Source organism: Microtus oregoni, unplaced genomic scaffold (assembly GCF_018167655.1).
Source record: "Microtus oregoni isolate MIOR12 unplaced genomic scaffold, Mior012 000053F_ref0000044, whole genome shotgun sequence".
In the NCBI taxonomy this organism is placed as follows: Eukaryota; Metazoa; Chordata; class Mammalia; order Rodentia; family Cricetidae; genus Microtus; species Microtus oregoni.
Genome location: NW_024543829.1, coordinates 10,852,035 through 11,954,315, shown reverse-complemented (window position 1 = coordinate 11,954,315; position 1,102,281 = coordinate 10,852,035). Strand labels below are relative to the sequence as shown.

General features: G+C 42.3%; 6 protein-coding genes, 1 long non-coding RNA gene and 1 other non-coding gene across 13 annotated transcripts; 4 read left to right on the top strand and 4 right to left on the bottom strand.

Moving 5' to 3' along the window:
* The first annotated feature begins 101,016 nt into the window (after positions 1–101,016).
* Positions 101,017–106,705, top strand: Kcns2 (potassium voltage-gated channel modifier subfamily S member 2). Its single transcript, XM_041637768.1, has 2 exons — positions 101,017–101,531; positions 102,132–106,705. The coding sequence occupies exon 2, from the start codon at positions 102,175–102,177 to the stop codon at positions 103,606–103,608; it is 1,434 nt and encodes a 477-aa protein (XP_041493702.1). The 5' UTR covers positions 101,017–101,531; positions 102,132–102,174; the 3' UTR covers positions 103,609–106,705.
* A 16,284-nt stretch (positions 106,706–122,989) lies between these two features.
* On the bottom strand, positions 122,990–328,660 carry Stk3 (serine/threonine kinase 3). 2 transcript variants are annotated; one of them, XM_041637754.1, is made up of 12 exons: positions 328,453–328,660; positions 312,594–312,674; positions 311,250–311,270; positions 310,843–310,971; positions 304,919–305,033; positions 267,492–267,656; positions 266,831–266,998; positions 216,647–216,784; positions 207,751–207,876; positions 185,433–185,625; positions 175,816–175,991; positions 122,990–124,095 (listed from the first exon to the last, which is right to left on the bottom strand). In XM_041637754.1, the coding sequence occupies exons 4-12, from the start codon at positions 310,857–310,859 to the stop codon at positions 123,937–123,939; spliced, it is 1,257 nt and encodes a 418-aa protein (XP_041493688.1). In that variant the 5' UTR covers positions 310,860–310,971; positions 311,250–311,270; positions 312,594–312,674; positions 328,453–328,660; the 3' UTR covers positions 122,990–123,936. The 2 variants fall into 2 exon arrangements, with proteins under 2 accessions (XP_041493688.1, XP_041493687.1); XM_041637753.1 differs by lacking the exon at positions 311,250–311,270.
* A 37,072-nt stretch (positions 328,661–365,732) lies between these two features.
* Positions 365,733–406,471, bottom strand: LOC121437591. The gene is made up of 3 exons (XR_005972984.1): positions 406,395–406,471; positions 399,874–399,988; positions 365,733–365,969 (listed from the first exon to the last, which is right to left on the bottom strand). It is a non-coding gene; the product is annotated as an uncharacterized LOC121437591 (long non-coding RNA).
* An 8,740-nt stretch (positions 406,472–415,211) lies between these two features.
* Positions 415,212–421,888, top strand: Osr2 (odd-skipped related transciption factor 2). Of its 3 annotated transcripts, none has more exons than XM_041637624.1 (4): positions 415,212–415,583; positions 419,360–419,940; positions 420,847–420,946; positions 421,644–421,888. In XM_041637624.1, exons 2-4 carry the CDS (start codon positions 419,429–419,431, stop codon positions 421,824–421,826), a joined length of 795 nt encoding a protein of 264 aa, XP_041493558.1. In that variant the 5' UTR covers positions 415,212–415,583; positions 419,360–419,428; the 3' UTR covers positions 421,827–421,888. The 3 variants fall into 3 exon arrangements, with proteins under 3 accessions (XP_041493558.1, XP_041493557.1, XP_041493556.1); XM_041637623.1 differs by having other exon boundaries at positions 419,176–419,940; positions 421,726–421,888; XM_041637622.1 differs by having other exon boundaries at positions 419,176–419,940.
* Positions 421,889–464,403: 42,515 nt separating this feature from the next.
* Positions 464,404–464,510, top strand: LOC121437721. The gene has a single exon (XR_005973004.1). It is a non-coding gene; the product is annotated as a U6 spliceosomal RNA (small nuclear RNA).
* A 23,827-nt stretch (positions 464,511–488,337) lies between these two features.
* On the top strand, positions 488,338–958,421 carry Vps13b (vacuolar protein sorting 13 homolog B). Of its 3 annotated transcripts, XM_041637452.1 has the most exons (63): positions 488,338–488,583; positions 488,724–488,898; positions 497,979–498,122; positions 513,619–513,739; positions 518,891–519,058; positions 519,906–520,087; positions 525,627–525,801; positions 527,773–528,038; positions 532,444–532,539; positions 532,895–533,017; positions 533,503–533,640; positions 534,539–534,626; positions 536,967–537,158; positions 537,923–538,092; positions 540,566–540,760; positions 542,291–542,415; positions 555,641–555,822; positions 597,318–597,452; positions 598,190–598,363; positions 651,644–651,753; positions 654,379–654,526; positions 663,978–664,105; positions 675,964–676,198; positions 687,279–687,499; positions 691,823–692,026; positions 705,882–706,053; positions 706,573–706,687; positions 708,997–709,138; positions 711,761–712,169; positions 721,336–721,447; positions 743,863–744,066; positions 746,690–746,816; positions 750,124–750,267; positions 782,471–783,158; positions 802,567–802,704; positions 820,583–820,987; positions 834,783–834,985; positions 836,557–836,764; positions 837,624–837,808; positions 869,642–869,704; positions 870,684–870,880; positions 879,285–879,466; positions 880,383–880,732; positions 886,089–886,250; positions 904,450–904,605; positions 911,843–912,106; positions 912,640–912,723; positions 912,895–913,070; positions 913,491–913,661; positions 914,351–914,552; positions 915,642–915,830; positions 917,122–917,268; positions 917,667–917,947; positions 919,975–920,102; positions 920,297–920,496; positions 930,244–930,362; positions 938,365–939,170; positions 943,175–943,351; positions 945,346–945,516; positions 951,342–951,518; positions 953,236–953,338; positions 953,986–954,235; positions 956,952–958,421. In XM_041637452.1, the coding sequence occupies exons 2-63, from the start codon at positions 488,752–488,754 to the stop codon at positions 957,198–957,200; spliced, it is 12,123 nt and encodes a 4,040-aa protein (XP_041493386.1). In that variant the 5' UTR covers positions 488,338–488,583; positions 488,724–488,751; the 3' UTR covers positions 957,201–958,421. The 3 variants fall into 3 exon arrangements, with proteins under 3 accessions (XP_041493386.1, XP_041493387.1, XP_041493388.1); XM_041637453.1 differs by lacking the exon at positions 869,642–869,704; XM_041637454.1 differs by lacking the exons at positions 706,573–706,687; positions 708,997–709,138; positions 711,761–712,169.
* Positions 958,422–959,216: 795 nt separating this feature from the next.
* On the bottom strand, positions 959,217–973,054 carry LOC121437587 (cytochrome c oxidase subunit 6C-2). The gene is made up of 4 exons (XM_041637451.1): positions 972,924–973,054; positions 971,993–972,119; positions 969,118–969,246; positions 959,217–959,332 (listed from the first exon to the last, which is right to left on the bottom strand). The coding sequence occupies exons 2-3, from the start codon at positions 972,104–972,106 to the stop codon at positions 969,133–969,135; spliced, it is 228 nt and encodes a 75-aa protein (XP_041493385.1). The 5' UTR covers positions 972,107–972,119; positions 972,924–973,054; the 3' UTR covers positions 959,217–959,332; positions 969,118–969,132.
* Positions 973,055–1,006,110: 33,056 nt separating this feature from the next.
* On the bottom strand, positions 1,006,111–1,101,627 carry Rgs22 (regulator of G protein signaling 22). Its single transcript, XM_041637479.1, has 26 exons — positions 1,101,510–1,101,627; positions 1,101,160–1,101,188; positions 1,087,520–1,087,582; positions 1,075,428–1,075,649; positions 1,072,321–1,072,406; positions 1,071,532–1,071,700; positions 1,069,484–1,069,613; positions 1,066,671–1,067,283; positions 1,065,202–1,065,363; positions 1,061,954–1,062,128; positions 1,059,320–1,059,453; positions 1,056,997–1,057,111; positions 1,055,278–1,055,403; positions 1,054,446–1,054,547; positions 1,029,638–1,029,832; positions 1,027,689–1,027,781; positions 1,024,844–1,025,013; positions 1,022,882–1,023,044; positions 1,020,559–1,020,717; positions 1,018,777–1,018,845; positions 1,015,732–1,015,893; positions 1,012,877–1,013,056; positions 1,009,799–1,009,954; positions 1,008,517–1,008,612; positions 1,006,339–1,006,432; positions 1,006,111–1,006,226 (listed from the first exon to the last, which is right to left on the bottom strand). Exons 1-26 carry the CDS (start codon positions 1,101,532–1,101,534, stop codon positions 1,006,111–1,006,113), a joined length of 3,804 nt encoding a protein of 1,267 aa, XP_041493413.1. The 5' UTR covers positions 1,101,535–1,101,627.
* Positions 1,101,628–1,102,281: the final 654 nt, after the last annotated feature.

Sequence of the window (1,102,281 nt, the reverse complement as noted above, 5' to 3'; positions counted from 1 at the left end):
CCCATTGTTTTTTGCATGCTAAGCAAGCACTAGACCCCCGGGACACATGCCTGTCATGTGATTCTATGATGTCACTTCTATTCCCTTTGCTTTGCCATGCCTGGGATCCTCCCACCCTCTATTAGAAAATGTTTTTTTCAGAATTTCCAACCTCCACACCCATCATCTTTCCTCCTGTGACCCCATTGGCCAGGAATCGGTCACATGCCTGGTTTTACCAGAAAGTGATTTCTTGGGCATTTCCAGCCTGGAGAGTAGGCTGTGAGTTCTGCCAGAAAGAAAAGAACAAGGCTGGGTGGGGTGGCAGAGGGGAGCTAGCAGAACTGGCATGCTCACTCTTAGTGTTTTCTTCCAGCCAGATTGTAAGTAGGCATGCAGTCTCTAACACGCAAAGCAGACTTTCCTGTTGAGCGTGCCTGGAAGCCTCCCCCGTAGACAGGTTTTATGCACGCTCTGTGAGACCTTCGTAATCAGGCCCCCATAACTGCGGCACACACCTCATTTCTTTTTATTTCCTAACTTAGAAAATCAGCTTCGATTTCTTTATATTTGCACAAAACCTCCAGTTTTGGAGAAAGCGCTTGGGGGAGAAAAGATGTGTGGTGTAGCCTACGCTATGCCGTTCAGTTGATCGATAGGTTCCAAGATGTGAACGCCGTCGCTGTGGCTGTCCTAGGGTGTGTGGGTGTTTGAAAAGCAATTCGTGACCAGGGTTCCTTCCCACAGGGTTCATAGGAGGCGGCAGGGATACGTGTGAACTATTTTGGTCCCCGTGGTGTAGGTGGAGCTTCGGAGACTGTTCTTGCTTTTGATGGCCTCTGCCTCTTGCAGGGCTTCTGGGTGGGGGTGAGGGTGGGGGGCAGAAGCCCCGTTCATTTTTACCGGATATGATCAACCTCCCCGTTCTCAGGGCTCCAATCTGGAGGCTGACTTCCTGTTAATTCTGGCGCCACCCCGTTTGAAGCTGGGCTTCACTTTGCACTTGAAGAGTGGGTTCCATTTGGTCCTCCTTATTTGGGATCATTTAATTGCAGAAATAATAACACTTTAAAAGCACGTTTAGCAAGACTTGGTTAACACTAGCTTTTTGTTGCTTTTTTTTTTTTTTTTTTTTTTTTTTTTTTTTTTTTTTACAACAAACGTCTCACAAATGGTAAGTGGAGGGTCCCAGCGACTCACTTTTTATTTATGCAAGTGAACCCCAGGCCGGAGACTTTAAATAGATAGGCAGAGCTTTAATTTTGTGACAATAACGTAGGAAGAAAATAAACAGAAGCCTGGCAGACTGCCTGTGCTCGAGTCCTAACGTCACTTGTTTGCTTCATTTCTCTGAGCCTTTCAATCTTTTACAAAAAAGGGAAAGATGGCTCAATGGTTAAGGACTGCTCTTCCAAAGGACCCAGGTTCAATTCCCAGCACCCGTGGCAGCTAACAATCCTGTGTAATGCCCTCTTCTGGTCTCCTAGGGAAACACATGCACATAGTACACAGACATACATGAACACCCACACATGTAAAATAAACATAAATAAAACTGAATCCAATAACCGCTGAAGTATTCAGTAAATGTTGGCTGTTATTACCTATACCTTAAAATAGAAAAAATAAAACTTCTTTAAACAAACACAAACACGTAAACCATAGAGGGAAATTTGACATCAAATTACAATAAAGCTGGGAATATTTATGCATCGATAGACTGTATAGAATATAAAAGGTAAGTTAGGAACTGAGAGTCTGTATTTATCACACCTACAACTGACAAAAAATTGTAGGCTGATTAAAAAAAAAAAGCAGATAACCCAGTGGATAAAACAGGCATGTTTTCTTGAGAAAAAAAATGAATGGTTAATAATAATTATGCAAAATGTTTTAATCTTAATGATAGACAGAGAAAATGCAAATTAACATTCTGGGCGAAAACCACTTTTGCCTCACTAGTTTGAAAAAGTAAAATTTTAAAGATTTAGATATCATACACTACGTACACAAAATGGAGTTCTGTTCAGCCACATAGAAAGTGAAATTATGTCATCTGCAAGAAAATGGGTGGAATCAGAGATTGTCATGTTAGGGAAAATAAACCAAGTGCAAAAAGGCAAATATAACCTGTTTTTCTCTCAGATATGGATTTTTTTAAAAAATGTGTGTATTTGTGTGCATGCATGCATGCATGAATTTGTTCATGCACTTATGGTGCCCAAAGACACCGGAAGAGGGGATCTGACCCTCCAGCCAGAGTTACAGTCAGTTGTGAGACACCTAATATGGCTACTGAGAACTGAACCCTCTGCAAGGGCAGCAAAAACCACTGGGCATTTGTCCAGCCGTGTGTGGAATCTTACATGAAGTGGCGTGGTATGCATGTATGACTTACACACATCCTCTGGCGTTCACTTCACTTCTATGTGGGATCGACAGCACAAAGTGAGTGTTCTAATGTGTTCGCTACACTATGTTATTTAGGGAATACTTTCAGACAAAGTCTGCACTTGTTCAGTCCATAAACATCCTTCCTAAGTATTTTTAATTTACTTTGGGTTGAATGCAAATGCTGGGGAATATTATTTTAAGGTGTGTTACTTTTGTTTATGCTGTTGGACATTGGTTTAATGATGTAAAGATGTGATGCTTTTGTTTATGCTGCGATTGTTTAACTCTGTGAAGCTGTGATTCTTCGCCTGTCTAAAACAGGGTGTAATAAAGAGCTGAATGAATGACCAATAGTGAGGCAAGAGCAAGGGTGGGTGGGGCTGCCAGGCAGAGAGAATGTATAGAAATGAGGAAGAGGGGAGAACTAGAGAACAAGAAGAGGAGGACGCTAGGGGCAGCCACCCAGGCAGCCATGGTGTCAGAGTGAAAGTAAGATATCCAGGGGTAAGAAAAGGAAAAAGTCCAGAGACAAAAGGTAGTTGGGATAATTTAAGAAAAACTGGCAAGAAACAAGCCAAGCTAAGGATGGGCATTCCTAAGAATAAATATCTGTGTGTGATTTATTTGGGAGTTGGGTAGTGGGCCCCTCAAAGAGCCAAAAATGTAAAACATCACACAACATACAAGTAGGTGGCACTTGCAGATCCTGAAAGCTGAAAGTGTACCCTGAAAATAGAAGAGAACAACAAAACCACGGGATTGAGGGTCTGCATGATGAAGTCTAAGTGGGAAGCTCAGAGTCCCTTAGGTAGCACTGCTGGGTTCTGCGAAAGGAACCACAGAAGCCGGGGAGGTTTCCATGGAGAAACACCAGGACTGGCAAGCTTAAGAGGATGTCATGGCCCAAGAGAGGACATAGAGGAAGCTGGGGGAGAAGAAAGGCAGCTGAAGAGGGAGGGAGAAGCATGGGTTTCAGCTGTGTCCTAGTTGGGATGACTGAACACAAAGGCTGTACCACTGTTTGAAGTGAAGAAGAGGAAAGAATGGGGTTTGAGTTTGATACTCATGGAATTTACGAGCTTTAGAGCATCCGAGAAGAAAAGGATGTGCAGGGATCCAAAGGAGGAGTATGTCAGAGTCGAGGAAATCAATATGGGAGTCACCCACACACAGGTATCTGAGACTAGCCGGAAAGAACATGCGGCGAACTTCTTTTAGAGCAATGGCTACATCGTAAGTATTAGTGTTTGTGGGCTATGTGCTCTGTATCGTCATTATTCAATGGTGCCACTGCAATGTGACAGCAGCCAAAGACATGTAAACAAGTGGTTGAGACTGTGTTCCAATAAAGTTTTATTTACACACACAGAAGGCTGCTGGTTTTGTCCCAAGGGCCATTGTTTGCCGGCTCCTCCTTTGGAAAGAAAAAGATCAAACACAGCACACAAGGCCAACAAAGACCACTGGAGAGGTAAATGAATAAATACTCCACTAGAGTTCATGGTACGTGAGTGACAGGATTCCAGTTTAAAGAGAAGTCATAATCAAGGGCTGGAATGGCGGAGTGAAGCTTGGCTATGGGTGTAGGAACCTGATGATGGGGTATAGGCTTCATCTTCAGGTCAGTTTGGCACTGATGGGATCATAGCCACAACAGTTCCTGTTGTCTGTCTTAAACCATGGGCTCAGAAAGATGAAGGGAGGAGACACATTGGACTATTGGCTCCAGTCTTCATTCCTCTGCATGACATAATATGTGTGCTGTTATCCCATCCCTTGTTCAGTGACCACAATTGCTCCCACTAGAGGTATTTTCTCAGTGATGCTAAGATTGGCCATTGGAAATGTGACAGAGAGGGGGAGAGATGGGCCAAGACTTTCAGACACATCTCTTTCTTGTCTGCTCATTCTGTGCCCTCTGTTTTTCCCTGGTAAAAGAAGGTCCCAAGTAGTCCCTGTTGAGGGAGAATCAAGAAAGTCATAGAACATATCTTAAGTCAGTCCTTAGCAGAGGACTTTGCAGAAGATTAAAGAAAATAAATACAGGCAGTTAGTTAAAAGTCACTAAAATTTGGAGGTCAAATGTTAAACAGCTCAAGTAATTAAGAGAATTTCTAACTGAGCTGGGACAGAAAAATCAAGTTTAAAAATTCTCTTTGACTTGATGTGGAATGTGTGATCTACCCAACAACAATCACTAAGCAAAGAGATTTCATAGTATGACTGGCCCATTTGGGTCCTATGCTCACGCTTTTCAGGAAAACTGGAGTATTACCAAGATAAGACAAAGGGATGCTGAGCAGACCCAGCAATAGCCAGCCCATAGAAAGCTAGTGAAGAGTAGCTCCATGGAAGCATGAGCAGGAGGCAGATTGAAAATTGAGGGTGTATTGAATAATGCCGTCAGTGGGAAAGAGAGCAAAAATGAGACAATAGATGAGGTATGTTTATTGGCTTTGAAAGTAATGGGAATTATTGATGACCTCTTCCTGAGAAGTTTCAGTTGCTGTTGGGTTGACAGATTATAGATAACAAAAATGCCCCCCCCAAACCAATCAACCAACCAACCAACAAACAAAATCTATAATTCATTTAAAAATACTCTAGATACAAAATTCAAGAAGTCCTTGTTTTTTACTGCTGAGTAGTACTCTAATATGTATATATTCCATACTTTCTTCATCCATTCTTCCATTGAAGGGCATCTAGGTTGTTTCGAGGTTCTGGCTATTACCCACACACTGAGACAAGGGGGATGTTCTATCGGGAACTCACCAAGGCAGCTGGCCTGGGTCTGAAAAAGCCTGGGATAAAACCGGACTCGCTGAACATAGTGGACAATGAGGACTACTGAGAACTCATTGAAAGTTTGGATGCTCACCTTACTAGACCTGGATGGAGGTGGGTGGTCCTTGGACTTCCCACAGGGCAGGGAACCCTGATTGCTCTTGGGCTGACGAGGGAGGGGGAGGAAAATGGGAGGCGGTGGCGGGGAAGAGACAGAAATCTTTAATAAATAAATAAATTAAAAAAATACTCTAGATAAGGAATCATATAGGGAGAGCCAACCACTTTATTTATCTGAGCATCACTTTGAGGGGGATTACTTCTGGGCAGAGGAATGTTGGAATCAGGTCACCCCTGAAGTAGATCCTGCACCTTGAGGGTACAGCCTGGGCTGGTGGATAAGCTTGGGTTAGGTATGATCGGGCTTGCAGCAGGAAGAAACGCATATTTGGGAAGCAGACAAGAGCAATGTGAAACTTAAAGCAGGAAGGTTTGAGGAGGGAATCACCCAAGGGAGGACAGAGAGAAAGAGAGGTGTGAAACTGTAAGAGTATCTGGTCTCATTCCTGGAGAATCAATGGTGACAATCAGCTTTAAACAAAAGTATTCCCCTGACAAAATGCTAATGCTCCCCTTAACATTCTGACCTTTTCTTGACTCCTTTCAGGACCCTTTACCTTACCTTACTGCCCCCTGCATTAACTCTGCTGGCATGCCTCTCTGGGGAGAGGTTCTCAAAGCCTGGTGACTAGTCAGTCCAGTGTGTTGAGATCCTGTAGTGCCCCTCCCCACCAGCGCCCTGTCCCACTCTCAGCACTTCGAGCTGTTTTTAAGAGGTTCTGAGGATGCATTTATGGCAAGTTATTAACACAACAGATCTTTTCTTGCGGTTAGTTGCTTCCTAAGTAGATTCTCTTGGCAACAATTCTTAACCCAAGGGGTCTTTCTATCATGGTAAGAATTTGAGTACATGGAGAAGGGGGGCCTGGAAGAATTATCCCTCAAATCTTTATAAAAAGTAGGTTTGTTCCTGATAAGGATATTCCTGAACTGGAGAGAATGTCTAGGGAAAATGAGTTAAGAACTTTAATTTTAAAACTAGGATATTTCATTTGCAGTGATCACGGATCCTGGTTGCCACTGTTCTTTGAAAGACCCTCAAGTGAGAAATACAGAGCTCAACAAATGAGTTGCTACCATTTTTTTTCTTTTTCCTTAGCAGGGGTGGGGGATGGTGATGGGAGTTTGGTCTTTGTTGTCATCAAACCTGTCCTTCAGGTTTCTGTGACCTTCTTGCTAAGCAGAACTCTTCTAGAGCAGTTACATCCCCACCCGCTCTTCATTCTCCCTGCTGCCATTGTCATCGCCATAGCTGTCAAGGTTCAGAAAGCCATGGCAACCATGAAAGAAGTTACACCTATCCTTTGCTTTAGTTTAGGAGAGAGAATACACGCATGAAAAGACTAACGTGCGCAGACTAAATGTTGAAGAAACCGGTGGTAACCTTGGATTCCATTATAAGATGTACACAGTGGAAAATCCTTCACGGTCACGGTTCTTGAAGGGCCTGGGAAAAGAGTGCGGCCAAAATGACGTGAACACAGCAGACAGTAAGCAGGGTAGGGAACACCAGGAGGAAAGAGGAAAATGCAAATGTGTGTGTAAGGCCCGGAGGCACCAGCTCCACCCAGCAGCTCCATGCCTGGAGAGCAGCCTTCAGGAACAGCTTGAGATCCAGATTGTTAATTAGAATTTTTTTTTTTTCTCTGTAGTTTTCCAGGATCAGCATGGAGTGTCATATGCATCTCTGGCAGGCTTTCTAAACCTGTCTAGCCAGTCAAGTACCACGGCTGCTCCACCGACTCACATGTGTTCCTTCTGCGAAGACTTCTCTGGATTTGCATGTGCTTAAAATAAGGAAAAACAAAAAAAGGGGGGATCTCCTCATTTTCACGCACGGAGGTGATGTTGATTTTCTCCACTGTGTCCTCTGTCTGCATCCAAAGCATTGGTGTGGGATGTCAAAGACAGCAGGGCCAGTTCTGGAGTTTGCTCTGTGGGTCCCCGCTCGGTGTTGTAGCCTTTATGAATTTTTCCTGTGTGTACTGAGGACATGATGGAATCAGCATCCATGATGAGGTAGGGTAGGCTTTGCCTCCTACCAGCCAAAAGCACAGCTTCCCACCCTGTACCCTCCCCATATGCTTCCCCACATTTCCCCAACTCCTCCTGCACCGTGTCCCAGCTATAGTTGTGCGCTGCTAGCCCCAGTTTGATTCTGTTGCTAACCAGCTGTGTGGCTTTGGATGAAGCCCCTCAATTTTGTGGCCTTGTTTTCTCCTCACTGAAAAGAAGTTTGGACTACATGGTCTTTTAGAAAGTGTCTAACTCAGAAGTGGGCATCTACAAAGATTCCATCTTCTTCACATTTACCTTTAGCAATTTTTTCCTCCCTTTGCTATTTAGGGAAGAGAGAGGCTCTAGAAGGAACCACGTTTTAACAGACTGACGTATGATTATTATGCTCTTGGAAATACATTAGAGCTGGTCAGCTGTGACACAAAGGATTTAGGTCATTCTGGGGTCCAACCTGGGGTTCATCTCTGACCACTGTGTGGTCTTGACTAAGTGATTTTACTTTCCCAAACCCCCATCTTTTCTTCTTTACAGGACTGATACAATTTCCGGTTTTGTAAGGTGATGGTGGGAATTTCACAAGACAAGATACTAAAAATGCTCAGCCCTGTCTGATCAGGAACAAATATTCAATACTTTTAATCACCACAGGAAATAACATTATGTGTTTATCTTATTATTTTAACAAACACATGAGATAGTTACCTCTTTTAAAAGTCTTATTTGGATCATTAGTTTTTAAAGTTACAGTCTGTGATCAACCGACCCCGTTACTTTTAGGTCTGATAGGCAGCATGTCACGGCAGGAGCATGGCATGATGATGACTTATTTTGAGACAGGGAATGAAGAGAAGGAGGAAGAGGAGAGGATTTCACCATTCCCTATGGGAGCATGCCCTAAGTGGGATGGATCAGGAGGAGCTCAAATCCCTCTGCATGGGTATTTGGCTAGGGGTTGAGCATTGTGGCTTGTTAAAGACAGATGTGAATTTCATAGTAGATCCCTATTGTAAGCACCCCTTAGTGTATGGTTTTCCTCATAAATGTCTGAACCCAACCAGTCAGAGTACTCTGGCTAACTTGGTTGCTAGATTACGCATCCTCCACTTGGTGACAGCAGCCTGGGAGTCAAATCTGGTCACTATCCACAGTTAAGTAGAGACCCAGCAGGGTTCAGAAGCAAATGGGGCCATTGCTACGTGTGTGGTGGGGAAGTACAGCCATTATGTATCCATAGAGACCTCTGAGGAAGTCAAACATACAGTAGCTCTTCAAGGATTCCTCCTGTCATCACAGGAACCAAGGTTGATTTAACATCCTCACAGCTAAACGTGTAGTCCAGTCTGGGATCCCCCAAGGATACTGCGTTTCAGTTGTAGGATCCATTGCAACTGCTGTCCCTGCTGCTCAAGCCACAGTTTCTGCATCTGGACACCTGAGTCATATCTGCTCAAGACACCTTAGCACTGATCTAATTTACTCCAGCTGTAGATGACCTGGCCTACAGCCCTCCAGATGATGCCTCCCAGAGACACTCCAGTTGTCCCTGAAGCTGTCTTCAAGCTGGTCATGAAGGAGTGTCCCTGCTTCCCATAGTAGCAGAGGCAGAAAGGTCTAGTGAATCTGCAGATTGTCTTGATGGAGCAGAAAGTTTGTGGTTCACGAAAGGGAGGCTATGCATATGTGTGACTGACTGTATAAGAAGCTCCTTTACTCTCTTTGAGCGACTGGGGGGACCTCACTCCTGTGTACTGCCTCTCTGATGCTGCAGCCGAGGATCCAACAGGGCATTGTCCTCTGTCTCATTGTCTACGTGTGGTGATTGTCATTGGTAGGTCAAGTGGGTTGGTCTGGGGTTGGAGAGTTGAATCCAATTCTCAGGCTCACAACCTCCTGGAACTCCAACTCCCTCCTCTGGCCTCTATATGTACCCATATACACAAAATTAAAATCTTTAAAAAGTAGACTAATTTGATAATACAAAGAGCAGATGCTCCCAGGTCTTCCAGTTCCCAGCTACACTCACAACAGCAGTCAGAGGCTGCTACAGAGATCCAAGTGGCTGGGAACCCAAGACTGCAGAGTTGCCTGTACACCTTCAGCAGAAATGGTGTAGCTCTCATGATTTCAGGCTTGTCCCTTCTGCCACGCTAATGGTTCCACCCATTCAGAGACGTCTGCACCTACCCACTTCCCAAGCATAGAGCAGGGCAGTGCAGTAGGGATATAAGGTCAGTTACAGGTGGACTCTAAAACATTTCTCCAGTTACATGGAAAAGACGGAAGGAAGTAGGTTAAAATAATTTTAGTAATTGACTTTATTTTACCTATCATTCCTATAATGTTGTCATTTCAACATGTAACATATAAAAAGTATTCATTAATTTTCCATATGAACTTTGAAATGGGGCGAGAATTTTGTACACGGGACACACCTCAGCGGAGATCAGTGCTTAGCAGCCATCTTCACATTTATCCAGCGGCTATTTTAGGGAAAGACACGCCCAGCCTCTTCCTTACTTCCTCTCAAGACTCCATTCTCTTCACAGTGGTTACCCTGGAAAACAGCTTCCAATTTCCTGGAACACGTGATTCTCTGTCCTAATTTCTCCATCTCTAACAACGAGGCCAGCTCAGCTTCAGTCTCTTCCCACATCCTCACCTGCTGGACCCAAGCTGCCGCTAAGCCTTACTCATTGTTTGACTATGCATCTGAAGGCTTTGGTCCAAGCACTTTCTGCCTTCCCCGAAGCTGATCTATCATTCATTCTTTAAACAATAACTTTAAATTTTCACCAGCACTATCTAAATTCTAAGTGGAATAATTTGTACTCTGTTGAGATATAGTTTTGGAACAAATCAGCTGTTTAAAAAATTGTATCAGATGATGAAGCAGGAAAATAATTTCAGGGCTTCAGAGAAGCAATTTTTATTGGAAAACACACAATTCTTAGTCTTGTATTTATGCTTGGATTCTTCCATCTCCTTACATAGTGAAAAATTCACTAACCTTCCTTTATGCTCATAAGGCTTTATCACTGCTCAGAGACCCTGTGGACAGCTTTTCATTGTCTAATTGTGCCCTCCTTTTAGAAATAGACTCTCCCTTGAGCACATACCTGCAAGTCCACTCCACCTTAAATTTGTCCTTGATTACGGAGTAGTTTACGTCATGTTAGCACAAAAACTCATTCTCACCACGCCCTGAACACTGGACATGGAAAATTCAGAACACAAGAACCAGATTGAATTCAATGTCTGGGAAGAAATGCCAATTCCCCCCAGTTGTATTTGGTCATATTTTAAACAAAATAATTCATTGGCTGGAAATTCTATTTCAGTGAGGATTCACTGTGACTGTGTGTACACTGTCACAGTACTACACTGTGTGTAGCCTGAAACTATCTGGTAGAAGTGCAGTGACTGATGTCACGAGGACACACAGCGTGACATGGGGGCAGAGCACTTTACACCAGGGCTCACAGAGAAAATATGGGTGTATATTAAGTTACAAGAAATGCAAGAGAAATATTGTCTCCTGAGCTGACAGCTTTATTGGAAAAACAATTCTGGTGTGTGTTCGTTAGCTTCACAGTCAACAGAGGAGTCAGGGAATGTTGGGTGGAGCAGGTGCTTTACTAGAGAGGAGGACCACAGCACACACCTTCCCTGCCTTCCTGCTGGTCCTTGTGATGCTCGGTTCTCACCATCTAGGCTTTGACACTCGGTTGTCCACGTGATGCTGCCAAATTATTTCTGAAATGAGTTTTGTACAGAAGCCAGCGGACTGTGAGTAAAGACTTTCATGGTACAGGCACGGCCTCCAGGACAGTCTTCCTGTAGATTCAAGATTACAACATCAACTTTGGTCAGAATGCCCAGCCTCCTGTCCTGCCCCACATAGTTCAGACTTTAGAGACCCTGAAACCATGAAAGTCAGTTCCTAAAATTAACCTGGGGTGGTGTGAATGAGAAATGCCCCTTAGGCTGGGGTATTTGAACACCTGGTTCCCAGTAGGTGGCAGTATTTGGGGGGGGGGCTTGTTGGAGGAAGTACATTGCTGGGGTGGGTTTTGAGGGTTTACTGCCTTGTCCACTTCCTGTTTTCCCTCTGCTTCTTATTTACTGTTGCAGATATGAGCGCTCAGCTTCCCGCTTCCACTGCCATGCTTACTATAGCAGCCATGCTTCCCAGTCATGCCAAACGCTCTCCCTTGAGCCATAAGCCAAGATCAACTCACTCTTGTAAGAGCGGCTTTGGTCACGGTGTTCATCACAGCAGCAGAAAAATAAGTAAGTTATCATCTAATACACACATACACACTATGTTCACTTAACACACATGTACACACCACAGTCATCTAATATACACTGTAAACCCATGCTCACCTAACACACATGTACACACCACAATCATCTAGCACACACAAACGCCCACACTCACCTATCACACATATACACCAACAGTCACCTAACACATGCATACACACCATGCTCACCTTACATACATGTACACTCACACTCATCTAACATGCATACACACCCATGCTCACTCAACACACATGTACACCCATGCTCACCTGACACACATGTACATTCATGCTTGTCTAACACACATGTACACCCATGCTCACCTAATACACATGTACATCCACACTCACCCAACACACATACACACCCATGCTCACCCAACACACATGCACACCCATGCTCACCTGACACACATGTACACCCATGCTCACCTGACACACATGTACACCCATGCTCACCTAATACACATGTACATCCACACTCACCCAACACACATACACACCCATGCTCACCTAATACACATGTACATCCACACTCACCCAACTCACATACACACCCATGCTCACCTAATACACATGTACATCCACACTCACCCAACACACAGGCACACCCATGCTCACCCAACACACATGCACACCCATGCTCACCCAACACACATGCACACCCATGCTCACCCAACACACATGCACACCCATGCTCACCTGACACACATGTACACCCACGCTCACCTAACACACATGCACACCCATGCTCACCCAACACACAGTACACCCATGCTCACCTAACACACATGTACATCCACACTCACCTAACACACATACACACCCATGCTCACCTAACACACGCACACCCACGCTCACCTAACACACAGTACACCCACGTTCACCTAACACACGCACACCCACGCTCACCTAACACACATGCACACCCATGCTCACCCAACACACATGCACACCCATGCTCACCCAACACACATGCACACCCACGCTCACCTAACACACATGCACACCCATGCTCACCTAACACACATGCACACCCATGCTCACCCAACACACATGCACACCCATGCTCACCTAACACACATACACACCCATGCTCACCTAACACACATGCACACCCATGCTCACCTGACACACATGTACACCCATGCTCACCTAACACACATACACACCCATGCTCACCCAACACACATGCACACCCATGCTCACCCAACACACATGCACACCCGTGCTCACCCAACACACATGCACACCCACGCTCACCTGACACACATGTACACCCACGCTCACCTAACACACATGCACACCCATGCTCACCCAACACACAGTACACCCACGCTCACCTAACACACATGTACATCCACACTCACCTAACACACATACACACCCATGCTCACCTAACACACGCACACCCATGCTCACCTAACACACATACACACCCATGCTCACCTAACACACATGCACACCCATGCTCACCCAACACACAGTACACCCACGCTCACCTAACACACATGTACATCCACACTCACCTAACACACATACACACCCATGCTCACCTAACACACGCACACCCATGCTCACCTAACACACATACACACCCATGCTCACCTAACACACATGCACACCCATGCTCACCTGACACACATGTACACCCATGCTCACCCAACACACATGCACACCCATGCTCACCTAACACACATGCACACCCATGCTCACCTAACACACATACACACCCACGCTCACCTAACACACACGCACACCCACGCTCACCTAACACACATGTACACCTATGCTCACCCAACACATATGTACACCCATGCTCATCTAGGAGTTCTAGACTGGATAATAGAGTTGATCTCCATGTCTGTTTTAAAACCTTAGCTGGCCCCGTCTCTAAACTGGCAATAGAAAACCACTTGGAAGGGGGGAATATTCTGAATAATTAGACATCATTAGGTTGTCAACTCATATGTCAGCATGCTTGGCCTCGTAGGGATGTTCTGCAGATTAACTGTTAATGTTTGTAAAGTGAGCTCCGAGTGCCATGCATCATTGGCACAGAATTCGATTAGCAGCATGATGAATGCAATTAAGTCATACGAACTTTCACTGCAGGGTGATATCTGTTCTGGAAGGTTCTGGGAATGGGCATCGCGGTTTTTGAACTGGCATTTCATTAGGAAACACTTTGGAGGGCAGGAGTCCTGCAGGGTCTGTGACACACATCTAAGAGCCCAGGACAGATGGTGGCTTCCACTGAAGGCTAAAGGCCACGTTTTTACCCTACATCCAGCTGACAGTACAGTGAACTCAGGATCCCCTGGAGGGTAAACCAGGTCTTTCTTTTGAACACAAAGTCACCCTTGCCTACCACACAAGTTACGTTTTTAACTTCTTTAGTTAAGAGATTCACTTCTTAAACCTCAGAAATGGCATAAATCTCCTCAAGCAAGCTTTTCTTAAATAGACAACTGATTGCTGACACAGAGGTTCAAATACGTAATCTATTTTCAGATTTGGTTACCTTGGAGAGAGGAGTTGAATGAGCTCTAGGGAAATGGTTTTTAAACATCTGGGTTGTAGGATTCCTCCGTATCCTCAAAACTGACTGAAGAACCCAGAATGTCCATGTGTTGGTTATGTAAATCGTTGCTTGTTGTGTTACAACTCAAGTTAAGAAAAAATGCGAATTTAATTTCTTCATTAAAATCATAAGATTATTGCATAGTAGAATGAATAAGATACTTTTAATGAAAATATCAGGGAGAAGTGTGACATTGTTTTACATTTTTAGACGTTTCTTTAATGTCTTGCTTAATGGCAAGCAGCTGTGGTCCCAGGCTGGCTTCTGCCTCCCATCTGATGTGAGACATTGTTTTGGTCGAAGTAGTTGAAGTAAATTTGGCCTTACACAAATCTGTAACTGGAACAGAAAGGAGCATTTTAACAGCATTTTGAAGATAATTTGGTTATTCATTTTAGATTTGACACAAAACCTTACAAAGTAGCAGTTTCTTAAAGTTTCTGAAGTCATGCACATAACTTTTGTCATCCCGTGCACTAAGAAGCATTGGTCTGTCTTGTACTGAAGTCTAGCATTCTGCATTTGGGAACCATTGATCCCTTAAGTTATGCAGGACTTCCAAAGGCTGACACATTTCAGGACCAAGTAATCACTTTCATTAATATCATCACTGGTTTCATCATAAATTTTTTAGATAGTGGTATGCTGTCAAGTTTCCCAGATTCTCATTTTCATTTGAAAGCTGGAATTTTATTATTGGCCATAAATACTTTGGATTGTTTTCCATGAAGTGATAGTTTCATTTTGTTCACTTTAGAGAGAGGGTCTGGCAAATGCCCATATCGAATTAATCATTGCTTGTTTTCACATGAAAAGGGGGTTCCGTCAGAAGCAAGTGGTTAGAATCACAGCTCAGGTAATAGGATGATTCTCCTGGAGCCAAAAAATTATAACTAGTGTATATCAAGGTCCTCATGAGAATTTATCATTTTCTCACCAAGGTGAATATTTAATAAAATAAATACAAGTTTGCTGCTTAATCATTGTCTTTATTGACTGAATTGACACATAGAAAATCAGTAGGTGCATAATTGTGAGCACACAGTGACTTTCAGTGACATGTACACTGACTGTAGTGTGCACAGTATCTCCTGGTGACGTGTACACTGTAGTGTGCACAGTGCCTCCCAGTGATGTGTACACTGTAGTGTGCACAGTGCCTCCCAGTGACATGTACACTGTTGTGTGCACAGTGACTCCCAGTGACGTGTACACTGTAGTGTGCACAGTGACTCCCGGTGACGTGTACACTGTAGTGTGCACAGTGACTCCCGGTGACGTGTACACTGTAGTGTGCACAGTGACTCTTGGTGACGTGTACACTGTAGTGTGCACAGTGACTCCCGGTGACGTGTACACTGTAGTGTGCACAGTGACTCCCGGTGACGTGTACACTGTAGTGTGCACAGTGACTCCTGGTGACTTGTACACTGACTGTAGTGTGTACAGTGACTCCCGGTGACTTGTACACTGACTGTAGTGTGTACAGTGACTCCCGGTGACGTGTACACTGACTGTAGTGTGTACACAATTGCTGATAATGACATATACTGACCACAGTGAGGTAATAGCGACTCTGAGTGACATAAACATAGATCCTATCGAGTGTAGAAACGCTCACCCCTCATTTTAGCTGGCGCTCTATTTCTTCATATTTCCCAAGAGTTCTGTCCATTTTCCCGTTTTCTCCACCAGTGCTAATGGTGGAACGGTCTAATGTTGCGTGGTTCCCCAGTCTGTCCTGGGAATAGTGTGGAGCTTAGGGTCATCTAAGAGGGTTGGAAAGCTGAGGGTCCAGGAATAGCCCTTGGATAATAGTCGGCATCAGTAATGTCCCGAATGTGGAGCAGAGGACAGTCGTTAGCTCTTGCTAAGACGTTCCTTCAGCTGTGCTCAGCAAGAGACAGAGCCATTTGATGGAGCCTTCTTCTTACATTTTAAACATAATAAGAAAGTATATTATCTTGGGTAAGTTTTTCTTTTGCTACAACATGCGGAAAGGAGCACTGGGCCCTGCTCTTGAATGCGCATGCACACGCAGACCGATTGGCCACAGTTCATGAATGCACATGCGCACGCAGATGAATTGGCCATAGTTCATGAATGCGCATGTACATGCAGATGCACAGGCCACAGTTCGTGAATGCGCATGTGCATGCAGATGCATTGACCCAACTGAACTTTCAGAGCATGGTACCTTTCTCATCCATGTTGCATGCTACCAAGTGCAACACTTACTTTGTCTGAAAACTTTTATTCTGTTACATTAAAAACATGTTGGTTGTGACCCTAAATTGATTTCACATCTCACCAATAGCTTGGAAACCAAAGCTGGAAAAATAAAATAAAAACTCTGGCTCAAAATATGGGTAGTTTTATTTATAATTTCCTTCTCGGGGTGTGTTACCTCTGGTCTGAAAGTACAGACACTCCCCAGCTGCTAATGGCTTATTTCCCCGCATTGACTTAGATGCCGATAATCTTAATTCTATCTTGATGCCAATACTTTTTTTATTTTACTTTCATGCATGTGTTCACATACATGGTGTGTGTGTGGGCAGAGGTTAGCATCATGTATCTTCCTTGATGGCTCTCTACTTTGTTTGTTTAGAGACAGGGTCTCCACAGAATCTGTAGTTTGCTGACTGTGTTAGGAGTGCTGGCCAGGATGCTTGAGGGATCAATCCTCCTGTCTTCCCAGGACTGGAGTATAAGGACGTAGTACCAAGCTCAGCTTTCACATGGTTGCTGGGGATCAAACTTGGGTCCTTGTGTTTGAGCAGCAAGCACTGCACCTTCTGAGCTGACCCCCAGTCTGCCAACTGCTCCACAGTGTCACCAAATAATAAAAGGTTTTATATCAGGTGGAATATGTAGATTACTATACAAAACGTCCCTTTGACTTTACTTCCTCTGGGAAGGTACAAATGTTTACCTGGCATTTATAAAATCTGATGTCTTTCTTGATAAATATGCACAATTAAATCTCATCAGGAAGGTATTTTGCGACTGATAATAATCATTGTTCTCATAAAGAACCCCTAAACGGCTCTCGATTTTGATTCCAATCAGTTCTGCTCCAACTTCCTGCTCTGCTAAGCTGAGAATCATTATCCTGACAATAAACATTAAAATAAAATGGCCACCACTTGGAAAGTTAGCATTTAAGGAATTGTATTGCTGTGGATAAGATAGACGGTGAGACGGTAGAATAAATTACAGGCAAATATTGCCTTTCCCCTTTTCAATATCTGGCCTCTATCTGCTTTCCTCCCTTAGCTTTCTCTTCCTCCTCCTCTTCTTCTTCTTTTTCTTCCCACACTCCTCTCCTCCCTCTCTCCTTCTCTCCCTCTCTCCCTACATTTAACCCCACACACACTATGACTCTCTTACCTTGAGCACTTGTACCATCTACTTAGGCCCAGTCCTTGCACAGTTTCCTTTGCTTTGCCTTCAGGGGCTACCTAGGAAGGATTGGTGGAGGAGCTGGCTGGAAGGGAGAAAGACTTAGTTATCTACATCAGTTGTTCAAACCAGGGCCTAATGATGCATTGGGTGATGCATTGGGAACGGAGAAATGGGGACAAATCCAGAAGTCTGGTTAGTCAGCAGAATGGAGCCGAGTGAAGGGGGAACGAAATGGCCTTGAGATTCCAGTTAAGGGGAACTGGGTGAGGTGGGAGGAGGCAGGGAAACAGGAGATGTGATGACTTTCTCTCTGACTGTTCTAATCATTTCTCGGTAGACACAGATGATCTGGTGCTGGAACCTGGCCTAGAGACTTGGATAAGGTTGTCTATACTGAAGCTGTTGTTGAACTCACAGGTATACATAAAATTACAGGTGGAGTAAACATAAAATGTAAGATGTATTACCACAGGGAACTTGAGATCTGAAAAAACAGCAAGAAGAGGAGTTGACAAACATGGAGAAGTCCCAGGGGCAGCAGAGGGGAAATCAACACAGAGGCAAAGAACTGTCACAGCTGGTGAAATGCTGTTACCACAGCCTAACAGCCCTCGAGGAGATGCCTGAGACAAGTAGATCTCAGGCAGTATGCATTTCTTCCTAACTCCTTACTAGTTATGTAAATTTGGGCAAGCCACAAAGCACATCTGAAGCAATGAGGCTGATTGCACCCGGCTGCTAGAAATGTGTGGTCAGACAAAGTAGGATCGGGTTGAAGGGGTTTAGGAACATCCTGTAGTCGGTAGAGAACACCGTGTAGTCAGTAGGGAACGAGGTTCTGGGATTCAGGTAGTTAGGATTTACGGAGGGAAAAGACATTCCCCAACAGTGACTCCTCATTGGGATACAATGTTTCGCTGAGAATCTTTGTGATTCCTTTTTCTTTGTTACAGAACTGAAGGGAATTTTGTTTATTTTAAATGTTATTATTCCATGCTTGATGGAAAAAAACAAAAGGAGAAAAAATATTTATATGAAAAACCTTCCTTTGGGACAAACCCGTTTTTATGCATCATTCACTTTCCTCTAAGACGCGGACTCGGAGGGTTTCCTGATGGAGCTCGTGGCTCTTGAGCGTAGTAATACCGTCCGTAGAAAATTAAGCAGCTACTTACAGAGCCTTCCACTTCATGAGCAACAGAAACAAATAAGGGATTCGCGGTTCAACTTAGAAACCCAAAATGACACTCTGAAGGAGGCTCATGGAATCGTGGAGCATAGATGGCGTGAAGGGAATACAGAGGCTAGTGGATTGCAGAGTGAGAGAAACCTAGCCTAGAAGATGTTCTGAAGAGGAAGGGACATTTAGAGACGGTACTCTAGGAGGAGGGTGATTGTTTAAGTCGCCAGCCTTCAAAGGTCAAACAGTTTGGTAGCACACTAATATTTTGGGTCATGATGCTAATCCTTTGGTGTGTGTGTGGGGGAATCCCATCAAGCAAACAGAAAAGTGTTTTATTCTGTCTTTGGAGAAAACAGTTATATGTTTGACTTCCAAAATCAGTTCTAGAGTAGGACAGGCTATGTAGGCAGGACGTATGCGGGATCCAGAGTTTTGGTGGGAATGGATTCTCGTTTTTGGCTGAGAAGTGTTAGTTAGGCACCGTCTCTGGCTTCAGTCATGATCCGAGTGTGGCTTACTTTGTCTTGAAACAGCATTCACATGGGTGAGGGCAGGCTGAGGACTGGCAGCCTATTGGAGTAAAACCCAAAAAGCACTGGCTGTCTCATCATTAGAGGGGGTGCTCGGGTTGTAAGAGGATTTGGACACATCACAAGGACCATTATGTTATTAAGTTATTAAGTGTGCATTTATAAGTCAGTTTATTCTTGCCAGATGAAAACATAAAAAAATCATTTCTTAATTACCCAGGCCCTGAAGTCTTGCATCATTAACCACATATTTAAAACAGCTTTGTATCACTTACAAAAACAATTTAAAATATCAGATTATTGAATTTCCTGTGTCCCAGTGTCCAGCTGCCTTGTGGCCAGGATTAACCTGTTTATTGTCTCAATTAAACACATCAGAAAGTGTTATTTTCCATTTTTCAAAAAAATTTAATTCCAGGGAAATGAGGTAATTCATCCAGCTATGTTCACCAATTCACGGCTGCGAGTCAAACATTAAATTCTGATTTGTAAGACTTAATCGTTTCTTTTTCTTTCCTTTCTCAAAATAAAAATACAGAGACAAGAAAAATTAAATCCTAGGTCTATTTGTACAGTATGCCAGGCAGGCAAACATGTCATTGAGATTGAAAGAAAGAAAAGAATAAAGATGTTAAAGTATTAGCTTTGAGTTGAACAACAGAGAAGTACCAGATGAAAACCCGTCCATCAGCCAAGAAGGGTTGTGCTCACTCTCCCGTCCATCACCAGCGGCGGGCAGATGCGCTGAAGAGGAAAGCAGGGCTCCCCAGATGCCAAGGTCTCTGCTCTCTGGGGTTGGGCGGGCTGGAGGGGACCAGAGTGGATGTTTCCACATAGCAGTACATCCCACTATTAGGGGAGCGCTGGCGTGAGCCAACAAAGTGGAATTCAGATTTGGAACCAGACCTCACCTGATATATTTTAATTGATTGTCATGAGATCGTACATCTGCTTATAATTTGACTGTCTTTCCTCGGTATGAGAAATGCTTTTGTGCAGGGCGGATCCCAAGCTCCTCTCGGTTTCTATATGGAAAAAAGTATTTTCTATCTTTTCATTGCTCTGATGAATATCTTTCAGCAAGCTCTTGGAAAAGGTCTGGGCCCAGATTTACAGAGTATCAACCCTTTCTTGCTAAGAAGATGTGGGTATTTTATGGGCTGCAAAGCTCTCATTGTTAAGCAATTTTTTCGGTTATGATAATTTTAATAATAAGGGCAGTAAACTACTCTAGAGGTTGGAGGGCTAAAAAACTGAAGTTAGTTGGAATTATTTAAGTTCGATTTACACCTTAGTGACTAAATCCAAAATATTTGGCTCCAGCTATAGTTATAATTTATTTAAACATGACCATTTAGATAGACGGTTTTCAGAAATTGGTGTTAGCTACAATTGCAGAGCAAAATTATTGGCTCCCCAGTTTTCTAGACAGAAAGAAATTATTTTCTTCCATTTGGCACAGTCTTCATTGACACAACTTTAATTCTCTGATAGATATGTCTTTTTACTAATTTCTCATCAAAAATTTATCAGTAGAACTAGGGCTTTGGGATTGCGTTTTATTGGGGGGGAAAGAACAGAGACTGAAAGTTTCATTTGCATTAGAAATACTTGGGGAAACCCATGGAAACAGTAGCTAAGGTTTGGGGATCTTTTCCTGTCACAAGTCAGGCAATCACAAGTATATCAGTGTTTGAGAACAATACAACCGGCCCAGCCCACGGGCCAAGGCCTCTTAGGCACTGCCTGTTTTGTATAATATTTTCCTGAAGTTTAGTTACGCCTGTCATTTTTATTCTATATATGGTTGTCGTCACTCTGTAGCGTCAGAGTCTAAGAGTTGAGATGAAGAATGTAAGGCCGCAGGACTGAAAATATTTACCACATCACATTATAGAAACATGTCCTGACCACTGAATTATACACAGTAGAAAGAGAAAACGCTTTCCCAGATCCATGGAATCCATCCATCTGCTCCCGTGATCACGTCGACAACTCGGAAGTGAGTCACAGATTCTAGGGGGTGGGATGCTGAGGTGCTCACCTATAATCCCTGTACTTGGGAAGCTGAGGCAGAACTGTTCAAGGCCAGCCTGACCCAGCTAAGACACCTTGTCGCCTCAGAAAACAAGGGGAACAAAATACTCAGGGTCTTTTAAAGGATGTTAGGTATTAACTTCAAGTTGCTTTAAACCTTGCAATTGTTTCAAATAAAGAAGAGAATAGCTACACTGGAAAATATAGCTATTGTGTTTTGTTTTGTTTTGTTTTCAAAGCTGAGGATGAAACCCAGGGCCTGGCCATGCACTTTTATCAGTGAGACAATACCCAACCTTGCAAAATATGTTTTGACTATAAGGCAAAAACTGTAGAGATTTACTGGTGTTTCAACTTGCTGCAGCGAGATGACTCATCACTAGACTTTGTTGCATAAGAGGTGTCACAGAAATTTAGTAGCTTGATGATTCAGTGAAATTCAAATCTAAGAAAACTAAACATATTTAGAAGCATATTTGTCTAAAAAAAGGAATAGTACGGAGATTTTAGGGATTTGGAAGTGTTTTGAATTCAGCAAGGCAGGGCACTGAGGAGGAAAGGGGCTAATAATCTTTGAGTCTGTCTAGCCAAATGCAGCACATCATAAAACAAGGGTGCTTTCTGGTGCCACAGCGCGAGAATGTGTCGTACACAGTACGAAGCATCTTGAAATGTGAATAAATCGGAGGGCGTTCCAAACAATAGATACACTCCAGAGTGTGGAAGCTGAGCTGGAGCCTTTGATTTACATAGCACGAGGACATCAAGGCACACAGCCCTTCCCACGCGGGGTTGGATTTTCCTCCCGGAGCCTGCAGGAGATGTTGAATTGACATCACAGGGAATTGTCAGCAGACAGGAGAGACTGATTGCCAGGCAATGGCGGGGGGCTGGAGAAGAGAATTAAATTCCTTACACCTTGTTCATCATGTCGTTCATTCCCCTCTTCAAAGATCTCCAGTGACTGCTTATTACGTAAGGGGTTAGAGTCAAAGCCGGCATGGAATTTCTGGGGTGCTTTAATCTGTCCCTCATGCTGGGTGTCCTGCAGCATTTCCATGTGTGTCACCTCAACCGGTCAGGGTAGGGCCGCTAACACAAGTTGGGGAAACTGTTAGAATTTACAGTTTACAGTTTACAAGAACAGCCGCCCGCGTGCACTCCCTAAGGGCATGATCACCTGAGTCAGGACTGAACTTTACATCTCTTGACGCATCCAAAGTGTTCCTGAAGATTCTCCTTCAAGGTAGCTTTCTCTGCAAACTAATACATTTCCCACCTCTCCAGGCTCAGGGGCAGCTTTCAAGTTCTAGTTTGGTCTCTGTTAGCCAACGGGGCCTGAATTCTCGCTCTCAATGCTCCTTTGCTAGGTGGTAGATGTTGTTGTTGGCATTGTTCTTTTCTCTTAGAATTTGGCCTGGCTTTGTGACATCACTCACTGTTCAGGTATTTATAACGACTGGACAGTAAGCTCCTTTACAATCACAAACATATTCTGCAGCTCCAGCAGAACATCTCTCTTGGACAGGGTGCCTGTGCACCGTGCATTTTCCCCTCTTCCATATTATCTTGATTGTACATAAAGAAGGAGGAAATTCAGCAACTGTTTGGAGAGTAAACAATAATTTTATTCCCCCACTATCTTCGTATATGATTAAGAGAAATGAGATGAAACAGGAAAGGTGGACCAGGCTAAACACAAAAAAAATGTCTTTTGGGCAGCACGTCTCTTTCAGCAGACCCAAAGTATTTTGAGGACAATGCTCCATTTTTAACTGATGCTCGGATTCATAGGATGATCAGTACTGCTAGGCAGGTCGTAATCCAGCCCACAAGAGTTGAAGACTGGAATCGGTACTGATTGATGAGCCAACCTTTTGTACATTTTGCTTCTGTGCTTAGCAACTCACAGGCAGTTGGTACATCAGGAAGAAAGAAAAAGGCAGTGTTTTGTCCCCTAGTATTTTTCTGGTCGTAATCCATCTTCTTAATGTCATTGTTACTCCACAACTTCCTGGCTTGTGCCTATAGGTGCAACGAGACAAGGAATAGCCTTCAGAAAGTCTCTGCTTATCCTTGGTTGACTGTGGGCTTGGGAACTGAGCACAATCAGCTCTGGGAAGTCTGATTAAGTGGGAAATAAAAACCATGGGCCATAACATCTTGCACTCTCAAGTCTGTGCTCCCCGACCCCGTGTCACGGAGTCACTGTGTCCCTTCTCAGGATCAGTGACCAGGTCCAGGACTGATCTTGCATCCCACACTGAGCACACTCGTAACCAGAGTTCTCAGGGTTCAGAGCCTAGCCTGCTGAGGCAGAGCTGCGTGGTCCATGCCGTATTTCTATATTTTTTTTTCTGGGTGAATGTATCAACCACACTACAACCAAATGCTAGGCTGTGCCTGTTTGCTTTGCCGACTTCCTCTCGGTTTACTAGGGTCTTGCATCACAGAAAGAGATTGTATTCATCTGAGCGCTACCTGGGAGGCTGGAAACTTAGGTGGTTTTCGTTACTTCTGCAAGAGTCTCAGTTATATTCCACACACACATTTCTTCACTTAAGAGTGAAGGAGAGTGGTGTAAAGTGAGCGGCGTGTTTACAGTAGGCCCCTATGGCTTGCTATCAAATTAGTGGCAAATCAGTATTATAGTAAACAGGGGTCAGAGATCAAACCCACAATTTCACATAAAATTCAAAACACGAGACGCAAAATACAAAATAAAAGGATCGTGTCATGAGACCATCAACTACTCTTAAAAAATAATCAGAACCAGGAAGAGATGAGAGGAAACGAAATTTAAACACAATTTCAGTCCAGAACCTGATGCAATAGCCAGACCTTGCAGAGAGATCTTTTGAGAATCGTGACAGCTGACTCCATGTCACTCCTCCTAAATGGAAACACACATCAGGAGGTGGCAAGAGCCAAGGGCCAGCGCTCCCAGAGTCTACTCATGGGGTCAACACTGATGTCTGTGTTATTCACTTTGCACAGTAGAGTGGAAACTCTGGCTTTGCTACTCTAGAAGGGTGGCAGCTGTGGAGAGGGTCACGCTGGTAAAGAGACAGTGGTGGCTCTTCCAGATTCAGTTAGGTGTGTTTTTTGAAAAGTCAAGTGATTTAGTAGCATGAAATTGTACATGCCACACCCCATCATCACTGTAGGCGGCTGTCCATAGTTGGCCTCTAAGCAGGAAACTAGGAAAAGCACATGTGTGTTTGTCTTTGGACAGAGTTTTCCTACATAGCCCTGGCTGTCCTGGAGCTCAGTATACAGATCAGGCTGCCCTCGCACTCACAGAGAGTCTCCTGCCTCTACCTCCTGAGTGCTGAGATTAAAGTCATATGTCACCATGCTCAGCTAAAGTGGTATCTTTAAAAAAAAACACAAAACATAAATAAATACTAACCAAGAGGTATTGTTAAAATTGAACCTATAAATTTGTTAAAAAATCAAACTTACCATTATTAATTTAGGGTTAATTAATCTTAATTTAAAATGTAACTATTTACTAAGCCCTTAAATGAATAGATTAAGTCAGATGACTAGTGTTACCACAGGGAAAGCTCTGGGAGAGTTATGAATGTTTAAGACACTTCAGTCAATAATTTCAATCACAGTGTTACCTATTAAGTCCTGTTTGCTTAATCAATGCCACCAGATGTCAGTATATTCTATGCAATTACTACTGGGCTCTTAAAACCTTCCAGCTAATGAACATAATATAGTGGCCTAATAACGAGCTCTCCCGAGGATTATAAAGCCTGTTCTTCCATGGCTTATTTTACCACAGAGGTTTCTCCAGGGACATGCCAATTCTCAACTCCTCCCTAAATCTCAGAACTGACATTTTCTCTTTTTGTTTTCAAGATTGGCTTTTGTTATTTTAGTTACATTTACGTCTCTCTTTGTGTGTGTGTGTGTGTGTGTGTGTGTGTGTGTGTGTGTGTGTATGTCTGAACACTCGACCATGGAGGTCAGAGGCATTGGAAACTCTGGGAGCTGGAGTTACAGGTAGTTGTGAGCCACCCACTCTGGATGCTGGGAAACGAACTTGGGTCCTCTACAAGAGCAACATACATGTTTGACAGCTGAGCCATCTCTCCAGCCCCCTCAGTTTTTGCTGTTTTGAGGCAGGATTTCTCATAGCTCAGGCTGGCCTCAAACTTACCGAGCAGCCAAAGTTACTCTTGAGCTTCCTGGTCCCACCTCCGGGTCCTGGGATTGCAGCATGTGACAGGATGTCCCATTAGCACTGAAGTCTGTGAAAGCAGGAAGAGGAAACCTTAGCTCTGCGTGCTGAGGAACACAAGGTTGATTCCTGCTTCAGTGCTCAGGTTAAAGCTCCTACTTCTGACACAGAGGAGCCAATTGGCTTCGAATTTCCTGTTAGGAAGTGACTTATTGGCATTTGGCATGCAAGCTAAGGTATGAACAGTCAGAGAGACACTAGCTCATCCTGAATATAAAGAAGGACATTATTGTTTTTGAAACAATAAATGGAGAAAGGAAACAAATCATGATGTCCTTCAGCTTAGAATTCATCTCTCTTCACAGCAGAAAGAATGCAAACTTATCAATCACTACAGGGCTCCCAAACCTTCCAGAGCATCCACCTCAGTAAATTAAAAGGATACAGAAGTAAAAAAAAAAAAAAAAAAAAAAAAAAAAAAAAAAAAAAAAAAGAGTCTTAGCAATTTGTGAGGTTTTGAGATTTTAGGTTCTCTCAAGCAATAACTTGCCCAGTCTTTAAAAAGAAATACCTGGGAGCTTATTTGAAAGTGAACCACTTTCAGCTGTGATGCCTATATGAATTCTGAGAGACAGAAAATGCTTTGAATCTTCAAAGTCTAACTTGAGAACTAATGAATGTTGCACGAACAAGACCGTGTTGACACGTCACATAAAGACGCCGTGAAGACTGTCCTGGGCACGGTCCACAGGGATAGAACGCTACAGCAGCTCCAGGCTTCCTGTTGCATAAGGGAGTACGCACATTTAATCTCGGGGATAAAAGGGCCCGCTGTTATCCTAAAAGTTGCTATTACTGGATGTTTTATGCTTGAAGAGAAGTCCTTTGAAATCTTATTCTTTAGAGGTTGAAAAATTGTGGTAGTCTTGCTCCTTTATGACAAGAGAGAAAAGTTCTGCAAGATTTCTTGAGCTCTGTTTCCAAAGACACCAATATGCCTTCAACTGTGCCATGAGCAGGTAACTTTAAGCTTTTAAAAAGTTCATCTGATTTAAAATGTTTATAAAATATTCTACAGATTTCCCCCTTCTGCCAAATTTGTGCACACAAACACACAATTTCTTTGGCTCTCAAATAGGGTATTTTTTATCTTGATAACATATATTTTCTGACACAGACAGCTCTTCCCTGTATCTGAATATTTGCGCTCATGTAATACCGCAAATCCTTGGAAATCGCATTTTCCCTTAGTAACGGAAAGCAGATGCTGTAAGCATCACTTGGACACAAATCCTTCTTGTCTTTGTCCCTGACTCACCCACCTCCCACAAATGCATTTTGTACAACACACAGAATCCCACCCACTTCTCAGGCCCCTGGGCATTTGCACGGCACACCATAACAGTAACAGTTCTGTTATGAACTAATCTATTTGACTTACTGAAACTGGTTCCCAGGCGATCGCTAATCTTCCCCCACAGGCTGCTAGACAAGTAGATGGCAGGTGTAATTAATCTTCTAAAGCTGGAGAAAGAAACCAGGAGGAAGCAGAAGACATTTCACACACGCCACCTCGTTTGTACTCCATTAAACCCTATGAGGTAAGGTGCTCTCTCCATTGGACCGATGAGAAAACAGACTCAGACAGATTAATTAATATGTTCAAGGTCGCTCTCTTTGTAAGTAGCAGGGCCAGGATTTAAACTAAAATCTGTCTCCAAAAACCATAGATGACTCCAAAAGCCAAGTCCGATCCAAGACGTTTTTGTTTAAGCGTCTTCTCCAGAATTATATGACGAAGGATAATAGAGCTGGACACAGAACACGGTACCATTAGCCGGATCATGTTTGGACAGACTCCCCATCATAAAGCCTAACGCTCAGTTTCTGCTCACTAGCCAACAGCATCCTACGTTTTTCTTATATCTTTTATTACTGGTTTTGATTTATTCAACATACCCAGTATCTTAACTGAATTCATTTCTCTGAAACCTCTAAGTCACCTCTGGACTTACGGTCAGTCCGTAAGTCAGCAAGGAAATAAAACGAAAAGAAAGCTCACCAGGGACTACTATTTAAATATTGTTTAGCCACAGAGAAAACCGTGGATGTGGTCACCAGCCTTCTGTGTGGCAGTGGAGCTGGTTGAAGCGGGCAGGATGGGGTGGGGAGTCGGAGGGCAGGCCCAGCGCTTACACTGGCTTGGTGTTTCCAATATCTCATGGATCTGTAGCCTATCTTTCTGCCATTTCCATAGCTCAAAAAATATGATTCCCCAAGATGTAGGGAAAGGCAAAAAAAAGTATGAATGCTTATATGCATACGATTTCACTGTGACGTTATTGTCTGGTACTGAGAGCATTGAGCTTGTATGGCGAGTGGGAGTCACGCAGTTTAAAATGTTGCCTCGTTTATTCAGTGTGAACCTCAACAGACTTAGCTGATTCTGAATCTCAACATGGGGAGCAAACCTCTTGCTTCATCAAGCCATCCTGGTTTTCACTTGGTGGCAGAGGTAATTCCTGCTCTTGTGTTTAAATGATGAACCCCAGTGTTTTGGAAAAATAAAAAGATGTTTCCTGGGCCCAGTTTGGAGCCATCTCTCAAAATATCAGAATATTGGCAAGCAAGGCTGTTAAGGACACCAGCCTTTGCTTGAGCAAACGCAGTGTGACGGCTACCATTTTGTTATTGAGTTCATTTTTGGAGGGGAAATCATGAGTAACCAGAGAGAGTGGAAAGGAAAAGTCACTTCTCAGGGCTGTGCATGCACCACTTTTCTCTTTGTCACCTACCAGGCAAGTTCATGGGGTTGAAGACACCATCTTGATGGGAAACTCACTGAGCCTTTGGTCCTTGGGGGAGTATCTATCACTTTACCCCGTTATAACCCTAAAACTTGGCTTTCAGAACTCCAGCTACTCTGACTCAGAGGCAGAGAAGCTCACATCCTTGTGTGTTTACACTTTCTGTGCCAAGACAAGGGGAAGAGGGAGGGCTTCCAATGGCTCGTTGCTTTATGAGGCCTCTGGTTAGAAATGACCCAGACCCTGGGTCACAGGCCTTGCCTCACACAGGAGGGTCTGGGCTTTCCCTGAGTGGTATCTGTTCCCAAGGCCAGATGCAGAACTCTGTCAGAGGGCCTGCCGAGCTTAGCCAGGGAGTTCAAAGTACTTCATTTTTATGCTTCGTTGGGTTTTTAGGGTGAACATGTGTCTGTGCTCAGGTAAAAGTAGAAAGTAGAGCGATTGATGCTTTGTTGACCCAAAAGGGCTCTGAAATGTCTGTGTAACAAAGGACCTTGGCTGGTTAGAAATAACCAAGCTTTTCAAATATTTCTGCAGACAATACGGTCTGTCTCTGCACAGTGGGACTCGTGCCTGGTGCTGTTAACTGGGCCAAGAAGCCCTGGTGAGGTAGGTCATACAGCCTGGGAGAACTCAATGCTAGTATTTGGCTAAATAGACACAGTGTTAAACTGCACTTCCAGTGCTTTTCCTTATAGCCACAGCTCCTCTCATTCAAGGAGATTCTTTGTGCAGTAGATGGCCGTTGACATGGAGACTCACAACTGGTCCGAGTGCACAGAGAACAAATTGTGGGATGTTGGAACCTAAGTAGGACATCTCCCTAATTTCATCTTCCCTCCCTCCACAGTGCCTTCAGCTCGCTTTCTCTCTCTTTTTTTTTTTTTTTTTTTTTTTTTGTGGTTTTTCGAGACAGGGTTTCTCTGTGGTTTTGAAGCCTGTCCTGGAACTAGCTCTTGTAGACCAGGCTGGTCTTGAACTCACAGAGATCCGCCTGCCTCTGCCTCCCGAGTGCTGGGATTAAAGGCGTGCGCCACCACCACCCGGCCTCGCTTTCTCTTTTCACTTCGGTCCAGGCCCCAGGCCCACGGGATGGTACCACCCACATTCAGAGCGAGTGGTCCCTGAACAGTCCCTCAAGAGTCCTTGGCGATTCCAAACCTAGTCGGGCTGGTGCCTTTCTTGCCTACTATGTCGGCACTGATTGATGAACAAAAACTGCATTCAGGCACCTGACAAGCTCTCAGAGCGTTTAACATCATTCAACACACCAGGCTGGTACTCAGCCTCCCCAAGGAACTCCATTCTCAAAGACAGTAAAGTTCTCTTTCCGCCCTGCCCTCTGTTTGGCCCTGCTGGCCCCTCCTGGGCACTCCAACACCAGCACAGACACCATTTCGCCTCTCACTCATCTGGCACACCGTTTCGGCTTCTTGGATAATGCCTCTTCCGCAGGAACTTCATGGTTTTGCTGGTGCTGGGTTCATCTGAGTTCTCTCTTCACAACTGCGTTTCTCTGAATAGTTCCCCTCCCCTCGTTCCTACACCCACTGGTTCAGCCCCGGAGGTCTTCTGCAGGTGACCCCTAAAGCTTCGTACTTTCCCCTCAGTTCACTTCCATAAGCATTTCCAGAAGGGTCTTTGAGTTTTAGACACAGGGGATAAATAAAAATAACAAGCAGTGGCTCCCTTCCAGAGAGCTGTCGTGGACACAAAACACGCACAGGCAAGGGCAAGTGGGTGATAATGGAGATTGCTCCAGACGGTTTCCCCACTTAGGAAGCTGCAACAATAAGGATTCACAAGCCCCTTGTTTACTTGGAGGTGATCCAGGAAAGCATGTTGAGAGAGTGGACCAGAGGGAGAAAAGCCAGTCTCACATTGAGAAAAAGTAGATGCATGCTACAGGCAACTAGGGCTCCGTCTTTCTGTGACTCCTCTGGGGTGGGGTGTCGAGCACCCTCTGGGATAGCCACAGGTCCCTGCCTGTTGTGGGTGAAGGGTTACTTCTAAAGCATTGGCCACCTGCTGAGGTGATGAGTCCCTATGGTCAGAGAAAGCCCGAGACTGCAGACATTGTAAAACAAAGCCTTAGCTACCTGCAGGAGTTGTTTCTCAGTTCTCAGTGGATGAGAGAGTAAATAATAGCACCTGCTTCACTGAGAGAGCAAGTCAGCTGCCGCTGAGGCAGGTGAAGTTGGAGGGCAGAATGTTTCTAGAGAGGCTGTGTCAGCAAGGCCTTGAAAGGGAATCTGCTTTCTCCGGGGTAAACAAGTAGGGAAAAAATTTTCAATCCAGAAGATACAACAGCTAACAGCTAAAAACAGCTAACACCATTTTTCCAGATCTGCAACAACACATACACACAAACACGTGCGCGCACACTGATGCACACACATGAGCACACACACGTACGCACTCCCATACACACACACACACACCAGTCTGTGTCAATATAAAGAGGTGTTTGACTGTAGTCTATAAGGATGCCTTGGTGGACAGGAAAGGAGACCCAACTGTGGATAGTATACAACCATAATAACCACAACTATAGTTAGCTCTAGCTCTACAGAAATAGTTTTGAGCCTTCTGCAGAGTCCAGCTTTAGACACCTTGCTCGCCTTTGGTCTGTGTATTCATTTGCCTCGAAAGGCAGATTTTCTTGTCCTGAATGTCTCGGTTTTTACTGTATTCTTCAGCAGGGTGATACAGAATAAATATCTTAAGGAAAACGTGGCATTTTTATCCCTTAGGAGCAAATATAATTAGGGACCCTGGGGAAACAGAGCATGTGTTACATACAAACAAGACTACCTTCATCCAGAAAAAAGAACAATAGAGATTGGGAAAGATTGACTTCAAGCATATACTGCTGGGCACAAATAAACAATCCACCCAGACCTGCAGACAGCGAGCAGAGCCTTGGGCTCCAGGTGTGCCTGAGCGTTTGCCCATGCACAGTTGGCAGGAAACAGGTTCTGCTGAACACTAGAGTTCCCCTGTCTTTAGCAATAGTCTTTGATGATGTTCTGCCTCCACTGTAGTGTGTTTTATTTCACCAAGAGTAAAGGGCAAAGGGGAAAAAAACCCCAACGATAAAAATAACGGGTATTTTGGAAACTGCTCTTGTTTATGTCATTTTTTATAGAGGAAGCTGGGAACAGGGATGGGCGAGGAGGGCAAAGAGTGTTTCAAAACTAATTATAGCACTAAGTCCTCTAAGTGCCTTGTTCCTCTCTGTCACAGGACCAGCTTTGTCCTGATGCATGAGTCAGATGCACCCAGGGTCACACTTGCGACTATCAGGAACCAGCATGACATTTGGGGGTGTAGCTAGGGTCCATCCTGACTTGGAACATGGGACAGAGCTTCTCAGCAGGGCACCGATGGCAAAGGGGCTGGGTGGGCTCCCTGTGGTTTTTTTTTTTTAATCTATAGGTGTAATTGTTATGCCCTGTCTGCTATAGAATGCTTAGTATTTCCCTGACTCTTATCCTCTAGTGAGTATGGTAGACATGGTCCCTCTTCCCTGCCAAGTTGTTATCAAAGCCCAAGATGTCTCCTCACTGCCAACTGTCCCTTTTGTGAGCCACTGACACAACCACACAGTCACTGCCGTGAAAGCAAATTTTATTTCTTGTTTATGTCTTGTTTTTGAGAACAGGTCTTACTGAACTGCCAAGGCTGGCCTCCAATTCGCCATCCTCCTGCCTCACCCTCCTGGGGTTACAGGTTCACCATCCCATCCAGTTAGGAAACTTGTTTTAGAAACCTCTCAAGAATGTTATTATAGTTCCTCTGCAAAGGAGAAAAAAGAAGAAACAGAAAGCCCCGCCTTTCCTTTCTTCTGTCTCTTAACTCCCTTTTTGTCTTCTAGAATCTTCCTGGGTACATCCCACCACTATTTGATTTTCCTCAGTTCTCTCAGACAGACCAAAGTAGCTAAACAAAGCCCAGGAGCCTTGTGGCTGGGAACCTGAGGCAGGCTGATAATGCAATGTTTTCAGACAGTAAAGGGGAGGACAGACTGTTTCATGTGCTTCTTATTAACCATGATCTGTTGTAAATGGTGCCATTTCTAATCTCCAGAAAAGTATGAAGGTTATAATCTCCTTGAAGGCAGGGGCGATGTTTTACTTTTTAAATCTCTGGGTATAATTGTTCACAATGGCTGGCGTATAATAGATGCTCAGTGAATTTGCTAACAATGGACTGTTTGAAATGCATGGACTAGCAGAAGCCCAGAAGACCCAGAAACAAGCAAACAGTCCCCTAGAGAGTTCCTTGTATTTAAGTGAGTTAGTTACTCATGAGGGACTCTCTATCCTCAAATCTATATGTTCTACTTGGTTCACATTTGTCCAGGAAACATACATTGCTCAGTGCAGTGGGATTGGGACATAAGTGGGGGGAAAAACAACGAAAATCAAAAAACCAAAACAAAACAAGCACAAAAAGTCATCACATGCAGAGGCATTATGGGTAATTTGAATGTGCTGTGGCCCTTCCAGAGACACTGAGACCCAGCCAGTTCTGCAGGAACCCAGCAGGAAGGTCACCACCTCAGCTTTACAAGATAAAGCAGCAGGACATTGAGGGGTCATCCTGAGCTCTGTTGAGGGACAGCAAATGGGAAGAACATGGCAGGGAGCGGGATCGTGGTGGGAAGAGTCCAGGCGCAGAAATGACACGGACAAGCAGTGAAAGCCGGAATAGGCGTGTGTCCTGCACATAGGATGCTGCGTGTGACCTGATGTTGCTGAGACTGGAAATGACATGAGAGGAGGTGCAGGGTCACAGAGGGTTTGGAATTCCTACTAGGGAATGGGGGACACCAATGGCGTTTCATTGTTCAGCCAGTAGCTGGTGTCATCTGCCTGTGCTGCACGAAGCACGGGCTTCAGGAACAGGGAACAGGTAGAGATCGTCATAGCATCCGAGAGATACAATGGCAGGATGTACCGTGTGACGGAAGACAAAGCAGCGCAGAATCAAAGAGCCTGGGTTGTTCCAGAGCGGCTGGGCACAGTGACCTCAGAGTAAAGAGGATCTGCAGGTGGCTGAGTGGTTTTCGCAAGGTGCCTTCTGTCTGTTGAGACGGGAAGACATTTCTTCTTGACTCCCGTACTATGTCCCTTGAGATTTGTGTTGTATGTTACAGTAGATAGAGAGATATGGATATAGATATTCCTCATAGATGCCTGCGTGTCTGGGACTTTTCTGGTTTGTATGTGTATGTGTGAGAGTGTGCTCACTTGTGCATACACAGAGGCCAGAGGTGGCTGCTGGGTATCCTGCTTGATCACTTCCCACCTTGAAACAGGGTCTCCCATTGAACCTGGAGCAGAGGACCTCCTGTGTGCATGGGCCAAAGCCCTGTGATGTCCATGCTACACAGGTAGCGGGGATCTGAACCTGGGCTCTCATGCTCCTGCATCAAGTACTCACACATGCTGAGCCCTCTCCCAAGCCCCGCCTTCAAAGATGTCTACTCTTCATCTTAAAGGTAAAGAAAGGGTTAACTGGCTTCCCCAAAGGAGGGAACTATAGGAATGGGAGGGAAAACAGGGAGTCTAGATCTTGAAAGGAAGAGGCCAAGTTTGTAGCCTTGGTTTCTCCAAGATGACAAAGGCAGGAAAGGGAATGGTTTGGGTTCAACATTATATTTGGTGTGCTGAGTGGCAGTGAGTTTCGGAATACTCGTGAAGAGTGGGGCATTGCCCAGATCCTACTGGAATCAAGCAGGTAGAGAACTCACAAGGCTAAACAGAGTGTCAGATACACCCTCAAAGCACCCGGAATGTTCCCTCTCTGATCCGTTCAGCCCTGGCAAGAGTGCAGAGGTGCCCGTCTCACGTCCCAGGCCCAGCCCTGCTCTGCTCTGATGCACAGAATAGTAAACACGGCTCACATTGCCCACCCACCAGAGATCTTGCAAGTGGGCTCAGGACCTACTGGGAAGATGTTCTCAACAACCTGAGCACACAAAGCCTGAGAGTGAAGAGAAGGCTTAGGTTCTCTGCAGGACATTTCCTCTGCTCCCTAGGACTCCTTGCCCTTGGGAAAGGAGGGTTTCCTAAATATGAGGTCCTTTGTAGAGATGTCAGGGACAGAAGTGAAAAAGCTATGAACTGAGACCTTGGTCTTCAACAAGTGTGTGTGTGTGTGTGTGTGCGTGTGTGTGTGTGGTGTGGTGTGTATAGTATGTGTGTATACCTGTGTAGTGTGTGTGTGGTTTGGTGTGTGTGTGTGGTGTTTGTGACATGAGAGAGAGAGAGGGAGAGAAAGAGAAAGGAGTGGGGTGTGTGGTGTGGTGTGTGTATGCATGCATGTGGTGTAGTGTGTGTAGTGTGTGTGTGTAGTATGTGCGTATGCCTGTGTAGTGTGTGTGTGTGGTGTGTGGTTTGGTGTGGTGTTTGTGTGTGTGTGGTATGTATGTGACATGAGAGAGAGAGGAAGAGAAAGAGAAAGGTGTGGTGTGGTGGTGTGTGCACACTTCTATAAGTATTTTGGAGAGAAGGGTGTCAGCGGCGACAGATAAATCCATAGGAAAGAAATAAACAAACAAAGGAACCCCGTGGTCGAGCCTTTCTCCCTGGGACCCACACAGCACAGCTTATGTTTCTCACGGCTTGTTTTTCCTGGTTTCTCCCAGTTAGCTTCAGTCCCTGCCGAGTTCAAACAGGCAAGCCGAGCTGGGGATGACCCACTCAAAAGTGGTATCTGGAGGGGGGGACAGTCCCAAAATAGAAAAACGCATTAGTTAGGGGTCAGTTAGCACCAGGGCAAATAACTCCACATGCCTTCTCGGGACACGGCTCCATTACAGCATGGAACGACGATGAGGGTGTTTTTAGAAGTTTCCATTTTTGGGGAAAAGTGTTTGCTTTCAGTTGTCTAAAAAAACGCTTTCTTGGGAGCCTCTTGTTCTCAGGGACTTGGGATAGTAGGCCGCTGCTGCGGTCCCCATTTGATTGGAGCCTGAGATTTTCTGCTGCCTCTCCTCTGGCTCAATGTCCCCCGTCAGTCTTGTGCTTCCTCCTTCTCCTTCTGGAGAATTACAGGGGGGCCAATTCCCAGAGCTGCAGTGACGGCCCATCGCTTGGCCTTGAGAGATAAACTCAACTCCAGTAATCTAAGCTTGAGAAGGAGGCGCGGTTCTGCCTATATGCCCTAATTCGCAGCTCATCATTAAATTATCACAGTCTCAAATGGCACTTTTAATCCTCTACTGGTCCCACTCAGTGGAGCAGCTTCTGTGGTGGCATAGGGAGGGCAGAAGGCGATGAATGCCCCTCCCTGCAGATTTCAGCTGCGGGCTTCCGGCTGGGGTCCTCGTTACTGTGCTGGGGTCCTCGTTACTGTGCTGGGGTCCTCGTTACCGTGTTGGGGTCCTCATTACCGTGCTGGGGTCCTCGTAACAGTGCTGGGGTACTCATTACTGTGCTGGGGTCCTCGTTACTGTGCCGGGGTCCTCGTTACTTAGGGAGCTGGGTGGTTAAGCGGCGCTAAGAGAAGTGGGTCTAAAAGAGCCTTGGTGAGGCCTTTGAGCCGACCTTGGCCTAAAGGGTTCTCCTTGTATAGTGAGCTAAAGCTTAACTTGGTGAATAAAGCAGTCTATCACGTGTGAGTGTGTGTGTTTACATATGTATATGCACACACACGTGTGTGAGTTTGTGTATGTGTGTGTTTGGCATGTGAAGACCAGGTATACCTTTGGTATAGTTACTTGGGGGCCATTCACTTTCCTATTTCCATTATCCTTCCTTCCTTCCTTCCTTCCTTCCTTTCTTTTTTTTGAAGTAGGATATCTCATTGGCCTTGAACTTACCAAGTTGGCTAGGCCAGTTGTGTGTCAAGATCCAGAAGTCTGCCTGTCTTCACTTCTGTAGTGGCAAGTGCTTGGCTCTATGAGAAGAAATGGAGACTGAGCCGAGGCCCTCACACCCTTGGCTGTGCTGTCTCCAAGCCTGTAACTGACTCTTACAGTGAGTAGCTGGCTCTCAAGAAGCCACAGTAGGTTACCCACAGACCGTCTACTACCTAAACCAAGCCCAGAGAAAGAAAATGGCAGGCGTCCATCAACCTAGCTGTCTTCGTACTTCATTTCCCATCCATTGACTCCCGTCCTCAGTCCTGCAAAGATTACCAGCAGCTGGGGAGTCACCCTTCAGTTTTGAGTGCTGGCTTCCTCAGGAACTGTTCTTTGCTTCACCACATCCGGTTGAATTGATATATCTAAAGTTCTATTTTTAATAATCCTGCTATATGGCATCAAGTGACTTGAAACAATCCTGCCGTTAAAGGCTGACAAGCATTGTGTGAGCAGAAATTACTAACCCCTTTTAGGGAGAAAGACACTAAACCCAGATAAATTGTGTGACCACAAATCTTGCTCCACATCATACTGGTTTCTAATCCATGTGTGAGGACTCTGAACGGGGACCCAGGCTCTAACCACTGTGAAGCACTGTCACCTCCCAAGCATGCTGGGTATTTTTTATGCTTTGGGGTCCTGTTGCATTCAGTTCTCCTATGGTTCCACTCTGATCTCTTCTCTTTCTAACATGAAGGTCTGCCTTATTCCCTGTGACAACTCCTTCTTTCGGAGTCCCTGTAGGCTATACTTGTAATAAATACTGTGTTCTTGTCTAATCCCCTGCACTGGGCACCCTGGATCTCAGTTTATCAGAATAGAACATTGGCCTGGATTTGCCAGTATTGCCCACAAATCCCAGCTTCTACTTGGGTCACCATGCTTTTTTCTGTATTTGTAGACATCTATTCCTTTCTTTTGTTACTGTTGCTGATGATCTGCTTATCCTTCGATGACCTCCACTCTCCTGGGTTCAGCCATCTCTTGCCACTGGGCAATGTCCTGTCAACTTGGCCCACCTGTCTCTGTGGTTTAAACCCCTCTCCACACCAAAGTATTTGGAAGATGCTTGTCTACTGACCAGACCACCTTTCCATAAATGGGTGGCAAAGTTTCTGGGCCATCCATCTGTGGTTCTGCTGTAATTAGGGCTAGTCTCCAGATTGACAAGAGGAAGGGTTTAGCTCTGGGAATGTCTGAGAGAGGGGCCTCTGCCATGGGGTCTCTTTGGAGAGCAGAGGGGTAGGGACAGATGGGGTCAAGGCCTGATTGCCCCTGCGTTGTCTAGTATTAGAAGTTGGATAAATTGGCTCCTATTTTTAAGAGATACAAATAAGGACTTTCATGCTTCAAAGCTACTTTTAGTTGATAGATGTATTTGTTTGAATGTGACTTTGAAAGGAGACTTGTCATGTGGAACCTCAGAGGTATAAAAACCCCATTTGGACGCTGGCCCCTGAGGCTGCAGAAGATGATTGTTTTGCAAACCATCACATGGCGAGTCCTTAGGAGGGCACTGTTTCCATCTGGAAATATAGTTTACCCAAATTCCAACAGGGTTTCCAACAACATAGTCCTCATCTGGAAATCCCACTTCCTTCCTTGGCTCCCTAAGTCTCTGGGTCAAGAGGAGCAGGACTTCTACCTACAATTCTGAGCATCCTCACAAAGCCAGATGTCCAGGACAGCCCCACTGCGGAAGAAGGAAGAAGGAGCCACATACTCAACACAGTTTAGCTATCTCATTATCCATTGTCTTGTAAAGTTTCCAGCAAGTAGTCTGTGTGTATAATTGTATTATGTATCATCCTTATCATCGTTAGTGTATACATATATGTGTATATGTAATATGTATAGAAGTGTGGACATACATGTGCCGAAATATGCATGAGTTCTCTTCTTCCACCATGAGTTCTGGTGACCAAACCCAGCTTGTCAGGTTTGCTCAGTGTATGTTTTTATCCACTGAGCCATCAAGCCAGCCTTGAGTTTGTTTTAAAAGTGGGCAAGATAAACTCTGTTGGGTAAGGCCAGATGACTGAAACCCAAGAGTCTGAGGGGGGAGTCAGGCACTCTAAGATCTTGTAATGTTGTTTTCATTATCTACAAAGGTGTTCAGGCCAGGGAAATCTAAGTTCCACTGGATAGATGGAATTTTAGCTTACAAATAAAATAAAGTGCATAAAATGTCTGTTGAATGCTTTGAGATGGTAAGAATATTAGAACTGAAAGTTCTAGATGTTTGTGAGGGTGTAGAGATGGACCGGTTTTGTTGAAAACAAACCAAAACCAACGAGGACAGACTGACACTTCCTGAACCTGAAGAGATTTGAGAGCTGTGCTTGCTGGATCTGGCAGTGTCTAGCCACTCTTCAGCAGGCACTTATGACTCTCATAAGGGAGGAGGAGCCCACACTTCCTCAGTAAAAGTTGCTGAAGCATCGCTCCCTGTACTTCACTTCATCGGTTCCTGACTGCTACACTCAAGGCCTCTGGGAACTACACAGGGCGTTTCTTCATTTCCTTTGAAGAGATATCAACTCTTCAGTCACCTTTCCTAGTTTTGGTCAGTCAAGGGTTATACCAACAAGAAGAAATGTTTAACACCAAATATAGGTGGAAACAACACTCAAGATCCCAGAGTGCCTTGCTCCCTTCCCAGTCTCCTGTCTTTCAGCCATGTTGCCTTTCCCAAGTGAGTTTGTCTTGCTCGTTCTAAAAACAAACCTATGGCTGGCTTAATGGCCCAGTGGATAAAAGCACGTGGTGTGCATGCCTGATTCCCACAGTGGAAGGGGAGAACCTCTGGTGATGAGAGGTGCCAGCCGAAGAAATGCTGCCCCCAGAACATCACCACCTGGAGGCCGTGTAAAAGAGCCCCCCAAAAGATTAGGGTGAATTATATCAACTTCTCGCAAAGGGTGGAAATAATGCCTGGTATGACAAGGCATGCACAGAGACAGGAAAGCACAAGCTATAGGGGAAATATTTGCAAAAAAAAAAAAAAAAACATATCTGATCAAGAAAAACAGTCATCCAAAATACACAAAGAACTTGGAGAGTTGACTTTAAGAAAACAAACAACCCTCTTTAAAAATGGGCCAAAGAATGCGAACAGACACCTCATGAGAGAAGATAACACACATGGCAAATAAACATATTAAAAGATGCCTGACATCGTGTCATCAGGAGCTGCAAGTTAAAACAATAGTTATAATTAAAAACCACCAGCCGCACCACTGGCAGGTGCGGCTGTGAAGCGCTGTGAGCATTCAGGCACTGCTAGGGTGTAGATGGGACAACCGCTTGAGAGGTTTGATGCTTGACAAGGCTAAACATCCGCTCCTACCATCTGATCCAACAGTTCTGCCTCTTGGCATCTACCAATGAGTTGAGACATAGGCATGTGCAAAACTCTGAATCCAAAATCCTTCTAGCAGTTGTGTACATTATCGGTCCCAATCTAGGAGCCACCTAGATATCTTTCAATAGATAGATGGATAAATAAATTTTAGCAATCTTAACAGTGTGATAGCATTTAGTGTTACACAGAAGTGAGCCACGGAGTCCTGAGAAGACAAGGAGGTGTCTGATCATTTTATTATTAAAGTGAAAGATGCCATCATGCTGTATGATGCCAACTACATGGCATTCCAGAAAAGAAAAAGTCGTGAAGATGGTAAAAAAGACCAGAGGTTGCCCTAGGCTTTACTCCTGCTGCTGTGGTATAACGTAACTTAGGGGAGGCAGGATTTATTTTAGCTCCCGTCCCCAGGTTCAGTCCATCATTGTGGGCCAAGCCACAGCTGCAGGAGATGGAGGCAGCTGGTCAGAGACGTCCAGAATAACGAGCAGAGAGAATGAACGATGCTGGCTTAGTGCTCAGCTAGCTTTCTCCACGGTGCAGGGCCCCAAGTCAGGGAACAGCATCGCTCACTTCTAGGCTAGGTCTTTCCGCACCAATTAAAGCCATTAAGATAATCTTCCATGGACATACCACAGGTCAAAGTGGTCTAGAAAAAGTCTCATTGATACACTCTTCTCAGATAATTCTGGGTTGTGTCGATTAGAACTAACCATACAGCAGTTGTCAGGGACTGGGAAGGGCTGATCATGAGGAGCCCGGAAGGCTTCCAGGGCAGTGTGTCTGTGACACCGTGACAATGATCTACTTTGTGTGACACTGTGACCACTGGGGGTGTCTACTTCAGAAAGCAACAGGACATTCAACACACCAGGAGGGCTCCTTAATGCCAAATACGGACTCTGGGTGATACATGTCACTGCAACCTGATCAACCATAATAAATGTACCACCCTGACCCTGGCATGCAATGCTCAGAGTGGGGTAGGCTGCATATACAGAAGCAAATGGATTAAGGCAACCTGCTCAATTTTGTCACAAACCTACAATTCTATGAAAAAAAAATCCTATCTTTACAAAAGTAGAAGAGTGGGGAAGATTATCATATCAACATTAATCAGAATAAAGTTGAAGTGGGCATATTATTATCAGAAGTACAGTATTACCAGGGACAAAGAAGGCTGTTTTATGAGGACAGCATGGCCAGTTCTTTGGAAGGAAGAAGTACATTGTGTACCTGGGGATATTGATCAGAACAATCAACTCCAAGAAAGATTTTAATAAAATTGCAGAGCTCTAAGAAAAAGAAAAAAGCCACTTTGAGCATCTAGAGAAAAAAAAAGAGTACGTCGCATAAAAGAGAAAGAACATCAGATTATTATCATACTTTCTGACAGAAACACTTTGTGCCAGAAGAAAATGGAGAATTTTCAAGACATTCAAGAAAAGAACATGTGTGCCAAGGATTGTACATGCAGCAGGAGTGAATTTCAGATCTAAAAGAAGACAGACGTAACGTTATCAACAATCTAGTCCTTTCTGAGAAGTCTCCTAGAGAACAATACTGCAACAGTCAAAATGACCCAGAGACACTTCGGAGGGACACTGAAGAGACTAAGATGCGATAAGAGGGTATAAAGTGCACAGTGGATTTCTTCTTTGATGGTTTAGATGAAGGCAAGGATATTTTCATGTAGGAGAGATGGAGTGACCAGGCACAGCAATGTTCTCAAATGTCTTCCGTGGCAGGTTCTCAAATGTCTTCCGTGGCAGGATTAGCACTGTTATTCTATGTGTGCTCTACATATAATATGGGATCAGACAAATGAGTAATTGTTATTAGAGACTGAATTCCTATTTCTCCCTCTGTCCTTGATAATCAGAACTGTTAGGGTGGAGAAAAGAAAGTACAGATTGAGGATGTTAATCAAAGCTCTGTAAATAATATGCTTTTCATATGTATATGTTTTTCACATATGTGTATAGTTTTCATAGGTAAAGATAAGATCTACATATCAGTATAGATATATTGCCTCTCCGAAACCCAGGTCTGTCCATTGGAAAGGCCTGGAAACAATGGTCAACCTTCTAGCACATCCCCAGACTCAGACTTCTGTCGAAATGTCATTTTTTCAAATATCTTTAGAGAAATGATTGGTTCTAACAATGTGGAAAATGTGCAGTATTAGCAAGGAAACTATCAAAACTCTGTGGTTGTGACAACGGCACTCACGGGCCCACTTATAGAGAACCCCACTAATGAGAGACAGGAGGACGTTTAGCCTTAACGTTGCTGATCATTTCACGGGGTTGACAACCATCATCCGGGTTTAAACCTAGGATCCCATGATAGTATTTAAATGCCCATAAAGTCAGAGATCTAAAGAGCCTGGGGCCCTTTATTTCACCTGCTCCCTTTGTACTTTTAGACTATATACCTTTGGGAGCCAGCCAGTAACAAGAGCAAACACCTCTTTGTGAAAGTCTCCTAACAGACAATGAATGAAAATGACAATATAGCCAATCTGTAACTCTTTAACGAGAGGCCAGTTATAGGTAGATAAAAATATAGAGGCCAGCAGAACCAGTGGAGATAAGGAAAGACTACCTCATTCTTCTGCTGACAAGGAGAAATAATGGCGGCTACGTCTTGCCAAGTTCAGGCTCGCTGCACACAAAGCAGAGAAGCCATCATTACACGAGCTTCAGCTTGTGCGGGGTGCCACTCATACCTTTTCATCCCAGAATTTGGGAGGGACAAGCAGGAGGATCGGGAATTCAAAATTATCCTTGACTGTGTGGCAAGTTCAAGGTCAGCCAGGGGCACATGAAATCCCATTTCAGAAAACATTAAAAAAAAAAAACAAAAGAAGAAGAAAGAAGTACAATCTTGATGCTGTCCTCTTTCCCATCTCTCCCTGGCGCTCTGCCGTCCTTGCACATTTCTGGCATTAATTATAATCATAGTAACGCTAACAATAATTTGTGTTTTAGTCCGGCTCTCTCAGAGCTTATGAGAAAGGTTTTTGCAGTAAAGACAAAGTTTGCTGCAAAGGCACACAAAGGGCATGGCCTCCACGACGGTGAGCTTCCCTTGAGCTTCCAGAAGTCCAGTTGAGGATGTACAGCAAGACCCACAGAGACGAGGAACACTAGCTCAGAACCATGTATGGCATCTCTCAAGATGGTGAATTTCTATTCCTGTGTGAGGTGCCCTCCCCACAGAAGGGTTCTGACCAGTGCCCTGTGGAGCCATCCAGCACAGAGAGCTCCATAGGAACAGAAAGCCTGGCTTAGACAGAATGCTAAGCCAACTCACTGTCAAGACAGACTTTCCTCCTGCCTTGTCTTGTTTCCTTCACCTCATCCATTTAGTAACTAAACTCTGACCACCAAGTCTGGGGGTGGGGTTCAAGACAAGATACCCCTCCTTCCCTTCCTCTGCTGGGATCATGGAGCAGCAGTGTGGTCACACCCTGCATCCATCTTTGACGGGAGGGTAGGGTAGCTGTTGGAAGGAAGGTAGAGCCAAGAACTGGGGTGGGGGGCGGGGCTGTGCCACCATCCAGAGCTTACCTCCTTCCAGATGTGTTTTCTGTGGGAAAATTAAGCTACTCTTATTTAGAAATTTTCTTTTATAAGCAATTGAACATTTTATTTGCTGTCATAATCCCCATACATTCCAATCAGTCATAATACACAAATCCTGGGCGCTTTCCCTGAAGGACACGACCAAAGAGCTGCCTGATCAGGTAAACGGTTTGAGGAAAGGGACTGTTTAGAGTGCCAGGCATTAATTTTTCTGTGTCAGAATGTTGACAGGAAACTCCTAGAAACTCAGTGCCCTTGACCCAAGTACTACCTGTGGTAAACACTCGCTCGCCCACGTTCGGTCATGCTTCCTGGCCAGCGAAGTGCTGATTTTGTTTTGGTATTAAGTGTCTGTCTGCTAGAGTGATGTTGGGAGTGCCTCTCTCTATGCGGTCTCTTCGGCTTCGTGCCTGGATTTTTCTTCCTGCCCCACCATTCAATTTTCTCAGCTTCTCTGTGCTAAGAAACTGCAGACAACGGCTTTAAAGCTGAAGCCACCAGATTCCCCTGTGGCACACAGATAGCCATTTCAGAAACTATACAGTTCTGGAAGTCAGCTTTGGGTAAATTCATTTCTTTGAGCTAATCAATTGGCCCAAGAGACGGTTCTGCGCAAGGACTGGGGCCACTCCAATAAATAATGCTGGCATAACACTCAGGAAACAGGGTCTGAGGAGGCTGCCGAGAGCATATCCACCACCTTAGTCTCCATGGCGATACCCACCCCAAGGCTGTGATGCTGAGTCTAGGGCCCAGAAGTTTCACTGGCTGATGCAGATACTGCAAAGTCCCCCACGGTTAAGAGGTGTGGTGGGCAAACTGTTCTCTTGTAGTCTTCTCCAGGTCTTTCTGGGTATCAGTCTTCAGGGCAGGTAGGTTTCCTGACCCCCTGGAGGTAGGATAGTGCTATGTAACTAACTCTGGCCAATGAGATGAGAGAGCTTGATTCCTGGGGGAGGATCTCATGAGGGTCCTTTTCCTATTCATGACGCTATGTCTCAGATGGTGGTTTCTCCATCCATCAGATTTTGTCACACATTTTACAGCACAGAGGACCCTAGATGGATGAGCACTATAAGCAAAATGAAGTCACTGGGATTGGGGCATATTTCGAGGGTACACGGATGTCAGAATAGATGCCCTCCAACTGGGCAGGGGACCAGCACCGTCTGGAAAAAGACCCTTGAAAACATAGCACCAAGTTCACATCGATTCCTCTACCCTTGTACCCAGGTCTCCCCCGTGAGTTCCTGACACCACCTATTCTGTCCCCAAACAGTACAAGAGGTCTGTCTTGCTTGCTTGGGGAGGGGTGATGTCCAAGGTGTGGCTACAGGAATGTGACAGTCTAAACTCGAAAGAACTGGCCCTTTGTTAAACCCCATTCTGGTTTTCAGAAAGGCCAGGGCCTGTGGCAGGAAAGTAGTGCAATCCCCCTAGATAAAGATCCTTTCCCTGCCCCCTGGGCTGAGGAGAGGAACGGAGAACAGAGCTGAGTGCCACGGGTGCTCCAGCACATACAGATCCCAAATGTGGGAATGCTATGTGATGATTTTATGAAATATAAAAGTCAAATGAATTTTTCATGAAGAAGTTATCTTCCCAAGATGCAATAATGGAAAATTCCTTTCAAGAACTGGTGTTTAGACCTCACAAAAATGCGCGGCAAATTGCATTGTGATTTATTTGTCAATGTTTTTATAGGTTAGGCGTTACTTTCTACCCCACAGCTGGAGTCAATTTTTAATATTTAAAAGTGGAAAGAAAGCAAAAACCTAAACACATCCAGAGCTGTCTGTTTTAGATTGAGCTTTTCCCAAACAGTGCTGTTTAGAACTGACCCCTGAGCATGGTCAGTCAGCTGCCAGCTGGCACTTACGTCCCTACAACGTAGCATTAAAATACCTGGGCCTGGGCAGATTGCACATAAGACCTCCGAAATTGTAGCTGGTGGGTCTGCTGTTTATAACCAATTTCAAATGCATGTAGCCTGTCTGCCCTCTCGATTGAAGAAGGAAAAGCCTTCTTCTTTTTTCCCTCTGGGTTTCCCTTCATGCCCCTAGCTCAAGATGCTGTGAACATAATTTTCAGGTCCAGCGGCTTCTGACCCCAGTAGATGGCTAGGTGAGTGAGAATCCCAAGGGTGCCCCCTTTGTTTGGAGCGCACCACCCAGCTACATAAAAGCAGGCTGATTTCTCCAGACTTTGGGCCCCATGAGTCTAGTCTGCAAACTATCCAGAGCCCCTCTTCGGGAGCTTCTGGTAAAATAGTACCGCCCTTCCGCTGAAGGGCTCAGGGCAAGAATTCCAATCACAAAAACGAGAGCAAGCCTATACTCCTAATCCCATTGCTTGGGCCAAATCTACAGGCTTTAAGGTAGGTGGGCCTCATCCCATCGTGTGAGAAAGCATTTACAAAACGAGACCGAGTCTCTGCTTTGTGAGACCTCACTTAGTAGTCCCCGTAGTACGGTGTATGTGCCTCGGTGGCCAGCGCATCGTGGTTCGTGCTCAGTGGTAGCCTTTGCTTAGATTGCACGAGCCATTGCTAAGAGGGCCATGTATGTATGTGCTTACCAACTACGGATCCAGTAACACACAGCATGTGGAGAGAGAAAAAAACAACCCTAATTGCCACCGACACAATACCTGTGGGTAATAAGCTTGATACCCTTTTGATGAAGGGGTGTTGCTCATGCCCTCTCCTCCTTTCTTCCTCTTGATCAGTCTAGAGCCAAGACCCGCGGGAGGAGTTGGTTTATTTCCAACTGTGTGCGTCGGTCTTGTTGACTCTGCCAGACAAAGGCCCCTGATGGCTGCTGACATACGCCCCCTCCCCGTCCCCGCGCCCCAGTCAGGCTTCCTAAAGCACCAACTGCTTCACACAGACAAACTTCAAGTTGGCGGGCGCCTCCTCCGCAAGGCATGGAGATGTCAGATGCACAAGAGTTTGGGGATCAGGCTCAGCTACTGCTCCCATTCCCTAGGATGCTTCCTCAGGGCCTTTAACAGAAACAGCATCCCCAGGAGAACCTCTTCAGCACCCTGCCACAATTCATAACCTCAGCGACAGATAAGGATGATAAGGAGCGACTATTTCCCCGTTGCAAAAGGCTTTCTCGTGTCACGAGGAAAAAAATTGCCAAAGATTTCCTTCTAAAAGTACACACTCCGAGACTAATCCCACATGTAATTTGATTTAACCCGAAAATCTTCATAAACATACCTAAATGGCATTAAAACAAGATACAAGGGCAATCACGACGAAAGTGCGGCAGACCTGCCCGCCACCAGGGGGAGCTCTTCCTCCTGGTTCAGGCTACCATGCCAGTCCTCCCGTGGTCCACCCCATTGCTTAAAAATATAAATAAATAAATAATAAATGCTTGGCCTTAAGGAGGGAGAAGTAAGGACAGAAGCCGGCTGTCCAAAACAACAGATCCAGAGGAGGTTTGTACTTTACCCCGAGGGCAGGGGAGAGCCGCTAACGGATTCTCAGAAATGTGTGGCTTTGTCTTGAGGCGTCCTGTCTTTTTTGGCTCAGGGTCTGGCCTGTTTCAGGAATCCACCGAAACAAGCTACTTGGCACCGAACGTGATGCTGTTACAAAGTTAGTGGGCAAGACATTCTGAGAACGGGGTTGAAGATAAGCATCAGGACGGAAGTACACCGCCTCCAAAAAAACCAAGAGAGGCATAGCCACCCCTGAGCCGGACCGCAGTGCACACACAATGCATGCGTGGAATCCAAACATGGTCCAGAGACCAACAGCTCAGGGAAGCAAATGAGAAGTGACTTTTGTAAAGAAAGAGCTGGGGAAATGGTATTTCCTTCCTGTGCTGAGGAACAAAGTCGATATATTCTCGGGAAAAGGCATGCATTCCCATGTGCACCGACTGGGCGCCGTGCGTGAACAGCTGTGGAGTGGGGAGGGAGTACGAACACATGTCTTGACTTCAGAGACTCCCAAAGGCAAGGGAACCAAGAGAAAGTGATAGAAAGGAGAAAACTGTATCTTCCTGATTGCGTATTTCAGAATCAGGCCACTGTGATCTCCTTCGGGGGTGACTGTGGCGTCTCATGGCTAAATCCTCCCCTGGGCCCATCCACCATCCAGGAGGATCGTTTCAATCTAATCTACTTAGACTCCTTCAGCAGCCTCCCATTGCCTCCAGGCTAGAGTCCTAACTCTTTAATGTGATCTGGGAGCCCTCCAGACTCTCATCCCTGAGGTCTCTGGGTCTCAGTTCTTGTCCTTTCTGCTAAGCCTTTCTGAAAATCTTGCGGCTTTCCATTCTCAGAGGTGCTGTGGCCATTGTTCTTCCTTCGTCTTCTGCCCTGGTACTGGATAGATGTCAAATACCTCTTTGAGAATCTCCTGGAAGCTAAGACCCAGAGACCTTCCCTCTTCTCTTGGTCTGGCCATGCAGAGGCTTTGTTCTCTCGGTCTGTCTCTTTCTGTTCCCTTGCTATCCTTCAGATGCTGAATTATAAGTTATTTACTATAAAGGCTTTTCCTGAACCCACAAGAGGGACCCCCCCCACTCTCTTTTACACCACCCCACGTTCACCCCTCTTGTTCCATTTGTATAAACAGCTACTGACCCCCCCAAATGGAAACACAAAGGTGGGACCTTCTTGGCTGTGTCCCCATGCTTAGTCCTGTACCTGCCACACAGCTCAAATAACACCTCTTGAATTAAAACTTATTAACGAAGCCGCAGTTTGGCCTGTTAATGGGGCATCATGGCCATATGTTACCCGACTGCCCTTCTGCATTTAAGGAATATGTCTCCTTCCCTGTAAGCTCCTGCTCACAGACAGTCCCATTGCCTTAATAATGGATGGTGCCGTCATTTGTCATGTTGCGAAGGCATCACCTCTACTCACCTGAACAGCAGGGTAGAGTTGTCAAGGCTCTTGGATCAGCAGCAATCCAGCAAACAGACAGTACTGTTATCAGACCAGTAGGCTAAAGCTATATACTGTCAACGGTCACTTTGTGTTCATGTGGCCAAAAAATATGGGGAAAAAAATCCCATTTAAAGAAGAAAAGGTTTATTTTGGCTCACAATATCAAAGGGATTTCAGCCAGTCATGGTGGGGGAAGGTAGAATAGAATCCATGGGAGACTCCTTAACATGGTGAACCGGACAGTAGAGAGAGTGTGGCCCAGAACCAGGGGCCAAAGAGCGCCCTTGAAAGGCCTGCTGTCAGTGGCCCTACTTTAGGCAGCCTCAGAGCCATTCCACAGTCCTCCAAAATAGCACTGCCATCTAGAGAAAACACAAAAACCTTCAAAACCGGAGCTGGAGAGGGGAGCACTTCAGCCTCAAACCATCACAGGACACATGAATACATGCTCCGGACTTTTATGTAAAATATTTAGATAAATAGAGATCAGTGATTTCTAAAGCATCTCCCAGGAGTGTCAGAGGCTCACTAAACAACCAGTCAGCTCACTTTCTTCATCCTCCATCCCCACAGCACCCAAACTCTGAGGACAGTGAACCAGAACAGGGTCAAAGATGGGCCTCAACATTCTGACGACCTGGTCTAGACAGAGTCGTGTGGACACAGAAACCCGCAAAGGACCAGACAACCGATGTATCTGTTGCACTAAATGCCCCTTCCCAGTTACAGTGGATTGACACAGAGTCTAGTTTTGAGTGTTCAGAGATAGCCAACACCCTTGGTGGTGGGAGAACCACTTCCCAGGGGTGGGAGGCCCACACATTCTTCAATCTAGGCCCCACTTCTTTCTCACGGTGTAAAGGTGTGACTGCAGTCACGTGGCCACAGCTGTTTTTTAAAAACTAGGCATGGCCTCTGTGTCCGTATGGTGTGTGACTGAGGACATAGGCCCTGGGGAGGCTGTCTTCCTTGTCTCAGCTTGTGAACTTGTACAGTTGCTTGAGCGCTTGGTTTGCTCACTGTATTGTTGAGAGGATTAAATCAGCTAATGAAGAACATAGTGGTGAACAGACGTTAGGATCTATCTGGGGTACCACCTCCAGCGGCTTTGCTGTGGGGACAGGGACAGAGCAGCACACCTATGCACAAGGCATGCTTTCTATGGGGACATGGGAAGTCATGTTAGCTTCTAGAAGAGGCCTTGGCCTAAAGCAGTTCTGCCGGTCTGACGTGACCACAATGAGCTATGGGGACAGCCTTCAGATTGTGGCTTTGTGGTTCCGGGAAAAAGGGACCCCAGGTGAGTTCTCTTGCTTCTTGGCTCAGGTCACATAGGATTTTGAAGCCATGCCAGTCCCAAGGGCATGGTGATCTCAGCTTAGTCCTCGCTGCCAGCCTTGTCCCCCAGAAGCTGGGACCTGCACTGTAGACGCTGCACACCTCCGGATGGGATCGGTTCCGTTGGATTCCAGGTGGTAAGTGCCCGTCTGGGGAGGGCACCCAAAGCACACCACCCTCACAGGAGGAAGGTAGATGGGCTCTGGAGCAGAGAGGGTGGCGTGAAGGGATTCAGGCCCCATAAGAGCAGTCTCCTTTCGAGAGAACACAAAGTCAATTTGGGTGCAGATGGCTTAGCAGGGAAAGGGAGAGAAGGAAAGATGTGGGCTCCGTGGCTTCAGTGTCGGGACTGATAGGAGCTCTCTGGGAAGCCTGCAAATGAACAGGGAATGGGCTCCTTTCTGGGAGCACCTGCGTGGCTGATGGTGCCCCGTCTGCACACCCTGTCTCAAAGCTGAGCTTGGAGGGCAGCGGCTGCCCTGCTGGTCCTCCCTTCATCATCACGCCTGTCATAGCTCCCTTCCAGAGGTCAAGATAGCTGACATTCTTTCAGAGATCTCAAATGGTGGGGGCACACTGGGACACTTTTTTCCTGTGGTCAAGGCTGCGTTCAGCCACATCCTGCTGATCAGATCAAGGCAGAGGCAGTGGGTCAGAGATTGGCAGCCATTTCTTCCGCCACACGGGCTCCTCCAGGAGAGTTCTAAAACAGGCGGTGGGGAGAACAAAAGTACCTGCTCCCACCTGAGTTATCATCACAGAATCACAAAATGTGACTCCCTTATTTCTCGCTGACATCAGCCCTGAATCTGCTCCCTCAGCTGGGCACCTCAGCAACCAGGGAGGATGTTGTTCTGCAGGTCAAAACTGGATCAGCAGATTCTACTTGCGGAAAATTATCTGATGAGAGTTAGCTATCATTTTCTAGAAAGTTCCTATATGGCCACTCTCAGTAATATTCCCTGTGTGTGCATCTGTGGGTCTCTCTCTCTCTCTCTCTCTCTCTCCACACACACACACACACACAACACACACACACACACACACACATACACACATTTTGTTTACAGCCCAAGAGAGACACATCCATCCTTAATATATACCCCACCCTCATCACAATCAGCTCCCAAACTCTAAAAACCTACACATGCTCGTAAATGGAATACCCTTAAATGGAGCAGAATTTCTAAATACCCATGAGTCACACAGTTAAAATGTCCCCTGGGGAGCCCAACTTGGCAGCATACCTTTTCCTATTAAAAATCGAGTTGAGAGATTTTCGTGGCATCCAGCTCAATGCCAGGATGAGCCCATCTGTGTGTAGTGGGGAAGTTAGCAGTCAGGAGAACTGGGAGGCCACACGCCACACCTTTCGCCTGGTGGACGCACACATCCGAAAGGCACTCAGCAGAATAATGGACTGTCCGGCTCCTGGAGTAGAACGAGCATTGGTTAAGGAAGCAGGGACCCTGGTTCTAACACAAGCCCTCCCTCCACAACTGTGTTTATCTCTGAAGCATGTCTGCCTTCAGGGAGCCTGTCTCTGAAGGAAGAGGAGACCAGACAGAGCAGAGCTGAACAAGTTGCAGGTGGTTGATGCGCTGAGGTTAACCTAAGGACCCGCTCTCCATTTGAGCGTCTTAGGTTAAGGGTCACCACATAGCCAAAAGAGAGTCTATGGGTTCTTCTTTCCTTAGCCTAGACCACCGCTAAACGAGGGGAACTCTAAATCCACACACATCACTAGAGACTAGAAAGGCTGCGTTGACTCTGTACTCAAGGGCCAGAACCGGCTTCTGGATGATCTGCCTTTCATCCTTCTCTTGTCCCTGGAAGGCCCAGAAGACCCCTCAGAGAGCGCCTGGGCCTGAAAGCAGTCTTAATGAGTGCTTCGCCTGCTGGAGAGCCACGGAGGGAGGAAGGCAGCCTGGGGGTCCCTGAGGTATCCCTAGCCAGCCCAGAGGCATCTCCAGACAGCCTGGAGCCTGGTTAGGGACACAGACAGCTGCTCCCTGTGGGGTCCCAGGCAGCCTCAGGCTGAAGGGTGGTCTTGGCGGTAGGATCCTGCAGATGCTAAGTCTCACCCACGGCGGCGCAGGCGTAGCGCTTGCCTTCCCGGCCAGCTTCCTAACAGCTTCCTGCTTGTTCCCACATCTGCGCTCTCAGAAACCAGGGTTACTCGCGACTCCAGCTTGGAGGAACACATGGGAGTTTTTAACCGACTGCTACTCTCTGTTGTTCCTCCGTGACTCCTTTGTGCCTCCCTTCTGCCCTTCACTCTTGGCTTACGAAGGGGCCAGTGTCTTACTCCAGAGTCTCAGCAAGAGCCCAGAATGCAAGCCATATTCCCCGCTTTGGGGATCCTACTTCAGGTATCCCTCCCTCCCTCCCTCCCTTCCTCCCTCCCTCCCTCCCTCCCTCCCTCCTCTCTTTCCCTAAAGAAAACTGTGTGACTCTTGCTCACTAATTTACGATTTAGAGTCCGCTAATTCCTTTAGTTAATCTGGCTGTTTATTCCTTTTCCCACCCCCATGCCAGAGTCATTCTCTGCTCTTAACCCGCTTGGGTGGTTTGAGTCTGTAGACTACATATCCCATAATGCCAAATTTCTGGCTTTCCTTGAAGTTCAGCCAATGGGAAGAGGCTTACTCTGGGTCGGTATTTCCGTTAGCTCCTTCGGCGAGGTCCTTGGGCCTTGTGTGACTCTTTGCCACCATGCATCTCTTTCTCTAGAGTTTTCGTTCTTGCTGACCAGAGTGAGCCTTTCCCTCCTGTCCAGCCTTTTGCCTTACAGTGTAACTTGCCTTTTCTTGCTCCTGGCCCTCCGTTAGGCTGTGTCCCCCACAGTCCTTAGGGAAGCAGCCTTCCAAGGTCAATTTTGTTTCCCCTTGCAACCACACCAATGGGATGGTTGCGTCTTAGAAGTGCTTTGCTCTCCATACTGTGTTTACCAGAAGTTGTAGAAGGACTCCAGACAAACTTATATGCCTTTGAGCCGTGGGAAGAGGCTAAGCCTGGATGACATGACCCCTAAGCACCGAAACACCACTTCTGTGATCGGTGGAAACTTCCACAAAAACTTGAGAGAAGCAGAAGGAGAGAGTAACACAGAATAGCTTCAACTTTGCTTCAAGACTTTTTTTCTGTGTTATTATTATTATTATTGAAAAAATTTCTGCATCCTCCCCGCCTCCCATTTCTCTCCCCCTCCCCCCACTCCTCTCCCCCTCCCCCCATTCCTTTCCCCTTCCCTCTCCAGTCCGAAGAGCAGTCAGGGTTCCCTGCCCTGTGGGCAGTCCAAGGTCCTCCCCCCTCCATCCAGGTCTAAGAAGGTGAGCATCCAAACAGGCTAGGCTCCCACAAAGCCAGTACATGCAGTAGGATCAAAACCCAGTTCCATTGTCCTTGGCTTTTCATCAGCCCTCCTTGTCCGCCATATTCAGAGAGTCCGGTTTTATCCCATGCTTTTTCAGTCCCAGTCCAGCTGGCCTTGGTGAGTTCCCAATAGATCAGCCCCACTGTCTCAGTGGGTGGGTGCACCCCTCGCGGTCCTGACTTCCTTGCTCATGTTCTCCCTTTTTGAAAATGATTTTTATTTGTGTGGATGTTTTGCCTGCATGTATGTATGCATGCCAGTTGTGGGCCTGAACTATCAGAAGCCAGAGAGGACGGAAGACTGCCTGGAATTTGAGCTACGAATGGTTGTGAGCCACCATGGGTGCTGGAAGCTGAACCTCAGCCCTCAGCAAGAGTAGCCAGTTCTCTTAATGGCTGAGTCATACACACACACACACACACACACACACAGACACACACACAGACACACACACACAGACACACACCTTTTAAAGAAAAAAAGAAACAAAAAAACACGTGAAGAATTCATGTACCTGCCATTTCAAATTAACAAAGACTTACTTCAAACTTTCTATATCAAATCTTTTCAAAAAGAAATGAAACATTACAGGGCCGAGGTACCCATGCCCCTGCATTACTCCTGTTCTTCTCCATCTTTAGAGCAAGTACAGTAGATTCTACGTGTTTCAGGTCATATCTTCATATTTTCACAGTGCATATGTATGTTGGTGATGTATGACATATGGTGATGTATAACATATGGACCCCCATAGTCTGTCACAGGGATTTGGGGTTTTCTTCATTTATTTATTCATTCATTCACTTTTGGTTTTTATAAGTAATGCCTATAAAACTCATTTGAGAATTTCTCTAGGACATCCCAGAAGTGGAGAGTTTGGTCACTGAGTATGTATATTTATGGTGTTACTAGATTTTCTCAAAAGATGTTCTCCAGAATTCTTTTGTCCAGTGGCCATACCCATGTGTCCCCACATTTTTAATTATACTTTGTTTTGTCAACACTTTCTATTTTTTACCAGGTTGAAAATGTGTAGTAGAATTTACTTGTGTAAATTAGATACTAACCCAGCTTGTTGGTAAGGCCCAGGCTTCCTTTCTGCGAATCTCAGACGTTTAATGTTCTTGTGTGAACTCTGGCTCATGGGCTCTCTAGTTATTTTTTTTTCTCTATTAGGCTCTTTCTCCTTTTTAAAAAGTTGACTTAGGGAACTTTACATATCTTGGACATAAATTTTTATGATATACTAGTTACTTTATTTTCTGGTTTTAAATTTTAACATTTCATTTACGGTTTCTGATTTTAATGACCTCAAATAAATCCTTTCTTATCTCCGTGCCATAAAACACTGTTGCACATTTAGGCCATTAAGCCAGCGGAGTTTATTTTCGGTGTGAAGTACAGAGTCTAATTTTTTCCACATAGGAAATGGACATTCTTATTCAATGGTTCACAAGTTCCCCTGTAATTTATAATGTCTCCTCTATAGCAAACTGAGCTCCAATTTCTTTTTTTTTTTTTTTTAAATATTTATTTATTATGTATGCAATATTCTGTTTGTGTGTCTGCCTGCAGGCCAGAAGAGGGCATCAGATCTCATTACAGATGGTTGTGAGCCACCACGTGGTTGCTGGGAATTGAACTCAGGACCTTTGGAAGAGCAGGCAATGCTCTTAACCAGTGAGCCATCTCTCCAGCCCCTGAGCTCCAATTTCTATGGGCTCTATTTATGGATTCCTCTTCTGCTTTATTGATGTGTGTTTCTATCCGCATCATACATCCCCCTTCCTGATGATGTGAGATAAAACCCACAGCCTTCCTGTCTCAGCCACTCCCATCTCCTTCCTCAGTTTACACATACATCACTAGAAAAAGCTTTCTAAGAACCCTCACTTTCACTGGCTGTCCGCCGTGGGTCAGGCAGCATGCTGACTGGATGAGTGTTATCCACCCACTCCTAGCAATTCTAATAAGATAATCCCTTGCTTTTCCAATCAGGCCCCTGAGGCTCCGGAGTTGAGTAATTTGCCTGTGTTCCACAGCCAGGAAAAGATAACACAGGGTCTTGAGCCCAGTTCTGTCCATCTTAGTGTGTTGGGAGCATTCCATTTTGATTTTCTAGCTTTCAAGATCTCCACACCCTTCTACTGGTCAAAGGGGGATATTAATCTTTCCCTCCAGTGTTGTCATAGGGACCATATGAGATGATACGTATGAAAGCGCTTGGCACACGTCTAACCCATAACAGGTGCGCAGTAAGCACCAACTAACATGAAGCAGCAGCAGGAAGTGCTGGCTAAAATTTAAAAGAAAGGCACAAATCTGACCAGGTTTACTTACACTGCCTTTTAAATTGAGAACAAGTGAAAGAGATCTCCAGGCTGCCTCCTCTCTGCCCTGCTTCCCAGGAGCAAGCAAGACTGCAAGAGGACACATCTAAGGGCCAGAACCCTTTGAAACCTCCTTTAGTTCATGCCCAACCTGGGAGGCTGAGAGCCAAGCTCTGTGCTTGCCCAGCAAACCTGAGGAATGAATGGCTGTGGCAAGGCAGATCTCATCTCTCTGGGCACCCGGAGCTGGAGGGGGTAGCATCCTCCCTGGGTAAGTTGCATCCTCATCCCTTTAGTGACTGCCATGGCAGCAAGGCAACTCGGACGCCTTGCCCTAAAGAGGAAGGTGAAACCTTCCAGGCAGCTCACTGGCTAATGGAAACCACATTGATGAAGAGGTGATGGGCTTGCAGAATGCAGCCCCAGCACACAGCCTGACTTCAACGCGGGAAGGCTATGGGCGCTCACAATTTACTTGCTAACTGAAGTTTTTCATAGAAAAGCAAACACACGCACCGCACACATGTGCGCGTGCACACTCGCATGCACAGGTCGCTCACGCTTACTCTGTTTCAGAAGCAGCGGGCTGTGTGCTATGTTATTGGTTTCTCTGATTCCTTCACGCACATCTGCGCTGTGTCACTGGCAGCTCCACCAGGGCCCCAGGGCACTCTGCAGGGGTCAGAATAACAGAAAAACATCAGTGGGAAGGACAGCACACCCTCTCCCTTGTTTGACTTGGAAATTCTTTCGGAGTCGTGTAAGAAGCAATATGTTGAGTCTTAGAAGAGGTGAAAATGACATCAGGTTAGGAAAGAGAACCGGGAAAGGGCAAAGCCTGTTTTCCTCTGCTAAGGTCTGGCTGGGAGCATTTCAGGCAGCTGCTGAGGGCTGTTGGGATTCTTTTGAAGGTGGCTGATCTGTAAGGGGCAGGACTCTTTACACTGTACAGTTTCCCCAAACCAAGTGGGGACCCTGGACCTCATAACCTTTCCATATGGTTGAGAGGGAAAGAATAACATTCAACTTCTGTTTAAGATTAAAGAGGCTTGAAAGAGAATGTGTTCTTTGGAGGGATCCAAAAGGACCCCCGTTCCCTGACAATACTAATGTGGTAGCGGTTTCCTCTTTCCACACCAAACATATGAGCCATATGACACACCCAGGGTTAGGCCGATTCCAGGGAGCAACACCAACAACTGTGCCCCTTTTCTCTCATCGCTGAGACCTTGCAGGATGCCGTAAGTCACAGTAAAAGGTTGGAGGAGTGACTAACTCAGTGATGACCGTGGGTAACTGTGCTGTGCCTCATGTCTAACTGTGCTAATACAGAAGCAGAAGCCTGGACGCTAGCCCTCATCCTGACCTTTGCTGGGTGACTGTGCTGTGGCCGAATGTCTGCCACAAATCACTTAAACAGGGAAGAGTTTATTTGGGAACCTATTTTGAGGCTACGCTCCATTATGGAGCTGCTTTAGCTGTGGGGCAGGAACATGAGGCAGTTGGTTACGTTGTATCTGTGGTCAGAGAGCAGGGAGAGATGGATGCTGGTGTCAGCTGGCTTTCTTCTTTTTGCTCAGTCAGGGCCCCTAGTCCAGCGAACCGTATTGTCAGGAAGTGCCATCACTGATGTACTCCGAGGTACGTCTCTAGGGTGTGTCTCTTAGGTTCAGTCAAGCTGATAGTCAGATTAGCTGTAGGCGGGGGACTGCTTTTGTGTAAGGTGAGGTTGGACTGCTGTCTCCAGGTCCAGATGTGTAAGCATCTTGTGTCGCTAGGAACCAAGATGCCTGGGAAGGAACGTGTTCCAGAAGCTCTGACCATTCCTGCTGGAAGTTTCATTTACTTCTTATCCCTTCACCACCAAACCTCTTCTTCCTCTCCATCCCTTCCCAAAACTTTGTCCTCAGGGAAAGGAAGAATAATTATGCACATACTGGGTCTGAGGGACCAGAGTTGGTGAAGAGTCTCTTTTAACAGAATGAAGCCATTAAACTAATCAAGCAAGGCTATGGGGTATAGGCAAGGTAGTTGAGGTGAGGATATTGGGGAATGGGAACTCTGACTGTACTGAAGTCTGTTCTACTGTTGATGCCTTAAGTTTCACTGTTAATAAATAAGTCCTATTGTAAAAAAAAAACAGTCGTTTCTCCCCACAAAAGTAATGTATTAAGACCTGGTATTAGTGCAGCCTTGGTGGGAGGAACTTTTCTGGTCCTTTCTGAAGTTCACTTGATTGATGGCAGGATGAAGATGGTACACAAGGTGAAGGGACTCACCAGATGATGGATGAGAGAGAAAGGACAGTCAGGCTCAAGACTTCAGAAAACAGACTTTGTGTGTCCCCCAAATGTAAGAGCTAGTTAGTAATAAGTCTTAACTATCACCTGAGCGTTTATAATTAATATTGAGTCTCCATGTAGGTTATTTGGGAACTGGTGGGTGGGAAAGAAAAGTCTGCCAACAAATGGCGTTCCAACATGGGGCCACAATTTCCACATAAGACCTAACAAAACTTAAAAAAAAGGATTCTAAACACACAAAAATGAAGTCGTGCGGTTTCTTGGTAACGGCCTTTTCTTGAGTAGGCTCTGTTGGCTAGGGGCAAGCAGAGTCTTTTGTCTCCTTTAAGAGACAGCTTCCTGGTTCAGTGCTAGCAACAAAAATTTAAGAGGCCCTTCCACTGAACACTTTAATGGGGTTTATGAGCTGCAGGCTGTGTACTACCCGATGTCAATGTTGACCCAAGAGTTGGGGTGGTAAACGTGGCTCTCGCGGGTATCTCTGCCATGAAACTAGGCTCTAAGGAAACAAGTGGGGCAGAGACAGCAGCCAAAGCAGAGGCAGAGATTCTAGCCATGCTGCTTAGCAGTTAAAGGCTCATGCGGTCAGAAAAAGACTACAGATATGCAGTAAGACAGAGACAGAAAATACCTCTAAATGGGTTACAGTGTGTTTTAAAATGTACAAAGGCTTGGGAGAGAAAAAAAAGGTATAGACAGTTTTTATATAGGTATAAAAAGAAATATATATAGTATTAAAATAATAAAATTAACTGGGTGGTGATGGCGTACACCTTTAATCCCAGCTCTCAGGAGGCAGAGGCAGGCAGATCTCTGTGAGTTCGAGGCCAACCTGCTCTACAAGAACTAGTTCCAGGACAGGCTCCAAAGTTACAGAGAAACCCTGTCTTGAATAATAATAATAATAACAACAAAAATAATAATAATAAAGTCATTAAAAGGGAAATAAAGTAATATAAATGAAAAAGTCATATGAAGGAAAGACACAGAGAGTCTGGGTCCTGTATGTTATTGTGTTGTTTTTGATTTTTTTGGGCTACTAAGAGACACTGAATTATAAGGGCTGCTAGATCAAACCAACCTATATATTTTAAAAATATCTTGACTTAAGTCAAAAGGTGTGTTACGTTGGTGGAGAGGTTATGCTCTCTGAGAGGGTTGAGGGTAATTAGTTAGCATTTAAGTTTTTTTCCTAATATCAGGAGCTGACTGGGAAAGGAAGTGAGTTGAGGACAAGCATGCTCTCTCGAGAATTAGGATTTAGCTTGGTGTGCTGAGGGAGATCCTCTGAGAGCCAGGCAATGAACTCAGCAGGATTCTTATCTGGTCTCTGGGTGACCCACCTCCATTTGCCGAAATTTACCACTGTATGGTATCCCACCCCACCGTCTGAGGAGGGAAAGGTATTTGGGAAGGAAGACAAGAGGAGTGGAAGAGCCTAATTTTGAATGGGAAGAACCCACGGTTGGTTAGAGGGAGGAGATGTGTGCCATCGAAGAAAGGGTGCAGTAAAGAATTACCAGGAGCGGAGAAAAAAAGGGGAGGTAGGAGACTTAAGAAATACTTTTCTTTCTATGTGCAGGGAGCAGGAGCTGTGAAGAGGAGCCCTTCCAGAAGGAGGCTCCAGTGGGAGTCCTGAGTGTGAAGAAGTAGAGCTTGTCACCCTTTGTCTGTCTCGAGGATAAATGGGATAGGAGTGGAGACACAGGTAGAGCAACACAGGGTAAGCACAGCAAGACAGGCTCAATCCAAGGGCATCCCCAGGGGACCAAGACCCGTCTGAGCGATGCCCAGAACCACAGTGGACAGACACCCCTGTCCATGGCATGGGGTGCCCGAAAGGGTTTGGAGACTGCCTGGTATATTAGTATGGCTTCTGCCAAGCAACAAAGACAGACTGGGCAAGCGCCTCCAAGAGAAAGACACCTGAGTAGGCGAGAAGAGCTGAGTGGGTATGAAGGTGGAGAAGAGAAGTGGCCGAAGAGACGGGCTGTAACTTTGGAGCAGACTATGGTGGGTGGAAGAAGCCAGCAGAGCCAAGAGATCCATGCCCAGAAGGACCAAGTTAGCAACTTCGGTTATATGAGGGACTTCGGGGTCCAAGTGTCCCTTCCATGTTTTTGCACCAAATGCTAGGCTCCATGATGCCACCGAACTAGACCACCTCATGGGTGGAAAATAGTTTATTAGAAGACAAAATGCAGAGTGGTCTCGGAAAATAACCTCAGCTTAGGGGGACAGCAAACAGGTTTCTGTGGCAGTCAATAGGGTGGAGCGCCTTTGAGCTGATGCAGGCTAATTGGGAACGAGATGCAGTCTGTCCCTGAAGGTTGAAGGAAAGTCGTGACATTCCTGACAAATAGTAACCCACGAGGAACACTGCTTGCCTGTTAGTAAGAATCTGGCCTGGCTTGGGCCTGGGCTGCCATCGTGGGACACTGTCAGCAGCACTGCCATTCTGGGGGACCTGACACTCCATTCTGAAGAGCCAGGGAACTCTGTAAAAGCACTTTCTGACTTCTTCGACCCTGGCTCTGTGCGTGTGTGTGTTCATTGCGTGTATGTGTGTTTAGAGAACACTCGCCCCAACCTTATAGAATGGCCCTGCCTCTTAACTGAAAATGGCTCATTTTGAGCCCCAGTAGAAATGAAATCTGAATAAGAGGATGAGGCACTAACTCCACAGGTAAAGTTAGCATCTCAGGCATCCCTCTGATACACATGTGCTATGGGTGAGCAGACAGATACAAAGGGGGTATGCAGGAAGGTGGACTCAGGTGTACACTCTTCTCTCCAGGGCTACTCCAGCCAAGGGCATTCAGCATCAAGATACGCCGCCATCACTGCTAGTTCCTGGAACCAGTTCCCTGTGGTCATGCTAGTGTCTTCTCTTAAATACTGTGAGGTGGAATCTGCTAGAAGTCGCAGCAGACACGTGTTTGGCTATGAACAAGCCATGTGGCATCCATCAATGCTTTCTTCGTGACTTTTCTTCAGCTCCCTCAACTAGAATGGGAATATTAAGACTATAGAAAATCTGGTAAAAATCAGGAGTATACAAGCATTGCACAGAGCAGACACTGAAAGTCTCAATATGGTCAGAAGCACTGGCAGAAGATCTCAGGCTACCAGACCTCAAGTGTTCTCAGGAGTTCAAGAGCCCGAAGGAGGCCATGTGACAAAAAAAAAAAAAATCTTATTATAGCTCTACATGAGTATGTGAGCCTACAGGATGAGAATTAATGCGATTACTCAGTGCAACACAGAGCTAGGCACACAGTAGGTGATCAGGAAGCACTGGTCGAACTGCTGAAGCCACACCAGTGTACCCACCCCTTTGCCTCCTCGGTGGTAAGGACAGGCAAGGAGGAAACAGTCACATTCGGAACATCACTCTCTCTTGATGACTTCATTTCAGTTTCTCAGATCTAAGAAAGGATAGACGGTTCTGTCGTCTTGCAGACAAGGCAGAACAAGGCTTCAGGAGGCTTAGGTTAACACGCCTGAGGTTAGGTGGTTTGTGAGTGATGGAACTAGGCTTCACACATATGCCCACGTCCCTACGGCTGCCAGATCACAGTGGTGGTAAGTAAGAATAAGGGCAAGGACCGAACAGTCGGGAAAGCCAGAAGGCAGGATATAACTTGATGCTGTCCCCAAACATGCTCCTCTCAGCAAAAGCACTGCTCAGATGTTTCCAGACCTGGTGAGTCACCGGTGGCAGAGTGGCCCCCATGTCTGCAGGATTGAACTTCAGAACATTCCCAATTTTTTTTTTTTTTTTAGCTTGTTCAAGGGCTGGTGCCAAAATCCTTGTGTCAGCTGCACTGTGAGCTTTGAGGCCACATGAGGTATTGTTTTTACCTTCCTAAGACTGAGGTAGCAATGGATTCCATGGGTTGAACTGTGTCTTCCTGAAACATGGAGCTGAAGTCTTTATTGCCTATGCAAAGCAATCTTGTCAAGAAATAAGGTTTGCAGATGTCACTGAGTTGAGATGATGTCATAGGGAGTGTGGGTCCCGGTCAAGTATGACAAGGGTCCTCAAAGTGATGGAAATGTGAACAGACATCCACATAAAGAGAACACTATGCAGGATGCAGAGGCACGGGCTGCAAGCCACAGGGTACCAAAGAGGGCAGCCACCATCAGAAACTCAAAGGGCAGCAAGGAAGGATTTGACCCAGGATCACAGGGTTGGAAGCTGCCTACAACTGGATTCTGAACGTTTAGTCTCTGGTACTGTGAGAAGATCATCTTTTTTTTTTTTTCTATTTATAGTCCTAAGTTGAGACAGCCCTAGGAAATGAATGCAGAGGCCTCATGGGGCAGCCTCTGAAGTCCAAAGCCTATCCCTCAACCATATGCATGGAAGCCCACAGACCCCATCAGCCTCCCCCACCCCCACAGACTCCACCAGCTGCCCCCAGCTCCCGAGGCTGTCCTGCCAGTTCCCACGAGACCAGGTGAGTTGAGCTCTTTATCTCCCTGGTAGGCGCATTATCCCTTGCTTGGCTCTGAACATTCTTCCTGGATCCAATAAACGATACGACTTCCTGTGAACACAAGCACCAGCATCCTTGTGCTATTTATATATTCCACCAGTGGGTGGAAGGTCCTAGAAGACTCACTCCATGTAGTGTGGGGAACAGAGACGCGTGAGACTGTGCTGGGCTAAGGGAAGAGCGGGACCACGAGAAGAACACTGCTTTGACACTGGACAGTGCAAATGGCTCTGTTTCCTCCCAGTCCTGCCACTGGGAGATGCTCTCTTGATCTCTAAACCTTGGTGACTTCATCTACAATATGCAAAAGAGAACATCCGCCCCCTGGGGTTACTACAGCATTAACTGGGATGTGCCTGGCACACTGGATTTAATAATGTGGGCCTCATTTCATCTTTATCATTAAGTTCCCTGAAATGGGACAGACACAGACGGGAGACTCATGGAGTTTCCTGAATAAGCCTATTCTTCTGTTCCCTACAAGCATACCTTTCCACCAAAGCTCGTGCTCCACAAATGGAATCTGGCCTAACTAGCCCTCCATCATTTTATCTGTCCTCAGTCCAGCCCCTGCCATTATCCAGTGTGCGAAATTACCCAATACGTGATGTGATTCATTATCTGCTTTAAACGTGCACCAGCATGGTGTTGGTGAGGAGACAAAGTCTACATTAATTCTTTCTCTCTTTACTTTCAGTTTTTACTTCCATTTTATTTCTTCAGCAAAGTCCCATGAAATGTAACTTGTGCTCAGATGTCTTCACACTAACTGCAGTGTTCCTAGTCAACAAAACAGAAATGTTAGCCTATTATTCCTATATACCACAATTAGCTACTTTTCCTAATTCCTGTGACCAAATACCTTCTTTAAAGGCAATTGAGGAAGAAAGAGTTTATTTTGGCCCATGGTTAGAGGGTACAGCCCATCAGAACAGGAAAGCCGGGTGTCAGACCTGTGAGGTGGCTGACCGTCTCGTATCCACGGCCAGGAAGCAGAGAGAGGCGAATGCCGGTGGTCACCCAGCTTCTTCCATTCCCCCTTTTTTTCAGCATGGGACCCCAGTCTGTGGAATGGCTCTACCGCTTTTAGGTACAACTTCTTTCCTTAGTTGGACCCCTGGAAACATCCTCACAGCACTGCCCAGAAGTGTGTCTTCTAGATGACTCTAAGTTCAGTCAGACCATGAAGATCACCCACCTAATACCATAAGAATACCATAAGGCCCCAAATGTTAAAACCTTTTTCTTTTGAGTTGAGTCCTTAAATAGTGTTTAATAAAAATATTAATGGTTATATTATAGATTTCCATAATTGCACTAAAACTAATTCCTTGAAAATGGAACAAAATTAAAATATAAGATCGGCTTAAAAGAAAAGCATCCTGTGTACAGTTAAACCAATAACCATCTTGAGGGCTGAAAGGTAATTTGTCGCTCCTCCCTTCATGAACCCCCAAAGGCCTGCACTCAGCCCCGCTGCTCTTCTGTTTCAGGCATGGAATCGGCTCCACCCTCTGACCCTAGTCAAAAGAGACACGGAATAGCACCAGGCCTCCATGCGCCCCCACCCTCAGCCTCCCCACAGCAGAAGCTTGTAGAGCAGACTTTACAGGCCTGGGCTAGAGGGAGCGTGAGCATCCGCTAGGTTGACATTATCCTCTCCTGCCTCTAGTGAGGTACATGTTGATGCAGACACATAAAGGTGGGACCAGGGGCCACACGCCCAGGTGCCCGGTGACTTCCCTGGCTGGGCAGCATCAGGTCACAGCTTCTTTGGATCTGGAGAAGAGATGGGGAGTGGAAATAGAGGCAAAGTCCTTGTAGCGTCACTGGCTCAAGAAAGAGCGTCCCGGAGAGGTATGTTTTCAGAGAGCAAAATGTTGTAGGGTTAGGAGCAGAGCCCAGGGCCCCAACCACATCCAGTCGAAGAACGCACATCCTGAACAGTCTGCGGGGGTGCAAGAGTCTCATATTTAAACTTTCTACTCACTGGCTGTATGATTCATGACAGTTACTTGTGTTTCCTACACCTTGGTGTCTGTAATCCTAAGAGGGACATGAAAAGAACATTTGGGTTGTGCGAATGGCCTGAGGGAACATGTCTGAATCACATGCCTGAGACATCATATGAACACGTGTCAATAAATGACAGCTGCATAATGGAAGCTGTCTTTGTCAACACTTCCTCCCCAACCTCCTTGTCCTGGGTATCATAATTATTGATTTATGGCTCCACTCCTTTCTCTGGCCTGGTTAGTATTGAAAAGAGCCAGCAGGGAAAACCCACTGGGTAGCCAGCACATACAGACAACTGTCCAGCCTGTGCAGGGGATAGCACATACAGACAACTGTCCAGCCTGTGCAGGGGACAGCACATACAGACAACTGTCCAGCCTGTGCAGGGGACAGCACATACAGACAACTGTCCAGCCTGTGCAGGGGACAGCACATACAGACAATTGTGCAGCCTGTGCAGGGGACAGCACATACAGACAACTGTCCAGCCTGTGCAGGGGACAGCACATACAGACAACTGTGCAGGGGACAGCACATACAGACAACTGTGCAGGGGACAGCACATACAGACAACTGTGCAGCCTGTGCAGGGGACAGCACATACAGACAACTGTGCAGCCTGTGCAGGGGACAGCACATACAAACAACTGTCCAGTCTGTGCAGGGGACAGCACATACAGACAACTGTGCAGGGGACAGCACATACAGACAACTGTGCAGCCTGTGCAGGGGACAGCACATACAGACAACTGTCCAGCCTGTGCAGGGGACAGCACATACAGACAACTGTCCAGCCTGTGCAAGGGACAGGGACAGCACATACAGACAACTGTCCAGTCTGTGCAGGGGACAGCACATACAGACAACTGTCCAGCCTGTGCAGGGGACAGCACATACAGACAACTGTGCAGGGGACAGCACATACAGACAACTGTCCAGCCTGTGCAGGGGACAGCACATACAGACAACTGTGCAGGGGACAGCACATACAGACAACTGTCCAGCCTGTGCAGGGGACAGCACATACAGACACTGTCCAGCCTGTGCAGGGGACAGCACATACAGACAACTGTGCAGCCTGTGCGGGGGACAGCACATACAGACAACTGTCCAGCCTGTGCGGGGGACAGCACATACAGACAACTGTGCAGCCTGTGCAGGGGACAGCACATACAGACAACTGTCCAGCCTGTGGAGGGGACAGCACATACAGACAACTGTGCAGGGGACAGCACATACAGACAACTGTGCAGCCTGTGCAGGGCAACTCTCCACATCTCCTGAAGACGTGTCTCAGAGGTGCAGTGCACAAGGCTCTTCACAGGATGGGGATTACTACTAGAAGTAATACTTCTACTAGAAGGGCCTTGGCCTCCCTGGGCCCCACCGGCCTTGGGCAATGCAATCCATGCAAGGCATTTGGGCTACAATTGCCATCCTAAAGGTTCCATGCCCTGGCTGCTAAAGGCATTGATGTCCAAGAACTTGAATTTCAACACCATCTCAGCTCTCTGTTTCCTATCTTGCCTACTTACGAGGTCAGGAGAGGTGCAGTTTTAATAAGTCAGGTAGTTCAAGGACTGGCATTCTATCGAGCTGCAGAATCGTTAGAGTGTCTGGAGTCTCCACTGCAAAAAGAAATCTCCTATAGGAAAAAATAACTTTTGTGAAAATACAGTAAACTCAAATATCAATTTGGTTTCTCCAGGCAACGCGGCGAGCTGTTTGTATAACTTTCCTAAGTGTACTGCGAAGGTACACAGCACTCGGCGACCTTCACAGAGCAATTAGCTTTAAGCAGCTGCTAGGAGATTTCCTCTTAGGCTCTGCAGTACTGGATGATGCAATCACTCAGCTCAAAAACTTTGTTCTTTATTGTTATTATAAGTTGGCCATATGCTGCAAAAATGTGCGCCAGGCCTCCCAGATTCCACCCACACTGCCCTGACCACTTTGTTTTGCAACAACATGCAGCTGGGGATCAGCCGCCAGCGCCAGCCCTGTTCCTTCTTCCAGAGCCCCAGGACTAGAGAGCTGCACACAAGGGCTCCAAAAGTCACAGGTGCAAGGTCACGCTCGCTCCCTTGCTCCCCCGGATAATCAGAGCCTCGAGTTCTTTTGTTTCTAAAACAAAATTATTATAAAAGGTAACATGTGTTCTGGGAGTATACAGAGAAGCAAAAAAGCAATAAAAAAAAGCAAAATATGAAAGTACCACATACATAACCCTGCAATCTTCTTCCCAGGTAGTCATCCAAAAGTACGAACCACGATCTTAATAGAGATACTAGAACCCCCAGAAGCATTGCAGCGCTGTTCCCAGTTCCAGCAGCCAACCACTCTGGCATGTTCTGAATCAGGGAGTGAACCTGTCTTAGACATGAAGGCGAAGAGCTATAGAGAAAGTTACCTGGTGTTGGCGATCTCTGGCTTTCAGACATGGATGAGCACACTTGTTTGTGCATGTGCACACATGCACATGAAGGAAACTGTTTATGTTACAGTGAGGATATTTTGCTAAATGAACTAAGCCAATAATGGAAAGATAATACTACACAGTCCTATTTATATATTCAAAGTCTCCAAGAGTCAAGTATATGAAATGATGAACTACAATAGTGGTTACAGCAACTGGGAGAAAATGGTTACAATACAATAGAGGTGAACAAGCTCTTACAGATACACCGTGCAACACTGTATCTACAGCGAGAAGTAACATCCCCTTGAAATCTGGTTAAAGTGCTTCTACCTCAATATAATATATTTTAAGGGAAAACAGAAGGGTGGGGGAGTTGGCTCAGTGTTTAAGTGCGCTTGCTGCTCTTTCAGAAGACCTGCATTTGGTTCCCCGCACCCACATCGAGTGTCTCCTCTCAGACAGCAAGTGTCTCATGGACAATTGTCTGTAACGCCAGCTCTAGGGGACCCAGTGTCGCCTAGCCTCCACAGGTACATGAAGACATGTGATCTGCATGACCTCTCAGGGGTCACACACACATACACATCAAATATGAAATGAAAACTTTAAAAAAAAAAGGAAAGCAGAAAACACAATTCACAGCCTTATCTCCCCACAATGCTTTCAATCCCCTACTGCAGGACACTCCCGTGAGGTCACGTCCTGCGGCACAATTCTTAGTTGAACCTCACAGGTTTGTTCATCATCCCTGCTGTTAGCTTCTCATAGATGTTATTTCAAAGAGGGCCGTCACCGAGTCAAAGAGCTGGCAGAGTTTTACAGCTTTTCATTCACGTCCCCCTCCAGAAAAATCCATCCGCTCTCTTTCCAGCAGTAATGTACGAGGCTGCTCCCAACTGACCTTTCTAGGACTGGGAACTGTGACCTTTAGAAAGTTATGGTTTTTTTGATTCCTTTGATTCTTGACAAGGTAGAACGCGGTTGCCTGGATGACTGGCCCTTTGTATTTCTTCACGTGCGAAATTTCTTGCTTAAATATGTTTCTCATTTCCAAATTTCCCTCCCGTATTATCTGTTTCTTGTTGATTTGTAAAAGTGAAACGCACGAGGACATCAAGTGTCTGTCCACTGCACACTTTGCACAAATCCCTTGGGTTATGGCAGGCATTTTAATTTTATGGCCCTGGCTTATCCACAGTTCTGGTCCAGGGCTGCAAGACTGGCATTTTCAGCCTCTGATGAGACTGGCAGGTCTTCACATCCAGCGTGTGCAATAGCTTCACCCACCAGTTGAGAGCCCTGAAATCACTTCTGTTCCCGCAGTTAACTAAGATTCAACCCGTGTATATGCCTCGCCTGCTGTCCACGGGCAGTTGGGTTTGGCGCTAAAGAGATTATTTCTAGTTCACCATGGCTTCCATAAAGCCTAGGACAAAGGGCTGGTATGAAATCAGAGACAAGAGCCAATATTTGGGGAGTCTCTCCTTTAATCCTCGTGACAACTTTTAAGGTTGATCATTGCTCCCATTTCACAGATGAGGAAATAGAGGCTCAAGGCATTTCATCGCTTAGCCTAATATCACCCACTAAGTAGGTAAGTGAATAAATTATGAGTGAGTTGGAGCCTGCCTTTATTTAAATACTTGATTATTTTACACATCATTTAATTTTTTGCATTCATTTCGATTCCTATAAAATACATTACATTGAGGGGACTGGGAGACGTCTCAGTGGTTAAGAACACTACCTTCTCTTTCAGAGGACCCAGGTTTGATCCCCATCGCCCACTTACAACTATGTGTAACTCCAGTGACCAGGGATCCAGTGCCCTCTCTGACCTCCATGGGCATCAGGCATCCATGTGGTGCTCACACATACATGCAGGCAACACAACCACATACGATTTTTTAAAGACTATACTACCCTGGGCGAAGGAAATGGCTCAGTGGCTCCTCAGAGCAAGCTGTCCAGGTTTGATTGAGAGACCCTGACACCCTTACATATGTGTATATGCATCCCCCCACCACATGTACATCCACAAACATGCAAACACACACACGGGGAAAATGTGTTGCAGTAATGTATTTTATGGCAAATTAAGAGCTTCACTTCTTACCACAGCCTCCCGCTGTGCTACACCCATCTCCTGGTCCCGTGGGCGAAAGGTTTCCACACACTTGTTCCTGGTTTGGACGTTGACGTACTCACATTCCCAGCATGCATTATTCTGTGACAAGGCATAGACTTCCGGTGCAGCCTGCGCTCCCGGAAGCATAGAAGGTAACACAGACGCCCCAGCCTTGAGTGCTGAAAGGAAACAGGCTTTTCCTCACAACCTGTATCCTTCAGCTGAGACAAGAGCTTCTAAGGCTAGAGGGAGAGGGGTCCTGAGGAAGAGCGCTCTGGTCTGAGGGGTCTGCCCAGCTCCCCAGGACTCTCACAGTTCCGTTCACCTTCTATCTCTCTACTAAGACCCATACGTTCCCCATCTCAGCCTGCAGAGCAGCCTGAACGCTAACACATTCCCACCTGCCTGAACTGTCTGCTCCAGCAGCCACATGACCGAAGGAGAATGGCCAGAAGCCCAGTACCCGAAACCAGGCCCGACTGGCAGGACCCAGTTTCGGAAATCACGATGGGGACTTGGGCTTGGGCTCTGTCCTTCAGGGAGAGGTTCAAAGTCCAGGAAGCCCATCTGGGTAACTGCACCCCCTCCACCAGAAGAGAGAAACAAAAAAGAAAGCCAGGCCCATCCTGGGACAGGTCCACCCTGGGAGTCCTCCTGTTCCACATCCTGAGGGACAATTCCTTCTCAGGACCTCGTAGTTTTGACATGTCTCTCACCCCTTCTTGGATGGTAGCAGCTTGAGCGTTTATGGCTGTTATAGATTAGATAACCCCCAGAACTTCGTATATTAGCTTGTTTTTCAATGAGGAGGTAAGAAGTGATAAATCTTCAGAATGCTTTAGGGCCTCCTGGGAAGTAAGTTGTTGCAGCATCATTGTTGCAAGGGGTTAAGGCTGGCTCAAGCAGTCAGTTCTCACGAGGGCAAGCTGTCACAAAGGGAGCCCACTCCGTGTTTGGCCCTTTCTATATCTGTACGTAGCAACCTCCCTCCCTCCCTCCCTTCCTTCCTTCCTTCCTTCCTTCCTTCCTTCTTTTTCAAGACAGGGTTTCTCTGTGTAGCTTTGGAGCCTGGAACTTGCTCTGTAGACCAGGCTGGCCTGGAATTCATGGAGATCTGCCTACCTTTGCCTCCCGAGTGCTGGGATTAAAGATGTGCATCACCACCTAGAAGCAGGGTTTTTTTGTTTTGTTTTTCTGCTATGTTGTAATGTAGCCAAGGCATGTACATGAGTGTATGTGTGTTAGGGAGGACATGTGTGCATATATGTGTGTGTGTTGGGGGAGGGCTCTCACATGAGCCCAAACACATGGGGCTACTCTAATTTTGGAATTTAATTTCCAAACCGTTAGCTGTTAGGAAGTCTCTTTTCTTCATAAGCAACCTGATCTTTCACATTTTTGTTGTTGCTGTTTTTGAGACAGGGTCTCACTCACTATATAGCCCTGGCTGCCCTGTGACTCACTATGTAGAACAGGTTGGCCTTGAACTCAAGATCCACCTCCCTCCATGCGCCAAGTGCTGGAATTTAAGGCTTGTATTTTATTATTGCAATATAAAAGCAACCCAAGATATTATAGCTTTGGAATCTGGGAGCGAAGTGAAACCTGTCCTCCTCACCTTGCTTTTGATCAATGTTTTATCAGCAATAGAAAGAAAATTAGAACGTCATTGGTTAAAGAAGGGTGTTAGAGATTAATGAGTTCTCGTTCAAAGCCAGCGATCAGGCTGAGTGAGGACTGGGGCCTTAGCTGGCGTTTCTTCTTCACTTTTCCTCCCCAGAAGAAAAATATCCCCTAAACTGGGAAATAAAGACAGACTGGAAAGTTTGGTGGCTACTTAGAAGAAAGCCCAAACCTTCTATCATAAACATTCAATTGCATGAGCCTTAGACAGATTTTGAGGACATTTGAAATGTCATTTTCCAGGAAGGAGAACCAGCCCAGGAGCTCTGAAGCAGAAATGGTCACAGAGTTTTGACAGATAACTGCCCTCTCAGAGTCTCCTGAGGTCTCTCAGTGACCAGAGGACAGCCAGGCTTCCTCAGGTTCCTGGGAGGCGTGAGTGAGCCAAGGGCCAACTGTACAAGGGCTGAAATCAAAGCAGGCCACACACAGCTTCCATGTCCTTGCTTCCAAGGCCAAGGACCACCAAGAAGGTGGACACATGACCGTGAACTCCTCAGCACCACACACACACACACACACACCACTGTAGCACGGGCCTTGAGACCTTGCAATTTACACACAACCATGGAAGGAAGCAAACCGAACTGGCAGGAATTAAATGCATTTTCTCTGCCATGAGGAGAAATAAATAGGAATTGCTGTCAAAGACTACAATTATATTTCTTGTGGTTTTAGTTTGTGCTTCTTACCTTCCTTCCATATTCTAACCTAGTCTGTATTCTGCAGCTATATTAATTGTCCTGAAATGCCAATTCATGCTTTCGTGGCTTCAAAGAACAATTACTGAACTGCTACAGTGACCTGGAAAGTGTGTTAGGGGATTAACCTTAAATTCACTGTAACAAGAACAATGAAAAACAGCACTGCACAAAATACCATTTCATAAGCAAAACTCCGAAAGTTTGACAACATACTTTGTTTAGGGAGGCAGTGGAGAAGTAGGCATTCAATACCTTGCTGTTGCAAATGCAGCATGGGCCAACCTCTACAGAAACACATTTAGCCATTCCATCAGCATTACCTATGGGTTTGCCTTTCAGACACCTATTCCAAAGGGACACTCAAGAGTATGAAGGGACATGCGCACGAGACTATTAACATAGCGTTGTCTCTAATGGTAAAGACTGGACGTGCCTGCTAACAGGGAATGGGGGATCAGTCAGGCAGCTTGCTGCTAAGGAAGGTTCACAACAGCACACAGTTACAAAACAAAAGAGGGACGTTTCTACGCACTAGAGAAGTGTCTGTGATGCTATTAAACTGGATATTGGTGCAGGGAACCCTGGAACGCGTATGTCAAGGACAGGATCTGATTTGAGAGTGGGGAGAGGATTTGGCTGTGCTGGCTGGACCACAAAAATCAGCTCACAGACGAAGACAGAACTAAACAGAGAAGACAGAGAGGCAAGCGCAGCTCCCATGAACACGACTTGTGTAGATTTTTTAGCTTTAAACAATGTAAATGCTCTACAGAATTATAAAAATAATCAAATAGAAAAATGCAATCCTTTCAAACGGAAAGTAAATAAAACAATCAGGCCTAACTGTGTACCAATTTAGATTGCTATTCATACAGAAAGAGTAATTTCAAACAATTTTTGAGCCCAGTGATTTGATTATATAACCCAACTAAGATTTATCGTAAGAAAAAATACATACATATTAAGCTGTTGTTTCATTAATTATGTTGTTAATTCTATTCCGCTTGTCATATCCTAAACCATGGCAGTAGATTGTAAAAACAAACAACTAATTCTCTTTGGGACCCAAGATGTTGAGAATCAGAGAAAAGCAATGGGAAAGCGCGTGGTTTTAAACCTGACTGAGGGTGCTGCGTGAGTTCATCATGTATCTTCTCTGTTTGCTGAAATCTCTAGGAATGATGACAGTTAGTACTGACAAGCTCCTCTAGGGTTCCGGCAGTTGCCTTTAAATACTGTTTCCCACTAAGCGGAACCAGAACTCCTTGTGGAGTGGCCTCTGAGCTCCTTTGAATGAGAATGGCCCCCATAGCCTCATACATTTGAACCTCTGGTTCCCCTGGACGACTGTTTAGAACTTGTTAGGAGATGAGGCCCTGTTGGAGGAGGTGTGGCGTTGGATAATGGTAACAGTGGAAGTCAAGTCAACTGTATTTATTTTCTTTTCTTCTGAGACTGGCTTTACTCTGCTCTGCTTTCATTTTCTCTTGAAATTTTCTTTCTTCGAGTTGCATAAGTGAATACTGTATTTATATCATTACATTTCCACCCCTTCCTCTCCCCTCTCAGCTCTTCCTGTGTGCCCCCAAAACCCTCCCAAATTTCTAACTTCTTCTTTGTTGTTACACACACATACACACACAACCTCTAAGCCCATCTAGTCTTGCTCTGTGTACATGTGTTTAAGACCAACCCCTTGGGATTGGGTAATTTATAATGAAATGTGTTTTTGTTTGCCACAGACTTCTCAGAGGTCGGTTTCTTCTCTTTCAGCCTTACGAATATTTCCTTCTGGCCTCCACGGTTTCTACTGTAAAATCCTAAATATCTCAACCGTTCTTCCACTGAGCCATATGTGTTTAGGCGTCTGGGAATTTTCAAGATTCTCTTCTTGCTTTTAGCTCTTAGAAGTTAGAGAAGTTAAAGAAATCTGGGCACCGATTACTTTGGAATTATTCTATTTGGGGCCCATTTAGCTTCCGGAGTCTTTCTCTGAATTTGGGATATATTTTAGAGATCATATTTTCAAGCACAACTGTCTTTCTGTGCTTCCGGAGCCCTGGGGACTCAACAGCAGGTGTCTGGGTAAGGCTGGAGAGCCCGTAAGTCTGTATTTGTGTTCCCACTCTTTCTCCCCGTTGCTCACATCTGACCATTTCTGATGAGGTACATTCAAAGCCACCCAAGTCAGTCCACCCCAGATGATCGACTTGCCCTGCACAGGTCCCAAGACAGCCACACTGGAAACCGAGGGGCTGAGACTAGTGCTCACCATGCTTGTGGAAAAGTGACTCTTCCGGCCCCTGGGCCTCCCACGTTCTTTGGGCTCCCCTTGGACTTGGACTGTGCTCACTGCCATGGTGCTGTCTGAACGTGGACAAGGTCCACAGATCAGTATTGGGGATAAAGGTGACTTTGAGTATGTCTACCACTCTAATGTGCTCTAGCCTAACAGAAGTGCATCCTCACCTCAATCCCAAGGAATTATGGTCGTCTCTCTCCCGTTGCCTCTTCTAGGCTGACTCTTCGACCAACATATTTTATAAGAACATTTGATTGTTTGACCCTAGCCTTCAAGAAGCATTGCAAACTCCTGCTCTTTCTCTTGGGAGTCTTGCCTCTTCCGTGCTGGAGGACAAGAGACACTGTGGATCACAGTCAGCCACATTACCCCAACAGAGACCCCAACCATGTGAAAGAGACTGTCAAGATAAGCCAAATCAACCTGCAGCTTTCTGAAAACAAAAGGGGCCCATCTAATTTTAGACTAATTGTCAACCTGATGAACCACGGTTTTTGTTTAAGCTGCTGGGATTTAAGGTATTGGCTATGGAGTTTCTGTTACACACGCTGAACGATTTCTCCACCATTTCTTAAGCTTCTGGGAACCCAGGCTTTTCAAGATCACCACTAACGAGGGCAGGAAAAGATGGGAGGTGGTGAGCAGCTGGATAGCGTTGAATTTGGGGGAAACAAGAAGTTGGAGAAACCAGGACATGGAAAACAGTGGAAGGAACAGGAACTGATGGGCCAGTTGGAGGAGCAGGCTTAAGATCATCTCAGAAGGCCCCAGAAAGACCCGGTGCACCAGGGAAAGGCTGGAGACCTGTTGGGCAGGGCTGGGAAGAGCCAGAGAGAAGAGAGAACATGAGTACTACCTATGAGGGTATGAGGACTAGGTTTCTAACCTCAAATAGGTAAGTTAATTTTCAAAAGATATTAGACATAAGTTTTTACACACTTTACACGTTTATTTTTTTATTTTTATTTTTTATTTTTATTTTTTTTTTTGATTTTTCGAGACAGGGTTTCTCTGTAGCTTTTTGGTTCCTGTCCTGGAACTAGCTCTTGTAGACCAGGCTGACCTTGAACTCTCAGAGATCTGCCTGCCTCTGCCTCCCGAGTGCTGGGATTAAAGGCGTGCGCCACCGCTGCCCGGCACTTTACACGTTTATTGCACATATATTCTTTAAAACAGTGAGGGCAGGGAGCTAGTGCTAGAGTGTGTACTTTATCCTTTGTCAGAGAATTCTGTATTTTCCTCCCTGTCAGCTGTTCCTTGAGATAAGAAGGAAAGTGAGAAGCGGTGCAAAGACCAGCAGCATTTATCATAATTTTCTGCAAACACAAAGAACATGATAAATAGTAAGTCATCACAGACAGGGATCTGGCATTTAATACTATTTGCTCTTTCCTCCTTCTGTGAGAACACGACAATCATTTATTTCTGCTCCTCATGACTGGGAGAAGTTTTAGATTCAGTTCTTGCCAACTGGTAGTGACAGCAGCAACCATCCCATGTCTGAATCCAAGTATTTCCTATTGGTATGAGGCTTTCTTCCACTGTGCCCGGATGCAGGGGACATATGAGGCTTCCTTCCGCTGTGCCCGGATGCAGGGGACATATGAGGCTTCCTTCCGCTGTGCCCGGATGCAGGGGACATATGAGGCTTCCTTCCGCTGTGCCCGGATGCAGGGGACATATGGGGCTTCCTTCCGCTGTGCCTGGATGCAGGGGACATATGGGGCTTCCTTCCGCTGTGCCTGGATGCAGGGGACATATGAGGCTTCCTTCCGCTGTGCCCGGATGCAGGGGACATATGGGGCTTCCTTCCGCTGTGCCTGGATGCAGGGGACATATGAGGCTTCCTTCCACTGTGCCTGGGCACCGGGGTCAGATGCACAGAGGCGGGCTGTCTGCCTGGACCACTGAGCCACATCGTGGAGGGAAGCTGTGTATTGAGTGTTGCTCAGATGTGTGCTTAGTCTGACTTGTGTCTGGTGTGGGAGGTCCTTCTGTCTATGTGTTGTTTTTATTGGTTAATAAAGAAACTGCTTTGGGCCTATAGCAGAGCTGTAGGGGAACAGAGCTTGGGCGGGAGGGTGGTGGGGAACTAAACAGAATGCTGGAAAAAAGGAGGCAGAGTGAGAGAGACACCATGGAGCCGCCAGAGTCAGACATGCCGAATCTTTGCCAGTAAGCCACTGCCATGTGGTGATATAAAGATTAATAGAAATGGGTTAAATTAATATAAAAGTTGGCCAATAAGAAGTTAGAGCTAATGGGCCAAGCAGTGTTTTAATTAATATAGTTTCTGTGTTGTTATTTTGGGTCTAAGCTAGCCAGGCGGCCCGGAACCAAACAAGTGACCCTTCTGCCAACATGTGTCAGCCTGATAAAATCTGGTCACTGCTCCTAGCATAGCATCCCTTAACCACCCCACTACTATGGTGCAAGCAAGCTGAGTTGTTTTTTTTTTAAATAAAAATATCAGTTGCTGATGAATTATAACCATGAGGAAAACAATTGTTGTACTGTTGAGGAACATTGATTATACACGGTTTAATCTCTGGCAAGTTGAATCTTCTGTTTAGAGGGCCAGCCCCAAAACTTTTTGAGCAGGGATATGACAATAGAAATTGTATCCATCTGGCAAAAGCCAGAGCAAAATTTGATAATATCATGGCAGAATATTAATGTGTAATATAAGTGCCAACAGGAAATAACATTATGCCCACCTAAGGAATAAAATACAAACATAAACAAAATCGCAGCAGATGCAGTGAAGGAAGGCAGTCTCAACAGAGTCAGAAGGGCTCCAGCGTCTCGCTAGGTTAGCTCTAACCTTGACCTTCCTCATGAGACACGCCCCTGATGGAAAGGGAACAGGGGCACTTTTTGTTGTGCTTCTAGGTTCCTCAAATGCAAATATTTCTGTACATAAACACATTCGGGATTATTTTCATGAAAAGACACCTCTGGAGAAGGGTCATAAACAGTGTGTTAGTAGACAATTTATCTAAATTATCAATAATAAACAATCGAGGGCCTAGGCCTATTCCTGTGCCTTGGCAATGCCTGGAAAACAAGACGAGGGAGTACTCTCTGCAATGACCTCAGGACAGTTTTTCTCCCTTGACTGTGAATCTTTCCATCTTGGGAGTGAATATGTGCTAACACGCTCTTCTGACATCATTACAATGTTTGCACCACTCAGGGTATATACAACTGTGGCACGTGCTAGATACACATTTACCAGACACGAGTTTGAACCATTGTCAAGTGCATGATGGGAAAGATGAAGCTTTGCCATTACAGAAAAAAAAAAAAACCTAAACGAGATTCTGTGCATTTTTTAAAAGAACATTTTGGTATATTAATAAGAACATAGATTATAAAATCCAAGCCAAAGGTACACTTTCAAAAACATCCACTATTAAATTTATTTTCTTGGGACTAATCTGGCAAGCTATATTAAGTAAGATTAATGTCATACGGATCCAAAATAATACAAGAGCCGAACCTCAACACACCGCAATGGGATGCATCGGAAGACGTCAAGCGTCTGCAGATGTTCCTGTGGCCAATGAAAAGTGGGGTGAAACTTGGGGAGTTGCCTCCTGCTGGGATCTGGTAAGACAGTGCCTTGAAACCTGCTCCCCTGAGGAAGGCAAGCTGTCTCACAGCACAGTGAGCTTGACCAGCCAGGAGAGGCCCCGGAGCAGGCTTCACCCCTGATAGCCTTCAGTTTCTGTGTCTGGAAGCCCGTGGCTGCTGATCTTTTCTGACCTTTCGTCAGCCCTCATCTTCAGCAAGAAGTGTCGATTCCGATGGTCCACACTTAAGTCCACACTCAAAGCGGCTTGTCCAGAGAATCCTGGGAGTCAGTGACTTGGTGGCAGGAAGGAATGAAAAGGAGTGCAGTAGGAACAGCTAGCAGAGGTGACAGCCACCATGCCGTGGAGGGGAGCAGACCCAGAAGCCATCCAGACCTGCAGCAGGCACTGCACAGAGGTGTGATCCCACCTATCGGATCAGTCCACTGAGGTCTGCCTGCTGTTAGAGCAACCCTGAGCCCGCTTGCTGCTACAGTGGAATTTCCCACTGGTGTGAGGATCTGATTGCACCAGGACAGCCTTGCACACCGCCAGCCACACGAAATAACTTAGCAGGTTCGACCCTGCCACTTCTTTTGAATACAGTGGGTAACATGTTTTCTGCAATTACTATGTAGCAAGCCTTATTCTAAACTCTTTGTGATTAACTATCTTAATCCCGCATCTAACCTTGCCATCATGCCCCATCTTACACATTAGGTACCTGAGGTCCAAGGAGGTTACACTAATTCTCAAGGTCAAATTAAGTGTCAGAGTCTGGACTTCAGAACTCCAACTCTTAAATAAAATAAAGTAGAATCTGGGTGTTGGTCTTAGTCCCCAAGGGCTTACCATAGTGTGTTCTAAGTGTTCCAATGCTCACACTGGCAGGAAAGGCAGCTGTCTCCCTTAGCAGAGGTCTAAGGGTGTATACTGGAGAGAATGAAGGGTAAGTTGTACTCTTGAGTGGGAGAGCAACAAGCTTATGTGTTGGGAGCAGTGAGACCCCAGATCCTGAATTTCTGTAATCCCCTGATCTGAGTGCCTACAGCTGCTCTGAGCACGAGACCTTCAGAGTTCCTGATGGCAGGAGAGTGGTTTCTGGTGGGTTTGGCTGGGGCTTAGCTATCTCTATATAATCTGCCCCTGAACACAATAAAGGGGGCATTCTTGGGGAATTCAAGGATGACCCGTGTCGCTGTCTCTCTGTCTGTGTGTGTCTGTGTATTTTAGCCTCCAGCCCCCTTGCCCGAAGCTTGCGAACTGAGAGCCAGCGCACAGAGCGCAGACACGGGGGCGCGGTGCGTAGCAATTGGAGGTCTCCACCGAGATATTGGCACTTATGTCTTAGTCTGTTTTCTTTTGTTGTAACCGAATACCACAGATTAAGTAAATTAGAAATTTAATTTATTTCTTTAGTTGATGAAGCTTGGAAGGCAAGCACAGGGCACAATTCCTGCACTGTGTCTGAGTGATGGAGACATGGAAGTGCCTGGAAAAGGGAATCTGAGGGGCAGGACTCTGTTAGGGGGCTCTGCCACGGAAGGTAGCCTCCACTGGTAGGCTACTATTACCTTAATCCATTCATGAAAGTGATGCTTCATGAGCTGCGCCCCTCTTAAAGGCTTGAATACTATGAATTATGATGCTAATTACATCTTAGCGTGAGTTCTAGCGCAATCAGAGATGGAAACCAGAGGAGAGCCTTTTTTCCCAGAAACAGAGGCCAGGCAGTAGCTGTTTGTGGAGACGGTGGGCTTCCCATTCCCAGCCCAGCGTTCTGACTAAATCTGAAGGCCTAGGTTGCCAAAGTCAAGGGACATTAGAGTAATCAACACGTCCTGCTTTGCCCAGAACTTTCCATGTTTCAGTTCTGAAAGCTCCACACCCTGGGAAACCTCTGGATCCCAGGAAAATTGGGACAGTTGGCACCATGATCAAAGGAGAAGTCTCATCCCTGCCCCAAGCCCACAGGCTACATTTCTCCCATCCCTGTAACGGCAGAAGGTCCTTAAACCCTCGCTGTCAAGTGTAGAACAAGTCTCACTATTCTTAGTCCTAGAGACGGCGAGGCCCTATGTCAAGTCCCCAGATTCCATCTGCATGGTCCCATCATCTCCCCAGGGGACAAACTTGATGGTTGGACTCACTCCCAGCCTTAGGCTAAAGGACCAGGCCTTTTTTCATTTTCCATGAGAGGACAATATTCTTTCTTCATTCCTGACCCATTGGGTATGGACTTAGAGATGCAGGGAGGTGGTCAAGCTGTCTTTCTCTGTGAGAAATGACACAGAGTCTTGCAGTTAACAGACATGTAAAGCATTGCACGTGATTCAGTTTGGGAGGGAAAGAAGCTGTGACGGCCCCGACGTACCCCCTGTTCCTGGCTGACTCTTCTGTTCCTGGCTGACTCTTCGGGGCACCCTAGGCCTTCGCGTGGCTGCAGACTTTCACTACATGTGGTCCAGACTCCGCTAATGATATAAGCAAATAAACTCTGAACATTCAGAGGAAACAAATCACCGCTCCATCAGAATACTTGGGGTAAATTAGCTCAGCAGACTGGACCAGAGACATGCTCCGTGACTCACCCTCACCCAGAGGAAACAAGGGAAGATTAAGTACCACTTGATTGAATCACACTGAAGCTTGGCATAGCGCAACAAACACATCAGCTTGAAATCTCACATTAGGAACACATAATCTCATAAAATTTATGACTGTTATTGCTCACCACATATGTTTCTGAGTTGCTGTGTGCTAGGCTTTGGGCAAACTGCATTGTTGGGGTCTTGAGGGGCATGTCTGCTGATCTGTAACGTATTTCAAGGAGGAAGACGCGTTCCTGTTTGACACGCTTTGGCATGATCTCTGGAGTGGCCTGCCCATTGCAAGCAAGGGAGCTGCAGGGGGATCAGGCGTGTGCCACACCCCAAGTCAGCCTCTCTACTAGTTCTAGTAGAGGTGCTGATAGCGAGACTGGCAGAAAACCTTCTTCCCTTTCCTGGGCCTCAGTTTTCCAACCTGTGAAACAAATAGTCAAAAAGAGAGGCACTGTAAGTCTTCGAGGCTAAGGTCTTTGCGGGCCTTGCATTACAGGAGTCTACAAAAGAGCACCATGACAATGTATTAAAAGAGAAGACAGGGAGCCTTGACCTACTGCCCTCCAAACCCACAGAATCTGTAATAAGAAGTGGTCAAAGCATCACCGTGAGGTCAGCAGTCAGTTAGGGTGTGGGAGGTGGAGGTGTGGTTTATGGAAGGGCAGATGAGTCCCAGAGGCCATAGGATGTCAGCCGTGAGGATCTGGGAGGAGAGGGGAGATGACTGGGTGCCAAGAGAGGAGTTCTCTTGGTCTTGTTGCCCAGAGAGCTGAAGCTGAATTAGGATCGGTTTTTAAATGTGTGTCACTGCCGGAACTCCACTCCCATTAATCAAAGTTTTCTTTCTCTCTGAGCCCAAATGCAGTCTCATGGTTTCTCTCAACATGGAGGCCACTCCCCTGCTTCAACCCTGAGACCGTGGAAGGGATGGTGAAAAAGGGCAGCTTCCCCACATTCCAGTCTGTATGATCTGAGGGTCCATCCAGGTCCCTTTCCCAGGGACTCCAGCTCTTACTACAGGAACTCACGGCGCAGGCTTATCGGAAAGCCAGAGCAATGGGGACTGGCGTGAGTGCCCAGTGTGGAGAAGCCTTTGCAGAAGATGGTCTCCAGCATTGCCGTGGTAAGAAGAGGCCAAGGCCTGCAAGCCCTTGACTCACTTGCTGAAGCACCAAGTCCGTGTCCCTAAGGTGTCACTGGTGAGAGACCACGTGCAGGAGAGCAGATGTGGTTTGAAGACTGTGCTGTGACTTGTCCTTTCTGTTCTAGCCAGATCTGCCCTGACCTCCTCCTCGGCCGTCCCCACCAACAGCCAAGGTCTGGCCTAACTTCGGGGGCCCCTTCCAGGTCTCCCCTGGTGTACTTCCAGCACGGCTGGCCCTATCCAGAAAGTTCTGGACAAGAGAGAAACATTTTTCTTATGGCTTGTACATTTTCATTATGATTTTCACAGTCGATTCTGGTAAATCTGCCATAATGAAAGTCTCTATTCATTATCCCTATTCTTCTAAATGATCTTAGTTTGAATTGAAGTCTAGTTCTGTTAATATTTTGTCTTAAAAAATAGTAGTGTTCTTCTTCTTTTTTTTCTTGATTGTAACTCAGATATCAGCTGAGGACCGCCCTGCCCCTCAGCATCTATGAAATGTCTAACTGCAGGTTGTATTTTCCAAAAATGGCCACACAGCGTTTTTAACCCCACAAGCTCATTCTAGATCTCTGCAACTCTTCCGTTGGGAGGTGGGGGCTGGGTCTTCTCCTCATGAGCCTGGGTGGGCCTTTTGACTGCTTTGACTTACAGGATGTAACAGAAATCACTCTACAGGCTTTCTAAGAAGCTGGGTCAAGAAGGCAGTATAGCCTCTCTCATGATCTGTGCCCTTGGAGCCATGAACAGCCGTGTAAGCCGCCACCCCCTCTGAAGATGCTTTGTTGGATATATCACGAGGAGGGATCACACTATCCTCGCTGCTCAAGCCTTTCCCCAGGCACCATTAACATGAATGCAGCTTTTATTTGCACAGCAGTTGCATAAACACAGCACCATCTAATCCTACGGTACCCGTGAGACATCCCTGGTTTGTTACAGTTGCAGCCTTTTGCATAAGGGATGTTGATGAGAAGAAAAATGTGGATCTGAATCCGGGCCCACCCAACTCTCAGAACAGTTTGGATATATAACTGAATCCTTTATCCAAACTGACATCTCTCTGTGAAGAGGCTCCCTGGGACCTGCATTCTTGAGCCAGACCCAGTGACTGATATACTGTTCACTCATCTCCTTTAGTGAGCTGAAGAGGCGAGAGCCTTCTGGAGTCTGTGATTGGTTTGTTTGCCTGGTGGGGATGGGTTCTGTGAGGAAGGCAAAGTTCTGTGTCCCTGGAGGGCAGAGAAAAGCCATAAAGGAGGCCCTCTGCCTGTCTGTAGATCAAGAGAGCTTCGCTTTCCAGTCACCCCGGGGGGTGGGGGTAGCTGGCTCCTGGTGAGCTCAGCCACCTTGCGTCATCTGTCTCCCCTGGAGTGTTTATCCCAAGCCCTGAGAGCTGTTTCTGCTGGGGCCATCTGGGGAAGGGGGGATGTGCTTGGGAACAGTCTATCTGTCCTCTGAACCTGAGGGGACTTCAGGTGGAAAGTCACTCTTTCCTAGGAGGGACATGGAGCCAGTTCTCCATAGCATTCACTAAGCAGAACCCCTGGAGACCAGCATCTGCTGAGGTGGAAGACCCATGCTGGGCAGAAGATATCAGGGAGGCTCTGACCTTTCCTTTGAAGACTTCCCTGGGCCTTGAGCTAATTGTGAAGAATTCACAACTGGGTTATCAATCTGTCACTCAGCTGCCCCCACAGCTGCTCCTTCTTGAGAGAGACCAAGAGCAGCCAAGTCCTCCCTTCCCAAACAACCCATCCACCAACCCCTGCCTTCATGACTACCCTTGACTCCAGGGCTCAGGCAAAGTCCAGGATAGGAGGTTACCTGGCAACCCTAGATGTCATGCTTTATTATCTGAGCCTAGAGTGCCCCAGCATCTTAGGAGAAGCATCCCTTGAGATTAGAGGCAAGCAGTTTCAAGGTGATCTTAGGAGATGCCATCAGGAAAGCACGTGTGGTGGGAGAGAGAAGCCAGTGAGAGGTGGGCACCAAAAGACACTGATCTTCCTGGGAGGATTTGGCAAGAGTCTGGAGTCAGCCACCTCTCATCTCCTCTTTTGGAATAACGATGCTATTTGTAACTGTTATGAGTTGGGGACCCCTACTCACCGTGGTGTCCCTCTGGCCTGCTTCAGGCACAAACAGCAGGTTTCTGTAGGCAGAGCTGTTGTGATACTATAGACAGGTAGATACGAGCCAGAGGACGTACCTGGGCACCCACTGTCTGGGCTGCAAACACCTCTGAAGCTGTAGAAATGGCTTCTTCCATCCAGAGTGGCTGTGGGGATATATGTAGACTTTATTTTTTTCTCATCAGGCAATGAGTGACTTGGTTGAACAGAAGCCTCACATCAACTACTTGGGTGGCAGTCCAGATCTCTGTGTGCCCTCTTTAGGGGTCAGATAAACTCTAGGGCAAGGATTAGAGACTGAATTTGGGGACTCCTCTTCCTTTTCCTTTCAAATGTGTCCCCTCTGTTTACAGTGACCACAGCCGCCTCCAGCTCTGTCCTCTTGCTAGAATGCTCGGTCTTGCTACTCTGCTACACAGCAAAACCACTTAGGTCACCCCCCTGCAGCTGCTTTGAAACCTGACAGTAGGTTCTCATCCGCCCATATAACGGGCTGGATACAAGAGCCGTGCACAACTAGAACTTTACAAGCCAATCACATAAAAGCTACGGTCAAGTCAAGGACAAGTTCTGAATTCAGACAGTCTGCCCCACTGTCCAGCCATTCTTTAATCTCTTCAGTCCCCAGTTTGATGGCAGGGAAAAGGAGGCCCTGTTGCTGTGCCCTATGATTGTGCCTGCAGTGCGACCTTCCAAGGTAACCCAGGGCTGTCAGGCACCAGAACCCCTGTTCTTGGCCCTGTTTTCTCAGAAGGGCCTTCTGTCCTTGGAAAGTCTGTAAATCCCCATAACCTTAGTCTAACCTTCTACTCAGCTAAGACGTCCAAAGAATTCACTGCTGATGTTCTGCGTGGGAAAACGTCACCCAAGAGCGTCCTTGGAACTCAGTGGGGCACGGTAAGCCTGTGCTAAGTGATGGTGATGTGGAGTGGTAACTCTACCTTTGCGTGGAATTTATCTCCATCTGAAAAATGCCCTCAGGTGTGAGTTAAAAGATAGATACCCCACAGCCTAGTAACTGTAACACCTTATACTGCCTTCAGCTCACAGAAACCTTCCTTTCCCGCATCTTGTCATGCAGAACCGCTTCTGTCCAGGATGACCTCTGTGCAGCTGCGGATGGGCGCTCAGCCTGACGTGTGTCTGCTGAATGAATGTCAGCCATTTCTCTATCTGCCCATGCATTGTAATGTTTCACACGGTAGGCACCTGGTCTTTGGGAGAGACCCAAAGTCTTGTGGGTATGAAGGACACAGACTTCCTTCATTACTTCTGGATGAAAGAAATATACTCTTTTTTCCCTTTAAATCTGATTATATCAATCCTCCATTCTTATTCCCCTTTCTCTTATTTGTGTCAACCGTAGGGACTCGGAAAGGTTAAAGGATGCTGGGTTGTTTTTTTTTTTGTTGTTGTTTCTCCAACAACTCTTGCAGCTAGAAGTGGTGATGTGACTCAGTATCAACCAATGAGCTAGGAGGGAAAGTTTGCCGTTGTCTTTTCCTTCCTCAGACATAGCTTGGAGGTATGCAGTCCTCTTGAGAACACGAGATAGAGAGAGAAAGGACTGAGACCCACTGGTCTGCTTCACTCTCCCTGAACTTGAACCAGACATTTGCCTCCAGACTATGGTTTCAAGGCTCCAAGTCTTTGGCTTGTGTGTGTGTGTTTGTGTGTTTGTGTGTGTGTGTGTAGTGGTGTGCCATTTCTCCAGAGAACTGGTGGGATATTTTGATTCTTTCTGGAGTGTCTGTCATCGATACTCAGGCATGTTTGATCTAGTTATCCTACAACACACAAAATGGAAACATCCCTTTCTGTAAGGAAGTTGGACTAGGTGGCAGGAGAGGTGAGTCCCAGCAGCGCCGCAAGACAGAAGAGGCCACACCACTGATACCTGGCCGTCCCATACAACCCCACTCGGGGTTCAAGGTGCCAGGGAAGCACAAGAACCGAATAGAAACAGTCTTAGGGCATTGCTAATATCTTCTGGGGAAAAGGATCACTAAAGCGGGAAGGGGGAAAGACACACTAAGCAGAGAGAGGCTCAGGGGCCGAAGGAACCAAATGCCATGTATAAGGCCACCGGCAAGTGAGAACCACCAGGGAATGAAAGTCAAGGACTCAGGCATTGCGAAGTTTAGATATGAAGAGCAAGTTGTCATGAGCTTGTGGCAGGGGCTGATTTTAAAGACCAAAATATCCACTGCTGGGAAAGAGGCATTTTCTTCTTAGCCTGCTACGGATTTTGCATTTAGAGGAGCTAGCATCTGCCGGCACATACGAATGTGCACATGTAATGTGTTTGCGTGTGTGTATTTGTGCGTGTGCTGTGAGTTGAGGCCCGGAGTTCCAGGCTGGTTGAAGGAGAAGCTTGTTTAGTCAGAATCTAGCTCTACTGGACTTCAAGACCCCCAGATAGAATCTGCATCACCTAGAGACGGGAGGAGATAAGGGCCACATGGGTGCCATCCTTTTGTCGGGAATTATGCCCAGATCCGTCCTTCCCAGAGTAAACTGCACACTGAAGACGACTGAGCCCACCTTGCAGACGTTGGCCAGACCATGGGATGGGCAGACATCCTTGGCTAGAGAAAGTCACTTAGCTTTTGAGAACCTCAGTTGATCCCTCTGGAAACAAAGACTAGTTTTGGGATTGGAGGCCGGGTGATAACCCAACTCTGCATAGTCCTCAAGGTTAGTGTACAGGAAGAACTAAGGAAGATTGGTGAATTTTTTAAATTGTCAAGCACTGTGACAATTAAAGGATTATAATTATTTTCCACGACAATAATAATAAGCTAAATTTGATTCTGGCATAAGAATGCAAATAGCTGAAACTCAGTGATGTTGAACAGATCAATTTTGGGAAATTATACTCCATCTGCATTTCACAAAGCTGACGGCAGTGCACATTGCCACGGTTCTGAGAAGGACCAGAAGAAAAGAAAGTCATTAATTCAGCGAGTCCACCCAATTTCTGTCGAATCAAAGGCACCACAATTTATTCATGAATATGATGCTGAGCTTAGGGGAAGACTCGATGATTAAAATACACTCTTAAAACCTTTACGAGACTAAGCAATCATTTGCATTCTAAACAGACCTCGGTGACACAACCTCCTCAAACCTTAGATCACAAAATAATGCAAAGCCAGCCGCTGGCTGGCAAAGTTCCTGCTGCCATTATAAAACAGTCTGTGGGTTCCTGTTCTGCTTAGACAATAGGCTGGATAAACAAGTGTGCATGGCCAGGAATCTCAGCAAATGAGACCTTCAATCAGGCTAACCTGGCTCTGTTTTAGCAATTTTTTTCTAGGCCAGTCCTGAATTTAGATACACGATCCTATTATCCAACTGTGTCACCTACCGTATGACCCAATTTTAAATTTAAAAGAGAATGTCTCGGTTGCTATGCAGACTCCTATTTTTTTTTTCTTTAACTTAGTTTCCCTTCTCGAGACTACAAAAGAACCAGTAACCTGGAATTCTTTTGTTTGTCTTTCTCCCATGGGGTCCATCATCCTGAAACGGTTGACCAAGTCCCATAGCCTGGGATCACTCAGATGACGCTCTGGAAACCCAGTACTGCTCATGTCCCTTGAAGAATTCAATTACTAGTGGTGAAGAGGAAGTGTTCACAGGCACCAACTCATGATATGCAAGAGCTGTAACGGGCTCCGTGCAGAGAGAGGAGGCCAGGATATCCCATGATGTTCCATTAGCTCCGAGGCAGCCTGATGTGTCCAGCGTGTCAACTGGTTTTCTGTATGAGCTCTCTGCCAGCATGGGAGGCCCCAGAGAAACTGACTCTCTATTATCCCCTTCTCTTCAGCCTGCTCTTCTCTTCTCTGCCAAGGCAACTCTACCACCAACTCCTTCCATTCTGTATGGCCAAGTGAGACCCCCCACCTACACTTCATACAAACAGGGACCCAGAGTGCCACAGACCAGTGCGACCAACAGCCAATCTCCAAATCCCACTTAGGACTCAGCTACAGCATTCTGCAAATTGAATTTTCTAATTCGAGATTTTCTGTCCTATTGTTACCCACGCACCAACCCATGTGGTTCAACTTTAAGGCTTAAAAAACACAACTCTGTGGCCTTGCGCCCTTTGGTTCTTCTGACTCATTCCCAGCCGTCTGAGCTCAGGGGAATCTCCTACACCTCGTCTATGAAATGATTTCTGGGCCAACCTGGGTGGTAGAAAAAGCACTCGTGTTCCCCAACACAGAGGTCCCCTCCTCAGCTCGAGAGTGCCACACACCCGGGAAGAAAGAAGTGATTCAAGTGAGAGGCTCAGGGATCAGATTTCACTTAGATATAAGCCCTTGAATCAGTCTTACTTATTTTCTCTATGTTCATATTTCTGAAGTTTTTCCAAATTGTTTCTAATTTTGGATATTAGGGGAGAAATTAAAAAACCCTGATCTAGAGATAATGGGATATCTTGGTGGTTGTTACACTAAAAACCACGCAGCTGAGAGAGGTTTGGAAAATCTTAGAAGGTTGTTTGACTCAGCGTTGTTTGGTGCAAAGAAACCCTGAGACACTGAGGGCTCAGCTCCCCCACCCCCACCCCCCGTGTGCCCCCTGGCCTTCACCTTCATCTCCTGCAGATGGCGCAGGACAGTAGGAATGGCTCTTTGGGTTAGGGCTCTCCAGATGTCCCTAGTTTGTGGCTCCATCCACTACCTATGAGTCTTGCTTAAAGGTTTAGTTATCCCTCAAGGGCAGCTTGATCTGTGCTGGTCAACCTTGCTCACAGGGAAGTCAAACGGCTTTGATTGGTTACAGCAATAAAGGAAATTGAGGAAGCCCACCCAGTCTAATATCAGCTTTCAGTCTGCACGGTCCCTCATCACCAAAGGTTGCTGATCTTTCTCCCACAAGGATTGGTACGAGTACTTCTAATTATCCTCGCTAGATCCTATGGTTCCCCTGGGGGAGGCTTTACTGCAGCCCCTCCTCCCGCAGCCGCATGGGAAGACGTCTGTGCTGGTGACACACTTCTAGTTACAGATGCGCTATATAAATCCTGGCTGCTCTCCCTCTGGAGCAGTAAGATGGACAGCCACTAAATCAGACATCTGCTGGCTTTAAAGCTGCAAGTCCTCTACACGCACAATACCTCACAGTGTTTTCTCCGTCATGCCTGAAACCTCCCGGTGAACTGCTAGCATTGCTCAAAGTCCTTCTCTCGGGTTCCTTGCGTGGACCTGCCTGTGAAGTTTTTGCATTTCAAGCAGCACTTAATGTATGTGATTCAAAGGCAACACGGTTGCAGGTCTCACAGTAGCAGCCCCACCCCGTGCCGGTGGGTCCCCATGGCAACTGATCCCAGCCACAATGGGCCAGTAACTTGAACTAGTCTTTGTGTTGTTGATTCACTCCTAGATAAAACAGCGTTCATGTCTGTGCTTTCAGGGTGCTGTGAGCAAACGCCTGACTGACGTAGTCTGTGGGAAGACGGGTTTCTGCATTAGCTCACAGTTTTAGGGGACACAGTCTACCAAGGTGGGAAAGCAGGAGGGCTGGGCACTGTCCCGGTGGGAGTCTGTGGCAAGGCTTGTCCACCTCAGCAGACCATGAAGCAAAGGGTAAGGCTGGAACTGGGCGGGTTATGACCCACAAGGTCCACCCCCTAGTGATTCAGTCCTTCCAGCCACACCTCCTAAAGGTTCTCACAACCTCCCAGACAGCATGGCCTGCTGGGAAACAAGTGGTCAGACAGGTGGGTAGGGTAGGACACTTCACATTGTAATAGCGTTTTTATGGACTGTATCTAACACTGACATATAGTTTGAAAAAGAGATTTTTGTAGTCGCCATCCACTTAACCAAGCTGCAAGGCTCCATATTCATTTGAGTCTACTCTTCTGGGAGCTGAAAACCATACTCTCCTGTAAAACAGTAATTTTGATGTCAGAGAAGGTTCCACCGCTTGTTTCAACCTTCCCCGCTCTTCGTTGCTTTTGTCTGATTCACTGACACTTGTTTGTATAGAAGCCAATGATTTAGTTATCCCAGGAAGTGTTTCTGTGGCTCGGGACTATGATTATTACTTTAATCCTTAATCCAAAAAGTAGAAGATTGTACCTTAGGCAAAAATCACACTCATCAGTCCCCAGTATGTCACCTGTGGAGAGCTGGGCCTACTTATCATCATCTATGTCCCGGCAATGCTGAAGTGTGCATGGACAGCCGTTTATGGAGGTCCTTCAGCTGTTCCTACCCCGGGCAGCCCACGATGCTTGTGTGACTGTCACTCCCAAGGTTCCACAGTCTTCCTTTATGCTGTCTATCCAGTGATTTTTATTTTTGTTGTGGTTGTTGTTTCGAGGTTTTTTTGGCCTTCCTCTTCATCTTATCCCATGCACTCCTCCAAACAGTGCTATCTTTGTGTATCTGCTGTCATTCATTCTCATAACATGGCTGAAGGATCTCAAGCACCATTGCTGTATCCTTCCTAGTGGCTCATTTTATATGAGATTACAGCCTAAATCAACTCTGGAAGAATGTAAACCTCCTATCACATAGCCTGGTAAGATTCGTCAAGCCTGATTCTCCTTCCTTGGGTTCCCACCCTTTCTAGGCATGAGAGGTGGTCATGTGACTGAGTTTTGACCAATGAAATGCAGGTGGATAGGCTTTGCATTAGTTGTAGGCAGAACCATAAAAGTATTCCACATTATTTCTTCCTCTTCTGCTCGGTGTTAACGAATTCTGAGACAATGGAAGGGCGTGTTAAAGGAGAAGCAGCTCGCAGTGGAAGAGGCTCACAGCTCAGAACTTTCTGAACGCGAACATCTCCTATCATGCTGCATTGTTTATTGTACCAGAATTACTGCAACCTCAATGTCGTAATGAGGACATTCTTGATGCAGCCTATCACCCAGAAAAAACTTCTGCTTTGTCTGGTGTAGGACCAGGGACTAAACCCGGAGCTCCACACACGCTAGGCAGCACGGGACCCGGAACCACACCCCAACCCTAGAGAAACTTATTACTGTTTGGTTTTCAGACACTTTCTCATCCCTTCTTCTCTTCCACATAGCCCTCCCTGGGACTCTGCGCTTCCCAGCCTTTTTCCGGTTGCTGACGTGCAAGCTGTGACCTAAGAGGTTATATCCACTTTCCGCCAGTTTTACTTAGCCCCAGCGAGGGCAAGCTTCTCCCCGTTCTAGACTAAAGTGGACAGATGATTTTTGAAAGTCCAAAATAATCTAATGTACAATAATTAAAATAAGGTGGTCTTATTGCACCATGCTTACCAAAACAGCATCGTAGACTGAATTCCTCATGAGAAGAGAGACCCGGTGGAAGAAACCACCAACTGGTTCTCAACTCTCAGCGATGATAGAACCCACCCCTAGCTTTTCTTTCAAGCTTTTTCTTATCTCCCTCAGGGCTGCTGGTCTCTGCAGGGCAGCACAGGGATCCAGGTGCTCTTTGCAGGGAATTCCACTGCCGAGCACGGAACTCTCACTCTGACAATGAAATGACGTGCCGGCCCGTACGTGACGTGCCAGCCCGTACGTGACGTGCCAGCCCATACGCAACATGACACATCACTTCAAGTCACAAGACATTTTCCATGGCAAGTCACACCGTCCCTCCAAATATGGAAGAAACAAGCGAAGGCTAATCGTGTCACGGGCCCTGGAGAGAGAGAGCCTGAATATGGACACGTCCTCAGTGCTGGGACACGAGATTCCCTCTGACAGCTCTGAGGTTGGTTTCCTAATATTTACGCTATGATTGTCTGATAAGTCCTTTATTTTTTTTCTCTAATGCAAAAACCTCTTTTCCAGCAAGTCATTTTATACTTTCTTTTTCCAGCCTCAACTAACTTAGAAAGAGCCCAGTGCAGAGGAACTGGAGTTCTTTACGACTGAACAGAGCAAGGACAATGAGAATAACCTTCCCTCGGGGGCTGGCCTGGGAGGCCATCTGAGTTGAGGTGGGTGTTTTAGCATCATGTTCCCTACCTCGCTCTATCCCAAATCATACAGCTTCCCACTGTGATAAAAATATCCAAGCCTCTGTCATTTTAGCAAGATTTAATTAAAACTGCCCTAAATTAAGAAAATCCAGTCATTGTTTGCATTCCTGAATGCCTATGTTTAGCTGGGCTTCACGTAAGCAGAGAGATGAAAAAGTAACTCCATCTTCTGGCTGCAAGGGAAGAGTGTGAATTGGTTTCCTATCACTCGTAGGGACATCTCGTGTCTTCCCTCAGCTGGGTATCTATCTGATGGGACTGCTTCTTCCCACCCTCCTGAAGGCCTCTGAGGACAAGTTGCTGCTTGACTCTGCCCTGGAGAAGAAACCTCCAGAGTCCAGACAGACCCATTCAGGGTCCAGGGGCAAGGGGCTCCTCCCCAGAACAGCTGCAGCCCACCCAAGCTTTAGTGCTGCTGGCAGCTGTTCCCAAGAGGACTAGATTAGGAAAGGGAACTCTCAACATACGGTACTCGTCCTTCTCTGAGCAGGGCTGTGTGCCGGGGAGGTGCTCCGGGGAGGTGCTCCGGAACCTCCTGTCTTGGAAGGAAAAAAATGATTCAGGGAAACTTGCAGAATCCCTAGGTTGGAGGGATGGCAGCAGGGAAGCTGGAGCATGGTGTTTAAGACGCGGCGTCCAGGAGTGAGTCTGCTCTGCTAGCACTGGTTAGCTCTGCCTCCTTAACCACAGCTCTCAAGCTTTCTGTGCCTCTTTCCCTTCAGATAACCACAGTGCATTCCCCGCGGGTCTGCCATATGAATTAACCTCGTTCCTAGATGTCAATCCTCAGGATGGCATCTGGTTTACGAGTATCCAATAAAAGCTGACTTTTATAATTTTTGCCAGGGACCCTCTCTTTCAAGTTTCTCTCTACCTCTGAGAACCCTATTTGACTTCCCATGGTAGTCTCCAGACAGACTCACTGGCAAACACTGGAGAACTTTGGGGTTTATTTTTAATCCAAGAAACCGTTCACCTTGAGAGGTGTGTGAGCAATGTGGATGAGGGTCTCTATGCAGGGTGGGACCTCGAAAACGAGCTAGGGTTTGGGTCCAGCAGGAAGGCTGTCATGAGGAACAGCTTGGAGCTAGGGAATCATTCAGCAAACCCAGAGCAGACTCAGGCCCTGAAAGTAACCATGGAAACAGGAGCCCACAGAGGCATCCAGGGTGTGGGATGGGTAGGTGGGCGGATGGATCGATGGGCGATGGATGGGTAGAAGGGTGGGTGGAAGTTGCTTTCACAGCAGAAGGGTAAGGCCTCAGGGCAGCAACTGTAAGCACCTTGGAGCTGACTTTTGGGGACCTGGGAGGGTGTCCTAGGCAGACATCTGGGCATGGTAAAGGACAAATGAGCAGAAAGCGAATCCTCCCTGAAATGGATTCCAAGTTCCTAGCAGGGATGGGGTCCAGATTAAGGCAAGAGGAGGGGAAAAATCTCAGACTGGGTACTTGGGCTTCTATCCTGATCTGCGTGAATCCTGACACAAACTCCTGCCTGTGAGCCTCACTCCCTGCATGGATGTTGGTGGGGTCAAAGCTCCCCTCAGCTGTCGCTTGAAGACAGAAATGCAGAAATGCAGGAAGAACCAGTTCAATCAAGCACCTGCCCCCACCATTGATGCTACCCTCTGGTCAGCCTGGGCAGTGAGACTGGGCATGTTGCACCAACTGTGTGTTTGTCCTGGTTTCGTAGCTTCCAAGTCTGGCTGCCAGACTGTGGCCTACTAACTCCTTACTGTCTAACTCCCTACCACTTCACCCCAGAGTCCCGACCAGCCTCTCCACATGTGGAGAAGGTCATGGCGGAAAACATTACACCAAAGAGAGAAAAATGAAGTTCTAGCCAAGGCTGACACCATTCCTCCGAACCAGCTCAGGGATTCCAGGGGGAGAGCACCCTGGGCTATGAATTTCTTCCAGGTAAGGCTGGGAAATAGGAGCTCTGTGGTCCCCTCTTCCCATGCGGGAAAAAAAGGTACAAGGCATCTATCCGTCTGCAGCATGATGCTGTCCCCAATTTCTTTGAACCGCCTTGTCTCTTTTACCGTTACTATCTGCAAATGGTTGAAGTCTGGCCAAGCAATACGGATGAAGTGAAGTTTGCCACTTCTAGACTTTGCCTTAAAAGCATCTAAACTTACCTCACACCACACTTCTCTGCGATTTCTCAGCTGAATGCAGATGAGCCTTGGAAAGGACTCACGGGCTATTGAAGCCGGGTCCCGGGATCACTATGGAAGGCTACTACCCAACAGCTATAAGAGGGGTGAGAAACAACCCATTCTGTTAAACCTCTGGGACCAGGGTGCCTCATTATAGTAGTCAGCCCACCATCACTGGGATAGTTAAGAGTCAGATTTTGGAACTACAAAGGCATGTTTGGACCTAAACAGACTTCATTCTGTGGACATCAGTAAAAGAAAATAAAACAACAGAACCCAGGCTAAGCCAGGGGGCGAGCAGCGACCTTATGGGGCAGAACACACCCAAAAGGCTCACAACCAGCATTAGTTATGGCTGGTGTTCTCAGCGCTGCAATGCACCAGGCCTTGGCTCCTTTAATTTTCACAATTGATGTGGGATTCACCTCTGTATGCTGTGAATATGTTTTATTACAATGGTTAATAGAGAATCTGCTTTGGGCGTATTGCAGTGTAGAATAGAGCAAGGCGGGAATTCCAAGCAGAGATAGAGGAAAAAAGAAGGCAGAGTCAGAAAGACGCCATGTAGCCACCGAAGGAAACAGATGACTGTGAACCTTACTGGTAAACCACGAACCTCATGGTAAAATATAAAATAATAAAAATGGGTTAATTTAAGATGTAAGAGTTAGTTAATAAGAAGCCTGAGCTAATAGGCCTAACAGTGTTTTAATTAATACAGTTTCTGTGTAATTATTTCAGGTCTGTGCCGCTGGGAAATAGACAAGCTGCATCTGCCAATACACAGTAATCGAGAATTAGGGGTTGTCATAGGTTTAAAGATGAGAGACTCAAGCCATAGAAAAGGTGGGTGTCCAGGCACCCTGACTGGAAAAGTTGGATTGGAAAGGACCAGAGCAGGTGTTTGAGTTGGTTGTTCTCAGTCGCTGTGTTCACCATGACCATCATGATCTCCATGACGACAACCACGATAATTATGACAATGACTGCTACCACCCTTGCCACCACCACCACCATGCTCAGCTCATGTCCCCCACTCTCTTGTTCATCAGTCACCTGCCACAGAAGATGGTGTACGGAGCTGTCGCCGCCTTATTATGCATTTACAAAAGCCGAATGGTAGGTCATCCTGATCTAGGCTTCTCTCCAGACTGAGAGGATCGGCCAACAGAAGGGCCGGAGGCTTCAGTTCATCTGTGAATTACCTGTAGAAGGAGAGTGACAGAGGAGCCATCCTGGGTGTCACCAGGGAAGAAGAGAAAGATGGTCAGACCCTGAGGCAGGGGAGGGCAGAGCCAGGAGGTGCCCACCTTTGCAGCCACGGTGTTCTCAGGTGTTCTCACGTTGCTAATTTTTCACCTGTGACCTTAAGTCTGAGCTTAACTCAAGCTTCTGTTAATTATTCTAGCCCAAGGGCGTTCTGGAAAATTCAGTGAAGTGGCCAAGGAAGCAGAGCAGTGGGGCTGACAGAGAGAGCCCCTGGAAGAAGGGGCTTGGAAGAGGAGGCAGGAGGGACAAGGCCCTGACCCTCAAGGCCCAGTGTGGAGGGGCCTCCCCTTTTTGTTAAGCACTTCTTGACTGCAGCCCCTGCCTATCAGCCCCGAGAGACTGCTGCTGGGGAGGGGGCAGCCTGAGGGGCTGTTGTTGGGGAGGGAGGGGCAGCCTGGAGGGGCTGTTGTTGTGGAGGGGCAGCCTGAGGGGCTGTTGTTGTGGAGGGGCAGCCTGAGGGGCTGTTGCTGGAGAGGGGCTGTTGTTGGGGAGGGAGGGGCAGCCTGGAGGGGCTGTTGTTGGGGAGGGAGGGGCAGCCTGGAGGGGCTGTTGTTGGGGAGGGGCAGCCTGAGGGGCTGTTGTTGTGGAGGGGCTGTTGCTGGAGAGGGGCTGTTGTTGGGGAGGGATGGGCAGCCTGGAGGGGCTGTTGTTGGGGAGGGGCAGCCTGAGGGGCTGTTGTTGGGGAGGGGCTGTTGCTGGAGAGGGGCTGTTGTTGGGGAGGGAGGGGCAGCCTGGAGGGACTGTTGTTGGGGAGGGAGGGGCAGCCTGGAGGGACTGTTGTTGGGGAGGGAGGGGCAGCCTGAGGGGCTGTTGTTGGGGAGGGAGGGGCAGCCTGGAGGGACTATTGTTGGGGAGGGAGGGGCAGCCTGGAGGGGCTGTTGTTGGGGAGGGAGGGGCAGCCTGAGGGGCTGTTGTTGGGGAGGGGCAGCCTGAGGGGCTGTTGTTGTGGAGGGGTTGTTGCTGGGAGGGGCTTCCCCTGGGGATAAAAAGGCTAGGAAGGACTCTCATAAGAAAAGGTCTCCATTCTGTGTGGGGAGCAACCCAAAAGCCTCAGAAATATGTCTGCTCTCTCCTGAGAGAACACTTAGTGAGCAATTGCATTCATAATATGCAGCAAACTTCATAGAATCCATGTTCCCCAACTTTTCTCCTAATCATGCCAATTTCCTACATGGTTGTGTTCTCTCCCTCACCAGCAGTGGCCTTCTTAAGGCCTAAGGCTCCCGAGTTTTCCAGCTCAGAGTCTCCATTGCCTGTTCCCTCCATCTCTCCCAGCCCTGCCTCCAACCCAGGACTTCCTCTGTAAATCCTACCAAAGTGTGGTGACCTGTCTGCCTTCTCCTTAGTCCTTTTAATATTTTATTTTATTTTACATGCATGAGTGTCTTTCCTGTATGCATGTTTGTATACCATGTGCATGTATGGTGCCTGCAAAAGGCCAGAAGCGGGTGTCAGATCCCCTGGGACTGACTGGAGTTTGGTAACTGAATCTGGGCCCTCTGCGACAACAGGCTATGTCCTTAACTGCTGTGTCATGTCCCCAGCCCCTAGTCCGAATTTTTATTTTATTTTTGTACATGTACATGTGTGTGCATGTGTTCATAGAGTGGTACATGTGTCCGCATGTGAATATACATGCAAATGTATGCAGAGACTAAAAGTCAACCTTGGTTGCCGTTCCCCAGGTTTTTGAGACCAGGTCTTTTATTAGCTATGACTCACAGACTAGTCTAGACCAGCTGGCCAGCAAGCCCTGAAGGTCTCTTCTTTCTGCCTCCCCAGGGATGGGGTTATAAGTGCATGGTACCCATGCCTGGGTTTCCATGTGGGTTCTGGGGACTGAATTCAGGTTGTCATGATCACATAGCAAGCACTTAACCCACCTCTCTCCCCTCCTCAGTCCTCATTACCACTGTCAGCGTTATAACGGCCTAAGGAGCCGGCCTTTGTCTATGGAGAAAAACAAAATATGATTACTTTTAATTGCAAATGAACTCTCTGTAAGGTTAGGAATTCTGAGACCAGCAGGCATAAGGAGCCCTTCAGCAAGTGAGGGTGGACTGGAAGGACGGTACAAAGCCATGGAGCTTGTGTCAGAGGCAGGCACTGCTCCCGGAGCTGACCTCGGGGTGCGGGCTCATGGTACACAGCTCTGGGGACACCTTCACTAACGCTAGCAATCGGGGCTCCATTGGGAGCTTTCTGAAAAAGCTAGGGATTCTGGGTCAATTGGTCTGCTTCAATGCCCAAGGCATCATGGGAGCCACTGGATTGCCAGATGCAGTCAGTTGCAGACAGACCTCCATAGCTTGGCTCTTTCTCTGGCCTCAGCATCTCTCCTTATCCTTCAAGAGGAGGTGAAGTGAAGATTTTGTCATGGAGCAACCTCATGTGGCAACCAGAGCCCTGTTCACTCACCCTTAATTGGTATTCAACAGCTGTTTAATATATGCATGGCTAAGACACAGACAGAAGCAGGCTGGGGGCTCACAGAAGTTGTCTGGGAAGCCAAGCCTCTGAGGAGCTGGCATTTAAACAGGCCCTGAATGACAAGAGGAAAAAAAAGTCTGTCATGTGAAGCTGTCATGATCGCAGGTACAAAGGCCACAGGGACAAAGGGGACATATGGCCAGGGAACAAAGGACAGCAAAGAGATGAAGGTTAAGAGGTGGCCAGAGATGCATCATGGAGAGCCTTGGAACAGTGACTGCCAAGTGATTTCCCTTGTCAGTGTATTAGGAAGCCCCTGGAAGATTTTTAGGAGGCAAGACATGGCTCTCTTGTGTTTGTAAGGGACACTTGGGCTGCAGTGGGAGGCAAGCTGGTGGCCAGCAGGACAGGTCTGAGTGAGACTTGTCCACTCCGTCAGGGCCAGGGACCAGAGCCCAAGGGAAGGATGGGGCTTGGCTTTTCTGCAGAGTGGGGAATGTAGGTCAGGCAGCCAGCTCACCCAACAGGCCGCTGAAGCAGCCCCCTCGCCTGTCAGGGGAAAGCTGAGTCTGTGCTGTGTGGGCTCCGCTGAGATCTGTATTGGCAGGGGAAGCAGAGAGACAGTCACCCAGGTGCAAGGATCTGGGTCACCACCCAGGATCCCCTCAGCTCCCTTCCCAGAATGCCTTTCCCCACTCCTCCACTCCCTCACTATCTCCCCAGGCAAGCCAGACACACACCACCAGGGAAGCAGGCAGCTATATTTTAAGATCAGGGCTCAGACCTCTAAATAAACCATAAACAAAACCAGCTTCCCTGCCACAGAAGGAGGGAGATGGCTCTATTTCTCTTCAGTGCATTGACTGGGAAATAAACAAGTGGTTCTGCCTGTCACATACACTTAACTCTCTGCAGAGGCATCTGCCAGGTCCAGGAGCTTCTGCTTGGCCTTTCCAAGAAATAGCTGATATGTAGCTTCTCGCCGTGGGCTCCAAATTCACTTTGATAACTCAGGGAAAGGTGGGTGTGGGTTTTGTCCTTGACCCTGGCCTCAAAGGAAAACCTAACCAAGGGCAGGTACAGACCAGAGGCTCCAATGCAGTCTGGGGTATGGAGGAGAATAAGGGTCAGGAGATGAACGTGGAGAAAACAAGCAAACATTAGAAGATGGTGGTGGGCGTCTAAAGTGGGGGTGGACCGGCAGAGCTGAGGGTGGCAGGGAGTGTCCTTGATAGGGAAATAGGAAGTCTGAGGGCCCCAGTAGTCTGTGGGAAGGGTGTAGGGGAGGGGTGTATCCCAGGGAGGGACAAAGAAACATAAGTGAAGAATTTCTTTCTCCATAAACAGACTCCTAAAATCAGAAAGGAAGAAGGAATGAGTGAGACAAAGAAGCAGAGAAAGAAAACCCCAGAGTCTTCAAACTCATGTCCTATTCCTAGGAGGATAGACCCCCCCCCCCTGCCAAAGTACAGCAGGAAAAAAAGATTAACAAACAGAGAACACGAGGAGCAAAGGCACCGAGGAGCTGGGAGTCCAGGCTGAAGGAATGGGAGTGTCTGGGGATAGTGACGCAACAGCACCACACAGATGTATGTAGCAAAAGGTGGCCGTGAGAGTTAGGGTTGCCAGAAGTCAACTGAGAGGAAGAAGGTGCAGGTTAGAGAGAGTGGTTGTCTCCAGATGCTGCTCCAGGGAGCCTGCAGTGTGGAGGCCTCACAGCCGTGCTCCAAGGTGTGGGAAGGACTGAGAAAGTGAGAGTCAGCAAGCCAGAGATCACACATTCACCAGAGTCCCTGCCCCCGCCCTGCGAAGTCTGGCACCATCTCCGCAGCACACCATGGGGGTGAAGGAGACCTAGGAGTCCCCAAACTGCGGCCCAGCTGGACTTCAAATGATAGAGCCAGTCAGACTATACAAAGGATAAGGTGAGACCATGCCAAACAGACCCCCATGGAAAGAGATGGTTGGAGCCAGGTGTGGTGGCACGTACCGATCCCAGCCCTCAGGAGGCAGAGGTAGGCAGACTCCGTGAGTTCAAGGACAGTCTGGTTTACATAATGAGTACCAAGACAGCCAGAGATATACAGAGAGACCCTGTCTCAAAAAGTAAAAAAGAGGGGGACCCTGGGTCAGGAAAGGAGACAGCAAGGCAGGGAGAAGGTAGAGAGTGACGTGAGCAAAGTAAATGGTAAATGCATGAGAACGTCATAAGTATTTCGTGTATTAACTGAGACATTTAAGAAAAATTAGTAACCACAAATAAATGGACACAGAGACAGGCATCAATTGGCAGATTACTCCCTACACACACACACACACACACACACACACACACTCACACTCACCACACCACTCACTCACCACCACCTCCACCATCGCCACCACCACCTCCACCATCGCCACCACCGTCACCACCACCACCATCACCACCACAATCACCATCACCACCATCACCACCATCACCACCACCACCACCATCATCACCACCACCACCATCACCACCACCATCACCACCACCATCATCACCACCACCATCACCACCACCACCACCATCACCACCACCATCACCACTACCACCACCATCACCACCACCACCACCATCACCATCATCACCACCACCATCACCACCACCATCACCACCACCACCACCACCATCACCACCACCATCACCACCACCACCATCACCACCACCACCACCATCACCACCACCATCACCACCACCACCATCACCACCACCATCACCATCACCACCACCACCACCATCACCACCACCACCACCACCACCACCACCATCATCACCACCACCACCATCACCACCACCACCACCACCACCATCACCACCACCATCATCACCACCACCACCATCATCACCACCACCACCACCATCACCATCATCACCACCACCATCACCACCACCACCATCATCACCACCACCACCATCACCACCACCACCATCACCACCACCACCATCATCACTACCACCATCATCACCACCACCACCATCACCACCACCACCATCACCACCACCATCATCACCACCACCATCACCACCACCACCACCATCACCACCACCCCCCCACCATCATCACCACCACCATCATCACCACCACCACCACCATCACCACCCCCCCCACCATCATCACCACCACCACCACCCCCACCCCCACCACCAGCACCATCACCATCCCCCACCACCACCACCACCAGCACCATCACCATCACTATCACCACCACTACCCTCTAACACCAAACAAAAGAAAGGAAGCTCATGTGGCCCACACCACACTATTCCTCCCCCTCATGATTGCTTTTGTTGGAAGCCCCACACCCAGAGACTTCAGGGCCATGCATGTAGAGTCCTCTCAGTGAGGACACACTTGCCTGTGCACACATATCACACATGCTCAAAGGTGAGTAGTTGACACAAGTATGAGCCACACTTGGATCCAGGGATCCCACACAAAACCAGACCAACCAGTCTCTCCATACACCCTGAGGAAGCCCAAAGCAGGCTTTGGGGATCAACATCCAGACTTCACAGATGCCCAGCAAACACTAGCCCAGAGCTCCAGCCCCAGGCTGTTATGTAGCCTAGAGTCAGAACAGTTTTCCATTAAGATGGGATCCTCAGAGTCACACAAGGAGAATGTTTGTCACTGTGGCTATTGTTTTTCTTGTGAATCTGGAGCCACCCTGTGAGAACTATCCTAGGACTTTGACAAAGACATGTAGACGTTAGCTCCATGCTAAGGATGAACCCAGCAATCTGAAAACAAGGACCACACCACAGGCCCAGTCCAAAGGGAGACCCAGGAATAAGGGTCTGTTTTCTGGTTTGGGTCAGTAGGAGGACCCTAAGTCTTGTGAATGAGCATACCGGTGCCGAGGTCACACCGTTTACACAGCACACAGTCCCACATCACAAGCACACGTCACACTGATGCATACGTATCCAAACACAGCACGCTGCATGCGTCTTGCCATCCATCAGAAGACTTAGGTCAATGTTATTCACAGACATTGGAAATTCCTACTGTTCTCAATCACACACGTGCACAGAACTGCAAGCACCCACCTTGAGTCCACACAACCACACTGGCCTGTGCATACACGGTACTCACACAGAATTCTCAAACCGAACTCCTTGACTGCTTCCCAAGCCAACAGGACCTGTGCACACCTCCCCAGCCTCTTGTTCCACTCACAGCCCTGCCACGGCTCAACTCGTCTTCTCCGACAACACCTATTTTACAATAACCCCATTTTCAGGTGTGGGAAACTTTTCTTCAGGTCTCTAAAAGAGGAAGCCCCGTAGATCCTTCTGTTGCTGCCCCATCTGCCCTACATACCCAAGTCATCCCTCATTTCCTAGCCTGTCTCCTACAGATCCAGCGAGAGAGAAAGTCACCGTAGGCAACCTTCTGCCTGAGCCCTGGGGTGCTGGCAATAACAGCTGTCCCCGGAGGATGCGGAGGGAGGGAGGAAAGGTGTCAGCTCCGTGCAGAGCTGGGGGGCGCCCAGGGAACAGAATGACGCCCCGGAACATCTTCGGAGTCTGGGGCGGCGGCTGAGCCTTAAGCTTGAAGCGCACGGAGCTGTCCGTTCAGCACCACCGCGCGGCTCGGGGCTCTGGGCCCACCGCAAGGCGCACGGGCTCGGTTCCCACCCCCGCTCCGCGGGCGCCTGCGGCGTGGGCTCCTGCCTCTCTTGGCGGATGAGGGGCGCGCGAATCGGAAGAGGGGGATCCACGAGCGTCGGGGCCACGCAGCCACCTGTGAGCCTTTCGCGGCTGCAGGCGCCGGTGTGTGGGGCCCGAGACTGAAAGGAGACGCACGGCGGACCCCGCCTGCCCGGTGGCGGGGCACACACACAGGCGCACACATCCACATCCTCGCACCCGCGCGCACTCGCGCAGGCAGCCGGCGGTGGCCACCGTGGTGATGCTCGCCAGCAGATCGGGGAAGTTTCCCGCCGGCCTCGGCCGCGGGCGCCTGTGCACCCAGGTAAGCGCTTCCAGAACGCGCAAGGCGAGCCCGAGGAAGGCGCAGCGCACGCGGCTGGGGGCACGGCGCCAGTAGGGCGCGGGATTGGGGGTGGAGAGGGGGCTGGGAAGGGGATCGGTCTTTGGAGGCTGGAGCCCTGGGACCCTGAGTTGACCCTTTTCCCCCTGGGCCCAGATTTACGGACTGGAGCGGTGAATTTCTCCGCCCCCTCCCAAATCTCCGCGCCCCCTTCTTGGCCCAGCCCTGCCAGTGCGCATCTCAGCTTGGGTCCCGCCTGTCTGCGGCGAGAGGGCGGGGGCGTATCCTTGGTCTGCTCACAGGCAAGGTCAGCACGCAGCCCCCATGGGCTCTCAGAGCTTTTGGGCGCTACTCCGGGGAGGAGGTGGAGGCCCTGCTGCACTCGTAGAAAGATACACCCTTGCCTTGCCTTGGGAAGGGGTCAACCCCCATAAAATCATTCCCGCACCCCAGTGTCAGACCGCACACAGAGACCCTGCTGGAGAGGATTGGGCCCTCCAGAGGAGGGTGGGGAGAAAGAAAAAGAGAGACTGGGGTGGGGAGTGCAGGCGCTCACACAGATGCGGTTTCTTCTGCTTTCAGGTGTAGCGCCCCCGCGCGGACCGGGCTCCTGGGCATCTCCAGCATGACCCGCCAGAGCCTGTGGGACGTGTCCGAGGCCGACGTCGAGGATGGAGAGATCCGCATCAATGTGGGCGGCTTCAAGAGACGGCTGCGTTCCCACACGCTGCTGCGCTTCCCTGAGACGCGCCTGGGCCGTCTGCTTCTCTGCCACTCGCGAGAGGCAATTCTGGAACTCTGCGATGACTACGACGACGTCCAACGTGAGTTCTACTTCGACCGTAACCCTGAGCTTTTCCCCTACGTCTTGCATTTCTACCACACGGGCAAGCTTCACGTCATGGCTGAGTTGTGCGTCTTCTCCTTCAGCCAGGAGATCGAGTACTGGGGTATCAATGAGTTCTTTATCGACTCTTGCTGCAGCTACAGCTATCACGGCCGCAAAGTGGAACCCGAGCAGGAGAAGTGGGACGAACAGAGCGACCAGGAGAGCACCACGTCCTCCTTTGACGAGATTTTGGCTTTCTATAACGACGCTTCCAAGTTCGATGGGCAACCCCTGGGCAACTTCCGCAGGCAGCTGTGGCTGGCATTGGACAACCCAGGCTACTCAGTCCTCAGCAGGGTCTTCAGCGTCCTCTCCATCTTGGTGGTGTTGGGATCGATCATCACCATGTGCCTCAATAGCCTGCCCGACTTCCAAATCCCCGATGGCCAGGGCGACCCTGGCGAGGACCCCAGGTTCGAAATCGTGGAGCACTTCGGCATCGCCTGGTTTACATTCGAGTTGGTGGCCAGGTTTGCTGTGGCCCCTGACTTTCTCAAGTTCTTCAAGAATGCTCTAAACCTTATCGATCTCATGTCTATTGTTCCCTTCTACATTACTCTAGTGGTGAACCTGGTGGTGGAGAGTTCCCCTACCTTGGCTAACTTGGGCAGGGTGGCTCAGGTCCTGAGGCTGATGAGGATCTTCCGAATTCTCAAGCTGGCCAGACACTCCACTGGCCTCCGCTCCTTGGGAGCCACCCTGAAATACAGCTACAAGGAAGTGGGGCTGCTCCTGCTCTACCTCTCGGTGGGGATTTCCATCTTCTCTGTGGTGGCCTACACCATTGAAAAAGAGGAGAACGAGGGCCTGGCTACCATCCCCGCTTGCTGGTGGTGGGCTACCGTCAGTATGACCACCGTCGGGTATGGAGATGTGGTCCCTGGGACCACAGCCGGGAAGCTGACTGCCTCTGCCTGCATCTTGGCAGGCATCCTGGTGGTGGTATTGCCCATCACCTTGATCTTCAATAAGTTTTCCCACTTTTACCGGCGCCAAAAGCAACTCGAGAGTGCCATGCGTAGCTGTGACTTTGGAGATGGATTGAAGGAGGTCCCCTCGGTCAACTTAAGGGACTACTATGCCCATAAAGTTAAATCCCTCATGGCAAGCCTGACAAACATGAGCAGGAGTTCACCCAGTGAACTGAGTTTAGATGATTCTCTACACTAGTTGGGATGATTTGTGATCGCCAGACATACCTTGCCAATCCGCCTCTTGTGCCTTTGGCACAATCTACTAGGCACCGTAGGGTTATGACATAAAGAGTCATCCCGACCCTAGAGGGAGAGCTGCATGGGATATGAGCCCTAGGTTGCTTTTGCAATGTTTAGAGTCATTTTTTTAGAGGATGGTGTGTCGAACACCACGCCTTTGCACCTTTCAATGAAGTGACACTCACTGGTCTTTGCATTATGGGCATAAAATGTTCATCTTTCTGCCAGATGAGTATATAGAATGCCGATCTCTCTGTCCAATGTGTACACTATTCTAGTCTTGATGCCCCAGTATCACCTGTGAGTAGAGTTTTCTGTGCTCCCATTTCTGCGGTTGTTTGTGTGAACTCTATACAAAAAGCCCCGGCAAGTCTGTCCGGCGGAAAAACATCTGTCTGTGGGGTCAGCAAGGATTATCATGAGATTCGGATCACAACCTTGTGAAAACAGAATCTCAATTATTTATCCATTGCTTTCCCCTAATTTTCATACCAAAACAGAAAGATTGCAAAGCTAAGCACACTTAACTAATGCAAGTAATGCAAGTCTTCTTTTTCCTCGGTTCCGTCCTTGTGATGTGCATGGATATGCCAGTCAGTGTTTAGAAAGATGTGTATTGATTGTCTCTCCTAAGTGTCAGTATAAGAGAATGTTATTCAGCCCACATGTAGTAAAGACTGAATGTTTTTTTCCTAAACAGATAGATTAGGGACAGGGACTTTAGCTAAACATGGGCCAAACCCTAGGATGCTATAAACAGACTTTATATAGGCTAAACCTTTTCATTGATGGTCAGGCCTCTATTTTTCCTGAAGGAATCATAGAGATCTTTATTTCTGGCCAAGATTACTAATCCAGGCCATTTTGACCAAAGTTTTCTGTGTCTTGGTATTAGCATGTTTTCCAAGTATTTCTTTTTAAAGATGTTTAGGAATAAGGTCATGTGTCTTTCTCAACTAGAAGAGGTTAGTGTTGCCTTGTCGTTGTGAGGTGAGCATCGTTAGGTTGCTAGCAAGGGCAGTAGCTTAAACATTTTCTTGCCTGCTCTGAAAGCTCGTAATAATAGGACAGCCCTTTTAATTCCAAGCAGAATTCTCTTTAGGTAGCTCTGCTTCTAGGACACAGGATAGTACGTAGACATTTTGATTGCCTTGAGCTCCTGCCGTGCCGTGGAAGCCCGGTAGTGCGGAAGAGTATTCAAAATACAGATGTGTGTGAAGACAGTGTGGCTTACCCCAGGTGGAAACGCCGGAGTTCTTATTTTCATTGCAATTGCAGGATTTTCTTGTGGGGAGGCCAGAAGAAAAGAAAGAGTTATAAAGCCAAAAACTACTACTTCATAAAATATAAATGACTGTGAATTTCTTGAAAAAGCTTAAACCTTTCGACCACTAAGCTTTGTTGAAGGGTTAGCACTATTTGCTTTCCCAATGTGTTCCTCCTCTGCAGATAGTCAGCATAGATGCTATGAAGGGGAAGCTGGGCCCCCTTTTAAGATAATTCTTTCTCATCATCCTTTACATAATCCAATGGTTTTCCAGTGGCTTTCGTTATTGTTAAGTCTTTGGCAAGGCTGTAAGAATCTACGATCTAAATAAGGAGATAAATGGGCTTTTTTATCCAAAGTTTGGACCTACTCTCAATTGGTCCATTTTGTGTTTTAGTCGGGTAAGGATAATCCACACCTTACGGGGTATGGAGTGGTTCTTCTCAGAGGGCTTTGTGTACTAGTGTTGTCATGGCTACAACAGTGTGGGTGATTTGTTGGGTGAATGCACTGGCCACTTAATGTCCTTGAGCCTCCGGTTCAAATCTTTCATCAGATTGGAGTTTCATGAAGGGCAGAGGGTGGCAACCTCCTAGTGCCTCCATGCAGACACACCTATGTGTGTGATTCCAAAGCAGCAAGGATGTGAGATGACCTAAAGGGCCCTGCCGAGGAGACAGAAGACAGGGTTGTTGGCACACGGAACTCTTGCTGGCTAGTATCTTCAGTCCTGGAAGATGCACCGAAGGCAGGTGATAGCGTGAGCCTGCGAGGACAGTTCCGTTTGCTGAGGCTGGTGGCACAAGGTCACGGCATGGTATCCACATGATATCCATGGTATCCACGTGATATCCATGGTATCCACGTGATATCCATGGTATCCACATGATAGCCATGGTATCCACATGATATCCATGGTATCCACATGATATCCATGGTATCCACATGATATCCATGGTATCCACATGATATCCATGGTATCCACATGATAGCCATGGTATCCACATGATATCCATGGTCACTGACCATGAAGCCGAGGCAAAGGAGAAATGAGGCAAGAGGCCCGCTAACTTAGCCACTCCCGTAAGGATTTTCCTAAACGAGTGGGTTTACCACCGAAAAAGAGATACCTCTAGTGGGTACCTACAAGGGTACGAAAGCTGGAAAACTTGACTTTGCTTTTTGGTAATGACTTGTTTTATCTGGTGCCTTTCTTTGGGGGAATCCCAAAGTGCTTTAGAGACTGTCTTTTTTTTTTTTTAAAACATTTCTTGTATATATATATACATGTATGTATACTTGTAAAAAATATTTCTTTGCCCACCAAGACTTTTAGTCACCTCTGAACTGAAAAGGTCCCATTGGCATTGAGTTCTCCAAGCAGTGGTTTCGGAGACTTCGAGGGAGGGCACCCCAACTGATGGGGTCACTGCAGTGAATTCCCCTAGAAAGTGAATGGTGACGCCAGGGACTCCTGGACACCGAGCTGCGACGTTCACAGGTGCTGGCTCAGAAGCAAAGCCTCTGACTGGCCATGTTAGATAACGCCCCCACCGCAGCAGTTTCTCTTGGTAACCAGGGCAGGGCAGATGAATTCTCTGTCCTGTCTCTGGGAACAAAGGCTACAAAGATGAAGTGTCCCCATAAGACTGTCAAGGTGACCAGTGATCAATCCTTCCTTGGCGGGACACACACACGCACACACGCACAAACACACACATGCACACACACACACGCATGCACACTCACACGCACACACTCATGTTCGTGCACACACACATTCACATGCACACATGCACACACACAGTCACTCATGTTCGTGCGCACACACATGCACACACACGCACACACACGCACACACACACACTCACTCATGTTCGTGCGCACACACATGCACACATGCACACACAGTCACTCACGTTCGTGCACGCACACATGCACACACACGCACACTCACTCATGGTCGTTCACACACACGTTCACGTGTGTCCAGCTAGTGGCTGAAGGGCAGCTTTACTCCTGGCATTTGATCTGTTCAGTGTCACTGGGACAGATACAGTGGCCGAGCTTTCCTCGCAGCATCTGAGGTGGACGTTTGGAAACGACACGTGCTCGTTATACAGACGCACTGGTCTGAGGCTGTGTTCCCCACCATTCCCCAGGTTTGCTGCCGAGGAGGGCGTGTTGAACGCCGAGCTTATGTCTAGCTCATCAGGTAGTAATTGGTGTTTAATATCCAAATGTGTTATTTCTACTTATCATAGCCCTCGAATCACTGAAATGCCTGCTAATTATTGCTTCGTTTCAATGAAAATGACTTGTTCTGCACTTTGGGATGGTGGCGATCTGTACAGGCTGTGTGGTCTCTACTTGAAGGCTTAACTGGTATTTCTTTTGTGTGAACAGCATGACTTGTTCCACGGTTGTAATTTTAAACATCAAGAACGCTGTATTTGCAATGTTGGTTTTAACACCCATTAACACACTACTGTGGGGCATCCTGACGGCTCTCTGCTGCACCTTCTGTCTGAGTCCTGTGCTTGAAGCTGCTGTGCCTCAACTCTGGAACGAGGCACATGACCGACGTAGTCAGGATGCCAGCCTTGCAAATGTGTAGATTAAACAGAAAATAATTATCTAACTTCCTTAAGCCCCCTCAATTACATGCGGACATTGGGAAGCAAGGGACTGGGTTGCCTGTAAAAGCCGAACTGGTGTTTGTTTGGTTTTGTGTGTGTGTGTGTGTTTATGTGTATGCGGTGTGTGTGCATGTGTGTGTTCATGTTCACATGTGTGTGGAGGCTAGAAGTTGAATTTCGTTATTTCCCTCAATCACTGTGCAGGATTTCTCACTTGAACCTAGCACATCTGTGTTGCTGGTCTAGCTAGCCAGCTTGCTAGAATGCTTGTCTCTGCTCCCCATTGTTGGGATTATAGGTAGAAGATCATCCGCCTCCTCATGCTTACATGGGTTTTGGAGATCTAAATGACGGTCTCCTCAGCCCCAAGGCTGAAATTTCTTCTTCTTGGCGGAGGCAGCAGTGGGAGGAGCTTTTGCTAAGAGCTGGTGTCACTGGATGCTTGGTAGAAGGCTTGTTACATTTTGGGGGGTCCCCAGTGGACCAGAGGCTCCTGAAAGATTTCCTCCTCATTCGGTGCCCTGTGTAGAGCCTCCACAGCTGCTCTGACAGCCCCGCCCTGTTCCACAGTGCCAATCTTTCGGCTACTCAAGTGGTTACTGATAGTAAGCCAGGTCTGTAGTACTCGTAGCATCCAGGGTGATGGGTATGAATATTGTTGGATTCATGCAACTTGCTTAGTTCTCCCCACCTGGAACTCAGAGGCTAAGGTCTACCGGAGGCCCCAGGGGAACCAATGAGAGGGACACTACTTGACTGTGCTTTAACTCCTGGCCTTTTGTGATTTCTTTTCCATTGCTTCAGAGTGGGGAAGACAGATGGGATAACCCTTAAAGCCGGTTTTTTACCTCAGTATGAAAGCAGAATTTCAGCGTGCCTCTCAATGTCCTCATTATAGCACAAGAGCTCCCCCACCTCTGATTTATTTGTAGGCGAACAGAGGTTTCACCCTTCTCTTCGGCAGGCAGAGAGGGATAAGGGTCCTGGGGACAGGCTTGGGCCTAGTGTCTGGTTTAAGTGCCTTGAGTTTAAATAAGCAGCCATTGTCTCCCGTGGGCTTTAAGTTAGTCACACATCTTATATGAATAAGTAATTCAAATTTCTGCAATTAAAAATTATTAGGCAGAGAGGGAAAAAAATGGGCATTCCATTTGGTTCACTTTTGTTCTGTCTTTGTGAAGCTAGGCAGATGCTCGCTCCTGTTCCTTGAGTTACTGGGAGGTTCTCAGTGTGAGGCTCAGAGGTCTCACAGGTAACTCACTGCAGGGTGCTACATTCTGCTGGAATCCCCTGGGAGGCCGAGGTGAAGGTCCTTGTCAGAACCAAGATGGCGCTGGACTCTTACCGTGATTCGGGCTCCCATCTAGCGGGGTGTGACTTGACTCCAAACAGGATCTTTGCATCTCACAAGGCAAAACAAACATCCACTCCTCAAAAATAATGTGCTCAAAGTCCATCTCTTTTTTTTTTCATTTTTTATTTTTTTAATTGAGCTAGATATTTTTCTCCACTCCACTCCCTTCCTCTCCCCTCCCCTTCTTCCCTTCCCCAAGGTCCCCATGCTCCCAATTTACTCAGGAGATCTTGTCTTTTTTCTACTTTCCATGTAGATTTAGATCTAAATATGTCTTTCTTAGGGTCCTCTTTGTTGTCTAGGTTCTCTGGGAATGTAAATTGTAGGTATTTTTTTCTTTATATCTAAAAGTCACTTATGAGTGAGTCTGGGTTTTCTCACTCAATATGATGTTTTCTAGCTCCATCCATTTGCCCGCAAATGTCATTTTTTCCCCTGCTATGTAGTGCTCCACTGTGTAAATGTACCACATTTTCTTTATCCATTCTTCCGTCGAGGGGCATCTAGGTTGTTCCCAGGTCCTGGCTATGACAAAGTCCATCCCTTACTTTCAGGATCTTTAGATAGCGCTCTGCCGAGGACCAGCCCTGGACAAACACTGCACGGTGCTGCGGATCTGAAAAGCTGGCTTCCCGCCTTCTGCTGTCCTCGCAGCTAGCTTCTCCCAAGCAGATGACAGGGTTCACCCCTGAGTTGTGGAAATTCCTATCAAAGAAAATGAGGATGGGAAGAAGGCAGGAAAAAGAGAGGAGGAAAGGAAAGAAGTTACAGGAGAAAACAAAGAAATAACAGAAAGAAAAACAGAGACCAAGAGTAGACGTTTGTTGAGATTAAGGAGGAGACAGAGTCAAAGAGACTGACGAAGGTCAGAAAGAAGGCAAGAGGTTCCTCCCTCCTCCTCCCCTTTCCCTCTCCTTACTCTTCCCCTTCTATTCCCCTTCCCCTTCCTCTTCCTCTCAGTTCAGGGACCTGCACAAACAAAGTCCAGGAGGCAAGATTGCTGGAAAGTGTGAGAACAGAGAAGAATGTGATAGAAGTTGGGAATAGGAAAAAAACATGACTAAAAAAAGTTATATCAAAAAAATTTCAATTAAAAAAAATAGTCAAGTCAACATGGTTGAGAAGCAACCAGGTACCAAAGCAGGTCAGAGTAGCTCTGAATAGCCTAAGCTGAATTCTGCTGTCACTGAGACTAGCTTTATGAGATTGGAATGTGACTGGAAACAACTTCATAGTCCAGGCCTGTTCGAGCTCACCACCACAGTGAGGCCAGATCCAGAGTAGGCGTGGGGGTGAGGCCAGGAGGAAAAGGCAGTTCCACAGGCATGCATCCAGCAGGTGTGGAGCTGAGGGACGTGGAGGGCCAGGGTGGACTGCTGGGTGGCTAGCTGCTGGCGTCAAGAGAAAGTGGGAAGGAGGAGCCCTGCTGCCAGAGGGACTATGTGAGAGGGCAGGGGGTGTCTAGAGAGGAGCTCCAGCCATGCCCATAGAGGGGACACAAAGACACAGGAAGAGGGATGTGACCCTGCCAATGGCCAGCACCCACTAAGTCCCCAAGGCCAGGGATCTCAGCTAGTCCATCATCTTTTTTTTTTTAAAGATTTATTTATTATGTATACAACATTCTTCCTCAATGTATGCCCGCACGCCAGAGGAGGGCACCAGATCTCAGTACAGATGGTTGTGAGCCACCATGTGGTTGCTGGGAATTGAACTCAGGACCTCTGGAAGAGCAGCCAGTGCTCTTAACCTCTGAGCCATCTCTCCAGCCCCTAGTACATCATCTATCCACAGTTCCCTTCTCCCTTTCTCGCCTTCCTCCTAAGAAGGTGGAGATGGGTTACCAGCAGTCTCAGAGGGCCTCAGCCATCTTCCCCCATCTCCTTATTCTGTGTCTAGGAGTCACCTGTGCTCTGGTCACTCTTGGGGAACGAACGGCCCCTTTCCTGACGCTAACCCAGGAGGCCTCTCCTTGGTTCTCAAGCCCCCCAATTTTTTGACCCCACAGAAAAACCTCTTTGTACTCATCTTGTCTGATTCTTGGATGCCACATGTTGCTGTCTGGGAAGGTTCTTCAATCTCTTCCTTCCCTTCTCCATTGCACTTCCATCAGAAGGAGGTGTTCTTGCAGTCTCAGACAGAAGGCATGGCTCCCAGGTCTCCAGCCTGACTCCAGCTTACACCCAGGCCCTGGGGCACGTTAGGCAACCACAGAAGTCATCCAGTCTAACATGGATTTACCACTCAGGCTCCAACTTCTTCCTGTCTTCCTCCTCTCCATCCATGGAATCACAGTGCTTCTTGTCCACTGGGGGAACTGTCAGTCATCTTGACTCCTCCCCACTTATTGATCTAGTCAATTTCCATGGCAATCATTCATCAGCAGCTGAGAAATTGTCAGGAACCATGTTCAGTTCAGGGGCAATGAGCAGAAAGGGCGTCGTTCGTAGTAAGTCGTACACACTGCAGAGCTACTTCACATCAGACTTATATGGGGGATTTAGCCAAGTGGCCAAGTAGAGTTTTGAGCTTCATCCATCCACAAAACCAGACTTGTGAGGTAGCGCCAGGCATCTGCAGATAAAATTTCTGGGTGATTGATTGATTGTGTGTGTGTGTGTGTGTTTGTGTGTGCATGTGTGTGTGAGTATGTGCATGTACGTGTATGTGTGCAGTGCATGTGTGTGCGTGCGTGCATGTGTATATGTGAGTGTGTGCATGTGTGTGTCCGTGTGTGTGCATGTGCATGTATGTGTGCGTGAATGTGCACATGTGTGTGCATGTGTGCACGCATGTGTGTATGTGTGTGCATGTGTGTATGGTGTGTGTATGTGTGCGTCCGTGTGTGTGCATGTGTGTATGCGTGCGTCCGTGTGTGCATGTGTGTGCATGTGTGTGTGAATGTGTACATGTGTGTGCACGTGCATGTGTGTGTGCACGTGCATGTATGTGTGTGCATGTGTATGTGTGAGTGTGTGCATGTGTATGTGTGCGTCCATGTGTGTGTATGTGCGTGTATGTGTGCACTGTATGTGTGCATGTGTGTGTGTGCATGTGTGCGTGCATGTGTATATGTGAGTGTGTGTATGTGCGTGTATGTGTGCATGTATGTGTGTGCATGTGTGTGCATGTGTATGTATGTGTGAGTGTGTGTATGTGTGTGTAGCACATTCTAGGCAAGTGCTCTACTATTGAGCTCTGGCCCCAGCCCTCCCAGTCACTTTGACACAGGTGGTTTTCAGTCTGCCTGTGATGATACAATGTCCAGGGCTGTCCCTTACATTGGCTCTTATTCCTGCATCAACTGTAACCAGGTTTCACTGTTTCCATCACTGTATTGTCACATATTGGTCCCATCCATCATAGCAGTTTACAGGCTCTCATCCTCTTTTCAAACCTCACTAATTCTTGTTTTGATAATGACCAGTAAACCCCCAGTCAAGACTTGCCAGCTAACCTTTCTTTTCTGCAAGCCCTCCAATATAAGGTCTTCCGATATCTTAAGTGACTGAGACAGACCCACGAGTGATTTCCCTAGCTACTGGTAAATCCAGCTCCATATATGAGGGGTCACAGCTCACAAGGAAGAGCATCTGGTGTGAGCCCTTTAAGCTCTAAGAGGAAAAAAGTCCCTTCAGAGAAGAGCTGCCTTCAGTGGGGACTGGGGAGACTTGTGGCAAGGAGCACAGGAAGTTGCTAGCACAGAGGGCCCTGGGAGCAGCATGCTAGATAACCAGAATCAGCATGCGGCTTCGAGGCCCAGAACAATGGTCCCCCAAAGGGCTGTGGGGGTGTCTAACTGTGCCTGGCATCCAGCAGCCTTCGGGGCGATATAACAAGGACAGAATTGGGGTTCTTGGGAGGTATAGTTTTTTTTTTCTGCACTAAACTATGTCGCCCACATCTCCAGACATTTAAAGAATCCTGAGCTATTTTCAGACCCACTATGAAAAGAACCGAGGTGTCTGCAGTCAGACACCAGGCTAGCTGTTTCCCGAGAGGAGTGCTGGCACGACTCCTGTCTTGATCTGTCAGCCTCTACCGACTGTTCCGGCAAACTTTGTGAGTCTTCCGTGGCTGGCTCACTTGGGAGCATCTGAACAGCGCCCGCTGTGCTCAGACTTGCTTATGACAAAGGCCATCCTGGCTGGGTTGTGTTCTGATTTCTTTTTGTGGAAAGTGTAGGAGGAGAGGAGGAACCACAATGCACAGAGCCCAGGGTGTCCCTGGGCTTCCCCACTGACTGCTGGAGGGAAGCCAGACGGTTTGCTTCATGCTTTTCCTGGATTCCATGTTTGAAAACTGCTTTTGGAAAGAAGAGCCGGTGGGGGCTCAGAGAGCCCCAGAAGTAAACTGATTATTCAGTCGTGCCCCCATTTTTAAAGAGCCGGCATGCGTGTGTGTGTGTGTGTGCACGCGTGTGTGTGTGTGTATGTGTGTGCGTGTGTGCATGTGTGTGCGCGCGCGCACATGTGTGTGTGTGTGCACACGTGTGTATGTGTGTGTATGTGTGTGTCAAGCTCTCTCCTGATAAAACTAAAATTAGATATTCCAGTCAGCCTCACATTTATTAACTTCCATTTTACCCGAAGTCCTCACCTTATTCTTTTTGAGGTATGGTCTCTTGGTGGAATCAGAACCCACCACTCTGCTGGTCTCCCAGGCAGCTTGCTCTCGGAATCCTTACCACACCTTCTGAGGCTGGAATTGCAAGTGTGCTTCCAGGCCAGCTTAGCACTTACGTGGGTTCCAGGGATCCAAGCCCTGGTCCTCAAGCCTGCACACAAGCAAATGCTTTGCTGGATTCATCTCCCCAGATGGATGGGCAAGAGTTTAGCTGTAGTTGTAAGGTGCATTAAATTATAATAAACTAGTAATAGTTGAATAGATTTGTGATATACATAACAAAACAATCTATGCTGGCAAGATAGTTCTGCGGGTAAAGACGACGCTTGCTGCTAAGCCTGAAACCTGAGTTCAACCCTCAGAGCCCACATGGTGGAAGAAGAGAACCAATCCATGCACACGGTTCACCTCTGAACTCCACACGTTCCGTGCCGTGCATGGAGCAACACAACGTGTGCAACATGAATGTATTGGATTAAAACAAACCCAAGCTTAAGAGAAAAACCTCGAAACTCCACATTTCTCTTCCCCTAAGTACTGAATTGGGGACTTTCCATTTCTCAGCAATTTCTGTACATTTATATATAAATTTATTCCTAGAAAGAGAAAACACAGTCTTGTAGATGGTTCAATTCTGCAAGCTCCTTATTGTCACTTGGGTATTCCCCCCCCCCCCCGTGGCAGCTTAAAAAGATGAACATTAAAAATAAGTGTGTATGAGTGTGTGCCTGTATGCATGTCTGTACTGCATGTGCTCACCTGGTGCCCATGGAGGCCAGAAGAGGGCAGTGGACCCCTGGGGCTAGAGTTACAAACAGCTGTAAGTCACCACATGGCTGGTGGGACTCAGACCCAACCTGGGTGCTCTTAACATCCCTCCAGCCCAACATCATCAAAAAAAAAAAAATAACAAAAATAAAAAAAAAAAACAAAAACACCCCTGCTTTGTTTAGCTGGACCCAAATCCATTTATCCACTCCCCTGTGAAGAGCAGTTAGTCAGGTAGATCATAGCTTCATCTGGAGCCCAGGCACCTACCTTGTCTAGGATCGCCCCACTGAAAACGGCAGCTCTGGGCCCCACTGAAAACGGCAGCTCTGGGCCCCACTGAAAACGGCAGCTCTGGGCCCCACTGAAAACGGCAGCTCTGGGCCCCACTGAAAACGGCAGATCTGGGCCCCACTGAAAACGGCAGATCTGGCCCCCACTGCTCGCTGGCTCTAATGTCAATCAATCGTCCTCACCACTGCGGTACAGATGAGCTGAGCTCTGAATGGAGTCTTTCAGGTCAGGTAGAGACTCACTCACTGGTCACCGCACGTTGATATGCTTTTCTTCACCCACACTCTTAGGCACAGCAGGAGTTGGGGGGGTCTCCTCCGCTCTTGGCTCCTGTCTCTGCCTCATCCTCCTGACCTGTTGGCACACTGCCATACCTCTTGCTGTTCTTAAGTCCCCGGGTTTTATCCTCCGCACACTGCAGCTTCCCTGGTCCTTTTCAGCTGTCTGTACCTATCGCCAGGAGGAGTCTGGCGCCTGGGATCCCAAGGTCATCTGAAGCTCAGCGGATCCAGCTTGGAACGTGGTATCCTGTCCTTAAATGCTCCTCTGCCCCATTAACTCACTACTGTTTGGGGTCTGCACTGGGGTCCTCGGGGATACCTTGATCCTCTTAGTGGTTTGTGGATCCAACGCAGGACTGCCAGCATACTAGGCATGCTCCACCAGAGAGGCACAGACCTGGTTCCCGGTGTGACCGCTCACTTTTTGTTTTTATTTTCTTACCTCCAAAATCCAGTAAGTCAAGCAGTTCCACTGGCTCAGTTTCCCTAACAATCCTTGGTTCTGTCCCATCTCACCATCACCACCTTGTCTACATTCTTCTCCCTGCTGGCTTTCATTTCAACACTCTGAGGCTATGGGTCCCCTTTTGGTGGAGCCACGGACCATGTTCCCATCATCTGAATATCTCTGGCTCACAGATGTCTAAACACGGGCATTTCCTAAACTAGCCTTGCCACACACACCTAAGCAAACATTACCGTGGATTTAAAGCCCCCCGTTTTCCATCGTGGCTTTAGGGAAAGACTGGGAACAGGAGCCAGGCAGGATTTGCAATTGACACGTCAGTGGGTAATCAAGGTGACTGCTTTTCTTAATAAACTCAATCCTGGACTTCATAATTTCCAGCTAGCAGAGATGGTGTCACTCCCTCTGTTTTCTTGTGGTAAGTCTTGAACTGTTATCCATACTTGGATTTTTTTATATTTATCACACAAGCAAACCTGCAACATGCAGGCCTAGAACAATTGGCAATATATTACTGCTGTAACCTCAGGTCCAGGAGCTCTGACAGACTTCTGGCTTCCATGGGCACTTGCATGCACACAGGGCACACACAGACAAGCAGGCACACACACAAACAGTTCTGTATTTGTGTGAAATTAAAATAGTTTAAGAGAATGAACTTAACAATCCAAATCACTGTTTGCTTTAGCAACTAATTGCCCTCAAAATTGAAAGGCCTTACAACAACAATTAATGGCACAGTCTCAATAGCCCATTAATATCAAGCTCCACACTGAAGATCATGTTCTAAGTATGTGAAGTGGTTATGATCATCAGCTGATAAGCTTTAAAAATAAACTTTGAGATGCTTTTTGAAAGGTCAACAGAGAATGCACTCGTGAACTTGCTCTTTGATTAATAATAAAATCCAGATTCTCCCACGGAGCTTGACTTTCTCATCCAACTCTTCTGTTTCAAGCTCCGCGTGTCTTCTCATTTGAGCATTCTTGTCAAGAATATTTTCTTTTTCAATAGGAAAGAAGGCTGTTGTGGAATCGATGAAAAGGCTTAAAACGAGAAGCTGCAGGGTTCCCCCTCCAGAATGTTCTGTGCACACTGGAGCACTCCAAATATCAGAGCACACTGAGAACCCGAGAGTGAGGGTTTGTTCAGCTTCCACTCCACTAGCTACAGCTGGCCTTGGTGTCTCAGTCGTCGTTCTACTGCCGTGAAGAGGCACCATGACCAAGGCAACTCTTACAAAGGAAAGTGTTTAATGGGGGCTGGCTTCCAGTTTCTGATGGTTAATCCATTATCATCATGGTGGGAAACATGGTGACAGGCAGGCAGTCTTGGTACTGGAGCAATAGCTAAGAGCTTTACATCCTGATCTGTGGGCAGATTCCACCCCCATCTCCTGGGCCTGGTGTGGGCTTTTGAAACTTCAAGACCCACCCTTCCAACAAGGCCACACCTCCGTATCCTTCCCCAACAGTCACTATGACGACAAAACATGCAAATCTATGCGTTTATGGGCCATTCTCATTCAAACCACCACACTTGGTAAAGTCTATCAAAATGTAAGACAACCAGGGGCTAGATTTAAACATAGGAAGGCACTGGGGTTTCTCGTAGAGAGATTTTGAAACTTGTTGGCTTTTGGAGCTTTCTAGTGAAAAGGTGATGTGGGGTTTGGTGCTACTTTGAAAGTCTTTGCTTAGGCTGTCATTTGTATTTGCCTGAAAAGAGTATTTCCTTTCACCTTCCTCTTTTAGTTTTTATAGCCTTCTATTTCTATTAATATTAAATGGGTTATAAATAGAAGTGTAAAAGGGAAATAGAGGCTTGAAACATAGGGAGGGGTTAGAAGTGTTTGCCTAGAAGTCATAGGTTCAACTCTTAATACTAAAAATACTATCTGTCTGTCATCTATCTATCTATCTATCTATCTATCTATCTATCTATCTATCTATCATCTATGTATTTATCATCTATGTATCTATCTACCTATCATCTATGTATCTATCATCTATGTATGTATCTATCATCTATCTATCTATCATCTATGTATTTATCATCTATGTATATATCTATCACCTATGTATCTGTCTATCATCTATGTATGTATCTATCATCTATGTATCTCTGTATCTATCTTCTATCTATCTATCTATCTATCTATCTATCTATCTATCTATCTATAATCTATTATCTATGTATCTCTGTATCTATATCATCTATCTATCTATCATCTATGTATTTATCATCTATATACATATATCTATCACCTATGTATGTCTATCATCTATGTATGTATCTACCATCTATGTATCTCTGTATCTATCTATTACCTATCTATCTATCTATCTATTATCTATGTATCTCTGTATCTATCTACCTACCTACTTGACCCCTCAGCTGGACTAAGCTCAAGGAATCTGCCTCATCACCAACCTGAGTAAGTTCTTGTATAATTGTGATGTGGGCAGGTGACAAGGACAAGAGGTGTGAGGGCCAAGGGTACTATGGTGTTCCTTCCAGAAAAGGAAACCCAGGAGTTACCTGTCTCTGGTATCTCACACCCCAGCATTTTCCTTTGCCAGATGCCGTGTGCTCACACAAAGAACCAGCAATATTTCAGGTCCAGGACCTGAACAAATCACCAAATACTGTATTTGATGCTCTCAAGAATCCTATAAAAATATGAAGATTACACACACCATAGAACCAAATCCTTCTAAGTATAAAAAAGCCCATGCTTCCAGATATTTCTCTTAAAAAGTATTTTTTTTGTTTTCATAAATATTCCGTAAATATAATCAGGGAAATGTAGCCATGCAGATCATAGGATCCTATGAGGCCCTCAAGATATAAAGCTGCGCTTGAGCTTCCTAGAGCTGAAGTAAACTCAGAGCCAATCGATTGCATGCGTCGTCTCTGCAAGGGCCCAAGGATGCCAGGACTTTTAGGGGCACAGCTGAGAACTTTCCAGATAGGTCTTCACAACCACCTCCCAGGCTGCTGAAGCTGCCTCTGCAGTAATCCCTGCAACAGAAAACTAGTTCTAGAGCGTATGGGCTGTAAGCTTAGCGGAGACAACAGCTCACAGCTTTTCCTCATATAAACTCGTACCCAGGAGAAGAGTCAGCTCTTCAGGGAAGGCTTTCTTGCGTTCTAGAAGAGTCAAATTCATCTTGGAAAACAACACATTTGGTTTTCAATGAACAGACTCCACTTTTTGTTCCTACAAAACGAGGCATGAAAATGAACCCAAAAAGGGTTGGAAGTTGACTCTAAGCTAATATCCATTTATATTATGCCAGGGACTTTGCTAAACATTTTACAGATACTGGAAGATTTGCTCACTGAAATAGTTGCATTATTATAAACTTATTTCTTTTTGAGATTTTTATTTTATGTGCACAGATGTTTTGCCAGCATGTGTATACACCACAAGTGTTTAGTGCTCACGGAAGCCATGGAAGCTCTCGGAGGTTTTGGCTACTGTTGATTGGAATTAGACTACCATGTGGAGTTAACCACCATGTGGGTGCTGGGAATTGAACCTGGGTCCTCTGGAAGAGCAGCACATGCCCTTAGCCACCGAGCCTTCTCTCTGGCTACAAATGCATTTGAACACTAAGTGGTGGAGTGGCTGCTTTTGCCTAGAAAAACAAAGGGAGAACTGGGATTCGAACCCAGAACATTTAACATCTCATACCAGGAAGGGATGGATGAAGTCAAGTGTCTGTGTGGATGTGGAAAAAGGGAAACTGGACTCAGTCCTTGGGGCCCAAGTCACCCTTAGACACACCATGCCGCGTGCGGCACCCCCATGTCTGTGCTCTGTGCGCTGGCACTCAGTTCGTGAGCTTCGGGCAAGGGGGCTGGAGGTTAAAATACACAGACACACACAGACAGAGAGACAGCGACACGGGTCATCCTTGAATTCCCCAAGAATGCCCCCTTTATTGTGTTCAGGGGCAGATTATATAGAGATAGCCATGCCCCAGCCAAACCCACCAGAAACCACTCTCCTGCCATCAGGAACTCCTGAAGGTCTCGTGCTCAGAGCAGCTGTAGGCACTCAGATCAGGGGATTACAAGAAATTCAGGATCTGGGGTCTCATTGCTCCCAACAACACCAGAGTCCCCAGCTAAGATACAAGAGTTCATTTTACTACCTTAATGCTTCTCAAAAGTGCTGCCAAAGGAAAGCTGGCAAGGGGACACACTGCGGCTTACAAAACAGCATAGCAAGCAAGGAAACAGACTCAAGCTGCATCCCAGTAACTGAAAGATGTCTTCTTTGTAGCACATCTGTGAAGCTTGGTACCCACAATCCCACTCCCCATAGAGAAAGGATGCCATTTAGAAAATGTAGAGTCTACTACAAACGGTTAATGATCAGCTCACACGGATCCTAAGTTTTAAGGCTTGGTGACAGCGTCAACACTCTAGAGCCAGGTACACGGGGTGGTCCAGTGAGAAGGCAGCTTGGAGGTGACCATGGAACCTTAAGAGCCCACACTGGTATTAATCAGCCATGACTTCGCTGAATCTCTCCACATTTCTTCCAGTCTTCCTTTGCGTTTTCAATATACATCTTGTTGTGAAGCGCTGAGCTAATCCATCAGGATAGGTCTCAATAGAGCTCAAACATGGCTGACATCTGGTTCCTGTAGAGACAACCCATTGCATCTAACACCCAGCCCTTCTCACCCAGCACTCTGAGAAGCACCATGGGGACACAGGGTCAATAAATGTCTCTGCTTTGAAAAACTTTACAACCCAAAGTGAAGGTGAAGGAAATAATTATGGTAAGAAAGCAATAAAGAAAGATGAGGTCACAGACGTCAGCTGAGTCATGCTGTTCCGGAACACCAGGAAGCCAAGTTCTGTCCACTTGGTGGTCATTATTCTGTGAGCAGAGACTTGGGGAGTTTAATCGAGTGGTCAGGGGAGTGGTGGGGAGCAGGGTTGTGTGACATGGCCCACATGAGAGGAAAACAAACAGCAATGTCTTTTCAAGGCCGAGGGAAGAAATGAGTTGGCCCTGTGGCTTTTCTTGTAGTCTTTGTGATGAAGAAAGCAACCAGGAAAGGGAGGGCTGAAGTCAAGTGTTGGTGCGAAAAAAGGGAACGCGGATGGATCAGTCCTTGGGGGCTTAAGACACCTTAGACACACCAGAGTCTCCAGCTAGGATATATGAGTCCCTTGGGTCCAGGTTCCATCACATCAAAGGGCAAAGAAACACAATACTCAATGGACCCAATTTCTTGTCTCCTGTGCCAAAAAAGGAGCATTCTAATGAAATATCTAATTAAGTGCCTATGCCTAATGGTGACGGTTCAGCAATTCCAAGTAGTTAAAGAATTCTATTTAGAACAGCAGTATTTTTAGATTTTAATCATTAATCTTTGATGTTAAAATAGGAAAGAAACAAAAATAGCATCTCTATTGAATATAAATGTGTCAGTAATTTGGGAAGACTTCCTGTGACAAGTTAAAAACATCCACTAACGTATTATACAATGTTTGTTGAGAAGTGACATACCTGCCATGGCTTCAAACCCTGGGATGTGACTTGGTAAATGAGCAGAAGAGATACAAAACCATACAGGTGACACTGTCCAGCACAGCGTCAAACACTGTAAGGGTCCCAACTGACAGGTGTCGTGCTTCTGAAACCCACTAAGTCTCTTTTCTTCTCCAGTTTCCATGAGTTACAGCTATCGCTCGTATTTTGAACACAGACCTGTTCATGCTGACATAGGCTGCGATCGCTGTAACTGTGCAGCATCTCGGTTCATTAAATCAAGCACAGGGCGCTCTGCTCACCGTCCAGGACAAAGCCAGCTTCTCCTGGGATGAGGCTCATTAGCCCTGCTCACGCACAGTGCCTGCTAAAGGGTGCCTGTGCAGACAGGATGCTTACTTATTTTTGGAAGTTCTCAGCAGGGAGGGCCGAATAAAAGGTTTCTTCTTAAACTCAGAAATAGCTAGGTAATTTCTTCTCCTGGGCGCCGTGATTCATTGGGCTCAACCAGATTTAAAGGTCTCTCTCACGGCTCATGATTGAGCAACACTGCGTTTGCTGCAGGACGGGGAGGCGAGGGCCAGGGAGGGAGAAGACGTAAACTTTAGGATAGATTATGCTCAAATGTTCTGACTCATTTAACACAGCTCCAGAGTAAAATGATATTCATTGCTCTTGATTCTTAAAATGTGTATGAGCCATGTGTGCTGCGCACACCTCTGGTCCCAGCACTGGGGAAGCAGAGGCAGGTGGATCTCTGTGAGTGCAAGATGGTTCTGGTCTACAGAGCGAGTTCCAGGTCAATCAGGGATATGTAGAGAAACCTTGTCTCAAAGCAAAGCAAAACAAAACGTGTGTGTATGTGTGTGTTTGTGTAAACAGTTGCAGATATAGTAACAGGGTGTAAAAGTATTATAAAGCAATCAGACCAAGGCATTACAGAAAGGGAGCCCTTGTCCTGACTCAGGTATCTCAGGAAGTCCAAGTGGCTAACAGCCTCATTTAGTCAGGTGGGCAGAAATCATCTTCGTTAGTTTCTGTCATCTCAAGTAGGTGTTTTTGCTTGGATGGTGGAAGTTAGTCTTTCGATGCCATCAGGGTTCAGTGGGTGACAGGAGAGACCATTAAGAAAGGGAACCTGGGGGGCTGGAGAGATGGCTCAGAGGTTAAGAGCATTGCCTGCTCTTCCAAAGGTCCTGAGTTCAATTCCCAGCAACCACATGGTGGCTCACAACCATCTGTAATGAGGTCTGGTGCCCTCTTCTGGCCTTCAGACATACACACAGAATATTGTATACATAATAAATAAATAAATATTTTTAAAAAAAAAAGAAAGAAAGGGAACCTGGATACTGTCTGAGCTGATGAACATGGCTGACTGTCCCAAATGGTCGCCTACAAAGAGGAGTGGGATCAGTGAAAACATGCCTTGCTATGTATTATATAAACTGGGGTGAGCAAAGGAAGTCTTGTTAGTTTTAGCCATCTTATTTTCAGTTTTATAATTCACATACAATATACTATAAGGATCCAACAGAACAAAAACAATTGTCACTTCAAGGCAAGATCTTGAGCACAATGCCGCTTAAAAACATGTGGAAGCTTTCTGAGGTGACCTGCCCTCTGTGGTCAGTGTCGGGGACACCTCCTGCACTCACTGAAGCTGTTGCTGTGACGTGAGTGTGACGTTTGCCAGGGCTCCTTGCCCTGTGGCAAGCACACCTGTAACCATTGTGTCCGTGGGGGCTGAGAGCAGGGGAGCGTCCTGCCAGCGAACGGTGGGTCTTGGGTCTGAGAGGAATAACCTGAGCTACATCTTTATGTAGTTTTGCTGAAGTTTCAGGGTCACCCCTCATCAGCCATGCAACCTGACCTGCTAACGGAGTCCAGGCCATGAGCTTAAAAAAGAAAAAAAAAAGATGAAGTGTGCCAGGTGGCACCGTGGAATTTATTTGTCTTCATGATGTACACGCATAATTAATACATAAAACAACACACACTCGAAATGGCCATGGGTAGTGCAGAGAAGGACTGGTCCCCGTTCAATTACACAAATGCTTACTCCACTCAGAAACGAGTCTCCTAGCTTAAGTCTGCTTTTCCCCCCAGGCCCCAAGGACACAGTTTAGTACAAACATTTTTACTGTTTTGTTATCGTCAGATACATGATGCTCATCAATCCAGGAAATAAATGAAATCAACAAAAAGTCCTGTGACAAAAGCATATTTTCACAGAATAATCTGATGAGATTACTGTGCACCAATACAGCAAACAATTGTATTGCTTTCTTGGGTTTCATTTCTTTATAAGTATTTCCCACACCTCTGTGTGTGTTTGTGTGTGTGTGTGTGTGTGCAAGGATTCATTGATTTCTTTGGTTTTACAGGGTACAATTCTGTATGACACACACACACACACACACACACATATAGCCTTATTTATACCAATATTAAAGTCAAGAATTAATATTTAAGAAGGGAGAAATGAAATTATTCTTCAATATAAAAATGTCTGGTCCATTTGGACATTATTGCTCTTGCTGCTTTGTTTTTACTGGAGATGAAGGAACTCACCCAGAGCTCCCTGCTTTTGTACAATTTAGTTGTGTGTTTGTATCTGTCAGTGTGTTTGGACATCCACCAAAACTATCCTGATCTTGTCTTTAAAAAACAAAAAGTGAAACCGCATAAATAAATAAGTCTACCTAAGGGGTACAATAAATAGGCTTCTCCACAGGAATAAAGAGGATTGTAACATAAAGCCCTCCAGTGCTGTGCGATTAAGCAACAGTTTTGGATTTCCAAAGTCTCCAAATATAGCTTTAAATTTGGTTGGTTTGGTTGCTGTGGAACAGCTGGCAGAAAGAGCACACTTCTATCGTTCTCATCCTTTCACAATGAAGTCAGAGTGGATACAACTGCACAGTTTGCCTTTGGAATTTATCTAGGTGTACCATCATTAGTTTTTGACTTTTGCAAAATTGTAGAACATACATTTTAGGGATTAAAAAGTAGTGCAATCCCTTCCCTTCTGTGGCTTGGTCTCTGGTCATGCTGGGCAGAGGGAGTCGTTAGAAATTCTGCTGTCTCCTCTTCTTCGCATCCATGGCATCCAGGATGGGTTGCCTCTTCGCACTGTATCTTTGATGCAGTTCTTCTATCTCCCGTTCCATCATGGGATCCAGTGCTTTTAGACGCATCTGTAGTTCTTCTAAACTTAGATTTTTTAACTAAATGCAGAAAAAAGAAATTAATACTGTAAAATAATCTAAAATATATTAGAAGTCTAATGAGTTTTAAAATAGATATTTCAGAAAATTCATTACACCACCTTAGAAGCATGGTCAACAATTAAAGCATGAATTATTTCCCTGAAGAAGCCACAAGCTACACCTTGCAGAAACGTCAAGTAATCCACAGCAGAGCGACCAATGCCTGCACTGTTATAGAGGACTGAATGATAAAAAGGAAGATGAAGAAACCGTTTGAAAAGTCCCAGAGACCAATGTGCCATTTTCAACAGCAGCTGTTGGGGTGATGGGTGCTGGGGAAAGCCAACACCGACAGGACAAGAATCGGGACAGACCAGAAACAGGCTCAGTCAATAGTTTTACCCTTTATTTTACCAAATGCCGAAAATGTCACCTCTTAAACAGAGTTACATTATCTAGAATATTTTTACCCCGAGTGGTGTTTTGATAAAATAGTATTGTGATTCAAACAAACAAAAATGCTGGTTCAAACTGCACTGTGTAAGTTCTGCTCTGGGTGTGGCCAACTTGAGAATGAACCGGCCATGAGATTTTACCGGGTACACTACAGTTTGGCCATGTTGGCTTTAGGGGACAGCAGCACAGTCCTTACTGCTTTTCATTGTGACCTCAGGAAAGATCACCTGTTCTGCTATATAAAAGGACCTACAGCACTCCGGTGCCTAACTGTATTTGTCTGTTTGTTGAAACAGGAAGCTATGGGTCATCTCCTGAAAAGCACAGTCAGACATCATCAGGGCTACAGGCTGCCCTGTACCACACTCACACAGTCAGACGTCGTCAGGGCTACAGGCTGCTCTGTACCACACTCACACAGTCAGACGTCATCAGGGCTACAGGCTGCTCTGTACCACACTCACACAGTCGGACGTCGTCAGGGCTACAGGCTGCCCTGTACCACACACTCATTCACACAGTCATAAACCCCAAACTGGCCCTGTAAGTGTGTAAGGGCACTTGCTTCAAGTCTGAGGTATAAGTTCAATTCCTTGAATGAACATGGTGGGAGGAGAAAACCAAATCTTTTGTATCTCTTTGACTCCCACATAGGTGCTGAGCAAGCATATGCTTTCCTACTCCCGAATAATGTAAAACTCCTAAAACCATGCCCTTCCTGATTACGCTAGGAATAGGGTTAGGTTTTAACAAAGAAGAGAGACCCCTGTTAAACACGATTCCAGATTGCTATGAAGTCCAAGGCATGCAGGGAGCAGACTCCCACGGAGTCAGGCCACACTGGTCCTGACAGAGAAAGCATCTCAGCAGTCTGAGCCCCATGAAAAAGAAGGCTCTGCCTGCCTCAAGTGAGGCTGCATGGTGGGGAGCAGGGGGTGAGGACAGGCAGCTGCGGGTGCCTGAAAACCAGGCAAAGCCAGCCTGAACTTCGGGAAGCCGATATCCTGGAGCAGACACATTATACGAGCACAAAGACTTAGTTTGAAAATGACGAAAGCTGAAGCTCGGTTTTTCTTGTTTTAAAGAAGCTAACTCCTAGTTGTTTATGAGTCAAAGCTAGAAAAAAATCTCGCTGCTTAGTCACCGAAACAGGAGGCTGGGGTAGCATTTCGCACCGATCCTCCAGTTTACTCACCATACCTGGCCCCAAGTGACTCCTGCTTCCCCAAATCAAACTTACTCTCAGCTAAAAAAAGGTTCTGAGGGTACCGCGAATGAGTCACAGGAGACAGCTCCAAAAATACACCGGGAGGAACACTGCTGTGGGAGGATGCTCAGCTGAAGCCGAGCAGCCGCCCTGGGGTGGGCACCACCGGCCATGGGAAACCAGCCCCGCTGGGCTGCGCTGGATAGCACAAAACAACCTCCCTGGCTTTATTGCTTTTTATTTTATTTTTTTAAAGGAAGAGTCTTTCTGTCAGTCCCAACTTTACCTTGTATATGTTAGGCTAGCCTCAAGTTCAAGGTTCTCCTGCCTCAGGCTCCTAAATACCCAGCGGACCCAGCTTTTAAACTCTGCTATAATGCACACTTGCATACAGTTTCCCCATTAATTACACATTTCTTCCCTGCTTGGTTCTGTTCAAATCACGGTGGGGGTAAGACATATGCACAAGGAAGCTAAAAACTCTCTGAACCATACAAACATGTAACACTGCTGTGTGAGCCCAGCATGGACAGGGACCCGCATCTCTGAAGACAGATGTTCCCAGGAACATAAGAACAGACAGGAGGACCAATGGAACCGAATAGAAGACCCAAATATCAATCCACACATCTTCGAACGCCTGATCTTTGATAAAGAAGCAAAAAATATCAAATGGAAAAAAGAAAGCATATTTAACAAGTGGTGCTGGCATAACTGGATATCAACATGTAGAAGAATGAAAATAGACCCATATCTATCACCATACATAAAACTCAAGTCCAAATGGATCAAAGACCTCAACATAAAGCCAGGCACACTGAACCTGAAGAGGAAGTGGGAAGTACACTTGAACACATTGGCACAGGGAACCACTTCCTAAATATAACCCCAGCAGTACAGACACTGAGAGAAACAATTAATAAATAGGACCTCCTGAAACTGAAAAGTTTCTGTAAAGCCAAGGACATGGTCAACAAGACAAAACAACAGCCTATAGAATGGGAAAAGATCTTCACTAACCCCACATCAGACAGAGGTCTGATCTCCAAAATATATGAAGAACTCAAAAAATTGGACACCAAAAGATCACATAATCCAATAAAAAAAAATGGAGTACAGACCTAAACAAAGATCTCTCAACACAGGAATCTAAAATGGCTGAAAGACACTTAAGGAAATGTTCAACATCCTTAGTCATCAGAGAAATGCAAATCAAAACAACTCTGAGATTCCATCTTCCACCTATAAGAACAGCCAAGATCAAAAACACTAACGGCAACTTATGCTGGAGAGGTTGTGGGGAAAAGGGAACACTTCTGCAGTGCTGGTGGGAATGCAAGCTAGTACAGTCCCTTTGGATATCAGTATGGCGATTTCTCATAAAATTAGGAAACAACCTTCCTCAAGACCCAATAATACCACTTTTGGGTATATATCCAAAGGATGCTCAATCGTGCTACAAGGACATGTGCTCAACCATGTTCATAGCAGCTTTGTTTGTCATAGCCAGAACCTGGAAACAACCTAAATGTCCCTGGATCGAAGAATGGATTCGAAAAATGTGGTACATTTACACAAAGGAGTACTATACAACAGAAAAAATAATGACATCTTGAATTTTGCAGGAAAATGGATGGAGCTAGAAAACATTATTTTGATACAGAAAGACAATTATCACATGTACTCACTCATAGGTGGTTTTTAAATATAAAGCAAAGAAAGCCAGCCTACAAACCACAATCCCAGAGAACCTAGACAACAATGAGGACACTAAGAGAGACATACATAGATATAATCTACATGGGAAGCAGAAAGTAGAAAAAGACAAGATTTCCTGAGTAATTTGGGAGCATGGGGACCTCGGGGGAAGGTTGAAGGGGGAAGGGGAGAGACAGGGAGGGAAGTAGAGAAAAATGTAGAGCTCAATAAATATCAATAAAAAGAATTAAAAAAAAATGTGACATTGTTCTGTAAATGAGCATGGACGTGGATTCACATCTCTGAAGACAGACGTACCCAGAACATCTATGGAGTCAATTCTACCTCAGTGATTCACGTCTCTGAAGACAGAGGTACCCAGAACGTCTATGGAGTCCATTCTACTTCAGTGTTCTCTTTAAACAAAGACTTATTTTTATTATTTTAAATTATGTATCTGTATGTGACTATGTGCACTGAATTCCTATGCCCTTGGAGGTCAGGGACATCAGAGTGCCCTCGAGCTAGTTCCTGGCAGTTGTGAGAACCTCACAGAGGCCCTGGGAACTGAACTCAAGCCCTCCGCAAGAGCGGCAAGTGTGCCTAACTGCCCAGTCAGCTCCCCAGCCACACACCAGCGTTCTTCTAGTTCAGTACACGCCAATCATTCTCATCTCTGAAGTTTTACACCACACAATTTAAACAACAGAATTTGGTATTTGATTCCAGAAAGTGTTTTCTAATTAAGTTATGACCGAGTTTCACAGTCGTACTCCAGATAGTCTAATCCTTTTTCCATTATAAGACCGTACACTTTCAGAACCTCCTGGCTCACTGCTGAAAACCACGACGTGCAAGTGAGTAGTAGTAAGAGCACAGGGCTTGGAGGGATTGGTCACCTCAGGCCAGTGTAGCAGCCCGTCATGGAAAGCAAGCAGCTACCCCAACTTTAAAATCTCTGACATTAAGACTCTACTGTGGATGTCTTGTCCTTCCTTTACTGGGGCAAATCGCCAGCAGTTAGTAAATGCTAAATTATGACAAGGGTTTGAATTCAAGGAAAGAAGAAAAAGTCTCTTTTAACAGATTTTATGCTTCCAATGTATACAATTTATGAATGTGTACGAATTATGAGCAGGCCTGTGGTAGCACTGCCAAGGAACTAGTGGTCCACTGTAACGTAAATTAACAAGCACCTAAACAGTCTTTGTTCCAGTGATGCAAGTTGTCTCACTTGGAACAGGGCGTTTTATAGACGCACGGCTTCTGGAGTGGAGGTATAGGGTCTCAAAGAACCTTCCCTCGATGACAAGTTCTCATTATCAACACATGAAAAATATCTATATCACTAATCTGTGCTACATAATAGCTTTCTCCTTCAGAAATCTTCGTCCGAAAGCCACCTCTCACTTCTTTTCCTGCTACCACAGGGTATACTTATGCCTACATCAGGCCCACAGATCTACTGAGAGCTAGAGACTGTATTAAATAACTTACAACGCACTACCCTAGAGCAGGCTGATGAAAGCCTGACATAAGAAGACGGGGCGTGGGTGGGGTAAGGTGCATCCTGTTCATTTTGACTGTTTGTTTTAGGTCTGAGCTTTGGACTGGAGCCTTGTACGGCTGGGGTTATTGAGAACAACTTCTGCATAATGAACAGCTAGCTATGTCCTCAGGTTAGGCTGTGGGGAACTTCAGAGACTCCTTTATTAAAACAGTTATTCAGACTTCCTGTACACCATGCACTACGGACAAAGACATGAATAAAAGGCTGTTCACAAGCTTGCAACTTAGCTGGCAAGGAGGGACCACACAGAGAGCTCACTGGCGCGCGAGAAAGCTGGAAACGGTAGCAGGGCCGTGCACACAATGCGCACATGTGCCTCCTCTTTGGAGGGGCTGAGCAGGCTGTGGAGAGTTAAGAAGAGAAACAAAAGACGAGATGAGAGAGGAGGGGGGAGGCAAAAACGGATGGCTATGTTTCTTAAGGGTAACTATAAAACTTCCACAACATGAAATGTTGTGGAAATGATCATGAAATTTAGAGAAATTTCTTAAATAGCAAATCGATTATCATGGAGGGAAAGCTAGAAGACCCACCCACCATCAGCATTTAGTGGTCCACTGAGAATCTGGGGATGAAAGAGCAGAGCGGGAGAGGATGGGGAGAGAGGTACTGAGAACTGGCAGGTGTCTTTGTTGACTGGCTGGGAGCACAGGTAATCAGCTGCGTTTGGTATCAGCAATAAAGGCAGGGAAGTGACTTTAGCCTCAGTGAGTTAGAGGTGGAAAGAAGGCATCGAGGTGGAATCACCAGAGAGAAACTGTTCTTTCAGGGCTTGGGACACAGACTTCAGGAATCAGCAGCATTTAAGACAGAACTGAAGCCTACGATGGAGGAAGTTATATGGGAAAAAGGATTCTCTCCTGATCATATGATCTGTAGACGGTCTTGACACTAAAGAGTACCCACACCTTGGTGCAGCCAGAGGCTTTGTCAGTCAGCTTTCTGTCACTGTGACAAAACCCAAGACAGACAACTTAAGGGAGGTGCACGGGTTTCGAGCCTGTGGTTCCTGGTCACTGAGCTCACGGGTTTAGAGCCTGTGATTCCCAGCAGGTGGGTCCTGTGTTTCTGGACTTGTGGTTATACAGAACAGAATGGTGGGGGGCACTGTGAAGGAAAGCTGCTCACTTCACTGTAGACCAAGCACAAAGTGACACAGGAGATCACACAAGAGAGACCCTTCAAAACACACCTGCTGTGATCTCCTTCCTCCAACAAATCCTGCCTCCTAACAGCCCATTACCTATAACTTAATCAATCAGGGGTGTAGTCGACTATTGCCAAGTTGAGGCGCAGAGGGCCTGCCAAAGGAGTAGCTCAGCTGCGGAGGGGTTTTGGAAAAAAACAAAACCAAACTGCTTAGTAGGTGAAATCAAGCCAGGTGGGCAGGGGTGGAGTTTCTGGGCCCGAGGACTTGGGATCCAGGTTGGGCACCAGATGTAGTCTATTACAATGAAGTAGTCCCACTACTGGCTCAGAATGGAGTATAGTAAAGGGTTCTTTATTTAGGGGTAGACTCACAGATCAGCAGTCTGCTGGATGAGAGGGGAATAGGAACCAAATCCACAAATCCAGCAGCCAGGGGGCTTGCCCACACCCCTACCTCTTCATAGTACTCAAGACCACGCCCAAAGTGGGCCACCATCTCAAAGGCCATTTGCTGAAGAAGTTCCCAGAGCATGGGGCAAGATATAAAAATAACAACAAAGTGAGACTAATTTCTGAAATCAGGTAAATTAAATTGCATGAACCTGGGAGAAACAAATTTTGGTATTCTGGTATTTGCTTCTGTGTTGCTGCAACTTGTGGTCCTCCCATTCTACCATATTGGTAACTGGCACTCAGCTACCGTACTGTTAAGTCTGTGGGAGAAAATCCCAAACTTATCTCTTTACTTCTCCCTCCCTCCCCCAAGCATGCCTCTCTCTGAAGCAAGCTCACGTATAGGACTTTTCTCCTGCCTGGCCTTGAAGGAAACAAAAAGTCCACAAACCAGTTATAACCATTTAATTTTGGTAAGGGGATTATCCAGCACAGTATCAAGGTATGTATTTCTGACCTGTTAGATCTCAAATATTTAAAGTAACATTTTGTGCTTCTCATTAAAAAACTGAAAGATTTTCTTGGGTGGTTTGACAATGGGGACAAACAAGAAGGCAGAAGAGTGGAAAGAGGCTCACGGCTTTCATTAAAGGGTAAATACTTTCATCCCACAAGTGTGTAAGGATCTGAAACGAAATTTCATGGGATATTGGGTTATGTTTCCACGTAGGCCTACAGGGAAGTTAGTGTCATGACAACATGGCTACTAAGAAATTCCCAGGGTCTCTAAGCCAGCCAAGCTGAACCATGCAGGGAACGTCTACAGAGACGGAGAACCCGTGTAGACATTTGAAATGAGTAAAGAGAACCACTGGGAGAGACAGAACTGTCCTTTTCCTAGGCTTCAGGTTAGCTTGCTAGTTTGTTTCTGTTTTAAATAAGACTTTCAGGAAAAGCCCATGACTTTTGACAACAACAGACAGAAGGGCACATAGGTATCTGCTCATTAAATAAAAACGTCAGTACTTCGTAAATCAGCAGTACAAACAACTCCGTGATGTAAAAGTGGAGATGAAAAATAAGGTTAAGAAAAAATGGGGGGGGGATACAAAAAGAGAAAAAGGAACATAAACTTAAGTCACCCTACTGATAATTCTGCAGTCTAAACTGTCAGCAATTAGGGTTATTCCTGGGCATGAGAAAACCTGAACATTGTTATAACTGCTGACAGGAAGCATCGGCAGATCTTTAAGTTACACACTTATTTTACTCTCCAAACTAAAATATTGCATCTAAATAGCAAGACTGAATTACTTCCTAAAATAATTTTAACCATCTTAGAAAAATCCTTGGATTTTTTTATATTATGTTTATCAAACATATTTTTAATTACTGGAAATATTCTTAAAAGTCTTAAAAAACAAGCAACAGATACAAAGAATATAAAGATTTTAAAAACGTTTATTCATTTACTTATTTTGCATATGCCTGAGTGTGTGGAGGTCAGAGGACAACGTGCGGGAATTGGTTCCCTCTTTCTAACATTCTGGTCCTGGGTCTGAACTCAGGCTGTCAGGTTTGGTGTCGGGTGGCACGGGTCTTTACCACTGAGCCACCTTGCTAGCTCAATTACAAGGTTTTCAAGTGTATAAATGTGGTAACATTTCAAGCTTAATGGGTTTACGAGTTGTTGGCATAATCAATATGTCAGAATAAACGAGACACCACTACAATGAAGCAAACAGTCTTGCATGTAAATAAATGTTAACACGTTTAGTCAATAGTCCATCAAGAAAATACTGTACAAGGTTTATTGTGTTTACTGGGAAAACAAACTCTTCCTAGCAACTGTTTAAACAAATCTCACAGATGCTGCAGACATTATTAGTGGCCTGTGATTAAAAAAACATGGGCTGCTAATACTGTACCCTGACTCATCTATTTTCCCATCTGCTAGCAATTCTACCGATATGAACTACCAACAGAATGCCTGACAACAATAATTTCCTACGGTAATTTCAATGCAGGATTGCCTATAGCATTTTGTAAGATTTATCCACTCATGCCTCAGACAGTTCCATCTGAGATGCGGCTCTTACTTCACTGCTGAGAACGGCAATTATTGAGGAAAATGAAACAAACAGGGCTGCAGGGCCCACAAAGCAAGGGCCCCGCCACCCTGTGCTGGGGAGCATCTTGACCAGCACAGAGCAGGCCCGAAGGGAGGCTTATTGGGATATCTTCATCAGTGAAACTCCAGAAGTCATCGTATTCTCCACCCACCTCCAGTGCCCAGTCCTCCTCCTTCCTCCTGTCTTCCCAAGCACTAATTAGCAAAGGGACATTTACCAGAGGCTAACCCAGCCATGAGTGTCTTAGTGTTAGGACTGGTACCTAGGACTTTCTTTTGTAGGTCTTTTTTTTTGTAAGCACAGAAAGCGGCATGTTCTTACACACAAATCTGGCTGCTACAGGAGGCAGCTTTCTTTGACAAGTTGGGGACCCCTGCCAATGGACACTAGTGACAATCCTGCAGCAACAGAAAGTTCTCTTCAGTATGGTGTCATGTATGTGTGTGACATCAAGAAGGTAAACTGTGCAAGGCTGGCAGCTGACCTACTGAGCCCTCTGCCCAGCCCTGAGGAGGGCTGTGAAGGAAACAGAAAGACTGTCTTGGGGAAAATGGGACATTTTGAGCACACTTCATGAATTTCATGGGCAGTGGCACACTCTATTAAATACTCGTTACATTTGTCTGATAAGATACTCATGTTTATAACAAAGACTGTTGCTTTAGACGCATGGCTTCTGCCAAGTATGCTATGAAATGCTAACAATGCCATCACTTAACACTCGTGGGCAAGCAGACATGGAAGGAAGCACAATGGGCCTGGCTCACACTCAGTCACCAAGGGGGACTAATAGAATTTCCTGCTGTAGTGACATCACAATACCTATGACTGTGTAAGTATTTCCATAGCATAAATATGTAAAAATTCACTTAGAAAAATCACTTTCTAATTAAAAACACATACAGCCATAACACACAAATCAGGAAGCTGAGATAGTAATGGATAATTTCTTTTGATAATGTTTTAATCATGAAGCAACACCTAGAAATAACTAGGATCCCAATACACTAGTTATAAAGCATTAAAATCTACGGTTCTTTTAAAACACATCTGTGATTGAGAACACAGATGGCAGCAGTACAGTGGATACCGAGATCAGCACTGTTCCTTGTCACACAAGCCAAGAAAATAAAATTTCCCAGTAAGGAACTATGTTAGCATTTTCCATCTTACGGCATAGTTTGTGGCTACAACAGTACTTAGTTTCCAAGCTATTAACAGACAATGTGGATTCAATTAAAACTCCAAGGAGATACCCAGGCATGGACAGGAGTGCACGAACCCATGCCTAGTGAGTCTAAGGAGTCTTGGGTGACAGTGCCCCCCTGGCTGCTTCTCTAGCGTTTGTCTTGGCACACGTGAGTTCAGACTCCTGTTGTCCACGTACAAACTGGGTGCTGTAATCCCAGCACTGGATTGGGGGGGTGGGACGACAAGGAACGTACAGATGAGCTGATCCCTCGAGCTGATTGGCCAGCCAGTCTAGCCAAATTGGTGAGTTCCAGGTTCAGGGAGAGACCATTAAAGAAGTAAGAGTAACTGAAGACAACGTCCAACATGGACCTCTGGCCTCCAGAAGTATACATACATGTGCATGTGCAACTTACACACGTATGAACTTGTACATTATACCACACACATAAAGAGATGTTCATAAATGCTATCAATTTGAGGTCAAGGGAGGTATAAAATGAGACCAAGGGAACATGAAGTAGCTATTATTGTCTTAGATGTGGTTTTATGAGAGAGGAAAACAGTGTTTGTGCCCTAAATCATCTCAGATAAGTGATACGCATACATCATGCAAAGGGCAAGAAGTGACATGCCAGTGTCATGACAAACGACCATTAGAATAAGCATGCACAGCAGGTTTCACGCGTAGACCACTGCAGTAAATGAACAGGCTGCAAAGACTTTACGGGTTGTCAATGAAAAAAGTGTGAGAAGAGCAACACTTCAACATTCTGATCTTAAAAGACCAGTTCACTGCGTAGAGCACAAGGCATTAAGGAATTGGCCTCTAGCACTACTTTGTAAAATAAGTTCCTTCCCAAATGTCCCCAGGGACTGGCAGTACCAGGGCAGTGCCAAGCTGCTGCACTCCCTGAGGGAGTCAGGCTCTGGCTTACCTCTCCTAGAGCCAGACACCTGCTCTCCGAGAGGCTTCACTACTAACCTGACAGCAGAGGCACCGCCTAGCCTAGCTGGGGCTTCACAAATAGTAGCTAATCTCCCTTTACATCTACACACGGGGATGCCAGGAGGCTGTGGTTGAGTGGAAACTTGGGGATCAGAATGTGAGCTCTGGTTTGAATAATACACATTAATATGAAGTAGTTTTACTAGCAAATCTTTACATTTTATTTTACAGGATGAAATTTCAGCCCGCTCTTTAAAAAGTCCATTCTAATAAGGATTAAAGGGGAGAATGCATCTTTAATTACTAAGCAAATGAAAGCCATACTGCTGGTTTACCTCCGGTGGAAAAAATAATAAAATAGCTATGCAACTGTTAAATTCAACGTATTCTTGAGGAACTTTCCATATATTGTTGCAAGTGGCTGATATATTCTGTTGCTCAAAGAATAGCTTATGCAATGGCTAATTATTCTGGAACTATTTTGTATTCTCAGACAATATCACGTTATTCCCGTTCCCAAGACATGAGCAGACCTAGCAGTGGGTACCTGACACCTGGCAGTAGCAGCAGCAGCATCCTTAGCAAGAATACTGCGAAGAACATGCACCTGGCCATCCTCCTGGCCATCCTCGCTCAGAAGAGGCACAAAACCAAAACATCAATTAAATTTGCACAGAAATGATTGTTAGACGGAATCATGTTCCCCAAGCTGGTTCTCCCACACTGCCCTTTGCAGATGTCAGAGTTTTATCCTCTTCTATTAGGGACATCCACATGAGAACTCTTTCAGCTACTGCTCTTCTGAGTAGAGACCCGCATCCCACCAGCCCGACGCCACCAACCACAACAGCCCAGCTGAGGGAGCAAGCATGGCCCTGGCTGTCGCTTCTTCCCACAGATGTTCTGTCTCTCTACAAGGCTGTCATGCCCACACTACGATGCTCAGAAAAGAAAGGACTCTTAAACATGGGAATCTATGGATTTTGTTAACTGCCTTCTAAATTTCCAGTCACCCAAAACTCTTCCTCACTGGTGTCAGTGTCCAGAATGGTGGCAGTGGATTTCCCTTACCCTGGCAAATTTTGGCTCTGAGCATGACTCCTAGAGAGGTAGTGAGTGGGCTTCTTACCCACTTTAGAGAGGGGCTAAGTGGTGAACAGCTGGTAACTATCATGTGAAAGGTCATAAGACCCATTAAGAAAGTAACCATTAGTTGGGCGGTGGTGGCGCACGCCTTTAATCCCAGCACTCGGGAGGCAGAGGCAGGCGGTTCTCTGTGAGTTTGAAGCCAGCCTTGTCTACAGAGTGAGTTCCAGGACAGCCAAGGATACACAGAGAAACCCTGTCTTGAAACATCAAAAGAAGAAAGAAAGAATGTAACCATTAGGAACCAGCAGAAAGGGATAAAAGCGAACACTCCAACTTCAGCTGAACGGCAGTGGCTTCTGAGTAAGCAGCCCTAAGCGGGGCAGGGGTGAAGAGCAGCAGGAAGCTCAGGAGGTACAGACGTTTACGAAAGATAGGACACTTCTGGCTGATCACTGGCCTTGAGAAGTCAGGAAGATGGGCCACTTCCAGATCAATAGTTTGTGGGGGTAAAGAACACAGAGCCAGGAGCTCCATGAACGCTAACAGTGTCCTTTACTCAAGTCCCCTCTCACAAGGACACCACGAGAGCACTAGGTCTTTGGCTACTCAGCACCCTCTGGTGGCCATATTTGGTGCTGCGCATTTTTTACTTTTCAGAGAAGGCCTGCTTTCTTTTCCTTCTTTTCTCCTTCCCTTCCCTTCTTTCTCTTTTTAAAATTTCATTTAGTATTATGTGTTTTAAAAATATTTTCTAGACAAGGAATGAATCACCAACAGCATCGATGGACTGTAAGGCAGGAAACTACGGATGGGTCAATTTGGCAATTGGAGAACAATACGCTATTTTAATACTCTAAAGAGAAAACATTCCACTGAGTGTGCTAAACACTGCACTAAGAAGCCGTGTGAGTGAAAATACCTGGTCAGAATCCAGCTACTTAATAGGAAGTCATGTGAGTGAAAATACCTGGTCAGAATCCAGCTACTTAATTCTTTTCAAGATAACTCTACAAAAATTCTTTCATATGGACCCACATTATTATGACTGTGACATATAACACAAGGGCTACACGTATCATCTGCCTCCCTCTGGCAGACACTGTCTGTTATCGCATGTAAGAGGCAACACTTAGTAACAGAATATCAGCATTTCACAGTTTAGACTTCCAGAGGCGGGAAGAGAAGGCTCACTAGTAAAGATGACTGGCTGCTCTTCCAGAGGTCCTGAGCTCAATTCCCAGCAACCACATGGTGGTTCACAGCCATTTGTAATGAGATCTGGTGCCCTCTTCTGGCACGCAGGCATAACACTGTATACATAATAAATAAATCTTTAAAAACCCAAACAAAACGGATCTACCTGTGTCTTTATTCACATAAAACCCACAGCAAAGACAGAAGTTTAATCGGCCATAATGTCTTTGTACTATTTTAGAACTCGACCAGCATGTCCTATGTACCCTATCAGATGATGATTTACAGATGATATTAATGAAGAGTAGAATGATTAAGTAACTTCCAGAGTAATAACTCAATATCCGCAAATGTTCAATTAGCTTGGTCTACAATCTTTCTGAAGTGGGGACAGGGTCTCACTACATAGTCCAATCTGACCTTGAAATCGCAGCAATCCTCCTGTCTCAACCTTTAACTGCTGGAATTACAGGCATGAGTCACTCATGCCTAGTTAGGACTATAGTTTTAATGCTCTGTTCTATAAAGAATGACTCTTAAAAAATAAACCCAAAGAATTTGACTTATGCTAGAAAATTCAGTTTCACTCTATTTTTGCTTTAACTACAATAAATAATTTTAAATTAGTCACTATTGCTGAACTAGCAAAAACACACATAAGGAGGCAATAAAATCAGAAAGTGAAAACTCTCCGAGTAGGAACAAGTATGTATTATAGAATCCACATTGAGCTGGCAAAACGGTCTACACATTATAAGATTAAATCAATGACCACATAAAGCACTTAACATTTTTATAATTCTTTAATTTTGTAAAGTGCTTTCAAAAGTTTATTATTCTTTTATAATTCCTAGGAGACCATAGGGTGACACAGGCTTTTGCACGACAGAACAAGAACATTCCAAAGACAATGAAAATAAGCCATTGCTTGGCACAAAGGAAGACAGCTCATGACTCTAATCATAACACAAGGCTCCAATTCCTTCTAAGTACGAAGTGATGTCACGTATGAAGCGTGAGCTCCATCCACGTGCTACACTAGTTCCAGCTGGGGCCTAGAGTCTCCCTGGTTACCGACAATTGCCTTGCAGTGGTGTCCTTCAGAGACCTAACGACCTCTCTTCTGTGTACCGTCTAGATCTAGTTTACCTCTTACATCAACAAGAAACACCTTTTAATATCTCCCATTTTAAATAAGCACAGCGAGAAAACTGGGACTGGAGAGAGGTCTGGGAATCTGAGAGTGCTGGCTGAACTTTCGGAGGACTTGGGCTCAACTCTCATCACTCATGTGATGGCTCACAGGTGTCGGTAAATCCCGTTCCAGGGGAATCTCACATGCCCTCTTCTGGGTTTCATGGGCACTGAACATAGTGGTGTGCAGACAGATACACATACAAGCAAAACATTTGTACACTTAATAAAATTGTGAGACTAGACTAGGAGAATTCTGGGAAGAGGAAGGGCAGGGTCAGAGAGCTGCTAGCAAAGGCAGAGAAGCAAGATGAGAATACTGTACTGAGAAAAGGTACCAAGCCACGGGGCTAAACATAGATAAGAATTACTAATTTAAGTGTTAGGGTTAGCGAGTAATAAGCCTGAGCTATTAGTTAAACATTTATAAGTAATATGAGCCTCTACGTAACTTGGGAAGTGGCTACCGGGTATTTGGGAACAGGTGGGCAGAAGAGAACCATCCATCTTTGCATTTCATCTCCTTCCTACTGGTTCCTGTCCCTTCACACTCTATACCCTTCTGTGTTTCTATTTTACTTGACCTGAAAGTTGAAATAACTTATACTATGTCTGTGCCATCTTTCTTAAAAACTCTGGACTCCCAGAATCCTTGCTTGGCCTTTGGCCAACCCTCAGTCTTACTTATTGGCTGCTGTTTCTCAACTCCTTACTGGTGGGACTAATTAAAGTGCCCTGAGCCTTTTACTAGATACTAATTTCCCAGGCATGCTTAACATGCTATTTCTCTGACAGCTCCCTTCTGCATCAGTACCACACCATGTCTTCTAAGTGCTGGGGCTTGGAGATTCTATTCAGACATCTCAGGCTGCAACATTCAGCAGGCCCCAGACCTTTTGGCTCCTTGTCTTTGAACCTTTCCTATTTTCTAAGTGTCCCTTTACCATCATTTAAAAAAAAAAAGGATTTTTTTTTATTATTTAAAACTTTGAGTGTGTCTGTGTGTATGTGCATGTGTGTAAGTATGTAGTACAGATGGTCACCAGGCCAGAGGGATAAGATCCCCGTGGAACTAGAACTCTCTTTAAACCATTAAGGCTTTCCTCAGGCTCTTTGTGCCGAGAACCTACCATATTTAAAACCTGCAGTGCTTGTCCATGTTACCTACTGGTGGACCTCCAGTGTATGTGCCTCTGTATCTCATCTGCCACCTCCCTGCTCAGGCACTCTTAGCTCAAGCAGGCTATTTTCATAGTTTGCTAGCTAGCCATGTTTCCTCCTGTTTCCTTCCAATTCATTTTCTAAAGAGTGGCTAGCTAGAATTATTATTTAAAAAAAAATCATACCGAGCCATACCATGCCCCTAAAGATCCTCAAATAGCTCTTGACTGCACGAAGCCCTCTGCTCAGCTCTGCAGCTCTGCTCATGCTGCTCTCACTTGTCCTGTGCTTTCTCGGCCACAGCTCCTCTTTCTTCTCTTCCTATTCACCAAGCCCCTTTCCCCAAGCTGCAGGTAAAGAAGGGCTGCATGCCTTTCCTCAATGAAGATGCACTCGCCCTTCCTGCCGTGGCTCCACGTTGTTACCACTGCTCCTTTGCAGGTCTAGTTAGTTTGAGGAGTCATCCAGTCTCCTGGTCAAGCAGTCTCTGAATATAGCGAGTTTGCACCTAACACACGGCTGTGTTATGACATGTGCTGTCATGCTGTAAGCCACGAGAACTATCTGCTGTGCCAGAACTCGACTGTGGGAGATTCCCACGCACAAGGCTGGGCCTCGTTCTTCACATTTCAGCATTTGGTACTTAACATCTTTTTGTCAAATAATTCAAAATCCAGGAAAAAGCATACCTCGTTTGAGTTGTGCAACCCCCTACAACAGTTCATTTAATCTATAATCAATTCTCATTTTAATTTTCTTTATACTGGAACTAGAGATACAGCTTTAAGTACACCAGGTTAAGTGCTATGTCACAACCACGCTTTTAACTTTCTACACTTTGAAACAGGGTCTCACTAAATTGTTCAGGTTGGCTTTCAACTCACCTTATAATTCTGACAGAACTTAATTTGTAATCCTCCTGTCTCAGTGCTAAAATATCAGGCCTGTACCTCCAGGCCTGGCTTCTGACTCTGTTTATTTATGAGAAAAATGCTTGTTTATTTAAGAGTCCACACTTGATTATTTTGTTAACATTTAGATATAATTTTTAAAAAAAAATGTGTATGGATTTGTGCTTTTATGTGCAGGTATCCCCAAGGCCAGAAGAGGGCATGAGACTCCCAGAGCTGGAGTCACGGTGGTTGTGGGCTGTATAGTAAGAGTGCCCAGAACCAAACTAGGGTCTTCTACAAAAGGAGTAGGTTCTATTGACTGCTGAGCCGTCTCTCCAGCCGCCATTCGATTTATTTATTTTTTAAAGAGCTGACCATCAAAGGAAAAACAGAAGTCACTATTCCAGTAATAGTGGAGGCTAACTGGGCATAGCAACACCATTCAACTGTGACATCACTAATCCCTTAATTTATTAGTTACATTACCTTAAAAACATGTTTTTTATTAGAACTACCATCATTTTATTCTAAAAAAGCAGAAAAATATTAATTCACTTAATACTATGTATATGCATGTGTGCATAACACTATATCTAATATGACATCAATGTATATATCATACTAGAAGATTCTCTGTGTCTATCTACAAAGTATGGCCATATATATTTGCTTTTATTGAGCTTTACATTTTTCTCTGCTCCCCTCCCTCGAAGGTCCCCATGCTCCCATTTTACTCAGGAGATCTTGTCTTTTTCTACTTCCCATGTAGATTAGATCTATGTATGTCGCTCTTAGGGTCCTCATTGTTGTCTATGTTCTCTGGGATTGTGGTTTGTAGGCTGGTTTTCTTTGCTTTATGTTTAAAAACTACCTATGAGTGAGTACATGTGATAATTGTCTTTCTGTGTCTTGGTTACCTCACTGAAAATAATGTTTCTAGCTCCAAACATGATTTTTTAATCAGTTTATTAACATTACCAACCATTTAAAGATATTAAAAAAGCTATCTCATATTAATCACTAAAGATCTTACTTCAGAGTTTTCTAAAATATAGGTGTACTTACAGAAATTCCCTACTTGATGTATTTGTCAGCACAATTCTAAAACACTATCAGGAACCACTATTCATATGGCTGATATCTTCATGCTGGGTAGAAACCAGAAGCTTTGCAGGCTCTCAGGTTCATATGCCTGGAAGGTTTCAGGAGCATCAAGAACAGAAGACAGAACAAAGCATCCAAAAGAAAATGGGCAGACGCAACAGTGGCAGTGGAGGTGCCCTATTTCATCCTCAACCCACTGCACCCCAGTTCTTAAGCACAATGGAAGAGACTTAGAGGCCAAAGACAACAGATGCCCACCAGACTGCCATGAAGGCTACTGTGAATTTTGTTAAAGAGCTTTGTTAGGGACAGAGTCTCACATGGGCTAGGATGGCAACTGTAGCCTCCCTGCCCCTACTTCCTATGGGCTGAGATTACAGTCATGCACTACCATGCCCTGTTTTATGGTGATCATGTTTCAGGGGACAGTGTTTTCCTATGTATCTTAGACACTTTTCTCTTTCTGTGAAGAGACACTATGATCATGGTAACACTTATAAAAGAAGGCATTTAACTGACGCTTGTTTACAGTTTCAGATGTTTGATTCATTATTTTCATGGTGGGAAGCATGGCAGTGTGCAGGCAGACACGGGAGTGGAGATTTCTACAGCTGGATAAGCAGGCAGCAGAGAGACAAAGGCATTGGGCTTAGCTTGGGCTTTAGAAACCTCAAAGCCCACCCTCCAGTGACCCACTTCCTCCAACCTTCTAATTCTTTCAAACAGTGCCACTCCCTGGTTACCAAGTGTTCAAATACGTTGTGAGCGGGGGGGGGGGGGGGGGGTCTATTCCTATTCAAACCACCACACCACAGGGCGCCCCAGGCTGGCCTTGAACTCACTGTAGTTCTGTGATGTCTCCTGTACCGGGTTTACAGGCGTGCACCACTACGTCCTGCTATAAATGGGAGTCCATGATAAGATTGAGCACAACAATCAAGGTCTGAGCTGAGACACTGGGAATATGAAGCCTTAAAATCTTTATTTTTATGTGTAGGTCTACATGTATGTCTTTGTGCCATGTGTGTGTAGTGTTTATGGAGGCCAGAAGAGGTGTTAGGTCCTAGAAGAGGTGGGAGCAGCCACGTGGGTGCTAGGAATTAGACCCTGGTCCTCTAGAAGAGCTGCCAGTGTTCTTAACCATTGAGCTGGCTCTTCTGCCCCAAATCTGAGATTTTTAGAAGTGAAAACAGAAAAATTCTTAATGTCATATAAAGCAACATCTGACATCAATACTATGATAAAACATAATGTCAAGTTGAAAGTGAAGTAAAAACTGTTACTATGTGGTCTGGAAGGGTAAGACTCTCCCAAGCAGCAGATCTGAAGACAGCTAACTTGCTCTGCCTGACTCTGCTTCAACAAACTTGAGACAATAATGCTAGTTATTTCCTTCTCTGCTGACTGCCAAGTGGTACCACACAAATGGCTCCAACTTAACTGTTATTTCAGCAGGTGACTTTAACATGAGTAAATACAGTAAACAGAGTTCTAGTTCACTTCAAAATGAATCATTTAGTTCTATAAAGGTTATCTACTTTAAATATTCTTCAGGATAAAGGGAGATACACTGGGAAGAAAAACACTAGGACTTGACTTCTAATAAAAAAATATACTGAAGTATTAATTAAACGTCTTTATTTAAGCCATTAGGGGGGGAAAGCTTAATGTTTTACACATATTCAACAAACACAAACCGTCCTCTGTCCATCCAGACAATGGGTTAAAGCGGACTGTGGAGGGAAGGGAGAGCCGTGCAGTGATTCTCTCGCAGGAATGAGACCTGGAGAACCTCAGTCTAGCACAGAGGCTCGACTGCCCTGCAGACCCTAATATTAGCAGACCTGGGTCTGAGTGTAAACCAAGCGGCAGGGTAGGTGATGAAAGGTCCGCGGTAATGAGTGAGTGCAATCAGAATGTGAAGGGCCATGAGGTCACCGCAGCAGAGTTACACTCCATACTCAGCAGCTTTAAAGGGCTATGGGCTAATGCTCTGGTTGTGTGGCCCTCTTGTAACTGGGATTCTCATTCTAACAGAAAAGGGGAAAATCGATTCCAGGTGGAAGCAATGCTGCCTGACCCCCACCCCACGCTGAGAACTGACAATCACGTTACTAGCACACAGAGGCAAATACACGAGCAGATTTTAGTGTTGCAATAAAACAAACGTACCACAAAACTGTGGCATTTTTAATGACATGAATAATAGATACCAGACAAGTGATAATTACTTATAATTGATTTCATCTAAAAAATAACCATAGGCAAAATTATTTTTACAGTCAACCCAAAATGTTTTCATATTCTCATTGATAAATTAAATTATCCTCAATGATTTTCTCTACAACTATGCATGATTTAATACTTCCATGCCAGAAACTTTAGAGCATGCCGCTCCCATATTAACCATTGTGGCACACTGCTTTGAGCCCAGGACCCTTGAGCAACAGTCAGTACAAGATCACTCTGGCCTTCCCTCTTAGAAGGGAAGACCAGCTTCCTGAGTGAAAGAGAGCTCCCTTCCTCCTCAGCACGGCATTCCCCATTCCTCTCTCTGTGCAAGTGGGTTTGTGCTGTTTTCAGACATTACTATGCCTTTCCCAATTCCATGGGTATTCAACCCCATTTGCACTTTTGGGTCTTCTCTCTGTGAAGGCTCCATGTCATGCAGAACCTGTGTTAAATGAACAGCAGGCTCTCCCCTTTATCTATGGCAATGCAATTCTTAGCTGAAAAGTCCCGATGGGGCACAGTTTTGTTCCTTCTGCAAAACAAACAAATCCTTTAACAATATCCTAACCGCACTCTCTAGAAGTCCAAGTGATCTTTCCAGGGCTGCAGGGAGAACACGTTTTTAGAGACCTTCTTTTTTCCCCATCAACCTCATTCCAGGTTCCTTGCTATTGGCAGTTCTTTCAACCATTCCCTATCTCTGCTACCCCTGTAGCTGAAAAACCCCGGATAGGTTTGGGGAACAGTGGTATAATGTTGCAATGGCTAGCTTAACACAACCACCACCCCAGAGTGGCCCTAATGAAACCAAGGAATGGGGGTGGGGTGGTAGACGGATGGATGGACATACAGACTTAAAGAAGCGGGTTCAGAAGTCTGCTTCAGGGTTTTGGAATCAGTTGAGGTGACATTTGGGACTGGGTGATCCTTTGCTGTGGGTGGTGATGCTATGCACTTTGCAGGATGGAGCCTGGCTTCTACTCACGAGATGTCAGTAGCAGCCCCGGGTTGAGACAACCAAAAATGTGTTGAGACATTTTACCACATGGCCTTGGGAGGACAAAATTACTCCTAGTCTAAGAACAGATGGTGTTCTTTATGGTCTTGGGTATAAAGAGAAGGAAAAAAAAATTAAAGTGAGCATAAGGCCTGAATATGGCCATGTGAGGCAGGAGCTGGGGCTCTTGGTTACAGTCTCCATTATCAGTCAATGGAGTTTCAGAGTGAACACGGGCACAAGAGCAAGGGAGTCAGAGATGAGAGAGGAACCAGAGCAGAGCCGCTTGCTGAGGAGAAGGAGTCTCTGGGACACAGACCCAAGGCTCTACCTTTAATCCTTATGGGAAGCCCTGACTGAGAGGAGGGCAGAAATGCTTCTTACTGAAGCACAGGTGCTTCTCAGGGCTATGGTGGGCCCTTGGGAAGCTGACTGGAGCTGGGGCTGGGGTTGGGTCAGAGAAGGAACTGAAGTTTAAGGACAGGTTCCAGCCAAGGGCAAAGAAGCTGAATCCATGCAAGGGTGGCCATGCAGCCTTCGACTACCTTATGCAATCCAGATGTCTGTCTGTCTGTCTCTGTGTGTATGTGTGCACAGGTGTGCGTGTGTGCGTGTGTAACACTTACTACTCCCTGGTGGCTCCAGGGACTCCTGAGTTGATTCAGGACTGAAGAGGGCATTTCCCCTGGCCCAGCCACTCACAAGGCTGTGTGTGGAGGAACATGGGTGAGAAACTCAGAAACACTGGAAATACAGCTCACTTTAGACCGCAGGAACCAATGGGCTGGTCCTAAGTGAGGTCCCCTGGGTCCCTCACCTGTGCGCACAGGCTGCAGGGTCAAAGGTCAGCCTCAAGTGTTGTTCTCAGGCACCATCGGTTTGTCTTCAGGACAAGATCTTCCACTGGCTTGGAAGTGACCAAGGTGAGGGTGGCTGGCCACCAAGGGCACATTACCACGCTTTTCTACATGTGTACTGGGGTTAAACTCAGGTCCTCATGCCTGTACCGTGAGCCATTTGCTGACTGAACCTCTCCCCATCCCTCCTCTTCTCTTTAAAATATCCTTCCCTTTCAGGCCGCGTACATGCCCACCACATCTGTGTGCCCAGAGCCTTCTATCATCTACTCTTACACACTATAGTATGTAATACATACAATATAGTACATATGTAGTACATACATGTAGTATATAATACATATAATTACATGTATTTATTTACCAGCATCTGCCCTCTTCTTGTTCTGTGATTTTCCTTTTTCCTTCCATTCCTAATGAGGTGAGCAGGGGCACTTGTCACCATATTTATGGAAATGATTTTATCTCTACTGATAAAAGAATGTGTAGCACCAACAGTGATAAGGAGAACAATGCCACCATGAAGAGATAAACTTCATTCTTACCCCAGGCATATGAGGTCATTTTCTTCTGTGTGACAGCGCAGGGCTGAACTAGATGCACAAGGGATAAAGGGGCTGTCTGCAGCTCAGCTTCTGCTAGTTCAGAGAACACTGTTGGATGCAATCTTGAACTGTGGGCTAAACTGAAGGCCAAGGACCAACAGAAACACGCCCCCTCTACGGGAAGCATTCACAGTTTCTAGGAGGAAATCCAAAGTTATTTGGCATAGGAAGAATCAGGAGATGTGATCTACTCTTGCAGAAGACAATCCAGAGTCTAGCCTTGATGTGACCCAGATATAAGACTGGGAATCAGCTATGCTGACATCCAGCCAGGAGAGGGAAAATACGCTTATAATAAAAGAAAATATGGGAAACCTCAGCATGGAAATAGAGATTTTAAAACTGAAAAATTAAACATAATAATTAAAAATTTACTAAATAACTTAATAGTAGAATGAAATTGATAATCTATTAGAAAAAGATAAAAGAATTATCTGGTTGAAGCTGAGAAAATCCTGAAGACAAAAAAGGAAGAGTTTCTGAGACTTGTACAACATAAGCCCTCTTCAGAGTCCCAGAGGGCAAGGGAAGAGCGGGACAAGAAAAAACATCTGCGCAAACGAGAGCGACAAGACATTTCAGATCTGTAGACGGCACATTTACAAAAGCAAGACGTGCTGACTGTAAAACAGTATCAATCACAAAAATACATGACTAAGTTTGGTTAAAAACAAAAAGGTAAAGAAAAAAATTGAAATAAGTCAGAGGAGAAAAAAAAAGACGGGTGACAAAGATATGAACCTGTAGATTTCCCTGCAGAAAATAATAATTCCAGGAGGTGAAGTGGGACAAGAATGCATTATACATTTGGAGAAGGGGAGCAGAACACGTGCTCTGCTTTAGCTACAAAGGCAGGGAAAATGGAAGCAAATGGATGGACAAAGACAGTGTGCAAGAGTCAGCAAGACTGGAGCCACTCCGAGGAACACACAGTTCTTCTACCCATTTCCCACAGTATTATTTTTTTAAAACACAAAACTCAATACCCATCAGAGACAAAAATCTCTATTAGACAGAACCACAACACTGAATTCAAACTGCATCGTCAGGTCATAGATGGCAGCACGTCTCTGTAACAGCCCTGACCAGCATGAACCACGAGTACTAACAGAGACCGCCCAGAAGTCTGACCACGGCTGCCCCACTATGTCTTCTACCCCTTCAAGGATAAACTCGAGATATGTTCTTTTCATCAAAAAACTGCCTGGGGGAAAGAATGCACACTGACATACAACAAATATGGAAATATTAATATTTGTTAAGTCTAGGAGGTAAATTTTCAGTCTTCATTATATTATTTTTCAACTGTTTTTCTTTTTGTAGAGACAGTATTTCTGGCTGTCCTCAAACTCAGAACTCAGGGATAGGCCTGCCTCTGCCTCCCCAATGCTGGAATTAAAAGTGTATACCACCATTGCCTGGCATTTTTCAGGTTTTTAAATTATAAAAGTTTTTATAATAAAAATAAGTTGAAGAAAAATTTGCTAGAAGGCTTTATTCAGAATACCCTTCTACTTCTCCCAAATTTTGATATACTCTTGTTTGGGAGGGTTGTCAAGGTATTAGCTATGTATTTTGAAAAAGAATGTCACATGGTTCTGACATGTATAAACACTGGAATGAGAACATTGAGGCCAGCCTGGTCTACAAGAGCAAGTTCTGGGACAGGAACCAAAGCTACAGAGAAACCCTATCTCGAAAATCCACACATACAAAGAACTTTAATCTTAAGATACAAAGTATCTTATGGAAGTTATAAAGAGCGCTGGACAAACTGCTGGTATGAATACATGTGGCATTTTTTTCAGCGGCCTAATTGAGTTTTGATACTTATGTTTCTCCTGTACTTTTCGTTTAGTAACTTTCCATCCTGAGAGGACACTGACCAAACTGAAACTAGTCCACACCCCTCACACTGTTCTCCAGTCAGCAGCACCAATGATTAACCTAAAAGGTCCAAAGAATTCAAATTCCAGGTTTTCTCTGTTTGTCCTATTTCGACACTCTGAAATACACACAAGCATATACTAACGTTACTTCGTCCGCAGCATTCACCTTTCTCAAGGGCTATGGAGGAAACACCCTGCACACAGATTTTTGGCACTCTGAAATACACACAAGCATGTACTAACGTTACTTAGTCCGCAGCATTCACCTTTCCTCAAGGGCTATGGAGGAAACACCCTGCACACAGATTTTCGGCATGTAAATATAGCAGATGTGCAGCATTCTTCCAGTCACACTACACATTGAAAAAATACCCTTTCAAGCTTCATAAAAATAAATCAAAAGGTTTAAATTCTAAGAGCAATTTAGTTCAAATTCCAATGCTACCAATTGATTTTATGTAATTTTTTCCTAAACAAAATGTTTTTAAATGAAAATCCAAAGGCACACAAAATAGTAAAATATTTTTATAACACACACAAGCACAGTGTAAAATTATTTGTAAATGAAGGTAGAGATTAGCAATGTCTACAATGTGTAAGGACTCATTTCCGGCACTTAGGTCACACTGTCCTCTATAAGATGGCCCTCAGGAATTAAGTCTCAATATTTATTCAGCAACTATTAGATTCAATAACCAATATCCAAACAGCATTCCCTCAGAGATGCTGCCCATGACCTCCTAACTGCGGGTGCTTAGCTCTACACATATGTCAAACAGAAAGAAGAATAATTGCTAGCTACCTCCCAACAATTCTAGAAGATTTAATGAGACAAGGAGCCAGACCTCCACAGAGAGTCAATCATTCCCTGGGCAGAAGTTATGTTATTTGTGAGGTGCTGTGGCACTAAGGGTAATAAAGCATCGTGTAGGCATTACAAATAGGTTGGCTTTTATTTCCCAAAGTATTTACATTTAATCCTTCAGATAAACATGCCAGCCTTGTAACAAAAGGCCAATTATTTTTTTTTAAAAAGGGCTGAGTTTAATAGAATGAAATTATTATAAAGTTTTAAAAAAGCATGTCTTTTAGGACAAACTGTTTAAAGGAATTAAGAAGGAAGCTCTTACCAGACCCTACATTTATCAGAACGACCTGATACCATAAAACTGTTTCACTGAGCCAAGTCCAGAGTCCACTAATTTCAGGACGCTAGAGGCAACTTTAGGATGTTGTTCTGCTAAGAAAAGATACAGACCTGTGAATGCAATTCCACTTATAAAGATACGGGACCCAACGTTAATTTATATCATTAACACAACACACACACACACACACACACAACATTTAATTCTGGATCAGTGCAGTCACAGGCTATTTAAATAGTTCACACAGGATGGTCATGCTCTCATGAGTAAAAATGGATAAAATTGATTTTTTACAGCAGATTAGCCACACTATATTAATCATATAAAATATTTCCCTGAAAGTCTTGGCACAAAAAATAGGCCAATGTGTTCTGTTGTGGCTATTTTTTTCCAATGTAAATTTAGATGGGTAGAAAACCTTTAGAAAGTAATCACAAATTTCAAAATCAATAAATCCAAATTGTTTTCAAGGCAGTAAATATTCAGGCTTGCCAAATGCTGCAGGAAATTGATGTACAATCTGTCTGGCAGCTGGACCATGTGAAAAAAAAATTAGGGAAGACCTTAAAGTAACAGAGACTCTGAAGGGTCAGCAGATCTTGTTTCAGGAGACCAATTGTTTAGTGTGCAGAAGACAAAGAAGCGAGGGCCAGCAGCCAGCTAGAGCAGGGTGTGGCCAGTTATCGTAAATGTGCTGTGCTCACTGGGGCTCAGAAGAAGCAGTTGTGGTTAAAACAAGCGAGTAGGTGGCTGGGGTTTAGGTTATGGAGGAAAACGGAGGGGTTTGCTTGAGAACGGGGAGTATGAAAGTCTCAAGAAGGGTTAAGACTGTTAGCTCCAGTTAATGAAAATCCATCAGCTCCTCTCACTACTTTTAAAGATTGGTGTCTTATGGTTTGACTTTTGATGTTAACAGACAAAGCAAGATTTTACTTTCTAACATATGTGCTACCAGGGCCTAAAAACGCAATACAACTTACTTTATTCCAAGTAGTTCTGCAATTTTTTAAGAATAAGCCATTTGAACAAAGAGAATGATTTCCTTGTTATGAATGGAGAAAATGCCAAGCTCTGCCCTTAGAAATAACACTGATTTAACACTGACTCTCATTAGTTTCTGAGAAGAAATGCGATTTTATCATTAACTCGGCTCAGCTGGTACAGTGCCTGCTGCGTGACGACGCAGTCTGCTGGCCTAAGCAGACAGAGAGGAGCTATGCTGCACCCTCTACATGCAGGCACGGCACATGTGGAGATACATGTAAATATGCACACACTTTAAGAATTATAAAGCAGGACACACAGTATTAAGTTTTTTCAGTTCAACAATGTACCAAGTCACCATGGAAATTCTTGGGATCTAATATGCAACTTTCAGACCTGAGTATTTTAACAAAGATGCAATCTTTTTTTCTTTTTGTCCTGAAATGCTATTTTATTTAAGTGTATTTATTTCAGTAGACAGTGTATCATGGGAGAATTGAAAATGTTGAATGCAAGAGATATGTTTAAGCAAGTAGATATCAGACAGCACAGTAAGAACATAAAACCCTCTAAAACAGCACATACATACATGGTTAGAGAGTTTCAAATCCCAGAACCTGTTTGCCAGGTAGAGGAGGGCGAAGCTCCAGGGAGAGGCTAGAGCTCAGAGGACCAGAGCTGATGGGCAGCAGCCACCAAGATGGGGAGAACTGAGGAAGAGGTGTTTTGGAGGCAAAAGCTGACACAAGGAAAAGAACCTGGACTCCAGGAAGCCCCGAATTTGGATTCTAATCCTTCAACCATTTGTGCTTTGGCAATGGGAAGTTTAACTCCTTTGAGCCATAGGTTCCTCATCTACAAAACAGGAATAACACACCTGTTTTAGTGGAAAAGCTATGAGAAAAATACAAGAAGTGGTCTAAGTAAATCCTGTCTACACATTTATTTATTCAACACCATACAATGATAAAAGAATAAAGTACAGTCCCTACCTGGCTAGGGACACAGAAACATATACAAACGACTCAGGTGACAAGGACATATGACCAGACTCACACAGGACAAACTCAGAAACACAGGAAAGTGTGTGTGGAGCACGGACACAGAAAGGGGCAGAGATCAAATGGCAGTTTACAGAAGGGGCACGGAACCAGGCCGCTCTTGATCTGGAGGGGTTTTCCTCCCACCCTGAATCACTAGGGTCCCCATTTACCATATAAATTAAAGCACACAATCCTTAGGACAGTGTGCTGCTGAGATTGAAGGGGGTGCGGAAGTGCAGAGGAAATAGGGGAGGGAAAAGGAAGAAGGAGTTGAGAAACAATAGGGAATTACAGGAAAATATGACCTCAGCAACCAATACTTGAAAGAAAGCTAGGTCATATTTACACAATGTCAAGACATCAAAACTGAAATCTGAGAATCTACCATGTCCCAGGTGCTGATCTACACTGACCTGAGCTAGCTACTGTCCTTGTCAGTGCCCTTCTGACAAGTTTAAAGTTAACTTCAAGCTACAAACATACAGATTCTTGTTTAGACTGTCTGCATGTGCTTGTCTATTGACTGGGCCAAAATAACCACTTTCTTAGGAAAATGAGTGAAAAACTGATTGCAAAATGTTCATTTTTCAATCCATACATCACATAAATTTAACTTCTCCAACAAATACTTATTAAATGTTTGCTCTATAGCACAAGAGGGAATTCCTTAGAGCTGGGAAGAACAAGGGCATGGCACTGACATCAGAGCAGAGGGGCCTAGATTGTACTAAGCAGTAAAGTTGACAAATCTTACTGAAGAAATAAGATGTGTATGTGTGTGTGTGTGTGGGGGGGGCTGGCTCTTCACTTAAGTAGACTCACTAGACGTCAACATTGAGAGACTTAAATCGCCAGTTCGGATGAAGAAATACTTCATAAGCAGAGAAGAAATCTGAACAGCTACCTTTATCCTTTATAATATAAGCCTGGACTTTTCATTCCTTTAACTTCAAATCACTCAGGCTGTTTTACAGTGTACAGCCCTTAAGTCAAAAGGTGTTTTATTCCATTCCATTTTCCCTCAAACAAAGTAACTTAACTTACATAACGTGTGTCTAGTTAGAGCACGGGCCGCTCAGGACTGTCGTGCCTCCAGCCAACAGCTGTGCTAGGGTACTGGCAGCAGACCTGGCGTGACTGTGCTCACCAGGGTCTCTCTATACCTTAAGCTGTCACTGATCTAACAGAGAAAAGTTGCAAATCTGAAAAAGCCAGCAATGTCTGTCTTCCTCTCTCTCTACCTTCTCCTCTCTGGGACAGGTCAGCCAATGAGCGAGTTGGGAGACAGGGGCACTAAATACAGTTGTGTGACTTTACTAGACAATCTATGCATGGCGGGGAGGCACAGTTTTACCAAATGACATATGCTGGCAAAGCTACAAAATCACTTTATTGAGATACAATACTGAAAATAACTTTCTGTACATAAGACACAAATCTGCTTTTCTAAACTAGAAGGAAATATTCTGGAAGGTGGGATTTAGGTATAATTTTATAACTTGCAGATTATCTTAAACGTATTAAGTGACATAAATCCTGTCCACACTCCCAAATTCCTCCAAACGGTATAGCACAAAATGGCTGTTTCTCAGTTACTGGGGTAGGGGTGGGAAGGAAACAGAAGACTGAGGGCTGATGAGCCAGCTGGCAATGCTTTGTCACAACAACCTCATGTGCTAGGCACTGCAACTAATTTTCCATATTTGGGTAGGAAAAATACATCACGTCTCAAAGAATGACATATTGACAGGGAGTGTAGCGACTGGTGCTGACAACAGATATGTGGCTTCAGAGAAAAGGAAAGCAGTTATTCATTTACCTAGATGATGGCTGGGAGGAACAGAGACAGAACTGGGAAATGTGAAATGCATGCAAAATGGTAGGACACACAGCCAGCTCCGCACCCCCGCCCGCCCGCCCGCCGTGCTGTCTCCCACAGAAATACTACAGCTGCTGAGAACAAGGACAACTCGATGCAGTTGTTCTTGCAGGAAGACACAGCTAAGAGACCAGTGTTGGCCACCATATATGGCAGCTTCTCAGTCACCTCCTCCACAGATGTCTGGGCAGGCCCTGTCTATCCCCATCTAAGCTGGAAGGAATGGGTCTCCAGAGCAGATTTATCTTTTCAATTTCTGCTACACAACGCTGTCAAAATATCTTTAAATGATTTTTGTAAATATTTATTTTTTTAGATTACATTCTTAGAAGTGAGTAAAACATTCTCAAACATATGATAATACAGCCAAATTATAACAGAAACAACTGTACCCCTAATTGGTATATTAACTTGTAATATTAAGGGAGTAGATACCATGTTATAAATATATTACGGGGATGAACATCTCCACAATTTGTCTTTCAACTGATTTTGTCGTGCTGAGAACATAATAATTACACAGCCTAATCAGATTCTTTCAAAAGGTAATTGCTGCTTTTAATACCACATGATAAAATGCCTTTTTCCATAGCAAGATTACATACATACGCACACATATTTTATATAATTTTAAAATTTCATTAAGCCTTCATCTACATGGAGATCTACTTCCCCACACGTTTAGCTCACTACACCCACACCAGGTCAAACACATTCAATGACAGACAGTTAAAAATTTTCACCTCCATCTCTTCTGCTTCATGACCTAGTTTTGATGACTACAACTTTAAAAATGTTTTTTTAATACCTGTGTATTCAAAAAACTCATGTTATTTCTTTGTTTTCAATATTGTTTGGCCTACTGCCCTCAAATTAACATCAGAAATACAGTCAGGATAGGAACAAAAAGAAATAAAAATAAACTTCTAGTTTATTAAATGTATTAAATGATGAAATGCAAGGTGTGGGGTAGGATGCATAATTTTTAAAATATTCAGGCCATGTCAAAAATCCCCCAAATATGGGATGTTCCTGTATTTACTGTGTGCTACTTCCCTTAGTCCTGATTGGTTCCCTGCTAGAGTAGGTCACAGAGTTCAGTGTGGCCAAGGGTCTGTACACACGGCTGTGCCATGGTAGGGTTTATGCTGCTGTTTGGGCAAATGTTTTATTATTTTTATAATTGACCATCTTATTGTTATGCTTGTGATAACACCCATAAATATCAATTGGTTACTTCAGTTTTTGTAATAATATTTTCAATTTCAAATAATACTGGTATTTCTTTCTTCCTTTCAAAGCAAGGTTTATACTTCATTTTCTTATTCTCAGCCTTGCCCTGCTTTAGTCTGGGGGTCATTTTCCTCTTTTAAACACTGTACAACTGTGATGTATCTAGTCACCTTTAAGACAACTGACACCATTCGTGGCCCCAAACAAACTGTCAGTTTCTTGAAGGCAGACTGTGTTGGCAGCTCTCGGACACTAGGCACAGAGCACAGAGAAATCAGGTCGCTAATCAGTTCTCAAGCAAGTGAGGTCACAGGGCCCTTTCACAGGCCACAGACTTCCTGTTATGGGGGAGGGACTCTGGAGGTGTTACAAGCTTCTTAGGTGAGTCTGCCCACCTGTAAGGTCAAGACCCACCTGCTTCTCCTCTTTATCACACTGCAGACAGTGCTGAGGCCCTCCTACAGCACACAGGCAGCCCTGGAAACCACTCACTCAGAGAACAAATCAAAGAAGGGAGCAAAATCTTACCTACTTCCATTTTTATTTGATATTTTTTAGATACAAAAGAGAATACTAGCAATCAATGTCAAATCAAAGTTGTTTCCTCCCTCGCTCCCAGTCTGCACACGAAAGTATCACTGCAGATTGCTCAGCTTCCTTCTACCTCTCCTCGCCACAGAGAGAAGTGTGTGTGCAATTTTCTCTTCGTTTTTTATTGAAATAAAATAATAGCAAACAATATTTTGTAACTTGTACTATATTAAAAATGCATCATTGAACCACTTATCATGCTCATTAATAAACAAAAACCGATCTGCTTTTTCATCTATCAGGGTTAAAATTATAAATAATAGCAGTAAGTATATTTTTTTCCCATTTTTAACTCTTTAGCAATTACAGGAACAATTTTTGGGAAATTTGGGATCTCAACTAGGAAATCTTACAGCTAGAAGCAAAGCTAACATAGCAGAGGATATAGGTTTATAGATCAAACAACTTCTATTAATCAAGAGGACAGTGCTAATATCTGATGGGAAAATAGCATACGAAGCTTTCTTTCCAATTCTGTGAATAAAGCCATGAAAAGCTACAAAAGAAATCCTGTTACAGATGTTACTTATCCTCATCTCTTACTCATCTTTCAGGTGAAGCCATCAACCCACTGCGATTTAGATGCGGCAACAAAACAAAAGGTAGCATCTGAAGCATGCCTTCAGTAGATAAACTCAGTCAAACTGCTTCTAAGAGGAATACAAATTACGGGCTGAGGTAAAAACTTCAAGCCAGAAGAAGCTCGCTGAAATCACGACATTATTCATTTGTTACTACTCAGTTTCCTAAAGCTTCTCCAAAAAGTCCAGCACAACACATCATTGTAAAACAGAGAGAATGGAGGTTTCTAAAACCGCTAACACTGGAAACCAAGAAGACGGTGTGGGTGTGGCGGAAAATAAGTAAAGGAAACGCAAAGGCAACAAGTGAAGAAAGACATCAACTGAACGGTAATCCCACCCACTTTGGGAGAATCTTTCTGAAGGTAGTGGATTTGAAGTTGTAAAAAGTGATTTCTTCTTGTTGGTGAGATGGAGCAGCAGCTGAGGGACAGTGGTGTAAGAAGAGAAGTGACATTTCCAAGCTGTGCTCCAACCTGCATATGTGCACAGGGTATGTGCCTATGTGCAGACACATCCACAAAATAAATTAAATACAATGAAAACTTAATTTAAGAAACTTATAATTGATGATACATTCTGACCCTACTAGGAATTTGTTAGAAGAGTATTTGATCCTATGAAGTTGAAGGCCAAAGTGAATTTAAATGAGGTGTCAAACTGAAGAAAATTGCAAAAATTAAATCTGAATATGAAGTGATCCTAAAATAGTGTACTGCGTTCCAGAGGAGGAGTGAACTCAGAGAAACCCACACGGCAGCTCTGACTTAGTTTACTAAAGAATGATAAAAGGAGATGTGTCGTTATTTGATGGCACCCAAACATCCCCGGCTGCACCCATCAGCATCCCCATGTCCTCTGGCCCACACTTCCACAAGACAACTTTCTACCCACGCTCCCTATCCCAGCTCCTCCACGCACAGGGGTTTCCTTCCCCTGGCTGTGCTCAGTCAATCCTCACAACTGCCACTTTCAGTTCTTTTATATTCTATAAATCCTCCGGCCTTTCAGATTGAAAAGCAAGACAAACTATGTTTCTTCGGGGTGCAACAGTTGGTACCGTAAGTCCTCAGTAGACTCAGGAGGCCAGAGGCCAAGTCTGAGGATTGCCTGAGCCAGCCTGGGCAACATAGCAAAGACTCCATCTAAAAGAAGCAAACACTAAACCAGAACACTTCTTTATGTTCCCACTTGGTCCTCTCCTTACATCTTTTCTTTTCACAAACCAGGTTTAGAACGAGGCAGAACCCCCTTTAGTTCTTCCGCGTCCTGAGGAATCTGGCTTCAGACTTCACCATCTTATGGATGTGTCTTCCCAAAAGTCAGACAGTGCCTAGTTCACAGTCTCAGGTGATTTAGTCTTGCTAAAGCTTTTTAAGACGCTTGCTTCCTCTTTGTTGAAGTATTCTCCTCCCTCAGCACTGGGACATCGCATATTCCTCTGTCGTCTCCATTTGTCTGCTCTCCCTCTACACTCATGATTCAACTGGTTCAAAACTAAGCTAAGATTCCAATCTCTAGCTCAGAGGGATAGCTTGTAGAGGTCGATTCAGGGTGCATCTAAGGAAGTTTCTGAAGGTCAGGGGATTTGCATATGTAGACCTGAGTCATTCTGTTCACCTGAAGAAGTCACCATTCCATTCCTGGAATAACTCAGACTTCCTCCTTCCCTGCTCCCCAAGTTATTCAAAGAAAACACCTGGGAATCCTCGTCTGTACTTCCCGAATGACACGGGAATGGCACAGATTCTCCCAAACATCCCCTCTATCAGTCCCACTGCTCTCACTCACGTCCACATGAACCACACTGCAACACACTCGCCCATGACTTCTCCACCTCTAATCCCGCCTCTGTGCCATTAAGTTTGTTGAGATGTAATTCTCCAATCAAGAGAACATCTACACCTAACTTCTCCATAGGCAGAAATGCACCTACCTATTCTCCAGCCTCCTTTGTACCACAGCCAACTCAATTCCATGTCTTTCCATGCAGTTCTGTGCTCCTGTAGCACCACTGCCCCACGTGTCCATCGGTGTACTACTACCCATTCTTAGGAATCTGTTTAAATGCCAACTTCTCTAAGAGGATCACTTCATCAGGTGAGGTTTTGTCATTCCTTACAGAGTTCTGATGACTCCTGAACAATTATCCTACTGCATTGCAACTGGCTATATTAGCACCTATAACTGACTCAAATTGGGAAGTTAAATACTGTATCCTAATCAGCAGCCATCAAATATTTTCCCAATTTAAAAGGTCTATAAAAATATATGCCCAGAAAAATGGCCTCCTAAGTAATTTTAAGGTAAGAGATTACAGAATAAGACATCACTTATTATTGTTTTACTATTGCCTACTACAGTACGTGGTATTTAATATATTGCATTGCTTTTGACTTAATTGCTATTTAAATAAAAAGATATGTCACATTTAATCAACAAATTCTTGACGTAGCAAATGCTATTTTGGCAACTCTCAATTGTCTAAACCACCTTGGTGCTAGGTGAGTGTGCTGAATGAGCCATCAGGTTCCTACCCTGGAGGCATTTAACATGTGGGAGCCGGTTAGAAGAGATGCCTTAAGTGCCTAATGAAAGCCTGAAAAGAGAATAAAGAAATGCTTACTGGGAGAGCTAACTTTCTATAGGAACGGGGATACTGGAAAGACTAACATTAAACGGGGTCCAGAGGCTGCAAAGGCAGGCGAATGGCAGTAGAACAGTGATGCCAAAGGCAGGACACACAACTCAGGAGGAGGCAGAAAAAACACGGAGTGACATCAGGAGCCTAACTGTGATGGAGTTTCCAAGGAACGTTTAAGCCTGAGCCCCAGGCACAGATTTAAATCAAGTAACCAACCTGAACAGCTGTTTTCTAAGTTTCCTATACCACAGAAAGAATACGAAGTACTCCAAATAAAATACTGCTCAGAAGAAACATCTACTCCACGGCACCCACTGTGACCAAGCCTGGAAGGACTTAGTAAACCAGGAGGCTGTGGCTCTAGGCTGTGTGGACATGAAGACAACAGTCAGAGTCCTCCAAACCCCTGACCCTCACATGGACACAGTAAGCTTTATTTAGTTCTGAAGCAGGAGGAATAGTTACCTCTGATTTTAGATAGAAGGTTGGATTCCAGTTTTTCTGGTTCTCCTTCAGATAAGCACTACAGGTGTGTGTGTGTGTGTGTGTGTGTGTGTGTGTGTATATATATATATATATATATATATATATATAGTTTGCAAGTCTGTGAATACTTTAATTTAAAAGCCATGGACAGCAACCTCAAGGAGCCCTGACCATGCAAAATGTTTTATAAATAGTTCCATGTGCACTGTTCATCTGGAACCCCACTAGAGATGGATAATGACCTTGTATTTTGTACTCATTTATTCAGAATTAGTCAAACCTTCTGTTTTTAATTATATACTTAATTCACCTAGCATGGTCTAATTACAGAAAACAAAACATCATTTAAACAAAAGGTGGCCTTGAACTTAATCTATCAAAACACCAGTTAGTTTTAAAAGTTTTCAGTTCTTAACAAACTGCCAGGACATGCAATAGCAATTTTCCAAATGTGATCATATGCTTTTATAGCAACAGATTTACTACATAATCAAACATCTGCATATACTTTAAAAATTCAACATGTTGCTTCACTACTAATACAAATCTCCTTAAATTTTGATAGACTTTAAAAATCTTAAAGCTGAAGTTCATACTACAGAGTAATTTTTAAATATCAAGGTCAGTTCGGCCTTGAAATGTCAAGTTACCATAACTATAGTTACTTATTGACAAGCGGTCTGGGACTTTATGTAAACTCCATGTGGGATTTCCCTCGCTTCCCTTCTGTGATAATGGAGCATCACATGAGCCTCTCCAACAGTTTACAGCACTGAACAATTGGTGCTGGCTGAAGACTCTGCCCTTGACTGCAGCTGTCCTAAGAGCAAAGTGTGTGCCATTGTCTACAATCCCAGCATAGAGCAAAGGCCTCCATGCGCAGATGCTGGATCACTGTACGTAAATATAATGCTGTGAGAAGCTATCTCCAAAAGCAGGTAACAGGATCTCATATATAGAAAATCCTAAGAAAGCCACCACAGTGTTCAAATCAACAAATGAGTTCTAAGGGTTTCAGAATTCAGTGCACAAAACAGTGGTGTGGCAACAAGAAAACAATCCTGTTTAATAACAGCACCAAAATCAATAAAATATTTAGGAATAAATATATATTAGCCATTTTTGGTTATTCTTGAACCCCGGGAAGCCCACATATAATTTACAATGCATATATCAAGTTCTACAGAGCCGTCAAGCTACCATTAAATGAACTTAGTAATCTAATTACCCTGACCTTCCATAGCAAAGTAGCTCCTAGATAAAAAGTGTGGTTGCTTACTGAAGCTTCTTCAAGGATAAAATTACAGAAGGATACACAAAATAGAATTCAGGTCAAGATAAAAAACACTGATGACAACTTATGCTGGAGAGGTTGTGGGGAAAAGGGAACACTTCTGCAGTGCTGGTGGGAGTGCAAGCTGGTACAGCCCCTTTGGATATCAGTGTGGTGATTCTCAGAAAATTAGGAAACAACCTTCCTCAAGACCCAGTAATAGCACTTTTGGGTATATATCCAAAGGATGCTCAATCGTGCCACAAGGACATATGCTCAACTATGTTCATAACTTGGCTTTGTTTGTCATAGGCAGAACCTGGAAACAACCTAAATGCCTCTCGACCAAAGAATAAATAAGGAAAATGTGGTACCATGGAGTACTACACAGGAGAAAAAAATAACAACATCTTGAATTTTGCAGGAAAATGGATGGAGCTAGAAAACATTATTTTGAGTGAGACAATTATCACATGTACTCACTCATAGGTGGTTTTTAAACATAAAGCAAAGAAAACTAGTCTACAAATCACAATCCTAGAGAACCTAGACAACAATGAGGACCCTAAGAGAGATATACATAGATCTAATCTACATGGGAAATAGAAAAAGACAAGATCTCCTGAGTAAATTGGAAGCATGGGGACCTTAGAGGAGGGTTGGAAGGGAGCAGAGAAAAATGTATAGCTTAATAAATATCAGTTAAAAAAAAAGCAGAGACCATGAAAAAAAAAACAAAATAGAATTCATTCTCCATAAAATCTAAGCCAGCAGGACTAGCAGGCGGGGAGGCGCACATTGGGTGAAAGCACTTATTTGCACAAGCACGTGACCTGAGTCTCAATCCCTGGTATCCACATAAAAGAATGCGTGTGTTTGTGACTCCTATGCTAGGGAGGGCAGAGACCGGAGGATTGCTGAGGCTTGCTGGCTGCAAGCGCACTTCTGAGTTCAATAACAGAAATTGCCTCAACAAAATTAGGGTAGAGTTAGATAGCAGGGCATCCACCATCCTTCTCAGGACTCCACGGTACACACATGTGCAACTGCATACATGTGCACACTCCACACATACCATCACATACAGAGAAGCAGCAAGATTAAACATCTGTTGTTCAGAATGAGATGGCTCGGTGGGCACAGCCGCCGTCTGCCAAGCCTGACCAGCCGACTCCGATCCCTAGAACCCGCGTGTGAGAGGCGCAAATGGACTCTCACAAGTTGTTCTCTGACCTCAGTGTGTGCACCATGTCATGGGCACACACACACACACATACACACCTCTGTAAAGGTAAATAATACATGTTTTAAATTTAAAGAGAGAATATACCTAGAACAGGCAAGATGACTTGATATACAAGCCAGGTGACCTAAGTTCCCCTGGACCCATAGTAGAAGGAGATAACTCAGCAAAATTGTTGTTAAAGGAGACATGAAGTTACTGTTTAATGAATGTAGAGTTTCTTTGGAGGATAAGAATAAAAATATCCTAAAACCGAGAGCTAAGTAAATAGCTCAGTGGGAAAGTGCTTGACAGGCAAGCATTCAATTCAAACCCACACAGGAAGCAGGCGTGGCGGTGTGGATTTGCAGCAGCAGTGGTGTGGAGAGGAGATAAGCGAACCCTGTGACTGGCCAGGCAGCTATACAGCACCATCAGTGAGCACAGTCCCAGGTAAGGATCAACACCTCAGGTGGCTCTCTGGTTTCCAGATGCATGGCTTATATATTTGTTCCTGTAACACAAGAACATACATGCCACCCTGCATACAATGTCCCCCCCCCACCCTGCTCTAACACTAACTGCGGGATTAGCTGTATGACTATAGCTGGACTGTAGAGCTAGAGAAGGCAGCTACAGGTCAATAAAGCTGTTAAAATGCTTAAAAATAGCTATGCTTGGTTTTATGACAGATTCATTTATCAAAAAAAAAAAACAACTTGGAAAAAAATCTATGGGAAAGTAAGTCTAAACTAAGTTTTTAACAATTTAAAATTCCCAAAATTTGACCGAAGAAAACAAAATGACTGGTATACACATATTCTAAAATGTGTTCAAATAAACATTTTAACCTTGTGGCCTTTGTTGCTTCTGGCACATGGAACAAAGACAGGAAAGTCCAGTGCAGAAGCTCGCAGGTTCTTTTCACATACCTTAGCTGACAAGGAGGAGCAGGAAAGCCGGCTTACGGGAACAAGGCTTTCCAAAATGCCGGCCAGATTTGTCCAACTGAGTACCCATCTTTCCCTACTCATCTGCGATAGTCTTGTTTTTTAATACAGAAAGTTTTTTAGATCTTACCAGCTCTAGATTTCATATAGTTTTCAGAAAGCAAAGTCATTACAGGAACAAAATGACTTCCTTTTCTTGACTTGGGTACGTACCATACATATACAAAATTAATCAGCCACTTTTTAGTCAGCTAAGATTTTTCTAAGTACATATACAGTAAGTTCATCAATATAAATTGAATTTTGCTTTTAAATATTGTGACAATTACAAGCAGGGTTCAGGATCAGATCTTTCATGGAGTGCTAAGAGGATAAACCCAGAGGAAGAGTTGGAAAGGTGTGAGGCTATGAAATACATTCTGTTGATGCTGGTGGGTGTCCGGTTACTCACAAATATGAATCAAAATAAAACCTGGAAAAATAAAAAAAGACTTTTCATATTTATTACTCCGGCACCTAAATACTTGAATAAAGAAAGATTAGTACTCTGGTAGGGATCCATTTTCTTAAGTTGCTATTAAGCACTATTTAACAGTCCAGTGGCATACCCTAAACATGCATGTCCTAATTCTGTCTGTGTCACTAGGCAGCTATGCACGCATTGTCCTTCCTCTAGTTCCTTAGTTAGTTTCCAAACAGTGACATTTCCCCTGGCCCACAGTCCCCTTCTCCTACTGAGCCACAGACGTCCCTCCTTTCTTCAGCCTCTGGAACATCGGAGGATTTTCAAACCATAAAAAGTTACAGCTATTCACAGCTTCTCAATAAAAACAAAGTAAGATTCTTCTGAACTATTAATACAGTAAAAACACCATCAACTTAGGTGCAGTTTATTACAGCTGAACAAACAAGAAGATGCCCAGGGACGGAAGGGATACAGAACAAATTAAAAGTCCTTCTCATGAGTAACTCTTTGTGTTTAATACAGCGGACAGCAGCAATGGTGGAGGAAATGCTGTTTATGTTTTGATTGGGTGGCAAGCACGCTGTGTTAAACATCAAGAACTGACAGCTACATGAACTAGATAAAATGGCATGCTGGAAGGAAAAGGCTAGCTTCCAAGCATCTGCCTAGAATCAGGAGAAAAGGTGCAGAGTGGAAATCTAAAGTTCCTTTCAAGAAAGGAAACATTAAAAACTCAAAATGTTCAGTTGTTATCTTATCCTAGAAAAAGACTTCTAAAAGTAGAACATAAAATACTAATTATACTTAGATCATGTAATTTCAAGAAAATATGAAAAATGTAACATATTCTAACTTAATGTTGACCCTATTAACAGTTCTTACTGTTCTTGGAAATTAATTAATTAAGAAAAATAGTTCCAATTAAATGAATAACATCTAGTAAGACAAGTGTTCACATGTGAGTTTTAGCTATTTCAAATGCAATGCCTAATAATTTAATATTTACACAACTTTTTATGACTGCAATAAAATATCACATCTTCTTATTGCACACATTGTATATCTGTGATCCTTTTTAGTAAATATGTAAAAGAGTAGATAAAATGTATTTGCATTCTATAAAGAAAATATATATAGTCTCACTGAGCTATCTGAGAGTGTTGCCCCCACAGGAACACTATGGTGCAGCTCAAACCCCAGGCACTAAGTGCCTCCATACAGAGACTAGTAACGGCGGGAACTGCCGCCTCCAGGGTGCTTGCTCCTTGCAGTTATGAATTTTCTTTTAAGAATTTTAGCATGAATTAAGATGCTTCCTAAAACTGACGTTTGGAAATATACAAATGCATGGATCCCACCTACTTCCCACAGAAATATGTAGACCATCTGCACAAAACATGGAGTCTGAACAGAAGTCCTCAAGGGCGAAGCCCTTCTTCTCAAAGAAGGTGGTTTCCTTATTTCATGCTTCTTTAATATACTAATATAGGCCAAGCTCTTCCTAAGTTATAAAGTTGACTTTAAAGGAATATTCAGTTGGCTCGGAGGACATGTGTACAATTGTTAATAGTAAATTGATATGCATGGTCCTGTTATACCATTTTAGTTATGAAGCAGAGACTGAAGTGAAAACTCCCATAAGTATCATATTTTAAAGGTTGTAACTTGTTAAAAGTGATGTGGCCGTTTTTAAAATTCCAGAATAATAAACCACAAATGGAGATGACAGCCTGTAACTAGCCTGCATTTTCTCTAAGTTTCAACTTTTATAAGGAAAATAGACAAACAAGTTATGCAATATTTCTTTGGTATTACAAAGTAAGTTCTATTTTTTAAGAAGCCTCATTAAAGAACCCTTGATGCCACAAATTAGAAATGGAATGTATAAATAATGGTGTCACACTCTTTGTTTTCATAGCACAACACTAAACACAGGGAACACTTCATTTATCCTTTTCATTATGAAGCTGGACAAATGCTTAACTTTTTGGCCATTTTAGTTAAGTAAAAATTCAACTACTTAAATTTTTTAATCTCAAATTTGACTAAAATCTCCCCTTGTCCGTTCCACTTTAAACCTGAGGACTGAGAACAGACAGCCCTGGCTAAGGCAGCTAACAGGGTTTCTCCTGTTCTGGGTCTGCTCACGTGGAGGCAGCAGGGGAGTGGGGCCTGGAGGACAAAGGAGGCGGAGGCCACCATCCCGCCTGACCATCTCAGACAGCAGGTCTCTGCCGAGAACCGCCTCACAGTAGAGTGGCTCTCGCATGGATGAGATCCCAGTTTTGTTGGCTTTACTGTGTGGTTCCCTTGATCACTGAAGCCTTCTTCAGAAAAGTCAGCTCTTTCCCTTTTATGGCATCAGTTCCAACCCTGCCCCCACAGGTAAGCCATGGACACAACAGAACCCGTTATCTCCTTCATCCGTAGTCCTTCACACGGGCTTGGGAAGCAGCGATGTTCTCTTCTAGGGGCCCAAGGGAAATGTGGGAGGTACCCCTATTCTCTGTGAAGGGTTCTACCAGTTCTTCTCTGGTGCGAGGCTCTTCTGCTCTTTCAGCTTGTTCCATTAGCCTTTATCTTCAGAAATAAAGGAATTGAAATTTTACCACATTTACCAAATTTATCAGGACAGGTTTGCAGATTCCACCTAGAAGGTGAGATGACAGGCTCCCTTTCCTGTAGGGTATTATCTTGGATGGGATATCCAGCTTGACTTGAATGAGGAAGCTGTTATGAAAAACACTGAATCCCCATGGTAGCGATTCACCTTTACCCTCTTCTGTGGGTTAGGGTGATCACCTGGGAGTGTGGGGCTGATTCTGAAACCTAACAGTAAACTCTGGGTCAGCAGGACAGCCCCATCTGATTGTTGGCTTTCTCTACACTAGAGAGGCTTCTGCATCATTTTGGCCTGGGTTGGAGCTTTGGTCTTCAATCTGGGACCAGCCAGAAGTATACACTCAGTATTAGGAATAAACACTCATGACCTAATGGACATTCATATTTTAATTTATTCCTTCATCATATATCTAGCAAACGTGTGTGTGTGTGTGTGTGTGTGTGTGTGTGTGTGTCTGTGTGTGTCTACACACTGTTAACTGAAGCAAGTTCCTGCCCTTAATAAGCACTGATGGGCTCAGGCACAGTCTTTTGATGTCACCCACAGATGATGGACAGACATTGAGAATCAGAAAAGTCAGATTGGGATGGATGAACAAAGCTAAAAATAATAAACATGAAGTGTGAGCACAGGTCAGTGCTGACGACTGTGCAGCACCCGTGGTCCACACAGTCGTCCTTACAAGAGCAGTTAGCAACAATTCAGTCTCAAGTTCTTCTGCTAGAACTGAAGAGAATTTAGTATCAAGTTTTGTAAACCGTTGTCTGTGAAATATTTGGCTTCCTGTTAATAAAATGCTAATGCAGACCACATGTGGCACCTATAATTCACACATTCATTCAATTTTTATTTGTGCCATAAAGAATTCTATAATGAGATTTCTTTAAAAAGCACTTGCTTTGTATCTCCAAAGAAGTATTTCATAATTGTCTATCTGCCTTACAACAGTTAATTCTGAAAGTATAACTCTGAACTGAAAGCGAATTCGTGCTAAGAAACTTGGAACTTTTCATGCTGATTACATGCTCTGAAGTGTATCTGCATCAAGGGGCTAATTTAGGCATGCACTGAATTAGTTGCAACTATCTAAAAAGTGCTTATATAATTTAATTACAGCGTGGGACACCAGGGTAAATGCTCAAGGAAATGTTGAGAAAAACCCAATAGCTGAAACTATTCCTTAAATTTCCTTGAGGTGAATAGTCTCCTCATTTAAACCTAAAGAACACCACCCCATACCTAAGAAATGTTCAGGGCAGCTTTGTTATTAATTCAGAAAGACAATAAAGGTTCTCCCTATGACCTATGAAACAGACCAGTGTCATCAATTTCTCACCCCAATGCACTCATCTCGACAGCACACAACATCACCCCATCACCCGCAGAGGCTGCGATAAATCTGTCTGCAGCTCAGAGGAGAGAATGTCTCTCCCAGTAGAGAACGGTTGTGAAGTCAGGAGACTTTGGTTTTGAGCCACGACACTTGGGCTTTGGACTTGTGTTGTTGCTAAAGAAATAAGACTCCCTATGTAGCTCAGGCTGGCCTTGAACTCAGTTCTAGCTCAGCTTTCAGAGTGACTACAGGTAGATGCCCAGTTAAGAGTCAAGACTAATTTTAAGGTACCATTTGCTGGAAAATCATGCAGCAGGAAGAGTCCAACCTTTCCAAAGGCTTTGACTTTAAAAAGGGGGGAGGGAGAGCACGGGGAAGTCAGTTAATCTAAAATAGACTGTGAAGGAATATGAGCCAGGTATCAGTTCAACCAGGCTAGCAAGACAATAGGCTCCAACAGGGTCCCAAGAGACGTACCAGGAAGGTAGAGGGAGAAAGGCCGTGTACTCTCAAGATCTGAAGTAATTATGAGGTATAAAGCTAACTTTTCATTTAAATACATTTTTATTTATGAAAATTCAAGTAAATACTATTCTATTCCCATATACATACAAGTAATTTTATATGGGCTGAATGGGTTTTATTTCTATATATAGGAATACAAATGTATATACGTAACAACAATTTTAAAAAGAGGCCATGAATGTGAGACACAGCAAGGTAGGGGTATATAGGGAAGGAAGAAAAGGAAGCTAGAAAATGATGCAATTATATTATGCCCTCAAAAAATTTAAAGTATTGAAAAACTATTACACTGTAAAACACAAATTGATATGTTCCTGGTGTCTTCAATCAATTCTAAAACTTAGTTTAAATCTCATGGTTTATTTCAAGAGGTAAACATTAGTGGATGCCAGTTTTAAATTAAAAGATGATGAATTAGATCGTCTAACCCTTTGATCCTAAAATTCACTATTGATTAACATCTTTCAAAGGTTTTGCTCTAGCGGTCCTTACGGCTTACTGACTATTCAAAATATGTCTCTAAGCAGAAAGCCATCGGAGGCAAAATGACTTCCCCAGACATAAGCATTAACCCAAACATATGTTTGGAGAACAATATATTTGTTGTTAATGTAAAGTAGGCAATTTTCCCTATATAATCTTCTAAGTAAATTACACCTAAAAAGAACAAATTACTGTGAGGAAAGGCTTTGTTTCCTAGAATTCTTTTTGGTGGGACAGTTTTCCTTTTACCATATGCTTTAAACATCTTAATAAATTCCTATACGGTGACAAGAAACCACACACTGCACCTGTGCCTTCTATCTTAATTAATCCAATAAGTACAAGCCCGCTTGCTTTAATTTGTAAAGGAAATGATGCCATATTGAGTTTTAACTTAAGGATTAATTACCTAAATAAGCAGAATTAGCTTAATGTTTCAGTTGATTTTGCCTAGACATAACTATCAAAAAATTCAGAAACTATGCTTCATATATCATACTGAGAACTACGAAAGCAGAAACTTTACCTTAGGTGGCTAAATGGTTTAAATTACACCTGAGAAACTGTGGTTTATCACCTGTGGTTCCTAGGGATTCAACAGAATGAAGCTTTGCTGCTTACTAGTCTCATTATTTTCTGTGGTACAGAAATACTTCTCTTTGAATGGAGGCTACTTTTCTTTCCAAAACAGATTATGATTCTCTTAAAAGTAAATGTACAGTCAAAACCCTACACAGCCCCACAGACCCAGACAATCACATGGCACGACTCTGCACACACCGCTCCATCTGCTGGACATGACTGCCAGCACAATTTCGTGAGCTGGCAAAGAACAGGCAAGAATTCTGCAAGTATTTTGAAGTGCAGGCTTCTCATTAATTTTAATTTCCTGTTGGCTCTCTAAGGAATGAGTGGGGAGCGCAAGCACAATGTGCCGCGTCCACTGCAGCCATGGCACACGGACACCTGTAATCATAAACTCTCCCAGCCATTCGCCCAACACTGGAGAGTTTATGAGTTTATTTCTTCTGTACCCCATAAAAATAAATCTAAAGCATCCACAGCTATCTTTTCATATTCTGTTAATACTCTTGCACACATCTGGAAAGAGTTGGCAATAATTATTTAATTAATGCAAAGCTAATTGATGACAATGTGCCTAAATACCCAATTAAAATGATTTCCTAAGACCAAAGAGGAACTGAAAGGAACAGTCCTTCCAGTGTAAGAGAAGCTTTCAGGAACAATCTCTTTAGAAAGTAAGGACTCATCTACTCTTCATCAGATAAAGCACACGACAGCATGGAAAGACCTGGTGAGGGCTGGCTCAGGCTTTCTCCTCAAACCTTCTACAAGGTGGGCTCTGTTGCTGGCTTCTCTTGGGCTTTTAATGTCCACCCACCACAACCTCACCCCTCCACACTCCACCCCCACTCCCGTCTCTTAAATACCCCATCACAACGGCTGGCACGGGAAAAAGTGAAGGACCCTACAAAAACACAGGAAGACCCTTTAAAGGCTCGTGGTGACTTCAGGGTTCATTCTTTTTCTGGGTTTGCCATTTTTCTACATTCTTCAGAAATGATTTATTTTGTTTGGTTTTCCTATAACCTAGTGGCTCTCAAACTTCCTAATGCTGAGACCCTTTAATATAAAATTCTTCATGTTGTGCTGACCCCCAACCATAAAGCTATTTTGTTGCTACTTCCTAAATGCAATTTTGCTACTGCTATGAATCACAATGTAAACAGTTTTTGGAGACCGTAGGTTAAGAACCACTGCGGTAACAAACTGACTTGCAAACCCAGTCATCAGGGGTAGAACTACAGAAGACCTAGGCCAGTTTACACTCAGAGGAGATGGTTTGCTTGTTTTCTGCCATAATTATTTCAGTCTTTAGTCCTTCAGTACTGTCCTGGAGGATTCTTACAGGCCTTAGCTCAAAAGAACAACACAGACCAAGTAAATACTTAAGAATCAGAGTAATCAGGAATGCTAACTTACGGTCAGTTTGGGCTAAAACCGAAAACTACATGACCTACTGAATTCCACTTATACTAGTAATTATTTTCAACCCAATTTCTTCCTTTAAAAACACTGGGACTAACAGATGGCTTCTAAATATTTGCTCTTATTCCAAAGTCTTTACATTACCAAAAATATGTCTATTTAATGTGAAGGCTGCAACTTTTGAAAAACAAGATCTACATGTACTCTATTTAAACAATCTGGACGCCGAGGATATTTTGGAAATAATTCTAACAAATCCCAAACATAGGAATGGTGCTAGAATAAGCAGATCTGCTTTTTATATATGTTTTAGGCATCTTCATCGACACACTCAAAACAGAACCCCCCTCTGCTGTTTAACAGAGTTAAAGTAATCAGTAATAAAAATACGTTTTATCTCCCATCTTTATATAGTAACTTTCCAGTTGGTCCTGCTGTAAGTTCTGTTGCTATCTTATTACATTCAAGAACACAATGAAACAGTTCACAAAAAAAATCCAAAAGATAGATGCTGAAAGTTTAAAATACACAAATTACACTGCATATAGACTTTAAGGCAAAGAAAAATGCTTCCTAGTCCTAGCACATCTGGGCAGCAGGTGCCTCTGAGAACAGCCCCACCCTTCAGGAATCCATTCTGAATATCGAGACTGTAAGTGCTCTCTTATTTCTTAAAAGGGCAGAAGGACAACTTCTAAGTCTTGAAAAACTGGGCCAAACAGCCTTGTTGTTTAAAGCAACAGTCTATCAAACAGATACAGGAGCCTACAAGAGTCAGCTCTCTTTTGGAAACAGCCTTGAAACATACCATACAGAGAGGACACGGGATGCTCAGCACACTCCCCACTCCAAGGAGCCACATACATGAACATTCTGTATGAGACACATCAGAGAGTAAACATGACCAGATTCCCCTAGTGATCAGCAGCTGGGGTCAGGTGGAGTCTTTCTTGCCTTTAGTTTGCTCCGTTACACTGAGGGAAGCATTGTACCAAACCACAGTGTCCACCTGTGCTTCCTCTGACGCTGTCACGCGTGGTCTTCTACCAAACCACAGTGTCCACCCGTGCTTCCTCTGACGCTGTCACACATTACCTTCTACCAAATGCACTTGATTCTTATCAACTCTTCTCTCCAGACGACCCTTCTTCTACTTATCCCTATTTATGTGCACTTCTGAGGCTGCTACACACATTTTTCATTCCTCAACGTGATGAGAATGTGGAGTGGCTGCAGACGGCAGGTGAAGCAGAGGCTGGGAGGGCAGAACTGTCCCGGTCACTCCCTCAATTCCTCTTAAAGGCTACACAGTCTGTGCAAGTAAGTGGAGAAATCATTCTGCAAGAACTGGGTCCATTGTAAGCCCTGAAGTCTCTGTCTACAAGAGCTGGGTCCATTGTAAGCCCGGAAGTCTCTGTCTGCAAGAGCTGGGTCCATTGTAAGCCCAGAAGTCTCTGTCTGCAAGAGCTGGGTCCATTGTAAGCCCAGAAGTCTCTGTCTGCAAGAGCTGTGTCCATTGTAAGCCTAGAAGTCTCTGTCAGCAAGATCTGTGTCCACTGTAAGCCCAGAAGTCTCTGTCTGCTGAGGACACACCCCCCTCCCGAGTCCTCCCTGATGTCTCCTACGCTGATGCAAGCTGCTTTATTTCTGTTATATTTAATTACTGTTTTATCCCAAGTCCATACCTCACAACTTACTTTCTTGTCTTTTCCTATCAATTAATTCTACACGATAATCTTAATTGTAGAAAGTTGTGCTGATGTGACAGGATGAACACCAGGACTCTGTGAGCTAAGAAAGGTGAAAGCCCAAGGGCTGACTTCTAGTAAAGCAGCAGGAAAAACAGGAATAGAAAACTACCAATATTTCTCATTAATTTACCTTATATATGCTAACTGAAAACTTGATTTTCTGTACTTGATTTTAGCCAAAAGGCTGAGAACACACACACCTATCAATTTCCATTTTCAGGGTTTTGCTGTCATTGTTATTAAAGTTCACTATTTCTTTAAGTTTAACTTCTCTACTGACTAGCGACACTGAGCACTTTTTAATGTATTTGTCAGTACTTTATCTTCATTGGAGAAATTGCTACTTAGCTCCTTTATTCACTTTTGAAATAATTTTGTCCTTATTTATCATTATCATTAAAATCATTATTTAGTTGTTCATTAAACATGTCAGATATTAACACATCACCAAATATGTAATCTGAATTTTCCCCCCAATTTTGTGGGTTATTCTTCACTGCAATGATATCTGACTGTAATACACACGTTTAGGTTTGATGCAGTCTGGTTTATCTATTTATTGCTCTACCACTTGTTATTCTGCAGTAATACCAAAGAGAAAAAGTAAGGAACTCAGAGTCAGGAATCGTCCTGCCTCTCCAGTTCCTCTATTTGCTCCTTTGATTGACTCTGGTTAACTTTTGTGCACAGAGTAAGGCAAGTGCCTGGCTTCATTCCCTTCTAAGGTTTACGCAGCTTTTCCTGTACATCTGTCAAAACAACTACCCTCCTGGGCCATATTTTGGACACTGCATGTCACTCAAAGATGCGTGTGTTGAAGGGTTGGCACTATTGGGAAGGATGGAAATGTGAGACATGAGGCCCAGTAGCAGACTCACTGCTTCTGAGTCCCTGCACACCACAAGGGGTCTGAAAGCAATGTGTTTACCCGATCATATTCTGGGGCCTCTAAAACTGTGGGCTCAAATAAATTCCTTCATGTTATAAGTCATTCCCTCAGGTATTCTGACAAAGTAGTCAGAGCTGCCGGACACAGCGCTCTCCGCACCATCGTCAAAACCATCCTGACCGTACACGAGGGATTAGCTGGAGGCTCCTCACCACTAGAGGGGTGCATCCTTCAGCCTTCACGCCAGCACCACACAGCTCAGTGCAGTGGCCTTTGCTTCTTTGACTTTCTTTTCAAAGCTAGCTTAACGTTTAGTGGCCCTAGAATTTAGGATGAATTTTTGTGCTTCTCTAGAAAGTGTTGCCATAGTTTGAATGGAGAACATTGAGTCTGCAGACACCCTAAGTCTTCCAACAATGAACAGGAAACACCTTCTCATGCTCTGTTCTACTTTGAGCGGCACCTTGCAGCCTTCAGTGCACAAGCCTTTCACTGTCTAAGGTTATTCTAAGAGGAGCGCGGCTTCTGTTCTCCCGCATCCAGAGGCCTCTACTGCTGCACACACCGTCTGTGCATCGTAAATGGAGAGCCTAAGGGTGTAGTGCGGAACCACGGGGTCTACCAGAAACCTACACAGACCAATTCAGAGGCCATTCAGCTGCCCTGATCACAGTGATAAATTCCTGAAGTCACTTGAGAAAACTAGGTGAGACTTACAGATAAATCATGTAACGAAGCCAGCCACACCGCTATTCCACAAAATGACAAGCAAATAAAGCCAGACCTGGGGTGCAGTCCTCAATCCCCAAGACCCATTCAGTGGAGAAAGAGAACTGACTATTACAGAGTGTCCTGTGATATCCAGACGTGCACGGGAAACACACATGCCCATACACGGGACACACACATGCCCATACACGGGACGCACGCATGCCCATACATGGGATACACACATGCCCATACACTGGACGCACGCATGCCCATACAAGGGACACATGCATGCCCATACATGGGATGCAAGCATGCCCATACATGGGACACACACATACCCATACATGGAACACAAACATGCCCATACAGACATAAGTTGGAGGATGGTTCCGACGATTACTGAAGCAATACTAATCCATCTTACTTGCTAATCCTTAACTGTGGTATTTTATCCACCACCCATTGTGTGCTCATTTTAAACCATCCAAGAGGTTAAGATTTATTCTGAAACAAGGCAGAATTCTTTGATGCTAAGTATTCTACATTATTCATCATGCTCATGAATGATTTACAGTTAGAATGTCAGCAATCTAAATAATTTATGTATTTTTAAAGTAAATGGCTTAAAATGAAATCGCACCAGAACAAAAGAAATACAGATTTTGTTTTTTTAAGTTCTTTAATGTTGAAAAAAATGGTAAACAGTACTGTACTGCTTTCAGGATAACCCATGGGTCACAGTGTTGATATTTACTAGCAATTATTGCTAAATTTATTGAGGCGAGATTTTTAAAACTTTTTAAAAAGACTTATTTATTATGTATACTGTGTTCTGCCTGTATGTATGTTTGCAGGCCAGAAGAGGACACCAGATCTCATTGTAGATGGTGGTGAGTCACCATGTGGGTACTGGGAATTGAACTCAGGACCTCAGGAAGAACAGCCAGTGCTCTTAACCTCTGAGCCATCTCTCTAGCCTGAGATTTTTAAATATTAATACCTCATATGAAAAAACCTCAAGTAATAAAGGCATTTAGGAGAAAAGCTTTCAAAATTAAAAATATTTTTAATCCCAGGACAGCGAAATGGCGCAGTGGGTAAGGGCCCGGTGTATAAGGGCTCAGAGGGTAAGGGCCTAGGGGGTGAGGGCCCGGTGGGTGAGGGCCTAGGGGGTGAGGGCCCGGTGTGTAAGGGCCCAGTAGGTGAGGGCCCGGTGGGTGAGAGCTGAGTAGGTGAGGGCCCAGTAGGTGAGGGACCGGTGGTTAAGGGCCCAGTAGGTGAGGGCCCAGGGGGTGAGGGACCGGTGGGTAAGGGCCCAGGGGGTGAGGGCCCAGGGGGTGAGGGCCTGGTGGGTAAGGGCCCAGGGGGTGAGGGCCCAGGGAGTGAGGGCCCAGGGGGTGAGGGCCCGGTGGGTAAGGGCTCAGAGATCCAAGTACAAACCCCGAAAGTCACATGTGGGAAGTGAGAACCAATTACTGCCTTCTGGTATACAAACATGTACAAACATACACAACACATATACACACAAACATACTCAAAAATAAAAGTGATCCTGAAAGGCACTACTTTAAAATAATTATAATCCCAAATCATTTATCATGATACTTAAAAATGGGTTAATACTACTTAAATCACTTAAAATTTTAAGATATGTATCATTTACATTTTATTTGCTTATAAGTATTATGTCTACTAAAAATATAATTACAAATGATTATAATTTTATTTTGAGAATAACCATTCCTGAACACTTTGTAGAAGTATCAAAGCATTTAAACTTCCTGAAGCAAAATTCTACTGCAATTTTTTTTTTCATTAAAGAATTCATCATGAGAACTTAGTCTTTCAAGTTCTGGAAACAAATACATTAAAATGATTTGCATTAAAATGATTTATCTGTATTTTTTGCATTTTTTAAAGAAACAAATAATAGTAAACCAAGTAGAAGAAATAAAGAAAATGAAACAAAATACACACTAGGACAGAGTTTCACACTGAAGCTCCGTGTCACCAGACAGATTCACACTGAAGCCCTGTGTCACCAGACACAGATTCACACTGAAGCCCCGTGTCACCAGACACAGATTCACACTAAAGCCCCGTGTCACCAGACACAGATTCACACTGAAGCCCCGTGTCACCAGACACAGATTCACACTGAAGCCCCGTGTCACCAGACACAGATTCACACTAAAGCCCCGTGTCACCAGACACAGATTCACACTGAAGCCCTGTGTCACCAGACACAGATTCACACTGAAGCGCCCTGTCATCAGACACAGATCACACTGAAGCTCCCTGTCATCAGACACAGATTCACACTAAAGCCCCTTGTCACCAGACACAGATTCACACTAAAGCCCCGTGTCACCAGACACAGATTCACACTGAAGCCCTGTCACCAGACACAGATTCACACTGAAGCGCCCTGTCATCAGACACAGATTCACACTGAAGCTCCCTGTCATCAGACACAGATCACACTGAAGCTCCCTGTCATCAGACAGATTCACACTGAAGCCCTGTGTCACCAGACACAGATCACACTGAAGCTCCCTGTCACCAGACAGATTCACACTGAAGCTCCCTGTGTACCAGACACAGATTCACACTGAAGCCCTGTGTACCAGACACAGTTTTAATACAGAAATCAAATGGAGTTAACACTCAGTTTTCAATGTCTAGGCCATGAGATATAGAGTCCATGTACATGTCATATTAGAGTATATGACTCTACATGGTTTATTTTGATAACTGAAATGGTTATCATATACAGTATTTGAGGGCCTACATGTTTCTCTAAATTTGAGTTGATTTATTTAGCAATATTTACATTTTTCTGTAAATACAGCTCTATAAGTAAGCTACAATTAAAGCCATAGCTATGATTACACATTAATACGCAGTCTGTAATTTATAGACATACAGTAAAGAAGAAAGAAAATGTACTCACAAAGTCAAAGTCTCCATCATGAGGGACTCTCCAGTCATCAGGAAACACACTCTGTGACACAGGGCAGGGCTCATGCACATTCTGATTGCAGTTCTCATGACTTTTGTTCTTCAAGTCCTGCTTATCAAAGTAGTCCATGAAAGATGGTCGTTGTACTTGGGGTGATGTGGCATTTCCTTAGGCAAAGAAATACAGGAGGGCGTAAGCTCTAACATTTTAAAAAGTATGGTATTTAATGAAATGGGGAATTATTTTCAGTAAGTCATATAATAAATTTATTCTGGTCAAAGTCAGGGCCAACACAGTCATTTCCTAAATGTAAAATGAAAAATGTGTCCAGACCATATAAATATGAAACAAGTACATAAAGACCCCAAATACTCCTGACTATAAAAACACTTCATTATTTTAATGAAATATTTATCATAATTTTATTATGAAGAGTACCAGTGTCAAGGACAGGACATTTTAAATATTTCTCTTCTATTCACGTTTATGTTTGTGCTGATAATCACAGACATTTAAACTGCTCAGAAACTGGACGGGAGGGCGGCTGATGCTTTCCCTTCATCTTCTATCTGAATCCCCCGCTCCTGGGGCTCCTATGGCTTTGCCTGTCTCCTGAAGCAATTTCTTTAGCTCAGACTGTCCTCAGTTCTGTTTCCAGGTTTACAACTGCCGGCCATCACAGCAGACAGACCTGATGCCAGCTGACCTCTGAGGCTAAGTGCAAGATAGTTCCCACCAAACCTGCAGCTCGCCCACCTCTGCCAGACAGCAAGGAGCTGAGAATTAATTCAGACCCTCCTCTCCCCAACATGGATCCCAAAATTGTTTAACAGAGGTGTTTAAGTTTCCCTATCTTTGATACTTAGTCTCTAGGCATTTTTTTGCCTACTCCATAAAAAAGGGGACTGAGGGGTGCTACAGCCCCAATGACCGGGCTTCTGGGAACCCGATGGTGACTGTACTGTCAGCACAGTGACTTTCTAAATACAAACAAACTCTACCTTTTTGCTGCTCGGAATCCTTTGATGGCTAATTTTTTATATTGAACGATTACAGTAAAAATAACATTTAGAATAACTATTTTTTTTTTTAAAAAAAATCTTGTAGTTAAGGTCTTGATCAGTAGTTTCTAAACTGGATTCCTTAAAGCCCTAGGGTGTCAAACACTGTCCATGAGACCACCAAGAAGGCATTCTCATCTAACTCTGCAGGTAGAAAGTGAGCTACATTTTACAGAAGGACTTCCTAGGGCGGGGACAAGAGGCTCAGCTTTGTCCTGTCACTTGTACTCATGTTCCAAGCGAGCTCCCGTCACACACTGGTGGCTCAGACATCAGAAGACCTGGGTGACTCTCTCGTCCTTGCTGTTTTGTTTTCTCAAGAAACAGCCCAGGTCTGCTCATGTGTCACGTTCCTCAGCCTCATCCTCATCCTGTTTACCGTCCCGTGGGGACACAGCAGACTTGCAGCATTGTGAATTGTGACAACGGTCCCAACAGTGACAGGGCCAATTTAGAATGCACTTGCAACAGTACGCGCAGCTGACGGCTGACCGCTAAGAGCACAGCTGGCTGGAATGGGAACGCAGTGCTTTCAGTCTCCAGCAGAGGAGGAAGCAGAGGCAGTGCTTTCTCTCTCTGCCATAAATTCCAGAGCGAGGAATTTTTAACTTAAAAAAGGGGCCAACTCCAACGTGACAGTTTTTATTTTATCATATTGTATTTTATTTTGCTATGTTTTATTATTATCCCTTAGAAGTCTATTTGTTTTCTAATGAGAGACAGAAAAGGAATGGATTTAAATGGGAGGGGAGGTGGGGAGGAACTGAGAGGAGTAGAGGGAGGGGAACCCATATTTAGGATACATTATGTGAGGGAAAAAAAAATCTACTTTCAGTAAAAGAGGGGTTAGTGAGACGGAACCATCATGCAGGCGTCTGGCTTCTTTTTCCCTTCCCTACTTCTCCAGGCCTTCTGTTTATTTATTTGGTGTATTTGGATGTAGTAAGTTTGCTTAGGTAAGAACATAAGAAACAGGAGTTGCAGGGCATATATTTGTCTAAAGTATCTCATTACCTTAAGATGATATGACTGTCTCCTAACCCTACAAATTTCTTACTTGTTTCATATTGGTTAGGCAGTTTATTTTAAATGGTAAACCACATATAACATAAAATTTATACCTTATTCCTAATATACATCTGGAAAGCTAAGCACGGGGTCATGTAGGCATATCTGCACATCCATGGTCACTGCAGTGTTAACCATGATAGCTGAAACACAGAAGTCATTCAACTGTTGACGCGCAGACTAGAAGCCAAACTGTGAGGAAGGGGGAGGGACTGGTGGATGCATCAGGGTTTATTACTGGCATGAATTAGAAACATTTCATCAACAATTCCAACAAACTTTAAATACCCTGGATTTATCTCTAGACCTCATCATTAAAACACATATTTTTAGAATTTCCAGAATTGAAATTTAGTTTCTACTGCAATTTCTTACTACAGACTAGGATATATATATATTAAACCTCATTTAGTTTCTACTGCAATCTCTTACCACAAACTGGGATCCATATATTAAACCTCATTTAGTTTCTACTGCAATCTCTTACTGCAAACTGGGACATATATATATATATATATACATATATATATATGTATATATATATATATATCCTCAGTCTCAAGTTCCAACTCATTTTATGAGAACAGAGGAAAATAACACATTAAGACTACATTTCTACATTTGCATAAATTCTTGAAAACATACTTGAGAAAAAGAAAACACAAAGTGAGAGGTAAGGAGGTAACAGAGAAACCTTTTGCTTAGTATTCTTTTCTCTCTCCCTTCTTCATTGTTCTCACTAAGTGTGTATGTGTCTGTATGTGTGTGTTGCTAGGGAACAAGTGCACAACTTCATATATGTTAGGTATGTGCTTGACTATGTATACCCCTAGCCCAAGAAGAGAAATTCTGTAACAAAATTATATGTTATATGTAAGCTCAGATTTTCATCACAGTCTTAAAATGGTTCACATGCATAGATATTTGAGGACTTTAACAAGAAACAAAATAGGAGACCTGAATCAGAGAAGAGGAAAATGATCTTTGATGAGTAGAACTTAACGACTGAGAAGGTAAAATTTGCAAAGACCAGCCCAAGTTGGTTCTCTCTGAACTCATGATCCTCTTGCCTCAGCCTCCAGAGTGTTGACCGCATCCTTTACAAGTAAATTAAGTATGCACAAGAGCTTTGGACACACACACACACACACACACACACACACACACACACGCACGCACACACACACACACACACACACCTTCAAAACTACTAAGGAAACAGTACCTCCTGAGCAATGTCCCTCTCAAATGGCTCCTCTTCCCCATACTGGCCAGGATTGCACTACTCTCACCTGGCCCCACCACAGATATTCTAGTTATGGTTTGTGCTTTCTCTCAGAACACATGGAATGCCTTTCAGAAACCTTACCAATACTTAAGGGTCTTTTAGAATACAAGTGATTCCCTTTGTGTGGGGGGGCATGAGTGAGTACATGTGTTTGCGTGTGTTGAGGGGAGCTCGGAGCTAAACCCAGGGCTTTGCACATGCATTGTATCACTGAAAGCCACACCTCCAGCACAGTGTAACTCCTAATTCAGATCTTTATATCTGAGAATGGGATGGATGGAAGACCAACGTTTCCTGTGAGAACCCGGTATTAATGAAGCAGCTACCAATATGACCTACATAAGCAAGAGCAACAGCATAGGCTTGGAAGGAAGAGAAGAGCATGCATCAGCGTACTGAGTTAATAATGTCTTGTTATAAAATTACCCAAAGGAAAAACCTAATGGAATAGGAACAGACTGCCTTCTTTTATTTGAGTTGAATTTTAGACATTTGGTGACTCTGCAAAGATTATTGGAAAACATAAATCTTTTGTGAAAAAAAAAGTCTTAAAAACTAAAAGCAAGAGTACTTCAGTAGGAATTTCCTTTCATGGAAGAGTAGAGGAAAGGCAGAAGAAAAGCCAACACTTTCTTCTGTAGTAAGTCAGAGAATCATAAGCTCAATCAGATATAAGCCATGGCAAGAGAAACCATAAGGGCTGAGTGATCCCCGGGATTCTATAACAAAGAGGGGAACTCCTCAGAACTGTTTCCAGCCACAGAGGGTGGGACTGAGCCAGCATCATCTCTGTCAGGAGCTGTTGCCCTAAGAGCCCCTTTTTCGCCTGCAGCCCTTTCTCCACTGTCAGGATGAGATCTCTTCTGGCAGAGTGGCTAGGTGACACAATTCTGTATAAGAGCTTCCAAAGGGTAGAGATGTTGAGCTGGTACCTGTATGGAGCCTTCACCCCTACGCTCTGGTCTCTGGTGTGTGAAGACTACAGAAAGAGAAACCAGGACACCAACCCTGACATAAACCCTCGAGCTGTCCAATCTGCGCGATGTGCTGGGGCAACCATGGCATAGAATGGTGGGCATGGTCAAAGTTGGTTTAACTTGAGGCCCAGGCCACAAGAGGGAGCCCATGCTCTGGATGGCCACGAACACAGATTGGCTACTTCTAGAAGCCTAGGGTAGAACCGACGGGACTGGCAGAAGAAAAGAAACAAATAAAAATGATTCCTAATGCAATTCTACTATACTCATACATGGGTGCCTTGTCCAGGTGTCACCGAAAAGCCTTCCTGTGGCAGCTGAAGGGTGCAGAGACCTACAGCCAGACATTATGTCTAAATTGGAGATCTCCAATTGGGTCCCTCTCTCGAAGCTTGTGGAGCCCTGTGGGAGAGCAAAGGAAGACTGTAGCAATCAGAGGGAATGGAGGCTACCAGGAGAACACAGGTGACCAAACCAACTAAGCAGGGCTTGCTCACAGAGGCTCACAGAGACAGAAGTGGCAGTCATAGAGCCTGCATGGATCTGCCCGACATCTTCTGCACACATGGTGCAGTTGTGTGTCTTGGGGGCTTTTGTGGGACTCCTAACAGTGGCAGTGGAGGTGTCTATGACTCTTTCACCTCCTCTTGGATCCTTTTCTTCCTACTGGGTCGCCTACTACAGCCTACCTGATCTTTGATAAAGAAGCAAAAAAAATATCAAATGGAAAAAAGAAAGCGTATTTTACATGTGGTGCTGGCATTACTGGATATCAACATGTAGAAAAATGAAAATAGACCCATATCTATCACCATGCACAAAACTCAAGTCCAAATGGATCAAAGACCTCAACATAGAGCCAGCCACACTGAACCTTATAGAAGAGAAAGTGGGAAGTACACTTGAACACATTGGCACAGGGAACCACTTCCTAAATATAACCCCAGCAGTACAGACACCGAGAGAAACAATTAATAAATGGGACCTCCTAAAACTGAAAAGCTTCTGTAAAGCCAAGGACATGGTCAACAAGACAAAACAACAGCCTATAGAATGGGAAAAGATATCTTCACTAACCCCACATCAGACAGAGGTCTGATCTCCAAAATATACAAAGAACTCAAGAAACTGGACACCAAAAGATCACATAATAATCCAATAAAAAAATGGAGTACAGACCTAAACAGAGAATTCTCAACATAGGAATCTAAAATGACTGAAAGGCACTTAAGGAAATGTTCAACGTCCTTAGTCATCAGAGAAATACAAATCAAAACAACTCTGAGATTCCATCTTACATCTGTAAGAATGGCCAAGATCAAAAACACGACAATTTATGCTGGAAAGGTTGGGGGAAAAGGGAACACTTCTGCAGTGCTGGTAGGAATGCAAGCTGGCACAGCCCCTTTGGATATCAGTATGGCGATTTCTCAGAAAACTAGGAAACAACCTTCCTCAAGACCCAGTAATACCACCTTTGTGTATATATATCCAAAGGATGCTCAATTGTGCAACAAGGACATGTGATCAATTATGTTCATAGCAGTTTTGTCTGTCATAGCCAGAACCTAAAAACAACCTAAATGGCCCTCGACCGAAGAATGGATAAGGAAAATGTGGTACATTTATACAATGGAGTACTACACAGCAGAAAAAAATAACGACATCTTGAATTTTGCAGGAAAATGAATGGAGCTAGAAAACATTATTTTGAATAAGGCAACCCAGACACAGAAAATCAATTATCACATGTACTTACTCATAGGTTGTTTTTAAACATAAAGCAAAGAAAGCCAGCCTACAAACCACAATCCTAGAGAACTTAGACAACAATGCGGACACTAAGAGAGACTTACATAGATCTAATCTACATGGGAAGTAGAAAAAGACAAGATCTCCTGAGTAAATTGGGAGCATGGGGACCTTTGGGGAGGATTGAAGAGGGGAGAGGCAGGGAGGGGAGCAGAGAAAAATGTAGAGCTCAATAAATATCAATAAAAAATTATACAAAAAGAATGCCATAACAAATAGGGGCCAAAGGGCTAGAGAGATGGCTGATCTTGTAGAGGAACCAATACTCAGCACTTACATGGTGTCCCAGCCATCAGTATCTCGGGTTCTAGGGTCTCCACAGCCGTCTTCTGGCCTCCTCACACAGCGCACATACATACACGTGAGCAAAACCAAACACATACAACAAGAACAATCCTTTTAAAATATAAATGGCACAGACAAAAACTTAAAAGACATTCAGCACACATATTCAATAAATGATACCACCTATTTCTATTAAAGTCTGGACAATAACCCACTAAGTCAGAAATTAGCATTCACACAGAGTTAACAAATCTAAAAAACAACTTAAACAAAAGAAGGCAGTCTGCTCCATTAGATATTTCTTTTTGGATGACTTCATAATCAGATTTCCATTTAGATGCAAGTGCTTACATATATCAATATTTTCTATTCTCACTTCAAACTCACTATTGGCCTTTAGACTGTGCCTTTGTGACACACAAAAAAATGTTCAAGTTTCTTTTACGTTCTAAAGAGGAAAATAGATTGGGTTTGTTTTGAAGTTAACGGGAAGGGCAGCTGCAACTGCCTAGTTAATGTTTTACTTTACAATTTGAAACACATGCCACAGTGTGCATCTGAGTCTCCAGGGGAAGAAGATGATGTTCCTCACTTGCTATTGAGAGAGAGGAGTGGACATGAGAACTCTGGGGCCCTGCAGTGCAAATGAGGTAGGCAGTCATATGTGATTGTGGTTGCTATGGCAAACACTTTCTTACAACACTAAAAGGGTAACCACATAAAGCTGACATCAATTTCTCCAGCTGCAGTTAAATTCTGACCCCAGCTTATTAAAATATATTTTATTATAATAATAAACTTGATATTTAAGATTACTTAGTTCCTCAATTTTAGCCCAAATCTTTCAACTTACTTGCTTATATAACCAAAACCCCATTAGCAACAAAAGAAAAAAATAACTGTCACTCATTTCCCTCTGCCCTATGAAACTTTAAAGAAAGAGCTGTTTCCTATCTCATTCATTCCTTTAAATATTTACAAGGATACTAAATTATGTGGAATATAATTTTGCAAAATGTCAACCCATCATAAGCATTACTATTCCTAGTTTGCATATGTCTTCTAAGAAAACAGCTTTCATGAAAAGATAAATATGTGAAATTTAAAAATAATTTAAATGCAGTTTACTTGATTTTTTAATTTCTTAGAATGGTGTGACAAAGATATTCAAGTATAAGAAACAAAGTAACAATTCACAGATGTAGCACAGTATACGTCAACATCAAAGGTACTCATGGAATTACCTCATTTGTATTACTACAAGTATTTTAAAATGAGTGCCCTATCTGATTAGTATTTGCCAAGAAAACACATACAAAGTCAGAATAGGATACAAGCTACTAGGAACAGCTTCCCGTAGCTTTATCACAGTATATTTTAAAATACAAGAGGACACAAAATCCAGGGAAGGTCCAGAGCCTAGCTACGAGGAAGGTGAGAAGTTCAGAAAGAACAGCTGCTTGGAGGCCAGCAGAACCCAGCGTCCAGCGGAGGGTCTGGAAACAGCTAAGAAGGACCAGAGTGTGCACGAAGGCACTTGTGCCAAGAACCCTGACCAGCTGTTGTCCATCTCCAATGAGGGCATAAGAGGAGGAAACAGACAAACTGAAGCTGAGCTTTCGGTTAAACACAAAGAGCAGAGTAATAAACATAATTGTGTGTCCATGGAAGTCTTTCTTTGGAGACGGCAGCAGATACTCATTTGCCCAGGGAAGACCAGCATTTCCGTGTTTAGCTTGTCCTTTCTGGTAGTAAAAGAGAACCACACAGCCAAGACACACTGCCCAATGATTGTGAGCAAACTCACACTACACCAAACACCCCCAGGTCTCAACATCCCAGTGCCAACAGCAGCCCCAAGTTAGGGGCAGCAGGAGCAGCTCTATCAGACTCATTCCTGAGGCCTGGTCTTCACACAGCCTTCTTTTCCAACCTGCCCACTGGTTTTAGTAGCATCCATAATTTTAACTTAAATTTCTCTATGCTTAAAATGTCTAGATTTGAGCATGGAGAGGAGGCCCAGCAGGAAGGATCACTTGTTGCTTTTGAAGAAGACATGGGTTCAGTTCCCAGCACCCACATGGAGGAGGCTCAGTTCCAGGGGATTAGACATCTTCTGAGATCTGCAGGCACCTGTATGCACACAGTACACATACATACCCTCAGGCTCACATACATATACAAACTAAAATGATAAAATAAATCTTAAAATATCTAGATATATCTTCTATTTCTTCTAATAAAATGTAGTTGAATTAAACACATTGAGATGTAACTCTCACCTCAAGTTAACTCAATACTGTCCCAGCCAGAAGACAAAATATCCTACCAGTTCCTCATCACACATGGGTCAGACCATCCCTGCTTCTCTGCCACTCAGAAACAAAAGGACGCAGTGGAAGGTAGCCTACCCCAGAGGAGCACACAGCAGGGAGAGTGTAAGAACAGCCAGCAGCCGTGGGAAGGTCAGTCTTGCCCTCTAAGGGCAACACTGTGCCTGCACCACTCGCTGACTGCAGGTCAGGTCTATGGGGCAGCCCACAAAAGGATTTAGAATCTTGTCATTCTGTAAGCAGCACGTGTCAGCCCCTGCGGCCACCCAGCACTCTGCTTCACACGGCAGAAGCAGCCATAAGAGCATGAAGCCGCGCTTCCCCTGGGGGCATCTCCTGTGTGCAACCCCTCCTAGGGTTTCATCCCCAGTTTGTACTTCCGTCTCTGTTGTTTAACCGATAATTTAGACGATGTACAATAATATTGTACTATATTTATTAAAACAAATTTTTAAGTTTTCTTTTTTAATTGGAAAGGTAAATGTTAGAAACACTATCCTCTCCTTAAAATATTTCACAAATTAAATTATGGGTTTGTAGCTTGTAAAAAAAAGTTCCATAAGCCTAAGTTAAATACACACACACACACACACACACACACACACACACACACACGTATGCATAGTGCTATATATATTTTAAAGTTCTTTTAAGGCAGACTTTTGCTGTCAAATAAGTTTAAAACCACAATTTTCTATAACTGTTTCTAAAAAGAAATAGTTTATCTGGTTTCAGTATGGATACGATTGAGAGAAGCATCATTCAGTGAGAAGAAGACACATACTTTTCATAGTTCCATCCTCCTCCTCCTCGTCCTCACTGTTTATGACCATGGTCCCCAGGTCCGATTCTAACATGGTGCTGTTGTGCTCGATCATCGTCTGGGCCCCTTCACTCATGGTGCTGGTGGCCCGCATTGTGCCCACGCTTTCTGAACTCGTCTTCACCATGGTGTGTGAATCCAGCTCATCTTCATCCTGCAGGCAAAATACCACTATGAACAAAGACCTCTCACGACAGCGGTACCTCTTAGTTCTCAGTAAGAACACACATATGCTTTCTCTAATGATAAAAAGTACCGTTACTACGGCAACAGTCAACAGTGTGGGAAGCAGGGACTCAGACAGACCCTGCACACCAGCACCGCTCACAGCGGCCAAAGGTAGAGGAAACCTGAGCATTTACCTTCCCGTGAATGCAAAAATATCATTCAGCGGAGGCACACCAACTCTGCTGGTTTAGCTGACGAACCACTGAACTGTTTTCTGCAGTAGCTGTATCAGTTTATAGTCACAGCAGCAGTGCTGTGGGCTCCAATTCCTCGTCAATATTTATTATTTTCAATTTTAAAAAATGGTCATCTTAATGGGTACAAAGCAGTGTCAATCCTGTTTGATTTATATTCTCTATTAGTAGTGATATTGAGCAATTATTCATGTATTTAATAGCTCATTTGTAGATCTTCTTTGGAAAAGTGTTTACCGAAGCCTTTTGTCCTTTCTTTCTTTTATGGCTTTTTGAGACACAGTTTCATTGCGTAGCCCAGGCTAGACTTGAACTGGCAATTCCTGGCTCCACCCCCCCCCCCCCCCCCCGGGGTAGGATCACAGGCTTGTGTCACCATGTCTAGCTTCCTTTGACCAGTTTGGATCGGACTGCATACAATCTAAACATTAACACTTTACTAGGTATAAGATTTGTAGATATTATTTCTTTTCCTGTGAGTTGCCTTTTCACTCTCTGAGTGGTACCTTTTGCACACAATAGATTTTCATTTTAAAGAAGTCCAACCATCTTTCTTCTCTTTCTGCTTTTGCTGTCCTGTTCTAGCTGGAAGTAGGATTTCACAGGAGAAGAGAGGCGGGTAATGCAAACACGAAGGCACACAGTTCATGCACAGCTGTGCATGCAGGCAAAATACTCATAATCATAAAAACTTCAAAACAAAGAACTTAAAAATTAAAATACAGTTCTTGCAGAGGTATGCAGATGTGGAGAAAAGAAACCCCAATACTGCATCTTGGCAACTTGGGTGACTTGAAGTAACAGTAGGCTCACACCTGTTTAATACCCTCTCTGCCCAAGCCTTACTGAAGTCTGGCCCTGTGTCTCAGCCTTGTGTTCTTACTCACAGCTCCTCCTCAATCTCATGCTCTCAACCATCTGATGTATCCTTGTTTACCACTTAACGTCTAAGGACTCTCACTTTCAGGGTTTCCCAGTCAGAAAGACCTGCACTTGTCCTTCCTGTCTTTCCACTGTCTCTAGTTACCAACCACACCGTGTCCTGACCTCCCCAGCTGCCCAAGAGCAGCGCTGCAGTGCGGCACACACTCATTCCCTTTCACGCGCTAGCTCACCAACCAGCAGGTTCTTTAGTTCTCCCAGCTCAAGTCGTCTTTTCTATTCCTGTGGCCACTGATCACGTTGCTCATTTTACACCTTGGTTAGTGCACACAATAACACCTCCTGATGGGAGATTCTGACTCCCTAACGTCACACAGATGTTGGTTCAATTCCTATCTCAAATGGCTTAGCAGGAATAAGATTTTCCACAGACATTAAACCCTGAGCTGTAACTCTTGTTCTTCTTTAATATTATTTGTATCGCCACACTCTACCAGAAACTTCTGGTGCTGGTCCTGGCCTACATCTCAGCATCCTCTCTGCTCTGACCCTGCCATCACTATTGTCTCCCAATCTCACTGAATCTTCACCAGAATTCCCAACGCTACTTTGCTCGTTAAGACCCCTTCTGTTCATGACTTCACTACACAGAATGCCCTCCCTCTGTGATGGTGACTACAGCCTGTCACTTGACAGGATCTAGACTCACAAAGGAGACACACCCAGGAGAGATTATCTACATTATCTTTGCCCGTGCCTCTGAGGGATGATTCTCGGTACATTAACTGAAGTGGGACGCCCCATGCTAAGTGTGGGCAGCACCATTCTTGGCCGAGGCTCCTGGGCTGCATATGAAGGGGAAAGCCAGCTGAGCAACAGCATGCATCATGCTTTGTGTCCAGACTGTGGATCAATATGACCAGTTGCCTCCAGTTCCTGCTGCCTCCATCTGTAAGTCGACAGAACCCAGTCATTCCTTAAATTGCTTTTTCTAGAAACGAGCAGAGTGACGAGCAGACATCCTCTACAAACTTAGTTCAAGTGTCTTTACCTCCACGGTTAATCAGATTTATTGTTTTATTTTCCAAAAAAGAAGAATTTATAACAGTCAGCATACATCTTTGCATGCAAATTCATGATATCCTAATTTGAGCACTTATTTCATAAAATGTTTGTATAAATGCATGTGTCTTATGGTTAGGAATAGACAATAGTGATGGCAGGGTCTTTGCATAAAAACGCAGGAAGAATTCAATATTTCCCATTCCAAAGAATTATAAAATCAAGGGATTTTACAATAAGAAGAAAATATTTTAATCCCTCATTTTATATCTGAAAAAACCCCCAGGTCTATAGAAAGGAATATTTCCCCACGGTTACACAGCTATTTGAATACAGACCTAGGGTGAGAAGAATGAGAAGGGTTTTCTCACAGCATTTTCCCACCATGTGTGCTCCTTACTAACAGCCACACTCTGACTATCTGAATGCTCAGGCTACAGACACAGGCTTACAATTCATCCAATTACTTTTTAAAATTATCTTTATTTGTTTGTTTTGTATGCACGTGTGTGCATGTGCATATGTGTCTGTCTGTGGATACTCACCGTGTGTGTGCAAGTCAGAGGACCAGCTGCAGGCGTGAGGAACAAACTGAGGTCATCGGGCTGGGATCTCATCAACCCCACTTTCCAATTCTTAGTCTCAGAGTTCAATTGATCATCCCATTTACACTGGTCTGAACAGTATCTGTCCCGTAAACTACTACTGAGGCCTTGCATGTTCTGTTTCATCTTTGTCTTTTTCAGTCTCTCAAACAACTGGAGGACTGAGTCTTCCAAGAGATCACATCACATTATCCTACTGCTATAAACTCATCTTCATCATGGTGAAATGTCATCTGGCCTTGTAACACGTCTGTCCCATCTCCTGTCCCCCACCTTGCTCAGCACACTCCAGCCATGCTGGCCTCCTTAGCCATTTCTTGAGAATTCTGCAAATGTTCCTCTGTGGCTGACCTTCCAGACTGGAATGCTCTTTTATAAGACAGGGTGATCACTCCTTTACCTGACGACTCTACTCATACATGACCTCCTCAGAGAGGCTTCCTGTGACCACCAATTGAGGCTTCTGCCACTATTTGCTGCTTATCCTTTGTGTTTACGAGCCATAACTGCCTTCTCTGCCACTAGACCACAAGTTTGATGATAACAAGAGACTTATTTTTAACTTCCAAATCCCTGGTACTATGATTATCTAAGACTTAGTAGATACATGAGATTATTTCACCAACAATTTATATTTTAATTAGTAATTCATTCAGTGAGCACTTATTATACATTTGGAATGTGTCAAGTACTTCACCAGTATTGGATACAGAGATGAGGAAGGCATAGTTTTGTTCCACTTGGTTTTCTAAGGAATTTGAGGCTTGGGAGAAATCTTCTAACACGTGAGCAGTGAATTAGGAGACAGTCTCTTCAGTGCTACAGGAAGGTGTTGACAGCATGAGTCCAAGGGCAGAGCCTCCAACTCTGCTTTAATAAGTGAAGATGTCCTGAAGTGAGAGCTTTCCTCTAAAACATTAAACTTTAACAACATATAGTAACTATACATACTTCCAGGATACAGCAGGCATTTTAATGCCTATGTATAACATGATAAAATCGGGTTTTATTGTGTCTATTACTTAGTGTTTGGGACCACTGAGATTCTGTCTTCAATTAACTGAGTCTTAGAGGACAAGAAGGTTATACACAAACATGATCATAAATTTGGGTGGAATGTTCTGTATCCGAACTTGTCCCATGAGAGCTGCTCTCAGACACATTCTTTCTCACACACACACTCCAGGACTGAATGCGGTGTAACTTCCCCCAAGACACCTTGTTGCTATGCTGATTATATACTTGCCATAAACATGCTTTAACTGTCTGTGTGCCTGATGCACCTAAGTCCTCCTTTTCACTTTAAAATCTGAGAGCAGTGCTGGGTTGTAAAGCTATATTCTTAATGTCCAGTATAAAGCATTGTTCTTTAGATTTCACTGACTGAAGTTAAAGTCCTCACTTTGAGATAATGATAAAGCATAAAATTAAGGGACAATGTTATGCTAAGTTCTAGAGATAAAAGTTTTATTTAAAATATATTTGTATGTGAGTGAGCCCGCTGCGATGCTATGAGCATGGGAGAGTTGTTCCCACAACTTATCTGTCGTGTGGCAGCACGGATCAGGAGAGGTACCCACTCCATCAACACCTGAGGCAGCACAGTAGAGCTGGCCCTGAGATGTAGGTGTGGGAGAACTGACCCTGAAGACAGGAAAGCGGGAGAACTGGATTGGCCCCTTGCTCATCATTGCGAGGGGTGAACCAGTCACAGCAGTGAGAGAGCCCACCCCGGTGGTGAAGACAGAGGAGAGCTGGCAGGCTGACCATCCTAGATAGACCCAGAGCTGCAGAATCCCCATGACACAGGAAAGCAAGAGTATGTCCAGAAAGAGTCCCAGCGAGGGCCTGGCATTGATGGTGCAGCAGAGACCAGGGGCTTGAACTAGACCAGTGATTCTCTGGGATGAACGCCTGCATGTAGAAATCTACGGAGAAAGGGTTCACGGCCTGACTCCCTGCATCACTGCAGCTTCCATGATGAGATTCTCCCTTCTTCCTTTGTCTTATTTTCCTTTTTCTCTTAAATTTTATTTTGTTTTATTTTGGGGTGGGGAGGAAGATGGGTGGATTAGGAGGCATGAAGTGAAAGGCACAACGAATAAATTGAAATTTGGGGAGCAGAAATAATGCTATTAGCTAAATTATTATTGATCTTCCATTTAATAATGATAAAATGGCTATTAGACTTTTATTAGGCCTCACCTATTTTCCTCTGTGAACTTAGTAAGACATTTATCTCTTATTCAAATAATGAATGTAAAGTTCAATTAAACTGAAAATTTTACCCAAAGTCACAGAGTAAATAAGTAGAAAAGTAAGTATTATAGCTATTTTTATCTGACACCAAATCTTGACTCTAACTTCCAATACGTAAGACTTTAAAACTACAAACAGCATTTAAGTCTGATTTAAATCATATCCCAGGTCTGCTCAGGCACATTTCGTCTGCTGGGACAACAGCCGAGGAGACGGCAGCAAGCAGATGACTTGTGCTTGAGTCTTTTACTTAAATTTTAGAAACTGGGATTTATGGTTTCTGGTATAGCTTACCGAGAACACAGGAGAGGTTACTTTCCACTAGCTTCATTTAACAGCTACCAGTGCAGCATCTTGTCATAAAGGCAACAAGCTTATTCACCACACAGTGAACCTGACTTTAGCTGTCGAGACATTTGTATCTCATCTGCATAAGCAGCAATGCTGCCATCATTATGTTCAACAAGAGCCACAGCTTCCGGCTGAACCCAAACAGATTTCTACTCTCTGTGCAGTCTGCACCCATGCTGAATCTACAAAGGGGCAGTTTGTATCTTCAAATTCACAAATTAGATATACAATTAAAAAGCTTCTGCACAAATTTAGAAAGGAAGGCTCTGTGTGTATTATTTTTATATGCAGTCACTTTGCTAAAAGATGCTAATTTACAAATACATAGACCCCCAAAAAGTAAATTTAAACAAAGTAGCACAAATATTCAATTCACAAAGTGAGTGGGGCATGAATGATATAATACAGACGGAGAGATAATTATTTTATATGAAATTAGAAAAGTCAAAAACTAATAAATTTGGTAATGGTGTTGAAAACCTCTCAGCAACAAGGTTTTAACTTAAAAATCATTAGCTCTACATGTAATGTTTTATAGTTTAGATTACTGCTAACGTGAGATATGGTACTTAACCCTTTTAGAACACAGTAGCTATGAACGCTCCTTCGTGCTGCACTTGGCTGACAGAGAAAGGTCTGCAGAGCAGAGGCTCCGTTCCAGGAAGGACACAGAGCACTTTCAATCAGAGCCCATCATGTGCCAGGAATGCAAAACAGAGCACTGACTATAATCCAGCCTGTGAATCATAAGGTCCACATGGAATACAAGTATTCAAAAAACATTATTAGGAACTCCTACTCCACTTCCGGGACAGACTTGTGCTATAATAGTCTAGTGTGAAGTACCTCTGTATCTGTGTATTTCCCACCCTAGCATTTTCTAACTATCCTGTTATAATTCACTAATGTTGAAGACAGTTACACAAAGATCTCATGAAGTATTCGCAATACTAATGAAAAAACTTAATCCTTTAGGAGATAATCTATTTAAAACATTCTAACCTTTTAATTTCTCTTAAGTGCCAGGAAACTCCTTCAAAGAAGCCTCCCTTTAGGACGACATCCACTTGTTGTGCCCTCTATCTGACACACCCACGTGGTCTGCAAACACCACATTCAGAAACTAACTCACCGTAGCACTACAGCTGGTGAAGGTAACTGTGAACCTGTCCACACCATCATCTGAGACAAAACCTAGCTGTGGGCTCACCATCCCCAAGATAACACTTCAATGCACACACCACTGAGATCAGTGAGAGCTAAGGGCGTTGGCTGTTAGGAGTTAGCTTAGGAAGCTGGCTCCAGGAGTAAAAATCCAGCCTTCTAGACTGAGGGACTGTGAAGGCAGAAACACTCTGTCTAGGATGGAAATGGAAGTGAATATGATAATACCATTAAGAGATCTCCCACAGCTTACAGGATGCCTTACACATCGGAGTCAGTAGAAACTGTATGACCAAAGAGTGGTAGGAACCTTAGAAATAAAGGATAAGTTGGAGAATGAGACCAAAAAGGAGGCTGGAATAAGGTCATAGTTGAGATCCAGATGTCAGGGTAATTAGAGCCCATGCTAAAGCACGGTGAGTAACGGCAGAAATTTTACAAGTCAAATTTGAAGGAAACTGTGTGGGAAAAATCAGTTTTCTAACAGCTTTTTGTGCAAATATAATGGGTCAAAGATAGCCTCAATATGCTGGACCTAAAGAGACCAAAGGGACTCCAAATAGGGTGTGTATATGTGCATAAAAGATCATGGTAGTCTGAAAATTGAAAAAATAGTATATAGTACTAGTTCTTTATAAGCCAAAGTGACGTGATGGAGTTGTCACCTCACCACCTAGTGAAAGAAACAAAAATGAATTCTTTGTGGTGAAGAGCAGAGGAGTTGGCAGGCATGGGCAGTTAAGTCAGTGGAGGCAGAAGATGGGCGGGGTCTCCTGGTTCCAGGCTGGTGGCTGTGTGCTTTAACTGAGAAATGACCCCCACTGGTTCACATATTTGAGCACTTGGCTCCCAGCTGGAAGCACTGTTTGGGGAGGTTATGGAACTCTAAACACAGGGCCCTGCTAGAGGATGACTGTCACTTGGGGTTGGTTCTGAAGTTTTACAGCCCCACCCCACTTCCAGCTCACCATCCCAGCTTCCAGAGTGAGGGAACATGAGCAGCCCCCTTACCGTGCTGGCTGCTACTGCCTTGCTTACCCCATCATAAGAACTCCCTTTTGGAACCATAAGCACATTAAACACTCCTTCTACAGTAGCTTCTTAGGTCATGGTATTTTATCATAACAACAGAGAATTAACTAACCCAGTGAGTCACTGATGCTAACATGCTAACCCTCTATCAAAAGACAGAAAACTAGTTCAGCTGGAGAAGGCAGAAACCAAAACGTACCGCTAAATTTGCTTAAATGTCCCCAGTTATGGAGGAAGCCCCATAGTTACTCCCCTAGAGCAAAGGTAGACTGCTGAAGAGACCCTAGAGAACAGGCCACTGAATCCACGTGCACACACAGGAAGGACAGCACTGCTGTTCATGTTACACAGAGCCCTGTCTGCTGTGTCTGTGCACAGTGGGGCCATTAACAGCTGGATAAATCTGGTCTTGCTACTACCATGTTTAGCCAAACTGTGCTAAACACTATGGAGAAAACAATAGAACACTCTCCTTTAAAGAGCAGTCCTTAAGCAACCCCCCCCCCCCACACACACACCCAGGGTTTCTCTGTGTAACTCTGGCTGTTCTGGATCTCTCTGTGTAGACCAGGTTGGCCTTGAACTCAAAGAGATCCGTCTGCCTCTGGATCCTGAGAGCTGGGATTAAAGGTGTGCGCTACCACCATCCAGCTTAAGCACCTTTTCTGTATCAGTCTGCAAAACAGTACAAATTGGTATTCAGTCACTCAGTGTCACTGAAACTTGTGGTCCCTGAAAATCTGCACAAAGCATGAACTCTCTTCTCACTGCCATTAGTAAGTGGTCCTTTTACTTCAATGCAAACAGAAACTTGATGGATCCATAACTTTTTGCATGTTTGCAATCGTGTCTTAAAATAACATCAAAGCTTTGAAATGACAAATGAAAGATTTGTCATTGTGGGCAGAACTGCAGAGGTTCACAGTGCAAGACTGCACAAGTTCTTGGCATTATACAAAGTTTCCAAACAAAAGATTATCTTCCATTCCCTGGGCATAATGTTGATATACAACACCATAAATTAAGGCAAAAGTGACCCTAACTATGACTCTTATTTTCTTCTCTCATAGACAAAAAGCTGTCAAAAGATTAGCAAAATATAAGAGGAACTTAGAAATCAGATGTTTTATAACAATTTGAAGACTATTGTCCTGCTATAAGCAATTTATAAATTGTCCACAAGAGGGCACCACAGACAAAAGACTAAAATTTCATTAAGAGGTTCATAAAACAGGTTTTTATAATGTTAACTTGGTATCTTTATCAGAAATAGATTAGTAGCCATTGATAAATTTTAACCAAGATATTTGAGACTATTATAAATGACTGTGATATTATTATAGTTGAACCTATACATTCTGTGGTGATGATCATTTTGTAGACCTATCCTAAACAAGGAGTTAAATACAAGTAAAATTTTTATAAAGTACGTATATACAGTGATTCATAAGTATTTGTATAGTTAACACTATGTGTCAGTAAGTTTGCTAAGACACATCCTTTATCCCCGAGAAAGTGAGAAACTAGACAGTTATAGTGAGAGGAACATTTGCACGGAGCTAAAGCTGGCCTGCTGGGGTTGGGGGGGGGGGGCTGCAGCAGCAGGTGACCAGCTGAGAGAAGCCAGAGGAGAACACAGGTCAGAGGACACAGTGGGTAGAGCAGGCTTGTAGAGAATATTTCAGAAAAGAGCACAAGGAGACATTATGAACGGTTCGACAGTTGCAAGTTTAAGGACTGGGGGAATCTGGCTATATGCACAGAAGTTGTGTGTCTGTGTGTTTCAAGCAGTCTTGCTATGGAGCTTAGGCAGGCCTCAACCTTGTGATCCCCCATCTCAGCCTTCCAGGTGCTGGTATTACAATGCATGCAGCCTCCACGGGGACATTTTTTTTTTTTTTTTGGTTTTTTGAGACAGGGTTTCTCTGTGGTTTTGGAGCCTGTCCTGGAACTAGCTCTTGTAGACCAGGCTGGTCTCGAACTCACAGAGATCCGCCTGCCTCTGCCTCCCGAGTGCTGGGATTAAAGGCGTGCGCCACCACCGCCCGGCTTGGGGACTTTTTTTTTAAAGGGTGAAGCAATTATTCTGTTTCTTACTGTAATGGTAGCTATGTGACACCATGCACTAATCAAAATCAATAGAACACTGCATCATAAAAAGCAAAACTTCAAGATCTCCCGAGTAAATTGGGAGCATGAGAGTCATGGAAGAGGATAGAAAGGGAGAAGGAAGAGAGGGGAGTGGGGGAAAGTGTATAGGTCAATAAAATCTCAACAACAACAAAGTGAACCTTAAGGAGCGTTAGGGAAGACAGTAAAGACACAGGTACTGATTATAAGCTCTAGCCACAAAAAGTGCCACAGGTGTGTAAGTCCTATGTTGGAGAAGTTTTAAAAGCCAGATCCTGGGGCTTACTGGTCAACTAGTCTAGTCAACCTGGTAAACTCCAGGTCATTGGGGGACCACCTCAAAAAGAGTTGTATGGTACCCAATCATACAGTGTTGATAGATAGGTAGATGTATGTATGTATGTATGTATGGATGGATGGATGAATGGACAGATGAACAGACAGATGAACGGACGGATGAACGGACGGATGAACGGATGGATGGATGGATAGAGATAGATGCGTGCGTGCACACACACACACACACATCATGTATAAGTAAATACTCAAAGAGTATATATCATTATCTTGAAGTTAAAGGATCTGAGAATAGAAAAAAATGTGAAGAAAACAAAAGTTGAGCTGTATTATAAATGTATAAAGGAACTTCACTGCAGTCTATGGGGAGAAAAGGGTTTTAATAACTTAGAATCAGAAGAAAACTTGGAGGTGAAGGGGACTGTACACAAGGACTGCAGCTGGCATCAATGTTTCTGATGGGGAAACCGGCTGGCAATTCAGTAATGGATGGCGATGGTGGGAACTGGTTTCTCCTCACTGGGGCAGTGAGTTACACGTAAGCAAAGGGACAGAAATGAAACAATTTGCTTGGTATAAACAAGAGTCAGAAATGTCTGTCTGAAGTCACAATCACTATACATACAAATGGACACAGACTCACACAGCAAACGATGAATGAGAAGGCATGAGTTAGCATGGACACACGTCTGTCTATGCTTTGCAAACCGAGAGGGCACAGATATAATGAGGCACACCCGACTTCAGACTGCACTGCCAACACTCTCCTCTAGTAAGAAGGAAACTCTGGAGCTGAAGAAACAAGGAGAGCTTGTGTCATAGGAACAAAGGAATCAACAAAAAGAGATCCCAGTGGTCAAGTCTGGAAAAATTTGGGGGAGGGGTAGATATAGGATTAAACAGTATAGTTAGGTTATAATCTAAAGCATAAAGTAGGCTCCTGCCACCGCCCACACCCACAGACCTGGCCCTAGCCCTGCAGCCTGTAAACTGACTGTGTTCCAGCCGTATCTGTTCTAGCATCATCTTATGTGGTACATTTGTCTAGTTACAGATTTAAACTAAAGTCTCTCTCCACATCCCCTTGGTTTTCCTCTAATGTCCTGTCTGTTTCAGGACAAGCCAGAATACCATAGTGCCCTCAGCTGTCGTGTTTCCTTTGGCCCCTCTTGATGTCACACAGTTTTTTGGGATGTAGTAACAGAGAAAACCGAAATTCAAGTACATGGAAACTATTGTTTTTGAAATTACTCTGTAAATTCAAAACTAATCAAAATAAAAACTTAATTAAAGCCAGGCAGTGGTAGCTCACACCTTTAATCCCAACACTCGGGAGGCAGAGGCAGGCAGATCTCTGTGAATTCGAGCCCAGCGTGGTCTATAAGAGCTAGTTCCACAACAGGCCCCAAAGCTACAGAGAAACCCTGTCTCGAAAAACCAAAACAAACAAACAAACTTAATTAAAAATGTAAAAAACAAACATTTGCTGAGTCCATGGCATCACTAAGTCAAAGCTGGTTAACCTACAGGATGCGGGGGAGGGGTCCTATTGGCTTAATTAGCATTCAATACAGAACTTTTAACCAAACAAACAGACGAGAAATTTCCCAAAGGCAAATACTAGCAATTGCCCACATCACTATTGTTTCCAAAAGTTACCAGGTGATTCAGACATACAGAGACACAGTCAAACAGTCACCCACTAAATGATTTACTTATTGTATTGAGTGTCACATATACCTGGGAATCATTTTTGCATTAGACAAAATTAAATCATACTGAGATAAAACAGTTATGCTCCCAAGGTCCCAATGAGGAGCAGAAGGAGGGAGAACATGAGCAAAGAAGTCGGGACCACGAGGCGTGCACCCACCCACTGAGACAGTGGAGCTGATCTACTGGGAGCTCACCAAGGCCAGCTGGACTGTGACTGAAAAAGCATGGGATAAAGCCAGACTCTCTGAACATGGCGAACAATGAGGGCTGATGAGACGCCAAGGACAATGGCACGGGGTTTTGATCCTACTTAATGTGCTGGCTTTGTGGAAGCCTAGCCAGTTTGGATGTTCACCTTCCTAGATATGGACGGAGGGGGGAGGACCTAGGACTTGCCACAGGGCAGGGAACCTGGACTGCTCGGTGGACTGGAGAGGGAGGGGGAGAGGAGTGGGGGGAGGGGTAGAAGGGTGGGAGGAGGGGGAGAAGGGTGGGAGGAGGGGGAGGGAGATGGGAGGCTGGGAGGAGGTGGAAACTTGTTTTTTGTTTATGTTTTTTTTTCTTCTTTTCTTAATAAAAAAATTATTAAAAAAAAAAAAAAAAAAAAAAACAGTTATGCATTTAATTTTTATATGCACAAGAACTATTCATTTCATTTTTAAAAACAAACTTTTTTAGAGTTTTTATTAGAATATTTAGAGAATCCTTGGTAAAATTTGATATGTGTATGTTTAAAAAACAAGATCATTTAAGCATACACATTTTGAAACAGTACCCTTTATTCTGTATTTTAAGCTCATATGGCAGGGCCATTCATATAGACTTGCTCTCTTCCACACCCAGTGCTCCTTGACAACAGTCAAATGTATTTTAAAGTTGAGATTCATTAAAAAGAGTCAATCTGATAATACAGACTCTTTAAAAGGCAGATGCAATTGCTATAGGCAAATCATGGAGGCTAATCTACTCACACTAGAAATGTGCTAATATTTTATAATAATACGCAAAAAATAAATTCTTATATAACACACATTTTTATCCTTGCTGGGAAGTGAGAAGAACAAAGAGGTATTTGTCAGTATGCACTGGAGATGCTCTAGCAAAGAGCTTTGATGTCGAGACTGAGAATAAGTACTGCAGAAAGCAGTTTGTAATTTGACTAATTTAAAAACATCTGCACAATAATTCCAGCACCTCTCAAGACAAGTGTTGAGAGAGCCTAACAACACACAAATTGTATTCTTTTAAACACTGCTTGGCCCATTATATCTAGCCTCTTCTCGGCTAACTCTCGCACCTGGACTAGCCCATTTCTAATAATGTGTGTAGCACCCCAAGGTGCGTTTACCGGGAAGATTCTAGCCTACATCCATCCTGGGTCGGAGCTTCATCACATCTGCCCCAGAGAGCAGAGCTAAGGTGTCTGAGCTCACTTCCTCTTCCTCCCACCATTCTGTTCTGTTTACTCCACCCACCTAAAGGCTGGGCCTATTTAATGGGCCAAGGCAGTTTCTTTATTAGCCAATGACCTTCCTCCATCAGACAAGCTGTCTGTAGAATATATGACCCTAGCTATGAAGTGTAGAGCACCGTGCTTCACACTGTGTGCTGGCATAAGAGCCAGAATGACAGAAAGGGCTGTGGAGGGAGGGAAGCAGGAGAAGAGCAGAACACATCCACCATGGAAATTGGGGGCACCATGGATGGAAAGGTCTAAACAGGTGGGGAACCAAGGTATGGAAGATGTGGGAAGAAGGAAGGGCAACCAAAACTGTGGATAAACAAAAGAGTCACATGGAAGCTTATTATGCCACGAGCTTACTAAAAATATAACCATAGGATGACTGCAGGATTTAGGGGTGGGCTCAGATGGACCCACCAAGTTAAAATTTGAAGTTCTCCCGTGGATGGGCGTGTCTGCCAGAGTGTTCCATCCTGCTCCCTCCTTCATCCTCTCTCCTGTCCTGTCCTGCCTGGGCTGACTACTTTCCTGTTAAAGGGGGGGGGGAGGAAAAGGAAAATAAAGATATTGAATGGAGGTACCCTCCAAGAACGAACTGATTAATGCTCCTCCAAGAAGCCATGGGCTCTTGAACAAAAACCCCAGTACAGACATGGGACATCACAATATGAACTGTTGGCCAAGGAAGCTCCAAAGTTTTCCAAACAAAACAGGCTGCTGCCTTTGCTCTTCACTGTCCACCTGTACTTGACCTTACTCCTGAAGAAGGCATAGGCTACGGCCACAGTCAAACAGACATCAAGCTGGAAGCTCCCTCTACATGGTCTCGACAGGGCTATGCAGGCTGCTTGGGAAAAGTCATCAACACACCCACAGACCTAGCCCCAGCCCTGCAACTTGTGAACCAGGCAAGAAGAGCCCTACACTGAGAATAGTAGTGTGACTCTTTGGGAGTAACCAGCCACTCCACGGGAGAAAACTCATGCCGGACCCGTGAGCCTGCTCAGGAGCCCTTGACTAAGGAGGTCATAGGCCCTAGGGATCAGCCTACTACTTGTGCTTTGATAAACCAGGTGGTGGTGGCTCACACCTTTAATCCCAGTACTTGGGGGTTACACGCCTTTAATCCTAACACTAGGGAGGTGGAGAAAGGAAGGGATATGAGAAGGAAGAGAAGAATATAAGGTGGGAGGAAACAGGAGCTCAAGCATTGGGTCTGAGGATTCCTAGACGGGGTACTCCATTTGGTCTGAGGATTTGGTAGAAATAAGAACTAGTGGCTGGCTGCTCTGCTTCTCTGATCTTTCCACATGTACCCCTATATCTGACTCGGTGCTGTGGGACAATGATCTTATTATACCCTGCAAAGATTTGTCAGTTGTATCTCTTTAATCAAATGCTGACTGGCCAGTAGCCAGGCAGGAAGCATAGGTGGGGCAACCAGGCAGGAAGTAGAGGCAGGGCAACTAGAACAGAATTCTGAGAAGAGGAAAGACTCAGTCTGCAGTCATAATCCAGACATAGAGTAAGCAAGATGAAAATACCTTGCTGATAAAAGGTACCAAGTCATGTGGCCAAACAGACAAGAATAAGGGGCTAATTTAAGATTTAAGAAAGAGTTAATTCAAAGCCTGAGTTACTAGGCTACCCAGTTTATAATTAATGTAATCCTCTGTGTGTTTCTTTGGGATAAATGGCTGAAGAATCAGGCAGAACAAAAATCTCAGTCAACAAGTGGCACCAACGTGGACAGCTGAATCCACTCAAAACCCGAGAGAGCTTGGAAAGGGATTCTAGACACTAAAGAACAGAGATAAGCATGGCTTCTTGGTAGCAGCATTTTCTCAGGTGGGCTCTGTTTACTAGACTCATGTGGTCAGAAAAAGAGATATACAATAAAGATAGATTCAAAGATGAAGAAAACCTCTGAATGGTTTTCAGTGTGTTTAAAAATATATGTAGGCTTGGGAGAGAAAATAAAAAGGATAAAGTCCTTAAAACAAAAAAGAGAGTAGTTGGGAATGGTGGCACACACCTTTAATCCCAACACTTGGGAGGGGGAGGCAGGCGAATCTCTGTAAGTTCAAGGACAACCTGGTCTACAGAGTGAGTGCCAGGACAGCCAAAGATACACAGATAAACTGAGTCTCAAAAAACCAAAAAGTAAAAATAAAAGGAATAGAGTTGAAAATAAAACCATGTAAAGATAAAAAAAAATACACAGAGAGTCTAGATACTGTATGTTATTATGTTGTCTTTGAATTGATTGACAGCTGAGGAAGGAGCAACAGTTGCTAAAAGACATTTGGTTATAAATGCTGCTGGATTAATCCAACATATGTATTTTGAAAATGCCCTGACTTCAAAATTGCAGTCAAAAGATATGTTACTTTGGAGAACAGGTTTTACTTTTGTTTCCATAGGAAATGAGAGGCTATGGATTCATTATGGGTTAATAAAAATCAGGTTTGATCAAGGAAGACCCCCTGAGAAATCTCCAGTGGAAGTGGATGGCCCAGATGTCTGAGTTCTACATCTAGAACAGCCTCAAGACTGCTGCCTGAGATGATCAAGCCTCACAGAATATTCCAGTCAGGACTTGACCATAATCTTAAATTTTCTTTATATCTCCATAAGATTATTCGTGCCCACAATCAGCAGGAAGTGGCCTGGAAAACTACACCTGCATTCCCAATAATGGATTATGGGTGTTTGTCTTTGTTTAGAATGTTGGTTACAAGTTGTTGTGGATAATGGTCAGGAAAAAAGCTAAACATAGGATATTAGATTCAGAGTTCTTGTTTTGAAAGAAAAATGAAGGGGGGGAGTGCTATGGGACAATGGTCTTGTACCCTGTAAAGATTTGTTACTTGTTTTTTAGTAAAATGCTGATTGGCCAGTAGCCAGGCAAGAAGTATAGGTGGGTGACCAGAACAGGAGAATTCTCAAAAAAGAAAAGGCTCAGTCTGCAGTCATCATCCAGATGCAAAAGAAGCAAGACGAGAACACCTCACTGATAAAAAGTACCAAGCCACATGGCTAACACAGACAAGAATTATGGGCTAATTTAAGATGTAAGAATTAGTTAATAAGAAACCTGAGCTAATAGGCCAACCAGTTTATGATTAATGTAGACCTCTGTGTGTTTCTTTGGGACTGAACAGCTGCGGGACTGGACAGGATAGAAATTTCTGTCAACAACTTGGGCCTTTTATTATTAAAACCAATTAGAATTTGCACTACACTGAACTATATGAGAAAATTAAATTTGTAAATGTACTTTGTTATTATTTCTATAGCTCATAAATTCTTTGAAAGTTGCATCCACTCAGAGTAAAAAAAGTAGGAGCGACATTTGGCCCAAGTATGAATAGTGAATATAAAATATGAATATTTTTGAAGCAACTCAATATAATAAATTTCAACGTTCTAGAAACTTAAACTAGTAAAATTTTGATTTTACTTCAAAATGTATTGTTATAAAAGGGTTCAACATCAAATGTCAAGCTGTAGTCCAATCAGGCAGTGATGAGGTAAGGTCTAAGCCAGCATCCAGACTGGAGATGGCAGGGCAGTCAGCAAGTGCAGGTTCTCTGTGTGGAGCAGAATCTGGCAGCATGGATCTGCCCCCACGCTGAAAAGCCTTTCATTGAAATAATAAAGGGGGGGGGTCATGAGGAAAGTAATCACAGAAAACTGATGAAACATGAGAACATCTATCAAAACTTGCTGCCACGTCCTAAGAGGGTCAATCCCTGGTACCTTGACTCAGTAAGTTTCAGCCAAATGAATCCCAAAAGTGTAGCAAATCCAGAAAAATCCACAATGGCCATATCCAAAGGAAACGGGTAAGCTGAGAGTCACAGTAAGAGGCTGCTAAACAACCTGGACTCCACAGCACAGATGTGAAGAAGTGCAGTCCGATTTGCATGGCCATTATCCACAGTGGGCAGGCTAAGGCAGTACTACTCTATAACCAAGAACAGGTTGCTTTGCGAGAGACCAGCCTAGCATTCACAGACAGTACCATTTCCTGTACCATTACCACTAAAATCTTGGTATGAATGTCTTACTAGCTTCCCATCATGTTTGTTTGTTTGTTTAGATTTATTTATTGACTTATTTATGTATACAGTGTTCTGCCTGCATATATGCTTGCATGCCAGAAGAGGGCACCGGATCTCATTACTGATGGTTTTTAGCCACCATGTGGTTGCTGGGAATTGAACTCAGGACCTTCAGAAGAACAGGCAGTGCTCTTAACCACTGAGCCATCTCTCCAGCCCCTGTCTGTTTGTTTTTGTAATGCTATAGAAGTTCTACCTTCCCTTCCTGGAAAACTTTAATTTCCAACCTGACAGAAAATAGGAGAATGGTACTAAACTCATGGGTACTCAAAAGGTTTTAAACATTAAAATCATGAAGTTTTATATAGATTTATTTGCAGAGATATATTAAACATCGCCATATTACAAGTTTAATATTTAAAACTCAAAATAGCTAAGAAATTACTGGCAGGCACATGAAACTCACTTAATTAAAATGTCAGGAGCAACACATGGATTTATATTTAGTCTTCTGTGAAACATTTCTTTTTTTTAATATTTATTTATTTATTTATTTATTTATTTATTTATTATATATACAGCATTTCTTCCATGTATGTCTGCAGGCCAGAAGAGGGCACCAGACCCCATTACAGATGGTTGTGAGCCACCATATGGTTGCTAGGAATTGAACTCAGGACCTTTGGAAGAACAGTCAGTGCTCTTAACCTCTGAGCCATCTCTCCAGTCCCCCTGTGAAACATTTCTGACTCAAAAGCAAAGACATGGAAAAGGACATCCGTGTGACAATGAGGCAACATGGAGTGAGAGATATCAGCAAAACAAAACCAGAGGGCCAGAAAAAGGCTGAGAATTAGAAGCAGGTAAGCACAGCTTCCTGAAAGGCAAGGAGAGAAGCAACGGGAAGCGAGCAAATCGGGCCCCAGAGCAATGAGATCCAATGTCACTTACAGTGTGGTTTATGATTCCACCAGTTCTGTTCTTTGCATGGAGCCACAAGAGGGCATTTAGTATCACTCTCAAATATCATATACATCATATGGTGGCCACAATGTACAATCAGGGAGTCATAGCAAATACGATGATGAAAACGTGGCCCTAAAGACAGAGGAAGACATCTTGGATAGTAAATACTGGATATGAGAAAACATAAAAAGGTTAAATGAGGAGACAGGAATAGAGAGAGAAAGATCACTGACTGTTTAGTATCAAGTTCAACAAAAAAAAATAAAACATTCCAGTGGGAAAGAAAGAGAAGGGAATGGAATTATCAAGAAACAACAACAACAAAATAATCATAGATAAATCACACAGAGATGGGGGCGTTTTCAGATTGAAAAAGCCAGAGGGCTTCACATCCTGAAGTCCTGAGAAGTCATACCACGGCATTATCATAAGAAGTTTTAAACAGCTGGAATGATAAAAGGACGAGTAAGCCAGAACAGCGTCCACTTAGCGTCAGCACGTGGGAGAGGTGCTGAAATTGAGCAACACTGAGAAAAACCCAGACAATTATCAGAAATAGCACGCAGTCACAGCATTTGTATGCAGTCACAGCATTTGTATGCAGTCACACAATTTGTATGCAGTCACAGCATTTGTATGTAGTCACAGCATTTGTATGCAGTCACAGCATTTGTATGCAGTCACAGCATTTGTATGCAGTCACAGCATTTGCATACAGTCACACCATTTGTATGTAGTCACACAATTTGAATGCAGTCACACCATTTGTATGCAGTCACAGCATTTGTATGCAGTCACACAATTTGAATGCAGTCACAGCATTTGTATGCAGTCACAGCATTTGTATGCAGTCACAGCATTTGTATGCAGTCACAGCATTTGCACGCAGTCACACCATTTGTATGCAGTCACACTATTTGCATATGCAGTCACAGCATTTGCATGCAGTCAAAGCATTTGCATGCAGTCACAGTATTTATATGTAGTCACATCATTTGCATGCAGTCACACTATTTGCATGCAGCCACAGCATTTGCATGCAGTCAAAGCATTTGCATGCAGTCACAGTATTTATATGTAGTCACACAATTTGCATGCAGTCACACTATTTGCATGCAGTCACAGCATTTGCATACAGTCACACCATTTGTATGTAGTCACACAATTTGAATGCAGTCAAGTAGTCACACCATTTGTATGTAGTCACACCATTTGTATGTAGTCACACCATTTGTATGTAGTCACACCATTTGTATGTAGTCACAGCATTTGCATGCAGTCACACCATTTGTATGTAGTCACAGCATTTGAATGCAGTCACACCATTTACACTTGCAAACAAGATTTACTGTCACAGCTCTGTGTGTACCATGAGGGATTAGCTCAGAGTATGAGATACTTACAGGGGGGAATCAGAAGTAACAAGCAATGCTGTTTTAAGGGATTGTAACTTACCGTCAACAATTTCATCTTAAATATAAATATACCCTACTAATTCATGCTACTTTCTTAGAAGTAATTTTTTTAAAGTTTAAGTTACATTTATAAAAGTCTCTACTAATGCATATGCACTCAGCCATGTACGATGCATTTTAAAACATGGAGTTTGCTGGTGATCACTGCCGCTGTTCAGGGTCTTGGGCAGCAGATAAGCAGCAGCAGCAATAACCACCAAGGAAACCATACGCTAATAATGACACAGAAATGAAGGCTGCACTTGAGTACTGCATGCATGACCAAACACACGTTGATTGTTACAGCTGAAAGGTTTGGAGTTCAGATATAAAGAAGCTACCAGAATGTTCCCATTGCTTTTCCAGTGTCTCAGTACAACTACACCAGCCCTTTCTCAGTTAATATGAAGTAATACAACATTTCTATTTAGCTGAAAGCAGAAGTAGCCAATCTGATAGATGCATAAAAACAAAAAGATTTGTGCAACTCTTGACATGAAGAACTATTTGTAAGTTTGTTCATCATCTCACTTAATATAAAATTCTATATCCATTCAATTCCTTATGCTTTAGTTAAGTTAGCAATATGACAAAGGAAATATCTGCACTTCAGTGATAAATTACTTATCAAAGTTTTTACCTACTAATTCTCGGTGGTACAATCTATGCTTTACCTAATTTCACAAAGTCAACATGCTACCACCATACTTTTCACTTTTTTGTTTGTTTGTTTTTCGGGACAGCGTTTCTCTGTAGCTTTGGAGCCTGTCCTGGCACTAGCTCTTGTAGACCAGGCTGGCCTCGAACTCGCAGAGATCCACCTGCTTCTGCCTCCCCAGTGCTGAGATTAAAGGCGTGCACCACCAACACCCAGCTCTTTTCACTTTTAAATGATCACAAAGAACCATGAATAGAATGGTTGTCTTGTTACTTTGCCAAAAATAGTGAGCTCTTCCAATACTTATGAACACACACACACACACACACACACACCCTGTATAATAGCTCAAACCATACCAACTTGGGGAAAGACACATGCTGCCAAGCCTGATGACCCACGCTCCATTCCCAGGACTCACGGTGGAAGGAGAGAACAGATTCCTGCAAAACTATCTTCTGTCTTCCTTGCCTCTGCCACGGCAATTGTTCTTGAATGCCCCCCCCCCCAACACGAGTTCAGTAGAATGCACAAGAGCACACACGTGCACACTCACAAGCACAAGTTCACACACACATATTTTTTTAAAAAATCAGTTGATTAGTTTAAATTATATATTAATTTATATATTATTTACAATATAAAGCATATTATACTATACATAATATAATATAAAATATATGGCAATGAAATATTACCTGTGCCCTAGTTAGTAAGCTACAAATTGTATCTGCTACATCTTGAATATTGCAGACAAATTAGTATATTCTAAATAAGAACAAGAAAGTCCTGTATACCTACAATTTTATGCAAAAACGCTATCAAATTTTATGTTGATGTGTTTAAAAATGAGTATTGCAAAAATATCTGATTTTTATAGAACAACAAAAGCACCACTTTAAGGATAAACTGGTTTTCCAGAGACACCAGGAGCTGTGTATCTCTGGGAGAAACGAACTTCCCCAGGAATCTCACTCACTTCAGGAGAGGAACTTATCTCCCGCGAGGAGGAGACTCTGACAACTCTAGACCTAACTTAGACACAGAGGAGCGGGACCACACCCTGACCCACCCTGCTTAGATACAGCAGCTCTTGCCCTCTATTTAAACCTGGAGATGGACTTGGGGAAGGGAGGTACCTCCTGGAACTCTTTTTCTTTCCAGTGTGGTCAGTCAGAATCAAAACTCCTTTTTCTGCTTTGCAGGATCACTCACCTGCTAACTGGCCTCCAGAAACAAGTACTCCACCTTGAGAGGGTTGCCAGGGCCCAGGTCTGACCCTCACAGTTCTGGCTGAAATAGTTGGACATTGGTCGTCTGTTTGTATGCAGGAGTAGAACTAGATCATCTAATTCTGCATGTAATATTTTATAAAACTACCAGTTGTTTTACACGGAGTGATCCATCTTACATTCAACAAATAAAGGATCCATTCCTCCATATATTCATCAGCACATACTATTTTCCTAGCAGAACTGGTGGTCACGAAAGAGCAAGTTCTGGGGGTAAGACACAAACTGCACAACCCCAAGGTAAATGCTCCTATCGAGGCCTGTGTGCCAACTTTATACCCTACTAACCACTGAGTTTCAAAATGTCAGAAAAGGACAGCAAAGAAACAGTTTAAGTATTTCATCACTTAGGTAATGGATTAGAAGGTGCTATCAATAATTTTTTTAAGAAATAAAATAAAATTACTTAAAAATGACCCAGATGATCTAAAATATGAACTTTCTGAGCCTAATTACGAACCGAATTTTCTTCTTCCTCTTCCAGTTCTCGCTGTTGCTCCTCGTGCCTTTTGGCTTTGATTTCCATGGCCTCTGTGATCAGGTCTCTTAATATTGACACAGGTTTTGCATTCTTGATAAAAGGATGCTATAAAGACAAAGTAAAATGGTATATATTCAGATTTTTTCTCAATTATAGTCAACAAATATTAAAACATAACTGGTAACCAGTATCATAGGATTCAATAATTATTTTATTTACAAGTAATATGTCAACTATGAAAATACTATTTTGTTTGCTTTAGAAAAAATACTTTTGAGTTCACTTGTTTTTTAAAAAAAATCTAAGCATATATACAAAAATATACTCCTATTAATAAAGTTAAATGACCTTTAAGATATACTTGTTGAAAGAAAAGTGGGCATTAAGTAATAAAAATTTTCACATATTTAAAGCAGATTAATGATTATAGGTAAAAATAAACTTATTTTAGCACTGTCAAATAATTTAATTACTCCTAGTAACTGATGGCCAAAAAAAAAAAAAAAAAAAAAGGAAGCAACTTGTGACTTTTACATAACCCCTGTTCTGTTGTGTCTTAGGTTAGTAGGTCACTTACAGGGTAAACAGAAAAGTAACTTCCCAACTCCCGCCTCATGTTGGCTGCTGTCTCTGTCCTTACTACCCTCACCTAGCTAAGAAATGACTACGTTCTCTATTATTTTATAAGTCATGCACTTTGATAAACAAAAGGAAATCCATCAGAACAGACTTGAACTCTTTTTAATTACATTTGAAAATTGTGTGTATGTGTCTGTGTGTCTGTATGTCTGTCTGTGTGTGTGCATATGTGTGTCTATGGGTGTGTGTGAGTACATATGTGGAGGTCAGGAACAACTTGTGGAGTCAGCTCTCTCTTTCCTTCTACCATGTGGGTCCCAAGGATGGAAGTCAGGCCGTCAATACTGGCAGCAAGGGCCTGTACTAGCTAAGCCACCCCATCAGCCTTGAGTAGAACTAAACTGTTCTTCGAGGAGAAGAGCATGAGAGACAGCAGAAGGGAAATACACGGGATCAAAACACAATGTCTATAATTTATTCGCCAGTATATATGATCAGAAGAAAACAACTTTGATTATTTTAATAAAGACTAATAGAACACAAAAATACATTCAGACAAAAACAACCAGTGATGGAGAAATTAAAGACACTTGGAAAGGGCTTTAACATGGTAACAAATTACTTGATAAAACTGTTGAATAAGAAAACACTATCGCTGGGTGATGCTGATACACGCCTTTAATTCCATCACTTGGGAGGCAGAGACAGGCGGATCTCTGTGAGTTCGAGCAGAGCGAGTACCAGGACAGGCTCCAAAGCTACACAGAGAACCCTATCTAGAAGAACGAACGAAAGAAAGAAAGAAAGAAAGAAAGAAAGAAAGATCAAAAAAACAGTAAGAAAAACTCTTACCATCATTTCACAATTAATTCTTTATCACAGTTAAATTCATCAGCAGATAATATTATCCTCTATTAACAAATACACAAAGGTCTAATCATCCACGCAAGCAGCTCTATAGTCCCCTGCACTAGCTGTTGACTGTCCCCTGCACCAGCTGTTGACTGTCCCCTGCACTAGCTGTTGACTGTCCCCTGCACTAGCTGTTGACTGTACCCTGTACTAGCTGTTGACTGTCCCCTGCACTAGCTGTTGACTGTATCCTGCACGAGCTGTTGACTGTATCCTGTACTAGCTGCTGACTGTATCCTGTACTAGCTGTTGACTGTATCCTGTACTAGCTGTTGACTGTATCCTGTACTAGCTGTTGACTGTATCCTGTACTAGCTGCTGACTGTATCCTGTACTAGCTGTTGACTGTATCCTGTACTAGTTGTTGACTGTATCCTGCACTAGATGTTGACTGTCCCCTGCACTAGCTGTTGACTGTCCCCTGCACTAGCTGTTGACTGTCCCCTGCACTAGCTGTTGACTGTCCCCTGCACTAGCTGTTGACTGTCCCCTGCACTAGCTGTTGACTGTATCCTGCACTAGCTGTTGATTGTCCCCTGTACTAGCTGTTGACTGTCCCCTGTACTGTTAACTGTCCCCTGCACCAGCTGTTGACTGTATCCTGTACTAGCTGCTGACTGTATCCTGTACTAGCTGTTGACTGTCCCCTGCACTAGCTGTTGACTGTCCCCTGCACTAGCTGTTGACTGTATCCTGCACTAGCTGTTGACTGTCCCCTGTACTAGCTGTTGACTGTCCCCTGCACCAGCTGTTGACTGTCCCCTGTACTAGCTGTTGACTGTCCCCTGCACTAGCTGTTGACTGTCCCCTGCACTAGCTGTTGACTTTCCCCTGTACTAGCTGTTGACTGTCCCCTGCACCAGCTGTTGACTGTCCCCTGTACTAGCTGTTGACTGTACCCTGCACTAGCTGTTGACTGTCCCCTGCACCAGCTGTTGACTGTCCCCTGTACTAGCTGTTGACTGTCCCCTGTACCAGCTGCTGACTGTATCCTGCACTAGCTGTTGACTGTCCCCTGCACTAGCTGTTGACTGTCCCCTGTACTAGCTGTTGACTGTCCCCTGCACTAGCTGTTGACTGTCCCCTGCACTAGCTGTTGACTGTCCCCTGTACTAGCTGTTGACTGTCCCCTGTACTAGCTGTTGACTGTCCCCTGCACCAGCTGCTGACTGTATTCTGCACTAGCTGTTGACTGTATCTTGCACTAGCTGTTGAGCAACCTCTAGATCTCCATCCCTTTTTTTTTCAGCTGGTTGGGACTGTGTGACTATATTTCTGTGATTGTGAATACCCGTGCTATGTATACTTCTTGGGCACAGCAACCATACAGTACTTAGCATGGACTTCTCTTTCTGCACCACACGGTACCAGTGATGACTTTCAGCAACTACAAGAAAAGGGGGAGTGTGGAAAGAAGATAAGGACCACCCGGGATGGAAGAAAGGGGGCAAAAAGAGAAAAAAGAAAAAGTTCATTGCCCTTTAGGAATTTACCACCTAAAGTTAGAAAGACAAATACATAATTTAAAATTAATTATGACATAGTAGTTACATTCATGATGGTTTAGCACAAGCTCCACATTAAAGAGATGCAGAAACAGAAGAACAAGCTGGGGATATGGCTCAATGGTCAATGGGAATCGTGGCAAACCCTGGATCCTGGGTTCAGTTTCCACAGCAACTATCTGCCCCATAAGACAAGATATTCACAGTATGAAGAATACAAAAAAGTTTTTAAAAAGCTGCAAAGACGAAGAAGCACGAGCAGAGCTTAGTGGGAAGATCTGTGTAGTCCAGTCAGCAGCACTGCTTCAGTGTTTTGTGAACTTGGATTCTGACAGGCAACGGGGAGAAAGTCATAAAGGGTGAAAAGCCTGGATTTTACCTGAAAACAGCTTTAATAAACAAATAACAGAATATAATATAAGGAAAATTTGATGCCATAATTTTGCAATGCAATTCAATAACAGTAGCGAGATACAGGTAAGGATCATTGACAGCCTGGAGTATAAGATGCAGTTGCCAAACACAGAAGAAATAAATCTGATGGGAAATGAGAAAGATTGGGTGGCAGCAAAATATTAGTCAAAGAAAAAGGACAGAATAGAAGGAAGATTTAAACAACAGGGATGGTCAAACATTTCAGATTCTGGAGCCCTTTGGATTTCAGATGCTTTGATTGGGAATGTTCAACTTAAAGGTTACATACATATCCAAATTGAAACAAAGAAATCTGAACAGTTCTGGTCCCTAGCATCTTAGGTGGGGAACATTCAACCCATGTAAACAGAGCTGTAAAAACGGAATCAATAGAATTATAGCCTTCAAAAAGATATAAAAATCTCAGCCTGGACTATATTTGGCTATCATCTCCTGGAAAGTGAGGCAACACTTGAAGCCATAGTTATATCTCGCTTTCAAAGTACATCTTAACTTTGTCATTCACAATAGTGTTCTGCTCAGAGCTAAATGTGCAGAACCTCAAGCATCTCCACCTGTCCAGTTCCACTTGTATTCCTGATTTCTATGTAACTGCTTCACATGCAACTGTAACCAACAAAGAGGAACTGGCAGGCCAGGAATGGAGGTGCACCTGTAATCCCTGTAATCACAGTGGAATCGTGAGTTCAAGGATAGCCTGAGTGTTACACAGAAAGTCACCATGTCCACACAAACATACATACACACAAACACACTTGTAAATACAACCTGCTAGTTCACTGAGTATTGTTCAGATACGTATATCTGTTTAATGCTGATCACTCAGGGCTAGATAAACTATTGAGTTCCTCCCTGGAGAGGAGTGCCTCTGCCTACTGATCTGGGGTGAGGAGCCATGAGATCCCCTCCACTCTGATACACTACAGGCACCGATGATCACTCTCTGTGTAGTGATAGGAGCGGCGGGGCTGTATCCCCAGCACCCCGGCCGCCTGCTAGCTTATGCCCGAAATAACAACACACAAACTGTATTCATTTAAACACTGCTTGGCCCATTTCTATCTAGCCTCTTCTAGGCTAATTCTCACATATTAATTTAGCCCATTTCTAATCATCTTCTTAGCACCGCTTGGTGCGCTTACCAGGAAGATTCTAGCCTACGTCCATCCTGGGTCGGAGCTTCATCGCGTGTGTCTGCCCAGGTGCGGGGAGCATGGCGTCTCTGCTCCAGAGAGCAGAGCTTCGAATAGAGCAGAGCTTCGAGTCTGAGCTCACTTCCTCTTCCTCCCAGCATTCTGTTCTGTTTACTCCACCCACCTGTGTTCTAACCTATGAGGGCCAGCCAAGCAGTTTCTTTATTTTTTTTAACCAATGACCTTCCTCCATCATCTCTGCAAAGCCTCTGCCCCTGTAGAAAGTGTTGTCTAAAGCCACACAGCCAGAAAACAGATAATCTAGTTCACAGCCTTTCTACTATGGGCACACATCACAGAGAACACGATGGCAAGACCTCCACTGGCAAAATGGTGAAGAATTTAGACTTTTGTCCCCTCAACTGTCCAGGTTTTCTAAGACGATACCAGCAAAGACCAACTGCTAATGTGGAGATTCATGCCCACAAAGGACTCTGTCCTCAACTGGAAAGTGTCAGTAAAGACCATGTGAATCATGGGCTTAGATCTTTACCAGGTGCTAATAAGCATCACCACTCTCTCCCTGTTGGATCAGGGTCATGATGAGAGAGGCCTAAACTGTCACCATTATTCCGCTATGGTGAGGCCAGTGTCAGTGTAGGCCACTGGAGCAATCAGAGCATGACCTCATCCTCAGCAAAACTAACAAGCCCTTCCAGCAATGTCAAAGGAGACCAAGGAAGGAATAGGATGGTACCCTCTACCCCCTGAAATAGAGAATGAGGATGCTCGCTGTAACACTGTATTTAAATGAGGACCCAGGTGGATATCTGTAGTAAAATCCCAGCTAACATTTATGAAATGCTGAATTTGATCCCAAGAACTGAGAACAATGATAATAACAACAACAACAACAACAATAATAAAACGCAGCACTGGTGGCAGAGACCTCTAATTCCAGTTCTTCGGGAAACAGATGCAGGAGGATCACAAGTTCAAGGCTGTCTGCACTACACAGTAAATTCAGGTCCAAATAAACAACTCAGTGAGCAACTAACAAGAAGCAAAAGGGCAAGAAGCATAGCTTGGTGCTAGAGTGTTTGTCTAGCCACCTTCAGTCTCTACCATGAAGTTAGGCAGACGTTAGACAGACAGACAGACAGATTAGATTACTGACAGACAGAAGCTAACTAGCTACCTAGTTAGATGGGGGGACAAATCTAGAGTCCAACAGCATGATTGTGGTGGTTTGAAAGAAAATGGCCCACAAAGGGAGTGGTACTATTAGGAGGTGTGGCCTTCCTTGTTGGTGGAAGTGTGTCACTGTGGGAGCGGGCTTTGCGGTTTCTTTTGCTAGCTGAATAACTAGATCAATAGGTTGGTGAGAAAAATCAAGACAGAAAAGAATCCATGGTCTCAAAAGTGAAAGAAGGAATGATGGGGATACAGTAAAGAGGGGGTGATGGGAATTACAGTAAAGAGGGGGTGATGGATACAGTAAAGAGGGGGTGATGGGAATACAGGAAGGGGGTGATGGGGATACAGTAAAGAGGGGTGATAGGGATTACAGTAAAGAGGGGGTGATGATGGGGATACAGTAAAGAGGGGTGATGGGGATACAGTAAAGAGGGGGTGATGGGGATACAGTAAAGAGGGGTGATGGGGATACAGTAAAGAGGGGTGATGGGGATACAATAAAGAGGGGTGATGGGGATACAGTAAAGTGGGAGGTGACAACCTCTGGGCTGGGGGTTTGTCAGGCTGATACAGGATCTGATGCTGCATCAAGAAATAAAAAACAAGGTGAGGCTGTGAAAGCATATTTGAAAAAGTTTTCATAATTTGGGAGAGGGGCTTAAAATAACATGTTCTAGAAGCTACACTAACCCCAACCCAAAAACTACTGGACAGCAAGCAGTAAACTATCCAAATGCAATCCCCCCTAAGAAACTGGAGCCCAGAGAGGGGCCTGTGGCCTCCCCCGACAGAAACACGTGGGGTCCTAACTATGTATTCTCATGTGATGCGAGGCAATGAACTGCCAACCCATAATATTACTAAAAGAATTACCACACAAACTTCTAAAAGTGTGGTTAAAATACTTCTGTAAAAAAGGGAAATGGTGGAAGGAACCTTGGGTATCAGGAAAACTAACAACGGGAGAACAAAAACAGGGTCAGTCAGTAAATTTTCCTTCTTGTGTGTTTCCTCAATTATGTTTTACGTTTAAAGCAAATATTATAGAACTGATGTGGCTCTCCACTACAAAGAGGACATATTTGAGGTGATTACAGCATAATGGGGCCACACGGGAAGGGAAAGGTGTTCCTCCGTCTCGCTGGAACTGGCAAAAGCGAGTCACAGACACCATGCCATTCCTGGAGAAAGGCAGAAGGAATACATCGTGGGCTTAGGCCTGGCAATGCAGCTTTAGTGGGTAAACCTCGAGTTTAAACCAGGAACCTACAGAGTACAAGAGAGCCAGCTCCCACAAGTTGTATTCTGACCTCCACATGTGTGCTGTGGCTTGCATGTATGACCACCCCAGACTCAATAAATAAACCTAATTAAAATATCTTTAAAAGAACAGGGCTAGAACAAATGGAATCTATCTAGAATAATCACGGGCTTACTATGGCATCTTCAGTGAGTCATTTAATTCTACTGGGCTATAATACCCTTTGCCACAAAAATAAGGAATTATACTGACACAGTTTAAGTGTTTCCAGCCTTCTTAACTTAAAAACAAAGTCTTTTCTTTTTTTACCCTAGAAGGGAAAGCTAGAAACAAATAAGTTTATCTTAAAAGAAAAGACATCAGTGCCCAGATACATTGTTTTACTTTTTCTGCTCTCTTTTTAGACCTTTCCTTCCTGTTGTCTCTTTTGTGTTGAATCATTCACATGTTCATTGAGACAATGATACCAAGAAGCTCTTGATTCGCTTGCTTAACATTTTCGTGGAAAGTTAATACTCTTTCAAAATAAACGCTTTGATCAACTGCTTTTTCAATTTTTATCATGGAAAAATAAATCTCACATAAATTTACTGTTTCTCAATTTTTTAGTTTAAAAATATTTTATTATGTTTTTATTTAGTGTGTTGTGCGAGTTGGTCTTCTCTTTCCACCATGTGGTCTCAGGGCCCTCTTCCTTTCATTTTTAAACTACACTTGTCTGTTGAGAGAGACAGCAGCACAGGGAGGAGGGAGAAGAAACTGGGTGATCTGTTCTCTCCTCCCACCACGGCTGCCCGATTCGCCAGCTAGTGTCTTAATGCTGAGAGCATCTCACTGACCCAAACTTGTCATCTTAATCATTAACTAATTAAATTTTAAAAAATAATACTTGAACATAACTCAAAACTCAAATAAATCTGCATCCCATTCCTGCCTCTTACCCTTGCAATGACCTGCCCAAGAAGACACTGAAAGTTTTCTTTATGGCATTGGTGTGTGTGTGCACACACGCATTTCCTAATAACTCCTCTTGATGGACCATATTCATATATGATTTTATACATGGTTAATGTTTCATAATAAACTGTTAAAATGAAATTGCTGGAACAAAGAATATACAGATTTTTAAAAATAGGCACAGAAATACTGATTTTGATGAAGAGTAAGCCCTGTATGATCTTCCTAAGCACTACAGAGCTTCACGAGCCTTTAGTCGGGTTATTTTATGTTTAGTAGTAGCTTAGGGACTGCCGTTTGAATTCTTTTATCATTTAACAGTAAGAAGCATCTGAAAATTATTAGATTTGTTCATGAGAGACACACTGTGAGGCACACTTATCAGTTGAGAGTTCAGAGGCAATTCTGTTGAGGGAAAAAAGTTCTAAAAACTTATTAATTACAAGTATTAAGTTATTTCTTTTTGCTTTAAATTTCCTAAGATTTTTAAAAAGCCTCTTGATGTTCTGGATACAAAGTTTATTTATAGTAGGGATACTAAAACTTCACTTAGGTAAACTTGTAGCTAGCACTTATAACATGAAATCTTTTCAAGGCATTCAGGGACCTTGGATTTACATATATTACATATATTAGAGAGGAACAAAAAGTCCGAGAAAGGCTGAGTCATGGAAAAGCCTGGGAAATAAAACCTATAGAGATAAGAACTCAAGAGAGGAGAGAATGGGAACAGTAAGAAAATGAACTGGGAACAGATGGGAGACAAAGAGAAATGCAGAAGAGCTGAACACATGCGTCCCAATTCAGGTTTCAGATCTTCGAGGGCAGTCACGAGACTGCAGCCCTGGCTGTCAGCACCCAGAAGCCACCAGAAGTCCCTCCGTGTCGGCACTGACCTGTAACAGCTGTGTTGCGGTGGCTCTCTGCTCAGGACTCTTCACTAAGCACTTTTTAACAAAATCGGTGAAGTCATCAGACCAAAGTTCAGGCTTCCTGAATGTTGGTGGCGGGTTTGTGGGAATCATAAAAATAGCCTAATGGAGATGAAACATGCAAAGGACACGGTAAGCACACAGGAGGACAACCGGAGAAGCAGCTTTCTATCTTGCCAGAGTCTAAATCTAAAAAATAAGTACAAGTACAGGAATCCCCACAAGATTGCAATTGGGAGCCAAGTCCATCTGCCGCTAATGCAATCATTTCCCACCAGACCCTTCTACCTGAACCGCAGCTCACTGAGCACATCATTTATTTTATTTGTGATTTTTGAATCTATCTCCAAAGAAGGTGCATTTATATCCCTTTTACCAAAGATATTCCTATCAAAGATATGTCTCCAAACCTTGCTACTGTGTGCCAGACTTACTTCCTATTTCAGTTCTAAAGCGCCAGCAGTAATCTAATCTGCATCTCTTACCAAATTACTTCAGCATAAATAAAATTACTATGACTTGAATACTGGATTGAATACTAAATGAAAAGGGTTTAAAATATAACACTTCAATTAATCAGAAATAGGCTAAGTGCTAAATATTCAATATCTATGATAATGTATTCAGATAGTTCAAAATTAAAAAGCTATAAAACGTCTCCTTCTCTCGGTCTCTTAACCATTGCTTCCAAGTTCCATGCTAGAAAACAAAACCAAGGAAACAAAAGTATAATACACACAATAAATAATAACTTTTATTCCTACATGCTATAAAAACACAAAAGGCAAATTGCAGTAACAAAAATTTTGTGAAATAAAATGAATTAGAACAGGTAAAAATTACTCATACTTAATATGTCAATTTATATAATTAAATTATAATTATAAATAAATTTATATAATTATACAATTAACACAATAGATGAGATTTTAATAACAACCATAAATATGTACATACAGCATACAATCCTGGGCCTCTTACACAGAGAGACACAAACAAGCAGCACCCTAAAATTCTCACTTTCTAGGTCTGGAAAGTCTTTCCCTTTAAGAATGCACCCCACACCTTTCGCTCTGTGTAGATTGGTCTCTCCTGTCAGATGCAACTTTTATGTATATTAAGCAATTTATGCTTTATGCATAAAAAGACAGATGTAATAATACTAAAAATTATAACTTTTAGAAACTAAGGATTTTGTTATTAAAAGAGAATTAAAAATATTCATGGCAAAACTTCTGTCCACACATGAAGAAACGATAACAGCTATAGAGTTACATGATCACATGTTCTATGTGTCAGTTTTAATGTATTCCTTGCACAAGACAGAGCTTCTACTGTGCACTGAATTGTTATTAACTGGCAAAAAGGCATATATAAATGTTTTGAAATCATTCATACTAAAAGATATACAACAGGATATTTAGTTCAATCCTTTAATTTTACAGAATTATAACCTAAATTTAGAGAAGTGTTAAAATGAAACTTCAGATTTACAAACAGGGCTGTCATTTAAAACATCAGAAAAGCACCATGATGTTTTTAAGTTTCAGCGGGCAAATATGATTATTAAATCTTAAAAAAAATACTAAGAAGATATAAGACACGACAAATGGTGATGCTACTGTCAGCAAACAAACCTGCCAAGAATTTCTCAGTGGAGAAGAAAGCACAGAAAGGCTTAGAACTTCATAAGGCAGCAGCTGGCAGAAAAGATTGCTTAGACTCACTGCAGTCACAACTGTGACCATTAACAAACTGAAGCCCATTCAACCAAGCATGAGAGAAAGAATACTGACACCAAGTCTTCTCAGCAAGCAGCATCAGGGAGACAGGCTATGCATATGTGAAAGAAACGAAGTTCACGCTACAATGAAATTCAAAATTATCAAGGACTTAGCCCCGAGAGCTAAAACCATAAAACTGTAAGAAGGAGACATATGAGGAAAGGGCCATGGCAATGACTTCTTGTATGGAACAAAAGTTCAGGCAATAAAAGAAAAAATAAGGAAGGTGAACTTCCTAGAAACTCAATGCTTCCGTGTCAAAGACACAATCACAAAAGCAAAAAGGCAACCCAGAGTAGAGAAGTACATAGAAGAAATGAAAGCTAGAAGGCATCAAAGATCCCTACAGCTCAATCCTCAAAAATATATACAACTCAATTTAAAAATAGGTAAAGCACTAAATAAACATTGTTGCAAAGAAGAAACAAAAATGCTAGTAAGCACATGGAAGACATTAGTCACTAATCATTAGGAAAAGCCAAATCCAACCACCAAGATGCAGTACTTCCAGCTCAAGGGACAGCTGCTGGAGAGAGGCGTGGGGAAGGAGAGCGGGCAGGTTCAACAGAACCATGTCCTTGGAAACAGTAAAGCTGGGACTACAGAAAAGGCTCGGGATTTAATACTTGCAGAGGACCCGTGTAAAATCCCCAGCACCCACATGGAGGCTCCCAGCTGATGGAGACTCTAGTCCTGGGACCTCCATGGCGCCAGACGTGTACATGATGCACAGACATACAGGCAGGCAAAATGTTCATAAAGATAAAATAAATTAAATCAACCTAAAAATAAAAAGGCCTATCCTTTAACGGATGTGAACATTCTTACGTATTATATCCCATTACACCTGGGATTATTCCTCAAAAACAGAATAGCCAATATTAATATTGCAAAGCCAAACAAGCACACAAAATCAAATACTTATAAGGTCGTTTTCTATTTAGTTAGCTGACGCTGACAGAATTTATAAACTCACAGGTCACTGGCCATGCAATAGCCCTGGGCTTCCACCTATAAGGTAAGGGTCTCTCGGCCTTAGGCTGATTTAAACCAGGGCGTTTACATGTTTTCTTTGCAAGGCTTTTTCACTTGGTCACTCAATCATCTACTTTACCTAATAGTCCCTTTAAGTATGTGACTTTGTAAGATTTGATGTTACAAATTCTAAAATACTATCTGGAACCCATAGAACTCACAACTTGGAGAGAAAAATTAATAAACATACTAAACAAACACATGAAATTCTGTCTCTCAATAACTGGATTCATCTCTGATGACTCCATAGTTATATTAGACTCCAGGGAATCTTCAAGATTGGACAAAATAAACAGCAGCTTCAGAAAGGACACCGAATCACCTGTCCATGTTCCTCTGACCATGGAAAATGGTAAATCTGAACCTCTTCTTGCAGAATGGTTCAAAGGCCTAAGCCCACAGAGCTGACTTCAGCCTCCAACTGCAGGTAGATACTAGATTGTCTAGATAAACGTCCCTCCATGCTGTTCTGTTACAAATTAGAGATAACAGCCCAGTGATTTATGTCCTTGAAGCCAATGCTCTCCTTTGAACTTTGAGCCAATAAGCTGCACCCTTATCATCAGATAATCTTAACATTTAAGGCTCACCTGGCAGTAGCTATTAGAAACCCAAGGATAAAAAGCTTAACTCTAACTCTTATTTACCCAGTACACCATAAAGGGAATATAAATGTCACATCATACTTACAAACAAGCACTAAGTAAGCATGAACACTGAGCATACAATTCAAATAAATAAGTCTCTCAAAATGTCTCCAAGAAAACCACTATATCTTTCGTTTCTGTCTTTAACTTTTTAGAAAACCAATAGCAGGCTAGTAGATTTTCTCAGTCTTTACTGGGTTCAACCAACCTTGAGGATCCTCTTAAGGGTCTCTAGGGTTTGTATAAGTTGATGAGTCATAAGCCCTTGCTATAGAAAGTGTTGATAATTGGTGGCCAGCCTTAGACATCCCTGCCACCAACCAAATAGCAGACACACATTAGAGCCATATAATTTATCTTATCTCTAACACCATTTGATTGAAGAATGTTAGTACAATAAATTATATGATTATCCTGTGCTTGTTTCTACACAATATATTACTTAACTACATTCTGAACCTATCATTAAGGGGTATTTTTTGCTTTGTTTTTAATTTCCCTGATCACAAGTATTCTCAAGAAGTAAAAAAAAAAATAAATGTGCTTCAAAAGATCTAATTATCTTCTACCCCAGTAGAGCTCGGGTTGTAGAAAAGGCTTCACCGAGCTGTCCCGCCTGGACTCACAACCTCTGCATAAGGAATCAACACCCGAAGGCAGCTCATCTGTGGATGTGCAGGAGCAGCCAGGCTAACAGAGCCTTGCAGATACAAGAGCACAAGTCAGCAAATGAGGGGAGGGGAACTACAAAGAACAACAGAGCTACGTGCAAGAGTAAACAAAGCACACGGGTAACAACAAACAATAAATGAAGCTAAAACTGGACCTCGATGGGAAACACAGGCCTGCTAACTACAACATCAGTGTTTTCTTTTCATACAAGTGAGACGGTTGGAGCTAGATCTTTGTGTACAAAAGATGTTAACAGTCCAGGTGTAAAGTTCTAGCCATGCAAACATTACTGTGCTAGTTTGAAAGAAAATGCAAATGCAAGTGTGGAAAGGGAAGAAGCAAACCTCACTCCCGCTCAGCAGCTCCTATGGTGCACACTGAGTAAAGCACTGGGACTAGAAACCCACAACTGTTCCAGCTCGAGTTAGAGGAATTTCCACTCATTCACCAGGGCAGCGAACACCAGTAAACTCACAATCGGTCCAGCTCGAGTTAGAGGAACTCCCACAGTCACTCACAAGGGCAGCAACACCCGTCTGCAGGCCTGGAATGTAGCCTAGAGAAAAGAGTGCAATGGAATTCTGGCTACTTGTGGACAGAGGCTACTAACTTATCATCAAGAACACTCTGCTGGACAGTCCCAGATACTGTGGAAAGGCAGGTTCTCTAGTCTCAAAAGGAATCTTAGGGAAATTTTTACTATTGTCTAAGAGCAAACCACCAGGGAAGATAAAATGAAAATCCAAATATCCAGGAAGACAGAGATAGAAAGAAAGTTATACCTTTCGGTTGGGTACAGGGGTCAGAGAACAAGAAGAAAGCCAGGAATGTGGAGGAAAGCAAGCTTACTCTTGTCATTGGATCTGGAAGAGGAAGAGAGAAGAAAGGGGGACGGAAAAGACGTGCTTGGTACCTACCCAGAGAGGGCTTCAGAGGACACCTGATTTTGGCTCTTCTGTGCCAAGACAGCAACACACCAGGGTAGTGACAGAGACAGAACTGGTTTATTTTAAAGAGGGAAAGAACTACACGGACTCCGAGTGGGCTAGCGCTGAGAGCAGACAAAGCTCCAGAGCCAGCCGGGGGCACCTGTCCTTTCTTAGACATTCTCACTGGCCGAGCACTTCTCCCCGTGTTTGGCTTAGGACTGTTCCTCAGATGAAGCTCAAGTGAAGAAAGACTTCTAGTCCTTTTCCACAAACTAATTGCTCTTGTACGTTACCATTAGTCCTATAGCCTCTAGTATCTACTCTGAAGTCACGCTACTTTAGGTCTAATTTTTAAATTATAGAAAACACCGGAAACGCAGGACAACCTGGAGGCAAACGCCTTTACTTTAAGGCAAATCCAAGTCGTGTGAAAATGAGACAGAAAGATTCATCACCTATCACACGATGTGACCAGAAGATCAGAGAAACAAATGGGTCTTCGTCATTACAGCCTCTGCATCACCTGGCAAGTTTCTAGGACAAGATCAAAACTATAAAGTATTACAGACAGACCAGAAAGCGGAAGGAAACATAATATCTGCTTTCATTTCACCAACGCAGTCGGTCCACAGTGAAGCTGAACCCACACCTACCATCAGGCTTCCCTTTCCCACAGCGGGTCACAGGGAAAACAATGCGACCTGGGCGCTGTGAGTCTCAGCCCCTCCTAGACTAACGGTTCCACTGCTCCCATCACTCCCCAGTCTCCCGAGCAAGAGTTATCTCCTGTAAACACCAGCCTAGTGCAGCCCTTGGGAAGTGAGCGGGTTCCACGACATGCAGGCTGAGGTCTTAGTATGAAGAGCATGATCCAGAAGGGAAAGGTACAGGCTCCCGTGGAAGGATGTAGAACGGTCATCGCAGCAAAGTGACCGCATGGGCAAAGACTCCAGGAACCAGAATTATCACCTAGGAACAGAAGCTCCACTCTCAAAGTTATCATTTGGCATAAAATCATCCTGACAAATTAAAAAAAAAGTGTCACAACTTAACACCAAAGTACAGAGCCTGAGTATTATAGAAGGTATATTAGTTAAACAAGTTATCAAAACAGCAAATATGAAAACACTGGACCAATTGTAAGCAAGCTATCACTCAACCTCTGGCCGGATTTGGTAGAATTTACGAGGGTGCTTTCAAAGGCCTGTGACCCCACACTGACCAATGAGCTGCACTGAAACTGAGCGTGTGAGGGTCGGCCAGCTCCTGAGACTGAATTAAATAAAACACAAACTAGTCCTAGATACACGACTGCCATACAATAAATGAGACCTTGGTCCAAGAGCAGTATAACGCATCTATAAAATTTACCAAAACACTATCAATAGAAAGTCAATGTAAATTAGGATAAAAAACTAAAATTACTTAATAATGAAAATTATATGAAGAATAAAGTGGAACCTCTGAAAATGTAAAAGTGAGTAACAAAAAAAGATACACGTAGAAGTCTACAAACTAAAGGAACAGCAAACTGCAGGAATCTAGGCAAGGGCAGAAGAGGAAAACAGCCCGCCCCTCGGAACTCCTCAGTCTCACTTTAGGGGCGCTTTGGACTCTACCTTAGGAAAAATATAGAGAAAACAGTATTTTTTTTCTTAAACCATGTAGCAATATCTAACTCTGTATTCTTCTTTAAAACATCTCATGAACCACAAGCAACTATGCAATTCCAAAGCCTGGGTCATGAGTTCTCAACATTGGCTACGAGTCAGAATCACCTGAGAAACTTTTTTTTTTTTAACTTTTTTTTTATTGAGAAAAGGAGAAAAAAAAAACAAATTTCCTCCTCCTCCCAGCCTCCCCTTTCCCTCCCCCTCCTCCCACTCCTCCCACCCTTCTCCCCCTCCCCCCACTCCTCTCCCCCTCCCTCTCCAGCCCAAAGAGCAGTCAGGGTTCCCTGCCCTGTGGTAAGTCCTAGGTCCTCCCCCCTCCGTCCATTTCTAGGAAGGTGAACATCCAAACTCGCTAGGCTCCCACAAAACCAGCACATTACGTAGGTTCAAAACCCCGTGCCATTGTCCTTGGGTTCTCATCAGCCATTTTTGTAGTCAGTGTTTTTCACAGTAAGAGTATGAAGCCACAGCACCCACTCCAAACCCCTCTGTACTGAGCAAACTCGGGAAACATTCCAGTTTTGCAGGCAGGATCCATAAGCAGAGGAAATTGAGAATTACAAAAGTTCACTATCTCAGCGGCAGGCTACCTGAACAGAAAACAGATATTTGCATGCCTATGTTATACATACATTTGTATTTCACTGTATTTTACAGTTTGACTTATAGGTCGCTAGGCAGCTGGAATGCTTGGATGGCAAGGACCCACAGCCCTATCCTACGCATCCAGAGACTGAGAGGACAATCCACACTCCCACCTTTATGCAACTTTACAAAACAACAGCACAGGACCTCTGCCACAGTGACCAGAAGACCTTCAGCCCTCTGTGCACATCGCGCCATCCAGCGTTGTCATGGAGACCACAGGAGCTTGGACTAACACCTGAGCTGAGTAGTAACCATCTGCCCTTGTCCTACCGACTGAGAAGGTCAACAGAACCACCAAGACTTTTACACTGTCACCAAGCAATGGAGTCTGTGTGGGGAGCAGGAACTGAGTCCACCCAGTAGCAACGCAGAGCCACTCCTGCCACTGGGTGACGAGAAAAGCTGGGTAGGGACGGGAGTTCAAATTCTACTGGTTCCCAGCTGGAGCAAAGCATACCTAGCATAGAGTGTGCATAAGACTCGGAGATCAAAAACATTTTTATGTCCAGTATTCAACTAACAATTACTTATCCCACCATAAATCAGGAAGACAACAGTGTAAGTGACGAGAAGTGAGCAGGGTTAGCAGAAGTGTGACAGCAGAAACAGGAGAGCCTTCAGGTAATGATGAGAAAACAAATCAGTTAAGGAGCCCACAAGACGGCTCAACAGATAAGGGCACTTGCTGCCAAGCCTGATATGAAATTTAAAGTAGAAAAGTAAATGAAAACCCTGAGGAAAGAGTTATTTCAAAGAACAAAACAACTGCTAAAATTCTATCAAAATTGAAGTGGAAAAAAAAATCAAAATGGGTTGTAAAGTTTATGCATAAAATAGTTATTTTAAGTGCCAGTAAAGTGCTACTGTGTTTCTATCATTGATACCCATGCATTAGTGGCTAAGGACAGAGAACTGACATGGATTTTAGCATGCGTACTTGCATCCTCTACATTCTGTGTGCATGTCTTCATGCATGTGCAGATCTGTGGAATTCTGGATGAAGAACAGTTCCACTGTTTCCTTTCCACTGTATGTCTTTGCTTCTTTTGTCCTGACCAGAATTTCCTACCTTGTACTGAATAAAATGGTGGCCACAGACTTTTTTTTTTTTTTTTTGTTTTTCGAGACAGGGTTTCTCTGTGGTTTTGGAGCCTGTCCTGGAACTAGCTCTTGTAGACCAGGCTGGTCTCGAACTCACAGAGATCCGCCTGCCTCTGCAGACCTCATTCTTGATCCTTGACAGTGGGGGAGGCAGAATTTCCTTTACACTTTCACGCCCACCCTTTAACTTCCCTTTTCTCTCTCCAGCCCCATCTCTTCCAGCCTCTGAACACCGGCTCAGTGCTGGCTACCCTTCCAAAAAGGTCAAGCTCCATCTTTGTCTCCTTTACACCCGTGCATCCCTGTGCGGCACATCTCCCTTCCCACTGTGGAGTCCAGCCCAGTTCAGTGACAGAGAGGCAGACCACATCACACCGTCCCACAAAGGGATGGATAACAGCTATTTTCACTGTAGCTCCAAATGCATCATTGGCAAGTGTTCAGGCAAGACGGAAGGGGATAATGTGAGGGATATTGTCTTATTTCATAGCTGTGAGGGAAAAAAGAGCTCTTGTGGTATGTGTGCAACACACCTCAGAAACTCACAGAGGCTCAGAACATTAACTAATTTAAGAGCATTATTCCTGGATGAGCCTGAACAGTTTGTTCAGGCAGGGGACTAAGGAGGAAATGGGGTAGCTTGAGGAAGCTAACTCCTATAAGCCTGAAAATCCTGGCTCATATCCACGAGCCTGCCAGAGGTGTTTCTAATAGATATTAGTTAACTTCCTGTTAGAATGACACACACCTTTAATCCCAGTACTCAGATGGCAGAGGCCAGGGGATCTCTGAGTTTGAGGTCAGCCTGGTCTACAGAATGAGCTCTAGAACAGCCAGGGCTACAAACAGAAACCTTGTCTTGAAAATTAAAGATAATAATAATAATAAATAAATAAAATAAAAAAGGAAGTGGAAAAAGACAACCTGAGCTAAAACACTTTCAGGGTGGGTATCTTTCTTAAGAAAGGATCACGGCAGAGCACACACTTCACAATATGCCCCCACCATCTCCTGCCTGAAACACTGAAGAAGCAACATCTCCATTGCTTATATTCCCTGATTTCACCCTTGTACAGCTACTAACCCTACTCAATAAAAATCCAACATCAAAACACAACATTCCTCTGCGTAAGACCCTCCGATGGCTTCACGCCCCAGTGTTCTGGTCCTCTGCTACCCAGCTTCCTCACCTCCCACTCCTCTTGCATCTTACCCAGATACAGTCATCTGAGCCTCCTTGCTGTTCCTTATACCAAATACAGCATTTAGTTTCTTCTAAAGGACACATTCGCTCAAAGATCTGCATGGTTCATTTATTTTCCTCCTTTATCAGTACTAACTCTAACAGCCAACTTATCAAATAACCTTTCTCAACCCTCCTGTGTGGACATATCACAAACACAGTTGTCATTATGTGTGCCTCTTACACTATCGATACCTGATATCATTTTTAAATACGTGCATATACAACGTATCCTCTCTCCTGTCACATAAGTACCTTTTAAAAGACTGAACTCTTGTTTCACTCATTGCTATGTCTCAGTGCCTAAAACGCTGTGAGAAAAGCACTCACAAATGAGATAGGTTTGGGAATACACCTCAATAGGGAACTGTTTGCCGAGCACGCAGTGCTCTGAGTTTGCTACCTAGTACTGGAAAGACGAATGAATAAACACGTGATGGGTTACCATGCCTACATCTTAACCTTTGTGATGGCACCGATAATAAAAGATAATCTGTAAAACCTCTCAAAGAGATGGAACTGGATAGCTAAATAAAACATGTATGATGTACACACACAACATATATATACAGCAAACAACACACACACAATTTTAGCTGGCTTTCTTAGGAAGACAGGAGACTTGTCAGCAAATGATTAACTTCGGGAAGAACAAAGTATAGATGACACTGGCAAACAAGTAAACTCACCTTGAAAGACTAGTAAGTACCAACAAATATGTAAAAGACGCTAGACTAAAACCACATAATTAAGCACAGGGAACAAGACTCTCTTGCCAGGATTTGCTATCATTGGCAAACATCCATATTAACTCAGCTTCCCCAACTCCAAACACAAATGGAATAGTGAGTTTGGCAACTCACTGGAGAGAAAGACTGTATTACAATCTGGGTTCATATTAAAGTTACCTCATTCTTCTCAACTTAGATTTGACCTAGAGGAAAATTTTTAACAGATTCTCTTGGACAAGTGCCATAGTAAAGTTCAAAATTAGCATTTCAGATGCTAACCTAAAGAATTTCCATTTTGTTTCTCAAAACTGAACTACACCAAAAATAAAATATGATGAACTATGAGTATAAAATGGATAAAAGAACCATTTTTTTTTTCAGAGAAAAAAAGAAAATTGTAACGCGAGTCCCTTTCTTTTGATTTCATTCATTCAGGGCTGAACAGGGCGGCACTCAAGCTGCTAATGTTAATGATGAAGCAGATAATGCTCCTCTTTCCTTCAAGTTTCATCATATATAAATGTGTGTGTGTGTGTGTGTGCATGTATGCGCGTGTGTGTGTGTGTGCGTGCATGTGTGCATGCCACAGTTGGCTTCAGACTATGCTGTGCAGCTAAACTAGCCTTGAACTCCAGTCCTCCAGCCTCCACTTCCCCCATGCTGGAGCTACAGGTGTGCACTACCACATTTACTGACCTACACCACTGTTGCAAATGTCTTTCCCTGCAGAGGTATGAATAACTGAGTGCCTGCTCCTTATAGGTCAGCCACCATAAACTTCAGTAGATGCATCAAAGTCCAACTTGGGAAGCCAATGAGTTTATTGTGCTTACTTATGGAGCATGCAAAGGGTTATGCACAGAAGCATGACTATCAGAAATTCTCACCGCACAGGGTATGTCCACTTCCCTCACAGCTGAACAGGTGGAGACCTGCCCCCTTCTTACCGTTCACTGTCCACAGCCGCTCTAGGGTCTCCCAGTACCCTGTGCAGCTGGGGCAGAACAGATAGTGGCTGAGAGGCACAGGAAGGAGTGAACAGAATCTCAGGCAGTGTCCAGTGGCCTACCCACCCCCTCCTCCTAAGAAGGAGCGCCAACAGTCACCAGGCCAGGTCCCAGGGGTCTCTTACAAGAAGCTGCAGCTGCTCTCATGAAAACAATGGTTGCTATGCTCAGGTAGCACTCAAAAAATGACACAGACATGTCTGCCTTCCAAGTTATAAAAAGTACAAAAACACCCAAAATACTCCAAACTTTATATGAATTTATTTACTTATTTAGTACCTGTCTATCACAAAGCACTGCACTATACCTTTCCACAATAAAAACACAGACTAAGTGTTGTACCTGTTGTTGCCAATAAATTTATAATTAGATACAGAAGTCACTCAAATATAATAAAATGCCTGAGCTTGGGATTTACAGGGTGGTAAGAAAGCTCAGAATGTTTTCAGTGGGAACTGCTTCGAAGAGAGATGGAAGAAAATGTAGGTAACAAGGTAACACTGAGAAGAGAGGGCAAAGATAAAAACCTAAAAGCACCTACTTTAAAACAAAACCTGGCTAAAAGAAAGAAGAGGGCACCTAAACAAAAGGGATTCACAGCCAAAGGCCTTTGTAACACCCCTAAAGTTTGACTATTAAACTAGTCACAAATTTTAAAAATTGGATTTTAATAGGGTGGAGGGGTCAGGGGAATAAGATGATCTGTGTTTTGATTCAGGATGATCAGTCTGGCAGCGGCATGGAAGGTGACTCCGGGAAAGGAATGGGATGAAGGACCAGTGCATCAGTTAGGAGACGGAAGCAGAAATACACAGGGAAAACATGAAGGCTGAAGTCTGGAAACAGAGAAATCTTAAGGAAGTAATACAGATAATAACGGTTACGTAATGGAAATCTGAAGCACCTCTGGCTGTAGGGGCTGGGCAGGAAGGCAATGTCAACAGGACACAGCAACTAATAAAAGTGGAAGATTAGAAGAAAGGTAATTTCTAGATTTGGTTGTATGAGAGACAATACAAAACAAATGAGAGAAAATACAAAGATTAAAACAAATGTACAAATATTAGACTCAACAGTAGAGAAAAGATAATTATCTAAACACATAATTAAAAATTAGTCTACATCTCAAGACTGATAGCTACAGCGGACTAGAGGGAATCAAGAAATGGAAATATCAAAGAAGTCAAAAGAGGTACGAATAGCAAAGAGATATTCTGTGACCAGCTTCTGGTGGAAAAAGCAGAGTCTCCTCAGTAAGAGGCACCTGAGTCTGTGAGGTCCATGGAAAAGGAAAGGACAAAGTCAGCGGGAAGGGGTAGCACTCCGCCAACACACAGAGGAAGAAGAGCACACTGAAGGCCCCCAGATAAGCACTGATCTGAAAGCTCTAATGGTGAACATTCTTCAGGGCACTTCTAAATTGTTTCTAATGTACATTTAGACACATATATAGACACAGCAATGACTGTCTAGATTAGATAGCATGATTTATACGGCAGGCAGTGTACTAAATACCCTAAGAGGAATCATTCTTTTTCATTTCCACCAGAATTCTATGAGGAATTATTTCTCTATTTTTATATTAATTGTCTCCTACATACTCTGCAAATACAGGACAGAGTTGGAAACTGAACCCAGATAGCCTAGCTCCAAAATCATCAGGTTACTGTGCCTTCTACACAGCTATACAGAGAACCGTACAGAATATTGGAGTTTGCTGATCAGAAACTTACTAAACTATGCTTAATATATCTTTAAATAACAGATAATTAACAGTAACACTATTAAAGCATGAGAAAGCATGTTTTCTCGACAGTATATAGACGTACACAGAAGAACAGCTCTTAAATTTTTAAAATGCAACAGAATTTTCCTGTTACACTGCAGACTGCCAAATTCACCCTGAGATTTCAGGTCAAGAGGCCAGAGATGAGCTTCATGAACTCACATTCTGGCAAGTTCCCAGAGGCTGCTGGAAAGCACATTTTTAGAATAATAGCCATTGAACTGAGATTAATATAAAAACCCTGGTATGTGGTATACAGTCAGAAAGAATTGTCCACAATTGCTACCAATAATGCAATAACAGCTATTGCCTCTGTCGTGATTTCCATACATTATTAAATGCCGCATCAGTTCCCACGCAGAGAGGGCAAACACAGTGCTGTGTGACACCTGCTGACCAAGCAGCCTGCCTGTCGGCTCACAGTCCTTCCCCTGCTCACCAGGCAGCTTTCCAGGGTGTGGAGCTGCACCCCAGCCTTTCTCCACAACTTCTGAAGCACAAATGTCCTACCAGCTTAGAGAGCCTTTGCCTAGGCCATTATCTAATTACTTATCTCTCAACATGTATTCTCAATATCAAATCATATACCTCCAATAAATCTATACATTTCCTATGGTTCCAAAAAACTTTTAAAATAATAAAGGAAAAAATCTGCATGTGTGGGGTATTCTCCTGAAGAACTTTACATGCACTATCTTATTTAACTTAGTAACTTTTCATGACAGACTGTATTAACTCATTTTATCATGCAAGAAAACAAAATCACATACATAGAAGTTACCTTTGTTTAAGTGATACAACAAATAAGTTAAACATCCAGGAAGCCAGGTGGTGGTGGCGCACACTTTTAATCCCAGCACTGGAGAGTTAGAGGCAGGGGGAATCTCAGTGAGTTCGAGGTCAGTCTGGAAAACAAAGCAAATTGCAAGATAGCCAAGACTGTTACACAGAAAAAACTTGTCTCAAAACAAACAAAAACAAAACAAAAAGCCCAGATAGGCTTCTACCACTGCAAATACTATACAAACATTCATTGGATTATTCAGTACTTAAACAGTATTAGATCATAGATTTTTAAATACTAATTTAAATCAATTTCATTCCTTTTGATATTTCTAGTTAATATTTGAGTGTGTTTCATGGCAGACCCTGCCTTAGACACCAAGGATGATGGTGTTTTAGAAAATTAGGACTGGGACCAGTCAGTACATGTTCTCTGAAAACGCACAATCTAGTAGGGGAGGGAAATACCTAAAGAGATGGGGTGCTACAGAGAGGGTTCAGCCAGCACAGTACTTGCATCACAAGCATGAAGACGGAAGTTCAGAATACACCTAGAAAGACTGGCATGAGGAAGTATTCCTGCAGTTCCAGTAATGGCGAGATGACTGGTGTAGAGAAGCAGACAGCTGGAATGTACCAGAAAGCCAGCCTAACCTACTTAGAAAGGCCCAGGCAAGGAGGAACCCTGTCTAAAACAAGAAGTGGAAGGAGCCTTAATGCTGACATTCAAGGTGGCCCCTGACTACCACATATATACCCATATATTCTCATTCCCTCCCTCCTTCCTTCTCCCCCTCCCTCCTTTCTACCTTCTTCCCTTCTCCCTCCCTCGATACACACAACAAATGAGAGAAATATTTCAATACATATTGAAAGAAAAAAACAAGCTAAATTAAGGATCAAAGTAATATTTAACTGGCTAACAGTTTTTGTACTTTACCCTGCAGTGATGTAAAATAAGGGTATAAATCACAGACACTATGGCTCTATTATAGCGTGATACCTTCAAAGTAAAACTTAATAATTAAATCAAGGTCATATAATTAAAAATTGAAAATACATATTCTGATTTCTCTTCAGATCATATAAATCTTTTTAATTATTGTTGCTTTTATTTTTGAGATTATATCATTTCCTCTTTCCATTTCTTCCCTGGAAACACCCCCAAACAGCCTCCTTACTCTTTCAAATTCATAGCCTTTTTTCATTAATTGTTGTGATATGTATATCTTTATATGCATATATATTCCTAAAACTAACCTGCTCAGCCTAGAAAAACATTAATTGTATATACTTTTTTCAAGGCTGACCATCCAGTTAAGTCTTTCTTTTAAAAAAAAACACATTATTTAAAATGAGATTTGAATTCTTTAGATCTGCTAACCCTTGGCAAATGGAGTTATTTTCTCTATGAAACAGAGTGTAATATAGAGTATCAAAAACTAACAAAATGGCCTTAGAAAATACGCTTCAATGTTACTCAGGGTAAAGAAAATGATACGCCAAATTCCCAATAGTACTTTTCTGTTTTAGACAATATTAACTATGATTAAGAGGAAATAAATTCACAACTTAATGCAATGCATTTGAAGGATTAAGGGGAAAAAAAACCTCTTATAAGAGTTTCAAAAGGAAAAACAATCTTTCTTATAGGGGACAAGCACCCAAAGGTCCAAATACTGATCTAACAAAAAACCATAAAGGTAAAATCAAGTATGAACCAGGTCTGGACCCTGCAGCTTCAGTTTCTATTTATCAAACAGAGAAATCTCTCCAACTTTCTCCTTTCCTGTGTAAGACCAAAACTATGCGATCTTCTGTTTGTGTTACAATTACACTAATTCAGTGCAGGTCACTTGCTTTTTACTAAGTCCAGATGACATTCAGTAAACTAAACATGAGCCAATTAGTGGGGAGGGGAAGAATGAGAAAGAGACAGAGAGAAAGAGAGGGGGGGACAGAGAGAAAAAGAGAGAGAGAGGAGAAAAAGAGAGAGAGAGGAAAACGAAAGGGAGAAAAGGAAGAAGGCATAAAGAAGTGTTTTGATGGCTGTTGGGCGGCTCACAGGGAGGCCCAGGGCACTGCGGACTGACTTGTTTGCCTAACACCAACATTAAGCGCTAGGATTTTTTGTTTCTCTCAAACTTACCACATTTGGGAATTCCAGCTTAAATGCACTTTCTCCTGAACGTGAGAACCATGCTCCTGTGTGTAAGACTGGTTGGTCCCTCCCAATGCAATTGGTTTTCGTTTGTGTTTGTTCAGCTACTGAGTCAGATCATGCACATTCTTTGAGAAAGGATCATGGGTCTCCTGAAGTCAGTAGCTTCTTATCAGACATAGACCTAAGCAAATGATACCAGTGATTTGGCTGACACAAACACACACACACATACAGATGACACAGGGCTATAAAGTTTCAACATTAGAGCCTCCAATTATCGGAACGTCCAGTAACAAGGCACATGATAAATGGGGCAACAGAAAATATTCACAATTGGAAGAATCTTTTAATACTTTATCAGAAGTAGTCACTTAAAATTTCTTATTTACCATGTAAAAATTGGTTTATTATTATTTTTAAATTCTGCTCACTACCAGACAGAAATCTCAAGGTCCAAATCAGGAGCAGAAGGAGACGGAGCACGAGCAAGGAACTCAGGACCACGAGGGGTGCACCCACACACTGAGACAATGGGGATGTTCTATCGGGAACTCACCAAGGCCAGCTGGCCTAGGTCTGAAAAAGCATGGGATAAATCCGGACTAGCTGAACATAGCGGACAATGAGGACTACTGAGAACTCAAGAACAATGGCAGTGGGTTTTTTATCCTACTGCACGTACTGGCTTTGGGGGAGCCTAGGCAGTTTGGATGCTCACCTTACTAGACCTGGATAGAGGTGGGTGGTCCTTGGGCTTCCCACAGGTCAGAGAACCCTGATTGCTCTTCGAGCAGATGAGGGAGGGGGACTTGATCAGGGGAGGGGGAGGGAAATGGGAAGCGGTTGCAGGGAGGAGGCAGAAATCCTTAATAAATAAATAAATTTAAAAAAAAGAAAAAAGACTATAACTAATATAATAAAACTATATACAATAAAAAAATAAATAAATTCTGCTCACTAATATTCTTGTTGGATAAGAAATAAAACTTATAGTATATATTAAAATGAACACAAAATCACAAGTTAAAGACAGTGCATTTGTATAAAAGAATCTATATTAATTCCCAATTAATTGTGGAATTGTTGGTATTAAATTGAAAACTATTTGCTCACCAGTGAGTAAAAAATCTGAACTCTCTAAAGGTTTTAATTAGTTTGATATGTTAAGTTAGTGTTTTTAAGCTTCTCTCAGTCTATCAGAAGAGTATCATGTTCCTGCATTACACTCACAAATGCAAGGTTACAGTAATGGAAATGGAAAGTATTTACTCTGAAAACCCTGCTGCGTGACTGCTAAATCACTTACACACCGATGCTCTATACGGAGCCAGGGAGGTCCTATTCACTTTCAGCTACTGCAACTGCTCAGGAGACACAACCAATCACCCCTAACGCACATGGACAACAGCAGGCACTGACCACCAGTGACTACGGAAAGAGTGTCAGGGAAGGACACCAGGACAGTCACTGTCTCTTTGGAAGTATTCAGTAATGTAAATCTAACTGTGGAAATTATTTTAATGTAGACATTAAAATGTAAAATAAAATAAGGAAATAACAAGGCCTTGAAAATAACTTGGACTGGGCAGATCTCTGCAGAAGTCAGCAGAGGGCTGTGAGGGAGCAGCAGCCCTGCAGCGACAGAGACAGAGACGGTGGGCACCAGCTGCTGTGGGGCCGCCAACCAGTCCTGCCCCACCCAGAAAAGCCCAAGAAAAGCATGCTCAGAACTGACAAGGATTGGTTCTCAGAACATATCTCTAAAGCACGCTCCCCTTTTCCTACTCTTGACAAGAAGCAATTAGGCACTGTTTACAAACACAACTGAAATGCATTGGGATATAAATACTAATATGAAATACACCAAAAATGCCTACTGAATTCAGGTTTGCTTTGAGAAAGCAATTCAATTCTACATTTTCCATTAAAAAAATATAGTAACCTACGACCATACAACTTTTTCTTCCAACAGTGTTTACTGTCAAGCTAGGCCAGACGGCTCTCAGAAGGAAGAAGCAGGTAGACTTCTGTGAGCTGGAGCCACCTCAAGATACACCGCGAGTTCCTAACTACCCTGGACTATAGTGTAAACCTTATCTCAGAACAGGTATGTCTGTCAAAATTCCAAATATTCCTAAATGCTTTTTGTATAATTGCTGGGAACTGAGGTATCCATCCCGGGGGAACTGCCTTCCTCTCCTCTTTCTCTGTGAAAGCAGAGTAGGCAGATAATGAGACGTAATGCATGTCTAATTATCCTTTCGAATCAAGCTATACTGTCCTGTAAAGCCCTTCAAGATTTCAAATTATTTTGCCATTTAACAACAGATATTATCTCTCCTTCTGTCTTCATATTTGCAAGCTTAAAAATGTTTTTATTATGGTAACTTTGATTAGAAAGAAAATGGCCTCAAGGGTAGGGGCACTGTTAGGAGATGTGACCTTGTTGGAGGAATTGTGTCACTGTGGGGTGGGCTTTGAGGCCTCATTTGTTCAAACTTCCCTCAATGTGACCATCAGTGGACTTCCTGTTGCCTGCAAGATGTAGGACTCCCCTATACTCCAGCACCACCCCTGCCCGCAGGCTGCCATGCTCTCCACCCTGATGATAATGGACTGCACCTCTGAAACTGTGAGAGCCGCCCCAACTGAATGTTCTGGAAAACCTGTGTGTCTCCGAAGCTGAGCAAACTGTGTTTTCCAGACATGATGCCAGGCCTGTTCCACACATGAGCTCACAACAGCTAACGGCTGTGTGCACAAGACCCGCACAAGATCAAGCCAACTAGAACTCTACCACGGTTGGGCAAGAGCCTCACAAAGCCCAAGCCCTGGCTGAAGAGCTATTCAGAGCTGATGACTGTCGGGGAGAGAGCACGGCTTTTGTCGGGGAGGCTGTCCCTCACTTCTGTACATATGGGCAGTATCAGCCAGACTAACCAAAGATTGAATTTTCAAACAGAAGTAGGATGTAAGAATAAGCTGACAAAGGCAACATGTGCTGGGACTGAAACACGAGGCCAGAGTTGCAGCAGAGATCTCCTATTGCTATTATCGTGGAAAGGACACTGAGGTAATCGAGGGCCCCAGGCAACAACAATAGCAGCAAAGGGAAGCAGCAGTGACTGTGGGGAGCAGAGCAACAGCATAAGTAGAAAACAAGAGTGGGCACAGGAGATGCCGTAAATCTGTGCTGTGCTTCATTAAAAGGCTCAAGTTGAACATTTTAAATATTATAAATGAGCCCCGATTCTTATCTTAAACTTTAACCATAAATGTGATAGGACTGAGGGTTGGGGTAAGCCCCCCCTCTCTACGTACATCACAAGAAGATGGATACCTGCTACTCAAGAGCAGCACCCTGACCTTAGGTTCCTAAGCTCCCTTCTGAGAGAGAGACAGGGACAGAGACAGAGAGAGACAGAGACAGAGAGACAGAGATAGAGACACGGAAAGAGATAGAGAAAGAAAGAGAGAGAGAGAGACAGAGAGGGACAGAAAGAATGACAGAGACAGAGAGAGAGAGAAAGAAAGAGAGAGAGAGGGAGGGAGAAAGAGAGACAGAGAAAGAGAGACAGAGATAAATTCAGGGTTTTTTTAATCATGTAGTGCATGGTATTTTTGTTACAGCAGGCTAAACTGATTTAAGAGTTGACTATAGAGCTCAGAAGGCACAGGGATAATGTCAGTTTCACTCAAATAATTATGAGTTCTCACTATGGGTGTCTGATAATCTAACTCTATCTCCCTTTTCAAACAATGTCTGCAATAATACTGTAAGTACTTAAAAATAAATTTGTAACCAAAATATACAGATAAAGGTCAAAGAAAGGGTAGCATACTTTGGAATGGGATGCAGATATAAGCCACTGCATGGTCCAGAATTACAGTAATCACGGCAGTGGTAACAACAGATGAATTACACAGTTTTTAGCATTATGGCTAGCTGCATGTGGTGGCATACAAATTCAATCCCAGCAGCTGGGAGGCAGAGACAAGTATGGTCTCTATGATTCCAAGGATAGCCTGGTATACACAGCAGGACTCCAGCCAAGGCTACACAGTGAGACTCTATCTAAAAACAAGAACAACAGCAGCAAGTCAATAGCTAGCAGGTCTGAGGGACTGAGAGGATCAGGCTGCAGCATACTTGAAATAAACATCTATATACTGTAAGAAGTAAAATCAAAATTTTCTGCAAGATTAAACCACATAGGGCTGGAGAAATTGCTCATCAGTTAACAGCACAGACTGCTCTTATAGAGGACCACGATTAGGTTCCTAACCCCCGCATGGCAACACAAGCATCTGTAACTCCAATTCCATCAGACCCAGCGTTCTCTTCTGGCCTCCTTGGGTACTGCAAATATGTGGTATGGCACACTTACATACAAGCAGGCAAAACACTCATACTCATCAAATCAACATATAAAAACACAAAGCCGTTTTAAAAAGAACTTGAAAAATTTGATCTGCACAGAACAAAATATTCAACTGATGCCATTTTCTCTACCACTTAACGTTAATATATATGTTGCACATATTTAGTGTTTTAAATACTAAAAAACTTATAAAAGCAAAAATGAGTCCCTGTCATTGTGACCAAATATTGTAACATAAAATATTCATAAGAATACATACTCCTAAATGCAACAGAAAACATAATGCTACATTATACTTGAAAATGTCTGTGTCTTTTACATTCTTTAAATTTTTTATTAGAATTAAAATTTTAAAGTTAATAAGGCATGTTACATCTTCACAACTGATAATGAAATCTTTATAACTTCAATCACATAACTAACTGATACCGGCATCTTTTAATACCATCCCATAACATTCAGAAGAAGTAAATAACCTAGAGATCAAAATACACAGTAAAACCAAAGGCACAGAAGTTTTCCATTGCCAACGCTCTCTGTGTAAACACTGGATGCAATTCTATGGAGACATGATTCCACATACTAAGATGAGGAATATGTTTGTTTATCGCGTCTCTTTCCTGCTCTGTGTTACACTGAAACCTGTGTGTGCCTCTATGATTAAGATACACTGCACAGTCACATTAAAGTCCCAACATTTAAAGACCAGCCACAAAGACCAATTACGACGAATATTCATACAGTCCTTGCACCAAAGATGTGGGAGTTCATAGCTAGCTGTTTACAGACAATTACAGGTACTCAAGTGATCTGCATCACTCTGCTCTTTGTTTGGCTCTGCTGAACCAGACTCATTTAAACAACAGAACCAGATGCAGAGATTTAAATATCAAATTCTAATCAGAAATCACCACTAATGTCTTCGCAGGGTGGCCACCCTCCTGTTTGAGTCCTTTCAAGGTCCCCGAAAGCACAGTGGTAGTGGTTCCATAGTACGTTTAGAATAAAGACTTAGCAAATTATGGTAAACCAAACTTCTAACCTAAAACAGCTCTTTCAGTCTCAGAGATGATTGACATCTCAGATACTGCAGAATACACGTCAAGTACCCAGAGCTGTTAGGAGCTAAATGATAAACACACACACGTTCTTTCTTACTAAACATTCTTGCCATACATTAGACAGCAGCCAAAGTAAATGAATCTATGAGAAAAAGTTCAAATGAATATCTGCAAGCGTCCACAAACTAGCACGGTTATCAACCGCAAGCTACCATGTCCCACCATGTTCTGACCCTCACTGCTGACACAGAGCCGAGGACATAAGAAGTGATCACTTGTGTCATGACATTTGTTTAAAAACAAACTCAGATCAGCACTTTCAATGTCAACTTGAAGAAAAAGACAAGCTTTTCCAAATTTTAATTCTAACCAAGCTCCTAAGCATCGACTTAAAGTCAGTTAGCTGGGTGCCATCTCCTCTCAACACTGTGTCTTCCACTCTCCAAACGCAATCACTGTGCTGAATCTCCACTGTGGCTATCGTCTTTCCTTATTCATTGTCAGCATTCATAACCAAAGAAAAGTCAGCTGGTTTTGATTTTAAAAAGTGACCGTGATAAGGTTTCTGTCCACCTCAGAGCCCTTTTAAAGCCAAGCAAACACATACATAGCTCACTGCTCAGAACCATTTCCCTGTGTGCTGGCAGCATCTGCTCCATCAGCTGTGGCTGGTCTGCTTCACACCTGTAAGCAGTGAACTACAATCTGCGTCTGAGCCAGCAGTCCACTCCAGAACCCACAGGAGCAGCCCGTCTTCACCAAACTGTCCTGGCCTTCCCTCAGAATACTGACAGACTTGCTGTAACAGGAACCATCAGACTAGACTGTCCTGATCTTAACTCAGAATACTGACAGACTTGCCGTAACAGGAACCAGCAGACCAGACTGTCCTGGCCTTACCTCAGAATACTGACAGACTTGCTGTAACAGAAACCATCAGACCAGACTGTCCTGGCCTTACCTGGAAATACTGACGGACTTGCTGTAACAGGAACTGTCAGGGCTCTATCACATTGAGGCCTTTCAACCCACAATGCAAGCCTTCTCTCCCTCACACATCTCCTCTATCTCAGCTCTAGGAGGCTGATCCACTCTCCAAATGAAGTAGGGAAGGTTCCTTCTGAAAACTGACATAAACCACCTCCTACAGATGGCCTAGGTTTCCCGTCTGCTGCTTTCCCACCCCAGCCTCCAGCCGACAAGCACTGCCTTCCAGTTTCCTAATCGTGAAGTCATTTTGAAATTTCCAAACATACAAAGACAAGCGTTCCTAATTACTGGCATGGAGGTCAGAGCTTCCTAAACAGGTCAGCCCAACACCAGCCCTATGATTCTAAGGTCAACAACAAATAGATTTAGTATACTTCTAAGTAACTGGGTTTTTCATTTAATGGGAGAGAATTACATGTAATATCTATTATTAAAAGGTTCAGGATTTTACTATATTACTTTTTATACTGATTACTCAGGAAATGATGTTGGTAATCTGGACTCATCTCTACTCAACTACATCTTTTGTTGTCTTCATTCCCAGCGGGAGACTGCATTTACAATTACAATAAGAAGCAATGTGCAGAGCCCATTCACAGAGGGATTTCGATCATTCCAACCTACAATGACCAAACAGAAGGGAATTTCATCACCTCCAAGTGACAGCAGACAAAAAGCAATGGCACAGCTCTATCTTCCACATTATAATTACATACTGGGGTGCTGGGGATCTGACTCAGCAGTAAGGGTTCCCCAGTTCGGTTCCCAGCACACACATCATGGCTCAGAACTACTTAGAAAGCCTTATTCTGGAGATATGATGCACTTTTCCGGCTTTCTTGGGCATCAGGCATGCAAATGGCACAAAGACAGATATGTGTGTGCGCGCCCATATTTTTATTTATTGTTTTATTTTTATGTGCATTGGTGTTTTGCCTCTGTGTGTCTGGGTGAGGGTGTCAGGTCCTTGGAGAAAGCAGTCAGTGCTCTTGAGTGCTGAGCCATCTCTCCAGCCCAGTGCAGCCATACTTTACAAAGAGCTTTCTTCATCTATATATTATAACCTTCTAAAATTAAGATAAACTAAATTTAATTTCGGTGTACTGTTGGAACATGGTCCTGGAAAGGGTGATGTGAGGGGAATTCTGAATGCTTACGCAACATTCCAGGAAAACAAGACGGGATTCTTGGACTGCTTCCTGCAGTGTGTTCCTGTGCTCTTTCCAGGTGTAGCAGACAGGTGTGCACTGACTTCAGGTTACTCATTATTGCTTACTGATGTTATTCAATTAAATGTCTGAACTATTCTTTATGTGCCTGAATGGGAAAGCATGCTTTTGTCCCATGTGACTTGTTTGTATCACTGTGCACAGCGTGAACTCATGAGAACTTTACTCACGTGACCGTTTCTTAGCCCCAGAGTATAAATTGTCTGGGACACTGAATAAAGTTGGCTGCTATATGAGAAAAAAAAATGATGTTGGATTTTACCATGTTTTAGCATCTACTGATTGAGAACTATTTTCCTAATCCAGATAGTTTTTCTCCTTCAATTTAATGAATATTGTTTTTTTTAATTCTTCTCAAGTTAATTAGTATTACTGATATTTCAGAATTCTTATATAAGATACTTATTAGATTTGGTAATAAATACAAAAGATCCACTAATTGTAACTGTTTCCTCCTTTCCCCAAACCTCCCACAGCTTCAGTTCTGTTTTGATTAATTTGCTATGTGACTAGAGTTTATTCGAGTACCATCCTCAAATGAGTAAGACATCTTATGTCAATCTTTGTTATCTAAAAAATACTTCATTTTGACAGGCAAATGAGATATTAGCTATGTCATTAATTCATTTATTATACATAGACACACAAATTTAATATGCTCTGTCCCAAATATTAGGAATGAAGAAAGCAGTCTTTAAAGATGAAGCATTCTAGTTGAACAATATCAACAGCAAACATATTAAATAAATTACCAAGTAAAATATAAGAAGGAGGGGAAAACCAGGGAAAATGGGAGATGACACGGAACAGAGCAAACGGCGTACACATGCTGACCAGGAACGCTCTCCATTGATGTGCTGATGGGGATGACACTGTGCAGTGCAGGCAGTTAACAGGAGTGCCTTAGATGATAAGTACTGCACATACATTAAATAATTTAGTCAGGGGCTGGAGAGGTAGCTTAGTGGTTAGAGCACTGGCTGCTCCTGCAGAGTAGCTGGGTTAGGCTCCCAGCACCCACATGGTGGCTGTCAACCAGAATGGCTGACAAACTCTAGCTCCAGGAGCTCGTCTCTCCCTCCTGGCCACCACTGGTACTGCATGCATCCACACATAATCAAACATAAAAACAAGTATTTTAAAATAGAATAATTTAATCATAAATACTTTTATTAGGCCATTAAAATGTCACCTGAGAAAAATGAGAACGGAGGTGATTTTCCCAAGGTAGAACAGCAAATAACTAAGTCAAACTACCCAGCTCTTAGCTATTACCTTCAATGCCTTCTGAGAGGACATCTTAGTGTACAATCACAGAAAAATGGAGGTTTGCGGATACCACAGAATTATACAAAAGAGCAGACTTCCTAGAAAACGAGAGAGGCACTACAAAAATGCTTATGGAGACACTTTATAAACTTGATGATGTAAACCAATATATATTATTGTATATTAAATACATGAATTACATCCATGGACACGAGCCATGCCATATCCCTGGGGATATAGGTTAATTGGAAGACTGTCCACCTAGTATGCAGCAAGCACTGGTTCTAACCCCAGCACAGAACAAGTCAGATGTGGAGGCACATGCCTGCAATCCAGCATGTGTTGGGGTGGGGGAGGCAGAGGACCAGAAACTCAAGTTCATCTTAGTCTCCATAAGGAGTCTGAAGGATCCTGGGCTATATGAGACCATTTCTAAAAGGAAGAGGAAAAGAAGGGGAGATGAGTCTTAGAGAAGGCTTCATCCTAGTCCTCACGAGCAGATCAATAAACAAGAGCAGATGTCCATGAACTGGTGTAGTCTGCTTGAGAATGGCCCCATATCCCCATGGGTTTAATACTTGGCCCCTGGTTGGTGGAACTACTTGGAAAGAATTAGCAGGCGTGGCCTTGTTGAAGGAGCTGTGCCAATGGGAGCTGGCTTTGAGGTTTCAAAAGCCCACACCATTCCCAGTTATCTCTCTCTGCTTCATGTTTGTAGGTAAAGATGTGAGCTCTCCGCAGCTTCTTCAGGGCCATGCCTGCTGGGCCATGCTCCTCAGCATGGTGCCCATGCACTCTAATCCTCTGAGACTGTAACGCCAAAACAAAGGTTTTCTTTTATAAAGAGCCTTGCTCATGGAGTTTTACCACAGTAATATAAAAGTAACTAAGACAAAATTAAAAATGCAAAAAAGTACTAGAAATCAGGGTGTGATTTTTAAAAATATTTCTAAAGCTGAAAATTAGAAATATGTAACCAAAGAAGCAGTCATATTCTCAGCCAAGACAGAACTAATATAGCACATCCACAGAAACCCTGGTGGGTGCTGTCCACTGCCACGGCACTGGACTATTTAGACATTCTCACTTCATCTTCACAATACACTAATGATTTTAAAGTCACATAATAGAAAAACAAAGAATAAGTAAAACAGTTAATTTGTAAGACATCAAGAAGTATGCTTAAGCATATATAAATTTTATATGATAATATGTAAAATATGTAGATGGCAATAGCAAAGGTTACATCAAAGAACATCAATTCACTATGTGGACTTAGTGCACGAAATAAAAGTTCAATAAGCTATAGGATACAACACAAATACAAAATGATGATTTCATACACAAGATGAGCTGTGTAGTACAAAGAAAATTATCTTTGAAACTAAACATACTGAATCCAACTTCAGCAGATTGCCTACTCTACTAACTCAAAGAGGCTGTTCTAGAGACTGGTACCTGCAAGGTCACTCTGATAACCCTACTAGATGCACCAACAACATGGTTGCTCAGCAACAAGAGCAGACTAAATCCCAGAACACCTAATCAAACAGCTCAAGCCCTCATTTTGAGACATCAAAGGTAACCACTCCACACTGTGTATGTGGTTAAGAATGCCCAGGCCCCCAACCCTTTCTCTGTTTCTCAAATTCCATCTTCTTTGCATTATCCATGCCACTCTTCTTCTTAATCTGATCTTTTTAGTTTCTGATTTTCCTCTCCTTCTTCTCTTCCCCCATTATCTTAATCAAGCACCCCATTTTTAACCATTTTCCACCCTGTCTCTCTACCCATGCTGTGTTCATGAGTATTTGTATGAACTTTCACTAACTCCATTTTATCTCAATAATCACAGCTCTGATTTCAATATTAACAATTTAAGGAAAACATAATTTTCTCATAACAAAGTAAAAGACAGAATACACTAGCATGTGGCTTTAGAAAAAAAGTGTCCCTTAAATATACATGTACATATTGAAATTACTAATAAAAAAATTTCATTATTTTTGCAAAATTTAAGGGCAAGATAAAAATTACTCAAGAAATTTAACAGGTAATCTAAGAGGATTAGTGTCGGGAAAAAAATGAGTTACTTAAAACAGTCCTCAGCAGCACAATTCCCTTCCATTTGGACTTAATAACAGCTCACACATGCAAGCCTCACAAAGGAAAGACAGTCACCCACATGTGTTACCAAGGGAATCACAAACAATAATCACACAACACGTCTTTAATTTTTATCATATCCCCAAAACTGTATCAGAAACAGACGTCGGCAGCAGACCTTTGGTGGCGGTGCATGACTTTCTTTCGCTCTGACAAAGGAAGCTCTGCTCAGTTGGAGTTACATCACCACCAGCCCCTAGGCAGCACCAGGTGCCCGGGTCAGGCTGAGGAGCACAGAAGCAAAAGTTCTTGGAAAAGATGTTAGCTTCACAACTGATAATTATTCAGCTGACAAAATCCTCAATCATTTCAAAACTTGCAGTTAATTAAATGTCTAAGGAAACAACTCAATAGACTTCCCAATGAGTGACACAAGGTACAAACCAGCAGTAACCTACAAAACAGGCCAGACACAACTGTTAACACCACTTCCAGAGAGAGAGAGAGAGAGAGAGAGAGAGAGAGAGAGAGAGACGAAACATGAGCTATACCGAGAGCAAAATTTAAAAATAAATAAGGAAAATGAATGAAATATGACATATGGACAATAAATATGATCTGGTCTTTTAAATGATGTCCAGTCACTGACACAACATGACTAAACCTTTGAAGACATTAGACTATGTGAAAAAAATTAGCCACAAAGTCAAATAGTATTCAATGAGATATTTACTATATTTAAAGACACAAGAAAAAAAAACATAAAATGTTGATGAACGGAAAAAAGGAGAAAATGGAACTGGTGAATTTTGTGGGTGATTAGAACAGAATTCTAGTTTCTAAAATAGAAACTAAAATCATTTAAAAAATCTAGAATGCAACAATTTCAAGATACTTAAAACTGTAGAATACCAAATTTGGAGATTGTTAGGACAGTAAATTTTATATCACATTCTCACCACATTTTAAAATGCACGGCTTTAAAAGAATGGCACATGAAGAGGAAGACCTCTATCTTAATTTTGTTATGAAAATATACAAATATATATTATATAAATTTCTGGAAACCCACGTCAGGATTTGCTGCCTTATCCCCAGCATACAACCTAATCCAGGAATGGTCAGGCAAGATACTTTATCTGGGAGTAGTGGGCCACCCCTGTGATCCAAGACTGCAAGCAGGGACAGGAAATGTGTTAAGTCAGCCTAGACAGTCAGAGAAGACATTCTAGATAAGCCATTCAGCACCACTAAACAACAAGGACAGAAGGAAACCTCGGCTGGGAAAAAGACACTATGGAGCAGTGTGAACTCCACAACAAAACAGAGTAAGGGCAACAACTATCGTGCATGTAATAAAGCTAAAGGAAAAGAGAAATGGATTCTTGTTTTTGATGTGTCCTTGTATCACAGATATGAATGCTATTAAAACTAGAACTGCAGCAGGTCAATAGTGAACGCTGTAAGAACCTCCAGTTGAGCCTGTACACACAGCCACCTGGAAAGCTAAGCAGAGGATCACAGACATCACTGTCTTTCGTGGCTACAGAACATACTCAAGGCCAACACAAGCAACTTAGCAAGACTCTAATTACAAAATGGGAAATAAGGATTTTGTTTTAAAAGGTAATTTTTGAAAGGAGGCTGGAGTTCTCTGCCCAGCTGAATTCTTCTGCACAGTCTTCTCCAGGTCAATACCCCTGATCTTCTCCCTCCACACATCCTCCCCAAGCCGCCAGATACAGTCCAGTACCTACGTCCTGGTCTAGTCTGGTTGTTTCTGTGTACTTGGCTCCCAGTGACTAGGCTTCTACTAGAACCCTGAATGCTCCCAATCAACAGGCCCCTCTCACGTCATATCTGCCTCTCCACCCACCCAGATCCTGAACATGCTGTGCAGGTCTGGCTGTGTGAATCCACCTGATTCTACATGCCACGCATCCTTGTCAATTCCCAGCTCTACCCCAGACTCAGGTTTAGACCAAGATGCATGTTCTGTACACAGCCCAGCCTTGAGTCCGCCTAAGCCACAGCCAACCTTTAGGTCCAACCTGACCTGTACTTCCCATGCTCTGCCCCAATCTTCCCTGTCCTTCATCAGACACAGAATTAACAACTCATCACAAAAACACAAACATGAAAATGAAGGCAGTGGAACAACTCCCCTGCAAGATATTCACGAGTCCTGTGGAGATGTACGTAACATTCCCAAAACACAGTATGAGGACTGCAATCAAACTGAGGCGATGGCACTGACCAGACAAAATCATAGAAGAAAAGAAAAACATTCCCAAGACATATGAAGCACACAAAATTCAAGAGATAGGACCAAAAGAAAAGCACCCAATGGCCTATCATAGTTAAAACACTAAGTATAAACAACAAGAGAATATATTAAAAGAGAAAACACACAACTCAATATATAAAGGAAAAGCCATCAGAACAGCAGTGGATTTCTCAGTGGATACTCTGAAAGGCACAGATCCTGGAGCCATGCATTTCAGTTCTAAAAGCCAGGGCAGCAAACCTAGACTAACAGACCCAGCAACACCTGCCATATGAACGGAGAAAGGAAAATGTCCCATGCTATAAACAGCCTAAAATAAGTACGTCCAACAGACCAAACCCAGAGATATAAGCAGCCCAAAGAAAATTATAACTAACAGATCAAACCTGAAGAAAAAAGAGGAAAGAATATTTTTGGCTAAAGAAGGGAATGAGAATATTTTAGAGATTGTACAAAGAAAAATGGACATATGATTACTGAAACATAAAATATGACAGAACACAACACCAAAATTCAACATGATGATTAAAATCAACATATACCTTTCAATAATAATTTTACATATGAATTGCCTCAATTCTCCAATCAATAGACACAAGATGGTTGAATAAATCAAGAACTAAAATCCATCTATCTGTGGTCTATAAGAAACACATTTTAGCTTTAAAGACAGAAAAGAATGGATAAAGTATTCCAGTCAAATGGGACCAGGAAGCAAGTGGGCATCACTTCCTAGTATCTGACAAAAGAAACTTCAAACTGAAACTTATCAAGAGAGATAAAGAACACTTCATCCTAACCAAGGGAACAATAAAAAAGAAGTCACTCCTATAATAAACATATATGCATTGGTTAGAGTAAGAATGGCCCCTTTAGATTCCTGGATTTGAATGTTTGGTCACCAGGGAGTGGAACTATTAGGGGGTGTGGCCTTGTTGGAGGAGGTATGTCCCTGGGGTGGGGGACTGGAGTTTCAAACCAGGCCCAGCAGTTCTCTCTTCCTGCAACCTGGGGATCCAGATGCAGAGGTTTCAAGTTGTCTCTCCAGCACTGTATCTGCCTGCATGCTGCCATACTTCCCACCACCATGATGAGATGGAACTAAACCTCTAAAATGCAAGCAAGCCCCAATTAACGGCCCTCTTATAAGCACTGCCAGGGTCATGTCACAGCAGAACACTAACATGTCCACCAAACTCTAGTGCAACCAACTACATAAAAAGTAGACTACTGGAATTAAAAACACCAGTTAATACCAGCTTACTGATAGAAGATATTTCAGTGCCCCACTTTCTTCAATAGACAAGTCATCTGGACTAACGTAGAGAGACATCTAAATTAAATGACAACATACATCAAATGGTCTTCACAGATCTACAGAATATTTGAGCCAAACACCAAAGAATTTATAAGAAAATGAAGCCACAACAAAACCTGTGAGGCCATTAGGAGCAGTCCTCCAAGCTAACTTCATAGCTCTCGGTGCCTGGATTTGAAAAATCAGAAAGAACACAAGGAAATAATTTAATGAAGCAACTCAAAGATTTGAAAAAACAAGAACAAAAAAAACCCAAGCCACTAGACAGCAAGAAATTATAAATATCAGAGATAAAAGTGAACAAAATAGAAACAAAAAAACTAACACAAAGAATTCATGAATCTGCTAGGTGTGACAGCCCTTGTCTTCAATCCCAGCACTCAGGCTGCAGAGGCAGGTGGATCTCTGTGAGTTGAAAGCCAGCCTGGTCTACAGAGTGAGTTCCACGACAGCCACAGCTACATAATATTTTTAAGACCTGTACTTCATTAAGCTGAAAAACCTAAAAGAAACAGATGGATTTCTAAATTCAGCCAAAACACCAAAACTAAAGCAAAAAGGGATAAACAACCTAAACAGACCCATAACAAAGGAAAAGCCATCAGAACAGCAGTGGATAAACTCACAGCCAACACCATCCTAAATGGAGAAGAGCTTGAAGCAATCACACTTAAATCAGGAACAAGATAGGATGGCCACTATCCCCACTATTTTTCAGTATCATGCTTGAAGAACTAGCTGGAACTGTAAGGCAAGAAAATGGATACAAATAGGAAATTAAAAAGTCAAAGTATTCCTATTTGCAGATAACACTTTACATTAAAGATCCCAAGAATACTATCAGAAAATTTCAAGAAATAACCAAGAATAATTCAGTAAGATACTGAATCAACTTGCAAAAATTCCATAGTTTCTCAATATAATAACAACAAACATTCAGAGGAAGAGATCATAGATACATTCCTACTCACAATAGCCTCAAAGATGGTATCTAGGAACAAATATAACCAAGGAGGTGAAAGGCCTCTACAATGGAAAGTTTAAGCTCTGAAGAAGGAAATAAAGACACTAGAAAATGGAAAAATATCCTAGGTTCATATACTGGTAGAATTAATATTATGAAAATGACCATCCTGCCAAAAGTCACTTACAGATTTAATACAATAACAATCAAAATCTCATTCTCATTCTTCACAAAAAATAGAAAAAAAAACTGCCCTAAAATTCATATGGAACTGGAAAAGACCCCAGCCAGTTAAACAAAATCATGAGCAAAAGGAACAATGATGGAGGGATTACCAATCCAGATCTCAACTTATTACAGACCAGAAGGCACCATGCAAGCTCCCAAGGGGAGGAAGCAACCAACAGTCCTACCCAGCCATGATGCCCAGGAACTACAACAACGACCGGCATGGCACAAAAGCCCTAAGAGTGCAATAGCGGCATGTATACCTTGGCAGTGACCAACAGCTCTCTAACTGGATTCAAGGCTCACCCAACAAGAAGGAAACCATGCTTGGTACTGAAAATGTAGCATTCTATCCAGGGCTAATTCACAGATAGATCATGGAGAAGAACCTACAACCACCACTTCACTAGCCCAGAATAATTCATACCTACATTCTAAATATGAATCCTTAGGCCCACAGATAAGTATAGATTTCACCCTCACCAAAGAAACATCTCTTTGCAATAGACAATGACCACTACAGAAAACCATAAGTGATCTTAATGCAGAGAACCATTGGTAAGCAGTGGTTCTGGACCATGTGGTGCCCAGTCCCATTCGACACATCTATAACACAATCCCTGAACCTAAGGCTCAGGATCACTGAGGAGAAAGCACTCTAATACTCAGAAGAACAGAAGTTTGCTGTGAGATTGTGTTTCCTAGAAATGTCTCTAATCCATGGAGTCTCCTCAAAATGGCTGCCTTAACAAGACCTGAACAACAACCCCACCAGCGGACATGCCACACAGAAGAGGGGAAGCTCAAAGAACTACTCTGAGTAACTAGGGACTGCTGAGAGTGAAAAGAATGCTCGTCCCCAGGGAAGAGCCCCCAACTGGTCCTCCAATATGAGGTGGTTACCTCTGAGGTCATATTCATACAGGTAATATTATATACATTGTGCAGGTTATATTTATGTATTTAGGAGAGAATGTGTATAAAACAACTCAAAAAAAGGCCATGAATTTGAGAAAGAACAAGGGGCAAGGTACATGACAGAGGGCAGAGGAAAGGGTGAAATGACGTAATTATAATTTTAAAAAGTAGAAAAAAAAGTATATGTCTTAAAGGGCAGAGGGGCCTGAAGATAGCATAGGGCACTTGCTGAGACTTGCTCCAGGTTCAGTTCCCTAGTACTTAGGGCTAAATTTTTTCTCTCTCATTTCTGGAATAGAAAAAATAAATAAATATTTAAAAAGAGAAGCATCTTAGAAAGTAAGGCAATGCTTCAGAGACACTCCTGAGTAAAGAACTGTCCTGTCAGGCATCAAGGACACACCCACACTAGCACAGTCACTGAGGCTGAACAAAGTTTAAAGACCAGCGTTACTGTTTCAAGTCCTTGTATCTCTTGAAGTTCCTTACTCTCTCCATTACCACAGCTAAGATTCCAACGTGAGTGTCCATCAGCATCACCTGGACTACTAGCATTTCCTGCGGGTCTTCCATACTTTTACCCTGCTCCACCCTAACCGTCATTCTGCAGAAAATGTTCCAATGGCTTTACATAACCAGCTAGAGTTCAAATCTAAGAAAAAGGACTTGTCTTTAAAATACAATCGCACAGTAAGAAGAACAATAGGGATCACTTTTAACGATGTCAAATATTCAGTATTCATGTTGGCTCTGTATACTAGGTTTCCTTACCCAGTCTGATTTAGCATCTGCCTCCTATAAATATTTCCACAGCAGGAAATAATCTATATAAAAAAGAGAAATTTTAAAATCAAGATTTGCAGATCTATTTGTTCATCCAATCCTATAAATATGAACTAAAATATCTCACATGAATTTTCAATGGCAAGCAAAAAAATAAATTCTATTTGATCAAGAAAGTTTGTCAAAAGAATACAAATCAGCCTAAGATATTTGCCTATTGTAGGAAACAATTCTGGACTCAGGTCATTGAAAATTAGTAATTTTCATCACTTATTTTAATGAATCTAAGTCTCAACTGCTCACAGTTAGAAACAGTTAATATAACATTTCATGATATCGAAAGACATGAAGAGATGACAGAAAATGAAGACTGCAGAACCTATGAGAACGTTACATTACATATTGGCTTCATCATCTCATCTTCCCCATGCAGGAGTCTCTAGAGCAGTGGTGCTCAACCTGTGGGTCACGGCCCCTTCAGGGTCGCAGATCAGGTACCCTGTGTATCAAATATTTAAAGTAGGATTCATAAAAGTAACAAAACTGCAGTTATGAAGTAGCTGAAATAATCTTATGGTTGGGGTCACCAACATGAGGAGCTGTATTAAAGGGTCACAGTGAAGAAGGCTGAGGACCATTGATCTAGAAGATAAGCCATGCTCTGCTAGGAACCAGGGCAACTACGAACACTCCAGAAAAAAAAAAAAAAGATCTTTTCATTTTTAATCCAAATTCTCAGTAAATAAATGAAACAAAAAAAGCATAGCTTTTCACAAAATTCCTAAGTCCAGCCAATTTTTCTCCTCTTACTGTTAGTCACTTTTCTAACTTCTAATTCTCACTATACTAAAATTTTTACCATAAGAAAGTCAAATGAAAATTACTCAGATATTTTTATTCAAAACTTCCAGTTATGTGTCCTAAGCTCTTTTATTCCAAAGTGAGTTCACAAACTCTGACAGATGTTTTATAACTCTGTTTAAATATTTAGGCAGTAAAAGGATGAAGGGCTTTTTTAAAGAAAAAGACAGAATGATTTCATTCTCCTCCAAAGCCAGGGTGGTCTACGGGCAATTTGGGTACCAGTGGTGTTGCTGAGGGAACAAAATGAAAACAGGTGCCATCAAATTCAAATTAAAGATTTAGTTCTATTTTAAACCACCTTAAACAACGTTTCCATAAACTTTCCAACTGATACTACTAAAATCTTGACAATATTTCATGACAAGAAAAGGGTTATGAATTGTCTGCAGACCATCAAATTTTAACTGTAACAAATTTAGACTGATTGGCAACACTTCCTTTAAAAAAAAAAAAGGTCTCCCATTAAAGATGCAGCATCCTTTAAAAGCTGAATGAATATATAAGAAAATTCAAAATAAGGAAACCAAGTAAGACTCTCTGAGAAAAATTTTAAAACTTAAAAACACAAAAAATTTAAATCTCAACCTATAAGAAAAATGTGATGTAATTAGCAACATGATACTAAGCTTAACTTTTCCTCACGAGAATAATTATTGTATAATCTGTTGTTTAAATCTGATGAAATTTTCTCTACTCAAAAATAAGTAAATAAATAAAACTTTTGTCTCTTACTCTGGTATTGAAAAGAATGCAAGTGCTCGGTTTTTACCTTTGAAAGCAGTGCTTAGCCATGACATTCACACACATGCACACATGCATATTAAATAAATACAAAAGATTAACCCTATACATGAGTTTGTTTAAAAATAATTACATTTTAGATACTTTCTATTTTTGTTTGGTACCTTTCCCTACATTGGACTTTTAATTAGCATACGCAAATACACAGGAATTCACTGATATTTTCATATGTGCATATAAGTTGCTTGGATTGCTTCGTCTCCTCTATAATCTTGGTTGTTTAATACAGTATTAATGGCGAAACCACTTATTTTGTTTTCGCCTGTGAAATGAGTAAATCAGAAACTGACAAATAGATGAGACTGCATGTAAGTTAATATTCTTGCTAAGACTGACAGGAACTTCTAGAAACAGGCAAGGACTTGTTCCTGATGGAGATTTCATTTGTAGGTAGATGAAGCATGCATTGTTCGCTGTTATTCATTCAATTAGAAAATAATTTATCTTCTCAACAAATTTGACATGAAACAATTTAGACTGTTAAGTATATTCAATGACGCACTAATAAGAGCTCATTGTTCAGATTACAAATAATCATATTTGATTATCATTTAAAGTATTTCAAATTATTCAAAGTTTTATTTTTAGCAGGCCCTTGGGAGACACAAATGGGATCCTAGTGTGAACAGAACTTCCCTGCACTGGCTTCTTTCCAAAACTTAACCACAAGGATGGTCTCATTAGCTAGTTTTCAGAAGAAAAAAAACTTAATGATTTTAGTATTAACAGAAAAAATGTCTTTGAGACCCCTATTTCTAGTTAAAATACATTCTATTAAACACTATTTGCCAAAAGTAATAAAGACGGAATCTCGTTCAGATCTGGACTTGTGTGTGTGCTGTACAAAGGTGACCAGGGTGAGACCCTCTGTAGTGGAGTCACCTCAGTCCCCGGCTGTCCCTGTGTGGAATTACAGTCACCGTGCTGGTCCACCACTTACTTTGAAAGTGATTAATCAAAGCCAGAGAAAGCCAACCATCAACTGAAGTAGGTTTCGAATTTCCTTTGCAAAGACATGTCAAAAAAAGATGAGTCAATTTTACTATAATTACAACCTCATTTAGAAATATGAAGTGTTTTCTATTTACTTCCAATTAAATGTCAATTGTACTCAGCTTTCCAACTGTTGCTGCTACTTGATTATACATGCAAAATTAATATTTTCTTACTATCTAACAAATAAATTTAAAAGAAAGTGTTCTATTATTCTACTAGGTATACAATATTCTACATCTTATTTTAAACTGAAGAGTCTGATAACTAATAAACTTAACTACAAATTAGTTTCAAATCTTATTTACCCTTTAAGCAATGAATGTAGTAGATGTCTAGACTAGATGCCAACATTTAATCCTTCAGATTTTTGAAATCATACCATTTTATTTAAAGGCTCATTTTGTCAGCAGACATACCACCACACCACTCTAAGCATGCCTAATCTCATCAATTCCGACACTTACTAGCTCTCTCATAAAAGCAAGACGTATATTTATATATACTTTGCCAGAAGTGTTCTGTGAGCTACTATACGAACATAATACCTAGCCTACAAAATCCCCTTAGATGATTTTCAGTAGGTGTGTGTGTGCATGCGTGTGCAAGCACAGGTGCTGTTTGTTTGCTGTAGACACTAGGGTATTACACTATCTGAGGAAATTTCCCGCCTACAAGTCCTATCTCTGTGTCTTAGCACTAGCAGACAGAAGAGCTCTGAGTTCTATCACTCCCCACTCAAAGTGAGGAGCTAAGTAAAGCCTATCAAACAAGCTCTGAACAAGGGGCTTGTGTGTGTCACGGTGTGACTGTGCGGGGCTTGTGTGTGCATGCACACGTGTGTCGCGGTGTGACTGTGCGGGACTTGAGTCTCTGATTCCACATGGGCTCCAGGGAAGGAACTCACGCCAGGGCACAAGCACATTTACCTCACAAACCTGAGATATATGTTGTTTCTCTCAAGGGTCTTTAAAAAAAAAAAACAATTTCTTCAACAAATTAAAAGTGGTCTTTTCTATTATCCAAGTCATATAATTTTTCACTTTTTTAAAATTGTTTTCTTTTTACTTCTTTTTTATTTTTAAAACAATGTTTTCTCATTTTACATACTAATCCTGATTCCCACTCCCTCCCTTCCTCCTGCTCCCCCTACCCTACCCCCCTCCACTCCTCAGAGAGGGCAGGCCTCCCATGGGGAGTCAACATAGTCTGGTACATCACTTTGAGGCAGGACCAAGACCTTCCCCCTATACCTATACTGAGCATGGTATCCCTCCAAAGAGAATGGGCTTCAAAAGTCAGTTCAAGTACTAGGGATAAGTCCTGGTCCCACTGCCAGTGGCCCCACAGACTGCTCCAGCCACACAACTGTCACCCACATTCAGAGGGCCTAGTTAGGTCCTATGAAGGTTCCCCCACTGTCAGTCCAGAGTCAGTGAGCTCCCACTAGCTCAGGTCAGCTGTTCCTGTGGGTTTCCCCTCATGGTCTTGACACCTTTGTTTTTTGATTACCAAATTTTTCTCTTTCTTCTCTCCAAATCCTCCCATGTACACCTCTCTATCATCAATACTGAATGTGTGTGTGTGTGTGTGTGTGTGTGTGTGTACACTTGTATATACACATATACTACCTGTTGAGCCCATATAATGCTACTTCTCCAGGCAAGCTTTCTGCTCTTCCTCGGGGAGGATGACTTCTCCCACTCCCAGCTTTACCCACACACCAAATACTTTAAAAGCAGAGGGTTATTTAAATTATGTGACGATACAATAATTTACTGAGAATTCTGGGGAAATGCCCAATTTTGGTACATTCTGGTCATCAAGTTATTACTGCTTGCAAGAGTTTTTTTGTTTGTTCGTTTGGTTTGGTTGGTTTTTCTAGAAGGGATTTCTGTGTAGCTCCAGCTGCCTCGGAACTCACTTTGTACACCAGGTTGGGCTTGAATTCACAGAGACCCACCTGCCTCTGCCTCCCAAGCGCTGGAATTAAAGGTGTTCATCACCATCGGAAACATGTTTCAAAACACTTTATAGAAGTGTAAATTTTTCACCAAGAACATTATGATTATTTTGAAATGTTTTAGAGGTCTTAAAAAGAGGCTACCATCTTTATATGCTTCTTCTAAGGGTGACACATTAATTGATTTGTGGTGGTATTTAGTTTCATAAATATCAACACAAACAGAAATAAGTCTGTGGCTGATGTTTAGTGCTACATATTTTATTTATAGCCTCTAAATATTTTTATATCCCAGACATCCAGTTTTATGACTTCAACCTTTCCAGATACCTCAATGTTAAAAATGAAAAGAACTGGGTTGGCCTAGGACAAGCAAATTTTAAAAGATCATAGAACTATAATGTGAATTCTCACTGTTCTTCTTTAAGAAAGAAAAAAAGACATGGAAAGCAAAGAAACAAACAGTAATCCATACACCAAATGCTGAAACATTAGTAACACATGGTCTATGGGAATGTGTTACTAAGTAAAACACCACAATTAGTTCCCATACATAGCAGCCAAAAGACAAGGTCTGAAAATACTTTACCCCAAACAAAATAGATTGAAAGAAATTATGAGACACTTCTAAAGAATCAAAAGAAAACCTAAGAAATACCCCAAAAGCTAGAAAATAATTCATATTTTCCATTTCATTGCTTCATATACATTTTACAAGTATAAAGAGATGGTTCTTTTCTTTTCTCAATTATAATGACGATCCTAAAATTGGCATTAAGTGTATTATAACAGATCTGCTTGGAACAATATATTCCAAACGTACATTTGTGAACAACAAAAAAAGAAAGCTGTTGTCAATTTTAAATATTATACTAAATTACTGAATAAACTGCCAAATTTATATATTGAAATCAGCCAAAGAATGGGCACAACACATTAACTACACTGGTTCAAAAGCATACATTTTAAGTCAATCTCCTTAAAATAAATGTTTAGCAAGTAAGGGAAAATATACATAAGTGCTATATGAATATAGTTACATAAACTATTTAGTTTGTGGAAAACAAAACATTTAACAAATTCTCTATCATACATTCCAAAATGTTCTTAGCCTTGCACTGTGTGATCTGTGAAGATTATATCATAATAAAGAGTAGCCATGTTCTCTTCTTCAGCACAAGCAAACCAGCTTCCCTCCCATATCCAATGCCTCACCCAAACACAAGGGTCTTCTGGGATCTCATGGGCCCTGTAATTCTAAATGCAACTTCTCTCCATTGTTCAAACTGACCTTAAGCTCAGTTCTCTCTCCTCCAGAGCTAGAAGCACAGGCATACGTTGTATGGCACTAAGGTCCACAAGCCCTGGAAAGAAACAATATATTCTCTACGCCCTCTTATCCTGTCCCTCAGGAGACAGTCTCCTCTCCAACAGGAGAGGTTGGTGAGCTATGGGGAGATTACAGTGGTCCCTCAGAAACACTAACACAGCTGCCATGCAGTCCATGAATTCTACTTTGGAGCACATACACTGAAGAATGAGAAGGGGACTCAAAATACTCAAGCAGACACCTGCACTCTCATGTCTATGGCAGCGTTATTCCAAATAATGAAAACTATTATAAGAATACAAGTGTCTACCAATAAGGAATGGATAAATGAGAGAGAAGAGAGAAGGGATGTTTTAAAAACTCAAAATGTCAGCAGCAAGAGAGGCAGTATAGCAAAAACAGCCAGGTAGTGGGAAACAACTCCACTTCCCCAGTGACCAAGAGGCTGGCAACAGTGGAATACTTCCCAAATGCACATGTATATACCAGTATTCAAGGTTAAGAAAACCGCATTTGTATTTTTTGGCAGGTTAAATACATTTTAAATGAAGAAAATATTCACAATGTTTTCTTTCTAAAATATCTGGACTGCTAGAAGGAAGTATCTAAGAACTGTTCATTATTAATTGCATGTTTCTGATATGGTTGATTATTTAGACTTGATGCAATCACTCAGCTGGTTAAGGCTGCTTACTGATACAAAGTTAAAGATACAATGTATAAATTGCAGTAAAAATAAGTTTCTTAAGGCTAAAATATAAGTCTCTCAATAGAATTCTTAAAATCTTATGTAGAAATAATAATGTGGGGAAAAAACGAAAATTAAAATCATGCAGAACTGATGGGTTTTAACCTGAAAGTGGCGTCAGAATACTTTCTTTAAAAGTATAATTTATTTATTCTTCCCCATCTCAACTGTCCACTCTCCTTGTGTTCTCCTCCCCACTCCCATGCTCCCATTTCCTCAGGAGATCTTATCTACTGTCTCTTCCCAGAGGGATCCATGTATGCCTCTCTTAAGGTTCTCCTTGGGAGAGCAACAAAAGAGATATCTTGATTATGGGAGCCATTATGGGGCTAGTGTGAAACTTGGCACCAGGGAAACACCCAGGAATCCACAAGGATGACCCTAGCAAAGACCCTAAGCAATAGTAGAGAAGGTGCCTGAACTGGCCTTACCTTGTAATCAGATTGATGACTACCTCAATTATCATCACAGAACCTTCATCCAGCACCTGATGGAAGCAGATACAGAGATCTACAGCTAAACACTCAGCAGAGCTTCCTGAGACCAGTCAAAGAGAGGGAGAAGCAATAATATGAGCAAAAGAGTCAAGACCATGATGGGGATGCCCACAGAGACAGCTGACCTGAGCTAGTGGGAGCTCACTGACTCTCTTGATAATGGGTGAACCTGCACAGGACCAAACTAGTCCCTTTGAGTGTGGCCTGCATGTGACAATCGTGTGGCTTGGCAGTCTGGGGCCACGGGCAGTGGGACCAGGATTTATCCCTAGGGCTTAAACTGGCTTTTTGAGCCCATGCTTTTTGGAAGGATACCTTGCTCAGCCTAAATAGAGGGGAAGGGCCTTGGTCCTGCCTCAAGTGAAGTGGCAGACTCTGCTGACTCCCATGGGAAGCCTCACCCTCTGGAGGGATGGACAGGGGTGGAGTGGGGGGAAGATTAAGAGAGCAGGAGGAGGGGAGGAAGTGGAAACTGGGATTGGTATACAAAATGAGAAAAAAAATAAAAAATAAATTAAAAGAGTATAACTTATTGCCTCAAGTTCAGCACTCAGGAGGCAGAGGGGTGGATCTCTGAGTTCTGGGCCAGCCTGGTCCACAGAGTGAGTTTGAGGACAGCCAGGACTATACAGAGAAAGCCTGTCTAGAAAAACAAAAACAAACAAACAAAAGTATAATTTATAATTAATGGATAAATAGGTCTGGAGAGTTCAAACACTGTTTTATAAATGTCGGGGCCAGGATTAGTTTCTCCATCTAGGCTGTTCTCTTTTGCCATAAAGAAACATTCTTTTCAAAGCTTTGCCTTAAATGCAGATTGTATTTAAAATATTACATTTAAGCTACTCAAAATTTTTATTTGAGATTGTATTTGCTTTCAGGTTATTTGTTTACTGAAATAAAGCCTTGTTATGTACTCCAGGTGGCCCTGAACTTGCCCTCTTTATAAGAGCTATGATTATATGCATGTGTCAAGACCACACATTGTTTGAGTCTAAAGAATATGGAAAAGCAGTCAAAACATAGTGCTAAATGAGAAGATGGTATTAGCAGACAATATAACCTCATTATTCCGAGTTTGACTGAAAAAAGTTTTTAAAAAACCCAGCATATTCTTGTGGTAGACACACAGCAAACAGGAAGACCATGTATCAAGTGTGAATTTTAAATCTCTTAGTAGTACAAGCACTGGCAATTTTTTTATTTTCATTTTTATGCTTTGCTTTCTTCCTTTACACCTTTCTTTCCTCTGTATGACAAACATATATTAAAACTATATATACATATATATTTATAGGGTTTCCTATAAAAATTAACAATATTCCACTCACTTTGCCCCCCACATAAACTGATAAAGTAAAAACAACCATCTTCCAAAGCAAATTGGAGTGACTGTTGAGATCATCAGTGTTTAACGTACATGATTTATCTATAAATTCAGCTAACCCACTTTAAATATATATATATATATATACACACACACATATACACATGTATATACGTATATATCAGAATCCAGCTACTAGCTGCTTCATTGCTATTACCACTCTCATCAGCCAGCCACCATCCCTCTCTTAGTGTAAGGAAAAGCCTCCTGAGGAAGTCTATCCTCACCACCTTTCAGGCTAACGTTATGCCCTCCTTTATCAGATGCAGCTCATTCAGAAGAAAAGTCTGCGCAGCAATTTTTAGCCTTCAAGACTTCATGGCACACCCAGGAGTCGACACACCCCACTTCAACACAACTAAATATAAAACTCTTACCTCTGCCACCAGTACTCTATACTCAGCCTCAACTTCCTCAGGTTTTTAGTCAAGTACCACTTTCTACATGAAATATTGACTAAAGCTACAACACAATGCTCCAAACACGGTGTGGCTTTTACCATTTCCTTTTTTGTTCCCTTGCTTTTTTTCTATGTATTACCATGTAATATAAATGCGGTATTTCTTTCCTACATTCTCATTCCCCTGCAGTATATAAAACTCAAATGCTCATATTTTTCTTCTATTTCTGTATCCCCAGGATGTGAACAGTCCCCAGTAGACAGTGGGTACTCAGTAAATATTGGCTAAGTAAATAAAGATGAATACATGCCAGTTGACCCACAAGCTCACAGCTTAAAACTCCAGCTTCCCAGTAACAATAGTTATGGCACTGAATTCCATAAGAGTCTGCGAAGTGGTAACTAGAAATGCCTTTATGCAAGGCTACAGCACTAAAGGCACTACAATAAACAACACCACGGCCACATTTCCTCGTGCCTGCAAAAGAACCTGAGGATTTACCTTCAAAACACAGGGATAGAATTGTAACTTGATAAACCAAATGGAGTCTGATATCACATCACTGTTACTATGGCTTCTAAAATGTAAGCAATACTGGTGGAAAACCATAGGTCACTCTTCTAGATTTTTTCACCAGAATATTCAATTCCGGTCAAGGAGAATGGATATAAAACTCTCCTGTGTGTAAACAAAGAACAAACTGAATATCATACTGCTATGCACCTGGATATCTGCTATCTAAAAGATCCTGGCTGTTTATAAACATCAATCAGCGCTATGAAAAGGGAGTTACTGGGAAAGGCAATTACATACTGTGAAAAACTCGAGGCAATCAGGGGAAGCACAGTCCATGGTAGCAACGACACGAGCTAAGCAGGAGGTATGGATAATCTGGGTAAACGCCATGGAAAAACAAATACCGTGATTGGACTTGAGGCAAATGGAAACAGTTCAAATTGGCTCCGTACAGTGTTCCACGGAACATATGATGTCCATATGTCCATTACCAACAAACTGAACCACGGAACAACAAAGGCAGCGCTAAGATGGCTGTAAGAACACACCCAGTGCCAGTCTCCACCACGCCACAAGCAGTGTAACACGCCACAGCTGCCAGGCAGTGGGGGAAGAAGTCAGAAGCAATAAGAAAAGAAAAGGAGTAAAGTAGAAACCATTCCTTTTCCCTCTAAAAGAAAAATGAGATCTATACTAGACAAAGAAAATGGCTACAGAAATGTCCAAAAGTAAGGTACAATTTCTCCCTATAGCCATTTCCAAAAGTATAAATCCTTTACAACTAAAGATAGAAGTTTTATTCAAAGCTGCAAATTATTCAAGAGCAAGTAAAAGAGGAATATGATGGAGTAATAAAAATTGTAATTAAGACCTTTCAAGTTTCAAAATGCATAACAGAGACCCAAAACAGACTGACCAAAAGACATGACGGAAACCATTTCAGGTTTGACATCAATGTGAACAAATCTATCAAATGTCCTTGCTTGTGCTCTCTGGCTCCCAAGGCTGCTCATCAAGACTAAACTACAGTTTATTAAAAAAAAAATTAATGCTTAGGCAAAATCATGAAGGGCCAATCACACAACAAGGCCAAAGTATAAGAAACAAAACTTTAAAAAGCAGTGCTACCATGTAGGACCTATCTGTGGTCCTGGCCTTTTCAACCAATGAAAACCCAGTTATTCCTAAATTGCATTAAAATTATCTGAGCTGTGATGCAGAAATAAATTAGTTGTCACTGACTGAAACTAAACAGTAATAAAATCCAGCAACAAAAATGCATGACTATTTTACAGCAAATATCAATGTCATTCCTGCTTCAACCTGACTCCCCATTCTACCCCTAAACCCCCAAACTTGAAACCAACTACAATTTCTTGAGTAGCTGCAGTGTGGTTAAGAAAAGGAAGCTATGCTTGTTTGTATGGAATCTGCCATTTCCTCCCTGCCAAAACACTTGTTTAAAAAGTCATGTAATATTTCTATTAAATTGTAAATGCAGCCGACAAGGAAATGGCCTACTGGCAGAGCGTCACCTTTGTGGCAGTGCCAACGGGCCTACAGCAAAACAGCGCACATGGTAATTTCAACATGCATTCCCAAGTAACGAAATTGTTCTCTACATAAATACCACAGAACCTGAGCAAGATCCAGAAAAAGCAGGGAAAATTTGCCCAAGCTTTCATGCTTGCCTATATCAATTGTATGTCATAGCTAAAGCAAAATAGAAAAGCATCTACATATGTTCAAGACGCTTGTGAAGTTGGATCATATAACCCTGGGAAAACTATTGCAACTTAAATCTGTGTATTTCTTGTTAACCACTGTAACAACTTGCTAATAAAAATTAAGAAAAACTGAGGGTATCAAATGAATCAAAATGTACCAGCTAAATACAAGCCCTGAAAGATCATAATGCAACTTATTAACAGGAACATATGTTCAGTATAAGCCACAATTGTTATGTCAAATTACTTCCGTACTTCTGTCTTTAATATCATTTATTTGGTTACAGAATTTGAGAGATTCACAAGCCTTCAGTGAAAATGGTGACTTGTAGTTTACAAGTGACTATAATGCATACAAAGTCACCTTTATCATGTGTCCCTTGCCTTTCACTACATAACACCCCATCTGTAATGAAGAAGTTCTAATCATATAAAAGATATACTGAAAACTAAGTATCAATACACACAATCTGAACTAGCATAATCAAGATATAAGTTCTCTAGGATAGTAAACAATTCTTTCTGAGGACATTTAGTTGCAAGATGCATTTGTTTTAAGTATGTCTTAACTATTGTCATTTTTGTGTGTCTGTATAATGTTAAAAGTCAAACTTGATAAAAAGCTATTTCTTACCAAAAATATTATGAATTTCCAAGTGTTGTACACTTGAAATCACAGTCAGTACCTGTCAACATACCAATCTCTAAGCCACAAATTCACTGACTTGTATGTTTTCTGCAATAACTGTTACCTTAATTCTCTACCCTCAACAGTCACTATAACAAATTGAGGATGAAACAGTATCTGTAATGATAACATACTAATCCCACACAGTCACTTTAAAACAGAAATCTTCCACATGGTCTAACAATTCTAGTCCTTCGCGAACCCATGCTCCTGTGTCCAGAGACTAGAACTGGAGCACGGCAATACTGTTCTTCCTGGTCAGTAAGGAGACAGGGCCTAAATACTCCAAAAAAAAAAGAATAAAATTAATCTAAAATTTAAATCATTTTCATTAAATAAAAGACTGGAAGGCAGGATACAAGGAAAGATGGGTGTTTCAAGCTGTATCTTATTAGCATTTACAGTCAGCTTTTGTGTATTTCCCAGGACCTATGTTGTAAGTTAAACATTTATTATTTTAAGAAAGAAGAATCTGAACTCACCAGGTGTCAGTACTAGTCACAAAAGCACCCTCCAGAACTTAGTTTACACTCACTTAACAAAAATATTTACTGAATACTTTTATATACAGGTCATTCTGACAGGTTTAGTTCAAAATAAATGTGAAGCACACTTCCTTTAAAACTAAGATCTAACAGGAAATATAAGACAATTGTCTCATTAAAATGTGCTGTTAGATACAATTTTATTAATATAATACGAGAGAAGAATTCAGAGCAGGTCTCAATATAGAGACCAGGCTGGCCTCAAACTCTCCACACACCCATACACATAAACACATATGTAAAAACAAATAAGCAAACTCCATTTATCACCATTAGAAAGGAGAGAAAATGTATCTGTCTGCATGGCCCATTATTTCCATATTTCTTCCTGTAGCAGCAGGTCCTACATAGGGTCCTGACCCCACCTTCACTGCCATAATGGGCCAACACACCAAGTCAGATGACGATAAACAGTGCTTGCTTCTTCCCACAGCAAAAGTTCCCTAGGAAAGATGGTAACTAGAACTACGTAAGAGTCTTTAAGAACTTTAATCATTTATAAAAACTGAAAAGTAATTGCAAAATGTTACCTAACAATTCGATTTTCTTTAATGTTTAAGCGCATTTCCCAGATATCTCATTTGAACTTAACAACTCCATGAAGTACACCCAAGAGGGGCCATTACTGCTAATTCACAGACAAAACCTGATTCAAGTCTCAAAATTCTCAAATATCAGTCACATCACTACTATGGGAAAAACATATCTAAGCAAATGATTATGAAAACCTAATCCCATATCAGTCTTGGAAGTCAGCAGCACTATTAAGTCGTGTTCTTATTACACAGAGTTGGTAGGGCCTATTACGAATAGGAGGCCAACAAGATAGCTGAACCGTTAAGGGGACTTGCAGCCTAGCTACTGACCTAAGCTCGATCCCTGAGTTCAAATCTTGGTTATGCTACTGACAGCTTAAGTCATATTAACAAATAATGTAACCCCTTACTGAAAGGTTTCATCTAAACTACCTGGTGGTATGGTAACACTTTCAAATACATTTTTTCACTGTCCAATTCTAGGGAGGGCCTTTTTTTTTCACTCTTGGAAGGCTCATTTATCTTAAACATCACCCCCCCAACACATATTAAACCACTGACAACCGGATGGGACTGCACCAGTTACTATTTTACCATCTCATCACTAGCTTTATCAGCTGCTCCCCTGGACAACAGTGTCGTATTCCATGTGACAAACGGCAGCATGCACTCTCTGTGCTTGACGCTAAGGTTGGCCCAAGGGAAAGTCCTCAAGTGCAAACAAACAGACAACTCTGATGGAGGAAGGTCATTGGTTAAAAAAAAATAAAGAAACTGCTTGGCTGGCCCTCATAGGTTAGAACACAGGTGGGTGGAGAAAACAGAACAGAATGCTGGGAGGAAGAGGAAGTGAGCTCAGACTCGACAGCTCTCCTCTCCGGAGCAGAGGCCTCAGAGAGACGCCATGCTCCCGGCTCCTGGGCGGACGCGCGGGGATAGCTCTGCTCTCTGAGGCACATGCGATGATGGACGTAGGCTAGAATCTTCCCGGTAAGTGCACCTAGCTGTGCTACATAGAATATTAGAAATGGGCTAGTCCAGGTGCGAGAGTTAGCCTAGAAGAGGCTAGATAGAAATGGGCCAAGCAGTGTTTAAAAGAATACAGTTTCCATGTAATTATTTCAGGGCATAAGCTAGAGCTAGCTGGTGGCCGGGAGCTGGGGCGGCAGGGAAGTGCCTGCTGCTCTTATTACTACACAACTCCACTTTCTACACATCTAATGGAAAACCAAGAAAGAACCATGGAAATGTGGTCATTTCAAGGAAGCAAGAGTGCTTTCAGTAAGGGTTCAGGTCTGAAGTCAACCTCCTGTATGAGCCAGCTGTTTCTCACACTTCACTACTCCAGCTGGGAAACAGCTCACAATACTATATAAAGAGCAGTCTATAACCGTTTCACACTAGGAAATGCACACGGTAACCATCCAAAGACGATAGAGTTGTGTGTTCTATATGCAAATTATGAGGAGAAAAACAAAAGTCTATATGGGCTGTTGTTGTCAAGGAAATCTCCATACATCTAAATAAAATCTGAGGAGAGGGAGAGATGGATCAGTACTTAGTTCTCTTCCAAAGGACCCAGGTTTGGTTCCTTTGTTTTGTGTGCCAAGGCAGCACACAACCATCTATACCTCCAGTCTCCGAGGAGCTGATACCCTCTCTGGCCCCTGTGAGCACCAGGCACAAATCAGACATACATAGGCAAATGCATACATATGAAACAAATAAAACCTTAGTTGGGACTTCAAAATCTGGCAGATTTTAAAAGATAGAAAAAGAGACCAAGTAATTCTAAAAAGAAGTTTGCAAAATATGCAGTGTATCTAGATATTTTTAAAGAGAAATACTGTATTCTAATATATTTTTACTATTTTATAAGTATGAATTCAAACTCAAGTGAGTTTTAAGAACATTAAATCAGAGTCACAAACTACAATTTTTTCAACCTGGCAGAGGTTCTCACCAGAGAATCACACCCCACGAACACCCTGACAGAGGACCAGAGGTGACTGATACCAGAGAATCACACCCCATGAACACCCTGACAGAGGACCAGAGGTGACTGATACCAGAGAATCACACCCCATGAACACCCTGACAGAGGACCAGAGGTGACTGATACCAGAGAATCACACCCCATGAACACCCTGACAGAGGACCAGAGGTGACTGATACTCAAAGAAGAATGAGAGTTTACATTCCTGTGCTGACTTTCCTATTTTTCATGTTGTTTTCAAATACATAGTTACATTATGTTTTCTTTTTAATATTGCCAAAGGAGCTTATGGGTACAAAGATAATATAAATGGAATACAACTGTACCACTACAGTAACTGTCTGGTAATGTGCCTCAATATGGCAGGTAGATTTTTAAGTATTTTCAATACTGCAATTATTTGTATTGTTATGATATTAAACATAATTCCAATTTATTCCTCATTAGATATTCAAAAGTATTCCCGTCTTCCTTTCTCCACCGATTCACTTCATTCTCCTCTCTATGTCTCCCTATCTTTTCCATAAACACATTCTTCCTCCTTTACTCCGACAGAGGTCCTAGGGCAACTACAGCCACTAGATGGCAATAAATATATACAAAGATAAAAATGCACACCTATGCCAGAGGGCCACATAGTACTGTAATCTAGATAAAGTGTCATTGCAAATCCTAAAGCACAACAAGCTAGACTTGAATATGCAAGGAATATACTTCAAAAGCAAAGGTTATCATGGAAAGGAGTTCATGGGGGCAGGTAATAGTAAGAAAAAAAAAGAGTGTATTTTTAAATAAATAATCAATTTTAAAGAAATATATCTCGCTCCCTTACAGATAGATAGCAACAGTGAGCATGAGGACTTTTACATTTTTTATTTTACATATATGGGTGTTTGCCTACAGGTCTGCCTAGCAGACACAGAGGTCAGAAGATGATATAGGAACCCACGAAACTAGAGTTACAGACATGAGCCTCCATGTGGGTGCTGAGACTGAACCCAGGCCCTCTAGAAGAGCAGCACGCTCATAACCAGAGTCATCTCTCCAGCCCCACTGAGACTTTAAATATCAGCTTAAATAAAGCAGAGAGGTAGGAACTGAGGAGTGCGTAAGAAAGTGGGGACTCATTTCTTAACCCTTTCCAGCAGCCTTTGGAAAGCAATGAGCTAAAGAACACAGAAACAGCGCATTCCCTGGAAAGCACGGCTCTCGTGGGTGGCAGTGACGGTGGAAAGATAGTGCGTGCTGAAGACATACGGCCCTAGAGCTCTTTCCTCACAAGCGATTGTGCAGTGGAATAAAGTGGAAACTTAAGTCTCTGACTCAAGAGAATGCATTCGCTTTCTGTTTGTTTATGTTGCCATTGCAAAACTGCAAGAGTCAAAACCAGTGCTCTTAGCAAAACATAATTTCCTTACCCTCATTGGATGTATATCAGCATAAGGGGGTTTCCCTTCTGCCATCTCTATAGAAGTGATGCCAAGGGACCAGATGTCAGCCACACAGTTGTAACCTATTTCTTGAATTACCTCAGGAGCCATCCAAAATGGGGTTCCTATTACAGTATTGCGTTTTGCCATTGTATCCTGCAATGATATTATATAAGCATAAATGCTACACAAAAACACAAAGGAAACAGGTATGCCAACATATTCATTAAAACCTGTGATCCATTAATAACACAGATTCTATTAAACACTGACTATTTTCCTAATGCTTCAACTAGTTACAACATGACATATTTTAGGAATCTTAAACTATAAAATAACCAAGAGATTTTAACTCTTCCTCATTTTATTAAAGACAGTCACTTACCATAGTATAATAACAACAGAAGCAGTGGAAGAAAACCAGTGTACCAAGAGACTCGATTTGTTTCCCTTTCACAAACTTGAGCATTTGGATGATAAAATGTCTTTTATTATCTACTGACTCAAACACTGTAAACAGACTCAAACATGGCTTCCTCACCATAAGAATAACAAAGTTATCCTTCCATATGTCCCAAATATCAGTTTAGTCAAAAATCAAGTCTGAAAAATAGTCCAAAATATATCCAAATTATTAAAGTCAACTTACTGTTAACTGGCCAGCCACTCCAAAATCTGCAAGCTTTGCGTGCCCTTCTGTATTGAGGAGAATGTTCCCAGCTTTTATATCTCTGTGTATTTTCCTCATAAAATGCAAGTATTCTAATCCTTTCAATGTAGATTTTAGAATAGTTGCGATTTCGTCTTCTGTTAACTGGAAAGGAATATTTTTAAAGTAATGATGAAATACAGTATCAGATAAAATCACAGAGACATCATAATAAAAACATCAGTAACAAGTTCATACTTTCTTTCTTCTTTTTTGTTTTTGCCTTTTGTTTTTGAAGACAAGATTATCTGTGTAGTCCTGGCTGTTCTGTGTCTGGCTCTGGCTAGGCGGGCCTCAAACTCAGAGATCCACCTGCCCCCGCCTTTGAGTGTTGGGATTAAAGGCAGGTACCACCAGCGCCGGCACAAATGCCTCTTTCCAACACCCATTAAACCTCGACAAAAGAAGCCACAAAACTCCTGCCCTCCACACAACGCTGTCATTCCACTATTGCACACTACTGAAGAATGGAAGATTAAATTTCTTTAAAATTATCCATGACACTCATAAAGATGCATATCCCAAGATATCATCATTTCTCTTTGAGCCACTATAACCTGTTTTTTAATGAGTATTTCATTTACCTTTTATAAAAATTCTGTAGTGTAGCATGATATTCTGAAATAACAATAGGTAAATATTTGTTCTTCTTTCTAGGTTCCTATTATTAGAAGAGAATTTTCTAAATCCCTTGAAATTTGCTGAACAAAAGAGATGAAAGGAAAACACACACGCACACACAAGAGGCAGGGTTTCATGTAGCACAAGGTGCCTTCCATCTTACTACCATCTTACTACCGAGCTGGAGAAGACACTGAACTTCTGGTCTCCCGCCTGTCCTGCCTGAGTGCTGGGCTTTCAGGCATTCATCACCACACCCACTTCATGTGGTGCTGGAAAGCAAACCCAGGCCTTCAGACAAGGGCAAGCACTCTACCAACTGAACTATAGTTTATCTCTGGCTCCTGATTCTGAATTCATAACCCTTTCATACAAATGAAGTCACTCTTGGTGGGACTCTGAATAATTAACAATAGGAAATGGTCACTAGAGAAACAACCTTGTCATCAAGGGTTGGCTTCTCAGTCCATCTCATGACATGTAACTTAATCACCAATGTCCAATGACTTACCTATACCTACATAATCAAATCAAACATAAATGATTGACCTTGTCTTCTAGGTACAGAGGAAGGCAGAATTTGACAGCAAACAGGTGGTAGCACAAGAAAAAAACGTCAGTGGCATCTACCACAAAGAAAACACAGCAGAGAACCAGAGGAGGGTCGAGACATATCTTTGGATACTCGGGGATCTCTGAGAGGCCGTTTGGGTTTCGTATTTTATAGCATGTTAAGCAGGGTCTGGAGACGGGAAGATGCCCCGAAGCTGTCCCAGAGAGTCACACTTTCTAAGCAGCTGCTGTCTCTAGGCTGCACTTCCATCCCCCATCTCTGAAAGGCACTTTTACTGAGGTCTAATGATATGGAGCCAACTGTATGCGTGTTATCTTGGAAGACACAATCTACACTAAAAGAAGGTGGGGAGAAAAATTCCTTGATTCAACTTCTCAAACCTTTCGAAAAATCAGAAAGGGGGAGGCACATTTAGAAAATTTATTTTATTAATGTATTATCCTGTGACCAGAGGTGGAAATGGACACTGTAAGAAAACTACAAAAACAGTACCCTTGTGCACATTAATGCAAATCTTTAATAAAATACTGGTAAATACAAATAAGCTGAATACTGACAGGATTTTATATAACATGATGAAATAAATTTATTTCTCAAATTGAAGGATGGTGCAACATACAAAATTTACACAATGAAATACATTATCTTAACAGAATGGCAAAAGAGAAACCACATGACCACTTCAACCATTAACAGGAAAGCCAAATGACTAAACGGTAAACTTTAATTCAATCAAGTATGATGAAAACACACAGTGAGCTAGGGACTAAAAGAACAAGCGCCAACCCAAAGACTGAATAGCACACAGGGCACCCGGAGAACCATGATGACCAAGGCTTCTCCACTAAGAAGTACACTTCTAGAGTACTGGAGGGTTCTAGGCAGGGCAAGGAAGAAGGAAAGAAATTATAAGAAATAAATGATCTGTTTGTGGAACAACAGCTACGAAACTAAAAAAACTGTAAGCATAAATAGTTTTAGCAAAGTAGCAAGATACAGAGTACAAAATAAACACACAAAAATTATCATTTCTAAAAAGGAAATCACAAAAAATTCCATTTGCAATAACATCAAAAGAATGAAGCACATAGGGATTAACCAAGAAAGATTTATACAGTAAGAAACAGGAAGCAGAGATCAAAGAGAGAACAGAAACAGAAATACATCCATGGCCACGTCCAGACGACTTGCTGAGATGCTCCTGCTACCCGAGAAATCTGCAGATTCAATGTACTCTCCATCAAAAATCTCAGTAAAGGTAACGAAGAAACAGAGAAAAATGTTAAAATTCATGGGTCCAGACTGGGTAATGGTTCCCACTTGTATCTCACAACTCAGGGGCTGAGGCAAAACTGCCATGAATTTTAACATTTTTCTCTGTTTCTTCGTTTGTTGAAAATCATGTGACTAGGGCTCTCAAAAACATGGCTGTTGAACCTTCCTGAACAATTCCAAGAGTTGATATCCCAATATCAACAGAGCAACTGCCGAGAGAGGGAGAGTACGTCTTCCCCAGGGACGAGCCCCATGGACTGATCATCAGACTCAGCAAGTTTTATTGATACATTGTTAGCTTACATGCACATGCGACAATGGATGGTTAAGGAAGAGAGACTGTAAGCTTGCTGGAGAAGAGTACAGGCATAAGAGAGAAGCGAGAAAAGGTAAAAAATGCAATTATAATTTAATTAAATTTAAAATTTTTTAAAGATCTTTGAACATGAAATAAGAAAAAGATCACTTCTGTTCCTCAGGAGTCTTTCAATATTCTGCTAGATGTCTAGGATATACAAATGGGAATAAATGGTAAATGTGCACAACTCTAGACAGGAAGCATTCTTTATAATTAGTAGCCTTAGTGTCAACTTCTCAGACTTGCACAGTGTGCTCTTAAAGCTCATCACCCTGGGACCACACCTCTATATTACAACAGAAAAAGAATAAAATCAAAAAGCTGTGCATGGTAGCAACCTATTAAATAACTGAGTAGCCAGGGCAGGAGAATGAGAACTTCAGAATCAGACTAGGCATCGCGTTAGGATAGGAAAGGCTCAGTAATCAAAGTCGTCAGTTCAATTATTAGGGCAGGGTAGGAAGCCAGAGGGGAGGGAGGTACTTTTAACCTAGCCAAGAAGAGTCTCAGTCTAGAAAACAGTGGTTCTCAGCCTGTGGGGTTGCAACCCCTTTGGGGGTCACATATCAGATACCCTGCATATCAGATATTTATAACACAATTCATACCAGTAATAAAATTACACTTATGAAGTAGCAACAAAGTAATCCTATGGTTGGGGTCATCCCAGCAGGAAGAACACTATTAAAGGGCTGTAGCATGAAGAAGGCTGAGGACCCTGCTCTAGAAGGTAAGAGATAGACATATAAGCTGCCAAGTATTTTTTAAAGCATTTTCAACGTGAAATGAAAGCACACGAGGGGACAATTAGGGAAGAAAAGATGAAGTGACACAAAAACTTAGTCTTTATTTGGACTAATCAGACAAGAAACATAGGGGCAGCCCACAGAAAGGAATACAATCACAGAAACGCAGACACCCACATCATGAGCTCAGGACGAGCAGATCTGTCGTAACTGTAAAGAGGTCTTAAAGACTGAGGAAAACCCACTTTCCTTCCACTGAGATCTGAAATCAGGGGAAAGTAATAGGCTAAATTTTAATTCTAGCACAAAAATACACATAATTTTAGCTAATTTAAAGCAACCAATTGCTGCCTCATCTGTTTTAAATAAAAATGAAATCAAACGAACTTTGGATGAAAGTAGTCTATCAGGAATTAAAGCTGCTCCAGGAATCCTGATTTTCAGTAGTGGAGAGGAGCTGAGAGCAGACAGGAACTGTCTATTACTTAGTGGACACTGACCACACAGCAGGCCCAGACTTAGCAGCCTGTCTATCAGACTTCCCTGGTGACTTTGACGCTCGCCCATCAACTGCTATCAAAACATAAAGCAGACCTCACCTTCCTAAGACATGGACTTTTAGTCTCAAATAATCTGTTTTTAATTTTATTTATATATAAATTATAGCTTTACCCAAAGTGGAAAGATTTCATGTGGAATTTATTTCCATTATTTAATAAAATTTAAGGTACTATGGTGTTTCACTTCTATAAAAATTTCATCAATTCAAACAGACACAGACTCAATCATTTCAAAATGGTCAGTTTGCTGGTAGTTGTGTGTCAACATGACACAGGCTACAGTCATCTGGAAAGAAGGACCCTCAGTTGAGAAAACTCCCCCACTGGACTGGCCTGTGGGAAAGCCCATGGGACATTTTCCTGATTGAGGATTGCTGCTGGAGGGTCCATCCACGGTGGGTGGTAGCACCCTTGGCTTGATGGCCCTGGGTGCTAAAGGAAAACAGGCTGAGCAAGCCATCAGGAACAGGCCAGCCGGCAAGAAGTGCTCCCCTCGTGCCTCCAGGTTCCTGCCCTGGCTGCCCTTGGTGATGAAAGTATAAGATATAAAGTGAAATAAGCCCTTCCCGTCTCATGTTGACTTGGGGAATGAGTTTATCACGACAACAGAAACCCTAACTAAGACAGCCAGGTTGTACTGAAAACCCTTGGAGGGAAAAACAAAACAAAACAAAACAAAACAAAAAAAAAACAAAAAACAAACAAACAAAAAAAAAAACAGGAAAGACAATCTGCTTCCAACAGAAGGAAACAGTGGGGATTTCAGTCTCAGATCCACGACAAACGAGGGCTAGCGCTTCTTTCCGCGTTATCTGTCAAGACGTCCTTCAAGAGAAAATTATCAGCAGGGATACTTCGCTTTGGGGTTTATTTAGGTGATCTTCAATACACGGGAGTTGAGTTCTATTTTGTCACTATATTTAAATCATTTTGATGGCGTTTTCTAGGTCTGTTATAACGAGAGAGAGATCATAAGCCACAAATGCACTGCTCAGTAATCAGGGTGGAAATAAGACTTCTGTAGCTGAGCTAATACGTTACAAGACGGAAGTCTACATCTGGTTTCAATATTACTATGAATTCCCTGGCAAATTTAAAAAGAATTTCATTGTACAAAAACAAAAAGATGGTTTTGATAGGCTTCAGTCCTTTGGTTACTTTTGTTTCTAGAGTCATATGATTAGTATAATAATATGATACATTTAATATGTCACCGTGTATATGGTTTTGATAAAAATGCACCCACCAACTTGTCTCAAGGGCAAATGCATAAATGATTTTAAAATAAACAGAAATCCTTAATGTCTTTAGTCAGGAAAAGTCAATGCAAGTGAAGTTTTTTAAGTTTATACAAAATTAGGAATTTACATTTCTAAAATTGAGTCAAACTTACCTCATCTTTTTCATTTAATCATCTATGCACATGAAGCAACGTAACCATTCTGTATGCACATGAAGCAACGTAACCATTCTGTATATACATGAAACAACATAACCATTATGCATGTACATGAAACAACGTAACCATTCTGTATGCACATGAAGCAACGTAACCATTATGCATGTACATGAAACAACGTAACCATTCTGTATACACATGAAACAACGTAACCATTCTGTATGCACACGAAACAACGTAACCATTCTGTATGCACATGAAGCAACGTAACCATTATGCATGTACATGAAACAACGTAACCATTCTGTATGCACATGAAACAACGTAACCATTATGTATGTACATGAAACAACATAACCATTCTGTATGCACATGAAACAACGTAACCATTCTGTATGCACATGAAGCAACGTAACCATTATGTATGCACATGAAACAACGTAACCATTCTGTATGCACACGAAACAACATAACCATTATGTATGTACATGAAACAACGTAACCATTATGTATGCACATGAAACAACGTAACCATTCTGTATGCACACGAAACAACGTAACCATTCTGTATGCACACGAAAACAACGTAACCATTCTGTATGCACACGAAACAACGTAACCATTCTGTATGCACACGAAACAATGTAACCATTCTGTATGGAATAATATTAGCTCACGGGGATTCTAAATCCATTGTGAGGCTGAAACTCAAAATTTATAATAAATTATCCTACTGTTTTAAAATTTATAACAAAATGTCCTGCTATTCTAAGTCTCACTCACACAATGATTTTGTACAGGATCTTATTAAAACACATTTATTTATGTTGTGTGTGTGTGAATATGTGTGTGTGTATGAGTGTGCATATGTGTTACACATGTGTATAGGAGTTTACAGAGGTCAGGGCATCAGAACCCCTAGAACTGGAAATTACAGACATTTGTGAACAGCCATGTGTGTATTGAGAACTGAACGCAGACCCTCTGCAAGTTCAAGTGTTTTTAGCTACTTTAGCCCACTCTCAAGTCCACTGGCATAAGATCTTACGAACTGACCAAGGGCTAGCCAGATGGTTCAGTAGATAAAGACCCTTGCTGCACAAGTCAGATGACCTGCATTTGATGCCCAGAAGCTATGGCGGAAGGCGAGAACTGACTGGCTAGTTACCTGACCGCTCACACTCACTGTTGCACATCATCACTTTGGCTCACAAGTGTATCACTCACATACACACACACACACTAAACAAACTGATGAGAACTCAACTATGTAATCCTTACAGTCCTTTAAGCCTGTATCAAATCTCATCTCTTTCAAAACATAACCTTACATTACTCGAGTCAAGATATTAAAAATATTGGCTGAGTTCTTACCATCCATTACTCTACACCAATCCTTTCACTTAATACTAAACAAACAAAGGCATAAAAGGTAGGCATGGAATGAATTAAAACCCTGTTCCACTGTCCCCTTCTTCATGAAATTCAGTACAGTTGGTGAACACACTGCTCCAATGCTATGAGAAGCTACAGAAACGCTCCACAACTGCCGTCCTTAAAACTGACTGGGGAACTCGAGTTACTCAATTCCCCTCCAGAGCTTTGAAGGGCACCCAGTTCTGCCAACTCCACCATTCGCTTCAGCATCTCCTCACCAAGGAAGCTTCACAGCTCAGACTGCTGACCTGACTCATGAAAAGCAGTGACCAAGGAGAGAAGAATATATTCTTGAGTGCCAGGGTGATTCACACAGAAACATACACAGTCACCAGTATGTGCTAGCCAAAGTATGAAAAAAAGCTTTAAAATGTGATATACATTTTAATATATATAACATACAACCATAAATAGGAATAAAATCAAATCAGTCACAAAAGCAAACAAACAAAAACAATGGAACTCTAGGCAAAATAAAACATAGAGACATGTATTGCATGCTTCCTTCAATACCAAAAAAAAAAAAAAAAAGAAAAATAAAAGCAGACAAGTCAGTGGCTGGTACGATGGTTCATCAAGTAGAGGAACTTGTGTCACTGAGCCTGAAGACCCAGGTTTAATACTCTGAACCCATCGGTGTTGTAACGGAAGGAGAAAGCTGGACACTCCAGAGCTTTCCTCTGACCTCAACATATACGCCACAACACACACTCACACACCACGGTGTGCACACTTGCACACCACAGCACGCACAAATGCACACCACAACACACACATATCATGGTAAGCACACTTGCACACCACAACACGCACACTCACACACCATGGCATGTGCATTCACACACCAGGACATACATTCGCACACCAGGACATGCACACTCGCATACATAAACTAATAAACAAAGAAACATACAGTATAAAAGAAACTACTGGCATAGGAAGGAGACTGGGGATGGAAAAGGAAAGAGATAGCAACAAAGGCAATAATATGATCGAAGTGCATTATGTACATGTATGAAAATATCACAATGATGGTCATTATCTTATAGACTATGCAAAATAATAAAGTGTATGGTGTCTGTGTGCCAGTATCAGTGACTAGGTGTTGGGTTTTTTTTTTCCTTGAATACAGAGCACATGGGAAAATAAGACAAAATGGGAAGCCATACATTTAATGTGACCACATCTGAAATTTTAGAAAGTTCTTTGGAGTAGAAGAACTAAGTTGTAGAGAAATTGGCATAGAGAAATACAATGTACAGTAACACTAGAAGCTGCCGCAGTAGAGCAGTTCAAACTCCCCAGGGAAAGTTCCATAGCGCAACTAATAGCAAACACCTTTAGTAAAGTTAGAAAACTGAGTGAAGCAGGAAGACCTGAGCAGCCAGAGTCATGCTGAAGTGCAGCTGAGACTGCTACCCCTGAGCCACATACACAGTTTGGACTGCCTAGAAAACTCAGCGCACCACCTGCTGATGTAGCTCAACAGAGACTAAAATGCCAAGGACTTGGGTTTGCTCCCTCGCCCTGGAGGAGAGAACTGGGAAACAATAACGCCCAATGACTCAGTAATTCCCTTCTCTGAATATATTCCATGACCATTAAAAATACAAATAAATCAGTACATGTGTACAGTGTTTTGTAGCTTTGATTTTAATGGTCAGAAGTAGAAAAGCTGAAACCCATTACTGGAAAAAGAGAAGGAAAATATTTAAGCATTCAGTAACGCTCACATAAAACTTCCATGTATTGATATGAGAAAGTATCTAAAATACGTAATTAGGAAAGAAAAAAAGAAACAAGAAGAAAAACGGGGAAAGGAAAGGCACACAATAATACATACCAGAGTTTTTTGAAGTCTAATGCTAGATGGTTACAATTTTAACATATGTAAAATTCTTAACTCATTATTAATTTGAAACATAAAATGTAAATGCCATTTTAACAGTAATAAAGGAGCACTTCCACGTGGACACAGAACGCCACACGTGTTCTCACACGTGTCCCTCGCTGGGAAACACAGATGCAGGTAAGGAAAGGAATATGATATTGTACTCACTTAGGATTAGGAGGCTCAAAGTCAGTGAAATTACACAGTGCACCCAGATAAGAAACATCGCCTCCACATCTAGAACTCCCCCTGAAGAGATCCCTCCAATAACCACTGCTGCAGGTGCCGCGAGTCAGGGTTACCACGGACAGAGAGCTCCATGCATGTCTGGCTGTACAGATAATCTGCCTACAGAGGAATGTACCGTAATTAAATAGTGTATGAAGGTGGGCCTGACTCACAAAAGGGAAACAGAACTGTGGAAAATGCCAAGAAGAATAGCAACAAAGGAGGGAACTGGGCAACTTACCAAGGAAGACAAGAGAGTGCACTGCAAACCTAATGTGCTTAGTTAAGGTAAAAGGCATCTTCTGTTTGGAGGACTATGTTGTAACAAGGGAAAGTCATAAGGAAAAGTATTGATAATTCAATCAGAAACTTAGAAAAGACGTAATGAATCATGAAGTGTACAATGTACTGAGCTGGAGATTAAGACATGGTGGCACATGACTGCTATCAAAACTCCTGACAGTCTGATCATACAGCGCATACTGTCATTTTATTCTGACAGTCTGATCATACAGCACATACTGTCATTTTATTCTGACAGTCTGATCATACAGCACATACTGTCATTTTATTCTGACAGTCTGATCATACAGCGCATACTGTCATTTTATTCTGACAGTCTGATCATACAGCGCATACTGTCATTTTATTCTGACAGTCTGATCATACAGCGCATACTGTCATTTTATTCTGACAGTCTGATCATACAGCGCATACTGTCATTTTATTCTGACAGTCTGATCATACAGCACATACTGTCATTTTATTCTGACAGTCTGATTGTACAGCGCATAAGTCATTTTATTCTGACAGTCTGATTGTACAGTGCACACTGTCATTTTATTCTGACAGTCTGATCATACAGCGCATAAGTGATTTTATTCTGACAGTCTGATCATACAGCGCATAAGTCATTTTATTCTGACAGTCTGATCGTACAGTGCATACTGTCATTTTATTCTGATAGTCTGATTGTACAGCGCATAAGTCATTTTATTCTGACAGTCTGATCGTACAGTGCATACTGTCATTTTATTCTGATAGTCTGATTGTACAGCGCATAAGACATTTTATTCTGACAGTCTGATTGTACAGTGCACACTGTCATTTTATTCTGACAGTCTGATCATACAGCGCATAAGTCATTTTATTCTGACAGTCTGATTGTACAGTGCACACTGTCATTTTATTCTGACAGTCTGATCATACAGCGCATAAGTCATTTTATTCTGACAGTCTGATCGTACAGTGCATACTGTCATTTTATTCTGATAGTCTGATTGTACAGCGCATAAGACATTTTATTCTGACAGTCTGATTGTACAGTGCACACTGTCATTTTATTCTGACAGTCTGATCGTACAGCGCATAAGTCATTTTATTCTGACAGTCTGATTGTACAGTGCACACTGTCATTTTATTCTGACAGTCTGATCATACAGCGCATAAGTCATTTTATTCTGACAGTCTGATCGTACAGTGCATACTGTCATTTTATTCTGATAGTCTGATTGTACAGCGCATAAGTCATTTTATTCTGACAGTCTGATTGTACAGTGCACACTGTCATTTTATTCTGACAGTCTGATCATACAGCGCATACTGTCATTTTATTCTGACAGTCTGATCGTACAGTGTATACTGTCATTTTATTCTGATAGTCTGATTGTACAGCGCATAAGTCATTTTATTCTGACAGTCTGGTTGTACAGTGCACACTGTCATTTTATTCTGACAGTCTGATTGTACAGTGCATACTGTAATTTTATTCTGATAGTCTGATCATACAGTGTACACTGTCATTTTATTCTGACAGTCTGATCGTACAGCGCACACTGTCATTTTATTCTGACAGTCTGATTGTACAGTGCATACTGTCATTTTTCTCCATTTGCTTTGAAGCTGTAACTTGCAACACCCAAAACTCAATCTTGACTCCAAGTGGAGGTGCCAAATAAGAAGCAAAAGTATCAGCTTCCATATGAAACACTCACTCTGCTATGACCCAAATATGAAACACTGTCTCCTAAAATAAAAAAGACTCCTGAACTGAAGGCGTGGCACACAGCTGCTGGTGCCACTGAGAGGGACCAATCCATTGTGGATGGACTGACAGCTGACCACTAGGAGGTGGGGCCTTGGGCAAGACAGCAAGGGACAGTTATAGTTCTGGCCTCCCTTCCCTGATGTTAGCAGCTCTGCTCCGTATCTTCCCACCATGATGCTTCTGCCTTGTCACAGGCGTAAGAGCCGTGGAGCCAGGTGACCACCATGAGCCAAAATTAATCTTCCTGCTTTGTTTAACTTCTGGTAGTTTATAACCATCTCCTCGGACTCTAGTCAGAGAAATGAGCACACAGCAGTGCCCAAGAGTAAGGCTAAGCAGAAGGGTAGGTGCCCCGGATAAATACCACTCTTTAAGCTCTGAAGAATTCACCTCTCACTAACATATGAACAACAGGCTCTTCAGAAAACATCAACCTCCCTGTCTCTATTGTAAGGGAGGAAGTCAGGGGCCAACAGCTTTGACAATCAATGTCACCAGACACCACTACCAAAATTTAGCTTTCAGTATAGAAAATATTTTTGAGGGGCATTTTAATTTTTTTAATTCTTGATGTATTTTAGGGGACTTTTTGTCCAGTAAATATACAAACTGTATTCTTTTTGGCTGGTCCAGCAGTTATCCTGCTCCTACTAACACACTCTGACTTCCTTACAGGCAATCACTACTTCTCCAGATTCAGATCGTATCTTAGTCAACGGCATCGTGACCACAAGGAGACGTCAGTTACCACATACTAGTCCAAATGCTCAGAGAAAGGCACAGCCCATTCTGGAGCACTGAAGTACAGGGCTATCGCTCTTTACTGCCAGATTTCTGACTGAAATATATAATCCAGGACACTGCTGGCAGCCACCTGTGGCCAGGAAAGAAAAGCTGGCATTAGTATAGTGGTATCTCAACAAGCAAGCTCTACTCATGCTTTTGACCCTGAATCAAGCAAGGCACATACAACACTAATTTTACATAGAATTTTAATTATATTAGCAAACAGATTTCCTTTATGGTTTAAAAAAGAAAGTATAAGGCTAGGTGTAGTACACCAGCACTTGGGAGGTAGAAGCAGGCAGATCTCCGTAAATTCAAGGCCAGTCGAGTCTAGATGGTGAGTTCTAAGCCAGCCAAGTCTCTGTAGAGATACTGTCTCAAAATAAGTAAGCAGATAGATGATAGATAGATAGATAGATAGATAGATAGATAGACAGACGATGAAGTTTTCTATAACTTGTAATCAACAGCTGAAACTGATGCCTACAGTACTTAATTGTTAACAAGAAGGGCTGGGTGGTGCACTACTTTAGTACCAGCACTCAGGAAGCAGAGCCTGGTCTACAGAGTGAGTTCCAGAACACCCAAGGCTACACAGAGAAACCCTGTTTAGAAAAACTACAAAAAAGTAAAATAAGGTGAATCCAAAGACAAACACATAGGCATCCTCAGGAATATTAACCTTCATCAGGCGATGAAAGGAGACAGAGACAGAGACCCACACGGGAGCACCGGACAGAAATCTCAAGGTCCAAATCAGGAGCAGAAGGAGACGGAGCACGAGCAAGGAACTCAGGACCACGAGGGGTGCACCCACACACTAAGACAATGGGGATGTTCTATTGGGAACTCACCAAGGCCAGCTGGCCTAGGTCTGAAAAAGCATGGGATAAATCCGGACTAGCTGAACATAGCGGACAATGAGGAATACTGAGAATTCAAGAACAATTGCAGTGGGTTTTTGATCCTACTGCACGTACTGGCTTTGTGGGAGCCTAGGCAGTTTGAATGCTCACCTTACGAGACCTGGATAGAGGTGGGCAGTCCTTGGGCTTCCCACAGGTCAGGGAACCCTGATTGCTCTTCGAGCAGATGAGGGGGGGGGACTTGATCGGGGGAGGGGGAGGGAAATGGGAAGCGGTTGTGGGGACGAGGCAGAAATCCTTAATAAATAAATAAATTAAAAAAAAAAAAAGTAAAATAAGAGGGGAAGTTCCTAGAATGGAGAACATAGGAAAACTAAACCCAGAAATGCTAACCATTAACTCTGAATACGTAACAGTGTGAGATCTCTAACTGACTCCCATTTCCTCCCCTAAACAAAAAGAATATAATATTTGAGGCCAGGTAACGTGGGGACTCTTTAACGGTCTCCATCCTGCTTCTTCGCCCACTCTGGCCTAATTACATGTTCACTTCAAACTGAACTGATACTGTGTTCAGATTTCATTTCAGAAATCTTCAAATGCTTCAAATTCCATTGTTTTTATGATACATAACACAGTCAAACAGAATAGTGACCAAAGCCCTTCCAAAGTAATATAAAAGCTGGCATGTGACTCTCTATCTGAGGACCAATCAGGCTTCCTTAGGACCCAGATCGTGCTCCCTCTCTCACCTGAGCAAGGGCTCTTGAGTAATCAGGAAGAGAAGGCTGGAGATCTACAGAGCAGGCTGTGGGTCCATGTCACCCCACCCGAAGGACGAGATCTGAGAGGAGGACCTACTCAAAGTTTTACAGTAAAAAAGTTATGGTGCGAGTTTTCTGCTCCTACACTAAGGCGACCCACCCAGAGCGGTGAGTGCCTGCCTACCGAGCAGGCCTCAAGGACCCCCCGAAAGGGAGCCCGGGCACCTTCAGCTTGTGCTCCAGGGGTGCCTGTGCTCTCCTGGATCTCGCCCCGCCTGCCCGGTTTTTCCTTTTGTCCCCGATCATCGGGCTAATAGGCGGCCCTGTTTAGGTACTGAGGAGTTCCATCTGGATGGGTGAGTGTGTGCTATCCAGGGGCAGATTGTCCCGGAAGAGAGCACAAACCCCCCTCCCCCAGCTCCTTCTGCAGGGCTTTCTTACACAGCCCCCCCCCCCCCCAAGCCTGCGTTTTCTGCTAGGTACTTTGCTCAGGAACAGTTTTCTGCTCCTACACTAAGGCTACCCACCCAGAGCGGTGAGTGCCTGCCTACCGGGCAGGCCTCAAGGACCCCACCCCCCAAAAGGGAGCACTCGCACCTTCAGCTTTTGCAGCAGGGTGTCCTGTGTTCTACTCGTCCCTGCCCTGCCCCCCCAAGTTCTCCCTTTTGTCCGCAGGTCATTGGACTACCAGGCGTCTATGTTTCGGTGATGAGGAGTTCCATCTGGACCGGACAGTTCCTGCTTCTACACTGAAGAGTTACAACCAGAGAGTCAGTCACAGCAAAGACTGGACCAATACACCAGGCCTCTCCTGGCTCCATTTGAAGGAAGAGATGGGAAGGCGCCAATACAAGAATTCCTCCAACAACCTGAAAGGCAACATGACACCACCAGAATCCAGGGATCCCGAAATAAGAAGAATTGTACACCCTACTCTAGAAGAATTAGAAGAAATCGACTCAAAAGTGAATTATATGAAAATAATAGAAGACCTTGAACAGGAGGTGAAAAACTGCCATAAACAATTAGAGATCACAAACAAAAAGGTAGAGGAAATGAATAAATCGCTCAAAGATACCCAAGAAAACCAAGAGAAACAAGAAAAAGCAATCAAACAGGTAAGGGAAGCGGTTCAAGACATGAAGAATGAAATGGAAGTAATGAAGAAAACACAAACCGAGGGAAGGATGGAGATGGAAAATCTGGGTAAACGAGCAGGAAATACAGAGACAAGTACTACCAACAGATTACAAGAGATAGAAGAAAGAAATTCAGACACTGAAGATACCATAGAGAAAATAAACACACTGATCAAAGAAAACAGCAAAGCCAACAAATTCTCATCACAAAACATTCAGGAAATCTGGGACACAATAAAAAGACCAAACCTAAGAATAATTGGGATAGAAGAAGGAGAAGAAGTACAGCTCAACGGTCCAGAAAATATATTTAATAAAATTATAGAAGAAAACTTTCCCAACCTAAAGAAGGATATTCCTTTGAAGGTTCAAGAAGCATACAGAACACTGAATAGACTGGACCAAAAAAAACCATCTCCTCGCCATATAATAATCAAAACACAAAACATACAGAATAAAGAAAGACTATTAAGAGCTGCAAAGGAAAAAGGCTAAGTTACTTATAAAGGTAAACCTATCAGATTTACACCTGATTTCTCTATGGAAAAAATGGAAGCCAGAAGGTCCTGGATAGATGTACTGCAAAAACTAAGAGACCATGGATGCAAGCCCAGACTACTATACCCAGCCAAGCTTTCGTTCACTATAAATGGAGAAAATAAAATTTTCCAGGATAAAAACAAATTTAAACAATACGTAGCCACAAATCCAGCCTTACAGAAAGTAATAGAAGGAAAATCACAAACCAAGGAGTCCAACAATAACCACAATAACTCAAACATCTAGAGACCCTTCACCAGCACAACTCAAAGAAAGGAAACACACAAACTCTACTACTAAAAAAGTGACCAGAATTAACAACCACTGGTCATTAATATCATTTAATGTCAATGGGCTCAACTCACCTATAAAAAGGCACAGGCTAAGAGATTGGATAAGAAAACAGGATCCAACATTCTGCTGTTTACAAGAAACACACCTTAACCACAAAGACAGGCACCTACTCAGAGTAAAGGGATGGGAAAAGGTTTATCAAGCAAATGGACCTAAGAAACAAGCAGGTGTGGCCATACTAATTTCTAACAAAGTTGACTTCAAACTTAAATCAATCAGAAGAGATGGAGAGGGACATTTTATACTCATAACAGGAACAATTCATCAGGATGAAGTCTCAATACTGAATATCTATGCCCCTAATATAAAAGCACCCACGTACGTAAAAGAAACATTACTAAAACTCAAGGTTGCCATCAAACCACACACACTAATAGTAGGAGACTTCAACACTCCTCTCTCACCAATGGACAGGTCAATCAGACAGAAACCTACCAGAGAAATAAGAGAATTAATGGAAGTAATGAATCAAATGGACTTAACAGACATCTATAGAAAATTCCACCCAAATAGGAAAGAATATACCTTCTTCTCTGCAGCTCATGGAACCTTCTCGAAAATTGACCACATACTTGGTAACAAAGCAAACTTCCACAGTTACAAAAAAATATTCGTAACCTCCTGTGTCTTATCAGATCACCATGGATTAAAGTTAGAATTCAACAACAATGCTACCCCCCAGAAAGCCTACAAACTCATGGAAACTGAACAGTCAACTACTGAACCACACCTGGATCAAGGAAGAAATAAAGAAAGAAATTAAAGTCTTCGTCGAATTCAATGAAAATAAAGAAACAACCTACTCAAACTTATGGGACACTATGAAAGCAGTCCTGAGAGGAAAGTTCATAGCACTAAGTGCCCACTTAAAGAAAATAGAAAAAGCACACATTGGAGACTTAACAGCCCACCTGAAAGCTCTAGAAAAAAAAGAAGCAGACTCACCTAGGAGGAGTAGAAGACTGGAAATAATCAAACTGAGGGCTGAAATCAACAAAATAGAAACACAGAAAACAAGCCAAAGAATCAATGAAACAAAAAGCTGGTTCCTGGAGAAAATCAACAAGATTGATAAACCCCTATCCAAACTAATCAAACGGCAGAGAGAATATGCAAATTAATAGGATCAGAAATGAAAAGGGGGACATAACCACAGACACAGAGGAAATTCAGAGACTCATTAGATCTTACGACAAAAGCCTGTATGCCACAAAACTGGAAAATGTAAAAGAAATGGACACTTTTTTAGATAAATACCATATACCAAAGTTAAACCAGGACCAGGTGAACAACCTAAATAGACCTGTTAGTTGCGAAGAATTAGAAGCTGTTATCAAAAACCTCCCTACCAAAAAAAGCCCAGGACCAGATGGTTTCAATGCGGAATTCTACCAGAACTTCCAAGAAGACCTAATACCTATACTCCTTAATGTATTTCACAATATAGAAACAGAAGAGTCATTGCCTTTTATGAAGCTACAGTCACTCTGATACCAAAACCGCACAAAGACTCAACTAAGAAAGAGAATTACAGGCCAATCTCACTCATGAATATCGACGCAAAAATCCTCAACAAAATACTGGCAAACCGTATCCAAGAACACACTAGGAAAATTATCCATTATGATCAAGTAGGCTTCATCCCAGAGATGCAGGGCTGGTTCAACATACGAAAATCTATCAATGTAATCCATCATATACATAAACTGAAAGAAAAAAATCATATGATTATTTCATTAGATGCTGAAAAAGCATTTGACAAAATCCAACATCCCTTTATGATAAAAGTATTGGAGAGATTGGGGATACAAGGGTCATACCTAAATATAATAAAAGCTATATACAGCAAGCCGACAGCTAACATCAAATTAAAGGGAAAGAAACTCAAAGCCATCCCACTAAACTCAGGAACACAACAAGGCTGTCCACTCTCGCCATACCTCTTCAATATAGTGCTTGAAGTTCTAGCAATAGCAATAAGACAACATAATGGGATCAAGGGGATTCGAATTGGAAAGGAAGAAGTTAAATTTTAGTTATTTGCAGATGATATGATAGTCTACATAAGCAACCCCCAAAACTCCACCAAAGAACTTTTACAGCTGATAAACAGCTTTAGTAATGTGGCAGGATACAAGATCAACTCCAAAAAAATCAGTCGCCCTCTTATACACAAAGGATATGGAAGCAAAGAGGGAAATCAGAAAAGCTTCACCGTTCACGATAGCCAAAAACAGCATAAAATATCTTGGGGTAACTCTAACCAAGGAAGTGAAAGATGTATTTGACAAGAACTTTAAGGCATTGAAGAAAGAAATTGAAAAGGATACCAGAAAATGGAAGGACCTCCCCTGCTCTTGGATTGGGAGGATCAACATAGTAAAAATGGCAATTCTACCAAAGGCAATTTATAGATTCAATGCAATCCCCATCAAGGTCCCATCAAAATTCTTCACAGATCTTGAGAGGACAATAATCAACTTTATATGGAAAAACAAAAAACCCAGGATAGCCAAAACAATCCTATACAATAAAGGATCTTCTGGAGGCATTACCATCCCTGACTTCAAACTCTATTACAGAGCTACAGTAATGAAAACAGTGTGGTACTGGCATAAAAACAGAGAAGTCGACCAATGGAATCGTATAGAAGACCCGGATTTTAACCCACAAACCTATGAACACCTCATTTTCGATAAAGGAGCTAAAAATATACAATAGAAGAAAGAAAGCATCTTCAACAAATGGTGCTGGCACAACTGGATGTCAACCTGTAGAAGAATGAAAATAGATCCATATCTATCACCATGCACAAAACTCAAGTCCAAATGGATTAAAGACCTCAACATCAGTCCGAACACACTGAACCTGATAGAAGAGAAAGTGGGAAGTACCCTACAACAGATGGGCACAGGAGATCACTTCCTAGGTATAACCCCAGCAGCACAGACATTAAGGGCAACACTGAATAAATGGGACCTACTAAAACTGAGAAGCTTCTGTAAAGCAAAGGACACTGTCACTAAGACAAAAAGGCAACCTACTGACTGGGAGAAGATCTTTAGCAACCCCGTAACAGACAAAGGTCTAATCTCCAAAATATATAGAGAACTCAAGAAACTAGACTTTAAAATGCTAATTAACCCAATTAAAAAATGGGGCACTGAACTGAACAGAGAATTCTCAACAGAAGAAGTTCAAATGGCTAAGAGACACTTAAGGTCATGCTCAACCTCCTTAGCAATCAGGGAAATGCAAATCAAAACAACTTTGAGATATCATCTTCCACCTGTCAGAATGGCTAAAATCAAAAACACCAATGATAGCCTTTGCTGGAGAGGCTGTGGAGGAAGGGGTACACTCATCCATTGCTGGTGGGAATGCAATCTTGTGCAACCACTTTGGAAATCAGTGTTTCAGTTTCTCAGGAAATTCGGGATCAACCTACCCCTGGACCCAGCAATACCACTCTTGGGAATATACCCAAGAGATGCCCGATCATATGACAAAAGCATTTGTTCAACTATGTTCATAGCAGTATTATTTGTAATAGCCAGATCCTGGAAACAACCTAGATGTCCTTCAATGGAAGAATGGATGAAGAGAGTGTGGAATATATACACAGTAGAGTACTACGTTGCGGTAAAAAACAATGACTTCTCGAATTTTGCATGCAAATGGATAGAAATAGAAAACACTATCCTGAGTGAGGTAACCCAGACCCAAAAAGATGAACATGGGATGTACTCACTCATAATTGGTTTCTAGCCATAAATAAGGGTCACGGAGTCTACAATTGGTGAACCTAAAGAAGCTAAATAAGAAGGTGAACCCAAGGAAAAACATATAGTTATCCTCTTGCCTATGGGAAGTAGACAAAATTGCCGGGGAGAAAAGTGGGATCTTGGGGGTGGGGATGGTTAGGGGTAAGGGGAGATGGGGAGAGAAAAGTGAGAAGGGGAAGATGGGGGGAACTTGGGGAAACAGCGATGATTGGGATAAAGGAAGGTTGGATAGGGGAGCAGGGAAGCACAAATCTTAGTTAAGGGAGCCACCTTAGGGCTGGCAAGAGACTTGAACCTAGAGTGGCTCCCAGGAGCCCAAGGCAATGTCCCCAGTTAGTTCCTTGGGCAGCTGAGGATAGGGAACCTGAAATGACCCTATCCTAGAGCAATACTGACGAATATCTTGCATATCACCATAGAACCTTCATCTGGTGATGGATGGAGATAGAGCAGAGACCCACACTGGAGCACTGGACTGAGCTCCCAAGGTCCCAATGAGGAGCGGAAGGAGGGAGAACATGAGCAAGGAAGTCAGGACCACAAGGGGTGCACCCACCCACTGAGACAGTGGGGCTGATCTATTGGGAGCTCACCAAGGCCAGCTGGACTATGACTGAAAAAGCATGGGATAAAACTGGATTCTCTGAACATGGCGAACAATGAGGGCTGATGAGAAGCCAAGGACAATGGCACGGGGTTTTGATCCTACTTCATGTTCTGGCTGTGTGGGAGCCTAGCCAGTTTGGATGTTCACCTTCCTAGACATGGACGGAGTGGGGAGGACCTTGGACTTTCCACAGGGCAGGGAACCCTGACTGCTCTTTGGGCTGGAGAGGGAGGGGGAGAGGAGTGGGGGGAGGGAGAAAAGGGTGGGAGGAGGGGGAGGGAAATGGGAGGCTGGGAGGAGGGGGAAACTTTTTTTTCCTTTTCTCAATAAAAAAAAAGTTATGGGGCTCTTCTAGAAAAACACAAACCTTCCTCTCAGTACAGAGTAAATATGTAGGAAATAGAGCTAGAATATTTTAACTATTATTACATACAAGAAGGCAGAAAGAGTTTGTCTTTCATGAAATCTGGGTTGCACATGTCTGGCAAAGAAAAAAAGATTAATAATCTATCACAAAGTTCCACAACTAGTGACCTAAAATGAAAGCTCTCACGACTTATAGCACATGTAAATACACATATACATGCTGCTCATAACCCCTTGATCTGCAGAGAAAGAGAAGTGGCAGCACACTGTGAAAATGGGCAGTGGGCAGACATTTAAATCCTTTCCCACATGAAAAGAGTCCTGAAAAAGAGATCACAAAACAAAACAAAAAAGCACTCAATATATAAGAAGTTGTAAATCTAGTATGAACTGTATCTATTACACAAGTGACTGGAAGAGACAAGCATGAACTGGACCGGTAACATACAGGCGGAGACAAAGTGACTGGGAGAGACAAGCATGAACTAGACCAGTAACATACAGGCGGAGACAAAGTGACTGGGAAAGCCAAGCATGAACTGGACAGTAACACACAGGCGGAGACAAAGCCCCAGAAAGCACATCATGGAATAGAGTCCACATATATCAAAAGACATCTATTATCAGCAATAATATAGCAGCAAGGCAAATTAAATAATAAGAATTTGCTATGCTTTAAGGAAAACACTTTTGAAGGAGCCTGTAATTACTATCAATATGGTAAATAGATTTTCAATGCTATAAAGCAAGTGTTCAAATCAAAGCTATGAACACATTAATTATAAGGTCAGTGGGATCCTTGGACATTTGACTAGTCTGGGCCTCATTTTACTGAAGAAACTCTTACTGTGCCTACAAATGCAACAGTGATTCAAAGGACTGTGGTGAGTGCTGGCTCTGCCCTTGGGTCTGCAGTTCTCTGCACACCTCTCCCTCCAGTCTACAAGAGACGGTAAGACGGTGACAGCACCACACACATAGGCTGTGGAGATGGTGACGGTGACAACACCCCACACAGAGGCTGTGGAGATGGTGACAGTGACAACACCCCACACACAGGCTGTGGAGATGGTGACGGTGACAACACCCCACACAGAGGCTGTGGATGTGGAGATGGTGACGGTGACAGCACCCCACACACAGGCTGTGGAGATGGTGACGGTGACAACACCCCACACACAGGCTGTGGAGATGGTGACGGTGACAGCACCCCACACACAGGCTGTGGAGATGGTGACGGTGACAGCACCCCACACACAGGCTGTGGAGATGGTGACGGTGACAACACCCCACACACAGGCTGTGGAGATGGTGACGGTGACAACACCCCACACAGAGGCTGTGGATGTGGAGATGGTGATGGTGACAACACCCCACACACAGGCTGTGGAGATGGTGACGGTGACAGCACCCACACACAGGCTGTGGAGATGGTGACGGTGACAGCACTCCACACACAGGCTGTGGAGATGGTGACGGTGACAGCACCCCACACACAGGCTGTGGAGATGGTGACGGTGACAACACCCCACACACAGGCTGTGGAGATGGTGACGGTGACAACACCCCACACAGAGGCTGTGGATGTGGAGATGGTGATGGTGACAACACCCCACACACAGCCTGTGGAGATGGTGACGGTGACAGCACCCACACACAGGCTGTGAAGATGGTGACGGTGACAACACCCCACACACAGGCTGTGGAGATGGTGACGGTGACAACACCCCACACACAGGCTGTGGAGATGGTGACGGTGACAACACCCCACACACAGGCTGTGGAGATGGTGACGGTGACAACACCCCACACACAGGCTGTGGAGATGGTGACGGTGACAACACCACACAAACAGGCAGGCTGTGGTGGGCCAGGTGGGTCAGAGTGACAGTTCACTAACTTGGAGCTGTCTTTAGAACAGTCTTAAGTCACTAGATGCGGGTGAAGGGACTAAGTCACAGAGAAGCTGGAACATGTCCCAATGTTCACAGTGAGCACACAGCACAGGTACCATTTCAACCCAGGAATTCTAGTCCAGATTTCAGGGGTTTCATAACTATGGGTCAGACCTACAAGACAGGTACTTCCTGTCTCCAAAACCTACTTTTACTTTTTTGGACTCCACTTTTCTTTTGGAAAAGGGATTAACAACAGTTCTTCTAGCTGCTGAATTTTCTAATGACAATTAAATGCTAACACATACGGTGAAAAATTCAGAAGAGTGCATGGCACATTACAAGTAGTATATAAGCTGTTTTCACAGGTCTACCCAAGTCTGATAGTGGGCTTCCTACCGCCAAGTATCAACATTGTAAGCCTACCAGAATTCACCATGCAGACGGCCTTGATGTATCCTTTGTAATTCTAAAGAGAGGATGACCAAAGAAAACTGGACTTCTAATTATTTCCTTTACAAAGTAACAAATCTACCTCAAGCCTGAAGGAAAAAACACATATCACTTTAAATTCTAGACCCTTCCATGAAGAATTTCCTCTCCACTAGCCTCATTCCCCTAAACTAGACTAGTATCACAGTCTGGTAAAGACAGATTCTAAAATGATATCTAATAAGACAAACTGCATGCTACCTGCATTTTAAGACACAAAATTTACCTAGCAATTATCATCTGTACAGTTGGGTACTGGGCATTTTGGCAAATTCCTTTTTTTTATTTTTGTTTTATTTTTTGAGACAGGGCTTCCTGTGTAACAACCCTGGTATTACTGGAACTTTATCTAGACCAGGCTGGCCTTGAACTCACAGAGATCCTCCTACCTCTGCCTCCCAAATGCTGGAATTAAAGGTGTGCACCACCACCACCCAGTGACATATTTCAACAAGAGGACAACTAAGTTATGGAGACTGAAAACTCCACAGAAATCACTGGTCCAAGAACTAGTGATCTTAACATGTAAATCTGAGTCTCATTTCCTGCCTTAACAAGTTTTGTACAACCCCAACTGTGTGCGTCTAGTGTGGTTTCTCAAAGGTTGGGAAGAACTACTAGACGGTTCCGAGCGTGCAACACGCTCAGCTGTAACAGATTACAGATTACTCTGCAAATTACTTCCATTTGGGCTGGAGACTCGGGGTTAACAGCAATTGCTGCTCTTCCAGAGGACCTGGGTTCAGTTCCTGGCACACACTTGGGAGCTAACAACCATTGTAACTCTAGTTCCAAGAGAACCCTCCCTCCTCTGGCCTACACAGGTACTCACATGGTATACCACACACATACATGTAGGAAAAGCACTCATATACATAAAACAAAATAAACAGATCTTTCTAATGATATTCATTTAATGTCTCCGTTGTTTAAAAGTATAAAAATAGATAGAATATGCATCTAGCAACTGAGGTGGGAAGAGAATAACACTGACTCCACTACAAAAACAAACCTAAATGTCTCCCCTTTGAAACTCCGTAAACTGAGCATGAGAAGAATAAAGACAGAGGTGATGGAAACCAAGGGGAGGGGAGGAGAAGGGAACAAGGAAGAGGCAAGGGCAATGGAGGGGAAGAGAATGAGAGTGAGAGGGAAGGAGGGAGAGGAGAGGGTACAAAGGGACGGGTGAAAAAAGAAAATGATTCTCACAGCAATTTGAAAATCGTATGCATGCATTATCAGCATCTCTACGTTATGGGAATGGAATATAACATAAAAATAAGTTCTTGCAAACTAAAATCTAACCTCTGAGACACAGTCAATTAGAAGAATAAGAAAATAAAGTACAATAAGTCATCTCTCTCACTTCCTTCCAACAAAGGCAGGTGATGGAGAGACAAATATCTACTGTGAGTGTGTGTATAAATGTGTGTGTGTATAAAATGATGCATTATCAATTCTATACAAGTATAAATTAAACACACTTCATCATCTAATGAGGAAAACAGGAATAATTATTAAGGAAGCTTTTCGCAAGGTGAAGAAATACAGTGTTCATGCTCCAAGAATTTACTGTACCCTGAGCATAATTACAAAAAGGATGTAAATTAAGCCCAGACTTCTACTATTATCACTTTGTTCTTTGAAGTATCAGAAACACAAGGATAAAAAGAAAAGCCCCAAATATTCCGGGGTCAGTAAGCCCCACAAATAGACACAGACACTGTATCATATTAGCAATACGAGACTCTAGGAGATAATGGAATAAAGTCTCACAATTTTGAGAAAAATACTTTTTTATTTAAAATTCTGCATAAGCTAACTACCAACCAAATAAAAGATAGTTTCAGATATGCAAGAACTCAGATAATGAACCTCTTATTTCATAAAGAAGACAGTTTAGTTAGAATAAAAAGCAAGGGAGAAACAGGAAATATGAAAGAAAATGGTGGCACTGACCCAGAAATCCAGTGGAAAGAAAGCCCAAGGTTGCAGCTGTACAGCAGACCTAAAAGGCAACGAGTCTACATTAGAACAGGAAATCAAGAAGCTCCCAGAAAGACTCCTCAAGAAAGTGTCCACACATTCTGAGAAACGGACACAGTGAGGAGCAAACAGGAAGACATTAGAAAGCCACAAAGATGGTCACCATGGGAAGACAAGCAGGAAAACCTCTAGAAACAGACATGTAACAAAAACACAGACCCATCAAATCTGGCAATGATCCCAAAGAGCTGATTAAGAAAAGGCAAATCCACCTGAAGCAGATGCTGAGCCCATTCTCCTTGGATGAGAAGGGGCTACACTGGCCTTTAGAAACAGAGACAGAACGTTAATACCCTATTTCCTCTCCTAAGCTATCTTCTACCCTCTTGTCTGATCCACTCATTCTTTAAATCTCCAATGTCTGAAGTATTTGCTGAGCAACCTATTTGCTAAGCACTGTTCAGAATCTAGAAATGAAACAATGACCAAAATAAGCCGCAAGTGTGCCCCGTGGAATAAATTCAATGACTATTATTCTCGAGAGTCTGCTAAGCAACTGTTTTTCTCTGAACTGTTTCGGGCTGAACATTTCTTCCTTTCTGCTCTTTAAGAACACTTAACTCTTTCGAGAGCTGCTTTTATAATTTTACATTACCATCTAGGATGTAAAGAATATAAAATATTTATTAGTATTATTTACACCTACAGTAGGCCTCTATCAAAAAATGTGTTCCAAATCATTCCATTCAAATGACATATAAAGTTGTCAAACTTGTAAAGTACTATAAAACATTATTAGGAGCTATACAGATGAGGAAGCCGAAGTCCTTTTCAGTTAAGATATCTGCCCCAGGGCTGGAGAGATGGCTCAGAGGTTAAGAGCATTGCCTGCTCTTCCAAAGGTCCTGAGTTCAATTCCTAGCAACCACATGGTGGCTCACAACCATCTGTAATGGGGTCTGGTGCCCTCTTGTGGCCTGCAGGCATACACACAGACAGAATATTGTATACATAATAAATAAATAAATATTAAAAAAAAAAAAGATATCTGCCCCAGATCATCAGTCTAGTTCATAGAAAAATTAAAACTTAAATTCATCATGTTAAAGGTCTAGGTTCATTGTGTGTGAGTATACGTGTGTGCATGTATATATGTATTTGTGTATAATATATGCATCTATTATATACATGTATGTTATATATGACCTATACATATTATATTATATACATACACACATACATATAAAATAAACCTAGATCTTCAACATGATTCATCAACTCAATACATATTAGGTTGGATGGAAGCAAGTATCCAAAACAAAAATGAGCCTAAAGCTAAGAGAATAACCTTGGGCAACTTCTTAAAATGTTTCCAAGTATAGGATAAACCTCTAAAATATAGACTTTCTTCCACACATCATTGCACAGCTTCATTAATTACATATGGATCATTTTGAAAACCTCTAATCCAAACTGTAGTTCATCTTTTAAGAGCTTTAATTTCACAGCAATATAAAATGTTAAGATGCATAAATGTTTAGAGATGTTAGGTGGCTCTTAATATAACTGGTCATTTTTAAATTCCTTCAAAAGAGACTTTCTAACATTAATCCCATAAATATGCTACATTACTCTTTTTAAATGAAAACTTAATAATGTTTACATTAACTTTCACTTACAACGACAGAACATAGTTGTTTATGAGCTGAAGGAGGTTGAGATTAAATCTATCAAGGTGGACATTTTTTAAAATAGGCAAAAAGTTAAACTCAAAAACACTACATAACTTTCATAAGTCAGAGAAAAACACCCTGGTGTTTCACATATACCAAAGTTATGAGCACGCCATTTTGGGGGCAGACCTTCTTTGATATATAGCCATAGCTATCCAATAATTGGCATTATTATACCAAAATATAATACCCATGCAAATTACAATTTATCATTATAACACCAAATAGATGGGTAATTATTTTATATTCACAGGAGGAACAGCCAATTGATCTTGTCAATCTAACAAACATTTATTAAAGCCTTGCTGATGTGAGTGCCTCTTCTAGGGACTGAATATTTCCTAGAAGAAAGTATTAACTCCTGGGGAAGGGAGCCATAACTACTCTTCCCCCACACATGAAAACATACTAATTAAATGTCATTTCCAAGTATATGACAAAACAGCTGAGCTAACTGAAGGGTCACCCAACTTAAAAGATAGTATGAAAATACTGAGGAAGCACGTGTAATACCAAAATTCTGTGATATGTTTATTGATCCAACCTCAAAATTCTGGAATTTATGCCATATGTACAGACACACCCCCAATAGTTACAAACTAAAGGATTCAAAGAACACTGACCAGTGACTAATGCTACAAGAATCAGAGAAAATGCACTGCCCACTGGGATACAGAAGTGTCCCTTTCAGCCAAGTTCTAGTTATCACTACCATCTGATGACTCTAGTCTGCCTTGTGCAGGTGTCAACATTTAGACTGATAATTCACACCCTCACAACCCACCCCAGTTGTAAGCACAGGGTTGTAAGACCAAGATTAAGTCTATATTTTGATCTTCTCTTGTATATTCCCCAAAGAAAGAGGGCAAGTCAAGTTTTGAAGATTTTTGTTAATATCTGTGCTCAAATCAGATAACTCAAAAGTTTTTAAAAAAAGATATTTGAAGCAAACTGTCAAACATGTTCTACAAATTGCTCAAAATAGCCAAGAAGAACAACCAAGGCAAAGAGTGGCACAAAGAAATGTGAGTAAGATACCCTCAGCTTGCCTGCTGAGCAAAACAGGCACAAGACCAATAAGAACTATAACAGCAGCCATCACTCACTGTCTCCTTCAAGAACAGCTATGCTAACACACGGTTCTCAAGCTGTAGGGTGCAACCCCTTTGGGGGTCATATCAGATATGCTGCATATCAGGTATTTGTTTACATTACAATTTATAGCAGCAGCAAAATGACAGTTATGAAGTAGCAACAACGGCAATAACTTTATGGTTGGAGGTCACCACAACATGAAGAACTGAATTAAAGGGGCACAGCATTAGGAAGGCTGAGAACTACTCTGCTAGAAGATTTAATCCAATTAATCAATGGATTACTAAATAGATACAAACTGCTTAGGGAATAAAGGTTAATTTCAAATAAAATATAATGTTTTGTTGTTGTCTGGTTAATTGGCTGCTGACAGTCCTGCTATGCAGCTCAGAACTCTCCTGCCTCCGCCTCCTGCACACTGTAGAACTACAAGAATAGGAAAAGAGGGATACAGTTTTAAGCCAGGAATTTATGGGTGAAAATGATGCAAATTCACCAAGACCAGGAAATTGAGAAAACATGGTAACAGAAGGTACCAAACAGCTAAAGATGAGTTCATACTTGCCAGGCAGTGGTGGTACACATCTGTAATTCCAGCACTCGGGAAGCAGAGTCAGGAAGATCTCTGTGAATCCGAGGCCAGTCTGGTCTACAGAGTAAGGTCCAGGATAGCCAGTGCTGTTACCAGGACAAGGCTGTGTGTGACCAGGGCGAGGCTGTGTCTGTGACCAGGATGAGGCTGGGTGTGACCAGGACGAGGCTGTGTCTGTGACCAGGATGAGGCTGTGTGTGACCAGGACGAGGCTGTGTGTGACCAGGACGAGGCTGTGTCTGTGACCAGGATGAGGCTGGGTGTGACCAGGACGAGGCTGTGTCTGTGACCAGGACGAGGCTGTGTCTGTGACCAGGACGAGGCTGTGTCTGTGACCAGGACGAGGCTGTGTCTGTGACGAGGACGAGGCTGTGTGTGACCAGGACGAGGCTGTGTCTGTGACCAGGACGAGGCTGTGTCTGTGACCAGGACGAGGCTGTGTCTGTGACCAGGACGAGGCTGTGTCTGTGACCAGGACGAGGCTGTGTCTGTGACCAGGACGAGGCTCTGTCTGTGACCAGGACGAGGCTGTGTGTGACCAGGACGAGGCTGTGTCTGTGACCAGGATGAGGCTGTGTGTGACCAGGACAAGGCTATGTCTGTGTGTGACCAGGACGAGGCTGTGTGTGACCAGGACGAGGCTGTGTGTGACCAGGACGAGGCTGTGTGTGACCAGGACGAGGCTGTGTGTGACCAGGACAAGGCTGTCTGTGACCAGGACAAGGCTGTCTGTGACCAGGACACCAGGACAATCAGGTACACTAGTGTAGTAGCAGTTTTCTGTTGTTGTTGGTGGTGGTGGTGGTTTTTCTTTTTGTTTTGTTTTTTATAATCTTTTGACTCTTTGGGGGCCCACTACCCAGCTACCAAATAAATACACTCATGGAGGCTTATTATTGCTTATAAATACCCAGCCTTAGCTTGGCTCGTTTCTAGCCAGTTTTCTTAAATTATCCTGTCAACCTTTTGCCTCGGCTTTTATCTTTATCCCATATAGCTTTCTTTACTTCTTACTCCACAGCTTGCTGAGTAGCTGAGTGGCTGGCCCCTGGAGTTCACATCCTTCTTTCAAGGGTGTGGGAAGTCCTTCTTCATATGTGTTGCTTTTATTGGTTAATAAAGAAGCTGCTTTCGGCCAATGGCTTAACAGAGTAAAGCCAGGCTGAAAGAGATTATAGAGAGAGTACACAGAATCAAGGAGAAGCCATGTAGCCACCGCCAGAGACAGACACCTCTGCTGAAGACCACTGAAACTTTGCTAGTAGGCAACAACATCGTGGTGATGCACAGATTAATGGAGATGGGTTAGTTTATGATATAAGAGGTAGCTAGAAATATGCTTAAGCTATTGGCCAAACAGTATTGAAAATAATATGGTTTCTTGTGATTATTTTGTGTCTGGGCAGCTGGGAACAAAAGAACAGCCTCCTCCAAAAGACTGGCATGTGAGCATGTGCCAGCTAAATCCACATAAAATGTGAAAGAGCTCAGAAACAATTCTAGACACAAAAGAACAGAGCTAAGCACGGCTTCTTGGTAGCTGGCAATTTTTTTTTCCGGATGAACTCGTTTGCTGGCAATGAGTTTAAGAGAAGTCTTCCTGACTCAGCATTGACAACAAAAACAACATGGCTCCTTTAAGAAGGCTTCCTAGTTTGAGCTAGTTGCATGAACAGCAACTTTCAGGAGACTGAACACTTAAATGGGGTTTGTGAACAGAATGCTACAAACTGCTTAATGGTGTGACATAGACCCACTGCATACTTGAAACTGGGGCACTGTCCATGGCTGCAGAGGTGGTGAACATGCCTCTGCCATGTTGAACCAGGCAGGGACAAAAGGCAAAAAAACAAACAAACAAAAAAACACCTTAGTCCTAGCCACACCAGCTTAGCATTAAAAAAAAAAATGGCGCTCTTGGTCAGAAAATAATTACAGATACATTACACATGGATTCAGAAATAAAACGGAAGACTTCTAAATGGTCACAGTGTTGGATAAATGTACATAGGCTTGAAAGAGAGGAAAAAGAGTACAGACAGTTATAATTAAAAGATTACAGTCATATGTTCAAGGAATAAAGATAACAGCACAAATATTAAACTTGTAAAAAAAAGTAACAGAGTAAGAAAAATAAGCCACGTAAAGATGGAATATACACAGAGAGTCTGAATTAGGTTTATTATTGTTTTCTTTGAATTTTTTGACTATGAATGAGCTAAGTAGAGAGAAACATTTCATTGGCTGGGCTGCTAAACTAAACCAACATATATGTTTTAAAGGTATCCTGACTTCAAAATTTGGGTCTAAGGATTTGTTGCTTTGGAAAAGATGTTCTTTTGTTTCCACAGAGGATGAGAACCTGTGAATTCCTACCATATTAATGCGGTTTAATGGAACAAGATCCCCCGCAAAAGGTCACCATGAACAACCCCAAAATTACTTCGCCCAACAAAAAGAAGGAAGCAGTTTGGAGAGAACGATGCCCAAATTCCCAAATATTGTTTATAATGTTTGTTTACATTTAAAGTTGAGATATGCTAAAGAGATGGATACTTTGCATTGGTATGGATCTTGGTTTATGGATACAAATTTAGGTTCAATTTTGCTATATATATTTATGCTCTTGATTAAGGTATTGTGTTTGTGCAGCCCATTTAAAAAATGTAATGTATAATTAAGAAATATAGGTTAATAGAAAATCATCAATAATAGTCAAGCTTGTAGCCATGTTAGTTAGGTTTTCTAGATATACAGAGATATATTTCAGTTAGATAGGTTTTCTTCAAACCTTTCAAAGACCTTTCAGAATATATCATTTAAAATATTTTCAAAACCGAGGCTTTTCATGACAGCAAGACTCATCTGCTCCTGGCAGTACCAATGTACTTCAAGAGAATGATAGGCACCGAAGAGACTCCTTATGAAGTTTGTTGGCCATTTGGGCAAGAGACTGCTCTTGCCTGGACTGCTTGATGGTATGCTGTATGAACTGGACATACAGGACCCACAAAAAAATGACTGCTGAACTTGCCTAAAATAGGTAAGATAGTCCTTCCTGCTTCACGGAAGAGTCTGTCAAACATTCTGCAGGACACAGAAGACAGTGACTGACAAACTGCCAATAAAGGCAAAACAGTCTTTCAAATTTCCTGCTTCATAGAAAACACTGCCAGATACTATGGGCCTGTAGGCTGAAGATGGATGCCCCAATGGTACAGAATAACTTTGGGTGGCTGTCCAGACAGCGAGATATCTCAATTCTAAAGTTTTAGAAGTTGTTTACAATATACTTCTTGTTTACTTAGGTGATATTATATCCTTCTGGAGTCTTTGATGGAGTTGAAGAATAGATAGTTATAAATATAGTTTTCCTTAGTTATGATAGAAGATAAAGCAGATATAAATATTTAACTGTAATTCTTGCTTGATACCTGTTATATGTAATTTTACTACGTCAAAGTTAAAACCTTCCTTTTTATTTAAACGGAGAAGGGGAGGTGATGGGGAGGTGATACATGGTATCAACATGTTTTATTGCCACTGGTTAATAAAGAAGCTGCTTTCGGCAATTGGCTTAACAGAGTAAAGCCAGACTAAAAGATTATATATGTGTGTGTGTGTGTGTGTGTGTGTGTGTGTGTGTGTCTGTGTGTATATATATATATATATATATATATATATATATATATATAGAGAGAGAGAGAGAGAGAGAGAGAGAGAGAGAGAGAAGGCAGAGTCAGGGAGAAGCCATGTAATTGCCACCAGAGACAGATGCCTCAGCTGGGGACCAATAAAACTTTGCTCGTAAGCCATGACCTCGTGGTGATACACAGATTAATGGGTTAGTTTAGGATATAAGAGCAAGCTAGAAATATGGTTTCTGTGTGATTATTTCAGATTGAAGCAGCCGGGAAAGAACAAACAGTATCCAGCAACACCCCTCTTCCCAGATTTCTCTTCCTATTTTATTCTCTCACTGCCAGCCCTGCCTATCCTTTGTCCTGCCTCTATATTGTCCATTCAGGTCTTTATTAGACCAATCAGGAGTTTTAGAAAGGCAAAGTAACACAGCTTCATGGAGTTAAACAAAATGCAACATAAAAGAATGCATCTTTGCGTCATTAAACAAATGTTCCATGGCATAAACGAATTTAACACATCTTAAAATAATATTCTACAACACAGAAGCACCATCTTCTTTCTGAGCAAGAAGGAGGAAAGAAAACCAAAGAAACAAGCTGAGCAAGGGTTGTTTTCTCAAAAGATACCTATAAATTAAAAAATAAAGTCCAGAAGACAAAGACAAAGAACAAATTCTGAATGGGGAGGAACAATATTAGAAATCCAAACTTACCAAGAATCCACTTAGCCCTACTGTTGCAGGATACTTGGTGACACTGTGTAAAAGGCACCTTCTGACTGGTTTAATAAAGAGCCGAATGGAGGATGAAGATTAACAGAAACAGGTTAACTACGTTAAAGAGCTCGTGGGGAACAAGTCCAAGCTAAAGGCGGAGCTCTCATAATTAGTGATAATGTTCTGTGTCATTATTTGTGGGCCAACGAGAAAGACCAACTATACTCTATACCCTAGATGTGAAAGCAGGCTAAAACCCACATCCGTATTATCTCTGCTCAGATTGAATTAATGTGGTCCAGAATTGCTACCTGGCAGAATCAAGCAAAAAGTCTTTGGTGGAAGAAGACATCAATATTCAGAGATCCAAATCATCTCTACTATTTTTATTTCTATTTTTGTAGCTGTTGCTATCACAGGGATTAAGCCTATGGCTTCATGCGTGCTGATGAAGCACCTACCAATAAGCTACATCCCTCAGCTCCATTGCTTTTAAGACAGAATCTTACTACATAGTCCTGGGTGGCCCACAATTCAATATGTAGACCATGCTAGCTTTGAACTTACAGAGTTCAAGATTAATAGAGCCTGCCTCTGCCTCCTAAATGATGGAATTGGAGACACTATTTCACAGATAACCAGACACAGACCAAAACAATAAAAATCAAGAAAAAAATAAATGATCACAGAATCAGACTCACAACAGGTTGAGACAGGGAAAGAAAGAAAGGAAGGAGAAGGGAAATGAGAAACGGAGAGGGAGAGAAGAAGGGAGGGAGGGAGGGAGGGAGGGGAAAAACCTAAACACACAATGAGAACTCCAGAGGAGAGGGTAAGGGTGCCCAAGCACTGTGTAGGTAACAGAAGCTAAAAGGCTCCCAACACTGATGGCAAATATCAAGTTGCAGAAACAAGATGCCCTGGGCAAACAGCTGGTAGGGAAACACCTAGTTAGCATACTGAGGCCTCAGCAACAGCACTAAAGTCAGAAAGGAAACCAAAAGAAATGTAAGAACTCTACAATGGCTAATATTAATCAACCAATCAATAAAGTCACTATACTAGGTACATAAAAACAAGGAATATATTTCAAAAAAAATTAGATAGATGATAGATAGATAGATAGATAGATAGATAGATATGAGATTCATCAAAACAAGACATAAATACCTGCAAAAAGTGTTTAAAGCCTATTCTAGGTACATCAAAGTAAAGTTTCTGAAATCCAAAGGTTAAATCCTAAAAATAGTAACAGATCATCTTCAAAGAAGCAACAGCAAAACTTAGTAGAAGAGACAAAGAAGCTAGACAGTCAAGCGATAGCATTTTCCATGCTAATGAAACTGTCAAGCAAGATTTACAAAGAGAGGGTGGGCTCTGGGTGCAGCTCAGGGGTGGAGAACTGACGCAGCACGCAGGGGTCACTTACATTCCGTCACCAGTACCACAGAAAAGAATAAATGCAACTCAGATTTGAAAATATACTTCAAAAAACACTAAGACTTTATCACCACCTTACACATTTAAAAAAAATGCTGTTCTGCATGCAACTGGGAAATGTGGAGAGAAATAAAAAGCAATTAAAGCAAAACTTCATGGCCAATTATAAACACTGCCAACGTAAATAAAACACCAAGTGTTTATGTATATACATATATATGTATGTACTGGAATTACATAGTAACAAAAAACAACACAGCACATAAACCCTAAGTGGCCACGTTCTCAGGAAAGCACTGTTTTATGACTATGAAAACAACTAGAGTCAATCTGATGGAGGGGGGGAGGTTAGGTTCAATTCCCAACACCTCAAAATAGAAACGAAACATGTATTTATAGTCCTTTCAATAATAAATATGGAAACGGCCTTGTACTAGAAAGCAAGTCTTCTAATGCTCTTGAGAACTTACACACTGCCAAATGCAGTGACAGGCAAACACGGTACCCACAGGCCCGAGGGATCTCTTGTGCCACTCCAGGCTTGTTTCATGTATAGATATTAAACTACCCTGTGGAGACAGTAACCGGGCTGTTCTAATGCGGGGATCCCATCATGCCAGTGGGCTGAGTCCTTACAAAGGGTATGAAGGGGCAGGACCTCTCAGAGTTTAAGTGGTAAAGCCAATTCTTCAAGATCGTGGTCACATCCACGTCCATCTATAAGAACTGTACTTTGAAAGTGTGTAATTATTGGTACAAAAAAGAAACTTCTTGAATTAACTACCTACTCTGTACTCAAAATAGTAACATTAATATTCTGAAACCATGAAAATAGATGTTTAAAATTTTCTAATTCACATGCTTCTACTCCATCTCTCATCTGGTCATTTTAGGACCAAATGGAGTGAGGTTGGTTCTGAAATGATTTTATAACACTCCTCTAACTACGGGATAATTATTTGTAACACTCCTGTAACTGCGGTGTAACTATTTCAATTGTTCTGCCACTCAAGAATCACCTGATTTACATAAATGCTGGTTAAGAACAATAGAAATCCTAAGATACTTAATTAAAATGTCACAGATGATTTAATCCTCTGTCAAAACAGAGATTATTTAAACTTCTATTTCATTTCCTTTAAAAAAATCTTATTTACTTTATTTTCTCCACAGAAACAAAACTGGAATAAATGTCCAAGTATTTCACCAATCAAAACTTTAAAATGACTCTGGTTAACCACAAATTGATTCAAGTAGTTATGTACTTTTTCTGAATTTATTTTACTGAGACATGTTTGACAGCAATAGCATCATATAGAAACTGAATTACTGTTCTACAGAATTACAAATCATTTCACTGATAATTTTTCTTAGCCACTCATATTAAAAGGTCACTGAGCCTTAGATGTTAGGTTCTGTTAAGTAGTACATTCATTAAACTCACTTCGTGTGTGTGTGTGTGTGTGTGTGTGTGTGTGCGCGTGCGCGCGCGCGTGCGTGTGTGTGTGTGTGTGTTATCTAGAATTCTCATTTTCACACATCTGTTGGACATTGAAAAACCAAAAAAAACATTCAATTATTTTTAAAAATGCAGAAAAAATGACTTCAACTATTTACCAACTATATAAGGTAATACAGAAAAATTAAGATGAGGAAATGTAATGAACGTCATAAAGTCATCATTTACTGTACTTAGATTACTAAGCATATAATTGCAGTACGAATAAAAATTACCCAGAGTCAGATACTGGGGTTCAGCCCGAAGATCAGAAAAGCAAGGTAGCCAATAACTTACTCTTACCTCTACCTCAGACCAAAATGGTGATCCTGCCTCCAGGAATCACAGAATGAAACTGAGATGTCTCCTCCCATCTTAAATTCCTCTCTACTGCTGGGAGTAAAGGTGTGTACCACCACTGTTCAGCTTCTATGGCTAACTAGTGTGGCTACTGGGATTAAAGGTATGTACCACCACTGCCTGCTCTGTATTGCTGGCCAGTGTGTCTGTCTTACTCTCTGATCTTCAGACAAGCTTTATTTATTAAAACACAAAGGAAATATCACTATATTTCCCCTTTCCTGCCTAAAATAAAAAGGCTATAACTAATATAATAAAAACTATATACAACAACTATATACAATATATACAGGCAATAAATATATCAATAATGTCTGGTCCATCTGCATCTGACAACTTCAGATAATCTGCTCCATATCTAGCCTACCTTGTGAGCCCAAAGTCTTGTACCTAATTTAGTTCCTATCATAACTTGCTTTCTGCGTCTGGTAAACAAGGAAAACTATAACTATCTAGTCTTCAACTCCCTCAGAGACCCAAGAAGGAAATAATATTAACTAAGTAAGAAGTGCAGGCAAGCAACTTTTGAAAATTGTGAGAAATGACAGAAACAGTTGGCTGCCTGGACAGTCACCCAAAGTTCCTCTGCAATATTGGGGGAGCCATCTTCAGCCTATGGGCCTAGAATATCTGATAGACTTTTCTATAAAATAAGGGTTTTGAAGGACTGTCTTGCCTGGTCTGGGCAAGATTTGGGAGACACTCTCAAGTGTCCTGCTTGTCTAATTAGGACTGTATATTGTCAGTAGTTAAAACAAGGGCAGTTTCTTGCCCAGTGGCTTATATTTGCCACAAAGAAAGCAAACTCCATTAGGAGTTTCTTTGATGCCCATCATCTTCTCTAAAGTAGGCTGGTGCTGTCAGTAGCAGACATGTCTCATTATCATAAAAACAGAAAAAAGAGGCTATGTTATTAAAGCATCTTAAATGCCATATTCTATAGATATCTGAAGTGTTTGAAGATGACTTATTTAAATTATATCTTTGTTTCACCTTGAAAACATACCTAATGTGACAAGTTCAATTATAATAGGTGATTAACTACTAACCTGCATTTCCTAAACAATTGGTAATAATAATTTTCAAGGACTAAAAATTTGCATTACATTTTAAATGAGTTGTATAAGTACAATACCTTTAACAAGAGTAGAAATGAATATACAGTACATTCAAAAATTAATCTCAAATTTGTATCAATATGTAAAATTTGTATACAATGTGCAAAAGTCCAATCCAACATAAAACATTTAAAACTAGTAGTTGCTTTTTAAAAATAGATTCAATAATCTACCTTTCTATCTTATCTACATTCTCCCTTTCTCTTTCAGAGTAGATTCTACCCTTTTATCCTATCTTATACTGACTTTCGAAGGACAGGAGAGCCATGGCTGGTCCCCAGGACCTGAGAGGTCATCCAGTGTGAGGTCATCCGGTGTCTCAGTCTGCCTTAGAAAGATGTATGCCTATCCTCAACCCCCTTTCTCACATTAATGTTTTCTCTGTAACAAAATACGAGTCAGAGTCTAAAGTGAAACCTTTAAAATGAGACTAACAAGCAATATTAAGTACTTACTGTCTTGTTTCGTAACCGAATGATGTCTGAAACAGAGCCAGCTCCGCAGTACTCCATGACAATCCAGAGGTCTGTGTTCTTGAAGTAGCTGCCATAGTACTTCACCACATAGGGGCTGAAGAAAAGGACACTTATGTTCAGTCCATATGCAAAGATTTTTTCTAAATCCTAATATAAAGTATTCGCAACATTTCATGTTTCAATTAATAAAAGTAATGAGTTATCTTCTATTTACATTGAGTCATCTGCAGCTAGAGCCCAGCAACTGTGTATAATTAGGTTTGACTTCACGGATGAAAAGTTAACAAGATTACAAGCCAGAGGAGACCCAAGTGTTTCAAGTGATTCCCAACAAAAATAATGCTTCATTTTGGAGAAGTATTTACTACTTAATATTAGAAACAAATGGAAGAATTTTCCTTTAACAAAAACATGTTAAATATAACTGCTTTTATTAATGCTCAACTTCAAAATGATGTAAATTTCAATTAAGCCAAGCTGGATATTTTTTTCTTTCATGTTGTTCTTCATACCATTCTTGAGAAAAAAATCATTTACACAAATAGTATATATTCAATCAATATCATTAACAATTGAAGGGTATTTCTGAACTGATAGTTTAAATCTTCCAGAGAAAAATAAGCTGTTTATACACAAGTTGTTGATAGAAAAACTTAGAATCAAACAATAAACTATATTACAATTACTGATTATTAAATATATGCTACATACACTGGTATATACAGTATCTGTGGAAGAGTCCTTTACTCTGTGTGAATATATGTCACCGTGGTTGGTTTAATGAAGAAGCTGACTGGTCAATAACTGAACGAGGTAAGGTTAGGGGGAGAGCCAAAGAGAAAATGCTGGGAAGAAGGACAGACTCAGGGTAGCAAGCAGACAAAGAAGAAACAAGATGGACATGCCATACTGAGAAAAGGGACCAAACCATGTGGCAGAGCATAGATAAAAATATGGGTTAATTAAAAATGTAAGAATTAGTAACAACCTGAGTTATTGACTGAGCATTTATAATTAATATTAAGCCTCTATGTAGTTATTTGGGAGCAGCTTCCAGGACAGAAACTTCTGCCTACACTTACCTAATTCAAAAGAGACAGAGTATTCAAAATCACAGAAAACACAAATGGGTTAAACTATAAAACAGCGCAAACTATGTTGCACACAACTTTATATAAACAAATCTTAAAGGAGGACTAGATCGCAGTGGGACAACCAGAAGATGTGGTAGACAGAATTTCATCTAATTAAAATTATTTAAAAAATTATTCTAGGGGCTGGAGTGATGCTTCAGTGGTTAAAAGAACTGGCTGCTCTTCCAGAGGATCCAAGTTCAATCCCGAACACCCACATGGTAGCTTTACTGTGACTTCAGTTCTATGGGATCTGATACCTTCTTCTGGCCTCCACGGGCACGAGGCACAAATGTAGTGCAGAGACAGACATGCAAGCAAACCACCCACACACATGAAATAAAATAAATAAATCTAAAAAAGAGAAAAAATTTAATAACTCCAACCCATGGGTGGCAAAGAGAGAGAAGATGCTTTGAAAAATGGCCTGGGGAGAAGAGCTAGAAGAACCGCAGTTTGTTCAGAGGACTGCTCGTGTACAGGACGCATCTTGTAATGGCCATTATCAAAGCGAGGCTACTTTACTAGGTGTCAGTGTCAGAGAAACAAAATAGAAGAATGAGATAAGAAAGTGTTACAGGAGCAGCGAGATGACTCAGCAGGTAAAGGCTGTTCACCTCCAATCCCCAGGATCTACATGACAGAAATCTAAAGCTGGCAAGTTCTCCTCTGATCTCTACATGCGCACATGGAAAACACAATCAAAACACACGCAAACAAACAAATGCAAATTTTGCAAAAGGGCACAAGAAGACACAAGTCAGTGGTCGGGAACATGCACTGCTCTTACAAAGGACCCAAGCTCAGTTCCCTGGATGCAACCTGTGAGCTTTCTCTGGCCTCTGCAGGTATCTGCATCAACATTCACATACTAGAGACTGCTAAGTCTCAGAGACAGCAAGCTCCTCCCAGTTCTCCCAGAATCCCTCTGTACCTGTGGCTCCTCCCAGCCCCTCCCTCCCAGGGGCAGAGCTTCCACTTCCCTCTCCCAGCCTGATCCCTGTATAAAAGCCATTTGGGCTACTGCTCTTCCGGCCTCTTGGGTGGTGGTTCCACTCTTGCTCTCCCTCCCCGTCTTTCCTCTCATGGTCTGGTTTAGACTGCCAGCCATGTTCGGCCTGGACTCTTCCCTCTACCTGCTTTCTCCCTTACATCTACGATAAAATCTTCTCCATACTTTAGGAGTAGCCATGTCCTCCTCCTTTAATTTCAATTTTTCATTCACAAAGACATTAAAGAGCCTTGAGACTGTTCAGAATACTTTTTCAGTATACTGAAATACTTAGAACTATACAAAATCTTCAAGTACAAACAACAGACAGAACAGCTGATACTTAGGGCTGAGCTGTAGCTACTCTATTTTATTAGGCAGCTACTAGGCTGAAAAGTAATGTCTTACCCCCACTGTTTCTCGGTTCCCTCTGACTTGCTTCCCCAGGTTATAGGTGCCTCCCCATCTCCCCCATTATAATAAATGTTCCATAAAGCTGCCCAGTTGACACAGTTACCTTCCTTTAAACAAAAATAGGCTAATCATACTCTTCTGCTGACTTAGGCAGAGAGAGGGGAAAAAACAAACAAACAAACAAAAAACCTCTGATGGTTCTTCATTACCTAAAGGTTAAAAAAGTTTGAACTGCTCTGTATCAAATACAACATCTTTCAAACTCTACCTCTATATCTCATTTTTCATTATTTCCCATCCTGTGCCTTAAGTTTCAAGTTTTGCTGGATGCTGGGAAGAAAAGGCACTACTGAGTTCATGGGTGTTCACGCAACCATTTAACCAAAGCATTTGTTTGGGAATGTAAGAACCCAGTGCAGAGCATGAGAAGCATGGAAACTGCTTCCTTCATCTCACGTCCTCCTTGGTGAACGCTGTGGACACTTTCTAGTCCGGCTATTCCAGAACCACCTGTGAGCCAGGCCCTCTACCTTACAGGCTCTCTCAAAGCTCTATGCTAGGTGATTCTGAAATAGACCAGAGCTGACCCAGTCCATGGTGGATGAGTCATCCCTGGGCTGCTGGTCCTGGTTCTATAAGAAAACAGGCTGACACTGTCATTAAGACAAAAAGGCAACCCACTGACTGGGAGAAGATCTTCCCCAACCCTGCAACTGACAAAGGTCTGATCTCCAAAATATATAAAGAACTCAAGAAACTAACCGTAAAAGGCTAATCAACCCAATTATAAAATGGGGCACTGAGCTGAACAGAGAATTCTCAACAGAAGAACTTCAAATGGCCAAAAGACACTTAAGGTCATGCTCAACTTCCTTAGCGATCAGGGAAATGCAAATCAAGACAACTTTAAGATACCATCTTACACCTGTCAGAATGGCTAAAATAAAAAACACCAATGATAGCCTTTGCTGGAGAGGTTGTGGAGAAAGGGGTACACTCATCCATTGCTGGTGGGAATGCAAACTTGTGCAACCACTTTGGAAAGCAGTGTGGCGGTTTCTCAGGAAATTCGGGATCAACCTACACCTGGACCCAGCAATACCACTCTTGGGAATATACCCAAGAGATGCCCTATCATACAACAAAAGTATATGCTCTACTATGTTCATAGCAGCATTGTTTGTAATAGCCAGAACATGGAAACAACCTAGATGCCCTTCAATGGAAGAATGGATGAAGAAAGTATGGAATATATACATATTAGAGTACTACTCAGCAATAAAAAACAATGACTTCTTAAATTTTGCATGCAAAAGGATGGAAATAGAAAACACTATCCTGAGTGAGGTAAGCCAGACCCAAAAAGAGGAACATGGAATGTACTCACTCATATTTGGTTTCTAGCCATAAATAAAGGACATTGAGCCTATAATTCGTGATCCTAGAGAAGCTAAATAAGAAGGAGAACCCAAAGAAAAACATATAGGCATCCTCCTGAATATTAACCTTCATCAGGCGATGAAAGGAAACAGAGACAGAGTCCCACATTGGAGCACCGGACTGAAATCTCAAGGTCCAAATCAGGAGCAGAAGGAGAGAGAGCACGAGCAAGGAATTCAGGACTGCGAAGGGTGCACCCACACACTGAGACAATGGGGATGTTCTATCGAGAACTCACCAAGGCCAGCTGGCCTGGGTCTGAAAAAGCCTGGTTTAGATAAAACCCAACTAGCTGAACATAGCGGACAATGAGGACTGCTGAGAAGTCAAGAACAATGGCACTGGGTTTTGATCCTACTGCACGTACTGGCTTTGTGGGAGCCTAGGCAATTTGGATGCTCACCTTACTAGACCTGGATGGAGGTGGGTGGTCCTTGGACTTCCCACAGGGCAGGGAACCCTGATTGCTCTTCGGGCTGATGAAGGATGGAGACTTAATTGGGGGAGGGGGAGGGAAATGGGAGGCAGTGGTGGGGAGGAGGCAGAAATCTTAAAGAAAGAAAGAAGAGAGAGAGAGAGAGAGGGAGAGAGAGAGAGAGAGAAGAAAAAAACAGGCTGAGCAAGTCATGGTGAGCAAGTCGGTAAGCAGCTCCCCTCCATGGCCTCTGCATCAGCTCCTGCCTCAAGGTTCCTGCCCTGCTTGAGTTCCTGTCCTGACTTCTTCAATGGTGAACAGTGACATGGAAGCATAAGCCAAATAAACCCTTTCCTCCCCAAGCTGCTTCGATCACGGGGTTTAAACACAACATAACGTAACTAACAGGGGCTGGAGAGATGGCTCAGTGGTTAAGAGCAATGGCCACTCTTCCAGAGGACCCAGGTTCAATATTCAGCACCCACATGGCAGCTCACAACTGTCTATAATTCCAGTTCCAGGGGATCTGACACCTTCACACCAATGCATATAAAATAAAGTTAAATATTTAAAAAGAGAGACCCTAAGACACAACTTCAGAAAATAAACTACATACTCTTCAGAAAGATCTTTGAATACTAATATTCTTATTCATAATTTAGAATAGTGTTAGCTACAGGATGATCAAGAGTATCCTCACTGGCCAGGAGTGGTGGTGAAAGCCAATAATCCCAGCATTAGGAAATTAAGGTAGGAGGCGTGGGAGTTCCACAGTGAGTGTGAGGCCAACCACAACACTAAAATAGAAGATCGTGCCCACTGTAAAGCACAGACCTGGAGATTTTACATGAATTGTCTTTTGTCATTTAGCTACCTCAGAACCAGGATGAGAGCGCACATTTACTGACCCCAGTGTTCTTAGTACTTCTAGATCCTGACACAGTATTTGTTCACTAGGAAATGATTTATAAGTGCTTGTTGAATGAGTCAGTTTACAAAAAAACAATTCTATATCAGATAGGGCAGAACATGTCTATCATTCCATAACTCAGAAGGCTGAAGCAGAAGGATTCCAAATTTGAGGCCAGTCTAGGCTACAGGGAAGTTCAAGCCCAGTCTTAGGCTATATAGGAAACTCTGCATAGAAAAACAAGAACAAAAAAACAAACAAATAAAAAACAAAAAAAGAAAAAAGAAAAGAACAAAAATGTAATACAGAATTAAGACGAGCTACTTAATATAAAAAACACAATATCCATCCATAAATTTTCCTGAAGAAAGAAAGGTTGGTTATTCCCCTCCCTGTATTCCTCTATATCATCCCTGTTTCCTAGCAAAGAGCTGTAAGTCCAAAGGGCAATTCAACAAAGTTACCCTCAAGTTCTTTAATACTGGTCTTGTTTCCAATGCGATGTCATGACGGAACAATTTACATATGCAAAAAATACATCTTATTATAGAACTAATGAAAGTCATCAAAACGAACACAAGGAAGGAAATGTTTTCATACCTGTCACATTGTTGCATTATGGAAATTTCTTTAATTATTTCCTGAAGATCTGACTCAACAGGTACTTGCTTAATTGCAACAACTTGACCAGATTCTTTATGTATTGCTTTAAAAACACTTCCATAAGACCTTAAAAAGAAAGCCAAGACATTATTTTTTTCATATCAAACATTGTATTAAAGACTACTGTGACTTTTATGCACATTTTGCATACTGTATTTTCTAACTTAAATCATCATGTAAATGATCAAAAGCAAAAGTGAAAAAATAAGTTAATGAAGCAGCTTTACTGTTCAAATTACAAACTTAAAAGTTATTATATAAAAAGAAAATGAGTTGCTATTTTTTTTATGGTTAGGTGGAGCAAGAGGTGGAGGAGAGGGAAGGAGGCAAGCAGACTAACTTACGGTTCGTCAATTCAAACGCAGCTTAAAGAGATAGAAAAGGAAATTACAAGCATGAAAATTAAAAACAATCCACGCCCAAGTCTCAGGTTAAGAGAAAAAGATCAATCGAGCAAAAGTCCCAGGAAGACTTTCACTGTGAACCTTTTTTTTTTTCTTTTTTGATTCTTTTGAGGCAGGATCTCATGCAGCCCAGGATGACCTTAGACATACTGTACAGCCAAGGATGATCTTATATTCCAAAGAGTGGGATTTCAAATGGGCACCACAACACCCAGCTACTGTGAACCATTTAACACTAAAGTAAGTGGAGAATCTTCAGCCAAAGCCCCTTCAAACGCTTTTTTCCATATTGTCCCTTCAAGAGAAAGACCACATGCTCATTCACATAAAAGGACTTAATCTCCACTTCAGCTCTTGAAGGTCTGTCAACTAAATATTCAGTACTTTACAGAGCAGACACAATGAAGAAAGAAGTCCTCTGTAATTTAATTATCAGCTCCAAACCAAGGTTTACAGCTACTGAGTTCTAAAAGAACACCAGGTACTATGACAGGGTTTTATAAGCATCATCAAGGTTTTTTCTCTCTCTATTATAAGAAAAAATATAATTCACATCACTGAAAGATGAGGATACAGACTCATAACTAACAGGTCCACACTTCATCTTCTGACCCCAGAGACCATGGTCTTCTCATGACATTGCTTCCTCAGAAAAGAACAAGACATAGAGGTTCCCTGTGTTTCCTAACATTATAAACACGCAATAATCACTCCCAAATTTACAATGTTTAAAATAAGTAGCATTGTCACAAGCAGTCAAGAAGATGGTTAACCAAATGAATCAATACTACATCCTGCTGCTTAGGCTCTCAGAAGAGACTTCATACAGTATGATAACAGTCACACTTGGGGAAAGAGGTGGCTGTATCTTTCCTCAAAAACTTGGGTAGAGGCCGGGTGGTGGTGGCGCACGCCTTTAATCCCAGCACTCGGGAGGCAGAGGCAAGCGGATCTCTATGAGTTTGAGGCCAGCCTGGTCTATAGTGTGAATTCTAGGACAGCCAGGGCTACACAGTGAAACCCTGTCACAAACAAACAATTGAGTGGGGGTGTATGTATATACAGAGAGGGGGGGAGAGGAAGAGAGGAGGAGGGAGGGAGAGGGAGAGAGATTACTTCTCTAAAAGGCAGTGTTACCATATCTATCATAATCTGATTTTTAAAAATTGACATTAATTGCCAAATTGAATTGGTATTAGTAGTACTCAGCTCCAGCAAACATACTCCAGCTGACGAGACGATGCTGTCATTATCCAAGAGACACTTTCTTGTTTGTGTACTCACCCTTCTCCAAGCTTCTCCAACACATCAAACACTTCTTCAGGCTGCTTAGTCAAACTGTCTTCACTCAGCTTTTTTAGCTTACTGATAAGATTTAAAAAGAAAAGAAAGAAAATACTTTCTTAAAAGCTTTTACAAAAAAATGTAATAAGCATATAATCAGGTGTTCAAAATCAAATAATATGAAAGCTATAAAGCAAACAGTCTCCATCCAAGTGGTATCCCTCATGTGCCTAGGCAGCACACACTGATACAAACCTCTTCCATTAGTATAGAACTAAAAGGTTACTAATTGAACTTAAGCAAAGACAACGTTTCCGAAGTATTTGTCAAGTGAAAACACATGATGTACTTTGTTAAACAATTCATGTTTTCTGCCATTTGTTATTATTTCCTCTTTCTGGTATTTTAAATAAAAAACATCTTTTCATGTATGGTTTAATTTAAAATAATTTTTACATTGCCTGCTTTCAACACTCTTGGCTGAAAACAAGTTTTCATGTTGAGAAGTTGATCTAAGGCTGGAAGTACTGTTGTAGAATATGATTGTAAGGGGGTTACTTTTGTTTACACTGTGGAACATTGGTTTAATGATGTAAAGATGTGTTGCTTTTGTTTATGCTGCGATTGTTTAACTCTGTGAAGCTGTGGTTCTTTGTCCAGAATACCTGATGGTTTAATAAAGAGCGGAATGCCCAAGAGCAAGGCAGGAGAAAGGTAAGAGGGGCTGGCAGGTGGAGAGAATAGGAGCAAGAAAGGAGGAGAGTATCAGGGGCCAGACACCCAACCAGACTCGGAGTAAGAGTGAATGGAAGATATACAGAAGTAAGAGAAGGAAAAGGCTCAGAGGTAAAAGGTAGTTGGAATAATTTAAGTTTAGAAAAGCTAAGGCTGGACATTTATAAGACTGAATAAGATTCCATGTGTGACTGATCTGGAAGCTGGGTGGTAGGTACCCCAAAGAGTAAAGACATAGTATAGAAATGGGATAAAAGAGTGGATTGTTGAGTCTACTTTTGAACAACCACTAGTCTCAAATATTTTACACTGGTATGGATTACTGTATAATGATATAAATTTAAAGTTATTTTTGTTATACTGTGTATATGTTTCAATTCTTAAGGTATTGTACCTATGCAGTCAAACTTCCTAATAGTGCAATTCCCCAAGAGCCAAGCATTCAAACACATAAACTATGGAGGCAATCCTATTAAATCCTATTAAAACCACCACAGTTTGCTTTCCTCTTTATGTATGTGAGTACTTCACCTGTACTGTATACACGCACCACATGGATGCCCTCAGAGGCCAAAAGAGGATGATACATTCCTTGGAAATGAGCCGCCATCTGGGTACTAAAAACCAAAGAGTAGCAAGACCCCCTCTCACCCCAGCCACTTGCAGCAGGCAAGGCGGCAGACCCTCCCCTTTACCAGCTGCAGCTGGAAAGCGGGCCCTGTACCTCATCTGGGCAGCACAGTAGAGCTGTGGGATGGGGGACGGTGAACCAGACAAAATCATGACTTCAGAGATTTGGCACTGTCTCTCATCTGCCATATGGTGGCATGTGCGAGGAAGAGACGCCCCCCACCCTGCCACCTGAGGCCGGTGGAAGAGCTGGTCCTAAGCTCTAAAGAGCAGGAGAGCTGTCCCTGTCCCTCACCAGCTGCAGCACTTGGGATAGTGGCCCGTGTCCCCTTCATCTCGCCTGGGCAACACATAGAGCCTGCCCTGATGGTTTTGGGGTTGATGAGCTAACCCTGAGGACATGAGAGCAGAAGAACCAGTCCCACCTCTTGCTCATCACTGCACAGGGCAAACTAGCCAGGGCAATGCCAGAGAGCTCACTGTGGTGGTGAGGACCGGGGAGAGCTAGTGGGCCGACCAACCCTGCATCTACCCATGCGCTCACCCATCCCAACATGCACCCCATCTGTAACCTGCTGGAGCACTTAAAGGGGCACCTCCTGCAGATCAAAGCTGCAGGACTCCATGACACAGGGCAACAAGAGAAAATCCAATAGAAGCCCAAAGAGAGCCCAGCATTGATGGTGTAGCAGAAACCAGAGGACTCAAACCAGACCAACGACCCTTTGCAACGAATACTTGCAATTAAAGACATAAGGACTAATGAAAAAGAAAAGAGAGAGTAGCAAGCGCTCATAACCAGAGTTATCTCTCCAGCCACAGGTTTTTAAAAGGTTAAAGAATGTAGCAGTGTTTAATGGTTCTTTTCCCACTTCTTGTATGATTCCTGGTGCCAGACATCTTGTCATGGAGGACGTGGACATTCGTGTATCTTCTTTAGAGAAGTTTTCTTTTCAAGTCCTTTACTCTTGATTCTTTTTGTCGCAACTTAAGGGAAAGTGGCAATGGTTCTTTAAGTGTTTACAGAACACAGCAGAAAGGCTGTGAGGTCTGGATTCTTTGTCACTAAGATCCTCGCAGGCAGTGGGATTCACTGTGCTGCTTCCCTAACCCCCGGTGACCTTCTTTACTTCTGTGCTGTCAATGGAAATGTCCCCATCTTCTTCATCTAACCGACTGTTCTTTTTCTCTAATTTGATAAGAGTTTGTCAATTCTGTCTTTTTAAAGATTCAGCTCTTCGTTGACCTTTTGTATTTAGTTTCTATTTCTATTCCAGTCATTTATACTTTGCTATTTATGATCTATCTCTGTCAGCTAATTTGAATTTGTTCTTGTTCGCCCAATGCTCTGAGCTGAAATCTTAAGATGTTTATTTGACATCTTTCTGTTTATTTTTTTATTTAGGTTACTTGCCCTAGTTGCAGCTTTTGAAGACATAAAGGAGGCTTTCTATTCAGCTAGTTCTAGCTCCCCAGTCTCGGGCACATTGTCCGAATGCATACCTCAAAGCTGAAGGCTGCAGCTACATGTTGCTCAGGCATCGCAACACAGCACTTCTCAGGACCTGAGTTTGTTCTCTGCCATGGCTTTAGAATCAAAATATTCTCAACAAGAAACATTCTCTAGGCTATACACAGTGATAAATATGACTTGAATCTACAACAGCAAATGTCTTTTCTATGTCAACTACCGGAAGTACATTTTTATTCAACTAATAAAATTCAGGGGTCATTTTTTTTCTGCTCCTTTTTGATTTTCAGAAGCTAAACAATTTATAAACGTTCAGTAAATGTTTATCTCTAGACTCCTATGTACCCAAGTGAAAGCTGTCCTTGTAAGCCCTCGGAGAGTAATGAATATCCCTAAAGACACAGGCAATACCACAACCCCATATTCTAAACATTTTGGGAATTATCTTCAAAAACATACACTTTACAACTTATATTTTATTTAATTGCCCTGTAGCCCCCAAAAAAGTACTATTACAGCCACCATTTTACAAATACACTAAGACAGAAAAGTACAATAACTGGCCGGGCAGTGCGGAAAAGCTGTGGTTCCCAGAACTAAGTCCTACCTGACTCTGATGCTCAAGCACCATGCTCCATAATGTGCTGACCATTAGAAAATGTATTAACTCGGGGAACTAAGTTAATTATTGCCACTACAATGGCCTAAACCACCTAAGAAAACAGATAAAGTAGAAGAAACTTTCAGAAAATAAAAGTGTTGTTAGCTCTGTCTCCTCTCAGACTGGGCTCTTTGCCCAAAAAAAAAAAAAAAAAAAAATCTATTAAATGATAGTTTCCTGACAAGGAGCTAAAAGAGAAAAGATTTGATTCCTTGATTCCTTTCTCTGCTTCCTCCCTAAACTCTGGTTTTGTTTTCTGAGAATGAATTTTATTAACAATCAGCTGGAAAGTGACATCATTCCTTTTTAATATCTTATAAGAAACTTACATGAGGCTAGATATTCCCTGCCATGAAGCATTTTACTGCCGTCAGTTTCTTGATTACTAATTTTCCAAAATCTGTAGGTCCAGAAAATATAGACAAAACAGACTTGAAAATGCACTCTGTAAATCCAGCACAGGGGCCGTCCTCATTACACAGCAAGTTCAAGGCCAGCCGTGGCTACAGACATATTGACTCAGAGGGGAGCTTGCTTCTATATGGCACTTAACACAGTCACCATGATGTGCCCATGGATCCACCACAGAGAGAAGAACATAAGCTGTCAAAGGCACTCTTTTCACGTCACACCTAGTCCTCATTTACTTCCCAAACCTCAAACACTAACCACTTATACATCACTGAAATAGCACCCAAGATCAACACCCAACAGAACCTTCACGTCATTTCTGATTCAGTGCCGTATACAGGTGTCATGAACAAGCAGTCTGTACAGACAGACATCTCTCTGCTTGACCCCTCAGTGCTATCCAACTACACAGCAATGTCACCCAGGGTCACCTCTGCTGTGGGACAATCCTCTTGTACACTGCAAAGATTTGTCACTCGGATTGGTTTAATAAAACGCTTATTCGCCAGTAGCCAGGCAGGAAGTATAGGCAGAGCGACCAAACTCAGGATGATGGGAAGGAGGGCAGTCAGGAGGTGCCAGCCACACACAAAGGGAGCAGGAGATGAGCGTGCCTTGCTAACAAAAACACTGTCACACAGCAGAGCATAAATAAGGAATGTGGGTTAAAGTGTAAGAGTTAGCTAGTAACAAGCCTGGCCTATCGACCCAGCATGTACGGTTTATATTAAGCCTCAGAGTCAATTATTTGGAAAGTGGCTGCCAGGTATTTAGGAACAGGCAGGTGAGAGAAACGTCTGACTACACACTTCTCTATGTTCCATGGCGGTTCCATTCCTTAGAATCTTTTTAATCTCTAGAAAAACATATCAAATTTTGTTCAAAGCAATAAAATATCTTCAATCTCTATAAGCTAAACTGTATAGGTGTTGAAAAATGTAAGAACTCTAAAGTCCTCTACATTTACTTTGTACACAGATACACTTTTAATTACAGAAGAAACAGCAAGCTAAAACTCTATTCAAACCTTAAGGCCTGAAATCTGACCTTACCAATAATAGTAAGTCTTTTATTTTTCTAGACTCTGCACTTCCAAGTAGTTACCTAAAACATTTAAAGGTGAAACTGAGAGTTCAGATCAGAGTAAACAGAGAACAGTGAAAGTCTACAGTCTCTAGTGTGCCATGAGTCCATACATACCCAACTTCTGACTCAAAACTTTACAAATACATGTGATTTATACATTACCCGCAGAAAGGAGCTCTGTCTTAATCAATGCTCTATTACTGTAAAGAACACCATAACCACGGGAACTCTTATAAAGGAAGACATTTGGCTAGGACTGGCTTACAGTTCGGAGGTTTAGTCCATTATCATCCCGGCGGGAAGCATGCTGGCAAAAGGAGACATGGTGCTGAAGGAGCTGAGAGTTCTACATCTGAATCCTCAGGCAGCAAGGACAGCCACTGGACCAGGCTTGAGCTCACCTCCAGTGACACACTTCCTCCAGCAAGGCCACACCTACTCCAACAGGCCACACCTTCTAATAGTGTCACTCCCTAATGACCAAGCATTCAAATATATGAGCCTATGAGGGCCATTCCTATTAAAACCACTAGCTCAAAATTGTTAGTGCCATCATATTTGACAGAATGTACTGGCATTTGAAAGACTTACTGGGTTCTCCTACCTACAATTAGTGCCAGGATTAGAGTTTTAATATACCATTTTTCACCAAAAAGAAACCAGAGCTTCTTGGAAAAATGGTAAACTCCAAATCTGGAAGAGGAAATATACCAAATGAGTCTTAAGTGTTTTGTCACAGTTGGCAAGAAAATAATCAAAGCCCCTCAGGGCTGTATTCTCTCCTAAAATGACTGACAAAGGATGGGACAGTCTGAGCTTAAAGATAGGAACTGCAGCAGGTGAAAATCCATCCGCCCTCAACAGCACCTTCCTTGTGAAGGAAGAGACCTGAGTCATTACCTTAAGCCAGGCGTAAGAAGTAACAGGAAAGAAGCAAGCCTCTGTCCTGTATGCTTGCGTAAATGACACCACTGGGAGAACTGAACAGAAAGTGAGAGGAAGTGGCTTATAAATACAATCCAATATCAAATGAAATCAAAATAGTCAAGACAGATTTTCACCATTCTGCAACACCAATAAATTAAAAGAAATAAACACTAACCATTAGCAGCTGCAATCCAGACAACCTTAGTTCAATGAGAAGACGGACAGAGGACTAAAGGGACAGGGGCTCCTGTTGTAACTACAAGTTATTCTGTGAATGCCAACATAATGGCTACTTTGTGGAGAAGTGTTTCTGCCTGGTCATTAGAAATGTGTCTATCTTAGAGCAGCTTACCTGCAATACAGCTGTTCTGTACAGTGTTTGGTACCGCAGTGAAAAGGCTTCTTTACACAGCAGGTCACCATCACATCTGAACATACCTAAAACAAGTTAGCTATGCTTCTATTCTTTAATCCGGTTAAAGCAAGAAGGGAAAAAAACACGAAGCTAGTGCCCATTGTCTCCTACTTACTTGCTTACTTGCTTCCTCTTTGGAGGGAATCCCCTAATATCACACTTCAGATCGATACCAATAATTTTTCTGGCAGTGTGGAATTCCAAGACAGAGATTATTGCCAACCCTGTGCTTTTACTTCCCCCAACCCTAACTTCCAAGTTGCTCAAACACAAACAAGAAGTCAGGATTTATTCTGCCTTCTTCATTCACTACACATTGGCTATCAGTGAATATTTCATTTCTAAATCCAAAATATAAATAAATCTGTCCACTTCTCCTCCTCTCTCCACTGCCTGTTTCTCTGTGTGCACTCTTATGTTTTATGAGTGTTTTGCTTACATAAATGTATGCACATTGTGTGCATGCCTGGTGCCTACAGAGGCCAGAAGAAGGAGTTAGATTGCATAGAACTGGTTTTCAGAGAGTTGTGAGCTGCTGCGTAGGTGCTGGGAAACAAACTCAGGTCCCCTGCAAGAGCACTGAGTGTTCTTAACTGCTGAGGCAGCTCTCCAGCCTCTGTTTTTATTATAAACCCTTCATAATCTGCCCAGAGTAAACATAATAGTCTTTTTAAAATGTAAGTTTCTTAAAACCCTCCTTTAAACCCTTTAATGACAGCCCACAACATCCTGGTTTAATCCACATTCCTTCCATCACTGGCATCACTGCCTCTGCCCGTCTCTGACATCATCCCAACCACTTTCTCCCATTTACAACCCAGCCATAATGGCCTCATTTCAATCCCCCTTCAGGCATTTGCATAGCTTTCCCTCTGCCACCAGCACCAGCACCACCGCTGACACCACTGCCGCCCTCCAATTGAATTTCTCAATGTCCTGTTGCGTCTACAAATCACCCCATCAGAAAAGCCTCCTTCCACTTCCCTAGGAGAGTTCCAGCTGTGTGTGTGTGTGTGTGTGTGTGTGTGTGCGCGCGCGCGCACGCCTACACATGCACATACTCACTACTTCCCACTCATCACTCAGAGAGCAATCAATCAATAATTACTGAATGTATGAATAATAAGTATACGTGTGAAGCCAAGTCCAAAAGCTGTAAGCCATGAGTGATCACTAAGAAAACCAGTGTCACAAGAAACGGGAAAAGGAACAACCAACATATTATGTGGCTCAAGAGAGGCAGAATTCAGAAAATTTTCTGTTATCTTCAGTTTGTCTTCCTCAAATAATATAATTACTCAATGAAGTTCAACAAGTGCAACTTGCATTCCTTTCTAATTATAGTACGCTCGGTCTGATGATTTCAGAGAACTAAAGTGACCTGTATAATATTCTATGTCTTAAATAGGATATTTAAAACATCCTTTGAACAAACACTTAACAATTTCCCCAATACACATGTGTGTATCCACATTCTGAGTACTGGAAATTTTATTCATCTTTATTTACAAAGATGTCACATGAATCCATAGATAAATTCAAAACCCAGCAATGGTAACTGTACAATTAATTATCAGTTATCATCCTGGTAACCCTCATTTTCCTCTGAAGTTAATTTTTAAGACATAATCTTTGATGTACTTTCAAAAACTCAAAGTAATCTGAACTTTAATATCATCGTACATAATAAACATCACTTCAGACATGTCTTGTTATTTCCATTCATTCAACTTGAAACTATAGTGTTATTATAAGAAAACATTTTAAATATAGACTCTTTGTTCTAAAAGCTTTGAGCTTCTTGAAATTAGAATAATCCTAATATACGAGACAAGAAAAACCACAGCAAGGAGGAAGCTTGGAGCCAAAAAGACAATCTAGCAGAGAGCATGCATTTCCTCTCAGGAAGGAAAATGGAAAGAGCCGAGAGCCTTCATCATTACAGATGGTGGAGCCATAGAGTCAGAAACTGAGGTCCCAGCATCCTTTGCCTCACAGCAAACGTCCTTTGTAAACCATCAAGTATCATAGATCATCATTTCACATTTCCTACCCTTAAACTGGGCATACAGAATTAGTCCCCAAACAGTAATTTTATATATGAGTATCCTTGGTCTCAATCAACTTTTCCGTTCCTAAAATCTTAAAAGAATGTTTCCACAGCATCTTAAGTCATCACAGAACCACCAGTCTGGGCGCCCTGGTGATGTCATCACCTCTACCAAGTATGAGGAGATGGTGATGAAGTCAGTCCCTGACCAGCACTAAAATACATACCAGCCATGGTTTTTCAAACCATAAATAACTCACTAGTGAATCATGAAAATAATTTGGTATAAGACCATAATTTTTAATGAAATGAACAAAAAATAGAAATCAGAAAATAGTAGATTTCATAAAACTTCTATTTGAGATATAGACACACATGCATAGGAATTGCTATATTTATGTTTCAAAAAATGTATTTTGAAAGTCATTAATGTATGGTCATCTGATGTGACATCTCTATTACAACAAAGACTTCTTTCAAACTAAGTTTTCTTAAGTCTTCAAATTCTAACCACTCACTTTTTCCCCCATCACTCCAAACTAGAGGGATTCAACTTAAACTTTTTAATTTTAATTCAAGAATATCATAGGTGAGTGCACTGTACTTAAATAATTTCTACCTCCCGATTCCCCAACCCCCTCTCAAATTTACAACCTCTTCTTCTGTAATTATTATTGAATATATATATAATACATAGGTATAATATTAAACACACATAACATGCAAACAACCTAACGAATCCAATTGACTGTTGCCCATCTGTGCTTAGTGCTGATCACTTAGGGTTGGGCAAACAGAGTTTGTCCTGAGGAAAACCCTCGCTCGATGGCTCTGGACAATCTACGACTCTTCATCTAGGGATGGGGCCTTGTGAACTTTTCCTCCACCCATGCTGGCATGTCAGCAGGTATGGTCTCACGCAGACCCTATGCAGGTAACCACACTGATGAGAGTTCATAATGCAGTGTCTTGTTATCATGTGCAGAAGACACACTCTAGCAGTCCTCTGTCACCTGGTTCTCTCCATCCCCTCTTTCATGGCATTTCCTGAGCCTTAAGTGCAGGAGCTGCAATAGATGCATCCCATTTGAGGCTGAGCATTCCCTACCACCTAGCCTCAGCATTGGGACTCACAACTGTGAACAGCTGGGAAGCTCTGTAATAGCCTCCATCTGCTTGCTGCAAAAACGCAGCTTCTTCAGTCAAGGACAAGATTGGCACTTAACTATAAGTATTTAGAAAGAGGTTGGAAATTATAGTAACTTGGGAAAATGATAGTAATAGGTTCTCCTCTAGGGTGTACAGCCTCTCCAGCCATGGGCTCTTAGCTAGGTTTACAGCACTAGACATGATGTCTCCTCCTACTGAGCAGATGCTAAGTCCAATTAGGCAGTTGTTGGTAGCCCCAAGACATAAGTGCCACTATTGCCCTGTTGGGGATAACTTGTCCACAGGTCTTGTTATGGTTCTCAGGCTTCAGAGATATGGAGGACTGCTGATAACTCCTCTCCTGTGGCAGCTTGCATTAGCACCTTCTATCTGTGAGGGCCAGCCCTCCAGGAGGAGGCTTCCAGGTCAATACCAGTTTGATTTCTCCAAGTCCTGGACCACGTGTGCAAGTGCATGTGCACGTGTGTAACTCACACACACACAAATAAACACATGTGACAGATCACTTCAGAAAAGCTCATTTCAACTATCTTTACTTTTTTTTTCTGTACAGCCCTGGCTCTCCTGGAACTCACTTTGTAGACCAGGCTAGCCTTGAACTCACAGAGATCTGCCTGTCTCTGCCTCCCAAGTGCTGGGATTAAAGGTGTGTGCCACCAGCACCCAGCCCCTTTACATTTCTAACAATTACTTCAGTGTTTACCAAGCCTAGGCCTCATTCCTAAAGAACAGCAGATAAGCTGATCATTACTCAAAGCCACCCAGAGGCGCAGCTCGCCTACTGATGTGGGAGTGTCATATATCAATCTGTTGATTTCATTGGTTAAGCAATAAAGAAACTGCTTGGCCCTCATAGGTTAAAACATAGGTGGGAGGAGTAAACAGAAAAGAATGCTGGGAGAAAGAAGCTGAGTCAAGGAGTCGCCATGATTCTCCCACTCCAGGCAGACGCAGGTTAAGATCATTCCTGGTAAACCAGCTCGTGGGCTACAGCAGATTATTAGAAATGGGCTAGTCCAGGTGCGAGAGCTAGCCTAGAAAAGGCTAGATAGAAATGGGCCAAGTGGTGTTTAAAAGAATACAGTTTCGGTGTAATTATTTCGGGGCATAAGCTAAAGCTAGCCGTGCAGGCGGCCGGGTGCCGGGGATGCAGCCCCGCTGCCCTTATTTCAACAGCCTACTGTCCCAATGGACAACTCAAGCCTGCTCCCCTGGAAGTGTTCAATACTCCACCTTGACAATCCTCTCCAAAAAGAAAAGTCTATTTTATTCACTTATCTGATTCTGGATGTGAATGTTTCAGGTCTGTGAGTATAGATCAGCACAAGTGTGTGCCAGCATATATGAGACTCTGGAGTCTGAGTCCCCAGTGCCACAAAAGTTAGAATTGAACAGACTAAAATTAAATGGAGTTGGAAGCTTGCCTAACCCCTTCTCCCTAAGTCAGTTGTCTGCTTTACTTTGTAAGAGTTCTCTAAGTTCATCAAAGACAACTCTAGCTCTTCCCTCGGTCAGTCTGCACAACAGGACACAACAAGAACCAATATATGACAGGACAGACAAGTCCGTTCCCTCACTGCAACCTCTGCACGCTGTCATGACAGTCGTGCTATCAACTTCAGCACTGCTGCTTTATCCACCCATGCCAGCACCTGGGTGCTCAGACTTCTCAGATTTACACTTCTAACTCCCAGTCTTGGATCCGGCACACAGACACCACAAGCTAGTTCATATTCAGGACACACGAATACTTTCTGTGATTCCATATAACAATTTCCAGCTTCAGCCACTAATAGAAATATCTGACTTAAGATTATTTTCATTTTTTAATTATGTAAATATACTCTGAATCCCCAATTCTTTTACTACAATCAACCTTACTTCTCCCAAACTACCCATTCACAGCATACCATTTCTTTAATGCCTACAGCTGAACTGAGCTCAAAGACGTCTGCTACCCTGAACGTGCACGTCAAGAGCCTACTCACTCCCCTTCCCACTGTTCCCGCTGCTCCACACCGACTTTCCCCTGCTACTCCCTTGACAGCTGATTTTAAATTTACATAACTGCCAATCCTAAGTATGGCTGAAGAACAAGATACATTTGGTAAATCATGTCTCCCTGGCAAGGATATTTATCCTCACTTTGACAAGAATTATACTAAACTACATATACTTCCAACAATCAGAGTTCTCACGTTTCTAAAGTCCAGTATAACAAAACTTAAAACTCTGGGCGTCTAGAAACCATTGTGGTACCTGGAATAAACGACAGGGATGGCTACATGTGTTGTCTATGTTTCACACAGCCTTGCTAAGAACACCGAGTCCGAGAATTTGAAGATGAGAGGTGCCACATGGGACAGCCTGGGAATCCTGAGCTAAATCTAAAGCCTGGCTGCACACTAGACTCTCCAGCTCCCAGAGAAGAATGACAGCAAAAGGACATGGTCATGCATTCTATAAAGGCATGTATAAAAATGTCAAATGCCCACCTCAGGCGGCATCCTCTGGGTGTGGCAAGGAGATGCAACCGAGAGACACACAACAGAGGGCTTCACACATTCAGAATATCTCATTTCTTAAGCTGGGTGCCATGCTGATACACAAATATTTTGTAAATTGGCTCTCACTAAGTTTTAGATGCATAAAATTTTGTAATAAAGAAAAAGAATAAAAGGAGACAGCACATGATAAAATCCTGAGAGGCATCTCGGGGTAGAAAGAAGGACCCAGAGAAGACGCTTTATAAAGCAGGCCTTGACAGAACATTAAGACAGAACACAAGAAAATGATAATGGCAATAACAACAACAATCTTTTCCCTTTTTTTTTTTTGAGACTGTCTTACCCAATAGTCCAAGGTGGCAAGGTACTCACTATGTACAGGCTGGCCCCAAATCTACAGTGATCTGCCCTTCTCAGCCTGTGTGCTAAGATCACAGGCACGCGACACCACAACCAGCTAACACAAACTTCTCTAAAGGAACAACATGGACCAACGTTAAACTGGGAGCACCCATGGCTTACAGCCTGAATAAAGAACACCAGGAAAGCTTTATGAGGCCAGGTTCACCTTGTCGCATAATAACAGAGGGACTTAGACTACATGGCAGAACCCAGCCCCATGCCCGACGCTCTACCTCTAATGGAGGAGGAAAAGCAAAGGAAGCGACACACAGGACAAACTGAAGCAAACTGTGTTCTATGGAGTGTTGGTTCTACAAGACAGCAAGGAGGCAAGGGTCTGGAATGCAGGTCCCACGCCCTGCCACTATCCCAGATACAGCTCTTCGGCTGTTAAAATGTCTCAACTATTAAACAATTTTTGAAAAGTACAACACACACTTGGCCAGTTCAGAGGTACCGCTGCAATCCCTGTGTGCCGTGACACTCTGAAACACAGCAGTCATCTTATCAATGAGAAGTGGAGAGAAAAAAATTAATACACAAACTTTTAAAGCATAAAGGGCTAGTCCCACATGAAATAACCAAAATGTCAACTGAGCAGCAGCAACTGGTCATGTGGGCTTGGGCAGGGGAAACAAACACAGCACCATGAGAACACATTTGAATGCTCGGGTAGCGGGCGCTACTCCAGGCAGAAAGGATGCACGGCACCCTCACCAAGATGAAGAAAAGGTGAGCAGAGGGTCCAGAGGCTGCAGAAAAGATGACCACTACGTTACAGGATTATAAAAGGTACCACTCTACGTAATAATGGACTACACCACCTTAGCAGCCCATCAGACTAAGGATTTTGGCACTCTTACTTAACCAAGTTACTTAATCTCTCTGAGCTTCATTTATGAGTAAACACAAGCTAACAATGACATAGTACTAAATACACTATGAAACACTTTACTAAGTGCTTTTGACAAGCGAGCCCGTTTAATTCCCATGATAGATTTTTACTGGTGATGACATTTGAATTTGGAACTAGTGTAAGTGGTAGGATTAGGATTACTATTTCTCAAACTGACTAACTAAAGGAGGAGGATGTACCGATCACATTACATAATACTGTTTCAGTCAATGACAGACCATAAGGTCGAGGGTGCATAAACCTTCTCCATTGCTTTGTACAAGTACACAGACACATGCACAGCCTAGTGAGTCTCAGAAGAAGAAAAAAAAAGCCCCAGTCACAATGTTTAAATTTCCTGGCAAACTATACCACTTCAAAAATGGCAGCTATACTCTATTATTAGACTGCGATGATCAAAAGAGCAGCACAGAAATTCCCCGTCAGTGACCCCCGGCTTCTATCAGGCAAACCTGTTGTATCTTCACCTATATATCTATATGTTTTCTGTAACCCGGTCTGCTCCATAGAGTTGGTGTGAGCATAAAGATCGTGAATCTGCAAATGCTATGAAAAACACTGAGATATTAAGATACAAAAGATTAGCATCCCATATCCTTTGCAAAATATCTCAGTAGTAGGTAAGGGCACTTGCCACCAAACCAGACGACCTGAGTTCAAGCCCCAGGATTCACATTGGTGAAAGGAGAGAGGCAACTCCTCCAAATTGTTCTGACTTACACATAAGACATGGGCTTACATGCACAAGAGTGTACACACACGAGTGCCACACACACACACATGCACACACGCATGCAAGCACATGCACACACGCACTGGTGGGAAACGAGGACACTAAACAAACAAAACATAATTTTTTAAAAAAAAACTTGCTTTCCTGGGCAAGAACTATCTATCCTTCTAGTTCCAGCTACTCCTGTGTAAAAGGCGGGAATTCTTCAACCCATCCAAACTAGCAACACAGGAGGGGAGGAAAAAAAAGAGAGCTAAAAGAATTGTATTCCTAGATTAAAATGATGAGTCTCTGAAAAAAAAATGTAAAGCTAGAAATAAGTCTGTTTTATTGGCAACCACCACTTTCTAAAGTATAAACCACCATGGAACTTATCACACCAAGCACAACTTCTGATGGTCGGAATTCACCGATGTCAAGTGCATGTATTCTCTTACAGCTATACTGAAACTGACAATTTACAACAGAGCTAATCAATAAAGAGGTTCTACTTCGATTCAGTCATTCAAGTCGGCCTATGCTATGGTTTCAGACACACACACACACACACACACACACACACACCCCTTACTGCCCTTTCTTTCTTACAGAAAGAAAAAACTAAGTTTCATGTTTTCTTCTATGTTACTGGTGGGGAGGGGAGTACCTGGTGAATCCTAGGCAACAGGCACCAATAACATGTTATAAAGAATCCATCAACCGACTTGCTTCCAGGGCTCAGATGGATAGCCTGTCCCTTCTGGGAACCTGTCCACAGCCTCCCTTTTACTTGCGCGTGAACAGATGGTTTCCAGGCCCCAAGGCTCACGTATCTAATCACACAATTCAGACTTGTTCTCAAAGTCCCCACCTTTTTAATTGTTCCATGCTCATGAGTCTGACAGTTCGCATCTAAAGATCTCTGGCTATCAGAGGACAAGAAGTCTACTCTTCACCACACGGCTCTCTAGAAAGAGCTGTGCAAATTAAAAATGGAAGAGTGAGGTTCGATGTTTTATCCAGCATCAAGCAATTAATTGATTCATTCTTGGGGCAGAGCTCGTTATGAACTTTTATCAATGGGCACTTCCTGAGCTTCCTAAGATCGCTGAAATCATTAGTTCAAACATGCTGTACACATATGCATCCAACATGTCCAAGATTAAACATAAAAGTGCCACTATTTTTACATGCAAAACTGTATGAGGGAGGGGTTCTGACTTAACATTCCTCCAATCTTGTATCCATAAATTCTTTAGAACTTGAAAGGGAGAGAAGCACCTGTCATTGCGACAATATTCATAGTGTGTTGCATTCTGCGTGACTATTAATATATTTAATTCCTTAAACTGTAAATAAGCAATCCGTCTTCTGAAGGTGAAGGGTTTATTATATTATGAAGAACTTGACCAAAAATAAAAAATTAAAAAGAGAGAACGAAAGAAAAGCGTGCACTGATGTCTTCGCCCTAAGTCTCCAGGTTCTGTGAATGTGCCACTCTAACCCTCCTAAGCCCCACAAGCGGCGGGGAGGCCAGCGCTGGCCACTCGACTTGCGGCGCGCCAGGCCCCGTCAGCTGTGGGCAGCGGAGACTCGGTGTCCCCTCGGGGCCCCGGGCCTCGTGGAAGGACGCGCACGGCTGGGCCGAGGGCGCCAGGGCCAGGCTCCGCTCGGCGCCCGGCAGGCGGGGACAGGGTCGCAGCAGGCCTGGCCTAGCCGCCCCCGCCCCGCGGCTTCCGTCCTCATCCCGCTCCCGCCGTCGTTACCTCTTGGGCGCCGGCGGCTGCTCCATGGCGGCCGGTGGCAGAGAGAGGGGTCGAGTGGACCGTGAGAGAGGTAGGGAGGAAAGGAGCCTGGGAGCAACCGGCCGAACACGGGGGAGCACACCGGGAAACTCCCGGGAACTCGGACCAACTTTCCCGTAACTCCGCGGCGGATCTCCCTCCCGCTCCAGAACGCGGTTCCTCCCGGCCGCCCCGCCCCTCCGCCGCGGCCTGCGCTAGCAGCTTGGGAAGAGCCGAGACAGTGGAGGATGGGCGGGGCCGAGCGCGGCCGAGCGGGGCTTGGGCGGGGCCGAACGCGGCTGAGAGGGAGTGGGCGGGAACTAGTGCGGCCCGGAGAAGGTGGGCGGGGCCAAACGCGGCCGAAAGCGAGTGAGCCGGGCCGAACGCGGCCGAGCGGGGGTGTGGGCGGGGCCGAAAGCGGCCGAAAGCGAGTGAGCAGGGCCGAACGCGGCCGAGCGGGGCTTGGGCGGGGCCGAAAGCGGCCGAGAGGGAGTGAGCGGAGCCGAACGCGGTGTGGAGGGTTGGGCGGGGTCTAACGCGGCGGGGAGGGGTGGGCGGTGTCCTCCGAGGAAGGCAGCCTGGACGAGGTCGCAGCTAGCTCAGAGAAAGAAGCATGGAGACCTTCCCCGCCCAAGACCTGCTCTGCAGGAGGAGGGGCGCTTGAGGTTTGACTCATTTCTCTGGATTCCTCAAGGATATATGCCAATCTTCTTGTAAATACGTTTGAAGTATAACTAACTGCCCACACTTCCCTCGCTCGTCTACTTATAATTATTAGCTGTTCTTACTAGTTATGTTCCCCTAGCCACCAAGCCATTTGCTATTTGTAACTCCAATAGCTGTGATACTTCTGGAAATTCTGGTTGATTTTGATTGTGTACAAGCACAATAATTACAGTCTAATGACATAAAATATTTACTGCAGATCTCTCAGTGCACAATTTAGAGCGCCAGGTCCTGCTCTTGACCTGTTGGGTAACCTGGGAAACTGACCACTAGTTAGGGAGCTTGGGAAAAGATAAAAGAGAAGTTCCTTTCTTTTATCTTCCTTTCTTTCTTTACTACTTTCTTTCTTTCGTTTTCTTTCTTTCTTTCGTCCTTCTCCCGGACCCCAACAGCCCTACAACCATTGTAATTTAACCTCTTACACACTCATTTGTTTGTATACTATTTCAACTTAAAATACACACACACACTATCTCACAACTATACAAATCAGTTTGCTAATTTTTATTAGAATATTCTTAAATGAAGAATTGTTCAAGGTTTTCTTAGAGGTTAGAGCCAAGTGTATGGATTGAATATTGGTCAAGAGGAATATCAGTCCGAATTCTGTGAACAAGAGGAAGTAGTACACAACTGTAAATCTGTTTCATCCATTCAATATCTACCTCTGACGGTTCAGAACGGACAGGACAATAGCAACAATTACAGAAACTAAGTCATTGAAACGTCACTATGAGGCCATGAGTCAGTGCCACACAGTCCCAATGACTGCAAAGGTGTGTAGAGAGAATAGACCTACAAGGTTTCCTGCACACACACACATGTGCCATGGCACCCTGCACCACATGCTCACACGTACACAGTAATGTCATTTTAAACATCATTTCTGGGAAGGACTTTTAAAACTATCCCATTCACCTTCCATTCTACTCACTTCCACACCAAACTCAATGTTTCCATGTCTTCAGCAGAAAGCACCTTGAGAAGTTCATTTTGTGGGTTTTTTTTTTAAACCTATCAGACTTTAAATTGGACTCAACTTGTCGTCCTTTTTACAGCAGGTCCCTTATTGCCTTACCAACATCGTCCTCCAGGAAGTCATTCCCAGCCCAACCACTAGAACCCTCACTGGCTACTCCCAGGGGGGTCGGTGATGGCTGGCGTCTGTATGATGCTCTGTGGCGAACTTTTCCTTCTCATCCATCCCAACCTCAGTGTGAGTCATCTGAAAGTCAAACCATATCATTTACTCTCTCTGCTTCTCACAGAAGCAAGTGCCTGACTGGACAGGTTCCTTTTTCTAACTCGGGTTCATTATCCTTCTGTTCCTGTACTTTCTAGTGAATGCTAACCATCAGTGTGCGTCCCAGACCACTGTGCTCTGCTGATGATAGACACGGGAGGAAGTGGAGAAGAAAGAATGCATTGTTTACTTACGCCTCTAGCCTTCTAGTGAGGACATCTAAGGCGTTCATCTCAAGACAAACTAGCAACTTCCCTCCGTTGCCCTTGTCCCTCTGGGTGGTTTGAATGAGAATAGCTCACGTGGGGTTTAGTGGCTCCTGGTTTTATCAGATTATAGGCCCATCCAAGGCATCTAGAGACATCCTATAACTTTCCTCATCAAAAGAAGCAATGAGGAGGGAGTTTCTTGTCTCTCTGAGTTATAACCTAAGAGCCCCACAATCATATATACAGTTAATGATAAGATATTCAGAAGCCTATATCTGTAGCACGGATTCTAGTTGGTTTTAATAATAAAAACTCAGAGTCAAATATAGGGCCAGATATAATGCTGAAGATTAGAGAAGCCGAGAGGTCAGCTGCCCGAGAATTATTTTACCTCTACTAGTACTCAGACCAAAGGGGCAATCCTGTCCTCAGACTGCATCTCCAGGCTTCATCTGTCTTCACCGAACCTCAGACTGCCCTGAGCTCCTGTCTCCTCCTGCCCTATATCCCTCCCTCCACCCAACCATATCACTCCTGTCTCCACCTCCCTAGTGCTGGGGTTAAAGGCATGGGATCCCAAGTGCTGGGATCACCTTTGTGTGAGTTCTGTTTCTCTTTCAATCTTGTGTAGCCCAGGGTGACTTTGAACTAACAGAGACCCCTCTGCCTCTGTCTCCCGAGTCCTGAGATTAAAGGTGTGTGCTACTTCCTGGTCTCTAGTGTCTTAGCTCTGCACTGTGATCTTCAGGCAAGATTTGTTAAAACATAAGCAAAATATTACCACATATATCACTAAGTATGTCTTACTATTTCTCTGGGTATCTCTCCTTCTCTTAAATTATGTATTTAAAATCTATGTAACAAGAGACCTCTGCAGGTCTGGGTGTGAGTTAGGGACATCGAGGGAGTAGACCAGAACCAGAGACCTTTGTGGGACCAAGTCCAAGCCAGAGATCTCCACAGGAACAGACCCAGACTAGGGACATTTATGGAAACAGGACTGAGCTCCTCCAGCCTTTTTTAATGGACACTGATCCCATTAACGAAGGCATATCCTAATTATTTTCTGAAAGCCTGCCTCATAGATGTGACAAGACACCTAGCAAACGTAATTTAAGAAAGGAAAGATCTGATTGGTAGTTCAGGGGTGCAGTAAATCCTGAGAGGCGAATCATGACCCATCCAAGGTGTGGGCGAGGAGAAGGACTGTACTGTGGATGTGAGGAAGGGTACAGCCAGAATCCTTGGGAGAGTCCAAACTAAACCAGGCTGAGAGAGGAAATGAGAGAGGGGGGAAAGCCAAGGGATAAAGAGGCCAAGCAAGCTAAGAGAGGAGCCAAGAGAGTCAAAAACAGCAGGTTTATATAGGAAAGAGAAGCTGGGGGAAGGGAAAGCAGAGGGTGGGGCAGGGTGAGATGTTCTGGGAAGGGACACAGGTACTGAGTGAGCCTAGAGGCTAGTCTAGGCTTCCCTATGCTTGCACTTAGCCATTTGTACTGGGTTACTTTGGGACCTGATAATAGGGAAGGCAGGGTAGCCCTCACTGGCCTGCAACTCACTTGTAGCCCAGGCTAGCCTCCAGCTGAATAGTGACCTTCCTGCCTCAGCCCCAGGTGCTGGGATGACAGGCATGAGCCACCAGACCTGGTCTCTAAGTTGTCTTGAAAAGTAAGCATCGATGGCTTGTAATTAGTTCATATTTATTTGAAATATGGGAAGTGATTTTTTTATAGAAAAAAAAATAGATTTAATGCTAGAAAAATGTAGACCTTCAGTGTGCATCATTTCCTTAGTGCGGTCATTTACCAAGTCTTTACCATGATTCCTAGAAGGAAATAAATACATCGTATATTTCGACTTAGAAAGTCAAGGCATGTTTCAGATATGAAAGGGGTTAATTTAATATTAACTAATCAAATTCATTAAGTATTAGCTGGGAAGGTATACTTGCAAGCTTCACAGAGCATTGTACCCTAGAGTAATGAAGTAGAGGAAAGTGCTAATGACTGGTAATGGGGGCCTGCTAACCCATTAGCGCGTAAGTTAACCAGGTTTTAAGAGTTCTCATCATTGTCGTTATCTGGAATCCGCAGATTATGTACCTATCAGGGGTTTTAACTTAAGAAGTTCTTAAAGTTTGGAATTGTCACTGTGAAAAATGACCAGTCTTCCCCACCCTGCCCTGCCACTGGGAAGACCACCCATGCCTTCACCACCCATCACTTACTGAGCTAAGAACTTTCTAGAGTTTTCTTCATTTTAAATATCTGATTTTTTTTTTCTAAATGTTTTCACTTTGGAAGTCATTCCCTGTTCACACATAAAGCAACATCCTTCAGGTCTAGAACGAGGACTATGAACCCCGAGTTGAAGGGAAGGAAAGTGGTATAAAAGGCAGAAAAAAGTATTTCTTGCTTCACAGTTCTGAGATAAGAAATGTACATATGCCTCAAGACAGGATGAGCCCAAGACATTGGCTGTATTGTATTTCCAGTTGACTCCTGTCTGCGAAGATAAAACAACAACAACAACAAGTAACTTTCAGGGATTGTTATCAATGAATGTATCGATTATCTAGTGAGTACATAACACTTTTGCTGTGGTCCCTAAGGCCATTCAATAAAGGGTTAATTGATAGAAACCTGGAGTGGTGCTATTGAGAGGCTGAGGGATCTTTTTAAGGTTTTTTTTAAATATACAGTTTATTTAGTTTTATTTTATGTGTATTGGTGTGAGTGTGTCAGTGTCCCTAGAGACGGTTGTGAGCTGCTATGTAGGTGCTGGGAATCGAACCCCTGTCCTCTAGAAGAGACTCTAGTTCTCTTAACCACTGAGTCATCTCTGCAGCCCCAGAGTGGGCTTTTTAAGGGATGAGGTCCTCTAGCCACTGGTGGCACACCCATCGAAGGGACACTGGAGCCCTGACCCCTTCTTCTTTGTCTTTCACTAATTCCTGGCCCTGAGGGAGGAGCTTAGCTACATGGTACACCCCACTGTGATGTGTTGTCTCAAGACAGGGCTGGTAATCAAGGACTGAACTATTGTTATGAACTTAGAATAATCTTGGTTGTCAACCTAATTGGATCCAAAATAAACTAAGAGACATACCTCTAAGTGGATCTTTAACGTCCTTAGAAGGGTAGGCTGAGAAGGGAACACTCTCCCCTAGGTGGTGGTGGCCAGTGTTGCTGTTGCTTTTAATCTGTCGATCTGTCGACCTTTGCCCTTTTGTTGGTGCATGCATCTACTCAGATGCCGCTGCTACTGCTGCTGCTGCTGCTGCCGCCGCCACTGATGCTGCTGATGCCGCCGCTGCTGCTGATGCCGCCGCTGCTGAAGCCACTGATGCCGCTGATGCTGCCGCCGCCGCTGCTTCCGCTGCTGTCGCTGCTGCTGATGCTGCTGATTCCGCTGCTGCTGCTGCTGCTGCTGATGCCGCCGCCGCTGCCGCCGATGCTGCTGCTGCTGATGCCGACATCATCCGTTCGCCAGCATCAGAACTCAGCCTTAAGTGGGGTCCAGAGAAGAGAAAGCCTACTCCGTCAAGTTTTTTTTTTTGCCCTTCCCATGTGCACCGTGACACAGGTGTACACATACAAACACATACACACAAAATTAATAAACATTAAAAAATTAAGTTGATTGATAAGAGACATTTTCCTGTGTCTATTTAGAAATGTACATTATTAGTAAAGCCCTTCTAAGCATAATTTTATAACATCTTTCAAAGTGAAAATACATGTTTGCTTTGAACCAACAATCTCAGTTCGAGGAATAATTACAACAAAAAATCCCATACATATAAACAAATATGAATGGGCATGTGGTTTATATTTGCTCTGTCTGAGTCAGGAAGGAAACTGGAAATAATGTTAAGGGAAATTATGAACTGGATTATAGTTGGGTATTTTACTCTTTGGAGCCACCACCTGCCTCCCAAATAAATATATGGAGATTTATTCTTACTTATGAATGCCCAGCCTTAGCTTGGCTTGTTTCTACCCAGCTTTTCTAACTTAACCCATCTCTCTACTACATTTTGCCTCTGGGTTTTTTACCTATGTTTTTTTCTATATGTTTTCTTTCCTTCTTACTCCATGGCTGGTACGTGACTGTGGGGCTGGCCTCTGGCATCTGCCTTCTCCTTTTCTCGTTTCTCTCTCTTCTTTTTTTTGAGCCTAGATTTCCTCTCCCATTTATTCTCTCTGCCTGGCAGCCCCACCTATCCCTCTCCTGCCTAGCTATTGGCCGTTTAACTCTTTATTAGACCAATCAGGTGTTTTAGGCAGGCAAGGCAACACCAGGTTGACAGTGTTAAACAAATGCAACATAAAAGAATGCAACACATCTTTGCACCATTAAACAAATGTTCCACAGCCTAAACAAATGCAACACATCTTAAATCAATATTCCACAAGATGGGATATGCTATATAATAGAAAAAAATGAAGTTGTTGTGATTGAAGCTCTTTATTGACATGGAAGGATCTCTTAGACAAGGGGAGAGATGAGGCTGGGGTATGCTCAGTGGTAGCACACACGCTTCATAGATGCAATGCCATGGATTCAACCATCAGCACCACTCACGCACATACACACTCATCTGCACATATGTCTGAATACATATTTAGACTTTTTTTTCCTCTAAGGTAATAAAATACTAAGTTTAGCCTGACTGTTTTCCCGGCCTCCTGTGGTTAGTATTGGTTATGTGTCTAAAATTTGGCCAATGAGGTCAAAGTAGAAGTATTTGAGTTAATTCCTGGGAACTTCCAGGGCACTTTTAAAAAAGAGAAACAGCTAGTATCTTATATTGACCAGTTCTCAATCGGTCAAAACAGCGATGGTTTGTGTTCTCAGATCTGTGGGGCAGCTGAGGCAGCTGGGTTCCATGTGTGCCCCCAAGCCCAGGCTGAAGGGTGGCAGCAGAGAGAGAGAGAAGAAGGTTCTGGACCATGCAGGTTTCTGAGGGCCTACACTTGAAATGGAGACAATGGCTTGTGCCTATTGGTGCTCACACGGTCAGGCCCAATGTCGTGAAGCAGGGACAGGTACCCCATCCATGACTGCTCCAGGCCAAGAATACACAGTGAGCAGTGAGGAGAAGATTGGAATAATTCCCATCTATAATGCACACTTTATTTACAGATGCTAACACTGATGGTCTATGGTGTCAGAGCTTGGTGTTGAGACCAACTTTTGTTTGTTTTTTGGGTTTTTTTTTGTTATTGTTGTTGTTGTTTTGAGGTTTCTTTCTCTCTCTCTTTCTTTCTTCCTTCCTTCCTTTCTTTCTTTTGAGACAGGGTTTCTCTGTGTAGACATGGCAGTCCTGGAATTCACTCTATAGACCAGGCTGGCCTTGAACTCACAGAGATTCACCTGCCTCTGCCTCTTGAGTGCTGGGATTAAAGGAGTGCACCACCACTGCCTGGCCTGAAACCAAAATCTACTGGATTCAAAGCCCATACTGTTTTAATCTTACCATCATGCATTTTTATGTTTTGATTCTGGCACATAGGATAAATTAATTATGTGCTTTATTTTAGTTTCCAAAAAAAAACTTTTCTTGGCTACTATAGTGTACTTATTGTTGAAAATGAACTTCAAAATCATGTTACAAAATTCCCAGAAACACACGAGGAAACTAGTAACAAATAAGGAAACAAACGGAAGAGAAACCTATGAATTTATTCGGGAAGGTGCTGACATCTTTAAACCCTTAGATTTTTCCAAAAGAAGTACGATGTGTCTGTCCCTGTCTCTGTGATTTATGGAGGCCTATTTCACTAATGTTATTCCCAGTCCTTCCAAATCTCCAGGTACTCAATCATTCTCTCTATAAATATTAATGACATCACTCTATAACATTTACGATTTTGATTTTCTGCCCAATTTCTGCCTAAATGCTGGTTTTAAATTTGGGAATAAAGTTGTTGGAAGTTTCCTCACCAAAAAGCCTTGTGGTGGCTGTTTAAAACACTTTTAAGTATAGTTGACATATATTTTACGCATTATTTTGCACATGCGTGTGACGCATATATATTTACTGCTATGTGTGTTGCTGGGGAGTCAAAGGTAGAGCCTCATATATGCTAAACAAGCCCTCTGATACTGAGAAGAAAAGCAGCTCCATTCTTTTAAACTTTATTTCATTATATTTTTGTTCACTTACTTCCCACGAGCGGGGATGGGGCACTCTGAATAGCACCCACATGGAGGCCAGAGGTGGAGGAATCATTTCTTCACAATCTACCATGCAGTTCCTGGGGGGTCAAACTCAGCCCCCAGGCTTGGTTACAGTCAGAGCAGCATGGACCCTGAAATGACTGAGCAGGTTACTAACTCCTTTATCTTTTTAAGGAGTACTTTCTTTCTTAAGTAACTCGTCCATCTGCAGATGTCATTCATTAAACATTAGGGAGCTGTTAAAATTTCTTCTGTTATTTTTAGAAATCCTCATACCTTTCCTGATATTAAAATATAATTGGATTCCTGGGACTAACATTTCTTGATTGACGTGAATTATTATTTAGCGTGTAATTAGACTTGATATAATATCATATTACGATTTTCAGATCTGTCGATTGCTATATTCCGAAGCTGCGGGAGCTCGGAAAGATTGCTTTGAATGCCTACCACACACTCATGGAAGGACAGCCCCGCTTATCTTTGATCTCCAGCAAAAATGCACTCTTGTATGGCATGTGTGTGTGGTATGCTTATTTTAAATAGAAGCAATATAAAATTCCAAGTGCGATGCACCTGGTCTACAAGTCAACGCATAAGTTTTGAATATTTCTTCTTCCTTGCTTAGATCTCTGATTTCTATATTTTCTTTCCTTGGCCAATTCCCCACTATATTTCCCATTTTCTTGTACACATCAATTTTGCTCTTTAAAAATCCACGTTCCTAAACTCAGGTTTTGGTGTCACCTCAAAGACCTAAGCAAACCCTTCGAGGTGTCGGTGTGAAAAGTGTCACTTGGTGTGAAAAGTGTCACTTGGTGTGAAAAGTGTCACTTGGTGTGAAAAATGTCACTTGGTGTACACTGGCCAGATCTACTGAGTAACAGACAACTCAAGACTCTTCCGCTTCAAAAAGCCAGCTCTGATTTCTTGTTGGACACATCTGGCTGTGAACCAAAGGCTGCAGGGTCACATCTCAGTAAGTGCCAACCTAAGCAAGCCTGACGGAGAAACAAAAGAGCAGAGGGGTTCAGAACCTGAAGCAGAAGCAGCTGAGGAAAATACAGTATTATTTCCAAAGCAATGGCCTCCTTGAATAAAGGAGGCAGAGGGGTTTATCTGGGTATATGTATGTATGTATGTGTATATAAGCTCATATATATATATATGAGAATTCATATAAATTCATATATACGTGTGTGTGTGTGTGTGTGTGTGTGTGTGTGTGAAAACACGTTATGGTGTATTCCTGAACATGCTCAGTTAAGGAGTCCGTTCCTGAGCATGCTCAGTTAAGGAGTATATTCCTGAGTGTGCTTCATTTAAGGTCATAATTTCATTTCAGGAGAGACTGCATTTTGGAGAATGGTTAGCTCAAGGTCACAGAGCGTAGGTTTGTAAGGTAACAGTGGTGGTCAGGAATGCCTCTGGGTGTGGACAGCTTACCCTGTACAAAGTGTTAGCTGACAATAAGGGAAAGGACACCCTACAGGCGCATTCATAGCAGAGCGTCCCCTGACATCTGCAGCTCTGCTCTGTTTCTTCTCATGCTGGGACCCACCATGAAGGACTGCACTGTTCTCATGGCAGCAGGAACAACAAAACAGTGGCTAGAGCTGGAACCTTGTCACTTCCTCTGATCCAACTCACACAAGAACAGGATAGCCAGAAAGATGAACACTATGTGTTACGAAGAAGGAAGAAACAACAACTTCTTCTCCCTCCTACTATGAAAGTCATGATTAATGGCAGGTGTGTCTTAGGGATTCCCTGAGAAGGAGAGGTGAGCGGGGGAGGTTGCTTATGGGAAAACCTGGAGAGCATCTCTAATACGATGACCCCTTACCCTAATTTCCAAAGCTGCTCTCATCCATGCTAGGAGAGGGAGCAACCGTGCATACTTTACAAAAGGCATGCAAGTTTTTGTCGTTCTTCCCACCCTCAGTTCTTTAGAGAAGCGACATCGCTACAGGGAAAACGTTCTTCAGTTTTGACCGCTCCATTCCTGGCACATTCGTCCATAGGTCCCGCAAGTCACTGTGCCACCAAGAGTACATGTGGGACAAGAGCAGGTGGCGACAGCTGCCTCAGATATCTGGCCAGGGCTGTCCTTTTAAAGGTGTTTTGTTTGGATTTTGGTTTTGACACTCCAGCGGTGAGCAGAGTCGCTACTTTAAACAAACAACTACTGGTATAATTTCTATGGGAATATATTTTGAAAGTGCCGAGGCACGAAGAGATGTAATTGCAGATGAAGCTGATTCCGCTGAAATAGCTGTGCTGGCTCAGTCATCGGGGGTCTAACTGGGATGGAGGAGGTCAAACTGGCTCTCACACCTCCTGGTTAAGGACAACAGAGATGCCTAAAGCCACTAGTGTACATACAGGAGAAAAACAAAGGCTGCTTGCCACAGAAGCGTGAGGCTAGAAGTACGTGTTCTGCTTGCACACTGGTATGCTTGCACACTGGTATGCTTGCACACTGGTATGCTTGCACACTGGTATGCTTGCACACTGGCTTGCAACACCCCTTTCTCGAGGCCTTTTAAGGGAGGTTCTGGTGTTTTCAACAACAAAATACCAGGATTTACTAATTTCTGAATATTGGAAATCGCTGGTAGAAAACATTGGTGTTGAAGCTGGCAATGGTGGTCCAGTCATTTAATGCCAGCACTTAGGAGGCAGAGGCAGGTGGGTCTCTGTGAGTTCAAGTTTCACCTGGTCTGCACGGTGAATTCTGGGTACAATGTCAGTCTAATAGATTTTCACTGAAAATATTCTTTTTTTCTGCATCTTTTTTGTTACTATTTCTGCTTCGTTTTGTTTGTTGTTGCTGTTGGCTTTTAGAAGTTATCCAGTCTCTGTAGTTGCTATTGACAGAAAAATAACGTAAAGTTATTGTAGTAGCCAGAGTTCAATTGTAGAAAAAAGAATGCATTCAAGGGCTGGTAAGATGGCTCAGTGGGTAAGGGCGCTCACTGCCAAGACTGAGGACCTGAGTTAAACCCCCAGAATCCACATGGTTGAAGTAGAGCACTGACTCCTAGAATATTCTTCTGCTGCCAACACGTGCACCCACCCCCCCCACACCCCCCCATACACTGAATAAATAAATAAATGTATTAAATCTTTTTAAAAGAAACCTGCCAGATCAGGAAGTGGCTGCTGTCACTGTAGGTCCCACAGAGCTAGACTCTTGCCCGACAAATGCTGACACAGCCTCAGTAAAGGGGTACCAGAGTGTTTCAGCTACAGTGACGCCAAGGCAGTCACACCCTGCAGTTCAGGGTGCAAATCTGAGCGCGAATGTCACTCAGGTGCATTCAGTGATTGCTACATCACAGGCGGAAATCCTCACTGCGGAACATAGACATAGTTAGACTTCACTTTCCAGACGCCATGTAAACAGAGCCGTGTTCCTGTGCGACTGTGGTGGTACTGAATGGAGCGATATCTGTCAAACTAGCTAAAGACAATAAAAGGGGACTTGTGAACTCGCAAACCCGATTGGCCCCAAACATAGAAACATCTCTGGGAACAAATGGAACTGGAGGTTAGAACGCACTGCCAGCATTGCTTTTTCATCCCGTTTCTCAGTTCTGATTTCCATCCTTCCTGAGTGCCAACCACGTGCTAGACACTGCTGCGAGCGCTGAGACACCACGGTGAGCAACACACAGGAATCTTCCCTCTGCTGGAGCCTGCCTTCTTGTTAGCTTCGTATCCCCCACAGTGCCCTTGAAAATGGCAGCACAAATCACCCCCCAGAGCTGAAAGCTCATACACTACCCACTGTTGGGGATATCACAAGAAGAATGGGCTTTCCTCTCCCAGAATCCATATAAATTCCAAGCAATAAATGACTCTAATTGGTTTTATTATGTGATTCATCGAAGCCCATATGTCCTCCAGATGTTGAAGAGGCTGCTCCCCAAAGGAAGAGGTGCTGAAATGACGAGCAGAGTTGATGTCTGTTGCATTCCATTACTAAACTACCCAGCTCTTACACACACACACACACACACACACACACACACACTTTTGTACATGTTTCTCCCTACTAAAGTTGAATTTTCTCTTCTTCGAGTTAAAACACTCTCTTCTCCCAAAGAGGGCACATAGAACTTTCTTCACTTAAATGAAACTGTAAAACAACCATGGCAAAGCCAGCACTAATGCAGTTTTACACATCTTAAACTAATAATGATGGGTGCCATGCAGTGACTCTCCACCACCCTCTTATACAAAAAACAAAACAAAAAAAACATGTAAACCAGCTTCACCTTCATGCACATGACCTCAGAACCCGGAGGCTTCTTCACCACCTTGAACAGATTCATAATAGTTGTGTCCTCTTCTTCTTCCTCTTCCTTTTTTCTTCTTTTTCCAAAATGGCAAATGCTTTACATTATAAATCAGAACTAATGCCACCTCCCAGAAGCCCCAGCTTTGCATGACATGGAGAGTAATTTGAATGCTTGAAGTGTGGGTTAAAGAGCATGAGTCTGTTTTCAGCGTGTGTGTGTGCGTGCATGTGCGTGCACACGTGTGCACGTAAAGTCTATGACAATGTGGGAGATTACGTGAGGGTGTGAGAGGTGTAAATGTGCCTGATTTGGTGAGTAAGTGTGTTGAATGCATGGCAGTGTACAGAAAAATGCACACAAACTGTATAGAAACAGTTATGTGTGAGTGGATGAGCATGTGTTAGTGATTGAGAGTGAACATCCATGAATGTGCTAAGGTATGAGTGTATGTCGGGTTACACGCTAATGCATGAGAGTGTGAAGGTGAATGTGTGCCAGTATGTGCATGAGCATGTGTGAGACTACGGAAGTGAGTGTGTTTTGTAAGTGTGCTTGTGAACATGTTCTTGCAGGCAGGTATGAGCGTGAGATGAAATAGATGAGAAAGTGTATGCAAATGTGCGTGTGTGAGAGTGTGTTCAATGGGAGTGTGTGAGTATAGGGCCTAAGGGTGTCTATGTGAGCCTGGATTGGAGTGTGGGGTGAACATGTATCAGTGTGCAAGTATGAAAATGTCTGTGACAATGTGTTAGTGTTAGGTGTACAAGAGTACATACAGGACCACGCATGAGTGAGTGCAAATTCACAAGTTCATGAGGGTGTGTCTGGACATGTGTGATAGTGTATTTCTTGGTGTATTAGTGTAAAAGAAGTGTCCTGGATGTGTGAGACTAAGTGTGTAGGTAGGTGTATATGCTTGAGCACATGTAAGTATACACATGTGAGCTTGTGTGTGATAGGGTAAGAGTGTGCCTGAGTGTGTGGGAATGTGTGGGTGTCTGACCATATGACTATATTTCTTAGTGTGAGTGTGAAACTGTGAACATGTACAAGGATATGAAGGCATCTGTGTCTGTGAGAATAAGCATGAGTGTGAAGGGATATGTGTGCATGTGAGTTTGAGTGTGGCAGTGTGTGGGGGAATATGAATGTGTGAACGTGTGTTTGTAAGTGTCTTCATGTGTGAAGGAGTTTGTTGAGGCATATTTGATCACACTGTGTGAAAATGTGTCACTGTTTCCCCTTGCCTGTCCAAGCACCTTATGATTGGTTCAATAAAGAACTTAAGGGCCAATAGCTAGGCAGGAGAGGTGAGGCAGGACTTCTGGAGAGAGATGGAAGTCAGGGAGGAATCTGAGGTCCAGAATTCACTAGCGAGACACAGGGAAGTTGGACGTACAATATGGAAGAGAGGTAACAAGTCATGTGGCAAAGCCTAAGTTAATATAAATGGGTTAATTTAAGTTATAAAAGCTAGTTGGGAATAAGCCTAAGCTAAAGCCAAGTTTTCATAATTAATAAGAATGCCCCATGTCATTATTTGGAAGCTGTGATCCAAAGAAAGCCCTGACACAAGAGCGAGTGTGCAAATGTGAAATCTAGTGAGGCTGTGAAATTATATGTGTGGATGTGTTTAGCTTACATGCATGAGTATGAATAAGTGTGTATTCATGTGAGAGTTCGTAAGCGTGCACATATCTAAGCAAGCATAGAATATGTTTGTGAGAGAGTAAGTGTCCGAGTGTATTTATGTGATATTGTATGTCAGTCTGTGTGAATGTTCATGTTTGTAAATATGGGAGTGTGCTTGAGTGTGCATTGTGAACTTGTGTAGGCGTATGAATGTGAATATATGTGAACTTGTGATGGGTGGTATGTATGTTGCTGTATGAATATATAAATATGTATAAGCATGATGTGGTATTCCCCCTGTATGCTGTGAATATGTTTTATTGCCATTGGTTAATAAAGAAACTGCTTTCAGCCAATGGCTTAACAGAATAGATCTAGGCAGGAAAAGTAAACTGAATGCTGGGAGAAAGTAGGTTGGGTCAGGGAGAAGCCATGTAGCCACCTCAGAAAGATGCCCTGGAACCTTGCTGGTACGCCACAGCCACATGGTGATACACAGATTAATAGAAATGTGTTAAATCAAGATGTAAGAGTTAGTCAATAAGAAGCCAGAGTTAATGGGTCTAGCAGTCATTTAATTAATACAATTTCTGTGTGGTTATTTCGAGTCTGGGCAGCCTCTGCCAACATAAGCATGTATGGGTTTGTCAGTATATGAAAGTGTGTATATCTAAACATATGTTTTTTGAGTGAGTAGGTGTGTCTGAGCATTTGTGTGCGTATGAGTATGTATGCATGTGTGAGTATGTGTATTTGTAAGATTGTGAGTCATAGCTTGGTTGTATGAGTATATGCTTACGAGTGTACGATTGTGATTGAGTGTACATCTGTGTGTATGAGTGTGAACATGGTGAGTGCTGGATTTTGAGTGAGCATCTGTTTTCTAGAATGTGTGTGCAAGCATGTGTGTAACTATATCTTTTACGTGTTTTGGGTGTGTGTTTGTGAATAGTGAGTTTGTGTCTGCAAGAGATAGCAAGTGTGTGATTGTTTGAGTGAGTGCGTGTCAATGTGAATCTATGATTGAGTAAGGTCTGTAATAATGCGTATGTATATGCTAGTGTGAATGTATACATGAACTTGTCTGAGTGTAGTGGGTAAGTACATGTGAGTGTGTTAGTACACTAGAGTAAGTGGGGATATATGAGCTGTTTTTACATGCTTGTGTGCATGAGTATTAATTTGAGTGTGTACATATGAGTATGGAAGTACGCGTGTCACTATGCGTGGGTGTGATGTGTGTCAGAATATGTGCAAGTATATAAATGCATGAGTCAATGTTTGAGCATGTATGAATGTGAGTACGTGTGTGTGTGTGTGTGTATAAGCATGCATATTTGAAAAATGTGAGAGTATGCATGTGCGTGTGTAAATGTAAGTGTAAGGATATGCATGAGTATGTATGTGTGACAGTCTACAAGAGCATGCGACTAAGAATGTGGGTAAACAAGTGTGAGTGTGAATACGGGCTACGTGCAAGTCTGTGTATATGGGTGTAGAGTGTTGTTGTAGCCTCTTCTGATGGATGTTCAGTGGGTGTCTCCTTAGGGATCTTCTCTCTCCACATTCAGTGTACATGTGGCTAAAGACTGTCTTTAAGGCAATGGCTCGGATGCCTTACTCTCCCATCTGTCTTGACCCCGGCACTCCAGAATTCATATCAAGAAGGAACTTAAGTGTTGAGTGGGTCGGTGTTGGATGCCAAAGCATCTAATTTTCAGACAACCTGCAGCAGCCTCTCAGGTCCAGGTCGTTGCTGAATCTACAAAGAGAGCCCTTCTGTAGGCCCCGCCTTGTGTCTTTCCTGTCACCCGAGATAGACTTTCTGAAAATATGCTTATCAGGGATCTAGTTTAACCCACAGTTATCTATAAAGAATATGAATCTAATTTATTCAGAATGTGTCTTCCCAAGAAACACAAGAGAATCCATTTATGGAATAAAAGAAGATGAGGAGGAAGGGAAAATGAGAAAGGGGAGAGGAAAGGCAGGAAGAGAAGAAGGAAAGAGGGACAGAGGGAGGGAGAAAGGGACAGGCAGGCGACAGAGGAGTGGGGACAAACACCTAGTAATTTTGTCAACCAACAAGTTACCTTTGGAGCAAGGCTAATTTATTTATTTTGCCATTTAACTAAAATATTTACCCAGTCAATAACAGATCAGATAATCTATCTATATCTAAATTTGTCTTGATGTGCTCTTAAGGACTTAGCACATTTTACAAGTTATTGTTTTTTTATGACTTTAGTTTCTGCAATCTTCTACCCTTGTAACTTTTTTTATCCTTTCCTTGAGATTTTAAGCAAGTCAGAGGGAGGGAAAATCTCTGTAGGGGTGATCCTCACAGTTTATTTTTGTTGTGTTTCTCTCAAATCTCCTTACATGTTTATATTAGATACTGCTGTGAGTCTTGTGTTATCCACAGAATCTTAAAAGGGATTATTAGCATAGCTGTGGTTTTCTCCCTTTAAAATAAACCCCAGCGTAGCTGGAATTTGTATTTCTCAAGGGACATCTTTTTCCAGATACACATAACACTAAATATTTTAATCAAGTATGTGATCAAAAATATTTTCCATTTTACTTCTTTTATTTATTTAATGGATTCATGTTACTCATTCTTTTTTAGGCAAGAGTTAATTTGGAATAAAAGCTCAACTTCTATATTCCAAAATATGGGAAAATAATTTTCTTGTTTTAGGGACGTATATATTAACAGTATAATTGTGCATTTTGTCAGTGATTATGTCTGGGTCAAGAATAGGTTCTAAATGACATGTATTGATGTTAAATTAAATTAATCATTCTTGGATGTCTCTGTCAGCACAAAGGAGTTTAGGATGTGTCTTGACAGGCTACAGGACTCCTCCTGAGCTTCTCATGGTATTTCAGCTTCCTCTCTTATAACCTGAGGTAGCTTGGATGCAATTGGCCCTCATAATCTCATGGGGAATAGCACTATTAGGAGGTGAGGCTTTGTTGTAGTGGGTGTGGCCTTGTTGGAGGAAGTGTGTCACTGTGGGGGTGGGCCTTGAGGTTTCCTGTACTCAAGATACTGCCCAATGTCTCAGTTGACTTCCTGTTGCCTGCAAGATGCAGAAATCTCATCTTCTCCAGCACCATGTCTGCTTGCACACTACCATAACTGGCCCCACAGCCATCATGAAGATAAAAAACTGAACCTCTGCACTGTAAGCCAGCCCCAGTTAAATGTTCTCCTTTATAAGAGTTGTCACAGTCATGGTGTCTATTCACAGTAATAGAAAACCCAAGGCATCGCCCAATGAAGTCAGTCCCATTTCTCCACATCGTTGACTACTTTAACACTATGCCTAATGTGTGGTTCCTTGCTTCACCACAAGCTCAGAAAAAGACTGAGTTGAGACAAGAGTGGGTTTAGAAGCAGGCACTACACCCTGATCTTATTACCATCCCTGGTCTCTCTTTTGTTACTTTTCCTTCCCACAATTGCACCCCTGGTTCCACTTCTCTTTGTAGTCTGGTCTCCAACTGGCACTATCTCGTGGTACTGACCTCTCTGCAAATACACACTTTGACTTCAGTTGCATCATAAGTTGATGACTCCTTGTTGCCATTTATCCCTGCCTGCCCTTGCGCCCAGTCTCACGGATTGGTGTTCTACAGGTGGTTCTGACATAGCACTTTTGTCAGTGCTTAAAAACAATCAAGTGAGAAGGCTTTAGAGAATCAGGAACCAAGAGACAGGTACAAACTACCAAAACTGACTCAAGAGGAAATAAAAAAAAATTGTACAAGAGTGTAACAAATGAAGAGGTTGAATCAGGGTGTGTTTTGTTTTGTTTTGTTTTGAGTACACAAAATACAAACCGAGGCCAAGACTTCACCATAGAATTTGCAGACTATTCAGTGAAGAATTAGTATTGATTCTTTGTATACACATTCAAAAAGAAGGCTAAGAACATTTCTCAAAGACCCTGCTGATTAAGGAGTACATAAGAAAATGGAATAAAAAAAAGAAAAAAAATGGAATAATACATCCATATTAGAAAAGAAGTGAGTTACTTTCGAAGATGACATGATCTTGTACATACAAAATCCTTTGGAATTTCCAGAAGACTTAGAATCAGTAAAGAACTCAAGCAATGTTTGAATAGACAAGGACAATATGTGAATGTTACATTTACTGTATTTCTACATATACAATTATCAACCTGAAAATCATCTATTTATAACAGCATCAACACACATAAGAAAAAATTTAATAAAAGACATATAAATCTTCATCTCTATACACTAAAATCCCTCTGTCAAGAAAATTTTTAAGAATGCCAAGTAAATGAGAAAACATCTCATGTTCTTGTATCAAAAGACTTTGCACAGGCATGAAGCAAAAAACAGTGCTTTGACTCCTGGGTGTGATTAGAAGCTGGCAAATGAGTTGGGGCAGCACAGATAGACTACATTCCAAAGAAGGAATGATTGAAAGAGCATCGGAAATCACAAAGACTGTCAGGGCACTGCTGACATACACAGCGAGGCTACCCAAAAAGGCCACCTAGCAACAGAGCCAGCAGTACAAGGCTCCAGCCCTGTGTCTCCTGAGAGGAAGGGTGTGTCAGAGATCTCATCCTAAGGAGGCCACGTGGCCAACAAATATACGATAAAATGTCCAACATTTTTAACCATAAGAGAATCAAAACTACATTGAGATTCTATCACTTTTCCCTGGACAATGCAATCAGAATGGCTTCTGTGAATAAAACAGCAAATGAAAAGGGCAGGGATGGATACGGCTGGTAGGGATGTAAATTAGTATAGCCATTCTGGAAATCAGTGTGGCAGTTCCGATAGATAGATAGATAGATAGATAGATAGATAGATAGATAGGAGATAGATAGATAGATAGGAGATAGATAGATAGATAGATAGATAGATAGATAGACAGATAGATAGGAGATAGATAGATAGATAGATAGACAGACAGACAGATAGATAGGAGATAGATAGATAGATAGATAGGAGATAGATAGATAGATAGATAGATAGGAGATAGATAGATAGATAGATAGATAGATAGATAGGAGATAGATAGATAGATAGATAGATAGGAGATAGATAGATAGATAGATAGATAGGAGATAGATAGATAGATAGATAGATAGGAGATAGATAGATAGATAGGAGATAGATAGATAGATAGATAGATAGGAGATAGATAGATAGGAGATAGATAGATAGATAGATAGATAGATAGATACATAGATAGATAGATAGATAGATAGATAGATAGAACTATAGAGCAAGCCTACAATTCAGCTATACCAATTCTGAGAAAATAACTGAACTAGGTATGTAATGACATACCAGGGACATTTGCATATTTATTCTTATGGTTAACACCATCCCCCAAATAAAAAAAAAGACAAAATAAGGAATCAACTATATGTCCATAAAGAGATGAGTGGATAAAGAGAATGAGGTGTATATACCCAATAGTGTTTTATTCCATTATAAAGGAAAACAAAGTTGTATCATTTGCAGGGACATGGATCATGTTTAATGAAATGAGCCAGACTCAGAAGATGCAAATGGAAGTCATAATGAGATACCACTTCACACCTTCTTGGATAGCTAGAACCAAAAATCAGATAAGCATCATATTGATGAGGAGGTGGGTGGAAAAATTAGAATTCTCATACATTCTTCTTGGGGGTTTAAGTAATATAAATAGGTGGAAGTTCCAAAACTATGAAACCTAAGATTATTATTTAAGAAAAAAACCCTAAGTGTATGTTCAAGAGAAATAAAAGCACATAACCAGACAAATATTTGTTTATAGCAGTATTGCTCATATAAGCCAAAAGGTTAAAAAAGAATCCCATGTCCATCAATTCATGAATGGATTAAAATGTGGACTAGCTGCAGAATAAAGCACACTGGGCCATGAAAGGAAACAGAATCTTTAGAGTTCTCTGCATGGGCTGCTGGCAGGCCAGGGGAATAGTCAGATGCCCATCCTTTTCCTTTTCATAAACATACTGCTGTTTGACAGTTCCTAATAATTCTGCTCATGTGTCCTTTGCTTTACAAGGTCCACAAAACCCGACTGTAGCGCAACGCCTGCTCTACGCGCTACACGCTACAGTTCACGAATCCGGCAAGAGCCTGGAGATTGACACAAATACACAGAGACACGGGTGCCAAGAATGCTCCTTTCATTGTGTTCCAGGGCAGCTTATATAGGGTCTCCTTGGCTAATGGCCACACCCTAACTGTCAGCTGCAAGCTCACCAGAAACCACTCCCCTGCCATTAGGAACTCCTGAGGGTTTTGTGCTCAGAATAGAAGCAAAACAAATTGTTTGCTCAGAGCAGCTGCAAGCATAGGGAAACAAGTTGTTTACTCCAGCAGGCAAGCAGTCACAGGAAATTCAGTGTCTGGGGATCCACAGTCCCCAACTAAAGACTAAGACCATGCTCATCATCATGAGTGCCACCGTCTCATTAGTGAACAGTTTAAAATGAAGCTCTGGAGATCTATTCTAGTCTTAGCGATGCGGTTAATCTCTGGACTTGCTATCATAATTTTCTCTACTTGAATTTCCAGTGGATTCACTCTCATATGGACCTGGAACAATCTGATTTCATCCATCTGAGTCCCCTTGGCTGCCCTCTAATCCCTTAAAGGCATCAAGAGTAGAGACATTAAATCCTTCTCCACCCACAGTATCAGCTGGAAACAGACTGAATCTATGTCCCTTTCCTTGGTGTTTCTGGGGTCTCAGCTCTCCAGGGGCAAGTGTTAGGTAGCTACAGAGAAATTAGCCCTCTTGGAGGACACTGAGGACAGCCCCTCCTTTACAACATCTCTCTCACGCTAAATTTCCCGCACGAGAGAGGGCTCTGAGAGCCCCTGTTGAGAGTACTGACCTCATCCTGCAGGAAGAGCTATATATGCATGACAACTATGTCCCATCCATGCCCATTGAAACAAAAGTCAGGAAAATTAGCCGTGACTACGCCACTTTGAAAGGTTTTTCCATTTGGGGTTTAAAAAGTAACAATTTTCTGAACTCACAGTAATTAGCATTCCAGAGCTGAAGTCTAGATTCCTGCCACACCTCACCCCTGCAAAAGCCCAGTGAGGGCAGGCCTTCAGAGATGGGCTGTTTCTAGGAGCAAACCCAGGCTAGTGAGTGAGGAGAAGAATGTCAGATGAGGGATAACCATCTCTGAAGGCCTGCCCCTTCTACCCTGTAACTACAATGCCTTGTAAGTGAACAGTGGCAGATGATTCTTACAAGAGAGGTAGTTCCCCACACAATACCACCCTTTAAAAAGGGAACAACGTGCCGGGCGGTGGTGGCGCACGCCTTTAATCCCAGCACTTGGGAGGCAGAGGCAGGCGGATCTCTGTGAGTTCGAGACCAGCCTGGTCTACAAGAGCTAGTTCCAGGACAGGCTCCAAAAACCACATAGAAACCCTGCCTTGAAAAACCAAAAATAAATAAATAAATAAATAAATAAATAAATAAAATAAAATAAAATAAAATAAAAAGGGAACAACGTATTGATGTATTGCTACAACTTAGATGAATCTTGAGAATGAACACCGGGCTAAGTGAAAGAGCAAACGCTATGTGACTCAATTTGTATGTTGTTCAGAATAGAGAAATTTAGATAGAGAGATTTCTTTAAGAGTTATTGCTTAGGGCAAGAGAAAAAAACTGTAGAAGAGACAAAAAGGAATAGATTAAGAAACAAGCTTTTCTTATAAAAATGTTCTACTCTTGACTATATGAATGGCTCTGCATACTTGTGAAAACACTAAAAAACATTTTATTTATTTTTATAAGGTGAGTTATATGGTATATGAATTATATTTCAGTAAACATTGAGAACAAACAATAATCAAATCCACTTAAGAGCCTCACCAATCTCAATTTTATGAAAAAGCTTTTGCTTCATGGATCTGTTTATTTTGCAATTAATGAAGGTCAAAGGGGCAAGCGAAAAAACATTGTTACTCAGAAACTCAGAATTTCTAGTTATGACTCCAAAGACAAGTACAGAACCTGTCACAGCTTTCAAAGGAAGATTTATTTTCCTTATTAACAAATCAAGAGTGTTAAGTTTCCACCAAGGAGGGTGAAATATTTGCTGAGTGTTTTAGAGAGGAGAGCTGGAAGGCTCAAACCTCTTTAGGAGTTTCTAGCACTTGAAGCCCTTGGAGAACTAATACATCAGAGTGCATTTAAAACTTCTCAGAGTGACATCAGCAACCATCAGCACGAGCTGACCAGGTATTTCAAGCTCAAGTTAATTGCTGGATAAACTACTGGCTATCAGCAAAGAAAATAAATACAAGAATTGTTTAGTTATAGAGGGGAAAGAACAGTATAATGCCTGAAGACTAAACTGCAATAACACCTAGACAGGAAGATGATGTAACCAATCAAGAAGAGAAGAAAGCAAAGGCAAGGAAAGGCGTGGACAACACATTTAGCTGCGTGCTGGAAAATGCAATCTGTTTCTTAGGGTCAGGGACCGAACCTGAACCTTATCATGTCATGAAGAGGTTGTCATTGAGCTACACCCTGATCCCTGAAAATATTGGGATTTTAAACTAACTGTAGTCCACATTTACCAATGGTTGGAAATACATGACTATTTTTTGTTATGTAGTAAGAAAACTGTTAAATACTTACATATATCTAGTGGTAATTAAAATACTGTCTTGCCTCTGTTTCCTATGTTTAATAAAGACAGGCTGAATTGAGTCTAGATTCAATCTTATTTGCTTATGGTGAAGGAGCAGTGAGAATAGACCCAGCCTCCAAAGGGAACTGTCTATACATTAATTTAAATGCAAATGAATAGCAGGACCAGCAAAACTTGTCGACTATAGGAAAGCCAAGTTGGTCTCTGTGCGAAGAACCAATGCTGGACTAACCCACACAAGTTCTTTCAGAAGGGAAAATAAACTTGTGGAGGAAGGAAAACCACGCATGTATTTTCCTCTTGGAAAAGTCTGTGCGAATTTTTCACACCAATGACTGTTTCTTAATTGAGTTACCCTTGGACCAGGCAGAGGGTTTTTTATTATGGATAAAGAATTAATGTCAAAGTAGCAGAGCAGGAATGTTATTAAAAGGAGAAGTGTAAATTGTGGTATTTCCCAACAAATCAATCCTAGGTCAATCTAATTTAATGGTTTATTATGTTTTTGGAAAAGAGAGTACCCAGTAAAAAAAAAAATCTCTAAATTTGAAAGCGATCCTGTTTAAGGGAGTGATCGGCCCGAATGACAGGCGTAAACTATACAGGCATGGAATGGCAGAGTTTTGGCTTTAGCGTAAGGTAACAAGCGCATTACTGAGAAAATTGTGCATGCTCCAGTTATGGAAACGGTTTGGGCTGCTGAGCCCTCACAGGGCACAGCGATCTAGGCAGCGCAAAGGCTGCTCCGTAACGATCTCTCGTGAGCTGTTGACGCTCAGAAGATTGGAACTCCGACAACCGATATTGCTGATTCCTCTGTCCTCACCACCACTGCCATGTCTGCTAGGCGTGTCTGGTTCTGAGCCCAAGCATAACAGAAGGGGTTGGCTGCGCGTGGCGTGCTTTTCTGCGTAGAACAATATGATGCAGGGTGACCACTCGGCATGGAGAGAAAGGGATTGGCTGGACCCTTGGCTGTAATCCAAAGGACACTTTGTGGTCTCAGGAAACAGAAGGAGAGGGGTACACCAGCAATGGGGTGGCATCTGTTACGGTTCACATAGGAAATGTCTCCCACAAGCTTATGTTTTAACCTTGGTCTCCAAGGAAGTTCTGAGAATTTGGGGAGATGGGGTGGAGCTGGAGGAAACAGGTCGGTGAGGGTGGGTCCTTGAGAGTATTATTGTGATGGTTAATCTTGATTTTCAGCTTGATAACGTTTAGGGTCACTGTGGCGGAGGTGGGGGATCTCTGAGCAGAGAACAAGTGTTCGTCTCTCTCTGTTTCCTGACTAAGGAAGGAAACAATGCGACCAACTGCCTCAATTTCCTGTCATCATGACCTCCTGTAAACCAAAATGAACCCCTTCCCTTCTTCCTCCTCCTTTCCTCCCTCCCTCCTTCCCCTTCCTTCCTTCCCCTTTCTACCTTCCTTCCTTTCCTCTTCCTTCCCTATTTTCCTCCATTCCTTCCTTCAATTGATTTTCCCAGGTATTTGATCGCAGCAATGACAAAAGTCATTAATACAATTCTCTTGGCTTCTCCTATCTCTTTCCCTGCTGCCTGTATGCTGTGTCTGAGCAGCATCCTTGGCCACAGTCTCCCACTGCCATGGTACCAAGCAATCGTGTACAGAACCTCTGACACAAAGAGTGAAATAAACACTTCCTCCCTGAGGAATTCTATGAGGTGTTTTGGTCACAGTGTTACTAATACAGCATCTTGCTACTTACACCACAGGTCTGCCTGGAGAAATAAGATCACTGAATTTTCAGGGAGATGACAGCTACAGTATACAAAAGATGTGAGTATTCAAAGGAAGGGGAAACCAAATTCTGTCATTCATTCAGCACCTACTGAGTGATAGTCTCTATTCACACATTACAACAATATGGATTTACTGCTCCCTATGGTAGCCACTGTTTCAAGTGTTAGTAATAAGCAATGAATGAAACATGATATGTATTATCATGAAGTTGGTCTTAACTACTTGTAGGACCCACTAAGCTATGTTCTTTGAGGTGAAATTCAGTATAATCATAGAGAGTTTTGTTTGCATTTTTAAAGACAGCCTCACTGTGTAGCCCCTGTTTGCCTAGCGCTCACTACGTAGACCAGGCTATCCTTGAACTCAGATTCCTCCATCTCTACCTCCCAATGCTAGGATTAAAGGAGTGCAAAACAGTTCAAATAAACTTAATTAGTGGCATGCACACAATTTAAAATATGCAATTAGATGTTAAACTTGGAGAGAGGGGGAGGAGGGATAGCACCCTTTCTGTTGACAGGAATTTGTATATATGATCAACATATGAGCATATTTGTATATATAAAAGAGAAAGTAATGACACACTTGTGACTTGTGAACAGAGACAGAGGCAGAGAGACGGCAGAGGCTTTAAGGAAGCAACAGAGGGGCCTTCTGTGTCAGGATCAAAAGCCAAGGACTTGTTTCCCGGTGAGACCTAGAACCAGGCTCAAAGCCCATAGACTTGCTTCCCAGTGGGACCTGGAGATCATTCATAATTATTTGAAGTCTCAGTTTTCTCATCTGAAAGAATGTCAGCTCAAGAAATCAGCTGCAGATTTGATTGGGTGACTTGAGAGGAAATCCCAGTCAGACTCAGTCCATCCCTGCTCACGCCCGTGGCCCACATGCAGGGGGCATGGCCAGGACACAATCTCCATGAAGCACTGGGACTCTGCAGACCCAGAAGAGAAGGGAGGGGTGAAAAAGAGTGGTCTCCAAGAGAAGTTAGTATTGCTTCCTAGATGGTGGGCACAGGGAAGTGAAATTTTCTTTAATGCCAAAGAAGATTTGAGTAGAAAATAATCAGATTCCTAGGGTAATGCATTTTCTCCCCTAGTCCAGGAAATCAGCACAAGGACTGGATCCAAGGGTGTTAAAATATAATAGAGTTAGAGTCACTTATTGCCAAGATCTTGATAACGAGATTCAGACACAGGAACCACCAACCCCAGCTGCCAGAATTTAAATCAAGTTAAGTCCAATCAATCTTCAGCATATTCAATGAGGGAAAACACTTTCTACAGCACCGGATCTGGACTCTAGCAAAGGCTCTTGGGCCATGGGAATTCATAGCCCTCTACAATGCCGCTACACTCCACAGCAATGACTTCTCGCTGGGGAGACGGGCGTTTTGTTTGGAGATGGCACAAGGCCAGACTGAGCAGAGCCTTTTGGAGGCACTGGAACCCTCAAAGTGTCTCCAGTCACAGTCAATGTGATCTCAGCTCACACAATTAGAGTCAGTGTAGTTGTTTAAAGAAACAAAACTACAGGAAGGAGGACCCTGGGTCCGGAAGGACCACAAAATCCATCAAAACAGAGTTTGCTGTAGGGGAAGTTAGGTGAGCAGTTCAAAGGCTCTTGGCACTGTTGGTAAACCAGATGGGGGCCTTGATTGGGTGAAATGACAGCTGGGTAATATTTCTTATTCTTGTGTACACAAAGCAGGTTGGAACTAGCCTAGGCTGGGGTGGCCGATTCCGTCTGAGGTGAGGAGGCACTCCCAAGCATACCTGACTCTTTGGAAATATGTTAAGTGGTAATGATGATGGCTAGGGATGCCAGAGATGTCAAACGTCTTTAAAAGTGAGGAAAACCCAAGCCTGCCACCCTCCGGGTGGGACACCATTGCAGGGCGTGTGATTCCTCTACTGTGGAGTGTGCCAGAGGACCAAGAATCTCACCTGACATGGAGCCGGACGAGATGACAGGAAACATGTTTCTTCAGGAAGATGATGAGGATGGAAGTTATGAGTGAGATCAGCTAGGAAGTGTAAGTTGGTAACAATAGAAGCCACCATTTTTTTTTTCAGAATTGTCTCACTTTTTATTGAAAAACTTTTTTCATGTGATATATTTTGATCCCTTCTCTTCTTTATTCTTTTTGCTTAATACCCTTGGAGGTGAGGCAGACACCATAATGCAGACTCCCAGCTAGCTTCCCTGGGTTTGAACTGCCTTTCGTCGTGACTAAATGACTGACATAAGTTGTTTACATCCCTGTGCCCTGGTGTCTCCGTCATATACAGTTATACTTTTCTCATATGTTTACATACTATGTATTATATATATGTATATATATATATATTATGTATAAGATTTAGTAGTACCCACTTTAAAGATGTTCTATGAGGAATTCTGTGTGTGTGTGTATGTGTGTGTTGTATACTGTTTCAAGCAAGCCTAGTATAGCTATTATATTTCTTGTGGGTGATTGGAACCACATATATATTTAGCATAAAGCAACCAACATATAAACATTTTTAAGATGGAAACAATGCAGAACTATTCATAATCCCTCCATTTATAGAAAATGGAAACATATGGTATGGGAAGTATTAAGTTGATAATAATAGAAACAACCATTTATTTTCAGAATTGTTTTTCTTTTTATTGAAAAATATTTTTCAGACATTATATTTTGATCTTGACTTTTCCTCCCTCGCCCAGCTCTCCCTAGATCCTCTCTACATCCCTACCCATCCAGCTCCCAAACAAAGCAATCTGAGACTAAAAGCTTACAAAATGCCCATCTACTGCTGGGCGTGGAGCTTGCCCTTAAGGGTAATCAATATACCCAGTGAAAAATAATTTTTCCTTTGAAAACAGATGTCAGTTGGAGACAGTTTCTTGGTTAAGGCGTGGGAGCTCATTTCTACTTCCCTGTCTTAGATGGAACCCCATCTGCTTGGACTTTTGCAGGCTCGTGCATGCTGCCACAGTCTCTGTAAGTTCGTGTGTGTGTGTGTCCTGTTGTGTCTGGAAGACACTGTTTTCCTGGTGTCATCCATCCCCTCTGGTTCTTACACTCTTTCTGCCCCCTCTTCTGCAGAGCTCCCTGAGCCCTGGGGGTAGGGTGTGATAGAAATATAACATTTAAGACTGAATCTTCCGAAATGTCTCACTCTCTGCACACTGCCCAGCTGTGGGTCTATGTTTTAGTTCCTGTCTACAGGAGGAAGCTTCTCTGATGACAGCTGAGTGAGGCACTGATCTACGGGTATAGCAGAACGTCATTCAGAGTCACTTTATTACGATGTTCCTTCAGCAGGACCATAGTATTTGGTTTTCCCCTAGGCCTATGGCTTATTAATCAGGTTCTTGACCCCTTGAGCACGGTTGGGCATGGTCCCATCTCATAGCGTAGGCCTTAAATCCAATCAGAGATGGTTAGTTGCTCTGACAATATTTGTGCCACTGCTGCCAACTATAATGCAGCTGGGTAACCATTGTAGATTGCAGGGTTGTAGAAAGATTGTTGGCTGGCTATCTTCTCTTCTGTAGCATGTAGAGTACCTTCCAGTACCATAAACACTAGTCACTAGGGGTGAAGGCTCTAGCTAGGCCACAGCTCAACTTCTCTGTATCCAGTGTTTGTAGGCAGATTTTTTGGGGGGCTACCAGCTCACAGATGGAGACCTATTATTAACTATGAAAGCATGGCCTTAGCTTAGGTTTGCTTCTAACTAGTTCTTATAACTTAAATTAACCCACACTTTTTAGTCTACATTTAACTGCGTGGCTCAATACCTCATCTCTCTGTATTGCCCATCCTGCATCCTCCATGCTGGCTGGCGACCGTGTCTCCCGCCTAGATTCCTCCTCTTCCTCACTCTCTCTATGCCTGGAAGTACCACCTCTACCTCCTGCCTAACGACTGGCTGTTTGGCTCTTCATCAAACCAGTCGCAACAGTTTATCTTCACAGGGTTTACAAATATTCCACAGGCCTTACCATTAGTTTGTAGAGGGCAATCAGTAGCCTTACAATAACTTTCTTGGGAGGTCCGGGCTTTCTCTAGAGCTCCTTTGGCCAATGACTCCATTAGATGTAACCCATCCCTGACACGGGAGGTTTCATTTGGTGATGAGAGATATCTAGTTAGGGATTTGTCTCCCTGGTTATATGGTAACTCCATTTAAATTCCTTTCATATGCTGGGCTGTATACACTTTTCATCCCAGCACTGGGGAGGCAGAGACAGGCAGATCTCTGTGAGTTCAAGGCCAGCCTGGTTTACTGAGCTAGTTCTAGACAGCCAAGTCTACACAGAGAAACCCTGTCTTGAAAAACTGAAAAAAAACTTTCATATATATATATATATATATATATATATATATATATAAGCTTCTACAATAGTAAGCTTCCATTTGACCCCTCAAATAGCCCTTAGTTTTATTGTCCTTCACTATATTCCCCTCTTGTACCTCATTCCCATTATCTACCCATCCATCTAGATCTCTACACTTGAAAAAACGATTTACTGCTGCAACTGTTGTTTTTCTCCTCATTGATCATTCGGGGCTTTATTATTGTAACAAACTACATTTCCAAGCTTCTTTAACAATAAGGTTAGTCATGTGATTAGATCAAAACCAATGTGATAAAATGGGTGTTGAATAGTGCTTCCAGGAAAGTTCCTTAAACTGAAGGCTCAATTAGTTGAATTTTACATTATTTTGTCACCAAATTTACTCTTAACTGTGGTTCAAGAATGGTAGCATGAGTTGAAATCCCAGTCATCTTGCAAATCTAAAATGTAAAAGCATACCACAGAGATGATAGAAAGAAAAAATTGAAAGATAGTGGGTTCCCCAGTACATAATGGAGTATCTGCTACTAGCCATGAGCACCTGTCTTCTGGGCCTCTCATTTAATGAGACAAAACAAAAACCAAAATAACTCTTGCTGTGGGCTAATGCTCTTGTACAAGGTAAAGATTTGCCACTTGTATTGGTTTAATAAAACACTGATTGGCCAGTAGCCAGGCAGGAAGTACAGGCAGGGCTACTGGAGTTGGAGAATTCTGGGAGGAGGAAAGGCAGAGTCAGTCACCAGCCAGACACAGAGGGAGCAAGAGGTGAAGCCACACAGAGAAGATACCAAGCCATGTAGCTAAATATAGACAAGAATTATGGGTTAATTTAAGTTGTAAGAGCTAATTAGTAATAAACCTGAGCTAATAGGCCAAAGAGTTTATAATTAACATAAGCCTCTGTGTGTTTCTTTGAAACTGAACAGCTGTGGGACTGAGAGGGACAGACACATCCATCTACAAATACTCATTGGAGCTACTAGCTACTTAGAATTTCTGTTTCCTATCGTTAAACCAAATCACTGAGTTCTTTCATTGTCTCTGCCCCATTTTCTGTTTCCTGAATGCCATGGATTCCTTTCTCTTGGCTGGTTTCCTGTGTTGGTGGAGCATGGTGTAGGTTCATGAGACAAATACATAACAGGCAAACCTTTGGAGATTTGGGTCTTCAGATAAAATACTTGTTTGGTTGCTGTGCAGTGGATAAAGCAGAAGAGACACTTTATCCTCTTGTACTACATCTTCGGTAGGTAATTTTTTTGTGGTCCATGTTGAATGCTTCTGCTCCATCAGAAAGGAGGCAAACAGGAAGAGAAAGGCCAGCTCCCTTTCTTGGAGGACGGCTCAGTTCAGCTCTCATCTCACTTGCCAGAGGAGAGCTCCCTGCACATCCAGCTGCAGGAGAGGCTGAGAAAGGCATTCTATATTCATATCTAAATGTATATCTAATTTTAAAATCTAGATTGAAATCAGTTTCACTCAGAATTTGAAAATCTGCCCCCTTATCTCTAGATTGCATAGGGTGTGTGTGTGTGTGTGTGTATGTGTGTGTGTGTGTATGTATGTTTTACTGGAAATTGACCCTACATCCTCACACAGGTTAGGTAAGCACTCTAACCAAACTACGCCCTGGACAAGCCTGCATAACTTCTAACTGAAAGTCTTAAATTTAAAAACATGAAACATTTTGAAAAATGATTAATAGTGTTTATTAAAGTGCAATAAATGTGTACCATCTGACCTCCAAATTCTTCTCTCGGGTTTACATGCAACAGAAAGAAGCAAGTATGTTTAGCTCAAAGTACATTCATAGAAATGGGAGTCATAATAGCTCATAAATGACCTCTAATATCCATTAATAGAGTGGGTAAGTAGGTAAGTAAACACTAGAGTGGGGTGTTATGCAGCACCAGGAACGGGCAGCTATAACTAGCTCTACAGCTCTACAGCATGGATGAATTTCACAATTACAGTGTTGACTGAAGGAAGCCAGGCACTAGCTAATGTGACCTGTACTGTCCCATTTATATCTGTTACAGGAAATAAAGATAGGGATTCATTTTGGAGGAAGGAGCTGACCAGAGGTTGAACCTGCTAGGGTCTCTGAGATGCTGGTTGCTTCTCTTTCTTAACCTGGGTAATGGCTGCATTGTGTGCTCAGTGTGTGAGTACTCATTTAGTTGTGTGTTTGTGGAATATTCCTTTACACTGTGTAAATACATATCGCTGTGATTCATTTAATAAAGAAGCTGATTGGCCTATTGCTGAACACGATAAAGTTAGGCAGGAGAGCCAAACTGAGAATGCTGGGAAGAAAAAAGGTAGAGTTTGGAGTCACCAGCAGATGCAGAGACAAGCAAGATGGGCATGCCATACTGAGAAAAGGTAACAAGTCACATAGCAAAGCACACGTAAATAATATAGGTTAATTTAAATGTAAGAGTTAGCTAGGAACAAGCCTGAGCTATTGGCTGAGCATTTGTAATTAATATTAAGTCTCCATGGCAGTTATTCTTCAGGGTCCAGAACGGCCTTACCTAACTAGCAGCAAACATTCTGTGTGCTCATGTCTAGCGCTGTGGGCACCTGTCTACACGGTACGACACCTGTCTACACGGTACAGCTGCGTCTCCCCTAGAACTGGCTTTCAAACCATGAGGAGAAGGAGAGGGAAAAGGAGAAGGAGGAGGAGAAAGAGGAGGAGGAGGAGGAAGAGGAGGAGGAGGAGGAAGAGGAGGAGGAGGAGGAGGAGGAAGAGGAAGAGAAAGAAGAAGAAGAAGAAGAAGAAGAAGAAGAAGAAGAAGAAGAAGAAGAAGCAGCAGCAGCAGCAGCAGCTGGGCACACAGGTGTGCACACACGTCATCCCAATACCAGGAGTTAGAAGTGTAGAAATAGGCAGAGCTCTGGGGCCTTCTGGCCAGTTAACCTAGCTTACTTGATAAGTTCTGGGCTAGTGAGAGCCCTTTATCGAAAAAAAAAAATAGTGAGGGGTAGACAGCGCCTCAGAAACAATACCCAAGACAGTCTTCTGGCCTCCACATGAGCAGAGCATGGGCCTGCACCTTCACACACCATACACTCGCATACAAAATAAAGTAAGAGCGAGGAGGAGAGAATAAATACAGGACCAGCCAGGCCTGGCGCTGTGTCCAGCCTGTGACAAGCACACAGGAACGTTAGCTATTTTTGTGATGTTTTCATCTACAGTAACTCTTGGAGTGCAGGATACACTGTCCTAGAGCTACCAGAAGGTGGCCAGGCAAGAGAGAATTCTCTCCTCCTGTCTTCAGAGTGAGCATGACCTCCTTCTAAACTACTAGAATCTTGAAGAAATAAAACCTGTGTGATTGGTTTTATGATAGTCTTACTATACAGCCCATGCTGGCCTTGAACTTCTCACCTCCTAGCTTAGGCTTCCACGAGCTAGGATTAAAGGCATGCAATTCCATGGTAAACTCAAACTAACTTCTTTTGTTTTCAGCCACTGTGTTTATACTAGTTTACTACAAAAGCTTCACAAAACAAACACACTAAATGTGTATCTTAGTGAAGAGACACCATGACCACAGTAACTTTTTTTTTGGAGGGGGGCTTCTTTGAAACAGGTTTCTCTGTAGCTTTGGAGCCCATCCTGGAACTCTGTAGACCAGGCTAGCATTGAACTCACAGAGATCTGCCTGTCTCTGCCTCTCGAGTGTTGAGATTAAAGGTGTGTGCCACTGCTGACCACAGCAACTCTTATTAAGGAAACATTTAATTGAGTGCTTACAGTTTCAGAGGTTTAGTCCATTATCTTCACGGCAGGACATAGCAGCATGCAGGCAGACGCATCGTGCTAGAGAAGGAGCTGAGAGTCTACATCCTGATTTGCAGGCAACGGGAAAGGGTCTGTGTCATGCTGGCTAAACTTCAGCTTATAAGACCTCAGAGCCCACCCCCACAGTGACACGCTTCCTCCAACAAGGTCACACCTCCTAATGGTGCCTCTCCCTACAGACCAAGCATTCAGACACACGAGACTCTGTGGCGGCCGTACCTACTCAAACAACCACAATATGTAATCTTGTTTGATAGCTTCCTATATAACCCACAAATGTAATTGCATTATCCATCAAGATGTTTATGATTTGAATATACTCAAATTTAAATCATCAGAAGGCTTTCTGTCCATTGTGCAAAGTAAATAGAGCTTGGATTCTATCCCCTTGACTAGACATGAGCAGGCCACACCTAGGAGTGGGCAATCTCTCTGAATTATGTGGAAATAATGAATTTTTTCCCGTCAAAGCACACATTCTGAGGCGACAGAGATGGCTCGGTAGTTAAAAGCCTGACTGTTGTTTCAGGGGACCCCAGTTCAACCCCTAGCACATGTGGCAGCTCACCGCCATCCTTATCTAGGAGATAGGATCCCTCTTCAGACATGCAAGCGGTGCCCAGACATGCATGCAGGCAAAACATGCATTGTCTTAGCTAGGGTTCCTTCCTATCTCTGTAGTGAAGCACCATGACAATCGCCACTTGGGAGGAAAGGGTTGATTCTGCTTACACTTCCATGTCACAGGAAGTCAGGACAGGACTTGAGCAGGACCGTAGCCTGGAGGCAGAAAGCCCAGAGGAGTGCTTCTTACTGGCCAGCTTCCCATGGTTTGCTCAGCCTACTTTCTTATAGAACCCAGAACGGCTAGTCCAGGGATGACACCCCCCAAAATAGACTGGGCCCTTCCCCTTCAATCACTAATTAAGAAAATGCCTACGGGCTGGCCTACAACCTGATACATTTTCTTTATTGAAGTTCCCTCTTTCCAAGTGATTCTGACTTGTGTCAAGTCAACATAAAACTGTCTAGCACACACATAGACATAAAAACAAAATACCATGGTCTAGAGGTCAAAGCTTATACACAGCAGCCAGGCAGAGCTAGACTTCCTTGTAGTGGGTTCACAGAAGATACCCAGGTGTACTGGGAACTCGGGAGATGGGAAGGGAATCTTCTCTCACGTTGGAATTCCCAACCTGCCCCATCTGTTAAGTCTTACAGGAGCCAGGCCAAAAGGTATAAAATCTTGTGACTTTTTACAAGAGAGACTAGAAGTTTGGATTTTTTTATATGTAATTGTCCTTTTATTTATTTTTTTTTATTGTGAGCATCCATTTAAAGTTTTAAGACCAAATAAAACACAGAAGCTCTGGCCTCTAAGTTTGTCCTTGTGAGTTAGACCTTTACAAATAAAGGCCGTTTCATTCCGCTTGGAGGTGAAGAGACATAATCTCGGCTTCAGAACACAGTGCCTGGAAAAAGATATGGGAGAATTCTGGTCATTCCTTGCCGATGAGCCTTGAACTTAAGCTACAGCTGCTTTTGTTATCAAGTTGTCCTGCTGCAGGGAATAGCTTTGTAAAATCATCCCGCTAAGCACACAGTGGACAGGCTGGGCGAACGGAGGCCGCCATTATAGAAAACCAGCCCGCTAAGCCATGTGCCAGGCTCAGCGAACACAGGCTGCCGCCATAGTCTTGACAGCTCTGACTTTTCTCATTGGGTTACTTCTACAGTGTATACAGATGCCATCAAACTGAGGAACGAAAGGGTCAGGGAGAGGATACAGGGCAGAGAGGCATGGAGGAATATGGTACAAGACGCTTAAAGCTTATTACATACTTGCGTGGAATTGGCCTTATATAAATCCGCGTAATTTTTAAAACTTGAGAAAGAGCTCTCCCTTTTTGGATGGCCACAGTATCTAATGTTCATTGGCCAGGCTTCTAGGGTCTGTTCAAAGGGGAAGGATCTTAGTCTCTGCATTCCCTTTGGGGCTGCCTATAACCGTAGAAGCTTCGGTGGTGTTACCAGAGGCAAGTACTTTAGGTGTTGAATCTGGTCTCCCCATTCAATTGATCTGATGACCATTAAATGTCCAGTTGTGACAGAACAAGAGAGTGCAGAGGTTCCTCCATCTTGGACGCTTGCTAAGGTCATTTTAGGTTGAACTAGAATTTGATCTCCTTGATGGGAAGCTTTGTGGGAAATTTCCCGTCTATTCCAGGAACCCGAGGTCAAGATGCCCCAGCTAATTTATCTTCTATGAAGCTGCCTGCTTGTGCAAACCTCCCCCGCTACTGTTGAGTGAGATACTAAGATGTGGGTTTTAAAGGATTTTGCATTAAAATCCCCTTACTCTAAATGTTCAATGCCACACTTGGGTCAGGGATTGTGATGCCTCCAGAAGTTGCTTTATTTTATAGGATTGTTTTGGCTATCCTGGCTTTTTTGTTTTGTTTTGTTATGTTTTGTTTTTTTGCTTTTCCATATGAAGCTGATATTGTTCTTTCAATGTTTGTGAAGAATTTTGCTGGGATTTTGATGGGCATTGCAGTGAATCTGTAGATTGCTTTTGGTAAGATTCCCATTTTTACTGTTAATTCTACTTACCCAAGAGCCTGGGAGATCTTTCCATTTCCCGGTGACTTCTTCAATTTCTTTCTTGAAAGATTTAAAGTTCTTGTCAGACAGGTCTTCCACTTGTTTGCTTAGAGTTACTCCAAGATATTTTATGTTATTTTGTGGCTATTGTGAAAGGTGATGTTTCTTTATTTCTTTCTCAGCCCATTTATCATCAGTATAAAGGTGGGATACTGATTTTTTCGAATAATCTTGTATCCTCCTAAATTACTGAAGGTGTTTATGAGTTGTAGAAGTTCCTTGGTAGAATTTTTGGGGTCGCTTATGTAAACTATCATATCATCAGCAAACAGTGAGAATTTGACTTCTTCTTCTCCAACTTGTAGCCCTTTGATCTCCTTTTGTTGTCTTATTGCTCTAGCTAGGACCTCAAGAACTATATTGAATAGATATGGAGAGAGTGGACAACCTTGTCTTGTTCCTGATTTCAGTGGGATCACTTTGAGTTTCTCTTCATTTAGTTTGATGTTGGCTGTTGGCTTGCTGTATACTGCCTTTATTATATTTAGATATGTTCCTTGTATCCCTGCTCTCTTTTTTGGGGGGATTTTTCGAGACAGGGTTTCTCCGTAGCTTTTTGGTTCCTGTCCTGGAACTAGCTCTTGTAGACCAGGCTGGCCTCGAACTCACAGAGATCCGCCTGCCTCTGCCTCCCGAGTGCTGGGATTAAAGGCGTGCGCCACCGCCGCCTGGCTATCCCTGCTCTCTTTATCATGAAGGGATATTATATTTTTTTGAAGGCTTTATTTACATTTAATGAGAGGATGATGTGGGGTTTTTTTTTCCAGTTTGTTTAGATGGTGGATTACATTGACAGATTTTCATATGTTGAACCATCCCTGCATCTCTGGGATGAAGCTGACTTGATCATGGTGGATGATTTTTTTTGATGTGTTCTTGGATTCAATTTGCCAGAATTTTGTTGGGTATTTTTGTATCAATGTTCATGAGTGAGATTGGTCTGTAATTCTCTTTCTTAGTAATGTCTTTGTGTGGTTTGGGTATCAGGGTAATTGTAGCCTTATAGAAAGAGTTTGGCAATGTTCCTTCTGTTCCTATTGTGTGGAAAAATTTGAGAAGTATTGGTATTAGTTCTTCTTTGAAAATCTTGTAGAACTCTGAGTTGAGACCATCTGGTTGGGAGACTTTTGATGACTGTTTCTATTTCTTTAGCAGTTATAGGTCTATTTAATTTGCTTATCTGGTCTTGATTTAATTTTGGTAAGTGATATTTATCCAGAAAATTGTCCATTTCCTTTAAGTTTTCCAATTTGTCAAGTACAGGATTTTGAAATATGATCTAATGATTCTCTGGACTTCCTCCGTGTCTGTTGTTCTGTCCCCCTTTCCGTTTCTGATTTTGTTAATTTGGATATTCTCTCTCTGCCTTTTTGTTAGTTTGGATAAAGGTTTGCCTATTTTGTTGATTTTCTCAAAGAACCAACTCTTTGTCTCATTGATTCTTTGTGTTGTTTTCTTTGTATTTTGTTGATTTCAGCTCTCAATTTTATTATTTCCTGCATACACCCTACACAGAGGGGAATCCCACATCATTTGTTGGTGTCATGGGTTTTTTGTTGTTGTTGTTGTTTTTTTGTGGTGCTGAGTGTGTTCTTACCTTGTCTACCATCTTTTCCTCTGATTGGTGTAGTTAGAGCTGTGTCTCTGGTGATCAATCTTCCAGGTGCCAGCAGATCCAAGACTCAGATGTTTGCTCTTCATGGTGCAGTCAGGGCCACGGTTCCTGTCACCCCAGAGGTCACTTGGTGTTTATGGAGGTCGCTCAGCACTCCCGAGGATTGCTCTGCTACCCAGAAGCACAACATGGTAAGATCTAGTGGTCCACTCAGCTTCCTTGAGCCTTTAAGTCCTGCTGCTGTTTGCATGGCTTACACAGCTTTCAGGAACCTAGAGTAAGGGAAAGGCATTTAATTCCTCTAAGAAACAAAAGCGGGACCATGACCCAGGATCTCTTTGATGCTTTAAAATGTGTCAAAGACTAAGAAGATTCTAGAAACTCATCTCATTGTCATCATTTTCTTCCAAAAGAGAGATTAGTCCCTTAAGGACTCTTCAAGAAGACAATGGCCTTCAAGCCCAGACTTTGAAGTCTACAGAGGAGTGAGAAATCACTATCTCCAGCTGCTGCAGGCTGGTAAGCCAGAGAGTGGACAGGACTGCGAATGGCAAGCCAATGGCACCGGCAGAGAAACGGGCATTGTGTTGGGAAGAGTGACAGGGGCTCTTCCATCTCACTGGAACTCCACCAACTTCTTCCCCTGGGCTGGGAGGTCAGGAGGTGTCTTACCTCTCTGCAGGGCTCAACAAAGTGCTTTCCTTAGTCATCTCTAGACTGTGACCGGGTTTCCACCTCAGATTCTTCACGAATGACCAACAGCACCCCTGTCGGGGACTATTCAGACCCGAAGAGGAAAATGTGTTTTCTTTGGAAAGCAAGCAATATGCTCTTACATTTGCATTTCAAAATTGAGAAATGTCCTTGAGCAAACTGCCAACTCCTTGCAGAAAAGATAAAGGCGCTTTTTATTCTGCTCAGAACAAAACGATCCTGGCTGTTCTAACGGAATGCCAACCTTGTACCGTTATCTAAGAATTTGTTACACATTTTGTAAATCCTTCTAGCTGGAATGACTCTGATTAGATAGGTAACTGTGATTTCGAATTATGGCATTTACCCAGGAAGGGTTTTGAAACATGTGCTCTTGTATATGCTAAGTAGAAATCTAAAGGAACCCACTCTCTTAAGGTCCATGTAGGCTGTGAGCAGCTGTGTGATCTGTAGTTCAGTACAGAGTGCATCCCGATTTCAAAACAAGTCCAGTTCTGTCGGCTGTGGCTCTGGCGTATACAAGTGAGCTGACCTCATCATCATCCTGTCTCTGCTCAAGCTCAGGAGACCACACTGTCCAATGTTCAAACCCCAGAAGTTAAGATGTGACAACAACCCCTTTCTCTGTTTTCTTTCAGGTTTCCATAACGTTTTAAATATATTTTATGCCTAAAATGTCTTTTGACCCTATTAACTCCCCACCACTACTCCTAACGCCTTCCAATAAACTCCCTACTCCCAATCTTGTGCCCCCCCTTTAAAAAATAACCCACTGAGTCCACTTTGTGCTGCCCATGTACCAGTGAGTGTGGAGCCATCTACAGGAGCCAACCTGCTGGGGGCTAAACCCTCAAGAAAACTCACCCTCCCTTCTCTAACAGCCATCAGCTGTTCATAGTTCCTCCGTTAGCCATGAAACTCACTTTTTAAAATTTAATAGTGAAGTTATGTTAATAAACAACCATTCCAGATTTTTTGAAAGAAAAGAAAGCACACTGGAATCATTACAGGTCATTTTATTTTTTAAATGTTTTCCATGTTCAAAACTGACAATGGAAGCAAATGTAAGGTTTGAAGAAACTCAAGAGAGCTGTTTCATTCTCTAATTTTACAGGTGGAGAAAGCGGGCCGCAGACTATGATTAACCCACATACTCAACGTGGTACTTCAGGGACTTCCTCTCCACAGATGGGCATTACAGTCTGGCCCCCTAACGTCAGCTGTGCTAACTGTCACAGGCTCTGTTGAATCTGTAAAAGATGAACTTAAGGGTCGATTTTGAAGTGTTGTTTCTATATATTAGCTAGGCATAACACAATGTGTTTCATGTTGACATTTTCATACATGTATTAATATATTTCATCATAGTCACACCCCTCAAACTCATTACATTTCTGAATCTAGCCTCAAACTCCTGAGATTGTTGCTTCCATCTCCTCAGTCCTGGGATGATAAGCATGCACTTATTATTATTATTGATCCCTGTACTTCCTTCTCATGCACACAAAAGCATAAAGACACTAACTAGAGTGGCCAGAGCACAGCATTCCAGCAGGGTGGTGCTAACCACCAGCCTACCGTGTTCCACATCAAAACTACCTGGGGTAGCGACAGCCAGGGCTCTAAGATAGCACTACCCTAGGCTTTATGCCATATGTACACAGATAAACAGACATAATTTCTGACATATTTTATGGCGTGGATGGGCATTCTAAAATAAGAGTCCCATCAAAAGCCAACATATCTAAGTTTAAACACTAGAGCAGTGGGTTGTATTTTCTTAGAACAGAAATTAAAAACTTAAACTCTCCTTCCTTTGACACTTGAAAATGTGTATATTTCCTTTTATGTTTTATTGTTTACTTTGTGTCTATTCTTACTGTGAAATCACTAAGTAATTACCTGAACCAAGACCAGACCTGCTGCCTTACCATACACATGTGCTCCGATGCAGGTCATGGATCAAGTTGAAAGAAAAGCAAAGGTGGCTGCAAGCAAGACTCTACCAGTGACCAGTAATGCTGAAGGCAAGTTTTCCCTCTCTTGTGAAGAATAAAAGTGTCTGGGAAAGCGGATGTTTAATATGCATGAGATCATAGGTTCAATCCCAAACACTCTTGCCTGTTCACACACAAGTACACTCACATATACACACAGATACATACATAATTACACACATACATACACAGATACACACATACACTCACACACACACACACACACACACACACACACATTGGTATCATTCTCAACATTTGCACTGTTTTGCTTTTTCTGTTTAAGTGTTTATCTGTCAGAAATTCAAAGTGTGTACCTATCACTCCCTCAAACTGGAAGCCATTCAAATGGTCCTCCTTAGGAGAAAGGCTTAAACAAGGTTTCCCACAGTAACAAAGACCATGGAATACCACTCATCTGCCACTACTTAGACAGAAAACAGCACAGGTGGGCCTGGAAGGAATTGTGTCGAGAGGGGAAGATCAAAAACCTTGTCAAATATTTACATATTATATGATTCTATTTGTAAAAGTCTCAAAAGTGACAAAATGACAGCATCGAAGAGTGGATCAGGAGTTCTGGAAGTTGCACGTGACGGGAGGGACAGGCATGATGATGACACAGAAGGACAAAAGAGTTCAGCGTCCTAACTGGTTCCAAGAATCCACACGTTCTCAGACAGCACAGAACCTTACCCCTGAAAGCCCTCTGACATCTGACTCTGCTCATGAATTACACCCTCATCAGTCTCCTGAACTGGTGTATACTACCTGCAACAAAGGAAGAATTTACCTTCAGCAGAAATCACCTGAGGCTTCTGGGAAATCTCTCTACTTTTGCAACTGCTGATAAATGCATAATGACTTTAAAATAAAATTCTTAAAAAAAATAGTAGCTGGGTGGTAGGACGCACATCTTTAATTCCAACGCTCAAGAGGCAGAGGCAGGTAGATCTCTGTGAGTTCCAGGACAGCCAGGGTTGTTACACAGAGAAACTCTGTCTCAAAAACAAACAAACAAACAAAGAAAAAGTACACACAATTTTTAGTAAAACAATTGATTCAGCACACACTCCTGCCTTTGCTTTTTTCTGAAGACCCTCTTAAAGGATCAAAGGAATAAAAAAAGGTGTGGATTTAAAAGAGCGCGATCATACCAGTATGTGATCACAGAAGCCAAGTAACTAGAGGGGATAGAGGGGTGAAGGGGGTGGGGGATCGGAGGGTGGAGCTTAATGACAGGACATTGATCTTTACATTGGAGAAAGAAACTGTATGACAAATGAATACAAGATACTGTTTATAGCTGTTTCTCTGGTTCAGAGCCAGGAACAGTCTGCAGAGATGACTCCCTCTGCACAAGGGCACCAAGAAGCTTAGATCCACTTGGACAAACCACCACAAGGCCACACAGCTGGAGAAGGAATGACCCAAGCTGCCACTGGCCCTCTGCCTTTGAGGCAGGTGCTTGGCGGTCTGACTAGGTGCCAGGCATTTGGAGAATCATGGGAAACTTTTAAGAGGGCAGAGCTGAGGAAGAATTAGAGGGGTGGTTGACGATGGCCTCAGGAGCACTTGAGGGCTGAGCGGCGGCACAAAACCTTGTAGAAACCTCAGTGTCTCAGGGTTCCAGGTTTGCTCTGTGGACTGACAGGAGAATTAACTAGATTTCTAGGGTCCCAGTGAGGCTGCAGACCTCTAGTCAAACCAGCACTCCTCACACTTTGTAGAGCAACAGAGTCTTCCCGCCAAAGAAGATCAGAAGAATAAACCATCCAAATTGAGCAAAGAACAGAGAGAGCAGATCTACAGTCCTACAAACTGGGCCCCTATATCTCCCTATCTCTCTGGCTCAGTCAGGTGTCCTGCAAAAAAAAGGAAGGAAGGAACAAAGGAAGGAAGGAACGAAGGGAGGAAGGGAGAAACGAAGGAAGGAAGGAAGGGAGGGAGGGAGGGAGGGAGGGAGGGAGGAAGAAACAAAGGAACAAAGGAAGGAAGGGAGAAAGGGAAAACTTGCACTGAGAAGCTAGGTACAAACCCCAATATTTGTCTGTGGTGTGTATCAACTAGAAAGTTTCCCATCTCTGTTGAGTTAGGAAAACAGTGATGGTTTTCTGTTGGGTCCTGCTAGGCAGTCCCCCAGCCTCTGTTATTATTTAGCCGGGCCGGGCGGTGGTGGCCCACGCCTTTAATCCCAGCACTCGGGAGGCAGAGGCAGGCGGATTTCTGTGAGTTCGAGACCAGCCTGGTCTACAAGAGCTAGTTCCAGGACAGGCTCCAAAACCACAGAGAAACCCTGTCTCGAAAAACCAAAAAAAAAAAAAAAAAAAAGACTCATATTATTATACGGTTAAACCTTTGATACCAGCAGACTTAAACATATTAACTAATTCAGAGTTTACTTTCCAAAGACAAAAGGCGAGAGTGTGGTGGCATCTTCTGAGCTTCCATCCAAAGTTCCCAAGAGCAGAACCGAGCCCTCTGTGTCCCATCACACACTCGGGGAGGCCTGCCCAATATAACTTGAAACAGAAACCCTGAAGCCCTTTCCAATAAATTACATCAAGACAAGCCAACGCAAAGGCAACTGTCTTTCCCAGTTTCATACGGGAATCGCCTGGGAACCAGTCCTTTCAGACCTAATTATAAAGCCAGGTTTGAGTTACAGAGCAAGACACTGTGAAAGTCAGTGTTCAACAAGCAGAACAAACAAACATGCAAACATAAAACGCAGTGGGCTCTTACCAGAGAGCCATTGCCAGCAGCAGGAGAAATGGCTTGCCTTCAGCCAAGTCCGGGGTGCCCTGGAAAGTTTTGTATCTCTCCTGTGAGACAGTTCCCAGAACCCCAAACTCCCCCACTCCTTGGCAAGGTATTCCTATAATAAGTAAACTACATTTCCCAGAATTCTCTTTGCCCAACCCTGGGGCTATAGTTTAGAGGCTATACTTTAGAGCAGTTTTTGTTGTTGTTGTTGTTTTGTTTTGTTTTTAAGTAAAGATGTTCGACTGTGGCAACCTTTTGACGTGCAGAATTGATGCAACTCATTTCAAATCTCATCTTATCACTAGCGCCCTTGGGCTTGTTTTCAAAGATAAAGACTTGAGCAGACTGTTCCTGGATCTGCTTAACGAGGGATCTGACGCTGTTTGCCCTTGCTGTTACACATCGCCCTTCGACTAGATGAGTGGACATTGACCATTAGCATGTGTCAGAATCGACTGAGCTGCCCACTGAAGCACAGCCTGGGACCCACACCCACAGTCTCTGTTTCCATAGGCACAGGGATGGTCCAAGTCATCGCTTGCATATCCCCAGGGATGCCCATGCTACTGGTCCCTCCATCACACTTTAAGAACTTCTGAGATTCTGGGAGCAATGCTCAAACTCCAGTGTTCCCCACCCCCTAAAAGGACTGACGAGATGGCTCGCTGGCCAAGAGGACCGCTGCTCTTGTAGCCCAATTCCCAGCATCCACAGTGGGTAGCTAAACCTGCTGCAACTCCAGTTCCAGGTAATCCTCTTCTGGCCTCCTCTGGCATTGTACACACATGTGTGCGCACACATACTCATCACACAGGTGTGATTGCTCTTCTCAAATTCTCAGCCCAGGAGTTCTCCCCTCCCCATGCTTTTGGTAGTGCGAGCCGGCCAGTCTAATAGTCACATCAGGCTTTAGTGACAGTGCCTAGTGACAAATTAGTATCATATATCTAACTCTCTGTCTATGTCGTCCATGCAACAGCAAGGAAGATAGACTCGTAGGAAACACCGCCAAACCCTGTGCCTCAGCCTGCCAGTTATAAGGCCATCAGGCGTCAAAACTGAGCTTGGCATATGAATAACTCTCACTATGCCCTGGGGGCCATGTAAACCGCACTTTCTACTTGATTTTCGAATTCACAGCCCTCCTCCTTCACTCTTCATAACACAACTCAGAAACCGGAGGCCCTTGAGGAATAAGAAAAAGAAAACAACCAGAAAACAAATTTGGTTGTCTTTTCATTCCAGGGCCATGAAACTCTTTTGACCATGGTTCACAACTATCCTGAAAACATATGCCCAGATAAGCCACTATTTTGGTAGCAATACATCTTCTAAATACCACTAAGCCTGACATCGCGCTTGTCCTTGAATTGAAGAACGATTCCACTTTATTGCCTTAGCCTTGAGTGTGGTTGTCAGTGCTAATAACTGACAGACTCCTTTGAAACAGGGGGTGAGTCCTGATTCACCAGCCCCTTTCATTCCAAGAAGTCTGTTGAAAGCTCAGAGTTTTAGGCTTGTACATTGTTACACAAACGCGAATCTAACTTTCCGATTATTTTTATAGATACTCTTGGCAATGCTAATAGTAAAAATTTACACTTAACTGGATTCTGGGACTGCAGTGAAAGCCACCACTCCTCGGGAATCCCAGCAGAAGACATGGGAGACTCACCTCTAAGCTTGGAGTCTTGGATTAGTGCCCAACTCCCAAGTGCTTTGCCTAATGTTTTCATGTTAACTGTTTATTATTTGTGGTGCTGAGGATTGAAACCAGGGCCTGGTATAATAGGGGCTGAGAATGCAAATTAGGAACTCCAGTGGGGCTGCAATCACAGCCATAGGAGGGGTGTTTTGCAGCTCAGCGCTGCAGGGGGCAACTGTTGCATTGGCTGGAGTGCTGGCAGCCCCAACAGAAGCAGAGACATATTTCCTTAAAGAACTTCCCCGGAAGAAGCTTTTAAAAAGCTGTGAAGGCAAACTAGGTGTACATTTTTTTTTAAAGCTCACTGCTTTGTCATTTGTGTTTCAAATGCTCTTTATGTGCAGGGTCAACCGTCCTTCATTGCAGCATAATTTATAAGACCCTTAACACTTAACTAATTGATTTTTAAAACATTCAGGATGGTTCACATCAAAATGCATGGGTACAACACTTTTAATATATACACAGCAGGACTGACAGTGGAAGGTACCTGAAGTTTTTTGTTGTTATTGTTTAATTTTAGGATAGGCAAACTTTTTTGGGTTTCAGACAAAGTTCTACTATGATGCCCAGGCTGGCTTTGAATTTCCAGACTTCAGTTCTCCTGCCTCAGCCTCCCTACTAGCTAGAACTACAGCTACCTCCATCCTCAACTTTACTTTTACACTTTGTGTATGAGCTGTGTGTATGTGAGTGTTTCTGTGTGTGTTACACAGCGCTTAGATATAAATAGCAATAAAAGGCTAATTCAGCTCAGTTTGTCATGCTCTTAAGAGGCTTCCAACTGTCAGCTCCTCGCACTATAACAAAGAAGTGAAAAATGGGACTCGAGGGAACAGAATTTGCATGAAGGTAAAAATTTTCCTATTGCAAGTGGCTGAGGATTGAACTCAAGTCATGGAGGTGAAAATAGGCAATAATCCGGATAATTCTAGGAAAGAGTCTGATCCTTTGCTAGACTCTGAAGCTATCCAGACCACAGGCTTCTGGTTCCCGCATGAACAAGCAAGCACAAATGCATGCCAGCAGCATGCTGGGTAAACACTGGGGTAGGTGGTGGCTGGGGCAGCATGAGTTTTAGGTGTTTGAACCTCACATCCCAAAAATGTCTGTCCTACAGACCTGGATCACAAAGTGATAATTCCCCCATTAGGGAGACTCTCCATTCGGGCCAGAGCAGCTTCCTTCCTGCCTCATTCCTACTCTGCCCCCATTCAGGCAAACATAGTCCTCTACAGAGGTCATCACTCTGTCTCCATCTTCACTCTCACAGTCCGACAGTTCAGGTCACCACAGACTGCTGCTGGCAGTGAAGGTGACTCCCGACTTGTCTCAAGGGTACCAGCTTTTTCTTTACATCTCAAAAGCACCAAATCCGGTCTTTCTAAAATACAAATCTGACCATGACAATCCCCCAGTTTAAAATTATTAGCCAGAGATGGGTGCAGTGGTGTGCACCTGCAATCCCAGCGCTTGACGCAGAGGTGGGAAGATAACTTTAACACAGGAACTCTGAGACTGGCCTGGGAAACCAGCTGGAGATGATATAGCCCTCAGGATGAGCGTTTACTAGGCCCTCATGGTCTGGTTGCTGTTGCCCACTCCAGGCCTGTCTCCTGCACTCCATTGGCGCGCTCTCTTTCCCCAGCCTTTTGTCAGCTTTCCATTCCCATGACACAGATTCAATGAATTCCTTTAGAGGGAGAAAAGGCTTACTCACAATGTTTACCCACAGTACTGTCGACTTTGGGCCATGACTATCCAGCCTGAGCCTGGGCCTCGGCCCACTGTTATGGAGTATGAAGTGGAATGTGCATTATTTGGTGACAAACACAACCTACCTCTTAAAGGTTCTACTGCTTTCCTGCATCACCAAGCTGAGTGCCCACACTCTGATGCTTGGACATCTGGAGTATTGCAACCCATTGTTCTGACTCCAGAGCCTGTTCTTGCTTGATTTCTCCTGCTGCAGGAAACACTACAGCCAAAATAGCTCAAAGAGGAAAGGGTTTATCGCACCTTACCCTCCAGGCAACAATCCACCACTGAGGGGAGACAGGTAGGAGCCTGAAAGCAAGAGTTGAAGCAGGGATCACCAAGGAACACTGCTCCCTGGCTCTCTCCCAAGCTCACCTTCAACCACCTTTCCAACCCAGGAGCACTTGCCTAAGGATGGTGCCACCCACGGAGGGTAAGGCATCCACATCAATCATCAATCAAGAAAATACTCCACAGAGACATGCACAGGCCGATCTGATGGAGCCAGTTCCTCAGCTGAGTGCCCTCCTCCCAAGTGTGTCAAGTGACAATGGAGATCAGTCATCACACAAGGTCTTTGTACACACGGCCCCGTCTTAGGACCTCCCCGCTACACTTTTCCAACACCCCAAAGACTATAAACTGCTCCTACTCAGCACTTTCTTCTTACGCAAACTTCATCTACGTATTTCACGAATGCCAGGAAGGTACTTGTTTTCAACTGTATTTCTAAAATATCATAACAAGATGTCTGTCACACACAATAGTCACTCGATAAATATTTATTAAATAGATGAGCAAACGGATTCCAGGAAGTATCTTCTGTTATCCTACTAGTGTTGGACAATCATAATCATGCTTGCGCTTTTTCTTACTATGACACCCTGAGGATATGTGTGAGAACATTAAAGATACAAAGGCAGAATTGTCTCAGGGTTACTTAAAGGAAGTGACTAGTCAATAAACAAAGAATGGGAAGGGAGGAAAAACATACTACAGGCAAAGGGGAGGAGGGGCTGGCCAATTCAAAGAAAATAGCAAGTACATTTCATCCCTGAGACAGACAAGTGAAATCAGGTCCATGGTATGGTTAGATCAGGGAGCTGCTATTACTTGGGCCAGTGTCTGCATCCTAGGCTGGCCCAGGTACAGTGTTCTGACACCAGGACCAGGTCATAAGCTGTAAAGAAAAGGCAGTGGATTGGAAAGGCTCCATTCAGACCAATTGGAACTTGTCTAGACACTCAAGCCTATGACTAATTTTTATTTATCACAGGCTTTCATAGACGTATTAAGATTTCTCCAACCCATACTTCATATGTTCAGCTCTTCCCTGGTAGGAAATATGTTTCTCTTTTATCTATGATCACTACAGAGAAAAGATAATACGTAAAATTATCTTGTTTGTTTCTTCTACTACTGACCTCAATCAATCACACAGCAATGTTTCTGGGCAAGGCAAAGATTTTTTTCTTTCAACCCTGTAATTAGAGCATTCTCCAAGGCTCAGCCATGAACTCCTGGTGTTTTCCTTCTGGATTCTTTCTTTGACAAACCAGTTCTATATCACGGCTCTCACTTTTAGATTTACATTCCATACCAAAGATGCTTAAGGGACACCCACTCTGACTTGGTAAGATTCCAGGCCCACAGTTTTCATCTTCTCAAGGACATTTTCTTTCAGATATTACACCGAAAGCCCCAGCTCGACAAATCCAATTAGCTCATAATATTGCCTCCACTAAACACATTTTTGAGAGCCTGGACAGATGGCTCAGCAATTAATTAAGAGCGAGTACTGCTTGTCCTGGGAACCTGAGTTTGGTTTCTAGCACCCAGGTCCAGTGGCTGACAGCTATCAATATATGCTTTTAACTTCTGAGTGGGCCCTGATTGTAGGATAATTTAAGCGTCTACATATAGTGCAATGGGATGAAAATGTACGATAGAAACAGAAACAGTGCCGTGGGAATCCAGGAGTTGCTCCCCCAAGGTTGATTCTTAACAAAGGAATCTTATTCCTGTTCATCTGCTTTCCATGACAGATCCCGCCCCAAAGGATCCAAGTGTACAGCATGAGCAATGTTTCTCAAATGTTACTTGCATATAAGTTGTCTTGTTAAAATAGACTTACTTGGTGGGCTTGAGGTTCTCCAAAAGATTTAACAGTTTTAAAAAGGTCCCAGGTGATACTTAGGTTGGTCCTCAAACCACACAGTAATAAATATGCATCATGGACCCATTTTTCCATTGTTTCTTTTTTACTCAACTTCAATATTGTTCATGTGTCCAATCCTCCCTCCTCAGATACACAGAGCAAATGAGCCCAGCCCAAACTCCAGGGACAGAGAGGACTTGAGCTCAGAGTCAGCTCGTACAAGGTGCTCTTCACACTGAGAACGGAAATGGGAATTAAAGCTGTGCCTTCTGGGGGGTGATGGTTTCTTCTTTTCTGGTGTCTTTGACAAGGAGGCGTGCGACTTGCCCGCTGTATGTAGTTGTCCTAGCACATAAGGAGCCTCCGTCTCGGGAAGAAGCTGGCACTAAGGGTACCCAGCAAACCACGATGCCATGACTGATGATGTCACCAGCCTGCTAGTTGTGCTGAGCCTGGGTTCTAGGCTATCTTTGATCTCCCAGGTGGATGAAATGAAACATGCTGCTTGTTTATACAAAGTGAGGGTGAGATCTTTCTAATGGTTACATAGAGCTGGGAGGTGAAAGCTGGAGAGTATATGTGTCCCAGGCACCATACTAAGTAAACAAGATGGCTGACTAGCAGGGCTTGACATAGCCAATAGACGCTCTGCATTTTTCTGTGTTCCATCTTTGAAGGCCGTAGCTATCCCCATCTCCTGGAGACTGCTCCTGGAAACTTTTGCTTTACCGGTGGGAACGATGGCAGAGAGGGTAAAGGTATTTGCTCTCATGATGAAGAAGCTGACTGAGTTCAGTCCCTGGGGGCAGGGGCTGCATGGTAAAAGGAAGAACCAACTTCCACAGGTTGCCCTCCTACCACAGCGCACACACACAAACACTAAATAGAGATAGATAGAAAGAAAGATAGATAGATAGATAGATAGATAGATAGAGATAACATGTGAAATTTTTTAATTTTAAAAAAAGGTTCTTTCATATTAGCTATTCCAGATTCCATCCTGGACCTGCCCCCAAATGACCTCCCTCTTTGGTGGAGGATTCTGCCCTCTACAGTTCTTTCTTATATCCATTCTGGGGTGGGGACCTCTGCCCTAGGAACACTGCTCACTCATGAGTGCACAGAGAGCTTTCCTCTCACCTGTGATGAGTCAGGCCAAGCCTTATGCTCCGGTTTTATTTTGCCCTCTAGAGATGACTCTCTCTGGAGCAGGATGAGCTGGTGACATGAAAAGCTGTTGCCACTAAAAGTGGCTAGCAGCCGGGGCTGGAGACACCAGGGACAGCCAGTAGCCAGAGAGTAGCTGGGAGTGGAGCAGCTGGTGCGGGCTGCTAGCTGTAGCTACTAAGAGGTCCAGGAAGTTGCAGCAAGCTGCTGGCTGCAGCTGGTGTGAGTAGTGGGAGTTGCTGCTAACACTGGGAGCTTGGAGCTGCTGACATCCTGGTCGAGCGAAGGAACCCTCAGTCAGCCTGTGGAAAGCAAGAAGCCTGAGCTGCTCTCCCGGGTACACGACAAGCTAATGATGGGGCCATTTGTCTTTGAGCTGCAGTTTCCTTCTTATAAGAAGAAACTTGATTGGTTGTTTTGAGTGCTGATGTTGGGGTTTGGGATTCTTTTTACCAGTCATCTGTAGGAATGAAGTTGATCTTCCATGTTCCCGAGCAGACTTTGGGTCCCTGAACACCCAAGCCATGACCAAGACCAGCCTAGTGGTGAACTGGAACTGTAGATTCTAACAGGGTGTTTCCTTTGCGTGACACACCAACTCTGTCAGAGGCTGTCACCCCCCCTCCTCCCCAGCCTCCACATGTGTGTGTCTTCAGTTTGAACACCAGTCTCTGCCGTGATCATCTTTGTGCAAGACATCAGGATCAGTTTCTACCAGGAAACACTTAGAAACTTGCTGCTTGGGCAAAGAATGGTTTGGGCTCGCTGCCTTGTGGTTACGGATCTAACGTTAGTGCTCAGCTACTGCTCCAGTGCCAGGCATGCTTGTCTTCTGCCATCTCCCACCATGGTGGCCAATGCTTCGCCCTCTGAACTGTAACGCAGACCTCACCCCTCAGCAAGGAAACTTCTCTTTCCACCAGGAGAGCGCTTCGACCACAACCTATCAAAATGTGGAGTTGAGGAATCCAGTCCCCCAGCTAGAGCTGTAGAACAACTCCAGCACCTAAGATTCAGGAACATAGAGGAAGTGGAGGCAGAAAGAGGGTAAGAGCCAGAGGATTGAGGAACCTGCTGTGTCTTCCAGTATTGTCAGAAGCTACACACAGTCTCACCAACAGGCCTGCCCAAGCACGACACCAATAGACACATCAAAGTAGATGGGATTCTTTCTTCAAATGCTGTGGGACAATGGTCTTGGACCCTGTAAAGTTTTGTCAGTTGTGCTGGTTTAATAAAATGCTGATTGGCCAATAGCCAGACAGGAAATAGAAGTGGGCCATGAGAACAGGAGAATTCTGGGAAGAGGAAAAACTCAGTCTGCAGTCATCACCCAGACAGAGAGGAAGCAAGAAGAGAATGTCTCGCTGATAAAAGGTACCAAGCTGCGTGGCTAACACAGACAAGAATTATGAGCTAATTTAAGATGTAAGAGTTACAGCAGTAAAAAACAAGGACTTCTTGAATTTTGCATACAAATGGATGGAAATAGAAAACACTATCCTGAGTGAGGTAAGCCAGACCCAAAAAGAGGAACATGGGATGTACTCACTCATATTTGGTTTCTAGCCATAAATAAAGGACATTGAGCTTATAATTCATGTTCCTAGAGAAGCTAAATAAGAAGGTGAATCCAAAGACAAACACATAGGCATCCTCATGAATATTAACCTTCATCAGGCGATGAAAGGAGACAGAGACAGAGACCCACATGGGAGCACCGGACAGAAATCTCAAGGTCCAAATCAGGAGCAGAAGGAGACGGAGCATGAGCAAGGAACTCAGGACCACGAGGGGTGCACCCACACACTGAGACAATGGGATGTTCTATCGGGAACTCACCAAGGCCAGCTGGCCTAGGTCTGAAAAAGCATGGGATAAATCCGGACTAGCTGAACATAGCGGACAATGAGGAATACTGAGAACTCAAGAACAATCGCAGTTGGTTTTTGATCCTACTGCACGTACTGGCTTTGGGGGAGCCTAGGCAGTTTGGATGCTCACCTTACTAGACCTGGATAGAGGTGGGCGGTCCTTGGGCTTCCCACAGGACAGGGAACCCTGATTGCTCTTCGAGCAGATGAGGGAGGGGGACTGGATTGGGGGAGGGGGAGGGAAATGGGAAGCGGTGGCGGGGAGGAGGCAGAAATCCTTAATAAATAAATAAATTAAAAAAAATAAATAAAATAAAAAAATGCTACAGTGTCATAAAAATATAAATTATTTTAAAGAGCAAAAAAAAAGATGTAAGAGTTAAATGATAAGAAGCCTGAGCTAATAATCCAACCAGTTTACAATTAATGTAGACCTCTGTGTGTTTCTTTGGGAGTGAATGGCTGCGTGATCAGGAGGGACAGAAACCTCTGTCAACATTCAAACCTACACAAAGAACTACAGACGACTGAGGAGCGGGGAAACAGTCTTCCCAGGGAAGAGCACACCAGTTGTTACCGAATACTGAATGGTCAGCCCTGAAAACACACATACAAGCAATATTATACGGACTGAGCAGGTTAAATGTATGAATAGATATGTATATAGTTATACATATGTACATATAACAGCTATTAATGAAAAAAGAGGCCATGAGCTGAAAAAGATCAAGGAGAGGTATGTGGGTGGGTTTAAAGGGAGGAAGGGGAAAGGGGAAATGATATAATAATATTATAATCTCAAAAAAAACTTTTTAAAAAATTAAGAGTGGTTTGGAGCATCATCTTCAGAAAAAATGGTTTGGCCTCCAGGTGTGGCATGAAGCTACTGCTCCAAAAATGTTCTAGATCCCTCCTGAGAAGTTTTATAGGCTCTAATAACTTCAACCAACACAAAAGGCAGCAAGAAATAAGAATGAAATATTACATTCCCCGATTAGCAAAACCTTACCTTTCCTGCATGGTAGAAAACTGTGAAGGAATCGGGGCCTAGAGAAGAGGTGAACTTCACAATGCATAAGGGCGCCATCTTTAAAGACTTTCTGGGACCCAGAGGCCTTAAGCACAAGGCAACATTCCTTTAGCATTAATTCATTTTCCAAAAGAAGATAAAGTAAAAGACCAGTGTTTTATATCTGTTTGACATATAGCTAATATGTCATATAATACTAGCAGACTCCACCTAGTGCTGCTGGCTTCTCCACAGCTGGGGACAAGAATCTACAACCTGCTGGCCTGTCCTAGAAACACACACACACACACACACACACACACACACACACATCCTGCGTATATCCATACTTTACAGCTCAACATTTTCAGATATGTATGCATTGCACACAGTTGTTTTGTGTTTCTACTGCTGCTTTCCCATGTAAACATAAAATTTTCTAATTTTATACTCCACTTTTTTCCTCTTGACACTGTAACATTTTGAACATAATCAATAATATGAATAGTGTCCTTCCCATGGTTTCTAGTTATAAACAGATGAGCCGTCCTAGAATACTTTTTTCTTGACAACAGTGATGAAAAGTTTCGACCCTGTGTGAGAGAGACTATTTTATCTCCATGTCCCCTTAGGAAAGTTTCTTAAGCCTTTCAACCTCTGTTTATTTATCTGTGCAATGGAGTCAATGATTCCTATGTCAGAGGATTGCTTGGGGATCAAGTGAGATTACACGCATGATGCCTCTATGATTGTATTGCTTTTATTAATAGCTATCCTTAGCTACAAACTTTTCTCTGTTCATCCAAATAGTGCTGTTCTATATTTCCAGTTAATCAGTGGCTTTAAATAAAGGAGAATTTAAAAAGTGAGAGGAGATAATCGGAAGGCAGAGAACTTGGGAGCAGAAAGGCCCTACCTCTGTGTTGGCTCTGCCTGCCTTAGCTCTGGGATAGCCCTGCCTTGGCTCTGGGGTAGCTCTGCCTTGGCTCTGGTCCTTCTCTGCAGAAGCAGTAGGGGTCCCCAAGCTGAAATTCCATTTCCAGGTAGCTCACAGGGCAGAGCTGGTCCCTGCTGGGGTGTGTGGGCTGTGTCCACCTGCTCCCACAAACAGTTTCATTCCACACTGACTCCCTCAGGATGACAGAAGCCCCTGGGGGAGGGGCATGGAAGCAGCTGGGAGAGCAGGGCAGCTTTCCTTGTTCCCCAGCCCTTCTCAGTTGTCTGAAATCCTCAGCCTTTCAAAGAAGGACTGATCCCTACGCAGAAATGTGAAACTGGTGTACGTCAAATAAATCACCAACAGGCACTCTGGGAAAGAATGGGCAGGAAAGAGGACAAAGGGCCAGCCAAGCCTGTCTTAAGGACCGACATCACACCGGCTCTTTCCTTCCTTACTCCATTGTCCTGAAACTCCCAAGATGCCTTCTGCTGCCCCTCGAAGACTCCCGGAGCACCTCACATAGCCACGCACTCGTGGGTCTTGGAAATCCACTCATGCTTTTCTAGGACACCACCTTCTCCTGGGTGCAACTCCTGAATCTCTGCAGGTCCCAGCTCCACCTCCTAGTCCCCCACTTCTCCCCTGCTCCAAACAGCAGCGATCCTTAGAGCATGGCTCGAAGGCGTGCCCTCAGCTTGAACCCTCCTTCTTTCCTAATGGCCTAATCTCTTCCCATGATTTAAAATACTGTCTATGCCTACAGTGTGATCTTCAGCTCAGACTCCTTTCTGAGACTCACACTGATTCAGCCAATGCCATAGACAGAAGAGGTCTACATGGCCATTTCTGAAATCTGTAATTCAACATATCCAAAATTTGGGGCATTGACCCTCTCTTTCGACCCTGTTTCTTCATTGGGCTTCCTTAGTAACCCTCAGCTGCACTGGGAGAGTTAGATGACAACCATCCTGACTCTTTGCCCACATCTTCTCTATGCAGCTTCTAACCAACCCCTCTTGGCTCCTCCTCTGTGCAGCTGCTCACAGCTTCCCACTGTCATGCGTGTGTCAACATCACATCCAACCCTTCTCTCTTGAGCCCTCTGCACAGAAACCAGGGAGCGCTTAAAATCCAATTCATGGCCTCATGTTTCAATTTTACACAAAAACACTTTCATAGATGCCCACTGAAAGTAACAGCTAATGTTTTGGGCAGCATGCAATAAATGCTACATATATAATCTCAATCAAACCTTACAACTTTACAATTATCAACTTATTTTACAAGTAAGAAAGCTGCAGCTTAAGGAGATAAAGTGATTTTTTTCAGAATTATAACAAATATAGTTAGAATTTGAGTCAATTTGAGTCTAGAGAGATGGCTTAGCAGTTAGGGATGCCTGCTATCCTTGAAGAAGTTTCGTTTCCATAACTGAGCTCCAGGGGGTCAGAATCGGATGACCTCATCTGACCTCTGTGGGCACCAACATTCATGTGGGCAAACACATGCAGACACACACACACATATACACACACATACACACACATACACACGCACATACACACATACAGACAGACACACACATACACACACACACACACACATACACGTAAAAGTAAATCTTTTCAAAGCATTTGTTAAAGAATTTGAATGAAGACTTTTTCAGTCACTGTTGCCCACATTTTCCTGCAGAGGTGATGCCTGCCGCTCTCCTCTGCCTCTGTTCCCAGAACCATTTCCCTCAGCATCTCTGCTCTTCACTGTGTGCTAGCTAGCCTTTTCTCACAGGGCTCCGCCACTCCTTCTGGCCCTGCTGTGTGGTAGTGTGTGCCTCTGTTGGTTTGGTCTTGGCCTCTATCTGTAAGTCTCCCCTCCTTCATCTTTCAGCACTCAGGTCCAATGTCGCTCTCTTACCAAGAGAACTTTTCCTCGCTTCTGATTTAAATTATTCTACAGTGTCGTTCTTTCTCCGTGTGTTCTGCACGTTCCTTCCTAGCACTTTTCCAAATGTATGAAGTGTGTGCCATCTCCCAGAAACCTAAGTTCTGTGAGAGCACAGACCATGATTGTTTCATTCAGTCCAGTATCCTCTGAGCCTAGCATAGCAGTGGATGCTTAATTAACACGAGTTAAGCAGGGCTGGGCTGCATGACATGCAGCATGTCAGTGCTTAGCATGTGCTTAGCACGTGTGACACTTGAGGTTCAATGCCCAGGACCAAAACCCAAGGGAACAAAAAGTCCACTTGTTAAATAAACAAATGTATTTATTTATTTGCCTTTAGGGAAAAAGGATTTTTGCACATTGTTAAGAAAACAACTACATTCTCCAGTAGGAAAAATAGGGAACCGATACCAGTTAACAACTCACAACCCTGAAATACATAGTAGACTGTTCTTTTTTTTTTTCTTTTAGACCAGGCTGGCCTCGAACTCACAGAGATTCACCTGCCTCTGCCTCCTGAGTGCTGGGATCAAAGGTGTGCTCCACCAATGCCTGGCTCTAGGATGTTCTACTATATTAAGCAATCAAGTAAGCTGAAAAAGAAAATACGGGGCGGGGGGAGGCTGTGCACATCAGATGCCTTTGTCAATCTCTTCTCCATTTTATTTTTGAAGCAGGAACTTCAATTGACTTGGAGCCAAACAGATCTGGCTGGAATGGCTGACCGTCATTCCCAGGGCTCTGCATGTCCCAGCCTCCCCAGTGCTGGGATTATAGGCACACACCGCACGTGGGTGTGGAGACCCAAACTCGGTACTTCACGCTTCAAGACAAGCAGTCTAACCCACTGAGCCATCTCTAACCCAGAGGAATTTCTTACATTCTGAAAAGCAAACAAGAACTTTCTATTTTAAAAAAAAGTATTGATTTAAGTTTCTTTTTATATCCGCGTGTTGAAAGTACTTAACAAATTACATCAAGATCAGAAAAGTGTGTCCAGTAGGGTTCTCTTTTCCATCTTACTTCTTAAACATTACTTAGCCAGAAACAGAGAAAAAAAGTGAGGCTCCCTGTGCGAGAGGAGAGAAGCTGTTGTTTGTTTTCAGGAAGTTAATCCAGTGTGTAAAGTTTGAGGCAAGCCCAGCCTCTTAGCTGGAGTTGCATAATCTTCAAAGAGTCGTCCCTGGAGAGCCCTAACCAGAGCTGTTGACTGTGAGAGCCCCTTGGCCTTAGGTGTCCACCCCGCGCCTGAGAAGATGGCAAGCCAAAACAGACATTTCCACACAGGCATTCGGGTTCAAACCCCACATTTGCTCCCTCACCCAGGCATTAAACGAACCCCCTTTTCCACACCTCCGTGTGATCAAACCCAAGGGAAAGCATCCTCCACGCCAGGCCAGAATGAATTCGCTGCTTGGGAACAAAGAATTTATGACTAGAAACAGTTCCGAAGCTACGAGGAGCTGAGGCGCCAGGGTCCTCTCTCCACACAGAACTTGGGCTTTTACATTCTAATCACAGCCAGAAGCCCAGGGTTGGGGTTAAGTAAGGCTCAGTTGGAAAAGCACCTAAGGCCCAGGGTTTGATTCCCCAGCACACCAACACCCATACACCGGAACCAAACCGGATTCATCAGACTGGAACTGCCTTGAAATCCCGCTTCTTCAACTTCTAACAACCCACACGTCTTTGTGATGATTCAATAAATTAAGGTTAAGATCATTTCAGTGCTTGATTGCTCCGTAAAGCCAACTAAAAACATGAAGAGAATTATCTGGCTGGAGAGATCGCTCATCAGGTAGGGGCTTCTGCCTGATGACCTGGGCTCCATCACCGGGGCTCCAATGGTACAAGAAGAGAGCCGACTTCCGCAAGTTGTATGCTGACCTCTGATCATGCACCATGGCATACATGGGCAAACACACATACACACACACACACACACACACACACACACACACACACAGAGAGAGAGAGAGAGAGAGAGAGAGAGAGAGAGAGAGAAAACAGTTGAAATTCAAAGAAAGACCTGTGGGCTTGGCTGTGTATAAGCACACTCACACACGTGTGCACACACACACCTTACTCACATAGGACCTTCAAATTATCTCACTTGCTTGTTGTTCGCACAGGCCCAGATTGCTCAACTTGGGTTTCATGTTGCGCCTATTGACGTGTTAATTATGTCGGATTGTGTTTCATCCTTTCAAACTGTCCTCATGGCTCTTTAAGCAGAATGGATTTCTAACGGTGGGTCCTCCACAGGCTTGTGGAGCCAGCACTGTCTGCTTGGAGGCCTTGGCAGGGAAAGATGCTGAGAGGCTGAGTAGGTGCCTCAAAGGCAGATAACATACCACACAATGGCTAGGCGGTGACAGAGAGAAACACTCCTGAAAACCCAGTAGCGTCTCATTTATGAGTTATGTGTAGCCAAATTCCTGACTTTAGACCACAGGCTTAATATATACATGACAACTCTGTCTGAGCTTGAACTTCTCAGAAACGGAGGCACGCCCACCTCCAAGGCCAGGGTGATGCATGCATGAACGGGAGACCGTGTAAAGTGATTGCCTTAGTACCTTGCATGCTTGAAAGCTGTTTGGATGTTAACTATTTTACCAGCCTAGGAAATTTTGTGAAATATAAAAAAAGAAAAAAGATTATTAAGATTAATACTGATTATGTGTGTGTAGTTTTAAAATCTGAGTCTTAAAATTGTCCTTGGGTGGGGCATATCCATCACTCTGTCCCTCACACGAGACACCCACTGAGAGGGAACACCCACCTGCCAACATTGATCCAGCTCCTCCACAGAGTGGCTACCCACACCCTTACCATGCCCATACGGCCATCCCTCACCTCGTCTGTCCTCCTACCTTTTGGACAGCTTTTTCAGAGCCTTGCAAAGTAAGAGACTGCTCTCCCATTTCAGAGACCCTGAGCAGCATGGTCAGTCCATATTCTTACCAGCAGCTGTGTTTAAAATGCTGTGACATCAATAAGCCTGCCAAAGCTCAAATGCGGAGGTTTCTTCAAAGCACAGCGAGTAGGGTTACCAAGTTAGCTAAGGGTGTGTTCCACCACGTGTGGCAACCTGTGGTCCATGCGCGGGACCCACATGGGGAAAGGAGAAAACTGACTCCCTCCTGCAAGCTGTCCTCTGACCTCCACATGTGTGCTGCGACACACACGGGGGGGGGGAATAAATAAATAAAATAATAAAATTTTAATGAATAATTAAACGGAGTATAAAAACTTCAGCTGCCAACTTTGTCTTAAACATGCAGTGAAAGATACAAGCACATAAAAAGGAAAAAAAGAGGCAAGTTCTGTGTCTGGAGTCAGTCTCCACCCCAGATGAACCTGATTTTTCTCCCTATCACCTTTGATTATCATTCTGAATTATTATATAGCCAATAGGTACTGAGAGCATCACTGTAACCTCTGGGAACCTCGTATTGAACAACTGGACTAACGACTCTGCCTGTTGTATTAAGGGTTAGTACAAGGTAAGAAATGAGAGTGGCAATTGTAATTTAAAACACACAGACATGTGCACTCATACATACATGATCTAGGACCTGAGTGATGGGCAAGAGCCCACCGGGAGCAGACCTGCAGGGGTGGGGGTGGGGAGTAGGGCTGCTGCAGGAGAGCCCACCGGGGGCAGACCTGTGGGAGGGCAGGCCTGTGGGAGGGGGGAGTAGGGCTGAGAGAGGCACCAGCACTGCCCGTGCAGGCTGTGAGCCCGCATGAGCTTGATGGTTCAGAGGACTAGAGAGATGCCCGCTGCAGCTGGAGCAGTGTGAGCAATGGGATGCAATACATGGTGACACCAGGAAATAGACGGAGGGACTGAGAGATGGCTCAGCAGTTGAGGACACTTGTTCGTAAAGAGGACCCAGGTTGATTCTCAGAACCTAGATGGATGCTCACAATCATCCATAACTCCAGTTTTAGGGCAAACAACACCCTCTTCAGATCTCCACAGGCATCAGACGCACACATGGTGTCATACATACATGTGAGCAAATCATCACACACATAAAATAAAATGACCTAAAATGATTTTAAAAAGAAAATAGATGAAAATCCAAGTATGACAGTCATGGCAGGCTCACTATTCCAAAGGCCTGCTGAAATGCATAGTCTCAGCTACAGCAAGCTTTAGTGAGTATTTAGGGTATTGCTCTCCTGCCTTGAGTAACTAGCAGATACACCTCAGTCTGTTGGCTTTTCTTTGTTGGGGAACTCACTACGGACCAGGCTGACCTGGAAATCACACATCTTCCTGCTTCTTCCTCCTGAGTGCTGGGATTAAAGGTGTGCACCACACCCCTGGGCTCATTGTGATGTTTTCAAAAAGGACGTCAATGTGGATCACATTCCAGGAGTGGGGTTCACAGGTAGGCTTCTCATCTACAGTACACAGAATGTTTGTGCCCTTACCCCATTACTGTCTAGACATTCTTACCCACAACGGGATGGTATCCGTTAGTGGGCCCTTTAAGAGAAGGTTGGATCCTGAGAATAAGGCCTTCATGAATGTGGTTAGTTAGTTTCCTTTTGAAAGGGACCCTGTTGTGTGACAAAACTTCCTGGGAAGACACAATATACATGTCTGCTCTCCCCAGATAGAGAGCCTACGACAGACCAAAGTACAGATATCACCAAAGTCCAACTTGGAGAGCCAATAAATTTTATTGGAGTTGCTTCCAGGGGTTACCTCCAGGAGCAGAAATGACTCAAAGACAGCTGCATCACCAAGGCCCAACCCGGCATGGGTGACAGCTCACAAAGTGGGAACCTGGAGCACCCTGCACACCCTGCACACCCTGCACACCCTGCACACCCTGCACACAAATCAGCAGGTTAAAGACTGTCCTTTCCAGGTTCCTCTGCGAGACAGCTTGGTGTGTCTCTGCTTCTCCCAGGCAGCTGCTGGTCTTGTTTGCATCTTCTCTGCAGCTCAGCCTCCTTCCAAATCTGAGAGACACTCTATTGCTTACTCTGGCAGGGAGGGGCCTAGAGAATCTGGTCAGCTTCTGGGACTTCCTGAAGCTACGGGGAGTTTGTTTATGTCTCTGTTTAAGACACTTCCTCAATGATGAAAGGTTTCAGTCCCAGAAACTGTTGCGCAACAAGCTGTAATGACTTCCTTTGCCCTTTCTGGTCACATCAGGAAGTGGTTCCTTAACAGATACTGAATTTATTAATCTTTTAGTTTTGGACTTGAAGGCCTCTAAAACTGTGAGAAGTAATTTTTTTTACACTAACTGATTTGTGTTTGTGGGGTGGGTGAGTGGGTATGTGTTTCTATTGGTGCTTGAGGAGGTTTCCACCTTGTGAGTTCTGAGGACCAAAATCAGAATGTCTGACTTGGCAGCAAGCATCTTTACCCTTCAAGTCATCGTGTTGACCTAAGAAAGCACTATTTTACTGTTTATATGCCATCTGACTAGTCAGAAACCCTCCTACCCTGTTCTGGTAAATCTACAGAACCCTTGCCAAACACCAAGAATGGAGCCCATGGTGTCTTACCCTTGGATCTGAGGATGCAGTGAGCATCAGCAGGGGTGTGCATGTCTAAGGACTCAGTTAGCATCTGCAGGGGTGCAAGTCTGAAGACTCAGTGAGCATCTGCAGGGGTGCAAGTCTGAGGACTCAGTGCACATCTGCAGGGGTGCAGGTCTAAGGACTCAGCATCTGCAGGGGTGCAGGTCTGAGGGCTCAGTGAGCATCTGCAGGGGTGCAGGTCTGAGGGCTCAGTGAGCATCTGCAGGGGTGCAGGTCAGAGGGCTCAGTGAGCATCTGCAGGGGTGCAGGTCTGAGGGCTCAGTGAGTATCTACAGGGGTGCAGGTCTGAGGTGTCAGTGAGCATCTGCAGGAGTGAGCAGGTCTGAGGACTCAGTGAGCATCTGCAGGAGTGAGCAGGTCAGAGGACTCAGTGAGCATCTGCAGGGGTGCAGGTCAGAGGACTCAGTGAGCATCTGCAGGGGTGCAGGTCAGAGGACTCAGTGAGCATCTGCAGGGGTGCAGAGAAAGATGGAATGCTCAATGCCTCTTCTGTACTCCTTCCTCCCTATGCAACCCTGTCCAGAGGAATCACCCATCGCTAATATTAAATGCTATTTTACTTTCTGTGGGCCAGGCTTATATGCATTCACTCATTTAATCTCCAAGGGGGAAGATAATAAGTTATCTTACTTAAGTGTGCACTAAATTATATATATATATGTGTGTGTGTGTGTGTGTGTGTGTGTGTGTGTATCTCAGACCAATGATCCAATGATTGTCTGAGAAGACTGAGTAAGACAGTACTTCATCAGCGATTTTCCCTGGATCATGAAAATAACTATTGTGATGGTGTGGAAATTGCATGTATAATTGATGTAGCCATTTGCCACACTTATGTGGCCAAGAGCTGCGTGTGTAAATCACCTTAAAAACTGTAAGACAGGATGGGGGGATGGCTGGGTGTGAAAATTGCAGGGTGAAAACTGCAATTCTGTTCTCCAACACCTACATAAAAGCGGGACACAGCAGCATGTGTCTACAACCACAGCACTGGCAGGTCAAGTTGACCCTAGTAGCTCACTAGTTTAACCTGGAAGGGTCAGTCGGGTTCAGTGAGGGCCATAGTGGGGAGCCACTGAGGAAAGACACCCCTACATTTCCCTCTGACCTCCACACCTTCCTATACTGGTGAGTGCCCTTCCACACACATGCACACAGATATATAACACATACACAAAATACATTTAAATAAATGAAAGAATAAACCTTACCTTACTTAAACACACACACACAAGATAAATAGTAATGAAGTTGAAGCAGGGAGGTGAATGCATCTATGTTCTGCTTCCTTTGAATGTTCAGATTTTTTCACGTACATAAAAGCTAGGGAAGTTTTTATTAAAAACAAAGGAAGGTAGCCTTGGAGAGAGTGAGGAGCCATGAGGTTTGAGGCCCACACAGAGGACTGCAGTGTGGGAACAGACTAGAATGCCTGAGGAAAGAGCCCCTTCTTTCCTGCACACTGCTTTCACATATAATCCTATGTATAAAGTTTTACTTATTTTACCCCCCCCTCCTTTTCAACTGAATTTGAATTTTTCCCCATTGAGTGTTCTAACTATAACAGCACAGATCACTATCTTAAAAGTTACCATTCCAAAGGAAGGAGACTTAGAAGGTAAAAACTGTTTAAATGTGTCCCAGGCCAGCTCCACTCATACCCAGTAAGTGACTTCAGAGAGAGACCCACAAACCCAAGCTAAAATTGTTTAAGAAATTTCCACATGAAGATTGTTGTGTTCCCAGAAATGGCTCTCATCAAACAAAAACTGGGGGGCTGGGAAGGTGACTTCGTGAATAGCCTTCATGTGTAGATGAATTTCTCCACCGCGGCCTGGGGTTGTCAGAAAAAAAAGTCTGCAAACTCATGGAAATTAGCAGTAATGAGACATAAACAGTCAAACCTCAAAATAACATATCTGGCCTTTAGAATCAACACAGTTCTCCTGTCAGCCTGCACCTGGCCTGTCCGGCTGGATCTGGGAGCCAGTGGGGTTTTAGGCCCCTTTTAACAGCTGCCAAGAGCACATTACTCATGGCTGGGATGCTGGCCTTTTATGTTGCCACAAGTGGCCCAGCCGTTGTTTGGGCCTGGTGGAGTTCATTGACGGCTTTTTCTGAGAGCTGAGACTTTGCTGTCTGAATTTTCCAGAAGCTCCAGTGTGTCCAAATGTTACCCATGGATGCTGAGCAATAGCTCCAGGCTCCTGTGTTGGCCCTCAGCCACACTCACTGCCTAGCCATGTACCCTGGTCCATGGAGAAACATAGCCCGAGGCCAAAGTTAGACCCACAGAGGATTAGGCCTCAGCCTGGTAAATTGTGGTCTACCTTGTCAGTGCCTGGGTTCTCCGCACAGTGGAAGAGCTGGGAGGTACCAGTTGAAAATGAAAATCACCTAAAACCAGTCTCTGGAACTGCAAATAAGCCTAATTGTAACACCCACCTTTAAAGTGTGTGCTTGAAACATGGCAGCGAGTCAGTTGGTTGAAACAAATTAACAACTCAGTTGTTGAAACATATTAACAAGTTGAGACTTATTAGCAACCAGTTGGTTGAAACAAATTAACAAGTCAGTTGGTTGAAACATATTAGCAATCAATTGGTTGAAACATATTAGCAATCAGGTGGTTGAAACATATTAACAAGTCAGTTGGTTGAAACATATCAACAAGTTAGTTGGTTGAAACATATTAGCAAGTCAGTTGCTTGTTAGCTCAGTTACATGTATAAGGTATTTTTAAATCCCTATGTCCATCCTCTACATTTCTAAACTGCAGGTTAACCTGCTGTGACGGGATTTGGGGTTTGACGGGATTTGGGGTGGATCATTAAAATCAGATAATTATAGCAAGTCACCATATTTTATTACCATTATTTTTATTGCCCAGTGTTTGCTTCCCTTTTGGATCTTCAGTGTCTTGGAAGCAGGGGCTATGTCTGCCTTATTAACTAGAATTCCTTCAGGGCATAGCCCAGAGAAAGCTCTCGAGTAAATCTTTCCTGAATGAATGAATAGGTGACTATCAAGTCATCGAGTTGCTACAGGCTGTGAGGCCCTACTGCAATTTCATACTGCATAGGTCTGTCTGTTAGCTGGGGTGTAAGTCATTTCCACCTGCTTTCGCCTTTCTCCTTCCTACGACAGAAGTTAGAACGCTACCCTATAAGGACTTGGGATATAACCCGTGTAGAGCACCTGCCCAGCTTGCATGAAGGGGCTCCATTACAGACAGGTGTGGCCACGTGGTACCACTAACATTATGGCATAAGAGCAGACCACTGAGACACATCTGGAAAAGATACCTTGTTTCCTGACTTCTAAAAAATATTTTTTTTCAGATAAAACAATAGAATCTCTAGAGTTTCCTTTTCCCATTCTTCACTGCTGTGACTATAGACTCAAAGTCAGACATTATGACCCTCATCTTACAACCAAGAGTGGCAAACAGGGGGAAGGAAATACAATGCTCAATGATTGAAGCATAAAAACATAAAAATAATCTGCCTCCTTGTGCCTCACTGAGTCACTGGAACCATCTCTGGAACTAATTATCTCCAGCCTTCTGCTTAAGTAAGATAATATAAATATCTCTGAGGTTTGCGTCACAGCCTCCCTTGATTTTCTGTCACTTGTCTTTAAATACCTCCTAACCAGTGTCTTTCCTAACTCCCACAGAGTTTGTTTTGTTTTGTTGTTTTTGTTTAGTTTTGTATTTTAAATGAGTTACTTCCAAGCACCTAGCTTAGAATGCGGTAACTACTGAATGCACAGACACCTGGATCAAAGGTGACTAAAAGCATTTCTGCAGGTCGCCTGTGAGCTGTTGTTTTGCACAAGTGTTGCTGGCTGCTGAGCATGGAATTTATTCAGTCGAATATTCTCGAACCATCATATTTATAAGATATTGGTTTCAAGCAATTGTAACTCTTGGTTTTTGCTCTTTGATTTATATAAAGTATGGTTTATCAAAGTGTATGCTGTTTGCTTGTCTTCTCAATATACACAACACACACATATTTGTTCTGGAAGCTTGGCGAAGAGGAATTGTCCTTCTAAGTTTCTCTATTATGTTTATTAGCAGACCCTTTCTATGAAATATGGAAACTATTTCTCCTCTTTGAAATGAGCTGAAATTGGTTCCGCTGAGGATTGTCAAACTCTAGCTGTTTGCTGACATCACTTTGTTTAGAGGGCTAGGATATACCATCCATGGGGTTTCAAAATGTTTGATGTTTGGAACTTCTAAATTAAAAAAAAATGTGGAACCTTGATCAAATGGAAAGGCTTTAAATATATCTAATGCAAATTATAATGAAGCAAAATGTATACTAGCCCACAGTCAATGACCCGTGTTAAAGAGGGTCTGAAATAACAAAGGGAACAGCAATGATGCAAATATTATGCTAATAAGCTTAGGGATTACATTTGTGGGAATTATAATAAGATTTCTCTTTTCCTTTCATGCTGTTCTTCATCAGAGCCCAAGTGAAACGAGAGCAATGCATTTTCCATCAACAGGTGGCCACCCTTGCCCGGCTGGCTTCTAACGGCGGGCCTTGATTGCAATAGAGAACCGGTGCCCTGATAGCTGGCAAGATGAATGTGATATTTTTCAAAGCAAAGCAAAATGACATCCTCACGTAAAAACCATGATCAAAAAAAAAAAAAATCTCAAAACCAAACCAATCGATAAACCAAAAACCTAGTCATAGTCATAAAAAAATAAAATAAATATAAATAAAAAGCCTGAGGAAGGTCCCACCATGTCCTTTAGGGGAAGATAGATGGGTTCTCCCTAAGACAGAAGATCCTACAGGCCCACAGTGTGAACATAAATTATTATGTAGCCTTTGACCCATGAATAAGATGAACTATTCTCTAGTCACTCAAAACAGTTGAAGCTAGGCAGGGAGCATATGCTGGTAAGTTCTAGGCCAGCCTGGCTACATAGTAAGACCCTGTTTCAAATAAATAAAAAAGCAAATAATTGGAGCTCGGGGAACCAGCCAAGTCAAGACATAGCATCCATGAATAAAGTCAATAAAACTTGAAAAATGTGTGTGTGTGCACGCATGTGTGTGCATCCACATGTGTGTGCACATGTGTGTGTGTGTTTGTGTTGACAAGAGGTAGAGAGAATCTAGATGCACGTCACCTGTTTTATGTTAAGCCAGCCAGTTGTTTTTATTGTTCCCCCTGTGGAAGATGTTTAAATTTATGATATAAGAAAAAAGAAACATTCTCACCTTGGAGGAGTTGTCAGGCATACCTAAGGTGCGGGTACTTGAAGAGGTTTGACATCTATTACTAGGAAGCCAAGGCTTGGGGGATAACTCAGTGAGCAAAATGCTTATTACACAAGGATAAAGCCTACGTTTAGATCCCAGTACCCATGGAAACGTCAGGGATGTGAAGAGAGTAACATGTGCCTGTAACCCCAGCACTGGAGAGTCAGGTGGGGGGGGGGTTGGGGGGGGGGAGGTGAAGCTGGGAGCCCACTGGCCAGCCTGTTGAGTTGAACCATCAAGTCCTCAGTTTGGTAAGAGACCCTATTCCAACAAAAAAGGGGGGGGGCTCCACAAATAAAAACACTCATTTTTTTTGTTATCTGACCTCTGACCTTCACTTGTGTACACATGGGTACATCACCCCCATACACATGAATACACACACACACACACACACACACACACACACACACACACACGGAGCAGGGGTGGACACCTGAAGACAAGAATCCTGTTTTGTCTCTGCAGACTTTGTGGCCATTCTGCTTCCCTTGGTGGCCTCCCCATCTTGTTCTTCAGATCAAAGTTTAGGCCGCAGAAAGGACTTGTCTGTCTGTGAACAAAGAGGCTGGTCGCTTCCCTTGTTAATAAACAAGCATTATCTGTTTCTGGTTCTCTGCTAAGCTGAGTTTCTTCTTCCCCTAACTGCTTATATAAAGGCTGTATGTGCTCGGGAAAAAGACGCAGCAATGCTGTGTTAGCAGGCAGCCCTGCGTGGAGCGTGGAGTCAGGAGAGTTTATTTCTGAGACCCTTTCTTCTTTTTTATGCATATTTCTCCCTCATTTAAAGGTCCAGATGGCTTGTGAAGCCGGTGCTTTCATCTTGCATCAACCTATTAAGGACTAATGGATCTATTTCTAGCAGTCTTTAAGTTTAAAAGAAAATGAAGGAAAACAACAACTTGAAAAAAATGAGAAAGATCATAGGCCAAGGAATGAGTCACTGTCGACTGAAGTTGGGACACGGAGGTAGGGTTTGACATTAAGCTGCACCACACAGGCAAGGATCTTCATAAAAAGCCAGAACTAAGGAACAAAGAGTTAAATTTACTGGGCCAAGGTCAAAGAGCTGGAGAGAGGAGGGTAAAGATTAGAAGGTGGGCCCGCAGAAAGAGCGCTAGGAGGCTGTGAGTTCAAGGAATGTGCTCTTTCCGGTACTGTGGGGCAGCGTTCACGGGGCAGCCTGCACAGAAAACATCCCAGGATGTAGTCAGTGAGTGACATAGCACAGCACCAATCAGAAGGAAGAGGACAAAATCTCCTGGTTTTTACTGTGATGAGAGACAAAGGAGAAGAGCAGGTGAGAAACTATTTACTATAGTTATTCAAATGTGGTTTCACCTGGAAAGGGTTCTGCAAAGGGAATGTCATGCTGTGGTCCAGGCTTTCTCCAGGGAAGCCTTGAAGGGGTTTGATTGACTGGATTGAGCCAGTGTTCTGATACCCATCTGCTCAACAAAGTCCCCACCAGGCTCTATGGCCTTCCTTCTCTATGCAACAGCTTCATAAGACTCTCCTGACAACTCCTAAAGCAGCTTTTGAACCTTGCTTTGGTTCAATAATCCTAATTTCTCTTCCAGCCTTATGACAATTTTGGCATTGTTTTGTTTTTATTCCAGGTTGACCTCAAACTGTACAGCTGAGGATGACCTTAAATGAATCCACCTGTCTTTATCCCCTGAGTGCTGGGATTGCAGTCATATACCACCACACCTACATCCTGGGGATTGAACCCAGGTCTTCATACATACTAGGCAAGAACGGATCCACTGAGTTACATACCCAACTTAAATGAGGACATAGCTTCAGATTTAAAGTTATCCAGACGACAGCATCCAGACCTCCAGTGTCAGGAAAATATGGTTACCGGGATGTGAATGAGAATTTCTGTGGAACTAAACATAGTGGCACACATCTGTGATCCTGGCACTCGGTTCACTGAGGCAAAAGGAGTGCAAATTTGAGGCCATCTTAACAAGATATTGAAACCCTATCTCAAAGCCAAAGCAAGAAAACTATGGCGTAAGAACTGAGGAGGAAATGGTGTCTATGCTGAATGCACTGCTGATTTAACGGATGGCTTAGGTTGTGAGGTAATACTGAGACAAACAATACTGCCGACAGTAGAGAAGCAGCCCCTTAGCCTTCAGGGTCAAGAACACAAATTCAGGGCCAGTGAGACATTCAGTCAGTAAAGGTACTTGCCTCAGAAGCCTGGTGACCTGAGCACACACGTACACACACACCACATACAACACACACACCACACACACGAGAGAAAGAGACAGAGAAACACACAAAGAGAGAAAGAACAATTATGTTTTTAAAAAATAATACAATCTCATTCAAATGAGTCTAATTGTAGGATTTTTTTTCAGCCCTTCTTTCCAACTGAGGTTTGTATTGTTCTTGGCCCAAAGACAACTTCTCAAGTCCCCCTTCTGCCTGCTGACAGTGCAAGCTCCCTAAAGAACTCTGTTTAATCTTTGAATCAGCTCAGGAAGATGGAATTACCATCCCTGGAAAAGTGCAGTTGGGTTTCTGAGTGCAGCTGCAACTCTAGGATGGAAATGCGACCGGCTTGGAGGTAGGGAGGGATTAAGAGAGCCTTGCTTACCCCAGTGAGTAGCCCGATTCCATAAATCACAGGGGCTAACCTTTGCTCTGCCCGAATTAAAACATACACCGTCATAGCCTCCCCTAATCAAGACTTGTCATCTTCAACAACAGGATGGAAGACCCAGATGCCAAAGAGGGGCCAGAGGGAAAACAAAGAAGAAGGAAGTGAATAATCTTGGTGGTAGTGGCCGCTATTTTGATAGGAACCAGAGTGCCTGCGCAATTTTAAGGATCACGCAGAAATGTGCACCCTGTTGGAAAGGAGCCTTCCAGCTTCACTGCGTGTCTGGCCATAGAACACTGATAAGCTCCGGGGAGAGAGCGAGCAGCTGGAACTCTGCAGGCAGCTTGTGTTGCCTTCCTTGGTATTTATTCTGAGATCACATTTACAGCTGCTTTTATCTGCTCTTTAGAAGTTCTTGTATTTGGGAAATCGTTTATGGTAAAATAAAAACCCACTTGCTGACAGGGAAATGTAATTTATTAGCCAGCTAGAAAACCAGTTATCTCTTAATGCATATATATGGAATCTGGAACTTTCTGCTCCGTTCAAGATGCCATTTAGAGAGACTCAAATTTATCATCCCCTATGTTGCTCTGGGCTGACACTGAAACCAGCGCTCACTTCAAGAGAAAGTAAATGTAGCTTTCCCCATAAGGTGCATGAAAAAATGACCAGCAGAGACCAAGACACATGCACTGTGGTGAACAGACTGTAGGGAAATAAAATACCACCTGGTCCTGTTTAAACGGCCAGCAGACGTTCATCCCTCCCTCAGAGGAGGACAACATTATGAGGTAAATGACCCCAGGACAGCTAAGATCCCGTGCCTTTGGACACAGTAAGCTTGGGTGTAGGTTGCCATCAACTGCTCCTAACCAGGAGGCAAGGCAAGGCCCTGGAAGGTTCCTGGTCTCAGGGTGGAGGTAGGGTGGGAGGTGAGACACCAGGTGTGTCAGTCAGAATCTTGGGAGTCATAGGAGTAGAATCCAGACCAGGCTATGTAAGAGCCGCAGCCACACAACGTGAAGTCTGTGGTATCACAGGGATCTTCAGAGCTAGGAGTTGTAGGCTGATGTCTTGATGTTTTAGTTTGCTTTCTGTTTCTTTGATAAAACACTGACCAAGGACAACATGGGTAAAGAATTTATTTGGCTTACAAGTCAGCCAGGAAAGCCAAAGCAGGAACTCTCAGCAGTGATCTGGAGGCAAAAACTGAAGCAGAGGCCATGGAGGAACACTTGTTTAACCTGCTTGTATTCCTTGGCTTCCAGAGATTTTACCATCCACAGTGGACAGTGCCCCCCCCACTTCCAATCAATCAGCAATCAAGAAAACGCCCCTTGGACATTCCCACAGACCAATGTGGTAGAGGTAATCATCTTTAGGTGAGAGTCCCTTCTCTCAACCAACTCCAGTTTGTGTCAAGCTGACAAAAAACTAACTGGCAAAGCAAGACACAAAAGCCAGTTTAGAAGTGGGACCAAGATGTGTAAGACAGACCAACCCGAAAGCATCAGGACGAGGGTGATGCTGCCACTTCAAGGCTCGTATGAAGAAACATCTTTTAATCTCGGGCAGGACAAATCAGACCAAAGAAATTATTTCATTCAAGTTCAGCTTGGTAATGCAGCATGCTAAGCTTACTTCTAGACGCATGGGTGAGGGGTTCCTTACAGGATCCTGGGCACCTTGGTTTGCTCTCCGTGGCTGTGGTAAATGCCATGATCAAAGCACCCTGGGGATTTATCTGGCTTACACATCCCAGTCACATGTCACGGAGGGAAGCCAAGGCAGGAACTGAAGCAGAGACGTTGGAAGGACACTGCTTGCTGCTTTCATCCTTCATGGTTTGCTCAGCCTGGTGGTTTTATACAACCCAGGGCCACCTGCCCAGGGGTGGCACTGCCCACAGTGAGCTGAGTCCTACCACATCAACACTGACCAAGAAAATGCCACCCAGACTTGCGTACAGGCCAATCCATTGGAGGCTTTTTCTCAACTTGCGTCAAACGGAGAACTCCAACCAGCATGGTGGGTGACTCAGAAGCTCCTGCGTCATCACGAAGTCCCAGCCAACATGAGTTACTGCTCACGAAGCTATGCCGCTAGTAACCAGGTCAAGTCAACCCTCCATATCCTGTATTTAAAAATCCTATATAATCCCAAGGCCATGCACAGCAGGAGCCAGGTTATGTGGGGGACTAAGAGTAGCGGCGGCGGAAGGTCTGAGGACTGCACCACACTCTGCCAGGGATGGTCTTCTGCTGGTAGAGACACACCTGTTCTGATCTTATGCCATTCAGAAGGACTTGACACTACAGGTTACATTTGGCCCAAGGCTCAAACTTTAAATGTAACAAAAATGCTGACAGTTTCATCCCAGGTCATACAGAGGCCAGGGCTAAGGCCCATCTGTTTCTGTCACCCTCACAAGTTAACCAGATGTTGCCCTATAGTGGACATGATGTCTAATCTGTGTTATCCATTGGCTTGATCTGGCATCACTAAGATGCAAGCCACTGAGATCTCTGTAAGGGAATTTTCTGGTCAGATTATTGGAATCTGGAAGACAGCTAAATTCAGGTGGCACTTTCTGGTTGTGCCCCAGATAAAAAGGCACCTAAGAAGAAAACATTGCTTTTTGCCTGCTTACCTTTGCTCCTCTGGCAAGCCAGCAAGCAGCATTTTCCCACCGTTTCAGCTTCAGTTCCTGCCTCAGGCTTCTGTCTGAAGTCCAAGTCTGACTTCCCTCCACGATAGACTGTGACCTGGAAGTAGAAGAAGACATGAACCTTTTCTTCTTCACGTTGGTTTGGGTCATGCTGCTTTACTACAACAAGAGAAGGGCGAGCCAGAACCGTGGGCGTGGGCATTTTGTTTTCCCAGTACTCCTTCCTTTGAGAGTGATGCGTCTGTTGCCCAGGTGATTTGGGTCTTGCCCTCCTCATGCCCAGGACTGAGAATGGAACTTGGGTTTAGCCAGATAGGCACACTCCGCCCTACACCAACACTAGGATGTATTATTTACAGATAACCTTTCTAAATGCTTAAAATGTATTCTTTCAACTAATGCCCATGTAATTGGATATGGCAACCCTATACTGGAATACACGTTCGGTGATTTGTCTGAGGTTATATGACTAGATGGCCGAGGAAGGGTGCAGAAGCAGTTTGTCCTACTCGTCTGCAAGGAAAGACAGGCGCCCACCCTGAGACTATGAGAATAACCTAAACTGGAGATATGAACGGCCATTGTCCCAGGACACCGGATGAGCGGAACAGAGACCAATAGCTAACAAAGAAAGGAAAGAGAAATCAAAATATGATTTGAGTTGCTGCATGTAGGTGTGTCTAAACCCATTCAATCATGGACATACAGGGACATAGACCAGTCAACTCTCTTTAACCAGAGAGTTGGGTTTTGTCACCTAACACATAAGAAATCATAGCTAGCAAGACTTGTTTGGGGGTGTTGGGGGGCGATCAGGGGAAAGGAGAGCAAAGAGGTGAATCAGGATGTGGTTTAAGACCAAGTTAACATTTTTTTTAAATATTTATTTATTCATTATGTATACAATATTTCTGTCTGTGTGTATGCCTGCAGGCCAGAAGAGGGCACCAGACCCCATTACAGATGGTTGTGAGCCACCATGTGGTTGCTGGGAATTGAACTCAGGACCTTTGGAAGAGCAGGGAATGCTCTTAACCTCTGAGCCATCTTTCCAGCCCCCAAGTTAACATTTTTTAAAAATTATTTTTATCTCTTATTCTGGGGAGGTGTGCGTGTAGATGTGTTGTATGTTGAGGGGACATCTGTGTGCCATAGAATGCGTGAGATAAAAGGACAACGTGTAGGAGCTGGTTTTTGCTATCTTGGGAGTCCTGGGGGTCCAGTTCAAGTAGTCGAGCTTGATGCAAAGCCTCTGCCTGCTGAGCCATCTCGTTGGCCTCAGGTGAGCATCTTGTGGATATTACTGTGGCTTCCGAGTAGCCTTTAATGACCGCAGCTTGTATCAGCGACCACCAACAAATGAACCGACTGTCCACAGACACAATCCTCTGGCCCCTGGGAAGAACTGACTGTCCACAGACACAACCCTCTGGCCCCTGGAAAGAAGCCTGAAGTTGGAGGCAACAAGGTTATTGCCTTAGCAGGAGAAAATGTTTGATCTGCCTTATAAATACCTGGGATTTATAGCACTCTGCAGACAATCCATAGGATGCAGGTTAAACACGAAACAGACACACTTTTGGAACTGTGATAAACAAGATTATCATAGTGGTGTGTTTGGTAACACATCTACATACCTCCTCTAAGGAGGAATAGCCACGGCTCACCCAATGTTGGCCAGTGTAGACTGTTCTTTCTAGGTTCCTGAGCTGTGGAGTTAACATAAGGCAGGCTCCTGAAATGGTATCTGGTCCACGCAAACACCACCCCAATAGTTTCTTCGTTTCCCGCCCCCCCCCCCACAACTTCTAAAATGCTCTTATTACTTTTCTAATTTAAAAAGTTATAATGAATTGCTGGTTCTCCTGAGAGGAAGACCAACTCTACCTGAAATTACTTCCCCCCAAAGCAACTTTGTGGCCCACAAGGCATTTCCTAAACTTACTGACAGATTCTGTGGAGAGAGCATGGAAGGGTTAACCTGCTGGTTCTATGGGAGATGGCTCTCTAGTCAGTAGGCCCACACTAGTACGGGTGGTGGGAGTCAGAGGAAACTAACTCAAAAGAGGTGTGGTGGTTCAAGTCTACAATGCCAGCAGCTACTACAAAGGCTGAGGCAGAAGGTGCTCTTGCATCCAGGAAGTCAAGATCTTAGAATGAAAAAAAGAGGTCAAAACTTAAGAAATTAAGACAAATGACCAAGAGCCAACTGCTAGTAAAACAATAACATTATAAATAAAATGTTATTAAAGTTTGCCGGCTTTTTTTGTCAGCACTGACGGGATAAATAACCCATACTTTTTGAGTGTATTTTAACTTTGTTTCAAAATTTTGAGGGGCTGAAAAGATGGCTCAGTTCCCAAAGTGTCTTGCAAACATGAGGACCTGAGTTCAAATCCCCAGAATCTATGTAAAAAGCCAGGTTTAGGCCTGTAACCACTGGAAGGAGGGGCCAGAGACAGCAGGGTCCCTGGAGCTCACTGACCAGCCAGCCTGCCTAAGGGCAGTGCAGCGGGGTGCGAGAGACATCCCTCATGACGCCAGCACGTACACGCACAGCTCCGCCGACAAGTACATAAACCACACACGCAGCATACCCAGAAAACAAAATGGAACAAAAAATTGAATTAGTTGTCACAGTTTTTTTCCCTCACAAAATGAACTAGTTGGAAAAGCTGCCAGTGCGTGGTTAGCAAGGCCAGGACTGCTACAAATCAAGGCTGAAGATGGGGGAGACCACAACAAGCAGGTGGTTCCTGGGGGGCGTCTCCGTCTCAGACACGCTGGGATGTGCTTTGTTTCTCCGATGCAGGATCAAGTGCACGGCCTTTCTCAAAGTTCTTTCACAAAAGAAGCAACCCCACCACCAGCACTGCGGAGAAATTATTAAAACTTTGATGCGTCCTGAACACTATGTAGGAAGTTGTCGTAGATCCCGGGGGTCCCTGCCAGGGCTCACATTCTGCTCTGTAAATCCTCACTCTGCTCCTGCTAGCTGAGGCCTAGCACCTGGGGTCCTGCTGGGACCTCCGGGCTCCTGTTCTCTCCCATGCCTCCGCCTGTGTGGGAGAAGCCAGAAAGTACAGCTGCTGCCTCAGGCCCACCAGCTCCACTCCAGGCTCTGTAGCTTTGAATTTTCCCCTGCATGTAATTATAAAGTATGCATCCAGTTATTTACTTTCCCTGTTCCAATGCAGAGCGTGTTACTGAATAATCACAGCTCGCAAGTGAACCCAGCTTTTCTGCTGCAAGGTCTGAATTAAGAAGATTACAGCCCTCCTATCATTCCACTTTAAACAGAAACCACTACTTGTTCAACTTTAAAAAGAGAGCGCGAAAGGAAACAATGGGTCTCTGTGCTCTCAGAAATGCAAGCACACTGTAGAATTAAGATGTTTACATGTGTTTTGTTGTTTCTCACAGCCCTAAATTGCTTCATTTAGAAAGGTAGAAAATAAAATGTATTCCTTGCATTTCCAGGAACCGGGAGTCTGGCAACTGATTCCCTGCTGTCCTAACATTTGAAGGAAGAAAAATTACAGTCAAAGTGGTATCAATTTGCTCTATTTATCTAGGGAATTAACTTTAAAGCTTAATTGTCACAGACAGTGACCTCTATCCTCATGAAAATCCTCAGAGAATTAGACAGACAGGCTACTGGGGGGGGGCAGAGGGATTCAAGGTTGAACCCACCCTCGTGGAGCCTAAAGAAAAACTCTTAACCCAAGAAGGCAAGATAACCCAGCACGTTCCATTGCTCAACACCCAGATCCAGCTCCTAACCCATTGCTTCTGTCTGACCCATGTTTCTGCTGTTGAACTTGTCCAAGAATTGCCTAGGGGATGTCCCTTGACAGCGGGAAATGAAGTATCCTCGAAAGAAGCTGAGACAGGGTCTAACTCTTGACCCAGCTCAGCTCTCAGAAGACTTTCTGTGGATGGACAAGTAGCTAGGGAATGAACTGAGGAAGCTTTGATTGTTTAGGAAGGCCTCTGGGCAGGATTTCGCCTGGAAATTTCTCTTAATCTGGCAGAACTTGGAACAAAAGCTTGGCTGGAAGTATATACTATCAAATTAATAGAACAATTGTAGGATAAAAAACAATAAGTCAGAAAACAAAAATGCAGGCTTACAGCTCATAAAGTTTGCTTTATGCAAGCGGCACAACACTGGACAAGCAGACATTGTTCTCAGAGGAGCGACACCCCCACCCTCACCCCTATCCTGCCTGCCCCAGCCCCATCATTCTGCATGTGCTTAAAAGCAAAAAAGAGGGGAAGAAGATTATTTGAGGTAATGATGTCCAGGCCTCTGCTGTAGTCAGTGGTAAAGCTAGGTACTCAAGAGGGACACTACTGCCTGAATGAGGTACCTGAACAGCCAGGGGGAAAAGGCTGACATTACAGAACAGCCTATGTGAACACAGGTATTAAAGTTCAGCTGACCCTGAACTTCCACTGGCCCTGCCTGTGGAAGGGCCCTAATGAGCAGAAACAACTAGACTGAGCTAGGCTTCCCCCTGAATGCACAGCCATCTCATTTCCTGGATCTGTTAGGTCAAGTTCAAAATCTGCAAGGGACAACATGTGCTTCCTTTTTTCCCTAAAGCACAGAGCTCATTTGTTGCTTTGGCTTTGATGGCTGAGTGGTCCCTCTCTCTAGGAATGTTGTTCCCTTTGACCAAGGACAGTTCCAAGAAATCCTTTAACAGAATGATGAGTAGGTGGAGACTTGCAGTTAGCAAAATCAGATCAGTTAAATCAGTCACAGTGAGGGACCGCATGTCAGATAATAACCAAAGCCAAGTAATCCCAGGGCGGGATTCTCCAATTGACTGAACAGGCTTCTGGGGCACTTCCATCCTGCCAGGGACAGTAATTAACCCTGGGGAATAGGAGACCTAATTTGAGAATCATGCAGAGTTTATCTTCTCAAATACAAGTAAGTGAAAGCCAACGAAAAGGGGGCAAGAGAAAACAGGTTTGTGGTTTGGGATCTGAGGAAAAAGGAAGGCCATGGGGAACAAGGCCTTCTGTTTTCAAATAGTTACTTCTCCTTATCTATTCCTAAGCAGTGTTTTGGATCAATGGTTCTCTAACACCCAGCTACCTGGAGAGGACTTTAAATGGCAGGAATCCCAACTCCAGCTCTTGAGAAAGTCTAGTATATGAACAGGGCAATAGTACTCCTCAGTTTAACAAACTGATTGATATCAAAATTTTGAAACATTTGGATAGAAACAGATAAGCAATAGGAACTCATTATAGGTTCTTAATTTTTGCAAGGCAACTGTTTTAGAAGCTCCTTGAGGAAACACCTGTCAGTAGACAATGGCTCTTCCCAAATTCCCAAATCCAATCGATAGCCAAATCCCCTAGGGATTTACCTCCTTAAAAGGGAATATTCCCTGTCAGCAGGATCAGTGACAGTTCTACCCAGCCCTTCCTAAGTTAGCCCTTCTCTCCGAGCTACACAGAAGACAGCCAAGGGAGTTCTTGGGAGCAGACAAGACTTGGCGGATCAAGTCAGCATCTCTCCTGGAGCCAAATGTCAGCTTCACTGTGGTTGTGAAGCCATAGCAAAGAGGGCCCTCATCTCAGAGGTTAAGTCCCAATCAGGTCCAGCATGAGGAAACTCATCCCACCTACCCTCAACCCCTTCCTACCTCTGCAGCCAAATGTGTAAGAGGAGAGGACTCTATGACACTGTCACCAAAATAATTTCTCATTCCTTGGTCCAAAATTCTTAAAGCCCAACATGGAAAAAAGGACCAAACCAACTTAGGTGGGCTTTTCTACCTTTGCAAGCTATTGGAAAGTGTATGTTGTAGATACTTGTATATGTTTGCTACAAAACATACATGTCCTTCCTACACATCAACGGTATACATTACTATTTAGACATGTAATTACACCCTGAAAGGGGGAAATGAGTTTGTATGTGAAGGGATTGATAAAAAGAAAATGTGATTGTACACAGACTGAACATTATACTTTTATTTTTAAAATATCGTACGGTTGGTATAAACAAGTCATAGCTTACAGATGTGTGTAAGTCAGCACAAACTGCGCACATTTGCTAGTTGGGGGGGGGAGAACCTGGGTTTTAAAATTTGTTTGGGCTGTATGTTCTTTTCCTCCTTAGCAGAGTGGGAGCCAAAAGAATTAAATTACAGGGTAGAATATAAAATACCTCCTTTAAGGAAATAAATGTGTAAAAGAAACTATCTAGCCAGTTCTCTCAGGCACGGGAATCCCCTGGGGCTTGTGTAAATGTATATCAGTTTGTCCCCAATGACACTCCAGATGTTCCCGAAGAGGGGAAAACTCCCACTCCTACCCACTGGCACTAACACCCTTACACGTGATCCAATACTCAAACTTGCCCCAAGCCAGGTAGCAACCTGAAGGGTGACTGCAGATGGGACTGGGAGCTAGGGGCCTTCTGCCTCCACTGTCCACCCTAACTTTGGGAGGAGAAACGGCAGCCGGTGAGTACTCACATGTAAGGCTCAGAGGCAGAGCTAAACCACAGGCAGAGCTCCCTTCGGAACAACTTTAAATGGTAATTAAGTTTCTCTGTACTTATCTTTTGAGAGTGTCCTTGGGCTCTGGCTGAGCAGGGACTTCCTCGCTGTGTGGCTGTGTGTGAGGTCCGCCTGCAGATTTGACCCTGCCCCTCTGTGGAACCTGAGCTGTACTTTTCCCCCTTCAGTGTGTGCCAACAGAGGCTGTAAAAAGAGTGTTCCGGCTTTTGCAGCTCCCCCCCACACACACACACACACTTCACCCGCCCCCCCACCCCAGTCTGCTTCAAGTAGCAAGGCCAGGAAGAATCTAGGACCGCCTCTGTACTGTGTACTATCTCTTCTCTCAACCCATCTCCCAAGGAAGAACTGCCCGCACGACGCGCGGTGCCCCGAGGTGCCCACGAGGCCTTAAGGATCTTTCCAGGCTGGTTGCTGACACCTCTAACTGGAGCAGATGAGAAAGGAAGCACAAGTGATGGCAGCCGGCTCCAAGTCTGCAGAATCCCTCAGATAGAGACTCTCACCTCCCACTGGAGCAGCAAAGGCAGAACGAACAGGAGCCCAGACAAGTCCCAAACACCCGGCAGTGATTGCGGTACCAGGTCATGATGTTAGACGGTAGCCCACGGAAGGAAGCAGGCAGCAGTGCAGACATGCTAGAGCTGAGACTCCTGGCTGCCCCCAGCACCCATTTTCTTCTTACGTGGGAGACGCCTGTATTGTACCTGGAGACCCAGAGTCAAGATTTCATTTGGAAATCTCCCTTGCCACCAGATGTGCCTAGTGTCTAGGTTCTGTTTTCTGTAGTGTCTCATCAAAGAGCAAGCTTGCCTTCCTCCTGTCTTCCTCTTTGGCACCTGGCCAGCAGGTAGCCATGTTGGAGTAGAAGGTTTAACTGAGTCATCAAATAGGGGCAATATTTATTCAACATAATAAGAGTTATCAACCAGGAACCTTGGGTCTGAGATTTTGTGATTTACATGGTACCATAGATACAAATGAATGAGTCTGTCTCCCCAGTAGACTGTAGCTCTTTCTTCACTGCTGAACCCCACTAACCAGGACTGAACACACTGAATCCACAAGGCATACATTTTAAGTTAATTAACACGTGGGGCACACCTTTAATCCCAGCACTCAGGAGGCAGGCAGATGTCTGTGAGTTCAAGACCAGCCTGGTCTACAAAGTGAGTTCTAGGACAGTCTGTAAATGGAGACTGCTCGTTTGTTTCCCGTCTGCCCAGACCCAAATAATCACACAGAAATTATATTAATCACAACACTGCTTGGCCTATTAGCTTAGGTTTCTTATTGGCTAGCTCTTACATCTTAAATTAACCCATTTCTAACAATCTATGTATCGCCACAACGCTGTGGCTTACTGGAAAGGTTCCAAAGCGTCTTTCTCCTTCAGCAGCTACATGGTGTCTCCTTGACTCCGGCTACTCTCTCTCTAAATATCTCTCTAAATATCTAAATATCAGATTTCCCTCCTGGCTTTACTCTGCAAAGCCATTGGCCGAAACAGCTTTATTCATTAGCCAATAAAGCAGCACGTATACAGAAGGACCTCCCACATCAATAGTCAGAGTTACATGGTGAGACTATGCCTCTAATGATGATAATAATAATAATCACGGTTAAAATATACCCATGACCTTGCTTCCTTGATATACAAGCATTTTAGAAACCATTGCTGCTAATGCAAACCAGGTTACTCCTAGGTCATACGTCCTGTCAAGATAATGTGGTTAAGGATGAGGCAGAGGGGAACAGGACAACTGAACACACCCACATGACACAATCGTGTTCTCCTTCACACTCTCCAGGGTCTGGGTGGGTCTGGGTGGGCCCAGTGTGCCTCATGGCCTGGGCAGCACCACGCTCTATGTGTGCTTTTCCAGGCTAAGGAAAAGGTGACTGTGGCCTAATGCATATTAGAAAGGCTGCAGCCCGAGACCCTGACATCATAGCACCCACCCAGTCTGGTTCCTGGAGACAAGTCCGCTTGCCAAGCAGAGGCCTGGGTGTGTGTGGGGACAAAGGACACAGGAGAGGGTTAGGTGACTGTAAACTGGAGTGTGTGGTTAACACATGCAGTGTGAGCAGGCGTGCATAGGATAAGAAAGGAGTGGGCCTCTCGGGGTGTGTCCCCTGATTTATGACATTATCTATGTTTGGGGCGCAGAGGCAAATTAACAAAGCTTATTGACTTTATATAAGATTTGAACTCTTTGAGTTTGACTCTGGATTTATCCTGGTCCACAAGAACTCGGCCAATCTAGCTGGCCTACTGATAGGGGAGCAGCAATCCTTTTCTCTCTGGGACTCCTTACAGGGTCAGAATGAGGAGAGGCTTGAGTTATGCATGGTGACCATCCCGGGAGCCATTCTGATGTGAAATAACATCACTGTAACATGTCTTCTGGGTAGGAAGTTGAAGGCTTTCCTGTGCTGGCCCTCATGAGACAGGGTTTCTCTGTGGCACTCACTCTGTAGACCTGGCTGTCCTCAAACTCACAGGGATCCACCTGCCTCTGCCTCCCACTGGGATTCAAGGTGTGCTCCACCCTGCTGGCTGGCCTTCAGTTTTCAAAAAAAAAAAAAAAAAAAGAGCTGGCTTAGACATTGACCTTTCCCCCTTGACTCACAGAATGCCCTAAAATGGCAGGAGAGTTCGCTATGTGTTTTAAAGACTACTGATCAATAGAAACAGTAAGCTCTTTTTTTTTTTTTTAAGAACCAATTTTAAAAATTCTACTTTCCTTGTCCCTACCTCAAGTCCGGATAAAAGTTCAAGGCTTCAAACCATGGCACGGTTGCCCAGTAGACAGTACACATAGGCACTAAGGAATATTGTGGGAAGGGAAGTGTACGGGCCTTATACGCTGGCACCGCATTCGTTTTTTTGGAGTTTGGCAACTTGGATTGAGTTCAAGAATAGCGTATAATCCTCTAGGGAAATATTCACAGCAAACAGCGGCAAGGATATACATTTTCCTTTGTTAAAACTTGTGTCTGAATTCAAATATTGGCCTTGGCGTTTCCTAAGTACTGGCTCCCCTGAAAGTTACTGTGTCAAACTATTTACACTGGGAAGCAAAATCCTGTTAAGAAATACGATCCCTGGTTGTAAAGAGATTACCATGCCCCCGACCATTACACATTTTATATTCTGAAAATCCTCATAAGAAAAGATCATTTTAACATGGTAGCTATTTGTCAGACTGGAGACGGGTGTGTGTACAACTCATGACTCTGGGCAGTGGGAAAATTAACTTTTCTACGTTTTCAGTGGCTTTCCTGTATTAACTCATTAAAAAGTAGCTTTTGTAAGGTCTGAAAATTGAGGATGACAAAACCTTTAATTAAACTGGATTGGCAGGGCTACTGTCTGTGAAGTTTTCTATTACTCTCACTGCTAATAGTCCTCTGACCCCCAAACCTCTAAGGGAAACATAGGGTCCAGTGGAGGGGTTCCCTTTGCTCGATGAGAACAGACACAGGAGTCAGGGTCCTAGAGCGTAAGAGAAAAGAGAACTCTCATGGAAAGTGTTCAGTTGGCATAAGATTAGAAAGTGTTGTTTACAGTCAGGGTTTTAGTCACTTCACAAGGAAGTCATTCTGCAGTCCTTAGAGAAGGAGACAAATTAGCAGGTCTGGAATGAAAACCCCTATGTCGATACCTGTGGCCTGGTAGGTAGGCAGTGTGGGGCCACAGACAGAGAATCGGGAGTGGGCTGGAACCAGTACAGACAGAGCGGATAAGCGGAATGTGTAGAGTTCCAGGGTCCTTCAAGCATCCGGAGAGCCTTGGGGTGACCCTGGAACACAGCAGCCCATATTCCTTGCCCACACTGCATCCTACCTGGTACCCTGTGACCTAACGCTGAGAGGGCAAGGGCAGATGAGTGTGGAAGGCTGCACGACAGACATTTAGAATCACTCCAAGGTAGTGACAGTAAGAAAAGGACAACATTCGCGTGGATAAAGAGAGTGGGTGAGCATCCGAAGACCAGGGACTATAAAATAAAGTGAGATGTTCTATGTACTTGGTCCCTAAAAGAAACTTTTTTTTTCTGAAGTCAAGTGAAATCTAGTATTAGGTTAACAATCCTACTGTTACCCTCAACAGGTGTCCAAGGACCCTGAAGTTGTCCATGTAGAGACAGAGGGTGACCGACTGAATAAAACAGTGACTGGCTGAGCGAGTTGTCCCAGGCCAGATATTTAGATGTGTGTTTTCCCTGGGGAAGGAAGAAAGAAAAGGGTGGGAAGGAGAAAAAGAGGGAAAGACAATGCCTGAAAGATGAATGGAGCTTCCACCATTGCTCCCTAGTGACGATTTAATCTAGGTCAGTGATTCCCAAATTTTATAGGGTCTCATATTCACCTGCAAGACTTATTTAAACACAATTTTCAGGGTTCAGTCCCAATTCTGGCTCAGTAGGTGGGACAATACTTTTGGCTTCTCTCACAAGCTCCTCAGCGATGCTAAATCGCTAAGTCTCCTATTGTCTGTAGAGAGCTGGACATGCCTCCTAGGGCTGTCTTCCCACCAGCATTCTAAAAAACCAAAGTCAGCTAACACACACACACACACACACACACACACACACATGCACGTATGCAGGCGCTCAAGTAACACACAGTGTCACCTTGTGAAAGTCTGTTGAAACACAGTTTTCCAACTGCTGTCTCTTTTAAGAGTGATCTTTTCAGGGCACCATAACCCATCTGGTCCCACAACTGCAGTCTCCTGGGATGCTCCTGACTCTTGACCTCTGCTGTCTTCCTAGTTTGCCAACACTGACCAGCTCAGCTCAAAGAATTGAAAGTCGCCTAGGGGTTGACCTGGCTCCTTCCATCCTGGGAAACTGCAGAAGACCCACTGCCCTGGGACACTGGGAGGACAAAGCCCTCCATGCATGTCACCATGCACCTTGGGAAGCATGCTTTTGCTGCATGGGGCTTGAGATGCAGAGTTAATTCTTGGGAGTCTTTCCCGTCCACTGTTCCACAGTTTCTATACCCTCCTCCCGCCCTGACCCGGACTTCCAGACCAGGAGACATTCTGTAGTCTAGCAGGCAGGACTGGGCCGCTCTCACCCTGGTGACAGGTCGCTGGGATGCCTTGATCCACATCCGTACTTGACAATCCAAACACAGACAGAGCCCTGGGTGTGCCCCCACCTCCCTCTCCCACCTCCACGCTTGATCATGAAGTTTTCCCAGAGATTCCATGTTCAGCCTCCCTAAATTGCTTTCCCTTCCGTGTGACTTGGTGTCCCCCAACGTGGTAGCCAGAAGTTTGTATGCTGCAGACTTCGGTAGGGTGAAGTTGAGTGAGGGACGCGGGCAGAAGGAGGGTGCCCTTGGGTACAGTAGACCCTCCTCACCTCTCTTTAGTGGGTATGGGCCAACAAAGGGCAGCTGGGGCTGGTCAATCAAGCCTGACTTGGGACAGCCAGAGCGAAGACCCATGGCTGTGGTGTCAGTCCTGCCCCCTGCTGTACACACTACTTTCTGTCTTCTGCGAAGGGGCTCGGGTTCAAGTCAAGGAGAACGAGGGGTGAGTGAGATCCCTGGAGGCCACACACTCACACCCTGGAGCCTACGCCACGAAGTGTTCGACCTATGCCTCCAGGGGGCGCTGCGGCCCTTCTAGCGAACTGCAGAGCTAAGAGTCGGCAGCGGCGCTTTCCCACCTTGTTGAGCCCGAAAGCCCGAGACCAGCCACACTTCCTTAGTAGATGAGATTCTTAATCCTGGCACCCACCTCCGCACCCTCAACTCTCCTCCGCGCCTAAGGTGTGCCAGCCTCTTTGCTCTCCTCGCCCCCGCACTGCTCTGTGGCTGGAGAGCATGCACTGCCTGCTGCAAAACCCAACAAAGGGTCTCCGCTCCGCAGAGTGTGGGGAAAGCTGGGGACTGGGAAGCCGGCCCTCAGAGGGATTCTAGCAAAAAAAAGAAAAAAAAAAAGATAAGCTTTCCGTAATTTTATTTTTAAAGCGGTACAAGTTATTTAGAATGTTCGCAGCGTGCAGTCAACTCCTCGGAGTCTGTGTGTGACACCTGTTGACTCCACCCGCAGACTCCTGGGTGGGCTGGGGGCAGTACACTACCGCAGCTCCCAGCTCCTCTGAGTTTCCTGCGTTAGGCCTCGAGCTTCCTCCCACAGCGTAAACGTTGCTGTTGGGTTTGGGGCTGCAATCGCCCAGCCCGCTGCTGATCAGTGTGTTAGCCATTTCCCCCGCCAGCGTCCCTGGTGTCGAAAGCCCAGTGCCCCGAGGACAGCAGCTGACCCGATTCGCCAGAATTTCCAAATTAACAGGCAGCTGAGCTGCGGAGGGAGCTGGGGCAGCTCGCGGAGACTCAGACCGGGGGCGCAGCTGGCCTGCGACTGACTCCGGGACCTCGGCTTCTGCACGCCAAGACCCCACAGCTAGTTGGTGGCCGCGTGGGCCAGTTTTTCTGTATCCGGCATTTTGCAGGTCGAGCTGATGAGCGAGTCGTGGGCGGGCTCTCTCTCTGAGTGCGCCCTAGATGCCCGCCAGCCAGCACTTGCGCCCCCCCCTTCTGAGCACCCCGAAGTTGCGTTGAAGGTTCCAGGTGAGCGCCCCGCATCCTGGAGGGGTGTGGCGGTGCTGAGTGCGCTCGGCTGCAGGCTTGGCTGGTTGCACCTGCCCATCCGGGCCGCGGGGCTCGCAGGCCGCCGGGGCTCTCCAGGCAGTGCTGCTCGGCTCAAAGGTGCGAGCTCTCAGACTCCTCACTACTTTTCTAGCCTCCTCAGTGCTGGGGCTGAGTTGGCCGAGTTCTTACGAGGCTGAGGTACACGAGGTAAACGTGTTTGCAGTAACATCCTAGCTCCGGAGGTTTTCGGGGAAGGGGGTACAGCTAATTGCGTCTACCCCGGGGGGGGGGGGGGGGAAGCCAGCAGTTCAGGTACCCAATACACACAGGTCCTGAAGGTGCGAAGCCTGCTGCTGGAGAGGTTGCCTCCACTTTAGTGAAAAGGAGCCCGGAGGCACAGTCCCTGGTCACCACCGGGTGCTTAAAAGTCCTGGAGATCTGAATGAAGAGAAAGTTCCCTCCAGTTCTCCAAATTGAGAAAGGCTGTGGATGGAATGAGGCGGTTTTGGAGAGGGAACCGCAGGCATCCTGGGAGCTGAGGCTCAGGACCAGGCGCTGAAATGAAAGCACCCTATGGGACCCACTCGGAAAGGGGTTTTTAAACCTCCGAACTCTCCGAAGCGGCCTCCTATGTCCATGGTGTTCATCAAATTTATTCTCAAGTAGTCAAGCCCTGCAGGACACCGAACACGGAGTCTCTCTCTCTCTCTCTCCACAGGCTCACTGTGTAATCCTTGCGAACTTAAAACTGGAAAGCACGGGGAAAGAGAACCTGCCGCTCCTGAATTATGTTTTACCAAAGAAACGAAAATTTATATTCACGTCGACAAAAATAAAATAAAAAGGCTTTTACCTTCTTACAAGACGGTTTGCATAGCGCCTGCCTGCCTCTGCATAGCCTTTGACGGCTCTTAGCGTTCTGCTTACATCCACCGCTTCCCCACACAGTCCTTTGAGAAGGGTGACCGAAAAGCATCTTTTAGCGGAACGATTTTGAATTGCACAATTTCTTTAAAAGAATCTATGCTCCTCCAAGTACCTACTAACGTAAGTGCCCTCCGGTGACTCGTTTGGGACCAAGGATGGTTTGCTCAGTTTTGTTCAGGTGCACCGCGTCTGAAAGGAAGCTGCTTGCTGTGGATCCTGTCATTCCCTATCACCCTATTCCAGAGGGTCTGGAATTCCTTCCTTCTCCTTTACACACTCACAGTGTAACTAAACCTTTAGGGGTGCTAGGAAGCCTAACAGTGCACGTCAAATTTGATTAGTTTTCCTGGCGGGCTGAACAATGAACTCAATTTTTGCTGAGAATGAAGATAATGCGTGTTTCGAGACGTTGGAATAGTATTTTCCTAAAATTTAAAAATGATTGTTCTTCACCCATTCCAGATGGGCTCTTTATTGTTTGCCAATGGATCGCAGATGCCCACAACTTTAACCAAGTTGGTTAGCTGCTTTTGAAATGTACGTTAGGTGATTAAAGCTTAGATGGTGGAAGAAATTTCTTCTGGAACATTCCACATGTCTTGACACTAATTATGAAATTAGTCAATTGTCACTTCCATAAACAAACTTCGTTTTGAAAACAGCAGAGGAAAACAGAAAACAGACTACACATATAGCCATAATTGACCAAAAGTATGGACGGAACTATTTTACACTGGGGGAGGGGAGGTACACGCTAGAAAACAAAATGTAAAAGTGGTTGTTTTGGCCCTTTGAAACAGATGGTCATATAAACGTGTTAAGACGTGGAAATGAAGCCGGCCAGCTAACGAAGTAAAAGTACAAAATGCAAAATGCCCTTTGGACTTCTCTAAGGACTCCGAAAAGCGTAGATCCAGAAGTTGAGCTTCCCACAGAGTGAGGCAGAGTGAGGAAAAGCGTCGTCCTAAGAGAGAGGACGGGCGTTGTCTTTGTGTGTGAGATTTGAATTGAGTCACCTTGGGCTCTGAGTCTGGGTTAACCGGGAAACCTCAAGCAAACCTGCGCCTTTAAGACTCAGTTGCTATCCAAACACAAGTAAACAGAGTGGACCATTAGCGGGCGCCGGGCGTGGAGGCGGAGCCTGGATGCTGCGGCCCGCTCGGCTGCAGGACGCCCGCCGGGAGGGGAGGCGGGGCCGCTACTAAAGCCTTGGACTCCCGGCCTGGGGCAGCCTGGGGCGGGACGCGGGCTGGGAAGGAGCTCGGCGCGCTCGCTGCCGGAGGGTGATGGCCCTGCAGGGCTGCGGGTTCCGACTTTGCCCGCAGTCAGCGGCGAGAAAGTGGCCCAGGCACCGCGGTCTGGGCGAGCGTTGAGCACTCATCCAGAGCACGCTCGCTCTTTACACATTCCGCTCCCACGGACTGACGAAGACCACGATTCGCTCTCGCTTTCGCTCCCCCAGATCATGATCTCAGTTCCCGGGACAGCGCGCCGAAAAATAAGTTCGCCCAACTTGGACTTCATGACCTTTCTAAGCTGTGCGCCCTGCTGCCTGGACCTAGTCTGAACCGAGCTGCAGCCAGGCAGACCTCCGCGCTGGCGGTGAGTGTCTCCGGGACCCAGCTGTGGTTGTCCTAGGAAGGAAGGGATGTGGGGGTTCAAGGGCGCCCTGGTTCTGTCTGGAGTGCCACGAGTTCAGAGAATGAAAAGCACTCCGGTGAACCCCAGTCCCGGGCCTCGTGTTCTGGCTTCCTTCGGTCCCCCGCACGCGACTCTCGACTAAACACACCCAGTCGAACTTTTGTGTGCTGCCGCTTAGTTTGGTTTTGGTAGATTTACGCCTTCGGCATGATTTATAAAAAGACAGAACGTCGTATTTTGGAGTCAAACCCCATCAACCGAGGCGTTTTTCCCCTGCTCTAGAAAGCCCGGACCCTTGCGTCCTACCACAGCCCCGGCTCACAGCACAGAAGGGCCGGGACACGCGGTGCGGTCAAGCCAGCGACTGCAGAGGCACAGTTCACACGGGTCCGGTCATAGGTGATTTTTTCCCCAAGCGTGTGCTGGCCTCTTGCATTTCGCTCCACTCCCGCCTTTGCCGAGAGGGCAGCAGGAAAGCTTTCCAGGGGCTAGGACGCTTGGGTTGTAGAAATAGCCGGGAAAGGAGCCGAGGTTGTAGGAAGAAGGGAGGACGAGGTGTTTGTGGAGGCAGTAGCGCAGAATCCGTCTGCCCACCTGTGAACAGAGAACAAAAGAGCGCTGACTGCTCCTGAAGCGAAACTGGGTGCAGACCGCGAACTGCAGCTGACTCCACAAACTGCAGCCTTGAACAGAATAGGAAAATGACACAGGGGGAGAGAGGGAGCGGAGACAAACCCAGATTGTGCGGAAGGCTTCCTAATTTAATTAACTCCTTGGGAGGGCAGAGGCTCAGGGAAAGGGCAGGAACTTCGTGGCTGCCCCCCCCCCCCGCGCCCCTACACCTGATCAAGTCCTTCCCCCCTTCCCATCATGATTTGGATCTCTTTCTACTAGGGCTCTCTGATTTATATACAACCCTGTTGAATTTGAGCTGAAATTCAGCGAGCGTATTCACCCGTCCGTCATTTCACTCAAATCAACACTCGGGGTTTAGCGGATGACCCTGAACTGTATTATTTTTAGATAATTCAATGTAACACAACTGTTACCAAATGTTGAAAAGTCTTTGACAAATTACCAGAGATCCTGTGTTGTCCGGTGTTTTGAAAGCTTCACCAAACTGAAATCAGTACGTTCAATTCTCCCTTGCTGACAGCCAGTGAAACTAAATGTTATGAAATATCCAACCTGCCCGGGAATTCCATTGAAAACGGATGGAAGAAATGTAGCCTCATCTCCGCTGAACCATTTGTGACTTTTGGTTTAAGGTTCTCTCCTTGCAAAATTAAAAGTAGCCAGTGGTGGGAGCCAGGCTGGTGGAGGAATGACAGCGGCAGAGGCCCCGCATTTAGTGCCTGAAATGGAGTGTGCACTTAACCCCAACAAAACGAAAGTACCTTAGATCTCTGCGTTCATTTAAGCGATGGTTTGACATACATTGGTAGCAACTAAACAGGAATATGGGAACGAAACTCAATAGCTACTTATGGTAGCGGCGTTTGGTAGGTGTTTAGGGGATACCTGTTTGTAAAAGGGTTTCTGAGGGCCTACTGGCTTTGCTCTTTCTTTGCAAATTAAAGCTACCTTGTGTAATATGAAGTGGCAATTTGGGACCAACAGAAAAGATAAAAGTCTTGTTTCTGCATTTTAAGTTATTGGGAAGAGGAGAGTGCACTCAAGTCTCTGCAGACAGAATTAAGAGTGTGACCTTTAAGGCAGAGTTCACTTAGTGCAGTTAGAATTTAAAAAAAAATCATTAATGTTAATAGTCATTCTGTCAACCAGCACTCCTACCTGGCCCTGCTCAGCCCATGCTGAGAATCATGCATTGCCTCTTTTATTTATTTCTAAGAAATCTAGTCTGGGAAAACACCCAACTAATAATTTCGGTTTCCTCTCTATTCAGGCGAGAGGCTGCTTTTCAACACTAGGGGGGAAAATTCTCATTACCCACGGAGAAGAAAATAAAGATGAAATTTATTATTTTTAATTGAAGAGAAAATAATCAGTGATGTTAGCAGAATCTTCCTCCCCCGCCCGCACCCCACACACGTAGGAGAGGGTGTGAGGGTTGCGGCTGAATAGAAGTGAACACTGATTTGTGCGGTGGGAAAGTCTATCACTAATGGGAGTTTACAGTTTCGGTTGAATGGTCTGACTGAGACCCTCTGACTGTTACACACCTCTCATTAACTCCCAGCCTGAACTCCCAGACCGCATACCACCAGGCAGAAGCAGTTCATTAATAAATCTCCTGTCTCCAGACTGTTCCAAACAGCCGGGGAAGGTGGGGGCCCACGGAAGCAGCTAGTTTCAGCCTTGCCAGAGCGCTCGTCATTAGCGCAGCCCCTGAACTGCTGGCAGATACTGCCCCAAGTGCCACTTTTTAACCGCTCTCAGGAGGAAAAGTCGGAGGGCAGGGAGAGCTGGCAGGCCCCTTCACCCTCCTGCCCTGTCCCAAACCTCGGGTGTTGGGGGTTAGCATTTGGCGGGCTTCCTTCCTTGCTTGCTCCAAACCCTGCCCCTGGGAGGCCACCCTCGGCTGTGCTGGCAAAACCTGCTTGTAAAAGAGAGTTGGCTGTGGGACCCTGTGGGTCCGCTGTGAACGCAGGTGAGGTATTCCAGGAGACCTGGGCTGCCCAGGGTGGACGCCAGCAGGCCACACACACCCCAGGACTCTCCGAATGCAAGGATCCCCTGCTGCTCTTCCTTGGCCTCCTCCAGAGCGCTCCCCCTACCCCCGCCCCCGCCTCCTGAGGGTGCCAGATCAGGAAGTAGCCCCCTTCTTCTGAGAGTCTGGCGCTCAGTCTGGGAAAAGAGGTTCGGGCCTCAGAAACGTTCTGTATCCTCACTCCAACCGGCTGGAGTCTGAACCATCTGGAAGGGATCTTGGTAAGGGGTGGGAGGCGAGGCAGCCCCTGAGGAGGAGAAGGGGTGAGTCCAGGCCGAGCCCCCCCCCCCAGGTGTCACTTTTCTTTCCTGCGGGCCCGTCACTGCTGATAAATGGGACTAAGGCAGAGGAAGGAAAAAGAAAGCCAACGAGGTCAGCGCGGGGCGAGGCCGAGTCCTGCTAGGGCCGGGTAGGACGAAATGCCCCGGGTAAGCGCGGGAGAGGCTACCTGAGTGGGGCACAGCGCGGGAAGAATCCACGCAGGTGGATCGAACCAGGCCTCTTGGGCCGGATTGGAGCCACGACCTACAGTGTCCTAGGGAGCTGGCACGCTTCTCCGAGCGACAGCAGCTGACTCTCCGGCCTTTGGGCCTTGATCTCTCAGCCCTCCTGATTTCGTGTCCTAAGAGGATGAGGGTGACTGGGGTCCAGGCTGTGACAGCGCCCAAGTCCTCCGTCCGCCTTTGCCCTGGCGGTGTCCCCTCTCCCGAAATCCGATCTTCCTACCACCCGTTCGCCAACTTGCTGCCAGGCCTCTGGTGTCTCGATGTCTCGAGGTCCTGGAGACTTAAGAGAAGGGAACTTAGAAGGCTAGACCCGCGCGGTCGCCCAAGAACTGGATAATAATCATGGTGTCTCCCTCTCTCCCCTGGACACTTTTAGGGGTCCCTCTGCGTGCTGCTGCTTCTTTTACCTTTCTCTTACGCCCGCCGGCCTCTGAGACCTGGAAGAAGGGGGAGGCTTCCTGCACCCCTCCGGAGCCGTTAGGAAGATGGGGAGCAAAGCCCTGCCAGCGCCCATTCCACTTCACCCATCGCTGCAGCTCACCAATTACTCCTTCCTGCAGGCAGTGAACACTTTCCCCGCCGCGGTGGATCACCTTCAGGGCCTGTACGGGCTCAGCGCTGTGCAGACTATGCACATGAACCACTGGACGCTGGGGTACCCCAACATGCACGAGATCACGCGCTCCACCATCACGGAAATGGCCGCTGCGCAGGGCCTCGTGGACGCTCGCTTCCCCTTCCCCGCGCTGCCCTTCGCCACTCACCTGTTCCACCCCAAGCAGGGAGCCATTGCCCACGTCCTCCCGGCCCTACACAAAGACCGGCCCCGTTTTGACTTTGCCAACTTGGCGGTGGCCGCCACACAAGAAGATCCCCCTAAAATGGGAGACCTGAGCAAGCTGAGCCCCGGGCTGGGCAGCCCCATCTCCGGCCTCAGTAAACTGACTCCGGACAGAAAACCCTCCCGAGGGAGATTGCCCTCCAAAACGAAAAAGGAGTTTATCTGCAAGTTTTGCGGCAGACACTTTACCAAATCCTACAATTTGCTCATTCACGAGAGGACCCACACGGACGAGAGGCCGTACACGTGTGACATCTGCCACAAGGCATTTCGGAGGCAAGATCACCTACGGGATCACAGGTGAGACCGGGAACTACAGGAAGGTGAATTTGCCCAGGAAATGTCCTGATAGACATAAATTTCACTAAAATCCAAATCCCTCCCAAAGCCGGCTTCAGTGACCCCCACCCCCCACCCTGCAGCCGCAAATTCTTCCTAGGTCGTAGAGCAGGAAAAATCTGGTAGCTTGTTCTTGGCCTAAGAGCCAGTAATTCTATTTCCTCTGAGTCTGCCTCGGTACTGAGTGAGGGGTGAAAAGGCCTCGGGACCCCGGATTTCTACCCAGTTGGATGGACGGGTGGAAGGGTGCAGATTTTGGAGAATCTATTGAGTCCCCCCACCACCACCCCGAGTACCCTAGAGCGGTCCACAGAGTTTCTTATTCTTTGAGGGGGTCTTGAGGTCCCCGTCTTTAGCAACAGCTGCAGCCCTCCTGGATTAGTAAAGGACAGCGGGTTAAAATAATTCCCATAGTAGGGTGTGGAGGTTTCGCCGATGTTTATTTGTGTCTTCTTCTAAGGTGGGACTTCGTATCGGTCCTCGAGGCTGTGAAGTGATTCGCAAAATCGGCGCCCCCCCTCCCCGCACCCACCCATTCTCGCCTTTCGTCTTGATTTGGCCAGGTTAAATCCCAGGGTAAAGCCTGGAGGCCTAGAACGGCTCTAGGAGCCGCTTTCCGAACGAACCCCAGAAATCCGCCAGAGAGGGCGGTCAAGTGTAGATAAAGCCAGACCGCCCGTGAATGTTTCCAAGAATCTGTTAGTTGAGGTTAACTATAAACAGAATTTCACAGAAAGTCCAAAAACAACATAAATAATGGACATTCTGCTTCCTGTGCCCTTTCAAAATTTCGTTGGAATAATTGTGGAAAGCAAATCCTAAGCCACAGGGATGATCCTTTCAATGAAACCTTGTGTTGATTTTCAGGTATATTCATTCCAAAGAAAAGCCCTTCAAATGTCAGGAGTGTGGGAAAGGATTTTGCCAGTCTAGAACTCTCGCGGTTCACAAAACTTTACATATGCAGGTAAGTTCATTTCCTTCCTCTAAAAGAATGATTCGTTTTTATCATTAAGACTTTACAAAAAGCAGGGTCTGTTTCTTAAAGCTCTTTTTAGATTAGCTTTCTAGTGGGGAAACAACACTTGTTTTTAAAATATAAAATTAATATTACATAACAAAGAATTTTTCTTAACGAACAGGCCAGCTGATTTAAAATAAATCCTAATGTTAGTTTTTATACTTATTTTTCATCCCATCCATGCGTTTAAAACTTCCGTGTTTGGGAGGAAATAAAGGTAATTTTGACAATGGAGCCATGGTGAAATCCCATATGCTCTCTTTCCCAGGGGCCTCGTAATTTGTAGCTTTCAGGACGTTGAGGAATAGTTTAATTTTCCAGCAAACAGGAGCTTCATTCCCGGGAGAATGCAGTTCCTTAGGAGCGGATTAGGTGCACCCCCATTTCCTGCCCTTGACGTAGCGATGAAATACGTGGCCCACCGAGGTGGTCTTATCGGTGCAATCGGGCCTCCGCGGGCGCCTGCACGTGTGTGTTTCCCGATTGGCGGATTAGGAGCCCCGATCTGTCCCTGCAGGTCCCCTCTTTTGTTGTCGCGCGCTTGTTATGTTAAAGCTTGGTACTGAGGAGACAGAAACTGTTGAGGAGGGTGCCCGTGGTGGTGTGAAGGATTAATCCTTTGCCTTGCTTCACATCTGAACAGGAATCTCCACACAAATGCCCCACATGTGGAAGAACCTTTAATCAGAGAAGTAATCTGAAAACTCACCTTCTCACCCATACAGACATCAAGCCCTACAGCTGCGAGCGGTGCGGCAAAGTGTTCAGGCGAAACTGTGATCTGCGGCGGCACAGCCTGACTCACACCCCGCGGCAGAACTTCTAGCGAAGCCCAGGATCCGTCCTGTGCGGCCGCGGCTCCCTCCCCCAGACCCTTCTCCTTGCCTCCCACCCCCAATTCCCCCCCCCCCCCCACTGACCCCAGCTCTTCCCCAGCTGTAGCCGCACCTGCAGCTCCTACGCCTTAACTGTTCTTCTGGAGGACTGAGAACTCTCTAGAAAGTCACCCCCCTTTGCAACCAGCATATACTAGATCCTTGTAGATATTCACGGCTCATTTTGGAGCTCTGTACATAATGTCGTGGGTCTTCGTCCTGTTTTTGTATCTTGTTGGATGCACCTAGACATGGAAAATGGAAACCAAATTTATCTTTAAAGACTGTATTTTCAAAATAAAACTTTTCTTGTTTCAATGCTGAGATGTGTCTGCATGCTGCTAGTCAACGTCTGTTTTCCCGGGCGGGGGGAGGGGTGGGCTCCAGAAGAGCGGGCAACCCCTGAAAATTCAATAGGAAGGGCGCTCTTTATTCCTGAGTTTTAAAAACAGGACTTCCAGTTCTTTTAATAAAATTTGAGCATTTCCCTTTTAGTACTGTGGCATTTTGGAATGGGATCGTGCCTGGTCTCTTTCTTTCAAATATATAAAATTGAATAACCTTGGGGTCTTAGTCTTCTTGTTTATTCTAGTCTTTGTGTTTATTAAGTTTATTCCTTCAGGTAAGTATACTATAGTAACCATTGTTGATAACACACTGTTCGTGTTATACCCTTGGAAGGCCCTGATGGCAAGAGGCATACAACTAGAGGAGAGAGAGGAGCTTCGTGTTCTGGAAGTTCTTGACCTGTAGTCGAAGTTTATGGTGGGCAACTGCTCCTACTATTAGACTTTGAACACTGTGATTTCTCGCTATAAACACAGACTTTATCCTGCCTTCATGGGATGAGCATAAAATCAGTCCTCCCTCAGAACAGGAAGATACGGAGCATGGGAGGACAGGGGAAGAGGAGAAAGGAGAAACCACTTGGTTGTGTTTGCACACAATATTTCTTTCCAAGGGTGGAGATCAATTCTGTCAGAAGGTTAGGATTTCTCCTCAAAGCAAAGTGAGTGAGGTCACTAGCCAAGTTCTGCCCTTGGGAAAATGTCAGTAGATTCCTGATAGCCTTCTAAAGTGTGTCAACCATTGCCAAGAGGTCCTGGAGCATGGGACACCAGGACAACAGTCCTGAAGTCACTAGGATTGGGGTGGAGGGAGACAGGATTGGGCCAAATGAAAGGAAAATGACCCCATTTAGAGAACATCCCTGGAACTGGTGGCCCAGTGGCCCAGTAGGCACTCATAAATAGTTTAATACTGAATAATAGGCTGAATTAGGCCGTGTCAGATTTCTTTTAAGAACTGTATTATTTGTGCAAGGTTGACTTGTTTAACCTTCAGGGGATATCAAGCAACAAGTCCTTTGCTTGATAGCTTAGGATGGGAATTTGAAGATAAGATTTGAAATTTCTCACCAGTGTGTTTTTGATATAATTTCCCAGGGGGTTTCAACGCCTTTTAGAGTCATCTATTACCCTACTCTCAAGAGAGCTGGATGAAAGTCACCCCTCAGAGGTTTGGTTCTCCTGAAGAGTCTTCTTACCTGCATGTGTGTGGAACACAGCACAAATACATCCCCAGAAAGAAGACAGTTCAGAGCCTTCACTAGGAAGGGTCAGGCAAGAAGTGATGTGTGTGTTTAAAGGAATTAAACGTCTGTTTATTTTCTTCTGTTTGTACAGAATTAACTCTGTGACCTCCCCTAACCCTGCTCTCATGCTTCTGCCTGCCTTGACTTGGAAGATCTGAATACTTCAGGGCAAGATTAGCATCAACTGTCCCTAGAGACACCCCCTCCCCATCTTCAGGTTTTTTCCATGTGGTCAGACTCACAACCCCACCCACCCCTACAACAAGTGCCCAGGTTCCACTGCACAGAGGTCAAATGGATTATAAAAGCATGACCCTTGCCCACTGCCAACCTGCAGGCACATCCTGGAGGTCCCCCCACAGATCTGTAGATTGATACGGCCACCTTAGGGTTCCTTCCTTTTACTCTAGTTGGTCAATTAAGGCTCCTAAGTGAAAGAGGAAGCCCCAGGAAAGCCTAGCGGGCAGTTCCTCTTCTAGTCCGCACACCATTTCAAAGTCAAGGTCAATTCTCCTCCACTTTATTTCCTTATTCCCTCACTTAGCTAGTGTTTGCTATGGGCTTTTCAGTTGCCAAGATTTGTGACAGTTGCTCCTACTTTTTGTTCTAAGTTTTGCTATTGTTTTAGAGACAAGGGTTTCCATTGGAGCTCAAGCTGGCCAGGAACTTACCTTTGTAGCCCAAACACGCTTTGATCCTTCTACCTCAGACTCCTGAGTCCTGGGATAGCAGGTGTGGGCCAACACACCCAACCTGGTTTTCATCATCTGTTTCTGTCTTGATGCGTCTAGTGGCACATTTTAGGACTCTTGACTTCTCAACCAATTTAAAAAATCTGCATGATAGAGCTTACTTTAAAAGCTCTTAAATCCAGTGGCCATTTAGGCTTAGACAGGACCATGCTCTGTGACCTCCACACAGTCTTCATGATTCCAGGTAAAATTCTGAATAGTTGATTCCTCTCTAAACTCTGAGGGCTTTACTTCTCTATGCTTAAGTATGCAGGAAACTGAGTCTGTGTGAGACACTCCTCTAGGACATTATGAGGATAAGGCAGATCTTGTGTCTTGGGAAACAGAGCTGCTGGGTTTTTGTTTGTTTTGTTTTGTTTTTTGTTTCTTTAGTTCAGAGAAGAGTCATTATCCACGTTTTGGATTAACCCGTGTTTCCTGACACCCTCTATTGTCAACTATGAATCAATTGCCTTGGCAAAGGAGTTGGCAGAGGAAAGATGACACCAATCATAGTGGACAGACAGCAGCTACAGGCAACCATCGAGTTGTGACTGTACTATCACCTTGTCATCTGTGTGTGAGAGCTGAGGGATGTTTCTGAACACTAATTACACCGTAACCCAAGGCCTGCTTGGAATCGCGAGAGTGGGTTTTAGGTGCTCTTATGGCATTCAGCTTGAAATGCAGGTCATTGTAGCCCAAGCTCTGTATTACTGTAGTAATGAGCATTACTTTGCTATATATCATTGTATAAGGGAAAAGCTTCCCAAAATCTAACCCTAAGACAGGTACACATTTTAAAAGCAAATTCGGTCTAAAATTATAAATAGGCACAATTACCTCTGCTGCTGAAATAAAAAACAGTGCTGGAAATGCCTTCAATTTGTCAGTTAGTGAGCACATGTGAGCCTCTTCACTTAAACACTTGGTTAGACACCTGTCTCAGCTCTGGATGGGCGGCCGGCTCCCGGGAGGTGCTTGGGAAATAGAAGACTGTCAACACAGGTAAGAGCATATCTAGATTTAACACTATGTAGAAACAACAGAAAATCTCCATATGAGTATGGAATGAGTTGCTTTTCTTATCACCATATAATTTCAATATTACTGTAACAAGGAAAGGGAACAAATTGCCGAAACCGTGTAGTACATTGCAAACACTTGTGTGCCGCGAGGATTCCTCGCGTTCGCAATCACCGGTGTGTTAGGCTGAGACCGTATTTCTCAATGTTTCCCTCCTAACATGTCACTTGACATTGATAGCTACTACTGGTGACAGCAGTGAGCAATAAAGGGGGTGGAGATGCAGAATGATTCAGCGCTGATGACCTGAGATAATTCAAGTTCATTCTTGTTTCTTTTCTTCTTTTTTATTACTTGTTGCCTGCACCCACACAAATTACCTTATTATCTAAGCTGTGTGATTTTTCTCTATTGAAACAACCCAAAACAAAAATTGATAGTTTTAAAAAAATTGTAAGTAACTTTTAAAACCTAACTCCCCCCCCCCCAAAAAAAAGTAAGTAAATTAAGCCATATCTGTTAGGATGATTTTTAATGAAAGAAACAGAAAATGTAACTAGTAGGAGCTGCAACAATAGAGGATTCTTCTTCTATTTGATAAGATGTTTTGAGATAGGGCCTAGGGATTTGTAATTCACTGTCGTGACAAGATCATCTGGGCCCAGTTGTTAACTACTTTTCTGCTTTCCGTCTTTGTGTGGACTGGGGCTCCCTGTATGGCCACAAGATGGCTGCAGCAGCTTCGAGCACCAGCCCATTGTTTCCTCATCAGAAAAATTCCAGAGGCAGAAAAAGATCTCTTCCTTGTGTTTCTTGTTTAAGAATTAAGAGTCTCACACAATCCACCTGCCCTGTCTCTTCTTGCCTGAAAAAGCAAGCTGTCTTCCTGCTCCTCAGCCAACCACTAACAAGAAGAAGACTCTAACATGAAAGATGAAGGCTACATAAAGTCACACTGCTAGGGCCTCCCGGAAGCCCAGGACTACCGAAGAAAAACACAGATAGGAAAGCAGGCTACCATGAGCAGGAGGCAGGTGTTAGAAACGAAGTTCCCAAGGGCTGTGGGGATGCCTCAGCCAGAAAATTGCTTGCCCTGCAAGTCTGAGTTCAAGCTACAGCATGTACTTAAAAAGTCCCATGTGATGAACTCACTCCCAATCCCAGTGCTGCAGAGACAGACACAGGCCTTAAAATACAAGGTGGACAGCTCCTAAGGAGCAGTTTCTGACCTGACCTCTGGCCTCCACATTTGCCTGCACTCGCAGGACACACACCACCATCACCACCACCACCACCATCACCACCACCATCACCACCACCACCACCACCACCACCACCACCATCACCACCACCACCATCACCACCACCATCATCACCACCACCACCATCACCATCACCACCATCACCACCACCTCCATCACCACCACCACCACCATCACCACCATCACCATCATCACCACCACCACCACCATCACCACCATCACCATCATCACCACCACCACCACCACCACCACCACCACCACCACCATCATCACCACCACCATCACCATCATCACCACCACCACCACCACCATCACCACCATCACCACCACCTCCATCACCACCACCACCACCATCACCACCACCATCATCACCACCATCATCACCACCACCACCATCACCACCATCACCACCACCATCACCACCACCACCACCACCATCACCACCACTAGCACCACCATCTCCACCACCACCACCATCACCACCACCACCAGCACCATCACCACCACCACCACCACCACCATCACCACCACCACCTCCACCACCACCATCACCACCACCACCACCACCTCCACCACCACCATCACCACCACCACCACCACCTCCACCACCACCATCACCACCACCACCACCACCACCATCACCACCACCACCTCCACCACCACCATCACCACCACCACCTCCACCACCACCACCACCACCACCACCATCACCACCACCACCACCACCACCACCATCACCACCACCACCATCACCACCACCACCACCTCCACCACCACCATCACCACCACCACCACCACCACCATCACCACCACCACCACCACCACCACCACCACCTCCACCACCACCATCACCACCACCATCACCATCACCACCACCATCACCACCACCACCACCAGCAACAGCAATAACAAATGAAACTTCTGTAAATCTTATGGTAGAAGATGCTGATGCCATGCCAAAGGCAGGATGTATCACATATACCTGTTTATTTCAAAGATATAAAACTAAAGCAACCTTGCAAAAACTAAGCAGAAAGAATAAAACACACCAAGAATGTTAGTAGCAGAGATTCCTGAGAAATAGACTCAGGCTCACCTCTCTTCTTTTCTTTTTTAACTCTCTCTCAAAAATCGTGTTTGTTTGTTTGTCTTAAAGAAATATGTAATACATAATATTTTAAACTTCAAAATAAAGCCTTAATGTGCTGAATGTTTTTGTTCTTTATACCGGTTTGTTGCCTCTGCTTGTCTTCCTCGCACACCATAAACCTCTCTCCGACCTGCTGTCTTCACTTTGTTGTCTACCTTCTAGTTTCCGTTCCTCCTTGACTTCCACTCAGAATTCCTTTTCCTATCCTCTAGATTTCTTCATCCTGGTTCTGGTTTTCTCCCTTTTGAGAGCAGCCATCCTTCTTCAAGGTATCCCCACCAGTCAAGTCTCCAAGGGCCTTTTTTTCTGAGCCCTCCCCAACCCCCTGGGTGAGCTGGAATTTCTGGTGATAAAGGCTCTAAGGTCTCTATTTTAAACAAACACTTCAGGTAGTTCTTCTGTGTATTAGAGCCGCGGGACTTCTGAGTTAGCCTTTGACACCAACACTCCCTTTATCTTATCCATCAGCCATTTACTCTGTGCTTACCTTAGTAATAAACACAAAACAACCTCCACCTCCTCCCTCCTCACTCCCTGGCCTTGAAGCCCAGTCTCCGCCTGCCCTGAGGCCTGTTGCCCTTCCAAGGTCCACCCCTCCTTCACACATCTCTTTTTATCAGTAGACATTTTTGGCTTTGATATCTTATTTCTTCATTGTTTGTCTTCTCAAGCTGCTCTCTAGTTTAAAGAGGTGAAAATGGAATAAGGAGTGCAATATTTGATGCAATGAGAAATAGAGTGGAAAGGGGGGAGGAGCAGAGGTCACAGAGTAAAAGTCATCTTGTTTTCAATCTGTTGGGGGAAATATTGTTATTGAATGCCTCCTTATTTTCACATTTATATGAAGGATATTAGTTTACTATAGAAATACTTTATAGACTGAGGTATGAGTGTGTGGTAGTTTTAAAGTAAGAATTAATTTAAATTGATTTCCAGATTTTTTTTTTTAAATCTTAACAACACACTGAACCCTTGGAGTAGGAGGCATTTTGAGATACAGCTGCAGGACTGTTAGGACATTTGACCAGAGGCCTGGTGACTTGTCTATAAAACAGGAATTTACACTGTGAGACTCTTAGTGTCTCCAGCTTGGCAGGCTTAGGCTCCTCACTGAGAAACACCTACGTGCTACTTAAGACAGGTGTTGTGATGTCACAGGAAGCAGGAAATAAGAAACCACACCAGCTCTAGCACATTAGGATGTTAGTTCAATAGAAAGAAAGGGCGGTGGTGGCGCACGCCTTTAATCCCAGCACTTGGGAGGCAGAGGCAGGCGGATCTCTGTGAGTTCGAGACCAGCCTGGTCTACAAGAGCTAGTTCCAGGACAGGCTCCAAAACCACAGAGAAACCCTGTCTCGAAAAACCAAAAAAAAAAAAGAAAGAAAGGACTTTAGACCTTTTGTTTTCACAGAACTGTTGATGCTGTAGAGAATTTACACCAGATAATTGGCCAAAAGTAATGTGTTCACACTGAAAAGTAAGTGTGTTTATTATTATGTGATTAAAACAATACATTTGTTGTAAAAAAAAATCTCACATAGTATATATGTGATAGTTTATATGTTATATATGTACATATGTAAGTTTTAAAAATTAACCGTCACCTCTGCCCTGCAAATGGATCATCTTAATTCTATCCCTAAGAGAGAGCCATGTGAGTGCTGAACATGTCTTCACACATGTTTTGCTATGGATAAGCAGATTGTGTGTGCTTGCACACACACACACACACGAGAGAGAGAGAGAGAGAGAGAGAGAGAGATTCATGCTGTTTTGTAAATTGCTTCCCTTTCTTTAACAGAATCACCCTTTGAGATCAGAAGACATAAATCTGATTCTAACGTTATCAGGAGAAACCAAAACACTTTTAGATCTAAAGACTGCTTCTTAAGAACCAAAACACTTTTAGATCTAAAGACTGCTTCTTAAGAATCTAAAACAGTTCGAGACCAGCCTGGTTTACAGAGCTAGTTCCAGGACAGGCTCTAAAAACCACAGAGAAACCCTGTCTCGAAAAACCAAAAAAAAAAAAAAAAAAAAAAAAAAAGAATCTAAAACAGAGAAATAGAAAAAACACTTCTGTTACTAAAATTATTTGCAGAATGCGCCCTTGACTGGCAGCCTTTTGCCCTGGTCTTCGCACAGGCACCTGAGAGACAGCCTGAAGGGCTCTGAGGATTCTTCAAGGCTGTCACATTATGGTCCGCGTCACTGCACCTTGCTCTACCTCCCTGGCAAGAACTGAAAGATACAGTTCTTAAATCCCCTGGTGACCCATTTTCTATGGATCACTGGCGAGAGAGAATGTAATAACGCCTGCCTCTTCACCAACCTAAACTTCCCAGAGAAGCTGAACCGCATGGTCTCCATCCTTTATCCCAAGAAGGAAGCCAGGGCAGGAGCAAGGAAGCTGCATTCAATAGATGGACGGTGCAAAGGCTTCTCTAGTCTTTATTCTATTTTAATTTTTATTGTGTGGGAAAACAGTAATCATTTCATTGTAGAGACCAAGACTGGGAAAGTTTTGGCATGATCTATCTTCCAAGTAGATCATCTGAAACAGAAGACTCATGATTGCACAAGTTCCAGCGTTTGAGACACCAGCTAAATGGAGAGTTGTCTCGCCTGTGCAAGGACAGCATAGAATAGTGTAGTTGGTGTGATGGATCAGAACTGGTCACTTCCCATTATCTTGTTCTGAAATAATCAGTGTTTCTCCGTCCTAAAACTATTTCTCTTGTGACTTGAGTCGTAAAGACTCACAACTCTGTAAGGGACTTATTTGCGGGCCTCCAACGCTCCCCACATGGCCCTGTTTTCTCAGCATCAGACTCTGACAGTGTTGTGTTGTAAATACTGCAACGTGATGACAGGACACGGCCATGGTGTTGTGTGATTCCGATCTAGGGCCATCTAAAAGCTCCTTGTGCTATAATAATTGTCTTTTCTTCCAAAGGGATCCTGCCGCCTCTACCGCTCTAGAGATGGTAAAGGAGAAAGAAAGATGACAATCTTATTAAAACTTGATTAACTCTTTGTTTCCTGTTAGGCCAAAAAAGAAAAAGTACAAATAATCTGATGACCCATTTCAAAAATAATACAAGCAAGTGATCAGATCCTGTGACCTAGATGAGTGAAACTGGAAATATAGTCCTTCAGTCTGGTGGGTCCATCAGAGAGCTCTAGAGAAAGGAGATATGGATAAGAATGTTTTCTGATACATGCACAGAGGCTTGCTTGTGTGTGTGTGTGTGCGCGCATGCGCGCACGTGTGTGTATGTGTGCCTGTGTGTGTCCGTGCTTGGATGTGTGTGTGTGTGTGTGTGTGTGTGTGTGTGTGTGTATTGTGGGAAATTCTGCTGAGGGGCAAAGCAAAGACTCTACCATTGATAAAATTCCACACCTCTCATGTATTTAATCTCAAAAGAACAAATATCTGCTAACAGGAGAATGAAGGAAAATCATATTCACACAGAGAGTAGCCAATAGTACTGAAAGGATCAGATTAACACTGTGTGTTAAGCACTAATGTTATATGTTAAAAAGCAAGTTGTGGGATGGTAGGCACACATCATTTGTAATCTGAGGACATGCAGTTTATATAAACATAATGAAAATATAAAATGTTCTTGGAAACAATGAACACCAAAGACTGGACAATGGTTATAACTAAGGAGAAAGAGAAAGGAAATTAAGAACTAGTAAATATTGACTGGGGACTTAATAATTGTGGTATTTTTTTTCTTTGAAAGATATATGAAGCAAATACAGAAAGATAGGCAAAACTGAGTGATAGCGGTATTGTGTAATTTGCCTGTGTACTTTGCTAGGTGGGTGGAAATTCTATAAACTATCTCTTTCTCTGTGCTTGGGATCAAATCCAGGGCTTCCCATAACCTAACAAGCACTCTGCCATGGCTCATACATGCATGTGGTGTGTGCGCATGCGTGTGTGCACACATGTGTGCATGCTCAGGCACACTCACAGGCTGTGCATGTGTGAAGGCTGGAGGATGGCTTCAGGTGTTTTCTTCAAGGCTCCCCATCTTATTTTTTGAGACAGTGTTTCTCACTAAATCCAGATCTAGTTTTTTCAGCCATATTGGCTGGGAACCAAACCTCAGAGACTCTCCTGTCTCTACTTCCCCTGAATTGGCAGGACAGATGGGTGCTGCCATGCCTGGTTAATATTTTGGGGATGAAAGTTTCTAGGGATCTAAACTCAGGACTCAGGACTGCACAGCCACTATGTTACTTGAGCCATTTCCCAATCCACCTCCTGCCCCCATTTTCCAAAGAAGAAACAGGTTAGAACTGAAAAAGACTTTTGGGAAATGTCTCTTATTGGATGTTTAATAAGAAATTATTAGGTGGTTTTAGTGATATGCTGGTGTGCCGGAGATAATGCCTGTGCACTTGGAACTTGTTCTATAGCGGAGAGACTAGATTTAAGAAGGAGGAGGAAGAGAAGGAAGAACACTAAATGTGACTACAAAGAGAATTTCCCTTCATCTAAGGATGCCAAAGTGGAGGAGCAGAGGAATTACACGATTTATTTCAAGATGCAAACCATTTCTAGAACCTTCCATTTCCATCTCCCCACAGACTTCTATTCCCTACCCCTGAACACCCTCTCGATTAATCACTGTAATGGCATAAGGTAGTCGCTTAAACCTTACTAAACAACAGTAAGTAATTGGAACATTGTGAACAAGACGTTAAATTCACACTACCTTCTTATTAGTTAGGTCACCATTATCCTCATTTTATGGGTGAACAGAAAGGGGAATGGGACCCCGTGCCGAAAGTTCCCGAAGTAACCTGAGTGACAGGTTCTGCGTCAACATTCAGAACTCTAGTTAATTTAATTCAGAATCCTGAATATGTGTCCTCTGGTCTCATTTCTCGCGTTAATTGTCCATGTTCACACATCCCTGTGACGCCAACAGTACTGGGCTCTGTAGGGAAAAGGACACCCATGTCTTCTTAGATAAGTTGACTACGTCTTTTCATTTTCAAAGTTGAAGGTTCGTTGGTTAAAAGGCTTAGCATCGCTTGTGTGTTCACCCAAGTGTGCAAATGTCCCCTCCAGAGGGGCGCCAAGAATGTGTAGGGAATCATTTCCCACACTGGGCCCGCTCTGGTCTAAACCTGCAGACGGGTTTCAGGTGATGACCTCTGAAGATGAGAATTCTGGCTCCTCCCCAAGCCCATTAGTAAAGAAATGGTCACTTGTAGAAATAACATCCTTTTTGTTTTGTTGTTTTGTTTTTTCGAGACAGGGTTTCTCTGTGTAGCCTTGACTGACCTGAAACTCACTCTGTAGACCAGGCTGGCCTTGAACTCACAGATATCTGCCTGCCTCTGCCTCTGGGGAGCTGGGATTAAAGACATTTACCACCACTGCTCTGCTGAAATAAAATTCTTTAAAGGAACGCACACACACAAACTCCTATTTATTACCTATATGAGTAGACTAGGGGACAGTTTACAGGAATCTGGTCTGTCCTCCCACCATGTAGGCCTCAAGGGAACCCAGGCCAGCAAACTTGGTGGCCAGTTCCTTTAGCTGCTGAGCCATCCTGCTGGCCTATAATAAAAGTCTTATAGCAGATACATTCCAAGGCAAATTTAAATACATAACTGCAGAATGCAGTGTGGCCATAATTCTACCAGTCTGGAGCCCATTTATAGAGCTCACCTGTGCACCCCACATGTCCCCACTATAGCTCACCCGTGCACCCCACATGTCCCCACCATAGCTCACCTGTGCACCCCACATGTCCCCACCATAGCTCACCTGTGCACCCCACATGTCCCCACCATAGCTCACCTGTGCACCCCACATGTCCCCACTATAGCTCACCTGTGCACCCCACATGTCCCCACCATAGCTCACCCGTGCACCCCACATGTCCCCACCATAGCTCACCTGTGCACCCCACATGTCCCCACCATAGCTCACCCGTGCACCCCACATGTCCCCACCATAGCTCACCTGTGCACCCCACATGTCCCCACCATAGCTCACCCGTGCACCCCACATGTCCCCACCATAGCTCACCCCTGTACCTCACATGTCCCCACCATAGCTCACCTGTGCACCCCACATGTCCCCAACATAGCTCACCTGTGCACCCCACATGTCCCCACCATAGCTCACCCCTGTACCTCACATGTCCCCACCATAGCTCACCTGTGCACCTCACCCCTCTGCCCCACATGCTCCCTCACAAATCTGATTACAGGGAGGAGTTGGAAGCGCTCAGTATTGGTTGGTTCAGGAGCGCTCCAGAATTATTTGTTATCTTCATTTTCCAAGGCATTCTCTTCTCTGGCTGACGTGTGAAGCCTTCTAAGGACGTCTCCAGGACCCTTATTTCTCTTCCCTGGCTGACGTGTGGCTGCCCTCTAAGGACATCTCCAGGACCCTTATTAAGAACATCTGTAGGAGCATCAGGACGAAGTGTTGAATTTCTCCCATTTGGGTTTCATTAAAGTGTCTATAGTTGTCAAGCATTTAGAAAGTCAACACACCAAGAGTTTGGGGTTTGACCCAAAGGAAATTGGTCTTCATTTTAAGGCTAAACAGGAGAGATAAATGAGCCAAAGTTTTCTTTCTTTCTTTCCTTTTTTTTTTCTTTTTGAGAAAAGGAGATTTAAAAAAAAAAATTCCTTTCAGATGTGTGCTCTGAGAATGGAAGCTTCAGTAGCCATGCGTTCTGCTGAGTTCTCCTTCTTGCCAAAACGAGCGTAGGTTTATTTACAGGTGTCCTTAAGCCAGAGTCTGTGGACCTTGGTGGGTCCATTCAGAGCCCATAAACTGTGAGACTTTAAGCAAAATGTTATATGCATGCATGCATATTTACATACGTGCATAAATACATGTGTTCATACATACATGCATGAGGGTTTTTATTCTGGGGAGAAGAAACTATAGCTTACATCAGATTTTCAGTGTCAGCTTTGATTCACAAAAAAGCTTAAGGGCCGGTGAGACAGCCTGGCAGGCGAAGGCACTTGCTGCCCAGCCTGGTGACCTAGGCTCCATCGGTGGAATCTGGGGTGGAAGAGAGCCTGAACCTGCTCCCGAGCTTGTCCTCTGACCTCCACACTTGCCCCCTGACACTTGTGCACACCTGCATACACACAGTGACACATGCATAAAATAAACAGAGATACTAATAAAAATATCTTTAGAATCTAGCCTCCAAAAGGTGAAGAAATGTTGGTAGATATTTTATTTATTACATATTTTTAGACCTTCAAGCAGTTTTTATATTTCTCTTTTTATTAAGAGTATGCAGTGCATTTAAAATCTAAAACTCTGCCAAAATATAGTTATTTAAGAGTATTTTCACAACTCATGCAGTCTCAACTATGGGATTAAGGCTACACGGGCACACATGCTGGTCTAGTCTGGTTTAACAACAGCAATCTGACTTGTTCTTTGCCAAGAAAGGGTGGGAAGTGAAAATATGCCGTAAGAATGGCACAAAGGGGAAAAAAGCAAAGCCCTTTAAAAGTTTTTTCTCCATCACATTCTGTGGTAATGAGAGGCTTTTTTTTTTCAGCCAATCAGTTTATTCTAATTATACTACAGAAGCATAAAATAGTTTATATTGTCCCTTTCTCAGTGTAAGCTGCAGTTCTGTTGGGTGAAGAACAACCAATGACAAATTCCGATGAGAAAAAATACTGTTTTTTTTGTTGTTGTTGTTTTTTTTTTAGTTTTGCAACATGTAGAGTGGATACGAATTTTCCCAAACCCACATTAGAGCGTGTGATAAATACAGTTCAAAGAAAAGAGGCTATCAATTTGAGAGTGGGGGGGGGCTGGGGAGGTTTATAACTGGGGAAAGCTGGAGGGAGGAAGGGGAAGGGGAGGTGATGTAATTCTATTGCAATTAAAAACATTTAAAAAAGAAAAATAAAACTTTGGACATTTGGTACAATTTAAAAAGTCACATTTAAAATTCAAATGTAATACTAATGTGATTTTTTTATCAACATGTTTTGACTGGATCACATAATTATATTTGGTTTTAAAAATAGATTATGTAGCGTATGTTGAGCTAGCAACGTTTTCTTTTTCGGTGTGGTTTTCCTGGCAGATCACACTTTAGCCTGCACAGAAGCCCAGCATGAATCTTTGGTTAGCAGGCTACGAGCCACTCATCTTTACCTAAAGACAACTTAGAGGCCATGTTCCCCCTGGAGCTTCCTCAGGCACAGCCTGCCTGGTTTTGTCTCCACTCCTGTGCAGCCGGCAAGCCTTCCTCTGCCACCTTCTTGAGTTTCCAGTGCTTTCAGTCAGTTCTCAGCTTGTTTGTGAGCCTGGCTTGTTTCCAAATTAACGTTGCTGGTCTTTTCATCTTTCCCATCCTTTCTGAAACTCCCCGATTCACCCTCTTCTCATTCTCCATGTCTCTGACATGTGTTTACTGTATGTCAGAACGTTTATTTATGTTGCTCCCGAGTATCTTCATTCCCCCTGTAGCTTTGCCTCTCTCTCTCTGACCTTACCTCAAAATGTTTCTTCTTTCCAATTTGCTCTTAAAAACATACTTGAGTTTAATTATTAGCGAAGCGTGGACTCTCACAGAGCCGCTAATTTGTTTTTACAGTTATGTATTTTTTCCCTTCTCTAATTCCAGTTTCTATTTAAACAAGACTACAGATTATGGTCTAAGATTATATCTCAATAAAACCAATACAAGTCAGAAAAGTGAAACAGAAAAATAATGAAGGAGATGAATTTATACCAAAGCGTTGTGCCTAGACACTTGTCATTGTTACTAGTCCATGTTCTGTTCCACCTTCCTGGATGTCTGGAACCTTCCTGTAAACTGCTAATTCTCTGTTCTAGAACCACACAAATCCAAGTCCTACACAAGACTCTTAGCATGGTGATCAACACATAGGTGTCCACTAAGTGTTTACAAAAGGAGCCTGAACTGAAAGTCATCAAATCTCCATATGTACACATGAGCATCGGGCTGGACATCTAAATAACTTCTACGGCTGAGTAGCCGATTTAAGGCTTGAGGGTCTTGGTATTAGAAGTAATCACGTGGCAGAGCTGGAAGCCATCGGGTTAAGAGTTGAGTTCCATCCTTGGCGAACAGCTGTCAGACAATGACTGACGTCCCGTGGAGGAGAAACAGAGCGGTTTCCAGCCACCTCTCTTCTCATCGTGGGGATCTCACACTCACGGTGACCAAGCTGCACATAATTCATCCCCACACGATTCTTCCTCTGGGAAACAGAGGGCAATTTTTAAAAAATTTCCTCTGAAACACATTTACAGTAGTGAACAGGGAGATGGGGATGATGTTTCAGCAGCCAGGTGTGGTGGCCTGTCTGCAATCCGGTGTAAGGGCAGGGTAGGTGACATAATGACGGGCACACACATGCACACAAAGAGAGAGAGAGAGAGAGAGAGAGAGAGAGAGAGAGACACGGAAGAAGGGAGGGAAGGAGGGAGGGAGGGGGAGGGGGAGAAGGAGAGGGAGGGAGGGAGAAAGCGATGTCTTGTTACCAAGGAGGATTCTGTTGTTGCTATTTTGTTTTCTGTATCCTAACCTCACTTCCACTTCAGGTCTTCAGAAGCGACGCACGAGGAGAGGAGACGGATCCAGGAAGATGAGCTGGAGTTGGTGAGCAGCAGCAAGTTTTCAATGCTGTGATCTTTGTTATGCCTTTGTCCATCTCCCTCACAGTAGTAGTAGCAGGAGGAACTATTTCTGGTTTGTGAGACTCTGGTACCACAGCTCTGAATGTTAAAAAACACAAACAAAAAAACTCGCAACATTACTTGGTCAGATATCACCAGTGGTAGGTCCCAATCCTGCCCCCTAATGTCACTACCCCAATAACTTGGGAGAAGTAGAGGAGAACCTATCTTATACAAACAGATGAGATATTTGGGTGAACTTCATAAAATGGCCGATGGATTCATGATGTCATTAGGTCCTCAGCAAATCGCAGTTTCTTCCTTTTTAGATTCTAGACTTGGAAGTTTTCATCTTCTTTATCCAAACATACCAGTGAATTTAGCAAGTTCTCAGTCTTCTTGGGAGACCTGCCAACAATTACTAATAAGTCACCATTAGCACACCTCCCGGGCAGAGGGAGAAGGGTTGGAAGCTTGTGCTTTATTTCCGCCTTTGGTGGTGTGGTTTGGAGGATTAGTTCACTGGCTTGAGCCTGACTGGATAACACAGCTCTTACGTCTGTGGCCTCGATTTACTGAATGATCGAGTTGGACAGCAGGCTGTCAAGAGGACTTGTATCTCTCTGATTTGCCTAATAACTAATCTGATAACAGCCTACTCCACCTCTGATGAGGAGGTTCCATTGTCTTCACCTTGCAAGCTCTAACCTGTGCCCCATCTTCACTCAAAAGGGTCTGAATCACATGACTATGTCAACTGGCAAAGCCACGGCTTCTGTGAGAAAAGAAAGAAAAGAAAGAGAGAGAGAAGAGGGAAAACAAAGGAAAGAGCATACATATTGTGGCAGTTCACAAAGCAGGGCTCTGAGCGCCCACACCTGGCTGGCCTTTGCGTGGCAACATCGTCATCTCCTTAGTCATTCAAATAATAACTTCGAAAAATGAAAGAGAAAAAAGAGTTACCGTGGTACCCAGCCTCAGATAACGTATCACAGGCCCTGGGGTTTGGGAAATGGTTTGTTACAAACGAGTGCCATCCTTGGCTCTCCCCTGGAAACACTTTTCTTAAACGCTGCTTTTGATCATATTTTTAAGGCATAATTAAGGATTCCTTTTCCCTGGTCATGCTTTCTCTCTTGAGCCTTATGGAAACAATCCGATGGAATTATTCGGCTATGGTTCCACTTGCAGGAGCCCTTGGTAATGATTAAGGTTGTCTGGATGAAACAACATGAGATAGGTGTTTGCCTAGTGGGTGTGTCAACAGGAGGGGTATACTTTTTGTCTATCTACACCCTGGGGTCCTTCCTATAAGGAACCTTAGAGTCCGCCTGTAACCAGGATATGTCCCTCTGACTCAAATTATATTTTTTCCAATACTTCTCTTTCAATATTTTATTTGGTAAACATTTTAGTACCATTGCGTGTTAGGCACTATACAGACATATCTGAGAGACAGACAAATAATGAAAAAGAAACCCATGGACAAACGAAGTATGCAGAAGTACGTAGAAGATTCCTCTGCCAGTGGGCGCAGAAGGACGGGGTGAAGGAGCTCTCACAGGCAGAGAAGACCGTATGCTGACTATCTCCAGCATACAATGAACCATAATCCACGAATAGACATCTTGTAAACACTGAGAAAAAGAGATTTGTCAACAGAACCCCTGAACCACATAACGTACATTAACAACTAATGTCTCCGCAAAGTCTGATAATAAAGCACCCAATTGCCAAAGTATAACCAGAATTTCCCATCCGGCTCTGATCATAGCTCTGCTCCATTGGAAAAACCTATTGCCATCCTGACCTATGCGATTAACATAGCCCAGAGAGGACAATTTTCCATGAAATAAATTCTAATGACATTTCAGTTTTGCCTGGTTTCGTGGGCATCTTATCACCATAGAAGACGGTTAATAAAGATGGCTTTAGAACCACCACAATGGGCCGTGTCCTGGCGTCTCTTGCTGACTGAAGGTCTGTGAGCCTTAGGAAGCTGGATGTGCTGGGGCATATCTGTTGCCTTAGCACTCAGGATGCTGAGGCAGGAGGATCATGAGTTTGATGGCAGCCTGGATTGTATATGTGAGTTCGCAATAAGACCATCGGACATACAATAAGACCTTGTCTCAAAGTATAAAAGAAAACAACCCCCCTCAGACTGCCTAGGATCTTCACTGACTAGGGGAACGGACAGAAGCCCTGGGGTAGAGCTTGTTGGTGCATTCCTTGAAACAAATGTGGAAAAAAAAAAAACTTTAAAGAACTGCCATGATCAAAAGTCCTATACTTTGAAATCCCTAACCATATTAGAGGATTAAAAGCACATCACTGAACAATAATTTACTCATCTCTTGGTCTCCTTAGGCCTTTTGATTTTGGTAATACAAAGTGTTTCTGAATTGTTCTCCAAGGCCTTCCTCTCACCTTCAGTTTGGAAGGTTCCTTTGGTTATAATGTTTTCTTGTTGTACTTAGGCACCTGTCAGTAGTTTCTGGCTTTGCCCAAATCCACCTTTCTCAGTGATGTTTGAGTAGAAACATAAGGGCTGTGAAATAGTAAGATGTCTTTACTAGGAATGTAGGGAGATGGGAGATGTGGGGTGAAGAAGAGAACATAGCAACTGCATAGGATAAATGGTTGAAAGATCTGATGTAGCAGGGGAGTCTACTTACTGCCCAGCCGGCTCCCCTTGTAGGGAGCTTGATAATCTGTTTCCTTAAAAAACTCTAATGTGCATCATGAGGACATTAATAATTCTTCTATGCAAGGTTTCTTTTGCTGAATGTATAGATTACAGCTGCAGATGCAACAAAAAATGGATAGGATGTGGGATGACGGATATATTCATTAGCTCCATTATTATAATTTTTTGCTTGGTTTTTTTTTTTTTTTTCGAGACAAGGTTTCTCTGTGTAGCCCTGGCTGTCCTGGAACTTGCTTTGTAGACCAGGATGGTCTTGAACTCAGAAATCTGCCTGCCTCTGCCTTTCAAGTACTGGGACTAAAGGCCTGCACCACCACTCTTGGCTTTTATTGTAACCACTTTAATATAAGTATTTAATACATTCACACACATACACATCTTATAAGAGCAAGTTGTATAGTTTATAGAAACACAATTGCATTTATTTTAAGAGTATAGTTGCCGGGCCCAGCAGCAAGCTCTAAATTCCAGCTAGTCAGGAAGCTAAGGCAGGAGAACCACAAGTTCAAGGCCAGCCCGGGCAACTTTATGAGCCCTGTGTGGTACAGTAAAAAGAGGGCACGTTGGTAGAGGGCTTGAGCAGCTCAAAGCCCTGCAGCCACTCCACTACCATTATTCTAAAAGTCAGTGTTAAATAGAAGCTGGAGAGACGGCTCAACAGTTAAGAGTGTTCACTGCTATTGCAGAGGACCTGAGTTGTTACTAAATCTGTGTCTGGTGGCTCACAATCCCCAGGGACTTTGACGCCCTCTTCTTCTGGCCTCCTTGGACTCTACATAGGTAGCAAACACTCATGTACACATTTATATAAACAAAAACAAACTTTTTTTTTTTTTGGTTTTTCGAGACAGGGTTTCTCTGTGGCTTTGAAGCCTGTCCTGGAACTAGCTCTTGTAGACCAGGCTGGTCTCGAACTCACAGAGATCCGCCTGCCTCTGCCTCCCAAGTGCTGGGATTAAGGGCGTGTGCCACCACCGCCCGGCAAAAACAAACTTTTTTAAGATCAGAGGGAGCTATGGTCACCACTAAGGGTCACTACCAATCATGCTATCTCAGGTGATTCCTCCAGCAATCCTCAATAGTAGGTTCTATCAATCCCATTTTGCAGGGGATGGAACTGAGGCTCAGAGAAAACAAATACATGTACATCCTATAGCTACAGGGAGGTTTGCTCTGACTCTTGGGCCTGGTCAAATTACTTACCATTTTAGCACTGAAGTTTTCTACTTGAAAACACTGACCTTTTAGGGGGGCTAGATTCTAAGAGCAGGGGGGATTCAATGAATAACGTGTATGTAGATGTATGTACTTAGCAGCTCAAGATCCTAAATTCAATGTCCATTATTGGGACGGGGAGGGGCCACTGGTTAGGGTATAATTAGTTATCTCTTATATGATGCTTGTTTATATATTTTCCTTCTACCCTCAAGACCGTGGCTATCCTGGAACTCACTCTGCAGACCAGGCTGGCCTTGAACTCACAGCTATTCACCTGCCTCTGCCTCCCAAGTCCAGGCTTTAAAGGCGTGTACAGAACACAATGTATTATTATTTAGCATTTTTGACTGACTTTATTGAAATCCGTGGTTTCAATGTTACTTGTGACTGCATGGCTGTCCATTCCTCTGGCCTCTCTACTTGCACGTCTTATAGACAGACCAAAGTGTATGTCCAAGCTGAACATGCCATTCTTTTGCCCCAGTCCCAGTTCCCCTCCCAGTGAGTGGCACCACTGAGTCTCCGTCAGCCTGGGAACCTCTCTCCACTTCTCATTCTCACTCAACTCTCGCTCAATCAGTCAACACATCTCTTCATTATCTCTGCCATCAGCCCCTCCCTTTCCCCTTGAAATCTCTAATTTCATTTCCATAGCCACTCTCTCCACCTAGGCTTCAGATTCTCATCACTTCTGCCAGGCACCACTGCAATGATCTTCTGACTGGCTTGTCCTGTAATCCACCCAGACTTTCCACCTGCCCTCAGTATTGCTGTCAAGATGTTTGTTCTGAAACTCAGAGGGCATCGTGTATTTCCCACTCAAAATCTCCCAAAGCTTTTCCCCAGCGTTCAGGATAAAGTTCAAGTTCGTTTCACAAGACCCATCGAGTCTCCTCCAGCTTCTGGCAATCTCTTTCCCACTACATTTGTTCGCTGGTTTCTGCTTCAGTGGATTGCAGGCGCTTCTTGAAAGGAAGCTCTTTTCTTTTTCTTTTTTTTTTAAATTTATTTATTTACTATGTATACAATATTCTGTCTGTGTGTCTGCCTGCAGGCCAGAAGAGGGCACCAGACCTCATTACAGATGGTTGTGAGCCACCATGTGGTTGCTGGGAATTGAACTCAGGACCTTTGGAAGAGCAGGCAATGCTCTTAACCTCTGAGCCATCTCTCCAGCCCCAAGGAAGCTCTTTCTACCCTCGAACCTTTCTGCATGTCCTGGATCTTCTTCCCCTGCCTCAATGGCCCCTTTCCTTTCTTCCTTTAGAGCCCAGCTCAAGTCACTCCTGTAAGGACCTTTTCCTCTGTACTGACTCTAGGACCTCACGACACTCACGGACTGCTGTGTGAAAACACTTTCCGTACTGCCCGTTTCCATCAGTCTTTAAACTCAGTATCAAAGTCTACCCCCCCCCCCCACACACACATGGTGTGAGCACTTGCAGACGGCATAGCAGACGCTGCGTAAGACATGGGTTAAGAGACTGGATTCTGAAACAGCTATTTCTAAACTTTTGGTTCTGGTGTCTACACCTAGGAAGCTAAAGGAACGACAGCTCAGAGTTAAGGTGGCCCTGATGCTAGTCTCCATCAACCCCATTTCTCTCTTCCCTAGGTTTTCTTCTGTACTTATTTCTTTCATCCCTGGAAAAAAGAGCCGGGGGCAGCCTAGGATAAAAGACAGCATGACTGGACCTGATAAAATGAGCAGGCTTCTTGCCTTCTACTAACTTGAGCTACTGTATTCTTGCATGAGCTTGACCCTGGGGGCTGAGTTCTAAGGGGCTCTGGTTTACATCATTGAGGATGCTCTCTTCTGTGCCGTCAATTGATCTCTTCTTTCCTTTCCTTTCCTTTCCTTTCCTTTCCTTTCCTCATTTTCCAGACTTCTCTTAGTGCTTAAATTATTTACCAAATTTCTTTCTGAATGTGTAAATATTTTTAAAGACTAGAAAAGAAAAGGAAAACAACCAAATTAAGCTAGTAAAATGTTCGATATAAGAAGTTTTCCTAAGTCAGGCAGTGGTGGCACAAACCTTTAATCCCAGCACAGAGGCAGGCCGATTTCTGTGAGTTCGAGGCCAGCCTGGTCTACAAGAGCTAGTTCCAGGACAGGCTCCCAAGCTCCCAAGCTATGGAGAAACCCTGTCTCAAAAATGAAGAAGAAGAAGAAGAAGAAGAAGAAGAAGAAGAAGAAGAAGAAGAAGAAGAAGAAGAGGAGGAGGAGGAAGAGGAGGAAGAGGAAGAGGAAGAGGAAGAAGAAGAAGAAGAAGAAGAAGAAGAAGAAGAAGAAGAAGAAGAAGAAAGAAGCTTTCTCTATCCTTTTGGGGAAAGACCTCCAAACATGAAAAGGCTGTAGGAACCACACAGCTTACCCAACAACTTTATTTAGTGCATGATTAAATAAGGGGCTAGTCACTTGCTTAGAACCTCTTAGTTGAGAGGGAGAGCTGTGTGTGTTCTTTCTAAATTCTACCAAGTTCTGGTCTTTGCAATCTTCTTAGAGACTCTCAGCTCATTAGCCTCCAGCCAATGCTTTGTCTATGCAAATAGTGAGAGCAATTTAGTTGTCTGTAACTATCTTCCCAGAGCAGGAAGAGAAACATGGTCTGTGGTCAGGATTCAAATGCAGGTCTTTGTATTTTGACTCTGATAGAGTAATAGAAGTTACCAACAGACAACGGATTGTGGCTGGTTCGAGCTACGGGTCCTCTTTGACCATTCTCCAAAGACAGAATTGATATCCTGAGTCACAGCAGAGGAAGGGCGTAGCAATGACAGACAGGAATTATCAGCGGAGCCACTTCACAGCGTCAGAGTTTTGGAACCACAGATACAGCGCTGGGATCAGGCTTTGGACCACTGCCATGGAGGTCTGGAATTTTGTCAGAGTTCTCACCTGGCCTGTGACCAGACTTCAGCCTGCTCACCTGTCCTTGAGCACTCTTAGCTGGCACCAGGCAAAACCACACTATCTTTGACCTTCCGAAGGAGTGGGTGGGCTTCTCTTAGTGGCGCTTCATCTTGACCCGTGTAGAAAATTTCAGGTGGAGCTCCTTCTGAGAGCAACCTTGATACTTTCATAGCACCTCTAGAATACCTGAAGCTGTTTTTCTCTGTGGGTAAAAAGGATGAACTTAACCTTCGGCTTGAGACACTTATTTCAGATGAACTAAGAAATAATTAGGTTTTGCTGGGAGGTTGTGGTGCATGTCTTTAATCCCAGCACTTGAGGACGAGGCAAGGGGACCTCTGAGTTCAAGGACTGCCTGATCTACAGAGGTAGACAACCAGGGTTAAACAGAGAAACTATGCCTCAAAAACAAACAAACAAACAAACAAACAAAATCAAAAGAAAAGAAAGAATTAGGTTTGTAGGTGGTGATGGCTCAAACAAATCCAAGCGGAGAGCTTTGGGGATGAAAGCAAGCAAGCAGTGAATGGGAGAGAATGGGGAAAGTGGAAGTGGGGAGGTCGGCAGAGAAACAGCTCTAAGAGGGAAATGGGGAGCAAAGAAGACAAGGTAGAGAACTGCAGAGGTGAGGCAGGGAGTGGGCAGGGACAGACAAGGCTACAGGACCTCTCTTAGGAAAGATTCACAAGCCCTCTACTCCCACCGCCCCAAGCCTCCTGGCAGCTCCCAGCCTTGTCGTGAGTCCGCAGCTCAGCTCTCACCCGCTGCAGCCCCTCACGCAGCGCCTCCACAGCCGCAGTCCCGCGTGGGGTCTCCGCGGGTCCCGAAGCGGCGAGGGGGACCAGAGGTCGGCAGGAAAGGCGAATGCCACTCGGGCACCCGTCGTGGGGAGTGCAACGTTGGAGGCACGCGGAGTGGGAGTGCGGGCGCCCACGAGATGTGACGGGCCCACGCGGAGCCGAGGCCGGATGGATGACCCCAGGCGCAGACCTGGCCGCGGGCCGCTCTCCCTTTCCTGCGGGCTGCGGACCCACATCCCACGCGTTCGCGGCCGTGGTGGCGGCTGCCCAGAGCGCTAGCCCTTTCCTTCCCTCAGCGCCCGCCCTGGGGCGCACACTGGACAGAGAGCTGCCCTCCCCCGCGTCCGCGCTTCCGACCGGCAGGGGGCGCTGCGGGGACGAATTCGAACCGGATGCAGAGGGGAGGCGGAGTCCTGGATCCTGAAGGATTCTTGCTGCTTTTAGCTGAGGGACCCCACTTTGAGGGACCTTCCAGTGGTTTGATGTTTGTACCTCCCCCTTCTCTCTCTTTAAACGGGGGTGTCGGATTGAAAGGTCAGTACAGGACTGAAAAGTAGAAACACAATTTTCAGGTTTGCCGACTTCTCCTTTTAAAACCAAAAAAAAAAAAAAAATAAAAAATAAAAAATAAAAGGAAGCGGAGAGGACAGAATTTCCATCCTTGGCTATTAATATTATAGCATTCATTAAAAATCCTTCAGGCTCTGGAACGAAATGTTTATTAAGATTTGGCCTACGTTGTTGAAATAAAATTTTTTGCAAGACTTTTTTCGTTTATTGCTGTCTGAGAGATCACATATCAGTAACCAAGGAACAAGGCAAAGTTAACCCAATTTATAAAGACATTTTTAAACACATTTATATCAATACTGTTTATAATTAGTCTTTAACCAAACTATGAGAATTATATTATTTTTTGATTCATCGTGGCCAACGAATCATTTATGAATTTACCACTAGGGAAATGGTGCAAAGATGATATGAATTATTTAATTTGTTGTCACCCCTGAATGCAGAGCTAAATCCTAATGGAGACTAGTGCCGTGCAAACTGATCAGAGATGAGAAGAAATCCCCAGATCCATGGCGCACGTGGCCAGTGTAGACTCCTGAGTCCTGTGTAAACGATGGGGCTAACATGGGGATGAGTGGAGCCGCGTGGGTTGCATGTGGTCTGTGCCTCAGAGGGATGGGCTTCCCATTAAGGCCGGCGCTGCTGCTAGACTTCAGTTTTCAAAGGTGGTTTCTGTCGTTTTGAACAATTATTTGGCAGTGATTATAAAAGACAAGATGCATGGGACTTGAAGAGACCTGTCATCTGTTAGTGTTTACTCTGATGCGCACGCATAATTTCCCAGCAGCTTCTATTTCAAAGAAGAGTCCCAATGGCCCCATCGTCGCACGGTTTGAAGATAATGTTATTCTGGCCAAAAATTAATCATGTCAGGACCCGCGGACTTAAGATCTGTATGATTAGGTTTTTAGGGGGGGAGGAGGGGCTCAATGACTATAGTTCAAGCAGACTGTAGTTAGTTAGGCATCTTCCCAGCTTCTGCTAAACACAAATCTTCAACCTGCTGTATGTGCATCTGGTAGTGGAAGTCAATCTCTTCTGTACCAGCTACACCCCAAACAGGGATAAAGTAAAAGTGGTTAAACAGTTCTTTCTTGTTGGTAAGGTTAGATTAAGTTCAATAACTTAGGAAAATTACATAGGAAACTAAATGCATGTAGCGGTTTACCTTCAGTTTGTTTATTGTTGCATATGAACCCCCCTGAGATCTGCAGCGAATGTGTGTTTTACATGAGGGAATGTAAGTCTCACGGCAGGGTCTGCGAGCTTATATTGCTAGGGCTCGACCGCCAAATAGGGTGTCTTGGTCAGGGTTTCTATTGCCGTGAAGAGATGTCACAACCATGGCAACTCTTATGAAGGAAAACATTGCATTGTAATTGACTTACAATTCAGCGGTTTCATTCATTATCAGTATGGAGGGAAGCATGGTGGCATGCAGGCAGACACGGTGCTGGAGAGGTTGTTCCGAGTTTTACCTCTGAACTGGCAGGCAGCAGGAAGAACAAGTGAGCCATTGGGCTTGGCTTGAGCTTCTGAGACCTCAAAGCCCAACCCCAGTGACACAGTTTCTCCAGCAATACCACACCTACTTCAACAAGGCCACACCCACTAATAGTGCTTCTTGCTTTGGGCCTATGGGGACATTTTCGTTCAACCAACCACATAGGGCTGGAAATTTCTTCTTTTATATATTGACCAATTAAATGGTACATTTTAAATATTAAGCTTCCTGTTCAAATTCTTTTCAAATTAGTCAATATCCATCTTATTTCCACAAGGACATCGTGAAGTCATGACTGATTAAAATGTGGCAAAGATTCTGATTAAAAACTTGAGTCACCAACACCCGGATGCTCTCCACAGTAAGCAGGTGTTACTCACCAAGGACCACTCCTGTTATTGTTTGGTTTTGTTAGTGTTTTAAAAGTTAGGATACAGTTCTTTGTGTAGCATTAGATATGTCTCCCTTTACCATCAATTTAGCAAGTGAGGAGAAGAATATATTGATACATTTTCAGAATAGATGCAGCATCATCCCTGTGGGAATTAACCTTCATTGTAGACTCCATGGGGCTCATCTAGGAGACAGAGCTGTAGGTGTGTCTATGGTGGGTTTTCTGGAGAGGTTTAACTGAGGGGAGATGACCCACACTGATGGGACGGAGGTGGTACAATAGCACAGGCTGGGGTCCTAAACGGAACAAAGGGGGAGGAGTGCCAGGGCACCCTGGTCCCTGTCCTGGACTTCCACATGTGAGAAGTATTGTCTGTGTGCCTCTGCTGCCAGGATCTCTGCCACATGCGTCTTCCTCCCTTGTATTGCTCTTTGTAAGGTAGTGTGTCACATCAGTGGTGAGGTCATGAATACGGCATCTGACATGTGCTTGAAATTTAGTGGCTATGATAAACATATGATAGTAAATTACCTTTATATTTTCCTCTACTTTATCTCTTTGCAAATTCCATTTAATCCTTAAAGCCTGATTTAAATGCTAGATCTTTTGTGAAGTTCTTTAATCTCTCCTACTCCTAAAGTCTCCGATGTCCTCTGCACTTAGTGTTTACTTCTTCCAGGTGTGTGAGGGTGATTTGTGCTTACCTGCCCCAGGTGTGTGAGGGTGACTTATGTTTACTTTATGTATCCTAGGTGTGTAAGGGTGACTTGTGCTTACATACCCCAGGTGTGTGAGGGTGACTTGTGCTTATGTATCCCAGGAGTGTAAGGGTGACTTAGGTTTACTTTATGTATCCTAGGTGTGTGAGGGTGACTTGTGCTTACGTACCCCAGGTGTGTAAGGGTGACTTGTGCTTACGTACCCCAGGTGTGTAAGGGTGACTTGTGCTTACCTATTCCATGCATAGGACTGGTTTGTGCTGGTTTCACACTCTCCCTTCTGGATGGAAAGCTCGTGACAGGAGGCAACAGCTTTGTGTGTCTTGAGTGGTGTCCTCCAGAAAGCGGACTAAGTGAACAGAATCAAACATGTACAGCCCAGGGTGAGCTCATGTAACTTCCTTATAAATTTTTTTTTTTTTTTTTTGGTTTTTCGAGACAGGGTTTCTCTGTGGTTTTGGAGCCTGTCCTGGAACTAGCTCTTGTAGACCAGACTGGTCTCGAACTCACAGAGATCCGCCTGCCTCTGCCTCCCGAGTGCTGGGATTAAAGGCGTGCGCCACCACCGCCCGGCTTTTGTTTTTTTGTTTTTTTTTTCCTTATAAATTTTTGTAAAAACCTTATTACAGAATTTACAAGCAAGTACAATTTGGCACACAAAAATTGCTTATTGAAGCCAGGACGATGGTTTAATGGGTGACAGGATGGGCTGCACAAGTGAGAGGACTGGAGTTTAGATCCATAGTAACAAGGCTCGTGGTGTGGCAGCCCCTTAATATCCCCGCAGTCCTGGAAAGTAGGGGCGGAGAATTCCTGGGGCAAGCTGGCTAGTGAGACAAGCAAACCCATGAGCTCAGGTTCCGTGAGCTTGACACCCTGCTCAGCGCACAGAGTGGAAAGTGACCATGAGGACAACTGTTAGGAACCTCTGGCCTCCATGTATACTTGAATATACATGCATATTCATTCACATACACATGCACCCAAGTACAGGTGAACATGTTTGAGGATGCACACACACACTTAACTTCCTAAAATTGATCATCATGATTTTTCATTTGGTAGTCTACAATTGTTGCTCCATGATATAAAATAATAGCAGTTAGTACAATATTTTACTAAAATTCATTTACCGAGTTGCCTGCTACCTCTCTACATGTATCATATCATATCAAAGCTGTTACATGTGTTTTTCAGAGACAGAGATTAACCTTCAGCTTTAACAGATGTGTAGTAATAAGGGCAGCGGGGCTGCATCCCCAGCACCCCAGCTGCCTGCACGGCTAGCTTATGCCCGAAATAACAACACACAAACTGTATTCATTTAAACACTGCTTGGCCCATTCTCTTCTAGGCTAATTCTCACATATTAATTTAGCCCATTTCTAATCATCTGTGTATGGCACCCCAAGGTGCACTTACCAGGAAGGTTCTAGCCTATGTCCATCCTGGGTCGGAGCTTCATCCCGGGAGCGGGGCATGGCGTCTCTCTCAGGCTTCTGCTCCCGAGAGGAGAGCTTTTGAGACTGAGCTCACTTCCTCTTCCTCCCAGGGTTCTGTTCTGTTTACTCCTCCCACCTATCCTCTAACCAATAAAATGGGCCAAGGCAGTTCCTTTATTAGCCAATGACCTTCCTCCATCACAGATGTTTTAAGCTTCTGAAAGAAATGAGCATTTCTGTGATAATATTAAAAGGATTAAGTCCCAAACAACATGATTTCTGTAAGGATAAAGCAATTTGAGGGCTAGCAAGATGGTCGGTGGGTAGAGGTTCTTACCACCCAGCCTGGCGACCTGATTCAATTTCTAGTACCTCACGGCTGGAGGAGAGCATTGGATCCCCCAAGTTGACCCCCATACACATGCCATGGTACACACAAATGCACCAAAACATACACCCCAAATAAATAAATAAATAAATAAGCACAGTTTAAAAATATTACTTGCTTAAGAATAATTAGCAGGACCTGGAGAGATGGCTCAGAGGTTAAGAGCACTAGCTGCTCTTCCAGAGGTCCTGAGTTCAATTCCCAGCAACCACATGGTGGCTCACAGTGCCAGGGGCATTTTTATGTTTTTGAAGCTACCACAGGAAGTCATGGACTTCACCAAACATGGAGATTTCAGCACTTTGCACATACTTAACTGTAGTTCCCTCTTGAGCTGCCCTCTTGAGTATGTCAACTTGACACACTCTAGAAGCAGGACTATCCCTTTCCTCCCAAGTTATTCATGGTCATGGTAAGTCAGACATAGCTCCTGTCCTTTTCTCACCCACCCTGCTGGCCCCTTCCTCTCCCAAAGAGTCCCCATTTTTGCTTTCTTGCAATTAATATATATTTGTGTCTTAAAATATGTATTTAATATATTTTATTATTGATATCTAATTTATATCTAAAATCTGGGTTCCGTCTATGGGATAAAACATGATATTTGCCTTTCTTTTTTATTTTTTAGAGCTTTAAAGTCTATATTATCAATTTTTTTTTTGGATTTTCGAGACAGGGTTTCTCCGTAGCTTTTTCGGTTCCTGTCCTGGAACTAGCTTTTCTAGACTAGGCTGACCTTAAACTCACAGAGATCTGCTTGCCTCTGCCTCCCGAGTGCTGGGATTAAAGGCGTGCGCCACCATCGCCCGGCTTATCAATTATTTTTAATGCTTTACGATACTTAGTTATTTTATTTTTTTGTGTACTTGTATTCCTGAGTGTGTGTGTGCACCACGTGCATACATGTGACCACAGAAATCTGAAAAGGGTCACATGAGTGCTGGGAACTGGACTTCGGCCTACAAGAGTAACCAGTGCTTCTAACTGCTGAGCCATCTCCAGCCCTTACTCGTGGTTTTCCTTATGATATTTCACATATGTATTTAATATGTTTTGTTTATAATCCCTCCCTTTCCATGCCCATCCTTCTCCTCTCCCCTTTCTTCCAAACTACTTCCCATTTTAATCTATTGCTTTCACGTCTTTTGCTTTTCTTAAAGATTTTCTTGTTTATGTTATGTATATGGGTGCTCTATCTGCACGAACACCTTTATGACAGAAAAGAGTATCAGATCCCACTATAAATGGTTGTGAGACAGCATGTGATTGCTGATAATTGAACTCAGGGTCTCTGGAAGAGCAGCCAGTGCTCTTAACCACTGAGCCATCTCTCCAGACCTATGTCTTTCTTTCTCTCTCTCTCTCTCTCTCTCTCTCTCTCTCTCTTCCCCTCCCTCCCTTCCTCCTTCCCTCCCTCCCTCTTTCTTCCCCTTTCTTTCTCCCCTCCCTTCCCTTCCTTCCTCCCTACCATCCTTCCTTCTTTCCTTCCTTCTTTCTTTCCTTCCTCCCTTCCTCCCTCCCTTCCTTTCTTCATAAGTGTGATCCTGCAGATTCTATTAGGGTTGCTTATAGGAGCATGGGTGGACAACTTTCCAGTGGCTGGACCACTGAAGAAAATATCTCTTCTTCCCTTAGAAACCCTCAACTTCCTATAGATTCTTAGGGAGGGGCAGGGCCTCCTGAGGATCTCCATACTCCCTGACAGAATGCGGATCAGTCTGGCCTTGTACAGCTCTTGTGCATGGAAGGAGAGCTGCTGAGAGGTCAAGCACAAAGGCCGTGCCATGCCTAGAAGCCAGTATTTCACAGAACTCCCTTACATGCTCTGGCTCTTGTATTCTTTCTGCCTATCCTTCTACAGTGTTTCCTGTGCCTTGGAAGGAGCGGGAGAGACGTCCCACTTAGGGCTGAGCACTCAGAAGAAACATTCTCAGCTCTTTGGGGGTTCTGAGTCACTCCAGTATCTGGCACCCACAGCAAAGAGATGCTTCTCTTACCAAAGCTGGCAGATGCAGAGATTTATGGGCACAAACATAAATATTTAGAAGCCAATTTGACAGGTACACCAGAGATAAACAGATTGTCTGGAATTTCCCCATCTTTGTAGAGTGAGTGCTGCACTGGGCTCTTTGGGATAATGCTCAGTAGTAAATTTGCTAGCACGTCTGTTTTTGTATTTCATTCTATTAACTCTGCTGTGCATGGCATTATCTTGATGTTCAAATTGCATTTGCACAGACTCAGTGTCTCTGAACAAATGAATGGATTTGCTAGAGGATGCAAAACTCTGATAATGTTCTGAAGTGGGGGTCGGAGAGAGATGTATAATATAAAAGTAGAGTGTGTACTTCAGAGTGTCTTTAAAGGGCAGCTGTGTGGCAAGTTTATCTCCCAAATAGTTCTTTCTTAAGAAGGAGAAAAAAGCCCATGCTGCTCAAATTTTAAAGTAAATTTAAAAGATAAGGCTAGGATGCTTTTTTTTTTAAAACTAAATGAAAGCAACCTTTAAAAGTTTATTTCCTTAGACGCTGAAATGTAATCTATGTTGCTCAGGGGACTCAAATAACAGATAAAGAAGACTTATGGCCTGGTGAGATGCCAGGCTGAAATAGATGCTCACGCCGCCTGCTTCCCCTGGGCCAGCTGTTTGTGTTTAACCTCCATTTACTGCCTCAAGAGTCATAGTTACACGTCTACAGACATGCTTCATCCATGTGCCTTGGCCTTACACGTCATAGTTACACGTCTACAGATATGCTTCATCCATGTGCCTTGGCCTTAGACGTCACAGAAGGCTCTTTTCGGGCTACTTCCCAATCTTCTCATTAAGAGGTTGTCACGCTCACCCTAAATAACCCTATGGACCATGTCAGATGACATCATCACCAAAACAGCCCCACAGAAACGTCCTCTGATATCACTTATGGACCTTCCTTTCATTTTCTCCCCCAGCATTGGGCTTTTTTCCAGGTCGTTCCTGCCATTGCCATAGCTAGGATGCTCTCTGTCTTCTGTTGACAGAGGCCAATGTTCTAAAAATACTTCATGTTTCTCTTGGTATCAGATAAAGAATGTAGCTTAAGGAAATTGCCGCGTAAAGATGGTTTTTGGTTGTTATAAGGGGCATGCCTAGAGTCCACTGGCTAGGCTTTGATTCTTAAGTGAATGTTGGACTGTGATGCCCTGAATCAATGTAGAAAAGTATCAGAGTGGCAGGTGCCATCCAGATATGTGGATGCTGAGGCACTAAGATCGTAAGTTCAAGTCCAACCTTGGCAACTTAGGGAGAACCTGGAGGGGGGAGTCTTTTGATTTCACAGACGTTTTGTGGTACATACATGCCCCACCCCCAAACACACGTGACATAAGCACCAGACCCCATTACAGATGGTTGTGAGCCACCATGTGGTTGCCGGGAATCGAACTCAAGACCTTTGGAAGAGCAGGCAGTGCTCTTAACCACTGAGCCATCTCTCCAGCCCCGTGACATAATTTAAAAATTTTTTTTTTGTTTCTTTGAGACAAGATCTCACTACATAGTCTTGGTTGGTCTGAATGTCTCAAGCTCAGAGATCCTCCTGCCTCTCCCTCCTAAGTGCTGCGATGTAAGGTGTGGATCACCATGCCTGGATAAATTTAAAAACAAATTTAAAGAAGGTATTCACTTTTACTAACATTCACCATTCCTTTCAACCATTCAACACCAAATGACAAAAAAAAAATATATAAAAAGTAATTTCCTCTTTGCACAGACTGCGACTGTCCCGTCTGTGGCAGCTCGGTCTAGTTGGTGCGTCATAGTTTTTTCTTTTCTTTTGTTTTGTTTGCACGAGACAGAGTTTCTCTCTGTAGTTTTGGAACCTGTCCCAGAACTCACTCTGTAGACCAGGTTAGCCTTGTACTCACAGAGATCCACCTGCCTCTGCCTCCCAAGTGCTGGGATTAATGGTGGGTGCTACCACCGCCCAGCTCACCATAGTTTTATAACCTATAGCTTGAGATTTGAAGAGTCTTTTCCAGGAATTCTACAACTAGAGTTAGTGTCAATGAAATCGTTTGAAAAAACATCTGCCTAAATGCAAAGCTGCACGAATTTTCAGTCCCAAACCGTGACTGTCTGAGCTAACAGAATTCTCCATCAGACTGTGTGCTGCTCCTGTCAAGACCAGAAATCATTGTACCAACTTTGACAGCGGTGAGGTATTGACAGCTCCGCCATGGCGCTTTAAATTTCCGTATCATGCTTCAGTTTATTACTCCCACTGCCGACCTCCTCATTGTTGAACCATCAATGCTGATGCTTAGCCACAGACTTGTACTAGAACATCTGCTTTCTGCTTTGGTCTTCCTAAAACCCTAAGGCTGTCAAAGTCAGATTCTATGTGTTATAAGAGTTTTAAAAGCCTTTCTCCCAACTCTTGAGTATAGTTTTGGCACACGGTACTTATTTAATGAACAATTATTCAAACAAATGTTGGCGTTTTGTTGAGTGTTCTGCAAGGCAGTTTTCTAGAGGTGTAGAGAATTGGAATAGATGGTCCATGGCATGGTGGCACACGCCTTTAAACCCAGCACTCAAAAGGTAGAAGCATGGAATCTTTGTGAGGTCAAGGTCACCCTAGTCTATATATCAAGTTCCGGGACAGCCAAGGAAAAATAGACTTTGTCTTAACAATTCAGAAAAAAAAAAGAAAAAAGGAAATAGATGGTACCTGATGCTGTGATATAATCTAGTGAGAAAAATAATCATGTCACGGTCTGTATTATTTATTAGATAAGCAATCCTTGATAAGTAATTTTGAAATCCAAAATGCCTGAAAGCTTGTTTGCTTTAGACAGTGTATTTGAAAATAAAAATCTGATCCAAAATTAACCCACTTGGCAGAAATCCTGACTTTTACTAGTGTGAGGCATTTACAGCCTTTTGTCCATTGGAGGGAATAATTTATAAGTTTACTACAGAAATACTAATCTCTTTGATTAATTGGTTTTGGTTTGTATGCTACATGTGCTAAATTATCCTTTGAAAGCCCAAACTTTCATATTCTAATATTCTATTAGACCTCAAAAACTTTGGCATTGTAAAATGCATAACTATAAAAGTTAAATGATAAAATTTGTAAATAACAACCACTATACAAGAGAAGTATCTAAAATCAGCCCTTGGGACACAGCTAGTCCTTGAGTCACTGTGCCTCTGTTGGGTGTTTCTGGAGGTGGACAGGAACTCGGTCGAGGCTCCTACAGGCCAGAGGGAGATGAGGTAAGAATGCTACCCTAACATACAATAGTCACACAAGACACAGCCCTGTGAGAAAGAGAGGTTGGCTGTACAGAACGAGTCCTTTAAGGAATAGTTTACATTCAAGGAAAGGTCAGTCATCACAGGACTAGGAGGACACTGGAAATGAGATAGGAAATTAGTCTAGTGAGAGCTGGGACAGTCACACAGGTGAGAATCTGCAGGTTGTTCTGCGTACAGTGACTTTGCTCATGGCGGCAGGTATGGGCTGGCAGGACAACAGAGCTGGACCCTAGATCTGGTACTGGGCCTTTAGAAGCTCATTGGCCCTGGTGCCCCCTCCCTACATTACACAAGAGTTACGCATAAACCCGATGCCAACAGTCATCCCCCAACATCTTTAGTAACTGAGCCACAGCAGAAATCCCTGTTTAATGCTCCCTTTTAGTGTTCTCACCACTACCCTGGGGATGATATTTCAGTTTGCATTGCCAAGACTGACCTTTCAGAGAATGGGATCAGGGCTGAATTACTATAGCAATTGTGAAACCTTTATTCCCCTTAAATGTCTAAGTACCTTGGTGCCAAGGAAAGTCTTGATTTTTGCAATCCCCAGGTCACCAAGGTAGTGTGTTTTCCACATAGCTTGAGTGTAGATTTCTGAACACCACTTAGGTCCAGTGTCCGTTGATATTTTGTGATTTAGATTTGTGTCTCTCTTTGCTAGGGTAAAATATTGCCATTAACATTAAGTGGCTTTAATTATTTATGAATTACAAAGGCATAGGCTACATGGCTTGAGATTTTCCAAGAACTATATGTATTGTATAGTGATATTTGTATCTATATTGAATATAGGTAAATATTTTAATAAGATGAAATAAAAATAAATGAATGGCAACAATATGTTCAACAATGATAATCTTATATTTATTGTGTGCAAGGTATTTAATAATTTTTTCTGCCCTCACATTGTTTATGAATCAGTAATAATTTACCTTGAAAAATGAAGGCAAACCTAGGAACTCTGGAGCTCACACTTCCAGCTGGTGTGAGTCAGTCTCCACACGTGTCTGGCTATTCAAACCTCTCATTAGGACTACGTTACTTGGTGTTTCATAATGCAAACGTTGTGGTACCATTCCTCCCTCCTACGAAAGTGCCTTAGCATTACTATGTGAGAGTTTTCACCCTTAAAAATCAACTCAGAGTCTAATGCTCCCAATTGCACGTCCCCTTCTTGAGGCCCAAGCATGTTCAAGCGGTATCGTATTTACCTCACCCTCTGTTGGATTAACTAATGCCAATTTTTTGTTGTTGCAACTGCATAGCATTGTGATTGACTGGTGAACATTTTAATGAAAGAGATCTAGAGAAAGATAACATTTTTTTTTCCAAAGCAGAACCCTGCTGGTATGACTACCTGTTCTGTGGGTATTTATTTAGTCTTGTCAGTGAATTTAGATAGATCGTTTGAAGTTACCAGTTTGTGACAGTCTTTGGAGAATGAGCCATTGTGTGAAAATTTCTTGTAGGTACTTTCCCAAACAAAAAACTTCTTTTCCAAACTTTTGAATGTGACCCACAATATGGAATAAATTTTCTATTGAGACCCAGTATGCGTATACGCATAATTGGGGCAGATCTTTCATGAAGCAATGGCTTTGAAAACTCTGTCTTTAAAACGACCGGTCTTCCATCCACTAAATTAATTCCTCTGCCTCAGGAGGGCCGCAGTCTCCCATCTGAAAAAGCTTAAGCTTAACATGTTTTCAGGGCGATCCCTGTGTATTCCTTATCTTTGCTTCCCAGATCCTAGGGCTATGCTCACTGGGGACATATCATTTAAATGTTCGGGGAATGTTTTACTGGTCCTTAACTTAATTTCAGAGATGTGATGATGTCACCGTGGTTTATCTACAGAGGCTGCAGAGAGAGGTTGAAAGAGTTTAGAAGACATTTATTGGTGATTAGAAGATGAAGCTGAAGCCTAGGAGAAGTAGAAGTCTTCACACACTTAAAAGAAAGAAGCAGCTGCAGAAAACTATAACAGGGCTTGGTGCCCCACTAGAAACTTTACTAAAAGTACTGACATATCTTGTTCAGAACCCACCACCTCAATCAGAATGAACGATGTATTTACAAAATGAGTTTATTCTTTTGAAATTTTCATATAGAAATATCATCTCACAACCATACAGTACCCCCCCCACACACACACACACTGCTTATACTTGCATGGCCTTCACCCTTCAGTTAAGTACTTGGTTACTATTGAATACTTAGTTAGTATGTAGGTTCTTAAGGGTGTTTCATATAGTGTGGCATTGGCATATCCATTGTGATTGTTCTTTATATAATAGGAGCTGAACACAGTTTGTGTAGGCCAATCATACACACTCCACCCTCACAGTATTTGCTCAATGTAGTGCATGCTACTCAACAATTTAAACTTCTTAGCACACCAATAGTATTTTCTGTTTCCTTTTTTTTTTTTTTTTTTTTTGGTTTTTCGAGACAGGGTTTCTCTGTGGTTTTGGAGCCTGTCCTGGAACTAGCTCTTGTAGACCAGGCTGGTCTCGAACTCACAGAGATCCGCCTGCCTCTGCCTCCCGAGTGCTGGGATTAAAGGCGTGCGCCACCACCGCCCGGCTACCAATAGTATTTTGTAGGGAGCTCATGACTCCCTCGGCACCTTACCAGTCTACTCTAACACAACTCTGTTAAGGCGAATGCTATCAGAACGGGCATTTCTAGAGAGATTTCTGGGTTCATCGGTTGTTGGTAGCTTTCTTTGTAGCGACATCTTCTGCTTAGCTGAATAATTAGTTGAGTTCAACAAAAATTTGGGTTCTTTGATTTATTTAAGTAAACAAAAGAAATGTAGAGTTTGTTATCCCCAGAGTTGGGAGTCTTACCTGGGGTCATTTTACAAGTGTGTTCATATAACAGCATACTACCTTCAACAAAATCTATTCTTCTCTCCTACATTCTGTCCCGACCGTGGTTTCCCTCTCATTGGCATAGCATCTTAGCAATCCTAAGAATTCATGTTCCCTGTTCAGCCAGATACCAAATTCATCAGCGAAGCTTCTATTCCTGTTTCCAATTACACGTCTTTGTGTTTGCTTTTATTCTGTTTCTTCCCATAGCACAAAACAATCGCCGTCCCTCACACACTATAGAAGATCATTGCGTGCTCACCAGTAGTGAGTTAGGTTAGAAGTTACAAAACTAAGCTTCTGATTCTGGGAACTTGTGTGTTTATTTCCTTGTGATTTTAATCTGTTCTTCAGTATTTCTTTCAAATTATCGCTGCCCTACAGCTAATATCTGCTTTTGTTTTGTCTGATTTTTTAGCAAAATATGAAGACAATATGACATAATTCTAAGAATGCTCCTTGAACGTTTGAAAGAACACTGCACATATAAATGACTTAGTGAGGTCCTTCATGTGCGATAATTAAAATGAGAAAAGAAACACATGTCAGGAGACGGTTGTGATAATCTGAAAGAAAAATCTGTTAATGAACACTGACTGTGACTGGGATGTGGTGTTACTTTCTCTTTGGGAAAACCAGGGCAGAGATGACAGCCTGAGGACCACCGATCCCATGAGAGCTCGGCTTAAATGCTTTACCATGTCATGTTTACTGCTTTCCCATGTTCATAATCTTCAAGGGAACTTTAGCATAGGTAGGCTATTGGCTTCTTCACCCTAATCCTAACCCTAACCGTGTGATGTTGGGCGACGCTAAATCCTTGACTTAAAGTCTGAAAGGGCTACTCACTTCCCATCCCAAACTGACTATCAACCCCCTTGATTTCACTTGTTTGTTTGAAAAGAAGTAATGCCGGCAGAACATCAACGCAAAAGCAGTCTGTGATGATGGCTGGCTGAGGGTAATATTTTAAAATTTTTGCATATGCTTATAAATTTCAAGCACTCTATGTTTCACATTTTAAAATTTCATAAAGCTAAGATTTCTTTAAATTTCATTTTTATGCTTCACGTTTTTCTCAGGTTTCTTAGCTGGAACACTATCCTTCCAGCGTGGTCTGTTTTTATACCAATTTTCCACTGAATAACCTTTTTATTTATATACAATTATTCACATTTATAATGCAAAATAGAAAAATAAATTTAAAAATCAAAGCAATCACTCAATTTGATAGTTTATGGTATTGAATATTCTCATTCCATATTGAGTTACAATATTCTACATTATTCAATAATCATGTAACAATAGGACATGTAACAATAGACATTTAGCTGTTTATGTTAGAGTGGTTGTTTTGAATTACATAATCTTGTCTGAATTTTATTGTCCGTTAATTATGTAAGTAAATTTATATTGTATTATTTTTATGACCAACAAGTATTATATGACGGGGAACATTCTAGCCTGTTGACGGTAAAAAAAAATAGTAAAACAATTTAACAATTTAAAATCCACACCGTGAATTATATTTTACTTAATAATATTGTTAGGGCTTTTACTTATTTTTTTAAACTAATATTTTGTTTTATCACCAACACAGTGAGCCCACAACAGCTTCTCTTATTGTAGACAATAATGACAATTCTTGCCTTTGGAACTGAAAAGCGCATGTGTTTCTATTGCGCGGACGTGGTTTACTGAGTATTGTTTTCATTCTCTCTTGGGGAGCCTTCCTCTAAATGTTGGGAGAGGCACAGATAAAGATTTGCAATTTTTGTTTCGCTGAGTAAATGTGTCTTAAGCTGTTTGCACAACAGCCCGACATTAGCCTAAGTGTCGGGGCTGTGTTCTTACATGAACAAGAAAATGTTTTGCTTCCGGTTCCTGCACGCTGTTAATTTTTTCAGTGGTTGTTGGACCTCCTAGTCAGCACCACTTAACCTTCGTTTTTTTGGTCATCCATCTGTTTGATTTGGAAGGCAGAGACATCAAACTTCTTTCAAAAGTCTCTGCGTATGAGAGACGCTTTGTGGAACCACTTACAGGAGCCACGGAAAGGCCGCGCAGACCCTCACGGTGCACGTGGTGTCAAGAATGTCCCGAGGAAAGAAAACAGGCAATCTTATTTTAAGAACAACTTTTTTTTTTAAGTCAAGTAAATGTTCCCCAGTTTTAAAACTCTTGATCGGCAGGAGAATTTTTAATTTTTAATCCCTTTTCAGGAAGCGACAAGGGTCTGATAATGCAGTTCCTGGAGACCTCGTGGTCTGGAGTCTACCCGTTTTCTCTTACCTGCTCGTTGATTCTGTACACACGCGCTCACTTTTCATCAGCTTCTCTCCTTTCCCTCAGCATGATCACATCATCTCCTTGGCCAGGAGAATGGCTGTCTGCTCCCCAGCTCCGAGTCACTAATAAAGAACTTCAGTTGGAGTCTGGCATTCTTTGAGACAGGTTGCTACTTGGTTTTGTTTTGCTCAGATTCGTTATCAGGGTTGTAATGCCTGCACTTTCATTCCTGCGTGTACAATAATTTATTTCTAAAATATTTCTGTTACATATTTTTTTTTGTACTGTGGACCGAACCCACTTTTGTTCTCCAGCTTCTTGACAGAGATTCTAAAAACAAAGCAGAAAACATCCCAGCCACAAACCAAACCAAATAAATTCTTTTGGTTCTGAAAAAAAGAAAAATTGTAATTCTTCATTTTTAGGCTTCTTTGATTTCATTCCTCAATTATAAATATTTAAAAATTAGTTTGAAAAATATTTACTTGAAGTCTCATCGCTTCTTCCTCTAGAGTCTTCTGGTCAGTTTTACCTTCAAAAAAGCGTGGTTCTGGAGGTGGTAAAGAGCAAAAATGAAGTGAAAACTCGAAACTAGCCAATGAACCAAACTGCCGTAGACGGGGAGAAGGGAGGTGAGTATGACCTAAATATGTTGTACGCACATATGAAATTCTCAGCGTTAAAAAGAAATATGATATTAAAAACCTATTTGGCCTCCAAACCAGATACACAGACTTAAAAAATACAGTGCAGGTTGCTACACAGCTGGAGAGATGACTCAGCAGTCAGGAGTGTCCACTGCCCTTGGACAGGACCCAGGCTGGGATGCCAGCAACCACCAGGTGGCTCCCAGACATCTGTAACCCCATTTACAGGGTGTCCTACACCCCCTTCTGGTCCTCACAGGCTCCTGTGTGTGCGTGGTACACATAGCGTCACACAGGCACCTACACAAAATCGTAAATAAGCATTTAAAAATTCTCTTTGGAACAACGGTTGCTGGTTGGCATTGTCTCAGGCTGTCTACCAAGACAAGCTTCTTCTACGTTTTTGGTAGCATGTAGATCTAACTGGACCTGAGTTTCTCTGCAAAAAATTGTTGTTTTCTGTTGTTCCACAAGTAACAGGAAGTCACAATGAGGTTTCCATTTTCTCTAAAAGGCTTTGCAGTAAAGACTGATTTGGCCTCCTGCCTGTGGGGCAAAAGAATTCCAAGTCCATTGTTGAAAAGTCTGTGAGCCTCCTGGGTTAGCTACCCCAAGAAGAGCACTGGCCTGGGTCAGGAAAAGGGGGTGCAGCTTTGTTTCCCTTCTCTGAATCCCTGGAAGATTTTATTTGGCTAAGAACGAGTGTATTCTAGGTCTCCTCTCTTCACTACTTCCTCTTCACGTTTTCACTGCGCGTCTTCTAATCTGATTTTACTGCAAGGCTGGCATTTTAGGCTTCTGTACTTCATTACTTTTGAACCTTCACACACTGAATTTACCATAATTTACAGGCTTACCATTTAAATCTCATATTTTTATATCCTTAAAATCACTGTTAAGTGTCTGTGGTGGTTGGAAAGAAAATGGCCCCCATAGGGAGTGGTACTATTAGGAGGTGTGACCTTGTTGGAGGAAGTGTGTCACTGTGGGGATGGACTTTGAGGTCTCCTTTGCTCAAACCACTTCCTGTTGCCCGAAAGTCAAGATGTAGGAGTCTTAGCTTCTTCTCCAGCACCACGTCTCCCTGCACGCCACCATGTTGCACTGTGATGATAATGGACTGAGCCTCTGGTGCTGTAAGCCCCCTAGTTAGGTGCTTTTTCTTTGTAAGAGTTTCCGTAGCTATGGTGTCTTTTCACTACAATAGAAACCCAGCTAAGACAGTGTCTCTGAGCCCATCATTTCCTCTAAGTCAAGACTTAAATATCAGGTTTTCTGCTATGCATATCTGTCTTTTTTAACTTAAAAAACGTGTTTTATTTTTGATCACATGTATGTGTTTGCATGGGGGCATGTGTGTGTGATTGCCTCTGAGGAGCTAGAAAGGATGTTGGATCTTTGGAGCTGGAGTTACAGGCCATTGTGAAACTGCCTCACATGGGTACTGGGAACAGAAGTGCTCTTAACCACTGAGCCATCTCTCCAGCCCCTCTTTGAAAGAATAAACAGCATACACTATTAATGGCTAAACCATATTTCTGGCCCCTGAACATACCAATTTAGAAGACACAGCAGTTTTATTTTTAGCAAAACCAAGCTAGTTTCTTCCCAAACCTCCTCTTTCTCTTTTATACTTCATCTAAGAATGTGGCACTTTAGCCAGGGAATCAAAAAAGCTGAGATCACCTTAACTCACCAACATTTTTCAAACCATTCCCTTCCATACCAGCATGGTTTACAGAGTCTTACAGGAGATCCATGTAATTAACATATATAAATGGTGTATATTTATAAAAAGAACAGATCACTGTAAATCTTCAGTTTTCCTTAGCTTCCTGTCTTATACAGTGAAAATCCCAATCACTGACCTAGCTCCTGCCTACCTCTCCAAGGCTCACATTGGTAGTGTGTGTGTGTGCGCGCGCGCATGTGCATGTGTCTGTTTGTGTATATGTGTGTGTTTGTGTATGTGTGCATGTGTGTGTCTGTATGTGTATGTGTGTGTGTTTGTGTATATGTGTGTTTGTGTGTGTGCACACGTGTGTTTGTGTATATGTGTGTGTCCCTGATTCCCAGAATCTTGTGCTATTCTGGCACCTCTGTGCCTTGTCTTGTGTTCTTCCCTCTGTCCTCTGTCTTTGTTTTGCCCAAGTCATTACTATTCATCTTTCAAGATTATGCTTGGATATTTTTTCCCCCAGAAAACCTTCTTGTGACCTTGTTCTCTCCGGTTTCCCATAAATTCTGTCATAGCACTTATCTCTTTATCTGTGGCTAGAATCCACTAGAATGAGCTCTTTGAAGGCGTGGGCCAAATCGAAGTTGGCTTTGTGAAAGTATTAGAAGAAATATCTGTTGAACTGATATTTTCTCATCCCCATCTTAAAAAAGAACTCGAACATGCCGGGAAGTGTGTTGACAAAAGGGGAGACCAAGCCAAATCCACAGGCATATCCTAGGCTACCGACAGCTTTATTGATAAAGGCACCAGGGTCAATAATCTCAATGTTTAACTTGTTCCTTCGTGGTGAGGGAATGAGGTACAGCATTTCAGACTGAGAAGTCCACATGGCGAGAACTCTACCTGTGTTCTGTGGCGCTGTCTAACTTGGACACTTTTGGCATTACCAGGAAGTGCTCAGCTGGTTTTCTGGAAAGGATAGACCGTGCGGAGCAGGTGTAGTTGGCAATGGATGCTGACAGCAGAGACGGCAGTGCAGCCAACCGGTCCCAGCTCTGGAACATCGGCTTAACTACGCTCCGAGAGCCTTTGGCAGGCCGTATACTGGAACGGTCCCACTGTCCGCGTTCTTGGAGAGATGACAATAGGAAAAAGCTGCTTGCGTCCAGCCAGTTTTCTGCAGTTCTGCATTTCATGAGGTTTAACCGCTGAAGGAATTTTGAAGAGAAAACAGAATGTAAGCACACTTAAGGAAACATTGTTGCTAATCCCGATTTTACCCACTTGCAAACTTTGACTAATTTCCCCTTTCTTTCGTGGGGGAAGGAGAAGAGTTAGCAGATCATAACACACAAGATTGTTCACGTGTCTTCTGTTAGGGAAGTTTGCACATGAAAAATGTCTTTGTGGCTTATAAATAAAAGGCTTTTTAGTATTTTTTAGGGAACGGGATGTCATAAAACAGATCCTGCAATTGTTCTCGCGGATCTGCAGTGCAGTACAGAAAAGGTGGTAGCAGGTTAATGTATTAAGGGTCTACAAGAGCTAGTTCCAGGACAGGCTCCAAAACCACAGGAAAACCCTGTCTCGAAAAACCAAAAAAAAAAAAAAAAAAGAATTTGGGTGTGCTCGCTGCAGCAGCACATATACTAAAATTGGAATGATACAGAGAAGATTAGCATGGCCCCTGCGCAAGGATGACACGCAAATTTGTGAAGCTTTCCATATTTTTTACCTTGGACTTTCCACAGGGTAGGGAACCCTGACTGCTCTTTGGACTGGAGAGGGAGGGGGAGAGGAGTGGGGGGAGGGGAAAAAGGGTGGGAGGAGGGGGAGGGAAATGGGAGGCTGGGAGGAGGCTGAAACTTTTTTTTTCCTTTTCTCAATAAAAAAAAGAATTTGGGTAAAGATTTATGAAACCTTTTGTAAGATTAATCTATTATTGTTATTATGTTTGTATATGCATGCGTAGAGTGTATGTGTGCTTACACGGGTGCATGTGTATGAGCTCGTGTGTGCGTGCATGTGTGTACGTGTGCGTGCACGTGTGTACGTGCATGTGAGCTCGTGTGTGCGTGCGTGTGTGTACGTGTGCATGCACGTGTGTACGTGCATGTGAGCTCGAGTGTGCGTGCGTGTGTGTGCGTGTGTGCGTGCGCGTGTGTGTGCGTGTGAGCTCGTGTGTGCGTGTGTGTGTGCGTGCGCGTGCGTGTGAGCTCGTGTGTGCATGCGAAGCCAGGGGTCAATACTGAACATCTTCCATTGTTCTCCATCTTGCATTTTGAAGTCAGGGTCTCCACTGACCTGGCGCTCACTGGTTGGGTTGACTCTGGCTAGGAAGGAGCTCCAGCCTTCTGCCTATCTCTTCTTTCTCTCCTTCCCCAGAGCGGACATTGTCAGCACTACTGCCGTGCCAAGCTTTGCACCTGTGCACTGGAGATCCAGACTCAGGGCCTCACGCTCGTGCGGCAAGACTGTTGCTAAATGAACCATATTCCCAGACACTTCTTTTGGTAATTTTTCTATGAGAATCTCTAAGACCTAACATTTTTAGAAAACTGAGAGCCCAAAATTTCCCATATAATTTCTATCTCAGGACTTTACCACTGTTCACTGAAGTTAAGGATAGAGGAATCGCCACAAGTAGGAAGTTCAAGGATGCAAGTGAAGGAATATCACTTAGGAAATCTGAAATCGTCTAGAATGTGTGTACACATTTTTTAAAAGCCCCAAACACTTTCCAGTTCTGGGAAGATGGAGTTAGGGAAGTTAGAAGGCAAGCCACCTAGAAGTCACTGCCGCTGAAGGAGAGATTGGCTGCAGGGGGTGGGGAGGATGGGGGGATGGGAGGTGGGGAGATGGGGGTGAGGGGGTGGGATAGCCTGCAGTCCCCTCCAAGGCATTCAGTGATCTTCCTTTCACCTGGGTTCTACAGTTCTATTTTGTAGAAGATCACTGCCCTCAATTATATTGAAGGTTCACTCTGTGACCCTTTAAGCCTTGGGGAAATCACTATGAAGCCACTACCGCCCTGTCTGTAGGACGGTTTGAAAGCTCTGAGACCAGTTACAAAAGGAAGCCCGCGAAAGTGGAGTTCTCTCCATGCATAGAGATGATCCCACCGGCCTGAAACTACCTTAGTTCTTTAAAACATTAGGAAAGCATTATTTCGGGGTAAACAGAAACAGACTCAAGCATTATCAGTTTGAGATTTGATGAACTTTTTCTTTCAGTCAGATTAGATTTTGGGGGATGAGCATGCAGGTTCAATTTAGATTCTCAAGTGAAAAGGCTGGATGAAAATGCCTGGAGACATTCTTGGCACTGTTAGGAGCATGAAGAGCCAAAATTTTTCATGAGAAAAAGACAACCTGTTTTCTCAAGGTTTCTAGTCCAGCTAGGGAAATTCAAAAATGGGATTCTCACTGTGTTTGATTTCTGCTTTCTGAGACAGGGTTCCATGCAGCTGTTCAACCTCAAACTTACAAAGCAGAAGCTGGGTTTGAACTCCTGACAGACTCCACTGGGATTACAGGCGTGGGCTGCATGCATGGTTCGTAAACAAAGGAGATGATGCATTGTTATTTTAAATTAGGGGTGGGGTGTGTGTGTGTGTGTGTGTGTGTGTGTGTGTGTTCATGAGTGCAGGTGCCAGACGATGCCAGAGGGGTGGTGAGTGCCTTGGAGCTTGAGTTATAGGCAGTTGTGACCCATTCTGACATGAGTGCTGGGAACGTGAACTCAGACCCTCTGCAAGAGCAGTGTGTGCTCTTAACCTCTGAAAGGCACTTGCTAGCTCCTCAGTCTGCAGAAGGGGAAATGAAAATAAACACTAGAGGCAAGCATCAAAAAAAAGGATGGTAAGGGTGCTGGCTGCTTCCTCGTTTTCCTTACTTGGGAAGAGAGAAAGATAAAGCGTGTACATGACTGAGTGTGTGCATGAGTGAGTGTGGGCACGAGTGAGTGCGTGCATGAGTGTGTACATGACTGAGTGTGTGCATGAGTGAGTGTGGGCACGAGTGAGTGTGTACATGACTGAGTGTGTGCACGAGTGAGTGTGTGCATGAGTGAGTGTGTGCATGAGTGAGTGTGTGCATGAGTGAGTGTGGGCACGAGTGAGTGTGTACATGACTGTGTGCACGAGTGTGTACATGACTGAGGGTGTGCATGGGTGAGCGTGTGCACAACTGAGCTTGTGCATGAGTGAGGGTGTGCATGAGTGAGTGTGTGCACAAGTGAGGGTGTGTACAAGTGAGTGTGTATGTGACTGTGCATGAGTGAGTGTGTACATGACTGGAGGTGTGCACGAGTGAGTGTGTGCATGAGTGAGTGTGTGCACGAGTGACTGTGTATGACTGAGTGTGTGCATGGCTGAGTTTGTGCACGAGTGAGTGTGTGCACAAGTGAGTGTGCGCATGACTGAGCTTGTGCATGAGTGAGTGTGTTCACGAGTGAGTGTGTGCATGACTGAGGGTGTGCACGAGTGAGTGTGTGCATGACTGAAGGTGTGCACGAGTGAGTGTATGCACGAGTGAGTGTGTGCATGAGTGAGTGTGTGCACGAGTGAGTGTGTGCACGAGTGAGTGTATGCACAAGTGAGTGTGTGCACGAGTGAGTGTGTGCACGAGTGTGTGCATGACTGAGGGTGTACAGTACAGAAGCTTATTGGCTTTGTGTTTCCAGTTTCAAAGTGTTTAATGGAAAGAGCAGTTATGTAACCTGCGGACGCTCACATAGGTGGTTGGTGGACAAATTGTGTTCTAAGTTCACATCCAGGGCATGATTCTTAATCCTGTTCACGCTCTCACTCTCCTCCCCCTTTTTGCCTGTCGTGTGGCAGCCATTTCCCCTCAGGTTTACTTCTTTTTTTCCCTATGTTTGTTTGTTTGTTTATTTATTATGTATACAATATTCTGTCTGCATGTATGCCTGAAGGCCAGAAGAGGGCACCAGATCTCATTTCAGATGGTTGTGAGCCACCATGTGGTTGCTGGGAATTGAACTCAGGACCTTTGGAAGAGCAGGCAATGCTCTTAACCTCTGAGCCATCTCTCCAGCCCTCAGGTTTACTTTTTTTGCAGCGTTCCCGGCATTTCCTCATTGCTGCTCAATTTTCTCCTTTTATTGTAATTCATAGCTTTGTTTTTCTTCTATGAAGAAGCAGAAGTGTTTTCAGAAGACGATTGCCCTTTTCGACCAAAATGGTTGCTTGCTTATATATTCTGGCTCATAATTCTCCAGGAATTTATTATGTGGAAAGTGTTGGAGATGCATGCAAAGTATATATATAGGGAATAAAATCCAAGCATGGTGGTAGTATAGAAAAATTAGAATAATTGTAATGTCAAGGAGCAGGGTTAAACACAAGTCGAAAAGTCATATACTGCATATTATTGGGTGGGATACTGCAAAACTAATAAGATAATTAATATGTAATGACATATTAATTCACACATTTTTATCAAAATTTATTATGAAACTAAATGTATTACAAAGTTGTCATCCGCATAAGATAATTAGACGTATATATTTAATGGAAGGCAAAAGAAATGAAATAAACACCCATGTGTCTAGCATCTACTTGATTTACTAAAAAAAGGGTAGGGTTGAAACTTTAAGGTTGGAGATATTCTAATCAGTGACTCTAACAAAGGCTCATTTAAGATTTATTACCCACCATTCACCATCATCAATGTCGATTCCCTTTTGATGGAAGCCCTGTACTAGGTGAATGGCATAAAGAATCATCTGTCTGGGGCTGGAGAATGGCTCAGCAGTCAAGAGCACTAACTGGCTTTCTCAGAAGACCTGAGTTTGTTGCCAGCACCCACAGGTGCCGTCTCCATCTGTTGTTCCTATTTCAGGAGATCCAGTCGGTACCAGGAACTCACATAGTGCACAGACATACAAAACAACCAGGAATAAAAAATTTAAAAAGGCAAACATTCTAAAAACAAAACAAGAACCTAGCTGGAGGATGGAAGGCCTCTCTAGCTGCTGCGGCCATAGAGTTTACCAAGATGGAGGATGGAAGGCCTCTCTAGCTGCTGCGGCCACAGAGTTTATCAGAGAGTTTATCAAATGATGATCTGGACTTCAAAAGATGCCGAAGATTTAGATAAACATGGCTTTGGACCACTTTGCAATGATTTTCTATTATTGAGGTCACAAAAGAGATTGTGTTAATGTGGTTTCTGTCCATTTGTATTTACCTCTTTAGATACTAAAACTAATAAAATATAGCCATTTATTTAAAATGAAGCACATGCGAACAAGGGCTAAGGATATAGCCCCTTGATAAGGTACTTTCTTAGCATATCAGATCACTAGATCCTATCCCCAGCATGCCAACAACAAAACAGATATCAGCCTAATAGTGTATTTTTTTTTTGAGACAGAGTTTCTCTGTAGCTTTTGGTTCCTGTCCTAGAACTAGCTCTTGTAGACCAGGCTGGCCTCAAACTTACAGAGATCCGCCTGCCTCTGCCTCCCGAGTGCTGGGATTAAAGGCGTCTAATAGTGTATTTCCCCAAATGGCAACATTTACTTAGGAGAATGATGTGATTTTGACATTTCACTTTATTTTTCCTTTATTTGTCATTTATTTTGGTGTGTGTGCGCGTGTGTGCGCGTGCACATGTGCACACATGCACCACTGCATGCATGTGGTCATGAAGGTCATGAGGTCATAAAGGTCAGAGAACAACTTGTAGAAGTTCTTGCCTTCAAGTGGATTCTGGGGCCTGAACACGAACTTGGTTGTCAGACTCGGCATCAAGCACCTTGACCCTTGACCCTCCAGCCATCTCGCCAGCCTGATATTTTATATTTTTAATATGTGATTTAATAGAAGATAGCTGGACTCTCCCATTTGCATTATTAGGACTGTTCCGTTCACTCAGTTTATTCAGTGTCGCTACTTTCTGAGAAGCGAGATAAACACTAGTGACAAAGGATGAGGAAGGCAGGCGGGCTCTCGGAGCCCTCGGCCGAGGAGGAGGCTCAGTTGCAAAGCATCCCCAGTGAGAGCATCAATCTGGAATACCACGGAGGAGGCCACTGATGACGGCAGGTGGGTGAGGTGGGCGGTTGCTGGGTTGAGTGTAAAACCTTTACATAAAGTCCCAAATACTCAGTGACACTTCGGGCCATTGTGTGGGACACAGAGAGCCACAGTGAGAAATGCAGGATATGGCTCTGGAGTAAATACAGTGGGGTTTTCTTCTGCGAGGGGCATGAGACAGGAACTCGCTTTTTAGACCAGGCTGGCCTTGAGCTCACCGAGATCTGTCTGCCTCTGCCTCCTGAGTTCCGGGATTAAAGGTGTGTACCACCACCACATCAACTAATTCAGCAGTTTTGAGAAAGTGGACAGGGGCTAAAATAATCTCTTTCCTCTACAGCTGTGTCTTTTCCTTGCTCAACCTGGTAGATTTAGAATCAGATTTTTAATCTCTTGGTTACCTCCAACTGAATCACCCTTTTCTGTATTTGTTTTCTTCCGTGACTCAATAACTAGAGTGAAGAGAACGGGCAATTGAGACGATCACAACAGTTTAAAACAAATGCGGAGACCATCTTTACTTGCTGGAAGAAATAGCATTAGAGATGCTTGCAGACAACCTGTCTCCCAGCACCACCTGTGGGGGTGGGGAAGTCTACAGAGGCTACAGAACATCTGCCAGAGACCTGGGCTGGTACAGGCGGAGGTTGGGGGACGTGCTATGTTGGTTACAAAATCTTAGTGTCCTTATTTATGATCATCCTTGTTGACTTCAGCTTGGGCTTTTGAAAGCTTAAGGGCAGGAGCAATAGAATTAAAATTCATAATCAGTCCCAGGCTCTTATTCCTTTGGTGAGCATCTACTTTAGCAGAGTGGAGAATGCAAAGATCAATGACAGCTCCTTGTCCCTACTTGCTCACCTGTGCTCTGAGGGCACTTTTAGAACCTTGAGGGGATAGGTAAACAAGACTGGATTCCATTTAGGGGACTCAGCCTCCTTTGGTGCAGGCTGACCAGAAACGCAATTACTGCATGGTCCTTTCTCCATCTGGCAGGGGTGAAGAACAAAGGCAATTTCACAGCCTTGCGGAGTGAAAATGTGAATTATTTTTGAGGTTTCTAAAACTCAGGCGTGTACGATGACAGAAAAGAGTCTGCATTGCACGCTAACTGAAGATGTTCTTTCCTAAAGTAAGACTCTGTCAAACAAAAATCTCACGGGCACTCTGCTGGTCCTACAAGGGGTCCGATGAAAGACGCCATATGGTTTACTACAAATGCATGAACTTCAGCTTGAAATCAAGTCTATACTATTAATATGGCAATTTTCTTTTTCTTTGTTAAATCATGCCCTAAGAGGCTAAAACAATTTCTATACATTCCTTCTCTTTTTATAGTCTTGATAACAAGTACAAAATATTTTATTTCTTGTTGTTTTTTTCCCCCTGAGGCCGTCTGTCACCATGCAGCCCAGGCTTTCAACCTGAGACCCACCCGCCTTTGCCTCCATCGTTCTGTGATTGCAGACATGTGCTGCCAAAGCTGGCTCCTTAATTTCTAGAACTTGAAAGGAAGCAAAACAGAGCAGGCATATAAGAAGCAATGTGAGAAAACAGCCTGCATTGTCTTGTTGGAAGCAGAGAGACGTCTTCTGGGGGAGTAATCAAGCGGTAGGACCTGGGAAGCTGGCTCAGTGGGTCAAGCACTGGCTGTGAGCACATGAGGCCTGGAGCTGGGGGTATAGCTGTAGAAGATGCTTGCCGGGCAATACAAGGCTTGTGGTCCAGTCCCACCAAGACACACACAAAGACAAGTAAGGTCGATCTGCAGGGCCATAGTATTTTCTAAATCTGAATTTAGAAGAAGAAACAGAAGAATGCACACTCATGCAGAATTTTTAGGGACAGTAATTTTTTCCTCCCATTTGACAATCTCAGGCAAGTGCACCAACTTGTATAGTCACAGGGCAATTATGCACCATCTCCCAAAGCGAAGCACAATCAGCACCCTCAGCTCAGCTGTGTTGCTCACAGAAGACCCTAGCCTCACAGAAAACACCCCTCACAGAAGGAGGGGGTGGTCAGAGTCATGGAACCCTCACTGGAGTATCCAGCCACTTCTTCCAACCAGTTCTATACAATTCTGTCCCAACTGCAAGAGGCCTGGAGGTCTCAGGGAGGGACTAGAGCATACATGCTGAGAAGCGCTAGGTGAAGGGCTCAGTCTGCACTGCCACGGGGAAGCCAGCTTCCAGACCATGTGGTGGGTGAAGGCCACCCCTACTCCTCAATTTAAGCCCTTATTTAGGTTCTGCTAAGTCTCATAAGCTCATTGGCTCCCAGGGTGAACTCTGGTAGAATCAAAGAATTTGAGTTTGTGATTGGGACCTTGTGAAGATGGGGTAGACATTGCTTAGTTCCCCCAGGGTGAAAATTCTCTCAGTACATATTTTGTCATTTTTTCCCTAGGCATTTATACTCTCAAGTGAAGACTCAGGCTGAGTCAAAACTCCAATTACAGCATGTTCAAATGCCACACAAGTTATGAAAGCAATGATATAAACGAGTGAGAAGAACGACACTGTCAGCGGCAAGGGGACGTTAGCTCTTACATCGTCCCGAATGTCTCTAAGTGCAGTCACGTCTACCAAATAATTTAGTATTCATTACAAATACACCACCGGTTTCTCCTCAAAGCCGATTGACTTCAGATGCTAAGGGTGAGTAGAATAATCTACACGTTGAGTTCCTTAAGGGGATACTCACGTTAAGATATGGGAACTAGAATGCTTCTTGTCCAATTCCTTCCTACGTTAAGACTGAAGTAACAAAAGAAACCAAATGACTTGGTCAAAGTCAGAAGAAGGCAGAAGTCAGATGTGGAATCAAATCTTGGGTCCCAGGCTAGACTGTCAATCATAGTACTTTGTATGTGATTGTAAATTCCCAGGGACCTCAATGAAAAAGGAATTTATTTGGGTTCTGTGCTCCTTGATAAACCTTACAGACTTAATACGAATAATTTCTCTTCAGTGGGCTCCAGCACTTGCTAAGTGACCTGCTTCTTTGGGGAAATTTGGGGGATCAAAAACGGGAGCTTGTGGACAAGGGTGTTTTGTGATGTTGCTACTGTCTTAATTCTTTACAGTGAGACAGACAAAAATCATTTTAAAAACAAGAACATACCCTCATTTTTCTCAAATCATACGACATAATAAAAAGCAAGTGGAAAGCTTTGCTACCCGTGTTGATCAGGTCTTCCACCCTCTGCAGCCACGTAGCATATGGTATCCCCACCTTGTTCAGTATTTAACCTCACAATTTATTGCTAGGTGTCTTGGCAGCAAGCTGTGCGAGCTGAAGTGGAGTCTGATTGACTTAATTAATGTGGTGGCAGCTTGGAATGTTGTCCAGCTGCCAGAGAGAATTATGTTTGTTTGCTTTGGGCCCAAGTGTGAAATGGCTGGCTGTTGATTTCAGAAGTGTGAGAGTACATTTTTATATCTCACACAAATGAATACATTTTTTGTACCCTACACATTTGGGGAAATGCTAAAATTCATTGGGTAATATAATGTTGTGTACCTCTTGTGTGGCAGAAAAGGAACAGTGGAATTCTGCCAGAGAGTTTGACTTTGCATCGGTACAAGAGAGCGAAAACAGGTGGCTTATGGCCACGAGCAGCAAATAAACCATTATTAGTTCGCCGGGCCTAAGGCTTTAAAGACTAACATTAAAAGCAAGTTTTCTCAACTAGAAGAGACCAACTCTGGTAACGATGAAATAATCCTGAACGTAAGAAACGTAGTTTTAGAGCTCCCTCCAAAGGAATGGCTCTAGGGTTTGCCGTGGGCTTTGAGGAGTGCACGCGTGTCTTCACCAAGCACAGCCCCTGCTCACTGTGCACTCCTTTGTCTACAGTGACTGATGCGGTGACCGGTGACCCTGGTGCTGCCTGCTTGTCATGCATGGCAGTATGGATTTTGAAGCTTGTTACTTGTATCTCAAGGGAGTTCTGTAACCCAACAGGCAAAAGCTGACATTAGACTAAGGACCATTGATGGTGGTAGGCAGGATTACTCCTGGAGTATTCTTCCCAGTGCTATTTTATCTTAAAATACATCAACAAAAGCATAGTGGATTAATAAAATTAATATTTAGAATATATAAATACATTTCCTGGATTTTACTGCTCTGAAAACTTTAAAACAGCAAAACTAAGAGCAAATTATATGAAGAAAATTCTGTCTCTGTCTCTGTCTCTCTCTCCTGCTCAGTGTGTGTTGCTGGGTATTAAACCCAGGACTTTACTCATGCTGGGCAAATGCTATTCCAGATGAGCTACTTCATTGTTAGTAATAATGAACTATAAGCAAGCACTACTACATTTAGTTTGAACTTCACTTTATTAGGAGTTGGGGGAAAGGTCATTTTTTTTCTAGTCAGCTACTGACTGGAGAGGTTTTTTTTGTCATCTGGGGAGAGGGACCCTCAATCGAGAAATGCCTCCATCAGGTTGGTTCGCTGTTTGATTAATGTTCACGAGTGAGACTGGTCTGTAATTCTCTTTCTTAGTAACGTCTTTATGTGGTTTGGGTATCAGAGTAATTGTAGCCTCACAAAAAGAGTTTGGCAATGTTCCTTCTGTTTCTATTGTGTGGAACAATTTGAGGAGTATTGGTATTGATTCCTCTTTGAAAGTCTTGTAGAATTCTGACATGAAACCATTTGACTCTGGGCTTTTTTTTTTTTTTTTTGGTTGGGAGACTTTTGATGACTGTTTCTATTTCTTTAGCAGTTATAGGTCTATTTATTTTGCTTATCTGGTCTTAATTTTGGTAAGTGATATTTATCCAAAATATTGTCCATTTCCTTTAAGCTTTCCAAATTTGTGGAGTACAGGTTTTCAAAATATGACCTAATGAAAATCTGTATTTCCTCTGTGTCTGTTGTTATGTCCTCCTTTTTATTTCTGATTTTGTTAATTTAGATATTCTCTCTCTTCCTTTGGTTAGTTTGGATAAAGGTTTGTCTATTTTGTTGATTTTCTTGAAGAACCAACTCTTTGTCTCATTGATTCTTTGTATTGTTTTCTTTGTTTCTATTTTGTTGATTTCATCTTTCAATTTGATTATTTCCTGCTATCTAGTCCTTGGGTGAGTTTGCTTCTTTTTGTTCTAGAGTTTTCAGGTGTTCTGGTATGGGATTTCCCAGCTTCTTTAAGTAGGTATTTAGGATTATGAACTTTCCTCTTAACACTGCTTTCATTGTGTCCCAAAAATTTGGGTATGTTGTGTGGTCATTTTCATTGGATTTTAGGAAGTCTTTGATTTATTCCTTAACCCATTGATGATTCAGGTGAGCATTGTTTAATTTCCATGTGTTTGTGGGCTTTCTGGAATTAGTGTTGCTGTTGAATTCTAATTTTAAGCCATGGTGATCTGATAAGATACATGGGGTCATTCCAATATTTTTGTATCTGTTAAGGTTTGTTTTGTTACCTAATATGTGGTCCATTTTTAAGAAGGTTCCATGAGGTGCTGAGAAGAAGGTATATTCTTTTATGTTTGGATGGAATATTCTATAGATGTTCCTTAAGTCCATTTGAGTTATAACATCTGTTAGTTCCCTTATTTCTCTGTTCATTTACTATCTGACAGACCTGTCCAGTGGTAAGAGGGGAGTGTTGAAGTCTCCTACTATTAGTGTGCTGTTGATAGGAGCCAACCTGTCTCTTTTTGTTATGTAGTTTTTTAATAATTAAATATTTAAATGGCATATTCCCCAGATCTCTGAGCAGTTGAGTGCTGTTTATCAGGTATAACTACAGAATAGAATCTGCCTGGAGAGCTAGGTCTGAGCTTGACTGTATTGGCTCTCAACAGGTAACATTTACACTCATAAAAAGACAGAAGAAAAAACTGCTTGCAATAGAAGGTTAATGGCAGAACTGACAATAGTAGAGAATAGCTTAGTATATTTTAAGACTGGATTGGATTAAGAGACTTAAAACTACATACCGATTTAAAACATGAGACTTATTGCTTTTTAGTGTAGAATGAGATACAATGAACAGACAATTATAACATTTAACAGTTAAACATAGGTGCATTTAAGTTACATACACACATTTAAGGACACACACAGTGAACAGGAATTGGGCGAAGTGGATGCTCTCGGTGGGCCCTACCAAAGGCATGCCACTGCACAAAACACAGATGTAACAGTCAGCAAGAGGAATTTAGTGACAAAAACATAAGTAAACTGGGGAACCTGGCAGGGTATACCTCAGTAAAGATGGCGGGACTTGGTCACCTGACCTGCCTCTCAATTAAGATGGCAGTGAAGTCACCTGACCTCAGTTAAGAGGGCAGTAAGGTCACAATATGGAAAAGCCATGTTTTTTGAGCTGCAAGAGTTTTAAACATAATAACAAGAGAGACCTTGAGGCATGATCTGCCTTGTGGCTGAGCAGCCATGCCACAAGCCACAGTGGGGAACAAAGCCTGGAATTGAAAACAGCTGCCTCGTGGATCCAACCAATCTTGTCGGCAACAGTAGCGGTGGCAGGGACAGTTTCAGCAAGAGTGGAGCCTGCAGGACACCGGCGGAGCATTTACAGGTGGGTCACTGATAGTTTGAGGGTTTGTGCCATAGCTGAAAACGTGAAAACCCACGAAAACCTTGTTTTTTCTCCTTTCTTTTCTTTTGGAACAACAAAAAGAAAGGAGAAAAAAATCCGAGGGACCCTGGGCCCCAAATCAAATGCACCGCACAGTGTGTGCGGTGCTTGCGAGGGAGGACTGACCCTGGGTTGTCTGGTCATGGCTTTACCTATGGAAAGCAACCAGAGATGAATGTCAGCGAAGGGCTCAACCATAGCCGTGAAGGCTGCAGGTGGCTGGAAGGGGAAAAATCACCATTGAAGCTGTGGTGTTGAGGCAGATACAACGCAGAGCTATTGTAAAGAAACCTGGTTTCAGAGCATAGGATTCCATGTTTCCTCAGCTGGCCCACCTGCGGGTGGAAGGGAACGTGGAGAGCCTGGCTGAGTCACGAGCACCAAATGTTATGGTAAAAATAAAACGGCACTGGTCCCGGAGTGGTGGCATGAGACCACAGCTGTCCACAAAGGCAGCCGCTCCCAGGCAGGGAGCTATTTGGCAGGTGTAAGACATAAATGGATAGGCACACACCATACAGAGTGAGGCTGTATATATATTTAGTGGATTATGGAAGGGAAGGGGAAAGGAGAGAAAGGGAGAAGGGGGAAGAGCAGAGAGAGGCCGAGAGAAAGAGAGAGAGAAAGAAACAGAGAGGGTGAGGGCGAGAAGAGAAGTGGGGAGAAGGGAGAGAGACAGAAAGGAAGGAGCTCAGGCTGGAAGCAGAAGGAAGATGTGCTTCCCTCAGCAGACAGGGGAGGGAGTGGGTGGGGCTTGTCTCTTAAAGGGACAGGACAGACCATGACACTAAACAGGGTAAATTTCAAAATGTAATATTTGAGGAGAAAAGGAACACTGGGAGGTAGAATGGAGCTAAATCCTGTGTTCAAGGGGATAAACAGATTAAGAAATGGAACAAAGGGAGTGGTAACCTCAGGTTAAGACTGCACCCGGCTAAATTTCTAATTTGTGGAAAGGAATTAAAGAAAAACTTAGAGCTATGTCTGGTGGTGCATGCCTTTAATCCTAGTCTGGCAAATCTCTGAGTTTTAGACTAGTTTGGTCTACAGAGCAAGATCCAGAAAAGCCAAGCTTAGACAGAGAAGGAAACCATTGAATATAGAAAGCTGGTGAAGATTTAATTGGACAAGGGGGCCATGATCCAGCCCCAACCAGCAGCAGAACTTGGCAGCTTTGGCCACGTGGTTCTGGAGTCAAGGACAGAAGAAAGGAACTGTGGGATTTCCCTCCACAGCTGAGGAAAGCTGCTGTGTCAGGAGCGTCCCTGAATGGAAGCCTAGAGAGGCCACCATGTGAAGCTGTGAGGGTGAAGCCTGGATTGTCTTGGGGACCCCAAGATGTTGGAGATGCTGGAACCATGGGATTCCTGCTACCTGAGTGGAACCAGCCCAAGAGAAAGACGTGTGTTGCATCCATCAAAGATGAAAGGAGTCGGAGATCTGAAGAGCAGCACTGTGACATCAGACATGGAGATGCAGAGACTGGAGTTCGCCCCTCTGGGTTTTGGTCTTGCTTTGGTCCTTACTAAGTTCCCTTCCCTATGTTCTGGAATGGTAAAGTATATCCTGTGCCATTATGTATTGGAAGTATGCGTTCTAATTTTTTATTTTGATTTTATAGGGATTACAGTTAAAAGAGTACATGAATCTCAGAAGAGACTTTTAACTTTAGACTTCTAAATATTGTTGAGACTGCTATAGACTGTGGGGACTTTTGAAGTTGGACTAAATGCATTTTGCATTATGATATGGCTATAAGCCTTTGGAGGTCAGGGAGTGGAATGTGGCGGCATGAAAAAAATGACCGTCAAAGGAAATGGCAATATTAGGGAGCGTGGCCTTATTGGAGTAGGCGTGGTCTTATTGGAGGAAGTGTGGCACTGCTCAGGTGGGCGTTGAGGTCTTATATATGCTTAAGCCACATGCAGTGTCTCAGACCTCTCCTGTTGCCTTCATATCAAGATGTAAAACTCTCAGCCATTTCTCCAGCACTACGTCCACCTGCACACGGCTATGTCCCACTGTGATGCTAATGAACTAAACCTCTGGAACTGTAAGCCACCCATTATATGCTTTCCTTTATAAGAGTTGCTATGGAAAAATAAATAAATAAAAAAAAATTAAAAAAAAGAGTTGCTATGGTTATGAATCTCTTCACAGCAACAGAAACCCTAATTAAGACACCACTGCAGAAAAAAAATTTCTAACCAAAGTTACAGGGGCATCAATTCAAACACCCAAAAAGCAGTTTGGTAGCCTGACCATTCAGCAAAACAACAATAAGATTCCCTCCAGGGTCTATAACCCCCCCCCCCCTTCAGGGACCTTGCCACATAAACTTTATGACATTAATGTAGCAAGGATTTTTCATGGATGCTAAACTCAGAAAAGGTTTTGTTTTAACAAAATTGATATCATCTAATAAACACTTAATGAGATGTCCTAAAATTCTAACATTAGTAGATTAAGACAACAATATGTTATAGGTTTGCAAAACATATGAAAACTGTGTAATTGTGTGTAGAAAATACATCAATGAAGGGTGATTACATAAGCAAATTCTGTGGCATAGTTCCTGCATTCTCCAGTTTACCTTGTGGATAGGTCTGGTTGCTCCTAAGATCTTCACTGCTTAGTTCATAAATTAAATCTTTGATCAGTTTGAACTAATTTTTGCTTATAATATGATAAGAGTATAACTCTATTCTTTTGTAAATAGATATCTTGCTTTCTTAGTAACATTGATTGAAAACAAATGTTCTTTTCCAACTGTCCTGTCTGTCCATAAGCAGCTGACCATAGATGTTGATTCTCAATTTTATTTTGTCAGTCCAAAATTACCAAAACTCTGTTGCGATTACTGGCAACAGTGAAAAAGTGATTCTCCTTTTTTTGAGGCATCTATTTACTTTGTAGTCCAAGCTGGCCTTGAACTTGCAATCCTCTTTCCTTAGACTCCTGAGTACGGGAGTAAAGCCACGTGTCATCAAACCTGGTTTACAATAATGCTTTGTCCAGCACAGCTCCTGAGACGGACCTGTCTGGGCCAGGGAGGAAATGAAGAAATGACAAACAGACTTGAGAAGAGCTCACTTCCACTGGGACTCTGTGTGGTCATTGAAACGCCCCTGAAAGCCAAGGGAGTCAATTGTATAAACAGTTCCTGGAGTGTGTGGCAAGCTACTGAATGGAGAAGCATAAGTTCAGGAGGCTTCTCCTTGACCAGTCTCACCTCATGGATGCAATTACCTGGTAGCATTTAAAACATTTTTAAAAAATTTTCTGTGCATTGATGTTTTGCCATGGTTGTTGGATCCCCTGGGACTAGCATTATAGACAGGTGTGAGCTGCCATGGGGGTGGGAACTGAACCCCAGTCCTCTGGAAGAGCTGTCAGTCATCTCTGCAGTCCCACATTTAAGACCTTTAAAGCATTAAAAGCAAACACGAAACCCCTTTGGCTGGGTGCCTCCTCCATCCACAGGCACATTTGGCTGCCTTTTTTTTTTTTTTTTTTTTTTTTTTTGCCTCCTGGCACTTGGCATTTATAAAGGGAAATACTAATTGAATTCAGTTGGTTATTTAAAAAGAAGACATTGTGGTTGTTTAAATAAGAACGGTCCCTGTAGGTTTGAATATTTGAAGACTTGGTCCCCAGTTGGTGAAACTGTTTGGGAAGGATTTGGAGGTGTCCATGGAGAAAATTTGTCACCAAGGGCAGGTGTTGAGGTTTCAATAGACTGGTACTGTTCTCATCCGCCCCTGAAACCATGAGCCCCAAATTCATGCTTGCTTTTACGAGTCGTCCTGGCCATGGTGTTTTATCACAGCAACTGAAAAGTAACTAAGACAGACGGGACTGTTGGGACCGTTTGGAGTCCTGGCCTCCAGCTGCTCTTCCCTGCTAGAGATCTTTACTTTCCTTCTGATTTGAGTTACTAAAAGCTGTGTCAAAGTTGTTTACCAGCTCTGCTTCACGAGCACGTGTTGCCTTGCCTTGAGGATGAGAGAATAAGGTTTTCACCTGTTGGCCCACCGGACTGTGTTGGGTATATAAGCCTCCGTGGTGCTATTGAAGAAAGGGCTTCTTACCAGTGGCTGGGGGCCGTGTCTGTGTGTGTTTCAACCTCCAGCCCCTTGCCTGAAGCTCGGGAACTGTATGGTAGCGCAGACAGGTATTGTGCGCTGCACGTGAAGTCGGTAGCTGTGAGTGTGGATCCAAGAGGAATTAGAGGACTGGAGGTAAATATGTTCAAAATACATTGCATGAATGTATGAAATTCTCAAAGTAATAAGACTATCTTCTTCAAAAGAATGTTAAGAGTTTTGTTCTGGATTTTCCAAGTCAGCTCTAAATCCAGTGACAAGGAACAGTGAAGAGAAGGACAACAGACACAGAATAGGAGCAGATGATACAATGCTGGCGGTTAGGAACTGAATGACACCGATGAATGTCAAAGAGTGCCAAGAAGCCAAGAACCACCGAAGCTGGAGAGGTGAGGAGGCAGTCACTGTGCCTGCTGATGGAGAAGGCACCCGGCTAAAGGTTTTTGGTTTATTTGTTTTGAATGCTTTAAAAGTTGTAGATGCTTCCTGGTAATTACATCCATGAGGTAAGGCCGGTCAGGGAGAAGCCTGACACACACTCCAGGACCTGCTTATACAAATGACTCCCTTGGTTTCCTGGGGCGTTTCAATGACCACCCGGATTCCCTGAGGAAGTCAGTTCTTCTCATGTCTGTTTGTCATTTCTTCATTTCCTCCCTGGCCCAGACAGGCCCATCTCTGGAGCCGTGCTGGACAAAGCATTATTATAAATGTTTGACAGATACCAGGTAGATATTGCCTAGGCTCCGGGTCTGGCAGAGTGCAGGTTGCTGAAGAGGGGCCACCTCCAGCACCCCCGACTCGGGGCCCACAACTGCCCAGTCATTGCTTGGAGCAAATATAACAGAAAATCTGTCAAGCTAAACTGAAGGTATATTGGGAACACACTGGGTTGGGATGGATTAGGGGCCTCGACCATGTATCCATTCCTCAGGTTTTTCTGGTTACTTACTTTTTTTTCTAAGTGGCTGACTTCATTGTCCCCTTTCCTGCAAGGAAGGGCAGGCCTCCGGAACATAGTTCAAGAACCAAATGAATTGCAATGCTGTCATCCGACATCCCAGGTTTCCCAAAGTCTCCCCAAGGCACCAACATAGAGCTACCCATCTCCAGATTTCTTTCACCCGAAGCTCAGAATTGCACTCCTCTTTCCCATTTCCTTATCCTTTGCTCTTCTTACTTCCCTTCTCTCGTGTTCCCTCATCTAACAAGCCAGAGTTCCCCAAAGTCAGTGTCTGTCTTCCTTTCCCTGTTTGTATCCGTGTTAGGTGCCATTTTGCTGAATCCCGCCTGGCTCTAGGGACTTGCTCTAATTAGAAACGGTGAAAACCTGGGATCAGATGGGCGGTTGGCCTCTGATGGTAAAACTGCAACTCCCTGGAGTTCATCATGTTTATCATGCAGTTGAGCAGAGGCAAGGGGTCATTGCATACAGCTGAAGAAGGACATGGGAAATTACATAAGATAAACAAGGAAGCAGTGTTTTCCATATCCAGCTAAAGAAGCAAGTGGGCTTAGTTAATCTCAGTAGAAACAGTCTCTGTAGCAGAGACCCAAAGGAAGGCCTCGCCATTTCCCTGAGCCTGTGGCTGTGGGAGGGGGCCCGCCATTTCCTCAAGCCTGTAAACTTGACAAGTCTTTAAACTAGCTCTTGAGTTGGGAAGACACAGCTTCAACCTGGGTCACACCTTCTGCTGGAAGCCATACAAGGACCTAGAGGAAGGAAATTTTGGCTCTTTGCTTTCCTCTCACCTTGCTGGCAAGTCCATTCCTTCACTGCATTACAGTCTACTTCTTTGGAATTCTAGAGTGCACTGAAGACCAGCTGAGATGTCCCAGTCTCGTGGACTGAGCAACTGCTGGATTCTTGGGCTTTCTGTTCAGTCGGCCATTGCTGGGCTAGCTGGACTGCAGCTCGTGAAACATTCATATATATATACACATATATATTTTCTTTTATGGGCATATATTCATTCTAATATACACATGCATATATATTATAATATATATATGTATATATATTCATTCTGTAAGTTCTGATACTCTAGAGAACCCTGACTAACTCAGATTTTGGTACCAGGAGTGTTCCAGAGCAACAGAAGTAGATGATGAACCTTTAGAGGATCTGGGATGGCTTCTCAGTTTGCCAGCACTCACAGTAGCCCAGTAGCTCTCTAGTTACTGAAGCCTCTCCTGGGAGCTCAGAGGACTCAAACTTAAGAGAGAAGAAATGCATTTGATTCTTTAGATTCATCAGTTGCAGGTGGTGATGGATTTATGGACTCTGTATGTGAAACTTTGGACAATTTTGGAAAAATTCAGGAAGGTGATGCTGCTGGTTGGTTGCTCTTAGTATTTCTGGACAAACTGACAAAGGATAGGGATGAACTGAGTGATAAAACTGACCATATCCAGATGTGTATAAGAGTCTAAAGATTTCCGAGTGTGTCCTGGCAGAGTGTCTCTCCAGCAGTCACACAGCCCAAGTTGCAGACAATCAAACTGAAGTCCTATTATAAGGTTGCATATTCAAGTTCCAGACGTTAAGGTTAGGGGCATTAATGGGTAAAGAATGGAATCCTGTAACCTGTTGTGGGGATGTGTGGGAGGATATCACTAAAGCTAAGAACTCTGAATTCGCAGAGTCTCAAGGGTTTCGCTAACCTGAGGAAGTAGTATCCTCAGCCCTACCCCTTGAAATATTGTGTGAGAAATTATGCCCAAATCTAGGCTAAAAATTACCTTCCATAGTTCCCATGTAGTTTACAAATGCAGGGGTGCCCTCCCTGGCCAGGGCGAGGAGGAGGTTCTGGGTCGGAGTCTTTTCTCTAATGGTCCAAAATTAAGTAGCAAGCTTTCAACAGAGGACAGGCCTGCAAGCCCTACAGCTTATAGCATATTCGCTGGGAAAGCTGAGATTCCACTCTGTTGTAGTACGGAGCTGCGGTCTGTGTCCCGCCACCCGGCTAGCTTTACCCGAAATAATTACACGGAAACTGTATTCTTTTAAACACTGCCTGACCCATTAGTTTTAGTTTCTTATTGGCTAGCTTTTACATATTGATCTAACCCATTTCTATTAATCTGTGTAGCCCACGAGCTGGCTTACCAGGAATGATCTTAACCTGCGTCTGTCTGGAGTGGGAGAATCATGGCGACTCCCCGACTCAGCTTCTTTCTCCCAGCATTCCGTTCTGTTTACTCCGCCTGCCTAAGGGTTGGCCTATCAAATGGGTCTAGGCAGTTTCTTTATTAATAAGAAATCACTCCCACATCATTTCCCCTTTTTCTGTTTAAACAAAAAAGAAAGGCTTTAACTTTAACATAGTAAAATTACATATAGCAAAACAGTTATCAAGCAAGAATTACAGTTACAATATTTATATCTATTTTATCTTTTATCATAACTAAGGAAAACTATAACTATCTATTCATTCTTCAACTCCATCAAAGACTCCAGAAGGATATAATACTACCTAAGTAAACAAGAAATAAGAAAACTCTAGAAATGACAGAGACATCTTGCTGCCTGGACAGTCACCCAAAGTTCTTTTGTATGGTTGGGGCATCCATCTTCAGCCTTCAGACCCATAGTATCCAGCAGACATTTCCATGAAGCAGGAAATTTCAAAGACAGTTCAGTCACTATCTGCTGTGTCCTGTAGAATGTCTCGCAGACTCTTTCATGAGTCATGAACCCCAAAAGACCGTCTCACCTTTAGGCAAGTTCAGCAGTCCTCTCTCTGCGGGTTCTCTGTGTCCATTTTATGCAACAGTCCAGGCAAGAGCAGTTTCTTGCCCAAATGGCTATCCAACTCCATAAGGATCCTCTTTGATGCCCATCTTCCTCTCAAAGTAGATTGGTGCCACCAGGAACAGATATGTCTCAATGTCATGAAAAGTCCTAAGTTATTAAAATATTTTAAATGCCATATTCTGTAGCCTTTGAGAGATATGAAGAATGCCTATCTGAAATATATCTCTATATATCTAGAAAATCTAAGTAACATGACTACAAACTTTACTATCATCGATGATTATCCATTAGCAACCTATATTTCCTATTATACATTATATTTTAAAAGAACTACACAATCACAATACCTTAATCAATATCAGAAATACATATACATATAACAAAATTGACCTTAAAATCCACACCAATTCAAATTATTCATACCTATATCATTTCCCCCTTTAAATGTAAAAGAACATTTATAAACAATATTTTGGGAACATGGGCACAGTTTTTTCTCTCCAAACTGCTTCCTGCTGAATGGGGGCGTCGTTAATGAGGTCTTTCATGGTATAACCTGTGTGCTAGTTTCATCTCAGTTGGCAGTTGAGCGAAGTAATTTTTTGAAGATGTTCACAACAACCTTTCAGGAGGGCGTGGTCTATCATACCAAATTGTAATAGAAGAAATCCACAGGATTTGGTCCTCTGTGAAAACACAAGAAGACCCTCTCCAAAGCATCATATTCTTAAACCCAAATTTTGAAATCGTAATACCCTTATATCCATTCTGGTTTAGCTTAGCAGCCCATGTAATGAAATGTCTCTCTGTACTTAGCTCCTTTACAGTCAAAAATTTTAAAGAAAGCACAATGTACATAATCCAGACTCTCTGTGAATTTTCCATTTTTACGTGGCTTATTTTTTTTATTTCTTTTAATCTCTTAACTATCTGTACTCTGTCTCTTTAAAGACTTTACCTTTTTTTTTTAAACCATTAACTTTATTCTCTATATTCTTTTCTTCTCTCTCTCAAGCCTACGTACACTCATCCAACACTGTGGTCTTTTATGTCTGAATCTGTTTTATTGTGAATCTGTAACATTTTTTTTACTATCCAGGAGCATTTTTTAAAATGTTAAGCAGTTCTTAAAAACTTAAGTTGCACCATGTACAGGTAATACGGTACCGCCTGTGTCCTGCCCAGTTGAAACCTTAAATGCGCTGTTTTAATGGTAATTACGGTAGTTCCTGACTGAGACCAGCACAGTTCAGCATGGCAGAGCTGAGCCAAGCCATTCCTGCCTCAGAGCCATTTGGTGCCCCTGAGCCACACACAGTTCCAGGCACACAGCAGTCCACATTGCCATCAAGCAAGCCGTAGAGCTTTACTCCAAATGTTCCATTTAAAAGCTCTGTCTCCCACAGGAGCCAGACAGAGATCGTAATGGCGGCACAGCCCAGAAAGCCAGCATTTTAAAACAGCCAGTTTTTTCCTGCTGCTGAGTCAGGACAATTTCTCTCTGTGGCACGCCACCCACAAACAGCAAAAAGCTATCTTTTCCTTATTTTTAAGCCTTTTCAGGTTTTTAAGTGGATTTAGCCCATCACGTGGGGCGCCATATGAAGTAATAGGGGCTAACTCAGTCGGTAGAGCATGGGACTCTTAATCCCAGGGTCGTGGGTTCGAGCCCCACGTTGGGCGCCATATGAAGTAATAGGGGCGGCAGGGCTACATTCTCAGCACCCCAGCCGCCTGCCCTGCTAGCTTATGCCCCAAAATAATTACACAGACACTGTATTCTTTTAAGCACTGCTTGGCCCATTCTCTTCTAGGCTAATTCTCACATATTAATTTAGCCCATCTCTAATCATCTGTGTATGGCACCCCAAGGTGCGCTTACCAGGAAGATTCTAGCCTATGTTCATCCTGGGTCGGAGCTTCATAGCGTGCGTCTGCCCAGGAGCCAGGAGCATGGCGTCTCTCTCAGGCGACTGCTCCAGGGAGGAGAGCTGTGGAGACTCTGACCTCACTTCCTCTTCCTCCCAGCATTTTGTTCTGTTTACTCCTCCCACCTATCCTCTAACCAATAAAATGGGCCAGGGCAGTGCCTTTATTAGCCAATGACCTTCCTCCATCACCACTCAGCCCCCTTCAGACACGGACCAGGATGGCTCCTGTAGAACTACTCCCTGCCCAAGCTGCCTCAGTCTTTCAAAAGAGACTTCAAAAATATTTTGTACATATGTGAATTGCATTATAAAAGACTAGCGGATATTTGGAGAAGCCTACACACTTGGCAAACAATAGTAGTGAAAAGGAATTAAATTTACTTGAGCTGCATATAGAACAGTGTTCAAATGAACACGGGCTGCGAACCACTAATTTTGGATACTACAAACTGTGCCCAGATAATGTTTAGGCTAAGGACTTGGCATCTTTTCCTGGCTACAAAAGAATGTTTAGCATTCTACACATTTTTTTTGTTAAAACCTATCAGTCACATTTATTGCTGCTTAAGAATCTGGCTAGCATCCTGATAGTGTTTTATTAGATTGTCACACATCTCTATGCTTAGTGGATTTTTTTTTTTGAGATGGAATTTCTTTGTGTGGCTTTGGAGCCTGGCTGGCCTCGAACACTCAGAGATCTGCCTGCTTCTGCCTCCCCAGTGCTGGGATTAAAGGCATGCACCACCACCGCTCGGCTGTGGAATATATATTTTTTAATATTAAAACTTCTCCGTCATGGCTTCAACCCAGTTCTAGTAATGCAGGTAACTTAATGTTTATTTTACTAATTAAGTTTTCATAGCACTCGCATTACATGGTTATTTATTAAGGCATTTGAGTTAGCAGCTGCTGTGAATTAGCAATTGCGTGCTGCTCTTCTGCGTGTGAAATCTAATACATTATTTTCACTATTAAACTTTGGCATCCCAATAAATCTCATTTTTTTATAGCAACCACCAATTCTCTTTCAGGAAATAGTAATTTTTCTGTTTATTTCAAAAGAGTTTTAGGCTTGAGTGGGTACTGAATAACCTATAAAGAAAAACTATGTGCAAGACACAATATTTTCTTCAGAAGTTACCCAAAGAAAAAGGGGGGGAGGGCAATATATCCTGTGCTGTTTCCATCCACTCAGTACATCTTCCAAAGCAGGCGTTTGAGAGTCTGCTGTTAGTCTACATGGGGCTACAACGAAGCAAGTTATAAATCTACTTCATCACAACATAACCCACACTGTGTGTAAAACAGAATTTATTCTTTATCAGTTATTTACACTTTTGATCCAGGACTCTTGCTGATTTTGATACTCGCTCAGCTTTTGGAGGAGCCCCATATGGGACTGTAGTCTAATCACCTTCTCGGACCATTTGCCCTCCAGTCCAAGCACCTGCACCCGCTAACTGGGGACTATTGAACCATGCTTTGCGGAAAGGGAAGAACGAGCTTATGCTCGCGTCTGGTCTAAGCGCATTCTTCCACGCTGTACACCTCTGATCTCAATTTCCTGCCCACGGCCACCTTCCCAATAAACTTGAGTGGGACATTTAAAATCTTCCGCCCTACTTAGCTCCTCCTACCTGCCTTTTACCTCCACCCCAACGAACCCCAGTTCCTCTTCCCAGTTCCTCCAGCAGCACAGGAAACAGTCGCCTGTGTATCTCCAGTTCTTGCAGAACGAAGGCTGCCGCAGCCTCCGCGACCCAGCGTCCCTGGCCCTTCCGACTCCGCTCTCGCACCGCCTCCCGACCTGCCCTAGGGCGCTTCCCCGCCAGTGCCTTGGTCGGCGTCGCCACTTCCGGATCCCCGGTGCCTCCGCTTTACCGGTCCGTCCCTCGCCCCGAGCGCTTCGCAGCGGTCGGCCCGAACCCCGAACGCGATGGCAGCGGGGATGGGGGCGTAGGGAAGCCGGCGTCGTCCCAGGCAGACGCTGAGTCGCCGATCCGCCCAGACAGCCTGTCGGACCGCAAAGCGGGCACACGCGGAAGTGGCGCGGAACGCGAGCGGCGCGGCGCGGCCAGGTGCCCGGAGGTGGAGCTCGAGGGAGCCGCGCTCGGTGGCGTGTGCTGCTACGGGGCGGGGGCGCGGCTGCGGCGGGCCGGACGCCGGCTCGGCTTCTATGGCCGGAGATCCGGCTGCGTTCCGGGAGTCGAGCGCCTCAGGGGCCGGCTGGGCTGCAGAACAGCGGGCGTGAAGGGGGTCGTGCTCTCCTCCCACGCCGAGGGACTGTCGCCTGCCGTCGCCGCCCCCTCCGCCCACTACAGGCCAGGTGAGGCGCGCGGTTAGCGGGGAGGTGGCGGCCAGACGCGGAGGGCCGCTCGTCGGCCTCACCAGCCCTCCCGAGAAGTGCTTTTCCATTTGCTGCCGGCCGATTCAGACACTTATATTTCTGTTTTTTTCCCCTTTCAGGATCCACCGCTGACTCCTAACTTTGAAGATGCTGGAGTCGTACGTAACTCCAATTTTAATGAGCTATGTGAATCGCTATATCAAGAACTTGAAGCCTTCGGATCTCCAGCTTTCACTATGGGGTGGAGACGTGGTTCTCAGCAAACTCGAATTAAAGTTAGATGTTCTGGAACAGGTATGTCGTACAGCTGTCATTGGCAACATCTCCGGCTCCGTAGACATGATCTGTTGACTGTGTTTTGAATGACAAGTTTCCTGCTAGTATGTATTGGCTACTGTGTAGCTAGAGACTTCTTATAGCAAAGAAAGAGGCTTTCTGCTTAGTGAGGGTTTTATTCTATTAGGATTCCCGAAGGTTTCCAGCTGATAGGAAAACAGTTGTGTTCTTGCTAGCAGAATTTTTCATCCTGTTTACTCAAGCATTGCCAGATATGCGCAGGCACAATTTCAGATGAAGCTGGAAGGCATTTCATTCTTGTTCTACTTTTGGGTCAGTGGAAGAGTGTGAAAGGCAGCAAGGTCACACACATGTCAAAGTTTTGCTCCTTTTTACCAGGAAAAATGACATTACCGATGGCATCCTCAGAGACTGAGTAGACACAGATTGAGAATGATGATAAAATTGGAAACATCTTTATTAATCACCTCCTATTTTAGCATTGAAATGATCTGATGCAAATGAACTGTGACTTCAGAGTTCACGTATTTATTAATTCACTTACCACACTTATCAGTAACATATGCCAAGTACTTTGGTTCTGCTTGAGGGTACAGATTATCTGTGGAAGCTGAAGGACCAGAGACCAGCTGCTCTGTAGGTGATAGGGAGACTTGATCTGATGGGGTGATGTGTGCTCTGTCATGTTATTGGACAGTCTAGACAAAGCCCCAAGAAACTCAGATCCTTCCTCATTCCTCCTCTGGCTCAATGGGATGTCTTATTTTCATTTACTATTTTTTTTTTTTAGAAATGATAGCAAATCCCTAAGTATAATAGTACAACTTTAGGTACAGATGTATCTGTGAATTTACCATCAAGATGGAGATGTGGGATGTTTCTAGCTCCCTACAAGGTTCTCCTGTGTAGCTCACACACCTGACACCTAAGACACTGCTAATCTCACTTGTGAATTTTTGTTTTACGCGTTCGGAGGATTTGATTTAGGAACTCATGCAAGCTGGTCAAGTGTTCTGCTATATATACTGGCAGTTTTATTTCTGTCAAGAAAGTGTTTTAATTTATTATTTGTGTATTTACGTACTGTTGAGGCTCAGCTAAATTGGAGTGATTTCTGAGTTCTGTTTAGCATCCTTGATTAGCCCACGTTGTTGAGTCAGCAGTAGTTCTTGGTATCCAATCATGGTATAGATGGCCACAATTTAGCTGGTGGTTGGTGGTGTAGGTTTCAATCCCAGCACTCAGGAGGCAGAGGCAGGTGGATCTCTGTGAGTTCCAAGGCCAGCCTGGTCTACAGAGTGAGTTTCAGGATACTAGGGCTGTTACACAGAGAAACCCTGTTTCAAAAAACAACAAAGAGTGCCACAATTGATCTGTTCTATCTGTAGCACGTTTGGTTGTTTATATTTTTGGCTCTTACGAAGAAAGTGCCTATGAACATGCTTAAATGTACATAAACAGTAGGGTTTTTTTTATATACATAAGCAATAGTTTCCCTTACGTACATACTTAGGAAGTAGGCATATGTTTGGTTTTTAGTATGTATTGCTAATAGTTTAATGGTATATTAATAACAGAGTGTATTAACGGTCATACTATGGTGGTTTTAATTATTTCACATTTTTATTCCTACTTGGTATGTTTGTTGCTTTGAATTTTTGGCTTCTGGTGGATGTGTAGTGATATGCCATTGTATTTTCTTTGAATATGCCAAATGGCAGGTCATTTGGATATTTTTGCTACATTCTGATTTTTTTTTTCTTTTTGAGACAGTAGGGGGAAAGATGAGAATATTTGCCCTTCCTAACTTCTGTGTGGGAATTTATTTTGTTTAAGTTGTTTGGTTCTGGGTATTGAATCCAGGAGCTCACATGATTAAGCTTGCCTTCTGTGCCTAAGCTATACCTCTGGCTCCTGTTTTGTATCTGGGAAATGAGGTCTTTGTCAGATATGCATTAATATATCATCTCCCAGTTTGCTTGTTGCTTTTACTTTCTTAAAGGCATAATGATGAATAGAAGTTCATAAATTTATTGTCCATTATATCAGCGTTTGCCTTTGTGCTTAGGACTATTCCTATCCTGACTAAGACCTTTGTTTTTCTAATTTATCTAAAAGATTTTGGTAGGTTTCTTCAGACTGATTGCCTATGCCATTATAAGTAATGCTACTTTTGGATCTTTTAAGCCAGTTTTTAAAAAATTGGTATATAATGTGCTAGATACCATTGATGCTTTTAGTTTATTTTTATTATTGCATGGCTAGAAATTTAACAAAATGTGGAGCAGATGTGAAGAGACTGGACTTTCAGATGACAGCCGGCAGGAGCTGGTTCTCTCATCTAGGCATGGTCCAGGTGATGGAACTGAGGTCATCAGGCTTACCTGGGCCAGCGCCCTCACCTGCCGAGCCCTCGTGCCTACATTCCACTAGAATTTTTATTATTTTTTGATATGAGTGTTTTGTCTGCATGTTTGTCTGTGCACCAAGTTTGTGCCTGGTGCCCTTGGAGAACAAAGGTGTTAGATCTCCTGGAGTTAAAGATGATTGTGAGCTGCCGTGTGGGTGCTGGGAATGGAGCCTGGGTCCCCTGCAAGAACAAGTGCTCTTAACCACTGAGCCATTTTTCCAGTTCCTGCGATTATTTTTTAGGTGTTTTTTTATCTTTGCAGTTTTGTTAGATTTTGCTATATGTATTTTGTGACTTCTTGTATATTTTATATGTTCTTCATGAATTGATCTCTTTATCACTGTAACATGTCCAGTTTGACCTTTTTGTTTATTTGGTGTGGCTGTGTGTTTGTGTGAATGTATTTACGTGTTTGTGAGCAATGGTGCCTGTGAGCATGGCATATGTGTATGAGGTGTGTGCACATTGGCACGTGCATGTGTTTGTACCTCTGTGCGAGTGTAGGCCAGCGGAGGACACTTTTTGCTCTGCTCTGTCTCGTTCCACCGTGCTTCTCTGGGCAGGTTAGTTACTGAAGCTGGAGATAGACTGATGGCTGCAAGTCCCAACAATCCTCCTGTCTCTCCTCACTCCTAGGACTAGAGTTAGAGGTATGACTGTGCCTTTCTTTTTTTTTTTCTTTTTTTTCTTTTTTTTGGTTTTTCGATACAGGGTTTCTCTGTGGTTTTGGAGCCTGTCCTGGAACTAGCTCTTGTAGACCAGGCTGGTCTCGAACTCACAGAGATCCACCTGCCTCTGCCTCCCGAGTGCTGGGATTAAAGGCGTGTGCCACTACCGCCCGGCTGTGCCTCTTTCTTATTTTTATTTATGAGTACAGGGATCTGAACTGGATACTCAGATTTTCCTAGTACAAACCATCACTCTCTGAGCCATCACTCAGGCCTGCCCCTGTCAGGTTTTCATTTTGGGTGGGGTTTCATGGAGTCCAGGATGGTCTCCCAACTCTTCTGATCTTTACTGTCAGCTTTTTTTCTCTATCCCACTATGGTGTCATCTTATCTGATAATTATAGTTTACTTTAGCTTTCTGTACTTACTGTTTGCCTGGTATGTTGTGGTGCCTGTTCATCAGACTGGCCTGTGGACAGACCCATGGGGCATTTCCTTAATTGCTAACTGTTGTCAGGAGGCCCAGCCTACTGTGGGCGGTGCCATCTCTAGGCGGGTAGTTGAGCAAACCAGGGGAAAAAAATCAGTGAGCAGCATTTCTCCATGTCTCTGCTTCAGTTCCTGCTCCAGGATCCCGCTGTGACTGCTGCTGTGGCTTCCTGTGAGCCGAGTGACCTCTCCTCTTGAGGTCGCTCTTCCTGTCATGGTGAACTGTGCCCTGTCCTCTCGAGGTTGCTCTTCCTGTGATGGTGAACTGTGACCTGTGCTCTTGAGGTTGCTCTTCCTGTGATGGTGAACTGTGCCCTGTCCTCTCGAGGTTGCTCTTCCTGTGATGGTGAACTGTGACCTGTGCTCTTGAGGTTGCTCTTCCTGTGATGGTGAACTGTGACCTGTGAACCAAGTGACCTCTCCTCTTGAGTGCCCTGTCCTCTTGAGGTCGCTCTTCCTGTGATGGTGAACTGTTACCTGTCCTCTTGAGGTCGCTCTTCCTGTGATGGTGAACTGTGCCCTGTCCTCTCGAGGTTGCTCTTCCTGTGATGGTGAACTGTGTCCTGTCCTCTTGAGGTCGCTCTTCCTGTGATGGTGAACTGTTACCTGTGCTCTTGAGGTTGCTCTTCCTGTGATGGTGAACCGAGTGACCTGTCCTCTTGAGGTCGCTCTTCCTGTGATGGTGAACTGTTACCTGTGCTCTTGAGGTTGCTCTTCCTGTGATGGTGAACTGTGCCCTGTCCTCTTGAGGTCGCTCTTCCTGTGATGGTGAACTGCGTCCTGTGACCCAAGTGACCTGTGCTCTCGAGGTCGCTCTTCCTGTGATGGTGAACTGTGACCTGTGCTCTTGAGGTTGCTCTTGGTCAGTGTTTGGTCACAGCAGTAGACACAACTAGGACATATACAATTTGCTTTTTCTTTTCATTACGTTTGTATTTTCATATCTGAAATGTTTCTTTATATTCACATCTCTTACAGGTTTAAATCATCTGACAGTCTTTGCTTTTTATTTGGAGTATTTAATTCTTTTATGTTCAGTTCTTATATTTTTATGGTTGGATTTTCATCTTTCATTTTCAAATTACTTTCAGTGTCTTAATGTCATTTTTTTTCTTCTGGTGTGTCTCTGCCATTTACTTTGTATTTAATAGAGATTTTTAAATCTCCTTTTTTTTTTGATTCCAAGTTATTTCTGAGTTATTGTCTTAGTGATTGTTCACAGGATCTCCATTTTGTTGTGTGCCTTTTCCTGGGGGAGATGTGAACAAACTTCCATTGACTTTAGACACTGACAACACAAAGAAATGATTCTACTAAGTCTGGCTTGGGGAGCTAGTGAGTACATTAGGGTTACTTGCAGGAGTGTGAGTGTCTCGAAGGCACCAGCACTACTGAAAATCCATCTTTAGTGTGTGTGACAACTCGTCACAGCGGGATCCTGGAGCTCACTGCACCGTTTGCAAGCTGCTCTCTTTACTACTAACCTGGGGGAGGGGACTGTTAACCATCTAACACTGAGGGCTTTCTAACTAAGGTACACCCCATTAGCTTTTTGAATTTTAGAAGTCTTCCTCTTCCCTCTAGGAGGAAATGTTTCCATTTGAAAAAAATAGCCAAACAAGTCACTATGATGCACTTTCCTCTTCAAAAACTCTCTTCCTTCCTGCTTTGTTAGTTTTTGGAGGGGGGCATGAACCATGTCAGTTTACTTGAGGTGGGGCACTGATGACTGTTCAAGATGCCCACTAGCGAGTTTCCGAGGGGAGGGTTTATTTAGAGTGCGTTTGTCAACCTGTAGGTCTCAACCTGACAAATGACCCTTTCATAGCGGTGCATATCAAATGTCCTGCATATCAGATGTTTATTACAGTTCATAACAGCAGAATTAGTTAGGAAGTAGCAATGAAGATAATTTTATTGTTAGGGTCACCATAACACGAACAGTATTAAAGGGTTGCAGTATTAGGAAGGTTGAGAACCACTGATTTAGATTATAATGGGTGAGGGAAAGACAGCTGTATTGTTGACATATTCACCCAGCATAGGTGATACACTCCTAACACTGTTGATGTGCCATCGCGGGCAACCCTGTGAGTCTGTTCTGAGATTCCCGAGTCTAGAGAGTTGGGAGAGCTGCTCTGTGTCTCCAGGAGGGTGTGTTTCAGTTTAGCAGACACTGCACACCATCCCCTTCTGTGAACTTTCTCCAGTGGGAAAAGACAGGAGGGAGAGAGTCCTGCAGCTGGCCGTTCATAACCATCTACTCACCTTTCGTTCTTGTGGGTGGGTTTTTTGTACAATCTGGTATTACTTTGAAGAACTTCTTTCCATATTCTGCTAGTGATGACTATTTATTCATTATTGATTTGTGTGTCTTCAATCACATTTTCAAAAGTATACGCATCAAATAAGGAATCGGAACTCATTGCTTTAGATTTGAACATTGACCATCTTTGACCATCTTTTTATATACTTGTTGGCATTTGTGTGTCTGGTCTGTGGAGAAGGCTCTGTTCAAGTTGTTTATTATCCTTTTCTTTCTTTCTTTTGGGATAGGGTCTCACTGTGTAGACCTGGCTGTCTGTAAACTCACTGTATAGCCCAGGCTGGTCCCAAACTCACAGAGATCCACCTGTTTCTGTGCAAGTGCTGGAATTAAAGGTGTGCACCATTGTGCATGGCTTATTTATTTTTTAAATGATTTTGTTGTTTTAGAAATTTTTAAGTTTTAGAAATTCTATACAGTAGATATTAACATTTTCCCAGATAAATGTTTTTCATCTATTTTTTCTCATATCTGTTAATGTGGCCCATTTACTCTGTTGTTTTTGCTATTCAAAGGTTTTAAGTTAGATGTAAACTCGCTTGTTTTGTGTTTGTTGCCTTTTGTTTATTTAATATTTTAAAATTCTTATGAAAGAACACTCTCCCATCATACCTTATCTAAGAGTAACTTGTTTTATAGATGAGGTCCTTTGTTGCCTAATCTGACCTGAAAACTTGATCCTCCTGCCTCAGCTTCCTGAGTAGCTTGGATTATAGGCGTTAGATTTTTGAGATGTTCAGCTTTCATCTTAAATCTTGGCTAGCACTATCCCATGCACAGCCATGCACACAGGTGTTTAGGGAAGGGTCTCTCACTCCTTTCCCTTGTGGAGTTCTCGTGGTCAAGCCCCGCACTACTCGGTAAGCACTCTGCCTCGTGTTTGTGTAGATAGTCCACAGTGAAGGATAGGAAGTACACCATAGTCAAGATGGAGAATTATATTTCTAGGACAGGAAATAGTAGAAAGGAAGTAATTTGCTTCTGGTTACTTCAAGATCTAGGTACAATAATCAGCCTTTGTATTTTTTCCCTTCTCAGAGCAGATACATTCTTACTTGTTTATTATCACAATACTTTGTACAAACATTCTTGTTGACAATCAGGTGACTACTAAATATAGAATTTGATTTGCATCTCTGATCTGGCCTGTATGGCTTATAATTCCATTCGCTAATGTAGAGAACTGCTTCTTCTGTTTTAGTATGTTGGTAGTGGCTCAGTTGATGATTAGCATTCTGAATTTAATTAAAATTGATTTGCATTCATAGACGGCAAATTTGTTAGACATTTTGCAAATACATTGTTGCACAAGTCAAGAGGTGCAAGAGGTAGAAATGTAACCACTCATTGTCCAAGAAGCTACATAGTGGAAGTTCGTGTTGGTAAAGGAGGTAGAAAGGCCAGCAGTTTTAGTGGTTAAAAACAAGGACTCTGGAATCTGGTTTGATTTGTAGCCTCTCTTGTGTAGAGGTTTCATTTTGTGAAATTATCAAACCCTTCATGCCTTACGAGTCATCATTATAAAAAATGTGGATGATATCTAATCTTCTCATGATCAAATAATTCCATATAGGGGTGCTGCTTATAATTGGACTTAGTATGCAGTAAGTACTTAGTAATATTGTGGTGGTGTAAGTACTGATTAGCATATAATCTTGTGCCAGTATTGGAAGACGTTATTACCTCTTTAAGCTTAATGAGATGCACTTACTAGTAAAGGTTAGCAACAACAAAATTTTAGTAGTCTGATTTTAGACAAAAAAAAAAAAAAAAAAACAACCCAAAAAGCCGAAAAATAAAAACAAAACAGCAGCAAAAACCTCTGTCTGTAGTCATACTTTTGACCCACACTTACATAACAGTAATAATCATTATCAGTGCTAGCCTCCTTAAAGTGGGCTCTGTGTGAGAAAGACAGTTCAAACCCTCAAACTGTTTTCTCATCTAAAGTTGCAGATAATGAAAAGGAGTATGTGCCAAATTTTTCCGGTGTGACTGGGTTAGCACATGACAGATTCAGGATTTGGATCTGTGTCTGATGGTTCTACAGTAATTGGTTTTAACGATTTACCTATACATAGATATATTTTTATTACGTTACTGAAACAAGTATGTTGGCAAAAAATTGTATGTTTAATAGTTATTCAGTTTACAAGTTGCTGCAGTATTGTAGAGATGCAGCAAATATAGTTTCTTTGATTTGCTGCAAAAATTTTCTCTAGAAGTGAGATTAGTATGAAGTGATTTTGGTAAAATTTATATTTGTTAAACTTCTGCCTGGTAATAGTGGAAAGCAATTGGAAGCATTTTTGAGTTGATGCCCACATCTTAACTAGGTTAAATCATTAGGTGAGCACAGTAGGCATTCAGTCTGTTGTCAGGCCAGCCTCCTGTCTCCAAGTAAGCCTCTTTCAGCTTGCTTTGGGAACATGTTTTGTGGCATATTGTGAGAGAGACAGGAAAAAGTACCTTGTGGGTAGCCCAAGTCTTGCTGCTAACTACTTCTGTGGTCGCTGTTGCTCCAGCTTTTGTAAAAGCCTGAAGCCTGTGCCCAGGTGGGAGGCTGGCTGTTCCTGCTTGGTTTATTAGGAAACTGAAGCCTGGAGAATTTAAATAACTTTTTAAATGTAACTTGTATAGCACATTTTTGTGGTTTATTATTACCTATACTTTCTGTTTTTTTTTTTCTTTTTCCAGTTTTTTGAGACAGGGTTTTTCTTGTGAAAAGCTTTGCCTGTCCTTGACTTACTGGCTCTGTAGACCAGGCTGCCCTCAAATTCAGAGATCCGCCTGCCTCTGCCTCCCGAGTGCTGGGATTAAAGGCGTCCACTGCCACTGCTTGGCTGTTGATTCTAATTTTTTTTTTTAAAGATATATTTATTTATTATGTATACAACTTTCTGCCTCCATGTATACCCACATGCCAGAGGAGGGCGCCCGATCTCATTACAGATGGTTTGGAGCCACCATGTGGTTGCTGGGAATTGAACTCAGAACCTCTGGAAGAGCAGACAGTGCTCTTAACCACTGAGCCATCTCTCCAGCCCCCTTGATTCTAATTTTTGATAAGTAGCAATGCCCCCCAATTTTTAAAAAAATTTTTTTTCCTTTAAGGAAAGAACTTATATGAAAATAAAAACACTTATGTATTTACTAACTTTTATTTACGATTTTCTGTTTTAAGGAACTAAAGTTACCATTCACATTTTTAAGTGGCCATATTCATGAGCTGAGGATTCATGTACCATGGACAAAACTGGGCTCCGAGCCTGTGGTCATTACGATCAATACAATGGAATGCATCTTGAAACTTAAAGATGGAATCCAGGTAAGAAACTGCTGAGCCTAACTATTAAAAGTCACATAAATCTATGTACTTACTTTCTGCAAGTCCATTCAAGTAACATAATTATTTACAAGGAGCTGTTTTTATATTTTGATAAAGATCTAAAGGGTGTTTTTTATTTTTATTTATTTATTTTAGTAGATTTTGATTAGTCAGTTGTAACCTTACTAGGGATGATGTAGAGTTCTCATTCCCTGTATCTTCAGCACACTGGATGTTTATTGATTTGGCTTTCTGAAACAAGACCTTGGTTTGTAGACTTTTGTGCTGGGACTGTACTTGGATGTCCCTGCCCCAGAGTTGCCTGATTGCTTTCCAGTCTGAAGAGAACTGACAAGATTGATTGAAATGCCATTCTTTATAAGATCTATAAGACAGTTGTAGTGTATAAATCTTATCTTAGATAAAACTTTTAGTTTCTGTGATATTAGGGTTATTTATGAACTAATAAATATTTCCTGTTTGAAGTAGTTTGTTAGAGTAACTCACTGGGCTCTTAGACTTTTGTTTTTATTAGTTCATGTGCTCTTTGATTCTAAATCTGTAATATACAGCTTCACTTACTCTGGGAAAAAATAGACCAGTGTTACATTCTCACAATTTATTTTGTGAACTTTTAGTATTTCAGATTGTTCATAAATCTGTAGTGGTATTTCAGCCTGGTTTCCTTTTATAATTATATCTGGTAATTAATAGTCCGTAACCATCATCTTCCTTAAAGTTTTTTTTTTTTTTTTTTTTTTTAAATCTGGCCTTGGTTATACCACCCATGTGGTGCTCTACTTTAAAAGAAGGAAAATCTCCCAGACATGTTTTTCTCAGTGGGAAGGTGGAAGTTCGAAGGCCGATGTCCTATAAAGACACATTTTAGAGAGACAGAGTACAACTGATTTAAGGGTGGGGTTGGGTCTGTAATACACGACAGTGAAACCTCGAACTAATATTTGATATTGGGCCCTGTGGATAGCCACTGTGGGGTGATCGATGTCCCCCTGCATGGTATTTGAGGTCTGAATTTTGTGGTGCATACAACAAAAGGCCAAATGTCATAAATAGAAACCATTCTCAAAACAAGTGTTTTCTATTAATGTTTAAAATTTTGGCAAGAAAGAATTTTGAAAATTACATTTGACATTTGGACAAATTATTTATTGTTATACAGCCCTGGAGAGTAATACTCATATTTATGCTAGTGGTTAGAATTAACATTTTAACAAAATCATTACAAATGAAATGACATTTTAATGGTATTAAAACTGTTTTTAGGTTTTACATTTGGATTAGTAGTTTGTATTAAAGTTAAAAAATGACAGGAGTGAGAACTGAGGAGCTCTGCTCTAGTGCAGCTGCAGAGCAGAGAAGACTGGGAGATGAGGGTTTGAAATGGCAGGAACGGCGGGGTGGCATGTGCGTGGAAAGTCAGTACTAAATGATCCAGGGCTGCCGGAGCCTTAGCTGCTGTCAGTGTGCCATGCACAGTTGCTGAGTCCTCTGTGGGAGCTGCATCCTGTTTGCAGTGCTCAGTACCTTCCCCAGCACCTGCTGACTGCAAGCGCTACTCAAGCTCTGTTGTCAGCAGAGCCACTTAGGAAAGAGGTGTTCAGAACTTAGTGTGACTGTGGCCTACAGGGTCACAGTCAGCTGCCCTAACATGCATTGTATTCCACTGTAATTACAAGACTTGTAGGATGTGAAGGTGACCAAGTTGTGTTAGATAAAGTGAAGATTACATTGTTGGTCATGCAAAACTGCTTTGATACTTAGAGATTTCCTAATAATGTATTTAACTATTTGCTGCTTACTGTGGTAGTCATATCTCTGTCAGTCATTGTCCCTGTCTTTAAATCCTCTGGCCTTTTGGCCGATTTTTTTCTTTTTTGAACTTTATTGATTCATGACATACTATGAACACTCTAGTGTAATCTATTAAAGTCCTCTGAACATAAAGCTCAAGAGCTAAAACAATATAATAGCGTATATTTAACTGCACACCCTTCCCCCTCTTTGTCAGTGTTCAACCTTTGTACTTGCTCTGTAAATAGTAGTAGACTGTCTACACACTTAAATCCTGTGATGGAGAATAGTAGTAGACTGTCTACACACTTAAATCCTGTGATGGAGAATAGTAGTAGACTGTCTACACACTTAAATCCTGTGATGGAGAATAGTAGTAGACTGTCTACACACTTAAATCCTGTGATGTAAATAGTAGTAGACTGTCTACACACTTAAATCCTGTGATGGAGAATAGTAGTAGACTGTCTACACACTTAAATCCTGTGATGGAGAATAGTAGTAGACTGTCTACACACTTAAATCCTGTGATGGAGAATAGTAGTAGACTGTCTACACACTTAAATCCTGTGATGGAGAATAGTAGTAGACTGTCTACACACTTAAATCCTGTGATGGAGAATAGTAGTAGACTGTCTACACACTTAAATCCTGTGATGTAAATAGTAGTAGACTGTCTACACACTTAAATCCTGTGATGGAGAATAGTAGTAGACTGTCTACACACTTAAATCCTGTGATGGAGAATAGTAGTAGACTGTCTACACACTTAAATCCTGTGATGTAAATAGTAGTAGACTGTCTACACACTTAAATCCTGTGATGTAAATAGTAGTAGACTGTCTACACACTTAAATCCTGTGATGTAAATAGTAGTAGACTGTCTACACACTTAAATCCTGTGATGTAAATAGTAGTAGACTGTCTACACACTTAAATCCTGTGATGTAAATAGTAGTAGACTGTCTACACACTTAAATCCTGTGATGTAAATAGTAGTAGACTGTCTACACACTTAAATCCTGTGATGGAGAATAGTAGTAGACTGTCTACACACTTAAATCCTGTGATGGAGAATAGTAGTAGACTGTCTACACACTTAAATCCTGTGATGGAGAATAGTAGTAGACTTTCTACACACTTAAATTCTGTGATGGAGAATATGTGTCTGTATCTGTATATATACATGTATTTATTTTATTAAACCTTGCAAAGTATTTCTTCAACTTAAGTGAATACAAATTTGTCCTAAAACTTATTCTGATTTTTTTTTTTTTGATTTTTCGAGACAGGGTTTCTCCGTAGCTTTTGGTTCCTGTCCTGGAACTAGCTCTTGTAGACCAGGCTGGCCTCGAACTCACAGAGATCCGCCTGCCTCTGCCTCCCGAGTGCTGGGATTAAAGGCGTGCGCCACCACCACCCGGCAACTTATTCTGATTTTTATATCATCTAGAAAGTAAATGTTTAAAATCTCTCTCTCTCTCTCTCTCTCTCTCTCTCTCTTTTTTTTTTTTTGAGACAGGATTTCTCTATGTAACAGTCCTGACCGTCCAGGAACATACTCAGTAGACTAGGCTGGGTCTGTCTGCTTCTGCCTCCTGAGTGCTGGGATTAAAGACCTGTGCCACCACCACTCAACCATTTTTTTTTTTTTAAAGGTTCTCAGTATGTAGCCTCCTCTGTCTTGGAACTTGCTGTGTAGAACAGGCTGGTCTTGAACTCATAGAAACCCACCTGCTTTAGTCTCCCTAGCTGGGATTAAAGGCCTATGTCACCAGACTTACTCATGTTTAAAATCTTTAAAGTTAATAAATGCAGTAATTTGTAAGGCTGTCTATAGAATTAGCTTTATTATTATTAAGATTGAAGAAATTGTTTTAACCTACACCAAAGCTTCGGTATATCACACTGAAGAACTAATGAGCTTTAAATTTGTTTTTGGCTAATATATGCAGTTGTAAACTCTCCTTAGTATTTGGAGTTATAGGATATGTTTTTCCAGTGATCTTTTCTTGCATTTTTAGGAGTTTTGAGAATTCCTTATTGGCTCAATTTCTGATTTGGGCTGTGGAATCACCATACTCTATTGATTTTCTTCATTTCTTCTAGCATTGGCCAATGATGACCTTGATATAACGTGGATAATATAGTCCAGTTTCTGTCTGTAGCCTCTTTATTTCAAGACTGAGAAGCAAGAATTTTGCTTCTCATATCCCACGGCATATTTACTGCCGTTAGAGAAGAGAACCTGTGCCTCCTGTGATGGGCCAAGTCTTCCAGCCTGTGTAAGAGCTCCAAAAGCTCTTGGTAACAAACTTTTTAACTCCAGGCCTTGGGTTTGAGTTCTTGTTTTGTGTGTTGTAACTGGTATGAACAAATACTTTCTCCTGATGTTTTTTGCGTGAAGGTAAATGGAAGTATCCACAAAAGTGAGCCCACTTGCGGCTCACTGATTTTTTACTAGACTGGCCAGTAAATCCATAGATCCTCTTCCTCTGTTCTTTAGCTCTGCAATTACAAGCAGTGTGGCACCATTGTCCCCAGCTTTTTTTACATGAATGCTGGGATCTGAACTCAGGCACTTGTTCTTGGTGGCGGACAAGTGCTTTACTAACTGATCACCCCAGCCAGCTCCTTTTATGCTTTTGTTGTTGTTGACACAACTGTATGAAAGGTGAAATTAATATTCAACCAACTCTTTAAAAATGTACAACTTAGTCAAGTGGTGGTGGCACATGACTTTAATCCCAGCATTTGGGAAGCAGAGACAGGAGAATCTCTGAGTTCCAGGCCAGCCGGTCTACAAAGTGACCAGCTCCAAGGCTACAGAGAAACCCTATCTCCAAAAAACCAAAAAGAAAAAAAAAAGTACAACTTAATAGATTGGTATTATTATATTTACTATAAGGGTTGTTGTATTCACAATATTTTTCAACCACCAGCACAGTCGAGTTTAAAAACTTTTTCATCACCTCATAAAATGCCCTCTACCTATTGATGTGTGCTATAATCTTCTTCCTATCTCTATCTCTGTTTGTATATTCTAGAATGTTGCATAAAATAAGGTACATGACAGTTGTGTCTAGCATCTTTTGCTTAACTTCCATTTGTTTCTATTTGCTCCACAGGTTCAATATGCAATAATTTCTTGATTTAGATCTGATGACTAGATGCCTGTTATTTTCTTCTTCCTTAAATGTACTCATTTTATAATAACTATAGCGTGTGTGTGTCCGTGTTTGCATGTATGAGCACCACATATATGGAAGTCAGAGGACAACTTGTGGGAGTTGGTCCTTTTCTAGCAAGTGGTCTCTGGGAATTGAATTCGGCTTTGGTGGCAAGTGCCTTTACCCACTAAGCCATCGTCTTGCCATTCTGAACCTATTTGTTTTGTTATGACTTTCTTTTTAGTTTTTAAAAATTATACTGAGCGTTTATATCTCAACTGAGTTTTGTCTCAGAGTTTTTTTTTATTTAAAAATTATTTTATGTGAGAGTTTTGCTTGCTCATAGAGGCCAGAGAGGGCATCAGGTCAGGTTCCCTCAACTAGAGTTACAGGTGGGTATGAGCCACTGTTTGGGTCCTGGAAGTGAGCCTGGGTCCTCAGGAAGAACAGCCAGTGTTTGTAACCACTGAGCCATTGCTCTAGGTCCTGGAGTGTTTCAGATTGTTTATATTTCATGTACTTTTTAGTATGGCTGAGTTATGCAGTCTATCTCCTTGACTTCTGGTTTACCTTTCTGTGAGTTCTGTCAGTGGCCAATTGTGGTATGGAGATACTAAATGGAAAATACCTAAGCAAACAACTCATGTTTTAAATTTCACATCATTCTTGTTAGGGTTGTGAAGTCTCTAGGACATGAAGTAACTCTTTTCCCTGCATGTCCTTGTAGCATATGCTGCCCACCTGTTAGTTCATTGTTAACATGTAGCGAGGTCTCATGGTTCTGCATTGCTTGTACTCAGATAACCTATTACACTAAAAAGTAACTTCAAAGAGCAAGAACAATAATAATGCAATTTTGATATGACATAATTGTAGCACAAATAATAAAATCCCAGAGACATATTTATGGGTTAAAGCTTTAAGGTCAGAGAAGCAGAGCAGTCTGCCACTAGAGATCTTACCTCTACCAATGCTCAGACTGAAAGGACGATCCTCAGACTGCCTAGACTGCACTGTGTCTCTACCAAACCTCAAACTCCATGCTCCAGTGAGTTCCTGTCTCTTCCCCTTTATATTCCTCTCTCCACCCATCCATAGTGCTCCTGTCCTCACCTCCCTAGTGCTGGGGATAAAGGCATTTGATTCCCAAACAGAGGATTAAAGGTGTGTGCCACCAGCACCTGGATCTGTTTCTGCATTGATCTTGTGTAGTCAGGGTGGCCTTGAACTCACAGAGACCTTCTGCCTCTGGCTCCCACGTCCTGGTATTGCCTGGCCTCTAGTGGTTTAACTCTGCACTCTGATCTTCAGGCAAGCTTTATTTATTAAAACAGAAATAAAACAGCACTACACATAATCTTTTTTTTTTTTTTTGGATACAGGGTCTCATGTTGCTTAGGCTGACCTCAGACTTGACTATGTAGCTGAAGATGACTTTACATGTACTCCTGCCATGGTCTACCAAGTGCTGGGATTACATGCATGTGCCACCATGTGTAGCACAGTTCTCAGTAGTAGTTATGTTTAATCTTACTCAAAAAATTTTATAAATTAAATTTCATTGTAAATATGTTTATAAAAGAAAAGCAGATTATATATATCTCGATTAGGTATTTGTCTTATTGCTGCCTCAAGAGGCTTTACTAAAACAGCTTACGTGGCGAGGAGGCAGTCACATTGAGTCTGCAGGCAGAGCAGAGAGCAGGGAGTGTTTGTGCTGTGCTGCTCTCTCCTTTCTCCTCTTTCACCGCATCCCTTGGAATGGTAGAGCCCCTGTGTATTACACTTCAGTTAACCTAATCCAAAAAGTCCTCATAGACACGCCAGAGATCTGTTTCCACGGTGATTCTAGATCCCATCAAATTAGGAAGATTAGCAATCAGATTTTAGGTTCTACTTTACAGTGTCTTCATATATATATATATATATATATATATATTATAATACTATATATTATATATATAATCCTTTTAGTTTTTGGGCATGCTATGTGTTTGTGTACATGCTACAGAGTGCATGTAGAAGCCAAAGGACACTTCCCCCTCATTTGAGGCAGAGTCTGTTTGTTTTTACTGCATGTGCTAGGCTGTCTGACTTTAAGCTTTGGTATTTCCCAGTCTCCGCCTCCCACTAGGATTGCAGATGTGTGCCACAGTGCCTGGATATGTATGGGTTCTGAGGATTCAAACTCGGGTCTTGAAGCATGCATGTCAGACGCTTTACCCACTGAGCCTTCTCCTTACCCTGCGTCAGTTGCTGTCCATGGACACATGAGTGTGTGTGTGTGTGTGTGTGTGTGTGTGTGTGTTGGGTGCATTCATGCCATGGCATTTGTACGGGTGTTAGAGATCAATTTTAGGGAGTTCTTTCCCTCCTTTCACAGTGTTGGGTCTGGGGATTGAACTCAGTTCTTCAGGCTTGACAGCAAGGGCTTTAACTCACGGAGCCAGCTTGTTGGCCTCAGTTTTAATCTCTAAGTCAATTTGTTTATGGGAAAGCTAAGAAATGCTTTTATTCCTGTAAGTAAAATTACTTCAGCATTGGCAAAACAAATACCAATTTAGGAGGGGAAAACGTTCTTAGGGTTTGCTTTATGTACTGCTTTTTATTAATAGAAGTTTTTCATATGCATCGGGGAAACCCCAGTAAGAGTAGATCCACCTTTAAGGAAACTCACCACATTAATATTATTTTCTTATATTCAAGTGAGATGAAGTTTAAACTACTGGAGAATATGGATGGACTCCCCCCCCCCTTAATGCATTTTCTTTTTTTTTTTTAAATTATTAACCATACAGTGTTCTGCCTGCATGCTTGAATAAGAGGGCACCAGATCTCATTACAGATGGTTGTGAGTCACCATATGGTTGCTGTGAATTGAACTCAGGACCTTTGGAAGACTAGGCAGTGATCTTAACTGCTGAGCCATCTCTCCAGTTCAAATATGGACCCCCAAAATAAGTCATGTATTTAATTTTTAGCCTTTATTATATAAATATGCATGTTTTCTTGTAAAAATTAAAGGTATTTGGACCTTAATTGACTGTCTATAATATCTGATTATGGATAATGTAGATTGAATGTTAGAGAACTGTAACTACTGAATAGGGATTCCTTGTTAATTCAAACAAGAACACAGTAAATATTATGCATTTGCTTTTTCCTATAGCTCTTCTTTAGGAGCCAAAGTCCCTTTGTAAGAAATAAAGCTGAAACACATTATTATCTGAAAACTGATAAATTTTATGCCTGCTAATAGTATTATAATATATAATTTGATGTTTCTGATTTTATTTCAGTTATTTAAAGACTTTAATGGATAAGTTGACTTCATTAATACTGTTGAGAGTAATTCTGTGCTTGATTGAAATTGACCTGAAATACATCTTTTTGTATTTTTATACTAAACACTCTGCTTTTGTGTTTTTGACTGATGGTTTTGCTGAGGATCCATCCCAGAGCCCTCAGAATGCTAAACAAATGCTAACTCCAGCTAGCCTCCCAGTGTCTCCCTTTTAGAAGTTATGCGTGGTCAGTAAATGCTTGTGATGTTTTTTGTCTGCATACTTATCTATTTCCGCTTTTACTTTTTGATCTTATTATGTTGGCCAGATGTTGAACAGATCTTTGCTTTTCCTTACCCATATGTTTAGAATGTGGTATTTAAGATTATGGGAAGTTGTGTATATTTCTTTCTAGAAGTATTTATAGTGTTGGAGGAGGCCGCTTGTTCATCTCAGCCGCCCAGAACCAAAATAACCACACAGAAACTATATTAACTAAAACACTGCTTGGCCCATTAGCTCTAGCTTCTTAATGGCTAACTCTTATATTAATTTGACACATTTCTATTAATGTGTATATCGCCACGTGGCAGTGGCTTATTGGCAAATATTCGGCATGTCTGACTTGGTGGCTCCATGGCATCTCTCTGATTCTGCCTTCTTCCTCCCAACAGTCAGTTCAGTTTCCCTCCCCACACACCCCCTTGCCTAAGTTCTGCCCTATCAACAGGCCAAGGCAGTTTCTTTATTCATTAACCAATAAAAGCAACACATAGAAAGAAGGACCTCTCACACCATTATAGTTTGCTTTTTGAGTTTCTGGACTTCTTCTGTCTCTTTATTGATTATTCTGAGTCTTAGTCTCACCAAGTAACCACGGTTGATTTGGAACTCCCCATATCACCCAGGCTGGACTGCGTTCATCCCTTCCTGTCTGCCTCCAAACACTGTTGTTACAGATGTGCCCTGCTGCACTCCGCTCTGCCTGTTTTTATCTGACTTTCCTTAGCCAGCTCTTGTCTTACCAAACTCAGGTAAGGGAAGAGGAGCGCCATATTCTCTTGGCAGTGCTATCCACAGTTGGGAAGTCTAAACCCCTGTCTGTTTTTACAGGTTCTCTCATAATTTAGATACATTTATTTGTGCTCTGAATTTTTTGCCTCGGTAATAAAATCAAATCACTAGATTACAAAATGTCTTTAGGTTGAATAATAGCTACGTTTTAAATAGTACATTTTAAATGAAGACAAGTGGTTTAGAATACTGATCGTGACTCGGTTCTTGCGCCCCTGGCTTGTTTTGTAAATATGGGTTTTAGAACATGACCTTATTTGTTCGATTGCTGCTGTCTGTGATGTTTTCTTACCTCAGCAGCACAGATGAGTGGAAGCAACAGAGCCTATATAGTTTGCGAGCCTTTTACATAAAAAGTCTTGTTTTAAAGTTCTATAATTACTTAAATTTCATTTAAATTAAAAATATGGAATACAATATTTTCATAGAAATTTCTTTGATTATTAAACATTAGATAGTCTGTATACATTTTTGAGTTGATACTTTATTGAAAAGTTACTGTTTATGCTATATTAATATTATGATGGGACAATTTAGCAAGGTAAATGTTATGGTAACAGATACTGTGATATCCGTATAACTAGAACCTCTGTAGTCATTTTGTGTTTTCTAGAGAAAGGGAAATGAGTTAATGAATTGTTAAAGCCAAATTATGAAAATATATATCAAATGTTATAGAGAGACTTTTCATGTGTCTGTGTTTATATAGATTTTAAGGTTTTGGATGTACACACACACATACACACAACTCTCATCTTGACAAAAGGTTACAACAAGTATTACCTTGGCAGAACAGAGCCCCTGAAGCATTGATATTGGGTGATGCTGTACTTGCTAGTCTAAATTCTGTCAAGTTTCTTTCCTTTTTTTTTTCAGGTGTGTTTTAATTCCTTTCAAGAAATGGAGTCTTTGTTATTGGCTTCATATATAGAGCTTGGTAACTGTCTTCTGCCATTTCTAATGGCTGGCTGAGAGTCCTGTCATTTTCAAGCTCTTGAGTGCCAGAGACTTATAACTCCCTGGGTCTCATAGCCCTGGAAGCTCAGGCTATGGCCTAGTGATTTTTAGGTGTTCATGTCAGAGGTGTGTTGTCAGCTAAGTGTTACAGTGACTAACTTGGGTGTTGGGAACAGTAACTAGTGGTACAGCGCTGAGCTTTGGTAGTTAATACATCTCTGGCCCTTTTCCTGTGGCAGGGCTGACAGTCTTGTCTTCTGCAGTAGCTTGCGTCCTCTGGCCAGCTCCTTTGCTGCTGTTCTTGCTGTTGTACTCTAGGCTGGAAGCTCTAGAGCATGTCTTCCACTGCTGTTTCTAGGCCACCCCTCTGCCCGTGATAGAAGTTAGGAGCAGTCTGGGAGGGCGGTGGCTGGAAGGATGGCTAGGCAGTTAAGAGCATGTACTGCTTTTGCAGAGGATTTGAGTTTGTAACCAGAGACTGCTTATTTGCTTCCCAGCCGTCCAGCCCAAATAAACACACAAACTATATTAATTTGGCCTGTTAGCTCAGGCTTCTTATTAACTAACTCTTACAACTTAAATCAACCCATTTCTATTAATCTGTGTATTGCCATGAGGTTATGGCCTACCTGTAAGGTTCTGGCATCATGGTCTTTCTTCTTTTGCAACTATATGATATCTCCTTGACTCCGCCTACCTTCTCTCTATATTGCCATTCAGATTTCCCGCCTGACTTTATTCTGTTAGCCATTGGCCGAAACAGCCTCTTTATTAACCAATGGTAATAAAACATATTCATAGCATGCAGAGGGGAATCCCGCATCATGAGTTCAGTTCTTAGCACCCATGTGGATTCAGTGCCCTCTTTTGCAGAAGGCACCTGCACTCATGTACACGGGGGGGGGGGGGGGGTGGGAGGAGAAAGGAAGGAGTGGGGAGAAGGAAGAAGGAAGAAAGGGACAGTGTCCTGTGTGAGGTCGTTGAAAAGAAGACCGAGAATGACTGACAGCTGAGTTGTCTGGGACCAGAACCTCTTGTCTGTAAGCAGGTAGTGTGGAGCTCAGACACAAGACATGCTTTCAGTGGCTACACCTTTATTACTAAACTGTGGACTGCTAAGTGGTCCTTTTGACTTTGTGGACAGATTAGTAACTTCTCAAGAATGAGTGGGAGGTTATCACTATCTTTCCTACCCTCTCTCAGCTCTGGGGAATAGTAAGCTGTTGCCCATGGTTCTTTTTTGTCCTTCCAAGCTTGCATCCGCGTTGGCTTCTGCTTTTCTGGTGCTCTGAAGGGTATTGGTGCTCTCAAGGTTGCCTTCTGATCTGAGCCTTACAATACTTATTACCAGAGGGTGTTGAAGGAGAATATTCCTGAGTCTTGTACTAGTTCATTTACAAAACCTTTTCTTGGTGACCAGAGCTGCTGGGTGAGCCTCTGTCCTTTTCTGCTTCTGAGTTTGATGCCAGAAAGCAAGTGCACATCACTTTTCTTTCCACCCACTCAGTTTCTCTCTCCATCAGCTCTCCTGTACCCCAATTCATTGCTCTGTTTACAGCGATGCTCTTACCTGTTTGAACTTCTGTCCTCACTCTTTTCACACCTTTGTGAATCTGATAGTTGATGTTTTTCACTTTCTCACTGACTAGACCTGTAAAGGCCAAGGGACAGGCATGCTCCCTGAAGCCATGACCTGTCAAATGCAAGTAATGCGTCTATTTGCATTTAGTATTTGCTGCATTTCTCTGTTAGGAAGAAATGACATTTTTGCTTGCTTAATGAGGAGTGAAGGTCAGTATTTTCAGAAATAGCTGTGTGATTCTCAAGAGAAAACACTTTTTTTTTTGGCAATGAAATATGCTCTCCAGATATTTTGGAAAAATTGAAACTCAAAATAAGATAGAAATGTAATAGTTTGGGGTTAAAAGTTATCTCAAATATTCTGACTAGCATTTTTGAAAACATGTTTTTTTTTTATTTGAAGTTTTAAGTTTTCAATGTATAAAAATGTATAATATTCCAAAGAGATATCTACTGGTAAAAAGTAGAAGAGGAATTTAAAAATAATGATGGAGGTAATTCCAGTTTTACTATGTATACACTTATTTCATAATTTTATTTTGCTTTATTTTTATTTAATTGGATTGGGCAGGCTTTGATTGGAAACCCACTTGTAATTGAGACAATTAAAATATAATTGAAGTCAAATAAATTCATATTTCCAAAAGGATTCTTACCTAATTATAATATGTATATAATTACAGTTTTTAACCACAGTTAGAAAAGTATTCACACATTTGGTAATGTTTGTTTCATAGCATATATTCCTTTGAGTACCATAATTAATGCTCATTTGTATACATACTAAAATTTCAAGTTTATTATAAATGTATTAAATTTGCTTTTCTTTCCAATGACAACAGTGTTGTTCTATAGAGGAGCTTTATTAACTGCACATTTATTTATTATTTGTCTTAGAGGAGGCCTCGTTGGAAACTCATATTTAGTCTGCCGTATTCCCTTTTGCTTCTAATAACATTTTAGAAATAAAAGTAACTTTTCTTTTGCTGTAAAATATTTGTCATCTCCTGTACCCCAGATTTATTGGACTGTGGTAGCGTTGAGTGGCTTTTGGCTGGAATGTTTATTATGACATCATTGCAATCTGATGCAGGCTGTGATTTCAGATGGTTTCAGTGTTAAATATTTTCATAATTATGCTAGTTTTGGCTGTTCACGTAAGACTTTTTTTCACATCTCCTTAATGAACGTGTTTTACTTCTGGGCCTTTGAGGCAAACATGTTTCAAAACTGAATGTGCTTTTAATGTTAATATTGTGCAGAGTATCTAACTGGACTTTTTAAGGTCGTTCCTTGAACGAAGGGTAATTACAGTGAAGTTCTGCTCATAGCAGTCTTAGCATTTGAGGACTGAAGCGTAGCCACAACTAACAGAAGATGGCATTGGAAAGATTGAATTATGATGTTGTTTTGTGGAATGAAACACTCTGGAATTGTTATGTGTTATCTTAAAAAATGAACAAAAGTTTAGGCAGATTGCCTTTGTTTATGATGTCAAATTTGGTTTTTGCTTATATGAGGTTTCAGGCAATATTTTCCCGTATGTGCCACCAGCATCTGAAGTTATGCTGCATTGTAAAAGACTCAGCTTTTATTAGGATATATTTCTCTTGCATTATTAAATAAGGGCTTTTCTCTTCTTGTTGAATGTATGTGTGTGTTATGCTTACATATATATATGTATTGTGTATATGGTTCACATGTGGGTGGGTGTTTGGTACATATGTATGCACACTTGTGGAGCCCAGATGTTAATGCCAGATGCCTTCCTTTGTTGCTTTAGTCTTTATTTAATGAGGCCGGGTCTCTTGCTAAACCTGGAGCTTACTGATTCTGCTAGTTTGGCCTTTCAGCTCGCCCTGCTGACCCTGTCTCTACTTCTTGCATACTGAGATTAAGTAGACTGCTGCTCCTAACTCTTGAGTAGGTGCTGGGAATGCAGACTCTTGTCCTCACACTTGGGCGGCAAGTGTTCTATCCATGCCGCATATAACCCAGCCCCGAAGTTTTATTTTATATAGTTTTGAGATTTTATTTATTTTAATTTTATGTGTATGGATGTTTTCTTCTTTATCATATGCACGCTTGGTGCCTCCAGAGTTTAAAAGAAGGTGTCGGCTCCCCTGGAACTGGAGTTACAGACAGTTGTGAGCTTCCATGTGGGTGTCCAGGTCCCCTGCAAAAGCAGCCCAATGCTGTTATTTGCTGAGTCATCTATTTAGTCCCTGAATTTCAGTTTTGAAAGAAGGTCTTCATGTTTTTTATTTACTCCTACTACAAATTATATCAGCATATTTAGTAATTATTTATGTGTGTATATGTGTGAAATAAAAACTAAATCTCTCCCATTGTAAATGCCAATGTAATTACTGAGTGGGGAGTGAAGGTTGGAGGTCACCATCCACCCTCTGTGTTGGTGCTCCTCACTGCACGTTTGCATGTCGCCTTAAGTTGAGCCTTTGTTCTTAGAGAATAGTGCATTGACAATTGTGCTTACCTTAATATTCTGTCTTTTCTCTTTTCATACCTGTTTTTATTTTACATTTAATTAAATTTGTGTATGTTTATGTGCATGTATGTTTTAAGGTGTAACTTAGCTTGTTTTTCTAAATAGAATGACTCTATCTTCCTATTAAAGAAGGAAAGAAGGAAGGAAGAAAGAGAGGGAGGGAGGGGGAGAAAGAGGGCGGGAGGGGGGGAGAGGGAGGGAGGGGGAGAGGGAGGAGGAGGGAGGGAGAGAAGGAAGAAAGAAAAAGGAAGTACTGCTTGGAACTAGCTAATGTTTTTGATTCGTGAACTTCTTGAGGACAGGTGTAACTAATTTATCTCAGGAAATAAGTCCACCAATGAAGACATGACTATTTTATAAATGTTGATTTAGTACATGAAAATTATACTCACTTGTATTTTATAAAAAAGATAATTAAAAATGTACAATTTATGTTTTTATGTATCCATATCAAACCCATGTAAACTTTATATTTACTACTAATAGTAAGTATTGTTAAATAGTATGCAAAGATTGTAAGACATAAATAGTTAGAGATAACTAAGATGACTGCTTGGATTCTAAATAATGAGAATTTTAACATAGAAGCCATAGAACAGAACATTAATTTCCTTTCCATTTATTTTGTGTTTAGATATGGAAATCATTAAAACATTTTCCTGAATAGTCATATAGGTTTGTAAAGCCATAAATAAGACATCTTTGGATAGTGCCAGGTAATTTGTTTTGGAGGTAGCTAAAGAAAGAAGTGTTAAAGCAGTTAGTGTATGTGCGTGATGTGTGCACTGCCTGTGTGGCCTGAGGCCGGAGCTGCACGGTCTGTCATTCTCCACCATATGCTTCTAGACCTGGAGCTTGTAGGCTCTGGGTCGGTCTGTGCAGGGCTTACAGGTGTGTGCAGGCTGGGATCCGCAGTCCCTCTGCCCAGGCCTTAAATTAGTTATTGTTAAGTACTGTTTGCAAATGTATAATTTAAAATTGGTTACATAAATTTTGAGAGCTAAAATTTGGAAAGCCTGACTTTTAGTAATTTTAAATCCATATGCTGACCAAAATTTCCTAGTCCTTGAATGTGACCAATGTTTCTTTTTCCTTTAAAACAAAAATAGGATGAGCATGAAAGCTGTGGTTCCAACTCTACCAACCGAAGTCCTGCTGAAAACACAAAATCATCCGTCAAACCCCGAAGAATTCAGCAGGCTGCTCCTACAGACCCTGATTTGCCACCAGGTAACTTCACATTGAGATTACTGTTGTTACTGACCATGTGTTAGTGTTTGTAGAATATATATTTTCTGTCTTATTTGCTGGCATAAAATGTTTAGGTCATATGCACATGTGCTTTGCCACATGACTTGAACATGCTGGGTCCAGAGCCCTCACAGATGGCTCCTAGTCAGACTTGGTCTGTCCTTTGTGGCTGTAGTCAAAGCCTCTCCCAGCAGAGCCTCAGGGTTTTCTTGCCTTGCTTTGTGCTAAGAGCCAAGAGAAGGCACTGGGTCACTGTGTTACTGGATGCCAAATTACCAGGGAGATGATAGGATATTGTGGCTGTAGCTGAAAGATACCATAGATGCAACCTGTTTTATTTCCTGATGTCTTTATTCATCCAAGATGGTATGAATTGCAAACAAACACTTCCTAGGCAAACATTTAATGAAGAAAGATCATTACCTGCTAGCGTTGTAGTCACATTGCTGCCTTTACAAGTAAGTTGTCAGTTACTTCTCTTTTGATTTTTAAATTTGATTAGTCATGTTTTTGTGTGTTGTAGTGGAGACTGGTGTGTATGCTTTATTGTGCTACATTGTAGGTTCTCTGCTAGTTTTGGTTCAGTTAACATCAGAGGAAAGAATTAGACACACCATTTTGTCAGCCCTGCCACTCTCAAATATGTGTTCAGAGTTCCTGGTGCCCTTGAAGTGAGAATCCTTTGCACGTCTATGGGCAGCTTGGTGCTGATGCTTGCTACACCTGTCTCACCAAGTGACTGTCTGGGCTAGAGAAGGAGCCACAAGATATTCCTCAATGTTTCCAGAAGTTTCTCAACTTCTTACTAATCACTCCTTTGGGAAAAATTGTCAAGTTAGACTGGTAGCTTATACTAATTTATTAAATGTGTAGCTTAATTTCTTCAAATTCGACAATGTATCTTATTAGAATTTCCAGCATCACTCATGGTGTATAAACTTGTTTCTTGCTCTTTCCCTGTCTCTCTTGCTTCCTCTTTTCCTATATCTTTCTTCTCTTCTGTCAGTTTAAGGGAAATTAAGTTTTTTTGCATATTTTGTTTTTCTTAAGAAAAACCCCAAAATCTTGTTATTTTTTTTAACTTCAGATAGAACAATTTTAAGGCTGATTTGTGAACTTGGGTTCTAGATATTTAATGACTTTTTAGAGTCAGCATTAGGATTTAGACTGGTAAAGTTATGACAGTTGGGTAATTTTCAGTGTCATAAAAACAGCTGTGTTCTACGTGGGCAGCTTGAGGTAGTTTGTGGCTTAACATGTGCTTCCTGCCTTTCTGAGAAAAGCTAGGAAGTTGTTAAGCAGCAGCTAGATCCACTAGCTCCTCGAAGTCAGGACAGTTAATTTTTGCTAAAGGGGGAAAGAGAAGATTTGAGCATCTGATTGGGTAAGCTGACAGTGATCATTTATTCAAAGAATGACCTTTATTGCTATTATTCTGCCTTGTTTTTGTTTTTCAAAGTAGAGGTAGACTCCTGTTTCTAGCTTTCTTCGGGCAGAGGTATGTCTCTGTGGTTATAGTTTTTAAGTTGGAACATTTGTTTGGATTCGAAAATAATTTAAAACTTTAACATTTAAACATTTTTATGAATGTTTTGCCTGCAGAGGATAGAAGAGGGCCTGGGACTGGAGTTACAAGATTTGGGCTGGGCTTCATTGGAGAGTAGCCAGTGCTCTTCACTATGGAACCACCCTGCCAGATCCTCCAGAAGTGATGTTTAAGGAAAGTTTTGGTGTTGTCAATATAGGCATTTTTCCCTGAATAAATAGCTTTCTAACAGGCAAAGAGTAAGAATCAGTATCTAGAACAGTCTTCCAGTTGTTTGTCTTGACCGATGATTAATTCATTAATAAAGCAGTTTATTGGGTCACAATAAGCATTTTAAAAAACAAATATCTCAGGATAGAAAACCTCAAGATAATAGTGTGTAGTAAATGTGAGATCTGAGGTGTGTGTGTGTGTGCATGCGTGTGTGCGTGTGCATGTGTGTGTGTGTGTGTTTGGGCTAGGGTTTGATGTCATTCTGACTGGGTGAAGGTCAGCATATGTATTTTCTTTAAGTCAATTATAGAGGTCCAAGAGCAGTCTTTTGTGGTGATGAGAGTCTTGAGTTCTAGGCTCAGCTCCTCTGAGACACTGTTTTCCCTGTATGTTTACCGTTTTTCTGCTTTCCATGTTCTTTGCATATTGTATTTTGTTGTTCTTGTTTGTTTTTCACCCCCCCCCCTTCTTTTCCTTTGCTGGGGATCAAACAAAGCTTTACACAGGTTAAGCAAACACTGTACCACTGAGGGCCGCACTAGCTCAGGTTTCTGTATTTTATTTTGGTGTAAGATGCGTCCATGTCTCCCTTCAGTTCTGTATTCTCTGAATTAGAGTTTGGCTTTTATTGAAGGATTTTTTTCTTTAAAATATTCTTAAAGAATATTGGTTCGACTTCAGTTAAGAGTCTATTAATTGACTTACACTTTTTTTTTACAAAGTATTTTCTCTTAAATTTTCTACTTTAATTGTAAGCTAGGATGCTCAGAGAAAAAATTTGTTTCACTATGTAGATGTAGTACAGACGCATTACAACTCCCTCCCTCCCTCCCCCCCCCCTCTCTCTCTCACACACACACACACACACACACACACACACACGTATTTAGGGTTTAGTTAACCTCAAAACTATGTATTCATTGGATCAGAAACTATATCTTAGTCATTTTTGATCATCAGTAGCATGATAGCAAGCAAACACTTCTGTGATAGGCCGCTAAGGCCACGTAAGCCGTGCTTTTGTCAGTCTTCTGAGAATATTGTGAAACCAAGCTACACATGATTAGTAAAGTAACGACTATGGCTGTGTGCCAGTAAAACCGTGGTCCTGACAAATTTCCTATAGCCCATACCACCCTGTGGACCACCCTTTCTGACCACGATGCACATGATTATAAGGATGTAATTACTGATGATTTGAGTTCACATTTGCTGTTTTAAAGTCTTTTCTAAGATGTTTATGTTCCTGCCCTACCCATGCTTACTGTTTTTGGAGAGCTAAAGTAGCTGTCGCTCTGTGTGTGTTTGTAGGTTTTATGGCTGTGCTTGTTGGGAGAGATGGGTGGAGCACTTAGAATTACACTTCTTAGACTTGGAGCCTCACTTTACTCTGCGGCCGCATGCACACACACATGCACTTTGTTTGGTTATTTGAAATTTTTCTTGGTCTATTAATAGCATTATTCCAGGACATTTACTATATTTTATAATTTTTTTAGGAAGATCAGTACTATATAGTAGAGTAGTAGTAGTTTTTCTATAGTTTGCTAAACTAATCTTTTATTCTTTAGTATGTTCTCATTTTCAGTTTTATAAAATAGTTTGGCATATAGGCAGATAAATCTTTGCATACATCTCTTTATTTCCTTAAAGGGATTCTTACTAATTTATAGAATTAAAAGATATAAATATGTAATATATACTATATTATATACAAATACATGTATATTTATGATATAATATATATAACATAAATAATATATTTATATAATATGTACATATTATATATAATATATGAATGATTTTAATTTTTTCAGTATAGGTGACAAAATTGTTTGACAATCCTTTATTACATCAAGGTTTTGATGCATTACTGTTTTTACTATTATAAATGTTTTATTGAAATTTTCAGGTGGAAAAATGCTATCTCATACATTTTATAGCTATATATAATTAATATTTTATCATATTTCTGTTTTGTCACTTTGTGTAAAAAAAGCTTAAAATATTCTATTAACATATTAATATACTATTTTCAGTTACTGCCCTTTGACTTTTTATATATAAAATACCATTAGTTTTGTAGGATTAAAAAGACTTATTTTTGTGTATGCATGCATGTGTGTGTCCACATTTGTGCTATAGTGCATGTATGGAGAACAGCTTGAAGTTGCTCTTTCCTCCCACATGTGGATCACCAGGTCAGCTTGCTAGGTTTCTGAGGCAAGTTCTTTTACGTCCTGGGTCATCTTGCTATCCTGTTCCTTTGTTCTTTATTTTCCTTCTTTCGCTTCTGGGTAGTCTAGGTATGTTCACACACATCCATTCGTGGTACAGGTATGTTCACACACATCCATTCGTGGTACAGGTATGTTCACACACACCCATTCGTGGTACAGGTATGTTCACACACACCCATTCGTGGTACAGGTATGTTCACACACACCCATTCGTGGTACAGGTATGTTCACACACACCCATTCGTGGTACAGGTATGTTCACACACAGTAGCCTGGGGTTAACACTGAACATTGTTTTTCTGTTGCTCACCACTTTATTTTCTATGGGACTCAGGGTCTCATATTTGAGTGGCAGGCACTTTCCTCACTGGAGCATCTCCTCAGCCGTGTATTCCCTCCCCCCACTTCCCCGGGACAGTGTCTCACCGTACAGCACTGATTGTAGACCCCAGAGATCAGCCTGCTGCTGTCCTCTGGCAGCTCTGTGCTCCGTAATGTTCTTTCAGCTGTCTCTCTGTCTTCTTGTGCACTCGTGTTTCTCCTCTACCATGTGTCCGTGTTCCACATTAGCGAGTCCTGAACCCGTGTTTCTCCTCTACCATGTGTCCGTGTTCCACGTTAGCGAGTCCTGAACCCGTGTTTCTCCTCTACCATGTGTCTTAGATATTGCTGTTCAAACACAGTCAGGGTGTAGTAACATTGCTGTATTTTAATTTGTTAATTGATTTTTGAGATCATTTCTTGTTATGAAGCCGTGGAACTCTGCTTTCTTCTGTCTCAGCCTCTAGGACAACTGGGAATGTAGGTATGTGATGCCATACCAACTGTTGACAAAACAGGCAGAAACCAGACAAAGTATGTCTGTAAAACAGTGATCCTTGTGTGGGATCTAGTGTTAACATTATTAAATATGGCTTCTGGATTAGTATATGTTCATGTTCATGTTTCCTTACAGTGTCTTTTAGTAAAAGTATATGTTGGGCTGTCTGCTAGTCTAGTTTATTTAAACTTTAATTTCATCTTTACAGAATATTCTAGCAATAGTCATCTTTTACATACTTTGTTTAGCAGCATTTTAAGAGTATTTGCAGACTTACAGCCAGCTAATTGAGCCCTTTCCTTACTTTGTAGGATACGTGCAGAGTCTGATTAGACGAGTTGTAAATAATGTAAACATTGTTATAAATAATCTAATACTGAAATATGTTGAAGATGATATCGTCCTTTCTGTCAACATCACTTCTGCTGAATGCTATACTGTGGATGAATTATGGGACCGTGCATTCATGGATATTTCTGGTGAGTAAATGTTAAGAAAATAGTGTTTGTGCATACTTATCTGTAAGTGATAAAATTGCATTCATTTCTTAACCTTTTTGGGTGTCTTTTTTTTTTTCTATTTTTTTTTTGAGACATGATTTCTCTGTGTAGCTTTGGAGCCTGTCCTGGAACTTGCTTTGTAGACCAGGCTGACCTCGAACTCACAGAGATCCGCCTGTCTCTGCCTCCCAAAGGCTGGAATTAAAGTCGTGCGCCACCACCGCCCGGTGTTTTTTGGAGACCTTTTGGTAGCTGTAACATAAAGCATATGAAGTGGGAAAAGTGCACGTCCACAAAAGTTAGCATATAACTATGGGAGGTTAAAGCAGTTGAAGAAACCATGAGACTGGCCTGGAGGGGTGGCTCAGCCATTAAGGGCTAGGCTTACAACCAAAAATATAAGAAACCATGAGATTGCTTTTGAAAATTAAAAATTTTTATTCTCTTTTACCTATCATATGATTTTTCAACTATGATACACAATATTTTACAGTATAATGAGTTATACCAATAAAAATTAAATTTGCTTTGTATTTTTATTGCTTTTTTAATGAAACAGAGCAAGAATATTGCCTTACATACCTTTATAGGAACATCTGGAAGTCTTTGATTGTCTTGAAGCTTTTGGCTATGGCTTGTCTCATTCTCTGCAGTGCTGACTGCAGTGGGTGTTGTCAGCCACGACTCTGCTGGACACCCACACTGCTCGTTAGTCAGAGGAGGGTCTAATTAATCAAATAATAAAATTGGCATATGTCTGATACATTTAGAAATGCGTCTCATTTTCCTTTTTTGCTCACAGTGGTTTTCTTTTTTCTTTTTTAAGCAACTGATCTGGTGCTGAGGAAGGTTATCAATTTTTCTGACTGTACAGTTTGTCTTGATAAAAGAAATGCCAGTGGTAAAATCGAATTTTACCAGGATCCTTTATTATACAAATGTTCTTTCAGAACTCGCCTTCATTTTACATATGATAACCTAAATTCCAAGATGCCATCTATTATTAAAGTGAGTATCTCTTTTTCTAGTAGTTTGCTTACATATCTTTATTTTGTTTATTGGTTCTTGTGCATTGTAATTATAAGGGAAAATCTCCAAAGTAAAAATGAACTTCATCAATATATGTACTATTTGGTTTTTATAAAAAGTTAAATATATTAGTTTTCATTTTGAATTTTTTGTATAATGTGTTCTGGTAGAGATATTTTGGAGGCAACCTCTTCTGCAGTGATGAATGTCCTTTTTGGTCTTGCTGGCTATTACTGGTCCTTACCTTGTTTACAGCCTGAGGATGTCATATGAAAACGCAGCTCAAGGCTCTGAGATTTCACTGCAGTACCACTCAAGAACTTAGCACAGCAGTAATCCGTATTTTAGTCCTTAAAATTTGCTTGGCCTTTTATAAGGCTTGAGATGACAGCCTAACCGTATACTTTAGCTTATTGGCTCAACAATTTTTGCTGCTGCTGTCGAGCTGGGTCTAACTCTGTGTCGCCCAGGCTATCCTGGAATTCATTATGTATCTCAGGCTGGCCCTAAATTAGTAGTAATTTTCCTGTCTTAGCTTCCTGCATGCTGAGCCACCATGAGTTACCACACTAGGGCAAGTATTAGCTTTTGATCCATAGTTTCAATATGTAAGTAAAGTTTTGGAGCACTGGAGCTTCCCAGGACGTGTCATGCTGTTGTTGTCTAAGGTGCTGTATCTGTGCTTGCAGCGTCTGTAAGCTTATGTCTTGTTTCATTACCCACCAGTTTTCCGAGCATTATCACATTTTATGGCTATGTCCGTATAAAAATTAGATTTTCTTTTAACATTACGTTTTAGTAAAACACTTTAATAAAAAATATAGATATCTTTTATTGAATCTTTGAAAACTGATTTCTAAGAATCCTGGAATTCTCAGCTTGAAGGGACCTTGGGGAACATGCATTTTAATATTCTTAATTTTCTGGATGTGGAATCCAAGGCCCAGATAAGTGATTAGGTTGATGTCATGTAAAAAATTGTGACCCTGGGGAAGAGTGCTGGATGACTGATTGCTGGCTTCGGGCTGCTGCAACAGGAGGCTCCACTCATGCACACACAAAATGACTCCTCCCTCATCATTATTATGTTCCTTTTTATTGAAAATAGATTTTTTTTCTCATAAAATATATCCTGATTATGGTTTCCTTTCTAGTCCTCCAAGGGCCTCCCAACTCCACCCCCATCCAGATCCCCTCTGCTTTCTGTCTTTCATAAGAAAACAGCCTTCTAAGAGATAATAATAAAATAAAATATAATAAGATAAAACAACTGATATCTCAGAATAGGACAAAACAAACAGAAGGAAAGGATCCCAAGGAAAGCACAAGGAGCACACTTAGGACTCTCTTAAAAACACTAACCTGGAAGCCATGATACACACCCAAGGGACCTTTGTATTCCGTGTTTTGTGTGTTCATGTGTGTGTTGGTCCTGTTGTTCCATTAGTGTTCTCCATCCTCTGGCTCTTATACTTTTCCACCTCCTCTTCTGCAGGGATCTCTGAGGGGAAGGATTTGGTGGAGACATCCATTTAGGGCTAGTGTTCCAAGGTCTCTCATTTTCTACATAATGCCTGGATCTGGGTCTCTGTATTTGTTCCGTCTGCTGCAGGAGGAAGCTTCTCTGATGATGGCTGAGCAAGACACTGGTCTCTGAGCACAGCAGAGTATCATTAGGAGTCATTTTATCGCCGCATTCTTTTAGTAGAATAGTAGTATTTGGTTTTCTCCTAGGTTGCAGGGCTATCTGTGGGTTACTCCACAAGCTCTGTTCCGCCATTGCACTAGCACAGCTTCCAGGGGGACACTATTGTGGATGAGAGGGATTTTAGCTGGGTTGGTCTTTGTATTTTTCCTTTGCAGCATGCAGAGTGCCTTCCTGCACCAAAACTGCTGGAATTTGGGGGTGAGGGGCTCTATGTTCACCAGCTGAACTTTTCCATGTTCAATGAGTTGTGTAGGTATTGTCTCAGCAATAGGGCCTTGCTAGTAAAGTACAGAAACACTGCCTACTTTATATTTATGTATGAAATTTTGTTTTTCCTTGAATAGGAATCAGTTATCTGAATTTTACTTTTATTTCCCACTGTGTTCAATCTGTATTGGTTTATCTATATGTTAGTCTTTCCTTCTATATTTGAGTGTGTGTGTGTGTGTGTGTGTGTGTGTACAGGGGAAAGTGTTACTAAATAGTATTGGTATCTCTGTCTCAGAAAATAAACTTCTGTTCCTAGCCTTGGATTGGCTATTGAAACACATACACATGCTTTAGAACCTTGATTTGTATTCTAAGTGGACCTTGAGTTTGTGATATCTTCCTGTTTTATCCTCTATAATATTTTGTATTATAGGCTTATATTGTATCATCATACCTGGCTCCAAAACATATTTTGAAATCAAATAATAGGTGTGTGGAAGCTTTACTATATAAAACAATCTTGCTTGTTAGTGCAAGTTTAGTTGTCCCTTACAGGATTTGCCTAGAGGTTGAAAAGTGCCTCAGAGCAACCAAGTTTTTTTGTTTTGTTTTGTTTTTTGAGACGGGCTTTCTCTCTGTAGCCCTGGAACTTGCTCTGTAGACCAGGCTGACCTCAGACTCACAGAGATCTGCCTGCTTCTGCCTCCCAAGTGCTGGGATTAAAGGTGTGTGCCACCACTGCTTGGCTTATAAGTGTTTTTAACTCTGCTGATTGCCACAGAAACTTATCAAGTGGATGTGGCTAAGTTTCTGATCACTTAAGTTTTTTCTTAATTATTATTCATTTTTATTTTTAATTTTGTAGACCTTTCTCAATGGCTAAAGTGGATTTTGAATATATTTGTGTTTTGTATACTGTTATAATTTCCCATGTTTCCTGTGAAATGTGTTTTAGAGATTGTGTCATAAGAAATAGATCATATGGAAACATTTCATTTCCCCTCTGTTTTTGCTGTTTACTCTTTTTTTCTTAAAGAATGAAGTTTGTATATAAATATTTAGTCATGTATAAGTAATTCCTTAGGAGAGGTTTCAATAATATTATAGGTATAAATATCTTAATAATGGGTTTAATTTTTTTGTAAGGCTTATAAATCTGTCTCGAACAGTTATCTCCAGAGAGATTTAACCAGGACATATAGCCATTACTATTAAGGGGACTGTTCATATTATACTCTATATTTCCAACTTGTTAGGCAAAGAATGACAGTTCAACTGGCATTTATTTCTTAGCACTATGAAGAAAATCTGTGGGCATTTGATTGTTGAGAATTGATTTAGGTTCTTTGTCTCTTTCTGGTGAGGAAATAGTTACAAATTGATGTGTGTATTAATGATAGATTTTCCTTGTCTCTTGTTTGTCTTGCTAAGGCTGCTTTCTACTGTGCTGTTGTTACTTCAGGGCTTGCAAGGCACAAGGCTGCAGGTGGCCGGAAACCAAAGATAGTCTAATTGTAACAGACAAAACTCCAGAGAAGCCCAGGCTGGGTGTGTGGTACATGGGTACCTGTAATCCTAGCAGTCTGAATACTAAGGCAGGAGGATTTGCAAGTTCAAGACCAGCCTGGTTCTGCTCTCATACAAATTTAGTAGCAAATTTACATTCTTCTTCCCACTCATTTCCTATCCTGTCATGGCTTATTCACTGTGTGACTCTTAGGTAACTTTGGTATTTGAAGTTTTCTGTCCCCCCGCAGACCCCACCCCACATACCTCTTTCTCCCTGGCAGGTACTGTTTTTTGAATGCCTTGATTTCCAGTAAGGTGATGACTGTGACCTCTTTTTCATGTTTTGTAGATACTCAAATGCTAGTTATTCACAACAAACCTCGAGGAACTTGATTTTATGGCTTACTTGTGTGTCCCCCCATGTTTATGTAACAAAAGGAAACTTACAGTTTAGCTATGTTTGTATCTCATAGTTGTCTTTCTTTCTTTTTTTTTTTTTTGATTTTTCGAGACAGGGTTTCTCCGTAGCTTTTGGTTCCTGTCCTGGAACTAGCTCTTGTAGACCAGGCTGGCCTCGAACTCCCAGAGATCCGCCTGCCTCTGCCTCCCGAGTGCTCGGATTAAAGGCGTGCGCCACCACCGCCCGGCAGTTGTCTTTCTTTTTAAGGATAACTTTGAATACTATGTCTTATTTGGTATTAATCTTATTCTTTTTTTTTTATTGAAAAAAAAAATTTCTGCCTCCTCCCAACCTCCCTTTTCCCTCCCCCTCCCCCCTCTCCCCTCCCCCACTCCTCTCCCCCTCCCCCCACTCCTGTCTCCCTTCCCCCACTCCTGTCCCCCTCCCCCCCACTCCTGTCTCCCTCCCCCCACTTCTCTCCCCCTCCCCCCACTCCTGTCTCCCTCCCCCCACTCCTGTCCCCCTCCCCCCACTCCTGTCTCCCTCCCCCCACTCCTGTCCCCCTCCCTCTCCAGTCCAAAGAGCAGTCAGGATTCCCTGCCCTGTGGAAAGTCCAAGGTCCTCCCCCCTCCGTCCATGTCTAGGAAGGTGAACATCCAAACTGGCTAGGCTCCCACAAAGCCAGAACATGAAGTAGGATCAAAACCCCATGGCATTGTCCTTGGCTTCTCATCAGCCCTCATTGTTCGCCATGCTCAGAGAGTCCAGTTTTATCCCATGCTTTTTCAGTCACAGTCCAGCTGGCCTTGGTGAGCTCCCAATAGATCAGCTCCACTGTCTCAGTGGGTGGGTGCACCCCTCGTGGTCCCGACTTCTTTGCTCATGTTCTCCCTCCTTCTGCTCCTCATTGGGACCTTGGGAGCTCAGTCCAGTGCTCCAGTGTGGGTCTCTGTCTCTATCTCCATCCATCACCAGATGAAGGTTCTATGATGATATGCAAGATACTCATCAGTATGGCTATAGGATAGGGTCATTTCAGGTTCCCTATCCTCAGCTGCCCCAGGAACTAACTGGGTTGGATAGGGGAGCAGGGAAGTAATCTTATTCTTTTCTTATAATTAATTCATGTTTTAAATTTTCTGTCATGTTTTAATAACATTAAAGCTTGTCTGAAAAATTCCTTGAATAGTTACTTGATTTTATGTATTTGATAGTAACACTTTAATTATTTCCATATTTATATATTTATAATGGGAATCTTTTACCCAGTTTTAACATTTGGTTTTAGAATGCCTATGGTTAATAAAATTGAAAAGAATGATTGAAGTTCTACTAAAATGATTTCATGAAACTTACTATGCTTTGAAGGATGAAGGGTGGAAATACTGTCAATATTTAATTATTTGGTGATATAATTTCTCTTCTAGAATAGTCTAGAACTCTAATATGAATATATCTTCTGGTTATTAACTCTGTTTCTACAGTATTTGTCTTAGTCTGACTTTCATCTAAAGTATAATTATCACAGTAAATACTTTTTAATTCCTAAAATTTTAGAGTAATATTATGGTTTAATTATTAGGAATGCTTTTTATATTATATGTCATTTTAGGACTTGAAATAGGTCAACTTACTTTAAAAGATACTTTTAAACATTTTTTTGATAATGCTTGTTTTTTTTCCAAATACAGATTCATACTTTAGTAGAGAGTCTGAAGCTTTCTCTCACAGACCAGCAGCTGCCCATGTTCATCCGTCTCATGCAGCTGGGGATTGCTCTCTACTATGGAGAAATCGGTGATTTTAAAGATGGTGAAACCGAGGACCCTGCCTGTCACAGCAAAGACGCATTAGGAAGCCTTGCAGGTCAGCACAGTGCAGACTTCGTTTAGAACTGCCGAGTTTCACTGCTTAAAACTTCAGCTGCATCTTTCTGCAGCGACTGTTTGGTCACGCCCCATCCTGACAGCGTCTGCTGAAGCCAGCATGTGTTCATGTGTCCCTATTCTGATGTGTATGTCATCACAGCTCATGGCGTTAGTTTGCAAAGTTCTGATGAGTAAATATTTTGAGTGTTTTCATAGGCACTGGCCTTTAGTAAGTTTTTTATCCTTGTAAAATATATGCTAAATATTGCACATTTCAGAGCTTTTCCTGTTTTATTATGAACTTGTGTTTTTATGTTTTGGATTCAAGTCACATTTATGAGTTTTCTTTGTCAGCATGTGACTTGCTTATGACGTGTGTGGGAGGGGCGGTGTGGCTGTGCCTGTGGATGTCAGAGGAGACTTGGTGCAGTCCTTTCTCTCTCCCGGCTGGGCTGGTGTGGTCAGCCTGTGGTGCCAGCGCCTTTGCCCTCTGTGCCACCTTGTCAGCCCAGCCGCCTCATGTTCAATAGGTGGTTCTTGAACAGAAGTTGTCAGTGTTGATAGAATAACTTCTGCTTGCAGTGCTGGGGTTGGGGCAGTTGTGAAAGCCTGTGCTCTGCTTCTTAATGACGGAACAGGCTTAGCCGGCTCTGTAGGAACAGGGACCCTGCCTGGAGAATAAGGTGGAGGGAGTGGAGAACACCACATGTGTACAACACATGAAAGAAAATGCTAATTTCTGTGACCTAAGAAGTGGCTAGGTTTTTTGTTTTGTATGTTTTCAGAGGAAGAAAACAACTCTGTTTGCTTCTGAAGGACTTTGATTTAGTTTTCCCATTTTTAAAAGTGAGAATGCTTTACTGTTTTATTTATGGTGTGTGTATGTTTGGAAAAACTTGCGAAGCTCTCAGAAAATTCTGAGCAGCTTGATCGTGACATTTGCTGGTGTCCTGGCTTAATGGAAGCTTTCATTCCTAGACATCTGCAGCTTTCCTGTGTGTGTAGACAGTGTGGCCAGACTTGTTCATTTCTTTGCTGATTCTCACACTTGCCAGAGCTCAGCTAAGCTTCCCTCACCTATTAATGTTTATCTTTCTCTCTGTGTTTCTTTTTATATAGTTCCTAGTCTCTGAATAAGTCACTAATTTTCTTCTGCAACTCATTTGCTTTTAGCTTCATCTACCATTTGTTAGTGTTTGTAAGTTAAGAGACTTCTGTGATTCATGCCATTTTAAGCATTTTAGAACACATGTCTTCTGTTTATATAGCTGTTTAGTGTCCTGTTCTAACACTGTGATCTTTATTTTTCTGGACTTGTTTCTATTGATTTGCTTTCCCTCATTATGTTTTTTTATTTGCCTTAATAAATTGTATTTATTCTCTGAGTTGAGACTCTTACTAGCTGGCTGTGCTGGACTCAGATTGGTGGGCAAGCAAGTGCTGCACCAGCTTCTGGGGTGACCAGTGATGTGCACTGCTGTATCCAGCTGCCTGGTAGTTTTGATCGAATGCTAGGCACTGTGGAGTTTATCTCGCCGAGTTCTAGATGGATTTTTGTTTCAACAAACAGTGACAGTACTGGAAATGATTCATGTGAGGCTTGCTTTAAGCCTGTTAGATGGCAGCAGGGTGACTATCAGCTTAAGTTCCCAGGTCTGCTATACTGTTTTCTCATCTAAGAGAGACTCCTGAACCTGAGTTGGGCTTCTCCTTTTATGAGTATGGCTTAGAATTCTTTCCAGCAGTAAGATGGGGTTGTTGAAGAGTTCCCTCATTGATGATAGCCATTTTGTGTGGAAACTTTTCTTGTATTTTATCTTTTTTTTTAAATTGGGAGGATAAATTCTCCTGAATATTTTAAATACTTAGGGTAAATATATGGGATTATAAAAGAAACTAATTATATAGTTCTATTTATCCTATTTAAATGTTCTTTATTTAGTTAAAATGAGTTTATTTTGATTGGCAGGTACTGAAGATGAGACAAGAATAGATATGCAGTATCCTGCTCAGTACAAAGGCCAAGAATTCTATTCCCAGGACTGTGAGGAGCCTCAGGGATGGGTGTCCTGGGCCTGGTCGTTTGTTCCTGCCATTGTGAGTTATGATGTTGGGGAAGAAGACTACCTTGGGAGTGACCCTGCATCAAACATGCATCAACAGAAAGTGCAAACCCTGAAGGACCCCATTGTTTCTGTTGGGTTTTACTGCACAAAGGCAACTGTGACTTTTAAAGTAGGTTTCTCTTTCTTTTGTTGCTAATATCTGTTAACTTCAGTGTTTAAATTTTAGCAGTACTGCACTTTAACCAAGGGGGCTTAGCGGATGAAAGGTAGAATCTCACAATTCTTCATTAAATTGCACGATCCTTCTAACTGAATTCTTGAATTTTGATTTCCTCTTGTTAAAGTTGCCACCACTTTTCTTTCTTATCTACGTCATATAAATTCCTCTGTGCTGGGTTATTCAGTTGTCATGTAACCCTGCTTTAATATTAAAAACAAAATCTCATAGCTGGGGCTAGAGAGATGCAGTGTCTTGGTGATTAAGAGTTTTGGTTCCTAGCATCATGTCAAGTTCCAGGGGATCCTACACTCTCTTCTGGCCTTTGTGGGTACTGCATTTATGCGCACATAGCCCCCACATAGACAGACACATAATTAAAAATAGTCAATCTTTAAAATGCCTCATTTTATGATTTTTTTAACAAAATATTTTGTTGACACTTTAATTTTTATATTAACGAGACTGAATGTGATATTTTCACACATACATGTAGCACGCATCAGAAGCTAATTGTTCTCTTTCCCTTCTTTCAACCCTCTGCCATGCCTTCTCAACCTTTAGTAATCACTATTGCACTTTAAGGCCATCTTCTTTTGGCTTCCTCCTTTGTTTTCTCTGTTGTTGTTGTGTGTGTGTGTCCGTAATGTTTTCTATCTCCATCCATTTTCCTGGATCTTTCATTCTTTGTTACTGAGTAATAAATACCCCATTTTGTGTGTGTGTGTATCACTTCAGTGTCATTTACTTGGTGATAAGCTTCTAGGCTGCTTCTGTATCACGGCTTTAAATAAATGAAGGCATAATAAGTACGGGTATGTAGGAACGTTTTTAGTCTTTGAATATGTCTGAAGTGGGTGACTGGATCATCCCAGGTATCTCAGTACTGTTGTCCATTGGCCATGTTCATTTGTATTCTCACTGGGAGCATTTGAAGTTCTTTGCTAATGCTTGTAATACATTTCTGTTTCTTCTTTTAGATTTACTTATTTTACTTCATTTGTATGAATGTTTTGCCTGCATATATGTATGTGTACTGTGTGATTGGTGCTCGCTGAGGTCCTGACACTGGACTTAAGAATAGTTGTGAGTCCCCATGTGGTACAGGACACTGGATCCAGCCCTCTGCAGCTGTGGCAAATGTGCCTAACTGCTGAACCATTTCTCTAGCCACATTTTAATTTAATTTATTTATTTTTGCATTTTAATTTTTAAAGGAGTATTTTCCTCTTCTCTTTGCTTAAGAATTCAATTTTGTTTTTACATCCTTTTATTTTAAACAGCATTCAACATACTTTACTACCTTCTTTACTAAAAATGAATATAACTGTATTCAAATACAGTATACAACACGTGTGATCACAGCGAGAAAAAGGGAACATTCTTTTGTATAATCATAGTTACTAATACTTTGGTGTCCCTTATTAGTTCTTTGACAATATTTTCTTCCCTTTCAAATAGAACTCAGCTTGAATTTTGAGTTGTTTCCTAGCTTTTTCTAATACCATTGCCATACACATCTTTAATCAGTTCTTAATTTTTGCAGCAAATAGTTAATTAATTATTTGACTTAGAGTCCTTTTAGCACAGGCTGGCATCAAATGTTCTGTTTAATAGCTGTGGATAATATTGCATTTAGTTTTTCAAAAATTTATTTATTTTTATTTTATGTGCTTTGGTGTGAGGGTGTTAGGTTCCCTAGAACTGGAGTTACAGACAGTTGTAAACTGCCAAAGTGGTTGCTGGGAATTGAACCTGGGTCCTCTGGAAGAGGTGTCAGTGCTCTTAACCGCTGAGCCATCTCTTCAGCCCTCAACATTGCATTTCTGATCCTGCATCGTCCACCTCTGAAGTGGTAGGTAGGGCTACAGCCACCCACTGCTCTGCCCAAATTCAAATATTTATTGATGCCACCTGTGTCCCTCTGAGTATGACTCAGTGAGGTCAGCAGTCCTGGTCTGTTAGGACTTACATTGTAATTAAAACCAATGTGAGGGAAAACATGTTTATGAATAAGTTAGGTAAGAAAGAGAGGAAGGTAACAGTGAGTGTTGGCATTGAAAGGGAGAGGATTATTCATTTTAAAACCGGTTGACTGAAGAAAGGTTGTCTTGTGAAGGAAGCATTTAAGCAAAGGTGTGTGGAAGAGAAAGCCTCGTGGGTATATGGGAATGCGCTCATTCCGGACTAGCAACTGGTCAAGAACTATCAAGGAGGCAGTTTAGAACACCAGAGCTAATGTGTAAATAGTGTAGAACTGTCAGACAGTGGGGGTTCCAGCAGAGCAGTGAATCACTCAGATCGTTGTAAACTTGTCTTTGTTTTGAGTGAGTTAGGAAGCTTTTAGATAGACTCAGACTATCCCTTCGAGTGGATCCTTGTGAGCACGGATGCTGCCGGGGTCAGGTTTGTACCTCTGCTCTTCCTGGATGGCAGTGTGCTGTCATTTGCACCTTTCATGCTTTAACACGTATAGTAATAGAACACTTGGTTTTTCTGTGCTGTCCTGCCTTCTCTACTGTTCTATAATTTAAAAATTCCAACCTTATCCATGTTATGAATATTGTTTTCTAACCCACTATGTCAAGTCAGTCATATTCCATACTTCTTACAAGCTGTTCACAGACTGAGTTTTTAAGCTGAGTTCTTCAGGATGCGTTTTTAAAAGAATAAGTAGTGAGGGAAGTAAAAGATTAAAAGTGAAGTACTGCTCTTTCTAAAGATTTTTGCCTATTCACGTTTAAAACTGAAATTTATAATATTTTTATTAAATTACAGATAAAAATAATTGTATTCCATAGAACCAGCGTAGGCACTTATATGCAAAATGTCTATGGAGGGTCAGTATTTGTTATTAGTCGGGAAATGTTTTTAAAATGTAAAGCATTTGTGCTTCTCAAATTTTCTTTGAGGAAAATACGTTGGTATGTAGGAGGAAAACACTGGAATTCAGGGTTCCGCTTGGATTTGAAGAATGTATGGACTTAATTTGTGGTTTATATTTTGGTCAGAAAATAAGGTCATGTTTCTATATTAGCATTTGGAACACTTGATATTAGTCCAACAAAAATCATGCTAAATTAAATGTAGCATTTTTCTAGTAATGTTTAAGTTGTTCTTGTAATGTTTAAGTCCTTTTAATCAATTAATTGCTTTTTCTTTAGAGTAATTGTAGACAGCTGAAGGCTGATCAAATTTTAAAATTCAATTTTACTTTAATATTTTAGCTTTCAGAATTATGTTTAAAATAACTGAGTATACCGTTACTAGAAATATATATTAAATAAAAGCTTATCTGTAACAGAAAATATATAGAATTATTAGAGTAAATGAGAATGATTAGTTGCTTCTCAGTATAAAGTATTTAGACTTAAAATTATAATTTCCAGTTGAATAACTTTTATTTGGTTTAAATAAAATATCTTTTATTTGGTTGAAAATTGTGATCTGTTTTTTGTATTTCAATTTGAAGAATATTATATATCCATTTTGCAGCATAATTGTAACCAAATCATTGCTAAATCCACGAAGGACACGTTAATTAAAGAAATAACCCTTTCATATGGGAAGGAATAAAGTTTGAGCCCCGTTTCCCTGTGTTTGTTATGAGTTTGTGCTATCGTGGTGTGTTAACCCAACCAATAAGTAAAGACTGATGCAGTGCTGACCTTGTCTAGACTGTAATTAACCCCTGTCATTTTCTTCCTTTCTTTTTCTGTTCTTTGATGCGGACTAGGATGGCCTATTGTGTTCAGAGAAGTGCAGTTGAGGTCAGGTGCGCCAGCTCGCCTACTCCCAGGGCTTCAAAGGCCAGGGGATTTGTGGCAAAGTTGAGGCCATTCTGGTGCTCTCATTGAGCTCTAGACAGCCAAGGTTACACAGGGAGAAACATCAAAAAAACCAATCAACCAAACTCTTTTCCTTTAAAAATAGTGAGGAATCTTGGAAATGATTGAAATATATGAATTAAATCATAGTATATATGATATATGTTATATATGAATAAAACAGGTGAAAGTCATAGTATAATACATTTTTGGTAGATTATTTGAGCCACTTTATGAGTGGAACTGTGAATATATGTACCCTTTTCTTTTTAAAGTGCTATGAAGGAGTTAAAATGTTGCGTTTATGTTGCAAATAGCATGTTTGACTATTCTTTAGGCCATGGATAATTTGTAGCAGCTGGGGTTTTTTTTTTTTTGTTTTTTTTTTTTTTTGCACCTGTTTTTCTGCTTAGTAATTAAATTTCCTGAATCTTAAAATTGGCCTTATTTCATGATGCAGAAAGGAAGATGACAGTGCATTGCTTATTTACGGCTAGTTCTGATTTACTTAATATTCTTCTGTTTCTTAGCTCACTGAAATGCAAGCCGAAAGTAGCTATTATAGCCCACAGAAAGTAAAGTCTAAGGAAGTTTTGTGCTGGGAACAAGAAGGAACTACAATTGAGGTAATCTTTAAGCATCAGACGTGGTAACGCGGGCTCTGTAATAGTTGTGTATTTAAAATACTTAGATTTATAATTTTATAATCTTGCAGTCTTTCTGTTTGAGTCAGCATTGTCGGTTGAAATGATTATTCCTTTAATGTGCAACCGGGATTTGTTTTATAATGCCTGTCTGTGTGGTGTGGGAGGCATGGTGTTCACAGAATGATGTCCTCTGAGGCTGTGAAAGTCTTAGTGTCTCATCTTTGAATGCTTTTGAAAGGCAGCATGCCTGTTTCATGTAGAAAGTCTACAAAGAAACCTGTCATGTCCTTATTAAATACAAGTGTTTAATTCTTATATCCCCCTTCCCTTACAGGCCCTTATGATGGGAGAGCCTTTCTTTGATTGTCAGATTGGATTTGTAGGTTGCAGAGCCATATGCCTTAAAGGAATTATGGGCGTTAGAGATTTTGAAGAGCATATGAACAGAAGTGAAGCTGTAAGTCAAGGTCTTCCCTTATTTTAGATAGAATGCCAGGATAATGAAGTATACTAATTACCATACAAGATCTGCTTGGTACCTTCATCTGTGGCTTGAAAAGAGGGCCTTTTTTGTTCCCTCTCTATTTCTATGTAAGGAATTATGTATCTCAGGAGATATAAAAAGTTGATATCACTTAACACTTGAACAATCAGTCCAAATATATTTCATTCATAAATGTTTCCTTATTGTTTAAGGCAGTTGCTTGGAGTTCCTTTCTGGATTAGTGGATGTTCTTTGTCAAAATGAGCAATAAATATGGTGATAGCCTTCCTTCCCTTTTCATAGGACATCAATAAATATGGTGATAGCCTTCCTCCCCTTTTCATGGGACATCAAACTTTACTGACTTGTGTTAAGTACTAAATGAGTCTAGTATAAAAAGCTTCTTTAGTAGTCTAATGACTTTTTCTCCTGTTAAGATTTATACATTAATTTTTCAGGAAGCCTGCTTCTTCATTTGTGGTGAAAATTTGAGTACAAAAGGTTTGACATACCTTACAAATTCATTGTTTGATTACCGAAGCCCAGAGAACAATGGCACCCGTGCCGAGTTTATCTTGGATGCAGCTCACCATAAGGTCAGGGAATAGATTTTTGAGCCAAATTCTTGTTGTGGTTGGGTGGACACATTGTGTGAATACTTGTGATTGCTGTTTGCGTCTCAGTTTCTTCCAAGCACTGATTGTTTACTGGAACACTTGGAAATTATTTGTTCCAAGCTCTAGACCTAGAAAGACTTAAGGGATATGCAGAAATGTTTGGCTTTTTGTAGTGTATCCATAGTTTGTTTATGCATACTTCACTGTTAGTTAGTTATGGAGGAAACATGTAGAATCACGTTTATTAATTTTTGTTGTCTCTAACATGTAAAATTGATGAAAAGGAACAAAATTTAATTTTCACTGCATACTTTTTTCCTTTTTCAATTTTTCATGTAATATTATATTAATATACTTATAGAATATTTGTGCATTTTCAGATAAATATGTTCAAAGTTACTTTTGTATTTAAGTAATATAAACTTATAATTTACATTTTAATTTTTCAATTGAGATTGACTTTCATAGTTAAAACTAAATAGTTCAATGTTTCCTGGTGTGATGAGTACACATTGAGAACATTTTAGTGTACCTTCAGTGTTTGAAGTGTCTCATGTCAGTATATTGAGGTAATTATGGACTGACTCTGTTTGAGGGATACATTACTGCACAGTTTTGTGATAGTGATAAAGTTCAAGAGTGTGTACTACGCACTCGGTAGAGCCGTTCATTCACTAGACAGTGTTCCAGATGTCACCTAGGAGGTTGGCATTGGAGGAACACTACATTTCTTAGGAGTGAGTTCCTTGGATAAACCTCTCCTCTTTGGCTTTGGCAATCCTTTGGGTTGATGCAGTATATATGGTTGTGAACCAGAGGTATTCTGTTTTAACACTCTGTTCTACCCCATGTTGTGCTTGCATTTCTTTATTGGCAGGAGACATACACAGAAATAGCTGGCATGCAAAGGTTTGGTGCTTTCTACATGGATTACCTGTATACAGTGGAGCACAGCAGGGGCAAAGGTATGGGTTCTCTTGCCTTTGCATTGACCTCTGCTGAAGCAGCAGAAAATAAAGGGCCTTGGCAGACCGTATTCTGTTACTTTACATTTATCTTCAGGTATCTTGGGGTGAAGGGTTTAATTTTAGTTTTGTAATAGAATTTTAGTGTTAGAATAGAATGTTCTGGCATTTTAAATCCTTCACTTGTATAGCTGTATGAAAATACATTTAAAATAGCCAACTATATTATTAGCATTTATGCATATTACATATAAAATTATACATATACAATTTCATTTTACAGTAGCATGTCAGAAAAAACAGTTATTTTAAAGACTACATATAGATATTTTTACTTAAAAGTTTGTTGAGATGAACAGAGGAGTGAATAGACGTTGAGTAAATGGCAGTTGTGAACTGTGTTAAGGGCGGTAGTGCAGATAGAGGAGCTGGGCAGTTGTGAACTGTGTTAAGGGCGGTAGTGCAGATAGAGGAGCTGGGCAGGTGTGAACTGTGTTAAGGGCAGTAGTGCAGATAGAGGAGCTGGGCAGGTGTGAACTGTGTTAAGGGCGGTAGTGCAGATAGAGGAGCTGGGTAGGTGTGAACTGTGTTAAGGGCGGTAGTGCAGATAGAGGAGCTGGGTAGGTGTGAACTGTGTTAAGGGCGGTAGTGCAGATAGAGGAGCTGGGTAGGTGTGAACTGTGTTAAGGGCGGTAGTGCAGATAGAGGAGCTGGGTAGGTGTGAAGGGCGGTAGTGCAGATAGGAGGAGCTGGGCAGGTGTGAACTGTGTTAAGGGCGGTAGTGCAGATAGGAGGAGCTGGGCAGGTGTGAACTGTGTTAAGGGCGGTAGTGCAGATAGGAGGAGCTGGGCAGGTGTGAACTGTGTTAAGGGCGGTAGTGCAGATAGAGGAGCTGGGCAGGTGTGAACTGTGTTAAGGGCGGTAGTGCAGATAGAGGAGCTGGGCAGGTGTGAACTGTGTTAAGGGCGGTAGTGCAGATAGAGGAGCTGGGCAGGTGTGAACTGTGTTAAGGGCGGTAGTGCAGATAGAGGAGCTGGGCAGGTGTGAACTGTGTTAAGGGCGGTAGTGCAGATAGAGGAGCTGGGCAGGTGTGAACTGTGTTAAGGGCAGTAGTGCAGATAGAGGAGCTGGGCAGGTGTGAACTGTGTTAAGGGCGGTAGTGCAGATAGAGGAGCTGGGTAGGTGTGAACTGTGTTAAGGGCGGTAGTGCAGATAGAGGAGCTGGGTAGGTGTGAACTGTGTTAAGGGCGGTAGTGCAGATAGAGGAGCTGGGTAGGTGTGAACTGTGTTAAGGGCGGTAGTGCAGATAGAGGAGCTGGGTAGGTGTGAACTGGGTTAAGGACGGTAGTGCAGATAGGAGGAGCTGGGTAGGTGTGAACTGGGTTAAGGACGGTAGTGCAGATAGGAGCTGGGCAGGTGTGAACTGTGTTAAGGGCGGTAGTGCAGATAGAGGAGCTGGGCAGGTGTGAACTGTGTTAAGGGCGGTAGTGCAGATAGAGGAGCTGGGTAGGTGTGAAGGGCGGTAGTGCAGATAGGAGGAGCTGGGCAGGTGTGAACTGTGTTAAGGGCGGTAGTGCAGATAGAGGAGCTGGGTAGGTGTGAACTGTGTTAAGGGTGGTAGTGCAGATAGGAGGAGCTGGGCAGGTGTGAACTATGTTAAGGGCGGTAGTGCAGATAGGAGGAGCTGGGCAGGTGTGAACTGTGTTAAGGGCGGTAGTGCAGATAGAGGAGCTGGGCAGGTGTGAACTGTGTTAAGGGCGGTAGTGCAGATAGAGGAGCTGGGTAGGTGTGAAGGGCGGTAGTGCAGATAGGAGGAGCTGGGCAGGTGTGAACTGTGTTAAGGGCGGTAGTGCAGATAGAGGAGCTGGGCAGGTGTGAACTGTGTTAAGGGCGGTAGTGCAGATAGGAGGAGCTGGGCAGGTGTGAACTGTGTTAAGGGCGGTAGTGCAGATAGGAGGAGCTGGGCAGGTGTGAACTGTGTTAAGGGCGGTAGTGCAGATAGAGGAGCTGGGCAGGTGTGAACTGTGTTAAGGGCGGTAGTGCAGATAGAGGAGCTGGGTAGGTGTGAACTGTGTTAAGGGCGGTAGTGCAGATAGAGGAGGTTGGGGAACACAAAGCCAAAAAACAGCAGCTTGTTTGAAGGGTTGAAAATTTCAGAGTTGATCTTGAAAGTAAGGTCTTTTATAAAGAGAGAAGAACATACCAGCAATATTTTGTCTTTTTTGTGATGTTTTTATAAGTGTAGTTTTCATTGATCATAATTAAGTATGACATTCATGCGCTCACTTTTTTATGTCTGATTGATGCTTAAAATACTAATATAAAATGGACTTCTTGTAGGTCCAGCAAATCAGCAAGACTTTCCTTCAGGGAAAAATGAGGACTTGGGAATAGTCCAAGAAAAGTCTACTAAAAGCCTTGTTATAGGCCCTCTAGATTTACGCTTGGACAGTAGTGCAGTGCATCGGATTTTGAAGATGACCGTCTGTGCTTTGGAACATGAATATGAGCCATACAGCAGGCTGAAACCAGGTTTGTTTTTAACTTCATTCTTGACTGCCAAGGTATTTTTGGTTGTGTGACTCAGTTTTTCTCTGTTTTTCACTTTTGCTCTGTTATATTTTGCTTGGTAGTATGGGCTTTCACGTGAGCATCTGCCACATGAGTGAGTGAGCTCGTTTGAAGAAAGATTAGAAATGAAATTTGCAGTTTTTGCTGTAAGGACTTCATGTGCTGTATTCCTGGAACTCAGATGCTGGTGCCAGCACTCTGTGGCTGCTTACAACCACCTATAACCTGCGTTCAGGGGATTCTGGCCTCTGTGTGTACCAGGTCCATATGTGCCACACAGACACACATACATGCAAAAAGCTCACACATAAAAGAAATCCTAAAAGAAATCTATCTTCATAGGATCTTTGTCTCTACCTGTACATATCTTTATCTGTATATCTGTCTGTGGCAATTTTTTTTTTTTTTAGTTTGTGTCTTGTCTTTGTACTTTTAATTTTAGTGGTATTTTAATGTTGAGAATTGATATTATCTTAAAGAAATTAGAAACTCCTGAAACGATATATCAAAATAAAACATTTAATCTCTAAATACCTCAGACTTATACATTTATATTATTTAGAATTTGTATTATAATTGAGAGTAACATATTTTATGACTTTCTTTAAAATTAAAATTTTAATTTCCCTTAAAAATTGGGGAATTGTTTAACTCAGTTTTTAGTTGATTAAAAAATTAACTTATTTACAATATTCTTTATTGAATTTTTATCATTTTTATTTTAGAAAGTAAGAATGAAAAGGAAACAGTACTGAATTCTGAGGAAGTGGCTTCTCTGGAGGAATATATTCCCACTCGGCACACAAGCGTTACTCTTCTCAAATGTACTTGCACGATTTTCATGGCAGAATTCAATTTGCTAGACCGCTTGCTTCCTGTCATCATGGGCGGAAAGGTACATCTGTTGTTCAGTGACCTATTCCTGTGGGGCATGCATGATTTCCAGTATTAAAGTGTATCCCTTATGGAGTAAATTCATTATAACTATAGTTGTTGATTTTTAGAAAGTAACATTGTTAAAAAATGTTGAAATAAATCTAATTTAATGCCATGTAAGGAAATGCTAAAGCGGGGCGTCTAGAAGTGAGAGCCTCTACTGCTGTTTTACTTGGCAGTTGTTTAACAACTTCAGCTCTTCTCTTCTCTTCTGGGTGTTCTGTCTCAGACAGTTGTTACATTAGGTGTTAAAAATCAAAAGATCTGCTGAATTTATTTCTTTTAAACATATATTTACATTCTGTATGTGCCCCCCTTTTGCTATAGCACAGTTCTGAAGGTCAGAGGACAAACTGTGGGAATCAGTTCTCTTCTACTACGCAGGGCCCAGGGATTAACCTTAGGTCTTTAGGTTTAGGGTGAGTCACCTCACCTGCCCTTCATTTCTTTATTTATACAGTGAAGGCAAAATCAATATTGCTGTCAACTTCTTTCCCTTATGACAGCACTGCAATCAAAGGACCAAGTGACTTATGTGTGAAAGAGCGTGTGTTTTTCCTACACTGCAGCTAAATTCTTTATAGGTCCCCAGCTGTACGTATTTAGAAAGCCCTAATGTCTTAATCTGAATGAGAGAAGCCAATAATCTAAGGAAGTTGTCTTGTTCCTATTCAGAACCGGAACTGGGCTGTTTTTGGACTAACACACTTCTGTTTGTACTTACTGCTGATATATTACCCCTATCAGGGCTCAAAGAAAATGGGCAAGAAAAGTGTCCAGTGCTCTCTTCTGACTCCTGCAGAGTAGGCACAGCCTTACATAGATACACATGCAGGCGAGTCATACTCATGAAATAACCCCAAAACAAAATCTAAGGAAGAAATATTTTCTCTGCAAAGGAGCAGAGACGGAGTGCACAGCCGACTTGCACTAAGATCTACACAAGTGAGAAAAAGGAGGAGTAGAAGAGCTATGAGTTGGGGACCTAGGACGGGTTATCTCAGAAAAGCATAATTGAAAATGAAGGCGAAGCCAAGAAAAATATTGATAGCTTTTGCCAGTAAACTCTTAGAATTTATTAAGATATTGGATTTTTGAATATGGACTTTAATACTAGTAGCATCAAGTAAAAGATTTAAGTAAAGAATATTAACAGATTTTGAGCCGGGTATACTAGTTGTACGCCTTTATCCCAGCAATTGGGAGGCAGAGGCAGGCCATGTCTCTGGTTTTGAGGCCAGCCTGGTTTCAATAACATTCAGAACTACATAGAGAGGCCCTGTTTATAAAAAAAAAAAAGAAAAAAAATGAATATCATCAGAAATAAAAGGAACTACTCCAGGATGTTAAATGTGTCTGTTTAAAGAATTAAGGACATACACAGTTCCTGCAGATGTTTAGTCAAAGGGAGTATTCTGTATGATTCTTTTATGCGAAGTTTAAAAAGGACAAAAATTGAACTACAGTGATTAAGTAAGAATGTTGGTTTCTTCCAGTGGCAGTGTCTTGACCAGAAAGGGAGTCAGTCAGCCTTCTGGAGTCCCTCAGATGGGCGGGAGTTACACAAAATCGTTGTGCTTCTCAATTCAGACTGGTGTGGTTCATTTTATGTTTTTTTTCCCCAACAGGAAGCCATAGTAATTTAGAAAGCAAAACAAAACAATAGCAATTTGAAAGTAGTTTCATAATTACTGAGGATGAAAAAACAGTGACGCTAGTATGTTCAGCCATCAATTATAGCCATATTGTTTACTGACTTTTGGGGTAGAGAAACAGTCTGTATGTAAATAGGTTGTCTCAAGACAAAGAAGGTCTTGGTTTTCTTTATTGAAAGCTTAGAACCAAGTTACTTTGAGAGTTAGTTCCAAGAAAGGTAGTACTTTGAGTAGCATACATTCTCAAGTTTGTCTGTGCCAGTTTGTGAGCAGAATGGTACATGGAGCACTGCCACTGCCAAAACCTCCGCAAGATGTAGAACTTCAATGTGCGTATTCTTAGGAAATATCTTTGGGTCATATTTTGCTTCTTGTATACTTTATTATGTCTTTTACAGTGTAATGGTCTCAGGTTTTAGAATGGTTATGGAAATAATAAGGGGTGATAATACTCCTTTCTGTTATTTTACAGTGTAATGGTCTCAGGTTTTAGAATGGTTATGGAAATAAGGGGTGATAATACTTCTTTCTGTAATTGAAAAATAAAACTCATTAGCTGAAAGTTCAAGACTAATTTAACCTAAAATGCTTTCTTTAAAAGCTGAGACATACTTGAAATATCTAAAAGATATTTGTATTTAGTTATTTCATTAGAGTTCTAACAAAGGCATTTCTAGAGAGGTTTTCTACTGTGAAATATGAGGGCCTGGAGTTTGTTTAGAGGGGTGTATGTAGATCAGTCACTGTTCTGTTAAAATTAATACCCTTACTTTCCAGAACTCAAGTAACTTCATGAATGCCACAAACTTCCAATCACTTCGACCTTTGCCATCCATTCAGATACTGGTGGATAAAATTAATTTGGAGCATTCTGTTCCAATGTATGCCGAGCAGTTGGTGCATGTAGTCAGTGGCCTCCCTCAGCCTTCTGATAGTCTGCTTCATTATTGCTATGTCCACTGCTACCTCAAGGTAAGGACAGAATTTCCATAGGTGTTATTGTCTGGTCACTTTAGGAATAGCAAATGTATTTCTTTGTTTTAAAGGTTATAATTTTATAGAATCAATATTTCATAAGCTAAGATTTAAGTAAGACTTAGTCTAGTGCAGTGTAATTAAGATGTCTATTTTAAAATTTCCTTTGAATTCCTAGAAATGAGTAGTTTGTTTATAAGGCAGTTGTGATTTTACAATTTTGAAGATGTAAAAATGTCACTCATATCGATTTTTTGTAAGCAGTATGACAATATGTTTAACGTGGATACTTTTTAAAACAAACTCAGGATGCTTGAAAATAAATATTAATATAGGCATAGTGCTTCATAACACTTTAATGTACTTATTCTTAGTTTCTTCTTGTTGAAAATAAATATTAATATAGGCATAGTGCATCATAACACTTTAATGTGCTTATTCTTAGTCAGTTTCTTCTTGTTGGACTCACATTAATTTCTTTTTTTTTTAAAAATATTTATTTATTTATTATGTATACAATATTCTGTCTGTGTGTATGCCTGCAGGCCAGAAGAGGGCACCAGACCCCATTACAGATGGTTGTGAGCCACCATGTGGTTGCTGGGAATTGAACTCAGGACCTTTGGAAGAGCAGGCAATGCTCTTAACCTCTGAGCCATCTCTCCAGCCCCTCACATTAATTTCTTGATATAAAAGACATGTCTTGTTTAGTGGCATGCATGCGTATATACATGTGGATACATACCCTTGTCCATGTGGCTCTGAAGCTGAGGTTGACAGAAGATGTCCTCTATCACTCTGCACATGATTTCCTGATAGTGGGTCTCTGCTGTTCCTGCAGCTCATGAATTGGCTGACCAGTGAACCCTTGACTTAGGTTACAGACATGTGTCATTGTGGCTCGCTCTTATCCCTGGGTGCTAGGGACCAAAGTCAGATCTTTATACTCATGCAGCAAACCACCTCCCCAGTCCTTCCACCCCAAACTTAAAAACCTTTCAGATATACTCATTAGGTCAGTGAGGTGGCTCAGTGGGCAGAGGTGCTTGCTTCCAGGCTTGCCCGTATATGGTGTGGTGGTGAAAGGACAGGCGTGAAAGATGTTTCTGCTGGGCTTCAGAGAGGCTTGGTGGCAAGCACCTTTAATCTGATGAGTCATCTTGGCAACCTAGTTTTATACCAAAAATAATAAATAAATAAATGAAAAGTGCTGGATTCCATTTGATGGACTCCATGAGAAAATTAAAGTACTTCCCTGTCTCTCAGTTGACACACTAGTGCTCCTTAGTTATATGTGTGTAATGTAAAACGGTAGCACACCAAAGACAATCTTTGGATTTCTTCAGATAAATTTAAGCGTAAAGTATTGAAATGTAACTGCTGTCAAACCATCTCAAACAGAAGAACATGTTTTCTTGGTGCTTCATTTGGGTAGTAGAACAAACATGGTAGCATATTTCTTGTGCAGCTGACGTCTCATCCTTGCTTACTCAGCTCTGAAGGTTTGATTGTGTTCTGTTGTCTCAGGTGTTTGGTTTCCAGGCAGGACTGACATCTTTGACTCACAGTGGATCTTACTGCTTGCCTGTACCAATTATCCCCTCTTTCAGCACTGCCCTGTATGGGAAACTTCTGAAACTCCCTGCTCTCTGGTAAGTAAGGACTGGTTAAACTCTGTGGTTTATGTTCATTTTTATTTTTATAGTTTGTGGATGGGAAAAAAAATCAAACATGTCTATTTTATGCTCAGGTATTAGCTTTTTACAAAACTTTTGAAAACAATTGAAATTATATTTTTATTGAGACCTAATGTTTTAGAATAATCTTTTTGTACGCTGTGAAGAAGTGCCACTCTGATTGGTTTAATAAAAAGCCAAACGGCCAATAGCTAGGCAGGATTTCCAGGCACAGAGGATGCTGGGAAGAAGGCAGAGTTACTAGGAAATGCAGAGGCAGCCAGACATGCTGGAGACAGATAAAGCCATGAGTCAGTGGCAAAACATAGATTAAGAGAAATAGGGTAATTTAAGTTGTAAGAGTTAGTAATAAGCCCGAGCTATTGGCTGAACATTTGTAATTAATAAGTTTCCATGTGGTTATTTGGGAACTGTCTGGCAGGAAAGAAAAGTCTGCCTACAACTTAAGAAAATGAAAACCTCTTTTTATTAACGTAATTTTTAAAATTGATTTTTTGGGAATTTCACATCGTGTGCCCCAATCCCACTTATTTCCCTGTCCTTCCATGGCCATCCTTTATCACTGTACCTCTTCCCACAAAAGAAAATTAAAATGAAAATAAAAGAGAGAATAATGACTTCACCCCTATTTTTCCCGCATCTCCATCACATGCTCATTTGTCATAGTGGCCTTGGGAGCTGCAGTGTGTAACACAGTGGACCCCTTTTGTCCAAAGAGCTTTACTTGCAAATGTTCATTGCACTGAGTTGTTGGTCTGGTTCAGGGCCTCTGGCTTCTGGAGCACCATCAGTACTGGACCCTCACTGAGTTTTCTTTGGGATCCCCTGCTGTTACCTGTTGTCACGGAGTTCCTGTGGCTGTGGTTCCACGGGACCAGTCTCTTCATGTGTTCCAGTAGGTCATAGATGAGGTAGATGTTGGGATTGGGCTAACTCAAAGTCCTGGGTGTGGGCCTGGGTAGTAACTGAGCTGGTCAGTGTTGTCCTCCACCAGGATCATTCCCCTCATGCAATGGTGAGGGCCAAGCCTCCCTCGCCCGTGCCATTGAGGCCAGCTCTTCCACAATAGGACAGGTGAGGAATGGGGCCACTTGCATGGCCACTTCTTCTGTTATGGCAGCTGGCAGTGGAGGGAAGGTTTTGCATTCACCGAGTGTCCTGGGGACAGCTATCCTGTGTCCATGACACTGCACAGCTCTTCTGCTGGGTGCGGGGCCGGCCAGGTCTCCAGTGCGCAGGCCACCCGGGATAGGTGGTTACCCAAGTGTTGGACACCAGCACAGATCCTGGCAGCAGTAGGGCCACTGACTCAGACGTGGCCCTGATGTGTCACTATGGATGTCTTTACTGAAATACTGTGTTCCTTTAATAACGTACATTTGATGGTGAACTTAGTAAGGTGTAGCATGAATAATAAAAACCTAGAAACAGATACTGGGATTCAAACTGAAGAGCAGAAAAGGAAAGCAGCCAGCCTCTGGCTCTTGCCTCTACCTCAGACTGAAGTGGGTGATCCTGCCTTCAGAAATCCTCAGATAGACCCTGAAACTTGTCTCCTCCATTTTAAATTCCTCTCCAGTGCTGGGAGTAAAGGCGTGCACCACCACCACTCAGTCTCTTTGGCTGACCAGTGTGGCTGCTGGGATTAAAGGTGTGCTCCACCACTGCCTGGCCTGTATGGCTGACGTGTATCTGCTTTGCCCTCTGATCTTCAGGCAAGCTTTATTTATTAAAACACAAATACTATATCACTGTATTTTCCCCATATTATGTATATCCCCCTTATAGAAGGCTATAAGTAATATAAGAAAAATTATATACAATAAGTATAAGGAAAATTATACACAATAACTACAATATATACAATATACATTGACAGCGTATTTATTTGCATTTGACAAATTCAGAAAAAATAGTCTATATCTATCCTATCTTGATGAATTCGAAAGGTTGTACCTAATTCACTTTCTATCCTAATTTGCATTATCAAATTATCTATAATGTCTCTAAACCTTTTACACTTTATACCTCTTTAGTGAGTTTCTTTTCTGAATCTGTTAAAAAAAGGAAAACTATAACTATTTCGTCTTCAGTTACCTCAGAGACCCAAGAAGAAAATACTATTACCTGAGTAAGCAGGAAGTACAAGCAAGCAACTTCCAAAAAATGTGAGAAATGACAGAAACAGCTGGTTGCCTGGACAGTCACCCAAAGTTCCTCTGAAATGTTGAGGCATCCATTTTTAGCCTACAGATCTAGAATATCCAAAAGACTTTTCTCTGAAGCAGGATATTCTAAAGAGCTGTCCCACCTTGTCTTAATGGTGACAGTCACTCTCTTTTGTGTCCTGCTTATCGGGTTAGGACAGCAGACTGTCAGTAGTTGAGTCAAGGGCACTTTCTTGCCCAGTGACTTTCTTTTGCTACAAAGAAAGTAAACTTCTTCTGGAGTTTCTTTGATGTCCATCATCTTCTCTGAAGTAGATTGGTGCTGCCAGGAGCAGACATGTCTCATTGTTGTGAAATAGAGCCTATGTTATTTCAACATCTTATATATCATAGTCTGTAGATATCTTAAGTGTTTAAAGATGACCTGTCTATCTAAAATATATCTTTGTTTGACCTTGAGAACATACCTAATGTGAGTACAAATTCAACTATTATAGGTGACTAATTACTAACCTGCATTTCCTTACTATCCTAAGCAATGGGTAATAATAATTTTCAAGGACTATAAATTTGCATTGCATTATTAAATGAGCTGTATAGGCACAATTCCTTGAACAAGATTATAAATGTATGTGTAGTATGTTTTGACAAAATTAATCTCAAATTTATATCAATATACAAAATTTGTATACAATATCTAAAAGTCCAATGTAAAATATTTAAAGCTAGTAGTTGCTTTTTAGAGGTAGATTAAAAACTACTTTTTTATCTATAAATTTTTTAATTCATATTTATGTCCTTTTTTCTTTCCAGAGTAGACTTTTACAATCTACCTTTTTATCTTATCATATCTGTATTCCCCTTTTTCCTTCGAAAACAAGAACTGTCTTGTTTTGATGATCTAATATCTAATATCCTTTGTTCAACTTTCCTACTGACTGTAACCAATAATAATTTATAACCAACCTCCCTAAACAATGAAAAATATCCATAACACACTGAATGACCAAAAATTACCTACCCCACCTCATGTGAATGTGGGCGGCATATTCTTAAATTTGCTTCTTGCTTTCTGGGGGTGACGGTATCTTTAGGGATCCTGAAAAGAAAATTTTGGGTTAACTGTTAAGTCCCGAGAGTGGTATCATTTGTTGTCCAGTCTCTGCATAATGGGAAAACACAGGACTTGTCCCACAGCCTGGCTAGAGCAGTCTGTGTGGCTGGATCATCTCAGGTCACCACGATTGTTCTGAGCCACGTGTAGTCTAGTTGTAGTGAAGCAGATCTTTAGGTGGTATGTTTTAGCCTTAGTGGTGTTAACATAGTCCTGGAGGAATCCTCATTGTGAGGCCCCATCTTCCTTCTGGAGATGTCAAAGTCGCTGTAAGGCGTGGTCATGGTACACTGCTGAAAACTGATAGAGACTCAAACCAAAATCATGTATAGAAAGATATAATGAAGCATTTTCTCAATTTAGTTAGTATTTTATGTGACCATTAATGTCATAACCAAAAGTTTAGAATATATATTAATCTTATAAATTTTATCCCCTAAGAAAAGCTGTTAAAGAGCCAATATAAAACCATTGGATTATGAGATTAGTGGCAATAAAGTAGTCCTTAAATGTTTGTTTTTCTTCTGTCCCATATAAGGTGGCTCTTCTCATGAGACAGAGATTTTGAATTACACTTTAATAAGCATGCTTAGGTTTAGAGAAGGAGAGAGCCACACTAGAACTCCAAAGTCAGCTTTAATCTCTAACTGGATTGGGACTGCACAATGACTGTTTGCCTTATATGTCTGTAGAGAACAGCAAAAACAAGCATTTGGCAAGATTTATGAAATTTTTCCTGTTGTAAATGTGATATACCAATAGGCCAATTTACTCTTTTTTTTGAGACTTTTTTTTTTTCTGAATGATTTGTTCTTTTTTTATAGATGTCTCATTTGTCCAGTGGTCTTAGGATTCCTTAGATTTCTTCATTCTCCTGAAAAGACAGAAACAGAACTCTTCCCTAACTTTAATTTTGGGGAGGTTGTCTTTTGGCAAGTTATTTCTGATCAAATGAAAAGCATTTGCTAGTTTTATAGGTTAGTTTGAATTAAACAGCTATGATGTTTGATGAACTATTATCATCTTTTCTAATTAAGAGGTGTCTCTTGTTCAAATCAAATCTTTATTAATTTTGATCCATAATTTTTTTTTTCTGTGGAAACAAAAGCAAAACCCCTCCCCACCGTTAACACATGTCCTGGTTTCCATTCTGAGGTCAGTACATCTTTAAAGTACATGGTCTGATTTAACGCCATAGTTTTTCTACCATCCCATGTCTCTCCATAGCTGTTGTTCCTTTCTTATTAGCATTTAGAAAAGTCAAAGTTAATAAAGCATTTGGTAGTCTGTTTATGGGTGTCTTTATTATTCCATTCTGTTCATTTAAATATCTTTTATTGTTTGATTTGATCTTTCTATAATTGCCTGGCCTGTAGGATGGTGTGGTATACCTGTAATATGCTTTGTATTATAATAAGTAAAAAACTGTTGAATATTCTTAGAGGCATGTAGTAAGAAGGAGTGGGCCGCATCCCGCCGCATGGCTAGCTTAACCCCAAAATAACCACACAGAAATTAATACAATTAAATTACTGCCTGGTACATTATCTATAGCCTCTTATTGGCTAACTCTCATATCTTGAATTAACCCATTTTCAATAATCTTTATTTCACCATGAGGTTGTGGCTTACCAGGAAAGATTCAGCGTCTCTGACCTGGCGACTTCATGGCAGCTCTCTCTGTCTGCCTTCCTCCTCCAGCATTCAATTCTGTCTTTCGGCCTATCTAAGTACTGCCCTACCAAAAGGCCAAGGCAGTTTCTTTATTCAACCAATGAAAGCAACACAAATACAGAAGGAGCTCCTACAGAGACATATGCTGAGCATTGTCTGTCTGTATTTGTGCAGGAATACTCATGATGGCCATAACTTCTAGCAAATGTGTGATTAATGAATCAGCCTTTTCCAAACTCAAAATAGTTGGTGATTGAAAACCTGAATAGGTATCAATGATGTGGTGTACATATTTTAATTTTCCAAATTCTACAGAAGGGAAATACATTCATCTGCCATATTTCATTCTTTCGAGTACTCTTTGGGTTACCTCCTGCAGGTAATGGTGTTTGGTTGTATAAAGAACAAGTAGGACATTTTCTTACAATTTCCTTGGCTTGTTGTCACATGGTGGGAAAGCCTTCTTTTAAACCTTTGCTATTGATATGATGGTTTTTAGGAAATTCTGAGGCCTTCAGCACATTTCCAATCAATAATTGATCGATTTCTGCATTACTTTGTTCTAGAGGACCTTGCATACTCCTGTGGGATTGGATGTGTATTATAAATATGGGGTGATTCCTATTCCTGATTGTATTTTGTAACTGAGTAAACAATAAAGTCAATTCTGTACCGTCTAGTATAAATTCAGTGATTTCAATATGTAAAACAACTCTTTTTGCATGTTGCAAATCGGTAACTATGTTGAGAGGTTCTTTAAAAGTTCTTATTACTATGAGAATAACAAATTTGTGATGACTTAAGGGCTTTGATCCACTTTACTTAAAAAATCTGATTTGTTGCCTGTCTTTCCTGATTAATCTGCATCAGTATAGAATGTAGGGCCCCAGTTACTGGTATTTCCTGTACAATGTGAGGAAGGATTCAGTTTTCCTTATAAGTTGAATTCTATTGCTTTTGGTATAGTTGTTGTTTAATCTCTCCCCAAAAATTACTACAATTTTTTGTCAGGGTTTATTTTCTTCCCATAATTTGTTTATTTCATCATTATTAAAAGGTGCTATAATTTCTTCTGGTTCTTCTCAATTTTCTTTTTAGAATGAACCCAGAGTCCTTTTCCACATAACTTTTTAATTTTTTACTCAGTTTATGTGCTAAAAGATCCATTGTAAGATAGTATCTTCCCTCTGCATTAAAACTCCTGTAGAGAAATGCTTGGAGGGTGATATGACCAGCATGCAGTTAAGATTCGGATCCACATGATCCACATGTGCCTTCTGTAATTTTTCTTCAGTCAAAGCCAATTCTCTCTCAGGTTCAGCTGATAATTTCCTGGAACTACTTAAGTCAGAAGATATTGGCAGACAGATCTCTCTGGGTTCAAGTCTACCCTGGGCTACACAAGATTGAATCTGTCTAAAAGAGAAACAGAGCTCATACAAAGGTGATCCCATCCCTTGGGATCACATGCCTTTAATTCTAGCACTAGGGAAGTGAAGACAGGAGTGATATTCCTGAGTGGAGAGAGAAATATAAAGGGGAAAGAGACAATGACTCAGTGAAGCATACAGTCTGAGGTTGGTGGAGAGAATTACTGGATTGCCATTTTGTTTGTGTCTTGGTAGAGGTAAGATCTCTCTAGTGACTTGGCTGCTTTGCTTCTCTGATGTTCAGCTTAAATCCCAATATCTCTCTCTGGGTTTTTATTATTTGTTCAACAGACTCCATAAGATGGGCTGTAGGTAAGCTTGTGGGGCATTTTCTTAGTGACTGGAGGGTGACCCAACCCGTTATGGTGGTGCCATCCCTGGACTTGTGATCCTGACTTCCACAAGAATGCAGGCTGAGCAAACCAGTGAGCAGCACCCCTTCATGGCCTCTGCATCAGGTTTTTGCTGTTTTTGATTTCCTGTCCTGATTTCCTTCAGTGATGAACTATGAGGTAGAAGTATAAGGCAAATAATCCCTTCCCTCCCCAAGTTTCTTTGGTCATGGTGTTTCACTGCAGTAATTGTAACCCTTACTAAGACACAGAGTGTGGGTAGTTTTGGGTAACTTGTCTTTTTTATACAGTAACTTGAGCATGTATGTATCCCTGTTGTTTTTCTATAGCTTCAATTTTTAGAATGTTTATTTAACTAAATTCCTTTCTGCTTGTTTTAATAAACATCTACTGAAAATGAGTTACAGTTAGGTCCTGAAGCATAATTGCTCCAGGCATGAAGAAACCAGTCATGATACAAATGTGATTAAATTCTATATATAAGACTAATCTAATTTCAAAGTTGGTAGACTTAACAAAGATTTGAATTATAATGCACAGGTCATTGCAGTCTTGAGAAGAGTGCTCTTCTGACACAGCTCACTAGTTTGCATGAGTTTTGAAGGTTGATAAAACAAGGTGAGCATGTGCACTATTCTCATGACAAAAGCCTGTGTGTCCCAAGGTTAAAGAGAAGACACCACCACTCAAAGACCCAAGTCTATGGAAGCAGTGACTGTAAGAAGATCTGAAACCTTCCTCCCGGTCTGAAATTTAAACATGCTTAGCGAATGTAAGTGTAGGCATTTGTAGGCCTGGCTGAAATTATGAATTTTAGAACACAAGATTTGACATGTAAAGTTCAATGAATTTTACTTTATTTATCAACCTTATAAATTTTCATCAGAATCCCACCAAACGCAGGTGATGTTCTTTGCTACAGTAAAGATTGTTTTCATTTTAGCTTTAAAGGAACTATAGATTTTGTAGTAATAGGAGTGGCAGGGCTGCGTCCCCAGCACCCCGGCCGCCTGCTAGCTTATGCCCGAAATAACAACACACAAATTGTATTTATTTAAACACTGCTTGGCTCATTTCTATCTAGCCTCTTCTAGGCTAATTCTCACATATTAATTTAGCCCATTTCTAATCAACTGTGTGTAGCACCCCAAGGTGCGCTTACCGGGAAAGATTCTAGCCTACATCCATCCTGGGTCAGAGCTTCATCGCATGTGCCTCAGAGAGCAGAGCTCTCGCGCTGGGAGAGGGGAGCATGGCATCTCTGCTCCAGAGAGCAGAGCTGTCGAGTCTGAGCTCACTTCCTCTTCCTCCCAGCATTCTGTTCTGTTTACTCCACCCACCTATGTTTTAACCTATGAGGGCCAAGCAGTTTCTTTATTGCTTAACCAATGAAATCAACAGATTGATAGACACTCCCACATCAAGATTTACTTCATATATATGCATATATCTTTTCCATTCACTTTTTTTTTTTGGGACTATAGTAGGATGTGGTCTTTTGTTCCATGTTTCAACCATATCATACGTAACAACAGTTCGTTGTTGTATGTTTAAGTAGCATTGTGGATAGACTTTTATTTTGTTTCTTAATTCATCAGTAAATGAACATTTGGGTTTTTAAAAAATGAATTCACAATAGTAATTATAAGTATATTACAAGAGAAAACTCTGTTATTTTCCATAAGCCATGACAAAAACATATTTGTATTACACTTTACCACTTATACATTACCAAATTAGAAGTGTAAAATCCCAGATCATATAAGTAATTGACTTACATTTTTATTTGCACAGCTTATACATTTTATAGTGATTTGTCTACATTAAGATTATATTAATGTAAGGTCTATTATGAATCTTTAAAATTTATTTTTATTTAATATACAATATATTTTCAAAAATAATTTTATGAGCATATATTATCAAAATAGCAATTTTCCTTATAACAGGTTCCTAAATCCTTTGTGTTGGCTGATCTTTCACTTCCCTCATTCTTAATTTCTTTGTTCTTTGCTTCATTTGTACCCTCTGCTCCCAGTAATTCCCTTTCCACTGATAAAAATCTTGTCTTTATTTTGAAACATGGTCTTTCTCCATATCTCTGACTGTTCCTGAATTCACTATGTAGATCAGGCTAGCTTTGAACTCAGAGATCCATCTGCTTCTGCCTTCCAGATATGCCACCATATCCAACTTACAAAGTGTTTTCATTTCCTTTTTTTATTTTTATCTTTTATTTTTCCATTCAAAAAATTTCTACTCCCTCCCCTCCCATTGCCCTTCCACTCCCCTATTCCCCTTCCTCCCTCCCCCTCCAGCCTTAACTGAGGGCAGGGTGACCTGCCCTGTGGGAAGTCCAAGGCCCTACCCCCCTGCATCCAGGCCTAGGAAGCTTTGCATCCAAATAGACTAGGGTGCCAAAAAGCCAGTACAAGCAGTAGAAATAAGTCCCAGTGCCTTTATCAATGGCTTCTCAGTCAGCCCCCATTGTCAGCTGCATTTGATCACATGCTCATTCAGTCCTAGTCCAGTTGGATTAGGTGATTTCCCATTAGATCAAGCACACTGTCTCAGTGTGTGGACCCAACCCCTCGCGTCCTGACTTCCTTGCTCATCTTTTCCCTCCTTCTGCTCTTCAACCGGACCTTGTGAGCTCAGTCCAGTGCTCTGATGTGGGTCTCTGTCTCTATCTCCATCCATCGCAAAGATTCTATGTTGATATTCGAGATAATCATCAGTGTGATTATGGGGCAAGGCCAGTTCAGGCGCCCTCTCTTCTGCCAACCAAGGACCATTTCTTTTTCTTTTTCTTTTTTTTTTTATTGAGAAAAGGAGAAAAAAAAAAACAAGTTTCCACCTCCTCCCAGCCTCCCATTTCCCTCCCCCTCCTCCCCCCCTACGCCCCCTCCTCCCACCCTTCTCCCCCTCCCCCCACTCCTTTCCCCCTCCCTCTCCAGTCCAAAGAGCAGTCAGGGTTTTCTGCCCTGTGGTAAGACCTAGGACCTCCCACCTCCGTCCATATCTAGGAAGGTGAACATCCAAACTGGCTGGGCTCCCACAAAGCCATCACATTACGTAGGATCAAACCCCCGTGCCATTGTCCTTTGCATCTCATCAGCCCTCACAGTTCGCCATGTTCAGAGAGTCCAGTTTTATCCCATGCTTTTTCAGTCACAGTCCATCTGGTCTTGGTGAGCTCTCAATAGATCAGCTCCACTGTCTCAGTGGGTGGGTGCATCCCTCGTGGTCCCGACTTCTTTGCTCATGTTCTCCCTCCTTCTGCTCCTCATTGGGACTTTGGGAGCTCAGTCCAGTGCTCCAGTGTGGGTCTCTATCTCCATCCATCACCAGATGAAGGTTCTATGATGATATGCAAGATATTCGTCAGTATTGCTCAAGGATAGGGTCATTTCAGGTTCCCTATTCTCAACTGCCCAAGGAACTAACTGGGGACCTCAGCTTGGGCACCTGGGAGCCCCTCTAGGGTCAGGTCTCTTGCCAACCCTAAAGTGGTTCCCTTAACTAAGAATTGTGGTTCCGTGCTCCCCTGTCCAACCTTCCTTTATCCCAATCCTCCTGCTTTCCCAAGGCCCGACCTCCTTCCCTTCTAACTTTTCTCTCCCCATCTCCCCTTACCCCCAACCCACCCCACCCCAAGATCCCAATTTTCTCCCCGACCATTTCTTAACATGATAGGATGTAGCGTACACGGTGTCCTTAGCTAGCACTGGTGATGTTGGTTATAGGGTGCTCAGAAGCCCTGCCTGGGACCTTGACCTTGCAGTGTAGCTCCAGGCCGCATTGAGAGAGCACAGAGAAGGACAGGTATTCTAACTTTGATGGAGTTTAGTTGGAGGAAGCAGGCCAGCACATGTCCGTCCATTTCCAAACTGTTATCATTGCTGTGCACATGCTGGGCGCACAGAGGTCTGTGTGTGCTCATTTTTAGAGAGTGCTTATCATTGCCGTGCACATGCTGGGAGCAGAGAGGTCTGTGTGTGCTCATTTTTAGAGAGTGCTTATCATTGCCGTGCACATGCTGGGCGCACAGAGGTCTGTGTGTGCTCATTTTTAGAGGGTGCTTATCATTGCAGTGCACATGCTGGGCGCACAGAGGTCTGTGTGTGCTCATTTTTAGAGAGTGCTTATCATTGCAGTGCACATGCTGGGCGCACAGAGGTCTGTGTGTGCTCATTTTTAGAGAGTGCTTATCATTGCAGTGCACATGCTGGGCGCACAGAGGTCTGTGTGTGCTCATTTTTAGAGAGTGCTTATCATTGCAGTGCACATGCTGGGCGCACAGAGGTCTGTGTGTGCTCATTTTTAGAGAGTGCCTATATGGGAGTAGGAGGTACACTGTCATTTAACCTATCATTTAATTTGTAGAAAGAACTTAAAAGATTATATTTTGAGTATGAAATGTTATGTCAGTTAAGTAACCGTTCTGTAAAAAAGAAAATCCCACAATTTTCCATGTTTTACCTAGTCTCATAAGTTAGTAAGATTTTTGTATTAACTTAATTTTGGAAAATAATGACCTAACCTTATTTTATTGTACAGGATGTGAGAAATAATAAAAATAAATTTTGGGAACCAATCTGTGTTTTCAAACTTGGCATTTGGGACCTCTGTAGGAATCTTTATGTCCAGCTGTTGCTATGGAGTGTGTCCTAGAGAAGGGCTCCTTGTGCCTGGAGGGTGCATGTGGAAGACTCCTTAGTTTCTTTGCATCCAGTGGTAGGAAGAACCACACTTCTGAATTTTCTTGTTATCTACTGAAAGCAAGAATTTTTAAAAATAGAAATTGCATTGGCACAGAAATTTGATTGTCTCTATTTATAATTTGCCAGGAAATGACAGATCAGTCTTTGAAATTGTAATTAGGGTATATTCATTTAAAGTATTTGCTACTAAGCAATTAAGATCTACTTGTTTCTGTTTCCTTCAATTTATTCTGGAGTTTGTCCAAGTTGAGTTTTAATGAGTTGTTTATCCCACTAGTTACTCTACGATTTATTTTTCTCTAGAGAGTGATGTTTGAACTGATAGTTTGAAAATCTATTCTGTAAAGTGAACATATATTTATACCATGATTTCTGAATATAAACCCTAGACATTTGCCAAATTTATGACTTTATATTAACCAATATAACTGTTAAAATGCAGCTTAGTGATATTTTAAGAGGAGTCTAGAACTTGTTAGATGCTTTTGTATGATTTTATATTGAGGTGCTTTGTTTAAATAAATGTGTAGTGGTATAAGTCACAAGGAAAAGTCACACTTTTAGTGTATATTTGCATTGACATATTAAAGAGTCCCCAAGTAGCTGTAAGTTGTAAAATCTATTGATCTCTAAATATTTTCTGAAGCAAAGATAGTATAACATGACGATTTGGTGAACTGAGTAATAAGAAACACAGACCTTTGTTACTTTCCCTAGCTTGCTAACCTGTGAAATATAATTAAACGACAAAAGAAAGAAAAACCTTTCCTGTTGATATTGTTACATCAACAATAGTTGGTGCATTGTATCAGCTACTATGTGTTGCCAAATCATTTTGTTTATTTTAGTTTAAATATTAATTCAAAAGGAGTATAGTAAACTATACTTGAGTTTGTAGTTGGTATAACTGAAAAAGAAAGCCTTCAAAATCTTATGTATGTATGGCAAAATTACCTTGTTTGTAAGAAAAATGAGTTGTGCAAAGTATGTTTTTTTAATAATAAATCTGAAGAAAAGAATTACTCTCCAGCCTTTGGAAATAATGTAGAATAATTAAATTGTTTTTGTATTTGCTTATGTTTACATTTTAGTTAAAACTGTGCAATCCATTAGGAACCATTTTACGTGACATCAGATGGTTTGAAAGTTAAAGTATAAAGTAGGTATTTTTATTCTGAAATACTGAAGTCCCACTTGTACCAAGTATCCACTCTGTAATAACTGTATAATTCATGTTATAGTAGGGGTTCTTCTAGGAGCATGGCTTTTGCTGTATTCCCCTGCCCAGGACTCTGTTGAGATGAAAGTACATTGTCTTAGGTTCGTGATACATTTTTCACAATGTAGATGACCCAGTTGTTTGTATTCTTTACTCGTGTTAGTAGTGATAGAATGTTTTTCTGTCTAGCTTTCCTGATGGCGGTGGAGTCAGGGTGGGGGCTGTGGTAGGAGGACTCCACCTGTCTAGCCAAAGTGGGGAGTTCCAGGTTCAGTGAGAGGCAGTCTCAGAAAATGTGTAGAGTGATTGAGGAAGACCTGATATTGGCTTCTGGCTTTACTGTCTACACACATGTACACATGTATAAACATACATGAGCATGTACATATATATGTACACACATGCATAGCATACACAATTTCAATGTAGCCTAATTACTATGTTCTATATAAGTGCTATTCACTTATTTATTTGTATTTTCTTTGTTTTCATGTTTAGGACCAAAAGATCTCAGACTGTTGTAACTGAAGGTATTTTTGAACTGCCAAATCTCACAATTCAAGCGACAAGAGCACAGACACTTTTGCTGCAAGCAATATATCAGAGTTGGGCTCATATTGGAAATAGCAGCTCTTCAACAGTGAATGAAGCTTTGATGAATGAAGTCTTCCAAACTACAGGTAAAAGCAGTTTTCCTCCTAAGGAAAATCTATTTCAGAGTTGACTGATATTTAAATTCCTGTGTTGACATGCTTAACTTATAGTATATTTCTATAAAGTAATTACTAACTTGACTGACATTTATACCACTTTTTCTCAAGCCACTTATCATTTCGTGGGCATCTTGACTGATTTCTTAAACTGCAGTTGTAAGTAAAGCAGCGCACATGGATGCCCTGGTGTCTCTGATGATTCTCTAGGTCATGTCTGTCTAGGGATTGATCCATTTCTTTTGGAGTTTGTGGTTTATTGAAATAGGGTTTTTTTTTAGAGAATTCTTCAATGATCCTTCATCTCCTACATCTGTATCTGTTGTCATGCACCCTTTTCCCTCGCTAACATTTGTCTTCTCTTTTTCACTTTGTTTGGCTAAAGGTTTGCAATCCCTGCATATCATTTTAAAGTGCCATTTCTTTGCTTCACTGATTATTTTTTAAAATATCCTCTATTTAAATTAATTTTTGACATTTATTATTTCTTTCCAACTTCTGAGTTTGGGTTTGACCTGTTTTTGTGTTACTAAAACCTTAGTTATATGTGTATGGTATTTAGTTCTTTCTTATTTAAGTATAGTCATTCATACATATATATGTATGTATATATGTATGTATGTATATATTCTCTCTGAGAACCACCTTTGCTGTTGTATTTTCTTTGATTCTAGGAATTTTATTTTCTCTGTCATCTTCAGTGACATACTTGTCATTGCAAATCAAAATTTCAATTTCTATGTGGTTTTTGTAGTTTCTTTTGCTATTTATTTATAATTTTATGTAATTATGATACAATAAAGGTCATGAAGTTTAATATTTTTATGTTGGTCAACATTTGCTCTTTTAGCCTAAATGTGATCTATTTTAGAGGAAGTTTCAGCTTTCTCGTATAAAGGTATTTCTAATTAGAATTCTTTCTGTGAGGACTGGGAATTGGGGATCTAACTCACTGGGTGTGGACGGCATCACATGGCAGTCGATAGGAAGACATTTGTCTGCCCATTGTCTTCTGTTCTTTCTCCCTAGGCTGGCTTCACACTTGGGATCCTACTCCCATTGCCTCCTGATTGCTGGGGTTGCAAGTGTGAAGGCATTTCAGCCTCTCTCTTCTCTTTTGGCCACTGACATGGGGCCTACTTTGATGGTTTTGTCATTTCTATTCACATCAACCAGGGCCTGCATTTCAGCTTCATGGCCTGATTAAGTTTCTGCCCTCTCAGTACCTCACAGAATGGGTTAAACTACATGTTTAATGTAGAATACATTGATACCATATTCGTACTCTCACTGAGTTTCCATGTCCACGTAAGCTCACTCTATTGCAAGACTATTTAAATTTTTTTTACTTTTGAGATTATAATACAATTATATCATTTCTCCCTTCTCCTTCCTCCCAACTCTTCCATATACCCCTCCTTATTCTTTCTGAAATTGTTCATTAGTTGTTATATGGATATCGGTATGTGTCTATACAAACATATTCCTAACCTGCTTAGTCTGTATAATGTTATTTTTATGTCTGTTTTCAGGGTATTTGGTATTAAATAATCAATTAGTAAATTCTGAGGTTGTCTGAGGCTGTTATGAAAGTAATATTATAATTAAAATTATCTTATTTTTCATATTTCTATTTTAAGTGATATTCCATCTGGAGGTCTTGTTTGCTTTACTATTTATCTTACTGCCTCCAGTATTTTTGAAATATTAATTTTTTTTGTAGATTAGCTCTCATAGCATAAAAATGGTTAGTAAACTAAGGGCATTGATTTTCCTTTATAATATCTCTATTTCTAAGCAAATTTTCTTTCTCTCTTAAGAAGTTATAGTATAAGCTATAACATAAAAGGAAGTATTCTGGAAATTGTTCTAACGGATGATAGCTCAAGTATTAAAGACATGTCCCAGACGAATGGCAACAATTCAATTTTTAGTAACCTAGTGTAGTATAAGATCTTAGTTTAGTGGAACTAATGTTTTACAGATTGAGGATCTGAGAAAATTGGATTGTTAGAAAACGTTACCTCTTTTGTAAATGCTTGAAAAAAATGAAACAAATCATTTAAAACACTTAAAATAGATGGATGAAAAGTTATCAGTAATTTATTTGGAAAGCTAATTTTCCAAGTTGATAGTTTCATTAGTTCATTCCCTCAGCATGACAATCTACTCTGTGCATTTTAGTGCTAACAGAGTATTTATAACATTGTGCCACAAATTATCTTAGTGAGGATCCCAAAAGTATGTATATAATTAAGATATTAAGTTTCAGCATTTTATGCTCTTGCCTATGAGGACTGTCAATCGATTATGCTTTCTTAAGCTTTGCTCCATATAGTTTGTTGATGCATGCAATCTCCTGCTTTTCTCCTGTTCTATATTACTACGGTGATAAAAGATGTCATGCTTTGGTTCCTATCTGTGGAGGAAAAGCCTTTTCCCGACCTGCAGTGATTGTCTGCCCCTTGCATTCTCTTTGTTGTCTCCAGCCAACTTCCTGTGTCCTGAGGTCTTCATCGTCATCCATGCTTAGTTACTGAGAAGAAATAAGGTTTTCCTCCATTTTTCACCCTTCTGTTTCTATTGTACTTTTTTTTGAATAATCCCCTACATTTTCCTCTTCTTTGATCTCCAATACTATTTCCAGTTTAATCTTTCCCCTTGAGTTTAATACAAAGCTAATTATCATTGACTTGTTCTTGATAAAATCCACTGTTTAATATATTTATTAATATCTTTATATTCCCATCTACATTTGTCCTCATGTCAGAAATGCTGTTACCCTTATTTCTTCCTCTCTTCCATCCCTTCTGTTATGTTTTTTTTTGTTGTTTGTTTTTTGTTTTTCGAGACAGGGTTTCTCTGTGTAGCCCTGGCTGTTCAGGAACTCACTCTGTAGACCAGGCTGGCCTCAAATTCACAGAGATCCTCCTGCCTCTGCCTCCCCAGTGCTGGGATTAAAGGAGTGCACCACCATTGCACAGCTTGGTCAGATTTCTTTTACCATGCAAGTAATATCAGCAGTTTTTAATATATTCATAGGGTTGTATCCATGAATATAATCAACTTTAAAACATTGCTCCTAAATAATCATATCTTAAAAAAGATTTATTCATTAATTATGTATACAGTGTTTTGTCTGCATGTATACTGCAGGCCAGAAGAGGGTACCAGATCTCATTACAGATGGTTGTGAGCCACCATATGGTTGCTGGGAATTGAACTCGAGATCTCTGGATAAGCAGTCAGTGCTCTTAACCTCTGAGCCCCAAAAAGCCCCCAAAAGAACCAATTTTTTGCATACCCCTCTAATCCTTTTAGCCATAGTCAAAGACTAATCTAGTGTTTGCCTGTTTGAGTTTTTCTACTCTTGAAAATTTATATAAATAGAATCTATAAGACACTTTTGTGTGTGTGACTAAGTTTTCAGCGTGCCATTTTCAGAGTTTACGTGTAGTATAGAATGTATCATCACTTAATCCATTTTGTATTGATATAACAAAATGCTTAAATTTAGGTTCATTACAATTGGAAGAGATTGTTTTGCTCACAGTTTTTATGGGTAGATGTTTCAATATGGAGGAATGTCCTGCTTGACTCTGTCAAGGATCCTTCTGGGTGTGTTTGAAAGAAGTAGAAGGGACTGAGGCTAGTTCCCTAGTGCAGCAAGGAGAAGCTCCTTCGTACTTAGTTAACCTTGGATGCACTTATAAGAATCAGCTTTACGCAAGTCAGCCTTTCCTGTGAGCTTGTTACACTTTGGTCTCCATATCTTTTTCAAAATGGTTATTTTTTTTTATGTGTGTGTTTTCCCTGAATGTGCGTGGGTATACCTGAGGAGGCCAGAAGGAGGATATTGATCCCCTGGAGCTAGAGTTCGAGGCAGTTGTGAGCTGCCATGTGGGTGCTTGGAACTGAACCTGGGTCCTCTGCAAGAGTAGCCATTGCTCTCAACCCCTGAGCAATTTCTCCACTTCTCAATCCCCATTTCTTAATGGTTTCACCACTTTAACCTTGCCACACTGGAGACCATATTTCCAGCATGTGAAATTTTGTAGAACACACTCAGGCACCATGCCTGCTGTAGAGTGCCATTGTGTGTGTGTGTTTCTCATTTGTCCATCAGTTTGTAGATCTTTGATTGTTAATCTGTTAGCTGTTATGAAGTGTTGTTATAGCTATCATACAAGTTGATAAAATACATATTGTCATTTCTCCGAAGTGTATTTCTCAGAGTAGAATTGTTGGATCTGGAAGTCACCCTGTATTTAATCAGCTGCCAAACTTTCCAATATTGTAACCGTTATACAGTCCTATTGGCATGTGTGATGGTCTGCCAGTCTCAACACCTTTCCGTATTTTTATCTGGATAGTTTGGTGCTCGCTCGCATTGTGGATATAAAGTGGTGTATTTGAGGTTTTGATTTTCTTTTGCTCCATGGAACATTGCTGAGTACATTTTTATGTATAAATTTTCTACTTACAGATCTTCGATTGAAAAATGTCAGAGGTTTTTGCTCTTTTAAAGTGTGGATTATTCTTTTGTTTTGAATTTTGGAAATGCTTTATATTTTGATTCCAGTTCCCTTATGGCTTTCAGACATTTTCTACTACTTTGTGCGTTCTTTTTATTTTTCTGATGGTGACGCTTTTTACATTTATTTTCATTATTTAGAAATATGTTTCTTATTTTTATTTATTTATTTTTTACTGTGTGTGCTTCTTGGTCAATCTTAATTTTAGCCCTTTTATTTTTCATTTTAAAATAACATAGATGCATTTCTGGTCTTTTACTATCCATTGGTTGTTAGGACAAACATTTTTAACTAAGCGCCCCTAGACTCATTTCCTTTCCTTTCTTCTTTGTTTCCTCTGTGCTTGTTCTATGAGCTCTGCTTGGAGTAGCGATGTGCCTTTGGAGTACTTGCAGCAGCACTGTGTACCCCCGCCATGCTGTGTTTCCATAGCTTTGGGTAATTTATCTGCTCTTGAGTTACTTCTGTCTCTTTTCATAAACCACAAGTTGTTACTTATTAGAACTCGAATTTTACTGGCTATAGCTAAGAGTTTTAAAAGGATAGGATTAAGTAGAACACATGTACTATAATAAGGAAAATGTTAGATTTGCTGCTTCATAAACGTGAAAGGTGCACATTATTGTTAAATAAAATTCTCTGTTTTTGTAAGAATATGGGTAATGTTCTGAACAATTACTTCCTCATATTTTCGTTTCAGAAACTTGGGATGTGAGAGTCATGTCTGGATAACAGCAGAGAAAGAATTGAAAACATTTTATAGTAGCCGAGGAACTGTTTTTGAGTCGTATTAGTCTTCATGTAGAAATTGTAGTGCATTGGTCAGACTCACTGTTAAAGATAGACACACACACACACACACAGAGCATTTTAATAAAAAAGTTTTTGATATTCAAATTGATATCTAGAAATAATGATTCTATGATTATGACAATTTCATACAATTAAATGAGATAATAGAAATAATTTTATCATTGAAACAAAGTAAATGTTCAATAGTTAAGTTACATATATTATGTAGTTTATATTTTTTATATAGTGAAAGCTATGTAAATAACTGAAAATAACCTCTTTCTGGTATAGAATCGTTTCACTGCTGACAGAATTATTTCATGGCTTTATTTATTATTTGGTACCTAAAAACATAACTATTTGCTTAAACCCATTTTTTTTCATTTTAATAATTGCTGGTCTTTGGTCTTGTCTATTTAAGGTAGTACAGGATTATTGCTTCTCCTTTGGTCTTAGAATGTGCACAGTAAGTGACTTATTAGTCTTCTCATCCTTTTCTTTGGTAGGTATGTTGCCACACACTTGGAATACTATGCTTTATTTCAAACTTCAAAAATTCAAACACTTTTGGGAAGAAATTATGTTTTCACTGATAAGCTAAATTATTTTTATAATGTATCACAGAAGCAAGAGCTTATTTTGGTGTTTTGAACCTTATGAGCTCCTCCTTTTGAATGGGATTATTTGAGACTTTGAGAGTATGTGTGAACATTGAATTATTAAAGCTATAATGATGGCTCCATTCTGAAACTCTAGATAGCTAGAAGTGAAAGTATATTAAGATATACAATAAAGGTTTTATTCTTAATTTCTGTTAGTGAATTTCTTATATTGGTCAGAGTCTTAGTTGATGTTTCTATTGCTGTGATTAACACCATGATATAAGCAACTTGGGGAGGATAGGGTTTATTTATTTCATCATGCAGCTTATATCCCATCGTCTAAGGAACTCAAGGCAGGAACCTGGAGGCGAGATATGATGCAGAGGCCATGGAGGAGCACTGCTCACTCACTGGCTTGCTCTTGATGGATCTCTGTCTGCTTTCTTATAGCAACCAGAGTTACCAGCCCAGGGGAGGCCCTACTTACAGTGAGTTAGACCCTCCCATATCAAATATGATGACATTTCTTATACATTAATTCAGTTGGCTTCTTACCCAGTGATATTGTTGTTGGCAGGTTATAGATTCTGTTCTTCACATGGGAAAATTTATGCTCTATGTGATATGCTTTTTTCCCTCTGAAATATTATAACTATTCACTAAGTCAGTTTTTGAAGTAGGATCTTTGAATTTTTCTATTATTATTTTTATTGTTTCAAATTATTTTCCTGGTGTTTGAGACCTTAAATAACTTGTAAAGATTAACATCCGGTAACACATTCGAAATTATTTAATGGAAGTCTATTGAATACTTGTACTTCATTTAAGATGTAAATTAAAAGAATATATTAGAGTTGTAAAGTTTGGACTTAATTTGTATTACTATATGTAATCATTTTTTGTAGCTTTGTTAATATTTCTGATAGTCACAAAAACAATAACTCTTATTGTTTTTCCAGAAGATAAAATACAAAGTTACATCTGAATTCGATTTGCTCTGGAAAACCATAACTTCTACTTTCTAGTCAGGTTGTTCATTATTTTGTAGACTTAGTTCCATTGATCTGATATTTTCAGGGAAATAATTTATAGATTTAAAAAGGTGTAAAATAATGATGAAGCGGATACTTGAATTCCTCATCTCACTGATGTCTTAATGTTAAGATAGAAATCTACTTTCCAGAAAGAAACTGTAAAAGTATTTTATGCAAGATTTCATATGGGATACCTTAATGGCTGGATAATAAATTTTACCCCATAAAAATGAAATTCAATAATACAGTAGCTTTCTCAGCTCGGTAGCATCTGGTGTATTCTCTCGAGAGCCAATATTTTCCAACTCATTAGGATCATGTCATTCTGTATGTCGTCAACATTGACTTAGCCAAGCTACCTTTACTTACACAACTGCCAAACTATTAAATAGGTCTCTTGTGGAGTGAAGTCAAATATTCCTCTTACTTTACTCTTGTGTCTTAGAAGAGAGGAGAAAATATACATACTGTAACATTTAAACATCTGGTTTAAAACCACATCAGTGCAACTCTGAGCAAATTTACAGATTTGGTATTCTTCCCAGGTGTGCATATAAAAAGGGTTTTGGAGTTATTGAATACTCTTTAACCACCGAGGAGATGACTGAGGGACAGTGGGATGTTTTTCTTTCTTCTCTCTTTTCAAACTACTTTCTATGCCTTCAAATCTGAAAACATGTCTTAAGTGTTTTAAGGTAGATATTTTTGATTTGTTTAAAAAAATCTTACTGTATAGTGACATTGGCTATGAATATTTATTTAATAACAATTAATTGAGTTACATCTATGTTCCAGTGAAAAGATGAGTACTTTTCTTTCTCTTTCTTTATCTTTGTTGTCTTTTTGACTGGGTCTTTCTTTCTATCACCTAGGCTGGCCTCTGTCCTGTAATGACACTTTCTTACCTCTAGAATGCTTGGCTGATAGGCTTACTTCTTAGGCTCAGCTAAAACTTCTTGACACTTAAATTTAAGCAAAACACCATTATCTTTTGCAAGTCTTGAAACATATATTTATGTATTTATTAGTGTGCTTCCATATGTGAGTGTATAATCCAACATGTATGTAATATGTGCATGTAAACATACGGGTACAAGTTCATTCAGAGACCATAAAGAACTTCAGAGTGTCTTTCTCCATTACTCTTTACCTTGCTGACTTGAAACAAGGTGTTTCAATGAACCACAAGCTTGGGTTTTGGCTAGGCTGGCTGTCTTGTGAGCCTTGGAATCTGCTCTTTGCATCTCAGCTGTAGTGTCAGAAGCGTAAGCAGCCATCCTAGCCCTTGGTGTAGGGTTTCTTATGCTGGGATTCAAACTCAAGTCCTCATGCATTCAGAGAAAGAGTTCTTACCCACTGACCCATCTCCTCAGGATCGAGTTCTCTATTTTAAAATGTCAGACACCTGTGCTGTGCTTGTTCCTTTGCTGTTGCTGTGATAAAACACCATAACTTACAGAAGAAGAGATTTATTTTAGTTCATAGTTCTAGAGAGATGAGATCCATCATGATGGGGAAGTGTGACAAGTGGCAGATACAGGCCAGGACAAAAAGCCAAAAGCTCATATCTTAGAGGGACTTGGAAGGAGCAGACTTTCACTCTGCCCCCTTTGACACACTTCCTCCTGCAAAGTTGTACTGCTAGCCCTCCTGCCCAAACAGCACCACCAACTGGAGGACATTTCTCATTCAAACCACCACACACACATGTACATCCATACATAGTACATACATAATATGTGCATGCATACATAATACATAATATGTGCATGCATATTTAATACATACATAATATGTGCATACATATATAATATACTCTATATACACACATCCATAATATAAATGATTTGAACATCATGCTTCTTTTCAATTGAATTCATGCCTAGGCATTGTGAATTCATTTATCAACCATGTTATCACTACTAATAAATGACTATTAATAGATCCATAATTTATATAAGTCTCAAGTACTAATTTTGGATCTTAATATGATGTGTGTACTTAATTTTTTACCGTATTCTCTTTTAGACATTTGATAATGTTTCTAAGTGTTTTTTTTTTTTCTAATACCTCTTAGCCCAAGAATGATTATTATTTGCGGGAGTGTGGGAAGCTCATCGTCAAAAGGGATTGGGTGAATGGTTTGAAGTAGAAAAAACACACCTTTTATAAAATCTGATTCTACTGTGAAGACTTGAGAAAAACTCAGATTAAGTATTTCTTTGGAATTTTGAAAAGCATGCAATTTTTGTCTTTCTCGTGATTTGTTAGTCTTATAACAAATATTTTATAAATATCAAGAGTGTATGTTGATGTGAATGTTGGTAATGATGTGGCTATAGAGGAATGTAAATCTGTTAAGAACACATTTTTTGCCTATGAAGCTATCTTTATTGATTTTTTGCTTATTAATGTACTGGTCTGTTCTCATCATTTAATAAACTTGAAAAATGTATTATATCATATGCTTAGTTTTAGGCACAGTTAATTAGCCATAAATAGACATGGTTGTAGTATATTTTATATCAACTATTACAGGATCAAGCAGGACTAAAGATACACAGTGGTTTTATATGTACACAATATGTAAGAAGATGCTGATGTTATAATGTGCACCATCAGCGGTACTTCTGAAAATATATTACAGAGTGCTTATCTTCAAATGACAGTAGTGTATCGTCTCATAGTCTTGGAGATTAAATGTCTGAGGTCAGGGTGCAGGGTGTTGGTAGTCTCTGTTGAGAGCTCTAGGGGGAATCTTTTCTTGTCCTGCCCTTTGGTGGGTGTCAAGCTTTGCTTTTCTTTGGTTTCCAGTTTCAGCTCTGACTCTGTTATCATCATGATCCCTCTCCTTCCTCCTCCACTTTTCCTTCCCCCTCCCTCTTCTATTCCTCCTCTTCTCCTCCTTCCTTCTCCCTCTTCTCTTCCTCCTCTCCCCTCCTTTCATCTTTCTTTTCTTTCTCCTCCTCCTACTTCCTCTTCCCTCTTCGTCGATCTCTCCCTCTCCCTCTCTCCTCTTTCTCTTCTTCTTCCTCCTCCTTCCTTCCTGCTCTCCTGCCTCCTTTCCTCCGTCTCTTCTTTCTCCTCTTCCTCCTGTCCTCTTCTCTTTCTCTTCCACCTTCTTCTTCTTTTTTTCCTGAATAGTCTTTTTGGTGTTTCAGTCTCCTTTGTATAAGGACAGTTACTCAATGTAAAAGTCTTCCTGGAGTGAAGACATGCTGGGAGGAATGGGCACAAGGCATCTTACTTTTCATTTACCATCTACCAGAAGAAAAGACAAGAAAGACTCTGGCAGCCAGTCTGCTCACATCTGAATGCAGTCTTTAAGGTGCTGGCCTTCCTCTTGACTGGATTCTTGCCCACTACTTGCATGTGTTGCACTAGTCTTCCACATGGTCAGAGTGAGGCTCTAAGAGAACTGAGAAAGAGAAAAAGAATTGGTTTGCCATCTGCCCAGAGTGAAAATTTCTTCCTGTGTCGGTATATTCAGGGTCTTTGGTGTTCAGTATTTCTAGTGGACTTTCTTGTTAAATACTGACAAACTGGATTAGGGAATGTGACCTGAATTGGTTTGCAACGCAGCAAGGTGGAAGCAGTTTTGCTCTATGGAACCTGTTACAGCACCTCTGTGTATCATTACCGGCTTTTAGGCTGTGACTCTTTCCAGAGAACAGACGCTGGTTACCCACTGCCACAGAGGGGTTAGGTTATCACTGTAGGTTACCAGATACAAAGGGAGCTGTGGACCTGCAGCCATCATTGGAGATGTCTTTGTATAACGTGTTCAGACTGCATAAATTATGAGTCCTCTCTGTCAGCATACCATATTGTGATTATCTCGACATGATGTCAGCAACCTACCACCGGTCGTAAGTTCGTCCTCTGTCATCTGGGAACTATAGTACTGACAAATCCATGCTTCAGGTCTCTAATGTTTCTTTTCTGTGTATCACAAATTACTTGTTTTCCTTCCCGATTTCACTAGTTAGGATTCTGCAGTCACTGCTTTCTAAAGTTCTCTGTTTTCTGTGTCCTGGTTCTACCCTTGAGCTTTCATCACTTCATAGAAACGATGGCAGGGCTGAGTAGAGGAAAATGATAACTTATTTCAACTTTCTGTCTTTTGTGGCTTAGTTAGGACCTTTCACAGTTTTTATTGGGCACGGTGACAGTGGAGCACTTGTTCAGTTGTGCAGAGGGAAGTTCTTTGCCATTTCACTGTAAAGCGAGATGCCAGCTTTGATTTTTATTTTGGAGGCCCTTGTGGGACTGAGGGAATTCCCTTTTCTTCCAAGTTTATTGTGCTGTACATATCAGCTGACCTCCCTAGCTCCATTTCTGCTTCTGAAGGTCAATTCACCATTCTAGCCCTGGTTTGTGTTGAAGAATACAAACAAAATGAGATATCCTTGCTAACTATTTTCTGTTGTTGATGATGTAAATGTTATCAGCAAGTTTCTCAGCATCCACTCTTCTTTTTTTCTCGGTAGATTTTATGTTTCTTTTAGAGAATTCATCTTTTGCCCTGTGAAACAGTAATCCAGTTTTTGAGGAATTGATCCATAACTCAATTTCTTCTTCTTTTGAATTCTATATTTATTAGTTGTAAGACCTAAGTGAGAACAGTGAGATAGAGAGAATGTTGCTTGTGCAAGTCAGAAGTGATGATACCCATGCTAAGCTGTTTCCGTGGGAAGTGAAGTCTGATGCTTTGAAGGATGAGTCTGGTGCATATTTCCGCTCTGCTTCATCATAACCAGGACGATGGGAAATTGGAGGAAAAGGACATGGTAGGTGAGAGAGGGAGGAGAAACTTAGGGAAGTGCTGTGATGCAGCTGTTACCATTGGCAGTCTCAGAACTTATCTTGTGTTCTTTCTTTCCTCCTAAAAAGCAAAAGTCAAAAAATAAACTCAAGTCTGGGCTGGTTCAGCCTCACTAGCTACACTGAACTCATCTTTGTTTGTGGTGCTGGAGAATGAATCTGGAAATCCACCCCTGTGGGCAAGGCTGAGTACCCTCAGCTGCTGATGTGGTCCTAAACCTCCTCAGCCATGTAGTCTCCCGTCTATTTAAGAGGTTGTTCTTTCTCTTGATCTTGGTAGAACTTTTATTTGTGACATAAATAATCTTGAAGGATAAAGCTTGTCATAAAAAATAGGGTAAAAATCTTAGCGTAAAATCCATGTAAAATGATTGTGATGCTATTTGTGATACCAATATTTGTAGCTTGGTTTTCCAAAATAATGTTTGTTTTTCTTCTTTTATGTTTTATTATAGATGTTCTTATTCATACCATGAGGTTTCTAGGTCAAGTCAGACTTTCATATGCTCCAAATCTTACTTGTTCTTTCAGATTATTATTATTATTTTTGTTTTTTTTTGAGACAGGGTTTCTCTGTGTAACAGCCCTGGCTGTCCTGGAACTCACTCTGTGGACCAGGCTGGGTTTGAACTCAGAGATCTGCCTGCCTCTGCCTCCCAAGTGCTGGAATGAAGGTGTGCAACACCACTGCCCAGCCCAGGCTTATTAATCTGAATAAGTTTCCTCTTTAAATTTTTTTTTAAAAATTCAGTCAAAAATTTATTATTTCTTCCTTTGTAGTAGTGAATTATTTCATCAGCTCAGTCCAACAAATGTGGTGTTTATTAAGTGTTTTCAAAGGCCTTCCAACCTAGCTGAGAAATACATAATAACCTGTATTTTATTTTATTCTTTTATGTGTGTGTGTTTATACCACCAGTGAACTGCTACCTGTCAGAGAAGGGAGTTAGATCTCCTGAAGATGTTGATTTGCCTGAAATGGGTGCCAGGGATTGACCTGAGGTCTTTGGGAAGAGCAGCCATCTCTTTAGCCCCAACATGTAGTTTTTGATAACCATCATTCTGTTGTAATACCTTTTTTGCTTTGTTTTGTGATAAATCTCACTGTCTAGTTTCGGCTAACCATGAGCTTGTAGTCCTCTTGCCCCAGATCATGGCCTTGGTGCTAAGGTTTTGACCATCATGCCTGGCTGAATTGCAGTAGCTTCGTGCTATGATATTTTCTTCAATTCAGTTTGCTGAAATAGATGATACTGTTATGCACCATAGGCTATTCCTCTTAGCTATCATTATTTGCTTGCTCTTAATACTTAGAATTAAGCACTTATTAAAGCCATTTAATTAAAATAATAAATTGTTGGTTTGATTATCTAATTAGGTATTTGCTCTAAATTTTAAGATAGAAAGAAAAGAATAATTAAAATCTTATATTTGTTTTATTCATGAATTGACTATTAGAAGAAAACATTTAATTTTCATGTAATATTAGGTTAATGTTGTTTATAAATTGGAACAATTCATCAGTGGATGTCCATATACATTTCTTTCCTGTCTGAATTGACCATCTTTTCAGATCTTTCCCCTAGTAAGCAGTCACTTTGATTTTTCAGTAATAGTTCATTTCTCTGAGAGCCTGCTTGCAGACTGACTCTGCAGCCCATCCTGCTTTGACTGTGCATAACTCAGAGCATGACCCCTGACCTTGAGCTGACCAAGCTTCTGTCCTGAGGGGCTGTTTCAGTTGCTGAACGCCTTCTTCTTGTGTTGGGCCACTTTCTCTTTTTATTACTCAAGTCTTCCAAGATTAATCATTTTTCTGTCTACACTACCATGTGTTATGGAGGCTTTCTGTTAATTTCAGCCCCTCTGAGATCATGCTTCTCACTATTCCCACAACTCCACGGCACCGTCGTTTGCACAGCAACCTGCGAGTTTTTTCCCTTGGTTGTTTTCATTGACTTGTCAGCATCCCGACTGTGTTAGTTATTGTCATGTGGCTGTGACAGAAATATGGCAGAAAAAAGGGAAGTCAGAACGATCTGTTTTGCCTCATGATTTCTGAGGGTTTTTGTCCATTATATTGAGGAGGGAATAATGGATTCATGGCAGTGGGAATGTGTGGTGGAGACTCCCAAATCACAATCCATCAGGAATTGAAAAATGAGTTGGAACCAGGTACCAAGCTACAAAGGCGTCCCCTAAAAGACTCACAGCTACTCAGAATAGCAGTACTTGCTAATGGGGAGCAAACATTCCAGACAGTAGACCTGTGGAGGGCATTTCAGATCAAAACCATAACATCTTTGCATTTAAAAATCCAATAGAAATTAGACCAACTATGTAATTCTTTACCTTCTATATAAAGGATTGAAGTTTGGCAAATTTTGCTCAGTGTTTGTATTTGTGCATGCATTTTAATATACATAGGGTTTCCCATATAGGCCAGACTGGCCTGTAACTCTCAATCCTCCTGCCTTTGTTTGCCAAATACAGAGATTATAGACATATTCCAGCAACCCAGATCTGAATAAAATCTCATTGGAATATAGTTGTGCTTGTTCATCTAAATATTATTTGCGTCCACTTTTATTCCATAATGGTTGAATTGCCGTAATAGTTAAAACACTTGTTTTTATTACTATTTTTGTGAAAAAGTGACCATACTCATTCATGTGTTTGCCTTGTAACTCATTAAATTGGCTTAGTCTGAGGCTCAAGAACTCTCCTGTGCTTCAAGTAATCTTCACTATTAATTTATTTTCACTCTTTAAAGAATTATATTTTGAGAGTGTGTGTATGTATGTATGTGTAGGTATGTGTGTGTGCATGTGTGTATGTATGTGTGTGTATGTGTATGTATGTATGTGTATATATGTATGTGCATCACCATAAGGTCATGGCCTACCAACAAAGTTTCAGCACATCTGTCTCCAGCAGCAGCTCCATGGTTTCTTTCTGACTCCTCCCTTTCTTCCTCCTAGCATTCAGTTTAGTTTTCCACACCTCTTTAAGTTCTGCCCTATCAACAGGCTAAGGCAGTTTCTTTATTCACCAATGGTATTCACAGCATACAGAGGGGAATCCCACGTCATTTCTTTCTATATTTTCATCCAGTAATGTTTTAGATGTATCTGGGTTAATAAGGTCTTTGTTTAATACCATGCATGTGCTGCAGATTTCTGAATTACATACGTGGCTGCTGTCCAGTTGCAGTCATAGCTCTGGTTAGACTTTACCTGTTGTGAGTTTCAGGAGTTTAAACTTAGGCTATTACTAAGAAGAAAATGTGGCTGTATTTGTGACCTTTTAATCACTAACAAACTACCTGAGGGACACAACTTAAGGGAGGAGTTGTGCTTGGCTCTGGGGTTAAGAGACATTTAAAAAGTTCATTACACTTAGTGATGGACTGGGAAGCAGAGTCAGGCTGGCAGGAGGAGTTGGTTTGACTTTTACAAGTTTGCCCCAACTGCCTACTTCTACCAGCTGGGTCTCTGCCTTGCAACATATTCCCCTAAATAACAGCTGTTTTAGGAGTAGGTGTTTAAAACATAAAGCTGTAGGAAATTCAAACCTAACAATGACTGAAGGTGGCACATTAACTTTTCTTTCTTACTGTCTTGTAACTTTTTGACAAAATCTGGCCTGCTCTACAGTCCTCAAGCTAACAATGTTTCTTGGCATTTAAAACTGCCAAGGTGTTTCAAAAACATAAAACAACAACCATAATAACAACAATAGCAATTTTACAGAGACCACATGTCACCTATGAAGTGTTCGTTGTTTGGCTCTTTGTAGAAAAAGTTTACTGACTCGCAGCTCAACTTGACCTCCATTTCTTTCTGTAACAACCCTGGGAGCGACCAGAAGTACATTGTCCTTTATAATGAGAGCTGTGTTTAGTAGTCCTCTACCTCATTCCTGAGTAATGTGGATCATATATCAAGAGACCGTTTGAATGTTGGCAGTATTAGGTGCCTGTGGATTGATAAGGTGTTTAGAGTGTCCTTCCAGTATTGCAGTTGAGTTATACTATGTTCTTTATTTTAAAAGGTACACTGCTGACCTCTATTGTGGGCCTCAGAAGTTAATAAAAAAGTCACAGCTTAATTTTGGTGTCTCCAGTATAGCATCAACTTGCTGATAGGTAGAGGGTGCGTGGGGTGTAGCAGTCACAGGCTTGCTGTCAGCTTTCTCAGAGCAGCTGGAGAGGGATGAGAGACAAATGAGCATGGCCACCTTACAATGTAATTCTCTTCATGCTTAATCTACCAAGGGGACACTTTTGTATTGGACACTTGTTTCCTCCCTCTTTGCACTATTTGTGATGCTGTTTCCCTGTCTAGATGGAGATGGTTCCAGACAGCAGTACTTTCATTTTCCTTGGCCAGCAGCGAGGTTCTTACCGGTTAGCTCCTCTTGTGCCATCAGCACAGGTAACATGGGTGTTTGATCAGGTGTTTTTTGTTTTGTTTTTTCCTTTTCAGTTTGTGGCACATAATCTTTAGTTTTCAATCCTGTTACTTTCTAATAGAAGCAGTTAGGCCAGGGCAACCATTTATGACAGACACATCCAAAACAGTGTTGACCAGAATGGAAGTGGCCTTGAAGTCTGCACTGCATGTAGGGGCTGTAGTTGGACAATTGTAGTGCTGTTTACAGACACCGTGAGCTCTAGGTCTGTGTCACTATCGGTGAACCTCCGTGTGCGACAGGAGTGTGCTGTTTACAGACACCGTGTGCTCTAGGTCTGTGTCACTATCGGTGAACCTCCGTGTGTGACAGGAGTGTGTTGTTAACTTCAAGTGGTTAAGTTTTTCTCCTAGGTTTAGCCAAATGTGCTTGAGGCAAATGTAGCAGAATGCCAGAGGCTGGGTAATTTATAGTAAACAAGGTATTTGTTGGCTCATAGTCCTGGAAGGATACATTTGCTAGAATATAAAAGTTTATTGGCATCCATTGTCCAGTTACCCACTTCTCTTCAGTCTGTGTGGTATTTATTTCCCTTACTTGTCTTGTTCTTACTGGGAAATTCAGAAGAGTGACTCGTAGGTCTCAGATGTGACCATGAATTAGACACCACAAAATGCTTTTGCTAATGAAACATTGCTGTAGTTAGCTTATTACTATGCTTACTAATCTCTTTTTTTGAAAGTCATAGACACTTTCTTGTTCTGTAATAACACAAGGGGGAAATAGAACCACCCTTGAGTAGCAGTTGATAAACAAGACTCTTTGTTTGAGAAAGATGTTCAGTTGCTATGCATTTCCATTATTTTTCTATGTCTGAACATACTGCAGAGACATAGAAACTCACATGCCTAAAGCCACGTTACTCTTATGTTCTATAACCGTGTCATTTGCAGGAGGACTGTTGTTGCCATAGAAACTGGCTCTGCCCCAGATAAATGGGGTGCTAGTCCGATACCATAAATCTTTATTCCAGTCTTCATTATAAGGATGGTTTTCATGTGCTTTCAACCAGAGTCCCTTGTCCCAGGTTCTTAGTGTGGTTGATTACATCCTACTCAGCACTGTGCAACATCCTTATCTCCTCATGTCTGATTACAGCCTGAGGAGCCTGTCCTTCACTGAGAAGAGAAGTAGCCAATTTGCTTCAACGTTCGAATGGTTCTTTCTGCACTTGATAAATGATAAGGAAACCTGCAGGCCATGGCATGGTGATTTTTATCATAGGGGCCCTGTAATAACTTTCAGGGTTCAGGGAGTCAGTATTAGTATCTTTGTCCATGCTGTTGACAGAGGAGTCTGTTCAAGTGCTGGCTGTTTTCTTATGGTATAGTCAGGTCCTCAAGATTTAAATTCTAGCTCTCCCCAACCTCCTTCCCACCCATGCCTCTGTCGTGTTTCCTTGCTTATATTATTTCACCATACTGCTTACATTCTGAAAATTTATTGTTTCTTTAGTGGAAAATGTGGCTATAAAATTTTGGGTGATTTATCATTATGGTGAGTAATTACATTAATAGGAATAACAATTTATTGGCTTGTTTTATAATTTTACTAAAGGCAAATTTTTTTTTTAAAACTATATAAAGGAAAGTAAGGTAAAACTATGAGGAATTTAGATGATATAACAGAGACCCTCATCAGAGCAAGGACTGAGCTCCCAAGGTCCAGTTGAAGGGAAGAAGGAGGGAGAAGACAAGCAAGGAAGTCAGGACCATGAGGAACGGTTGGTCCACCCACTGAGACAGTGTGCCTGATCTAATTGGAGCTCACCAAATTCAGCTGGACTGGGACTGAAGGAGCATGTGATCAAACCGGACTCTCTGAATGTGGCTGACAATGGGGGCTGACTGGGAAGCTATTGATAAAGGCTCTGGGTTTTATTTCTTCTGCTTGTACTGGCTTTTTGGCTCCCTAGTCTATTTGGATGCAAAACTTCCTAGGCCTGGATGTAGGGCCTTGGACTTCCCACAGGGCAGGGTTTCCTGCCCTCTCTCAAGCAGGGAGGGGGGGGGAGGAGAGTGAGGGGGGAGAGTGAGGGGGGAGCGGGAGGGGAATGGGAGGAGGGGAGGAAGTGTAAATTTTTGAATGGAAAAATAATAATAATAATTAAAAAAACAACCAATGGTATTTTTTTTTTAAAATAACACATGGCTTTTAGACATAAAGCAAAGAAAATCAGCCTACAAATCACCATCTCAGAGAACCTAGGTAACAATGAGGACCCTAAGAGAGACATACATGGATCTACAAGGGAAGTAGTAAAAAAACAGGATCTCCTGAGTAAATTGGGAGCATGGGAACCATGGAGAGGGTAGAAAGGGAGGGGAGGAGAGGAAGAGGAGAGTAGAGAAAAATGTAGAGCTCAATAAAATCAATTAAAAAAAAAAAAGCACAGAACCTCAAGACATTTGCTTTTTAAGCTTCATTGTGTTAGTTGTTCTCCAGCACCCCGTGAATTCTTAGTCAAATAGTTTTTAACATTTGCTGCAAGTAATGGTCTTAATGCAGTTATGAAGAGTTCATTATTAATGAGTCGTTAATTCTAGATAGTTTTCATTAGTATAAGGAAACTTCACAATTAAAAAGATTCTTTTACTGTGTGTTAGAAAAATATATCTCACTTGTTTTTAAATATTACCTAAAATAATTGTTGAGTAAAAACTTGGCTATACAACATTACTTTCTCAAAACTATAGAGATGGTTACAGAAAAATGTTAATAATGATGCCAGATATTAAGTGTTTGCTATGTGCCAGGCACCCTTTTGAGTGCTTAATATCTCTGTTGCTTCAGATGGTGTCACATCAGTTAGAGGAAGGGACAGTGGACACTGGAACACAGGGCGTCACATGACGTCACGCCTTGTACACTGCTGTGTCTACTCTGTTAGCACTGTTGCCCTGCCCATTGCTGCCTCACCAGTAAAGGATGGTGCCGTCAGATCAGCATAGCTGATAATCTAGTCTATACTATGGAGCTGTGGCACTGCATTCAGAAATCTCACAATATAATTTTAGCAGTAAATGAAGCATTCTCATTTCCTTGTATTTTGGACACAAACAATGCTTCCCTTTTTTTTTTTTTAAAGAGTTGCAGTATAGTTAGCTATCATGATGGTTTTGTACCAGTTTTGCACCTGCTGCTGTTGAAAGGGAATGGTCAGTTTATAAGTATTTAGAGTTAGGTTCTTTTAGGTCATTCACAACTGTGTCATAAAGTATTTGACATTTTAGGATTTAACCTCTTAGCAAACATCACGTGACATTAGCAGCATGGTGCAGTGAGAGCTCTCATAGGAATACTTAGAATGGTAAGGACGACTTTTGGGTCTGTGAGGCTGTGTGGGCTTGAGGTGGCATTTATTTGATATATGAGCTGTGACATAACTGTTGCAGGACCAAGATGTGCTTGTAAGTACTCTACTATGCAGATGGGCTTCTGCAGAAACAGCAAGAATAAAGTCTTGAATGTGTTCTTTACTGGGAAAGTAATACTTCATAGAAACATATGGAAACATTTTTACATTTTTATTTCATTAAATGAGCCTTTACTTTCTAAGTATTTTTATGATTGTTTGAGTTAATATGTCATTTACCTCATATTTTCCAAGCTTAGTGCAATGGTAACTTACACGGGAAGTACTGAGATATGTTGGGAAACATCCAGCTTACATTTAGAAGAACCGTGTATGTCAGAACTAGAGTCGATGCTATGGCAAGTTATGATTGGATGGCTTGCATTCTTCAATTATTAATAATAAGAGCAGCCGCAGCTAATTCTCTTAATTTTATGGTGGGTCTCATGAGGCTTTGTATAGAGTGGTTATTTTCTTTTTACTCAAATTATAAAATTGCAGAACATTGAAGGAAAACACGAGAACAATGTGACTTTACTTTTTTTCAATCTTTTTAATCTTCTGCCTTTATATATAAATTTTATGAGGTTTTTATTTACTATGCAAATACCATTTTATTTTATGCTTTTTATAATATTTGAAAATTTTTCTTTTTTGATGGTCACAGTAGCATTGTCTTTCTCACGGTTGATAGACAGACAGACACTTTTTGCAGACTGTTTCTAGCTCTCATTGCATCTTCTCTTCTGCCATGGAGCAGTGATGTGGAATGATACGTATACTGTCTTCCCTCGGCTTTAATAGTGAGTAACCATGATTTTATCATCTTTAGCTTTAATAGTGAGCAGTCCATGATTTTATCATCTTTAATAGTGAGCAGTCCATGATTTTATCATCTTTAATAGTGAGTAGTCCATGATTTTATCATCTTTAATAGTGAGTAGTCCATGATTTTATCATCTTTAGCTTTAATAGTGAGCAGTCCATGATTTTTATCATCTTTAGCTTTAATAGTGAGCAGTCCATGATTTTATTACCTTTTAGTTCCATCTGTAGCATGTGGCTCCCTTCCTTTGTGTCCTTGACTGAGGAAGGAGCACTTTGAACAATTGCCTCTGTAGCTTCAGGTAACACCAGTTCTGACAATTGGTGTATTTAATTGTGTATCTTGGAACCCCTTCTAGGAGAAATTTGATAAAAAATCATTCAGATGTGACAAGGTATATAAAATTCACTGTTGAAAATGAATCATCATGTTCCTTTCTAACTGGGACTGTTGTAATGTGTCTGCGTAGACTTTCTGCCCTCACTGTAGCTTTAGGGATAGTGCTGCACAGGAATTTTGGTTATCTGCTGGTCCTTCTACTGCAAGACACTTTGGAACTTCACTTTCTGCATCAGCCCATTATCATTTCATGGCTCATTTTAGAAACTTTCTTTCTTGAGCCCCTTCTGAATAACGAAATGACAGTGTTTATGATATTGGGCATTGTTTTCTAAGTAATAATTGTTAATATCAGTTTTACTTGGAGTATAGCAAGAGAGGTTCTCACAAACCAAGATGGTTGGTGTTGGTGATATTTCCTATTTAATCATTTTGCCATCCTTAAATCACACTCTTTGCCCAAATGTTCATACTTTTGTAATTAGTTTTACTTGTGAATAGTGCTGTGGCCTGGGCTCTGTGTAAGGAACCAGCACCATGGGCAGTTCAACTTTTCCTCCTTATCATTACTTCCTTGGAGAATTTCAAAGCAAGTTTCCCAAGTGCTTTGACTAAAATAATATCCATAATAAAATTGATGCATTCATTGTTTTAGTTGGAAGTAGTTTTTAAATATGAAGACAAAATGAGGATATCTTCAACTTATTAATGCCATAAGGTTAAACAATTTTATATATGTACTTGGCAATGGTTTCCTTACTTGTAAAATTGCCTTTTTTTCGTATTAATTTTGTATTTCAATTTCTAATTCTTTACACCAAAAGACTATTTTTTAAAGTTAGGATCAGATTTTAATAACATAATAAAAATTAGTTGTTTTGTTAAAAATATGAGAATAGATTGCTGAATAGAGTTTAGATTTTCTGTTTTGGTGACCAGTTGAGCTAGTAGTATTTATATTTTTATATAAAATTTTATTCTGATATATTTCATATTTCAGTACTCATACCACTAAGTGATTATCGAGTTTCTTTGTCCATGATGACCACATAAGAACTCTTTGTACTTTGGGCGGTACTGTTAGCGGGTTCCTTGCTACAGTGAATAAACAGATGACCTCAGCCCTTAGCCAGCCTTCCATTGCCGCTGCTGACCCAGTGCTTAGGCTGTAACTCTATGCTGCTGACCCGGACCCAGGGGACTGTAGGCAATTTTAAAGGTGTGGAACCAAGCCATGTCTCCCTTGGACTCATTTCCACTTTTATTTCCTATGGGACAGCTAGCCGTCCTTTAAAATTGTTGAGTTTTAAAATTGTTCGCCTAGTCTGTGATTACTGTGTGCAGTAGTTATAATACTGGCTCCGTTTTAGCTCACTGATTTTTTTAAGTATGGCTGAACTGTTAGTGTTAAACAGTTTTCAGAGTTGAAATTTATAGTTTATCATGTGCTTTTCTGTTACACACTTTATTCTCTCTGGGTGTATGCTTTTCATGGATTACTTTTATTTTATGCTTATAGAGTAAAACTTTTTGACCTGATTTTTGTACAAGGAGTGTGTGAACTAACAGGTTATAAGAAGTTGAAAAGAAATTTAATGAGTTGTAAAATCCAGTGCTTCATTTTTCCTTGGTAACTAATATGTTATTTGTGAGGAAGTTTCCTAAAAGATTCCAAATGAGTAAGCCTCCTGTTTGCCTAGTAGCTTTCCATTTTAACACCAATAATTACCACTTTTAAACAAATTGAATTTTATTCCCTAAGAGGGATAAAGATATTTTTGGAGTATGTGAATGTTTGGGGCTTAACTATGTTAACCTCAGTTATTCAACCTCACAGGTAAAGTATATCCATATAAAAACCATATGTTTATAATAAGAAATTTGCTCTCAGTTTAGTTTTTTTTCTCATAAAATTATAGAATTTAATTTTTAGGTTGTTTTTTTTTTTAACCTTCTGAGACAGTATCTTATAACCCAGGCTGGCATCAAACTTGAGCAATACTCCTTTTTCAGTTTCTCGAGTGCTGGTATTATGACTGTGAAAAATTATGTTAATCTGAATATTTTATTTGACCTGATGTATTAGTCTAAGTAATTGTATTTGTAAATATGAAAAAGCCATAGGTTGTCTGAGCTGCATCTTAAAGAGGCAAACTCATCATAAGCCCTGAGCAGTGTGTTAAGTGCTGCTCCACGTTCAAAGGGAAGCCACAGAACAGAATATAAACTTGGTTGAATTTGTGATTTCATAGACGAGTTGACATTTTTTAGCTCTCTGTCTCTGTGTGTGTGGCGGAGGGGCAGGCACATAACATAACGTAGCTCTTTTCATCAAGATGCTTGATGTAAATGAATGGTATGTTCTGTGAAGGATAAACATTTTATTTATAGATATAAGGAGTGTTATTTGAAACTGTCAGGATTCCTAGAAAACAGACATTGAGATGAGATCATATTGAAAACGAACTGGGAAGTCATACTTCTGGGAAGAAAAAGCGGATTATAGTTTTAGACAGAGTCATTATGTTTTGAAACAGATTTGACAGGAGTCTCTGCTAGTACAGAAGGGAACTCTAAAGACAAGGCAGTGGAGGAGATGGACTGTGGTGTGAATGTCTAGTTGCTTCTGTCAGCATCACTCAGACATAACTGTGCATTTCCCCGGCGGGAGTATGCCTTTGTCAAGTAGTTGGAGACAAACTCTGTAGGACTGGAGGCTTTGGGACAGTTAAAGTTTTTGCAATTAGAGTGTTCTTGTTGAAAGGTAATTGAAGGATCATATCTGTGTCTGCACAGGAATGAAGGTGTGCTGGATATGAGTATGAAATTATTCAGCGAGTCCCTAAATACTGTTTGATATTTATTCTGTGCTAGGGATCATGCTGGGCATACATGGTGGGAGCAAAACCGGTATCTTCCTATTTTCATATAGCATGAAGACAGGAAGAATTTTTTCCTTGGGTATATATAGAGTTTATTTAGTGGGCTATGTAGTGCGAGGGGAAGGGGAGAGAGAGAGAGAGAGAGAGAGAGAGAGAGAGAGAGAGAGAGAGAGAGACAGAAATTGCCTCTCCAGAGGGCAGACAGAGGACAGAGGAAGAATGTTTCAAGCTGATGAGAAATGGGTTACAAAGGACCTATTCTGAACAAGATGTAACAGTAACAGAAAAGAGGCAATGTTGCCTAGAGTTTTTAGGAAAAGGTTTATGTGCATGTATCTGAATAGCAAAATGAGGATAGAGATTTTAATAGTAACTATTTTCTAGAGCCCTTGAAAACATGAGAATTTTATAATTCTAATGCAGCGGAAATCGTCAGTTTTAATCAGAAAGAAGGCCATTGCAGTTTAATTTATGAATTAGAACATTAACTGTTGCTCACCAGTTTCTGTTTTGAATATTCTGGATACAATTGTATCTTGATTTCTGGCTTACCATGTTATGGGGATCCTACCAGAGAAGTCCATTTCGATACAATTTCTCATGAATTGAAAATCTTTATTTCAATTGGCCTGGACTAAACTCAGGTATTCAGGACCCAAGTATAGCTTAGAGTGTTTAGAGCAAGGGGCTTTTAAAGGCAAACCCATATCCTGTTATCTTTCTAGGCAGCTGCAGGGGGAGGTTTTGTGGAAGCCAGCAGTTTAACAGAAGCCAAGATAAAATTAGCTGGGTCATCTTTTACCTTTGGTTCTTTCCCACAAGGTTTTCCATTAAGGAGATCAAATTCTGGTCAGACTCAAAATGTCCTCAGCAAGAATACAAGATGGAGGAACTTCTGCAGTGTCTTACCCTGTCACAACTATAGCATATATTTACTTCAAGAATTCTGTATGTCTGGAGACTTCCTTGATTTCCACATTATTCATTGATGAAAGGCCCCAATTGAACCCAGAGCTCACAGAATTGGCTAATTTATTAGCCCAGGGTTCCCCTGCCTCTGCCTACCATGCCCTAGAATATCAGGCCAGCTGCCGTATTTGCCTAGCATTAATATAGGTGGTAGGGAATCTCTGAACTACAGCATCACACTTAAATGACAAAAGCTTTAACCCCTGAGTCATCTCCCCAGCTTCAGGTAACTCTAGTTCTGCTGGAAGCAGCCAGCCTCCTCCTAGAAGTCTTAATAACTTTTGTTTTCCTGGCTCTTCTTCATTCTCATCCCTCCCTGATGTAGCACTGTTTCCACCAAGCTCTATGTTATCTCTGAATAGCCTTTCTTAGTTATTTCCTCTTGTTGATGGGGCCTCTTTTGTTGCCTGCCGCACTCCAGGTCAGTCTGTCTTCTCATCTTTTTCTGGTTATCTTAAAAAAAAAAAAAAAAACCTTCATATCATTTCTTTAGATTATCTATAAGAGCCCTTTTCATTATAATTTTATACATCTTGCCCTACTGTTTTCATAGTTTTTATCATATTTCATTGAAATGTTTTATTTAGTATCAGTCTATAAGTTAATGTAAGACAACCATGGTAGAAATAACAGTATGTGTAGATAGGTGGCAGAAAACAAACATGTTTGGAAAGGATCTATTACAGCTCTGGTATTTCCTAGTTTTTAAATTTAGGGAACATGTTAAGTGCTACCATTACTTCTTGCTCGTCTTGGTGGGCATGGGAGAGAACAAGTGGTGACGAGCCAAGGTTAGGCCGTGATGCTGCTCTGTTGAGCTTTGAAGAAAGCGTTAATTTGGACCAGTAACAGGTAAAACTACCTTGTTTCTGTTGGAAGTCTTTTTTTGATGTATTTTGTCATTGTTTTGGTGGAATAAAAAGTTGAAGGATGAAATTTATATTACAAAAACAAAGATTTTGTAAGTTATTACTTCATGTGAAAACTAAAATCTACCATATTCAAATATTCCATTTTTACATTGACAGTTATTGGCCAGTTTATGTTACTTCACAAGGAGAAAGTGCTCAGAAACTGACTGGTCTCTGCAGTCAACTGTCAGTTTTCAAATCTACTGTGTGTATGTGTGTGGTTACCTTTGTGTCATGGCACACGTGTGGAGGTCAGAGGACAAGGAGTTGGTTTTCTCCTTCCACCATATGGGAACTGGGGAGCATCTTAGGTCCCTAGGTGTGGTGGCAAGCACCTTTACCTGATGCTTCACTGTTCCTTTAAAAACTCTTAAAATCTCCCCATTTATTTATTTATTATTGTTTGTTTGTTTATATGTGTGTGTCAGACAGAGGGAGAGACAGACTGTAATATATAAATGAAAACAAGCTATCTTTTTTCATTAAACATACTACTCCCTTCCCTTCTTCCATTCCCTCCACACACCCTCTCACCCTACCCCCATCCAATCCTCAGAGAGGATAAGGCTCATTGCTTTGTGGACGGTCCAAGGCCCTCCCTACTATATCTAGGTTGAGCAAGATATCCATCCAAAGAAATAGGTTCCCCAAAGCCAGTATAAGCAGTAGGGATAAATGCTGGTTGCCATTGCCAGTGGCTCCTCAGTCTGCCCCAGCCATTCAACTGTCACCCACATTCAGAGGGACTAGTTTGGTCCTATGCTTGTTTCCTTTCCCAGTCCAGCTGGAGTTGGTAGCTCCCATTAGCTCAGGTAGACTGTTCCATTTAGAGTTGAGCACTCCATGGTCACTAAATGGATACTGTTACAGTGATGTAGGTAGCACCCCCAAGTCAAGCTTCCTGTATTTTTGTTCTTTGGACCCTCTCCTTGAGCCTGGGCTGTCTCTGTGATGTGCTTTTCACTAGTAGATTGTGGGGAAGGTGATACTGCTCTCTTTCTAAGACTGGGTTGTAAAAAAGCATTGAGGTTTCTGACCAGATCACTTGGATGGTATACTTTGAGAATATATAGATGTCTCAGCTATTGTAACAAAGGTGTCAGATACACTAGTCCAGTTTAGATTTCATGTGTTCCAGGCTTACCCACTCATTTGATGGACAGCAGCTTCATGAGAGAACCAAGTAGGTACAACATAGTACCTAAAAATCATTGAGCTGTAACAGTAACAGAAAAGATGATGTCTTAAACCACCAGATTTTTGGAATAGTTATGCAGGAATAAATAGCTGGCACAGATAATTTTAATTTAGACTTGTTTTCCCCCCTTTATTGATTTTTGTTGAGCTCTACATTTTTCTCTGCTCCCCACCCTAGACTTGTTTTTAAGGGGGCTGGAGAGATGGCACAGCAGTTAAGAGCACTTGCTCCTCTTTTAGGGGATTCGAGTTCAGTTTCCAACAACCATGGTTGGCAGCTCACAACTCCCTGCACCTCCAGTTCCAGGGATCTGACTGCCTCTTGTGGTCCTTCTTTAACACTTATACATAGAGGGCACATGTGCATATCCATGCCACGTGCGCTCAAATATAAATATAAATCTTAAGAATGATTGTTTACAAAATATATTTTTCATAGAAATTAAGAAACATGATAGTCTTTTTATCCTCACCATTTGACACTTTTTGGATTGTGGTAGTTTGTGCCGAAGGACACCATGTCTTGTGAGAATTGCAGTTAGAGAGATATTCTAAGGTGAAGACTCCATCTTTAACTAACTTGAAGCATTTAAGGCTAGAAGAAGTGTTATAGACTTGTGAATCACATCATAAGGACACAGCAGTAATACAGGGACCCAAGTTAAGTTCAAATATTTCCTGTTTCCATCCAGACAAAACTAATAGAGTAAGATTGAAGATAACCTCACTTTAAAGGAATTTCAGTAAGCATAAGCATTTCCTTCCTTTCTCATGTGCAGGAGGGTGAGATGCCACTGAAGTGAGGTAGTAGTGGATAGGCTGCAGGATGGGGAGATCTGTATTGACCAGAGTCATCTGGAAGACCCGGGGTACGTTCCAGATACAGGAAAGCACACATTCCTTGTGTGACTGACTCCTGTTTCTTGATTATCAACTCTTTGACCTCAAGTTCAGTGGAGAGCTGTGTATTAGGCATAATGCATTCAAGCTCATTTTCTAAGTTATCTTTCATGTTTTGTCAACTGCCAGGTGGACTCTGAGCATTTGGGAGGAAATGGAGTTACTTATAATTATTGATGGCCTGAAGTGCTTAACAGATATTTTAAAGAGTATTAATAAGGTCAAACTCAATTAGGTCAGGGTCTTCCACATGATGGCGAGGAGACCATGCCTTGTATGTTCATGTACTTCCCAAGTTTGTTTAGGCTAGTGTACTTGTGCATCACGTTTGAGAGCTCAGTGTTTTATTCGTGTTTGTAGTTTAGGAAAGGAGTTAATTTAAGGCAGTTAAATGTTGTCCAACGCATATTTTAAGCTTTATTATCTTAGATTAAGAATTCTATCTTATATATAAATAGCAAAGCAGAATTTTAAATATACAGCTAAATGTATAACTGGTATGTTAGGATATAGTGATTATAATTTGTAATATTATAAGCATTATATCCATGATATAAATTATAATAGTGAAAATCTACTTTGTAAAGCTATTCACATTTTGCACTTAAATAAATTTATGTATAAATTTTATTATATTTAAAAGTAAAAACCAATTTTACTTTCCTTCAGCCATTCCAAAAAAACTTAGTAAGCACACTTTACTTTAAAAATGACACAATCCTTCAGTTATTTTGCAAAACTAGCATAATCATAAATTTCCTATCCATGATTTTTCCAAAAATACTAACCCATATTGTTCTCTCTGGACCTGTTCTTAGGATGACTAACTCAACTGCTCAGATCTCCCTTTATGTGTTTGATGGAGCACTTGGCTTGCTGGGGCCCAGCTGTGTGTTTATGTGCATTGCACACCTGCAGGGCCTGACAAATGGCTGTACTGTGCAGAGGATACAAAATTACCCTGGCAGTGCTGCAAATAAGGAAGTTTCTGTTTTGAAGTCCATATGTGTGTGTGCTTGAGATGCCAGCTGGTGTATTTATGCTGCATGCACAGATGTAAAAGTGCCAACTGATTTTATATCAAATGAAGTCTAACCTGCTTCTATGTACTTTGTGTCAAAGTTATGAAGTGGTATGAATGTTCTTACAACTTAGGTCTTTCAAAGTAAAAGCCGCTATTAAAATTATGAATGCAGGACATGACGAGAATAGAGAATAGTTACATAATGAGAATGTTACTGCTTTACCATTAGGTAAATAAAGTCTTGATTTATTATAACCATTAATGATGTGTATCCTCTTTGGTGGCTAGCACAAATTGGCTCCGTGTTGAATTGCATTTATGGAGACTGAAATGTGAAGGTCAAATTTATAATAGCTACTTAGTACAAAGGCTTTACTTTGCCATTTATAAAACTATATTTAACTTTAAAAATTGAACTGATAGTAAGTTCTTGACAGTTTTACTACGTGTATTTAAAGTAAATTCGATTTCAGTTGTTATAAATACCAGGAATAGTATTTTCTAAGTTTAGGAATAATTTAAACCTACATAAAATAAAAGTAAAACCAACTCTTTAATCAAACCTTTGAAAGAGGTATCAATCAATTCTTTTAACATATGCTCTCTAACCAAATGAAGAACCGAAGATTTCTTGGAAATTGATCTTCTAACTAATATTTGACAATGAGTTGCCTTATGTCTGTTATGACTGAGGAATTGGAAGTGGATTTGAAACTGTAAAGTTTATGCTTATTCCAGCCATACTTCCTAAAAAAACTACTATAACTCTCCAGTTAAACATTTTTAGCATTCAGTTGGCTTCTAGTATTAATTAGATATCTTTCAATTAAGCCATTTAAAAATATTAGCTTTTACTATATTTGAAATCGGTAAAATTAAAACTTGTAACTATTTTATGCAATCATTTGAATAGCATTTTAGTCAGCATGTCTTCATTTTCATCATCTGGTGTGGTATGCTTTTTTGTATAGACAGTGATATATATATATATATATATATATATATATATATATATATATGATATAATTTTTAACATGATTTTTTCTGAAATCTTACTTTCATTGACTTTCAGCAAATGTGTAACTTTTAGTCTTTTATATGAACCTTAAAAATTTGATTTTTGACTTTACCAGGTTTCTCAATTCATGCTGACAGTTTGATGTGTGATAAGTTTGTGTAATGAGATAGAAAGATAGAATAGAAACTTTGCCTCTTAGTGTCTGACCTGAGCGATACAATGTTTCTGACAAAGCATATAATTTGTCATATAACATAGTGTGGAATAGCTATATGAGCTTGGTCTGGGTAAAGACGGAACGACAGGAAGATAGGTTGCTCGACCTTTAGTTTGCATCAGTTTTTCCACCAGAGAAGTGAAATGTTAATTTCAGTTAAATATTGTTGTGGATCTTTAGATAATGAACAAAGGAGCCTTTCTACATGCAGTGTGTGGAGCATTTACGCTGCGGTCAGTGAGACGGAATATTTCTTTCACAGCAGCAGTGGTAATGGTCTGAAATAATTCTTTATGGAGAGGTGTGTCAGCTGGCACGAGGGTGGGAAAACTATTGTCATGCACTAAGGGATATTTTCAAGAGAGAACCAAACTCTGTTTTTCACAGTGAAAAGACAGAAGCTTTTGCTACTCATTTGAGAGATTATGTTCCATATATTATGAGGTTATTTAGTATCGGGGCCAACTGCCTTTCGTAGGATATCACTTCAAACACTGTTGCCGCCACTGCAGGTTGCAAGCACATGATTGAAGGCTTCTAGTTCTCAGCTCCTGCACAGATGTCTTTCAATAGCTGTAGCCAGTAATTTCTTCAAATTGCTCACTTTATCAGCAGCACATGTCATCAGGCCTGAAGCGGTTGCTCGTGTCAGGCTGCAGGATCTTTAGCTTACAGACGCAGCTGCAAACAGGTGAACAGGCAGAAAGTAATTTGTGTAGCTTGGTGGCTGTCAGACGAAAGACAGGCAATCTGTGTTTAAAACAGATTGCAGGCCTGTATGGGCCAGACGAAAGGGATTTCTGCAACTGCAAATAATTCTGAGGTTAACATATTTTCTTTTCTGCCATTAGGTGATTTGTTAAAATTTGAAACAATGAACATTATAAATCTGCACAGAAATTGGAGACAAGATGAAAGAGAAAATCACTTACTAAATAGGTTTATATCTGTCCTTCCAGAAAGCATTCAGGCTATAGAATAATTCTTTGATACTTATGAGAATGTTAGTCTTTAAGTTACCTTAAAAATTACTGCTATTAAAAAACAATGCAACCAGGACAAGACAATTTTATGAAAACATTTAATTTTAAGATTGTTATATTGTAAATATTAGAATTTGTTTTTGTCAAACATTTAGTGTTTTGTCTAAATTTTTTTCTAGTGTATTTAAGAAGTAGTGTATTCTAGTTATGTTTCAGAAAACTTGAATATAAAAAGCTCTAAAACAAAAACTTTCATGTGGAAAAGACTTCCAGACAATATATATCTAAAAACTTCTTTTTGGTTTCATTTTCTTGGACTATTAGAACATGGAGTGGAAGGGTACTTGCTTTTTTTTTTTTTTTTTAAATAGGCATACCTTAGAAAATTGTTTCATAATAGTGTTAGTATTGAGAATAGTCCTCATCTTATCCATAAATCTTTTTCATTTTTTTAAAACATTTTTTTTTTCTGTGTAACCTTGGCTGTCCTGGAACTTGCTCTGCAGACTAGGCTAGCCTTGAGCTCAGAGCTGCCTGCCTCTGCCTCGTCCACGTTGGGATTAAAGGTGTGACCACCATTTCCAGATGTGAGAAATACTAATATTGATGAATTATCTTATGAGACTCTCACGTCAGTGTTAGGCTATATAAGTGCAGTCTCTACACAGAACAGCAAAACAGTATAAAGAAATTGGTTCATAGTTTTTTGAGTATCTCGTTATAAATTATAAAATTATAAAACATGCATATATAGTGTCATGTGCACTCATATTCATGTGATTAGGTGTTTCAAATATACAAGCCATGGATGCACCCATTAATTAGTTCACTCATGTCTGTGTGGCACATAGGAAGTAAACAAGAGCTCATGCTGTTATCTCCCGGACTGCCTTGATTCGTAACCCTGAGTGAATGTGTGCTGAGTTTTCCACTTTTGTTTTTTTATTTCAAAATTAATTATAGATAATGACTATGTATAATATTTTAAAACAGTTTTATGTATGTAATCTGATGCTGGTTTTGTTTATATTATGTGACTTTGGGCAAGTTGTTAATTTTCTACTTAGTATTTTAATGATCACAATACCATTTATCTAAGTCATTGTTTATGCCATATTAAAAATCATGTTAAGTGTTTTGTCTTGCAAGCATTTCCACTATGCACGGAGGGGAAAACCCTATACAGGGCCTCTTATTCTGGAGTCTCTGGGTCTACAGCCCTACCTTTACCTCCTTTGTGTAAGATTGTTGATGTTCCGTATACGTGAGCATGTGTCTGTCTATGTCTGTACAGGCCTTTTTCTGTTGTGCAGACAGATCCAGAGAGAGGACATTGGGTGCCATCCTCTATTGCTCTCTACCTTGTTTGTTCAGACAGGGTTTCTCATAAAACCTGACCTCTAGTCTGGCTGGCCAGAGAGTTCCTGAGATCAGCCTGTATCTTTTCCCAATGCTGAGATTACAGATACACATGGTCTGGGTGGCTGGGAAACTAAAGTGCAGTCTCTGTCTACAACAATCCTTGGATTTTTACTGGAGATTCAAACATTGTCTTTCCTGTTCAAAGAGCAAGTGTCGTTACTTACAGACCCTTCTCCTCATCCTTTAGAAACTGATCTCCAAAGTTACCACGGCCACCACCACCATCTAGCAGGCTCATTTAGACTCAGGACAAAGTGTGGCCCATAAGTCACACCCAGCCTAGCACCTATGTCTGACTGTAATGAAAGCAATCATTATTATTTAGTTTTTGGCTCAGTTATGTTCTTTGTCTACTGTATGTAACAGTAGTAGAACTGAAGAAGTATAACAAATTCTACATATTGCAAATTTATCTTTAGCCTATTAGAAAAAAAACATTTGCTGGCGTTCAGTGTAGACTGAGCTCTTTTTAAGAAAAGCTTCACTTAATTCTGGATTTCATGTTTTGTGGTTTTTCTATGTTCTTTTGTGTCCCTGATTCATATTGATTAATATGCTAGATTTCTCCTGTGTTTTATTTCATGCCGAATATATTATACCTATTTAAGATGTGCGTTATGTTTGTACCTCTTTGAATTTTTCAGCACCTGTCATGGGGGTTTTGCACTTGTTGTTTAGGACTGTGACTGGTTCCTTCTGGGCACCTGCAGTGGGCGGACGGGACCTTTCCTGACTCATTTATACTTCTGTTGATTTTAAGTTAATTTCTCTCTAATATTTTAAAATAGATGTTATAGTATTCCTAAGTTATCTTATAACTATGAGACATCTAATTCTCTATTTCTATATTTCCCTTCAGTCCTTTTTAGTGTCCTTAATTTTTAGGTTTGTTTGAGCTGTAGCACAGCATTTCACAATTTCGCCACTGATAAATGTAAAGTAGCCTTCATTTCTTAATTTAACGAGTTTTGTCAATGACTGAGATATTTCTGCTGGGAAATTTCTTGGGGACTCTGGTCTCTGGGATTGCTTCTGCTTGAATGAGTAGCTGGCTCCCTGTGTCCAGGCTCTTTCATGGGTCAGCACAGCTGAGTTCTGCTGCATCGCCACTGCAGGGTTTTCATGTTGTAGGTGGTCCAGAGATGGACAGGGGGAAGGAAGGCTGTTTATAACTGTTTCTTGACTAGAGCCTTGTACTGACTACTAAGCATCGCTGTCTCAGCTTTGTATTTCAAATATATTTATTATACATACCTGCATTATGTATTTATCAAGAGAACAGTATCACCACAATACATTTTTTTTTTTTAATTTGACGTCCTAGTAAATCTATTTTATAGGGCAGTGCAAGAAGTCCTTAGTCTGAAGGGCAAATCAGAGTCGTTTTATGTGTTGGTATGTGCTGTGCAGTATAAGCTGAACTATATTCCACAAGGGAGGAACATGGAATGGGTTACATACACCATTCCTGCACATGTGGAATAGAAGACTCCATCACTCCTGCTAGGCGGGTGATTTTATCTGAGGCTGCTGCTGAGGTGCTTCCACGGACCCCTTCAGCATCAGTTGTGCAGGATGAAGAAGCTGGAAGTGTTCTGCAAACATTTCCTAATATCTAGTGGGCAGCAGTGAGTGCCTGCTTATCCAGAGGAAACAATGCATGGTAGCATTGCATAGTATGTGTAGTTTTTCTGACTTAAACGTTTTCAGGGATGCAGTAAGATTTTGTACTTTTTTTCTTAGTGGGAATGTGACTTCCTGAAGCGTCTTTTATGGATACATACAAGTACTTGGGGAAAAAAAAAATGTATTGTTTTGTTTTTTGAGACAGGTTTCACTGTGTAGTCCTGGCATTCCTGGAACTCACTCTGTAGACCAGGGTAGTCTCAAACTCACAGAGATCCGCCTGCCTTGTCCTTTTGAGTGCTGGGATTAAAGGTGTGTGCCACCACCACCTGGCTGAAAATGTTTTTGAAGAGTAAGTCGTGTTTCTTTGTAAGCTTAACCCAGTCTCCAAAAACTGTATTTTATAGTGTTATGTTTGGGCAAATGTTGGGACATAGCATACATTTTCAGCATACACACTGGGGTAAAACTATATAACTCACAAAGATTTGCAGGCCATACCTGTATATTGAAGTTCCTTTATTTCTCTTCTCTGATACTTTGATTTCCTCAGAGAGAATATGCGTCTATTGTTTAAGCGTTGAACATTTCTTCACAAAGAAATGTTCTTGTATTTGAACTAAAAGTTAAATCAAGAAGATATTAAATTGGTATATTTTATAATTGTTGTTATTATTATTATTACTTTTGTTTTTCAATACAGCGTTTCTCTGTCCTGGAACTAGCTATGTAGACCGGGTTGGCCTTGAACTCACAACGATCTGCCTGCCTCTGCCTTCCAAGTGCTGGGAGTACAGGTGTGCACCACTACCTCTCAGCCAATTTTTTTAATTTTTAAACCTTTGAAGGAGTGGGTTTTTAAAAATTTTGTCACTGATACAGCTTGGTTACTCCCTCTTTCCTTCCTTCCTCTGCCTTCCCCCTCCTTCCCCTCTCCTTCTGATCTCAGTCTGCTTTCTGTCTCTTCCTGGACTTGCTTCCAAATCATAAGAAAGGAATCAAAAGTGTGAATCACTGGACATTTAAAAGCTTTTATTGCTGTACAGTAGTCTAGGATACAGTTAAACCACAGTTTTGGTTTATTATGAATAAGTTATATTCAGAACATAATCTTTCTCTTCTCTTTGGTTAATATTCAAGAGTACTATTTGAGTGCCATGGTAGCTATATATTTAGTTTTTGAAGAAATTACCCAAGTGCTTTGAGTAACTCCTATACCAGTTTGTACTCTGCACAGCACGTGACTCCATGTCTGCACATCCTCATCAGCACGTGCCATGTGTTCTCTTCTAGATGATAGGGTAGTCGTGCAGTGTTACTGTTCTTGTGCTTGCTGTTTACCTTAATGCAAGGATGATACAACCTTTTTATTCCCAAAGCTTCTACACATGTATGCAGTGAAATATGAATATATCAAATTCCTCTCATCACCTTCATTCTCTGCTTTTATCCTAACCCTCTATCTTTCCATCTTTATGTCTCTGTTTTCTGTTTATAAATCTCCCTAGTGGAATGTCTATTCTTATTTTAGACTATATTTTTATATTATTATTTGTGTATTTAGAGGAGTTCTTACATATTTTAGATATATACCCAACAAAGAGCCAACATGGTTTTCTCTTCTCATTCTCGTATGTCAGGTTCCTTTATCTATCTATCTATCTATCTATCTATCTATCTATCTATCTATCCATCTATCTATCTGTCTATTATAAATTTTGGTTAAGAATTCTTTGCCTACTTCTAGGTCCCAAAGATGGATGTTTTTCACTGCTGTAATTTTTAAAGGAATTTTGTATGTATGTGTTTCATTTTCTTCCACTTGTGAATTTTTCTTTTTATAACTGAGTAAGATCACTAACTCTCACTAATTGAGTTGCTCTTACACCTTCGCCTGTTAGGATTCTGTTTCCTCCCCTCATTGAAGTGTTGTCTTTACCCCATTTGCATGGCTGATTAGGACGGATTCTCTTCCTAACATAGATCTACTGCTGGTAACTTTCCTTTTCACACCACCAAACCTCAATGTAGTAATAGGAGCGGCGGGGCTGCGTCCCCAGCACCCCGACTGCCTGCTAGCTTATGCCCCGAAATAATTACACGGACACTGTATTCTTTTAAACACTGCTTGGCCCATTTCTTTTTTTTCTTTTTTTCTTTTTTTTCTTTTTTTTTCTTTTTTTTTATTGAGAAAAGGAGAAAAAAAAACAAAAAAACAAGTTTCCACCTCCTCCCAGCCTCCCATTTCCCTCCCCCTCCTCTCATCCTACGCCCCTCCTCCCACCTTTCTCCCCCTCCCCCCACTCCTTTCCCCCTCCCTCTCCAGTCCAAAGAGCAGTCAGGGTTTTCTGCCCTGTGGTAAGACCTAGGACCTCCCACCTCCGTTCATATCTAGGAAGGTGAACATCCAAACTGGCTAGGCTCCCACAAAGCCATCACATTACGTAGGATCAAACCCCCGTGTGCTTGGCCCATTTCTATCTAGCCTCTTCTAGGCTAATTCTCACATATTAATTTAGCCCATTTCTAATCATCTGTGTAGCCCACGAGGTGGCTTACCAGGGAGATTCTAGCCTACGTCCATCCTGGGTTGGAGCTTCATTGCGTGTGCCTCAGAGAGCAGAGCTATCGCATCTACCCGGGAGAGGGGAGCATGGCGTCTCTGCTTCAGAGAGCAGAGCTGTTGAGTCTGAGCTCACTTCCTCTTCCTCCCAGCATTCTGTTCTGTTTACTCCACCCACCTATGTTTTAACCTATGAGGGCCAAGCAGTTTCTTTATTGCTTAACCAATGAAATCAACAGATTGATATATGACACTCCCACATCACTTACCCTTTTTCTGTTTAAACAAAAAAGGGAAGGCTTTAACTTTAACATAGCAAAATTACATATAACAAAACAGTTATCAAGCAAGAATTACAGTTACAATATTTATATCTATTTTATCTTTTATCATAACAATGGAAAACTGTAACTAACCATTCTTCAAGTTTATCAAAGAGACAATGAAAGTAGACAAATGGTATTTCTCCAAATAAAAATAACCAGAGAATCTCCACCAGAATTTATGGAGTATCATATCAGCACAAAGAGAGACGAAGTTCTGGTGATCACAAGATCATGTTAAGTGAAAGAAAGCAAGTTAGGTGGTGGTTACAGGGGAGGGGGAGCATTGGAGATGTAGTAATAGATCAAAATACCCAAAGTTACATCTAGACAGGCCTTTGTACATTCTCTCTGGGGACGTGTTTTCAGAGGTCCCTGTTCTCCCCCAATTTTGAAACAGGGTCTTGATGTGTAGAGCTAGCTGACCTGGAACTCGATATGTATATGAGCTTGGCCTTGAACTTGAGACTTTGCTCCTGTTTCTGTCTCCTGAGTTCTGGGATTACAGGTGTGGCCTTTTCTCCATTCTGAAGCATGGGCTCTTGTTTGTCTAACGCATCACGTCTGCAGCCTGCTTCTCTGTTGCGTGTGTTCAGCTAACTTTACTCTTACATAGTCCAGGACCTCAAGGTGGGATTAGCGTCATTCACTGTGTCCTGGATCTTTGTGGATCAATCACAGTCAAGACAACTGCCCCATCCGCAGAACCCCACAAGCCAACCTGACCTAGACTGTTGGTTGCTCATAATACTTCTCTCTTTGGGTGATTCTGGGCATGCTAAGTTGACAGCTAAGCAGCACGTTTTTCTATGTGATTGATAATTTGTCTGGGTATAGATTTTTAGATTGAGCTTTATTTTTTTTATAGTGTTTCAAAGCATTGCTTTATTTCCTCCTTGCTGTCAGAAAGTTGTTCAGACATCCGATGCCATTTTTAACTTTGTGTCCATTGCCTATCTTTGTTGTGTGTCTAGGGTTGTCTTTGTTTGGTGCTATTTTAGAAGGCTTTGAAGAGCTTCTATGTTAACACTGGGTATTAGCTGGCATAAATATATGTATGCATTTTTATGTGATAGACCCTACTGATGTTCTACTTATGTTCTGCAGTTTTGGTAAATGTTCTTAAATTATTTCTTAGATGATTTTCCACCTACTCTTACCAGTATTGAGGATTGACTTAGGGTCCTGTATTAGTCAGGGTTCTCTAGAGTCTCAAAGCTTTTGGAATGAATATCTCTTTGTCTTTGTCTACATACATATACATACATACATACATACATACACACACACACACACACACACACAGGCATGACCACAGCAACTCATGTAAAGTAATTAATTGGGCTGGCTTACAATTTCAGAGGTTAATCCATTATCATCATAGTGGAACATGGTGGCGTGCGGGCAGACATGATGATGGAGAAGGAGCTGAGAATTCTATAATTCACAGACATCAGGAAGTGTACTATGTCCTACACTGGGCATAGCTTGAGCATATGAGACCTCAAACCTGCCCCCAAAGTGACACACTTCTAAGGCTATACCTACAGCAACAAAGCCACACTTCCCAATAGCGTCCCTCCCTATAGGCCAAGCATTCAAACACAAGTCTATGGGAGCCATATCTATTCAAACTGTTACCACAGGCCCCATGTGTATGGCAAGCAGGAGCTATCATTGTAAAGCTCTACTTTCTATGTAACGTGCACCATCTTTTTTAGAACAGATTGACCACCTGCAAGACACACCTCTTGTAGGATTTGTATACTTTTAAACAATTGGTGTGGGTTAATCGTCTATAAGATTTGAGAAACTGTGTAGAGTGTTAGTTCTATGTTTCTCTCTTCAGCTGTGTTTGGATCAAGGTAAATTATGTTCTGATTATGACATCTTGTCGTATAAACAAAAGAGCTGAACATCTTGCATGTGTATTGTGCATGTATGTGTGTGCTGTACTTTTATGTCCTTATATGTGGAGGTCAGAAGAGGATATCGCATGCCTTACTATTTCACTTTCCATTCTTTTCCTTTGAAATAGATTCTCTCATTGAACCTGGAGGTAGGTTTGGACCCAGAAAGTTTCAGAGGTTCTCCCTTCTCCAAATTTCAGTGTTGGGATGAACCTGTGGGCACACCCAACTTTTAACTTGGGTTCTTCAGCTTGTATACCTGACTCTTTATCCAGTGACCCATCTCTCTATCCCCATGCATCCTTTCTCATAAGAAAATCTATGGTTCCTTTTATTTCACTTTCTGATTCATTTTTTTTTTTTTGCCAAATCTGTAGCTCTCCAAACCTTTGTTTTCATATGTGTATAGTGGGAATAGTAGTAGCCTTCTTATTTTTTTGTGTCATGAACAAATAAGTCAAATTAAATATTCAGTCAGTGTCAGATGTTTTAATAACTATAGTGCTAGCACTATGATTATTTAATTTTCTGACATTTAATTTTATTGAGTATTATTTAAGTATTTCCTGTCATGGCATCTCAAAACCTGAGAAATACACAATGTTTGGGTACCACTTTATTGATTTATACACTTTTTAATTATGGGACAGCTCAACTCAGCTTCTGTTCTGAGGATGCATACTATAAATTATACACACGCTAAACATCGCAAAGTAGCAATTAATTGATTCATAGTTATATAATTACTGTCTTAAATTGCCTACTGCTATGGTAAACACCATGACTAAAAGCACTTTGGGATGGAAAGGGCTTATTTTGCTTATTCTTTCTGGTGAAAGTCCATCACTGAGAGAAGTCATAGTAGGAACTCAAGGAGAGCAGGCACTTGGAGGCAGGAACTATTACAGGGCTTGTGGTTCACTGGCTTACTTCTCAGGGCTTGCTCAGCCTGCCTTCTTACAGTATTCAAGATCAAGCCCAGGAGTGGCTGGCTCCATTTATGACTTCAAGACAGTACCTCACTGACTTATAGGCAAACCTTAATGGAGGCATATTCAGAATTAACATTCTTTCTTCTTAGATGACTCTATTTTGTGTCAAGTTGACAAAAAAAAGTCAACCAGGACAATGACTAAGGTGAAGATTAGAACATTGAGAGTTCATTTAGAAACAAGGGTTAGTATTTGACGTTTTTCTAACATGCTCTCCTCTCAGTCATTTGGGAATCATTTAGCATGGTAATTCCTGACCATTGTTCAGGAAAACTTTCGTATATTGGCATATTAGTATTGGTGAATAGTAAGTATTCACGAGCACATTATAATTGAACATGAGGGGGGCTGGAGAGATGGCTCAGAGGTTAAGAGCCCTGGCTAGTCTTCAGAGGTTCAGAGTTCAATTCTCAGCAACCATATGGTGGCTCACAACCAACCGTAATGAGATCCATAATGAGATTTGTATGCGTACACACCAGAACACTGTAATATGATAAATATTAAAAAATAATTGGACATGAGATTTTAGAAGAAATTTTAATAAGACATAGAAAGTTTATTTTTAAAATCATGTAGAATTAAAGAATATTTAAATATGAAGGATAATACTTTGTGTTTTACTAAACTTTGAGGTGAGGAACAGAAGGGAAATAGTATTCCTGGCTATTTATGAATATACTCAAAATGAATGGTAGAAAGAAAAAATTATCCTGTAATATTTATGAAATTTTTGGTACACAAAATTATTCTGTGTCATAAATGACATTGTTCAGTACTTTGGTTCTTTCATATATAACCTTTCGTGCATGGTGCAAAATTTTGTTAACACTCTTATTCATGATATTCTTATCCATACAATGAGGGTAGTAACATTTATATCATAATCTTTTGTGAAAATTGAATTCATTTGTATGCATAACACAATGCAAGTCTTCACTTCAGTAAATGTTGTCTGATTGCAGATTTTCCTGTGAAATTTAGTTTTCCCTCCAACCTATGAGGTTTCACCTCAGCCTATGGGACTTTACCCCACAATGAGGATAGCAATATTTGTAGTAGGGTCTTCTGTGGAGACTGACTTGTTTATAGAACACATAGTGAGTTCCGAGGAAATGTTACTTCATGAGAGATGATCCCTCACCTTTTCCTCTTCTCCCCATGTCTTCATCAGTATTATATTCTCTAGGGTTCTCTGCCACCACTTCATGACAAGACCAGGATTGACCATTAACATTAAAGTTCTCAGCTTCTATATTAATAACTGTCCTCTAGTAGAGAGATTAATATCTACTTTTTGATTAAACCCCTCTGCCTTAGTTCTAAGAAATTGCATTCTAGCTTACAGACTATCTTGTCCTGCTCTAGTTTCAGCTCTTCCCTCAGGCAGTTTTCTCTGTAAATTCCATGCCAAAATAAGTTAAACTTATTTATTGTGTTTTCTAAAACTGAACATGATTTTCAAACTTCCTCTTGAGTTTTATGTAATAATTTATCTGTTTTGTTTCATGTTTTGAGGCCTACTAATCAAGATCTGTTTGTAAGTATCATTATGAGAGTTCAGCCCATTTATTTTAAAATTGCATCCTTTTACCTTTTAAATATTGAACTCTGAAACCTAACATACATACTGTAAGAAAATCTGAGGTAGATAATTAAAGTATAATTAACTTTAAATGCCTTGGTGAAGGAATATAAAAATTATTTAAATTCAATCAGCTAGTACATTTGCAGTTCTCTTTTATTAGGTGTGAAAGCTAAGAATCCCCTGCCAACTCTTGAGGGCTCAATCCAGAATGCTGAGCTGAAGTACTGCAGCACATCATTGGTCAGATGTGCCTCTGGGACCGTGGGATCCATAAAAATCTGTGCCAAAGCCCCAGGTATGTGCAGCTGTGCCGTGTAAAACTTTATTGCCTCTGTAGGAGAATTGGCCTTGCCTTTTACAAGGAGCATTTGCTGAAACAAGAATTTCCTCATTGTTCCTGGGAATCAGAGCTTTCCATTGTTTTATTTGTACTTAATATTTTAAACAGTTCAGGGATGATACTTACCAATTAATTTGGATTTAAGGTGAAGAACTTTGCATAGTTTTAATAGTAGTTATGAGGAACAAATTAAAAGAATATTCATTGTTACAGTTTTGACAGCAACGTGAACTGATAATGTATTATAATTAAATATTGAATGAAGATGTTAGCAGAGTGGGTTTAAACACCACATCTGGGTGTTAGAAAAGTTAGTTTGTAATTGTCTTCCTGTCTTCAGTGTTTTGTTTTGTAATGTTCTCTGTAAGCTATTTGCAGTTCTTTTAGCAGTCTTAAATTCTGTTATATCATAGTACGTATTTTGCTGAATTGTGTCTCTGTCATTTCATTCTATAAACTGTTCTGAGCATGCTCTGCATTCATTAGCACAGCGTCAAAACTTAAAATCCAAAATAGCTTCATCAGTCACTCTGTCGATTATTAACTAGATAGACAGTTAAAGTGACAAGTATTGATTAATCATTGTTTTAGTGGTATAGTTTAAGATCAACCATTTCCAAATTAGTATATTTTACATAAATACTATTTTTAAATTTTTTTCAATTTTTTTTCCAATCAATATTTCTGTTCAGGTGACAATGGAAAAGAAAAGTTGATTCCTTTGCTTCAGGGCCCTTCTGACACTCGAGACCTTCACAGCACCAAGTGGCTTAATGAGAGCAGAAAGCCGGAGTCACTCCTCGCCCCAGATCTGATCGCGTTCACCACTCAGGTCCCCCAGCACATGGATGACTGCCACCTCTCCGGTACGTGCAGCCTCTCAGGCTTCCTTCATCTGCACTTCAATTCTAGAAATGCCTTTAAATGGGAACCTTTCAGTCAATTTATGTTTGTTGGGATATACTCTGTAGTTTTTTTCTAAAATGTTGTTTCTTTCATATGAGTATTGATAAATGAAGTGTTTATAAATTATGATTTTATGAGGACTTCAAACTCCATGTGTATCATGCAACCACAGAATTGTGTGTGTGTGTGTGTGTGTGTGTTTGTGTGTGTTTAGTTTACAGCTTTTTCTACAAGGCAGATTTTCTAATGCTGTAGTGCTTTGGCTGTGACCCTCAGTTTACCATATTGAAATGACACATTTGGACCACTCATAGCTTTTCCAGAAGTAAAAGACTTCGATACTGAAATAAAAAAAAAAAAAACTAAAAAAATTTTACCAACTCACAAGTTGTGATTTCTTTTCTTAGATTGTGTTTTTATTGTTTTGCATTAGCATCTATTCAGAATCTTAGCTGTCTTGTTGAGAGCCAGTATCATAAGTTTGAATGGGGGCCAGGAAAGAAAAATGAGAAGACAAGGCTGGAATTAGCCATGTGTACAATGATGTACTTGGTAAACCCAGGGTAACCAGTGGGGCTAGAAATGAGGGGTCATTCAAAGATTTCGGTGAGCTTTTCAGATGGTGCAGAAGAGGGGAGCTCTGTTGACATCATACGGGATATACAAAAGGAAGCATATGCTAATACATCCAACACAGAAATTTGAAAAGATTTTTAATTGACCAGTCAATAAGTATGTGTAGACAGAGACTAAGGAAACAAATGGCTACAGATTCAGCACTGTCGTAGAGATGTGAAATTAAGTTTTGTTATGGTGTGTATGCAGCTAAGTCATTAGCACACTCTAAACTGGACATGAGTCGTCCGAAACACGAGTTTGAGATGCCGTACCAGGATGCTGGCCAAGAGAAGACTTCAGAAGGAAGCAGTCATTTACAAAGCAGCATGCTAGCAGGACACAGCCAGATGCCCAGACCCACGGACAGCACAGAAGACCCAGTGATGATCCCACACAACTAAAGCAGGCTGAATATGCACACACAGAAAACCTAAAGTTTTCTCACCCAGCTTTGAAAGGAAGCATTGACTCCTTAGAACTCCTAGCATCTCAGAAATAACAGGAACAATTGAGCAATTGAGAAATATGATCCCATGAAGTTAACAGCTTCTGCACAGTAAAAAGTATAGGGGTAGTCCAGGACCTGCTACTCCAGAGGACTCCGAACATCCTGGAAATAACAGGAGCAACAATTGATGAATATGATCATGAAATTACAAACATTTATGCACCGCAATAGGAATGATCAGTGGAGAGAAGACACTGATGAGAATCAGAAACTCTTCTCCAAGTATTCACAGAGTGGGAAGTAAGAGCATGGAGTATGCGACAAATGAGATCAAGTGTCAAAAGAACAAATAACCCAGTTAGTAAGTGGGTAGATGAGTGCTACACACACTTACCCAGTGATAAGATCGTAGGCCAATAAGCACATGAAAACAGGTTCAGATCTTTAGCCCTTATGGAAATCCGTATTTACTACACTGGAATTCTGTCTTATCACAGTCAGAATTAAACTATTCTTTTTATAATATCTAATCCAATACAAATACTGTATAGATAGAGCATTGAGAGAATAATGACGGGAAAAGTATTTGTACGTGTCCTTTCTGAATTTTTATCAGTCACAAGACATGAACATGGATGCAGGAAAGGATTGGCAGTGTATGTTGTTGAGGATGTAGATGGGTAAAGTCGCTGTAGGAATCAATTTAGAGGTTGTTTGCTGACAGTAAAAAAAAATGGAAGTATTTTATGATTCAGCTGTACCATTTCTAGATATGCCTTAAAGAGTCATTCTGGGCTACAGAAACTCTTATTGTGCCCATGACTATTTTCATATTATTAACAAAGTCATGTTATGGAATCAACACATAACCATATATGCTCATTTCTGGATGAATGGGTGAAGAAAATGCACGCGTGCACACACATATACATGGAATTACAATAAAGTGAAGCATTTTGACCATTAATAAATCTCAATAAAGAAAAGCAGTGTGCTTCTTTAAGAATTCTCCTCTTTAAAGAGAAAGACCTTCGATTCTAATAGTAGTGTGTTCAGCAGGACTGATACAAGCATGAGGTGTTACCTATAGATAAACTGTTTTTCCTGGTGTTTAAAGGGACAGTGTTTGTGAATCAAATGGTCTCTTAACTGCCCTGCTCTTACAGCACAAAAATTCCCATTGGCACAACATAAAGCTGTGAGTGTGGCTGTGTTATACACAACTTTATTTGCTAAGATGGAAAGTGGCTAGTATGGCCTTTGGTTTTCCTAGCTCTGTGCAGATAGGTAGGCCTGGTGATTCAATAAACCACCTTTGTTAATGTCTGTTTAATTATATTTTATTTATTTATTTTTTTTCCCATTTTTTTTTATTGAGAAAAGGAGAAAAAAAAAAAGACAAGTTTCCACCTCCTCCCAGCCTCCCATTTCCCTCCCCCTCCTCCCACCCTTCTCCCCCTCCCCCCATTCCTCTCCTCCTCCCTCTCCAGTCCAAAGAGCAGTCAGGGTTCCCTGCCCTGTGGTAAGTCCTAGGTCCTCCCCTCTCCGTCCATTCCTAGGAAGGTGAACATCCAAACTGGCTAGGCTCCCACAAAGCCAGCACATTACGTAGGTTCAAAACCCCGTGCCATTGTCCTTGGCTTCTCATCAACCCTCATTGTTCGCCATGCTCAGAGAGTCCAGTTTTATCCCATGCTTTTTTAGTCACAGTCCAGCTGGCCTTGGTGAGCTCCCAATAGATCAGCTCCACTGTCTCAGTGGGTGGGTGCACCCCTCGTGATCCCGACTTCTTTGCTCATGTTCTCCCTCCTTCTGCTCCTCATTGGGACCTTGGGAGCTCAGTCCAGTGCTCCAGTGTGGGTCTCTGTCTCTATCTCCATCCGTCACCAGATGAAGGTTCTATGATGATCTGCAAGATATTCGTCAGTATTGCTCTAGGATAGGGTCATTTCAGGTTCCCTATCCTCAGCTGCCCAAGGAACTAACTGGGGACCTCGGCTTGGGCATCTGGGAGCCCCTCTAGGGTCAGGTCTCTTGCCAACCCTAAACTGGCTCCCTTAACTAAGAATTGTGCTTCTGTGCTCCCCTATCTAACCTTCCTTTATCCCAATCCTCCTTTTTCCCCAAGTTCCCCCCATTCTCCCCTTCTCCCTTTTCTCTCCCCATCTCCCCTTACCCCCATCCCACCCCACCCCCAAGATCTCAATTTTCTCCCCGGAAATTTTGTCTACTTCCCTTAGCCAAGAGGACAACTATATGTTTTTCCTTTGGTTCACCTTCTTACTTAGCTTCTTTGGGATCACCAATTGTAGACTCCGTGACCCTTGTTTATGGCTAGAAACCAATTATGAGTGAGTACATCCCATATTCATCTTTTTGAGTCTGGGTTACCTCACTCAGGATAGTGTTTTCTATTTCCATCCGTTTGCATGCAAAATTTGAGAAGTCATTGTTTTTTACCGCAGCGTAGTACTCTAATGTGTAGATATTCCACACTTTCTTCATCCATTCTTCCATTAAAGGGCATCTAGGTTGTTTCCAGGTTCTGGCTATTACAAATAATACTTCTACGAACATAGTTGAACAAATGCTCTTGTCATATGATAGGGCATCTGTTGGGTATATTCCCAGGAGTGGTATTGCTGGGTCCAGGGGTAGGTTGATCCCGAATTTCCTGAGAAACTGAAACACCAATTTCCAAAGTGGTTGCACAAGATTGCATTCCCACCAGCAATCGATGAGTGTACCCCTTCCTCCACAGCCTCTCCAGCAAAGGCTATCATTGGAGTTTTTTTTTTTTCTTGGTTTTTTTTTTTTTTCGAGACAGGGTTTCTCTGTGGTTTTGGAGCCTGTCCTGGAACTAGCTCTTGTAGACCAGGCTGGTCTCGAACTCACAAAGATCCGCCTGCCTCTGCCTCCCAAGTGCTGGGATTAAAGGCGTGCGCCACCACTGCCCGGCTCATTGGAGTTTTTTATTTTAGCCATTCTGACAGGTGTAAGATGATATCTCAAAGTTGTTTTGATTTGCATTTCCCTGATCGCTAAGGAGGTTGAGCATGACCATAAGTGTCTTTTGGCCATTTGAACTTCCTCTGCTGAGAATTCTCTATTCAGTTCAGTGCCCCATTTTTTAATTGGGTTAATTAGCATTTTAAAGTCTAGTTTCCTGAGTTCTCTATATATTTTGGAGATCAGAGATGATAAACACCTTTAATTATATTTTAAAAATGTTCTGCCATTTAGTAAAGCTTGGGTGTTGTTTGTATCTTCCATTTACTGTTGAGTTAAACAGTCTTCTACTTTTTTTGTTTTACCACATACAGAATTAGAATAATGAGCCGAGCATATTTAAGTGATAACACAATCTTTTTCCTAACAATATTAAGGTTAGACCTCATAATTAAAGGCCATTCTTAGGGTTACAGATTGATTTGCCTCTCACGATGTTTCCAAACACTAAAAACAAATTGGTGTAAGAATAATTATCTGTGACACTTAGGGCATTTATCAGTTCAAGTTTTATAATTTCTTGTGGTGTTAAGGAAATTCACATAGTCATGATTAGATTTATGTTTGGTGGTATTTTTATGGATTTGTGTACACAATGTTAATGCAATCATGCATTTGGTTTTAAAGAACTACTCTTTTGTCCTTGCTTTTTACTCCTTAAATATAATGTACTTTTGGTTTCTGTATTTGGGTTATCTTAAAATACAGTATTTCTGCCCACCTTGAAAATACCAACTACATTCATGGCTAGGATATAGTAAGGAACTCATAAATATTTTTATAGAGCCAGTTTCAATGTGAGTCGGATTAGTCTTTTGAGCAGCAATCCGGATTTGAATCAAATGTGTGCATATGTGCTTGGGTATCACTGATGTGACAGCCACGTCATAAGTCAAGATGCTTGGATGAAAGGTACACAGTTTGTAAACTGCCCTTTACAGACGGGCCCCGCCTGACTGGACGTGCACACATCCTCTGTATACTGCCTCAGACCTTTGCCTATCAAGGCCTTTTTTCCTTGGTGTCTTCCTCCCCTCTGGCTGTCACAGTCTTTCTGTCTCCTCTTCTACAGAGTTCCCTGATTTTGAGGGGGATAGATTTGATGGCGACATCTCATTTAGGACCTAGTGCTCCAGGGTGTAGTTGTGGTTTCCTGTATCTGTTCCCACCTATTGCAGGAAGAAGCTTCTCTGATGATGCTGTGCTCTGACCCGTGAGCACAGCAGATCGTTGTTAGAAACCCTTTCATTGCTGTGTGACTCTATCAGAAGAGGGCTGGGCCTGGGCCATGATGCCTGGCCAACCCAGAACACACAGTGGTTACATTCACAGTGCTTTGTCTCACAGTGCTTTGTCTGGGTGTTTTTTTTTCATTTGAACCTTATAGATCTTTTGTTTATATGTTATTGTTTCAGATTTTGTTTTTATGGGGTTTCTGTGTGTGCAAATTTGCTTCCCAGCTTCTATATGTGTTTCTTGTGCTTTTTCTTTGGCTCTTTTGTTTGTTTTGCCTCATTTTTCTAGTTTGTTTTAATTTTATTTATTATTTTTGCTGTTCTTTTGTATTCTAATGAAAGAAAAAATGGATTTAGATGAATAAGAAAGTTCGGAGGATCTCAGAGGAGTTGGGGGGGGGGGACATAATTGGAATATGCGGGGATAATCTGTTCCTGACTTTGAAGCGTCCTGTCTCCCTTTGTAGCACTGTCAGAAGCCTCACTTCATGCACAGCGTGTTCTCTACACTCGACAGTGTTTACCTGAGGGGAGGCTTCTTGTGGGCTCTTAGCGTTCCGGTTTCCATGGTGTCGTCCTGGTCCCTTGGTAGGACTGCTATATGATGTGAGCATTTTAATGTTCATATAAGTTATTAAAGTAGACATGCACCACAGGTTTTTCTGTGACTTTTTCATTAGTCAAAGTATTTTATCACTGTAATTTATTTGTAGATAATATTTTAAAATGAGTTTTAGATAAACCCTTAATCTCTTATATATAGACCCTCACTTTTCTTTATATTTTGTGTTTTGCCCATGATTTTATAACATTTGTTGCTAAAAAGCTCTGTGTTTTTATTAAGTGTGGGTTATAAATAGGAATTGGTCTTAGTGTGTGCTGTGTAGAAATAGAGAGAGTCACGAAGGACTCATATTCAGGTTTGCCCTCCCTGACCCAGTGTCAGGAGACCTTTTCGCACATGGCCTTCCTGTTGGCTCAGGTCTACTGGCCTGTGTGCTCTCCTTGTTTCTCACTATAATTTTATAGAGTTATAGTAGGCATATGGTGTTTTTTCCTGTTGACAAATCTTAACATCTATCCTTGTTCTTTTTTCCTCTGCTTAGAACCAGTTTTGTCATAAAATATCTGTGCAGTTCCTGCCTCCTTTTCTGAGACTCCTCAGTCCCTCTCCTCACTCAGTTGGAGCAGCTCTGCTCGTATTTGTCATCGTTCATGTGTTCTTCTCTCTGTGTTGTGACAGTACACCCTTACATAGTCTGTCTTTCACCATCTGACAGTGCTTTCCAGGGTTACTCACTGCTTGTCATAGTTTTTTCAGGTCTTTGCAGTGTTTGACATGTAACGAATGCTTGAGATGATTTGGTGGGCAGTGAATAAGTAAGTGAGCATTTCTGACACGTAGTCAGGGTTATGAGTGCATTGACAGATAAATAGCACGCACTCAATATATACTAGCCTTCTCATCCTTTTTCTTTCCTCTTTTTAGAGGTAAGCTCAATGGTGGCGTGTATCTGCCAGCATCTCCCCCTGACAGTTCTAATTACCACAAGGTAGCTTGTCCCTGGTTACAGCTTTCTTTGTTCTGGCTTTCCTCTTGACAGTGGCATGAAGTGACATGTAAGCCTCAGAGTGCCTCATCGAACTGACCACCTCAGCTTTCCCGCCACATCTTCTAATCATCTTGTCTTTTCCACTGAAACCTTCATCATTCCTGGCTCTGTTAGCATAGTAGTCTCCATAGACCTGATATGTTGTTTACAAATCCCGAGAGTCAGGGCACTGACTTTTGTTATAGATTATCATTTCAAAGATGTCTCTATAAGTTTATAGGTTTGGAAGATAACATACACGGTCTCCTCTAGGAGTCAAAGGGCTTACTGCCTTTCTCAAAACAACCAGTTCCTCCACAAGTTCATATAGTGTGTGTCTTTTGGCACGCAAACATTGTGTTGCAATGTCTCTGTCACAATGTCTGTGGGACATGGGAACAAAGGTAACTGGTGCAGCTATATTGATGTCAAAGGTGTGCTAGCAACATGGTGACTAAGACTTTAGTCTCTGATTGGGGAAGTCTTTTCTTCTGCAGCAGCCATACAACAGATTAGTGCAATTTCAGGTTCTTCATAGTTCCTGATGCCAGAATAATAATGTTGTTCTTTATGGCTCTACCCGCCCCCCCCCAAAAAAAAAACCCACCTCCCTGCTATCATGTTTCTCTTTCTTCCCCATGTATAGGTTACATTTACTTATATTTGTGTACATATGCCGATAGGTGGCATATGTACATGCATTTACTGGTGCAGTGGGTGTCTTTTTGTATTGCTTTTCATCTTATTTTAAAACATGAAGTTCTTAATAAACTTGCATTTCATCCTTGTGTGTTTCCACACACGTTGCCTTCCTGCCTGCCTTCCTTCCTCCCTTGCCCTTCCTCCCTCCTTTCTTCCTTCCTTTTTTGAATTCTCAACTGAACAGCTCAGCCTAAACATTATCAATCATATCAGCTATTTTCTATATGTTTGAAACTGATACTTAAAATTGGTTCCAGTGAACTAATAAGCCTCATTGTCTCTAGCATTTCATTTTTTATTTTTTTTTCCATTTTTTTTATTGAGAAAGGAGAAAAAAAAACAAGTTTCCACCTCCTCCCAGCCTCCCATTTCCCTCCCCCTCCTCCCACCCTTCTCCCCCTCCCCCCATTCCTCTCCCCCTCCCTCTCCAGTCCAAAGAGCAGTCAGGGTTCCCTGCCCTGTGGTAAGTCCTAGGTCCTCCCCTCTCCGTCCATTCCTAGGAAGGTGAACATCCGAACTGGCTAGGCTCCCACAAAGCCAGCACATTACGTAGGTTCAAAACCCCGTGCCATTGTCCTTGGCTTCTCATCAACCCTCATTGTTCGCCATGCTCAGAGAGTCCAGTTTTATCCCATGCTTTTTCAGTCACAGTCCAGCTGGCCTTGGTGAGCTCCCAATAGATCAGCTCCACTGCCTCAGTGGGTGGGTGCACCCCTCGTGGTCCCGACTTCTTTGCTCATGTTCTCCCTCCTTCTGCTCCTCATTGGGACCTTGGGAGCTCAGTCCAGTGCTCCAGTGTGGGTCTCTGTCTCTATCTCCATCCATCACCAGATGAAGGTTCTATGATGATATGCAAGATATTCGTCAGTATTGCTCTAGGATAGGGTCATTTCAGGTTCCCTATCCTCAGCTGCCCAAGGAACTAACTGGGTTCCTTGTCTCTAGTATTTCAATACTTGGTTCCCAGTTGGTGGCTATGTTTGGGGAGGCTTAAGAGATACCACCTTGCTGAAAAAGTGTGTCACCAGGAAGCAAGTGAGTTTCAAAGCCAGGAGCCATTTCCAATTCACTCTCTGCTCTCTGTGGTTTAAGAGGTGAGCCCTCAGCTTCTGTTTCAGCTACCCTGTCTGCTGTTTGCTGTCTTCTCAGCCTTCTGCAACCATAAGAACAACTGAACTCTCTGTCAGTTACCATGGCCATGGGGTTTTGTCAAGCAACAGAAAGGTGACTGATACAGTCTTGCTGTGTAGCCCAGCCTGACCTGGATTTTGAGATCCTTTCTCTTCATCCTTGCTGAGTGCTAGGATTATGAGCTTGTGTTACCACACACAGGACTGGCTTTTCTTTAGTGTAGCAATACTGAAAGAAACATTTTCATTCTAGAGTTGGAAAGATAAAATTAGGTGTTTTCAATGCTATTCTGCAATAATGTAAAGTAAGTGTTTCTTATAACATAATCTTTGACAATTTATTGAAATATTGCAAATTTTAGACAGTTTTCTTATTCTCCAGAATAATTCAACTTTGTAAATTAGAATAAGGGTTTATTTTATTTCGTTAGGTTTTTATGAAAGGAAATAATTTTATCTGTTACTTATCAAATATGGTGGGCTTTTTATTGTTAGTGGAAAGTTAAAACTGCAATTCTGGTGTCAGGAAATTAGTTTGATTGGGTTGATTAAACATAATAGAAAGTGCACACCAAAGTTCTTTGGTCAGGTAGCAGTTTCTAAGGAGATCTAAACTCAAGACTGTGCTTTCATTACGGAAACATCTTCTTTCTCGAAATTCTCTTCCTAATGCAAAATTAGGGGTATTGCCTTGGAGTTACGCCTTCAGAATTTTTGATAGGACACTAGCTAGAAATGCTTTTATATTGTACCAATGAAAGACAATTCACATTTGTGATTTGGATATAAATATGTAAAAATTATACCCATCTATCTAACTACATTTTCTCTGTCTTCCCTGAGGACTTTACTGTGTACTTCATCTGTAATTGTTGCCAGTTTCTATCTTGTTCCCACTGGCTTCTGGTGCAAAAACCTTGTCCTCTTGATGACAGAGCTTGCCTGAATGATTTCATGCGCCTAGCATTTTTGTTCATGGGAATTAGGAGCAAAATGTAACTACAGCTGAACAGAGAGTCTATTTTTGTAATTTTGGAGTTTGGGCTCTGTTATTGGAACTAAATGAAGAGATGCAGGTGTTCTCCAGTCCAAAGCCTTTGGGAGTTTTGAGGGTAAATGCTTGAAAAGAAAATGCATGTGTTTCCAGAGTCAGACATTAGCTGTGAGACAAGGATTTATGTTTTTCTCAGAACTTTGGGATTTCAGAATGTTACATTTGATTACAAGCACAGAGAGGGGAGCAAATATTAAAGATGTTGTGCATACAAATGAGTGTACTGATGCCTTCACCATGCAGACTAGTTGTGGGGATATGTGTGCACGTGTGAGTTTACCGATGTCTCCACCATGCAGACTAGTTGTGGGGATGTGTGTGTACGTGTGAGTTTACCCATGTCTCCACCATGCAGACTAGTTGTGGGGATATGTGTGCACCTGACTTTTAAGCATGATGTAAACAATTTCTAAAAGATTATGGTAGTTACAGAATATATATAGCATTTTGAGAATGTTGCATTTGCAGTGGAGAACTTTTTAATCCACTAATTATGAAACAACCTATTTTCTATTTAGAAACATATGCATGCACACACAGATGAGTTAGTAGATGTGGAAAATATTTTCCATATGTACTTTGATTATAGCTTTTTATGATAAAACTTTTAAGTCATAACAATCTTATTATAAAAACTAAAATGTTTTTAAATATCATAAGTGTAAGTCTATAATAATTTTGAATTTTGACAGATTGATGATTAAAATTTTATATAAAGCATATATAAATATATTTAAAATGCTTTCTCAGTTTCTTTGAATTTTAGTTGCTAAAAACTAAAATATTTCAGTATTTGTGTTCTTAGGTTTTTTTATTTTGCTTCCTTTTTGGAAAAAACTTTTTCTTTTTGACTTTCCGAGGTGGGTCTTCTTGTGTCCTCTGGCAGGCTTGCGGCATTCCTGTCTTCTGCTCTAGAGTGCAGGGACTGTAGGTGTGTGCCGCCACCATGTCTTGGCTATCATGCTTTTCCTTTTTTGTATATTCATTCATATTTGCTAATTTATGTAGCAAGTACTATGTTACAGATTTTTCTGCATATAAAGCTGTAATAGCTAATCACTGTTGCTAGTGTAAAACTGTAATATGTTGAGGAGATAGACATACAAGTCATAGAAGGACAAGTGAGTGGTCTGGTGGACAGACGGGCTTTTGTGGTCTCATCTGCTGGGCTCACGCCATCTTTGTAGATCGTAGTACTTGGACTAAGTTAACCTTTTTGAATATTGGTTTCTCATATTTAAAAAATTGATCCATTTTTCTCACCTATTATTTTTATGAATATTAAGTTTAGCACAATAAACTCGTTTGTTGTTAACTAAAATGTAATGATAGCTTTGATTATTTTTTGATTAATAGATTGTATTAATTAGACATTTCAAGTTTTTCTGATTCTGTTACTCTCCTTCCTTGTTCTAGTCATGCTACCTGGTCCCTTTCCACTTCAGTTCTTCCTGTGGTTACTTTAAAACCTGGGACTGTTTAGCTCTGAAACTGGGCAGCAAAGCCTTCACCTGGTTCCAGAATATTCCTTCCACATGGATGTGTCTCCTGAAATCGTGGTTGGGGGCCAGGAGCAGTTTCAATAGCAACAGGAAATTACTTTGCTCCTTTGAAAATTCCTGAGTTCTGGAGTGAAGCTGGGGAGGGAGTTTTGTGGGCAGCACGAGGACAATACCGTGCATTTTTTCCTATGTGTTTAGTAAAAAGAAGTGATAGAGAATAGTAGTCATTTCACTACTAAGTTGCAGATTAATATAAAGAAAGTAGTTGTGAATGGGCTACATGTGAACTAAGCTGTAAACTGTAGAATGTCTGGTATTTAATCATTTATTTAAAGTCTCTTTAAGTGAATCAAAGCCATAATTATTACCCAAGTTCATATTGTAGAAAATGATGTAATTCTTCAAATTGTTTTAGCGTTTTCAAATGCTGGTTCCTATAGTTAATATCCAGTTGCACTAACCGTGTGAATCAGTTCATGTTGTGAAGCTGGTTGTTCAGTAACTTTGACAAAACATTCAAGGTTGAAATTCCTGTTAATCTTTGCTCTTTCTCCTTTTCCTAGGTATTTAGCACCATTCCAAAGCTCCATCCCAAAAGCAGCTTTTATATCTCATTGTGATAGAATTGGGAGTTCCTAAAGGCAGAAACCATTGTTAGTATATGAGGAAGGCAGAGATAGTTTTGCTGTTTGGATATAGCTTTACTGTGTACAGGGTTTTGTCATTTCATTCTTAAATTGCTCAGTGGGAGAAGAACGTCTGGGTTGTGGAGAGTAATTTGGAATACTGGTAAACTAATGACCCTGCATAGATAGAGTATTTCAGTGTCTGTGAATAAAGGTAAACTAATGACCCTGCGTAGATAGAGTATTTCAGTGTCTGTGAATAAAGGTAAACTAATGACCCTGCGTAGATAGAATATTTCAGTGTCTGCTTAGCTCTTTGTTGTCGAGGGAACCAGGCAGATACTACAAGAAAGTTGAAAGAGAATTCTTAAAATCTCTACAAACAGTTATAGACCAGTAATAAAATTAAGTGGGGAGATGTATAAATTGGCTTTTTTCAGTAGTGAGGGAGACTCTTTTTCTTCTTGAAGGAGTTTGTTAATATTTGCATACCTATAGTAAAGGATTATTTTATTTTGCTTTCATTTGCTTACAATGTAAGTGTGTGTGTGTGTGTGTCTGTCTCTCTGAACTGAACTTTCAAAGGTGATGAAAAGTGCAGCGTCCAGAGAACCAGATTCAGATAAGCAGACAGAGCACCATGCTGAAACGCATTATTTTTCCCTCATCTCTTAACTGGATTCCAGATGACTAGGCTAATTTTTGCTTGAATAGTTTAAATAGAGGCACACGATAGAAATGATGTGGTCAAGGAAGGTTCAGTACATGGAGGGAATTCAGGGGAAATGATATCACTGGCAGAGGGCAGTGATGGACAGTTTCCTTATGTCTGAGCAAGGTAATAATTGTAGATAAATTTGTTATGGACCATAACTTGAATTTGGCTTTTGAAACCTTTGCTTTTAAAGACTTTTCATCTAGTCGTTTGGTTAGTAACAGAAAAAAAAAAATCTCAGGGTGAGTTGTTTTTATTTTTCTTTCTTTCTTTTTTTGATGGTGGTTGTGGTGTTTTAAGTGTTTGAGCCTAGTAAATAATTAATTTTGAACATTCTGTTGAGAAAAAAAATTTAAACAGCAAATACTTAAAATCCTAGTATGTGCATAGTCATTCTGTTTTAATCTTTAAGGAGAGAGCTAGGTTTTGTTTTTGTAGTTGTTTCTCCTTTATATTTATTATGAAAACTCAAAAGGAAATACTTTAACTACTAGAAGCCTTTCTATCAGTTTAAAATGCTAAGTAGATTACATTTCTGTACTTTTTTCTGTATTTAGATTTTCATTTGCAAAGTAGAAATCTGAAGTTGGATGGGAATAGCTGAATGAATATAGTAGAAAAAGTTCTACAAACTCTATTATGGGTTAAGTATGAAGTCACACAAATACTCCCTTGACAGTAATCCCAGAAGGCATAAGCAGAAAAATAAGTTATTAGTAACATGTAAAAAAACATAAACTGCAGGCAGTCAACAAGGTAGATCGTATATAACAAAGCATCTTACTGCAGGATTTTCCTCTCTGCCACTCCGTTTTAGAAACAGGATCTCTCTACATAGCCCTGGCTGTCCTGGAACTCACTGTATAGGCCAGATTGTCCTCAAACTCACAGAGATCCTCCTGTCTCTGCCTGGCTCACATATTTTTAATAAATTACCAATAGCAATGAGTAAGTTATGAGACAAATGGCTTTATTAGTCTTTTAGGATTGTATTAACAAAGTCTCCAGAATTCATAAAGCAACATTTGTGTCAGACATTTTAGGAGTTAATCTCCATAATTCTAGTTCTAAGTTGTACCCTAAGAGGGTGATCCATGATGCATTGAAAGAATTGTGGTTAGGTCTGCAGAGATGACTTAGCAGTTAAGAACATGTGCTGCTTTTGCAGAGGTCCTAGGTTTAGTTTGATTATCCACATCAGGTGGGCTCACAACTGCTTGTGACTTCAGCTCTAAGGCATCCAGTGCTCTTTTCTGGCCTCCACAGGTTCTCACATGCATGTGCAGGCCTACACACACACACACACACACACACTAACTTTATATAAAGCATAACTATGTTTATGTCAGTTATTATGATAATCATAAGTTGTTTTTGCTATCCAATAGTAAATTATGAAATAATTCTGAATGTACTCCTAGATGTCTCTTGGTAAAAGGAGCCCGTATATTTTCTGTCATTGGAAAATGTTCATATTAAACGCTTGTTTCAAAAAGTAGTTAATATAGTTTACATAGAAGAGGACCAGGATTATAGCTCAGTGGCAGGACACTAGTTAGGCCTGTGCACGATCCTGGATTCAATTCAGAGCACCATGAAAATAATAAGTAAAAGAAAACAATGCCAAACTGCTTTATTTATTACCTTTCTTATAGCTGTGACAACATGCCTAACACAACAACTGTAGGAAGTGAGACTTAATTCTGGGTCACAATTGAGCCTTCTGGAGGAAAGTGTTCCCCATTGTAGACCAGGGTCCCAGAGTGAGTGTGAAGGAGGAGGAGGAAGCCAGCAGAGCACCTACACTATCCTCTTCCTGCCTGGGAACTCGACGTGTACCCACCCAACACTGTGTGCAGCAGAAAGCAAATCCACAGTTGCTGCTGTTCCAGTCAGCTCCTTGCTCAGCACAGTCACCACACACGCTCTCACAGTATTGGCCAGCAAAGCCTGGAGGAATGGTAGATTAAGTGTGTAAATGCTCTTTTGACTTAAAATGCTTCCATTTTTTTAATACATTTGTTGGGATATAATATCATAAATTCTTAATGGTTTGGAGGGTGTTACCATTGTGGATGTAACATCCTTAAAGAACAATATAAGAAAACTTTAAAATTGATAATACCTTTGCTTTGTTTTTTTGAAGAGTAGGTCAAACTAGTAGTAGAATGGGAAGATAAAAAAGATACTTTTGTGCAAGAACCTGCAGGTCAAAGTGTTCCCCAGACAACAGGGGTTTGTGCTGGCTCTTCCTTTTGGTTATACCTTTATTTCCAATTAACTTTTCTTTTCATTGAAGCATAATTCATGATTATTAGCAAAGATTTTTAATTTTGAAACTAGGTCATTAACTTGATATAAGTGGGTAAAGATTGAGAGGAAGAAAAAAGTCAAGCATTTAAAGAGGTCTCATGTGAACATGGGGCTCAACAACTCCACAGTGTAGATGCTGGGGCTAAACAAACTCCACAGAGTAGATGCAGGCCACAGGAAGTAGTGGGCTCCTCATTGTTTGACAGGTGATGCTCAGTCATTAAGTGGAGGGGAATGAGGAAGCAGCATTGATTTAGCTGAAAGAGGTGTCTTTAAAAAAAAAAAAAACTGTTTAATAGAATTAAAGTTTCTAGCTTTCCTTATACCCAAAAAGAGGAACATGGGATGTACTCACTCCTATTTGGTTTCTAGCCATAAATAAAGGGCATTGAGCTTATAATTAACGGTCCTAGAGAAGCTAAATAAGAAGGTGAATCCAAAGACAAACATATAGGCATCCTCCTGAATATTAACCTTCATCAGGCAATGAAAGGAGACAGACAGAGACCCACATTGGAGCACCGGACAGAAATCTCAAGGTCCAAATCAGGAGCAGAAGGAGATGGAGCATGAGCAAGGAACTCAGGACCGTGAGGGGTGCACCCACACACTGAGACTATGGGGATGTTCTATCGGGAACTCACCAAGGCCAGCTGGCCTGGGTCTAAAAAAGCATGGGATAAAACCGGACTAGCTGAACATAGCGGACAATGAGGAATACTGAGAACTCAAGAACAATGGCAGTGGGTTTTCGATCCTACTGCACGTACTGGCTTTGTGGGAGCCTAGGCAGTTTGGATGCTCACCTTACTAGACCTGGATGGAGGTGGGCGGTCCTTGGGCTTCCCACAGGTCAGACAGGGAACCCTGATTGCTCTTCGAGCTGATGAGGGAGGGGGAGGGAAATGGGAAGCGGTGGCGGGGAGGAGGCAGAAATCCTTAATAAAGAAATAAATTAAAAAAAAAAAGAGTTGCTAACGCTGTAGAAAAATTTCAGGATAGACTTTCTTTTCTTTTTTTTTAAATATTTATTTATTTATTTATTATGCATACAATATTCTGTCAGTGTGTATGTCTGCAGGCCAGAAGAGGGCATCAGACCTCATTACAGATGGTTGTGAGCCAACATGTCGTTGCTGGGAATTGAACTCAGGACCTTTGGAAGAGCAGGCAATGCTCTTAACCACTGAGCCATCTCTCCAGTCCTTTCCAGATCATTTGTAGTTCAGAAGAATAAAGTGAACATCTTATAGGTGGCCAGACATTGTTTTCAGATGTGCGCAGGTAGAGAGTGAAAGAGGGAGAACTCTTGCGACCGAGAGTACCTACTATTGTGCAGAGTAGCTGAAGTGGCCAGGTGGTTATCTTCCTTAATTCAACACATTCATTCATTCATTCATTCATTTCCCGAACCCTGTGATAAAGAAATTAAGACCTTTTCCTCTCTCTTTTTTTTTTTTTTTTTTTTTTTTTTTTGATTTTTTGAGACAGGGTTTCGCTGTGGCTTTGGAGCCTGTCCTGGAACTAGCTCTGTAGACCAGGCTGGTCTCGAACTCACAGAGATCCGCCTGCCTCTGCTTCCCGAGTGCTGGGACTAAAGGCGTGTGCCACCATCGCCCGGCTTTCCTCTCTCTTTTTAAAAATACATTCTCTTACTTTAATATGTGTGAAGGTTTTGCCTACATATATGTTTGTGCAGCACATGTGTACATTGCCTGTGGAGGTCAGAGAAAGGTATCTTAGCTTGTGACTTGATACTGACAGTTGTATCTACTCTGTGGATGCTGCAAATTGAATCTGGGTTGTCAACAAGAGCAATTGTTTTCTTAACGATGAGACAGCTCTCCAGCTCCTTTTTTTTTTGACTTTTTTTTCCTTCTTTTTTTTTGCTTTTTGATGCCTTTGAAGCCTTCCTGGTACTTGCTTTGTAGACCAGGCTGGCCTCAAACTCACAGAGATCTTCCTGCCTCTGTCTCCCATGTGCTTAGGATTGAAGTCATGCGACACCACTGCCCGGCTTTTTGCCTCTTCTTAATCAACTTATAGTTCCTCAAATGAGACATAGGGTATGCAAATATGTACAATGTAGTTAAGATGTTGTGAAATGGGAGAGGATTCCTGCAATAAGTCATGACAAGTGAGCCTTTAGTTGTGAACTAATGAGGAACAGTAGGTCATTTTGGAGGTGTACTAAGTAATTCTCTGTACCCAAAGCTTATATATAGTTTGGGAACAATGTTACAAGTTCATGTATGAGAGAATGTGCAAGCCTCTTCAGAAGGTTTTGAGACTGAAGGTCATTTGAAGGTGTTTGGACTGAATTCTGAATGGAAACTCAAAAGGTTTTGTCAGCTTAATGTTTGGAAACCAATTGGATGGTGGTATGGTTGAATACAGAAGGAGGGTGGGGCCAGCTAACAATGATGTAATGCAAACAAAAGTGATATTATCTTTATAAAGAATCTCACAGATTTGTGCCTCAATAATATGTTGGAATTAATAGAAATTGTTGGATTTGATGTACAAGGGAAATGGCAGTTAATAAATATTCAAGTGTGTGTTCAGAGATCTGGGTAGTTATGAGTGCCTTTCTCTAAGACAAGAAACGGCAAAGAGCTTGGAAGAGCCTATCTTAGACTGCTGTTCTAAGTAAACCGGAAGCAATAGATGGTGGTTTAACTATGGTTCTATCGGCTGCCAGAGGGCACACCTGGTAAGGGTCCTCTTAGTGCTTCAAGAATTTAGAGAGCTCATTCATATGCCTCAGACAGTTGGGCTGAACTCCACTGCTCAGATGACTAACCCAGTGCTACAGCAAAGGCCCACTTCTTGATATGATTCAATTAAATTTAACTTGAGTTTAGGAGGTGACATTAAACCATAGTGATATCAACACTGATACTTCTCAAGTCCTTTATTTGTGTTGAGTGTTGCTCTGAGTGGTCACCTAAGCAATTTGATTCAAGAATACACGTTCAAAAAACAATTCTCTGTTCAGTTCAATGCCCCATTTTTTAATTGAGTTAATTAGCAATTTAAAGTCTAGTTTCTTGAGTTCTTTATATATTTTGGAGATCAGACCTTTGTCTGTTGTGGGGTTGGTGAAGATCTTCTCCCAGTCAGTAGGTTGCCTTTTTGTCTTAGTGACAGTGTCCTTTGCTTTACAGAAGCTTCTCAGTTTCAGGAGGTCCCATTTATTCAATGTTGCCCTTAATGTCTGTGCTGCTGGGGTTATACGTAGGAAGCCTGTAATCATAGGACTTCAGATGCACAGCAGCTTGAGGAGGAGGCTTAGTGCAGCTGGAGAGGGAGTTCCAGGCCTTCCTGGCACAGTGAGGTCCTGTGCTAACCTCCCCCATCACTCAGAAAAGTCTGCTGGATGAGTAGTCTTGAATAAAAATTTATTTCAGTAACTGTTACGTGATAAGCCCATTTATTATGAGAATGAACTTGAGACCAGAATAAGGAAATGGGTTGTCAGCCTGTGTTTCACCTCATAATCAGCACTGGCGAGTTTGCCGCTGTCCTCCCTTATCTGTTCACCCATTGGCATTGTGTTTGGTCCTGTCTGCTTTCCTGTTAGTATTACTGACTTTGTCAGACACAGTGGCTGCTTCTCACTCAGAATAAGTATATGCTTGCAGTAACTCTCTTTTGTTAATTGTTTAAGAATGGTATCATTTTTTATTATATTAGATGAAACAATATGAAACTTGACTCTTGTGTCTTTGCACATTCATTGCACAAGTGTGAAATGGATTCACTATAGTAATTTTAGGATGTCTGGTTAGGACGACTAAGCCATAGAGCATATTAAAGAGGTGAGGATAGAGATGCATGGCTTGTAGGCTAAGAAACTAGGGAACTGTATGCACCAGATGAATGTTATGTTAGAAAATTTTCTCTTAGAGGCGAAGAATCTGAGTAAATAGGTATGGATGTGGGCAGAAGGAGGTAAGATGTCTAGATTGACATGTGGCTGGTGTGGTAGAAGTTACGTGTCTTCCTTGTTGCATGCAGGCATCTGCCTTGTAGGTAAGAAGAGATTGAACTGGTGTGGATTGAAGTATATGCCAGTTGAAGCTGATAGATGCCACACACAGGAGCAACCTGGCTAAGTTGAAGCTGATAGATGCCACACACAGGAGCAGCCTGGCTCAGCTGAAGCTGATAGATGCCACACACAGGAGCAGCCTGGCTCAGTTGAAGCTGATAGATGCCACACACAGGAGCAGCCTGGCTCAGTTGAAGCTGATAGATGCCACACACAGGAGCAGCCTGGCTAAGTTGAAGCTGATAGATGCCACACACAGGAGCGGCCTGGCTCAGTTGAAGCTGATAGATGCCACACACAGGAGCGCCCTGGCTCAGCTGAAACTGATAGATGCCACACACAGGAGCAGCTGACTCCGGGGTTAAACATAGTTAGATTTACTGTTGGAACTCAGGATCACAGGCTTTTGTCTCTGAATAGCCTAGATCAGTCTTGGCCTTAATCACTCAGGAGAGACTAGTGCTCAGATATATTTAGTGAAGACCCTGGAGTAGGTTTCTGTGCCGTTGGCGGAACAAATTAAGCCTTGACTGGTTGAGTGCTTCTCCCTCTGCAGGGCAGTGTGGGAGGGTCGTCAGCCTGTTCATCTTATTGGCAGCAGAACACTCTTAAGTAGAGTTTTCCCATGGAAGCGGTGTCTTACTTGAAATTCCAGAACTTTTACTAAAAAATTTATGAAGTGGGATGATAGTAAGTTCCTGAAGAGTCATCAAAGCAAGTATGTGATTAATTGGCAATTTATTGACTTCATCCCCAGAGCCAGTTTAAAGAAAAGGGAGGGAAGGTTAGATTTGAAGCTATGCTTTGATTGCTGTGTGAGGTCTATTTGAACTTTCTGCTTTGGCTGCAATTAATTAACTCAATTCAATTAGTATGTGAGTAAAAGTACACTTCTTTGGATCTATCAAAGGTATATTAATGGATGAGGTACTGACAGAATTGCGATTCCAAGTCTGGTTAGCATTAAAGCGCACTCACATTTACCTGTCATGATTAATCTCTTAATAAAATGTAGCAATAACTGCTTAGTATTTTGTATGTGTATTCTGAATTTTTTAGCACATATCTGTACATATATATATATATATTTGACTTCAGAGGATAATAAATTAAACCTAAATTAGCTTTAAGCCTCCCTTTAAAATGGTATTTTAAAATGTTACCTCTTCAGTTCATTTGACTGCTTTAAAAATCTTTAGAAATTACTATCCTCTGGCTTTGTAGCCTGCTCATGTGTATAATTTTATACATACATATAAAACAGAAGGTTTTTAAAATTTTCCAGCTTTTATTTGCTGTTAGCTTTTAGTGGCTGTCTTAGAATTGTCAAGAGAAACAGAAGTGATAGATATAACATATATTAAAGGGAGATTATTAGATTGGCTCCCATGATATGGTTGGAATACTCAATGACTTTCTTGAAAAGGAGAGACCAAAGTTGGTCAGTGCATTAAACTAGGTCCGTCAGCAATCCTGCCTGGTGCCCAAAGCTTGCAGGATTCTTGGAGAACCCTGGTTTTCAATCCACTAGCCCAAAGAAGCTAGTTTTAATATCCACAAAGAGACCAGCAAGGTTTTCAATTGACATTGGGAGCCTGAAGAAGTGGCCTTAGTATCATCAAAGGAATCAGTAGCTACAAGGTAGACGAACATGCCAGTTAAGTGAGAGTCAGGAGAGCACCACCACCAGATCTTTCCATTTCTCAAAGGCACGTTTCACCTTCAGGAATATTCTTTCCATGTCAATTAAGTCAGACATGGCCATAGGTCAACCTGATGTAGGCAGTCCCTCACTGAAGCTCTTTCCATGTGATCTAAGTTGTGTCAAACTGACAGTGAAAATGATCCATCAGTGTGGAGTCACAGCTTGACACTCACCTCATCTAAGCTGCTTCACACACACACACACACACACACACGCACGCACGCACGCACACACACACACACACACACACCCCTCTTTCTTCTTAGTGAGTTTCAACTTTGAACCTGTATGAATAAAGTTTAGGTGAAGAATTTGTACCATACACTATAAGAACAGTGTAACCTCAGTGTAATCTCCGAGGTGGAAACTCTCAAGACCCATTTCACTATTACTAATGATTCTCTGTCAGGCAACAGTTATTCTCCTTATTTCAAAGACCTTTTGGTATGAACTTAGTTGCTGAAAGCAACTGAAATATTCACAAGTTACTAGCACGTACTTGTTTCCTAGAGACATATGTTTCCCACACAGTTTATATTTCTGTGTGTGAGTGGAGCCAGGAGACCCCTGGACAAATAGAATTCACAGTTATCCACTTCAAAGCTTGACTTTAGTTTTGCTAATTGAAATATGAAACCTATGCCATTTTATGCCTCTCCTAATTTACTACTTGTACATATTCTCTTCATTTTCTTTGTAGGTGGGTACGTGAGTTTGTGTATCTGTTAAGCATCATGTGCTGTACCATGTAGATTTGCAAATATGTGCATAAATATTTGCAATTATTTTTTTCTTGGTGGATTGTTTCATTGGTGTATTGATTCTCTCAGACAAAGTAATGTGCGCCTTACTGTGGGCAAAAGGTGGGGCAAACAGAGGTAGAGTGGGGGACATATCAGGGTGATAGGCAGGTGAATATGAGAAAAATATGATTAAGTGTGTATTAAAGCATGATAATGAAATCCATCATTTTTGAAGAGACCAAAAATTGAAAAATATCACAATTCCAAAGAGTTAATGTAAAAATAAAGACTAGATTTAGATAAAGACTAAGCTGATTCACTTCTTGGGTATTCAGTTCCTAAGCAAACTTATAGAGAAGTATTGTGAAACCAACTGTTCTGCAAACAAATATTCTTTGGATACCTGCTGGGAATAATATATAAGGAATAGAGAACTGGATACATGCTAGAAGTAAAATACCATCTCACTATTGTGTTTCCAGTTTAGCTATACCTCCATCGCACTGTCATTTTAGGACCAAGGAAGGAATAGGTTATAGACTGAGAAATTGAATGAAGTGTATGGAAATATTCTAATATTGAGAATAAATAATGTGAGCCTTTTCATGAGAAGAGTTGATCTAATTGGAGTACTTTACACCCTTCTGAATAGCTTAGTTAATCCACAGGGATACAGTGATGTAGTCTCTGTCAGAACAGATCTCTTTCTGAACATGCATTTTCTACTGTTTCCTTTCTGTCTTGAAATTTTCTAATTAGTATCCCTTCTAAGGTGATGAAACAGTCAATATAACAAGGTGGTAATTGAGTTTGGTTAGAAGACTACACAAGAAATTGACCAGGTCATATATTCACTCTGACCCTGATTACTGAGACATTTCCACAATTTACCTGTCTATGGGTGTCATATACTGGTAATAACAAATTCTGAGATGTAGGATCATGTGAAATGATAAATATATTGTCTTCAAATTTCAAACGATAACATTTTAAATATTCCTGCTTGGTAAATTTCTCAAGGTTCAAGAATTAAGTATATACTGGCTAGTTTTATGTCACCTTGAAACATGCAAGAGTCATCAGAGAGGAGGGAGCCTCAATTGAGAAAATGCATCCATAAGATCTGGCTGTAAGGCATTTTCTTAGTTAGTGATTAATGGGGAGGTCCTAATCCATCAGTGTCATCCCTGGATTGGTGTTCCTGGGTTTATAACAGAGCAGGCTGGCAAGCATGTAAAGCATGTCAGTAAGTAGCACCCCGCAATGGTCTCTGCATCAGCTCTTGCCTCCAGGTCCTGCCCTGTTTGAGTTCCCGTCCAGACGTCCTTCACTGATCTACAGGGATATGGAAGTGTGAGCCAGACAGACCCTTTCCTTCCCAACTTGCTTTTTGGTCATCGTGTTTCATCTCAGCAATTGAAATCTTAACCAAGGCAGATTGGGTTTAAACTTTTGTTTGTATGTAAAAAAAGAAAACAGCTAGAGTATCATACTGAAGTAATTATAAAGAAAAATTTTATAAACTGGGAGAATATAACTTTACTATCCTTGGCTGACACTTCATATTCTTAGGCTCTCCTATTCAATGTGATATCTAGAAACCACATAAATGGACTTAAAGATCCAAGCCTTTGTTAGAATCCAATATCCCTTCATGATGAAAGTCTTAAAGAATATAGGACTAGAGGGAATTTTATGTATACCTAAAATTATTTTTGAGAACACACAGCCAACGTTAGCCTGGATGGAGAAAACTTGAAGGCAGCCTTCTGGAGTCAGACAGAAGAATGAGGTGAGGTGTTCACTATCCATACTCCTTTTTACTATTGGGATCAGTCCTAACTGGAGCAACAAGTCAAGAGAAGGAAATTAAATGGATACAAATAGTAAAAGAAGTCAAATAATCCTATTAACAGATCACATGATACTATACATTAGAGATCTCCTAGAAAACTACTATATATGATAAATAAATTCATTGTTGTGGAAGAGTATGGAATCAACTTTTAAAAATCAATAGCTTTCCTTTGCACCAACAGCAAATATGCAGAGCAAGGAGACTGAGCAGCCCACACTCCCATTTGTAGTCACCTTAAAGAAGATATCAGGGATAAGTCTACAGAAAGAAGTAGAGGACTCCTGCAGCAAAACCTTGATGTCTCTGCAGAAGGAGAAAGACACCCATGCTCATGGGTTGGTAGAATTCACATGGTTAGAATAACTGCTTTCCCAAAAGTCTTGCTGGAGAATGATGTCCCTCTTTTATAGAATCCTTTGGACATAGAATAAAGAACCATCATTATAGGGAGAAGACTTGTACTCTTAAAACTGATTTTAAAAAGTTATGTGAATGTGCGTGTGCGTGTGTGTGCGTGTGTATATGTGTATGTGGCTGCTTCCAGAGTCTAGAAAAAGACATGAGACCTGGACATAGGATTGTGTCCTTTACAAGAGTAGCAAGCACTCTGAACCACAGAGTCATCTCTAATCCCCTTACATTTAATTTTTAGTTTGACTCACTGACATGTTTCTAGTTTCTGATGTTGAGAAGTTAGTTGACTTCTCATTCCTTTCTGGAAAATTGGGATGATAGAATCTTTTATATGTGTAAAGTAATGTATTTTAGGTATATAACATGTTAATGCTTGCCTGTTATCATCAGTATTTAGTGTTAAATCACATCATTCCTCACTATTTGCTACAGACTGAACATGATAGGGGAAGATTGCTTATAACAAGCACCAGGGAATCATCATATGTGTTCTTATTCCCATGTTATGTTTTAGAGTTTTAACTTTGAAAGTTTATGTTCTTTTAAATTATGGCCTCTGGTTTCCAATAAGCATGTAATTGTTTGGCTTGGGGCTCTTACCTTTACTACTTTTTAAAATAGAGACAATTTCAGTCCTGAAAATGGATTCTTTCTTTCACAGTCCTGACTACAGTTATTAGGAAGCCATTGCCCCTGATATTTGTTATCTAGTAATTACTGAGTTATTTAGTGTGGCCACTGTTGGGCAACAATCCCACCTTCTGAGGTAGAGTGAGGATTAAGGATTTCCTAGGATGAGTTTCTGTCCTTTGTGACGGTCCTGGAATAATTGGCATCTGCATTAATGTTTCTAGCAGACTTGTTGCATGATGACAAGAGAACAGAAAACACAGTCAAGTACTGGCCATTCTTCCTGTCCTAGGGCTTCCCCTGTTGTGATGAACATCATGACCAAAAGCATCTTAGAGTCCATCATCCAATGAAGTTAGGTTTGGAGTTGATGCAGTGGCCATGAAAGAGGCTGCTTTCTGGCTTGCTTCTTATGATTTGCCAAGCCTCTTTTTTTATAGCACCCAGCATAGTGGGCTGGGTCATCCCAAGTCAATCATCAATCAAGAAAATGTACCACAGGCTTGTCCACACGTCTTTCTAGTGGGACATTTTCTCAATCCTGGGTCTCACTTCTAAAATGACTTCAGCTTGTAGGAGGTTGACATAAAAACTATCCAGCACACTACCTATAGTTATTTATTTAGAGTATAGTTATCTAGTGTGGGTTAGTAATTGCCATTTTGACAGGCAAATTCCTCCAGTAACCATGGTCACACGCCTGGTGAATGGATGGTCAGGGGTTGATTTATTCATATTCTTTGACCCTACGGGGCAAGGAAGGAGGGCAGGTGGGGTTTCGGCAGATACACTCTGGCTTGTGAGTATTCATCACATCTCACATTCACCATATTTTCACTCTGGCTTGATTAATCACAGAAGTGTAGGAACAGAGAAGGGTGTCTTGCTTAATGATCCCCGCAGGAGTTAGAACAACACCTTTTTCTAAGATTTGCAATTTCCTATTTAATAAGGAATGTAAGGAAGGAAAGTAAAAATTGGGCATTTACTATTATGAGATCCTGTTTATCGTACTTTTATCTTACATCTTTTAAGCAATGAAGACAATTTCTTCATTTTTAAAATGAGAAAATAGGCTTAGACTTACATATCTCAAGAGGGTTTGTTAATTGTCTCAAAGATACATCAGTCATAAGCAGAAGAACCAGGAATAAAACCAGTAAGTGTGTGCCCTATCGCTCTGTGTTCTGTATGCTGCTAGGCACAAGGAGAGCAGAAGAGAACGGTAGGGAAACTGCGGGTCTTACTGTTGCACTGCACTGCCCATGAGTGTCTAACTTACAATAATCTGCTTGTATTTGATTAATCTTGTGTTCTGATGAAGAACTTTAATTTACTTGACTTTCAACCTGCTTAATAAAGCTAGTGATTTATTGAATATCTTGGGACCACATCCCGGACAGGCAGTATTTTAAGGTGAAATTGCTGTGTGAGGATTTTGTTAACCTGACATTTTGTGGTTTCGCCTCATAAAACTGGTAAAGGACTCCCAGTGTGGAATGTTAATGGGGTGAAGTAATGAGTGCAGGCTGGGGTGGAAGCAACCAGACATGAGCGATCCTATAGTCCGTACTCAATGATTCCTGGGAGGGTTTTGTAGACAGTAGCCTTTAAAGGTAAAAGCAATAGGTGATCTTTTGAATCCAGCATTTGATCAAGTTGTGAAGCTGTGCCTAGATGCTAACCAGTGCTCTGCTCATGGGAAAATAGTTAATGTTAGCTAGTAGACTTTCTCATGATCATTTTCAATCTCTGATTTCTTCTGGGCTATCTTTATTTTCTATTCATCTTCCAGTGACTGTACCATCAGTTCCTCTTGTTTATCTCAGTTCTTGAGCGCAGTAGTTTGAGTTTAGGGCTAGTTGTGTTGATTTTATTTTACTGGATCAACGAAATATGTATGTTTTCCCCTTTTTTTGATTTTTCTTGAAAAATTTACAAATCACCAAAGTAAGACACATTTAGAAATGTCTTACTTATGTGGTTCTGAGCCCTGACTTTTAGATTCCATCAAATGACCTTTTTTTACTTTTCTCTGCCTTTTTTTTTTTTAAAAAAAACTACTTAAGATTTTGTGTGTGAGAATAAAATGAATAGGATTTTTCTACTAAGAAAGTTTGAAACCCACAGGTTCAGCTGCAATGAAATTCAAAAGTACACAAATTTTGAAATACTATTTTATAATTTTTGGTTTGAATTTCGATGATAGAGTAAAAGAATGATCTTGAGTCTTTTACTGTAAAGGTGAGGTAACTGTTGATGGATGGAAAAGAGTTTTAAGGCTTTCTTACCAAAGTTATCAGTGGCAGAGCTTATAATTTTTTTAAACTTAATTGTTATGTTTTGATATTTTACATTTATTTAAAGGTTGTTTTTCCTCTGCGGATCACACTGCTAGGATATCTTTGAGATAAAATTGGAAACTCTTTTATTAACCTGTCTCATCTTGTAAGTTCCTGAATATGTAACCTAGTTTGTGTTGTTCCTCTCAAGACTAAACAGACTTTAATCTGATTTTCATTGCTTTGTAGTCAGGCAACAAGTTGTGAACTTATTTTCTTTGTGATTCTCTTAGCTCCGTCATATTTTTAACTCATCCTTAGACTTAGTATTAGTTATAGAATTTGCTTTCTTGTCTTTTGTTTCAACTGTTGAACTTTTTTTTTTTGTTATTTTTTTGGGTTGTTCTCTTGAAACCTTGCAGTGACTCTTATATTTGCTTTCAGATAAAATCTGACAGTCTCACCCAGCACACCTGCTTGTATTATCTAATTTGGTAAACAGAAGTCAGTCTCATCTCAGGATTCCCCTTTTCTTCAGAATATTGCTTGCCAGATTAAAGGGTGCTGATATTTTAACATGCCTCCCAAAGGCAGTTTTGTAAAAAGCGTTTGCTGCAAGCGCCCATCAGAGAGTAGTTCTAACCTGCGCAGGTGCATGCTTTAAGTTAGAATGTGGCATATCTAGAGAATTTTAATTCAGATCCCTTAATATGATTCTTCACGATTACAAAGACTTGGATATTTTTGTTAAGGTGCTTGGTCCGAAGCAAGCATATCAGCTGTGGTTTGAAAGAAAATGGCCCCTGAAAGGGGCGGCACAGTTGGGCAGTGTGGCCTTGCTGAAGGAAGTGCATCACTGTGGGTACGTCCTTTGACATCTCAGATATGTTCAAGCCACACCCAGTGAAACAGACCATTTCCTGTTGCCTGTGAGACAAGGTGTAAGAACTCTCAGCTCCTTCCCCAGCAGCACATTTGCCTGCATGCTGCCTAGCTTCCCATCATGACGGTAATGGACTAAACCTCTCAACTGTAAGTGAGACACTGTAATTACATGGTTTCCTTTATAAGTGTTGCCATGGTCACGATGTCTCTTCACAACAATAGAAACCCTAACTAAGACATCAGCCTTCACTTATTAAATAATTTGTGTTTAATCTTTATAGCTTTGTTTTTATACCTTTTGTTTTATCTTTCTGTTTACATGACAAGTATTCAAACCATGTATTCACTTCAAGGTACAATTTCAGAAATAATAGTGATTTTTTTTTAAGAAAAAATTTGTTCTGACTAAATTATTCATTAATCATAGAATATGGTTCTGAGAATCATTAATCAGTCATTCTAAACTTCTACTGTCATGATTTATTTAACAATTATTTCTTTACATCAAATTTATTGAACTAAAAATAAATGTCTATCTCTTTCTCAGTCCTCTGTAGAGCTTTCTTTTTTGCATATCGAGAACATTTATATATTAGACTAGAGGAATTGAGATGATTGTCACACAAATAAATATATATATACTCTCTCTCTCTCTCTCTCTCTCTCTCTCTATATATATATATATATATATATATATATGTAGATCAAATGAGGGAAGCTCAAATGAAAAGCGTCACAGTACCCAAAATATAGAAGACTGGTTTAGTGGCTGTTGTGCAAACATAGTTGTAGTTTAGCACTTCCCCTTCTCCATGGTTTTACCTCTGTGATGTCCGTTTTCACGATCCGCTATCGTTCATAAGTAGTTAGTGGGAAATTGAATGAATCAACAGTTCATAAATTTTAAATTGTTCATCATGTTGAGTAACATGAAATAATCCTGGCTCCATCTGCAGTCTTCCATACTGGACATGAATCATGTGTTTGTCTATTATGTCCCTGCTTCTTAATGTCTCTCCTGCAGCCATCCCGGCGACAGTGTGGAACCTGTGACACTGCCCTGCTTGTCATCAGGGACTCACGCTGTCTCTGTGCAAGACTGGTGATTTTGGTGATTCAGATCTGTCATAGAGCTCCAGGGTGAGACGTTCTAAGGACAGTAAAGAAGAAAAATGCCGATTTTAGTCTGTCTAAGAAAATGAAAGACTAAAAATGTAGAAAAATAAAATTGAAGGTGTTTGTTTTTATATATTAGTGTATATATAACTGTGAGAAAATTTAGAAAAAACGGATTAAAATTTGCTATTTTAGATTTTTGTCTTTATATCCATTACATGATTTTTTAATTTTTTTTTTGTTTGAGGAAATTTATCTGCTTTGAGTCTGAGAAAATGCTGTTAGTTCCAGATTTTATGAGTACAATTGATTGCAGGTGTATTTTTGTTGTTTGTTTTCTCTTGAGCCATCAGCTGCAGTGGGTAACATAGAGCACAGCCACTAAACATTCCCAGCGAGCTTTAGCTTCCTGTTTGGTCTACGATCATTTGTTCCTGTGGGAATTCCACAAACCCGGGTCTTAGCGTTTTGGAAGATTCTTACAACAGACAACCATATGATGATTCCAACAGATAAAAATAGGGAATAATAGCTTTTATTTACCTTCCTCTTCTAATTTTTCCCCTTTTCCCTCTGTCTCCTTCAGCCTGGCATGATCAACATTTCCTACCTGGCATTCTGTCTTGAACAATATTGGATATTTTGTAGCATCTCTCATCTGTAAGATTAAATTCTAGCACGACCATGAAGTTGTGATAATCAAAAATATTTTCAAAGCATATCATTTTTCCTCTAGAAACAGAGTTATCCCTGTTTGAGAATCAGTGTTTGGAGTCTGTGGTTGATTGTCGCAGAAGTGTGTATTCGCTCAGTAAAGATGCATATTCAGACAGCAAGGGTTCCCTTGTCATTTGGGAATTTAAATTATTTAGATATGTTATTTGGACTAGGTCTCCTGGTACCTTTTTTTTTTTTTTCGAGACAAGGTTTCTCTGTGGTTTTGGAGCCTGTCCTGGAACTAGCTCTTGTAGACCAGGCTGGTCTCCAACTCACAGAGATCCGCCTGCCTCTGCCTCCCGAGTGCTGGGATTAAAGGCGTGCGCCACCACCACCCGGCTCCTGGTACCATTTTTGAAAACATATGGGACTAGAATAATTTTATGTTGAAGTACCCTTTCAAGCCTTTTTGACCATATATATTAAAAATTATAGGATTGGCTGGGTTTAGTGGCACATGCCTTGGGAAGCAGAGGCAGGAGGATCTGTGAGTTCAAGGACATCCTGGTCTACAAAGTGAGTTCCAGTATAAATGTTTGTATAGGTATGGATATAGATATAGATTGATATATGGTGAGACATGTCTTGAAGAAACAAAGAATTGTAGTGTTGACCTCATGCTCTATTGTCCTCCACAGAAAATGTGCAGTCTTGCAGAGACCTGGGCTGCATGTGTGTTTTTAAGGTGGAGGCTTTGGAAAAGAAAGAACCACTGGGATTCAATTAGGTGTTGAATGAAGAGTAAAGTCAGAACTGGATTTTGTTCTTGAGCTATCAGCTTCCCATATATTTCTTACCCCTGATGCCAAGTGTGCGTTCCCTTCCATCTACCACCTTTCTCTTCTTTCAATCTTATCCTGTCTCTCAAGTGTTTCCTTTCTTTTTTTTATGTGTATGTAGAATGCACACACATGTTTATGTGCCCATGTGTTTATGTGTGGGGTGTTTGTATCCATCTGAAACTAGAGTTACAGGGCCTTGCCTACTGCATTTACATGTGTTCTGTGTATAAAATTCCAGTCCTCATGCTTGGCAAGTACTCAGCCACCTAGTCATCTCCTTAGCCTCTGTTTTCTTTGCCTTCTGTATTTTTTATCCTGACATTTTCCACATATATGTTTGTTTGTTTGTAAGTCGTGGAAATAGAGTTGTTGATTGAAAAGTGGCTGATGAAAATGAAAACAGTGTTCCCTTGGGTGTTAGCTCAAGGGGATGTTTGACCTAGTCGTTATCTACAAACTGATACCGGAATCATAAATGTTCTGCATTTTAATTGTCTTTTAGGTAGTTTCCAAGTTTTCACTCTTTTTAATATAACTAATAGTAACTGCGCAAAAATGTAGCCCCTCATCTTAAAAGCAGTTTGGAACCAGTTTAGAAAGTCAGATGGGATTCAGTCTCTCCAAGTTCTTGTTATTCTGGATGATTGCTTTTTCCTTAAGCTTCCATGCTTAAACTCAAAGTATTCTTTATATTGCTTATAATAGCTAATTTTATTACTCAAATGTTCAATTTCCTCAAGATTTTTATACCCTTTTCAAAGTAATAAAGTGATTTCAATAAGATCTTAACTTCTTTGACTTGTGATAGTGAACAAGACAAATAAAAGAACAGTTAAATGATGCTTATTAGCAATTCTTAGCTTTTTCTGTTGTTTTATGATATACTGGCCCTGTAAATTGCTTAGAAAAGTTTGCTTGAGAAACCATTTGTGTTAATTTGCTTGTTTTTTTTCCCCTTTGAGAGAGGCCCACTGTGTAACTGGCTGGCCGACAGCTTGCCATGCAGACTAGACTGGGTGCTCACACAGAGTGAGAGACCTTGCCTCTGTCTTAGTCTGTGCCTCTGCCTCCTGAGTATTGAGATTAAAGGTTTGCAATAGTAATCCTCATCTTAAGTAACAATTTTTATCATCGCATTGCAAGGGAGTGATTTACAACAGTAGCTATGATAGTGACTGCTAAATGACCACAGAACAGCTCATCTATATCAAATAGTTTATATTCGTAATTCTAGAACCGTCCAATTGCAGTTGTAGGGCAGATGTTGTCCCTTTAACAGAAACTGTTTTGTTTTAATTGACTCATGTTAAATTAGCATAAGTTATATCAGTGATCATTTTGAAATACAAATTTTAGAATTTCAATTTGTTTAAGTGACACTTAACACCAAGTTAGGCAATAAAATACAGCCTTAAGGGATAGATGTTACATCATCAGCATACAGTTATCTGTATTGTATTTGTACATTTTGCTACAAATGCACATAATGCTTGTTTCTTTGACTGTTATAAATTTCAGGGGATGGTGCCCTCTGAGAACTGCTGCAGGAGTGGTGGGGTTTCATTTGATGGAGTGCATTGTGCCTCACAATGTTTTCTAGGTGGCTCACATCAGGTGACTGAATATATCCTTGTAATGATTCAAGAATAACCTAATAGTTTAAGGGAAAGGGATGCCTTACTTGGTATATATAGCTTACATTTCCAGTTTAAAATTTTCCCGCCACCACATTGGTAACTCTAGCAGTGCAAGTTAGAACAGAGCTTAATTGTTTATTGTATTTTTCAAAAATCCTGAATTTTATGGGGTATGTTATGGGATATGTATGTTATGGGGTATGTATGTTATGGGGTATGTATGTTATGGGGTATGTATGTTATGGGGTATGTATGTTATGGGGTATGTTAGTTTGTTTAAAGTGTGGCATCTTTAGTTCTCGTGTGTTACACTCTGCATGAAGACTCATGGTATCACTCAAATAACAACAGCCCGCACTTCCCCCATTACCCCAGGTGTGTCTGCTTCACAAAGAAAATGGCCAGCTTTTCTATCTGTGGCCATTAGTTATAAAGAATATTTTAGAACAAATCTCAAGGAGATGGAAGCATGGGCATTAATACGAGAGTTAGTGAAGATTCGTGGTCACCACCTTAGTCCTTTCATGAAGGAAATAGGCATTTTATGTGAATAAGGGAATTTAATTTCTGTGTTCAATCATTTCAGATGTTTATGTCAAATCAGTTGTGCTTTGATACATTCTCAGGAATTTGCCTGTAAGTTGAGCATTCCAGGAATCTAGACATGGAAAGGGCCTACATAAGTCATTGATATACATATCCTCAGTGTTAAACTCTACAGGGATACTCGTGTGTCACCTAAATAATGACCTTGAAGTCAGTGCTACCTTGATGGAAGTGTAAGAGAAAATAAAACTTTTCCAAGTTGCGGTCATGGTGTCTTTTCACAGCAATAGAAACCCTCACAGTTGTCTCCAAAGGAAATAAAGTATTCTGTATCAACAGCATCATACTCTGTAGGATTCTACGTGGTACATATTTATTGCCCTGTTACTTAGATTGAGATCTCACCATGTCTGTGTAGTGTTGGCTGTTTATTGGGAGAGTTATTCAGTCACTCTGTTTTATAGTTCCTTCATTTGTCATGAAGAAGTGGTATTACTTTCTAGGTGGCTGTGTGACCCAGGCAAGAAAACAAATGTCCTGTTCTCCCTGTTGCCTGGCACAGGCTGACAGTCAGTAACTTGAAGTAGTGATCTTCACTGCGGTCCACAGCAGGACTCTTGCCATATGGAGTTCATATATTTCCCACTGGTGACGCCTTTCCAGTTGATCAAATTCTGAGTGATCCCAGGCTTCTGTAGTTACACAAATCATTTACTAATAATAAACCATTAGTAGATTTATATTAAAAGAATTCATATATATGAATTTACTACTGTACAGATTGTCTACCATTTGTGTAGTAATAAGGTCGGCCGGGCTGCGTCCCCAGCACCCCGGCTGCCAGGCTAGCTTATGCCCGAAATAACAACACACAAACTGTATTCATTTAATCACTGCTTGGCCCATTTCTATCTAGCCTCTTCTAGGCTAATTCTCACATATTAATTTAGCCCATTTCTAATCATCTGTGTAGCACCCCTCGGTGCGCTTACCGGGAAGATTCTAGCCTATGTCCATCCTGGGTCGGAGCTTCATCGCGTGCATCTGCCTGGGAGCTGGGAGCATAGCGTCTCTCTGAGGCGTCTGCTCCTGAGAGTAGAGCTGTGGAGTCTGAGCTCTCTTCCTCTTCCTCCCAGCCTTCTGTTCTGTTTACTCCTCCCACCTATCTTCTAACCAATGAGGGCCAAGCAGTTTCTTTTTATTTAACCAATGACCTTCCTCCATCACATTTGTTACTATACTGATTAAAATGATACACTTATTTTGACATAAAGAATTAAATATCTGAATGTTTGTCACTACAGGAATGTAGAACATCTTCAGTGTTTATCAGAATTGATTGATATTTGATTTTTTAAATACTGTTGTTGGTAACACTGTTTCACATCAATATCAGAAGTATATTTACAGCCATTTCAGAAATTGTTAAAATTTTCACTGTAATGCCTCACCAAAATTTAATAAAAGTTTCCTTTTTTAAGAAGTAACTCAGCCACTTTTACACAATATAATCCAAAACTTAGATGCTGGGGGATGATAGGAAAGTACTCAATCTCTTTGTTTAATGAAAGTAAAACATATTTCTGATAATTTTGTGTGTGCAGTAAAAACACTGCAGTTCATAATTATATTAAATCTGAGTTAAAGTTTTTAAAAATAGATTCATCTGTCTGGGGTGGCACATATGTAGCACCAAGTTCCCATGCTCTGACTCAGAAGCAGGCAGGGCTGCAGTGACATTGTGGCCTTGGATCCACCATGTATTTGGTTTTGAATTACCTTTCTTCTTTTAGCATTCAAAAAACCTTTACAGTCACAACGTTTCCCATGTCACGCTGTTGTACTTCGCTAAGATCTAGGTTCTGTTTTGGTAAATTGAGATTTTTAAAAAATATTTGTAAAAACTCTATATTTTCTCATGAATTGCAAGTGTTTTCTTAGAGCCAAGCAGTTGATTTGTTCCCTTCCTCTCTCTCTTCCAAGATTGTTAATGTGAACCTAATATTAATACTTGGCAATAATAAATTCAGGTTTGTTTGTTGGAAACAAGTAATTAGAACATCCCAAAAGTATTGGTCTCAGTTTTCTGTTGTACTAGAAAATGTGGCATTTACTATCCACCTTTCTGATTGGTGAATCTCACTTTAGGCCTCATCTGAATGGCTGTAGTAGTCTACCCAGCCAGTTATTGGGGGACATTAGCACCACCTTGTGGTGCCTCTTTGCTCTGCCACTAACAGATAAAAGTAGATTAGTCCCCAGTGTAAAATTACTCTGAAGGTGTATATAGTGTTGATCACTTCCGCTTGATATTTCCATCTCTAAACTTAAAATCCGTTTATTTCAATGAAAGTGTAGGAATATATTTTTGAGTATATGACTATTCCAATAGCAGTTCTTGCTCAGTTCTAAGTTATATTATTATGAATCCTTTGATCTTAAAGTTATTTTGCGAGTTATATTTTGGTGTGGGATAGTATCTTAGTCACTGTTGAGTTGCTGTGAAGAGATGCTAGGACCAAGGCAACTCTTGTTTTTTAAAAACTTGAGTTGTGGGCTTGCTTACACTTTCAGTGGTTTAGTCCATAACCGACAGGGCAGGGAGTATGGTGACAGGCAGCAGGTGTGGCTCTGGAGAAGGAGCTGAGAGCTAAATTCTGATCCACAGGGAGTAGGGACAGGAGAGGAGGGGGAGGGCGAGACTGACTGGACTTCATGTGGGATACACTCCTTCATTAGTGCCACACCTCCTAATGCTTCCCGATAGCTCGTCAGCTGGGACTAATCATATTAACATGTCAGCCTCTGGGGGCCAGTGCCACCCACACAGTAATTAAATCCTTAAGTTCTTTTTCCCATTTGAGACAGGATCCCCCCCACCCCCCCAGCCCTGACTCTCCTGGAATTCACTATGTAGACCAGGCTGGCGTCAAACTCAGAGCTCTATCTGCCTCAGCCTCCTAAGTGCAGAATTAAAGTCCATGCCTCCATGCTTGGTGTAATTGAATTTTTGTCTTGACTACTGATGTAGTAGAATACATGACTTTATTTCTGTAAAATGCAGTTCTTTGCCAAAAATGAAATATACTGATAACTTCATTGAAAATAATGATGCAGTCATAAAACAACATTTAAATGCAGCATTTTAAATTGATTTTACTCCAAAGTTTCATGGTACATTTTAAAATTTTTGAGCAGACTGTTTCTTAGTAGTATTCTTAGATTGCTTTTTGTTTTTTTGAAACAGGGTCCTTTTCTTTGCCCTAGGCTGTTTTAGATCAGACTGTATGACTCAGGCCCAGTATTCTCGGCAAATCTGCCTCAGCCTCTCGAGTATGGATTTTACAAATGTGAGCTACCATGCCTGGCTTACTTTTAGGTCTTTAACATTTTTGATTTGAAAGCAAAATTTGTGGATTGTTAGGGCAGTATAATTTCTTTAAAGAATTGAGAGGGCGAATGTAAACTTAAGGATTCATAGATACGGTGGATATTCTAGTAGAAGACAGTCTTCATTTTATATAAAAATACTGTATGTATCTTTAAAAGCAGGACTTTTATTGTCTGCTGTGTTGGTTATCCTTGTCTGTAATAAGGAGCAGTTTAAATGGAGAGCGAGACAGGCCTGACCATCTAGTTCACTGGTTAGGTGAAGCACAGCTCAGTTATGCTCTGAGTAAGGATGCATATGTGCTCAGGGTAGAGTGTTGTTTGCCAACATAAGGACCTGAGCTTGATATCCGGTGAACGTGGAAGTTTGCCTTTAATTCCAGCCAGAAGGCAGATGTGGTACCTCTAAATCATCAAACTGGCTGGCTATAGTTGAGCTCTGGGATAGATCAAAAGGCCCCACCTTAAAGAATAAGGTAGAATTCAATGGGGGAGAATATTCCCAACATCAACTTTTGACCTTCATATGCATCTACATGTTGCATACCATATATACACCTGAGTCCATATGTGGACAGACATACATACTCATGCACGTTATATACATACACATAGAAATAAGAGTTTGATGCACTGGGAATTGGAGGCAGGCTGCTGGAGGCTCACTGTGTGATGTGTGACTGCAATGCCTGTAATCCCAGCACTGGCAATCGGAGGCAGGCTGCTGGAGGCAGCCTCCCATTTCCCTCCCCCTCCTCCCACCCTTCTCCCCCTCCTCCCACCCTTCTCCCCCTCCCCCCACTCCTCTCCCTCTCCCTCTCCAGTCCAAAGAGCAGTCAGGGTTCCCTGCCCTGTGGTAAGTCCTAGGTCCTCCCCTCTCCGTCCATTTCTAGGAAGGTGAACATCCAAACTGGCTAGGCTCCCACAAAGCCAGCACATTACGTAGGTTCAAAACCCCCTGCCATTGTCCTTGGCTTCTCATCAGCCCTCATTGTTCGCCATGCTCAGAGTCCAGTTTTATCCCATGCTTTTTTCAGTCACAGTCCAGCTGGCCTTGGTGAGCTCCCAATAGATCAGCTCCACTGTCTCAGTGGGTGGGTGCACCCCTCGTGGTCCCGACTCATTTTTTTTATATTAGTGGTTGGCAGATTTTTAAAAAGATTATTTATTATGTACAGTGTTCTGTCTGCATTTATGCCTGCAGGCCAGAAGAGGGCACCAGATCTCATTACAGATGGTTGTGAGCCATCATGTGGTTGCTGGGACTAAAACTCCAGACCTCTGGAAGAGCAGGCTGTGCTCTCAACCTCTGAGTCATCTCTCCACCTCTGGCAGAATTTTTTGAATGTAGATAATGAATATTTTAAGTTTTTCTGTTCTGAGTTGGTGGCTGATCCGTGCTGCTGCTGTTATAGCAGGGCAGCAGCCAAGCACCACATGTAAGCGGATCAGTAGGATGCATTCCAGTAAGTTTTATTTAGGGAGATTAGTTTTCATTTCATGTGGTTTCTCAAGTTTTGCATTTTTCTTTTGCTATTTTAAAAAAATCAACTATTCCTCCCTAGTTTTCAGATGCTGTAAGAGCAGGTTTTGCTTTACAGAATACATTTTGCTTATTCCTTTCGAAACTGAAATGAAAGTCGGGTCATGGACACTCCAACAGAGCACCAGAGACTTCATTTTCCATGAATGAGCTATATCATTGTGCTACTATTGTAAATGTAAAGCACACTGGGGTATGTGCATGTATTTACACATGGACACACGTGCATGTATGTGTAGGCATGTATACATTTGTGTTGTGCACCTAATAAGGAGGCCACAAGCGTCCCTTAGATGTTGTTCCTCAGTAGCTACCAACCTTGATTTTTAAACATTCCCTCACTCGGACCTCTAGGCCTCAACAGATATGCTAGGCCACCTGGTCGAAGAGTCCCCAGGGGCCTCCTGCCTGTCCAACATTGGATTAAAAGCATCATGCCCCGTTTGTAGCTTTCTCATGTGCTAGAGATCAATCTCAGGTCTTCATGCTGTAGGAGAGAGTACTTCCCTGACAGATTTGGGAAGGATAACTTTTAGAGGCCGTGTCTAGAATGGTTATCATGTTCCCTTAGGTTGTGAGATGAATTAGTACACCCTTCTCCTACCTAGACTGGCTAATTAATGAGTAGAATTATTTTGATCTGATATCAGCAATTGCTGCAGAATACCTGTTATCATGAACAAGAGCAAATGGACACAAAGGTGCTGTTTGGTATGATTGCCTGAGACATACATGAATCCTCACAGACCCGCTGAAAAGCCTTTTTTATTAGAATGTGAACTGCTAGTCCCTATCTTTTGAACACTACAGTGTTTCAGTCCTTGAGTGTGCTTACAAAAATGCTTCTGCCTTTTCCCCACCAGACACTGGATCTTCCTTTCTGTCTGTCCTTGAAAATATTGTTTCACCGGCTGGTCACCTTGTTGGATAACTGAAAAAACTTCTGCTTCTGATTCATAGCAGTTCCAGTTGAGGATGGAGCTCTACTCATCTTTATGGAATCTCATCACATTAATAGGACTGTTAGAGGAAATGGGATTAGATACAATTATTAAAAACATGAAGTTGGGCGGTAGTGGCACACACCTTTAATCCCAGCACACAGGGGGCAGACGGTAGCAGATTTCTGTGAGTTCAAGGCCAGCCTGGTCTACAAGGGCTAGTTTCAGGACAGGCCCCAAGCAGAGAAACTCTGTCTTGAAAAACTGGAAAAAAAAGAACTATAACTAAAGTACCAATAAAAGCAATGATGAAGAAAATAGCCATCAGGTGTGGTGCACACCCCTTTACTTTCAGTGCTTGGGAGGTAGAGGCAGGCAGAACTCTCCATTTGAGGCCAGCCTGATTTATGTAGTGAGTTGCAGGCTAGCTATAAAAACCAATAGCATGGATGAACTCTAATATTTGGATGGAATAGCTAGTAGTTGTAACCAGCACAGCTGGCAGTATAGCATTTACTTCTAGGGCTTTATAATTTCAGGGCCAGGTCCTTGAGGACACGTGCTTTGAAATGATACTTCTCCAGATTATAAAGATCAAAACCAGTGTGAGCCAACAGACCTTTTCATCATGTGCTGTGACTTTCGGAGCATCGAATCCCATCCTAGCATCTTCGTCATCTGCACTCCATCTTCTCTGCCTAGGTAGTGATTAACAGAGCAGTGACGTTTCAAGTCAAAGGAAAGAGTTTCTGTTATTATGAGAAAGTTATTAACTTTAGTTTATGTTGGGGGAGGCTTTAATCTAGTCTAATACATCAGTTTTATGATTTGGTTACACATAGGGAGTGACCACATAGCTTCATGTACCAATCACACTTGACCTAATTTGATGTAAACAAATAAGAACTATAATATAAACAGATGGTTTAAATTTAGCCTTTTATTCAAAATAAATAGACATTGTTATGTATTTTATTATAATTCAAAATACAGAAAGTACTATCAGTCCTTTGAATTATTATAGGAAACATATGCTCATGGTCTGATGCATATATAACATTTGAGGTTGGAAAATGCTATGGAGTGAGATAAAGCTAGTAAATGACGGGCAAGAGCCAACAGAGTTCGGAAGAAACAGTGACTTAGAGCCTAAGGGATGAGGAAAAAAGTATTTGCTTAACATGAATACTTTATGGATAGCGGTATCAGATACTAAAAGAAGTAATTATTTTGAACAGAAACTGCAAATACAGATTTGATAGTCAGATGACCAGATTTTGAATCCTCTTCTCCAGACTTATTAACTTTAGATATGTTACTTAGATATGATTTTTCTAAGGTTCTTCTTGGGTTGTTAGGATGAGTGTGGGAAAGCCTGTGAATAGAGTGGTAGCTAATATTTTCCATGTGTTATTATATAGTTTACATCCTGGATTACCATTAATGAATAAAGAATCTGCTTTCGACCTATAGCAGGGCAGAACTTAGGTGGGGAAAACTAAACTGAATGCTGGGAGGAAGGAGGCAAAGTCAAAAAGAAGCCTTGTAGCCCCACCAGAGCTGGAGGGAACTTTACCCAGTAAGCCACAGCCACATGGTGATACATGGATTAGTAGAAATATGTAATATTTAACCAATAGGAAGCTATAGCTAATGGGCCAGGCAGTGATTTTAATAATATAGTTTCTGTGTGATTATTTTGGGGCTGAGCAGCTGGAAACAAACAAGCAACTCCTTCAACAATCCTCTTCCTCAAGGACACTACAGCAGTAACTCCCTCTTTCTCTAGGTCAAGACCATTTATGTTTTCCTCTCTGCTGGATCAGCTTCAGCAGCTATAGATGTTGCTATGGGATAATGCTCTTATACACTGTAAAGATTTGTCATCATATTGATTTAATAAAATGCTGGTTGGCCATTATCCAGGTAGGAAATATAGGCAAGGTGACCAGATGAGGAGAATTCTGGGAAGAGGAAAGGCAGAGACACAATCACCAGCCAGATATACAGAGGAAGCAAGATGAGAATGCCTTACTGAGAAGATACCAAGCCACGTGGCTAAACATAGACAAGAATTATTGGTTAATTTATGTTGTAAGATCTGGCTAATAATAAGCCTGGGATAATAGGTCAAATAGTTTATAACTAATATAAGCCTCTGTGTGCTTATTTGGTCTGAATGGTTGTGGGACCATATGGGACAGAAACCCATCTACAAGATGTGTTGCTTCCTCTGCCATCTTAAGAATCAGACACTACCCTGGGTTTCATTTTCTCTTACCCATGCACCATATTCAATTACTTTGTTCACATAAAAACTTATAAGAATCCTCTATCCCCTGTCTCTCCATGTCTTCTTGTGTTTCTAAACGTTTCTAACCAATTTGTTACCCCCACTCCCTTTCCTTCGAAGCTGCTCTTGTCCAAGTTATGAGGGACTCAAGTTTATCCAGTGTTTCTTTCTCAGCCCTCACTTTATCCTTCTGGTGGCAGTATTTGACAAAGTTGGCATTTTCCATGTTTGGATCATTTGCTCTGCTTCTCACTTCTCTGGGTGCTCATAACTCCATGGTCTGATCCCTCAGGATTCCCTGGGCCTCTTGGTTTTGGAGGTGCTGAGTGCTTGGTACTCTAGCCTTTCTCCTTCTGGTCCCCACCAACACTGCTGCTGTCATCTCATTCAGAGTTCTCAGTGCCGTGGTTGTCTACTCTTCTCTTTATCTCTCTTGGGAAAACTTATTGCCTTTCATTGTAAAAAGTATTTCTATTAATAACTGCGAATTTTAGACAATGAAATTTATCACATCACTGCCAACTCCTCCCATCCAGTTCGTCTCCCTGCACCTCTGTGGTAGTTTAAATGATGCCCCCCTCCACCAGTGTTCTCATTCTTTTGAATATTTGGTCCTCAGTTGGTTGATGAGGGGGAGGCTGAAGAGATGTGACCTTACATCAGGAAGTAATATCACTAGGCAAAAATTAGTTTCAAAAGACATATATCATTCTTTTTTTTCCTTACCTTTTTTTTAACTTTTTTTTTATTGAGAAAAGAGAAAAAAAAAACAAATTTCCTCCTCCTCCCAGCCTCCCATTTCCCTCCCCCTCCTCCCACCCTTCTCCCCCTCCCCCCACTCCTCTCCCCCTCCCTCTCCAGCCCAAAGAGCAGTCAGATTTCCCTGCCCTGTGGTAAGTCCTAGGTCCTCCCCCCTCCGTGCATTTCTAGGAAGGTGTACTTAAGATTGGCTCCCCCCACTACTGTAAATTTTGCCAACTACTCAGCACTAGAGAAGTCATCAGTCTTAAAGGAGAGCCTACAGTCACTGCTAAACCAGAGTAATAACAATCTTGTCATTTGTCCGCATATCTACAAATAAGGGTAGTCCTCACTCCTTATCAGGGAAACTACTTTTTTAAACAGTTGGAGACCATTTCAGCAAACCACAGTCAATCAAAAGGCAGGGTTGTGGTACCTAGTCCCAGGAGATACAGCTGCAAAACAACCCCATTGTTGAGTCTCTGAGAACATTGTGGAAGGAGTGGAAAGAGATCAGGGAGTTTTGTCTCTTAGGAATGTTAGAAGTTACACCCATGAAGTATTACCAACGTGTCTGTCTGAACATGAACTGAACGGGATGCCTTTAGTATACGTGGCACAGTGGACCAGGACATGGGGTGGGGGTATGGGTACAGGGATCCAAGACAGCAACCACACACGAAGAAGCACAGACAACCAGGGGATGCTGAACATGGGTGAAGTAGTTCTCTAGGGAAGAACACGCTATTTGATATATAATACTGAACTGTCAATCTGGACATACATATGAGTAACATTATATAGACTGAGCAGGTTATATTTAGGAATCTATATGTATATGCATAAATGCATGTAAGAAAAATAATGAAAGAAAGGTCATGAATTTGAAAGAGTGAAGAGCAGTATATGGGAGACTTTGGTGTGAGGAAAGGGAAGGGAGAAATGATATAATATTAAAAAAAATTATGACTTTTCAATCTTTCCTGCCACTGTGACCCTCCTCTGCCCTCAGCTACTCTAACCCTCTAAAACTGTGGTCACAATTAAACACTTTCTTTTGTAAGTTGCCTTGGTCATGGGGTTTGGCATTGCAATAGAAAAGTTACTAGTACATTCACTAATTGTGTTTAGTTTTCTTTTTTTTTTTAATTTTTTTTTATTGCGAAAAGAAGAAAAAAAAACAAACAAAAAACAAGTTTCCACCTCCTCCCAGCCTCCCATTTCCCTTCCCCTCCTCCCACCCTTCTCCCCCTCCTCCCACCCTTCTCCCCCTCCTCCCACCCTTCTCCCCCTCCCCCCACTCCTCTCCCCCTCCCTCTCCAGTCCACAGAGCAGTCCGGGTTCCCTGCCCTGTGGTAAGTCCTAGGTCTTCCCCCCTCCGTCCATATCTAGGAAGGTGAACATCCAAACTGGCTAGGCTCCCACAAAGCCAGCACATTAAGTAGGATCAGAACCCCCTGCCATTGTCCTTGGTGTCTCATCAGCCCTCATTGTTCGCCATGTTCAGAGAGTCCGGTTTTATCCCATGCTTTTTCGGTCACAGTCCAGCTGGCCTTGGTGAGCTCCCCGTAGATCAGCTCCACTGTCTCAGTGGGTGGATGCACGCCTCGTGGTCCCGAATTCTTTGCTCATGTTCTCCCTCCTTCTGCTCCTCCTTGGGACCTTGGGAGCTCAGTCCAGTGCTCCTGTGTGGGTCTCTGTCTCTATCTCTATCCATCACCAGATGAAGATTCTATGATGATATGCAAGATATTCGTCAGTATTGCTCTAGGATAGGGTCATTTCAGGTTCCCAATCCTCAGCTGCCCAAGGAACTAACTGGGAACCTCATCTTGGGCACTAGGGAGCCCCTCTAGGGTCAAGTCTCTTGCCCACCCTAAACTGGCTCCCTTAACTAAGAATTGTGGTTCCGTGCTCCCCTATCCACCTTTCCTTTATCCCAATTCTCCTGTTTCCCAGGTCCCCCCTCCTTCCCTTCTACCTTTTCTCTCCCCATCTCCCTTTACCCCCATGTATAACCTCAGAAGCACAGACATTAAGGGCAACATTGAATAAATGGGGGTAATAGTTTTCTTTTTGAAAAACAAACTGTCAAGTTCAATTTGTGCTATACACCCTCCCTCCCTCTCCTAGGTGTAGGGCCATTCACTGGAGCATGGTCTGCCTACTAGGAGCCACACCCTTAAGGAAAACTGACTCTCTCTTCCCAGATGCCATCAGCTGTCCATAGATCCTCAGTGGGGTGTCATGAGGCTCTCCCCACTCGAATCCAGTATATTGACTGTCTTGATCTTGTGCAGGCAGCCACAGATGCTGCGAGTTTATGAATAGGGTGGTCCTGTCATATCCAGAAGACTCTTATTCCCATCTTCCCCAACCTTTGAATTTCATAATCTTCTTCTGCACTGGCTGCGGAGCTTTGGGGAAGGGCTAATGACGTTATGGTTGAGCACCGCACTGACGTGTCTCTACTACACTGTGACTAGTTGTGGGTTCTGGGGCTAACTACTACCTATTACGTAAAGAAACTTCTTCGATAAGGTCTGAGAGATGCACTTATCTATAGCTAGAGAGATAACAATTTATAAGGTAGTTTGATGCTGTATCTTTCCAGCAGACAAATAGATGTTCATCCCTGGGGCCTTTGAGTGCCTCAAACATGGATTCTTGACCAGATTTGTCATACAAGACATGTTTTCCCTCCTGTGGAGAAGACCTTAAATAAAACCAGAAAGCAGTTGGTTGCGCCCTTAACATTTGTATCACTGCTATACTTATGAGCATATCTTGCCAAAGTGGTTATGATTGCAGTTTCCAGGGTTCACAGCTTAGGTGACTCCCAGAAACCTGTATGATATCTCAGTATGACAGTTGCAGGAAGGAAGCCTGCTCAGCAGAACTCTGTTACTCTGCTTTGAGACCAGTGTGTGTGGTATCCCCACCAGTGCACGATGCGCTTCTGCTTCTTCTCCAAGCAAGTCTTAGAAACAAAGCATGACGCCATCTTAGCTCCTTTTACTCACATTTGCTGTCTAACATTGTGGAACAATATAGTGACCCTTCAAAAATATTCTAATATAACTAATATGCCATATTGAATTTTTATCTATTTTACTGTAATATTAAATGCTTAATGAATTTTTTTTAAACTTGTAATCTTGACCATTTGCTTTGGAGTATAGACTCAAAATCAGAAGCTCAACTATTAGCTGAGTCTGATAATAATTGAATAGTGCTACCATATAGGTGTATATAATGTTTTACTCTTGTGATCTGCCACATTTCCATGTAGAATCCAAGTAATGACATATAAATCTTTCATCTAAAAATATTTCATTGAGGAACACTCATTTCAACAGTCATTTCATAAAATGCAGTTCTTATGTCTTTGCTCAAGTAGAGAAATGTAAATTACATATTTACAAAGGAGCCACATTTCTAGTGCAGATCATTTTGACCACATCAGAGTGCACCACATCAGAAACTAACTGGTTTCACATTTAAGGGCTCTTAAATACATTTAAGAAGCCCAAGCATTTCATTTTGGCCGTACTCAGATGGATTTTTATACATTTACTTTAAAAAAGATTTTACTGATAAAATGTTAAACATAAAGTACCATTTGTATATTGGATACTTTTAATTTGGATAAATGTTAACATGCTTTGTTAATTTATTTTTGCTTATATCTTTTAGAAACAAAACACAATATTATGATGTGCCAAGTCTACATGCCTCAATATTAATAATGTATTTCTCAAATCTAATTCTTTTAGATAAAAGTCAGCATTCTCTTTACTCTCTCAGCACAGTGAACAGAGATTCCTTGAAGTCATCCCCGTATGACACAGTACTGAAATTTGACTAGTTAATGCCCCCCCCAATGTTACTTAGAGACCAGTTTGTTTAAATCAGAATTCATTCAAGCAATCAAGAATCTCTTAAATGTCTTGTCTTTTGGACCTTTCTTTCCCCGTGTTCCTCCAAGGCTCTTATTAGAAGTGGCATCACTTCAGGCTTTTTAGAGTTTTACCCTTATGGTCTATTCAACTTTTGTTCTGTCCTTTTCATTTCCTGCATATTAGAAGTTAGATTTGCTACATTCAAGTTAAATTTTGTTGCGAAACTTGATAGATAATGGTAGTGTATATTTCACATATCAGAGGTGGCACATATATTTGCTCACTGATGAAGTCATGATTCCAGGACTGATTACTAAGTGGAGATAATGTTATATTTTTGATGTGGGTTTATTTATTTTGAATTATTTTATTTTTTTTAGCTTATAATTACATCATCCTTTTTCTCTCTCTTCCCTTCCCCTCTTCCGTCTTTCTTTTCTCCTCTCTTCCCTCCATATCCTCCCATACATCCATGTTTGCTCTTTTTCAAATTCCTGGTCTCTTATTTCATTAATTGTTGTTTCATACATATATTATGAGCATAACATCTATGAGAAATCTTTTAAGTCGTCTTCTTGGACATAGGACACAGCACTAGCCTTTCACAAATGCTGTTATTGTCCCTCTCCAACTAAGTTGACTAGAGGCTTTCTGTCATAAAGTTTTTTAAGGTTTTAGAAGTAGACTTAATTTCTTAAGATATATTGTTGTTAAGGACAGCACCAGAGAAGACAAGTTCAAGCAAAATGTGCAGCTTTGATTCTATGCTCAACACCTACTCCATTTCGGCAAACAGCTCCTTTCTTAGCATCTGCCCATGTGGTTTTATAATCATTCCATGATCATGTAGCTTTGCTGTTGGCAAAACCCAAGATAAATATGTCAGATCTCTTTGTACCATGAATTACCAAGTTTTATCAATTTTTGTTAGTATATTAGAAATTGCTTTCGGTCTTTATATTATCACTGTAATACTTGTAGTAAGTGGCATTGGTTGAGGCTTCAGCAATCCCCGAGAGAAAAATCACTGCTGTTTCCACCACTGTAAGGGACGGTCTGAGTGTCCTTGCCTCTGTGCATCGTATGATGGGGTCTGTTCTTCCTCTCGTGTTTCTCCAGCTTTCCTGTCAGTTCTATAAATGGAAACATAAGTAATTGTGTACTTAAGGATGTGGCTCCTGGTTAGCCTAATGCTTTGTCTGTGAATAATAGAAGCATGTCCCCCAAATAGTTCCCTCTACCAAAATGCTAAGACGGTTTCTGTGCTCCTTCTCCAGCGTCTACTGCCATCCTTGTTATGTAAGAGACACAAGTTTAGAACTCATTCAGTGAGCACAGAGTTTAAGTGGGAACATTCCAGGGCAGTGCTGACTTATTATTTTATACTATTCTATGCTTGAAAGAAAATCTCTGCTCTCAAAACGTCTTACACCACCGGAGACTGCAGTAAGTGATACTTAGCCTAGGAATCTCAGTGTGTGAAGATAAATGCAAACTCACATCCACCTTGGGTTATTGAGTCCTTACTATGAAAGTGTTAGGATGCACTCTTTGGTTATTGTGCAGAGATATTATTTTGCTTCATCTGTATTAGTTGCTTTATTCATTACCTCCACTACACTAAGAATTGTGTATGTATTCTTATCATTTTAATATGAGAAAATACAAGCCTAACCTTAAGGAAATAACTCTACTGAAATTCAATTCCAGATCTTGTCACCATGAAATAAGATAACCCTACAGTGAGGATTTGAGAACCTAGTGATTTGGGAAGGACTGCAATCTGTAGCAATTGAAATGCTTGCTAGTAGTTTAAAGTTATTGAGGAATCTTAACAGTAGTCCAACTATTGTTAATTTCTCCTCCAGGTTTACTTTTAAGTTCTTACTATAATATTCTGGGGAAAATTGTTTTTTAAGAGTGTAATTTGATCATATCCACAATTTCATGCTACTTTCTACTCTTCCTCAATTGCTCCCAGCACCATCCCAATTTGATTTCTTTTTATTTTTTAATATAAGATACAGAATTGGTTTACAAATTTGATACTAAATATGCCTCAGCAGTATTTTTAAGTTATATTTTTTGTGTCCCGCACATTTTGTTAGCTTTGTTTATGATTATTTTATTAGTAGTATTGAAAGCACTACAAATCATGCTTTTGAACTGTCTTTGAATGTGATGGAATTAAGATTTTCAGAAATGTGTTATTAGATGATTTCTCCTTGTGTATGCATCATATCTTGGAATTATTCACAACCTAGATAGTGTAGCATTGCATGCACTTCTGGGGCTGTGTGTGCATGTATGCGTTCATGTGTGTGTATTACTGTTAGAGCCATAATGAAAAACACCATGATCTTATCTTTAAGTCATAATTTTGTACTCTGCCTAAGTGTTTTCACCTGACTGGCATCCCAGTTGCTTTGTTACTCCAGAAACACCGTGAAGACATGAGGAGGCATTGCAATGGGGCATTTCGAAGGCTACAGTCACTAGGCAACACGAATTTGTCAGTTACTTTACAATCTAATGGGTCTGTCTTATGTGTGGACACTTAGTTACAAAAATGATATGTGTGTTTTGATATGTTAGATTTTGATGTGGGTACATGACTGTAATATAAAGTTAGCCGTTTTAAGGTTAAACAAGTCACTGGCATTTAAATGTTGCATGGTCTCTAACTCTCTTTAAGTGTTGTATGGTCTCTAACTCTATTTAATTGCTGTATGGTCTCTAACTGCATTTAAATGTTGTATGGTCTCTAACTCTATTTTAGTTCCAAAACAGTATTGCCGTTATTATCCTAATCTGTAAGAGGAATTTGGTATTTTAAGTAATTGCTTCCTATCTCCCCAGTTCGTGAAAGCCACCAGTATCTTCTGTTCCCATGGTCTTTCTGTCCTGGAGATTCTGTGTCTGGCTTCTTTGATTTAACATGAGGTTTTCAGACTTTATCCATGTTGTGCTATATCGGTATTTATTCCTATCTGTTACCACACTTTGCCTGTGTCTGTAGCCCAGGATTTATTTCTCGACCTATTATATTATGAATATTCATATTGCTCCTACCTGGCTGTAGTGACTACTGCTCCTTAACACATACATATGCCTGCATGCACACTTGGACAGTGTGCATCTAGAGCAACTGCTGAGTCAGTTGTGTGCTAAGTCTTGAACTTTTCGGAAGCTGCTGATCTCCTTTCCATAGTACCCGAGCCATTTCATTCCCACCACCAAGGTTTGTGGGGGCATTTTTCCGTGTTCTTATATACACTTGTAGGTATTGTGTGTGTGTGGTTTTTAGACTTCATTGTAGTTTTGCTTTCATTTCTGAAATGATACTGCTGTTGAACAGCTTCTCATACATCTGTGGTCTTCTGTATATTGGGCCTCTCCCCTCCCGTCGGGTATTTACATGGGTTCATTTGAAGACCTGTTGAGTCCTGTGTACAGACTTACCATTGGCTTCTTTTCTGAGAGTTTCAACCACCAGTTCTCTCATTTCCACTTTGTCTTTTTGGTTTGGCATTTCTGCCAGCCAGCAGATAGCTGCCTTCTTCTGGGTGTCATTCTGGAGTTGTTGGGCGTGGCAGTAGAATGTGAGTTTTGAGAGTAATGTTTAATTGTTCTTCAAATTTCATTGTCCACGGTCCTCTGTTAGCAGATTTCCAGGGTCTTGCGTAGCCTTGTGGTACAATGTTAAGATGATTTTCGTAGTTTTTTTTTTTTTTTCCTCTCTCACACAGGAGTTAGAACATGGTCTGGTTACTCCATCTTGGTCTCAAATAGAATACTTTTATCATTACATAGGAGAAGCTGAGGTTTAGAGTATCTCATTTCAGAAGAAACCTGTTGAGATTCTTGTGAGGAATTCATCTGAGCTCTTCTGTGCCGTCACCACATGGGAGACTCTTCTTTTTTCTTTTTCTGACACTCTGCTGACTGCTTTAGATGGGTCTGGAGACTGTCAGTTGCTTTACTGTGCCAGAGGTTGTGATATTGATTAATATTCTCTGGTGACTAGAAAGCTCTCTAAATTAAATGTGAATCTGATCTATGATTACAGGCAAGAATTGAGAAATTTAGATAAGGGCAAATACTTGTTTGGAGAGGAGTCTGCAGATGCATGCATCACTTGTGGGTGAAGCTCCTCCTCCTTACTTGGGATGGTGCTCTTGCTCCTCCCAAAAGAGCTTACAAGATTTTGTAGGACACACCTTTCTTTTTAAAATAAGGAGCTTATGATATTAGGAATTATTTGTAAACTGTTCAAAAGGGTCTTGTCAATAAGATATGTTCAGGCAGATAAAGTTTGTGTAAGGGCATAGCCTTGTTTTTAATAATAAATGCAGATTTGGAAGTAAATGTGTATTAGTTCTTCAATTTACTTGTAAATGGTTAATAAAGATAATATGTAAGCACAGATACATGCACATAGTGAAGATAATATGTAAACACAGAGACATGCGCATGGTTAGTATAGATAATATGTAAACACAGAGACATGCACATGGTTAGTATAGATAATATGTAAACACAGAGACATGCGCATGGTTAGTATAGATAATATGTAAGTACAGAGACATGCACATGGTTAGTATAGATAATATGTAAACACAGAGACACGCACATGGTTAGTATAGATAATATGTAAGTACAGATAGACGCACATGGTTAGTATAGATAATATGTAAGTACAGATACAGCTCAAAGCAATTTTCCTACTTTACATTGAAAATTGTTACATCATTTAACCTCCCATTAGCACTGTGCTATCAGACCTCAGCGAACATCTTTTAAAGAGCCAAATAGATGATAAATATTAGGCTCATGTGCCATATAATCTTCGTAGCAGCAGCCCATTTTCTTGCTAGAGTGCAAAGTTAACGCAGACAGCGAGCAACAAGTGTGGCTGTATTTCAGTAAATTTCCTTTATACAAATTAGGTGACTGGCTCAGAGTATGTGGACTGAAGCATATGTTACCACTAATAATTTCCCTTGTCAGTGCTTAAATTTAATCTTTTATAATTGTATGTCAAGCTTTAAAATTAAAGAGTTGATGAACTTCAGTGTACTTATACTGTTGTTTTGAGATGGAATCCTGATTGCTGCATGTGGCCCTGAACTCACTGTGAATCCCAGACTGTTTTTCCTAAGCTTTCCTAGTATATGGGAATAGGCGCGAATCACAATGTAAATAAAATCATTTTTAATTACATGTTATTGTAAACCTCCTCATCGTTTAAGACATTAGGGTAGGGAGATACTAATGTCCATTATAATCCTGCTTTAATTGTATCAACAATTCATATATTTTTGTCTATTCTGTATTTTTGGAATATATTTTGTTTATTTCTTTTTGTATCCTAGATAGTAATTGCCCTGTATTAACTGAGTAATATATTTGCTTTTTTTTTTTGTTTTGTTTTTTTGAGACAGGGTTTCTCTGTGGCTTTGGAGCCTGTCCTGGAACTAGCTCTATAGACCAGGCTGGCCTCGAACTCACAGAGATCCGCCTGCCTCTGCCTCCCGAGTGCTGGGATTAAAGGCATGCGCCACCATCGCCCGGCTTATATTTGCATTCTTAATCGCTGTAGCCAGATACTCCATTCAATACCAAATACTGTTTAGAAGTTAGAAGTCTCCATTTTTAATCTTCTTATTCCTCATCTAATCTTTACATCCATGTTAAGCTTCTAACCTTGATGTTCTTTTTAATACTTAGTGTTTCCAGCTCTCCAGTTTTACCTAGATCTTATTTTATGATTTTGTTACCGAGAGAAAACACAAAATTGAATCTCCTATCATTTAATCCACTGTCAGATAGGGTAAAAAAAATCCTTTGGACTCCAGAACAGTACTATTCCATAGAGTGTTCTGTGTAGTGTGGAAACAGCTGTATTCTAGATTATCTTCACATGCTCTAGTAAGTATCAAAAATATTAGGTAGGCTACATTAAAGATGGAGTTTTATCTTCATTTTCCCCACTCAAAGGCCAACGTATTAGTGTGGGAAATCAATTTTAGGTTACTTTCTGACAAACCTGAGCCTTGGATTTTTGTTTGGTTTTAAAGAATGAAATAAAGCAATAAAAATGTTCCAAGGATAACAGTTTTAGAGTTCTGGTACTTAAAATCAGCCATGGTTTTGAAAGAATTAAAAAAACAGCTTGCAGCTAGAATAGAGAGTAGTATCCTGTTAGTAGAGGCTGTTCTGTGATGTGCTCCACTAGCTCTCAGGTGAGGGGTGAAGCCACGATACTAAATATCAGATAATACTTGAAGTCAGGATTTACTATTAATAAAACTTTTAGTATGAAATGGTCTGTAATTGAACAGAAATACATAGTATCATCTCATCTGTCTTCTGTTACAGTGATTTTGAAAGGGTTAAAACATCTATTGGGTTAAACATTTAAGGATTAAAACATAGAAATTTAAAAACTTTAAGATACTATAATGTGAATGACTCAATATTCTAATTGATTTAGAACATCATAATAAAAATATTTATGAGCAAGACAAATGACTAAGTTGGTATTAAAAAGATTTCTACTTTAGTGTAGGGTTTTGAGTTTGGATCCTTAGCACCCATTCAAGAAGTTGGGTCGGCTGGGCCTTCCATGCAAACACAGGATCGAGTAGGTGGAGACTAAAGGATCTTGAGACCTGATGTCCAGTCAGTCTAGCAGCATTGAAACCCAGAGAAATACTGTCCCAAAAATTAAGTGGAATATGATTGAGGAAGATATCCAGTACACACATATGCACACGTGCCCATATATATGTATACACATGCATGAGCATATACACACACCAAGATTCAAATAAAATTTTATTAGACTTTCTGCATGAATCTATAAACCAAAACACATGCATATGGTATTTTATTCTGTGCATTTGAAATTTTGCCCAGATATGGGAAATTGTATATATCAAGATTAAAATGCTAAATCAATATAGTATAATATGAAATAATAAAAAATCTGAGTCAGATGCAAGGGGATTGACAATCAACTTTGTAGTTTCTAAAACAGTGTTAGAGAGATTCTATCTTGAGCTGGTTGGCAAGAGTAACTACAGGGAAGTACACAGATTCATTTTCATTCTCTGATACACACGCATGCGTGCACTCTGGAATCTAGTAGTACATGTTCAGTTCACATTGTCTCACTGTGAATTCAAGACTAAGGGAAATATGTAGTTCTTTTAACGTGTGTGGGGATCCCAACCTTTTGACAATGTAATGGGCTAGAAAAAATTGTATATAAAAAGTCTCATGATGTTTGCAGGTGTTTCTTATTTATATGGGCCACATTCGTAGTTCTCCTTCATGCTTGTTCCCAAACCACCTGTGACACCTCTACCACCTTTATTACATGACAACATTCTTACCTTTATTGAGAAAACTGAGTTCTCAGTGACCAAAATGAACCAAATTGTTAGTATTGTGGTCAATCAGAGAATTCAAATAGAACATGTCAGAAGGATGTGTCGAACTGGAGGTTTAGGGAAAGATAAATGCATTTCTAGTTTACTAGTGTTAGTCAGCATTTGTATCTAGTTACTTGACAGCCCCAGTGATGACTTTAGAAGACAGGGAAGGATTCTCTGTAGCTGTAGAATGACCTCATTATCACGCAGCTTTTCCTCCAGTTCCCCCACTCACTCCTCATGGTTAATGGGCTCATTACCATTGTGCATTTACCTCTTGCACAATATGAGCTACACTTTATATGTTTATTCTGCTTTTAAAAGACAAAAGTGATCTGAATGGTATTTAGAAATATTTTATTTTATATTCACTGTGAAAAGAAGCATTTGTTTTCTACTGCTGGGTTCTTCGTGCCTCAGAGTTGTGTTTCTGTCTAGAACAGTTTTCTTGTGGCCCAAGCCATTTCTCTCATAATTTATTGCAGGATGCTCTCTCAGTCCTGTTTTGTTTTGTCTTGTTTCTCTGGTTAGTGCTCAGGCCCAGGTCATCTGTGGCTCTGCCGGCGTGCCTGCCTCACTGTCCCACAGCCCGAGTGCAGGCGTGGTGTGCACCCTAACTATAGGAGTTCGTCGTTTATGTCTGTGCAACTGTAGTAATTCAAAAATATTTTATTTCAGGTGCTGTGTTTCTTTGTAGTGTACAAGGATTAGCAGTTAACATTGACCCAGTATTGTATACATGGCTCCTCTATCAACCGCAGAAAAGGACAAACAGACATATGCAGCAGGTGAGTGGGTCTAAGTTTTTATTCTAACAAAACCATCTTTTCTTTTGTTGTGTTGGGTTAGATGCTGCTGTTGTTAGTGACTCAGATTAGACGGTGCACTTATGCCATGGAGTTAGATGCTGCTGTTGTTAGTGACTCAGATTAGACGGTGCATTTATGCCATGGAGTTAGATGCTGCTGTTGCTAGTGACTCAGATTAGACGGTGCACTTATGCCATGGAGTTAGATGCTGCTGTTGCTAGTGACTCAGATTAGACGGTGCACTTATGCCATGGAGTTAGATGCTGCTGTTGTTAGTGACTCAGATTAGACGGTGCACTTATGCCATGGAGTTAGATGCTGCTGTTGTTAGTGACTCGGATTAGACGGTGCATTTATGCCATGGAGTTAGATGCTGCTGTTGCTAGTGACTCAGATTAGACAGTGCACTTATGCCATGGAGTTAGATGCTGCTGTTGTTACTGATTCTCTTCTTATTTATGTGCCAGGATCTCTTTAGGCCCCATTTTATGCTTTTCAACAATCCGTAATTTTATTTATAAGAACTTGTGTTCAGCATAGTTTGGCTGTTGAAGTAACTTTCTACATAGTTGCTTATAAAGCAGAAAGATTATCAGGACCAGTGTGGACAGTCCTATCTGTTGTTGCCCTCTTTGGATTTATTTAATAAATTTGCTTTGAACTTTAACTCTGGTGTTTTGATAGTTCATGCAAAAAAAAGTTGTGACATGTATTCATTTAGAAGACTGTAAATTGCAAAGGAAGAATAGGTTATTGTAGTTTCTAGAATCGTTAATGAAACATGCTGTGTTAGGATACGTAAATTTTACAATGGGTACTGCTCGCTGGTATTCCATTCTGAAGGACAGGAAGGAACTGTGTGAAACTCCCATGAGCAGACCTGGATCTGAAAACGCTTGCTACAGAGTGCTGATGGGGTTTCTAAAGGATTGTACCCATGGTAAACATGCTGAATTTGAATCTGCAGAAGGAGGGCTGTGTCCGCCTTTGTTTGGTATTCCTTTACCGTGTAAAGGTCTCAGTCCCTCTGTTTCATCCTTTCCTCTAAAATTTAGTATTATGTCTTTGTTTTTTTTTTAATTTTTAGAAACATACTCATTTTAATCCTTATTATGGTTATAATTCTCAGAGTACTTGATTTCTCTTAGGTATATTCATGATGGGCAGTGATTGATGGGTTTATTAGGCCACTGACTTAGAACTCAAATCTCCTGCCCTTAGTGTCCCTAATGGTGGAATCATAGACATGTGTCACCATGCCTGTCTAAGTATTTAAAGTGTTAAATAGATTTTAAATATAATTAACATAATACTAAATATATTGTTATAACCAGGTACAAAAATATACTTGTTTTCACATTTTCAGTTTTTTTCTCATTCTTAGTATAGATTTCCACTTCCCTTCGCTGTCCTGTTGGCATGTTTTGTGAAACTGTTGTTATTGGGAGAGCCACAGTGCAGCCAGCCACATGTGCTGGGTTATCCTGAACACCAGCTTACCATAGCTGTCATTCCTTGTTTCCCCAGCTGCACTTTCCTCTCCGTTGTGGCTAAAGCCCAGTATTTGATGATTCATACAGTTCTGCATTGATCTTTGATTCTGCAGCAAAATTACTTATTTTGAGGATGGGATGTGGGGACCTGACAGCCTTGTCTTGGATGTCACTGGCAGCAATCTCACTTTATTTCACTGTCCAGCTCAGCGCCCTGTGCTCAATCGAGATCCATAATGCTTCCCAGCTTTCTCTAACTTGTGTTCTGTGCTGTGACTGCCACTTCATCAGACAACGTAGAATTCTGAGTTTCCCCAACGACTGGACTGTCCGTATCCTCAGTAGTTGTCCCCTCCCCCTCAGTAACATTACTTCCTAACTGTCACATTCACAACGGGAATTTCAGACTTGAGGTGGTCTCCCGGTATTGTGGTTATATTGCCCTTTACAATTTATGCTGACTTACAGCTTTATAGATTTTAACACAGAATTCTCAACCCTCATTTGAAAACACTGGGAAATTCCGTAAATGATATTAATTGTTATTGTAGCATTGTTATGTTTTTCACTTTTGTTAACCTCTCATTAACATATAAATTTAATTGAATTACTTGAATTATTTGTATTGAAAAAATTAGTACCATTGTCTTTCAGTATCCTTGAAAGACTCTTGGCTCAAGGAACTAAAATGTGTTGATGCTTGAGTTGCCTATGTACAGTGGTATAGAGTATCCCAACCCAACCTCATTATATCCTGCTACACACCTGAGTATCAGTAATAATGCAGTAATGCCTGATGCAATGTGAATGCTGTGTAGAGTTGTCCCCTGTGTGTTTTAGGGAAAAAGGACATGAGAAAAGACCCCTAAAAGCTTAGTAAAGTTGCATTCTGCCCTGAATATGCTTGATCCACAGTTGGCTGAGTTCATAGCCAGAACTCATCAACAGGCAGGGCTGGTTCTGGAGGAAATCCTCCAGTAGTGTTGTAACATAGTTCCAGAGTCCAGATGGGTATTAACTTTTGAGAGAGAAAGAAATTTACCCCAGCTTACAGAATACTGTCCTTGTCCGTGCTTCACAAAGATGCTCGTTTATTCTTACTGTCTTCCAGCAGCCTGTGGTAGCAGTTCCTCTTGTTCCTGCAGTGAGCAGGAGGAAAGAAGAGGAGCTCTCTGCTGGAAGTGCCCCATTGGCAAAGCAGCAGTCATATCAAGCCTCAGAATATGCCAGCAGCCCTATCAAAACAAAAACAGTCACAGGTATGTGTCAAGAACAGATTTATCAGTTTTTTGAGGATTAGTTTACCTTATTATTCTTTCCCGTGCTTTTGTTAGAAGATAATATTAATTATTGGGGTAGAAAAAAATTAAACACAATTTACCATTGTATTGATAAGTTCTAAACAATTAGTCTTTATTCTTTATAACATCTAAAAACAAATGGTATAGTGATTATTTTCTCCTTCAGACTACTGGTGTGTACTGTAGCAGTGGTGGTCTGGTCCTGGGGAGGGTTCTGTCTTTAGTTCCTCCAGCTTTAGAACACTCATGTTGTATAAGGATACGTCAAGATTTATAGATGTTAAATTCCATGGGCATAATGTCCTGATTGTGAATTATGCATCCTCTCTCTCAGGTGCCTATCACTTTTGCTTCTCTTGGAACAAAATATGGTAGCAATAATGTTGTTTCTTGAGAACAAACATTTCTTTAACTTAGCATTTGATTTTTGAAGTTTTTAATTAATTTACAGTGTTTGCTTTCTTTTTTTCTATAATTGAAAATAGATTTTTCTTACATAATATGTACTAATCACTGTTTCCCCTTTCTCTACTCCTCCCATCGGGATCCATTCCCTCTCTGTCTTTCATTAGAAACAAACATATAACAATTGTAATAAAAAAGATAAAAGCTGATACAGCAAACAAACAGATGGAAAAGTATCCAAGGTAATGCACAAGGAACAGATACCCTAATGTTTGCACACTAGGAATCCCATAGAGACAGTAAACTGGAAGCCTCAGTCTACCTGCAGAGGACCCGATGCCGACCTTGCAGGTCTTGGGCGTGTTGCTTCAGTCTCTGTGTATCCTGTTGATTTAAAGGGCCTGGTTTTCCTGGTGTGCTCATCCCCTCTGGCTCTTACACTCTTTCTGCCTCCTCTTCCACAAAGTTCCTTATGCCTTGAGGGGAAACATTTGATGAATATATCCTTTATAGGGATGCTTGGTCCAAGGTCTCTTTTTCTCTGCATAATGCCTGGCTGTGGGTCTCTGTATTTGTTCCATCTGCTGTAGGAGGAAGCTTCTCTGATGTTGGCTGAGCAAGGCACTGGATATGTGATCTATGACTGTAGCCAAATGTCATTAGGAGTCATTTTATAGCTATGTTGTTGCTATTATTATTGTTATTACTATTGTTGTTGTTTGAACAGTAGTGTTTAGTTTTACCCTAAGTCCTTGGGCTCTTGTTTTTGGTTACCCAAGCAGTGTTGGGTATGGGTTCCTACACATAATAGCCTGTGATCCTCATTTTTTATTTATATTATATAATAAATTCATGAATTTGGACAGTTATTTGTAATTTATGATCATTTGCATATATCTCCAAATTTTAACTGCCCTCTACAATGGAAGAATGAATTTTCCAACGCTTGTTTTTCTTTTTAATGGGATGAGTTTTTTTCAGTTTCCAAGGCAAGGCTCAACTTGAAACCATTCTCTTGCTTCAGTGACCTGTATTAAAGGTTCATACCACAACATCAAGATTTTTGCCTCATTTCTTACCTATATCATTTTCATATTCTTTTTTTAATTTAATTTTTATTTTTCTGAGACAGGATTTCTTTGTAGTTTTGGAGCCTGTCCTGGAACTAGCTCCTGTAGACCAGGCTGGCCTTGAACTCAGAGATCTGCCAGCCTCTGCCTCCCAAGTGCTGGGATTAAAAGGTGTTGCACCACCATCACCTGGCCTCATTTCCATATTCTTATCCACTGATGCAACGTTGGTTGCAAGTTTGTCTCTAATGAAATTATGTAGCATTTTTAGTTCACAGTGACCCAAGCATGGTGATACAAAGCAATGTGTTTGATCTGGCTTTTCATTTTCAACAAGAAGCACCTGTGTCTTTTTTTTTTTTTTTTTTTTTATTCTGGCGTAAGCAATGCTAGCACCAGGTGGCAGGGTACGTGCTAAAAGACTGGGAGCACAGTTAACATCAACAACACAGCAGCGTAAAATTTTCTGTGCTGTCAAGAAAAAGCTGTGCCCTCCTAGTTAATGAACCATTAATGGTAATCACAGCACACAGAGGGGACTCCCAAAGAATGTACATTATCAGGTTAAGTCTCATTGAGTCTACCAACAAAAGCCTATGCAGCCAAATTTTGGTGCTTTTAACTGTTGCAGATAACATGAGAAAAAAATTTATGAATGTATAAGCCCTTTACACATACACGGAGTTGTTCAATGAAGACAAAACATGGCATCTTCCCTTCTGTTTTTTTCATGAGTTTACCATGTCATTCTAAAGTCAACAGTTTCTTTAAAGAGTAAAAGATTCATTCTGGTCATTCGCAGTGTACTTTTTCAGGTCAATGATGAGACTGCCAATTCAAGTTAATACTGTTGATTCTATGGCACTGATTTTTTAATATCTAATTTTAATAACTTGATTAAAAGCAAAATGAGTAACACTACTCCAGTCAGTATCCATCTATAGCAATTCATCTCAAAGTGCTCAGGCCGTCCTTAATTTGTTAAGTTTGAATTTGAACAGGTATGTTCCTCATTAGAGTGTGGAATTAGTAGTATTAGTAGTATTAAAACTACATTTTTGTGGATTTATGTATTTCAGAAGTTACTTGCTTTAATCATGCAGTTAAGTTAAACTTCCATTCTTTTGTAATTAGATATTTAATTTCATTGTAAAATATTAAAGAACTGAAGATAGACATTAATGTGTAATGTGTAGTTGATTTTATACTCTGAGATAAAATGTAGTTGAAAAATGTTTTTCTGCCTTAGAAGAGAAAACAGTTGTGTTTCAAGAATTTTCTCCTTTGGAATATAGATAGAGACCCTATCCACTATAGAATATAGATAGAGACCCTATCCACTATAGAATATGATAAGCATCACAAGTTCCAGTTCACCCAAGTTCACTCCAAAGAATCAGTGAGTTTGTTGGACCTATTACAGATCATGGTGAATAGAGACCCTGTCCCCTATAGATGATAACGACCATCCAACGTTCTATTCCTCCAGATTTACTCTGGGGAATCGGTGAGTTTGTTGGACCTATTACAGAGCATGGTGACCCTGAAGCAGCTTCAGTGAAAAGTTGCACCCACCATGGGACAAAGACTCGTGCATGCTTACATAGATGGAGCCCCAGTCCTACTCTTTAGCTAAAGAGGTGCCCTAGAGCAGAGCTGTATATCCAGCCCATGGGCTTTTGAGATGGGACCTTGTGCTGGCATCACAAATTTTGAAACTCTGCCTTACTATTTTGAGTTTTAGCCTAGCATTTATTCAACCAGGGGGATGAATTAGGATGTGTATAATTTTGACCAGCTCAGCTCTCAATTGTATAATTTCTCAGTTTTAACTGTTTCATTGTGAATTTTTCCCCCAGAAATTCATTAACTTGAATCATTATAAAAGTGATTTGAACTATAATGTCAGTTAACTGTGAAGTTCTTTGAAAACACATTGTGGTGTTGATAAGTACATTGCAAGTGTCTCAAATATGAAGTTCTTTGAAATAAGTAGGTTAGTCTAGTTTTTATATGAATTGGCAAGAACTCAGCAACAACTCAAGTTTGTTTAATATAGTCTTTTCACTCCCTTTTAGCAGTCAGAAGAAGATGATAGTTTCCAGATGAGATCCTGAATGTCACATAGTGATGACATACATTTTCCTGGTTGGCTCAGCGTGAGATGCAATTTTGCATGCCATGTCACGCTGACTAGCAGAATCCAAAAGCCATTATTTCCCAAGGGGCTTTCAGGAGTGATAGCATTGGATGCAGTTTGTGTTGCGATGAAAACTCCCAGGCACTGTTGCCGTTTTGTCACAGGTCGCTTAAAGCTTTAAAATACCCACTAGCCATTAGAAATTAGAAAGGAATTGTAAGGGTCATTTTCTCTTTCAGTTATTTAAATGTGTATTGCCAAGTGAGGTTACCAAAAAATAATGATCATTGTAAAATACAGATCAAAAATAAGTAAGATATGGGAAATAATTAGTAAATAAAGGATTAAAACCTGTAGTTTTGACACTAACCCCAATTCAAATCAAACTAATCACATACTCCAATTTACTTCAATTATAAAACAATACTAAAGTTATGTATTCCTAATCATATAATGCTGTGTGCCAAACAAAGATGTGTAGAAGCTCTTTAAAATTGTACACACACAACAGGTAGAGATCACGTTTTTGTGTGTTTTAGATGTTAAAAAGAAAGTGTAGATTTGAAGCAGAGTAAAACTTATTTCATCTAACATTTTCTCTAACAGTCCCTACCTTGAAGGTCTTGGGAGAGTAATCTTGTTTTTGTTTTCTACCTTGGGTCCTAATCATATGCAAATTATTTTAAGTCTATTCCAGGGCTTCTCAGATAGAACACTTCCTGTTCAAGCCTGTTGATCTGAGTTCAATCCCTTGGACCCAGTGTGATAGGAAAGAATGGACTCCAGGCCGCTTCCCCTTGACTATCATACACAGGCTGTGAACAAGGGCATCACACACTAATGATAAAATATAATCCAGTATTTCAGTGAATGTGTGCAGAATACTTAGTTCACATTAATACTCTTCCTTCTTGTTTGTTATCTCAAGCTGTTTGTAATAACAATACTTTTCTTCTTTTTCAAAGCTGCTGCAGAGCTATTTTGCTATAGCTTTCTGCTTAAGTGTCTTTAGTGTTCCACAGTCTGGGATGTGTTGTGGCCTATGCTGTCTTAGATACATTTACCCCTGTGGCTCTCCCTGTCCTGCCACTTGACATGTTTCAAGGCTACAATCAAGATTCCTGCCCCAGTGGCTCTTGATTCTTTCTGCTCTATCTCCAGCGTTGGTACTTAGGATCTGCTGTGTCTCTGTCTGTATCACAGTGTAGCTTTGGTGTTTAGGATCTGCTGTGTCTCTGCAGTGTCTGTATCAGTGTATAGCTTTGGTATTTAGGATCTACTGTGTCTCTGCAGTGTCTGTATCAGTGTATAGCTTTGGTATTTAGGATCTACTGTGTCTCTGCAGTGTCTGTATCAGTGTATAGCTTTGGTATTTAGGATCTACTGTGTCTCTGCAGTGTTGTCTGTATTACAGTGTAGCTTTATTGCAGCCTCAGTTTGAACATGCAACATGTATACTCTGTCCTGCATGTACCAATGTCAAGACAGCACTCTGAGGAAAGCTGCCGAGATGCCTTGACTCACTTTCAAGACTGTGTGATGAGGTGCAGTGTTTTTACTGTGTATGATTCTTCCCGTTGTAATGGGTGCATAGTAGTTTAATTATGGAAAACAAGGATTTTTAAAGTATTTCTTTGGCATGAAAGTATCAAATTATTTTAACTTTGGGTTTTAGCATGATAGAATGTTTGATTTAAAAGATTGCTGTTTGAGTTGCTGAGTGAGTTTCATGAAAAAATATTTCAGTGGATTTTGGTTTAGAATTAGGACAAATTCTAACAGTTTGAATAGTATCTCAGCATACTTCTGACATTTTTAATATATTTCCATGGGGTGGTTTATTCAGCATTGGTAATTAAAAGTTCAAGTCACAATGCACACTGAGAACATTGCAGTTGGTCTTCATACCTGTCAGTTGTTTCGTGCTAACATAGGGAAGCACCTCTGTATCAGAGCATGCACATTTGCTTTAATATTTATAAGTGATAAAATTATGTAAACCAAAGAATTGTTTCAAAATAAATTTCTACATGTTCCACTGTGAGTAGATGTTTGATTTGTATGCCTGTGTATCTGTAATAGGTATTTGATTTACTGGATCTGAGCGGCAGTCTTTGAGGGAGTACGTGTCAGTAAGTATGTGTGGGGCAAACACAGTGGCCACAGAATAACTGTATGGTTGGCATAAAGGGCTGCCGCTTTAGGACAGTTATGTTAGGTTTTCCTTTAGATAATGAGCTGCTGTTAAGGCCTGATGTTGTCTTTGCTGTAAATGCATCACTGGACAACTTTTTCTCATTAGCATGAATGAGGAATATAAATGTGCATATCTCTTCTTGATTACTGAAACGCTCACTGAGAAGGAGGTGGAGGAGTGCTCCCGTGCCAGGCTGGTGCCAGCCTGCCTGCCCCGTGTCTACATAAGGCCCTGCCCCTGATATCCAACTGTGCACTAATAAGAGAACATAAGCTATAAGTAGGTTCCTTACACAAAGGGATATTATTTTTTAAAATAATGTCAAAATATGCCAATAGGGAGATTTCCATAAAGATGTATATTAATTTTTCTTAAAAATATTAGCTGATTATGGGTTCACAACAGTATTTTCTGCACAGGTGGTTCTCATACTAAGTGCTTTATAAAACTAAATAAAAGAAACACATATGTTCTTTTAGTTAAATTAATGCTGTTGTGATATCCGGCCTCTTCTGAGTGGAGGTCATAACCATGTAATTGAGTAGTTAGAGGTGCATCTTTAGAGGAAAACCTGCTAGAGGCTTGAATTTTATTCTTGTTGGAAATCATCTCACATCTGACTGATCTCGATGACACCTCCCACTTTGTGGACTTGAGTTGATAAGTTACATGACCTAGACAGAAAAACTTACTGTTGAGAGTGTTTTCTATGAGAACTGAGTTGTATCAGCTGATTAAATGCTTTTTGAGTCTCTGAGATAATAGATTAACGTTGGGTTCATGAGAATCTCTAACATCAAGATTAAACCATTTGAAATTACATGTTATTATTTTCTCCATTGGTTTTTACATAATGAAGACACTGGCCATTTTATAACTGAAATCATTTTGCAAACCTCCAGAATAACTGACTAATTGATAACAGATTTCCAGATCAGTGGAGCACGATAAAGGAAGGTTTTGATATGATAATGGACTGAAATTTTGTGGCAAAAATATTGCCTCATAGTTTTGTGACCTAAGCATTCTTTTTGGTATTTCTGTAAGTGAATGGATGCATGTGATTCTGTACTTTATCTGTGTGTGTGTCATCCTCATGAACGATGCATGTGTTTCTGTACTTCATTTGTGTGTGTGTCATCCTCATGAACGATGCATGTGATTCTGTACTTTATCTGTGTGTGTGTCATCCTCATGAACGATGCATGTGTTTCTGTACTTCATTTGTGTGTGTGTCATCCTCATGAACGATGCATGTGTTTCTGTACTTCATATGTGTGTGTCATTCCCTCATGAATGATGCAAGTGTTTCTGTACTTCGTATGTGTGTGTCATTCCCTCATGAATGATGCAAGTGTTTCTGTACTTCATATGTGTGTGTCATTCCCTCATGAACGATGCATGTGTTTCTGTACTTCATATGTGTGTGTCATTCCCTCATGAATGATGCATGTGTTTCTGTATGAACAGTATTTTGATAGGGAATATAAACATTATTAGCTTTCTTTAGTGGGTCAGAAGCTGACACTTAGCATGACTAAAGTGCTTTTCTTGTCATCGGGTGCATGCTCAGCTGAAGCACTACGTTAAATTGGTTCTCAGTACAGTACTTTTTCACAGCAATAAATAATAAATATTTTAGTAAATAGTGATATTGCCTCCCTAAAATGATTATCTATTTTATTTTTGAACAAATAAAATTTATGTCATGGAATTACTTTATTCATTGCTGAAAGAGAAAATGTTTCAGAGTACACTGTGATAAATATTACTTTAATAATCTCTAGTAAGAAAAAGTAAATCATTTTAAGAATATTTGTAGTATGATAGAAATTTGATAAATCCTCTTTGCATTTGATTAAATACAATATCATAGTGCATATTTGAATGACAGGAAGTGAACATACAACTTGAAAGAATAGACCTTTGAGGGCTTTGTGTGTAGAATCTACTATTTCTGTTGCTACCACTGTCTAGTGACTTGGGATAAGTTATTTACCCTCCTTGTGATTGGTTGCTTTATTTAGCAATCTTGTTGCATCTGGATAATAGTGCGTTTCTTCTGGGCTGTTGTGAGTTCAATGGTTGATTATTTGTATGTGTAGTCAGTAGGTAGGTGTTGTAGAGGTTTCAGTAATGGTTATTGTTCGATATTAGCAGAGGGTTATACAGAATATCCTGTCCGTAGAGACATGCTGAATTGTAGAATTTGTTACCTTGCTGATAAAGCAGAAGACATAAAAGTGAGCTGTTCAGTTTTAGAAAATATGGTAGATTGAAAAATAGCATATTAAAAATAGTGTACATTTTTATTTCTAATATCCACATCGTTTTTAATGATAAATGTAATTATGTTTTTCTTACTTGCACAACACTTCTAGGCTACAGTCTGCTTTTAAGACTTTTATCACTTGAGGATTTCATACGTGGGTCCTGTATCTACATTACTTCCCCACACTTCCTTCTTTGAATTCACTGTCAGAACGTGTACGTAGACACATCATCTTAGGTGGAAGTGCACTGAAGGATCCACTCCAAGTTGTAATAGTTGTTACATAAACCTCTGTGGAAATCTTTTGTATTCAGATTTCATAAAAGATTTTTATTAAATTGGTAGAAATTTAAAATATGTTTAGGCAAAGAGGCCCCAATAAGTATAACGTTAATTATATGTTAATAAAATCAAGATAGGCAATTGCTACAAAGGAAGTTACATCCAAATGCACACAGTTAGAGCTACAATATTCACTTTTGACGTTCTTCTGACTGGCCCTCAAAGGTGCTTATGACTTGGCTTGTTTTTTAGTTTCCCCTTGCTTTTCTTTATTTGATAAGTTCTCACTAAAATTTATACACAGTTTTAAAATATGTTTGGGTTATATCACAAAATTTTGGTGTTTTTCCATTTTGGAAGATATTAAAATATGTTTTTGTCAATGCTTTGAACTGTGCCTCATCTTTACCTGGTTGAATTATAATTTTTCTTGAAGGTAGTAATTCGGTATTTTCTGTATTTCTATCACCTTTTCGTGCTTTTATTCTTCTTTCTTCCCCTCTTCCATTTTTTGCTTATAAATTTACTTTTTGTGGTTACATGTCCAGTTTAAGTTTAATATGAATCTATTAAGATAAATGTACATAATTTGCATGTAGCTTAAAGTAATCCTTTAGTTCTGCTGAACAAAATTTTTATTGATAGTGGAATATCAATTTTATTGTTTATTATGACAAATTTTTGTATATTTTAATTTTGTCACTATCCAATTTTTTAAATTGAGAAATTCTATTAGTAAGACATCGTCATCTGAAAGTTTCATTTATGGGAAGACCCATTTTCCATCACTTTATGATGATGAGTTAGTGCTCTGTCGCGTTTTATTGGCTTACTACTTTTGTGCTGAGAAATTAATGAAGCCACAGCTTAATTCCTGTTGATAAAGGGGTGCCTCTCTGTGTCACCTCCTCCAGCTGTCAGTGGCCCCAGGGGATGGAGTCTTGTGGCACCTGTGGTCTCAGGTGGTTGTGGTGATTTTAAGCAGGGAAGGAAACTGTCTTCAGTGACTGTGTTTGCTGACATCCAGCTGCTTTCACACCTAGAGTCCCGAGCACTGTCGGTTCCAGTAAAGACCATGCTACACATTCATGAAGGTCGTAGAAGTCCTGAAGAAAGAATGAAAGAATTTATTGGAATATTATGGAATGCAGTGAAGAGCCTCACACTACAGGTAAATTTAAGTATTAGAATTACTATGGCTTTACATCTCACAATCTTTTGTAATTTTAGCATATTTAATAGTGATATAATTTTTCTGTCAACATTCCCGTGGTCTGTCCTGTCTCTTGTACACTGGTGTACTGTTTATTACAGACAGCATTTCCGGAGTTTGTCTTGTGGTTCTTATACTCTATATCATGTTTATGGTACAGTTTGTTTTTTGCAATCAAAATTATGTTAAAAAATACATGTTATAAGAATGTGTGTATTTTGAAATGTTTCTTTAAATTTAAAACAACTCATTTATTCTAAATATAATTTTTGAAATATTATTCAATAGATTTCAAAACTGATGTTGTGGATCAGCCTTCTCTCAGAATTAGAAAAATCTGAGTAGTATCAATTAGTATATAAAATCTGTTCATCTTTTTCTTAATTACAAATTAAATGTGAAAATTATTAGCCATATCTTTATGTATATTAATTTTATCCTAATTTATTTTGACTTTTTAATGTATATAGCACAATCTATTTGTTGTTCAACCTACAGTATTTTGGAATTGGCATTTTTTCAACATATTTGGCATTATTAAATCTAGTAGAAAAAACTTACCTTTTTAATAAACATAATTTTTTATTAATTTTTTGGAAATTTCACATCATGCACTTTAATCCCCCTCATTTCTCAGTTCCTCAGTATCTACTCTTTACTCTTTCAGTATCACCCCCAAAAGAAAATTTAAAAAATCAATTAAAGTATTAATTTAAAAAAAAAACAAACAACCCACTTTCTCGTCATCTTTCCCACTTCACTGTCACCTGTTCATTTTTCTTAGTGGCTCAGAGAGCTGCTGAGTGTCGTTAGTATAACCTTTTGTCCAGACAACTTTGTTAGTAGTAGTTGATTGCAATGAGTTGTTGGTCTGGTTCAAGGCCTTCGGCTTCTGCCATGACATCAATACCATGACCTTCATTGAAACTTCTTTGGGATCTCCTGCTGTTGCCCCGATTTATGGAGATCCTGTGGCTGTGATTCCACAGGACCAGTTCCTCCACTTTCTCCAGCAGATCACAGATACCGTAAATGTTGGGCTGGGCCAACTCAGAGCCCTAGATGTGGACCTGAGTGTTAACTAAGTTGGTCACTGTGGGCCTTTGCTGGGAGCCCCCCCTCCAGGGAGGGGCAGAGTCAGCTCTCCCTGCCCATGCCATTGTGGTTGGGTGTTCTGTTCCGTTGGTGAGGGTGGGGCCAGCTCTCCCATGGCCAGCAGGGCCAGGTCTCCTATTGCAGCAACCAGCATTTGTGTTTCAGCAGGTCTGGCAATATTATATCTAGTAGGAAAGATATACTTTCCTAAACATTTTATATATGATAGAATTTGGTGATAATATCATTTTTGGATATTTACACCTTTTTACATAAAGTTACTTTCTTGTGATTCTTACAAACTTTTTGTCTGTGAAGCACATGTCTATTTTTCTTTGTTTCATATTGCTGATTTTTTTCTAGTAAAATTATTACCAGAATCCTAGAAAATGAGTTTATATAGTACACATGCACACAGAGACACACTGTGCCCTGACATGAAACGTCCTCTGTGGAGCCCCTCTCAGAGCCTTTTGAAAGTTCTGGGACTCAGAAAGGCATGTGAGTACATTAGGCTGAACTGTGGGCACTCACTGCCGTGTCCCTGATGTATTTGGAAACTAAAGCTACTTAATATTCTGTTATTGTGACAGAGCACTGGAGACAGTCAGCTCTAGGAAGAATGTGCTGCCTTATGGCCTTCGGACAGTGCTGGGCACCACCCTGCAGCAGGAAGGTGTGGCAGAGCAGAGCTGCTGACTTCCTTCAACTAGGGTCTGCCTTCTAACTGATGTAGCTATGCTCTCATCCGTGGACATCAGCACAGGTGTTTAGGGAGCATTGTGTATCCACACAATGTTATAGTGACCCAGATGAATAATAGTCAGTGATTACTAGAGGAACTAGTTGACATCATTCTGTGGTCCGTAATGCATCAGTTAACAGAAACAACCAACTAAGCTAGACCATGTCACTATGTACTAATATCAGAAGCTTTTATATCTACAAGTTACCAAACAAACAATTTGTGTTCTATATCATACCCAGAATGAATTAACAGAATTAGAAGCAAGCAAAATAAATGAACAACAACAAAATCTGTAGTTACAGAACACTAGGTAATAAGTCAAGTTAATAACCACGTGACTCAAGTTTACGTTAACTTCTTGGTTTTGTTTGTTTTTTGTTTGTTTGTTCGTTTTCCAAGAGAAGGTTTCTCTGTAGCTTTGGAGCCTATCCTAGAACTCGCGTTGTAGACCAGACGGGTAACTTGTTGACCGGATGATTTAGGGAATGACAGTCTGTCAAGGGGGTCCTCAGCATTCTAGTTTTGATGTTTGAGTAGTAATGTCATTTAAATATTGAGTGCAGCTTTTCAGGAGTAGAAGAAAGTACAGTTTGATTTATATGTGTATTCGAAATGACTGCCAGATATACTGGTACTTCAGAGTATTCCTTTCTAGAGTCAACAAACAGAGTTATTGTACAAGTGTTATTTGGAGGATCTTCCCAGAGATGCTTCAAACAAGGGGGATATGAGAGGAAGCTCACTACATTAGCCAGCAGAAGAGGAATGTCCCTGAGAGACATTCATGACATGCGTGGGAGGTGACGCTTGAAGGGCCGTGTAGTCCAGGGTGTCTTAAATCTCCAGAGTCACAGCAGAGCTTGAATGTTAGCTCAGCTTTCTATTGTTCATCTGTCTATGAAATATACCATTAATATGTAAGGTTATTTCCAATTTACCGTTCTTGTGTGAATTTTGTCTGTTGTTTGATAATGATGCAATGACCTTACTAGCTATACTTAACCTCATTTCATTGTCAATTATTCATAAATAGAGATAATGGTTCTTTGTTTATTTTACATGAAATTAGATGAAATACACTTAACATAAAATTTATCACCCTTACGCTTTGAAATGCGTATGATTATGATTCCTCATTTTGAGTAATTCTATTTGCACATGATTATTTCATTGCATAAGTTATCTGGCTCTGACCTACAGACTTTAGTTCCTGTGTTCCAGTCATGGTCTTGAGTAAAACCTATTGTATATATTTAAACGTTTCCAGATGTTAATGTATCATATAAGTTTTAGAGGTAAAATTATATGTATTCTGATTAAGTAATTAAAATCCAAGTTAAAATATTGTTTGTAAAGAAAGCATTCTCCATTTTCTAATTTTGTTTTTGTTTTTCTAAGATATTTTTATGGACCAAAATGTAAACCAGAGAACTCTGAACCACTCATCAGATAAAACTGATCATCATTACTTTAAAGCCATCAAAAAATTATTCTATTAGCAAAACTTTGAAGAAATAAATGTATTTGCTTTCAGAGTTTATGGGAAGTTGAGTTTGGAGCCAAAGTTGATATTTGTTAAGACCATGTTATTTTACTTAGGGCTGAAAAACTCAAGAAGTATAAATGCATTAACAATATTTGGTATAGCCTATTTATTTTTTCAGTGGCAAAATAGGGCTTTTATACATCCTTATAATGGTTATTTTGTAATAGTGCATGTTGACTTTGACATTTTTCTTGGTTGGGGATCTTTTAACAGATTATATTAGGCTCATTTGTTCTTTCCTGTTTTTTGGGTTTTTTTTTTAAAATCTTGAGAACCATGAGTTCCAGTATTATCAAAGATGATCTTACATTTCAGAAATTTATAATTTTATTCTGCAAACACATAATTAACAATGGCATAAAGTTTCAAAAATAGAAATGTTCTGGCCTAGAACTGAGAAAGGAAAGCATTTCATTGCTGTTGAACTCCGCTGTTCTGCTCACGTATATTGAGGTTCAGGTTGGTGTCCTACAACATTCCAGTGTTGGATTTGTTTCCGAGTCTCTGCCCCCTCAGCAGTTCTCTGCCCTTACGCGGAGAACTACTGTCAATCATACTTTCTCAAGTAAAGCGCCGTAAGCAGTTAAGCCAGTGCAATCGAATTCTCTCCTGGGGAATTTCACCCACATTGTGGCCAGTGATTAAATAATCATATTTCTTGATGTCTGGTGAACTCCCTGGCTTATCTTCAGGATCAAGCATGAGTAGATATATCTTATAGGCAGATGAATTTCACGTTAATTATGAAAGCATGTTTTATAACATCCATACTGACAGTTCTGTCTTTGCATGGTAGCTTGTTAGCAGGGAGAAATCTGCAAACTCTAGGAATCCCCCCCCCCCATCAAAATTGAATGGGAAAAGTATGGAAGGTATTCCATGTTTCCCTTTGAGGATTTATTTTGTTTTATTTTTATTTGAAACTTAAACTGCTGTATATTTAGATCCCATACCGAAGTATTTCCATGACATATTGTGCTGTTTTATGTCATTTTGACACAAGCCAGTGTCATTTACAAAGAAGGAACTTGAGTTGAGAAAATGTGCCCCCCCCTCAGGTTTGCCTTTGCACTAGTCTGTGGTACATTTTCTTGACTGATGACTGGTATAAAAAGGCCTCACTCACTGTGGGTAGGAGATATAAGACAGCAGGATGAACAAGCCATGGTGAGCAAGCCAGTGAACAGCTCTTCATGACTTCTGCATCTGCTCCTTCTCCAGGCTCTTGTCTTGAGTTCCAGACCTAAAGTCTCCTAGTGATGGACTGGGACAGGGACCTGTAAGATGAAATAAACTTTGTCCTCTCCAAGTTATCACATATCTATAGTTATCTCTATAGAGACCCCAAATAGGAAACAGGCTAATAAGAGAAGGAATGAATTTGGCTACAGTTGTATGTATTTGTTTGTTATGGCATAAATAGAAGACTGTTAATTTTGAAAGCCCATGTATATAAATAGGTAAATAGTCATATTTTAAAGTATGTGCATCATGTATATCTTTTTAAAGTCTTTGAAGGCCAGTATATTTAGCCTCACGAATCATAAACAGTGTTTATTTGTGGATTTAATTGTTTAGCAATGTTCAGTTGACATCTTTCTGTCAATGTTGTATTTCCCCTAAGGAAAATGACTTATTACAGATACCACAACTCTGTTTGAACTTGTCCTACTAATAAGTGAATTTTATTGATTATACTAATAGATTTCTTCTGTGGGGAACAAAATAGTGAACAACATAAATGAAATGTTTTTCATTTATGGCGGCAAAACTCATTTCCTTATTTCACCGTTATTTGCTGAGTCCCTAGTAAATGCCGGGCACTGTGTTATGTAGAGTGGGACGAATGAACGGCATAGTGCTGACTTCGAGTTTATGTTCTGCCCAAGGTTTTCTAATGGTCAGAAATTCTCTGAAATATTGTCAAGTAATTTTTTATGCTGCAAGAGAGTCTCACATATTAATGAAGCTCTTTACCATTGTGCTTTCTCAGTGTTTATTGTAATCTTTTCCATATCAGGACTATTTCTTTTGTTCCTGTATTATGAGTTCCAGCTCAGATCATTGTTTTATTTTCAAGCATTTTTACATATTAACAGTTTAGTTTTGCTCCTGCAATTATTCACATTTATTATGACACAGAAAGCCACACAACAGTGTTAAAAACAATATGCTGATTATACAAAGTGTCTCACATGTAAGTGCTGGAAAGAAATAGTTGATTATTTCAATATTTTTCTTTCTTTTAAGAATATTTTTGTTAATTCCTCAAGGATTTCATATAATGTGTTTTGATTATATCAGCCTTCTAGATCAGCCAGTCTTCAAATCCATACATCTTACTGCCTTCATTTTTAAACTTACTTTATTCTTCATCAAAATATAATTATATATTTTCTCCCTTTTTTCACCTCATTCTATCCCTTCCATGCCCCCCTGCCTGCTTCCTCTCAAATTCATGGCCTCTTCGTTCTTGTTACGTATCTCTCAGATCATTGGTGTTAAAGAGGGCACTGCTGAAAAATCATGAAGGAAGCAGTTTATGATACTCATTTTTTCTTAAATTTAAAATCATTTCTTAAAGAATAAAAGATATTCACATAAAGAATGTCTTTTTTATATCATTTTTAAGTAAATACAATCATTCCTAAAGTTTTCATTTCAAACGAAAGCAGTATATTATTTGGTAATAGGAAGCGGTTATCTTGTAAAGGGCACCCAGCACAGCATTAGAGACATTTGATGGGCATTGACTCCTTAAGGTTTTCAGGTTAATGTCTAAATACTTTTCTTTAAGTGACTTGCCATCACATTTGTACAGCACATAAATCACAAAAATTCTGTTTTTTCTTTTTCATTGAAAATAGATTCTTTCCTCATAAAATATATCTCAATTGCAGTTTTCTCTTCTCTACTCCTCCCAGTTCTTCTCTACCCCACCTTGCCTCTTCTCTGCATCCAGTCCTTTCCTGTGCTTAGAAAAGAACAAGCTTCTCAATTTGAAGTCTCACGTATAGAGCTGGAAAACTGTTGTAGTACGGAGCGGCTGGCTGTGTCCCGCCACCCGGCTAGTTTTATCCGAAATAATTACACGGAAACTGTATTCTTTTAAACACTGCCTGACCCATTAGTTTCAGTTTCTTATTGGCTAGCTTTTACATATTGATCTAACCCATTTCTATTAATCTGTGTAGCCCACGAGCTGGCTTACCAGGAATGATCTTAACCTGCATCTGTCTGGAGTGGGAGAATCATGGCGACTCCCTGACTCAGCTTCTTTCTCCCAGCATTCCGTTCTGTTTACTCCGCCTACCTAAGGGTTGGCCTATCAAATGGGTCTAGGCAGTTTCTTTATTAATAAGAAATCACTCCCACATCATTTCCCCTTTTTCTGTTTAAACAAAAAAGAAAGGCTTTAACTTTAACATAGTAAAATTACATATAGCAAAACAGTTATCAAGCAAGAATTACAGTTATAATATTTATATCTATTTTATCTTTTATCATAACTAAGGAAAACTATAACTATCTATTCATTCTTCAACTCCATCAAAGACTCCAGAAGGATATAATACCACCTAAGTAAACAAGGAATAAGAAAACTCTAGAAATGACAGAGACATCTTGCTGCCTGGACAGTCACCCAAAGTTCTTTTGTATGGTTGGGGCATCCATCTTCAGCCTTCAGGCCCATAGTATCCAGCAGACATTTCCATGAAGCAGGAAATTTCAAAGACAGTTCAGTCACTATCTGCTGTGTCCTGCAGAATGTCTCGCAGACTCTTTCATGAGTCATGAACCCCAAAAGACTGTCTCACCTTTAGGCAAGTTCAGTAGTCCTCTCTCTGTGGGTTCTCTTTGTCCAGTTTATGCAACAGTCCAGTCAAGAACAGTTTCTTGCCCAAATGGCTATCAAACTCCATAAGGATCCTCTTCGATGCCCATCTTCCTCTCGAAGTAGATTGGTGACACCAGGAGCAGATATGTCTCATTGTCATGAAAAGTCCTAAGTTATTAAAACATTAAATGCCATATTCTGTAGCCTTTGAGAGATATGAAGAATGCCTATCTGAAATATATCTCTATATATCTAGAAAATCTAAGTAACATGACTACAAACTTTACTATCATCGATGATTATCCATTAGCAACCTATATTTCCTATTATACATTACATTTTAAAAGAACTACACAATCACAATACCTTAATCAATATCAGAAATACATATACATATAACAAAATTGACCTTAAAATCCACACCAATTCAAATTATTCATACCTATATCATTTCCCCCTTTAAATGTAAAAGAACATTTATAAACAATATTTTGGGAACATGGGCACAGTTTTTTCTCTCCAAACTGCTTCCTGCTGAATGGGGGCGTCGTTAATGAGGTCTTTCATGGTATAAACTGTGTGCTAGTTTCATCTCAGTTGGCAGTTGAGCGAAGCAATTTTCTGAAGATGTTCACAACAACCTTTCAGGAGGGCGTGGTCTATCATACCAAATTGTAATAGAAGAAATCCACAGGGTTTGGTCCTCTGTGAAAACAAAAGAAGACCCTCTCCAAAGCATCATATTCTTAAACCCAAATTTTGAAATCGTAATACCCTTATATCCATTCTGGTTTAGCTTAGCAGCCCATGTAATGAAATGTCTCTCTGTACTTAGCTCCTTTACAGTCAAAAATTTTAAAGAAAGCACAATGTACATAATCCAGACTCTCTGTGAATTTTCCATTTTTACGTGGCTTATTTTTCTTTATTTATTTTAATCTCTTAACTATCTGTACTCTGTCTCTTTAAAGACTTTACCCTTTTTTTTTTAAGACATTTGCTTTATTCTCTATATTCTTATTCTTCTCTCTCTCAAGCCTATGTACATTCATCCAACGCTGTGATCCACTGAGGTCTGTTATGTCTGAATCTGTTTTATTGTGAATCTGTAATATTTTTACTATCCAGGAGCATTTCTTAAAATGTTAAGCACTTCTTAAAAACTTAAGTTGCATCATGTACAGGTAATATGGTACCACCTGTGTCCTGCCCAGTCTAAACCTTAACTGTGCTGTTATTATGGTAATTACGGTAGTCTCTGCCTGAGACCAGCACAGTTCAGCATGGCAGAGCTGAGCCAAGCCGCTCCTGCCTCAGAGCCATTTGGTGCCCCTGAGCCACACACAGTTCCAGGCACACAGCAGTCCACATTGCCATTAAGCAAGCCGTAGAGCTTTACTCCAAATGCTCCATTTAAAAGCTCTGTCTCCCATAGGAGCCAGACAGAGATCGCAATGGCGGCACAGCCCAGAAAGCCGGCATTTTAAAACAGCCAGTTTTTTCCTGCTGCTGAGTCAGGACAATTTCTTTGCGGCATGCAACCCATAAACAGCAAAAAGCTGTCTTAAATTGTCTTTCTCTCCTTTTTAAGCCCTCTCGGGTTTTACGTGGAGTTCATTAGCACGTTGGGAGCCACTCTGTTGAAATACGGAGCGGCTGGCTGTGTCCCGCCACCCGGCTAGTTTTATCCGAAATAATTACACGGAAACTGTATTCTTTTAAACACTGCCTGACCCATTAGTTTCAGTTTCTTATTGGCTAGCTTTTACATATTGATCTAACCCATTTCTATTAATCTGTGTAGCCCACGAGCTGGCTTACCAGGAATGATCTTAACCTGCATCTGTCTGGAGTGGGAGAATCATGGCGACTCCCTGACTCAGCTTCTTTCTCCCAGCATTCCGTTCTGTTTACTCCGCCTACCTAAGGGTTGGCCTATCAAATGGGTCTAGGCAGTTTCTTTATTAATAAGAAATCACTCCCACATCAGAAAACGACATAGCATAGATCTGTTTTAATAACACATAATCTTGAAATTTAAGGAAAAGAATACATGCAGTAATTTCATTCGTTAAAATATGAATACCAAACTTCTTTTCTTTAGGTGTACCGTTTGTATCTGATCCCTAACGACATAGTCCCTGACCTAGTAGGAATTAAATGGAGGTGGTTCTACTTCAAGAATTTGTAATAATCCCCCTACTTTCACCCATGAATGTGTTCAATGTTGGCAGAAGAACATGTTGCTACCAAAACTGAAACAGGATCCTTGAAACAGAAAGGCTGTTGCCATGGAAAGATGAAGTCACACAGCGCAGCTGCAGTGCAGTAATGACCAGGATATTTTTTTAAAGATCGTTTGTGTTTGGTGTGGTGCAGAGGGTCCCAACCAGGTGGTTTCCATGAACAAAATCTGACCCCCGGACTCAGGATGTCTTACTGGCAGATTACTTCATTTTCTTTCCCTTGGATTGTCAGGTCCTTACATTAATGCAAAATTTACAGCCGCACATTTATGCCCAGTAATATAAATCACTCAGAATTTTACATTAAACCACAGTTTAGACACATGGTTTAACAGTTATTCTAAAAATGTAAAAAGATTCATGTGATAGCCTCAGTGTATAGAACACATGTCACTTCACAATAATTTTGAGTGCTTTACATTATGTGTGTGTAGATTCTAATCGCCAACGGAACCCTCCGCCTACTTTAGAAAGCTCATCTTGTAGACTTTTGTCTTGCTCCTGCATGGCTTTACTCTTGATTCTGTATACATTGTTACTGTTTCCATGGGGGGGGGGGATTTACTCTTGATTCTGTATACATTGTTACTGTTTCCATGGGGGGGGGAATAGTTGACATTGAAGTTAGTAGAGCGGCATGTTTATGATTTTGGAATTTAGAGTGCAATTAAAATTGCATTTCTAGTTCTGACTTTGTGTATGTGGTCACATGTTTTAATATTAGTAAACAATTGGCCTCACATCATTGAGAGCATTTTCAACATAACATCAGTATCTATATGAATTGTTAATCTTGATTCAGATTTTGTTCTTTTAACCTGAATTAGGAAAGAATGCTCACTTAGGTTATGCCATTGTAGATTATACAATTAAACATCACTAATACATTGTGTTAATTATTTAAAACATCCTAATGTTACATATAAGACAAATTAGACTTATTTCTCAATGGAGTACTTTGTGATCTTGAGCTGACCAACTGTGATACACTTGTGTGCTTAAATTGTCTGAGCTTCAAGATAAGGTTCTAAAACTAATAGAGACAGGTTGGTATGTCACAGGCATTTGTTTTCACAGAAGGTTATATGCCGTTTTTCTTCATTGCATTTAGTAGTTTTACATCCCCAGATGTGTGAAGCCAGCATAGACAGTGTTGTTTATATGTAGGTTAATGGATTGCTTATTTTATCAAGGAAATCTAATGGAATTCCATTTTCTCACTAGAAGTGCCTCACCTTGAAAGAAGGGATATTACTATAGACATTGTTATCTGTTTGTGAATATAGTGCCCTTGGTGGTCTAATTACCTGAAGTACCCAAGACTGAAAAAACAGTACAGTTCTCATCACACCTTCAAATACATCTTTGTTGTGCAGTTACCTAGGAAACTAACAAGTTGTAGTTTATATTTACTTAACAAAACAGCTCAAGTATGCTAGAAATGAGGCAATATTGTAACCAGATATAAAATATTATTTTATAATAATCAGCTAAGACCAACAGAACTTAATATTCACTGGTTCTGAATTAAGAAACACAGATATTAGTGAGTTTTACATGTGGACTTACTTGGTCTTGATGCTCTATAGGTCTCGTGAGTTAAGTAACGATTCTAAATTTTTAAGGGGAATTAAGCATTTTATGTAAAATTACAATTTACATAATAACTTGTAGACTCAAATGACAAAAAACACTTTGATTTCTAAGATTATTTTATCACGTGTAATACATATTGGCACACACACGCACATATATTGCCTCTTTGGGTGTATGCACAGTTTGTTACAAAGACACCTTCTTCCAGGGTTGTTTATAGCAGTTTGTTACAAAGACACCTTCTTCCAGGGGTTGTTTATAGCAGTTTGTCACAAAGACACCTTCTTCCAGGGGTTGTTTATAGCAAGGAACTGAGTGTATTAAGTATGTGTTCACCTATTTTAGTCTGTAATTTTAAAATATAGGACCCTGAGTGGGCATAAGAACAGCATTATTTAAAAAACAGTTTGCAGCTTCATCTGGCTGCTGCTAACCCAAGCTTATGAACTGGAGAAGCGGGGATATCTTTCTCCATTTCCCAGCACTCTTTCTAACTTGAGCATTATTCTTGGAAACAAATGGTGAAGGGCAACTGCATTTTTAACTCATGTCACTCGATGCTTTGATCAAGTTTATAGCTTGAAACAATACTTTTTAAATTGTCATTTGTGTTTAAGTAAAATAACTCATGAAGACACATGCAGGGCATGTTTCCATTTGGACTTCATTACTTATTGTGAAGATAGCTGTAGTTCCAGTGTATGTTTGATCTGACCCAAGTATTTCAATTCTGCTTTTCTTTTCTAGCTTGATGTACAGTCTTGCTGTGTGTTCATTCCAAATGACAGCCTGCCTTCCCCAAGTACAATTGTATCTGGTGACATCCCTGGGACAGTAAGAAGTTGGTACCATGGACAAACCAGCACACCAGGAACACTTGTCCTCTGTTTGCCGCAAATAAAGATCATCAGTGCTGGTCATAAGTGCATGGAGCCCCTGCAGGAGATCCCTTTTGTCATACCACGACCCATCCTTGAAGAGGGTACATTTACACGTTTTTTTCATACTGTTGTTTTTATGCTGGCATGGATAGACTTCCTCCCTCCCCGTTTATTTTATCCATTTGAGTGTTTTGGCTGTACGTATGTCAGTGCACACCTAAGTGCAACTCAAGAGACATCAGCAGAGTGCTTGTATTTGGTGGGCATGGAGCTACAGACAGTTGTGAGCTGCCATGTGGGTGCTCTGGTGTTAACCGTGTAGCCATCTCTCCTGCCCTGTTTTGTTTCTAATATATTAGTATACATCCACTCTATCTGAATATTTATTATAATTGTACTGTGTCGTGGTATTTTTGTGCTTTCATACTTCTACATCATCATTTATAGGTAAATGTACATTATCTATACAATATAATATGATTATAAAACTCAAACAGGGAATATTAGAATGAACATTGGTTTGAGCTTATTTTGAAAGCTTTGCTGTACTGTGATTATATTCCTTCCCCTTCCCTACCCCTCCCCGATTATCACTGCCTCTCTACTCACCAACCTTCCTTCCCCTTCCCTACCCCTTCCTGATTATCACTGCCTCTTTTCCACCAACCTTCCTTCCCCTTCTCTACCTCTCCCCGATTATCACTGCCTCTCTACCCACCAACCTTCATGTCCTTTTTCTCAAAAAAAAAAAAAAATCCAAAATACCATGAGCCAGGACAACAGCAAAAAGAAAAAACTCACAAAAAGAAAGTCAATAGTACAAAATAATACCAAAAGAAAGGGAACATGTAACACACAGGGAGCCTGTTTTCTCTTAGCCTGCTACTCCTGGGCCTGGGAGCTGCCCTGCATGTGGTCCATTGGTCAGTGTGAAATCTCGTTCCCAATCGGTACCAGAGTGGGCTTGTTCTCACTTCTCATTCTTAGTGCTAGGATTTTGTCTGCTTTCAGCCTGTGCAAGTCTTGAGGGTAATGTCACCTACCCTGTAATCTTATGTGTGTCGGACATTGCTCATGTGGCGTCACCCACCTCTGGCTCTTGCTCTATCTCTACTTCCTCATAGATCCCTGTAGAGTGGTGTGCGTGTGTCATGGGCTCTCGCTCTCTGCACTTTGTTCACTGCACATCTGTAGGTATAGAGCATGTCACCAGGAATCTTAGTCACTGTGTCCCTTTAACTGAGTAGTAGTATCAGGGTTTTACCCAGGCTTATGACCTGTCTACTCTCAGCTTTTTAACTACTTTAGTGGTATCATACATGGATTTTATTTCATGGACTGACCTTAAATCCAAACAGAATATGGTTTGTTATTCTCATAATATTGGTTCCTCTATTGTACTGGCACATTTTGCAAGCAGGTCTCTGTTGTGGGTTGCAGGTGTTTAGCTGGGTGAAACTGACTATAACATTTTTCTGAAATTGATGATTTCTCTGGTAGTGTGTGAGCACCTTTTAGCACCATGAACATGAATTAATATGGGTGATGCTTCTAGTTGGACACCACCTCGATTTTTCAGTGTTTGATGTCATAATAAGTTTTCCCTTCAGGTATAACCATCAGGCTGTGGAAAGTAACTAATAACTTTGGAATAGCTTGTGGTATTTGGTGGCTGTGTGTGTGTGTGGTATCTCTGAACCCTTTGTCCATCAACTCAACTAGATGTAATCAATTCCTTGCACTGGAGAATTTACTTGGTGACATAAAATGACTAGTTATGATCTCTTCTCTTCATTGTATATTGAGTCCATTTAGCTTCGTTTCATGTATGTATATATTTTAGGTATAGTTTCTATAATAGTAGGCTTTTCAAAAGGCCCTGTTTGTTGACCTCGCCCCCTCCATTTCCTCCTTTGCCTGCCCTCTCCTTTTCCTCCCCATCTTATTTTATATATATAACTCCATATATTTGTTATCCTATATTGTATTTTCTCCTTCCTTGGAAGTCCCCCCACCCCACCCCTTTTGAAAAACACACATCTATAGCATAAAATCTGACACTCAGATATAAGAGAAAACACGCAATGTTTGGTATTTTCTGCATCCCAGTTACCTCACTCAGAATGATTGCTTCATTTGCCTGAGTTTCCATTTTCTTAACAGCTGCATAATATTCCATCGTGTAACACTGCCACGTTTGAATTACCTGTTCACTAGTGATGGTGATGTAGACTGTTTCCAGTTTCTGGCTATTATGAATAGAGCAGCAGTGAACGTGGATGAGCTAGTATCTTTGGATTACATTGTAGAGTCCTTTGTGTATATACCCAAGAGTGCTGTAGCTGAATCTTATGGTAAATTGATTTTTTAGCACTTAAGGACTCTCCACAGGATTTCAACAGGGGCTATCCCAGTTTGCAGTCCTGCCCGCAGTGAACAGTCCAACTTGATTATGCTGGATGATCTTTTTCACGTGTTCATATTCAGATAGCAGGTGTTTTTATTGAGAAATTTTGCATTTCTATTCAAAAGGGATATTAGTTTATAATTTTCTTTCTTTGAGGGGGATGGGTCTTTGTATGGTTTTGGTATCAAGGTAATAGTGGCTTTGTGAAGAAAAATAGGAAATGTTCCTTCAGTTTCCATTTTGCTTAATTCAAGATGTCCTGTTGTTGTTCTAAGGTCGTGTAGCATTCTGCACTGAATTTGTCTGCTCTGATGTAAGCTGTGTCAGAATGAAGTTGTCCTTCTAGTGCCTTCTATTAGCTGAATTGTTGAACATAAATGGATTAAATTTGATTCTGTCTTAGAATGTTTTTCTTTTTCTATAGATTGTAATTGATAGTTTTACTGGGCATTGTATTCTGGACTGGCATCAGTAGTCTCTTAGAACTTGTTCACCCCTGCCCAGGACCTTCTGGCTATCTGAACTTTCATTGAAAAGCAAAGTTTTAACTCTCATGGGCCTGCCTTCATAACCTTCATAGGTAACTCTCTGAAGCTTTTAATACCCCCCCCCCATTAGTTTGCTATTTTGGTTATTTTGTGTCATGGGGAAATTCCTTTTTGATCTTACTTGGTGTTCTACATGTTTCTTGTACCTTGATAGTCACCTCTTTCTTCAGACTTTTTTTTTTTTATGACTTTGCTAGAAATATCTTCTATGTCTTTGTTCTGGGACTCTTCTTCTTCTATACCTTTAATTTGTAGGCTTGATCTTTACATAATCAATATTTCCTAAATATTTTATGCTTAGATTTATTTAGATTTAACCTCTTCTTTCACTTAGATATCCATGTTTTTCTACCTTCTTCTTAAGGCCTTAAATTCTCTCCTCCATGTCTTTAATCTCTTGCTGAAGCTTACCTCAGAGGCTTTTGTTTGACATCATAAGTTTTTCACTTCTAGCTTTCTTTTAGTTTGCATTTTCTTCTAAATTCTTTCATGTTTTGAACTATTTTCATTATTTCATTCAACTGCTCTGTATTTATGATCTTCTTTGAGGCATTTATTCATACCCTCTTTAAAGCTCTTAAGTATGTCTGTGACTGTGATTGGAAAGTCCTTGTCCTGTACCTCAACTTCATCGCTTCTCTCAATGTCTACCACAGTAGGGTTCCTGGACTCCAATGGAGCTATATTGTCCTGACTGTTTGTGTTTTTGCACTGGGATCTGATACAGGTACCTGGTCTAGTATTTGCAGGGTGGGTGAATATTTTGTTCTTTGGTAGCTGTTGTCCAGTCTTAGTCATAATCAAATGTAGAGGCTGCTAGATCTTTAAATCCCGGTGAAATGTGGGGCCCCCGGTAAACGTCATTCTGCTGATGTTTGAGGAGTCACAGAGGATTGAAGATGGGCTACCAGGAAAGGCTGAGTGGGACTGCCAGGAGGTACTAGGGATCCCTGACTCTTCACAAAGAGTATGATTCCCTAGGGGATGGGGTTTGGCTGGTAGTTTGGGGTATTTTTATAGTCCAAAGTAGAAATAAAAGAGGGTGACATCATTGAATATGCTATTTTCATGTTTCTAATGTGTTTACACCAAGTACCTATTGTGAGATGGCTGGAGCTGCGGTTCAGTTTTCAGTGTGTCCCTGATCTCTTAGATTGCCGCGCTTTCAGTTGCAAATTCATACCTCTTTGAAATTGAACATACTCGTTTCCAACAAAAGGTGAACTTGGAAAAGTTGGATGGTTTAATGCTTGATTGTACTAAATCGGTCAACACCTTGTTCATATTATTAGATTGTAAGATTAGAAATTAGGGTATTTGGATTACTGTATATTTTGTCTTAAGCCAAGAAGTAGAGAGCCTGTGTATGTTGTAGCTCAAGATTTGATGTTCAGTTCCCTGCCTTTCTTGAAATGAAAGTTGAGTTGAAAACTTCTTTTCTGGATTGGTGGTATGACATATTAAAAGGAGGCTTTTTAATTATCTTTTATATTATCTTTCTCTTGATAGAAGCCTTCTTTCCCTAGGATCTTTGACACAGTCATTCTTTCCTAATTAGGTATGACGTAGCAGCATGTAGTCTGTAGTTGCTTTTTCTTCCTTTTTTACCCCCTTTCACCATAATTCTTAACCTGATCTTAATTAATTTTGTTCCACCTGTGGTCCCTGTCTTACTCTCTGCTCAATTCCATCATTAGGATGGCGTGTGAAAGGATCTGAACTCACTATATATAGTACCTATAGTCTATACGACATTTTCACACAGCTCTTAGTAAACTTTTTTTGAAAGTTCATTGGTAATTCAAACAAATTCTTTAAGAGGCTTTCTAGAAGATTACAGTGTGATTAATGGGATGATGTGGAGGCTATCTCACGAGATATGCAAGGCTCTCTCTGTACTCACTTATGTTTGAGTTCATGACATGGGGCTCCATGCTGAAATGTTTCATCTGATTTCAGATGCAGTGGGAAGAGATGGTCTCAATCTGTGTAGGCTATTTGGGTCAAAATCAACATCTTGAGTTGCATTAGGGAGCACTTGCAGCCAACACCTCTGAGCAGATGGGTTTCTACCCTGTGCCCAGCAGAGGTTTGTTATTTCTTCTTTGAAAGAGCTGCCTGTGACTTTAATAAAATATTTTGACAGAAATGGAATATTGAGATCATTTGTAAGTTAAAACTTTGCTGTTGTTGGATTTAGTGACTTTCGTAGGACCTGATGTGGAAATTGTTGTGCATCTGTGTAAAATGCAAAGCCTCTTTTCCTTACTGCCCCTGTCGGTGTGTATGCATTGTTTCATGTGAGGAGCTGAAAACGGCTTCATAATCTTCTATCTGTTATGAGGATGGAGGAGAGTGTGCAGTTGTGAGGATGGAGGAGTGTGTGCAGTTGTGAGCATGGAGGAGTGTGTGCAGTTGTGAGCATGTTGGAGTGCTATGCAGTGTCTTCCCATTTCTTGTAGACTTCTTGATTTAATTCTTAAATTATGTATGCAAATAAAAATCTTTTGACTCCCAGAAAATAACTTCTAATTTCTTTTGATGATATTTTTAAATGTCTTGAAAATGACCAGACACATTTTACAAATGATGTCAAATTTTAGGCTTTTCCTGAGCCCAGACTAGGTTTTCAATCCTCGCACCTCAGCTTCCCATAAAATGAGATTATACGTCTGGGCTGTCACATCTTTTGTGGTGCTACTTTGAGCCACCTCAATCTGGCTGCCATGGCTGCTGCAGGCACTATTCTCTTGTTACTCACAATCAACCTCTTCAATCCTTTATTTCCCTAAGGGTTTGGTAGCTCTTAAATGCTAAAAGTGTATTCTTGCACCATCTACTTCACTCTAGCCTGTTCTGTATTTCTGAATGTCTAGAACATTACATTAGAACAAAAGCTAGTGTGACCAAACTAAATGCTTGCCTAGCTCCCTTATCACTTTGTAAAGAAAGCATTTTTTCTTGGTCATTAAGAAAAAGATAATTGTTGCACAAGTTCTAATTGGTCTTAATAAAGACCTTGAGCCAGATATCAGGGCAGATGTTGAAACATCTGAAAGAGAAAGGAGCAAGCTACAGACAGTTCTTACCTTGCCAACGCCATCAGAAAACAGGCCTGAACCCTGTCTCCTCCTGCCTGGTATTCCTCTCTCTGACAAGTCATGTCACTTCCTGTCTGTCTGTACTGACCTCCAGACCTCTATGGTTACCTCATGGCTAGCTCTGCCCTCTGATAATCAGGCAAGCTTTGTTAGAGCACAAACAAAATAACACCACAGGTCATTTTCTTCCTTTTTAATTTTTGTATTTTAAAGTCTTTGTAAACTGTGTTTGATACTATTGTGACACTTAATTTTAGGTTCACAACAAAATTAATTCACAATTGCAGAAATGTCTGATATAGTCCCTGCCCCTTCACTGACATGAATGCTATATTGGCTATAATTGATGGGCCTATTGAGGCATCTGTCTTTTGGGGATATATGTTTTGAAGTTGAGAGAAATGTATAATGACAATTTTCTTCCATTAACTTTTTATACATAGTATTTTCATTGCCCCCAGAATTCTCAGAACTACACTGAGAATTCTCTCTGCTTCTTTATCTGTTACAACAGCTGGCACTCAATGACCTTACTATTTATTGTCTCCTAGCTTTTCCTTCTTAGACCTGAGATAGTATGACATACAGTCTTTTCACGTCAGCTTCTTTACCTTGATAGTAAACAGTTAACATTTCTTCTGTGTGTTTTGATGGTTAATAGCTCCTTCCCTTTTCTATGCTAAGCTTACATTGTCTGTAGGACAATTTATCTGCTCATCAACCAGAAACATTATGATTACTTTGAAATAAGGGTAGTTTGTGAATAATACACTCACATATCTGTAATATTTTTATGTTAACTCCTTTGGATAATTGCAGAAGTGTGTGGTTGTTGTATCATGTATGCCATGTTTACTTTTGTAAGAAACTGTCAAAATGTCTTCAAAGGAGGTTTGTTATTTTTGTTTGCAGTGCAATGGAGCATTCCTCCTTCCGATGCATTGCATCCGCAGCACATCATGTTGTGGTTTGTCTTTCCAACAGCCATGGGATGCTTTCTCCTTGTCTTCAGTTGCATGTTCTTTGTGACATGTGATGTGAAGCTTAAATGCCATCTTTCTTGTTGTCAGTGATACCTTCTAAGGCTTTTACTTTCTGAATAGAATTTTATTCTTATTCAGTTCTAATAGTTTTGTGTTTGGAATTAGAATTCTTTTTTAGCTATCTCACTTAAATATTTTCTCCCAATCTATGCATTTGTTCTCAACTCTCAGATATTTCTTTATTCTTTAGGGCTGCATAACAATTTTAAGTTCATTGCAGCCACCTCATTGGCTCTTTTTCTCATGGACCTCTCCTTTGGGTTATTGCTGAAAAGGATCATCCTTTTTTTTTTTTCTTTTACCCTTTGATATTTTTCTTAGTTTTGTATATTACATTTAGTTATAAGCCATTTTGGATAATTTTGTGGCATGCATATATGCTGCTCATTTTTAACAATTTTTATAATTTATCTAATCTTCATATATTAAATATATTTTTAAGTTCATGGATTTGTATTATAATTTTTTTTTGTTTTTATATGCCAACTGCAGTTTCCCCTTCATCCTCTCCTCCCAGCCTTCCCTCCCCCATACACTTTTCCTCCCCTGTTTCTCTTCAGAAAAGGGTAGCCCTCCCATGGATATCTTCCAGCCATGGTTTATCAAGTGTTGGGACACTAGGCTTCTCTTCTACTCAGCCCAGACAAGGCAACCCAGGAGGTGTAAAGGTTGCCCAAAGCAGATAGCAGACTCAGGAGCAGCACCTGAACCCACTGTTAGGAGTCCCACAATAAGACCTGGCTACACAGCTAACAGATATGCAGAGTGCCTAGGTCAGTCCCGAGCAGGCTTCCCAGGTGTTCAGGAGCACAGGTTAGTGGATTTGTGGGTTTTCTTGTGGTGTCCATGAACCCTCTGGCTCCTACCATCTTTTCTTGCCATCTCCTGCAGGATTCCTCGAGCTGTGAGTCTCTGCATCTGTGTCTGTCAGTTGCTGGATGAGTCTTCTTTGATGACAGCTGAGCAACAACCTATGACTATAGCACATTATCATTAGGAATCATTTCGTTGACTCCCCCCTCCCCACCCCCCGGGGCATGTTTGGTTCTATCCTAGGTCTTTGGTTTCCTGCCTCTGAGTCCTGGCCATCAGGAGGAAGCTCCTTCTCTGAATCAGCCATTGTTTGGCCACTCCCACAATTTCTGTGTCACCTTTACCCCAGCACATCTTTTTATTTTTAATTTTTTTTAATTCTTTTTTTTTAAAAAGAAAACAAACTATCTTTTTTTTTCATTTTACATACCAATCCCAGTTCCTACTCCTTCCCCTCCTCCCTTTCCCCCCATCTACCCTCCAACCCCACCCCTCATCCATTCCTCAGATGGTACTGCACTTTGCTTTGTGGAAGGTCCAAGGTCCTCCTAACTATATGTAGGCAAGATATCCATCCAATAGAATAGGTTCCCAAAAAGCCAGTACCTGCAGTAGGGATAAATCTGGTGCCACTGCTAGTGGCACCTCAGTCTGCCCAGCCATAGAACTGTCACCCACATTCAGAGGGACTAGTTTGGATCTTTGCTGGTTTCTTCCCTGTCTGGCTGGAGTTGGTGAGCTCCCATTAGCTCAGGTAGACTGTTTCAGTGGTGTCCCCATCATGGTCTTGACCTCTTGACTCATATTCTCTCTCCTCCTACTCTTCAGCTGGACTTTGGGGCTCATCCCAGTGCTCCACTGCAGGTCTCTGCCTCTGCTTCCATCAGTTGCTGGGGATACTATCTATAAAGCAAAGGATATTGAGCCTATAGTCCATGATCCTTAGAAGCTAACTAGCAAGTTGATCCCTAAGTAAAACATACATAAATCTACCTGGAAAGAGGAAATAGACAAGTTCGCCTGACAAAATTGGGAGCATGGGGATGAGGGGAAAAGGAGGGTTGGAAAGAGGAGAGGAGAGGAAGAGGGGAGGGAGGAGGAAAACTTGAGGGAATGGGATAGTTGAGATGGAGGAAGGACAGAGATAAAAGCAAGGAAAGAGGTATTTTGATTGAGGGGGCCATTATGGGGCTAACAATAAGTCTGGCCCTAGAGAAATTCCTAGGAATCCACAAGGATTGACCCCAGCTAAGACTCTAAGCAATAGAGGAGAGGGTGCCCGAACTGGCTTTGCCCTGTTGTCAGACTGCTGATTATCTTAAATTTCACCATAGTACCTCAGCATAACTTGCAGACAGGACAAATTACAGGTTGAAGGATTTGTGGCCAGGTTGGTGTTCCAGTTCCTCCACTGGAAGTCTTGTCTGGTTAAAGGAGATGGCGAGTTGAGGTTCTGTGTACCCCTTTGCTAAGAGTCTGACCTAGGGTCACCCTCTTAGATTCCTGGGTGTTTCCATTGCACTGTGTTCTTAGTTCTTCTCAGAGATGCCCTCTCTCTCCCGCCACACTTGCCCCACCTTATCCCCATTCCCATCTTTACCCTCCAACCAACAGCAATGTCTGTTCTATTTTCCTTCACAGTGCGATTCATGGATCTCTGCTTGAGCCCTTCTGGTTACTTAGCTTCTCTGGGTCTGTGTATTATAGCATGACTCTCCTAATGACTTTATGGCTAATTCCTCTTATAAGTGAGTATATACCATGGTTGTCTTCCTGGGGCTATGCATTGTACCACAGTTCTCCGTTACAACTAATATTCACTTATGCGTGAATACATACTGTGTTTGTCTTTCTGGGTCTGGGTTCCTTCACCCAGGATATTCTTTTCTAGTTCCATCCATTTTCCTGCAGATTTCATGAGGTCATTGTTTTTAACAGCTGAGTAATACTCCATTGTGTAATTGTACCATATTTTTTTTCTCCATTCTTCTGTCGAGGAACATTTTGGTTGTTTCCAGTTTCTGGCTATTAAGAATAATGGTGCTATGAACATAGCTGAGCAAGTGTCCTTGTGGTATATTGGAGCATCCTTTGGTTATATGCCCAGGAGTGTTACAACTGGGTCCTAAATTTTTGAGAAACTATCATTGAATTCCAAATTAGCTGTATAAGTCCTCTCTCCCACCAGCAGTGGAGTGTTCCCCTTGCTCCACATCCTCACCAGCATGAGCTGTCATTTATGTTTTTGATCTTAGCCATTCTGACAGATATTAGATGGAATCTAAGAGTTGTTTTGTTTTTGGCAAAGAATGTTGAATAACTCCTTAGATGTTTTCTCGACTGTTTGAGATTCCTCATTTTTAATTGGATTATTTGGTTTGTTGCGGTCTAGGATCTTGAATGTTTTATATATTTTGGATATTAGTCCTCTGTCAGATGTGAGGTTGGTGAAGGTCTTTTCCCACTCTGTGGGCTGCCCTTTTGTCCTATTGACAGCATGCTTTGCTTTTCAGAAACATTTCAGTTTCATGAAGTTTCGTTTGTTAATTTTCAATCTTAGTGCCTGAGCAATTGGTGTTCTTTTCAGGAAGTAGTCTCCTGTGCCAGTGAGTTCATGGCGATCCCCCACTTTCTCTTATATCGGGTTTAGTGTAACTGGCTTTATGTTGATATCTTTGATCCACTTGGACTTGTTTTGTGCAGAGTGATAGATATTAATCGATTTGCATTCTTCTACATGCTGACATCCAGTAAGACCAGCACTATTTGTTGAAAATGCTTTCTTTTTTCTATTGTATAATTTTGACTTTTTTTTGTCAGAAATCATGACGATGAGTGTATGGATTTATTTGTAGCATGCCATGTAATTCTGCTGTGGGTTGCCACATACACAATAATAGATATATCATTTCCCTCACTCATTTCACAGCCAGATCTCCTGTCCATACAATGTCATTGCCCATCGTTAAATGCTGTCCATCCTAGAGTCTCCTCCAAATGCAGGAACATTTATATCCACCAAAGTGGGCAAAGAGGGTTTTGGGACTTCTGTTCTTCTTTTATCTCTTATATTTAATTCTGATCATATATTGTTTGTAATGTACACAATGAAGGGTATTGAAATATATCAATAGCATAAAATTAAATTGATTAAGTATTATGTAAATTGTTTATACCTGAATCTCTGGGGTCCCACCTTTGCTGTGTCAAGTGCATCATTTCAGATAGAAATGATAGATAATTCTGTTAATTCTCTTGTTCTCTTCCAGGTGATGCATTTCCTTGGACCATCAACTTGCATCATTTCAGCATATATACCCTTCTTGGAAAGCAAGTGACGCGCTCCCTAGTGGACCCTATGGGATGCACCTCTACTCTAGCGGTCACATCGCAAAAGCTGCTTCCTCCAGGCCCAGATGGGAGGCATTCTTTTGTTGTCTGTCTCCACGTTGACCTGGAGCCACTAGAGATAAAATGCTCTAATCCCCAGGTTGGTGCATTTGATTTATAAAAGCTAAGTGTCTTTAAAACATGTTCATTTGTTTTATCAAAGGACTTTTCTTCTGTTTTACTCTACCCCCCCCCCCCCCCTTTAAAATCTGGTCATCAACATTGTGGTGATTAGATTAAGAATGTCTTTGAAGTTCTGTCAAGTTTTATAATGAGAATGTATTGTGGATCAAAAAAATTCACTTTTTGGCTGGTAGAATAAAATCAGTTTTAGATGTAATGTTTTGAAATTCTGATGAACTTTTTTTTATATTTAACTGGAGGGTATACTAAAGCAAGCGTTCTACTGAAGTATAATTTTTAATCAGATTCTCACAAACTCTTTCCTCATATTGCTATTTAAATTAGAAAAGAACATTGTTTCTTATTAAAAGTTCTTGCTATTCCCATAACATTCCAGCTGTAATATGCCAATCATGTTATATTCAGCAGTTTTACCAACTACTATGAATTCATATCATCTTAGTTTCTGTAAATCATTAGTTAACATGAAATTTACATTTCTTAAAATTCAGTTACTATCATTTCATATATAAAACTTTCTTTTCAGTATGAGGCAGTTCTTTTCTTTTTTTTTTTTTTTTTTTTTTTGGTTTTTCGAGACAGGGTTTCTCTGTGGCTTTGGAGCCTGTCCTGGAACTAGCTCTGTAGACCAGGCTGGTCTCGAACTCACAGAGATCCGCCTGCCTCTGCCTCCCGAGTGCTGGGATTAAAGGCGTGCGCCACCACCGCCCGGCGAGGCAGTTCTTTTCTTTTCTGCCTGCTTATTTTTAAAATTTACTGACTTATTTATTTATTGGGGTGCACATACATGCCACGGCAAGAAGACAACTTATAGGAGCTGTTTCTGTCCTCGCACCATGTTGGTATGGAGAGGGAACTCAGGTTGTCAGTCCTGTTTGCAAGTGCCTTTATACAGCTTGCTGACACCCTCCCTGCTTTTCTGTGTTATATGCTATGTAATTTGGTTTCATGGCACGAACCTGGGAGAACTGGGTCTAAAAATGAGGCAGATTAAAGGCTCACGCAGTGGCCAATCTTACTCAGAGCATCAGACAATTTATACCTTGAGTAAAGTATACAATCACAAGGACAAGCCACAAAGTAGCAAAACCACGTTTTTCAGAGACATGAATAACAGCAGCTGAAGTAACTCTCTCCTGTGCACCACACCTGGGAGAAGCACACAAACATGTTCATTCTGAAAACAGTTCTCTGTTTTTGAGGAAACTGAGCTTACAAGACTTGTCTTGTTTTCTTTCCCAGCTTTCCATTACTATAACAATAACCTAGTAATGACAAAATAAAATATAACAATATGTAAAAATGAAAATGTTTGGTTTGTCGTGTTACCAAGAATAAGAGTCTGGTATTGTTTCAATTCCCAAACTCTGGAATTAGTTTCTTTTCTCTTCTTTAACCAGTCAGCTGTTTATTTGTTGCTCAGAGTTGAAACATAGGTAATTTGTACAAGCTTTCCCCTCTTCTATGCATCCTCCCTCCCTCTCTATCTCTTCCCCTCTCCCCTTTTATGAAACAAGGCATTTTTGTTTTTACCTTGCTTCCTTGGTCCTTGTAGAGACAGACTGCTGAGTGAATAACTGTTAAAATTGTTAGTGTGGGCATAGACCTCAGTGGGTATCTATGTAATGTTCCAGACCTTAGCAGCTTTCCATCTTGTGTTCGAGACCTCAGTATGTGTCCATCTTGTGTTCTATACCTTCATGGATATCCCATCATATTCTGGATCCCATTAGGTATCCATTTCATATTCTACACCCCAATGGCCATCCTATGATGTTCTAGAATGTTAGCAGGCACTGATTTCTTGTTCTAGATGTCATCCCTGCATAATTTCATCTCCACAGATGTCAAAGGAAAAGGAAATGGGGTTTCAAAGAAATATAACCAACTTTTGAGGATAGTTTTTTCGGATGGCTTAATGAGTAAAGGTATCCCAAACTTTTTTTTTTTTCTAACTGGGTAACTGAGTTTTTCATGTTCTAGTGGGCATCCCTTTCATGTTCTATATCTCAGTAGCCATCCATATCAAGTTCTATGTTCATAGCAGTTACTGGTTTCATTTTCTAGTTCTTAGTGGGTATCCATTTCATGGTAGATCTCACAGATAAGCTTCCATTCTTTACTGTATAATTTTCTTCATCTATTAATATTTAAAGAATGAAACTTTTTTATTTAGCCAGTAGTTCATAGTCAAATTTTCATTCCTAGTCATTTGTCCCCACACATAGTTCATAGAATGTTGCTTCACAGGTTCTAATCTTTCATTTATGTCTTAATTCAGTTTCACTAAAGTACACATAGCATTCAGTAAACTCTGTGTTTAAGTTACCCACTTAGAAAAAAAAAGTTTGGGATACCTTCACTCATTAAGCCATCCGAAAAAATATCCTCAAAAGTTGATTTCTTTGAAACTGCATTTCCTTTTCCTCAGATCTCTGTAGAGATGAAATTGCGCAGTGTGATTTTGTTCAGCTTGTTTCATTCGGCTCAATCATATTTTGATTGATTCATATTTTACCCATGTCAGTCCTCTTTATTGCTGATTCACATCTAGCTATTATGTGGTTTTGCTTCAATTTGTTCAGTGCTCGTTATTAAACATTTTAGGGTTTCCAATTTTGACCGATCACAGATAATGCTATAAATGTCACTTTTATGTTTCTGAAGACACCAGCTTTTGTTTTTAGGGATACTACTTGAAATGGCTGGATATTATAGTATATATATATATACATATATATATATATATATATATATATATATATATATATATTCTTTTTAAACTACCAAAGTGGATTTTAATTTTATATTCTCAGCATTAGAAAATCAAAGTTTCTGTTACTATGCAGTAATATTTAGAATGGTTAGCTAGACTTTTTAATAACACATTCTAATTTTGTTGTGATTTTAGTTCTCAATGCTTCAATTCAATTCTATGGTTGGAAAAATCATCATTTATCCTCAAAATGTTTACTTTATTTGGGAGGAGAAGCGATGTGCTAATAAGTTTTTCTTTGAAAAAAATTACATTTGAGATTTATGTCATTGTTTTCCAGGTTAGACATAATGTGCTTTTACATTGTTTAAGAAACATAAAGGTTGAAGGAATTAGAAATAGTAACAATAAAAACAGTATTGTGCCTCTTGAGTAAATAATCCTCAACCCTCAGGAGTAGGACTTATTTCCTTTGGTTAATGCTTCCCTTGCTAGACAGTTCTTATTCACAAAAAGAAAACCAATGATTCTCAAGGATTTGGGTTGCAGCAAAGTCGTTTAAGAGAAAAATCTCTCTTAAAGTCAATTAGAAAATGATTTGAAGTATTGTTTTTATGAAGTTTTTTTTAGTAGTTATAGCCATTGGATCATTTTAAAACAAGAAACATTCATGACCCAAAGTCTCAGAACTCCTTACACAAAGAGCAGTAGGACATGGTGTAGCACACCCAGCTTTGGCTAAGGAGGCATTGGCAGCAGGATTTCCATGCATCTGTTCTGCCCTCGTGAGGAGCCAGCCTCAGCATCTGGATGTGTCCTGGGGCTGAAACTTTTTATAAATAGGAGAATTTCACTTTTTAGAAATGGCCATCAGAGTATGGTACCCAGCTGTGGATTTGCTTATGTGTTGTGTTTGCAGTACCCCTGGGCTTGTTTTACACAGTGTATGCCAGTATGCTCTCATACAAATTCCATGATTAATGCTTATTTATGAAATCTTGTATAAATATCTTAGAACTCAGTCAAACAATTTGCAAGTTAAACAGTTTTTCCTCTTTCTCTGAATATTGGAATGACATATCCCAGGGGAAGTAGATTGGCTGTGTTTTCTATCTCTCTAATTCTCATAATGTAATATTTTCCTTTTCCTAGTCTATATTATATCACTCTCTTCATTTGCCTTGAAAGAAATCATGTTTCAGATTTTTTATCTCAGAAAAATTGAGAACATTTAGGTATGGAAACTATTCGGGAAGGAGGACAGGAATCGTTCCATAGTTCACCAAGGAGTCCCATTCCCGGGATGTGTGCTCGTTTTCTCCTGCTCGCAGGTTCTATTGGTTCCATTGTCTCCTAGCACACTCTGCTGATTACACTGCTTCCATCCGCGGAAGTGTGCATTGTTTATCAAACTGCACCGTGTGAGTTTGAGGCTAGTGTAAATAAATGGTGAACCATGGTGTACTAGTTATTTTGGGGCTTGTTAATTTTCTCCTATCTAGTATTTTAGTGGGTCGTAGATAGTACTTGAAAGCTTGACTCTTCTCCTCCCCTTCTGCTTAGGTCCAGCTGTTTTATGAATTGGCTGATACAATAAGTAAAGTCTGGACTCAGATTCAGAAGAGAGGCAATCTTAGTTCATCTTCAGTCTGTCCAGAGACCATGGCAGGCCCTGTCCCTGGTTCTCCAGTTCGGAGCAGTGTTGGCACAGCTCCACCAGACACCAGCACATGCAGTCCGTCCGCTGACATAGTAACCACCACTGAGGTAAGCGCTTTTGAAAATCCCTTACCCAATAGAGGTAAAGTAACGATGAAGTCCTCTGTCTCTGTTGAAAGTTAAAGTGACCTCAGCACCTTGGAAGCTGACAGATTTGAGAAGATCCTGAAGGGGCTCTAGTGAGATCTGTATTATATTCCTTTGAACTGTGCAGAGGCTGGGGTGCAGGAAAAGTCGTTTGGGGGTTACGGAAACTTAGAGGTTGAGTGAAAAAGAGGCTATCTTTTCACTTCTTTTGCTATCTGTGTTTAGGGTCACCTTGTGAATTAGGGTGTTGCTATTGTCGACTTACTGGTTTTGAGCTGTTGTCCTCAGTTTCCTCCTTTCCCTGTGCCATGAAGTCAGCTCTTGATTTAGCACTGTAAGGACAGATGGGATCCATTGTTTATCTTATATAACAAACACTTGGTAGTGTAGTGATCCATTGAATGTCCTGAAGTGAAATTAAGTATAGGATATAAGAAATGTTAGGAAAACAAAGATGATAGAATATTTATGCAATATTATTTTTAATAAATTCTTGAGTTTTAAGATACAAAGGAAGATAATACAAGATCCAGTAATATATATTTTACTGTGTGAATGTTGTGGCATAACTATTAGAATTCATAACCGCATAGTCAGATACACATAATTAGAAAGAAACTTACCCAGGATTCATATATGCAAAGGCTACAGATAGAATTATATAAGTCTGTATTAAATGCCACAGTGGTAGTGTTGTTATGTACAATTCTCTGAAGCAGTTTTGAACCGGGCATAGTTTGACTTTTATACAAATTTCTGGGGCTATTGTTGCTTAAATGATAAAAAGATGGGGAAACACATAATGAAATTTTTTGCCAAAATATTTATCAGCAGCAGTTTTGACTCTGATTAGTCTGAGAGCTGGTCTTCATCGTGCAGGACTGACATATTCTCCACAGGACCTTAATCACCTCCAAGTCCTAACTTTTAAATGTCAGAAATGACTTTAGTCATTAAACCAACCTAAACTGTCCTTGTATTTTCAGCGTGTGCTCCTGTGCCCTCTTGCCGCACTCCCTGCCGAGAAGCCCTGGTCTGAGGCAGGGGTGGTGGCTGTGTGGTTTTCTGTGTGCAGAGAAGAGGTGGTTTCCTCTGGAAACAAAGCACTCTAGCAAAATAAACAGTAGGACTCAAGGACTGGGATGTTCTGTTTCTGTAATTCTACAAATTACAGTCGGGTGAACTTCTCCAATGGCCCACTTTGCCTGCTCTTAACCTTCACAACAGGTGGGAAAGATAAATTTCTTGTCCCCACAACCAACTTCTCTCTCCTGTTCATGCCAAACCTCAAGAAGCACAGCGACCTAAGTGGTGAGAAGTTTTTCTCTTCTCCCAGATGAGAAAGAGGTCGACAGACAGCATTCTGTCAGAAGAGTGAACTCTTACATGGGAACCTCAGCGGTGCTGGTTTCCAGAGCTCTGGCACGTTTCACAGGAAACAGTGTAGCTGTTTCCAGATTTTTTTTACTCAGGCACTCATTGAAGTAGTATACTTGCTAGGATGCTGAGGATAAAAATGGTTTGTGAAGCAGACATTTGAAGTAACAAGTTGATAGACAAAGATGGCTCCCAAGGAGTTTGGTACAGGCCATTAAACTTTCTGTGCAAGATTAAGAATTTCCTTAAACAGTGGTTTGCCAAGTCCAGTGTTCACGGGAATGTCAACCCTGAGACTTCATGTTATGAAAATATTCTTTTGAAAAGAAACATTTAAAAATCATTACAAGGGTAGGAACCTTACAGGGTTTCATAGACGCTGTGAATTGTTGTTCCCCTCATTCATAATACGAGTGATGTTTGCTATAACCATGCAGTGTGTGACCAGCACAAAATCCTGGTGTCTCGAATGTGATCGGTAATAGAAACACACAGTATTGACATTTGTACAGAAACCAGTACAGTATTTCTTCTGGGAAATTTATTAATGGTTTGATGAGGAAATAATATTTGAATTTTTAATAAATTAATGACATTTTAATAAATGAGACCTGGGTACAATTTTTTTTTTTTAGTAGAGCTACTCTATAACAGGCCAGAAGAAGTGAAGACATTTTAAAAGGAAGAAATTCAGATAGTGAGATCCACCAGGGATGGGAGGCCTTTTGCTCATTTACTTTAAAACTGCAGATGGAGCTCACCTGCTGAGTTTGCATATGGCCCTGGGTTCAGTCCCTAGATCTGCTAGAGAAACAAAAGGCAAACTAATTCCAGCTTTAATTATTTTTTTCACTGCCTCATGTCAGTTCTTCTGAAAATTAGAGTGTTGATTTTGCTCAGATTTTGTTCTAGAGATAAGTAATGAATTTCCTCAGAGGATTTATTAATTTGAATTAATTTGATTTGACAAAAAAACTAAAAACGAAAGACTTTTGATGCAAAACATTCCAGAATTAACCATCAGGAAACACTATGTAAAAAAGCTTACAGGATGCAGTGCAGTCAGGGCTGAGCAGCAGGAGTGGCAGTCATTTGCCAAGTCTCCTATTAGTGTTTCAGAAGCAGGCGTCAGACACCTGCTCCCGGAGGAGTTCCTTCAGATGCTCTGGCTGGTTTGTCTCCATGAAGGAGGCCTGGTTGAGATGGTTCTCATGTGATGGGAAGTGGCGAGGCTGGGTCTGGCTTTACATCTTGGGTATTCATGTTTTACATATCTTAAAGTTTCCTTTCCTCTCAATAAAATATTTGTGTAGTGGTCACATTGAATTGTGAGCACACCTGAATTGAAATGCATCTCCTTGATAATTCTGTAGTAAAGGGTAACATAAAAATATGTGGATTGTTTTCGCCGTTTATAAGAGTGTTTCCACTGTGGCTCAGCCTGGGCCTGATTAGTTCAGCCGCAATTTCACCTTTGGGCCAGGTGTTCATTTCTCATGCCCTTTGGTTTATAATGTTTCTGGAAATGCACTTCATGACTTTCTAACTTTGAGTTACTATGTAATGGGTACCTTTGTTTTTCCTGGATTTCTCTGTGTGCTCAATTTAATAGAAATAAAACTTTGTTCTCGCCTTGAGAAGCGACTGCATGGGAGCATGAAATGCAGAAAAGCTGTGCCATAGGAAACTGTGCAGATACTTCCTTGACCATGCATCCCTGCAGCTCTGCGGTCCTCTGCTCCTCTTGTCATCAGTGTGCCCGTGCTCTTTCCCATATCAGAAACCTTCATATTAGCAACACTGTGTGAGCCCAGAGCAGGGCTACATGTTTTGATTACACTTGTACTCCCAGCCCTTTCCCGGTTGTTGCCGATGATCTCATCATGAAGGGACAGTCGATGCGCCGTCCACTGGAACCCTACTCCAGGACACCACAGGCCTGGGATCAGTGTTGACTTTGCTGTCAGTTCACATACTTTATCAACATACTACTCAGCAACCCTAAGTTACATGTTTTTAATGGGTACATACTTAATATTTATTATTTTCCAACATATAGGCATTGAGTTAGACAATTATTATATTTTCTTCTTCTTTGCCTCTTTTGCTTTTTTGAAACCAAGTCTCATTATACATCTCTGGCTGGCCTGGAATTTGCTACATAGACTAGGCTGGCTTCAAAATCACAGATCCCCTGCCACCAGAGTGCTGGCACTAACGATGTGCACCACCCTCCCTCAGTGTAATGAAGCAGTGCAATAGACAACACCAGGGAGCTGGTATGGAAGCTCTGTGGTTAGTGTCCAGAGTCTTCCTCATACATCCAGTCCCTCGGGAAAATTAAAAGCTAACTTAAAATAATGTAGTTTTCAACCATGATAGTTTCAAAGCATCTCTTAGTAAGTCACATGTGCATATCACAGATTGACTGCTGGCCTCTGGATAAATCCTGGTATTGCTCCTGTTTTTGCAAGAACTGGGAATATGGACTTGTTTGCTTTCAAGTCACATGTTAACTTTTGTCAAGGAGATTCACAGTACTTCACTAGGAGTACTTATTAAACCACAGATTTGCGTGCATTGTCTCTGCATTCTCAAGTCAGTACTTGAGGTGGGTGATTTGATTTCTACTTTCAAACTGAAGAATTTGTTGCTAAAAGGCTAAGTAACTTCCCCAAGTTCATAAGAATAATAAGTGTCGAAGTTGGAATTTAAATCTTTGCATGCTGACTACAGTGTCTAAAATGTATAAATTCTCAAACTTAATCTACTAGTTAAATGTTCTTTTGTAGTAAATTGTCCCCAAGTATAGCTGTTTCTCTGTGCTGTCTAATTCATGGTGTTGTGTGCGCTGTTTCCTGTTAGTTCTAGGTAATTCTTGGCAGATGCCACTTGAGGCTACACGACTCCCACGGTCTCTTGTCTTTGCTATTTATTTTTGGAACTTCTGTTTTTCTTTCCTGTCTTTTAATCAGGTCCTGGCTTCCTACCTTGTTCTTTCATTAATTTTGTATTTGTCCCATCTTACTTAAATCTTTTTCATTTTCTGTTTCTCAAGTTGCTAATTCTTCCTGTGGTAATTTCTAATCTTCTCTCTTTCAGTCAGCCTTCATCCAGTCAAGGGATTGGAGGGTGAGAAGAAAGTGAATCCAAATCTCTTTAAATCTAGTTAATTCAATACTGATTCCCTAATGTAGTAGGTTTATTTCTGTCACTCATTTGACTTGCTTATTTCTAACCCAGGTGATGCACCATAGCATTGGAGAGCTGACCAATACCCTGAATATATTGAAGAGTATTTCAAAGTTTTGTCAGAAAATATGGGTATCAAAGGGAAAAAGAAGATCAAATGTGTTGTGTTGACTTTGCTAGTAACCTTTCAAGCCGCAGAATAGAGCTAGCCATCTCTTTTCTCTGAGGTGTACTTGGTTCTTTGATCTCTTGCTTTCCTTCCCTGTGTTATGAACCTGTTTGCTCTAAGGATGCGTGTTCTCCCTGGAGAGGATTTTTGCAGGACTTACCACAGGAGCAATGATGTCGTCTCAGTTCTGTCAACAGCAGCTGTCATGTTGAAAGAGATCTATCCACAGAGATCTTTTAGAACAACATCTCCATTCTGTGCTCTCGGAACTGAGATGTATATAGTTATATAACAGCACCCAGAGCGAAGCAACTGGGCCAGCTTCACTGTGAATCTAGGTTTATGAGATCTTTGGAAGCAACTTTGGAAATAGGCGACTTGGGTGTTTATGTCTCCAGTGTTGGCATCACATTACATAATCTCCATACTTTAGCATCAAAATATGACCTCTGGGACAATGTTGACATGCTTTCCAAAACTTTAATCTCTATTTACTCAGTCCAAGGACAGTTCATCTCCTTCCCTTGAATGCAGTATATCGTATTTGTAGGGTAAAAGGAACAATTGGGGCAGGAAACTGACCAATCACTGAGCACCCTGAGTCTGAACCCAGAATCAGTGGGAAAAACACATCCTAGTTCTGAGACCTAGGCCAGGTACAGAAAGATCTTTATCCCTGAACCCAGGACTAAAGACATGGTGCCTTGGCTCTGAGCCTAGTGACAAAGATACACACTTTGTCCCTAGAGTTAGAGCCAGTGAAAGAAATATATCCTGGTCCTAAGATTAGAGTAAAAAAGCTAAAAAGGACCAGTGAGAGAAACACAGTTTGGCCTTGAAGACAGAGTCATCTCTGCCCCTGACCAGCTAAACTGACCAATCCCTAAGCAGGGAAAAATTAACCAATCCCCTTTCTCCCTGGGAAGACTCCGCCCCTAAGAAGCCCTATATAAGCCTCTCCACCCCCTTCAATTGAGAGCAGCCCTTATGTGGCAGAGGCAGCCACTCTCCTGGACGGCTCCTTCCCAAGTCTTGGATTACAACCTTCATTAGTCAGCACAGAGCAGAAGAACCTGGCTGGGATGTCCCTTAGGGAACTGAGCTGAAAAACCTTGCTAGGCTCCCTAGGGGACATCAGCAAGGCTGAGCAGAACAGCAGAACCTTGCTAGGACTCCTTGAGAGGCTAAGCAAGGCCAGCGGAAAAGAAGTAACAACTTTTCCCTCGGAGCCCGGAAAAGATTACTACATTTCTGCAGGAGGCTTCTCTTTAGCAGAGTATTAGCAGAAGAAACATCTTGGGGCAGGGAAGAAGCAGACAGCTCTGCCAGGACCCTCTGGTTAGGGAGCAGAGCAGAACTCAGCTGTAGCGGTTCTCCAGGAGAGGAACAGGATCCCTATATTCTGCAGGGAGACATCTCCCACCACACCCCAGCCTCACATAGCCTGGCTTCCCCATTGTGAGGACACCTTTCCTCCAGGCTGAGCTATCCTATTGCACTTCTAAGTATATCCTGGCTTCCCAGTACCACTACGGTACCATGTTATGTATGCTACAGTATTTTTGTTTTTGACCTACTTAGTGTAGGCCAAATTCTGCTTGTCATTGTAATGGGATAACGTGTTTTATACTGATTTTATTCCTCAGTTTTTGTGGTGGTGTTTTGATGTTGTTTTATGAGTTTTTTGGTTGGTTATGTGGTTGTTTTGTTTTTCATTTTTTTTGAAACAATGTTTCAGTAGATGGTCCTGGTTGGTATAGAACTAGCTACCTAAGTCAGGTAGGCCGGGAACTCAAAGAAATCCACCTGCCTCTGCTAGGACTAAATGAAAGCATATGCCACCACACCTGGCAATATTTGATTTTATTCAGTTGAGATTATATAACTCTTTATAGGTGACTAATTAAACATGGATAGATTTTCAAATGTTAAACTAGCCCTGTATATCTGGGATTTATTGTATATTTCATTTTTACCTTTCTTTTGACTTTTTTTGGGGGGGAAGGGGCTAAAGTTTGCAGGTTCTCACCATAGTATCCCCAGAACTCACTGTGTAGACTAAGCTAGTGCTCTGGCTGTTGCCTCCTGGATGCTCAGGTGCTGGGGTTAAAACTGTGTGCCACCACATTAGATGTTTTTTAAAAAAAAAAAAACAAAACTTTTTCCTTCCCAATAACAATATTTTTGTAGAAAGAATATTATTGGGGTTTTTTTTGGAAATTGCTTTGGAAGTGTTTCTTTGGTTATATTCTGTGGAAGCATGATTTTGATGAGAAAATTCCCACAAGCTCTATGTTTCCCTATGCTACAAATTAATCTCAACTGAAAAGACACTTGATTGACAGTTGAGCTAAGGAAAACAAGTTAACATGGAAGACTATCAGGAAGAGAGACTGTGACACCCTTAGGGAACAAAGGACACAGAGCTTTGAAAGGGACCACAAAAGAGAATGGTCTTCTGTCTCCTCAGTGCCATGTTCCTAGAAAGCACACCTGTTGTTATTTATTTTACAGGATCTACTGTAGCTGTCCTTATGTTTGGTTGCAATCCTCCTGCCTCTGAATCCTAAGTTCTGAGGTAATGGGAACATATCTCACAACCAGCTTAGACCTGAATTTCCTATTAGTCATCCACAAATATTACTGAGTGTTAAAAATCCGGTCCTCAGTCAGATGCCTAGCTGTTGCTGACCACATTGGTGTGCTTCTCTTTACTATATAACTGATACCCCACTCAGCATTATTCTCGGATTATTTAAATATACACACGTTAGCTTTCCTCTTTTGGAAGTCCAATCTATTAAATGGATTAAAAGAGATGAGAGTATAAGCTGACATCCTTGAAGGACACACACTTAGCTGCCAAAGACTTCCCATAAGCATCTCTATGTGCACGATTGTCTGCAAAAGGCCATGCTTTTACTTCTTCTTTAATTTGGGTGATTTTTATTTTCTGTTACCAAATTGCTCTCACTAGGACTTTCAGCACTAACTTGATTTTACATTCATTTAAAAAATTAGGCAATATTGCAAAGTTAAATACAATTTTAACTTTTCACCATTTTCTTTATTGTGAAGGGAAATTTATCACGTTGTTTTGGCTTTAATGGGATTCTGTACACAGAGTTAAAACACTGAAAAGTTTGCCTTGATTTTCTTCTGTTTTCATATTGCTTCTATATTTATGCTGGTTTTGTAATTTAAAGTATTGTTAAATATTATAAGTAGAAATAAAATTGTCTAGATGCACAGTTTCCATTGTCTCTGAAGTATTCTTGTTAAACAGTGATTATTTTAGGTTCTTATTGGATGTGCCATACCAATGTTTTTTTTTTATTTTATTTTTTTGGCATACAAACTTTTTAATGTAATCCATTGTCCATTATCTTATCACTACAATAGTCCATATTTTAATATTTTAAGCCCAGTACAGAATGAGTTCTAACATACTGTTCTTCATATATAGTTGGTGAAATAATTTATATAATATATAGATGTTGTTTTAATATGTAGATGTTGAAATAATCAATTCTTATAGTTATTAAATTAAATCTCAGTTGTCATAAAACATAGCCTACAGATACAAGTAGATGTTTATGTTACTATATTTTTTATAAATACATAAACCTATGCATATGAGTTTGTAATTTAAATTTTTTTATCCTTAATCATTTTAAACATAATTATTTTATATTTTTATGCTTTGGGATGCTCATTCTGTATGCTGAGAATATGTTCTTATTGGTTGATAAATAAAGTTCTTTTGGCCTATGGCAAGGCAGAGTAGAGCCAGGTAGGAAATCCCAGTGCAGATACAGGGGGAAGGAGGGTGGAGTCTGAGGGTCACCAACCAACTATTGAGGAAGCAAGACATGTAAAAAAAATGAGGTAACAAGCTAGAACCACGTGGCAAAGCCTAGATAAAAATGTGGATTAATTTAAATGTAAGAGCTAGTTAATAAGCCTGAACCATCAGCTGTGCATTTATGAATAAAATCAAGCCTCTGAGTGGTTGTTCTGGAACTGGTAGGCAGGAGAGAAACTTTTGATTACATTTTTATCAAATCTTTTTTTTTTTTTTATTTTTGTCAGCTATCACTATGTAGCCCTAGCTGGCTTCAAATTTACTGTATAGACCAGGCTGACCTGGAGCATAGAGACCTGTCTGCCTCTGCCCCCTAAGTGCTATGATTAAAGTCATGCACCACCACATCTAGCTGGATCTGACCTTCTCTTTTGCATAGTAGAATGTTTCCTTGGGGGAATTAAAAAAATTGCACTGATTGTTCTTCACCAGAGGAGGTTCCTGAAGTTTCCTTACAGTGGTTAAGGACCTATACCACAAGAGACTCTTTGGTACTTAAAGAAGTTTCCAGAGGCTAAAGGAATGGTTTCTGAGCCTTACACTCACTGATTGCATAGCGGATTGCTTCGTGAAAGAGTGAGCAGTGTGAAACCAATCTTTATTGTACGTGCATGTCAGGTGCGTGCTTGATTACTCAGATGTAGTAACAGTGTGGGCTTAGACTGACATAGATACTGTTTTTTCTTTATTTTGCTGTTTTGTTCATTTCTTATATTGGGTACTTACTTTAAAGATAGCCACGGTATTTAAGTCCTAGTCACTTGGCCATAGAAGAATGTAGAGTATTTCAGGTAGACCATGAATATATGTGTACATGTATTGCAAGCTGAGCTGGGAAGTTTAGTGGGCTGCTTACCACAGGCATGCCATTGAAAGGTGAGCCAAAGTTTGATAAACCAAAAGATGCTTCTAACAGTATAATTGTCTCTCTGTGATCCTGCTACTCTGCTGGCTGAGGTGGAGGGATAGAGTTTCAGGCCAGTTGGGGCTACATGGTGATTTCCAGTCAGCTCCATGGGGCAACACTGTCTCAAAACCCTGACAATAAAGCAAGAAAAGAATCTAAAATGCGGGGTTGGAGAGATGGCTCAGAGGTTAAGAGCACTGGCTGCTCTTCCAAAGGTCCGGAGTTCAATTCCCAGCAACACATGATGGCTCACAACCATCTGTAATGGGGTCTGGTGCCCTCTTCTGACCTGCAGGTATACACATAGACAGAATATTGTATACTTAATAAATAAATATTTTAAAAAGTCCATAAAAAAAGAATCTAAAATGCCAAATAATTGCGTAAAACACCAGTTCTCCATAAAACAGAAACTGATGTGTTGACCTACCAATGTGTAGAAGCTAGTTTCACCCAAAATTTAAATAGGATTGTTTATTAATCAAGAAATTAAATTGGTTTATTGCTTTTAAAAATAGCCCCTTAATGTTCATAGTTGCTTGATGGACATCAGTTAATTAAAAATGTGATCAACTGTTAAAGCAAAGCTGTCGTCAGGTTTTCAGTCATTAAGTGACTTTAACTTAATCGCGGGTCGCTTCAACTTGTTCAAATAGCTCTTTTTGATGATAAATTTGGTATGAGCTTTTTTTTATTATGCTGCTGTTCTAAGACTAATAATTATTTTCCTAAAATTAGTTTTACTTTATTCCTTAGTTTATCCTCAAATTCAGTGAGAAACTTTTATTCAAAATATGCAAATCATGGTGTTTAGTTTATCTTCTTATCCTTTAAATATCATGAAATAAAGTGTTTTCTGTTTAATGCCTTTCCTATTCTAAAATAATCATATCAGAAAAGATCTCTGGTGTTTCACTTATTATTTATAGATTTAAAAATATTCAGATGTTCCAGTACAATTTTACATAGTTATCTGAGGCTACCTTACGTTGTTTTAAATTTATGTCTGTTATTATATCATTGGTATCCACTTTGAAATTTTAGTTTTGAGTTTTATTAATTTCTAATTCAAAGCTGTATTCAAAGGAAGTCATTGGTATTTTTATTTACAATTTCTGTATGTTGCTGTCTTATTTGCTTGTTTGTGTAGGTCAAAACTATTATTCTTAAATGCCTTGAATATGGAATTTACTAGAAATTAATTGTGCTGATAAATACGGTCTAAAAATTGTTTGTATTAAGTATAAGTTTTTGTATGATCCGGATGGTTTAAATTTTGCTGAATGATACACTGGTATGTTGGTGCAAGCACCACAGATACAGTTTCGCTTCCTGTGTTTGTGTCTGTGTTGTGGTAAACTGGGAAGTACATGTCAGACTTCAGTTCTGTGTTTAAAGGCAGGTTTGCTGGAGCAGTGAGAGCAAAGGTGCAGGAGACTCAGCAGGCCAGGCTGCTTGTTACTGCTGACTTAAGAGCAAACAGCAAAGTGTTCAGCCCTTGGGGAGGTTATGCGATTGAACAGGAATGCTGGGGTTATTTTGATAAGAAGGAGGAGCAGTGTGGCCAACTGAGATCTCTCCTGAGCTCTGAAGAGGGCCCATGCATGATAAAGGGCTGAAGTGTTTGTTCTTCCAGATGAATCAATACAAATTTACCTAGAAAAATAAACTCAGCATTTAGGTTAATTTGCCATGAACTTTTACTTTAGACTTAGACTAACGAGGAACGAGGATCGGAAAATAGTTCAACGCTGCCATTTTGGGTACAGTTTTCACTATAGATTTGCAAACTAGAGAGGGAAAGTAATGCAGCAGCACGTTTAACAGTATCGCAGCCAGTGCTGTAAATCCAAAAAGAAAATTGAAACTGCACGATGGAGTGACATATAGCTTTTTATCAAGCGTGCTTACTAAGCTGCAGCCACAGCTCAGCATTCTTAGCAGGCTGCTCAGTACTGATCAAAGTTGGGTGTTTTCTCGTCTCCTCTCCTCCCATGGGCTATGTTGCTAGTTGGAGGATTTAGTTAGGAATGTTTCTGTTTTAGAAGCTCTTTGTTAACAAGGACACAGCAAGAGGGAGGTCCTTGGCTGCTGAGCAGTCCCTGGCATAACTAACCCTTAACACTGAGCATCTATCTCCCTCACAGTTTCCATCCCAGATCCCCAGAATAGCAGGAGGGGGCTTAGGGAGCCCTACTCTCTTGAATACCATCAATAAAGTTCATTGCACCCCTCAAAAAAAAAAAAAAAAGAAGATGTAATAGCCGCATCATGCTGTCTTTATTCATTTGATTTTGTAAAGAGTCCTGTTTTGGAAATGGTTTGTGCTTTTTAGATGTTGTGCTAGACAACTAACTAAAAATCAAATTTCTGTGGCTTCTTAAGTTCTAGAAATTTCAAATATGGTAGATTTAGTGTCTGCTCATTTTAGAGAACTATGAAAAATCTGCAAACAACTTTTGGTTATGTTTGGGACAAGGAGCTGACTAATAATTCCTGTCACACCTCCCGTGTGAGCTCTCCACTCTCACTTGATGGAAGGGTCTTAAGCTAAAACACGAGGTCACGGGAAAAGTTTCTGTAGCCAGCTCCTAAGCACCTGCTCAGGACGTCACGATTGCAGGGAAGAGCATGGTTTCTGCTTCCTTTTGTGTGGCTTTAGTTTTCACCCTTGACTTTGGATATGGTTGATCTATATAGATGGTGGCTTCAGCTCTGCCCAACTCCAGTAGAAACAGCACACTGACCGCCACTGCATGGCTTCTCCTGAATTCTAGCAGCATTTTGATAGTGCACGCTTACATAACCTTGAAAAGAGACATTTGTATGAGACATTCAAATCAACAGGGAACCATGAGAGATTATGAATATATAAATCGAAAGTGTGTATCAAATTAGATAAATGGCAAAATCAGAAAGGGAACAGAATATGCAAGTAGGGTTTCTTTAGTATTGGTGTGCCTTGGGGTTAATAATTAACCTTCACTTATGAAATCTTTACTATATATACACTTCCTTTATGTTCATGGTCTTATTTATTCTAGATTCTGAGCAATAAATATCATCATAAAAACTAATTTACAAAGGAGGTAATGGACTCTGGAAAAAGCAATTGTTATAAAATCACATGAGTGATGTCTAAAGTCCTTATCCTAACATGTTGTACTGCTTACTAGACTCAACCTAATTAAGTAGATATAGATATATATGTGTGAACCAATGCCTCTTTTAACAAACAAACTTACTATATTTGATGCATTTCCATCCAGGTTTTATGTGCCCAGCATGGAGGCTCTGTCTCCAGCAGCATCCTTGCTGTACCCGAGACTGAAGCTATGCAGCTCCCGTTTACATTCAGATCAACGGACTTGTTTTGTTCTAGGCTACTCAACAGGGTTTTGTTTTGTTTTGTTTTGTTTTTTTGTTTTTTGAGACAGGGTTTCTCTGTGGCTTTGGAGCCTGTCCTGGAACTAGCTCTGTAGACCAGGCTGGTCTCGAACTCACAGAGATTCGCCTGCCTCTGCCTCCCTAGTGCTGGGATTAGTGCACCACCACCTCCCAGCTACTTAACAGTTTTGAAAACAAGAGACACCCCAGGCAAACAAACAAACAAACAAAAAAAAAACACCAAACCTTTCACAGAAAAGTTTAATGTCACTGGATTTAGGATCTTATACATATGTAGACTTCAGTGTATAGTTGAATAAGCCCATACTTTATTATTTCAGGTGCCAGTCATGAAGAACATTTTATGAAATCTAACCTAGTCTACCAAAATAAGTTAATGAAATATTTTCTTGATTGTTAAACTGTGCAAACCATGTTGTCACATTTTTTTTCTAAATTCATTCATAAATAGTCTATATAAAGAGCACACATTTCTCCTGTACAGAGATACAGGATAAATACCTTAAGCTGCGTGGGTCTCAGCTTCCCTGTAACAGCTAATAATCTCCATTCTGAAGCAGAAATAGACAGTGAATTATGGCTTTGACCGTGATCTTATGAAAACGCTGGCTTTGGCTCTGGGCTGCTTGGCAATCCTTGCTCTAGGTAGGAGGTAACCATTGGTCCAATCCTTATACACCTGTGGAGAAAACTGAATGTCATGAACCTGTATTATGTCAGTAAACTTTTTGCGTAGTATTGTTTGTAATACTTAGCTTTATGTGTCAGTGGTATCGTTTACATGGTTAGAATATTTAATTTGGAAAAGTTAAAAATAACAATTTTGAATTTTAATTTTATTTTACCTGTTTTTCGTGAGCATAAACAATTGCTGGTTTCTTGCTCTTCCTCACTACAGGGAGATTCTGTGCAAGCTGGTGATGAATCCCCGTTCTCAGATTCTGTAACCTTGGAACAGACGACCAGTACCATCGGTGGGTCCAGTGGCCGCGTCAGCCTCTGGATGCAGTGGATGCTGCCAAAAGTCACGATAAAGCTCTTTGCTCCAGACCTGGAGAACAAAGGCACAGGTACAGGAGTGCTTTTCCTCCCTACTGTAAAGATAAAAAAATTACTGCTTTCAGAAGAAATGCCATGTTACTCTTCCTTGCTGTCTTTTATGATGTAATTACCACTTATAAAGTTTTTAAGCATGTTGCTTAGCATTGACTCTTGTTGCTGTATAAAGTTTATGTGTACATGTTCTTTGACTTTGTAAAATTTAATTTTGCTTATTAGTAATTAAATTTTACCCCAGAAGATATGAGAGGCCTACCCTCTGACCATAACTGCATTGAATTAACAGTATTCAGAGATCATTGGCTAATAAGATTCATCTATTCAAATAATAACTGTGGTTTCTCTGAACATGAGCGTTCTCTTAATATCAAGGCCCTTTGACGCTAATGTTGCTTATAAGTGTAAAAGTTTGTATAATCTTAACACCCTTTGTTTGGTCAGGATGTGTTAGCTAGTGTGAAATACAAAATAGTATACATTTGGATGTTGATTAGGAGAGACTCTTGATAATGGCACTTGTTTCTTTGCAGACGTTTGTATGGTCAGTGAACTAGAAGATCTCAGTGCGTCCATAGATGTACAGGATGTGTACACCAAAGTGAAATGTAAGATAGAGAGCTTCAATATTGACCACTATCAAAGCAGGTAAACAACAAGGACTAAATATAGGAAAAGCAGTCACCATAAGGATGTTTCCGTTTTACACTCTCAAAGAGAATGCTTAACAGATGAAGTTGTTTTCTTAGTATTCTTTTATTCTTATCCAATAAAACTTTATAACATGGCATATAGCTCTTCATAAATATTCACACTAGTGCTTTTACAAATCACCTCTTGAGTGTATGCCATGTGTTATAGATTTGCTGAGATGCCTAGGACACAATTGACAAGTCTGGTTATTGCTTGCTCTGTAGTCTACACTGAGGCAGGACACCTGCTCATGCCCCTTCACACGCTGGGGACTTCTCCCTTATTGTAACTCATACAAATGCCATTACTCTGAAACCACATTATTCCCTGTGTAGTCCCTCTGTGTCAGAAGTTAAGATTCTATGAAAGTATGATTTATTTGTAGTAATACATAAAAGGTGAAGATAAAGATGCTTTTCAACATTCTAAAACGATCTAGTGATTAATGTTCCCTAAATAAAAGGACAAATCCGTTTTTTTTGTTTTGTTTTGTTTTTGGAGACAGGGTTTCTCTGTGGCTTTGGAGCCTGTCCTGGAACTAGCTCTTGTAGACTAGGCTGGTCTCGAACTCACAGAGATCTGCCTGCCTCTGCCTCCCGAGTGCTGGGATTAAAGGCGTGCGCCACCACCGCCTGGCGACAAATCCATTTTTCTTATTTGGCTTATAATATAATTCCAGTGTTTTATTTTTAATTTGAAACATAGCACATATACTATAAAATCTAAAGGTTTTTTTTATTAAAAATACTGTAAATAGTATTGTATTTTCAATTTCAAAGTAGTTTCTCTTTTGAATAGTCTTAAAATCTATTTTCTTATGGATTTGTGACATTCATCAGCTCAAGAGCTTCTCATGTAGCTGTAAATGCCCAGTGTGTTTCTCTGCATGCATTGATCTGCTACATTCCTGAAAACAATCTGCAAACGTATTCCTAGTACTACCTCTATGTTCGTCTAGTCTCTATGCCAAGCTGCATCATTTTGTACAAGCCCATTGTCATTATGAAATATAAAATATTTCAATTGCTGTGTAGTAGAGCTTGTCATACTACTGTCTTACTAATCAAGTGGTAGTTACTTTTATCATATTAAGAATGAATTGTTCATTGGCATTTGATTTTTATTTCTTTAATTTTTTTCCAGTGCGGTGTATTTAAAATTAAATGATTTTTCATGTAATATATCAGTGCAAGAACTGAAGTAATTTCTTATACGAATATAATGCACTATAGTTTATTCTTAATTTTACAATTTATGTAAATTTTGCATTATGGATAAGTTATTTGTTATGTTATGTTTATTAATATATTTTATATGCTGGGCTCTATGCTAAGCACCAGGGATATAGGGCTTAAGAAAATAGACAAGGATTTTAAATCTCTTTATCTTCTCATTTTGTGGAAGAGACAAAATGGATTAAAAAAAAACACAAACAGTTGAATCTGTCATTAGGAGCAATGCACCCATGCCAAGCCATTGGAATTCCATACTGATGGCGCTGCTCGGTGCGTCTGTGCGTCTGTACAGAAGCGGAGCGCGGCTTACTTTAACTCTGCTGATCTGGTTGTGTACCGTCAGAGAACAGATGAGGTGAACTTGTGTTTTCCAGGCCAGGGGAAGGTTGGCAGTCAGGACATTTTGAAGGAGTATTTCTACAGTGCAAAGAAAAACCTGTGGTGAGATTCATTTAGTAATTTTGATATTTGAGAGTATATTTGAAATTGTTTGTATTTGTTCCACTTTGCAATAGGACTAATAATTTCAGAATGAGAACTTTGAATAAATTCTATTATACTTTCTCTAAAATTATTTTAAAAATTAAAGTTGCTTATTCTTTTAATCTGCTCATGTTTTGTAACCATATTCTTTTGTAGCAATTAAGTAATCTTATCAAAAGGCAAAGGTAGGATTATATCACATTTATTACTATATTTATTATTTCTGAATGCCATGTTGACTCTTTTTAAGATCATTACTTTTATAAGTTCATCCTCCATTGCCCTTACTAGAAATGTAAAGTAATAATTGTGTATAGAAAGCAATTATTTTTTAATGACTTCCATTTGCAATGATTTTGCAGGAGAAAGTACAGCTAGAAACTGTATTTAGGAAAGGCTCAGACTGAACTGTGCAAACTTGAGCAGAATTAAAAAGCTTTCCAATTTTTTTTTTCTTTTTGGCTTATTGCTTTTATTTTCTTCCTTTTTTTTTTTTTTTTTTTTTTTTGTCTTTTTACCTTTTTTGCTCCTGTCTATTACCTCAAGCCATGGGGAAGAGTGTTGGTCTTTGGGGCAATGTGGAGGTGTCTTCCTTTCCTGTACTGACAAGCTGAACAGACGCACCTCGTTGGTTCGACCCGTCAGCAAGCAGGACCCTTTCCGTAGCTGTTCTGCCTTCTTTACTTCTGTAAGACATCATTTTAAAGCTGTAACTCAGAATTCCCCTAGCAAGTGCCCAAAGAAGGAATGGAGCTGCCCACACAGTCAACTCTTGATGTTCAGTCTTGACAATCAAGTTCACTTCATAAGTGAACTATAATGTATTCTCATGTCATAGATAGGCTTTGTACCATACCTGGAAGTCCGCTGTACATACTATTGCTATTCTGTTTGTAAATAAGAATTAATATTACCATCATTATAAGAAAATCAAAGTAAGTTGTTATTGTAAAATGGCTTTCTAGCTGAACTAGTATTGAATGATCAAGAGTTGACCAATACTGCATTTGTCCTTCCTTCTTCACTTCTTGTCCAGACTGCTTTTGGTTTTTGTTCTCTTTTTTTCTATTATGCAGTTGTCATTTTCTCATAGATAATTGGAAGTACATTTTTTATTGCAATCTTGAATCTAGACAAGTTTATACTTCTGCTGTTTCCTGGGTAAAAAATGAAATTAAGTTGCTCCCTAATAACTTTCAGAAGTATCAAATATATATTTTTCTAATGGTGCAACGTATGTAAATATGTTATTAGACATATTATTTTAAGTAACCTTTCTAAAGTTAATAAAATTCATACAGCTTTAAAGTATAGCTGATGCCTATTCTACTATGTTACTACAAACATTCTTTCCTCAGTGTCTGCAAAATACTTTGTTCTTTACATAAAGCCCAAAAAGGCATAAGTATTATCCTTATAAATACTTCATATGATTTTCTCTTAAATGTACAGCTTACTAGTATATTTACATAATAGCAAATGCTTCTTTTATTTGATAGTGCTAGAAGCAGAGTCTGCAAGTGGGTTTGTGTCAGCATACACTGCTTGGTTTCTCTCCTTTCCTTGCATGCTCATTGGATCTGTGAGCAACAGTCTTAGGCAGCCAGTGATGTTACCACTGAACCCCAAGAAACACTCTCAGTCTCATGCCTCAGAGAACCCACAAATTTTATTGTGATTTCCTTTAAATTTTTTGATAGTTTTCTTTTTACATTTTAAAGAATTAATTGCCCTGGAATAGGGTTGGAACTCCGTGAGGGACTGCAGGTCCCATGATGACTCCTGACGGCCCAGTCCTCCCTCACCAGAGTTACTCCTATGATGATTTCTTAGTTATTTTTTGTCTGTAATAATTCATTTTAGATGGTATAAGATGCTGATTTTTTTTCATATAAAAGAAATACAGTACCTCAGTTTGGGCTGTGTATCTATTCTCCTTATTTAACATGGGTACAGCCGTCTAGAGAAAATATGAAAGCTTTTCGCTTGTATAGCCTGTCTTTCAAGAACATTTATATTCAACATGTTTCAAAGATTTTTAAAGCATTGATATATTGAAATGCCTTTTATATTCCTTTTTTGTTTTGTTTTTCAAAACAAGGTTTTTCTGTTTAGGTTTGACTGTCTTGGAACTCGCTCTGTAGACCAGTTAGGCCTCTGCCTCATGAGTACTGGGATTAAAAGCGTGCACCACCACTGTCTGGCACCTTTTATACTCTTTCCATGGTTTAAATAAAATCATATTATGGACTAATTATTTAAATTAGTGTAACCTTCTCTTCAGAGCTGTGGCCTCTTCCACTGGGGTGATGACAAAGCCTTGCCACCTGTTACTGCCTACTGGCCATCAGCACAGGGATCAACATGGTAGCACTCTATCTTGCTCTACTGTGGTTCTGCTTGTTTCAAGCATAGAAAGAGAAAATAAGGAAATCAGAAGACACAAAGAGGAAGTTTGGAAGGGTTAAATGGTGTGAAGAAAGACTACCAAGGGAAAACAATAATTAGCACTAAATGATTATGTTCTACGTTTTTCCAGTGTTCAAGGAATTAACTTAAAAAGTGCATACAAAGTCGATTTTCACCTTTCTTCATTATAAAGTCCAGTTTAGAAGAAAAAATTAGCAGCTTGCAATTGAGCTCCAAGTCGTGTACTTACATAGCATGTGTAAGATTTGGGTTCAATCCCTAGTAGTACACACTCATATACGCACAATGCACCCACGAACCAAAGCAAACAAACAATAGGAAAAAGTAAAAAGTCCGCAGTAATATCTGAATTGCGAAGTTATTCCTCCCGTCTGTCGTTTGGTTCTAGGCATCAGTAGACAGAAAGGAACTCTAGGGTGATGGCGTCACAGACTTGGAGACACCATGGCTATCGCTTCCCACCTTACCCTGTTCTTCTATTGTGCTCCTTCTGTTCTTTTATGAATATCATTCCATGGGCCCTAGTAGCTAAAAACAAAAATCTTGACTGGAATTAGAAAGAGGTGTTAGGAGTGAGATAGACTGTACCAGTCCAATTTTATGATAAATTGATGTGTAAAATAGAATTTTTTTTTTGTACCACTAATTGATTAGGGGAAAATAGTTTTCCTAGGGAATTGCTAACTCTAAGGTCTGTCCATCTAATATAGCCATGCAGCTTTAACCTATCTATAGAACTGATCACTCCCATGTTTATTAAGAAGTATAGGACGACCAATACAAAAAGGTCAAAATTCTTGTCTGTTTTTCCCTCTCTCATACAAGTACTGTCTTCTCTTAAAAAAAGAAATGTGTATTGTGCTTGCCTTTTCTGGAACAGACAACTGGAAAGCCTCTAGACGGTGCTCACCAGCAGCATGGGTTTCTTTCTCTCACCTACACAAAAGCCGTAACAAAAAACGTCCGCCACAAGTTAACTTCGAGAAATGAGAGAAGAAGCTTTCATAAACTATCTGAAGGTTTACCAGATGGCTCTCCTCATTTTCTTCATGAGATTCTTGTTTCTGCACAAGCGTTTGATATTGTGCTTTGCTTCCCTGTACTTAATGCTGTTGCAAGCATATTTCAAACTAAACCACCAAGGACCCAGAAGGAGAAAAGGAAGTCTTCTGGCCAGCCTCTGAGGACCCGTACGCTGACGTCCCGCAGTTTGCCTTTGATTTATATCAACACAAGTGTGATCAGAATTTTTGTTCCTCAAACCGCAAAAACACAGTCAGTTGTCAAAGGTATAGTTTTCTGGTTTCATTTTTCCCCATGTGATTGGAGTATGGAGATGGGTGGGTGGAGTGCTTTAAATAATTTTCTCTGTGAGATATGGACAAGAGTCTTATTAATATATGAACACAAGTCTTATTTTACATTTTGGCTTCCTTTTTCACAGGTGTTACTAAGTATCTAACTGTTAATTTAGTAGAATGAGAAAACCAAGATTATTTTTTTTCTTTTAATATTTTGCTGTCTGTAATTCTAATTTTGTATTCATTTAGTATTCAAGATTGTAAATTTTTGTTAAAAATACAAAGTAATGTTGACAGAGGTTTCTGTCCCACCGGGTTCTACAGCCATTTAATCCCAAATAAACACACAGAGGTCTATGTTAATCATAAACTGGTTGGCCTAGTAGCTCAGGCTTATTATTAACTAATTTTTACATCTTACATTAACCCATTATTCTTGTCTGTGTTAGCCACGTGGCTTGGTACCTTTGTCAGGAGGGATTCTCATCTTGCTTCCTCTGCGTCTGGGTGACAACCACAGACTGACCTTTCTCCTTCCCAGAATTCTGTTCTCGTCGCCCTGCCTCTACTTCTTGCCTGGCTACTGGCTAATCAGCATTTTATTATAAATAATACAAGTGACAGGATAAAAGAACATTGTCTCACAGCAAATAATATTCATAATGCTAAAATTTATGACAATTGTGTTATAAACACTCTAACAGGATAGGAAGAAAACTTTGTCAAACAGATCAACATGGCTTCTCCAGGCTACCCTAATTGCTTCTGGAAATCCATTCTTTGATTGTATTAAGTTAATAATTCTGCTTCTACTCACAAGAGTGATTTCAACATTTTAGTTTCCTCTAATGAATAAAAAAAAATTGATTTAGGAGTTTTGAGAGACATTATAGCTCAGTTGTTTACGCAACTGAGTAAAATCCCAGCCTTGCTCCTTAGATTTTGAAGTTCCCCTGTGTACTGTGGCGCTGGTATTCTGTTGGATCGTTGGTTGCAGTGACAGCATAGTGACCCCTGCGGTCTCTCTGCATAGTGCTAGGTGCTTTCAAATAATGACTCTAGGAGACGATGCATATAGCAGCAGTTCTGTGGTAAATTCTCATCTAGCAGAATCATTCTCATGAGGAAGTTGTCCCCTTTCTGTTAAGGTGGAATTCTGAACGCTTCATGTGACTCTCACTGTCAGGAGTCAATGATGTGGCAATACTGAAGTATGACCTTTCTCACTCTGTCTCTGCCCATTCCCGTGGCTATAATTACCTTAAGTGGGAATTAATAAATCATAGAAAATTATCTCTTAAATTGAGTGCTTGAAAGTTGCAGATAAAGGTGTTAGTGCATTCTCTGTATGATGAGGGCCATTTTCTGCTTGTAGATTGGTACCCCCTTGCTGGGGCTTCACTGTTGGGGAATTTTGATTCCTTTAGCCAATGGCTTTTGGGGATTATGAATCTTAGGGCATGGTCTTATCTGTGTGTGGGTTTCTGGTCACCATGGAACTGGAGTCACACCCCTACTTTATACCTAAATAAATTATTAAGAACCCTTAACAGATTCTTGTGGCATCTCGTAATACTTCATAAAGATAAAAGTAGGTTAAGCTGGAAAAACTCACTGATCAAATACCCTTAATTAATAGCAAAATCAATGCTTATGACTGAATGACTTCCTAGAGGCCCCACTTCTCAACACTATCACTTTGATTTTAGCTCCATTATAAGCACTTTGGAGGAACACGTGTATTTAAACTCATAGCAACTACCTGAATAATCATTTGAGTATTGAAGTACAGGTCATAGTCTATGCTACATAGAAATATAAGTAGTCCTTCTTTTTTGTTCTCCTAATTATTGTATAGAGGAGAAAGACTTGAGTGACCAGTGGTAGCAGATACTAAAGAATACCCGATTGCACACTGCATTCTCAGAGTCTGTTAGTCTCCGTTGTTTAGTTGACCTGGGCAGATGATCTTAACTGCAGAATGTATTCTGCCTGAATATCGCCAGTTACTAAGCTTTATTAAAATACCCCTTTTCATTTCCATTATTTAAAAGTATTTAATAGACTTGCCAAAATTCCTACAGCTTTGGGTTATTAGCAATTTTCTATATGTATTCATTCCTACCTTTGTGAGTATAGAAATTACTTTGAGATTGAAGGTTATTGTTTTTCAAGTATAAGTATAGTCTATTCGAACTCCTCTACAGTTTCTTTCATCCATTCAAATAGTTTATAAAAGTGAGGAATCATGGAGAACAGTTGACCCTTCTGAACAATGATGCATGGGTACCTGCTAAGTTGCATATCCTTTGTGATGTAATCATCTTTATGCCTTTACCTAGTTAGGTGACTATCTAAGCAATTATTAGATAAATAATTCACGTTAAAGTTATAGGAGTAAAAAGAAGATCATTCTCCAAGGGCCAAATTTGCCAGTTATCATTTTCTCATGACCATGGTAGAGATGACTAATATAAAAACACTTAGATTAGCAAACATTCTTTCATTATCAGTTTTTTTCCCCTTTTCATTTTTTGAGCCAGGGTTTTTCTGTGCCTTGGGACTCACTCTGTAGACCAGGCTTGCTTCAAACTCACAGAGATCAGCCTGCCTCTGCCTCCCTCAGTGCTGGGATTAAAAGCAAGCACCACCACTGCCCAGCTCATATTCCGTTTTTTGTTTTTGGGTTTTTTTTAATTTAATTTAATTTTTTTTTTTTTTAGCTTACAAGTATTGACAAGGAGACAGGTGCATGCCATGTGGGCATGTGGAGGGCAGAGGACAATTTAGGAGTCAGTTCTCTTGGGTACAAAGGATTGAATTGAGAGCATCAGGATTAGCAGCAAGTGCCCTTATTCACTGAGCCACCCCCTTATTTAATTCAAAATTTGCCTATAAGCTGTCTTATAACCCAAAGATTCTTTGAAGAATGTATTTTGTATTCTCTATTCCATAAAATATCTAATTCCAGTTGGATGTAATAGGCCAAATTTTATTGAAAACTAAGACAGAAAGTAATATTGGAAATGAGAAGTTGAGATGACAGGAAGAATACACATGGTAGCATGTTCAGAGGAGGTTCTAAGCATGAAGACCAAGGAATGAGGAAGTAGGACCATGATGCCCCACTTTCATATCACGGAAGTGCTTGATACACAATTTTATTAATTGCCTGTAGCATGTTAATTGTCCCTACAGTGAGTCTGTTTTCTTTTTCTTATTTTCTGTTTGTTGTTGTATGTTTGGTTTGGTTCTTTCTTTCCCAGTGCTGAGAATGGAGCCTGTGACCTCATGCACACATTACCTCTGGGCTGAACTCCTAGCCCAACAGTTAATTTCTTAGAACTCCATTTCACATATTATAAGTCAATATTGATTATAAACATAACTTTTAAAAGGTACATTATTTCATTATCAACTTACCAATTTTAAAACTGCACCAAGACTAGGAAGCAGTGTCAGCAGGTTAATTTTTCTGAATGGATTAGTATAAGATGCTACTTTAATAACATCCATTCCAGCCATGCTCATGGACTATGCCTGCAATCCCAGAAGCAAGGCAGGGGCAGTAGGATTGCCACAAGTTCAAGGCCATTCGGTCTTCACAGTGAGTTTTCAGCCAGCCAGCCAAGGCTACAAAATTAGATTCTGCTGCACCTGTGCTTGTGCGTGCATACGTGTGTTTATTTAAATTGTAACATACAATAATGCCATTGCTTTATGAGTGAATAGCATTTTTATGTAGGTAAATATGGCATTTTGTTTATCCATTAATCTTTTGAATACTTGGGTCATTCTGGTTTTTTTGTGTATGTGTGTGTGTGGTGGGGGTTTTTAGTGTTAGCATATGCAGTAAATTTCTGATTCAATATCTATAGGAGTTCCTGTTTTTAGTTCTTGATGTCTCCAAAAGATAGGCTTCCTGAATCGTGCAGTAATTCTCTGCTGCAACTCTGTTGTCGAGAAGCCACTGACCTGTGTTGTCGCCTTTGTGTTAGAGCAGGATTGCTGATTTTTCTTGTGGTTGTTGTTGTCATTGTTTTGTTTTGGTTTGGTTTTGGTATTAATATTTCTGTATACACACATTTATTTTAAGAAGTGAGAAAGGGAACCAACTCCAGCTGACACAGGACAGCCCTGTGAGCAGAAGTTTTGCCTGTGATGAGGCTGAGGCCATGAGTTCATCATTTAACTCTTGATGTATTTTATATTATACTTACAAAAGCTTATCAAAAAGTTCTGTCCATCATTAATGTCTATATAATGTCTAAAGCAATAGAAATCTGGCAGATAAGAGAGGAGATTAAAAAAATTGTAGCTTTATTTTTTCTGTACAGAAGTCCCTTTTTAAGCAATTGCAGTAATAAGCCTAGAATTTTACTACTTGATTTTAAAATTATTCATGTTTTTTTTTACCTTTATTTTAGTGGCAGTGTTATGATGTATATTTTCAGAGTTTAAGTGCTTTCTTAGATCACTTTGAAGAGCATTGTGAGACAGAGAATATTGCAGCAGATATCTTTGGAAAGATAGACACTGAAAGCAATTTTAACATAATTAAAGAAATCTTAGTAGAAGCAGCAATATCATTGTTGTGATTACCACAATAATGTGACTGGCTAGTAAAACAAAATAAAGGGCAGAACTCATTATTTCAGAAGTGCTTTGAAAGGAAGTATGTTGGAATGATATCTTGAGAAAAGTAGTTAAATTGAGAATATCTGATAAACAGTCTCAGTGAGTATGATATACTAAATGCAGAAAGCCTGCCATAAAAGTGGCCTAGACTGCACTTAGAGATGGTTGTGTGCATCACAGACCAGCCTGGCTCATGAACTACGTTTCCCTTTGGTATGCATGTGCTCATTATATTCATGTGTGTTGAACCTTACTGCCAACATGACAGTAACTAATTTAAATTTAAGCCTTTTGTTGTGTGACCATTATAATTGTTATGACATTATAACTGTGATATTACACAGTTACCAGTTCAGTATGCTTTCAGCTTTAGGTATTGAGCTTATGAACAACTTGAAAGAAAATCTCCCAAACACATTTATTTTATATTTGACTTTAGAAAATCAGGTTTGAAGAAAAGAATATTAGGCTGATAATTTCATTAAAATCCTATTTATTTTTACTGAAGAAAAATGATTTCCCGAGTTGTTTTTAGCTTTTTCACTTAAAGCGCACATTCTTTTTTTTTAATTTATTTATTTATTCAGGATTTCTGCCTCCTCCCCACAACCACTTCCCATTTCCCTCCCCCTCCCCCATCAAGTCCCCTTCCCTCATCTGCTCGAAGAGCAATCAGGGTTCCCTGACCTGTGGGAAGCCCAAGGACTGCCCACCTCTATCCAGGTCTAGTAAGGTGAGCATCCAAACTGCCTAGGCTCCCCCAAAGCCAGTACATGCAGTAGGGTCAAAAACCAACTGCGATTGTTCTTGAGTTCTCAGTATTCCTCATTGTCCGCTATGTTCAGCTAGTCCGGATTTATCCCATGCTTTTTCAGACCTAGGCCAGCTGGCCTTGGTGAGTTCCCGATAGAACATCCCCATTGTCTCAGTGTGTGGGTGCACCCCTCGTGGTCCTGAGTTCCTTGCTCGTGCTCCGTCTCCTTCTGCTCCTGATTTGGACCTTAAGATTTCTGTCCGGTGCTCCCATGTAAAGCGCACATTCTTGTGCACACAGAAGTGCACACATAGAAACAGAGACTGCACTTTTGTCTTCCAGCCACCCAGACCCAAATAATCGCACAGAAACTTTATTAATTACAAGGCTGCCTGTCCAGTGGTTCAAGCTTACTCCTAGCTAGCTCTTACATCTTCAATTAACCCATAATTCTTGTCTGTGTTAGCCATGGGGCTTGGTACCCTTTATCAGTGAGGCATTCTCATCTTGCTTTCTCTGTGTTTGCCTGGTGACTGTAGACTGAGCCTTTTTTCTTCCCAGAATTCTCCTAGTCTGACTGCCCCACCTATACTTCCTGCCTGGCTACTGGTCTATCAGCATTGACTAAACCAATACAAGTGACAAATCTTTACAACATACAAGAGCATTATCCCACAACACACGCACAAACAAGCACGCACACACACATATGCTGTTTTACTGCCACAGGATGTTCTTTCTGGATTACAGTTTTTGCTCATGTAAACTTTGGTAATATAAAGCTTTTAATAACCTCTGATGGTGATCAAATTATCCTTAACATTCTAGAGTTTTATTCGGGTAGGTGATTTTGAAAGTCTGGAGTGCTGTTTGCATCTTTGACAGTTATGAAGATTCTGACATGCAGGGCTGGCTCCCATGTTGGTTTTTATTCCAGCAGAGAAGGCTGGTTTGGGGGTAGCAAGCATCTCCTGGGTGAGTGGTTCCTGATGGGGCTCACTGTGAACAGCTAAAGCAAAGAAGGACGGCGTTGATTTTCCTGTTGAAAATGCTTTAAAAGAGAACCTTCCCTTATGTGGCCCAATATTAAATGTAGGGTAAATAAGCCAGAAAGGTAGGCTTGTCTGTCCATCTATAAAGTAACTGAAGAAATCACTCAAGGTATTTCCTCATGTAAATTCATAGTTTCATTATTTTTTCTCATAAATGAATGAAATTTTTGAAACATTAAATTCTTTTTATAATAAAATGTTTTAATTCAATTTACTAACATGAATATTGTCAGTAAGAAGTTCTGTGTTATTTTACTCTGTAACCTACCGACAACAGACTTGGCTCTAACAGAGTTCTCCTCTTGGATCTGGCTCTGTATGTAATTTTCTTCCATATGTACCCCGTTTACTGCTTCTATCGCAGTTGAGATTTTGTGTGGTGGGCAGTATCTACAGCCTGGATGGATGGACAGCTAGCAAGTCCACTAATTGGACTTCTGTGGTCTAGTCTATTCTCCAGGCTTACTATTTATTGATTTAATTGATGCCTTCTGCTTAATCAGAGGCCTTACCCACATGGAACTATTAAGCTTGGCATATAATGCAAGATCTGTGAAATGTAAACACAGCTCATAGGATGAGGACCTATAATCAAGCAAGACCTCCTGTCATTGGGAAAGAGCCCAGCTGTATGAGACATCGATTTCTGTTTGATCTTTCTCACAATGGACTTTTAAATTATTATGTTTACTGAGATGTCCACATGTTAATATTTATTATGATAGTTCATCTCCTTTCCTCCCTTTCTCTTCCCACCTCCTCCCCCTCCCTGCCACTGAAGCATTTTCTTCCTTTGTCCCCATCTTCCTCCTACATTTGGCCACTAGCTTATTCTGCCTCTTTTTTTTTTTTTTTCTCAATTCTAACTTTCTTCTTTTGGACTAATCAAAGTCAGATCCTAGCGTACTACTGAAAGCAGCTGGAAATAATCTCCTAGCTTTTACATTCCTTGGGCAGCACAGTTTGGGAAATAAGGATTCTGTCTTTGTAGTACATTTTGGAGACCTTGCTCCCAGCCCTTCTGTGTTCTGTTTGTGGCAGATCCTAATGGTTCCTTGAGAAAAAGCAGGTTTCTTTTTCTTTCTTTCCTTCTTCTGTTTCTAATGCTTTCTTTTCATGTTTCCACACCACCTTTCTCAGTGGTGTTGATAATGCCTCAGACAATGTGAGCAGGTATGCTATCACTAAACTATATCACTGACCTTACTGGTTTTTAAGTGTATTAACTTAAAGTGCAGAAAGTTGTATATTATGTCAATAATGTTTACATAATAGCTAAACAGCTCTCATACTTGATTTCCTGTTAGAAGTTATTAATTTAATGAATAGGATCATTAAAAAGGCCGATCCCTCCCAAATAATCTGAAGTAGCTGTAAGCTCAAAACAAATGAGTGCGTCCTTTATAAGACACGAGGTTACATGATTTCCTGTTCAATACCAAGAGAGGACTTAGAGCTCAGATGTCTCTCTTTTCAGCTTCATCGGAAGTGAAACCTGTTCCTCACCCCATTTTCAGGTGCAGTCCTGGCAGCTCCACGCCTCTGACAAGAAGCTACCATGTTTTCTCATGTTAAATCATTTGCCCTTAGTCATCTTCGCCATTGGAGCCGTCCCATTTCTCTTAATGTTTCTGACAGATTTTGTAGCTGAAAGTTATATGCTGTGTTGTAGAAGGAGACTGCTCTTTCGTTTCTGTGCTGCCCAGACCTGAATAATCACACAGAAACTATATTAATTACAACACTGTTTGGCCTATTAGCTCAGGTTTCTCATTAACTAACTCTTACATTTTAAATTAATCCATTTTTATTGATCTGTATATCACCAAAAGGCTGGTTTACCAGGTTAAGGTTCTATTCTGGGATCTTTCTCCTTCAATAGCTACAGGGCATCTCTTTGACTCTCCCTACTCTCTCTATATATCTCCGTTCAGATTTCCTGCCTGGCTTCTTTATTCTGCTAAGATATTGGCCCAAACAGCTTCTTTATTAACCAATGGTATACAACATATTCACAGTTTACAGAGGTGATCCCATATCACCGTGTGTAATTGTGATATATTTAGTTACTATTACACATGTAAATTTAAATGTTTGAGTATTTGTGTTGGCTTATTGATATTCTGTTGTATGTTTATAATGTTAAAATTTCAGAACTAAAAATTGCTTTCAAGAACTCTACAGTAGTATGATTATAGAATTAACTCATCATATTACTTTAGTATTATATACATACACTTAATAACAACATTGATATTTTGAAGTACAGTTGAATTTTTTTGTTTTTTGGGGGGATTTTGTTGTTGTTATTGGTTTTTTGTCTTGGTTTTTTTTTTTTTTTTGATTTTTTTGAGACAGCATTTCTCTGTAGCTTTGGAGCCTTTTCTGGAACTGGTTTTTGTAGACCAGGCTGGCCTTGAACTCATAGAAATCTGCCTGCCTCTGCCTCCCAAGTACTGGAATTAAAGAAGGCGCAACCACCACAAGACTCAGTTGATTGTTTTTTGATTGTGATAAACAGAAAACCATAACATAGTATTTGAAGGAAATAGACTTTAAAAGGCATCAACAATTTTATTCTAAATGTAACAGTTTGGTGTCTGTTTTCTCATTTATCGGCCTTGCTGTAGGTATTGGCGTCCCATTTCCTCAAATATTTCTCATTATGTGTCAGAGACCTCTCATACACATGTCTCTCCCTCTGTTGCAGTAAATCAGGCGGCAAAGGAGGACACGATGGTTGTGAAGGTTGGTTCTGTTTCCATGGCTCCCCAGGCTGATAACCCACTCGGCAGGTCTGTCCTCAGGAAAGACATTTACCAGTAAGTTGATTTTCTAACGTTCAATCTTACAATGATTTTGTCCTGCAGAGTACAGTGATCAATAGAACTCGCTTGGTGTGGCCTCTAGAAATACTATTCACTGTGAATCGTTTGATATTCAAACCAGGCTTTTCTGATTTTCCTCAGTTGTGGGTTTCTACATTCATTCATACAAACCAAGTGTTCCTGAAATGTTGATGTAGAGCAGAATGTAAGCACCACATCACCATAAACTGAAGGGAGCATAGCTTGGAAAATTTTAGCAGCTTTCGTATTTGAACAAATCTCTAATCACATAAGAAAGTGAGGTCCATTTTAGAGCTACCACCTCCTACTGGGGTCTTGTTGTATCCAAGTGGAACATTTTCTTAATTTAAGCATAAGTCATTATTTGACGAGTAGGCTTGTGGGTGTCATGTGCATCAAAGCTGTAAAAAGAAGCAAACTTCTAAGGGGAAATTTCACAGTAAACACTTTGTGTGAAAATGCCAGGCTCTGGATTTTGTCACCACGTGTATGCAAACCACACCAAGCATATTCGGATGGCTCCACTGCTGAGCATATGCAATGAGCGTGATAAAAATAGTACATAACTCAGACTGGTGTTGGCACTGCTACCAGACGTGGACATATTGCAAATGGTGCCCAGTGAGAACAGTCACAGAAGTACAGACGGACAAGTAGATGTTTCGCTCTGCCTGCTGGTCTGGGCTTCAGATGTCATAGCCTTACTCTTTCAAATGCCTACTGCTGTCCAATAGTCAGAGCTTTGAAAAGGTTCCAGTTTAAGTATCACATTTACTGACTAGAAGATGACAGGGTCTCCCAAATTCTTGATCCTACTGCTTCAGCACCACTGTCTCCTGAGACCTGAGATCATAGCTGTGCACCACAGTCTCCATAATATAGTTTCAAAAAGACCATCTTTAAGTGGATATAGATTTGATTTATAAAATTTTTCTAATTTGCTTTGATTTACATCGTGATCTGTTTCTTACATTACTATTTTATGTAGTTTGTAGTATTCATCTCCTTAGCTTTTAGCTGAATTTATATAAAAATCCGAGGATATCCGAGCTCGGTGGGCCTTTAAGAATTTTCTAACCCATCTTCTTTGGGATTTTAAAAATTAAAAATGGGAACTATTGAAAATAGCTGTTGCTTGTCTAATAATGAACTATCGTTAGATCTCAGGGCTGTTGGGATATAGCTCAGAGGTAAAGTGCTTGCCTGTAAGTCTGAGTCCGAGGCTTCAGTTCGTAGCCCTATACTAAGAGAGGAAGGGAACAGAAGAAAGGACTTTTACGTTTTCTAACATTTAGAAGTTTCTGTACTTCAGGGATACATGGTCTTCATTTAAGGGCTTATTTTACTTTTGTTGGAAAAAAAAATCTGTCTTAAAGATCCTTATAGCATTAGTGGAATAGACAATGAGACCTCCTGCCCTCTCCTTTGCCCCCCTCTCTTTCCAGTTTCAAATCCTTCTGTTTGTAGTCAGTGAGCTGGTTCCCACAGGTTTGCTTCTCGTCCCTTCTGGGCTTGTTTCTTTTCTTTCTTTTCCTTCTGCTCCCTCTAATGTCAGCATCCCTCGGGGCTCCTTTCTTTCTCTTTTCTTTTGCCTATTTCTGCTGTCCTGGCTTGGGAAGAACTGGATTTCAAGCATATCTAGTAACTTTGGTGCCCCACATAGACTTGGCTTGCCCTATGTGCCCAAGGGTGAAACACCTTAGAATTCTATAGCCCACACCTGTGCTAGAAACAGCAGGTCTTTTGCAATGCTCACATTCCCAGTTGCTTTCATGTAACTAAACTAACAGAGGTTAACCCAGAAGTTCATCAGAAACATTTTAGGATCTCATTGAGATGCTGTGTCCTCGGTATCAGAGAGCAGAAACTACCCGGCAATGAAGCTCAGTGTAGGAGTGACTCATTTAGAATAAAAATACAGGCATAAAGCAAAAGACCCTGTGTCCTAGGGCTTTGTTTATTTTTATGAATATTTTAACCATAAATCTCAGTAGACAAGGCCGAAAAGATTTGTATTATATGATTCTTGAATATATGAAACTTTCAGATCACTAAGATTCACAATAGGAATTCGTACTTCTCATGATATGGTATGAGGAAATAATTATGGAATAATTATTACATAAATAAGATTGTTTACAATTTTCTCCAATGCAGCCTTTAGCCCACCCTCTCCTAGTAATTAAATGAAAATTCCTGTCATAATTTTGCCTTTATCTTTCAGAGGACACAGCCCTGTTCACCTCATCAGCTTTCAGATGCACTCATACTCCTCCAGAGACCGGGCATAAGTATACATACATACATACACAAACATACTTACATGTCTTTATGATACCACAAGAATGCCTTTATGTTTCATGTGGGAATATAAAATGGCTTTCAAATTATCAGTTTCTTTTAAGATTAAAGATAGTTATCATATGGTGCAACACATCAGCTGTATACCTACGTGACCACACAGTTTATAGTAAGATTATTCAGAATAGAAAAACCAAAATGTAGTATTACACGTGATTGGCCATTATTCTGCTGTAGGAAGAGATGGAGTAATTATAAACACTGTAGCATGGCTTGAAAGTCAGAGCACATTACTCTGTAGATAATTCGGCATCTGGGGAAACCCGGACATGTGTGTTGCACTCTATAGGACCTTTTCAAAGCGGAACAGCCAACTAGAAGAAATTGATTTGCATGTTTCTTAAAAGACAAACCACACTAGAGGTATGTCAGCCCATACATTGGTCACAAGCAAGCGTGACTATTCTGCCTTTCAGATATGGTGAGCCAACGCTGGGGTTTTTATTTTTACAGGAAACACTATTGGGTTTTATTGAGAGAAGTATTTTTTTCTTCTTTATGTTTATAATTCTATTTACTTCACAGACACAAGAGATACATAAGTGGTGTTTAACATTCTTTTCTGATAATTCCATCTTTTTCATTTCTAGGTGACCCTTTAAAACAGAACTTTAGCAAGAATCAGAAAACATGATTGCCAAAAGGAGAAAAAGTTTTAATAAGTAAAAGTCATTACCATTCTTTGTATCAATTGTGTGTTGCTATGGCAGTTTGTTAGGCATATTGACACATATACTATTACAACTATATTCCACTTTACAGAAACCTTTCTCAGTATGACTGCATATGAATTTTGGTTGATGCAAAGGCTTGTCTTTGTGTTTGGTTTTATTTCCACCAAAGAGCGCTCTCCTAGAGCAAGATCTTTGTGAGTATGGGGGAAAGCCTTGCCTTGGGGACAGACAACCAAAGGCTAGTTCCAGTTAGATTTCCTGTCTAAATGGCAAGAAAAGGTGTGCCTCTCGGGTGTGTGTGGGGGGGAGTCTGGACTTTAGTGTGTTTATGTATGTTTTATATATAATAACAATTATAAAATATCAAGGAAATGAAAAAATGTGACCTCTTATCAGGAGACAAGTCAAAATTAAGTCACTAAGTAAAAGACCACCAAACAACACCATTGCCTTCCTTAATTGATCTCAATGTTTATGTTTTGACACATGGTTCCTCACTGAACTGTTAACTCGCTAATTGAACTAGACGAGGTGACCAGCAGTCTCTGCATCCTCAGTGTTGAGATTATAGACGGTGCTCTAGTTAGTACCCAGGCATGGGTCCTGACAGGATGTGTTCTCAGCTGCAGCTACTAAGAGCACCTTCTGTGCCCATTGCTACGTTCCCTTTTGAAAGGTGGACCTGCCCACCTCCCATCTCTTCCTTTCTCTTTCTCTGCTTCTGCTTCTCTGCCTGTCTTTTTATCTCCGTCTCTCTCTTTCTCTCTACCTCTTCTTCTCTGCTGCTCCTGTCCCCAGAGACCCGTCTACTCCTTTTCCCATTCATTTTCCCCTAAAAAACAAAACAACCTCTCTACCTGAGCTCTCTGTATGGAGTCTTCCTCTCATGTGCCTCTTTTTCTTCTTTTTCTTTCTAATCACAGCAGCTGTCACCCTGGCTTCCACCTTAACTCTAGTCCTTATGCTGCATGGCAGGCACATCTCCCTACCCCAATGTTAGTTTTTAAATTAAGTGATACCTAAGTATGTGCACCCTGAAATGGAGTTCTTCTTCTTACCTGTACTTATTCCAAATACCAGCACTTCTTCATACTATGTTCACTGTTCATCCTGAGGTCAGCTGTGGTTTAGCCCACTTTCTTCAAGAGTGTCTCTCTGGTGTCGTTAGTGTGTCCTCTACAAAGTGTTTACCAAGATGGATTTGTGTTAACTCATTAAATCATCCTCTTCAGAAAAAAAATGCCTTTTTAAAACTAATATTTTATACAGCATAGGATTAAAGATGATTTTAATACTGATTTTTGTTTTGAATTAGCTAGATATTCAACGTTTTTACAACTCTCTTAATGTAACTGTTCTTTAGACATCTTTATTACACTTCTTAGACCTGAAAGCATCATTTACACAGTAAAGTGTAAAAGCACACATCAGTTGCCTCCGTGGAAATCGCTTTATCACTTGGTAGTTGAAGTTACTCTATTGTGTCTTGTTGCCATCTGAATCAGGAGTTCCCTTGTTACAGGAGTTGAGGCTCTCATGGAGCTCAACGTGCATCTCCCTCCCTGACCTGACCTCAGTCCTGATTCCTTCCTTGGACCATGCTGAGGGTAATGATCCCCACTGTTGCCTGTGTTCTCTTCTGAAACTGGAGTATATATATAGTCAACTTTCTTGAAATACAGTTTTCTTCTATTTCAGTTTTTTAAGAGCTTATAGATGGATTTTTATTTGTGCCACCTGCTCATCAAAAAAAAAAAAAGACACATTACTAATAAAAGCTCAGCCTATAGCTTAGGCTCACCCCACCAACCCTTACGACTTAAATTAATAAAAGCTCAGCCTATAGCTTAGGCTCACCCCACCAACTCTTACGACTTAAATTAATAAAAGCTCAGCCTATAGCTTAGGCTCACCCCACCAACTCTTACGACCTAAATTAATAAAAGCTCAGCCTATAGCTTAGGCTCACCCCACCAACTCTTACGACCTAAATTAATAAAAGCTCAGCCTATAGCTTAGGCTCACCCACCAACTCTTACGACCTAAATTAGTCCATTTCTCCTCATCTCCATGCTGCCACGTGACTCACAGCTTCCCCTCTCCTCCTGCGTGTCTTCTTCTCCTGGTCCAGCTCATGACCCCTTCTTTCCTCTTCCCAAAGCCCCTGCTACACTTCCTGCCTTGCTGTTGGCCGTTCAGCTCTCTAGGAAACCAGTCATGGTGACTCATCTCACACCGTGTAAAGGGAACATTCCACAGCAGAGTTATTATTTTAAGTTAGTCTACATTTAAGGGCTTGTAGAATTTTAGCTTATTTGCTCTATTTTTTTTTGTTTGGTTTTGGTTTTGGTTTCTTGAGACAGGGTTTCTCTGTAGCTTTGGAGCCTGTCCTGGCACTAGCTCTTGTAGACCAGGTTGGCCTCAAACTCACAGAGATCCACCTGCCTCTGCCTCCCAAGTGCTGGGATTAAAGGTGTGCGCCACAACCACCTGGCCCCACACTAAATATTTTTTTATTCTTTGGAAGTTTCAGATGTTTATATAATGTACATCAATCATATCTTCAACTCTTCCCTCTGACTTCATTACTGTGTCCAGCCGCATCGGCCCAACTTCATTTCCTCTTTCATTGTTGTTATTAATTAGACCCCCTTATCCTGTTGTTATTGCCCTGTGCAGATAGGTCTGTGGCTGTCTACTGAGCCATGAGCAGCAGGCATACCACAGCCAGTCCTCTGTAGCCAAGAGCTACCAACTCCTTCCCCCCAGAGGCGAGGTTGTTGATCATTATTATTTTTAAAAGTCTTAAGAATTTCACTGTTTTCCTCAAATCCTATTCCATTTTGAAAATTTCTGTGATCATTTTATTGAAACTTCATATTCTCTTTCAGCCGTCATCTGTAGCTGCAACTGAGCAGCCCCTGTGCAGTGAGGTCACAACTGTTGTGAGCATCTCTTGGTGCATGTGGCCTAATTCTCTATGCAGCTGTGATTCCCTCTTCACAGATGTGGTCCACACTGCATCCCCTCTGTCTGCATAGGTAGCTCATGGGTTAGGGTTGTGCCCATTGGTTATGTTTTAGGGAGCAGAGCTCCAGTCTGTTGGCTTCCATCTCAAGTGTCACATTTACATCTCACCTCTCTAGATACTTGGTTTCCTCTAACCATTCTTCTTACCAGGTGGGGAGGAGGACACTGAGAGTTGAAGTACATTTTCTTTTGCATTCATAAATTAAAGCTATAAATCTATAATTAATTTATGATGAAAACTCTTAAAAAAATTTCAATATTTGCATTTCTCAGTTCCTGAAAATTCAATCCAGTTTTTTGTGTCTTTTACAAGCTTTGAAATGATTCAAAACCAGATAGAAATGTTAACACATGTATTAATATATTAGCATATATAAATATAAAATAAATTTCTTTATCTTATAAGAGATAGTTTTAATCATCTTGAGTGAGTTAACCCAGACCCAAAAAGGTAAACGTGGTATGTGCTCACTCATAAGTGGATATTAACTGTAAAGTTAATATATGTAAGTATAAAGTTAACGGGTAACTGTGCTGCAATCCACAGACCCAGAGAGGCTAAGTAACAAGGAGTGCCAGAAGGAGGGAAACATGGGTCTCCCTGGGAAGGGAAACAGAGATCTCCTGGGAGGACTGGGGAAGTTGGGCACTGGGGACTTGAGAATTGTGTAGGGGTTGGGTGGTGGGGTCAGTGCTGAAAGAGATGACTAGAAATGGGGTTTATGGGGTCAGGTGGAAGCCTGATGCGAGGGACAACAAGGACGGCCCCAGCTGAACTGGCCATCCCCTGTGATGGCATTGGAGAGTCTTCATCCAGTGACTGAAGAGGCAGATTCAGAAACCCATGGCCAAACTGGTAATCCTGTTGAGGAGAGGGAGAAGGGATTGTAGAAGCCAGGGCCTTCAGGGACATCAGAGGAAAACCCACAGAAACGACTAGCCTGACTTGTGAGAATTCAGAGTCTGAACCAGCAACCAGTGAGCCTACATGGGACCAATGTAGGCTCTCTGCATATAAGTTATAGCAGTGTAGTTTGGTCTGATTGTGGTCTGCCTGGCAGTGGGAGCAGGGGCTATCCTTGGTGCTCTGGCTCGCTCCTGGGCACCTATTCCTCACACTGGATTGCCTTGCCCAGTCTCAATACAGGGGAGGTGCTTAGTCTTTTTTTTTGTTTTGTTTTGTTTTGTTTAGTTTTTTGAGACAGGGTTTCTCTGTAGCTTTGGAGCCTGTCCTGGCACTAGCTCTTGTAGACCAGGCTGGCCTCGAACTCACAGAGATCCGCCTGCCTCTGCCTCCCACGTGCTGGGATTAAAGGCGTGCGCCACCACCGCCCGGCTGAGGTGCTTAATCTTATGAAAGCTTGAAAGGTCATGTTTGGCTGATGTCCAGGAGATCTGCCTCTATCTGAGTGAATATGGAGGAGGAGTAGATTGAGGAGGTGGAGGAGGGGAGGCTGCAGTCGTGACATAAATAAATTAAATTTAGAAAGATAGTTCTGATTATCTTTTTTCCCTTAAAAAGTTTATCAATCTTCTCCTGTGTCACTGTTAGACACGGAGGCAGATTACAGCTCATTCTGTTGCGTTCCCTCTTGGCCCTTGAGTAGTCCTGTCAATAAACCAGCTTTCAAGTCAGTTTAAAGCATTGAGTTCAACAGTTTTAGAAAATGGTATTTGTAGATTGTGTTTCATACACCAAGATATTATGAAAGCTAATAAGTATGTTATGAAGATTTCTAGTTATTTTTCTCCACACTCTTCCCATACAGTGGAGAAATACTGAGCTCTACTTAGATATCTAAGAATCTTACAGAACTAATTAAGAATGTGGAAACCATTTAAGATCTCTTTAATACCTAGGTTGTTATGCTGGCATATTGTCTAAAAATTCAGAAAAGCTTTTAGTATCTATTCTTTAAAAAAATAAGTAAGCTGAGTGTAACAATATGCTTTTAAAACCAATTATGAAGTAACATATATTAAAAGAATTGTTGAAAGATTAAAATCTTTTTCTTATGTCATTTTTAGTAGTTTCTCAACTTTCCTCCTGTACTCAGAACAGCCAGGTCATTCATGCACTTCCTTGTTTTGGCTTACGTTCCTGCCACAAACACCACCCCCTGCTTATGTCCTTCACAAATTGTGTGAATTGTCTGCTTTCCCCGCCAACTCTTTGGTAGGGTCTTCATTTGCTAGCCATTTTAGATCAGATTGGAATCTGATCTTATATTTCAGTTTTTCTCCACAAAAAAACTTATTCTCTTAAAAAGTCTTCATGTTGTATGAAAATTACCTATGAATTTTTGCATACTAATAGACGTCTTTTGTAAGTGAGACTTCTGACATATACACCTTGGTCTCTGGCGGTTTTGTCCACTATATTTTAGCTTGACGTATTCTGAAAAGTAGAGTAGCTGGCAAACATGGTGATGCAGATCCTTAATTCCCAGCATCTAGAAGGTGGAAGCCACAAGCTTAGGGGTTGAAGGCCAGCCTGGGCTATGTGAGGTCTTTTCTTTAGAAAGAAAGAAGGGAGGGAGGGAGGATCACTATTTTGGTTTCCACTGTTAGAAAATTCTCGGCGTTGCTCCCCCCGCAGCTCCCCCCCCCAGGTTAGAGTACAGGCTCTTTGTGTGCCTTGCATCTTCCTGAGCAACTTGTGAACACTAGGTGATCTCTCTTTGTCCCTGAGCCTGAAACAGCAGTGTAAGGTACAGAATATATGGTCAGACTTGTCTTCTTATGGAAATACTGAGAAAACGTAACCTTTGTTACAAAACTTCACTTGATGACCCGTATTTTGATTGCATTAAAGTTTACCACAAAATCTTCATGTCTTCTAAATGGAAACTTTATTATTTTATTGAGATTGACAAATGTTTATAAAATACAGATTAAAAGCTTAAATTATATTGGCATTCATGTATTATTTATTGAATTTTTTTACTATTTATTTATTTTATGTGCACTGATGTGTTTTGCCTGTGTAAGGGAGTCAGTGCCCCTAGAACTATAGTTACAGACAGTTGCGAGCCACCATGTGGATTCTGGGAATTGAACCTGGGTCTTCTGAAAGAGAAGTCAATATTCTTAACCTCTGAGCTATCTCTCCAACCCTCTTTTTATTGAGTTTTTAAAAACATTATTATTCAAAGTCTGGAATGTACTGTCTTGTTCAGAGTTTCAGCAGGTAAGAAAATGTCCATTTGCAGGTACATAACTGTTTTACCCAGTACTTTTTAAAAATAATTTAACATTTAATTTCAATTCTTCTCTTGTATATAGTCGCAGTAGTCTTTATTATGGCAGCCCTAACTTTCTAAAGGGCTGCTGTTCCTATTATGGCAAAGAGCAGTGATGTGACTAAGAAACTGGTGGCTGAGAAGGGCTTAACTTTCCAACTCCCGTTTATTTCAGCTGCATATCAACCACTTAAATAGAAGAAATTTACAGCTGAGCTTACGCTCGTTCCTCACATGGGCTTGACATCAGCGACAACCAGTCATGGTTCTCACTGCAGGGACATACGTAAACATATGTGTAAACATGACAGTACACGGGGTGTCGAGAGGGCTCCGCTGCTGAGAGAACCAGATTGATTCCTAGCACCTACAGGTGGTTTATATCTGTCAGTAACTGTAGTTCCAGGGGACCCCGCACCCTCTGTGACCCCTGCAGCACAAGGCACACACGTGTGTGCAGGCCAACACTCACACGGATAAAATTAAGTATTTTTTCAGGAATTGTCATCATAAGCTTTCTTTTCTATTGGTGAATGTAGCTCCATTTCCATTATTATTTTCTTTTGTAGTCTGCTAAAACTTCTATCTTAATAGGGAACTGTAGTCTCCAGATGCGTTGGCATTAAATTCTACAAATTGCCCCCAAATATGATGTCCTCCCTTCTCTCAGTCTCTGATTTTCTTCTAATTCTGAATATATAAATGTTCTCCAAATTGTCATTGTGTTGGTTTTTGTCAAAGTATGTTTCATTATCTATGATGTTATGTTCCTAATCTTATAATATTTGGTATAGGCTCCAAATAACTCCCCTTACAATCCAGCTGACTCAGAAGAGTGAGTACATTGAGCAGTTTGCCAAGAGTTTTGTTTTAAAATACTATTGGCGGAGTTGTAGCCCCTGTCATGATCCTTAGCTGATCTGGTTGAGGGCTTGAGATAACTAAAGTAACCACATCTTTTGTGGCTTCCTGTAGCAGGATATAAGTTTCCATGAATCTGTGTCTGCTGCCAGAAGCTTCCTCAGCCATGGTCTCACAGTGACTCTAAGCTCCACTGTCACACACTGTAGAAACTTTTAAAGTGAGTTTTACTCTATATTGAGTTCTCTGACTTTGCTCTCATAATTCATACTGGAATAAAACCAGAATAGGGGGATATATTCAGATCCTATCGTGAGTTCCTTAATTTGGAAAAGAATAAATCCATCTTACGGTACTTTAAAATGTCTGTGGGTTTTGAAGTGTTCGGATGTGGGATGCGTCAGCTGCTGATTGGGTTCTTTCATTAAGGCACTAATGTTTTCATGCCAACTTAATATATAAACTTTTGTGGGCTTAACCATAAAAAAATAAGATGCATAATGTACCTTTAAAATATATCCAAAGAGTCAGCAAGATGGCTCAGCAAGTAAAGGAGCCTGCCCCCAGTTCTGAGTTTGATTCCTGGGACCCCGCGCAGTACAGGAGAAACCCGCTGACAACAGTCATCCTCGGGCTGCCACCTCTCCACTCACCCAGGACACAGCACACAGCATAGACAGTTTAAATATATCCAAAATAAATTACAGCTGTAAACCTGTGGAACATTGGAATGTAATGCTTGTTTACCCTGGCTACTGACATGCCAGGCAGATTTTTAGAAAGCACTGAAATCCTTTTTGTTCTCTTAAGTGCCTGATATAAAATAATACCTTTTCTCTGGTGATAGCAGCGATTGAGTGTTATAATTAATTGAATCGCTTCCTGTAGGTTTGTTTCCTATGGCTGATTATGGATGTGGATGGATACATGGCATACACGTACTTTTTTTTACATGTCTTTTTAGCCTGTGTTGAGCAGTAGCCATAGCCGAGAGCCTTGTATCTCCACCACTGAGAAGCCCATTAGAAACAAAACCAGGAAGCAAGGATCATATTTACTCTATATACATAGTAATATGTCTTGTACTCAGCAGTGAAGTGACTTCCAAAGTACCAGTGTGATGACTCCTGCCCTCACATTCTTCCTCTGTTACTGTGTCTGCTGGTGTTGGTGTTCTGAGGCAGACGGTGCAGGTTTCTGTGCACTAGAAATGATCGTTCTCTGCACTGAGACCATTCCTTAGTCCGATGGACTTTCCCTGTAATTTCTGAACTTGGATCAGGGCTGGAACCGAGAAAAGGAGTCAGGAGTACTGGTCTGTGGTCAAGGTGGTGAAGTGGCCATTTAGTGTTTTCTTATTTGTACTTGATTTATTTTTTTGATGTTCTGTATTTCATAGGAGAAAATATTAATCATATGTACATATGTACACAGGCACATTAATACTACCCAGCACCCCTGCAACCTTCATTCCTGCCTACAATTCCCTGTATGCCAAAGGTTAACTCTCCTGGCCTGGCCTTTATAATCATTGATAAGTTTTAAGAAAACTAAATGTTGGAAGTGGGGGAACAAAAAAACAAAAACAAAATCCACTAAATGTTAATTTCAGTTTTGAATTAAAACTCAATGTCAGTTTCAGTTTTTAATTTGTAAAGACTTTTTTCACCTGTATTTCTCACCTATAAATTTTCTTGTCATACATTCTGAACCAACGTAACACAAACAAAAATATGAATCAATAATTAGAGCATTATCTTAACATACACTCATATTTTAATATCAAGTCGTCAGTGCTTATCCTCTGGGTCTTTTCATGCAGATCTCGTACATCGGGGAGCCTTAGTGATTGTGGTTAGGACATTAGCACTGGGAGCAGTTTGAACCCATAGCGTTTATTGCCTCAGTTCCTTAGTGACAGCTGTCATATACATGGGTATTTGGTATGTAAGGAACAGAGCACAGGATTCCACAAGAAAGAGTGCCTTGAGTTCTGTGAGTGTGTTTCCTTTCGCCTGATTACCTGTCCTCCAGGGATGGGTTCAATACACTGACACGCAGTCAAAGAAATCCATGTCCTCTATCAGCTCATCAATGCACTAGGGTAGCATGGTTTTGCATTGAGTACAGTTTCAGTCACTTTGTGTTCTGAATAGATCCATGAAGTTTATGTTCAGTGAGACATAACCTCAGTCTTTTCAGGTGGTTTCAACAAACACCTGATAAAACTGAGGTATAGTACCACTGAACTTAGAATTTCCCCAGATCCAGGAGACATAATCAAATGCATAGTATTACAGAATTATAACATTATTTATTTCATTTTAATGGCAGAAGAGGCATCATTATATTGTTAAAAAAGATAATCCCTTAAAATTTCATTCATTCTGGTAAAGTGTCAAGTTATCCTGTAAAAAAATAGTTAAATTGTGAAATAAGAAAAATTTAATATATATAATTGAACATAAATATATATGTATCATATCAGGCATTCTTCTGGAAATTTTTGCTTTTATTTAGATCTGTATTTTGTCTAATTTCAATTATTTTATTTGAAAATACATCCTCAGAAATGTAGGATTTTTTAAAAACAAACAAAATACCTAATGATAAAACAGAAACATTTGTACACTGTCCATGTTCAAGTACAGTTATTTGAGAAAGAAATTTTATGAAATTCATTTTTGTTCTAAAAATATAATTCAGGTTCAGGTGACAAGCTGTTTCATAGGATGATACAGTTTAAAATGTTCGACATTTAGCTTCATTTCAAACTAAAATAAATGGCTGCATCATTTCCATTTTGGACATTTGCCTGTTCTATAATACACAATATGAGTCATTCTGTTCTCTAGGTCACTGAGGAGAAAATGGTGCTGTGCAGCTACAGTACCTCATCGGTGTGGCTCCCGCGCTGCCTACTCAAGAGTAGCACAGTGGTCCTGGCAGAAGCTGCTCTGTCTTCTGGTGGAAGCCGTAGCATCTAGGAGCTGTTGTAACCGGGGCTTCTTTTAAATGTGTCTGGTCACCTCGAAGGCTGTGTAGACATTTCCTGCCAGGAGCATGAGAGGAAGGAAGCGCCAGGCCAGAGTGTTTGATGTGTGATGGCTGTAATTCCTTGCATGTGTTTGGTGGCTTTTATATGATGATCAGTGCTCTGCTACCAATTGTGACACTGGTGTGGTCCAGGTTATTAAAGTTCAGACATCTTTAATGTATAGGGCCTATAACTATATCTAGCAGCATTATTGTAATTAAGGATCTTTATTTTAAATAGCTACCTCTCATTTTCATTAAAATATTTATTTTTTATAATTGAGTAATTTTCTTGATGGCCAAAAGAGATGGTTCTGTGTTGGGACTGCAACTTATTACCCTACTAGAGACACTCACATATTTTTAGGTCTCCTCAGTTTACCTTGCAGATAGGATTTTTAAATAAGCATTTCCCCCACAGTTTGAGTATATAAATGTTGAAAAGGAAATCTCGCTTCCCAGTGTATATGAATTACTGTTTTTATTGCTGACGAAAAGTAACTTTAGGCAGGGAAGATTTGTTGGACTTCCGATTTGAGGTCTGTACGCCCATCATTGCTGGTAAGCCAAGGCAGTAGGAGCAACTCACGGCTCTGGTGGCAGAATTGTGGAACTGCTTACCCAAATCTTGGCAGACCTGGAGGCAAAGCTCCAGGTGTGGTAGCAGGAGCGTGGGGCAGACGTCCTGCAGCCTCTCAAGACCACACTACCAGTGGCAAGTCAAGAGTGGACATAGGAACACATGGGTGCATTTGTAGCTACACTACAGTAAGGCCTTTAATGACACATTGGGACAATTATATGCTTCTTTATTTTCAGACCACAGACTAAGAACATTTAGTGATGAGCTGCATTGGATTTGGGATAGATTATTGATTATATATAATTGAGCTGACTTAAGCAATACTATTGCTTAATTGTAGACAATGATTTAATTATAATGTCCACAAAGGGAAATTCCTGTTTCTTACTTTCTTGTTTTTATTCTTTGAGTCTTTCACACCATGCATCTTTATCCCGTTCATTTCCCCCTTTGTATCCATTCATATCACTGTATTCACCCTCTGCCTTTGCACCCCCCCCCCCCCCCCCGCCAAATAACATTTAAGAGAAGGAAAAAAGAGAGATGGAAAACCCAATCTCATCATGGAAGCTGTAGAGTGAGTCTTGCAGCAAACCCCTTTATCCACATATGTTTTCTTGCAAGTGTTCATTACAAAGAGTCATTGGTCTGGTTCAAGGTTTCTGGTTTCTGCTACACTATAGATCCTGGGCCCTCTCTGGTGCTTCTCTTGGTTATTGTGCTGTTGCCACGTGTTGTGGAGATCTGGCAGCTTTGGGTCTTCAGGATGGGTCCCTTCACCTGCTCCAGCAGATCATAGATGCTGTGCATGTTGGGGTGGGCCAAGTCAACCCTGGTTCTGGGCCTGGGTAGTTGCTGGGTTGGTCAGCCTGCCAGCCCTCCCCCTTCCTCACCACCGGGGTGAGCTCTCCTGCATTGCCTTGGCTAGTTCACCCCTTGAAGTGATGACCAAGGGACAGAGCCAGTCCCTCTGCTTTTCTGTCCCCAGGGTCAGTTTTTCTACACCTACACCTTTGGGGCCAGCTCTACTGTTTTCCAGGTGTGGAATAGGTGCCACTCTCCTGAGTGCTGCAGCTGATGAGAGGCAGAGACAGCTCTCCTGCCCTTATGACCTCTGCTAGCTCTCCCACCTACCTCAGACATTAATGGGCAGGAGGTTGGGGGGAGGGTACTCTCCCCCACCCATGCCGCCACATGACAGATAAGTAATAGGAACAGCTTAGTTCATACATGCTCACAACTTCAGGGCTTCTTCACCCACATCTCTGCCAAATGGGTTGGCTCTATTGGGCTGCCCAGGTGAAGTCCAGGGCCTGCTGTTTTGAGTGTTGCAACTAATGGCCAGCAAGAGCAGCTCTCCTGCTCTTGGCAACCTCAGGACTAGCCACAAGGGAAGTTCTAAGTAGCCATCAAGAATAATGTGTATGCTGGGCTGTAGAGATGGCTCAGAGGTTAAGAGCATTGCCTGCTATTCCAAAGGCCCTGAGTTCAATTCCCAGCAACCACATGGTGGCTCATAACCATCTATAATGGGGTCTGGTGCCCTCTTCTGGCCTGCAGGCATACACACAGACAGAATATTTTATACATACTAAATAAATATTAAAAAATTATGTGTATGCCATTTATTCACATAAAATGGAATGCAGATGTGTAGTTACTCAGTAATAGGGTCTGAACTGTATCTGTACCGTGATCTCTAATGTGTCTTCTGTGGTGGAAAATGGCCGCAGGCTAGGAAGGGTACAACTGGTAATTTATAACTGTTTCAAATTTTTGGGTAGACCAGATTAAGGTGATTTTATGGTTATTTATTGATATTTTATTTATCATATACATAAACATAAATATGGTCAGGTTAAGGAATTATTTAAAAATATACAACTATTAAATGATGATGATTTTATTCCAAATGAGTATTCAGCAAATAATGATGGATATGGTATGCTTGTTTCTTGTGAATTAAATCATGTAAACCTTATACCATCTGAAGTTGGTAGTTGTGTTATGATGATACTATAAAGATGCATTCAAGCTGCAACGTAAGTCTGCACAGCCTGCTACCACAACCCGGAACACCTAGTACGCGCTTTCCATACCAGTCTTCTATGATTAATGTGAACCTGAGTTTTGAAATGCTTTGGGCTTACCCGTCCACACAGACAACGAGCCTTCAACAGCCTCAGCTCGACCAGTTGTACTCCACCTGTTAGAGCCCGATAATTCAAACATATTTCTCTGAGCTAAGACTGAAGTAATCCTGCTAGGGCTGGAGAGGAGATGATGATGTTAAGAAAAAGAATACTTTTTCTCTCCTCTGCATCGCTCTTATTACAGCATTAGTTTTTTTCCTTAATAAAAAGACTAGCTTATGACCAATGTGTGTATAGAGAATCTTAACCTTGATTTCTGTTCTTCAGAAACAACTTTGTGGTATTTGTGGGCTCAAAAATGCCCATATATTATAAATTAACACAATTTTACTTTTATAGTAATTGGATTCTTGCGTGTCAAATCTTAAGTGTTTTTCCTTCCAAGGTGCTTTAGTTTAAATCACTTCTAATTATAGCTTTGGTGGTACTGTTTTTATCTTCTCAGCTTGATGTCTTACAGTTTTTCACCAACTATATAACAGTTTATTTCAATAGCATATCATATCTTAAAGCTTTGTTTCTAATAGCGATTTGTATAGAACATAGGTGACAATTGGCTGAATTTATAGTCAAGGTGTAGCTTTGGACTAAGCTGTTTCAGAAATGTCTTACCTAAAGTGTCAGCATTCACCCTGTGGATGGTGATCTCATAGGAGCACTTGAAGACAACAGCAAGATGCTGTTGTTTTATCCTCACCGTCATTTTTATGTAATTATGTGTTCTTTCTTCCAGACACATTAGCGTTTGATAGTAGAATTCTAATGGAACGAAACTGTCTAATTAAAGAAAACAAAATTTAGACGATAAAGAGAAGCATGTCAGTGAAGTGAGTATGTTAAAATAGGAAAGGAATTGTCTTTGATTGCAATTTAGACCCCCTGTACTTCTCACCATCCAGTCAGCTCAGTTGTAATTTAACTTTATAAATGTCCCATTTGATTTTTTTCTCAATATAGAAACTAGTTAGAAGTTAACTTATAACAAATTTTTTAAAGACTCCTTAATTAAGAACTCTGTAGTGGTTTTAAATGCATACTGCTGGGATGGGGAGGAGGAAGTAGGAGCAATTGTTCCTGAAACCCGGCTGTGCCCTGCTGAATCAGACTGTCCATGGGGCATCCAGCATTTCCTCCATGCTTCTCAGTGGTTCTCTTGCAGTCCAAGAGCGTCCTGCCCTGAGTCGCTCATCCGAGAACCACGTTGATTTTCATCTGAGAGTCAGCCATTTTATCTCCTGCTGTATTTACTTTCCAGATTGCTGTCATTTGTACAGAGTTGGTGATAAATATGTGGACATTTAATTTATTCAATACACAAAAGTTGTACTTGCTTTTACGTTCCTATTTTCTGGCTTGTTAGCATTTTGTAGATCTCAATTGAACTATAAGTGAATGAATTTTGCTACTTTATATTGAATTCCCAAGATATGCCTATTCAGCAGTGAGCAGTAAATGGTTCAACATGAGCTGCTCCTTGTGTAAACATGCAAAAGGCCTGCCCCAGACTAAATCAATTTAAAAAGGAAAACATTAAAGCTATGTTTCCTGTTAAACACTTAAAGTCATCTTTGGTTCCTTATGATTACATTATTGACCAACTATTGCAGACTGGAGTTTATCCTCCTCCACCACCTGTTGAATGGTTCGAATGGTCTGGGTGGGGGGCTTCGGAAGGGCCAAAGCAATTACAATTATAACTCCTACGTGGGAGCCAATACAGGAGCCTTCTGTGTTGGGGGAAGGAAGTTATGAGGATTGTGCTTCTCCCTCTTTCCTGATTTGATTGCTTGCTTTCAAAAGCAGCAATAAGGATAGAGCAAAGTTCATAGAATGTTTTTAAGCCATATGCTTTTGAGACAAGAAGATTTGATTTCTATTTTTGATAGTGAATGTGCCTAGACAATATTTAATTGAGAAAGGAAACAATACTATGAGGCTTTCTGTTGTCAGATATTTGCATCATTCTTAAGAAGGGTGTTTTGACTTTTAAGTATTCTAGTCCTTGCTAGTAGTATATTTCCTTTGTAAAGAATTGAAAATAAGTTATTAAGATAATATAATAGGGAAAAGTTGGACTTGTATTCTATAAATCTGAAAAAACATCTATATTAGATTTATTACAGAAAAATGAAACCAAACTCAGTTTTTATATTAACTGCTTCCTTAAAATATAATCTTAATATTAAGTATTGTACTTCTGTAGTTTCTAATATAAACATGAATTTTGTTGAGAAAGTCAATTGGAAATACATTTATATGCCCTGATTTTGAAATCTTAGGTGCTAAGAAATTATTGAATAAACTGTTTTGCAAAGATACACATAATTTTAATTGATCTAAATATTTCATAATAAACATTTTCTTAGCCTTCAGAGTGAGAGATTTATTATGCTAACCAGTATGCTATTATAATGGTTTTAGGCTAATAAAAATGTGGTTTGAACACATTAAGGACCAGTGTTTTCTCTTGTGTTGTTGGTTTGTTTATTGTTTGGTTTTGATTTTCCAAATTCTAGTGTACATTTTTTCTGGCTGTGTCTCTTTGTGTTAATTTCTAGTTATCTCATTTCTATTTAACAGTTTATGCTGAGTCTGAGGAGAGTTAAAATAGAATAATTTTTTTCTCTTCACACCTACTAAAGATTTTATGATGTGACAACCTCTGCATAGATGGGCATGTGTGTATTTATATGTTCTCAGTAATCTTAATTAACCAGAAACCGAGGCTTTCTCTGGATAGCTATGTGCTGGGGAACAAGCTTTTTGTACACTGTGAATATGATAGAGAATAGACAAGAAACATGGGTTAATTTAAGCTGTAAGAACTAGTTAGTAACCAGCCTAAGCGATCAGCTGAGCATTTATAATTACTATTAAGTCTCTGTGTGGTTATTTGGGAACTGGCCGGTGGTCCTGGGGGAGGTTTGCCATTCCATCATTTCTGTATTCTGTTAGACAAAAGTAAAATGACGGCTTTGTAAAGTAAGCCCTCCTTTTAGTGCATGCATCTTCATTCTCACAGCTTCTTTGGATTCTTTAAACTTTACCAAATAAGCAGGTGGAACTCATGTGGCATTTGATGCTCCTCTTGCCTGTCACCTTCCTTCTTTCCTACCCGTTCGCCACAGTAGCTTTTCAGAACCTTCTTATGTGTGCTAGATCTACTGATGCCACACCTTTGGGTCTTGTTTCCCCTGTGAGAGGTAAGTCTTCACTTGTATGAGATAGGACCTTTGGTACTTTAGACCTATGTACTTCCTATCTTTTTTTCCTGGGCTACCAGTCTGTTAGGTGGTCCTTGGGTGTTTCCAACTGTGTTCTGTGCTCAGTCTTCTGTTCGCTTAATTACTTCTAAATCCCCACTAGATATGAGGGGTTGGGTCATGGCAGGAATCGTGCCGGCAGCTAGGGACTGCCACAAAACATGAGACACAGTGCCCAGTAACTATCTATTCAGGGGCAAATGTAACTATACTCATTTGAGGAAATGCTATTTTGATAAGATGATGTGGTTTTGATAGTCCCACGAGTAGAGAGATGTTGGACTTCTCTCTCTCCTACTTGCTACACTTTTCAGTAGTGCTTGTGTTGTCCAGGTACTGAAATGGGCCATTTTCACACACACAGAAAGAACTGCTACAAGGTAAACTGATGTCATATTTAGTGGAAGAAATGAGAGGATGCTCTATGAGAAGAATAAGAATACCTTCCAGGAGAGTATTGAGTGGTGACCAGGAGAGAATTTGGGGGTTTTGTTTGTTCGTTTTTGTTTTCCTGCCTAAGTTGGGAGATCCAGGTTCTGCAGACCTACTTGGCTTCCACCCATTGTCTGCTCACTCCTGCTGTCCAGTATCATAGTTTTCTTTTTATTGCAAATATATTATTTTCTCTTTTATCCTTTTATTTTTCCCTCTTGCTAGTAGTTGGCCTTTTGTTTGGCCTTGTTGATTATTTGTTCCACTGATTTCTGCTCTCATATCCCACTCTTTCCCATTTGTTCTGTGTTTTTATGTGGAGCTTGTTCGTTCTGAGCCTCTCTTTCTCAACAACACATGTGTGTGTTAAACAGTGCGTTCTCCTCAAGTGCTACCTCTTCTGTATCTGCCTTTTTGCGCCTAATATTGAAATTGTTTCTTTCTTAATTTTTTGACCGAGGAGTAACTAACTTAGAAATGTCTTTTAAATTTCTAAACATAAACATTTTGTAGGTTCTCTTTCATAAGCATTGAAGCTAATTTCATGGTACTCACCGAATACAGTCTGTGTGATATTTACTTGGTTGGAATGTGTTGAAGGGAACTTTATGGTAGGTGGGAATCAGTTCTCAGAAATGTTGCTGTGCACGTGAGAAGCATGTTTTCCAATTTCAGATTCTATTATCCATAAATATGTCATCAAATGTAGTAATTTGATTTTTAAATTTTTCTATTTCCTTATTTTATTACTGAAAGAGGTTGAAGTTTTGCACTAACGTATAACTACTGAAGTAGAGCTCACACTATGGACTCTTAATAACTAACTACGTCTAACAGGCTCTTGTGGACAAGATTTTTGTCTAGTATCTGTTTTTCCATTCACTGACGTTTCATCACCCTATTGTTAAAACTCCAGCGTGGCTCTTGGGTACGACTATAACTACAGTTTGTTAAGCTTGATAGTTCTTATGTTTTTGTGTAGAGTGTATGAATCACCAACATTTATTCTGGTTGTTAACTATTACTAGCAAAATCAAGTTTACTTTCTGGGATCTTAGGCTCATTAATAAAAGAATATAGAGAAGAACTATGAGAATTTGGAAGAAGGGAGCTATGAGAGTTTGGAAGAAAAACAAGACAGACAAGCTGTCAATCCCAGAGGCGGCAGGATGGGGAGAGACAACAAAGATGTAGGAAAATCCATGCCTTCTGAGTTGAGGGCAGAGGAAGCCATCATGTTTAGTAGTGGAGAGTGCCAAGATTGTACATGGCAGAAGTCATGGTTCAGATAAATAGTGAGGATCCCAGAGTGTCCTGGAAAGCATGCTTAGGCTTTCGAGCAGTATCCAGAAGAAGAGGAAAATTACACTGTTCTTAACTCAGAATGTGGGCAAACTTAGAAGTGCTGCCAAGAGGGAGGTGTCTTAAGCAGCCATAGTGAGGGTGGGACTTCTGGGAAGGGATCTCCCATCTCCTTAACATTATCATCTTTAGGTGAGTCAGATTTCCTGGGGTGTGGGCTCCTGGTCAGTTGATTGACAAGCCCTGTTGAATGAGTCTTAGAGGAGGATACAGTGTTGTGTAATGTTCTAGTCTTTGGATCAAACCAGAATATCCTGGCTCTCTTCCCTGGGCTACAGGTATTTGATTCTTTTGATTGATCCAGAACCCTAAGGAGGAGCAGTCGTAATGTTTTCTTTTCTGGTATTATTAGGGAAGTCAGGTATGGGGTCCACAGCAGACCATAAGCAAGGGATCCATCCTCCTCCCAGCTCCCTGTGATGGTGTGTACATCCTCCCATTCTGTATGTTACCACCCTGAAACTCAGTGAGCCGTCTGTATATGCAAACCCCATTTTAACTGTAAGTGGCCTCCCTTCTTTTGATTCTGTTCAGTGTTTTGCACTTCTGTTGTGCTGGGTTTTACTTTAAGTGATTCTATTCTTATCTGTAGTTTTGCATGAGTTTAAAATTCTTACTCTCGGCCACATAATGAGGATGTGTGTATTTCTGATCTGCTAGCCCCATAGTTTTGAAGTCTTGGAGGCCATGTTTCTATCTTCTGTTGCTGCTGTATGAGCCGCAAGTGAGAGTTAGTGTTTGCGTCGCTTTGTGTCCTTCTTTATTGGACCCACATCAGGGAGATTCTCTAAACTGAAGTTGAGTCCAGTTCAGGAAAATGTATCTTTGCTTTTCCTCCACCTGACAGCCCTGTCTGCCTCCCTGGAACAGGTATCTTGAAATTGTAAGTTTTTGCATAATATATGAGTGTCTGATCTCCAAATACTGGTCAATACCTTGCCTAACAAGGCAGCCGGGCTCTTGGGAGTTGTCTGATTGACCCTGGGAAGGGCTTGGGGGAGGGAGACTCTCTAAACTACACGTGGACTTTTGTCACATACTAGCTTTGCAGCTTGACTGTTTTCCAGCTACTCTGAGCTGTTTTTAAAAATTGATGATAGCAGACCCTGAATCACAACATTAAAATAATGTGTAGAAGTGCTTAGAAGAAGTGCTGTGAAAATGGTAAGACAGCCATCATGCTGGATTAGTAAGAGTAGTTTACACCTGTAGAAAACAGTGTATGGTAAGTTGCTAATACTTTTATCATACCTATGATTAGCCTACATATATTATTTACTAATACGATTATTCATCTTGATTGTCAATTTAGGACAAATGTGGTTATGATACTATAATAGTAAACAAATAACTGTTGGATATCTGTTTGCTTTTTGTCATTGCCTTCTCAGGAGAGCCTTGAACTTAGGAATTCTTCGAGATCCTGGATCAGAAATTGAAGATAGACAGTACCAGATAGACCTGCAGTCCATCAATATTGGTACTGCCCAGTGGGATCAACTCAAACCAGAGAAAGGGAGTGGCCCAGGAGGACCGCTACCAGAGAGTGAAAGGAACTCTCAGAACCCAGCCCTGGAGTGGAATATGGCCAGCAGGTACTGAAGGACTGGGACATGGCCTCCACTTTCTAACCTTAACATACCCAACATAAGTGTTTTTATATTGTTTCTGCTTTTTATTACAAACATGAAATCCATTTTGTAACTATAGCTAGTTTGTTTTTATTGTTCTTATAATAACTCAGAAAGATTATTCCTGGGTTTCATAGATAATATAAACTAGGCACACATAAAGAGAGTAAATCCTATTATTTTAAATTTTCTAGGGAATTCTCTGTCACTTTCGGTATGTGTTCTAGGAGGCCGCTTGTTTGTTCCCCGCTGCTCAGCCCTGAAATAATCACACAGACACCATATTATTTGCAATACTGTTTGGCCAATAGCTTAAGCATATTTCTGGCTAATTCGTATCTTAAATTAACCCATCTCCATTAATCTGTGTCTCGCCATGAGACTGTGGCTCACCAGGTAAAGTTCTGGCATCTGTCTCTAGTGGGACTCCATGGCTTCTCTCTGACTCCGCCTTCTTTCTCCTTGTATTCAGTTTAGTTTTCCCCGCCTAATTCTACTCTTTTGCCCTATCACAGGCCAAGATAGTTTCTTTATTAGCCAATGCTATCTACAGCATACAGAGTGGAGAATCCCACATCAGGTATTTTCTTGCTGAGCTAGGCCATTCCTGTTTTTCCCTTTAAGATGGAGTGATGCTTCCTTAGCCTTAGGGGCCCAGATCTAAAGCAGCTCACAATCTCAGTCTGTTGTCTTGACCCCAAGTCTGCCACTAACCTCTGCTGGTGCTTTGGGTTTTAATTCCTTTTTAGTTTTCAGCACTACATATATTACCTGGCAAGATAGTGACAGTTTCTGTAACAGCTGCTCCTTTAGTGTTTCTTTTTCCTCCTGAGATTCAGCTTTGAAAATAATTGATTTATAACATTTTTTAATTGCTTTTTAAAAGCTTATCATCACTTCAAGTGTTTATCAGTGACTGCACAGAGGAAGCACTCTTACTTTGAAACAGAAAATGGCTGTTGATTTGATGAGATCTCCTTTTTCCTGCTGTGGTAATAGAGCTTTTCTAGTTAGTGTCACTGATTTAATTCGTCACCCAAGTGAGAACAAAACAAATGATGGGAACAAGGACCTTTTCTTTACCACACTGCTTCAGCTGATGCTCGCTCTTGGTTTGCTGCCATCTTTTCCATTTACCGTCTTTCTAATGCGCCTGTCTTGGCGCTCCCCTCAGAGCACATCATGTTTGGTGTTTCTCACGTCGGTCATTTCATGGAATCCGAGCTATTAGGCTGTAATTATGGTGTCTCTCAGGAGCTAAACCTTCCTCCACAGTCACAGATTACAGTGCTCTTCCTGCTGCTCTCTACCCACCAGATTTCTTAATTCTTTAAAATTGACTTTCCTGAAATCCAATACTTATGTGTCACACAACCAGATGATCCAATTTGCTTTTTTGGCAGTTGCCGTATAAAGCTCTGCCCACTGGAAATTTCACAAAAGACATTACTGCTCTCTAGACTATTCTCATTTTTCTTAGATATAGAAAGACTTGCATTTTATCTGCGTTTTCACATGAGGTATAATTTATGCCAATTTTCTGCTTTTAACTTTATCATTTTATCATAAGGGAATAATAAGGTTGTATTTATGGAAAATATTAAATTAACTTTAAAGGAAATTTGGAGGTGTGGTTTCTAGTCAAATATAAACAGTGATATTTTATAAAACGAAAATTAAAACGGCAAGAGTTACTTGGAACCTCTGGTATATCCCAATCATCTTCTGTGTTAGCCGTATGTCCTTTGAATTACTGGCTATTGTGGGTGCCAACAAGAAATAACTTATCAAATGTGCAGAGGTTTAAAGTAGAATTAAAATAAGCCAGAAGCTGTGATGGGAGACAGCTTACTGCAGGCCGACTCTAGAAGTTGTTTCCATTTGTCTCTTCAGGCTGATAAGGATCCTTCCTTCTTACAGCATTAGATTTCAAACACAAAAGCTATTGAATATACAAAGAAGGCTTTAATATCTGTATTATTTTCCATAAACTCAAATGGATCTTCAAGCTTAAAGCATAGAGTTAAGAGATGAGCACCATGGCTCCTCCCTACAGTCCCAGCACTTGAGAGGCAGAGGCAAGAGGATCACTGCCTGCTCAAGGCCAGGCTTGTCTTATAAAGGAAATTCCAAGCAAGCCAGAACTGTGTAGGGAGACTTTGTTGAGGGGTAGGAGGGAAATAGAATATACTGATGAACCTAATGAGACTGGAAACGTGGCCATTGTCATATGGAACATAGAATATTAAAAATAAACAACTAAAAATTACAAAATAGTAAGCTCATTGACAGTGACAAGAGAGCTGTGAAACTTGGTGAGAACAGGTGGGACTGCAAACAGAAGCACAGTTCACTGAAGGCCTGGAACGACATTGACATGAAGTGGCTGGAGTGTGTCTGCATCTCTCAGAGGCAGTGTTTGAAGATTGTACAGAACTGAAGGGCTGACTAGATGATACCCAAATAGGCACTCTCAAAACGGTGGTGCGATTTATAGGAAGACTCAAAGTTATCCTTGAAAATATCAAGGGACAAAAATTTTCTTTTTAAACTCTTTGACTAACATTTGTTTGTCTTATCTTTTTAGCATACGGCGACATCAAGAAAGGAGAGCGATTTTGACCCCCATCTTGACAGATTTTTCTGTCCGAATCACTGGAGCGCCTGCCATCATTTTCACTAAAATAATCTCCCCAGAAAATCTGCACACGGAGGTTAGAACTGAATATAAGCTTGAGTTTAATTTAAGTAATGGAGTACTGTGCTTGTGTCGTGGAGAGTTGACTGCTTCAGCCTGTCTTACATCAAATTAGCTAATCAGTAATGACAGTCACCATGGGAACTAACCAGTGCCGAGTAGTCCACTGCCCATGCTAATCCTCTCAGGCTGCTCTCATAACTGCATTTTATAGGTGAGGAGACTGTGGCCCACCTGGGCTTGTGCTTACTAAGGGAGCATTTCAGGTCTGTTAAGTGAGTTAGGAGCCATAGTATTTTCAGGTAACCATGCATCTCTTATAATCCATTGTTAAGTGAAAAGGGCTTTGTATATTAATTTAAAACAATAGAACGTTAGATTCCTTCTCTGACTTTTTGAAAATTTTTTCATAATCTCATTTGAGGTTTATAATATTTTAGTTTGGTTTCTTTTTAATTAAATTTTTACTTATTTTTTCATACAATGTATTTGATCATTTTCTTTTCACCCCCCCCCCACCTCATCCTAGATCTTCCTCAATTCACTGTCAGTCAGTTGGTCTCTCTGTCTGTCAGTGTCTTTCTTTCTCTCTCTTTTTATCAAAAACAAAAAGAGGCTGGATATGATTGCACAATGCCTTTAATCCCAGCACCCGGGAGGCAGAGGCAGGTGGATATCTGAATTTGATGCCAGCCTGGTCTACAGAAGTGAGTTCTGGGACAGCCAGGGCTACAGAGAGAAATCCTGTCTCAAACACAAAAACAAAAACAAAAACAAAAAAAGCAAACTAAAAAAACCACCTGAAAGACAAAAAATAACACATCAAGCTTGCATGCACACACACATACACATACACACACACATACAGCATGAAATCCATTATGTTTTGTCCAGCTATTCCTGGGCTGGGCATTGGGCTTGCCCTAGACTGTGAATTCTATACCCGGTGACACTCCATTAGAGAGCACTTTTTTTTTTCTTTTCTCTTTCCCCACAGGTAGCAGTTGAAAATAGCTTTTCGGTTAAGGGAAAGACTGTGTCTTCTTCCCCTTCTCCATCCTGGGATTTTTGTCTGGTTTGAGCCTGTGCAGTTCTTGCGGGTGCTATCTGAGGCTCTGTATCAGAAGTATATCACTCTTGTTGTATTGGAAGGTGCACCACTTCTGACTCTTACAATCTTCCTGCCTTCTCTTCCTTATAGATCCCAGGCCTTTAGGTAGGGAGAGCTCTACAGACGCCCCATTTGGTGTTGAGATCTCCTAAGTCTTTGACTCTCTATACAGTGTCTCATTGTGGGTCCCCATGTTAATTACCTTCTTCAAGAAGAAGCTTCTCTGATGAGGGTAGACTGCTACTATGATTTGAATCTCAGTTTAGGATTGCAGCTGTGGGCTCACAGGAGAGAGTGGTTGTGGGTGGAGTTCCTAAAACATAGAGCAGGTCTGGAAGGAAAGGCTGCACCAAGAGACTGACTTCCTCCTGGATAGAAGTGGGCCCGTATTATAGCCCCCAAAGGTGTATAAGGAGTATGTCTTATGTTTGGTTTCTTAGTAACAAAGCTGGTTTTGTACAACACTTCAGGAGGTGCTTTTCTCCCAAACTCACTGCTGTGAAAATATGAACTAAGATGCACACATTCCTATACATTAGAGAGCTGTTGAACTTCCTGTTTTTATTTGGTTCACAAAAATTAAATATTGGGTCTGATTTGTAGCTCCCTCTTAGAGTACTTAGCTGCTATGTGTGAAGCCATGAGATTGACCCCCAAAACCACCACCAAAATAAAAGAAGAACAAATAACCAACAAGAAGAAACAAAAGAAAATGGACAAGGAAGAAAAACACAGATCACTTTGAAATAAGAACTTTTCCCTAGAAATATTCCTTTCTTGTATTCTTAAGAACTTATTATCACAAAGTTAAGAAATGAAAATAAAAATATATCAAAATGTAAAAACAATTCTATCCCAGTTTAATTAATTGGTAATTTGGTTTGAAGGCCTTAGTAATAATTCCTCATCCCCACTGGAAGGACTGAAAGGGAAGCAGGAGCTGGGCTGCTTTGTGCCTGCTGGCGTTGGAGGCCTTAGTGGCCGCTTCACTCCCGTTCCTCCCATCAGCTCCCTCGCACTTTTCTTAGTTGTCTCATGCAAGTGCCCAGTTCACCTCCAGGGTTTCCAGGAACTGACCCAGTCAAAGCAGGTCATTCCAGTAAGGATGCAAGTGGAAATTATTCTTGCTGTTATAAGTTACTCACCCTACACTGTTAGCACTAGGACAGGAGTGGTCCTCCTCCAGTTATAGGACATATCCGCTAATACAACTGTTATTTTTGTAGAAATTTATATTCCTTTAAGACATGTTATAATGACAAGACAATTTTTTAAAAGTACTCCTAATCATTGTCCTTTTTCAATATGTCTTGAGAAATAAAATAAGAATTCAAGTATAATAAAAAAAACAGCACATTTGTGAAGAAAGTTTATTTAACAAAAAAAAAGATTATCATGCCAGACATGTTCTTTATCCTTTATTAAAAGCAGCTCTAAACTGTCTGCTGTGTATTTAGCCCAGCCATGGTGTCCTTAAGTCTATTCTTTGTATGACACTAACAAGGAGATCTGCTGGACGTTTGCAAACATTTGGACATTGTCCACGTGCGCCCCATGACAAGAGGCAGGGCTTGTGCTTATGAACTTCTGGCGCTTCTGGGTTGCTTTGTTTTGTTTGCCTCCTCTGGGCGGCTTCTAATGTTCCAGTGATGCGGTTATGAAAACAGCACCAGTTAGGCAGCGGCCATCTGCCCATTGCCGCCAAGGTTTAGCAGTGTCAAGAGAGAAGTCAGTGTTCACACTGCGGAGTCTCCAACTGTTTTCACTGTCACTCCAGAGCAGGTTGGCAGCTGTGCCCAGGTCTGCTGTGGAGCTGGATGTGGAAAAGGTTCTCAGGAGCTGTCCATACACTTGAATTGGTGAACAAGATCCTACTGCAAAATCATACCAATAACTACATGTAAAGCAATGACAGTGGTTCAGAGTGTGGGGGAAACAAATGAGCATGAAAAGATGGAGAAATTCCTTTTGCTTCTTGACGTACATGTATAGCAAGCAACCCAACAGAGCACACCCTTCTAAGTACTTGCTAAATTGATCCTTTAAGATATGCTAGTGGCTGTCCTTGTTAGTTTTGCTTTTCTCATTAATAAGTATGTGTACTTGAGTCCCTAGAGAGTTAGAAAGTGGTATGCATTCAATAACAAGAATAAAGTATCTGAGGACTATCACTTAAAAAAATTTCTTTTGAACCTGTCTTCCCCTTCTTTAGGAGATTTTAGTTTGTGGCCATTCCTTGGAAGTGAACATAACCACAAACCTGGACTTCTTCCTAAGTGTGGCTCAAGTTCAACTCTTACATCAGTTAATAGTGACAAATATGACTGGATTGCAGCCGTCCAACAAGGCCACAGAGGTAACTGTTACCTGGTGTTGATTCTGCCAGTGTTACAAAGGAAAACTTAATTAACCAACTGCTTTCTGTTAACTAACCTCTTAACTTTTTTCACAATATGGTCATAGATCATTTTAGATCGATGTTTTATGTATTTTTTAATTTGAGTAGTCCCTTTTCCTCTTGTCCTGCAACTTCAACAAATCATTGTGGACCAACCTTGGAAAATCTCTTATTAGGATGTGAGAGCCTGGTGCGATTTTTTACATACTCAGCTGTATTCTGGGAGGACCTCGTTATGTGAGCTTTGTGAGCGTTCTATAGGAATATCTCCAAGAAATAACATCAAAAGCGTACATGTTGTATGCTTGGTAGTGGATGGCCGTGATTATAGGTTGAATGCCTGCTTAAAATTTCAGTTTTCTTGTGTTGATTCACTGAAAGCCTACAATTGCCTTCCATAGAGTAAAAATGCTCACAGAATAGCTGGAGTGTACCTTGTTAGATGGACCCCAGAAAGCTTATCTTTGCTTCTGTTTCCATACTTCAGTCCGATCTCTACAGGAACTGGTCTTCTCAGAGAACTCACGCCTGAGCCGTGGCATGTGAGAGCAGTTGCTCTTCTTCTAGCGGGTGGTTCAGAATGCGCCTTAGGTGCTCCTGCTAAATGGAGGACAGGCCCTGTGGCCTTGTGCTCTAGGCAGGCACAGGTCTTCACAGGGAAATGTGGTCGTTCTGCCCATCGCATAGGTGAGGGCAGAATGACCACATGCCTGAAATAGGCCCAAAGTTAGGAAATGAGGCGCCTCAGAGTCGAATTGCAGCCTTTCAAGCCTTCCTATCTGCCAGAAGCTGTGTTGTTCTCCCCGTGGTCTAAATAAATAAATAACAAAGTTAAGTATGATAAAGCTTAAAATGTTTGTAAATGGACTTTCTCTAACCTGATCATCCTTTACCTCTCATAACGTGTTAATTCAAGTAATGGTTTTAAAATGACTATACATCTATGTAGTACCCAAAATGTTTCCCTAGCATATAAGAAAGTCCATAAAAATATAATTGTTTGACATGAAAATGAACAAATTAAAAATATTCTCCATGCATTTTCAGTATGTTTATGAAGCAACTGTTGATGGAGAAGAGAATTTTATATTTCCATGGTAATTCTGCCTGTTTATTTGTTGTTATTGACTCTCATATCAAAGAAATGTAACTCAGATTGTGGATTTGTTTTGGGAATTCATACAACTTCACAACACTGTTACATGTCATCTACATACTTGTGTTGGTAGGTCAGGTCTCAACAGATACAGAGACACTTCGAATTCATAACGGCTGTGACAATAACTTGAGTCATTCCTTATACTCATTAGGTAGAAGGCATGGTGGCGGCTTTTAAGATGCCTGTAGCTCCTTGTTCTTCTTGTGGTCATTTTGAAAGCAGAGGCTCTGTGATCCTTTACAAAGGGCGAGCTTTATGTTCTGTGCATTCACAATTGAAAGGGAAAGACCAGACAGGGATGACAAAGAATAGTTTGGTATTAAAGAGTTATTTGAGGGAAAGCTCATCACTGGGGAGAAGTCAAGACTGAGCAGTAGAGCTTTATTTGGGGAGAAAACAGAAAGCTGCGTTTGTCCTTACTACTAAGGCATTTCCCTTATATAAATGAGAGGGAACCAGGACCCGAGAACCTAAGTGAATGCTAGTTGTGGAGTACTCTATAGCCCCGGGTTATCACGGACATGTAAAGACAGAATGGAATGGTGACTGTGGAAGTAAGGGCCGGGAGGAAGGACGTTCTCTTTCAAGGGTTCCTAAAACTGACTGCAAATATTATAGTGTCATTGCATTAAAGCTTTAAAGCAAAGTTAAAATTTGAATGCATGTGGCTATTTTAAGAAATAAATCAGAGCATTCTTATAATAAAAGAAAACTAATAATTATTGTAAATGTTCTTAAAGTTATCACTATCACTATATAGATGTATAGAACATTATAAGAAATATTTCAGAAACAAAAAATTCTGCCATCAGATTATTTTATTCCAGTAATAGAAAAATATTCACCATAAAGATTATTTCTATGTTATTTTAAAACATTTGGGGGCCATCAGTCAATAAGATGGAAGATAACAATATATCTATAAAATCATGGAAAATACATATAAGATACCAAATCTATTAATTTAATGTATTTTTTCTAGTGCATGTTTTTTTCTTTGAGTAGATATCCTAAACTTTAGTAATTAAGACCATCTTGATGAGCCATCACAAAGTCGCTTCTGTGCTGTTGAATCTCCCACCTCATCCTGCTCATGTTTTCCCACTTTGATCTCAGTAAGCTGTTTCTTTCTGATACTTCCCTCTACATTTCTAATACAGGACCAGACAACCACCTCTTGATTCTATATGGTCTTAGCTGCTCACATACTGTACCGTCCATCACCCCGATGTTTACACTTTATAATTCCTCTTTGCTGGTGTGAAGTGTTTCTTTATCAGAATCCATATTCATTGCATAGTGGAGTAGGATAATATGATCTTCCTTTTATTTTTCATATTTCCTGAAATTAGTTTTAGCAGTATTTATTGATTTTTAGAAATACTGTTTTGAGAACTTACACTACATCTACATCATTCCTACTCTCCTTCCTCTCCAAATCATGACCTTTCTTCTCTAATTATCATTGTTCTGTATATATTCAAAAATAGACAGACACACACACATATACAACCAAAACCCACTGAGTCTGTTTAGCCTTGCTCATATTTCCATGTTCAGAGCTATCCGCTGTGATTGGACAGCCTCTGTGGGAACTGGTCCGTGGAGGATACTGAGTCTCCCTCTCAGCAGCTAGTGACCACTGTAGCTCACCGTGCAGGGTGAGACCTAGTGGAATCTCCTGTATCGCTGGGCCATTGAGAGCTCCCGGGCATTATCACTGCCGTGTTTAGGGAGCATAAGCCACGGGCATCTGTGGTTTTCCCCAGTGTATTGTCCCCAGTCTGTATCCTACGCATCCAGAGTCTCAACACCATGCTTAGCGATCCACTTTCATACTTGAACCCATACAACATTACCTCTGTCCCTGTCCCTCACCTCCAGCCACATTCCCTAGCATGTTTTCCTCCTTAGCAGTCTTGGTCTGTCCTGTAGACCTCATGCACCTTAGCTCAAAAGAACCAGGTAAGAGAAAACTTTGATTTTTGAAGTAGATGTAAAGATTTTTTTGAGAAAGTCTAGGTGTCAAGAAAGCAATGTTCAATGAATATAAACTAGTGAATTTACCAATGACTTTGTTCCACCTTAGTAAAATATTAAGTATTTTGAGTTGTTATACTAATATAGTATAATAGCATGTAAAAGTTGAAATGTGTCTTTTCATCACTGGCTAAGATAGTTTCCTTGGATGTTTTTAAAATTTATACGATAGACTATAGCATATTAGATATTTTCTATGAACTGTGATTATATGGAAAGAAAGTGATGATAGTGATTTTTATACTAGATATTAGTAATTATTTATTAATATATGTTAATAAATAGTAGATGCTTCAGGGATTTATTTTTTCTTCTTACTTTAACTTAGAAATAAACTGCTTTTAGTTTGCTCTCCAATGTAGGGGTAGAAACTTTTTGTTTGAAGTTAAGGATTTGTTACCAATATTGTAATCTAGGAATCACAGATTTGATTTAAAGAGGCCTTGAAGGTAAAGAATAGGGAAAGGAGCTCCTACGTGTGTGGTGGTGCATAACTCGAGTAAATGGGGTAGGTAGGGTAGTGTTGATCCTGAGAACACGGAAGGCAGGGCACTGTGAGCCCAGCATGAGGGAGTATGCTTGTGTCTTGATAGAGAAGTTGAGATTGACAGAGAAAACCAGTCTGTTCATTTACTCTGTAAATATTCACCTCCACCTCTGCATCAGACAATATCATGAATACTAAAATAAATAATGCATGTCAGGTGTCTTCTAGTGTACATATAATCATAGTTCATTGAAAATATCTATTCGGTTTCTCACTTGTGCCAGGATTTCTAAGCTAAGCTCTGTAACCAGTTTGCTGTCTGATTATCCATCGTGTATCAACCTTATTGAGATTAAAGGCGTGGTTGTCAGGGACGCAAAGAATCCAGGCATAGAAATTAAATTTGCCATTAATGAGTATTTAAGGGTAAAGAGATTGCCACACAAGTTTGAAAACCTAATTTCAGACCCTGAGAACCCGTATAAAGCCAGATGTGGTGGCAAACATTTGTAATCACAGCAATCCTGTGACAAGATGGGCAGTGCAGACAGGAATGTTCTGGGGGCTCTGGCCTTTCATAGGCAGCAGCAGACAAGAAACTGCACCTCAAAAGAGGAGGAAGGGATGGAACAACACCCAGGATTATCCCTGGCCTGCACATGTACACCATGGCACACACGACCACATTCAGTCCAACTCCCCTGGCCCCTGGTACATATCCATCTCAACTTTATGCCCTCTTCAGTTTTTGTTTGGATTTGTTTTCCTAAACCAAATCAGTTTATCTAGGGAAGAAACTATTTAAGAAAAGAATGGAACATACATTTTGAAGTATATCTTTGGGAACCAGTTTAAAGACTTGAATGGATGGGGTAATATAGTCAAGGTGTTACTTTTGTGAAAATCAGTATGTTTTTCTCTTGCTAGAAGATTTGTAGTGGTGTTCACTAGAACATAAGTGTATTAGAAGGAACGAGAATGGCAGACCACCGGCTGGGAGCATGCATGCTAGTGATCCTGGGATTGTGGAAGTGGAGGCAGAAGCATCAGGAGTTCATGGTGTTCCTTGGCTCCAAGGAAAGCCACCCTAGGACACAAGGAGACTTGTCCTAGAAAGACAGGAATGAAAAGGTAGGAAGAGAGTGTGAGAATGGGGAAGGCAAGAAAGGAGTAGAGGAAGAGGAGGGGTAAAAGGGAAGAAAGAAACAAGCAAGGAAAGAGGAGAGGAAAGAAAAAGTTACCACAGAACCATTATTTCTGAAGAAGAATGTGAGTATAGAAACAATCCTAGAGAATAAAATCTAGCAAAACAGAAATAGAATTTTATACCCATGATCAAATAGTATTTACCTAGAAGTACAAGATTGACTTAATTTTGATAATTGAAACATCCAATGAAGAGAATTTTAAGAAATAGATCATTAAAGTGAAAAGTGTTTGGCAAAAGCTTGGGTGCTGTCCCGAACAAACGAGGGGTAAAAGAAGGGGCTTCTTTTGCTTGGTAACTGACTTCTGTAAGAACCCCTTCATGCCAAAGGCAGAAACTAGAGCAGAGCAAAGCTGTCTTTAGTTTCTCTGTTCCTCATGGAACTGTGCTTCTAGCCATGGTGGGAAGGCAAAGAGAAGAACAAAAGGTTTCAGGGTTAGGCAGAGGGAATTCAGGGGACCTCCTCTTGCAGATGAGATGGACTTCTATGTAGAAAACCACAGTATACTAAAATTTAGAATTGATAAGAGAATTTATCAGCTTTCTAAGATATTGTTTGTATGCCCTTGCAATCGGTTATTATAAAGGAAATTAATGAAACTATTTTGTAACATCATGAAGAATAAAATACATAGAAAAATTAACAGAAGAACTACAAGTTCTAAATAAACTTTAATATTCATAATGAAATGGAAAAACTCAATAGGCAAAAATCTTTAAAAAGACGGATGAGTTAGAGACCTATACTGCTTTTTATAAATGCTTAAGACAGAGGCTTGATGGTGAAAATGGTATCATATTGTGGTGAAGACAGAGGCTTGATGGTGAAAATGGTGTCACACTGTGGTGAAGACAGCAGTGTAGAATGCGGAGTGTAGGCCAGCTCTCAAGTGTGCAGCTGCGGCATTTTGACAAAGTAGTCCATGCAGGTCAGCAGCAGAAAAAGACAGTCATTCCAGTAAATGGAGCTGGACGAGTCCCATGCCAAGGTCTTTACACAGCTCATAGGGCTGAAGTCCCTCATCAAAAGCTAACACCAGACTCTTAGAACTCTGGGTATACAACTTCATGAGTTCAAGTTAGACCCTTTCTTCTCTTTTAGATGTTATGCCAAAAACTTATGGAACCACTTAAAAAGAAAAAGATTCTCTATTAAATTTGTATACTAAAAAGGACATTACTAACAAAATGAACTTATATAATGGGGGAGAATACTTGAAATTTGTGAATCTGATAAAAGTTCCCTATCTGCAATGTGCAGAATCCTTATGTATCAGTATTGAAATACCGTATATGGGTATGTTTCTTGTATATGTATATATATAACATATGTATATATAGTTCATATATTGTATATATGTATAATGTTTATACAAATCATAAAATTTATAACATTTTATATTTATGTTACTGAACCGTCAAACTAGAATATAGCTACTCACTAGCATTTTGAACAGGAATAGGTACAAATATTTTGAAAATTGTTGAGATTTGAGGTCTCAGCAAAGGCTGTAACGTTTATTCAAAGCCCCCAAAGATGTTTCTCTGACGTGTCAGAAGATGCCCTCACTTCAGATCTGGGATGGTGGCTCTGTATCTAGAAACCCAGTGTTCTCTCCTTCTGTCATTTCTAAGGCATCTGTGTGATTGATCAGGTTCTCGTCAGCATATTCAAGGGAAGAAGAAATGGACTGGGGAGCGATGTGCATAGCTATCCATGTAAGAACAAACTTTGAAGCAGTATGCATCATTTGTACTCACATCCAGTCAGTCAGAACTTAGCATGTGCTCACCTCCAACTGCAAAAAAAGGAACAGAAATGTTACCTTTCTATAATATCCAACTGGCCAAAATTTTACCACCATATTCTTTTCCAATAAATACTTGGCCATAAGGAGACCATAGGTGAGTCCATGCAGATAGTCCGCAGTCTTAGCCACAGGGACTTTGAAGTTACTGCCTAAGCAGAGTAAAAATATTCTTCTTGAAGTAGCTTTGCATCCTTCACAATACAGGAAACGTCCTCACACAGCCTAACATTTCATACGTATCCTATGCTAGAAATAATCGCAGCCTGCAGAGCAGTGGGTGTTACTGTATAATGTGATGATAGGCCTTACATTTTGAGACAAGTCTGCTGAGTAGGCCTGGCTGACCTAATTTTACTATGTAGCCCAGGCTACTCTCAAACCTACAGTAACTCCCATACTTCAGCCTCTCAAAGCGCTGAGGTTACAGGAATTCCCCCCTCCCGCCCCCGCCCTCGCCCCCAGCTAGACAGCTGGGTTTTTTTGGTGGTAAAGTACATTTTTCTGTACCATGTGATTTTTAAGCTAGCATTACAGGGTAGCCGTGTTGTACATCTGTTGGGGGAAGGGCCACTTGTTGGTTCCCGGCTGCCCAGCTAGTTTAGCCCTGAAATAATCACACAGAAACTGTATTAATTAGATCCCTGCTTGGCCCATTAGCTCTAGCTTCTTATTGGCTAACTCTTACATCTTAATTTAACCCATCTCCATTAATCTGTACACCACGAGGTCGTGGACTACCAGCAAAGTTTCAGCACATCTATCACTGGTGGTTGTGGCTCCATGGCGTCTCCAGACTCCACCCTTCTTTCTCCCAGCATTCAGTCCAGTCCTCCCCCACTACCTAAGTTCTGCCCTATCAGCAGGCCAAAGCATTTCTTTATTCATTAATAGTAATCATGGCACACAGAGGGGACTCCCACGTCATGCATCATCTTCCAGGCGCAATCATCAGCTGATGTGGCTACAAGCTCAGGAGAGGGCAGTATGTGATAAGAAGGTCTCTAAGAAGAAGCCCGACTGCTAAGCTTTCCTTAGCCACAGCCTGTTCTGACTCCTGATCACTGTCCTGTGCAGGGAAAGGAGGAGATAGGAGGTGAATGCACAGAGGCGAAGCTGGGGGTGGAGGGTGTTGATGGCATCATCTGACTTCTTGATACAATTCTTGTACATATGGTGAGAGACATTCTACAGAGTTCTGGGCAAATCTTCCCTTCCTTGTCCTCCTCTGTGGAAGTAATTGGTGACACTGTGACGATGTAGTGTCGGAAGTCACACAGCACTGAGACGTAGATGGCACTTTACAGTATGTGAGGAGGATACTGCACACTGTTAGGACACTGGTATCTGGGTATCAGGGTGTAGAGTGGATGAGTCAGGCATGGTCCCGAGAATGGTAGATGACAATGAGTAAACGCCTCGCTCCATGAGCTAACGGCTGAGTTCTGTAATTCATGGAAAATACAAAGTCTGTACAGCCGACAACCCCAGGGAATTCAGAGACATTGGCACCTAACAGTGAGTGGGGGCAGACTCAAGACATGCTGTGACACACTGATCAGAAAGCTGGGGCCCTGTGAGCGTGGAGAGCATGCTGGTGACCTTCACAGCTCCAGCCCATTCCAGCCTACAGGGGGCGTCTGTAGGCGTGTGGCCTTCAATTTTCCTATTGCCATCTCAGAGGACTTCCAGCTAGGAACTGAAACCTTAGCACCACATATTGCTACATATTGTTTCAAAAAGCTACAATTAATCTATCTTGTTTGTTCTTACACTATGACCACACTTTTCAAAGCAAACTAAATAAAAGAGGAAGAGGGCTGAATGCCCTGGGTTATGCTCATTTGCCTTGTTTGTAATGATTGTTACTCCTTAATAGCAAGTAATCATCTAATTAGGCCTCCTCACAGAGGTGGTGTAAGGAGTAACACATGCTCGCTTTCAGTCAGTGCCTGAGAGGCGGTGAAGCCTTGGGAGGCAATGTGGAGCATGTTTTTGGAAGAGAGACCAGAACCACATCTTTGGAGATGTGCTGTGGGAGGCCTTTGAACCAGGCGGCCTGTGTCCTGGAGAAGGATGTGAGCCGCTCACAACACTAATTGAGCATCGCTTCCTTTGCCTCCCTTCCTTCCTCCCCCACTTGACCACTTACTTGGTCTTAGGCACTTCCTTAGCTCTATTTTCCCGTCTGCCCCCATCCAGATGTCTTGCTAGTCAGTCCGCTGTGTGTGTGATGGCTTTACTGTTTTTTAAGAAAAAGACTTGCTTGTATAAAAGAATTCATTTTATTTCATTCAGCCATCACAAAATCTCCAGTACATTACGTGGGCTCCTTTTCTATTCTTAAAGTAATGGATATTTTTACACCCAAAGAGACATTTGTTTCCCCAGACTTTCTCCTGTTACTACATCTAGACTCTACGAGTTCCAGTGGATAAAAAACATGTCAAGATCACATCTTACAGCACGTTATTGTCAAACTGTCCTTTGTGCCTGCTGCCTCTTCACGCTCAACAAACCAGTGTCCTCACTGGGCTGCCGTTCTGCCCTCCCAACCCTAGACCTCACTCAACTGTTAGACCATAATTTATCTTCTTCCTGTTCATGCTCAGGTGTCTTCACTTCTGTCACTTTAATAATTGGTTCTTTCATCTGTATTTTTCTATTTCCCAGTGATTTTTTTTATTTTTTTTTAAATTTATTTATTTATTAAGGATTTCTGCCTCCTCCCCGCCACCACCTCCCATTTCCCTCCCCCTCCCCCATCAAGTCCCCCTCCCTCATCTGCTCGAAGAGCAATCAGGGTTCCCTGACCTGTGGGAAGCCCAAGGACTGCCCACCTCTATCCAGGTCTCGTAAGGTGAGCATTCAAACTGCCTAGGCTCCCCCAAAGCCAGTACGTGCAGTAGGATCAAAAACCCACTGCCATTGTTCTTGAGTTCTCAGTATTCCTCATTGTCCGCTATGTTCAGCTAGTCTGGATTTATCCCGTGCTTTTTCAGACCCAGGCCAGCTGGCCTTGGTGAGTTTCCGATAGAACATCCCCATTGTCTCAGTGTGTAGGTGCACCCCTCGCGGTCCTGAGTTCCTTGCTCGTGCTCCGTCTCCTTCTGCTCCTGATTTGGACCTTGAGATTTCTGTCCGGTGCTCCAATGTGGGTCTCTGTCTTTGTCTCCTTTCACCACCTGATGAAGGTTAATATTCAGAAGGATGCCTATGTGTTTGTCTTTGGATTCACCTTCTTATTTAGCTTCTCTAGGAACATGAATTATAAGCTCAATGTCCTTTATTTATGGCTAGAAACCAAATATGAGTGAGTACATCCCATGTTCCTCTTTTTGGGTCTGGCTTACCTCACTCAGGATAGTGTTTTCTATTTCCATCCATTTGTATGCAAAATTCAAGAAGTCCTTGTTTTTTACTGCTGAGTAGTACTCTAATATGTATATATTCCATACTTTCTTCATCCATTCTTCCATTGAAGGGCATCTAGGTTGTTTCCAGGTTCTGGCTATTACAAACAATGCTGCTATGAACATAGTTAAGCATATACTTTTGTTGTATGATAGGGCCTCTCTTGGGTATATTCCCAAGAGTGGTATTGCTGGATCCAGGGGTAGGTTGATCCCGAATTTCCTGAGAAACCGCCACACTGCTTTCCAGAGTGGTTGCACAAGTTTGCATTCCCACCAGCAATGGGTGACTGTACCCCTTTCTCCACAACCTGTCCAGCAAAGGCTATCATTGGTGTTTTTTATTTTAGCTATTCTGACAGGTGTAAGATGGTATCTTAAAGTTGTCTTGATTTGCATTTCCCTGATAGCTAAGGAAGTTGAGCATGACCTTAAGTGTCTTTTGGCCATTTGAAGTTCTTCTGTTGAGAATTCTCTGTTCAGCTCAGTGCCCCATTTTATAATTGGGTTAATTAGCCTTTTACGGTCTAGTTTCATGAGTTCTTTATATATTTTGGAGATCAGACCTTTGTCAGTTGCAGGGCTGGTGAAGATCTTCTCCCAGTAAGTGGGTTGCCTTTGTGTCTTAGTGACAGTGTCCTTTGCTTTACAGAAGCTTCTCAGTCTCAGGAGGTCCCATTTATTCAATGAGGCCCTTAATGTCTGTGTTGCTGGGGTTATACATAGGAAGTGGTCTTCTGTGCCCATGTGTTGTAGAGTACTTCCCACTTTCTTTTCTATCAGGTTCAGTGTGTTCGGACTGATATTGAGGTCTTTAATTCATTTGGACTTGAGTTTTGTGCATGGTGATAGATATGGATCTATTTTCATTCTTCTACAGATTGACATCCAGTTTTGCCAGCGCAATTTGTTGAAGATGCTCTCTTTTTTCCATTGTATACTTTTAGCTCCTTTATCGAAAATCAGGTGTTCATAGGTTTGTGGGTTAATGTCAGGGTCTTCTATTCGATTCCATTGGTCGACTTCTCTGTTTTCATGCCAATACCAAGCTGTTTTCAATACTGTAGCTCTGTAATAGAGTTTGAAGTCAGGGATGGTAATGCCTCCAGACGATCCTTTATTGTATAAGATTGTTTTGGCTATCCTGGGTTTTTTGTTTTTCCATATAAAGTTGATTATTGTCTTCTCCAGATCTGTGAAGAATTTTGATGGGATTTTGATGGGGATTGCATTGAATCTATAGATTGCTTTTGGTAGAATTGCCATTTTTACTATGTTGATCCTCCCAATCCAAGAGCCCAGTGATTTTTTTTTTTAGAACCATGTTCTTGTGTTGAAAAAAATATTTTTATGTATTTTATGGAAAGAGAAATTCCCAAGGAAAATAGTTTATAACTAATTTGCTATCATTCTAGTGATAGCCAAGTGGCCGCTGAGAATCATGGACTGGAGCCCATGATTTAGCTTTGTACATTTCTACCAAGCCAGCTGGAAGCTTTTCTTGCAGTCACGTAAGACAGTTGCCATAAAGGATGGACAGCAGAGCCATGAGAGACAATGTGAGGCCAGCGGCAGTTTTCATGTGATTTCAGTTCTCGTAGACCTTTGCCTCTTTATCAAATATCTAAAATTCTTCTAGATCATAGAGCTATGTAAGGTAAACACCAGGGCTTACACTTTAGTCATCTTCCTTCTGTACTTTTAAGTTTTTACACAAAGGAGTATGAGCTAGGTGGTCCCTATACTTATCACAGTTATCTCCCCCACTAGGGATAAACCCTGGTCCCACTGCCAGTGGCCCCACAGACTGGCCAAGCCACACAACTGTCACCCCCATTCAGAGGCCCTAGTTTGGTCCTATGCAGGTTTCCCAGCTGTCAGTTCAGAGTCAGTGAGCTCCCTCTACCTCAGGTCAGCTGTCCCTGTGGGTTTTCCTTCATGATCTTGGCCCCTTTGCTCACATAATCGCCCCCTCTCTTACTCCCCCCCCCCCCCCCGTGCTTGGCTGTGGATCTCTTCATCTACTCCCATCAGTTACTGAATGAAGGTTCTATGATGACACAGTGGCTATCGATCTGATTACAGGGGAAGGCCAGTTCCGGCACCCTCTCCACTACTGCTAGGAGTCTCTGCTGGGGTCATCCTTGTGGATTCCAGGGAGTTTCCCTAGCACTGGATTCTCCCTAACCCCACAGTGGTTCCCTCTGCCAAGATGGCTTTTTCATTACTCTCCCTCTCTGTCCCTCCAGAATTGACCAACAGTACTTTTTTTTTTTTTTTTTTTTTTTTGATTTTTTGAGACAGGGTTTCTCCATAGCTTTTTGGTTCCAGGACTTTTTAAAAGGATGAAATTTGTTATTTATGAATTATTTTGTAAACCTAGCTTTAAAAAATACTCGAGTTGTTGGTAATGCTGTTGCAGTAAACAAGACCCCAGACCCAGGCACTCTGCAATCGTGTCCTTGTCTGTTGACTGAACAGCCCGAGACTGTGATACCATCCAGCTGTTGTTTGGTCTCACCTTGCGTGAGGGTGCTCTAAGTCTTTTCTTTACCTTACCTTGTTCATTTTGTAATGCGCCTCTGACTTAGAGATTCCAAATTGTAAAGATGTGCAAACTGAATTTCAGGAAGGTCTCAACATTCGCAAAAATAGCTACTATCAAAGCAACGTTTCTTGGTCTCCCACTCCCCCCCCCCCCCCGCTAGTGTCTTGCTCTTTTTTTCATCTCTCCCTCCTCCCTTCTTCTTTCCTCCTTCCCTCCCTCTCCTCCTCATTTCCCTTTATCCCATACTACTTCTTTCTCTCCCTCTGCTCTTTTAACTCCCTCACCTCCTAGTGAAAATGCTCAGAATATGTTGAGGTAGTTCCCTAACTTACATGAGTATGGGGACTACACAGAGTAACCTTTGTTCTTGTCTCCCCTCACTGTGTTATCCATGCTGGGCTGGAGACTCCTCCTGCCTAGGTCTGTTGAGCATCTTAGGGCTGAAGACAGTCACCCCGTTCCCTTTTACCTGCTCTTGAACGCTTCAGGATTCCAGTACTTCCTTTATGCCCATACCTAAGAATGTTAGGTTGAGCTGTGATTGTTTTATGTTTTAGGCTTTATTTCTAAATATGAAAAAATAAACATCAAAATGTTACTAGAGATTGAAATGAATTGGAGTGAAAAGGAAAACTGATAGAATAATGCCGTAAATTAGTGAGAGGACGAAATTTTCCTGAAAAGACAGGCTGACTTTAGAGTGTGTTACACTTGTCGTGCAGCAGGGGAAGCCAGTTGACAGCAGAACTCAGTACATTTGTGAGTGTAGTTGATGGACAGCCAAGGAGACGCCCACCTGACGATTTGTTTTTACTCTGATTAGGCTGTACCGTTGTGTCTTAGGAATAACAACTGGGGCTAGAGGTGGAAATGGAGCGGGAACCTGTTGATTATACTGAAATTCTAACATTTTACCTGGTGCATAGAGATCAGAATCTATAGAAATGAATACATAATAGGAGATTTTAATGAGTTATTTAAAAATAAATAAAACTAGAGCAATATAACAACATAAATTCAGAGCTCGGCAGCCAAACCTCAGACTTTATTCTTTCTGGAAGCCCAAGAGAAAGAGATCCAAATATAGACACTAGTAAGGTGCTTAAAGGCGATCCTAGTTTTAGAGCGTATGTCATCCATTTAGATAATTTTAAAGTTTTAGACTTACACCGTAGTGTAGAAGATTCCCTTATGCCTTTTACCTAGTAATGTTCTGTGGTGTAAATTTGCCGGAAGTTAATAACCAGCACTGATGCATTATTAATTGAATATCACAGTTTTCATGGGGTTTACCAGTGCCCCTCACTAGGAGAGGATTTTGTTTCAGGATCCCATCCATAGCACCTCATTGTTCTGTCTCCAGAGGTTGCCTCAGACCAGAAGCTCTTGACCTGTGGGTTGTGATCCCTTTGATGTTTGACTAACCCTTTGAACAAGGGTCACCTAACACCATCAGAAAAATGGATGTTTGCATTATTGTTCATAACATGTAGCAAAATTACAGCTAAGCTGTAGGAATTAAATAATTTATGGTTGAGGGTCACCACAACATGAGGAACTGTAACCCCTGTCTTAGACGTTGTCAGTTTCTCACAGTCCCCTTGTTTTGCATGGCATTGGCTGTTCTGAGTAATAGATTAATGGCAGTACCTATCTAAATCATGCAAAATCCTTCTGTTCAGATTGATGTGTTAGGGTATACAAGTAAAATACTTTAGAATCTTTAAAAATATACTTGTAAGTGTTAAAAAATTAAAAACCAATTAATGAACATGTGTCACAGTGTGAGTTAATCAGTAATGTGCCAGGCATTTCCACATCTCTACATCCTTAATATCTTCAGGCTTGAAGCTTGCCTGTTGGGCTGTCACTTCCTCTGCTAGTCGCCATTGGTGTTTTGATGATCTGAGAGAAAGCCCAGGATAGACCTCCAGAGTGGGGACAAACAGGAGTTAAAGTGATTTCATGCGACAGGTTTTCTTAAAACTGATAATAAATCCTAAATTTATTTTAAACCAGCCATTTGGTATACATACCATTTTATGACTTATAAAAGGTAAAAACAAGTTTAAGATGGAAGAACACAGTCTGGTGGCCGGGAAACGAGCAGGCAGTCTCCAGCTACAAGTTTGTGTGTTAGAGAGATGGATGTGTGTTTTTACATAAAGAGCCTTTCTTGGCGGAATGTTTGATACTGTAAGACATAGTGCTTCCTCATTGTTTTTCCGGGTTTGTATTTTAAATTTGTAATCACTGCTGAGAATATCATTTTACATAAATACATTATAGAAAATTATAGAGATATGTTTAGGGCTTTCAGAAGTTTTTAGAGATTCTGTCCTAATCCTAAGCCAAACTTTAATTATTAGTTAAAAGCAATGTTTTTATTAGTTTTTTTCTTCATAACTTGTTATTGATTCTTTGTCACTTTCACATCATACACCCCAACCCTACTCATTTCCCAGCCCTTCCATGTGACCCACCTGTTAAAGACTAGGCTCTCAACCAAAAAACATGGATACTTCCTCAACATTATGAATAAGGGAAAGTCTCCACTGCTCTTTGACTCGAGGAGGAGAGATTCTGGACGTGACCCCAGCATGCCTCTTCCTTACGTCATTTACCCTTTGGTGAGGGAAGATGAGGCTCAACTCTTAGAACTCTCTGTTCTTGGGATCACAGCAGAGGAATTGTTGTGCTGCAGTGACTTTGTCTTTATCTTAGGGGTCAGGGAAGTCCTTGGTCCTACTTCTCCCCAACCTTCTCAGAGACCTCACTTTATTGGCCACATTCACATTGAAAGGATGGTGGGTCTCTCTCCACAACCCGAGAAGACAGTTGTGACTAGGAGTACTTTATATTTCTAGTCATGGATAATTTCTCTAATACTGCATTCCGTGTTCTCCAGGAAGTGGACCTAGCTTTCTAGGCATTTCTGTAAGTCTCTCATGAAGTGAAGATATGTGTTGTTAATATGAAGTTAGACGCAAGCCTGGAACACGGCCTGTACAAAGTCTTGAGGTGGTCTTCCTCACTGAATTCCATGAGCAAGGGCATCAGCACTGTCTCTGTATTCTACATTGAGTGTGCAGGGAGTCCTTTAAGTCAGACATTGTCTCCAGACAATGGAGAGTGCATCTGGGGGACTCTGGGGGAAGAGTCCATCTCCTTGCTTTCTCTAAACCCAAAGAGACCTTCTGTATTCCTTGGCCCTGTGTTCATTCTCCATTTCCAAAGCCGAAAGTCTGTACCCAGTTCTTCTCACACTGTATCACTGTAGCTGCGGCAGGGACCATTTCTCGTGTGGATTGTAGTCACCAGCATCTATCATAGTCAAAGTACCACATTTCAAATAAAGACTTAGAACATATTCTTAGATAAACAAGCTTTCATGTTTTGCAACCTTATAAACTTTACATCTCTTATGTAAGTTTCTTTTTTTAATTTGGTAACAAGGAAAACTATAAAACTATATCTAGTCTCCAATTCCCACCAGAGATCCAAACTAATAAAATATTACTTAAATAAGCGGGAAGTGCAGGGCAAACTACTTCCAAAACTGTAGAAATAACAGAACAGCTGGCTGCCTGGACACTCACCCAGGTTACTCTGCAACACTGGGCGTCCATTTTCATCCTACAGGCCTAGAATATCCGACAGACTTTTCTGTTTAACAAGAGTTTTGAAGGACTGTCCTACCTTGTCTTGGCAATCACCTTCTTTTGTTTCCTGCTTGTCCAGTTTGGTCATAATACTGTTAGTCATTTGAGACAAGGGCAGTCTCTCACCCCATGGCTAACTTTGTCACAATAAAAGCGGACTCCATATGGAGGTTCTTCGATGCCCATCCTCCTGTTGTGAAGTAAATGGAAGCTGCTGTTTGCAGGCCTGTCTCACTGTCAGGAAAAGCCTCCTAGTTTACAACATTTTAGTGCCATTTCTGTAGGCCTTTGAAGTATTTAAAAACCACCTGTCATCTAAATATGTCTTTGTTTAACCTTGAAAGCATGCCTAACATGACTACAATTTTGATTTTTATAGATTAGTAACTACTAACCTATATTTCTTCAATATCCTCAGTAGCTTTCTAGGACAAGAACTTCACATCACATTTTTAAATGAGCTGCATAGGTACAAAACCTCAAGCAAAAATAGCCTTATCTTTGTTGTACACTACACTACAACAAAAATAACCTTAAATTTGTATCAATATATAAAATTATCTTAAACAAGAGTAAAAGCATATATAGAGTATGTTCTTAAAATTATAACCTTAAATTTGTATCAGTATACAAAAATCCATACCATTGTAAAATATTTGAGATTAATAGTTGCTTTTTAGTTAATAGTAGATCACTAATCTACCCTTATATCCTATCATTCCTTTATCTCCCCAGTGGTCCTTGAATCCAACCTCCCTTACCATGACCAGTAACAACTTTTAACCAACCCCTAAATGATGTCAAACATTCATAACCCACCAAATGACCAAATCCACCCATTCTGTCTTTTGGGAATGTGAGTGTCATGTTTTCTAGACTGCTTCCTGTGTGTTTTTTTTTTTAGGGGGTGGGCATCAGCATCTTTGGAAAACCCTGAAAAATTTGGGATAATAGTCAAGTTCTGGAAAAGCTAGCTGCATTATCTTTCTTTTAGACTCTGTGATGGGAAAGTGTAGACTTATCTGCAGTCTTGGCTGGATATTCTCTGAGCATAGACATCTCAGCTAGCAACCTTGCAGTTGTTGTGGATGCAGAACTTTGAGGAAACTCAGCAGAGGCCTTCTCAGAGGCTGAATCGCCTGGGTTACTTGTCTTTATTGGTTTCTGATACTTTCTTTCTGAAAACACATGAACTTTCAAATGTGTGTCTGCATTAGCACAAGTAGGAAATGTGCAGTGTGCACATCCAGCTAAAAATATTTTTTTTGTTTTGTGTTTGAGCAGGTAGAAGGTATTTGTTAACTTTATAAAGTTTGTTTAAACTGCATAACCAAATCTTAGTTTATACCATATGAAAGGATGGCATGTCTTAATAAGTCATGAGGACTCTGTAGCCAACAATATTTACCATATCTCATCCAGTCTCAGAGTTGTTCCCATAGTAGAGGGATCAGTATATTTATCGTCTGTCCTATAGTCTTTCTTGGTTTCTTTTTTCATGTCTGTTAAGATTTTCAAGAGGTCTTTCCCAATCAAATCTGATCTTCATTAATTTTGAAAAGAACCATAACTTTTTTTCATGTGGAAACAAAGTCATCATCTCTCCCCCAACACATTTTTTTGACTTCCATACTGAAGTGAAAACATTCTTAAAATATATTGGTTGGTTTAATTTAGCTGTTTCCATAATCCACTGTGTCTCAGCAGCTGTTGTTTTGTTCATTAGCAATCAAAAAATTCAAGGCACCCTGTGAATTTCCCATTCTTACATGGCTTATTGTTTTTATATTACTTTAGTCTTACTTTAAGACCTTATTATTTTTAAACTATTTTTTTCTATGACTGTCTATACCCCATTTTCTTTATTTGCATCTAAGTTCATTTGTGTGTGTGTGTACAGCCTCCTCTGATCATGTGAGCCAAATCTTAAACTGCTAGGCTCCTCTCATGTGGCTTATGGTGCTGCTGTATAGCTTCCCCCTCACCTCAGGTCCACCTAACCATCCCAGCTCTGAGAAGTTGCGGCATGTCTATCTAGTCTTCCCCATGCATAGTAGCTCATAGCAGGGCCTCTTAAGCAATGAGCCATGCTTCTGTGCCCTGCAGGCAGTGGACTCTGTGTATGTGTCTCACATTGGATGCCAAATGTAGTCAGAATTTGGGGGGGGGGGGGGGCAGCTCACAGATAATGATGTGCAGACTTGTTAATTATGAAAACTTGGCCTTTAGTTTAGGCTTGTCCCAACTAGCTCTTATAACTTAAATTACCCATATTTGTTAATCTGTGTTCTGCCATGTGGCATTACCTCTCTTCCATCTTGTACGTCCTGTTTCCTCTTTGTGTCTAGTTGTCAACTTCACCTTTCTTCTTCCCAGAGTCCTCTCTGTCTCCAGAAGTCCCACCTAACCTCCCCTGCCTAGCTATTGGCCATTTAGCTTTTTATTAAACTAATCAGAAGGTGCCGTGGCAAAGACTCTTCAGAGTGTAAACAAATACTCTGCATCACCTTTTCTCAGTAATAGCAATAGTAACAACATTGATACTAATAGGTACATGAGGGTTGCTGTGACTCTGTTGTTCTTAGCACGCGTAGCGTACACACAGAATAACACAAGTGGACTTTGTGTTCTTAGCACGTGTACACACAGGATGACACGACTGGACTTTGTGTTCTTAGCACGTGTACACACAGCATGACACAGGCACTTTGCAGTGATCTTGCTTTTATCTTTTGTTTTCTTCATCAATCATCTTTTGCCATCAATATCCCAGCACCATTACCCCATAATTTGTTCTTTGAAATAGTTTCTTTTTTGGGTTTTGATTTTTTTTGTTTTGTTTTTGACAGGGTTTCTCTTTGTAGCAAGCTTGGATGTCCTGTAGATCAGGCTGGCCTAAAATTCAGATCCACCTGCCTCTGCCTCCTGCCTGCTGTGATTAAAGGCGTTCCTCATCAAGACCAGCAAGATGTTCTTAGGAAAAAAAGACCAGCATGGTAGGGATGGTTTAGTTTTCAATTCCATCTTCCTGCTCTGACACGCTGAGAGTCTCAGGTGGCCTGCATTATATCATTTTAATTCCCACCAAAACAACCGAAAACTATAAACACAGCCTGTTTTCCCCACATAGCTGCACGCAGGTGTGAATTAATGGAGATAATGGAGCTCCACCTCATTCATTCATTCATTCATTCATTCATTCACAGTTCCCTGGTTCAGGACTCTAAACTCCAAGTTGGCGTTTGTTCTGGAATACAGTGATTTTTTCAAACACGCGTGCCCCTAGTTCCAGTACCTCGCAGATGTCTTCTCTTTTCACATCAAATAAAACCCATAGAACTAGAAAGGGGGTCTTTGGAAGCTCTCTTTCTGGGGCCTGAAGCAGTAAAAACTCCCAGCTTCCTCCAGGTTTCCTGCTTAGTTCATTTATTCTAAAAAGAAGCAGTGGAACATTTGCATCCAGCATTGTGTGTGGGGGAGCAAATAAGATTTTTTATGTACCTAGAGTTACTGGTTTTGCCATTTAGTAGAGAGACATCATTAACAATGAAAAAAGTATAAAAGCTTTTTGAGTTGGGGTAAAGAGCATTAAAGAAAGTAAGATTCTGGGAAGCAGACACTGTAGATTGTGGTTTCATTGAATTATAGAGTGGATGTAGATATTCAAATCCCACTTCCATTATCAAGACTACGATTTTGATCAAACTACTTTACATTTCAGGGCCTCAGGTTTTGGGGGTTTTCTTTTTTTTTTCATTTTAAAATGTAAAAAAGAGGGAGAGGGAACTGGTATTGGTATGTAAAATAATATTGTTTTAAAAATGAAGAAAAGAAAACCAACATTAAACTGAACTATAGCACTGAAAAAAATGTAAAAAAATCATATATACTTTATAGAGTTGATATATATGATGAGACAGTGTCTAGTAAATATTACCTGTGGGTTGATACTGTTGCTTCAAAGAATACCCAGTAACCAATTAGGTTATCACTGTTACCATCTTAATCACAGTTATTAGCCTAGGTACCTATCATGTGTACATGTTTGTACACAGAACTTATATAATATGTGCATCATTAGGAGAGAAAGTCAGCACTGGGAGTCAGCGGTAAGAAGGTATTGTATGCTGTGTGCCTGCTCTGTGAGGGAGATCACATGCCCTATGGGATTGCAGGAGACTGTGGTTGATTTCCTTTTACTCTTGCCCCACATTGGAACCCCAAAATGTTGTTTGGTTTTTACTCTATACTCTTTTGGGGGCCCACCACCCAGCTCCCAAATAAACCACCACATGTGGAGGCTTATTATTACTTATAAATGTCAGAATACCAAAATGTTTATTGGGTTTTTTGTTGTTTTGTTTTTACTCTTTACTCTTTGGGGCTCTTTGCTTTTTGCTGCCCGCCACCCAGCTCCCAAATAAATCATCCACGGAGGCTCGTTTTTACTTATAAATGCCCTGCCTAAGCTTAGCTTGTTCCTAGCCTGCTTTTCTTAACTAAATTGTCTCATCTACCTTTTGCCTCGGGCTGTTTCCTTTTCCTCTGTCTAGCTAGCTTTCACTCTTACTCCAGGATGACTGCCCTACAGTCCTCCCCTCCTTGTTATCCCCTTGCTCCTCCCCTCTCTTCCTCCCAACCCAGCCCCACCTATCCTTTCCCCTGCCTTGCTATTGGCTGTTCAGCTCTTTGTTAGACTATCAGGTGTTCTAGACGGGCAAAGAACCACAGCTTAACAGAGTTAAACATTAGCAACACATATTTACATTGTTAAATGTTCCACATCATGCATAGAAGAAACACTTTAAAGTAATATTCTACAACAGGCTGGTGAACAAGATAAATGATAACATGGAAGCTGGCAGGTGAGGGTGAAGTCCCAGCACGAGAGTCTAAAGTTGAGGAGTTTGAGTGCTGGGCTAATAATAAGAAAGTCCCTTGAGCTGAGGAGATGGCTTAGTGGATAAAGGTGCTTGCTGCCTGGTGCTGTTCCCGCTCTGCAGCTCACAAGGTGAAAGGAAAGAACAAATTTTTACAAGCTCTCCTCTGACTTCTGCATTTGCATTGAGATACAGTGGAGAGGGAGGGGGACTAGGCTGATTGGTTGATTTTGAAAGAGGAAGTCACGGAGAGTAGGTAACTTATCCCATGGCAATATTCTGTCATTGTCTGCTGCCCTTACACACAATTGCCACTTTCACAAGCGCTGTCTTGTGATTGGTTTGTTCAGGAAGTTTGTGTAGCTCTTCTTCATGTGGAATGTACGTTGTTGGACCTCAGCTCTGACTCCGGCATCTGACACCAGGCTGTGTTCCCTCTGCTTTACTGAGTGCCTTTGGCCTTGCTGACTGACATTCCTAAGAGGAATGCCCTTCTAGGATCCTGAGTAGCATCAATTAAAGAGTTGACATTTTAAAACCTGTCACCTGAAGTCATACTTGTTGCTGTCTTTCCAACTTTATCTTCCATTATTCTCAGTCTTCTACTATTTGAGCTACAGGGACTTTTGCTTTTCTAGATACTTAGCCCTCCTCTAAACGATTGCTTATGTGCTTCCCTCAGCTTAGGTGTCCTTCCTACTGTCTCAACAGTCTGAATCATATCTTCTTCCAGTCTTGGTTCAGATAGGTTCAGAAAGCATCTTCAGCAAATAACAGTCTCTAGGCAAGAAGGCAAGTGCTCACTTCCCCTTTGTAAATGACTTGGTCCGTTTGTTCCCATTATGAGTCATCCATTACATATTTATGAACACTAACTATGTAACAAATATTGTTTCAGGTGCTAGTGATAAAGTGGGAGAGGACTACAAACTTTATTTTCATGGACCTTTTATTCTCCTTGGGACTAATATTTATAATTTGATGAGAACACTTGGGGAATATTTTCTCTGTGAGCCTCTCGGAAGGAGTAAATAATAGAAAGGGAAGATAGGAATGACATACTGGTGTTTTAAGTATTTTATTTCTGGCATTGATCAGCAGTATCCAAGTGGAAACCTTTGGTGACAATGCAAAATCCAGTTGAGACAGACTTTCCGGCAGGTAACTGTGACCCCCAGCTACTTGGGAAATACAGTTAGCTAGTGTAGGATTTCTGTCTGTCTGTCTTTCTTTTTTTCATGTCTTAATTTTTGGGGAATGAAACTTTTACACTACTGTCCAAGAAATCCCATAGGACAAATGTCCAAACTTAAAGTACATGTCAAATTACCTTTATAGATAACTATGTAGAAAATTGCCTTCTTAAAGTTCTAACTCTCAGAATTGTATGACTTAAAGTATACCACAATATGATAACTTCCTGGTGATCTGATCTGATCAAGCTGAGCAGAGCTATTTTTAGAACTCTTTGCCTGATTCAAACACAGTCATATTTGTGGGGAAAATCATGGTACTGGTTTTCAGGGAAAGACAAAGAAGACAGGAGCGTTTTCTAATGCAGTAGAACTGTAGTAGGACTTAAATGTTCTCTCAGCTTGGTTACCTTTCATTTCAGGACTTTTGCATTATTATCTTCAAAGTACTAGTAATATGACAGGAAAAGCATGAGGCCTTCGTTCAGTGCACACTGAATCTGCTGCTACGAGGGTGGGGTAGCCAATGAAGTGCGCATGTGATCCTTATGGACTTCACTACGTCAGAAAGAGGACAGAACACTGAGGGTTGAGTTGCTTTATAGCCGGGCGATGGTGGCGCACGCCTTTAATCCCAGCACTCAAGAGGCAGAGGCTGGCGGATCTCTGTGAGTTCGAGACCAGCCTGGTCTACAGAGCTAGTTCCAGGACAGGCTCCAAAGTCACAGAGAAACCCTGTCTCGAAAAAAAAAAAAAAAAGAAAAGAAACTGTAGTTAACTAAACCAGGCTTATTTGGGAAATAGACTAGGAACAAAACTTGTCTGCTAAACAGTAATAACCCGTGCTAGATAAAATTAACTATGGATATGCTCAACTTATTCTGCATATTGGGAGAAATTTGTTTTAAAGCATGCTAATTTTTTGCTTCTGAGAATTGTGTAATATCTTTAAAGATGTATGTGATTCACGTCATAATTGAATATGAATTTATATACATTTTATTGGTAGACATTTCTTCAAGTTCAGCTTAGCTGAAATACTTAATAGCCAGTGTCCTACATTGCTGCAGAAGCTAAACATACTTTTGTTTGACTCTTACAGAGAGTGCACAGGCTCAGTAAACTTTGATCTGCTTCAGCGGTATGGCTGCTTCCATCTTAAAGCGAGTTTATGAGAGTGGCTGATGTGATGCAGTTGTTTCTAGTAAAATCAAACCAGCTATAAGGAGCCCAGCGAAGTCAGTGTTTGAGTAACTCTATGAGAAACAGACTCCAGCTCAGACTCCACTGTGAAGACTGACGGGTGGGCACTGGCAGCTGAGTCAATCCTCTTTGCAGATCTCTGAGCAGCCATGGGACAAAATGGTTTCCACATTGAAATCAGTAGACGGAGCTTTAGATTTTATCAGCAGAAAAAATAGATACCTTGTACACACAGTAGCCACTTTTAAAGCATTAACATGATGCTTTCTGAACCGATCCTTCCTGATGCAAACCCATCTGTGGCAAGGTGCGCAGAATGTGGTGTTTTATTTTCTTAAAACCTGAGTTCATTAAAAATGAGAACAAATCAGATGTAAAAGTCAGCATATAATATAAAGAATTATATCTGCATACAATGATCAGCCTGTTCTCACATGCGAGAGGAAGAGAGACACAATGAGAGCTGGCCTTGAGTTCAAACCCTGTAATGCAAAGTTTTTCTTGTACTAGTTGTCTTGAGTTTAGGATCTAAGAAAATAAGTTTATGCTGTGAGCTTATGTGTAAAGGGAAACTGGTATAACCGGTAGATATTCCTTCCTTCCTTCCTTCCTTCCTTCCATTTTTCCTTCCTTCCTCCTCCCTCTCTCCCTCCCTCCCTCCCTCCCTCCCTCCCTCCCTTCCTCTTTCCAGTCTGTCATTTTGGAACAACACCAATAATTTTCTAAGTATTATAGTCAGTTAACTCTATGCCTGGCCCCCTTTCCTAATTTACAGCTTAGATTAGAACACACGTTGCAGTAAAACTCAGCCTTGACTGAGCTGCCTCCATATTGCCATTAGTGCAACAGTGTCGTGAAACATGATGATTTGAATCGATGCTTAGCAGACAGGAGTGGCCAATACTAGTACTTCAAAGACCTGGGAACACCATGAAAGGGAAAACTGAGTCATGGTGCTCTTCACCGTTCCATCTGTTGAGGGTAGTGCTGTTTGTGCTGCTTTTTGGCATCATCGCCTCATTATGGAGAAAACTTGCTTGTCATCGACTGGGACAGTTACATTGTGTGGGATTGTGTGGGATAACATTTGGCTTAGAGAAAATAAAGCATTAAAAGCTTTTGTTTTATTATACTCTATAATATTCAAGTTTATACCTTGATTCTTTATTAAGTTTCAGTTTTGTTGTAGTTTAAGACAGTCAAGTGTACCCAAAGCCTTTCCTAGAACTTACTAAAAGGCCAAATATGGCTTTTGGACTCTGAATCCTCTTGCCTTTACCTTCCAAGTACTGGGATTACAGGCATGTACCACCACCCCAAGCTTAAATTTACTTTAAAAAAAAATTGACTGGGCTTGCTGAAGGAAGTTTTTCATATGAATGTCTATTCTATTTTTTTAATTTACTTTACCACGGGCTGAGGCTGCAGCCCAATGGTAGAGCACTTGCCTAGCGTGTGTGAGATCCTGGGTTCACTCCCAAGTACCATGAAAATATTTAATGCCCAAAGATAAATGTTACCTAGCATATCAGTGAGTGGAAATAGTAATTCACCATAATTTTCTGATCTATGATACTGAAAATTTGGAAGTATAAAAATATACTAGTTTCTTAATAAAATTAATACAATTTGCTATTTACATAAACTCTCCAATGTGGGCAATCTTTGTATCAAAGTCCGGTAACAAATTCTTCCAGCCCCAGCATGCCATACCATTCCATAAATATTTAGATAACGAAGCGCATGAGTTTTCTCAAGTTTATAAATACGCTCATTTGTAATTTCAGGATGCTGTGACCACTCCTCCCTTTTAACTGTATTTGATTTTGTGAGGCAGACATGATGTTTACTTGTTTGAAGCACTGCTGAGTTTGAGTCAGGGCAGTAAAATTAGGATACATGTCACAGTGATACACAGATGTGGTTGAAACTTTGATTCTGTGGTTTTACACTTGACTTTTTATAATTTATAAGATGTGGAAAATGAACTCCTAATTGGAAAAGGCTCTTTTGATCAAGGTCAGAGTCTGTGTTGCCTGTTGCAGGGTGTGTCACTGCTGTGCCACACCTGCAGTTTCCAGGAGGGAGAGCATGGCGTGTCCACTTGGCCGAGTGTGGACATGCTTCTGCTCGCCATATAGTGACCACTGGACAGAAATGTAAGGCGGTCGTGCAGAGTGGTAGGTTGGAGTGACAGCTAAGTTTCCCTTCATTGTCATCCATCATAGCAAACATTAACATAGTCCTCGACAGAGCTCAGGAGTTTGCTTCCACACGTTTCTTCATGTAAGCTATTTGAACATATATTTATAGTATTTGTGTTAATCAAGCTGGTGTGTGTGGGGGGGGGTGGGTGGGTGGGTGGGTGTGGTTTGAGGTTTGTGTGAAACAGGGTCTCATCTTCCACCCTGGCCTCAAACTCATATTGTTCCTATCCCCGCCTCCTAGATGTCAGGAATGCACTTGTGTGCACCACACCTAGCTAGGGCTGCTTTTTAGAGCCATTGTTGAAATGCTGACATGACCCATCTTATCTTTCCTGTTCCAGAACGTCACTGATGAGTGCCTCACTAGAATAAGGAGAAACCCTTCACTTGGCTATTGGATGCTGTCCCCTTACCAATGTGCTCGTCACTTCCCCTGGGGCACTTTGGGGGGCTAGGAAACACACCTGTCTACATTAAGAGGAATTAGCTGCAGTTCTCGCTCTACCCCGCTTTCAGCACCATCTCCATGTGCTGGTTGTCTGCATAATGCATAGCCCTGAAAGGATGGGGAAATGCGCTGAAATCTTGTAAGAAGGAAACTATCAGCATAACATGTTTTCCCAGCTATTGGAAACCTTCTTCTATTGGAACCCACTGATAGTGAAACTGTAGAATTCCTGTGATTTAAGTGCCATCTGGTTGTGCTCAAGGCTTTAAAGCTGTTATCTCCACATAAAATTTCAGAGTCCTATACTTTTTTCTTCACTAAACTATCCATTTTTAAGCCACAAATATTTTTCCATCTCTTTCAGATTTTATCTAAAAGTATATTTTAGCAGTATTTTTAAAAGTTCTTAAACAATAACAATTTATCTTGATGGATGGCCTGCTGTGCTTTTTTCATTTTATTTTAATTAGCCATTGTGGAACCAAATTCCCTTTTGTTTTAGTCTTTGGAATAGTGTTTAATTATTGTTATCATGCCAGATATCTTAAAGGTTATTTTACCAATACAGTTTCATTTAACATAACCCATATGGAATCAATAGTCTAGTTTCCTAAAGTGAATGCTTGGAAAATCTTACATTCACATGCTAGACTACACAGCCTTTCCTCATTAGTTGGAAAGTCCGGGGATTTTGGCACAGGTTCTGTGTGGAAGCATTGTGCAGCTTTTATATGGATTTTGTTTTTAGCCTTTGATGACACTGTTTAGAATAGGAAGTATCTAATAAGTAAAGCATTTTGTCTCAAGTGCTGCCAGTGTGTTTAATATATGCCTGGAGGTCTGAAACATTATCTTCTTCGCTACAGTAATATGCATTTAATTCTCTGCAAGCAGAAGGTCGAACTTTTAAAAGGGACGCAAAGTACATTTTCAAACAGAATAATTCAAAACATATGGAACAGGGGACCAGAGTTATGTACAGTTGGTTTTTATGATTTAATTGTGATCATGTTAATGCACACCAGTAGCTAATTAAAGAAAACTTTTATTGTCCATTTTAAATAAGTTAGGTAAAGAGTAGAAGGCCTGCTATAACAGCACTGCCCAGAGAGACAGCTGGTTTTGAGAACGGAGTCACCTTGTACAGTAACAAACAAAAGTTACCTGGAGATGGTTACACCATGAACTTCAGTTTTCCTCAGAGCAGTGGTAAACTTGGTGATACCCAAGTTTAGAGCCCAACACAGTGAATCAGAAAGTGGTTTTTAACAGTGGGCCAGAGCTTCCTCAACTGGACAGCTAAATCTACAGTGAGCTGAGACAAACTGCTGGATTTTCAAACATGTCTCAATATTCACCTCATTGTGGTGCTTGGAAATTTAGAAAAATGGAAGAAATCCAGACTTTTAACTAGAGTTCCCATTTTAAGAAATGGTTTTTTAACACTGCAAAATTTTTACCTCTTTTTCTTCCAAGGACAGACAGTCTTTCATCTTCAGGTCACTTATTCAGAGTTCCATTGTAGTCAGTAGTGAGTAGAACAAGCTCTTGTGAAACCTGTGTTGAGGAGCCCTTGTCCTGATTCTCGCTGCAGACTGGACACTCACTTAACTTGCCTTCCCAAGCAGTATTGGTGTTTTGTGTTTCCGTGTTAACACCTATAGTTCTAGGGAAGACTAGATTTTAAACATCCATCTGAAAATCAGAAGCAAATTCTTCATGTATAAACACTGCAGCCTCGGGTATGAAATTGCGGCTGAGTTTCCTGATTGAGACACAAAAACAACTTATGAGACATGAGCATTTGGTTGGGGTTTGCCATCGAGCCCAACCGGCAGATTTACTAAACTGTATAAAACTTAGTTTACAATGCCTCAAAATGCGCACTAATCCTTGTTACTGAAGTACTTGTATTGCTTTTTCAAATGTTATTTGAAATTTTGCAGTTGGAAATGTATCTGGAGGTATATTTGAAAATTTTGACATAGTGGCATAATGCTTGAAAATGAATATTATCTTGAAAACAAGCAACTTCATTTTTACGTGGTTTCTAAACTAAGCCTGTTTGTTCACATATTCCAAGAATACTAACAGGGTGTTTCTTTTTACTTACAAACTGCCAGCCTTCTCCTCAATGACCTATTATCCTTTAGCCTCAGTTTATTCAGCTGTAAAATGGAATAGCAATATTTTCTCCTCAAAAGATGAAGCAATTAGAGAATACAGTGTATATAATATGTAACAATATGTAGCAAACAATAAACACACTTGTTCCCAATCTGAGACATTATATAGTGGGAGAAGTTGAACAGCATGGAAGGGAAGGGAGAAAGCTAAGCTGCACCCAAAAGAATTGTATAAATAATATAATTTTTATAATGAGGAGGTTGTTTTCACTTACTGTGCATAAAGTTCTTTATTTTTATATTCAGTATATCACCTCACTGGGGGCTCTGTCAGTCACCTCACTGGGGGCTCTGTCAGTCACCTCACTGGGGGCTCTGTCAGTCACCTCACTGGGTGCTGTCAGTCACCTCACTGGGTGCTCTGTCAGCCTCGCACGTTGATGCTCCAGTGCGAGAGGGAATTCCTCCAGAGACTAAGAGGACTGCTTGCCGTATGCTCAGCTCACAGTGTGCAGGATGCAGAGCCCCACAGGCTCGTGAATGAGTCTGTGAAAGGCTTTCAGAGCTCAGGACTGGGAGTCTTCCCACACGTGTGTTTGTGTCTTAACAGTAGTAAACTCAGTCTGCTATGTGATTTGTTTTCAGTTACTAGTATAGGAAGAACAATTATCACTGCATCTTCTTCAGTGTATTGAGGACATATTACTACTTATGCAGCGATAGAGATCATATCATCTAAGTTCTTCACCTGAAAAAGCTACAGACCTATAGCAGCTGCCTAGGTTAGGGGATTGTCTATGTGCCAGGCACATACTTTATGAGACTGCATTCCCAAATCCCTGTACCAACTCTGTGAGGAATAATTAATTCTATCTTGTGCATTTCCTTACAGAGGTGATGTGGGATTCCCCTCTGTATGCTATGAATATGTTTTATTACCATTGGTTAATAAAGAAGCTACTTTGGGCCTATAGCAGTACAGAATAGAGCAAGGTAGAATTCCAAGCATAGATAGAGGAGAAAAGAAGGCAGAGTCAGAGAGACGCATGTAGTTGCTGCCTTACCAGTAAACCATGAGCCTCGTGGTAAAATATAAAATAATAGAAATGGGTTAATTTAAGATGTAAGAGTTAGTTAATAAGAAGCCCGAGCCAATAGGCCAAGCAGTGTTTTAATTAATTTAGTTTCTGTGTGATTATTTTGGGTATGGGTGGCCAAGAAACAAATGAGCAGCCTCTGTCAACACAGGTTTGCAATTTTGTTCAAAGTCCTGTAATTAGAGAGTGTTGGACTTGGTCTCAGGTTTGTCTGACTCCAGTGCCCATACAGAGCTATGCCTCACTATTACTTATAAGAATCTCTGAGAAATATGAGCACCAGTAGACACTCTCAGAGTTGTAGGAATGTGGAATGTTAATATATAGCCAGCTGCATGGGATATCCTGCTGTACCTGTAGTTTGAATGTATGTTTATATGTGTGTGTAACAGCCCATTGTTTTGGGAGCATGATTAACCAACATAGGAGAAAATAATGCAATCAAGAAAAGTAGTAAATACAATATGTAGAATGCTGCTGTGGGCACAAAAGTGTATTGTTTGCCACAAGCCTTTTGCAAGAAGGAGTGCACACTAAAATAAGGACACAGAACACAGTACAATGTAAACAGTAGCATAGCCACTCAGTGCAGCACAGTGTTGTCTCCTCTCCCCTGTGTCACGTGAATGCGAGAAATCCATTGCATTAGCACACGCAGGATATCACAGAGAAACAGCAGTTGTGGGAACTCTGGCTTATATGTAGTCCGCCATCTCACCATACTGTTCTAAACTATCTGATATTAATACCACAGCGTGTTTTAGCGTGATATAATTTATGCTGTAGGAGAATTGTGTGATGTACTAAGATCACCAAAAAGGGCAAGTTTTGATGGCTGACCCTTTGCCAGCTGTGGCCAGCACAGTGCAGTGTGGGTTAGGGCAAGAGCACAAAATAGGTAGAGTGACTTCAGAAAACATGGTTCCCTCTAAGACTAGGGATACACTGCTTAGTTTCAAATAGATAACATTTTGTGCTTCTCAGTTTACCAGAGTCAAGATAACCGTTGTTGGCAAGCCTTTCAAAAGTGTGCCCTTGTTATCTTTGTTATCTGCTATTTAACACTTTAGCCAAGAATCTTCGGCAGTCAGCTTACAGTAATCTGAAGCATTTGACAAAATATTTTTTAACCAGTCAAATTGGAATCTAAAGACTGATAGATAACACTTGGGGTTACACTGAGCTTTAGGACAGTTCCTCTGTTACCCGCTGCCGTGGTCCTGATGCAGTCCTTCTGGAAAGGTTGGACATACTCGGTGACCTCACAGGTTTTCATGCTGCTTACATTGTAGCTTCACTCCTGGGAACCTGCCCTGAAAGTTCTTACCATTTCACACGGATGTTTATTGGCAAGAATTAAAAGCTCAAACTTCTAATTATGTAGAAATTGTTGAAAAATTACTCTTTTAAATCAACTGTGTGCAGCTCTTTACAGGTTCTTTTAAAAGGTACTCATGGATGAGGCTAAGGCAAGAGACAGACAGACAGACAGAGCGAGAAAGAGAGAGACTGTGTGACTGTGTGTGTGTTTGGGGCCTGCTTGACTCTAGAGAACTCAGCAAGTGTGGGCTACATGGCAAGACCCTGCCACAGAAACAAAGCAACGCACAAGGATAGAAATGGGTTTCAAATTTGTCTCTTCAATATAATTATAATCACAAAAGGGCCTGAGCAGCAGAAAAAAATACTGAATATGTTATCCTGTTGATGATACTTGCTAATGCAGTGGGACTAGGGAAGGTTTGTTTTCCTTTCCTTATTTCTATGGATTCTCCATGTTTATATGGATTAATCTGCATCACTTCAAAGGGAAGCAAATGAAACACCCAGTGCCCACTAGGTTGTTAGGGGTCCTGGAAAGAGAAGCTGAAGCCTCGGAGGACTCTGCCCATCTGCTGCCACCAACATGGCCTTCCTTCTCCACAGGGAGTCAGAGGCCTTCAGTACTGAGTTGTTGATTCACCTTTCCCTCCTCCCAAGTCCTGTTGTAGAAAAAGATAAATTAACATCTTTTTAAATGTCATGCAGTTATTTTAATTTGATCTTTGCCCTTCAAAGTCTGAACTTCTTTTATTTTCCTTTTCTTTTTGTTCAAAATCCTATAAACTAGTCTTATAATAAGGATGAAAAGCACAGTAAAATCTGCAGCCATGTGGAATTTATGTTTACCAACAATAACCCTGATTGGAGGCTGGAATCATTTATTATATAATTTGGGGGATTATTTTAAGATTACTAAAGTAATTATTTGGAGTAGCATTTTAAAAGCTGATTTGTATTAATATAAAGTGAGAAACAATGACACTCAGAAGTACATTTTAATGAAGGAAATTTGATATTTGTTTTCAAGAATTTCTTGGCATTGATTTCAGGCTTCTTGACTATCAGGGAAACTGAGGCATAAGGATTGCTGTGAATTTCAGTCTGCACAGCATGGTTTCAGGCTAGCCCAGGCCAAGGAGCAAGGAAGGCCCTTTCTTAAAAAAAAAAAAAAAAAAGATTTCCCTTAGATTATGAGGTGATTCTGGGGTAGGGAACTTTCACATAGCTTTTGTGGTTGTTGTGGCTTTAAGATGTACTAGGTCCATTTTACGTTCCTTTAAACAGCTTATTTAAATATCATTGTTCATATAGTGACACTTGATACATAACTACTTTGACATATCTGCTTGTTTTTTCTTAGATCTCTAAACAAGAACATAAGAAAATGGACACATTTGATGGAGGCGTGGCTGAAACTTGTTCCCGACACAGCGGCGCTCAGGACAGTGGAATAGGCAGTGACAGCGTTAAAATCCAGATTGTGCAGATAGAGCAGTGCAGTGGCGCCAGTCAGCACCGCATAGCCCGGCCCTCCCACCAGTCCTCCATCGTGAAGAACCTCAACTTCATTCCCTTCGACATATTTATTACGGCCAGTAGGATCTCACTAATGACCTATTCCTCGGTGCCCTTACCCAAGTCCGCAGTACCAGAACAGAAGGAGGATGGGACCACAGGCAAGAATTCCCTAAACCTCCCAGAAGTTGATGCTGATGTAGCTAAGCCTAACCAGGCATGCATCTCCATGGTGACTGCTGAAGATCTCTTAAGTGGTAGCAATTTTTTGCCTTCAGGAAAAAAAATAAGGGTTCTCTCCCTTGAAAGCCTACATGCATCCACAAGGTCATCTGCTAGACAAGCACTTGGTGTCACTGTTGTCAGGCAGCCTGGCCGAAGAGGAACCGGTGACATAGAGCTCCATCCGTTTCTCTACTTGATTGTCTCCCAGCCTTCCTTGCTTCTGAGTTGTCATCACAGGAAACAGAGAGTGGAAATGTCCATCTTTGACGCTGTGCTTAAAGGTGTGGCCCCTGACTACAAGTGTGCAGGTAAGAGCCTTGGGATATACTCAAGGGTCGCTCGCACTGCTAGGTGTAGGGTTAGTTCCGGTTTCAAGATGATCAAACAGGAACAGCCAATGGATCAGACATGCTTCCTCTTCACAGAGTATGGTAAATACATGTCTGCAACTGACTTGAGTTTAAAAAAAGTTGGGAAAATGTATAAATATTTACCATTAGTATTCTCATCGCGCCCCTGAATATTTCATCATTTTCCTCAATAATTTAATGACATGGGCTCTTTCTTGGCTGTAGAAGTACTTACAGTGTCTAGTGTTTGGGAATCATAGCAGTTTTTACTGGTAACAGTCCATAGGTAGGGCATCCACATTAGTACAGTTGCTTAAGAAAAGAAGAATAAAAGGTTTATTGTTTATTGGGGTTTGTTTTTTTTTTTTTTTTTTTTTTTTTGGTTTTTCGAGACAGGGTTTCTCTGTGGTTTTGGAGCCTGTCCTGGAACTAGCTCTTGTAGACCAGGCTGGTATCAATCTCACAGAGATCCGCCTGCCTCTGCCTCCCAAGTGCTGGGATTAAAGGCATGCGCCACCACCGCCCGGCTTATTGTTTATTGTTCATCTCACTACAATTGAATAAGTTTACATGCAATCAAGAAAAACTATTAAAGTGTAGAATACTAAGATGTGTATACCTTTTATGAAAAAGTTTATTAATGGTATTGACTAGTCACAGCCCCTACCATGCCTTCCTTATAAATGGACAGCATTTATATAGTATCATGTTATAATAACCATATATTATTATATAGAACTTCTGAAATTCTTTGTATCTAGGAACATGAGCTGTTCACAGTTAAGATGTATGAGCACTGAATAATGAGAGCCAGTGGAAATGGAACCGAACACAATGTAAGAGACCCTTTTCCTAATATAGAGTTGGAGATTTGGCAGCAAGCCCGAGAATGAGTGTCTAGGTGTGTGAGTCAAGACTTGAAGAAGAACCTAGCAAGCACCTGAGAGTTTGACACCTAACAGATGGCAGCCAACAGTGAGACATCTGGAGAACTGAGCTGTCTGAAAGTCAGACTGGTTAATTCTTCTCATTAGAGAAGCCATTGAGCTATATTCTTGTTGATACAACAAGCACAATTTAGGAAAGGAAGGGCTTCAGGCTCACCGCTTGAGGGGATACATGCAGTCAGTCCATCACAGCAACCATGGCTTGGCAGCCCAGACATGAGGTGGTGGTCATGCTGTGTTCCCAGTCAAAGCACACAGATGGATGCTGGTACTCCATGTACTTTCTCCCTTCCCCTTTTCTTCTTTTTCCCATTTTACTTTTGAAATCCCACTCTAGCCTTGGGATGGTACCTCTCCTATTCAGGTGGATCTTCCCTTCTCAGGTAAATCATTGGAATGTCCTCACAGTAAAACCCAGAGGTGTGTCTCCCAGGTGATTCCAAGTCCATTCAAGTTGACAATGAAGATGAAATATCACAACCATTTTACACAGCACATCACTGGAAAACAGATAGCAAGGCTAAGGATGAAGACTCAGGCCAAGGGTGTAGAACAGGCTCTTTCCAAGACTGCTTCCTGGTCTCTCCTGTAGTCCTCTATCGAATAGTATCGAGCTGGGAGCTCATACTAGGCATCTGAAGGCCAACTGTTCACCTCTAAAGAACTATTAAACCACTGACAATTTAAATCAACCTTGCTGAGTATTTATACTGTGGGTATTGGTAAATGCCATCAAAATAGGTCTGCTATTCTGGGAATTATTTGTTATTAACTGGCAACTCCTGTCTTCCTTCTTCAAACATTCTCTTCATGAGTTCCTGTGATGTAATAGGTGTATTACATCTAATTCAAGGCACTGGAGAGCTCAGGACTTACATTTTTATCTGAGGACTTCTGCCTAATTAACTGATGCTTCTTTACAGTTCGAATTAGCCTTGGTTGGAACTTGGTACAGATTAGAATAGCAAATCTTAATTCCCATCACTTCCTCAAAGTCACTTAACTACAGTCTCTTATGTAGGTAGGCATCTTCAGTGGCTCTGCTAAGGGATAAATGGGAAATACAGGGAAGAATGGGGGCAGGCAGGAGCTGATAGGAACATCTCTAGCATCTTCCCAAACTTGCACTGTAGATAGCCAAAATCACAGCTCATATTCTGTATGCAGAGTCTGCTTGTTCATTCTAGGCTTCCCCTACCTGAAATAGTCACACAGAAACTATATTAATTGCAATGCTATTTGGCCAATAGGCTAAACGTATTTCTAGATAGCTCTTACATCTTAAATTAACCCATTTTTATTGATCTGTGTATTGTCACATGGTTGTGGCCTACTGGTAAGGTTCTGACTGGCATCAGGCATCTGTCTCCTGCAGTGGCTACATGTCTTCTCTGTGACTCCACTTACTCTCTTTATATATCTTTTCCAGCCTGACTATATTCTGCTAAACCATTGGCCAAAAGTAGCTTCTTTATTAACCAGTGGCAATAAAACATATTTATAGCATACAGAGGGGAATCCCACCACATCAACACTCTTTACTTACTTCAAGCTCCTATGGGTATGCTGTGAGTGTGTGTGTATGCATGTGTGCACGCGTGCGCACACACACATGAGGCAAGCAAATAGTCCATAGTAACAAATGGAAACTGCCAATGATGGGTTTTACTTTTTCAAAAATATAGAAATAGGTTTGACTTAATCTATTCTATTAGTATATTTCTAAACCATATGTCTATGTCTTTTTGTCTAAATTTGTATTCAAGGTTATAAGAGCTGAAAGCAAAGAAACATATTTGGATGATAATATCTTCTTAGAATAAAGAATAAGGAAAGATTAAGGTATATCTTTCATGGGTTGGAGGTAAGGTGTAGGACCCAATCACAGTGGAGAAGCTAGAGAAAATGTCATGGGCCTGTGTTTGTGTGTAATGACCCTCTGGAGCTAGTCACCCTTACGTGATCCAAATACAGCAATTCTTGATTACAGCCAAGTACTACTAGTGTAGTATATACTTTACAACATCATGTTCCTTTTTTTTATTATTGTTGTGCATATATATCTTTTTTTTATTTTTTTTATTGAGAAAAGAAAAAAAAAGAAAAAAGTTTCCGCCTCCCCCCAGCCTCCCATTTCCCTCCCCCTCCTCCCACCCTTCTCCCTCTCCTTCTACTCCTCTCCCCCTCCCTCTCCAGTCCAAAGAGCAGTCAGGGTTCCCTGCCCTGTGGAAAGTCCAAGGTCCTCCCCCCTCCGTCCATGTCTAGGAAGGTGAACATCCTAACTGGCTAGGCTCCCACAAAACCAGAACATGTAGTAGGATCAAAACCCCGAGCCATTGTCCTTGGCTTCTCATCAGCCCTCATTGCTCGCCATGAGACAGAGACCCACACTGGAACACTGGACTGAACTCCCAAGGTCCCAATGAGGAGTGGAAGGAGGGAGAACATGAGCAAGGAAATCAAGACCACGAGGGGTGCACCCACCCACTGAGACAGTGGAGCTGATCTACTGGGAGCTCACCAAGGCCAGCTGGACTGTGACTGAAAAAGCATGGGATAAAACTGGACTCTCTGAACATCATGTTTCTTAAAAGTTAGTGTAGCACTTTGAGGAAATGTGTTAGAAACCAAAACTTCAAGTAGTTAAAGTACAACTGTAACTGTCACTGGGTACTCCACCAAGAATTGTCCTGTTTTAATACATTCTTTCATTTCACCCTAATAATAACAACTCTGTGAGGAATCTTATGTTTCTTATTACAGATGAAGGAACTAGGAAAGGAAAGTTTAGAGAAGTAATTGCCCAGAGTCACAGCTGTGGTGAGAACAGCTACAGCCTGAGGAAAGCTGTGAAGCCATTGTCTCCTCCAGACTTCCTTCCACACAGATTGTACAAATGGTTCCCCCATTTGTCTGTTAAATGTGTCCAGTTATGTGATTATCTAATACAGCCTGTCTTCACAATATAACAAATCTGCCTTCACATTCTGGTGCTATTATAGGATGTAGAATTATCTGATAGGACAGTTGTGATGAAAAGAGATAATTGTCAATATTCTAAGGTACTAATCCTAATATTTTCTAGCATTAAGTCTAGTACATAAGCGGCCCTAATAAATGTTTATTATTACTGATTTCATCACTGTTGTGTGGCAGAAAGATTACTAAGCTTGGAAACAGAACGCTGGACTTTCATTATCAGCCCTGCCATGAGCTGGCATCTGTCCTGTGCAGGCTCTTCACTTCTTGTGTTTCACTTCCTCATCTTCTAAATGGGATTTTACAAATGCTGTCAACAAGGACAATTGATTCCAGTCTATAGTTTCATCTTTCTACCTTTTCAAAGCTATAATCGATAATTAATCCATACTGCTTAGAAAGCCTCAAAAATGTTGGGTTAAAATCTCTAGGCAAGCAGTGGACCAGTTTAATAGCCCCATTGACTTTTGAAGATACAGATTTTCTTTGATACACAAGAAAACACTAGTTTTCTTAGTGTTTTAAAGACTTTTTACTAAATATTACTGAAATTGTCAATTCAAAACTGGACTTTGGAAAGTTCAGCTTGTCCACTTGGATGAACTGATGAGCTCCTGTTATTAATTTAGTCATCAGAACAGAGAGTGTGAAGCACTTCCCCACATTCCTAAAAGAATGCAGTCATCCTAAGGTAGAATTTTACACATAAAAACCGTGGATGGCTATTCTGTTACCGTTCATGGGGATGAAGGGAGGGAGGAGGGAAATGGAAGTGGCTGACTCTGGGCTTGAGTTGTAAGCAAGAGTCCTTATCTAAAGTGGATTGGTAGAAGGAAGCTAGCCTTGCAAAAAAATTTAGGAGGAACACTCAAAAGTAGCAGACATTAAAAATCAGAGAAAAAGCAGGTTGTATCTTTCTACATTGTTCATATTTTTTTTGATATTTAAATGAAGATTTTACTGAAGTAATAGCCAAGCAGTAGTGAATTTAACGTGTATGTATATGCTGGTTGGGAAGAGTGGACTTGGCTGAGGAAATTTTTCATGAACCAGGCCTTTGGGCACGTCTCTGGATGCAGTTTCTTGATTGATAATTGATATAGCACATCCTATCCCATTGTGGGTGGTTCTACCCATGAGCAGAGAAGCCTTGGCTGAACAATCCTGTAGGTAGTGTTCTCTGGGGTCCCTGCTGAAGTTCCTGCCTCGGGTTCCTGGCTGCACTCCTTCCTTGCTTCCCTCAGTTATGGACATCACCTGTAACCCTTTTTTTCCTGTGGTGCTTCTGTCATGGGGTTTACCACCACAACAGAAAGCAGACTAGAACAATAATCTTCTCAATGGCTTTATTAAATCAATGTTTTGAACAAACTACAGTTCTTAAGGAGTTATTATTTGGGTTTAGAGAATAATTTTTGTATTTATTTAGTTAGTTTTTAACTAAAACACATTTATTATAATTGTTTATTGATTTCCATGATGGTCATAAGCCACTACTGCAAATACTGTTGTATATCATATATATTTATATTTATGTATCCTTTATAGGAGGGTCCTGTGTAGCAAAGAATTTTGTTTCCCTCTTTTAAAGGGCACATTATGTTTAGAGAATAATCTTTAAGAAGATAAAAATAAATGATTTATTTAAGAATAGTATTTAGTTTTTGTCAACCTGACACAAGCATAAATTTTCTGAGAAGAGGGGACCTCAGCTGAGAAAACACCTCCATCAGATTGGCCTGTGGGCAAGACTGTGGGGGCATTTCATTGATTAATGGTTGATGCGTGAAGACTTAGCCTACTGTGATGACACCTGTGGGCAGGTGCCTTGGGTTGTCCAAGAAACCAATCCAGTAAGCTGCACCCTTCCATGGTCTCTGCTTTTTTCTGCCTTCGAGTTCCAGTTGGACTGACCCTCAGGATAAACTGGAAGTTGGAAGCTGAAATCTACCCTTTTCTCCCCACGTAGCTTTTGGTCATGGTTGTATATCAGGAGGCAAACTTATAAAACAAAATTAGCATTATCGAAGACTTTATTTAACTCATGATGTGACATCTAATTCATTTTATTCATTAATTTGTGTTAAAAAGACAAAACAATCCATGCCAGGGTGCTAGTCATCGTAGACAATAGGCGTCTAGAGTTCAGACTGTTCCCACATGAAATCACCCTAGTTAAAGTGTGGTCCTGAGGCTTCCTGGAGGGTGGGATGGCGTCGTTCTCTGCCACATAGAGGTCCTGATAATGAGGACTGGTGCTGCAGTGGTCAGACTCTGGTGAACATTTGTGGGATGTGCCGTTGTATCTCAAAGTAATTTTAGTAAACTTATCAGTGCAGTTTTTGGAACTGTCTCTCTTCCTCTACCTAACGCCTCAGGCCCCGTCCCTTCCTGTGCTCTCACTCTGCTCATTTATGAAACAGATGCAGATTCCTGGAAACCTGTAACAAGGGAAACCTAGCTTCTGCCTTCAGCTATCTCACTGATAACTGCACTGAGTGTCCCTGGTAAAGGTTTAGGGATGTAGGTCTTCATGGGATGAGGTGTGCAGGAGGCCTTTGAATGACCTCAGATACTTTAGAAACACTGTGTCAGACAGCCTGATACAGAGGTTTCTCTAATTTTATTAGTGGTAAATTAGGCTTTCCTTCCACCCTCCACAGGTTCTAATGAGAAGTCTGTGTTTATTGCAGTCAGTTTCTAAATCCATAACCAGTTGTTTCTCTGTAACTCTTCTCATGACCTTGTTTATTCTCCATGCTGATTATCATGTGTTTGAACCTGCATTCTTTGAATTTATTCATTTTTAGGTTCTGTGAGCTTCTTGATTCTGTAAATTGGGTTTTTGGTTTGTTTCTTTTAAATGCAAGGCCTTGGAGACATCATTTATTCAAAATTGTTTACACCATTCTCTCTGCCCCTCCTGTGCTCCATTGTTACATTTAATCCTGTGCAGCAGAGCTCTTAATCCCATCCAGCCTCTTCCCATGTGATCGGAAAACTTGTATATTTCTACCCATCTCAGGTATGTGTATATTGGCCTTATTATACTTACCAAGTGTAATAGTGACTTAAAATCTTAAATGTCATTGTTGCTGCCACTATAGCTTAGCCACCATCTTCTACACATGCACACACACAGACACATACACACACTGGCTCTCAGCACAAAGTTAAGAAAAAGGCTAGAAGGTTCCTGAAATCACAGGGATCTTAATTCCCAGAAGTTTGTATTGCTGTTTGATTATCTGTTTCCCATAGCTGTGCACACAGCTCAAGGCTCACTCTCAAATCAAAGATAAGGACAAAACAAACTCAGAAACTCACAGTAGCATGAGTCATAGCCTTCCTAATTTGTGTTGTTCTTACTTTTCAGAATGCCTAAAAGTGCGTGTGTTTGCACACGTGGATGTGTGCATGTGTGTTTATCTACACGTGTGTGCATGTACACGTGTGTGTGTGTGTACACGTGTGTGTTAGGACTGGTGCTCTTCAGAACTGAGCTGTGATTTCCTGCAGTAGTCATGTCACGGTCTGGTGAGCGTGGGTCGTTTGAGAAATGGAAATGGTGGTCACTGCTCCTAGGAAATCTTCAGCAGTAGCCCAAGCTCCTCCCCAAACATGCAGTGACAACAGTGCTGCCCCTCATGGGTTCCTTAGGGATTTGCTTTCGTGCATCATTTAGAAAAGGGCATGCTGTGAAATTGACTTTGTTGTCAATCCACGGGTATATGACATATATATTTGCACACATGTATATGTATTTTATATACTATATATATATATATTTTTTTTTGAGAAAGGGTCTGGGGATGTGTAGCTCAAGCTTACCTGAAGCGTGCCATCTCCTGCCACCTCCTCTCAAGAGCTTGTAGTCAGCTATTTACCACCACACCTGGCATACATTTATATATATACACACATATATATGAAATATAAATTTTGTTAGATTTTAACGAGAACATGTGCCAAGAAAAATCTACTACTTATCTACATCTGATTAAAAACATGAAGAGGGAAGGAAAGTGTGACAGTTTTTATATTAACCATGTTGTTTTATAAAGTGTGGTTTCCAGTCTTCATGACTTAGTGATCCCAATTGTGCTAGTTATATCAGCAAGTACATGTGACACTAGGTCTCACTTCCTTATTCTAAAACCTAGAAGTATAAAGACTAGCTTACCAACTTGAGTTCATTTTTGACAATTAATAATAATAAATTACAAATGATTTCCAGTATAGTCTATGTAAATAATAATCTGTAAGTCAACAAGTTTTTAAATAGTAAAGTAATATGCTGTTGGCCTTTTTCATGCCCGGCCCTCCTGGAGCAACTTCTAGCAGGAATGAGGCCTCTGCCAATACCTTTATGTATAGCAGCTGTATTATTGGCAATTCTCATTTAAATAAAGATGTACGTAGTTGTTTTCAATATAATCATATTAGTTGTGTTTATAAATATTTTTAAATGGTATTTGTTTTGTTTAAGTAATGAAGTCCAGATTTTAATTAGCCTCATAACTTGACAGTGTAGCCTAAGGCAACTTCAAAATGTCATTTTCCTTATTTGTTTGATTTTTTTTGTTGTTGTTTTTGGTTTGTTTGTTTGCTTTTGAAGAAATGACTGTACCATCTGGTCATTTGTGGAGAAATTCAGCCATTCTAAGGGGAATTAACCAACGCTGTACTTCCTTAGTACATAGTACAGGATCTTACTTCTCAGGCCAAATGAAAACAATTTCTTTGCCCACTCAGAATTTGTATACTGATAATAACTTTTCAAATATAAGAAAGATTAAAATAGAAAATTTTAAAGTTTTTGGAAAGTATCATACTGAGAAAAGGCAAGTCATAACACACTTTGTTGGATGGTAACAGTAAAGACACAGTGTATTACATTGGATATTTTTCTGTATTTTAAAATGCTGTAGGTCCACTGAAGAGACAGGCATTGAACAGAACCCAGTAAGAGCTCTAGATTTAGAGATAATCTGTATTGAGTTCTAATCCAAGCTGTTTTTTATAGCCGTATGTATTAAGCAAGTTACTCTTAATCTCTAAACTCTATTTCTCTACCTGTGACATGGGGATGGCACTGGTCAGGAGAAACAGACAATGTACATATTCTGTTCTTAGTTCATTGTGTGGCATAGTTTAACAAATGGTAATGTTATTGCAGTGATTTTATTTTTTATTGCTACCTTCAAGCCTATTTAGAATAGTAATTGTAATCGGCTAAAAAATATTCATATGTCTCAGTGTCATGAAATATGCAGTGGTATCATGCAACAGGGAATGTTTCAGTCACATTGGGTGGCTGGGTCACCCTTTCATAGGACTTAAAAACATGTACCAAGGACATTTCAGCAAACCAACAGTTGAAAAACCATAAACTAGTTTCTTACACCTCCTAAATCATATCTTGATTTCATTGAGTCATATGACATTATAAATTGCATGTGTCTTTAGGATATAAGGTTGTTAATATTCCTGCAAGGCTTAGGATGAACCTGTGTGTTGTAAGCATCACAACTTGAACATTTATCTGAAAGTGTAGCTTCTGGGAACATTCCTTGCTGTCTAAAACATGAAATGAAACCAATTCACAAGGCAACTGAGTAGGTTGCTTAAATGCATGGCTCAGGGAGGAAGGTAATGAGAAGAGTAAGTGAGAAGGACCCAGTCTTTGAGGAGGATTACAGATACATGTTGATACATATTGCAAGAAAGAAAATCACAAGACTTGACTTTTTATCTTAGTTCTCATGCCCAGTCTCTTTCATGTAGTAACTCAGTTTTTGATGAGATAAATTACTTTATATATAAAAATGATGCAGCAATGTCTGCTCTGTACACTTTTGTACATTTTAATGGTACTGAGCTCTCTGCTTAGAACAGGGATGTTTACAGTTAGAATTAAGTTCATCTTCCTTGGATGTATGACTACTTCTTATTAAATAGGAGAACAAGTATCTGTTTTAAGTTGCCCTGAATTTTCATCAAATATTATCCTATAAAATATTTGAAAATCATGCTATAATTTAACATGAAAACAACCAAATAGGAAAGAGATTTAGAATATCAAAGAACAATGCAAAATATAAAGTCAAAAGAAATGCATTGAATTGTTATTGTACACATTACCCTCTGGTTACCATCACAGAGTAGCTTATTTCTAGAAGTGAGAACAGGACAGTTGATCCCGTCCCTCTCTCGTTGTGTAGGACACAGAGCAGCAGAAGGTGAGCAGATGAGCATTTCTGCGCTGATGCTGGAGAACAAACTGTGCCGCCGCTCGCCTGGGGTCTCCTGCAGTCCAGAACTGGTTCCTGGTTCTTCTCAGACCAGACCTTGAATCACAGTGACATATTCTGGACCTCAGTTCCTTCACAATTTAATTTTCACTTAGTATAGGGACCTCATAGACTACATTTGATTCTGTGGCTTTTTTTTTTTTAACAAAGAAAGGCTAGCTATTTCAACTTTAAATCATAAAATAAATAAGGAAAAGCATAAAAGTTTATATATTGTATATTTGTTTTCCTTTTCCATGTCCGTGCCTGACCTCTCATTGCAGGGCCTTGTGCTCCCTCCACTGTGCACAGGAAAGCCCCATGCAGCTGGCCCCACACTGGTCTCCCTTGGTGTTTCTCCATCTCCAGTTTCATACAGAGACACTGAATCCAGTGTATAGGTCCTCCACAATGCTTCCCATTAAATTATCTACAAGCTCTGTCATAAGTAAACATTAGTTTTTAGAAGATTTGTGAGCCACCATATGATTACTGGGAATTGAACTCTTAACCACTGAGCCATCTCTCCAACAAAGATTTATCTGTTTTTCTGTGTATTCATGTATGTAGATGTACGCACATGTGTGTGGTGCTCATGGTGACTAGCAAAGGGCAGCAGATTCTCTAGAGCTGGAGTTCCAGACAGTTAGGAGGCAGTATGTGGAGGACGGAAACCGCCCAGCTCCCCCAAGCAGCAGGTGTTCATAGCTCTTCAGCCACAGTTGCAGCCATTCTTGACTGGGCCTAAAGGACTAATCTAAAAGATTGTCTTCCCTCAAGTATTCAGAGGAATGTGGTAGCTGTGGGGTCCCTGAGTCCCCAAGGAAGGAATCTTTTACGTATACCTCAGTTACTGTCAGCTAAGGTACTTTATCATACTGCGCCATGGCTGTTGTGAAGTCGGCTTCATCTCCCTTAAAAAAAGAAAAAGAAAAGAAAAGTGAAACTGCTCTGCTCACTAACTTTCTGTAATTCAGAGTGGGGTCTTGTTTCAGTGTCTTCTTTGCATCTGTGCAGACTCTTCTTGCAGTTCAGAAAAGTAAAAGCTAACTGTTTTGGCTTGAAGATTATTTACTTCCTTGATTCATATGTAGGCCATATACTTCTAAGGGATGAAAAAGAGTGTAAGAATATAATTTTGATAACCATTGGAAGTGAAATAGAAGGTCTGTAATGTTTAATGGGATTGTAAAATAATTGATTATTTGAAGCCTTGGTGATTTGTCTAATATTTAAATGAACTAGCTTTCTTAATATGTTACTGGTAACTGGTGGGCAAAATTCTTTTTTTTTGCCCTTTTTTATTATATCCCTCTTATTTTATATGGGAGATAAAGAAAATGAAACTAGATGGAGTATGCCATACACATTGTGGTAGTCTGAGAATAAGAACGGCCCCCATAGGCTAATATATTTGAATGCTGAGTCACCAGGGATGGCATTGGTTTAAAAGGATTAGAAGGTGTGGCCTTGTTGGAGGAAAGATGGATGGCAGGTGGCCCTAGCCAGGCCCAGCTTGTGAGTGAGCGAGTACGTGCGTGTGTGCCTATCTGTCTGTCTGTCTGTCTACAATCCGTCTGTGTATCAATCAATCATCTATCTGTCTGTCTCTGTCTCTTCTGGTGGATCAGGATGTAGGGCTCTCAGCTCCTACTCCAGTGCCCACCTCTGTGCCACCATGCACCCTGCCATGATTAAAGTGGACTAAACCTCTAAAATTACTATATCTTTCTTTTTTATAAGCCTTTCCTTGATCAAGGCGTCCCTTCACAGTAATAGAACAGTCTCCTAGACAGAAGTCAGTACCAGGAAGTGGTGTGTATTGCTGTGATAGGCCTGACCATGCTGTTTGTTGTATGAATATGGGAGACTATGGGACTTGTGGACTAGACAAACAATTGAACACTTTAAGTGGGGCTTACCAGGCCATCCTAGTAGGTGTAGTGATATCTTGTTTGTGGGTTTTTTTTTGTTTTTTTTTTGGGGGGGGGGGTTGTTGTTGTGTTTTTTTTTTTTCTCAAGACAGGGTTTTTCTATAGCTTTGGAGCCAATCTTGGAGCTACCTCTTATAGACCAGGCTGGCCTTAAACTCACAGAGATCCTCCTGCCCCTGAGTGCTAGGATTAAAGGTGTGCACCACCACTGCCTTTGTTTGTGTTTTAACAAATAAAACTTGCCTGAAGATTAGAGTGCAAAGTTAAACCACTAGAGGCAAGGTAGTGGTAGCACACACCTTTAATTCCTGGACTTGGGAGACAGAGGCAGGTAAGTCTCTATTAGTTCAAGGCCACCCTGGGCTACCTGAAATAGATACAGTCTAAAAGAGAAAGGGAGCTCACACAAAGATGATTCTAGCACTTGGGATCACACTCCCTTAATCTCAGTGCTAGGGAGGTGGAGTCAGGAGTGATATGGCTGTGCAGAGAGAGGAATATAACAATATAAGGCAGGAGGAGACAGGAGCTCAGTGCAGTCTAAGGAGGCAGTCTGAGAACAGGACTGCCCTTTGGTCTGAGCACTGGCAGAGGTAAGAACTCGAGTGGCTGCCACTCTGCTTCTCTGATCCTTCAGCTTTTACCCCTTGAGAGCTGACTTGGAGTTTTGATTTCTTTTTCCTTAGATTTATTTATTATGTATACAGTATTTTGCCTACATGTATGTGTGTCTGCAGGCCAGAAGAGGGCACCAGATATCATTACAGGTGGTTGTGAGCCACCATGTGGTTGCTGGAAATTGAATTCAGGACCTCAGGAAGAACAGTCAGTAGTCTGAGCCATCTCTCCAACCCCTAACTTTTTATTATTAAGAAAATTAGAATTTATGCTACATGAAAGAGAGTGGCAACAATAGTATTTTTTAATTTCCAAACAAAATAATAACAACACCATGATTTCACTTCTCCACATACAAACACAGAGGTACTCTTTTCCTCCCTGGGATAGGTAGAAAGGTACCTTGAGAAACTCAGCCTTTTAGTGTCCTGGAATTTAAATATAATAACACCAATCTGCACCACGTCTCTACTGATATTATCTCAGTTGATATCAGGAGAAGAAACACAAATATCTCACTGTAAAAAAACCATATGATCATTTCATTAGATGCTGAAAAAGCATTTGACAAAATTCAACATCCATTTATGTTAAAAGTCTTGGAGAGATTAGGGATACAAGGGTCATACCTAAATATAATAAAAGCTATATACAGCAAGCCGACAGCTAACATCAAATTAAACGGAGAGAAACTCAAAGCCATCCCACTTAACTCAGGAACACGGCAAGGCTGTCCACTCTCGCCATACCTCTTCAATATAGTGCTTGAAGTTCTAGCAATAGCAATAAGACAACATAATGGGATCAAGGGGATTCGAATTGGAAAGGAAGAAGTTAAACTTTCGTTATTTGCAGATGATATGATAGTGTACATAAGCGACCCCCAAAACTCCACCAAAGAACTTATACAGCTGATAAACAGCTTTAGTAATGTGGCAGGATACAAGATCAACTCCAAAAAATCAGTCGCCCTCTTATACACAAAGGATATGGAATCAGAGAGGGAAATCAGAGAAGCTTCACCATTCACGATAGCCACAAACAGCATAAAATATCTTGGGGTAAATCTAACCAAGGAAGTGAAAGATCTATTTGACAAGAACTTTAAGGCATTGAAGAAAGAAATTGAAGAGGATACCAAAAAATGGATGGACCTCCCTTGCTCTTGGATTGGGAGGATCAACATAGTAAAAATGGCAATTCTACCTAAGGCAATTTATAGATTCAATGCAATCCCCATCAAGATCCCATCAAAATTCTTCACAGATCTGGAGAAGACAATAATCAACTTTATATGGAAAAACAAAAAACCCAGGATAGCCAAAACAATCCTATACAATAAAGGATCTGCTGGAGGCATTACCATCCCTGACTTCAAACTCTATTACAGAGCTACAGTAATGAAAACAGTGTGGTACTGGCATAAAAACAGAGAAGTCGACCAATGGAATCGTATAGAAGACCCGGATTTTATCCCACAAACCTATGAACACCTCATTTTCGATAAAGGAGCTAAAAGTATACAATGGAAGAAAGAAAGCATCTTCAACAAATGGTGCTGGCACAACTGGATGTCAACCTGTAGAAGAATGAAAATAGACTCATATCTCTCACCGTGCACAAAACTCAAGTCCAAATGGATTAAAGACCTCAATATCAGCCTGAACACACTGAACCTGATAGAAGAGAAAGTGGGAAATACCCTACAACAGATGGGCACAGGAGATCGCTTCCTATGTATAACCCCAGAAGCACAGACATTAAGGGCAACATTGAATAAATGGGACCTACTTAAACTGAGAAGCTTCTGTAAAGCAAAGGACATGGTCACTAAGACACAAAGGCAACCTACTGACTGGGAGAAGATTTTCACCAACCCCACAACAGACAAAGGTCTGATCTCCAAAATATATAGAGAACTCAAGAAACTAGACTTTAAAATGCTAATTAACCCAATTAAAAAATGGGACACTGAACTGAACAGAGAATTCTCAACAGAAGAAGTTCAAATGGCCAAAAGACACTTAAGGTCGTGTTCAACTTCCTTAGCAATCAGGGAAATGCAAATCAAAACAACTTTGAGATATCATCTTACACCTGTCAGAATGGCTAAAGTCAAAAACACCAAGGATAACGTTTGCTGGAGAGGCTGTGGAGGAAGGGGTACCCTCATCCATTGCTGGTGGGAATGCAATCTTGTGCAACCACTGTGGAAGTCAGTGTTTCGGTTTCTCAGGAAATTCGGGATCAACCTACCCCTGGACCCAGCAATACCACTCTTGGGAATATACCCAAGAGATGCTTTATCAAATGACAAAAGCATTTGTTCAACTATGTTCATAGCAGTATTATTTGTAATAGCCAGAACCTGGAAACAACCTAGATGCCCTTCAATGGAAGAATGGATGAAGAAAGTATGGAATATATACACGCTAGAGTACTACGCTGCAGTAAAAAACAATGACTTCTCGAATTTTGCATGCAAATGGATGGAAATAGAAAACACTATCCTGAGTGAGGTGTCCCAGACCCAAAAAGATGAATATGGGATGTACTCACTCATAATTGGTTTCTAGCCATAAATAAGGACCACGGAGTCTACAAGAGGTGAACCTAAAGAACCTAAGTAAGAAGGTGAACCCAAGGAAAAACATATAGTTGTCCTCTTGGCTAAGGGAAGTAGACCAAATTTCCGGGGAGAAAATGGGATCTTGGGGATGGGGTGGGATGGGGGTAAAGGGAGATGGGGAGAGAAAAGGTAGAAGGGAAGGAGGGGGGACCTGGGAAACAGGAGAATTGGGATAAAGGAAAGGTGGATAGGGGAGCACAGAACCACAATTCTTAGTTAAGGGAGCCAGTTTAGGGTGGGCAAGAGACTTGACCCTAGAGGGGCTCCCTAGTGCCCAAGATGAGGTTCCCAGTTAGTTCCTTGGGCAGCTGAGGATTGGGAACCTGAAATGACCCTATCCTAGAGCAATACTGACGAATATCTTGCATATCATCATAGAATCTTCATCTGGTGATGGATAGAGATAGAGACAGAGACCCACACAGGAGCACTGGACTGAGCTCCCAAGGTCCCAAGGAGGAGCAGAAGGAGGGAGAACATGAGCAAAGAATTCGGGACCACGAGGCGTGCATCCACCCACTGAGACAGTGGAGCTGATCTACGGGGAGCTCACCAAGGCCAGCTGGACTGTGACCGAAAAAGCATGGGATAAAACCGGACTCTCTGAACATGGCGAACAATGAGGGCTGATGAGACACCAAGGACAATGGCACGGGGTTTTGATCCTACTTAATGTGCTGGCTTTGTGGGAGCCTAGCCAGTTTGGATGTTCACCTTCCTAGATATGGACGGAGGGGGGAGGACCTAGGACTTACCACAGGGCAGGGAACCCGGACTGCTCTGTGGACTGGAGAGGGAGGGGGGGGAAAGGAGTGGGGGAAGGGGGAGAAGGGTGGGAGGAGGGGGAGAAGGGTGGGAAAAAAAGAAAAAAAATAGAAAATAAAAAATAATAAAAAAAAAAGGAAGATAGAGCATAGATGCTTTGGCAATTACATCTGTGTCTGAATCTCTCACATGGCCTTAACTGATGCTATAACCACCTTCTTCACCTACCCACTATGTGTTTCCTCTACCCTCAGCAGGTATTTCAACCTGGAGAGTCTAACCATAACCTCATTCCTGACGTGTCTGAGCCCTTTGACACCCTGCCTATATTAGGTTATTGAAGTTTCTAATTGACCTTAATGACAAAACTTAATACTATCAAGAGATTCCCTAAAGGATTGTCCCACATTCGAATTCTCAGTAACTCTGCTGAGAAGCAGCAGTCCATCTTCCCTATGGTTGTCTGCATTAGTCACCACTCCTAACACTGTAACTTTCTCTTACTCTCTTGACTCAAGGATATCAGAAGTCCAACGTGGCTGTGAGGCAGAAGGGGTCTAAACTTCCAGTTCAGTGCAATGTTTGTAAGAGTCCCCATAGAAGCACATGCCCCTCATCAGTGGAGCAGAAGGTCATGGGAGCTTGAGGTCATGGTGGGTCAGTGGAGTTGATGGGGAGTGATGTTCCCATTCCTGTCTAGTGATTCCTGGACCAGCAAGCGCTGGCTGTAGGGAAAGTATTTTCTTATGTTGTTACTACTTTAAATCATATGCTGGCTTTTGAAGAACTCTGACCAAGCCCTACAAGCTCTGAACGCCTAATTTGGCATGATGACTGTGTTTTTAAAAGGCCATTCCACCATTCTGTTCAGGCAGCTGCTTCGGGATGAAGGAAATGTGAACACTAATTGATCCCATGGGCATGGACCCACTGTCACACGTCTCCTTGGTCAGAAACAGTGCTGTGTTTGACAGCATAGGAGACGTTGAATAAGGCATTCTGTAAGTCCATGGATGGTAGTTTTGGCAGAAGTATTATATTCATGAAAAGCAAATCGATAACCGTAAAAAGTATCCATAAAAAGGACAAAACACTGCCCTTGCATGATGGAAGTGTTCCAGTGAAGTTAACATGTAACCAGTTGCTGGCTGATTGATCTGGGAAATGACACATACCGGGAACTCGGTATTGATCTCTGCTGTTAGAAGACTGTATTCACTAGAAGCAATCTTTAGGTCAGGCCTGCAGAGTGGAAGTGCCTGTGGCTGAGCCCAGGCGTAATGTGTACTTCAGCTACTATGTCCATTTTGTCCATGGGCCGCCCCTTGGGCAGTTATGGTAATGGGCAGCAAAAGAGGCTGACTGTCCCCAGACAAATCATCCTGTCTCCTGATCGTTAACTTCTCCTCTGCTGAAGTCACCTCTTGATAAACATTTGCATCTTCACATCCTTTGCCCACAGGAATAGGTCTGTCCACCTATCTCTAACGTGCACCAATCAATGTACTTACAGTCACACGGCCTGCTCAGAAACCTTCCCTCTGGAAAGTACAGCAAGGGGACTAGTTTTTAAAACAATAAGTACAATAAACTTCGGCTTCCAGGAAGTTGAACCGTGCACTTCCTTTGAGCTATTTTGAGTTTTGCTTTCCAGTGGGTCTTGTTAGTGTGCCTGCACCAATAAGTAGATGGGTTTCAGTTCGTTGTTGTTAGTTACTCCACCTCTTAGATCACCTTATTTGCTGCTTGATTGTTTTCCCTTCAAAGTGAAAATGTCTCCTTATGAGATCTCACTTTTGATGATGTGTCGGTAGATGGTACCTTGGGACGAGACACTCAGGGACTGATAGTTACACGGCTCCTGCAAACTAAGTTGAGTCTTCCAGCAAAAAGAGTCACCATGCTCTCCCCAGCCTTGCCTGCTGTGTCTGGAGGAGAGAACAGTATCCTGTTCCTCTGCAGTGGGGCTACTCTTCCTAGTCCCCTGCTTCACATTCTGCAGTCATGAAAGGGAAGCACGCACTAGCTTGTGTTTGATCTTTACCACATACATTGAACGTCACAGTCAATCGCTTTCAGGATTTTCTTTGAAATAACATAAAGGTTCATATGTGCCAAATTTCATAAGGATCACATGATAAGGTCAAGAAACACAAATTCCAAGGCAGAATTTATATGCCCAGTTCACATATGACAGTAATACTATATAACCATATGTTGAATATAATATACTATATGTAAATGCTATTCTTGAAAGCAAGCCAATCAATAAAGCCTAAAATAAATAATGCTTTAATAACACATTTCACATAGGCTGAAAATGGGATGGATGGGTTCTATGGAAAGAACATCTCTATAAAAATGACATTCAAGGGACATTAAAACACAGAGAATAAAGCAACAGTGAAATTGAAGAAAAACTGGGTATTGAAAAGATATTTTTAAAGCCTATTATATGCCAACATACAACAGTCATTTTTATTTAAAGAGTTATGTAAATAAAAAACTATAGATTTCCAAGCCTTTAAAAGCAAGTTCTTTGGCATTGCCTGCATCTAAAATATATTCTTAAAGGATATGTAATGCTAAACAGAAAAAAATGAAATATATAAAATGGAAAATATCAAATTAGGAAGAGTCTAAAGGTATAGTCATAATTAGAACTAATAAAAGGTTGACCAAACTTTATCATCATGGGAAATTGGTTTTTGGGAAGGCTACCGATGGCAACTTCAAAAGCTTAGCCATAAAAATGATTGCGATGTCAGACAAACTCTAAAACAGATCCAATTAACCCCAGAGTAGTTCTAATCTGTTGCATCTTTTGAAAGTGTATGGGCCTCATTTTTAAGCTGACGAGCTTGCCACTCTTCTCCTCCGTTTCCAGCATTGTGTGTGCAGTGGAAGCCAATCGTCAGAATTCACTCTTTACTGGTACACAGCCCTGTGACTTAAACACTGAAAGCATTTTGATCTAGTTCCCGTGTTCCTTGTGTACTTGGTCTATCTTCTTTAATACACACACACACACACACACACACACACACACACACACACCCGTATGCCTATAAACACTGGAAGTACTGGAGTTTGTATGCAGCAAGTTAACCATACTTTGATCTTCCTTGTCTGCCAAGAGTCACACACCAAACTGAGATGCTTGTGGTTTCATCATTGTTTCTCTTCAATTCTGTCACTCAGATCTTGGGAAGACTCTGCCCGAAGCCCTTGACTACAACACCGTGTGGCTACAGACAGTGCCTGGAGAAACAGACAGTAAAAGTGGAATTCCACCTTCCCTTGTTACGCTACAAATTAAAGACTTTCTTAATGGACCAGGTATGGAAATCATACTCAGGCACCTTATTTTCTGTGTGAAGACAGACACAGGCTCTCTTCCCAGATGATGAATAGTTGGCATATTTTTCAGAAGATGAGAAGATTAGCCTAAAGAGTCAAGGGCAAATGTTAGTCTGAGGGAGCAGCCAAGTCCTCAGTGACAGAGTTCCTGCCTATCAGGGCATAGTTGCCTGGAAGCTGAAACCTTGTATTTTCTTGTTGCTTTTTCAGAGAAATTAATTAATTTCTTTTCTCTTAATGTTCTTCTAAAGGAATTTATGTACTTTTTTGTTCCTTGGTTATCTTACTGCATATGAAGAAAATTATATGGATGATGGATAAGTTTCATGATACATATAAAAAGGGAGCATGCGTAGATGCGCGCACTTACTTTAAATGCATAAAGAAGGGTTTTGAGGTACAGTAAGCACTTGGCTGTAGATCGAAAGCTTCGTATCTAATCTTCACATATATGTGAAGAGCCACGGTTAGCTACTGCTGCTCTCCCTGTTCTGTGAATAAGGAGACTAGGACTGAGACATGAAAGCAGTAGTTGAGGTCTCGGGGACCCATGAGCTGTTGAGACCGTAGGTCTCTGTGCCTTTGAGGAGTTAACCTGGTTTGCACGATGCTGATGAGCACAGCTGGGTCAGTTTCCTCCTCTGTCTCCTCCTTTTACCTCTCACTCTCCCCACCCTGTTCCCATCCCTTTGGTGTGAGCTCCACTATTTGCTTACTGGAACTGACTGTGTTGAGTGTCATGTTTACTTAAAGGGCTTCACAATGTAATAGTATTCAAAGAAGTTTTGTTTTCTCCATGAGAAATTTAAAGCAGGGACATTAGACTGTCCCAAATCTCTAGTAGCAACTAAAAGGCAGCAGTTTTGAAGAGAGATACTATCCCTGTGTGGACCATGCTTAATGTGTGTGCTGTGGCCTGTCAGTCACTTCTGCATCGTGGTAGCTAGAGAAGACGGGTCCTACCTAGCAACAGTGGCGCACACCTTTAGTCCCAGCACTTAGGAGGCAGAGGCAGGCAGATCTCAAGTTGGAGGACAGCCTGTTCTACAGAGGGAGTTCCAGGACAGCCAGAGCTACACGGAGAAACCCTGTCTTGGATTAAAAGAGAAAAATAAAGGCCAGTCCTCCAGTCCTGATACCTGAACTGAGTAGACCTTGCACTGCCTGTGCTGGTCTTCACTGCCCCTGGCTCTGCAGCGCGAGTCTCCAGGGCAAATGGATGTTCTGATTCTGTTCATAGAAAATACACACATGTGATCTTAGGAAGTGACAGCAATGGGAGAAGCTGGTGGGTGGGGAACCCCAGATTTAGATAGCAGATGGGCCAGAAGAGTGTGGATCCTACTTCATAGGGAATGAGGAATATTGGATATTATTTAATCCAAACACAATCAATTGTAGGAGAAAAGTAACAATTTACATCCCTCTAACAAGACAGGAAAGAGTATCGCCACTGAACGTGTGGAGCATGCCCCCCCTCACTCCGTCGGTTGCGGGGTATTCCTGTTACAGACTACAAGACTGGACATGTTGGAACAAAGTGGAAGAGTTAAGAACGTGCAGTCAGCTGCTTGAGGAGAAACAGGAATTTGGGGTTACTTCTTACTTTTCATTTAGGTTCAGATTTCTTTCTAGACAGTGGAACAAGTTTTTCTCTGTCCCACCAGCTAGTTCGCAAATAATGACATGGAGACTTATTATTAATTATGAAAGCTTAGCCACTAGCTCCTATAACTTAAATCAACCCATTTTTCTATTACTCTAACATGTGGCATTACCTCTCTTCTTATCTTGCACCTCCTGTTTTCTGTCTGGGTCTCCTGGTGTCTCCCATGCACCTAGATTCCCCTCCTTTTCCTTTCTCTCCCCCAGAAATCCTGCCTATACCTCCTGCCTCGCTAGCTATTGGCCAATCAGTTTATTACACCAATCACAGCAAATATCCCACAAGACAGTCTTTCAGTTTGGCTACGAGGTTATCTTACAGTTCAGATTACTGACGTTGTTGTTGTTGTTATTGTTGTTGTTGAGGGACGGAGTCAGTGGCAAATTGAGCTCCATACTTGCAAGACAACCAGATGCATTTATATGAAGAAAAATGCCAGTATCTGAATAGTTACATATTCATAATTCTAGAATTTAGTGTGACAACATTGTAAAAACTCAAACATAGGAAATGGTTGTAAAGCATTTATATTTGTGTTTTTCTTAAGGTATTTTCAAAATTTGGAAGGAAATAGATATATATCATTTCTGATTGCATAGTTAAACATAGTGATAATGTACTTGTAAATTCAAACTTTTAAAATATTGATGTAATTGTTTTCCAACTATATGTCTTCAGTCTGAATTTGTACCTGATGCATCTCTGCAAATGGGGTTGTAGTGGGTGTGTCGCTGAAGTCTGTTTCTATTGCACTCCAGGTGAAGTGGGTGCTGCGAGTCTAGACATTACACCATTTGTAGAAAAGTGTCTTTTGTTTTGTTTTCACACTTATCTGTGTGCCTGTGTGTGCTGCACAGTGTTTGGTGACTTCCCACAGCGCACTGTGGCACACAGGTGTGCTTGCAGGGCGTCACCAGACAGCATGCAGGAGTTGGCTTTTGTACTACGGTGTTTTAATCTTGGTTTTTTTTTTAGTCTTTTGACTTTTGTGGGGCGGGGGGCACTACCCAGCTCCCAATAAATCCCACAGAGACTTATTCTTATTTACTACTGCCAAGCCTTAGGTTGGCTTGTTTCTTAAGAGCTTTTCTGAAATTATCCCGACTACCTTTTGCTCCAGGCTTTCCCTTTTCTTACTTGTGTATATCTTACTTTCACTCTGACTCCGTGGTCGGTTGTGTGGCTGCCCCACATCCTCGTTCTGTGTTGCTCTCCCTCTTTCTTTCTCCTTCTATTTATTCTCTCTGCCCCCCCCCCCCCACACACACACACCTGTCCTCTCTCCTGCCTCACTGTTGGCCTTGAGCTGAACACCTGAAGGCCTTCTGGACAGAGAACCACAGCTTCACAGAGTTAAACAAATGCAGCATAAATAAAAGTAACACATCTTTACATCATAAAACAAATGTTCCACAGCATAAACAAAAGTAACACCCCTTAAAATAATATTCCCAACAGTGTTGATCTTAGTGGTGGAACTGGAGTTGTCAAGCTTGGTAATAAGTGCCTTTACTACCCTTTATGTCATTGTGCTCGCCTGGGAAGATTTTATATGCCTGAATAAAATCCCTTTTAGATTTCTGTGAAAGCACGCATCATTTCCCATCACAACTGACAGTTTTCCAAAGGCACCAATGACAGTTGAGCCAAGCTAGACATTGTTGGTAGAGGAGAGTGGCACAGAGGAAGAAGAGGAAGTGTTAACTTGCTTACTCTATTATGAAAAACATTGAACGTGGTTCAAGTTCTGCAAACACTAAAACATTTTTACCCCAAATACATTTATTTGTTTATTTTGTATTAAGGGACTGTTAGTTGGAATAGCATATCAGCTCTGTGACATACCTTCTAAACACTAACAACTGAACTGCTTTAAAATTTACTGAGACAAAATCTCCCTTGTGGTGAACGATGTCAGTTCCACCCAACTGTCCCATTTCTCTCACGGTTTTGCCAGGTTGTTGTCCCATTATATTCAAGAGTTCAGGGCTGGAGAGATGGCTCAGTGGTTAAGAGCACTGTCTGCTCTTCCAGAGGTCCTGAGTTCAATTCCCAGCAACCACATGGTGGTTCACAGCCATCTGTGATGAGATCTGGCGCCCTCCTCTGGTGTGTGGGCATACATGGAGGCAGAATGTTGTATACATAATAAATAAATAAATCTTTAAAAAAAAAAAAAGAGTTCACAAGAGCTGCCGCTAAAGTAGGATTAGTTAAAAGGGAAGCCACAAAGCACATTAACAATAGTCTCACATATAAAGAGTATATTCTGGTGTACATATTAGCAACTCAATAAAATTTGGGGCTTTTGTTTGTTTTTATTTTGCCTTACCTCTAAGAGGACGGTCGCTTGTGCTAGGACTAGAGAGCAGTGCAGCTGACAGTGTTCTCCATCACTGTTTCTTTGCTTTGGTAGAAGCATCACAAGTAGCACAAAGCATAGCAAATAATACTTCTAATTTTATTGGCAACATCAGTGTTAGTATTAAAGTCTTTTTGCGACTTGTTTTTAAACTCAGTTTGTACATCAATCATTTCCAAAGAATGTCTTTCTGCTACATCTCTAAATTGTATTTTGAAATGTTGAGGGAAAACTGCCTACCCTTCAAGTTCCCTCAAAGGTTATGAAGGTGGTTGCTCTTGGATTGTCTTTCAGATCCATTTTGAGGCTTGGGCTCTCTCAACAAGGTGCCACAAATACTGTCCTTTGGCATTTAAATTGGTAAAAATGAGGTGTTGAGTACTGTGTGTGTTTGTGTGTGTTATTTAAATAGTACCTCAGGCAACTGACAGATCTAACCCCCACATCACAAGTTCCTCCAAAGTCCTCCAGGCCCCACCTCATTCCTCAGAGGCAAACAGTGCCCATTAGCAAGGTCACTGGCTTGGTGAAACCCGGGAGCTGCAGCTACCACAAACTCTGGAACGTTACTTCCAGCAGGTGAAAGATTAGTTGGAACAAATTGGAACCATTGCAGTTCAGCTATCCTGGTTTCTTTCAACCTGTTTTTAAAATGTCGTCATTTGAATACACAGTCTAAGCCCTGCGGAGCAGCCCACAGCAGGTTAATTTGAATCGTATGAAGTGTCAGTGCCCTCGGCTGACGTGAGTTCTGTTCCATGTGTGAAGCCATAATAAATCCATTCCCAACCGAGGAAAATTCCCCGTGAGAAGCTGAACTAATCCCGGCCTTACACTGGCATGCTAGCCCTGTAATTGAAAGCAGGGCACCTGTTCCCGGACAGTTAGCCGACATAGGGAAGAGCCGGTGCTGGTCAGATATTTTCACACTGAGAAGCCACTCGTACTTGGCGCAGCTCAGATTCCGCTGTGGAGCGCTCACTCTGACATCACACACAAGTGCAGGAATGTGCTCACTTCAGCCCAGCTCAGAGTTTGTTAGCCATAGCTGTTCTTAACTTGGAGAAATCTTTTTTTAAAAAAAAAAATAATAATTTAATCAGAGCTGACACATGAGCAGAACTGGTAAGGACACAGCCTTTTCTAATTAACTCGAGGTCATTTGTAAAGACTTGTGGCTCCCTGGGATATTTTTTTCCCACTGATCTTTTGCAGAAAAATTTCTGAACCACTGTCACTTTAGCCATGAAGTGATGTTTAACCAATAACAAAGAACACAAGTGTCCAAGTGGGGTATCATTCTGAGTCATTTCTGTTTTACTATGAAGTAATAATTAGCCTACCTCATTCATCATTATTGAAGTAAGTAATGAGATTATATCAGACACAGGTTCCGAAGGGGTTGCCTTTCTTTCCATCTATTGTATATTGCTTCATAGTTGAAGCTGCTGAGCTGGGCTTAGGTTATGTGTTAGAAATGCTGCTGGGGCCTTTTTTCTCTAAGAGTCTCTTGTTGAGTCTTTCCCTGATTAACATGTTCATTAATTTATACATTTAGTTTTTCTCATTCCTTTTTAGTTTTGAATTGGTTTTATCTCTCTCTCTCTCTCTCTCTCTCTCTATATATATATATATATATAATTATATGTAATCTGTTTTCCTTTACTTATTCATAATCTTTTTTTAATTTTCTCATACATTACATCCCAATGGCAATTTCCCCTCCTCTGCTCATCCCAGCTCCCTCCCCCTTCTCTCCAGATCCCCCCAGATCCCCCCAGATCCAATCCTCCTCCATTTCCCTTCAGAAAAGATCAGGCCTCCCAGGGATATCAACCAAGCATGGCATAACAAGATGCAAATAACACTGGGCACAAACCCTTGTATCAAGGCTGGACAGGGCAACCCAGCAGGGGGAAAGGGTTCCAGGAGCAGGGGGGAAAGTCAGAGACAGCCCCACTCACACAAGAACATTTGTTGGGGTGCAATGTGTAGTGCAGGACGGTTGGAGAAAGAAGGCTCTCTAAGGCCTCTGTGGCAAAAGAAGGTCATTCCTCTCTGACCAACTGAACCCCAACAGCCATACAAAGGTATATTTACTGTTACACAAAGTATTTCCTTGTACCAAGGCCCCTAACCTAATTTACATGTCCTACTACGAAAGGAGAGCATCACATGCCCCCAGGACTCTAGTCCTTTATCGTGTACTGTTTGCAGTACACAATATTACAAGGACCTCAGGTATGCCTGAGGTGTCCAGTGATCAAAGTCATGGGGTGCCTACAATGCCCCTTCAGCAAAACCAGCATTGTTTTCCACAAGGATTCTTTACTACAATAATTCTTCAAGGTCAAAGTACTTCAAGAAAATGGCTGTTCATTCTTATGTCCATAATACAGTAACTCTGCTAAATCTACCCTATTTTTCCTTCCCAGGTAGATGTGTGTTCCCCTTGAGCCATCATCCTTCTTACTTAGTCTCTCTGGGTCTGTGATTGCGCATGGCTATCCATCCTCAACTGTTTCTCTTCTGCGGACCTATTGGATTTGAATTAACATGTATACATACGTGCTCTGAAAAGTAATGAAACAGCCCCTAGGTACAATGACACACCATTTAGACGGATATTATATGGGGGTAAAGTAGAGGTTTCAAGGTTTAAATCCCGTGTGCGTGTGTATAAATATGTGTGTATTATATTAGCTTTTCTTGGTGGAACTCTGCTCTTAGGTTCTGCTGTTACTAAATCAGCTACTCAATGGGATTTATTCAGTGTTATTTTAAACGTTGTTGGTGTGAGGGTATATGTAAGATAGGCTGAAGAATGAGGAACTCAAGGTCATCACAGCTGTACAGTAAGTTCCATGTGTCAAAGGCAGGGAAGGGGGTTTCTGAAGAAATTCCAAGAAAAAAAAAACACCTATAATTTTGGCATTATTCACGTAGTTGCTGTGTGTGCCTGCATTGCCTCACAACGTGGCAAGTATAAGGAATCCGATGACAACTGCAGAAGTCCCTTCTCCTTTTCCACCTTGTTGGGTCCAGTGTCCAAGATGAGGCTGTCATTTATGGTGGAAACATCTTCATCCACTGAGCCATCTTACTGATATTCTTTGGTGAGGAGATGGGGGTGCTAGTGATATTATCATTTTTATTATATTTTTATATTTTTTCATTTTACAGACCAACCATAGTTCCCCCTCCCCCTCCTCTCTCTCTCACTCCTCCCAATCCACCACCAACCACTCCTCAGAAAGGGTAAGGTCTCCCACGGGGAGTCAACAAAGCCTGGCCTATTTAGTTGAGGCAGGACCAAGCCCCACCCCACCCCCCCTCTTCCTGCATCAAGGCTGAATAAGGCATCTTAACCGAGTCAGGAAGATTCAAAGTGAAAAGAAAAATATCTCTAAAGTCTAAACAATTTTTTTTTTCTTGATGTTGCCCTGGTACTTACTTGAGAAGGCCCTTCCTTTAGTCACTGGAGTCTTGGCTCCGGTTTGATCCAGTTTTCTGCCACTGTAGGGCTCACATGTACAGTTAAGAAACATAAACAAGTCAATAAAACCCTAAGATCCTTAATGTTTTCGTTTCCTGAGCACATGGGTTCCAGTGTCAGCATATTATCATGGTTTCTTTCCCCATGATTTATGGAAATGAGCAGTAAAGGTGATGTTGAACTGCCAGTCAAGGAATGGACCGAGACTTCAAAGCAGGAGAGGTTTTCATTATTTTACCCTTAGTTTTTCAACTGTAATTCACAATTTTGAAAGTGGATTTCATGTCAAAAGTGGATAGTATTTGGGTGTTTTTCATTTTTTTTTTTTTTTGAGACAGGGTCTCACTATGTAGCCCTACTGACTGGAGCTCACTATGTAGACCAGGCTGGCCTTGAACTCAAAGAGATCACCTGCCTCTGCCTCCTGAGTGCTGGAATTAGCGTGTGAATTACCACATCTGCCAAAATGAGTGTTTTTTAACAAGAGACATTCCTTTTTGAAGATTGTATACATGTATGTAATATATCCTATTTATATCCCTCTCCTATTACTACCCCCTATCATATCTCCTTCCCAACTTGGTGTTTTGTTTTTTAAATGACCTCCTAAGTCTAATTAGTGCTGCCCATGTGTGTATGTACTTGGGGTCATCCACACGGGCATGGGCAACCTACCAGTGCTCCCTCCAAAAGAAAAGCGATCTCCCAGAAACCATCAGCTGCTATTCACTTCTTAGCAACCAAAGCCTTTCCCTATTCTATGCTGGAACTTTTGCTCTCTTGATTTGTGTAGGTAACCAAGCTGCAGTGAGCTGCTGTGGAGCGGTCATGTCTAAAGGCCAGTGTGTCACAGCTCTCCTCCCCATCATCTTGCCCCACTCTCTCTGTGCCTGAGTCTGTGTTGAAGAGCAATATGTCTCTGCATTGACCGCTACCCTCTTCAGGAAGAAGCTTCCCTAACCAGGTTGAGAGCATCACAAATCTATAGATACAAATAAACATTTATTAGAGAGTTTGATTGCGTGGCCACTTAGCAAAACAACATGAATAAATTCTCTCTTAGGGCCTATGACCTCCCTAGCCATGGGTTTCTACCATGTTTGTAGTACCAGACATGAATTCCTTCCTGTATAGCAGACCTCAAATCTGATCAAGAGTTTATTGCTCCCATAGTCTTTTGCCTACTGAACCCATCTTGCTTATATGGCAGGTCATTGTTGCAGTCTGTAGAGTCAGGTAAGACTGTTGATGTCTCTTCTCCCCAGAGCGTGCTTTCAGCTGTATGGAAGCTAGCCTGCAGGGATAGAGTTTCCTGGTCAGTTCACATTGATTTTTCTCCTTTATTCAAACTCCAATTTAAAAAAAAAAAGATTTGATTAGCCTATTAGTTATTAACTTGTGTTTTTCATACATCCTTAATTTAATTAGTGTACTTCCTAACCCTACATTTCTCCTGTCCCCTAATCCCAAGTCCACTTAAATGTTAGTTCTCAGTATTTTCCTTTCCCAGTTCTTTTGTATCACAGCTGTTGTCCTCTCCTTTTATTGTAATTTTTACTTGAGTTAGCATTGCATTTTTGGAAGGGGCTAGTAGATTGTAAGTGAGAAAAGTGGAGAGGGGGAATACTGGGGCCAGGAAGGTTCAAGCAGATAGTGGGATGATAGGCATGGGATAGGGGAAGGGTCAGCCAAAATTGTGAATGTGTATGTGATGAAACAAACTGATTTTTAAATAAGCCTTTTGTCTTTTTATGTAAGTTTTTCTCAAATCAAATCATCCTTTTCACCCTTCCTTTTGCTCATCCCTTCCACTTCTCTGGTCAGATTCTTCACAGCTGCTGATGCTGAGGGTGTTGTGGCGTCCCCCCACCCCTGTGCTCCCATCTCTGATCCACTCTCCTATTAGTTAAGGCCTTTGACCTGGTCCTTTCCCCTCTGCAGTGCATGTGCCACAGGCCCTGCCTCTAAGCTCCTCCTACTCAAGAGTTCTGCCTCTCCTGCCCCTCTCCTCTGCCCTCAGGATACCAAGTCAGAACTTTCCTCACTCCTTCCTTCTCTGCGCCTTCCTCTGTGTTTCCTAATGTGGGTGGTGTTTTTGTTGGTTTGTTTGTATTTAACCTGGTTCCTGTTTGCTTGTTCACATGAGACTGTGTTGTAGTGGGTTTGGTGCTGTCCCATCGGATGCAGATGCCATCCGAAGAGCTGTTTGTGTGATGCTGGCAGTCCCTGGTCCTCAGTGCCTGCGTTCTGGGAGGCTGTAAATACCGGCTTCCTGCTTCTTGGTCTTTTCTTTGATTTACTTTAGCTGTCATCATGCCGAAAAGAGAAAGAGGCTCTCGCCTATTATTTGGTTATTCTGTGTATCTGTCATCAAAAAGCAGAGTAAATTCTTACTTCCTTCTCATTATTTGTCCATTTCAAAAGTGAGTTGGGTTTCTATCTCATCCCAATGATGGCCAACTGGTTGTTATTCTACGGTGTCATTTTAAACTGGTTCTTTTCAACGATGTTCAGATTGTAGCATCATTTGATAGTAGGAGCCTCTCTTGACATTTTGAGACCTGATGCTCACTCCCTTGAGAATTCATGCTTCCTGTTCTTCTCACATGTGTGGTCTAATCCCCTCCTCCCCCCGCCGCCCCCGACTGCGCTGTAGTCTAAGTCCCTTCCCTGCATGTCACTCTGCTCTCGGTGACTGCTCATGTCAGAAGCAGCTAATAGAAATAGATAACAGAAATCTCACTACACTGTAAACTCACAGCGTCCTCTCCCTCCAGAAGGCCTGATTCATTGTCACTATTGAGAAACTCCAAAATTAGTGGAACCTTTGATATATTTAGCCCCTCATTAGTTTCTTCTCTTGCCACAGCAACAGAATCCCTAACACAAAGAACTTTAGGAAGGAGTGATTCATCCTGGCTCGGGATCAGAGCAGGTGGTCTGTCTGCAGGGCCAGCATGAGCAGCTCCTGTTCATGGTGATGGAGGCTACCCACTCATATCTCAGTGAGTCAGGAGCAGAGGAAGGGGTTCTGGATTCAGCTGACTTTCTCACTCCCCTTCATATCCAGGACAGACCTCCATCCATGGATTAGTACTGCTCACTCCTGCCTCAGTCAGTTCTCTTCAGAAACACCCTCATGGGAGCTCCCACAGGTGCACATCACTGGACCGCCAATCAAAATTAACAATCACGCCCTCATCTAGACTTCCCTGAGGAGAGAGGCTGCTGCTGTGGTGCACTCCGGTGTGTCCCTGCTGTGGTGCACTCCGGACAGTCCCTGCTGTGGTGCACTCCGGTGTGTCGCTGCTGTGGTGCACTATGGTGTGTCCCTGCTGTGGTGCACTCCGGACAGTCCCTGCTGTGGTGCACTCCGGTGTGTCTCTGCTGTGGTGCACTCCGGTGTGTCCCTGCTGTGGTGCACTCCGGACAGTCCCTGCTGTGGTGCACTCAGGACAGTCCCTGCTGTGGTGCACTCCGGTGTGTCCCTGCTGTGGTGCACTATGGTGTGTCCCTGCTGTGGTGCACTCCGGTGTGTCCCTGCTGTGGTGCACTCTGGTGTGTCCCTGCTGTGGTGCACTCCGGTGTGTCCCTGCTGTGGTGCACTCAGGACAGTCCCTGCTGTGGTGCACTCCGGTGTGTCCCTGCTGTGGTGCACTATGGTGTGTCCCTGCTGTGGTGCACTCCGGTGTGTCCCTGCTGTGGTGCACTATGGTGTGTCCCTGCCGTGGTGCACTATGGTGTGTCCCTGCTGTGGTGCACTCCGGTGTGTCCCTGCTGTGGTGCACTCCGGTGTGCCCCTGCTGTGGTGCACTATGGTGTGTCCCTGCTGTGGTGCACTCCGGTGTGCCCCTGCTGTGGTGCACTCCGGTGTGCCCCTGCTGGAGACTTCGCAGTCTCACCTTCAATGAACACACATTGATTTCACTTCAGCAGCCTTCTAGGTTTCTATCTAAGTCTTCTGACTTCACAATCTCCATTTTCCACTATCATCAGGAATATATTTATTTGAACAATGTAACAAAAATCAGAATTTGAATTATTGGGTAACAGAAAATGTATATGATCCAGTAGTAAGAGGTAAGTGCATTATAACTAAGTAGTAAAAAGGTTTGGTTAAAATGATCAGGAAGTCAAGCTGGTTGGAGCATGTTACTGCTGTGTTCTTCGCTCACTCCCTCACGTAGGGCTAGGGATACCGCTGTCCGTCTGCACAGCCATCCTCCTGGGCTGAGCTTTAGTGCTCTAAAATAAAATCTTATCTTTTACAAATAAAACTCCAAAGGAAGGAACACTTAACGATGAAGCTTTCCTTCATAGATGTTAAGATGTGAGTATAACAAGCCATATTGAACCCATTGGTTTTTTTGTAAAAGATTTGAAAATACATCATAAATGTAAGTGATATGACTAATGGCGTAAGTCAAGCTGGCACTTCTGAATGAGAAAATAGCTGGGACCGTTTTCAGGAAACTTCTCCCGTTGGTGTTTGGTCCCCCACAAGGTGTGCATACCATAACCTCATAACCTAAGGAGAGTCACCCTGGGGTTTGAATTATTGTAATATGATTCCTTCCCGCTCACTGTTAAGTCACCTTGCAGGATGATGGAAGCATGAAATAACTGTAATTTATTTGTATTGGTCTAATCGTCTTTAACTCAATAGTCAGTCCGTCATTCTGTTTCCTGGTAGCTGTTGAGAGAGTTTGGAAGGGCAATTAGGATCTAATAATTGACAGCCAGGGGTTTATTTGGTAATTTAAAGATACAAAATATGTTCCAGGCTTGGTGAGAAACTTGATCTGGCAGACAAGATGACTCAGCTGGGACATTCCGTTACTGTATTTTTCTAAAATCTCAACTTTGAAAATAGTCCATTTATTAAAGTTCAGTAAGGATTATGAAAAAATTCAAAACTCTCAAGATGAAGAATCCGATAATAATTGGAATAAAGCCCACATTAACAGTCTGTGCCGATTTAGTTAATGTTTACTATTCGCACATAGCATTATTCTATATAACTCCCCGTGTCTCCACTGAAAACAGTTCTGAGTCTGTTTCTTTCATTTTTAATAGTGATGAGTTTATTGTATTTTAGCAATTTGATGGCCCAGTTTTTATTTTTCTATGTGTATACATAACACACTTTTTCTTACAATTTTTCCATTTCTAAAAATATCCTCCTTGTGCTTGTGAAATTGAAAATGCTCATCATGAAGGTACTAATTTTCTGCCACAAACACACACACACACACACACACACACATCTTAAGAATGTGGAAGCCTATTGACACTTGGTAGTACAATGTTGCGGGAGGTCCATTGGGGCGTGGTCTCTCAGTGGCTATTGGCTGGAGGAGCGGAAGGACCTCTGTGTGTCACAGAGCAACACCACAACTATCAGGACAATTTACTGAATGAGCAGGCATGACAGTTGTGATGTCAGTGGAAGAACTCAGACATGCTGCTGAGCTCTCTGTGCCAACAAGTGTGCACGTTCCAGGCACTTGCCGGGCTGACTGGCGGAGGGGCGCTGCCTGGTAGAGTGGTCTCACCTCATTGCCTCTTGTCCAAAGGAGGCTGCACAACAACAGCCTGTTCTTCAGCAGGAAGGCTCTACGGTCTCCCTACAGGGAGAGGACCTCTGTACATATGTATGCATACAAGCATTTGTTTTTTTAAATGAATAATTTTAGTGTTTTAAACACCACCACGTCTCTTTGAAAAGCTAGCATTACACTTACCTTGTGCTATGTGTAGCTCTCGGATTTCAGGCTTCCTGAGAACCTTCCTCAGCTGCTGCTCATTGATGAAGAGAATTTACTTATGATATCACATTTGTCCTCATCAGATCCTGAAGAACTGACACACAGAGCAGCTTGGACATGACTGCACAGGGTCACGGCTGGTGCTCTAGGGCCAGGGAGGTGCTCAGTGGTAGGTGCAAGTCACTCAGAATCCAGGCCCTGCCCCAGGTCAGCAGAAGCCACACTTCACACTCAGGAGACAAAATTGATGTCTGAGAATGGAAACACTCGGACATGATTTTCATATTCTGAGGAAGCTGTGCTTCTGACGTTCTGAGACTTAAGAGTGGCCTGTGTAAGAATGCATGTCCCATGGCACTGCTCATAGTCCTGTTTCTGCCTTAGAACAAGACCCTGCTGATCATGTCTGCAGTGGCAATCTCCTAGAGTCTCTTAAAAGAAAGCGAAGAAGACAGGAAACCGTACTTGCCCTAATTAATTACACATACGCCTTCTTCCTTTTTACTATTATGTGAATAAATACTGTGGGCCGTCCTTTCATCTGCTTGAGGAAACGTGTCTTTTCAACTTCAGATTATTCAAAAAGTTATATTCAGTAGAATAAAAATAATACAGCTCAGATACATGTATAGTTGAATATTACCAAAATGACTAGGTTTTTAGTATACATTTCTTTTTCTGAATTAATAGGAATTTGAACTCTACTGATTTACAAAAGTCTGCATTTAACATTTGTTTTGCCACATGATCACAATATGTGAAAGACTATTTATTCCCATGATAAAGTATTTAAGATTCCCCCAAACTGACCTGTGCTTTCGAGTTTTACTGACTAAGGCTTGGGTTTAAAGCTCCTAATTTTCATCTGCTACATCTTATGATGTTAATAAATTTAATAATAATCCTATAATTTTCCTGACATTTAGAAATAGTATTGCACTGCCGGGCGGTGGTGGCGCATGCCTTTAATCCCAGCACTAGGGAGGCAGAGGCAGGCGGATCTCTGTGAGTTCGAGGCCAGCCTGGTCTACAAGAGCTAGTGCCAGGACAGGCTCCAAAGCTACAGAGAAACCCTGTCTTGAAGAAGAAAAAAAAAGAAAAGAAAGAAATAGTATTGCATCATTCTCAGATTCTGAAAAGGGGCCACCATGACCTCATCGTTTATGGTTCAGAATAAATGTTGAACTGTCTTGTGTGGACTCTGGGAGAAGTAGAAACTTAACTTGAAGAGCACACTGAGGCTTTAGGTATTCCCTGCCTGGGGGAAGTCTGGCTCCATGTGAAGTGAGCTAAAGGTGGACCTGTTAGACCCACAAGGTCATGTAAGCCCATTTTACTAGCCTTTGTGGTCATATGTGAGACTCAGATGTGGAGGGGTCTTTCCTGTTCCCCATCGAGTGCTCAATAGCCATTCAAGTAATTGTTTTTCATTACTATGCAACAAAGTTGCCTTCTGTTGTACAAGTCCATGAATTTGAATGAGACATAACTGCATAGCCCTCTTAAACAGAGCCACATACCCCTCTTACCCCTACTTATTATACTGCCATTCTCTTACCTTTAATGTACCATACTTAATAAATTTTAATTTAGTTTATAAATTTTTAAAACTGTGAATCATGCTTTTCTGTGCCATCTACAAGAATTGTGTCTTATCTCTAGAATGCCAAGACTCCTTACTTTTCTACCTGGAAACTCACCTATGTTTCTTAAAAAATGTTATATTGTACCTTATACTTAAATCCATTACACATTTTAATCTAGTTTTTGAATGAGGTTGGGGTCGAAGTACTTGTTTCTTTTTGTATATATATCTAACAACACTTGCTAATACAACTTTGTTTATTTTGTGTAATTGCTTTCGTGACTTTTTCAGAAATATGTGTTTGTACCCTTTCTGGATTCTATGTTATGATCAATGAAACACATGCACGCACTTCACAGTCAAAAAATTAAAAGAAAACACAATAATATACATAATCGAGACTCTCTGCGTATACTCCATTTTTACGTGGCTTTTCTCACTATTAATTTTTAATAATTATTGTATTATCTTTACTCCTTTAATCTATGGCTGTTTTCTGTTTCTTTAAAGACTTTGTTTTATTTTTTTATAAGCTATTTATTTTCTTTTATGACTCTCTTTCTTTCCTCTCCCAAGCCTACATACATTTATCCAACACTGTGACCCATTTAGAGGTCTTTCATTTATAAATCTGTCCTATTGTATATCTGTAATTCTCTACTGTCCAGGAGCACTTCTTAAAATGCTAAGCACTTCTTAAAAACTTAAGCTGCACCATTGCTAGGGGAAACACAGCAGTGCCTGACTGCCCCGCCCAGCCCAGCATGGCGGAGCTGTTTGCTGCCTCTGAGAGCCATGCTCACTCACATCCCCATTTTTAGGCACACAGCCAGTCTATGTTGCCATTAAGCAAGTTGTAAAATTTTGCCCATAAAAACCATTTAAATGCTCCATAGCAAGACCTCCTTAGAGTTCATGCTGGCAGCATGGCCCAGAAAGCCAGCATTCCAAATGTGTGTGACTTTTTTCCTGCTACCACTGAATCAGGAAGATCTCTCTTAAAGGAGCTGCAGCATGCTACCAGCAAGCAAAGCCCATTCGGGAAAATAAATGTGACTAAACTTTGTTTTCTAGTGTTTAGAATTTCTTTTTAAGCTTTGTCAGGTTTTACATGGATTTAGCCCCACATTGGGAGTCAATTTGTTGGAGGAGAGCCGCTTGTTGGTTCCCAGCTGCTTAGCCCCAAAATAATCACACAGAAACCATAGTATTTAAATCACTGCTTGGCCCATTAGCTTTAGCTTCTTATTGGCTTACATATTAATTTTGCCCACCTCCTTTAATCTGTGCGTCACCACCAGGTCATGGCCTACCAACAAAGTTTCATCATGTCTGTCTATGGCAGTGGCTCCATAGCTTCTCCCTTGACTCCCCCTTCTTTCTCCCAGCATTCAGTTTAGTTTTCCCTGCCTGCCTAACTTCTGCCCTGCTATAGGTCTAAAGCAGTCCTTTATTAACCAACAATATTCACCACATACAGAGGGTAATCCCACATCATTTGCTTTTCAGAATCTCCCAAGTAGCCATCTTGGAGATTTTACAGTCGTCTTTCCAGTGGGAGAGACGATATTCCTCTCCTACTTGGGTTCCTAAAACAGTATTGAAGGAGTAAATGCACAGCAGAGGAAAAGTGCATTATGTGCTTAATAACTTTGCCATCGGGAATGGTAAAACAAGCTAAAACCAATTTTCCTAGACCCAGAAATTTTATTCATGTTCACATCAGGACCTACATATGTTGTGTGGGTAAGCAACCATATAGAATTTATATTTTTATTGATATAAACAAATTACAACAGATATGAATGAAGTCTCTTTTGGACAGTAGTTGTGCCTAGATGGGTTCAGCTAGTTTCCATCTAAATGAGTGTGTCATTTGGGATCTGCAGTAATGTGGAGGAGACTTCTTAAAGAGCCTGCTTCTAAACTCACTCCAGTTGTGCCTTGTGTTTGTAGGATGGAGAGCCCCAAGTCCTGACTAGCTGTTGTCCAACTGTAGGGCCAGCGTGTTTCTCCTCACCTTCCTTAGGCTTCGCATCTCTAACTTTCCCTGGTATCTCTTTCTGGTGCCTTTGATCATCTCCATCTCACTAACCTGGGGCCTTGAGCGTAACCATGGACTCCTTTACAGCAGAGCAGTATCTCTGCTCTGTCTAGCTCAGTAGCCAGGGGACGGGACTCTTAGGGGGACGTTCATTATTAGAATTCTTCCCGCCACAGAACCAGATTAGTATCTTCAAAAATGTTCCAGAACCCAAACACACGTTTCATGTTGAAGCCTGGTGTCGTGTACTGAGGACAGAGGATATGTAGTTAGGGTCTTCTTAACTAGCAGGACATGTAACTCATATAAACACAGTATACAGATGTAGAACCCCAAGGAGGAACACATGCTCCACCTTGTGAACCAAGTTCTTAAAGAAAATGCTGAGCAGTATTTGAACATTAGAGATTATCCAGACACAGTAGAGACACATTGTACCCATGAACAAATGCCTGTGTTAGACATAGTAAGGACCAGGAGAAGTGGGTTCTATATATGGAACCTTTAAAGGTGAGACAAGCAGGAGCTACAGCTTAAAGGCAATATTTTTTCTTGTATCAAAGGAACTTGACTTTTTATATCATAAATGAATAGGAGTCAATAAAGAGTTGTAAACAGAAGTAAGTGTCATGACCTGTGCTTGGGCCCTAGAGCCCTCAACAGGGGAAGAGAAGGAATTAAGAAAGTACCAGTTTCAGATAGGTACCAAACTGGAAAGCCTGCTTCAGTTTGCCATAGAACCCGAAGGGAGAAGGACCTGTCCAGGTGTGGGCCACTAAGCAGCTCAGTAATACTCTCCTTTGGTCAGCTACACGTGGAGAGGTGACAAGTAAAGACGCACTGCGCTGGCACTTTGATTAACATTTAATTAGAAACCTCCGGTAAGTTTAATTAGAGAGCTCCAGTGAGTTTCTTTCCTTTTTTTTTTTTTTATAGCTGACATCAACTTGGATGTATCAAAGCCTTTGAAAGCTAACTTGAGTTTCACCAAACTGGATCAGATAAATCATTTTTTAAAGAAGATTAAAAAGGTACACAGCTTTGAACATAGCAAAGATACCTCAGCCCCATCGGACACTATCCTAAATAAGGACGAGCCTCCCGTCTCCAGATGTTACCGCGGAAAGTCATCTCAGCCCAGAGTTCACTGTGATGGAGTGCAGACTTCTTTTCAAGAAAACATGTGGAGAGCCACTTCCTGCTTTCAAAAAATTTCTGTCCGCACTACCCAGATTGTGGTCTCCATGGAAACCGTCCCACATCCTCATACACCGTGTGTGTTAGCATCGCTGTCAACCCTCAGTGGAAGCCTTAGTGTCAGAGCAGCACAAAGAGTACCAGGTGAGTGACGGAAGAAGGAGGGTGGGTGGAGGGAGGAGAGGAGAAAACAGCACCCTATGTTAGCAGATGAAAGGGCAGCATTTTATAGATCTGTGCTATGTGGAAATAAGTTCCAGAGTCACTAGAGATTCGGACATTTCTAGCTTGTGACCTTATTGCAGAGATGCTGGTTCAGTGCAGTTTGGAGTAGAGCTGTTGTCATTTTGTTGAGGTTGTGATGTCCTGTGAGCCTGGGGTATTCCAGGCCCTGAACGGCGCCCTCCAACAGCCCTGTCCACCTCCTGAGGCTCGCTCTTGCCGTTGCCGTTAGGACTGTTCGGTCATAACTTTCTTTGAGCTGAGAAGGCTGTGACAGCATTTCAGCTTTTTTGAAACATTAGAACAGTACTTTTCACAGTGCGGTTTGTGACACGCAGTCTGTGACACGCGGTACAGTCTGTGACACATCAGATCACCTGAGACCGTGCTGGGAATGTGTGCTAGACCCCCGCCAGGCTACTGAATCAGACTCTGGGCACAGAGCCCAATAACCTGTGTCTTGTAAGCCTTGCAGGTGACTAATGCAGTACATTGCATCACTGGGAATGATTTATTCTAACATGAGAAGTTGCCATGGTAGCAGTGGCAAGAATGCCACTGAGGCATTTTGTCAAGCAGCAACACCTGGCCAGGGAAGGCTGAGCCTCTGTGTACAGCCCACCAAAGGCCTGCTGAGGACTGTGGCAGGGCAAGAAGCTGACTGGCCATGATGTCGCCATTTTTCTCTTTGGCTACTATGACTAAGTTGTTAGGTGCTTTTTCACACTAATCAGAAAGGGTGGGCACAAGGTCTGTGAAAAGAAAAGTCAATACGGGCAGGAAATAACCATTGCAGTTACAGACACTGCTACTGGGAAAGCTGAGAGCCACGTGCCAGACGAGTCCTCTAAGCAGATCTCAGGAGGGAACCGCACGTTTTCAGTCCTGCCTGTGTGGAGGAGGCTGTGCACTGACGGTCCTTGAGCTGTGTGCATCTTAGCTGCACACCAAAACGTAATGAAGTGGCAGCTAGAGACTAGTTGTGGTTTAGTTTTAGAAAGCCAGTTTGAACACAGTAGTTTTAAGAGGTTTTTTTGTTTGTTTCAGCTTTTATAGTTGAGTGGTAATAAATTCAAGCCAAAACATAGATGATTTCTTTTTCCTCACTGAAGTATTTGTAACCAGCCCAGCTAAAAACTCTTATTTCTTTGTTGTATTTAAAGTTAGAAATGGAAAATGCAGGGTTTGGGGGCATGAAAGATTCTCCAACCCTGAAAACTACAGTGTCAAGTCTGCTGTCCCATGCCTTTCTAGACACTGCCCCTCCGTCATGGCCGGGAAGGCAGGACCCAAACACGTCGGGCTGAGCTGTATGCAGGCCCTGCTCCTGTCTTGTCCTCACTCCCTCTAAACTCATTTGCTGGCTTTATTTTATTCACTTTTAAAGATATTTGTACTTCATAATTGTTTTCTCTGCAATACAATTGAAAACTTCTCATTTAGCCATATAAATGGCTAAATGAAAATTTATGAATAAATTATTTTTGAAATTTCCCCTTTTATATTAGAGAAATTATATACTCTCTTCTTTTATAATTATGTTCTTATCTTGTTAAACACAAAAATAGAAACTTGGGCTTTGATTTAAAAATACTTTAGATCAAACACTTTAAAGTTTTTTTGTGTCACATTAAATCAAAATTGAAATTAGTCATTTAATTGAAGAAATTTACAATGGTGAAACCATAACCAAGTTTAGTCAGCAGAATCCGTTGTGTGTAAGTTAGCTAAGCCTGGAGCGGGCTCTAGTTGTTGCTGAAGGCTGGGGTCGGGGGCCTTGGAATAGAGATCTCTGCACAGCTCCTTCGGTTTGGGTTGTTTTTAGTAGTGGAGGAGAGCCTCCCTTTCTGCAGCCCAAGCTGCTCTGGAACTCACCTTGAAACAAGGCTATCCCTGAACTTGGCCATCACACCAAGATCACCACACAACTTAAAAGTACATATATAGTTATAACTATTTTAAAAAACATAAATTAAGCATTTAACATTTATTTCATTATGTAGTCAGATGTCTTCAATTCAGTTGTTCAGTTTATTTGAAATGCTTACAAATATGTGTACTTTGTGTAGTTTGGATTTTTTTTTATTTGTTTTTGTTTTGGTGGGTTGGGGCATTATTTTGTTGTTGTTGTTGTTGGGTTTGTTTAACTTGTTTTGTTTTGAGACAGAATCTCACTCTGTAGTCCTAGCTATGTAGTATGTAAACTAGGCTGGCCTCATGCTTGGAGATCTGACTCTGCCATCCAAGTCCTGGGCTTAAAGATGCGCACCACACCTGGCAGTTAGGTATAGTTTTCGTCTCTCTCTCTCTCTCTCTCTCTCTCTCTCTCTCTCTCTCTCTCACACACACCCTACCAGTAGTCATATTTCTTTTTGTAGTTTTCAAGTGGTGATGTTCTGTATTCAACCCAATTTTTATGGTGTATCTTTGAGCTCAATGGAATTAATGTCAGATTTTTATAGGTTGACTCTAATGCAGAAATACTTAGCTGAGTCTTTGATTTTATGGTTTGTGTAACTGTTGTGAGCATCTGCAGCAGCTGCACCTCTCAACTATTTGCTAACCAAATTGAGCACAGTGACAAAGCAGTCATCTCAGACACGCCATTAAACAGAGAGGGAATGGTGCTGCACACGGCACAGCATCTGCTGCGCACATGGTGTCCTGTATAGAAGGATTCGAGATAAAATAATTGTCGAAAATTTCTTCATTAAGACCTCAACAGTTCGCACTTGTTTATCCGAATCTGCATAGCTCCCCTATGAGACAACACACTTGGGGTTTCTTGGGTTCTCGCTCACTTTCTCTTTGATCCTGTTTGATGTGCTGACTTTAATAAACACACTCAAAACCACTGTGCAAGCACATCGTGGAAAAAACTACAAAGGAGCAGCTCCAGCGGGGCTCTGCTAATCCCTAGCTCACACAGGCTATTTTTAGAGAAGTATTTTTTAACACTCTTTATGTGACAATGTTATATAAACAGGGAAAAGCAGTTCTTTCCAGATGAATTTTAATTTAAGAGCTGAAATAGATTTGTAATTCTAGAGGAATCCTATGTGCTAAGTAACTCTGAGAGAAGCCCCGTTGGGAATGTGTTGTAGGCATGTTCTCCCACTTGCCGAGAGGACAGAAAAAATGAGTTTGCCTAATGATTATTTTTTTTTATCATCTAAGCTGTTAGAAGCTTATGGAAAGTATGTGGGGAAAGGGGACAATAAAGACATGAAACAAGAAAGCCCATGTTTTCCCCCAAACATCGACAGTACATTTGTACAATCTGAAGACTTTCCTATTCATTTACTCATTTTAGAAATGAATAGTTACAAATTATTTACTGAGCTTGTTAAAAGAATTCCCATCTTCATTTTGCAGAACAAAGCAGAGCAGTTAAGTATTTTCTGCCTAAAGGAAATAAATTGGCTATCTGGCTCTCCTCCGACCCCTGTACCCTTGTGGACTCTGAGTCTTGCTGTCTCCCCATTGTACAAGCCTGTGTGGCTGCGGCTCAATGACTGACTCCTATCTGCTAGGATGCTTAGTGCTCCAGGTGTCGTAGTGAAATAGCCCTGTGCTCCGACTGCAAATGTGATGCTGTGTTCTTGTCACTTGGTACCAAGTATTACAGGAAATCTTACGAATGCTTTAACAGAAACAAGACAAACCTGAGGTAGAAACTGCATCTTATATTCTGAAACATTTTAAAGCCACTGTGTCTTAGTTGTCTGTTAAATCTGTTCCACTGTAGAATATGTTCTTTAAAAGCTGCAGCTTCCCCACGTGGGCACATACAAAGCATGTCATTTTAGAGACACGCAAACTATGTAGTTATAAATTCCGAACTGGCAGCAAGTCTCTTTCCACAGGAGGGTGGGGATTGATCTCACGCTGCAGCCCCTGTCAGCGTAATTGATGGCTCTAGTAAGATGGCACGCCTCAGAGCTCTGCAAACAGGAGTCCACAGTTGAGAGCTGGGAAATCCCTGGACTTGAGGTTGCCGTGCTCTTTCTTGTGGACAATTAGCAACCTCCAAATAGACAAAGCACTCGGAAACATGGCATGAACAGCTTGCTGACACAGGGGAAGAACCTGGGTGAAGCCATTGGTTGGCATTTAGAATAGGAAACCATTGACAAGACTCTCTGACCATGGAGACATTGAGAATTTAGTGAGTTGAGCTCATTGTCAAAGCAACAGTGGTTTAAATTACTTTGCCTACCCTTGCTGTACTTAACTCTGTATATAAACAGAACAAGAGAGGGAAAGGAAGCATAGCCCTTCTCTTCCATGGGACTAGAGTGCCTCCCCTCATGCTCACCTCACACACCAAAAGTGAAACCAGGTCATTACCTGAAACAAAGCCTTGGCCCCACTGTTTATGCTGTGCTTCTCCTGAAGGAGATCTCCAAGGCACCCTCATAGGCTTTGGGTGCCAGTTAGCATTGCATTAGATACGACTGCCTAAAATCCCATGTGCAGTAAGTAGTTAGCCCATGACAGCACCCAAAGACCCTTACTGCTTTCACAAAGAAATACATCTCTTTCCAGGGTCTGAAGGACAGGAAATAAATTTCTTGACTGTAAAAGACAGAAGACAAACTTAACTTTTAAGGATCCAGTGAGGATGGAAGCATAAATATAGCTAGTTGACAGCTAGACAGATCACCAACAGTCCTTAATGAATATTGGGTGTGGGCATCAGGATTCTGTCTTTTTTGATACTCTGTCCCAAGTAGCTTAAACCCAACACTGAAGGAAAAGTGGAATGCTCACTGGCCTGCAACATCTGGGGTTTTATTTGTCATTTTGGCATACCTGGCAAGCACAAAAGAAAGAGTGAAGGGGATTATCTTGACAATGAAATGAGTTACCGAATCTTGTGATAATGAAAAGCAGAAGAATTCTTATGCCTTTCTATAGTCCCTGAGGTAGAGGTACATTTATGGGTTTGCAGAAGTAAAATGTAGGCGGGCAGAACAGATGGGCCAGAATCCCTGAAACACAACACCTCCTCGTCCCTGGACTGAGAACCACTGTTAACCTCCAGGCCGGGTTCCTCCTTCACCTCTATTATAAGGTTCACAGTTGCCCCGGTAAAAGCTGGCATAGTTTCTTTTCACCCTAAAATTACTCTTAGACTTCTTGTTTTTTATCTGTGAGAATGTTTTTCTGCACGTTCTTGGCATTCTCCAAAAGGTACGAAGTTCTAAAACTTAAAAATGAAATAAAAACTAGTAAAATATATAATTTCTCCCCAAATAATAATTTATATTACTTCTCTAATATGATTAAAAATAAAAAATACATAACTATAAGAGACTCAATGTTGAAATGGTATTTTTGCTATGGTTGTTATAATGTGTGAGTAGATAAACTATTAGACAAGAATGAACAATATCAATCCCACTACTTAGGAAAGGTCATTTTAATGTTTTATTTAGTGTGTGAGTGACGTGGGGTGTGGGTGGGTGCACATGCCACAGCACACATGTGAAGGTCAGAAGACAGCTCTATGGAGTCAGTTCTGATGTTTCATCATACATGGGTTATAGGGACCAAACTCACATCATCACTGACCATCACAGTACCATTACCCAGGGACCAAACTCACATCATCGCTGACCATCACAGTACCGTTACCCGGGGACCAAACTCACATCATCGCTGACCATCAGAATCCTGCTACCGACTGTGCATCTCACTAGCACAGAAAAAGGCTTTCTACGTGGTGTGGAGGATGAGTAGCTATGGGTGGTTAGTATTTCGGTTTTGTGGTGTGCATTACTCTGTGGAAAGGGCTGTGTCTGCACCATGCTTACCGTTTGCCAGGTACGTTTGTGTTTTAGCTCTGATGGGGTTCCCACATCTGGCAGCCCAACAGGAATCATTTAGAATCCAGAGTTTAGTAACTTCAGAGAAATAGAAGCAAGCACTGTGTCCAATCTCTGATATATTCATTTCAAGGCTGCATGAAAAATGAAAACTTTGTAATGAGCCCCAGCAGAGGCCATTAGGGCGATCTCCTGTGCAGTGGTGGACGTGATGTACCTGCCCAGCCGCTCCAGAGGGAGATGAGCTCACATCAGAAAGATAACCATCTCTGACTTTGTCTTCTGATTCATCACTGACCTGAACTCCATTTGAACCTAGTTAGACAAAAAACAAGCAGAATTCCTGGCCCAAACTATAAAATGTAATTAAGCCCTTTTGAAAGGATGTGTAAAAGAACATTGCTGTACCCCACTTATAACACTACCACCACCACAACCAATAAAGTTAAATCAAGCGCTGCCTGTAATGGATTAAAATAATAAATGTTCCTGGATTTCAGTGTTTGAAGTACTTGAAGAAAACAGACTTCCAACATCCCGAGTAGCTGAACGTAGGAAAGACATTTATTAATGACAAGTTCAAGGATGTGGCCTGCTCAAGATCATTGCTTTCTGTTTACCGTTACACATCTCTTGTGTTTTTACACAGCTCACATGTGTCTGCACACAAAAGAATTGTTAATTGTATAAATATGGTTCTCTTGGGGAGCCTTTCTGACAAGAACCCAATTACCACTGCTACACTGCCTGTTTAAATCTACCTTCCAGCCTTGTCTCTGCCAGGATTAGCCTATTTCTCCCAATCAAATTTAGTTACAAGATTTCAAACCAAATCTAAGTTTTTGTGGCCTCCAGTGATATATTTTTCACCATAGTCCATGATAGTGGCATGTTCCTGTCTTATATGATGCCAGGGGTGGTGGATCAGTGCTTTCTGCTTCAGTTTCTCTAGATCTGGTTGCATCTGGATAAAAGACTTACATATTTATTTAAACAGTGAGAGACCTTTAAGACAACAAAATTGCTGTCAGTTGCCATGAATTTCATTGCACAGAAGGTTACCGTGGAAGAAAGGTCCTGGTAACTAAGCACTAAAGATCTCTTCCTAGCAGCCTTCCCTCGCGTCCTGACACAGCACCTTTAGTTTAGTGCTCTGTGCGTGTGTTGTGAGTCCCAGCCCTGAGCCTATAGGAAACTACAAGCAACCCACCACCCATGCAATTGAATTTGTGACGATACTGAGTTCTGTTTGTGGCCACAGCAAATTGTCCTGTTGTCCACATAAGCCAATAGGCTGTGTGCTAAGGAGATTACTGGCAAAACAAGGCTGGCAGGAATGAAGGAATACAAATATATCTGAGATCCTCTTTTATATGCTGACTGGTCCCCTAGACCTGTTGGCCATGTCGGCGTTACGTGTTGAGGCTGTGCAAGAGAGCTGGGACAGGATAGTATTTATTTGCGGTGCTGTTACCACTTGCGAAATGGAATTGCGATGACCAAGGAATGGAGTCTGCAGAGCAGCAGAGTGTGTACGGCAGGAGGGCAGGGCAGGTGCTCTCCTCCGCCCCTTACTCACTGCCTGGCTGCTGGGGCAGGTGCTGCGCATAGCTGCTTCCTACTGTGGAAGTGTGGGTGCTTGGCATAAACTAAATGCCTTTTCCTTCTCTCAGCAAAACTGTATCACTTGAATGCTGAAGCCATCTATCATTAAATGTTTTGAGTTAAAATTATTTCTAAATAACCTCATGGTCATTTCTTCATGTAAACCTTATTGTCCAAACTGATTGCACGTATTACTAACTAGATAAGTAATGGCACCAACTTGATAGAGTAGTAACTACAAATAAAAACCTTAGTAGGTCTCCACAGCCCCGGTTTCAGATTCCTGACTTGTAGGCTATTTGAAATATTAAAATGATGTCATGAAGTATTAGTTAATAGGTGTCCCATGAGCCTAGGCAGTTTGGATGCTCACCTTACTAGACCTGGATGGAGGTGGGTGGTCCTTGGACTTCCCACAGGGCAGGGAACCCTGATCTCTCTTTGGGCTGACGAGGGAGGGGGACTTGATTGGGGAGGGGGAGGGAGATGGGAGGCAGTGGCGGGGAAGAGACAGAAATCTTTAATAAATAAATAAATTTAAAAAAATAAAATAAAATATTAAAAAAAAATAGGTGTCCCATGTCAGGGAATCCTGGGATGAAGAACAGTGAGCTAGTCTTAACTGCCTTGTTGACTTAGTCCTAAAAGGGTAGAGATTTGCCCAAGGACATTCTGAGATAGAGAAGACTTTTCATGGCCTCTGGATTTTCTTTTGATCAGACTTCATTACGTAGGCCAATCCCAGTTTCTAAGCCATTGCAGCACATCACCTAGCAAGTGCTTTTGCTTTCAACATTAAGTTTTTGGCCAGTCTTCATCCATGTGATGACTATAGAAATGACTTGAGGAGGCATGATGGCACCTACCTGTAACTCTACTAGGAGGATCTGGAATTCACGGACAGTGTGGGCTACATAGTGAGACCTTGGCCACCCAAGTAAAACCAAAAACAAATAAAAAGCAAAAACCTGACAGCAGAATTTTCTTCATGGAAATTAGCTACTGTGTTGATCTCAGAAACTTCACAGATATCTTTTACCATCCTTCTTCTCTAAGAAGGCTGTCGTTTAGTAGGTGGCCAGATGAGCCAGCCTGCCTTCCATAAAGTCGGTTTCTAACGGACCCGTGCAGACAAGACAGAGCATGGTAGCAGACTGGAAAGGAGGAAAGAGCTATGACTTTCTGCTCTTTTCATTTTGGTTTTCCAGGCCAAGAGTTTTTAAAAACAAATATACTTTCCCTAGACAAGGACCAAGTATCTACAGCCAGTGTAGAAGACATTCTTCTTTCATGAGAAATTCTCCTTTTATATGGAAAGGAGAAAAGAAAACTTCCTCTTGTAGCTTATTTTCCTGGTTTCTTGAATTCAGAAGACCAGGCTTGGGTTAAAAAGTAGGAGTCCCAACTGTTAGTCTCTAAGGAGCACTGGGTCAGAGGTTCCGGGAACTCTAAATTCTCCCTATGAGAAATTAAACGGTGCTTTGGAGAAAGCTCCACTCTGAGCTCTCACTTCCTGCGGTTGCTCTGTTCACTGAACAATGGCTCCATGTTTTATTTTATATATGTATATATGTATGTTATATATTATAGCTCCATGTTTTATTACATTTCTTTATTCTGACTTTTCATTTATGCTAGTAATAGGCATATATGTTTACATAGGCTTATTGCAAAACTGAATATAAGTAAGATTCAACCAATTTACACATTCTGTTTAAGGATGGAAAACAAGGTGTTTTGTTTATGTTTTTTATTTTCTGTTAAAATGCCCAAATGCTGTATTTTATGAGATTCAAAATAATTGTTTGAAGGAATATAAAATGAAAAGATTTTGGTCTTTGGTAGCTTCATCATATTTTTGTGAATTGTACTTAAAAGAATTTTTTTCTTCCTTTTTGAGGCATCCTGATATTTCACTGGTACGCAAATTCGCTTCTGGATGTTTCTAACATATCTTTGCTGATTTTTAGTAGCCCAAGATTGCTTCCAGCTGGATTTAAAAACAAAACAAAAACCTCACCTACCTGGTTCTGCTTTGCTGGCACATGTCATCATTGAGCATGCTGCAAACTCAGTCTTCAGGGGCTCCGTTCAGGCTGCGCTTGGCGCAGATGGCATGTGGAGAGGAGGAGCATCACATGGGCCTAGTACATCCCGGGGCTGACAGGCAGGCGGTGTTCTTACATGGTTTTCAAAACAAGTGGTTTGCATTTATTGGTCTTCTAAAGGAATATTTTAAAGGTCATAAGGCTGTTTGTTCCTTGAATGTAGTCTTATGCTCACTTGAAAAGTACGACAACATGCAAACAAAGCACGCTGCCGCTCATCACATCGGTCACTTCTGACATTACTCCTCAGTGCTGTCACACCTCATTTATTCTAATTAAATGTCTGACATTGGCTTCCAAAAACAAATTAAAAATATAAACAGATTTTTGAAAGAGGTAATTCAGTTGGAAGCTTGAGCAGAAAAGTATTTCTTTAAAGGAGAGGAGACAGAAGTTCCAGTCAGAACGACCCGATCACATGACTGATGAAGGCAGCACTGCATCTTGCCACAGTAAGGAAGTTATCAGAGCAGAAGACGGTGGGGTGCAGGGTCTGTGGTCTCACCACTGTCGGGTGCTTGCTGTTGACATCACAGCCTGGGTTTGTAGAAGTTAGCTGAAGCACCTCACCTTGCTGAAAGACAGTTTCCAACCTGGAAGTTTTAAAGATGATTTGAGCAGGGGGATGTGGTGGTTTATTCCTTTAGTTTTGGTGTTTAGGAGGCAGAACTGGGTGAGTTTCTGAGTTCAAGGCCATCCTGGTCTACGACTATACAGTGAGACCCTGTCTCAGAAACTAAATAAATAAATAAGCTTGATCTCTAATTAAAGAAGTAAATTTAATATTTCTTATTTTGAAGGTTATGATAATTTTATATCTTTCAATCGAGAAATAGTTTTAATTTTTAAATCTTTCTTCTAACATTTGAAAACTTGGAGAACAAAATGTACAGAAAATGTAAAAGTTAGCATTTCAAGTGCCTTTGTACTTCCCAGCCAGCAGGCGTCCTATTGGTTGTCAGCACAGAGAGATCTCCAGTGTCGCGTCCTTGAAGGTAGCTGTGCTATTTCCACTGTGGACATGGTGTCCACCGTGCAGAAGTCCTGAACAGAACAACCCATGCCTTAATTTACCTTCTCTCGCCGCTTGTCCAGAGTGAAAATGTCCTGGGGTCCAGTTTACAGTTTACGTAGATCCATCATGTGAGTGCTGGATCTATGGCACACGGTTCGTCCTATCCCCAGAAACATTCAGTGCGTTTCTTAATGATAAAAGACAAAAGGGAGGCTGTCACATAGATGGGCTCTAGAGTGGAAGAAAGGGGAAAGGAGAATGAATGGCCCTGTCGTGAGTTCCAGAGACTGCGTTCATGTTTTGTCAGAACTATGAAGTTGATTGTTCTCTCTTATGACCATTTATGAAATTCATTGCCACTCCTTGTTAATAAAAAAAATGCCACCTGGTCCTCCTGTCTCCAGGCCTTCTGGGAAAAGGGACAGCACAGGAGGGGGTGCTTATCTGTTTACCCTCATCCAAGAAAGAGCCCAGTCCCACCTCTTTCACTCAGAATCAGTATTCTGGGGACACCCCCATCAGCAGTAGATGGTCTAGAAAGATTTGGAGGTTCCCTGGCTGGTCCCACCTGTTCCCTCCAAGTGTTCCCTCTCCTCTGCTCAGGGGAGGGTGTAGGGACAGTGTCTTCAACTTCTGGGATTCAGGTTGTTATTGAAATAATAATTTCAATTTTAAAAAAATATGAAGAAACTTTAAAAAAAGAAAAACCAAAGTAATAATAATAATATTGAATTTTGATTTGTAACATATTTAGGATTCCATACAAACACTAATACAAAAACAACTTTTAAAGCAGGGAACTAGAAAGTCAACATTATCACACAACTTAGCAGTAATCATTCTGAATTCCATTAGTGAATAGTGGCATTAGTGTATGAAAGGTAGATGAAAAGTTATCTACTTAATCTCTAAGAATCTTCCCCGAGGGGTAACTCTATACTGAGTGGAAAATCTGACAGACAAAGCCCTCAGAGTTACTGTACATAGCAGTGGAACAGAGGGATCAGGGATCACATGTCCCATGTGATGCCCAAGGGCATCCTCTCTTAGGTTATCCTCTGGGAAATCCCTCATTCTGCTCATGGGAAAACAAGTTAAACTGAAATTGACAGACAGGCCTTAGGATAGTTGAGATTCAGAATCTCAAAATCACTTAAGACAAGGAAACTAGAATATTGGTTACAGATTAAGATAAAAGTCTTGACACCTAAACTCACTGGCATCTAGTTTGGGTTGTAGGTCAGGAGAATGACATCATGGGGGAAGAAGAGAATTTTAAACAGGATCTGGCTGGGGGGTGGTGCACACCTCTAGAAGTAGAAGCAGGCAGATCTCTGTGAGTTCAAAGCCAGTCCGATGTACAAAGCAGGTTTTCAGGTCAACCCGGGCTACATGATGAGACCCTGACTCAAAGGGGAAAGAAGTAAATGACACGGTTGTGTGAGGGATCTATTGGAACTCCATATTTTTGAAGCATCTGCATAGCCCTAAAATATTTCAAAGTTCTTGAATATTCGTTTGTTTGATGAAGACCAAGAAGTAGCTCCCATGGCTTTCCATTCATCCTTCTCTTACGGTGATCTAAGATGGAGATGGCAAAGATGTCGGCAAGTCAGAAACTTGGAGGGCAGATTCTAAACTGTCACGTCCATTCTGTGGGGCAGGTCCCACAGCTAGTGCTGTGCTCACGGATGAGCTGAAGTGTGGCAGCCTCGTGCACACTTCAACTACACGGCTTCTTTTCTTTGATGACTTAAAATATTGGAGTAAGAGAATGGAGCTTGAAAGAATGAAGTATCGTGCTACATGTAAACACAGTTGTTAGGAGGTATATTGACTTCGTTGAGCTGACTTTTAGGTCTCTATTCTGTGTGTGTGTGCGTGCGTGCGTGTGTGTGTGTGTGTGTGTGTGTGTGTACGAGTGCACACAGCTCAGGTGGAGATAGTCAGCCGACACGGCAGTGGATGACTTTACTCTCAGCACTCAGTAAGCAGAGGCGGGGTTGGGGCAGACTGACCTCTGTGTGTCTGAGGCTAGTGTGTTCTACTTAGCAAAGCCTTGTCTTAAAAAAATCAAAAAAAAAAATATCAAGGTAATTGTGAAAAGGGAGAAGTTTCAGTGGTACTTGTTTGATAAAAAGATTTAAGAAACTCATTTCTCACCATGGTAACTTTAAAACAAGTCGTAGCGATAACACTTGTGGTTCTGGTGCCTTCTGTGGAGGAAGTTGTGTCTCTGATTGCCACAATAAGTACTTACAACATTGATGTTTTCAGTTTTCCACAGAAAGTCAGTACATGCCTACATCCTGGGCCTAAGGTGTTTCTTAATCTTTCATCTTTTTCAGGATCATATAGCATTAGGAAAATAAGCCCTGAGCATTAAGGTATGGCCTGGTGAAATTCAATATTCTCAGTGACAATTTAGAATATGAGTTTCTTGGGAGGAAAATGAACTCACCACTTTAACTGGGCATCCAGATTCCTTAAAGTCTGCTATAGGCTTTATGAAAAGGTTTTGATCCACACTCCTACATCAAGTTCAAAAGGAAACCTACATTTTAAAGTGTATTCCTTTTCTGTACATATTTACTTTGAACTCTGGCATATAGTTTTTCTCATAAATCTAACCTGCCACTATCTGTTTTTAAGACTTTGTAAAATTCGAGTGGTTATGAGGTGTGAAGTTTGGATTAAGCCAAAGTTTTTAGAAAGCACATGTTATGTATTTTGATTGTTTTGAATTTTAGCATGGGCCAACCCAAAACTTGTGTGTCTAGCAAAGTGCACTAAACTGTGCTCTGTTGCTGTAAGAAAGCACAGAAAATTGCCCTTCACGTCATGGTAACGGGTGAATGGAACAGCTGTCCTTGTCCCTAATGTACTTGTGAAAAGCTTGCAGAATTTAATGAAACCATCTCCACTCATAAAACCTAAACTGTGCACACATGGAAAAGTCCTAATGTTTTGGCAAATATTGCTTTGTTAGGAATGTGAATGTCTACCTGTTTCAGAATTTTGTAATAATGGCACAAGGCTGGGGAGAGCTGGCTGGGGAAGACCCTGACCAAGAGAGGCATCCCCACTGTTTTTGTTGTTGTTGTTGTTGTTGTTGAGGAGTAATTAAACTATACAGCCTTTCTTTTTCTCTCCTTCAGGCAGAAGTATTGGATCATCATTCCTCCTCAGCATAAGTGATTTTCTCCTTAAAACAAGCCTCAGAGACAGAAGCCGGATTCTGATGGGACCGTTCTCTGCTACTGTCAATCTGGAAGCCAAATGGTGTAAACACAGTGGCAATCCAGGCCCACAGCAGGCCATACCAAAGATAGCCGTGGATTTAAGAGGTGGTCTGCTACAGGTCTGTAGGGGCCGCCAGATGTTCCCCACAGGTTTTTAACTGGCCTGTTGTTGTTTTGTTTTGTTTTGAAATACTTCACCAAAATTTAAATTTTTTGTGTGATAAGGAAGTGTATGGAATGATGGTGTACATCTTCACAGCATGATTGAAGAATGGGTCATCTCATCTCATTTTCCTGTTTCCACAGTATAGTTCAATGGGTTGGGGTCTTGCCGCTGTTGTTGGTATATTCAGGATTTTGTGCTTGTTGTCATCACAGTCAAACCTTAGAGTATCTTCTTACCATTCATTCATCAGTTGAGGGAGTTTTGGAATCGTTCCACTTTGGACTATTCCCGAAAAATGCTTCTGTGAACAGCTGTAGACAGGTTTTTCCATGGACATACAGTTTGGTTTCTCTTGGTTGTAAAACTGAGAGTGGAAATGTCTGGGGAAACTTTTTACTGTGTGGAGTTTCTAATAATAGCAGTCAGCCTGTATCAGGTCAGTGCCACCCAACACACAGAGCTGTGTCATAGTTGCAACTTCCTTAGGCATATGATGCTCGGTTATTAAAATTTGGTATGTTATATCCCAACCTCTCATTCATGCCTATAGCCAGGTATAGAATGCATGAGATTCTCTATTCTCTTTCTTGATAATACTTAGGTAGCTCTTAACTTCATTATGCAATTTCATGTCCCTCAGGATTGTTGGAAATCAAAAAAGTTGCAAGATTCACAATGATAGAAATTTTAGTGACTAGTTTATCACTAAAGGGGGTGTATTAAATGTGCATTTCTTAAAATCAACCAAAAATTGCAATCTTTCAACTTTTTTTTTAGTTTCCTTTTTTTATTAGATTTTAAAAAAAAAAAATACCAATCCAAATTTCCACTTCCTCCCCTCCTCCCATTCCCTCCACACACACTCCCACCCCATCCCCTCTAGTCCTAAGAGAGGGTAAGGCACTTTGCTTTATGGAAACTCCAAGGCCCTCCCTACTACATCAAGGCAGAGCAAGGTAAACAGCCAAAGAGAATAGGATCCCAGAAGGCCAGTACATGCAGTAGAGATAAATCCCAGTACCATTGCCAGTGGCCCCTTCGTCTGCCCCAGCCATATAACTGTCAGCCACATTTAGAGGTCTCACTAACACAGACTCCAGGAACTGTACAGGGGCAGCTTCCTTCTCTCCTGTTAGGACTGATCTCTGACAAGTGGAGGAAGTCACCCACGAGACTGTTACCATTTTATTAATATTTGGCCAAGAGAACCTGTGTGTTCTGATCTTGGACTTTAAGAAATGTTCTTTTTCCTTCTTGCTGAATGAATTGGCAAACAATGTTTCACACCATTGCAATCTCATCACTAATCTAAAGTTTAAACTTTACTCTTACCCACACAACCCATGATAGGTTATTCAAGTATTAGAATTTCAAACAATAAATTATTATTTCTTGGAAATTGTAGTTTATTATTATACTGAACATGATTATAGCCTCACATTAATTCAAATATGATTTGTACCTAATTATTCTCAAGAAATGTTTATGTTTAAAGACTGTTAATATTTTCATACCCTTTTGAAGGTCTTCTGGGGTCAAGAGCATTTGAATTGCTTGTCCCTTCTGCATGAATTATTCAGTGGGTATCTTCAGGAAGAGGGGAGCTTTGAAGTGCCGGTTCCCGAATCAGCACCCCAAATGCCATCCCCTGTGGATAAGACTCAAGCTCTGAAAAGTGAACCAAGTTCAGATGACCTGCGGACAGGCTCCTTTCAGTACCTACAGGATGCTGGTGAGTACAGGCAGTCTCCGCGTGAGTGCATGTGCCATGTGTGGTGTGGAGTGAGTGCAGTGATAGCCCTGGAGCATGAGAAAGCGGTCCATTCACACTGACGGTGTGGAAGTGGTGATACCAGCCAGTCCCTGTGATAGCCCTGGAGCACGAGAAAGCGGTCCATTCACACTGACGGTGTGGAAGTGGTGATACCAGCCAGTCCCTGTGATAGCCCTGGAGCACGAGAAAGCGGTCCATTCACACTGACGGTGTGGAGTGATAACACCAGTCAGTCCCTGTGATAGCCCTGGAGCACGAGAAAGCGGTCCATTCACACTGACGGTGTGGAGTGATAACACCAATCAGTCCCTGTGATAGCCCTGGAGCACGAGAAAGCGGTCCATTCACACTGACGGTGTGGAAGTGGTGATACCAGCCAGTCCCTGTGATAGCCCTGGAGCACGAGAAAGCGGTCCATTCACACTGATGGTGTGGAAGTGGTGATACCAGCCAGTCCCTGTGATAGCCCTGGAGCACGAGAAAGCGGTCCATTCACACTGATGGTGTGGAAGTGGTGATACCAGCCAGTCCCTGTGATAGCCCTGGAGCACGAGAAAGCCGTCCATTCACACTGACAGTGTGGAAGTGGTGATACCAGCCAGTCCCTGTGATAGCCCTGGAGCACAAGAAAGCGGTTCATTCACACTGACTGTGTGGAGTGATAACACCAATCAGTCCCTCTTTGAAATTGACTTTTTCCGTCTCAAATTTTATTTAAACTGATCAGTTAGTTTCTTTATGTGATTTTTTTAATTCTCTTTCTGAGAAATCAACGTGTTCCTTTTTAAAAACTTGCAATGTTGTTTTCGTTTGGCAGAACCTTTGAAACTCCCTGGTGCCTATGAAGTCTTGTTCTGTAGTGAGACAGACGAGAGCCCAGGGATGATGCTATGGAGGTATCCGGAGCCTCGCGTGCTCACCCTGGTGCGGATAACTCCTGTGCCTTTCAACACCACAGAGGACCCAGATCTTAGCACAGCGGACCTCGGAGATGTGCTGCAGGTGTGTAGTGGCTGCTTTTATCTTTCTAAAATAAAATAAGTATGAGAAAATGATGACCATTAAGAAAAAAATATTAGAGCATACATATTTCTTCTGTCAGTAGTAGCAAAGATGAGTACATTCATGTGTGTGCTGTATACATGCACATGTGTAAAAAGGAGAGAGATAGTTTGCTGTCTCTGGACCACCTAAAGCATTAAAGATCAGGGGGAGTTCCAGGGATCCAAGCAGCATACAGGAAGCTTGGCTATTCTCAATAGCCAGAGTCAGTATCTGGTCATACAATGTTTTATAACTTAATAAAAAATATATTTATTACCAATGTATGGGTAAAGTTCAAAGTAGAGATACCATTCTAGGGAACAAGACAGGACTGCGGTTTCTGGAAGTTGAGCTTGCTCTAGAATTCACAGCAAGGATTCTATGTATACAGTAGTATAGCGTTCACAGTAAAGCTAAAGCAACAGGACACAACAGATAGGAGAAGTGTCCTGATGCCGTTTCCTGAAATCCTGGAGCTGTCTGTCCTCATGTTCTGCCTTTGAGCAACAGAATTTAACATGTGGCTGGGAATGGATCTCATGGACAGAAGCAACTCTTCAGTTGCAATCTTAGGATCCTACAAATTGTCTTGTTTCCTTAGAGAAGTTGAGAACAGAAACTGTGTAGCATCGGTCACAGGATCAGCTCAGCTCAGATTTTCTCCTTTGCACCTAAAGGTTCAGGTCCTAGAGTTTTCTTAGGGGTCAGAAAGCATCTACGCCACTCATGTGCTGGGAGCTCCATCGAGCGTTAACAGTCCTTGGTTGTTGATGGGTAGAAGAGTCTCCTTACGTCCTCTCCTGTTTTCCTCCTTGTCCTGTGATGGTCTGGATTCTGTTCTGGAGGTCTAATGCGTGACTGACCTGAGTGGAAGGAAAGCATAGAAGGTGCCCCTGGAGAGTGTGGTGTAGTGCAGATTCTGTGGGCTGTGAAGTTCTTCTGACCGTCTCCTTAGGCAAACTTCTAGGCTTCCCAGACTTTCAACTTCCTTTCCTAAAAGTAACAGTTGTCGTTATCAACCTTCCAAAGTAATTGCAGGCTATTACAGTAAATGGGACATTATAGTTAACATGCTTAAATCAATGCCTTCACACATAGTGAGGTCTTCTTCTCTACTTAGCTTACACAAGCACCTAGAGATTATTACGAGACTTTTCCATGCCATCTCAGCCTCCAGTCTCCCATCCAACCTAGCCCTTCCAAAATCGTACAGGAACAGAGAGATCACATGACTCACCAAGGGAAATGCTCCGTGGGTCTGTCACCCTGCTATGCCTGCTGTGATAACCTGGCATGCCCTGGACATTGAACATGCTTTAGTTCAACTAGCCTATTTGTATTTACCAAACCAACTTTAACTACCCACTTTTTCCTTGTTTATTACTTTGATTTCTATTGTTCTGATAAACTTTATGTTCAGAACAATCTGGGGCAGAAAAGATTTATTTCAGCTTACACTTCTGGGTCACAGTCTACTATTGGGAGAAATCAGGACAGGAACTCAAGCAGGAACTGAAGTGAAGACTCAGAGGGACACTGCTTTCCAGCTTGCTCTCATGGCAGCCAGCTTCTTACACAGCTTGGACCTACCTGATTTGAGATGCACGGCCTATGGTGAGCTGGACCTTCCTACATCCACTAGCCATCGAGAAAATGCCCCAAAGACATGTCCACAGGCATTCTGTTCCATGTAGTGCCTCAACTTACTTGACTTCCCTCTTGATTTTCAAGAAAAACAATAGTAAAATTAAATAAGCCAACACACTGTCAGTTTCTCCTTTCTTGAAAACTAGAGTCCTGTCTACTCTTGGATTAGCTAACATTCTGTCTGACCCCTGAAAGCTTCTCGGACAGTGTATCTAGATGTGCCGCCACCCTCCTGAAACCCTGGAGCACCGATGTCACTACTTGGATGCTGCCTTTCACTTTATTCTGTTTCTCTGTATCTTCTTCCATTCCTAGATTGTGTGTCTCGAGAAAGGGATCACATAGCTTACCACTCTGTTCTTGTACTAAATAGGGCCACTCAAAAAATTGTTAGTGGAGCCGGGCGATGATGGCGCACGCCTTATCCCAGCACTCGGGAGGCAGAGGCAGGCGGATCTCTGTGAGTTCGAGACCAGCCTGGTCTACAGAGCTAGTTCCAGGACAGGCTCCAAAGCCACAGAGAAACCCTGTCTCGAAAAACCAAAAAATAAAAAAATTTAAAAAAAAATTGTTAGTGGTAAATACTTGGATGCCTGGGTTCCTGCTGCCTGCTATGTAGAAGTATTAAGAAGTTAATTAACGTAAACTAAGTTTAAAGTTAATTATTAAGAAGTTATTCATAGTATGTGAGTAAATTTATTTTGGAATTTTAATGGAACATATAGGAACATGCCTATATTATTCATCTAACCATAGGTTCTTAAAAAAACCTAAATTTAATATTTATAGAAACCAAAATGACTTTGTGTCCATTAATGATTTTATCACATAAATTTAAATACTGACATGTCAACAAAATGAAGGTATATGTTGTATAACAAGAACTGGGATTGAAAGATGCTACCAACCTGTAAAGAGTGTTGTTTTAAATGGGCTTAGGTGTAAGAACTTCCAGGGTCCTCTTTTCCCTCAACTTATTGCATCTTCTAAGGATTCCAATTTGAGATGTCTACTTTCTGACTTGGCAATGGATTGTTTTTAAGACAGGGTCTCTCTGTACAGCCTTGGCTAACCTGAAACTTATTGTATATATAGACCAGACTGTAGAGCCTTGGCTAACCTGGAACTTGCTGTATATATAGACCAGAGTGAACTTGAATTCAGAGAGCCTAGAATGTGTCTCAGCCTTCCAAATTCCAGGTTTAAAGACTTCTGCCACCACACCGGATGGACATTGTAATTTTTATGTAGATCCGTTGTGTTACTTTCTATGGAGGGATAATATTTAGCCTGATTGATTGTTATATGCAGCATATTAATGAGGAAACGAGCACAGTATTGATGGAACAAGAGTAAAATTAGAAAATGTCTTTTTATAATATTTTAAGGTCTATTTTTATCATCTTTTAGTTATATGTATGTGTATCTCTGCATGTGGATTTATAAACTTGATCTGTGGTACCTGTGGCAGCCAGATGCATCGAATCACTTGGAGCTGGGGTTACAGACAAGGGTAATGTACCTGATGCGGGTACCTTGAGTTGAACTCAGGCCCTCTGGAAGGACAGCAGGTGCCCTTTACCCCTGAGCATCTATCTAATCCCTTGAAAACATCTTTAGCCAGGGAAGTGCTCTGACATTTTAGTGACAAATTTATTTCTCCCATGTAAATTTGCCCTTCAGATCTCAAAATTCCCTAATTGAATGATTTCCTTAGCGAACTCATCAGAGTTTGGTACATATTCCTTCTTGGTACATAATGAGAAATAATCATACTTGTAATTCCTTAAATGTCTCTGCACAGGGAACAGGAGGAACAAGCAAAGTCAGTAGTGTAGTTTGTTGATTCCAGGGGAGAGAAGCATATGCTGAAGACGTCAGTGCACTTGTGCCCAGTTCTCTTCCACTCATCCAGCTTAAAAGTCGGGACAATTGGTTTTTCTTTTTTTGAAGACCTGTTTTTAATTACATGTATCTGTGTAGGGGAATGTGTGCCTATGAGTGCCGGTGTCTAAGACAAACAGAAGACGGTGTTAGGAACTCAGGTACTCTTAGCTGCTGTAACAGTTAATAATGAATTAATATTGCTATAAAAACCAAAGCGAAGCCACACTGAATGAATAACAGATTTTAATTTGCTATGAAATGGGGATCGTCTCCATTTTACAGTTGGGTAAACTGAACTGTTCCTGGATCACAGAATTTGTTAGTAAGGGGAGTCTCAACTTCACACCTATCTGTCTGACTACAAAGCCCTTGCTCTACATAAAAATCTGGGAAGAGACTATTCTAGATGGTTTACCTAAGTGACAGTGAGCCCTGCACTATTGGGAAATGTGGGGAAGAAGAAAATAAAATTACCATTTTACTTTATCATGAAATAATTATCCAATAATGTGCCAAAGTAGCTTTAAATCAGTAAAAGTAAATGCAAGAGAGATTAGCTGTTAACATAGCTAAAGAAAGACGTAGGACATAGAAGGAGGGAAATGCCCAGACAAAGTTTTAGGACACAAAAATAACCTCCAAAAATACCATTGAATTTGTTTTGTGTTGTCCATTTACTGCTGGTCCTGGGACCTGCTTTTAGGTGTGATTTCCTGGTACCGTCCGTCCTCAGTGGCTCTTACCTCCTCTTCCACAGAGTTGCCTGAACCCTGAGGGGAGAGTTTTGATGGAGACGTCCCATTTAGGACCAAATGTTCAGAAGTGTCTCTCTGCACATTGCCCAGTTATGATTCTGTTTTTGTTCCAGTCAACTGCAGGAGGAAGCTTCCTGAGATGGCTGAGCAAGACCCTGATCGATGAGTTTAGCAGATGTTGTTAGTCATTTTGTCTGTGTTCCTTCAGCAGAACAGTGGTTTTATTTTTCCCCTTGGTCCCTGGCCTATCTAGTCTTGGGTTCTGTGTCCCCTGAGCAGTGTCAGGAATGGGTTCCATCTTACGGAGCCGATCTTAAATCCATTTAGGTGGTGGTCAGTTATTCCTACAACATTTGTACCTCTACTGTGCAGCTCACATTGTAGATGGTCAGGTTTGTAGCCGGCTTGGTGCTTACCTCTCTCCTCTGGTAGTGTACAGAGTACCTTCCAGTAACACGAACACTGATCAGTAGGGGTGAAGACTCTAGGTGTAGGCACCAGCTTGACTCCTCTGTGTTCAGGGAGTTACGCAACAATAGAGCCTTGCCATCAGTTTGTGGAGATCACCCATTAGCCTTGCCAATAGCCAGGGTTGTTTTGGGCTTTCCATGGAGCTCTTTGACCAATCTAAGAACATAAATTTTCTAAAAGAAGAAGAAACTCTGAATTTGCTTTTAGAGAAGAAGCCCCATCTTCCCACAAAAGGTGGGAAGGTCACCTTTTGTGTTGGCAGCTTGTTGGTGTTGGGTGTTGTGGTAGTTCCGGGGAATGCTGGATCTGTGTGTGGTTAATAGAGGCTTTTATAGTATGTAAATTTGATGCTAGATTTTGGAAAGATTGGATCTATACTGTCTTTTTTTACACCAAGATGAAATTTTAAATTAAAGTCATAGCTATGAGTATGATTATCAAGAATGGGCAAGCACACTAATGGTTTCCTCATATGATTTATTTATTTATTTATTTTTTATTTTTTTAAATATTTATTTATTTATTTATTATGTATACAATATTCTGTCCATGTGTATGTCTGCAGGCCAGAAGAGGGCACCAGACCGCATTACAGATGGTTGTGAGCCACCATGTTGTGGTAGTTCCGGGGAATGCTGGATCTGTGTGTGGTTAATAGAGGCTTTTGCTGACAAAGTGACTATCTGAGGAGACATTGCCTTTCTCACAGCTACACCATCAGTGGTGTCTTTATGTCCAGTGTGGGAAGAGATTCCACTGAGACTTGAGCAAAGGCAGGGAGAGTTAACATTCAGATACAGCAAGGAGAGCAGCCCTAGAGAGCAAAACAGGCTGGTGTGGGTGGACCCTAGGGGAGTAGCCCTGGGAGGAGGGCCATCCCTGGCAGAGGGGCTCTAGAAAGACTCTCCCCTAAAAAAGAAATATGAAAGGAAGAAAAAATAGAATTTTTTTTACTGTTTTTCTAGCTTCTTGTCTTGTACCTGCCAAAATGATCAATGCCACTTTAGTCCCGTCACTGTCCCTGACATCATCTTAGGTAGACAGGCTCCCATATCACTCTAGACACATAGGAGGTCACTTCTTCACTGTCCCTGACATCATCTTAGGTAGACAGGGTCCCATATCACTCTAGACACAGGAGGTCACTTCTTCACTGTCCCTGACATCATCTTAGGTAGACAGGGTCCCATATCACTCTAGACACAGGAGGTCACTTCTTCACTGTCCCTGATATCATCTTAGGTAGACAGGCTCCCATATCACTCTAGACACAGGAGGTCACTTCTCACAGCAATTTAAAATTAGTGCCTGCACTGGCCAGGGCAGTGACTGTGGCATAGCAATTGCACAGATTCACAGTGATAATGAGGTTTCAGCACTTAATCATATCATTTTGTGATTCTAAAAAATTTGAGTTTATAATATGGTGTATTGGGATCTCTAGATTAGCATGGATTTGGTTTATAATATGGTGTATTGATATCTCCGGATTAGCCTGGAATCGGTTTATAGTATGGTGTATTGATATCTCCGGATTAGCCTGGAATTGGTTTATAGTATGGTGTATTGATATCTCTGTTGTAGTAATAAGAGCGGCGGGGCTGCGTTCCCAGCACCCCGGCCGCCCCAAAATAATTACACGGACACTGTATTCTTTTAATCACTGCTTGGCCCATTTCTATCTAGCCTCTTCTAGGCTAATTCTCACATATTAATTTAGCCCATTTCTAATCATCTGTGTAGCACCCCTCGGTGCGCTTACCGGGAAGATTCTAGCCTATGTCCATCCTGGGTCGGAGCTTCATCGCTTGCGTCTGCCTGGGAGCTGGGAGCATGGCGTCTCTCTGAGGCGTCTGCTCCCGAGAGGAGAGCTGTGGAGTCTCTGAGCTCACTTCCTCTTCCTCCCAGCGTTCTGTTCTGTTTACTCCTCCCACCTATCTTCTAACCAATGAGGGCCAAGCAGTTTCTTTTTATTTAACCAATGACCTTCCTCCATCACTCTGTATTAGCATGGATTTGGTTGTGGTTTACTAGTGACATTTTTAACCCATTGTTTGTCTAGATACCAAACTAAAACCTCATTAAATTTTACAGTTGTGTGATTTTTTTTCTTTTCTTTTTTATAATTATGTGAAAAATATCCCAGGTCAGGCATATATAATTGGCTTTACAAAATAAAGTAGAGAATACTGTTGCTGCTGTAAAATTGCTTTTAAAATCACCATATAATTCTGGAGCACATGGACCCAACAGGCAGAGATTATGGTGCTCACAGTGTAGTGTGATTTCTCTCTTCCACACATAGCTTAAGAAGAATAAAAGGAAGTAATCTTGGGTGTTTCTTTTCAGCAGCATGGGGCTGCTTATAGTTCACTTATAATTGCACATGTGTTCCCAGAATCCCGAGCTTTCCATTTTATAAGCACCTCCTGCCCACTGGCAGCTGTACTAATGTGTCCCAGAAGGTTTTGCGCCTATCCATCATCTTTAGGAGAAGTACTCAAAGCCAGATATGAGATTCATTATTGAAATGGGAAAAAAATCTGGATAGGCCTGGAGAAAGTGAGAAGCTGAGCCGGAGTCTTCAGAATCAAGGAGAGGGGAAATGCGTGTACCCGGTGGACACTAATGTTTGTGGATGATGGACGGTGCTGGACCAGCTACTGAGAGTGGTAACTTCCAGAAGCCACGGCCTCCTTTTTTGGATGAAAAGAGGAAATACAAATAGAGTATTCCCCGAATACATTTTTAACCCTTCTGTTTTTGTGGTGTTGTGAAAGTCTGAATCAGTCTAGGAATAGGTAGATCCCAAAGAAATTCTGATCACCTCAGTAGACAGAGGAGGTGAGCAGGGCTAGGTGCTGAGTAGTGGGAGGGCTCTAGCTCTATTCTCAAGGTGCCTGTCGCTTCCTAGGAGGGACAAGGGCACAGCACAAGCCAGGCATGACCTCTTATAGACTGGAGAAGATGCCAATAGTGTGCCTTTTAACAAAGGAAATTTACAGCTCATTGGAGCCACCACAACACAACTGCATGAAGAGATGGATATCTAGGTGGTCACTGGTGAGGAAGTAGGATTTCAAGAAATAAAGGAGAAGGTGTATTTTAAAAATTACTGACAGGGTTGGGAATTAGCTCAGTGATAGAGTTCTTGTCTACCATGCGTGGGGTCCTGGGTTCAGTTCCCAGTACCTTTAAAAATAAGTATGTTCAGAATTGAATAGAGAAAGTTGGACATAATATTTCTAGAAAGTAGAATAGTCTGATTTGAGAAGGACAGACTGAACCAGGATGGAGTGAGTGGTAGAGCTGCAGGCTGTGGTCATGGTGAGCCAGTCTGTGTCCACTCCATTGAGGACACAATGTGCTGTTTCTGAGTCGTGTCTCTTCATTATCCCTGTTGCCCATGAATCAGTACTGTGATCTCCACTTTGGATAGAGGTAAGTGGGGTCTAAGAAGTTAAGTAATTTGAGAAAACAAGAAGGAGATAAAACTAGGATTCACGCTGAGATCTCTATGGGTCCGTGAGTCCTGTGTTATGTTGCTTTGACTACTTGGAGACTCTGGAATTCATCTATCCCTTTATAGCTTCATAAGCCGTTGGCAGCTCAGTCCTTAGAGTAGATTGGCCCAGAGTCTGTAAAGATGGAAAGGAGAAAGCAAAGACAGACTGGAAATGAGAGCCTTGGCAGGTTATGGCAAAGGAGTTATAAATGAAGAATGCTCTTTAAAGTCAAAGGTGGCTGGCAGATGTCAGACCAATGAGAAGTCTGTTGTAAGAGCACTCACATTGTGGAAAGAGAGGGTGCAGTTGTGCCAGTATGGCTCACTTCAGCTGGAGCCAGCCCTGTAGAGGGCTCGGTGGTACCCTCATGTCAGAGAGAAGGAAAGGGTCTGAGTCTCCTTGGGCATCTTCCCTCGGGAAAGTGCATGAAGTCATAGGATTTTGACCCTGGAAGCTGTGTGATTCTCTGCCAAGAGTCCCAGGAGTATGGGAAACACTGCTGGAGCTGTTTTTCCTCTTTCAGAAAATACAGGTTACCAAGAGCTTAAACAGAACATTAGTTCATCCCCCCTCCCCTGCGGGAAGCCTTAGAGTAGCTAACCTAGGGCTGTCCTTACGCAGCCTCATGCTCTCTCCAGCACTACATGTCTGCAGAGTCCAAGATGGCTACACAGACTTCGGGTACCTTATTTCTGCTCTAGCATAGGAAAAGATAGGACAGACAGAAGTCATTCTCCTGCCTTAAGCCACCCACATCCTGTACTACTGTGCTGCCAAGATCCAAAGTCCAGAGTTAGGTCACTTGGTCATACCCAGCTAAGGGAAGATTAGTATTAATTTGCAGAGGAGGAAAGAAAGAGAAGATGCTGGAGACTCGAGCAGTCCCACTGTCAGGCAGAAGCAACCCCAAGGACGGTGTCCAGCTGTCTGCTTTTGTTTGCTCCAAAGCTCTCCTCTTCTGGCCTCACTGTGGGATGCATCACCATTCAGTGATGCGGTAAGAAACCTCACTTTGTAGTTCCTTAAGTGAAGTCTGTCCAGGTCGAATTAGACAAAACTTAAACAGTCAATGAGATTTTGGAAATAAAAAGCAGTCAATAGTTTGACGTGATAGCATTTCTAGCCCTCAGAGAGGAGGTGGGAGGAGTCTGCCAGCACAATGTGCTTTTAGAGTAAATGGAAACCATTTGCCAACTGGAAGAATACTGAAGTCATGTTTGTCCTGTCACTTTATTTGGTGGTAGAAATTTTATTAGCCTATTTCTCTCTTCCTTTTAAAGACTCTTGCACTTAAGGGTGGGGTAAGGGAACTGTTTCTTCCTGGAAACAAAGGACTGTGTTTGACAGCTGGAGTGTTTGATGTTTACTATTCTGCATTAGAATGTTAGGGAGGGGCTGGGAAGATGGTTCCACAGGTAAGAGCTCAAACATAAAAAGCTGTGTGTGGCTATGTGGGTGCCTGCAGCTCTGAGCACAGTGGTGGATAGAGGAGAGAGGATCATTGGGGCTTGTTGGCTGCTGGCCTCACTCAAGAGTCAGTGAAAGATGATTTCAAAGGAGTAAATTGGAGAGGAACAGCAAGACAACCAGAGTCTTCCTCTGACCTCCGAGTGCATGCACCACATACACAAAAAGTTTGGGGTGTAAAACTATCAAATAAAGCAATAGAAAATGTATCTAGATAGTGTATGAATTAGTTACTAAATAGAAATCCTCCTCCTTAGATCCATAGTAAAATTCATATTCATTGACTATGATTTCTTAGATACTACCTTGATTCAGAGAGCAAAAAACAAAAGTTGTGGGAAGTACAGAAAGGCAATTTGTAATGTACCTCAGTGGTGTGGGAGGTCCTTCTGTGTGCTGCTTTTATTGGTTAATGAATAAGAAACTGGCTTGGCCTATAGCAAGGTAGAAGGAAAGCAGAGTCAGAGAGACGCCATGTAGCCCCGCTGGAGACAGATGCCGGAACTTTAGCCTGTAAGCCACAGCCACATGGCAATACACAAGTTACTAGAAATGGGTTAAATTAATATATGAGTTAGCCAATAAGAAGCTAGAGCTAATGGGCCAAGCAGTGATTTAATTAATACAACAAAGCGGCCTCCTCCAATACCTCTGTATTTTTTATTCTATATTTGAATCCTTCCCACCCTCCTTCTCCTGATCCCTTGATTGCTGGCTCATCCTGGAAAAGAAAAGAAAAGCAAACAAGCTGGTTCTCCTTCTCTCAGAAGCCACTGACTTCTGATAGCTCATCACCTAGGCAGGCTCAGTAAAGCTTCCACCATCCATGGTAGCATCTCAGCTGGTGTGGTCTTTGCAGGTCTTGTGGTAGGCAATCACACTTTTGAGAGTTCATAGGAGCAGCATTCATGTCCTGTCCCATAGCGGTTGTTCAGGTCCTCAGGCTCTTAGAGTCCCCGCACCCTCTTCAGCAGTGTTCCCTTGAGATTTCCCACTGGAAGCTGGACACCTACAGTACTTACTCTCCACCTCTGATTTATTATGGATCTCTGATTGTCTCTATCTGCTGCAAAGAGAAAAGTTTCTTTGATGAAATGTGAGAACTACTTTATTTTTTTTTTTCCGAGACAGCGTTTCTCTGTAGCTTTGGAGCCTGAACTGGAACCAGCTCTTGTAGACCAGACTGGCCTTGAACTCACAGAGATCCTCCTGCCTCAGCCTCCCCTGTGCTGGGATTAAAGGTGTGCGCCACCACCACCCAGCTAAGAACTTCATTTATCTATGGATCTAAAGAGGAGCTCCTAGGAGGCAGTTGGAAACTATGTTACTCTAGTAACACGATGTTAGTAGGTCCTACTCTAGCGTCTGTGACATTTCTAGCCCCTGGATCTTGGCTAGGCTTATAGTACAAAAAATGAGTTCCTTTTAATTGGGTGGGCTTTAGGTCAGATTAGACAGGTGGCAATTGCTCCTAAAATAGAAGTGTACTGCACCACTGAGGCCCATTTTTAGGAGCAAAGATTTGGGGATTAAAAGCCGGTTCCACAAACTAGATCAGCTGGTGACCATGAGCAAGTTGTATACCTTCCCTGCTCTTTGACTCCATGCTCTATAAAGTGTGGCTAACACTGTAAAGAGCACTTAGCATGGTGTCTAGCATATGGGAGGGCCTGTGTGAGTGTGAGCAGTTACTACATTCAGCTAAATCCAGTTTGCCTCTGGTCTTGCCTAGACTATGAATGTTGAAAGAAAATTGAGTTTCAAAAGTACTGCAAACTATAAGTTCTTTATCCATTTCCTACCCTCTTTATAAAGACATTCATCATTCAGATGAAAAAAATCATTTGTTATATATTTTGAAGTAAATGACTACCAATTTCTTAATCCACCACCTAGTTTTAAAAGGGGGAATTTGGTCTGTCAAGATGTCACCGTGGGTAAAGGCACTTGCTGTAAGCTTGACAACTTGAATACAGCCCCTAAAATTCAGGATAAAAGGAGAGACCCGACTCCCTAAGGTTGCCTTCCAGCCTCTACATGGGTGCCGGCCATAGCATGGGCATTCCACGCATAAACAGCCTGCAGGTATTGGTTCTTCCCCTGTACCATATGTCTCTTGGAGATCAAACTTGGGTCACCAGGCTTGATGACAAGGACCTTTACCCACAGAACCATCTCTCTAGCCCTAAAAATGCATATCAGTTACTCAGGAATAATACTGGGGACAAAGTTGGAAGAGGATATATACGTGAGAGGCATCTAGAGTTTTAGTGTCTAGACTTGGCCAGAGAAAAATTAAAGATAACTCTTTGGGTCAGTTCTAGGGAACTAACAGGGAAGAATGCTACCGTTAAAGGGAGTTTGAAAAGTCAGAAAATATGGAGTAGTCAGAGGTATGGTAGAGATCAGGTCTTCAGTGGACACTTATCATTTAAGGCTGTCATGGAGGAATTGTAAAATTTTTATCACAAGTTTAGAAATGATCTGGCAGTTCAGCAACTAGCAATAGTTACTTGAGAAATAGTTGAAGAGTTGTGCTCATAGAATTAGAACAGCAGCGTGTGCAATAGAAGTCATACTCAGAGAAAGTGCAGAGTTTTGATAGGAGGGACCGGCAATAGAACCACAAGCAGATAGCAGACGAGGAATTGTTGCAGGCGAGCAGTGTCCTGACTGCGGAACCTCACACACCCATGTGCTGCTGTGTGGTGGCTGACAGACTTTGCCAAGTCATAGCAAACCTATGATCTTGGGACTGGAAGGGCCATTTCTGACATGTTCTTAGCTCTGTTCCCATCCACTGTTTTCCTGCTGGTGCCAACCTTGTGCAGGCCACTTTAAATTAGACTACTTTGGTGCTAATGCTACAAAACTCATTCTGATTGCATCGTAGCTGTTACTCTTACTTACTAGACAAAAATGCTAAGGCTCATGGAGATTAAAGAAGGCTCCTCAGGCCATACCATCGGTCCAGGGCAAAGCCGGGATCTTAGCTTGGATGTGTTCTTTTTAGACAGATGTTTTGCTGTGGCTTACTGAATTTGAGGCACTTTAGGGCATGAGTTTAGAGATGTCTTTCCCCAAATGCACCTTCACATATAGTCATTGTGCCTCAGATTTACCAATTCACAAATTCTGTCCCCCAAAATGAGCCTTCTTCCCTCAGCACATTTTTTTTCTTTTCTTTTTTTTTTATTGAGAAAAGGAGAAAAAAAAAACAAGTTTCCACCTTCTCCCAGCCTCCCATTTCCCTCCCCATCCTCCCACCCTTTTCCCCCTCCTTTCCCCCTCCCTCTCCAGTCCAAAGAGCAGTCAGGGTTTTCTGCCCTGTGGTAAGTCCTAGGTCCTCCCCCCTCCATCCATATCTAGGAAGGTGAACATCCAAACTGGCTAGGCTCCCACAAAGCCAGCACATTAAGTAAGATCAAAACCCCGTGCCATTGTCCTTTGCGTCTCATCAGCCCTCATTGTTCGCCATGTTCAGAGAGTCCGGCCCTATCCCAAGCTTTTTCAGTCACAGTCCAGCTGGCCTTGGTGAGCTCCCAATAGATCAGCTCCACTGTCTCAGTGGGTGGGTGCACCCCTCGCGGTCCCGACTTCTCTGCTCATGTTCTCCCTCCTTCTGCTCCTCATTGGGACCTTGGGAGCTCAGTCCAGTGCTCCAGTGTGGGTCTCTGTCTCTATCTCCATCCATCACCAGATGAAGGTTCTATGGTGATATGCAAGATATTTGTCAGTATTGCTATAGGATAGGGTCATTTCAGGTTCCCTATCCTCAGCTGCCCAAGGAACTAACTGGGGACATCGCCTTGGGCACCTGGGAGCCCCTCTAGGGTCAGGTCTCTTGCCAACCCTAAAGTGGCTCCCTTAACTAAGAATTGTGGTTCCGTGCTCCCCTGTCCAACTTTCCTTTATCCCAATCCTCCTGTTTCCCCAAGGCCCCCCCTCCTTCCCTTCTAACTTTTCTCTCCCCATCTCCCCTTACCCCCATCCCATCCCACCCCCAAGATCCCAATTATCTCCCCGGCAATTTTGTCTACTTCCCTTAGCCAAGAGGATAACTATATGTTTTTCCTTGGGTTCACCTTCTTACTTAGCTTCTTTGGGATCACCAATTGTAGACTCCGTGACCCTTATTTATGGCTAGAAACCAATTATGAGTGAGTATATCCCATGTTCATCTTTTTGGGTCTGGGATACCTCACTCAGGATAGTGTTTTCTATTTCCATCCATTTGCATGCAAAATTCGAGAAGTCATTGTTTTTTACTGCAGTGTAGTACTCTAATGTGTATATATTCCATACTTTCTTCATCCATTCTTCCATTGAAGGGCATCTAGGTTGTTTCCAGGTTCTGGCTATTACAAATAATACTGCTATGACCTCAGCACATTTTTTAAATCTTTTCCACTCAAACTCTATATTCTACTCTATAATGCATCATATTGCTTCTATAATTATGAAATAAATTTCTACCATATTACAGATCATCTTACATTGTATAAAACGGATCTAAATCAAAAGCATGTGTCACATAGTTTCTAAATATTGGTGTCACCAATTTGAATACCTCAGACTTGCAGATGGCAATGATTTCTTCACAACTTTATCAGCCACAAAGTAGCATTGAGATACTTGGGATTCTGCAGAAGCAGCTGAGTCACATGTTGACTCTAGGCCACCACTGGAACCCATTCTGGTGTTCTTCCTAGGACTTTTGTTGTTTGTATTTTGTTTTATTTCTCTTTTGAGTCACTTATTGGTCTGGTTGCTTTTTGTGCAAAGAATACAAAAGAGTCTTATTTAGCTCTAGGAAATAAATACCCATCAAAGGGCAATGGTCATGAAAAGATGAAAGATGTGGTGGTGGTTGTTGTTGTTGGTGGTGGTGGTGGTGGTGGTGGTGTGTGTGTGTAAGAGACGGAGAGTCATCTATCAACTGACTTGAATAATCTCAGAGGAACCTTGGTCAGCTCTTTAACTCACTCTCAGATGGATTCTGCTACACTGACGTTGAAATAATCATCAACTAAATTCCTAGATTTGCCTTATTCAGAGCCAACGAAATGCACTGTCATGCCTCACAAATCCTGGGCATGGTTTCTCCTTGAAGTAATGAAACTTTGTTTCCATAATTGATTTGTCCAACTCAGGATTCCACTGAGGCTCATGGATTGCATTGATTTATAGATTTCTCCTTTTTATTTGTGTGTGTGTGTGCGTGTGCGTGCGCACGCGCACATACGTGTTTATGTATGTGTGCTTGTAGGGGCAAAGGTCAAAGTCAGGTATCTCCCTCTATTGCTTTCCTCTATGTTTTGAGAAGGCTCCTTTATTGGCTAGGCTGGCTGGCCAGCCTGCTCTGGTGACTTTCTTATCTCTGTCTCCCCTGTGGTTTTTCGGATGCATGCTGCCATGGACAGCTTCTTTTATGTGGGTTCTAGGGATCTGAACTGAGGTCTTCAAACTGTGTAGCGAACATTGTGTACCCCCACACCAGGCTGCATTGGTTGATACATGTCTGCTATCTCTTTTCCTTTATAATTGTCCCCCCTCCTGTGCCATGTGTTTGCTGGGGGAAAGGATTCTCTGACGTGGAACATCTCCTATCATGCTGTGGACCATTGGTTGTGGTATTAACCCTATCTAACACCTTCCTTTATCCCTCGTACTGTTTGTAATCTTGCAGTTGTTAAGATCTTGAGTAGATGTAAATTGAATTCTGGAATGGTTACTTCACAGGCAACATAGTGTTGGCATCACAGTGGGCACAACGTGCCTGCTTACTTCACTTTCAGTAATGTGAAGACTGACCAGTGTGACCCATTAACTTTAATCAGCTGTGTAGCATCTAGTACTATGCACTGTGTAATTTCTCTAACCCACAGACCTTAAATCCACGGGCAGTCCCTGCATTGCCAGAAGGTTGCTTGCAGTTGTCCTACACTCTAGCTTTGCTCTTGCACATATAGTGAACACTCCTTGTCTCCCTCATATGAAGTTTGCTTAAGGTTAATTAGCTTAAGGTCGTGTAGCAAGTAAGTGCACCAACCATGTAAATTTGGAGAGTTGTTTAAGGAAAAATTGGCTATAAAATACTAAGAAATGAATAAGGTAGATTGAAAACAAGATTGAACAAAGAATCACAGCCACAGTAGTGGTGAATTATTATTTTTTTTTCTTTTTTTTTTTTTGTTCTCCCTCCTTCTGCTCCTCCTTGGGACCTTGGGAGCTCAGTCCAGTGCTCCTGTGTGGGTCTCTGTCTCTATCTCTATCCATCACCAGATGAAGATTCTATGATGATATGCAAGATATTCGTCAGTATTGCTCTAGGATAGGGTCATTTCAGGTTCCCTATCCTCAGCTGCCCAAGGAACTAACTGGGAACCTCATCTTGGGCACTAGGGAGCCCCTCTAGGGTCAAGTCTCTTGCCCACCCTAAACTGGCTCCCTTAACTAAGAATTGTGGTTCCGTGCTCCCCTATCCACCTTTCCTTTATCCCAATTCTCCTGTTTCCCAGGTCCCCCCTCCTTCCCTTCTACCTTTTCTCTCCTCATCTCCCTTTACCCCCATCCCACCCCATCCCCAAGATCCCATTTTCTCCCCGGAAATTTGGTCTACTTCCCTTAGCCAAGAGGACAACTATATGTTTTTCCTTGGGTTCACCTTCTTACTTAGCTTCTTTAGGTTCACCTCTTGTAGACTCCGTGGTCCTTATTTATGGCTAGAAACCAATTATGAGTGAGTACATCCCATATTCGTCTTTTTGGGTCTGGGACACCTCACTCAGGATAGTGTTTTCTATTTCCATCCATTTGCATGCAAAATTCGAGAAGTCATTGTTTTTTACCGCAGCGTAGTACTCTAGCGTGTATATATTCCATACTTTCTTCATCCATTCTTCCATTGAAGGGCATCTGGGTTGTTTCCAGGTTCTGGCTATTACAAATAATACTGCTATGAACATAGTTGAACAAATGCTTTTGTCATTTGATAAAGCATCTCTTGGGTATATTCCCAAGAGTGGTATTGCTGGGTCCAGGGGTAAGTTGATCCCGAATTTCCTGAGAAACCGAAACACTGACTTCCACAGTGGTTGCACAAGATTGCATTCCCACCAGCAATGGATGAGGGTACCCGTTCCTCCACAGCCTCTCCAGCAAAGGTTATCCTTGGTGTTTTTGACTTTAGCCATTCTGACAGGTGTAAGATGATATCTCAAAGTTGTTTTGATTTGCATTTCCCTGATTGCTAAGGAAGTTGAACATGACCTTAAGTGTCTTTTGGCCATTTGAACTTCTTCTGTTGAGAATTCTCTGTTCAGTTCAGTGCCCCATTTTTTAATTGGGTTAATTAGCATTTTAAAGTCTAGTTTCTTGAGTTCTCTATATATTTTGGAGATCAGACCTTTGTCTGTTGTGGGGTTGGTGAAAATCTTCTCCCAGTCAGTAGGTTGCCTTTGTGTCTTAGTGACCATGTCCTTTGCTTTACAGAAGCTTCTCAGTTTAAGTAGGTCCCATTTGTTCAATGTTGCCCTTAATGTCTGTGCTTCTGGGGTTATACATAGGAAGCGATCTCCTGTGCCCATCTGTTGTAGGGTATTTCCCACTTTCTCTTCTATCAGGTTCAGTGTGTTCAGGCTAGTAGTGGTGAATTATTATGAATAAATCAGTACTAATGTCCTAGAGACTTTGTATTTTCCTAGCCTTGATTTTAGATCCAAGCCAGTGATTGATGTCAGTGTTCGCATCCTTGAATGAGGTAAAAGTGTAAGCTCCCTAGCGGCTGGCTTTGCATAAAGCCATGATGTGCTGCACCAAACCATTCCACGAAGTGAAACTGTCACAGAACAGTTCCTACAAGTCTCTAAATGTCATTGGTTTTTGTGGCTCAGAGTTATCTTGTCCAGAGCAGCAAGCTGCTGTCTGTATGACCTCCCAACCTCCTTCTGAGTACTATGATTGTCACACCAATGAACTCAAATAGAGACAGGTTGTTGGGGTAGAATTCAGAATCTGTCTTCAGAGCCAGAAATGGAGGATAGATTACAAAATACAGATGTCTGTCAGGGATTCAGTCCAAGGAGAAAAGCATGCCAGAAGTTAGAAATAGATATGTTATTCTACCAAAAAAAAATAAAGCACTTGAATTTGGCTTTTAGCCAGAATTTTTTTTTTCTTAAATACTCGGATCAAGCTATTAAGCCTTAATATGCTGTTGAGGTGCAGTGGAGTGGGTGGCTGGAAAGCCAGACTTTAAAAGTCAAAGTTCATCATGTTCCAGTGAGGACAAACCTGCTTTACCTTCTCAGAACTATACCAGATTGTACCTGTCAAGGAATCTGTAATCCTATATTCTTATTCATGACTAGAATTGTTTGAATGTTCTATGAAGTCATTAGTTTTTGAATATTAAGAATTTAAACTGGTCCTCCCACCCTTTTCCCCCTCCCCCCACTCCTCTCCCCCTCCCTCTCCAGTCCAAAGAGCAGTCAGGGTTCCCTGCCCTGTGGTAAGTCCAAGGTCCTCCCCCCTCCATCCATATCTAGGAAGGTGAACATCCAAACTGGCTAGGCTCCCACAAAGCCAGCACATTAAGTAAGATCAAAACCCCGTGCCATTGTCCTTTGCGTCTCATCAGCCCTCATTGTTCGCCATGTTCAGAGAGTCCGGCCCTATCCCAAGCTTTTTCAGTCACAGTCCAGCTGGCCTTGGTGAGCTCCCAATAGATCAGCTCCACTGTCTCAGTGGGTGGGTGCACCCCTCGTGGTCCCGACTTCTCTGCTCATGTTCTCCCTCCTTCTGCTCCTCATTGGGACCTTGGGAGCTCAGTCCAGTGCTCCAGTGTGGGTCTCTGTCTCTATCTCCATCCATCACCAGATGAAGGTTCTATGGTGATATGCAAGATATTTGTCAGTATTGCTATAGGATAGGGTCATTTCAGGTTCCCTATCCTCAGCTGCCCAAGGAACTAACTGGGGACATCGCCTTGGGCTCCTGGGAGCCACTCTAGGTTCAAGTCTCTTGCCAACCCCAGGGTGGCTCCCTTAACTAAGAATTGTGGTTCCGTGCTCCCCTATCCAACCTTCCTTTATCCCAATCATCCTTTTTCCCCAAGTTCCCCCCATCCTCCCCTTCTCCCTTTTCTCTCCCCTTCTCCCCTTACCCCCATCCCACCCCACCCCCAAGATCTCAATTTTCTCCCCGGCAATTTTGTCTACTTCCCTTAGCCAAGAGGATAACTATATGTTTTTCCTTGGGTTCACCTTCTTACTCAGCTTCTTTAGGTTCACCAATTGTAGACTCCGTGACCCTTATTTATGGCTAGAAACCAATTATGAGTGAATACATCCCATGTTCATCTTTTTGGGTCTGGGTTACCTCACTCAGTATAGTGTTTTCTATTTCCATCCATTTGCATGCAAAATTCGAGAAGTCATTGTTTTTTACCGCAGCGTAGTACTCTAGCGTGTATATATTCCATACTTTCTTCATCCATTCTTCCATTGAAGGGCATCTAGGTTGTTTCCAGGTTCTGGCTATTACAAATAATACTGCTATGAACATAGTTGAACAAATGCTCTTGTCATATGATAGGGCATCTCTTGGGTATATTCCCAGGAGTGGTATTGCTGGGTCCAGGGGTAGGTTGATCCCGAATTTCCTGAGAAACCGAAACACTGATTTCCAAAGTGGTTGCACAAGATTGCATTCCCACCAGCAATGGATGAGGGTACCCCTTCCTCCACAGCCTCTCCAGCAAAGGCTATCATTGGTAATGGGAGGCTGGGAGGAGGTGGAAACTTGTTTGATATATATATATATCAAAAAAAAGAATTTAAACTGGAACTAATAATCTCCAAGGTTTTTTTAAATTACATTTAATTCAAAAATGTTCATACTTCTAAATACTAAAAGTAAACCATTCTGTTGTTGTTTTATTGGGATTTCTGTTGCATTTATTTGTTTGCTCTGTCATAATGTGGGTTGGCACACCTTTGCCACCTCATGTGTGGGGTTTAGAGAATAATTTTCGGGGCTTGGTTCCAGTCATGGACTCCAGAGCAAGCAAGCACCCCAAACTGTGGAGCTATCTCCCTAGCCCCTATTGTTTTTTAATCAAGGGATATGTCTCTAAATTCAATGCAGTTTATCTGATTACATACTAAACTTTATGAATTGGTTATATTAGAAAGAATTTGTTCTTTGTAAAGTTTGATTAGTGTTTTATTTTCCCTTCAGTAAAGAGTTACTTATTCTAAGAGGCAGAATGGGGATGAGGAGTGGGAGACAAGAAGACTCTGGTTACTGTGTGCTTAAGAACATTGTGTAGATGCTAGTACTGGGCAGGGTTTTGTTTTCTATTCTTGTTACCTCTATTGATACTATGTATTAGTTCTCTACTTCACACTTTTGTTTCACTCTCAATAAATCTTCCTAGGAAAACTCCTGCTGAAGTCTGCTTTGTCCCCTAAACAAATTCTGTAGCTGTAGCTTAAGGTGTTAGGAATTTGACAGAATTGTCTAAATAGTAACATTCCCAAAATGTATCTTTTCCACATCATGTTCTTTCTACATGATGATCTACTCAACAGGACATTGGTCACTACAAAATAACAGCAGTCAAGGCAGCCAGTTATTCTGAGACAATTTGACTCTCTAAAGTTTGAAGAGTTGACCTAGAGACTTAAGAATTAACATAGCTTTAAGAACATTCTTTGTCTGTTAGCTTACCTGGAACCTGAAAATGAGCTGAGTTAACAGAGCTGTGCTTTGACATGTCCGGCTGAGACGTCATGGGTGTGCTTCTCACACTTGGATGATGATCACTGTAAAGACATTCATGTTTTTGTGTTGTTATGTCCCACACCACTCTTTTGCATTCCACTTGTCTATAATGTTGAGGTGGTCATGTATGAATATGATTTAGTTGATAAAATAAATACTTTTATTCTCTTTAATTATATTTGAAGAAATACTTGTGAATTCTAAGAACTTTTACATTTTGTGAGCAAAATTTAATACACATATAGTTACAAAGATTTTATTTGCTAATATTTTGATTTTTACTCTTTATGTTTTTTCAAAGATAATTCACTGTGGTATGTGCTAATTATGTTGTCATTTCTTGGTAATTTGATTTGTGGATGTTTGAACTGTGATAACACATACTTAAAGTGGTATCCATTCTGTATTCATAATGAGATCTTTTAAGGTAATAGAGGCCTGAGACTGAGCCTCAAGTATAATCAGGCACATCCTACTTCTTTGTGTTTGTTTTTTTGAGTTTTGAGTTTTTCCTGTATTTTCATTTCTTGACTCTTCAACAGAAAACCTTGTATGGCATCCGACCAGATGCAGGGAAGTTGTCCTTCTTTAGAGCCTTGACATTACCTGGGTCTGTTTGTGTTGTTCACTCTGTCCTTCACTTGGCCTTCTGGAGGAGTCAGGTCATGTGCTATTTGTCTTTGCTCTCCAGTATCTAAGGTAGTACTCAGTGAGTGAAAATCAGCCGAAGTGAAAACTCCAAAAGTACTAGGCTTGTCTAATTGGTTGAGCCTGTCTCCTGAAAGTCTTAGCCAAAGCAAAGCCCTTTCTGCATTCACTGTAGTTAGACTACAGTGAGATCCTTGTGATATTTCTGGTAAGAAATTAATACACAGGCTCTAGAATTGATGCATGTCTGCACTGTGTACAGAGTGCTAGGAGCTCACCAACTAAAAATGTCCATGCACAGCCTAGGATGCTTTTAAGTGCAGTGAGAAATCCTTGTGTCTGATTTTGAAGTTCAGAGATGGAGTACCTTTTAGCTTGAGTGTTAGAAGGGTTGTTTTCTGGCTTTTGCTTTTCTCGGAGGAAGTGTAAGTAGTTGTGAGAGAAGGGGATTTGGGGAAACAGTGAGGAGCAAGGTGATAGCATCTAGAAGCCTGTGCAGCATAAAAGCCAGAAACTGGTCTGCAGAAAGAGCCAAGGGCCAGGATTTGGACTAAATCTTAGAAGTTTGCAGACAAGTTCATTTCGATGAGTCCAAGTTATTCTCCTGAGACATTTACCCAAAAGTGCTAGAAGTCAGCCAAGCACATCAGGAGCTGACGGTGTGGGCACGTGTGTGTCATACACGTGTGTTATCTAGACTGCCCATACTCGGGAGCTGACGGTGTGGGCACGCGTGTGTCATACACGTGTGTTATCTAGACTGCCCATACTCGGGAGCTGACGGTGTGGGCACGCGTGTGTCACACACGTGTGTTATCCAGTCTCCCCCATACTCGAGAGCTGACGGTGTGGGCACGCGTGTGTCACACACGTGTGTTATCCAGTCTGCCCATACTCGGGAGCTGTCGTGCATATGTAGTTTCACATTTCTTCTTTTCCGTTCCTGATACCTACAACTAACTTTTCTTCCTGTCAGAATCAGAAAGCTCAGGTCCTTCTTGCCTGCTGGTCCACATCTTTATAGAACACCGGGATCTCATTCATACTCTGGTGTTCAGCTGTTCGGCTGCACTAATTTAGACTATGAAGATAAACTCAGATTTATCAGGAAAATATGAAATTTGTACATTGGGAGAAAAAATATGCTTTTAAAAACATATTTCAAATCTCTGGTGGCAATCCAAGCTTTTGACTAATTTATTATTACATGTTCCTGAAGTCAAGAATTGTGTGTGTGTTCCTGACACTGGTCCCCAGCTTTCTCTTGTCATGGAAATAATTCATTAATACTGATAAACTAAGTGTGATGTATAGGGTAACTAACTAAAGCATGTTATATATATATACATTTATTATTATTGTACATACACTTATTTGTGTGTGATATGAGGCATATATTAATAGATACTTTATCAAGAAGCATGATGAGTCTGTTTTACACTATGTGAAAATTATTGAGTTAACCATTGAGTTTAAACTATGCTGTGGACAGTAGACTGTTAACATACAAAAGAATAAAGTTTCTAAATACTTAGAGACAGATTAAAATATATTATGAATTTAGGGTTTATATTAGTTTTATTGAAAGAAACCCCATAATAGTAAAATTGTCTCTGTTTTAAGTTAATTTTTAACCAGAAGTTCTTAATATATTGGTATTACTCCTCTTTTGAGAAAAATATGATCTTGAAAGATGTCATATTATACACCTCCACTTGCTTGCTACTTGGTCGCTTGATAAACTGATAAGATAACTGGGCCATGTGTTATGTTTTCTGAAAAAACAGGCCAAACAGAGATCCTAATAAAAGAATGTTACCCATTTCCTTTTAAATACTACAAAGTATTTCTCAGGGCTCTTAAATTACCATATTTTGATACCAAGGGAAAATGAAATCTGGACTTAGAGTCTTGTTTGTACTTAGAGGTTTTCCGGACAGGAAGGCAGTCTGGATGCAGTGCAGTAAGCCGCAATACCAGTGGGGCATCGCAGGTGATGACTGCAGCTGTGCCCTCGCCGCAGCAGAGTGCAACTGCACGCTGGAGTAGTTCCTGTGCAGAAATGGAGTTTGCTTTGCTTTGTCTCCCAAGAGTAGATCATATTAAAATCTTATAAAATCATGATTTCCTGCATTTGAATACTTGTGGTTTCTCAACTGATTCCAATATTATAAGGGTGTGTGTGTGTGTGTGTGTGTGTGTGTGTGTGTGTGTTTCCACATGCATACCCATGTGACTTCCATTAGCTGAAGATGTGTAGAAGCGTCTCCTATTCTTAGAGAACAGACGGAAAGAGAGCTGCATGTTGAAATGTATGCATATGAGCAGAAGCATCAGAGACGAAAACACTTGCACTTTACCTCATTCAATGCCAGGCTTTTACAGTGGAATGGAAACATACAATAAGCAGATTCCGCGGTCAAAATATAATTTTATTAAGTACTAAACACTAAACTTCCATTATTCTATTTGATGACTATGTCTCCTGTTCTGTGTATAAAGAACCGAGTGTAGGAAACAGTCTTCCGAACAGCTGGAGCATGCCCCCAAGTGCACCAGCGCATGCAGAATGGAACAACAGCTGGAGCATGCCCCCAAGTGCACCAGCGCATGCAGAATGGAACAACAGCTGGAGCATGCCCCCAAGTGCACCAGCGCATGCAGAATGGAAGCTCCAGGGCGAGAGAGAAAAGGAAGGAAAAGTAGCTGAGGAGAGGAAGGTGATTTGACCCGAGCCTTTGTGCATATAAGAGGCTTGTTGAACACCCACTGAATAAACTCAGATTAGCCATACTGTGTCAGAAAGACAAAGAAAATATCCTGGAAGCAACCAGAGAAGCAGCTCATGACATATACAGACGGTCGATAAGATTACCGTCTGATTCCTCATCAAATACTGTACAACTAGAAAGCAGGAGAACGCATTCAAAGGGTTGAAAGAATGCTTTTAATTACAGCTCCCCACCTATAGTTTAAATGCCTGAGGGAAATGGCAAAATCGAATGTGTATTCTATGTTCATTTTGTTCCAAAGAATCTTCTTTCTGAAAACCCGAAAGTGCATAAGGACTCACAATGGCTGTGACTGCACCTGGACAAACCAGCCATACACCCAGTGAAGAGGGAAGTGTGGGAGGGCAGAGAATGGGGTGGATGCCATCAAAATATGTGTGTGTGTGTGTGTGTGTGTGTGTGTGTGTGTCAGAGAGAGAGAGAGAGAGAGAGAGAGAGAGAGAGAGAGAGAAATTCTCCAAAAAAATGAGAGATAAAATAGTCTATTTTTCTTCTTTAAATGAAGAACATAATGTTTATAGTCACTGATTATATATCTCTGAAGTTCCCTAACTCATATTAGCCACAGATAACTTATCTGTAAAATGGACATATTTTCCTCACTGAGCTAATATGTAAGAAAAATAGGGAAGTGCAAAGTGGCTTAGTGGGTAGAAGTGCTTTTTCACAAGCTTGCCAACCCGAGTATGGTTCTCTGACCTTCACGCCCACACACATGTGCACACTCTCACAAACAGAAGGGACATGTGGTTGAAAAGCTTAGAATCTCTCTTACCATATTTCCCTCTGTTGTGATCATCAGTTGGCTGGAAGTCCTGGGAAGACTGGTGTGCTGGGAGGAGCAAGGAAAGTCCAAACTCTTCTGTGAGTGGCCTCAGTAACTGAGCCACAAACCAGTCCGACATGGTCATTGAGCTTACCTTGTTCTGTGGTAGGACAACTGAGGCAGAGTTGTGGGCTCCAGTTGCTAAGTCTGTCCTGTCTACCTGGCAGCACAGCTGTACAGGAAAGATGGTCCCTTTGACCCTTTGCCTAGGTGCTGTGGTGCTGATCCCGCACAGGGGGACCGCCTCACCCCAGCAGCCACTGCACAAAGACATGGGAGTCATCATGAGGACAGACGGGCAGTTGTAACTGCTCTTAGTGTTGGCGGCACTAGTGAGTAACAAAAACAAATTAAGTGCCACAATATTCTTAGTACCAAAACTATTTTTAAATGTCCAACACATATGCAACTCTTCCCAAATTAGCTATCGGCTGGCAACAAATTGTGAAATAACATTTTAAATGCATAAATAGATGTACTTTTACCAACTGGCAGATAGACAGCCTAAAATATCCGTATGCAAAGGCCTCATATGCTCAGAGTGCAGTTTGTTACGTATGGCTGGCTAATTTTTTAGATCCTGTCAAATAGTGAATAGGAAAACAAACTGTAATAAAAGAATATATAACCTTGACAGTCATATGAAATGTACCATGTGTTGCATGTGGAACGGCTGCCAGTGAGACCAGTCGACCTGTTCCACTTCCCGTGACTCAGTGCTAGATAGCCAGGCTTTCTAAACTAGCTTTTGGCAACCAAGCTTTCTTGGAATAGTCATCTTTCTTTCAAGTTATTCAGCACAGGCATTTGTAATAAATCCGCAGTTATGGATATATAACTAAAAATCATTCACATGGCCTCCTAAGAGCTCGATCACACAATGCAGAGCCAGCTCTTCCTTGGGAATAATTAATTGTTACCATATGCAGCTGCGAGAACACTGTGACCATGTTCTACTTAGTTTTATTATGTCACTACTTCTCTAGAAACGAGCGGGGTGACGTTAGCTTCCAACTGCAAGACAAAGGAAGATAAGTGAGCTGAAAGCGAGGTTATTTACAAATGGCTTTGATGGCAGAATCGTCTGAATGAGAGAACTAGTCCACAGTGGATGTTTTTAGAGTAGACGGCATTAAAACTGACATTGTTTTCTCTCCACCAACTGTCTCCAGTCATTAATGTGGGGTGTGCATAGTACAGGAGACTGACCAGGGCCTCTTTACACTAGGTGAGAGCTAAACCCAGCTGAAGTAAATCATTTGAAAACTTTTCTCAGAATATACAACGTACTGGCCCATCAAAACCACAGTTCTTAAAGAATAGTCAACGAAGAATCCATGGGATGCAAAAACAGCGATAGGCTCCTCTTCACACCACAGCCGTCGGTGCTGTCTCTTCTCGTCATGACTTAGTTGCCACTCTCTCCCCTTCTCCCTAGTCACCATCCACATTGTGAGATTTAGCCTTTCCTGTCTTAAGTACTGAATTATATCTTTTCCTCTCGGTCCCCTCCAGTCAGATCCCTGTTTCTGTCAGACTCACTCCATCTGGTTATGTCCTCCTCAAGTACTTTCAGTGACTTGAGCAGTTTCTCATTGTCAGAGTCCTCTGCCCACAACCCCAGCCTTCTTAAGTGCCATCGGCTTTCGTGCTCTGTCTTCTTTCCAGTGATCCCTCTCCTCTCGCCTCCTCACTTTCTCATACACCCCCCAAACTTTCCTGCCTTCCGCGTCAGTTACCCCAGCATCCTGATCTCCGAAAGTGTCTCATAGCCTTGCAGCCTGATGACACAACAGCTTCTGCATCTCCTAAGTCATGAAACTGTATGAAGCCCTACGTATAGTTCCTGCATGTTTCCTGCCAGCCTGCTGTGTCTACATACTCTTTTAACCAGTCTGTATTCCTAGCCTTATTTGCACCCTCTTGCAAATCAGTACCCTACAGTTCACTGGTTGCCATCCTTGCATTCTCACTCTGTAGCTGTGTCTCAGCAGTGCACCCCCTTGCACCCTCTGGACTATTTCTACTGGAATGGCTCCTTGGTACTTCCAACTCAGTTTGTCTACGAATGAGCTCGTGGTTGCCTTCCTCTACCCCACCTATGCCACAGATCTCCTCTCCAGAGACAGACTGATCTTGCCCCGCCTAGTAGATGAGATCAGCGTGCACAGAGTTGCTCAGGCCAGCAGCCTCGACATAGGATGGCTCGCTCATATCTGATCAGTTAGTGAGACTGATTGTTATGTCCCAGGAGCCTCTAACATCTCTAGCATAAATCTTCTAATTGGCTGCCTTCTCTCTACACTTACCTCTTAAATCCATTTTCTATAATATCTAGAATCATTTAGAAATATAAATTTTACTATATCATTTCTATGTCTCCAAAGAACATTACAATAAATTGAAATTCTTATTTAGCCTTTAAAATATTTTATGTTTTATGAACCTCATTTTGCAAATTAGGCAGTTGTGGCTTACATTTATTAAGTTGCCCAAGAACTGTGATTATTTGCCAGGACCAGGATTTTTCCCCCATATAGTGTATACTGATCACGATTTTCTCTCGCTCTTCTTCCTGTTCTTCCGCACCTCCCCTCCCATCTTTTCGTCTTTTATTTGAAGAAAAAAAAAAACAGGCTTCTAAGGGACAATAATAAAATGTTATATATTAAGATAAAACAAAAACTAACATCTCAGAATAAGACAAAGCAAGCAGAAGGAGAAGAGCCCAAGGAAAGGCACAAGAAATAGATACAGCTGAAGAGACCTACTAGAGTGCACACTCAGGAATCCCATAAAAACCCTAAACTGGAAGCCATGATATATACCCAAAGGACATGTGGGATGGAATGAGAGAAAAATATGTATAAATATTATAAAAATAAAAAATAAGATAAAAAAAACAAGACCTGACATGACATTATGGGACAAGGAACCTCCTCCAGAGGTGCTCAAGACCAGGATTGTTCCCACATGGAACACTAGTAAGGTTTCTCTGTTTATAACGTTTGGATGAAATGATAATATAAAGATTACCATCTGTACAGCTTTATTTTATCAATAAATTGGTCAGTTTGTATTTGGAACACTGTATAAAATTATCTTTAAAATACTGGAACTCAATAAAAACTCAGATAGAAATTGGGGTTCACACTGAAGATGCATAAAGCAAAGTAGCCAGCCACTGACTGTGACCTCAACCTCAGGAACCTCAGAATGAGACTGTGTCTGACACTGTCTCCTCCCACTTTGTAATCCTCTCTGGTGCTGGGACTAAAGGCGTGCACCACCCAGTCTCTATGGGAACCAGTGTGGCTACTGCCTGGTCTGTCAGGCTGTCCAGTGGGGCTGTTTTACTCTCCCAATCCCCAGGCAAGCTAATTTATTAAAATACAAATGAAATGCCACTACACAATACTAATAATACTTAAGTATCTTTTATTTTAGTGGCAAATACATCTTTTTTATTTTAGAAGGGAAATACATTTTTTAATCTTTTTCCATTTAAAAATTTTTTTGGACAATTTCACACATGTATATGAGAATTTTGGAGCCGAGCAGTGATGGTGCATGCCTTTAATCCCAGCACTCGGGAGGCAGAGGCAGGTGGATCTCCGTGAATTCGAGGCCAGCCTGGTCTATAAGAGCTAGTTCCAGGACAGCTAGGGCATTTACACAGAGAATCCCTGTCTCAAAAAAACAAAAAACTTTGGTCATGCCATCTCTCCGTTGATAGTTTCACACGTGTAAATAAGAATGTTGATCATGTCATCCCTCCATCCCCCCTTTCCTAGTACCTTCCTTTCCTGCCGAAACATTCCCCTTCCCAGAATATCTCCTCCTCCTTCATGTCTTCTTTTGGTTTGTGATCCACAGAGTTTAATTATAGTTGCTTATGCGAACATGGATGAGAGATTATTTTCTGGAATGACACTCCTTCCCCAGGCAGCCATTCACTGCCTGTGGTGCACAGGGAGGAGTGGAAGGCCCTTCTCCAATGATGCATGCTGACAGACCTCATCTTGTGCAGTGCTTGTCCAGGTAACATAACCACAGTGGGTTCACAGCACAGCAGCTGTGCCATACACATCACTGTTCCTGTGGTAAACAGCCCTTCTGATGAAGGCTGAGTGGAACGTTTCTATAAACATGAGTATTCAGAAGGCAGTTGAGCAGAATGACTGTTTAGCAAGACAATATTAATTAATGAAGGTCTGCCCTTTGGCACCTCCCCAGCCATAAGCCCTGGACCTGTTTTACAGAACCAGGCATGAGTTTCCTCTTGTGGAAGAGGCCTCAAATCCGGCCAGAAATCACTGGGTCATCCCCATGATAATTAAGCCATTTTTGCAACAGAGGACGTGTCTTGCCTGGCAAATCCTTCCTGTAGCTGTCATAGATGGATGAGCCTGTTGGTGACTTTTTCTCCTCCAGCTCCCTGAATGCCACAAGCCTTAAAGGAGCTAGCCAATAGGAGCAAAGCTCTCTGGTCAGCTCCATCTCGGTTCCCGTATGTCCTCTGACCAAAGCATATGGTGTTGAAGTCAAATATATCCTTAACTCTTGTAATGTGTGCATAGGCATATAATCGAAATGTTTTCAATGGGCGTTTCATGTGAATAGACTAATGCCCTCCCTTAAGCAATAAAAAGAGGATACATGACTGAAAATCTTGACAACCTCATAACTGGGATGTAGTGGAACCTATTTCTATAGTAGTTTTCTATTGTTTCCAGAATTCTGAGTAGCTTGGAATGTTTGATTGAGGAATAGTAACAGTAGGGTAAGCCCCCGACAAGTTGTGAACTCAGGAGTTTTTCTTTGGCTTTCCTCATTGTTTTAGACTCACACAGTTCTCTTCCTCCACCCCCATGTCAAGACAGCCAGCTTCCATCACCTCTGAATGGCCTAATGACTCCACACTGCCTCCAGCTTAGCCTTTCTTAAGTCAGGTATTGATCCCATTAGAACTTACTGGTGCTTTTTTCCCTTCAAATTTCCAATATGACAGCCAATTTTCATTAGCTATTGTGTGTTAACTCTGATGTAGAGTTTCTGATGTAGAGTCAGAAGCAATTTTTAACCCTCTTCACTGTGTAAACCTCTCCACCAAGACAACTCAGAATTTCACATTCCACTATGTGTGTTATGGATCATGTATTAGCTAAGTATGTTAATGTGTTTTCTAAGCTCCTCCAGTCTTCCACCAAGATTCCTGAACTCCGATCTAAGGTTCCTGCATACCTCATAGCTCACATTTTTCTTCTCCTAGTTATGAGTCCCTTGATCCACAAAGCAGGCTCACTGGCTGTCAGAGAGGAGTTAAAGACTGAGACGTGTTGATCTCTGAGGTCAGTATGGGTAGAGGACCGTGCTTGGTGATTGTGCAGCAGATAAAGCACATGGACCTGTGATGTGGTGCCCTTAAAGTCCAAATTCAAGATTTATTTTATGAAAGTTCAGCTCAATGGTTTGTTTTTTGTTTTTGTTTTTGTTTTTTTAATCTAAAAACGAGCTAGAGAGATGTCTTAAGGGTTAAAAATACTTGCTCTTACAGAAGACCACAGGGAGACTCACAAACACTGGGACTCCAGTTCCAGAGATTCTGATGCCCCCTTCTGGTCTCTGTGGTTACTTCAGGGAAATGTTCATACACATACATTTTCTTAAACACCTAACAAGCAGAACTTATCACTTGCCAGATTGCAATAGCATTCAAGCTCCTGGGCTCTTTGGGCAGGAGTAAGGTCTAAGTGCTAACGTTCATTATGGGCTCAATGTATGCTAATGAGTTGCTTTGCCTCATTTCATTCGTACAGAAAAGCATGACAATACCTACATCATTATCCACTTTTTAGAGGAACTAATGTTAGAAAAATCAGTTTGTCACAAAAAAACCGTAGCAAGTGGAGCTGGTATTTAAATCCCAATATCTCTGACTACAAACTTTGTGGCAAACTGATATAGGCTGAATTACCCATATCCATTCAGTGTGTGAATGTCTGCTCATCACGTGTGAAGTATGCACTCATTTTTTGAGCATCTCTCTCAACATTTGCCGTACACCATAAGATCTGTCTGTAGGGCATTTGCTTAATTAGTGACTCATGGGGGAGGACCCAGCCCATTGTAGTGGTGCTATTCCTGGGCTGGGGTCCGCAATTCTATAAGAAAACAGGCTGAGCAATCCAGTAAGCAGTACTCCGTCGTGGCCTCTGTATCAGATTCTGCCTCCAGGTTCCATCCCTCTGTGAGCTGTTGTCCTGACTCCCTTCGGTGTCAGTGTGGAAGTGTAAACCAAATAAACCCTCTCCTCCCCAACCCTCTTTTGATCATGGTGTCTCATCACAGCAATAGTAACCCTAAGAAACTGTCTAAGCCTGCGAACCTGAGTTCAGTGAAAAGCCAGTATAGCAGCCTTTGCCTGTAATCCCAACGCTGGAAGGCAGAAGTGGAAGGATCCCTGAGGATCCTTGCTGGCCAGCCAGTGAGCTCCAGATTCAATAATGTGAAGTGTGACGAAGGAAGACACGATGCTCTCCATCCTTCACGTGTGTGTGTGTGTGTATGACACACATGTACATCATACTCTCTCACTTCACAGTAACAGTAAAACAGAAGCTTAGAAATAAACGAAGATACACAGCCCTTAATTCACAGTACCTAGGAATGTCTCTTCCCACATACCTGTGCAAAAACTAGAGCTGTCAACCTTCTTCAGCTGCCAGATTAATAAATAAATTATTCCATTGTTACATATTTGCTAAATTAGAATTTCTTGAGTATTATTAAAGTTCGGTAGCATTTTCATGTCTGCAGGTCAGTTTTGTTTATTCTGTGAAATAGTTGCTTTGAAGGTCTGTGCTTCAGCCTGTGCAGGCTGGTGTCTCACGGGTGCTATGGAAAGCATCGGCTCCTCAGTCAGAGTCAAAGCCTGCATTAGCGGACAGCCCAGCAAGCAATGTGAGCGTCACATTCTGTGGGTTCTCCTTGCTTTCTAACAGTGCTATGCAGAAAGGCCCTGGGGAAATGCTGTGTTGCCGTGGTGGACACTGGGTGCAGCTGAGGTATGTGGAGCTGGTGGTGTCTCTTTAAGGCACATATGTTTTCTTCCATACGCTTCCCAGTTGGTTTATAGGAGCTGTCTCCTGTCTGAACAACTTGTGCCTGATCTCTCATTGAGTCTTGCCTGGCTTGCCCTGTCTGCTTTTTTATTTTTTTATTTTTACCAATGACATTTTTTTCCTGATTGCTGAATTTTGTTGCATACATAGCAATACTTTGCTGTTTAAAAATCAAAATGTGGCAGCTTTCTTTTCTCTTAGCTTTCACTCTGTGGTCTTTACAGATTTGGTCCTGTGTTTACGTTTGTGGAACAGTGATGCGGGTCTCACTTTTCGTCCTTACACTTCCGTCTTCCGGCTGCCTGTCTGGAAGTGTGCCCTTACTTCACCAGTACTTGCTGCTCCCTGCTTTGCTATTCTCGTCCTTTAATCTATTTGTATCTTAAGTTCAGCCCTAGCTTTGAAATAATGGAGGTTTAGAAAAAGTATTGAGTTTGTTGTCCATTGGTTTTCTTTTGTGTAGAAAAGTGTGGGTGTTTTTCTGCTATTAAGTGAGTCTTTCTTTTAAATGAGCCCTCTAGAGTAAACAGGGGTAACGTGACTGAAAAGAACATCCTGCAGCATTTTCTTATACCTTATCTTCCTGTCACGTCATAAGGTTATAGCTTCTTTGGTAGTTTAATTTGCATTTTGGAGCATGTACAGATCATGATGTTAGTTTTATATTTTTAAGATTTTATTTATGTATTTTGTGTGTATGGTTGTTTTGCCTGTGTATTTGTCTATGCATCATGTACATGTGTGTGCCCTCAAAGGTCAGAAGAGGGTGTCAGATCCCCTGGGTCTGGAGTTACAGACAGTTGTGAGCCACCATGTTGGTGCTGGAGATTGAACCTGTGTCCCCTGATGGAACGCTAAGCCATCTCCGAGCCCATAGTTTCTAATTTATAACTTCTCATTTTTTTTCTCTGTTTTCCTATAGGTCCCTTGTAGTTTGGAATATTGGGATGAACTCCAGAAGGTCTTCGTTTCATTCCAAGAATTCAGCCTGTCTGAAAGCAAAGTCTGTGAATTGCAGTTGCCAGACATCAGTCTTGTGAGTGACCAGAAGAAACTGGTGTCCTCCGATCTGTGGAGAATTGTTCTGAACAACAATCAGAATGCAGCAGATGACCAGAGGTAACAGAGGCAGACGAGAGAGGAGGGCAGCAGACAGCTATTGGGCATGTGCCTGACGAGAGACAAAGGAGGTGGAACTCAGTTCTGCTGCTTGTCTTTGATCACAGTATAGTCTAAGAGGCCGGGAAAGAACCTGTTACCTAAATATAAAATTAAAATAATGTATAGTGTCAGTCGAACAAAACATTCCATCATTCTGAGCCAAAAACATAGAGGAAATGGCCTGATGGGCTCTTGATGTAGTACTCAGAATGGTGAAAATAAACCTGGGACAGTAAACGGAGGATCGTGTAAGTGTAATTGTACATATATAAAGTCAAACTTTGAAAATATATTCATCTTTAATGATTTTTTTTTAAACTTTAAGAGGTAAATCTGCAGATGCTAGGAACATTTGACCAACCAAGATCAAGCTGCTGGCATTTGCAGCTGTGAAGTCACAGCTGTCGTGATGGATTCTAGAAGCTACAAGCCACAGATATTCTTGATCACATCTCCAAAGCTTCCTAGACACATTATAATTCCAAATTATGCCCATTTCTATTATTTGCCTTTTTGGTGTACGTCTAGTCTTAAAGCTGTTCAGCAGGTCTCCTGCTAAGTAAGCCTTTGTGCTTACGCTGTCATGAAAGAGAAGAAAAAGAATGTGACCTCAGCCCTCCCTGGACCGTAGGCTGTGTGCAGTGAGTGCTGCTGCTCTTTCCTTTCAGTGTCTTACCTTCAGGCCTCCTCGAGGGTTAGCCTTAGTGCTTGCTGCCTTAGCTCCCTTGTAGTAGAGGAAGCTATGGTGTAGAGATACTGGATAAAATTAATTTGGGTGTGATGGTGGTAACTGGGATGTGGCCTGGTTGTACTAGAGGAAGCTATGATGGTGGCCAGGATATGGAAACCAAGGTGGTAAGGAGGAGGACATGATGGTTACAATGAAAGAGGCAATTTTTGTGGAGGTAACTGTGGTGGTGGTGGAAACTATGATTGTGTGTGCAGTTATGGTGGACAACTACAGTCAGATTCGGGTCACCATGAGGACAGTGTTGGTCAAGGACACTCAGGCAGTCCCTGTGGTGGTAGAAGTGTGGAGTGAGGTAGCTGAAGGTTTTTAAGGACAGCAGAAAGGGGCTGCTACATTTCTTAGCAGGAGAGAGCAGGGAACTGTCAGGAAAGCTGCAGGTTACTCTGAGAAAATGGTCCCAAATGCACTAGAGGAACTTAAAAAGTCTGCCACAGTCAGAAATGTCACTGCAGTTGTTGGAGAAAGGTCCCTAGTTAGTTCTCGGCTGCTCAGCCCCAAAATAATCACACAGAAACTATATTACTTAAATCACTGCTTGGCCCATTAGCTCTAGCTTTTTAATAGCTAACTCTTACATCTTAATTTAACCCATCTCCATTAATCTGTGCATCACCATAAGGTCATGGCCTACCAGCAAAGTTTTAGCATGTCTGTCTCCAGTGGGGCTCCATGGCTTCTCTTGGGCTCTGCCTTCTACCTCCCAGCATTCTGTTTAGTTTTCTCTGCCTAGATAAGTTCTGCCCTACCAACAGGCCCAGGCAGTTTCTTTATTCACCAATGGCATCCAGAGCATACAGAGGGGACTCCCACATCAGCAGCATAAGCAGAAAACCCTTCTTCTCGGGACAGAGAGCACAGCTATTGATTAATGAAGTGTAGGGTTCATTAGTGTGCATGTCCAAGGTCTTTCCTGTGTTGTAGCTTTGCCTGTTTCTTTCTCTCTTCATTGAATCACGTAGTTGTGATTGTGGTAGTAGTGCCAGGAATCAGAATTAAAGAGTGTTTAACTTTTCAGGTCTGCATTGTTCAGTCTTTTCATATTTTGGTGTAGAGATTTGTAGTAATAGGGGCGGCGGGGCTGCGTTCCCAGCACCCCGGCCGCCTGCTTGGCTAGCTTATGCCCCGAAATAACAACACACAAACTGTATTCATTTAAACACTGCTTGGCCCTTTAAGCTCTAGCCCTTACTGGCTAATTCTGATATCCCAATCAACCCATCTCTAATAATCTGTGAGAACCGGTCTTACCGGGAAGATTCTAGCCTAGTGCATCCTGGGTCGGAGCTTCATGGCGTGTGTCTGCCCGGGAGCGGGGCATGGCGTCTCTCTCAGGCATCTGCTCCCAAGAGGAGAGCTGTCGAGTCTGAGCTCACTTCCTCTTCCTCCCAGCGTTCTGTTCTGTTTACTCCTCCCACCTATCCTCTAACCAATAAAATGGGCCAAGGCAGTTCCTTTATTAGCCAATGACCTTCCTCCATTTCCCCTTTTTTGGTTTAAACAAAAAAAAAAAAAGGCTTTAACTTTAACATAGCAAAATTACATATAACAAAACAGTTATCAAGTAAAAGTTACAATAATCTTTATCATAACTAAGGAAAACTATAACTAACTATTAGCAAACAAGAAAAAAGCAACTTTTAAAACTCTAGAAATGAAGCCGGGCGGTGGTGGCGCACGCCTTTAATCCCAGCACTCGGGAGGCAGAGGCAGGCGGATCTCTGTGAGTTCGAGACCAGCCTGGTCTACAAGAGCTAGTTCCAGGACAGGCTCCAAAACCACAGAGAAACCCTGTCTCGAAAAAAAAAAAAAAAAAAAAAAAAAAAAAAAAAAAAAAAACTCTAGAAATGACAGAGACATCTTGCTGCCTGGACAGTCACCCAAAGTTCCTCTGTACCGTTGGGGCATCCATCTTCAGCCTTCAGGCCCATGCTATCCAGCAGACATTTCCATAAAGCAGGAAAATTCAAAGTTCAGTCACTATCTGTTGTGTCCTGCAGAATGTCTCACAGACTCTTTCATGAATCAAGAACCCTGAAAGATCATCTCACCTTAGGCAAGTTCAGTAGTCCTCTCTCTGCGGGTTCTCTGTGTCCAGTTTATGCAATAGTCCAGGCAAGAGCAGTTTCTTGCCCAAATGGCTATCAAACTCCATAAGGTGCCTCTTCGATGCCCATCTTCCTCTTGAAGTACATTGGTGCTGCCAGGAGCAGAGTGTCTCATTGTCGTGAAAAGTCCTCAGTTATTAAAACATTAAATGTCCTATTCTGTAATCTTTGAAAGACATGAAGAATGTCTATCTAAAATATATCTCTATATATCTAGAAAATCTAACTAACATGACTACAAGCTTTACTATTATCGATGATTATCCATTAACCACCTATATTTCTTAATTATACATTACATTTTTAAATGAACTACACAATCACAATACCTTAATCAAAATCAGAAACACTTATACATATAACAAAATTGACCTTAAATCTCTATCAATAAAGCAAAATCTATACTAATGTAAATTATTCATATCTATATCATATCCCCCTTAAAATGTAAAAGAACGTTTATAAACCATATTTGGGAATATGGGCGCAGTTTTTTCTCTCCAAACTGCTTCCTGCTGAATGGGGGCGTCGTTAATTAGGTCTTTCATGGTATAACCTGTGTGCTAGTTTCATCTCAGTTGGCAGTTGAGCGAAGCAATATTCTGAAGATGTTCACTGCAACATCAGGAGGGCGTGGTCCATCATACCAAATCAGAATAGAAGAAATGAACAGCGTCTCATCCTCTGTGAAAACAAAATAAGAAACTCCTTTCCAAAGTATCATATCCTTAGATCCAAATTCAAAATATCTATGTTCGATTAGTTCAGCAGCATTTATAAATAAATATCCTTTAGCAGCTGTTGCTCCTTCCTCAGCATTCAAATAATTCAAAGAGAGCATAATAGCATACAGTATCAAAATTCTCTGTGTATTTTCCATCTTTGTGCAGCTTTGTTTTAACCTCTATTTTGTTTATTTTTACTTTTAACTCTTTGCTTTTTGAGACAGGTTCTCTGTATCTTTGACCTGAAGTAACTCTGTAGACCAGGCTGTCTTTGAACTCTCAGAGATCCGCCTGTCTCTGCCTCCCAGGCATTGGGATTAAAGGTGTAAGCTACTACACCTTGAACTCACAGAGATCTGTTTGTCTCTGCTTTCTAGGCACTGGGATTAAAGGCGTGTGCTACCACACACAACAACTCTCTTCCTTTTTTTGTTTTTTACTTTAAGAACTTCAACTTTTAGTCTGCATATATTTTTAACACACTTTAAACCATTCAGAAATTTTCTCTGTCTTTGAATCTCTCTTTACTGTATATCTCTCTTTTTCTGACCACATGAGTCTTTAATTTACCAAGCAATATCAGTAGGACTAAAGCCGTGGCTTTGCCAGCTAGATCCAGTCCATTCCTTAGCTTTCCAGCCTCATGGCTGAGGTACTGGCTGTAGCCAGCAAGCGAGCTTCAGCAGCCTGTGCTTGCAAACCGCACAAGCCGCCTGCGTAAAAGAGTCAGAGATTGCCCTGGCAGGACAGCCCAGAAAGCCGGCATTTTTAAACGGCGCAGCTTTTTTCCTGCTATGGCTGAAAACCGAAAAGTATGTGTTCAGCTTTTCGTCAACACCATTTAAGTGTTTCGTGGCAGGACCTCTTAATGAGCTGCAGGCTTTGCAACTAAAGCTGAGTCAGGAAGCCTCTCTTAGATGAGGCGCTTGCTTGCCTCTAGCAAGCAGAGTAGAACCGAGAAATTGCTGCTACCAAGAAACCAGGCACAATGCTTTCATTTTGTTCTAGAATTACTTCCCAAGCTGTCTCAGGCTTTATGTGGAAGCAGTTGTCCATGTGGGCGCCATATGTAGTAATAGGGGCGGCGGGGCTGCGTTCCCAGCACCCGGCTGCCTGCTCGGCCAGCTTATGCCCCGAAATAACAACACACAAACTGTATTCATTTAAACACTGCTTGGCCCTTTAAGCTCTAGCCCTTACTGGCTAATTCTGATATCCCAATCAACCCATCTCTAATAATCTGTGAGAACCGGTCTTACCGGGAAGATTCTAGCCTAGTGCATCCTGGGTCGGAGCTTCATGGCGTGTGTCTGCCCGGGAGCGGGGCATGGCGTCTCTCTCAGGCATCTGCTCCCAAGAGGAGAGCTGTCGAGTCTGAGCTCACTTCCTCTTCCTCCCAGCGTTCTGTTCTGTTTACTCCTCCCACCTATCCTCTAACCAATAAAATGGGCCAAGGCAGTTCCTTTATTAGCCAATGACCTTCCTCCATCAGAGATTGTTGAAGGTCTTTTCTTGTAAGTTAGCAAGTAAATATCATTGTTAATTACAGTTTTGTATAATCTTTCCTAAAATTAACTATAGAGAAACACCTACTGACTTCCTGTTTAAGAGGACTCATTCTCCTGTTTCTGAAACTATGATGGATGGGCATGGCATATAGGGAGGATAGATGCTTGTTGGCTTGCAATGTGTGCTTAGATAGTTAAGTTTGGGTAATAAATTAACATATTGTGAATTTAATAGGATTAAGAATTCTTTAAAATGAAAAAAATCAAAAGTTAATGTTTGATTTATGTACATTTTCTTTCAAAATGTAATCATGATTTTAGGTGTGTTAGATTTATTGAGTTTTAACTGTGTTAAGAACTTCCCTGTTCCACATTTACATGGTCTCATTGAAACTGCTGACGGTAGTTTTGGGGGTAACCCATGTCTGTTGCTCTGCTTGGTTTCGGGAGAGGGACAATAGATGTTTTCCACCTCCCACTTTAACATTCTTGACTGATGGTACAGACCACCGAGGTCTCTGAGCAAACTCGGGGTACCTGGTTTTATTCTGTTTTCAAAGCTAGTCTAGGCTGTTTCTAGGCTAGTCTTATAGCCTAGAAGCCATCAACCTTCAGTCACTTTCTTTGCTTATTATTGGTTTTTTTTTTTTGGAGTTTTTTTTGTCCCATACAAGTTTTCAGAGCTAAAAAATAAAATTCACTAAATGAACCCCTAACTTGCCAACATACTTTTCCTGATTTACCATATACATCTTGCTACATGAAAACAAGGATAATTCAAGTGCCACTCTCCAAAATAAGTATAGCTTCCCACGTCTCCATATCCCATTGGATAGTCTGAGATTCCCTAAGAGCTCAATGCCTGTCCTATGTATTTCAACCCCAAACATGGTGCTGTGAGTTACAGTTAGTCTGGAAGGCCCCGACTGAAGAGATTTAGAATGTGAGGTCATATATCTGCAAAGTCACGTCAGCTGCCTTGCTCCAGTCAGTGCTTAAAAATTCATCCGAATCCTAAATGAACAGCCTGCTGTTTACCCTTTCTTTGGCAGTTGAACGCTGAGTTCAAAATTTTACTTGGTTTTTTTTAACTGCTAAGCAAAACAAGCAATAAAAAGGATGACAGGGAAAAAATAAATTACCATTACTGTGTTTTCCTAAAAGGAATATAAATACATTTTATGCAATTTCTAGAAAGAAAACATTTATCCTTGGATAATGTGTCAATATTACATGCAAGGACTGGGCTGTAGTTCCGTGGTAGTGTGTGCCTAGCATATCCAAGGCCCTGGGTTTTCTTATCAACACCAGAACAACAAAAACTTGAATGTAAACAGATGCTTTTATAGTTAGGACTGATGTGTTTGTCCAGCACTCTTATGACTAGAGATGTTCTTACCATAATCCTCTCAGTGGTTAAAGACAGATCAGCTCAGACTCTTGTGCTTTACTATAATAAGGAAGGTCATGTGAATAAAAAAAAGTCTCATGGACCAGAGAGAAGAGGGGAGGGGAGCGGAAGAGTCCACAGCCTCTTGCCTGCAGTTGAGAATAAGTAGGCAGATTGACAATGGCGTCCCTGGACATGTGTGAATAGCAGGATGCCCCTCAGAGAACTTGACAATGGCATCCCTGGATGTGTGTGAATAGCAGGATAAACCATGTAGAGATGCTGAGATCAACTGAGGGCTTCACTGGTAAAGACTGATTATTGTTGGGAGGTGTGCCACTTTTAGGGATTCACTCCTAAAGAGCTTATATGAATGAATTTGTAGATATTATATCAGACCTCCCTACACTGCCATTAAGATAGGATCAGTTTACATGCCGACATTCTGAATTCCCCTTATTTAAAGCATTCATGACCTTCTATAGGCCACCCAGAAAAACTGAGAAGTAACCCTTTGGCCACTCTGGAGACCCGGCTGTGTAAAAGCCCTCTGTGGTGCAGCCTCTGTTCTGTTCTCAACTGCTCCAAACATCTGCATTTACAGCTTAACTTCACTGTGGGTCAGCACAGTGCTAGGTCATGAGCTCCACCTATCTCTAGAGTTTTTGCCTCTAGGAACTGTTTCCCAGCCTGTTACAAGTGAGCAGTGTCAAGCACCCTGTAAACACTCTGATTGGCCTATTCTGAAGGGATAAAGTGTTCAAATATAAATAGTATAAGTTGTGAGGTTTGGGGTTTTACTTCCTATTTCTGCCTAGTTCCTGCAGCTTCTTTACAGTGGTGTGTCAAGTGCATGAACAACTGATATGTCACTCCTTCTACAAGTATACGTTTGATTTTAACCCTGACGATGATATTTGAACCTCACACACAAATTCATAGAAAGTTGCTCAAACCGGCATTTTCGCTTAGAGACATTGTAAAAATTCCTCGTGTTGGGCACAGTGATGCACGCCCGCCATGGCAGCACTTGGAAGACAGAGGCCAGAGGACTGGGCATCCCAGGGCAGCCTGTGCTACAGACCAGCTTTGTCTGAGAGCATAGCTGCAGCTTGTGCTGTTGTGGTGCCCTGGAGTTTGTATTCTGTCTGTAGTCAGTGTTGGTTTACTAGCCTATAGTGCATGCTACATTCCACGCTATCCTTCTGAGCTCCTGTCCCATGTCCACTCCCTGTACAAGCAGTGTGTCACCAGTTAGGGTGTGCGTTCTTCTGAGACTGGATGACTTCACTCTTCGTTTTAACCAGACCACTATAAAATGTAGCTTTAAGAGGATGACCAAGTGAAGAGAGAATTCTTGTCGTGTCGTTAGCCAAAGGACCACTTTCAAAAGTCTATCTATGCCACTCAATGCAGTATCCAGTGGGTCCTCGATACAGAGTGTAGATTATTAACTCACGGAATATAAGTGTGGACAGTAGAGAAAAGTAAAGCAATAATGGGACATTTGCACGGGCCCAGGAAGTCTCAGGCTTTAAACAGCAGGGCCATGCTCAGAGCTGTGGTCTCCTTGCACCAATATGACAGCAAACTGTCCATCAGTTCTGTGAAATGAGTATAGGGAAAATGGGATGTGATGTAAGTAAACAGGCGTGGAGACTGGAGAATAGTTTAGAAGCTTTCTGCAAATAATCCAAATAGAATATTCAACATAAAGTGAACAACAACAAAAGAAAAACAAACTCTTGTGTGTGAGTGAGTACCACATAATACTTGATGATTAACATATTGACTGTAGGATTTTCGGTCATGGCTGTAGAAAGACATTGTGCTCTTGTGATGCTGGGAAGTAGAGGTCCCTGAGCTGCTTTTGTCTTCCACAGCTCTGCGAGTGAATCTGGTTCTCAGAGCACCTGTGAGCCACTTGTAACTCCAACAGCCCTGGCTGCTTGCACCAGAGTCGACTCCTGTTTCACCCCATGGTTTGTCCCGTCTCTGTGCATGTCATTCCAGTTCGCTCACCTGGAGTTTCGTCTTTGCCATCACTTGGACCAGCTAGGCACAGGTATGCACCACTTCAGCGTCCAGAGGGCATCTGCTCAGTACCGTGGCACTTGGTGTTCTCCACATGGTGAGAGCTTTACCGCACCAGCCCTGGGCACTGGCAGATTCATCCTAAGGCTGATCTGGCACAACAGGTGTGACCCCTACTCCTCACTGAGTGGCATTGTGGTGACATGTTTTGACGTGTTTCCTAAGAGAAGTTTCAAGAAAGTTTTTTTTTAATTACTGTTATTCTAATTACAATATTTTTGGAAGAAATACATGTTTTAGTCTGAATCCTACATTAATGGGAAATAGATCCCAAAAATACTTGGTGTTTATCACCTGAGTTCAAGATGCCTATCCTATAAAAGATAGGCACATTCTCATGAAATTACAAGACTCGTAATTTTACACATTTTAAAAAAATATGAATAAACTCCCCCACCTAGCAAAAGTAGGCTCCTATAAATTCCCAGTATTGCTTGAATAATTACTTCTCAGGTGTTGTGTTCAGTATCAATGCTTTTCTAGTTAATATAGTTTTAGGTTTTGGGTTTTCAACCTACATGTCATGGAAAAAGAGAGGGAGATTAAAACTGGACATAGCTTCTGCTCAGCATGTTGCCTTTTCAGCAAGAATAGAGTTTACCTGCTTTTTTCCTGAGTCACATCTTTGTTTAGAGATTTAGATGGTTGTCTGCTCCTGTTGCTGTGATCAACAGCTCTATCTGTGGAAGCGATGACAGCCTTTGACAAAACAATGTATCTGCAGTGTCAGCCGGTCCTTCAAAGACTGTAACAGCTTAAAAACAGTTGTTTACACTTATGAATACCAAGTTCTAAATTCAAAGCCAATTGGGCCACTTAAGTCACCTCCTTTGTTTGCACGCAGAATCGGCACATCCTAATTGCTGTTTGTCTTGTTTCCTTCCAAGCTTCACCACGGCATCTCCAGCCGTTCATTCCTGATAAAAATGTGCCCTCCGAACTGGAGTACATGGTGATTTCCTTCAAAGAACCAACCCTGTATCTTCGACAGTGGAGCAGCGATTCTGTCTGCCAGGAGATCCGGTTCTCATCGCAGGTGGACTGTAGGCTTCTGGAGTGCAGAAACGTCACGATGCAAACTGTGGTGCATCCCTTCGGCATCTCGGGGCAGATCGCGCTCTCTGACGACAGAGTGCAGAGGGTGCTCGACGGCACCGTGATCATGGACTCCGTGCTTGTCAACTTCGGGCAGCATGTGGTTCACTCCCTGAACACAGCGATACAAGCTTGGCAGCAGGTATGCACATTCCCCAGCAGTGTGCGGCTTAGCCACGTTTGGTCTGTCATTACACTCTCCATGTTATTAGCGAGAGAATGGAACATTTGACTGGCACCACCGTATGCTGGCCTTCTTTGTCTAGGTAAAGTGATGCGAAGCTTCTCTTCAGAAAACTTTGGAGGATGTGGGTTCACACACACCAGAGATGTTGCCCATCCACTCCTGACTAGTACACCACATCTGGGTGGAAAGTAACATAGTCAAGAATTTGTTTGAAGTCCTATGGCTTTATTTAGCTAAGCTTCAACTTCGGTATATTCCAGAGTGTCTGAATGTTCAGTGCAGAAATGAAGGCCTTACAGTAAGCCTTCCAGATTCTCAGACAGAAACATAATGCAGTCTAGTCTTTTCCTTTGCTGACATCCTGCCTTTTTATCCACTAGAATATTCTTACATTCATTGAGAATTGTAGTAACTTTAATAACTGTCCTTGTACTTTTATAAGAAATTATTCATATCAAAAAACAGAAGATGTATAAACCAATCCTGAATGACTTATTTAAAATGGAAAACCTGCCAGTGTCTGGCACCATGGAAACAGTCCCATTGGATGTTTGGATGATAATACATGCAGAGATGCAGAATAAGTCACTTCTGCTTGTGCGCTGTTTTCATTGCTGCATCGTCCCCATTTTGTGCACCCTCCTGTGCCTACCTCTCCGCACGGGCACTAGGCAGTGTGGGGAGGGTGTCTGCTCTGTAAAGGAGTTCAAGGAAGAGAACTCAGCGGAAATTTTTATAGGAATAACTTGAGGATCTTTATGGAAAGAATTTTATGAAATAAATAATTCTAAATAATTTTTAAGTTATCCAACCTAAAATGTTTATGAGAATTAGATTTTTTATAAATAAAATTTGATGTTCACTTTATACTCATGAAGACCTATACAAGACTAAGGAATTAATTGCTTGACATGGTACTACAATAGCAAAGGGAAAGAAGATAACACATCTGGTTTATATTTTAAGTCTTTTTTAAGGGCATTCCATGGTTTTCTTGTTGCAAAGGACATGCGTAAAATAAGAGCTAGTGTGATCTAAATCTTTGCAGCTGGTTCAAATAGCAATGTGAAAAAAACTTCCATAGCTCCAATTTTTAGGGTTTTTTTTTCATATTTTGAACAATGCATTTAATAAAAAACAAACATAGAAAATAGAAAAGAATTCTTGATAGAAGAATTCAACCCAGGACATTTTTGTCTTGGTATCAGAGCTTTTAAAGAAGACTCATGTGGCAACTACTGCAAAATGGCCTTCAAAATATCAGTTTTCTCCCAGAGAAAAAATGTTCTCCTAGACACAGCTATACACATAAATAAAATGTGGTACATAAATATTTAAATGTCTTAAACCACATCAGACTGCAAATGACTGACTGGCTGACGCAGAGCCTTGCAGGAACACTCCATTAAGTAGAGCCATGTGTCACACAGGAGACTGCTGACAGGTACATTCTAGGAATAGTTGGTTCTGATTTATACAGGGATTTGGCAATGTTAACATGAGCCACAGAGGATATGCTTCTGTAATTGTTGCTGTAATTTTCTTGTTTCCTCCCATGTCAAGGGTACTTGCCACCAAGTTTTAATGTGGTAGGCGTCGAACCCTACGTAGTCTAAAGTAAACATGAAAGTACACTACTTTGAAATCAGAGGGCAGTTGACATTGAAATGGGCTTATACAGGCTTATTACACTCGTTATTTCTGTCCTGAACAAGCTTATTGTCTTTAGAGGGAAGTTTATTCTGAAACTTGAATTTTATTGTATGTTAATAATGCTGGCATATAGTATAGTTATTGACAATTAAAAATGAATTTAATAAGTATAACAAGAGATTTGCATTCTCCATCTACTTTTTAACAGGTTCTTATCAGGCATGAAATAGTTTGGCCCTTCACCTTCATGTCATGAGTTCAAAATTAACAGACCTTTTCATCAGTTTCTGATTTCTGTGGTTTTAGAGCGTTCTTCCTCTCCCTCTCCCTTCCCCCATATCTATCTATCTCTCTCTCTCTCTCTCTCTCTCTCTCTCTCTCTCTCTCTCTGTATATATGCATGTGTCAAATGATGATGGTTTCTTTCATGAGACTAAGAATTCAAAACCCCATTTTCTTTTTGCTTCCTGTGTCAGTTTCCAAGGTTTGAACAGATAGCATTTAAATGGAAATCACACTCACGTGTCTTCCTTATACCAAATGTTATCTCTACCACGCAGATTCCCGTACTTGAAATATGAATCTTTTAACTACAGATCCTTGCGAGCATTCTGGGACTTAGCATAGATGGTGTCACTTAAATGAATATATGCATTTTATATTATATAACAGAATCTAAAATATCCCAAGAAATGTTGAAGCTTATTACAGTTATAGTAAATTCTGTAGATGAAGAAGCAGTGGAGAAACACTTCCCCGAGGACCTTACTTTAGAAAAATGTAAACAACCCCTTTGTGTTCTTCAATTTACATTTTCCCCTAAAACGCTTGTTGTTTATTAAATCCTCATCAGTTTTTCAGGATGAGGAGAGGAACCTCCAGCTGGTAACTTAACCTCTGTGTTGAGACTGATTCTGACCTCAGGATGTGTAACTGAGGGGGGGCTGCAGGCAGACCCTTCCTTCATGTCTGTGCTCTTGCATGGAAAGGAGAGAGAAATGTTTACAGGAAAGCATTTTATTTTGATTATATAATACCAAGTGGAAAAATCTCATCAAAACTAATCACACACTGTGATTCTGGTTTGATTAAAGGTTTTAGATAAATACATTAAATAGGATTGGGTAGATCAGTCTGAAATAGTAAGAGCCAGAATATTCAGGGGGGAAAACATTGCTTGAGAAAATTCTTCCAAATGAGCATAAAATTGACAGTTTAAATTCACTTTTTAAATATTTTTCTAGTTTTTATAAAGTCAACATGTTTTCCCAACATAATTATTAACATTAGACTAGGTATGGTTCTTTGGTAGAGTGCTTACCTGTGTGCCTCTGGCCCTGTGCTCAAGTCCCGGCGTAGTCAGAAGACCTACTTTCTTTAGTTGTTTGTGTCCTGAATGTGTATTGAGGACCTAAGCGTCAGGCATCCTGATGAATGCTGGAGGTAAAGTTCCTTCGTGGGCGGCAAGCGCAGCATCTGACCCGAGCTGATAGATGCTGTCATGTCCTCATCAACTAGGGAGACCTGGGGGATCTTAGAAAGCTGCTTTGGAGACATTGACTTTATACACAGGAACCTGCAAGTCAGTCCAATAAGAGGTCAAAGAAAAGAGGTCCCGCAGTAGGAAGGGACTGGACCAGGAAGCAGCTTCACATTTGACTGAATAAAGGAGAAAAAGAGACCAGGGGAGTATGGAGTTCCTGGGAAAGGCAGGCAGAACTGGAGAGTGGAGGATCTAGGGAAGAACTGGAGAGTGGAGGGCCTGGGGAAGAACTGGAGAGTGGAGGGCCTGGGGAAGAACTGGAGAGTGGAGGGCCTGGGGAAGAACTGGAGAGTGGAGGACCTGGGGAAGAACTGGAGAGTGGAGGGCCTGGGGAAGAACTGGAGAGTGGAGGGCCTGGGGAAGAACTGGAGAGTGGAGGGCCTGGGGAAGAACTGGAGAGTGGAGGACCTGGGGAAGAACTGGAGAGTGGAGGGCCTGGGGAAGAACTGGAGAGTGGAGGGCCTGGGGAAGAACTGGAGAGTGGAGGACCTGGGGAAGAACTGGAGAGTGGAGGACCTGGGGAAGAACTGGAGAGTGGAGGACCTGGGGAAGAACTGGAGTGCCCATAGAAAATGACACTTGAAGTGCAGCTAGTGCTCTTGGTGTGGCCTGGGTGAAACTGACGTGGGAAACCCAACAGCAGGCATGTTTTAAGCACATGGCTAATTGTTAAAAGCCATGTCAAAAGCAGTAACGGTTGTAAGTGGGCCTCAGCCTGTCAAGCAAGGTTCTGCACCATAAGAATTGGAGGATAAGCAAGAATGGTAGATGACTTACAAAGAAAAGGGAGAAGAAGAAAGAAGTAATCATAGTAGTAGTGATGGTGTTGATGGTAGTGGTAATGGTTTGGTGTGGTGGTGGTGATAGTTGGTGGGGTGGTGGTGGTGATGGTGGTGGTCTTCACAGGTGTCTAGGAGAATGAGTCCTGTCAGGGCCTCATCACCCAAAACTATGGGGCACACTCCTTGGGTGTATTCTGCATGGCTGGAGTTGGATTTTATTTCCCACAGTTCTTTGCTGGTGGAGTTGTAGGTCTGCTCTCTGTCCTGCTTGGGTACCACTGACATTCATCTGTACGCTCCTTGGGTTTGTACCTCTGAACCCCGTGAATCATGATGCTGCTGAGTTATGTCACTCTTTACTTTCCTCCCCTCAGTAAAGGGGAGACTGTAGTGCGTGGTATTCTTTAGCTCCTGAGCCAGAAAATAGAGGCCCCCATTACCTGCAAATCAGTTAGCTACTTGGGAATTCTTATACCCTCGAGCTGATACCTTTCTTAGCTGTACTTTGTTTCCCGAAAGCATTTGACTAGTTTTTAAGCCACAGCCTGGGTGATAAAGACAGCACCACCATTGTTTTGATGTCACAGCAGCCTGGAGGGACACATTGAGTCCCATTATCAGAGGAGCCTTAGTCGTCTGGTGAGGCGGATCTGCTACTGAGCTGTTTGCTGAATGAAACAGACACTGGGGACTTTTTCAGCTTACGTGATTCTTCTTAAAAACTGCAACTTGGCCTTTAAATGGATTCTGGAGTTGATCTGTTTTGTATGTTCAACCTCTTAACAATAGAGAGAAAGTTATGGTTTTATTTATATCTCTCACTGAGCAGATTTGCACACACACACACCTCCCTCCCTCTTAAGGAACCCAGGGTTGCAGTAACCTAAATGATCCTTACTTTGTGTAGGGTACAAACTGTGGCTTTGGTAATTGGCGTTGATTGCAGAGTTTCGAGGGCTGGGAACATGGTAATTTTAGCCTCTAGTCCTCCGCTGAGAAACGCGCACGACCCAGGACAGCACTCTTTATAGCATGTTAATTCGTTTTAAGAAATGCTAAATGTTTGTGGGATCTCATTGTTCTTTTCCTCTTCTGTGTGTATGATTTATTTTGTAGGAGGATAAATTGAAACACATTCCTGGAACATATGATGGCTTTAAGATATTTTTGTTGTGCTTATCCTGGAAATATAGAATAGGCTGTGCACCAGAGCTAATGACAACAGGTCCTTTAACATTTGTGTGTTATAACAATGGCCACTGGGCAGACAGCTGCCAAACATCTTGCAATTAATCTGATACACACATTGGCTTTCATATTCTTTTCCTTCCAGAACAAATGCCCTGAGGTAGAGGAATTGGTCTTCAGCCACTTTGTGATCTGTAACGACACACAGGAGACACTGCGGTTTGGCCAGGTGGACACTGATGAAAATATCCTGCTGGCGAGTCTCCACAGCCACCAGTACAGCTGGCGTTCTCACAGATCCCCACAGGTACTGGAGAAGCCGCTGACAAACAGCCATTGTGAGTGCTGCTCAGGAAAGAGAGGCCTCAGAGGTCACGGTCCTTCTGCAGAGCGGGGTGGAAGGAAGGTGCTGTGCTGCTGTGTGGTTCTGTTCTCCACGTGGTGCAGCTCTGTTTTCCTGTCACTGTAGCCGGGTAAATTAGAGAGATGTGCCTGCAGGGATGGTCTACGGGTGAATTAAACCAAAGATGTGGTCTAAATGAGAAAAAAAAATCCTAGGACGTGTTCCCTATCTGCCTGTGATTAAAGTGAGTCAGTAGTCAGAGAGCCTGCGTCCCATGTGCTCCATAGGGCTATTCGCCCCAAAGAGCTAGATGCTTGTCTTTTGCTTATTTTGAGTTTTTTCACATGAAATCACCCACTGTTGATATAAAATTTGGAAATATAGACACAATGAAATATCCTTTATCTAAAAATCTTAATTTTATTTATTTTTTTTCATGATGATAATTTTTAATTTTGTTTTCTTTTAGTTTTCTGTTTAGAATGACAGTGAATAACAAATATAAAACTCTCTGACAAGGATGCATTGGGAAGAAAGGGACACCAGCTCATTCTTTGCAGGAGATCTAGGGGTGGCTCATTCAACTTAATGATGATGTCTAAAAATGGGCTCTGGGTCAAAATACACTGCTGTGGGATAGTGCTCCTGTACACCTTAAAGATTTGTCACTCATATTGGTTTAATAAAATGCTGATTGGCCAGTAGCCAGACAGGAAATATAGGTGAGATAACCAGACTAGGAAAATTCTGGGAAGAGGCAAGGCAGAGAATCAGTCACCAGCCAGATGCAGAAGAAGCAAGATGAGAACGCTTTACTGAGCAAAGATACCAGGTCATAAAAAAAAAAAAAACCAAGCAAATTCACAAGTTGAATTTATGAATCTTGAACACAGACTTACCCAAAGACTTGAGAACAGCCCATGACAAAGTGCGACAGCACACTGCTAATTAAGAAGGCTCACACAACAGCCTGTGCCTCATGAGGCCTCGGCAGACCTGATCCAATGCATCCCACGGAGCTTAGAAAGAAGTGCTTTGTCATGATGTACAATTGATGTGAACAAAAATGTGTCTCCTCTCTTTCCAAACTAGTCAAGAGACAGCACAAAGCCACCCTTAGTCCCTCATGTCCCTCCAGAGAGACTGCCATTCCTATACTGGTCTAATGTTTATTGTAAATAGAAGTTTCTGTTCTGTCTGGTCTTGCTGCTGTTTAGTCCCAAAGAAACACACAGAGGCTTATATTCATTATAAACTGTTGGTCTATTAGCTCAGGCTTATTATTAACTAGTTCTTACAATTTATAATTCTTGTCTATGTTTAAAAATCTTAATTTTAAATCAAATTAATCTGACAGGACTTTGAAATTCTAAGCTTTTGTAAATACAAATTCTCTTTTTAAAGATTTGTTTTTATTTTTGGTTATGTGTATGGAGTGAGTAGGTATGTGTCCTTGAGTACAGGTGCCCACAGGTGCCAGAAGTGTGGGGTCCCCTGGAGATGGAGTTATAGACCGTCATGAGCTGCCTGACACAGGCACTGGACCCGAACTCTGGGAGAGCAGCACAGCTCCCTCCAGTGCCTTGAGATATAAATCCCTACGAAAGCTTCTCACACAGTATGATACTGCACTTACAATTTTATCATAAATCACAAATATTTCCCAACTTTTCTTTTGAAAATGTTCCATGTTAGAGCTTTCATTTGCCCTGTGTGACAGGATGGACATTGTATTTATTTTGAATTTTTCTTTTTGCTAGTTTTTTTCTTATTGGTTGAAAAGTTAGGAGCTTGCAGAACAAAGGCCAATGCACATGCAGTCCCAACCATAGTAACACTCGTTGTCTAGACGTTTCCATGGCCACTGCACCACTATCACCTCCACATCCACAACCACCTCCACCACCATCACCTCCACCATCGCCACCACCTCCATTTCCACAACCACCTCCACCACCCCAACCTTCAGGATTCCTGGACTCTGGAGCTCAGCTGGCAAGGCTGATGTTAACACATGCCTCAGCACTGTGGGGACATGCTGTCCCTGGGTGGACTAGAGGTCAGTGAGAAACAAGAATGGGCAGTCACTGTGGCCATTACACTTGGCATAAGTATGCTTTAAAAAAGTTATTATGTAGTCTGTTGCTATATCTATTTCAAGTATAAGGGAACTTGATTTTATTAGTTTATTTATGTAGTTTTATACCCATGGTCCTATCTTCTTCCCCTGTATTTTGTCTGTATGATTCATTTGTTAAACTAGCCAAGCTCTGCGGTTTTAGGAGAGGGGCTGAGAAATCTCTGATACAGTACCCAGGAAAACCTAAAGCCAAGAGTGATAGAGGGTTCTTGGTCCATGTGTGACCCCTTGCAAAGGGGTAACTTCTGTAACTTTTCACTTGCATAAATGAAGTTCATATAGAGCATGTCTGTAGCCAGGTGTGATGGTGCACCTGTATCCCAGCACCCAGGAGGACCAGGAAATTCACACCATTCTCCACTACCTGAGGGTTCAAGGCCAGAATGAGCCGAGTGAAACGGTCTTAACCCCGTCCCCACCCAAAAAAGAAAACTTCGAGTTTAAATCAGACTTCTTTAAAAGAAAATGATGTCCTTTTTATGTTTCTATGTATGCTGAAATGTATTTAAGACCTCTGAAGCCAGAGGCCTTAATGGGCCCAGCGGGCACTCACGGAATTCCTCTCCTCCACAAGAGCACAGCTGCCCCCTCTAATGAGAGGCTGCGTCTGAGCCCAGATCAGAACGACCAGCCACTAACGCACCTGGGGCTCATCACAGATGCACAAGTGAGCAACATGTTCCTTCTTCCAGACTCCAAGTCATATCCTGCATTTGCCCAGCAATCTTGGTTTTAGGAACATTTGTGTCTGTGTGTTTATGCAACCTCGGGTATTAGTCAATTCATAGTCTCCGGGAGAATTTCTAAAGTTCATAGAACTTAACTCCACTAAACAATGCAGCTTATATTGCAGAGACCAAGAAAGGGGCAGTGACACCGGGAAAGGTTTCAGAAGGTCAGGATAGCTTAGAACCACATAGAAGGTTGCTAACAACACTGAATCCCAGGAGGACAAGAAGAAACACGGACATACCAATCCCAGAAACCTTGAGCTGAGGAACCTTTTTGGAGCGAGAAGTCATAAACTCCCTTATAGTTTGTAACACATGCTTTGAGGCAGTCACTTAAGATTTTGGACATTCCACAACAACTTCTTGCCTAAGCAAACAAAAGAAGACTAGAACTGCTTCTTGGGGAATAAGTGAACATGTTCAGCTGCACAGAATTGTTGATGCCACCACAGGGACTTACAGCTCGCCAGATAGGTTGTATGACCAAAATCGTCATCAGGGAGTTGGTCTTCAAAGAAGTTTTTCATGGCATACTGAGGTGAATCTAGATCCTGGAAGTGTAAGTTCATGGCATCTTCCCAGAATACAAGCAAGTAAATGTGGCTGAAAGATAACAGAAGCCTTGTTTGATTTAACCAAGCTAGGAAGAGCGCTCCTCCATAAACCGTAGAATTTACGTATAAGCTATCAAAAATAACTTCCTTTCTGGTTCTAGAGAGCACTTTGGTTAATCTTTTGAAATAGGAATACGTCTGCCTTGTGTGTTAAGAATTCGTACTTCTGGCCATTTGAACTTCTTCTGTTGAGAATTCTCTGTTCAGTTCAGTGCCCCATTTTTTAATTGGGTTAATTAGCATTTTAAAGTCTAGTTTCTTGAGTTCTCTATATATTTTGGAGATCAGACCTTTGTCTGTTGCGGGGTTGGTGAAGATCTTCTCCCAGTCAGTAGGTTGCCTTTTTGTCTTAGTGACAGCATCCTTTGCTTTACAGAAGCTTTAAAAAAAAAAAAAAAAGAATTTGTACTTCTATCTACCTTCAAAAGGCACAATTTATGAATTATGTACACTTTTAGAGGTATAGATTTCCAATTATCAGTGATTTAGTTTGCTTTATATAAAGATTTGTTTTTATATAAATGTGTATGTGCACCATTGTGAGTAGTGGTGCCTGAAGAGGTCAGAAGAGGGTGCTAGATATACAGTAACTGGGGTTAGGATGGGCGCCAGCCGGTATGTGAGTGCTGAGAACCAAACCCTGGACTTTGCAGGAGCAGTCAGTGCACCAGCCCCACAGTCGCCTAATCTTAGTAATTAAATCAGGCAAGGCAAGGGGGGGGGGGTCACTAGAGAGTGTATATAAAATAGTAAAATGTTTTTCTGAAATGGATATAAAAGTAGTATATAAGTTCATGAACATAACACATTTTTTAAATTGTAAAATGTAGCTAGTTGGGAATTAATTTTGATGACTAGCACAGTATCTTGCAAAATACTCAGCAGAGATAAGTGCCAAAAATATAAACCCTGCCTGTAAGATGGAGGCTGGCAGCTGTTCACTAAGGTACCAGGTGGTAGATACACAGGCCCTTCAGCCTGTGCTGCAGCCTCTCCACATGCAAGGGCACAGCAGAGTCCAGAGATGACGCAGCATTAACAATGTGAAGGTTCAGGCTGGGACGGTAGCACAGCAGCTGAGAACACTTGTTGCTCTTAGAGAGAACCCAGGTTCAGTTCCCAGCACTCACGTGATACTCACAAGCACCCATCATTCAGCCCCTGGGACCCAGCACCCTCCTCTGACCTTCTTTGGCACCAGGCATGTACACGGTGCACAGGCACACTTGCGGGCGAAAGCTCATACATAAAATGAAAATGAACAAGTCTAATTTTTAATATTTTAATAAAATCTTTTTTAAAGTTAGTTTTTAAAATCTAAAGGTTCCTAAGCTGCCCCCAAAATGCTCTGTTTGCCCCTAAGCCTGTATTGCCATCCTTGTTTTCATCCCTGTGCTCGTAGATGTCAGCGGGCTAAGGTTCGGCTCGTAGTTCTTACTCCGACCTTTGTGATGCTCTCATCACTTCAAAGCCTGGCAAACATTCTCAGAACCTTGAGAAGTGTAACTCATATCATGAACACGCTCCTGAGACAGCAGTGACATCTTCTCTTCTCCTTCTGTGCCCACGCAGTGTGTGAGCTTTAGAAAGTTCTCCAGTTCCCTCAAGACTGTCTTAGAATTCCAGCCAATTGTCCATTTTGTGAGCTGGCCTATAACTCCTGTTCAAATGGATCCGTTTAATGTGCTTGTTTGCATGCATCCAGAGCAAAAAGAGGGTCCTTGTTGACTCAGCCACAGTTTAAAACCCCAGAAAACAGACTGATGAATTTGTCAGGTGTGCTCTGTGTGTGCACACGTGTTAAAGCTGGTTTTGTTGTTTATGGTGCTGGGAATAAAAGAGCAAATGAGTAATATTTTTAATGAATTGAGGATATCATTCATATATACAGTGAATTTTCACCCCTTCCCCAGTCATCCTGGATCCTACAACCACACCTCCCCCCACCCTTTGATGGAAGAGTAAGAAGCTTCCAAGCCATTAAAATAAGCCTAGACCTTGACCCCGTAACTTCCTTAGTAATCTCATGTTAGAAAAGAACACAAACTAGAGCAAAGACTTTAGAAACACTAAGAAATCAAAGATACTCAAATGCTTATGTTTTCACATACACTTTAAGTAAAATTCATCACTTTCCCTCCAACCACTCCCACGTCCCCTTCTCAACTTGATAACCTCTTTTTATTTGATTATTATTGTTGCATGTGTATGTGCAAGTATATACACACTACCTGTTGAGTCTGTTCTTGTTGTTTGTGTGCATATGGTCTCAGGGATGACCACTTTGTATTGATAGTTAATAGAAGCCCGCCCTGGAAGCAGTCACTTCCCCCTCTCCCTGCAGTCATTAGTTGTCTGGAGTCTGTGTGGGGGGCAGCCCCACGGAGTTTCCTCCTCCACACTGGCGTGTGTTTGATATTGCCGTTGCTCCAGTCTAGTTTATGTGGCTGTTTCTAGGAGAGACTGATTCCTAGCAGACTTCCTGGTAGTTCCCTGAGCCCTAGATGCAGGAGCTTTGATGTAGAGGTGCACGCTGAGGCTGGGTCCCCACAGTCCATTGATATCTACATTCTGTCCAGTTGTGGTTTGCTGTGATGGTCTCCATCGGCAGCTGCACCTTTCAGAGTTTCCACACCTCCTGTTCCCCTCACGTGCACCACTCTGCTCCCCCGTCTTCCACACTCTTATCACACGTTCATTCATGAGCTGTTGGTCTAGTTCAAGTCCTCTGGCTTCTGCTACTCCACAATCCTGAACTCTCTCTGAGGCTTCTCTCAGATGTCACGCTATTGCCCATAGCCATGGAGATCCCGTGGCCGTGGCGCTGCAGGGCTGGCCCTTTGACCCACGCCAGCACTCATCAGAGGGGTGGGTGTTAGGGTGAGACAACTCTAGGGCCCTGCCTCTGGTCCTGGGTGGTAGCTGAGTTGAACAGCCTGGATCTCTGCCAGGCCTCCCTTTCCCCTCAAAAGGGGCAGGGCCAGCTCTCCTGTGCCACCCTTGTGAGGGATGGGACCAACACTCCTGTGCCCACATTACTGCTGGTGCTGCAAGTGAGCTAGGGGCAAGGCTCTCCTGCTTGTGGCCAGCAAGGGGCAGGGCCAGATTTCCTGCCTGCAGCAGCGGTCAAGCTGCAGAGCTAGGTATGACATCAGCATGGCTTTAGTGGGCAGCCCAGACCACAGACATCCACTTGGCTTTTGGTGGTCACATGGGCCACAGACATCAACAGCCTCCTGTTGCAGTAGGACCATGGACCAAATGTTTATTTTTAAAGAGATATAGTAAAGTAAAATCTTATCTTTTTATGTTTTTATATAGGAAATAAGATTGTTGCTATCTCCTAGAACCAAGAGAAGAATACAAATTCTGTATATAGAATGCCATCTTCACAATATAAGAAAAAAATACACAAAAGTATTGAAAGATGGTGTTTATATGATGGAACACAGTGGCTGACTTGGTGATCTTCCAGGTCCTCCTGTCATTTCCCTCTGCCTTAATCAGTCTCCTTTCTTCTGTTCATTTTTGATGGTGCTTAGTTTCTCTGGTTGTATGCATTAAATGTGCACATTCTCCTAAGGAATGTGTTTTCAACTGAGACACATTTTGTGGACACAATCAGTACCTGTTAGGCTGTCGCTGCAGAAGTTCAGGACAGGAAGAAATGCTCTGACTAATTAAGATCCCCATTGGGGAAGAAAGTCCAGGGAATCGGGAATTAAATCAGTTGCATTCAGAAGCAAAGTCCTTATATAAAAAAAAAAAATTTTTTTTTTAAATTTTTTACAACCACAGTTCCCCCTCCCACTTTACCCCAACCCATCCCCCATCCACTGCTCTGAAAGGGCAAGGCCTCACATGGAGAGTCAACAAAGCCAGGCACTTTAAGTTGATACAGGACCAAAATCTTCCTGAGGTGCTGGAGTTTGGCAATGTCCCTTCTATTTCTATTGTGGAATAATTTGAAGAAATTGGTATTAGCTCTTCTTTGAAATTCTGGTAGAATTCTTCTCTGAAACCATCTGACCCTGGTTTTTTGTTTGTTTGGGAGACTTTAAATGACTATTTCTATTTTCTTAGGTGTAGCGAGTTGCATGGTGTCACACCTGATGGAGATGTATAATCAACTCCTGAGATGGCTAAGGCCTGACCTATGCTATGATCACGCAATGATTATCAGCTGCCTGCATATGCATGAACCTATGGGCAGTGCCCACCTGGCAGTTCGGGGTTGGCAGCCCATGCCTACTTAAGGGCTGGAAGAGGTTTGCCCAGAGAGAGAGAGGAAAAGGAGAGAGGAGAAAGAGAGAGAGAGGTTTGCCCGAGGAGGGAGGTCAAAGAGAGAGGGAGAGAGAGGAAGGAATGAGAGAGGTCAAGGAGAGAGGGGAAGAGAGAGAGAAGTGTAAAAAGTCCTGGAATAAAACTGCAGTGAGAAGAGCTCCGGTGGTCGCGTCATCCTTGCGGGACGAGGGTGGCCGTGACACTTAGGGATAATAGGGGCTATTTAAATTATTTATCTTGTTTTGATTTAATTTTGGTATGTCATAATTATCCAGAAAGTTGTCCATTTCTTTTAGATTTTCCAATTTTGCTAAATATAGATTTTTGAAGTATGACCTGATGATTCTCTGGATTTCCTCAGTATCTGTTATTGTGTCCCCCTTTTCATTTCTGATTTTGTTAATTTGGATATTCTTTCTCTGCCTTTTAGTTTGGATAAGGGTTTGTCTATCTTGTTGATTTTCTAAAAGAACTAACTCTTTGTTTCATTGGTTCTTTGCATTTTCTCTTTGTTTCCATTTTATTGATTTCAGCCCTCAGTCTGATTATTTCCTGCCATGTCTACTCCTCAGTGAGTCTACTTCTTTTTGTTCTAGAGCTTTCAGGTGTGCTGTTGAGTCGCTAAGTGTGACTCTCCAAGTTCTTTATGCAGGCACTCAGTGCTATGAACTTTGCTCTTAGCACTGCTTTCATCGTGTCCATAAGTTTTGGTATGTTGTGCCTTCATTTGCATTGCATTCTAGGAAGACTTTAATTTTTTTTAAATTTTTTTCTTGACCCAGGGATGGATTCAGTTGAATATTATTTGGTTTCCATGAGTTTTGGGGCTTTCTGTAATTTGTGTTGTTGTTGAATTCTAACTTTAAGCCTTGGTGATCCAATAAGATACAGTGTTTTATTCCATTTTTTTTTTGTATTTGTTGAGAACTGCTTTGTGACCAAGTATGTGGTCAGTTTTAGAGAAGGTTCCATGAGATGCTGAGAAGAAAGTATATTCTTTTGTGTTTTGATGGAATGTTCTATAGAAACTTAACAGAGAAATAAGGAACCTAACAGATGTTAGGACTGAAATAGGCTTAAGTTTCTGTCTGGTTGACTTGTCCATTGGTGAGAGTGGGGTGTTAAAGGCTCCCAGTTAGTGTATGGTGTTTGATGTCTGATTTAAGCTTTAGTAATGTTTCTTTTACATATGTGGGTGCTCTTGTATTGGGGGCATAAATGTTCAGAATTTAGACTTCACCTTGATATATTTCTTCCTGTGATGAATATGAAATGTCCTTCTCCATCACTTTTGATTAATTTTAGTTGAAGTCTATTTTTTTTTTTGGCCCATTCTATTTAGTGTTCTGTAAGCTCTTGTATCTTCATAGTCATGTCCTTCTTTAGGTTGGAAAAGTTTCCTTTTATGATTTTGTTGAATATATTTTCTGTGTCTTTGAGCTGTTTTTCTTCTATCCCTATTATTCTTAGGTTTGGTCTTTTCATGGTGTCCCATATTTATTTCCTGGCTGTTTTGTGTTATGATTTTGTTGGCTTTAATATTTTCTTTGACTGATGAATCCTTTTCCTCTATTGTATCTCCAATGAGAGAGATTCTGTCTTCCATCTCTTGTGTTCTGTTGGTTATGTTTGCATCTGTAGTCCTATTCATTTACCCAGATTTTCCATTTCCAGAATTCCCTCGGCTTGTGTTTTCTTTATTGTCTCTATTTCTGTTTTCAGGTCTTGAACTGTTTCTGTCACATGTTTGTTTTTTTCTTGGCTTTCTTTAAGGGATTTATTGATTTCTTCCAATTTTTTGTTCGTCTTTTCCTCAGTTTCTTTAAGGTTTTTTTTCATTTCCTCTTTAAGTTATTTTTAAGGTCATCTTATTCTGCTGCTTCTTCTTTGGGATGTTCATGTCTTGCTGTTGTAGAACCACTGGGTTCTGATGTGCGCCATGTTGTTGCATGTATTCTTGCACTGATGTCTACCCATCTCTTCCTCCAGTTGGTGCAGCACTGTGTGTGCCTCCAGGGCCACTAATGCTGTGAAGGATGGTTGGGTTTGTGGGGTGGAATAGAGTTTGTAGATTACAGGGTCTAATGGGTGGTGAGTGGCGAAGAGGCCTGTGTGCTATGAGGGTGTGAGCCAAGGAGAACCCTGTAGAGGCTCCAGGACTGTGTGCTATGGGAGTGTGGGCCAAGGAGAACCCTGTAGAATCTCCAGGACTGTGTGCTATGAGGGTGTGGGCCAAGGAGAACCCCTATAGAGGTTCCTGTTGATACCAGGAGACACACAGGGGCTGCTGGTCTAGACAAATTCTGAAACCCACGCGACAGATGCTGGGTATTTCTTGATTCTTAGTCCAGTCCACATATTCTGTTAGGAAGGAATTCTCCATGGCGCATAGCTTCAGGCTCTTGGCTCTAGTTTCTGCACCATACATCTGTTTCTGTGAAAGTCATCTCTCTGTCATTTTCTTAGCTTGCTTTCTGCTTGCAGAATTTGGAAAGTCTGAAGACCCTTCATTTTGCACTCTATCTCTTTGAGTCTAAGGTGACAATATTCCTGACAATGTAATCTTTTAAACAACTTTCTGGGTCACTCATTGATTTTATTGAGGATCACTATATTTGGAAATTAAACCTACAGATCTCTCCTAGATGGGCCTTCAGTAGATGTTTTCTGAGTAGAGAAAGCGGGTGTGTGTGTGGGGGGGGGGGGGGTGTCTCAGTAACTTCTCTAATAGTTCTCAAGATCAGAAGCTTAAAGTCATAATTTAACAATCCTGTGCTCTAATCCCGACTTCTGTATCATTCTGGTTGGCTCTGTATATACTATGCAGATATTTAAAAATATATGTGTGTATGTATGTGTCTGCATATACATACATACATACATACATACATACACCATCAGGGAAGTCAGGTTCTTAACCAAGTTCTTAACCTGGTCCTCTCCATCCCCGCCTTTTTGGTCACAAAGCCAGTGCTAAGAAGGAGATTATATGTTTCAAATGCATGTTCAAGTTCTCACTCTTGCTTAATCTTCTGGTATTTATTCGGTAAAAAAAAAACATATATTACTTACCATAGACTAGAACTGCATAGAATAATTACTAAATATTGTGTATTAAAAGTAGACTTCCTTTAGTACATGATGTCTTTTTCTCTAATCGTGGAAAGAGTTTCCCAGGAATCTACAGTATATCACCCTTACCAGTGTTTAGCGCACAACTGTCTGCAGCTAACAGCTCCACCAGGGAAGGAAGGGTTCTGTGCCTTGTCCCGCAGTGACAGTAACAAGGTTCTTTTTATTGTGGCTGATATCAAGTCAACAGTGAGGTAAACACTTCTTGGGACCATCTGGCAAGGATTTTAATCCAGTCTGTAAACACTGATTCTGTTTGAGAACCAGGAACTACTGTCCGCTTGGCATCAAGAGCTTTCCTACTGCATTTTACATGGCAACCAGAAGAGCCACAGAGGAGTACAGACTTAATTTCTTCACTTCTGTTTCTTCAGGGGTTTTACTTTCATCAAGGATTTCCTGAGGGAACTTCCAGTGTCTTCCAAAGTCATCTGTGGTAGAATAAATGAGGCCAGAGCAGGTTCCAACACTAAGTATCTAGCAATGGTGAAATTCTTCACTTCCTTATATTAGACGCAGGAGTTTGAGACTCAACTTCTTTACCTGTGTGTTTTTTCATAAAAATCAGCTGCAGCACAGCCTTTCCAGTCTTTTACAAGAGATCACCATGATAAGGCTGTGATGGGCACTTCATCCAATCCCAGGGCCCATTTCTGGAGCTTTCTGCAAGCCTGACTGTGGAGACTGACTGGGGATTATTCAACGGTGAGAGGAGGAGAGAAATGGCTGCTGGGACTGACTCTGCCTCTCCCCTGGCAGTAAATTCTAGATATTGAAATGTAGTTTGGAGAATACATACTACAGATTCCCTAAGCTTTCCACAAGCCATTATCCTGCAAATGTGAGTCCTCGGTGTCTAAACATAAAGGTCCTTCAGAGGGCTCGTTTAGATGTGAGTGTTGATGGCACTTGGAGGAACTCTGTGCCGCAGGGCCGTTGAAGCACGATGGTATTTTGCCATTTTTAGCTTGTGAGAATTGCTGATTGAGAATGTGATAAAGACCTCAGCATGCATAATGTGATTGTCTGTAATCATAACCCATTTCCAAGTGTCTGTGTGACAGACACATTAACTGAAAGACAATGGCTTACCATTGCATGTGGCACTTCTAATTATGTCCATGCTTTTAATTGTTTCCAGGATATAGAAGAACTTATTATTTAAAGGTCAGAATAATGCCCAAGATATGGCCAAATCCAGTGAGTGTCACACACCAGGAATGTTGGATGACTTCACAGTTATGAAATTATTTCATTTCTCATGATAATTCTTGACTTGCCAAGTTAGTGGATTTTTAAGGAGGCTGAGAGAGATTTAAGATAAATGTGAACTAACCCCATTCTGTGGAGTCAGGGGCTGCCCTGCAGGCAGTAGCTGACCTTTCACGTGCCTGGCTTGCACTTGGGGACAGCATGAGTTAGGACAGGGTCTCACATAGCACATTCCCTCACTGGGCAAGAAAACCAACTGCAGGGCTTGGAGCAGCTCCGAGAACTCACAGTCACCATGGTGACTTTAGGCTTTATAAAAATGTTTTCTCAGCGTGGCAACACAACCAGTTCAATGAAAATAAATATGAATTTTGGATTTCTTTTCTGTCTATTAACTTCTTTTTCTCTAGTTAAAAATTAGAGATAACAATTTTAGTTGTCCAAATCATCATAATGACTAAAAATAATTTTAAAACCTCATAAAACCACTCAGTCTTTTCTTAGGACATGTGTTGGCAGTCTCCTGAATTAAACTAAACGTTCCTGAACAATGACTATTACATTTGAGAGCAATCTCTAAGTCCAGCTTTGATTCTGACTTTGGGTAGGTTTCTCCGTCATTTATACTTGTATTGAGTCACAGTGGATTTTTAAACAAACAAAAGCTAACAATTTAGATTCACAAACTGAAGAATATTTATCGAAATCTGAATGACCATCAGATGTCCTCTTCAGTTTATCTTCTTGGCTTCTATTTCTCGGCCCCCTAAATTACTCCTTATCATTTCCAGCCAACGTATTCTGAACTCTTCCTCAAAGCGTTATTCCCGACTGATTCGTGACACGCATCAGCTGCCGTGCTGCCCAGGGAGTGTGTCAATATAACTCCATTACAGGATAAGATGTTTTCACTGTTTTGCTTATTAATTAAAAATGCATACTCATATACAGGCATATCAAAGTTCATTGAATTCCAGCGTTAGACCCCATGTAGTAGAATTAACAGTAAAAAGGCTTACCCAGTTCTGAGCTTAGAACAACTGTCTGTTAGCACCACAGCCCAGGCTGTTTTAGTCACTCATAAGTTAACTGTAGGGAAAGCCCACACCCCTTAGAAACATATGTGGTGCTGAAATGAATTCTTCCATAACAAGCCTGTATATCATTGCTTACCTTCTTAAACCATGTGTATTTATATCTGAATGGAAATATTTGGAATGCCATTAATGATAATTTTAATAAATGAACAAGCTTGATTATTAAAGTTTTTGTAAAAAAGAAAAATCTCTATTTTGTTTCCCCTAGTCTTTGAAGCGAAGAATACCCAGAAGATAGCCGGTTGTTTGGGAGGCAATATGCAAATGGGAAGTGCGGCTGCTGTTCTGCCGCTCCCTTAGCATCCTCCAAATAGTGTAGACAGCCATCCCCGAAGAGAGACTCGTGCTACACAACAGAAGTTCATGAACCGTTTTGCTTTACAGATATGTTAAAATATTGATTGTTCCAGAATACTTATGAGAAAGGTGTGGTATTGGACATCGTAAGTTATCTCTGGAAATTCAAATGACCGTTATAAACTCGTGATAAAATGGCACAGTGCACTGACTGAATTCTGAGGATATCAGTAGAATACGCGGGTGACATGTCTCCTCCAGCCAGCACACTCTTTGTTTCGGCTGTTCTCACAGGAGCCCATGTGCCATGGTGGCAGTCAGCCTTAGAAAGTCTCATAAGTTAGCCCTCTGCCATTTTTCTTTTTCTAACCAAAAAAAAAAAAAAAAAAAAGCTGCACGTAAAGTTCAAATTCTGTACTAAAAAAAAAAAATTCTACCTAATCATTCTTTCCAGTGAAAAACTGTGTTCTACAAGCGTGAAATGCTCTGCAGTTTAGGCAGAGACTGCTCTTTTGTTTCCCAGCTGCTCAGACCTGAACAATCACACAGAAACTGTATTAATTACAACACGCTTCGTCAATAGCTTAGGCATATTTCTGACTAACTCTTATATCTTAAATTAACCCATTTCTATTAATCTGTGTATTGCCACAAGGCTGTCCCCTACAGGTAAGGTTCTGGCTGGTGGCAGGTGTCTTTCTCCTTCCTCAGCTACATGGTATCTCCTTGACTCTGCCTACTTTCTCTATATCTTTGTTCAGCTTTCCCGCCTGGCTTTACTAAGCTATTGAACGAAACTTTAATAACCAATGGTAATAAAACATATTCATAGCATACAGAGGGGAATCCCACATCATCTCCCCTTTTTAGGGAATATTTTTAAAGATGTGCAGATTTTCTAAAGCAGGCAGTGGCTCCCTGGAGGGTGTGAAATGGGAGGCAGGTGCTGTGGAGCCATGGGCAGTTCTCAGTTACTTTCCTCCAAACCCAAAATGTGTGGCTGGCCATGTGGGTTTCTTGTTTCTTGCTTTATTTATTCAATAAATTTATTAAATTACCATTGCAGACTAAAATCCTACTGTAATGAGTTTTAAAGTTTAACAAATTAATGGCTTATAAGTTTTTGTATATTAATATATAGAAAAGTTATAGGTTTAACACATATCAATATATATCCAATTGTTTATTTCACTTGAATTGCATTTTAATATTTTACCTGCCTCAAAAATCCTTGTAATGAGTACAATGAATTATGAAAATTTTTGAAGTTGCTGGAATTTTTAATTTCTCTTTAGAACAATTATACCCTTCTCTAAATTTTAAAACACAAAAACCTCACTAATTTATTTTTGAGCCTTAAAAATCTTTGCAACAGTTTTTGAGTGAATAATGAATGTATCAGTTCCCAGAACTTTAAATGCAGCGTGCAACACTCAGTCATCCTTTCCCTTTCCTGTTTCCATGGAGTTTTTCAGGAACTCTCTCTTTAGACATGTCTGTGGGTGGTCCTCAGGGTTGATCTCCAGCTCCCCAACCACTGATTCTGTTTTATTTTGTATAGAAAAAAAAATGAGTTGAAAGCTGTATACACTCACATCTGAGATCTCCAGTAGTAAAATTACACATTCAGTCTGGCCGCCAGCACTGTGCAGGGTCCCTGGGGACCCCCAGCATTGTGGCCACACCCCCTTGCCTGCTTGCCGCCTGTAAATTGTTGTTTAAGTGTTCTGAGAGAGAATCCTGCTGAAGTTTTCCCCTCGATGGAAAATATTAAGACTCGCTGATTAGTGCAGAGAGAATGAAAAGCCTGGGTTGTTGGAGGGCAGGGGAGGAAGTGGTCAGTAAGGAAGACTTCAAAGAAAGGAAGTAAAAGAAAAGCTCCCAAGTGATAAAGGAAGACAAGAGAGCCTCCCCCACCTTGCCTTTCATCCTGATGTGTGGTTCCTGTGCCTCCACACACCGCTTGCTCTTCTGCCAGTACCATGCTCGCTGTGCTGGAGGGTCTGTGACTGCCCACTGATTCCCAAATAGATCACAGATTTCTTAGCTTCAGAAGCAGTTCCTGCTCCTCGTAGCCAACCCGTCTAACTCCCACCCCACCCTTTCCCAGCAGCTGTCACTCAGCTTTGTATGCTGCTGCCTTCCAAATCTCACACTGAACCTTTGCCATGGAGTGGACTGTGATCTTTACCAATAGAAGTGCTACCCAAACAGACCCAGCTGCCATTCTCCCCAGAGGATAGCCACTCCTGCTGCCTGCACCCCTGTGCCTCATCTCTCCCATGGTGCCTCCACAGTGCCTTTCTTACACGACCGCACATGAAGATGTGCTTGCTGGGTGACAGAAGATACCTCACTAAAATTAGTCTAACATAAATTTCATATTTATGTCTAGAAATTAAAACCCAGGTAGGAGTATTAATTCTTAAGTTAAAACGTTCAGTTCCTAGAGCAGGGAGCTTCAGTCATTGGAAACAAGACGACAACTCCCACCCTCGCCTGGTGTCTGTGGACATCTGATCACATGGGCAGCTAGTGCCAGGTCGCAGGCCTAGTGACCCCACCACGAGCAGGACAACTGGCGTGTTCCTGGGCCTTCTGAGGGCTTTCTCATGGGTGTTTTCACCTAAGAATATAATTACTTTCCTGGTAAATTCTGTGCATGCAAGTACCAGTGACAGATATTTTTAACAGTAGACCCAGAACATTGCAAATACCCAGTTGATACACATGAGGAGAACTGTCGTGTTTTCTCCCGCTTAGCTTTTCTGTGTGAACTGAATCCAAATGTATCTGAATTTTAATTATTCAAAGAAAGTGTCTATGCCAGCATTTTGAGAAGAAATAACTGCCAAGGAAAACCTAGCAGCATATTCCTCGGTGGTGCTGAGGTAATAGAAGGTGTGTGCGGGAAGGAGCAGCTCTAATTAAATTGAACTCATATGCAAATGTGCACATTCTCAATTAAAATCACATTGTATATTGGTATATTTAAAACCTTCTCTAGAGCCTTTGACATGATCAGGAAATCTAGCTTAATTTGACCGTAAGTACCTTGCTTTTTTTTTTTTTTTTGTCATTTCCAGTCACTAGTCTCCAAAGAAAACAACTTTCTTGTTTCCTATAGCTTTGTGTGGACCTCAACTTTATTCTCAGTTGCTGCTATTAAAAAAGAAAGAAAAGAAAAAATAAGAGAGAAATGATTCCAAACGCTGCAAATGTTTCTTCCCACCCCCCCCCCCCGCGCCCCCTTGTACCCAATATTTAACCATGAAGATACTCTGGTACTTTTCTGTTATAGGGTATGTGTAGGTGAGACCATATTTCCCTGAGGGGTACGGGCTCATCTGCCCCTGTGTGGAGGAAGAACTGAGGAAGGCTGTAGTAAAAGCTGGGGGACGTTGGGACATTCCAGGAGTGACTTAGATATTCTCAAAGAACGTGCTGCTGTGGTCAGCCATCGAGACACGTCTTGTAACACAGTGGCCTTGGGGAATTTTCAAACTAAAGCTGTCAAAGCTGAAATTAAAAGGAAAAATCTGCTTCCAGCAAGACTCTCATTTTGATGATAACACTGTGTGTACATTTAGGGCTTCTGTGTGGGTCCGTAGCTCTGTGGATGTTTTCAGTTTCACTTAGTCTGTAGTTGGGAGTGTTCCATGAGTTTCTCCTTGGCTTAGTTCTACTAAATAATAGGATGAAAAGTGTTGGGTTTCTATTTCATACAAATGCTTTCCTTAAACTCTCAGTTTACTTATAATTACAAAGTATATCAAACACTGCTTCTATATTTTATAAAGAAGTGCTAACTATTATATTTAATATAGATATATTGTTAAATTGATTTTTTAGGTGTTTTTTTTTTTTCAAGACAGAGTTTCTTGAAGCCTGTCCTGGAACTAGCTCTTGTAGACCAAGTTGGCCTCACAGAGATCCGCCTGCTTCTGCTTCCTAAGTACTGGGATTAAAGGTGTGTGCCACCACCGCCCAGCTGATTTTTTATGGTTTAGGTTAATGATTAATAGCCAAAATAGTAAATACCTGAGTGACCACAAAAGCACCTGTTACCACAGTCCCAGTTCTGATGGGTAAGAGACACTAGCAGATTCTGCTGTGAAAGCTACAGTTAGGATAGAATGCAAGAATAGAGGGACAAGGCATTTATCGCATATCAAAATGCTGATTTTTCTGACTTAATTCTGTAATTTCATAAGAGCTATCTTAAGTAAACTGCATCTTTTGTGTTTTATCAAAAGAAAAAAGAAGTGGTAATTTATAGTCAAAAATTGCACTATGAGCCAGACTTAGCAGAGTCTTCTGTCAGCCAAGGCCAATGTTCTTTGATCTCACAGTTAAACCTTCCTGTCCTCCAAATGAATGAAATGGCCTCTTTTCCTCCTCAAATGTTGAGCAGACCTTTGGCCATTTGATAGGACCGTTATTTTAACATGTGATCTGGAAGACAACATTGACTGCGGTACATTTGCTATTCTTAGCCTGATGATCGAGCTGGAGGTCGATGAATGGTGCAGCCTGGAAAGAAAACACATGCTGGCAACTGCAAACAGAGAGTTCTCCAGCAGCGAGACTCTCGTTTTAGGGCTAGATTTTTGTTGGCATGTTTGGCATTATGACGATTATTGTTTTTCTTTCCAGCTGTTACACATCTGTATTGAAGGCTGGGGCAACTGGCGTTGGTCAGAGCCCTTCAGTGTGGATCATGCCGGGACATTTATTAGAACGATTCAGTACAAAGGTCGAACGGCTTCCCTCATCATCAAGGTTCATCCGCTCAGCGGAGTGCAGAAACAGGTGAGTTTCCCTGCGTTTGTGCCCAGACGGCGCTGTGTAATGGACATGAATCCTATATTGTAATCAAGGAACAAGGAAGCGAAGCAACGCCTCTGTCCTGACACCATGCCCTGCTGGTCATGCTGGTGACGGTGGTGGCTCCCAACCCCATCCCTGCTGGTCATGCTGGTGATGGTGGTGGCTCTAGCCCCCTCCCTGCTGGTGATGGTGGTGGCTCCAACCCCGTCCCTGCTGGTGATGCTGGTGATGGTGGTGGCTCCAGCCCCATCCCTGCTGGTGATGGTGGTGGCTCCCAACCCCATCCCTGCTTGTGATGCTGGTGATGGTGGTGGCTCCCAACCCTGTCCCTGCTGGTGATGCTGTTGATGGTGGTGGCTCCAACCCTGTCCCTGTCTTTTATAGGAGGTGCTAACGAGCAATAAAATTTACTGACTTTAGCTCCACCTCTCTCCCGTCACCACCTGCCTTCTGGTAGAGGTGCTAATGAGCTGTGGAATAGCCAGAGGCCTCTTCTGAGTGGAGAGAGGAGAGAGCAGGGACTGGATAATCCTCCCCTCTTCTGAGTGGAGAGAGCAGGGACTGGGTAATCCTCCCCTCTTCTGAGTGGAGAGGAGAAGAGAGCAGGGACTGGCTAATCCTCTTCTGAGTGGAGAGGAGGAGAGAGCAGGGACTGGCTAATCCTCCCCTCTTCTGAGTGGAGAGAGGAGAGAGCAGGGACTGGCTAATCCTCTTCTGAGTGGAGAGAGCAGGGACTGGCTAATCCTCCCCTCTTCTGAGTGGAGAGGAGGAGAGAGCAGGGACTGGCTAATCCTCTTCTGAGTGGAGAGAGCAGGGACTGGCTAATCCTCCCCTCTTCTGAGTGGAGAGAGGAGAGAGCAGGGACTGGCTAATCCTCCCCTCTTCTGAGTGGAGAGAGGAGAGAGCAGGGACTGGGTAATCCTCTTCTGAGTGGAGAGAGCAGGGACTGGCTAATCCTCCCCTCTTCTGAGTGGAGAGGAGGAGAGAGCAGGGACTGGCTAATCCTCTTCTGAGTGGAGAGAGGAGAGAGCAGGGACTGGCTAATCCTCCCCTCTTCTGAGTGGAGAGAGCAGGGACTGGCTAATCCTCCCCTCTTCTGAGTGGAGAGGAGAAGAGAGCAGGGACTGGCTAATCCTCTTCTGAGTGGAGAGGAGGAGAGAGCAGGGACTGGCTAATCCTCCCCTCTTCTGAGTGGAGAGAGGAGAGAGCAGGGACTGGCTAATCCTCTTCTGAGTGGAGAGAGCAGGGACTGGCTAATCCTCCCCTCTTCTGAGTGGAGAGGAGGAGAGAGCAGGGACTGGCTAATCCTCTTCTGAGTGGAGAGAGGAGAGAGCAGGGACTGGGTAATCCTCCCCTCTTCTGAGTAGAGAGAGCAGGGACTGGCTAATCCTCCCCTCTTCTGAGTGGAGAGAGCAGGGACTGGCTAATCCTCTTCTGAGTGGAGAGAGGAGAGAGCAGGGAGTGGCTAATCTCCAGTGGATAACCAAGAGTTGTCCTCAGGCATGTCACATATGAATAGTCTCTCCCGTGACAGCTGAGCCACGCTCCAGCAAGCTTTGCTTCTCCTCAGAGTGAATGTTAACTGCAACAGAAGTTCACTGCAGTCTGACTCTTGGCATATAAACCTCAGCCCTCAGCACATATTTTTACGTATTTTATAAAACTTCCTTTTGGCTGTTTTTGAAGTTCTAAGACTGCAAAGGGAAAAAAGTATCTGACACTTTTTTTCTGTGTTCTTAAGATGTGAAAATGTGGTCTAAAAGATGTTTTTCAAGTATGGAGCATATGACAAAAGTAGAAAGGAAAAAAAGGGAAGTATTAAAATCTGAAAACTGGCTTTAGCACACACACAATAGCTGGGTTTCACATCCGTGTCTGCATCTGGATCGTAACAGGCAGAGTGAGCTTATTGAAGAACTGGGGACCTGGTAGGGTCAGCACCTAGTCCTGGGAAGGGCACCCTCTGCAGGAGCCACAGGGGCTCTTCTCTAGAAACAGGCGGGCAGCGACTTCGGGTTCTCGTGACTGCCGACAACAGCAGTGAAACCTAGGGGAAAGGAGCCCCCGTTAGACCATCACCCCTCAGAGTACTGACTGTCCACAACCCCAAGGATGGGACTCAGTCTGCGTTCTTAAGTTGGAAATTCATGTAAACCCTGGCCTGTTCACTACTGGCAGCAAGTTTAAGGGAATTTAGAGGCATCATTGAAAAGATAATGCTTCACTGAGTCTTTGAAAAATATGTATGTTTTTAAGAGAGGGCACTGCCAACAAACATAATCAAGTAGACAACGACATTAACATGGAGCAAAGGACATCTGCTGATATGAAGAAGAACCACAGGCTCCTGTCTGCCCTAAGAGTTCTTACGTGTTTGTACTCTCAGATGGCAAATGTGGTCACTAACAAATACATCATCCACCTTCCCATTGACTAGCATGTCCGATATCACATAGTCCTTTCTATGCTCGGCTCTACCAGCTCTCAGGAAATCCCTTATGAAACTGGATACAAAATCTTCTACCAAGCTTTACTGTTCCCCATGATTGTAAAGCATACACAGCCAGCTCACAACGTACTGTGAGGGCTCTGCAAGCAGACAACACAAAGAACAGAGCCGTACCCAGCAGGCTGTGTTTAAATAGTTGCATATATACAGATGCATAATGAAGAAAGAGGCTGTCAGTTTGAGAGTCTGGGCAGGACTTGGGAGGAAAGGAAAGGGAGAGTGATATAGTTATATTTTAATTAAAAGTGTATTTAAAGGGCTAGAGAGATGGATCAACAGTTAAGAGCACTGACTGCTCTTCCAGAGGACCTGGATTCAATTCCCAGCACCCACATGGCAGCTCACAACTGTCTATAACTCCAGTACCAGAGGATCTGACACCTTCACACAGGCATTCATGCAAGCAAAAGCACCAATGCAGATAAAAATAAAACATTTTTAAAAGTATATTTATAAATAAATAAGGAAAAAACATTCCAATATAGATGGGAAGGTCTTGGAAGCCCCAGGTTGCAACAGTATATGTACATACAAAAACAGTTAATAAAATCTTACCAGTTTTCCCTCTCTCCTCCCCTGTTCATTCCACTCATACACACAGCAATATTTTAATTTTTTTCTTTGGATTTCATTTATTTTGCCATGATAATTTAGTGTTCAGAAATGGTGGTGTTATGATACATCCAAAATACAGAATTTTTTCAAGTGGTTGAAGTTAGGAAGAAAGGAAGTAGTCAAGTTTCTGGGAGCTTTGCCTCTGCTCGTCTTGGCCTCTGTCCTTCTCTCCCACCTGGATTTAGAAGGCTGCAATAGGCAGCAGCTGCCTAATTCCAGAGGATCCTGGATGCAGGTCCCTGGTGTGCTGTAAACAGACTGATCTGCCTCTGGACAGCAGAGAGCTGGCCAGAACTCTCTTTAGCGTTGATACTTGGTCCGTCTTTCTTACATCACTTCTCACAAGTGAATAGAGACTGACCTGTACACAGTTTCCCAGGACCTTTGTGTGCTGTGCAACTACTGTTGTGCCCACATTTGCTTCTGAGTTTCCTGTTTGTTCACTAAAGCTCGAACGCACGTCTTCGTGCATCTCCGCACATGCACTTCTAATCACAGTTAAGATATCATCTTCCAGTGCATCTGGCGCTGCGGAGCTGCTCTTTCATATTGCTGTTCTTCTTGGCACTGATCGAATGCGAGCTCTGAACCTGCTAAGTGAAGTCACATGTAGAAGTCTTCAGTGCACATCCTTGTGGCTTTGGGGAAAGCAGGCAATTAGTGTGAGGCCTGGAAACGTGCATTAAAGAGAAGCTGCATTTAAAGAAATTAGGTAGCTGTCTTCAACTGGTAAATTAATCTTGAAATTGTAGCCATGATTTGCAAAATAGAAGCACTGTGAGTTGACCAGTTTGAAGAGAAGCAGACAAAGCTCTCCTGAGCCCTGTTGCCTGTGAGAGCACCCTGCCAGTGACTGGCCATTTTGGATTTTCCCTCCCTGGCCATTTTTAAGGATTTTCCCTTTTATCAAATTTGAAAGCCTATTTAAAGGGCTTTTTACTTTAAAATGAAACTATAAAAATGTACCAAGAGGATCTTTGTCTTTAAAAGAATTGTGTCCCAGATGGTTACAAAGGTAGTTTGGTTTCTGTGAGAGAGCCAAATTCTTTCTCCATCTCCTCAGCTGCAAGGGTTGTGAAATAAGCTCATGCATACATATTGCAGGCCTGGCTATATTAAGAGTAAGCCGTTTAGATACTGCCTTGGAATTTTCAAATATCTATTTAAACTAGGCACTACTATGGCATCATAAGGCTTACTACCGGGAGTGCCTACTAATCCCTAGCGTGTGTTATAAGAAAAACTTGCCTGCTAATTTAGGACTCACAGTTGAGTTTTATGGTTTGTTTTTGTGAAGGTATAGTTCTAAAAGATGGCTAGCATATCTAGGGGAAGTGACAGTGAAGAGCAGCTTGTTTCCCAACTGTGCTCCTACAGAAATGGAAACAAACAGTTGTGAAGAAAATGCTAGGGGTTGGAGAGATGGCCAAGGCCTAAGAGTGCTAACGACTTCCGCTTCAGTGGGTAGAGGCCTCTGTCCTCCAGTGTGATCCGCACACACTGCACATCAGTGGAGTGCTACAAAAAGGTCGTTTAATATTTGGTCTCTCCTTCTAGGAGGCTTGTCCTGGATAGATAATAATTCACTCCAATGCAGTTATTCATGGGGCTGGAGAGATGACTTAGCAGTTAGGGACATGTCCTGCTCTGCCAAGGGCCTGAGTTTGGTTCCCAGCACCCACAATGGGTGACTCACAGCTGCCTGTAACTTCATTCCTGCGCACATGGCAAACACACACACACACTCATAAATAAAAATTAATTAAAAATAGTTATTCGTGTTTATTCATATAAATAGTGGTACATTGAAATCATAGTCACAGTGTGCTATCAATGACAGGAAATGTATTAACTTTCAAGGTTACTTACACCTTGATGTTATAAGTTATGCCTTTTAATCTTCATAGCAAGATGATAAGGCAGACTCTGTTATTTTGTTATGCTCCTCACCAGGAGGAGGAAGACAAGCCAGTGTTAGTTAACTCAGCATCTCAGTGCTGATTCTACTTCCCTGCTTCTTTCTGTATTTGAGTTCCTAGTCTCAACATGGCTACACAATCTGCATGTCCTCTTATAAGACATCATGACAGACTTTCTGAGTCCCAGAGATTACCTCCTTTACCATTGAAGAGTGAGATCTTCACATTAAAAACACAGTTCCATGTTTTCCCTAGGCGTTGACAACAGGAGAAAGGAGTTACCTGAGTTCAGCTGAGGGCCAAGAAAGGTGCCTGGGCTGCCTTTGATACCTACGCCAACTTGAAGTGTCTAATAGCAAGGGAAAGAAAGACATGCTTTTGAGATGAGCAGGGAGCCAATGGTGCTTGTCAAGTTTGTAAAATCTGAGTTGACGAGTAGGTACTAGTTTTCTAAGACACATGTGTATTGGGGTTATCTTCAGTATCGACCATGGAACACATTCTGTGAGAGCCACGTAGCAAGCTACTCAGTATTTGCATACTTGCATTTTCTTCTTCTCAGGGAATCATACTGGCACCTACTTTATAAGAATTAAAATTTGTGAAAATAATTTATATTAAGTTAGGGTTCTCTGACAAAACAGAGCCAATATAGTGTGGAGGATTGATTGATTGATTGATTGATTATAAATCAGTTCCCGTTACTATGGAAACAGAAGTCCCAAGATCTGCAGCCAGCAAGTTAAAGAGTCGATGTGTAGTTTCAGTCAGTCCCTGAGGTCCGAGATGCAGAGCTGCCAAAGATAGCAAGTATTTCCATCCGCGTGAAATGTCTGGAAAAGGTCAGTGCCTTGCTCAGTCAGCAAGTGCGCAACCTGGTGCTTGGCCCTGCCACATTGGCCAGAGGGTGCCCTTTCCTGGAGGTCCGCCAAGTCACATGGTGGTGTTGTCCAGAAATGCCGGGGATAATTAACATCTGACTAGATTTCATGGTCCAGTCAAGTTGATATATGAAAACTGGTTATCTTAGACCTGTAGTAATAATGTGTAGGAGTTATTGATACTATTTTATAATCTAGAAATATCACAATAAGTGATACAGTTATATTAGAGTCTGGAGTTATAGCTCAGGATAGCACACTAGACTAGGATGTATGAAGCCCAGGGTTCAAGCTCTAATACTACAAAAAAGAAGGAAGTCCTGTTTTCCTTAGTAATAGTAAATATTCATATTGCAGAAGGATCTGCTTTCTATTTTTTTTGTTTTTGTTTTTTTTTTTTTTTTTGGTTTTTCGAGACAGGGTTTCTCTGTGGTTTTGGAGCCTGTCCTGGAACTAGCTCTTGTAGACCAGGCTGGCCTCGAACTCACAGAGATCCGCCTGCCTCTGCCTCCCGAGTGCTGGGATTAAAGGCGTGCGCCACCACCGCCCGGCTAGGATCTGCTTTCTAAAATATTAACTATGTAAGAGTAAGTTTCATAATATCTTTCTAATTTCAATCAGCTTAGAAAATATTTCTTACTACCTCCTATGGCCTATACTCTCAGCTGTGTGTAAAATTAGATAATCCATGGATTAAATGGAAACTTCTATTGTTTATTTTTAAGGTTGTATAGTTCTATGATGTAGAAAAACAAAATGTAATTCTGTATTTCAATCAAAGCTCATTTGTATTAGTTCCCACCGAGATCTGTTAATAGATAAGATGAGTTCTTGGAAAGAGCCTGAGGATCACAGTGAGGATGGCACGGCCACTCTCGTGTGACAGAGCTGAGTGCTGGCTCTCAACTCCTGCACCCACTGTCAGTACCAGCCCCAGTCCCGAGACATGACAGAAGGACTTGGTATAGGCTCGCCTTTATACCGGGGCACCCTTCTCCTCCAGCCCTTGCCTAACTGTCAGGTAAACTACGCATCGGCATGCTCTCACAACTTTATCTCAGTCATCTCGCAAGAGCCTGACTACTTCCAGCTGTTCCGGTCTATGTGTGTGTCTCCTCTTGGAGTATCACCAACTCTGTTTGATCAGAACGAAGCTCGTGTCTTCGTTAAAGACTCCTTTCCCTGCCTTACTTCATTGTACTGCACAGCATCGGATCTCCCTGAAGGAATACATTTTTCTGGTTAATGACATCCAAATGGATTAATCGTTTGTGTACTTACATATTATCTTTTAGATTATCATCTGTGGAAGACAGATCATCTGTAGTTATTTGTCTCAGAGCATAGAGCTGAAAGTTGTTCAGCATTATATTGGTCAAGATGGACAAGCTGTAGTCCGAGAACACTTGGATTGCCTCGCAGCCAAACAGAAATTGCCTTCATACATATTAGAAAACAGTGAACTGACGGAGTTGTGTGTGAAGGCCAAAGGAGATGAAGACTGGTCGAGAGATGTGTGCCTGGAGCCCAAAGCCTCTGAGTACAGCACTGTCATCCAGGTATGCAAGGTGTTGACTTAAGAGGGTGACTTTAAGAGCAGAAGTGAGCTGGGCATGGTGGTGCACGTCTTTAATCCTAGCACTCAGGAAGCAGAGGTAGGAGGATCTATGTGAATTCGAGGACAGCCAGGGCTACACAGAGAAACCCTGTCTCAGAAAAGAGCAGAAATGTGGAGATGTTCTCAGTGTGTGCCTCGCTCGTAGTCCTTGCTCTGTAGTACAGTCACAGCTGTGTGTGCATACGTGAAATCTGGAAAAGCATAGAAAGGCTGTGGCGGGTGCTTCAGGCAGCTGGCTCCCTGTCAGTTCCTCCCAGTCCATCTTGTATGACTCTCCATGCACAGACTCCTGCCCCTCTGTGGAAAGGACCCCTTTGTCTCCCCACATTCCGTCTATGCCATTATGAAGTCTGGTTAGTTGGTTTTCTTTAACTGCAAACTTCTTTCATCATCTAAGCTGATACTCTCTGACTTATTTTGCTTCATTATCAAGCCGTTTAGAATCTAATAGGGCATTTCCTTTCTCCTGTGCAGGTTCCTTCCTCAAACAGTTCCATTATTTATGTGTGGTGCACAGTTTTGACTTTGGAACCCAACTCTCAAGTTCAGCAGCGAATGGTGAGTGCTTTCCCATCCTGAAATATGGTGTGCAACTCTGACCTTTCCTATTCGCAGATAAATAAGGTCAGAGTGACCCAGGGAAGAGATTTATTACAAGTTTGTTCAGCATCAAACAGCTGGAATACTGCAGCAAAGCAAATATGAAAGTTGTTCTTTTTATTTTTATAGATTGTGTTCAGCCCTCTTTTTATCATGAGGAGTCATCTACCAGACCCTATAATCATACATTTGGAGAAAAGAAGTCTGGGCTTGAGTGAAACACAGATGATTCCAGGAAGAGGGCAGGAAAATCCGCTGCAGAACGTGGAGCCTGACCTCGCACATCACCTGACGTTTCAAGCGCGGTATGAGCAGAGTGGGTTGCTGAGGAAGAACGGCTGAAAAGTGGCCTTGCACTATTTCGGCTGCATGGATGCTTATGTTTTTGTCTGAGAAGAGCATTACTTTAAAACTGCTCTTCCTCATCCATAGGCTTAGAATTTGGCCTTTTTAATTTAGCTTATAAATAACCAAGTGGAATCATTAAAATGTAATTTACTTAGATTTTATTGACATGTTTCTGCAGAGAAGAATGGATGACAAAGATCTCACCCAAGTATGGGCAGATGGGAGGCGAGCCAGGGCCCAAATCATCTAATAAGTGTCATAAATCTCTAACTCCTCATGAAACAATGTATCAATCTAAGTACATTTATAATTAGATTCTTTCAGTAAATTATAGATCACTTAGAAATCTGATAATGTTTCTTCTTTCCATTTTGTAGAGAAGACTACGATCCCTCAGACTGTGCTGTTCCCATATCAACAGCCCTCATTAAGCAAATAACCACTAAGATAGAACCTGGAGGCACAGTTAACCAGATGCTTGATGAGTTCTATGGGCCAGGACAGTCCCACGAACCCACTTGGCCTTATAATAAGAAGGATTCGGACAGGTAATAGTCATCATTAATTTTCTGCATGTACTTCTAAACATTAAGAAATAACCAATCACAACAGTACTAGCTGTGCTACTCAGATTTGTTGTTGCTGAGACACAATACCTGAGTAAAACACCTTGCAGGAGGAAAGATTTATTTGTCTCACAGCTTTGGAGGTCTCAGTCCACTAGAGTAGGGAGGGAGCACAGAGCAGGGCCCAGAGCAGAGCAGCTCCGTCATGGCAGAGGGAGCACAGAAAGAGGGTCTCTGCTGTTCGTTTTCTCTGTCTTGTTTTTTATTCCCTCTTGGCCCCAGCCTATTGGATGGTGCCTCTCCCATTCAGAATTAATCCTCTCTTGAAACATCTTCATCAGCATACCCAGAGGTGTGCTTTGATGGGATTCTCATATATACTTCTCAGTCGAGCCAAGTTTATAGCTTGATTAGCCATTATGCCAGATATAATAAATGCCGCAGAGAAGATCATTCGCAAGCATCTGTCAGAGTCAGATGGCATCTAGTTTGGTTTCGCCTTATAGATATCTGTACTCATAAGGTGCTTTCTCCTGCTGGCAAATGCAGCCCTGGGTGAGCGGTGTGCAGAGGTATTCTGCAGGAGCATTGTGTGTCTGCAATGCTTCCACATACTTCATAAATCTGAGCTCATCGTATTTCAGTGAGTCACTTGGATGTGTTTGGAGCAGGAATGAACAGCTGAGTCAGTGGGACAGCCCAATGCGAGTGAAGCTGTCGGCCTGGAAACCATACATTAGAACCCTTCTGATAGAACTGCTGCCCTGGGCTCTGCTCATCAACCAGTCCAAGTGGGACCTCTGGCTGTTTGAAGGAGAGAAGATTGTTCTGCAGGTTCCTGCTGGCAATATTATCATTCCTCCTAATTTTCAGGTAATATAACTTGAAACTAGCATATTCTTTTTCCTCAATAGCTAGATTTTATTCTTAATTTATACGTATGATCTTAACAGGATAAATCACTTGTGGAAAACAGACCTGGTACTGCACACATAAAGAGTATGGAATGTTCTCTGATATTTAAACACTTTTCAAATGTGTTTGTGCTCATCAGCAGTGCTACCATGAATTGTTACATCTGATAACACGTGCTACTTACATTCTCCTTCCCATTCCACACAGGATACTTGACAAGCACTAACCACTAAGTCCTTTTTCTGTTCCAACTGGGACTTGGATGTCCACAGTTGTGAACGTTCACTTGTTGATGATAACACCGCAGATCATTAGTGACACAGGGTAGAAATGCTAACCAGGAAATAAATTCCACAAAATGATTTCATATTCTGACACCAGAGAACTGATTTTAGAAAACCAACCCATTTCAAGAAGAAATATGTGTTTGTAAGGAAATCTTCCTTTGGAGTTCCACTTATAAACATCTTTATTCAATTGTATATCTCCTGCTTCTTAAAGCAATCAGATGCCATCACCTTATGGAACTGGAATGTTAGCCCGTATGGACCTAATGTTACATGTTATTCTGATGTCAAATGAGATGAAACCTCACAGTCTTTAAGTCTTTGAAATTCATGGGATAGTCACAGCTTGAGTTTGGTTTTTCTCTTTTCCATGAACTTAAATTTCATTGTGAACCAAAAAGGGTATTGGAAACTCAAAATAAAATACATATTGTTGTTACAAAAAAAAAGTACAAAGGGACTGTTTGGTTGTGTTATTAAATGTATTGTATACTTTTGTTTTTTGTTTTGGGTTGGATTGGGTCGATTTTTCGAAACATGGTTTCTCTGTGTATCCCTGGCTGTCCTGGAACTCTGTAGATCAGGCTGGCCTTGAACTCAGAATCCGCCTGCCTCTTCCATCCAAAAGCTGGGACCTTTTAAAGTCATGCATCACCTCTGCCCGGCTTTGTGTACTATTTTCTTTTAATCCTGTAGATTAATTCCTGAAGTAAAATATGAAAAAAATAATAACAATAAAATTGAGGCTTTATTTTTCCAGGAAGCTTTTCAGATAGGAATTTACTGGGCAAACACAAACACTGTGCACAAGTCAGTAGCAATTAAACTGGTCCATGATGTGACATCCCCAAAGTGGAAAGATGGCGGGAATGGTGAGGTGGTGACCCTGGATGAGGATGCGTTTGTCGACGCTGAAATCAGACTCGGCGCTTTCCCAGGACCTCAGAAGGCAAGTCCGTGTGGATGTGTTGCAGGGGCATGACTGCCACTCTCTTAGTACATCTGCCTCCTGGTGTTATTCATTGTAAATCATACTTGTCCTACACTTCTGGTTTACAGTGGGTTTTTCCCCCTGGTAATAAAGCTGGGTTATGTCGTTTATCCAGTAACTGCTCCATTTCAGAACTCGCACATGATTGATGGTATGGGGAGTGGACTTAGTCCCAAATGTTCACGAACTACATTTGGCCTCCTCCTTCAGAACAGGAAGTGGGATGTCTAGTGCTGTGAGCAGGAAAGGGCACCCTGACCAGAGTGATAAATCTGATTCTTGGGGCTGCGGAGATGTCTCAGAAATTAAGAGCACTGGCTGCTCTTCTAGAGGTCTTGAGTTCCATTCCCAGCAACCACATGGTGGCTCACAGCCATCTACATTGAGATCTGGTGCCCTCTTCTGGCCTGCAGGCACACATGGAGGGGAGAATGTTGCATAACAATAAATAAATAAATAAATAAATAAATAAATCTGATTCTCTTGTGGAATTAATGTCATAAGAAGAAATTATATTATTCAATGCATGATTGTAAGAAGTTTATTGGTTCGTTGAGAGTTACATACCATATGTTCTGACCAGATTCACCCCTACTTCCATACCCGCCAACTTTGTGTTCTTAAAAAAAAAATCAAGACCAATTTGTGCGACCCAAATATTATTATTTGATATGTGGATTGAGGACATCTTGGAAGGGGTGGGAGGAGCTGTGTTCTCTAGAGAACCCACACACTCTCTCCCAACAATTAACAGTTGCCAATAGTTCCACTGCTAGGAATTCCATACCCAGCTCCTGTCTCTGCCAGAATTTGGCCTGGCTTGACTCGCTCAGATCTTGAGTGTGCTGTCACAGCTGCCACGTTCATATGTGCAGCTGCCCTGCACTGTGTGCATGCTTCCAGCTCCTACACGCTAGCCACACCCTCTTCTGCAGTGATCCCTGAGCCAGGGAGGTGGCACAGTACACACATTCCCTGCCATCTCTCTGTGCCTTGTACATCTGCTGCAAACAGAATGCTGTTGAGTTCTCCCCACAAAGGTAAAATTGGTCCTGAACTGGGCAGATCCATATGTCAAACAACCCTTCAGGAATAGCTGAGGCTAGGTGCGGTGGCCCACACCTGCAATTCCAGCCCTTGAGAGACATAGAGGCATGGGATAGCTTGGGCAATAGTAAAGACTCTGTCAGGAAGTCTTCGTGTGTGTGTTTGTGGTGTAAAAACTGCTCCCTCCTTGCTTCTCCCACAGCTGTGTCAGTTCTGTGTCTCCTCCATGGTGCAGCATGGCATACAGATCATTCAGATTGAAGATAAGACTACAGTAATTAATAATACACCATACCAAATGCTTTATAAGCCACAGTTGTCCGTCTCCAACCCCTATTCTGGAAAGGAGGTAAGCAATCCACAGTGCGGTTGTTCTCTGTGATTCTATCAATTCACTATAAATAGACTCAACTTTTTTTTAGCCTGGGACAAAGAAAAAGCTAACAATAAATATAGAAATCCTGTTATTTCTGCTGGATTTGAGACCAGCAATGGCAAGTTGAAGTTGCCACAGTGAGAAGTAAGCAGGATGCTGCAGCAGCCCTGAACAGTGCTGAGCAGCTTGCCGCAGCAGCGTCTGCTCAGTGGCACCAGCGTGGTCCTGATGCTGTTCTCCATGACCCACCACACGGTAGTGGCTCTTGAGTGTGAGTGTGAACACGGCAGGGCCCGAGTGGAAGCAGAACGACTGGCACACCTTGTCCCCTCTGCTGCCATAGTGAGCATGCTCCTCTGTCTTCTTTCCAGCATTTCCATGTTCCAGACACCGCTACTTTCAGCATTAGTCCAGGTGGAGAGCACTCTGAGATGAAATCCAGCTCCCTGCCTTGCTGGGACTTCATGCCTGATATGGGGCCATCATTGGACACAGCCGTGCTTCAGAAACAGATACTGCTGGGCTTTTCTCCTGCACCAGGTGCCGACAGCTCGCAGTGCTGGAGCCTGCCAGCTGTCATTAGACGAGAGTTTCCCAGACAGAGTGTAGCAGTGCCCTGTGGAACCTTGAGGGAAAATGGATTCTGCACCAGGTATTTTACACGAGTGTCAATGCTCTGTGCCTGTCATTGTTGCTGCTCCTCAAGAGGCCAGGATAGCAGTGTTTCCGTGTGTAATTCTAGGTTCTCTTTCATCTTTAATGACTTTTAGACATTGGATACCGTTGAACAAAGGACATGATCACAAGCAGGTTGTCCGCTTAGAAGATTTTTTCCCCGTTTGCACCATATGCTGCAGAGAGGGCTGGGAAATGGTGGTGTACCCAAGTGCATTGATGTATGGCAATCGTTTTAGGAGCTCTTGCTCTCTGGAGAATGATAAGAAATGAAGGAAAAATGAAGAAAGTCAAGTTGAAACATTTTTCTTTTCCAATATTTTACTTTTACTTCAAAATGGAATTTTTCACAAAAGACATTTAGAGAGATAATAACACAGATAAACACAGGCCAAGGAATAGGCTGTGCTGTGGTTGTTCCTGCACGCAAGCTGTTCCAATTGCAGATTACCAACTGTGCAAATAACAACCACAGAATTGGGTCAGAGACATGTAATGGTTTGTTCGCACTGGACATGTATCTTGTGGTTGTTTCATATCAGGGTCTTTTTCCCAGCTCTCAGGCATAACTTGCTGTGGTGTATACAACCACAAAAGAAAATGTGCTCTGACCTAGTGAGAGGTGCCTTCTTCTCAGGGTCCTGCTTTGTGTACTCTGAAGTTTAAACCATCCCAATATTTTAGATGTGTGAAGAGATTTGTAATAGCCATTTTAAAGATTACAGACTAACAGAAGATCTCCATAATGGCCAGAGCCTGTTCCCTCCACACAGCCTTTCTCCTTTAATGTCACAAAGACCCTGATTGAAAAGTATTTTCACCCCTAGTCCTGTGAGGATGGTTGTTTTTGTTTGGTTTTAGATAACATTAAGCATGTTGGGTTCTCTTAAAAAGTTTGGTTTGTGAATTATTTTTAAATGGAAAGTCAAAATTTTTCACATGTGGACATTAGGTTTAAATTTGCTAAGACTCACAGTATAAATTAATCTTATGTGTAAATAATAAAGTAAGTAAGTTAAAAATATGAACATATAGTCCCAGCCCTGGCTTCTATGGCCCAGAAGAAAATTGTCCAAAACTGGCTTGCCCAGGTACTTCAGAGTAACTGGAAGTGGCTTCCTGGTCCATGTGAAGACTTCACTCTGAACGGAAGTGTGCTCTGTTCTCTCGTCTCCTCACTCGTCCCCTCGGTCTAGCAGTGGACATGTGGTAGCATGCTGACTGCACTTTGACCAAATGCCAGTGCACAGCTGAGGAAAGTTCCAGGGGAGGACTCCCTGCAGATGCGAAGGGTTTTCATCATCATAAGCTAAGAGCTGCATTTAGCAAATTACCTAATTTCCTTAATTTTGATCATTAGCGTAGTGCATCAGAGAGAATGTTTCCTCCTGTTAAGACATAAATACCATGTTAATCTGCAGGACACTGGTGGGTCTCTCCTCATGATAGCGTTCTCTCTCCTTGTGCGGCCACTTAGAAACAGGAGTCCCAGCTTGCTCCAGTGAAAATGCAGGTCCTGTGAAGTACGGGCATTCCGTGCTGACTGACAGCGTACAGATGAGTCTGCCTACCTTTAGAATGGAAAACAGTGCAAATGCACAAATTATCAAGAAATTTCTAACAGAGTAAAAATTAAAATGGCCCAGCTCTTTCTTTACCAAACTCTTTTGCTGAGGAAGAAAGTGCTGTACTTGAAGAGTGTAAGGCAGGCACAGAGGGAACTGGGGTGACAAGCAAGGTTAGCACACGGCCGGCAATTGTCTGTCTTGATGATAGTGTCGTGGAGGGTTTAATTTAAAATCATTTTTCACATTTTTGAATATTTTATAATAAACGCATATTACTACTACTATAAAATTAGTAAGCCTACTTCATGTCCATCAACTATTAAATGAGGGACAGGCTCGTTTTCTGGAAACACACCTGCCCTCTGAGCACGCACAAGTAAACGGGGACCAGGAAGAAGCCATGTCCCCGTGAACCGTGCTGTCTGCTCTGTTCCAGGGCAATAGCACTGACGTATCAGGAACACTCTGGAGTCACTTACCTGACCCTCTCAGAAGACCCCAGCCCTCGAGTAATTTTCCACAACAGATGTCCGGTGACGATGCTCGTCAAGGAGAACATCAGAGGTGCGTGTCACAGCCCTGACGTGGGGCCGCAGAAGACATGGGTGTTTGGGGGATGTTGATTTAGTCGATACCTGTGGTCCTCTACAGAATACTTCCCATGTTGTCAGTCGCTGCTTCCACATTGTTTGATGTCCCTAAGTCTTTGTCCTTAAGACAAAGGTCTACATGGGCCCTTATTTTTAAAAATCTTTCAGATATTCCAAAGTTTGAGGTTTATTGCAAAAAAATTCCTTCTGAGAGCTCCGTTCATCATGAGCTGTATCACCAGATTATCAGTTACCCAGACTGCAAGACCAAAGACACACTTCCCAGCCTCCTGTTAAGACTGGAGTCGACAGGAGATATGACAGCCGAGTGGAGTGACGCTGTCGACGTCAACAGTCAAGGGACTCAGGTCAGTGACTACTCTTTCTAAACACGGCCCGCTTCCTCCTCCTCTCCCTCCCTCCTTCCTTCCATATGTATTGTGTGTGTATTGTGTGTATGTGGGCACGCACATGTGAAGGTCAGAGGACAGTCTGTGAATCAGTTCTGTCCGTCCTCCAGATGGCTGGCAGTGCAGTCCATCAGGTAAAGCCCTTGCTGCAAACCCTGATGACTTTAGTTTAATCCCTAAGACACATGGGTATAAAGAGAACCACCCCAGGGAGGGGGAGGGAAATGGGAGGTGGTGGCGAGGAAGAGGCAGAAATCTTTAATAAATAAATAAATAAAAATAATAATTAAAAAAAAAAGAGAACCACCTCCCAGGTTGTTTGTCCTCTGACCTACACACACCCACACAACACATAAATAAGTAAACAAACAAATACATGTTGCACTGAACTTGTCTCAGTGCAAGGGTACTTGTTTATACATCTTTATATCTTCGTCAGGTCCTAAATTCTTAAATACCAGGTACATGAGGGAAGCCCATGGTAAAGTGAATCCATCTCACATCTAATACCTGTCAAAAATAAAATTACAGACTTCTTTATATGGGAAGTATGCTTATACTTTCTTATAGGTCTTTCACGTTAGTTATTATTTACAAAACTTGCAAAATATATATGGACTTCTTCATAGGACAGCTCAGCTGTCCCAGTTTTCAGATGATTAGAGTTTGGATTTTAGATCAGTTCCTTCTTTTGAAAGCAAGCCAATTTAAAAACTGTGCTAGTAATCTATAAAAACTCCGTAAATATGTTTTTAGGCTTCAGCAATAAAATGTCTTACCTTACTCTAAGTGTTCCTGGTATTATTTTTATTGAAATTGACACTTGAAACTAGCATTTCTTCTCTGTTTTGCTTAAAATTTGAATACTGTTTTCTGTCACCATGATAAAATACCTAAGAAAATCAGCTTAAATGGAAAAGATTTATTTTGGCTCATGGTTTCAGAGCTTTTAGTTTCGGCCGGTTCTGTTCTTAGATCAAGACAGGATTAGGGCACAAGAATATGGCAGAGGAAAGCCTCTCACCTATAGGTGCAGCAAGCATGGAAGGGGAACAGACCAGAACAAAATATATCCCTGCCATGCCCTTCATCCAGCTAGGAGCCACTTGCTAGCAGTCTGTCCAGCTGTGAACTAGGAATGGCTGACTCCGTGATGACGTGAGCTGAGCCCCCTCATGATCCACTCACCTTCCCAGCATCACCAGCTGGAGACCCAGCCTTAGTACTTGTGCCTCTGGGCCTTTTACATCCAAGCCATAGCACTGACTAGCTAACTTCAGAGCTTCCCATCATTCCAAACAGAAACTGCAATCTTCCCATCCCCTGCCGTAGTAGCCTCTATTCTGCTTTCTGTCTCTCGATTTGTCCACTCTAAGCATCTCAGAGAAGGAAGTATTTGTTCTCAGTGCCTGGTTTATTTCATTGAATATGTTGTCTTAAAGGCTTATGTGTGTTATAGGATTTATCAGAACATCATTGCTTTTTATGACTGAATAAATTCGTGCTTATACTTTCTTATAGGTCTTTCACATTAGTTATTATTTACAAAAGCTTGCAAAATATGACCTGTTACAATAGCTATAAATGTGTGCTAAAGTATAAACAATAATAATAATAGTAATCATTTAATAGCCACTCTACATCTAATGCAGTGCTGAGTGCCCTCACTCTTCAAGCTTTAAAACAGACAAGCAAGTTATGACTCGTCCTAGCCGTGGGAGGGGAGCCCTCCAACAGTAGCATGACCTAAAGCCCATGCATTTAAAGAGTGCACCCGGCCCTGCCTAGCTCCAGCATGTACTGCCTGTGCTGGTCTTCATTTGGACATCCTCATGGACGTTCTTTCTCCTGTCAGGAGTCCGGAGAACCCCTTGACAGTCTCCTGCCTCCATCTTTGGGCCCTCTGTGGGTTTGTATAGCATTTATAATTTTAATTGAACTTCTCTTTTCTTTAAGCATTAACCATCCATCTTAATCCTCTATGTGATATTTATTCAACTTGAATGAAAAAAATATCAAAGACAGTTCTGTAATATAAATACAAACCATTGAGATGTCATTTTTGTTTCAAAGAAGACACTACACTCACTAGTTTATTCAATATCAAATTGTCCGTAGGTATTCTTACTAAAATTTTTGTCTTTTTTATATATTTCATACATGTGTATCATATACTTTGATTGAGTGATTGTCTTCCTGAGTCTGGTTTATTTTATCTAATTTGATAATGTCCAGTTTCATTCATTTTCCTGAAGGTGACATAATTTAGTTCTTTATATTTAAATAATATGCCATTATGGGGATATATCTTGATAGAGAGAAAGATAGATGATAGATAGATAGATAGATAGATAGATAGATAGATAGATAGATAACGGACGATAGGTGATAGACAGTTTTAGATATATGTAATGTTTTCTTTATCCATTAATCTGTTGATACCCACCTAAGTGTACTTAGATGATTTCCTATCACATCCCCATGCCTATCCTCAGCCTTTAGCCCAGTGCCTGTAAGCACACTGAGATCTTAATAAGTTAATGACCAAATGAATAGGTTGAATAAGAAGCAATAGTTATCAAAAGTCTGTGTATAGACCACAAGAGTCTCAGGTGTGACCTGCAAGCATAGAGCACCAGATGGTGACAGGAAGGCCCTCAGCGAGAGACTGACAAGGTGCAAACCAAAAGCCAGAGTAAGACAGTAGAGAGAGTTGCAGGCTGGGAGTGGGCAGAAGGCCCTAGGACACAGGAGGCAAGAATGTGGATGACCATAAAGTGTGGTCAGGGTGGTGCGGCTCTTCATGACAGGAGAGGAGCAAGTCGGGGATCTTAGAAGAGACAAACCCAAGGAGCAAGAGAAAAATTCCACTCACCAGAGGGGAAAGAGGCAGGAGGAGGCACAGGAGTAGCTGGAGCCATATAGAGGTGGGAGGCTGGGAGTGGACTAGAGTTTCTGGAGCAGATAATGAATGGTCTGCTAAGGGAGAGAAGAGCAGTAGCTGTGAAAAAAGATGGTGGCCTGACTAGGGAATTCTTTACAATAGGCATGCTGCCTGCCAGACAGTATTTTGGGAGTTCCTATTCACTTGAAATTCCTCAGCCTTTTGTACTGGGAACACTTCAAAGCTCAGGAGAGGTGCTCTTTCTGACACCTTGTCACCTGTGGGGCAGGACCCATGGAGGCTCATGTTCCCATTCATCTTTTAGGAGCTGAGTGCCATATGTCCTGCAGACTGGCACACTTCCTCCTCTTCTCAATCATACCCAGGCAGATAAACCCCTGGGGGAGAAGCAGCCTTGGTAAGCCTGGTAGTCAATGGTATGTTGAAAAAGCCAAAGCAATATGCAGAAAGCACATAAAAGTTACCATAACTAGCCTGCTCCATCTAGTACAAATACTGGGCTTATGGTATGTACCAGACACTAAGTTAGCATAACTAGCCTGCTCCATCTAGTACAAACTCTGGGCTTATGGTATGTACCAGACACTAAGCTTAGTGCTGAGGCCCATGCTGTCCAGTGCGCATGTGAAAGAGATGTCGTTAGGAAGAACAAACAGCTGTATTATTCCAAACTCTCGTAGTGCTGTGAAGACAGGAAACCGGTGTCTTCACGGGACGCTGGGGCTGGGAGTGCCTCTGGACAAGGACCTGCCTGCCCTCTGCACCTTCAAGGCTAGAGAGGCAGGGATAAGACAGGAGGGTAGGAGAATTTTCTGAGCAGAAAGAACATGTTTGAAGCTTCAGAGCTCAGATTGGAGCATAATCCTCTTAGGTCACTAAATGCCAAGGTGGCTATGATGCGAAGTGAAAGAAACAGCGAAACCAGAGGGCTCAGGACATTTAGAACTTGGTCCGATCATGTGTGATCTTACAAAGACTGGAACTCAGTATAATCGGAGTATTATAATAATACATTGTTTATGCAAAGCCATTTCTTTTCTATCTCTGTGCATGTATGTGCATATGGGTGCATGCAAGTACAACATACATGTGGAAGTTGGAGTTCTTACCTTCTCCTTTGTTTGAGGTTGTCTCTTCCCCCTTCCATCTCGCTATAGGAGCATGGAGATTCACATATGTGCTCAGGATCGAAACTCAAGTCCTCACACTTAGTTTGCAGGGACTTTGCCCAGGAAGCCATGTCCCACTGCCTGAGTGCAGTCATTTCTGAGCCATTAAATGGCAGTGGGGAAAATGTTGTTGTTTTTCGAGACAGGGTTTCTCTGTGTAGCCCTGGCTGTCCTGGAACTCGCTCTGTAGACCAGGCTGGCCTCATACTCACAGAGATCCTCCAGCCTCTGCCTCCCAAGTGCTGGGATTAAAGGTGTGTTCTGCTAAGGAAAAAAAAAAAAAACTGGCTAAGGGGAAAAAATCTGTGACAGGATCTCTCCCTGAAATCTGGGCTCACTGGACTAGCCAGCTTGAGAGCCCCAAGGATCCTTTTCTTTCCACCTGACCAGCTTGGGATTACAAGAACATTGCATACTAACATGGCCCCAAATAAGGTGTAAGTGTCCACTCAAGAACTTGAGTAAATGAATGAAGCAGTTAAGTACAGCAAATCTAAGGTAGCTGCTTTAATCCCCACGAGCTCTCTCAGCCAGTAGCTTTTGAGTTTGTTTACTGGTGAGAGTTAGATGACCTACAACTAAACCCCGGCTGGTTGGCGCCTGGAGCCTACTCATAAATCCCCCCAACTCTTTTCCCTCTACCAAGTAGAGATACGGACTGGTCTCTGGGGTCATCCTTGGCTACAGATGCCATCACTTGCAAGTTCCCAAAGTTTAAGTTAGACAAGCTTTCTAATCTCCCCCTTTCATTTAGGACAGAGCCTCTTCAGAGAGGCCTCATCTCAAAGCATCCCTGTGTCGTAGCTGTGGCTTTTCCATTGGAGATGGGAAGGAACATTGTTCTTACTTCTAGCTGGAAGCTATCTCTCCGTAGCATCTACTCTTTATCCTTGTTTTACCCTCTAAGACAGTGGTTCTCAGCCCCCGTTCACAGGGGTTACCTAAGACCGTCAGCAAGCATAGATATTTACATTGTGTTTCATAGTGGTAGCCAAATTACAGTTATGAAGAAGCAACAGAAATAACTTTCATGGGTGGGGCCAGCACACCATGAAGAGCTGTGTGTAAGGGACTCGGCGTTAGGAGGGCTGAGAACCACTGCTCAGGGCATCACAGAATACACTTCCTCTTTGAACAAACATTCTGGCTCCTTGAATCACACCCTCAGCAGATGTGATCCCAGACACATCACTATTACCCTTGTCTGCATGCAACAGCGTGTTACGTCTTCTCTTTAGAATCTGGCAGCTGGAATAGCCACAGTATTCCAGGTGTGGTCTAACCAGCTGTTCCTCCCCATCCTTCCATCAGTAAAGCAGGAACTGGACTAAGTGTTCTGTTAACAAGTCCAGATTGTTTGTTATTACTGAACTTGGGGTCAGGCACATCCCCCAGGTCTTTGTCATATGATTTGCTATTCAATTGACTTTTTGAACCCAATGATAAGATTTTAAATTTATTCCCAATACATTGTCGTGTTGATATTGGCCTAGCCTATCTTGTTGAAATTACTTTTTGTATAAAAAAAATGGGGGTGTGGGGACTGTCATTTATCATATTAAGTATCCATGATAGTTTTATGTCCTTTATAGATGTGAACATATGTTCTGCATATTCATCCAAGCTAATAAGTATGTTAGGTGAGAACCCTAGGTTCTCCTGTGGAGAACCCCCAGACACTCTTCTCATAACTGGGTTAAATCATGCCGTAACTCACCAGAGAGTAATTTCATCTGTACCACAGTTGTGAAGTAAGACAGTGTGCCCACAAGCACTGTTAAATCATGCTGAACATAATATGTCACATGTTTAAAAATATTGCGAGACACATCCCTTGAGGGCTGCAAAGGACACAGATAAGACTCAGTTCATAGCACAAGGGGTCACCCTGAACAGCGGGGTGCAGCTGGGATCTGGCCTCCATCCTGGAATGGACTGTGTATGAGGGGCCGACGTTGGAGACTTGGGCTGTGGGTACTGGAGCATCTTGCTTACTTCTCACACACAGCCCAACACCACGTGGGGCCAGAACTGACATCAGCACACTGACACCCACTGCCCAGTGTCTGCCGAGCGGCCGGGTCTAGAGCCTCCCGTGTGTATAGTACAGCCGTTTCCAAGACAGGAGCAGAGCTATCTCTGGAATGTTTTTCAGAAGGTATATAGATGGTGAGATTATATCCAGAATACGTGCTGTTCTCCTTTCTTCCCCTATCCAAGCTTTTCTGTTTTAATCATCTTAGAAATTTATCTTTCTCCTTTTCCTTTCTGGGAAATGTGATTAAATTCGTAGCAATAGCTACTGTCTACCACCTGATCACTCCGAGACCCCTCTCTGACCCACATAGTCCTCCTAAGCTCCAAATCTGTATTTTTGGCCACTTACCAAACTTCTCAGTCCAAAGGGCTTGACAAGCACTTGAACCTCAACCTGTTCAACCTGCGTGCAACCAAGGGTAGCTGGTAAATGCAGCCCAACAGAGAGCCACAGGCTTGGAAGTTTGTGGTAACTCAAGCGTGTGAGTCTTGAGCATGAACTTTGTAGATGATGCCACTGTGTTGTCAGGAGGTCGCGCACACCTGACCCGTGTCTCCGCTTTGTTAGTGTTGATATTTCCCAGAGCAAACACCTCACATGGCATTGATACACAGTCTGCCGAAAGCTGCTCATCTCGGACACTTGAGACGCATTGCCGTTAGTCCACCACAGAGGCCTCGGTGGAGAAAGTGGACTGGGAACTTTAACCCGAGGTCCAGCACAGAGGCAGCACTGCTGGCAGCTCATGGATGAGAGGATGGCATCTCAGCACCTTGCACAGCTCTTCAGAGGCAGTCTCTGTAGATACCACCCTGCTCCTAGCTGAGGTGCTCTTTAAAGAAGTTAGCACAATTCGAGACCAGCCTGGTCTACAAGAGCTAGTTCCAGGACAGGCTCCAAAACCACAGAGAAACCCTGTCTCGAAAAACAAAACAAAAAAAAAAAAAAAAAGAAGTTAGCACATCTGGGTGTGCATGCATGCTTCTGCTGTATACCAGGTCCGAGGCCAGCCTGGTCTACAGGAGAACCTGTCCCAAAAGAAAAGGCCTGTGGCATGCGTCCCTCACCTCAGCATGAGCAGCTGGGCTGCAGAACAAGTGTGGGGCCACCTGGGCTCTGTGAAACCAGCTCAGGAACTTAACAGAAAGTGAGGACTTCATACATGGGAATGTAAGTAACAAGGTTTAACCTTCCCAGTGTGGGGATGAACATTTGATGACAAATGAGTCATAGTTTAAGTCAGCTGAAAACATAAATGCCTAATTACCGTATCTTTGGGTCATTGTAGACAAACAACTATCTGCACAAGGTAAGCTTTATATGATCTTTAACTTAAAGTTTCAAAAGTAGGACACTGTTGTCTTTTATCATTCTTTAATAATAGGCTTTCTCTGAGGAAGGAAAAGTATCTAAAAATTTTACTTATTTTTGAGTGTGTGTGTGTGTGTGTGTGTGTGTGTGTGTGTATTAGAACACATATTCTGTGGCACAGTGGAGAGGTCAAAGAACAACTTTTTGAAATTGATTTTCATTTTTCACATTAACATGGACTCTGGGATCAGACTCAGTTCTTCAAGAGTGTTCAGCAAAACACTTTACCTGATGTACTGGCTAGTTTTATATAAACTTGATGCAAGCTAACCATTTGGAAGAGGGAAACTCATTTGAGAAATGCCCCCCCCCCCCAGATTGGGCAAGCCTGTGGTACATTCTTTTGATTGAAGCTCACTGTAGGAAGTACCACCTCTAGACTGGTAGTCTTGGGGCTCTAAGAAAGCAGGCTGAGAGCAGGCCACTAAGTAGCACCCTCGATGGCCTCTGCATCAGCTCCTGCCTCCAGGTCCCTGCCCAGACGTCCCTCACTGATGGAATTTAGATGAAATAAACCCTTTTCCCCCCAAGTTGCTTTTGGTCATAGTGTCTAGCACAGAAATGGGAACCCCTGTAACACTAAGACAGTGGGATAGGCAATTTTGTTAGTTAAAAGGTAGCCAGAATAGGCTGGGAATAAAAGATAAGGTTGCCTAAACTCTCTCTCCTAAAAAAAAAAAAAAAGCATGAAAATTTGAGGTGGGACAGGAGCACTCAAGCAGGAGATAGGGTGAGACAGGAAGTCAGGGCAGCAGGATGCATTGCAGTGGGAACTGGGGACCAGTGAAGATGGGAGGAGGGGCGAGCATACAAACTTGACTGGCAAATAACTTATTTCAGTGTGGATACCATACTGAAATGCTTTGTAAGTCGCTCTGGTACCCATAGATCCTCTCATGGGTTCCTGGAGAATACACAAGGAATGTCTTCCTGTGTCTCACCACAGAACTGTTTTTTTTTTAATTAATTTATTTATTTATTAAAGATTTCTGTCTCTTCCCTGCCACCGCCTCCCAGTTCCCTCCCCCTCCCCCAATCAACACAGAACTGGTTTGCTTGGGAAAGTTAAATTGGTATAATTTTAAAACACTGTTTGCTAAATATAAATGTGATAGTCATTTTGGTAAACATAGATGAAGGACCAGAAAAGCACAGGTTTCTTTACTTGTTTCTTACTGGTAATGGCAATTAGAGGAAGGCTCCTGGCATTCTTCCCTACAGCAGGTAAGACGTGAACTTCCCATGGCGCTCCGTTGGTTACTGTTTCCCTTCGTCACCAGACAAGAGAGCTTGGGTGTGAAGGGATTTCCTCCGGCTGTGGCTGCCCTGGCACGGAACGCAGAGCAGCAGCGTGTCTGCAGTCACACAGATCACAGTCACTGCTGGTGCTCAGCACCCGTGGTCCCTTTTTCTCCTTGGCATGCTTCCAATTACGGGTCCATCCGTCTTCCACATGGTCTGTACCAACACGCCCTGGTGCCTTTGTCTCCTCATCTAGGGGTGTCAGTCTTGTTTGTTCTTTCCTGGCTTGGCCCTAGCTAGGTACTATTGCAGATCTCGGCTCCTGCCTCTGCCCTCGGGAATCTCAGCTGTGAACATGATGTTCCTGGTCTGTGTTCAGACAGTTATCACTTAGGCATCAGGGGTATTGAATGCGGAGAGGCTGTGTGTTCTACTGGCCTGGCACCTGGCTTCTGAGACAGTTGAGGCTCTTTTAGCTCTTAGTCCACTTTCTCGTGGTTGAACAATTAATTTTGATACTAAGCAGATTAATTTACCTGAAGTTTCTGGTCATATGAGGGTCCTTGGGGGTCTTACTGATAATTCTGGAGATAGTTTATTTTTGTTTTCCACATGAGGGGGTGTCCCTGTAATAGTAAGACACCCCCACATTGCATTCAGAGTCCTGAGTTGTTTCCCCACAGCCCTTCATATGCACATCTAAAGCTGGCCCCAGGGCTGGCGTCCAGCCCACGTGGGGTTGGTGCCAACTCCATAAGCAGAGAATGAAGACTCTCCTGCTCCACCATCCATCATTTCTCTCCTGTGAGCCTTACAGCCTGGATATTGAAAAATCTGGATTTCATTTTTTTTTCAAGTCAACCGAATAGCCTGTACACATGGTTAGAAAGTGTTTGCAGTGTTGAATCAGGACTTGAAGTTAGCCATTTCAACACCACTCTTATTTCTTTTTAATCAGATTTGGACCATTCTTTTGGCAGGTTGTGTTCCTTACCGGCTTCGGATATGTGTATGTGGACATTGCCCATCAGTGTGGCACGGTCTGTATCACTATAGCCCCTGAAGGAAAAGCAGGACCCATGTTAACCAGTGCCAACAGGTAGGTCTGTTTGCCTAAGAGAGCGCAGTGAACTTTCTTCTGTAATGTTATACACCACTATTTATCATTCCTGTTGTCCATACACACATAGTGAAGTGTTTGATTATCCTGTAATCCACAAGTAAAGATCTAGTTGTTAATTTTTTCCTCGAGCATATATAGACAATAATAATAATAAAACATCTTTTTTGAGTCTCCTGGTTCAATGGTAAGTTCAGCAAACTGATTTTCGAGCTACTGAATTTTGTGATTATTTTGAGTTAAGGATATGAATTATTTGCATAGCTTATTTTATTTTTATTTCATTTTTGGGGTGAATGCTCATGCTGTGGTTCATGTGTGGCAGGTTAGAAGATAACTTGCAGGAATTGGTCATCTCTTTCTACCATGTGAGTTGTGGGGATAGAATTCAGGTCATTAGATTTGGTGGCATAAACTTCTACCTGGGAGCCATCTTGCTATCCCCTCTACGGGTGTGGGAAGTCCTTCTGTCTATGTGTTGCTTTTTTTGGTTAATGAATAAAGAATCTGCCTTGGCTGGTGATATGGCAGAGTAGAGCTAGGCAGGGAAGACTAAACTGAATGCTGGGAGAGAGAAGGTGGAGTCGCTAGACACCATGTAGCCGCCAGAGGGGAAAGATGCGAGCTGCCAGCTAGAACCTTGCCAGTAGGCCACAAGCCTCATGATAAAATATGAAATAATGTTAATGGGTTAGTTCTAGATGTAAGAACTAGCTAGCAATATGCTTAAATTATTGGCCAAACAGTATTGTAACTTATACAGTTTCTGCATGGTTATTTTGGGTCTGGGCAGCAAGGAACGAACAAGCAGCTTCCTACAACAACAATGTGGTTACATTCTATTTTTAAGTGAATGACTATAATGAATACAGGTAAAGACATGTTTTTCATCTCCCTTACATGATTAAACATTTTACATATTACAGGTAAAAAAAATTATTCCAAGAATCCACATATATTGATGCCCAAGCAACTTGTTACAGATTAACCATCTAGGCAAGCAAGACATTCTTCTCAGTCGGGTCTTTTACTGGCAGGATGCATTTTGCAGTTACAAAGAAAGGGCTTTATTATCTTGAAAGGTAGTCACAAGGAATCTTAAAGGAATCACAAACCTAAACTTAAATGAAAAAGAATCAGTCAGCGCTACTTAAATCTTTTTTCCCACAAGAGGGCGCCAGAGCTCAGGACGGATGGCTGCGGGCCACCCTGTGGGAGCCGGGAATCGAACTCAGGACCTCCGGAAGGAAGGCAGGAAGGAAGGGCAGTCAGGCAATGAATGCTCTTAACCGCTGAGCCATCTCTCCGGACGGTTTCTACTTTAAATCTTTAGGGTGCATATCCACTCATTAATAGTTTTTTCTAATATCAGGAGATTGAGGGCAGAAGTGGGTATAAGGAATTAATCATCACTTTTGGTAATCAACTAATCCTAGCAAGAAAGGTATGTCAGCCAAAGTTAACTGGGCTATTTTATTCTTGTTCCCTGACCTCAGTGAGTTCCACATTCGACTCTGTGCCTTTCTAAAACTTAAGACTGCCTTCTTGGGTTTTCACCTCAAACAACAAAAACCTCTTAGTCTAGCTTTCTTTTCAAAGCATTGTTTCAGCTGTGATGCCCTCTGGGACCTGTGAGCACAGCTCCCAACATGGGCTAGTCAGTCATTAACTTGAGCTACAATCTGTCAGCTCCTAGGGTGAAACTCGTGGGTCCTGGTTGTGTAGCATCACCTTGTATTTTTATTCATGAAAACTCTGTATGAGCTATCTTTATTATTATCAGTTTAGACAGTAAATCTTAGGGAGGGATCATCTTCTTGACAATCCACAGGAAAAATGCCCAGTAGGATGGGATGTTTCCAAGAGATAAACACAGTATATTACAGGCAGTGGAGATCTCCCCAAGTCCACTCACAACATGCTCGATAGCAGAGGAATATTGTAGTAATAAACATGTAAAGGCACAGCAGAAGCAAAAGACAGTCTGGGGTCTGTACTCCCATGGCCTTGCCTAAACGAGATTCACCCATCAGAGAGTTTTCTCCTGGTAGTCTGACACCTCGAACTTCAATTGCCACCTACTGCTCCTCTGACAAGCCCACCAGCAGGAATTGGTACAATTTTCTTGAACAGTTTCTACATATTAAAAACTTCAAAACTCCTTTGATTTAGAACAGTGGTTCTCAACCTGGGGTTGAATGGCCCTTTCACGGGGGCATATATCAGATATCCTACATATCATATATTTATATTATGATTCATAATAATAGCAAAATTACAGTTAATGAAGTAGCAACAAAAACACTTATATAGTTGGGGTCAGCACAGCACGAGGAGCTGTATTAAAGGGTGGCAGCATTCGGGGGGTGAGAATCACTGGTTTAGAAATTCCACTTGGAAGAGTATGAGTTCAGAATAAAAATAATGAAAACAGTACATAAGAATACACACAGAGATGTTCATTTCATTGTTATTTATAGTGACATGATATTGAGGGTGCAAATGCTTATCAAATATATCAAAAATCACAGGATGTAGGTGGTAATGACTGCAGTGGACCAGAAGAAGCATAGGATCTAATGTAATGTAAGGCATCATTAGGATGCTGAATATGTGTTCCACTGTGTAAACAGACACCTGTATGTTTTTAGACAACTCTGGGGGAGGAAAAGTCAACATTAGTGATGGATGTGGATCTTTCCATGCTTATTTATTAATTTCTGCACAGATGGATTCTTCTTTGGGCCTCCAGCTCACAGTTAACAACACAGAGACTTATATTCATTATGAAAGCTTTGCCTTAGCTTAGGTTTGTTTTTAACTAGCTCTTATAACTTAACGCACTTCTGTTAGTCCACATTGTCACGCAGCATGCACGCTACTTCCTCCATGTCTTCTTGCATCTCTCTCGTGAGCCTGGATTCCCCTCCTCCTTTCTTTCTCTGCCCAGAAGTCTCACCTGTATGTACCTCCTGCCTAGCTATTAGCCATTCCACTTTTTATTATACCAATCATGGCAGTACATTTCACACAGTGTATAAATACCCCACAACATCTCCTGATTTTGTCTAAATAGATAGGAAAGGTTTTAACTCTAACACAGTAAAACTACAATAGAAGCAATTATTAAGGAAGAAATAAATTCACAATGTCCAGTCCATTAGTATTTGGCAAATTCGAGAAAATATTCCGTTGTCTGTCCTATCTTGGTATGTCCAAAGTTTTCTACCTCTCTTATTTATTATCCTAACTTTTATTATCAACCCAAAACTATCTTTTTAGACCTCAAAACATTATCTTAGGTAAACAACTTAAGCTTTTATGTCTCTCAACCCTATATATTTTACACCTTTTTTGTGAGTTTCTTTTCTGAATTTGGTAGCAAGGAAAACTCTAACTATAACTAATCTTCAGTTTCATCATGACCCACGAAGGATATACTCTTAAACTGAGCAAACAGGAAGTGCAGAGCAAAAACTTTCAAAACTATAGAAACGACAGAAGCAGCTTGCTGCCTAGGCAGTCACCCAAGGTTTCTCTGTAACATCTTCAGCCTGAAGGCCTAGAATATCTGACAGACTTTTCCATGAAGCAGGAGTTTTGAAGGACTGTCCTACCTTGTCTTGGCAAAGCTTGGCAGTTTCTTCCTTTTGTGTCCTGCTTGTTCAATTTGGAGAGCATGCTGTCAGTGGTCAAGGCAAGTGGCTGTCTTTGCCACAATGATAGCACACTCCATATGGAGGTTCTTTAATGTCCATACTCCTTCTTTTAAAGTAAATTGGTGCTTCCTGTAGCATATCTATCTCATTGTCATGAAAAGCCTTGATGCCATATTCTGCAGGTCTCTGAAGTATTTGAAGACCACCTATCTATCTAAAAATATATCTGCTTAACCCTGAAAACATGCACAACTTGACTACAAGTTTAATTACTAGTGATGACTAACTGATATTATTATTCATTACATTTTTAAACGAGCTGCATAGGTAAAATACCTTAAACAAGAGTAGAAACATATATTATAACAAAAACAAACTTAAATTTATAGCAGTATACAAAAATCCATACTGATGTAAAATATTTGAGATTAATAGTTACTGTTTATTTTAAAGTAGATTCAATAATCTTTCCTTTCATCCTAACCTTTCCATATCCCCCTTTTTTCTTTAAGAAAGGGATCCTTGAATCCAACCTCCCTTGCTTAGTTTCCTTCCTTATCATGACCTGTAACAATTTATAACCAACTTCCCTAAATGATGACTAGCTAAATGAGCAAAAACCACCCACCCCACCTCTTGGGAATGTGGGCATTGTTGTGTGCTTCCTGTTGTCTGGGGGTGATGGCATCTTTAGAAGACCCTGAGAAAATTGAGATAGTGGTCCAGCCCCGGGAAAACCAGCTGTATCCTTTGTTGTTTAGTCTCCGTGTGATAGGAAAGTGCAGGACCTGTCTGACGTCTTGTCTAGAGGATGTAAGGCTGGGCCATCTCAGCCTCCAGCTTTGAGGTTGCTCTGGATACAGAATTTTGAGAAACAGTAACAGAGGCATTCTGCGAGGCTGGATCACCTGGGCTACTTATCTCTATTGGTGTCTGGTTCTTTTGTTCTGAAAACACACCGCCTTTTAAAGGTTACATACATACCTGCACTAGCACAAGCATGGAATGTGCAGTGTACAGAGATCAGCTAAAGGTGAGTTTTTGTTCTATGTTTGAGCAGGTAAAAAGCATCTATAATATAAATCAAACCATAGTATAAATCTCTATCCATGCCACATATGAAAGGATACCATGTAATAATAAGTCATAAGAACTCTGTAGCCAGCAGAGACCGTGTCTCATCCGGTCTCAGAGCTGTTCCCATGTTACAGGGATCAGCAGATACATCACTTGTCTTGTAGTCTTTCTTGTTTTTTTTTTCTTCTTGTCTGTAGCCAAGATTTTCAGGGGGTTTCTCCCAATCAAATCTGATCTTCATTGAGTTTGAAGAGAACCATAACTCTTTGTTTCCTGTAGAAACAAAGGCATACCCTCTCATAACACAACATACTTTCTGACTTCCATTGTGAAGTTAAAACATTCTTAAGATCTATAGATCGGCTTAGTCTAGCAGTTCTCATAGTCTGATGTCTCGGCAGCTGTTGTTTTTGTACATTGGCATTTTAAAAATTCTAAGTCAACAAAGTGCCATACGGGATCCAAACACCCTGTGTATCTCCCATCTTTATGTGTTTTTTTTTTTTTACTCTTTCCTTAAGACTTTACTATATTATTTTTAGACTATTTATTTTTTCTATGGCTGTCTAGACCCATATTCTTTTTTCAGCATCTAAGCACATTTTTAAACGTATGCACCTTTTTAGAGGTTTCCTGTGTCTGAACATAGCTTTAAGCGCCTGAAGTGCTCTCTGAACACATAGAACAAATCTTCCGCTACCATGTCAGCCCATGTCAGCCGAGAGCACGGTGCTGGCACAGGGCACTAGCTGGCTCCAGCCCATAGGCAGTGGCCAGGAGCTGCATCTCTGTACTCGAGCAACCTGCCTGAGATACTATAGAACTCGGAACCCACATCTGATTTTGTCCCAGACTTAGCTTTCTCTGGTCCTCTGTGTGGGCATTTGAGCCACAGCATTGGGCACCGTGAGGAGACAGACTTCTCCCAGGCTGTCAGCTCCAAACGGCAGCACAGGGACTTTGTTAACTAGTAGAGCTTGCCCTAGCTTAGGTTTGTCTTTAACTTAAATTAACTGTTTCTCCTGATCTGCATGCTGCCGTGTGCCGCCCATCCTGCCGCCCCCTCCACCTCGCTCTCATGGGCCTAGATTCTTCCTCCTCCTTTCTGCCCAGAAATCCTGCCTGTATCTCCTGCCCGGCCATTCAGCTTTTTATTTCACCAATCACAGCAATACACCTTCACACAGTGTATGAATATCCTACAACATTTCTCTACTTTAAATTTCTGTAATGGTTATATTTAAATTACAGTATAAAATTATAGTGTCAATTTTCATACATTGTTTAGGATTTTTAAAAATAAATTTCTTGTACCTTTGTATGACTGAAAACTCATTAGTTCAGACCTTGCTACTTTTTTATAATATTTCAAATAATATTAGATAGGATGCTTACTTTGTCCAAACATGTTTGTTTAAAAAAATAGTATAACAAAATTGGAGAGTAAAATTTGAATTATATAGAATAAGATCTCAAGTCTACACATGTATTTCAGAAAATTTTATCTAAGGCTTGAGTGTTAATGGTAGTAGCCACAACCCACACATTTGAATGATACAGTGTCTACTCATATTTGTTTGGCTTGCTCTTCCCTGGGTCATACATTCGAGTGCTTACTAGATGTGAGGTCTGTTCCAGGGATGGGGAGTCAGTGAGAAAAAAGATGGAACCCTTCACAAGATTCCATTCTCACAGGCAGAGATGGGAGAGGCTGGAGCAGAGAACCCCCACGGGTGTGGTAGAAGATCATCAGCACTCTAGAGGGTTAAAAACAGCCAAATGAGAGAGCGTGAGGCGAGGAGCCTCAGGACAGGGAGAGTGGAGTTGTGAAGAAGTTAGTTGGAAGGAAGCCTTTTCAAGAGACTGGCGTTTGAGTGTGGGCTTGAAAGGAAGTGCTTTCTGGTCCCAGCCGGTGAGATGAGAAGGGCATGAGCCAGAGGGTGAGGGCTGGAAGGGGAGCAGTGCGCGCTTTAGTGCCTCATGAGCTGTGGGGAGCATTTAAGCAGAGAGGTCATGTGAGACTTACCGTGTAGAGCATTGGCTGTTCTGTTGAAGTAAGATCTAGAGAAATGAGGGCAAAAGCAATCAGGAACCTCCTCCAGTTGCCGTGGATGTTCACACTAGAGGCCCTGCTATGGGGAGAGTGGTCAGATTCTGGACATTCTCTTACGGAGAGCCCGAAGGAGTCCTGCCGTTAGGATAGGGACTGAAATAGAAGCCTCTGGAAGGATTCTGATCCTCTAGTTGGATGCAGTTGCCATCGACTGAAATGAGAGAGGCCGTGTAGACTGCGGGTAGGAGCAGAGCTTCATCACAGACGTGGAAAAGTTTGTCAGTGGAGATGGGAAAGGAAGCCATGTGCTAAGTCTGAGCACCACCGGGGGAGAAAAGAGGTTAAGAGAAGCATCACCAGGGGAGCAGAGAGTTCTGTGAGAACACAAGGGAGGATATGTGTCCTGGAAGAGGGGGCTGCTAACAGCCACAGATGGGGCTTTTGCTTTAGTGCTAGTGGCCTTGATAAGGGGTAACTTTGTCAGATTGGGGAACATAAGCCTGCCTGCAGCAAGCTTCAGAGAACAGAAAGGGGAGACTCGGAGGTGGTATGTGTGGAGATGCTGCAGTTTCTCCTAAAGAGGGCTAGAGACATGGGAAGTGGGTGGAGAAGGAAGAAGTGAGGCTGTAGCAGGGCTGTGTCTGCTCAGAAGAAGATACAGCGTGTTCGAGCACAGGCAGGATCGCAGAGGGAGTGTGGAGCACCTGGCACTCTAGAGCAGGTGAGGAAGGGAAGGGTGTTGGAGTACCCCAAAGAGGGCATGGACCTGACCAGGGACTCTTCAGCTCTCGGAGTGAGGGCAGGGTGGGCAGGACACACTGCGCACAGTGGTTGTAGGTCCGTGCTGAACTGGGGCTTTCTTCTTGCTCAGCTCATCTTTCTAACATAAAGAGTATTGCTGATTTTTTTTATCTGCCATGATCATTATAACAGAGAACTAGTATATAGAAATGAGGGGTTTAGAGTAAAAAAAGGGGGGGGATCTGGTGTTGATAAGAAAAAACACAAAAACATGACAAGAGCTTGTAATAGTCCCAATGGGAACGTTTCCCAACTGTCTCCAAGCATGGCTGTCTCTGTCCAGACATGCACTGGAAGTTGAGTTCTTATTTGTTTTATGTCCCATCATGGGGTACACAGTGAGGCACTGTCCTTAAGGAAGAGACACTAACGAGCTTTGCCCTTCTTCTAGAGCTCTGGAGAAGGTGGTTACTTTTAAAACGTTCATCACCCGCCTGAGCCTGGCAGTGACTGACGACCTCACACACCACAAGGCATCATCTGAGCTTCTAAGGCTCACTCTGGACAACATTTTCCTCCATGTATGCCCTGTGCCCGGTGTCCTCCCAGGGGAAGAGCCTCCGTCCACCCTGCTCCAGCTTTTCAGTGTGGAAGTCTACTTTGGGGACCTGCAGCTGGACAACCAGCTTTATAACAAGTCCAATTTCCACTTCGCTGTCTTGGTCTGCCAAGGAGAGAAGACAGAACCAGCTCAGTACTCGAGAGTGCAGAGTCTCCTGGTCTCCAGCAAAGCCTTGGAGGAGTACAAAGAAAACTGCTTCATCAAGCTTCGCCTCACTGTGTCTGAGGGGACGGACTTCCTTTTTGATGTCAGTGAGTTCTCTGTTGAACTGAAACCAGCACGGCTCTATGTGGAGGATACCTTTGTCTACTACATCAGAACTTTATTTGACACCTACCTTCCTCACAGCAGGGTGGCTGGAGACCAGGCACAGCTCTCTGCAGGGGAGCAGGTGCTGCCCATACAGGTGAGACAGCACGCCAGGGCCTTGGTGAACCCGGTGAAGCTACGGAAGTTGGTCATCCAGCCAGTGAACCTCCTTGTCAGCATCCATGCCTCTCTCAGGCTGTACATAGCCTCCGACCACACTCCTCTGTCCTTCTCTGTGTTTGAACGAGGACCAGTGTTCACCACGGCGAGGCAGCTGGTACACGCACTGGCCATGCACTATGCTGCTGGGGCTCTCTTCAGAGCAGGTGAGGGGTCTGTGGTGGGCCAGCACTGGGGCAGAAATGGCTCTGTCTGTCTGACAGCACAGGGGAGGGCGGGGAAGGGGTAATGCGTGTAGGCTGCACGCCTAACAGAACTAGAGCTAGGTATGGACTGTGACGGTGCAAGCCTTGGATGACTGCCACACCTCCCTGAGTCTGCATTTCCATCTGAGATCAGCTGAAGTATGCCAACCCTGGCATTTTACTTGGCACTTAATAGACTCTCAAGCCCTCATAGCTATAATATTTTAAATGTTACCTAACATAGAAATTAGTTAAATTTAGCAAACACATTTTTGAATGCCTTACAGGCACAAGACTCTGTCTCAGAATACAAGTGCAGCTGGGAAGGTCAGCCTGGCCCTCAGCTCCTGGCCTGAAAGACTTCCAGTTCTAGGTGGCCAGTTTCCCTCTGTACTGATCGTGTAAGTGGGAACTTCAGAGTCAAAGCACATGCAGAGAGCCCCGTGCATCCCCAGTAGGCACTGCCTGGCTCGACAGAGCACAGAGAAGGCTGTGGGTGGCTCTGTTCAGTGGCAGGCAGTGGCCTGCTGCAGACTGTGGGATGCTTTTATGCTAGGGGCTGAGGAGAGAGGCGAGGTTTCTGTTTCCCATCTCTCTGGAAGAGCCTGCACGGGGTGTCTGGGCAGAATTTCCCAAGGGGAGTACTGTGTGCTAAGGATCAGGAGTCCCTGTGATCTCAGCTACTTGACAGCCATCGTCTCCAGGGCGTGTGTTTCTGAGACAGGCCCAGGTTGATAGCCTGGTCCTCGTGGTCACTAGCAGTCATGTCCAGAGCAACACCACACTTGGCTTCATTAAGTCTTAAGAAGCTAAAGACTGACTTCCTGGAGTGATGCAGGTAAGAGCTGCTGTCCTTCCGTCCTCGGGCCTTGTGCTTGCAAATGCATCAGCAGAGACAATTCAGACTGCGGCCAGTCATCATGCTACATGCATAAGACTACACTTTCTCCTTGATGACGAGAGCCTTTCTGACTTGTCTGGATAGTTTGCACAGTAGTGAAGAAAACATCTCCCCTTGCTAAGGAGTCATTGTAAAATAATCTATAATACTTTAAACTGAATAAATGTGTGTATCTGCAAACTACCCTGGACTTACCCTTCTGGCCGGTTGGCTTGTAGCAGAGCTAATCAAATGCTAAGGAAGGAGGGAGGCTCCCTGCAGGAAGATGGGCTGGAGGACAGACCGCCTGTGCCCAAGCAGCCATGGCCTCTGAGCCTTAGTGCTGAGCTGACTGCCTTGTTTACTAGGGGAGCTCATGTCACCCTCTCTCAGGCTTTTTCCTAATTCACTTAAAAATCCTGTGATTATCTCAATCTCAATACATAGAAGGGAAGAAATTCTAATACCAAAGCTGGATTCTTTAGAGCTGTGGAAATATGGTCACTAAAACACTGGTCAGTCAGAATGTTTTCTGAAGAAAGCAGTCTTCGGAGGAGCGAGAGATAGAAAGATCACAGTGAGGGTGGCTGACAGGCCGAAGGGACTCACATTCCTGTAGAGGGGGTGAGGGCTGGCTGGGAGGAAGCAGGGTGTATCCATCTCCCTTGGGTCAGCATTCACCCACTGGACCTGAGAAGGTTCCTGCCTGGGATAGTTGAAAATACCCTGACCTCATTTCTAGGGAAGCTTGTGAGGTCATTTGACGAGGCTTTAACAATAAATGACTGCTAACTAGAAACGGGTGACCCTATCCAAAGGAGGGGCGTGGGCTTGAGACTTTCTGAGGTCCTTAGCTGCCTCTCACTCTCAGACCAGGCTAAGTAGACTCAGGTTATCCACAAACGTTCCTGACAACTAAGCCAAAAATGTGCAGATGGCCTTCTGTAGTCTTGAGTTCAACCATCAGTAACCTGAATGAAAGTACCAAAGGATCCCGTGTGAAAAGGACTTTTGTCCAAGACGTTATCCCTTAAATATGCAGCGTAAAGAGGCCGGCAAGATGGACGGCTGCCGGCCCAGTGGGTAAGGGTAAAAGGAGAGGGCTGGCCCTTACAAGTTGTCTCATGGCCTCCACAAGTGTGCTGTGGCCTTTACACACCCAGCCTCCACAAGTGTGCTGTGGCCTTTGCACACCTGGCCTCCACAAGTGTGCTGTGGCTTTTGCACACCCGGCCTCTACAAGTGTGCTGTGGCCTTTGCACACCCGGCCTCTACAAGTGTGCTGTGGCCTTTGTACGCCCACAGCCACACAAATAGGGAAATAGAATAAACATTTTAAATTCAGCATAAAAACATTTGATGCAGATTTTGCATTATGCTCAGTATTACACAGTCCAGAGGGTTTCCACATGCTGGAGGCTGAGGAGGCCCAGTGCGCACTCTCTGTACATCGGGGACTGGGCATCTTTTGGTGCCTGCAGAGTCCTGTGTCTGTTGGATGCAGAGGAACCACTTCATCTGCTCTTGTGGAAAGCCAACAGAGTATTCCTAGATGTTTCTCATGCCATAGACCATCCTCTGGGGGCATCGGGTTTCTCTGAACATAGCAGGGGAAGTGACCAGGAAGAACAGGAGAGGATGCCCAGTAGGGGTGGGAGCTAAGAGACAAGGCTGGGCCATGACCCCCCTGCCCCCGCCTCCATTCCCAGGTCTCCATATCTGAAGCAGAGCTCATGAAGATTCTCCTTGACATGTACATCAAGGGAAACCAGTGTTTCTAACCCAGCCCTCAAATGGAACCTTATGACCATTCTAGACTAAGAAAAATCTGCTTTTTTAACCCCCACAGAGTACCTTTCAGGAATAAGTTATTCCACATGACCCTGCTATTTTTTTGGGGGGGGGGGGGTGAGCAGTGATCAAGTAAACTAACCTAGGTTGTAAACTCTACTCCCGTGTCTCATCAGCCTGAGATTGTGACTCACTGACATAATCTTAGCCTTAGAGTCCTCTGCTTCCTCCCCAGTGGGGAGGTACAACCCCACAATACCAAGTGGAATTGTCATCTGTCCCCTATATCTCGGTGGTCAGGGTACATTTGCAAGGTGATGGTGGCTCTGTCTGGAGGATCCCATGAGCAATGCCTTCCCCTAGTGTGGCTCCACGCCCCATTGTGACTGAAACCCACCTGGTCCTGTCCTCACAACTTTCCCAGTAAAAAGGCCACAGCACTGGGCTGCTGCCTGAAGATTCCTGGAGGAAGTTGCATTTTCAGATTCCTCCCCACTTGACCCTGGTCCTCGCCTGCTCATGGTCCTCAGTCCCCCGCCCCCAGCAGCCGAAGGGGAAAGGCAGCTGCTGTGGACACAGCACAGCCTCATTCCCACGAGGCAGAAGGTGGTGCTGGCCGCTGAGCAGGCCAGCTCCTGGCAAGCCTGAGTTTAAAGAGGAAAGCAAACCCGGAGCCACCCTCCTGGGACTTTGGTGGGGAACACTTCCCTCTCTCTAACCTAATCAGTATGTCCCTGTCATTGATGTTTATACAACCGAAGCTGGGGTTGAAGGGGAGACATTTGTTCGCGCCAGCCCCACTCTAAGAGAAGCACTCAGCTTGATAGGATTGGGAAAGATTAAAAATAACTCCTCCATCCTTGGCAGAGTTTGCATCCCTTTTGCAACACTCTATTTAGCATCTGGCTTCTCCCCACCAGGCAGCTCCTGCTGCTGCTGCCCTGGCAGGTTGGGACTCCCAGCCTGTGAGCACCTGCAGCCCAGAGCGCCTGCCTGGGCCGGGGGTGTTCTCTGCACATGGTTCCCTTTACAGGGGTACAGGAGGCTTAGACACAAAAGTCATATTAAAGCCATTTGCAAGGCTGCCAGGGGATCACTGTGATTTATGAAGTATGAAAGTTCACCATTTATGAATTCATGGAGAATGAGTTATTTCCCATGTTTTGCTCCAAAGAAGCTTATGACGCCCTCCGTTCTAGTGTGAGAGGCAACTTCAGGGAAAGCAGGCCGCTCTCCACAAATGTTGAAAGCGGAACTCAAGGTCTCAATAACTCCTTCCCTTTGTGTGCTGCAGGCTGGGTGGTGGGGTCTCTGGAGATCCTCGGCAGCCCCGCCAGCTTAGTGAGAAGCATTGGCAATGGGATCTCGGACTTCTTCAGGCTTCCGTACGAGGGACTGACGCGAGGCCCGGGGGCCTTCGTGAGTGGAGTCTCCAGAGGGACCACATCGTTCGTCAAGCACATCTCCAAAGGTAGTCGTCGAGTCCTCGCCAGTCTTTGTCTCGTTTTCCAAGTATTGAAGCTTCTCAATTCTTTAGCCTCCAGCTTCTGAGGTGTGTTAGCTTACTGTGAACGCTGGTCTTGTAGCAAAACTTGTGCATACTGCTCTGTGTTTTAAGCAAGTCACTGCTTGCCTGTAGTGTATGAAAATATTTCAGAAACTTGAAGATTTTAAACCTCTCACTGGGAATACATGAACGGACTTAACCATTATTCCATGCAATAAATATAGAAATATTGAAAGTATCCATGATTTCTGCTCAGCACCAGGACTCCTACACCAGTTGCCTCATCGTATTTTTGAAATGTAGCTACAGTTGTCATAACTTTGTTAAGGACAGGACTCCATCTGATGGGGAAGCGGGTTCCTAGGCAACCTCACCGCAGCTCCCTGCTTACACAGTGCCATCTTGTGGTCCACACGGGTCACGGGCATGGAGGCTGAGCTGCTTCCCACCAGGAGAAAGCTTGCATTTCATCCAATGTTTGCTTGATATTTTGGTCAGGTTGGCAGTGACTGGGGAACTAACAAGGGCCATCTGAGTCCCCTTTTCTTCTCAGCAGGAGGCAGAGAAAACAGGGCAAAGGCCTTCTTGCCCATAAAAGGCATTTTACTGTAGACAATCCCATAACTCTGTTATGAGTGGGCAGGTTACGGAAGTCTCTAGAAGGCCTCAGAAGAAGACTTAAGCTTGAAATATGAGAACCCATGATCCATAGAGAGGATGGGGGCTGCGGGTGAGGGATTGGCAAGAGAACAACAAAAGCCATAAACACAAAGTCGGGGGACAATGAAGGGAGCCTCCCCGCCCCAGATCCCGGAGGCCTGGGAGCTGACTAGGGACTCAGCCGTGTGCCTGCTGGGCTTCGTGCTCCTGCCAGGCAGGCTCTGAGGCCTCTTGTTTCTTTTCACAGTGTCACAACAAACACCTGCTGATTGAAACTCACCGGTTAATTTAGTATCCTGACTGGGATTTACGTTTGTTCTATCTGAACAAAATCTTAGGGGTGTGTGTGTGTGTGCACGCATGTGCGTGCGTGTGTGTGTGTGCACGCATGTGCGTGCGTGTGTGTGTGTGCACACATGTGCGTGCGTGTGTGTGTGTGCACGCACGCACGCACGCACATGTATATTCTCTCACAGGTGGATGGTGTCTTCCTTCCGGTTTTGCTGACTGCGATACCCCTGCACTTGTTGGAGGGCTAGGACTGTTGGAGTGTGTGACTTAAGTTATCTTTCTGAAGAAAACAGAATCGTTGCTCTGATCCCTCTGTTGTCCTTTCTAGTAGTAACATATTGATTACCAAAACTACATAAATTTTCTGTAGTAGTTTTTTCCTCAGAATGCCAAATGGCAAGAGTTTGGTACCTCCCTTCTGTAAGACTGAAGCCATGGCTAGCTGTGGTCAGGCTTGCTGAGGAGGATCCCAAATCCAAAGCCAATCTAGCTTACAGAAGAGGAGGGAAGGAGAAGACTGAATTCATAAAAAGACAAGTGATTTTAGTCCTAAAGTAGGAACATTTCCAGGTAATCCATAAAACTAAGCACCATAACCTTAACAAGTAGAATGAGCTCAGAAAGGCAAATAGTCAGTAGAAGAACGCCTACCTAAAGCAAAGCCACGGTTCGGCCCTCACTAGCATACATACGTCCACATGCACACGCACGCACTCACGCATGCGCAGGTAAATTTTAAAATTGGACCCCATGGAGGCCTTGGAAAGTATCTCCCCAAGTCTCAGCAATGATTGGAAGGGCGTGGAGCTCTTAGCTGCACACTAGAGATGCTAGCACTGCTCTGCTCAAGTGTCTCGAGTGTCACTCACTCCCCATGGCACATCAAGGAGGCACTCGAGTGCTGCTGGTGTGCCTTCTCCTTGTCCCACCCTACAGCCTCCAGGGCTACCACCCGAAGTCCGCCATGTCTGTGACAAGTAAATCAACCCATGCTCTTGTGCCCTCAGGTACCTTGACATCCATCACCAACTTGGCTACCAGCCTGGCCCGAAATATGGACCGGCTCTCGCTGGATGAAGAGCACTATAACCGGCAGGAGGAGTGGCGGCGGCAGCTTCCTGAGAGCCTGGGCGAGGGACTGCGGCAGGGCCTGTCCAGGCTGGGCATCAGCCTGCTCGGTAAGGGACTGTGGCACCCCTGCCCACCTCCACCCAGCTCTGCAGCTCTCCCAGGAATGGCCATGGTGCCTTCTCCGTGGGAGTGGTTAGGAAGTTCATGACCTTTCAGAGGCAGAGCTGAGCCTAGAGAGGATTGGACACTTGCTGGGAGGCCTGCAGTGCTTCTGTGGAGCATAGGATGGGACCAATTCCATTGAGTTGTGCTCCTTAACAGGGCTGTCCCAGGACTACCCTGGCACAGTGCCTGTGCTCGTCCTTCCCTGCCTATCATGGGCTTGGTGCAAGGGCTCCACAGGACACCCCTGACCCCTTCAGGAGTAGCCACAGCCGTGCCACAGCGTTCACCCCATAATCATGCTGCGTGCTGTTGTCTGAGCAGAATGGGCAGTGTACACATGCCATGTAGACTGTGGTGAGGAGCCAGCTTCCCCTTCAATTTATATATTTCAGATCAGCCCATCTCAAAGCAATTATTGTTTGTTAAGGAGCCAGATGGTATAGTTGGAGGTGAAGATGGCTGTGGGTCTTTCAAAGTATCAAGTATTTGAAAATCAGTTGCTTTGGAAGAATCTATAAAAAGGAAGCTTCAGAGCTAGAAACGTGCAGAGCTGGGTTTGGGATCTCCAAGGGTGCTCTTTGTTTATTTGCTTACAAAGGAATCTAAAGCTGGACTGCTTGGCGCCCTGCCTCCCATGCATCCCAGGGAGTTTGCAGGGTGTGGAGATCAAAGCGACAAGGAGGTGCAGAGCAGGAGGAGAAGAGATGAGCCTGGAAGACCTCCTCCTCCCTTATCCTGATCTCCACTCAGCTCCCCACCCAGCAGCACAGCTGGCGAGGCTGTGGGAGGAAGCGGTAAAATGTTCCAAGCACAGGTTGAATTACTGGAGATTATGTAAGCAGTAACAATCTGTGGTGTGGGATGCTGTCATTTGATAACGTGCGGAAAGAGGACGCCAGTGACCTGTGATGAGTTCTGGGTAAACCAGCAGTCTTCCTGCTTGATTCTGCAGTCCAGTAGCCATGGGACTCCTTGGTGGGGATGGAGGGTAGAGTGACAGTGGACAGAACTGTGTCCCTCAGGGCTCTGGACTCCAGGCTGTTACCCAAGTCCTTTCTTAGTGACCTTAGACAAGATTTTAAGGGCTTTAATCCTGGGTGTTTGTAAACTGGAGCTGATAATGCAGTTATAAGAAACAGTGAGCAGGCAGGGGCCACAGGGCACATATGGGGTAGACACAAATCGTTGTCATGTTCTACAATTCAAGGGACTGTAAATATTGCCCTGACTTCAGAACAGCACTTGAGCAACTATAGGAATGTTGTTGGGAAAGTCTAGTCCGCTGATGTCACTCAGTCCAGAGGGACTGACAGTAGGTTATCCTGGGGGCCTCACGGTGGTGATGTGGGGACTTGGGCTGTTTGAAGCTGAGTCACCTTTGCTGTGGCACAACTGCCCCCTTCACCTTCTCAGAGATCTGAGCTGTTCCCATCCTGGTCCTGACTCTTCCCACAAGGAAGCTCTGTCACCCACCAGCCTTCCTGTTCAGAATTTACCTTCTGGCAGAAAGCTCTGCTGTGTTCCTCTGACGTTCTGGCTTATGTACTGTCTGCATCTGAGGATGATTTGAGTGTCCACTCCACCCCTACCACCAGTGCCAGCACTGGCCAGCTGGGACCCCAGGAACTCCAATCCCTAACACCCCTCCCCTAAGAGCTACAGACATTTCTGGATTCCCCAGAGTTTACAGTGCATGGCTCCAGCTTGGTGAAGTGACTTCCTTTCCTCGAGGGGTTCCAGGGCCTGTCTGTGCCACACAGAATATACAAGCCATCCTCTAGTGCATGGCTCCAGAACATCAGATATGTGCCAGGAGGAAGAGAAACAAGCCTCCTTGTCACCATTCAATGATCCCCAGAAAGTGCTTAAAATTGCCACATGTAGCTCAGAGCTCTGCTCAGGTTGGGGCTGCTGTTGTAGAATAATTGAAGCCCTCAGCAGGGACTGAAATTCTAGCTTCTCAGACTTTCCCCTCTCTGAGGACTCAGTACTGAGATGTATTTACAGAGCACTTGAGGGCTGACGAGTGCTTTCACACGTGTGATTGTGCTCCCCTCAGCAGCCTTGGAGTCGCCTCCTCTCAGGGCTCCCCGCTTCGAACCAATCAGGACAGTAGAATGAACAGCTGAGAGCTCCAGGGGGGGAAACTGCATTTCCCCTAAACGTGCCCCCTTTTTGCCTTCTTGGGACACTGGAGTGCTGTGAAGCCCTTGAAAGTCCAAGGACGTCTGAAGCTACTTCCGGCCATGCGGCTCCAAGTCAGTGAAGCCACCAGGGCGTTGGCCGAGCTTTAGTCCCACATTTTGGGACTGCCGGCCCTGCAGAATTGGCACTGGCTTTGTTTACACATAGCAGATCCACTTCACTTACCCAGAGTGCCACACATGCTTCTGTGCCCTGGACCCATGCTAGGAAAAGCTGACCACTTCCATATCCAAGTCCTGCCTCTTCCACTCGCCAAGGGTCCTATTGCCTAACTAAACCGATACAGTTGTACTGGGTCTCACCTGTCTTGGCGCACTCTGGGAAGAGGCGGCTGGGGCTTTCAGAAGCCCCAACTAAACAGGCTATGATAGGAGGGCGGGAACAACAGAGGAGGTGCACTTAAGGAGGCCCTGGGACATCAGATCTGCTCCCAGCAGTTGGATTTTCAGTTAGCTGGGACTCGCAGAGTGACAGATTCGAGTTTAATTGCTTCCCAGTTTGCTCTTGGTTCTGTCAAGAAAAGCTGGCCCCAAGCTGGAATGCCAACTGCACTATGTGGGTCTCATTGGTAGGTACCCCAGCAGTATGGTGTTCTAGCTTAGGCCTATACCCCGATTGTGAACAGTAACAACAAAAACTGCATTCTATGATAATCTGCCATCAAAACAGATGAACAATAAATGCCCTGTGGAATCCTGGAGTCACAGAAGAGAGAAGGAAGCACTGGGTGGTTCCTGCTTCTTCGGGACAGGCCTCCCACAGCTCAGAGTGCTGCTCCCCTGCTGCCTACGGCCTAGCACTGAGTCCATGGGTGCCCCCTCCCCCCACCTCACTTCATATTACAGCTCTCTGTGTGACCACCCCCTCCACAGGCTGGTTGCCAACAGACAAATCTTGAGATCAGTTTCCACTACTTCAAATCTTAGGGCAGTTTGAGCATATGACAGTAAAGAACTTAGCAGTGGTGGGATTTGGCTGGATTGTACCTAGGAAGAGGCCTCCTAAAGCCCCCAGGAGCTGCTTCCCTCAGCCGGATTTACACACTATAGGATGGCTGTTCATATCCAAACAGCCTCTGTTCTCCAGGTCAGTAACACAAAACAGGGGCCCTCTGGACTATATGAAGGATGGCTGCTGCTCACTGCAGAGTCTAGGGCTGAACTAGAGACAAGTGACCCTGCAACTCCTCTCTAACTGGCGGAATCTAACACTTCGTCTTGGAGTTCAGGGTTCCCACTTTTCTCTATCAAAACCACTGCAATTGGAGTCTTGAGTAAGTATAAGAAAGTATGAGATCAAAAGGGAGTTGACTGAGGTACCTGTTTTCACTTAAGGAGACGGAAGTGAGCACCCCATGTGGATGTTATCAGCTATAAAGGGCACAGTCCTTGCCCAGGTTAGGTCTGGCACATGGAAGGGAAATGAGGGAAGATCCTAAAATGAGGCAAACACCTGCACAACTCAGAGTCAATAGTTATAATGAAAGCCAAACTGGGGAAAGGGCATTTTCACCTGAAACATTGGCAATAATTTATGGCATATTTGCAATTATTTATCCTAGCTATTAGGTGGAGGATTAAGGATCAAGAAGTCAAAGCCATCCTTGCCTCTGTAGTGACTTGGAAGCCAGTCTGGGCTACAAACCAGTTTCAAAACAGACTCCAGTCCCTGGGTCTTCATTGCACTGCTCCTTGCCCCACCCCCAGCCACCAACAGCACCAGCTGCCTAGGGTGCTAGAAGATGCTGCCCTGCTCTTAGGACCAGCTGGAAGCCGTCATCTCCCCTCCATCACCTATTTCCTTAGGTGTGGGTGGCATTACCCTAAGCTGTCACCGCTGGCAAATTCTTAGTTTGTCAATTCATAAACTTAAATGTCTGTTAAAACCTAAAGGCCTGGAGCCTATGAAGAGCAGTCCCCTTGGATGTGACCCGAAGGAGCTAGTCTAGTCTTCTGTTTCAGTGCTCAGTGGAAGACAGCTTGGAATTAGCAGGTCATTAACAGAGACCTGGAAATCTCCTTTTACCCAAGAGACCTTGAATTGTTGGCACAAGGAATAATGGGATTTGACATGCACTGAAATTTCCACCAAGGGACTGTGCATTTGCAGTGTTCCTGCCAGTTGTAAAGCAATCTCTCCTGAGCTAAGGAGCTCTCTGCTACATCATGGAAAGTCAGAACCCATGAGGCCCTTCCTGACCTCATCACTGACCCCTCAGGTAGAGGACTATAAGAGCCGGGAGGGATGCCTTTCATTTCTAACTGCCTTCAAGCTCAGTTAAAAGATGGTGGCTGCACCGGGAAGGCTGTGAAGTCAGTAGTGTAGCCAAACCTCAACTAAAGAAAGAAAGAAGGTAGTTTTTTCAATATGGAAAAGGAGAAACGAAGCTGTTTGATAAAACAGTAAGCAAATAACCCAAACTCAGATCAAGGTCCAACCACTCAACAGTTGTGTGACCTTGGGAAAATCCCTTAACCTCGCTGTGTTTGTTGGCCTTACGCATAGAATTGCGATGTTAAATGACCTCATGGGTGGAGGCCTTTGTACAATTCATAAGCTCTCAATATAACAGAAATAATCTGTCAACAATTACTTTTATTAAGTAAAAATTAAGTGATAATGTTGGATTATTAGAAAATAATTGTTTTAAGTCAAAGGAGTGGTGAAACAGGCCAGCAAGAGCGGTTGCTGTGAAATCCCGGGTCACTGGGTGAACCCCAGCATGTGTGTAAAGGAGCAGGGCATAACTACATGCAACCCAGGAACAAAGGGTAGAGACAAGCACTGGGCAGCTAGCCTAGCCAAAATGGAGGGCAGGATGCACTAGAGGACGATACCTGACGCCTTCCTGTGGCTTCCACGGGTACCTGTCCCCACCCCACACAGAAATGGGGACACAGAAAGGGGTTCCCCCCAGAATGTGTTACTTCTGCAGAGGCACAGGGGTAACTGCTGTGGGGTATTTGTACACTGTGTCAGTGTACTGCTGTGACTGGTGTGATAGAAAACTGAATGGCCAATAGCTAAACAAGAGAGTAAGCCTGGACTTACGGAGAACTCTAGGAAGAAAGATGGGGTTGCCAACCAGACGCAAAGGAAGCAGGGGGGCATTATGGAGGTAATGAGCCACATGGAAGAACAGAGATTAAAAATATGAGTGAATTTTAAGTTATAAGAACTAGTTGGGAACAAGCCTAAGCTAAGGCCAAGCTTTTATAATAAGTGATTATTTGCGACTGGTGGTCCCAATAAGAAAGTACTACTACAGATAACATTCCGAAGGAAGTTATTTTATTATTTTCTGAGACAGAGTCTCTCTGTAGTTTTGAAGAGTCTTAAGTTTCTAGATCCTGACTTGTGAACCAAACCCAATCTGAACATTGTTTGGATGAAGAAAACATCTACTGTAAATGTCCCTTGATATACTTAGATTGATCAATAAAACGTTATAATGAGGGCAGAGATTCTTTTTCAGTCGAGACTAAACTGAGTTCCAGATTGAGGTTTCTATAATCAAAGACGTTAAGCCACTGTCCTCACTTGGAACCTTGTGTTATTTCAGGTGCAATTGCTGGTATAGTTGATCAGCCAATGCAGAACTTCCAGAAAACATCCGAGACCCAGGCTTCAGCAGGACGTAAGGCCAAGGGTGTCATCTCAGGCGTGGGGAAAGGAATCATGGGGGTCTTCACCAAACCCATTGGGGGAGCTGCAGAACTTGTGTCACAGACTGGCTATGGTAAGTAGGTTAAAAAAAATCAGGCCAACTGAGATCCTATTAATATACATTCCTGCTCAGTTCTCTGAATCTAGTCTTTCACATGGGAAAGGGATGAAAAACAAAATGGATAACTAGTAGCTATCTTTTTCATCTTAATGTTTATGTACAGAGTATGACTGCTGCCAATTAGTAACATCAGTTACTAATTTCAAGCCCCCCACCCCCTTTTCAGACTTTAAAAGTAGCCGGTCAGAAGTTTTGAACAGTATGGCAACAGAGAAGAGAATGTTTACTTTTCATATGATAAACTGGAACAAGCAGGTCAGGAAGATATCTGTGCCTGTGGAGAGCAGGAGAGGGAATGCACACTCATCTTTGGGAGTCATCAGTGTCTCCTTGCCAATGAGAGCAAAGACACATGGTGTCCAGCTAAAATCCTTTTCCCCAAAGCAGAGGCTGGGAGACTCGGGGCTTGACAGTGCTAGGACATCTCCTAACTGTGCCTGTGTGCTGTGCATAACGGACAGTGTGAAAGGAAGCCTCCTGGCACAACATTAAAGTACCTTGTAGTAAACATGACTAGAATTACCTTTTTACTTAAACTTGATGGTATCCTTTTGGCCATGCAGCAGGCAAGTTAGCTGGCATTTCAGACTACAGGAGCGGCCACCCACTTGTCAGACAAGATACTCTGTCTGCATCTGGCCAATCAGCAGGCATCCTGTACCTCAGTTCTGACAGGGCACATACCCAGAGCATCCTCTGAGAGGCCACACTAGCAGCCGAGCTTCTGCTCCCCTCTCCACTCCAGTCCACTCCCAGGGAAACTGACGGTACAGACTGCTACAACTCGGAGGTGGAACGAAAGGTTAAACTCTCCCTTACTTATTAAGAAAAAGTGTTCTTTTTGCTCCAGACCCGAGTGGGTTTTAATGCCATTGTCTCTTCCATGTTTCCCAGGCCTAGGAACTTATGTAAGAGTATCTCAGAGCAGGGCTTCACGTGGCCTTTTTGGTTTCCGTCACTCTTGTAAAACTTTTACTACCACACTGAAGGTTTTACAAACCACTAACTCTTAGTCTAATGACTATGCCTCGTTTATAAACATTTACAAGCCCTCAGAAAGCACACACACTGTACCATCTTTGGTTCTGGAGAGTCTCTTTGGAGGCTTATGTGGCTGCTGCTGGGTGCCCTCATTTGGTACTGGCACCAGGGAAAGCATGTAATAAACCAGAGGCCCCAAGAGCACTCATAAATGTATACAGATCTTGTTTAACAGCTGGATTAAGTCATTTAAATTTAAATACTGCATCTAGGCGAACCATGTGCTTTTGTATGTTTCTGGTTTTGTTGTTTTTCAGTCATAACATAGAAAAATTGTATTAAGCAGCAAAGCCAAGTAACAGTGACTTTTAAAACATTTAAGTTTTATATGGCATATAAGATACTGTCAATGACCAGTTCTCTCAGGAGCATTATGCTTCCTCTAAGTTAGTGGTTCTCAACCTTCCTAATGCTATGGCGCTTTAAAACAGTTCGTGTTGTGGTAACCCCCAACGATAAAATTAATTTTGCTACTACTAAGAGTGGTAATGCAAATGTCTGTGTTTTCTGATGGTCTTAGGTGACCCCTGTGGAAGCAGTAGTTTTATGGACAGCTGTCAGATAACCACTGTAGCACACAGAGTTGTTCTCCAGGAAGTAGCGAGCTCCTTTGCTTCTCTTACTGCAGGTATTCTACATGGAGCTGGCCTTTCTCAACTTCCCAAACAGCGGTATCAGCCAAGAGATCTCCATGCTGACCAAGCTCCAAACAGCCATGTCAAATATGTCTGGTAAAATTCTTGAGCTGTTTACTCAGCTAACATCTACACTGTGCGTCAACAGACCCTGGCTTGCTGTCTTGATAACGGGCATGTGTCTGGGGAGACCAAAGGAACAGCTGTTTTTGACACCAGCATCTTGGGCAGTTTTAGGGAAAGGCTGCTCTTCCTAGGTTGAAGCTGGATAGAGAACTCCGCTCCACAGGCTGGGTGTGGTAGAACATAATAGCTGTAAGAGACTGAGGCAGGATTGTCAATTCAAAGACAGCCTGGGCAACACAAGGAGAAAAAAACAAATTTATCTGCGCTACTTGGATTTCTTAGGATACACACTGTTCAAAGTCTGGGCCTGCAACAAGGATCAAAATTCTCTGGGGAACCAGAGTTCTAATTGGGGGTGTCATTTCTGATTGATAGGAAAATAAATACCTAAATGAGGCATAAGAAAATCTCTTCTCCAAGGGCTGGTTATACTGACCAGAATCAACTTGATAATTGACAAATTTTTTAGCCAGCTGTAGCAAATACTGTAACATCAAGTTAATAGAGGTGTACCCTGTCCTTGGGAAGGAGGGAACATGCCCCGATGGTTAATATAGTGATAGCTGTTGTGACTGTCTTTCAGGCTGGCTCCTGACCACTTTCTTCCTTGTAAACAGGAAAATGCTTCAGTCTCTGGGCAGACCAGAAGTCCACATGGCTCTGGATGTGGTTCTGGTGAGGGGTTCAGGCCAGGAGCATGAAGGGTGCTTGCTGTTGACATCAGAAGTGCTCTTTGTCGTAAGCATCAGTGAAGACACACAGCAGCAGGCCTTCCCCATCACAGAGATCGACTGTGCACAGGACACCAAGCAAAACAATCTGCTCACTGTGCAGCTCAAGCAACCAAGAGTAGCCTGTGATGTGGAGGTACAGTTCTAAACAGGACAACTGGGGCTGGCTTTCACGGGGTTGAGCTGTAGCCTGATCACTGGTACTTAGGCATCTCAGAGACCAGGAGAGCCAGGGAGGATTGTAGAGGAGACAGGTAGGCATTGTAGAAGGAACCAGGAAGGCCACATCCCCCTGTGCATGGGAACTCTAGGTGGAGCCTGGCAATGCTCACCTAGAATGGTCGCTCAGGTAGAGCATCTGGAACACCAGGAGGCAGCAGTGAGCCCGGCCTGAGCAGAGGGGCTCTGGCCTCTGTCTACAGTCCCACTGGGAAAGGGCTCTTCCTGTGCACCTCCCAGGTGGTGGCCTGAGCCACACCCTAATTACTGACCTAGAAGATGTGAGATAGAGGTAGTCCTTACTGGACACTGAAGACTGACAACCAAGGTTACAGACACCCCCAGCAGGACCTGCCCAATTCCTTAATGATATTTTTCCTGATATGGGATCCTGTCTCCCTCACGTTATGTGGGTAGAATTATCTAGCAGATGGAAAGCAGCCAACCACAACATCTCCTGAGACCTCTCCCGTTTCTTGGACTGTCATCAGTCAGGCTTTAAGCTGGGGCTGGCACTAAGACCACACTGCTGCTTTCAGTTGATGACTTTCTGGGAGTAAACAGGGGTCGGATGTCCAGGCTGACTTTATTAGATCTGCCAGAGATCTTCTGATCCAGTTGACAACAAAGCAGCAGTGATCTGGCTGCAGAATTTGGCAAAAGACAGTAGCATTGCCTTCAAGTCCTTAGTCCTGGAGAAGCCTCCAAGCCCCAAGAAATATCTGTGACCAGTATTTTTCTTAGTTGGCATAGAATTATTTCAGATCTTCAGCTGTCAGACTCACGTTGTGCTGATTCTGAATTCTCATCCTCGTTTGCAATTCTGTTTGAGGATCAGGGCGTGAGACCTGCTGTTTTTATGTTAACTAATTGGCATGTGTAGAAGCTGGAGGTTAAGGCGATGAACTCGGCAAGCTATGAGATGGAAGCATCCAAACCTACTGCTGTTCAGGGATAAAGGAATGGCGGTCAGAGGCAGAAACACAAAGCAGTCCAAGACAGCCATGAAATAAGCAAGTTCACACACCTCTACCTGGTACTGTGCAGTAGACGTGCAGTGCTCACGCTCCACACTGTACTTCCTCTGTATTGCAACACTAACCCTCCCCCAAAGGGAGAAAACTGGAGCTGCAGGACAAGCACCATCTGATCTAAGCCTTCGGCTGTGAAAACCAAATGCAGTATTTCAAGCTCTATAAAGTGTCCTTCACCTTAGAGGCTAGAAACAGAACTCCTTTGAATTTTGGAAGGAATTAATTTGTAGATGACATCATTGAGCATATTCAAATATGGCAGGTTTGGACTTCTTTTTAAATTAGCTTTGCTTTTCTTGGTTAAATGCAGTCATTTTTTAGGGATAATTGCTTAATATGCCTGGCACATTATTAAAATCTCCTAAGAGAGGCTCAAAATGAGTCAGGAGGTCAATTTATTCCTTGGCCAGGTTCCTTTGACAACACAGGCTTTCCTGCTGCTGTTCAGGAGGAGCAATTAAGCCCTTTGTATATTCCAAGCTCTCCAGCTGAACTCTGGCCCCATCCAATGATATCATCCCAGCTCTGGCCTCTGCCTGGTGGTGCACAACTTTCATCTGTCAGTGAATCTTAAAGGCTTTCCTTTTCTTTCTCAGGCTGAAAAATATAAGACCCAAACAATAACACAAGCCTTAATGTACTCCTCTGGCAGGCCCCTTTATTACCTGTTTTCTGTAGCTTTTTACAACTTTCTATACTTTTAACTACTTTTTTTTTCTGAGCCCTGTTTAAATTTTTACATTACCACAACTCTGAGAACCAAAACACCCTATTAAGATGTTTCTAATTCTTCCAGAATCCTTGCCAATATTCAAGTGGTCTTACACACACACACACACACACACACACACACACACACAAATTCTACCGACCAGTGGTCAGCTCTGCCAATTCCCTACTCAGCTTGATCTGCACACTAGATAACCGTGGGACTTTAGTATAAGAATTTATAGTCCCGACTGCCTTTGATGGGTGCTTCCTCAGACCGTCTCAGTTAGGAACTTGGTAGTTTATCTCTCTCAGTTCTTGAGTTCCACTGAAGACAAGCCAGACTTTTATAAACTATAAATGTAGTTTGCATCCTCCCTTTTTGCCATAAAAATTTCCCCTTCCTCTGCCCAGTTTTTCTATTTTTTTCTGGCTTTAAATCCTAGTATTTATAAAAACAGAAAATGTTACAGTTCAAAAAGGTAGGCGTTTGTTTTGTAAAAATGCTCTGGTGTGGATGAGAGCCTCATCCCTGCCTTCGGACAAACTGAGGCGGCTCTGCGAACCAGAGCAACTTTTATTTTGGGATGCTGAGTTGCATACTTATTACATTTAAGCTCAGGGGACTTTGCTTCTTTGCTCCTGGGCTGCTTGGTAAAAAGCAATGACAGATGTTAATGAGCATTATCAAATGGTTAACTTTAAACACAGGAACTGTATGCAAAATGAGCTGTTTATTCTAAGCAGAGTATATAGCCTCATGGAGATCGGGTAGATATTGCTTTATCTCGGATGTGAACAGAATAGCTCACTAGATGACCTAGGAGACACTATGAACAAGTATACCCAGGAAGATAGTTTTGTTAACAAACCCGTGTTTCTGGACCGCAGATGGACGGTGCCCGGGAGAGACTGTCAGAGCAACAGTTCAACCGGCTCGTGGACTACATCGCAAAAACATCTTGTCACCTGGCCCCAAGCTGCTCGTCCATGCAAACAGCATGTTCTGTGGTCGCTGTGGAGCTGCCCCCTGCCACTGTCAGAACCTACCACTACTTAGCTGACCCCCACTCTGCTCAGGTCTTCGTTAGTAGGTTCACCATGGTGAAGAACAGAGCCCTGAGGAAAGGCTTCCCCTGAGTCCCTTTGATTGCTGAGCAACAGAGAGTTCCAACATTCAACACGACACAAGGCCAACATGTCTATAGTAACAGACATACTAATTTTGCAGGGATTTTATATAGTACCTTCTCCCCAGACCAAAAAGAAAAAGATACTCCTCCTTCAAGTTACAAAGAAAAAAATTTCAAGTGGGAGAGGAACAAATGATCAGAATCCTGTTTTCGTATTCTTACCATATGTAGAAAAATTTTTCTCTATGCCTTCTGCAGAAGTTGTCACTGTAATTTCAATCTGTTAACGTTCTGCTATATAGTAAAATGTGGACAGGCCCTAGAATAGACGCAAAATAAAACTCCACCACCCCTGTAATAATACCTAGAGTGTTGTTTCACTTGTTGAATTTTTTCATTTAACTACAATACCATTCTTTTAGTAAAACCGATGTATATTATCTTCAAAGTTAGCATTCTACTAGTTTACAGACTTAACTGCTCAGGTATATTTTGGAAATCTTATGTTTTACCAAGCTAAAAAGTAACATTTTGTGTCTACCGACAACAACAAAACATAATGCTTGTATGTTTATTTAGTTCCAGAATTCCTTAGTAAATGGGGTAAGTTAAGAACCCCAACATTGCCAAACCGTGGTGGCGCATACCTTTGATCCCAGCACTTGGGAGGCAGAGACAGGTGGATCTCTTGAGTTCGAGGCCAGCCTGGTCTACAGTGCAAGTTTCAGGACAGCCAGAGCTGCACAGAGAAACCCTGTCTCCAACATTAAGGCTAACAATACCATCAGTCCAGGTAGTTCTCTATGTACTGACTTGATCAAGCATGCAGGCAGTTCCTAAAGGCTGGTAAGAATTATTTAACATCCAAGAAAGGTTTCGATGCAAGACCTGGAGACACCAGCTGTCTCACCATCCACTGACGGCGTCTGTGCATGGGCCTGAAACTTGTTTCCTTCAGCCGAAAGGCAACCACTGAGCTCCAACTCCCAAGTCTGCTGGGCACACACCCCTCTACATCGCTACTACTGGAAAGCAAAAGTGGACAATTCAAGCCAAATATGAAAACCATCTCTGGAATTAGTCTGTTACTCATTTAGAAAAGGAACATTTTTGTCAACCTCAAGAATTATTTTTAAGAATGTAAATGTGTACTGAATCTTCTATGACTTATGGTAATTTTACATATTGCTAAGAATTAAATAATAAAAGATATTCCTGAGTTACTGACCACTGGATAAATAAATGTCTGTTTTGAGTTTTTAGTTCACAGGTTTTCACTGATACCTTACTTTAACACAGCTCACTCACGGAGTCTGTACAAGTTAAACAGGGTAAGGATAACTTTTGATTAGACTTGCTTCCTCATTTTATACATGGGATAGAGCACAATCCTAGAGCCCTTACCTGGGGTGCAAAAGGCCCTGGGCCCAATGTCTGTACCACCAAAACAACAACTGCATTATTTTATGCAATACAACTTTGGTCACAACAAAATCTAAGGGATAGAAATGTTCTAACAATACTTATGAAAAAAGTTATCATTTATCAGACTTCTTTTGTGACCATCAGACATCACTCAGTACTATTTGTCTTTCTAGATTACACACACATTTCCATTTCTCATCCATATTACGGCTCAGTAATAAAAGCAATTCTAACAGTGTGACAGCAGCACCACCAAACAGTTTCAAGGACATGCAAGGACAGATTGTCTGTAAGGACGGCACCTGAACATCTAACCCCTGGCTGACCTGGAACCTGTGAGACTCACCTCCCTCTCTGTCTCCTTCAAAGACAGATTTGTTGACAGGACTGGAACACTCAAAGCTGGAAGTCCAGCTACTCTTGTGTACTCCAGGGGAACAAAGCCAGCATATAGTAATGACAAACTATAAAAGCAATCATACATGTGTTGAAATAATGAATTGACAAGTTATCTTTATATTCATACAGACATATAATATATGTCAGATTTTTAAGACCCTGAATTATCCATAATAATAACCAAGCAAAGACTGTCATATAACTGTTAATTGTTTATTGAGATAAACTATTCCTTAGCCCACATATTCATGTTTCACACACAGTTCAGGAACACAGGTCAGCGACGAACTTCTTTTGAGTGCAATCCAAATAAGTCTATGAAGAGAAACACAATGGCTATGTTAATGATGAACGATCTTTATTAATCTCAATGAGGTCTATAATTGCTCATCTTCACCCATTTCCTGGTTGCCTAATGACAAGCTCCCTGGCCACCCTGCTTCCATTCTGGGCACACCAAACTTACTCTTACTTACTTATTTATTTAGCAACATTCTTGTTCCTCTGGCATCTGCATGCTGTTCTTTAGGTTATCTAACTTTCAATAATGTTTTTTATGTCTCTTTATATAAGTACTAAAGGACATTAACAGTCCATGGCATGATAAAGATCATTCTTACTAATTTTCCTGCCAGTGGAAAAGAAAGTTGTTTTGTTTTACAATAATGATAAATCAGCAGTAATACTCTGGATATTTAATGCATGCAGCTGCGGTGGTTTGAACAAGAATGCCCCCTTCGCTCATTCATCAGGGAGCTGCACTACTTGAGAGGGAGTGTATGGCCTTGTTGGAAGAACTGTCACTGGGTAAGTTTTGGGGTTTCAGAAGCCCAAGCCAAGCCCCCATGGGTTCCTGCTGCCACCAATCCAGACACAGAACTCTCAGCTACTTCTCCAGCACCATATCTGCCTGCATGTCTCAAACTGTAAGCCAGACCGGCTAAATGCTTTCCTTTACGAGTTGTGGTCATGGTGTCTCTTCCTAGCAACAGAACACGAAGACATTTTGGATAATAACAAGAAATAGAACATTACAGAATTAAACCTTCTATTAAGCAAGTTAATCACCTTGAAAACATCTGTAATAGAAAAGTGTAGTAGGCCTTTTCCTCATCCTAGATCTTAGAAAAGGTACGTATTTTAGTGGCGTTGAAAATGCTCATTAAAGAATATATATTATCTACACCACATCAAATTCATTTTACAGAGCACAGAACCGAACTGAAGAATCTTTACATTGTCTTTTGCCCATCTGTTAAGCTTGTATGAAATTGAATAACAAGCATAAGTTTTCCAAAGCATGAACAGTGGTGTTGACTATTTAACAACCCTTAAATCACTCAGTCTTTCCGCTAGACACAGAAACTTAATTTATCCTGTCCATGAGGCATGAGGGCCCCCATGTTATGACAAACCAAACCAGAAAAGCATGCATAAATACCTATAAAAGATGTCTTTAAAATGTGTATTTTTAAGAAAGCTGCTTTATCAGAGTAATGTTCCCCAATGTCAACCTAGCAAATTGATAATTCCAAATAATTTTGAATTTTATGGCAGCAAGACCGCATCCCACAAACTCTGAGACAGTTCCCACCTCACCTGACTGAATAAACAATAAATGAGCCAAAATAACTGTCTGAGAACAGAACCCCCAGTTGAGCTACAGGAACCAAATGAACACCTAACCAACAGAAAATTTACAAAACGGGAAATTAAAGAACATTTCTGCCTGCTTTTACCTCCATGCCTCTGTGTAGTGCAGTGCAATGTGGCCCGGAGAAACCACCCAATTGTTGGTTCCTCCCTCACTGACGCCAGTGAAGAGTGGTACCTGCTGGTAATAACTACTTGTCTGGTTTTGTCTCGCCAAGGAAAACACTGGTGGATGCTGTGGTGTGCAGGAGGATTACAGACCTCCAGGCAGAGGAACTAGAACAGCTAAGGCTCCAAGGGTAAACAGGAATGAAACTCAAAGGAATGGATTTAGAAGTAGCTGTATAGACAGGTAAACTGGATCCAGAGCACATCACAGACAGATTAAAGATGAATCACCAGACCAAGAGGAGCTTGAGCCTCTATACAATGCTAATAAAGGCCTGCCTTCCTTCACATGCCTTCATACAACGGGAGAGATTTTCTAAATGTCAAATTTTCAACAAAAAGATTACAAAGCATAGACCATTTCAATCACCAAAGTGGATCTCCATAAACCAACCACAAAAAAAAAACCAACTGTCTTAAATATGTACAATGAGCAAAAGAATATGAACAATCAAGTAAAAGCCTCAGAAAAATATGAAAAATGGGAATAACAAGAAGTCCTGAAAATACACTAATTGAATTGGTGGGGATCACTAGTTTCAAAAGCGTACTCCAGTTGGCAGGAGATACAGCAAATCTGAGAACAGGCCATTTGAAATGGCAAGAGTCTGGTACAAAAAGCAGAGCAACAGTAAAGAGAACGGTGGCGCTTGTAGATTAGCAGGTGGGCCTACACGCGCATCATGGGATCACAAGAGAGAAAGGAGCAGAGAACTTAGAGAAGCTGCAACTAGAATAAGCCTAGCGACTACACCAATACATTATCTTCAAGCTGTCAAAACCAAAGGCAAACAGAATCTTGAAAGTGAAAATAAGTACCAAAGTAGCTGGTGCTGTACAGGGCCGATAGGCTACCAATGGACGTCTCAGCCTGGCTGCTGGAGGCTATAGTGAGGTTCTGTCAGCCATACACTGTGTGATTCCAGGGAGGACGAGGCAGGAGGAGCACAGAGTTCAAAGTGAGAAAAATCCCAATAAATTAAATTCTGCCAAATCTGCCAAAACTATCCTTCAAAAAGGGAGAAATTTAGAAATTTCTTGGTTAAGCACCAACTGAAGATCACTACCAGGGGACCTATTCTTTAAGACAGACCTTGCTAGAAGCAAGCAGCCCTTTGACAGAGGTTTTCCTGATTCAGCCATAGCAGAAAAGAAGCCGTGTGGTTTTAAAACGCTGTGCTGCCAGCGCCAACTCCAGCTATGGAGCATTTGAATGGCATTTGTGGGCCCGGGTGTTTCTGTACTCACTCCGGGTCCGGAAGAAAGAAGCTGAGACCATACCCATGGCTCAGCACTCCCCGCCTGGGCAGGCGACAGGATCAGGTCTACTAGGCTTGCACAGGCAGGGAGCATGGAGGATTACTTCCGTCCATATGCAGAGATATTTCCAGGCTGTGCAGTCCTCTGCATGGCAGGTTTAGCTATTACTCAGATAAAAAGGGTTCACGTGCTGCACGCTCACTGTCAGTGCTGAGCGCAGCTCCTACCTGGTGGCCCCAGAGCTGGCAGGAATGGTAGCTCCACCATTTTAAAAGTGGAGAGAGGTGGAACCAACATCCAGAGTAGCTGCAACCAAGCTGCTTACCAATTTTAAAAGCTCTTCATGACAGTAAAGAATTACAGATACACAATAGGACAGATTCAGACATAAAAGACCTCTAAATGGGTTACATTGTTGGATAAATGTATATAGGCTTGAGAGAGAGAAGAAAAAGAATACAGTTATAAAAGGTTTTTTTTAAAAAAAGGTAAAGTCTTTAAAGAGAGAGAGTACAGACAGTCATAGAATGAAAAGAATAAAGAAAAATAAGCCACATAAAGATAGAAAATTCACAGAGTCTGAATTATGTATATTGTGTTTTCTTTGAATTTTTTGACTGTGAAGGAGCTAAGTACAGAGAGGCATTTCATTGTATAGGCTGCTAAGCTGAACCACCATGTATATTATAAAGGTATCTTGACTTCAGAATTTGGGTCTAAGGATATGTTGCTTTGGAAAAGAGGTTCTTCTTTTGTTTCCACAGAGGATGAAACTTGTGGAATCTTTCTAGACTAATATGGTTTGATAGACCATGACCCTCCAAGAGGTCACCATGAATACCCTCAAAAAATTACTTTGCCCAATAAACAGCAGGAAGAAGTCTGGACAGAACTGTGCCCATATTCCCAAATATTATTTGTAAATGTTTCTTTACATTTAAAGGGGAATATGCTATAGAGATTTGCATTGGTATAGATCTTGGTTATTGATAAAAATTTAAGGTCAATTGTATATTTCTGCTCTTGATTAAGGTACTGTGTGCAGTTCATTTAAAATGTAATGCATAATTAAGAAATATAAATTAATAGATACTCAACTATAATAGTCAAGCTTGTAGTCATGTTAGATTTTCTAGATGTACAGAGACGTATTTCAGATGGAGAGGCATCTATCCTTCAAACCTTTCAAAGACTATACAATATGGCATTTAAAATGTTTTAAGAATTTAGAACTTAGCATGACAATGAGACATATCTGCTCCTGGCAGTACCAATTACTTTAACGGAAGATGGGCATCGAAGAGGCTCCTTATGGAGTTGGTTAGCTATTTGGGCAAGAAACTGCTCTTGCCTGCACTGCTTGATAAACTGTGAGATGATCCTTTGGGGTTTCTGCTACACAAAAGAATCTGCCAAACATTCTGCAGGACACAGAAAAATCTGACGAACAAACTGCCAATATAGGTGGAACTGTCTTTAAAATTTACTGCTTCATGGAAAAGTCTGCTGGATACTATGGGCCTGTGGGCTAAAGACTGGATGCCCCAACGGTACAGAAAAACTCTGGGTGACTATCCAGGCAGTGAGATGTCTCTGTCAATTCTAGAGTTTTGGAAGTTGCTTACAATGCACTTCCTGTTTATTTAGGTAATATTATATCCTTCTGAAGTCTTTGATGGAGTTGAAGAATTTATAGTTATAGTTTTCCTTAGTTATAATAAAAGATAAAGTAGATATGAATATTGTAACTGTAATTCTTGTTTGATATCTGTTTTGATATATGTAATTTTACTATGTAAAAGTTAAAACCTTTTTATCTAAACAGAAAAGGGGAGGTGATGTGGGAGTCCCCTGTGTGCTGTGATTACCTTTAATGAATAAAGAAACTGCTTTGGACAGAACTTAGGTAGACAAGGAAAGCTAGGCTGAATGCTGGGAGAAAGAAGAGCAGAATCAGAAGCAATGGAGCCACAAGAGACAGACGCTGGGAATTTTAGCCAGTAAGCCACTGTCATGTGGCAATACACAGATTAGTAGAAATGGGTTAAATTAAGATGTAAGAGTTAGCCAATAAGAAGCTAGATCTAATGGGTAAGCAGTGATTTAATTAATACAGTATCTGTGTGGTTATTTCGGGTCTAAGCTGGGCCTCTGGGAACCAACAAGCAGCTTCCCTCTCACTACAAGCTACACAGAACTGCTCTGCTGAAGGACCTGAGCTCCCCATACTGTAATCCCGGCTTTTAACTCTCACTTCCAATCCTTCCTTCCTTTCTTTCTTTTTTTTTTTTTTTTTGGTTTTTTTTTAAGACAGGGTTTCTCTATGTAGCCCTGACTGTCCTGAAATTCACTCTGTAGACCAGGCTGGCCTCAAACTCTCAGAGATCCACCTGCCTCTGCCTCCCAAGTGCTGGGGTTAAAAGCTAAAGGCATGCGCCATCACCACCAGGCTCTTAAATCCTTTTATAGTATTTAAAAAACAAAGGCACTGAGGAACAAACTATAAATCTGTTAATGAATATACGATATATAAAATTGTGTAACTATGGCATCAATAACAAAGGAAGGCATCACAAGGTAATGTTCTGTGTTGAATTTACATTTGTTTACTGTTAGAGCTGTGCTGTGTCTCACAGCATAACTTAAAAATACTAATTCATATAGAAAAGGATATAAACCATTGAAACTTCTTCATAGGCATATGCATGCATGCATACAAAAGACCTTCCTAAATAGCAATAAAAAGGGGGGAGCCATAAAACATACCAAGTAAAAAAATGTAATAATGCTTTCCCACACTAATAACTGACTTACATGTACATAAATTAAATTTCCCAACCAAATTACACTTAGGGTCCTAGAGAGTGAAAGGAAAAATATTCCACAAGTAGAAACGAAGGGGCTACGCTGCACAAACAAAACCAGCTTAAGGGAAGAAAAAAAAACCTGCAAGAAGCACTTTATGGTAACGGCCAATTGTCATGGAAAACAAAAATACACATGAGAAATCCAAATGCATGAAGTATACAGAAAAAGAAATGGAGAAATAGCTCAATAATAGTAGTTGAGGACTCTATATAGACAGAAGATGAGGAAATAAAAAACTGAAAGTAGAGATAATTGTAATCATACATCAGCATCTACTCATAACAGAATACAGAATTTTCTAACACAAATTAGGTATGGTAGCTTGAATAAAACTGGCCCGCATAGGTCCATGCGGAGTGGCACTATTAGGAGGTGTGAACTTTGTTGGAGGAAGTGTGTTACTGGGGGCGGGGCTCTGATGTTCAAGCCAATCCTAGTCTAACTGTCTCTTCCTGCTGCCTGCAGATCAAGACAACTCTCAGCTTCTTCTCCACCATGTCTGCCTGCACACCAGGTCCCACCATGATGATAATGGACTGAATCTCTGACACTGTAAGCTACCAACTCAATTAAATGTTTTCCTAACTAACTTTCCTATCCAAGACACCATGATAGGGCAAAACAAGCATTGACAAATCTCAGGAGGCTTTATAAGTATCTTTTTACCACACTGGCTTAATTAAACTAGAAAATCTCCCAAATACACTGAATTTAAAATTCTAGAACCAATGAATCAATGAGGAAGTCACAAGGAAAAGTTAAAAGCTCAAATGAACAACCTAATAATATCTAGTAAAGCTGCCAAAAGAAAGGAAATTAACAAAATCTTGGTTCTTTGTAAATGTCAAATATATTGAAAAATCTTTAGTTAAAATGGCAAGAGAAATGAGAAAGTTCAGCAAAATACAAAAAGTGAACTTGTAACTTAGATGAAGACTATTAAGACTTGCCAACATGAACTCAAGAAATCTAGACAGCAGACTAAAATTATTAAAATGGTAAGACTGAATCAGGAATCAAAAAATTCATAAAGGAAAGTCAAGGAGCAGATGAATTTTACCAAAAGTTAAAGAATTAACATCAATCCTTCCAAAGTTCTTCCAAAACAGATAATAAAATGTCCACATTGATTCTAAATCCAACACTGTCCTGACACCTAAACAGACAAAAGATCTCAAGTCAAATAACAGTGCAAAAATCCTCAACACTAGTAAGAGTCATTAGCAGGACTGATTATATATGAAGCCCAAGAGACTAATTTCTGGAATTAAGGGTGAATCAATATATAAAAATTAACAGCCAGGCAGTGCACTCCTTTAATCCCAGCACTCAGGAGGCAGAGGCAGGCGGATCTCTGTGAGTTTGAGGCCAGCCTGGTCTACAGAGCTAGTCTAGAACAGCCAGACTTACACAGAGAAATCTTGTTTTGAAAAACAAAGCAAAACAACAAAACGCAAAAACAAAAAATTAATAGAAGTGATATACCATAAATGGAATTTTTAAAAATTCCACAACCTTCTTAATAGATGTAGAAAAAAAATCTGATCTAAGATCTTTTTCATGATTTAATACAAACAAATGAACAAAAACAAACTAGGGGCTGGAGAGATGGCTCAGCAGTTAGGAGCACTGGCTGTTCCGCCAGAGGGCCCGAGTTTAATTTCCACCATGGTATGCCTGCTCAGAGCCATCTGTAACTTCTGTTCCAGGGGATCTAATACCCTGTTCTGACCTCCTCGGGCACCAGGAATGCAACTAGTCCACAGACACACAAGCAGACAAAGCACCCATATACATTATTTATATAGCTATAGAAACAGATTTATGTAGAGCGATATATACATTTTTTTTTTAATTTGGTGGGGGTGATGAGATAGGTAAATATTTGCGTAGCCCTGGCTGCCTTGAAACTTGCTATGTAGACCAGGCTGGCCTCAAACTCAAGACATCTGCCTGCCTCTGCCTCCTGAGTGCTGAAATGAAAAGCATGTGCTACCACATCTGGCTCTAAGTGTTCTGAACTGTAAGGGCACATACTAGGTATAGCAGTACAGTGTATCTCAGCACACCCTGTCTACCATCAGCTGGAAGAGAAACTGAAACCTTTTCCTTTAGACTTAAGAAAATGACCATGCCACTTCTGTTCAATGTAGCACTAAAAGTCCTAGTCAGAAAAATTAGCTGAGAAAATAAAAATACACCCAAAAAGAAGTAAAATCTGTCTTTGTAGGTGACATTTTATATATAGAAAATTCTTATGATACACACAGAAACGGGTTAGAATGAGTTTTGCAAAGTTGTAGGGTATAAAATCAAAATACATTAATAATAAAAGAAAATTTTATTCAGATTTTTGAGCAAAGGGACACAAGCACTGTTGAAAGACACAACAAAACTTCCTATTAAGATGTCCATACACTGGCCAAGTGGTCAAAGCACAAAAATACCAAATCAAAATGCAGTTTGGGTCCTGAGAACCTCTGTAAATGCCAAACAAGACACAACAGTTCACCTGTAACTCCACCCCCAGAATAACCTACTAGCCTCATCAGGGCTCTGGGGTCAATGGAGACCTGCCTCATACACAGCAGCACTCTCCACATTAGCCTGGGACCTCCACATACCCACACACATGCAAACGCAGTGATACATACACAGGAAGGGGGAAATCCCCAATATACCCAGTACCCATACGGACATGCAACACTCAAAACTACAAATCATTAGGGAGGGCCAAATCAAAACTTCCGTAAGGGATGCCAGCCCTATTTAAGATAGTTAAGACAGCCACTGTCAAAAGAAAACAAGTCAAGTGCTGTGAGCACATGGAGAAAGGGAAGCCCTGAGTACTGTGGAAGCGTGACTACTGCAACCACTAAGGAGAACAGGTGCTAATACACAGATCATATGATCTACCAAGCCCAGCAACTGACAGGCAAAGACATCCTACTGTCTACCAACAAACTGATGAACAGAGTTAGTAAATACAAACAACACAACAGGCGTGGTGGCACACACCTATAATCCTAGCTATTCAGGAAATAGTGCACAGCCAGTTTCCACAACCTGGTAAGGCCATTCCTCAAAAATAAAGCATCTTGAAACATTATACTTTATGTTTGTGTGTATGTATATGTCATCTATATTATATATAATAACATGGTACATCATGTGTTCCATCTGTTACATATAACAGATACGACATAGTATGCATTACTGTGTGTATTCTATAAACATATGTGTGTATAAATGTGTGAGTGAATATATTCTATAAATATGTGTGTATAAATGTGTAAGTACATGTATTCTATAAATATGTGTGTATAAATGTGAGTACATGTATTCTATAAATATGTGTGTATAAATGTGTAAGTACATGTATTCTATAAACATGTGTGTATAAATGTGTGAGTACGCGTATTCTATAAATATATGTGTATAAATGTGTAAGTACATGTGTTTTATAAATATGTGTGTATAAATGTGTAAGTACATGTATTCTATAAATATATGTGTGTATAAATGTGTAAGTACATGTAGTCTATAAATACGTGTGTATAAATGTGTGAGTACATGTATTCTATAAATATATGTGTATAAATGTGTAAGTACATGTATAAAAGATGGGATGTAGTCACAAGTCAGTGATCAATGCTTGCCAAGTACTGCACAACGCTCCAGGTTCAATTCCCAGTAACAACATACAGTGGAGTACCTTCAGCCTTAGGAGAGGACGTGGCTGACAACATGCTAAAACACTTTGCTAACTGAAATAAGCCAATCACAAAATGACAAAACAGGGCCAGCAAGATGGCTCAGAGGGTTAAGGTACTCAATGCCTACGTCTAGCAACCTAAGTTTGATCCCTCAAATCCATGTACCAGGTGGAAGGAGAAGCAACTCCAAAGTTGTTCTATAACGTCCACACGCATGCACACATGCACACACCCACAGAAAGACAAACGATGTGGTCAGATTCCTAACAAGTACAGGAAAGCCGTCAGGGTCTGGGAGGAGGGCACAGGCACTGTCACAGGCACAGCACAGTTCTGAAGGACTGGCTGCCAACAACTGACAGCTAAGAAAGGCTAAGATAACTCACACTGGGCTAGCTAAGACCATTCATGACAGACCCTCGGGGCACTGGTCACCTGAACATTCTGACATCACTTCGCACTCTGGAAGATGCCAGCCTTCCTCATCTCTTCAAAGTCTTTCATGGAGTCGTACTTCCTGTAGAAATCTGCATACGCCTTCTTTCTGGGTTCAGCCACGCCAAACTGAAAAATAACACAGCCCATTATCACACTCAGTTTTCAGAGCAGAAATACCTAAGAACAACCTAAAAATAAATCAACACCACATCTGTATTCACTGCTTACTGAGCCATCTATTTCCTAAGACGAAGGGTGACAAATGAAGGAAGAGGCTACAACTGCACAGCGAGAAGCTCACTAGGACACATTACCCCTACCCTTGTGCAAGGTTGTGCATCCGTATTTGTGTGTGTGTTTGGTGGAATAAATGCACAGTTAAATACAGTACAAAATAAATGAATGGCCTTCCCTCCAGCAAACACTAAATATTGCCAGTTGGAACACAGTAACAACCTAAGCAGAATGTGAATTTTAAAGACCTAAAACAGATTTAAAGACATAGAAAGGACCAACAAGTTCTAGGCGACTACACTAACAAGATCTGAATCATTTTGCAAAGGAGAGAATGGAATCCAAAGTAATGGCTGATTACTTCAAAGGAAAGCCTTTAAAGAAAGTACTGACACTTCAGCATCAAAGAAAAAGATAGGAAGAGGTGGGTTCATGTTGGATTTCGTCTTGCATATAGACAATCAGCACAGAAGGAAGAATATTTCAGAGACCAGGTGGAGTTCAAGCAACTGATCAAAGTCTAAGCAGCAGCCACGGCTGACATTTGGTTATCCAAATCCATATCTGCACACGGCAAAGATTTAGTCTCCACAGAACACTATTTAGTGTATTTTGCCAAAATCAATCTCATCCTGCACATAATTTCCTGCACCAATCCACATCAGTGAGGTGCTAAAGAAATGCACAGAATCATGCTATCTGAAGTGAAGCAATGCAGGAGACTTGACTGCTCCTCCTCCTATTAGAATCCCCAGTTTACTTCAGCAAGAGGACAGGAAGAAGGCTCCTCAGTACCCTCTGAGCCTGAGGCCCCTCCCTCTATTAGAGTTTAGACTGAGTTGATGTCTACACGACAAGGTTAAAGGATGTCCAGACACCTGTGTTCTGAGAAACTGGACTAACAGGCATCCACTACCCTCCAACCTTAACATAGAAGGTCCACACAGAATAAAAAGTTGACAAAAGACAAATTTTCACTCTTCTTGAGCTAGGAACAATGAACCTCCTACTTTAACTCTGGACTTAAAAAGAACACCCCATGTCCCTCCGGCTTTTCACTAGACCATCGAGCCCCTTGGCTCTCAGATCCCCAGATTTGGAATAAATTAGAACACCAGGTTTCTTGGTTGTCAGCTTCAGTTAACTTGACACACATGTGGGCATATATGTAGGAGAGCCCAGCCTACAATGGGCAGTGCCGTCTATGGGCAAGTGGTCTTGGGTTTTATAAGGTAGCTGAGCATGTAAGAAGAAAGCCAGTAAGCAGCATTCCTACTTGGTCTCACTATGGACTGTTACCTGTAAGCTAAATAAACCCCTCAAGTTGCTACACCTGACAAGTCACACACCTAACAATGGAGTGCCCCATTTAAAAAAAGAATAAAAGGCAACAGACTTTAAAAAGTTCCATCTGTTAGCTGTGGTGGCACACACCTTTAAACCCAGCACTAGGGAGGCAGAGGCAGGCGGATCTCTGTGAGTACAGAAATATCAAAAGTTACTAAAGTCCTGATTTTAGTCAGGCAGTGGTGGTGTGCATCTTTAATCCTGGCATACAGGAAACAAAGGAAGGCAGATCTGAGTTGAGATCAGCCTGGTGTACAGACAGTTCCAGGACAGCCAGGGATACACAGAGAAACCCTGTCTCTGAAAAAAAAAAAATAGCCCTCAACTTTCTCATGATTTTATTCCAAAAATATGATAATATGCACAATAATAAACGTTTAAGAGAATCTTAAATAATAATATAATCTGACTTAAAAGGGGAAGGTATGTGAAAGAAACACTGCAGTCCACAGACAGGTCAGGCCCTGGTGGCACACACCTTTACATGGCAGCACTCGGGACAAATGTCCCCCAACAATCAGCTGCAGACACTCTAATTCTGAGTGGTCTACAGAGCAAGCTCTAGGCCATCCAAGGCCTCATAACGATACCCATCTCACCACCCCTTCATATCAACACAAGGCCAGCGTTAAAATACTACTTTTGTCAATTCTTCAAAACTGCCCAAATAGAGACCTGCTTGCCCTCTACCCCGAGCATCTGCTCTCTGTTGGAGGCTGGAATTTATTCTCCCCAGATAGACCAAATCCTACCTTACAAGACCTCTGGAAATAAGGCCTCAAAGCAAGTTCAAAATGTCATGGGTCCTAACCTAGTCTCTTTATAGGAAATCCCGTCAGTTACATAAGACCGTGTGAAGACAGCACAAGAGAAGGACCCAGAAGGGATCCCTGCTCTTAAAAACTGAGCGTGTGGAGGTGCAGGTTTTTAATCCCAGCACTCAGACAGGGGCAGCAGATTACATGAGCTGGAAGCCAGCCTGATTTAGCCATGGCTATATAGTAACACCCTATCTCAAAACAAAACAAAAACACATGTGAGAAAACAACTGTCCGTGTTTAAACCACTCAGCCTGGCTCTTCGATATGGCAGCCCTAGCAAATGAACACAGCTTCAATTGAGGAGGAGGCGAACAGCATGGCGCCTGAGTGGCTCCTTCACATTGAAGCCCAAAGGTGGGAGGCAATACATTGAAGACGGAGTCTCTTTTTTAAAAACCCCTTAATAGGTGTAAAAATAGGTTTTTAAAATCAACAGTTTGTGACCCAAAGCACAAACAGCAAGCACATACCTTATAGGCAGCAGCCACTCCCAGGGCCACGACGAAAGCGCCAACAATGTGAACCCGCAGGCGCTTGGCCAGAAGACCACGCATCTGAGGTTTCGGCAACGCACCGGAACTCATGGTCGTGAATGTCCTTTACCCGTAAAACAACAAAAAGAAAACCTTAGAACAGGGTAAGTGAATGACCTCTTCACGCACGACGCACCGCTTGTACCTTACACTGTGATTTTCCCCTCCCGCCAGGTTTCATCTTGGCCCACTCCTCTGCTGGGCAGTTCCACCATCCGCAATAACGGCCACGGTAACCGGCACCACCAGCAACCCACGACCAAAAACTACGAACGCAAGTGTCCCCAGGCAGAGAGGCGATCTGATCTCGCTACTGCTCCTGAGAATCTAGCCTTACAAAGAGAAGTCTAGGGTAGGGAGACTGGAGGCGAGCAGGCGCCTCGGGGCCCAGACTCCCGGGCTGCAGCAGGGCCGCGCGCACAGGCCAGCAGCCTTCAGCTTCAGTCCTGCTCTCCCACCAGGCCGACCAGCGCTGTCACCGGTGCCTGAGCCGGCGGCTGCTCCGCCTCGGTACCCTCCAAGACGGCGCGCCAGGCCCCACGGGTCATACGACCCAACCAAGGTCACCCTGGCCTCGGCAAAACACAGCGGAAGATGGGCCCGGCCGTCCATCCGGGGAGCCCCGGGGCTCCGCAAGGCTCCTCCGAGGCCCCGGCGGCGCCTATGGGCAGACGGCGGGGTCGTCGGAGACCCCGGGGCCCGCCAGGCCCGCAGCCTCCGGAGGACGCGGCGGAGAAGAGCGCGGCCCCGGGAAAGGAAGGCCCGCGGCGCCGGTAGGCTGGGACGCGGGACGCATCAGAGTCCTCGGTCCCGGGACTGCCGACCCCGCAGCCGTCAACCCCCAGGGTCTGAGACGCCGTCGCCTCACCTCCACCCCAACGTCCTTCCCGGTTCACACCGAAATGGAGAGCCTTCCCGCAGCGCGCAGGCGCACAAATCCGTGGAGGACCGGCTACGGTAGCCGACGAAGTTCAAAAATGTGCAAACGCGAATACAATTGGTCACAGCTGAAGCAAAAGTGGACACTGGTTTTTACTCTAGGTGCGACCTTGAAAATGAGTCTTGACTACCTCAAAAGGTTTCTTCAGTAAATTGGAAATATTACTCTTGACCCGTGTTGTGAATTTATTAAGAAATCCATAGATATTTCACACGTGGGGAAAAATTAATGTAGTACAGAAACGCACTATCTTGTGGAATGAAAATGAGCGCAGTAAAGACGTGGACCTGGAACTTACAGATGTCTGATAGGCAAACACGTGGAATATGCCAAAGACGATGACTCCAAAAGGGTTGCCATGGTGATTCACCAAGTCGAAGCCAAGCCATCTGGGTACTTCATCGGATGTGACGATGATTCCCATATTTATGTCTATGACTTTAATTGATTGGCAAAGTTACGCTGCAACTATTGAAATAAAATTGTAATTTCTAGGGGGAAAATGCATAGTAGATATAAGGATACCAAGTCGAGGGAACGATTGGAACTGTGACCAGAGACTCGATGATCTGCACGACGACCCTAAGCTAGTTGTAATGGATATTTGTGTTGGGTTCTAGGAGAAAAAAACAAAAACCTGCTTCAAACGGTAACAACGCAGATGATTTGGAAAGCCGATTTGTGCTTTGGGATGTTTGTCTTGCATTTTAGCGAAATCGGCTAGATTCACAGGTGTTACTTTAGTCCGCTGAGTAAATCTACTTCCATGCAGGGCTTTAAACGGAGTAGACTGGTAATCCAGGAACCCTGGCGGGGAAGCACACACCAATCACAAAATCCGAAGGTGGTGTAACCCAGGGCACAGTGAAACTGGTAAATAATTGGATCCTTGGTTATTGCACAAATTTTCCGACCTGATACCAGCTTCACACAGGATCCAAGGGTTGGCCAAATCATATCACACATCCCCTTGGCCACGCCGATTTGTTAGGTATGAATACTGGCCCTGAACAGGTCAATGAAACTCAATTCTACAACCTCTGTCAAAATTAATGGGGGCGGGGGAATCTTCCACGTCGGAAAATTAGTGCAGTGAAGAGTTTTGTAAATGTGCAAGACCACAGTGCCAGAGAGTTCTCTGTGCTTACGTGGACCGAGTGTGGTTTGCAAAAATAAATAGTGTTAATAACTCACCCTTATAATGGGATTTTTATGAAATTAATTGTAAGAGTAATTTTATTTCATTTGCAGGAAAAATGGGCTCACAAAAAAATAGTAAGCTTTAAAAATAAGCATCTAGGGACACTTGAGAGGGAGTTCTGCAGTTAGAGCATGCACTGGTCTAGAGGACCTGAATTCCGTTCCCAACACCCACATCAGACAGCTCACAACCACCGGTCACTCACAAGGGATCCACTGACTCTGGCTTCCTCAGTGCCTGAACTCTCATGCACAGACCCCCCGCCACAAACATAATTAAAAATAAAAAAATTTTTTTTTTTTTTTTGCTTTTGCTTTTTGAGACAGGGTTTTTCTGTACAGGCTTGGTTGTCCTGGACTCGCTCTGTAGACCAGGCTGGCCTCGAACTCAGAGATCTGCCTGCCCCTGCCTCTGCCTCCCAAGTGCTGAGATTAAAGGTGCCACTCACATGCCAAACAGTCACATGTAACTCTTTGAGAAAGCACAGAACATTTCAATCATAATAAAATTTAAGCCATTGCTAAATAAAAGGCAGGCCGGGACTGGAGAGATGGCACAGAGACCGAAAGTGCTGGGTAACCTTCCAGAGGGCCCAGGTTCAGTTCCAGTATCTACATGGTGGCTCATAACCACCTGTAACTCCACCTCTGGGGGCTCTGATGCTCTGCTGGCCTCCATGGGCACCAGGCACCCATGCAGTGCACAGAATTACACTCAGGCAAAATACTCATATACATAAATCAAAAATAAATAATAAAGTAAAAATAAAGACAGTCTTGTTTTTAGAAAGGTAGGCTCAAAGCCTATGTTGTATGATCTAATCTTGAAACATATACATGCATGTGTATTTATATGCAAAAGTGGTACTAAGTTGGAATTCCCTCAAAACTTATGGGGTTGGAGGTTTTTTTAGTGTTGTTTTTTTTTTTTTTTTTTTTTTTTGAGAAAGGGTTTGTCTATGTAGCCCTGGCTGTCCTAAAACTGTCTCTGTAGAGCAGGCTGACCCGAACTCAGAGTTCTGCTTGCCTTTGCCTCCCCAGTACTGGAGTTCTGGGGCTGAAGGCATAAGGATTATTTTTATATTACATTTTTCTGCTTCACTGTATCCCAAGTTTAATCATATATTTATGGTTAGAAAACAAAAGAACAAATGATATCATTTTTAAGTGAGCTATATTAGCTTTCTGTTGTCATTGTAACAAGTTGCCTCAAACTGATTGGCTTTAAATAACACAAATTCAGAATGCAAGTCTGTAGTTTAAAACCCAGAGAGCGTGCCTATGGAGTCCAAGCTTGCTGTGTGAGCGGCATGCCTTCTGGAGGACTAAGGAAGGGCCTGCTTTCTTGCCGTCTATAGCTTCGAGAAGCAGTCCACATTTCTTTGCTCACAGCTCCTGTGTGACTCCACTTTCTGTTGCTGTAATGCAACGCTTGAGACTGGGAATTCCATACAGAAAAGAAAACTACGTCACTCACAGTCAAGAAGGTTTGAGGTTATGGCGTCATCATTATCCCCAGCTTTGGTGAAGACCCTCTTGGCTCTGTCACGTGTTTGATGGGATCACGGTAGACCCATCTATGAGAGCAATGACATGGTAAGGCCACAGTCAGAGAGCAATAAACAGGTCAAGTTCAGCCCCTTCATGGGAACGATCCAGGTTCCCAAAGACCACATTCATTCCTTTTAATGCAACTACCCCAGTGACCTTTTATGGGTCCTACGTCCTAACAGTCCTACTTCTCAACATAGCCTGCCTTGGGGACCAGGATTCAGTCCCCAAAAAGCATGAGCGTCCCACACCTGAATCATAGCAGACACCTCCTTCATCTTCAGAGCCAGCTCCTCCATTGCATTTCCGCCTCCTCTTCACCACCACCCACTTCTGTACGGCGTGACCATGGATAAGGGTAATCTCCCTATTTTAACATCATCTAATTCCACATGAAAATCCACTTCCCTTTGCCGTGTAATATAATTCAGGAGTTAGCAGGTAGATTTTTGGGTGGTTGATGCCTACGGTAAGAGGTGCCGTCATAAAAATGCCATATAGCAAGTATTTCTACTCTCCATTCAGGCACACAGTAAGGTTTATTTCCTGCCCCGCCCCTTTTGTAGTGTTGGGAACAAGCCTAATACTTCTTCAAGGCTGGGTACATCCTTTACCTCTGAGCTACATCCTAGCCCCTTCTGCTCCCTTTAAGTTAGAGCTGTATATAACTTCCTTGACTGTGACTTCTCTGCAGAGGTGGCATGTATCATTTCTGATAGCTCTACAAGCCTGTGGTAAAACCATGCCCCTGCCTCTGCTGTGTTGGGTGTATGGACTGAATAGAGCCCTCCTGGCCTGTGCCTTGCCTCCTGACCCGAGTGAAGCCATGCTGTGAGAGGGCTATGTGGCGTGTTATCCCACAGAGAGTCAGGGGGTGCTCAGAACTCATTCTAGTTTGGTCTACTTGTCAACTGGAAACAGCCTGGAGTCATCTAAGAGGCAGTCTCAACTGAGGAATAGCCTATGCCACATTGGCATGTTTGAGAAGACTGTCTTGATTCTGAATTGATGCAGAGGGACCCAGACCACTATGGGTAGCAGCAAACCTAAGCGGGGGGGGGGGGGGGGGGCTGGGCCATGTAAGAAAGCAAACTGAGCATGAGCCAAGAGCAAGTCAGCAAGTGGATGTGAAAATCCACTGATAATGGGTAAGCAGGGTCTTACAGAGACACCAGAATCATTGAGCATCACCTTATCTTCCAGGTTAATGCTGTAGGACAATCCTGTGGTTTATCCTGTCAACTATATTTTAAATAACACTGATTGGCCAGTAGCCAGGCAGGAAGTATAGGTCGGGTGACCAGGCAGGAAGTAGAGGCAGGGCAATGAGAACAGGAGAATTCTGGGAAGAGGAAAGCTTGGTCTGTAGTCGTGACCCAGACAGAAGAAGCAAAATGTGACTGCCCCGCTGAATAAGGTACCAAGCCACATGGCTAACATAGACAAGAATAATGGGCTAATATAAGTTATAAGAGTTAATAAGAAGCCTGAGCTTGAAGGCGTAAGTCACAAATAATGCCACACCAGTTTGGAATTATGATTAATAGGGTGGTATTTATTTAAAGGGGAAAAAACTTACAGATCACTGTCCCAGACAACAGCCCTTTGTGTAACCAGGAAGGGAGTCTAGTAGCAACCGGTGGAACAGGAAGTGAAGAGAGAGAGGAGAGGGAAGTGGCTGCTTTTTTAAAGGGAGAGAGACCACGCCCCAATGGGCTGGTATCTCAGCAGCTATAGGCTGGAGAGGAAGGACCTCCCGCAACACCTCCCCCTTTTGTTTAAGTAAGAGAGTTCTAAACCTACTATGATATTACATACAATAAGTACAAATATCCTATTCTAACTAGCTTAGATCTTGTATAATAAATAACTTGGCCAAGTCATGAGAGAAAAGTAACTACATTTATATAGTCTTCAACCCCATCGAAGATCTGAGAAGGGAAATAATGTTACCTGGGTAATTAGGAAGTTCAGTAAAACAACTTCCAAAACATGCAACAAATCACAGAGACAACTAGCTACCTGGGCAATCACCCAAAGTCACGTTAGCAGCGTTGAAGCAACCAACTTTGGCTAAGGCCTAACATAACTGACATACCATTTTCAAAGGCAAGCAACTTTTCTAAACTATCTTACCCTGTCTTGGCAGGATATGACAGTCCTGTTTTATCCATTGAGAAAAGGCTGGAACTAATGGGCCAAGCGGTGTTTAAAAGAATACAGTTTCCGTGTAATTATTTCGGGTAAAGCTAGCCGTGCAGGCGGCTGGGTGCCGGGGACGCAGCCCCGCTGCCCTTATTTCAACATGAGCTAATGGGCCAATCCGTTTATAACTAATGTAGACCTCTGTGTGATTTCTTTGGGACTTAATGACTGCGGGAACTGGGCAGGACAGAAAGCTCAGTCAACAGGTTAAAGACAAAACAAAAGGTTGAAGCTCTTCCCTGGATTCACGGTCTCCGGAGGCGTATCTCTGGCCTCCAGAGGAGGTGTGAAGAGGCCCTGAGTCTTAAAATGGAGCTTGCCTTATGCCTACAAGATATGTGTGTGGATCTAAGAAACTCTAGATGTTTGGGTACCTTTAGGTGTTGAGGGCCCAAGGCATCAGCTCCCCCAACATTTATGGTGGGACACAGGACTCCCCTAAAGCTTAAACGTGGATCAGGGACAATGTTCTCTTGCTACCAAAAGGGCTAAGCCACCACCTCCTGTTCCTATAAACCACAGGCAGCTCTAGGAGCCTGCAAACCATGCTCATTCTCTTTGCAGCCTCTTGTTTATCCCACGAGAAGAGCATGGACTCCCATTATCTGGGATGGACCGAGGGCTGGAGAGAAGGAAGATGGCAGAAGCAGAGCTAGGAACTAGAGCACCAGGCTCTAGGCACATCTTCCTGTATGAGAGCTGGAGAGAGAACCTCCAGAAACACAGATCTCGGGCTGAGAGATGGCTCGGTGGTTACAAGCACTCACTGCAAATTTACATCACCAGCAGCCTTCATCGGCCTATGAGGATTCAGTGGGCACCTACTGTATGCTCTGTGCTATTGCTAATGGCTGGGAGAATTATCCCAGGTGGACATTCTCCCAAGTTTATTTTCACAGGACAGAGATGTCCTCCTAGGTCCTACTTAGAAAACCAAGAGATTATTCAGTCTCCCTGCAGTGAGGTCTGAGGTTCCTCTGGGCATTTCAGAGCCAGTAGTAATTAAAACCACATTCCCAAGGTCAGCCTGCTATCAATCACAGAAGCCGTGCACAGATGTTCCAGCCTGATAAAGGCTCGTATGAAGTGAAGCCATTAAATGCAAGAGTTGTGTTCAACTTAGCTGCATTAAGCAGAGAGAGCAGAAGAATCAAAGTTTACTAGGTCAGAAAAAAAAAAAGAGCAACCAGGAGGAGGAGAAGAAATAGCATCTTTCTTTCCAAGGGGATGCAATAAAGCCAGAAGATATAAATTATCTAAGATAGGACACTTGATAACGGCCTTTTAATTGACTTGAAAAAAATGGATCTCTTGGTAGTTACTTCAGAATCCCACTTTGAACTTATGTTTATTTTAATTTATGGACATGGTGAACTAATCAAATCCAATAAACATGGGTATCTTTAGTTACCAGATGTTCTGCAGGGTAGATAGTCACTATGTGCCAGCAGGAAGCCGTTTATACAGTTGTTAGAGGAATGCCTGGTCACACTGACATTGTGCCGCCTTTAAAATCAGCTGCCTGGGCCTGGGGAGCGGGCTCTGGGGTTAAAAGCACTTACTACTCTTGCAGAGGACACAGGTTTGCTTCTCAAGACCTACATGGTGACCCACAGCCATTTTTAACTCTAGATCCCCCTTCTGGCCTCCACAGGCACTGCAGACACTCGGCGCACAAACATGCTGGCAAAACACCCACGCGCACATAGAAAACAATTCAAATCTGGGGCCCCCGGTAAGCTTTTCAGAAAGGATCATGTCTATCAATCCACAAGAATGAGTAGACCTGGCCCCTTTTGTATCTGCCCTCTTCACATCTGCCACCTTCTCTGGATTTAAGACTGCAGCACTCGAAGGGTGAACTGCATGGTTTCTACCTCATTTTCAAGAATTAGCTGACCAACGGCACCACTGTCGTTCACAGGGTACTCAGAGAGTGGCTGCTCTGTTTCTGCACCTGCGCTTGCATGGAAGGGTGAGAGCGACGCAGCCCATCCCCTTATCTCTAACAGCTACGAATTTTGTTAAAGAAGACTCATGAGCACCAAGACCAGAGACTGGAGCTCAGTACCAAATGAGATGGAAATAAAGATGAGATGGAAGATTCCTGTGAGGTCTTTTGCTCATTCGTGTGTTCAACAGTCATGAAACAAACCCACAGGCCGAGCATCAGAGGACGATGTGAAAAGTTCTGGTTCTCATGAAATGTACACTTCTGCGCTACTTATTCTTCGTTCAGCACAAGGGAAAACACATCTTACATCTTCTGACAATGAGGGATTAGGCGAGGAGATGAAAGAGGAAGCATGTGGTAGCCCCCTTATAGACCGGGCCATCTTCCTCGGAGGGGAGGGGCCTTGAGCAGCGTGCCTACCTGTCTTAGGCGTCTTAGTCGCTGTTCTGTTGCTGTGAAGAGACGCTGTGACCAAGGCAACTCTTATGGAAGAAAGAATTTAGCTGAAGGCTTGCTTGTATTTTAGACAATTAGTCTGTTTTCATCAGGTGGAGAGCATGGTGGCGGGAAGACATGGAGGAATAGCTGAGAGTTTTACATCCTGAGATCCAGGTGGAAGGCAGAGGGGGGAGGGAGGGGGAGAGGGAGAGGGAGAGGGAGAGAGGGAGAGAGGGAAGGAGGGAGGGAGGGAGGGAGAGAGGGAGAGGGGAAGAGGGAAAGAAGGAAAGAAGGAGAGAGGGAGAGAGGGAAAGAGGGAGGGAGGGAGGGAGGGAGGGAGGGAGGGAGGGAGAGAGGGGGGGAGGGAGAGAGACTGGGCATGGTGGCATGGGCTTTTGGAACCTCAAAGCCCGCTCCCCCCCACACACACACACAGAAAGGCCACACCACTCCAACAAGGCCCCTCCCTGGTGACTAAGCATCAAATATATGAGCCTATGGGGGCCATTCTAATTCAGATCACCACAGGTACCAAAAGAGGAGAAAGAAAAACCTGCAAAGAAAACTACATACTGAAAAGCAGTTAGGTGGCAAGCAAGATGGCATGTCTGCCAGCGCGCACACACACACACACACACACACACTCACACACACACACTCACACACACATATGCACACACACACTCACACACACACATACACACGCACACACACACTCACACACACATACACAAACACACACATACACAAACACACACATACACACACATGCACACACACACACACTCACACACACACTCACACACACACATATGCACACACACACATGCACACACACACATATGCACACACACACATATGCACACACACATACACAAACACACACATACACACACACAATGATTTTTTTAAGTATCCAGAAACATGTTAAAGATCACAATTAGTGAACTATATTTTTAAAATCCACAGTAGAACAAAGAAAAAAACAAGAAAACTACAGACTTGGAAGTCAACAGAAATGTGGGTAGGAGTGGTCTGCTGCGCTGGACCACTCTGTGGGTAGAAAGACAGTTTATATGGGAAATGAAGTTTCTGGGCTGCTCTGGGCACGGGGAATGGGGTGGGGCAGAGAAGTCTTGTCAGTTTTATGGGGGCAGGTTGAGGGCAGAGGAGGTGCAGGCCAGAGAACCCCGGGATTTATCCTGGGGGTTCTGATCTGTAGCGGGTTCTTTGGGTTAATCAGAACTAGAAACCCTTTGCCAGAGGTCACTGGAGGCAGAGAAGTTATCTAGCCAAGGGAACTGGCTGGGGGAAAGCGAAGGGCGAGGCCATCCTAGAGGAGTTTCCCTATTGGCTGAGAAGGGGCTCAGGACGATTCTCGCAAGCACCAGGAAGTCAGTGCTCCTGAAACGTTAGTGTCCTCTAGATTCCGAGTCAGCCTCGGGACCTGGCAGTCAGCATCTGACAGTGCTGGGAGGGTGTGATGCTCCCGAGAGATTGCAATTTGTTGTGCAAAACTATAGAAGATCCTACACATTTCCAAGCCTCACCAGGGCTGGGGTGAGGAGAGGCTCTAAGACTGGTGGGTGACAGGATCCAGAAGCAGCTGAGACGGGCGACCCTGAAGTCAGGAACCAGTGCCTAAGCTCGCTGTGGAAAACTTGGGAAGCCACAGTACATTCTATGAAGGAGACTAGTACGCCTGGCGCTGGCTAACTCCCTGACTCTAGATCACAAACTGCTTCAAGGGGTCCGGGCGATTGGGACACCCAGCCAGGCACGGATGTGCTTGAGCGGAGTGAAGGACATGCATGGGGAGGGATGCAGACGGACACACGGTAGCATTCTCGCCCGATGCACACTATGCAGCCGTGCACGGCGCATCCTCAGCGCTTCAGCTCCGGAGTTGTCTGACATCTCCAATATGGAAAAGAATGAAAATATGACCCACTAAACCATGTGGATACACTTCACTTCAGGAAGGTGACGTGGCAGGGTCTCCAGGCAGCAGATCAGGGCCTGAGCTGGAGGTAGTGGCCAGGCGTGGTGGCGCATGCCTATCACAGCACTGGGGCAGAGCTCTGACAGCAGAGCTGGGAGGACCTCTGTGAGTTCCAGGCTAGACTGGTCTACATATCAAGTTCCAGGATACCCAGGGCTACGAAATGCACAAAATGCAACCCTGACTCAGAACCAAAATAAAATTTAAAAAAATAGCTTATTGGAGCAAAGAAATGAGTCATTGTGTACATATGCTAAATATAAACAGAGAAAACTTCAAGTCTTCCAGAGTTCCAAGTGGGTGTCACGAACAGCACAGCAAGACGCACGACTCCTGTTAGCCGCTCTGAGAAACCACTGCTCTCAGCCACTCATGAAGGAAATATTTGATATGCAGCCGTCTTTATATTATTTAGAATTTCTATAACTCCATCTATATATTCCATAATGGAACTATGCACTGTTCATTAATTATTTTAAATTTCTTTCTGAATTAAGGGAAATTTGCTTTGCAGAGAAGGAAGGACAGGACTCTGAGGAGAGTCCTCAGTTGACCCAGGAAACAGGGAACTTTAAACTGAGATTGAATTTGGTTCCATTTTCTGTCATTAAAAGAGAAAGGGGGCACAAGAGCTTATGTGCTCAGTGAAAGAACTGGAACACATAGGGCTCCAGGGGCTGGAGAAATGGCCTGGTGCTTAGGAGCATGTACCGCTCTTACAGAGGACCAGACGTGGGCTCCCTGGACCCATGCGAGGTGGCTCACAACATCCTACAGGGGGAGTCTCCTGCCCTCTTCTGGCCGTTACTGGTAACTGCACTCAAGTGCACGCGTGCACACAGGCTTGCACTTGTACACACTTTTAAAACAAAATAAATCTCAAAATGAATCAAACATTGTAGGTGACTTTATAATGAAGGACCACAGACCTCTGCCCTCCTGCGGCCCACTGTTACTGTACTTTCCAAAATCAACCATTTTCACCTATTCAGTGGAATATCTTTAATTCAGAGACAACATCATCACACATAATAACATGAAAATATGGTATCAAGTAAGTTTCTTGATTTATTGACATAATGTTGACATAAGACATCCCTTCTGAATTCCAGCTAGGACAGAGCAGCTAAGTCACCCATCCTCACTACCCCTTTCCTGTTTCTCCAAATGTATCTTTCTTGGTTACTCTGAAAGCTGCTGGTAGTCACGTGCCTCAATTGTGCTAAAAGCTCTTGAAGTTCCAGCTGGCAAGCTGGGAAGAGACCTGCCTCCAGGCTGTGTTCCCACCCCTGCCGCCCACTGGACTCTGTCCCACCAAGACCCACTCTGCTGCCCAGCCCTACACACCTGAACATCCTCCCCATGGCCAGCCCTCCCCATAACCCCAACAGACTACACAGGCACAGGCACAAACCACACCAGTTGGAAAAACAGGTGAGTGACCTGCCTCCCAGTTTGGACTGCCCTGAAGTCCAGAGGCTAACTAACACCCAGGGCACATCCTGTGCCGAGAGCTCCCCTTCCCAAACTAGAACCTAGCAACTGGGCCCTGCCTCCACCTCTGGTAGAACTCCACTGCTCTGGTATGGTTCCCACTAGCCAGCATGCAGGCACATGAACATCCTGTCTGCGGCCAGTCCTCCCCTGCAACTCCAGCAGCCTACATAGGCACAGAATACAAGAGATGGAAGAGACACTCTCAGGCATTGAAGTTATAGAAGAAATAGATTCATCACTTAAAGAAAATGTTGCATCCAGTATAAATTCCTAACACAAAACATCCAGGAAATCTGGGACACCATGGAAAGACCAGACCTAAGAATAATAGGGATAGAAGAAGGAGAAGTCCAGCTCAAACACACAGAAAACATATTCGACAAAATCATAGAGAAAAACTTTCCCAACCTAAAGAAGGACATGCCTATAAAGGTACAAGATGCTTACAGAACACCAGCTAGGCTGGACCAAAAAAAAGTTCAAAAACATGACTCCACAAAATTGGAAAATCTAAAAGAAACAACTTTCCAAATAGGTACCATGCCCCAAAATTAAATCAAGACCAGAAAAATAATTTAAATAGATCCATAACCCCTAAGGAGATAGAAACAGTCATTAAAAGTCTCCCAAACAAACAAAAGTCCAAGGCCAGATAGATAGATTCAGCGCAGAATTCAACCAGAATTTCAAAGAGCTAATATCAATACTCTTCAAATTGTTCTACACAATAGACACAAGAAATATTGCCAAATTCTCCTTAGAATTAAACAGAGAGAAACTCAAAGTGACTCCACTAAAATCAGGGACAAGACAGGCTCATGGATCAGTAGGATTGACATAGTAAAAATGGCAATCTTACCAAAAGTAATCTACAAATTTAATGCAATTTCCACCAAAATCCCAACACAAAATTCTTCACAGTCCTTGAAAGAATAATACTCAACTTCATACGGAAAAACAAAAAAACCAGGATAGCTAAAACAATCCTGTTCGATAAAGGAACTTGTAGAGGCATAACCATTCCTGACTTCAAGTTCTACTATAGAACTATAGTAATAAAAACAGTTTGGTATTGGCATAAAAACAGACATGTGGGTTAATGGAACTGAACTGAAGACCCTGATGTAAATCCACACACCTCTGAACAACTGAGTTTTAACTAATCAAAATATACAATGGAAAAAAAGAAAACATCTTCAAGAAATCATGCTGGCAAAACTGAATGAGGGCATGTAGAAGATTGCAAATAGACCCACATCTATCCCTATGCACAAAACTCAAGTCCAAGTGGATCGAAGACCTCAACATAAATCCAGTTACTGAAGCTGATGGCAGAGAAAGTGGGAAGTAGCCTTGAAAACATTAGCACAGGAGAGCACTTCCTAAACAGAACATCAGTAGCACAGACACTGAGATCGACAATTAATAAATGGTTCCTTCTGAAACTGAAAAGCTTCTGTAACACAAATAACACTGTCTATAAGACAAAATGGCAACCTACAAAATTGGAAAAGATTTTCACCAACCCCACATCTGACAGAGAACTGATGTCCAAAATATATAAAGAACTCAAGAAACTAGACAGCAAACTACCAAATAATCCCATTAAAAATGGGGTACAGATCTAAATAGAGAATTCTCAATAGAAGAATCTTGAATAGCCAGATGCATTTAAAGAATTGTTCAGCATCCTTAGCTATGAGGGAAATGCAAATGACTCTGAGATACCATCTTACACCTGTCAGAATGGCTAAGATCAAAAACACTGATGATGCCTTATGCTGGAGAGGATGTGGAATAAGGGGAACAGTTCTGCATTGCTGGTGGGAATGCAAACTTGCACAGCCAATCAGAAAATCCGTACGGCAGTTTCTCAGAAAATTGGGAATCAATCTATCTTAAGATCCAGGGATGCCCCTCTTAGCGTAACCTAAGTGATGTACACTCACACCACAAGGACGTTTGCTCAACTGTGCTTATAGCAGCATTATTTTTAATAGCTGGAACCTGGAAGTAACCTAGGTGTTCTCAACCAAAGAATGGGTAAAGAAAGTGCAGTACATTTACACAATGGAGTACTGCTGGGGGGGGGGGGAAGTATTGGTGATGCAGATGTCTTAGAGTCAGTTCTGATCCTTAAAGGAACCCCGCACCCATACTCCTTTAAATAGTCCCAAGAAACTCACTAGTTCACCAGGTTGGACTTCAGTTGTCTCTTGCTATCCTATATCTGGGGCGAGTTCACATCTCCCTAGGAACAGTGTCAACAGAAACCTCAAGGCGTCAATTATGAATATAATTATATTTTATACAGACCACCTCAATCAAGCTAGCATTGCTAGAGAGCTTGGAGGATGCTCTTTGTAGTCCGTTAGTCAGTGCAGTGAACTGAAAACTGTTGTGTTGAATGCCAGTTCTCTCTGGTGTGTGTAAAGTGAACACGTTCCGGCCAGGGTCTCACCGCGGCAGGGGCTGGCCTATCATCTTTTAGGGCACACTAAGTATCCTATAAACACATGCAAACACCACCCAATAAACCTAACCTCTTAATTTTTATTGGTGTGAAATTAAATTCTTACTGGCTAAATGTTGTTACGGATGAACTGATTCATAAAGACTTTTGTTAAGCTCAAGATTTTAATACTGCAGCTCACCGAAAAGCCCAAGGCTAAATGAAGAGAATCGCCATACCTTCGTTAGCCTCCACAGTTACTGTTTCTTTTGCTTAGAGAATAAATCATAATCACTTTCTAAATTTGTGACATAACTCCTTAATTCTTCCTTGATCAAAACAAAGTAGTGGAATATTGTGATATACTTTTGCTCTTTTGGCTTTTTGAGGGGCCCATCACCCAGATCTCCAGTAAATCACACATGGAGGCTTATTCTTAGTTATGACTGCCCAGTCTTGGCTTGGCTTGTTTCTAGTCAGCTTTTCTTAAATTATCCCACCTACCTTTGCCTCTGGGCTTTCATCTTGCTCTGTTCCTGTGTACCTTTCTTTGCATCCTTCTCCGTGGCCTGCTGCGTGGCCCCTGGCGTCCTCCTCTCTCCTCAGTCTCGAATCTCCTTCTGTTTATCCTCTCTGCCTGCAAGCCCTGCCCCTGGCCATTCATCAGGACCATCAGGTGTTTCACACAGGCACAGTGATGCAGCTTCACACAGTTGAACAAATGCAGCGTAAACAAAAGTCACACACCTGAAAATAATGTTCCCCAACAGCGAGGTACACTGTCCTTCTAACACATGCCGATGCTAACTCATGCTCTCGTGGGAAGGCTACGTCAGGCCATTTTCAGATTAAACCAAATGTGTAATGAGACTGCCTCAGAATAGCTCAGCTCCCTCACCTTCAGTGAATGTTGAAAAACAACATTCTATATACATTACCGACAAAGCACTGGCTCCCTGCAGGGGACTGCCAGGTTTGGTAGCAACTAATTACAACACAGAGCAGGGCTCCTGTGTAAGGGCTTCGTTAACTGACAGTATACTGATAAGCCTGAACACCTTTCTCTGGCAGAACCGGGCTGCATCAGCTGCTGTGAGCAGTGAGAGAAGTGCAGTGTGTCTCCTCTGGGGCCTTGGAAAGGAAATTCCTAGAGCAGTTTACTAGCTGCTGTGAGGCAGGGGTGGGTACTGGGGGTGACGTTCACGGGGAGCAGGTGCCACACACAGGTCAGTGTTGCTAACGTCATGGATATGACACCAAGGCAGAGAGGCACAGACTTGACAGCAGCAATACCGACTTTGTATTAAAGAGAGATAGCATTGTCACTTAGCAAAACAGATAAAATAAATGAAAATGAGTGACCATTTCCTCGGGAACTGCGAATTCACACTAGCCCCCCACATACCTGCCTTCCTTCTCCAGTGTGTAAAGCTAAGTGAGGCCAGACATGCCTATCCTAGGTTCTATTACTGAAACATTCCTTTAAAGTTGTTTGTGTGGGGGCTGGAGAGAAGGCTCAGGGATTCAGAATGCTTGCTGCTTCTGCGGATTGCCCCAACCTAGGTCCCAGCATCCACACTGGACTGGCTACAACTAGCGATAATTCCACCTCCAGGGGATCTGCTGTCCTCTTCTGGCTCCTGTAGACAATACACACACACACACACACACACACACACACACACACACACACACTAAAAATAAATCTTTAAGTCATTTAGACAGATGTAAGAAAGTTAGCCCTTTCTATCAAACACTTTAACAAAAACTTGCATTTGAGATACGGAGTGCAAAATGGCTGGAAGACATTAAGGAAACGCTTACATCCCTAGGCATCAGCTGTAGCAAATCAAAGCACCAGCAGCCCACGCGTGGTGCACAGATTCATGCAGGTGCTCGCATATACACAGAAAAAGAATTTGTTTTAATTTTAAAGAATTTAAACTCTAGGACTGGAGAGATGTCAGAGGATAAGAGAACAGGCTGCCCTTCCAGAGGACCCGGGTTCAATTCCCAGCAACCACGTGACTGTAAACAGACTGCTCGTTCATTCCCTGGCGCCCAGGCACGAAAATCACACAGAAACTATATTAATTACGATATTGCTTGGCTGAAGACTTGGGTGCATTCCTAGCTGTTCTTAACCTTAACCCATTTCTGTGAGTCTGTGACATCACATGGCAGCTCACAACTGTTAACTGCGGTTCCAGGGGATCCCACACCCTCACACCAATGCACAAAAAATAAAATAAATTATAAAAGAGTGGTAATGTGAACTTTAAAACAAAACCCAAATTCCTAACAGTTACATTTATCTCACCAGCTTCTGAGCGACAACTAGGACATCTGTTTTTACCTGCCTTTCCCTTTATCACAAAGGTCACACTGACCCTGTCTGTGTTAAATGAGTTTGAAATCTTTGAATTAACTTTCAAATGATATATTTTTTTTACAGTTGTTTCTGGATCCATCAACTAACAATATCCTTCTACTCTTTTTAGATACTGATTTTAATGATCTTATTTCCCACCTCACAAATTTGCACGCATAAGCATTGTATTATTAAATAATATATTAACAGAGAAAACATGTCTTCCCAGCCAGTATCTTCAGGTCAAGAACTAAGGTTTAAATCTAAAGCCAAGTATTGCATCTTAGGAAACCCAAACACTTGTAAAGATTTTACTCTGATGTGGGATTCCCCTCTGTATGCTTTATTGTTTTATTACCATTGGTTAATAAAGAAGCTGCTATGGCCTATGGCAAGGCAGAACAGAGCTAGGAGGGAAAACTAAACTGAATGTCAGGAGAAAGAGGTGGAGCCAGGGAGATACCATGTAACTGCCGGAGGAGACAAATGCCAGAACCTTACTGGTAAGTCACAGCCTCGTGGTTATATACAGATTAATAAAAATGGGTTAAGATGTAAGAGTTAGTTAATAAGAAGTCTGAGCTAATAGGCCAAGCAGTGCTGTGATTAATATGGTTTCTGTGTGATTATTCGGGTCTGGGCACCCTGTTTCCCACATTCCCAGACATTCCCAGAGCTGTGCATACACACTCACCAATCTCCAAGATGATCCCAATTAAGTCAAGGTATCAATGCCCATTATTATCAGTGCCATCATCTTTAGTAAAGAAATCTAGCTGTTATTAGTTCTGACCACAACTATGTCAGCCACTCTGTGTGGGACCACAAAAAAGAACAAGCAACAAATTTCATCATTTTGGACCTTTCCCTCAGCTCCCTTAGTAAAATGAGAATATTGTTGTTAATAGCACACGTTAGAGGCCCTGAAAACTATGATGGGTGCTCAGGAAGAAGTCACGAAGGAGTTGCTGATAGCTCAGCCGGATCACAAGGACCCGAGTCTTCATCTCTGGCACCACGTGAAAGTCTGGCGTGGTTGTGCACACCTGTAACCCCAGCTTTGGGAGGTAAGACAGGCAATAAGGTGAGCTCCCAGCTCAGGGAGAGACCTGGCTCAAGAAAACAAGGCAGAGAGCAATAGCAGAAGGCAAATGTTGCGCTGCTCTGGCCTCTACGGGAACACACATGTGCGCACACACCTGCACATGAGCATACATGAGCACACACGGGGGTGGGAGGAGTAGAGGAATACAATGCTGAATTAAGATTTTATTTTTTTTAAGTAATTTTCAATAAATACTAGAAAAACCAGACCATGATACCTTGGAAAAGATATTTTAAAATTATGAAAACAATAGCCTTAAGTGAGTTACACATAAGTGAGTTACACATAGGCTTTTCCACTGTACTTTAAAAAATTGTTTTGAAGCCCACGGTGGAGCACATCTTTAATCTCAGCACTCGGGAGGCAGAGGTGGGCGGATCTCTGTGAGTTCAAGGTCAAGGTTAACAAGAGCTAGTTCCAGGACAGCTGGGCCTGTCACACAGAGGAACCCTGTCTCGAAAAACCAAACCTAACAAAGATTTAAAAGAAATTATTTTGAAGAAAACATGTCATTCTTTTGTGTTGGTCAAACACTAATAACGGGTACCTAATACCTAATATACTAAAATTACCTTTTCGCTGCCTAATGGTTAATCACCACGCTCTTGGAAACATGGTGGAATTACAGCATGCCTGGAAGGTCTTTTTTTTTTTTTTTTAACTTGGGAAGGAAAGGGTTTATTTCACTCACAGTTCTCTGTAATAGGTCATCATCAAAGCAGTGAGGAAGGGAACTCAAGTAGAGCAAGAACCTGGAAGCAGGAACTGATGCAGAGACCATGGAGGGATGCTGCTTACTGGCTTGCTCCCCATGGTTTGCTCTGACTCCTTTCTTATAGATCCCAGGACCATCAGCCCAGGGACGGCACCACCCACAATGTCTGGGCCCTACCCCACCAATCATTAATTAGGAAAATGTGAAGGTCTTAAAGCGTATGTACAACTTTCAAACAATTGAGAATTAAGATAGCGAAGGTGCGGGCAAGTAGTGCTTCGAATGGGGTGGTGGGTGCTGAGCCCACAACACAGACCTACCAGGTGCTTTTTCCATCTTCTACAGCGTGTAGAAATCCAGCTAAGGGAGACCCTTGGCCCAACGACACGTAAACACTGTGCTCCGGGTCAGCGGACTGAGTTCTTTATCAACTGGAATTCCAGGAGCTCTGAAGGCTTTAACTCTGCTGTACTCTGTAATCCACGGTTTTCAGAATTTAGGAGAACCACCCAAACAGCCTTTGCGCAGTTTGGAGCCCACTGACGTCTGGGCTGACCGTGTGGCACAAATGCCGAGTCCGCATCTGCTGACATTAACATGACAGCGTGCAGAGACGTGAACCCTTGATGTAGGAAGGTCATTGGCTAATAAAGGCACTGCCCTGGCCCGTTTAATTGGTTAGAGGATAGGTGGGAGGAGAAAACAGGACAGAACGCTGGGAGGAAGAGGAAGTGAGGTCAGAGACTACACAGCTCTGCTCTCAGGGAGCAGACGCCTGAGAGAGACGCCATGCCCCGCTCCTGGGATGAAGCTCCGACCCAGGATGGACTAGGCTAGAATCTTCCCGGTAAGACCGGTTCTCACAGATTATTAGAGATGGGTTGATCGGGATGTGAGAATTAGCCTGTAAGTGCTAGAACTAAAGGGCCAAGTAGTGCTTAAAAGAATACAGTGTCTGTGTAATTATTTTGGGGCATAAGCTAGCCATGTGGGCGGCCGGGTGTGGGGGACGCAGCCCTGCCGCCTCTTATTACTACATTTGGCGCCCAGACGTGTGAACAACTAAACCCACTTAAAAAACCTGAGAAGGCTTAAAAATAAGGGAAAGAGAGTTTAACACAGATTTTTGCTGTTTGTTGGTGGCGTGCTGTAGAGAGATTTCCTGATTCGGCAACAGTAGCAGAAAAAAAACGCTGTGTCATTTTAAAGCGCGACTTCCTGGGGCTGTGCCGCCATTGTGATCTCTGTCTGGCTCCTGCGGGAGACAGAGCTTTTGAATAGAGCATTTGGAGTAAAGGGCTATGATTTGTTTGATGGCAACTAGACTCGCAGTGTTCTCGGGTCTGCTCTGCTTGCCAGAGGCAAGTAAGCGCCTCATCTAAGAGAGGCTTCCTGACTCAGCTTTAGCTGCAAAGCCTGCAGCTCATTAAGAGGTCCTGCCACGAAACACTTAAACGGTGTTGACGAAAAGCTGAACGCATGCTTTTCGGTTTTCAGCCTTAGCAGGAAAAAAGCTGCGCCGTTTAAAAATGCTGGCTTTCTGGGCTGCCCTGCCAGGGCAAACTCTGACTCTTTTACGCAAGCGGTTTGTGCGGTTTGCAAGCAAAGGCTGCTGAAGCTCGCTTGCTGGCTACAGCCAGTACCTCAGCCATGAGGCTGGAAAGCTAAGGAATGGGCTGGATCCAGCCGGCAAAGCCACGCCTGTAATCCTACTGATATTGCTTGGTAAATTAAAGACTCATGTGGTCAGAAAAAGAGAGATATACAGTAAAGAGAGATTCAAAGACAGAGAAAATTTCTAAATGGTTTGAAGTGTGTTAAAAATATATGCAGACTAAAATTTAAAGTTCTTAAAGTAACAAAAAAAAAAAAGGAAGAGAGTTGTTGTGTGTGGTAGCACACGCCTTTAATCCCAGTGCCTAGAAGGCAGAGACAAACAGATCTCTGTGAGTTCAAGGTGTAGTAGTGTACACCTTTAATCCCGAATGCCTGGGAGGCAGAGACAGGCGGATCTCTGAGAGTTCAAAGACAGCCTGGTTTACAGAGTTACTTCAGGTCAAAGATACAGAGAACCTGTCTCAAAAAGCAAAGAGTTAAAAGTAAAAATAAACAAAATAGAGGTTAAAACAAAGCTGCACAAAGATGGAAAATACACAGAGAATTTTGATACTGTATGCTATTATGCTCTCTTTAAAATATTTAAATGCTGAGGAAGGAGCAACAGATGCTAAAAGATATTTATTTATAAATGCTGCTGGACTAATCCAACATAGATATTTTGATGCCTTAAATTTGAAATTTGGATCTAAGGACATGATACTTTGGAAAGGAGTTTCTTATTTTGTTTTCACAGAGGATGAGACGCTGTTCATTTCTTCTACTCCGATTTGGTATGATGGACCACGCCCTCCTGAAGGGTTGGTGTGAACACCTTCAGAAAATTGCTTCGCTCAACTGCCAACTGAGATGAAACTAGCACACAGGTTACACCATGAAAGACCTAATTAACGACGCCCCCATTCAGCAGGAAGCAGTTTGGAGAGAAAAAACTGCGCCCATGTTCCCAAATATGGTTTATAAACGTCCTTTTACATTTAAAGGGGGATATGATATAGGTATGAATAATTTGCATTAGTATAGATTTTGCTTTATTGATAGAGATTTAAGGTCAATTTTGTTATATGTATAAGTGTTTCTGATTTTGATTAAGGTATTGTGATTGTGTAGTTCATTTAAATATGTACTGTATAATTAAGAAATATAGGTTGTTAATGGATAATCATCGATAATAGTAAAGCTTGTAGTCATGTTAGTTAGATTTTCTAGATATATAGAGATGTATTTCAGTTAGATAGACATTCTTCATGTCTTTTAAAGATTACAGAATAGGACATTTAATGTTTTAATAACTGAGGACTTTTCATGACAATGAGACACTCTGCTCCTGGCAGCACCAATCTACTTCAAGAGGAAGATGGGCATCGAAGAGGCTCGTTATGGAGTTTGATAGCCATTTGGGCAAGAAACTGCTCTTGCCTGGACTATTGCATAAACTGGACACAGAGAACCCGCAGAGAGAGGACTACTGAACTTGCCTAAGGTGAGATGATCTTTCGGGGTTCCTGATTCATTTTGAAAGAGTCTGTGAGACATTCTGCAGGACACAACAGATAGTGGCTGAACTGACTTTGAATTTTCCTGCTTTATGGAAATGTCTGCTGGATACCATGGGCCTGAAGGCTGAAGATGGATGTCCCAACGGTACAAAAGAACTTTGGGTGACTGTCCAGGCAGCGAGATGTCTTTGTCATTTCTAGAGTTTGAAGTTTCTTAGTTCTTGTTTACTTAGGTAATATTATATCTTTCTGGAGTCTTTGATGGAGTTAAGAATAGTTAGTTATAGTTATAGTTTTCCTTAGTTATGATAAAGATTATTGTAACTTTTACTTGATAACTGTTTTGTTATATGTAATTTTGCTATGTTAAAGTTAAAGCCTTTTTTTTTTGTTTAAACCGAAAAAGGGGAAATGATGTAGGAAGGTCATTGGCTAATAAAGGCACTGCCCTGGCCCGTTTAATTGGTTAGAGGATAGGTGGGAGGAGAAAACAGGACAGAACGCTGGGAGGAAGAGGAAGTGAGGTCAGAGACTACACAGCTCTGCTCTCTCGGGAGCAGACGCCTCAGAGAGAGACGCCATGCCCCGCTCCTGGGATGAAGCTCCGACCCAGGATGGACTAGGCTAGAATCTTCCCGGTAAGACCGGTTCTCACAGATTATTAGAGATGGGTTGATCGGGATGTGAGAATTAGCCTGTAAGTGCTAGAACTAAAGGGCCAAGTAGTGCTTAAAAGAATACAGTGTCTGTGTAATTATTTTGGGGCATAAGCTAGCCATGTGGGCGGCCGGGTGTGGGGGACGCAGCCCTGCCGCCTCTTATTACTACAAACCCTAGAATTCATCAGAACACCCTAGCACCATAGGGATCTCTACAAGCTTGGCAGGTGAGGGACACAGGTAATTTTCGGTTCGTTCCATCTTCACTGAGACGATGGCTGTATCACACCACCGACCTAAATTTACTGAGCTATTCCTAGACATAGTGTCTGCCGGCAAAACCACTGCAGATGTAAACTTCGGGGTTTCTATGTAGGTCTGAACCATATAGTTACCATTCCTGCGTATTGTCACGAAGGGCCGCGGAGGCGTACGACTGTCTGGTTTTTAAAGCCATATTGCTATTGTTTTATGCACTATTTGGGACTTTTAGAAGTCACAAAAATGGTCTATTTTTACTTAATTGTTTTACTGGGAGACAAACTAATTAGGAAAACATAGATCTCCTATTTCTGATGCATTGAAAGGCTTGCACTGGGTGATTAACTGTATTGGCAACAGATAACAGTGTCAACATACCCCACAAGTGTTTCTTGGTTGAATGCATTTAGACCTCCATGTAAGATGCATTCTGCCATGTTCAGTATGATGCTAGACATGGTTAGAAAAAACCAGCAGATATTCAGACATTTAATTGTTCCAAGCAGGAGGCATAGGCTGCTAAAATGCTCAGCCCTCACAACGGTATTATTAATCAGCGTGTTTCAACCCCCAAAGCTGTAAGGTTTGTGGGGGAAATTCTAGAAGGAGCATCAAGCTAGAACAGTATATGGGAGCCAAATGGAAAACACGAACCAATAAAAGAAAAACGTTAAACTCGCTGAAGTCTCTGCTTGGTCTTTGAAGTCGGTTCAAGTCCCGCATACTTGAGTTCTGATGTAATCCTAAAATGGTGGGTACAAACAAGGACTCAGAAACAGCTTTTGTAACTTTTGGACGGACTGCAGTGAATCCGTTTGCTGGTGGCTGTAATGGTGATGCAGTGGCCGTCGCTGAGTGAAAACGGTTGTTCTCCCCAGGACGAAGGAGGAAAGCTGTAAGCCCAGCTCACACCTCCCCACACCCGAACAGGAAAGACTTCACACGGATGTTGCCCTCTGCCGCTCCGCAAACTGGGTCTCTTAAACAGCAGCGATGCATAAGCTCTCGCACGCAAGCGCATTCTTCCTGGGTGACTGTGTGTTTGTTCCTTGTTGGTCCTGTCATCTGTCGCGTTTCACATTCTAGCTAATGAGATGATTGCTTTGCTCTGCACAAGAATATTTTTCTGAGAAGAGATAATTCCCTTGATTTGGAAAGAAGAAAGATATTTCTAGTAGGGTGGGAGATTTTAAACACACATGGTATCAAAGGGCCATGCCCATAATAGACAAAAATGTATTCAATTAAAAGCGCATCTCATTAAGTGTGTTCTTTTGTGTTGACAAGCCTTAAAAGTAAATAGTATATAAGATGAAAGGACACAGGGTTTTTTTTCTAATAATAATGCATTTAAAATCCTTAGATGAAATGAGTGTTGCTATAGTTTCTCTCTTTCCCTCTCTCTCTGTCTCTCGCTTCCTCCCTTTTTCTCCTCTCTCTCTCTCTCTCTCTCTCTCTCTCTCTCTCTCTCGTTTTTGGAGACCAAGTCTCATAAACAGCCCAGGGGAACCTCAGACAGCAGCACCTCTGCTCCTGCCTCCCGAGGATGGAGATTACATGTGGGTGCCGTACTCCGGAGCTGTGGAGTGCGACAGTCTGAAAGACATTCATCTTCTTTTGATGGCAAACAGAAAAAGTTAGTAAATTGTACTTAAAAAAGACAAAACAGCTTTGGCTGCCTACACTATACCCTCAGTGTAATTATGGTGCTCACTGGGTAGGAGTCAATATGTCTTTATAGAATATATATCAACAATAAACAGAGTAGATTAACTAGGCATATGACTTCACAGGGATAGGCTAGGTCCATATGGTGCAAAGCCATCTGGTGGCCGTGCTGTTACATTTAAACGTGGTAGCCCACAGAAGTAAGAAAAGAATTGCTGCTGTCATGATTATCTGGGGGTAAGTGTAGGACAGCTTCTCACACTGTTGAGCACCGCTAATCAAGCAGGCAACCAAAACGGCATCGTGGTGGATACGTACTGCTGAGGTACGTGGGAGGCAGGAAAGTGACGCCAACCTCGTAGAGGGAGAAGATGGAGATAGCTGACAGGGACATTTTAAAATGAGCTTGGCAACAATGAAAGAAGGAATCCCCAGGCGGATGGACGGGCCCCAAACCACCACAGGCCACGGAGTTGTAGGAGACTTGATTCCAGGAGTCGTTAAAGTGTGCAGAGGGCCCAGTTTCAAGGGTTGAACGCTTCTTCATCATAATGCTACACCACCAGGAATGCATGGATGTTTACCATGGCTGCGTCGTCATGGATTTCGTTATCTTTCTGGTTTGCCTGATCATTTAGGACTTGCCCAACTGACGGTATAACCTCAGCCTAAGTGTGAGGTCGACCTTCTTGTGTTTTATGCCATTGTGCATTGGTTATTTCAGCGTTCACAATGATCCTGGCCCAGATTACAAGCTCTCCAGGGGCAAACCATCTACCCCAGACAAGTATCGTTATCACATGATGGTAACTGGGCAGTGTGCCTGTGCGCATGTGTGTGCATGTGCAAACAACATTAGCTCAAAATGGCACAGGCTGTAATCTATGTGTACTAAGGTTCAGGAATTTTTCCTTAGATAAGTGCCTAGAATTCTTTGGTGGTAGTTTTTGACAATGTTTTTCTTTTTGTTTCTTTTTTGTGAGATGAAGTCCTACCCTACTTAGCAATTAAAAATAAAACTTGCTAGAAGCTCCATGTTTGATATGTCAAACATATACCTTATTATACATCCTCTCAAAATATCACAGATAGGATAATAAAAAAAGCCAACAAGAAGTATGTGTTCATGTGGAATGGGAGGGGAATTGTGAGCGCACTTGATGAGTGTGTGAGGTGGAGGTGGACACACAACCAGAAGAGACTCTGAGGGCTTGAAAAGTGGTGGATGGATTTCAGCCTGTGTCCAGGAGCCCTGAAGAGGCCTCTCTTATGCCTTGTTCTCTGAGCATTTGGCTTTGACTTCTAGGAACTTCTCCCTCATACTTTTGACTTCTAGGAACTTCTCCCTCATAGCTTTGATTTCTAGGAACTTCTCCCTCATAGCTTTGACTTCTAGACTCCATCTCAAGTTGGCACTGCAGAGGCCTTCCGTGGGGGTTATACAAATTTCATAGCTTGTTTCTGATCAAGTTTGGGGGCCTAGCGGTTGTTTCAGAAATTGAAAAATTATAGTGTTTTCAAGCCAGGTTAGTGGTTTTGATGAGAATACAATCCCATCAAAATTTTAGCGTTTAACCCAGTCAGTATCAGTTCCAAGTCGAAATCTCTTCTGATTATAGTGTTTACGCAGTCAGCCCTCAGTGCTGCTTCCTTGTTTAATTGTGTCTATTTTAAGGCCTTTAAAAACAACTGGTTAGAATAAAAATGGCAGACACCTTGAGGTGGGTGTTGTGGGAGTCGGGGAGCCTGGGCTCTTGGTAGGCTTGACTCAAGGCCGGTGTGTCTGAGGGTCACCAGAGCCGTCCTGAGCCCAGAGGATTGAAATTTGCTGGGAATGAACATAGCCTGAGGAAAAGTGTGAATGAATTCCCCCAAACAGGAAGGGTCCTATAAGGGGGAACGTTGCGGTGTGGTCTTACCCAGGGTCTTTTATGGGTCTTGACCTTCTGGTTGTGGAGTTAACCTTTACCGCTGAGCCAATCCGGCCCTCTTCTATGGGTTTTATGGCAGGAATCGGGGACTGAAATTACCTTTATTGAGATTGGTCATGTTGAGGACTTCGTTGGGTAGGCCAGCAGGAGTTTTCGTGCCCTCATCATGGTCCCCAGCACAACCAGAGACATAGTCATTCAGTCATGGTTGTACACTCGTGTTTGTGGCTACCTGGTGATCAGCCACGAGCCCTTCCCTAACTCCTGCCTCATCTTTGCTTGGGCCTTGGTTAGGAGGCTACCAACACCTAATTAAAAAGCCTCAGGCATTTTTGAAGGGGGGCGGCATTCTGCATAGTTGACTTTCTGAACTTGGAGGGTACAAATCATCAGATTTTACACTAAGACTAATTGTGAGACGTAGGCAGAGAATGTGCTTCCTGGCTGTACCGTACTTCCTTCCACAACTACCAGGGAGTGGATTAGCGTCCACCCAAGGCCTCCTCACAGTTCTAAAAACCACGGGTCACCAAATGCACAAACGTCAACACCTTTTAGCCTCTTTTAGAGCTCTGGACCCGGTGCGCCTGGGATCTGCCTTTTAAGCCATCTGAGGCACCAGTTTCACCAACTATTTTGCCATCTTACAAAATTTGCCTGACACACACCGACCTTGCATTTTGGGGTTTTTGCTACCATAAACCTAGTAGTGCCTTGGCGTTAGTTAAGGCCTAGATCGGCTGCTGTAACAGAAAGTTGAGAAGAAAGTGATTCAAAAGATGGTGATTTGGTTTCTCTCACATAATTGTCCAGAGCGAGAGAACTCTAATTCCACAGAGGTTCCAGCTATGTGCGGAAGTTCACCAACAAACACAACTGTTAGTTTCTTACAGGAAGGCGTGGCTGGATACCACACACTTCTGTGCACATCCCCCTGGACTTGAAGTGGATCAGATAGCCACATCTATTGCCACAAAACCCCTCCCCTGGGGTACCTAAATAACAGCCTACCCTCCTCCTCAGGTCCCTAGGACAAACCAAAGTTCACCCTGGAAAATGAATGAGTGTATTAGGCATGCTTGTAGATCATGGATGAGGAGGCTGAAGCGTGGGTGGCAGACCCCAAAGCAGGAGGTCTTAGAAGGCTTGGGTTCAATGGTGGCATAGGACTTGTGGGAATAGCCAACCAATGCCTGATTTGACTTAAGGCCCACTCCATTGAGAAGGAACCCATACCCGACACTGCATGAATAATCAAGAACTGGGAGGAGGGAGGGAAATATAATCATGATATATTGTATAAGAAAAGAATCTATTTTTAATAAAAGGAAACACATTAAAAAGCATAGAAGAAAGAAGCACGGCTTGTGCTCCACGTGGATGATGGCCGCACTGATGGCTCCTTCTGTTGGTCTCCAGTGTGTACTCTGGAGACCACGTGCAATTAGGGCAGAATTGTACACAAATGGCAGAGAGGAGTTGCTGGAAACCCCGTTGAGTGTCCAGTGATCTTTCCCACCTGCTCTACGAAGGAATGTCAACAGTCCACGAGCCCAGCTGCTGCAAGCAGGCAAGCTTAGCTGAGGATGACGGCGGCTGTTAGCTCTATAACATCTACCCATGAAGTAGACTGAGACATGACGGTGAGATCTCCTACGTAGTTACAGGAATCCCATGGCTAAGAGGAACAGCAGTCTGTCATGGTGGGATAAAAACAAGCAGACCCCACTAACTGTATCACGTACTGCTGAGTATGTTAGTTCTATGCAACCCAATCCCGCACAGCTGAGAATTCTTTTGCTGTTCAGATGGAAATCGTAAACAGGGAAAATGTGACTCCCTTGGTGGCTGCAACTTAAGCCTCCCATGTCCGGACTGCACCCAGTGTGGCAGCGCTGGGCTGTACCAGTGAGTCAGCACACAGGAGTTAGTAGTGGCTCTGAGCTTATAGCGTTGGGACCCTTGTTCCTCAGTGCTAAAGCTCCGGGCTTGGAGTGCCAGGACCCTCACCTCTTCGCTCACAACAGCTTTCCAGCTCCCTCCTGGCTGGGATCTGCAGCTTTCTGCAATCTGCCCCTCTCCCACAGCTGCTTCTGGGGGTTGGGCAGTGCTGGGAGGTGCCCGCTCTCAGTACCAGTTCAGCCATTAGGCCCAGGACAAAGACTACAAGTAGGTACCAGAGCAATCAAATGAGGCTTAACGGGGTCTGGGCCACAGCCCTTGGGGAGACAGTTCATGACAAGGCGCTCCCCTAGGCTGCTTAGAGGAGACAGGTATACCTCAAGTTCCCATGCATAGGTTGACATGACCGAGATTAGTGTATCAACACCTGTGGCTAACAAACGTGAAAACGCATTAAAATCAAGAAGATCATCAAATGCCCAAATATAGCACAATTAGGATTTATTTAATCACTATACACACTCAAGTCAGATTTAAAGACCATTAAAGTTGTCTATAATATAGTGTCACTATGTTAAGTGCAAAAAACTGACTTAGAGGATGAAAGGGTTTGGCTTACAATCACAGGTTACCCCTTCATGTGGGAGAAGTCGAGGCAGGAACTCAGGCGCTAATCACATTATATCCACAAAGCAGAGCCGAGAGAAGCGACTGGATCCATCTGCCCGCCCACTGGTTCTTCCAGCCTCTGTCTGGCTGGCTCCTCCAGCTTCTGTCTGGTCGGCTCCAGACCTAACACACAGAAAAGGTGAGCCCTCACCCAGTCGGCAATCCAGGCTGTCCCCCTGCTCATGCAAGCAGGGCGAGGGACGCTGTTGGGTGGCTGTAGGCTGAGTCACTGTCACATAGACGGTTCACACTACACTGAACATGGCTGTATTAAACGTTTAGATGAACAGTGATGTTAACCTTCTAGGGACTTAATACTAGAGCCCTTTCCTTTCTCCCCCAACAACTATTTATTGAACATCTGTTTTGTAGATGTTCTACGTTAGGCACCAGAATAAGTAAACTAGCATATCTGAGCCCTGCTGAGGCTGCTGTGGCGCAATGAACAGACCATAGCCACAGAGGGCAGGACAGTGGCTTCTGTGGCTGTGTGGCATCTCTGTAAGGATGCGGAATCAGCCGATCTCTCCGGCATCAGGAGGAAGGCCCTCAGCAGTTGTACCAGGTAAGAGGCGTGGGCTTCAGCGAGGTGCTTAGCCAGAACAGTATCTTGCTTGCTTTTAGAGAGTTCCCTGAAGACAGGTGGAAGGTGGCCACGGAGGAGAAAGAGAAAAGTTCCAGATTCCAGGTGATGAAGATCTAGAATAAGGTGATTGTCCAGTAATAGAGAGGAATAGAATTCAAAGGGTATTAACAACAAGCAGGCACACAGGGGCACAAGACCGAAAGAAAATTCCTCCTGGAGGCACTGATTCTGTTCCCTTCTTTGAGGAGCCAAAAATGAGTGTGTAAATACTTAGTGTAAAAATGAGCATGTAAATGCTTACAGTGTAAAATGAGTGTGCAAATGCTTACAGTGTAAAATGAGCGTGCAAATGCTTACAGTGTAAAAATGACCACCAATTTGATAGTCAAACTAACCTATCTTAACTATAAATTTTAGAGCTAAGCAAACTGTCTACAGAATACTTAAAATACAGATACCAAATGTCAGGGCCCACTCTGACATGTGAAGTGTTGGGAGTCACCACACCCACCTTTGCAACAAGAAAATGGCTTAGCAAACAGGAAGGCGACAGTTCTTGGGTGCGCCAAAGAACTGTAGTAACAGGATGGTCTCCGCCTGCGGATTGGAGGGTCAATGGGAACAGACAGGCAGAGCACACCAGGTGCACAGGCAGCAGGTAAGGTGATGAGGCTGGCCAGAGTTAAAACCCTCCTGGCTGAGTCTTAGAGGTGACCCTATACTTCCTTGAGGGTTTTTGTTTATTGTTTTAATTTTATTGGTTTATTTATTTTGTTTTTTGTTTGTTTTTAAAGATTTATTTATTTATATAGTATCCTGCCTGTAGGCCAGAAGAGGGCACCAGATCTCATTATAGGTGGTTGTGAGCCACCACGTGGTTGCTGGGAATTGAACTCAGGTCCTCTGGAAGAGCAGTCAGTGCTCTTAAGCGCTGAGCCATCTCTCCAGCCCCCTTATTGATTTATTTATGTGTAAAAGTGCTTTGTTTTAATGTGTTTCTATACCATGTGTGTGCCTGATATCCACACTGGCCGGAAGAGGGCATTGAATCCCCTGAGACTGGAGTCACGGATGCTGGAAGCCAGTACATGGTTACTGGGAATTGAACCTGTATCCTATGGGGAGCACTCAGTGCTGGAACTGCTGAGCCACCGCTGTTGTGGGATGTTCTGGCTTTTTGGGGGGCTTGTCATCCAGCTCCCAGGTAAACCACGCACGGAGACTTATTCTTAGTTATGAGTGCCCGGCCTTGGTGTGGCTTGTTTCTTAACATGTTTTCCTTACCTAAATTATACCAACGACCTTTTGCCTCTGAGCATTTATCTTTCTCTGTTTTTGCATGCCTTTCTTTCTTACTCTGTGACTGGCTGGGTGGCTGGACCCTGATGGCCTTCTCTCACTTTTCTCCTTCTATTCAGCCCCGCCTACCCTTGCTCCTGCCTCACTATTGGCCGTTCATCTCTTTATTAGGACCATCAGGTGTTTCAGATAGCAGCAGTCTCACAGTTAAACATATGCATCGTAAACAAAAGTCACACACCTGAAAATAATATTCCCCAACACACCTCTAGAGTTCCCCTTCCTTGAGTTCTACCCTCTTGGAATTCTATCTTGTTCTCCTTTGAAGACCAGAGCAAAGCTCCTACTGCTGGGCCGGGAGGAGTGAAGCCGTCCTTGTGAGGTCACTCCAGAGGTGCAGCTTTGACAGAACAGGTAGAAGGGAGATTCTGTTTACTTTGCTATTTTCTTGTCCCCACCCCACAAACCAATGCTCCAACAACCTGCAGAAGAGAAACGCTCCTTGCAGGCTTCCTGAAACTCTGAGACCTAATCGTGAGACTAAGATAGTGTCTTTCCACACAATGAGGTTTAACAAGAACTTCAAGGAGACTTGAAGAAAACCAAAAAACAAAGCGCACACACACACGCACACACAAACACACAATTCCTGCCATCCAGATACATACAAAGCCCACACTTCCATCTAGCTCAGCTCAGTTTCTTTTGCTCAGTACATCACGCCTTGCTCTCAACAAAAATTAACAACAAACAAAAAGCAAAACGACACAGTCCAAACTACAAAAGCAACATCTGAGCCAGGCTCAAAGATGGAAGGAATATTGAGACCACCAAGACGAGAAGTGTCAATGACTGCTTTAGTAATTAAGAGTTCCCCTTTTAAAACTGAACGATAGCTGGGTGGTAGCGGCACACACCTTTAATCCCAGCAAAGCAATCTCTCAGCTTGAGGCCAACCTGGTTTCAGAGCTAGTTCCAGGACAGCCTGGAGAAACCTACACAGAGAAACCCTGTCTGTAAAATAAAATAAAATAAAACAAAACAAAAAAACTGGATGATGAAGGGGTCAGATTCATAATGCAGGCACAGAGAAAGAAACGCCAAGGAAAAATCAAATGGAAATACAAGAAATAAAAACTGATATCTCAGACATGAAGAACATCTGATGAGTTTATCTGGAGTGGACACTGTTGGTGAAAAAGATTCACTGCCCAGAGCCAGAGGAGAGATGAGTAGAAACTTCCCGAACTGAAATACAGAGGGGGGGGGGGGGAGAAGAAGAAGGAGGAGGAGGAGGAGGAGGACTGGAGGGGAGGCGGCTATGCGTGGGACGGGAAGGGCAGAAAGCAGAGACAGGAATGGAAGCAACGTTGGACAGTGATAACAGCAAATCTTTCCAAAAACTAGTGACAGATGCCAAGCTACAGACACAAGAGGCTTAGAGGCCAGCACCTAGGACGGATGTGCAGCTGGGTATATGCTCTTAACCTGAGTGGGCTCCTCAGGCCCTGGCACAGAGATCTTGAAGCAAGGAGGAGGACAGAGCAACTTCTCCACAGAGGGGCAAGGATAACATCCAACTTTTCTTCAGAAAAATTACAAAAGAAGAAAGAGAAGTGATATATTTTAGGTACTGAAAGAATAAAAAGCCTACCAGCCTATACTTTTGTATCTTGTGAAGTTTCTGTCAAAAGGGAAAGAGAAATGAAAGTTTCTCTAGGTCTCAAATAGAGCTGCTTTGCAAGAAATGTCAAAATAACTTCTTTTAAGAGAAGAAAAACTATATAAGCTAGAAACTCTATCTTCATAGAGAAAGAATGAAACATCAGGGAAGAAGTAAGTGAAAATAAGGAGTATGGATTTAATTTTTTATCTTAATTTTCTTCATATCCTACAGTATTTGTACTACCTAGGAAGTCTGCTCAGAAAGTGGGCTTTCATTGCTTTAATGAACATCGAAGACTCTGGGAAAAACAGAACTTTCAAAAGAATTATAATTAACATGTCGAGGGGACAGAGAAATGAACCACAGGAAAACAAACAAACCAACAAAATCTCAACTGAAGGAAAAGCAGTAGAAGGGCAGAAACCACAGGAGCTTGGTGAAAGAGTGGCCAGTCCATGGCCATGAGAGGACTTAGGGGCACTGTGTTATCTGGTAAAGATAGCAGTTCCAGAGTGTCTCCCATGAGTGTCTCCCATGAGTTTGCAGGGAGCAGCCCCTGGAGCCCGAAATGCTAGCCTATGTCATGTGAGTCTTGTGCACACTGCGCTGTAAAAACCACCGCTTCCACACAATCTCCTCCCAGATGGGAAAGGAGGGGGAGGCTCTTCTATCCCTGGGTTAATTATGCTAGGAACAGTCACACCCCTGGCACCCAGTGAGCACATCTGCTAACTAGAGGAGCCTGCAAGGAACATTTGTTGAAAGATTGCACAAGGGGCATAATGCTGCTTTTTCCTTAAGGCCTATGATTGGCAAACGATTTTAATTCTTCTAGTCTAGGTAGCAGATAGTATTCTATAGTCATGCAGACTACCCAAAACCTTGGATATTCAGCTTCGTGGACATTCAGTGTTAGTTAAAGTTGGCTTAAAGAAACCCTGCAAAATAAAAAAAAAAGCATGAAACAAAGATATATAGAAAATAAATCCAAACAATAATGATAAAATCTGAAAAGAGCTCTCCACTAAAAACAAACACACATGGTGTCCTTAATGTTCAAGGTATTATTAACTTAACCTAAAGGTGGGGGACCGGGAAGGTGCAGTGTGGAGGCTAACTAGAAAGAAAACAAGATGGGCAGCCTGAGAACATTAGGTCCACCCCTCTTCCCCAGACCCCGGAAAATGGGATACTGTGAAACCAGGTAAGACAGTGGGTAAGAGAGGCACCTTCACAGGCTGCTTTGAGTATCTGGCCTGGCAGTTTTCACGCAAGCCACATTCTGTGGCTAGAACACTCTGGAAAGGGCTTGTTAATAGAATCAGGTAAAACCCTACAGGTTCATTAGTGTCTGAATGCAGAGGATCCCGGGCTTGGTGTTTGGTCTTTCACACAGTCCCAGCTTAGAAAAGCGTAGGAAGCCTGAGCTAGTGCCCAGTTCCCCTCCCGGGTTCTCGATGGAGACAATTGGCATGTAGTAAACAGAAGCAAACCTCCCCTGGATGAATCTCTTCTTGGGAGATTGTACCATATCAGAAGACTAGGGGTCCTATTCTTTGGTTTGGTAGTGAGTGTGCAAGCGGCATGTCTGAGGGGGCTGTGCTTTGGGTCTGTGCAGGTCTGCCTGCGTGAGAGGGTGTGCAGTAAAAGGGAGTCCCTCACAGCGGCTTACCTTGCACCTCCCAGCAGCAGAATGTGAACGTGAGCTTGAACGTTGCTACCCTGGAAAACAGAAGTGTTCGGTATGGGTTGTGAAGGCTCCTCCTCTGCAGAGGAGAAACCCTAGAGACACAGAGAGACTGAGCATGGGAGAGGCAGTGCAGTGCCTCTGGTTCTGGACGCTTAGGAAAGCAGAAAGAGAACAGGAGCTAAGGAGAGACGATCACTGGGAACTGACTCTGGACGCTGAGGAGAGACAAGTTCTTCTTCAGAGACATAGTGGAACCAGTGGGAAGCTTAAACAAGTTTGTGAAAGATGATGTACCTGCACAAAGATAAAAGAGGGGACAGACAGTGAAGAGACCGGTGCAAACTCCTAAGATTAGTCTGTGCTAGACAGCAACAGAGCAGCTCTGAGCACGAGAGGCAAAAATTACCTGTGAACATTTTCTTTTCCATTTCTTCTTGAATTTTCAGAAGAATCCGCTCTTGTTCCAAGGCTTCTATATACTTTGAATAGCACCAGGTTGGCTGGAAAAAAAAAAATTTCAAACTTTGCCGGATTTCCCTCAGGAGCACACTAGAGATAAAATAAATCTCATTATTCCTTTGTTTACACTTCTTATTGATGTATAACATGCACCAAGAAAATTACATCCTAGCCAATTACGGTAGCTCATGCCTGGATTTCCAGCATGAATGAGTCTGAGATTAGCATATCTCTAAGGCTAGCCTGAGGTACCTATTAAAGCCCAGGTCAGCCTGGACTATTCAGTGATACTCTGTTTAAAAAACAAAGCAAATTGAAACAAAAAGAAAAATATATTTGAGATATTTCTATCATCTATCTCAAAAGATAATACAGATTTCCCCATTTATGCATTTTAATTTTTAACTGTGAACCACAGATCTTTATCTACCTAGTATTCTCCTTTCATATTTATATTTATTCCATAACAAAGCTACTTCTTGCTGTAGCCTTGACCTGAATCTGTAAATTCTTTCCCTGAGTGAGGAAGAATGTTCAGACAACCATACTGTTGCCCAGTGACAAATGGGACAAGAGCTTATATGATGTGGGATTTCCCTCTGTGTGCTGTGATTACCATTAATGAATAAAGAAACTGCTTTGGACCTATAGCAGGGCAGAACTTAGGTAGGCAGGGAAAACTAAATTGAATGCTGGGGGAAAAAAGGGCGTAGTTAGACACCATGGAGCCACCGCCAGAGTCAGACATGCCGCAACTTTGCCGGTAAGCCACTGCCATGTGGCAATACACAGATTAATGGAGATGGGCTAAATTAATATGTAAGAGTTATCCAGTAAGAAACTAGAGCTAATGGGCCAAGCAGTGATTTAATTAATACAGTCTTTGTGTGATTATTTTGGGGCTAAGCAGCCAGGAACAAACAAGTGGCTCCTTGCAACACTTACGGGCTCAGCAACAGCGGCTCAGCTATCTTTGTATTGGTTACGAACTTAGATGCTTATTAAACATCCAAGATTATTTTGGGGTGACAATTTGAATTTAGACTGATTATTGAATAACAATAATTGATTATTATCTCCTAATTTCTAGAATGACAACATGTAGGCTTAAAAAAGCAAAAATCAATAGTAAATATGTATATTTTTAAGGTGCCTCTGACATCCAGCTATTCAGTTCCCTACAGAAAGCAAAAGCCAAAAGTAAATATGTATTTGCACAGTGCCTCTGACATTTTAAGGCAAGGACAGGACATGATTATTATCAGTGACATCATCATTATCCTCGCCATCACCCCCTTTCTTTGATCAGAGGGGATTCTATTCTCGTTTCAGGCAGCAGAGTAATACTGATGTGGACAGGGCTCAGGACAAAGCCTTTGTGTCTGCATCCCTCGCTGAAGCTTGTGTTGTGCTCCCAACAGGTCAAGCCAATCATTTCCTGATGCGTATACCCGAGCTTCATCCACTTCGGATAGACCTGTCAGTACACATCTCTACAAAATCAACCGTTTCTCTTCCTTCATGAGAGTTTTATAGCCTATTAGTTACCTCAGTAGGGTAACAATTCATTTGGCACTTCTAAATGCAGAAAAGATTGTTTTATGAGTTAGTATTGTCCTAAGGTGCAAACATTTTTAAATACAAGTCATTAAAAATGGCTGTAGATTAAACTCATGTTTCAGAGAATTGATATGAAGGTGTGCTAGTTGTAAACATAAAAATGCAAATGTATTGGGTGGTGGGCATGTAATACAAAGAATTAAGAAACTGAGACTAAGCATTTAGCATTCTGCGCCGTCTCTGAACTCAGCACACTAATCTACAGAGGTGGTTGTATTCTTATTCTTTTCTCCAGGAAGATGTCGCTTCACTGTCTTCAAGTTAAACCATCACGAGCTGAGGAAGAGCTCAGTGGGGGACTACATGCCTCATCCGCACAAGGCCCTGAATTTCAATTCCCAGCATGCTCTAGGGGAAAACAGCTGGAGGGCATTCCCTTCAGACTCCCTGAGGATCACCATTGTAACCCATTTTCACACCTACACCACAAACTGACCAGATGTGTACACAACCTTCTGCTGCTGAGTGACCAAGTCTAGAGGGGAAGCGGGCCCTGGCATCTTACCTGCCGGCCATAGGCTTGCAGGCCCAGCAGGGACTCGCTGGCTAAAGGTGCTTTGGTTAGAGAGCCAGTAGTACTTGCATACTGCTTGAGTCCAGCCTGTGAGGGAAAACAGAGAGTGAGATCGTGGGAAGTTATAATGTCGCGTAAGAAATCAGTTCATGGTGAGTCTACACTTGGAGCTTCACGCCAGTCACTTTGGCCTTTAAATTGGCCATATAAGAACACTTAAAGAGAAATGAGACAAGCAATGAGGTAGAATATAAAAATCCAAGCATCAAAGAAAGACTATAGTTCCCGTGAACAGACAACCAGACTTTCCACTGGGGCAATGCATGGACATAGAACTGTAACCCCCACACAAATGGAATCAAGGTCTATGTGTTCCTTCTCTCATGTCTGCCTCTGGGGAAATGTTCCATACGATCACAGACAGAACATTGTTTGCAGAACAGTGCCTCTCACACGGGGCACCCGAGGATTTGCTGTGTGGCAAATGAATCCCCGCACATACGCTGTAGTGACTGAATGGTCTCCCACCCTCAGGTATGTGCTGAATGGTGACACCACGTGTAACTGTGCTGTTATCGTCAACAGATGAATAGCATATGCCTGATGCCTCCCTCCCTTCTTCCAAATAGAAACTAGGGTCACTTCCAACTCCGTGTGTTAGAAACCAGTCAGTATACATACACCTGTGCTCACTTGGGATGATTCTGCCATGCATAATAATTTCCTAGAAACATGTAGAAAGAATGAACACCTTAAACAATATATGTGGTCAAACAAGTGTGTGTGTGCTCATAAATGTGCAGATACACCTGACCATGGAGCCAGAGAGCAGCCTTGGGTGTTGCTTCTCAACACCAGTGTTTCTGACAGGGTCTTTCCTGCCTAAGGTAGGCTAGGCTGCTGGCCAGTGAGCCTGGGGCTCCTCCTGTCTCTGTCTCCCAGCACTGGATCACTAGTCCATGCCACCAGGCCCAGCTTATTCACATGGCATGTGCCCCCTCCCCCCCCCACACGTAACTTCTTCACTCTAGGGGATGGAGGCTGTTGACGTTGTCTAGGTGTGAAGAAAGCCTTCATGAAGAAGAGAACACATCTGACAACAATTTTGGGAAACTCAAGAACAGTCTGAGAGCCGTGAAGGAAGGCAAAGGCTTGAAGTCACTAACGCCTGTGGCTGTAACTTTTGGGGCACGGTTCCCAGGCCCACATTCCTCTCTGGGCCGCACCTCATCCTTTAGAAGTGTGATTCCATCTAGAGCGGATTCAGGCTTACCTTTCCGATCTTGTCTTCATCTGACTCTGACATTTTCTTTTTCTGTTTATGTTCTTGTCTTCTCTCTAAAACACTCATAATTTTTTCATCTGTTAAATTCTTCCTAAACTCACAAAACTGTGGCCAATACTTAAACAGAACCCCAAAAATTGTCATCTGTATTAAGAAACAAAAAACTATGTCTCAGATTACCATTCTCGACAAATGTACCAAATTAACTCTAACTTGCCATAATCATGGACTTCTCCATCCTTAAGATACACCGCACAGCCCCCAACCCTAGCACCTTATTGTTTGCAGACTTGGTGCAGTGAGCCCAGCACTTCTCTCCAGTCCTCTTAAACACTCACTGGGTGTACTGGAAAGTGAATTATTCTCAGTGTTTCCCTAACCCATTGATCACATTACTAAAGACTCCATTAGGTCTTTTTAAATGAGAAATTCATGTTTTCTTTTTAAGCTGCCCCGTTGCTCAGCCGCACTCTGCTGTTTTATGCAACTATTCCAAGTATTCGGTTCTTCAAGGGAAACTCCCCCGAGCCTTTCTCTGTCTTTTAGAGAAAGGAAATACCATTTTGTCTCTGGAAAGGCTCTTAAACAAAGCTGCGGATCTAAGAATAAATCTTGAGTAACTTTTAAATGATATAATCTCTTTTATGTGAGAGCAAGAAGAAGTAACATTTAAAAAGCAAAACCGGCACCCTAGGCCAATGCTCTGTGAGGACCCTGCACATTAAGTGATTAATTGTGATGTGCGTGGAGATAAGAGGAGCTGCTGTAATTCCCATGCCCAGCTCTTACATTAGCTCCAGAGGCATAAGTTACTTCCAAGAAGGTAGGGCTTGCCACATCAAATCAAGCCCAACATCTTCGGGCTAAAGTGTCCTTTACCTAATGCCTTGAAGAAAAACGAGCCTTCCTATCAGGCTCCAAGCCAATACTCAGGGTAAAGGAATTTTTTCAAAGTCAATGCTTGAGTCCTGAATTAGCAAAAATCACTACTCATGTTTTCTAGGTGTGAATGTAATTATCTATTCATTCCTTTGTGTGTGTGTGTGTGTGTGTGTGTGTGTGTATGTGTGTGTGTGTTTGTTTCTCTGCATCCTGTAATGGCTGCCCTGAACTCACTCTGTAGACCAGGCTGGCCTTGAACTCTCTCTTTAGACCAAGCTGGCCTCAATTAGTACACATTCCCCTGTACCTGCAGCACCTTAAAAATGACAAAATTCTGAGATATATTAATGAATGTAGGGCTACTTTGCTCTCTGCCAGAAGATGGGGCAACCTCGGGCTCTTGGTAGTGGGTGTGGGGAGAGACGGGCTAACTGATACAGGCAACTTTGAGTGTGTTTCTCAGCCCCTGGTTCCACTCTGCTCACTACACTCCTCGTTCATGACAAATCTCACACATCCACGTGGTCAGAAATGCCTGCTCTACATTTAGACCACAGAGATGAATAAGAAACACATTCTGCCCTCACAAACTTGGCAATCTACTTTGGATTCAGTGTTTTAAGTCTTAGGACAGAGAAACACAGGGCAGAGAAGATGGACCTGCGTGAACTCAGGGCTAAAGACAGGAAAGGTGGATTATGGAGCTACACTATTTCAGTGACGCCGGGAAGAGAGAACAGAGGTGGTAAGGGATGCGGCTCCGGGTGTGTAGCAAGCTGACTTCTCTCTGTGGGCAGCAGGAAGACAGTAAAGCATTTTAAGCAGAGGGTAGCATGATCAGACACCATTTTGAGAAAAAGTACTTTGCTTCCAGCGAGTTGGTTGGAGCGAGCCCAGAAACCGGAGCTATGGTAATGGTTAATAATTAATAGTTAATAGGTTTTGCAGATCTGAAGTGACACAGAGGTGAAGAAAAATGGATAGACCATCACAACAAGGAGATACACGACTGACTTTTAATGCCTGATCAAATGTGGGGTTAAGGGAGTGAAAGAGAGGAAGGACATATGGATGGTGACCAGATCTGGGGCTCGCGTCTCTGGGGTAAGGGATGCCACTCTCAGAGCGTACCCCCCCCCCATCTCTGGTAAACAGGAAGGAGGACCTCAGAAGAAGATTCTGTATTCCAGATGTTCTAAGCTACCTCTGTGACTCCACCTTAGGAAATCAGATAAACACGCTAAGCCTGAGGACCCGTCCCACTGTGGACATCTATGCTCAGACCTGAGGTCCGACAGCGAGGACCTCAAGTCTTGTTCTGGTTTGTCAGGACAACAAGGTGAGGAGTCTTAGCGGATGTCACCGTTTTGGTGCCACGCTTTCTCTGTTTCGTCCTCAGTATCTCCTCTGCCTGTTTTAGTCATAATTTGGATTGTGAGTCCACTCCCAGTCCCTTAGAGGACCTGAACACAGCTGGCTTAGAAATGAACACTGAGGGGTAATGGCCTTTTTCCATGCTCGGCAATCGCTCCCCAGATCTGTTTCCTGTCACTTAGTTTGTGACATGGCCTTCCTCGTTACCCCTATTATAACTTATTTTTCTTAATCATTTTTTAGGAACAACATCACTAAAAGGGTTTTCAAAATGCAAATAAATTATGCTCACCGAGTCAATGTTTTCTATTATTTATCTTAAAAAGCAGTAACTTGAGTAGATTAAAAGCGGCCCGAGTCTCTCGTGAGTGTATGCACTTTATGCTGGCTGAGCGCTTACATCTCCTCTCACTTATTTTATGAGCTATGTGGATATTTCAAACTTTAAAAATATACAAATTTTAAGACACGTATTTTACACATTTTTGCGGTAGTGGATACTTTAAAGGGAATATGAATGGCAAGAAAGGATGTAGGAATTACCTAGAGCATTTTTACAATTTGTAGGTAAAAGTAGTAACTGTGAAAAGTCAAAGTATATTATTTAGTTTTATTTATGGCATTATCAACAACAGTATAAAAGTTATTAGCTTTGTGTATTTATTATATATTAATGATATAGGCAAAAGATGTCCACATTAAAGAGAGCAAATCCCAGTACCAGGGAGATTAAAATCTTGCCATACGTGAGCAACGGAAGGGCTTTAAAGAATACCTTGACTACTGGTGTACTTCGCCTCCTGCTCTTACCTGTGCCTCTCGGAACACGTACGGCCCCATCTCCTTCCTGTGTTCAATTATCTTCTGGGCCTGCTCGACTGGTATATCAATCTGCAGAGCTGGGGGGATGCAGGAGTTGATGAAGCAGTTGATGATGGTCGTGATTTTCTTCTGAATGATGGACTCACTACAATGCGAATGGCACAAATCCTAGACAGGGAAAAGGAGCCGCAAAGCAGGATGGGATTGATTCTTTTCCAGAGCGCTTTACAGTATATACCGCTTAGCTTGGGCTTGCGGGGGCACTGCGACGTGTCAGAGCTATTTTCAAAAATCCTTTCTTTTAGACCCGGGGAGCCTGACGCTTCAGTGCACGTGCCTTGCTTTCATTGACTCTGTCGCTTGTTTCCCTAGGCAGGTATGACTCATTAACATTTATGCGGTGCAGGAGGACCGCACCATGCTGGGCACTGACGGGGGCAGGGTCTCCCTGGAGGAGACGTGCGAAAGCCTATTGCTCAAACGCTGTGACAGCGTCCTAGCCGAACACTGGGAATCCGCATCTACCCAGCTACAGGTGGATACGAAAGCTTTCCATCCTGGCTGCTGCCTCTACAAGACCAGCAAGTCTGCCTGCTGCTGCGAAACAGGAACGTCCTTACAGCTACTTAGGGTCCATGGTGCTCCTGTCTCCCGGTCTGTGAGAGCTGCCCTTCCATCACTGTGAGCAAGTACAAGGGAAAGTAACTGTGTGTGTGTGTGTGTGTGTGTGTGTGTGTGTGTGTGTGTGTGTCCTCCACTTAGTGTACAGCTCCAGAGCTTCAAAACCACAGCCCTCGACTATGGCTTCTGGGTGCCAGTGAAGCAGAACCTCCCGTCAACCGAGCCTGTGACGGAGTTTCCTTATCTCTTGGTGTACAGGAAGCAAGAGGGTGGGGGAGACCGGGTTGAGGCATATGTCCTTCTATGTCATGACCGAGTAACCCATCCTTAGCGAGGCCCTACCTCTACTTCAGGAAACAGTGCCTCCAGCTGGCCACCACGTATTTACCAGATGCCACGTGAGCCCCTGGGGGTCCTTTCGTGTCTCGGCCATAATGTCATTACACCCTTCCTTTTAGAGGGATTTTAAAAGTCGTAGTAGTACATTAAAATGTTCTAGTTTTAAAGTCGGAGTCAGAGACAGTATTTTTTAATAGATAGCTTGGCTTGAATTACAGCATTTTTATGTCAAAAATTTTGCTCTGAAAGCAAGCAAATTTGGAAACTCCTCATTCTAGGCCAGAAATGAGCTAACAATGACTAAGTACCCAGCAAACACCAGTTACTGTAAGAGATGTGGTAGGATATTAAAGAAAGAAAACTTTGGGCACCAGTCATGTGAAACTTTTATATAGGGCTTACCATATGTTATCTAGAAAAAAAGCTTAATATTAATATTACATTGTAGGCAGCATGACCACTCAATTTAGCATCAACTCAGAAAAAGTCCATTTGCACTGCATAAGTCTGGTATATTACCAAATATTCACTGTTCACCATTCCTTGTAGGATTATTATATAATCATTTGATGAACTTGATTATAATTATGGAATTTAAACTTGTGAGGTTGAAACAAATTTGCGATGTTACAGAATATTAATTCTGACTAATGGGATAGAACTTAGACTCATAACTGATATTTTTTCCTAATTTCTTTTTTCCCCCAAGACATCAGATTATATATATACATATAATCCTGGTCGTCCTGGAACTTGCTCTGTAGAGCAGACTGGCCTTGAACTCACAGAGATCCGCCTGCCTCTGCCTCCTGAGTGCTGGGATTAAAGGCTCTTGCCTTGTTAACTCTCACCTGTTATGAGGGTTAAGAATGCTTCCCTCTAGTAAGCTTTCTGTGGCGCCTTCAGCCAATAGAGATGACATCTTACCCTCTTTCCTAACAGCCGGGGCCTTGAATGTGTCTTGTTCACCCCCTCATCTGTTTCTCTTTAGATTGTAAAGTCTGAGAAGGACACTATTTGGCTATTGTTGTATACTTAGCATTCCCCTTAACCCTTGTGTCAAGGGATGGAGTCAAGAAAAACTTGAGAGTTTGGAATATATCTTTCCATTGTTTTTTCTCTACAAATACTCCCATGAACACAAATTTTATATGCAGTCATATAGTTGCTCAGTAACTAGCTTTCAATAGATAATCAATAGGTAAACATTTACATCACTAATCATTCTCCTAAACAATTTTTATTGACTGTAGCAATGAATCAACGTCCCAATTAAGTACCCAATATCCTGTTGTAGACTTGGTTCTTTCTGATTTTTCGCAATCCAGAACACCGTTTGACCAAGATTACCTGAGCTGTCTCTTTGTTTATTTCCAGTGCCACTACGAGGTCACAGCACAGCCCTGTGGCTGATGACACAGAGGTCAGAGACACAATGACTTGGTTGACATCACGCTCTATCACTCCTCATTTTGGAAGTTTCTTAGCTTTTCTGTGTTTTAACATCTTCACCAGTAAAATGCTAACTATAACTCCCTTGATATCAAGGGATTCTTGTGAATAATGATCCCATGATCATTGTTATGTGGATATACCAATTAGGAATGTCTCCAGGCAAAATGTGTGGTGCATTTATAAATGCATGCAATAGAAAGGCCATGGTGCAGGTTTTGAAAGCACAAATATTATCATGGGGGCTCATTCTTACTCTTCATTACGGCAAGAGGTGCCTCTGGACAGCGGACAGTAAATATGCCAATATTTAAACATTAACACAAAGGAAGCTGGCAATACTGGGATATATTATACAAAATCCATATGCATCTGCTATCTTAATGCATCTCTTCAAACAAAAGTGGTTTCTCCAGGTCCCAATACAATACCTTAAACTTTTGTACTTCTTGCCAAAAAAGTACTCCATTTTCCAATAAATCTCCTTTCAGGGCCACAAATCGTTGAAATTGCCTTGCAATGACTGGATTCAATAATGCTTTACGGAAAGCAATAATCTCACAGGATGAAGATATCCACTTACTTGCCACAGGCTGTCCAAACAATACAGGCAATCAGACATGTTCCAAAAGTAGCAATCAAGTCGTTAATTAGACCAAAACCACCAACTTCTACTTCTTTTGATTTGGCTACTGAAACTTGTGGTATGAATATAATAGACTCTGACAGCTTTGCCCTCGGACTCTCTACCTTTTGTCTTTTGTTAAATGGATCCATTAGTTTTAGAAACTAGAAGAAAGAAATTACTGAGTGATGCACGTGTAACTACATTGTTAAACATTCTAATACCTTTACATGTAACTACATTGTTAAACATTCTAATACCTTTACATGTAACTACACTGTTAGAACATTCTAATACCTTTACATGTAACTATACTGTTAGAACATTCTAATACCTTTACATGTAACTATACTGTTAGAACATTCTAATACCTTTACATGTAACTACATTGTTAAAACATTCTAATAGCCTTTACATGTAACTACATTGTTAGAACATTCTAATACCTTTACATGTAACTACACTGTTAGAATATTCTAATACCTTTACATGTAACTATACTGTTAGAACATTCTAATAGCCTTTAGAGTTTGGGACCAGTGGCGAGAAGAGAACAGTAACCGCATGCAGTGGTGATATGGCTCCATTATGACTTATCACACGACTGCATCATTTTTAATTATTTCTTTTGCTCTTTGGGATTACAGTATTTTTAAGAAAAGTCCAAAAATTCTATAATTTAGGTTGAAAATTTAAACTAATTCCAATTCTATCCTGGTAAGATCATGTTTTTATATGACATGCTTTTAAATCATCTTAGTAAACTATGAGTTCTAAGGAATAATTATAATAATTCATAGCAGTAATTAACAATTATTGCCTATTAACTGTATGAGTGTGCTGATAGGAATGGAAGCCAGGGCCTTGTGCACGCAAGGCAATGCTCTACCACTGAACTTCGCTCAGGACAACTAATAATTCTTTTCGTTGTTTTGACACAGAGTATCACCATGTAGTCCAGGCTAGACTGGAACTCACTATGAAGCCCAGGCTGGCCACACTTTCACACAGCCTCCTGAGTGCTGGGATTTTTTTAAATAATAAAATTCTTCTGACTGAAGATTTACTTTACATCATACAAAATCTAGAAGAACCCATGATGCTTTAATAAGGCTTAAAGGTATTTTATTTACATCCATTTATATTGTAACAATTTTTAAATAAACTTTTAAAAATATTTTGCTCATTTAAAGCCACATCCTCAACCTATTTTACTCTCTCAGATTCAAAAAAACAGATTTATTAAATTTATAAAATTTATATATTGAAATAGATTTCAATCCTGCTGAAATTGGCCAGAGTTGATGGTAGTAGACAGCCGCACAGGGAAGCAGCCCTCTAAGGCAGTGTTGTACATGGACGCACAAATTGCACCAATGACTAAATGCCATTTCTGACAAGGACTAAATAAGTTCCTTGAAACAAATCACATGTGACCATCCATACAAATGCTTGAAAGAGTTTTGCAAGCAATGACCTGGGAACAGCAACCAAAGAGTAATGAATTCCGCCTGGAGAGGGGCAGCCTGGACAGAGCAGGGCCTTGAACTGGAACAGAGAGGTGGCAGCAACCCCAGGCAGTCTGGGTGAGTGGCGGTGCCATTAACCCAGACACGGGACATAGATGCCTATCACCGTTTAGTGAGGCACATGCCATGTTCTCTGGACAAAAATTCAAGACTCTCAACATCTGGTCCATATTAAGATTACAGCCCTATAAATAGGAGCAACTATGGATTAAAGTGGAATGTTTATTTAAAACCCACTCAACAAAGACTGTTTTAAGACTTGCTTCTTAAGATACTAAAACTTAGCCATTTAAAGAAAACCTGTAATTTAAATAAATAGAAAATAATGCAAAATATAATTCACAATAATATAAACTATAAGCTCAGTATACTTAGTATTTCAATAAAGATGTAACAAAAACAAGCCTTTCAAAAGAGTGCCTACTTAAAAAAAAAAAAAGAGTGCCTACTTTCAAGAGGAAGCCACAGAAGACGACTTCCTGATGAAGACGTGCATCCTTCCACCGCGAGGCTAAACCTTTATCTTCGCTCGCTAATTTGGAGGGGTCACCTGGGTCTCACTTTTCATGACCTCAGAGGACAAATCCTCAGGAGCTTTTAGACTCATCAACAGGACTGGGCTCATCATACTTGTTAAGAAGCGAAGTAAGCCATCTTCTAAAGCTTTGCATTACAGAGATCTTAATAATCTCCAAGATTATGGTTGCCACAGTTGCTTTCTAGCTAAGCTGAGATTTCCAGTACAGGGGTAATGAAGGACGATTTAACCTGCTGGTTGTGCTTCACGTGACCTGTTCGTTCTGTGTGATCTACTCTCCTGGTATTAAACTACCACATACTGCAAGAACAGCTTGTTCAACATGCCCAGGACACACACAATTAAGTATATATATTTCCATCCACCCCAGCGTTGGGAACCAAACCTAGGGCCTCAAGTGAAAAGTGCACATTTAAGGTCATTCACATGCTCCACAGTCAGGAGCTCTGCAGAGTCACACTTTTCCCCAAGTTCCATCTGCCAGCATGAACACAACCGGGCATCAGTCGGAGGTTTAGACAATAAGGGTCAGGAGCAAGGAGTGTGTGTGTGTGTGTGTGTGTGTGTGTGTGTGATGGAGAGATAGGATATGTGTGTGACTATATGACAGCATGAGTGTGTGTATGTGTGTGTGAGAGTGTTTTGTGCAAATTGTTAGTATGTATGTAAGTGTATAAGAGTGCCCGTGTGTGAGTATGTACGTGTTCGTGAGTGTGGACAAGTATGAGTGTGTGTGCTACTTTGACAGAGTAGTATTTACAAGAGAGAGAATATAATCACTTGCCTTCCACACTCCAATTTTCCTGTCATGCTTCTGCAGTAAAAGCTCATCCGCTATGTCTTTCATCCGTATCTAAAAGCATAATCAATTATTTTAGCAACATATTCAGAATAGCTAAAGTTTGAATTCTTTATTATTTATCAGCTCAAGGAATGAGGCAAAGGTCAGGTTAGGTAGGAGAGTGTCACTCAGGACGATGACACTCAGACCATGAAGTAAAACCCTGAACTCCGCGTTATGGGTGGGTTCTCCTGTAGTGAAACCTTGCACTCCGCGTTATGGATGGGTTCTCCTGGTTGGGTTCTCCAGCTGTGCTGTTGCCTAATGGCACTACTCCAAACACAGGTGACAGTGTCACTTTGGCTTGTGTAAGAACTGAAGCTATAGAGTTAGTGATGGCCTCACAGGTGTTGTGCCATCTTCTAGCCATTTTACATTTTAGTGATTTTTAGGAGCCACCTATAATTCATAGGAATACAGAAGGTACCGCTGCCTTCTACCTGCTGGTTCTTCATCTATGGATTCAACTAACCTCTAATGCAAAATATTCAAATAAGAAAACTGTATCTGTACTGAGCATGTCTGGTATCTTCCCCTTATATTTATTTTTCCAGATTTATTTAAAATTTTATTGTATTATGATTTTTAAGTAATCTAATGATGAAATGAAGTATATGGAGAACTATATGTAATTATATGCATATATAGCCTCATTTTATAGAAGTGGCTTCAGCATCTTCAGGTTTTTAGTGTCCCGTGGGTCCTCTCTGGATACCAAGGAACAACAGCATTTAGGGGGTTTCCGGTTGTATATAATCTCTCCCTTTTCTGGGAAGCTACTCCTGCCAGATCTATGTTGTGTGTCTTTTATTCCTAGCAGCTCACCTAAAGAGTCCAGGCCTGTAAGACAAAGTAATGCTGCAGTTTGAGCCTGGGGCCCCCTGCATGCTAGGCAGGTTCAGAATCAAGCTCACGCCATGCCCTGTATCTTTGTGACAGGCACAGATCAGGGGAAGGAGAGCTGCTCTTTCTTGCTAGATTCCAGCGCTACCCCTGACTACATCTTTCTAAAGCTTGGGTGTCAGTTCCTCTTCTAAGCATGGGGGATGCCCCAGCTTTGTTCACTCAAAATCTCACTACAATCAGTTTGTTTTGCTGCTCACACACAGAATGCAAAGGAAATGACTACAAGCTACAATAAGAGAAAATGTGGTAATAATATCAGTAAGTCAGATGTCACTTCACCTGGTTACAGGTCAGTCAGGACTGTGTAAAGAGACCTGCTTCTAAAACACAATAAAAACAAAACAAAACAAAAACCAAACCAAACAGCCACAAAAACAAAAACCCAAAGCAAAACCCAACTGCATTACTAGATGATATTTAAGTCTCTTCTTGCTGGGTACCATGCTAAGAAATCAAGCATACATTGTTGTCGTTGCTGTTAAGAGGGGGCTTCATTTTGTAGCTGTATCTGGGCCTGTAACTTGCAAGGATACTGCTGGCTCTACCCCCAGAGTCATGGGATTACAGGCATGTGCTGCTACCACGGCCTAGTACAGTTGTTGCTGACATTCTTACTTCTCAAATGGAAATACCAAACAAACAAAACTCGGAAGAGGAGCCACGAATGTGCGGCAAATGCTGGGGTTGGGAATTTGAGAAGCCTGATTCCTTGCTTGTCACAGCTACCCACTGCAGGCTCATGACTGGTCCACAGGTACTCACACTGAAGGGCTGGCTAGGTCCTGCCAATGGCTATCCAAGGTTATGCAGGTCATGTACCTTTATCTTCTGACGGGAAGCAAACTGTTCGCTTGAGAGGAACAGCGGCAGCCACACATTTTCCAGCCTGTTCAAGACGTGTTTCTGGATTTCCACCAGCACAGATGGGTCAAGCTGCTCGTGAAGGATCCTCCCCCAGCCGCCACTCATGAGCATTATCTAGGAGAGTAAAAACAGCACAGAAACCACATGCTTTTTTTTAGACTAATAAAAGCCATTTAATTCACTCGCTCATGTTGAGCTTTTGCATCATATTGGATAGGTGCCACGATTTCCATTTTCCACAAAACGTCTTCTTAATGTATGGTTTTGCCTCCTGTGGAATATTGGAAAAAGCACAGCAATGAGGTGGGGTTTTGTTTTGTGTTTGTTTTCTGTGTCAGGGCCTAATTTCTGCCACTGAGATCCACCCAGGCTCCCAGGTACCAACACTTTTTCCCTCCATGGTCTTGGTAACTATGACACAAGGTGGTGACTACTGCTTTTCTGAGTTCTTACAAATACATGATTCTAGTCTAACTGAGCCATTGCAGATAACATCTTTCTCTTCGTAAGTGAAGGAAACGAGGCATCTGATTAGTTAAGAGGGCTCCTGACCCAGGTCCTTGACACAGCAGCGACAAACTTGGTGGCTGGGTTGTTGGGCAGAGGTGGTGGGGTGGCTGCCCTCTCCCTGGTGCTTCTCTGATGTCATTCGGGAAGAGCCCAGGGGAGGCAGCAGGGAGAGGAAGGTCGTGCCCCTCTGATTTGTATAGCCAGCAGCACTGACAGAACATCATAAGTGACGGCCTGAATCTTCCCTCATAGCGGTTTCCACCTTCCTCTGTGTACTGCCAAGAGTCTGCATACTGAGATAAGCTCTTTATTTAGTTCACCTTTGATAAATGCAATTAAGAAAATACTACTAATATTTTATATAAAAACAAAGCAGAAATCATCTTTTTAATTGTCCCGAACAATATTAAATAAGAGTAAAAAACAAGATTGCATTTTTCCGAGCAAAGTGGTTTTAAATTTAGTCGGGGGCAAGGTGAGCTGTACAAAATGTGAGGCAAAACTCCCAAGTATAAAATAGGTAGAGATGGGACACGCGGAACGGCAAAGACGTCTGCTGTAAGCCAGAGCATTGGCTTGATGGCAGTGGTGATGCCCACCATCGTCTAAATGCTCAGCAAGCGGCGTGTACTACAGCACGTTCACACAGCTGTGTCAGACACCACAATGCCTTGTGCCAAGCAAGACAAATGCTTCCCATGTGTTCAGCCCACACATGGCCTAGCCACGCCTCTAACATGCCACCCTCCTTTCCTTCCAAGCTCCGTGCCTTCACCTACTCCAGAGTCAGATTGTGGGGTTGGTTCTCTGGATTCATGAACAGCTCAGAGTTTTTTCTTTACTGACTCTAATATTAATCTGAAATTTTCATTTTCTAAGTATTAACCATTAAAGAATACTTATCTTTGTAAGCTTTAACAATTAAAAAAGATTTACACAATACGTTTGCTCTTTAGATAGTTAAAAAAAAAACCCCACCTCACGCTAAATAAATCACTCTTATAACTCTAAATTTCAAAAGCATAATCATATAGTTTCCTGTAACTGATGGCTTCATTGTCAGTAGAATCTGTAATTCAGGCCACTGCCATGGCACAACAAAGTGGCTAAATCTATGTTCACAGTCTGTAAAAAGTTTCTAGGCTGGGCATGGAGATGCATGCCCAAAATCCCAGCTCTTGGGAGACAGAGGCAGGTGAATCTCTGTGAGTTTGAGGTCAGTCTGGTCTACACTCTATGGAGAGTTCTAGGATAGCCAGGGCTATGTAGAGAGATGCTGTCTGAAAAAAACAAAAACAAAGAAAAGCCTCCATTCTAGGGTGAGAGAATGGTAGAAGATCAAAAGCCTTTGAGGTAGCAGCTAGGCTCAGGGGTGGATGTGGCCCTTTTCTCCTGCTGGAGACCCAAGGCCCTTGTCCCTGTGGTTTCGCACTTGGTCCTGAGCACCTAAAACAGCGTGAGACACTAGCGACACACACGGGCACTCAATGAATGACAAAATCAAATCAGTGTGACGCTGTCTTTGTACCCCAAATTTATGAACACCGTCCTTAAAACCAACCTAGATGAAGGACATTTTATCCAATAAAGTAACTTTAAAGTGACATGTTTTAGGACATGTAATACTTGAGTGAACTTTAGGGATCTATAGATGCCCACCAACACCTAAACCAAAGTGTCTCTCTGAAACTGTAACACACAGCAAAAAGAGACCTTCGCGGTGTTGGTTAAAGAAGGGATGGCCTGTACCCTCCAAACATGCTCATACCTGGTCCTGCTGATGCAAAGAAGCTGGGCTGCTGGGGCCGAAGAAATACTTTTTATTAAGGTATTTGTTTTTAATGTCTATAGACTTTGCCTCCCTTTGCTTCTGGTCCTTAAAAAGCATTCTTCGGAACTGTTCGATGTCTGTCCAACACGCAAGGTCGATGCTGGAAAGAGAGTGCATTCTTTTTTAGCCTCTAGAGTCAATTAGACACTGGCCAAGCTGCTGACAGGCGGGAGGTGGCTGTCTGGTCAGATCAAGGACAAGTGTCTACAGCACAGCCTCATCCAAGCCCAACAGATGGCTCCGCTGTTGCTACAGCCTTAACTCTCGCTACATGAACGGCTTCTGGTGAAGGTATGGGGTATGCAGCAGATCTCTCGTTTACTGGCGGTGTCTCAGAGTTGCATCTGAGGATTGGACTGGCATCTTCAACATCAAATATGGGGAAATGCCACATATATGTCATGGTTATTTGATAATGGTACAAATTCAGAATAATCCTTATCAGGATAAGGAGAAGTTTGGCCCTAAATTCAAACCAGTTTCTGTTAATGTGAGAGAAAAATATGATCAAAGTTTCAGTTCATAGTACAAAAATTTCTAAAACTGCTATGTTTGATTTATATGTTAGTTAATAGAACTGTGAACTTTTACAGTAATTAGGGAACAACTATAAGAGACAGTTCCCAAAAATACTAAAGGGAGCAGCAGAAGAGAAAGCTTAAAAGTTGCTTCAAGCCAGCTAGTACTAAAAACAGCCCCAAGCACTGCACGACTGATGAGAATAACATGGGAGGCTAAAGCAGTTGCATGCTCATCAGGGTCTTTTTTTTTTTTTTTTTTGGTTTTTCGAGACAGGGTTTCTCTGTGGCTTTGGAGCCTGTCCTGGAACTAGCTCTGTAGACCAGGCTGGTCTCGAACTCACAGAGATCCGCCTGCCTCTGCCTCCCGAGTGCTGGGATTAAAGGCGTGCGCCACCACCGCCCGGCGCATCAGGGTCTTTTAAGCAGACTTTTGTCTGTCAGTTTTTACTGACATAGGTAAAGATCTACTGCCTCTGGCCAACAAGAGGCCCCAGGGAAAGAAGGTGGCCCCTGCCCCTTGCTGTCGTGAAGAAACAGAATGTCAAAATGGTGGTAAATTCTTTGTTTGAGAAAAGGCCTGAGAACATCACCATTGGGCAGAACATCCAGCCCAAAAGCTTTGTCATACGACCCCGCTACACTAGACTGCAGTGGCAAAGGACCGTCCTTTATAAACGGCTAAAATATCTCCTGCCCTTAACCAGTTCCCGCAAGGCCCTGGACCAGAAAACAGCTACCTAGCTGCTTAGGTTTGCCCACAAGTATGGGCCAGACACAGAGCAGAAGAAGGTTAGGCTGCTGGCAAAGGGGTCATCCCAACTAAGAGACCACTTGTCCTTCGAGCAGGGGTCAATACAGTCACCACCTTGGTGGAGAACAAGAAGACTCAGCTGCTGTGCCCATGACGCAGACCCTGTTGAGTTGGTGGTCTTCCAGCTTACCCTGTGTAGAAAGATGGGGGTCCCCTACCACATCATCAAGGGGAAGATCAGGCTGGGGCGGCTGGTCCCCAGGGAGACATGCATCACTATTGTCTAACACAGGTTAACCCAGAGGACGAGGGTGCCCTGGTAAGCTGCTGGACCAATTACAGTGACAGATATGGTGAGATCTGCCTCTACCTGGAAAGGCAGCATCCTGGGTCCTAAATCTGTGGCTTGAATTGCCAAGTTGGAAAAGGCAAAGGCCAAAGAGCTAGCCACTAAACTGGGTTAAATGTACACTGCTAAGTTTTCTGTGCATGAATGTAATTACCAGCTTATCTCCCATCTTTAAAAAAAATCTGCTACCAAGTCATTAATATAGCATAAATCAAAATTAGTATCAAAAAAGGATTTATTTTACTGAGAAATATATTTAAAATTAGGTATTTCCTCACCTTGAAGAATGAGATTCTAGAAACTGGCGGAAATGTTCGAATTCCAGCTTGTTGTTGAGCAGATCACTGAAGGTGAAATGCTGGTATTCCTCAGGGACGTTGCTCCAGTACTCTGTTTGTTTAGAGACGTCAGACAGTGACAGCTTGCCAGCCGCAGGTCCAGCAGTGTCCTGTGGACAAAATGCTTTCACAAAAATCTCTTAAATGCAACAAATTATTTGCAGTTTTAAACAGGAAACCTGAAATAAAAGTTAACTTCTGGGCGAGGCCAGTTTACAACTGGTAGAGCTAGACAGACTAGATGTTCACATTCTGACTCTCAAGGTCTTCACTGCTCCTTTTTAATGAGTATTTAGTAAACACTGTGTGTATAATACAAACAAAGTACTCTGTGTGCACGGGTGTATGAGCACAAGTTCGTAAGGGTGCCCAGTATACAAAATATTTGTCTTCAAAATATTACTTTTATTTCTTAGTAAAGGGGAAATGCCTTTTGCCTTTTGCAATAAAACACAAAACCAAAAACTAAAAAGCCTCTTAGTCTCTCTCCATATATGTACATACATATGAATTATACATAAATCTATGTAGATACACACACATATAAATAAACTATATATGCATGGTGCACACCTTTAATCCCAGCACTTGGAAGGCCGAGGCAGGCAGATCTCTGAGTTTGAACCTAGCCTGGTCTACAGAGCAAGTTCCAGGACAAACAGGCCTACTTAGAAACAATGTCACAAAAAAAAAAAAATACCAAAACCCAAAAAAGTTGTCTTCTAAAATCCACAGAAACACAATAAATAAATAAATGTAATTTTTAAAACATATAAAATAGCATTTTATATGATATATAAACATATTTATATATAATATATTAAACATCAAAAATCACATGTTATATATAGCATATTCATATATGCTATAGTATACATAAAATATAAAGTATGTAATATAAGAATATATTATATATAATATACAACAATATAACACATATAATATACATGATGTTATATTAAACATCAAAAATCACATGTTATATATAGCATATTCATATATGCTATAGTATACATAAAATATAAAGTATGTAATATAAGAATATATTATATATAATATACAACAATATAACACATATAATATACATGAATATAGCATTTTTATATATTATATATATAAATATATGTGTATATGTAGTTTATTTAAAATGAGGAATATAATCATGTAGCTATGGTTTTGTAATTATATTTTTATCTTAATAATTTATAATGGATATTAAATATTCTCTCATAATTATTTAAAATTTTTTAAATTTATTTTATTGTGAGTGTTTTGCCTACAAGTATGTATGTGCACCTTGTGTGCAGAGGTAAGAAGACAGCATCAGATCCCTGGAACTGGAGTTACAGACCCTTGTGGCCACCTATGATGGTGGGAATTGAGCCCAGTGGCTCTTAACCACTGAGTCATCTCTCCAGCACAAACCACATGTGATTTTTAACATAGATAACTCACCCTCTGTATTAGTGTTTTTAAATGTGCAGTCGTGAGATAAACTATAAATATTTCAAAAAGCAATGTTCCTTATATGGAGGAATTGTGTATAGCATTATAAATGTTGCCCCTGGAACTTAAAGCACATCACTGTTATAGAGGACCTTTCCGAATGCCTGTGCTCTTCCCAGGTTTGAATGAGTGGTACATCAAATAGAGAACTTTGGCACCAACAAAACAACTACTAAGTTCTATTTTAAAAACTATTGTTTTTGAAAAAAACTTATTTATATAAAAACCAACACAAAAAAGAAACTAAAAGTTACCCAAACCCAGCACTCAGAACTATCTCTCCCATTTTGCTGAACTTCTTCCCAGATCTCTCTCTGCATATATGTACATGTGTGTAAATATATGTAATGTTACATAAGCAGGGTTACATGATATGAGTGGAGGGTTGCGTTTTTGTTCATTTTGTTGACATAGGCGCTGTCTGTGCAGTCCTGGCTGTCCTAGAACTCTCTGTGTAGACCAGGCTGGTCTCGAACTCACAGAGCTCGGCCTGCCTCTGCCTCCCAAGTGCTGGGATTAAAGGCGTGAGTGTGAGCCACCACACTCAACTTAACATCAGTGTTTTTATGCCATATATTTATATAACTGTATGTCCTGAACAGGTCAATTAACTGCAAATTTTATGTAGATGTGTTCATTAATTTTATGGTTTTTATGGGCATATCAAAATTTATCTAATCAATATAAAACTTGAAAATTTGAGCTGGTCATGATAGCACATACATGTAATCCCTCCAGTACTTGAGAGGCAGTGTCGGGAGGAGGGTGAACACAGGTCTCCTCCGCTACATACTAGGGAAAGGCCACGCGGTTTACACGGGACTGTCTCAAAACAAACAAATGTCACCGGTTTGTAAATAAAGATAAGAGTTAATATCCTATCCAATCCTATGATCTTTTTACTGACTTTTCCAACTATTTCCCCATTTTTCTTTTTAAAAAAAAATCTGAGGGTTTCTTTTTGTTGAGAATGCAAATGGACTCCTGTAATTTGACAACGAATACAGTTACTAACATGCAGAAAATAGTGGGCATCGTTTAAGGGATTATCGTGACCTTTAGGGCTCAAGTTTCTGGTCTTAGGGAAGTCCCTCTGTCACTTTGCCAACCTGGTTTCTCCAGCTGTGTTGAACTGTCACTTCAACACCGTGGCCTGTCAAATGCAGCGAGTGTGGCCATGGGGCAGCAGGTTGGTGCCCCGTCCAAGTCCTTAACCACTCCACGTCTCAATGTAGTGTGCAAGATGGTACTGTCTCTGGATCCTAAGTCAGAGTCTTACCTCAGCCTTCTTGGAAGTTGTCTCCTTATGCAGAGCGTGCAGCTTCCGGAAGTAGGTGGAATCTAGCTGCCGAGTCTCCTCTTGTAGTGCCACCTAAAAATCAGCAGAGCTGAATGCGCATCATGAAAAATGGGGGATGGAGCACAGTTTACCAGAAACCGTGGGCTTCCAAGAAGGCGAACTGCCTTTGAGGCAGGAGCAGAAAACCCCATGCCATTAAAATATTAGCTACAATCAAGTGATACGTCAAATATACACAACGAAGGATGAACATTTTCTATTCAATTACACAGTTGCTGTCAATGAACCCCTCCTCCCGGGGGCACACACAGGCAAGATGAATATGGCGGTCACATTTCCGGTTTCTAGTCAACGTCACAGAATGAATCGCGGAGAAGACAAAGTCTGCTGGGTGTAGGAACCAAATACTTCACAGGAGAACAAGAAAGGACAGGCTGTTTACTGGTATTCCTAAGGGTTTTATTGCTATAGCAAAAGAGGAAGCAGTTGACCAAATTACTGCTTATAGCAGGTTTGTCTTTCTAACATTTTATAAAGTGTAATTTTCTATAGGCAGGAGAATAAGGCCACTCTCCGATTCTCTATTGCAGGGGAAAACCAGTCAAGTTTGGCTGGCTAGCAGCCTGGGAACGTCCTGTACTTCACAGCTAGCTCTGGGGGTCCGCTTGGAAGTCCTTCTGGGGAACAAGATTACGAGATTACATTACATACTCAGCGAGTCCTCTGGACTGAAGTCGAAGAAGGTTCCAGAACTAAGATCAGTGTTTTCCCTTTTGCTAAGAACTAACAGTATATAATCCATCTTACACATTTTCATAAGATTCATTTGCTAATGCCAAAATGTTTTGGTTCAGGGCAACTATACTTCCAAATTTCTTTTACAATTACAGGATCACTTCCAGACTTCACATTTCTTCTATGAACTGCAATATATATTACAAATATGAGTTAAGAGAGGCTTTTAAAATATCACGTGATAGTCTAATCTTTCTAGTGTATTTTCTATAATAGAAAGGTTAATGTTTTAGAACTGCAAGAATTAAGGAATGAAATCTAATTATTTTGGTCATTGAATTTATTAAGTTATTTAATAAATTATTTAAGTCACAATCCAATGAGATGAGTCTATGCAAAGTGTTTCTATATTAATTTTATCATAATTGCTTAATTTATCTTTCTTGGTAGACAACTCAAGTCCTTGAGTGGATATTAATAAAGAATTCAGCCCCTGCAACAATGGCCTCACGCACCCAGTACACGCATTTACCTGGTGGAAAAATACCCTAGGACAGTCTTAACTTGTGATTCTAAAGAAATATCTAAAGGAATTTCCTATATCTATCAATAATAATAATGAAAGTATTCCAGTGCTGACATCTTTTGCAAAGTAAAAAGCTGTGTACAAACTTATCCAGTCAAGCTTTTGATTGGATGAACACCCGGTACTTTAAATAGAAGCCCTGAAGTCAGAAGCTCTGCTTTTCACGATACACGGGAAGCATTTAGATTTTCTACGGGTGTGATATTTACTGTAAGCATCCAGCAGAAAATAAAATGGTATTTCCGTTCATTGTGAGATCACTGCTGAAAACATCAGGGAAGGACAACACCAATCTGGCTACTTTGCACTAACGGAAAGCTCACGTTTCTCTTCTGATGTATTTGTACAGAGAGCTAGGACTGTGAGATTAAGTCTTCTGCTAGGAGACAGCAGGGAAATGGCAACAAAAAACAAATCATAAAGATAAAAAGTAAACAGAGTGAATAAACATTTTCCCTGCCTGTGCCTTGGGTCCTCCCCAGTCCTGATTACAGAGCCCTGGCCCACCTGAGGCCGGGCCACCCGGGGGTTTGGTCCCCCTGAGGCTGTGCCCCCTGAGGCCGTGCTCGAGCCTTTTCTGCAAGCACTGTTGGCCAGGCCATGGTACCTTTCTGTAAGCCACTTGGTCTGACATCACCATCTGTGTCCAGGGCTCCAGAAGGACGAGGAGGATGTACTCCTCGGCTGTATCAAAGAGGTCCTCAAACGGTGGCTGGATTCTCATGTAAATATCTTTCTTCTCTTCCTGTTGCAGCCCAATGTCGAGAGTGGCTGATGGAGCAATGTAAGTGGCGAAAAGATACTAAGGGAGGAGAGGGTGGGACAGAGGGGGCATTGTGAGAAGCCACGAGAGCAAATTCGTTGGCAAAGATGACAGAACTGAACTTGATGCACACTAGATTTGTCAGAAAGGATGCTCTCCTTTCTGTTTTTCACTGCAAATTAGCAGCTAGACGTTTCCAGATAACGGTTTCCTTGTGCATATTACAGAAGGAATCCTGCATGCTAGGCAAGGGCTCCACCACTGACCTTCACCTGCACCCCAGCTCTAAACTGCTTGGACGCAGCCTTTTGCACTACAGCTTGCAGCCCAGCACTCAGGAACAGAGGCTGAAAGGTCAGCTCAAGGTTACTTCCACTTTATAGTGCAGTCAAGACTGAAGTGGGCTATGACGCCATCTCAAACAAACAAACAAACAAACAACAAAAACATAAGAAATAAAAGCCAAGATCATACAGGGTTAAAAATCTGGCTATTGGTAGTCTTCTAATCCAGTTGTCAAACAAATTGCCCAGCCTGTAGTTCTAAGAATGGTCAATTGCCCGCCCCCGCCCCCTTGGGCATAAAATATCTCCATTGGTGTCTAACTATGGGGTGGATGCAGGAAGGTGATAGGAGTAACTGGGAGGATACCCCAGAACTTCCCAAGCCTCCCACAAATGACATACCCCCCCCCCCGTTCTATTTGTCTTATTGCTCAATAATAGCTGTTTAGACCTGAGGAACAATTTAGTAACACTGTGGTATCACTATCCCTGAATAGTAGATAGTGTGTGTGTGTGTGTGTGTGTGTGTGTGTGTGTGTGTGTGTGTACATATTAAAAATGTTTTAAGGCTCAGTAAGTGCTGCCCCTCACATAACCCAGACCTGCAGAACCATGAGAGGCCAGAAGTGCAGGAATCTAAGGGAAACTACCAGGAAAGAACATACCACCTCACTCTTTCATGTGCAAACCCCCAGGAACACAGGAGGGGGAGGCTGCAGAGACCAATGGCTCCTTCTCTCCCCTCCCCACATCACAGCACTTGGAACCTGCCAGGGATCCAGAGGAAACCAAGAAATTCCAGCTCAGCACAGCTGACAGCGATTAACTCTGGAGGTATTTTTGTTCCTTATTTTCTGTTGTTTACTCTGCTCCTGCATGGATATCTCCTGGCGCTTTTGCTTTTGTGCGCCTGTTGCTCAGGTGTTAGGGCAGCTGCTTGTGTTCTCCATCCTGTTGACTGTCAGACAGACTTGACTCCTCAACCACCTCATAGACCCAGCTCTTATTCGGAGGTCTTTTCTTCCTTCTTTCATCCTTACCTCCTCCTCTTTTTATCTAATTGCAACCTGCCAGAGATTTAACGATCTCTCAATCTGTGGCCCTAAGAGTGTCCCAGCTTCTTCCTCCCACCGACTTTACCTGACTCAATTCTTTTCCGAAGTCAATCTTTGGTCGTCACAGTTGGTCACCTTATTTCCCTTCCACCCCTAATTTTAATAACTAAAATCCATGCCCACTCCATATTATCCTTGATTGTTTATCCTGCAGCAGCTGTGAAGTCAGAGGGGCCACTCTTGCTGGCTAGCTAGTGCAAACTTGCATAGCTGTGCTACCAAGAAGCCGTGGTTGCTTTCCCAGTTATCCTACACAGGGAATGATATAAAGCTTACGCCAGACACCCCAAGCTCCTGAACTAAGCAATTATTTTCTCAAGGACACACCACCACAGCCAAGTCTCATGTGAACACTATAAACACTTCAACTAGAAAAATATAGCTGATAAAACATAAAGCAAGCAACAAAATTATACCCGATGTGTAAATCCCAAAACAGGGGCATAAGAAACATGAAAAACCAAGTCAATATCATCCCCCCCGCCGAAGTTATTATCCCTACAGTAATGAGGCAGAGTTAGATGACATACCAGACGGAACGAAAGATGGTTATGACTATGTGCAAAGATATAAACATCTGAATGAATACTAATGGTCTCAATTACTCAGTCAAAAGGCACTAGGAGATTAGGTCAAAAACTGGGAGCCATCTGTTTGTTGCCTCCAAGAAAAGCACCTCATCACTAAAGGTAGACAGCACCTAGAATAACTAGATGGAAAAGGTTTCCCAAGCAAACAGACCTGAGAAATAAGCTGGTACCACTGTTCTAAACATCCAGCAACACATTCAAAGCAGGCGAGGAAGGATAAAGGACACTACTCATGACTAAGAGAACAGTTGATCAAGAGGACATTATCATTCTAACACACATGCCTACAGCACGGACGCAGTCAGTTTCATAAAATATTACCAGATGTAAACTCACGGATTGACCCAAGCACAAAAACACTGGGTGACATCACCCCCACTCTCAGCAACTAATCAGGCATCCTATCAAAAAACAGACAGAGAAATACCCCAATGAAATGATATCACAGGTCAAATGGACTTAACAGACATCTATGGAATTCTATTCTATCTAAACACCACAGAATACACATTTTTCTCAGAAGCCCATGGAACTTTTTCTAATTTATCTCATCTATTAGGGTTCAAAGGAAATCTTAACAAATTCAGAAAAATTAAAGTATTCCTGGTATTCTACCAGATTCCAATAGAATCAAAGTACAAACCAAAGGCAAGAGAGACCCTAGGACATGTGCAAACTCACGGGGACTAAAGAGCACACTATTGAACAAGCTGAGGAAATGGAGAAGAAATACAAACACTCATAAGTCAAATACACATGAAAACACAAAATATGAAAACCCAGGAGATGGAGTGAGAGCCATCCTAGGAGGGACATCTATAGCCCTAAGAGGGACATCTATAGCCCTAAGTGCCCACAAAGTCAGAGCACAGGACTGGAGAGACACCTCAGCCCAGACGAGTGCTTCCTGCTCTTCCAGAAGACCCGAGTTCAGTTCTCAGCACTCACACTGGGCAGCTCACAACTGTCTGTAATTCCAGCACCGGGGGATTTGACCCCTTCTTCTGGACTTAAAAGGCAAACCTTTAAGCAAACTAGCCAAAAGAGAGAAGATCCAAATTAATAAATTTAGAGACATAAAGAGAGCCATTAAAATAGATGCCAATGAAATTCAGAAGATCATTAGCTCTTACCTAAAAATATATATTCCACTAAATTGAAAAAATTTAAGAATGGATAAATTTCTAGACACACATGACCCATAAAAATTAAACCAGGAGGGGCTGGAGAGATGGCTCAGAGGTTAAGAGCACTGGCTGCTCTTCCAGAGGTCCTGAGTTCAATTCCCAGCAACCACATGGTGGTTCACAACCATCTGTAATGGGGTCTGTAATGCCCTCTTCTGGCATGCGGGCATACATGGAGGAAGAACACTGTATACATAATAAATAAATAAATAAATAAATATTAAAAAAATTAAACCAGGATGAGACAAACAGTTTAAGCACAAATATAATATGCAGTGAAATTGAATTTAAAAGTTTCCCAGCTGAAAAAGTCAGTGCATATATGGATTCACTAGTAAATTCTACCAGAACTTCATCAACACCAATGCTTTCCAAACTAGTAAATTCTACCAGAACTCCATCAACACCAATGCTTTCCAAACTAGTAAATTCTACCAGAACTTCATCAACACCAATGCTTTCCAAACTAGTCCATAAATAAAGAAGAGACGTTGCCAAACTCCTTCTACAAAACCAGACAAAGATAAATTACAGACCAATTACAGATACAAAATCCTCAACAAAATACTAGCTATACAAACTCAAGAATATCTCAAAGTATTATTCATCATAATCAAGTTGGCTTTATTCTAGAGATACAGGGTTGGTTCAATATTATATAAATCAGCAAATGCTATAAAGGACATGAATTGTTTCAAAGGCAGAAACCACATGTGTATTGCTGTGGAATAACCCTTCTGCTCACTGTAAATATGTGTTGTTCTCGTTGGCTGATAATAAAATCTGAATTGGCCGATAGCCAGGCAGAATATAGATAGGTGGAGAAGTCAAATGGAGATACAGAGAGGAGAAGGGTGGAGTGAAGGGAGAGTCAGGAGCTGGCCACTCAAGAAGCAAGGTGCCAACAGACTGGTAAAAGCCATGGCCACGTGGCAATACATAGATTAATAATAATGGGTCAATTTAAACATAAGAGCTAGTTGATAATAAGCCTGAACTATAGTCAAACATTCTGTAATTAATATTAAGCCTCTGAGTGATTATTTAGAAATGGCTATGGGATGGGGCAGGTCAGAGAAAGCTCTGATTACAGCTTATGCTGATAGATGCAGAAAAAGCTTCTGGAAAGACCCACCACACATCATGCTAAAGGTCCAGAAGAAAGAGGGAGAAAAACGTTAAGAGTCCCTGTTTTGCAGATGACATGATTCTATACCTAAGAGAGCCTTAAGATTTCAGCAAAAAACTCTCAGAACTTACATTTTCAGCAAAGTGTCAGAACACAAAATTAATGCACAAAAGCTAATAGTCTTCCTGTATGGCAATGACAAACACACCAAGAGAGATATCAGGAAAACAATCTTATTCAAAACAGCCTAAAGTTACCTTTTAATAATCGTTAAGCAAAGATATTAAAGACGTCTATAATTAAAACTGTAAAACATGGAAGAAAGAGATTAAGAAAGACGTTGGAAGATGGACAGACTGTCAAAGGCCAGCACTTCTGCCAGATGATCACCCCTAAGTGGCTTCTTTTCCACCCTCTCCTTTCCTTTGCTTTCTAACGCAGACTTCAGAACACTGTTCATTATCACCTAAGAAATTTCCCCTTGTTCAAGTATCGGTTCCTATGATGACCAGCAGAATCCTCAGAAGTAACAAGATTTACTCCATCTCCTTGATTCTTTATATATATTTTTTGTAAAATCAAATAACTAGAGGGTGTTAAAGTGGTAGGGCAGGGACCTAAGAGGCCACCCACCTGCTGGCATCCATTCCCAAGTCAACAACAACACATTCTGTGGAACTGTCCCCCTGCCTCCTCTCCTCTCCAAGGGGGTGGGGACAAAGATAGCCAAGGAATAAAGATAGGAAGACAGAATTCAGTTGTCAGTTCTTAAAGTTTTCCTGGGGAGACGTAAGGAAATATACACTCACTCTAGATAAAAGTACCAAAGACAGGTAGAAGATGGACAACTGCTCCCAGGTCCAGCTACGAGCTACTGTTCCTCAGCTACTTATAGGTTTTACGCACACGTGTGTGATTTGACCACATATCCCTGAAAAGTCCCCTACAAACCTGGGTAGCTTCAGCCTCCCAAAATATGCATATGTAGAGCCCTCCGTCAGATAATTTTTCACCTCCTATATATAACGCAATGTACCTCATATGCCTAGAATGCATCTACATTCCCAATACCTCATATAGCTAGGGGAAAATTGCCTACTGCTGGGTCACAAGGGAGTGGCTAGAAGTTCAGGTTAGAGTCTAATGGCCCTCCTTCATCCCTTCTTCCACGAGGATGTAGCAACAGGCCTGATCAAGCCGGTAGTCATAGCTACTAGGCAAGATAACAATGGCCATGTTATGTCCAGGGCCAATGTTTCACAACTTCAGGAAACACAGTAAATTTACAGGGTATTCAACTGACTTCCTGCATCAAAATCTGAATATCAGGCCGGAGAGCCAGCTAATAGTTAAAACTACTTGCTGCTCTTCAGAGGAGCCAAGTTCAGTCCCCAGCACCCACATAGCAGCTCCCAAACATCCTTAATTGTAGTCTCAGGAGTTCCAACACCCTCTTCTGACCTCCAAGAGGACCAGGAGTGCAGGCAGTGCACATGCAGGCAGACAGACATTCACGGACATCAAAGAAAATGGATCTTTAAAAAAATTAAAATCTCAAAATGTCTTTCTAATAATCAAGGAACAACTTCATGACTTATAACAAGTATAGGATGCTCATATAAAGAAGATAAAGCAACTTACATAATAAAAAGTTAAGCACCTTTATAATTTTTGTAAAGTTTAAGTTGCTGCTACCTAACGTTTTGACGAAATACAAAGACTATATCGCGTATTTCCTGAATAACTTATTTAATTACGAGTTGGAGACATTATTACAATATCTCGGGTCATTTGCTGCTTTTCTGGCCACCCAGCTCTTTTTCAGCCACAGAACAAATAACAACACAGCTCCTGTTGAAGAGAAAATGCTCCCTTCATGTTCTGCACGGCCACTCTGATTAACCATAAGGCAGAGGGTCACACACACGCAGCTGTGGCAGACATGATTCCAATTTAAACATTAACTTATGATGCTTTCCCAGGCCAGGAGAGACACAAGCATCGCCTGTCTATGATCAGGCTGCCTGGCGCTGTGCACAATGCAGCTCTTAGCGCCATCTCCCTTGGAGACCCTCAAAGGTTATATAATCAGGAAGTGCATGCTGGGCGGCTTGCCCGCACATCTCCACACCTGCATCTGTGACTCACTTTCTTGGCAAGTGCATCAAATGGGGGCGAAGGGAGCAGAAGGCCTCTCCTTTAAAAAAAAAAATCTTTTACAGTTTGAAAATTCTGGGAGTCCATTTTCTTGTCTTGTTGAACCAAACTCTTAATAAGACTATTGCACTGCGAACAGGGCAAGGGAGAGAAAAGGATGCAGGATGGATAGGTACCATGTAAACAGGAAGAAGAGCTGAGGAGAAGGGAGAAGCTGGAGGAACAGGAGGAGGAAGAGGGAATAGTAAAATGAACCCAAAGAAACAAAGACAAAAACCAATAAAAAGGACATGGAAAAGAAAAACAATGTTTTGATAAATATTTTTGCTTTTTAATGGGCAATAAATGACAATAACATTTAACTTACTTTGGGGGTGATAAGAAAAGGTCTCACTATGTAGCCCAGGTTGGTCTCATGTTTATAATCTCCCAGCTCTGCTTCCTGACTGCTGAGTAAATAAGTCTACACCCATTTAAGTTATTTTTATATGATTACTTATTTTGGCATCATATGGAGAAATATTTGTATTTTTGCTCAGGAAACCTCAGCTCTTCATTAGAGACGTCGTGTGCACTCCTGTGCACTCCTGCGCACGCCTGCGCACTCCTGCGCACTCCTGTGCACTTCTGTGTACTCCTGTGCACGCCTGTGCACTCCTGCATACTCCTGTGCATGCCTGTGCATGCCTGTGCATGCCTGTGCACTCCTGCACACTCCTGTGCACTCCTGCACACTCCTGCGCACTCCTGCACACTCCTGTGCACTCCTGCGCACTCCTGTGCACTCCTGCGTACTCCTGCGCACTCCTGTGCACTCCTGCACACTCCTGCGCACTCCTGCACACTCCTGCGCACGCCTGCGCACTCCTGTGCACTCCTGCGTACTCCTGCGCACTCCTGTGCATGCCTGTGCACACCCGTGCACTCCTCAGCACTCCTGAGCACTCCTGAGCACGCCTGTGCACGCCTGCACACTCCTGCGCACTCCTGTGCATACCTGCACACTCCTGCGTACTCCTGCGCACTCCTGCGCACTCCTGTGTACTCCTGTGCATGCCTGTGCACTCTTGCGTACTCCTGTGCACTCCTGTGCATGCCTGTGCATGCCTGTGCACGCCTGTGCACTCCTGTGCACACCTGTGCACTCCTGAGCACGCCTGTGCACGCCTGAGCACGCCTGTGTACGCCTGCACACTCCTGTGCACTCCTGCACACTCCTGCGCACTCCTGCACACTCCTGCGCACGCCTGCGCACTCCTGTGCACTCCTGCATACTCCTGCGCACTCCTGTGCATGCCTGTGCACACCCGTGCACTCCTCAGCACTCCTGAGCACTCCTGAGCACGCCTGTGCACGCCTGCACACTCCTGCGCACTCCTGTGCATACCTGCACACTCCTGCGTACTCCTGCGCACTCCTGCGCACTCCTGTGTACTCCTGTGCATGCCTGTGCACTCTTGCGTACTCCTGTGCACTCCTGTGCATGCCTGTGCATGCCTGTGCACGCCTGTGCACTCCTGTGCACACCTGTGCACTCCTGAGCACGCCTGTGCACGCCTGAGCACGCCTGTGTACGCCTGCACACTCCTGTGCACTCCTGCACACTCCTGTGCACTCCTGCATACTCCAAGTACTCCTGTGCACTCCTGAGCACGCCTGTGCACTCCTGTGCACTCCTGAGCACTCTGCGCACTCCTGTGCATGCCTGCGCACTCCTGCGTACTCCTGCGCACTCCTGCGCACTCCTGTGTACTCCTGTGCATGCCTGTGCACTCTTGCGTACTCCTGTGCACTCCTGTGCACGCCTGTGCATGCCTGTGCACGCCTGTGCACTCCTGTGCACGCCTGTGCACTCCTGAGCATGCCTGTGTACGCCTGCACACTCCTGTGCACTCCTGCACACTCCTGTGCACTCCTGCATACTCCAAGTACTCCTGTGCACTCCTGAGCACGCCTGTGCACTCCTGTGCACTCCTGAGCACTCTGCGCACTCCTGTGCATGCCTGCGCACTCCTGTGCACTCCTGTGCACGCCTGTGTACGCCTGTGTACTCCTGTGCACTCCTGAGCACGCCTGTGCACTCCTGTGCACTCCTGAGCACGCCTGTGCACTCCTGAGCACTCCTGTGCACTCCTGTGCACTCCTGCGTACTCCTGCACACTCCTGTGCATGCCTGTGCACACCCGTGCACTCCTCAGCACTCCTGAGCACTCCTGAGCACGCCTGTGCACGCCTGCACACTCCTGCGCACTCCTGTGCACACCTGCACACTCCTGCGTACTCCTGTGCACTCCTGTGTACTCCTGTGCATGCCTGTGCACTCTTGCGTACTCCTGTGCACTCCTGTGCATGCCTGTGCACGCCTGTGCATGCCTGTGCACTCCTGAGCACACCTGTGTACGCCTGCACACTCCTGTGCACTCCTGCACACTCCTGTGCACTCCTGCATACTCCAAGTACTCCTGTGCACTCCTGAGCACGCCTGTGCACTCCTGAGCACTCTGCGCACTCCTGTGCATGCCTGCGCACTCCTGTGCACTCCTGTGCACGCCTGTGTACGCCTGTGTACTCCTGTGCACTCCTGAGCATGCCTGTGCACTCCTGTGCACTCCTGAGCACTCCTGTGCACTCCTATGTCCTGTGCACTCCTGTGCACTCCTATGTCCTGTTCACTCCTGTGCACTCCTATGTCCTGTGCACTCCTGTGCACTCCTGCGCACTCCTGTGCACTTCTGAGCACGCCTGTGCACGCCTGTGCACTCCTGTGCACGCCACCTGCTCGGCACTTCCTGGGAGACGGAGCAAACACGTTATGACGCTTGCCAAGGAACTTCAGATTTTCCAGGCCTGTGGTATTCTGTACGCTAGATTAAAGTATCATCAATTGAAAACTTTCAGTTCTGTGGGTATATCATTTGCCTGCCGTGTGTAAGGCCCTGGATTTAATACCCAACACCATGACCATAATAAATAGCAACAGTGAGCGTCTTCTTCCTTTAGTACATACCACCCTCCTTTTAAATACGCCGTAATACGTGAGGACTCATCTCTACCACGCCAGTTTCCTCTTATCCCATCAAACCTGGACAATCACGCCTGACAGACGAGAGTGCTGGACTTTCTGAATATGTCCTTCCTCTTTCCTTTTTTTAAAAGACAATGTAAAAAGCAAAGAAACTGTGAGACTTTCCACGGTTGTCGTGATAGCTGGGTTTCTCTGTAGCAAATACTAACTCATGACAGTTATGGAGGGAGAGTCCAATCTCGCTCTGGGCACATGTGTGCTGTGTGTTCGCTCTCACTGTGCCCAAGGTGAGCAGTCCTGGGAAGGAACCCTGCCATAAGCTCAGGCCCTGAGGAGCTGCAGCCTGACACTGGGCACCAATGAAAACAAGAACCATTTCTGTGCAGCCTTAAAAGGCAAAGTCGAGAAACCCACCAAACATGGCACCACATGTGCGGCTTCGCCCTGCTCCACTGCAGCTGTTGGCTGCGCTAATGGAATGGTTTCACATGCGTCCTTTTGATGTATTCAGTTAATGATGGGGTGTGTGGGGCTTAATGAGCCTGCCTGGCTACGCTCCTTGCATGATGCTTGACTGTCACCACCAGGCCGGGACTGGAAGTGAGAGAAAGAAACACAAGACTCTGAAACTGGAAGACGTTTCCAAACCTACACGCTGTGAGACCTTAACACGGGCTCAGAGGACATCTGGCAGACGAGATGGGCTGGCAGACAGTGAGGACACGTGTGTAGATTTTCCTTTGATGGTCTCGAGACAGACATGATAGCCGTGTGCGATGTTGGGCACACGTATTAGCGTGCTTTGTTCACTACATTAGGTATGCACACATCAAATCACAATGTACCCATAAACACGCAGAGTTTTGGTGTGATGATTTAAGAAGTAATAGCCAACAGATTTGCAAAGTAATTAGCGGAAGTAGCACAGAGGTTAGGACAAGCCATTCATGTTTCAGCATGTTGTGCCATTGAGAGGCCCTTGTTTCTTAGGTTTATTACTTGACTATAATGGTAAGGTTAGCAGGAGGCTTTTTAATATGTATCTTGCAAATTATTCAAGGAGTTTTCCAAGGGACCTCCCGAAGGAATATCAGAAATCAAGGTCATCTGCCATTGCTTCTCCGATTGCTAGGTAGGTCCACTGGGGTTTGCCAGGCAGACTGACAGCCAGTGTCGACCGAATCTGCCAGACCCCTGGGAAGAGGCAGGCAGCCCACAAAGCCCATGCTACCCCTTCACATACTATGAAGACAAAAGGAGGGAACTCTCGGGGCTACGGGAATGTTCAAGGTGTGTTGCCAAGTTTTGATTTTGTTTTTCATCAGCTCCTTTTCAAGTTTATGGTAAGCAAACCATGGGGGACTTGCTAAATCTGGAGCCAAGGTAATATGCCATCTTTGAGAGGTGCAAACAAGTAGGGTCTGAGCAGTTTCTGAAATTTGGAGAAAATTCTGAAGGTGGAGGGTAGGAACTTCCAGTTCTAACGTTGATGAAACTTAAACCAGAGAGGATCAGAATGGTACTTCTTTGTTCTCTCTCCCTCTCTTTCCCTCTCTCTCTTTTTCCCCATCTCCATCTCTCTTTTTTCTTTCTTTCCGTCTCTCTCTTTCTCCCCCATCCCCGTCATTAGAATGTATGCTGTCTTATCCTAGCTCATGGGAGCTAAATAAAAAACTGTCGGATATTTTGTGAACTATTAAATTTAATCATTCTCAAAAGTTAAACTATATAACTTTAATTTCAGAAATTATATTAAAATCTAAGATAAGCACTTAATGCTTCCCAATGCCTCACTACTGTTCAGGATTGTGATGTCATTTGCCTGTGCAGAGCTACCTGGTGGAACACCACACGATGGTGAGCTGATGCACATCTCTGACCAGCTCTGTGTCCTACCCTGTCATGACAGGAGCTTGAAGCCGCCTGCGCCGAGATCATTTCCACCCAGCAGGTAGCACACGCTACAGACCAAAACTGCCCTCCACACAGAGCCCAGCATGTGGTACACGCTACAGACCAGGACTGCCCTCCACACGGAGCCCAGCATATAGTACACACTACAGACCAGGGCTGCCCTCCACACGGAGCCCAGCATGTGGTACACGCTACAGACCAGGGCTGCCCTCCACACGGAGCCCAGCATGTGGTACACGCTACAGACCAGGGCTGCCCTCCACACGGAGCCCAGCATGTGGTACACGCTACAGACCAGGGCTGCCCTCCACACGGAGCCCAGCATGTGGTACACGCTACAGACCAGGGCTGCCCTCCACACGGAGCCCAGCATGTGGTACACACTGCTGCAGACCAGGACTGCCCTCCACACGGAGCCCAGCATGTGGTACACACTGCTGCAGACCAGGGCTGCCCTCCACACGGAGCCCAGCATGTGGTACACACTACAGACCAGGGCTGCCCTCCACACGGAGCCGCTAATCTTCACCATCACACCGCTGACTGAAAGGCAAAGACTCCCTTTCTCTACCGTGACCATTAGAAGGGGTGAGATGGGGTTGGGGGAGGAGGGCGAGGCAGATGATGTCAGCTAGTTCTGAGGCTCACTGGAGGTGAAGCCACATGGCTAGGATATCCCATATCCCACCGGCACGCACCAATTGATAACATTTTCCTTATACGCTGTTCAATGAACCCCCAGTTTTGAAAAGTGTGGAATAAAATACACTCCCTCGTGGTTTCAGCAAAGTGAAGTTTTGGAGGAAAGTTTCTTTAAATTCGTCTCTTCACAGTTGAACAGTACTCAGAAGGGCAACACTGAACTTAAATGCCGAATTTAACTGGAGTTGATAGACTAGTCAGGAGGTCAGGATGTAGTGGGGAGAACTCGTCAGTTTGCCCTCCCGGGGAAGTCTGAGGAGCAGCTCTGAAGAGGAAACAGAAAAGCGTGAAGGGAAATAAAACTCCTATTACTGGGTCTTAACTCGGAGCTTGGCTTGCCTAAAGAGCCAACTCACCCCACACATCATGTCCAGCACAGCACAGCACAGCACAGCACCGCAGCTGTGTGCTCAACGGTGACAAGAGGCCACACTGCTGTGCTGACACAGGAACCTCAGCTGGGCTCAATAACTCAGTTCTGAGAACACACATAACACAGAGATGAAACTCTTCTCTGAAACGAGAGGCAAAGGGAGTCCCTAGGGCATTTATAATAGGCACATGAATGCACCAATGCTGGATGCTTCCAGAAACCACAAAACTCGGCAAAAGGGAAGTCTGCTTTCTAACCATCCACAGCTCCAGTGGGCAAGAACCTTGTGATCTGAGCTCAGATGAGGCAGAAAAAGAAAACAACAAGCAAATCCAAGCAACCCAACCTTTTTCCTGCAGAGGAGGAAGAAAGGATGATTTTTAGTGGCCTCTCTCATCCCGCTACGAGCTCAAAGCATCGCTGAGGAGCCGTGCGAGAGGACACACTACACATGAAGCCTCGCACAGAGGGACTCGCGTGTGAAGTGCCCTGCGCTGCTCAGTTAGCAATTGATGACAGGGTTCTAGGGATTGCAACATCCTGAGCCTGAGAGGCAAACTCCTGCTGGGATCGGCACATGATGGGACTGCGAGAGGACAGCGTGATGACAGCCACACTGAGAATTCCTGGCCGCGGCTCAGCGGCTCAGCCCTTCCTAACGAGGATGCAGAGCAAAAGAACTTCAGAAAATGCCAGTAGGATATTGGAGGGGCGCTTAGCTTGAACCAGTTTGGACAGAATGAAAAATCAGAACATGTTAGGAAAGCCAGAAACAAACCATAAACTCAAGGGACAAAATGGATGAGAGTTGTAAAAACTGACCAGCTTAAGACATCTTGAGCAAAATGGATTCATCAAGTACACTATGGAGTAAAATGACAAATAGCTAAGAAAATTTCTACCAGCCAAAGGCAATCTGAATTTCCCAAGGATTTTATCATCTTAATTTTTTTATTAAAAAAAAGCAGCATGTATTTAAGGGAGATATGTAACCTCTAAAAATAAATATAAAAATCAATGAGCAGTAATTCAATAAGAACATAATCATAGTCACTTATTTGGTTTAAAAAAACCAGACCGACAAAAAGCTTGTCGCGTGGGAATGCCCATCCATCCTAGCAAAGCACACAGGGCTGATACAGGACAACAGATCAGCAAGCGGATATGATGGAAAGGCAGGTGACAAGTAGGCTGCACTGACAACAGACACTGCACCTCGGAAAGCAACAACAGGCGCTGCACTTTGGAGAGCAACAACAGACGCTGCACCTCGGAGAGCAACAACAGACACTGCACCTCGGAAAGCAACAACAGGCGCTGCACTTTGGAGAGCAACAACAGACGCTGCACCTCGGAAAGCAACAACAGGCGCTGCACCTCGGAAAGCAACAACAGGCGCTGCACCTCGGAGAGCAACAACAGACGCTGCACCCCAGACAGCAACAACAGGCGCTGCACTCAGAGAGCAACAACAGACACTACACCCCAGAGAGCAACAACAGATGCTGTACCCCAGAAAGCAGCAACAGACGCTGCACCTCGGAAAGCAACAACAGACACTGCACCCCAGAGAACAAACATCCGTGCCTCAGGCTACCTGCCCGCTGAAGAGCAGGACTCTCACTCACTGCGTGCCCTCCAGCCAATGTGTCAGACAGAGAAGCAGACATCTCAGGATGGTCAATAGGGGACACAGTCAAGGTCTGCTTCTGTGACACTTTCAGGGCTACCCCTGCTAGCCGAGTCTCCTCCTGACTGGGATGTCCTTTCTTAGATGCAATGGCACCGTCAGCTCGAAGGCAGCCAGGGAGACCATTCTGTCTCTAGACAACCACTCATAGTTATTTTGAATTAGTTTGCATGGTCTATGCTTCAAAGGGAAATTTAAAAGTTACTGGACTGAGAGAATAAGAGTGGAGGCAATGTCACCATTGTACCCATCAGCTCTCAGGATCAGACTTGGAGTACGCACGTGGTGTCCTGAAGGCCAGAATGGGGATGACTGTGGAAGGTGGGTGGTGGGATATGAGGGATCGCTGTCCATGTCCACCCTGAGTCCACTTCACTAGCAAAAATGGATGTAACACAAGAACCCTGTTGACTGCTCAGTGATTCACAGTGCCCGGGAATGAAGCCTGGCTGCTACTCGGGATACTCTGTAACAAAAACAAGTCGTGCAGCAAAGCTCAAGAGTCATTGCCCAGCACTCAAGAAGCTAACGGTCAAGACCCTGAGACTTACATAGAGCTCTAAAGCACCCGTGGCTTCACACGCTCGCTCACATCCACCCTCACCCCTCCCCGTGTCCATACACCTTTGAGGCAATGCTGCTTGGTAATTGCTGCCATGTAAAGCGATGGCCGATGGCCGCAGAAAGCGATGGCTGTGTAAAGCAACGAGCTCTGTTCGCACACCTGGAAACACACCCCTGCCTAGAGGAGCACTTAGCTCGGAGCCCGTGAATGGAAATGTCAGGACCACCCTGAAGTGTCTAAGCCCTGTAAACACCAAGAGGAGTTAAACAATTACGGTAATGGATGGCGGTGGGCAAAGGAGACTCATCTTGCACATGGCCCCTCTTACGTCACCTTTTTTTTTTCCCAAATGAGTCTGTGGTTACAACGCCCAAGGTTTGGATAAAACTAAAGTTAGCTCATATGTTACTGAAAAATGTTGTCAGGATAATATAATTTTAGAGGAAAAGGTCTGCCTGGTCCTTTCTCTGACTGTTCTACATCTTCCCGAAAACTGGAAAAGGTAGGCGGGGCCCAGGGTCTAGCAGCAGGCTGTGTTTTGTTCACCCACAGCTTGGTGATCAGAGCCTAGGCAAAAGTAGGTATTTGTGGGCATACAAGTAAAAGTTGCTAGGCTAAGAATGGTGCTTGCTAGCACAGACAGTGAGAGAGACAATTAATAAATGGGACCTCATGAAACCGAAAAGCTTCTGTAAAGCAAAGGACACGGTCAACAAGACAAAAAACAGCCTACAGAATGGGAAAAGATCTTCCCTAACCCCACATAAGACAGAGGTCTGATCTCCAAAATATACAAAGAACTCAAGAAATTGGTCATCAAAAGAACAAATAATTCAATAAAAAACGGAGTAAAGACCTAAAAAGAGAACTCTCAACAGAGGAATCTAAAATGGCTGAAAAACACTTAAGAAAATGTTCAACATCCTTAGTCATCAGAGAAATGCAAATCAAAACAACTCTGAGATTCCATCTTACACCTGTAAGAATGGCCAAGATCAAAAACACTGATGACAACTTATGCTGGAGAAGTTGTGGGGGAAAGGGAACACTTCTGCATTGCTGGTGGGAATGCAAGCTGGTACAACCCCTTTGGATGTCAGTGTGGCATTTTCTCAGAAAATTAGGAAACAACCTTCCTCAAGACCCAGGAATACCACTTTTGGGTATATATCCAAAGGATGCTCAATTGTACCACAAGGACATGGGCTCAACTATGTTCATAGCAGCTTTGTTTGTCATAGCCAGAACCTGGAAACAACCTAAATGCCCCTCGATCAAAGAATGGATAAGGAAAATGTGGTACATTTACACAATGGAGTACTACACAGTAGGAAAAAAAATCCGACATCTTGAAATTTGCAGGCAAATGGATGGAGCTAGAAAACATTATTTTGAGTGAGGTAACCCAGACCCAGAAAGACAATTATCATATGTACTAACTCATAAGTTGTTTTTAAACATAAAGTAAGGAAAACCAGCCTACAAATCACAATCCCAGAAACTTAGACAACAATGAGGACTCTAAGAGAGACATGCATAGATCTAATCTACATGAGAAGTAGAAAAAGACAAGATCTCCTGAGTAAATTAGGAGCATGGAGAACTTGCGGGAGGGTTGAAGGGGAAGGGAGAGGCAGGGAGGGGAGCAGAGAAAAACGTAGAGCTCAATAAAAATCAATAAAATAAGAATGGTTTGTGCGATTGCTGGTCTAATTGCTATTTGGTTTGTCTTGATCACCTGTTGCTCTGGTTGTGGAGAGGGAGCAGCAGCATCAGGGATAAATACATGGACACTTGGAGAATTCCCAGGCGGGTCACGCTGTGCAATCCACTGTGGCCACTGGATCCACACTGTCTCATATTACCCAAAAGGAGATGAAGAAGGATGAAGTAAAATGTGTCTGCATGGGTGTATGAACAAACTCTGCACTATGTTACAGCTACGACTTCCTAAGATCGCCAACGCATGTGTGTAGGTCTTGTGACATTTATCAACTCAGCTTTTGTGTTTCCTTTCGTGAATGTTGAAAACACAAAAATGGGTGGCAATACAGCTCGGGAGATGGCTGTCATCAAAATGCTTATCACAGGACTTTGAATGTTTGAGTTTAGACCCCAGTACCCACTGTGAGAGCACAGTATCCCTAATTCCAGTGCTGGGGTAGGCAGTCAGATCCTGGGAGCTAACCAGGGGCCATCATCAGTGAGAGGCCCTGTCTCAAGAGAAGGTAGAAAGAGATGGAGGAAGACACACATCAGCCTTGTCCTCCTCCCTCAGAGCTGATGACAGTGTTCTGAATTCCCAGGTCACATGAACTAACTTATTTACTGGGCCTCTGAAGGGACATCACTGAAGGAGTGTGGAACAGGAGCAAGTCAGGCTCTTGCCACAGTATTGGGCCAGAGAGTGCTGTCAAGTCAGTGATGAAGGGAAATGTCCGGGGTGGGACTTCCAATTATCAAGACAGAACCTCGTTATGGTTGGAAAGATCGGAAAGATCTCAAATTTAGTCTGAAGCTGTTAATGTGAACAAAATGGAAAAGAACCAATTTTGTGTGTAAGGGGTTGTCATCAAAAGAAAGATTTATTTTGTGTTAAAAAAGACTAAAAGGAAAGACGTTTTTGGCTTAAAAAATAGAAAAAATAAAATAGGTCCCTCATTTCTAGTGTATTTCAAAAGATTTATTTTAAAAATTATTAAAATATTTAAAACTCACCAACTGTTATTTACCAGTAAAGGAAGAGAACATTTCCTCTCCCCCATGACTCCACTGTATCTGTTTTGTTTCCAACACAACTGGATTAAGTCAGCAGCTCTCGCCCTCCTGAGAGAGCCAGCATCTCCAAGGACACTGGTCTCATTGTGTTCCGAGGACCCACAGTAGAAAACACTCTTCTTATTTTTTAAAGATTATAATAATATAAATACATCATCCCCTCCCCTTTCTCTCTCCAAACCCTCCCATATGGACAGATATTCTTGCTCTTTCAAATTCATGGTCTCTTCATTTTAATTGTTGTTAAATATAGCTATGTGTGTGCACATACATCTATATTCTTATTGCACAGCTATACCCTGCTCAGTCTGTATAAGGCTGCGTGTGTGTCTGTTGACCTGGGGAGGACTGCTTTTCCTGCTCTTCACATTCTTTATGCTCCTGCAGTTCTTTGTGGAGGGCTGCGGTCTGGTGGGCTCTCCCACTTTGGGATGCATATTGTTGTTGTCCTTGCTCAGCTCCTGTGGAGGCAGCCGCGTTTGTGAGACTTTAAGGGTGTGGCTTCTGACATTACTAGGAGACACCATCTCACAGGAAATTCTGAGAGATTCTTAGCAGAGTGTGGTTCTAGTTGGGGTAGCTTCATTCATATTGTAGTCTGACCCAGAATGAGTTGTAGCAGTGGCTAAGGCAGTGGCGGTGGCTAAGGCGGTGGCGGTGGCTAAGGTGGTGGCTAGGGTGGCGGCTAAGATGGTGGCGGTGGCTAAGGTGGTGGCTAAGACAGTAGTGGCTAAGCAAACAGTCCTTGACTTAAGAGCTGTGTTTCTTCTATTTTCTTCAATTACTACAAGTTCTTGTTTCTTTCCCTGTTATCCAAACAATTAACAGAACTTTAATTAAATATTGGCCCTGAGAACAGCAAGGTTTATTTCTTCTCTAGGTTGCTCTGAACTGCATACAAATGTTCTCACTGTCATCATCTGTACAGTCCCTGGAAATTCACATGGGGCACAAGAACTTTTGTACAGAGAAGAAAGCAAAGGACAGCAGAGGCCCTGACCTCATGGCTGAACGTGGGCAACTCTCCTGGGAAGCCTGCAGCACCCTGGCCCTCAGTGTGTGCAGCTATCCTTCCTCAAGCTTTTTTTTTTCAAGCTCTGATACCTGTGCTTAACTCGCTATTAAAAACCTTGCCTGGAATGGTGATGGTGCCATTAGTCCAGGTGGATCTCTGTGAGGTTGAGGCTGGCCTAGTATATACATCTATTCCAGGCCAGCTAAGACTACATAGTGAGACACTGTCTCAAAAACAACACAAAAAGACCTTTCTGAATAGAGTCCAACCTTCCTTCAAAAACAAGCACTCAGCTTTGCTCCCTAGCTGTGTGACCTGGCCCAGCAAGTGCTGGCGATGCCTGATTTCCATCCTCAGAACACATGGTAGAAGGGAAGAACTGGCTCCTGGAAGCTGTCCTTTGACTGCCTCACAAGCATGCTGTGCCACGTGTATGCCTTTGTACGTGTGCGTGCGTGCATACACACACAAACACACACAGAGAATAATAAATCATAATAAAATTTAAAAATGAAAATGATACAAGTAAAAACATCTCATATGCTTACTGTGGGTTATATATATAGTAAATGTAAAGCAGAATGCACAACCATTCAAAATTTGTGTGTAGAAGTATCAACGTGACTTGCACTTCATGGCATCTCAGCTTTGTCACCAGGTCCTGTGGCTCTCCCATTTTCCACTGAAGCTAACTGCCAGGCTTTTAAGGGACCCCTTCACTCTGCCCTGGAGACTCTCTCCCATGCGATTTCAGCCACATCTTTAGACAGATAATTGTTATATTTTCGCCCAGCATTTCTAGAAATTGTGTGGAGGTGTTTCAAGTCCTCTGGCTGCCAACATCCCAGAGAGAAAGTCTCAGAAGGACAGGTCCACCATTTTCTTTTGTGATAGCCACAACAAGCACCACACATACAATATTCTTTCTACCTTCTGAGCCTAGGAAACAAAACATAAGCACCTGTCTTGCCTCACAGTTGCCTTTCCTGAGAATTTGTTACTGTTTCCCCTGTGCGATCCTGGATTTGTTACTGTTTCCCTTGTGGGAGCCTAAATTTGTTAACTGTTTCCCCTTGTGCTAGCCTGGATTTGTTACTGTTTCCCCTTGTGGGAGCCTGGGTTTGTTACTGTTTCCCCTGTGAGAGCCTGGATTTGTTACTGTTTCCCTTGTAGGAGCCTGGATTTGTTACTGTTTCCCCTGTGAGAGCCTGGATTTGTTATTGCTTCCCTTGTAGGAGCCTGGATTTGTTACTGTTTCCCTTGTAGGAGCCTGGATTTGTTACTGTTTCCCTTGTGGGAGCCTGGATTTGTTACTGTTTCCCTTGTAGGAGCCTGGATTTGTTACTGTTTCCCTTGTTGGAGCCGGGATTTGTTACTCTTTCCCCTTGTGCAAGACTGGATTTGTTACTGCTTCCCCTTGTGTGAGCCTGGATTTGTTACTCTTTCCCCTTGTGCGAGCCTGGATTTGTTACTCTTTTCCCTGAATGAGCCTGGCTTTCCAATTTACACTCTATTTTCACATCTCTCTACAATAAGAAATTAGCATTTAAAATGTGCCCAGCTGAAGAATGACATAAAAAAACCCACTAAAGAGCTTATAATTCAAAACTATTAAACACACAAAGAAAGAATTCACTATGTCAGCAAAACTAAAAATTAGTTCTTCCAAGAACTACAAATCATGGAATTATTGAATACTGTGGCAGCCAGCCTCTAGGGTGGTGCCTATAAAGAGTGACTCTTGATAACTGTGCTTTCTCCTCTTCTTCCTCTTCTCCTTCTCCTCCTCCCTCCCCTTTCTCTCTCCCCCCTCTTGCTTTTTTGAGAGAGGGTCCCATTACATAGCTCTGATTGTCCTAGAACCCCCTCTGTAGACCATTCTGGTTTTGAACTCACAGAGCTCCACCTACCTCTGCCTCAAAGAGCTGGGATTAAAGGCATGTGTCACCATACCAGGCTGTCATGCCTTTTCTTGGTTTCTACCCCAGGTATGGACACAATGTGTGACTTGCTTCTAACCAATAGCACACAGCAATAGAGTGATTTGTGTGTGAAGACAAGTACACAATTATATTGAGTGTAAAGGTAACACCCACCTTGCTAAGGAGCTCTCCTCTGGGGGAATGGACAAATGAGCTGTCACATTGGACATAATCATATACAGAGAGCCATGTGGTGCAGCTCCAAGTATGGCTTCTAGTTCACAGTCAGCAAAAACTCTCAGCGAAGTAACTTACTGGGAACTGAACGTTACTAACAACCACATGAACATTAAAGCAGACCCTTCACCTGCTGGTTCCATGGTGGAAACTGCCCAGTCTTTATCTCAGAAGACCTAGCACTGTGGCACCCTGAATCCTGGCCCACAGAAACTGATAGAACAAATGTGTATTGTTCTGATTCACAAAGTTTGTGATAAAACTATCATGCAGGGATAGTAGCACAGCTAAAGACACAAGCTCTAAGTGATTCAGAGCACAAAGAAATTTAAAAATGTGGGGAGCAGAAAAAATACCAGTAAAAATTATAAAACACAAATATAATGTTTAAGAATAAAAAATCATAGCTGGGCATGGTGCCACCAGTCTTTAATCCCAGGCAAAGGTGGACACATCTCTAAGAATTCCAGGCTGATCTACATAGTAAGTTCTAGGCCAGCTAAGACTATATAGTGAAACCCTGTCTCAAAAAACAAACAAAAAACCAAACAAACAAAAAAAATAAAGCTTTATGAATAGGAGACATAACTAAACCCAATGGGTGGGTTGCTTAGCAAAATGAATTACAAAGCACCAGCAGGTTCAGACAGGGAACCCAGGACATGACAGAATGCACAGGTGTAAACACTGGAAGAAATACCAGGTGGGGATCGCCCAGAACCAATCGAAAGTGTGATTCCTGAGACTCGAGAAGCAGCTGAAGCCTAAGGAAGGGCGTGGCAGTAAGCACACTGTGGTGAAACCCAGAGCTCTAAAGTCAGAGGGATGGTCGGTCGTAAGGCAGTGAGGAAAGGCATCCTACACAGACAGCAGCGACTGGACACTAACGTCTTCACAACGCTGAGAGAAAACAGTCTATGGTCGGGAAGAAGGAGGCAATCAGCGGAGATGAAAGGGACAAGATGGTAACGGGGGTGGACATGATCAAATACATGATAGGCACATGTGGAAATGCCTCAGCACAAAGAGCAAAGCCACCAAGTCCTTACTCTCTACTGAGCTAAGTCATCAGAATAAAATGGACATTTTCAGGCAAATGAAATCTGATTTTTTTTAATTGCCTTCTTTCCCCTTCTACAAACTTAGTTTCTATTTATTTATTAAAGTGCTGCAGATTGAACCCAGGGTCTCACACATGCCAGGCAAGCACTTGCCAAGGAGCCAGATTCCAAGCTGTGTTTCTTATTTTCCTGAATCTTGTGTATGTTGGTGTGCATGCGTTGGAAGATTGTCCAAGACTGAAGCTATGTGAGGAGATTTTTGAGCACTTGTGAGAAAACTCTAAGGAACCAGGACAAGAGTCTTATGGCTTCAGTTTCTTGTGGAATTGGTCTTGGATTATGTTTTTGTGCTCCTCCCTGCTAGAGCAGATAGAAGTGATTTTAATTCAAATTATTCATTACAACCGGCTATTGTTTTTAGTTTATATTCCTCTATGGAAAAATATGTTTTTGCTGCACGCAGCTTGTCTACCACGAGTGGCTTGTCCCTGTGACTGTCCACTTTACTCAGGTGACTCCTCTTAGCCCTCAGAGTACAAACTGTCTGATGCTCTGAATAAAGCTGGCAATTGCATGAGACTTTAGTCTGCCCCATTATTGGCTCTACTCTCCCAGGTTCCGCCTCCTCTAGAATAATGAACATGCATGTATATTTATAAGCATATCTAATATGAATCTATCGTATATATTTGCTATATTTTAAAATATCTATGCTTTTGCTAGAGAGGGTGGTAGATTCTAAATGCAGCTTTTATTGCAACATACATTTTCTTAGAAAGATTTCAGGACACAGTTACAGGAGGCAGCAGCATTCTGTGGTCAGTCTTCTAGCTAAAACAAGCATGCTAAGTGAATCAAGGCACAGAATCCAGGCTGTGTGGCCCTCTAGAGGCGGGGCGTACCTATATACTGCCAAGACCACCATTCGTTTCTAACTGAAGTCGTGTAGAGGAGACCTCAAGGGCTCATGCGTCATGCTAAATCCTTATTACTGAATTTCCCCTATCTATCTGCTACTATTCCTATACTACTACTTGGGGGAATAAAACTATGTATACAGAAAACCACGTGGGTTCTTTAGCACCAACTCCTAGGCTCTTAGTGGGTAGCTTGGCAGACACATGAAAATGATAGAAAACCAAGTTCATGGCACATTCACCATTCAGTGGCGATAAACAATAATGCCCTATGTTACAGATCCAAAGATCTATATTATAAATGAAACTTTGAAGAAAGCCACACAGGGTGTCTATTGGCACTAAATGAGTGATATTTCATTCTGTAAAACAAATGGATAACATAGACAATTCCTGTCTAGATAAATGAAAACTTGGCGTAATAAAACCCAAACTAGTTGAAATAGTTGTTAGTCCTACCAAGAATAAAAAAGTAAATCAACTATAGGTACAAGATTAAAATATATGTTTTTTAAGAAATCACATGAATTCTCTCCTTTTATCTCTCCCTGTTCAGTCCTATAGGAGAGTGCTCTACCCTGGCCTGCTCCTCACATGCCTGCCTTGACTCCCAAAAGCAAAGCTTGGGGGAACCCTTCTACGTCTTGGCAGTCCCCAGATAGAGCAATCCATTTCTGAATAACCCAGACTACCCATTTCTGAGCCAGGCAGAGTTAACTGAAGAAGAGCATTGCTAAGAACCAGGAAGCCTACGAAGCCACAAAATCTCCTTCTTCATTTGTCTATGAAACCTGGTTGATAATAGCAAAGGATCCCACTTCACTGCGCAGCTGAAGACTTTGCAGGAGTACCCTTTGAGGAAGACAACATAATAAAACTAACAGATGGTGCTGCAGCAGACGGGGGCAGCGGGTTAGGGAGGAGGGTAAACAGCGCGTTACAGGTAAAGGATTAACAAGCAGAACTGTGTGGTCTCAGAAAACGGTACTGGTAAATTAGAGATTCATTTCATGATTTCATGGAGACATCTGGCCTATGTCGGAGCTGCAGGCCTTATTCTCACGGCAAGAAGCACGAAGCTGTCACTGAGCCACAAAGCGAAGGCACCCATGCTGGAGTTGAGGGAGGGGGAGCAGCCAGACATCCAGCAGTGCACTCTGGTGTCCTGAGCAAGACTATAAAATAATAAATAATAGATGACACTAGCTCCCTGGAGAGCATCTGCGGGGAGGATCCTCTGGGCTGGGTTATTTGGGGTTACAAGAACCATCAAGAGATGAACAGAGCAGGTCCACATTTGTCTAATCTTGGAAACCTTGCTCCATAAAAGATCTGAAGAACCTAAGAATAAAATCTCAAAAAATCAGCTCAAGTCATAATTCTGTCCTCATCCCCACCTCCTGACACTGCCCCCCTGCAAGAGGCTACTCTCTCTGTCCCCATTTGCAGAGGATCTTCTGTTCTTCTGGTTTTTTGTTGTTATTCCTGCCCTATTTTGCTTCAGGGTGGTCTTGAAAGGCTCTCTCCTCCGCCCTCAGAGTGTCTGCTCATATGGTATGTAGATGGAAGCCCAGACGCCTGCGTGGGGCCCTCACACGCACAGCGAGGTGCCAGCAGCCTGGCACATCCGACAGCTGACATCTGCAGGAGGCTCGGGGAGCCCCAGTCAGAACTCTGGCTCCTGGTCACTGCGGTGATCCACCGCACATCCACTCTCTGTTCTCGGTTCCCACAGGCAAACCTCAAAGGTATGTGCCGGAGGGAAAGAGACGAGGCCTTCTTTATTGGAAGAACAAATAGTTGGCAGGAAAAGAAAACAAAGCAAACCAAATAAAACAGATAAAACGGGAAACTTATAAATCAGATTATAAAACAACACTCTGACTACTTTTAAGTGGAGCCCTCCTTGGGCAGTGATTGGTCCCAGTAACCCAGCTCTCTCTCGCCTGGGGCCGGACAGCGCTCATTTTCCAGAGTTAACTGCTACTTACTTGGGCTTGCTTGCACACTTTGAAAGGCTGAAGTGTGTCTTGGTAGAACAGCTGATGATAAGCCTGTAGGTCAAACCAAAAGTACACACTGTGCTTCCACAGCTGCAAGGGAGAAGTACAGAAATCACCACCATCTCTCAGCAAGGCCCTCAGAGCTGGCGCTCCGTACGTGTGTATGAGCGCTTAGGTCCCCGCTGCGGCCACAAATGACGAGATATTTACTGATATTGTGGGTTGAACACTGTATTTTTGCACGTAACCCTCCCATAGAGTTGGTCATTAAAATAGTGAATGTTTGAAAATAGTGATGAACACCGAAATTGCGAGCATTCTAGTTGGCAGTTAAAAAGCCTGAAGTACAGCATTTGGGTAAATGCGCGTCCCAAAAGAGTCAAAGAGTGACCACTAAGCCCGTCAATCACACTCGTCTGGGGCATACAAATAACGATTTTTAAAACATCTCTGGAAACCATTTTACCTCGATTCAGCATGATTTATGGTTGCTAGGATGATTAAAAATCAAGTATTAATAAATTAAACATGGCATAGTAAATTGAGATTAAATCATATAATTAACTATAGTCTGTAATATATGTCAATATTTATCTGCATTTCACTTCTCTTTGTAATTTTAGCAGGGGGGCCTAAACCAAAGAGAATTACAATTCAGTTGGATGGTTAAAGATTTAATTAATATCAAGTGTGGATTTAAATCTATCAGACGGGAATTTGAAAATCAGACATATTTATAAGAACACCAAGTCATTTCAATGCCACTTATTTTTAAATCAAGCAAAATTGTAAATCCAGATTTTAAATAATTATTTTCTACCTTGTTCCCTGAATCTTCGCAAAATTTAGTGAAGAAGAATCCAGCTCTGTTTTCAACATACAAAGACTGTAACAAGTTTTCCATGTCAAATCCTCCCAAGGCTCCAACATCGGATGTAGTTTTAACCTAGATAATGAAACAGAAGTTCGTTATCCCCCCCAAACACAACACGCTTCTTCATGGCCCTGTACAAGAGGGTTTCATAAATTCTGCTGGATTACCATTTTATGTTTGTAACCAATCTGTAATTAATGCAATGTGCTTGCATCTGACTGTCATGGAAGATTCGTTTATGAAACTCAGTTATGGCAGGAGAATCCATTCTGTTATAAACCACTGTGATCCCAAGCCCAATATGAGCATGGCTCCCTGACCTCAATGACATTCATGTTTCGGGCACAATGGCTCCCAGTCTCCCTTGGTGGCCTGTTACCTACGTACTCACTGTTATTTTAGCTACACGTGGGTTATAAAAAGAACCATCTCCAAGGCCTCTCTCAGCACTGCTCGTTAACAGGGACAGGTGGACAGTCTCGCTCCCACAGGTCATGGCCTTCAGAGTGGAAATGGCCATGGAGGTTCTCATAAAACTCTGCTGTTTACGGCTTCTCTGCCAACAGCGTTAGTAACCCTAGTACCATCCCTGAGACCAGGAGAGCTGGCTCTGTCTCAAGCACGTGAGTGACTCCAGAGTATGACCAAGACCGTTCATGGAAACTCATTTATTTTATGGGATGCAGACTTCTCCCTCCCCAAGCAAACACAATGGCTGCGAGTTCAAGCGAGCACTCTGTTCTGTTCATCTACTGATAAGGGTTCCCAGGGGACATGAGATCTTCATCTAAAGGTTCACATAATACACCTGCTTTGGATGCTTCCTGTCAGGGTAGCTGTACTCTGGAAACCCTTGTGTGTGGTAGTTTGAATGGGCCCCATTAAGCTCATAGGGAGTGGCACTATTAGGAGTGTGGCCTTGCTGGAGGAAGTGTGTCTCTTGGAGCAGGCTTTGAAGTATCATATATGCTCAAGCCATGCCCAGTGTCTCAGACCACTTCCTGTTGCCTGCAGGATCAGGATGTAGCTCCTTCTCCACTCTCAGCTCCTTCTCCAGCACCATGTCTGCCTGCATGCCGCCATGTCCCACCATGAAGATAAAGGACTAAACCTCTGAAACTGTAAGCCAGCCCCATTAAAAGTTTTCCTTTATAAAAGATGTGGTGGTTGTGGTGTCTCTTCACAGCAATAGAAGCCCTGACTAAGACACTGCCTTCATTTAAAAAAAAAAATTTGAGATTTCCAGGACATGAGATCCAGTGTTATTTTAGAAGGGGGGTCTCTGTGAGCTTGAGACCAGCCTGGTCTACAGACAGCCAAGGCTACACAAAGAAACCCTGTCTTAAAAAAACAAAACAAACAAACAAACAAACAAAAACAAAAAAAGAAACAAAGAGAAAAAAAAGAAAGAGATAGAAAGGAAAAAGAATGATCAAGACCAGTGTAAGACTGAGAAGACCAACACTACCAAAAAACAAACAAACAACCCCCCCCCCCCCACAAAAAAAAACCACCGGTGCAGATTTTGTGGGAAAATTCCTTTGCAACTAAAAAACAAACTGTGTTGTTTAGTAGAGAAAAAAATTGTAAGTTTTTTTTTTAATCTCTAAAATTAGGGACTTGATTAAATGAGGACCATGGCTATTCAGTCCTTAAAATACTTACATTAAGCTCTTCTGTATAAGTGTACTTTCTGTCAAGCTGGGGCTTCAGACACTCAGAGATGTCAGTAAAAGATGTCAAACGAACAACCGTGCTGCCCTCTGAGATCCACTTGGACCTAAAGTGTAGACAAGAGAGCCAACTGGTCAATCCACGCTACCGGTATCAGAGAACTTCCTCAAGTGTTGGTGACTGGGTAGAAACACATAATTGATGTCAGGTTTGACGGTGGAGCATGAAATGCTTCCCTAAAACTGTGACCAGCAAGGCCAGGTGGTAAGCAGCACCTGGAAAAGTATTTTGAAAGTGAAAATGAACCAATTAATACAGATCACCCTTCTAACTCTTTGTTTTGAGAGAAATGTAGTTTGCGATCTGTTATCCCAGCTGCTTGAGAAGCTAAGCAGGAGGTTAAGACCGGTCTGGACTGCCCCATGAGGTCAAGGCAGGCCTGGGATGGACCGAGACCTGCTCTCAAAATAAAGAGCAAACACTGCAGGCTTGAAAAGATGCTCCAGTGGTTGAGTGTGTGTTTCTCTTGCTAGGAGACCCAGGTTCGGTTCCCCACACCCCTTTCGTCTTCCAGGACACCATGCCGGCCTCAATGTGTATCACCCGTTCCTCAGAGGCCTGCTGGTCTCTTCTGGTTCCTTACCAACTCCACCTTCACTAGAAGCTCAGTAGCTCCATTTTCCTTGTGTGCGTCCTGGGCTCCAAACCCTTCCTTCCAGGGTCATAAATATCTCAAGCACACTTTATTTTTTTTTTAATATTTATTTATTTATTATGTATACAATATTCTGTCTGTGTGCATGTCTGCAGGCCAGAAGAGGGCACCAGACCTCATTCCAGATGGTTGTGAGCCACCATGTGGTTGCCGGGAATTGAACTCAGGACCTTTGGAAAAACAGGCAATGCTCTTAACCACTGAGCCATCTCTCCAGCCCCTCAAGCACACTTTAGTGTAGTATTAGACTTTCATTATGGTTTCCCTGACCTTTTTAACACATAAATTTTCTGTTGGCAAGGACATGGAGAACCTGGAACCGAATACATGTTTGTCTCACTCACCAAGGGAGCTTTAAACTCTACATCCAGTCATTTACTACTAATTAAATATGCACCATGTGATGTGCGACATCCTTCTGTATAGGTGTGGCTTTTATTGGTTAATGAATAAAGCTGCTTTGGCCTATGCCAGGGCAGAATATAGCCACGCTGGAAGGATAGAGAGAGAGAGTAGGTGGAGTCAAAGAGACGCCATGTAGCTGCCGAAGGAGACAGATGCTCCTGCTGGAACCTTGCTAGTAGGCCACAGCCACATGACAATACACAGATGAACAGGAATGGGTTAATTTAAGATGTAAGAGTTGGTTAATAAAAAGCCTGAGCTAATAGGCCAAACAGTGCTGTAATTAATGTAATTTCTGTGTGATTAATTATTTGACTTGCTGTGCCACCCACACAGGCTTTTCCTGTAACTACGTTGATCGTCTATAACTAAATTGATCGTCTATAACTATATTGATCATCTCTCTCCTCCAATTTTATTCTTCCTGTTTCTGAGCATGGAATTTACAAAAACTAATATAAAAGTGTTCTCAAATAAAAAGTTCAACTTCAGTGGAGATAAACCCAATTTCTAAAGTCTGCCTGTTTATCATTGGTGACATAATTCATGTTGGTGACCACATCATACAGAGCTCACTCTCACACTAGAAAGATCAAATTTAGAACTCCTCACAGAGACAACTGTGTGATGTGTAGAACAGCAGTTTGGAATTGATCTTACACACATGTGTATGAGATACAGGGGTTATGCAGTGTGATGGTAGACCACTTTGCAAATGCCCCGAAGACCAGACTGTGTAAACTTAATATTAGTCAGGCTGCTAACTTTATTGTTATATGAATTTTACTTCAGTAAAAATAAGAACAAATGTCAAGTAATGAATTACTAAACCAAAAATCATCCATAGTTGATAGCAGAGGATATTTTCAGGGTAAAGAAAAAGAAACCCCACTGGGAGTACAGAACAATATAAAGAGAGGAGACACAGCTCACTGTGCTAACCGGCGCCAAGCCTCTTAGAGTTCTCAAACTCGAGAAGAGGATTAGAGTAGAGCTCCTCCTCAGAGGTCAGTTGGAAGTCTGACAGCAGCTGGACACAGGCACCATCCCCTTAAACGTGTTACTTTCTGGGATTCTTCTAACTTAGCACAGGCAGGTCGATCATAAGCCTCTAACACATATTACTGAATCCTAAAAATTCATATTAAAAACCAATAGAGTAAAACACTTAACATTCAAAAGAACTGCACCTACTCTTTCTCAAGCCTGTCGTCCTTGGAAGGAACGGGGTGCAAGGACTCACTCCGCCCAGCCTTCTGAGACCCGGTGCTTACTCTTGACAATTTCTTAGGCGATTTAGATGGTTGCGATAAACTGATTTCTTCTCCCTAAAAGTGAAGAAATAGTGAAATGGAAATGAGCAAAATGAAAGCAGAGATAATAAAGTTCCACATTATCTCGAGCTTGTTTTCTCTCTAGATTTCAACCCTTACTCTACTGCCCACTGAACATCGCACTAAAACAAACGATCCCCCGTGCTTATGCAGGTTTTGTGGAACAGTAAACTCAGAGCAGTTCAGATGACAAGCGGAGTCAGAGACGGGCTAAGTCCTTACTTCCAGGACCATGGAGGCAGACTCCTTCCTGGGGAAGAACTTGGCAACCAGCCCTTCTTCTGGAAAAGAATAGGCTTAGGAGTTGTGTGGGAGAGCACCAGGAGGTGGTGGGGCAGGGAAGTCAAACAAAGATGCTTGCTTAGCCATAGCAAAGGGCCTAGTACTTAACAATACTGCATCTTCCCTTTCAGGGACAGTTTTTATGTTTATGGTTATTTTTCCCATTCTTAACCATTTCTAATGGCAGCAGAGGAAGAGATGGCTCAACAGTTATGAGCTGCTCTTAACTGACTGCTCTTCCATAGGGCCCATGTTCAATTCCCAGCAGCCACGTGGTGGCCCCAAACTGTCTGTAATTCCAGTCCCAAGGGATCTGAAGCTCTCTTCTGGCACCTATGGTCATGCTCACTGTACACAGGCATACATGCGAAACAAAATACCCGCACATACAAAAGAAATAAAATTTATTTTTTCAACAAAACTATAAGGTGGGCTGTGGGCCAAGGGCAGTTGTGAGCTCTCAGGCAGGCTCCAAGACAGACCCTGGAGGAAGAACAGATGGTGGGGACGGGTCCCCTAGCAAAAGGGAAGAAGAGTCAGCGATGGGAAAGAGAATGGTGCTTAGGAAATGGGCAAAGCTGCTCTTTGTTGGTGGACCTTCAGGTGAAGGCTGGGCAGGTGGTTCTCATCTGTAATCCCAGCACTCAGGAGGCTGAAGCAAGAAGGTCACAAGTTCAAGGCCAGCCTGGGCTACACAGCTAGGGCCTGTAGTTTTAGGTATTAAGCAACTGTTAATGAGAAATACTATAAGAGTCTGGGCTTATAATTAAGTATATATTATAAAAATGTGACTAAATTTATAGGAACAGAAAATAGGACAGTAGCTTTCAGGGTCTGGGGTGGAGGAGGGAGGCAGAGTAGTTCCCATGCTGTGGGATCATTTTTATTTTCTCGTTGGAGGCAGGGTTACACCTTGTAGACCTGGCTGTCCTGGAACTCACAGTGGAGATCAGTCTGGCCTCAAACTCACAGAGATCTGCTTGCCTCTGTCTCTCAAGTGCTGGGATTTAAGGTGTACATCACCATGCCTGGTGCATACGTGTGTGTGTGTGTGTGTGTGTGTGTGTGTGTGTGTGTGTGTGTGGTGTGTGCATGCTCTCTCAGGTCAGAAGATCCCCTGGAGCTGGAAAGTTATGAGCTGGGTACTGAGAACTGAACTCAGGTCCTCTGAAAGAGCAGCAAGTGCTCTTAACCACGGAGCCATCTTTCCAGCTCTCCTCATTTAAAAGTAAATTAAAAAATAGTTTAAGAGTATAAGGCATGGGAAAACCTGTTAGTAAGTTTTGGATCTCACACACACACACACACACACACACACACACACATTGAATGTATATGTGTGTGCAGCACACTTGTGTAAGTGCACACAGAGGCTAGAAGGCATCTAATCCCCTGAAACTGAAGTTACAGGTATTGATGAGCCACTTTATGTAGATGCTGGGAGCCAAACCCAGTTCTTCTGCAGGACCAAGTGCCTGACCAAGGATGGGGGACACTAACAAGCCGCAATAAAACAAGAGGAAGCAGTGTGGCTGGGTTGTGGTAAACTGGAGAAGAATGTGGGAAAGTGAGGGGCGGGGCTAGCAGGGACCTGCACAGCTGGGCACAGTTTTCATGTTTTATTCTAAGCGGAAGAGGAGGCCGCTAGAGAACTTCCGGCAGACAAGTGAGTTGATCATATCAGAAGGGTTTCTCTGCTTGCTGAGCACACAGGGCCCTCCCTCCTTCCTCCCTGTGGCCGTGTGTATGTTCCAGCAGCAACCGCTTGTGATAAATGCCATCCATGGCTGCCCTGGTCACTTTCTCGTTCCTCTAATAAACACGCTAATAAAGGCAACCCGAGGGAGGAAGGGTAATAATGTGTCTCACAGCTCCAGAGTGGTTTGCTCCATCGTGGGGAAGGCATGGTGGCGGGAACAGGAAGCTGGTTGATCACACTGTACCTACGTTCAGGAAGCAGAGAGTGAACAGGAGATGGGTCCTAGACAGTGAGGCTTCAGGACCCAGCCCCAGGGACTCACTTCCTCCAACATGGAGGTGGGGACCTCTAAAGGCTCCGCAACCTTCCCAAACAGTGCCAACTGGGGACAAAGTCTCATACATGCAAGCCTATAGGGTATAGCTTGTGTTCGAACCACAGCAGTTGACAAACCCAAGGACAGATTTTAGCTGTGCAGTTAATAAAGGGCAGCTCCCACGCTGGACACCCTACCTGGACCTCGGGGACCTGGGGAATGCAAGACTTTGGTCTTAAGGGCAGGAGGGTTGCCATCTGTGGGAAAGGGTCAACATCCTTCCTGGGTTTCTCTTGGCGAAGGCGCCAGAATTTCAGTTCCGCGCTGGCATTTTTTGTTGATAACGAATGAGTTACACAAAATCTTGGTCCCCTAATTATTGAAGAAAAAAACCTTAAGATTCATATGTTAAGATGGAACTATAATAGATCTCAGAATTAAAAGCATACAAACGATATAATTCATCATCATGATTATTAATCCTTTCTGTCACTTCCTATTTCTTTTTCTACTGATTCTCCTTAAAAGTATTTTTCTATGCCAGTGTGGCACACGCCTTTAACCCAGCACTCAGGAGGCAGAGGCAGGCGGATCTCTGTGAGTTCAAGCCCAGCCTGTTCTACAGAGTGAGTTCCAGGACAGGCTCCAAAGCTACAGAAAACCCTGTCTCAAAAAAACAAAAAAAAAAAACTATGTTTCTTCATTATACTTCATTCTCTAATAGAAAAAGGTAATATAAATTAGAAAAATCCATAATATTAAACTTATTATCTGCTTGATAAGAAAAAGAAATACATGAAAATATTAAGGAATTTAAAAATAACAAAATATGCTGTGGTGGTTTTAAAGCAGGCCTGTATTTATAATATCAAATAAAAGCTGCTCAAATTAGCACTAAAAATATATCAACATTTTGCTGGGGTTTTTGTTGTTGTTTCTGTTTGTTTGTTTTGAGACAAGGTCCTTTTTATATATCTCTGACTGTTTTGGAATTCACTCTGTAGAATGCACCTAGTCTGAGATTTTGGAATTCACTCTGCAGAATGCACCTAGTCTGGGATTTTGAAAGTCAAAGTGTACCCCCAAGGGACAAACTTCCTCCAACAAGATCACACCTCCTAATCCTAATTCTTTCAAATATTTCCACCCCTTAGTAACCAAGCCTAAGAGCCCACAGGGAGGCCATTCTTATCCAAACCACCACGTCCACTCCAGGCTTCCACGGGCTTGTAGCCACAGTGTAATGCAAAAACGCCTTACTCCAACTTCTAAAGTTCCCATGGTCTATAATATCACAGTCTCAACTGTTTTCAAGCCCAAGGTTCAAAGTCTCTTCTGAGACTCAAAGCAATCTCTTAACTGTAAAATAAAAAAGCAGACATTCCCCCAACACACTATGGCACAGGCTGTGCATCGCCATTCCAAATGGGAGCATAGCCAGGAGACACTGGACCAAAGCAAGACTGAAAACCAGCTGAGCAAACTCCAAACTCTGCATCCGTGTCTGATGTCAAAACTCTTCAGATTCCCAACTCCTTCCACCTTTGTGGACTGCGATGTATTTCTCTCTCTTGGGGGCTGGTTCTACACTCTGTCTGCAGCTTTCCTAGGCAGATACTCCAGTGCTCTGGTATCTCCAATATCTCGGGGGTTCCAAGACAATCCAGGCTTCACCTCACAGGTTCAGGGACACCCCTGACACAGACCTAGCCTCAGCGGCTTTCCTTCGCCAGAGGGGGAACTTCTACTGAAAGACCAGGATAAATCCAGACCCCCTAGCAGGAAGAGTAGAGCCAAATATCTAGGTTAGCCGGTTCAGTGACTCTGTTCCAGGAACTGGCTGACCACAAAGTTAGATTATAATCTTGAGAACAATCTTGAGAAACGGAGAGTTACCCCCTTGTGATTATCACTGGTATTTTCGGAATCTTCCAAGGACGCCCTCCCTACCCCCTTTGGGTTGTGGTTTCTTCCCTTAAATACCCCTTCTCCCAGCTACTTGGGGTCGAACTCCTCTACCCCTGCATGGGATATAAGTCTCGGCCCCAGCACGATGATTCCTGTCAATAAACCTCATGTGATTACAGCAAGGACGGTCTCTCATGAGTTCTTGGGGGGTCGTGTTATCCTGAGACTTGAGTGAGAGTCTCCCAACTCGGGGGGGGGGGGGCGGGGTCTTTCACTACAACCTCTTTTCCTGTATCCTTAACTGTAAATCCAGAACCACATGGCTGAAGCTGCCAAGTTCTGCTGCTTGCTGGGACTGGACTGTGGCCCCTGTTCTACATCTTTACCAGCTTTCTGTTGGTGGTGGTTCCCTTCATTGCTTACATTTTTTCTTGAGTTCTTTTTCACAAGCTTAGCTGGGTGGGGTCCTGCCCTGAAATCACCACTCCCTTTGTTCTATTTAGCATCCGGTTTTTTTTTTTTTAAACTTTTTATTTCCTTGAGCGTGGACTTCGCTCCATTCCACTTCCTGGTGCTCGTTTTCTCCTCTAACTGGACATCTTGTCCTTCTCTCTGTCTGGCCTGTTCCTTCTCTCGTTATAGATCAGCATCCGCACACTCCCCAGTAACCATGTGACCCAGTCTACACTGCTGCCCTGAACCCTGCTCTGCCAGGAATTAATCCAAACTCTTCGATTTAACCTCGGTAGATTTTGGGGACAAGGGCAAAAAGCAGCCAGTCTTTGTCAAAACATCACAAAAATGGTCCCTAGGTCACTTACTAATTAATATTCTTTTCCCCTGAATCCTCTTGAGTCAGGCCATCATAATTTACACTGCTCTCAGCACCACTTTCTTCCATGCTCCTGCTAGTATGTCTCCACAAGCCCTGCTTAAAGCATTCAGCTGCTTTCCTAATCCACATTCCACCAACAAGGAGCAAGGTCAGGCCCATCACAGAAACCCCCACTCCTGGTACCAACTTCTGCTGCTGTGAAGAGACACATGCCCACAGCAATTTGTACAAAAGAAAGCATTTAAAGGGAGCTTGCTTACAGTGCTGGAGGTTAGTCATTTTCATCATGACAGGGAGCATATCACAAGCATGATGCTGGAGCAGTAACTGAGAGCTACATTCTGGTCCACGGGCCAAGAGAAAAACAGACTGGCCCTGGTATATTGAAACCTCAAAGTCCACGCCCCCCCCCAGTGGCATACTTCCTCCAACAAGGCCACACCTCCTAATCCTTTATAATCTTTTCCAATAGTTCCACTCCCTGGCCACCAAGCATTTGGATCTATGAACCTATGGGGGCCATTCTTATTCAAACCCCCACACCAAGCATCTGAAAGTTAAATGCTTTTCAAAGAAAGCAAAGATAAACTGGTCACTTTAGCTTTCCATAGTTACATAACCACCACGAGACAAAATGAGTTATTTGTATCTAGCCTAAGGGAAGCAACAGAAAGTAACTTTGATCCACGTCGTTTTCCTTACCAGTACAGAAGCAGGGGTTTTATGACTTCAATCTGAATGTTTTTCAAATGTTCTTCTGTCCACCGGGACCCATTGAGCAGTTTAAACTTGGAGAGGATCTCTGTAGAAAGGTAACGCTCCCCGCTGCTCACAAGGTAGCACTTCTTCATTTTCTCAAGATGTCTGAGAGGAAACACAGTTACACACAGGTCAATACATTGTTCAACTTCTCAATAAATATACCTCTGCACCAACCGTCATTACAGAGTACTAAAGGGTTTAGAGACATAAATTATAAATTATTTCCAAGGGTGTTTGCTTTTCTCAATAAGCTGGATGGCCTTGTAGAATTGTGTGTGCACACCAAATCTCCAAAATTTGTAACTTTGTTACCTATAATGGTTTAAAAAAAAAAAAAAAAAGGCAGAGAGAAATCAGCAGGGAGGGAGTGCCGGAAATCCTTCTCCAAGAGCCACGGTGCGGCCAGAGCGGGGAAAGGAGGGGCCATAAACCAAGGACAGTCTCCTCCATAAACTGTAAAATGTAAAGAAATAGATTAGCTCTGGAACTGTGGCTTTTAGGTTACTGGATGTGGGTAATTCATTATAGAGACAACAGAAGTCCATAGTATTGGTCCTGAAAATCCCAGTGTTTCTTGTATATGACTCTGCTGAAATGTCTTACAAATATGGATCAAGGCAGGTTACAGAATCAACCATTTGCTGAGCCTGAATCAAAGCATAGGCTCTGTGACCCAAATTCTACTCTAATAACCCAGTCACTAGCGGGTCTCCACCAAGCCCTTAGGAAGAAATGCAGTCTGCGGTGCTTCAGATCAGATCAGGAGCTACAGACCTAAGGGCTGACTTAAAGCAGTGTCCCGTGAAGATGGACACTCACGGTAATCTGAAGCATGGAGCCAGTCAGACGCACAGCTTCAGGGGAGACAGACAGCTCTGTGGCATCTGACCAGAGACCACGGCATGTGTCAGCCAGGCAGCCTGATGGGACAAGAGGCTGCCTAATATGAGTGTGATCATATAGCTGATAAACTACTTTTTATATAAAATTTTTATAATATTATGACACTATAAAAAGTATAATTTTATAGCAGATCTGGAATTTATGGAAAGAAACATTATTCAAACCCAAATAACTACTATTATTGATATCAGTTTTATTTATTTATTTATTTTTTAATGTATTTAGTTATTAGCCTTACTTTTTATTTTATGTATCTTGAGTTTTTGGCTTGCGTGTGTGTATGTGCCCCCACAAATAGGCTACCTATTCAGTCCTGGTATCTTCAAACTATGAAATCAGAAAACTTGTGATATCAAAAATCTATTATAAAATAAAGATCATTGTTTTAACCCTTCCTGGTGCATAAACCACATTCTAATATTTAATGTTTGTGCTTGAATAACTCAAACAAATATTCTATAATTTGCTTTTTTTTTAAAACTATTGGCAAATAAAAATGAAAGTACCTTTGATGTCTTCCAGGATCCTTCAGAACTTTTAACCTCTCAATGTCCATCCACAGCCACCAGTATCTTTCTCCTAAAGTTCCCTTTAGAAACTTCTTAAATCTTTCAAATTCCCTTCTGTTGCCAATGTCATAGGTTCTGTGAGAAATACACCAGTCGGCCCTGCCCTCTGGCCCGATGCTCTCACTCTTTGAACTTAAACTTACTTTTTCCAATTTCTCTTCTGAGATTTCCTTTGTTGTTTCAAGTTGGGGTGAACTTACGGTCTTCTTGCTGGGCTCCACTTTATCGAATATCACCTGGGTGACGCTGTAGAAGTTGATGTAGCCGGGGCTGTCGCTAAAGGAATGGCCTGTGATGTGCTCGATGGCTTCTTTCAGAGTGAAGATGACATAGGCGTTGAGAAATTCTTCAAATGATGAGAAATGAATGGTCTTTTGTTTGTCCTGTTCATCTTTCCTTTCCAGGTATACTCTCAGAAGTGCTTGGGAAGGCGTGTCTTTCACTGATAAGGACCCTTCTTCTTCCTCTTCCATCTCAGGAATTATTCCGGTGGTTTTAGTTGGGCTCTTTATTGTCCTGGGGTGAACTCCATCATCGAAGATTAAATTCTCTGTATTAAATTATAGAAGGCTAATAGATTAGATAATGACCCAGCTCTTCCACTGCCAGGTAGGTGCTGTAGAAAATGGCAAATCGCACGGACCAGGAACTTTAGAGGGATTCTCAAGCCTTGTTGGGAGGCCATGAGGAAAAAACTGCCAGCAGGAATTAAATCTGCCTTGTGTAAATGTACTAAGTATTTATAAAAAGGGTTTAATAACTATCAGACATGTAATGCTTATCATTAAAGTGACAAAATAATGCAGGGACTTATAAAAGATTACCTTCCTCCTCCCCCCAAAAATAGGTTTAGTTCTTAATTTCCTCTTTCAGAATTCAGGGAAATATGGAGGTCTCACACGTCAGTCTGCCCTCCAGACACCACAGCTCTGGGGGTCGTCATCAGTGTGCCTGCTCTCAGTGTTCACTTTCTGTGAGCAGACTTGAAATCTCCATGGCTAGAAACATTTCATTATAACTTTGTATTGAAAATGAGTATAACAACTTCCCCCCTCCCAAGTCTGTACACCTGCAAGGGACAGCAGGGCTGGACAGAGAGCAAGTGGGGCCTTCCTGCCCAGTGCCCTTTGGCCAGCCTTTCTGTCCACTGTCCGGTGCTCTAGGGTTCCTCTTCAATATGGGGAGAAAGGCCAGGAAGCACACAGAAACCTAGATCCTTTCAATGAGGAGGGGTTGTTGTTGATTTTCAGTCAGTCAGTGCACTGAGATCTACCTTCTCCAGGTGCTACAAACACATCCCAGAGAGGTTAGAGCAAACTGCTACGGATTTCCTGAATTCTTAGGCTCATGTCTGGAATTTCCCCCTTGATCCTATCTTAATTGGTGACTCCCATTTCATGGCTGTTTCTTTCTATTTTTATGAAAAACTGGTATCACCCACAAGACTCCCCATGAAAGAACTGATCTGTTTTCCAAGGAGAGAAATAGTCTAAACTGAGAAGTAGAAGGCAAATTCAATTCCCACCCATTATTGTTTCCATTTTGTTGTTGTTGTTTGAGTCACAATCCTCTCGCCTTAGCTTCTTGAGGACTAGAATTCTAGCATTTCCAACAGTCCCGGTCAATTTGCTGTCAGCTCAGAAATATTATACCAGTGCTGTGGGACAACGGTCTTGTACCCTGTAAAGATTTGCCACTTGTATTGCTTTAATAAAATGCTGATTGGCCAGAAGTCAGGCAGGAAGTATAGGCAGGGCAACCAGAACAGGAGAATTCTGGAAAGAGGAAAGGCTCAGTCTGCAGTCATCACAGAGGAAGCAAGATAAGAACACCTCACTGATATAAGGTACCAAGCCACGTGGCTAACATAGACAAGAATAATGGGCTAATTTAAGATGTAAGAATTAGTTAATAAGAAGCCTGAGCTAATAGGCCAATCAGTTTATAATTAATGTGTGTTTCTTTGGGACTAAACAGCTACAGGACCTAGCAGGACAGCAGCCTCTGTCAACACCTATAGAAAGAGCTATAGAAATAAAGACAAGACAATCCCCGGCTGACTACACAAGGTGTGCTAGGCTCTGAGGTGGCATTCTCTACACTAGAGAGGGTGTGCCGGGCTCCGGGGTGGCATTCCTCTACACTAGAGAGGGTGTGCCGGGCTCTGGGGTAGAATTCTTTACACTAGAGAAGGTGTGCCAGGCTCCAGGGTGGCATTCTCTACACTAGCGAGGGTGTGCCAGGCTCTGGGGTGGCATTCTCTACACATTTATTATATATATTAGCCTAAGATGACAGGTGAGAAGAAACAAGAGTCCAAGTGGAATAATTCAGCACAAAGACCATGCAACTAAGAGCTAGGCTTGCTCAGGAAGGCCGGCCATGCCAGCACAATGGAGGAGGAGGCAAGAGGGATCGCTGTGATCGCAAAGCCAGCCCGAGATACAGAGCAAGTCTGCAATTAGCCCTGACTGCACAATGTGACCCTGTCTCAGCAAACAAAATCAGATGGCTGATAAATATGGGCCTTCGGTTCTAACCGCCTCCCTCCGTTGTTATCATATCCACTTCAGACTCCCTTTCAAAAGCACCAGCAAACAATAACAAAAGCCAAACCAACAAACAACAACCCAACAAAACCCACTAGGAAGTACAAGGGAGGCAGGGACTGTGTGGTGAGCTTCTCTGCCCACCTCTGAACTTCAGGATGCAGCAGACAGCGGACTCTGAAGGGCCTTGTCTTTGCTTACCAGACACAGAAGAAAGAGTTGGTGATGCAGTTTTGTGGTGGGGTACACAGCAGGGTAGTGAAAAGGTCGTTACTGTTTGCTGACATTGCTTTGCTAGTGTAAACCAATCTTGCGTTTGAGTATAGGAGGCCTAGGAAGAGAGAGGCGTTAGTTTAATATAGCTTTAATAGCATTCTGCCATACAAAACGCTGAAAAAATAATCATTATAATGCAATTTATGGGTTATAATGTATGAGGGAAATACTTTATTAAAGGAAAATTTTACTAAAAACTCAGTAGATAATTGTGGAGGCTGGAGAGATGACTCCACAGTGAGGAGCACTTGCTGTTCTTACAGAGACCCAAATTCAGTTCCTAGAACATGGAGTGGCTCACAACAACCTGCAACTCCGGCTCCATGCCAAGCATGCAGGCAGACAACATGCAGATGTACAGGAATAAAAAAACTTAGAGAATGGGAAAAGAATAAATTTCAATTCACTCTTTCATATTAGGTAACGACGGGCAAAACCTGTGCCTACTGCCTATACAGCCCACTGTCCTGACACCCACATCACCCCTCCGTCCTGACGTCCACTTCACCCCTCCATCCTGATGCCTACCGCACCCCTCCGTCCTGATGGCCACTTCACCCCTCCGTCCTGACGCCCACCTCACCCCGCTTTCCTGACGCCCACCTCACCCCTCTCTGTCCTGACGCCCACCTCACCCCTTTCCTGATGCCCACCTCACCCCTCTTTCCTGACGTCCACCTCACCCCTCTTTCCTGACGCCCACCTCACCCCTCTCTGTCCTGACGCCCACCTCACCCCTCTCTTTCCTGACGCCCACCTCACCCCTCTTTCCTGACGCCCACCTCACCCCTCTCTGTCCTGACGTCCACCTCACCCCTCTGTCCTGACGCCCACCTCACCCCTCTCTGTCCTGACGCCCACCTCACCCCTCTGTCCTGACGTCCACCTCACCCCTCTTTCCTGACGCCCACCTCACCCCTCTTTCCTGATGCCCACCTCATCCCTCTCTGTCCTGGCGCCCACCTCACCCCTCTTTCCTGACGCCCACCTCACCCCTCTCTGTCCTGACGCCCACCTCACCCCTCTTTCCTGACGCCCACCTCACTCCTCCGTCCTGACGTCCACCTCACCCCTCCGTCCTGACACCCACCTCATCCCTCTCTGTCCTGGCGCCCACCTCACCCCTCTTTCCTGACGCCCACCTCACCACTCCGTCCTGACGCCCACCTCACCCCTCCGTCCTGACGCCCACCTCATCCCTCTCTGTCCTGGCGCCCACCTCACCCCTCTTTCCTGACGCCCACCTCACCCCTCTTTCCTGATGCCCACCTCACCACTCCATCCTGACGTCCACCTCACCCCTCTGTCCTGACGCCCACCTCACCCCTCTCTGTCCTGACGTCCACCTCACCCCTCTGTCCTGACGTCCACCGCACCCCTCTCTGTCCTGACACCCACAACACAAATGATTGCCAATTTTTGACAAAGAATAAAGGGCATATGAGCCACCTGCTTCAGATATCATATAGATTTGGGTATAGTGGGTATATTGCAAGAGGAAAGACCTGGTAATTGGAGAAAAAATAAAATACAAATTATCCCTATATTTGGACAATCTAGATATGCGGACAATCTAAAAGGACAATTGATTCTAGGTTGTATCTAACCATTCACAACGACTCTATGCTTAAGCAATAACAGAAGGGAAATCTGTCTGATAAAATAGTAATGCATTTTCACAACTAAGTGTCATCTAAACAAGGCTTAACATCCTTACCGAATTGCTATAATAAATTCAGAATATAATGCACATGCCCTTACTTCCTAGGCGATAAGGAGCACGCATCTCAGTCTCAATTGCTGCTTCGCATGTGTGAGGAAAGTCCATTTGATTTTCATTTCTGCATATCAAACAAGTCGGCATAAACCCATAAGAAACCTCACTCTGCTTGGGGCGGGGGCTTTAAATCAGTTTCTCTTGATTTGAAACAAAAGGTTTCATTGGTGCTGAGTCGTGAAAACCCTCATCTTACCTGGCCAAGAGAAACATAGAACTTTTTCATAATCATGAGGTTGTCCTCTTCGTCGGTAGGTGGAGGTGGAGTGGGCGGTTTTCTCAGGATCCAGGGGGAGAAGCTTGTACCCACTATGAAGTTTATGCCTGAATTGCTCCATGTTGCTTGCGAGATCAGTTTGGCTAACCTGTGTTGCAGAAGTCACAAACTAACGAAGCTTTACTCACAGAAGTGCTCCCTTTTCATTCGTATTTTATTTAAAACTAGTATTCTAAACAAAGTTAAAATTTTAGTAAAGTTTTACAGTTTAGAGGGGAATCCTCAGCCCCACACAGATGTTCTGTGTTTTTAAAAACATTTTTAAAGATCCATGTATCTTTACACTTGCCTGCCTGTGTGACCATGGAGTTCATGTGAGGGCATCCAGTTCCCTGGACCTGGAGTCAGGGATGCTTGTGAACCACCATGTGGGTGCTGGGAACCAAGCCCAAGGCCTCTGCAAGAACAAGTCTTAGCTCCTAAGACTACTCTCTAGTCCCCCACATTCTGTTGTCAAGGTCACGCTAACATTCCCTTTGTATTTCTATAAACACCACTGTGAGTGACAGATAAGTTTAAAAATATGATCAAAGACATACAACTGTGAAATTTCTTTAGAAAAGCTCTGTGATTTTTGCCAATGTTTTTTTATCACTCCTATTTTAGAAATAGCAGATAGGATTCAAATGCCAACTGATATCATAAAAAATAACTTTATATGAAGCAAACAGGCATTTAGAAAAACACAGGCTGATGGCAGCATGATACCTGTATTCAAAGTAGCAATCACTTTCCAGAAATGCTGGAAGTCTCTTCCTTTTAATCCACTTAATACCTTGTTCACGGTTGAGGCACTATTAAGAGAAAATGAAGAAAAAGTCATCTTCAGGTTGCCATTGCTACAGTTTGTAGAGTGCTTGCCTAGAATGCATGAAGACCTGGTTTTAATCCCAGCACAGACGTGAGCATGGTAGTGCAAGCCTGTAGTCACAGGCGTGAGTGTGGTGGTGCAAGCCTGTAGTCACAGGCGTGAGCCTGGTGGTGCAAGCCTGTAGTCATAGGCGTGAGCCTGGTGGTGCAAGCCTGTAGTCACAGGTGTGAGCGTGGTAGTACATTGATATAGTTACAGGCATGAACATGGTGGTGCACTGCTGTAGTCACAGGTGTGAGCGTGGTGGTGCACGCCTGTAGTCCACCACAGGCGGGTCAGAAGTCCATGGCTATGATGTTTCTTCTTTACTTTGGGTCTCAATTAGCCTTTCTCTTTCTTGTTTCCCATGGTAGAAGATAGATCACTGCCAGCAATGCTTGGTATTTCTATTTTCTATTACGTATTTCCCATTACTTAACTACATAAATTTCATTCTAATGCTAATTTAGCTACATCCCAAATTGCGATGGTTTACTTTAGTTTCTTGTTTTCTTTGAGACTTACTTTTTGACTTTTGGGTTATTTAGAAGTATATTGCTTAATTATTTGAGTATTTGGAGATTTTTCCATATTCTTTTGTTACCGACTTATGATTTAATTCTGAGTTGATCAATAATAAATTTCACATATTTTTATTATTATAGTTTTACTTTAATGTCAGAATAACATCAATTTTGATAACCACTCTAAGTGTAATCTGAATGAACATGAACTTGGGTTTTGTAGGGTGAGGTGTCTACAGGCACCAACAGGTTGAGTCTACAGGCACCAACAGGTTGAGTCTACAGGCATCAACAGGTTGAGTCTACAGGCACCAACAGGTTGAGTCTACAGACACCAACAGGTTGAGTCTACAGGCACCAACAGGTTGAGTCTACAGGCACCAACAGGTTGAGTCTATAAACATCAACAGGTTGAGTCTATAAACATCAACAGGTTGAGTCTACAGGCACCAACAGGTTGAGTCTACAGGCACCAACAGGTTGAGTCTACAGGCGCCAACAGGTTGAGTCTACAGGCATTAACAGGTTGAGTCTACAGGCGCCAACATGTTGAGTCTACAGGCATCAACAGGTTGAGTCTATAAGCATCAACAGGTTGACTTCATTGCAAGTGAGACAGAGAAATGCCATGTCCTTAGGATCCACCGTTTCTATGGTTACTAAAAGCAATGTTTTAATCTCAGTCTTTCTCTACGGTTTTTTTGACTATTTCCTCTTTATGTCTGATTATGTATTCCAGTGTTCTATAGTTAGGCACACACACATTAAAGCTGGTCGTGCTTTCTATGAGCTAACATTTTATCACTGTCTAATAGCCTTCTTTACCCTATGCAGGAGTCCGTGTTCTGAAGTCTACTTTGATGCTAATATAATCACCCTAGCTCTCTTTTAATTAGTAATTATATGGCATATACCTTCTTCTAATATATTTATTTTATACTTAAGGTTGGTTTCTTTTAGATAACAAATAATTGAGTCTTCTTTTTCTAGTCCCGTCTGACTCTCTTAATTAGGATGGTTAAGCTACATAGATTTAGTATAATTAGTAATGTGTTACTAATTATTGTTGTTACTAAATATTTGCATACCCAGTTAGAAAATTTTTAGCTAATAATTTATATAATTCAATTTTTCTGATCCACCTTCAAAACAATGCTTTAATGTAATTCTTATTAGCATTTACTATGATAGAAGTTAAAAGAGAAATATATCTAAATTTAATAGCCAGAGAATTGGAGTAGAACTGTCTGAAGTTATGAGCAATTGTATTTTTCAGCCTACTTCTCCGTAGTTCTAAAATAGCATTTTTAAATAATCCTTGGTCACTGATCCACACAGCACACCTGAGGAGGCGTGGCTGATGGTGGAAACCAAGTTCCTCATGTCACTTTTTCATGGGAGCACAGTTCATGGGTTTATCCAGATATAGGTTTTCTGACCTAAAGCAAACAGGACAGAAACTGGCAGCTAAATACAGAATTTGAAGCCAGGAAGGTCAGAGTCACAGGGTGATGTGGGATTCCCCTCTGTATGCTGTGAATATATTTTATGACCATTTGATTAATAAAAAAAAAAAGTTGCTTTGGGCCTATGGCAGGGTAGAAAGAGAGTAGGCAGAGTCAGAGAGATGCTATGTAGCCGCCACAGGAGACAGACGTTGGATGGAACCTTTCCAGTAGGTCACAACCATGTGGCCATACACAGATGAATAGAAATGGGTTAATTTAAGATGTAAGAGTTAGCTAGGAATATGCCTAAGCTATTGACGAAGCATGTTGTAATTAATACAGTTTCTGTGTGACTATTTTGGGTCTGGGTGGCTGGGAATGAACAAGCAGCCTCCACCTACAACAGTGTGTATCCTGGTGCTTTAAAGCCATCTCAGCTCCAACTGTGAATAGAATTGGTTCAAAAAAAAAAAAAAACCAGAGGAAATAAGCTTCCTTTATACACACATTTCCTAGAAGGAAACTAAACTATAAAAATATGCATATTTACTATATAAATGTACTTGACATTTTATATAGTCAAGGCAAATCACTTGATCATTCTTATATTGGTTGATAAAAATCAACAAAACTGCTAAATGGTCCATTTTATGTGAACAGATGACATTCCATGTAAGCACAACACATGAATAAATCTGATTGTATTTGAGAAACTTTGTGTCAATTCACCAAGTGCTTCATTTTTTTTTTTATTTTCTGTCTATGACTGTTTTGCCTGTATGTATGTGTGTGTGCCATGTGCGCGCCTGGGGCCATAGGGGCCACAAGAGGGCGCTGGGTTCCCTGGAACTGGAGCTAAAGACAGTGTGGGTGTGGGGAATCAGGGCTGGGTCCTCTGGCAGAGCAGCAAGTGCCGCTAACTGCTGAGCCATCTCTCTGGCTGACCAAATGCTTCCTTGATCTTAGAAGACAGACTCAAGCATGCTGGCTTACCATGATGGTGTAGTTGATGTTAATGGTCTCATCTTCACGGGGGATACTCTTTTGAAAAGGTTTAGCATCACTTTTTCCTTTCCTTATAACATCATAGATGGGATTTCGAGGTTGCTGATTTTGCAGAATTCTTTTCAGTTGCTTTTCCAGAAGCTGTGGTGCATTGTTGATCACCTCAAAAACTCCGTAGTCCACATTGAATCTAATCGCCTCTGAGAAGGTCTGTAATACAAAGTACGAAAATGTTTAAAATTTAAAATATAGAAACTCATTCTCTAGAGGGACCTGATGTCATATCTTCATCTTCTCAATCATTATCTCCCTTCCCTTTTAGAATCTTGGAAACCCCTTTACCAGGGCAGAGGATCCACTGAAGGCTTTCTTACCGGAAATATACGCCATGGAAACAGTGCCAGGGTGTGCTGTTTGTGTGATCTTATCTCTGTGATGCTAGAGAACTAGAGAAAGTGACACACCTGGCTTCTTGGGAGCAGTTACCCTCACAGGAGGAGGTGGGTTACCAGGTGAGAATGAAGGAAGGAAAAAGAAAAGGAAAAAGAGGCATGAGCGCATATTAACTGCAAGCTGTTCTTCACTGAAGACCCTATCAGCACGTTCTTCATGGAGCCCGACTTTCTGAGCTCCTCGCAGCAGCGCGGAAGGTTTCCAACTTTAATTTAAAGATGGGGAGTTAATACGCAACTACCAGAAGTCTTGAGTTTGAATGCTAGCTTGTCAGCAAACAGCTCTCTGACTTTGGATAAACCGTTAAAGATTTTTAGGTCCTTTTTTTTTTCCAGAAGAATTGATGGTACATTGATTATATCGTCTCTAATTTTGTCCTTTAAATCTGGGATCGGGTTCCTTTTCCAGGGAACCATCTTGAATTGACCACTCACTTATGTAATTTACAGATGCTTAGGAAAGTGGTAGACGGCTCTAAGGTCCCCTGTAGAGCTGCTGTACAGACTACAGCTGTAGCTGTAAGTGCCCTGTAGAGCTTCTGTATAGACTACAGATATAATGTAATAATGAGTTGCAGGGTATCTTTGTAAGCTTTAAGCTAAAAATATTTATGTCACAAGGTATCACATCTCAAGAGTCCAGAATGTTGCTCATTCTAAGGTATTTAATGACTGGAAACAGACCTAAGACACAGCCAGTATGCATTCTAAACTGATTTAGAACCCAACTCCAGCACGCCAAGTTTAACTCAGTCAGCATAATCAATCCGGAAATTACCTGTAAGGTTCCTTTAATAACCACATTTTATTCGTGATCTATTGCATCTGCCTTCTGAATATAGGTCAAACAGACACCATGGGCCTAATAAAAATACCCCCCTTGATGTGGTATTCCTGGACAAGTCTGTAATGCCAGAGACAAGATTTATCTGCTTTAGGGAAGGAAATGGAATAAATGCAGCAGGGACGGACTCACACTTGTGGGGTCAGGGAGATGAAGTCCTTAACAAGACGGGCCATCCTGTTTTCTATTTCCACCTTGAAATATAGCCGCCAGATGAACACAAAGATAGGAAAAATTGAAAATAAAGGATGCAAATTAGTTAGCTCAATAGAGAAAGAAAAATTCCTACTAATCAAATAAAAATGCTCAAACAACCATGACGCTCTGAGCCTGTGTGTAACTAATGCTCAGTACGACTAAAAAGATGTAACCAGCAGACACAACCGACAAGAACTACTCCCTGCTGAGGACCTACCCTGTCTGTGATGAACACCTCAATGCTCGGTCACCAGGTACGTCAGCCCCTGGACAGCTGTTTACGGGCCGTTAAGGGCTGGTCCATGGAGTCACAGCTATGAAGGGAAAGCTGAGTCATGCAAACAAGCCCTGCGGGTTCCAAAGATGGCAGGCACAGGTAACCCTGTGATGTCAGGAGAGCTTCAAGGGCAACAGTGTGGTTTCTAGATTCTTATTTTCTCTGGTCTTACTAATAAAGGTGCAAATGCACAAAGAGACCCACATCTAGAGAAGAATTGTCTTGAAATAACCTTAGGTAGACTAGGATAGGACAGGACAGGACAGAAGAGGACAGGACAGAAGAGGACAGGACAGAAGAGGACAGGACAGGACAGGACAGAAGAGGACAGGACAGGACAGAAGAGGACAGGACAGGACAGAAGAGGACAGGACAGGACAGAAGAGGACAGGACAGGACAGAAGAGGACAGGACAGGACAGAAGAGGACAGGACAGGACAGAAGAGGACAGGACAGGACAGAAGAGGACAGGACAGGACAGAAGAGGACAGGACAGGACAGAAGAGGACAGGACAGGACAGAAGAGGACAGGACAGGACAGAAGAGGACAGGACAGGACAGAAGAGGACAGGACAGGACAGAAGAGGACAGGACAGGACAGAAGAGGACAGGACAGGACAGAAGAGGACAGGACAGGACAGAAGAGGACAGGACAGGACAGAAGAGGACAGGACAGGACAGAAGAGGACAGGACAGGACAGAAGAGGACAGGACAGGACAGAAGAGGACAGGACAGGACAGAAGAGGACAGGACAGGACAGAAGAGGACAGGACAGGACAGAACAGAATAGAACAGAACAGAACAGTGTAAGGGTCAAAAGAGAAAGACTAATGAAAAAAAAGCAGAAGGACCAGATAAGGGAGGGTTTTGCATCTCACTTTCAGAACAATGTTCTGGGAACTAGGAGGATGGCAACAGGGTAACTGGGAGCAGGGTAGATCATCTCAGTTCCTCAGTAGCAGGCTGGAGGGGGTGTGTCTCCTTGCTAGACTATGATGTGGGACCAGCCTAAGAACAGCCGTCACTATACTCTGGGGAGACAAGGTGTCACTGCCATCAAAAGCATGTTTGGTGTGGTGGCTATCGGCCTCTGTATAAAGCAAACCCGAAGCTAAGAAAGGTTAAAAAGGTCTCTGTGGTATAACAGCAAGTTCCCCAGTGTGCCTGCCACAGAACTCAGCAGCGATGACTAAAAGGCGGGGGGGGGGGGGGGGGGATCTCAGTCAGGGCTCGTGGTGAATGGCGCAGCTCACTCAGAAGCATCCTAACTTCCCGAGGTGCACAACTTACAAAACTGAAGATCAGTTTTTCCAGACTCCCTGTTCTGATAGTTTGAAGAATGGCTTAGGCCATGCTGCTTATAGGCACTTACGAAACCAGCTGGATTCTGAACCGAGTTAAAAGGTAAAAGAGGTGCATCCATTATAGGCCTCAGTTTGAGGCCACCATGGCCTACAGAACTAGTTTCAGGACAGCCAGGACTGCACAGAGAAACCCAGTGTCAAAAATCAAAAATAAATAAAATAAAATGAGAGGAAATGATCAAAAAGTAGTAGAGGGCAAGGAGTAGCTGTGCGCATCTGTAGAAACCGAGCAAGGGAGACTGAGGCAAGGGGAGCCAGAGTCCAAGGCCAGCCTGGTCTATGTACTGAATGGCAGGTCAGCCAGTCTAAAAAAATACAGGACAAGGTTACTCAAGGCTTAACCATTTCTGCCAAAGGTAATGTTTTCCTGCTGAAAAACTATGTGCTCAATTAGATCTCAGAGGTCCTTAGTAGCACTATGATTCCAAAATGATAAAATATTGAATAACAAATTCAAATACTTCCCCATTAGTTTGTTTCAGTAATATCAAAAATTGTAAATGTCCAAGTGTCAATTATGAGCCTAAGCCTAGAGATGAGAGGAGAACAAAGCTTTGCTTCTTCCTTTGAAGGAACAAGTACATAAAAATGCGTTGTTTTCCTATGATAAAGTCAGCAAAACATGTACTTACATAAAATCCGTGTAAATGCAAATGCCAGTGGGGAAATACGCCCCCACACAGGAGCTAGGATGTCATGTCTGGCCTAGTTAGCATGTTTGAGAATAGACTTGGCTAAACTAGAAACAATATAGGAAAAACAGGCAGAATGATTAAACTCAAGAAACACTGGAGAAACTACTTTGCCTTCCTGAGCTAAAAGGGGGTGGAGGTTTTAACTAGAAAATCTAAAGGTGCCTTCCATGTTCAATACTCTATTCGCTTATGATTATCTATCTAGGAGAAATGAGTCCGTATCTCTCTTAGTTAGGATTATCATTGGTCTAATGAAACACCATGGACCAAAGCAAGTTGGGGAGGAAAGAATTTATTTGGTTTATACTTCCACATCACTGTTCGCCATCTAAGAAAGTCTGGACAGGAACTCACACAGGGCAGGACCCTGGAGGCAGGAGCTGGTGCAGAGGCCATGGAGGGATGCTCCTCATGGCTTGCTCAGCCGGCTTTCTTATAGAACCCAGGACCACCAGCTCAGGGATGGCACCACCCACAATGGCTTGTACCCTCCCTCGTCAATCACTAATTAAGAAAATGCCCTATGGTTGGATCTTCTGGAGGCATTTTCTCAACTGAGGCTTCCCCTTTTCAGATAACAGTGGCCAAGTCCACTGTTCCTCTAGCGGGTCATTCATTTACACGGTACCGACTCTTCGGTGAGTGGCAGCATATGCTGGATGGCATATTACTATACCGAGGAGGCATGCACCACCAAGCCCAACTGAAATGGGGCTCAGAGTACCTATAACCTAGGAGAAAAGATATGTGAAGACACATAGACACAGGACCGAAGTCAAACCATAACAAGGCTAACCCTGCAGAGGGGCCCTTGACCACGTTAATGGTCAGTGCTGTCGTCAGCACTGTTTCAGTTGGACATGAGTCACTGTCTCCAAGGCTACTGACCAGGTGAAGCTGTGTTTAATGCTCCTGTTGCACACAACACTCAAGTGCAACGATGGAATTGCCTTTACATGGTGAGGCAAGAAGGATGAGATATGTTAGGGAACGGCAGATTCTCACTTTTTACCTCAAACCTTTCTAGGAGACACATTCATGGAATGGTACAAGACACAGAAAATCACCTTCTATCTTGAAACCACCTTTGCTCTGTGTACAAGCATGATGGTCGCAATCCGTATAATAGCAGGTATGTTTCAGCGTCACAGTAACACATAAAGAGCACAAGAGAAGCATCGTGTTGCACTCAGAGATTCACTAGCTGTCTTCAGGGAGTTAGGGAAGAGGTGTACAAAGTGGGATGCTCAAGTTGGGTCTTAAAGAATGAACTGGCAGTCATCAGAGAGACAAAAAAGAGAAAGACTTCATCAGAAGGCAGAGCCAGTGCGCCAAGATACAGGGGCACAAAGGGACAGGCCAGCCAGGGCAGACCGCAAACAGTGAGGAGTGTAGGACATAAACCTGGAAGGAAAGGAGAGTCCAGTCCATCAAGGACCTGCCATTTCACGCTGCACTTCACAGTGCTCCACAGTGCATGGTGGTACTGCAGTTGCTTGACCAGCTGCATGAGCATCTCTTAGAACCTTTGAGAAACGCCGGTTCTCAGGCCCCTCCGTAGAGCCTGGACCTCTCAGCTCTGTGAAGTCCTTCAGCAGTTCCAAAGTTCCTCAAGTCTAAGAACTTTGCTTTAGATGGACAGAGCCTGCTGGAGAGCTTTCAGGTGAAGGGGGACAGGATCGGGGCTCTGACAAACTCAGAGGCCACACGTGCCTGCTCCTGTCTGCCGACTCTCCGGTGCAATCACGTATGTGGTAGCGCTGCCCATCTGTGTTCTACACATGAAAGGAAGAGCCCCAAGCCTTCAGTACAACCCAAATTTGACAAGTCTTCTTTTTTTCCCATTTCTAGACTTATCTACAAAACTGCTAAAGTGAATTCAGAAATAACAATAAAAGACAAGGAGAGTGGGGGACACGGAAATGAAGGGCACAGAAAGTATTTTCGGCCAGAAGCCGACTAGACTGATTTTGACAACACAAGGCTTTCAGTCCTACCCCAGAAAAGCCTTCAGCTTGTGCCTGCGACCCAGACGAGCTGCTACAGACTCTTCTGCCCCTTTTCTGCCTCAGTTTTCTCATTTTGAGAGTGTCATTTTCTAAACGCTCTAAAATGGATTGACCTGGAGGTGCTGAGAGCTAGCTTTGTGGTGCTAGCCGTCCATGTGTGAGAAATATTTTCACAGAAAAAGCAAGTGCATGGAAATGTTTTTTTTTTTTTTACCACAATAAATTGCTGGTTCCACATTTCTCTGGAAGAAGGGAGGAGGAGAAAAAAACCTGTGAAAAATTAGTGATGTGCTTACATTGCCAGCCCAGTGCCACTGACACTCGCTGGTGCCAAATTATTTAGCTGAACAGTATTTAAATTAAAAACTAATGACTGGGTTAATTTAATACATGTCCATCTCTGTTCCAACTCTGTCTCTAGTGATGGAGCTCCAAAGCTGTGTTTCAAACAGGAATCCTCGGCAGCGGATAAAAACCATCTGACTACCAATAACAACTTCTCCCAATCTAACTTCTATTAGCGTTTTAGATGCTGAACTATAAATTGTTTACCAGACATTGGACGGTGAGATAGAAGGGTTAATATGCCACACAAATTGAATGGTATATCCTTAGCTAACAAACTGAGTTGCAGTAAGTAATCAACAAAATGAACCGCAGTATGTAACCTGACTGTTTTATGTTGGAGCTAAGGGTTTATCGCAGCGCCCGTTGGTATAACCCTGAACTCAACAGTCACCTGGAATCCCATCAACATTGCCTTTACAAACCAATCTCTGAGCGTTTAAATGTTGGCAAGGGAAGACCCAAGCCCTCCATCTCTTCTCAGCCCACTCATCTCTCAGATTTATATTCTTTCTCCAGCCCCTCACCCACCAATCCTCCCAGCATATAACTCTTTCATAAAGCTGCAAGGAATTATAATAGTTTACAGATTAAAAAAAAGTGTGGAGAATGGGGCCAAAAAAAGTTATGGTAAAATTCCAAAAGTGCATAGCTAAGCGTGGTCTGGCAAACATATGACATACCTATCCTTGCAAGGAGGGTATAGAGCGGGCCACCCCTTCAGCTTCTGCAAACCATAAATGTCACAAGCATCTGAAACCACCCACGGAGGACCAACCTACATCTCTGTGGGCTCATCCACTCCATCCCACAACAGTCACTGAGCATAAGACACACAAAACCAAACCAAAGGAAAAATGTTTTCACACTATAGCACAGAAGACAACCTAATGAGCAAACACTTGTCCATAAAGAGCTGACAGGAACAAAAAAAAAATCCTCCCAGACGCCAAATGAAAACAATATCTGAAAGTGAACTTGGCTGGAGAACAGACAGAGCGAAGTTATGAAAGCTGAGATCTGGAAAGTGCCACAATCCTTTACAACAGAGGCAACTGTCCTGGACTTCCCCCATCAAAAGCAGCATGGGGCAGGCTACCAGCCATGGGTTCTGGATCTCACGCTGGGTCCCCAGAGTGGGATGGAGTAATGGGAGGAAGGGGAGAAGCCAAAGTCTGACTCGTAGGCCCGTTCTTGCCTTGGGTTTGTCCCTTCAAAGGTGGGGTGTCATCTCAGAGGGGCTGGAAGTCTGGCTTGACCTAAGGCCCATGTGAAAATGTGACAGCCATGTTCTCAGGCTTAGACTGTGGCTGTGTTAATGTGGTAAGGACGTGAGAGAGGAAGGGAAGTGAGAGGACAGATTAGAAGGATTCTCTGTTCTAGAGACTTTACATGGAAGATGGAGAAATGAAAAAGGAATGATCCTTAAGGAGATCGGGGAGAAGCAGGAGAGGCCTGGTTTGCTCAGCAAATAAGCAGGGAATGAGGAATCGACGTTTTTCATTTGAGTAACTCCAGTCTCCCACCATCGTCGGCAGACAGATGATATATTAGTAGGTTAGATAGATAGATAGATAGATAGATAGATAGATAGATAGATAGATGGGTGACAGATAGATAGATAGATAGATAGATAGATAGATAGATAGATAGATGACAGATAGATAGATAGATAGATAGATGATAGATAGATAGATTAGAGAGAGAGAGAGAGAGAGAGAGAGAGAGAGAGAGAGAAGAGAGAGGACAAACACTTTTTCTATACAATAAGAGCATGGGATAAGATCCATCCCACATTCATCAGTATTATTTATGATTTTCTAATCTTTGTCATAGAAATCGTCTTAAGGGAAAATTTAACGGATAAAACTCTCTCTCTCCTCCCTTCACCCCCTCGTCCTCTTCCAACAGAGCCCTCTCATTTCCCAGCCCCACCTGAATACCACCACATACATGATTGCCACCTCCCAGGCCAGCCATCCTGTTGTTTGTAGACTAGATTCTCATAAATGGGGCGCTGCCCTGCGTCTGGGTTCACAGAGCGTGAGCCCATTTCCCTTGATTAGCTCTCTGATGTTTGAAAGAGCGGCCCCAGTCCACCCTTGCCGCCCCGCCAGGTCAAACACTCACATGTCTCTCAACCCTTTCTCGTCTGACATGGTTTTCTGCGTGCTCATGGGCTGAGTCTCTCTGAGACTGGCTTGGCAAAGCAACTCTTAACATATGGGACCAAGATCGCAACACAATATTCCAAGTGTGGTCTAACAATTCAGCCTTTTCCAAAGAAACACCCGGGTGCCTTCTACTCTCCAGACTAATATTTTTCTTGATCTGAACTCCACTTCAGTTAATGTACCCTCAAACACATTAGTGTTGTTTGTTTTACTTCATTTATGTATCAGAATAAGCATGAGGTCTCGGCCTGTTATCCAAATGACCTGTTTACTTTCTGTCCCTAGTTCTGTGGTAGGACACCGAAAACTTTCTGTGCCATGTGGCCTTGGGTGGACCCTGTTGTTCACTAGCTGAGTGAACTTAGACTGGAAAAATATTGGTCCCTCTTATAATTTCTTATCCAGATCTCTAATGAAAATAATTTTTAAAAGGCAAAACCAATGACAGATCTGTGTGGCATGGGAGAGCACTCCAGGCTGGTCCACCAAGTCAGATGAAGGGATTGCCTCTTTCAGGAATGGAAGGTGAGTCCATGGGGTTAAAGAAAAAATAAACTCTAGTATGTCACTTACATCACTCCATAGCAATCTGTAAGATGTACTGGTTTTGTTGTTTAGAGAAATAAATAAAAAGGTTAAATAAGTGGTATTTCTGAAAGCACAAGGGTCATGAATGGAGGGGAGAGAATCACCCACAGCTCCTTCATACTTCTTCACACCCTTCACACCCCTTCACACTCCTTCAAGCCCCTTCACACCCCTTCACACTCCTTCATATCCCTACACACCCCTTCATACTCCTTCAAACCCTTCATACCCCTTCACACCCCTTCACACTCCTTCAAACCCTTCATACCCCTTCACACTCCTTCATATCCCTACACACCCCTTCATACTCCTTCACACCCTTCACACCCCTTCACACCCCTGCACACTCCTTCACACCCCTTCAACAAAATTGACTTGTGTGTGTGCAGAGGGGTGAAAGGCGCAGCTCCTCAGGGAGCTTCCTCACAGATGCCACACTGAGCAAAGGCCCGAAAGAAAACACACAAACTGGCAACGTCTATTTTGACTGAGTTGCAGGAATGTGGCTGAATTTTCCCACAAATTTTCTTTTTCCTTTTTTTTTTAAAACAGGGTCTGAAACTATGTAGCCCAGGCTGGCCTCAAACTTAGGGCAATCCTCCTGCCTCACCCTTCCAAGAAGCTGAAAGGTAATCATGTTTGGCTTTGATTTTCTGTTACTGTTCGGTTGGCTTCTACAAACTTGATAGATTTTCTGAACGTGGCAGGGAACTCATTCACTTCATGGGTCAAAGCACCAAGGCAGTCTCCAAGACATAAATGCCGAGAAACTGAAATTTAAGATTTATAGCTATTTCTTGTGTTGACTGGTTGGTTTTGAATTGGGGTGTGTGAGGTGTTGGGAAGGGACTCAGGGTTGGGAGCCTGCTAGGCGAGGTCTCTACTATTGAGCTGTATCTTAACTTCCACCCCACCCCTCCTCCCGTGTCCCAGGCCGGCCCTGAACTCACTCTGTACCTCTATGTCTGCTAGGCAAGCGTGACTTTTTCATATTTTACAAAATGTGCTTCTGGGAGAAGAACAGAGATTGCAGAGCCTAGGGCGGGGAGAGTATATAATCCGGGAAAGCAGAACCCTGGCACTGTGTGAAGCTGCTGGAGGCTGTGACACAGGAGTAGACTGTGAGAGTGAGGGAGAATGCCCCGAAGACCCATGGGAACATCCCAGGGTGCGGCCTGGTCTGGTTCTGGAAAGGGCACGGGTGACTTAGTAGCCCAGTTCCACTGTCCCTAGTTGGATCAAATCAGAAAGAGAGCTCGAATGACTTTGAGAGGAAAGAAACTCACAAAGCGAGTGCTCGCTCACGCGCAGCTCATCGGTGCAGACCTAGCAAGGACAAGGCACTCAGTCCTTTCCTCCTTTCAAAGACTTGGGCGGCGGTCGGCTGTAACACGGTTTACCATCCACTCCTCAACATTATGTGCGACTTCTCTATGTTCCATTTTTTTCCTGGTTAATTTTGTTTTGTTGTTTTTTTTGTTTGTTTGCTTGCTTGCTTGTTTGGTTTTCTTGAGACAGGATCACACAGCTAAGGATGCTGACCCCACCTCCCAGATGCTAGCCCTGCAGGCTTGAGCCACCACCGTGCCTGGTTTGGGTGGTGCTGGGGATCCATCCAGGGTTTGGTACATGGTGGGTAAACATGAGCTATCACCTGAGCTACATTCCCAGCCCTTTACCTGTAAAAATTTTAACAAAGCAAGTTTCCTGCTTTTATGAACCATCTAGAAAGCTTTAACTTCATTTGAAATGCCATTCCTCACTGACTTTATTTCTCCAGGACAAAGTAAACCATTTCAGGAACTCTCGTGTTACATTTCCCGAATCTCTTCACAGTCATTCTGTCAATCATTGCTATTGAGCTGAAACTCTACGAACTGGCATCCACCTGTGTGTTCCGAGTCTTATTTATCACTAGTACAAACTCTAATTGCCTTAAATACAAATTCTGCTTTAACGTCTTGCCAAGAGGATAACAATAATAACCTAAGGTTTGAAAAAAAACCCATAAAGTAGTTTCTTGAGAGTTTGATATTGTCCTTATCACTGCTTGAGGTTTAATATGCTGCCACATGCAGCAGGTCAGAACTTTGTACAGATAGCTTTTGATGAGCAAGGAAACTCCAGTTTCTTCAATAGGAATATTTCTAAATAGGTTTCAAGTCCAAATGTTTAGCTATAAAGAGATACGAACGGAGCAAAAATTTCTTAATTGATCTTTATTTTATTTATTTGCTTGTTTTTTTAGGATCTCATTCTATAGCCCACGCTGGCCTTGAATATTTATGCCAGTTCTCCTGCCTCAGGCTTCAGAGTGCTGGGGTTAGAGGTGTGATTAATCACATCCACAATTTACCTTAATTGATTCATCTTTATTTTAATTTTTGAGACCAGGATTCACTATGTAGACCTGGCTGGCTAGGGACTTTCAATGTGGGTCAGGATGGCTTCAAACTCAAAGAGATCTACCTGTCTGTGCCCCTTGAGTGCTGGAATTAAAGGCATGTGCCATCTCATCTAGCCTTTTAGTGTGTCTAAGAAAAAGTATATTTGATAGATATGTATGACAAGATAGTCCAGGCTTTGGGGTTGGGGAGGTGGCTCCATGGTAAAGGTACCTGCTGCTCAAGCCTGATGACTTGAGTTCCATATATGGTGGAAAGAGAAAGCTGACTCCATGACATTGTCCTCTGACCTCCACAAGTGCACATATACACACACACACAGTCACACACATAGGCACACACACTCACATATACTCTCCAGCACACACACCACACACACTCACACACATATGCACACACACATGCACACACACATATGCACACACCCACATGCATGAGCACGCGCACATGCACACACCCACATATGCACACACTCACACTCTTCAGCATGCATACACACATGTGCACGCATGAGCACACACATATGTCCCCACACTCACACACATGCACACTCACATATGCTCTTCAACACGCACACATTCACACACATACTCACAAACACACACATACACTCAAACATACACATTCACACTTACACATACACACTCACACACACACTACACACACACACTAATAATTTATAAATACCTTGCTGTAATAATATAAATAGAACATCATAATGTACTCACGGGAAGGCTTAAGAACTCATTAAAGTAATCCACAAGGAAGCCATCTGTTGCCAAAAAATTTTCCTGCAAAAAACATAAAAACATATTACAGCCATGTTTTGAAGCATGCCTTACAGTGACTTAGATCTCAGACTTTTTCAGGCAGTTACACATTGAAGCCTCACTACAAACCTAACACAGTCTCTGGAAGGGGCAGGAAAACGGGCTACGACACTAAGCCCTCAGGAGGCACAGAGCCGAGAGTTCAAAGCCAGTCTCAGCTATGGAGTGCGTTCAAAGTGAACAACTTGAACCTCGCCTCGGCCACCACCACCGTCAACAAAAAGAAAATAGAGTGGACCGTTCTCTCAAAGTCCTTGCTACCGTAGCTAGCAAAGGGGACAAGAAGAGTATAGCAGAACATGTAAATGAAGTATCCACAAATACAAATTGAAGCACTGCATGATAAATTTCTCAGACTTTTAAAACACACACTTCATAGAAATAGAGGCAGAAGGCCTACAAGATGGCTCACAGGTAAATGCGCTCGCCACGAAAACCTGATAACCTGAACTCAATCCCACAACCCGTGCAAAGGTGGAAAGAGCAGGCTCTGTAAAGATTCCCACTGCCTTCCACATGTACGCCTTAAACACACACACATAAAAATAAATACAAACTTAAATTAAAAAAGAAGGCAGAGTCACCGTTAAAGACAGTAGCAAGTGGTAAGGAATGTAAAATTCTTTGCTGCTCACTTAAAGTTACAAGCTAAGCACAATATTAAATGTCTGTGAGCGTGAGATTCAGTTTCCAGGACCTGGATCCTGCTGGATTTTGAACATAGACTCTTTGACCGGGGCATGTGTTCTGCATACGGACTGTATACATATTTTCTGTAACTGTCTCACCCACCAACATAGCCACTTTTGAAATTGGCAAAACTGAATAGCCGCTGCCAAGAAGAACCTGCTCCCCTAATCAGAAAACACCTACTTCATTGGTCATTGTTTCCACTGCGTCGAGAGCACATCGTGGCACACTCGGTGGAACAGTACATGTGGTCGTCTGTTATTCATAATTAGACTTCAATGTTGTAAATCTAACACGAAAGTTGAAACATGACACAATGCTATTACTTCCATATGGCTGATAATTTTCTTTTTATGAAGTACTAGCTAATTTTTAAAAATTAGTGAAGTAGTGGCTGGAGAGATAGCTCGGTTGGTAAAGGGCTTGCTATGTGTACTGGCTGGTTTCGTGTGTCAACTTGATGCAAGCTAGAGTCATCTGAGGAAGGAGCCTCAGCTGAGGAAATGCCTTCTTGAGATCCAGCTGTAAGGCAATTTTTCATTTAGTGATATCAGTGGAGGAGAGCCCAGCACATGGTGGGTGGTGCCAACCCTGGGCGCTGGTCCTGGATTCTATAAGAAGGTGGGCTGAGCAAGGCAGGCCAAGCAAGTCGGTAAGCAGCTCCCCTCCATGGCCTCTGCATCAGTTCCTGCCTCCAGGTTCCTGCCTTGTTTGAGTTCCTGTCCTGCCTTCCCTCGGCTGAAGTGTAAGCCAGCTTGCTTCTCGGCCATGGTGTTTCAGGAAGCACTAGAAAGTCTCGCTAAGGCACTGTGCAAGCACTCCAACTGGACTTCAATCCCCAAGGCTCACACAGGAAGCTGGGTGTGGTGGTGTGTGCTTGTAATACCAGCCCTGGGGCTCTCTGGCAAGCCAGCCTAGTCAGCCCAGATCCTAGATAGAGACCCCATCAGAGGAGGGGAGGTGAAGGTAAAAGTGGGGATGAAGGGAAGGGAAGACAGAGGGGAGGATGCGCAGGAGGGGAGGAGGAGGCAGAAAGACAGAAAAAGCAATAGCATAAAACAGCAAGTAGAACTGCGAGGAACAACACCCACGGTTGACCTCTGGGCTGCACTCACACCCATGTGCCTGTACACTAGGAGGAGGAGGAGGAGGAGGAGGAGGAGGAGGAGGAGGAGGAGATGGCAAAGTCAAAGTAGTTTTGTACAGAAAGGACTAAGGTATTATTAAACCCGCTTCGGAAAACAGATTTGTTCTTGGTAACTTTATGTAACTGCAAGTGTCTGGAAATTATAAATAGCTCTGGTTCAAGATTCATACCAAGAGCTGGGTGGTGACGCCCGCCTTTAATCCCAGCACCCAGGAGGTAGAGAAAGGCAGATCTCTGTGAGTTCAAGGCCAGCCTGGTCTACAGAGTGAGTTCCAGGAAAGGCTCCAAAGTTACAGAGACACCCTGTCTCAAAAAAAAAACAAAAAGATTCATATCAAGGAACTTACTAGAAATCTCACCTAATCGACCCAGGGTTTAGTTTGCTAAGACCCCAAGTGATTAAAACGGATGAACCAAGGGTTAGGGAAATGTACCACCTTCAGAGTGGAGCCTTAGCAGCACGGCTCGGAATTTTGGTCTGTAGAGCAAGTAGAGCAAGGCAGACACCATGGGGGAAACCATAAGATTAATAACTGTCCAGGCTCGGCATCTATTGCTGTAATAAAGACCATGGACAAATACGCCCTGGGAGAAGAGGGTGTGTTTCATCTTATAGCTTAGAGTCCATCATGAAAAGAAGTCAGGGCAGGAACCTGGAGCAGGATCTGATGCGGAGGCCATGGTGGGAGCTGCTTACTGGCCTGCTCCCGTGCCTTGCTCAGCCAGCTTCCTTACAGACCCGGGACCAGCAGCCCAGGGTGGCACTGTTAACAGCCGGGATCTCCCTCATCAACCATCGATTAGGATGGGGGACGCATGTGGGGCTTGCTCACAGGCCCATCTGATGCTGCTATTTTCTCTACTGAGGTCTCCTCTTCTGAGATGACTCCAGCTTGTGTCGAGCTGACGAAATGCGAGCCGGAACAATAACTTCACAACTTTTCAAGCTCCAGAATTTTTTTTTTTTTTAGTGAAGCACCAAGTAAGTGCTTAAGAAACACATCTTAACTCAATAATTCCTAGTCACCCAAGTAGAAGGCATTTGTGTTACAATAGGAGTAGCCAATTTTGGGCCATGGTGGTAAATTCTAAATAACATGATGTTTTAAAATAATAACTATGTCTTTCAGGTGAAATTTATTTTATTAAATTCTGTACTTTAAAAAAGTAACCAAAATTCACAATACTAAGCCACAGGATCATGAATCCATGCATAAGAAAATGTATATTTTATATTAATCTTACAAATTGATATAACTATATTAACAAACATATTAATAGCAGTAGGGAATAAAATTTGTTAGCTTTTCTAAAATATGCATTTCAGTTTTATTTTAGCTGATTTAAACTTAGCTCTAGGCATTCCATAGAGCCTGGTGGATCAGCAACGCCTCAATGACCCTCAGGGCCACACGCTCGCTCCGGAGCAGAGGTCCTCACCTTCCTAACGCTGCCACCCTTTCATCTGTCCCTCAGGCTGTGCTGATCCCCAGCCATGGTTATTTCCATCGCTACTTCATAGCTGTAAATGTGCTACTGTTGTGAGTCAATGTAAATGTGTGTTTTCTGGTGGTTTGGAGCAGCCCTGTGAAGGGGTCATTCACCCCACAGGGGTCACACCCACAGTTGAGAACCCCTGCTCTAGGCATGTCCAGTTCCAGGAGCCTCTAACTCAGTCCATGCAATGAAACGGCACGCTTTGTCTACTTCTCGTAATCTGTCTCAGACACGAACTTCCCAGAAATACACCGAGAGAGAACCGCTAGGAAAGAGACCAAAGGACACGCGCTGTCGTCTGGGTGCTCACGGTAGACTCTACAGCTACAACCACTTCTCGACATAGTATCTCTCCTTGGCTTCTGAGCCCCTCTTGCTGGGGACTGACTGTCCTTGGCGCAGTGGTGGCGCTGACTTTCCTCCATGGTACTGTGGTACTGTCACATGCTCAAATTTCTAGAGACGATTGCAATAAATTAAAATCTTGTCCAAATACATCAAAATTGGCATTTCTTTTGTGAGGCTTCGCATTAACGTTTACGGGTATTAAATACTGATAGTTATATTGACTTGGGGCAGCTGTGATTGTGGGGTTGGTACAAGCACTGCCTGCTCTCGCCTTATGGCCATTTCGGCAGGAAGCTGTGCCACTGAATAAGGGAGTGCATTTCCCACTGCAGCTACTACTTCAGCATGGGCATATCTAGTCACATCAGCAGGCAAACCAAAGGGGCTAGGCACGTGCTGTGTGTGCGTGTGTGCATGCGTGCATGTGTGCACATACTCATACAAGCATTGTGTGCTCAGGCATGTGTGTGCACATGTGTGTGTTCATGTGCATGCAGCACACACGCGTGTGTACATGCATGCGTGTATGCATGTGCGCACGTGCTCATGTGTGTGCACGTGCATATGTATGTATGTATGTGTGCGCGTGGTACTGGAACTGAACACAGAATCTTGTGCACGCTAGGCAAGAATTCTACCACAAAGTGGCATCTTTCAATCTGACAAGCTTTTTATTCCCAAAGCCCTTGAATTATAAAAGAAAAAACCCCAAAAGTCTTTAATCCAGTTTAGTAGCTCTGCTTTTCTCATTGAGTTTCCACAATCCAATTACTCGGATATTTTTTTGATTAATTAAATTTCCTAAGCCATGTTGGTATCTTCCAAGTACCCAAAAAAACTTGACGGTTAAAGGAGTAACGAGAAAATTGAGTTCCGCTCAGTTCCTCCGTTACATCACTCCACAGGTGTGACTCAGCGTGGGGGCTCCTTCAGTACTTGCTGCTCTTGAAGCCTGCCTTTCCGTGTGCCTCCTGCCAAAGTGAAGTCAGCGCGTCCAATTTTAGCCCAGGCTTCCTGAATCTCTAACAGCAGGAGGGTTGGACCAAGCCATCTGCGCACACCTGCCAGTGACGGTAGCTGCTGTGATGGAAGTGGGTGTGTGGCTTCTGTCTGGGCGCCATTTCACACAGATCTCTTTTCAGTACACCAGGAGTAGGTCAGAGGACAGCTTTTGGGGTTGCTTCTCCCACCGTGTAGGTTCTAGGGATCAAACTCAGGTCGTCAGTCTTGGGGAGCATCTGCTGAGCCATCTTACTGGTCCTCTGAATGAAACTGAAAGAGCTGTAAAATCTCTTTCCTTCTCACCCAGTATTTAATTCTAATCCCAGATCATACCCATAGATTTCAGTGACTCTGCCACACCCAAACCTCCAAGGCTCTCTCCCTGTACAAAAGTCCTTCCAGCCTGATAGTCTAACTTAAAAGAGACAGAGGCTCTTTCTCCCCTTCTCCATCTTAAAGGGGTAAAGGCGGGAGTGGTGAGGTCGCTAAGTCTTAACCTCACAGCTAACACATAAATGTAGCTGCTTAGCACTTGGTGCTTCACTGGAAGGGTTAGTTAGTGTCTTCGTTTGCCTTTGCATGTTGTGATAAAAACACGGATCAAACACAGCTTAGGGAGGAGAGGGCTTGTTTCATCTTACAGCTGAAGGGAAGTCAGGGCAGGAACTCAAGCAAGGAACCTGAAGGCAGGAACTGAAGCAGAGGCCATAAGAGAACACAGCTTACTGGCTTGCTCCTTGTTTGCTCAATTCACTTCTTATACATCTAGGACCACCCGGCAGGGGTGGCACCACCCACACTGGGCTGGGCTCTTCTGCAACAACCGTCAGTCAGGAAAACTCCCACAGCTGTGCCTACAGGCCAATGTGATGTGGGCACTTTCTCGGCTGAGGTCCCCTCTTCCCAGATGACTCCAGCCTGCGTCAAACTGACCAAAGCCAACAAAAGACAAACCAGCACGGTTCTCCCCTCCAGTCAGACAGAATGCTGCTTTTGCAATTCGCGGCTGGTAATGTGTGCCCTGGAACAACGTACAGCCATTGGCTACATGTTTGTGGAGCGTCTAAGTTTCCGCAGCTCCAAAATCATAGAGAATTGATCCCTGTTCCGAGTCTGGACCTCCATAGAGATGAGTGACCTGAAATAGCAACACTTTCCAAGGGCCCTGTGGGATGCATCTCAGTTTCCAGAAGGCTTTCCCACAATGCTCTGGCTCCTAGCTATGCATTGTCTTCAGGAAAGAAGGGATGAAGGGAGATAGAACCAACGATTCCTGCGTTCCAGCCACCCCACCCTCCGTGGTTTCCATGTGAAGCTACCTATTACCAACTGAGATTGCTCTCAGTTACCCAACCCATCATGTTCTGTTTGGGAAACAAATACTAAGTGATTACAGCCATGCAGGGATATTTTGATATATTGTGTTTAAATAATGTTTTAGGGTTTCTGTTGCTGTGAAGAGACACCATGACCACAACAACTCTTATAAAGAAAGGCATTTAATTGGGCAACTTACAGTTTAGAAGTTCAGTCCATTATCATCATGGTGGGACATGGTGGTGTGCAGGCAGACATAGTGCTCTAGATCTTAGAGCAGGCAACAGGAAGTGGTCTGAGACACTGAGCATGGCTTGAGCAGATGCAACTTCAAAGCCCGCCTCCACAGTGACACACTTCCTCCAACAAAGCCACACCTCCTAATAGGGCCATTTTCTTTCAAACCACCACAAATAAGGATGTGATTTTCATGCTCTGGAGATCTGATTACTATAATTATATCCAAGCTATAAAGACAGTGGGGTAACTCTGAGACAATTCAGCCTTGGTTGAAAACAAACACCAGTTTTCACAATTAAATGCTGTAAATACTATTTGAATCTAAAATCCCTTTTTAAATTAATTTTTTGAGAATTTCTTTCATAAATTCTATATTTACTTCATTTCTAATCCTCCTCTGCCCTGTGACAGTCTCCTGTGCTCTCCTACTCCCTCTGAAATTCACTCTTCTTCAAATATTATAACATTCACACAGAGAGATGCATAACCTACTGAATCCATTTGTGTGGTTCATATATGTGTGTTTAGAGTTGGACATTTGGGGGCTGGAGAGATGGCTCAGTGGTTAAGAGCATTCCCTGCTCTCCCAAAGGTCCTGAGTTCAATTCCCAGTAACCACATGGTGGCTCACAACCATCTGTAATGGGGTCTGGTGCCCTCTTCTGGCCTGCAGGCATACACACAGACAGAATATTGTATACATAATAAATAAGTATAGAGTTGGCCATTTGGGCCTCAACGACCTGTCAGGGGCTCATCCCCGGGGAAAACTACCCACCCTTCTCAGCAGCCATCCAGGGCCAGGGCCTTGTAAGATTTCCTGGCATTCGTGCTGGCATGTAGCTGATGTCATGCTGTCATTAGGTGGGTCATGTGTAGGCCACCATATGGTTGAGACTGCGTTCAGCTTGGTCATGACAATGCCACAGCAGGTGTCTTAATCCCGTCTGTGTTGCTGTGATTAGACACCATGACCAAGGCAATGTATAGAAGGAAGGGTTTATCGGTGCTGATGGTTTCAGAGGGTGAGTCCATGGTCATCACGGCTGAGGGCGTGGCGGCGGCAGGCATAGCAGTAACTGAGAGCTACACCCTTCCCGACAAGCAGGGAACACAGAGAGAGCTACGTGGGAGTGGCATGGGCTTCTGAAACCTTGAAGCCCACCCTCAGTGACAAACCTCCTCCAATAAGGCCACTCCTAATCCTTTCCAACTAGCTCACCAACTATGGGGACCAGGTATTAAAACATGGGGACTATTCTCAGAGTCCTCAAGGGTTTATGTTTGTTTAACACAGGGTATAGTATAGCTCTCTGTGTTGGGGGTGACCTTGAAGTCCTGATCCTCCTGCCTCTGCCTCCCAAGTGCTGTGATTGATTACAGCTATGTGGTACCCCACCTGGCTAAAGTCCCTTTTAATTTGCTGGTAAGATAAAGACATATTTTCTATTTACAAATTGTTTTTTATTTTAAGCAATTTTAACTTGATTTTTAAATGTTATTTTATCTTATTTTAGGTATATGACTGTTTTATCTGAATGCAAGCGTCTGTACACCACTTGTATGCAATACCCGAAGAGTCCAGAAGAGGGCATCAGACCCCTTGGAACTGGAGTTACAGGTCATTGCAACCTGCCATGTGTGCTGGGAATCAAACTTGGTTCCTCTGGGGGATCTGTCAGTGCTCTTATATACGGAGCTATCTTTCCAGCCCCTTATCTGCTTTTAAAGCCAATGAAACTATGGACTTTATATATAAGAAAACCTTCAACAAAAAATTACACACACAACACACACGCGCGCGCACACACACACACACACACACACACACACACACACGGCAGGAGCCTCAGCAGTTAAAACTCACTCTGCTTTTGCAGAGGACCCAAATTTGGTTTCCAGCTCACAACCACCTGTAACTCAGCTCCAGGGGATCCAATGCTCTCTTCCAGTCTCTGAGTGAGTGTGCCTGTACCACACACACATACACACACACACACACACACACACATTTTGGAAAATGATACAGCTATTCCCATAGTTCCAACAAATTATTTTCTTCAAAATGTTAAGATTTTTTTACTTATAAAGCTTTTTCCCATAACAAATTATTTTTAAGGCACACAAGAGGAAAAAAATCAGGATTTAAAACTCAGATATTTAAATCCTTGTTAAGCCTAATGTACTCTGTTTTATTGTTAAAAAAAAACTAATCTATCTATCTATCTTGATTTTTTGAGACAGGGTTTCTCTGTGTAGTCCTGACTGTCCTTGAACTAGCTCTATAGACCAGGCTGGCCTCGAACTCACAGAGATCCGTCTGCCTCTGCCTCACAAGCGTTGGATTAATGACATGTGCCACCACTCCTGGCTCAGGAGCCACTCATAAACTTGACTCAGTGTACACACTGCATGTGTGACAAGACAACCCACATGCAGGCCTTTGCCGTGGAGATCTGTGTTGTGGATCTGCTGCTCTGGGAAAGCAAGAGAGGAGCCAGGATCGCAAGTAGTGAGGGAAACATTCACTTACCAGTATTATTTCTTTGTAAGAACTCATGCGTCATTTACATAAATAAAAATATGTTGAGCTGGGCGGTGGTGGCACACGCCTTTAATCCCAGCACTCGGGAGGCAGAGGCGGGTGGATCTCTGTGAGTTTGAGGCCAGCCTGGTCTACAAGAGCTAGTTCCAGGACAGGCACCAAAACTACAGAGAAACATTGTCTTGAAAAAACAAAGCAAACAAACAAACAAAAAATGCTTCACAAAGGACATAAAAATATATTCATTTTTGTACTATTTTCCCAAAGAAAATTCCCAAAGCCCAGTCAAACACAATGAAGCCGTTAAGCGGGGTGGGTGTCACGTGCCTATAACTGCAGCACTTGGGAGGCAGAGGCCAGAGGATAAGAGGTTCAGGCCATCATTACACAGAGTTAGAGGCCAGCTCAGATGACCTGACACCCCCTCTCAAAAACTAAAATAAACAAATGAAAAACAATCCACTGAGCCAAACTAATCATCTGAGTAAGACGCTCTGTACAGTGTGCTTTGGGAAATATAAGGGTGCCGAGACAGTGCCAGCCCACAGTTTTGTTATGAGACTTCAAAACTTATACATAGAGCCGGGCAGTGGTGGCGCACTCCTTTAATCCCAGCACTCGGGAGGCAGAGGCAGGCGAATCTCTGGGAGTTCGAGGCCAGCCTGGTCTACAAGAGCTAGTTCCAGGACAGGCACCAAAGTTACAGAGAAACCCTGTCTCAAAAAACCAAAAAAAAAAAAACCTTATACATAAAATATTTCAATAGCTGGACATGATGATTTGTGCTACACTCCCAGCATGTGGGAGGCAGAGGCAGGAGGATCAGCCTGCTACATACCAAGTCCAAGGACAGTATAGTCTACATCAAGTTCCAGGCTAGCCAGGTCTACATAGCAAGTCCAAGGACAATATGGTCTACTTAGAGTTCCAAGCTAGCCAGGTCTACATAGCAAGACTCAGCCCCAAAACAAGCCTGCCACCTAAAAACAGGGATTTCAATATATCTGATGCCCCTGGCAGACAAGCAGTTGATTCCAAACGTATGACTCCCTGCTTTGAGAGTGAAGACCCCAGGGGAAGGTTAAGCTCTTCTGTAGACATCCGTAACAACAAAGGAGTTTTGGATTACTGGTTGAGAAAATACGGTGAAGGTTATTATAAACACTGGAACACCAAAGCACCGCTTCCTAAATGACGTAGAACATTTCCGCGCTGTCACTGAGGCTCCCTTTGATCACATGACTCTGTTATCCTCAAGATGCCAGCCTCAGATCACCGTTCCAGCAAGCGAGAAGAAAACTGGCTCTCTCTTCCTTCCTATACTTACATGAATTTCAGAATCTCAGTAACCCAGCATCTGAATGTGGCTTGACCACAATAACAAGGCTGTGACAAAGGGGCCAGTCATGTGATGTTGTAAACATCAGCTCTCCAGGGCTGGGCACAGCAGTGCTACTTACAGCCTACCAACCAGAACTCACATGACAGTTTAACTAACTTCAGGAGAGACAAAAAAACAAGGCTTGAGGGTCCCTACCGCACTTTTTCTAAGAATACGTAGCTTGTTGATGAGAACACCACCATCGCACTTCAGAGAAGCCAGGCCAAGCACGTGTCCAAGGCGGGTTAATTATTTAAGTGAATAGCCAACACTTGGTTGAGCACGTGAGTTTGAGAATCTGGCCACAGGCTGGTTTCCATGGGGAGCTGTCCAGAGCGCCAAGGCAGTCTGCATGATGCTAGGTTGGGAAGGTTTCGTGGGGATGAGCTGAGCCTGAAGGAATGTGCCAGATTGTGAAACAAATGGGGAAGGGCAACCCAGTCAGACCGACAGCAAAGGCAGGAGGCAAAACAGGGCAGCTTGGCGGAGGCCCGAGGCACGTGGAAGAGCTCTGTGAGCTCAGAACAGGGCGGATGTGATGCTCATCACAGAGAGCGGGGTTGGGAGGCCAGACTAAGGACAACTGAACGCTCAAAGGGCTCTGTGGGCTACGAGATAGGTGGCCTCAGTGGTGGTTAACTTCTGTGGACTTTGACTCCCTATGAAATGCGGGAAGTAGCCATCACTTACCTCACAGGGCTGTCTTGGGGTTAAATATTAGTCTGTGGTCAGCATTCAAGGATACCAGCTACTAATCAAGTTCCTTACAGTGGGACTCAGGAAAGGGTTAACAGCAGTATGAGCCAAGGGAGGAGAGATGAGACAGAATCCAGTACAACTGACGGACAGAAGTTTGCACTTTACGCGTTAGACAAAAAAAGGCTACAGTTGAGGGAAGGAATACATACAGTTGAGAAGCGGTCATACCCGTTAGGACTACAGCCAAGCTCTGCCTGGGCACAGAGCCTGAGATGAAACAGCAGGTGTGCAGATGCAGAGGAAGGCGCAGCCAGGGAAGGAGGCAGAGGTGGATGCTTGCAGGCAAGGTGTGAAGAAAGAGCTGGGTATACCCAGTATACCATTAACCAAAATACAAGGAAGCAATGGGAAAGCCGAACTGGGGGCTGGAGAGCAGGAGGAAGCGGTCTGGAGAGGTGACACGGGGACATCCTGATAGCTCACTGGGTAGGCAGGGGCATCAGAAGTGGTGTCTGGACCCAGGTGTGGTGGCACACATCTGTAACCCATCCCAGCACGGGGAGGCTGGAGCAGCTGGATGGAAAGTCTGACGTCATACTGAGCTGCAGACACAGCACGTTCCAGGCCAGCATAGGTTCTATAGCGAGACACTGATTTAAGAGACGAGCAGATGGGCTGGTGGGACAGTGTGAACAAAAGAGGAGCTCAATCTCAAAGTTCTGGAGAACAGAGCCCGAGGGACAACAGTTTCACGGGAGAGGGGAAAGGGAAGCTGGAAAGGGGGAAGAAGACAGATCTGAGGGCTGGAGAGATGGCTCAGCGGTTAAGAGCATTCCCTGCTCTTCCAAAGGTCCTGAGTTCAATTCCCAGCAACCACATGGTGGCTCACAACCATCTGTAATGAGGTCTGGTGCCCTCTTCTGGCCTTCAGGCATACATACAGATAGACTATTGTATACATAATAAATAAATAAATACATAAAAAAAGAAATGGAAGGTGACCTTTAAAAAAAAAAAAAAGACAGATCCGAGTGCCGGAAGGAAGACAGTGGGTTCCTGCAAAGCCCAGGGGAGTGTGACCAGGCCAGAGAGTCTCGAGCACAAATGCTCTAATGTTAAGTTCAGTGCTCTTAAGACGCCCAGGGGGAGCTGTGCTGGAAAGATCCAGCTGGCTCAGAAATCCTGCAGCACTGACTAGCGCTTCCGGCTTAGTGCCTGGAGTAACTTCAATTTCCCACTAAATGGGGCTTAGCCGATATGCTGGAGCACTTCAGACGTACTGCGTGTACCTGTATGTTAGTGTGGAGAGACTTTTGGAGCTGTCCTTTCAGCCTCCTCCTCCCTCCGGCCCCCTCCTCCACCCTTCTTCCAGGATCAGCTGACGTATTCCTCTCTCCACTATTAAGCCCCCCTGGACTGTAAATGTGTTGAAATTTAACCCCAGCATTTTGGACAATACTTTGAGTATACAGTCACTCATGACTGTTGAACGAAAAGCCAAAAGTAAGTGAGATACCAGCCAGCAAGAGAAATAGCTGGTGTAGGACATTGCAAACAATGGAAGTGGTCGGAGCTCTGACTCAGACCTTAGCATAAGCCTTGCTGGTGCCCAGCTGGACCCTAGGTGAGTTCCTCAGATAAGGAACGGGCTTCACAGAACGCGTTCCAAAGAGCATTCTCCCAACTGATGTGTGTTTGCAGATGCTCTCAGTTAGGATGCTCAGTTTTTCCAAAATTCCTACCTGAGAACCATGTATAGAAAAAAATTTAAACAATTATAAATGGACCGCTTTGTTGTTGTTTTGGTTGTTTGGTTGGTTATTTTAAGGGTTTTTTAATTTGTTTTGTTATTATTTATTTAGGTTTTTGTTTGTTTGTTTGAGGCAGGTTTCTCTATGTAGCTCTGGCTGTTCTGGAACTTTCTCCATAGACCAGCCGGCCTCGAACTCACAGAGATGTGCCACTTGTCTCTGCCTCCCAAATTCTGGGATTAAAGGCACACTACCATGCCCAGGTTTTTATTTTTTAAAACAGGGTCTCATGTAACCTTGGACTTGCTATGTCACAAAGAATGACCTTAGCTGGGCGGTGGTGGCTACCCACGCCTTTAATCCCAGCACTCGGGAGGCAGAGGCAGGTGGAACTCTGAGTTCGAGGCCAGCCTGGTCTACAAGAGCTAGTGCCAGAGTTCCAGACAACTGGAACTGTTACACAGAGAAAAAAAAAAAAAGGAAAGGAAAAAAAAAGAAAAAAGAATGACCTTGAACTCGCAATCCTCTCGCCAACCATCCCTCATACTGACATTATAAATGTGAGCCACCCTATCACTAAATTGACCCCTTTTCTTCTATACTAATGTTTATGGCAACCAGGAACTGCCAAGCACACAACAAAACCATGGGGGTAAGCCTGCGCTGCTGGAGACTCTGGGAGCACAGAGAAATTAAACGCGTCTTTTACAGGAAACAGCTTTGACGATAATTAAAGTCCACGCACAAATCAGCAGAGCATGTAAAGAGCCTGTGTGTTGTTCTCGCCCCTGTGTTTACTGAAATGGCGAAGAGGAAAAGCCCGTGCTTCTCCCGCGATCTAATCTTTTCTATGAAATCAAAAACCGGGTGCGGGGGGGGGGGGGAAGCGGGATACTAAGTAGCCCCTCTAAATTTACTTACAAATTCTTCTTCTGTAATATTTGGCGGGTCTGAAAAGAGACAAAACGTTACATTTTCGCACTCAGATCCATCTGACTTCCTTCTAGACTAAATGAAATTCTCTGATAAAGTAGGGCATCCTCGGGGTGAACTCAGTAAAATGTTTATTATTCGCGCATGGATTAGAGTTTTTAACTAGAATATTCAAGGTGGAGGTAGGGAGGAGAGGTCTCTGGACTCTGACTTGGAACCCACTGTGGCCCTGGAGCTAGCCTAAGGCTCCCAGCTGCAAATGGAGAGTGTGGCGAGCTAGAGCAGCGCGGGAGAAGGACCGGAGCGGGGGCGGGAGCGGGACGTGGGGTCCCACCTACCGGCCGAGAGCCGCTTCTCCGGCATGCCGTCGGGGCGCCCGCTGCCCGGTCCCGCTGTCTGGGAGCGACGGGCGCCCTGCGGCCCGGCCTGGGGCTGCCCGCTGCCGCGCGCCCGCTGTTGCCGTGGAGCTGGACAATGCGGGGCTGGGCTGGGGGTGGCGGCCGGGGAATGCCCGTTACTGTGGAGACCGCAGTACTCGCGAGCTGGGAGATGCGGCTGCGCGGCTGCGGCGAAGCGGACGCTTCCACCCCGGTCCCGGTGTTCTTTGTGGAGCCACAAACTTGGTCAGACGCCTGTGGCAAAGATAATGTCCCTGGCTCCGTATTTGGACCGCTGTAGTTCTCATGAACTCTGTCCAGTAAAAGTTACCCCTGTAGGGGACCACAAATTAAGATTATCCTGTAATGCGTGTTCTGAAAAACAGGATAAGAGAGCCCGGGGTGTCCTCAGCTACATAGAGGTTAAGGCCAGTCTGGGCTACAGTGAAGCAAAACCACAGGAAAAAAATACTTAAATCCAAAAAAAAAAAAAAAAAAAAAGAAGGAAGAAAAAGAAAGAAAAAGAAAAAATTTAAACCAATAATATATATATATATTAAAACTATTTTATAAAATGTATGTATCTGTAGGCCCGACAGGGGTGACAGCTCACCCAGCAATACCTTCAACGCAAATGCCTAGAAGGAAACACTTCCCCCCACCCTATCCCCCCACATCCCCTCACACCCCGACCCCAAGCCTGATCTCTGAGCTTCATCTTTTGGGCAGGGTT

Coding starts and splice junctions, on each gene's coding strand:
- Kcns2 (XM_041637768.1), top strand. CDS start 102,175: ATGACCCGCCAGAGCCTGTGGGACGTGTCCGAGGCCGACGTCGAGGAT.
- Stk3 (XM_041637753.1), bottom strand. CDS start 328,478: ATGGAGCAGCCGCCGGCGCCCAAGAG. Junction 312,675..328,452: donor CAGCCGCCGGCGCCCAAGAG/GTAACGACGGCG, acceptor AAATCTTATCAG/TAAGCTAAAAAAGCTGAGTG. Junction 207,877..216,646: donor CCGCAACACAGCTGTTACAG/GTCAGTGCCGAC, acceptor TTGTCTTTATAG/CATCCTTTTATCAAGAATGC.
- Osr2 (XM_041637622.1), top strand. CDS start 419,285: ATGGGGAGCAAAGCCCTGCCAGCGCCCATTCCACTTCACCCATCGCTG. Junction 419,941..420,846: donor GATCACCTACGGGATCACAG/GTGAGACCGGGA, acceptor GTTGATTTTCAG/GTATATTCATTCCAAAGAAA. Junction 420,947..421,643: donor ACAAAACTTTACATATGCAG/GTAAGTTCATTT, acceptor ACATCTGAACAG/GAATCTCCACACAAATGCCC.
- Vps13b (XM_041637452.1), top strand. CDS start 488,752: ATGCTGGAGTCGTACGTAACTCCAATTTTAATGAGCTATGTGAATCGC. Junction 920,497..930,243: donor TCAACAGTCAAGGGACTCAG/GTCAGTGACTAC, acceptor TTCTTTTGGCAG/GTTGTGTTCCTTACCGGCTT. Junction 953,339..953,985: donor AGCCATGTCAAATATGTCTG/GTAAAATTCTTG, acceptor CCTTGTAAACAG/GAAAATGCTTCAGTCTCTGG.
- LOC121437587 (XM_041637451.1), bottom strand. CDS start 972,106: ATGAGTTCCGGTGCGTTGCCGAAACCTCAGATGCGTGGTCTTCTGGCC. Junction 969,247..971,992: donor GAGTGGCTGCTGCCTATAAG/GTATGTGCTTGC, acceptor GTTATTTTTCAG/TTTGGCGTGGCTGAACCCAG.
- Rgs22 (XM_041637479.1), bottom strand. CDS start 1,101,534: ATGCCGGAGAAGCGGCTCTCGGCCG. Junction 1,101,189..1,101,509: donor GGAGAAGCGGCTCTCGGCCG/GTAGGTGGGACC, acceptor GTCTCTTTTCAG/ACCCGCCAAATATTACAGAA. Junction 1,055,404..1,056,996: donor CTTATACAGAAGAGCTTAAT/GTAAGTATTTTA, acceptor TTCATTATCTAG/GTTAAAACTACATCCGATGT.